At 41.3% G+C, this 961,112-nt stretch overlaps 6 protein-coding genes, 1 non-coding gene and 1 pseudogene across 13 annotated transcripts in view; 4 read left to right on the plus strand and 4 right to left on the minus strand.

The window, feature by feature from the left end:
* Positions 1-233,444, minus strand: part of bcar1 (BCAR1 scaffold protein, Cas family member) — a 250,499-nt gene extending 17,055 nt beyond the window's left edge. Inside the window, exons 1-5 of one of the 2 annotated variants that reach the window (XM_043707042.2) lie at positions 233,020-233,444; positions 67,816-68,616; positions 5,909-6,085; positions 4,780-4,902; positions 485-1,744 (exon numbers count right to left, since the gene is read on the minus strand). In XM_043707042.2, coding sequence (XP_043562977.2) covers positions 485-1,744; positions 4,780-4,902; positions 5,909-6,085; positions 67,816-68,616; positions 233,020-233,031 — 2,373 coding nt within the window. In that variant the 5' untranslated portion in view covers positions 233,032-233,444. Of the gene's footprint in view, positions 1-484; positions 1,745-4,779; positions 4,903-5,908; positions 6,086-67,815; positions 68,617-98,459; positions 98,655-233,019 lie in introns of those variants that run through there. The other variant, XM_043707041.2, reaches the window with a different exon arrangement.
* A 40,104-nt stretch (positions 233,445-273,548) lies between these two features.
* cfdp1 (chromatin remodeling protein CFDP1) lies at positions 273,549-465,143 on the minus strand. Of its 2 annotated transcripts, none has more exons than XM_043707045.2 (7): positions 464,778-465,143; positions 457,269-457,386; positions 456,105-456,297; positions 449,067-449,191; positions 418,936-419,064; positions 321,594-321,752; positions 273,549-274,126 (listed from the first exon to the last, which is right to left on the minus strand). In XM_043707045.2, exons 1-7 carry the CDS (start codon positions 464,836-464,838, stop codon positions 274,036-274,038), a joined length of 876 nt encoding a protein of 291 aa, XP_043562980.2. In that variant the 5' UTR covers positions 464,839-465,143; the 3' UTR covers positions 273,549-274,035. The 2 variants fall into 2 exon arrangements, with proteins under 2 accessions (XP_043562980.2, XP_043562979.2); XM_043707044.2 differs by having other exon boundaries at positions 457,269-457,389; positions 464,778-465,142.
* A 298-nt stretch (positions 465,144-465,441) lies between these two features.
* On the plus strand, positions 465,442-477,769 carry tmem170a (transmembrane protein 170A). Its single transcript, XM_043707046.2, has 3 exons — positions 465,442-465,671; positions 472,303-472,470; positions 474,635-477,769. Exons 1-3 carry the CDS (start codon positions 465,557-465,559, stop codon positions 474,763-474,765), a joined length of 414 nt encoding a protein of 137 aa, XP_043562981.1. The 5' UTR covers positions 465,442-465,556; the 3' UTR covers positions 474,766-477,769.
* An 11,434-nt stretch (positions 477,770-489,203) lies between these two features.
* On the minus strand, positions 489,204-758,947 carry LOC122558738 (dynein axonemal heavy chain 5-like). Its single transcript, XM_087996146.1, has 81 exons — positions 758,939-758,947; positions 758,371-758,505; positions 754,350-754,434; positions 752,472-752,632; positions 744,214-744,432; positions 741,583-741,714; positions 738,442-738,618; positions 729,820-729,933; positions 728,856-728,963; positions 721,438-721,560; positions 717,312-717,527; positions 716,871-716,978; positions 709,122-709,207; positions 708,337-708,658; positions 703,022-703,228; positions 701,336-701,507; positions 695,685-695,830; positions 692,073-692,196; positions 689,299-689,529; positions 687,250-687,395; positions 672,880-673,146; positions 672,383-672,473; positions 669,959-670,086; positions 665,179-665,380; positions 661,378-661,613; positions 656,303-656,521; positions 654,622-654,684; positions 653,515-653,753; positions 651,231-651,471; positions 646,135-646,334; positions 642,481-642,634; positions 638,575-638,738; positions 637,867-638,023; positions 632,827-633,039; positions 626,649-626,873; positions 625,854-626,026; positions 622,880-623,058; positions 622,597-622,784; positions 621,796-621,990; positions 618,369-618,503; positions 617,141-617,248; positions 616,760-616,913; positions 614,638-614,784; positions 613,480-613,721; positions 612,887-613,063; positions 608,940-609,144; positions 607,849-607,991; positions 604,663-604,797; positions 599,443-599,565; positions 597,988-598,201; positions 597,432-597,655; positions 590,551-590,749; positions 589,561-589,733; positions 587,480-587,610; positions 585,875-586,028; positions 579,752-580,019; positions 565,615-565,738; positions 564,541-564,648; positions 563,600-563,714; positions 561,808-561,984; positions 560,342-560,542; positions 557,899-558,078; positions 554,293-554,430; positions 552,812-552,947; positions 543,948-544,264; positions 543,623-543,778; positions 543,287-543,469; positions 539,511-539,754; positions 537,878-537,992; positions 537,526-537,716; positions 534,864-534,985; positions 519,531-519,683; positions 517,836-518,081; positions 516,868-517,087; positions 510,767-510,972; positions 508,819-509,022; positions 505,763-505,978; positions 503,999-504,211; positions 499,094-499,246; positions 495,519-495,753; positions 489,204-489,559 (listed from the first exon to the last, which is right to left on the minus strand). The coding sequence occupies exons 1-81, from the start codon at positions 758,945-758,947 to the stop codon at positions 489,408-489,410; spliced, it is 13,992 nt and encodes a 4,663-aa protein (XP_087852272.1). The 3' UTR covers positions 489,204-489,407.
* Positions 711,537-716,652, plus strand: LOC148147343 (uncharacterized; annotated as a pseudogene).
* Positions 758,948-784,036: 25,089 nt separating the features above from the next.
* On the plus strand, positions 784,037-836,224 carry vrk3 (VRK serine/threonine kinase 3). 3 transcript variants are annotated; one of them, XM_087995930.1, is made up of 14 exons: positions 784,037-784,185; positions 792,341-792,483; positions 794,688-794,831; positions 795,382-795,531; positions 799,053-799,102; positions 799,198-799,264; positions 801,466-801,550; positions 804,607-804,709; positions 804,793-804,885; positions 815,793-815,925; positions 821,068-821,188; positions 823,455-823,513; positions 828,689-828,858; positions 830,492-836,224. In XM_087995930.1, the coding sequence occupies exons 2-13, from the start codon at positions 792,342-792,344 to the stop codon at positions 828,835-828,837; spliced, it is 1,296 nt and encodes a 431-aa protein (XP_087852056.1). In that variant the 5' UTR covers positions 784,037-784,185; position 792,341; the 3' UTR covers positions 828,838-828,858; positions 830,492-836,224. The 3 variants fall into 3 exon arrangements, with proteins under 3 accessions (XP_087852056.1, XP_087852054.1, XP_087852055.1); XM_087995928.1 differs by having other exon boundaries at positions 784,062-784,189; XM_087995929.1 differs by having other exon boundaries at positions 784,175-784,193.
* Positions 836,225-846,286: 10,062 nt separating this feature from the next.
* ripor1 (RHO family interacting cell polarization regulator 1) overlaps positions 846,287-961,112 on the plus strand; it is a 328,143-nt gene continuing 213,317 nt past the window's right edge. The window contains exon 1 of one of the 3 annotated variants that reach the window (XM_043707051.2): positions 846,287-846,419. The gene's annotated coding sequence lies outside the window, so the exon portion shown is untranslated. Of the gene's footprint in view, positions 846,420-957,748; positions 958,079-961,112 lie in introns of those variants that run through there. The other 2 variants (XM_087995931.1, XM_043707049.2) reach the window with 2 other exon arrangements.
* trnak-cuu (transfer RNA lysine (anticodon CUU)) lies at positions 933,524-933,596 on the minus strand. Its single transcript has one exon. It is a non-coding gene; the product is annotated as a tRNA-Lys (tRNA).

Raw genomic sequence — 961,112 nt, forward strand, 5'->3', positions numbered from 1 at the left:
TCGAGAGAGAGTGATAGATCGAGAGAGAGAGATAGAGAGAGATAGACAGAGAGAGAGAGATAGATAGAGAGAGAGATAGATAGAGAGAGATAGATAGAGAGAGATAGATAGAGAGAGAGAGATAGAGAGAGAGAGATAGAGAGAGAGATAGAGAGAGAGATAGAGAGAGAGATAGAGAGAGAGATAGAGAGAGAGATAGAGAGAGAGATAGAGAGAGAGATAGAGAGAGAGATAGAGAGAGAGATAGAGAGAGAGATAGAGAGAGAGATAGAGATATTGTTCTTTGGACTAAAGGCACCAAAGGGTATAGAGAGAAAACAGCAGCAAGGGACTGAGTTGAATGATCACTGATAGTGGAGCAGGCCCAAAGGCTGAATGAACTAGCCTTGCTCCTTTTTCCTAGCTTTTATCATGTGATTTCCAATATTATGTATGGCTGTACTGATGCAAACTGCTCAGATTTGAATCTTGGATAAACACAAACCTGTAAGTGAACATAGTCATAGTCCTCCATCCATCCGCTGCCACTGTTGTCATACTGGGTGTCAGGTGACTCTTCAGCTGTATATCTTGGTGGCGATGGGAGGGGCCTTGCCTGGATATTGGCCTTGTCTGATAGACCTGCCTGATGGTTGGATATGTTATTGTTATTTGTCGAGTGGCTGCCGCTCTCATGACCAGCAGGAGGCACTGCACTCTTGTTGTCTCCCGGCTGTGACTTTGTCCGTTTGAAGAGCAATGAAGCATTGCCATGAAGGAAAGAGGCGAGCTGCTTTGTATCGTCGGGGATACCCCGTGAGTGCATCACAAATCGGTCCAGATCATCAGCTGAGCTTTGCTTGTTCATGATGAGAACATTCAGCGCCCAGTTACAGTTGTCCAAAGCCTGACTGTGTTTGAGGAGAAGCTGGTAGATCTCTTCCATTTTCTGCACCTGTTTGCTCAACTTTGTGTACAATGTGCGGTCAGTCGCCTGGGTGGAGTTTGCCACAGCGCCACGGGCAAATTCCAGAAGGTCCTTCACGGAATTCTTTACTCTCTCCACCCCCGTCTTGATGTTCTGTACGTTGGTCTCCATGTGCTCACGGCTCCTCCAGCTGGTAACAATGAAGGACATGAGGTAGGAAATGGAGCTCTCCACATTTTGCTGATGCTTCGCCAAGATCTCCATCGCTACCTCCAGGTCCAAGTTGAGCTCTTTACTACTTGGCTTGGGCGAGATGGAAGACTCTTTCACAGGAATGACGTCGAGTGAGGAAGTTGAAATATTGCTCCTTGTGCTGCCCGTGCTGGATGCTGAATGTCTCTTGTGGTTGTTGGTCATTTCTTCTGTTGTGGCATCTCTACACACCTGAGGTGGCACGTCATAAATATAATCGCCCTCAGGTTCCTCGTTCATGGTGAGCTTGCCTCCGGAAGCTGGAACACCAAGATCCCGTGGGAAATCATACACATCCTGCACATTCGTCTGATATCCACCCAGTATCTTCTGGCTTGGAGGAACGTCATAGATTTCCTGGTTGTTGGAAGGGTCCGTTAGCTTCACCGTCAGTGGAGGCACGTCATACACATCATCGATTGGATAGCCCTCATGTGCTGCTGGGGTTTGAGGTGGAATGGTATATCTCATGGAATCTGTCCCCTTGGTGGTCCTGTGGGAAAACCTCAGTGGAATGTCATATGTATCTTCAGAGACTGGCCCATCTGGGACATCCTTACTCACAGATGGGGGAACATCGTAGACCTGTGTTTAAGAAAAGGAAAAAGTTCAACCTTTGAGGAAGGTACTGAGCTACATTTTCCAAAGTTCAAATTAATGTCAGCGATCGTGAACACACAAGCATCAGTGAGGCCCAGGAGTGAGGGCACTGTCCTTCCACAGTGGGAGGTTAATAGGGTTGGCTATTTGTGCACTGCAGTATCCCAGGAACATTGGGTTTTCATTCCTACATGGGACGTGGGCCCTGCTAGTAACACCAGCATTTAGTGTCCATGAATTGATTGGCTTGCTAGGCCATTTCAGCCCCATTGCCGTAGGTCTGGAGTCACATGTAGACCAGACCAAATAAGGATGGCAGTTTTCCTTCCCTGAAGGACATTAGTGAATCTGAAAGGCCTTTATGCCAATGAACAGTGATTACATGACACCAGAGGCTAGTTCCTAATTCCAAATTTTATTGAATTTAAATTCCTCCAGTTGCCATGGTGAGATGTGAACCTGTGGAAACTTATCCTTCAGATTAAACATCAGTTATATTAATTATTTGAATAGCCCTCTATAAATATAATCATCAAACACTAAGACCACACTGGTGCTGTTTTATTGCAGAGATAGGCTACAGGTTCAGGGCCTACTGTAGCACCAGGGTGGAGCTTTGCACTTTCCTGCAGGTGAGGGATTGAGAAAGATTTCCCCCTTGACCACTCCAGTGGCTGTTAAAGCAGAGGCCTGTGTCTCAGGCTTCAAACCCCTCTCTCCACGTGGAGTACAGGACATGGTTGAAAGTGAGAGCTCATTCTAATCCACCTTCCTCTCATTCATTTCACCTTCATTAGAATTTGCGGGATATTATTAAACTAGAAAAAGTGCAGAAAAGATTTACTAGTATGCTACCAGGATTGAAAGGTTTGAGTTATAAGGAGAGGCTGGATAGGCTGGGACTTTTCTCCCTGAGGCACAGGAGACTCAGGGGTGACCTTACAGAGGTCTATAAAATCATGCGGGTCATTGAGAAGGTAGATAGCGAACACTATTTCCTCACGGTAAGGGAGTCTAAAAATAGAAGGCATAGGCTTAAGGAGAGAGAGGAGAGATATAAAAAGGTCCAGAGGGGCCATTTTTTTCACACAGAGGGTGGTGAGTCTGAAACAGTCTGCCAGAGGAGTGGTGGAAGAGAGTACAATTTTCTCATTTAAGAAACATTTAGACAGGTACACAGATGGGATAGGTATGGAGGGGTATGGACCAAAAATAGGCAATTGGGATGAGTTTAATTAGGAAAACTGAGCTGCATGGACAAGTTGGGCTAAAGGGCCTGTTGTTTCCATGCTGCAGAGCTCTCTGACGCTATAACCAACACTAAAAAAAAATTCCAGCTTAAAATGATAATCAGGTTTTGAGATTTCTATCTGTTTATGGGACTGTTCCAACTTGCATTAAACTTGCAGAAAGGTTACATCCAGCAAACTCAATTTCTGCGATAAACCAGTGGAAGCGATTTGCTCAATTCTAGTTTAGACTGGGACGTTCTTCTGGACACCCCACCCCCTCCCCCATGGGCATGGAGGATGGCTTGAGCACATCGCGGGAATGTTGCAAGGAATCTCACCGTAGACAGCCTGCCATTGCTATTTCAGGTGTTCTTGGAACTACAGTTACAGAAAGCTAAGAATAGGTCAGAGGTCAAGCCACTGGCTTCCTGTCCACTCAAGAAACAAAACAGGTCAAAAGGAGCACAGAGTCTGGGAGAACTGGGAAGCCAGACCTGGAATGTGCTCCGATTTCATCTCAGAGAATTCTGTCTGACCAGGGAGTATTCAATCATGTGGCTCTCTATGACGTGGGCAGAGGAAAGGCTTGTTAAAACAGAAGGCTGGATCAGAGGCTTGAAGTAAGGTAAAGTTTGCTTTAAATGTTGGTTCTCTAATTGCAAAATAAAACTATATTATCTTTTATATTTGCTGTTATTTCACCAGTCCAGAGACCAGCCTTTGATAGCTTGGGGCAAGCACATGGTATTACATGTTAGAGGAGATTATTCTGTTCCTGTACCAACGGGTTCACAGTTACATCTCCCAGCATCACATTCTCCCTTGATTAGACACTGGGCAGCCAAGATAAACTGATCCTAAAGGATCTGGGGAAACATATAGGAGCGCTTAACAATGTTGAAGCCAACAGAAAATTTCATAAAGACTGAAAACTCCATAACATTATCACTTAACAATAATCATCACAGCAAATCACAGAATAATGGAGATGGCAAATTAGAGAAATGAGAGATTGTTTTAACTGGAATGAATTGCAATAAAGAAGGGACAGTCATCTATAAAATGAGAGAGTTGCCAGAAGTGCATTAAGTGGAAGCATAAAGTGCCAAGTGATTTGGGTAAAATAGGTTTAGATTAGATTAGATTCCCTATAGGGTGGATACAGGCCCTTCGGCCCAACAGGTCCACAACGACCCTCCGAAGAGTAACCCACACAGACCCATTCCCCTACTCCCTACTAATGCACCTATCACTCTGGGAAATTTAACATGGCCAATTCACCTGACCTGCACATCTTTGGATTGTGGGAGGAAACCCATGCAGACACGGGGAGAATGTGCAAACTCCATGCAGGCTGGAATCGAACCCGGGTCCCTGGCGTTGCTAGGCAGCGGTGCTAACCACTGAGCCACCGTGCCGCCCTTTAAAATGCTTCCTTGCCCTTTCTTTGGATGTCTCTCACTTCTAGCCCCAATAGAGACGTGAACATAGAAACAGGTTGTTTGGTTTAACTGGCACATATTGTGCGTTTCCATTCCCTCTCTTACCTGTAAGTATGGCTGGTGTCAGATTGTGAAGTTCACCCATGGCTTCATGGACTTCATCAAGATGTTGCTCCTTGAACAAGCTGCCCAAATCTACCTGGAAGATGCTAATTCTTCTGCCACGAAATGTCACGCTCTCTCCTGGAACTATCTGGTCAGCCAGATAGACCATTCTAACCCCAGTCTCCCAACTCCCCAGCACTGCAGTCACCACAGACATTCCTGAAGACAAGTGCATACTCACCATTTGTTGAGAATGGATCTGGTGTTGTAGATTCATTTCAACACTGGGGGGCACATCATAGATTTCCTGTGATTTATCTCTGCTGTTTGGACCCTTCATTGCCATGGGAGGTGTATCATAAACCTGACGGAAAAAAGCCGGGATAACAATGTTGATTTGTTGCCTCCAACAACTATTAATCTCCTACAACTAATGTTGGTGTTTGAAAAATGTTCCTCTGCAAGTTTTATCCAGAAAGTATCAGTGACCATTTCCTTTTACTTATCACAGTGGAACCAATAAATATGTACAAAAGCATCCATTATGATATTCCCCAGACACACGACTATGGCTTCATGCCCAATCTCCCATTGAAGCTGATGAAAATCTTTGAAGAATTGCACATATTCATAACCCCCTCTGAATACCAAACCTCCACTGACCTTCAATGTGCCTCATGCTCTCTCCTTGCATCTTGTATTTTGCGACACGGTTTTATTTTGTACAGAACTTCAAGGCAGATTATAAATTATTGTAATCAAGAAAAAAAGAGTCCTGAATTAAAAGGGGCATTGTCAACACAAGCATTTTGTTTTCCTTTGGGAAAGAATAACCATGCATTTTTGTTACCACATAATATGGCATAATATTTACATAATGACAAAATTTTTAACCATGGCTTATGTTGGAGTTGGCTTAATGGGATGCATGTTCTATTCCTGCTCGCCTTGTCTTGTCATTAGGGTGAGTGACAGTAATCAAAAGGTTTTGCTATTTATTTATGAGGATTATACTCCTTTATTAGTCATTAAATTAAGAAAACCTTTCCATTTATCTTGTTGCTGTTTGTGGGAGCTTTTTCTGTCCACAGGCTGACACACTTTCTTCCAACAGCAAGTACATTTCAAAAATAGTTAATGGCTGCAATCCAGCTTGTGACTTGCTGAGGTTTTGAAAGGTGGCACATAAATGCAAGTCGTTCTTTTCTTCAAATGAAATGTTTATCGGTACATATATTTGAAGTGAGATTTCAAAGCATTCTTTAAATTGCAGAAGAAGAGTTTTCATTTGAAATGATTTTCTGGTTTTCAGACACAGTAGCAATAAACTGGTGTCTTTCTTTTTATTAAATGCCAAAACCATTACCCACCTCTTGCCCATACTGATTGCTAGAAGATTCCATTCCTCCTCGAGTTGGAGGCACGTCGTAAATCTCCTGCAAAGTGGCCGGAGGAGGATTGCGTGATGGTAGGACGTCATATTCATCTTGTTCCATCTGTGCTGTGTCATAAACATAGACTCTACCAACGCGTGTTGGAAGGACAACCTGAAAGAAGGGGAGAGTGCAATTGTAAATCAGTTCGTAGCTTCAGCATGATTCAGCCTTGGTGGTGTGTCAGTGTAGCTGACTTTGGTTAATTAAGAGACATAGTCCAAATTCTCTGACGCACTCTTGTATGGCTGTCTGCCATCTGATCTCTATCAACATACATTCTTCAAAGGATGGTCCCACCTGAACGGTTATTGGGAACAGCCACAGTGAGAATAGAGGGCTAAGTGCCAGGGACCAGCGAATCAGAACATCAAATAGCACTGACTGTGTAAATCTGGGACGTCACAAGTGTAATTCTAACAATTGGAACACAGTTGCTTAGTCTTCTTAGCCGCCAATTCTGAATGTGTGTGTTCCAATTCCAGATTAGATTTGTCACATATTATTATACAACAAACAGAACATTGCTATCCGAAGTTTGTGTGGCTAAGTGTCAGAATTTAACATGTTAATGGAGCACATCCTTCAAAGCAATAGTACACGCAAATTAATTCACTTCTGCCATGATCTCTCCTCCCAGCAAGACAACACGATGTTACCAAGCAACACCTCACACGTATCTGAGATTGTGAGAGAGAGGTTTCCTGCAGGTTGTGTGTTGTGTCAGCAGAACTGCCAGGAGCAAGCTAGTGGTTTAACGCCGACCCATGTGACATTACGAGCAGGGGCCCTGAGTAGACACGGAGGAAAGCAATTGATTTTCTCCTTTCAGATTTAATAATTATTCCTAGGTGTTTTTTTTGCACACTAAGAACCCAGAGTCTGTAACCATTATTCACCATCAAGGCTCTAGCTATACTGAGGTAATACTGCATTGGTCCAAAGATACCGAGGTTTGGATGAGACACCAAAGTGTGGCCCTATTTCATACAGAAGTGGAGTTGTTCTCCCCAGGGCCTCGGTCAGTCTCGTCTCCTTTAAATAGCAACAAATTGCCCGTGCAGATCAGGACATTTGCCCATCAGCATTCAGTTTAAGGTCACGTTAAACTGGCACAGCTCTCCAGGTTAAGGCTGCCATTTCACTCAAGCTTTACTGCATCGTGAATGAGCTACAGGTACAGGCTTTGTGCACTTGAACTATGTCAGGCTGTGCCTGTGTGTGCTATTTTTACTTGAATTATCTGACTGTCCTTGAACAGCAATGGTGGCACAGCTGGCGCACACACAGAAATGATACTGCATGATACTCTATGATACAGAATCAAGAGCGGGAATGAAAACAAGCTCCCAAGTGATACTCAATACACTGCTGTCATTTTATATCTACATCCCAGCAGGGTCAGGCAGTGGCAATGTCACTGGACTAGTAATCCAGAACACCAGGTTAATGTTCTGGGGGGGATGGGTTCAAATCCCACTATAGTCAAGATTAGAGTGGTGCTGGAAATGCGCAGCAGGTCAGGCAGCATCCGAGGAGCAGGAATTCTGATGAAGGGCTCCTGCCTGGAACGTCGATTTTCCTGCTCCTCGGATGCTGCCTGACCTGCTGCGCATTTCCAGCTCCACTCTAATCTTGACTCTAATCTCCAGCATCTGCAGTCCTCACTTTCACCTAGACAAATCCCACTATGGCACCTGGTCAAATATCAATTAGGTAAAAATCTAAAAAGGGAAAAAGTTAGCCCAAATAGTGATTGTATAACCACTGTTGATTGTTCTAACATCCCACTTGACTCGCTAATGCTCTAAAAGGGAGTGAATCTGCTATCCTTAGCTGGTCTAGCCTACACTTTACTGCAGGTCAACAGCAATCTTAAATACCCCCTGAGCAACTGGGCAATAAAATCTTGCCTAGTTTGCAGCTCCAAACAGCACATGCATGAATTAAATGATAATTTCAAAAATGGATCTTTGCCCATATCCTTTCCTCTTGAGGAAACTGCAGGGTTTTTTTTAAAACTAGGGTTTTATTTAACAAGTAAAAGCAGTTCTTTGTGTCTCAGAGTACAGATAGGGTGAACTGAGTGGTTACGTTTCTGAAATAGTTGCTTGAAATTGTGAATGAAGAGGTGAGCTCAAGTAGCAGTTTAAACAACTAAGTTCAGCTTCAAAAACATATTGGGAATAATACAATTAATAAAGTGATCATGAAAGTAGTAGATTGTCATTATAACATCAACTAACGCTCTTTAGGAAATCTCTTGTCCCTTTTCCAGTCTGATCTACACAATGTGTAATCTCTGGTCTAGACCTCATGACCTGACCTGGAATATTCATGGAATGCTGGGATACAGGCAGACCCAGGTTCATGTGCCCACAGTCCAGGCTGCTAACAATCAAGGGCTCACTTAAATGCAGGGTCCCCAAAATATGGAGAAACACAGTCCAAAGGATGCTTTCCATAAACCAACGTTCAAAGTGTTTCACTTCCAAAGCAGACCCTGATTCAGAGTACAGATTTCGGACTGAGGAAGGTGCTAGAATAACAACATCAAGTAGGCCAAGATTCTCTGATAAAGCGGGCAGCTAGTAGTTAGAGCAACATGCAAATGGGCAACGTAAGTCTTTTACTTCTACAGCAACAGTGTAAGGAGGGGAAACACACATCCTACAGATGAAGTTGACAGTGCATTCATGTAACAGTGGTATACTCAACGACATTCAGAAGTCAGGAAACTCAGTCTCAATCAGGTAACTCAATTTCGGTCTCAGAACTCTATTTGGTCAACTGGGGTTCACTGGTAGCGCTTACTGCTCTGACCAGATCATGGGTTTTTACGGCCCATAACACAGAGTTAAGTATTAAATCAAGGGTGGTGTTCACATGCTGTGCTGAAGGACAGCCAAACGGTCAAACTTGCTATCTTTAGGAAAAGACACAAAAGCAAGTTTGTCTGGATCAAAAAATCCCAAAACACTATCCAAAGAAAGTCAGTCATCCTTTCCATAATGTCCTCACCAATGCTAATTCCACAAGCAACATCACCAAGATAAACTTCTCATTGTCACACTGTGAGAACGTGCGATGCATGGCATAGCTGCTGTGCTTCCTACATTACAGCAGTGACTCCAGTTCTGTTGCCTGTTAAATGCTTCATAGCAGCCTAAGGTTATGAAAAACACTAGACAGATACAAGCCTTTTACAGTGAATAGGCGCTACCAGCTTCAACATTCTCTAAGATCCTGACATCTAAAGACATTGCAAAGTAAGCAAACTGAAAACGTCCCATAACAGCAGAGAACAACATATTTAATGAGGGCTGGTCTGAATTAACACATTACAGTAAAGCTGAGGCTGAAGGAGTAAAAACAGATAGCCCCTGACCAAAACTCAAAACCACTGAGAAGATCTCATTTGGGGACTGTAAACTCTTGAGGTACTGTGGGATACTGGCTGCTGTCTGACAAATTAAAGCTCATATTAAATTAAGTCCTTTGGCACAGACAGGGGGGAAAAAAAGCAAGGTATTCAGAAGTAGACTTGCTCTCCTAGCTCACCAATTAATTTTATACAGTCCCTCACCTCCCAGATTAATTATGTTCAGTCACTTACTGTTCCAAAAATAAGACTGGGTTTTAGCTTCCCTGGACCCCTCTGGTGCTCAGATATAACCTGCTGCGACGCAGCAAAATGAGAACTAACTGCAGAAACTGTGCTGTCTGCCAGAAAACTTGGTAACGAGCACAGTAAAGACGACACTGACAATGTATACTTAGTGTGAAAGTGCGCGTGGGTGTAACAGCTAAAGCGTGCACGACGCAGGTTACGGTGGGGTTGTGAAACAGCAACATTACAGCAAATGTGTAACAGAAACGGTTCGGGCGGGAAGGGAAAGGAAACAAATGTATTTGAACCTCCAATAGCTGCAATGAGGTGAGAAGGGCTGGGATTTCCAGAATCACCTGGGTATGAGAATTGGACAAAGACAAAGAGAGTCCACCCGCAATACTTAACAGGCAATAATTTTGACAATCTCCATAAGGACCAATAACTCCTCATGGATTCTGGATTTTCCAAAGTTCACTTGGCCTGGATATCCAAGAACTATGGATGGAGGAACAGGAATTCTTGTCCCAATATCCGGGAATTCAACGGCAGATTCAAACCACTACAACTGCCGGAGGAAAGATCACAGAAGTGCTTCACGGGTGGCTCCCAAGCACTGAGGATGTCACCGAGACAGGGGACGAAACGTCTGCAACACAAATTCCCAGCTCGGAGAACAGAACCACAACAATTCAGAATTATGTTCCTGCTTCTGGAAGGTTGGCTTCCTCTTGCAAAAGAGGAAAAGTCGAGACTATTAAGGGATCAGGAAGTTGACCCAACGATAAACTGCCCTGCTGTGTGTCTAACTGGGTCGTATGGATCACTAAGGTCTCAAGCTTAGTATTGACCTGTGGTGATTGGAGTGGTCTTGGGTGTCAGGGGTACCGATGGTCAACTCATTTCCCTGCTCTATCCGCGTAGGCTCACACATTTAATTGCCTCAAATACCTGCCGAATTTCCTTTCAAAATCATTCATCGTCTCCATTTCCAGCACGCGTGCGGACAACATTCCCTGGGATGTTTCTCGCTGCCGTGTGGATCTCTGAAGACCGTGCGTGAAGCAGCTTAAGGTAATGGAAGCCATGTGTCGGCTCACTGATTGACGAGCATGGAGTTTCCCAGTGACAGCACAGCCCAGCAGCTTGGATGGAATATTGAGGGCAGGCAACAAATCCCAGTGTATTACCACTCACTGCATAAAAAACTGCTTTTCCTCACTTCCCCTTTATGTATCTCTTTGATTAGATTAGATTACTTACAGTGTGGAAACAGGCCCTTCGGCCCAACAAGTCCACAGCGACCCGCCGAAGCGCAACCCACCCATACCCCTACATCTACCCCTTTAACCTAACACTACGGGCAATTTAGCATGGCCAATTCACCTGACCCGCATATCTTTGGACTGTGGGAGGAAACCGGAGCACCCGGAGGAAACCCACGCAGACACGGGGAGAATGTGCAAACTCCACACAGTCAGTCGCCTGAGTCGGGAATTGAACCCGGGTCTACAGGCGCTGTGAGGCAGCAGTGCTAACCACTGGGCCACCGTGCCGCCCAGTTTGTTTCAAATAAAAACCTTCTTTCATGGGATGTAGAAGATTTTGGTAATACCAGCATTTATTACCCAGGCCCTGACTGCCCTTGAGAAAGTGTCAGTGAGCCACCCTCCACACAAGGGAGGGACTTCCAGGAGTTTGACCCCATGACAGTCAAGGAATGGCAATATCTTTCCAAGTCAGGATGGCATGTGGCTTGAAAGAGACTTTGTAGCTGGTGATGTTTCCATGCATCTGCTGCCCTTGCCCTTCTAGAGGGTAGAGGTCACGGCTCAGCCAAAAGGTACTGTCGAAGAAGCCGCAGTGAGTTGCTGCAGTGTGGCTTGTGATTGATACACGCTGCTGGCAATGTGCAGGAATGGTGGAGAATGTTAATATTTCAGCTGGAGGATGTGGTGCCAATCCAGCGAGCTGCTTAGCCCTGGATGGTGTCGAGCTACTGGAGTGATGCTGGAGCTGCACCCATCCAGGGGAGTGGGGAGTATTCTGTCACACTCCTGACAGGTGCCTTGTCAATAGTGGGTGGGTGGGCTTCAGTGAGTCAGGAGCTGCGTTAGTGCAGAATTCCTAGCCAGTGACCTGTGACCCCTTCTCCTCCTCCTACCATCACATAAGGGACTAGTCTTTATTTACATGTCATATTCTTAACCTGATATAATCTAAGTTCCCTGATCAAATCACCACTCAATTTCTTTTGGTCTAAAGAGAGTAACTCCAGCTTCTCAAACCAAACTTTGCAAATCCCTGAAACTATTCCACCTCTTCACCATGTCATGGACTCTCTCATCCTTCCAGTGATATGAACCAGACACAACTAGTGTCAGGCCATGGTATAAAATAAGGGGTGGTAAGTGGCTCCAGTGACTATGATAGAGTACAACACAATCCTTGGAATACAGTATTACCTCTGTGCCTTCATGGAATTCCATCTTCAGGGAGTGAGCAATATTCTGGCGTTTAAGCGTTACAACTTTCATAAACAAGTTATGGCAGCATGGTGTCTCAGTGGTTAGCACTGCTACCTCACAGTGCCAGGGATCCGGGTTCAATTCCACCCTTGGATGGCTGTCTGTGTGGAATTGGTACGTTCTACCAATGTCTGTGGGTGTTTCCACCGAGTGCTCCGGTTTCCTCCCGCAGTCCAAAGATGTGCAGGTTAGGTGGATTGGTCATCCATGTTAGTATCCAGGGATGTGTAGACTAGGTATTCCGGTTATGGGTAATGTGGGGTTACAGGGATAGGGTAGGCAAGTGGGTCTGGATGGGATGGTCTGAGGGTCAGTGCAGACTCAATGGGCCAAATGGCCTCCGCCTGCACTGTAGGGATTCTATGGTTCTATTATTCAATAATATATCACCCAAGACAAACCTCGATCTGCTACTGTGTGAAAGTTGTTGAGAATAAGATGGCTGTGATCAAATATGACACTTAACAAGACTTTAGGTTTCCAGTTGAAGCATGGTTATTTGAACCAGGTACTGAAGAGCATCCATTACCTGGAAATTCAGATGCAAAATATGAAATAGGCATTCTGAACTGGATGGAGGGTTTACTTTTATTCATTTGTGGGACATGGGCATAGCTGGCTGGCGGTGGTGGTGGAGATGCCTTCTTGAACCGCTGCAGTCCACATGCTGTGGATTGACCCACAATGCCAATAGGAAGGGAATTCCAGGATTTTGACCCAACAACAGTGAAGGAACGGCGATATATTTCCATGTCAGGATAGTGAACGGCTTGGAGGGGAATTTGAAGGTGGTGGTGTTGCCATGGATCTGATGCCCTTTTCCTTCTAGAGGGAAGTGGTTGTGGGTTTGGAAGGTGACGTCTAAGGATGTTTGGTGAGTATCTGCAGTGCATCGTGTAGCTCGGACACACTGCTGCTACAGGTATACAACAGGGAAACAAAAACATCAAAAAGTGACTGTTTCTGTGTCTCCCTGACTAACTTTAAACCCTTTTCAAAAAAAAACTATCTGCATTCTTTTTTTTTAAAGAAATCAATATCACCGTATGAGCCAACAAAACTGAACCTCTTTCTGAGCACATCATCACAGCAGAGTGAGTGAATTACTTGACAAGTCGGTTGATTTTCAGACATTTAAATCGTGCTCAGCGATAGTCTCCCAGAAAATCCCACAGACGACATATGTTCCTCTCGGCTATTTATAGATCCAAGGAATGGCTAAAATTCTCATAAGAAAAATAGTAACATACTGAGTCAATTTTATTGCTTCCTGGCATCACTGATGCAGCTTGAGAGAGAGGCCAGATTAGGGGGCTGTGAAAGATATTTTGAAGGCTAAGGAATTTTTCAAGTTTTTGTTCTGTTTGATTCATGAGGGGTTGAAGGATGAACATGTCAGGAATGAAAAATCTGGCATCGGAGAGATTGATTTTATTGTGACCACAATGGGAAATGATAGGTTGCCATGGATACAATGTGACGGAATGCTAAGACTGGAGCTGAAGCCTGGCGATTTATGTTCCATCAGTCAAGCGCTGAGACACTTACATTGGGGAGCTAAGTCATAAAATCGAGGTCACACCCTCTGGATGACATTACTGAATATGTTTTGATGCGTAAGAATAATGAAAACGCCAACCTGCTTTATCAATGAGCAGAAGAATCGACGTTTTGGGCATAAGCCCTTCTTCAGGAATGAAGAAGGGCTTATGCCCGAAACGTCGATTCTCCTGTTCCTTTGATGCTGCCTGACCTGCTGCACTTTTCCAGCAACACATTTTTAAGCTCTGATCTCCAGCATCTGCAGTCCTCACTTTCTCCTGCTTTATCAATGAGCCTTCTACGTTCTGAAGAAAATAATAATTCCAGACGTATGTCATGAGCTTTACTGACCAGCCCTGGTTTCCTGTGGCAGAGGCAATAAGTCCCCTTCAACACTGCAGCCCATGGGCAGGCACTCTCACAATGCAGTTGTTAGGTAGGGTCGACTGGGATTTAACTCTGTGATAATGAGTGCCCAAAGGCATTCTGATTTACACTCCCTTCACTCTCGCTTTCCCCCAACTCCCACCATCTCCACCACACGTCCCACTTCTCCCAGCATCAGTCTGATTAAAATATTTATTTTATTCCACCCTGTAAAAGGAGAATTTTGTAACCTGAAGGAACAACTGCTTCAGCTCCGGCACCTCTCCTCCAGTTGTGAATTGTCCCAATTCGAGCTGCTATGACTGACCCACATAATTGATCAGTTAATAACATCCCCAATACAAGATTGGGTCTTTCCTATAAAGGAAGGCCACTGTCAACATGAAACACCACCATTGAGAGATTTCCACAAAGTTACTGGAGGATATTGCAGGAGAAGATCATTAGTAAAAATGATGCTGACACTCCATTATAGCACTAAGGGATACTGTGCTGCTGGAGTGCTGTCTTTCCGACAAAACCTAATCCAAAAACCTGGCCTGTTCTCTGTTGTCAATGTGAAAGATTCCACAGCACCGTTTCAAAGAGACACCACATTTCCTGTCCTGGTCAATAATTATCCCTCACAGCATCATTAAAACAGACCATTGCTACATTGCAGCTTACTATGGGGACCTTACTAAGAGCCTAATTCGTTGCCTGAATCCAACAGTGACCATAATTCAAAAGTACTTGCATGTGTTTTATGTCCCAAGATTATGCAAGACTCTATCTACTGTAAATGCAAATTCTTTCTTCAATGGACAGGTACATCGGAGGACATGGCCAGTCTTGGTCTGCACTCCTACTATTTCGATCAGTATTCCTGCGCAGTTATGGAGCCATACAGTTATACAGCACAGAAACAGACCCTTTGGTCCAACTAGTTCATGCCTACCAACTACCCTAAAGTGACCCAGTCCCATTTGCCAACATTCAGCCCATATCTCTCTAAACCCTTCTTATTCATATACCCATCTTATTGTCTTTTAATGTTGTAATTGTACCAGACTCCATCACTTCCTCTGCCAGCTCATTCCATATACGCACTACCCTCTGCATGAAAAAGTTGTCCCTTAGGTCCCTTTTAAATCTTTCCCCTCTCACCCTAAACCTATGCCCTCTAACCAGATACGTTTTCATGGCAAGCCTACATTTTCATGGCTGCCACAGCTGATGCAAGCTTCCAGGTTTATTTAATTAGTTCAATTTAAATTCAGCGGCTGCCCACATAGACGTTGAATGCATACCTCCAGACCATCAGTTCAATAGCATAACCCATGATGCCATTGTCCCCTTAACTGCTGCAATTGGGCAGATTGTGGCCAGCTAAAGGGTTAACAGCATCCTCAACAACAAGTCAACTGCAGATTTGTAAGCTTTTGCTTAGTATGAAATTCACTGCAACAGGTAAATTGCAACCAATAATCATGGTGTTGCACTTTTTTTTGCCTGAACTGCATTATACAACATCAATTTAGCCAACATGTTCATATACACCAGAAACATCTTCCTTTCTACAATAAAGGTAACAAAATTTTGAATAAAGACGAATTGGATTTGCTTTATCTGTAAACTCTGACACAGTTTACCAATAATGAGCCCATTGTCTTCTGCAGCTATTAGAAATCAATAGGGTTTTGTTAAATACCGGGACACTGTGACCCGATCAGTACTTTTAATCTTTGTGCTGGGCTACAAAACCACACTGTGTTCTCTTTGTCCTTGTTGATGTAACTTAATGATTGAAGCTGAAATGATTGAACTCTTGACATATTGGCAGCACCGGCTTGGTGTGGACTGTTAAATCACATAATAAATCTCTTCCTTTTCTGAGAAGGCACATTGGAGGATGGGCTTAGTATTTAGCTGATCAGTCAGAAACCTATGGATCATGAATTCTCAGACTCTGCTCTTCAGTTAATGCACATTACAGTAAAGTAAGCATAAAGAATGGCCCATTATTAAAATCAGAGCAAACTTCAGTTGTTTTTAAAAAATAATGCACTTTAAAAACACAGGAAAGCCTTGACTTGAAATACAATTCCATAATGCAATGTTTTACTGTAATGACGAGTTGGGAGGTAAGATTTCAAATCCAAACCAGACTAATTCCAATCTAATCTTAGATTTTCTTCAAAGATCCTTCTTCAGACCAACTCTACTCCAGACAGATCTGTTGCCTTTTATTTGTAATTACAAAGGGCAACAGTCTTGAAGAAAAAGTAGACATGAGTCAGCAGGTGAGTAGATCACTTTAGTAAGAAGTGAGCTATTTCTGGAGTATGGAAACCAGACAAACATTCCTAGAGTTTTATAAATGTTTTGCTGGATGAAGTTCAGAAGTTGGAAGAATTGTGCACAATCACCATTGGTGTATTTAAATATTTACGGGTGAATCTTAATGATTTTCCGGCTGTGAGTTGTGTTGAGTTTATCTCAATTAGGGATTCCCACTTAGGGCCTAGTGAAATTTCTTGCCTTCCCTACACCTGTGGCATCCTCATGTCCGAGGCAGGAGATGCCCCTGTGGTGACAGCGAGCGGGGACTTCACCAAGAGGCACAGGATGGAGCAGGAGCGGCAGGTCGAATCACATCCCCTGCTGAGCGGGCATGTGGTCACAGCCATCTCCTCCCCCTAATGCACACTTTCAACAGGGGAATACACCTCAGCCAGCTGATTCCAGCCTTCACCACTACATATCAGAGACTGCCCAAATACCAACAGCCGCTTCCTGACAGCCCTACCCCCCATTGACCTCCCAAGGTCCCCTCTATGAGCCTGCTCCCCTTTCCCCCAACCTCCTCCCCCAAAGCCCCTGGCACCTGAGGTTGACTGTATCAGGTGCGTTAATAGACTGCATCCTTCCTGATCATGGACAAACTCCCCCTCCCCCTGTATGACCCCCCTTTACCATCTCCCAGTGAACATATTGTTACCCCCTACACTCCAAACTGAAGCCTGAAGTCTCCTTCCCTACGCCTTTGTTCCCCCCAACTCGTCCACTCCCCTCCTAGTTTCTTTGGCTGATGGCATCGAGTGATCTAACCACACAAAACCCCAGACTGACACCTCGATGCTTCCCCATATGCAATCGCCATACACCCCCCCCCCCCCAACCCCCCAGAGAGTGGCTGTGATGGAGCCACAGGCCAGACCGGGGCTCAGTCCCCGAACTGCAGAGGCACTGACTGCCCCTGCCTGGGATAACCCTGACCCTGGTCAATACTCGGGACTGGTATGGGAGGGTGCCCTTGACCGCCTGTGCCAGAAACTCACTTAACCGATGGGTGCCTCCATGGAGGTCAGTGAAAGCTACTCCTTGAACTACACGGTTGCTGCCTGCGCAGTGTGCCCTCTGGGTTAGCCGCTGGGATATGGAGTAGGGTGGAGATTGATGTAGCAAACTGCTATATAGAAAACAATGTGGGATCCCTACACTGAGGACAGCTGACCAGCAAGGTACACTGCCTGGTGAGGGAATGCTCTGATTGGTGTGGCAAGGCAATTCATGGCACAAATGATGTGAGTAAGCAGGCTGGCACTGAGTCAGCAAATGAACAGACGAACCGCAGTCTGGTCCAATCTTGGAGCAGCCTGCCAATGCATCGGAAGCCTGTGCTTCCAGAAGGCTCTGCAAGTGTGTCAGAGAGATACCCGGGTAATCGTGGGGAGGTTGGCAATGAGGGGTAACAGCAGTTAGTGCCAGTGGATCGTGCCCTAGGAAGCTACAGGGTCATATACAAAATGGAGGTAGATTAGAACAAGGGGCAAGCTGAAGACATCAGGTACCCCTGTCACACACTCTACCTGTGCACTGTTTGGCACCGTTGGTAAGAAATGAAACAGAGTATTAATAACATGAAGTGGCCTGGTAACAAAGCATTTAATGAGCAAAAATACCCCTTCATTGACAATTCGCGGTTGCCTCGCAAGGAACATGCCTCATTGCTTTTGAAAGGTGGAAATGACAGAGTGGGATGCTAGGAGAAAGTGAGGACTGCAGATGCTGGAGATCAGAGCTTAAAAATGTGTTGCTGGAAAAGCGCAGCAGGTCAAGCAGCATCAAAGGAACAGGAGAATCGACGTTTCGGGCATAAGTCCTTCTTCAGGAATGAGGACCCACCATTGAGATAAGCCTCAATGGACTTCTCATCCAACAGTGCCACCCATCCCCCATAACCTACCACACCCAACCTCCTGTAAGACTGCGTCCATAATATCTACTGTTAACATTCACTTCTGGAACAGTCACACATCGACATGAGGATTTATCAGAGGATTGTTTCAATTCACCTCAAGAGGAACTCCATGCAGATCTCATCCATTTTGTCTACATGAATTATATTGCATCATAAAGCCTTCCATGTATTTCTATGAAGAACAGGATTTGCATTCAATAACAGGAAGCTACTGAGAACAAAGAACCCTTCCTAATTTAAACCCAGTGTCACTTCAACAATTCGAGCAATGCCCAAAACTACAGCTTGGACACCTCACGCTTATGAAATCATTTTCATATTGTGACTCTGTTTCACCTGCACTGGAGTTTCACATATACAAACCTTAGAAAGTGGCAACAGAATATGGGAAAACTACTAAAGCCATATGGAATGCTATCTTTATAAATACAGACACAGAGCACAAAATGCAAAGGTCATGCCAAACATTGATAAATAACTAGCAAGGCCTCAGATGCAAAGCAGTGTCCAAATCCAGGCACCAGTCTTTAGGAGGGGTTTTCCTTCCTTTAGTCTATCACGGGATGTGGGCATCGCTAGGCCTGGCTGGCATTTGTTGTCCATCCCACACTGCCCTTGAGAAGGAGCTGGTCAGTTGCCCTCCTAAACCACTGCAGTCCATGTGGTGGAGTGCTGTTAGCGAGGGAGTGCCAGTATTCTGACACAACGACACTGAAGGAATAGCAATATATTTACAAATCAGGATGGAGTTTAGTTTGGAGGGGAACTTGCAGGTGATGGTGTTCCTATGCACCTGCTGTTCCCCATCCCCATGGTGGTAGAGGTTGTGGGTTTGACAGGCACTATCGAAGGATCTTTGGTGTGGTGGTGCAGTGCATCTTGTGTCGCGGTCAGGGATGGAGGGAGTTCTGTTGGATAGTAGCAAGCTTCTTCAGTGTTGTCCAGACAAGTGGACAGCACTCTATGATACTGCTGACATGTGCCTTATAGACGGTGGACAGTTTTTCAGGAGTCAGCATGTGAGTTAGTCTTTGCAGAACATGTAGCCACTGTATTTTATGACTGTTGCAATTCATATTTTTGTCAACAGTAACTCCTAGGATATTAATGACAGGGGTTTCAGCTCAGGAAATGGCCATTGTCTGTCAAGGGTTGAAGGTTACATTCCCTCATGCTGGAGATCATCATTGCTTAGCATCTGTGTGGCATGAATCTTACTTGTCATTCATCAGCCCAAAGCTGAATGTTGATCAAAATTTGCTGCATGTAGACACAGAGAGGTGTGATATCTATGAGGTAGCGAATGGTGCTGAACACTGTACAATCTAGTGGGCTGTAGAATGGCATTGATAATACTGGGTCAGTCACTCAGGAGGAAGGACCTCGAGGGACAAAAGGATCCTGTGTGAAGGAGACTTTTGTTGAAAAGAGTTCACAAAGTGAGTGCTTATCTTATACAAAGTGAGCCTGGAGAATGAATAATGGGAAACAAGGAGAGAGCAGATGAGCTGAACTGTTTATGTCTGTTATCACAATTTAGGATCCAAGGAAGGTCCCAGGAGCAGCAATTTATCAGGAAATGGAAAGGAAGAAACAACGCAGGACAACTGCAACCACCAGAGATCTCCCATTTTCTCTACCTTGGAAAGGGACTGAAGACAGCTGAGTCACCATGTACATTCCTGCTTAGTCAGCATTTAAGATCCAGTACCTTATCCTCCAACTCTAATACTCGTCTTACAACTGTCATACTATATATCACCCACAAACCAGTCATTAACACTCATACCCCTATAAATCAGACACTGCAATTTGATACCAGTGGAATTCCTAAACACTTTCTCCTTACCTCAGGCTATCTCAACATGGTGACAATGCTCTCATACAAGCTGTTAACCCATCTGTATATTACACTCAGTCTGGAATCAGCATGGTTTTTAAAGAAGCTTCTTTTCCAACCAGTTTGAACATTTGCAAGTGAAATTGCTGACTTTAATCTTTCGGAAGGAGAAATCACAAACAGCAGATTTCAACAGATTATTATACTGGACAGTCAAATCAGGCTCAAAACGTTAACTCTGTTTCTTTCTCCACAGTTACTGCCAGACCCAAGTTTCTGCAGCATTTCCCCTTTTTTAATCTCAGATCTCCAGCATTGACAGTATTTTGCTTTAGTTGTTACATTGTTCATTGAAGTTGAAAATGAGGCTCTTATAAACAGCTGAAGGTGAGTGTAAGACCATGAGGCTTACAGAAACGAATAGAAGCCCTGCCCTTGAACTTATCACCACCACAGTGTCATCACTACACAAGTGACACCATTTGAAGAGAATTGATTAAAAAAAAGGAACAATTTTGACAGCTAAAATGGCCAGATTTTGATAAATGCAATATGCCAAATGAAGTACACTGCATGTAGGCTGCGTGTTAAGATTTTCAGCATGACTTATAGAGGGATTGCCTCAGCCCTGCACTATATTGATAGCCATTATTTACAGATTGAAGCAATCATCAGCAGGACCACTTAGCAACACAACAAATTGCATTACAATGACAAACAAGGTTGTAAACACTGACCCTCGACAGCCAAACTGACAGCTCACTGCCACCTGGGTATTTTGTCAAGCTTAAATATCCCTGCAGTAGTCCAATCCCAAAGCAGACCTCGTATCATTGCTGTCTTGTAGAATAATGACCAGGCGACAGTCAGGGTACTCTAAGGCACACTGCTACAACCACTGCGGTACAATGATTAACTTTAGTTCCGCTGCTGCCTGTTACCCTTCTAAAGCGCAGAATACCTGCATTAACTTTTCCAGATTCCCCAATACAAGACTTATTTTTCAACCGAAATATATATTTGTCAAGCACTTTTAATTCACTGAGAATCCCCAGGATGCTTTACAGGAGCTCAAACAAAATTCGATACTGTGCCACATAAGGAGATATTAGGATGATGTATGTTGTACCTCTTTAAATAATGTCATTTGTGTAATGCTGACATTGTAGTAGTGATAAGCTCAAGGCCAGGGCTTATATTCATTTCTCTACGCCTCTTGGTCTTACACTTTTCCCCTTCAGCTGTTTGTCAGAATGTTATTTTCAACTTCAATGAACAATGTAACAATAAAAGTAAAATACTGTCAATGCTGGAGAGAGCCTGCACATTGCAGAGAACAATCACCAATACAGAAGACACTCAGAAATGGCTGTAGGTGTCCTCAGTTATCCGAACAGTTAACATTCGGATAGCTTCAGTATTTCAATACAATGGTGTGAGGTTTTATGGTGTCCAGCTGATATCACAGCCCCACTGGATTGTAGAATTTCCCGCTGCTCAAATATATCGACATTGCAAAAAGGGAATCTTGGAGCTGAGATGGATAGTTGCTGGTGAAGATTGTCTGAAATAGGTGTGACATATGTAACTGGTTCTGCACAGGCTTAAAAATGGCACTCTACTAATAACAAAACAAAGGGCTTTTTAATTAGAATATTTTTAGATTCTAGTTTCCTCTCATGAGCAACAATATATAAAACAATTTTTTGGGGGGAGGGAGGTGGGGAAAGAGGACAGAGAGTTAGCAGCACCATCTTAACTCAAAAACACTTTAACAAATTAGAGAATAAAAATAAGCCACCTAAAAAAAAGGTACAATCCAAAATGTACATGCACCTAGTGGACATTTATGGTTCATATGCCCACTTGTTTCTCTCCTGATAAGTTTAAGTACCTAGCCAATCCAGAACGTTACATTCAAATAATGTGTGCATTCAAACCAGACACAGGAGTACAAATGCAAAACAAACTCAAAAACAAAATATTTAAATTTAGCCTAGCATTAATTTGTTGGCTTCCTTCCGGAATACATAGTTGGTTCTCCCATCTAAGATGTGGCAAACCCATCAGGAAGGAAGACAATCAACATCACTTCTAATTGATCTGAAAAAAAAGTAAAGGAATACAGAAAACCCCAAGGGAAGGAAACACCCTGCTTCCTAAAACCGTCAGGCGCATCTTGAATATGCAAGCTGTACAAATCCAAAAATAATTGCCTCTCATATCTCTCAAGCACAGTCGTTAATAGGAGCCTCACCCAGTCGTTAATACTGCATTTGTGCCAGAATCCAATTTGTCAGAATACAGTCCCTCAGCAAACAGCATTTCTGATCAAAATATTCTTCACTTTGCTTTGGGATTATGAACCAAGGTCAGGAAAAGTATTTCCCACAGAACCGATGCTTCCTACTCCATCCTCACAACTACAAGTCTTTATTTTCAGCATCTCAAAGTTTTCAGTGGAATATTTCTTATTTAACATGTAGAAGCCCAAATGACTGGCTTATTTAGTCTGGTCTAAATAACGTTTTGTCATCCCCAGACATTCAGAAAAACATGACCAATCTCTCCAGAGAATAAACAGCATTTGTTTCTTTGACACAATGACAAATGTGCATTAAGGAATGGGTGAGGCTGATATTGATGACTGCGTTAGGGAGATATGAGAGGGAATTATTTTTGGATTGTCTGTCTTAAGAGCGGGCTGACAGTTTTAGGAAGTAGGGTGTTTCCTCCTCTTTAAGACTTGTACAAAAACACATACATATTTGTAACTCAATTAATCAATACAAGTTGCTTAGCTGAATGCAGCAAAATACTAAATTACTCTCAGACACAACTTAGGCCCTTTGTTGCCAATATTGCACAAAGGTGTTTGTGGAGGGAGAAACTGAGCTCTGGGTGACTAGAAAGCAAATCTCATTTTAACTTTAACTCACAAAAAAGTTTCTAACTGCACTAAAGATAACAACTGGAAAACCAAGCATGGTTATTTCATACTGTGACTTGATTAAAAGAAAAAGATTACACAGTAAACCGCCATGTTTGGGATTGGAAATGAAGTTCAACCTCCCACACAACTCAGTGATTTTACAGAGTAACTCCTACTACCTTCAGAATGGACATGTTCTGGTTATGATGAACGCCATGTCCTGAATTTAATGCGGACAGCAATTCAGTAGTTCCCAGATTTCCTGTATTAGATGGAGGAAATTCCCCTAGCAGTTCCAGTCCTGACTAATGCACATAAGTATGTGAAGGACAAGTAAGGGCACTGTTAGGTCAGGACGCTATCAGACTCAATTGTGACGCCCTCTCAAGTCAAATATCCTCACCGTTACGGCTCATTTTTTGGAAAGACATCCGTTATGAAGTAATCTTGAGAAGCGGCAGGAGAAAGAAGAAATCCTGACAGAAAAGCATTCAATAAAATTCATAATTGCTGTCACCCTTATCCCACTAATCGATCCCAGTACTGTGCATTAGAAAGTACACAGTTTTGACCCCACTGTATGCTTTGAGGATGAGGGCGTAGCCCTTGCATGAAACAAAGCACAGCAGCAATTCTAGATCACACTGCCACAGAAACAAAACATCTGAGGTAGAACAGTTCTAACAGATTACACTGTTTCTGACTATTCTGGATTTAATCAGAGATTGTCAAATTAATCCACAGGATTGCCCCATTAAACTGTTAAATGCATCAGATTCCATGACCCTTCACTGCCCAGAGAGCACAGCTAATCCTGGTCTGTGCTGAGTCAGTTGAATTCAGCTGACCCCACAGTGAAACACTACAATTGACCTCAGTCTTCTTCTACTGAATGGGTTTTGCTTAGAAAGTGTACTCTTGGAGATATTGGACAAAACCCAATTCACCCTTTGGACGCTGCACTGGAACTAGGCCAGACATTGCTGTCAAGCATCACCTCTGTGGTAGGCACAACCCACGCTACAGTACTGCAACGAGTCATCAAGTTTAAAGGACGGAGGTGAAATGATTGATTAAAATCAAAAGCCAAAAGTTATGTTTCAAGGATCTGTAGGTAAAGTAACAGTTGGCTTGGAATTTGGAACGTACACTTGAATTGATTCCAGTTTTAACAGAACAGGACAAAGTCCAAATATTCATTTTTATTACATTATATTCAGAGAAAACCATTTCTGATATCCTACTGTGGCTCCAACTCCAGGAGCATGACACCATCCAGGACAAAGCAACCCGCTTGACTGGTTCTACATCCACAAGCACCCACTCTCTCCTCCACCGACACTCAATAGCAACAGTGTGTACAACTTACAAAATGCCCACAGTAAGTCATCAAGGCTTCTTGGGCAACACCATCCAAACCCACGACCACAATAATCTGTAAGGACAAGAGCAGCAAACACACGGGATTAAAAACCTCTTGCTCATTCCCCTTCTAGTCACTCACCATCCTGCCACTCTTTCAGTGCCACCTTCAACTCCCATCTGAACAACTTTGTGGTGTACCTACAGCAGGTGAACAGCAGTGATTCAAGAAGGCAGCTCATCACAACCTTCTAAATGGCAGTTCAAGGTAGGCAATAAATGCTGGCCAGCTAGCAATGCCCGCATCTCAAGAATGGAAAACAAAAATAGGATAAAAAAAGGTAAGAAGGTGTAAATATATTTTAATGTGAGAGAACAATTGATTATTGCTTCTGAGGAAGGGTCACTGGACCCAATACGTTAACCCAGCTTTCTCTGTCAGATGCTGCCAGACCTGCCGAGTTCTTCCAATGATTTCTATTTTTGATTCCGATTTCCAGAATCAAAACCTTTCGTTTTTTTTTATTATTTTAAGGTTGTGAATAATACAGTGCCATATGTTGTGATTGGCAGTGTTGTAAATTTAACACTTCTTCAAGTTGGACAGGGCAACAAACACAATTATCTATCTAGTGACACTGAAAGACATTCTAGTAGCCCGTGGATGTTACCCCTGACACTTTAATAGTTTTACCATCTGCCAAAGACGCTTCAGACTGAAGTTAATGTGCCTACTCCCTTCAAAACGAAGACCTAAATTTCCAATTCTTTGCACAAATATTATTCTTTATTTGACAGTGCTCAAACGTTGACACAGATTGTATGTACAATACAAAAGTGACTACATTCCAAAATTACCTAGTTGGCTGTAATGCACTTTAGGAAGTCCTGAGCTTGTGAAAGATCTTATTAGAAAACCTGAAAATTTCTAAAAGCAACTCCTGCACATGTTCCCTCTTGTATATGTATCAAGACCAGCAGTTTCTACTGCCACTACACTAACAAATGGTACACAAAGGAACAACTAATGCCTTTTAGCCAATGTCTGAGTTAGTGAGAATTATGATAGAAGAAAGAAAATACAACTTTGCACCACTAACTGCTGGAACAAAGAAGCAATTAATTTAAATCAGCTCGATTTGTACCTCATTCACTGATTTTTCAGGCGTCTCATGTTCAGTTGGCGTCCTTTGGCTGCAAAGAGCAAATTAGATCATTTGTGACAAATTCGAAATTTCCAGGTACAACTTGTGAAAGGTCATCTGGTGCTGAAATAGTTAAAACATTCTTGAGAAAAACGCCTCATCGGCGCAAAGTGGCTTCTCAGTATAGAAACCGTAGGCTTTTGGTTGCATCTTGTGTCATTTGTTTCAGTTGTCTTAGCAACGGAATAGCACTTTAATTTGTCCTTCTGAAGGAAGATGTTGTAGAGGAGAGCAGTGGGGACCTTATTTCACTGCAGGCAGCATCTGTGCACTACCACAAACCTGACCGACCACCACAAGTAGTCTTTGTGGCCTGCTGATAGGAGAACAATTGCTTTTGTATTCACTCAGACATTGCAAAGTGGTGTTCAGAATGCAAATTCATTTTTTTTCACCCTACATCCTAATAACTAATGTATTTGGTTCCAACCAATTTCAGGATGGTTTTCTGGGGATTGGAAGTTCTCAGCAGTGTTCAGATCTGTACGAGTTAATCAGCCTCAGGTACAGGGTGAGCAACAATGATTGTCAATGCAGGTTCAGCAGAAACGAGCAGACGAGTCATATTCAGCAAACAGCTGGGGTGAAGCCTGTAATTTAAAATAAGAAAACTACAAACCCAAAATGGCTCAGCCTAATATTCTTCTTTAATCAGCAGATCTATTCAGACAAACATTACATCCCTTCGATGACATCGACACGAGAACTCTGCTTTTCTGAATTCACGCTGCATCATTGGTCTCCCACATGAACCAGTAAAGTACACTCCAAATGCCTAAACACATGACCATAAGATATAGGAGCAGAATCAGGCCATTTGGCCCATTGTGTCTGCTCTACCATTCTCAATCTCATTCTCCCTTCTCCCCATGTCCCTTGATCCCCTTACCAATCAAGAACCTAGCTATCTCTGTCTTAAATGAATACACACAATGACTCGGCCCCCATAGTGTTGTTCAGTAATGTGTTCCACAGATTCACCGCCGTCAGGCCAAAGAAATTCCTCATTACAGTTCTAAAGGGTCATCCTTTCGCTCGGAGGCTGTACCCTCAGGTCCTAGTCTCCCCATGTCTACACTACCCAGGCCTCTCACTATTCTCTAAGTACCAATGAAATCCCCCTTCAAATTTAACTCCATTGAGTACAGACCCATAGTCCTCACTGTCTCTTCATTTGAGAAGTCCTTCATCCCCAGGATCACTCTTATAAACCTTCTCTCCACCCTCTCCAAAGCCAGCACATCCTTCCTTAGATGCAGGCCCAAAATTGCTCTCATGTAGTTCACAAGGGAGCAAACTGCAGCCTATAAGACACGGTCATGGTTGTTGAGAAAGTGATTGAAGATAGAAGTGAATATTCTTGCCCTTGTGTTACCTGTTGTACATGCAGCTAAACAAAATCAGTACTCACCAGGTTTGTTCCCATAATTCTCGCGTGGGGATCGAGAAAGACCTGCTTGGTCTAGTGTGGTACAGGAATACCTCTTACCAGGCTAAATAGAAAGATCTCTTGTAGTTAACCAGTTACAGTTGACTGTATCAGTAACTACTAGTGAATGGTCTCTCGGTCCTCAGGCGTTAACTAGAATGGACAGTTGGCTGTCAGAAGTTGAGATGGGTCCCAGTCTTCGAGAGTTGAGACAATCACCTGGCTAACCTTGCTCCCAGGAGTTAGGGGAAGGTGCAGAGGTTGCCTATTTTGACTTGTCCTGTACCATGAGCAAAAGGAGTACTGTCATTGACATGCTGTAAGCACCAATTACCATAAGGATATTACACTGCCCAACTAGGATGTTTCTGACATTCATGAGTTGATATGTGGTACAGACGCCAGTAAGATCAAAAAGATCAAACAGAAGATGAGATACGACAACAGCGTTTAGCTACTTTTGGTTGTGGAAGACCAAAGATTGTGCACAGATGGGAAGCAGAAATGAGGAAAAGTGGAGAAAACGCGCTCAAGTTGGAAGCTTTATGGTGAGTTCAGTGAGGAGGTCGGAACCTGCCAAATAACATACTCACGGTTTGGGAGGAACAAGAGGAAAATTCAAACCAGTGAAGTTGGCCATACCTTCCAAAAGATTTATAGATAGATTTAATATCACAGATGCCCTGTTGCTAGGTTACAGCGTGTATGGCCCACAATTGCTGTGATGTCAAGTGACTAAATAAAATTAAACATTAATTGGACTTTAACATGGATAAATGTGAAGTGATGCACTTTAGTAGGAAAAGGAGAAACATCTCACCCTAAATCTCATAAAAGAAGGAACATTGGGACGTTGGGATACAGCTAAACAAATTATGAAAAGCACGACGTTACATCAGCAAAGCCATTTAAAATACTATCAGCACACTGGGATTTATTTCTACGGGTAAGTAATTCAAAACAAGTGAAGTTGTGTTAAACTAGAATGGGAATTGGGTCAGGCTGCACTGTTCATTATTCTGGTCTTCATTCCGATAGAAAGTACAAGAAAAAATGGGAAAAAGGTTGACGAGAATGTTGTGATTATAGCTATTGGGAAAAGCTAAAATAGGCTTAGTCTTTTTCTTCAGAACAATAAGGACTGGAGGTGACCACAAGAGAGATTCAGAATTCTGAATGGGCAGTCAGGACGCATACGTAAACGATGCTCCCATTGGTGGGAGAAAACAAAACTAGAGGGTAGGAATGCAAGAAAGTTATGAATAAATCAAACAGGGAAGTAAGGCAAAATGTCATGACATCGAGTGGTTAGAACGTACAGCACTCGACCACAGTAACTGGTGAAGGAAAATAGCTTGGATGCTTTCAAAGAGAGACTAAATGAATACATGTGAGCAAAGGGAAAAGTAACTTGCTGAGGGGATGGGATGAGACAAATGGAATGGGGGTGGAGCCTCATGAATAGTATAAACACTGGTTTGGCCAAACAGCCTATTTCTATATTCTATATCCTGTGTAGCTCAGTGTTAAGAGTTTGCATTCTAATATAGGATGGATATAAATAGCTCTTTAACAGATGAAGTTGGATTTAAAAAAATAAAGTTCCACAATATTGCTCTGCCCAAGTGCAAAATTCAAATGTTGCACAGATGAGGCACAGGCTAAGATGCAAAATGGTTTTACAATACTTATTCTCTTGCAACAAGAACTCAATGGGAGCCATTACAAAAAAAATGAATAAATCCAAGAACTTTTTCTGCTTAATTACGTTCCAGCCATTACAGTCTCGTACAGATTAGGTTCCAGAGCCAGTAAGATCCCACAGTAACTCATGACACATAATAAGCTTTTTTATTCAAGGAAAATGCCTTCGTGTTAAACTGTTCAGCCCTGCACCTTCCACTTGTTATTCTGAGAGGGATGGGTATTCTTGAAGGTGTTGATGAGTCAGACAGTTCTAAAGAAGTTATTTAAATTAATTACACATCCTGTAATTATTATTTATTCAACAACCGTTCCATGTGATATAATCTGGTTTTACAGAAGGGTTTAATTATTGCTTCATGAAAGCAGAAATGATGATAAATCTTCTCCTGCAGGCTCTCTCCATCGCCATTAATTATTCTCAAACCAGATGGACTGCGCAAAGTGAGGACTGCAGATACTGCAGATCAGAGTCGAGAGTGTGGTGCTGGAAAAGCACAGCAGGACAGGCAGCATCCAAGGATCAGAAGAATTGACGTTTCGAGCATAAGCCCTTCATCAGGAATCCATCTAGTTCATATGCTTGGTAGCAGAAAATGCAAGGATGTATATGTAATACGAGGCGTATGGGCTGGTGTTGATCTTTGGACCTTTTCCCAACAGCAGGGCTGTGGAGGAGAGGGAACTAGAGAGTTTCTAACTCTGCTGGAGTATCCAGGGTCAGGACACTGTGTGCCTGTGACAACAAAGGGCAGATCTTGGGCACATGCTGAAGGCCACTGGTGTAGAGACCCTAATCAGTTCTACTCCTTCCTTTGCAAGAAAAGCCACTCACCAAGCCTGAAGTTGGGGCGACAACACCAGCAAAGTCAAACCCTCATGATGGCCTGCATTTGACCTGATATCCAAAGTCCCAAAGACACTGAAGCCCAATCTGAGCTCACCCAAATGATCATCCTTCATGTGTTGGCTTCACCCAAGTGTATCCGGCAGGCCATGTCACTGCACAAGTATTAATAACAAGCCTGAGTCTGTTCTCAAATGGCTCCATTCTTATCTACGTAACTATTGCTGGAGAATCATTGGCAATAGACCCCCAGCTATTCCGATGATATAACTTCTGGGGAACCGAAGGATCTGTTCTTGGGTATCTCCTATTTCTTATCAACATGGGGCCCCTCAGGAACATCATCCAAAAGCAGCACTCGTTTTTACAAACACACTTCATGTAAGCTGATCATACCGAGCTCCAGCTTGCAATCAGCTCTCTTGCTTCCTCCACCATCACTAAATCCTCAGACTACTTGACTGACATTTAATGAGGGATAAGCTGAAGCTTCCTCCTATCAAACAGTGGAAAGACTGAAGCTCAGCATCTTTGGCCTGCACTGCTTAATCAGTTCCACTGCTACGGACTTCAACCCTCCTCCGAGGATGAATTAGAGGGTTCGCAGGCCAGAGGCAAATTGCAACCATATATCTGCACCATTTCTAGGACCATCACCTCTAGACTTCCACCTTTATAACAGAGCTCAATGCTGCTGATTTGCTGATGAAACCTTCAGCCACACCTTGGCTACCTCTTGCCTTGTTTATTCCGATACACTCCTGCCTCATCGCGCACGGTGTACACCCCTTAAACAAAGCTGGCCAAAGTTCTGCTGCTTGTGCTCTAACATAGAGGAGTGGGACTTGCTCTATCACTGACCAACATAGATTCTCAGACATTCAACACGTCAATTTTTAAATCACCCTCCCGTCCCTATTTCTAATCTCTGCCAGGTCTATAATCCTCTCAGATAGCTCGGAGTGTCCCTGATTTGTGCCACAGCACCATGTAACCCACAAGGCATCCAGGAACTTTCAGGGAACATTTAACACAAACCTGTCCCAATGTGTTTCAGGTGCCAGCAGGGTTTACAGCAAGCACTGCATCATGGGATTTAGATTACATCATTTTCTATTCTCGGAGAAAGCCAATTCTCGAAATTGCCCAGTGGAGCACAAAAGGTGGTGAAGAGCGGGGCTGAGGAGATCACAGTTCTACTCTCAGCAACTGTCGCCATGGCATCGGCAGCAGCAAGCGAACCTAGTGATGCAGTCAGTCATTAATGCACCTTCAACACCAACACTTCAAACAAGTCAACTATATAAACTGCTTTGTCTTTTAATAGAAGGCAAATTAAATTAGGACAAACCCATTGCAGGATATTCGACTATATAACCAAAACACATCGACTGATTTGAACTGGGGCTTTATTTCTGAGCATCAGGCAACACTGCTGGAAAAGTAGTCATTAGTAGACATTATTTCAGTCTTGGGAAGTGAATACAGGCTGTGTGTTAGCTCAGGCGACGGTTAGCAATCAAATTTGAGACATTTATGATTGAGCAAAAACATGAGATTCAGAGGATAACAAAGTCTCAAAAAAAAAAACAACTAACGTATCAAATCTGTAAAGATTAACTACACAAAACATACAGGACAAGGGGGAGAGAGGGTGGGACACCGTGACCCTACAGGACGAGGGGAGAGGGTGGGACACCGTGACCCTACAGGACGAGGGGAGAGAGTGGGACACCGTGACCCTACAGGACGAGGGGAGAGAGTGGGACACCGTGACCCTACAGGACGAGGGGGAAAGAGGGAGGGACACCGTGACCCTACAGGACGAGGGGAGAGGGTGGGACACCGTGACCCTACAGGACAAGGGGAGAGGGAGAGACACCGTGACCCTACAAGACGAGGGGGAAAGAGGGAGGGACACCGTGACCCTACAGGACAAGGGGAGAGGGTAGGACACTGTGACCCTACAGGACGAGGGGAGAGGGTGGGACACCGTGACCCTACAGGACGAAGGGAGAGGGTGGGACACCGTGACCCTACAGGACAAGGGGAGAGGGAGGGACACCGTGACCCTACAGGACGAAGGGAGAGGGTGGGACACCGTGACCCTACAGGACGAGGGGAGAGGGAGGGACACCGTGACCCTACAGGACGAGGGGGAAAGAGGGAGGGACACCGTGACCCTACAGGACGAGGAGGGGGGAGGGACACCGTGACCCTACAGGACGAGGAGAGAGGGAGAGACACCGTGACCCTACAGGACGAGGGGAGAGGAAGGGAGTGAGGGACACCGTGACCCTACAGAATGAGGGAGTGGGAGGGACACAGTGACTGTACAGGACAAGGGGATAGGGAGAGAGGGACACCGTGACCCTACAGAATGAGGGGGTGGGAGGGACACAGTGACCGTACAGGACAAGGTGTTGGGAGGGAGGGACACTGTGACCCTACAGGACAAGGGGAGAGGGAGTGGGAGGGAGGGACAGCGTGACCCTACAGAATGAGGGGGTGGGAGGGACACAGTGACCGTACAGGACAGGGGGATAGGGAGGGACAGCGTGACCCTACAGGACGAGGGAAGGGGAAGGGACACAGTGACCCTAGAGGACGAGGGGGTGGGAGGGACACAGTGACCCTAGAGGACGAGGGGGTGGGAGGGACACAGTGACCCTACAGAACGAGTGGGAGGGAGCAAGATGGAGTGCGAATTCGTCCGCCTCAACTCAATCACGATGACAAAATGCTGTCAATCATTTAGGTCAGTAGAAACATTTTACTGAATGGATCAGGCAGCAAAAAAATACAGTGAGTACAAAGAACTTGAAGTGAGGCATCGTGAAGTGGCTCTGCAGAGAAAAGTGTTCTTTTGAAAGTCACTTTATATATTGTCATTTTTTTAAAAAAAGTTTGACAGATGCTCAGTCTAGGCAGAACACAGTAAGATATTTAAGCTGCTGATCTCTCACTGTAATAGCAACTTTGCGATGAGAGTACATACCTGTGAATGTAGATGTAGGTGACCTATCCACTGCTTTATCACTGCTTCTAACAGTGATCAAAGCTACACCTAATATTCTCCATTCCGTTGTACTGTCATTAGCAGACACGTGCTGGTCCAGTACTAGTTATTTAGCTGGTATTTCTCACACCTAAAGATCATTTCATCCATCTCTCAAATTCTAACAAAATGGTATTCTGAGACACTCAATTCAATTTTTCCAAATAACTACTAACAGGAAAATTTCTCATGAAAAAAATATTGTTCAGCAATGATGCAACTTGGATTGAAATGAAATGGTCAGACATTCATAAAAATAATTAGAAATGACTTGCAGAAACCTCTTTCACAAAGGTCCTTTCAGAGATGTGGTTTTAAGATGCCACTTAAAATGAGTTGATTTTCATGACAGGGTTTATGGCTGATTGTAAAGGGCCAGCTCAGCATGTGTTATTTGTATGTGTACTAAGCTACGGGGACAAGCAACAGCAGACTGGACAGAAACCACACAAGAAGCAGTAAACAACACTGTCGCATCCCTTCACTTCAACTTGACATCTTTGCATTCCATACCTCAAGTCAGCACTGTTCGTCAGCTGTTATATGGCAGGCAAACAAAACTAGATCACCAAGATGTCAATGTGTCATACGTCATAAGGAGATGAACAGTCTGAAACCAGGCTGCCAGTATATGAAGTAAATGGGTTAACACTTCCATTCAGAAAGACATTTGCAGCTGATTGCCATGAAGTAGCCCTCTCTGCCATAATTTCAGAGCTAGCAAGTGTTTACATCAAATCCCACTGCCCCAAGTTTCCTGGCATGATTTATAAAGCACAACTACTTGACGTGTAAAAACAGTCAAGATTGTGGGCCTAGTGTGGGCAACTGGGACTAGTGCAGGTAGTGGTACATTTTTTGTGGTACAGACTCAATGGGCTGAAGAGCCGCTTCTGTACTGAATGATTCATTATTCTATGGCTGGGTCTTCTGAGCCCAGCAGCTACAGAGATGCAAAGCCCAATACCCATCGAGGAGCTCCATCAGGTCTGTGCAGGAAGAAAGAATGGACATGCCCCACTTGTGGTACATTTAAATGGCACATGTGAAGGATAGTGAATAGACAAATAGGCAGAGGGGTAAGGTGGCAGGTGGGTGAGTGGGTAGATGGGTTGGGAAGCAGTTGGATTGGGTCAGGAGGGTTTACAAGTTGAGGGCGGTAGTCATATGATGGGGACAGTCAGGTCTAGTCAGATGGGGTACATTCTAATGTTCGAATATGATTCAGAAGATCAGAAGGATTCGCTGGTAGGGGAGGGGGGTGCTCACTGTGATTGACAATTTGGGAAGGGAGCACAACTGTGTAGTTACCAGGAGTTACAGTATACTTTTTCTGTCTGTCTATCATTCCCTGGATGATGATCCAGTTAAGCATGTCAGGACTATGTTTAAGGATTCCAGGGTGCAGGAAGTTACCTGTAATCCTGGGCACTTCCTGCAGAGGTCACTGTGTCAGATTGTCCATGGGGTGCTGACAAGCACCAGAGACTGGAAGACAGGGCCCACGCTCCTGGCAGTTCAGGTCGCACACACCATACTATTACCTGGAGACTCACAGGATATCGAAGTCAGGATTTCACCACGGCCACCTCAGGAGTCACTGACATGTTGCAGCATCAGGCAAGGACAGCAGCTGCCTGCACAGGGACAGCACAGTGTCCAGGCATCAGGAACCTGGGCATCAGGCACAACGGGCATCAAGGAAGAGACCACTGCCCTGACCGCTGCTTCTGAAGACAGAAGTGAAGGCATTCAGAAGGCAATGGAGAATCAGCGCCAAAAGGACATTGTGACTTTCTCAGCAAATAGTTCCAGACCTCTTGCCAGTGCAGACTTCTGTGGCATTTCACAGCTGCTGGCACATTGCCAAGGTGACAGATGCCCTTCTTGCCAAAGCTGGAGAACACATCAGATTCACAACTGAATAGCCCATGACAAACTCAGAGGGGGTGGCTAATGCCCTGTCACACTCCACTGCATAGACCTTTGTCATTGTGATCCACTGCGCTCTCCATGGCCTGGTCACCCAGTGAAGTGTGGGTCTTGAAGACAGTGAGATCCCAGGAGACAGTTCATCAGGGAAGGGTGGGGTGAGTGGATTGGATGCAGCAGGATATTAGTGTAGGGTTAGCAGTGTATCTTGTAAAAGATATACATTGCTGTTGCTAAGTATCAGTGATGATGGGAGTGAATGTTAAAACTGGTGGATGGGATGCCAATCAAGAAGGCTGCTTTTCCCTGGGTAAGGTTGAGCTTCTTGAGTATTGTTGAAGTTTCACCCATCCAGGCAACTGGGGGGTATTCCATCACACTCCTGACTTGTGCCTGGAATGGTGGAAAGGCTTTTGGGAGTCAGGAGGTGAATTACTCTGGGATCTGAACTCTTGCTTGTCCTTGCTCAGTTTGTACAACGGGGGAAATTCATCCTCATCAACAATTTATATTACAGTTTTTAACAAAGAAAAGTCTCCTGAGGAGTTGTCTGCTTGTTGCTGACGAATGGAGCCTTCGCGAGGCCACAGGTCGATGAACAGTCTTGAGATATATTTGCTTCAGCTGGAAAGGAGTCAGCCAATTCATCAGTTCGAGCAGGCACCATGGAAATGCAAAGCTCCAACTTGAGGGACGGACAGCAAGAACTGTAAGTGATATTTATCTGACTTTTATTGTCCTATTCAGCAGAATAAACTGTCCCTACCCACAAAGGCTATGCGTGTGGTGTGACAAGGAAATGATCCATACAGGGTGAAAGATTCCAGATTTGGTCTCCAAATGCTCTCACATTTGCCTATTTCAGCAATAGCAGCATTTTGCTCAGGTTCCTGTAAGTGGGTCATGAAGGGTAGCATTTCCCTCCCTTTCTCAGCAAATAATTCCACACCTCTTCCAGTGCAGATTTCTGTGGCAGAAACCAAGAGACCAATATCTCTGCTGGATGACATGACTGGCCCGGGCTGTGAGGGTATGATGGCTGATTTACCATCCTTACACACCATCACTAACCGTACATTAATGGAGTGATTGGGAAGGGTGGTGGGGCAAGATGAGAACCATGGAGAGAATTATTCAAAAGGCAAAGGGAACAGTGAGCACTGGTTGACAGGGACAACAATGTTTCACAGTGCCATCTAAAAGGTGTTGTGAAGTAAAGGATGGGAAGAAACAGTCAAATGACTATCAGATAAACTTAGTACATTTTGTTTCTCTCCACTGAGGATGAAAAGGGGTCATATTGAACAGACAACAGTTGCCAAAATGCCTGAAAAGCAATGACTGTTAGGAGCATCCTTATCAATCCAGTTGCTTATAGGAGCAACCCAGCAAAGGCAAAGATCTAAAACGCTATGCATTTCTTAAATTCAACATCCACATCTACATTTGAGATTGTCAATGCCAATTGTTTTCTCAGTAATGTTTATTTCACGAGACACACCAATCTCTATTTTATGTCGAGGAAATGGGGCTGTGAGCGATTCTGGCTGTTGTTCAGCAGAAAGGGATAGATCTCTCTTCAACCCTATAATGCATCACCATCACATGATAATCTAGTTGGCCTTTTAGAGGTCAGATGATTGCAGTTCTCACTGGTACAAGAATGCTGATAATGATTTACCGGTCTGACCTGGACCAGATGTAACTGAGGTCCAAGGGCAAACACCAAGGGCATGGGCCACCATTCCACTACCATTAAAAACAAGCAATTATCACAGTGTTGCTGAAAACTAACATCATAAAACTTCACTCTACATATGTGTAAATGCCTTCTGCCCTGTGGGTGTACAACAGCTTTTATGATTGAGCAGGCTGCTTCCAGCACTGATTAATCTTCTGACCTGCGTGTTACCCTAGCTGCACCTCAAGTTGAATACATATGCTACAACTGCTTTATCTAGCACAGTAAATCACCTTTCACAATGTAATTTGGCATTTACGTCCCACAACAATGACTCGGAGATCTACAATGCCTCACTGACAGATCCCGTGCTGTTGACACACGCCCCGCTCAAGTCCTTTCCTCTCCCTATAGATAAAGATCACAGCTGCTTAATCGTGAATTAATTGGTCTTTTTTTAAGGCAAATCCAAACTGGTCTTCTTTTGAACTAACAGCTCATCATTTAAGTCCAGCGTAAATTCTGATTTCCATTTTCTACAGGGGAAGGCAATTTTAACCTAACTCACATCCAGGCAGCCAACAAAATGGGGCCCATTACTGATCTTGCATATTACCTGATTTTCCTCTCTGGTTAATACTGGGCAAGTTATCAACTGACCTTTCATGAGCCAGCTAAAATTAGAAATACTTATTTCATGAGACCCACCAATTGCCAGTGAGTGAGTTTTATCTCTATTAAATGTGAGCCACTCTGGTTTTTGTTCAGCAGAAAGGGATTGATCTCCCTTCAATCCTACAATGCATCACTACCCACATGGTAATCTAATTGGACTTTCAGAGGGCAGGTGACTGCAATTCTCACTGGTACAAGAATGCTGATAATAATTGACCGGTCTGACCTTGACCAGACCTCTGCATCTCCCTCCCCATCTCCCTTCTCCTCTCTCCCATTTTCATTCGCCGATACCAAAGGTTAAGCCACTTTTACACAATCTCACTTGCAGCTCAGATTCTGGTGGAACAGCTGTCTATTGGTGTTCTGCACTACCAGACCCAGCTGCAGAATACTACACAACTGAGTTCACCAGTGTTGTCACAGGGAATAGAGAGCATGACGATGGGAAACTGGTCCTTCGTGGTTTGCGGTTTTTGGGAATCTGAATGGCCAGAGTAGAAGTAGATTCACAGGAAGCTTCGAGGCTTTATTTGTCATAGTACATCTCGCTCCATTTACCTGAACGTGCTACTCACAATCGGTTCCAGCTCAACCCTGAAAATGACTGACTTTGGACATGGTAGAGCAGCTCATGCCTGGTTTCCCGCAGTCAGTTCTAATATCTTATAAAGGAGAGATAAACTACACTATGTTTCTACCAATCCATCAGTCACATCCTCTGCCCTAATGAAACACTTGAAATATTCTATTTTCATATTCGTCATGAGCACCCAAGCTGAATGGTCAAACTAGATGGTTGTGGGAGGGACTTCACCATTCTGCGTATTGTTAAAGAATAAACAAGAATACATTTCAGTGCACGCATTCGAGTACATGTGACAATAAAGTTAATTCAATTCAATTCAATTCAATTCATTCATTTTAATATTGTCATTATAAGGTTGTTCTTAGGTTCTGAAAGAAAGTAATTTTTTAATGCTGGAATCATTAAGGCTGATGCAAAACTAGTTCCTACCTGATACAAAGGTTAGCTCCTAAAACCACAAAAATAACACAATTAAGAAAGACCAGTAAAAAAAAAGGAATGGAAGTGTTGTAATTCCTGACCAAGTGGAGTGTGTCCAGTTCTAGAAACTGGGCTTCAGAAAGAAACTTTAGAATTTGAAGAGGGTGCGATGATTTGCTATGACGATAGTAGGGACACAGTGGAAAGGTTAGGGAAACTAGGATTATTCTCCTGAACAGCAGAGAATGTTAAAGTCATTACAGAATGGAGCTGTTCCAAATTTGAAGGGGTCTAACAAGGTTAAACTGGATCAGTTGGCAGAGAAAACAGATTTGAAATAATTGGCAAAAATGGGGGGAGCTGATTAGATTCTTTTAATGTTACATGGTGAGTTGTTATTGTTTGGAATTCAATGTCTTCAAGGATAGTGAAAGCAGGTTTAATATTTTTTTAAAACCTAGTTGGGTGAACGTTTGCAGTGTTATGCTGAAAGAGCAGGTGAATGGGATTAATTAGATACTCTTTCAAGGAGTCTGTAAGAGGGTTATCTTATGACACAGTGGCAGCAGTCCTATTTCTTGACCAGGAGTCAGGGTTCAAGTCCCACCTACCCCAGAAGTTTGTAATAACATCTCTGCATTATTAAAGATGAAAGAGTCTGGAAGGCTCTTGTGGTGTGGTGGCAGTGTCCCTAAGTCTGAGCCAGGAGGCTCAACTTCACATCATCTGCTGCTAAGCTGTGCAACAACATCGCTGTACTGGAAAATATTTTGAAAAGAGTCAGTGTGGCATGAGGGTCCTCCTTCTGTATTGTAAGATTTGATTTTCAGACATTGGGAAGAACATTGAATTTAGGTTTGAATACACAGCAACAACACGTTACAGTTAGTGTTGGTGTCATATACCAAAAGTTCTGTGTTGTTAAACATTTGGACTAAACTACTTACCACCACAAACAACGGACTCATGCTGCTTAACAAACTTATTTGGCTTACTGAAGATTCTTCGTTTACCATCAGATATGCAAAGAGAGAAGCTACACGAAATTCCACTCGCCTCAGTTGCTGTGCACAGCAGTGGGAAGGCCCACCCATGGCCTACAGATAGATTTATAAACTCAAGTAAAGCTTTACACCTGTCAGCCCACCACTCTTACACTGATCTATCCTTTACGTGAAAATACACTCTACAGATCTCTGCAGTCTGAAGAGACTTGATCTAATCCCTGATCACTAGGTATTGGGGAACACTAACAAAACAGGCTGCAAAAGGATGATTTGTAGAAAATAACTCGAATGACTGACGGAGGAGGACTTTACCCCCGAGCCTTGACATTGTTATACTTCTCTCCATTTACACAGGTTCTATGCGCCATAAAACCCATGACTGTCGGACATAAGCAAGATGCACAACAGTTAGGACAGATAATATTTTTATCTTAAGCAGAAATTGATCAGCATGCATACCCCAGTCTTCCAGTCAGTTCCCTATCAAAAATGCAAAGTCCAAAAAATTACTCCTACTTCATGAACCAGAGTACTGATTATGAAAGAACCTGCATTTATATAGTGACTAATTACATCTCTTCAAAATATCCTGAAACATTTCACAGTGCAATTAAATAACTTTTTTTTTGGCTCTAGATGGATAATTTTGATTATATTGCAAACCAGAACAGAAAGTTTCAACTGTTGGTCTATAGACGGACAATGCTTCATTCTAACATTTCAAACAAATTTAATTAAAGGAATGTATGATACTGATAAACGCAACCTCTTCTGGCTAAATCGTATTGGTTCCTTCAGCACCAATTCTGTGAGAAATACCCCCACCACAAGGTCAGCAGATAATTGCAACAGTTGAGCAGTTTTTGTTTTGTGATCCATTTCAAATACATTCTAGGTGCGCCAACAAAAATTAGCCTCATTGCTGTTTTGTCTGGACGGCTTCATCTGCACTTCCTGTTATAACTGAAGAAAAACTTTCCCAGCCTCCCACTGAATTGGAAGGCTGTGAGCAGGCCTCAGAACCAACAGGGTGAAGCTAGGCAGAGAACAGAACAAGATGAGTGACTCAGGGAGTAGAATTCATCCTTGGCCTGCTAAATATGTTCCAGGTGGCGCAGGGCAAGTGAATAACTTATGAGGGCATAATTATTCCAAAAAAAAACTTTTAAGATGGGAACGTGCCTATTATGCTGTACTCTTCCAGCTTTGGTGGAGCACTACATTGTCCGAGGTGCTGTCTTCCAAATAAATCATTAAAGTTCCGTCTCATTTGACCCCAAGTTGACATATAGATCCCAAAAGAGAAAATGTTGGAAAATCTCAGCAGGTCTGGCAGCATCTGTAAGGAGAGAAAAGAGCTGACGTTTCGAGTCTAACTGATTCTTTGTCAAAGCAGCTTTGACAAAGGGTCAGTTAGACTCGAAACGTGATTCTTTGTCAAAGCAGCTTTGACAAAGGATCAGTTAGACTCGAAACGTCAGCTCTTTTCTCTCCTTACAGATGCTGCCAGACCTGCTGAGATTTTCCAGCATCCGCAGTAATTTGCTTTTATTGACATATAGATCCCATACCACGAGAGGGGCAGGGGTGGATCATCACACAATGTCCTGCCCAAAGTGGATCTCTCAACCAATGTCACTAAAATGGTCATCAACACATCGATGGTTGTGCAACGTTCCCGTATGCAAAGTGGCTGCTGTGTTTCCTACCACACAGCAACGACGCAGCAGAAGTACCTAATTAGGCAGAAAAATACTTGGGATCAACACAGCCTTGGAATACATGTATTTACATTTCTGTGTTGAAGTTGTAGAAATTGCCAATCAAAAGCACTTGCTTGGAAAAGTTTACATTGTTTCTCTACTGTGTAGCAGCCTGGGTGCTTTAGAAATCTCAGGTAATTCTCATCCTGCTCTTCACAGTAAATGTGAACTGTCCATACCATATAATTTCAAACAGTATTAATGAAAAGGAGCTGCAAAGTGCTGGTCAACAGCACAGATGTTCTGCTTAAACAGAATTGATTATTTCAGCATTTTGCCTTTACAACTTTGCACGATTGTTTTGTCAAAGGACCAAGGTCAGAATTTAATTGCAAAAGCTCTCAAGAGCTTTGAGCTTAGAGGAAGTCATGTGCAGTCCAGTCTTCACCATGGTTGGTACACACTGACAAACAGAATCTTCTAGCTTTTATCTTCAGGGCCCAGTGCCAGTGGTATCACTGTCAAAGCTTTAATGATACAATGAACAATATTGAGAGAGTTGCTACTTCCGGGAGATGAGTCCCTGGTCTCAAGGCATTTGATTTCACAGGTTAGACTGACTGGAAATACACTCAGACTGATAGTTTTCAGCAGAGTTGATGGCCCTGACAGACTGTTGTCCATGGTCAGCTTCAAGCCAGCAATTTGGCTGCAGTACACGTGTAAACTGGCAGAGGATTCAGAATCCGACTGCCACATTTCCTTACTCTACCACCTGCTGCAACCAGCTGCGTCCCTCTTACTCAGCGCCCTTTCAGTTGATACCCAGAGTGCAGGCTCTGATAATGGTCACAGAAAGCTGGTGGGGACTAGAATTGAATCTGCCACCTGGTATCAAAATCAGGTGTGGATTAGTGGTGCTGGAAGAGTATAGCAGTTCAGGGAGCGTCTCCTCGGATGCTGCCTGAACTGCTGTGCTCTTCCAGCACCACAATCCAGAATCTGGTTTCCAGCATCTGCAGTCATTGTTTTTAACCTCAAAATCAGGTGTAGTGTGTGGCTTTAACCATCAAAACCTTTGTTTTTTTGTATTTGTAAAGAAGTGTAAGTGTGCGTTTTTGATTCAATCTGGAGAGTATCATTACTAATTCAGAGGAGCACAGCACCCAGATAAATGCACAGTGCAGTTATAACAGAGCTCTCTGCAGTAGAGGAGTGAGGTGACTGAGAGAAGGTGCCAGTGTATTGGTAGGATGCCTCCCTATTAGCTTGGTGGTTCTATTGATTCATTACTACGCACAGGAGATCTGGAGAACAACATGTGCAGAACCACAACAGGATACAATTACTCATTAAAACAACTCAATAAACTGTGATTATCCGCATTCACTGAGTCACAGGAAACAGAGACAAAGAAAACAAAAGGATCTTAATAAATTTATCAGGGCGGTTTCTGATGAAAGAGTTGGTAATTCGTCTACTCAAAAAAAAAATCGCCCTACGTGAAAGATGGAAATGTCATCAGTCAGGCCTCACATGAAGTGAGACCCACATCCCACAGAAAAATAGCCTGCTGCTGTCCTGGGATGCTGCTGATCACACCTGTACACTGAACAGTTCGCACTTTCATCAACTTGCTCGTGTTGAAAAAAGCGTCTCCTCCTTCCTGATCAGTGACTTGTTGTTTATCAGGTCATTAGTTGGGTGGGGTACGTCTTCGTTCATTCACACTGTGCAACTCTGAGCTCTGTGCACCCATTCACAGTAGATTTAACACCAATTTGCCAACGTACTGTGCCTCCATTACCCATCAATTAAGATCTTTCACTCATCACAGACCTATGGCACCAAGGTGCAACAGTGGACTTTGTTATCAGCTCATCAAACCGAAACCTGTGTGGATCGAACTGCTTGAGAAGCTTATAACAGGAATGTTGGATTGGAATTTGGGACCTTCCTGGGACTGATGTTCAATCTGCCAGGCACTTTGCTTAAATCTAATAATTTCTGCATCTGACAATGGAGTATAAGTTGATTCTCACTTCCTTCTTCCTGCTGTAAACAAATGATCCAGGACTCCAGCAATGGCTTATTCCATACAGAGAGACGTTTCCCTAAACTCTGGCCTTTACTCCCTAAACCTGTTGATTCTACCGTCTTTTAACATTCTGCTTAAATTCAACTCTTTGGACAAACACTTGTTTGCTCATCAAAATTTCCCTCCGTTCGCAGCTTAACTTTTTTTTGTTTGATTCTGCTTCTGTGAAGCAGCTTAGGATGTTTGCGACTTCAAGGGCGCTGTACAAATGGAAGTTGTTGTTGGGTAGGAAGATAAATCATGGCAGCAACTTATATTGGAGGTGCACGCAGGGACGTAATCACAGCTGAACCACAGAAATCACCCAGAAGTTTAAATTTCCTTGGATCGGTTACTCTGAGTGAGTATCTTTCAACTTCCTTAAGCTTAATGGATGCCGAAGAAAAAAAGTTAGACGAGTAATATTTGCTGTTACTCCTGGGTAACTGTTAAACAGAACCCTAATTCATCAGTGACACCCCAACTATCCCTCCTGACCCCAGACCCCACACCTCCCCAACAAACCCACCACGCCACCCTAAGCTCCTACCAGGCTCAGTATTTGCACATTTGTGTCAATCCTTCATAGACACGGCCATCACCCCAAACCTGACCCGGTTGCTAACCGAAGCACTCACCCACTGACCTGACTGCCTGCTCTTTATTGACAGGATGCACAATTGCTGCTTTCCTCAGGATCCTCCTCACTCCTGTTTTTGTAGATTCATCTCTGCTACTTGTCACGTGAGAAGGCTCTTGACCAGGAAATTCAAGGGGGGGGGGGGGGGGGGGGAGGAGAGCTCACCTTAAGATGCCAGGTCTTTTACTATATCCCAACAGAATTGGAACCTGGGTATTTCCTGCTCAGATGATCTGGCCTGTTATCACGGGGACTTTGAGGAGGGCCAGATGTCAGATCTCACTCCCATCAAATCGGAGGCCATTGTGCCCACAAATCCATACCTCATTAATCCTCTTGGCACAGTGCTTAAGGCACATCTCAGCACTAATCCTTTCAGGCCCTTACACAATGTATTGTTGAGGGAGTTAATTCTGACTGGAATGGGCTGAGGGAGCCACAAGTGACACTTGCACCTTAGGCTAAAGGGAGACAAACGTGCGACAATGGTTATTAGTGAAAATCATACCAAAAAGTGCATTTTGTGGATAAAGAGAAATTACTGACTGAAGATTCCAACACATTATATGTTTTCCACTAATGAAAGTTTGAAAGGCAAACCCTTTCCCATTCAGAAACCAATACAGTTTAAGTTACTATTTCCCAGATGATCACCCACCTCCATCTATAAATCGGGAAATTCTTCACTAACTGTTTAAATATTGGTGTTCCCCTCTCCATTGCCCTTCTATTGAACAGGGAGAGGCGTGAACAACTGTGCCTATCACTGAGACCTGACCTTAACACCAGTGGTGTCAGATTAATTGGCAGGCAAGTACTCAATGCATTTATCAAAAAAATTAAGTAATAGACTGTGACAAGTTAATAAAGTGAGGCTTCTTACTCCCAGGAGGTTGTCCTGTATTTTCAGTGTTCCTGCAAATAACAACACATGGTGCTTCAGGTACACAGAACAATAGCAACAATCTTCTTCAAACACCTCAAAAAATAGGTTAGGATAGGTCAACTGAAAATGTCAATGGTGAGACTGGCAAACCTTTGTTGGGATAAAGTTACTAAAGAAAATGGAATTGATGTGGGTAACTGGAGAGGAGACATTAGCCATGATCTAAATTAATGGTGGGATAGTGTCTAGGGGTTGAAGGGTCTATTCCTGTGGCCCAGTGCATAACTCCCTTTGGGTTACACACTGTGATAAACAACTCACTCAAACCCAGGAGCAGCCGTGATTTTACTGCTCGGTCATGCTTGAAAATCATTTTATTTTTGGAAAGATCACAATCAGTTACACGTTTCAGCATTTTTTTCAACAATTTTGTGGCACGTGATTTCTAGTCCAAAGCAGTACAAATTAGAAGTCAACTCAATTAAAAGTTATAAAACAATTACTGAAGAGTGCCAACAACTCTGCTCCTTTCCAGCATTACTCGACCTTGTACATTAGGCAAACATCACAGACTGAAACAAGAAACAGGCAACTATTCAGCTGAAACTATTCAAATACAATGACACAGCCATTTCCTCTACAGAATAAACCAGCCAATGGAAAAATGTCTACGTGTGGTTGCTGAGGTGTAACTACTGTTGAGAAGCTGGCAAGTCCGTGAAATGATTAAACAGCCAGAATTGGTTTTCAGTATCAGTTTGGTTTGGAGCTAACAAAGAGGGCAGCATGGTGGCTCAGTGGCTAGCACTGCTGCCTCACAGCACCAGGGTCCCAGCTTCGATTCCTGCCTTGGGTGATTGTCTGTGTGGAGATTGCACATTCTCCCAGTGTCTGTGCGGGTTTCCTCCGGGTGCTCCGGTTTCCTCCCACAGTCCAAAGATGTACAGGTCAGGTGAACTGGCCATTCTAAATTGCCCATAGTGTTAGGTGCTTTAGTCAGAGGGAAATGGGTCTGGGTCGGTTTCTCTTCGGAGGGTCGGTGTGGACTCGTTGGGCCGAAGGGCCGGTTTCCACACTGTAGGTAATCTAATCTAATATAATCGCTGCTTGTGTGTCAAAGGTTCAAGTCCCAATGCATCAACTCAAGGAATCTTTCAAGGCATAATGGAGCTAACAAAGAGGGCGGCACGGTGGCACAGTGGTTAGCACTGCTGCCTCACAGCGCCAGAGATCCGGGTTCAATTCCCACCTCAGGCGACTGACTGTGTGGAGTTTGCACGTTCTCCCCGTGTCTGCGTGGGTTTCCTCCGGGTGCTCCGGTTTCCTCCCACAGTCCAAAGATGTGCAGGGTCAGGTGAATTGGCCATACTAAATTGCCCATAGTGTTAGGTAAAGGGTAAATGTAGGGGTATGGGTGGGTTTCGCTTCGGCGGGTCGGTGTGGACTTGTTGGGCCGAAGGGCCTGTTTCCACACTGTAATCTAATCTAATCTAATCTAATCTAAAAAGATCTGCCAGCATTTTACAGACACTGCTCCCAAAGCCATCACCATGGAAACGGATTAACTGGTCAATTATCTTACTACTATTTCATGATGCAATACTGTGCACAGATTTCTTTGCCTTGCTTCCCTACACCACACCAACATCCGTACTTCAGAACTCTCTCAACAGCAATGAAGGTATAATGTTAAAAGATTAAATTGGAATATCTCTCTGGACATTAATGCAACATTAAAGGGCTAAACTGCACTGACTGAACATTCTATAAGTGGGTGGGGATGACAGTCATGCAGGAATGTGGATGACTCCACTCCATTTAGACAATCATTTGTTACTACTCAACTACTATCATCAAATTAAACTTGCATTCAGTGCCTTTCATTCAGAAATGCTTTCATAGCCATCCCCCGAAGCTAGGACATATCACACCTACGTTGTCTTGGGGAATCACTGGGTCAGGAAATTGTCTGCAGAATGATTCCCCAGGATTAGGGCATTTACATTTGCACCATCTCCCAGGATGATCTCATCCTATCATTGTACCGGGAGTAACATGTGGTTATTGGCTGGGGGGGGGGGGGGGGGGCCCTGAGTGGGAGAGAGTAGTAGCCAGAGTATCTGTCAGCATTACCAACTGACCTCTATAAAGGGGATGCGTTTTCTTTGTTCAGGCCCTTTTTGACTCAACTTCACACACCTGTGAACAAGGTCAAAAGGGGGTCACCTAGCTTGTACAGGCTTTAATAAACTTTAACTGTTTGCACAAGTTGATGTGTGTGAATTGCATCTCGTGTGTGAAATCTTGGGAAAAGAACCTAACAAAGAGATTTGGAATGCCCTGAAGAAATGAAAGTTGCTACATAAGTACAAACATGTTCATTCACTTGTATTTTCATGTATGCCGTACTTACAATTCTACAGAAAAGGTTTCTTAAGAAGATCTGCTATTGACCTAACAACCAGAGCACAGCCAAACTATCACTCACAGTGACATAATATTTGTTCCAGGATTGTCAATAGCAATGAAGTACTTTAAGGACAGTGGGGACTGATGATGTATCCTATATACAGTTTTGGCTATGAATCCAATTCTCCAATCATGTCAGCATTTTAAATTTTGTTGATAAATTACAGATTTTGCCCTATTTTGTCCATATTTAGGGATTGATAGGGATAGAATGGAGAAAAAAAAAATCACCATCACCATTGCATCCAGTTCAATACTGGAGAACAATAGTGGGCAGGAAAGGGGGAATTAAATCAATATATTAATATCACTAATACACCAAAATACTGCAAAGTGAAATCCTTCTGTGAAACATCCATCTAATCTGAAAGGTTTGTCCCAGACAAGTTGCAAATAATTCACTGCCCACTCTAGTTGCTAAATGCATCCTATAACATTTAAACAATCACAAAATGTTTTATCCATCTTAGTGGCCGTACAGAGGAGTTAAATATTCTGATCAGACCTAATTGTGATTTATTTTCATTGAGCAGTCCCTGACAGAATGGAAAGCCTTGCTAAGCATCTGTCGCAAGCATTGCAAATGAAGATGAGAGGGATCAAACAATGGAGAGGACAGAGGAGATGAGTGAAGAGAGATTCTGTTTTAGCAGCTTGTAACATTTAAACGCAGAGTGAGCAGACAGAAAAGCAAATACAAGGATAGCAGTGCCTTTTATGTTCACAGCACTGGAAAGAAATATTTCTAATTGCAACAGACAAGAGTGTGAGAGTGTTCATACCAAACTCCAAAGTTTTATTTGGGGACAGCGTCTGAAGTATTAAAAGTATGTGAGCCGATGAAACATTCCATCGCTGTTTGTCCATTAGTTGCGATTAGAATGAATCTTTTTAAGTCCAAGTGGTTGCTTGCTGTTACAGTAACAGCTAATACCATTGCAATGTTACATATATGTTTGGAATTCCAAACTGTAGAGCAACAGATCACAGTTGCTGCAGCTGCCCAGTGACTGACAGCTAAGGCCGGGTAGGAGACAGAACTAAACACAGGGAGCTCCTCCCCTCCTCACCACAACGGTCTCTCTTTGCTGTTAACCATGGTCTTTATGGTGACCAAATGGAGAAACCCAGTGGAAACTACAAGCGAGTGGGGTTTCTAAAAATAAAGCTTCTATTCAAATTAAATCCCTTTTAAAATAGCCCTTCAATAACCCTTTGCTGCTTCTCGAGAAAGCAGGGTTAAAAAAAACTATAAAACGACTGGTGTAGAAGATTTTAAATCCTGGAAATTTTATTTAGCAGAGGATGTCCTGCTTAACATGAACCAAGCTGGTGCAGTCAACCAGAATGGATGTCTATTGTAAAATTGCCATCTATTGGGGCAACGTTCCTCATACAGAGTAAGGGCGTGTGGCAATACAGCACTTACCAGAGGGGATTTCAAGACAGACTAGGAACATAGGCAGGCCATTCGGGCCATCAAGTATGTTCAATCGGCCATTCTATGAGATAGGACTAGTCTGTGGCCCAACCCAATATGACCATCTGAGTTGCAATCCCTTAATGTCTTTGATTAACAAAAAATTATCAAGCTGCCCTGATCTGTTGTGACACACCTCAGGAGCAGGTGAGACTTGAAACCAGGCCTCCTGACTCAAAGGTAGGGACACTACTACTGCACCAGAAGAACCCCGAGCCTCTGATTTAAATTAACAATTGATTGAGCATCAGTGCCATGAAAACTTCAATCAAATAACCCTTTAATCTTCTAAATTCAATGAAACATACATTGCTTACTTATGTCATCACTTCTTACACCTTAATCCTTGGAATCGAAGCATCATTTAGTAAATCTACACGGTATTCCCTCCAAAGCCAATATATCCTTTCAAAGGTGTGCTTACCAGAACAGAGCACAGTATCTCCAGATATGACCTGACCAGGATTTGTACAGCTGTATTATTATAACTTTAATACAAGGGATAACTATAAAGGCCAGGATTCCATTATTTTCTGTTCCATTTCATGCTATTTTAAAGATTGATTTACATGGCTGCCATGTTTCTGCAGACCTCCAGTTTTACCGGGTGTTTTTTTAAAAACCATTTAGGTAGACATCGGTTCATTATACGTCCAAAGTGGATTTTTCCCATTTTCCCCACACTGTCCCTTTGTCGCATTTTTGACCATTCATCTATTAAGCTAACTTCCATTTAGCCTTTTGCAATGCTACCTAATGGGTAGGTCATCACCAAGTTGTGCATCAGGCTTTCTATCACAAAGTCCATGTAGTTAATCCAGTGAATGATGAGTTCCAAAACAAATCCTTGCAAGCCATCACCAATCATATCCTGCCAAATGGAGTACTCTCTCATTATCTCTAACTATTCACAAACAGAAATCTTTTAACATGAACAGAAAACAGCACAGCAATTAATAAGGAGTCTCTGACTCCTGTTATCACAGATAGAGCCATTTAGGGACAGGGATGATAATAGCAACGTGAACACAAATATCAGCTTCGCTGCCTGTCTAAAAGTGGAGTGGTGATTCGGACTGCGAGGGATGAACGTTGCTGGAGCTGATACTTTACATACCTTACAAAACGTAACCCAAGTGACACAGAATCCTGTCTCCGAGTTCATGTGGTTTTACAAAGATTTTCAACTACGCACACCAGATGACCAATATGGCGACCACCCAAGGCAGCATCCTCCCTCTTTCAATCTTCCCTTTCCCTAACATAATGTCTGGCCCAGAGACAATGTATTCCTGATGCATGCCTTCTTATCAGCAGTGTTGATCAAACTAGCATTTTGTTTGAAGATGCATCCACAATTCTAAGTGGCAGTAAAAAGCCCAAAGTCCCATGTACTGAAATGGAATGTAAATTACCCGACTGTGACCCTGGTTACTCTAGTCCAGTTCCATTCTGATTTCCATTCGTCCTGCTGCTCATAAAGCTTTGGGCTGCTTCAAACTGAAGTCACCACTTTAATTAAAGTTCTACTTAATAGTAATTAGTTCCTTTACAGACAACATGGAGTTCCCCCAAAAGGAATTTTAACTACCTTGATTAAAAATGTCTTGATTTATATTTAATGACTTGTCTTTTCATTGGTGCACTTGTACAATATTACAGATCTAAATTAAAAATTGTGTAATGTACTACCACGCCAAGATATGGAGAAATAATTGCTTTTACTTCAGCATGCTTTTAAGTTTTCTAATTCTTCTGGTTTCTAATTCTTTTTCCCATTTGCTGTTTGACAAAGTTGATACATCCAGAGATATCAGCAGCTACTCCAATGCCAGCACGAGGTGGTACCTTTGATATTACTCCTCCCTTGGTTACAGTGTTTCATGGGTTCCACACATTCCCATGCATTGGATTCAAGTAAAATGCATGATGTATATCAAACAAAACACTGACATCTATCTGAATCTTTCAGTGTATAGCTCTAAGAAAGTCCACTCCAGTTCAGCTGCATTTTCTAAATTGCTGAAAACCACAGTACAGCAGAGTGTACTACTAGCTTCAACATGGTGTCTTCTTCAGTGTGGATTAATGTCTTGCATTTTCCTGCTCTTAAAGGGCTGCATTTGTCAGCATTGCCTCAGCTGCTCACTGCAACACACTGAGATACCTAGGATCTACAGGTTATAAAGGGGGATATGATACTCATGGTTTGTAGATGTAATTTCATGTAGAAAAGGTAACATTTCAGTGTGTAAATTTTAGCCTCCCTCTGGTGTTCCTTTGTATCCAGAATAGAGCAGAATCTCAAAGTGGCAGAGAGAGCAAATCTGTGCAGTGACACCTTTGTGCAGGGAAGTGATTGTGCAGTTTTGCCCCGATGTAAGAATACATACAACAGAGAGCAAAGAACAATACAGCACAGGAACAGGGGCTTTAGCCCTCGAAGACTGTGCTGCCATATTTTGCCCATCAATACTAAAACTGTCTTACAGGATCAGTATCCCTCTATTCCCTTCCTATTCATGTATTCCTCCAGGTGCTTCTTGAATGTTGCTATTGTATCTGGTTTCAGCAGCATCTTCCACCACCCTTTGAGAGAAAAGTGTGCCTCACACACCTCTTTTAAACTCCACAGCGCCCCCCACCCCCACCCCACAGTTCCTCGGAGTGGCGATAATCAACAAGCTGTCATGGACCTCCCATGGAAATGCAACAGTCAGGAAGGTGCATCAACGCTTCTTCCTCAGGGGACTCAGGAAATTCGACATATCCATAAGGACTCCCACCAACTTTTACAGATGCACCATACTGTCTGGGTGCATGATGGCCTAATACGGCAACTGCTCTGCCCAGGACCGTAAGAAACTGCAGAAGGTGGCGTGCACAGCCCAGACCATCACCCAAACTCCCATCCACTGACTCCATTTACGCAGCTCGTTGCCCCGGAAAGGCTGCCAACACCATCAAAGACCCCCCCCCCCTCCCAAACCACCCCCGTGTAATGCTCTCCTACAACCTTTTCCATCAGGCAGAAGATACAGAAGTTTGAACATGCACTAGCAGGTTCAAGAACAGTTTCTTCCCTGTCGTTATTAGACTAATGAATGGACTCTCTAATTTCAAATAATGTTGATCTTGTTATTGTTCTTGCCTTGCGCACATCCTGTGAGTGTAACCTGCACGCCTCCCTCTCTCCAGGTGTTCTTCACCCTATGATCTGCATGTCTTTGCTTACTATGCTGTAATGCGCGCAAACAAAGCTTTTCACTGTACTTAGGTACACATGACAATTTTTAAAAAAAAAAATCAAATCTTGAACCTGTGTCCCCGAGTAATTGACTCCTCCATTCTTGGAAAAAGCCTCATACTTTTCGCTCTATCCATGCCATTTACAACCCTATGGACATGCAGAAGACTACAAACCCAGCGAGCTAAAGCAATTGTTACTCCAATGATGCAGAATGCGCAGCACATTAAATGACACTTCTTTTCCATTTTGCAGTGAAAATTTTGTCCATTTAAGTCTGTAATTACCAATTGCTGATTTCTTCAATTGGAAAGCCAATGAGATAAATCTACAGGAAAAGATTTTACTTTAAAAGTCTTTTCTCATCATAAAAGACAGATTAAGTACAATGATTGAGTAAATGAAAGCAAGGTCTTGAAATTCAAACTGGAGTAACCTTTCATTTTAAATTTGAGTTTCACATGACAGAAAGGCAAATTTGTTTAACCAGCAACCGAGGTGGTTTCGGAGAGAGCGCAGCTCATTTACAGAAGCGCTCTTTAGCTAATGATGTCCTCAGTGAGGCAAAGGGTAGGCATTGAATATTGACCTCCTTCAAGAAGGGCTAACTGAATGGTCAGTTCTGGTAGCTAACCTACACTGAGACACTAGGTCTTGGAGCAGAGAGGAGATACAGAAAGATTATCCTAGTTTTCAAGGTTTCGGTTATGAAAAAAGACTGGAGAAACTCAGGCTCTTCAACCTTAAGAGCAGACATCTAATAAAATATGCCTAAACGGAATATCTCATGTGAAGCAAGGAAATTACTCTAAAATGTGAGTTAAATGTGGCTTGAAACGTGGATTACATGCTGCACAGTATAAATTTGGGATGGATAACAGGAACTGCTCCTTCTCACAAAGTGACCAAAGCATGGAGACAATTTCCAGAAAAGGAACAGAGACATAAACCCAAGAATCATTTATCAACCATTGTAGCTGAGGGGACTTCGGGCAGTACAGATCAATACAAAGGGAGGCTAACTATCTCATAACTCTACATGAGCCCTTCCAAAAGGACATCCAGTTTGCTCCACTCTCTTGCATTTTTCCCATATCCCTTTTGAATCAGTATCCTCCAACCTACCACTTAGTGCTTTCCAAACCCTAGTCAGTTCATTCAGGTTCCTACTCTGTGCCCTTGTGAAATGACTGACAGGAGAAAGCCCACATGGTAACCTCTCCCTGCAACATGCAGAGGAAATGGAAGGTAGTAGAGGACCAGCAGATCACAATGAGTCAATGTGAAACTTACAGAAACATAACAGGACCCAAGATTTTACAGCTCCAGAGTAGCTGATTAACACACAAACAAGTTATGAAACATCCACATAACATTCCCGCAAAACATTTTGAAGGCAGCAAATATCAAAACATTCTGGACTTCTGATCTAAATGCCTTGGAGCCAAGCAACTAATGGATCATCTGGCAATTCAATCACCTCTGGATGTTTAAAGTCTTTCCCAGTTCCACTAGTGAGCAGCAGATTCCTTAGGAGATGCTATCGCACTTTAGTTTACATCAGCTAAGGTTCTGACTTCCTCTCTGCACCTCTGTGGCATGCACACTTTAAAAACCCATTGTTTAGTACTCAGTCTGTGACCCTAATGTAACCCAACTAAATGATCATTTGGAGATACCGGGCTGTGATGTCATGTTCCGAACACTGCTCACAAAAGTACAACACAGAATATACCGGACTCTTATCCACTCTCAAGTGGAATTTGCCAACTACACTGCATCCCTATATTGATTCTGTACATACTGCATATTAAAAACATGGAATAAGTATTTGGTTACTTGAAAGGATCCTATTGTGTATATACAATATATAAAAGTAGTTTGATCATTTGAAATAATGAATAAATATTGTATTAAAATTTCATGTTAAGTGAACCTGAATAGGTATACTTAAAAATAAATATTTCCCACACAAAGTCATACAGCACAGAAACAGACCCTTCGGTCCAACCAGTCCATGCCGAACATAATCCCAAACTAAACTAGTCCCACCTGCCTGCTCCTGGCCCACATCCCTCCAAATCTTTCCGAGTCATGTACTTATCTAAGCATCTTTTAAACATTGGGGGATGTAACCACTTCCTCAGAAAGTTCACTCCACACACAAACCACTCTGTGTAAAAACTTTGCTCCTCATCGGTTTTAAAACTCTCTCCTCTTACCTTAAACAAAATGTGCTTCCTATTCTTGAAATCCCCCATACTAGGGAAAAAACACCTACCATTAACCTTATCAATGCCCCTCGTGACTTTAAAAACTTCTATAAGGTCACCCCTCAACCTTCTACACTCCAGGGAAAAAAGGTCCTGGAGAGCCAAACTACAGAAACACACTTGTTCCATACCGTTTGCAGATGTAACGAGACATTTGGGAGGTCTGAAGGAAGAGGGTAAGGCTGAGGGGAGATCTACAACGGTCATCTGCAACTGACAGCACAATCAGTTCTAATATCTTTACAGAGTTAATCCCTTTCCCCACTCAGCGAAGAGCTCTACACCCTATTGAGAGTCAGTGCAATCTTGACAATCCTCCAGGAGGGGCACGCGATGGTCTCACTGACAATGCCAAGGTTCTTGGGAAGATGACACCAACCTCGAGCTGGGAGTGTCCAGATAAGGGTTCTTCCCAATTGGATGCTGCTCAAACATTTGCAAACAAGTGCCTCTCCCAGATTCCTTTCTCCACAGGAAATGACAAAGACTGCTCGCTGCAAGTGATTAATTAAGACAAGTCCTGACATTACCAGAAGTGACGGAGTACAGGTCAGGAGCAATTACTCTTATGTTCCAGCCTTTAAACCAAGATTATCTGAACAAGTTTTGACAAAATATCATTAGACCTAAGCAGTCAGCACGTGGCCGACTGGGTGCACACACATTCAGGGTGAAGGCTGTGCTCTCGTGAGCTTCAAGTCACAGGCTGGACAGATAGTACCTGCGGGTGGCCAAGGGGTTAAAAGTGCCTCAGCAGGGGCAAATGGGAATGCTACCTCAGTTGTCTGCAGCCACTGGTCTGACTGACAAAATGACACTAACGCTGCAGCTTCACAATGTCGCCTCAAAAAGATACAAACTAAAGCCATTAAGCAGCGGCGGTAACAGTGAGGCTACTTCCACCACAACCAACACGGACATGTAGAAGCTGAAAGACAGTTTTAAAATAATTACAAAGCTTTCCAGCTGCTAGGCAGTCATGATGTACCTCGCTTTCCAACCCCCTGTTCAATCAATTAAAGCACGATATGACAAGACTTGTTTTGCTGTACTTGGCAGAGTATCCAGACAGTGGACAGGGGAAAATAATCAAATCAGCCAGGCTTGTTGCCCCTGTGTATTTGCTGATGAATACATGATTGGGCATGGACACTGGACAAGGACTTGATCAAGTCAGTAATGTGATCACCAGCTCTCACTCGCAAGACAATGAGAAGTGGGAGACTAGAAGGTTATTAGCCTCTGAGCAAATGAATCTCTGAGTCAGCTCCTTCAGGAAGGAACTTTTCCTTCTTAATTATTAGCTGAACAGCAGTTAATACACCACCTAAAACTATTATATATTACTACTGACAGGGAGCTGAGCAAACCCAATGAATCCAGCTCATAGCACGGTTTGAGACAGTCTTTGAATATCTTGGAGTGGCCACTGGGTGAGCTTTATATCAGCCTTTACAATATAAATTTCTCGTGTCAAATGAAAACTGTAATTTACAACCCTGCAAAAGGAATCTTTTCACGTTTCACTCATCATCTTTGCCTCTTTCTTTTTTTTTCCCCCATCCCCTTTTCTCTCTTGAAGGTACTGAATCCATCATTAGGGACAGAGATGGTGGGTACCGTCCAACTATGCCTTGCCTCTGTGTGTCAATGAGAGCTAATTCAATTATAGAGGACCTGCTTTCAATCGGTATCTAGTGTAGCGGAGCAGGAATCAGGCCTCAAGGACTGACCAGTTAGGCCTGTGCTCCCTCGGAGTCCTCAATCCACTCTGTAGGAAGCCCTGATCTCACAGGGAGTCCCCATCTGACTAGGCAGGGCAACACACGTATTCCTTTTTCACATTCTCTCCAACTGTAACTCCTTACTAGTACCTTTGCTGAAATCTAGCTGCTTCAATGAGGTTTGTAAAATTCTGAGGGGCATGGATAGGGTAAATAGACAAGGTCTCTTCCCAGGGATGGGGGAGTCCAGAACTAGAGGGCATAGGTTTAGGGTGAGAGAGGAGAGATATAAAAGGGACCTAAGAGGCAACTTTTCCACACAGAGGGTGGTACGTATGTGGAATGAGCTGGATATGGGCCAAGTGCTGGCAAATGATACTAGATTAGGTTAGGATATCTGGTCGGCATGACAGATGTCCGTGCTGCACATCTCTATGACTCTGACTCTAATTCAGGACTCTCTCATCTGCTAACCAGATACGCGATTTGTTTCTCTTTTCTTCAAAATCCGTGGAATAAAATAAATCAAATTCAAACCAGGTTAAAAGGGTGCCGAGCTCCTTAAAGGGACACTAACAGAAGTCAATAAAGTTAAGTTAACAAATTAAAATTAAAATGCGCTTTTTAAAACAATGGTTTCCAGACCTGTGGTGCCTAAAGACTATTATTTCTGAGCTCTTGGGTTAGCATCTTTAGAACTACTTTTGTAATTGGTGTTAACAATTTATAGATCAAAAGGAAGTGTCCCTACTCTGAGTCAGGAGGCCCGAGTTCAAGTTCCACCTGCTCTGAAGATGTGTAATAACATCTTTGAACAAGCTGATTAGAAAATACCTAAAATTCATTTGACTAGCCTTTTACAAATCTCAGATTTTAACATGATATATTTATCAAATTCACATTGTTTTCCCTTTGTAGCCTTTCCCTCCCAAAGCCAAATCAGACTCCTCAACAATTACCCTGTTATTGTGATTCCTGTGGACTCTGGTCTCTTCCTGGGGTTTCTTCACCTACATTACAACCAACTGGTCATTATGCATCATTCTTGTCGATTTTAAATACACAGAATAAGCTGGGGGGTGTTTGGTGGAGGTAAAATTCTGAGAGGGGTCATGGCCCACACCTGGGATCCAAATGCTTGGGCCAGTGCCGAAGAGTGTCAGAGGTCGTCCTATCCCTCATTGTAAAAAGTCCGTGTGCTGTATCAGTACGGTGTGCAATGAAATGTGGTACGTATTCCAAAAAGCAGCTGTACTGTACTGTAAAAGTACTGACTACGTTACTGAGAGGTTGGTGCTATCTAATCTTCACTCTCAACATCAAATTAGCAAGCAAATTAATTCAGTCACGAATCCACCTCGATATTAAATGCACATTCTGCAGGTTCTGAATCAGAAAAGGCTCTTGGTTCCTTGACAGATTCACCTCTTTTATGCACAGCTTGGCAGAGGGCAGATATATCCTTGCTTGCATGAATGAAGTCTAAGTGCCTATGTTAGTCAGGAGCTTAAGAGCTACATCATGTTGAGACTACTACTGCAGCTATGTGTTCGAATCGATGGGGCACAGGGCCACAACGTACAAGCACACACTGGCAACTCGTTCTGGTGTGCATGGCTCCTCAGACTCTGGTTTTGGAAACCAAGGTTCGGGTCTGAAAAGTGACAACCTAATTATACCTACATGTGCCTGTGATGAAATCTCCAGTGTAAACAGGATAAAGAGCACTTTAAAGAGTGGCCTTTCAGTCACCAGTGATTTCAGTTAGGGTCATCTTGCCATTAATCATCAGCCATTGAGGAAGGATTTTTTTTTCCTAAACGACTGTAAAGAAATAATTCTCACTTGGACAAATACGCCAGAGGATTGAGAGACTGGAAACTATTTTTAGCCATTGTTTCCAGTAATTTTCTGAAAGCCAGTGTTCCTCAGACACTTGAGCTGGGGAGCCAGTGGTGAGCAGAGTGAAATGCAAGCACTTCTCTGTCCAGTATAATAGTATATGGTCAGTCTGCACTACAACAGCAACAAGAGAGAGTCCTGAACTCAGTCATCAGGCTCTACTCAAACAAACCAGAAACCTGGGAGAGCTGGACAATGACAATAACCAAGGATGGATAGAAAAGCGACACTGTTAAGGTGAGATGAAGCAAAGCCAAAGGATCTTGTTTGGAGCATAAACTGTTGGGCAGATTAGCCTAATGATGTACTCTAGATTCAATGCAATTCCATGGGACTGCTTTTGGTCGTTTGTGCATTGGTTAAAAAGGATTTCTCATTATTATAGTGCTGTCCTCTGGATACTGTCTCCTTGCTGGGGTATGGTTCCAATGGTACTGTGCAGGGGGCTGGGTGGGAGGGAGAGGGGTTGCCCATTTTACTCTCCTAAGTGGCCACTATTCAATTCTGATCCTTGAATCGAAAGGTTGGCATCACAGTTGTACCCAGTCCTGTCCTTATCCAATGCCCACATTGATTTACTGGCTAGTGGTCAGGTGCAGGAAACATCGCTGATCTTTCCTCGGACCTAATCCAGGGGGTGAAGCTAATGTGGGGTCATTATTACAAGCTCCAGACCAGCTTTGGTTAGCAAATCAATCATATATTTGCTTTTTGTCTATATAAGGACTGCCTGGTAAAGCCAAGAACACACAACAGGAATAAGTAATTTAGCCACAAGTCTATTTCATCTTTCTATTGGATCACCTCTCACCCTTATCTTCATTTTCTACAGTGCGGTGGTGCTGCCCCTAACTCTGAGCCAGGAGCTAACTCCTCCAGCTGCAAACTAAAATGTGTGTAATACATCGCCGATTGGGTTAATAAGGAAAAATTAAATATCGACTGGTTTCTAGGAAGACTTTTGTGGTATGTTAGGTCCCACCTGCACCAGGTATGGCTGAACAGGTTGATCCGAATAACTATATTATTTTGGATGTGATTTTGCCTCAAACAGGCGGTTTTATGCTTATATATTGCTTCTTAAGTTACAGAATAGGGAGCAGTGGTAGCACCCCTATCTCTGAGCTAGGAAGCCCAGGTTCAAATCCCACCGGTTTCAGAATCCTGCAATAACATCTCTGAAGAGGTTGATTAGAATGTAGATACAAGTATATATCCTGTTATTGAATAACCCAACATACACTGGCTACTATATACAAATATTACAATCAAAGGCACATCAGAACCTGGGCCAACATTCAGCTATTCAATTACAACGGAGCAGCATGCTTCCAGCAGAGTGTCATGCTTCGGGTAGCCCCAGGTAGGGTGGAGTATGAGACTTTTATACCTCAGGTCACATGCCATGATACAGCACTGACATCAAGAGCACGTCTCTCAAAAGGTATTCTAACCCATGAGCCACAGCTTCCATAACCCTTCATATCCCTGTCGAACCAAAAACTCTCAAACTCATTTTTAAAATTTCAATTGACATACTGTGAAGTTTTTTGAAGGAGTGAGTTCAAGATTTTCCTTTATACAACATGGAAGTAATGACCGTGTGGTATTATCATTGGATTGTTAATCCAGAAATCCAGGTAATAATCTGGGGAACCAGAATTCGAATCCCACTACGGCAGATGGTGGAATATACAAAAAAGATTCTGGGAATAAGAGTCCAATGATGACTGTGAATCCATTGCCAACTGTCTGAAAAACCCATCTGGTTCACTGGTGTCCTATAAAAGGAAGAAAACTGCCGTCCTTATGTGGTCTGGCCTAATGTAACTCCAGACTCACAGCAAATGTGATCGACTCTTAATCGCCCCCTGGGCAAATAGGGATGGGCAATAAATGTTGGGCCTAGCCAGCGATGCCCTTGTCTCGTGAATGAATAATACAGCATCATACTTCCTTGCTCCAGACTAGAGGAAATTGCTCCTCTCTAACTTTAAACTCCTTTGATCATCTTAAACACCTCAATTAGACCACTCTGTAATCTACATTCAAGGGAACATAACACTCGTCTAAACAACTAAAAGCCTTTAACTGGGCTTACTTATTGCAGATTGCATTAAGCATGTGGCAACACAAAAATGCTGCCAAAATTAACCTGAAGAAAAAAAGAACTCTCACAAAAATAGGCAAAGTCTTTTCCCTGGGGTTGGGGAGTCCAGAACGAGAGGGCATAGGTTTAGGGTGAGAGGGGAAGGATATAAAAGAGACCCAAGGGACAGCTTTTTCACGCAGAGGGTGGTACGTGTATGGAATGAGCTGCCAGAGGATGTGGTGGAGGCTGGGACAACTGCAACATTTAAGAGGCATTTGGATGGGTATATGAATGGGAAGGGTTTGGAGGGATATGGGACGGGTGCTGGCAGATGGAACTAGATTGGGTTGGGATATCTGGTCGGCATGGACGGGTTGGACCGAAGGGTCTGTTTATCTCTATGATTCTATGACTCTATGACCGGTTGGAGAGAATTTGGTCAACAAATAGCAACTTTGTAATACTTTATTTAACAATCTTTTGAAGGAGGTTATCAAACCTTGAAGGTCAGAGAGTCATACAGAACGGACACACTCCCTTTTGTCCACCTGATCAGACATCCCATTCTGAATTAGTCCCATTTGCCAGCATTTGGCCTATATCCCTCTAAACCCTTCCTATTCAGATACCCGTCCAGATGCCTTTTAAATGTTGTAATTGTACCAACCTCCACCACCTCCTCCGACAGCTCATTCAAGACATGCATCACCCCCTACGTGAAAACGTTACCCCTCAGTTCCTTTTAAAATCTTTCTCTCTCACCCCACCCCCCTCACCTTAAATCTATGCCCTCTAGTTTTGGACTCGCCTACTCTAGAAAAAAGAATATTCACCCTATTTATGCTCTTCAGGATTTTATAAACCTTTAACATCGAAAAACAGCAGCAAATAGAGTCTCAAAGGAGGACAAAATTATAATGAGACACACTACTTAAATGGATGTAGCATTTGGAACAAATAAGACCGGTACAAGGAGGACGGATTGCAACTGAATTGGAAGGGGACTAATATACTGGCAGGGAGATTTGCTCAAGCTGCTTGGGAGGATTTAAACTTAAACTGACCAGTGGAGTGCCACAAGGATCGGTGCTTGGTCCACTACCTTTCATCATTTATATAAATGATTTGGAGGTGAGCATAAGAGGTATAGTTAGTAAGGTTTCAGATGACACCAAAATTGGAGGTGTAGTGGACAGCGAAGAGGGTTACCTCAGATTACAACAGGAGCTTGACCAGATGGGCCAATGGGCTGAGAAGTGGCAGATGGAGTTTAATTTAGTTAAATGGGAGGTGCAGCATTTTGGGAAAGCAAATCTTAGCAGGACTTATACACTTAATGGTAAGGTCCTAGGGAACAAAGAGACCTTGGAGTGTAGGTTCATAGCTCCTTGAAAGTGGAGTCGCAGTTCGATAGGATCATGAAGGCTAAGAAACAACCCTTTAAACTGACTAGCACCAACAACTCGAAACGTAGGCAAACCAGAGAGAATGAAAACTATCAGCATGTGTCACTCCGCCTCCAACACACCCTGAGGGAGGCTCCAAGATATTCACCTTTAAATCTTAGAAAAACAAAAACCTGCAATACCCAGTTCCAAACTATTCCTCTTTTTATGTTAATCTCCCAGCAACAAAAAAAAGTCTACACCCTGTAATAGGGCTAACAGAATGAGGAGGATGTCAGTGCAGATCCTCAGCTCTTCCTCAACAGAGAGAGTGGGCGTGACCTGTGAAATGGATGCGCCTCTGTCTTGGGTGATGGAAGTTTTTGTCAGCCAGAAACAGCATGATGTGCATCTTTAGGGTGTAAGCACTTTAAATGCGCTGCTCATCACAGCACCATACTGCCAGATGTCTTCGCTGATTAAAAGGTGCAGAAGGCACAACTGTGCAGAATAAATTAGCTCCTTGCAGAAACCCCCTGCAGTTTATATCTTCCATTATTAACAGCCAAGGAGGCCTGTTGCCAGGCCTTCCCCTACAGCGTGGGTACATCATAGGGAAAAAAAATCTTCACACGACACAAATCATAAAAGCTTCGAGACGGTCATCAAATTTGCAGCTTCAGAAGACAGCCTTTATAAAGACAACCAACATTTGAAAGCCTCATGAAAGCTTTCTTCAGCTGGACTGGATAGATATTTTATGTAACCTACTCATCCAGAGAGGAGGCAACACGGTGGCACAGTGGTTAGCACTGCTGCCTCACAGCGCCAGAGACCCGGGTTCAATTCCTGCCTCAGGCGACTGACTGTGTGGAGTTTGCACATTCTCCCCGTGTCTGCGTGGGTTTCCTCCGGGTGCTCCGGTTTCCTCCCACACTTCAAAAATGTGCAGATTAGGTGAATTGGCCACGCTAAATTGCCTGTAGTGTTATGTGCAGGGGTAAATGTAGGGGAATGGGTCTGGGTGGGTGCGCTTCGGCGGGTCGGTGTGGACTTGTTGGGCCGAAGGGCCTGTTTCCACACTGTAAAGTAATCTAATCTAAACATCCATTTTTAATGGTTTTGGGAAGGGAGTATGGTAATAAATCAATGTCAAGGTGAGGCAATAAAAATGTGACATAGGGTACTTTAAAGAAAATTAAAAATTCATAAATTATCAACATCATTCTAGGACTGCAGATGCTGGAGATCAGAGCTGAAAATGTATTGCTGGAAAAGCGCAGGTCAGGCAGCATCCAAGGAGCAGGAGAATCGACGTTTTGGGCATAAGCCCTTCTTCAGGAATGAATATTTCAAATCTTCCTGAAGAAGGGCTCATGCCCAAAACATCAATTCTCTTGCTCCTTGGATGCTGCCTGACCTGCTGCGCTTTTCCAATGACACATTTTCAGCTCTAGAATGGTATCGCCCATTTCATATTGTCTGTCCATGTTTTGTTTTCCAAAATACCTCACATTTCTCTGTAATGAGCTTCATCAGCCACCTATCCACTCGCTCCACACTATCTATGCCCTACTGAAGTTTGTCCCTCCCAGCTTACCATGTTCCCAAGTTTGGTATCATCCATAAACGTTGAAATTACTTCCCATAACGCCAAGATCCAAATCATTAATACATGTCAGGAAAAGGAAGGATCTCTTCTACAATGCCCTGGGACACTCTAATGCAAATCTCCTTCCAGCCGGCAAAATATCTTCACTGACCATTACTCTCAGTTTTCTATCATTCAGCCAAATTTATACCCACGCTGCTTTTATTCCGTGAGCTATAACCTTTCTCACAAGTCTCTTGTGTGTCATGGTATCAAAATGACCTTCCAAATCCTACCACTCAATGCACAAATCAGTTCTTGCTCATGCTGAGCTGCCTCTTTGACCAATCACTGTAAAATCCACTTCCCCTTTGTAACTGGCCCCACAGCCATTGGAAACACTCACTACTTATTTCACCCATGATGATTTTAAAAACCTCATCAAATCTCTGAGCCATCTCCGCTCTAACATCTCAGTTTCTCTAGTCTGTCCACATAACAGTGATCTCCTCAGACTGTAACCATTCTAGAAAATCCCCCTTCAGTACATATTACAGCTGACCATGTTTAACACAGTTGCTACTCCAGAAACCCAATGCACGGGAGGTGGGGCGGAAGAGAAAGATGTCTAAATGAGAGCGTGGAAATTGTATGCAACATTGTCAATCAGGTTTAGTAGAAAGTTTTCACAAGTGAAGCCAGATCTCCACGTTTTCTTGCCTTGACTTTCAAAAGGTTATGCTCAAAATGAATGCAACATAAAAAAAAAGAGAAACCCATTGTAATTTTGGTGTAACCAAATGTCATATAAAAACTGCCTGGCATTTGGGTGTATCATCAGGTTACATTTTGGGGTAGTGTCAGATTTATTTTCTGTTGAGATGATTGCCAGTTTTTTTTTTCCCCATACTTTTCTAAATTGTTTCAATAGCACAGCATGAGAATCTGTCACATAAATGCATTCACTTGATGGTTCGTCCTACCATTAGGCTTGCGGCCCACAAGGCCCATCTGTTTGGAACAGAACCCGCCATTAGGTCTTCCAACATGAAATCAGTAGACAACAAGCCCTTATTGGAAAAGAAAAACTCACATGTTGGCCAGCTCTAGAATCAGACATCTCAGGAGGCGGCCATTTGGCCCACAGTGCCTATGCCAACTCGTTGCAGCTTTCCAATTAATCCTACTAGTTTACACTTTGCAAGTGTAAATCCAAATCCCTCAAAATGTACCAAATGTACACCCATCTCCCTTTCACACAATGTATTCTAAATCATTATAACTTGTTTCATAAAAATACTTCTCATTTCTCCCCTTGGTCCCTTAATGAATTATGCTAAATATCCATCATCTGCTACTGGCAATTTCTCCCTAGTTACACTATCAAAACCTCTCACAATTTTGAAGATCTATTAAATCTGCTTGTACGAGTAATTCAGGATAAAAACTAAACTCTTTTTAAATGTTCATTGATCACAAATTGTATATACAGTTAAGTATTTTAAACACTCAACTTTTTCAATTACATTAAATGCAGGAACAAGTGCAGAAATAGTCTGACCTACGCTGACCTCAAAAAGTAATGAGTAGCATATTATCGTCACAGAATTACATTTCCCCATCTGTTTGTGACACATCATTAAATGAACCATATTACCAATTATTTCCCATTAAGGCCGAGTGCCAGTCATCAGCTGGTTACTGACTGTGACCCTTCTGGTTCTGGTTAGATTTCACACTCGCCTTACTGCAGAATCAAAAGACACTTTCTAACTTGTCAAAAATATAAAGATGAGCTGCAATCCAAGTCCGATTTCTGCTCACTTTAACAAAGCTGTACTTGGCACTTTCTCTCCATTACCTCTGCTAGCTGCAAGTAAAAGACTATTAACTGACTTTAACCCAATTCTACAGCCTTACCCTAAACAGTTATTTTTACATCCTCCCTGCACAATTCCTCAAACATGGAGTTGTGTACCCAGAAAGACATGATTTACACACAAAAATATGACTGTATGACACAAGATCATTCTCAGGGGGGCCTCTTTTACAGTTCAAACAATTAAAAATTATGATTAACCTCAACATGTTTCCATTTAAATTTCTATTTCTGGTTTGATTTCTAAGGGACAATGAGATCATAAAGGACAGCTGGCTGGTTTACAGTTATTGGAGTCCAATAGTGAGGGGGAGATAAATTCATTTCAATAGAGGTAGTCATTAACCAAGCATGCTTCATCAGTTCTGTTATGGCAACGGTGTGTGCTTGCTCCTGTGCCACCCAATAACTACCTCGGGAAGTCCTCCAAGCTCTTCTATTCCACACGTTTTCCAACCCCCCCCCTCCCCCAACCACCCATCCATACACACACCCCTCCCCCAATGCTATGGAAACTCATGAATTTAGCCATACAAGAACATTTTAAGAATACGGGAGGGTCATGAGGTCCAATTTAGTCCCATACTTTTCAGTTCCTTCTCCAATTGTCGCCTGAACTCATTTACATTGCCCATTTCAGTGGCTTTTCATAATGTATTCGACATCTCCAGCTCCCTTTGGCTTTCCCTCACCAAAGTGTCAGCTTTGTTTCAGTGGTAGCACTCTTGTCTGATTCAATAGGTCATGGTTTGAGTCCCTCTCCAGACACATGAGCAAATAGCCTACACTTTCAAAGGCAGCACTATTCACATGGGATTTTATACAGTGACCTTCCTGTCACTAGAAACAGCTTCTCCCGGTTTACTCTACCGAATTCCTCACCATTGTGAAGACCTATTAAACTTCCTTGGACAAGTAATTCACTATGAAAACTAAACTCGTTGTTTCAATATTTATTGATAACAAATTGAATATGTAGTTACATTACATACGGCAACAAAAGCAGAAATAACTTGACCTATCCTGAGCTTAAAAAGTAACAAGTTCCCTCTGGCTTTGCAGATATATGTAAAAGATTTTAAGGCACTAACTGAAGAAAAGCAAGTTCTTCCGGTGTCAATAAAGTGTGGAGCTGGAACAAGTACAGCAGGTCAAGTAGCATTAGAGGAGAAGGGGGGGGGGGTCAACGTTTCAGCTTAGAACCTTTCATTATGGTTCACTTTATCAACTGACTTTCCAGCATCTGCAGTCCTCACTATCTCCAAGTTTTTCCACTATGACAACTAATACTTAGGTAAATAATGCTTTGCTTTGTCTCTCATGAATAAAGCATTGCAAAGGTTTATCTTAAGTGGATGATTATGATGGAAATAAAGCAGCCATTCTTTGCACAGTGCAATCCCATAAAAAGCAATGAGATAGTTTTGGTGGTGTTAGCTGATTAAGGAATGTTTGCCAGGGTGGTAACAGAATTCCTTGCTTTAACTCGAGGAAAACACCTCTCCCCTTTGATCAAAGTATTTGGTTAATGCACAACTTGCTGCCTCAAGAGAACAGAGCTACCAATTGAATCGTGTGTTATGGCATACACCTAGAATTCCTTTATTTAACATGTAATCTGTGGTACCTCACAATCTCATACTTCACAGAAACTCTGGATCAGTTTATTCAACCCTTTCATAATTTTAGAGGTCACCTCAAAAATACCTTTCTTCTCCTCCCCCCAAAGAAAAGAAACAAGTCTTTCCTTTCTCACTTTAACTCCTGTTATACAGGAACCACATTCACACCTTTCTGCATCATCTCAAAAACTGCAGAAGCCTGTTCATGATTAAACAGCTCAAACTGCACACAATATGGATGAAGAGGAACATTGTGTCCAACCCGCTGATCAGAAGGAGCATGTCCAGATTGGATGTTTGTTTTAATTCCACTCAATTTTCTGCTCCAATGTCCTCAACGAAACTGGCTACATGTTAAATTCAAATTGACCAAACATTTTAATTACCTCATATCCCACTCCAGATCTGTGCTGGCAGGTTTATAAACAAAATAACTGATGTAAAGAAAAATAAAACTGAAGAATGTTAACTATGTTTTTTTGTTACGTACTGTTGCTTTACATGGATGACTAGTTATACTGGGGCTGTCTTTAACATGTTCCAGAATTAACGAAACCACTTTAAGAACCCCTATAAAAGTTGCTGTCATTGTACTTGCAGGTGGTAACTTCAATGTGGAAGCAGCCAATGCAATGGAATAATCAAATTCAATAACTATTTGTTGGCTTATCAACTAACTTGGAAAGAAGGTAGCATCGCACATAGTGTGTCTGAAGCAGAAATGCTTTCAATTTAATGGGTTAGAGCTTTCCTTCGCCTTGGAGTAGACATTGTTCATAAAAGGAAACTGTAACATTAAAGTGTTATAGCTGAATTTACTTTGACATTGCTTGCAATGTTTGCGCCCCCAGGTAGGCTGAAGAAGCTCAGCTTATTGTTCCTGTTAAATTTCCAGGCAGGCCAACTCCCATTTTGGCACAAGTGAAAAGAAAGACTGGGACAACTCTGTACAGGGTTTGAGGAATGTAATTTGTAATCTGAATATTGTGTATTTCTCACTGTACTTTTTAAAACTTAGGCGTTCAAGCCATCCACTATGACTTTGGACAGTGTTATTGTGATAATCATAGATAAGTCATACAGTCATAGAGACGCACAGTACAGAAACAGACCCTTCGGTCCGACTCGTCCATGCTGACCAGATATCCCAACCCAATCTAGTCCCATTCACCAGCACCCAGCCCATACCCCTCTAAACCCTTCCTATGCATATACCCATCCAGATACCTTTTAAATATTATAACTGTACCAGCTTCCACCATCTCCTCTGGCAGCTCATTCCATACACGCACCACCCTCTGATTTATAAAGGACCTAAGGGGCAACTTTTTCAATCTTTCCCCTCTCACCCTAATCCTAAACCCTCTAGTTTTGGACTCCCTCAACCCAGGGAACAGTCATTGCCTATTTATCCTATCCACGCCTCTCATGATTTTATAAACCTCGGTAAGGTCACCCCTCAGCCTCAGACACTCCAGGGAAAACAGCCCCAGTCTATTCAGCTTCCCACTATAGCTCAAACCCTCCAACCCTGGCAACATCCTTTCAAATCTTTTCTGTAGTCATTCTGAATGTTCCTACATACCTTCCCTACCTATCCAATATTGGAATATTTTCAGTTTTACTATTAAAACCTTCAATATGGGTAAAGTTCCCTTCATATAGATCCTTAATTAATTGAATGAATAAAATCGGGAGCTGAAGTCTTTTAAGCGCCGTAACTATTAGCCTATGACCCACAGTATCAAACGCCTTGGCTAAGTCTATAACTGATGAATGGGAACTGCCTTCCCGTTTCCCCACAATTATTAACGGTGGACAATTTGTAGATGCAGTACTATCTTTTTCTGAAGGTGTGCTCACAGTTCATGTACTTCTCTTACCTTTCCCATTGGTTTTGTTCCTTCCCAATTTGTCTTTTCCAGGGAAGGAGGTATCTGGTAGATGTCCTGTGACTGATTCATGGATGGAGGTACTTGGTAGATGTCCTGTGACTGATTCATGGATGGAGGTACTTGGTAGATGTCCTGGGCTGGATTCATGGATGGAGGTATTTGGTAGATATCTTGCACAGACCCAGTAGATGGGGGCACCTGATAGATATCCTGAGGTGGACTCTTTGATGGTACCTGGTAGACATCCTGGGATTGGTTCATAGATGGAGGCACCTGGTAAATCTCCTGTGTTGGGTTCATGGACTGGGTCAACTGGCCTTGAGATGTTGTCTTTTGATACAATGTCTGTTGCTGCAATTTTGTTGGAGTGACTGGGCACTTGTTAGACTGGTTTTGTAGTGCAGGAGGAACCTGATACAAATTTTGTTGTACTTTGTTTGATGAGGGCATCATATAGACATTGTCTCCCTGTTGGTAAGCAGGGTGCATAGCTGTATACTGTGAAGACTGGGATGGCATTTGGTATACATTCTGTTGCTGGTAAGGCTGTGGTGATTGTGGGGCCTGTTGTGCTTGGCTGGAGGTTGGCTGTTTTTTCTCATACATTCCCACCAGGATCTTTAGGCGGTTGCCAGGCACGATACCTTGTCGCCCATGTAGTGAACAGAGCCACCATCCTTCTAAACCTCCGGTGTTACGTTCCAAAACCGTCATGATATCCCCTTTGCGAAATGTGAGTTCATCTGGTGATTCAGCCACATTGTCGTACAAGGCTTTTGCCAGCACATTCTGTAATAAATAAAAAAAGCTTCTTTAGGTGTGCCTCATATTTCTAAATCTGGACAGAAGGAATGCAGTGAAATATGTCTTGATCTGATATTGCCAAGAATTACTTTGCACAAAATATTTTTCAAGTGAAAGTTTTCTCTAGACTAGATTTCAAATGAAGTACTTATATGAATAAATTTACAAAATACTTGGTTTGATACGTTAGCTTATTAACCTCCAATATGCTCAGAAAGGTGGATGATTTTATCTTTCAATATTAATCGAGATATCATGAGCACATTACCTAGAATCACATTTATCACTTCACTGCAAATGGCAAAAAACCTTATCCCAATGTTTGGTTAAGTTCTACTTCCTGCTTTATTATATGCTAATATTTAAACAGTTAACATTAGAGCTCTGAAAATGCTCGGGTCATTTACATTTTTAAAAAACACTACAGGTTGTAAGTAAACAATATGTGTGACTAAAATTATTACAAGGTGACTTCATAGAGTGAACAATGTTACTCCCCAATGTCCATAACAGGCTGGTAAACAATTACTGGGCGCCTCCTAGCAGAGTGCTTTAGGGAACATCTCCGAGACACCCGCACCAATCAACCACACCGCCCCATGGCCCAACATCTCAACTCCCCCTCCCACTCTACCGAGGACATGGAGGTCCTGGGCCTCCTTCACTACTGCTCCCTCACCACCAGACGCCTGGAGGAAGAACGCCTCATCTTCCGCCTCGGAACACTTCAACCCCAGAGCATCAATGTGGACTTCAACAGCTTCCTCATTTCCCCTTCCCCCACCTCATCCTAGTTTCAAACTTCCAGCCCGCACTGTCCCCTTGACCTGTCCGGACTTGTCCAACCTGCCTAGCTCCTTTTCCACCTATCCACTCCACCCTCTCCTCCCTGACCTATCACCTTCATCTCCTCCCCCACTCACCTATTGTACTCTATGCTACTTTCTCCCCACCCCCACCCTGCTCTAGCTTATCTCTCCACGCTTCAGGATCTCTGCTTTTATTCCTGATGAAGGGCTTTTGCCCGAAACGTCGATTTTGCTGCTCGTCGGATGCTGCCTGAATTGCTGTGCTCTTCCAGCACCACTGATCCAGAATCTGGTTTCCAGCATCTGCAGTCATTGTTTTTACCCAATTAAATAATTAGCCAACATAGACACTGGAAGAGTGTCTAAATAATAAAAAAAGTTCTGCTGTATGCTCAAAGACTATAATATGCCAAAATTTTCCATCTGGGACACAGCATCTGTCAGAAAGAATTACATCCATGGATTGCAAATGATACCGAGCTGGACAAGACTGATCCCAAATGTAAAACTATTATAAAAGAAAGCAGTGAAGGAAAATTTAAAATATTAAATAGAATGAAACAGATTGCTGGAATAACAACTTGTATTTATATAATGACATTATCTTGGGAAAGAGAAAGCACCTGAAGGTATTTAAAGCCATTATTTCAAATGAATTAAGGAAGTGGGATCAAAGGGCAAAAATGGAAATTACTGAGAAGTATTTATTTTAACTTGCAGGAAGAACAAAGAAATAAATGTTGGAACAATTCCCCAGAGTTACAGAGGATGTAATGCATTACAAAGCAAATGTCCTTCTCTGAACACTTATTTATGTAAAGGTACATAATCCTAATTCCAGAGAGATAGCATTCTGTTCTGAAGAAACTCATATTGGACTTGAAAGGTGAACTCTGTTTCTATCTCCATGGATGCTTCCAGACTTGCTAAGATTCTCCTGGATTTTCTGTTTATATTTCAAAATTCAAACATCCACAGTATGTGGCTTTTATTTTAGATAACACTGGGGATTATCTATCTTGGTTTACCAGCAGTTCCAATTTTGGGACACTAGTGATGGACACTTTGCAGAGTCTCTTACACATCTGGCCTGCCTGATATAAAAGAGGATTTGTGAGCAGGGACATGCCTGAGAGACAAACTAATCTAAAACTTTGAAAAAATAAGGAGTACCCAACTGTTATCATTTTGCTTCCTGTACCAAACATTCATCTTCTACCTTCAGTGTAAGCCAGCTGTCAATGTCTAATGATAAAATTCTTGAAATACAGCATGCAGCAGTACTCACTGATTTATAACTTTAACTCCAAACTTTCCTAATCTCATTTATCTATTAATACGACAAGGTTTCCTATGAACACTAATCAATCTCAGTTTTGTCACAACGCTTTTCCTTTTATTGACCATCCATCTTCCAATTCAGAGGATACCAATTGACAGGAAATGTTCAGGTCTGTCGAGGGCAATCTAATATCCTTCTATCTGAAATCAGCCCTTTGGCCCTAAAGGACTGATGATAAATATGTTTTTCCACACACATAACATTTTTAAAATTTGAGGATTGAATGAATAGAGGCAGCAATAAGAACTCGGACCTTGTTACAAAAAACACACTTTTCATGTTCTGATAAATCAATGAGAGATTCTAATGCAATGGCCCTTTAGGAATGATTTAACCTAATAATCAGTAAAACTCTACATAGTTGCTTTATCATTTGAGAGTTGTTCACAAAAAACAGGCTGAGAGTGTGGATCTGACAAGTGAGGATCAAAATACATGCAAATCAAAGTTGATAGGATGGAAGGTTAGATCTAGGATAACAACCAGACTTTGTGCACTGAAGAGAAAATGACAAATCCTGAGGCCCGAGAGAGAGAGAGAGAGTGAGTGAGAGAGAGAGAGATATCAGCCTTCATGTTGCAGTATTGGTGTATTCTTCAAATATCATGCAGGAACTACAGCTCATGTGTACAAATGCTTTGGAGTCCAGAGTGCCTCGATGCTTACCACATGCCCCCCAACCAAACTAACACAGTTTCGGTGAACACCACTCATGGTGAGTTGGGAACAACATTGGATAAAGCTCCCAAAACTCAAGTTTTAAAACATAATTATTTCAAACCTCTGGAAACCACAAGATACGACACCTGCATTCTATTTATAACTGTTTTGTTGTCCAATGATTAGCACAAAACAAAATGTAAATATTTAAAGCATATTTAACAGGTTACAACTTTACTGAGTCAAATGGGCAGGGAGATTCAGGAAGATGATTTTGCAAGATATGTTTTCAATATAATCTAGCCCTCAATGGGGGAGGGGGAAGTCATGTTGCAATGTATTAGTAACAAAAGCAGGATCACAGTCACATCAAATTCAGTGTGTGAAACACAGGCCCTTAAGTTAATGTCTTGCTTAAAATAGAAGACTGATTAATTTCAAATGGTTAACATATGTGGCTCTAAAATGACAGCAGGAATCCAACATGAACATGTTACGGTTCCGATTAGGGAGGCTTGTGTAGTCTTATCTCAGATCTATCATCAAGTTAAGACCATACCAACTTCTAAATTTCTGGCCCTGCTACAAAAATCTCCTGTAGTAAGGAGTAATTTTTCAGTGGAAACTGTCTTGCACTGAGGAGTAAGGGTTCCACTTATCGCAATAACTCTCAGATAATGAAAAGCTGACATGGAGCGGTCATTCAAATATAAAAGTTCTGATAATGTTGTAAATTAGAAGGTCAAACTGGGAGTTGGTTGTGAGTGGGAGCAGAATACTAGGAGTGAATTATTGTCATGCAACTCACCTAAGGCATTAGTTATTCTTTCCATACCATGGTGTGAGATCTGACAAAAACACACTTTATTTTTGGCATTTCTTCCTGTGGATATTTTGTGAGCAGTACCTGCTGGCCTATGGGATATAGGGTCTGGTATGAAGCTAAACCTCAGGCATAGGCTAACAGAAAATAAAGAACTGCCCTAATCAAATGAAAGGATGCCACAGAAAATAGATTGGTAACGCTTACACTTATATCACGCTCCTCACAAACAAGAAGGTTTTCTTGAAATATTTCTTGCAAATAAGTACTCAAGAGAAGAGCACTGATGCGGGATATTTCCCTACTTTAAGAAGGTGCTACATTAGCAACAGCAGCAGTAACTTGTAGTAATGAGGGAGCTATTTGGGTTATGAAAGCCACTATGTAGGTCGGTTTTTTGCTTCTTTCTTTCAATACCAATGAGATGAAAGGCCTGTTAATCTCTTTCTTCGCAGTGGCATTGAATGCAAGATCCATCTCAGCAACAATACAGGGAAACTTTGTGCTTTTCTTCCCAGTGTCACATGATACTTGACATCACTCGAAGCCCACCAATCAGACAAATGGATCCTTGTACAGCGCAATAATGTACCATAGCATTATCCTAATTTACAATCATAGGCTCAAATTCATAGCACTCTTACTGCTGGAGCAAGAGTGTAACAAGGGAACCAAGCTGACAATGACTTTGAGTCTTCTCATGGCGAAATCCAGAAGTGTGGTGTGATTTTATAACCAGGTTGTACATACTAGGAATGTGCACTGTCTGAAGACGATCTGCATCGAAGGCACTGCCATTAACCTCAAATGGTTTAGCGGTGGAAAATAAAAGCTTATGTATAATTTGCTACCTCTATGAAAATGAGTGGACCTCAAACAAGGATTGTAAATTCAGGATTGCAATACCTCACACAAAAGAAACATGCTTGCTGATCGCAGTTCTTGACATCAATGTAAGAAAAGGCTGCGGATGTATGTGAAAACACAAACCATCAGCTAGCACTCTTGGACAAGCGAGAAAATATGGTCAATTAGACAAAGATTGACATACTAGCTGTCCACATTCTATAAAAGAAGAAAATAGCCGGTAAAGGTAAGGGCTAGTACAATTCTAGGACTTCACAAGTACTTCAGTCTACCTCAGTTTCCAAACCAGTCTTTCGTTTAGTACAGCAGCTTCTCATCCAGATGGAATCTGTGTTCTTCTATACATGGGTTCAAGTCTGGCTTTGTGCTAAACAAAAGCAAAAATGACTTCCTGCTATAATTATCTGCTACTCGGTCCACCCACATGGGTGGTGGAGACACTGAGTAAACCGTTGACCTAAAAAAAACTTCCATGCCACTCCTGCTGGATTTGGCAGCAAGCAGTGTTAACCTTCCCCCAGAAACAGGAAGTGCCGACAGCATGACTCACAGGTCTTAGTGCATCAAACAGCTAGAAACCCTCCGGCTTACCATTTGCTTATTACTGACATCAGTTTTAAATACGGAGAAAAGCAAATTCAATCTTCTGGCATTTCCTCCCATATGTATTTTTCCATATTCTAGATGCAGATATTTTTTCACTAACTAGAAAACAATGTTTCATTTATTTTCCAATTTTTTGACAATTCTACTCAGACCCCAGCCAGCATAACTTCCTCTATTACAAAGACCATCTATTTCTACTTCTGTAACATGTACCGCCTGTAACTCTACATGCTGAAAACCCTTATCCCGGGTGGCAGCCACATCTCCATTTAATTATATAATGTCGTTATTCAAGGGATTATTTAAAAGGGACCCGTTAAATTTAAGGGATTTCTAAGAAAAAGTGGAAGATCATCAGAACTCATTCACTTTTAAAGAGCTGAGTTATGAGTTTTCCCACATAAATAAAAACTTGCGCACCTATAATATTCCATCATTATAACTCAAGACACAAACCTTTACACAACATCCATGATCCAAGTCATGATGTGGCACAATTGCAAATATTTAATAAATTACATGGAGTCTTAACCAATATTCACCCCTCAATCAACAGGAAGACCTGACTGGCCACCAACTTCGTGCATTTTTGTAGGATCTTGCTGATACAGAATTAGCGATTACATTTTCCTACATTACAATTAGTGAACATTTTATTGGATGTAAAGGACTATGTAGCATCCCAAGGATGTTAAAAAAAACATATTGTCACATCTCACTGGGATAGGGCACTGGAATTGGATTGCCACTAACTTTGGGTGACAATTCAGGGAATAAAAAATTTTTTATGAAAGTTTACAAAAGTTCACTAATACACCCACCTGCTTGGACTCAGACTAACTGCAAAGTCAGACCAGGTTTCTATAATTGAACAAAACCGACTATTTACTATAAATAAACAGAATCTAACTACAATAAATAACTAATGACAGTCGACTGATAACATTACTGAATAAATCTCTAACCACTTTATCAAACTTCAAGTTCAGACAGACCGAAACAACACAGACCCTTTGGTCTAATTAGTCCAGATATCCTAATCTAATTCAGTCCCATTTGCTAGAACTTGGCCCATATTCCTCCAAACCCTTCCTTTTCATATACCCATCCAGATGCCTTTTAAATGCTGCAATTGTACCAGTCTCCAATACATCCTCTGGCAGCTCATTCCATACACACACCACCCTCTGCGTGAAAAAGTTGCCCCTTAGGTCCCTTTTATCTCTTTCCTCTCTCACCTATGCCCTCTAGTTCTGGACTCCCCTCACCCCAGGGAAAGGACCTTGTCTATTTCTCCTGTCCATGCCCCTCATGATTGGAGGGGGACAAAGAAATAATGAAGGTAGTTCAGTGGCCCCAGTCTGCAGGTTTCACCGAGATCATCCTTTCACTTGCCAGAATGTGTCATTCTTCAGTCTCTCTTCTCCATGAACTTTCACTACTTTGCAGGAGGCACAGAACGACTGGTTCACAAATCAAAAAGTCTCTGACTACTGGTTAAAAGCAACTGATCAGAAAAAATATCTGGCTTTCCTTAGGGTTCAGGTGTTTTCTACTGCAAGGAGACAAACCACCTCCCATTCTGGAGATCCAAGGCTTGTTAACAGTATCACTTAAATCGACAAGCTGTTCAGTTACACAGTAGTCAACTATATCATTGTTGGCAGGCTGATATCTTGTCATTGATAACTAGGCTCTGCTCCACAACAACAGAATCTCACTCTGTGTCCAGCTCCTAATGCCAACCTATATGCAAGGCAGCAGTGTGTAAGCACCACTTATAATGAGCTTTGGTGACTCGCTTTCAGAAAGTGCAGGAAGTCCTTCCAAAATCTTTGGCTTCTAAAATTTCCATTCCACTATCAAAAATACATAAAAAGATGATTTAGTTCTTGCACGATACAGAGGAACTTCAATTATTCGGTATTCAATTATCCAAATATCGAATTATCTGGCAAGATTGCAAAGTCCCAATGCTCGGCTAAACTATGTTATCCGGCATTTGATTAACCGAACAAAATACTCCCCGCCTGTGTTCTTCGGATAATCAAGGTTCCTGTGTAAATGGCAGTATTTCATTTCTCTCTGTCCATGACTCTCTCATCAAGTTCAATAATAGAGGTCACTGTGTCAACATAACGCGACCAGTCTTCAAAAGGTTGCATTACTAACATGAGTCCATATGCACATAGAGGTTTTCTGCAGGTCTGAAACCAATGATATCATGGATATAGCAGCGAATGCAATGACGCCTGATCTTTGGCCTGACAGCAAGTTGAAAGGGACTATACTATGTTTGCTTGTGAAGTTTGCTGACTGGTGCAGGCCTGCATTTATCAGAGATGGCCTACGCTAGCCAGGAAGTTGCCACGACAACAATACAGCAAACAACTACAGCGCTGGCATCTCCCAAACCTTAGGAAAATGGAGTATTTGATGGTAAGGGCACACCCTGCTTTTTGTAAATTGCAAGATAGGGATGCTGTTCCCGGTCAGTTCAGTGGTGAAGGAAAGTATCTGGTCCAAGACTGAGCTACAAAGATCAGGAAGGCCATTAGTTCAATCCCTGGCCAGTCCCTCAGTTAGCTGAGCCTTTGTAAGTGGACAGCAGAGTTCATGGTGTTTATCATCTTCAATTGTTCCCCTGTCCAATTTGCTCTTTACTGATTCTTGCTGGAAATGCAAGGGTCATTTTCTTCCATGTTCTGAGAGTTAACCTTGGCATACCTCAATATACAGGAGATACCATTCTCCTCCCTGCAGACCAATTGCTTGAACAAGGATACTCCTAGCACAGGGAGAAAGTGAGGACTGCAGATGCTGGAGATCAGAGTCGGGAGTGTGGTGCTGGAACAGCACAGCAGGTCAGGCAGCATCCGAGGAGCAGAAGAATCGACATTTCGGGCATAAGCCCTTCATCAGGAATCTCCAAGCACAGAATGAAACCACGATCATCTAAACACTTGCTTCCTCCCAACACTCCCCCACCCCGAGAGAAACCACACAAACTGCAGAGGACCCAAGAACCCCCTACAGACAGAACACAACAGAGATGTATCTAGGACCCATGCACAGCAAAGAGGAAAATCTATCCTTGTTATCTTCTAACATCTCCAATGCACATGGCCAGACTCAGGAACATAAGCCCATAGTTCAGTTGCCTAGAAACACACAGTATCTGGGCTCACAAGCTGAAGACGCGAAGCATTAGATAAAATATTGTGGGCTGGATTTTACATGGAGGGTGCAGCCCATACCCTTTGCCTGCCATTTTGAAAGGATGGGGGCAAACCTGCCTCTGCTTGGTCAGCCTGGGTTATTCAATGGCCTTTGGGCTGTTAACAAGCACAGAGCACATACTTGCAACTGTTTGTGGCCTCGCTCCAGATCAGCTTCCACCTGGAAAGATTCCGAGAGCCATCAGCCAATCAGAGGAGCTCTCCAGTTGCAGCGGTGTCACCGGGAGGGGTGCCCAATTCTGGCACTGCCAGCAATCCCCAACACCAGGGAGCTACAAAGCCAGATTCCAGCAAGGTGAGTGGTCCTGGCAAAATCCCCAACCTGGCAAGCCTCTGCGAGGTGGGTGGCAAAGAAGTGTGTTTGAGTGGGCACCAGACAAGGCTGAGGGAACTCTGTGGGCACAGGAAATACCTTTTTGGGGCAGGTGTGCTGTATCAGGCACAGGGTGCCAGAATGGGGAGGAGGGGGCAGGAACCACCACCCTCCCCAACATCTACCTGGTAATCAGTCCACTACTTCAAAGTGTCTCAATGGGCAAATGGATGGCCAGGCTGGTACCCTGCACTTGGCTCACTGATGATAAAATATTAACTGCAGGGTAAACAACTGACTCAGTGCCACCAACACCCCTCAAATTTAAGATCCTCTTCCCCCACTGAGAGGGAGCTAGAGACATAAAAAGTGTCCCCATTCTAATCCCTTTGGTAGATTAGAAGTGAGCATTCACAAAAAGAAAAACTTTCTCCTGTTTCCCCTCCCAGGGAGATACCTATGCACACTTGCAAGTAGTGAGATTTGGGAAATCCAGATTCAGCAAGCCATCCTTTCACAAACAGCAAACATTACACTAGTCTGCAACCTCCTCACCAAAGCCCAGGATAGGATTTCCTCCAGCTCAACACTGCAAAGACAAAATCCACTGGTAGCTCATGGCACCAACTCCATCCAAACAGACACCACCATTCCCTTCCCCAGCCAGTGGCTCCAGCCTAAACCAAGGCCAGACTGTTTGTGGCCTTGATCCAGATTTGTGACGCAGCCCTTCCCACTGAGTTCGCCTTCTTCCTTCCGCTTATCATTTAGCAACACCCCATCTACTGAAACGCTCAATCCAACTGCTGTAATCACCTGCCCACTTCACATTTACCAACCTTGAGGTTCAAGTGAGAATCTGCATCAAAAGGCTGTTTGACTGTGCAAGCTATCACAACTTTTCTTGAGCCTGGCGTCCCCCGATCTTCACCGATTATCCATCCATCAGTAGCAGGAAGGTGGTCTGGGTATTCATTGTCCTCTTCCCCGCCTAGGGATTCCATTCTGCCATCCCAGTCATTTGTATGACTGAGGCTGACTTAGCACAGAGCAGGCTGATGGACAAAATCAGTTTCCCCAACAACCAACATTGATCTGAGAGGGTGAGGATGTTAAAGAGTATCTATCTGACAGGATTTTTTTTCCAAAAAAGTAAAAAAAAAATGCTGATAGGTCCTCTGAATGAAAGATTGACCCTTTTCTGTCTGGGGCATCAGCTAATGCATGCACCATGGCCTGACTCCAGCTTTGTTCAAACTCACATTGCTCTCTTGTCACGCAAAATTAATACCATCCAGCCAGAGCTGAAATCTTCTCCAAAATCAGCAGGTGAACAGAGTTAATGACACTGTTACTGGTGACACCTTGCTATTACTGAATTATTGCACAAATAGTCCGTTTGATTTGCTTACCCTACAGCATGTTTCCTATGATTGTTATTGTAATACTAGCAGTGTTTACCAGATCATAACAGTCTCTTCCATTTTTTTTGCATTCAAACGATTGGAATGTCTGAACACTGTGTAATTGTATAGTCTGCCCTAACTCACTTTCCCAAACCTCTGCTGAGCTTTGCTTTAAGTGTCATCAGGAGCCACTCATTAAGTGAGATCATATCTCATTTGGCTCACTGATATCACAAAAGGAGTTACATAAAATATTACAATTCTCTTTCTCTCTCAAAAATAAAACACTTAACCCTGGCAGTTCTCGCTGGGTGAAGTTCCACAGAACTGCTTTTCACAACTTGGTATAGTTTAGTGTGAAGAAATTCTATGTCAACTTTACTGATGCCAAAAGTAACTGTAGTGTGAACCAAAAACTAGGATGCGAGATATCAACTGGACACAAAACTGGCTTAATGGTAAGTGATGGAAGATAGTTTATTGGACTGGAGGCCAGTGACAAGTGGTGTTCCATAGGGGTCAGTACTGAGTCCATTTTTGTTTTGTCATTTATATTAATTATTTGGATATGAATATAGGAGGCATGGTGAGTAAGTTTGCAGATGACACCAAAATTGGAGGCATAGTGAACAGTGAGGAAGGTTATCCAAGATTATAAAGGAGATCCTGATTGATTGAGACAATGAGCTAAGGAGTGGGAGATAGAGTTTAATTTGGAGAAATGTGAGGTATTGCTTTTTGGTTACACAAAAAAGGATAATATCCGCCCCCAAGCCTTTCCTATTCAAGTACTTATCCAAATGTCTTTTAAATGTTGTAACTGTACTTGCATCCTCCACTTTGTCTGGCAGTTCGTCCCACCCACAGACCACTCGGTGTAAGAAAGTTACCCCTCATATCCTTTTAAAATCTTTCTCCTCTCATCTTAAAAATATACCCCCCAATTTTGAACTCCCCACCAGAGGGAAAAGACCTTTGTTATTCACTTTATCTACGTCCCTCATGATTTTATAAACATCAACCGCCAATGCTCCAGTGAAAAATGTCTCAGCCTATTTTTCCAACTCAAGCCCTCCTTTCCCAGCAATATCCTGGTAAATCTTTTCTGAACCCTCTCCAATTTAATAATATCCTATAACAAAGTGTCCAGAACTGCACGCAATACTCCAGACAAGACTACACCAATATCCTCCAACCTCAACAGGGTGCCCCAACTCTTATACTCAATTAATTGTCTGTGCAATGAAGGTAAACGTGCTAAATGTCTTAACCACCCTGTTCACCCATAATGAAAATTTCAAAGCATTATGTACCTGAACCACTAGGTCTCCCTGTTCTACATTACCCAGAAGGGTCTATTTCCATGTTGTATGACTCAATGACTCTCACCCTCTTTGTCTCCACAATATTAAGTTGATTACAGTCATGCAGGGCATAAGAATGGGAAGAGCAAATACAGGTAGGTTTCATGCTCCTAATCATTTGCCCAGGAGCAACTTATTTGGAGGCCAACATCAGCAGAATGCGGTGCATCCCCACAGCCAAATAACCTTCCAACCCTCACTGGACAAGAGGCATTTGGACGGGTATATGAATAGGAAGGGTTTGGAGGGATATGGGCCGGGTGCTGGCAGGTGGGACTAGATTGGGTTGGGGTAGCTGGTCGGCGTGAACGGGTTGGACTGAAGGGTCTGTTTCCATGCTGTACATCTCTATAACTATGACTAATAAGTAGCAGCAACCTGGCCTAGGGCTTGAGCCAAGGATGAACTGAAGTCAGCGCTGAGGTGGCCAATGTTAACACAGTTGGAAGTTGATGATCTTAGTGAAGATTCTATATAGGGTCAGGCACTCAGTCAAGGGTCGAGTAGGATCTGGTTCAGCCTAGAGCAGTGGCCCTTGAGAGGATAAAACTAGCATTGAGGCTAGGGGTGTAGTTGTGGGTTAAACACTACTGTTCTGATCTTTACAAAATTTAATTCAAAGGAAGGATAGTACATCCAGATTGGAAAAACAATAAAATAACTAAAGGCAGTGAAAGGATCAAAACTCAGGTGCACTGGAGAGCAGAAAACTGGTGTACAGGATAGGCAGAGAACTTAACAAGGTCAGAATCTGATCCGAACGTGCTTTCCTTCACTTCCACTGTGCCTAAGCCAGCTTGAAGTTGTGCAGCGGATAGAGCTGAATAGCCACAACGATGTATTGACCAAGCTTCTTCTTCCAACAGGAAAATGTTAAAGAATTGTATTAAGCTATTTACACCAGTCAGATGCAAATACTACTGATTCAAACGTTGGCCGAAAACCAACATCCGAGGAGGTGAGAATTGCTTAATATGAAACACGAGCAGAGTCGAACTGTAACTCTGACCATCTACAGGCCGGCAACTACACATTCCTTTCATCAAGTCAGCCACAAATTCATGATTTATGGTGAAAGCATTGGAAATGATAGACGCTTAACAAATGGTCAAGCAGACCGAAATGTCTGCACATCGCCCTATAGTGAGCAGAGTGAATATAGATTCTATAAGCTTGCTCTGTCTGCGAAAATAAAGTGATCCCAAACAATCACAATCTTGGAAAGTAATCCAAAAGCTACTAACTCGACATGCTGGCATATTTACTTAGTCATTCCTTGCAGGGCTGCCAAAACAGACTGTGATGCTGCATTCCTCACTTTCGTTCAAAAAATTAAATACATTCCTGTCCTTTCTCTATCAGGATTAACTCCCATTATCAAAATTTTCTTCGCATTTTATCTGTTTGTCCTGAACTTCCTTACAATAAACATAGACAAGTAATATGGGTGCTGACTCCTTCATAACGTGAGTCAGACTTTGAGTTATAGCATTTTCCTGTAAAGAACAGACAGGATTTTAAAGCAAAACCAAACAAGGTTTTTTTTCTGGCTGGAAGTCATACTGAACCATAGCTAAAGGCTCCATACAAGACAATACTTGTCTGCTTCTGTACTGGCCATTTCCAAGGAATCTCACAAACAGATAAAGGACTAAAACATTTAAGTGGAACTGAACTCCAGGTGCTTTCAACTTCACTTCTGCAGTTCAGGTTGCAGGACATACACACCCACACACAAACCCACCTGTTGCCTCGCCCTCCACATTTATATCATTAAATCAGTTTCCCCATGTCAAGTACCCTCTTATCAGAATCTGTTTTAACACAGGGCGTTAGTGCAACGAGTCAATCACTCAAAATGGAGCGGCACAGTGGCTCAGTGGTTAGCACTGCTGCCTCACAGAACCAGGGACCCTGTTCGATTCCCATCTCTGGTGACTGTGTGGAGTTTGCACATTCTCCCCGTGTCTGCATGGGTTTCCTCCGGGTGCTCCGGTTTCCTCCCACAATCCAAAGATGTGCAGGTCAGGTGAATTGGCCATGCTAAATTGCCCATAATGTTAGGTGCATTTGGCAGGGTTAAATATAGGGTCGGGGTGGGTTACTCTTCAGAGGACCTGTTTCTGTACTGTGGTGAACCTCATCTCAAAACCCAAAATGGCAGAGGTCTTTTCCAGTGCAAGATGAAAACCTAGAGCTTCAAACACCTCTGGGCAACTTTAAACTAAGTAAGTAAAGTGAAATAAAATTCTGTTGCTGGGCATTTTAATGCTGCTACTGACTCCAGTTGATGGGGGAGTACCAGAAATTAAATATATAAAGTTATGCATGCAGCAAAATATGTCAAAGGATATGTATTTTACAAATTATCTTGTGCTATTGTGACCAATGGAGTGCCACAAGGATTGGTGCTGGCTCCTCTACTTTTCATCATTTATATAAATGCCTTGGTTATGAGCACAAGTTAGTAAGTTTGCAGATGACACCAAAATTGGAGGTGTAGCAGACAGCAAAGAGGGTTACCTCAGATGACAACAGGATCTCGACCAGATGGGCCAATGGGCTGAGAAATGGCAAATGGAGTTTAATTCAGATAAATACCAGGTGCTGCATTTTGGGAAAGCAAATCTTAGCAGGACTTATACACTTAATGGTAAGGTCCTAGGTAAGGTCCTTTGCTGAACAAAGAGACCTTGGAGTGCAGGTTCATAGCTCCTTGAAAGTGGAGTCGCAGGTAGATAGGATAGTGAAGAAGGCGTTTGGTATGCTTTCTTTTATTGGTCAGAGTATTGAGTACAGAAGTTCGGAGGTCATGTTGCGGCTGTACAGGACATTGGTTAGACCACTGTTGGAATATTGTGTGCAATTCTGGTCTGCTTTCTCTCAGAAAGATGTTGTGAAACTTGAAAGGGTTCAGAAAAGATTTACAAGGATGTTGCCAGGGTTGGAGGATTTGAGCTATAGGGAGATGCTGAACAGGCTGGGGCTGTTTTCCCTGAAGCGTCGGAGGCTGAGGGGTGACCTTATAGAGGTTTACAAAATTATGAGGGGCATGGATAGGGTAAATAGGCAAAGTCCTTTCCTTGGGGTCAGGGAGTCCAGAACTAGAGGCATAGGTTTAGGGTGAGAGGGGAAAGATATAAAAGAGTTCTAAGGGGCAACTTTTTCACACAGGCGGTGGTACGTGTATGGAATGAGCTGCCAGAGGATGTGGTGGAGGCTGGTACAATTGCAACATTTAAGAGGCATTTGGACGGGTATATGAATAGGAAGGGTTTGGAGGGGCCGGGTGCTGGCAGGTGGGACTAGATTGGTTTGGGATATCTGGTCAGCATGGACGGGTTGGACTGAAGGGTCTGTTTTCATGCTATACATCTCTGTGACTCTATTTACTCCCCTCCGGTGAGTAGACATGGAAGTTAGGTGCCTTTCTTTCATCCCCAACCAGATTTTTCTTCCATTCAAGGGAGTGGCAGTGACCCCAACTACTGAGAGGGACAAGGGCAGCAGACACACAGGAACATCACCATCTGCAAGTTCCCTTCCAAGCCACATACCACCCTGACTTTGAACATCATCATGGTTACTTTACTGTCTTTGGGTCAAAGTCCTGGAGCTCCCCTCTTAACAGCACTGGGGGTCTCCCTGCACCTCCAGGAGGTCTCCCTGCACCTCCAGGTCTGCAGCAGTATAAAAAGGCAACTCTCCACCACTTTCTCCAGGGCAATTAGGGATGGGCAATGAATACTGGCCTCGCTAGCAACACCCACATTACATGAACAAATACTCACTTCTGGGTCAAAACAGGTTGACAGTCAAATTCTCTATTGCAGTACTTTAGATCATAGAGTCATAGAGATGTACAGCACAGAAACAGACCCTTCAGTCCAACCCATCCATGCCGACCAGATATCCCAACCCAATCTAGTCCCACCTGCCAGCACCTGGCCCATATCCCTCCAAACGCTTCTTTTTCATATACCCATCCAAATGCCTCTCAAATGTTGCAATTGTACCAGTCTCCACCACATCCTCTGGCAGCTCATTCCATACACGTACCACCCTCTGTGTGAAAAAGTTGCCCCCTAGAACTCTTTTATATCTTTCCCCTCTCACCCTAAACCTATGCCCTCTAGTTCTGGACTCCCCCACCCCAGGGAAAAGACTTTGTCTATTTACTATCCATGCCCCTCATGATTTTGTAAATCTCTATAAAGGTCACCCCTCAGCCTCCAATGCTCCAGTGAAAACAGCCCTAGCCTATTCAACCTCTCCCTACAGCTCAAATCCTCCAACCCTAGCAACATCCTTGTAAATCTTTTCTGAACCCTTTCGAGATTAGATTAGATTAGATTCCCTACAGTGTGGAAACAGACCATTTGGCCCAACAAATCCACAGCGACTCTCCGGAGAGTAACCACCCAGACCCCATTTCCCTCTGACTAAATGCATCTAACAGTATGAGCATTTAGCTTGGCCAGTTCACCTGACCTGCACATCTTTGGATTGTGGGAGGAAACTGGAGCACCCGGAGGAAACCCACACAGACACGGGGAGAATGTGCAAACGCCACGCAGACAGTCGCCCAAGGCTGGAATCGAACCTGGGTACCTGGCGCTGTGAGGCAGCAGTGCTGAGTGCTGCACAGCCAGAGATGCTGTCAAGGACATCATCCTTTGTGGGTGGTTACAAAAGAATCACACAAAGAGCTTGGGTGTTTATCTCCGATGCCCTTGTCAATATTTATTCTCCCGCTAAACTCACCAAAATAGATTGCCTGGTTATCATCTCATTGCCTTTTGTGAGAGCATTCTGTATACAAAGCAGCCAACGCAGTTCCTATATTATAACAATGACTGCATTTGAGAATTATTCAATTGTCAATAAAGCACTTGGGAGGTTCTGAAATTGGGCAAGGTTCAACATAACTGTGTTTGTTTTATTAAAATTGTTATGGAGGTGATTATTGCATAGGATGAGAATTTGAAATTTTTCTTCCATGTATCTTTACAGTTTTGTAAATTCAACTAAATTACCCCTGGGTAAAAGGTAAATGATTTAAACCTCTTCATCAGGGAGAGAGAAAAACACAATACATGCTCAGCAGATCCATCCTAATCTTTCGCAACCAGCACGTTCATTCAGATAGAACTCAAAATGTCAGCACCACTGCTGACTAGGAAAAGGTCAACGAGGAGACCAGTGACCGGTGCCAAACCCAAGTCATGACCTACATTAGAACAGGTGCCAGAACTGCACGGGAAAGTGAAGCATATTCATTACAACAAGCCCTTCATTTGCACTGCATTCAGCAGATCACTGAACACTTCAAAAAAAAAATAGTGCCCGTGACTGAAAACATTCACTTCTACCAATTAATCCTCTACGGAACTTACAGAACCGTGGAATTCAAGAAAGGTGTGGCACAGAAAGCAGTCACTGAGTCAGCTGTGTTTGTGCCAGATGAGAAAGAGCTATCCAATCTGCTGCCCAGCTCTTGGTCCATGACTGGGTGGGTTATTATATTTCAAGTGGAAATGCAACTTCAGAAACCTGCAATAGAAGCGTGGTTACTGATGTGATGTAGGAAACAGTTCCTAGGTGATCCTGAACAAACAGTAATGAGATAATTGCTGGATAATGATTAATAGCGATGCTGATCGAGGGAATACTGACCAGGAAAATCCTTCACACATGACAAGGGTTTCTGCTTTGACCATCTTTTCAGGCAGTCATTTCCAGACCTCCATCACTCTCCAAGAGAAAACCTCCTCCTCGAATTCCCTATAATCCTGCTGCCAAATCCTTTAAATCCCTGTTTACCACCCTTTCTACTTAGAGGAATAGATCCTTCTAATCTCAACACCTCAGAATTTTATGCTCCTCAATTCAATCTCTACGCAGCCTCCTCTCCCCTGCCAATCTGACCTTTCCTCATAACTAAAGTTCCACCCTCTTGGTGACATCTCTGGTAGCCTCTCTAGGGCGGAATGGGGAGACCAGAATGGATGATGCAGTACATCTTATTCCACCATTTGTTACCTTGGCTTGATTGTCCACCCTCCCAAATTCATTACCTCACGCTGCCTCTGGACCGAAGTATATTTGCCACTTCAGTGGCTCCTTGAGCTGGATGTTGCGATCTCCCTGGGATCTACAGCATTCTTGCTCATTGTCAAAAATATAGTCATTATCTGCACCATCTGCTACATCGTTAGGTGAATGCAAAAGGTGCTACCTGTTGAAAAGCAAGAATATTATGACAGGCACCCTGGCCAATACTGATCCCTCGATCAACATTAAACAAACAGATTACTGTAACTGGTCAGTGAGTCTATTTCAACAATAATTTAGTCCAAATCAAGTCAGTAAGGGTAGGATTCAAAGGTTAGTGATGGAAATCAATGCTCCACAATTAGAATCACTAAGTCAGGTCACTCTGAACTTCCTTTCTCAAATTGAAACCTTCCTGTTTGCAGCACCCAATCACAAAAGGTTCATAAGCAACACACTTCTTAATTTTACAGTCGGAGGTGAAACTCGGAGTTGAGAGAACTGGCTACTTTGTCAGCTCTCTCCTTGCAGCCAACTGATAGATTTAAGTCCTTATGAGGCATTTCGCAGGAGAAACCAATTCTGAATCATCCCGATCCACTCCACTGATTTACTGAATGGAATCCGGACACAAACACATTCCACCCCTTCAACTCAGGAGCATTCAGCAACAGTCTGACATTTCACAACTGCATGCCTGCATGAACAGCTCAGAGTTTAAACAAAAGCACTTTTACCAGAATGCCTGAAGCTTCGGTGCCCTCTTCACAATAACCCTGCAGCCAAGTTTCACATCAGTCTCATTCATTCAACCAACCTGCACAGACTGATGGGAAGCAGAAATCAAAGTGCATGGAGCATGCTGGGAAATAATAGTTGTATTATTGGGGCAAACAATGAGCACTAAATGGGTGGGGGCAGGGAGGTGGTCAAACGAGTGAACTAATATCAATATTCAGAGGGGAAACACCAAACCAGTAAGGATAACAGCTTGGGAGAGGTTTTGTTTGGTGGGGGGAGCAAAGAAATCCTTTGTGAAGCAATGCTCATTTAACCAGGAGACAACAGCACAAGGAATAAAAGCCAAGAGGTGCAATGATCATTTCAGGCTACGAAGACACAATAAGAAAGAGAGAGGCCATTCATGTGCCGGTTTAAACACGGGCAATATATTATTTGTAGCTGCCAGGACATCTTCCTTGAAGAAGGAACCCGAGTGTGACTCCAGCAGAGGGTTAAGTATCAGTCAACATCACGGTGGACGTTATGATGCGATCTAGGGATTGATTCAATGCAAGCAAATGGAGCAGTGGTATTTTAGATATTCACATCACTCCATAAGAATTCAATGCTGATCGTGTAAGTTTTTCCTCAGCAATGACCTTTACAATGCACAAGCCACCTTTCCAATTACATTTACAATCCTTCACAAAGATCACCTGCCTCCATCCCTGCCTATGCCCAACTGCTACTGATATCCACACTTGGTTATTACACGGTTCCCTTGTCAGCCTTCCAGCTCCAACCATCTGAGCTGTAGCTCATCCAAGACACTGCAGCCTGCATCCTGACTTATACCAGATCCAAGTTGTCACCTTTCTTCATTTAAAATCCCCAGCACAAACCAGTAACTTTGAACAGAAAGGAATCCCAATAACACTGGCCAGGATTTCACCTTTTAAAAACGTAAATGTAACAAACTGACTAAAATCAAAATAATTCCAATGTTAATCAGGTGAATGCAGGATTTCAAAGAAAAAAGGTAAATTTCACTTAAAATAGTTCACACAAAAAGTCATGCGTCAGGTAGTTACAAGCACGTGCATCACATGACACATAAACAGTGCACCACATGCAAGTGCTTATCAGTCTTTCCAACTCGGCTTCTGGTAGTATCTCTTGCTTCCCATTCAATGGATTTGACCCTTGAATAGCTTTCACCAACAACCACATTTCATCAAAAGATTAGAGTTATCTGCAATCATGCACAGGTTTATGAACCATCTCTCATTGTAGCCATGGCAGTCCTGATACCACAGAATCTCCAGAGAGCCCGTTCATGGGCACATTTAAATGGTCTAATTGGCTTTGGCAAAACTGACAGAGCAGCGGTGGATCTTGCTCAATCCATAATACCCTGCATTCAGCTCTTGGACCATATATACATACACACACACTCATATACACACACACTCATATACACACACACACACACTGTCTGCTTCATCATAGGATCTGTTCTGGGACAAATTACAAAGAACTATACAACACAGGAACAGGCCTGTCAGCCCTCCAGGTCTGCGCTGCTGCATCTTGCCCTTCCATACTAAAACTGTGTTCACTTAGAAGACCCGAATCCCTCTATTTCTTTCCTATTCGTGTATTCGTCCAGGTGTTCCTTGAATGCTGCTATTGTGTCTGCTTCCACCACCTCCTCTGGCAATGTGTTCCAGGCACTCACCACCCTTTGTGTGAAAATCTTGCCTCACACGTCTCTTTTAAGCTTCCCCCCTTGCACCTTGAATCCGTGTTCCCTACTAACTGAGTCTGTGATTCCCTTATTAAGTCCACGCCACCCACCCCACCCCCACCAACCCACCTGCCCCTGCCACTGCAGGAAGTGCCAAACCTGCACCCAGACCTCCCCCCTCACCGCTGTACAAGGCCCCAAAGGATCCTTCCACATCTGAGAGAGATATACGTGTGTTTCCATACACATCATCTATTGTGTCTGTTGCTTCCAATGTTGTCTCCTCTACATTGGGGAGAAAGGACGCCAACTTGCAGAACATTTCAGAGAACAGCTCTGGGACACACACACTAAACAACCCCGCCGCCCTGTGACTGATCACTTCAACTCCTACTCCCACTCCACCAAGGACATGCAAGTCCTGGACCTCCTACACTGCCAAACCCTAACCACCCAACGTCTGGAGGAACAACACCTCACCTTCTGCCTTGGGACCCTCTGACCACATGTGATCAATGTGGATTTCATTAGTTTCCTCATTTTCCCTCCTATCACCTGATCCCAGATCTAACCTTCCAACTCTGCACCCCCCCCCCCCCTTGAACTGTCTGACCTGTCCATTTTCCCTATCACCTATCCGCTCCACCCTCCTCTCTGACCTATCACCTTCACCTCCACCTTCATCTTTCTATCGCATTCCCAGCTACATCGCCCCCCCCAACCCCACCCACCCCAGACGCCCTCACCCCTCCCATTTATCTCTCAGCCCCCTTGGGCCACAAGTCTCATTCCTAATGAAGAGCTTATGCTGAAACCATCGACTCTCCTCCTCCTCGGATGCTGCCTGACTGACTGCGTTTTTTCAGCATCACACTCTAGCAATTGACCCCTCCTCCCTGGGAAAAATTCTCATACTTTCCACTGTATCTATGCCATTTACAATCTTATAAACTTTTATTGGGTTGCCCCTCAACCTCCTGCATTCCAGTGAAAACAAACCCAGTCTAACCAACCTTTCTTCATCAATGTAATCCCCCATACCAGGCAACATCCTGGTTAACCATCTCTGTACCTTCTCCAAAACATCCTCATCCTTCTGGCAGTGTAGTGACCAGAACCGTACGCCGTATTCCAAGTGTAGCCTAATTGAAGCTCTATAAAGCAGAATAACTTGTCTATCCTGTCCCTTCAAAGTCATAAGCCTTTTTTACTGCCTTATCTACCTGTGCTGCCACCTTCAGTAATTTGTGCACCTGCATACCCAGATCCCTCTGCATATCAAAATTCCTAATGGCTCTGCCATTTACTTGACCTTACAAAATGCATCATTTCACATTTGTCCAGATTAAACTCCATCTGCCATTTTACTGCCCATTCCTCCAACTGATCTACATCCTGCTGTATCCTCTGACAATCTTCCTCACTATCTGCAACTTCACCAATCTTTGTTTCGTCCGCAAACGTACCAATTAGAACTGCTAAGTTTTCCTCTGAATCATTTATGTAGACCATAAACAGCAGAGGTCCCAGCACTGATCCTTGTGAAACACCACTAGTCACAACCCTCTATTCGAATAAGCATTCTTCTACCACTAACCTCTGTCTCCCATGACTATATTAGTTCTGTATCCAACTTGCCAGCTCATCCCGATACCATATCAGTTCACCTTTTGTACCGGTCTGCCATGAGGGACCTTGTCAAAGGCTTTACTGAATTCCATGTAGACAACATCAACTGCTTTTTCCTCACCAATCATCTTCGTCACCTCAAAATCCTCAAACAAGTTAGTGAGGCATGACCCCGCCCCGCACAAAACCATGCTGTCTATCGCTAATAAGGCCATTTGCTTCTCAATGCATATATCGATCTTGTCCCCGAGAGTCTTTTCCAATAATTTCCTTATTACTGACATGACATTCACAGGTCTGTGATTCCCAGGATTATCCCGGCTTGCAGATCTCCAAAACCTGAAACAAATTTCCATCCTTCTCTTTAAACTGCTCAGTGCCTTGTCTTCGACAATGCCTGTAAGGTCCTCCAGTCCTACACTTATAGCCCAACACAGAACTCTCCATTCCCTTGTCTAATGCAATCTCTTCATCCCACAACTGGAGGATGTGGTTTGAGAGTGAAGGCCCACACACAGGAATTTTTTTTGTGAATCTCTCCTTCTCTTTCCCTCCTTCTCCTAGTTAAGCTTTTGGTTAGCTCTCTGAATATCTTCTTATTTGCATGGTTGCCATTTGATCTTGATTACATCACTATGAACTGTGCTGCTTTCTCTACAGTAAAGTCAGTGCAAGTTGCCGTGGTTATTGTTGCTGCTAGGCAATATGCCATCATGATAAAACTTAAAATTCATGCATGACTGCTGCTCTGTGCTATGATTTAAGGACATTTTTCCACTAAAATAAACACTACCTCCTTTGCATTAGTACAATAAATATAAAGAGCCTGAGGACAGATCTCATTTTAAAAGCAAATTCTGAGACAAATAGATGTAGCAGGCATGAAAATAGGAACAATACCATCCGGGTTAACGTGATTCCCGCTAAACAAAAAAATGAAAGCAATTTGTTTTCCCAATTGCCTTGTCCCTTTTGTTATGACTAACTTGGTACCAGAGACGGCAATAATCACAGTTGCGCAGAAGTTATGAACAAAAATAGTTTCTTTCTGAGATTTCTGGTATTTTGAGATTTTGGCTTATGATGTATTGTCTATTCCAAACCTGGGAACCATTCAGTCTTTCTGTTTCATTTACAGCCCCATAATTCCTTGAGGTCAGCCAAAGCACTGGCTTGTTTCACATTCCCCTACAAATTCAAAAGAAAACATTTACATATTGAGTAAGGCTAGGACTGGTCTGCCTTGGGAGCAGAGATAAATTCCTGCACTAAAAGCCCAAAAGAGAATAATAAACCTAATAGGTGGATCTGGGGTATTGGTAGCACAAGCTTCAGCTTAAGTTTGCAGGATTAGGTTAGAGATGTGTCATTTGTTTTGGAATCTAAGTTATCAACAGACACAGCTATTGCTACAGCACAAACAGAAATCTGCCCCAGCTTGTAGCTAGTGATACTGGGCGTGTTGGATTTTGCAACTTGCTGTCTAACAAAGTCGGATTTGGCATCAAACGCATATTCCGCTCAGCCTAAGGCAAAGGATTGTAAAGGTACAAAACCGCAGGCTGCTCTGCAGTTCATTCGAAAATTCTAAACTGTTCAAATAGTGCGAGTGGAGGGCAAGATGAGTACAACAGGGAGGTCACAAACACATTTTTATAACCAAAGATCACAGCCCATTTTATTAGCTGATGAATGGCAGTAATTAAAGGCACCTATTACAGGACAGCAGCTGACAATAGGCAGACAGGGCTCCCTCCATTCCAGGTTATAAAACAAACCCAGGTTGGAGGACGGAAGCGTATGGTATGACTCCTTGACTCAGCCACTGTGCTAAGGAGGCCAGCTTTAACAATGGAAACTCATTGTCCATTTTGTCTTGGTGGAACTCAGCATTAGAAAGGAGTCCTAGATACAGGGCTATTTACCAAGTCAAAGTGAGAGAGGTGCAGTTCTGACATTCTTCCTAAACAGAAAGCACAGTAAAAATGCCTTTACCCTCTTCTGTTTGTTCTCATCCAGATGCACACTTCACCTGACTGATCAGTACATAGAAACAGCTTTGTACTTATAGAGTCATAGAGATGTACAGAATGGAAACAGACCCTTTGGTTTAACTCATCCATGCCGATCTGATATCCTAAATTAATCTATTCCCACTTTCCAGCATTTGGCCCATGTCCCTCTAAATCCTTCCTATTCATATATCCATCCAGATGCTTTTAAATGTTATAATTGTACCAGCCTCCACCATTTCCTCTGGTAGTTCATTCCATACACGTACCACCCTCGGTGTGAAAAAGTTGCCCCTTAGGTCCCTTTTATATCTTTCCCCTCTCACCCTAAACCTATGCCCTCTAGTTTTGGACTCCCTTACGCTGGGGAAAAGACTTTGTCTATTTATCCTATTCATGCCCCTCATAATTTTATAAACATCTAAGGTCACTACACTGGCTCCCACGCCAGGGAAAACAGCCCCAGCCTGTTCAGCCTCTCCCTATAGCTCAAATCTTCCAACCCTGACAACATCCTTGTAAATCTTTTCTGAACCCTTTCAAGTTTCACAACATCTTTCCCATAGGACCGAGACCAGAATTGCACGCAATATTCCAACAGTGGCTTAACCAACGTTCTGTACAGCCGCAATGTGACCTCCCAACTCCTGTACTCAATACTCTGACCAATATGAACAAAGAAACTGATCCAGATCCTCTAAGTAAACCTGTCATCCATTTTCTAAGGACCTGTATCTCTCTGCACCCAGCCCATTCATGATTCTGTCTTGATAAATCTTAAATGATGCTATTGTGCCCGCATCTATCATCACCTCTGTTGGCAACGCATTCCAGTGACCCACCCCCTCCTTTGCATATAGAACTTTCCAAGCATATTTCCCTTAAACTTTTCCCCTTCACCTTGAGCTCGTGACCCCTAGTAATTGAGCCCCCCACTCTGGGAAAAAGCTGCTTGCTATCCACCCTGTCTATACCTCATGATTTTGTAGACCTCAATCAGGTCCCCCCTCAGTCTCTGTCTTTCTCATGACAATACTCAAGCTCTCTTCATAGCTAGCACCCTCTATACCAGGCAACATCCGGGTGAATCTCCTCTGCACCCTCTCCAAAGCATCCATACCCTATTGGTTATGTGGCGACCAGAACTGTACATAATATTCCAAATGGGGCCAAACCAAAGTCTTATACAACTGTACCATGACCTGCCAACTCTTGTACTCAATATCCCATCCGATGAAGGAAAGCATGCCATATGCCTTCTCGACCATTCTACCGACCTGCGTTGCCACCTTCAGATTTCTCTGTAGATCAATTTTCCCCAGAGCTTTTCCATTTACCGCATAATTCGCTTTTGAATTGGATCTTCCAAAATGCATCAGCTCACATTTGCCTGGATTGAACTCCATCTGCCTTTTCTCCGCCCAACTCTCCAATCCATCTATATTCTGCTGCATTCTCTGACAGTCTTTTCACCATCTGCTACTCCGCCAAACTTAGTGTCATCTGCAAACTTGCTAATGAGGCAACCTATTCCTTCCCTCCAGATCATTTTTGTATATCACCATCAACAGTGGTCCCAATACAAATCCCTGTGGAACACCACTGGTCACAGGACTCCATTTGGAGAAACTCCCTTCCATATTACTCTGTCTCCTGCTGCCTAGCCAGTTCTCTAGCCATCTAGAGAGAGTACACAATGGACCCCATGCAACTTCACTTTTTCCATCAGCCTACCATGAGGAACCTTATCAAATGCCTTACTGAAGTCCATGTATATGACATCTACAGCTCTTCACTCATCAATCAACTTTGTCACTTAGGGTCACAGAGAACAGAAACAGACCCTTTGGTCCAACTTGCCCATGCCAACCAGATATCCCAACCTAATCTATGCTCATTTGCCAGCACCTGGCCCATATCCCTGCAAACCCTTCCTACTCACATACCCATACAAATGCTTTTTAAATGTTGCAGTTGTACTGGCCTCCACCACTTCGTTTGGCAGCTCATTCCATACACATACCACCATCTGCATGAAAGATTACCCCTTAGGTCTCTTTTATATCTTTCCCCTCTCACCCTAAACCTATACCCTCTAGTGCTAGACTCCCCCAGCCCAGGGAAGAGACTTTGTCTATTTATCCTGTCCATGCCCCTTATGATTTTATAAACCTCTATAAGGGCACCCCTCAGCCTCCGACACTCTAGGGAAAACAGCCCCACCCTATTCAACCTCTCCCTGTAGCTCAAATTCTTCCTCAAAGAATTCTATTAAGTTGGTAATACATGACCTTCCCTGCACAAAACCATGTTGCCTATCACTGATAAGCCCATTTTCTTCCAAATGTAAATAGATCCTATCCCTCAGTATTTTCTCCAGCAGCTCTCCTACCACTGACGTCAGGCTCACCGATCTAGAATTACCTAGATTATCCGTGCTACCCTTCTTAAACAAGGGGACAATATGAGCAATTCTCCAGTCCTCCAGGACCTCACCCGTGTTCAAGAATGCTGCAAAGATACCTGTTAAGGCCCCAACTACTTCCTCTCTCACTTCCCTCAATAACCTGGGATAAATCCCATTCAGACTGGGGATTTGTCCACCTTAATGCCTTTTAGAATACCCAACACTTCCTCTCTCTTTATGCTGACTTTACCATGAGTAATCAAACATTTATCCCTAACTTCAACATCCATCATATCCCTCTCCTCAGTGAATACCAATGCAAAGTACTTTTTAAGAATCTCACCCATTTTCTCTGACTCCATGCATAACTTTCCTCTTTTGTCCTTGAGTGGGCCAACCCTTTCTCTAGTTACCCTCTTGCTCCTTATATACAAATAAAAGGCTGTGGGATTTTCCTTAAACCTCTTTGCTCAAGATATTTCATAACCCTTTTTAAGCCTCTTAATTCCTCATTTCAGATTGGTCCTACTTTCCCGATATTCTTCCAAAGCTTTGTCTGTTTTCAGTCACCTAGAGCTTATGCATGCGTCTTTTTTCCTCTTAGCTAGTCTCACAATTTCACCTGTCATCCACGGTTCCATAATCTTGCCATTTCTATCCCTCATTTTCACAGGGACATCCCTACCCCACACTCTAATCAACCTCTCTTTAAAAGTCTCCCACATATCAAATGTGGATTTACCTTCAAACAGCTGCTCCCAATCCACATTCCCCAGCTCCTTTTGAATTTTGCTATAGTTGGCCTTCCCTCAATTTAGCACTCTTCCTTTAGGACCACTCTCATCTTTGTCCATGAATATTCCAAAACCTATGGAAATGTAATCACTATTCCTAAACTAATCCCCTACTGTCCTTCAATCGCCTGGCCGGGCTTATTTCCCAACACCAGGTCCGGTATGGCCTCTTCCCGAGGTGGGCTATATATATACTGCTCTAGAAAACCCTCCTGGATGCTCCTTACAAATTCTGCTCCATCTAAGTGAATCCCAGTCAACGTTATCTATCTCACGCTCGCTGTTGGGAGGCCTGTAGTAAAGCCCCAACACTCTTACCTCACCATTCCCATTCCTGAGCTTTGCCTCACTGCTCGGGTTCTCCATAGTACTGTCCTTCAGCAATGCTGTGATATCCTCTCCGAGTAATGCAACTCCTCCAGCCCTCTTATCTCCCTTTCTATCCCGCCTGAAGCATCTATATCCAGTTGCCAATCATGTCATTCCCTCAACCAAGTCTCAGTAATAGCAATAACCCAGGTACTAATCCAGGCCCTAAATTCATCTGCCTTACCTTCTATACTTCTCGCATTAAAACAAATGTACCTCAGACCACCTCTCCCATTGCACTCATCATCTTCCGACTCTTCCCCTTAGACACACTGACTTCATTATCTAGATCTGTACAGGCTTTAGTTACTGCCTCCTTACTATCCAATAACCTCATTTGGTTTCCATCCCCCCGCTACATCAGTTTAAACCCTCCCCAACAGCTTTAGCAAAAGCACCCCCAAGAACATTGATTCCAGTCCGGCCCAGGATGTCCAATTGGTAATACTCCCACCTCCCCCAGAACCGGTCCCAATGTCCCAGAAAACTGAACCCCTTCCCTCCTGCCATGCATTCATCCTGCCTATTCTTTCACTTCTACTCTGACTAGCATGTGGCAGTGGTAGCAATCCTGAGATTATTCCCTCGGAGGTCCTACTTTTTAAACTTGGCTCCTAACTCCTTAAATTCTGCTTGTAGGACCTCATCCTATTTTTTAACCTATATCATTGGTGCCCATATGCACCACAACAGCTGGCTGTTCACCCTCCCCCTTTAAAATGTTCTGCAGCTTACCAAATGCCTTCTTCACTACCCTGTGTACCTGCAACAAAGCAAGGTGGCAGACATACGTGACTCCATTGAGTAAGTTTATCCAGCGAGTTGCTGAACCATACCAAACAGGATAGCATGAAGCCCCACTGGCCTTAAGGAGGGCAAAGTTAGACAGCCTCTTTCCTCTTCAGCAACACTTGGTGAATGTGGATGGGGTGACAAGCTAAGGCAGGGCAGAGCCCCAATTTCCCAATGCCAGTTCCCTCATTTTGACACAGAGTGCCCCCATCCATTGGCATACCTTTTACAGGGTTTGCTGGACGGCCTTCTGATAGTGGAGTACTGGGGCAGAATAGCCTGCAGACACTTTTCCTACCCAGATTTAATCGGAGACATTTTATTGGATTCCCAACTCACATGCTTAGACCCAATCACATAGTTCCCCACCACCTCCAAACTCCTCACAGTGCGGGAGGGGGAAAGGGGTATTAATTTCACCCATTTGCTCATTGTTCTACGGCAAGTGTTCAATGTTTGCTCACAGGCTGCTGTCCTACTTATTGGCAAGTGCGGCTACACTTCAAGAACACCTCATAGGATGTCTCAAACACTTACAACCTGAGATTGCACAATGCACAATATAAATGCACTCTAACATTAACTCAGCCTTTCCTGGCAGTCAATGGCAGGTCTGTACTTGCTCATGGCTCCCCCAGAGGTGAATAGGCCTAATAGTTGCTATCACCATCCACATAATCTCTACTTGGACAAAATATCAGAAGACAGCTGACTGCAATGGGACTCCAAGGAGAGGCCTACACGTCCGGGAGTGGAGAGAAGTGATTTTGTATTTACTGTATAAATTAAGATGTACAAACATACTGAAAACACGTTTACGTAAAGACGGAGGTGAGCTTCCTTCTTAGATTATATTCTGATCCCTTGTACACTGGGAGTTGTCAAATAAATCCGTCACTATGTGCAGCGCACGGAGAGGTTCAAATTACACCCATTCTATCCAGCTCACCTTAGACTGTAGTCTGACACCTTACCTGGTGTGATTCCACACCCTGAGGCCACACAAACTCACTGCACCATCCCACAGACACGCACAGCCAGCTCCTCCAACCATCCCTTGCGGTTAAATGTGACTACCTTCACACAGATCTGCAACCTCCCTACTGCTGTATACACACACACACATCCTGGTCTCTCTCTCACACACACACACCCTGGTCTCTCTCTCTCTCACTCACACACACACACCCTGGTCTCTCTCTCTGCTCACACACATTCAAAAAAGGCGAACAGCTTACAAATCTGTCCTTTCTAAGCTGCTTCAGTTAGTATAAACCCTGAACGAACGGAGAAACGCATCGTAGACACGCCTGCAGGGAGCTAAAGCAACTGTCAAATAATCCAAGTGTCTCATTGCGTTGAGGCGTCAAGCAAACAGCCTTGACAATCCAGTGCAATCCGATTTGAAAAATCTCAGCAAACCAGCACTACAACCCTCCGACACCCCCACCTTTTCAAAGTTTATTTACTTGCCTCTACAGAATGCTTTCCCGGTGCTCACAGCCTCCCTGTTCTGGTGACAGTCACTGTGCAGGCAGATGGGAGTTGACCTTCTGAGTGGGATGTGTGGTGGGGTGGGGTGGGGTGGGGGGGGGGGGCAAGGAACAGGAAAAGCTCTTGTAAAACAAGCCCCGAGCTTTAAAGCAGAAAAGCGCCCAGGAGGTACTGGCAGATGCCCGGTACAATCACTCGGGCTTTGGACCTTTTGTGGTTTTACTAAGAAGCCAACAGCAACAGCAGCAACCTCTCACTGACCCAGCCAGGACCTTAACCCCCCCCCCCACCACGGACAACAGCGAGACAAGAGAGAATGGTTCTTGCAATCCCTTCAGTCACGGCAGCAGCATTCACTTCAGCGCAGTGCAGACTTACCAAGTAGTTCATCATTGATTCTTTTTTCTCCCCCCTCTCGTTCCGTGATGTGGAAAACTACTCCAGAGTGCCCAGCCCTGGATAATAAAGCTCCTTTAGCACTCTCCTGTCGTGTGTGTGTTTTTTAATATAAGTTTAATACATCATCCAGCGGCGTGACCTCACTTGTTTGGTATGAGGCTCCGAGAGTTGCCTTGCGAGCACACTGACTGGGAGGGAATACTCCTGAGGTAATCTTATACTTTCCATGGATTCAGACAGACTCCCAAGGCCCCTAGCTGCAATGCAATTGGTCACAGTCAGCCTTTTTATTTAAATAAGCTTCTACTTCAACCACGATTGTGAAGAGGGCTCTGCCACTGAATGGCGCTGTCTAGAACAAACACACAGCACAAAAGGGTAAAACAAACCAATGCGCTCCTTAAGGAGATTGTCTCTCCGTTTTATGACCGACAAATATTAAGGAGGCTGTTGGGGGGTATGTACTGTAACGAGGTAACGGGCCCTTCCTGTCTTACACAGGTTACAGCTCCACACCTTTAACCATTCCCCATATGCATGCTATTGGCAGAGACAGAAAACTGGAAGGGCATCACAGCTCACCCTGATCAATGTCAGTAATTACACCTTCTGGGCCTATCCAGTGACGGTTGTGAGAAGGAGGGACACAGACTTGTTCGAATAAAATCCCTCTCTGTTGCAGAGACACTGACATTTCCTGGTCTGGATAACTTGGGTTCACCATTTAGGTTGGACACAGAAAAATAAGGGACGAAGGAATGCAGGTACATGGGCTGAATGGTCTCAGTTTTGTTCTGTCCAATTCCGACTCTTGGTTGAGATGCTGAAGGAAGGATGACCAGATTTTGTGGTTGCAGACCAAGTCTATCAGCTCTGAAGAGGGGTCACCAGACTCAAACTGTTAACTCTGCTTTCCCTCCACAGATGCTTCAGCCCTGCTGAGTTTCTTCAATAATTGCTGTTTGTTTCAGATTTCCAGCATCTGCAGTTCTTTGTTTTGGTTTAAGTATATCAGCAAAGAAAGAGTATTTTTGCCTTCTCTTCTTTTTTGGGTCTGTGTTAAAACCCTGATATTTCTATATCACTACAGTGACTGTTATCGAGTGCCTGATGTCATTCAACCTTTCCTTTTGCTATTTTTCTTCTCTCCTCCTCTGAAGGTATTAAATTGTTGCACTGCATTTCCACAAACTAGGAGCAGTAGGCCATTTGGCCCCTTGAATCTGCCCTATCACTTAAGATTGTGGCTGACTTGGTGACAGCCTTAACTCCACATTCTGACCTACCTGTGATAATCTTTAATTTCCTTGTCAGTCAATAATCTATCCAGCTCTGATTTAAAATTACTGAATGAATCTGTCTCCACGGCTGTCCTGGGAGGAATATTCCAAAGATCCATGAACCATGAGAGAAAACCATTCTTCTCATCTCAGTGTTGAAGGGAGAACCCCTGATTTTTAAACTTTATTCCCCATTTCCAGCCTCCTCATAACAGGAAACATCTTTTAAACATCCACCTTGTCACATCCTCAGATCTTATTCTTCTAAATTCCAGTGGATACAGACCCAATATATCTAACTGTTCCTTGTAAGATGGTACCCATCCCAAGAATCATTCCAGGTAAACACTGGTAACCCTTCACACAAGAATCATACAGAACCATTGTATACATGCATAAAACAGCCATTTTGGAAGCTACATGTGAGTGTCAGCAAGCTTTTGACTTTAGCAGAACAGGCATGCAGGAGCAGTTCCCCTGTTGAGCCACGAAGTGACACTGGGTAGTCATTAGAAGAGTAATCTAGCTCATTTTGTCCTTCCAATGTTCTAAAGTATAATGATTCTCGAAGTGTTAATATGCAATTGCGGTGCGCTCCACCCAATCTGAATTCTGGTCTCCTTCTATGATGATGTTACACAGTCTGTTTGTGGACAATCTTGCAGCCTTACACGAAGTCCTGATGGACTCAGAAACATCATCTCCAACTCCTGACTGTTGTAATTATGCCCAAATCATTTTTATTAAATGTATCTTTTGCTATCATACTATAAACTATATTTCATTGTAAAAGTAACGCTTCTTGTTACGATTATCTTGTGGTTTAGCATCTACCACTGTTAATTAAACAAATTCTTGGACTTAGCACCAAACTCCCACAGTTACGTACACAATTGGGTGTCATAGAATCATAGAGTCATAGTGATATACTAGCTCAAATCCTCCAACCCTGGCAACATCCTTGTAAATCTTTTCTGAACCCTTTCAAATTTCACAACATCCTTCCGATAGGAAGGAGACGAGAATTGCATGCAATATTCCAACAGTGGCCTAACCAATGTCATGTACAGCCGTGTCCATCAAGAGGAAGCAGGCAGTAGCCATTATCATGATAGAAACCTTTAGAGACAAGTGGATATGGCAGGGGCTAGGGTGCATCGTCACCCTGGATCATGTTATTTTTATTTAGTAATGTTGTACACACCTTTTAAAAGTTTGTATTAATTGATTGTCTGATTATGTTTTAGTCCATCTGTGGTTGTTCAACCTGATTTCAGGTTTGTTTTAAAACAGTAGAAATGAGAATTTCTATTCTAGTTTTGCAAGTTTCCGATGACTATCAAATTTTGTTTTTGTTACAGTGCACCACCAGGGCCTGATTAATTCAATTGATGTTTAGTTTAAAAGTTTAGAAAGAGGACTGGGAGCAATGAACTCGCCAGCAGTCATTGACATTCAGAGTTCAGGAGAACAGTGATGTTCCTTACTTCCAACCTGGTTAAGCCCCACTAACTCAGCAAAGACCAGGCATTTTTGCTGAGTCCTTCATGTCTGGTTTCCCAAATGAGCCTTCAGTGGAGCTTTGAGCTGGAAACTTGTAACTATGGGATTATTTTAGTTTACTCTGCACTCCACCTCTGATCTCAATCCTTCACCCTGTGACATTAACACTGGAATATCAGTGTCATCGCGCCATTATATCTGCCCCATGCCTCTTATCCTCCTGATGCCTCACAAATGTCCTCTCAAACTTATTTGCATATTGACAAATGCAAAACTGGCATCATATCAAAATGCAATTTCGACAAAATGTTGTGCTTTACCTTAAAGGTGATAAACTTGCAACAGTTTCAAGAATGCAGTAAAGCTATAAATGATTTCAATCAATCCGCCAGGAGTAATCCGATTTTAAATTGAGTTTTATAAATCATACTGAATCATTTGTAAGGTGTATCGGAGAACATTGCTGTGTTTTCTGTTAATTACAAAATACAGTCAAAAGCTTTTACAGTGTGTGAATGTCCTTGTGCTAAAAGAACTGGTTTAATTTCTAAAGCTCCCTTCAAGGCCTATAAAGAAGCACAAAGAGCAGAAATGCTCAATGACCTTAACTTGGGATGGGTTGACTTCTAGCACTATGTTTTTTCAGCCAGCTCAAAAGATTGCGGAAAATGCATCTGTACAAATATGCATCATTTGCAGATATATGCATTGAAAATTACACAAGCATTCATGTCAGTTGTGTCAATTTCAAGTTTGTTGCCCTGAAGGTAAACTGTGTAACTGAGGGCTCTCTCCACCCCACCGTGTCTACCTTAACCCTCATCATTAAGAATCCAGTCCTTCTCCACATCTCTTTTCTTTGAGAGTGGGAGGAAGTGCAAACAGGCATAGTCATGAGCCAGTCTGTGCACAAAAGAAATATGGGATTGAAGTTCATATCATTAATAATCCCACATTCAGATTCAAAACTGATTGAAGTATGGAAATCCTGTGGTAAGGGAATATTTAAATTGTGACTGCAACTGACCATGCGTTCAATTTTGCTGCTGATTTATCTAATTTGAACACTGCTGCAAACCAATGCAGTCTTTAATCTCTTATAAATTGGAAGAATTTTCCTTGACCATAGCAGGAACAGTACCAATCAAAAACGCACCATGACAGTCCACTTGGCCCCATTCTGTCACAATCTTTTGTGACGGCAAGCAAAGGAAGTGACAGATTTTTGAATACCTAGAGCAGTGTGTCAGAATGCCGATAAGACCAATTGTCAGGCTTCAAATCCCCTTGGGTTTTGACAGCTCATAGTCAGGGCTTTTTTTCCATAAATCCAATACTGTGTAGCTGCAGCTAATATTCTAACATGCCTAGAACTAGAAAATAGTATTGACCATTGGTGACACAGTATGAACAGCTACAAACTGCAAACTTTAAGATTAAACACACACTAAATAAGTATCATTTGCAAATACTTGCAATGGCATCTCCATTACCGGAGAACCAATTCGCTTTGTTACAAAATCTCACTTGTATTTTTGCTGTTTCTATTGCTTGCTGTTGCTCCTTGGAAATTTCATTTATGGATTTCATTTGAAAGCAGAAGCTTTGCCTAATCTATCAAATAGGAACCAAATAGTAAGCAGGATCTGGAAGGACTGTATCGGTCATTATTTGGTTAAAAGTCAACTAATTCAACGTTGAGATCATCATGATATACCCTCTCAGATGGACATCACGGTCCCATAGCACTATCTTGAAGAAGAACAAGGCATTTCTCTCCAGTATCCTGGCAAATCCATTAAGCTGTATCATTATCTGGTCATTATCACATTGTCGTGTGTGGGACCTTGTTCTACAACACTACTTGTAGTATTTCCGACATTACAACAGAGCCAACACTTCATAAGTACCTCATTGGTGGTAAACGGTTTCAGGACATCCTGTTATATAAATGCAAGCCTTTCTTTCATGTTTGTATTAAGGATTATATAGGCAGTAGGCTAGCAGCTCTAGCCAACTGGTACTGTGGCATTGACAGAATATCACAAATACGAGCTCTAGAAATTTCCATCTTCTCTTTTCCCAGTATTTTGTTATACAATACAGACAGTACTATTGAGTTATGAATCCTTCACAATTTACAGGTACATATAATGATAAGAGAAGGAGCACATCCGCAGAAACAACAAAATTAAACCTACCCCCCCCACCTGAAAAAAATTGGACACTAAAATCAAACTTGATGTTACAAAATAAAATGAGGTGAAACCACAAGATTCAACAATTCCTTAGCAATCTTTATAACCATAAAGTTTGGGGCAGCACGGCGGCTCAGTGATTAGCACTGCTGCCTCACAGCACCAGGGTCCCAGGTTCAATTCCTGCCTCAGGCAACTGTCTGTATCGAGTTTGCACATTCTCCCCGTATCAGCATGGGTTTCCTCCCACAATCCAAAGATGTGCAGGTCAGGGGAATTGGCCTTGCTAAATTGCCCGTAGTGTTAGATACATTAGTCAGAGGAAAATGGGTCTGGGTGGGTTACTCTTCGGAGGGTCGGTATGGACTGGTTGAGCCGAAGGGCCTGTCTCCACGCTATAGGGAATCTAATCTAATCAACTTCACTCTGATGAATGCCACAAGAAATCTTTGCTTTGTGGAGTTTTAAACACCTTAATAGAAAAACAACAATGCAGTTCAGATTGAGAAAGATCATTGTTCTAGTTACTGAGATAATAATATTTTTTTCAAAATACAGATCTAGAATAGCAATTTTCAAATTTGTTGAACAACATATTACTTCCTTCATGAAACAGCTTAGTATTTGTTTGGCCACATCTACTCAATGTTTGTTCCATACATTAGGTTCCAGAAGGTTCTAGATCTTCTGCAGGGCTTTTAGCAAAGTTTAACAAGGTGGTAGTTTCTCTGCAGCCTGAATTACATTTCTAGACGAGGCCAGTTGCAGGCCCTTGGATTTACTGACTCCCTGGTCTTCTCCACGTCACTAGCTTCAATGAGCCCAAAAGATGCACTGCCAGAGTTTTAGCAGCTGTCACATGATTCATTTCTTTCCAAATCACACTATTGAAAGCTTCTGTTTACAAGCCATTAATTCCAGATGGCCATGTCCTTTTAAATGCATTTTGAAGCTTCCTGCAGTTACCATGGACACTTAACTGTGCTCAGTGATTGTTGTATCAGAAGTCACTAAGAATTGGTTAGCAAACAGTCATCCAAATTGCTCAGTGTAATTATAACCATCAGTTTCATACTTTGCTTTGGAAAAGCCAAGCAAGCCTATGGAATGCACTTTTCATTTATTTAATCTTGTAACCAAGTATTCAACTCCGAATGAACTTGAAGAGCGATCATTGCACTTAGCCAGCAGTGTATGGTATCCATCAATTCAGTTACAGGGAGTTGCAAATAGGTCCCCCAGGGAGTCTTAACAGGAGATGTCATTCTCAGTAGGTTATCTTAAGAAAATGCATTCTTTTAAACAGATTCTTCTTTCTTAGTTTACAGTTAGATTTCCTCTTCATATTAACATTGAAATTAAGAGAATTGGTCACTTAACTTACTATCATGGTGATTACATTTCAAACCAATGTCTAAGCACACTGCATAAAGTGCCCATAACCTAAAACTACAAGTTTATTTTTGAAGTGAAGGTCAAATTCTACAGTTTTACTTAACCTTAGATAATGGCTACGCATTAAATTGCTATTTTATTATTTCCCCTGTGGTGTTGAAGTTTCACAGACATTTCATTAATCTAACAGCAGTTTTTATTTTAGAAATAAAGTCTTCCCTTCCCCCATACTGTTGCATATGCTTCTCAGAAAGCACAGTCTGAAATTGTTTAACCACAACTGTATCCAACACACTCCAACTTTCTGCATGTCTTCAAAAGGGAACGGGATTAGTTCTTGTTTAGGGTTGGTTAGGAAGTCGGTCCCTCAAAAGATGACCCTGTCCTTTCTCAGGTGGTGATAATGCTGTGGAAGGTGGCAGGTGAAGGAAGCAAGGGAAGAGAGAGAGAGAGATATTAGACATGATGCCTCAACCATCATGACATTCGGGGCAGACTTGACAAGAGCTGCTGATACATTCACATTTTATTACAAAGAAACTTGTCCTTAATTTTTAATTTCATCCCCAAACTCCCTTTCACGCAGACCGGTGAACCGTATCAAGTCCCCTCCCACTGGAACTCATTCTCTTAGCTTCAGACCATCTTCTCCTTCAGATGATAGACTTCTGTCATTCAGTTGCAAGGAACAAGAGAGAGATCAGCCAATGGCTCATTACTTACGGACACAGAACTAACATGTGGCTGTGGGTTTAGTGATGACAGGTTTACCTGTCTTTAAAAGGCATCTTCTTTCATGTTTCCTTTTGTCCAGGCATTAAAGTTAACCCACAATGGAATGAATCAGCACACAACAGAGCAAGCACATTCTTGCCCAATTTCAGATTGAATCTTTTGAAAAATGTCCAAAGAAAGTTGGCAATCACACAACTTCTAACCACTTTACCCAGTGGAACAGATGTATCCTTGGTCCCCATCTCCAATATTTCTAAAACTTATAAACAAACCTATTCCTACTACCTTTCTCTCAGGCTGCACAGACCACTGTTCATCAGATTAATCGTCAACTTCTGGAGACTCTAAGATAAATGGTGGAGAGTTAACAACTATATCCTCTCATCACCTCTCTTCTGTTTTCTTTGGATCACATGGCACTTAGTGCAAATTTACCAAGAACCGCTTGGAAAGAAGTAACGTTAAATGGGTAACAGCAGGCAGCAATAAAATTGTGTGCTGCATAAAGTAAGAAAAAAGATAAACATGCTCACTTTGTTCATACATCACTGTCACACTATAATATGAAATTGTTTTGGTTCAAATCAGCCACTAGGTCAGAAGAAAAGATCTTTCTCCCAGATCTTGCATACTCGCCTCTCCTCTGTGCCTTCAGTAACAATCCTATGTGAACATTTCAGGAATGTGCTACTTTCCCAAAGAAATGCATCTCATGCTGGTAATGGAGGGAAAGGCATTTCCTCTCTCGGGGCTCAGGCTCTCTGGGGTTACCCTTGCTATTTGATAATGAACTCACAAGGAAAACGTATAATTAAATTAAAGATGCACAGGCCATCCCACAACCCATCCACTGGCTTCAGTTCTGCTTTCAGCTTTTATAAGGCTTTGCTGGAATTCTGGAGAATTGTGCATAATTGTTTTACACGTATAAACTTTAGCAATTCACAGTTTACGACATTGGAAACCTCGAGAAAACTATCTGACCCTCATTTTACCTTCAGATCACAGAGAAAATACAAGATCAAAATGATTTAAAATAGTAATTGATGAAATATAGTTATATTAAGGCAAATAACAAAACATTTCTTGCTAGGATATCTATACAATGCAAATGATGTAATTTGTTTGCTTCGCATAAGCTCAAAGGGTATAATATTAAAAAAACCTTGAGGTGCAAGATAACCATAATATATGCAGCTAATTGTTGACATAACTTTACTTACAAGGCTGACTCTCATGTTGAGAGCTGGTGATTGTGCCTGTGTGTGTATATGTGCTTGTGTGTTTGTCAGTCAGCATTTGTGTATCAATGATATGGAGGAGCTGGTGCTGGACTGGGGTGGTCAAAGTTAAAAATCACACAACATCAGGTTATAGTCCAACAGGTTTAGTTGGAAGTACTAACTTTTGGAATGCTGCTCCTTCATCAGGTAGCTGACCTGATGAAAGAGCAGCATTCTGAAAGCTAGTACTTCCAAATAAATCTGTTGGACTATAACCTGGTGTTGTTGGATTTTTAACAATGTCTGTGTACGTGCTCATGTCAGAGTCGATGTGTGTGTGTGAGAGACAGTATCAAACCATGTGCAAGTGTGGGAGTCAACATCAGTTTGTGTGTGTGTGTTGTGAGTCAATACCAGCCAATGTCAATGTGTGTGTGCGCATGTCACTCAGCGTTGGGGAGTGTGTACTGTGAGTATGTGTGAGAGTCATTTTCAGTCTGTGCATACTGTGTAAATTGTGTGTGTGTGTGTGTGTGTGTGTGTGTGTGTGTGTGTGTGTGTGTGTGTGTGTGTGTGTCAATATGTGTGTGGACGAGGTTTTCCAGGGAGGAGGAAACTCACACTGAAGTGAAGAGCAAATGGAAAGATCTATTGGCTAATTACTTTCCTAGCACTGCCTAGGGGCCAGAAGATGCAGGAGTGCTCTCCCTCAGCCACCCCTGCTCCCCACCCATCCATCTCCCCTCAACCCCAACAAATCAACTTTGACAATACTCCCCCATTGGACCCCATGACTCGTTCCCCAGTAAATGTTCTTCATATTCTCAATCTTCCAGAGGGCCACAATGTCCTATCTGTCCCCACACTGATCTAATAACAATTGACATTGGCCAGTGCATTGGTGATCTCTCCTTCCCCGAGTGACACAGGTCCTCCCACAAAATAACCAGCCAAGCTTCTTGATCTATCTGGCTATCAACTGGATCATGGAACCAAAACATTCCCAGCTGCTTACACCTGGCTTTCTGACCCCAAAGACACTGTGACAGAACACTGCATGTAAGGAGAAGCAAAGAAAATGTCCCCCTGGCAAAACAAAAAACAAGTACTCTGGTAGCTCCAAGTTCTTCCAATGAATCAAAGATATCAGGGAAATCCAAAAATGTTGCTCTTAATTATTCAGCCAAAAATGATAGTGCTATGTTACCATTAGCCTCAGGGGAAAAGTTTTCATTTCCAATCAGCTTCCTTACTGAAAGTGTGTGTGCGCATTAGATTAGGATAGGATTAGATTCCATTGTCATGTTTCCTGCAATTGACTAGCCTACCAGCATTCACACATGAATAATGGGCGAGGGACTGAATGGAGACTCATACCCATAGAACTCTGGTCGAGCAAAATGTCAACAGCCCCAGGAGACCAGAGTAGGATGTGGTGCTACCCAACAACACTGTCCAAACTGAGGGAGTCCCACACAGCAGAAAAATAATACTTGAAAAATAATCCTGTGATGTGGAGTCTGATCCTGTAGCTTGCCCTGCATGTTGTTTGGGAAGCTGATCAGATGGATTTTTTTTTACTGGGGGTTTAGATGGTCTGGATTTCTCATCTCCAACAGTCCAAGAGACAGAAGATGTGATCCTGACAAGCGGGTGTGAAGAATGTGATCCTCTGTGCAAGGCAAGGGTTACATTTAGGATAAGTATGTTCTTATGGAGAAAATAACTTCTCCAGTGCCCAATTTTCCTGCCCCACACCTTACATATAAACACACTCACTTTGCCATGTGGTTTCATGTAATTGCTTACCTTTACTGGATAATAACAATATTCAGTAAAGCACACCTCTACTACATTATCTTTGCTTGCAAAACATTCTATTATAATCTAGTATTAATTTCGGAATTTAGCCCACAGTGGAAATAATACCATAAGTTCAGAAGTTCACATTCGCTCCATCATTACCACAAATAAAACCAAGGACAGTTAAGTACAAGTCGAGAAAAAAAAGTGTAACCCTCTCAAATCACACTCTGCTACCATCTATCTCATTATCGCAAAATTCAACACAATTGAAAACCAGCCCCATGTGGCTCTTCTGTTATCTGTGGGAAGTCAGAAGCTGTGGGAGGTAGTTTCATTTTAACGGAGCTACTTGCTCCTGGGCTTTTTATTCTCATCTAAATGTCAATGTCTTTGTTATTTTGTATAAGGACATTAAGCAGCAATGGAGAGAGAAGATACTAAAATCAGCTGAATGCTTTTCTTCCCGCTGAACAGCCGCACAGTCCAGGGATGGAAATCTCTCCAACACATTTACATTAATCGCATCCAGTCGAAATGTAAACTACAGGAATCTGCCTAAGAACTGGGAAAGACCTGACCTCAACATTATTAGTTTATGGGTAAGATTCTGGTCATCATTTACAGACTGGTGGCCTTCAAAGGATTTGTTTACAAGTGATATTCTGAAACCTAGAATGACTGCTGTCTGAATCTGCAACGGCCTGACTTGAGCACATGTGCAATCAAGTGCTGACAAAACCAATGACCAGTTGCAAGGCAACTGAAGAAATCATTTCCAGATGAAAGTATACTTATTGCTTTTGTTTTTAATCCTACTGGTGGAATTGAGTCAGCTACTGGTCCTGTGTTGAATATTTCAAATCTTTTTTGAGCTAGTATATAGTATGTTGGAGTGAAATACCTTATAATCACCACACTGTGGTCAACCATCCCAGAATCCCAGGCTCATCGTATTGCACTTGGCTATTCAAATGAACAACTTACCGAGAGCAACTCTGTAACCCTGCACATTCCCTCTTTTCAGGAAACAGTTTTATTCACTCTTTGAATGACTCGTGGCAGAGTGACTCAGTGATTAGCACTGCTCCTCACAGCGCCAGGAACCTGGCTCATTTCCACCCTCAGGTGACTGTCTGTATGGAGTTTGCACATTCTCCCCATAAATGCATGGATTTCCTCCAATTTCCTCCCATAGTCCAAAAGATGTGCAGGCTAAGTTGCCTATATAGTGTCCAGGAATGTGCAGGCTCAGTGGGTTAGCCATGGGAAATGCAGAATTACAGGGATAGGGTAGAGGGCTGCGTCTGGGTAGGACTCTCTTCGGAGGGTCGGTGTAGACCCGATGGGCTGATTGGCCTGTTTCCATACTATGATTCATTTGAACCTACCTCCACCACCCTCTCAAGTGATGCATTGCAAACTTGAACCACTTGTTTGGTGAGAAGATTTTCCTCTGATCATTCTTGCAGCTTTTAATAATTATTTTAAATCTGTGCCCTATTGTTCTTGACCCTTCCACCAATGAGAAGAGCAGCTCTCCATCTGTTCTGTCCAGACCTGTATGATTTTGAACACGTCTGTCCAATCTCTTCTCACCTTCCTGTCTCCAAGGAAACGCTCACTAACTTCGCTTTCATCCTGGTTGGGGCTAACCACACAAGGAGAAAGTGAAGACTGCAGATGCTGGAGATCAGAGCTGAAAATGTGTTGCTGGAAAAGCGCAGCTGGTCAGGCAGCATCCTAGGAGCAGGAGAATCGATGTTTTGGGCATAAGCCCTTCTTCAGGAATGAATATTTCAAATCTTTCTGAAGAAGGGCTTATGCCCGAAACGTCGATTCTCCTGCTCCTTGGATGCTGCCTGACCTGCTGCACTTTTCCAGCAACACATTTTTCAGCGCTAACCACACAAGTCCTAAAATTCTAAGCAGTTTGCAGTAAAGGAGACAAAAAAATAATCCCATAATGTCAATACATTTCGTAAGCCATTGCACGATAATAGCACCACTTGTGGAGCACAGATATTGAAATTTTGAATTAAATTGGAAGATTTTGGAAATTCACGGGAGTGCAACTCAAAGTTTTGAGTCAGGACACCAAATCTATCCAGCATTAGGTTTCCCAATTTGCATTTACAATCTGCTTCTTTCTTCACAGATACTGCCAAACTTGCTGGCTACTTGCAACATTTGTTTTTATTTCAAATTTCAAATATATAATAGTGTCAAGAATAGGGGGCACTGCAGACAGCCTTGGGCATGGCAAAACTATACACATCAATCCAACAAACCACAGCAACGAGTGGTAGTCGCAACAATAATTAGCATCATGTACATCAACTATGCAGTACAGGCCCTTCGGCCCTCGATGTTGCACCAACCTGTGAAAATAATCTGATGCCCACCAAACCTACACCGTTCCATTATTATCCACATGTATGTCCAATGCTCATTTAAATGCCCTTAACGTCAGCGAGTCTACTACTTTTGCAGGGAGGCCGTTCCATGCCCTTTCTACTGAGTAAAGAAACTACGCCTGATATCTGTCCTAAATCTATCACCTCTCAACTTAAAACTATGTCCCCTTGTGTTAGCCTTCACCATCCAAGGAAAACTGCTCTCACTGTCCACCCAATCTAACCCTTTGATTATTTTGAATGTCTCGATTAAGTCACCTCTCAACCTTCTTCTCTCCAACGAAAACAGCCTCAATTCCCTCAGCCTTTCCTCGTAAGACCTTCCTTCCATACCAGGCAACATCCAAGCAAATCTCCTCTGAACCCTTTCCAAAGCTTCCAAATCCTTCCTATAATGCAGTGTCCAGAACTGTACGCAATACCCCAGGTGCAGCCTTACCAGTGTCTTGTACAGCTGAAGCATGACCTCATGGCCCCGAAACTCAATCCCCCTACCAATAAACATCAATACACCATATGCCTTCCTAACAACCCTATCAACCTGGGTGGCAACTTTCAGGGATTTATGCACCTGGACACAGATCTCTCTGTTCATTTACACTGTCAAGAATTTTACCATTAGCATAGTACTCTGCATTCCTGTTACTTCTTCTGAAGTGAACTACCTCACAGTTTTCTGCATTAAGCTTCATTTGCCACTTCTCAGCCCAGCTCTGCATCTTATCTATGTCCTTCTGTAACCCACAACATCCTTTGGCACTATCCACAACTCGGCTTACATTAGTGTCTTCCACAAATTTACTAACCCATCCTTCTTTGCCCCCCTCCAGATCATTTATAAAAATGACAAACAGCAGTGGCCCCAAAACAGATCCTTGCTACACATCACTGGTAACTGAGCTCCATGATGAACATTTCTTCTGTCTTCCTCCAGCTAGCCAATTTCTGATCCAAACCACTAAATCATCTTCAATCCCGAAACACCATATTTTGTGCAATAGCCTATCATGTGGAACCTTATCAAACACCTTACTAAAGGCCTTACTATATACACCACATAAACCACTTTATCTTCATCCACCTGTTTTGTCACCTTCTCGAAGAACTCAATAAGGTTTGTGAGGCATGACTACCCTTCACAAAATGGTGTTGACTATCCCTAATCAAATTATTCCTTTCCCGATATTTATAAATCCTATCTCTTATAACCTTCTCCAACATCTTGCCCACAACCAAAGTAAGGCTCACCAGCCTATAATTACCAGGGTTGTCCCGACTCCCCTTCTTAAACAAGGGAACAACTTTGCTATCCTCTAGTCTTCTGGCACTACTCCTGTCGACAATAATGACAAAGATCAAAGCCCAAAGGCTCTGCAATCTCCTCCTTGGCTTCCCAGAGAATCCGAGGATAAATCCCATCCGGTCCAGGGGTCGTATCTATTTTCAGATCTTCCAAAATTGCTAAAACCTCCTCTTTGTCAACCTCAATCCCATCTAATCTTGTAGCCTGTATCTCCGTATTCCCACTAACATTGCCCTTTTCCAATGTGAATTCTGACAATAAAAAGTATTCATTAAGTGCTTCCCTATGTCCTCAGATTCCACACACAACTTCCCACGACTATCTTTGATTGGCCCTAAAAACTTACCGTAATCATTCTTTTATTCCTGATTTCCCTATAGAAGGCCTTCGGGCTTTCCTTGACCCTATCCGCCAACAATTTCTCATGTCCCCTCCTGGCTCCTCTTAGCCCTTTCTTGAGATCTTTTCTGGCTACCTTATATCTCTCAAGCCCCCTAACTGAGCCTTCACGCCTCTTCCTCGCATACGCCTTCCTCTTCCTCTTGACAAGAGCTTCAACTTCTTTAATAACACATGGCTCCCTCTCTCAACAACCGGCTCCCTGCCGGTTGTATACTTATCAAGGACCCGCATTAGCTGTTCCTTGAATAAACTCCACATTTTAAGTGTGTCCATCCCCTGCAGTTTCCTTCCCCATCCTATGCATTCTAAATCTTACCTAATCGCATCATAATTGCCTTTTCCCCAGTTATACCTCTTTCCTTGTCCATTGCTATTGTAAACGTAACTGAATTATGGTCACTATTGCCAAAGTGCTCACCTACCTCCAAATCTAACGCACGGCCGGCTTCATTCTCCAGTTCCAAATCCAATATGGCGTCGCCCCTTGTTGGCCTGTCTATATACTGTGTCAGAAAACCCTCCTGCACACATTGAACAAAAACTAACCCATCTAAACTACAGGAACTATAGTATTCCCAGTCAATAGTGGGGAAGTTAAAGTCCCTTTAACAACTACCCTGTTACTCTTGCTCCTATTGAGAATCATCTTTGCTATGCTTTCCTCGACATCCCTGGAACAACTCAGAGGCCTATAGAAAACTCCCAACAGGGCGACTTCTCCTTTCCTGTTTCTAACCTCAGCCCAAACCACTCCACTCATCCGAGACAAAAACGTGCCAAATGCTGAAAATCTAACACACACAGAAAAAGAAAACTGTTGGGCGAAGTTCACAGCACAGAATCTGATAAGTTAATTGTTGTTTTAAGTCTGTCCAATAGAAAGACTGCAGTAGTGGGTACAGTGGATTCTTTCTTGATTATATCTTTTTGGAGATAAGTCTCTTGATTAAACTTAAAATATAAGCCATAGCTATTAATTTAACCTGGTGCAGTGTTTGTAGAGGAATAAGATGGTGTTATTTTCTGGGTCTGTAGATTGTGAAGGAGCAAAAATGGCCTTTACAGTGATTTGTACTTCTTGTCAGATGTGGGAGTTTAAAGAGAGTTTAAGGGTTACTGCGGATTATATCTGCCATAAATGCTGTTGGATGCAAATCTTATTAGATCGAGTGGATCGGTTGGAGAGACAAATAGAAGCGATGAGGAATTTTCAACAGCTACAGTATGTGATGGACGGCAGTTATAGGAAGGGGGGAAAGTCTCAGATACAGTCACATTGATGGGTTAACTCCAGGAAGGGTAAGAGAGGTAGGCAGCTAGGGCAGGAGTCTTTTGTGGATATACCCATTTCAAACAGGTATGCTGTTTTGGAAAATGTAGGGGGTGATGGAATCTCAGGGGAACGTAGCATAAACAGCCAAGTTTCTGGTATTGACACTGGCTTTAATGCAACGAGGGGTACGTCGGCTTCCAAGAGATCAATTGTGTTAGGGGATTCTGTAGTTAGAGGTACAGACAGACGTTTCTGTGGCCAGCAGAGAAAAAGCAGAATGGTGTGTTGTTTCCCCCGTGCCAGGATCAAGGATGTCTCAGAGAGGGTGCAGAATGTTCTCACAGGGGGAATGGGGCCAGCAGGAGGTCATTGTTCACATTGGAACCAATGACATTGGAAGGGAAAAGGTTGAGACTCTGAAGGGAGGTTACAGAGAGTTAGGTAGAAATTTGAAAAGGAGGTCCTCAAGGGTAGTAATATCTGGATTACTCCCAGTGCTACGAACTAGTGAGGGCAGGAATGGGAGGATAGAGCAGATGAATGCATGGCTGAGGAGCTGTTGTATGGGAGAAGGATTCACATTTTTGGATCATTGGAATCTCTTTTGGGGTAGAAGTGACCTGTACAAGAGGACGGATTGCACCTAAATTGGAAGCGGACTAATATACTGGCAGGGAAATTTGCTAGAACTGCTTGGGAGGATTTAAACTAGTAAGGTGGGGGGGGGGGGACCCAGGGAGAACAGAAGTGAGTCAAACAGTCAGGGCAGGCAGGGACAAGGTAGGACTAATAAATTAAACTGCATTTATTTCAATGCAAGGGGCTAACAGGGAAGGAAGATGAACTCAGGGCATGGTTAGGAATATGGGACTGGGATATCATAGCAATTACTGAAACATGGCTCAGGGATGGGCAGGACTGGCAGCTGAATGTTCCAGGATACAAATGCTACAGGAACGATAGAAAGGGAGGCAAAAGAGGAGGTGGAGTGGCATTTTTTTTATAAGGGATAGCATTACAGCTGTGCGAAGGGAGGATATTCCCGGAAATACATCCAGGGAAGTTATTTGGGTGGAACTGAGAAATAAGAAAGGGATGATCACCTTTTGGGATTGTATTATAGACCCCCTAATAGTCAGAGGGAAATTGAGAAACAAACTTGTAAGGAGATGTGGGCGGCACGGTGGCACAGTGGTTAGCACTGCTGCCTCACAGCGCCAGAGACCCGGGTTCAATTCCCGCCTCAGGCGACTGACTGTGTGGAGTTTGCACGTTCTCCCCGTGTCTGCGTGGGTTTCCTCCGGGTGCTCCGGTTTCCTCCCACAGTCTAAAGATGTGCAGGGTCAGGTGAATTGGCCATACTAAATTGCCCGTAGTGTTAGGTAAGGGGTAAATGTAGGGGTATGGGTGGGTTTCGCTTCGGCGGGTCGGTGTGGACTTGTTGGGCCAAAGGGCCTGTTTCCACACTGTAATGTAATCTAATATAATCTAATCTAGATCTCAGCTATCTGTAAGAATAATAGGGTGGTTATGGTAGGAGATTTTAACTTTCCAAACATTGACTGGGACTGCCATACAGTGTTAAAGGGTAGATGGAGAGGAATTTCTTAAGTGTGTACAAGACAATTTTCTGATTCAGTATGTGGATGTACCTACTAGAGAAGGTGCAAAACTTGACCTACTCTTGGGAAATAAGGCAGGGCAGGTGACTGAGGTGTCAGTGGGGGAGCACTTTGGAGCCAGTGACCATAATTCTATTTGTTTTAAAATAGTGATGGAAAAGGATAGACCAGATCTAAAAGTTGAAGTTCTAAATTGGAGAAAGGCCAACTTTGACGGTATTAGGCAAGAACTTTCAAAAGCTGATTGGAGGCAGATGTTCGAAGGTAAAGGGACGGCTGGAAAATGGGAAGCCTTCAGAAATGAGACAACAAGAATCCAGAGAAAGTATATTCCTGTCAGGGTGAAAGGGAAGGCTGGGAACTATAGGGAATGCTGGATGACTAAAGAAATTGAGGATTTGATTAAGAAAAAGAAGGAAGCAGATGTCAGGTATAGACAGGATAGATCGAGTGAATCCTTAGAAGAGTATAAAGAAAGTAGGAGTATACTTAAGAGGGAAATCAGGAGGGCAAAACGGGGACATGGGATAGCTTTGGCAAATCGAATTAAGGAGAATCCAAAGGGGTTTTACAAATATATTAAGGACAAAAGGGTAACTAGGGAGAGAATAGGGCCCCTCAAAGATCAGCAAGGCAGCCTTTGTGTGGAGCCACAGAAAATGGGGGAGATACTAAATGCATATTTTGCATCAGTATTTACTGTGGAAAAGGATATGGAAGATATAGACTGTAGGGAAATAGATGGTGACATCTTGCAAAATGTCCAGATTACAGAGGAGGATGTGCTGGATGTCTTGAAACGGTTAAAGGTGGATAAATCCCCAGGACCTGATCAGGTGTACCTGAGAACTCTGTGGGAAGCTAGAGAAGTGATTGCTGGGCCTCTTGCTGAGATATTTGTATCACCGGTAGTCACAGGTGAGGTGCCGGAAGACTGGAAGTTGGCATACGTGGTGCCACTGTTTAAGAAGGGCAGTAAAGACAAGCCAGGGAACTATAGACCAGTGAGCCTGACCTCGGTGGTGGGCAAGTTATTGGAGGGAATTCTGAGGGACAGGATGTACATGTATTTGGAAAGGCAAGGACTGATTCGGGATAGTCAACATGGCTTTGTGCGTGGGAAATCATGTCTCACAAACATGATTGAGTTTTTTGATGAAGTAACAAAGAAAATTGATGAGGGCAGAGCAGTAGATGTGATCTATATTGACTTCAGTAAGGCGTTCAACAAGGTTCCCCATGGGAGACTGATTAGCAAGGTTAGATCTCATGGAATACAGGGAGAACTAGCCATTTGGATACAGAACTGGTTCAAAGGTAGAAGACAGAGGGTGGTGGTGGAGGGTTGCTTTTCAGACCTGTGGAGGCCTGTGACCAGTGGACTGCCACAAGGATCGGTGCTGGGCCCTCTACTTTTTGTCTTTTACATAAATGATTTGGATGTGAGCATAAGAGATACAGTTAATAAGTTTGCAGATGACACCAAAATTGGAGGTGTAGTGGACAATGAAGAGGGTTACCTCAGATTACAACAGGATCTGGACCAGATGGGCCAATGGGCTGAGAAATGGCAAATGGAGTTTAATTCAGATAAATGTCAGGTGCTGCATTTTGGGAAAGCAAATCTTAGCAGGACTTATACACTTAATGGTAAGGTCCTAGGGAGTATTGTTGAACCAAGAGACCTTGGGAGTGCAGGTTCATAGCTCCTTGAAAGTGGAGTCGCAGGTAGATAGGATAGTGAAGGCGGCATTTGGTATGCTTTCCTTTATTGGTCAGAGTATTGAGTACAGGAGTTGGGAGGTCATGTTGCAGCTGTACAAGACATTGGTTAGGCCACTGTTGGAATATTGTCTGCAGTTCTGGTCTCCTTCCTATCAGAAAGATGTTGTGAAACTTGAAAGGGTTCAGAAAAGATTTACAAGGATGTTGCCAGGGTTGGGGGATCTGAGCTACAGGGAGAGGCTGAACAGGCTGGGTCTGTTTTCCCTGGAGCGTCGGAGGCTGAGGGGTAACCTTATAGAGGTTTACAAAATTATGAGAAGCATGGATAGGGTAAATAGACAAAGTCTTTTCCCTGGGGTCGGGGAGTCCAGAACTAGATGGCATAGGTTTAGGGTGAGAGGGGAAAGATATAAAAGAGACCTAAGGGGCAACTTTTTCATGCAGAGGGTGGTTCGTGTATGGAATGAGCTGCCGGAGGTGTGGTGGAGGCTGGTACAGTTGCAACATTTAAGAGGCATTTGGATGGGTATATGAGTAGGAAGGGGTTGGAGAGATATGGGCTGGGTGCTGGCAGGTGGGACTAGATTGGGTTGGAATATCTGGTTGGTATAGACGGGTTAGACCGAAGGGTCTGTTTCCATGCTGTACATCTCTATGACTCTGAAAACATTAGGTTGACTAGTCATCATCAGTAAGGTAAAAAAAAAATCACACGTTTCTAATCCAACCCTTCATCAAAGTTCAAAATTGAACGATTATGAGTCATTTTAGTTGGGGGTTGGAATAATAAGAGTGGAAAACCACTCTGACGTTAGATACAAGAGGAAATCTGAAATTAAGTCAAAAATATTGAAAAATAACAATAAAGTCAACTGTACATGCCAACCTCAAAAGTGTGCAGAAAGGCGATAAACAGATCCAAGAAAGCTGACTCAGTCCACAAAGAGCTGACGACTTCAATATGCTCGTAATTATAAACATTTGACTTACACAGAAACATGTGGTTAAACAAGGCTTTACGCCTTAAGCAATAACTATAACCTACACTTCTTTACTTATATTGGATAGTGAATGTGAGAAAAGGTGAAATACCACTTTGTTGCCCTAATTTTAATGGTCAATGGAGAGAGGTACAAGAGTCCAGGGACACTGTCCCAGATCAACATTTAAAATGGTGCCATCTGCTTAATTTCAAATACTTTTATATTCACAGTTTTTTTTTTAAATACAGGAAACAAAGGTAAAGGACAAATTGATATTTGGAATTTCAACACACCAACTATTGTTTCTGACTGCTTCTCCAAACATTATCCTCCTGTGTCAAAACTCTCCTATCTATCTCAGAGAAAATGGATGGGATCATTAGCACCCATTTCTTTTAGTATTATAAATGCCCTTGTAGCTCCAACATGGTTTCTTCAGAATGCAATCACACGTGTAGTTAGAATAACCTGGATATCCAGTTAGTGAAGGAATTAGTGTATGCGGAGTCTACATCTGTCAAAGGTGTGCAGAGTTGACAGATCACAATGTCAGTTAGTGTACAACTCCAACTGGATGCCAGTGCTACCATCTTGGTGCTCAACACTCCAGCCAGAGCCCCCCTTCACCTTGCACAGCTTTACATACATCAGGGGAGGATGGCACCCTCCAATGCTATTTACAGGGATCGTTAACTTTTGTAGGGTTATTTGCCAAGTAACTACTTCTGCTTGTCACTATAATTCAGCAAGCAATAGGTGTTTTCCATAGTCTCTTCAAACTGCCAAAGTCCACTTAACTATGTGTGTCTAAAGTTTCTTTTCTGCCTAGAGATAGTAGATATCGCTCCTCCTTTCCAAATACTCCCCCAGACCTTCCAGTGCAACATTCCGAAATCTCGTAGTTTACACTCAATCTAGATGGATCATTCCTTCCCCCTTTCCCAGTCCTTCAATCAGAATAACCAACATCTGCTCCAGCCACAATGGACCTGCTCTCAAACAGGTGCAGTCTAGCTCTACCTGGTGCTAGCCTCCTTTAACATTAGACTCCTTCTGTTGAATTTGGCAGTGCAGTCAACACTGGCTGACACAGAGATCATTCAAATGAGGTGCCTGTGAGTTGTCTCCAGAGCAAATCGATGAACACAGGTTGGCCACCTTTTGTAATTCCCACGCCCATTTTAAGACCTGATCCAATTTAGCCTCGAATGTATTCCAGGCATTTCTTTTTCTGACAAGTCTTCCCATTCATATTGGCAATTTCTCCTTATCCTCTCTTATATCAACCCGGCATCCTCTGTCATCTCCTGCCCACAGTGACCAGAATCACTTCCAGGAACAGGAGAGCTTTGGAGGGAGCAATGATGAAGGGTGAGAGAAGACAAGCGCACAGTTGTTTGCCCATCAACACAAAGAAAATATGCAGCTCCAAAATGCTGGCTGTCTTTGTCAAGCAGGATCGGTCGCCACGTACGCTTAACAGGCACTGTATCGGCACGTTGCTGGGCCCAGCCTGATTATACTGATGCGTCTGACACACACAAACCCTGTGTAATTACAGGGCAGCTTACAATCTGACAGGTTTTCCTCTCTAGGCAGTTTTAACTAAGCGTGCCCAGAGTATCTCTTCAGGTTTGAACTCGTCAAAAACAGAAATCCAGTCCTGGAACATGCGATGGTTTCACTTTCCAGAGTCATCATTGCACATACTTGGGAAAACAAGATCACAACTTCATAAAACATAAATTAGGTTCCCATCTAACATGTCATTTCCAAAAGAATAAAATTCAGTACAAGTTATTGAAGCCATTTTGTTTTCCTTTGAATACTGATAAATGAAAAGAAACTAATTCCACTGTGATCTTTAAGCCATTAGAGTGATTTTTGACATCGAGTAGGCAAGTCTTGGTCATTCACCATTTAGTAGTTTAAAAATATAAAACTGGCCTCTCTCAAGTTTTCTCTCTTTCGCATTTCATCAAGAAGGGAGAACAAACAGGGTGGTACATATATTGCTCACAAACTGATGACACCCTCAGTCACCCTCACCTTCCCTCATGAAGAGGTACAATGACCTTGATTAATAAATGAAGCCAGAGTGAATGGAATTTCACTGACAGCTGTGAAAGAACTTAACATCAGGTGAAAAAAATGTGTGACACATGAATACTAGCAATTATTTGGTCAAAACCAACTTTCAAAAGGAACTGAGCTTAATAGTTTGGAAATTGCTTTAGGGTAAGCAGAACAGATTGTGAGGGTGTTTAGAGCAAAAGACAAAGGGGGTGGAGGTGGATAATGGCAGTAAAGGAGAAATAGAGATGTAAGATAGGTTTAAATGTTAGTGTTCTGCCCACAGCATAGAAACTACCATTTCTGATTGATTCCACCTCTAGTCTCTGCTTTTTAGGTGCCCACCGTCATATGATACTGTTTAAATTCCCATTAACTGGATATTTCCAATAAGAGTACTGGAAATAGTATAAACATACCATTAATTAAACAAATATCTGTGTAATTAACTATAACAGAGGCCAAACCATTAATTCAATCACCAAAGAGGTGCTGGTGTGAGATTTTACAAAAGATTGAATGAATGGTTTATTAATCTAAACAGATATTTATGACGGGATTTTCCCCTTTGGATTGCGTTTTAGAAGTTGAGGCATTTCATAGCGCACTCCTGCTACTTGTTGATCCACAATGGCTACCAGTCAAACACCATGTTGATACTTAAATTCTCATTTTTGTTTACAAAATCCTCAAGGTCTGGTCCCTCCTTATTCCTGAAAACTTCTCCAGCCACACAACCTTCTGGAAGTGTCTCCACTCCATTAATTCTGGCTTCTCATTCCTGAATTTAATCAATTCAGCATTTGGTCACCCTTCCTTCAGTTGATTCAATCTTAAGCTCTGGAATTTCCTCCTTATACCTTTCCAACACGCTGTTTCACCTTCCCTCTTTAAAACTCAACTGTTTGACCAGCCTTCTGGTCATCTGACCTAACATCTCCTTCTGTGACTCAGGTGATACGTTATGTTTTAGAATGTTCCTGTGAAAGCACTGGGAATGTTTTATCAAGTTAAAAAAAATCACTGTCATTGATACACTGCCAATAGGGTCAGGTCAAAAATTTTCCATTGTGGGTATGTAATATGGAAGGTCGAGGAAGGAAGGACATCAGACAGCCTCCTTTCCATTGTGAACAGAATGGAGAACTGTCGGAGGGGAAAGGTGCATGGAGAATTCCAGAATACCTTCTGGGTCCACATCTACAATTGCATCCTTGGTTAAGGTAGGAGGTAGTTCACAGTTCCCATGGAACACAGAGCCAGACAGGCTCAAGATCACATAAGTAGGATGGAGAAAGCTGACAAGAAAATATCAATTATTACTGTCAATCCAAACTCACATTTTCTCCACTTAGCATTGTTCAACCCACCTCCCATTTCAAAAACCTATTCATCCTTCCCCACATATGCCAATCTTTAAAGAAGAAACAGCTGGCATGTTCCAAGGCAATACCATCCTTCAGAATTCAGAAAAGCAATCAGATCATGACTGTTCAGATTACAAAAGCTATACAGCAAACTTTACATAACCAGAGACTGAAGAAATATGATGTACACAGAACACAAGAGAATGGTGAGTGAGGAATGGAGAATACAAATGGATGAGAATGAGTTGGACAATGATGACAGAATGGTTCTGCATGAATGCATCACACAATAACTTGCATCTATATAGTATCTTTAAGTGAAAAAAACCCCAAGGAAATCTATAAATAGAAAAAAGTGGATTATACTGTATTATATTTTGATGTGGAGGTGCCAGTGTTGGACTGGGGCAGACAAAGTCAGAAGTCACACAACACCAGATTATAGTCTGACAGGTTTGTTTGAAATCACAAGCTTTCGGAGTGCAGCTCCTTCATCAGGAGAAGTCTTAAGCGAAGAGAGAATAAAGACCTGATACAGTACAACAAAGGCTACCTATTTATTCTCCTTGTTTTATATAAGAAAGAGCCCAGCATCAAGCATACTTGAGGCCAGAGATCGTTTCCTACTGCTATCTGCTTTAGGATGGTACAAATACTGTTAGAAATTACACTCGAGCAAAGTGCTATGGCAAACAGTTAATGTCAGAGAGTGAATTCTATTCAGCATGCATTTATATAGTATAATTAACACAATAAAACATCCTAAAGTGTTTCACAGAAGCGCTGGCAAACAAAATTTGACACCAAGCTTTATAAGGATATATTTAGACGGGTACGAGAAACTTAGTCAAAGGAGTAGGTCCTAAAATGTGATTTTGAAGGAAACAGAGCGGGAAGGCGGAGAGGTTTGTCTGACGTCTGACCTGGTCCACCCCAGTCAAACACCGGCATCTCCACATCTTAACGTTTGGAAGACATTTCGGTAAGTATATGAATAAGAAATGTTTGGGGGGAAATAGGGGCCAAGTGCAGGCAGGTGGGGCTAGTTTAGTTTGGGATTATGATCAGCATGAACTGATTGTACTGAAGGGTCTGTTTCCATGCTGTATGACTCGATAACTATTTGACAATAAAAAGGTGGGAATTCCAGAACTTAGGGCCCAGGCAGCTGAGTAAAAGATTAAGTTAATGATTAAAAAGCTAAACAAAACTGACTCTGCATCCGTGTTGGTTACATCTGGAACAGATGATACAGCAGTGTCGGGGGGGGGGTAACTACTGGAATTAAGAAGAGCACTAACATGGCGTCTGCCTATAATCAGAAAAGTTATTGCTACTAAACTATAGCCAGAAAAGCAAGAGACACAGGCTAGACCACAGGGCTGACTTGTACCATGTGGAATTTCTCTAGAAATAGTCTAAATGTTTCAGGAAATGAAAATCATCTTTCTGAAAATAACTTTGACCAGATCTGCTAAGCCACAAAACAATGAAGCTTCCAATGTATTCAACTGAGGTTGTCTCTTTAAAAATAAGGCCAGAAAAATAAAACAAATCTTCCCGCAATCTCCTTGACCTCTGTCCTATTGCAAAAGTGCCAATGTAAACTGCACATATGCTTGGAGCATCATATCTCCGTTCAGCTTAAACCAAAAGGGAAGCAAGCTCAATTTCTTTGAACTTTTCACGACAAAATATAAACATAGACAGTTTACTTTGTCCTCTGTTTTCTCTTAACACAGGTCCATGGCTAACAGCCACATGTTTGGGAGTTCTCACTTTCACCAACATGGCTGTAGAGAGATGCTGAGCCCGGCCAAGTGAAGGGGAACAAAGGATTAGATTTGGAGATGCCTCAAGCCACTGTTAGTCTTCAAATAGCAGCACTGATGAATGCCTGGAAAAAGGTTATAACATCCTACCATGATGCCAAACCCAATGCCCCTACACATAGAGTCATGGAGATGTACAGCATGGAAACAGACCCTTCGGTCCAAACTGTCCACGCCGACCAAATATCCCAACACAATCTAGTCCCACCTGCCAACACCTGCCCCATATCCCTCCAAACCCTTCCTATTCATATACCCATCCAAATGCCTCTTAAATGTTGCAATTGTACCAGCCTCCACCACTTCCTCTGGCAGCTCATTCCATACACGTACCACCCTCTACGTGAAAAAGTTGCCCCTTAGGTCTCTTTTATATCTTTCCCCTCTCACCCTAAACCTATGCCCTATAGTTCTGGACTCCCCAACCCCAGGGAAAAGACTTTGTCTATTTATCCTATCTATGCCCCTCATAATTTTGTAAATCTCTATAAGGTCACCCCTCAGCCTCCGACGCTCCAGGGAAAACAACCTCAGCCTGTTCAGCATCTCCCTATAGCTCAAATCCTCCAACCCTGGCAACATCCTTGCAAATCTTTTCTGAACCCTTTCAAGTTTCACAACATCTTTCCGATAGGAAGGAGACCAGAACTGCACGCAATATTCCAACAGTGGCCTAACCAATGTCCTATACAGCCGCAACATGACCTCCCAACTCCTGTACTCAATACTCTGACCAATAAAGGAAAGCATACCAAACGCCTTCTTCATTATCCTATCTACCTGTGATTCCACTTTCAAGGAGCTATGAACCTGCACTCCAAGGTCTCTTTGTTCAGCAACACTCCCTAGGACCTCACCATTAAGTGTATAAGTCCTGCTAAGATTTCTTTTCCCAAAATGCAGCACCTCCCATTTATCTGAATTAAACTCCATTTGCCACTTCTCAGACCATTGGCACATCTGGTCCAGATCCTGTTGTCATCTGAGGTAGCCCTCTTCACTGTCCACTACACCTCCAATTTTGGTGTCATCTGCAAACTTACTAACTGTACCTCTTATGCTCGCATCCAAATCATTTATGTAAATGACACAAAGCAGAGGGCTCAGCATCGATCCTTGTGGCAGTCCACTGGTCACAGGTCTCCAGTCTGAAAAACAACCCTCCACCACTACCTTCTGTCTTCTACCTTTGAGCCAGTTCTGTATCCAACTAGATAGTTCTCCCTGTATTCCATGAGATCTAACTTTGCTAATCAGTCTCCCATGGGGAACCTTGTCGAATGCCTTACTGAAGTCAATATAGATTACATCTACTGCTCTGCCCTCATCAATCTTCTTTGTTACTTCTTCAAAAAACTCAATCAAGTTTGTGAGACATGATTTCCCACGCACAAAGCCTAATGAGTCCTTGTTTTTCCAAATACATGTACATCCTGTCCCTCAGAATTCCCTCCAACAACTTGCCCACCATTGAGGTCAGACTCACTGGTCTATAGTTCCCTGGCTTGTCTTTACCGCCCTTCTTAACCAGTGGCACCACATTAGCCAACCTCCAGTCTTCCGGCACCTCACCTGTGACTATCAATGATACAAATATCTCAGCAAGAGGCCCAGCAATCACTTCTCTAGCTTCCCACAGAGTTCTCAGGTACACCTGATCAGGTCCTGTGGATTTATTCACCTTTAACCGTTTCAAGACATCCAGCACTTCCTCCTCTGTAATCTGGACATTTTGTAAGATGTCACCATCTATTTCCCTAGAGTCTATATCTTCCATATCCTTTTCCACAGTAAATACTGATGCAAAATATTCATTAATATCTCCCCCATTTTCTGTGGCTCCACACAAAGGCCACCTTGCTGATCTTTGAGGGGCCCTATTCACTCCCTAGTTACCCTTTTGTCCTTAATACATTTGTAAAAACCCTTAATTCTATTTGCCAAAGCTATCTCATGTCCCTGTTTTGCCCCCCCTGATTTCCCTCTTAAATATATTCTACTTTCTTTAAAGTCTTCTAAGGATTCTCTCGATCTATTCTGTCTATACCTGACATATGCTTCCTTCTTTTTCTTAATCAAATCCTCAATGTCTTTAGTCATCCAGCATTCCCTATACCTACCAGCCTTCCCTTTCACCCTGACAGGAATATACTTCCTCTGGATTCTCGTTATCTCATTTCTGAAGGCTTCCCATTTTTCAGCCGTCCCTTTACCTGCGAACATCTGCCTCCAATCAGCTTTCGAAAGTTCTTGCCTAATACCGTCAAAATTGGCCTTTCTCCAATTTAGAACTTCAACTTTTAGATCTGGTCTATCCTTCAGGGGGTAAAAAGCAACAGGTAAAGGAATTTTAAAGAAGAAGAATGCATTTAAATCAGACTTTGTGGCCCTACCATCTGCAAACATGCACAAGTATTTATACAGACTGTAACTCATTGATTTAAGTGAAAAGAATCTTGATTGTTCTCAACTGGAACAGGACTGGTCATGCACTGAAATGAATGTGAACTTTGGCAAAAAAATGGACATAAAAGTACACAACATGATCTTAAATGATTATTGTTAAATCATAATGTTTTACTTGTGTTCAGCCCACTCAATGGAAGTTTTAGATTTAATACAGACTTTACACCAGTTTAGCCTCTCTAGAAGTGGTTAGCTTTTACTATCGTTTTACAGACTAGCACTCCTCACCAAAGAGGCCATTCTCATTATGGGAGGCCAGAGGCTAAGTTTTGATGTGACATTTTTGAGTCTAGAGAGAGAGAAACAAAACAAAAGGCTCATGCTATTCTCACCTGGTGGCCACATACAGGTGTTCAAGCAGGGCTCCCAGTGACTGGGTGTCTTGGGCCCTTGTTTAACCTTTTCTACCGTCTAGTTCAGGAGGAATGGGAAGGAAAAATAAAGTAGATTATGAAAATTTTGAGGAGAACAATGTGGAAGAGAGGACACTGAACTCCACTGGGAAAGTAACGCAGGATGTGGCAAACTGAACTTGTGTTTTCAAAAGAATCGCAGTCGCAAAATAAAGGAAAGATAATTAAGAGACCTGTTGAGGCCTGGGGAAAACATACTGATCCATTTGAAAAGGATTCAACAAAATTTGAAGGACAAAATTATGATAAAAGATGCATAAAGGTGACCTTTATTCTCAGAGGAGTCAATGGCAGATTACACGAATGGTAATAAATCCTGAAAAGAACTGACCAGCAGAGGAACCGTTTCACAACAATGGACTGCTTTCACCTCATTAATTCACAGAATGGAGCCTGAAAATTATTGATTCCATTATAATAAAAGAAAGCCCAAAGTGATTCTGCGGAGAAGATGTGTCCTGAAATAACAGATAAGAGGGCAGCTTAGTCAATTTGACAATATCTGTGGAAGGTGCTGTCAACGAAAGTGCACCTCAAACTTTGAAGGAGATAAGGAGCGAGAGACCTGCATATCTTGTGAAACCAGACACACTTGCTTTAAAATACAGAACATTTCAACAGCTGGCAAGATGTTAAAGTAACATCACTATCACTTTTCAGAGTGCTCTTAGCCAGGGGAATGCAGTATTTCCAATCCAGAAAAGATAAATGTCTTGGCTACAAGGAGCTGGGTTCCAGATAATTGCTATACATCACAGGCCTTTATCTAAAATCAAAGTCAACGTGATCCATCGTTGCTTGTTGCTGCAGGAACACCCACTCGGAGATGTGGAAACCACAGCACCTTTCCTCAAAGAATTTCTGTCTCACATTTGGATGCAACCATCTGACAAGTCCATTAAAAAAGGTGGTTGTCTGAGTGCACTAGCCACGTGCAGAGGTCAAGTCTTAACATTTTACTCAGGATACAAGTTGACTGTGCGATGAATTTTACAGGAACATTTACTGGTAAATTTGTGAGTACAAAAGGGAAGGGATTCTTGTTCCAGACTGGCTCCAATGTAACATCACACGGCAGTCAACATTAAAAGCTTACCATAGTAACTTGAGAAAATCTGGACTGAAACTCACCTGATGACAAATAAATTATAATGGTAGCAATCACTCAAATTTGTCAAGGTGGAATTATTCAACGAATAATAAATTAAAAGGCAGCAGTGTTACGAAAATGGATTTGACATCTCTTAGTAATTCATCTTTTTGCATAAATAGCACTCAGTTTCCCATCCCCAAAAGCAAATCTCCAAGATAGATGCATGAGTGTCAGAACATGTGACGTGGAAATGGTCCATTCTCTCAATTACTCTCATTGTTTCTTCCATTAAGCCTCTTCAATCCCAAAGAAAACACAAACATGACAAAGCAGGCTTCAACTTTGTTGTCATGGACACATAACCACATGCGTACAGAATGACTCAAGATTTTATATTAAATTTCACACTCCCGCGATAGCTGTTGTGATGTTGGCAGAAGAGTTTTTGTTTTCAATAACAAGGGGCATGATAGCATTTTAAAACGAGAAGTGCTGTTGATTGACAGCATTTGTTAGCAAGTATAGAATGGACTTTGGAACCAAAGTGGGTAGTCAGTGGTGAAATGTTCATCAGCGAGGAGGTAACCAAGTGGTGGAATAAACTCAAAAAGCTGACTCTTCTTTCCGTTCTCCATAGTAACATTCTGCCAGACAGTACGCTGCATGTGTCCAGGAAGTAACTCAGGCATACACACCAGGAAGGTCCTAGTTTGTAATGAATTAACTAATCTCATTTGGTGTGCTAACCATTAAGGATAGGGAAGAAAATTGGTAAAGGAGAAATACTTTAAAAAGGGACAGCTGTTTCATTATGACTGATGACACTTTGGGTAAATGTGTTGCTTACACCTTGTTTAAATTGTCAGCACCACAAATGTAAAGCACCTCTTCGAACTCCCTCCAACTTGCTTTCTTCCGTATGCCCCTTTTTATAGCCCAGTTCTATAAAATAGTCTTTCCTCGTGTGTTGGTCTATGGTGCATAACAAAGAGGAAATGCAAAGGCGGCTTTATAGTACAGCCACACTCAGTTCTCACCTTACTTGATGGGACAGGTAGACTCTTGAATCTATTTTCCACATAAGTATAGCTCCCTGTCATTCAGCATCCAGACCAAAAGCAGTGGTTTGTCTTTTGAAAACTTATAAGTTACACACATCCCCACACAAAAAAAAATAGAGGATTCCTATTTTTTTTAGCCTTCCTATCCAAATCCTCTAGAACAAACATATAGGCAAAGCCAGCACTTATCATCATCCTTATCTACTCTAAGAGGTTGGTGGTGGATCACTTTCTCAAGCTATTATAGTCTGTACAGTAAAAGTACTCCCACAGAGTAAATAGTTAGGTTTTATAGGATTTTGACTGCGTAACAACAAAGTAACAGTGATATACATCTAAATCAGGATTATGAGAGACTGGCAGGGAATATTGGAGGTGGTGGGGATTCCTTGCACCTTTTCTCCTTGGCTTTTCCAGTGATTGAGATAGCAGGGTGGAAAGATGTTCTAAAGGGTATTTGGTGACTTTGCTGAGGGCAGAGCAATGGACATGATCTATATCGGCTTCAGTAAGGTGTTTGACAAGGTTCCCCATGAGAGCAAGGTTAACACTGTAGGGATTCTATGATATGATTAATCAAATTAGCCATTTGGATACAGAATTGGCTCAAAAGTAGAAGACAGAGGATGTTGTGGAGGGTTGTTTTTCAGACTGGAGGCCTGTGACCAGTGGAGTACCACAAGGATCTGTGCTGGGTCCACTACTTTTCATCATTTGTATAAATGATTTGGATATGAACATAGGAGGTATAGTTAGTAAATTTGCAGATAACACCAAAATTAGGGGTGTAGTGAACAGCGAAGGTTACCTCAGATTACAATGGGATCTTGATCAGATGGGCCAATGGACTGAGAAGTGGCAGATGGAGTTTAATTGAGATAAATGAGAGGTGCCGCATTTTGGGAAAAGAAGTCTTCGCAGGACTTATACACTTAATGGTAAGGTCCTAGGGAGCGTTGCTGAACAAAGAGACCTTGGAGTGCAGGTTCATAGTTCCTGGAAAGTGGCGTCACAGGTAGATAGGATAGTGAAAGGTGTGTTTGGTATGCTTTGCTTTACTGGTTAGAGTTCTGAGTACAGGAGTTGGGAGGTCATGTTGTGGCTGTACAGGATATTGGTTAGGTCAGTGTTGGAATATTGCGTACAATTCTGGTCTCCTTCCTATCGAAAGGATGTTGTGAAACTTGAAAGGGTTCAGAAAAGACTTACAAGGATGTTGACAGGATTTGAGTTATAGGGAGAGGCTGGGCCTGTGTTCTCTGGAGCGTCGAAGGATGAGAGGTGACCTCAGAAAGGTTTATAAAATCATGAGAGGCATGGATAGGATAAATAGAAAAAGTCTTTTCCCTGAGATGGGGGAGTCCAGAACTAGAGAGCAGGACTCCACAATATATTAGATTAGATTCCCAACAGTGTGAAAACAGGCCCTTGAGCCCCACAAGTCCACACTGACCCTCTGAAGAGTACCCCACCCATTCCCCTATATTTACCCCTGACTAATCCACCTAACACTATGGGCAATTTAGCATGGGCAATTCACCCAACCTGCACATCTTTGGACTATGGGAGGAAACCGGAGCACCTGGAGAAAACCCACGCAGACACTGGGAGAAATTGCAAACTCCACACAGCCATTTGCCCGGTTTAGTGCTAGTTTCGGGCAAGAGGGGAAGATATAAAAGGGTCCTAAGGGGCAACTTTTTCACACAGAAGGTAATGTACGTATGGAATGAGCTGCCAGAGGAAGTGGTGGACGATGGTACAATTACAGCATTTAAAAGGCATCTGTACAGATATATGAATAGGAAGGGTTTAGAGGGATATGGGCCAAGTGTTGGCAAATGGGACTAGATTAGGTTGGGATACTTGGTCAGCATGGATGAGTTGGACCAAAGGGTCTGTTTCCATGCTGTAGATCTCTATGACCTGAAACCATTCAGCCTGTATATATACCCAGAAACCTCAACACCCACTTACACCACATGGACAGCATGGAGGCGGCGGATTACCAACACCTTCTTAACAGAAATTGGAGATGTACATTAAATGCTGGCCCTGCAAGAGACAGAGGCCCAAACATATCAAAGAATTGAAGATAAACTATCAATCAAAATGCATTGCTCTTTATAGCCCACTGCATGGAGCTGGTGTATTTATTATAGAAAGGATGGTGAGGGCGTTGAGAATGGGAGTGTAAGATACTAAACAAAACAAAATCTTTCAGCTAACTAAAGCACATTCTAAACCATGGAACTGTTTCTTTTGATTCACAATTATTCAAGCCATTGTTTAGTAATACAGAATCTGAATATTGCTGGAAAGAATGACATGGCCAGTCAGTCTAACCTGAAGTCTAGCCTGGAATGCATGGCGAGGGAGGTGGTAAAAGTAGTTTAAGTGGCATTTAGACTGACATAGGAAGAGGCAGGAAATAAAGGAATATGTACCATGTGTGGACAGCTGGCATCAGGTTAGAATGACATCATTGTCAGCACAGACATGGTGGGCTGAAGGGCCTATTCCTGTGCTGTATTGTGTTCTATGTCCTAGGACTCTAAGTTGCCAAAGATTTATTCTTACACTTGTTAGGCCAAACACAAGAAAGCCACACTTCCAACACACAATCAAACTTATCCACAGGACAAAGCATATGCCACTGTGTTGTAAATCAACCCTGACTGGCTGAGCAATTGCTGTGACAAAAGTAACACATCTATAGATTCCCTCCCCTTCCATGTAATTCAAAGGCTTGAATGTCATCCTTTTATTGGAGAAATCAGACTGCTCTGTAAAAATGTTTGTCACTTCTAGGAAACGTAAATGAGCCACATTATAAACTCAACTGATTATCATAAATCGGTTATTCATGTAGCTATTAGTGCAGCCAGGGTTGCTCAGCAAATGCTGCACAATTGCGGAACTACATCTCACAGGAGATGTTTTGTTACAGGGTGGCACGGTTGCTCAGTGGTTAGCACTGCTGCCTCACAGCACCAGGGTCCCAAGTTCGATGCTGGCCTCGGGCTACTGACTGTGTGGAGTTTGCATATTCTCCCTGTGTCTGCGTGGGTTTCCTCCGGGTGCTCCGGTTTCCTCCCACAGTCCAAAGATGTGCAGGCCAGGTGAATTGGCCGTGCTAAATTGCCTGTAGTGTTAGGTGCATTAGTCAGAGGGAAATGGATCTGGGTGGGTTACTCTTCGGAGGGTCAGTGTGGACTTGTTGGGCTGAAGGGCCTGTTTCCACACTGTAGGGAATCTAATCTAATCTTTTGGGTTTCACAAACACAGGATGGCTGGGTAGAGTTTGGAGTCTGCCTTTTGTGAATAGCTGGAGGAACAGAATCAATTCAGTCAGACTGTACTTCCCAATGATGGGCTATGTACCCAGCATCTAACCCAACACTGAAATTCATACATAATGTTTCAAAGTTGTGTAAAAGGCAGAACACCTTTCTGGAACAAAGGCATCAGGCTATTAATGGAAAATACCACTGTGCCATCAGTGCACAGTACTTCACTCTTGTGGTGTAAATTGTTGCAATCATTTGAAAGTTGTCATTCTTGCATTTGTCCTGATGAGCACGAGACGAACTGTTTTGGCAGCATGTCTCACTTTTCAAAAAAAAAATACTGGTTTTGAACAATAGGAAGCCATTTCCAGTTCAAACATAGGGAGTTATATTACTGCCAGGAATGCTGCTCAGTAAACTTTAAGTAAACCAGATATGTTTCTATAAACATGTCCATCAAACTGAAGGGTCTCGTACGGACTGCAAGCAGCAGTTATTACTTACAGGAGACAGAAATTACTTGCTCACCACACTTCCCTTCAATTTCTTTTTTGTCACAGCAATTCTTAAATAATCGAATGCAAAATGTTTCAGCCCACAGTTAATCCTAGACTTAGATTATTGCAGTTTTCCCAATTCTGTGTAACTTCCCAGTACAAATATTGAGACTTACATATGTATGACACTAAAGGTAAAGTCACCATAGTCTTACCAGACCAAAGGACTGCAATTTCATTAAAGAGAAACCACTAGTGGTGGTTTAACCTGAGGATCAATACACCTTAGGCCAGGGAAGAGTTGAGAAGGAGAATCTTCCATAGTAGCGTCAACCGATGAGGGAATTGAAGTCCGTGCTGTTGGCATCACGCTGCATTGAAACCCAAACATCCAATTAACTGAGCTCACTTGTATTCCTTGTTTAATGCTATGCTTTGCTCCGTCCCATCTTACATCAGCGGGGCTACACAGATCGTTGGAATGTGGGGAAACAGTACTTTAGAAGAATGCTTCGGAAAGTAATGGCGGCTGAGAGAAACGAGGGCAGTGATCTGGCCCTCTGTAATACAGTGCCAGCACTGGTAAAGCACAGCCATTTCAGTTCAGCAGGAACTTTTAAATAGGAAAAAAAAATTCCGGATTAAAAATAGAAAATTTTTGCTTTTGGTCTGGGAGCAAAATTAAAGGTAAAGTGTGAGAGCAGAAAGAAATCTCAAGGATCTTATTGTCCGTCAATACAATTTACTTGGAGGAGATCTGAGTATCTATAATATCCATTCACAACTGCCAGACACACTATAGATTATTTTCCAGAGATGGAACACTATAATCAATAGTACAATGAAGTTGGGTTCAAATGGAGGTTATACTGCAACTTGCAGGATATATGTATGAAGTCCAAGTTCTCAGAGGATTTCTTAAGCTCTGCATACTTCATGGTCATTACCAATATTAATGCTGGGATGCCTGAGTAAGCACATTTTTGTGGTCGATGAAACCACAGTGGTTATGTCTAGGTTGCAATAAAGAGTGCATGGAAACAGGCAAATCTGAGAACTGGGGAGGCGTGTTACTGAAGAGGAGGAGTCCCTAAAGAGCTTTGTCGAGTTGAATAGAAACTCCGAAACACAATACCACATTCAACATGATCTGGTGGTTAAATATCTGCATCGACAGCTCTGCAATCCATAGCAGGGCTACTTACTTAAGGCACTTAAGGAATGGAAATTTCTTCTGTTCTTCCACGTAGGTGTCTCTTGCTGCAGTGCAATCCTTTGTTCAGTGAGTGTGACCTGGGACCAATGGTATCACCAAGCAAAATGATTCAAATTGTATTAGTCAGTCAGGTCTTCAGAATCACTGGGACTCTGTTGCTGAATTGTGTCATGATTGAATGGTATCTAACTTCCCATTCCTATGGATCCGGTCGTTCACTTTAAAATAAACTTCATCCGTTTTAAAATCCAGGTCAGTAATGAAAGCTGATTTGCTCATCTATTACCGAACTCTGCATTTTCCTGCAAACATCTTCACTCCTCAATGTCAGCCGCTCCTGGATCAGCAGGACTTCCTCCCTGGTGAAGACAGAGTCCAAGACCCATTCCAGAGAGAGAAGCCCAACCCCGGGTCAATGTTTCAGTGCAGTACTGGAAAAATGCTGCATGGTTAGAGGTACTCCCTTTCAAATGAGTTGTCACATGAGGGCCTATGTTCTCTTACAGGTGGGTGTGAAACATCCTTTGATATTTTTGCCAGGTAGGCAAGATCCCCTATTGCCTTGGCCAGCATTTATCACTCTCAAATAAATGGTCTGCTCATTTATTTCATTGTTCTCCACAAGATTGGCACAGCATTTCCTGACAATTCAAGAATGATGGCACTTTGCAAGTCCCATATTCAAGTTGGCCGATAACAAATACAGAAGCATTTCAAACAGTACTGATCGAACCATAAGAATTATAAAGGGATATTGATAGATAGAAATGAATAAATAAAACAGTCGTAAATGGATTTCAAAGTAAGCAAATGCAACATCATTCAGTTTGGACCTAAGGACTGAGCAGGACACTTTCTAAATGAAGAAGACCCAGAGTGGGGTCCAGTTACATAGATCATTAAAACATCATATACAGGCACAGAAAACAATAAGAAAGTCAATGAGATGCTGACCTTTCAATCTGGAAACAAGGAGATAAATGTCGTGCTTTAGTAATACACAGTCCTGGATTACTTCACATCATTGGAAGGATATATTGGTTTTGGAGGGACTACATAGTGTTTACTAGAATGATACCTGGAATCCAAGCACTAGGTAATGAGGAGAAATTCCACAAAATTAGGGCTGTATTCCCTGGAGTTTATAAGGTTAATGGGCAATTTGATTGATGTTTTCAAGATGTAAAAGTTTTCAAGACACATTAAGAGAAACCATCTGGGCTGATGGGACAGCCCAGAACTAGAGGACAGATTCTAAAAATTAGCATCAGATCTTTCAAGAGTGAAATTTTAAAAATACTTTGACAGACAAAGGGTGGTATAAGTTGGGAACTTGCTTTCATAAATAGTAATTAATGCTAGTTAACAATTTCAAATTTATTTTGGAATGGTATTTAGGAATATAGGACAATGTGAATATATAGAGATAGGTCACAGATCAACTATGATCTCATTGAATGTCAGAACAGATTCAAGGAGCTAAATTGTCTCCTTCTGTTTCCAGGTTACTAGAAGTATGAATGCACTGTAAAACATTCAAGACATCCTAAAGTCATTAAAGATGCTATTCAAATGCAAGGTCTGTTCTTTCTTCTTCCATTAAGAAATTCTCAGTTTGACGTACATTTTTTTCTGAACTATTCTTTTGACATCTGGGAGAGGCACTACTCTGTCTCTGCAGAATAACTTGCTTTCTCCTCAATAACCATCTTTATTAGAACTATGTATTACATAATAATCAAAAGAGGGAGACCTTCACACAAGACCAAGAATATATTTCTTTACGTACATTCATGCTTGGCCAAGTTGAAGAACATCCAGGAAACCACAGTTGAACACTTTTAATTATAATGCCATTACCTTATGATTTGTCAACTGAACTCTGATCGTGTTAGAACTTATGACAAATATGTTAAAACATTTTCCATTGTGTAGATTAAGTCGTAGGATCATACAATACATGAAGCCACTCAATGCATTATGCCAGTGGTGGTTCATTTGCAAACCTATCTAATTTCTCTCACTCCCCTGCGTTTTGCCCCATGACCCCACTATTCATTTCTTGTTACCTATAAAGACACAACCCTTTGAAAGGTGATAGTGAATCCACTGTTATAACCCTTTCAGACAATGCATTCCAGATCAATTGATCCTAACTGACTTCACCTAATTCATCTTCCCAAAAAAATCATAGATAGAGTCATAGAGCTGTACAGCATGGAAGCAGACCCTTCAGTCCAACACATCCATGCCAACCAGATATCCTAAATTAATCCAGTCCCATTTGGCCTGTATCTCTCTAAACCTTTCTTATTCATATACCCACCCAGATACCTTTTAAATGTTGTAATTGTACCAGCCTCCACCACTTCCTCTGGCAGCTTATTCCATACACAAATCACCCTGTGCATGAAAACGTTGCTCCTTAGGTCATTTTAAAACTTACTCCTCTCATCTTAAACCTATGCCCTTTAGTTTTGAACTCTGCTGGGGGAAAAGACCTCGACTATTCACCCTATCTGTGCCCCTCATGATTTTATAAACTTCTTTAAGGTTTCTATACACCCCTCAGCCTTCGACACACCAGGGAAAGTAGCCCCAGTCTATTTAGCTCTCCCTACAGATCAAACCCTGGCAACATCCTTGTAAATCTATTCTGAATTCTTGCAAGTTTCACAACATTCTTCCTATAGCCGGGAGATCAGAATTTAATGCAGTATTCCAAATGTGGCCTAACCAATGTCCTATACAGTCACAACATGACTTCCCAACTCCTATACTCAATGCACAAACCAATAAATCTATGGAATGGAAGCTGTGCCACTGAGAAGTGAGTAATTGCTGCCTATTCACTGTATAGTATTGGTACACATTGTTGCTGGAACTGCAGTTAATCTCTCCCCCTATGATGCTGCTTGGAATCAGTTTGAGATTATCAGGGCAGGAGGCATTGTAAGAATTAGGACGCAAAGTCTTCCCTGTACAAACATTCCATTGTATGAAGTATTAATGAACAAAGAGAATTTTTTTGCAGCATCTTTATTAGAATTATGTACTTTTGAGAGGATGTTTACAATTTTGTGTACATAATGCACATTAAGTGGCAGCTATAAATCAGTCGGAGGTTCCCTCTCCTCTGAGGTAGCTTGTACTGGATTTAGGACCCATGCCATAGACTTGAGCACATAATCAAAGGAGACAATCAAACACAGTACTGAGGAAGTGATGTACTGTGAGATGTACAATCCTTCAGAAAAGAAATTAGTCCAAGATCCTGACTACAATCTCAACCAGAATTCACACACGTGTTGACATACAAAAAAATCACCCTAAAGACACATTCCACAGATTGGTGACAGTTAATGTATTTCCATTGCAAACGCATAAAGCCGGGCGGTTACAACCAGGCAGTTCCTCCTCTTTTCGCTGTATCTAAAGTTCCAATTGCTCTGCTTTGGCAAGGAATTGACAAACTCTACCTTATCTTCATCCCAGTGATATCCTGGCCAATATTCCTCATCCAACAGCTAAAAACACGGTTTGCAGGAGCTTGAAGGGCATAAAGTCATTGCCATATTTCTACGTTCCACTTAATTGGCTGTAAAGGACTTTAAAACATCCCAAGGTCATGAAAGGTAATATCGAAACACTGGTCTCTTTTCCTTTTTGTTCTTCATAGTTATAAAAGCCTCTATTTATGGTGTTTACTTCTCAATATAGAAATCAAATCAGACTCTTTCAGATTAGCTTCTTGTCAACCTGCCAGTGACACCCACATCCTGTGAATGAATAAATGTTGTCAAACATCTGATCGTGTACAGTAGTAAAGGAAAAAACTTAAAAAGCCTCAATTGTGATTTTAATTGTTCTCTCTGAAGCAGCAGAAGTGAATGTCTGGTGCCATGCTCAGTAAGCCTTTTTATACCATTTCATTCCAGATCTTGCCCCAGCACCTTATATACTAATAAAAGACACACTCTCCAGAAACGTTGTTGGTTGGGCTGATAACGTGGCAAATTTGTTTAGGTATGCGGAGTCCACTTCACACAATTTCTCAGCCCCGGGTTATTTATAATCAGCTCTGCATCAATTATTTTGTCTATTAGAACACCTGCAGAGATTTTTCTTCCTCCCACTACAAGGGCTCTGTTTGACATTTTCTTCAAGCCTCCTTTTATCTTTTCAGGGGCTTTTGTTCCTTTCCCATTCTCACTATTTGGTGATGCAGTCATTTAGTAAGAGTACCTTCTCTATTTGTGTTGACACATTCAATACTTGGACTCACATCGAAGCAGAATTAGAAGAATTTGTCAATATCTTCAATAATCCCTTAAACTTAAAGCCACTAAATAAAAAGGAAAGCATTAATTCCTTGGATACTATTGTACTTACATTAGCACAAGACAACATACAAAAAAAAAGATTTTTTTAAAAAGTTATTTCAACATAATTCACACACATGTTGACATACAAAACCTCCTCTATATTGGGGAGACAGGCCGCCTACTTGCGGAGCGATTCAGGGAGCACCTCTGGGCCACCCGGACGAACCAACCCAACCAACCTGTGGCACAGCATTTCAACTCCCCCTCCCACTCCACCGAGGATATGCAGGTCATTGGACTCATCCACCGCCAAACCACAACAACCCGACGGTCGGAGGAGGAGCGTCTTATCTTCCGACTGGGAACCCTCCAACCGCAGGGGATGAACTTGGACTTCACCAGTTTCTTCATCCCCCCTCCCCCCACCTTGTCTCAGCCGGATCCTTCCAGCCCGGCACCGCCTTCCTGACCTGCAGTCTTCTTCTTGACCTCTCCGCCTCCACCCTACTCCGACCTATCACCCTCACCTTGACCTCTTTCCACCTATCACATTTCCAACTCCCCTCCTCCAAGTCCCTCCTCCCTACCTTTTATCTTCTCCTGCTGAACACTCTCTGCTCATTCCTGAAGAAGGGCCTGTGCCCGAAACGTCGAATCTCCTGTTCCCTGGATGCTGCCTGACCTGCTGTGCTGTTCCAGCAATAAAGTTTCAACTTTGATCTCCAGCATCTGCAGACCTCACTTTCTCCTACAAAAAAATCACCCTAAAGACACATTCCACAGATTGGTGACAGTTAATGTATTTCCATTGCAAACGCATAAAGCCGGGCGGTTACAACCAGGCAGTTCCTCCTCTTTTCGCTGTATCTAAAGATCTGAGTCTTAGACTAAAATTTAATAATTGACACAGTAATTATTACAATAAAAGAATCTACTATAATTTCTCCATAAATAGCTCCTGAACATATGCTGTCTTAAGCAAGACATTCCATATTTTATTTGCAGGCAATTCATGCCCTCAATGATTTCATGTTTTCCTGGATCCTATTCAGCTGGGCACATGGGAAATTTTTGACAGGTTTAAAATTCCTTTTCTTTGCAAACTCCATCTCCCTGCCTTCCCTGCAGCTTCCATCTCTTCCTACTGATCCTTGCAACCAGCCTCTCTTTTCTTTTGCAGCCTTCCCCTCTTCCCCCAACTCCTTACAATCTCATTCCAAATGCCCCAACCCTCTTACAGCCTCTCTCTTCCCCACCCCCAGCCTCACTCACATACTGGACTTTCAAGTGGATGCAATGTCATGTCTTAAGGTAAGCAGGTACAACAGAGAACTTCAGTAATTGTTTGTGGAAAGACAAGGACTTAATATGGACAATGACAGAGACCCTCTCAACCACGATGAAAATGCAAGATGGTGTCTAAAATTCCAAGTTCCATCTCTGGTCCCAGCATTTCTCTTTTTTCATGGGGTGGACCATTTCTGTTCCCAAGCATAGATCATGGAATCCCTACAATGTGGAATCAGGATGTTCAGCCCATCAAGTCCACACTGACCCATCTGAACAGCATCCCACCCAGACCCACTCCATCACTGTATCCCTACATTTCCCATGGCTAACCCACCTAGCCAGCAAATCCCTGGAGATTACAGGCAATTTAGCATGGCCACTTCACCTGACCTGCACATCTTGAGACTGTGTGAAGAAACAGGAGCACCCAGAAGAAACCTACACAGACACGGGGAGAATGTGCAAACTCCACATAGGCAGTCACCCTAGGATGGATTTGAACAAGAATCCCTGGTGCTGTGAGGCAGCAGTGCTAACCACTGAGCCACCATGCCGCCCTGAGAGATTCACAGAGATATCTAGCTATTTGAATGAATGATCAGCTGCCTCCACTCAAATCAACTTTTAGAATCCCTGACGTTGTGAAGACATAGCGTGGAGATTAGACCAGGTAAAAATAGATCTGCTCGCAATGCATTTCTCTTGGACCGTCAGGTATCCCTGTTGTTAGCGTTGGGAGTAGAAGGTCATTTTTAATGGGTAACCATGGGGCACACTGCATAAGAGATGTTTAGAAGCCTCAGAACTGACCTGATCCTGAGAGTGGTGGCTGTGTGGAATGCTCTGCCCCAGAGGGCAGTGGAGGCCCAGTCTCTGGATTCATTTAAGAAAGAGTTGGATAGAGCTCTCAAGGATAGTGGAAACAAGGGTTATGGAGATAAGGCAGGAACAGGATACTGATTAAAGATGATCAACCATAATCATATTGAATGGTGGTGCAGACTCGAAGGGCAGAATGGCCTACTCCTGCACCTATTGTCTAGTGACCTGTGAAGATGTATCACAAAGAGTCAGAACGCATCAAGATTTGTCAGCAAGTGTCAAGACATTGCAAACAATGTCTAAATAGATTACATCCCTACAGTATAGAAGCAGGCCCTTCGACCCGACAAGTTCACACTGACCCTCTGAAGAGTAACCCACCTCGACCCATTCCCCACTTTTACCCCCAACTAATGCACCTAACACTATGGGCAATTTAGCATGGCCAATTCACCTGACCTGCACAATTTTGGATTGTGGGAGGAAACTGGAGCACCCGGAGGAAACCCACGCAGACACGGGGAGAATGTGCAAACTCCATGCAGACAGTCACCCGAGGCTGGAATTGAACTTGGGTTCCTGGCGCTGTGAGGAAGCAGTGCTAACCACTGAGCCACTGTGCCACCCCACTGGGACCTGCCAAATACTCAGACCTGCCAAAATTCAGATTTATGAACAATATAAATATTGTTTTCTCATTATAGTGTAGTAGGCAGTATAAAAGTTTAAGCAATCAAATTTGATTTTTATCTCCTTTGTACATGGGTACACATAGACAATAGTTGAGTTGGCATGGTCGTCAAAGAGGGGAAGGATGGTGAATAGAAGTACTTACTAAGGAATAGTCTAGGGATAGTAGAACATGGGACATGATTGGTCATGTGGTGGGTCGGGGGCATTAAATGGCATGGAGAGAGTAAGGGGAATTTGAAGGGTGTGGGCTGGAGCAAAGTTTCATGTTTTGAGCTTTTGTTTTGATGTTTGGACACAGTGCTGAAGCCTCAAGGTAGGCTCTCCTCCCAGCCCATCTCAGGGAACAGACAGCCTGTCCAGTCCTCTTGAATGAGGAGTGTGGGTAAGTGTTTTAAAAAGTAAGCTTGTAGAGCAGAGATTTCTCCTGCCTCTGTACTCCCAAGCCAGGAATAAAACAAAAATGGAGACCTGACCCTCCACATTTTACCAAAATGATATGAGCATTATTGTTCCTTTAGAAACATGATTTAAAGATGCTGATAATGACAAAGTGAATTTCAATAGGTGGCTAGATTCCATTCTCTTGTTTCCATCTGGTTCTTTAGTCACATATGGATTCAGCTGGTTACAATGGGCAAACAAGTTAATTGCTAGAAGCACCTCAATCCAGCTCAATTCTCTCAAAAGTTAATGGATAGGAATGAATTGAGAGAAAATGGACTTGTTTCTCTCCCTTTTCCACAGACAGCGAGGCCAAGTTTAGTCCACTTACTCAAAGAAAAACAGATTATGAGCTAACTCAGCAAGACCAACCATTTAACCTGGTATCTGGGTTCAGAACATAGAACATACAACATTACAGCGCAGTACAGGCCCTCAATTTTGCGCTGCCCTGTGAAACCAATCTGAAGCCCATCTAACCCACACTATTCCATTCTTGTCCATATGCCCATCCAATGACCACTTAAATGCCCTTAAAGTTGGCAAGTCAACAACTATTGCAGGCAGTGCGTTCCACACCCCTACTACTCTCTGAGTAAAGAAACTACCTCTGACAGCCGTCCTATATCGATCACCCCTCAATTTGAAGCTATGCCCCCTCATCCTAGCCATCACCATCCTAGAAAAAAGGCTCTCCCTGTCCACTCGATCTAACCTTCTGATTATCTCAAATGTCCTCTCAACTTTCTTCTCTCTCCCCATTTGAACGGCTTAAGCCTCGCACCAAGAAGCTAACCGATTGAACTAAAATACAAGTTATCATCATCGCTGGATGTGTTGAATTACTTTTAAAAATGACAAATTGATCTTAAGTCCAAAATTCTGAATTGTAACATAGTTTTTTTTTGCTTACACCATTTCAGTGACAGCTTGGACAACAGGCGTCCATGGTCTTGGTTAGGATACACCATATTCTTTAAGTTGCTGAATTCTCTTGAGCGAAACAAGAATAGAAACACTGATTTGAACATTATTATTCACAGCGTTGGCCAAATTGGGCAACGAGACGACAGCAGAAATCAAACTGGAGAACTGAGACATGAACATCAGCAGCTACGTGATCATTCCCAGTCCAAATTCTTTGTCATTCAAGTTAAAAGCTTGTCACAACAGACAAAACTGGTAATGCAATTACATTTCCATTGGTGCAAACATTTGTTTTTGTATCTGGCTGAGTATATTGCAAGATCACAATCTTGAATCATAGAATATTTATTGCACAGAAGCAGGCCACCTAGTATGATGAATTGGAGTTGGCTCACCAGAAGAGCGACGCACTGAATCCCACCCATCTACCTTTTCCCTGAAGCCCTGTAATATTATCTTCTTCAATGAATTACTCAATCCACCTTTGTACTAAATTCACAATTGAATCTGCCTTTATCATTCTCTCAGGTAATGCCTTCTAGATCCTAGTCGAGTGTGTTGTTATTGGTAAAGCACAGCAGGTCAGACACCATCCAAGGTGCAGAAGAATCAATGTTTCGGGCATAAGCCCATCATCAGGACTTATTCCTGAAGGGGTTTTGCCCTAAACATCGATTCTCCTGCTCCTCGGATGCTGCCTGACCTGCTGTGCTTTTCCAGCAACACACTCTCGACTCAGATCTTCAGCATCTGCAGACCTTCTAAAGTTTAACTAAACACTGCTTAAAAAAAAAATGGTTTCCTCATTCTTTCTTTTGCCTTTCAACTTGAATCAATATCTTCTGTTTTGGACGGTTCAATCAATGGGAACAGTTTCTCCCCTCCCCATCATGGCTTCAAACCCTTCTGTTAAATTCTAACCTCTCACAGCAATGTTCAAAATCATGAGTGATCTGGACAGAGTGGATAGAGAGAAATGTTAATTTAGATACTTTGCAAGGAGTTTAGATTATTTAGACAGCAGGAGATTTTATCCCGAGAGATAATTACACAATAATCTTGACTAATCTGAAGATTTAGGGAGCAGAAGAATCCCCAGTTGGGTTAGATTTGGGGAGTCGGAACAGAATCCTTGTGAAAGTGAAAAATTAAAATTACTACCCGACTTAGAAAAGTGAATTTGAACAGGCAAAAAGCAAATTACAACAGGATTTTGCACTGAATTCTAACAATCGTACATTCGGAGGGATTTTGGGAGTTCTGCCTGCTTTGACAACTCGGAAAAAGCTAAACAGAGGCCTTGCTCCCCAATTCTAGAAAAGGGAATTTCCCACAGCAGCCGCATGAAAATGTTCCATAACTCCCATTTCAGAGGTGCAGCCTGCATTTCTCACTTGAGTTCATCCTGCCCTCAATTCGCTGCTTTCTGTTCACATCCATCGTCATTGGCAGAGGGGGTCATTTTCATTGTGTGCAAAGGTTTTCTCTGTGGACTGCTTCACAGGGTCAGAACTCCTCTGATAAACTGGCTTACCTCGTAGCAGAGAGAGCATTGTGTAGGCACAGTGAATGGTTTGTTTAATGCAAGCCAACAGCTGTACAATCAGTCAACAGCTCTGCCCATGTGATATGAATCATTTGGAAGTACAAATGATTCATGCTAGGACAGGTTAAGAGTGACTTGCTTACTCCACTTTACTGTCACTGGCCTTTCAGTGAAGTTTACAGGCTGTGACAGCACCAAAGCAGACACTGTCACCTGCAGGCTCATCCTATCAGAACTCTTTGCCTTCTGCATGTTCAGGAGATGGCAGCTGTCCCATTCAACTCCAGGAGACAGAGATTTTACTATCTGCCCCTCCCCTCATGTCAGAGAAAGACACTGCAGGCCAAAGGTTGTGTATGGCAGAATTACCAATTCCGACACTGGCCTGGATTCTCCAGGAATTACTGTCCTCGACTCTGCTGTGCCCAACTGAGGAAAAGAATCATTGGGGCGTGAAAATAAATTGTAGCTTTGTCTTTTGGATAATTTTACTCACACGCTACAAAAGTATCTGCAATGGGGAACAGAAAACAAAGAGGCTGACTGTTGAAAGGCATGTGATAAAATCTTCAAGGATAAGTCCTATGCCTGTGTGCCCGTATGGGTGGGTGGGTGGGTGAGTGTGCGTACGTGTGTGTCTGTCTGTGGTGGAGGGGAGGTGGGTAATGTTCATGTACATATGTGTTAGACAGGAATAAGAGTGTGTTGTAGTGTGGCATTCCTTTCTCTGTGGTAGTTATCAGCCTCTGGCCTGGTCTGTAAAGATTATCTGCATCATATATTTTGCCAAGAATGGAGCGATTAGGGAACTCTGAACAAACTCCTTGGAATGGCATTCATAAGCATCTCCAGGAAGCAATTAACTCTCAAGTGTCTTAATGTCTGGAAATCCCTGAAATTAATTCTGGTCATTTTTCAACTAACATTTGTGCTCAAGGCATTGCAGCTTACGGGAACACAAAGGTGTCTCCTACTACCTTCGTTTGACACCTGCAAATGTAGGTGATTTGTAATATTTAAGGCTTAAAGGGGACACGTAACATTTTCAGTTGATCTCGATTATTGCAAAAGCCAAATATAAAGTGGAATAGTTCGTGATTTAATTTACCAAGAATTGTGTGTCACTTTTGATTATTTTCAGTTACGAGTAAAGTGTAAAATTCTTCCTTTGTTACCTCAGTAGTGAAGTTGAAAAGCAGTGAGGCAACTGGCTACATTGCACAAAGGCTGCACCACAGCAGAGCAACAAAACCCAAAGGCTGGCATACTCTGCTATATTCCAACTCAAATGAATCTTGAAAATAACAGAAGAGGAGGTTGGAGTGAGATTGGAAGGGAGAACCTCCAGCACAAGCTCCAACCTGAGCTTCTGACAGCCAAAACCAGCGAGTGCCTGCGAGTACTTGGCCAACCAGCCAACTGGCATGGGGAGGGGGGAGGGGTGACAGAGGAGGTTGGTCAGGTAGCTAGAAGAAATTATGTTTACAGCAGGGAGTTTTCTGCTGTAGCGCCATCAAAGCAACGCCTGAAAATTCAGTAACACAGCCAGCCCGAGTAGAGAGATTGCACCAATCAAAGGTTGAGTCAAAGTCAGAGAAGCCAAGCAGTTGAGAGACAGTTGCCCTTCCTTCCCCAGATGGCGCGATGCCCCTTAAAACAATTGCAATTTAGCTGCAGCAAAACTCCAAATACTTTTGTATATGAGATATGGTTGGATCAGTGTTACTTGATAAGGCTGTATTCTGTGAAATAATAGATCAATGTTGATGCAGTAGCTGCATATACTAATCCTAGGCTTAATATTCTGGGACAAAAGTAGTTTTTGAACATTCACATTCCTCCCCGAAGGAAGTGGTTCATGCCATAAAAGGGCTGCACAGAGGGCCCACCCTTCTCAGCATTTAAACTGACAATGCAATGGACATAGGCTCTACTCTTACAAGTCTCTTCTCTCTTGCAACCAAATACATATCACATTCACAAACCCCTCGACTATCAATGAAGCACTAGGAGAGTAGGCTGGCAGCATCCTGATTTGCCTGCTGAGTAACAGAGTGGGAACTTCGTTGACATTCCAACCCATATGCATCACAGCATCCTACCTTCCTTCTCAAAATGCACCCTATCCCAATATACTCAGTTGATCCTGTGACTGGCTGGAATTACACCTTCTTGGACTCAGCCTTAGTATATGTTGGAGTGACCTTCAGTTCTGCCTTCAGCCAAGAACCTAATCTCAATGTACCGCACACCCTCCAGCCTTTCAAATTAACTTGCTATTTTGCACTTATCACTTCAATTACTTATTACTAATTGACAAAGGGTCAGTTAGACTCCAAACGTCAGCTCTTTTCTCTCCTTTCAGATGCTGCCAGACCTGCTGAGATTTTCCAGCATTTTCTCTTTTGGGAACTTATTCTTAAGATTTCCCCAACTCAGTACTACACACCAATTCAAACAAAACATGAGGGTCTTCCTCTTAAAGAGCCAACTCTATAGCACAATGGTTCATTCTCCCTCCTCAGCTCTTTGTACACTCTCAGTTACCTTTCTCTTCCAAATGTTTCCCTGAACCCAGCCCCATATTCATTTACTGAACCAGGTACTTGCTGTCCCATCTCGTACCTGCTACCACTGGTGTGGTTCATCATGTATGATTATTTTCCAGAAAGAATTCCATGAAAACATTTGTTAATATGAAAAGAACCACTTTCAAAATATGGAAATAAAAATTATGGAAGAGGAAGAATTGAGGCTTTTTTAGCCCACAGCTAGTATAAGTACATTGCATGAGACCAGTGATTGAGCTGAAGCAGCTCTGAGTGTTCACATTCAGGGTTAATAGCCAGTTAATCTTATACGATTTACTGCTGTTTGCCATTGTCCATGAAAGACATTTCTGGTAAAGCAAAGCGAAAAAGTCCACTGTTCAAATGACTCATAACCCAGCCCATTAAGATAAACAATGACTTTACTATTTGATCTACTCATTGATGTAGCGCTTCATCTCATCAGAATGCTGTCGTACATGCAAGCCTGTGGAGTCACACACACTGAGAACTGAATGAATAGCTGACCATACAGCTGATCTCTTCCACGAGCACACTCTGGGTTACGTGGAGAGTTGTGTCGTGAGTGTTCTTGCTTACTTCACATCTCAAATTCGTGGCTGCTACAGCACTCTTCCAATTCATTAAATGGGCAGATTTATTTTTAAAGCAAACTATTACAGCTGGTGCACAGCTAGTTTCATGTTCGGTATCAAGTTTTGCAGAATGATGAATTTTGAAATGGAATGTCACTGAAAGAGGGGTTTGCCTTTCTAAACTCATTTGAATTGATGACTTATATAGTCATAGACTCAGAGATGCATAGCATGGAAACAGACCCTTTGGTCCAACCTGTCCATGCTGACCAGATATTCCAACCCAATCTAGTCCCACCAGCCAGCACCCGGCCCATATCCCTCCAAACCCCTCCTATTCATATACCCATCCAAATGTCTTTTAAATATTGCAATTGTACCAGCCTCCACCACTTCCTCTGCCAGCTCATTCAATACACATACCATCCTCTGCGTGAAAACATGGGGGGCACGGTGGCTAGCACTGCTGCCTCACAGCACCAGAGATCTGGGTTCAATTCCCACCTCAGGCGACTGACTGTGTGGAGTTTGCATGTTCTCCCCGTGTCTGCGTGGGTTTCCTCCGGGTGCTCCGGTTTCCTCCCACAATTCAAAAAAAAATGTGCAGGTTAGATGAATTGGCCATGCTAAATTGCCCGTAGTGTTGGGTGAAGGGGTAAATGTGGGGGAATGGGTCTGGGTGTGTTGTGCGTCAGTATGGACTTGTTGGGCCGAAGGGCCTGTTTCCACACTGTAAGTAATTTAATCTAATCTAAAACATTGCTCCTTAGGTCCCTTTTATATCTTTCTCCTCTCACCTTAAACCTATGCCCTCTAGTTTTGGACTCCCCCATCTCAGGGAAAAGACTTTGTCTATTCATTCTATCCATGCCCCTCTATAAACCTATATAAGGTCACCCCTCAGCCACCGACACTCCAAGGAAAACATCCCTAGCTTATTCAACCTCTCTCCCTATGGCTCAAATCCTCCAACCCTGGCAACATCCTTGTAAATCTTTTCTGAACGCTTTCAAGTTTCACAACATCTTTCCAAAAGGAAGGAGACACAATATTCCAACAGTGGCCTAACCAATGTCCTGTACAGCCGCAACATGACCTCCCAACTCCTGTACTCAATACTCTGACCAATAAAGGAAAGCATACCAAACGCCTTCTTCACTATCCTATCTATTTGCGACACCACTTTCAAGCAGCTATGAACCTGCACTCCAAGGTCTCTTTGTTCAGCAACACTCCCTAGGATCTTACCATTAAGTGTATAAGTCCTGCTAAGATTTCTTTTCCCAAAATGCAGCACCTCGCATTTATCTGAATTAAACTCCATCTGCCACTGCTCGGCCCATTGGCCCATCTGATCCAGATCCTGTAGTATTCTGAGGTAACCTTTTCGTTCTCCACTACACCTCCAATTTTGGTGTCATTTGCAAATTCACTAACTATACCTCTTATGCTCACATCCAAATCATTTATACAAATGATGAAAAGTAGTGGACCCAGCACCGATCCTTGTGGCACTCCACTGGTCACAGGCCTCCAGCCTGAAAAAGAACCCTCCACCACCACCCTCTGTCTTCTACCTTGGCCAGTTCTGTATCCAAATGGCTAGTTCTCCCTGTATTCCATGAGATCTAACCCTGCTAACCAGTCTCCCATGGGGAACCTTGTTGAATGCCTTACTGAAGTCCATTTAAATCACATCTACCACTCTGCCCTCATCAATCCTCTTTGTTACTTCTTCAAAAAACTCAATCAAGTTTGTGAGACATGATTTCCCACGCACAAAGCCATGTTGACTATCCCCAATCAGTCCTTGCCTTTCCAAATACATGTACATCGTGTCTCTCAGGATTCTCTCCAACAACTTGCCCACCACCGAGGTCAGGCTCACTGGTCTATAGCTCTGTGGCTTGTCCTTACCATCCTTCTTAAACAGAGGCACCGGGTAATATGGAGGTTTTAGTAGTTATAGAGTCATACAGCATGGAAACAGACCAGTCGGTGCAACCACTCCATGCTAACCAGATTTCCCAAACCAAACTAGTCCCATTTGCCTGTGTTTGGTCCATCTCTATCTTAACATTTCCTATTCATGTAGCTGTCCAAGCGTAGTGTTTGGAGTTGACTGCTATTACTGCTCCAATCGTGCGTTTACTCGCCTTTAGCTCAGCATGTTGAAACAGTGATGAGCTGAGCCATACAGCCTAAAACTGTATCCAGTGTTTCTTGAATTAGCTGCTGTAGTGGCAGACATTCCATAAAGAGAGCTTCTCAGCTAGTGAGAGAAAGGTGGTCTGGAGTCCTGCTCCTGATTCCTAACTGAAGGTCCATTAATAAAAGGTGTGGTTGGACTTGGCGGAGACATTTGAGTTTATTGATTCGCACTGTTGAGATTCACAGAAGCAGTGACTACATGAATCAGGTACAAATAAAGTACATGTGGAGCCAGATCCTAAAAAGAAGTGAATGACTTGATGCAAAAATCTGAACAGAGAAAATTGGCAGATTAAAATAAAAAGGGAAAGAAAGACAAACTCCAAAAAGACTATAATTTTGCATTTAAGCATGCTTTAAATTTGTTGAGAATTTCATTAAAAGGATGAATTCAAAGGTTCTAGCACCAAGTCAATTCACTCAAAATGAAGAATAGGTGTGGGCCATCCTGATCTGTAACAGCTCATTTATCGATTGCTCAATCAGGGGAATCAATCTCCCTGTCCTTTTGATATGAATTGAACAAAAGCAATGCTCCAGATATTTCTGAAGATGAACATCTAAAAACATGAAGGATATCAGAATTTATTCTTTACTCTCTAAATGCAACTTTCAAATCCCTATCCTGGTCTACAGTAACCTGGCTGGGTATACAAGCCAGGGTTCACTCCCAAGTTCTGTCCAGTACTGCTCTGTACCCAACAACATTGAGGTGAACCAAATCCATTTGATTCTCCATTCATTCTTGCTTATAGCTGAATGGGGAACTGGAAGTGGGGGGGGGGGGGGGGGGGGGGGGGGGGGGTGCCGCGGGGGATGACCTGCTCGGTTCCTCACTGACATTCCAGGAATTTGTTTTGAGGGGCAGGACAAGAGTCTGACGTCCAGTTGCGAGCATCACAAATAAAGGCATCCAGTTTGGGTATAGCTATTTATTTGAAAATTAGCCTGCCTGGAGTGCTTGCATTAATTTCTCAGGTCTGCCACTGCAGTAGGGTGTGCAAGACTGGGAGACAGTGTGTGGATTCACTGGAATGATACTCAATGCACCAAACTATGGATTGAATTATGAGGATAAATTGCATGGAGTAAGCATGTATTCCCTCGGGTATAGAAGATGGGATGATCAAACTGTGTGGAATAAGACAATTAAAAGATTCATTCAGGCAGAAGAAAGAAATGATTCCCTATGGTGGGGGCATCCAGGTAAACCTTTAAACTGAAAGCGGAGGTCACTAAGAACAATATCAGAAAATAGTTATTCACAGATAGCAGTGGAAATGAGAACATTCCCCAATGAGCTACAGAGACTTGATCAATTGATAAAATTCCGTCAGTCACAGTTTGGCAATTGTTGGGCAAGTGTAGGAAGGGATTGGTACCAAAAGGGAGCTAAATAAATTTATGGTAGTTTAAAGCATAATTTATGTAAACACTGAAAGGAGCTTGACGATCTGACTAGCCTACCTCTGTAAGCCACATCCCATAACATAATTCTAAGGATAGGCAAAAGGAGGTACATTTCCATATTTCCCCATGTACAAAATGAACAGTTTGGATGGGAATAAATTAACAGAGACATCAAGTGAATCCCTCTCAATGCTCCACATTGATTCTAGACTTTACAAGCTAGGCCAGGTCAAAACTGGTTCTAACTGAGATAATTGGAGGATTGGGGGTTTGCAATTATGTCACTAGCCGAAAAGAAAAGAACAAGGGATCCTGCAATTTTCACTTCAAAGCAGAAGCTTGGTCCTCATGGGCTTGAATCTAAAGAAACGGAGACCATTTCCAACACAGGTGCCACAGGGAATTGGAGCCCCCGAAACAGGTGTCGGGAGGAAATGATTCGATGCTAATTCGGTCAAAGTAGATGAGGTAGATTACATTTACAGTGCATCTGTCATACACAGTTAAAACTCCTCTGGCAGTAAACAGACACGACATCAGTAGATCTGTCAGAACCAGAGTCCCAGAACAGACACTGCCAGCAGAGGACAAAATAAACTGTACACAGATTTGGAAATCTGACTGAAGACTTTCAGATTGGCCAGCCAAATTGCTGAGACGTGTTCTGGTGATTGCCAATACCCCAGCAGCACCCTCAATTCCTGTTTTTTTCTAAACATAAAGGAAGACATTTCCACTGTCAGCTCCACACATAATTTAAAATTCAGTTATTCAATATATATTCAGTCTTCCCTAAGAGGTCTCTGTAACAGCTGGAACAATGTCAGTCAAAATTCATGATGCGAAACCATTGTAAGTCAGTAATTCCCACTCCAGTGCATTGTCATTAGTCAGGTTTCAAACTACTGCACAGAAGCACTAGAATCTTATACAGAGGGCATCATCCATTATACAGACGTGACCAGCCGTCTTCAAAACACCATTTCTCACTGGACAACCTTCACTACATGCTACGTATGCCTCACAGTCAGTATGTTGGTATACCTTTAAGAGGCACAATATGTCAGTATACCTTTAAGAGAAATGCTCATGGCATAATTATTTTTCAGCGTAAACATCCCAAGAACTTCATGATCATAACTCCAATGTAAATGGGATCACTTGAAGCATGATACACTACTGGAAGCAAGCTCTTCTGCTGTGACTGAATGGCCTAATACTAGCCAAGTTTTTGAATGTAATAGCCAGTTATAATAATAATTTGTTGGATCCTTCAATACCACATTATCCACATGTAGTTTCTTATGTTATGAGGGGTACATAGGCATTGTTGAATCAAGTAAAGATATCTCAATGGAAGCAAACTCCACATCATGGTTAGCAGCAGTGGCTGAGTATAAAATACACCAACACCTTGCTAGCGAGAAAACTAATCAACATCAGTTTCGGAGAGTACAGACGTTGATAAGCCAGAAGACAGAACTAAAATCCTCTCTCATTAAAATCTAAATTCCTTCAAAACACAAAACATTTCTCAGAGTTTTTTTTTTAACTAGAAGTAAAAGAAGGCTGAAGTTAGAAATGCAGTCTGAAACGCAGGCTACAGACTTATACAAGCAAGTTCTCTATCTTCCTCCCTTTAAAATAAGCCTGCTGTCACTATTTAAAAATAAATAAGGCAGGTAAACAGTCCTAAACGTGTAGCTAGATTGCTTCTTAAAAATAAAACTAGAAAGGTGGGTCTGAACATTAGAATTTGGTTTGATAAACTAAGACTGCTGTCCACACCTTCATTGATACCACCATTTACTTTCTTCAAATCAGCGACAAAATGGAAAGAAGCCGACGTGGCATCATTGCCCCTTACACCAACTATAGCCAGATATTTGCAAGTGCAAACCTGCAACTTTAAAGCTAAAGGTCTGCAGTTCTTCAATTAACAATTCTTAAAGGATCAAGGTCAGTGCATGAGCAATAATAAAGATTAGATTAGATAAGATTAGATTTCCTACAGTATGGAAACCGGCCCTTTGGCCCAGCAAGTCCACACCGACCCCGTGAAGAGTAACCCACCCAGACCCATTCTCCCCCCCTATATTCACCCCTGACTAACACACCTAACACCATGGGCAATTCACCTAACCTGCACATCTTTGGACTGTGGGAGGGAACCAGAGCACCTGGAGGAAACCCACGCAGACACTGGGAGAATGAGCAAACTCTACATGGACAGTCACAAGAGGCTGGAATCGAATCCAGATCCCTGATGCTGTGAGGCAGTAGTGCTAACCACTGAGCCACCGTGCCGCCCCAATTAAAGAGAAAAATGCAAAACCAATAAAAGTAGTAAACAAACACTACACTGCATTCCATTTCCAAATATTAAGCAAAAACCTACAAAGAGAAATGGAAGGCAATGCCAACTTATGAATGAGCATTCCCAATGATATCTTGACTGAACTATACTTATTTGAGTAACATTTGCAGTTTTATTTTACAGCTCAGGATGATGGATGATCCCACAAAAAGATCTCTAAAGACCTTGCTTGCCATTGCAAACATGGGCTTTGCAGAGTTAATACATCTGGTCCTTGCACAGACAAATCAAGAACTTTCCAGCAACTACCAAAGATGAGCAACTGCAAGGAGGTGCAAAAGATCATTGTCCAGGAATGATCCCACAATGTTAAAGAATTACCTGTGAACATTTGTTCATCTTGGTCACACAGAAATAAACTTGGTAATGTCACAGCATTTTCAAGGACAAACAAGTCCTAACACGAAAAGCATTACACCAAGATAGCGTGTCATGTTATCTCAGAGACACATTTGTAGTAAACACACAGGACACCCAGCATGTGAATCTGTACATTGATCAGGGATAAAGTAGGATATACAACAACACGTGAATGCATGTGTGAGGTATGCCAAATGTATTGACCCCAGCAGGAGAGGGTGCCCCTACATCCACTCTTTGTTCCATCCATTCTTGAACAAAAATAGCAACAGATTTATTCATAGTACAGGGGGCTGACTGCAGCCTTGTGGTGGATTATTTCTCTAAATTTCCCATTGTTGGATGACAAGCAACATGAGTGCGACTGTCTCTGACATGATACATGCTGTTTTCAGTTTATTTGACATCCTTAACAAGGTAGGGTCTAACAATAGACGCCAGTTCACAGGCAAACCATTTCAAGTGATGTGGACTAGATGGGGAGTGATCCAAATCACATCATCACTCCACAATCAACACACCAACAGTCTGGGAGAATGTATGGTACACTGCATCAAATCAATGAAGCCTCAATCGGTGTTAATTACAATAGAAGCTAAGCTGTTGAGAAACATCTCAGCTGTATTTAAGAGAGGGCCTATTGCATGTGCACGACCACCAAGTTTCAGTGCTCAGGAAGGAGAGATTACATCTGACATGAGACACAGCATTGTGGAAGAGGTGCTTTTTGCTTGATTTTAAACACATATATCTTCTGAGGTTTTCTTTTAAACAACATAAATTGAAGCTCAAAATCAAAGGCTCAGCATTAAACAAAGTGCTACATCACAAGAAAACCTTAAAATCATTGGTTAACAATAACTACTAATTTGACTATTAGAGGTTACTTCCAAATTAAGGTAAACAGAGGAAATATTTGCAGATTACAAACCAAAAGACCAGTTGGAATTTTTTAAAACAACAAATTAAGAATTATGCAAATAAACAGAGATACAGGGCCAGGTGATGTGTTGTTGGTGGAGGTTGGTGGACCCCATTATTGTTTATAGTGACCACATCTGTAACAGATGTTGATGGCTTGAGGAACTCCAGCTCAGAGTTTATGAGCTGGAGTCAGTGTTTTGAACACTGCGACACATCAGGAAGGAGGAAGAGAATTACCTGGACGCTGTGTTTCAGGAGGTAGTCACACCGCTTAGATTAACTACCTCAAATTCAGCCAGGGGTCAGACACAGAGGGATATGACTGTTTTCTTCAATGATGTATAAGACAGTAGAGGGAGAGGAGAGATTGGATATTGGACCTCTTTAAAATGAGCTTGGAGAAATAGTAATGGGGCACAAAATAATGGAGGACCTGAATAGGTACTTTGTCTCAGTCTTCAGACCAGCAGCATACAAGAACTTCAAGAGAGTCAGGGAGCAGAAGTAAGTGTAGTGGCCATTACTAAGAAGAAGGTCTAAAGGTGGATAAGTCACCCAGACCAGATGGGCTACAGCACTATGGTTCTGAAAGAGATAGCTGAGGAGATTGAGGAGGCATTGGTGATGATCTTTCAGGAATCACTGGGTCAGGGAGTGTCCCTGGACTGGAAAATGACTAATGTAACATCCCTGTTTGGGAAGCAGAAGACAGGAAGTTATAGGTGGGATGGCCTAACCTTGGTATTTGGTAAAATTTTAAGACTCCATTATTAAGGATGAGATTGTGGAGTACTTGGAAATGAATGGTAATGTAAGGCCAAGTCAGCATGACTTCATTAAGGGGAGGTTAAATCTCACAAACCTGTTATATTCTTTACAAAGGTAACAAATAAGTTAGACAAAGGAGAGCCAGTGGACATGAATGACTTGGATTTTCAGAAGGCCTTTGACAAGGTGCCACACAGGAGGCTACTAAAAGATAAGAGCCCATGGTATTGGGACAAGGTACTGGCATGGATAGAGGATTGGTTGACTGGTAGGAGGCAGAAAGTGGGAATAAACGAGTCTTTTTCAGGATGTCAGCCAGTGACTATTGAAGTTCTACAGGGGTCAGTATGGGGACCTTAAATATTTGCTTTATACTAGCGAGTTTAAGAAGATTTGTAGCTCGGGTTGAGGTTCTGAATGTAGGTTTTCTCGCTGATCTGGAAGGATTGTTTTCAGTCAAGTCATCACTACACTAGGTAACATCATCAGTGAGCCTCCAGACAAAGCATTGCTGATGATGATTTCTGCTTTCTATTTATATGTCTGGGTTTCTTTGGGTTGGTGATGTCATTTCCTGAGGATGATGTCATTTCCTGTTCTTTTTCTCAGGGGGTGGTAAATCGATTTACCTAGTATGGTGACGAAACGTCTGAACATGAACCTTCCAGCTCAGCAAGCAAACCTATATCCAGAATCAATTTATACATTAACAATCTGGACCAAGGAACAGAGGGTATTGCTGCTAAGTTTGCAGATGACACACAAGATAGATGGAGGGGCAGATAGTGTAGAAGAGGTGGGGAGGCTGCAGAAGGGCTTAGACAGGCTCCAGTGTGAGATAGTGCATTTTGGTTGGAAGAATAAAAGCATAACTTGTTTTCTGAATGTGGAAAGGCTTTGGAAATCTAAGTCTTCATTCAGGATTCTCTTTAGGTTAACATGCAGATGGAGCTGACAGTTAGGAAGGCAAATGCAATGTTAGCATTCATTACAAGAGCAGAGATGTACTGCTGAGGCTGTATAATCATTCTGCATTTGGAATACTGAGAGTATTTTTGGGCCCTGTATCTAAGGAAGGATGTGATAACCTTGGAAGGGATCCAGAGGAGGTTTACAAGAATGATCCTGGGGATGAAAGGCTTGCCATATGAGGAGCTGATGAGGACTTTGGGTCTGTATGTGATGGAGGATGAGGGGGGAATAGCATTGAAATGTACAGAATGCTGAGAAGCCTGGATAGAGAGGACATGGAGAACATGTTTCCATTAATGATAGAGAGAGAGACTAGGACCTGGAGGGCAGAGCCTCAGCCTGAAGGGATGATGCTTTATAACCGAGATGAGAGGAATTTCTTCAGCCAGACGGTGGTGAATCTGTGGAAATTATTGCCACAAAAGGCTGTGGATGCCAAGTTCATTGAGTATACTTAAGACAGAGAGAGTTAAGTTCTTGATTAGTAAGGGGATCAAGGGCTACAGGGAGAAGGCAAGACAAAGGGGTGAGGAAATGTATCAGTAGAGCAGACTCAATGGCCCAATTCTACTCCCATCCCTGACAGTCTTAAGATCATTAAGTTCAGAGCAATGAAACAGGATTTTGGCTTACATTGACACATTTTCACCCAACACCAACTGAGGAGAGAATATCATCCCAGCACAACTTACACTAAAGGGGCAAATGTGAATACCCTCAGCCAGCATGCAACTGTCTAACCGTTCTGAGATATGGGCTATTTTTCTTCAAAGACAGAGGAGAATGAAAGAGATACGTGACAATCACGCAGATATAGAACTGTGCACTGGGCACAGAATGGGAGTTACAAAGACAAGTACTTGGATTAGGCAAAGGCTTCTTAAATATGCAAAAAAAAATATGCAAAATCATACAAAGTCATCACTGATCATGGTGATACACTGCAAAGGGTCTGAAACCAGCTCAGACCAATGTACTACACAATCGTCAAGCACAAAGATAGCGAGACAAACACTCTGACAAAGATGATTACGCAATGACATTAAATGACAAGAAACCGCAGTATGACAACCAATTAATCAAACCCATGCAACAGAGAACAATACAGATGACACCAGACTGGTATATGATCACCAGATCAAAACATGTTGTCAAATTTCCAAAAACCTTACTTGAAGTTTGAAATATTAGTCCTGTAAACTCTGTTTTACTAGTTTATATAATTACTGAACTGATAACATGTGCCTATGTACAATCCATATATAACCATATATTCTTCCAGCCTTGGTAAAGGAGGCAGTGTCTCATGATCAGTATGTTAGTTTACCTTCAAGAGACAATATTTATGGTATCATCATCATCATCATCATACATAACCCAAGAGTGTAAAAATCATGTACTCCATCCTAATTGGCATCACTTGAAGAATGATACACCAATAGAAGCATGCACTTCTGCTGTGACTGAATAGCGCAGTATCAGCCCAAACATTTACGTTTGTGAACAAAATAATTATATATAATAGCAAGCTGTATTAAGTGTCTGTTGGATCCTTCAATACCATGTCAGTTTCTTACGTACTGAGGAATACCATAAGCACTGCTCTGGTGAAGGAACACTGCTGGAGGCAAAACACATTGTGAAGCTACAATCTATGGGCCAAGGTGAAATAACCAGAATCAAGTGTAAATATTTTTCACCATTCAGCAAATTAATAGAACTTACTGTGTGAATTTTAATATTTATAAAATCACAAGACAAAATTGGAATCTTCCGAAGAATTGTCAAAAATTAATGTGTTGTTTGTTTTAAAAAAAAAAGACACCATTGCTGATTAGAATCCCAACAGTGTGGAAGCAGGCCATTCAGCCCATTACGTCCACACTGACCCTCCGAAAAGCGTTCCACCCAGACCCACTCCCCTACCCTATCCCTGTAGCCTTGCATTTCCCATAGCTAATCCACCAAGCCTGCACATCCTGGAACACCACAGGGTAATTCAGCATGGCCAATCCATCCAACCAGCACAACTTTGGACTGTGGGAGGAAACCAGAGCACCCGAAGGAAACCGATGCAGACACGGGGAGAATCTCCACACAGAGTCTCCCAAGGGTGATGTCAAACCCGGATCCCTAGCGCTGTGAGGCTAGTGGTCACTGAAGTATAATGAAATATGCAACTGATGTTACTCAGGTACCAACACAGCAAATCAGAAGAAGTGATTGGGGAGAGAGAAGAAGTGGATAAAGAGAGAGGCCTTAAACCCTGCACTTGACATCTGTATTCAGTAATCTACGATATATAGACGTTAAGAGTGTTAAAGTGCAAAAGGCAGTGATAGTGATAGTGACAGTGTCACTGTAACACAAGGACAAACTGGTATGACAAGGATAAAGAAGAATAACCAAGTAAAGCCAACAGCTGATAACATTCTGTACAGACACCCACAACACAGAAATACTAAAGTGAAGTATTTAACTAGTAGCAAAATTAGCAGAAAGCAATTTGGAAAATTTAATTTCTACAGTTTAGATAGGGAACAGTAAACGGTAACTACCTTAATGATACAGGATGATAAAAAGATGCAAACAGTTTGCATAGATTATTGCAACTAATTGCAGTAAATCGTATGAGCAGACCGAGGTTCCCTGCAACTTGACCCAGTTACTCTTATTCTCCTTTGTCACTGTAAACAAGCATCAACTAGGCAGCATTTGAAAACAGTTGCATTTTATTACATTGATCGTGATCCAATATTCATATTAAAGGTTTCAATAAACAGTGCAAGTGCTGCGTGTGCAGGCGGCAATAAATGTCAATTTATCAAGAATGGTCATTTACTCACTGTTTGGTATTCAATTAACAAATAATCATAATATTGGTACCAAATCATAAGCTCTGATAAATTGTAGGGCTTGTTTGGCTTCAATTTAGAAGTGAGAACATTTCCAGTGTGTTATTAGTTGTCAAGTGGTATTAAGGTAAAAGACACCTTCTTTAGATTAAAATTTATCTACCATCTCCAGCACCCAACCCCAGTACTAAATCAAAGAGCACAAGGGCTTTCTCTACTTATCATTAATAATAAAAGAGCTCAGTTCTGAATATCTACATTATGTACAGAGGACAGTTATGAATGATATCATAAATTTGTCCTGTACGTTTTCTCTAACCCATATTTTAGGTTCTTGTGCTGGATACTTGTTATGAATCGTGATATTAACAGTCCGATCTATATATATTTTTCATATTATTTATTTTAAGTTTGTGTTTTAGAATTTGGATTAGTGGTATCAATTTTCTGTGTCTGAAGTTAATAATTAACTTTATTACACTCAGCCATTTCTTTTACAACTTTTTTTTAAAAACAGTTTGAGAGAGCTATAGCAACTTTAGTAGATTTATGCTTATCATTGGACATTTGACCAGTTAGCAAGGTGAACTATTGTACTTGAAGGTCCATTAGAAGCGTCTAAGCTTACTGTTTCATTAAACTTGGGGGAAAACTCACTTTACTTAGAGGGAGATAGCTATTTTCAGATGCATTTTATGGACGATTCTGTGAAGTCCTTAGATGTAGTGATAGTTATATTAGTGTTCCTAAGAAGGGGAAAACTTGATACTTTATAGTAAGGAGTTAGTCATAGTTACAAACCAGAACCACTGGTATAAAGCCCTCAAAGGATTACATGAAACTGAGTATGTTTCAGATCTGGTGTACGGTAGCTCCAGGAAGATGTCAGCCTTTCCAAGTCTAGGCATGAAGGTTACATTTAACTGAAGCTGAGGAAATACATTTTTCTCTCTGGTGTTCGTCCTGTAGAAGGGGTGTGTTTGGGTACTGTACACACGATTTTATTTTGGAACTTGTTAAGAAATGTTTCGAGATTAATGGGATTACTCTTTTAATATGTGTTTAAAACTTTGAATTTGTCCTACAAGCAAATAAGAAAAAGTGAGGACTGCAAATGCTGGAGCTCAGAGTCGAGAGTGTGTTGCTGGAAAAGCACAGCATCCGAGGAGCGTGAGAATTGACGTTGCGGGCATAAACCCTTCATCAGGAATAGTATGGTTCATTCCATTCTATCTTCATTTCTGTTTTATTTTCAAACAAAAGCTGCAGCATTGTGAGTTTATGTTTTTATGTTAAAACAAAGCTGATCTGTCAAGCCAGGTTTCCATCATAACATCAGCTGGCATCCGAGTACAACAATAACCACTTAAATTCATGTGGACCTTCTAACATAAGAGAACATCCCAAAGATCTTCACAGAAGTGCAATACAATAAAATAATAAATAATAAAATAAGGAGATATTAAAGCAGTTACCAAATGGCTTTGTCAGATGTGGATCACGAGGCAGAAAGAAAGATGATATAGTTGTAAAACATCCTTGATTTCAGGACATCCCAAAGTGCTTCTCAGCCGAGGAAATAATTTTGAAATGTAGTCATCATTGTAATGTGGGAAATGTGGCAGTCTCGACACCGAATGTCTCCAAACAACACAGTTTTAACATGGGCCGAAATCACCTGATCACTACAGGAACCCGAGGGAGTTTAGTACAGGGGGTGGGAACCCAATATATACAAACACAAAGTGAAACATAAACTTCAGTATAAAGTGAAAACACATTACTTTTTGAAGCCTTTGTCTTTTTTAATTGCTACCATGGAAACACGTTGAAACTGTGATGCAAGAGGACGCCAATCCCAACCTCAGTCTCCAATGGCTTGCTGCCTCAGTTCTGCACACAAGTCCTTGCTGAGCATTACGCACCAAGATGTCAGGAAACGTAACTTCCCAGAAAAACATCTGGAACTCTTGGCCCTATCTCCAAACAGCTGTGGAGATTAGTGGTCACATAGAAGTTTTTAAATGAAGATTCATAGGTTATTGCTAAGCAAGGTATTAAGTGTGATTGCCTAAGGCTGGTAAAGGGTGTTCAGACACAAATCTGTCATGCCCTAATTTCCTGGTAGAACAGGCTTGAAGGCCGAATGGGCTCCAAATGCTGCAATAGGGACAGTGTGGACTCAATGGGCAGAACGGCCTGCTTCCACACGGTAGGGATTTATGATGAACTTAAAAAAAGAGCCATTGACTCAGGGATAATTTTCTTTGCTGACTCTGCTGGGAGGTTAATGAAGTTTTATTGAACAACACCGGCAATGCTGTGTACATGGTACAAGTGGCGTGCAGATTGCGTATTATTGTTAACTTGTATCATGGGGACAGCCAGAAAAAGCTGTAAAAACATGTAAATGAATAATGCTGAGCTACTGCCCGTTTTGGACAACTGTGTATGTCAACTCTTTTGAAGATCAGGAAGCCAGCCAAAAAAAATAAAATTGTAGAGATGCCATAAAATTACAAAGGCTGCATTACTCGAAAATCTGCAGCTCATTTCTGAGATGCAATCAGACAGACTAGAACATGTCCAGGACCTGACAACGCTGCTATGCATCTTTAGGTCAGCCTCAGCAACTGAAGGGGGAGGGTGAGCAGCCAGAAATCATGGTACATATTGGCACCAATGATATAGCCAGGAAAGGGATTGAGGATCTGAAAAGTGACTACAGAGAGTTAGGTTGGAAGCTGAAGAGTAGAGTGGTGATCTCAGGTTTGTTACCGGGGCCACAAGATAGTGAGATGAGGAACAATCAGCGAATGCAGCTTAACACGTGGCTGCGAGGCTGGTGCAGGAGGGAGGGCTTCAGATACCTAGACCATTGGGATACCTTCTGGAGAAGGGGAGACCTGTACATGAAGGACAGGTTGCACCTGAACTGGAGGGGCACAAATGTCCCTGGGTGGGAGATTTGCTTGTGTGATTCAGGAAGGTTTAAACTAGTTTGGTAGTGGGGTGGGAATCAGACCCCTATGTCTGACAGGGGTCAGTTGCAGACGGGACAGTGACAGGATATATTGAATCTATCAAGAGGGTTTCTCACATGATGAAACAAAGGGATTGGTTAAAGTGTGTCTGCTTTAATGCAAGGACTGTTCGAAATAAGCGTGACGAACGTAGAGCATGGATCAATATTTGGGGCTACGATGTTGTGGCCCTAACAGAGACGTGGGTTTCACAGGGGTAGGAATAGTTGCTTGATGTTCCATGGTTTAGAACGTTTCGAAAGAACAGGGAGGGTGGAAAAAGAGGAGGGGGTGTAGCATTGCTAATCAGAGAGTGCATCACAGCTACAGAAACGAAGGTTGTTGAGGAAGGTTTGTCGACTGATGTCAGTATGGATGGAAGTTAGGAACAGCAAGGGAATAGCCACCGCATTGGGGGGTTTCTACAGACCACCTAATAGCAGTAGAGAGATCGAAAATCTCATAGGCGAGCAGATTCTGGAAAAATGCAGGTGTAGCAGGGTTGTTGTTTATGACAGATTTCAACTTTCCCAATATCGACTGGAACGTCCTAAGTGCAGATGGTTTGGATGGAGCCATTTTTGTCAGGTGTGTTCAGAAGGGTTTCCTTACTCAGTATGTAGACAGACCGACGAGGGGAGAGGCCATTTTGGATTTGGTGCTCGGCAATGAGCCAGGACAGGTGTCAGACCTCACAGTGGGAGAGCACTTGGTGGCAATGATCACAACTGCCTCACATTTAAAATAGCCTTAGCCTTAGAGAGGGAAAGGAACAGTTACCGAGGGAAGATATTTAATTGGGGAAAAGGAAATTATAACACTATTAGACAGGAGTTGGGAAATACAGACTGGGAGCAATTGTTCCGCAGAAAGGGCACAGCAGACATGTGGAGACTTTTAAAGGAGCAGTTGTTGCGAATGATGCACAAATTTGTACCTCGGAGACAGGTAAGAAAGGGTAAGATTAAGGAACCTTAGATGGCGAGAACAGAGGAACTTCTCATCAAAAGGAAGAAGGCAGCTTATGTAAGGTGGAGGTAGCAAGGATCTCGCACAGCTTTAGAGGATTACAGGCTAGCTAGAAAGGAGCTCAGAACTGGACTGAGGAGATCCAGGAGGAGGCACGAAAAAGGTTTGGCAAGAAGGATTAGGGAGAACCCAAAGGCATTTTACTCATACGTGAGGAATAACAGAATGATCAGGGAGAAGGTAGGGCTGATCAGGGGTAGCGTAGGGAATTTGTGCGTGGAGTCTGAGCAGATAGGGGAAGCCCTATATGAGTTTTTTGCTTTGGTTTTCACCAAGGAAAGGGAACTTGTTGTAAATGAAAACTTTGAGGAGCTGGGATACAGTCTTGACCAGATCAAGATTGATGAAGCTGATGTGCTGGAAGATTTTGGAAAACATTAAGATTGATAAGTCTCCAGGGCCAGACCAGATTTACCCTAGGCTGCTCCGGGAAGCAAGAAAGGAAGTTGCTAAGCCGCTGGCGAGGATATTTACCTCCTCAGTCTCCACAGGAGTCGTACCGGAGGATTGGAAGGAGGTGAATGTTGTACCTCTTTTCAAGAAGGGTAATAGGGAAATCCCTGGCAATTACAGACCAGTCAGTCTTACATCTGTGGTCAGCAAAGTTTTGGAAAGAATTCTGAGGGATAGTATTTATAACTATTTGGCAGAGCATAGTGTAATTAAAGGCAGTCATGCCTCACAAATCTTATTAAGTTCTTGGACGAGGTGTCAAGATAGTTCGACGATGGTCGAACAGTAGATGTGGTGTATATGGACTTCAGCAAGGCATTTGATAAGGTTCCTCACGGTAGGCTCATTCATAAAGTCAGGATGTATGGGATACAGGGAGATTTGGCTATCTGGATTCAGAATTGGCTGGCTGACAGAAGGCAGAGAGTGGTTGTAGATGGAAAGTATTCTGCCTGGAGGTCAGTATTGAGTGGGGTCCCGCAGGGCTCTGTTCTTGGGCCTCTGATCTTCATGGTTTTTATAAATGACTTGGATGAGGAGGAGGAGGGGTGGGTTAGTAAATTTGCAGATGACAGAAAGGTTGGATGTGGCGTCGATAGTATAGAGGGCTACTGCAGGCTGCAGCATGACATAGACAGGATGCAGAGCTGAACTGGGAAATGGTAGTTGGAGCTCAACCTGGATAAATGCGAAGTGATGCATTTTGGAAGGTCGAACTTGAATGCTGAATGTAGGATTAATGACAGGATTCTTGGCAGTGTGGAGGAACAGAGGGATCAGCGTATGCAAGTACATAGATACCTCAAAGCTGCCGCCCAAGTAGATAGGGTTGTTCAGAAAGCTTATGGTGTTTTGGCCTTCATTAACAGGGGGATCGAGTTTAAGAGCTGTGAGGTTTTGCTACAGCTCTACAAGTCCCTGGTGAGACCACACTTGGAATATTGTGTCCAGTTCTGGTCACCCTACTATAGGAAGGATACAGAGGCTTTGGAGAGCGTGCAAAGAAAATTTACCAGGATGCTACCTGGACTGGAGGGCTTGCCTTATGAAGGAAGGTTGAATAAGCTCAGACTTTTCTCTCTGGAGAGAAGGACGAAGAGAGGAGACCTGATCGAGGTATACAAGATAATGAGTGGACTAGATAGAGTCAATAGCCAGAGACTTTTCCGCAGGGCAGGATTGACTGGTACGAGGAGTCATAGTTTGAAGATATTAGGAGGAAGGTATAAAGGAGATGTCAGAGGTAGGTTCTTTACACAGTGTTGTGAATGCATGGAATGAGTTGCCAGCTGTGGTGGTGGAAGCAGAGTCATTGGGGACATTTAAGCGACTGCTGGACATGCACATGGATTGCAGTGAGTTGAGGGGGGGCGTAGGTTAAGTTACTATATTTTACATTAGGATTAAATCTCGGCACAACATCGTCGGCCAAAGAGCCTGTTCTGTGCTGTACTTTTCTCTGTTTTATGTTCTAACATTGGTGCAGTACTACACTCCAATGACACATTTAAGCTCCCTGTACAAGGCAGAATCAATTCAAGTCCAGCAAGTAACTACCTGCCTTGGCTCTGCTGAATGAAGGCCTCCAGACAGAATGGCCACTCTGCAACAAGTTATTTCATGTCTGCCCGTACTGGGCCAGCGCCGAGCATCCCCAATCACCCCAAGGCAAATGACACATTGCAAGAACAAATCATTCAACTCAACATTCATCAGTCATCATCATCCAGAAACACCTGTAATGAGCCTTACAGTGGAAAAGCCACAAAAGGAATGAATGCCTCAGTGACCACAAGCATAGCAGCTTATGTTACACATCATGGTGCACTGGGGAGGTGTGGAGAATGTTTTGAGTTACATTCTTTGCAACAGACTAGCTAAAACAGTAACTCTATCCAAAAAGCTCTGCATTACCAAACAACAGTGAGAACACCACTGAGGCAATGTACGAGCATAGATTGTGGAATTGGGGTTAGTGGTCAGAAAGCAATGCTGGAATACACAGACTAGCATATCGCGATGGTCAGTGGATGGCCAGTCAAGTCATATATCACGACTTGCATGGACAGGGTAAGTAGATAAGGTATTTTCCGTGGGGTGGGGGAGTCCAAAAATAGAGAGAATAGGTTTAGGGTGAGAGGGGAAACATTTTAAATGGTCCTAACTTTTTCCACACAGACAGTGGTGAGTGTATGGAAGGAGCTGCCAGAGGGAGTGGTGGAGGCTGGTACAATTACACCATTTAAAAAGCTTCTGGATGGGTATGTGAATAGGAAGGGTTTGGAGGGGTATGGGCCAAGTGGTGGCAAATGGGACTAGGTTAATATCTGGATGGCATTGATGAGTTGAACAGAAGGGTCTGTTTCCGTGCTGTACATCTCTACGATCGTAAGACTCTATTTGAGGGTAGTGAGTGCAATGAAGATCCTTCATTTACCATAAAGATAAAAATGCCAATGACACGGCACTAAGTGAGAAAAGAATTGGTACAGAATAACTGAAACTGATTAAGTAAAAACATGGCAGATTGAATATTATGTGGAAAACTGTGAAAAACAGTTTCTTTGGTAGGAAAAACAGAAACATAGAATACTTCTCAAAAATTTAAGAACTGGGAAATGTTTGTATTTGGAGGAAAGTGAGTACCTTTTGACCAGTTAACAAACACAGCAAGCCATTTGGATATCAAATGCTGTGTTAGCCTTTATAACAATTGGATTAGAGTATCAAAGACATCTTGTTACGATTGTACAAGATCTTGGTGAGACTGTACCTGGAGAACACTGTACAGTTTTAGCCTCTTTATCTAAGAAACAATATATTTGCCTCAGATTCAAACTAAGGTTCCTCAGACAGATGGTTTGTTCAGAGTAGAGATGGAGCATTTCTCTGCATTTCTTTAAGTTTGGAAGAGGGAGAAATGAACTCACCGAAACATTAGATTTCGAAGGAGCTTGACAGAGCAGATGCTAAAATGATGTTTCCCTTAGCTGTGGAATTCAGAACCAGAGGTCAAAGAAAGAGTTATAAACTCAGGACTGAGAGGAGGCGGCATTGCAGGACTCAAAGGAATGTGACCGCTTGGAATTTTCTACCTCAAGGAGGTGTTGATGCTCACCTGCTGGATATACTTCAAACAGTGATCAGTAGATATTTGGATACTGAGGGAATCCAGAATGAGGCAATAGCGTGGAAAGGTGCTGACCTTATTGACTGGTGCAGCAGGCTCAAAAGGCCAAATTAGCTTATCCTGCTCCTACTTCCAATGCTTCCATGACCTGGGCGGGGAGGGAATAATTGACATGGGTTCGTGTTCCTGATCACTTCCCAGCAATCCTCACTGAAAGGACAGGAATTCTAGTGAGGACAGGCTCAACCTGTCCACATAGTGAGATAACCTGCTGATAGTTAATTTCTCACATATGAGAAACTGTAGTCAAGTGTGACAAAGTGGTAACAGAGATGAACTGCTGCCCGGACAATCACAATCCAATACAAAGACAAAATCTAAAACAACAAAATAATCGCGAGAGTGAAAGATGAAATTGGAGAGTGACAGATGGAATTAGGCTGTAATCAATAGATAATATCAAATCACACAATTACAGCGAAGATGCTGCATGGTGAAATAAAACACATACACAGTGAGGATGTTTGCAATTTTGTCTTCATAGAATCCCTAGTATGGAAACAGGCCTTTCAGCTCAACAAGTCCACACCAATCTTCCAAACAGTATGCCACCCAGACCCATTCCCCTACCCTATTACTCTACATTTACCCCTGACTAATGCACCTAACCTACACATCCCTGTACATTATGGACAATTTAGCAGGGCCAATCCACCTAACCTGCACATCTTTGGATTGTGGGAGGAAACTGGAGGAAACCCATGCAAACACAGGGAGAATGTGCAAACTCCACACGGACAGTCACCCAAGGCTGGAGTCAAACCCGGGTTCCTGGCGGTGTGAGGCAGCAGTGCTAACCACTGAGCCACCGGGCCACATATATAACCATTCAAGGAATGACTTACATTAAAATATGTAATAGATTTGTTCACTAAATGGCATGCTTTAACTCTTTAAACATAAATTGGATCTGCAAAACAATTTGTTATTTAAAAGATAGACCAAAGCAACAAACAGGAAAAGAACCAATGGTCTATCCAGACTGCCCCACGGCCTCCTGCATCACTATTCATGAAAGTCACTTCAGAAATCAGCAATGAGGGAGGCAGTGCCATGGATTTCATTGATACACAGCTCCTCACGGAAAAAAAAAAGAGTTCACAAAAAGGATAATACTTCAAAACAAGGTAAGTCCATTTATCATAGAAACCATATTGATTAATGCATGGAAAATTTTCAAATATTAGCACACAAGGTCCACTATGCGGTCATCAACTGCTGTCCCCTCCCCCCAGCCCCGTGATAGGTAGGATTAACCACATAAAGTAAATGAATAATCGGTCAGACAGAGCAAACAATTGCAAAGCAGAGCCAACAAACGGAAACATAACATTTACTGCATGTTTCCTGTCACAGTCCAGCTGGTGAACAATCCAAGGCTGCAACAATGACGCATTTCACTAACAAATGGTGACTGTCAGGAGATAGGCTGATTGCTGGAGGACGGCTGACCTGTCAGGGCGGCACAACAAAGGAATCTGTCCACTTTAAAGCCTGTGCTCTGCAGACTGACCCGATTTCCACCCACTCCACTTCTTTCTTCTTTCCCATTTTCTCATCTGTTTTACAATGCAGGTCATTTCAGGATCTGATGAAATGGCGGCAACCTGGAACATTAATCTATCCTTACTGTGTTTAAGATTTGCCACTTTTGCAGACAATGGAGTCAGAGAGCAGTTTGATTGATTCTCACATTAGAGACTCAAGCACATAATCCAGGTTGGCCAACTGGTGCAGTGCTGAGGGAGTGCCACAGTGTCGGTGCTGCTGCCTTTCAAGTGAAGCATCAAATAGAGGCCTGGTCTCCCCTCCCAGATACATGTAAAAATCCCAACGATGCTATTTCAGAGTTCGCTTTGACGTCCTGATCAATAGCTATTCCTAAATCAACAACCAAAACAATGCCTGATCATCATAATTTTTAATGGGATCATGCTGTGCACATCGTGAATGCTGACTGACTTTGCAAAAGATGCCAAGCAAATGCAAGTCTTTCTTTCCCTCAGCCATACCTGGTTTGTTAATGCAGAGCAGCAATTATTCAGTTGCCAAGCATGGCTCTGCATCACACTGAAACAGCAAGGAGGCTTTGTGCACCAAGTAAGTTCGAAGGTAGTCTACGTCTGGGAGCAGGCCCTTGCATTAAGAATTCGACCAGAAATGTTGAGGCCTACCAATGTCTGCAAATGTGTTCCTAACCTCAGATGAGGCTAGGGAATGATAGCAAGTGGGTGAAATTGCAAAGAAATATGGTGGGGGAGATGAGACCAGTGAACAGTTAACTGTATAGGCTGGTTGGTGGTAGTGCTTTGCAGTCCCCACTCAGGGAGACTATATTACTTTAGCAACATGCCCTCCGACAGGTACATTGTGGTGTGGAGCTATGAATAGTGATGATATAAGCTCCAATATTCTTTCCACAATCCGGCTGAACAGGAATCAATGTTGCTCTTGAGATGTGAAAGAAGGATTTTGCAGATTGATGTTCAATCTGTTTGGCAGCATCATGAATGTACCTTTGTCAGCCACCAAGTGTTAAGGTGGGAGCTGAACCAACAGTTTCTGGTTCAGAGGAGGGTGCTATCCACTGCCTACAATATGGTCGTGAGGCTGTTACACATATGGAGATGTCCCATGAGATTCCACAGCCATACAATTGCAAGGTAGACAGGGCTTGATGGAGATGGCTTTGAATTGCCCAGTATCTCATCCATTCTTGATGGAGCCTACAGTTTTCTTCTTATTCAGATTTCTCACAGCAATTGGCTTGTTGGGTTATTTCAGAAAGCAGTTAAGAATCAATTCCATCGTTCTGGGAAGGAGTCACACATTAAGTCGGAAAGACAAGGATGGCAGATATCCTTCCCTAAAGGACATGAGTGAATCAGGTAGGTATTCATGCCTGCCCATGCAGTCGCTTATTGATTTTTATTTTAATTAAGTTTAAAAAGCTAAAATGGGAACTGAACCTCGGGAGTACTGGGTTACAAATCCAGTAGCATTACAATGGAGCTACCATTCCTGAACTCTGTCAGATTGTGTTATTGCTTAAAACGGGCATGGTATCATTACTACAGATGTTCAGAACTGCCCAATCCATGACCAAGGAAGATAAAGATCCCATATTAATTAGTTGTGGTTCATTTCACAAAAGAACCTCACTGTGCTTCCATTCTCTGGACTTTAATAGGTGGGTAGGCCCTCTCTTTTATTAAATAAACTTAATTCATCAACCTCTTGGTGGTCTGGTGAATAGCTAAATCCAAATAATCCAATCAATCACTTGTCAGCCCCAAAAGTAAATAGGTGGCATTGTAAATTAAACATTTCTTAGAAAGCTTTTCTAGTTGAGCATATTTCATCAGAGCCTGCATAATCCGTGTAGTTGCCAGTATAGAAAAGGCTCTGGTGTATAACCAGAATTAAAATGACATCTCCCACATGGAGTGTTGACCAGACCAATCACTGGGACGTGGAATGTGTAAGGGACAGTCGTCATTCTTAATTGAAGTCTTAAATCAGCCAGAGCATGAAAGGTAGCAGGAATCAAATTACAATCAGAGGTCACAGTGAGGTCATGGGGGGGCTATTGATATTGAAATGAAGTAGACTTATGCACACAGTTTGACTGCCCAAACCTCATTCAAGTTAACAACAATGAAAAAAAAGAGTCCTCCAGGCTACTTAAGAAACCATTGTAAACAGTGGTTGTGGCACCACTTGATGGTGCTCCATCACTGCATCATGCTGTTCAGTCTGCATTAGCCAGCAGCTCCACAAGAAAGCAGACAGTGTCTGAAGACAGTAAGCAGAATCAAAACAAAAGCTGGTAAAGACGTGTTATTCCCCAATTTTTAATTTAATGTTCCCCTACTATGGTAGGAAGTGTTAAACCCATCAAGGAGCAGCATTTTCTGGGGATGGGATATTTTACATGGTGCTCTTTTTGTTGATGGTTGAAGAGACTGAACTCAGAAAAGGCTAATTCTGCTGTCAGTGCCCTGCACAGGATGGCCCTCTGGGCCAGTGCCCTGCACAAGGCAGCCCACTGTATGGTTATGAGGTTTCCTATTCAGTACTAGCACCTACTGTCAAGCTCTGATCATTATCAGCCAACAATTAACAGCATCATTGCCCTCCATTGTTGGAAAGTATGAAAAGTCAGTATTTGGAGACTTCACATCATAGTTACAAAATATCCTTCCAGTGTCTTTGGGATCAGACTATCTGCTTATACAGAATATCCTGGGGAATATGACCATCTTCCATCCCAATGATGGCCCATCCAGTGAAGGTTCACCCTTCACTGGATTATGATCAATCCGAGAACTGGTCAGAGTTTTTCAAATGCATCTAACTCTTGTCTGTACTTGTGTTCTCAGGCCCCATTACCTCTTTGTTAGCCCTGCCCAAAGAACCCAACCAACTAATTTGGAGGCCTTTGAGTTTGGAACTCACTATTGACAGATACCAAGCAATGAACAGCAGAAAACATCAGTCTTTTCCTGTTGAGTAACTGGTGTAGATGGGGGCTGAAAGGGTTAATACAAGGGATGGCATAAGCATCACCCACTATGATGCTGTGTGGATTTGTGGGCAGCACAGTTTGGAGTGAGGTCTAACAGTCAGACCTTCTCCAGGTCTCTGTAATAATGTCTACCATATCAGGGAAGGCAGTTGTATCTTAGTAATGTCACTGGAATAATAACTCAGGCTAATGTTCTTAGGAGATGGGTGCGAGTCCCATTTTGGCAGAATTCAATAAAATTCTAGAATAAATGTCTGGCCTAATGAAAACCCATCTAATGGCCTTTAAGGAAGGCATCTGCCATCCTTACCTGCTCTGTCTACATGTGACTCCAGGCCTACAGTGAAGTGGTTGACTCCTAACTGCCCCCTGGGTAATTAGGATAGATTACAAATGCTGGTCGAGCCAATGGCACCCTCATCCCATGAACAAATATTGAAAGTAATCTGTAACTAACATGCAATAAACTATATCTTGTTAATGATAAGAGACTGGTTTAGTTAAGACAGGAAGTGGCTTTCCTCAAGGAGACAGCAAGAACTGCAGATGCTGGAAGTCAGAGCCAATAAAATGTGGAGCTGGAGAAACCCAGCAGGTCAGGCAGCATCCGAGGAGCAGGAAAATCGATGTTTCGGGTCAGGACACTTCATCAGTGGTTTCTCCTCTACCACACTAGACTGGGTAGGCCCTCTCTTCTTTGACATTTAAAGAGGATGGTAGCAGCAATGTCCATTATGAGCAGCAGTTCTCAGTGTGTGTCTAGTGGCAGGCCCATGGAACAGTAATTAATAAGGCCATCAATTAAACAGACAGCGTCCACATGGTGAATATATTTTGAAAAAAATGTGCAACTGAATTCTATGACAAACACACACACGCCAACCTCCGGCCTATCTCAGACAGAGAATGCCTTTCAGATCCTAGCTGTCAGAATTACCAGTACAGCTATAGCTGCTTGATACCGCTTTCCTGGAGGTACTAAATCCTCAGGTGTGATAATTAGGGCTGCAAAATGTCCCGGATTGTCTTCAGAATCTCCAGGGATTGATGAGTAGCATCCAGGCGTGCCAACTGGCATTAGGGTCAGTGGGTCCGTGTACTGTTACTTATTGTACAAGAGCTACTGGGTCTCATCTCCCAGCCCATTAGTAATATTCTGTGCTTCCCTGGTGCTCTGCTAACAGATTCTCAGCCATTCCTTGCATCCCATTTCATGAAGCTGTGTGGAATTTCCTTTCAGTTAGATCCTTATTGCTACTGTAACTTCAAGTAACACACTTCCAATCTGCCCGTGGTGATGGGCAGAGTGGATTCAGATACATAGAAACACCAGGCCTCAGCTGGGAACCATTTCAACTCTCTGACTAAGGACTGCCGGCAATTGGGAAACAAAACTTGAGAAAAATAGACTTTATTTAAAAAGTAATCCCAAAAAGCCAATGCTGCAAATTGGTCACTGACTGATGAACTACGTAGCGTGGCACAGCCAAAGGTCCAATTTGGAGTTGATTTTAAACTCTCCACATTGAACTGCATATTTTCTGTTCTGCTCATTATAAAGTTTATAATGAAAATAATAATCTAATGAAACCAACCAAAGGTGTCCTCCACAGATGCAAAAACAAATTTCAGTGGATGCTGGAAATCTGAAACAAAATTGGAAAATGGGACAGTCCTGTTGATAAAATAGTTCTGGTGAAGGATTAACAACCTGAAATGTTGACTCTGTTTTCTCTCACTCTCTCTCTCCCTCCCTTTCTGAGTGCTGCCTGATGAACTCAATGTTTTCAGTCTCGTGTTGCTTCTATGAGGTTCTCTACAAATGATGCCACTCTGCTGAGCCAAAACTAGAGACTTCTGAAAGACGTAAAAGTGGAGATAGAAAAGGATCCTGTCACAATATCCCATTCTCCTGAAATGGGAGCATTGCCAGAGATCGGAGCTTTGCAAGTGGGACATCTCTATTCAAAAATAAAGAATAAACCCAGCAATTGCAGGCAATTCAGCCTAAAATCATGACGCAGAAATAATTAATTGTCACTTTAAACAAACCATTTTGGCTGTCATTTATCAACACACGTTTTTCAAACATAAATGATATTTGACTAACTAGATTGAGTGTATTTATGAATAACAGAGCTGTTTGATGGCATTAGCACTATTGCCTTTGATTAGAAGGAATTTCAAAGGACATTTTGACATCGTAGCAAAACGAAAGCCCACAGAAAGAAAGTGGTGGGGGCCAGGGTACAATATTAACTAAAAGGAATAAAGCAAGGAGTTGTGGTGAACAGCTGTTTCTCCAGAATGAAATAAAAGGATACAGTGGTGTCCTCTAGGGGTTGATGTTAGGATCACTGCTCTTTTTGAAACATGTTAAATGCCCTGGGCTTGGAGATATTGAGCAGAATTTTAATGATAAGAAACCCATAAATACTGAGCAGAATGGAAACAGGCTACAATAGGAGGACATTAACAGGCTGATTAAATTAATAAACCTGTGGCAAGTGCAGTTTAACACAATAGCGTCAAGGGATAAATATCGGTGAGGAGAGGCAAATGTTTAAAAATTTAGATTTTATTGTCACATGTACACACATACAGGAGTACAGTGAAAAGTGTACAAACTCACCATTCCCAGTGCCATCTTAGATACAAAAGGTACCTAGGTACAAAAAAGTTAGGTACAAAGTAGTAAAAGAAACAAACTTAAAAAGTTGAGCATTACCTTCAAGTAGAAAAATAAAGAAATAAGAAAGAAAGAACTTGAACAAAATTGTATTAATAAAGAGTTGCACAGCAGAAAGATCTACCAGCACTGCGTTAACTCCAACATTAAATAAACTCTACAATGTACTGGTCAATGTGTTTCAATTTCAAACCATCAACTTTGAGAAAGGTCTTCAGTGCTGTAACTTCATATGTACACTTAAAATACTGGAGTAATGAAACATTCAATTCAGAAAAGTGCAGGAACACTTAGAAATTATGGCAAGTGTCACGTGATCAGAATTTTCACGATCTGACACCATGTGATCAAGTGTCAAGGTACAATCTGATATGGCAATCTAATGATGACAATTCTTCTCTCCACACAAAATTCTACAGGTTATGAAAAGACAGTGCCTTCACTATCATATATCAAAATTTGTAGATGACACAAAAATACATGATATTGTAAGTAGTGCAGAAAGAGGATAAATGTTACAAAGCAACATATCTTGGTAAATAAATTGAATTAATTTGCCAAGTTTTGTCCAAATTAGACAGACTGTGTGTTCATCCACATTGGACTGAACTAACAAAACAGTGTATCCTAGATCACACCAGTCCAACCTTTTTGCTACAAGTGCCACATTTGGGAATTTTTCTCACTCAACAGGGGAGGTGATGCTTTGAACATGGAGATTTGCTGGCGGACAAGAGGGCAGGGTAGGGACAGGCTGTTGATGAACAGTGCTTTAGGGTCTGTCAGTCAGTTATTGACCAGTGGGGCCTGAGCCAGAAACCTATGAGTGGGAGGTAGAGAGTGCATGCTGTGTTTGTCATAAACATCGATACTGAGTCAGAGGAGGGTACCACTCAGGCCAGGGAACAAACATGTCTCTGAATATAGCTGACAAGTGTCGCCTGCTGATCTGAAATAGGAAAGAGAGGCCGCAGTGATAGGTGGAGGAAAAGGAAGAAACAAACCTGGGTTACAAGGAAGTAGGAGTACAAGTGGGATTAGGACACTGTACAATGTGTTTGCCATCACCTAAGTTGATGCACCAGGCAGAGGTGTCTCAACTTGCCCCAGTTGCCTGTGCATTTATCAGGAGGAATGCTGGGATACCTCACAAAGGTTGGCTCGTCCACTGAACTCTTGGTAATGGGACCACATTCATTAAGCATTTGTATAGAGTCCAGATGGTGGGTGAAGTGGAAAACTTTGTTGGCCAGAATGTGACCTATTTGTTGGACAACCTTGCTATAAATGGTGAAAAACTGGAGCTGCGCAGTTAGAAGAAACCTTGGGGGTCCAGACAGATAAGATTATTAAAATGTCATGAACAGGCACACAAAATAATCAAAATTGAAATGATGGCCTCTGTGTCCATATAACGTCTGTGCAACGCCCTCTTCAAACACCAGCTGCCCTATCAGCCGTAGTGAGTGTTGACCCAATGTTGGACAGTTTAATCACCAGGACCCACACTCCAGAACAGCAGGGCAGGTGGTCTTTGGTGAGATAGGGCAGGTGGGATGCCCGGATTCTCTCACAATCCTCCTGCTGTTGGTGTTTAGTCTCCACCTGGACCCGTCAGAAAAGCTCAAAATGGAATAGAGGCTCAATAAACATTGAGGAGGCAGGAGACTGCAAAAGGATTTGGAAAGGTTAGGAGAGTGGGCAAAGAAGTGGCAGATGGAGTACAACATGGGAAAGTGTGAGGTCATGCACTTTGGTAGGAAGAATAGAGGCATGGACTGTTTTCTAAATGGGGAGAACATTCAGACGTCTGAAGTACAAAGAGACTTGGGAATTCTTGTCCCAATTCTCTCCAGGTAAACTTGCAGATTGTATTTACCTTCCTAACTGCTGACTCAATGATGGCATTTATTTTGAGAGGAGTTGAATACAAAAGCAGGGATGTACTTTTGAGGCTTTATAAGGGTCTGGTCAGACCACATTTGGAGTACTGTGTGCAGTTTTGGGCCCCATATCTCAGGAAGGATGTACTGGCCCTGGAGCATGTTCAGAGGAGGTTCGTGAGAATGGTCCCAGGAATGAAAAGCTGAACATATGAGGAACGTTTGAGCACTCTGGGTCTATACTCAATGGCGTTCCGAAGGACAAGTGGGGATCGAATTGAAACTTACAGAATACTGAATGGCCTGGACAGAGTAGATGTTGGGAAGATGTTTCCATTGATCTGAGAGACTAGGACCTGAGGGCACAGCCTTAGAGTAAAGGGAAGACCTTTTAGAACAGAGATGAGGAGAAACTTCTTCAGCTAAAGAGTGGTGAATCTATAGAATTTATTCCACAGAAGGCTGTGGAGGCCAAGTCATTGAGTATATTTAAGACTCAGATAGATAGGTTCTTGAGTATCAAGGGGATCAAGGGTTACGGGAAGAAAGCAAGAGAATAGGTTTGAGAAACGTACCAGCCATGATTGAATGGTGGAGCAGATTCAATGGGCTGAATGGCCTAATTTAGCTCCTATGTCTTATGATTCTTCAGTTTGGACAGTCCAGGGTAGCAGATGCTCATAGGTCAGTGGCATCCTGCATTTTTTTCAGGAAAACTTTGAGGATGCCCTTGGAGCATTTTCTCTTGGTAACCACTTGCCCTGACAAAGCTTGAGGTAGAGAGCTAAGGAAGTGACCATCCGCTCCTGGTTAGTTCTTTGAGAAGGTGACCAAACAGGTAGATGAGAGTAAACCGGTTGATGTGGTGTATATGGATTTCAGCAAGGCGTTTGATAAGGTTCTCCACAGTAGGCTATTGTACAAAACGTGGAGGAATGGGATTGCGGGAGACATAGCAGTTTGGATCAGTAATTGGCTTGCTGAAAGAAGACAGAGGGTGGTAATTGATGGGAAATGTTCATCCGAGAGTCCAGTTACCAGTGGGTGTACCGTAAAGGTTGGTGTTGGGTCCACTGCTGTCCATCTTTTTTTTTATAAACGACCTGGATGAGGGCGAAGAAGGGCGAGTTAGTCAATTTGCAGACGACACTAAGGTCGGTGGAGTTGTGGATAGTGACGAAGGATGTATTAGGTTACAGAGAGACATAGACAAGCTGCAGAGCTGGGCTGAGAGGTGACAAATGGAGTTTAATGCGGACATGTGTGAGGTGATTCACTTTGGTTGGAGTAACCGGAATGCAAAGTACTGGGCTAATGGTAAGATTCTTGGTAGTGTAGATGAGCAGAGAGATCTCAGTGTCCATGTACACAGATCCTTGCCACCCAGGTTGACAGGGTTGTTAAGGTATACAGTGTTTTAGCTTTTATTAAGAGAGGGATCGAGTTTCAGAACCATGAGGTTATGTTACAGCTGTACAAAACTCCGGTGTGGCCGCACTTGGAGTATTGCGTACATTTCTGGTCACCGGATTATAAGAAGGACGTGGAAGCTTTGGAAAGGGTGCAGAGGAGATTTACTGGGATGTTGCCTGGTATGGAAGGCATGTCTTACGAGGAAAGGCTGAGGGACTTGAGGCTGTTTTCGTTAGAGAGAAGGAGGTTGAGAGGTGACTTAAAAGAGACATATAGGGGGATCTAAGATGGTGGCGATCTGAGAAGATCACACTGCAGAGCTTCGCATCGCAGCAGGAGCAGGACAGTCCTTTAATCCACCCAACCCAGGTCATCAGGATTTCTTGGGGTGTTGGAAAGATTGTGGAACCCCAAGAAACATTTAAAAATTGACTTACCTGTATTTTCAGCTGTCCAGAAATGCCGAAAAAGGGAGGAGGAGCATCTGAGGCCGGGCCTGCAGCTCAGCCTGCAGCAGCCTCGGAGCCGATTACTCTCCAGGACCTGGTGAACCAGCTCTCGAAATCTCGCGAGCTGTTGGGGAAACAGATTGAAGATAAGCTGGCTCCAGTCTCTCTCATGAGCAGCAGCTGGGAGACCTGGAGAAGAGGACGGATGAGGTGGAGCACAGGGTCACAGTGGTGGAAGCTGATGCCAGTTCATTCAAGGAAGAGATCCAAGCCCTGAAGACGCAGGTTCATAATTTGCGTGACCAAGTGGATGATCTTGAAAACAGGGGCAGGAGAAAAAAGCATTCGGATCATTGGTCTGCCTGAGGGTAAGGAAGGTGAGCGGCCTGCGGAATTTGTTGAAGATTGGCTTCTGAAATTCCTTGACTTGGAGACTGGCATGAGAGGATTGAAGATAGAAAGGGCTCACCGGGTCGCAGCGCAGAGGTCGGGTCTGGGTCAATGCCCTCGTCCTTTCCTGGTGCGGTTCCATCATTACCGGGATAAGGAGAGTGTCATGGAGGCTTCCAGACTCTGGGGGAGGATCCAAAGGCCCTTATTTACGAGGAGTCTAAGATCATGTTTTTTTCAGGACTTTTCAGCGGCGGTGATCCAGAAACAAAAATCATATGATGGTGTCAAGAGAAGACTGAAGGAGCTTGGGATTCAGTACTCCCTGAGATATCCGGCAGTGCTTCGGGTCACCTTAGATGGATCCATGCATCTCTTTGACACATCGGAGAAGGCAAGAGACTTTGTGGACAAACTAACCTAAGTTAAACAATTGTAGTATGTATACATATTGTTGTGTGGGTATGAGTTTATCATTCTGTAAAAGAAATGGAGGAAATCCGGTTGGAGCTTTGTTTTTCCCCGTTTATTTCCCTCTATTGATAATAATTTGGTTCAAACTATGTCTGGCAGTGGTTAAGATGTACATTTTAAATTTCTAAGTTAGGACATACCAAAGGATGGGTGGGGTATTTATTCCCTTTTTTTTTATGAAAGATGTTTTTTTTTATTCATATTGATATTCTATGGGGTGTTTATTCTTTTTAGCTTGGACTTGCGATGCGGCTCTAGCTGGGAGAAGTGAAGGTGGTTGAGATGGTTAGATGCCTATTTATGGGCAGTTCGGGACGGGTAGTTGCCCCCTTTGGGCAGGGGGTGAGTTCCCCTACTCAGCGCTATTGGCGCTTTATATGTTGGTTTGTTTTCTGATTTTTGTTGTTTTTTTATTTTTAATAATAACACTGTTGGCAAGAGATCATAAGGCAGCTGGGGGAGACTACAGAGATGAAGGGAGGGTTGAACTCAAGGGCCTAGGGCAGGTACTCCTTGGCCCAGTATCTAGCTATCATTTTGTTCATTTTCAGCCAGATTGTCAGAGTACAACGTGCATTCAGCCCACAGTATCAGCCTCCAATGGATGTCCAATGGGGCATCTCAATCACGGGTCGCCCAAATGGTTGCCACTGGCTCACATCCACAAAGGGAAGTAAATATCAAATGTATCTTAGCACAGAGTGAAGGCAGAGCCTAGAAATGTGCACCATCTGTGAGTAGTTACAGCAGTGGTTTATGGGTATCCATAACACAGCTGGGACTCCCAAAATAATCATTTTTGATGTGGAAAATTGTTGTCCATGTGCTGCAAACCTTCAGATCCAAGCCTACTGCTAGATTCAATGAATCATCCCTTCTTTAGCTCAAGTGCAGACACATTTAGCAAGCGCAGTTAAAAAAGGAACTAAAACACAAATTGCTGTGAAAAGTGAAATATCCATTATATAAAAAAGACAAGGGGAAACCAATCATGTACATGAGTCAACCTCACTGCAATAATTTCCATTTCATGCATCAACCACATCAGCCCCAGAAGAAAGTGGACCTTGTTCAAGCTGGGGACATTTTTTAATTCCTTCCTCTCCCTCCCCAAAAACTCAAACCCACCTCAATATAAACTGATTTAGGTCAGCACTTGGACTCCAAGTTGCCAACCTGTCAAGACCGAACTGGAATCTTCCAGGTTTAAATGTCTTGACAGCAACGCAGGAGAATATTGTAGGTGAATTAAGAATGTGTTTCACTCATTCTCTTTTGAACACACTTGTTTATCATGGTAACAACTTTGGAGATGGGCAAAACATGCAGCTTGACTGATCGAGGGTATTGGAGTGAAATTAGCCAGCCTGCACTTACAGTCCCTTACTGCAAAATAATCCTTATTTTAACACATTTTTCATTACTGATCATTATCAAGATGTGAATATATCACCCGAACCATTCAGCTGCAAGGTACAGCAGTCTGTCAGTTACAAACATCAATTGTCACCAGCAGTCCCTCAACACACGGTGGCACAGTGGTTAGCACTGCTGCCTCACAGCACCAGAGACCCGGGTTCAAATCCCGCCTCAGGCGACTGACTGTGTGGAGTTTGCACGTTCTCCCCGTGTCTGCGTGGGTTTCCTCCGGGTGCTCCGGTTTCCTCCCACAGTCCAAAGATGTGCAGGTCAGGTGAATTGGCCATGCTAAATTGCCCGTAGTGTTAGGTAAGGGGTAAATGAATGGGTGGGTTGCGCTTCGGCGGGGCGGTGTGGACTTGTTGGGCCAAAGGGCCTGTTTCCACACTGTATGTAATCTAATCTAACACAAACCCTTCACTCTCACCGCCATCTCTCCTTCATCCCCCCATGTCTTGAACCTTCCTGGACTAGGGCACATACAATGTACAGTTTCTCAGTCATATTACTGAGGTGGCACAGTTTGCTGATGGTCATGTAACAGCTGTTGACTTGACCGATAGGGAAAATCATTTTTAAAAAAGGGAAAGCAATTTTATACAATAGGCTGTTCTGACTATTCTCAACATCACACGTAGTTCAAGCGACAGTGAAAGGGAAGGAGGGAAAACAAGGAGGCAAAAAAAGAGTCACCATTTTAATGAAAAATATGTTAAGAGGAAGGAGGAAAACATCTAAATTATGCGTGAACAGAACCCATGTTGAATAAGTAATATACAGACACAGATCCCTGGGAATTCCAGGAACCAGGATCTTGAACTGGTTTTAACAAATGTAAGCTCAGGGGAGCTGGAATTTAGAATGAGCTTCCACCTCTGGGATTTGGTTCAAATCTCACAAACACAGTAGTTGCAGAACCTAGCCTCCAGCTTAGACACAGGGGAGACTCCATAGTTCTTACGGAGTTTGAAAAACTGAGGAAAATAAGTCAACAGTCACACACATTAGCCGCGATACTACCCCTGGAGCTTTCCATGATCCGCTGCCTGTCAGAGTTAATCAATTATAACAGTTTACTGTTATGTCAAGTCCCAAGACACTGCAATAAAACATAACCAAACAAAAATGGGCTGATTACCAACACAGGAGACTTTAGGTGTCCAAAGGTATGTTCAAAAAATTTAATGACGATAGTCTTAAAAGGAGATGGAATATTTTAGCGAAAAGATTCCAGAACTCAGGGCCTAAAAGACTGAAGACAAGTTCCCCCGTGATGGGGTGAAGGTGGTGCAGACTATACAAGAGACAGGAGCTGAAGGAACACTTGGAGTTACCTGGAACACAATTATCGAGTTGTACCAATGTTGCTATACTGCTTAGAGTATACTGTTAGTGTGGGGATGTGGTGGGGGGGTGGGGGGGGGGGGGGGGGGTTATAAGTTCACATACTGATCAACTTGATGCAGAATCTTTGACACAAGACAAATTCTGCAAAACAATTGATTGATGTGTCCAAAAGATTTCACATCTCGAAGGGAAAGGGCTAGGAATCAGAATCATTCTGGCAGACAAAGCTTGGGGCAGCTGCCAAGGCCCAGTGGAGAAAGACCACTGTCTAAGGTCTTTCTGTCAAAGTACAATGACCATCTGTTCAGTTATCAGACCCTCCCAGAATACACAGTGTCGCATTTGGAAGAAATGACTTGGGTTTGTTTATTCTCGATATGCTTTAGCAACTATGTATGCATACAAGGATTTTTTTTATGAATAAAATATATTTTTGAAATAAAAAAAATTATTGGGACAAGCTGGTTAGCAGCGTTAACCAACGAGTGGCTGAGCCTACACATATCAGCAAGGCCCACCTTTCTCTGGTGTGGTCTGATCTCAGCAGGGATGGTGGTAAAAGGTGCTATAACTGGCATCAAATGGGCTTCAGCCTAGAGGTCTATTGCCAATCGTCACCATCAGTGACCTCTGCTGGATGGACAAATACAGAGCCCTCAGGTGAAGCCAGGCTCAGCCTTGGCTAGGAAAACTTTCCTAACAAAAGCCAGGTGAGACTCACTATTCTGCACCTGGGAAACACAGTGGGAGGCACTGGACAGCCAAGGAACACCAAAACATCAGGAATCATTCTTCAGAACATTGGGGAGAGAAGTGATTAAAAAAAATTTGCAATTGTTGCATATCGAGGTAAAAGGTGGTAATTGCAGGGCTGTGGAGAAAGTGGCAGAGTGGGATTACTTGAATGGTTCTTTCAAAAGGAATGTTGCAGGCACTGGGACCAAAAGGCAGGAACATAGAACGATCACCTGAACGTACAGACTTCTCACTATCCAATTTCATATCGAGATCAGTGCCCTAGCCCCACAGACTGGTTATAAAGCCAGTCGACTGGTTAATAGAAAGGTCAAACTGGGCTGGTCACAGTCTTGGATAGAATTAGGCAAGTTCAACAGGACCCCAGCAACACTGTACACAATAAGTTTGCTACATCCTGCCCCACCTCTCTCCCACCAATTGGAGCAGATCTTTCACTTCCCTTATCTGGGAACCCTCTGGCCCGCCAGAGTGCTTTCACTGCTGTTTGGCTGAGATCGGAAACTCAGCAATTCAGCCAGAAGTCTTTCAGAAGTTGGTGTGTTTCCAAGACAATGGGGCATGTTTTTGACATCACTGTATGCTTCACTTCTGGCAAAGTGGATCGACTGTCTGACTTGCATTTATGGAATAAAAGGGAAGTGGTCCTGTAAAGGTGATCTCTCCAAGATCCCAGCACTGACAGTGCAGATGACAGTCTGCATCAGTCACTTCAACTGTGTGCCACAGGATTCAGTGTCAAATGGTAGAGAGTGTATAGAACTAGAAGCTGGGGGCTCTCTCAGCCTTAGTTCAAACAGACACAGAGTCATAAAAATGCACAACACGGAAACAGACCCTTCGGTTCAACTCGCCCATGCCAACCAGATATCCTATATAAATCTAGTTCCATTTGCCAGCATTTGGCCCATGTCCCTCTAAACCCTTCCTTTTAAATGCTGTAATTATACCAGCCTTTACCACATCCTCTGGCAGCTCATTCCATACACGCACCACCCTGTGTGTGAAAAAGTTGCCACTTGGGTCCGTTTTAAATCTTTCCCCTCTCACCCTAAAACAATGCCCTCTACTTTTGGACGACCCCACCCCAGGGAAAAGATTTACCCTATCCATGCCCCTCATGATTTTACCAACCTCTAAGGTCAGCCCTCAGCCTCCGACGCTCCAGGGAAAACAGCCCCAGCCTGTTCAGCCTCTATGATCTCCAGGCCAACTGTACGCACACACAGGTATATATAGATAAAAGTTTTTGTAGTATTAAAGAAAGGTTCAAAATCCACTCCTCAGGCTTGAGCAGCACAGTGCTGAGGGGTACCATGATGAGGAACACCCGCATTCCAAACAAGTTCAGCTGAAGCTCTGCCTCTCCTCTGGGGTGACCTTAACAAAAAAAAAACAAAATCCTGTGCCACTATTTAGCAGAGCTCTGTTTCCAGTGCCGCGGCCAGTTTTAAATCTCTCAGCCAAAGTCACTGAAACGGACAAGCTGGTTGAATATTTCGATGATGTTTGTGGGACCTCACTGTGCACAATTAGCTGTTGGTATTTCTCACATTACAACAGGGGTAACCTTTCAAGAAGCATATAATTGGCTGTGAAGTGCTTCGGCAAGGTCCTGAGGTCAAGAAAGGTACGGTATAAATGCTGGTCTTTCTTTGTCGTAAAGCCAAACATTCAGTTTGTATGCAGAATTGAGTGAGGCCTGGAAGCAAGTCTCCTGACTGTCTGCAATCAGAGTCTGGAAAGGCTACCGTCGCTGAGAAACCTTACCTTATGTGTATTAACAAATAAAGCACGAAGCAAGATGAGAGGAGGAATAAACTGGGAAATAAGTTGCAATGGGGAGACCAATTACTGGTTCACCAGCAGTAGACAGCACAGGGCTGACCAATCCTTCAGGAACGAGTCTTAAAACATTTCCATTTTGCTCTAGTGCGGGCCAACCACATCTAAGTTCTACAGGTGAATTAGATCATTCCTTTTTTTAAAAAAAAAGAGCTGGCAGAGAAAAGAGGGCTGAATAGTCTCTTTCAAGGTTGTATTGCAATGTGATAGGGAAGACCCATTCCTCTCCCAAATCTCTGCTGCTGCAGTTATTGCTGTAAGATTGTTCATAAAATTAACCCCAGACTTGTCGCAGTGTGGTCCCTGAGCATCGTCCTTTTTCCAGGTGAGGGCATGGGTATCTGTGCATCCAAGCAGTTGACTAACTGGAACAAGGACTGTGCACAAGCTAATAAAAGCAGGAAAAAAGGAAAAACTTGCTTCCTGTCCCAGGAATGAAGGGTCAATGTAAATACAGCAGTTTATACTTCCACTTGCAGTGTGTGTGTGTCCTGGCAGAACATCATTACTCATTGATTAGCCGCCAGAACCAGAGAGGGCACAGATCAAAGCAACCTTGAAATGACACATTTATAATGACAGAGCCTAATGCAGAGGATGGACTTTTTTGTTTGCCATCAATTTTTAATGGCTGCAAATTTATTACTCTCTGTATTCCTAGGTTTTGAGATAAGATTTTAAAACAACAGCATTGGCTCTGCTTCTGTCACAGAACAGCTTCGAATTAACGGCATCTGGGTCAAAATAAAGATCTGCAAACCCAGGAACCTATGCAAATGGCGTCATGCCGTGGTGAAAGTCAATGAGGTGACATATTCGTTATCAGTGATGTCCCCAAATGTCTCCAGCTCCAGTGAACAATTCTGATGCAAACACTGAGCGGAGGTTTACACCAATGGAGGAGGTGGAGAGTATGTTTTCCAGGGAATGGATCCAAGCACAGACAGGATCTAATACAACAACCACCTCCCATACCTGCCATGATAAGAATGAAGAGGATTACGCCATTTAGTCCAACAAGCCTGCTCCACCATCCAATAAGACCACGGCTGATCAGATTGTGGTTTTAACTACACTTTCCTGCTTGTTTCCTCCCACAGCTCCCCTAACCTTTTTAATAAAAAAATCTGTCAAATACCCGAGTCTCTGCATTTTTGCTTATTGTGCAATGTTGGATTGAGAGTAGTACCCAGTCCATTTTTTTTTGGCTTCCATTATAAATCAGACATAACAGAGTAGACTCATATGGTATTTAATCCCATCATCGTATCACTTGCAAATGATGTCATGCTGTTGATAATTACTTGTGGTCACCATGCTCATTCTCCATAGCTCACTGCAGCAGGATGAAAGTATCGTTCTTTGCACTGACAGGCTATAAAACCTTATTAATCAGAATGCATTATGTTGGCTGACACAACAGGGAGACACCAGCCTCTGATTGCTAGACTGCATCTACTTAATTCAATCTAACTGATAGCATCAGTTGTCTGTAATGCAGCTGTGCTATTAGCACAAATGGTGTGGTTTCCAGTTTATGGATGATGGAGAGGCACTGCATATCATTTCAAAGTAGGGAAAAAGGTATTTGTATGTGTTTGCCTGTATGTGCACATGCCATTTATGTGCCTATTTATGATTAGGGGTAAAAGTAATTAGAGCTAGAATGATAATTGGCAATTGCAGTGTGCTTGGTATCATGGCAGCTGGGTAGTGTAAGCTTATCTCACCAGCTCCCAGTCTACATCTGATTTGTTCTCTCAGTACAGCAGCAGGAATTCGAGGCAAATTTTCAGCGCAGACATTAATTGTCCGATAGCATCAAAGGTCCATTGATTGCGGTTGCAGGAAGTCATGTTTCCTGCTTTAATTCATGTGGCGACACATGTCCAAACCAACTGGTCACAGTAAACAATGAAACCTGCAACAATATTCTTCATTATTGCAGTCTTTCCCTGGGAATGGTGCTCACAGGATAGAAAGATTTTCAATTGCATATTAACCTAGTTTCACTGAATTGTGCTCTATTCATTGCTGGTACTGAGGAGGCTTGCAGCTCTTCTGGTTTATTCAATGGCAGACACAATCTTGGCTGTTAGCTCAGCTGTGGCTCAATGACAGAATTGCTCATCTCAGAAATCAGAAGGGTATGGGTTTGAGCTCCATGCCAACGAGTTCAGGACAAAATCTTGGCTGACACAGCTGAGGGAGGAGTGTAATGCTGTCGGAAGCCACGTCTGCCCTCTCAGGAGGATTTTTTTTAAAATCCCACAGCACTTCAGGGAGTGTCTGCTCTGGTGAATATTTATCCATCAAATCAACATCACTTAAAAATAATTATCTATCATTATTCTATTGCTGGTTATGGAAGCTTGCCACATACAAAGTGTACATTATAACTGGATTAAGAACAATGTACAACTTTAAGTTGAATTTGTATTTGGTGTTCAGTAGTATAAACATGGCGAGTGATGTTTAGAGCTTCATTTATGAATTTCAAGCTGTGATACTAACAGGCTAGTTTTATTATTGATAAATTATTCACTTTAACAGTTTAATGTAACTGCAATCCAGAAGTTTTAGCACACATCTTTGTCAGTGCAGGGCAAAACATTAAGACATATTTTCCTAAGCACCCTGACTGCAAAGAATAATCAGAATATCGAAAATATTAATTGTACTCTCCCCATCACAGAATCCAACACTCACAGGCCCCAAATTTCATTCTTATTTCTCACTGCAGCTCCAGAAAAGCATAGTGCGATCAACATTTTCCCTACACTCATTACGATAAGCAACATTTGGATTGCAATGATTTCAGTCTTGCCACCAACTGTACAGTGCCTGATGAGTAAATACAGACACATTTAGGCCATTCAGCCCCTAGGTGCTGTTTTCCCATTTAAAGAGACTGCAGTCAACATGTGCTTCTTCTTAACCTCACTCAACAAAAATCTATTAATAATCTATAAAATGGTCCTCACCTCATGCTTTTTGGGATGAGACAGAATTCCAGCTTTCCCCTAATCTTTGAGTAATGATGTTGTGATCATTCCCTGATTTAAAGATAATGCATTTTCTGCGAAAATAATTCCATAAATAAAACGGTGGCTGTGTGAGGTCATATCCTCACAAGTTCCTCCTCTAGTGATAGGAGCCAGGGATAAATTGGGCAAGTGCTTACCACTCTAAGTCCTGATATCAGGCAGGCAGCTATTGGGAGCCATTTAGTGGAGTGTAATTACTTCTTCACTAGCAACCAAGTGGCTATTTCCTAGTAACCTCAATTTGGAAAACATGATATATTCATAGCCATAGAGTGAAAGAACAGATCAGCTGCAATCTGTATAGTGGAACAAGGGTAAGGGGCTAAATAGCCTTCTCTTGCTGCTATGGGTGTAAAACACTAATTTTGAAAACGAGGAATGTTGCAGCAGTTCCCCCTCTACCCTCGGGGACTCCAGTTAATTCAGTGGAAATGCCAATATCATCAGATCAAAGTTCTCATTTTTAATTCCCAGTCACTATGGAAATAGCTGACCACTTCTGGTGCCACAGCGGTTTGCACAGAGTTTGAGAGGGAGTAATCCTCAATGTCTCTAGGAATTTCACCAACTTGCAAAATTCAACCACGCTGCATTCAAAGCCCATTTCGTGCTTGAGCGTTGAAGAAATGACATGAGCAAGTCTCAAAGCTCACTTGCAACCCTTACTGGAGAACTTCAAACTAAATGCAGGTCAGATAAGCAAAGCTGACCACATCATACTTTGTACAATGCATTAGCATAATGTATCAGGCCAGAAAATGAAGATCCAGTTTTCATACTGTACACGCTGTAGGAACATGCAACAACGTTATAAGCTTGATCTTACTAAAGATGTATCTTAGTAAAAGGGAATGGCATTTATGCAAAATTAAACACTACTAAATACTCTTTTAATTTAACAGCTTGGCACTGAGGCAGTCTTATATCTGGGCTCAAATACCATATTGGTCTAAATTGTTCCAGCAAATGTGGAATACGCATTGTGCTGCTATGAATACAGAAATATTCTGGCTTGATTTCTTTATGATGTATAAAGTCTTTAAATGTATTTAGTCACAGCGCTGGAGCCACTTTGGGGAAAACCCACCAGTGAAATGATCTCTTTGTCTCAATCAACAATGTCATTCTTCACAGTATTTTAAAAACTGTTATTTATTCTTCAAGTAGTTTCACAATGCCATCTGCAGCACAGTGGTTGTGAAGGGAAAACTCCCAGGATGCTGACATTGGGAGGGGGGGTGGGGGAAGGGAGAAGCCATGAGCTAAAAAGAACGATATATTTTAAAGGAGCTGTTAGAATGTTTTCCAACAGGGAACATCCAAATCGTGATGCACTGCAGTTTTGTATTAGAGAAACATCTGAAACCCTGGTTTATGGGTACAGTTCAGGGCACAGAGATTAATTCTAGATTGTTCTAAAAGAGAGCCAGGGCAGACGCAACAGGCTGAATGGCCTCCTGTGCTATGAATGCCTATGGCACAAATACAATACACTGGTGTACGGAACTACAGCAATGCATAAAATTGTACCAGCACCTCCACATCTTAAAACTGTAGGACCACAGGTCTCCATCTGTTGATCTACACTTAGTGCAGTTCAACTTTCAACCTTGGGAAGTGTGAACAGAGGCGAGGGTCACACCGCGTGAATGCGAGGCTTCATCAGGCAGGGAATAATGGGAGAACACCCAGTTCAAAGCACACTATTCTGTAATGCAGTGGGTGTCATTTGGCCACCTCTTCAAGCATGGAGATCGCTGGTGTCTTTAAAAATTGGGAAAAAATATCAGAATTAATACCTCCCATGAGCTCCAACATTTAGATACCGTCTAAGTACCTGCTTACTCATGCAACGTTACAAAATCTTAAAAAAGAAAAATAGATTTTTTATAAAAAGATTCTCTTCTGGTCCATGAAAAGACGTGTGTGAGGAATACCTGCCAAGCCACAGAACCATCAACACCCTGAGTCATCAGATTGTGGATAAAACTGGATAAAGCTTAAAAGGTGCTTTTGAACTCGTGGGTACCAGCTACCAGCAAGTTCAACATGCATAGAGCCCACTGAAAAATAACAATCATCTCAGCAGGGCAATCCACAGAACATTCCACGGCTCTCCGCTCCCCTTTCCTGGAACTTCCCAAGTTGTTCAGTCAGCACCAAGTACATCAGTTGCCTTATCCCAACAAACCATTCTCCAAACACAGGCTCCACAGGCAATACAACCCTGTTGTGGCTCACAGGAATGTGCCACGTGGCTGTCTGTGTGGTTCAATGCTCCCAATCACAGTCAAATCGGAATGCTGGAGAGTGAGGCTAGAAGTGGGACATCTGAAAACCTAATAGCTCTGCGGACATAACCTTTGAACATGATTTTAATGCAGCCTAAACGTGGCAAAAAAGATATTCTGTACAACTGCTTCCTGAGAAAATGCAGCCTTTAGAGACAGAAGACAATCAAGCTCCTCTTCCAGCAATATTCTGCATGCCCTGTTCTCAAGGTGTGAAAAGTCAATGAATTTGCTAGGCTCCACTTGGAGGCATGAAATCAATGTATTGATTGGCAGCAAGTGCACAGATTGATTGGTGCATGGAGCACATTGCAAAAGGGAATTGGATAGGTTTGATGTTGTTGTATTTTCCAATCTACTCCCTAACAACAGGTCAAATTCAGATAGAAGAAACAAAACCTACTTTAGTTCAAGCTGAGGAACTGATGATCCAACAAAATGGAGCAGTATAGCAAAGAGATTCCTTTCGGATCTGTACAAGACTCTAAGTCATACACAAGCACAGCCTGGGGCTGGTTCTGAATGTGTAAAATAATACCCCGGAAAATCAAAAATCTCTTTGGCTCCAGCTTTTAAATGTTACTGGGTGACTTTTGTTAAATATGAGAGGTGACTGTGACAGACAGAATCAAACTTATGAGGCCAACTGTTGCAAAGGATATGTTTTGTTCCTGCCTGATCGGTACTCCTGTGTATATTCAGAATCTGTGGGAAATTGAAGTTTCAATGACACACTGACATAAAGGACAAAGGTTCAATGGAGTTTCCTCCATTATAATTCAGCCTGCACAATATGCAGAGGGCTTTTCCAGGTACGATCCTGCCCTTCTTGGATTTTGAGGCACTATTTTACTTTTGTTGATTACTTGAAGAAGTCTCGGAGTGCAGTGACTGGACCCCTGGCCTCCTAATGGCATTTGTACACTGAGAAATCACAATGGAATTCTGCCCACAGTCAAGAACTTACGAGTCAAAATGTTTCACACAGATTCTAACCGTGGATAAGAGTCAAAAACTCAGAGTGACTGAACAAAGTTTCCAAACCAATTCTCCTCTGTACTGTGTTTCATGCCCTCACTTTTCTGCATTTATATAGCACCCTGAATGCAGAAAGAAGACATTCCAAGGTGATTCACAGAGCATCATCAAGGCAGGTAAAGTGTAGTGGAAGAGATAGATTTTATGGAGCAACTTACTCTGGGAATGGGCAGGCTGATGGTAGAGTTCCTACTCACCATATTAACTGTCTGTGGATGTGACCTAGATAAAATGCTGTGGCCTGCAATACAGAGTGTGAACTGATGGGAGTGTGACAGAATCTACTGGTTTAATCACAGGCCAAAAGGTTCACTGAAGTATAAAAGGAGGTGATGGAATTATTTCACCACCACCACCACTGTCCTGTACAATAGGAAAGCTTGACAGATCAAAGACAACAATACGATTTGTAGCAACGCACTGAGGTGACTGTGGAGGTTAGCTTACTCAGCACCTGTCAGGAAAGCAAATCCAATCTGATACACCATCCCGTGTCAACAGGAATTCTGTCATCTCCATGTGTTGCAGCAATGTTCGGATCCGTGCTTCCAATAGGTTGAGGTAGCTACATGAGGAGTGCTGTACACTCAATACTAGTGGGTGACATTAGTGGGTTTTCTACAAGTTGTAAGTGATTATTAGATCAGGCATTTGAAATTGTTAAGCCTGTTGCAGGCTGGTGGTGCTTATTTTGGAGAAATTGATTTTTGGCATCGTAAAACTTTATGGATCAGAAATATAACATAATAAATTCATACTGCATTAGGGACTGGAGGGCAGTGTCATACCACAGTGTAAGTTGATTTGATGCATTTTACCAGAAATCCAGCGCACCTGAAGAGAGAAACATCCCTCCCAAACCAGTCAGGCTGAAGTGGTAAATTTATGGGAAGTGGCTTGTCAGCAGGAAGCATTCAGACAGAAGTCAAACCTTAGCAAATATGTTCTGTCATGATGGACAGGATTATACATAGGACATGTTCTCTAGGTACAAAACATATTATAACTTTAATCTATGCACTGCAGCAAATACACAATGTACTTTCTTCACAATTTATGTTCTTGACAAAGGAGCAATTTACAGCAGCTCTTTGGTGCCCCTCAGCCACTACCGTGAATGAAGAGGCCAATGAGGCCCCTGGGTATCTACACGATGAAATTTTATGCCTGTGTGAGCAACATGGCATGTGGACTCGGTCACTTAACTCTCTACTCCATAAAATTTTATCCAGCTCACAATACATAAGAGAGTTAAAAGGAAGATCAGTACTGCAGCCAGTAGTGTTTTTTGGAGAGATTCAATTGCACTTTTGAAAAGGAAATTTTCCATCCTCGAACACTGACATGACTTCACCTTTTTAGCCTCAATAACTTCACCGAGTCAGTCCTGTCATTTGCCTACATGATAAAATGATCATTTCATCTTGGGTGAGAGCAAGACTTAAAGCTTGAGAGACAGAGAGAGAGGAGAGACAGAAAAGAGAGAGAGAAGAGAGAGAGAAGCGACAGAGACAAGAGAGAGAGAGAAGCCTCCTGATTCAGAGACAGACAAGGGTTCACCTGCCTCTTTGATCAACACTTTAAGATTAGGCCAGTGCCCCCTTTCTGCCCATTCCACTACTATTGATCAATGGATTTTCTTACATTTTGTGTGTGTGTGTGTGTCTGTGTGTGTGTCAAATTGTGATCAATTGAATTAAATGGGTTGAAATATTAGAACAGTAAGCAAGGGATTCATCTGAACTCTTCAGTTGGCTGCCTTACATATATCTGGAGCCCAGCAACAGAAAAATGCGTTAAAATGTTATTCAAAAAAATGGAATGTAACAATCCTCACCTGGCCACTCCAATTCTTTAACCAGTGCGTAAATGAAAAATACAAAACTGGATACCTTTCGGATAAATTCCCATCCTGTTCCACGTTTGCTACTATTAGTTAAGAGCGAGAGCAGCATAACAACTTCTTCCGATGACCCTGCGTTAGGGAAGGGAGCATCAGCCAGTGTTTCTGTTTCTTATCATAAGCCAGTCTCCTTCCTGACAGTGTTTGTTGAATAGGGAGTATGGGCAGATTATGTTCATCGTCATGTCCCTGAACCCCTTCCCTCTGATCATCAGAGCAACCTTCCTTGAAGGGAATGCAGAAACAAGGACACCAGCGGATTCACTGACAGAAATCTTTGAAAGCGATAGGACAGAAGGCTTTTACACAAAAATAAAAAGAATATGGAGTCCTTGGCTTTATGATTAGAGAAACAAAGTACAAAAGCAAGGAACTTGCATTGAAACTTTAGAGATCAGTGGTTAGATCTTATTTAGAGTAGCACAGTTTAGGAGGTTTTGGCCAGGGAGCTGAAGTGATTTACCATAATGCTGTTGACAGGAAGGAACTCAGTTATGTAGAGAGCCTCAAAATTAGGATTGGTTTCCTTAATGTAGAGCTGAAAATGTGTTGCTGGAAAAGCGCAGCAGGTCAGGCAGCATCCAAGGAACAGGAGAATCGACGTTTCGGGCATAAGCCCTTCTTCAGAAGAGAAGGGCTTATGCCCAAAACGTCGATTCTCCTGTTCCTTGGATGCTGCCTGACCTGCTACGCTTTTCCAGCAACACATTTTCAGCTCTGATCTCCAGCATCTGCAGCCCTCACTTTCTCCTTCCTTAATGTAGAGAAGGTTAAGGAAAAATCTAACGGAGGGATTCAAAATAATGACAGCTTTTGATCGAGAGAGAAATTCTTTCCACTGGAAACTCAATAAACCAGAGGATTGACTTAAGATAAGTGACAAAAAAAGATGATATTGCTAGGCTGTAGTGATAGAACACAGGAGTGAGCTTAATTGGAGAACTCTTTCAAAGAGCTGAAGTAGATAGGATGTCCTCATGTGGGCCAAAGGCTCTGTTCCTGTGCTGTATTTATGCTGTCACACTCTACGATTGTAGCACTGGAGCTACCATGAAGAAGTATTCAGAAATAGACTGGAAGAGAGTGTAGGATGCCAGACATTTTGGAATGGAACCAAACCATAAGCAAACCAACCTAACAAAACTAATGGTTTGTTTACCACATTTTGAAAAGTACAATGGATATGCTGCTCTTCAAAGCCCAGACACACTCAACAGCTCTACTCAGGATAGCTCCTGGTGTTTTAATTCTCCAGGGTTAGTGAGACTTCCTTCCACTTCTTTGCACCAGACAATACATTTACCGGTATCTGTTCCTGATTGAGAAAGGTGTTTCCTGACATCTGTGGGAGGGTCAGACAGAAAACAATGCCGGTGCATTCAGCTGGCCAGAGGCGAGAGGCAGTATATCCGGGAAGTATCTGCAAATGTACACATCTCACCAATGCAAGGAAGGTTACACCAGTGCTGAGTGGGTCATGCCATGCCAAGGGTTAACCCTGACTAACAATGCCAAGACAACTTCGAACAGTTATTCACATTTACTGACTGAATCCAAGTCATTGAAATAAATTTGAAAGAGCAGAACACAAGTCTGTACCTCCCCCACATCCAAATAATACTCCTCCACAAACTGTTTGGATTTTTGGTTAATAGCCAATTTCATATCAATTTCCAAGTTTCATTCTACATTGTTCCCATTTTCAAACTTAGCGCATAACCTTTTGTCCAGCATTTGTGAAGTGCGCCTCAAAGAGGAGCTTTTTCCGTGGGCTACTTGGAAAGTCACTTCAGAAACACCTCATTGTGAATCTGTATTGACTAATGTTTATTAGGTTATTGTCAGAGTAGACTTCTTCTGCTTCATGAGTGGAATACATTGGTCTTTAAGCTCATGAGGTCTGGCAGCATCGGTGGAGAGAAATCAAAGTTGACGCTTTGGGTCAAGTGACCCTCCCTCAGAACTGATGGTAGCTAGAAAAATATCAGTTCATATACAGAAGATAGGGTTGGGGGAGGGGAGGTAAAAGAGTAAATGATAGGTGGGGATAGAGCCCAAAGAGAGAGAAGAGCATTTAGATAGACAAAGGAGTGAATAATGAAGCATAGACTGGGTGACCATTTCACAGAACACCTACATTCTGCCTGCAAAAAAGACCTTGAGCTTCCAGTTGCCTTCCATTTCAACATACTGCCCTGTTCCCTGGCCAACATCTCAGTCTCAGGCTTGCTACAGTACTCCAGTGTGAGCCCAAAGAACAGCACCTCATTTTCTGCTTGGGGACTTGCAGCCTTATAGACTTAATATTGAGTTCAACACCTTTAGGGCCTGAGCTCTCCCATCTCCTTATCCCAACCAGCACACCAGGCCTTGTTATCACATAGCCTGTTATTATACACAACCCATTGTTAGCCACTAACAGTTCCCATTAATAGCTACCCACCCTCCTTGCCAGATTGCTATCAACTCCTTTGTCTGTCCAACTCTTGCTCTCTCTCTCTCCTTGGCTTCTATCTTCACCTATTGGTTACTTCTTACCCCTTCCCCCAGGCTAACTCTGCAGATAAACCAACATTTTCCTCGCTACCATCAGTTCGGAGGAAGGGTCACTCGACCCAAAACATTAACTTGGATTTCTTTCCACCGATGCTGCCGGGACCTTATCCACCAATTTCCATTTTTGTTTCTGATTTGTACCATCGGCAGCTCTATCGGATTTTACATTGGTTTTCAGTTGCTGGTACGTGTAGTCACCCCTTTTGAGATCCCCGTAGAGTTCACCAGCTCCCTCATAACGGCCAACAATATATTACAAATCCTCTTGCTGTCTCAAAATGCTGGGAAAAGTACAACCTTTTCTGGGATTTATTTGTTCTAGCACACCTAGGATTACCATCTTGTTTACATCAAAGATTTCTTGGTTTTATTTTGCAATTCTGGGCGGAAACATTGCTGCTGCCTCCTCTAGTGATTACATGCAGGAAGTAATCACATTTTAGAGGAATGCACTGACACAGGTCCAAATGCTGCCAACTCTAATGCAAGATTCCCTGAGGTGGATCGTTGTAATCAGGCCTGAGCCCAAGTTGCACAATTGCTTTCACTGTAACAAAAAGGAGAAAATCGTTTGTACTGAAGATTGTTTGTCAGAAATCCCATTCGGGTGAAACTGGCTTTGGTCATAAGTCAACTTGTTCTGGCCCACAGATTGAGCCATCTCACGAAATAATGTACTCTCAAGCCATGTGCCCTCTCAACGTCTTACGCTCTACTAAGGGTGTCACAGTAAAGGCTGGGAGAATGTGGATGGCAGTGTACTTACAAGGTGGCTGGTCACAAGAACAATCCCATCCAGCCAATCCCTTATTAACGCATAACAGGCATGCCAAGAATGTTTTATGCTATGACCACAATTTCCATAAACTGCAGATGAAAATGAGCCAATTTACAAGGACTGGAAAGCAGCGAGTCTAATCATTCACTCAGCAAATCAGTGTCTGCAGCAAGCAACATTTCACTAAGTGCTATTACACTTCTCTCCTCACTGTACTGGTCTTAAATTTGATGACGCAAACACATCTGGCCTTGAATCTATTATTCTCATGACGCATCCTAGAAGGCAAGATGACTTATTTGGTTTTTTCTCCCCCTCAACATATTGACTGCAGCTGGAGTGCAGTTCCAAAATATTGACTAAAGAGGAGGCCATTTGGCCCATCATACTCATGCCTGTACTAGAATATCAACTGATGCCATCATACTGGGTGCTTTGATATACTCAGCATCTCATCTTTTAATGAGCTGGAAATGTGTTGCTGGAAAAGCGCAGCAGGTCAGGCAGCATCCAGGGAACAGGAGAATTGACGTTTCGGGCATAAGCCCTTCTTCAGGAATGAGGAAAGTTTGTCCAGCAGGCTAAGATAAAAGATAGGGAGGAGGGACTTTGGGGAGGGGCGTCGGAAATGTGATAGGTGGAAAGAGGTCAAGGTGAGGGTGATAGGTCAGACTGGGGTGGGGGCGGAGAGGTCGGGAAGAAGATTGCAGGTTAGGAAGGTGGTGCTGAATTTGATGGATTTGACTGAGACAGGGTGGGAGGAGGGGAAATGAGGAAACTGGTGAAATCCGAGTTCATCCCTTGTGGTTGGAGGGTTCCTAGCCGGAAGATGAGGCGTTCTTCCTCCAACCGTCGTTTTGTTGTGGTCTGACGATGGAGGAGTCCAAAGACCTGCATATCCTTGGTGGAGTGGGAGGGGGAATTGAAATGTTGAGCTACAGGGTGGTTGGGTTGGTTGGTCCGGGTGTCCCAGAGGTGTTCTCTGAAACGCTCCGCAAGTAGCCAGCCTGTCTCCCCAATATAGAGGAGGCCACATCGGGTGCAGAGGATGCAATAGATGATATGTGTGGAGGTGCAGGTGAATCTGTGGCGGATATGGAAGTTTCCTTTGGGGCCTTGGAGGGAGGTGAGGGGGGAGGTGTGGGCGCAAGTCTTGCACCTCCTGCGGTTGCAGGGGAAGGTGCCGGGAGTGGAGGTTGGGTTGGTGGGGGGTGTGGATCTGACGAGGGAGTCACGGAGGGAGTGGTCTTTACGGAATGCTGATAGGGGAGGGGAGGAAAATATATCCTTGGTGGTGGGGTCCGTTTGGAGGTAGCGGAAATGACGGCGGATGATGCGCTGTACATGGAGATTGGTGGGGTGGTAGGTGAGGACCAGTGGGGTTCTGTCCTGGTGGCGGTTGGAGGGGCGGGGTTCAAGGGCGGAGGAGCAGGAAGTGGATGCAATAGATGATATGTGTGGAGGTGCAGGTGCAGGCGTTTCAGAGAACACCTCTGGGACACCCGGACCAACCAACCCAACCACCCTGTAGCTCAACATTTCAATTCCCCCTCCCACTCCACCAAGGATATGCAGGTCTTTGGACTCCTCCATCGTCAGACCACAACAAAACGACGGTTGGAGGAAGAACGCCTCATCTTCCAGCTAGGAACCCTCCAACCACAAGGGATGAACTCGGATTTCACCAGTTTCCTCATTTCCCCTCCCCCCAGCCTGTCTCAGTCAAATCCATCAAATTCAGCACCGCCTTCCTAACCTGCAATCTTCTTCCCGACCTCTCCGCCCCCACCCCAGTCTGACCTATCACCCTCACCTTGACCTCTTTCCACCTATCACACTTCCGACGCCCCTCCCCCAAGTCCCTCCTCCCTACCTTTTATCTTAGCCTGCTGGACCAACTTTCCTCATTCCTGAAGAAGGGCTTATGCCCGAAACGTCAATTCTCCTGTTCCCTGGATGCTGCCTGACCTGCTGCGCTTTTCCAGCAACACATTTCCAGCTCTGATCTCCAGCATCTGCAGACCTCACTTTCTCCTCATCTTTTAATGAGGCCTTACAGATTCAAAGTAGAGTCCCGGATTCTTTTTCTCTCTCTTTGCAGGTTTTGTTTTCAGAAGCAAGCTCACATGGCAAATTTCTTTTCCCCTCTGCCCTGCCATCATTTGCTCTAGCCCTGTAAAACTAGCTTGTACCTTTTAATTCTCTCTCCTCCTTCCATCCTATCACACACCTTCCATTTACCCTTTTATTCTAAACCTTTAACATCTCTAATATTTCCTAGTTCTGATGTGAAGCCATCAACCTGATACATTTGCTCAACATCTTGCTGCAGTTGTTGCCCAACTGTGAGCTTTTTCAACAATTTTCATTATAGCACATGGATTCCCTGACCCCTGGTGCTACAGACTAACAGTACCCGCTTTTGACAGTCCACGTGCCACATTTCTGACGATAGCTGTGCCTGCAGCGAAAGCAAAAGATTGAGACATTTCTAATGGAAAAGGCGAGAATATCACAAAGAGGAAGGTGGTATCCTCTAGTATCAACCTGGGTTTCTCTGAAGTATCACTCTAGTTTTCCAGTTGTCATAAAAGGGCTGGAAGAAAACCATTTGCCCATTCCTTAATCAGCAAATTATACATTTGGCTGGAGTAAGCAAAGACGTTTGCGCATGTAATGGAGTCGGGACACATTAGGCTTCACAATTTCAAATGACTCAAAAAACTCAGAAAACGGAGCTGCAATCTGAATGTGAGAAAAAGGAGCAGGCACAGACCAAATGACACCCCCCTCCTGCCATTCAATGTACTCCTGGCTTCAACATACTCCTATTTCAACTTTATTTCCCACCCACTCCCCATATCCAATGATTCCCAGAGAGTTCAAAAACTCTCAGCTGTTTGGTTCTTGACTGAGAGCAATTTTTGTTTTATTATGAAAAATTCCCAGCTGTTTATTGAAATAATGAGGCCATGTGATTCCATGGTTTATAACAAAATAAATTTTACTATACTGTACTTTACTATATTGAGTCAAACAAAAAATAAATGCTCAATACTATCTTAGGTAACCACCTAAAGTCCAGAATCAACATCAGTTAAACATGAAGTAATAGGAAAATTCCATCAATCGTAAAGTATACATTGTATATATAACGAAGGTAAATCTTATGAATTGGTTTGGCAGTCTATTCAGTATATGTGACATCAATCTCAGTCACAAAGTATATCAAACCTGCCTCCTTCATGGAGAATTTCAGCTCCCCTTTTTATTGGATTTCGCCTCATCCCGAGAAAACAGCAGCTCATAATCAGAATTAGTTGGTCATGACTTAAACCGCTGTGGTGACTGAAACTGGTTGAAACACATAAAATGAACAGAGCCTCCAGGGAACAGTTAATGATTTCAGTGGTGCAATACAGGCCACAGAGGACAACAGAGGCTAGCTTCAGGAACGTAAAATAGGGAAATGTACATATAGGTGTTATAGCAGGTTTCATTATTTCAAGTTAACTTTGACGCATTACCAGTCACTAGACTTCTGTAAGCAGTATTGAGCAGGAGACAAACGTATGCTTTTGGTGAAGATTGTGCTAATTTCGATTAATTAACAGCTTGAGGCTGGGCACGTGGCTTGGACAAGGACACTACAATCGGACCACCTTTCTTGCCACTAGATTTACCTTGGATTTCTCCGAAGTATCATTCTAGTTCTCCAGTTGTCATAAAGGTCTGGAAGGAAATCGTTTACCCACCACGTCACGGTGGCTCAGTGGTTAGCACTGCTGCCTCACAGCATGGTGGCCCAGTGGTTAGCACTGCTGCCTCACAGCGCCAGAGACCCGGGTTCAATTCCCGCCTCAGGTGACCAACTGTGTGGAGTTTGCACGTTCTCCCAGTGTCTGCGTGGGTTTCCTCCGGGTGCTCCGGTTTCCTCCCACAGTCCAAAGATATGCAGGTTAGGTGAATTGGCCATGCTAAATTGCCCGTAGTGTTAGGTAAGGGGTAAATGTAGGGGTATGGGTGGGTTGCGCTTCGGCGGGTCGGTGTGGGCTTACTGGGCTGAAGGGCGTGTTTCCACACTGTAATGTAATGTAATGTAATGTAATCTAATCTAATCTAAAAAGCAACAGGGACCAGTTTGATTCTAGCCTCGGGTGACTGTGTGTGGAGTTTGCTCGTTCTCCCAGTGTCTGCATGGGTTTCCTCTGGATACTCTAGTTTCTTCCCATAATCCAAAGACGTGCAGGTTAGGTGAAGTAACCATGCTAAATTGCCCATAGTGTTCATAGGGTCTGAGTGGGATCCTTTTCGGAGGGCCGGTGTAGACGTGTTGGGCCAAAGGGCCTAAGGGCCTGTCTCCACACTGTAAGGATTCTATGATTATTTCTTAATCAGCAAACCATTTAGGAGGCTGGAGAAAGCCAAGAAAGGACAACTCTATTCCATTAGGCTCCACAATTTCAAATGGGAGCTCAAAACTCTGAGCTGTCATTTGAATGTGAGAATTTGGAGGATCTACACTGCTGGCAGTTTTTCTCCAGATGCTTTGAGATGCCTGCTGGAAGTCACTGAAAGCTCTGACGCACTAAGCAGTTTAGGAAGACCTTTGTAATGGGTTTGAAATTCTAGCGCTCCAATGCTTTCTTCATCAGATGCTCGTGGTGAAAAATGAAAGGGAGAGGCCTGAGGTGTTGCGGTGGGAGAGCTTGTTGGAAACGGATCTGATCTTTCAGGACGTTTTCTGATATGCTTTTGGGAAGGAATTGACATGTGACTAATTTAGGCCCAATTCACTCAGCCTTCAAATCACACGGCAACCACACATCCCAGAAACTAATATACTGAACCTTCATCGTATATCCCTACCAAAATATAGAAAGCAAAATCATGCAGACTGTACTCCAGATGTGGTCTCACCCAAACCCTGTACAACTGGAGCGACTGATATTAAAAAGACGTTCGCTCACGAGCAACATTTAGCCATGCAGTCACTAATATAGCAAACCTAGCACTACAAATGTCAAAAATAAACTGATCTGAAATTAAATAAATTGTCTGCTTGTTCTCACTCCAGGCCACAAACTTGGATCAGAGCCAGTACAGGGAGCTCCCACTGTGGATCTAACAACACATTGCTTGAAGTTATTTACTATATTATACACATCAAAGTACATTTCCACAGGCAGCTTACATGGTTTGAGCTTTGCAAAAAAGTGGAGGGGGCTGGCTTCACTAACATTCTTGACAAACCCTTCATTGTTTTCTTTGGGAAAGCAGAAGAAACCATATGTCAATTTAAATATGATGGTATCAAACATTACAAACAACAAACACACCAGGGTGGCATGAACACAATCTGTAGAAAACCAGATACAGGCCTGTCATGCCATTACCTTACCTGTAAGGATATACAAAAATCAATCCAAGAACAAGTGTTTAATTCATTGTAAGAAAGGGAGTCTGACAAGGTAAATGCTGAGAGGCTGGTTCCCCTGATGTGAAAGACTAGAGCAAGCAATAGGCAAGGGGTGGGTACAGTGGTTAGCAGGGACAGGACCCCAGGTTCGATTCCAGCCTTGGGTCTGTGTGGAGTTTGCACATTCTCCCTGTGTCTGAATGGGTTTCTTCCAAGTCCTCCGGTTCCCTCCCACAGTCTAAAAATATGAAGGTTAGGTGGATGGGCCATGCTAAGTTACCCATAGTGTCCAGGGATGTGCAAGCTAGGTGGGTTAGAATAGGAAATGCAGGATTACAGGGAAGGGGTCAGGGGTGGGTGGTGGATTTAGATGTGATGTTCTTCAGAGGACTCAATGGGCTGAATGGCCTGCTTCCACACTGTAGGGGTTTGAAGAGATCGTGGTCTCAGGATAAGAGGTTGAGGATTGAGGTAAGGAGTTGTGAATTTTTGGCGTAGAGAATTTCAGAGAGCTACAGATACTCCATTGAAATGTACCAAAATGATAGATTTTGGGCAAAGGTATCAAGACATCAGAGGATAGGATGGAAATGTGAACTTTATGCCAACGTTCTTCAGGATCTTATTGAATGACAAAGCAGACATGATGGGTCATGTGGTCTAATCAACCTCTGTTCCTATGTCAGTTTGTTTGGCTGGTGTGTGGTTTCTTTATCCTCCAAAGCTTCTCACTGCACAGACCAGCTCACTAGCCAGCTATACTCATTCTCAACAACCTACTGCCCACCACATGTCCTGCATATACACAGACTGTACAAGGCAAGATTCAACACAGCATGCGGCTGCAAAGGGAAACCAGCCAACGTGATAATGAACTGAAACCTGCACCTTTATTTTCAAGTTTCATTTAACTACAGCAGCTTAGAAAGGTTCAGCTGCACAATGCAGTGAACAGGCTGCTGTACAGACGTCATCCCTGGAAGTAAGAACCTCCACAGATATTTCCTCAGGTTGCACACTAACGCACCGAAAGATCACGCTGACTGATAAAGTAATCAGTCCAGGGAAGTGCAGGCTAGGTGGGTTAGAATGGGAAATACAGGGTTACAGGATTAGTGTCAAAACCAGAAACTCTGGCTGGTTTACCCTTTCCTGACCCATAGTGATGGAGAAACCAAGGTCTATGTTTGCTGCCACGCTAACACCATCCAGCCACCTATAAACTGTAAAGAGGAAGGGGACTCCTGATGGGAGAGGGACCATTAATTGAAGGAGAAAAGACATTATTTTCCAACCTGAGGGGCGTGAGGGAGGTCTCAGTGAGATAACCTCACACTTGACCACCTCAGCCTTGCTTTAAGAGGGATGGGGTTGGTGAGGATGAAGCAGTCATCCTGCATCGGGGCATGTTACTTCTCACTGGTCTCTTACAAAACACCAAATTAACTCCCATGTTCATCCCAGAGCCAAGAGATAAGAACAAAACAGTGTCGACACATGCTGGGATCCTCAGGCACTGAGCCCAGAAAGTTTCAGTAAAATTATTGCTAGTGGTTGGAATAATGCATGGCAAAAGGCCATCATCCTCTGTGCTCGCTGCCAGTCAGTCAATTTCTGTTCAGTTCCAATGTCCTTGCTCTGCAGTTCTCAAATGATTAGTAACCACAGGATAAATACAAAGTGTTTATGTTGCTGCGATGCCACAGAATCTACCAGAATACGCTTCAGAGTATGTATGCTCCCTTAGAGGGAATCTTTCCAAACTCCGCAACAGGGGCAAGGAAGAATTTTCTCTTCTCAACAGCTGGAGAAGGAGAAAAGGCAAGAGCTGAGGGTCTGCAGCAAGAAGACCTCTAGTTTCACTGGATTAGAACATAGAATATAGAGCAATACAGCGCAGAACAGGGCCTTCGGCCCTCGATGTTGCGCTGACCTGTGAACTATTCTCAACTTGTCCCCCTACACTATCCCAAAAATCATCCATGTGCTTGTCTAAGGATTGTTTAAATCTCCCTAATGTGGCTGAGTTGACTACATTGGCAGGTAGGGCATTTCACACCCTTACCACTCTCTGCCTAAAGAACCTGCCTCTGACATCTGTCTTAAATCTATCGCCCCTCAATTTGTAGTTATGCCCCCTCCTACACGCTGACGTCATCATCCTAGGAAAAAGACTTTCACTGTCTACCCTATCTAATCCTCTGATCATCTTGTATGTCTCTATCAAATCCCCTCTTAGCCTTCTTCTTGTCAATGAGAACAGGTTCAAGTCTCTCAGCCTTTCCTCATAAGACCTTCCCTCCAGACCAGGCAAGATCCTGGTAAATCTCCTCTGCACCTTTTCCAATGCTTCCACATCCTTTCTGAAATATAGGGTCCAGAACTGTACTCAATATTCCAAGTGTGGCCGCATCAGTGTTTTGTATAGTTGCAGCATGATATTGCGACTCCAGAACTCAATCCTTCTACAAATGAAGCCTAACACACCGTATGCCTTCTTAATAGCACTATCCACCTGGGTGGCAACTTTCCTTCGAGTAGCCTACAGCTGGAGCCATTCAGCACACAGGCAGACTCACACACTTCCAAAGACAGTGAGAAAATACCTAGAAAACCAATACTGTCTCAATATAAACTAACTTCAAACTTCTGAATGATCTGACTCAGAATAAATGGACCTGCAAGCTCCCAAGGGCTGACTTGATCTTAATATCTAGTGCCCCATTTGCAATGCTACAAAATTCATGCATCAAGAAGTTTTATTACTCAAATATGTAGGCAGGTTGTAAAACAAACTGTTAATTGAGTGCAGTCCATCAACAAGTCTATATGCAATGTCCGAAAAAAAAGGACCAGAAGAGGTGACCAGCCCCTCAGAACCCTTGGACAAATTAAGTTGCAATCTGCTGTCAGGCACGGATGTTGTGCCAGGATTTCAGATTCTGCATGTGACCCACTCCTATTTTATGTAGCTGAATTTGTGAACAATGTATCACTGCTGATTGTAATTCCAATACTCCCAAGGAAGTTTAAACCAGGCAGCACTGCTGCATTACATCAATGGCAGAACCTAAATCATAATAAACCATATATGACAACTGGAAAGGGGGGCACTCTCAAAACGGTGGAAAAACAGGAAGTAAAGAAACAGAACGTTGAGACCTGGTGCTAAGACGGCCCAGTGAGTTCCTTCAAATGGCTCTTTACCTGTCTTTAATGTTTTATAAAGAACGTGGTGTTTTGCCCCGAGACCTACGTAGAATGAAAGAGTAGCGATAACTTTAAAAGATTCATGCAAATCACTTATCTCAGAGCTCTGCTGTAGATCAGCCTTTCGAGCTTCAGTCAGAGCGACACATTCAGGAACTGGTGTCATCTAGCTCAACACCGAATTTCTCTGCCCTTTCCATCAAGCCAGAACTCTATCTCAGGAGTAGACCCCTGGCCCAGTATTCACTAAGCCCCAGTGTTCACACTGCCCTACAAAGGGAGAAGCAATGTCAGAAATCGCTGTCAAATCCTGGGACCTTGCTGGCCAAGAAAAATACAATTAAATCAGTTTTAAATCCAGTTAACAACTGGAAACAAAAGGATTCACAACCACAATGCCAACTTGTCTGATCTCTTCGCTGATGCTGACGAACATTCTGTGCCTTTCTGCAAACTGCAAAATTCATTACAGATTTACATCATCTGCATTATTTTATTTTTAAATCAGGTTTCGAATCCTAGGAATGGTTGGCCAATGAAACTGTTTGAGATCACAGAGGCACAGCTTTAATAAAAAGGTCTCCATGGTCTCCTGAAAGCTGGTAGTTTACAAACCAAATGGGGTGGTGATATGGCAGAAGGGAAGTGAAGAGGAATGAGTGGGTACTGTAGAATTCACTGCCTGCACTTGTGGTGGACATAGGTTCAGCTGAAGACTTCAAAAGAGAATTTTGATAGCTATTTGAAAAGGAATAACACACATGGCCATTTGAAAAGGAATAATACACGTGGTTATGGGGAGAAGGCAAGAGAATGGCACCAAGTCATTTGCTTATTTGGCCAGCCAACGCGGACACAATGGGTTGAATGGCCTCCTTGTGCACTGTAACAATTCGGTGATTGCTACAGTTGTTGCTGTGAAGCCACACTGTGGCTATCTCCAAAATCTCAGCAAACCAGTGCAAGGACATTGTCAAACAATGGGAGTTTCTCAGCCAACCCCAATTCTGTCCACTCTAACACTGTGCTGGCACATGCTCCAACAGTAGTTAGTGAATCACTGGTAGCAGTAGGATGTCTGGCCTATCCCCTCTGATCCCTCTGCTCCAAGGCATGCAGAAATCAGTCAGCCAGACATTGTATTGTAGAAAATACAAGCCTTTACATACCATAAGAAATGCCACTATACTCATGTGAGATGTGTACGCATATTATGAACTTTTACAGGAAAATCTAAAGCCATCTGTTGGAGCAAACTTAGCACCTATCACAGGTCAACCGCAAAACCAATCTTAGCTAGAACTGAATCCCACACCAGGCAGTACAACAATAGCTCAACCATCAGGGAAACACCAAACATAGCCCATATTTAGGGGGAAGAAAGCAGCTGTCTAACAGGATCTTTCCTCCTGTAAGAAATAGCTGTGTTGGCTACTAGAAGTCAAAGGATTCCAAGCAAAAAGAACATCCTAAAGAGAGCTGGATGCTTTGGCTTGTCTGTTGTTTTGTCACTTTAAGAGCATGCAGATGAACCAAGTACCTTGAAATCACCACATGACCAGGGGCCATGGCTATTTTGCAATATAGTATCCTTGACAAAGGATGCATCTAGGGATTACTTTGTACTGAGGTTTAAGTGCAAATGAAGTCAGAGATCTTCAAGTAAATAGAACCCATGTATCTCATTTGCTCAACAAAAAAAAGCACATTCACTATGTGGTAGCAAAAGTGGGATTGTCTCTTTAAAAATCAAGCGGAAACAATTGAGGTGGTGACATAGCAAGACGACCATGGGAAGAAACGACAGAAAAGATTCAAAAGCACACAGACGTCCCCACAGTACAGAGGAAATAAGTACAGAGGACAGAAGAGAACAAGGCTTTCTTCACAAACTGTGAGTGCCTTTGAACTGGAAAAAGCTGGGCAGGCAGCCAGCTGGTTCACACTGCACTCCTTAAAATTTAAAGGGCCGTGAGGGATCAGCCCCAAACTGAACAAAGAACAATCGCACTTAAATTCAAACAGAGGGAGAAAGTGCAGACTGCAACAAGGAAACGGCACAGAGCAAACAGACCAAGGCGCGAAACAAGCCTTAAGCCAAAGAAAGGAATGCTAAAGGCACAATAAGTAACATATAAAGCAAAAAGTAGAGAGCAGGACAGAAACATTGTTGGGGGCAGATATGGAAGAAACCCATACTATTTGCATTATTGAAACATCCCAATAATGTCTAAGAAAAGAAAAAAAAAACACAAGGATGGATATCAAATCGTCAGGCATGAACTGAAAGTCCATGGATAGTCTACACAAGTTCAATTTTTTTTAAGTATCAAATGCAACTATGCTTCACATGCCAAACTGTTACAGAATCAAATATGCCAGCCAATGAAAAATATTGATAGCGCTGGTTAACACAGAGTCAGAATCAATCACTACCTTCAGTTTATCTGTAAAGGACCAGAATGATCCCTCAGAAGATATGGAAAGTACTCAAAAGGTCAATGTCAGCTCAGAGTAGATTTTAAAATTAATTGTCTAAAATTGATAACTAACAGGTAACAGTTACAAGGATTGATAAATCACCAGTAGGTGCTGTAACAAAGGCAATGAATGTGATATTTCAGAGGCTGAGCTGTTGGTGCAGAGATTGGAGTTGGTGATTATCTCATTACCCGCCAAAGCATTCCGAAATACCTCTTTGAAAAATTAAATGAGTGAACAGCATCCTTACAGCAGCATTACAATGATAATTGCCAGTTCAGCCCAAGGTCAAACGATGGACTGCAGAAGCATCCTGTGAGTGGATCAAAGATGTGGCATGAGGGTTCTTACAGAGTGGCACAAGTGAGATGCCAATGTCTAGGGATGTGGATGCAACTAACCAGTGCCTGTGGAACATGCCCTGAGTTGTTGGTGCCTGGTGATGTTCTTCAGAGAAAGTGGCAAGATGACGTTGTCAGGTACCTGCTCAATTTTACATCAAAACTTCTAGATATCTAGCTTGTTAAGCCATTAACATTTGGTAAGATAGGAAGCTGAATATTAAAGGAGGAGTAATGATTTTGGCGATTAAGGGTTTTAACAAGTAATGATGCCCATTAATAGGTACCGTCTTGCAAAGTGGAGAGTTCACCAAAAGTGGAGCCTTTTGGAGAGTTCACCTTTACACACGTGCAAACAATGTTATGATTCTGCCTGTCAGTTAGTCTGCCCTGCGTTTGTAAGATGCAATCACTTGGCTGTAATCTCTGCTTCTTACCTTATAATGTGCTTTACTATCTTAAATAAACCAACCCATGAAATTAATCAAGCCCTGACTCATGACAGATTTTAATGCAATTATCATTAACAGGACATTCTGCTGGGCACCTAAGTATTGGACAAGCAGGAGGTGACGGGATTGAGAGAGAAGTACAGGAACGTCCAATTCACTTCCAGGAGAACCTGCAGTTAATCCATTGCAAACAAAGATGTGGGAGAAGCCAGCACGGGGAACAAAATAAATCTGTTTTTCCTCTGCTTTCTACAACACAAGAATTAAACGTTAAGCCTAACGAGGCCCTCTTTGGTAAGAAATCTCATTATGAACACAATCTTGTGGCAATAGCATAGTGCGAGATCGCTCCTTCAGTCACTAAATATGTGCATAATGGTTTTGCGGCTAATGGCACAATGGAATATTCTGGCTCAAATGCAATCAATGACCACTTTAGCTAATGAGTTGAGAAATTGAATTCTGGGCCTGTCAGGAATTCTCCGATTGAAGTTTCCATCACAGAGTTGGTGTCAATCATGATAATTACAGAAATCACCAACTGCAGACTGACGTAGACTTGAGTTGGTTTCATAGGCTGGCAGGGACATTTGACCTGGAAAAGCAGGTAAAGGACACAAAATGGCTGTCCTTACTCTGTCGCCTCTTTCTCTCACAGAAAGAGGAATCAGTCACATTTAGCTGACCTATTAAAGACCCAAGGCAAATACAGGATGTTTAAGAAATGTTGAGCAAAATTACAGAGAATCAAGAGACAATAGCTCATTGCCGTATGTTTTTAAACTACATCTTGTTATTCAGAAGCTGTTTCTCTTGCAATCTAATTGAAAGCACACATATCTGGCCTCCCAGTGGCCTGAGAAAAGGCTTAACTCAGCAGATTCTGACAGCACTACATTCAGCGACAGATGGATTTATTAAAATACAACACTGTGCGTGTGTGAGAGAGGCAGAGAGGCACAGAGAGACATAGATTCAGCTTGTTGCTGGTGTGAAGTAGCAGCTTCCCGTGAAAATGTTAGGAGTTCTTGGAATTCTACATCACACTGCCATTCATTTTAACAGAGAAGGCTTTCAAGACATTCCAGCAATTTTCCAAAAAAAAGTCTTCCAGAAAGGAACATTGGTTAGACTGGCAAAGAGCACAGCTTGAAGAACCAGCAATTTTAATCCACAATTTTCTGTGACTGCAAGGCTGCAGCATATTTTCCACATCACTGTCTATGCAGCTAAAATATGTTTGCACTCATCGTCCAGCACTCAGCGCGTTGCAGAATTGCTTCTAGTTGTAGATGTTTGGTGCTTCTAGGTCATGAACATAACTCAATGGTTCTGGTCACGAACCTCCTCTGATAGGTAGGGATATATTACACTGACCACCCACCCACAGTGACGTTGTGGTCCCAGATAATCAGTTAGTGACAGCAGATCTCTTATCCCCGCTCAAAGATTCTGCAAGCAAAGTGACTGCACAATACAGTGCAATACGCTAGTTTACATTTGTATTATCGAGTTTTGAGATTTGTAGCTCAGGTTGAGGCTGTAGCGAACAAACCTACAGCCAGAACTTTGTATAATAGATTGGATGTACAGGCTACAAACAAACTGAACTATTTACTTTCCTTCTCCCTAGTTAATATTAACCCCTGCACATTGATCTCCTGACCAGCCTGCCCAGGGTCTGAAGGTGGAATACCGGCACCTCCATGACAGTTACCATGCGTAGTGATTTTAACCCAAGTTCCCTGATTGGACCAGGTTAACAGCCACAGTCAGGGAGTCCTGGCTAACAGATAAGAACACGAGTGTCAGGTATTCTGTTCACTTGGAGAGCTGGCTCTGATGGGGCTCGACCAGTGTTAAGTACTCTCCACCTGCAAATAAAGGATGATTTGGTGATGGAATACTGGCCTGGGTGGAGTTATTTCACTGTGCAGATCCTGTTGATACAACAGAAGGAGTCAAGAATTGGTACTTTCCCCTCTGCCCCCCCAAGCCCCCTGGCTCTGGCCAGTTTCCCCAAGTATCAAGGACACAGGCAACAGATTGTGTGTGGAGTTATCAATTCAGACCAAGGTTGGAATCTAGGTGATCTCATCAGGAATCCTAAACAGCGTTTTTATGGCTGTTGGGCCTTTGAAAATATCGTTGCTTGAAATAATGTAGAACAATTAATAAGGGATCAATACTGACATCTATCAATTCAGTCCACTTTGGTCCATTAATAAAATACTGGTTAACATAGAAACAAACATATTACAACTATTAAAGGCTGGAATAAACAAATTTGGTTAGCGTCAGTGGTGGTCAGCACTTTAATGATGTTACATTGGATCATGAATCATTAAACAATCAAAGATGGCAACATAATGATCCTGGAACAGAACTTGTATCTCCGTCATTGTGTGAAATCCATTGTGCACACAGTTCAATGCATTGAATCATGATAAATCGATGTATCATTGTGTTTTTCCTTTGTCCCAGTACTACCATATTATAATGTGACTAGACTACTTGGGATCTCCCAATGTACCAGACAGTGTGAAAACCTCAAATCTTTCTTCAATATAGTCCACATCCCCACTGGAGTATGCAAACATTTTTATTGGTCAATGTGCAAGTATTGGAATAGTTGTTTAATAACAGATAGCTCCTAAAGTCGGAATTGATACCAAATATTAATGTGTTCATCATCTAACCTAAAGAAGTTGTAGATCATTCAAGCCTGACAATGATGCCATGATATTCCAAATGCTAAATGGTAGAAGAAACTTAGTTAAACCTTTCAACCTTACATTATGACACAGTTACCACTGTCAGCAGAAAGACAGAGGATGCTATTTATCCAACCTCCTCCTAAAGCACTGGCAGCAAATGCCACCAGCTGGGAGCAATGATACTGGCTGGGTCTTTCATTGGCGACAGACTGAGCCCTTGGCCCACACAATACAGCATGGAAACAACAGGATAAAACAAAACAAACCAGAAATCTGAAATTGCTGGGGAAGTTCAGCAGGCCTGGCTGCAAATGTGGCGGGAAAGCAGAGTTAACATATTGGGCCCAGTGAAGAAAGACATGTAATGCTGCTACGACAGATCAACCCATGCCCCTATTCAAAACTTAGGCAGGTTCCATTCTTCAGCTCGCAGCTGGGATCTAGGTTCTCATCGATCTGAAGAGCAGAGATCAGACCCTTGGCACTCGGATAGCTCTTCTGATTCAGCCTCCAGTAGAGCTTGATGGATACAGGGAACAGCACCTGGATCAGTATTGCTGTCCTGGAACCCTGGCACCAGCACAAAACTGAGTGGAACAGAAGCACCGGAGGTGTCACACGGCCAGACATTGACACTGTTGGGATGTCAAAGTGGGTGGGTGGGGGTTTCTTGGAAGCCCATGTTTCCCCATACGTGTGTGTGTGTGTGTCCATTCACTCTCAAGCAAGGTTCCTTGCCAACAGTGAGTGTTACAGGAAGCAGCTCTGCCAGATGCCCACAAAAGCCTCGCCAGGAAGACACACAGGCAATTTATCAAAATGCTTGCAAACGGTACCTCTGTTAATATGAAGAAGTTGTACCGCACGCGCTCACTCAGCTGATTTTATGCAGGAAGATGAACAGATGTTTTAATTGCACTTTAGTCAAAATAAGTAAATGATTATATTCAAACTAAAACTGCTGTCAATCTCCCTTTAGCAAACAATGATTTACGTTGCAGTAAATTCAGGTGAAACCCAGACTTTAGGATCATCTTCCTGTTGTGTGCCCACTAACACTTATCCCCAATGTGAATTTGACAATAATGTCCATCAGTAGCATTTCTAATAGGTTTGGTTTTTATATCTCTTAAGATCCCTTCATGTGTAAGTTATAGCTGAACTGTTCACCTGTTACTGACATTACAGAGTCATGGAGAGCTGATGGTTTTTAACTGCAATGATTCACATTGGAAATCACCTGTCAAAAATGACTGCCTGAACTTAATCCCCAAGGTGCTCATTATATATAGAGTTTCACTCAATGCTAACAGGGATCCACTTCTCAAACACTTTTTTTTAAAAAGAGGCTAATAAGGACATTATTTATTCATTCTTGTCCCGCTTGACACAAGGTAGCCACCACCTCAGCAATAGCAATAACAGAGATGCCTTTAAACATGCTCAGGCGGAGGAAAAGCAGTGAGCATTCATTAGGCAAGCTAGGGAAAAGGCCATAAGCATGGCCAAGGAGAAAGGATTTAAACAACTTCTGAAAACAGGTGGCAAAATGGAAAAGGGTCTGGGGAGATTCTCTCAGGAGATCACCCTCTTAAAGCCAATTCACCCAGACAGGAGAAACACTGGATTACAAGTACAGGGCAATGGGGATATGGGACTTTATGCAATAGAGAAAGAGTCACAATTTTAGATGGCAAAAGTCTATCTTAGCCACTGCTGGAATAAACTGAGCTTTGGATGCCAAAGGCAAGGGTTTTATAAGCAACTCGTAGTCAGCAGGTGCAGCTAGCTACATGGTGGAAAAATGGCCTGGGCAAAAGAATGGATACGGAGATGGAAATGGGGTTGAATAGCCTGAAAAGATTTCACCCCACCAAGGTTAAAACCAAATTAACTTCGGCCTGGAGGTTAGAGTAAAATCCTGAAGCAAGCAATAGCACTCAGTTTACACCAATAATTTTCAAAGGGACTCTACCTCCACACACCCAAAAAAATAAATGTTTACATTCCATTATTGTTTTCAGAGAGCAGAAAAACTAAGCATCATAATTTTTCTCAAAATAACGCAATTACAAGTGATTATCTTACTTGCTCAGTAAAAGATACGTAATTTGTTGAGCAGCTGGTGGGGTAAAGTATTTGACGAGCACTTTTTCATTGAAACCTTGCCACTGTCTTAGAGCCCAAAGTATTGACAGAGCAATCGAGTCAGTCAAGAAGGGATCCAGAACTGAGTGCTTTCAAAGAAAAGCAATCCAGGTCAGATACGCCTGTTGCCTAGAGACTCCAGAAATCACACCAATGAGTTCAATGTGAAAAGTGCAACAACAATAGCATGGCACTTCACTGGATTTGTACTGCAATGTACTGTACTGTGGTCTGAATTGAACAGGATGCAGCTACAAAGCATTTTGAATCAAAAGGAATGGGCACTCACTAAACAAAAATCAAATGTATTCGAACAATAAAAGGCTTCTTCTTTCCATTTATTTTTAAACTCAGCTTTACTTCCTTGGCCCACTATCTAAATTTCAGTAAGAAACTGAAACAATTTGCAATGCTTTCTCAAAGCGTATTCCCAGGCAACCACATTGCACAGATATTCTGCACCTGACCAGGACCATTTTCAATTCCCTTCCTAAAGCTCCCTCTCTTCTACGGAGACTCTCCTTGACCAAGACTTTAGTCACCCACCCCAAGATCTCTTTCACGGTGTCGATTTTTATGATTACAATTCTGCTCAGCACCTTGGAACATTTTACTGTACTAAAGGTTCAAAATAAATGTTGTTAGATAAACGTGTCCATCAGAAAGATCCATTTTAATTGTTCACCTTGAAATCCAAAAGTTGTAAATAATACAAATATGCTTTCTCTATTCTGGTGGTGTTGCTATTACTTTATGTGCTGCTGTTTTAATGCAACGTGCACCAGGCCAACGTGCAGTAGGAAGGTTGAATTAGTTTGCTGATGCATCTGTTCTTCCAACACTAACATTCTGAATCCAGGGCAGTACAAAGACTGAAGTCAAAATGAACCATTGAACAGCCTCAAATAGGGGAAAATGCACAATGGCAACTAAAAGTGCTCTCGAAGCGGATCTACCATATTTGGGCGATTAATGCAAATTCTCTTCTTGCTTACAATAAGAGGGAGAGAGAGAAACAATTGATATTGGAAGGAGTCATACATGCCTGGGTATGGGGCTAGAGTATGGTGGGGGTGGGGATGGGCAGGGATGCATGACTAATTGGATTGCTGTTTGAACAAAGTGGTGAAAGCTACATGGGCTGAATACCCTCATCCTATGCTATACTCTTTGACAATTCTATGATATTACAAAATAAGTTGGGGAGGTGGCAACATACCTACCTGAAAGTAAGTGATAATCTCATAGTCAGACCATCTAAACAATTTATCAGACCTTAGTAGTATGGCAAAGCTATTACAGCCAAAGTAATATAAACATGAGGCACAGATACACAAACATGCACAGAGAAAGTTTTGCTCTTCTGCAACTTCTGTTTTGATTTCAGTGCCAGGTCATAGTCTTCTATGTAGTATCTCAGACAATACTACATAGAAGACTATGTAGTATTCCTGCTGTTATGAATCCAACTGATGGAAATAACAGACATGTCAGATCCCAGAGTGAAATCTGGCTTGATAGACCATAACTTTTATTTATGCAATTTGCTTGATCATCATGGCAGTCATTGAATACATTCACATTGTTATTTTGTCACAAGTACACTGGCAGCACAAAGTTTATTTCACGCAAAATGGAACAAAGAACTATTTTACACTGCTTAAGAAATTAGCGATTTTGAAAAGATTTGTAGATCAGGTTGATGATAAATCTGTAAGTTAGCTCACTGAGCTTGAAGGTTTGTTTTCAGATGTTTTGTTACCATGACTAGGTAACATTATCAGGGAGAGTCTCTGGTGAAACGCTGGTGCTATGTCCCGCCACTCTATTTATAAGTCTTGGTTTCTTAAGGTGGGTGATGTCATTTCTGTTTTTTTTCAAGGGGAGGTAGATAGGATCTAAATCAATGTGTTTATTGATGGAGTTCTGGTTAGAATGCCATTCCTCAAAAGAATTCTCGTGCATGTCTTTGTTTTGCCTGTCCTAGGATGTGTGTGTTGTCCCATACATAGTCCCATATGTGTGGCGTCCTTCTTTGTCTGTATGTATGGAAACTAGTGATAGTGAATGGCATCTTTTGGTGGCTAGTTGGTGTTCATGGATCCTGGTGGCAAGTTTCCTGCTAGTTTGTCTGATTTTCTTTTTAAACAGTTCTTACATGGTATCTTGTAAATGACATTAGATTTGCTGGTGGTACCTAATGGATCCTTTAGGTTCATTAGTCACTGTTTGTGTGTTGGTAGATTTGTGGGCTACCATGATGCCAAGGGGTCTGACTAGTCTGGAAGTCATTTCTGATATATGTCATTGAGGTAAGGTTGTGTGGCTATAGATTTTGGTTGTATTGTGTCTCCTTATTTGGGTTTGTTTCTTACCTAACAGTGACTAATGAACCTAAAAAATCCATTCGATACCACCAGCAAATCTAATGTCATTTACAAGATACTATACAAGAACTGTAAAAAAACACTATGTCAGACAAACTAGCAGGAAACTTGCCACTAGAATACATGAACACAACTGGCCACCAAAAGACATGACCCACTATCACTAGTTTCCCTACATACAGCCAAAGAGGATCACCATTTTAGCTGGGACAACACACACATCCTAGGACAAGCGAAACAAAGACACACAAGAGAATTCTTAGAGGCATAGAGTTCTGGTTAGAATGCCATCAATAAACACATCAATTTAGTTCCTATCTACCTTCCCTTGGAAAAAAAAGAACCAGAAATGACAGCACCCACCTTAAGAAACTAAGACCTATAACTAGAGAGGCGGGACATCCCACCGGAGACTCTCATTAATGATGTTACCTCGTCATGGTGACATAACACCTGAAAACAAATCTTCCAGCTCAGCAAGCTAACTTACGTACTTGTTTAAGAAATATCCAAAATGATCTAATTACAGAAACCATTAAAAAAAGCTCCAAATCTTTCACCCTCAAGAAACACCTTAAAAAGATACTCAAACTTTGGCGAAGGATCACTATGTCCGCTTGCAAGTTCCTCCTTCAGTTCACAGTGCTGTATTTCATTTCTTTCAGGCAAATGTCTGCATTCTCTTCATGTTATCTTCTTGAGTTAATGTCTCATTAGGAGGCCCTCCAATAAACTGCAAACAAACTTTATTTCTTTGTTAACATGGACTCCTTAAAGTCCTCTTTCGCCATCTTGTATTTCCGGAGCTTTCCCTTACATAATAAGCCACTCAGGACTTCTTTTCAACTCAAATCCTGCTTTAAGAGACTGCTAAGCTAACAGCCTCTTCCTGCCTTAGACTTGTTCTCCCAAAAATATACTTACGCACTCCTAATTTCTGGACGATTCTCTTTCTGTCTCTATCCCCTTTGTGTCATAGAACATCTGGTTTGTGAGGCAAAGCCCAAAATGTTTTCCCCTCTTCTCCGTCTTCATTTTCCTAAGGCACTGAACTATTCACCTCAAGGGATTTTTTTTGTTAGAAGGGCTCATTAAATGCATGTAACTACATTTCCAAATACCCTGGTACCACTCAGAGAACCCAAGTATAAAACTAAGCCCTTCCCTTCTTAAACCACACAATATCAAAATGCAAATCAAGTTTAAAGATATAAAAAGCTCAAAACATGGATTGAACCAAAGTTTCAAAACAACAATATCATAATCCTTCATCACAGCTAAAGATGACAGTACACATAAATAATAGTCACATCGATACAAGTTTCTATATGTTAAAATGCCCTTGCAGCTGGGTTTATATCTGACAGTATTCCAAGATTAGGAGAACATCAGGTGCCTGCTCAACATTTTTCCCTCAAGCAACAAGTTAAACAGATTACCTGGTCATGACCACATTGCTGATTATGGGGACTGTTGTGCTCAAACTGGCTTCTCTAGTTCCTTTGTTTCAATACTGACTATAAATCAAAGAGTACAAAGCACTTTGGATTGTCCTGTAGTGATGAATGGCTCTGTAAAAACGCAAATGTTCATTTCTTTACTATTTCTTTGTGAAAATCATAACCATTTTAGAAATACAATCAGGTCTGCTGTAACGCAATAGTTCCATTCTCATGCAATCCCATGTTATAAGAAAATGGTGTAGTAGCAGCACCATTTAAACTAATGGGGTCTGATTTGTGTTATAGCCAATATACACTTTGAAAGTTTGCACTGTCGAAACAGTGTCCCCAATTTGTCAATCGCATTATAGCAAATTTGCATTAATGAAACACATGCATTAGTAGAACAACCTGTATCTAAGATGTCTGAAAGGATACAGCCACAATAACAAATAACACAGTACCCAATTGGACCAAAGGGATCTTAAATTCAGGCAGCGTTTTTCACTTATCTAAGGTTGAGTTTCTTTTTGATGTGAGCAATAAATCCCATACAAATATACGCACTCTACAATGGATTCATTTCTAAATAGCCAACGATAAATGTCAAGTCATAAATGTCTAGGAGATTCTTCAATTATCAGTTTGTGTGGGCGTCCTCTGTAGCTCCATCAACAACTTCTGCATTATAAAATTACCACCTGTGGGGGATCCTAACCCATAGCTCTGTGACTCTTCACAAATACAAAGCAACATCAGTCACATATGAACACTGGAAAGAAAAGCAAATTAACAGAAAGAGTGACACAGAGAGACAGAGAGAGAGAGACACAGAGAGAGAGAGACAGAGAGAGAGAGAGAGACAGAGAGAGAGAGACAGAGAGAGAGAGAGAGAGACAGAGAGAGACAGAGAGAGAGAGAGAGAGAGAGACAGAGAGAGACAGACAGAGAATGATTTGCAGTTAAACGCTTTGCATCTTCGGTTATAATTGGCTCCATAGCCTAATCTCATGCCTAATCTCCAGACATCAACTACAAAGTAAAACGACATTGGAGCATTCAATCCAATAAATAGTAAACCTGCCATCACATCAATACATTGTAGCAATTGAAAAAACAAACATTTACAAATTATCATGGTGTTATTAGTAAGTAACAATTAGCTCAATGCCTCCCTCCACAGATGACAGTGTTCTCACCTATCTAGGCTCTGAATATTGGAAATCCTTCCTTAAACCAATCTAGCTGTTCCTTTCAGATACTCTTTAAAGACCAGCTCTTCCACCAAGTTTTTATTTAACTGTCTTTATGTCTTTTTTGTTGGCTCATTTAGTTTTCATTTGTTTGATTATATTCCTCTTGGGCAATGTCACAATGTTAAAGATACTCATGCAAATGCAAATCGTCATCAAGGTTAAATAAGGGAAGCCAGGCAAACCTATGAAGGATGTGTTGATAGATTAAGACATTGTGGAGGATTGTGTGGGCCATAAACACAAGGAATACAGCTGTGGGGCCATGTGGCTTGCTTGTCCGCTGTAAAGTTCTACGTGTTTCCATGAAAAGATTTTCCATTCAATTGAGTTAACAGACAAGTTGATGTAGTTAATATAGAAGTATGTCAATGTCTCTCCTGACATAATACAATGAACAAAGAAATGCACCATGGGAAGTATTTAATATCCCCAGCAGTATTTTCCTGGGTTCTTCGCCTGTGGAAAGGCAGCCAAATTTACATGGTGTGTAATCGGACCATAGCTTTAACAGACTTGCTAAATATAATAACTGGCACCAAAGCATCCAAATAAAAAAAAAAACAGGCACACATTGTACTGTGGAGCTAGCTGCATTTTAAAAAAAGTATTTTTGTTCAGACTGTTGATGTTTTTGGAATCTGGCCCAGGTAACCCAAAGAACAAGGAATGCTTTCTCTCCTAACTTACTTGATGTAGTGACTTCATTTGCTTTTGGAGTTAAGAGCGAAGATTTTCCTCTATCTTTAGGTGTTTGATTGGTATCTTACTGCATGTTTACATTGGGGGACATGTCCCCCAGAGTGTTATGGCCTGAGGCAATGGGTATTTTACATACTGCCTCAGAGGGAGTCATTGTCACAAAATGATACCTTTCAATTGTTGCAAGCTGTCCAGCTGAAACCGAGGGATAATAATATCCACACTGCTGACTAGCTATTTACGAACACAAGTATGAAAGCCATGTCCCTCTCCTGTGCACCAAAAATACAATGTATCGCCTTTGTTCAGTTCCAGTTACCCCAGCAACTACTCCTCCTCCATCTCCCCACCCGAGTCCACCCACCTGGCTGTACGCCCAAATGCACGAATGAAACATTTGCGCACCAAAACAAATTGGTTTCAGCTTCAGTCCTTCCCACTCAGCAGTGACTTCCCTGCTCCAAAGTTGGAAGTTTTGGGTCTTTGTTGAAAAAGAGAGATTGAGGGGTCCCACAGGTCCCAATAACCAACTCATTGAATGAACCTTCTTCATACAGCAGACTAGGTACCGAGTGCCAACAGCCTAATCAACAATAGTGGGCACTGCTGCTGAGTCAAATCTTGTCAACTGTAGCTCAGTGGTACCACTTCACCTCAGAGGCTGTGGGTTCAAACCTCACTTCAGTGATCTCAAGCAGATAATCAAGGCTGACACTCTACTGCAGTACTGAGGGAGTGCTGCATGGTTAGAGGTGCTGCCTTTAAGAGGAGGCATCAAAGCAAGGCCTATCAAAGTAAACCATGGAATTCCTGTCCAATGTTTATGCCTGAACCAGCATCATATCCGATGTTCCCTCCAATGTTTTGGAGCATCAAGGATGGTGTGCGAACCAGAAGGACTAAAGGTGAACATTTTCCAAATTTTGTGATCTTGGAAATCCAAGCAAGGCCAAATGACCACTGGGGCTGATTGTTTGCATGCTACCATTTGCATGCTGAGATTTGCATATTGATATTTGCATGCTGGTTGGAATGTGCAAAGGGGTTGCACAGCCATGCAGCTTACAGGCAACAGTGATCACAACTGCTGATCGGGCCATTGCTGTGTGCACGTTGCCTGACACATTCTTGGTATGAAATCGGAGTAGAAAATGTGTTGCTGGAAAAGCGCAGCAGGTCAGGCAGCATCCAGGGAACAGGAGAATCGACGTTTCGGGCATAAGCCCTTCTTCAGGAAGTTCGGGCTTATGCCCGAAACGTCGATTCTCCTGTTCCCTGGATGCTGCCTGACCTGCTGCGCTTTTCCAGCAACACATTTTCAGCTCTGATCTCCAGCATCTGCAGACCTCACTTTCTCCTCAATGAAATCTGAGTATACAGTTCAAAAAGGATTCGGTTGGCTGTAGAAACACTTTGGGGGCATCCAGAGTTTGTAAAAAGATGTTCTACAAATGCAATATTTCTTTGTTCTCACCCAATATCCCCAGACACGTGTTTCTTGGTGGTACAGGTGGGTGAGAGATGGTGAATGTGTCTATTTCCTTTCCTTGCCTGAGGGCAATCAGGATATTTGCAGGGACTTTTTTTGCCCATTCACCACACATTATGGTCACAGGCGTGGATAATGCAATAACAGCACAGTCTAACTGAGCTAACTCACCAGAAGGCTGTAATCTCTCTCTCTCTCTCTCTCTCTCTCCCACCCATTTTACCTTCTTAACGACCTCTTCAATCCCGTCCCACTCGATCAGTGGGTGAGCCAAATGGCAAAGTCCCCAGACACAGCTGACTACCTCTGCCTGCTGACTGTGTGCATGTGGCATGTCTCAGCTCCCTTCGCTGGAATGGGATAGTCGAGGCTGAAAAGATCCCAATACTCACTATCAATCCTGCTCCTTTATCAATCTCCCAAAGAAACTGCTGGTAGGATGAAGTGCGAATGTCACCGGTAAACAACCGCACCAAAAATATCATTCCATTCTGTGATGCTTCAAATTAGATTAGATTAGATTCCCTACACTGTGTGGAAACAGGCCCTTTGGCCCAACCAGTCCACACCAACCCTCCACAGAGTAACCCACCCAGACCCATTTCCCTCTGACTAACGCACCCAACACTATGGGCAATTTAACATGGACAATTCACCTAACCCGCACATCTTTGGATTGTGGGAGGAAACCAGAACACCTGGAGGAAGCCCACGCAGACACGGGGAGAACGTACAAACTCCACACAGACAGTCGCCCGAGGTTGAAATCAAACCTGGGACCTTGGTGCTGTGAGGCAGCAGTGCTAACCACTGAGCCACTGTGTCACATTGAAGCTTTACATTAGAAAATGTATTTAGACACAATAACATATCTTCATAGAAAATCAATAATCACATCACAGAATGTGATTAACAACGATCTTCCTAACTGCTCAAAAAGTTCACCAATTGAAGAAGATCAGGTTAGATTACATCCAATTCCCGGCCTGTGTTGACTTACCTTATTACAACCAGTTTAACAGGAGAAGTGCTCAAGTGGCTTTGCTACCTTGCTGTGCAAACAGGCACAAGGAAAATTCCACTGTCATTTCTCATCTTCATCACCACCTTACTGCAGGTTTGTAGCTACATTAATCATGGAAAGTCAATGGATAATAGCTGAGTGGGATAATCCCACTGTACCAACACAATCGAGGGATCCTTACATCAGCAGGATCTAGGGACCTGCTCGAATCATGAGAGGGGAGAGGGGGAGAGGGGAGAGAGGAGAGAGGAGAGAAAGAGGTGAGAAAGAGGAGAGGAGAGAGGAAAAGAGGACAATTCAACTTATTAGCATAATATGTAAATCCAAAGTTCCAATACAACTGCATGCACTGCAACATTACTCTACCATTTCCTTTAATTTGACTGGTCAATGCCTCATCCCATCCCTTCTCTTGCCCTGTAGTTTGTCATGTCCCTCCCCCATCCTTCCCTGAAGTTGCAGACTCAGGGTAAGGTACAATCCCTTAGACACTGTCAGTTCTCCAGTATTGTGACTAACTGCCCAGCCAATGTTGGAACTCCAGTCAATAAAACAAAGCTAGTGATGCCAATTCTGAGAGCAAAACAAATAGATGCACCGGTTGGCAAGAAAGGAACCAAATGGCAAGAAATCTGCTAACTTTCAGGATGTCTTAAAAATGAACATTGCACATAACAGAGGAATAAAGTCTGTAATATAAACAGAAAAAGTGTTGGAGGATCGCAACAGGTCTGGCAGTATCTGTTCAGATAGAAACATCTCTCTGCAGATGCTGCCAGACCTGAGGAGTTTCTCCAGCACTTTCTGTATTTATTACATTACAAAGGAATACGGTTCAAATTATAACACACCAAGAAGTTGAGAGGACAGTGATGGGTGTTGATCACTGTAATGTACATTGCCATTGACAGGGAGGAAGGGAATCAGATTGCAGCTGGTAGGAATGAATATACAAAAACAAGATAAATACAAACAAGGTCCAACTACACAGTCCAACAACTGATAAATTCTTATACAGCAACTAAACTACTTCCCACATCAACAGAATTGGACAGGAAGAAAAGCACATTTTTTCCAAATTTGTCAAAATGTGTCTCCCTAGTAATCAATGCTCGAAACAATCCCCCTCCAAACACAATAAAGACGGGTCCTGCTTGTCCGCACCTACCATCCCATCAGTCGCCGCATCCTCAAATACAATCGCCAACTGCAATTGGACTTCACCACCAAGAACATCTTCCCCTCCCCACCCTTCTCTGCCTTCCGTAAGGTCCATTCCCTTTACTAATTCTTGTTTGATGCCACTCTCCCCACCAACCCCCAACCTACTGCCTCCACCCCCATCTAACCTCTGCTCCCCGCCCTCCCCGTATACAGTAATATTAAAGCATTAATCCAGTACATGTGCGATTAATATAGTATTGATTGAGAGGTAGAGATGACTTTAGGATTATAGTTCCTAAAATCTTCCAGAATCTCTCGATTATGGGTTTATTTTAGTCTAATTGATAGATTATTTGCAACAATTAGTCTATAACACAATTAGTGTTATATCATTCAACTTACATTGGTGCAATAAATCCTCACATTTAGTGTTGTTTCATTTTAACATCAGTAGATTAATGGGTGTCATGTCTCGTTGACTATCATTTTACCAGCACTTCCTGCACAACCCGATTCTCGGAGTTTCCGTCCTATCTTCATTCCCCCATTTGAAATGTGCCACTTCTTTCTCATGGACTTACACTTACATTCAGACCCAGACTCAGTCTGGAGCTGGGGTTATGTTGTCACTGAACAGTGATGCCTCAGTGGTTGAGAAGCCTTTTCCAGTTGTTTTTCAGTTGGTTCAGAAGAACTCCCACCAACAGCCCTGGGTTCAATTCCCATTGTGGCTGCAGCAGTTTTGGGCCTATCTCTGTGTCCTGCCCCTGTGACTGGAGGCAATGATAAACCCACAGTACCAAAAACAATCAGCTCAGGCCAAAACAGCAGCTGCAGAACCTGATTTTGACTATGCAGCCATACCACACATATTTCCTCTATGCTTACATAATTGAACCATTTCATCATTTTATCAACCGATATCCCGGGAATGGTAGCCCTAACATATGATGAATGGCTGAGGATCCTGGGATTGTATTCATTCGAGTTTAGAAGGTTGAGCGGAGATCTAATAGAAACTGAGAAGATAATGCATGGCTTAGAAAGGGTGGACACTGGGAAATTGTTTCCGTTAGGCGGGGATACTAGGACCAGTGGGCACAGCCCTAGAATTAGAGGGGTTTAATTTAGAACAGAAATGAGGAGACATTTCATCAGCCAGAGAGTGGTTAGCCTGTGGAATTCATTGCCACGGAGCGCAGTGGAGGCCGGGACATTAAATGTCTTCAAGGCAGTGATTGATAAATTATTCTTCTCGCAAGGAATTAAGGGCTACGGGGAGAGTACGGGTAAGTGGCGTTGAAATGCCCACCCATGATTGAATGGCAGAGTGGATTCGATGGGCCGAATGGCCTTCCTTCCACTTCTATGTCTCATGGTCTTATATCAGAAAACATCTCAGTCTTTGCCTTCCTGTTAGAAAGAACCTTAATTCAGATATGCATGGACATTGCTACTTTATTCATCTAGCTATTCATATTTTTAAAAAAAGTCTTCCAAATCAACTTAATGGGATAATGTGTTAGCACCAGAGTCACTGAATTAGTTGCTTGCAGGAACAGATTTTCCTCTACTGTGTGTGAAGAAGTAGGTGGACGTGTTACAGCCCCTGTTTTCCCAATTTCTGCAAGTGTTGACTTAAAAAAGTTTAATGAGTGGAACAAACAGCAGAGGCAGCAGCCCCTGCGTGCAGTAACCAGCAAACAGATTGCAACTTAAGGGCCGCATCTTCCACAGCAGAATAAAGAACAGCTCTTTCAAGATACTTTAATACAGAACACATGTTAAACTGCATCTTGAGAACCCTCAGCTTGGTTTCCAATACTTGCCATTGTTCGACAGGCTGCTTGTAGGCAGTAGCTAGCGTGCTGATGCCCCTCTCACTTTATACAGAAATAAAATCTCAATACATTCCCAGGCAAATTGCAGCACATACTTTCCGACATCAGTTTCAAAAGAATAAAAGCTCGTTACCATCCACAATGTCAAACTAAAACTGCTGGGCACCCCTCCATATAGAATCACATAGAACTTTACATTGATTCTATTTTCTCTCTTAAATGTCAACTTCAGTCACTGACTCTATCAAAAGAAAAATCAGTTCAAATTATATCAAGTGAACAAATAACCACTGGAAAATTACTTGGTCACTCTGCGACCTTTGCAGATTGGCAACAGCTAACAGGAAATCAAGGAAGAGGTCAAGGATCAAAAAAGATCATTTAGGACCCAAAAATCTGGCTTTATTTCTCTCCATTCCCTTCCAAAGGATACAGGAAAAAGAAATCCTGTAACCATACTATGTAAGTCATTAATACGTTCTGCCTGAAAACAATTCAGCAATTTGGCAAAACGTTTCATTGTTTTAATCAAGAACGCTTTTCCACTTCATAAAACAGAAAGGGGGAAAGAGGTCCAACCAGAAATAATGTTAATTGAGTTAAACATGTTACCATGATTTGCATTTTTGGAATTTGGATGCTTAAAATAGAGGCAGATGGATTTTGGTTTCAATGTCATGAAGCATAATTTTATTTGAAAGGGTCAGAAAATAATTTCGAGCAGTAATCTAAGTACATCATCACCAAGAAGGCATGTAATTCAGTGAAGTGCCTACCAGGATACTCAAGGGTTAACTGATGGAATGTTTATATTGCCGTGTTTACAATAGACAGGATTAAAAAAAACAGACCAGGGCCATTAATTTTGACTTCAGTTCAGAAGAATCAGGAGTTCAGCTTAGGCAAACAGTTTTTAACCCATCAGGTTTTAGATCATGAAGTCTCCCAGCTGAGAGACTTTGTATAGATATTTTTAAGCTGTTAGAATTGCAAAGGGGTTTAGGTATCACACCTGTCTCATCAGCCAAACTGGAAAGAAGTCATAAACAGTTTCAGCAGTCTAAGAAAGAAAGAAATCAGTAAAGGGGAAATTAAAAAGAGTAAAGACAGGAATGATATTCATCTGGGATTGAGTGAGTAATGGATTTTGCTGGGAAGCGGGTTGAAACTTTGTTTTGCTGTTTATATTAAGAGCTTAATAAGCAGTCAGTCATTTACACAGCTTTGTTGTTTTCATTTGTGCAATAAATCTGGAGTTCCTTCATTAAAGAATATTTACAGCCTGATTTGAATAAATTTCCATTATGAACAAGCAAAATAACCAACTGCAAAAATTAAACTTACAATCCATCAAGCTAGGTCACACTCTGGGATCTGACTTGTCCAGTATTCCCAATAGCTGGAATCATATCAATTGGCAGCAATTGAAAGAAGTGGAAAATACATCAATCTCTCTCTGCGATTTATTTCAGTTCACATTATAGTAGTTAATTCAAATATTAAATTTCAATGGTGATATCTTTTACTGTATCATAAAATGATGAATTTGACAGTGCAAAATGAGGTATTTGACCCTTTATTTTAAAAAAAATGACTGAGAAACAGTTTCTGAATTAACCCCCATCACAAACGTTTTATCTTCAAATGTATTTTCAGTTCTCTTTGAAATACTACGATTCAATATGTTTCCATCACTCTTTTCAAGCAGTACTTTTTACACAATATGAATTCCCTGCATAAAAATAATATCATTTTGCAACCTCATCTCTCACTCAGCACTTAAACTAGGTTACCTTAAATCTGACCCTCAGGTAATAAACCCTCTTGCCAGTGGAAAATGGTTTTGCCCTATTCACTCCTGATAATTTTGAAACATCCATAAAATCTCTCCTTCAAAAAGGAGAATAATTCCCATTTTCCATACAATTTGAAGGTTCTCATCCTTCACACCATCTCAGTAAATTGTCTCCTTCTAAAATCCTGACACCTTTCCTAAAACATGGTGGCCAGGATCGGATGCAGGGGCCTAACCAGAAATTTAGAGGCTTTGTGCAACGATTTTGCACGTTTATACTCTATTCCTTTGTTCATAAAGTAACCGATCCAATGTACCTTTTTAAAAGCACAGCTTTACCAACTTGTCCTACCACACATAATAAAAAGAATTCTTAAAGTCTGACTGCTCAGCAGTTTCTGACCTTCTTCAAGTTTTTAGATACACTTATACAAAATGGAAGTACAAAAAACATTTGCTTGAATTATGAACTACTTGTTCAGTGTACCCTGCCTTGGGTTTTTGTCCTTTGCAACATAGCAAATGAAAGCAGAATCCATAAGTTTGTTTCTTTTTCAAATGAATAGTCTTCAGCCAAATCCACAGCAGGAGCCCCAAAAAAAAGTTAGCTACGTGCAATCTGCATCTGATATTAAAATGGAAACATTTGCCGGGTTAGAATGAGGAGAAAAAGAGAGGACTGCAGATTGCTGGAGATCAGAGTCAGAGTCAGAGTGTGGTGTTGGAAAAGCACAGCGGATCAGGCAGCACCCGAGGAGCAGGAGAGTCGACATTTCGAGCATTAGCTCATCAGGAATGACATTTCTGATGAAGAGCTTATGCTCGGATGCTGCCTGACCGGCTGTGCTTTTCCAGCACTGCACTTTTTGACCCAGGTTAGAATGAGCTGTGTTGCTCACATTGTTTTTGTCAGCCTTGACGTAATTATGCCACACTCCACAGGACTGGGACTCTTTCAAGGAAAACCAAAGAAATCAATGGGTAGTCAGAGGGGAATGGCTGCTATGTGAAGATAAAAGCATTTGCAAAAAGATGGAGGGAAATCAGAGACAGACAGAAATACCAATCTCTTTAATTGCATTGAGTGAGATCATAGGAATATAGGTAGAGGAGGAGGCCATTCAGATTGAGAAGTCTTCAACTTTTGAGACAGCTGTCGATCAATATGTGGGACACCACATTCAAATTCAGGGCAAGTGACAATCTGGAAAACCAGCATCACGTCATTAACAGAACAGATCCAATCAGTTAACAATTAATCCACAAGGTTCATAGAATCATCACTCCAAAGGACTCGGTGGTTGGTATTTTTAGGATAGAGCCGCAAAGCTAGCCCCTGGTGACAGCAACAATGTCACAGCATTTAGATAGACATGGTGCATCGAAGCTTTAAGTGCCTGGCCGAAAAATGTGATCGCCCACGAAGCAAATTTCAATACAGTGGGCTGTAGATAATTAACTCGAAAAACAGTGTCTTACTAAAGCAAAATGCCATCTTTTGGAGCGAGGGGTGCGACACGTAATAAATGACAATTTTTGGAAAAAATCTCAAGGTGGCTCTTCCACTATGCCCAGAAACCATGAAAGTTGCATTAGTGCAGAGACAACTGTAATTATTTTTTAAAAAAGGGCAGAAGCAAAAGACCCTGGATGCCAGAAATTTGAAATTTGAAAAAGCAGAAAGTATGAGGAACATTCAGCAGCTCAGGCATGATCTCTAGAGAGAGGATAATGACCGTTCTTCAGAAATGGAAAAAGTCAATGATTTAGCGTAATATTAAAAAAAAGGAGCTGATAAGAGCTCAATTTGCTGAAAGCAATCACACGCACACAGAAATTGTTGGCATTGTTTTATCTATGTGGAATCAGAGCACAGTATGTGATACAAAACAATTAATGACTCATAAGTAATTGTAAACTGCAGCAGGTTTCAATTGCTAAATAAATACATGGAGTGCTGGCTTATATTCTCTAAAGCTGCAAAAGCCTGCAATTTCTTTCTTATAACTTATTCGAGAAAAATAATGAAAACATATAATAGTTATCCCCATAATTAAGAAAAATAAGCACGTAAAATACATTCACCAAAGGCCAGAATCCACCCGAGACAAGATCTCAGTTTAGGACTAGGGGTTTAATAAATCACTAAATGCCACCCAGTAATAAGAGAAGGATCAAGCTATTCATCCATAGCTAATAACAAATCACAAACCATTCGCAATGAGCGTGATTCTGCCTCAGAACTATCATCTGGTGACAGACATTCAAAGGGACTTGCACTGAACAGAAATCAAGGCATTGCCATGATTAAAGGAAATCAGCAAAGAGATTGAATTTGAAACCGCACTGCGATCAGTAATATTTGACACTCACAGCATATTAATATTTCTAATTGGGGGTTTCACTGAAGAATGTTTATTGCTTGGGCAACTGAAAATCATTTGAAGTCACAGCTCTAATATTTAGCCTGTAATGGAAACTTCCAAAATATCTACCTGCATTTTGTACAGCCAACTTAAAGGGCATCGGTTGGTTTTCTAACAGGGCGCACAGGGACTCTGCAGCAAAACAACACTGATTTGATTCCATACAGATATCCAATTTCTCCAGTACAAAACATAACCTTTGAATATCGATAACCAACTTCACGGGTGATTTTACCCTATTCTGCATACCCATAATGACATTAGTAAAAGAATACACCAATGCCTGATTTTTTTAATCCAATATGTAATGTCACAGGCTCAGGAGATTACACTGAAATACAATAAAGTACGAAGGAACCCGAGGAGCGGTGTGAGCTGATTATATGATTCTGTAACAGGTCAAGCAATATATACAGGGACAACATTGGAGAGATGGGATCTGACAGTTATCCAGGTCTAATAATGGAAACAGATAGAAAGCCAGCATTTTGAATTGTGAAGTGCACATGCTCCTAAACCAGTGGGCCACAGTAAATCAGTGGCTTATTAAGTACAAAAGATTGGATCTTTGTGTGAATGAAAATGATGGCATATCTGGCAAAGCTGGATTCTTTGATCTGTACTGTATTTTCTCTCATCTGTTATCACAGCATCACTTTTTTACATTTTGTTTCATGTTATTAGTTATCATCACAGATTTCTTTTCAGGGAGTTCTGTAACCACAACAAAACACACAAAGGTTTTGACTGATCACTCAACATAAAAAAAAAACACAAGTCTAGCCTTTGCAAGTCTATATGCTGTGACTAAATAAATGTTGAGATATGGAAAAATTATTACTCATAACAATTTGGAAAAAAGGTTTTCCAAATATCTTCATCCAGTGTTGTTCACCTTTAATGTAATCGATCCAGGAGAACAGCAGCTTCAGTATAAACAAACACTGGCTATGTGCAACCTCCACTACAAATCCAGAGATATTACCTGCATTATCTTAAACAGCTAAGCCAGTCATTTATTTCATTGTTATTTATGCAGTTTCGCTGTGCTCAACCTGGCTGCCTCATTTCCCAGATGAAAAACGTGACAACACTGCAAAAGTATTTCACTGGCTGTGAAACGTTTTGCGATGTCTTAACTATGAAAAGCGCAACAGAAATGCAGTTCCACTGCTAGGTGACTATGCTTACCAACAGCTTACTTTATCATCAAGAGCATCGCATCATAGAACCACCTTTTTCTCCTCATTATAAGTATCTCCCACATGTTTCCTTGCACACAAAAGAAAACTGACCAAACATACCCCGTTTCCCTGCACATGGCCAAGTGGCCAATCCAGTTCAGTGCTTAGCGAGTGGTGCATTGTCAGAAGTACCAGTTTCTGATGACATGTTAAATCAAGGTCCCTCCTGCTATCTTGGCTGGGTGTAAAATATCCCAGCACACTATCCAAAGAAAAGCAGAAGTACTTGCCCAAAGACCTAGTCAATATTTATCCCAATAGTAAAGTACAAATCAGATTTACTGGTCATTACTGCACTGCTGTTTATGACAGCTCACAAATTAACAGTTGCTTTTTCTTCAAAACAACTGAGACTACTTTTCAGAAGTACTTAATTAGTTGCCACATTGTGACATTCAGATAATGAGAAAATCATTCTGTGAATACAAGGCATTTATCTTACTCACAATGTCCTTCCACATCCTCTTTGAAGATATTGATTCAAAGCAGGAACACTGGCTGGTTGACTTCCATTACCTGGGGGTTCCCATTGATCAGAAAGTGAATTGGACTCGCCTTAATTAATGCTATGGCTACAACAAGAGATCAGAGGCTAGGGGCTCTGCAGCGAGTAACTCACCTTCTGACTCCCCAAAGCCTGTTCACTATCTGCAAGGTATAAGTTAAGCACGTGATGGAATACTCCCTACTTGCCTGGATAAATGCAAGTCTAAAAGCACGTGAGTCGCTCTACACAATCCAGGACAAAGCAGCCCCGTTTGACTGGCATCCCATCTAACATTCAACACTCATTTGCCCACCAACCATGCACATTTGTAGCAGCGAGCACCATCTACAAGGTACACTGGTAACTCACCAAGGCTCCTTCCAAACCCATGGCGTCCAGCACCCTGAAGGTCAATGCATTACCACCTGTCAGCTTTCCATCATGTCTTACACCATCCTGGCCTACAACCGTATTGCTGTTCTTTTATTGTTGTTGGAACAAAATCCTGACGATCCCTCCATAACAGCACTGTGGGTTTACTCACACCCCAAGGACTCAAGAAAGAACCTCACCACCACCTTCTCAAGAGCAACTTAAGAATAGGCAACAAAAATGACAGCCCAGCCAGCCATCCTCACATCCCGTAAATAAACTGAGAAAGAATGCTGCTGCATGTCTGAAGTCAGATAATGAAGTCAGCTAACGAAGCTAATGAAGGACACAGATCAACTTGAAATCAAGTAGGACATAGTTTCACGTTGCAGTGCCCTGAACAAATTAGCCATTTGTCAGCTCCTATATTACATATCTTTGAAGTTATAATTTGAAATTTTCATTTAGTGTTAGACAGTTTTAAAAACTGAACATTATTCTTCCAGCAATTAAAATCCTGATATTGCCTTTTTGAAACATACAGAAGTTCATAGTCTGAAGTTAGTTTGCGCACAGGATTGCATCACAGCACACAGTCCAAAAGATCACCTCGCTGCAGTCTAGAACATTACAGTGACAATCCAGTTGTGTCCTGATATTCCTGCTTCCACGTGCCAGAATCTGACAGTACTGGCAGTGATTCAGGCCAGGATGGAGTTTTGGTATAGCTATTCAATTAGACCTGCTCCTTTCCCAAGGCACAGCAAATATTTCCTTTTCAAACATTCCAATTCCCTTTTGGAAGTTGCTCGTGAATCTGCTTCCACCCATCCCTTCACGCACTGAATTCAGATCATAACAACTTGCTGTCTAAGAGAATTCTCATCTCCTACGCTACCTTTTTCTTAAAACTCACTCAGTAGGTTATCAGGTTTCATGTGGTAATGCAAAGTGAAATATTTACTAATTCACAAGTATTATGATGTTTTTGTTTTAAACTCATTCATGGCACATGGACACCTCAAGCTGGACCAGCAGTTTTTTTTCCAATCCCTAACTGCCTTGCTAGGGTCATTTCAAAGGGTAGTTAAGAAGACCACACTGCTGTGAATCTGGAGGCACACGTAGGCCAGACTAGGTAGGGACAATAAAATCCCTTCTCTGAAAGGACATTAGTAAACCAGATGGGGTTTTATTACAATCGACAATAACTTCTTGGTCATCATTAGGCTAGCTTTCCATTCCAGATTTTAAAAATTGAATTGAAATTTCACCATCTACCATGTTGGGATTCAAATCCATGTCCTTAGATCATTCTTGATTACTAGTCCAGTGACATTACCACTACACACTGCCTCCCCAGCAAATAAAGTTTATTAAGAGCTTATCTAATATTGGAACAGACAGACTATCTGAACTGAACAATTCCTATTCAATTCCTGTTGCTGTTTTTGTATAAAATAAACCCCTGTATGATTACTTGCAACTGCATTTTATCCATTTTCCCCCAAAGGTATTTGTTTCTGTCAGCGAATTTTCATAAAACACTAGAGACCTAACAAAATACTAGGGAGTCCTAACCATGGTCACCGACACTAACTTATACTCTCAGTGTCGGTGAAACAAGTCACACTGGTACACAGCAATTTGCCAGCACTGCACTTCCATGCAGTCTCGCAAAAGGTATCGTTTTCACGGCAGAGATGCTGAGTCATTACTCAGAGACAACAAACACCATCAGCAAAAACTGGGTTTTAACTCAAATCAGCACTCAGTTTATTGAATTTCATTTGATTTCAGTTTCAGTAAGATGCACCAATCTAAACACCAACGAGTGAAATCGAAGGAACCACTCGAATCTGAGGAATCAGATTCTGTCCCCTTTGGCACTGTATAATCACTGGGAGCACCCCATTTAGGTACTGCCACAACCCTGTTACACAGCGCACACCGACCACACTGTTCCATGTTAAACTCAGCACAGACGAGATCCCAAACATTAATAAAACATCTGATTCGGCCCTTGTACTGACACAGCCTGAAAACAGTAAAGTGAAACCATCCAAGTGGTCATTTTGATCTATTTACTGTAATTATAGCTTAGGTTCATAGCATCTGGGATTGCAGCATATGACGTGCACATTCCAAGCTATGGACCTAAGTTTTAGTCTATTAAATAACAGGAAGGTAATTTCATGTTGGGCCCAGACAAGTTTCTTTCCACTAGTGTGACTGTATTTTAAGCTGTTGAACTGGAGGTAATCATGTCTAGCACCACTGAGAAGAACAAGGGCAGCATGGATAGCACAACCTGCAAGTACCCCTTCAAGTCACTCACTATACTGACCTTGGAAAGAAGCCCCTGTTCCTTCCTCCTTGCCCAGTAAAACAAGCTGAAATTCTCCAATTAACAGCATCATGAGTCCATCTTTACCACTGGACTGCAGCAATTCTCAGAAGACAACTCATCACCGCCTTCTCAAGGGCAACAAAGGATCAACAATAAGTGTTGACCTTTCCAGTGACACCCAGATCCCAAAATACATTGCTTAAACACCAGGACTCCAATAGGTAACCTTCAAACCAGGGTATGGAGCCGATGTGACGCCCTGATGGAAATGAATGATGAAAAATCTCTCTGTATGGCTTGTCCCACAGTCCTGGATTTGCACATTTTCCCCTCACCTTGTCACTGTGTTCTAACAAAACAGACTGTGTCCAAAGACACAGAGGGGTAGAGGGATACTGGGAATATGTCAGGGAAACGATGGACAGTATTCAAGGGAAAAGTTGCTGGTGAAAGTCGCTCTGTTCTGTTGTTGGGGGTGGAGGAGGGGAGAGGGATGAAGAGGTGGCAATGATGGTCAAACAGCAGAAAAGCCACACTCAGAACATCAACAGACAGACAATCTGTATTCTAGTGTCGTCCGTTTGTAAACAAACGAACAAGATTTAACCAATTCCTCCAATTCAGAAAAAAAAGCTTCCCCAGTAAATGCTACACTTAGCAGCTTGAAAAATTACACGGAAAAAAAAATCTAAATCTGGATTCTTTTACAGTTGCAAAGTACAGGGTAAAGTACACAAGGAAATAAATGCCCACTCTCCCCTGCCCGTCCACCGGTCCAGGGGCATGGGTCTGTTCTAGGAGGAGAGGGGAATGGCCGTGCCCAGAGCTCCAGCTAACAGCAGGAGGTAGCTGGCTAGGGGGCCCGGCCTGCACACTCTCCCACAGGCGGCCACAGCAATGTACAGGCTCGGTGTCCATTCAAAATAAACCAGCTCCTACTAACAACCGCCACACACAGCACCGCACTCTCACCCGAGTGAGAGCTTTTACAAACAGGCAGCGAGGCTGCAGCTCAGCGCCGGGGATAGGGACTGGCTGAAATGGGCACAGCTACTCACGGGCACAGACATCTCCCCGACTGCACTCCGCTCCGCTCCGGGCGATCCGAAAAGGGACGCGGCGCCGATCAGTTTCCGTGCAGTTTCCTCCCGGCGTTGGGAAAGCGGCGAGGGAGAAGGGCTGCCCGGTTTTCCGGAAGGCGATCAGGTGGATCCCATACTCTCTCTCTCTCTGGCGCCGAGGATCGTCAGCCTCCGAGCAACTTGCAGCTTTTGTTTGCTTTGGAGCGCTCTGTGATTGTCAGCTCAGTGACAGCGGCTGCTCAGCTCCCCCTCCCTTCCTCCTGTCACTCTGTCTCTGTCTGTATGTGTGTGTCTCCCTCTCCCCTAACCCTGGGCTCCTGCCGTCCAGCCCCTGAGCTGCAGCCTAACTTCCACACAGTGTCTGTCTGTCTGACTCCTTGACGTGATGTCCAGACCCCAGACCCCAGACCCCAGACTCCAGACAGCCCTAGCGCCGGCACCCCTTCTCCTTCTCTCTCCTTTCTTTTTTACTTTCTTTCTTTCCTTCTCTCTCTCTCTTTCCTCTTTCCCTTCCTCCCCTCAATCGGCTGCAATGACGAAATCAGCAACTTCACCTTAAAGGCACCGCCAGCCGTGCAGAGCGCAGGCGCTGGGACACCGACTCAATCCAGAGGGCAAAGAGTTCCTATTAAAGGGACCCTTACACCCCCAGCTTCTCCAAGGGGCAGGGGTCCCGAATACCCCGCGCTGCCGCGAGGCTCAGTGACAGCAGCCCGCACTCTCTCGGCTTCCATCAGCTCTGGGCAAAAAGTCTACCCATCAACAGAAAGCCTCGGCTGGTTGGAGTGCCCCTCCAGGTGAGTTCAGTGCACAGAGTTACACGTCGGCAACACAGAGAGCCGACACAGAGTGCTGGCTGAAGCTTAGTCTTCTTCCCAAAACCTTGTGATGAAGCAGTGCAACCACACTGCTCTCCTCCACAGCCTGGCCCACCCTGTCCACAGGAGCGCTTCGGGTTGGTCAGGTTATCTCGGAGGAAGTGGGGGGAAATCTCAGAACCAAATGCTGGACCTACCTACCACTTCACATTGACTATTTAATAACATGCGGGTTAACGGTCTCCTGGAATTCGATACAATTTCCCGATTCAAACATGTCATTCCTTTGTCTGCTACAGAGATGATTCTCCCAACTTGTGTGTCATTGGAATTAATGTGGCTCCATCCTGGTTTACTATCTCCACGCCGCCACCAAAGTTTCATTCTTTTTAAAGGTGTTTACCTCAGTGTTAGGTCTGTGAATTTCAGTAGATAATAAAATGGAAATAAAGACAGTAAATAGGACGTGTTATTCCAAGCTGATTAATGATTATTTTACAGAAATCAGTTTGTTCATGAACACAATTGTAAAAAGTTCAGTAAGTTTTGATGGTGTGTGACTTGGGTGGAAACTTGCATGTGCTTGTGTTCACATGCACTCCTATCCTGTGTACCTTTAGGTGGTGTCCTTGGGTGTCTTCAAGGCAGAGATTGATAAATTCTTGGTCTCTCAGGGAATTAAAGGCTATAGGGAGAGTGCCGGTAAGTGGAATTGAAACACTCATCAGCCATGATTAAATGGTAGAGTGAACTCGATGGGCCGAATGGCCTTCCATTCCTTTGTCTTATGGTAGAGGAAAGATTCTGTTGGAGGAGCCTCGGTGAGTTACTGCAGTTTGTATACCCTGCTGTCACTGTGCAGGGCAGGTGAAGGGAGTGAATATTGGAGCTGGTGAATAGGTACCAATGAAGCAGGCTGCTTTGGCCTGGATGGTGTCAGGTTTCTTGAGTACTGTTGAAGCTACACTCACCCAGGCAGGTGGGGAGTATTCCATCACACTCCTGACTTGAGCCTAGTAGATGGTGCACAGGTTTTGGGAAGATACTGTAGATGGTGAGTAATTTAACACAGAAAATATAATTTCTAACCTGCTCTTGTAGTCACAGTATTTATCTGGACAGTTCAGTTCAGTTTCTGGTCAATGATAACCCCACAGATGTTGATAGTGGGGGATTCAGCAATGGTAATACCATTGAATATCAAGAAGCAATGTTCTGTCTTCATGGAAATGCTCATTGGTTTGTACTTAGTTGGTGCAAATATTCCTTGCCACATTTAGTCCAAGACTGTATGTTGTCTAAGTCTTGCTACACATGGACACAGACTGCTTCAGTATCTGGGGAGTTGCGAATGGTCCTGAACATTGTGCAATCATCAGCAAACATCCAGCTTCCGACATAATGTTGGAGGGAAGGTCACTGATGAAGCAACTAAAAATGGTGGGGCCTTGAACACTACCCAGAAGAATTCTTGCGGAGATTTTCTAAGGTTAAGATGCTCATTTGGACACCAAGTCCAGACGTGATTGGCCAAATGACCTCCTATATTTATATATATATGTGTGTGTGTGTGTGTGTGTTTGTGCATTTACTGCCATTGATTTCTAATTGCTGGGTGTCTTCCTGCTTAATTTTTTTTAACTCTCTGCACTTTGCTCGTTTTCTATTTTGATGCATCCCACGGATATTGTCCACGTCTCACCCGCTAGAGTTCCTAATCTCACCAGCTCAACCAATTTCCTATTGGTCTCTGACTCTTCTGCTCATTTTCTTGTTTGCTGCCCCAATAATTGTCCATACTGTTTGCCAATCCTTCTGCTCTACAGGTAATCCTACTATTAAAGGAAGAATCACATTTATGTAAAGGCTTGCATATCCTTATGACACCTCAAAGCACTTGACAACCCACAGAACACTTCTAAGGTATAGTCATTGTTGCAATACAGGAAATATAGCAGCCAATTTTCAGGCAGCAATCAGCCACAATCAACAATGAAATAAATGAGTTTGAGAAACCATACATTAAGTAGCCCAATATGCAAAACTTGCCAACACATTATTAAACCACATATTATATGGAAAGTGCCATAACATTGAGAAGAACAAAGAACTATGAGTCCACAGTTCTCGAAGCCCTCCAACTTATTTTTCTTGCTTTCTTATTTTTCTTGCTTTTTGTCTAGGTTTCTTATCGGCTAATCAATAAAGATTAATTGATCAAAAGTATGATTAGATTAGATTAGATTAGATTAGATTACTTACAGTGTGGAAACATGCCCTTCGGCCCAAATAGTCCACAACGACCTGCCGAAGCGCAACCCACCCATACCCCTACATTTACCCCTTACCTAACACTACGGGGAATTTAGCATGGCCAATTCACCTGACCTGCACATCTTTGGACTGTGGGAGGAAACCGGAGCACCCGGAGGAAACCCACGCAAACACGGGGAAAATGTGCAAACTCCACACAGTCAGTCGCTTAAGGCGGGAATTATCATTGTGTCATGTAACTACTCAGAGGGTATAAGGTGAACTAGTTAGACTATGGGCCTTATCATCAAACAATTCCTTTGCTCCTTAAAGAGATGCGAAATAGGGGCAGATAAAAGGGAACTAGAAATAAATGATTAAATCAGGGCAAGCTTAAGAATAAGAAACTAATACAGATAAGGATCAAAATAAACTACTAAACACACCTTGGCTAAGTCTTCCTGGTCCGCCTATGTGATAAATATTCATTCTGAGATCATTTGGCATCAATATCATTTGTAAGTTAATATATTTGAATCTAACTTGGAGGAAGGTAGTCAACCTCATGATGCACAGCAGTGTTTTGATCTTGTAGTCTATAATTACATTTGCACCTGTATATCAATGCATTCTAGCCACTGTCCTGACAGATATTAAACCACATCAGTGGAAACAATGAGAACATGGAATTAAGTGGTTCTGCAATTTTCTGGATTTACTGCAATAGACAGTTTCCTGTATTCCAGGTACTTCCTGGCAAGTGATGTGGTCTTTGGAACTCAATATTTGTGCCCTTGCCCTCTCATTCTGTCACACGGCTGGGATGATAGTTTCGTAGTGTAGCATCCTGTGAGAAACCTTGCAAGATTTTACACCCACTGCATGCAGTGAAATTTGTTGCTCAGGCATTGCAATCATCCATTAAAAAGGGAAATAAGAAATCATTTGTCCCATGTGTAACAAAACTTCATTGTCTTTAAAGGGCAGACATTTGTGAATGATATAGACCCATTTGTGACAAATCCCTTAATCACTAACAGCAAAGTTAAAAGTCTAACCATTAACACTTGTAACAGTTATAAGAGAAACATGTTAAAAGCTCACACACAAGTTTTAAGGATTGAAAACATGTTACAAAGTGCTCAAGCATTTCAAGAGTTTTTAGCCCACCATCAGAAGCTTTTGTGTTTAAAGCTTGAAACACAAGCTTTCACAAGCCCTGTTACCTTATTAACTGTATGGAACATTCCATGTTTAATTCTCCTCACACTGATTTCACAGGACTCTCTTCAAGTATTAAGCTAGACATGGAATAAGTGTGCAGTGACTTTCTGTGCTGATCACCTCAAGCCTCACTGTGACATTGTAACCATTCTGAAACAGTTTGGAATCCAATTTCAACAATGGCCAATAAATAAGAACAGATCATGCAGCCCCAGGTGAAAATGTGATCACCCATCCACCATTCATTGGAAGAACACTTGCATTACACTTATAGGTCCTCATATGGCTTTATATAATAATGTAGTGTACAATATATGCCAGATTTTTCAGTAAAGGCAAAGTTGGCATAGTCTTACTCACCCATAGGGCTGCTCTCTTGTTAAACAAAGATGACTGGTGGCAGTTTAATCTCAGGGTCAGACAAGGGAAGAGGTGGAGAAGGAGAGTCCGTCATGGTAGCCTCAGTCGGTGCAGGAATTGAACCTACACTGTTGGTATCACTCTGTATTGCAAATCAGCCATCTACCCAACTGATTTTCCAGGCCATTAACTAAAAAAGAGCTGACAGCCAATATAACAAGGAATACATATCAGGTTACAATGTAGTTAGCTGGTATAATGAACACTGCATGAGAAACTTGGCATTTGTGTCACAATGAAATGTGTATTGATGGGCATTTAATACTGAACAGTAATCAACTTTATTTTCTTTATTCCAATCATATAACTGCAAATATAGAGAGAAAAAAAGACTTGCATCAAAATAGTGCCATGGAATATTTTGCATTCACCTCAGAGAACAAATAGGATCTTAGGGTTTAATGTCTCATCCAAATGATGGCACCTCTGACACAACAGGACAGAACTGAAGCATCAGCTAGATCTTGTTTTCCTGTGGGCCCTGAATACACAACATACTGACTCAGAGATGAGAGCACTGTCACTGAACTGACAGATATCAAGTCCGAGTAAGACAAGCCATTTCATGGTGTGTATTTTCTCTTTGACTATACAGGTTACAGTTTAAAATTGTTAATTATGAAAGTTTTTACTTATTTATTTATTGTATTGTTAGATAGACACCCCATTATAAAAAATAGCAGTACATGATTTGCATCCCACTTATTGGGCTGGACTATAAATCATTGATAACAAAAGCATTGGTAGTGTCCCTACCTCTAAGCCAGTCAGCCTGGGTTCAAGTCCCACCTGTTCCAGAGGTGTGTTACAACACTTTTGATCAGACTGATTCAAGAATATCTAAGTGATCTTTGACTTGCAAATCCAATATAATTCATTTCCCAGAAATATTCTGCTAATACGTGAGAAAAGCAATTGTAATCTAGTCTTATGGCTTCTTTGTCTAGCACAGACCCTTGGGATCAACGATGACTTGTTTCCACACTGGTTCAACGAGTTCAGAGGTAGCTGATAAATCCAGTGTGCTATCTGCAATCTCAGGAGGTACTGGCAGGGTCAGTAGATGAGATGTTTGAGGGTGGGTTTTGTGCTCCCTTCAGTTTGTTGTGTTCGCCTTTGCACCATTACTGATGAAGTTTCTCATTATGTTTGGTGCTACCCTGCATCGAATCCCCCCTATTGTGGCGGGGGGGGTGGGGGGGGGGGAATCCCATGAATCAGCAAGGATGTTTCACTTCTGCAGGGATGCCCTAAAACATTCCCATTGTTCTCCTGCGATGGCTGAGCTCTGTATAGTGTAGTGTTTTGGGAGTGTGGTGTCAGACATACAAATCCCATGTCCCACACAGTCGAGCTGGTTTTGATTGATTCACACCTCAATGCCAGGCATGTTGGCTTGGGGGTGGGCAATGCTGTTGGATGACCTTTCTTGCCTCTGGCTTTAGAGGATCTTATGAAGGCACCTTTGCTGACATTTCCCCAGTGTTATATCTGTGTAACTCAGTCTCTCCTCACTGACTAACACTGTCATCTGAGGAATCAATCAAGTGAAGTGTCATGGTATGCCCTCTAAGACAACGATATGGTTCCTTGGTTATAGAGCTGGGAACTGTAAACCCACATCCTAGCACGTCTCCCGGGATTTCACTGAGGTTACATGTGTCATGGAAATTGGGGATGGCTGCAATTACCAAAGGAGTTTCCTGAGGTTTACTTGCCTGCGTCATGGGCTGTTTCAAAATGAAATCATGCCTCATTTACCCCCAGAGGACAATTTCATTTCTATCCCAACAGACTTCTGGGAGTAACCTGATGCCATGATCAGTTCTACCAGCATTTGGCCTGGGTTTGCAGCTCCTCAGGAGACCAGCATGTTTTTGGATACAGTCAGATATGAGCTAACTGTGAATGAACACCTTTCTGGTTCTTTCTGAAATGGCAAATTGCAAGTCAAAAAGTACCACTGCACATTACAAGGTAGAACCCCTGCACCATTTGTTTCCATCACTCTGCTCCCAGTTGTCCATGGTGAAAACAGGGAAGAAATTGCTTCCTGCAGCAGATAAGGCATCAGGCACTTGCTTAGAATGGGTTTGGTTCTTTGTCACATTGTCAATCCATTGTCAGCCATCAGCGAATTGGTTTCTATTCACTCATAGGATGTGGGTGTCACTGACTGGGACAGCAATTAATGTGTATCCTGAGGTGTTCTTGAAAAGATGGTAGTGAATTGCCTTCTTGAATCACTGCAATCCATCAGTTCTTTTTTGATGAAAACAAAATAGTGTGGACACTGAAAATTGGATATGAGAACAAAAAGTGCAGAGGAACCTGGTCTAGCCATTTGAGAGGATAGTTGACAGACTACCACACTGCTAAGGACCTGAAGTCACATGTAGGTCAGACCAGGTGAGGATGGCAGGTTTCCTTCCCTAAAGGGAACAAGATGGGTTTTCATGATGACAGTTCCATAGTTATCATTGGTCTTTGATTCCAGATTTTTTATTGCATTCAAGTTCCATCTTCTGCCATGGTGGGATTCAAATGCAAGTCCCAAGGACGTTACTTAGGTTTCCAGATTACTAGTCCGATGACAATACCACCACACCATTATTTCCTTTCTTACAGGCACATATGTCTCTGTGTGGTGTTATGAGGATGTACTGTACCTTTAAAAGAGTTAAAAGCTGGTAGAGCTATCTGACAGCACCAAGTGTTCTCAATAAGGTAACAATGTAACACTTGGTCGAAAGCTAGATTAGCTGGTTGCCTGGAAACGACAAAACAGATTCAAATTAGGCTAATCAGTTTTAAAAAATACTCTGAAAAATACCAAACTCCAATCCAGTTTGAATTGAGTCTATTGACAATCTTTAAAAGCCAATGACACAATTCGATGCTTTGGAGTATAAGATCGAGGAAAATTGAACGGTTGAGAGGAGAACTGCCCAGCTACCAGCATGTAACAAGACTGCCTGAAAAGTAGCTCTCTTAAAAGTACCTTTATCAATCAATAACCTGTGAAGCAGAATCCCTAAGAGGAAGAAGACACAGGAAGATCCAAATAGAAGAACTGAAAGCTGCCTTGTTCTGAGATAAGAAGTTTTGTTTTGTAAATCTTAATTCGGAGTTTTATTGGACTAGTATTGTAGAATGGCAAGGTAAAACATAGGTATGGGGTAGGACTTGTAAATAGTTGTTAGTTAATTATTCTCTGTCATACTTTAAGAATTAAAGTTGTTAATTTTTATTTTAACTAGTTCTTGGCCTATTGAATTTTCACAGATTACTGCACAGGATAAACCTTTTCTGTGTTGCTGGTTTTAAATTAGGTAGGAGAGTTTGCGCTGTGTCGTAACAGAGGGGGCAGGTGGTGTAGAGCTCATGCACATAAGGAATTCAGATCTATGTTCCCTCTTCTGTCTCTCTTCTGCATGGGAAGCAACTTTCAAAGCCAGGAGTCAATGTATTGGCATGCCTGCACCCTTGGAGCAGCAGCATGGCTGCCAGTTTGGGGAATGTTGGTTCCCATGCAGGACTCACTATAATATGACTGCAAACGCTGGAGTTTGGGTGTGGGTGAAAAGTGATTCTTGCGCAAAGAATCCTACCCATCCTCAGTGAAAGCAGCAAGAAAACAGGACTGGTTTAGAAGTGGAGTGAAAATTATACATGTGTAAAGAATCATCATCTCAGTCCCTTGTACCTTAGGATGAGTAGATAGATGATGAATAGATATAAAGAAACTTAGAAAATGATCAGATGTCTGAATTATGCCATAAGAACAATGTTAACATGTTAAAATTAAGCTCAGATATGGTAAAAAGCAGAGACTTCTTGTGTCCAAAAAGAACTATCCTTTAGTATTGGATAATCTTCGAATGTTATGATGAACTGTCCTGCTGAAAATACTTGTGATGTGGCCAATCAGTGAGGTCATGCACTGCTGATCTCTACCTGACAGATAAGGTCAACCTGTTGGAAAACCCAGGCTTCAAAATTGAGGATTACACATAATGAATGGTCTTTTGGTTGACATCCAGAGAGTTGCTGATAGAATGGTAGGGAATAGAGCACAGCAGTGACTATGGTACAGGACTTACAACTGAGTGGCTTTGAGATCAAATGCTACACTAACAAATGGTGACACTGAATTCCGAAACTGGGTGGTACAAGGAACTAAACAATGTTGAAAGCTTTGTACTGTTGTTAAAAACCCAACTGGTCTACTCATGACCTTTTGAGAGAGGAAGTCATTGGCTCCAGCCCTCTGGGACTGCAGTGCTTTACACTATTCCACTCTTAATGCCCGTTGGAGCAAGCCACTGAATTGAAAAACAATTGACAGTGGATTTCCTTTGAAAGAAAATGATGAGCTACCACCAGCTTCCCAGAATTCAAGAAAAGTATTGGCTATGGCCTTGCCAGTTTTGGCTGCCTCCTAGGGAAAAAATGTCAAAAATGTACAGCAGGGAGCCATTGCTTCTATGGGAGAAACACTAGATTAAAAATAAAATTAAGTAAGACCAATGATTGAAGGATTTGTAAAGCAATCTTTGTTCATGGTTTTAGTTTAATTTCTGGTGGTGTTGTACCCTGCCTATTGAACTTTAGCCAGGAACGCAAATACTGAAACAAAGTCAATATTACTGGGTATAATTAAGCTGAGTGCCAAGTTTGTTAAGGGCCAGTGCAGGATTTCTTTTTATATACTAAATCATTCTGTTTACATAAACAAAGAGTCAACGCAACCACAGCCTAGTCTAACCCATTGGGTTCAGCCTTTAAATAAGTCCCATGTTCAACTGCTTTAATATAATTGAAACCTGGTGGATCAGAATGAGTGGAAGTAAGGATGCAATTCAAACAAAACAAAACAAAATCATGATTTCAGTAACTGGGATTTATTTAAAAATATCTGGTGCTGGTTATCTCTCCTGGCTGGATTTATACTGATAGTTGCCCTTGGTGACAGGTGTACATTATCAATAGCACGAAGTGCTCTGGCAGGATCCAAGACTCAACCTTTCATTGATCCTGAAAGTGGTAATTACTGGGGCAGAAAATGCAGGCCTTTATCTATCAACTGTGAGCAAGACAATACGATATTCAGAGTCTAGGTTTTCACCATCGCACTGTCCTGCAGGATCCCTGGCACAGAGAACCCTTAAAACACTAAACATGAAAGAGCAATGAATATGCAAACAGGAGTGGGTGGGTGTGTTATTTAGATTGGAAATGATATAGTAATTTCTTTATTCACTAACACTGCTAATGGCCTTGTCTCCCTGAATCTTCACTGGAGTGTAAAACTACTGGACAGTGAGCGGCAGCCGCATATCGAGTTAATGGATACATCACGGTTTCTTTGTCTGGGAGAAAATATTGCTGCAGAAAATTTCAAATTGATTCGATTAAATTGTTGCAAAGTCTTGCATGTATGTAGGCCACTGTATGACACAGTTGTGACCCAGAATTAATAAATAATTCTGCCGCGCATTTCCTATTCTTTTACCCGTAGCAACGTGTAACATTATCTGTCACATCCGTTAGTAGCAATTCTGTCATCCTACCACTGCTATGACTGCTGAAATCTCATTTAAACTTCTGTACTGCTAAATGGGTTGTCAATCAATAAATACTGCTAGTGCTGAAAATACATCGCTGTGAGACTTGTATCAGAAAGTATGGTTAACAAAAAAAATCTCAGAATGGGAACATGCAACTACAGTTCCCAATGGGAGAATCTTCAGGTCAGTGTAGGAATCACTGAGTGAAAGTAAGGTCAGGTTGCTTCTAACCATTCTTTCAGTGAACAAGTTCTGAGCCAAGGCATTTGTTCCCAATCTCAGCAGGGAACAATCATGATCCAGGATAGATATATAAAGCTCAAGCATTTAAAGACCTGCTCACAGATCATCACCTGTCCCTGCCTGCAGTGCCCCCACTGGTACGGGATGAGTTGCTGTCAAATTAAAAGCAGAATTTGGCTGGTGTAGTGGCTCAGGTGTTAGCACTACTACCTCACAACAGTAGGGATCTGGGTTCAATTTCACCCTTGTGTCATTGTCTGTCTATATGGAGTTTGCATGTTCTTCCTGTGCCCTCCCTGGGTTTCCATTGGGAACTCAGACTTCCTCCCACAGTCCAGAGATATGAAGGTTGGGTGGATTGGCCATGCTAAACTGTCCTATAGTGTCACTGGCATATTCAGGTTAGGTGGATTAGCCATGGGAAATGTTGGATTATAGGGATACAGTGGGATGTCTGGGTGGGATTGTGGGCAGTCTGGGAGGGATGCTGTTTGGATGGTCAGTGTGGATTCAATAGGCTCTTTCCATATTGTAGGGGGATTCTATAATATAAAATTTGGAGTTGAAGGCTATGTTTTCTCTATGCAAAGTTTTCTTTTTATCCACCCTCCCTCCACCACCTTTGTATGTGAAAGTAAATCATGTTGGTTGTCTAATTTTTCATTTTCACTTTCAAGAAACCTGATATTCAACAAAAAAGTTGCTGGAAAAGCTCAGCAGGTCTGGAAGCATCTGTGAAGAGAAATAAGAGTTAACATTTCGGGTCCAGTGACCCTTACTCAGAACTGGGGAAGGGTCACTGGATCCAAAACATTAACACTATGGGCAATTTAGCATGGCCAATTCACCTGGCCTGCACACCTTTGTAAGGAAACCAGAGCACACCCACACAGACACAGGGAGAATGTGCAAACTCCACACAGAGAGTCACCCAAGGCTGGAATCAAACCTGGGATCCTGGTGCTGTGAGGCAGCAGTGCTAACCACTGAGCCACCATGCCACTCACAAAAGCAACCACTATGCATCTACACTATGTATAGAACACAAAACAGGTTAGCTCCAATGTATCTTTCACTGAAATTGAATGTAGTATTGAAGTGTCCCATTGGATCAGCCATGAGCCCATTTTATTTGAACTTCTTGTTAATCTGCTGCCTCATTGCCCCATTATATTCCTCATCTTTAGAAGGACGTTTCAAGCCTTGTGTCTGCTTATGGTTGCTATCACTATCACCATGACAGTAGACAGAAAGAGCACTTCTTCTAGCTGGGAGGGGCTTGTAACTGTTTTGTCCTTCTCTAACATGGAATGATCTATTGGTGAGTGGGCCTCTAGTTCAATGAGGAAGATTTTATTACACAAGGCCTTTCAGTACCAAAGGATGCCCCAAAGCGTTTTGCAGCCAATGAGTTACTTTGAAGTCGGTCACTGTTAAAGGAATCATGGCAACAAAGCAAATTTTCTATTAATCTAAAAATAAGCAACCTAATCCAGCACACCCTTAATGTCCTGAAGCTTTGATATTAGGGCATTGATACTTAACCTGAAAATTCAATGCTTTACAAAATTATCAGCAATAGTTGGCAGATCTTGATTCTTTCACAAAAAGTAAAGAACAAGGACAAAGTCACATGCAGCATTTTTCTTTTGATGTATGCATTAGTCTGTGTGATCTGTTTTATTTAACTGCGTGTATTAGTGAAAAGTAGGCTATCTCCTTTGAGATTCCATTCACTTGATTCCATTCAGTATGAAGAAAGTGCACCCTAAAGAGGAAAAAGAGTAAATCCAAGATTCCAAATACAAAAGTTCAAAGAACCTCTCCCCCAAATTTTCTTTTAATTCATCCAGGGTTACATTTAGCGAACCACAACTTGCTTCAATAGACCCAGACAAGAAAGAATCACTATCCATTGGTTCTGTTGGAAGACTTATAGGTTTGAAATTGGATTCAGAGGCACATTTGTTTCTTGGGTACTGTTAATGCCGATGGGAATTCAAACAACATCCACACTTCAGTTGCTGCTCATTATTTCAGCCAAAGTTTCAGGAAGAATCCAGTGCTGGTTAATGATAATGTCAGTAACCGTCACTGATTGGGGAGGGGGCCATGACCTAGTGGTGTTATCACTAAACAATCAATCCAGACACCCAGGTAGTGTTCTGGGGATTTGGGTTTAAATCCTGACAAGGCAGATGGTGGAATTTGAATTCAATAAAAAATCTGGAATGAAGTGTATAATGATGACCATTGCTGTTTGTTGGAAAAACCCATCTGGTTCTTTAATGTTCACTAACAAAACTGCCATTCTTACCTGGTCTAACCTACATGCTAGTCCAGACTCACAGCAATGTGGTTGACTCCTAACTGCCCTACGGGATATCCCAGTGATACCATCATCCCATGAATGAATACAAAAAAAAACATGTCATTTTGAGCTTCATCCTCCAGCTCTCTCATAACCTCCCACTGCCAGGCACATGTAAAGCAACCATACTATTGGTTGATTTCTTCTGCTCTTCACAATGATTCTTCATGGTTCTGCTGCTTGCTGTAGTTGTTTCAAAAGTGTAATGGTGGAAGGTGCGGAACAATATTGTTGCTGACTTTCACATGTCAGCACAAGTTAGTTAAGACCATAAGACCATAAGACATAGGAGCGGAAGTAAGGCCATTTGGCCCATCGAGTCCACTCTGCCATTCAATCATGGCTGATGGGCATTTCAACTCCACTTACCCGCATTCTCCCCGTAGCCCTTAATTCCTTGTGACATCAAGAATTTATCAATTTCTGCCTTGAAGACATTTAGCGTCCCAGCCTCCACTGCACTCTGTGGCAATGAATTCCACAGGCCCACCACTCTCTGGCTGAATAAATGTCTCCGCATTTCTGTTCTGAATTTACCCCCTCTAATTCTAAGGCTGTGTCCACGGGTCCTAGTCTCCTCGCCTAACGGAAACAATTTCCTAGCGTCCACCCTCTCCAAGCCATGTATTATCTTGCAGGTTCTATTAGATCTCCCCTTAATCTTCTAAACTCCAATGAATACAATCCCAGGATCCTCAGCCGTTCCTCGTATGTTAGACCTACCATTCCAGGGATCATCCGTGTGAATCTCCGCTGGACACGCTCCAGTGCCAGTATGTCCTTCCTGAGGTGTGGGGACCAAACTGGACACAGTACTCCAAATGGGGCCTAACCAGAGCTTTATAAAGTCTCAGTAGCACAACAGTGCTTTTATATTCTAACCCCCTTGAGATAATTGACAACATTGCATTCACTTTCTTAATCACGGACTCAACCTGCATGTTTACTTTTAGAGAATCCTCAACTAGTACTCCCAGATCCCTCTGTACTTTGGCTTTACGAATTTTCTCACCGTTTAGAAAGTAATCCATGCTTCTATTCTTTTTCCCAAAGTGCAAGACTTCACATTTGCTCACATTGAATTGAATCAACCATTTCCTGGACCACTCCTCCAAACTGTCTAGATCCTTCTGCAGCCTCCCCACTTCCTCAGTACTACCTGCCTGTCCACCTAACTTTGTATCATCGGCAAACTTCGCTAGAATGCCCCCAGTCCCTTCATCCAGATCATTAATATATAACGTGAACAGCTGCGGCCCCAACACTGAACCCTGCAGGACACCACTTGTCACCGGCTGCCATTCCGAAAAAGAACCTTTTATCCCAACTCTCTGCCTCCTGTCAGACAGCCAATCCTCTATCCATACCAGTAGCTCACCTCGAACACCATGGGCCCTCACCTTGCTCAGCAGCCTCCCATGTGGCACCTTATCAAAGGCCTTTTGGAAGTCTAGGCAGACCACATCCACTGGGTTTCCCCGGTCTAACCTACTTGTCACCTCTTCAAAGAACTCCAACAGGTTTGTCAGGCATGACCTCCCCTTACTAAATCCATGTTGACTTGTTCTAATCGGACCCTGCTCTTCCAAGAATTTAGAAGCCTCATCCTTAATGATGGATTCTAGAATTTTACCAACAACCGAGGTTAGGCTAATTGGCCTATAATTTCCATCTTTTGCCTTGATCCTTTCTTGAACAAGGGGGTTACAATCTTCCAATCATCTGGGACTTTCCCGGACTCCAGTGACTTTTGAAAGATCTCAACCAACGCCTCCGCTATTTCCTCAGCCACCTCCCTCAGAACTCTAGGATGTAACCCATCAGAGCCAGGAGATTTATCAATTTTAAGACCTTTTAGCTTTTCTAGCACTTTCTCTTTTGTAATGGCAACCATACTCAACTCAGCCCCCTGACTCCCTTTAATTGTTGGGATATTACTCATGTCTTCCACTGTGAAGACTGACGCAAAGTACTTATTAAGTTCTCCTACTATTTCCTTATCTCCCATCACTAGGCTTCCAGCATCAGTTTGAAGTGGCCCAATGCCTACTCTTGCCTGTCGTTTGTTTCTTATGTATTGAAAGAAACTTTTACTATCATTTCTAATATTACTGGCTAGCCTACCTTCATATTTGATCCTCTCCTTCCTTATTTCTCTCTTTGTTATCCTCTGTTTGTTTTTGTAGCCTTCCCAATCTTCTGATTTCCCAGTTCTCTTGGCCACTTTATAGGCTCTATCTTTTTCTTTGATAGATTTCCTGACTTCCTTTGTCAGCCATGGCTGTCTAAGCCCTCCCCGGATAATCTTTCTCTTCTTGGGCGTTGTTCCCAGGCGTGGGAGTGACATCAGGCCTCTCACTGGGGATCAGGATTGGTTGGAGAAATGAGCAGGGGCTAAGGAGAGCTGCTAGAAGAGGGTGAGGAACAGGTAAAGGGCACTCACCAACAGGCCATACATACACAGGGTATTCAGAGAACAATGCTCCTACTTGGATTTTAGCAACAACCAATGTTTCAGATGTTTCACTTCACTGAAGTCATTACTGAAATCTGCCATGAATGCAGCTTCTGAGCAGGACAAATGACTGTGAAACTGATCATTGGCATGAACTGTTATCTATCTCGTTAATTTTGGGCTGCCACTATAGTGCAGTATTGACACCATGTTGCAGTTTGTCGTCTACTATTACATAAGGGAGGTTAATAAGGCTCTCTATTAAAAGAGATTCACTTGATGCTTTCTTTCCAGAGGCTGGCAGGTAGAGAGAAAACAAGCTGTTGCAAAGTTTATAAAATCACATGGTACAGGAAGCCATTACTGATCACACACACTGTTTGGGGGACTACATGTTAACTCTGTCCTATAGCAGAACTGAAAAGAAATCCACGCCCTGTAATGTCCAGCTGGTCTGACCATGGGCAGTAAATCATGCAGTTCTGCCCCATATTTTGACATAAACCTTGATATCCTTATTCTGTGACAGCCACTGTGCTGTTTGCATTTGAAACATCACAGTGAGGAGAAAGTGAGGTCTGCAGATGCTGGAGATCAAAGTTGAAACTTTATTGCTGGAACAGCACAGCAGGTCAGGCAGCATCCAGGGAACAGGAGATTCGACGTTTCGGGCACAGGCCCTTCTTCAGGAATGAGCAGAGAGTGTTCAGCAGGAGAAGATAAAAGGTAGGGAGGAGGGACTTGGAGGAGGGGCGTTGGAAATGTGATAGGTGGAAAGAGGTCAAGGTGAGAGTGATAGGTCGGAGTAGGATGGAGGCGGAGAGGTCAAGAAGAAGACTGCAGGTCAGGAAGGCGGTGCCGGGCTGGAGGGATTCGGCTGAGACAAGGTGGGGGGGAGGGGGGATGAAGAAACTGGTGAAGTCCAAGTTCATCCCCTGTGAAACATCACAGTGAACCAAGTGTAGATACTGAGCAATGAGGGTTATAAGTAGTTGATAAGTCCAGTGCCTGGCCCCTGCACATGTTTATTGAATGAAGGCTGTCCTGTTCCATCACGTGATAGCTGTGATGGCCTGCACCAGCCTAGAAGAGCCTGACTGAGCAAGTTGCAATATTTTCAATGGAAATGTTGCACAGCATCGCCACCATGACAAGGAGCTCTGTATGTCACATGTGAAGCTGAGCAGGGAGGAGGAGGATGTGGAAGAGAAGCAAACAGTAGAGGAGGAAAAGAAAGGGAGGGGCAATCTAGACAGTACCCTTTTTGTTGGAGTCTACAATGAAAGAACTAATTCAAATGGGTTAGCATTAACCTTAACTCACATTTCCCATTCAGATCCACTTTTTCCAAATGTCATTGATGATCACATCATCCTCTTATAAAATAAAAATCATCACAAAGCAAACATTCTAATTACAATTTATAAATGGAATTGTGCCAAGTCACGTAGAAAACTCAACTAATTCCCTTCAGCATCCTCTTAGAGCCAGTCTTCCACCTGCCGCTGCAACGCTGCTGTCATTTTAAAAATATTATTTTGTCCTGGGTTTTCTTTTTGAAGAGAGATTGTAAAGGCAGAGGTGCTGAAGTGGCTAGGGGGACAGCCTGAATCAGTACTTTTTTTAAAAAAAACACAGTTTAAAAATGGAAGGGAAGTGACCAGTTCTCCCAGTTCAGGTCTCTCTAGTTTTTTTTAGCTGTAGCAGTCACAAGATGTTTTGAGTATCAGAAGGGTTGCAAGCTTCAGTAGATGATTCCCGATTGACTTTCTCTGAAATCTCTCTCTGGCTGTTGCTCTTTCCTGCCTGTAAGAATCTGTGTTTAAATTTAACTTTTTGCAAAGGGGTTCATCTATGGGATGATACTGGATTGGAATAATTAATTAGTAATAGTTGCTGTATCACGTCGATTAAGTTTTCCAATAGTTAGGTTCTTCTTAATTCCGCTTTCTTTTTGTTTGTGTTTCAGCTGTAGTGTTTAAATAGATTCTGCTTTGGTTAAAGCCGAGTGGTTCACCAGTTGCATCAAACCTGGAATCACACTTCACAGCCCCCTTTGAAATAAGCAACAGTTTGGGTCAGGGCTACCTTCTTAAAATATTTAGAGGGGGTCTGGCCTGGTCCATCACACCCCCATGTGGTGATCCTCAGTAGTTTGCAGCTTGGCTGGTGAAAGGCTGCTGAGGCCCAGAGGAGGAGACTGCAGATGGAAGGTCTTGTTTTGGATGACACCATCTCAGCACGGGAGGCAGTAGCCTTGGCTGAGGCTACGTGAAGAACATTGGCAGAGTGGCAGTGATTTGGAGGACGAACCACCCTGAGAGAGGATGACAGCTTTGGATTGCACAGAACCAGTGCCGCACTCTCAGTGAGAGCCTCAGCAATTGCATGAGGACTAATTGTGGGGCTGCTGTGAGACCTTTGAACACTGTGATCCACAGCCATAATGGGCTGGAGTCCATGGCAGAGCTCAGACTCCAGAAAGGAGAAATTGCAATCAACATATTGATCCCATAACACTGCCTTGGAATCCAATGTGTTTTGGTGGAAATGGCCACATGAGAAGGGTTGAGTTCCACCTCTGCACAAAGCCCTGTGCCAAGTTGGTGCCAGATTCTTCCCTTCACCGTGAACATCGATCAATATTCTTGATGATTCCCATTATGCTGAGAGGCTTTTTGGATCTGCTGAACAGGTGAGGTATGTGGTACCAACTTGGGTTCTTTCTAGCTCCAGGAGCAGGAACTGCATCTCATTTTGTTTGGAATTATTTTCATGGGGTCATGTCACTCCTTCTTGTCCCAGGTCTGTAGGGCATGGAGAGGACTTCAGTCTAAATTGAACAAATCTCACCAAAACTCCACTAGCATCCCACTACCACCGGTGCTTACTTGGTCACCTCCATTGCCTTTCTTGAGATTGCATTTCTTGAGTATCTGAAAGGAAAAACACACCCGAGGATGAGGTTACGATGAGGGGAGGTGGAAAATTAAGAGGTGCACAGTTGCCGTATCATCAGCTTGTAAATTGGAAGAGATGGTGAAAAGAGCAGCAAGTGAGTTTTAGATACAAAGATATCACCATGTTTACTGCTCAGCTGATCACAGCCACAGCCATGGGCCTCCCAATAACAACTAACATCATTATCTTCATAAGGAGTTGGGGCAAAGGTCAATTTGTGTATCCCCTGCAAGAAAGAGTAAAATATTGACCATTAAGATGATGTGGTTTTCATGGTTAAACAGCTGACAGTGGATGTGCTGTGTAAGATGTGAGAGTGAAGATTGCAGCAACACTAATCAAGGTGTGTGAGGGTGTGGTGGAGCTTTGCATGGTCAGTATAAGGTCTGACTGATAGACTGTTTGTTTGTAGGTCACCAATGGATTCACTGACCCTGATCACTCAGGAGGCCATTTAGTCTCTTGAGTGTCTTCATCCATACGCTCAGGGCAAGATTCCTGCCATTGACCCCCACAGAGTTCCACTTTTACTGCCTTGTCATCATTTCTCTGGAGGACTTCTTGTACTATTTCATGTCTGAGCCTGTAGCTGCCATTATACACCTTCCCTTGAAGAGGTACAGATTAATAATTTACTTAATAAACAGCACAGGCTGGCTTTAAGTCATGCTCACTGCTGACAGAAATCATGATAATGAGCAAACAGCATGAGGATGCTGTGCTGACAGTACTACACAGAATAATTAATCATACGTCATCGCCCCTGTGCCTGACCCCAGGAACTATGCAATTTAATCCTTCAGGTGGAAATCCTCCGATCGATAGAACCACTAAAAGAATCAGCAGAAGTGGAAAACAGGACAGCTTACAGCTGAGAGGACAGAAAGCTGGACAAATCTAGTCCCAGAAATCGACCCACACTTGCTCAATCAGCTGCTGGGGAAGTGGGCAGTAGAGGAACAGGAGACAACTGTACTCCCTGTGGACTGAGAGTAGCAGCTCATCTATGCTTATGGAATCTTTCTTTCGAGAGATATTCAGCCTTCATTCCATCTTTCTCTGCAACACTGTGACTGAAATCAGAAATACCAGGAGAGTGAGGCCATTGGCCTTCGATCAACCCCTTCACAGTGGTCCAGGAGAAAGAAGGCTTTGTGTCAGAACCCAAGTGTGAATTGTTCCAAGTTGTTTCATTTGTTTTATTCATTCACACGATTTGAGCATCGCTGGGCAGGCCAGCATTTATTGCCCATCCTTAATTACCCATAAAATTCAACCACATGGCTGTGGGTCTGGAGTCACATGTAGGCCAGACCAGGTAAGGATTGCAGTTTCCTTCCTGGGGACATTCGTGAAACAGATTGGTTTTTCTATCAATTAACAACAGATTCATGGTGATCATTAGACTCCTAATTCCAGATTGGTAATTAATTCCAATTCCACAATTTGCCTAAAACCAGAAGGTTCTCATCTCATGATAATCACTTCTCCCCACTCACCATTCAAGCACATTTAAAGGATAAAAAAGTGGACCTTCTAAGTTTTGCATAACCTCTGTATCAGGAAACTATTATTTTAATGCCTGTTAGCCAGCTCCCTAATCATAGGAAAGGTAGGTGGGGAGCTCACAGCATTGTCACCCATACCTACACGGGTTTTAATTGTAGCAGGGCTCAGCAGGTGGATTCCATGGCCTGGGGTGACCTCTGTCCCTCCTATAAATAGTATCATTGGGGTCAGCTGGAGAACACCCTTAGTGTTGCTACTGTGGGCATTAGTGAAAAAAAGATTAATTGTCTCCCGGACCATTGCAACAGGCGTGTGTATGTGTGAGCTATGACAGACATTCATTAAATTATAGACATGCATAACTAATTCTCTGCACAGAAGGCTGTGGGATCTGCAAGTAACCACTTGTAAAACCTATAAGAAGGCAGAAAAAAATATAGATATGGGAAAACAATGAAAGAATAAAAAGAAAAATGGAAAAGTGTGATAATATATTTATGACACTCGGCTGCCCTTTGTAACCCATGAGAGAGCTGCATCTTATTCTTCGCAATTTTAGTAACTAGAAATCTCATTTGTCAAATGTTGACAGCTCTGGTTTAGAGTGGATGACGTGTTGGTACAAGGAGCTGAAAGGAAAGGGAGAAATACATTCAGGCAAAAAGGTGGAAGGATCTGCTCGAGTCACTGACAGGATCTACATTATCAACACAGGGCACTCTCTGGTAACAGGCCCAGCTTTCTCCACGTGACACAAACATGTTTAAGTGCCTGAGGCACCTGTCATTCTCAAATAAGCTCAAAAACACTGAGACAGCTAATAAGCAGGACTGGTAAGATTAATTGTGAACAGTCCAGTAACAGTTTAAAAATAAATAATTAAATACTCTCAAGGTGGGAGGGGTCTTTGTGATACATTGTAACAATGTAACAATGTTTGTAATATTCAGTGGAGGAACATTGCATTGATTCCATTAAGATCATTAAAGATTCAGAATATTGCATTACTATGCAATTGAATCCATTTTTTGTACTGCCTTTCAAATGTTGTTGTGATCTCTGGGTGAAACGACAACTTGCACACATATTTTACTCCCTGAAATTCCTCCACCCATCCTCCTCTCCTGAAGATGGCAATCTAACCTGGGCTGGTGGTTATATGAGCTGTTTGCCTTTCTTTGCCTAACTATTCTTCATGTGGGCCCAGTAACCACGGGCCATTTTACACTTTTATCTGAACCTAATCCTGACTAAACATGAAAAGGGTTTATCCATTCAGAAATATCCAGCAATCTATTCTTTGCAGTTTGCAACTGCCTTTATGTCTAGGTATTGTGCTAGCCGATGAGGAATTGGACTCCATACAGATATTTACTGCCTCTCTAACATTGTATTTACCAGCCCTTGTGTTCTGGATGTCTAAGTAAAGATTTATGGAAGAAAACAGCCTTTAAAATGAGAGTGCTAAGATGTAAACTAAAATTTCCAATCACAGACAGTTATGGATAGCAACTTGAACTCAATTATTCTCCTCACCATGTAACCAATTAATTTCAAGAGGACTGTGGTGTGTTGCACCCACCTCTTTTTCTCTTAAACTCAATTTTTAAATCCATTTTTAACACTTGCAGCAAACACTCTTTTTTGTAAAGACTGTAATATTTTTGATTGCCGGCAAAATGGGAAAAGAATTGTTTTTAAAAAAAAGATCAAGGTTTGTGGAAGGGATTTTAAGAGAGTTACCAGCAATCATTGAACAAACAACAGCATAAACAACACTTACAATCAGTGGAGAAAGTTTAGTTTCAGACAAACTAGAGCAAGGGAGTGTGTACAGAATAGGACAAACAGAAATCGCTTCTGAAGAAGGGTCACCGGACCCAAAACATTAACTCTGCTTTCTCTACACAGATGCTGCCGGACCTGATGACTTTCTTCAGCAATTTCTGTTTTTGTTTCAGATTTCCAGCATTCACAGTTCTTTGGTTTATTGAACAAAATGGGAACCGGCAACAAATGGTTGATTGGTCGGTCGAGTGTTGACTGCCTGCCAACAACAAAGTGATTGGCTCCCAAGTAGCTGAACAGCTTGTGGGTATGAATAGCATAGGCAGAAGCCTTTGGATCTCTAGAAAGGGAGGTGCTGAGCTGGTGTTTATAGTAAAGGTACAAAGCCAGAAGGAAGGAGTTTACTTTCCCTTACAAGTTACTGTAAATTGTTGCTTTTAATCAATATGTCAGAGACTTTGTAAGTTGTGAACCAGTTGCACTGTGACTCCTGCAAGGAAGTGTAAAACACTTGAAGAGAGAGGGAAAGAGACAAAACATCAAACAGCAAGTCCTGACAAGCCAAAAGGATGATCTCAGCAAATGCTGTGGACAGGGACCATTGAACGATCTTTCCAGGGTTTCCCTCAACCGATAACACCATGTGTCTGTCCGCATATGAGTGTAAGAGGGAGTTAGTGTTTTAATTAGTATATATCAATGACTCATAATTGTTTACCTGTAACTAAAATCTGCTTATTTGTAATAAATAGCCATTCCTGTTAAGTAAACCTGGTCCATGGTTTCTGTTAACCTGGGCCGAGGTAGGAACTGAAGAATGGACTTAGGAGAGCTAGAAGGGGGCATGAAAAAGCCTGGTGGGTAGGATTAAGGGAAACAACAAGGCATTCTACACTTATGTGAGGAACAAGAGGGTGGCCAGAGTGAGGGTAGGGCTGATCAGGCATAGTGAAGGGAACTTGTGCCTGGAGTCAGAGGAGGTAGGGAAGGTCCTTAATGAATAATTTGCTTCAGTATTCACTAGTGAGAGGGACCCTGTTATTTGTGAGGACAGCATGAACCTGGCTGATACGCTCGAACAGGCTGATGTGAGGAAGGAGGAAGTGCTAGAAATTTTGAAAAACATGAGGATAGTTCCCCTGGGCCAGACAAGATATACCCAAGGTTACTACAGGCAGTGAGGGAAGAGATTACTGCACCTTTGGCGATGATCTTTGCATCCTCAATGTCCACTGGAGTACCACCAATGATTGGAGAGTGGCAAATGTTATTCCTTTGTTCAAGAAAGGGAACAGGGATAGCCCTGGGAATTAAAGACCAGTCGGTCTTACATCTGTGGTGGGCAAATTGTTGGAGAGGATTCTGAGAGACAGGATTTATGATTATTTGGAAAAGCATAGCTTGATTAGCAGTAGTCAGCACGGCTTTGTGAGGGGCAGGTCATGCCTCACAAGCCTTATTGAATTATCTGAGGATGTGACAAAACACATTGAAGGTAGAGCAGTGGATTTAGTGTAATAGATTTTAGCAAGATGTTTGATAAGCTTCCCCATGGTTAGCTCATTCAGGAAGTAAGGAGGCATGGATACAGAGAAATTTGGCTGTCTGGATACAGAATTGGCTGGCCAGTAATGAGGGTGGTAGTAAATGGAAAGTATTCAGCCTGAAGCTCGGTGACCAGTGGTGTTCTGCTGGGATCTGTTCTGGGACATATTGCTCTTTGTGATTTTTATAAATGACTTGGACGAGGAAGTGGAAGGGTGGGTTAGTAAATTTGCTGATGACACGAAAGTTGGTGGAGTTGTGGATAGTGTGGAAGGCTGTTGTAGGTTGCAACGGGACATTGACAGTGTGCAGAGCTGGGCTGAGAAGTGGTAGATGGAGTTCAACCTGGAAAAGTGTGAAGTGATTCATTTTGGAGGTGGAATTTGAATGCAGATTACAGGGTTAAAGGCAGGATTCTTGTCCTGAAAAAGGTCGAGGCTTTTCTCTGGAGTGAAGAAGGATGAGAGGTGACTTGATAGAGGTGTACAAAGTGATGAGTGGCATGGATAGAATGGATAGACAGAGACTTTTTCCCAGGATGGAAATGGCTATCACAAGGGGACATAATTTTCGGGTGATTGGAGGAAAGTTTAGGGGAGATATCCACAGAGAATGTGTGTGCATGAAATGCACTGCCAGCAGTGGTAGCATCAGATACATTAGGGACATTTAAGTGACTCTTGGATAGGCACGTGGATGATAGTAAAATGAAGGGTATGTAGGTTAGTTTGATCTTAGAGTAGGATAAAAGGTCGGCACAACATCGAGGGTTGTTCTATGTTCAAAAAGGCAGGTAAACTGAGAAATATTGCGCAGTTTGAAAAAAATCTTTAACCTTGTAACAATTCCAGGAATTGCAGGCCTTGATTTTCAGTGCACTATCCCAGCGAAGTTTGACACTCCTGGATTTAAATCAAACATACTTTTAATTCACATTCAAGTAAATAGAGAGGAATTCTCATGATTGTCAGAGTCCAGAAAGTTAGTGATCAGCTCTTTACTGTGGGATCCCAGTTTCAACATGGCTGACAGTAGGAGGAGCAGACAAAGGCACAGCACAATGGTCTTAGTTATTAGGGAATTGGTCAGCTTTGCAGGTGAATACAGTAGCTTTCTGGGAAGAGGATTCAAAGTGATTAGGACTTGAAGCAGGCTTATTGCTAGCCAGCAGACTGGTAGTGCTGTTACAGGCAGGTCAGGTTCATAATAGCTTACCCAAGATTCAGAAAAATACCACATTGAAACTTTCCAAAGGTCAGAGGGTCATGCCATGGACACACTGAAGAGTCAGTTTCAACTGAAGAAGAGTCATATAGGGCTCAGAACATAACTGTTTCGCTGTCCACAGATGCTGCCAGATTCTCTGAGATTTTTCAATATTCTCTGTTATTATTCTTTGAAATTGCTGTAGGAATTTTACAGAATATCATCAGCTTGCACCATATGGTCGACAGCGGCCATGTTTAATGGCCAGAAAGGTTCATTTTTAAATAGACAAAACAGTAGAAGTTGATTGAAACAGTTTTTTTTAATTTTGTTTGTCTTATCAACATGACAATATCAGAAGACAAATAAAAAGGTGCTTGACTTTGCAACAGCAAAAAGTGATATCCAAAAAAGAAAGCGTTTGTACCTTAGTAATGTGGAGGGCAGCAGGAAGAGGGGTTGACAAGGCATTGTTAGATGACAATGCCACAGAGTGGGTGCAGAGGAGATACGCTGGACATGTGAGGGAAGAGCAAGACAGACTGACATGGTGTACCATGGCAACAACTCTCTGAGGAGAAAGTGAGGATCGTAGATGCTGGAGATCAGAGTCAAAAAGTGTGGTGCTGGAAAAGCACAACCGGTCAGGCAGCATCCGAGGAGCAGGAGAGTTGATGTTTCAATCATAAGCTCTCACAGCTCTCCTGGCAGGAGTAGGTACAAACAGTAGTAAAAGCAACAGCTAATGTAGTATCAAGCTGACAATTTGTATAACTGCTAGTGTATTTCAACTTACATTACCAATTCAGTTCAAAGACTGAAGCTGGGACATGTCAGTTTTAATGCTGCATCAGGTATTCACTGAGAGATGGGAGAGTAGGTGTGGGGTTAAGATTGGGGGGTTGGTGCAGGTTTAACATTCTAGAAATTGTCTCCCTTTCCAGGTTACCTCATAACAATAATCACACTTTTGCTCTTGACACAGCTCAAGGTTACGACTGTGTGGGCTGTGCTACCTCTCATGTTGGCGTGTGGCCACAAGGATGTGGTTAATCTTACCTTACAGCACTCCACAACTGTCATTCACATTGACCCACAATTACTTGGCAGGATTCATAAATGGAGTGGAGTTGTCTATTGCTGCCTAGCCTTCACTCAATGCTGTAACAGAACATCTCGGATTTTTGTTTATGTTAGTTCCAGATAGGTGAGTGTAACTAAAAAGGCAATGCAATTCACCCTGAATAAGGCAATGGAATTCAAGTGATAGGCAGTGCTGGGACATAAGTCAATAACCTTCCTTCATAAATTTGTGAGAAATAATAAACCATGTAGATAAAATTTTAACCCTCCATTTTATCCACCACAGATGCACAGTGGCAACATTGTGTACCATGTTAAAGCTGGGCTGCAGAATCTCACCAAAAGTACTCTTCAACAGAATTCTCCAAACACACAACCTTGACCAGCCCGAAGGACTAAGGCAACAGACCCAGGGGAACACCACCACCTCCAGGTGCCCCTTCCAGGCCGCGCACACACCATCCTGACCAGGAATTAAAACTGCTGTTCCTTCAATGTCTCTGTGTCAAAATACTGGAACTCCCTATCGAACACCACATCATCTGCAGTGGTTCAAGAAGATGAGACACCACCCAAAGGCAATTATGGATGGGCAGTAATTATGGAAGTATAAAAAGGGAGAAATGAGAGATAATGGTCCAGATATTCTGAGGAGAGTCAATCACAATCAGCTGCCACTCCAAACCTACACTTTTTTTAAAGAGTTGACTTCTTAAAAAAAAATCAAGCTGGGAATTCTGATTGCACCTTTTTTAGAAATGCAGAGCATGCCTGAAATCAAACCATTCCCCCATAGTTCAGGTAGACAGGAAACCTCAAACAATGCCCCTTTTCCAGCAGGAAGTGTGCGGGTTTTCTGTGATTTAAAAGTCCAGCAGAGCTGGCCTCTTTGCCAGTTCCTGTGAAGGGCTATGTGTGTAGTTCGAGGAGCAGTTGGTGCTGAGATCAAGGCCCAATGTTACCGGATGGGTTAGGGCCAATTGCATAGGGTGCCAGTTGAGTAGAGTTTCAGGTGACTTGATGCCCAGGTGGATAGAGTGCCAAGTGGATAAGGAGTCAGGGTGAGGCTGGATGGGTTTGGGGGTTTTTGGTTTTATGCTGGAGGATAGATGGGGTATCATTTGGTGCTGGGGGAAGGGTGGTGGCTTCCTTGATGGAGGGTATGGCTTCATGTCAGATGCAGCAGTGGGCAGTGGAGTTCAGATTCAGTGGCGGGGCAGGGGGTGTCGGATCCTGAGGTGAAGGGCTGGTAGGGAGGGGAGTGGTCAGGAGTTATTGGATTGGACAAGGGCCATGTTCACAGATACTCAGGGTTCAGGCTGATGTGTGAAAACGTTTTCCCTTCGGTACGTTTTATATCTTTCCGCACTCACCCTCAACCTATGCCCTCTAGTTCTGGAATCCCCTAACCCAGGGAAAGACTTGTCTTTTTACCCTATCCATACCCCTCATGATTTTATAAACCTCTATAAGGTCACCACTCAGCCTCTAATGCTCCAGGGAAAACAGCCCCAGCCTATTCAGCCTCTCCTTATAGCTCAAATCCTCCAACCCTGGCAACATCCTTGTAAATCTTTTCTGAACCCTTTCAAGTTTCACAACATCCTTCCAATAGGAGGGAGATGAAAATTGCATGCAATAATCCAAAAGTGGCCGAATCAATGTCCTGTACAGCTGCAACATGACCTCCCAACTACTGTACTCAATACTCTGACCAATAAAGGAAAGCATACCAAACACCTTCTTCACTATCCTATCTAACTGAGACTCCACTTTCAAGGAACTATGAATTTGCACTCCAAGGTCTCTTTGTTCAGCAATACAGGACCTTACCATTAAGCATGTAAGTCCTGCCCTGATTTGCCTTTCCAAATGCAGCACCTCACATTTATCTGAATTAAACTCCATCTACCGCTCCTCGGCCCACTGGCCCATCTTATCAAGATCCTGTTGTACTGATGTACTTCGTTGTCACTACATCTCCAATTGTGGTGTCATTTGCAAGTATACAAACTATACCTCCTATGCTCACATCAATCATTTATATAAAGGACGACAAACAGTGCACCGAGCACCGATCCTTATGACACACCACTGGTCACAGGCCTCTAGTCTGAAAGGCAACCCTCCACCACCACCCTCTGTCCTACCTTTGAGCCAGATCTGTATCCAAATGACTAGTTCTCCCTGTATTCCCAGAGATCAAACCTTGCTAACCAGTCTATCATGAGCAGCCTTGTCGAATGCCTTACTGAAGTCCATATAGATTACATCCACTGCTTTGCTCTCATCAATCCTGTTGTTACTTCTCCAAAAAACTCAATCAAGTTTGTGAGAGCCATGTTGACTATCCCTAATCAGTCCTTGCCTTTCCAAATACATGTACACCCTGTCCCTCAGGATTCCCTCCAACAACTTGCCCACAACCGATGTCAGGCTCACCGATCTATAGTTCCCTGGCTTTTCCTTACCACCTTTCTTAAATAGTGGCACAACGTCAGCCAACCTCCAGTCTTCCAGCACCTTACCTGTGACTATCGATGATCCAAATATCTCAGTAAGGGGCCCAGCAATCACTTCCCTAGCTTCCCATAGAGTTCTAGGGTACACCTGATCAGGTCCTGGGAATTTATCCACCTTTATGCATTTTAAGACATCAGTACCACCTCCTCATTTTACAAGATGTCACCATCTATTTCCCACATTCTGTAACTTCCATGTCCTTCTCCACAGTAAAAACTGATGCAAAATACTTGTTTAGTATCTCCCCTCTCTTCTGCAGTTCCACACATGGGCTGCCTTGCTGATCTTTGAGGGGTCCTATTCTCTCCTTACTTAACCTTTTGTCCATAATGTATTTGTAAAATCTCTTTGGATTCTCCTTAACTCTATTTGCCAAAGTTATCTCATGTCCCCTTTTTGCCCTCCTGATTTCCCTCATAAGTATACTCCTTCTGCCTTTATACCCTTCTAAGGATTCATTGATCTCTCCTGTCCATACCTGATATATGCTTCCTTCTTTTTCTTAACCAAACCCTCAACGTCTCTCATCATCCAGCATTCCCTATACCTACTAGCCTTGCCTTCCACCCTAACAGGAATATACTGTCTCTGGATTCTAGTAATCTCATTTCTGAAGGCTTCCCATTTTCCAGCCGTCCCTTTACTTGCAAACATCTGTCCCCAATCAGCTTTAGAAAGTTCTTGTCTAATATCATCAAAATTGGCTTTTCTCCAATTTAGAACTTCCAACTTTTAGATCCAGTCTATCCTTTTTCATCACTATTTTAAAACTAATAGAATTACGGTCGCTGGCCCCAAACTGCTTCCCCACTGACACCTCAGTCACCTGCCGTGCCTTATTTCCCAAGATTAGGCAAAGCTTTGCACCTTCTCTAGTAGGTATATCCACATACTGAATCAGAAAATTGTCTTGTACACACTTAACAAATTCCTCTCCATCTAAACCCCTACCACCCAGTCTATGTTTATAAAGTTAAATCCCCTACCATAACCATCCTATTACTCTTAGATAGTTGAGTTCTCCTTACAAATTTGTTTCTCCATTTCCCATTGACTATAGACCTATAGTACAATCTATAGAGCAATCCCAATGAGGTTATCATTCTTTTCTTATTTCTGAGTTCAACCCAAAAAACTTCTCTGGATGTATTCCCAGGAATATCCTCCCTAAGTACAGCCGTAATGCTATCCCGTATCAACACCTCCTCAACTCTTGCCCCCATTTCTATCCTTCCTATAGCGTTTGCTTTCTGTTGGGGCTTGATGTAGGTTAGGTGAGTTGAGAGGTTGGTCAAGTTAATAATTACCCAGGAGTTAGACTCTGTTTTTAATTGTCTAACTTTTCACGTGTAACTATTAGCTTAACTGAAGTGGAGCTTCTAAATTATCTGCCTTTAATAGAGTTTTTCCGGAAGGTTCCATATACACAAGAATTGCCCATTGGAAACTTTGCTTTCCCCGACAATTGTCCATGGATTTGGCAGTGCACACAGTCCCTAGGCACAATGCCAGTCTGCACTGCTCTATCTGACTTGTGGAATATCTGAGTCTGGGGTCAACAGCAATCTGTATTTACACAAGGGACACTCACATCCCTTAAAAGTACGAAATAGACCTGATGCATGACCAGGAAAGATTCAAGGAATTTCATTACCATCATGCTGTCATGTAAATTTCCTTCTCTATCTGTGGGCTGTGATTCTCTTTCTTGTCTAGTTGTACTGAAGGAGTTACTGCCTGGCCTACTCTCCGGGTCTGATGATGATGGGCAGTATACTGGTTTGCCAGCAGTCACCTGTAGTAACCCAGCCTCGACTCTTTCCATACAATACTCCCTTTCCCCTGCTGAGGGACATAATGTTCCTGCTCAGCAAAGCAGACTGAGAACTGAACAAAATGTCTCTCAAGGTTACATCTTGTCCCTGCTCTGTGCCACCAGGATTAATCTGCTAAAATTCAGCAACCTCAAACAAACAGCTACTCTAACCTGGACTTTGTTACTTGCAGCCTTTTAAATGCTGAATAATTAAAAAGTATCAGCTTTGACAAAGGGTCAGTTAGACTCGAAACATCAGCTCTTTTCTCTCCTTACAGATGCTGCCAGACCTGCTGAGATTTTCCAGCATTTTCTCTTTTGGTTTCAGATTCCAGCATCCGCAATAATTTGCTTTTAAAAAGCATCATGTCTGGGTATTCCTATGCTTAACAAGATTTAACATATTAAAAATTCTTCAATTAGAAGTGACATTGGTTTAGAAACATTCTAAATTATGTCTCTCTCTCTCTCTCTCACATGATTATCCTATTTGAATTATGTTTATTTTACTTGTTCATTTATTCCTGAACAGAGTCGAAGGTGAGCTGATTGGGTGAGTAGGGCATTTGCTCATTCCTATACATTTTTCCCCTCACATTTTATACATTTCTGCCCCAATTTGTTCAATTTTAAATCAATGGACCGAATCTCATGATCAAATTATAGTACTCCGATAATGTTTTGTCTATACAGTTCACATTTTGCTTCTGGGAAGTTTGAATCAAAATGTAAGAATTTGGGGATTCAACTCTTTGCACCTTTGTCTGAAAAGACCAAATAATGGACTTGTTTATATGGACAGGAACATGATCGCTCCTCAAAATGAAATTCAATCCCCATTCTTTAAACTTTGGTTTATATTTTATCAAGAAACAGTGAGAATTTGTGTTTACCAAACACTTCTCATGACTTCAGGATATCTCAAAGAGCCATTGAAGTATTTTGGAAGCGTAGTCCTCATCGTATTGTAGAAAGCATGACAGCCAATGTACACACAGCAAGAATCCACAAAACAGAATTGTGCAAGTGACCAGATAACCCCTTTACATGAACAGGGAATGCTGGGAATACTCAACAGGTCTAGATAATAGCTGAAAATGTGTTGCTGGAAAAGCGCAGCAGGTCAGGCAGCATCCAAGGAGCAGGAGGATCAATGTTTTGGGCATGAGCCCTTCTTCAGGAAAGAAGAAATGTGTCCAGCAACACATTTTCAGCTCTGATCTCCAGCATCTGCAGTCCTCACTTTCTCCTCGAAGGTCTAGATAATAGCTGAGGAACAGAGTTGATATTTCAAATGTGAGATCCTTCAGATGTAACAGAAGAGAAGAGAGAGGGAAAAGGAGGTGTTGGGGGGAGGAAAGAAAGGGAATGTTTGACATAGAGTAGATGGCCGGAATGTTAAATAGACAACGTAATCATTAGCAGTCTGTAAAACAGGTGCTGTGGATATGATCCGAAACTGTGGAAGTCATAGTTAAGTCTGTGAAGCTGAAAGTATCTCATTAACAGACAAGATTACATTCCTGAATATTCATTGGAATGGTGTGGTAAGGCAAGGATAAACAGCTTAGAGTGGGAAAAGGATAGAGAATTAAAACAGCAAGGCAGCTTCCCACTAAAGGCCACACTTGCAGACTAAATGTAAGTGTTCAGCAAGGCAGTCACCCAATGCATGTTTGGTCTCCCCATTGTAAAGAGACAATATACTGAACAGAAAATACAATAGATGAAATTGAAAAAAATACAAATGAATTGCCGATTCACCTGGGATGAGAGTTTGGGGCCTTGGAATAGTGGGAAGAGAGAGGGAAAAGAAGTGTAGGTGAATCTCCAGTGCTCACACGGGAAGATGCTGTGGGAAGGGCAGTTGGTATTAGGGTGATGGATAAGTGAACCACAGACTGTTAGAGGGATTAATGTAAAATGAGGGAAAGGCAAGATGTGTTTATTGCCTGATGGCAGAAATGATGGCTAATAGGTACAAGGCAAAGACAAGGGGAATATTATTGTGGTTCTGAAAGGGAGAAGAAGGGATGATTATAAGGCACATTGAATAAACACACTCTGGGGCCCAAGCTGTCAATCTTGAAAAAAGATATCAGAAACACTGTTGTGGAATCATCTCAGCTGAAGCAACACCATGAATACCCCAGAAGAGTGGAATTGAATACTTACAGAAGATGGGATGGGAGGAAGTGTAATCAAGGTAACTGTGTAAATCTGAGTTTAAAAATTACACAACACCAGGTTATAGTCCAATAGGTTTAATTGGAAGCACACTAGCTTTCGGAGCACCGCTCCTTCAACAGGTGGTAGTGGCACAATCACCTGATGAAGGAGCAGCGCTCTGAAAGCTAGTGCTTCCAATTCAACCTGTTGGATTATAACCTGGTGTTGTGTGATTTTTAACTTTGTCCACCCCAGTCCAACACCAGCATCTCCAAATCATGTAAATCTGAGGGCTTGTTTGTTGGTAGTCTATTCCCAAGAGACAGAAAGATTAAAGGTGGCAATGGAAGAGATAACTATATGAAGATGAGAGAGAGTGAAGCTATTTTAATTTTCCTTGAGGTGAGAGCAGGATATTCTATGCTTCTCCAAAGGCGATGAAGTCAGTGACATTCTGGAAAATGATAGCTTGTTGACTGGTGGTGAGGCCTCAGGCAAGTTAGGAGACAGCATCAGAGAACTGCCATTCAGAGTGACCAGTCACCTAATCTTGTCTGGGCATCTTGCCCTCCCACAGCCTCCAATCTCATGTTCCTGAATCTGTTTTTAGCATTGTCTGAGGGATAACATTGACCAGAATACTGGGAAGACCTCTTCTGCAAAATAAGTATTGTGGAATTGTGTGTGACTAGTAAGAGGGCAGCTGAGAGTTTGTATTAGCCTTCTGATGATGCAGAACTCCTCAATGACAGTCTGGAACTTGTGCTAAATTCTCTGGAGTCAGATGTAAATCCACTGTCAAGTGCAAGTACTAGTAATGAACCATGGATGACACAACACCACCAATTCAGTAAATATAAGACACAGACAATATAGAAGAAACCACAGAGTAAGAAATTATCAGATTTCAAAGATTGTACACAGCGCCACATTGTTATTCAATATCTTCTCAATTTCTACAGGGTTGTGAATACCTGAGGATGATTGACCAAGAATCTATCAGTTGAGCATTATATTAACATCTCAATCAGACTTTATGGGTGGTTTCATTCTCTTTGGTTGTAGACATTTTTTAATCAACCTGTTCAGAGATGTTATTACACACCTCTGGAGCAGGTGGGACTGGAACCTGGGTGTCTTAGCTCAGAGGTAGGGACACTAATATAACCCAATAACAAATTTTATTAATATACAAGACAGTGACTGTCAACCTCTCTGAATGGCAGTGACATTTCCACTGAAGCATTAGCTACTGCTACAAATTTACCAAAAACATATTTGCAAAGAACCTTCAGTGATTTTGTAGCCTGTTACATACTGTAACATTTTAATTGCCTCAAAATTGACTTTTATTGACTTAATTTCATATTGTCAAACCTTTCAATTTCCAACTACTCTCCACAATAAACCCATTTGACATTCCTACCACTGTATCTCTTCCTGTTACAGACTCTGCTGAATTATGAAAATCAAACATAACATTGTAGTTTGGATTCATGGAAATGAATGTTACTGAATGGCCATATATCACAAATCAAAACTAAAGGCAATCTTTACATTGCATGCCTCTCAAACTATTAACGGAATGGATTTGTTGGGGGAAATATATTTTTTGTTTATAGTATTTCTTTCATTTCTTATAGTGACATAAAAATATTGGCATCTTAATTTAAAAACTGTAGAGTCTGACTTGTAAGTAGTAAGTAGTTCTGAAAACACAGTGCAGTCAATGCATCATATTTTATGCAGAATTCTGCGTAGAATATATATATACACAGAACGTTGACAGATGAGAGCTCTGGCATTTCTAACAGTAGGTATTTGGCAAAGTCCTGGCCTCACCTTTTAGCCTCAGGCTCTTTCGACTGTTTCTGGGGACATTTCCTAGTCTGACATGTACAAGTGCAAAGCCGTATTTACCAGACCCAACCAATACAGTAACATTTCCATAGCTAGCCGTGAGTCACAGTGTAAGTGATTTTGGGATTGGCAGATGTGATCAGCTTCCTTTGTGGTTTAGAGGATTTGACTCCACTCATCTGATGCTTGGAAGATCACAAGATCAACCAGCAAGCACAGCACCAGTAATGGAGTCACCTAGAATTGTCAAGACCCTAAACCCTGGAATAACTTCCCCTACACTCCCCACTCTTTGGACCTCTCTTTTCTTCTCTAACACACTCATTAAACTGTCTCTTTCTTTGACAAGCTTTTGTTGATTTAACTTAATATTGCCATATGTGGCTCAGATTTTAATTATATAATGCTCCTGTAAAGTGCCTTGAGGCATTTCAATATGTTAATGATGCTATATAAACACAAGTTGCTTCTATTGCCACAGAAAAGATGTGATTTCATTAAAAACCAGCCGATGTGTGATCATCACAAAAATAATCATTATGCTTGTGCCAATTTTGTGGGTAGTTATCATGATGTCTTTCTTATCTGTCAGTCAACCATCACCTCTATCGTTTCAGCTTGGCAGGAATGTTAGTGGATGACTGTGAGGGACTCCATGTGCTGTTGAAAACTGTCTCACAGCATCTCCCAGAAAGGTGACAGGAAACGGACCTTGACCAAAGTAAGTGATTAGGAGGGGAGACCAAAATGTTTACCAAAGGAGCGGGTTTGAACCTGGGGTTGTAAAGGAACAATTGAATTAAAAAGGTAGCGAAGATTCACAAGATAATTTTAGATTACAGAGCCTGGAAAAATTGAAACCTCAGCTGACAGAAATTGGGAAAATACTACAGGAGGCTAGAATGAGATAATGGAAAATCAGAATGATAGGTAAGGGCTGACAGGAGATTACTGAGGTTAAGAGGTGAATTCTTGGAGGCGGTGAAAATCCTTAAAATATCTACATGTGTGAAGAGACAGAGGTAAGGTTTCAGGTTTATGATCTTTATTTGGAACCCTAACTCTTCTTTTCTGATTAGGTACTGTTATGGTCCAGACTAAACCCCCTAAAATATATTAAGAAGATGGCCTAAACCCCAACTTTTTATTATTTTTAAAGGGAAGTGTAAGGTATTGTGCTTCAGATACAATTTGATTGATCACACCACCAAGCTTGAAGCAAAACACACTTTATTCTTACACTATAGTTAAAATACTAACAAAAGAAAGAAGAATTGGAATAGCTTAACTCTATTGGAAAACTTAACAGAATAATAGATTTAACTATTAAACATCAAATGTTCCAATATAGTGAATCCCATAAACACACCCTTGGCAAAGGCAAATTCAGTAAAGCAGATTGTCTCACATGAAATTCTCCTGTCCTGGAGGAAAGAATATGAAGAGAAAACTCAGAGCGTGAGTGAGAGTGACAGTGAGAACTCTAATGTTTTGCTTTAGCAGGGCGAGATAGACAGCAGCTTCTGAACTCAAAAGCCACTGAAAGCAAAGTTAAAATCCTGGTTCTATGGTAGATTGATCCCACTCACTCATGCTTCTTCTGTCTGCTTTTTAAAATAAAAACAAAGCTAGCTACATTGCTGGGCATGGAGCAGTCAGCTCGACTCCAAGTTTATAACACTTGCTTTCAGAAGAGAAATGACTGAAGTAATCCTTCTTAAAGGGAAATCTCATAACAGTACTGTATGATCTACTGCATATTTCCAGCATTTTCTGTTTTTATTCCCAATTTCCACTAGCATTTTGATTTTTTGGTAAAGTGATTATCCTGATAACTCCAACTGTCCATCAGCTGGGCTATCTCCATTAAGACATAAAACTGTGTCCTGGTTGGGATAATACAAAACCTCTAAGGTTTAAAGAAAGTCCAAATGCTAAGGACCGTATTGAAAGATTGAGATGCTCTTGAAAATACAGTGCATGTATTATATACACCCGAAGGTTGTACAGATTGTATGCCTCAGTTATGGGAAGGAAACTGCAAGGTTTGACGAACGCTTGTCAAATTAGTTGCCTATACAATGTTAAACACTGATTAACAGTACACTGGATATACAGTGTTTTGCCCAAAGCAAGCAGACTTCAGTCTGTAATCTCTGACATAATCACATTGCTAATAATCAACATATTTGAAACAATTACAGTGGTTCCTGCAGTCAGAACCATGTTAGTAACAGACCATTATCTCCCTCCCATGTCGTGACAACATGTTTGAGACACCAAATCTTCACGATGCAATCCATGATAAATACAACCTAACTGTAGACACAATTATATTAGTTTTCTGGTTTTAACTACTTTATAAATATGCTGTGAAGTTATCTGATTGGGTTCACCAATTAGGCTCTGTCATGTACCATTAACACATGAATGTACTGGCTCAGATGTGACTTATGTTTCCAAGATGTTTATCTAAATTTCAAGTGCTACCACTAATAAAATGCAGTGCAGTTTTAATTTGTATGGTAATTGAATAATTAACCATTTCAGTTGTGGTACACAATCCTAAATATATGGCTTTGAATAAATGAGTGCCCTACCACCAACTGCCAGTGCAATTTCTTGAAAGTAAGTGCTTTTCTGCATACCTCCATTACAACAGAATATCATTATAAAACCAAAAGGCACAGGAGCACACATAATCCACTCAACCCTTCAAGTCAGCTCACCATTCGATAAGATCGTGGTTGATCTGATTACCTCCAACTCCACTTTCCCGCTTTCTCCCCCAGAACTGTCGATCCCATTACTGATTAAAAAGCCGTCTATTTCAGCCTTGAGTATACTTCATGACCCAGCCTCAACAGCCCGTTGTGGGAAAGAATTCCACAATTTCACAATCCTCAAAAAAAATTCATCTCTCTCCTAAATGTGCAACCCCTTTTCTGGGATTAGACCTTTCCGAATCTACTCTGTCAAGTCCTCTAAGAATCTTGCATGTTTCATTAAAGTCGCCTCTTGTTCTTCCATATTCCAATGAGTACAGGTTTATCTCTCCTCATAAGATAGTCTCTCCAATTCTATTATCAGCCTACTGAACCTTCTCTGTACTGCCTCCAATGCTAGTATATTTTTCCTTAGATAAGGAACTCACAAATTGCTCACAGTATTCCAGTTCTGGTCTGACTAGTACCTTATACAGTTTAGCAAAACCTCCCTACTTTTCCATTCCATTCCCTTTGATGTAAAGGCCAACAGTTCATTTGCCCTTCCTTATCTCCACTGAACTTCGATGCTAGCTTTTCATGATTCATGGACGAGGACTCCCAAATCCCTCTTTTTTGTACCTTTCTGTAGTCTTTATCTACATTTCCTCTTTAAATTCATACCATGTTTCCTGTAATAGAGATTCAACATTAATTCTCTCTCTCCCTCTCTCATTTGTTTACTAGCTTTAGGGTCATGATCAGGAGGATGTGATAACGTGCCCCTGTTGTGTGTTTTTCTTACAAGGCAAAGTAAAGCCAACCATTTTTATAAAACAAAACTGCTGGCGAACAAAATTTTACTACTGGTTGAGAGTGCTGAATTTTCATCTGTGGTTACCCTTTAGTTACAGTTGATTCTCAATTATGCACTCAATATTAATGTCTTAGAGCATTAGAAGTTTGTTTTAGCAGTTCTGCAGGAGTGCAAAGTCATCTTCACAAGTTGGAAATAAAACAAGAAGACCCGTGTCACCTATCACTAGTCTGTGAACAGATGGTAATGACATTATAGCAGAGATATTAGCTGAGAGCTTCATTGGTTCCGTGCTCCATTTATACTTAAACATTCAATATAGTGGGTGATGGCATTCCTCAGTGGAAATCATCACAGTCTCAAAGGGTCATTAGCTGCTCCCTTATTCGAGAAAGACAACTGGGAGTCAGTTGAATCTTAGGCTCACCATGCTTCAAGTGAGATTGAGATATGGGACCTTCATATTGACTTCAGGAATTGAAACTGCACTACTGTCCAGCCAACTGAAATGATGTCCCTCTGTAATCCAGCAGATCAGTTAGTAACTGCACAGGTTCAATTTCCACACCATGAAGGCTCGGCATTCTCAAACTCACCCCTTACCAGAGATGTGGCGACCCTCAGGTTAAACTCACTACCAGTTGCCTCTCTCTGTAATGAGACAGCACCCTCTGAGTCTACGTGATTTTCACTCTTTTTAATTCTACCCGAGCGGTGAAGTATGCAAGTCCCCATTTTGGATCAGGCTTCTCTGTTAACAGTTCAAATCCTGGATAAGGGTCTCCCACGCAATATCAGAGAAACCTAGAGCTGTTTTTGGATCTTATCCACCCCAATGTTTCCACAGTGCAAGCGGACCTGCTCTTTAAGAGATGCTGTCTACTTTTAAGTGACACTGACTATCTTTAAGTACCATTAGGAAAGTCTGATTTCCTGCCACCTTTTGCCCCTACCAGGCTAACAAATAGCTTGGATAGAATGGTCTGACTGAATCACTATAATGAGGCCCCAATAACATGTGCTGTCCAACTTGTGCCTCAGTTTTCTGTGGAATTGTTCAAGCAAAAAGCAGTTTCTAAGCCTTAAATCCATAGAAGGTAAAACCAGAGTGTCTTTTAACCCTCTGAAATTGAATTCACATACAGTCTGTAAGAAAATGCACTCACTATAACCTCTTCACCACGCAGACTTCAAATTGAACTGTTGAATTCCACAGAGTAAAATCAGAATTCCACTAAAAGCTCACTTTACCAGTCTGGAAATTCTCAAAGTATCAACTTGTTGTAGATTTATTTTTGTTGTGGAAACTGCCCTCTGGATTAAAAATGTATTAGATTTATGGAAACAGTTCCCATAACCAATCTGAAGTTACAGTGAAGAGAGTCAGTTGTAGTTATGAAATATGCACTTTAATAGGTATTGACAGATCTGAAAGTAAATCCTTGGATCATAATGGTCAGGACTGAATTTACAAGTCTCATACAGCTGGGACTCATTCAATGGTAGCTGGGTTGATGTTGCCAAGGCTACTAATGATTAGTTTTACAGGCAGTCAGCTGGCCATACAATGCGGGTCATGCTTTTTATTTTGTTTTGGGACAACGATTTTTAGTTTGTTCTGTTTCATTAATTTCTAAGATCTTCCTGGAGTCCCAATCCACATCCTGACTGAAAGAACTGGCAACTTACACTCAACACAAACAGAGCCATCCTTAACCAACCTGCAGGAGATCTGGGAGTGTGCTCTTAGACAATTTAATTTGCTATGGCTCACTTATGTCTTCATTAGGGTTGCACTTATATTTATCTGAATCTTCTCCTAACGGCACTGGCTAAATTGGAAACTCAATATGTGGGATGACCTACTGTACTAAACAGGAGCTCTAAAGCATTGCCTCACTTATAACCGTCAGTTTTTTAATTTAATTATTTTTCTTATAATTGGTCAATGTTGGCAAGGCTGTATTTACTGCCCATTTGCAGTTGATGAGAAGGTGGTTGGGGTCTTTTCTTTTCATTATTACATTCTTCTCACAAAAGATTCCAGGGCCCTGAATTGAGTTACAGAGGTAGTAAGATTAGGTAAAAACAAAACAGGAAATAGGGCTTCCAATAAATTAAAGTGTGGCACCTTTCGAAAATGCAGAAATCTTTACACATCACACTGTAATGCCAACCAGGTTTTCAAATATATGTAGTAGCTCGAATCTATAACCATCTGACCTAAATGCAATTGTACTGCGCTTGAGCCAAGTTAGCACAGTAAGGATTATTATGCAGGCAGAAACTGAGTGGAAGAAAGGAATCCCACTCTTGGCTCTGAATTTTGATCCTTCTCTGGAACATATCTTTCCCGTTGGCTGCCACTTTGTTTCTAGCAGCCCAGCCACCAGATGGGGAAATCACAGGGACAAAGTTACATCCTCACACTCTGCGGTGCAGCAACATGCTGTCTAACTGGATGAATTGCCAGATTATTGCACACCGTTTTCAGCAAATAAGGTACATAAAATGTGACATGATAGAAACAGGTCATTCAGCCAAACTGGTCCATGCTGCATGCTATGGTTCACACAAGCTTCACCTTATTTGAACTTACTGTTCTGACATATCCTTTTACATTTTTCCCCCAGAGCTTTTGCTCTTTCTAGATATATTCATTCCAGAGCTCCCCTAAATCCACCTCTGGTTTATAGTATTAAAAATATAAATAAGCAATTGTAAAGGACTAATATTGCTTAGTGTTCAAGTCACTTTTGCAACTTCAACCACTTTAGACTGTGATAATTGCCCAAAATAATTAGTAACGGTATAGCTGGATCAATTTCAGCAGATCTTCTGTACCCAGAAATAGCACCAGTACTGTAAAGTAACTAAGCCAACGCTTTTTTAACGTCACTGAAGTATTCAGAAGTGCTAAAATGTGAGAGGTAAATGTGCGTATAATATCTAATCTTTATAGGAAAACAGATATGCCTCAGAACAAACCACCATTTTTTTTGTTCTCATTTTTTTGGAAAGGAGTTAAATCAGTGTTTTCTCCATTAATTTGTCAAATCTGCTGAAATTATACTTCAGTAATATTCTGCATTTAAATATGTAAATGGCAGGGTACAGTATATATGAGTCATATATAAAATTGAACTGATAGGAAAGATGGAAACGATGATTTTGGGTCAAATTAATTTTCATTTTAATTTTTATAGACACATTAGCAAATTCATGATTGAGATTGTAAAAATTAAAATAATTCACAAAGCTGAAGTACAATTATTTATTTCTGTCCATGGAGAACAAAAGCTAACAGCAATGTTACCAACTAACATCAACGCGAGTCTGGCCAAATATTAAGTTTGAAAACTTGTAATAATCTTTGTCACCTTGTTGAACTTGCTGTAGTCATTAAAATAAGAAAACCCCCCGAGACACACTATTAGCTGCTATCTGATTATCTGTTGATAAGTTTTTAAAAAAAACATTTATTTTAACAGCAGGTCAACAATTAAAAACATAAAGGAATTCAAAGGAAAGACTGTCACTGCTTACAATACATTTGGTACAGTCACAGAGCATCACCACTCGGGACACTGGCAAACTGTGCAGAGTGTAGATGCATGTTCATTTTAAACAATGGACTTCTGTCTGGGACATTAATGTCAAGGCTTCATGTTACTCAGCCGGATATCTCGTTCCAGCTCAAACTGCCGGTGATCGACTCTGTCCAAGAAAGCTTTCCGTTCGATGTATCTGAGGAAAGAAAAGTTATATATTAATTTTACTCATATTGTACATATATAAATGTACAAGGACAGCTCAATAAGATTTCTATAACTGGTTTAGTGCAGAATAAACCAAAAATTGATAGCAGCAGGAATTGCTGGAAAAGCAGGCCAGACACTGAAGAGAAAAAAAGATGGGCTAATGTTCCAGATACAATCAATGCTGGTGAGCCTATTGTGGATTTTCAGCATGTCACCATGTTTTGTTTTCATTTTCAGCGCTTGTACCTTTCTGTCTGATAAGAAATGCACTTCTAAATCATTTGGCTTCATTAATCAAATGTTTAAGGCACAAACATCATCTCATGACAGTGAAGATCAGTATCTCAGTGTTTGAAACATTTTAATTACACAATATTAGCTACAAATTCAGGTCAACATATTTACTGTATTTTAAATTAGTTTGGATGAGGAGGCAGGTCTGTACCCCCTGTTGACAGACAATAGACATTGTTTCCCAGTCATCCAGCAGCATGCCTCCCCATGTCCAATTAAAACTCACTTCTCAAGTGGAAGCTTTCTAATTCAAGATGAAACAAGAGTGGAGGAAGAAGTATTACCTTGCAACACAAATTAAAGGTGCCACAAAAAAATGTTGGCTAACTTGACATGAGAAAGTCAGCTTCTGACTGGTTAATAGCTTTAAAACCTGAGCTGTACTTTGAATAAATAAATACAAAGCTTTTGCCTTGTGGTGTGTTGGTAGTCACATTTAGACAAAGGCTGTGTTACTGTTACAAATAAATGCAGATTAAGCAATTTTAAAAAAAACTCACTTCTTTCCCATCCAGATCTGACTGCCGCCCCTTGCCAGCATCCCATCCTCTTTTCATATGCAAATCATGCTTTGACTAGGTCCATCTGTTACTTTAACTGGAGTATAAGCAGATGACCTGATGGCTATCCTGACTGAAAACAATAAATTCTGGAGATCACAGCTGGTCAGACAGCATCCATGAAGAGAGAGAATAAGCTAACATTTCATATCGAGATGGCTCACCAGCATCTGCACTAATTTGCTCCTGATGGCTTTTCTGTTAGGTCAAACATATTGGAACCTGGATTGTGACTCAGAGGCAGTCCAGAAAAGGCAAGCTACAAGTCTTTCAATTATCTTTTTGTATAGGGTAATGGCTCCAAAAGAGTTAATGTCAAACTCTATTGAGCTCCATTGTCATGCAGTGCTTGGATGGAGAATGAATTAGTCTTGCACAAGGTCCAGATGCAGACAAACATGACAACTCTGGCTCCTGACAGCTATAAATCTACCTAAGTAATGTTAATGGCACCTATTGCCATTATGTAATACACCAAACCTTTGCTCTTGTGGCAGTATCCCTACCTTTGGATCAAGAGAACCAGATTTAAGTCCCACGTGCTCCAGAGGTGTACAATAATGTCTCTGAATGTGTTGATTCAAAAATATCTATCACACCTTGCACATATGGCACCACGTTAGTGTCTCTATCTCTGGAGCAGAAGGTCTAGATTCAAATCCCAACTGCCACAGTGATGTGTCACAACATCTCTGAACTGGTAGATTAAACAAAAACTACCACCCCATTATGTGAAACAAGTGCCTTTTGTTAAGACTACAGTGGTCTATTCTCTGTCACTGATGATTAGAGAGGCGTTAGAAAGAGTGGGCTGTGGAGGGGGTCACAGTACCTGAATATCTGCCCCTGTTCCGTAGTTATGCCTGTGGTCATGTGTTCAATGAGAGGGAGCATGTGGTACTTACTGGCACGATAAAGGCCTTTAGAGACTGATGGCACTGTACGGGCTGTCATCCTGGTAATAATGCTTTGGTTTGACTTCGATGAGTTTTTGTTTCCATTCTATAAGTTTCTATCGATCATTAAGATTTTGTTTTTGTTACACTGTCCCACTAGGGGCTGTCCAGCTTGTTTAAGCTGGTTTTAGAAGACTGGAAAGGGAAATTGGTGGCTCATTTCTTCCTAATGTCACGCAAGGGTGGAATTGTATAGGGGCCTTAACAACACAGACTACAGCGGCCCAGTGGTTTGCACGACTGCCTCACAGTGCCAGGGACTTGGGTTCGATTCCAACTTCGTGCGACTGTCTGTGTGGAGTTTGCACATTCTCCCCGTGTCTGCGTGGGTTTCCTCCGGGTGTTCTGGTTTCCTCCCACAGTCCAAAAGATGTGCAGGTCAGATGAATTGGCCATGGTAAATTGTCCCATACCGTTCAAGGTATGTGTAGGCTAGATGCATTAGTCAAGGGAAATGTAAAGTAATAGGGGAGCAGAATGGTCTGGGTGGGATATTCTTCAGAGGGTTAGTGTGGACTTGTTGGCCATAATGGCCTGTTTCTATACCGTAGGGATTCTATGATATATGCTGGACTCAATAGACATCTTGCCCAATTTTCTCTCGATATTGAAAGCAACTCGCTGCATCTTTACCCAGAGAGTGGTGGGGGCATGGAATGCGCTGCCTGTGGGAGTGGTAGAGTCAGAATCTTTGGTGACCTTTAAGCGGCAATTGGATAGGTACATGGATGGGTGCTTAAGCTAGGACAAATGTTCGGCACAACATTGTGGGCCGAAGGGCCTGTTCTGTGCTGTATTGTTCTATGTTCTATCTTTTATAGATTTACTGAGTGGTGAGGAGAGTTTCTTGCTAGACAGCAGCAACTTGCCAATTAAGGGAGATTGTTATTTATTAAATACCTTATTAATGGTCCAACTTGCCTCATCAGTATTCCCATTCCTATGTGACAAAACTTGACAAGCAGGCTCGGTGCCGAGAAGGCTCAATGTGCAAGTCAGAGTGGGTACACGGCAATTTCAACTTGTCTTTGGCTGTGAAGAGCCTCCATACAGATCAGCACCAAAACAGCAGCTCAGGGCATGATCCATGAGCACCAACTGCATGCACCCCTTGTACGTGGCTAGTGGCGTTTGATATCTTAAGATGTCATTCCAACACCTACAGTATCTACCACTTACCTGTGCGATGGGAACTCATTTTAACATTTCTAAAAATTTGCTCATGGGACATGGGCGTTGCTGGCTGGCCAGCATTTACTACCCATTCCTAGTTGCCCTTGAGAAGGTAGTGGTGAGTTGCCTTCTTGAACCACTGCAGTCCATGTGCTGTAGGGTGACACACAATGCGTTTAGGAAGGGATTTCCAGGATTTTGGCCCAGTAACAGTGACATTGAAGGAACAGCAATATTTTTTCAAGCCAGGATGGTGAGTGGCTTGTAGGGGGACTTGCAGCTATTGTATTCCGTACATCTCTGACCTTGTCCATCTAGATGAATACGTAGAAGCCAGCATTGGACTGGGTGGACAAAAGTTAAAAATCACACAACACCGGGTTTTTGTTCAACAGGTTTATTTGGAAGCACTAGCTTTCTGAGTGCTGCTCCTTCATTGGATGATTGTGGAGCATAAACACCCGATGAAGGAGCAGCGCTCTGAAAGCTAGTGCTTCCAAATAAACCTGTTGGACTATAACCTGGTTTTGTGTGTTTTTAACTTTGTCTAGATGAAAGTGGTCATGGATTTGGATGTTGCTGTCTGAGGACCTTTGGTGAATTTGTGCAGTGCTCATTGTAGACGATACACACTGCTGCTACTGAATGTCGGTGGTGGAGGGAGTGGATGCTTGTGGATGTGATGCCAATCAAGAGGCTGCTTTCTCCTAGATGGTGTTGACATTCTGAGTGTTGTTGGAGCTGCAAGTGGGGAATATTCCACCGCTTGTATCGTACAATCTGCCTATAAAGTATGTAAGACTACACTTTTCACTGTACCTCGATACACTTGACAGCAATAAATCAAATCAAATCACACTCCTGACATGTACCTTGTAGATAGGTTGGTCCCAGAGATAGCGTATAGGCTTTGGGGTGTGAGGTGGTGAGTTACTTGCCACAGTATTCCTGACCTCTGACCTGCTCTTGTAGTCACTGTATTTACATGGGGAGTCCAGTTAAGTTTCTGGTCAATGATAACTCCCTGGATGTTTATAGTGGAGGATTCAGTGATAATAGTGCTATTGAATGACGGGGGTCAGTGATTAGTTTGTTTCTTATTGGAGATGGTCATTGCCTGGCATTTGTGGCATGAATGTTAATTGGCACTTGTTATCCCAAGCCTGGATACAGTCCAGACAGTGCTGTGCTCCACACAACTACAGCAAGCAATGAGACAATGTGGTGGATGCTGAGGAACTGGGAAATGAAAGCAAGCTTCAAAGGGTGGTAACAAGGACATTGGGGAGGAGGAAACTATCAATGACCATGATAGAGCTCAGTTGCATTGGGCATCACAAGCCTGACAGAACCTCATTGACATCCAGTTCCAGTGGATGAGAAGTGGGTGCAGCAATGTTCAATAGGCTTTGGCATGATGCCAGCATTTTGATTTGTGTTGTGAGGGGGTGACGTGAAACCTCTAGTCCATTTGTTTGTGTTTAGTAGCTGTGAATAAAAGTCTGGAATTGACCAATTGCTTGTCTGTATGTGTTATTGCCCCTACTGGACAATGACAAGAATCAGGTGTATAGTGGTCATTGGGACCAGTATAGTGTTAAAGTACCCATTCGAGACAGCTCAGGGAATCCCTGATGGACTCGACCTGTAAGCCTCTTTTAGTTGGTCCCAGAGATCGTACTCTGTGATAATCTGGAATATAAAACTCTTACAGACAGTTTAGTTTAAATTATTACCTTTATTTACCAGGCATCAATGTTACACAATAACATTGATCCTTATAAGCCAGGCTTGAGTTAAGGTTCTAAAATCATTAGCAGAGTAGCGGTGCCAGCTCTTACCCCAAGGGCTCTCTCAGGCTACTCCCCTTAGTGCTGCAAATAAGCTGTCTTCAAACAGAAATATGTACTAAAATTACAAAAATGCCACATGTCCTTAATTAGATAAGCAGCAATAAAATGGCAAAAGTTTGCAGAGGAAGAGAAACTCATTGACAAGTCTGTGTATATCTGACTGATTAAGCGGTATGCACATCAAAGTGGGAAACCTTGATCCAGTCAGGCCCCAAATGGCTGATTGCTTTCCCTAAATAACCTTCCCTTTTAGCAATACATCATAACGAGGAACTAGTCTAAACTATGTGGAAAGGTCATGAGGTAACCTCGCTCAGCTAACATGTCCAGTATCATTGTCCTACAAAATGGCTTTTCCTTTTAAAATCATCTTGGTTTCCCAGAAAGCAAATTAAATTCATAACCTTGCCAGATCTCAAGCTCCAGGGAACAACACACATTCAATCCATGACAAGCCAGTGTTCACTCAAAATCAGACCACAAAGAGATAAACTTTTCACCAGCATCCATTCTGTCTGACTCTCTCCTGCTCTCTTTCTCTCTCTCTCTCAATGTCCCTTGGACTCTTCAGTGAATGTAATTTACAGAAGAATGTTTTCTCTTTCTCACTCACACATAAACATCTTCCAATCTCCTTACTATGTCGTTTCAGTCTTCATGTTTTGCTAGCCTGTAAGGGTAATGAGACATTCACATTTCAGAACAGTCAAGATGAGGGAGGTGAGCTTCATAAATTTAAATCTGCTCAGACTGGAATACATGAAAATGTATCAGGATTGTTCTATTACATGCATATTCCACTCAGTTTAGTAAATTACAAGTTCTTTTCCTGTTGAGTACGGGTTTTGTTAAGAGTCTTCAATAATAACCAGAATTTTTCGTTATTCAACATCTCACTGTGAAATAAACGCGCCTCCAGCCCCTGGGGTGAGAAGAAAGTACTGCCACACATTCCACAAGTGAACAAATGTTATCATCTTATTTACACCGATCCATTAACACTATGATCAGTGGTCCTCAATTCTTCTGAACAAAAGCACCCCCCCCTACCGCAATCAAGCACTTTCTCACATTTCCTTAGCAGATGTGTACCATGTAAGGCTACAAGCTTTCTCAATAGCAGTGATCTAGAGAGGGTGCTTCGAGGGTATGTAGCTGAGAGCAGGTAAACTGTGTGGCGAGTGGTTAAACAGTGACTAGGGTGAGAGAACAAGGTTATACATGTGAGGGAGTGTCACTCATGCATGGCTCTGTGCTGCTGTGTCACTATGCTGCTGATAAAAGAAAAATATTACAGATGCTGTAAATCTTAGTTGTCTAGTTCTGAAGAAGTCATACCAAGCTCAAAACGTTATCTCTATTTCTCTCCATAAAGGCTGTCAGATCTGCTGAACTTCTACAGCATTCTTCAGACTGCAAATGCTTATCAGTTGCACAGCACATTTCAAAGATGATATGGGTGCGTAGGATGCCAGTCATTTGAATAGTATCTTCTAAGTCGTAAGTTCTAAAATGGTGGTAAGATGGAGTTGAAATGAGATGGGAGGGACACCATAGGGGAAGGGTAGGTAGTAATAGTGCCAAGTGTGGTAAGATACCGCAAGAACTCTTGCCAGAACTTCCAAAACAAAGGACACATTTATACTCAGCCACATTCAGTAAGATTCAAGCCTAAGTCTCAATGTTTCTTTCTTTCCTTTTCTTTTGGAAAGGAAGCAACTCATGTTGCTAGACAAGCAGATCAGCCAAACACAGGAGCCTATAATTCCATATGGTTCCACGGATGAAGACTAATCAGCAATCTGCAGTGGGAACTCGGGTTGACTTTTTCTCTGCCTACCTCCAGATAGATTGATGTAATTGCATCATCCCCACCAGTAGTCCTGATGAGATTAGTTAATTCAGCTGGACCAGTGAATGACCCCGAAATTGTCTTGGTGTGTAGGACTCAATAGCACATCACACGGTGCATTCACCCACCAAGAGCCATTTAACTTCAATTTCTAGGATAATCAACCTCAGTCTGTCAGGTAGAGACTGAAATCGGGCATTATTAGGATTAAGAATGACCTCCATAAGAAATGTTCATGAGAGAGAATGTGATTCAGTAAGCGAGAAAGAATATGTCATGCAGCAGCACTATGTGGGATTAAATGGTTTTTTGCCAGTGATTGCACATGCTCAGTAATTAACACATTTCACAGGAGCTTTCTTAAAAGACAAAACCACCATTATTCCCAATATTCAATGTGTGTGTTGTGCTATTGATATGTTTGCGTTCAGGATGTAATAAGTTCATCTTTAGCCCTGCAGGAACTGATCTCGGCAGCTTGAATTTTTAGTTACAAGATAAGAATGTTCAAAACATGTATAACAACAAAAAACCGAACCCAAGCAAACACTATAACCTCCTGCTGAGTTAATTAAAGAATATCTGATGATGAAAGCAGATTGAACCAAACAAAAGGGGGTCCAGCAGGGCAAACAGAGGCGAGATGAAATTAAGGGCAGCATTTTAAGATATTGAGAGGAGATAGTGTCTTTGCTAAAAATATTTTGATTTCAAAATACAACCCTTTATAATATAATAAAGGTTTTTTTTTTAAATGCACAGGTCAATTAAATCTTAAATCAATTGACAATATCACACCATAATGTCCATTCCGGAACAATTCCAAGCAATTCGCCTAATTTAATTTGCCTATTCTTTCATTTCAAAGCTGACTAACATTAATTTAATAACCAAAAGACATGCATACATAGTGTGTTCTTGTTCAAGAGCTGACATATAAGCCTGATGCAACATCAATTCATCCTATGGAGAATGAAACAAAACACCTACAGTAAAAACTGGTGTGCAAAGGCAGTGCTTTTGTAGCGACTGTGTTGGCATTTGGCCTTCTCTGGAGCAGCTCCATCCCGGATCTATCACTTGCAAAGACTCAAGCACTTTCCCTTCTTACGGTACCCTCTTATGCTCATATGGCATCAGAGAGGGAAATGGAGCTTTGAGGCTTTTTCAAACCTGCTCACAGATTTGTTTTTATCCAAGCAATTTTTAATCACAAACGGAAGACATTGCTGGTATTTTGCTAAAATTGAACTCCGAAATCCGAAATACTCAATTAAATGCCAGAAAACTCTGATCACAACTCTCTGCTCTGTAAATTTAACAGAAAAACCAGAGCTGTTTCACTCCCTCAGATATATTTTCGTTTTGCTACATCTAACAAATCACAAAATCACTCCCTCTTCAGGAAGAGAATTGAGATGTTGTTCTATTCCTGAGCCATTAAACAAATCGGGCGTGTGCAAGAGAATGGGGCTGACCGAGGACTAATCAAGATCTAATTCTTCTTTTAGATTTCCAGATTGAGATTGCAGAATCTCAACCTGACACAATCCCACATCAAAATACTCAACAGTTCAGAAATGTCCCACCCCTCATCCAAAACAGCAGTGATTAAAAATGGTCTAAGTTTCTACAGATCCTGACAAGACAGACAAATAAATGGTAAACAGGAACAATGGCATGGATTTTAAAATAATATCACATAACTTTAGGAAGTTAAAAACACAGAAATAGTATGATGCAGGCATAAAATGGTTAATGGATGGCACAACATTTACCCATCAGCCCTTTACAAAAATCACCACATTTCTATCTTTCCTCTTTATAACCCTCATTGCTTCTTTTGCAACACACTTTCTAAAGTTAAAAACAGAACAAAGCAGAGATACCACTGTTGACAAATGAACATCCAAAAATGTAACTAAACTATACAATGCAAGAAAATTGCAGGTGACTCTCCACCAAAATGGTTGTTTTCAATAGTAATGATGACAGGTGTAGGATGATTTCCCTCAAATCATACCATCAACAAAGAGGGGAAAAAATTGAATCAACTAGTCTGCCCACTCCTGATTACTATACAGTGAGTGAATCCTTTTGGGAAACATGCATACCAACAATGGACCAAGGCCAGATCAGGTTTGGCGAGGTAAACCTTCATGACTGAATGGCTTGCTGATATTCATCATCTTGCTTTCTGTATAAACAATACTCACTTATGAGATCATGGAAGATTACTGTCTCCCAGCAAGAAACAGTGCCTTCGGAAGGAGGAAGATACTTTAAACTATGTAAAGCTATAGTTAATATTATGTTACCACTGTAGAATAACATGATTTGGAGATGCCACAACCACCTGATGAAGGAGCGGCGCTCTGAAAGCTAGTGTGCTTCTAATTAAATCTGTTGGACTATAACCTGGTGTTGTGAGATTTTTAATGTAGATTAACATAGTCACATAATTCACAACAGGATTATTAATGGAATTATATTACAATTCTAACTCAGAATCAAAAGGAAATTAAGAAACTAGCATACAATCAGCACAGAACAATACTGGCCAAGGGACTCAACTAAACCACAGGGACGCCAAGACAGCAGACTTCCTAGCAGAACTAGAATGCACACTCAGGAACAATGGACTGACAGAAGAGACACAACAAACAGTGAGACAAAGTATCATACCCCTGAGAACAAGGAAAAGACAAACACATAACCTCAACACCAAGGAGAGGGAAGCACTAAAATCACTAAGAAATGATAAGAACATAATCATACTACCAGCAGACAAAGGCAGAATGACGGTCATCCTGGACAAAGCAGAGTACATCCAAAAAGCACAACTACTTGCAGATACCAACACCTACCAAAAGAGGGAGTTTGACCCCACCCCACAGCTCACCAATAGGATAAACAACACACTGAGGAACCTACAAAAAAACAGACAGATAACCAGGTCTGACCTACAAAGAATGAAACCTGAAAGTAACAACACCCCCCGATTCTATGGACTATTTAAAGTGCACAAACCAGACCTCCCACTCAGACCCATAGTATCACTACCAGGGACACCATCACACAAACTGGCTAAAGAACTACAGCAGAAACTGAAACACCTGATCAGCGGATCCAGACACTCTATACAATCAACACAGGAATTCTTGGACATCATCAGAAATATACACATAGACAAGGAAGAAACCATGGTCTCATTCGACGTAACGGCACTGTTCACCTCTATTGACAAAGCCCTAGCCAGAGAAACAATAGCCAACCTGCTGAACAGACATAACAGACAACAGGACGTTGAACCCATCAACAAAGACGGCATATTTAAACTACTGGACTTGTGCCTCACAACACACTTCACATTCAACAACCAGATATACGAACAAATCAACGGAACACCCATGGGCTCAACGATCTCGGGACTCATAGCAGAAGCAGTAACGCAAAGGTTAGAACAAACAGTCTTACCACAAATTCAACTCAAACTCTGGGTCAGATACGTTGATGACACCTTTGTAATCATTAAAAACACGGAAATAGAGAAAACACACCGGATCATCAACTCCACACTCACAGGAATCCGATTCACGAGAGAGGAAGAAAAGGACAACCAACTCCCATTCCTAGACATGAGGGTACAGAGAACACCAAACGGAGAATTCACAACTAAGGTACACAGGAAAGCCACACATACAGACCAAGTCCTGAACTATGAAAGCAACCACCCCAATACACACAAACGAAGTTGCATCAAGACACTATTCAAAAGGGCCACAACACACTGCAGCACACCAGAACTGCAAAAAGAGGAAGAGGAACACCTATACAAGGTATTCACCAAAAACGGATATCCTCGCAATTTCATCAACAGATGCCTAAGGCAGAGACAACGGAACGAGGACATGCCGCAACCCAAAGGACTAGCCACACTACCATACAGCAAGAACATCTCTGAAATGACAGCCAGACTACTGCGACCACTAGGACTTATAACAGCACACAAACCAACAGCCACCCTCAGACAACAACTCACCAGAACGAAGCATGAGCAAAACTGATGTAGTGTACAAAATCCCATGCAAGGACTGCACAAAACACTATATAGGACAAACAGGAAGACAGCTAACGATCCGCATCCACGAACATCAACTAGCCACGAAACGACACGACCAGCTATCCCTAGTAGCCACACACGCAGATGACAAGCAACATGAATTTGACTGGGACAACACTATCATTATAGGGCAAGCGAAACAAAGAACAGCCAGGGAATTCCTAGAAGCATGGCACTCATCCACAAACTCCATCAACAAACACATCGACCTGGACCCAATATACCGGCCACTACAGCGGACAGCTGAAACTGACAACCGGAAGCGGCAGGGACAGGCCACTATAAATGCCGGAGGAAACACCACAGAAGCGCTTCACAGGAGGCTCCCAAGCACTGAGGATGTCACCTAGACAGGGGACGAAACGTTTGCAACAAAAACTTCCAGCTTGGCGAACAGAACCACAGCAACGAGCACCCGAGCTACGAATCTTCTCACAAACTTTGAACAGAACAATACACATCAGAAACAACAGGAAAGAAACCGGAAAGAAAACAGCACTGTAGATTATTTCTCCAGTGATTTCTGTTCTTGTTTAGGAAATCTGATTGTTTATTTTCATCCTTAAGATCTCTCTTAGTACTCCCACCAAGAGCCTTCAAGTATCAATTTTGAATACATTGTGGATAAAATGCTTCTTTTGATGTCTGTGACAAGAAATATTTTTTAATGCATGTATCTGAATACAATTATTGTACATGACATCAGACCTCACAAAATGGGAAGTTCATATGGTCAGGTAATTTCACATCACATAAAAACATTGTGTGTATTAAGTAACAATAATCTGCACTAACAGCAAATCCTCATCAGTACAATCCTAGGGTGGAATTCCATAGCTTACAGGGCTATTGGCCAAGAGCTAGAAAATTACTTTTCAGTTGTTGCTGATGGATTGATTTTCAGATCTGAGAAGACATCAATAGTTTGCATTTAACACAGAAAAACAGCCTATGATGCTTCACAGAAGTCATCATAAAAAATTGTCAGTCACAAAAGGAATTCAAAGGACAGACAGCTAAAAGCTTTAAAATGAGCAAGTTTTAAGGAGTGTCTTAAAAGGAGACCGAGTTAGGGAGTTTTAAGGGGAATTCCAGAACTGATGGTCTATGGAGCTGAACAGTCAACCTCAATGGTGAAGTGTTGAATGTCCAATGCTCATTCTACCCATAAGAAGGTGCCACTCCCATGAATAGTGACACTTAACCTTGAGAAGAAGGCAGGGGGAAGCTAACAAAATAAATATTTAGATACAACAAAACCGAAACAGAAAATAATATTCTCAGACATCAATTACTGAAGGTGAATCACTGAACATGATCCTTTGAGGACAGCAATGTATTTTTAGAAGTCTAATTACTTTGTGTAATCTTTTTTGTTTTTCTTATACTTCTGTTTGAATGATTAAGATGGCCTTTAATACTAATAAGAGACATAGTTATGAACTGTAGAATGCTCGGACATTTCATGCATGAGAAATGTGTTCATGGCCCATATGTCGAAATGCAACACTTCTCTGACTGTATTTTCTAATTTTACACAAGAGTATCAATAGCATATCACTGGCAACACCAAAATATCATAACATTTAGATATTCATGTGTTATCATAGCCTCCAGGGCTAGGGATCAAGAGCTGGAAAATGGGATGAGTGTAACCAGATCTTTGTTGACCAGCATGGACATGATGGGGTGAATGTTCGCCTTCTGAGATGTAAACACCTATGACAAACATGTCTATCAATTGGCTCTCTTCATTAATGCTTCCTGAAAAAAGTAAACCAATCATAATAGTTATTGCTCGAAGTTACGTGAAACATGAACAATGGGCAACGCACAAAAGTTGCATTTTATTTATCGAACTGCTGGTACATTATCCTTTTAAAAAAAACTCACCTACTACATCAGCAAACATTTGACCATCATTGTAGTTGGTTTCTACTTTCAACTTTTGTTTTCCTTCCCTGTCCCTAATCGTTGCAAGACATTTTTCCCCTCAATTCTACAGCACTTGCCAGTCCTGAACCAATGCCTACTGAGCATGTTTACAACTTTAGTCTGGCTGCAGACTTGATAGTTGAAGCCTAATCATTAAGTTATTAACTCTGTGCATTAACATCAATACCTTCACGTAGAGGACAGTAAGGATAGCTTTGTTTCATCAAGTACATCTTGTTGGTGTTTCAACTATCAGCACAGGAAAAACAGGTGCAATGCTCAAAGAACAGCTGGGAGTTTTAATGTTACCCTCAAAACTGGGAAGGACAGAATGTAAGAAAAACAGCCAGCATTCTTCTTTCAATTTATAAGATCTGCCTCCCACTGAAAAGTGCCCATGACAAAACAATAAGATCAGAATGTGTCCTGCCCTCCCATTCTCAAGTAGTTAATACTCAGTATCCAAGTACACAGGAGAAATAATTTCTCAGCAGGGTGCTAGGAACACTGGCATACATTGAACAGTAACAGACAGTTCCATGAGATATTTGGGAGAATTGTCAGAGCAAGAAGGATGAAAGCTCCACAAGGAATACTGTAGAAAAGCTTTAAAAATTGTAAAAGTTAACCAGCTCATTCATGACGGCAAATCAGAATGATTTTTAAAATTCGACTTCAATAGAAGTCATCAAATTATGTGGCCCTCCAGGATGAGACCCCATCATTTACACTTGATAATCTCATCAAATATTTATTCCTCAGCAAGCAAAATTGAGTTTCAGAATATGCTTCAAATTTATTTTACGCTAGTTAGATTTGCTACTATTTTCATTAACTTTAAAACAATGTTGATTATTTGCCTCATTATTTCATTCATCTTGATAATGTCCCACTTATCCTCTCCAGGACAATTTGGGCCTCTCTAACGTTTACACTTGAAGTTGGTCTTTTGTACCTTTCTGTATCTATCCAATGGTGCACTTGATTTCAATGGCATGGCAAGCAGAAGTGAACACTTTACTCCAAATGGAGCCTAAGCAGTACATTGTACAGTCTTAACATAACCTCTGTTGACCTAAGTATACAATATTGTGCTGAAACAACTGGGAGTGAGAACAGTGGGCTGACTAGGAAGAAATGGAATCTGTACTGAAAGATTACAATGAGGCAAAAGTTTACTCCAAGGTATGGTGCAATCTGCAGAGTTCATCTCTTATTAACAATCAGTCCAGTAAGCATAAACTAGGGAAAGGAAATCCTGAATTTTGCTTGAGATTATAATCTCCATGGGACTTCCTTTTCCCAGGGTTTAAGGCATAGTAGAAAACTGAATTTTTGGGATAAGTCAATTGAAGGAGAGATGAAAATATTATCCCTTTGATTTGGCAACTTCCAATAATGATTGTGAAGGCAATTTCTCTTTTTGAAGTGGCAATGTCTGTTGCAACAGACTATCATGTCACAGCCGTGCTTCGAAATAAGTCATAGGGCTGGAAGGCCAAAGATGGGGAGGAGACTGAAGAATCAAGGCTTCTATCTCTTCTCCAAACCATTGAAATTTCATATAATGAAAATAACCCCAATTTACAACAAAAATGTAAGCGAGATTCAATGACAAAAACTCAAAAGATAATCTTTGTCTTTCCCTCAATTTTTTTCTCAGACTCTTTAGTATTGTAGAGACGTAGAGATATACAGTACAGAAACAGACCTTTTGGTCAAACTCGTCCATGCCGACCAGATATCCCAACCCAATCTAGTCCCACCTGCCAGCACCCAGCCCTTATCCCCCCAAACCCTTCCTATTCATATACCCATCCATATGCCTTTTAAATGTTGCAATTGTTCCATCCTCTACCACTTCCTCTGGCAGCTCATTCCATACACGTACCACCCTCTACGTGAAAATGTTGCCCCTTAGGTCTCTTTTATATCTTTCCCCTCTCACCCTAAACCTACACCCTCTAGTTCTGGACTCCCCGACCCCAGAGAAAAGACTTTGCCTATTTACCCTATCTATACCCCTCATAATTTTGTAAACCTCTATAAGGTCACCCCTCAGCCTCCGACGCTCCAGGGAAAACAGTCCCAGCCTGTTCAGCCTCTCCCTGTAGCTCAAACCCTCCAACCCTGGCAACATCCTTGTAAATCTTTTATGAACACTTTCAAGTTTCACAATATCCTTCTGATAGGAAGGAGACCAGAACTGCACACAATATTCCAAAAGTGGCGTAACCAATGTCCTGTACAGCCGCAATATGACCTCCCAACTCCTACAGTCAATACTCTGACCAATAAAGGAAAGCATACAAAATGTTTTCTTCACTATCCTATCTACCTGTGACACTATTTTCAAGGAGCTAAGAACCTGCACTCCAAGGTCTCTTTGTTCAGCAATACTGCTTAGGACCTCACCACTGGGGCGGCACGGTGGCTCAGTGGTTAGCACTGCTGCCTTACAGCGCCAAGGACCCGGGTTCAATTCCCATCTCGGGCAACTGTCTGTGTGGAGTTTGCACATTCTCCCAGTGTCTGCGTGGGTTTCTTCCGGGTGCAGGTTAGGTGAATTGGCCATGCTAAATTGCCCGTAGTGTTAGATGCATTAGTCAAAGGGGAATGGGTCTGCGTGGGTTGCTCTTCGGAGGGTTGCTGTGGACTTGTTGGGCTGAAGGGCCTGTTTCCACACTGTAGGGAATCTAATCATTAAGTGTATAAGTCCATCTAAGATTTGCTTTCCCAAAATGCAGCACCTCATTTTATCTAAAATAAACTCCATCTCCCACTCCTCAGCCCATTCGCCCATCTGATCAAGATCCTGTTGTAATCTGAGGTAACCTTCTTCGCTGTCCATTTCACCTCCAATTTTGATGTCATCTGCAAACTTAGTAACTATACCTCTAAAGTAGTGGACCCACCACCAATCCTTGTGGCACTCCACTGGTCACAGGCCTCTAGTCTGAAAAACAACCCTCCATCACCTACCCTTGTCTTCTACCTTTGAGCCAATTCTGTATCCAAATGGCTAGTTCTCCTTGTATTCCATGAGATCTAAACTTGCTAACTAGTCTCCCATGGAGAATCTTGTCAAACGCCTTACTGGAGCCCTATTCTCTCCCTAGTTATGTTTTGTCCTTAATGTATTTGTAAAGACCCTTTGGATTTTCCTTAACTTTATTTGCCAAAGCTATCTTACATTCCTTTTTTGCCCTCCTGCTTTCTTTCTTAAGTATACTCCTACTGCCTTTATATTCTTCTAAGAATTCATTTAATCTATCCTGTCTATACCTGACATATGATTCCTTTTTTTTCTTAATCAAATCCTCAATTTCTTTAATCATCCAACATTCTGTATACCTACCAGCCTTCCCTTTCACCCTGACAGGAATATACTGTCTCTGGTCTCTCGTTATCTAATTTCTGAAGGCTTTCCATTTTCCAGCCGTCTCTTTACCTGTGAACATCTTTTGAATGTTCTTGCCTGATACTGTCAAAAGTAGCCTTCCTCTAATTTAGAGCTTCAACTTTTAGATCCAGTCTATCCTTTTCCATCACTGTTTTAAAACGAATATAATTATGGTCGCTGGCCCCAAACTGCTTCCCCATTGACACCTCAGTCACCTGCCCTGCCTTATTTCCCAAGAGTAGGTCAAGTTTTGCACCTTCTCTAGTAGGTACACCCACATACTGAATCAGAAAATTTTCTTGTACACACTTAAAGTCCTCTCCATCTAAACCTTTAACACTATGGCAGTCCCAGTCGATGTTTGCAAAGTTAAAATCCTCTACCATAATCACCCTATTATTCTTATAGGTAACTGAGCTATCCTTACAAATTTGTTTCTCAATTTCCCGATGACTATTAGGGGGTCTATAACACAATCCCAATATGGTGGATTATCCCTTTCTTATTTCTCAGTTCCACCTAGGTAACTTCCCTGGATGTATTTCCGGGAATATTCTCCCTAAATACAAATGGGATGCTATCCCTTATCAAAAATGCCACTCCCCTCCTCTCTTACCCTCCCCTTTCTAGCCTTCCTCTAGCATTTGTATCCTGGGACATTAAACTGCCAGTCCTGTCCATCCCTGAGCCATGTTTCTGTAATTGCTGTGATATCCCAATCCCATGTTCCTAATCATGCCCAGAGTTCATCTGCCTTGCCCTTAGTCCTCTTGCATTGAAATAAATGCAGTTTAATTTATTAGTCCTACCTTGTCCCTGCCTGCCCTGACTGTTTGTCTCGCTTCTTTTCTCAACCATACCAGTCTCAGATTGATCTCTTTCCTCACTATCTCCCTGGATCCCACCCCCCCCCCACCTTAATAGCTTAAATCCTCCTGAGCAGCTCTAGCAAATCTCCCTGCCAGTATATTAGTCCCCTTCTAATTCAGGAACAATCTGTCCTTCTTGTACAGGTCACTTCTACCCCAAAAGAGATTCCAATGATCCAAAAATGCGAATCCTTCTCCCATACACCAGCTCCTCAGCCATGCATTCATCTGCTCTATCCTCCTCCTCCTACCCTCACTAGCTCGTGACACCGGGACTAATCCAGATATTACTGCTCTCAAGGACCTCCTTTTTAAATTCTTGCTGAACTCTCCATATTCTCCCTTCAGAATCTCATCCTTTTCCCTTCCTATGCCGTTTGTTCCAATGTGCATGGAGCGTCGGAGGCTGAGGGGTGACCTTTTGGAGGTGTACAAAATTATGAGGGGTATGGATAGGATAAATAGGCAAAGTCTTTCCCCTGGGATCAGGGAGTCCAGAACTAGAGGGCATAGGTTTAGGGTGAGAGGGGAAAGATATAAAAGAGACCTCAGGGGCAACTTTTTCACGCAGAGGTTGGTACGTGTACGGAATGAGCTGCCAGAGGAAGTGGTGGAGGCTGGTACAATTGCAACATTTAAGAGGCATTTGGATGGGTATATGAGTAGGAAGGGTTTGGAGGGATATGGGCTGGGTGCTGGCAGGTAGGGCTAGATTGGGTTGGGATATCTGGTCAGAATCGACAGGTAGGACCGAAGGGTCTGTTTCCATGCTGTACATCTCTAGAACTCTATGTGTACAATAACCTCCTGCTGGTTGGTCTCCCCCTTGAGGACATTCTGCAGCCTCTCTGAGACAACCTTGATCCAGACATCAGGGAAGTAACACACCATTCTAATGTCTGTCTGTGTCTCTGACTAGAGTCTCCTAACACAATTGGTTTCTTGGAGCCAGACGTACTCCTCATTGCATTAGAGCCAGTCTCAATACCAGAAACTTGGCTGTTCGTGCCACCTTCATCGGAGAATCATTACCCCCTACATTTTCCAAAACAGCATACTTGATTGAAATGGGGATAGCCACAGAAGACTCCTGCACTACCTACCTACCTCTCTTACCTTTCCTGGAGTTAACCCATCTATGTGACTTTATCTGCAACTTTTCTCCCTTCCTATAACTGCCCTCCATCACATCCCCTTGCTCTTGTAAATTCCTCACTGCCTCTAACTATCACTCCAACCGATCCATTTGATTTGATAGGATTCACAATCAACGCCATTTATTGCAGATATAATCCTCAGTAACCTGTAAACTCTTCCTAAACTCCCACATCCGACAAGAAGAGCATATCACTCTACTTAGGGCCATTTTTGCTTCTTCCAATCTGCAGGCCCAGAAAATAGCACCATCTTATTCCTCTACAAAACATTGCTCTAGGCTAACTTAATACTTATGGTTTTTTAAAAAAAAAGTTTAATCAAGAGACATATCTCAATAAAATATATAATCAAGAAATAACCCACTCTACACACTACTACAGACTTACAGCAAGGCCACACTTACGACTTTTCAACTTATCTGTTTCTGTACTGTGAAATCTCCCAAACAGGTTTCTCCAAGATCAGTTGTGAATTTCACTGTTTGTTAATTTTCTTAGACGCACTCCAATGTCCAACAATACATGAATTTAACAGAAAAGGCAGGAACTGTGCACATTCACTGCTGTATTAGTTAGCAGTGTGGGTTTCTTTCTCTCTCCCTCACATGCACAGACCATGCTGCTTTTATCTGTTCTTCTCCCTTTTAAAAAAGTGTTGTTATTTTGACTTTTTTGTTTTCCCAAAGTTCCAAAACAATGCAACAGCATATAAAAACAGTAATTGCTGCTCCTGGAAATTTGAGTTTCAGATTACTATATCATACATCAATCTTGGAGACATTAAAATGGAGTTCACAAATATAAGACAGGCATGCCAGGTACTTTTGGAGAGTAAGGCTGCATGGATTATATTTTCCTTTACACACACTCCTGATTGGTTGTTCCTCTAATACTTTATCTCATACTCTTTCCAAACCCTTGACCTTCTCTTTTGTATTCCTCTTTTCTCATAGCTCTTCTCCTAGCTTTGTTAACCAATATAAAAACAGATATTTTTCAGATACAGTCTGTTCTGATATAACATGATTGTTCTGTTCCCGTGCGATCCTGTGTTATAAAAAATGATCGCGTAGTAGCAGCACCATTTAAACTAATGGGACCAAAATCACATAATAATCAATACAGGTCAGGAAAGTTCACATTCTACAAATAATGGTTTAAATTCTTCAATGGCTTTATAACCAATTTGCTTGGAAAAAACACGCATGATAGCAGAACCAACTGTATCCTGAAAAATGGGGATCACTTGTATGCAAAACTGCAGAGAGAGACAAAGGCTGGGGAATAAAATATTAAGCTCTGCATCTCCTCACTTTCCCTATCGAGCAAAACTCAGACGGGTAAATGATATAGTGACACATTCATCTGAGAGGCAGGTTTAATAAGGATGCTAATTTCAAAATCCATTCTTTTTTCATTGAACTGCTCCAATTCATCTCATTATATCATACAACATGCATTCACAGCAAAACTATTTTGAGTATCAAATTGGCTGAAGGAAGATACAGACACATTTACATCTCAGGTCCTTTCCGCATCGAAGCAAAACCTGCTTTGCAAACTGATGAGGAGTAGCAGCTGCACGTTTGTAAAATCATTTTTTGCTGCAGGCCATTCCACCTTAAACACTTAAAAGGATTGACACTGTACTTGATCATCTTTTTACAAAAAAAGCAACACTCAAAATGTATTTTTTTTTGCTGTGGTTTATTTCAGGACATGCATTAAAGAATATTCTAAATCCTACTTCAGAATCCAATTACCATTCTTAAAACACAAGTTTTGCATAGATATTTGATAGAAAAGCTGTGAAAATGGTAAAAGTCATTCAAGACTCAAAGAGCAGCACAGGGTTTAACATCAATTAACCTACTGAATATAATGTAAATTAACTGCATCTGATTAAAATGTCAAATTAATTTTTATGGTCTGTTGAAAACTGCAAACCAAATTATACAAGTAATAAAAGAATTTTAATTGAGAGTTGAAATGAGGACACTGCTGTCGCTTCCCTTTATGCAGTGTTCCCATTGCTCCTCTTGTCCTTTTTAATGTTCAGTTTACATTGTATCTGGTTATTTACCCTGCACTGCCATCACTTTCAGATATTTGAAATCTGTGCTCCTTCATTCCTCCCAAGGTCATTAGTAATTTTCTCCCTTACACCTGGTATTCTAAGCAGCAGCGACCATGTGAGGACAGCTTCAGCGATCAGAATTTCTCCTGCTCCCCCAAATAAAGTCACCCACAGATTAGCTCAATTAATTAGTTTGGTTCAGCTTCATCGGCACACACTGTGATTCCATATTTTGATATCTGATTGCAGCAGCTGAAAATGGTAGTACTATACACTTAAGGAAGGTGACTGGTGGAGAACCCAATGTGGTCCCTATGCCAAAAAGCGGATGAAACCGCTGCTAAAGAATGTACATCTCAGCAAAATAACTACTGCTGAAACCTCCTAATACAGATTCTATGCAATAGGTATATCGAGGTGAATAGAATGAATGAGTGAAATTGCCACTCAATAGGTAGTGACAGAATGTGTGCAATGTGCTTTCATGACTGAGCAAATGTGCCAAGTGAGCTGGTATAAAAGGCCTCCAATAAAACGTTTACTCAATCAATACACATCAAGCACTGGACACAGAACATATTATAAAGTTAACAATATATTCTGGAAAGCATTGCCCTCAATGCTCACTAACAACATCCTCTCTGCCCATCTCAGTGAAACTCCCACTCAGAGATAAAACCCAAAGCTTTTGTTCTACACTTTCATCCTCTTATCAGGGTTCCTCTAATTACTTGCGAAGGCCACCTGAAAGTTAAAAATCACACAACACCATGGTATAGTCCAACAGGTTTAATTGGAAGCACACTAGCTTTCGGAGCGCCGCTCCTTCATCAGGTGATTGCCTGATGAAGGAGCGGCGCTCCGAAAGCTAGTGCTGTTGGACTATAACCTGGTGTTGTGTGATTTTTGACATCGTACACCCCAGTCCAACACTAGCATCTCCAAATCATGACCTGAAAAGTAACTTGCATAAATGGTGGATGTTTTCAGCAACAGCCTGTAGGCCAACAGTGGTGGTTTTATATCAACACTTAGTGAATCAATGGCTGTAATGGGGACACCATAGGGAATTAGACCTGGGAATAATCACAGTGTACATGCACCATTTTGTTTGCATTAATGACCTGTGTACAGTTAAAAATAATATCTTAGAATATATGGGAAACAACTTCTTCCATTCCAGTGTTCACCCCATCCCAAAATTTCACAGAATACAGAGTCTATTCACCCAATTGCACAAATTTTGTTTCTGCCAACAAGGGACACTCTGATTTACCTCAGGGATTGATGGAAGATAAACTAGAGCATACTTCTAATTATTCAGTGAATTATAAATTAATTATTTTAACACCCATTAGTTTATGCTGAAACACCAGAGTGATAGGCAGTATCTTGGGCAGTGTTACCAAGCAGCACTTTCTGAGCAATGACCTACTCCAGATGCTCAGTTTGAACTCTAACAGGGCAGGGCCATTTAGATCAAGACTTCAACACAAGTTTGGTCTAACACAGAGCTGAAGTCATATGCACAAACATTCACTCCCTCCAACTGTCATATAGTTAGAGCAGTGTGTACCAACTAAAAGATGCACAGGTGAAATTCACCAATGCTCCTTGGACAGAAGCTACCAACCCACAACTATCACCATCTAGAAGGATGAGGGAAATAGCTGCAAGGGGACATGACTTCCAAGTCACATACCATCTTGACTTGGAATTAGTGGGCCGGGTGCTGGCAGGTGGGACTAGATTGGGTTGGGATATTTAGTCGGAATGGACAGGTTGGACCGAAGGGTCTGTTTCCATGCTGTACATCTCTATGACTCTATGTTTCTCCAGTATGACTGGGTCAAAATTATGGAACTTCTTCCCTAACACTGTTAGGTTACCTATAAATGGACTGCAGCAGTTCAAGGAGGCAGCTCACCACCACTCTCTCAAAATGTTGGCCCAGCCAGTGAAGCCACATCCTATGAACAAATAAAAAAAGGGAAGCAAGAATGATTATCATTAACATTGATGTTACACTAAATGCTGCCTTTGCAAAAGTTGTGTTAATTAAATCAGAGGAATATTTTCCATTAGTTAGTGTTAAAATTAACACAAATGAAGATGACTGAGGTTGTTAGAGGTCAATCAACTCACCCCAGAACATTATTGTAGGAGTTCCTCAGTGTCATATCCTAGCCCCAAACATCTTCAGTTGCATGAACAATGATCTTTACCACTCATAAACCTTCAGATACTGAAGCAGTTGGTACCTACTGACAAGACCTGGGCAACATTCAGTCAGGCCTGATAAATGACAAGTAGCCTTCAAGCCACGCAAGTGTTATGATCACAGCTGATATTACTGAATAGCTCAGAACCTAGAATGAAATCTCGTTTGTTAGATCATACATTGTTTTTGTTTTAATGAGATGGCTTTTTATCAAAACACACAGATTGGGCATCAACAATAAGACAGAAGTTAATTGTGAAAAAGAAATGAAAAAATAGAATAAACTGAACTATTTTCATAATGTAAGTTTGAAGATTTTTGAACCATATGGTAAAATATAATCCTATTAAACAAAAGAACAACAGAGCACATGAACAGGTCGTTCAGCCCTCAAAGCCTGCATCCACACATTTTGCCCTTTCATACTAAAACTGTCTTCACTACCAGGATCTATATACTTCGATTCTTATTCTTATTCATGTATTCGTCCAGGTGCTTCCTGAACTTAGAAGCACTCCTTTACAGTCTCACACCAGAGAGAATTTGCATCTTTAACAAATCTACAGGGCTAAATTTAACCATAGCTTCAATTCCCCTGCATTGAGAATCTTAATAACTTCTTCCTTGAGCCTTCATATAACAGAGCTTAGATTTTCTCCACTTCAAATAACCTCTTCAGAATTTTAACCAAACACTTCTAACTGCAACTTTAAAACTAAATTTACACTTAAGTTTATACTATATCTGAATACTTCTAAACTACCACCTTCCTTCAAGGACAACTATCTCAGACACCCAGCTTTAGCCAAGACGATTGCAAAACTGGCCCACCTGAAAAGTCCAGAAGCACTTCATAGACATGAGCCAAATTCACATGCCACTAGTTCATATTCAATCTTTAAAATAAATGCTATTAAAATATATGTAAATCACACAACTAAGATCACACAAGTGCCAGGCAATGACCATATCATGTGAGACAGAATCTAACTGGCTCTCCTTGACATTCAATGGCATTACCACATCAACAATGGCAATGACGATCTGCATATATTAGCTTTTAGTCTGGAAGGGACAGTAAAAACATTAAGTAATAAAGCGATGCAAGTTCAAGCTTAAATGGTATCAGCATATTCCACCTGGAATGGAAGATGAATTGTGGTTAGAGACAAAACAACTGCAGATGCTGGAATCCAAGTTAGACAAGCAGGAGGCAGGAAGAACACAGCAAGCCAGGCAGCATCAGGAGGTACAGAAGTCAACATTTTGGGTGTAATCCTTCTTCAGAGCTGTGGGTGGATGTGAGGGGAGCTGCAGACGGGTTTTGGGGGGTGGCGTGGTGTGGATGTTGAGGTTGTGATAGATGAATACAGAGGGTACAACCTGGTTAGTCGATGGGGGGAATGAATCCAGTTGGTAGCTAGAAGGAAGGGTAGATCAGACGAATGGCTGGCAGGGAGAGCGAAGGAGAGGGAAGGGGCTGGGAAGGGAGTCGGGGGATGAGGTTACTTGAAATTGGAGAACTCAAATGTTGAGTCCCCCTGGATGTCGGCTGCCCAGGTGGAAGATGAGTTGTTCCTCCAATTTGCGGTCTGATTCGTTGTGGCAATGAAGGAGGCAAAGGATATTTATGTTAGAGAGGGAATGGGAAGGGGAATTAAAATGGGCGGTGTCTGGGAAGACAGGTCAGCCCCTAGGGGCCGGCTGAGATGCTCAGCGAAACGTGCCCTGAGTTTAACTTTGGTCTCTCTGATGGAGAGAAGACCACACTGAGAGCACCTGATGCAGTAAACTAGGTTGGAGGAGAGGCAGGTGAACCTCTGTCTCACCTGGAAGGACTGTTTGGGGCCTTGGACGGAGGGGAGGAGGGTGGTGTGCCAGCGGGTTTTGCATCTTTTAAGCTTACAGGGCAAGGTGCCTGGGGGTTCAGTGGGGGGGTAGTGGGGAGAGTGGCCCGAAACAAGGACTGTCAAAGGGAACGGTCCTTGCAGAAGGCAGAGAGGGGTGGGGAGGGGAAGATATTTTTGGTGGTGGGGTCTAGTTGGAGTTGGTGGAAGTGTTTAAGGATGATGCGTTGGATGGGGAGAAGGGTAGGGTGGTAGGTGAGGACAAGGGGGACCCTGTCTATTGCGTTTGGTGGAGGTGGTTAGAGCAGTGGAATGGGAAATGGAGATGGTGTGACAGCAGGCTGTCTGGATCACAGAGGGGGGCAAAGCATGTTGTTCGAAATAGGTGGACATCTGGGATGCTTAGGAATGCAATGTCTCCTTGTGTGAGCAGATACAGTAGTCGCAAAGGAATTGGGAGAATGGGATGGAGTTCTCACAGGATACTGGGTGGAAGGAGATGTTGTCCAGTTAGTTACGGGAGTCTGTGGGTTTGTAGTAAGTGTCTGTCTAAAGAAGGAGATGCCTGAGGTGGACCAAGTGAATTTGAGGGCAAGGTGGAGGTTGTGGGCGAAGTTGATGACCTGCTCCAGCTCACCCTGAGTGCAGGATGCTCCACTGATGCAGTCATCAATGTAACGGCAGAAGAGTAGGGGGGCAATGCCTGTCTATGTGCTGAAGAGGGACTGTTCAACAAAACCGACAAAGAAGCGGAGCTAGGGCCCATCTGCATGCCCATGGCCACCCTCTGGATTTCGAGAAAATGGCAAGGGTTAATGAGGTATAAATTGTGCATTGGGAGCAATAACTGGAAGGAAGGAAGGTAAGCCTGACTGAACTGTTCTAAACAGGTTGAAATTGTGTATTAAAAAATAAAAAAATCTGCAAAGTTTGCAACCACATACAAACAATTATTTGTATTCATAGTCCAAGCCTTTTATGCTTCTAGCATTTACTTCTGATGCAGGATTTGTGCATTTCCAACAGGTTTTAGTTTGCTCCCTTAGGTAAGCTTTTCATTAAGCAGCTAGCAAATTGTTAGTAACTTCCTTTATCCAAATGCTTGAGAATGCATTTAATGAGGAGAATCGACGTTTCGGGCACAAGCCCTTCTTCAGGAATGGTCGGTTCCGTAGGCAGGTGCTGAGGAAGGAGATGTGGCTGTGGTAGTGAGTCTGTTTGAGAACGTGGCTGAAGAACTTCTGTGCAGAGGAGATGACCTGGGGTGTGCAGTGAGAGAGGGACTCACTGAAATCCTTGTGGAGGGAGGAAGAGAGCTTCTTCAAAGAAGGCATCCTTGCAAGAGGATTCACAGTAGGTTAAAATCTTTGAGGAGAAAGTGAGGACTGCAGATGCTGGAGATCAGAGCTGAAAATGTGTTGCTGGAAAAGCGCAGCAGGTCAGGCAGCATCCAAAGAGGGCTTGTGCCCGAAACGTCGATTCTCCTGTTCCTTGGATGCTGCCTGACCTGCTGCGCTTTTCCAGCAACACATTTTCAGCTCTGATCTCCAGCATCTGCAGTCCTCACTTTCTCCTCGAAGATTTTAACCTACTGCGAATCCTCTTGCAAGGATGCCTTCCTTGAAGAAGCTCTCTTCCTCCCTCTACAAGGATTTCAGTGAGTCCCTCTCTCACTGCACACCCCAGGTGTGCATCTCCTCTGCACAGAAGCTCTTCAGCCACATTCTCAAACAGACTCGCTACCACAGCCACATCTCCTTCCTCAGCACCTGCCTACGGAACTGACATTCCTGAAGAAGGGCTGTGCCCGAAACGTCGATTCTCCTGTTCCTTGGATGCTGCCTGACCTACTGCGCTTTTTCAGAAATGCATTTAATGAGCATGGTAGTTTGTCTCAACTAATATTCACACATCCTTGATCTAACAAATCAAAATAGTGCACATAAACTTAAAAACTTCCATAAACCATGGTGAACAGTGAGGCCCTGATTAGCAGCATGTCTTGAATAGACAAGGTCTTTCCCCTGGAGTGGGGGAGTCTAGAACTAGAGGGTTTAGGTTTACAATGACAGGGGAAAAATTTAAAAGGGACCTAAGGGACAATTTTTTCACACATGGAATGAGCTGCCAGAGGAAGTGGAGGAGGCTGGTACAATTACAACATTTGAAAGGCATCTGGATGGGTTTGTGAATAGGATGGGTTTCGAGGGATATGGGCCAAGTGCTGGCAAATGGGACTAGATTATGTTAGGATATCTGGTTGGCACGGACGAGTTGGACCGAAGGGTTTGTTTCTATGCTGTACATCTCTATGACGCTATGGTACAGGGTAAAAGTAATCAAAACAGTGTTAAGAAAAACATTTGATCGTGTTGTCAAATGTTAATTGTATGGGCCATTAATGACCTGACCCGTGGAAGGAAGGAGCTGGCTTATTTCTAATTATCTCTGTACACTTCCTGTAAAAACAGACTTGCAGGATACACAGATATCTTCCAGACAATGTGTCATATTTTTATTTAAGTATCAAGTGACCAAGTTCAAACAACTGCTATGCAGAAGCCCATTTGGTCTTCTTCAACTGCAGTTTACTTTTTCCAAATTTTCTTTGCTTCAAGTCCATGGACAATGGTCCATATGGCAGTACAATACTTTGAATGCAGGCAAACTCGCAATACCTACTCACATGGCTATTCTTCATATTCAAACCTAAACTTCAAGGGCAGCAGGTTGTGGAAGGTTAGTCTATTACAGCTGAACGCACTGCTGGACCCATCAAACCTTCACACGCACATGCTCTTTAGTAAGTGTAATAAAACAGTTAGAATAGGAACCATGACTTGTTTTTCTCTGTCCTAGCACAGGGATATCAGGGTCAGTGAATGTGGTACAATGAGGTTCATGTAAATCATGATGGTGTACCTAACCACATGAATCAAATATAAGCAAAGTTAAAAATCATCAGATTATAGCCGAAAAGGTGTATTTGGAAGTACAAGCTTTCAGATCGCGGCTCCTTCGTCAGGCAGCTAGTGGGATAGGATCATAGGACACAGAATTTATAGTAAAAGATCATAGTGTCATACAACTGATGTCATAGTGTCATACAACCAACCTAGATTGCTGTTAAATCTTTAATATTTTAGAATGGGGTTGCAGGTTTGATTCATTAATATGTAAATTCCAGAACTTCTTTCAAGTCACATTCCCGAGATAATTTAAGATTTTATAAAAAAATGTGACACCTCAGCTCAGACAATACATTAAGGTGTGAGGTTAGGGTCTGTATGTATTCCAATCTGGAGTTAGATTGGTTCTATTTCCAAAGGAGAAATTTATAAAATTTATAACATGGATTATAAAAAAAATTGACTGCCTACACATTGTGTGCTTTTTGAACAAAATATAATGTATCTGCAAATACAATTCTGTAAATGCAAATACACCCCCTAGATTTAAGTGCATGCGTGTGCATGTTGGGGAGGTGGGTGGGTGGGGCGGGGGGAAGAGTGAGAATGTGATAGAGTGTGTGCGTGAGTGTGAAGGAGTATATCCCTGTGAGAGGGTGTGCACATGGGTGACAGTGTGGGGGGAGTGTGTGTGTGTGCTTGAGAGAAGGTCTGTGTGAGTGTCAAAGTATGTAAGAGTGTGTGTGTATGTGTGAGTGTGTATAGTGCAGTGGGGTCACCTGTAGTGTGACATGGACCCAAAGTCCCCTTTGAGGCCATTCTCATGGATATCGAACTTGGCTATTAGCCTCTATGTTACTTCGCATATCCTGAAGACCATCTTAGAAGACGGTAACCTGAAGATCCGATGCCAAATGTTACTGATCACTAAAGTATTCCCCAACTGGGAGGGAACATCCTTGTCTGACAATCGTTGTGTGGTATCCATTCATCCGTTGGTGTAGTGTCTGCTTGGTCTCGCCAATGTACCATGCCTTGGAGCATCCTTGCCTGCAGCATGTGAGATAGACAATGTTGTCCATGTCACATGGATATCTGCCATGCATGTGGTGGGTGGTGTCCCCAGTGGTATCCATGTCAACACACTGACACGTCTTGCAGTGGGTGCCTTCACAGGGTGGTACGGTGTTGTGGTCAATTTTGTTCTGAAGGCTGGGCAGTTTGCTGCGAACAATGGTTTATTAAAGATTTGACCGTTATTTAAAGGTGAGAATGGAGGTGTAGGGAAGGCGTAGAGAGGTGCTCATCCTCATTAATAATGTGTTGCAGGCTGGAAAGAACATAGTGTAGTTTCTCTGCTCCCAGGAAGTACTGGACAATGAAGAGTACCCTATCAGTCGCATCCCGTGTCTGTCTCCTGAGGAGATCATTACGTTTTCTCACTGTGGCATGTCGGAACCGGCGATCGATGAGTTGGGGATCATATCCTGTTATAAGAATGTCCTTGAGCATCTTCAGGTGTCCATTGTGTTCTTCGTTATCTGAGCAGTTCCTGTGTATGCGTAGGGATTGTCCATAGGGAATGGCTGTTTTAATATGTTTCAGGTGGAAGCTAGAGAAGTGCAGCATCATGAGGTTATCCAAGGATTTGCAGTAGATTGAGGTACTGAGGTGCCTGTCCTTGATGGAGATGAGTGTGTTCAAGAATGAGACAGATGCTAATGAGTAGTCCATTTTAAGTCTGATGGTGGGATGAAACCTGTTGCTATCACTGTGTAGTTGTTTCAGTGACTCCTTGCCATGGGCCCAGAGGAAGAAAATGTCATCAATATATCTGGTGCATATTGCTGGTTGGAGGTCCTGTGCAGCAAGGAAATCTTGCTCAAACTTGTGCATGAAAATGTTGGCATATTGGGATGCAAATTTGGTCCCCACGGCTGTTCCATGTGTCTGGAAGAAGAACTGGTTGTCAAAGGTGAAAATGTTGTGGTCAGGGATGAAGCAGGTGAGTTGTACGATGGTGCCTGGAGATTGGCAGTTGTTGGTATTGAGTATTGAGGCTGTTGCAGTGATGCCATCATCATGGTGGGGGGGGGGTGATGGTATAGAATGTCAAAATGTCCACTGTGACAAGGAATGTTCCTGGTTCAACTGGACCATGGATGTTGAGTTTCTAGAAGAAATCTGTAATGTCGCTACAGAAGCTGGGGGTCCACGGTACAATGGGATTCAAGATGCCCTCGACATAGCTGGAGAGGTTCTCACACAAGGTTCCGTTGCCTGACATGACGGGATGGCCACGTGTGTTGACTTTGGCCATCTTCAGACGGCAGTAGAAATCCCCTATGTGGGAAGTACATGGGATGAGAGTGCGTAGGGAACTCTGAAGGACTGGATCTAAATCTTGATCAATGTGTTTAGTTCACAGGTGTGTTCTTTGGTCGAATCGGTTGGTAGTTGCCTGTAGTGTTCCTGGCTGTTCAGGTGTCAGTATACTTCCTTGCAGTAGTGCATTATAATCTGAATGACGATGGCTCCTCCTTTGTCTGCTAGTTTGATGACAATGTTGCAATTGATTCTGAGGGCATGGATGGCATTGCATTGTGATCGGGTGATGTTTTGCTCTACCTTGTGAGAGTGGCTGATGAATCTGGCGTTTACACATTTCCTGACAGTTTCAGCATACATCAAACCCAGGGCATTAGCCCTCCAGAGGGGTGTCAATCGACCACTATGGATCACTCTAATAACTGTTCCAGTTTGTCGGTTGTCTCATCTGGAAGAATTCACGGGGTCTCATTCGTCTGATGAATCGCTCTGTGTCTGCACAAGAGCAGCTGTTTCAATACTGGTGGCTTGCCTTGGTTGAAATCTCACAATCAGAGCAGTTAACACAAAACTCCAAGGTGCAGGAAACAGAGATCTTCAATCACATGGCTTAAACTAAGTAAAACTCATTCCAATCTCAAATATAAGCAAGACAACATGAATCTGGAATGAACATGTGAAGATAGTGGTATTCAATACTACATTACCAAGCTGTATTTCACAACTTACATATGTAAATAAAGGAGTGTTACGTAAAGAAGGAATGGAAGAGCCTTATTTATTGATAAGAAGCAAGTAGTCTCCAAGACAACGTAAATGCAGGCACTCTACAACCCACAGATACTCTGGGCTGGTATCTCAATGTGCAGTTAGAAGTACTGACAGAACACAAAATAAAGAACATGTGCAAGTATAATAGACTCTCTTCAATCCAAGGAGGACACCACAGTGGAAAAAACTCCAATTCACCTCACAGATAGAAATCAAGATCCAAAATTAGTCTGTACTGCAAGGAAACATGAAGACTCTTGTGACACTGTCAGATCATTAAACTCCAAGACTGCAATCTCAACCTCCCAAAAACCTGCTAAAACACTGAAAGAGCAGGAACCTCACCAATCAAATTAGTTTGTATAACATATAACTCCAAATAGGACCACAAACATAACAAATGTCCAGCAGGGGGAGGGCTGAATAATAAAAAGGTAGTCAATAAAAATACTGTAAGTTAACAGCAAAAGTAAAGCAATTTAATCATGCAAAAAACCAAAAAGACATTGCAAAAGGAAAGAGTTTAAAAAAGTCATGGATAAAAAAGAAAAAATTGAAGGCAATTCCTTCAAGTGGTGAAAGACAGTCAAAACAATGTGAAGGCACAAGGCTTTGGAATTGAATTTAAACTCAACACAAGAGCAGCGTGTAAATCTCAGAGTCAAAGCAGTTAACACAAAACTCCAATGTGCAGGAAATACAGATCTTCAATCACATGGTTTAAAGTAAGTACAATTCATTCCAATCTCAAACTGGAGAAAATCTGACAAATTTGATCTCCAACACATGCATTTCATTAGCTTATACAATCAATAGTGATTCTCAAGGCCCTATTGCTACATCACTTTCTTTTTTTAAGAACAGACTCAAATATAATTCTACGGCTCACCACAAATTGCTCTGGAGTCTCCAAGATATTTCTGCCAGCTCAGAATTGGGTAGATTTGATTTTTGCTTTGAGCATAATTGACCTGGTTATGGTCACCTTTAGTTAAAAGAACACAATGAAGAAATATCTCCACATCAACTTACTATCAATTTACAACATTGCTGCTGGTCAACTGGCAGTAACATCACATAAATGGGCAACTAACGCAACAGGAACTGGAGGATTTAATTGTCTGTTACTTCATTTTATAATAATTTCAGCAGGAAGGGTATGAAAAATCCAAACAGAAATAAAATTGGTTTTATGTTTTTAACTGATTCAGTATGTGAGAGGGAGCTATTACCACAGCTGTCTGTGATTTTGATTTCTATAGACTTGAAGAGATCATCACAATTTTGCAAGGTTAGGGAGTCTAAATCAAGATACTGACATTTTCCATGTTAGTTTGACTGCGGAGATGTTAGCTGAGGCAATTATCTGCAGGCAGTCGAATTAAAAATGTGTGGAACCTATAACGCGTATGCTTTTCACCACTTCAGCTTTGAAGTGTTGTGGTGAAATTGGCTTGCTCTCCATATTCTGTGGACTTAACTCCTCACTAAAGAACAATAGACTGTCATATAGGAGGTTGTATCTTGGATATTAAGATAGGATCAAACCCTCTCGTTAGTATGAGGCACGAGTTGGTTATAACAGATTAATGAACATCACTCGAATGGATATGATGGAAAGGCAATGGCAAACGTACAAAGAGCATATGGGTGAACTGCCAATAAGTGTTCACTCCTGTCTGGCGCAAAAGCAGGAAAGGTAGCCAAACCATGGCTTACAAGGGAAATTAGAGATGGTGTTAGATCCAACGAACAGGCACAAAAATTGGCCAAAAAAAATACAGTGGAAGCACTTTAGAATTTAGCAAGTCAGCAGAAAGGATTGATTAACAAAGGGACTTGATTGAGAAAGGGAAAGTAAAGCATCAGAGTAAGCTTGAGGAGAATGTAAAATCTTACTGTGAAAGTTTCTATATGTATGTGAGTAGAAAAAAGATTGGTGAAGACAAATGTAGGTCCTTTACAATCAGAAGCAGAGGAATTTATAATGAGGGGCAAAGAAATGGGTGATCGACTATATACATACTTTGGCTCTTTATTCACAAAGGGGGATGCAAATAACATATCAGAAATGTTGGGGATAAGAGGGTTTAGTGACTGGGAGGTACTGAAGGAGGTCAGTTTTAGTAGGGAAAAGTTGATGTGAATAAAGGCCAGCATTTATTGCCCAGAGGGCAGTTATGAGTCAGCCACATTATTGTGGATCTTGAGTCACATGCAGGCCAGACATGGTAAAGATGGCAGTTTTAACATTGGTTTCACACTCATCATGAGATCCTCAACTTCAGATTTTTATTAAATATAAATTCCACCATTTGTCATGATGGGATTTAAATCATGGTCCCCAAAATGGATGCCTGGATTAATAGCTGAAAATGTGTTGCTGGAAAAGCGCAGCAGGTCAGGCAACATCCTGACTGATGCTGCCTGACCCGCTGCGCTTTTCCAGCAACACATTTTCAGCTCTGATCTCCAGCATCTGCAGACCTCACTTTCTCCTGCCTGGATTAATAGTCTAACAATAATAACACAAGGCCATTGCGTCTCTAATCCTCGTATGAATTACTGAAGGTAAGCATATAGGTGCCGTAGGTGGTAAAGGTGACATTTGGAGGATTTGAGTACAGGAGCAGGGATGTCTTCCTGCAGTTATGTAGGGCCTTGTGTACAGTGTAGTCTCCTTGTCAGAGGAAGGATGTTCTTGCGATGCAAGTGCAGAAAAGGTTGACCAGACTGATTCATGGGATGGCAGGAGTGATGTAATAGAAAAAGTTGAATTGGTTATAGAGGTTTATAAAATCACGAGGGGCATAGATGAGGTGAACAGCAAAGGTCTTTTCCCTTAGGTCAGGGAGTTCAATAACAGAGGGCATAACGTGAAGGTGAGGGGACAAAGATTTAAAAGGACCTGAGGGGCAACTTTTTCACACAGAGGGTGGTTTGTATGTGGAATGAACTGCCAAAGGAAGTGGTAAATGCAGATTACATTTAAAAACTTTTGGACATCTATATGAATGGGAAAGGTTTAGAGGAATATGGGCTAAATGCTGGCAAATGGGACTAGTTTAGTTTGGGAAACTTGGCTGGTATGGACATGTCGGACCAAAGGGTCTGTCTCAGTACTATTTGCCTTAATGGTTAGGATTACATTCGCTGGAATTCAGTACAGTGAGAGCGGAGTTTCATAGAAACCTTTAAAATTTGAACAGGCCTAGACAGGGTAATTGTATGAAGTAAATTCCCAATGGTGGGGAGTACAGAACCAGTGGTCACAGTCTAATGGTACGAGATAAGACCATAAGACACAGGAGCAGAATTAGGCCATTCAGCCCATCAAGTCTGCTCTGCAATTTGATCATGGCTGAAATGTTTCTCAACCCCATTCTCCTGTATTTTCCCGTAACCCTTGATCTCCTTACAAATCAAGGTCTTATCTAACTGTCTGAAAAACACACAGTGACTTGGACTCCACAGCTCACTGCGGCAGTGAGTTCTACTGATTAACTACATTCTGGCTGAAGAAATTCCTCTTCATCTCCATTCTAAAGGGTCAGCCCTTCACTCTGAGGCTATGCCCTATGATCCTGGTCTTTTCCACTAGAGGAAACATCTTCTCAAAATCCACTCTATCTAGACCTCTCAATATTCTCTAAGTTTCAATGAGATCATCCTCATCCCTCCAAACACCACTGAGTACAGACCCAAAGTCCTCAATTGCTCCTCAACAGACAAACCTTTCATCCCAGGATCATTCTTGTAAACCACATCTGAACTCCCTCCAATACCAGTACATCCTTTGTTAGATACAGGGCCCAAAACTGCTCACAACATTCCAAGTGCAATCTGACCAGAGCCTTATACAGCTTCAGCAGTATATTTCTGCTGTTATATTTTAGCCCTCTTAAGCTGAATGCTGAACCTGCATGTTAACATTGAGAGAATCTTGAACCAGGGCTCCCAAGTTCTTTTGCACTTCAGATTACTGAATCTTTTCCCCATTTAGAAAATAGTCTACACCTCTATTCTTCTTACCAAAGTACATCACCTCTCACACTTTCACACATTGTATTCCATCTGCCACTTCTTTGTTCACTCTCCTAACCTGTTCATGTCCATCTGCAGCCTCCCCTCTTCTTCAACACGACCCGCCCTTCCAACTATTTTTGTGTCAACTGCAAACTTAGCAACAATGCCCAATGTTGTGTTATCCAGGTTATTAATGTAAAACATGAATAGCTGTGGTCCCAACACGGACCCCTGTGGAACTCCACTAGTCCAGCTGCCATCCTGAAAAAGACCCCTTTATTCCCACACTCTGCCTTCTGACAGCCAGCCAATCCTCTATCCATGCTAGTCCCTTGCAACTGACACCTTGGATTCTATCTTATTTAGTAGCCTCCTGTGCAGCACCTTGTCAAAGACCTTCTGGAAATTCAAATAGATCACATCCACTGGTTCTTCTTTGTCTAACTTGCTCATTACCTCCTCAAAGAATTGTAACTATTATCAGGCATGACCTCCCCTTGATGAAGCCATGCTTACTTAGCCCTATTCAAATGCAGGACTAGTTTAGTTTGGGAGCATTGGTGGCATTGACTAGTTAGAACGAAGGGTCTGTTTCTATACTGTGTGACTCTATGATTCTACTTCACAATCTCATCTTTAATAATGGACTTAAAACTCTTACTCGGGGGAGATCCAAGATGGCAGCGACCCAGCAAGTCTGAGTCTATAGTGCTTCTCCCAAGACTTGGGCAAAGTGGACCACTCGCCTCCACCACACTTACCAAATCATTTAAAATAGTTTTTACTTAATTTAATTAGTTGCTCAGCCCTAAATTTAAACAGTCTAGTCTCCTGTAAAAATGACTAGGGGGAAAGGAGCCCGCAGTTCTCAGCAGGCAGGAGCCCCTCCCCCACCCTCCCCAACCGCAGCAGAGGCATCCGCAGCTGCCCTGGGGGACTTACCTACGGTGGCGAGTCTCGCGGAAATAATCGCCAAACCTGATGTGAAGATTGACGCCTTCATTGAAGAATCCCGGAGCAGATGGAATTCACTCTCGCTACAAAAGCACAACCGAGACATCAAGGAGGGGCGAGTCGGAGGGGCGGAGCTAAAGGCCGCGACCTCCAAGACTACAGCTGAATCAGCTGTGGATCGGGTCCAGACTCTCAAACAGCGAGTCCGGACCTTAGAGAATCACATGCTCGTTTGTTGGGCCTTTCTGAACGGGAAGGGGAAGGCCAGCTTACAGTGTTCCTCAAGCAGTGGCTTCCACAGCTTTTAAATCTGGAGACTGGATCAGGCCCGGTAAGGGTGGAATGGGCCTACCGGGTTTCAGTACGCGGGCCCGGCTTGAACCAGCATCCCGCCCGGTCCTGTTTCGGCTGCAGAGCTCCAAGGAGAGGCGGATGCTCTAGGAAGCTTGCAGAAATCTTGGGAAAGATTCCCAAGCCATGATTTATAAAGGATCCAAGATTATGTTATTCCAGGACTTTTCCCCAACTTTGGTCCAAAAGAGGAAGGCATTTGACGAAGCAAAGAAGTATTTAAGGGACTTAAACATTCAGTACTCCTTGCGCTATCGAGCTACGCTACGCTTCAGCCATGAAGGGTCCGTGTACAACTTCGGATCGCCAGAGAAGGCCAAGGAATTTTTGGACTCTCTTAGATAAATTGTAAGAGTTAATTGATGTTGTTTTGCCCTCCCCCCACCCCCCACCCCAGTTTACCCCCTTTTTTTTCCTTTCATTACCTTACTGTTTAATATTATCTTTGGGGGGGTGGGGAGAGGGGTTTATAGAATTGTTCTTCACTTAGCGATTTTCTCGCCCTTTTTTTTAAATATATATATAGGCCGGGGGGTCTAGTTAATGTAGGTGGGGGGAGGTGGTTACCTTATCCTATTTTATCTCTGTCTTTAGGAGAGGGTTGTTTTCCCCTGTTATTTTGTATTGCTATATTAATTATTATTTGTTGAGACTGTAATTTTATAGTTATATATGTTCATATGTGGTATTAACATTATCAAATATAGCCAGGTGTTGGTGTGGATGGGGGGTAGGGTACTCATTATTAACTCTAGCTCAGTATATTTGAATTTTCTTTATCCTATCGTGGGGTGCCTGGGTCAAAGGTGGGGCACTGGTTGGGAGAGGATATGATGGGCTTTTGGAAAGGAAGTGATGCCCCCTGGGAACAAGGGGGAAAATCTCCTTTTAAATATGTTTTATATTTTTTTATTTAGAAATAGTTTTTTATTATATTGATCTGAGTGTATTAAAGAGCCTTTATTTTTGTGAATTTTATATGCTCTATGCTCGGGATGTTTTGGATAGGGTTTCAGACTTGCCTGGTGATTATGGTTAATCAGTGGGTTAAATGGTGCATCTGGAATGTCACGGGGAGTAATTCATCAATCAAAAAGGAAGAAAATATTATCAAACCTCAAGAAAGAAAAGGTTGATATAGGTCTCCTACAGGAGATACACTTATTGGATAAAGAACACTTGAAATTACGACAGGGAAGAGATTATTTTCCATTCTCTCTTTCTGTGCAAGGAAAAACATTTTGGTAAACTGGGTGGCTGACTGCCCCCCTGGACTTTCAAATTGACACAGAATAATCATGGAATACATTCCCCCTGACTTCCTTACAAACATGGTGCACCAAAAAACCAAATTATTCCATAAAATATGGCAGCCCTTCTTGAATTACACAAACACAGATATTTCGGCCATCCTAACAAGGGCTTTTATTTAATTGAGATGGCGAACCTGGCTGGTCCAGGGCCCTTTGGGAGAGGAATCCCGCACGAATATGGGTTTTGTTACGATCTGATGTTAACACATTCCGAGCATGCATATCACTACCCAATTTCTGTGTTATCCGTTGTTTTTTTTTCTCTTGAATAATGTAAGAGATTAATTATACACTCTGGTTAGTTGTAGGTTAGATGAGTAGTTAGTTGAGTTTTGTTTTTTTTCTCTCGTTTTTTTTTCTGTTTGATAGATTTTGGTTATTATTTATTTAAGATTTAATTGTATATCAATGAATATACTTGGGGTTTTTTATTTTTCTTTTGTAAACTTGTAAAGACATGTTAAATTTTCAATAAAATGTCTATTAAAAAAATCTTACTTAGCGAAATTGAGGGCTGCAGATGCTGGAGATTAGAGTCGAGAGTGTGGTGCTGGAAAAGCACAGCAGGTCAGGCAGCATCCGAGGAGCAGAAGAATCGACGTTTCAGGCAAAAGCCCTTCATCAGAAATTTTACCCATAACCAGGGTTAGGCTAGCCAGTATATCGTGCCTGAAGATAGGAAGTAGCGGGATGATAGGCTGGACAAGATCCACTGCCATTGTTCAGTATTGCCAAAATCACCCAGACTGTGTGAAGGGGTCAGAGAATTGAATCTCCAGGGAGTTTAATTATTGAAATTGAAATTTACTACCTTTGAAATATGCTTTGACTGTCAATTACATTTGAATTTTGTTGATGCTAGCTGGTTTGTAACAGGACAACTTTTACATTTTAACTGGCAGTTTCATTCCACTGGCACTACAAAGATTCTTTCAAAAAGTTATTCATCGTGAGGGCTTGTAACATAATCAACTATAAAGAAGAATGGTCACTTTGGTAGGAGACTGACAGGTAAAAGGACCATTTAAACCACAGAGTCAATGACTTCAGGAAGAAGACGGCACGGTGGCACAGTGGTTAGCACTGCTGCCTCACAGCGCCAGAGACCCGGGTTCAATTCCCGCCTCAGGCGACTGACTGTGTGGAGTTTGCACGTTCTCCCCATATCTGCGTGGGTTTCCTCCGGGTGCTCCGGTTTCCTCCCACAATCCAAAAGATGTGCAGGTCAGGTGAATTGGCCAAGCTAAATTGCCCGTAGTGTTAGGTAAGGGGTAAATGTAGGGGTAGGGGTATGGGTGGGTTGCGCTTCGGCGGGGCGGTGTGGAATTGTTGGGCCGAAGGGCCTGTTTCCACACTGTAAGTAATCTAATCTAATTAAAAATATATATTGTAGAAGGGATCATCATAAATACAAAATACAACACAACCTTTACCTGAAGGGTTACCAAATCAATCACGTTCCATTTCTCATGTTGTTCTAAATCACAATATGTGTGCATTTTCATTCTTCATTATGAAGTAGAAGGAACAATGATTCAATTCTCTGTTTGAACAGTCGTATTGTCTGTACATGTAGTGCTGCAGGGCATGAAATCTCAGAGTGATGCTCCATGCACAGCTTACAAAACTATTTAAAACTGCTGAGCTTGAATATCTAGATAACATCCAATCACAGCGGACCTGAAGGTGGTGCCCTAAAATATTGATAAACTTCCAAAGAGGACTTCTAGGCAGTTAATTAGGAGCATGTAAGCAAAGAGAGAAGAATAAAGGTTCTAGTTACAAGAAAAACCACCGGAAATACTTCCCTCTTGGCAAGTAAACAACAGCTTTATGACATTAGTTGTTTCTACACATAAACAACTAATGCAGTAAACCCTGAATAAACAACTAATGTCACAAAACTTTCAAGTCCTTGGATAAACACAGGAATGTATTTTCATTTAGATTTGTTTACAGGAACATAAAAATATATCAGGAAGAAAAACAAAGTATTTACATGTTCATAGAAAACTTTGCAGCTCAGAAATTGTTCCTTGTTTTTATAACTTTTTTCGCTTGAGGATTTTTATTTCTGTACAGTCTTGGTAGGTGTTTCTTTATGTTCGGTTAAATGGCATTTATAAAGACAGGAATTATGCACTTTTTTAATGCTTTAAAAATATTAAAAGTTTTTTATGCATAATTGTTATGTTATGAAACTTTAAGTTCTTAAATTCTGAGGTCAAAACGGGAAATAAAGTGACCCAGTAATGGAGATATCAAACAACAGTAACAGTGGAAACAAAGTACTGAGATTTCAGGGAAATATAAAGGCAAACAGTTGAGGAGGATGAGTTTCTGGTGGAAGAATCTAATGTGGTGGTTGCCAGGATGATTGGTGGCAAATATCATGTTGCAACTTTACAGAGACTAATATTGGAGGGAAAGTGAGGGAAGGAAAGGACAAAGTGTTTTGGAAAGTATAGACCTGGTGCAGATGCCAGCAGGGTGGAATGGCAGAAGGTAATTTATCCAAAATAACCCACTTCAAAACCCTATTTGAAGGAATAAATAAATGAAGATGTTTCACAGGTTTCATCAGTTTTATTCAGGTATAATTAAAGCTTAGGAAGCTGAGAGCTCCCCATAGTTTTTGCCATGGAAATATCTCAGCCAGGTTTGAATTGCTAACCAATTAACATTCTTTTGGCCTGTAGAATAAGGTGTCGTCATCACTTGAAAGTTAGCATTCTTGTGTTGGCCCCGATGACAGCAAAGACAAAATACTGCAGCCGAATGCTGTCTTCTGAGCAATATTCAAGTTGTGTACCACTAAGCGACAATTCTGATATTCTGCTTTGTGTTCACAAAAAGCATGGGCTCAATGTACACAAACATACTTTTACAATATTTTGTTCTTCCTTTTCTCAACTGAGCACGTGGACAGCAACCTGCCCATTAGTTTCACTTTGGTGATCAGTGTCTGAAAATGTACACAAACACTTGCAAGTTCAAAGTGCACTTTGAATTTAGTACAACACAGTAACCAAAACCCTCACTCAGATATTTGGAATTGCAACAAATTTAAATGAAAACACATCTTTGAAATATCTCATGCATAATAATATATTAACCTAATTTTGCAAATACTTTATTAGTTTAGTTCTGCAACCAAAAGCCTTACGCAACAGGGGGGAAAAAGAGCCTCAAGCAACACAAATAAAGCAAACTAGTGCAGGGTGATAGGAATTCCACTAACTCAGTGTTGTCAGTAGTTCATTAACTTCATGCAGGGTCAACAATTCTAAAATCAAGAGCAAGCACAATATGATCAAGCAGTATTAATGCAAAATTCCAATTGGTTTTACACCAGTTGGCTGCAGCAATTACAGCCAGAAGTTGCTCTGCCTCCTTCCAAGCAAAGGAATGCTACTATAAGTCACCTTCCCTTCACCTCCCTTCCCATTATATTCTATTAATTTAAATTTAACTTTAATTAGCTTTTTTTGACTTTTTCCCGCAATTTTGGAACAGAGAATTACAATTAATATCCCAATAAATATTTTAACCATGACTTTAAAATTACTTCTTGCAATTTCAATGAGGGATACCAGCAGTGGGGATGAAACATCACCTCGCTCCAGTAAACACGGTCAGACTAAATGAAGTGCTGCCTATTCTTACTTAACAATGTACTTCTACCATAACACACTTGGTCAAGTGGCTTTTCAGTGAGGTTTAGTGTAGAAGTAGGAGAAACCTTGCTTCAGTGAGTCAGCTCCATGACAAATGGGTTATGACTGTGCATGTCTCATTGTCCACATACCAACCAATACAGAAAGAAGGCTTTAAGATCATTCTCAGCTCTGACAAGACTTTTCAATATTTGTGGAAGTAAAAAAAAATTGAAAACTGATTTTACTGAACAAAACAGCATTCTGAAATCACAAACAATATGTGGTACACTAATACATATCTTTAAAGTATCAATAACTTCTGACAGAAAATGAGCCATTATATATAGTCATTGCAATGACTATATATAATGGTTATGACCAGGTGAGGAGGGACAGAATAACACTTGAATTCTCCAAAACCTTGCTTGAACCTCCTTTAAGAGGTTTCGGCTTTGGAATTTAAAAAGAATGCATTTTGTAATTCTGCAAGAGACCCACTATTTATGTGAAGTTGTGAAGAACATACTCAGACAGGTTTCCTCAGGTTAAGTAAAGGAAAAGATAAACTTATTGCTACAATTTTTCTGGCTAAGACTGAGTATTGCAAAACTATTCATATGGTCATACACATTCATCTGGGCCCACGGACACAAAAACATGGTTTTTTAGAATAAACTAGGCCTACAATGAGTTTATAATCATCTGCGGTGGTGAGAGCAGGCAACTTGAGGTCTCCTGGCATCTGTGGCAGTGTGGAGTGCAGGGAGATAGAGCCCAAACACAGAGAAAATTGAACTCTTGTGGGGAATGAGAGCCCAACATGGCTAAACACTTAAGAAGGACTGCAATGTTGAACTTTTACCTTTATTTCTTTATTTTTCTGTTTTCTACTTAGGTACCTTTCTACTTAAGATGATGCCGGGAATGGTGACATTGTACACTTTTCACTGTACTCCTGTAATTGAGTACATGTGACAATAAAATCCAATTCTAATTCTATACAGTTAGTGGTTTGTGACTGGTGTTGATGCAGTGAGCTCAATGTTGTGGTATTTAGTTCTCCTTAATAAAATTGCATGGAATAGATTTCCACATTTTAATAGATCTTGGTTCACATCACTGACTTTCTGTCAGGGATGATCACTTTTACAGAAATGAACATACTGCTTCCAAAGAGGGGGCTGGGGTGCGGTGGGGAAGTTTCTCACCTTGTCTTCAGTACAGCTTTGTCCTAATCTCTCACATGCTTTGCAAGAAGTGCTTGAAGTATTGCTAATTTGGATATTCCATAAAGATTTAATTGGTTCCTGTCTGCAGCAATTATTGCTTCAAAACAGGTAATTGCATTTAGATACCTCACCTCAGAAACATTTGAAAAGCTTCTGGATGGTATTAACAGTAGGAGATCGGTCTTTCATGCTCCCCAAGGGTTTGACTGTCTGTTTTCATCCTACTTAGTAGAACACAAAATTGTGCAATCTCTAATAATTTGTCTACTTGGTAGCCTGCTTTATTTGAAATATTGTTATTTGTCTATAGAGGGTTTTAGTCTTTTCAACACAGGAAAAGGAAAATTATAAATGGTGTCTTTAAGACAAGAAAAGAAATCCTTGTGACAACACTCAAAATAACAATTGATTGCTTTATTGGATGACCAATAATGGAAATTTGTCTCTGATTCTGTGTGTGATGCAGGAATTAAAGCTGGTTTTATTCTTACTACAAACACTCAGAAGGCACAATTTCATTAAATTTCCAAAACACGGTACAAACATTGCTAGCTATAATAAAGATGCATCTTTTAATCTAAAATTAAATACATAACTAAAAGATAAAGCCTGAAGCCATAGCTTTCAGGCACTGTAAGAGGTAAGCAAGTCAAAATTACTTTAGATAATGAAAAATAACCTTCAAGACAACTCAGAAGTTTCTTTTGAAACAAGGCAAAAATTCCATCAGAGATTTGTGTCAAAGACATATGTAAAAATGTCAAAGTCCTTTTCACTACCAACAGTATCTTGTCCTTGTACTGTTCTGATCCTCAATACAGTCAAGCAAGGAAGATTAGAATTAAATACAGAAAGGTTTGAGGAATTCTTTCAATATATGAGGTTTAAACAATACTGAAATGATGAGCATCAAAGTTTATAAAACTCATTAAAAGTTGCTAAGTTTACAATGTGAAAGGAACAGCTTCTGAAACACCTGAGAGCAACAGCATTACGCAAGGCAAAAATAACAGTGAGGTAAAAGTGAGGACTGCAGATGCTGGAGATTAGAGTTGGGAGTGTGGTGCAGGAAAAGCACAGCAGTTCAGGCAGCATCCAAGGACCAGGAAAATCCATGTTTCGGGCAAAAAGCCCTTCATCAGGATGCCCTGAAGGGATTTTGCCTGAAACATCTATTGTCCTGTTCCTCGGATGCTGCCTGACTAGCTCTGCTTTATCAGCACCACACTCTCAAAACATAACAGTGAGCTAACCCATGGTTTGGCTGCACACCCAGGGTATTCGTCAAGTGGGCAGATAGATTCAGGTCAAAACTCCAACATTATGAAATTCTGTTCTTTGTTAGCTGTGCAAGAGATGAGGTAATACATATGTCAAATGTAGATGAGGATAAAATAAACTGCAGAGCAGATATCAGCCCCACTGTGTCAGAACTTTCCTGGCGGTCATACGCAAGGCAAAATGATCTTACAGCACATAAAAACAAACATTGCTGGTTCCAAAAAACAAGTAAAATTTTTTTTAAAACGAGGACATTTAATTTCTCCTTTCCCGTGACTCTCCAATGCTCCTTAATCTTATTCTGCTCTTATTCATAGTTGCACTAATATTGATGCCATTGCCTGTGGTCTTTCTACTCCAACGTCCTTTCTTTTTGGACAAAACCACCATTAAGTCATCGAGTCATAGAGATGTACACCAAGGAAACAGACCCTTCGGTCCAACCTGTCCATGCCGACCAGATATCCCAACATAATCTAGTCCCACCTGCCAGCACGCGGCCCATATCCCTCCAAACCCTTCCTATTCATATACCCATCCAAATGCCTCTTAAATGTTGCAATTGTATCAGCCTCCACCACATCCTCTGGCAGCTCATTCCTTACCCATACCACCCTGTGTGTGAAAAAGTTGTCCCTGAGGTCTCTTTTATATCTTTTCCCTCTCACCCTAAACCTATGCCCTCTAGTTCTGGACTCCCCAACCCCAGGGAAAAGACTTTGTCTATTTATCCTATCCATGCCCTTAGCCCCAGCCTGTTCAGCCTCTCCCTATAGCTCAAATCCTCCAACCCTGGCAACATCCTTGCAAATTTTTTCTGAACCCTTTCAAGTTTCACAACATCTTTCCGATAGGAAGGAGACCATAATTGCACGCAATATTCCAACAGTGGCCTAACCAATGTCCTGTATAGCCACAACATGACCTCCCAACTCCTGTACTCAATACTCTGACCAATAAAGGAAAGCATACCAAACGCCTTCTTCACTATCCTATCTACCTGCGACTCCACGTTCAAGGAGCTATGAACCTGCACTCCAAGGTCTCTTTGTTCAGCAACACTCCCTAGGACCTTACCATTGAGTGTATAAATCCTGTTAAGATTTGCTTTCCCAAAATGCAGCACCTTGCATTTATCTGAATTAAACTCCATCTGCCACTTCTCAACCCATTGGCCCATCTGGTCAAGATCTTTGCTGTCCACTACACCTCCAATTTTGGTGTCATCTGCAAACTTACTAACTGTATCTCTTATGCTCGCATCCAAATCATTTGTGTAAATGACAAAAAGTAGAGGACCCAGCACTGATCCTTGTGGCACTCCACTGGTCACAGGCCTCCAGTCTGACAAACAACCCTCCAGCACCACCTTCTGTCTTTTACCTTTGAGCCAGTTCTGTATCCAAATGGCTAGTTCTCCCTGTATTCCATGAGATCTAACCTTGCTAATCAGTCTCCCATGGGGAACCTTGTCGAACGCCTTACTGAAATCCATATAGATCACATCTACTACTCTGCCCTCATCAATCTTCTTTGACACTTCTTCAAAAAACTCAATCAAGTTTGTGAGACATGACTTCCCACGCACAAAGCCATGTTGACTATCCCTAATCAGTCCCTGCCTTTTCAAATACATGTACATCCTGTCCCTCAGGATTCCCTCCAACAACTTGCCCACCACCGACGTCAGGCTCACCGATCTATTGTTCCCTGGCTTGTCTTTACCGCCCTTCTTAAACAGTGGCACCATGCTTGCCAACCTCCAGTCTTCTGGCATCTCACCTGTGACTATTGATGATACAAAAATCTCAGCAAGAGGCCCAGTAATCACTTCTCTAGCTTCCCACAGAGTTCTCGACACTGACCACTTCCTTGCATCATTCATGATTCACATTCTCATCGCACCTTGTAACTTCAAATCCATTGGAATCCATTAAGAAACACGTCAAGTGACTTGCAATCTTAACTTTTAAAATTCCCAACATACTCTGAGTACTTTGTGTGAGACCCCTGCAACCTTCAACTTGCTCAACCACTCCATCTCCAACTTTGATGTGCCTGACCCCAGTAAATTTAAATTTCTTCGTTTCCAGTTGTTCTTCCTGGTAAAGTCCAAATCAAGGGGCTAAAATCTACAAGCCCCTTGATTTTGGCAAGTGGAAGGGAGGCATGCAAAGTAGGGTAGGTGTCCATTCCACCACCCGGGGTCTATTATGTTTAAAATGAGATCATTATTGATCAACAGAACTAATTTAAAGCTTTCAAATCTGTGCTCAACGTTATATGTTATGTGAACCCATCACATTTTCACCTTTTGTTACAGAACAAAAGCAGCCTTAAAGTCAGAAACAAGATACTCTTTGATAATTTCCATGTTACACTATATTCCTGTTTGACCTTTCAGTATTTGGTATGATCATCCTCCAATGGGGCTATGCCATTGCCCAGCCCTGGGAACTCCAGCACCCCCTCCTCTGTATAGCTGAATCCATTAACACTGACTCAGCCTATGGGAGGGTTTGGCCATTCCTAGTGGAAGTATACATTTAATCTCTGAAGACAACAATGAGCAGTTGTATTCAGTGTATTGCTTGGACAGGGATAAAGGATACAGCTAACTAAGGAAGTGAGTATAGTTGTTGTCAGCACAGTGTTTGACAAGTAAAAAGAAGAGGCATGACAACATCAGAGCACATACATTACTACTGATAGGGACAGTAAGGACTGCAGATGCTGGAAGTCAGAGTCAATAGATGTGAAGCTGGAAAATCACAACAGGTCAGACCGCATCCAAGAAGCAGGAAAGTCAACATTTCAGGCTGAAATCCTTCTGATGATAACCAGCAGGTAACTAACCTCACTGAGCTGACATGGTCCCTGGGCTTCTCTGAACTCCAGTTTCCCAGCTGCATCGAACTATGAATACCGTCTGGGGGCTTCCTTGAGCCCCAACTCTCAGCTGCACCAAGTAGCTCTTGGAACTTAAAGGAACCGCCAGCTCTTCAAAGCTAAGAGCAGCACTTCGGTTGCATGGTGCTACCTTCTCTTGGTCTTGACTTTCTCCGCACCCCAATGTTTCTCAGTTACACCAAGCAAATAGAGCTTGTGGGCTTCTTTACCTCTGTTCTCTGCTTCATTTAAGGTTTCTGGTGTTTTTGTTAGCCCTAACCCCATCGAGTGCACAGCAGTACACTTAGATGCATGCCATCCTTTTCAGTTTTCTCCTTGACTGGCCAACTGATCTCAGAATCGTTTTCAGTTGGATTGTTTGAGTGACCTATTAACACGTTTCCAGATTCCATTACTAGAGAATCAAATACAAATCAGCAATGATACATCCTGTGCCCGAATGGTACAATGGCTATATTTATTGGGATTGCCATCACGAGGTGGTGCAGCAATAAACCCATGCACTAACATTGCTTGGCAGTGGCATGGCTGAAATAAAGATGTACTTCCTCTATAATTGCAATGCAGACTCAATAAAATCAACGGACACTTCACCTCCTGCTGCAATGATTGTTAAAACATTTCAAAATGAAACGGAAACTTTGAAAGAGGCAAAACATAGAAATCAAAGTAAAGCTTGGTGGATCACTGAAAAAAACTTTGGGGAAGTGTAATCAGCTTTCTGGGTGCAACACCTGTCTTTTTAGCAGAAACAAACAAGCAGTTTAACATTGTGTCCACATTTTCTACACTTGTTCAAATGCACCTGACAAAAAAGACTGTATTGTAGTGAAGACTGTATTGTAGTGAAATGATATCCTTGGCTCTGCCTGCAAGTAGGTGCCAGATTTCACAGTACACAGGAACACACAAAATGGGTTGGATCATTATTGCAGTGAAACTGTTAAACAAATTCTTCTAATTTTGAATCTGTTGTGACCATTACAGGAGATAACACCATAGTAGTACAAATTAGCAATGTTGTTGTGTTTGTACTTACATTTAACAATTGACTTTTGTAGTTGGAGTAAGTTAAATGAGCAAGAGTAATTCCAGAGTAATAAGTTAAATGAGTAAGAGTAATAACACACATACCAAGCTTCAAGTCAGTTAAGATATTACCAAAGACTAATGAACTTCTCAAGTAAATACTAAATTGTGCATGTGTGGATGCATAGCGTGGGGGTGGGGTGTGTTGGAATGCATTAAGAAACACAACAATTGATATGAACTTGATGGTGCGTTTGAACTTGGAAATACCTGGCAGCCAACCAAGGTGTTTGATCACAGAAATTGTGCTGTTATCTTTGTCTTGTTCTAGAAATTAGATCACTTTCCTTTGGAACTTATTTTCAGCACTCACCCTTCTTTTCCTCGGTTGTAGATTGCAAGCTCATCACCAATCCCTTCCTTTTCTTTGAAAGCTTCCCAGTCGATCTTCGATTTTTCTAGGGTGCTCAACTTTTGTTTCTTTCCCCCAATCTTTCCGAGAACGCTACCTAACCCACTTTGCCTCTTCACTCTGCATTTAGAAGACAAAAAAAAAAGAACACATAGTCAGAATACAGCAGCTGTGATGCAAACAGCACATCAGACACTGAAGTAATCATTCACTGTGCACCAAAATATCAGCCTAGATTTTGTGTTCAGTTTGCTGAATTAGGGTTGGGAGCCATAACCCTAACGCCTTAAAGCAGAGTGCTTCCTCTAAGCCAAGTTTAACATCCAGCCATAGCCATACTAAATTGAAGATTGGCTCAAAATAGCTACTAAAGTAGCAATTAAGCAAACATAAAAAGAATATATCTCTTGTACCCCTTCATTGCTACCAGCATTTCTTCTCAGTTTTTCTTGTTTTTATTGATGGTCTGGCTACTACACTGCAGCATCAATCTTGTTCCTTGATTGAAACAATGTGATAATGCCCAAATGCATAAATGTGTCTTATTTAAATATTTGTTTGATCAATTTAAAGTTTCGCAAGGAACATTAAGTAGCTACAGATAACCATTATGAAATACTTTTAGAAGTTGGCATTAAAGCAACTAACTTAAATCCATTTTATTGAAAAAGTACGCCAGGGACAAATCCCAAAAGCATAAAAAAACCCAATGCCCCAACAGAATAAACAAATTGAACTGATACTCTGTGCTCTGTCCAGGCCAATTCTGCCGACTTCTGTGTTACTGCTTGATGCTCTCTCATCTTAAAATAAAAATGCATTTGTGGTTGGTGACTTGAACATTGGATGGTTCTTGCCAAAATACACTGTCAGACAGATGAGGGGGGAATTGGAGAGGTACTGTTCATAATTTTCTAACTTTCCTTATATACAGGGCCAATGCCAGAGGACTAGAGTCATACAAATGTTACATTTTGTTCAAAAGAAGTGTGTAAGAATAAACTGAGCAACAGTAAGTCAGTCAATTTAGACAACTACAAGGTTTATAAAGTCATGAGGGCCTTAAATAAGGTGAATAGACAAGGTCTTTTCCTCAGGATAGGGGAATCCAAAACTGGACAGCATAGGTTTAAGGTGAGAGGGGAAAGATTTCAAAGGGACCTGAGGGACATTTTCACACAGAGGGTGGTGCATATATGGAACAAGCTGCCAAAGGATGTAGTAGAGGTGAGTACAATTAGGACATTCAAAAGACATTTGGACAGGTACATGGATAGGAAAGGTTTAGAGGGATATGGGCCAAATGCAGGCAAATGGGTCTAATTCAATTTAGGAAAGCTGGTCAGTTCGGACAAGTTGGGACAAAGAGTCTGTTTCTGTGCTGTATGACTCTAAGTCTGTGGGCAAGTTCCTACAACCAATAATGTGGGACAAAATAAACAGTAACTTTGATAAGGGTGAATTCATTAATAAAAGCGGTTAATTAAGGAAAATCAACGCAGATTTGTTAAAGTCAGAGTTTGTCTAACTAACTTGAGTGAAATTTTGTTGAGGTAATGAGTTCTAATGAAGCTAGAGTTTCTGGTTATCTGATTTTAATCCACCACAATTTCACTATATATTGCACCCAAAGTAGTGTGGGATCATGTTCAAATAATGATCAGAATCAGTGAGTGGCGAAAACAGACTCTTTTATTCAGAAATCACAGCACTAGAATTGAGGTGGCAATAGAACCCTGAAATACAGTTCTTACAACAGCCACTTTATACACAGTTCTTACATATATTAAAATTCCATTACTATAGTGTTACTTTTTTTTTATCTATAGTACGCAAAGTTTTGAAGGGCTTCCTTCTGATCTGGGAGACAGGAGATGGGTTAAAAAACGTGCTAAATGCTGGCTGTTATTTCTGGTGGGATTAAGGATGTCTGTCTGGTTTGGTTGCATAACCAAGTGGTGTTAGTTCTTTTGTCTTTTAACACAGTAAATGTTAGCAAGAATACTAGGCCAATAGGCTCTAAATAAGTTAGAAATCGTACCTGTACTTAATAAAAGAATAAAGGATATTAAACGGATTATTGCAGCTGGGTTGTGAGATTTATTTACTATTTGCTAGTATGAGTTTCATTCATTCATGCAATTTCATGGAAGTGGTGTTTTGTAGTTTAGTTCCTTAAAGGGATAATGTCCCAGTTAAAAGGTATTTAACAGGTACTTACCAATTGGGGAATCTATTCAGGTCCAGGAGATACATGGTAAGGGCTGATTAATATTACAATATTTCATGGAGACTTGATTGGGATGGCATTGTTCTGTATGCTACATTTGTTCAGAGGTAAACACAGCCTGTAGCAAGGGCTGTTAAGGTATGAAAATGCAGTAAAATATAGCAAGCTGGTGAATGAGTTAATAAAGATAACCTATAACATATTCTCTCATAACACAAAATCTCACAGTAGTATCCATAAATTAATTTCCAAATGACACCTATTCTTTTCCATGACCATTGTCAGGAGGTGAAATGTCAGGTAAAAAAGGGTTCTTCCTACGGACTGACCCTTTTCTATGATAGCTAAATATTTACCATAAGTTTTATGTTTTTGCTTTCGTTACAAATTCTAAAACTTTCAGCACCACATAGGACTCTTCAGAATGAGGAGACAACTTAATCATAGCCACCCACTTAATCCATTTGTTCACTGAGTAAGATCAGTTTTGTCTCACATTTCATTTTATTCCATTTGCCTAACTCAAATCACTAACTCAAAAGATATGGTTATGAATGAGTACTATTTATTACTGAATATTGGTCACAAACATAAAGATAATTATTATTTAAACCATGGAAAGCATCCATCTCAATACAGCAGCATTCATGCTCTGAATGAGGATTTTTTTCTATAGCACAATCAACACTATAGCCACTCTGTTCACACATGTAAAAGGGAAAAAGATTTTGTAAATTCATCAGATCCATCTGCTACAATTAATGTTTCAAACTAGAACCAATCCATTAGAATCTGATCATAACCTCTAACCAAACTGTCCATTGCTCAGACAGGCAGACCTACTTCAGTGATCAAATCCAGCCAAAAGATTTTGGCAGCTGACATCCTATGACAATAACTTGTTAAACTATAAGCAGTTATCTCATGCTACATGAATGACAGGACAAAAATAAACTACAAATCTCCATTCCTTGTTTTCAAAGATTGCTCAATTATTTGATAGAAAATGTAAGGATGAGAAACAATTTTTAGTATAACAATGATTTTTTTTATTCATATGACTACCTTGTAGGATGTTGTTCAAATTTAATAATGACACTAAAAAGAAAAAAATACAAAGGTGTTTAACAGTACAAGCTAAGTAACCTCTCAAAATGTTTAATGTTAAGATTTTAAACAAGCTACAGGTACCAATAAACACAATGAATATGCTTTACTTGCAAACATATTTGCAAAGTAACTCTTTGCTAACATTCTAGCTAAATATTATGGCATAATACTGCATTTAAACACAATTCACTGTGTTCTTGGTGCACTAACAGTGATTTTATTCAACTTGAGATTCTGGAGAAGTATGGGAAGATTTCATTGTAATTCAGTTTATAAAGAACATGATGATTTTGCTACACATACCATACCAAATAATTCTTCCTATCAGTCACTGGAAACAGCTGTTTGAAAATCAAATAAACAAGGTTTTTTGAAACCCATTAGAATTATAGAATTACAAACAAATGTCAGCTCGGATCATTTGGTACAACTCTTGCTTTAGAGTCTGAAAATTGTGGGCTCAAATCCCATTCCAACTGTAGTAAAGAACGAAGGGAACACTAAATTATTGGACGTAGTTCGAGTCAACTGTCTTTTGTGGTTTTTCAGGCTGATATGAAAGGTCCCATTATGAATAGGAGTTTCTTCCAGTATTGTGGATAAAATGCTTCCCTTAACTGTCACTTCACTACATACAAAATGCTGACCTTGTTTGCCTATGTAACAGCGACTGTAATCAAAAGTATTTCATTGCCTATTAGAGGCTTTAGGATGTCTGAGACAACGGAAAAATGTTACATATATGTCAGTTGTGGATTGAATGTTAAAGACCTAATATGGATTCCTGCACCATGAATGCAATTATACTTCTGCATTCAAGTAATGAGGAAATCATGGGATACTCTATCTTTCCAAACTATCCCAAGTCCCATAAACTACCCTGAAAATGCACAAAACTTCACTCAGAATCAGAACTGTGGCTCTTTGATGTAGCAGGCAACAGACGAGACAAAGGAAAAATGTGACACACAAAAAATACAAAACTCAGCCAGTGAGTCAGCATGAGAGTGAAAGAAAAGATTTTGGAACACTATTGCAAAGAGTTGGTTTCAAAGAGTCAGGATGCAGGAATCATGAATGGCTCCATCCTCACTTATTTATGTAAAACCATCAAGTTAAAGACAGAATCTTAGAAACTAACACATGTTCCTCTAGTTTAGTTAGGGATTGAAAGCTTCCACTTTACAAATATTGATCAATATTATTTAAGAAACAAACAAGGAAAGTAGAAAAATATTAAGATCCATTGAATAGATTCTCCAATTAAATTAGACCCTTAGGCTGATACATTACAATGCAGCAAAAGTCTCTGCTGACAATAACGGCTGTGTAGTAGCCCCAAGATCTCTGAAATAAGTTGAAATGAAGAATGATAAAGCTTAACACACTCAAAAATGAAAATATATGGGTGAAGAGAAAAAAGACTGTTAAACAAAGTTGGATTTTTTTTTTAAAAATCAAATTTATATTGCCCATGCACTTACGTATTTCAAAAAAGGACAGAGGTGCACATGAGCAGTTGTAATTTATCTCGAGCAAACACTTTTTACAAACCAATCCGCATCTTCAAAATGTATTTTTTCTCCCCCAAAAAAGTGTCAATCTCCACAGGATCAGCTCCCCATCCACCAATTTAACACATCTGCATTCTCAGCATCAGTGCACAGTGGCATCACTGCATATTATCTACAAGATGCAGCAACTCTCCAAATCCCTAAAAGGCCAAAGGCAGGAGAAACACTGGCAACTGCCTGGTTCCCTACAAGCCACACACGTGACTTTGAAATTATATTGCTGTTCCTTCACTGTCACTGAGTCCAAAGCCTGTAACATCCTTCCTAATGACACTGTGGATGTACCCACATCAAATGGGCTATACATGGTCCAAGAACACAGCTCACTACCACCTTCTCAAGGTTAATGAGGAATGGGCAATAAATGCTGGTCTTGAAAGTAATGTCCATATCCTATGAATAAATTTTAAAAACTTTCTCTAGTCTTGCTCTTTTATATTGAATATCACTATCTGCTTTTGTTTTTATCACATATTGCCTCTGGCCATTCACTGCACTGTTTGTTCTTTCCATAACCTTCATATAGAAATCTGTTTGATATAATGACCTCTACAAAGCAGGAAAGGATTTTTCAAAAAACAAAACAGTAATTTTGATGAAACACATATTGATTTAAAATGGTACATCGTCTGACTCACCATGAACAAATGCCATGAAGACATAATATACTACTAACAAGTTAACTCATATCATGCCCACAGGAGTTACTGAAACCCTGGTCAAAGAAGTAGCATTTAACAAGGGGAAAGAGACAGTAAGGTTTATTAAGGGAGTTTGAAGTCCAGGCAGCTGAGTGCACATCCACCAATGGTGTAGCAAAGGAATGGTGTGTTACACAATGAATCAGTGAAATACCATGCATTGATCCAACTGACAAATCATATCACACATGGAGAGTGAGGTACTGGTCGTAAAATTAAGTTATTCAAAATTTTACATACTATGGCTGAAACTGGTCTCTCTACATCAACTGCATTTTAAAAATAATTAATGTTACAGTGGTATGCAGCAATCTGGAAGAGCTTTGATATGTTTAAGATTTACCATGTACCTTGACAGATGCACACTTAACAATGACAATTAAAGGCTAAATTTCTCATGTGACTCCAAGTCTGCACAGTAAATCCATACTCTCAAGAGTAATTTGTGATTCAAAATGTTAAAACCATCAGAGAAGGCTTCATAAGGTAAAACTACTTTGTTACAATAATTCTTCTGAACTACCATTTAATGACTGAACTTTACTCCGATGTCATGTTTGCGATGACTTGATTTGTCCCACTTTCTTTATGCCTTGTTGACTCTTAACAGTGTTTTAGAATGGTCATAGTGCAGAAAGAAGCTTGCTGATTTACATTGAATGTGTTGTGAAACCAGGAGTCAACTTAAAACGATCACCCTTTTTTTGTTCAAACCCCTTCATGGCCTCACCCTTCTAACAACTTTTAGCCCTATAACTCTGGTTTCTCGCCCTTCTATCACTTTCAACCATAGGATCTAGAACATAATTAAACATAACTCAATCTTACAACCAGCACCTCGCCTTCCATGTGTGATGTGATTTGTGTCAGTTAGATAGTTGCATGGTATTTCAATCATTCATTGTGTAAAACACCATTCCTTTGCTACACCATTGGTGGATGTGCACTCAGCTGCCTGGACTTCAAGCTCCCTTAATAAACCTTACTGTCTCTTTCCCCTTGTTAAATGCTACCTCTTTGACCAAGGTTTCAGTAACTCCTTCTAGAATTCTCTTTGTCTCAAGTCAACATTTGTTTGATTAATCTTCTGCATGTATCTGGAATGTATTGCCACACTAAAAAACACATATAAAATGTTTTTGTTGTTATTGATTGAAATAAAACAAACTCCCAGAGTTGTTCATGTATTCTCTGCCAACACAAAAAGGTACATAAAGCTCCTGTGATTAAAAATAGACTGTCCCCAGTGATATGTTACTGAGAAGTAGGATGTAGTTTTGGCATTCAAAAGATGCCAAGCAGGTTACTCATATCCACCCTAACTGATAAAAAAAAATCAAAGTCAGTGCTATCTGCATCCTTCAGGCTTTCTGAAAACCCATGTCTAGTCATAACAGCAATAGCAAAGTCTGCACATATACTACACTTCTGCATTCAGTTTTGACTTCTGTTTGGGCATAACTCAAAACTGATGATATCTTGTGGGACAGCACATATTCAAATGGATTCTTTTTAAGACAAGTAGACCAAATGAAAAACAATTTTTCTTCAAAACATTCTTCCAAACCCAATAAGCATGCGTTTATGTACCAGTCAATAATCTGTCTGAATCACTTTGCTGACTGACACATCAAAGCACTGTCCGGATTATGCTGATCTTTCAAATTTGTATCGTGTTTGACAGACCATGTAAATGAAGGCAGTGAGCTGGATTTGAGCAAATCTAAGTGATTATGGTGATCTTGGATCTGAAGCCTGTTTCACACTTCCCCAAAAATGTATACAGTTAGTCCTTTAGTTTACAAATAGCTGTGACAATAAACATCTGACACAAAAGAAGGCAAGTTAAAATTTGTAATGCATGCCTCAAGGCAAATCAATTAAATCTAAACTGAAATAAATCTGACAGCAGAAGCATATAAAATAATTTTAAAAAGGTGTAACCATCTTTTAACTTCATAACCAACTTTTTCATTCACAAGTGTTAAATGAAGGACAAATTGATTTCATACCCATTTAAATGATTCCCTTATTCCGTGGAATAGAATCAGGCATAACACTGAATGATTGCCATGAAGAGATTCTAAAGATTTTTTTTGTGATTCTTTTAAATGATAGATAATATGAAGAGATAGACGGGGATATATTTGAGATGATAGATAATGGACTCAGGATAAATACTCTGTACTTCACTTTACACCCTGGAAAGACTAAACCATTAAGTAAACATGACTCTCATGAGCTACCACAATTCATTCCAATATTTCCAAGTTAAACTACAAATCAATGTTTCAGTTCAGTTGAACACTTCTGTGCAACATTGAAGGAATGTTACACAGTCAGAGATGCCTTCTTTGAAATAAAATACTAAACTGAGACAATGCCATTCTTAAGAAACACTATTTGAAGAGAAGAATGGGAGTTATTCCTCGTAATCTGACCAGTATGTATTCCTCAGTTAACATTACAAGAGCATTTCTGATTGTTATTGCATTACTGTCTGTGGGAGCTTACTGTGCACAAGTTGGCTGCTGTTTTTTTTCTATATTACAACTGTGACCACACTTCAAAAATACTTCATTTGCTGAAAAGCAGTTTGGAACAGCCTGAAATCACGAAAAACCCTACAGAAATAGAAGCCTCGTTATTTTACGGGATTGCAATGGTTTCTTTGACAAGCTAGACTTCGAAACTGCCATTTTCAACTACTTATGAAAACAACTGTACTGTTCCAGGGAGCAGCGGTGATCTATAAAACACATCTTCTACAAGTTGACAAAAAGTTCTACTAAGTAATGTATAGTCATTTTTGATTGTTCAGCGGATGTACTGAATGAAAACATATGTTGATATTTCAGATGTTCATCTCATTATATGTTACATTGGTTTCGGGATTTGAACATTATGAAACATTTTGTCATATTGAATACATATTTTATTTCTTTGGGGTTACAAATCTTTTTTCCTCATGCTCAATTCTGATGAAATGCCAACAGATTATATTTTGAAAAATATTTTTGATGAAAATACTTGCATTTACATAATGTTCTCAGCACTTTCCATCAATACCTTATGTCTCACGACAATTTCTATTGTTTATAGGAAAACACAAAATCCCTCAAACACCAAACAAGCGATTAGATAAACTAATTTTGTTGGTGTTTATTGAGGGAAATGTTGGATCAAGCTACACGAAGGACTCTCAGCTCCTATTCTTTTAGGAAGATTTATGTCTTCATTTAAATTCTTTATCTATAAGGAAGATCTGTGATTGAGTGGAAGGAGACAGTGTACGTTAACTGGAAGGTAATCGAATTGGCAAGATTGAATTTGTGGTATTGTAAGGGTCAGTGTTGGGTCCTCAAGTATGTATTCACTGCATCCATGGATAAGTTAATTGATAGAATGCAAAAATCACCACTCCAAATTAGCATATGACATAAACACAGGTGGCATTGGAAGCAGTAGAGATGGAATTATAAAATAAGTGTTAATAATAGATTCAATAAATGGGCAAATTTATGGCAAATCAATTTAAAACAGGCAAATATGAGGATATTTGGTTTAAATCGAAAAAGGTGAGAAAAGTGTACTTTCTCAATGGTGAAAAACCAGAGGCAACCAATATTCAGAGACTTGGAAGTCCAGATAAACAGATCACTAAAATATAATTAACACGTAGAGAAAACAATCAAAAACGCAAATGAAATACTGGCCTCTTCATCCAGAGGAACAGAATACAGATATGTAAAAGTCATTTTTATTCAACGCCCTAGGCAAAAGTGAGGACTGCAGATGCTGGAGATTAGAGTCAAGATTAGAGTGGTGCTGGAAAAGCAAAGCAGGTCAGGCAGCATCCAGGAAGCAGGAAAATCTACGATTCCTGATGAAGGGCTCCTGCTCGAAACATCAATTTTGCTGCTCCTTGGATGCTGCCTGACCTGCTGTGCTTTTCCAGCATCACTCTAACTTTATTCAAAGCCCTAGTCCGACCACACTTCGTGTACTGTCAGCAATTCTGAACACACCCAAACAAACATACATGTACCTTAGAAGGAGGGCAATATAGATTCACGAGAATGATACTGAACTCCACGAGTTAAATTACTAGGAAAGAAACTAATAGAATCATGGATATGTACAGCACAGAAACAGACCCTTCAGTCCAACTTGTCCATGCTGACCAGATATCCTAAGTTAATCTAGTCCCATTGGCCAGCACTCGGCCCATACCCCTCTAAAGCCTTCCTATTCATATACCCATCCAGATGCCTTTTAATTGTAGTAATTGTACCAGCCTCCATCACTTTCTCTGGCTCCCTGAACTTAGATGGTTTTGGGATGATTTGTTTAAAGTTTTCAATTAATCAGAACAGATAATTTCTCCATATTTCCAGCTGTTTGGGGTGAAGGGCCAGAGGGGTAGCATAAAAATTAGGGCTATTCTTTTTAGGACCATCATTCAGAAATATTTTTTCATACAATGGACAATGGAGGAATGGCTCTTAGTTTCTTTAAAACTATTTTACTTTGCTTAATTTAAAAAATAACGAACACTTTGTTGGATTGATGCCAGCTGAGCACAATTTCTGGAAAAGTCTGATCAACAATGCGCAAGGGACAAAATCACGCATCATCTTCCAGGAACAACATAATCCTTGAACTGGAAAGACTTTTAAGTCAAACCAATACAATGGAACATTAGATGAGGCGACTACTCAGTCAGTTCAGAACAAAGGAAATAACGAAACATATTGTACATGCGACAGTGGTAATAGTCTCAGCACTTAGATCCTAAAGGGTACAACAGTTTTTGGTAAATGGCTTCAAAACCACCTTGATAGCTGAGTACCTTAACCTGGAGCTTCAGATGTATGACTGAAACTGGTTTATTTGATTAGTCTTTAAGTGTACAGCTTCAAGTTTTTTCCTTAGTCTGCTTTTCTCAAGAACAAAGTTGTTTCTGACTTAGATGCCTCTCTTGAATCCGATTTTTGGAAAGAATTGTGTAGTTCACCTGAAAAGTGATCTAATTTCTTAATGTTGGTGTCATATCTGACCAGAGATGAGCTTCGGATCACATTCAACTAAGTCTCAAACCGCCTATTCCTACCTCCGTGACATTTCTCAGATATAGCACATAGAGTCATCGAGTCATAGAGATGTACACCATGGAAACAAACCCTTCGGTCCAACCCATCCATGCCGACCAGATGTCCCAACCCAATCTAGTCCCACCTGCCAGCACCTGGCCCATATTCCTCCACACCCGTCCTATTCATATACCCATCCAAATGCCTTTTAAATGTTGCAATTGTACCAGCCTCCACCACATCCTCTGGCAGATCATTCCATACACGTATCACCCTCTACGTGAAAATGTTGCCCCTTAGGTCTCTTTTATATCTTTCCCCTCTCACCCTAACCCTATGCCCTCTAGTTCTGGACTCCCCGACCCAGGGAAAAGACTTTGTCTATTTATTCTATCCATGCCCCTCATAATTTTGTAAACCTCTATAAGGTCACCCCTCAGCCTCCGACGCTCCAGGGAAAACAGTCCCAGCCTACTCAACCTCTCCCTATAGCTCAAATCCTCCAACCCTGACAACATCCTTGTAAATCTTTTCTGAACCCTTTCAAGTTTCACAACATCTTTCCAACAGGAAGGAGACCAGAATTGCATGCAATATTCCAACAGTGGCCTAACCAATGTCCTATACAGCCGCAACATGACCTCCCAACTCCTGTATTCAGTACTCTGACCAATAAAGGAAAGGATACCAAATCCTATCTACTATCACTATCCTATCTACCTGCGACTCCACTTTCAAGGAGCTACGAACCTGCACTCCAAGGTCTCTTTGTTCAGCAATACTCCCTAGGACCTTACCATTAAGTGTATAAGTCCTGCTAAGATTTGCTTTCCCCAAATACTGCACCTCGCATTTATCTGAATTAAGCTCCATCTGCCACTTCTCAGCCCTTTGGCCCATCTGGTCCAGATCCTGTTGTAATCTGACGTAACCTTCTTTGCTGTCCACTACACCTCCAATTTTGCTGCTGAGACTCTCATCCATGCCTAAGTTGCTTCCACATTTGTCTATTCAAATGAACTTCTGGCTAGTACTCCCTCTGTAAAGCTGAATACACTCAAAGTTTTGCTGCAATGTCATAGTGGCACTAAATCCCCATTCCTCTCCCACCCCATGCTTGCTGACATGCACTGGCTCCCAATCAATGAATGAATGGCTTTTAAAATCTCTCATCCTTGTCACACCCCTGTGCATCTCTGCAATCTGTTGCACAACACCATAATTCAGGTATCAGCACTCATCTAACTTTGGCCTCCTGAGCATTCCTGATATTAATGTCCCACCACAGGTGGCTTTGCCTTCAGCTGCCTTGGCCTTAAGCTCTGGAATTCTATTTCTACGTCACCGTGTCTCTCTATCTCCCTTTATTCTTTTAAAACATTGATCAAATAATAGAAATTTACAATATTGAAGGAAGCCATTTGACCCATCATGTCTGTACCGGCTCCAGGAACAGCTATCCAACTAGTCCCACTCTCCAGCCCTATCTCAGTAGCCTTCTAAATTCCATTACTTTCAAGTATATATCCAGCTCGTTCCTTAAAGCCTACCTTTGACCACACCTTTGGTCATATGTTTGAAAATCTGAAAGTGACCTGGTGTCATTTTTGTTTTATTAGAGTACTGAGAGCCATCTTGGGGAGTTTTATTATGCTAAAAGCACCATATAAATGAAGATCTTTTTGTTAAAACTTCTTTTATGCCGAGTGATTGGAATGTGGAATCTGCTACCAAATGGAGTAATTGAGGTGAATAACAGGTATATATTCAAGGGGTAACTAGATGGAGAAAGTTATGTTGACAGGGTTAATCAAAGTAGTGTAGGAAAAAAAGCCTATGCGGAGCATAAATCACAGTAATAGAGCATGTGAAACAAATTGTCTATTTCTGTGCTGTTAATTCTACTGAGCATGGTCACAGTGTTGCCTGAAAGTAAATACCTATTAACATAAACACTTTTGAAATTTGCCAGCAACCGTGATGAGGTGCAGCTCTGAAATGAGATGAATCACTTGAAGGACACATGACAATGTAAAATCAATATTTTAATGATCTGAATCACAGTGATGTAAGTTTGGGACACGTTATACAGTTTAGCATCCAGATAGAGTTCCATAGGTGGAAGGTGGAAGAAGAAGAGTTATGTAGAGTTCTGTTCTCCATATAGAATTGCCAACTGTTCAAACTAATGTGCACCATATGCAGTAAAGACGGTTAACAAAAATGCGTAAGATTAATTATTAGCTTAGCGTTTCTGAAATACATGCTGGAAATACTTAGCAGATCAGACATTTCGTCAAAATGGAAATCAGAAAAATGTTAGGGATGTAACAGGTTTTAAGCAAACACAGAAGCAGGGAAAGGCAGGTAGAAGATCAAATGGGAAGTTTTGTGATAGGGAAGGCAGAAGAGATGGAATAGCCAAAAGAATGGTGGCGAATGACAAAAGATGTTAATGCAGGCAACTGGATGCTCAGGGTCATGTTGCAAATTGAAATGGAGAATGGAGTAAAGCTACCATCTAATCTAAGCTTGGTCTCCCCACTGTAGAAATAATTTCTTTGTCAGATAGAAATATAGCACATTAAATTGGAATACATGTAAGTAAATTGTTTCAGCTGGAAGGAATGCTTGGGGCTCTGGACAACTGAAAAAGTGAAGGCAAGGGTTGCATCTCCTGTGCATCTCAGGAATGAACAAGGTGGGGTCATAGGAGGGTCAGCCCTTTCAGAATGCTGAAGGAGGAGAAAGTGTGTTTGTGGTGGGATCACACTGGAGAAAAATAAATGGCAGATCATAATGATGCATTGATGTGGAAGCTGGTTCGGTGACAGAGGAGGATAAGGGGAACCCAATCTTGGTCCTGGGGCGAGGGGAAAGGTGAGGGCAGAAGCTGGGAATGAGCTGAGTTGGGCAAACGTAAAGTGTATCAGATGGTTTGTCAGATCAGATGTGGAAGAGACAGAGTAAATGGGCGAATGGAATAGAAGGAAACAAAGTAGGATAAAGTATAAGAGTAGGGAGTTGGGAGTCAATGGATTTAGAGTAGATGCTCGTTTTAGGATTTCCCTGCAATCTATCTTTGGTTTGCTACACTGCTATACTGATGTAAATAAACTTGAGGATCAGCAATTTATATTGTGATGCGGTACAATTTTAGATCATAATCACTGTCTTCTTTTTATGATAGTAGACTGGAAGGCTGGAAGAACACAGCAAGCCAGGCAACATCATGAGGTGGCGAAGTCAACGTTTCAGGTGTAACCAAAAAAGGGTTACACCCAAAACAATGACTTCTCCACCTCCTGATGCTGCCTGGTTTGCTGTTTTCTTCCAGCCTCCTGCCTGTCTACTTTGGACTCCAGCATCTGCAGTTTTTTTTGTCTCTAACCTTTTTTATCGATAGCAATTGGTAAAGATTCTGCAATTGCCATTTACACCTTCTCTAGATTCATCTTTCAGTTGTTCCATTCATGTTTCTTTTGCCTCTCAAAACTATCACCATTTAATCTCTGCTAGCTTCTACTGTTGCACAGTCCTTTCCCAGTTTCTGTATTTACTTAAGTTGTATTTAAGTACTTACCTCAAAGCCAGCGGTCTTTTTGCAGCAGAGTGCAGCTGGAGCTGGGTGGAAGCGAGGTCGGAGCACAGACTCTGTTGGGAAGGTTAGTGAGTTCTATTTAAGTAGGTGGTATTCTAGAACACACAGTGTGCTGTGTGCGTGATGTGGGAGGTCAGGGACACTGGTGGTGTCTATGACTCCTCTAGCTGTGGAAAGTGTGTACACATTCAGCTTCTGAAGGAGCATGTTGCAGCACTGAAGAAAGAACCAGATGACCTCAGGCTCATCCGAGAGAACGGGAATTCTCTGGACAGGACCTTCAGCGAGGTCATTACACCTAGCATACCAGAAGAGAGAAGAAGGGAGATGACGATGAGGAAGGAAGAGCTGATTCAAGTACAAGAGACCCCGGGTGAAGTACCTCTCTTGGAAACTGTCGAGACAGATGACACTGCCAGTCCAAGAAGTGGACAGGTCTGCCAATTGATAATTGGCGTGGAGGCAGAGCTGAGGAGTCAGACATCATGCAGAGCCGTGGTAATAGGGGACTCCATAGTGAGAGGGGCTGAAAGGGGTTTCTGCGGCAACAGGCAGGATTTGAGGATGGTGTGTTGCCCACCTGCTGCCAGGATCCAGGACGCCAGAGACAGAGTGCAGGGAATCCTCAAGGGAGAAGGTGAATAGCCAGAGGTGGTGGCGCATGTTGGAACAAATGACACTGGGCAGAGGAGGAGGGACATTCTACAGCAGGACTTCAGAGAACTTGGAAGGCGGCTGAAAAGCAGGACTTCCAGGGTGGTTATCTCCGGTTTGCTTCCAGCTCCTCCGGCTGGAAAGGACAGGAACAGGGAGATAATGGAGAATGTTTGGCTGAGGAACTGGTGCAGGAAGCAAGGATTTAAATTCTTTCATCACTGGGGAATGTTTTGCGGTAAGGATAAATTATACAAGAGGGACGGGTTGCACCTTAATAGGTGGGGGACCAAAATTGTGCAGGCAGGTTTGCCACTGCAACACAGGTGTGTTTAAACTGAGAAGTGGGGGGGGGAGGGGACAATCTGGAAATTTAAGAAGGAAGTTAAAGGGAAAGTGAGAATAAGAGAAATTAAGAAAGACAACAGAATCAATGGAGCAGAAAACTCAAGGAGGGATCACACAGTATGGTCAAGTGAAATAGGGATTGATAGGAAGGGTGAGGGGAGTAACTAATTAAAAATATTATATATGAATGCACAAAACATAAGAAATAAGGGGATGAGCTTGAGGCTCAGTTGGAAATTGGCAGGTACAATATTGTGGAGATAACTGAGACATGGCCTCAAGTGGACAGGGCCTGGGAAATGAATATTCAAGGCTACACATGCTATCAAAAGGACAGACCGACGGGCAGAGGGGGTGGGGTGGCTCTATTGGTGAGGAATGATATTCAGGATTAGAGTGGTGCTGGAAAAACACAGCAGTTCAGACAGCATCCAAGGTGCAGGAAAATCAACGTTTCGGGCATAAGCCCTTCATCAGGAATACAGGCAGAGTGCCTGAAGGGTGGAGGAATAAATGAGAGGAGGGTGGGGAGAAAGTAGCATAGAGGTTGAAAGTAACATGCGAAGATTGTTAGGGTGGAAGGTGGGCACCAGGGGGGTTCTGTCCTTGTCATGGTTGGAGGGGTGGGGTCTGAGGGCGGAGGTGCGGGATGTGGACGAGATGCATTAGAGGGCATGTCTAACCACGTGGGAAGGGAAATTGCGGTCTCTAAAGGAGGAGGCCATCTGGTGTGTTCTGTGGTGGAACTAGTCCTCCTGGGAGCAAATGCGGCGGAGGCGGAGGAATTGGGAATATGGGATGGCATTTTTGCAGGAGGTAGGGTGGGAAGAGGCATAATCCAGGTAGCTGTGGGAGTTGGTGGGTTTGTAAAAAATGTCGGTGTCAAGTCCGTCGTCGTTAATGGAGATGGAGAGGTCCAGAAAGGGGAGAGAGGTGTCAGAGATGGTCCAGGTAAATTTAAGGTCAGGATGGAATGTGGTGGTGAAATTGATGAATTGCTCAACCTCCTTGCTGGAGCACGAGATGGTGCCAATGCAGTCATCAATGTAGCAGAGCAAGAGGTGGGGAGTGGTGCCAGTGTAATTACAGAAAATGGACTGTTCTACGTAGCCAACCAAGAGACAGGCATAGCTTGGGCCCATACGGGTGCCCATGGCTATCCCTTTGGAGGAAGTGGGAGGATTCGAAGGAGAAATTGTTAAGGATGAGAACCAGTTCGGCCAATCAAATGAGAGTGTCGATGGAAGGGTACTGTTGGGGACATTGGGAGAGGAAGAAACGGAGGCCCTGGTCATGGCGGATGAAGGTGTAGAGGGATTGGATATCCACGGTGAAGATGAGACGTTGGGGGGCGGGGAAACGGAAGTCTTGGAGGAGGTGGAGGGCATGGGTGGTGTCTCAAACGTATGTGGGGAGTTCCTGGACTGGGGGGATAGGACAGTGTCGAGGTAGGTAGAAATGAGTTCAGTGGGGCAGGAACATGCTGAGACAATGGGTCGGTCAGGGTGGTCAGGCTTATGGATCTTGGGAAGAAGGTAGAACCAGGCATTGCGGGGTTCTTGTCCACATCCCGCACCTCCGCCCTCAGACCCCACTCCTCCAACCGTAACAAGGACAGAGCCCCCTGGTGCTCACCTTCCACCCTACCAACCTTCGCATAAACCAAATCATCCGCCGACATTTCCGCCACCTCCAAATGGACCCTATCACCAGGGATATATTTCCCTCCCCACCCCTTTCCACCTTCCGCAAAGACCGTACCCACTGTGACTACCTGGTCAGGTCCACGCCCCCAACAACCCACCCTCCCATCCTGGCACCTTCCCCTGCTACCGCAGGAATTGCAAAACCTGCGCCCACACCTCTTCCCTCACCTCCACCCAAGGCCCTAAAGGAGCCTTCCACATCCAAAGTTTTACCTGCACATCCACCAATATCATTTATTATATCCGTTGCTCCCAATGCACTCTCCTCTACCTTGGGGAGACTGGACGCCTCCTAGCAGAGCGCTTTAGGGAACATCTCTGGGACACCCACACCAATCAACCACGCCGCCCTGTGGCCCAACATTTCAACTCCCCCTCCCACTCAGCCTCCTTCACCGCCACTCCCTCACTACCCGACACCTGGAGGAAGAACGCCTCATCTTCTGCCTCGGAACACTTCGACCCCAGGGCATCAATGTGGACTTCATCAGTTTCCTCATTTCCCCTCCCCCCACCTCACCCCAGCTCCAAACTTCCAGCTCAGCAATTGTCCTACCTGCCTATCTTTTTTTCCACCTATCCACTCCACCCTCCTCTCTAACCTATCACCTTCATCCCACTCCCACCCACGCATTGTACTCTTTGCTATCTTCCCCCACCCTCCTCCCCGATCTATCACCTTCATCCCCACCCCCATTCACCTATTGTACCCTATGTTACTCTCTCCCCACCCCCACCGTCCTCTCATTTATCTCTCCTCCCTTCAGGCACTCTGCCTGTATTCCTGATGAAGGGCTTTTGCCCGAAATGTTGATTTTCCTGCTCCTTGGATGCTGTCTGAATTGCTGTGCTTTTCCAGCACCACTCTAATCCAGAATCTGGTTTCCATCATCTTGTTTTTACCTACAGGAATGATATTCAGTCCCTTGTGAGGGGGCACATAGAATAGGGAGATGTAGAGTCAGTATGGATAGAGCTGAGAAATTCTAAGGGTAGAAAGACCCTAATCGGAGTTATCTACAGGCCCCCAAACAGTAGTCTGGATGTAGGGTGTAAGTTGAATAAGGAGTTGAAATTGGCCTGTCGCAAAGGTATTACTACAGTTGTCATGGGGGATTTCAACATGCAGGTATTCTGGAAGTATCAGGATGGTACTAGATCCCAAGAAAGGGAGTTTGTGGAGTGCCTTAGAGATGGATTCTTAGAACAGCTTGGACTGGACCCTACCAGGGAGAAAGCAATTCTGAATCTGGTGGTGTGCAACGAACCGGATTTGATCAGGGACCTCGAAGTAGGAGGTAGTGACCATAATATGATAAGATTTAATCTACAATTTGAGAGGGTGAAGGGAGAATTGAAAGTGTCAGTATTGCAGTTGTACAAAAGGAACTATGGAGCTATGAGGAAGGAGCTGGCCAAAGTTCAATGGTTCAATACCCTAGCAGGGATGGCAGTGGAACAACAATGGCAGGTATTTCTGGATATTATGCAGAAGGTGCAGGATCAATTCATTAGGAAGAAAGATCCTAAGGGGAGGCGGGGCGGCCGTGACTGACTAGGGAAGTTAAGGTCTGTATAAAGATAAAAGAGAAGTATAATATAGCAAAGATTAGCAGGAGGACTGGGAAACATTTAATGAGCAATAGAGGATAACTAAAAAGGCAATACGTGGAGAAAAATGAGATACAAAGGAAAACTGGCCAAAAATATAAAGGAGGATAGTAAAAGCTTTTTTATGTATGTGAAAGGAAAAAAATGGTTAAGACTAAAATTGGGCCCTTGAAGACAGAAACTGTTGAATTTATTAAGGGGAACAAGGAAATGGCAGAAGAGTTGAATAGGTACTTTGGATCTGTCTTCACTGGGGAAGACACAAGCAATCTCCTGGATGTAATAGTGGCTGAAGGACCTCGGGTAATGGATAAACTGAAGGGAATTTATATTAGGCAGGAAATGGTGTTGGGTAGACTGTTAGGTCTGAAAGCTGGTAAGTCCCTGGGAGCTGATGGTCTGCATTCCAGGGTACTTAAGGAATCATGGCTGCATTGGTAATCATTTTCCAATGTTCTATAGATTCAGCATCAGTTTCTGTGGATTGGAGGATGGCTAATGTTGTCCCACTTTTCAAGGGAGAGAGCGGGAGAGAAAACAGGGAATTATAGACCGGTTATCCTGACGTCAGTGGTGGGAAAGATACTGGAGTCAATTATAAAAGATGAAATTATGACTCATTTGGATAGCAGTAAGAGTATAGGTCAGAGTCAGCAAGGATTTACGAAGGGGAAACCGTGCTTGATTAATCTTCTGGAATTTGAGCATGTATCTATGAAGATGGACAAGGGAGAGCCAGTGGGTGTAGTGTACCTGGACTTTCAGAAAGCCTTTGATAAAGTCCCACATAGGAGATTAGTGAGAAAAATTAGGGCACATGGTATTGGGGGCAAAACACTGACTTGGACTGAAAATTGGCTGGCTGACAGGAGGCAAAGAGTAGTGATAAACGGGTCCCTTTTTGGATGGCAGGCAGTGACCAGTGATGTACCACAAGGTTTGGTGCTGGGACAATATACATAGTTTACAATGTACATTAATGCAGTTTACAACATACATTAATGATTAAAAGTAATATTAGCAAATTTGCTGATGACACAAAGCTGGGTGGATAGATGCATGGCAGATGCAGTTTAATGTGGATAAATATGTGGTTATCCACTTTGGTGGCAAGAACAGGAAGGCAGATTACGATCTAAATGGAGTCAAGTTTGGTAAAGGGGAAGTACAATGAGGTCTAGGTGTTCTTGTGCATCAATCAATGAAAGCAAGCATGCAGGTACAACAGGCACTGAAGAAAGCTAATAGCACGCTGGCCTTCAGAACAAGAAGAATTGAGTACAGAAGCAAAGAGGTCCTTCTGCAGCTGTACAAGGCCCTGGTGAGACTGCATCTGGAATATTGTGCGCAGTTTTGGTCTCCAAATTTGAGGAAAGACATTCTGGCTATTGAGAGAGTGCAGCGTAGGCTCAAGAGATCAATTCCTGGAATGGCAGGACTATCATATGTTGAAAGACTGGAGTGACTGGGCTTGTATACACGAGTTTAGAAGGCTGAGAGGGGATCTGATTGAGACGTATAAGATTATTAAAGGATTGGACATTCTGGAGGCAAGAAGCATGTTTCCAATAATGGGTGAGTCCAGAACCAGAGGACACAGTTTAAAAATAAGAGCTAGGCCATTTAGAACAGAGTTGAGTAGAAACTTCTTCACCCAGAGAGTGGTGGATATATGGAATACTCTGCCCAGAAGGCAGTGGAGGCCAAGTCTGTGGATACTTTCAAGAAAGAGATGCAGAGAGCTCTTAAAGATAGTGAAATCAAGGGTTACGGGGATAAGTCAGGAACAGATACTGATTGTGGATAATCAGCCATGATCATAATGAATGGTGGTGCAGGCTCGAAGGGCCGAATGGGTCTATTCCTGCACCTATTGTCTATTGTCTAAAACCTGTTGCATCACTGAAGTTTAACAATTCCGATTAACTCAGTTTCCTCTGTTGCTGTCAAACCTGCTGAATATTTCCAACATTAATCATTCTTGTTTAAGATGTCCAATATATTCACTTTGTTGCTTTTGTGTTTCAATTTCTGGGATTTGGAGATATGCTATCAAATAAAGCTTCTTTGCCTATAACATAATAATCGTGTATGAGATTTTTGAAAAACAGATCTGATGCTATTTGGGCCTTGTGTTCATTTCTACGAACAGCAGAATGCAGGAGGGCATGTCAAGATAGCACGAGGCATATCCAAAAATAAGGTGTCAACCTGGCAAAGCTACAACACAAGAGGACTTGTATGTCAAACCGCAGAAGCGGTATGCAGCAAACAGGGTGAAGTGATTCCACAATCAATGAATCAGATCTATGCTCTGCAGTCTTACCAGATCCAGGCATGAATAGTGATGGACAACTAAACATTTACAAAAGACTTTAAAATTAACAGGAGGTGGACACTCCACAAATATCCCCATCCCCAACAATGGAGGAAGCCCAGCTTCATCAATGATCTTCCTTCTATCAAAAGGGCAGAAGTGGGGATGTTCTGCACAACATTCAGCAACATTTGTAATCCCTCAGATATTGAAGCAGTCCGTGTCCATATGCAGAAAGATCTGCATAACTTCCAGGCTTGGGCTAATAAGTGGTAAGTAACATTTGAGTCACACAAGTGTCAGACAATGACCATTTCCAACAAGAAAACATAAAATTTCCCTTTCACATTAAGTGTCATTACCATTGCTGAATATACACTATAAACATCCTGGAAGTTGCTATTCACCAGAAACTGAACTGAACCAGCCATATTAAAAAAAAGTGTTGGCTACATAGGTATGTCTGATGCTAAGAATTCCGCAGTGGCAAAATTACCTTGTGCCTTTCCATTGCCTGCCTTCTATCTACATGACACAAATCAGGAGGGTGGTGGAATACTCTCCTGGATGAGTGCAGCACCAACAACACTCTAAATACGTGACACCATTCAGGACAAAGCAACCCACTTGATTGGTATTATGTCTACCACCTCCAACAGTTGTTCCCTTCACAACTAATGGATCGTGGCAGCAGTGTGTTCCATCTACAAGACGCACTGAAGTGACTGACTAAGGTTTCTCCAAAAGCACTTTCCAAATCTATAACCTTTACCACCTAGAATAACAAGGTAGCAGATGCATGGGAACACCACTTCCACCTGCAAAGCCACTTCTCAAAGCCATACACATCTTGATCACTTTTCCTTCACTGCTGGGTAAAAATCCTGGAACTTCCTTCTTAACAAATGTATCCATGTGCTGCCAATATTACAGTGGTTCATGAAGGCAGCATACCACCACCTTCTGCAAGGCAATTAAGGATTGGTAATAAATGCTGGCCTCGCCAGTAAAGCTAACATACCACACACAAATTTTAAAAATGGCATTCAAACTTGCATTTCACTCCTTTTATAGCCTCAGTTGAAAGAACCTGACAGTATACAGAAGGAAAACGTTACCAAAATGAACTCTCTGTATTTGCTCATTTTCCATTTGACGCAAGAACTTTACTTACTCCTAACGATTAACTTAATGGTAAAAAATTGTTCCCATTTGTACAGGCATGCATCTCAAATGCACGCAAGAAAGAATCAAAACAGACTAACGCTTCACATTAAGGAGGAGAAGGCAAGTACTTTATGACGCAATGTCATTCCTAGGATAACAGGCAATGCATTGTTTTGCATGTGCGTATTCACAGTTCATTAGAAGGGATATTAAAGTTTACAAAGTTGATTATTGAAAGTAACATTTCAGAACATAGAATCAAAGGGCAAATTTTAATTATTTTCTTTTTCTAGCAGCCCAAATGGCCCATGAAATTAATACTTTAAATGTGTCAATTATAGTTCAATACTAAAATGAATACATTCCACAATGCAATGTCCTTCAAAATATTTTGAATATGAAAGGTTCTGATATAATGTTTTAATTATATTAGTTTACTATAGTTTATAACATTTCAGATTAGAACAAAGATTTAAAGAAATAAAAATCTCAGTACTTAAGAGTTGCAAAAGCTTTTTTGTGGATTTTTACTCTGAATTTTACACATATGGATAATGTTACATGATGTAACTGGAATTTATTTTTATAAATGATCACAGATTAGCAAGGGAATGGCAAATTGAAAAGTCAACCCAGCATATTGTACTCACTGAAAAATACTTCTTTAAAAATAGTAAGAGTATTTAAAAAGACAGTTTCAAAAGCCAACATTCTCAGGATAAAATTGAAGTAAATTTGGCAATATGTGCTTAGGATTTTAGTGAGTAACAAATACAGACTTGGTCATCAATGAAGGAGGTGAAGTTAATTTGCTCTGTAGAGAAAGTTGATATTGTGACTGTGAGCAAATTGAGCAACTGCAGGTCTCAAAAAAAATCATTCTTTAAAACAAATCAGATACGAACTTGTAAAGAAAAAGATTTAAATTGAAGATAGGCAAATAAATTTTTTGAGCTTCATAAAGGTCCTTCTTGATCTCTTAAGAATGTTTGGAACCAACAATTATAAGTGATCTATGATGGTTGTCACATGGAAATAAATAGGGACTAAAAGACCTTGAGCAAACAAGACGCAGATAACATTCCTCATCAAAAAGGTGAAACAAAATGTTGCCAGGTTCCTTTACTGTCTTGAAAACAATTCTGTATTTACCTCAAGGATGACCTGGGAAGCCAATCTATAAATAGTTTTAAGATTCTACTAATTTCACTTCAAAATTCCTCCAAGGAAATATTTTATTTTGTAATTACTTGAATTTAGTATGTTTTATCAACAGTAATGGTTAGAAATGCTGAGCAAGGGATGTTGCAGATCACATCAACTAAACAGCCTCAATCATTGAAAATTGAAGAGAATACCATGTGAGTCACACAGAGTCGATAACAAAAATGCAGGTGAGTTCGCACAAAATTTATCATTGTACCCAGGATGTCAGCAGACCTCCAATATCTTTTAGGGAAAAAAAAATCTGCCACCCTTACTGGGCCTGGCCTATGCGTGTCTCCAGACTCTTAGGATAGCGTGGTTTACTCTTAACTGCCCTCTTAACTGCAATAAGTTCTGACCTCAGTAGCGGAGCCCGGATCCCATGAACAAATACAAAAATCAATTTTTGAAGATACATCAGGTAGAGTCATAGATAGAGTCATAGTGATGTACAGCATGGAAACTGACCCTTCGGTCCAACTTGTCCATGCCCACCAGGTATCCCACCCCAATCTAGTCCCACATGCCAGAAGATGAAGTTAAAATTGCCATGGGACTTTGAGAATAACTTACAGGGGCAACTCTAAGCCCTCAAGGTAAAATAGATGTATATGGATGAGGGTATAGGAGGCAGATGATCAACTCAATCTCTGGAAGCATGTCTCCATTGTAAGTACTTTAACAAACCAGTGTGGCTAATATGTTAGTTTCATTTCAGATTCAACATCTTTGCGGCAACTTTCCCAGGTCTTGAAAGGGAGATGGAGAGTCGGAAAACAGCTGGATCCAAAAATTCCTTTATTGCTCATGGTCCAACAAAAGCAGGACTGCTTCCTGAAGCTCTTAATCGCCTCATGACAGTACACTAGTGATCATTCCAATCCCTGGCCAATCTCACTTGTTATTAATAGGGTACTTTAAAGCTTTATGACTATACCAATACCAGATTTACAGTATATTAACCAAATCAGGGACAAGAGTCAATTAAAAAAAATAAGACAATCAATTGGTACAGTAAACATCATGAAGGGCTGGCATCTCTTTCAGTGAAGCTTATACTGATGGGCACTTTTGTTTAGCAATAACTGCTTTAACATTCTTGACTGTGCTGTTACAGTCTAAATAAAGAAAAAAAACGTAACAAGACGACAGGAGCTTTTACATCTTTCTGAGATGGAGGGGTAACCAGTCAATTTGGCAGTCACAGCAGGATAAGTGAAAACCTGAAAAGACTTGGAAGAAGATGGGTGTGACAAAGGGAAAACTGAGATGATATTACTTGATAAGTAGTCACTTGCCAGGTATGAAATGCCAGGACTGGTGTTGCTGATAGTAAAGCTGCAATTCCAAGACAAAGCCTTTTTCATTTGGCATGTAGAGGCCACAGATTTCACACTGCCATTCAAACAATGTTGAAATCTTCCCTTGATTTCACCTGTCTAAATGATGGTCTAATCATTCATATGCAGATGATTAGTGAGCAAGGAAGAACTCTATTTGCCACTAACGTGGCTTAACCTTCTATGACCTTGGTTAATTTGAATTCTGTTCAAAGCCGAGTCTATTCAAATACTTACAATTGTGCAACTGATTCATCCATCTGAAATCCTTTGCACGCAGGATAAACAAATCACAGTAATTACATGACAGCGAATACATACCATTGTATCTTACATGGTAGCACGAAGATGGACAGAAAGAAGAATATTTTGGACACGTAATTTGCAAGAGGAACAAAAGAAAAGTGCAGTTCGCTGGCATATGCAAATAGACCTGTGACAAGCAAGGATGAAGGGTGTGTTGCACAGGGTACTTGCCAACTGCAGCAATCAATCAGCAAAACAATGTACTGCATGATTATTTCAGCAGATCAGATTGTTACAAACATTCAGAAACAGGATTTACTGTCAGTCATTGGTACGAGGGCCGTAGGAACATTGGGTTATATCTTCCAAAGAATGGTAGCGAGATTGATACTCCACTCCTTTTTCTTACTTTACACAGGAGTTCCACATTTCATGCCTGGACTCTTGAGAAGCATGGGGTATGCCTGTTCTGGGAGTCTGTCATCATAGCACAGAATTATCATTAAAGATCAAACCATGCACCTTTTAGACAATACTAACTGCCAAATTCCAGGGTTTAAAGGTCCGAAATGCGCTTTACAATCTACAGAGAGAATGTAAGTATGAGAGAGCACAGAGTGGCAGTTAAGTAGTTGAATGATTGGGTGAATTTGAGGGTTGGGATGGGGTTTAGTTTTATAGGAAACAAAATGATAAAACAAAGATCTGCAGATGCTGGAGATCTGAAACAAAAATCAGAAACTGCTGGAGAAACCCAGCAGGTCTGGCAGCATCTGTGGAGAGAAAACAGTTAAAGTTTTCAGTTCAATGAACTTTCTTTAACTCTTCTGAAGAAAACACACTGGACACAGAACGCTAACTCTGTTTCTTCATCAGTGATGCTGCCAGACATGGTAAGTCTCTTCAGCAATTTCTGCTTTAGTTACTAGGAGTTTTAAAATCAGTCCAACTTAATCTGGGTAACTATCCTAGTAATTGAGTCAGAACTCTCAGAAGGCTCTGACATTACGTTGCAGTTAGAAATTTTTGGAGAGTTCAAGATACAAAGTAATTGTCCATTGCAAGTTTAAACGTTCTGGGAAATTTCCGTGTGGTTGGTGTATTAGGAACTTCAGAGTAACCCTGCAGCAAAACTAACAATGTACATTCTGCATAACTTTTGAAAAGTCAAAAAACCTGGACCAATAAGATTTGAAAGACTGGTTTGGTCTTTTGAAAGGTTCAGGATCACTGTATTTGCTACTCCAACAGTTTTAAGGGGCAGATTTGAGAAAACTTTTGGATGTAGCTCGCTGAGCTGGAAGGTTCATTTCCAGACATTTCATCACTCTACTAGGTAACATCTTCAGTGGGCCTCAGGTGAAGCACTGTTGAAAATTCCTGCTTTCTATTTATAGGTTTGGGTTTTTTGGGGTTGGTGATGTAATTTCCTGTGGTGATGTTATTTCCTGTGGTGAAATCACTTGCTGTTCCTTTTCTCAGGGGGTGGTAGATGGGGTCTAACTCAATGTGTTTGTTGATAGAGTTCCGGTTGGAATGTCATGTTTCTAGGAATTCTCGTGCATGCCTTTGTCTGGCTTGTCCTAAGATGGATGTGTTGTCCCAATCAAAGAGGTGCCCTTCCTCATTCGTATGTGAGGATACTAGTGAGAGAGGGTCATGTCTTTTTGTGGTTAGTTGGTGTTCATGATCCTGATGGCTAGTTTTTTACGTATTCACTATTACGCGATTGACGAATTGGGGACACTGTTTCTAAAGCACAAACTTTTAAAACATGCATTGGCTGTAACGCAATTACATCGCCAACATTTAAGTAATGTTTCTAAAGCGCCACTTTGCTATAATGCAGGATTGCACAAGAATGCAATCATCACATTATCGACGAACTACCTAGTACTGCTCCACAAAAGCCTGATTATCATATACAAATATCTTTGTAAAATGGCTGAACAGGCTTTTTTTTAATCTCAAAATGACTGATCTATTTGCGGTCTTTAACATTATGAAGGGTTTGATAGGGTGGAGAATGAAAATGCTGCTACTCTTGAAAGAGACAAAAATTAAAAGGGCCATAAAAAAAGTTAATCGCTAATAAAACCTAATAGGGAATACAAAAGAAAGTTCTTCACTTGGAGAGTAATTACAATGTGAAACTTACAACAACATAGAATATTGAGGTGAATAACATAGAGGCATTTAAGTGGAGCTTTTACTTTTCTTTCATTTAAGGGAAGTTAGGTAACCCAATGAGAGAGAAAGATTATGTAAATTTTGAAAGTCATGCTAAAAAACTTAGATGAAAAGGGAGTGGCAGGAGTCCTATATGGAGTGTAAATGAGTGGACTAAATCTGCTTTAAATTGTGTGCAACCTGTCATTAACTCTATGTGACACAAAACGCATGTGTTGCTTTGGGAATGGCTGACTCTTGTAGTCTTAGGCCTGTCAGTCATTAAAGATACATAAAACGGGTGAGTGCATGACAAAATACTTCTCGTTTTCTCGAGGTGAAAGAATCAGTGGGGAAGGGAGGGAGTTTTCAAACTTTTAGTTATCAGTGCCCTTTGTAATTGCCTGACCCCTTGAAGAGGAGAACTGGCACTCCACCCTGCGGAAATGACAGTGGAATTCAAACCATCACCACACCCAACATAAGTTGATCTCTAGAGTATCACCAATCTGACAGATCATGCATTTTCACGCATCATTGTATTTCAAAATCAAAGAACTTTACTTTGCCCTATTTAAGGAATCTTAAAAAGAACAACTTTGACAATTGTTGCTTTTTAAATTAATGCAAGAACCTCAACAAAATTAAAGTGTGCTGCATGTTCAATCTCCTAAACTTGAAACATCTCCATATTTAAAAGTGCTGATATTTAATTTAAAATATTAATTTGCAGTAGCTTGTAAAATTGCATCTGAATTTTTGTTGTAAATTATAAAGACATGGAAGGACACAAAATATTTTGCACCAAAGTTTACAATAAGAATATCATTGGAACTGATAAGACTTCTTAACACAGTACGATCAATCCAAGAAAGTAAAAACTCTTTTTTTCTCTTCTTATTGTATGTTTCTCACAAAATGCCTTTCTCAAATGCAAAGGTCTAAAAATGCATTTCAAGAGAAAGTCTTGACTCCTATTTTTAAGGTATAGTTTGCTCCCCTGTTTTTGATATACAATTAACTAACTAATGTTTGGCAGTCAATTTTAACCTATTCCTCATGCCATGTACAAATGCAACAACAGGTTGATGATCCTTCTGCTCTTCCTTCCCTTGTTGGTTCTTTTTACAATAGCAATCTAAGATCAGATATTGAAGCAAGTGGAGGGTTACGGACTGAAACTGGTGTCCCACATCACTTCTAACCACTGGCCTGATAAACATGCTATACTATGTACAGTTTGGACAGGGTGCAGCACAGTTAGAACAAAGCAGAAATATTAGAGATCATTTTAACCTAACCTTCAAGGGAAGAGTTGTAAACCCAGTTTTGAGTTGGGTAGAACACCAGTATTACTAACTACCCAATACTGCATTCTGTTTGAGATGAAAGAAAATGCAGGGTGTAAAACAAGTGTTGCACTCTCTGAAGCAGGTCTTCCATAGGATGGTTAAGATTAAAACAAGGGAATTTTTAAATGGAACTGACAATGAAACACTATCAAATACCTTCTGTCTTGCCCATTACTCTCCATGCCCCAAGCCACCATCCCAAATAGCAATTCAAAACAACTTGCTATCCAACTGAAAGTGAATTGCATGCAGATGGTGGGCTGCAGCACTGGATCAGCATATGAGGTGAAGGGCATAGGAACACAAGTAGTCCATTTAGCCCCATGAGCCTGTTCCACCACCCAATGAGATCACTGTTGGTCAGTGATCTACCTCCATACATCTGCTTGTGTCCAATAACCCTTCATATTTTTGACTGTCAAAAATCTGCTTTAAAATCAATAATTGGTCCAGTTTTCAAACACTGATAATGGAAGAATATTCCAAACTTCCATCATGCTTTGTGTGAAAACATGAATTTCTCGCCTGAGAGATCTGGCTATAGTTTCAGATTTCTGAGTTAGTAAAAATAATTTCTGCGTTAGTAAAAATAATTTCTGCTAATATACCCTATCTGTTCCATTCAATATCTTGAAAACATCAGTCAAATTACCCTGTAATATTTTAAATTCCAGGGAATACAACACAAGTTTGTCTCATCTCTCCTGAGTTTTTTATGCTAGGGATCCAAACATCATCCATCAAATATATGCTGAGCATCTTCCAATGTGTTTTTGAAGTCACAAAATTACTGTGTCATTCATTACTCAAATGGAGGTATAAAATGTGTTTGTACTAATAACAGTGATTGTACTTTCAAGTAATTCATTGTGAAGTTTTCTGAAGCATTCCAAGAACATGTTAAGACACTAAACAAATGCAAGTCCATATTTGATTTTCAGTTTTGGTTACAATTTAGAGTCATACAGCATGGAAACAGACCCTTCTGTCCAACTTGTCCATGCCAACCATTAACCCCATTTGCCTATGTTTTGCCTATATCACTCTAAACCTTTGCCTATATCACTCTAAACCCTGCAAATGCCTTTCTCTCTCACCTTAAATGCACATCATAACCAACATTCAATTTGTCAAGAGTGCTCACACAGGATTTAAAACCATGAGATTATGCCTAATAAAAACAGAAAATGCTGGAAATACTCATGAGATGTGAGAGCATCTGTGAGTAAAGGAAAAGAGCTAGCATTTCAGGTCTGTGATCTTTAATCAGGACTCAGAGGTTACGCCAGCCCTATATATAAAGCCAATGGTAATGGTAGGACAAGTCATGGCAAATGCAGTTTGACCATTTTAAAAAATATAAGCAGAAATAAATACAAGTACAAGGGAATGCTGTATATAAATAATTGAAATTCAGGACAGTAATTTGTACAGTACTGTATTTCTCTCTTATTAGTCTAATGATATATTTACCAAAAAAAGCATAAGGTGATACTTCTCAATTCACAACTTTGTCTTTGTTCTGCTGTATTACAATGTTTTCAACTAACTTATTCAGCATTTATGTCAAACACTAATTATAATTGGATAGTGGATTTAAAAAACTACCATTGGCCCTTCAACTTCAAAGACTGAAGCTGATCATATAGCTATCTTTTCATTATCAATACATGAAAAAATACAAGAGTATTAAAGACAAACTAAACTCAATACGCAAGGTTACATGAAAAAGGCAGGAAATTGGCACTGAGTTAAAATGCTCAGAAAGCTAATTAGACAGCATGGGCAAAATGCTTCCTTCAGCGTCATAGGGATTCTGAGATAAAAACTGAGCAACTTGCAATGAATGGATAATCATAAGTGTCAGAACTGGTGAATTCTAACCAAATAAGGAGTAATGAGACAGATATGTGACCTGCTTTATCAATCTGATTTGCCCAGAAAAGGAATTATAAATGAGAACATTCAAAACACACAGGAGAACCAAGAATGTCCACAAGACAAAAGGACGATGGCTACATAAAAGCCCTGTTAACACGATGGACACGATTGCAAGAACAAACATAAAAGAGAGCTTTAGTGATCTGTAATCCAGGTATGCTGGAGAGGGGGCAGGGTAGGAAGAAAAACAAGATTTGAATTCTCTATCACACAGAATAACGGAAGCTCGGTTTTGAATATGTTTAACGCAGAGTATGATAGATTTCTGATCAGGGTTATGGGGCGAGTAAACGGTGCTGAAGTGTTTGATCAGCCATGATCATATCGAATGGTTGGGCAGGCTTGACAGGCTGAATAGCCTAGTGTTCCCTAGTTCCGAAGACATCCACACAACTTTTGAAGGGAAACTGCAGTTTTGAACCACCTAATCCCCAAGCTACAGAAATAGGGTGAGTAACAGAAGAATTCAAACACAGTCATAGAAGCAAAGAATAATTCTATATAATTAAAATTTAAGTTATTTTCTGAGGTAAGTTGTTTGCAACTTATGGAGATCATGCCAATTTAGTTAAATTAAAGTGAAGGTCTTCCTGTTTGATTCAATAAAGGGATGTTCTTTACAGTCACATGGAAAATACATTCCCAAAAATTATGGATACCATTGAGAGAACTCACCTGTTGTCACAGAATAACAATCAGTTCTTGCTAATGTAGTTACCTTGGCAACAATTTCCCATTATGGACAAGAGATTATTTATGTATCATCTAACTATAGAAGAGTCAACTTTAACAAACCATTACACCGACAAACTCATCAAAAAATGAGATTTTACTTGCACTTGTCACCAACCACAGAAACAAAGTCTTGTGATGGGACAAGCCACCTTCCTGCCAAAATAGCATGTGAAGATTAATAGGCGTGGAAAGTTTGAATAAAGTGGATGAGCAATTTAACAACAGTAATAATGTTTAATCTAAACCGGTTTCAGTGGTCTTCCTTTTGCTCTGACATTTACTTTGCCAATATAACTAGAACATAACCGTACAGAACTGAATATTTGTTCTGATCATTTAACAAAGTAAGTTCTTCTTTGTTTCAGTTATGATTTGCACCATGAAATACAATGCGTTGTTGATTCATTTGAAAACATCAATTACAGCTATTCCACATCTCAGAGGCAAAGATTAGCTGTGTCACTCGAGGAAGTTAGAAGAACAATGACTGAGGTTTAAAAGAGAACATCAGGTATTAATTATTTGCAAAGTTTGGATGGATGTTCCCCACGTTTTCATGCCCAAAATTGTGCCTGTGTTGTACAAGTACAGCTCTGGTACAGATACTATAAAATTTTTGGGTGGATCTGTAGCACTGATGCAGGATTATGTAGCCTGGCAGATTGTGACCTCATGTCAGTGTGCGTAATGCCAATTTGACTGTAGCAATGCCATTTTTGAATCTCAATCATTGAGTGAATGCCCTCTTTTAGTTTGGCATAGCTACATATGTTCAACAGCAGGAAGAACCCCACCAGCGCTATTTATAGGAATCTTCAATTATTTTCTGGTTAGATGCTGAGTGATCTTTAATGGCTGTTTGAGTTATTTGAAGCACTTTGATGGCTTGTCCTGACACTTATAGTTGAAGTCTAAAGGAACTGGTGCAGCACATGGTAAATGTGTTGGTTTTGACCTCATTGCTCTGTTTAGATGACTTGTAACCAGGCACGGATGCTGCAGTTTCTATCAGTCTTGAACTCCAGCATAAGAACGCAGAAAGACAACATAGAGTAGGCAAAATTGCTGAAAAGTGTGAGGAGCAGAAGAAGGTTTCTGAGCAGGAGAACAGGTCCATATAGTTCTCAGAGATCAATTCTTCTCCCTCAGCAAAGAACAAGGCATCAGAAGCTTCTGTTTCACAGAGGAGATGTCTGCTAAAATATGAACTCAAGCTGTGGCCTAATTAGAGTTTTATAAGTTCTTGCCTAACCTTTCTGCTATTATATACTATGTCTCAGCTGATAAAGGCAAGTATTTTGTATGCTTTCTCAGACATCTTCACAGATCTGCAGTCATCAAGATCCCGCACTTTCGCAGCACCCTACCATTCACGCTGTATTCCCTTGCTTTGTCTGTTCTACCTACATCATTATAACACATTTCTCCAGACTGAGTTCCATTTGTCACTATTTTGCCCACCTGACCAGTCCACTGCCAGCTTACTACAGGTTCCTGCTTTCTTCGTTACCATCAAACACCTGTCCAGTTTTGTAGTATCTCCAAAATTTGGAACTACGCTTTCCCATTTAAGTCTAAATGTTTTAACTATAACACAAAAAACAAGGGACCTAATACTGAGCCTGGCAGAACCTCAACAGGAACCGATTTCCAGTCACAAAGCCACCATTGTAACTTGCTTCCCGTCAAAGACTAAATTTTGAATCCAACTTGCCACTTGGATCCTAAGGGCTTTTACTTGTCAAACCACTCTGCTACATGGGATCTTCTCAAAATACTTGGTAAAATCCATTTTGCATGCTGCCTGCATCACAAGCATCAGGCGCTGGTAAATGCACTATTCCAATGCCTGTTCATGGTCACAAGAAACTTGCTTCCCACTATTTGCTTTGCCCTGTATCCACATGTTGATTCTGAAAGGCTGACGCCTGGAAGCAGACTGCCTCAGCGAAAGGGTGCTGCTTACTGACCTAAGTGGCGATAACAGGAAAGAGCAAGAAAACTACTATATTACAAAAGAAATTAAAACACACAGACCATCTTATTCAGTCAGCTCGGTGTATGAGTATGCAGGGCTCATCAAAATGTTTAGGAGTCTTCAAAACAAGTTACAGGGAAGTCTACAAGTGTAGAATTTCTATTTCTGGGACAGAATACTGTCTTCAAATTAAGATACACCCTAAGCCCAATACCAAGTTCATTAAAAACAATCTACTGACCCCATTTGAAGACTTCTCTCAGCTTCCTTCTAGGTGCATCAAAGATGCTTTGGCATTGGCAGCATCTGTGAGAAAAAAAGGAGAGTTCGAGTCTGGGATGAGTCACCAAACTTGAACACTAACTCTGCTTTCTTCCCACAGATACTGCCAGACCTGTTAAGTGTCGCCAGCAATTTCTTGTTTCAGATCTCCAACATCCACCGTTCTTTGTTTTATGTCATAGGATTGTCTTCTTCAGTCACTTGGAGCCAATTAGGATGAATCGCCACTCTCAGTGGCTCATCTGCAGGTTTCATAATAGAATCAGACCAAATGATAAATTATCATTGGCTGTTTTGAAGCACTGCAAACCTTGTTAAGTAGCAAAATAGCAAATCTATCATAAAGACCTGGCTTGGAGCTGAATTTGCATAGCTAGATGACACTTCATGGTGACCCCAGAGATATCCCAGATATCTGCTAAGGATAACTGTCAGTTTGTTTTCAGATGTCTGTCAAATATGGGGTGAGCCTTGAGTGGGTAGGCAGTAGGTTAAAAAAATGCATATGTATATAAACATATATAAAAGCCTTTGATTATCTTGGAACATTTGACAGTACGTTACAAGCAAAGTACTTTTTGAAGTGTAGTCACTGTCAAAAGAGTGCTACAATATCTTCACAAAAGGCATGGTAACGAACCTCAAATCACAGTTAAATAGATAGTGCATTGTTGTTATCTTCTGACTTTAGTTCAGATGGACAGCATTACCACATCCAATTGGAATTCTACCAGTTGGAAGCACAAAGTTTTAGCAGTAGCTGCTTGCCTTTGTGTAACCTGATCATGGAAAGCAGTGAACCCTGGATAAAGTAGCGTAGGGTCCTTTTTCCAGCCTGAAGGTTACATTGTTCTGTTATTACCATCTCACATTACTGTTTCCTCTTCAGTCTTATGATGTGCACTCATCTTGAATGTTGGAAGGACCTATGAAGGGCAGTGTACACAAGTACATAAATGCTGATATGGTGAGATTAGACAAATTAGCATTTCAAATGTGGACATAAAGTTGTTTTTGAGTTAATAAAGCCCCAGCTGGAACAGGCACTTGTGTCAAACATTTGACAGAATAAATATTGACTGCAAATGCTCTACACAAATCAAGCTGCTGCTTAAGCAGCAGAATCCACACTAGATTTACAAGCAATGCAATGTGCACAAAGTGTAAGGACAGACTTTGCACATAATACTGATAAACCCAGGAATACAGTTAATCAGTATGAACATTGCTGTGGTTATCACCGAGGGTGCCTTTTACCTCATTTATTCAATAGTCCTACAAACATAACACAAATGCATTAATCACTTACCAGTTTTGCTTTAAAGGTTCCACAGGTAGCTTTCTAAAGGTATAAATTTCAACTGTATCGGACTTTGCTGTAGAAAAGGGATCCAAGGCAATACACTGTGGATTAATCCTCCAATGAATTGGCTTGTAAGATTTACAAAAATTGTAGGCAACTAAAACAATAAAACAAATTGAATTTGCTCACACTCTCTCTTTAATATTTGGTACCACATCAACAAGGCCTCGGGTTGATCCTGGAATGTTACATCCCTAAAAGTAGGCATCCCTGTATTAAAAAGGGCAAGGAAAATAAAATGTGGAATTTTAGAGGGAGGTAGTGAGAGACAGCAACTATAGACTATTGTTGCATTTTTTTTAAAAACCCATTAGAGACTTTCTGTAATGCATTTGCGTAATGTGCAAAGTTCTTCGCACAAATGAAATATGCAGCACAGATTCAATGTAATTAAAAGAGATGCAGGTCAGGAGAACTGGCAATGCTAAATTGCCCATTGTCTTAGGTGCATTACTTGCAGGGAAATGGGTCTGGGTGGGTTACTCTTCGGAGGGTTGGGCCGAAGGACCTGTTCCCACACTGTAGTGAATGTAATCTAATCTAATCAAAACTTGTAGCCATTTTGCATATAGTAAGACCCCACAAATAGCAATGAAATCAATAAGCAAAGAAAGAGTTGTTTTGGTGGTGTTGGTGGAGGAGAATAGTATTCAAGACACCAGAGTTCTTTGAGTAGTCCCACAGGATCTTTAATGTTCATCTTAGTGTTATACCTTATCCAACAATGTAGGACTGATTCACTAAATGCGTCAATCCTCGAGGAGGGCTTCAAATCAATTTCTGAGAGGAGTTTGAGTGCGATTTCCTCAAGCACAGCACATACTGCATTTTGCATCTGCTCTCAGTGTTCAATTTCATCTCTTAAGGCAAGTGGGTTTGCTATAAAAAGGTTAAACTCAAAATACAAATACGTAACAGCAAGTTTTGATTGTTGGTTGAAACAAAGCAAAAAAGCAATTTGTTTCATACATAAAGATGACTTATATAAGCTATAATTAATCGTCCTCAAACTCAACAACTAATCAACTCCACATTCTCTGTAGTATAATTACAAAGTGCATAATTAGCATCAATTTCACTGCATATTATAAAAAGGATCCCCGTCCACTCTGTGCAATACTTTTGAGATTGGATGTGTTTAAACTGGCAAATTTGATCTACCCTAGTTTGGTACTGGATAAATTAAAAATAAATAAAATCAATAAAGATAAAAGCCAAGCCTCTACGGTCACACAGAGCAGATGTCAGTGGCGAGGGGTGGGGAAGGGGGAGTGGGTACAAATCAATGTCCAGCAACATTAACGCTTCACTGGTTGCAATCTATGGAACACACTCAAGATATTGACAAAAGCAAATGGTGTTAGGAAATTGAAGAGAACCAGTAAGTCCTGCCTCACAATGCATTTCAACGGGAGTGAAAATTAACTTTGTTCCCTCAATGAAATATAATCTACTCATTTTCAATTTACCAATTTAAAATGTCAGCATTTTTTCCACCAACTAAACTTTAATACTCAACATAGAACACTTTAAAAATGTCTTTGCCAAGCACAGATTCTGCCATTAATGCATTAAAATAAGGCATGTTAGATTGCAATGGTATGTTGGAATGTGGGTTCATGTCCAGGTTGTCAATTCACTGATTCAATTCTTTTATGAGAAAGCACAAAGGGTAGAACACAATATCAGAGGAAAGATTCTACATTGGTTTGTTTTTGAATATTTCCAAGCACCCTGCTTTAAAATAGTATAGGAAAGAGGCTTAAGAACAGGTCATCTACTGATCACCCCAAAAATTATTGATGATCATGGGAGAGGAAAACAGAAGTGAAAAGGAGAAAAAAAAACGCAGCAAGATAATGTAGAAACACAGGCCAAACAGCAAGTTAATTAAAACAAAGAACCGTGAACATGAAAACTGAAGCTAAAACAGGAGTCTTTGGAGAAATTCAGCAGATCTGTCAGCATTTGTGGAGAGAAAGCAGAGTTATCATTTTGAGTCCAATGAAACTTCTTTGGAATTGACAGTAGCTAGGAAAAAGTGGTATATCCGTTGAAACAGGGGGTGTGCATGGAGAAAAAAAGAATGTGCTGGTAGGTGGAGATGGAGCCCAGAGAGGGAGACAGAACAGAGGTTAGACAAAGGAATTGAGGCTCAGTGCAACCTGGAAGAACATCCTATTTTCCACCTGGGGATCCTGCAGCCTTCAATACTGACTTCAAAAATTTTAGAACCTGAACACTTTCTTTAATGTCCTTTACCCAACCCCAACCACACTCCCCCGCCCCATCCCAGGTTCTGTCATGACGTGCTGCTTTCAAGACAGCCTATTTATGGCCTACATTGTCAGCTTTTGTTTCTCTCTGGTTTACTATCATCCATCACTTTGTCTACCAAACTGGTTCTGTTGTCCTTATCCTTCTAGATGGTAGTGGTTATGGGTTTGGAAGATGATATCTAAGGTGCCGTGATGATGTTCTGCAGTGCATCTTGCAGATGGTACACACTGCTGTACTGTGCATAGATGGTGGAGGTACTGAATGTTTGTGGATGTGATGCCAATCAAGTGAGCTGCTTTGTCCTGGATGGCAAACTTCAACTGATGTTGGAGCACTCATCCAGGCAAATAGGAAGCATTTCATCACACTCATGACTTGTGCCTTGGAGATGGAGGGCAGACTTTGGGGAGTCAGGAGGTGAGTTTCCCATTGCAGATTCCTAGCCTCTGAGCTGCTTTTGTAACCACTGTATTTATATGGCTAATCCAATTCAATTTTAGGTCAATGGCAACCCCAAGATCAATGGGAATAGGTTAACTAGTATGAATATGCGACTGAAGTCTAGGTTAAAACAAGGACTGCAGATGCTGGAAACCAGATTCTAGATTAGAGTGGTGCTGGAAAAGCACAGCCGTTCAGACAGCATCCGATGAGCAGGAAAATTGACATTTCGGGCAAAAGCCTAATTAGGAATAGAGGCAGAGTGCCTCCAGGGTGGAGAGATAAATGAAAGGAGGGTGGGGGTGGGGAGAAAGTAGCATAGAGTACAATGGGTGAATGGGGGTGGGGATGGAGGTGATAGGTCATAAAGGAAGGTGGAGTGGATAGGTGGAAAAGAAGATAGGCGGAAAGGAAGATAGGCAGGTAGGACAAGTCATGGGGATAGTGCTGAGCTGGAAGTTTGGAGCTGGGGTGAGGTGGGGGAAGGGAAAATGAGGAAACTGGTGAAGTCCACATTGATGCCCTGGGGTTGAATTGTTCCGAGGAGTAAGATGAGGCGTTCTTCCTCCAGGCGTTGGGTGGTGAGGGAGCGGCGGTGAAGAAGGCCCAGGACCTCCATGTCCTCGGCTGAGTGGGAGGGGAAGTTGAAATGTTGGGCCATAGGGCGGTGGGGGTGATTGGTGCGGGTGTCCCAGAGATGTTCCCTAAAGCCATCTGCTAGGAGGCGTCCAGTCTCCCCAATGTACAGGCGACCGCATCGGGAGCAACGGATACAATAAATGATATTGGTGGATGTGTAGGTAAAACTTTGATGGATGTGGAAGGCTCCTTTGCGACCTTAGATGGAGGTGAGGGAAGGAGGTGTGGGCGCAGGTTTTGCAATTTCTGCAGTGGCAAGGGAAGGTGCCAGGACGGGAGGGTGGGTTGTTGGGGGGCGTGGACCTGCCCAGATAGTCACAGAGGGAATGGTCTTTACGGAAGGTGGAAGAGGGTGGAGAGGGAAATATATCCCTGGTGGTGGGGTCCGTTTGGAGGTGGCGGAAATGTTGTCGGATGATGTGGTTTATGCGAACGTTGGTAGGGTGGAAGGTGAGCACAAGGGGGTTCTGTCCTTGTCACGGTTGGAGGGGTGGGGTCTGAGGGTGGATGTGGACGAGATGCATTGGAGGGCATCTTTAACCACGTGGGAAGGGAAATTGCGGTCTCTAAAGAAGGAGACCGTCTGGTGTGTTCTGTGGTAGAACTGGTCCTCCTGGGAGCAGATACGACGGAGGTGGAGGAATTGGGAATATGGGATGGCCTTTTTGCAGGAGGTAGGGTGGGAAGAGGTGTTATCCAGGTAGCTGTGGGAATCGGTGGGTTTGTAAAAAATGTTAAAAATTGTAAGCACAAGCCTGGATACCGTCCAGGTGTTGATACATTTTGACATGGTCTAATTCGGGAACTGAGGAGTTGTGAATGGTGCTGAACATTGTGCAGTCACTGGTGAACATTCCCACTTCTGATGATATTATGGAACAAAAGTCATTGGTGAAGCAGCTGAAGATGGTTAGGTCTGGGACACTTCTCTGAGAAACTCCTGCAGGTATGTCCTGGAGCCAAGATAACTGACCTCCAACAACCATCTTCTTTTGTGCTAGGTCTGATGCCAACTAGTGGCTAGGTTCCCCCAACTTACCATTCACTCCAGATTTGCTGAAGCTGCTTGATGCCCCACTCAGACAAATGTGATCTTGACTTCAAGGGCAGTCACTCTCACTTCCCCTCTGGACTTCAGCACTTTTGTTCATGTCTGAATCAAGGCTATAATAAGTCAAAAATGGAGTCTTTCTTGTGAAACTCAAACTGAGTGTCAGGCAGCAGGTTGTTGCTAAGAAAGTGCTGCTTGAGAGAACAGTTCATGACCACTTTACTAATTATCAATAATTGACCAATGGAGCAGTAATTGGGTTTGTTGGATTGTTCAGCTTTTTGTGCACAGAACATATCTGGGTCATTTCCCACTTTTCAGTTAGATGCAAGCACTGAAACTGCATTGTAGCAGCTTGGTTAGGGTCACGCCCAGTTCTGGGGCTCAAGTCATTAATACAATTGCTGCAATGTTGTTAGAGTCCATTGCAGTATCCAGTTTCAGCAGTTGTCTCTTGATACCATGTGTAGTGAAATGAACTGGCTGACGCATCGGTGATGCTGGCGATCTCCAAAGGAAGCTGAGTTGGATCATTCAATCAGCACCTTACCTAAAGTTTATTACAAATACTTCAGCCTGATCATTTGCATTGATGTATTGGGCTCTACCATCATTGAGGATGGGAACAATTGTGAAATCTCCTCTTCCAGTGAGTGTTTCATTATCCACCAATATTGCACAACTGGATGTGCGAAGTCTGTACAGCTTAGATCCGATCCTGTTGTAGAACACCAACACCTGCAAGTTCCCCTCTAGGCCACTCATTAACCTGACTTGAAATGGTACCATCATCCTTTCAGTGTAACTGGGTAAAAATGATGTAACCGCCTTCCCAATGACGTTATGGATATTCCTACACCAAGTGGGCTAAAGTGGTTCAAGAAGTTAAAAATCACACAACACCAGGTTATAGTTCAACAGGTTTATTTGGAAGCACTAACTTTTGGAGTGCTGCTACCTGATGTAGAAGCAGCGCTCTGAAAGCTATTGCTTCCAAATAAACCTGGACTATAACCCGGCGTTGTGTGATTTTTAAACTTTGTACACCCAAGTCCAACATCGGCTCCTCCACATCATGGTTCAAGAAGGCAGCTCACTACCACCATCTCAAGGCCAACTAATAAATATGTACCCAGCCACTCTACAACTGCATATTATTATGAATCACTATTTAAAAATTACTGCGGTGACATTTTAAAAATCAGAAACTTTTTCACCAAGAGCTGGTGGGATCTAGAATGCACTAGCTGGGAAAGGCAGTGGAGGCAGGACACTTCACAACCTTTAAAAAGTACTTGGATGAGCACTTGAAATGTCACAATATTTAAGACTAATGGCCCAGTGCAGAAAAGTCAGACTAGTGTAGGTAATACTGTATTTTAGGAGGTTCAGCCCTCAATGGGCTGAAGTGCCTTTTCTGTACTGTATAATTCTAACAATGATCCGAGTGGGGCTTTTTAATTGTTCAATTGAAAGTAGATGGTAAAAATCAGTGCTGCCACCCTGGAATTGAAAACAGCGGATGCAGCATAAAAAGGAGCTAAAGATATTTCTAATTAGTTCAGGTTTTGGTGGTGTATGTTTCCCTATTTGGGCAATGACAGTCAATACAAAGATTCCTAAAGCCAATGCACTGCTAAAGATGTTAGCATTCTGAATGGCTAGGTCAAAAAATCCTCATACAGTTCACAATGTGTAGCAATGCCCAACCAGGATCTCATCAGGATTAGTGAAGGATGTTTCCAGAATAAAACCAACCGCTTAACTCTCTGCAACTCTGGGAATGAAAATAAACCAACTTCACAGAGTCATAAAGTCAGAGAGATATACAGCACGGAAACAGACCCTTCAGTCCAACTCATCCATGCTGACCAGATAACCTAACCTAATCGAGTCCCATTTGCCAGCACCTGGCGCATATCCCTCCAAACCCTCCTGTTCATGTACCCATCCAGATACTTTTTAAATGTTGTAATTGTACTAGCCTCTACCACATCCTCTGGCAGCTCATTCCGTACACGACCACCTTCTGCATGAAAACGTTGCCCCTTAGGTCTCTTTTATCTCTTTCCCCTCTCACCCTGAACCTATGCCCTCTACTTCTGGACTCCCCCACCCCTGGGAAAAGACCTTGTCTATTTATCCTATCCATGCCCCTCTCAATTTTAAAAACCTCCATAAGGTCATCCCTCGGCCTCCGATGCCCAGAGAAAACAGACCCAGCCTATTCAACCTCTCCTATAGTTCAAATCCTCCAACCTTGGCAATATCCTTGTAAATCTTTTCTAAACCCTTTCAAGTTTCACAACATCTTTCCGATAGGAAGGAGACCAGAAGTGCATGCAATCTTCCAAAAGTGGCCTAACCAATGTCTATACAGCTGTAACATGACCTCCCAACTCCTGTACTCAATACTCTGACCAATAAAGGAAAGCGTACCAAATGCCGTCTTCACTATCCTATCTACCTGCGACTCTACTTTCGAGGAACGATGAACCTGCACTCCAAGGTCTCTTTGTTCAGCAACACTCCCAAGACCTTACCATTAATTGTATAATGCCTGCTCTGATTTCATGTTTGGAGGTTTGTCTTAGGTCAGACTGTCTGAAAGCTCAATAATTTTCTCACCTCAGTCCTGAGTAATAGTGTACTATGTTAATAAGAAATGTCTTTAAAATTCTTTTGATGGATGTGGGAGGGGTTGGAGTCACTGCTTGGGTGACATTTATTGCTCATGCCTAACTTCCCTCAAGGAGGTGGTATTAAGCAGCTTTCCTTGGTGAGTACCCCCCCCCCATTACTGGTAGGAAGTGAGCTCCAGGATTTTGATTCAGTGACAACTAAGGAACATTGACATAGTTTTGATTCAGAAAGGTGAGAGACTTGGAAGGCAACTTCGAAGAACTGGTACCCCAATGCATTTGCTGCTATAGTTTTTCTAGGTGATAAAGATAACAGGTTTGAAAGGTGCTGTTGAGGGAGCCTGGGTGAATTGTCACAATACACCTTGCAGATGGTATAAATTGCTACTATTCATAGTCCATAGTCAGTAATTGAGTGGTGGATTTTGTCCTTTTTGGGGGTAGGTGGAGATGCCCATCAGGCAGGCTGTTTTGATCCGGAACATGTTGAGCTTCTTGAGCTTTGTTGGAGCTGCAACCATTCAGGCAAGTGGAGAGCATTCAATCACACTACAAACTTTTGCCTTGTAAATGTAGACAGGGCTTGAGGAGTGAGGAAGTAAATTAGATTAGATAAGATTCCCTACAGTGTGGAAACAGGCCCTTCGGCCCAACCAATCCACACTGATCCTCCGAAGAGTAACCCAAGCAGACCCATTTCCCTCTGAATAATGCACCTAACACTATGGGCAATTTAACATGGCCAATTCACCTGACCTGCACATCCTTGGAGTGTGGAAGGAAAACGGAGCACCCGGAAGAAACCCACGCAGACATGGGGAGAATGTGCAAACTCCACACAGATAGTCACCCAAGGTTGGAACCGAACCTGAGACTCTGGTGCTGAGAGGCAGCAGTGCTAACCACTGTGCCAAATTACTTGCTGCAGAACTCGTAGTCTCTTACTTTTTTTTAAAGCTACAGCTGTCATATGGCAGTTCGAATCCAGTTTCTGATCAATGGTAACTCCCAAACTATTGATAGTGGGGTGGTGGCGGTGATGTTGGTGGAGAGTGTATTGAGTAGAGGGGGTGGAATCAGCTTAAGGCATTTGAATGTATAAAATAAATGGTCAAGATTCTCTCTTGATTGAAATGGTCTTTGCCTGGCATTTAAGTAGCAAGTAACATTTGTGCCACACATCAGCCCCTGCCTATATATAACCCAGGTCTTGGTGTATATGAATATGGGCTGTTTCAGTATCTGAGGAGTTGTGATTGGTGCTAAACATTATGCAAGCAGAAGCAAATATCTACTTCAGACCTTCGTGAAGGGCATTAAAGAAGCAGTTCGATGCTTGGGCCTAGGACACTATCCTGAAGCACTCCTGCAGAGATGTCCTGGGATTGAAATGATTGACCCAACAACCACAAAGTTTCTTCCTTTGCAGTGGGCATGAGACCCTCACATCCAATTCCCATTGACTCCAATTTTGCTAGGGCTCTTTGATGTCACACATGGTTCAAAGTTGTTATGATATAAATCACAGATCACCTCTGCAATACGGCGCAAGTTTCCTTGCCCATGTTTACTCTGACATAAGACTTCCTGAGTTCTGGCATCCATGTGGAGAGTGCTCAGGGTAACTCTCGCTTGATTTCATACCACGATGCTCACCTCTGTTGAATCTTGTGGTTGGGACAGAACGTATCCAGAGATAGTAACAGTGACATCTACGACATAGTCATACCCTCAGAATCATACCTTTACAGATAGTGTCAAGTTGTTATTTGACCTGCCTATGGGACAGCTCTCCCAATTTTGGCACAAGCCTCCATATGATGGAAAGGATGACCTTTAGCAGTGTTCGAACTGCTATTGCCATTTCCAGTGTCTGTGTCAATTCTGGATTGTCCATCAGTTTCAATCCTTTTTAATAAAATCTTCATAGTTGTTTTACAAAATTAAGTGGATAGCTTGACCACTGGATCTGGAGAGAGCGGAGCATATTAAACAATGAGAGCAGATGATAGCGGATTCATATCACTCAAGCAAATTCAAACCAAGGTCACCTTCATAATATATTCTGATGAGAACTGAATAGGTTAGCTTGTATTTGAGGTGCAGTAGTTTGTAATTCCTGTCCTTCCCAGTTATCAGAACTCCAGGTAAAATACTGAAAGTTTATTCCTCAATGGACTGCACTAAAACAAACACCTTGAACACTATGGGTGGTGAGCGATCTTTAAGTGGACTTAAGATACCCACAGCAGTACATAAAGAGAAGCAGGCATAGTGCTCCAATGTATCCTGGCCATTATTTATCCATTGGTTAACACCATGAAAACACCATGAGATCATCTGCTCATCACCACCTTGCTGTTTGTAAGACTCCGCTGTGCACAAATTCACTGCAGTGTTTCCTAGATGGTGCCCAAAATCTGTCACTTGTGACAAACAGGAGGAGAAACAATCACATACAGAACACTAAAGAAACTCAGCGGTCTGACGGCATTTGTGGAGACAGAAACAGTAAACATTTCGAGTTTGGTATTCCAAAGTCAAAACAGCTAGAATGAAGCTACAAATGTGAGAGATGGGCTACCTACTATGATTATCCAGAAGCCCTGGACGGAACCTGCTGCATTCCTTCTGCTGCAACAAGGGCAGCTCAGCGTCACTTCCTTTTTGACACAACGGACCAGAAGGGGGAGCATGTACCTATCTTTTATTAATGATACCTGGCGTTTTCAAGGTCTAGCCACTATGAATGCACCTTGGCTTGTCTTGGTCATTTATCAGAGAGATGATTGGCAAAGTCCAAAGAGAAGCTCCTGTTTTGTTGCCCCAATAATTTGGAGCCTAGAAGAGACAACTCATATTTCCCTGGTACTAGTAAAAAATATCCATGGGTAGTAACTGATATGTTGATCATGTGTGATGATACAAGATGGGAGGAGGCTTATATGAATATACACACATATATGCAGAGTAAAAATAAACTTTCCTCTTCGTACAGGGGTCAATTACCAGGAGGCATAAATTTAAGATAAAGGTCATGAAGGTTAAAGGGGATACCCTTAGATAGAGATTGTGGGTATCTGCCCGAAGGTATGGAAGAGGTGGGAACCACTTAAACATTTAAGAAGTATTTAAGTGAACACTTCAAATGCCACAGCATAAAAGGTTTTGGACTAATTGCTGGGAAATGGGATCAAAGCAGATAAGTGCTTGATGACCATCACGGTCACAATCAGCCTTCAGGCCTCTTTCTGTGCTGTATTCCTCTACGAGTACAAAGCATAAGTGATGTCATAGTCCAGTTAGACTGAATGGACTATTTATGCTGTTACCTCTGTACAATTCTATGTGATTACAAACAATAATTGCATTCCTAAAGCACTTCATTGGCTGAAAATGCCTTGGACATCAAGGTTGCAAAGAGTACTATATAAAATCAAAGGTTTTTCTTTTGTTTTTACCATCAACTCCTGCAGGCTTTGTCTTCAGGTTTCTATAATTCAACTTTGCATCTTTTACCACTTTCTCACGGTAACATTGATCATCCCTCACCATCCCACCCTTCCTCCCACAAACTCAGTTTTTCTAGCTAGTGCACACACTGTTTTGTAGCACTGCTTCGACATTTTGCCATCCAGAGTCGGTCAGGAATTCTTTTGGTAGCTTTGCCACGATCATGAATTCCCACGTCATTTTATAAAAACAAATACTTGAGACAATAGTCTCAATAGAGTATAAGTTCAAAGGATGTAGTGGGAAATGTAAGATACTTGCTTGTCCTGCCCCTTTCAAGGCAAGATCAAGTCTGCTTGTCTGGACATCCCGCTGTCATTTCTAAATGTATTGTTTTTGAATTTGGACACCAGATATGTAGGTTACCCGATTACACATTTGGAACCTGAGGGAAGCCACACCTCATGTGAGGGGCAAGGTTCAGAAGTGGGGCCTTCATGACTATCTCAGCTGGTACGGCGCACCCAATCCGCACCATTGGTGTCACTCTACATCGCAAACCAGCCATCTAGCCAAAGAACACACACATGCTCCATTTGTAAAATATACTCCACTGTAAAAGTTTGTCCTGTTAAGTACCTAATGAAAATCAAAGTTAGAAGTTGGGTGGTTTGCAGGAAAGTCACTGAAAACACGCTCAAAACACACTTGTTGACTCATAGAAGAAAATGCAACATTTTTTACACTCAACTGTTTCTTCCTGTCTTATATTAACTTTCCAATCCAGTGTAATATCTGGCACTTAATTTAATAGAAATACCAAGGGGCAAACGAGCATTTTATTGCTCAACTTAGTCTTAAACCAGCAAAAAAGTCTTACTGGGTTTCAATTAAGTATCAGTTGCAAATGCCCCAAACCATTTAGAGTTACCACAGCTGATATTTTAAGTACAATGACTTCTAAAGATCATAGTACAAAAGACTGATGAGAAACAATGAAAATCAAATAAGTGTCCCTAAGCTACAGAGGAAAATCGGAACCGAAATGTCAATTTGAAGACTTCAAATGATACAGATCAAATTGCAGAAAGTTATGGTTTAGAATTTTCTTGAATAAAGTACTGTAACATGATGCAGTTGTAACTAGATGGATTTCCACAACCCCAGTTCCCATTTCCCAGCTCCAACAGGTGTTACATAGTGATAAATTTCAGGACAAACTTTAACAGTATGCACCTGACCTTTATCAATTCAATAACAATATCTTCCACTCACATCTAGAAACATCCTAAGAATTAAGCCAATTTCTTCCACATTAAAGCAGCTAATGGAATTCATAAAGCTGTAACATATGGAACAGTTTGGCTGCAGTGAGTTTTAAAGTCGGAATACATTCACTGAGTTCTGATAAAAAGTGATAAACTACACAAGATTTATGTAAGCAGTATTTACATTGAGATGATATTCTCAATCATTTCTGTGACAGTGAATCGATCACAATCCATTGGTACCCTAACACAAATATCCAGTCTTTAGTACTTCCAGATGATTACAAAGCTGCATAAACAGTCATAACAGTTGTAACAATGAATTTTGAGGAGCATTAGATAAGAGGATATGTAAGAAATATGCCATAAAACTGATAAAAATGGTATTAAACAGAACAAACTGTAAAATGGGACACTGAGGGCCAATGGTAAATGAATGTTTATGGATTCATTTCAGGACAAACTTTAACAGTATGCATCAATTCAATAACAATATCTTCCACTCACATCTAGAAACATCCTAAGAATTCAGCTAAGGAGTCAGCTATTACGAGGGGGCATAGCTTTAAATTAAGGGGTGGTAGGTATAGGACAGATGTTAGGGGTAGATTCTTTACTCAGCGAGTCGTGAGTTCATGGAATGCCCTGCCAGTAGCAGTGGTGGACTCTCCCTCTTTATGGGCATTTAAACGGGCATTGGATAGGCATATGGATGATAGTGGGCTAGTGTAGGTTAGGTAGGCTTGGATTGGTGCAACATCGAGGGCCAAAGGGCCTGTACTGCGCTGTATTTTTCTATGTTCTATGATTGGTGGGATGTAGGCAGTGAAAAGTCCATGGATTTGGGGTGAGAATGCTTTCATTTCTCATGTATATAAATGGAGTTGGACATAAGCACCATTAGAGTAATATCAAAGTTTACCAATATTATCATGTTGAGGTGCAAGGAAGAATGACAGAAATTGCAGAGAATGCAGTTCACTGCAGGGAAATGTTAACATAATTCACTTTGAGAAAAAGGCAGTGTAACTGAACAAATGGTTTTTAAAGTTTAAATACGCGTGGGATAACAACATGTGGTCTGGAATATAAATCCTTAATAGATGGAATCACAGGTAGTAAAAGGTAATAAGGAGTTTGAGTTTTAGGCAAATGAGACATTGAATATAAAAACAAGAAAAATGATGTATAGATTTTACAAGATATTAATTACGCCACAGTTGGAGTATTGCTTATGGCTTTAATATTCAAAACAACATCACAACTATGGAAAGAGTGAAGCGGAAAGCAATATCACAATAATACCAAGAAAGAGGTATGACAATAAACTGCCAGTCAACTCAAATACTGTTTCACCAGTTACCCTCCAAGAAATTAAAGGAGGCCATTGCAAAAGTGTTCGTACAGCAATTGCAGCCCTCTCTTGTAGAAACTCTTTTAGTCCACTTTCTTTGTTCCTTTGCAAATACTTATCCAGATCTACATGAAATTGTGTTACAATCTCAACATTCATCAACTGACGCAGTGCAGAATCCGATATTCGGATTCACCGGTTAAGTTGGCGGTAGAGTAAGAAGTTCCAGCCGGAGCTCCTCTGCTTGCCAGCTCCTTTTCCTCTTCCTTTTTGTCCCCTTTTGCAGCCCCAACAACTTTTAACCACCCCTGCCCCAACAACTTTTAACTTAAAGTACCCTATACGGAGGGATGGAGAACGGAGTCCAAGGGACCGACTCTCAGAAGCGAGCTGCAATCCGAGCCAGAGCAGGAACAGAGGGAGCGCGAGCCGACATGTGACCAGAGCCCAGAGCAGGAGCAGACCGAGCACAGGCCGGGCTCGGGCCAGAGCCCAGGGAAGAAGCAGCGCGAGCGCAGGCCGGGTACGGGCCTGAGCCCAGAGCAGGAGCAGAGTGAGCATAGGCTAGGTTCAGGCCTGAGCCCAGAGTGGGAGCAGAGCAAGTGCAGGCCAGGTTCGGGCCTGAGCTCAGAGCGGGAGCAGAGCGAGCGCAGGCCGAGTTCAGGCCAGAGTCCAGAGCAAGCGCAGGCCGGGTTCGGGCCTGAGCCCAGAGCGGGAGCAGAGCGAACGCAGGCCGGGTTCGGGCCAGAGCCCAGAGCGAGCTCAGGCCGAGTTCAGGCCAGAGCCCAGAGCGAGCTCAGGCCTGGTTCAGGCCAGAGTCCAGAGCGGGAGCAAAGCGAGCGCAGATCGGGTTTGGGCCTGAGCCCAGAGCGGGTGCAGAGCGAGCGCAGGCTGGATACGGGCCAGAGTCCAGAGCGGGAGCAGAGCAAATGCAAGCCGCATTCGGGCCTGGGAAATAAGGCAGGGCAGATGACTGAGGTAATAGTGGGGGAGCACTTTGGGGCCAGTGAACATAATTAGTTTTAAAATAGTGATGGAAAAGGATAGACCAAATATAACAGTTGAAGTTCTAAATTGGAGGAAGACTAATTTTGACAGTGTGAGGCAAGAACTTTCAAAAGCTGATTGAGTGCAGATGTTCAGAGGCAAAGGGACAGCTGGAAAATGGGAAGCTTTCAAAAATGAGATAATGAGAATCCAGAGACAGTATGTTCCTGTTAGGGTGAAAGGAAAGGCTGGCATATGTAGGGAATGCTGGATGACTAGAGAAATTGAGGGTTTGGTTAAGAAAAAGAAGGAAGCATATATCAGGCATAGATAGGAGAGATCGAGTGAATCCTTCAAAGACTATGAAGGCAGTAGGAGTATATTTAAGAGTGAAATCAGGAGGGCAAAAAGGTGACATGAGATTGATTTGGCAAACAGAGTTAAGTAGAATCCAAAGAGTTTTTACAAATATATTAAGGACGAAAGGGTAACTAGGGAGAGAGTAGGGCCCCTCAGAGATCAGCAAGGCAGTCTTTGTGTGGAGCTGCAGAAGATGGGGAGATAATGAATGAGTATTTTGCATCAGTGTTTACTGAGCAAATAGGGCTCCTCAAAGGTCAGTAAGGCAGCCTATGTGGAACTGCAGGAAATGGGGGAGATACTAAACAAGTATTTTGAGTCAGTATGGAGAAGGACATGAAAGATATAGAATCAGGGGAAATAGATGGTGACATCTTGAAAAATGCCCATATTACAGAGGAGAAAGTGCTGAATGTCTTGAAACGCATAAAGGTGGAAAGATCTTCCCCAGCTATGGACTTCAGTAAGGCATTCGACAAGGTTCCCCATGGGACACTAGTTAGCAAGGTTAGATCTCATGGAATACAGGGAGAACTAGCCATTTGGATACAGAACTGGCTCAAAGGAAGAAGACAGAGGGTGGTGGTGTTTTCCAGACTGGAGGCCTGTGACCAGTGGAGTGCCACAAGGATCAGTGCTGGATCCACTACTTTTCGTCATTTATATAAATGATTTGGATGTGAGCACAAGAGTAAGTAAGTTTGAAGGTGACACCAAAATTGGAGGTGTAGTGGACAGCAAAGAGGATTACCTCAGATGACAACGGGATCTTGACCAGATGGGCCAATGGGCTGAGAAGTGGCAGTTTGAGTTTAATTTAGATAAATGTGAGGTGCCGCATTTTAGGAAAGCAAATCTTAGCAGGACTTATACACTTAATGGTAAGATCCTGGGAAGTGTTACTGAACAAAGAGTCCTTGGAGTGCAGGTTCATAGCTCCTTGAAAGTGGAGTCGCAGGTAGATAGGATAGTGAAGGTGGCATTTGGTATGCTTTCCTTTATTGGTCAGAGTATTGAATACAGGAGTTGGGAGGTCATGTTGCAGGACATTGGTTAGGCCACTGTTGGAATACTGCATGCAATTCTGGTCTCCTTCCTATCAGAAAGATGTTGTGAAACTTGTTCAGAAAAGATTTACAAAGATGTTGCCAGGGTTGGAGAATTTGAGCTATTGGGAGATGTTGAATAGGCTGGGGCTGTTTTCCCTGGAGCGTCGGAAGCTGAGGGGTGACCTTATAGAAGTTTATAAAATCATGACGGGCATGGATAGGATAAATAGACAAAGTCTTTTCCTTGGGGTGGGGGAGTTCAGAACTAGAGGGCATAGGCTTAGAGTGAAAGGGTAAGATATAAAAGAGAAAAAGAGACGTAAGGGGCAACTTTTTTTACGCAGAGGGTGGTAGGTGTATGGAATGAGCTGCCAGAGGATGTGGTGGAGGCTAGTACAATTGAAATATTTAAGAGGCATTTGGATGGGTATATGAATAGAAGGGTTTGGAGGGATATGGGCCAGATGCTATCAGGTGGGACTAGATTGGGTTGGGATATCTGGTTGGCATGGACGAGTTGGACCGAAGGGTCTGTTTCTGCACTGTACATTTCTATGACTCTATGACCCGATCAGATGTACCCTAGAACTCTGTGGGAAGCTAGGGAAGTGATTGCTGGGACTCTTGTTGAGATATCTGTATCATTGATAGTCACAGGTGAGGTGCCAGAAGACTGGAAGTTGGCTAACGTTGTGCCACTGTTTAAGAAAGGTGGTAAGGACAAGCCAGGGAACTAGCCATTTGGATACAGAACAGGCTCAAAGGTAGAAGACAGAGGGTGGTGTGGAAGGTTGGTTTTCAGACTGGAAGCCTGTGACCAGTGGAGTGCCACAAAGATCAGTGCTGGGTCGACTACTTTTCATCAGTTATATGAATGATTTGGATGTGAACATAGGTAGGAAAAAATCTTGGCATGACTTATACACTTAATGGTAAGGCCCTAGGGAGTGCTGCTGAACAAAGAGACCTTGGAGTGCAGGTTCATAGCTCCTTGAAAGTAGGGTCACAGGTAGGTAGGATAGTGAAGGTGGCGTATGGCATGCTTTCCTTTATTGGTCAGAGCACTGAATATAGGAATTGGGAGGTCATGTTGCGGCAATACAGGACGTTGGTTAGGCCACTTTTCAAAGATTACATGCAATTCTGGTCTCCTTCCTATCTGAAGGATGTTACAAAAGTTGAAAGGGTTCATAAAAGATTTACAAGGATGTTGCCAGGGTTGGAGGATTTGAGCTATAGGGAGATGTTGAATAGGTTGGGGCTGTTTTCTCTGGAGCACTAGAGGCTGAGGGATGACCTTAAAGAGGTTTACAAAATCATGAAGGGCATGGATAGGATAAATATACAAAGTCTTTTTCCCCAGGGTTGGAGAGTCCAGAACTAAAGGGCATATGTTTAGGGTGAGAGGGAAAAGATATAAAAGGGACCTAAGGGGCAACCTTTTCACGCAGAGGGTGGTATATGTATGGAATGATCTGCCAGAGGAAGTGGGTGGAGGTTGGTACAATTGCAACATTTAAAAGGCATCTCGATGGGCATATGAATAGGAAAGGTGTAGAGGTATATGGGCCAAATGCTGGCAAATGGGACTAAATTGAGTTGGGCTATCTGGTTGCGATGGATGAGTTGGACAGAAGGGTCTGTTTCTGTGCTGTACATCTCTGTGAATCTATGACTTTATGACTCTGTGACCAGCACAGACCAAAGCTGGGATTATCATCAAGTTTCTTAAATTCCAATAACCACTTGGAGTTTTTGGAGCAAACCTTACGAGCATTTTACGATATAGTATGATAGATTTTGTAAAGATTTACAGAATGCTCAATTCCATCCTCTCCTCTTATTTTACTCCTTACAGGTTCCCTAATTCTACACCTCGAGAAGAGACTGCCTGTATTATCCTTAAAAGCCAAAACAAAATGCTTTGTTCCCAAACGGAAACATTCTCTTGTGTCTATTCAAAAACTGACAAAAACCACTTAAAAATAGAAATTGACAGAAGGATGGTCTTTGATCCTTGATCAACCTCTATTAAACAGTATGAAGGGAATGAATGGGATAATTATGATATTAAACATTTTGTGAAAAGCTAATCATTTAATTGCCAGTTGGAACCTTAAAAACAAACGCCTACCAAAGGTCACCTGATTTTTCTTGTGCGTTCAATTGCAATCATACAGATGAAAGAACCAGACTGTACACAGTTGAAGAATGATCATTAAAGACACATGAAATTCAAAGAGATCCGGACAATGTAGCTGAAGCTTATATAGATGCAAAAATTCACAACTTCACTTTTGCCAGCAGGAAAATTTTCTGCAAAGACTGCCGTCTAAATACTCTCTTGGCCTAATAGTTCTGAACAGGATGGGTTGGACCCAAGGGTGTGTTTCCATGCTGTACATCTCTATGACTCTATGAATCTAGTAGAAAGTCTAGAGGACCAGGAAATCCCTGGATGATCAATCCAGGCCACAGCTCTCAACTGAACTAACTCAACAGCATGACAGAGCTAGGTCTCTCTCTGCCTTTCTGCCGAAAAAGGCATCCAGCATTCTTCAAGTGATATGCCCACAGAACCAGTAAAGAACAGGGTTCGTCACATGTTTTCTGAAGCGTCTGTACCTACTGAGTCACCGTACAAAAGCAAGCTCCAACACATAAACCATTGCAGCTACTAATTCTGAATTCAAGTTTCAACCCCTTCATGTCAGAAAGAGAAATTTCCAGAAGCAACAGGGCTACAATGATCTTTCAGGCTAATCTTTCATCTTACCACACATCTTTTACCCTTAAACTATCCAAGTCATGGATGAGCTATAATTTAGAGTCATTTAGACCCTTTGGTCCAACCCGTCCATGCCGACCAGAAATCCCAATCCAATCTAGTCCCACCTGCCAGCACCCGGGCCACTTTCAATTCAAGACAAAAAAAAAGACCACAACAATGGTCTATATCACAAACACCATTTCCTATCCATTTAGTTCTTCTCACCATTGCGGCCCTCTCAAGCTGAATGTTCTTGGCATCCCATTTGACCCAGAGTTAAGATTCTGAACTTATACACTGCAAATTACAAAGATCACCTAGTTCCACTTTTGTGATACTGCTGGCTCTATGTCATTATTTCAGTTTACCTGCTGTTGAAATTCTCATCAAAACTATTATTACCTCAAGTCTTGACTAACTGCTGACCTTCTAGTTGGCCTCTCATCTTCTAGCTTTGCTAAATACTGATCAAAACCTTTGCTTCTTGTATGCTAATCTGCACACTAAGTCCCACTCACCCGTAACCCCTGTGTATATAGAGCAATAATAATCCCCAACAACTTTTGAATTTTAAAATTTATGTCCAAATTTCATCATTCTTTCTCTTCCCCACCCCCAACTCTAACATCTCCAGTCTCATAATCCTCCAAACACTTGGCACTACTCTAACTCAGCTCTGCTGTGCATCCCCAATTCCTTCATCTCAGAGTGACCAATCATACCTGCTATATGTCTACTCCCAGAGCTCTCGAAATCCCTCAGTAAAACTTGCTGGTGTCCCAACTACCTCTAACCTTACCACTTTGATCAACATCTCCTCCTTTGACTAGACATCATTTTCCCTTCTCATTACACTCCCATCTCAGAATGTTTTCTTACGTTAAGGACCTTGTAGAAATGTAAGTTACGCCTGTTATCATAAATGTTTTGTTTGAAATGTTGATATACAGAACAGCTTATTCAATATTTGTTTATTTCACTTCAATGGTTGGAACATCATATTTAAACTGAGGTCTATATTAAATTGTGCACATTTGTGATATTGTGTAAGAACTCACTATTTCAAATAGGCAACTTCAAATAATGAAGAGTTTAAAATCAGTAATTCATCAAAAAGTACAAATAAATTATTCTTAACTGCACTCTGGATGCCAATTTTATTGAAGTCTAATGGACAACAAAGGTTTACTCATCATATGATTAACACTGCATATCAGTGACATAACAAGATTACTTAGCTCACACTCTCTTTGCTGAGTTTTAAACTTGGTCAGGTTATAATACATAATCTTTAATCTCAAAAGCATCAGTCTTGCTCTTGAATTAATCACAGGAAAAATGCCGTCAGAGGTCACAGTATGTTTCAAAACAATCAATCTCTGTTTATTTTGGACTTCCTTACATTCAAAAACGGAAGGAACTGTGCTCCTTCTGCAAATTATATTGTCAATATTATTTAAGGATTTGGCTAAAACTCTTCCTTCAATAGAACACTTCAGATTGCCCTTTCAAATTTTCACTATGCAAGAGGATCGACAAAACAAAATGAAGTTTGGTTTTCTGTGCTAATGAAAATTAAAAGTACATGATGCTTAGATAATGCAAATATATATTGAACTGAAGCCATTTTGAACTTTCTGCCTCGAACTAGCAATTTCTTTGACTCAGGTCCCTACAAAAATGCAAAAAATAGCAGAGATACTGGCAAACAGTAGAAGATACAAAAAATAGTAAAAGGTGATGGAACTGTTAGTAGGAAATCAAAAGTGGAGCATGGAGAGAAACTTGGAAACACAGAAAAGTGACTGTGCTTTTACAATAACATTAGAAATAAAGGAGGGTGGTCAGAAGTGTAAGTATAGTGATATTGTCAGAGAAAACAAGGAAATGGCAACTATTACATATAACTTGGCACCAGCAATTACACAGTGAAGAAAGAAGACAGCCTGCTACAGATTCCAATACTGAATCAGAGACAGGGATTTATCAAAATTACTTTTATCAAAATCAGAAAAAAAATGAATGGCACTGAATGGTGACAAATTCCCAGGAGAGATGACTACCACACCAAAATTTTAAAGGAAGCACAGTGAAATCTTACTGCTCACATGGGGCGCAACCCAAAATATGTTGTCGTCAGTTGATAAAAATCACTATGAAATTAGCTGACTGTGCAAGTTTTTTTTGCAATTTGTTTACAATGGTGGTTCCAGCAGATCTATCACCTTTTGCTATCCTTTGTATCTTCAAGGAATCACTTCCTTGAACAGCACTGGTGGAAATGTTCCATCATTGCATTAAAAAGAAAAAGAATTGCATTTATAGAGCGCATTTACAAAAAGTCATCATTACACAGCTAATTAGGTATTTCTGAAATGTAGTCACATCAGTAATGACAGCTACCAATTTTCACACAGCGAACTTCCATAAACAGCAATATGAAAATGACTGGATAATCTTGGATAGTGATGCCGATTTAAGAATAAATGTTGATCAGGACAATGAGAATATCTCCTCTTCAAAATAATGCCAAGAGATATTTACATCCAACTGAGAAAGTAAAAGGGACTTTGGTTTGATATCTCAACCAACAGACTGCACCTCTAACTGTATCAGCTTCTCGGCACTGACCTGGAATTTAAGACATGGTTTGTCGGCTCAGGTCCAGTCAGTTGAATTTGAACCCAGACATACCTGACTCAGGTGAAACTGCTACTAACTGAGTAATGATTGTCACTTTGTTACAAGCATTGGGTTTGATGGATTTCCAATCATTGTTTGGTGCGTTCTTCTTTAAAACAGTAAGCACTGTAAATAATTCTGATTTGTTGGGATTCATATTTAGGAATTGCAAAATAAATTGAAAAGTTATAGGATTCCAGTTTTCCCAAATAAACTATTTTGAAGAATATTCCATTATTAAATAAAATGCATTTGACAAAGCATAGACTTTCTAGACACTGTAGATGTCTGATGAAGGACTTATGCCCGAAATGTCGATTATCCTGCTCTTCCGATGCTGCCCGACATGCTGTGCTTTTCCAGCACCTCACTCTCAACTCTGATCTCCAGCATCAGCAATCCTCACTTTCTCCCATTGTAGAGACCACAGACCAGTTTCATATTGTGTGCGTAATTTAAACTTACTAGTACTGTTTGTGCACCTTGAAACACAAGCCCCTGTAATTACTACAATGCACTAACATTCCACCATTGGATTTTCTCCAGAAATAACGCAGGTGTCTCAGCCTGAGTCAATAGCAGTTTTATCTTGCATTTGGCAGTAACATAGTGTGAACGAAAAGCCACCAGCAATTCTGAAGTTCTGTTCAATGAAAGTACATTCCACTATCACTATTTGGTTTCAGAAGAATGCTTTTGTTTAGAATCCATCCCTCAAAATACTCTTCAAGCAGTCTGGGAACCTGAGTTGCCTATGTTCAGACTTGAGTGTTCCCTGAATCATAATAAATTGACAAGCTACTTGAAGTAATGTATGAAGTAATAATATTAATGGGATTGCTCCAAAGAAGATTTAGGAGCAAATCAAAAATGTTGAGTAGCTGCTGTTATAACCTGAGTGGTTGAAGAAAGCCATGTATAGCAAACTCTTATTTCCTTAAGAAACTTAAATCAAACAGATAAAGACAAATCTATCAACAGGAAAAAATAAAATTCTTCCAATTACGTTTGTTTTAAGGCAACTTATCCCCATAAGAGTGGTTGATTAATGCAACACATGTCCCAGAAAGAACCATACAGATAAAATATTACTGAAGTATTCGGAGCACTATACATTCATCCACTCAGTACACATAGGAACATTACAATAAGAGGTTTTTTTGATTGTTATAAGGAGATCTTGTGGCATAGAGGATGGCAAACTTTCCTCTGAAATAGAAGCCTTGGGTTCAAGTTCCACCTAAGGCTTGATGACCAAAGACAATTAGTTCAAACAGGTTGAGCAACAACTTACAAAATTCTTCCAACACACAATTATAGCAAATGGCAAGAGGAGACCCCAAGTCAGCCATCAGATAAAAAGAGAGCTGTTGCCTCTACCATAACTTTCCATAGGTGCAGAATATATCACACAGTAAACTTGCAAGTTGTCACAGCAGATCCCTTGAGTGAACTGTAATACACCATTAACAAGGCTGTTCTATTTGTGGACTGTATCCTTCAGATAAAATCGAAGGGATTCTGTGACCTGTCACATAGTCTGTTTGACAGCAAGCCTAGATGGTTTGATTGTTAGAAGTTAAGGAGGGCTCTGCTTATTTTACTGCAAAAAAAAAGGTACAAGGCTCTTGGAGGGAATTACAGCAGTCTGTGTGGTAACAGGCTGAGGGGCTTCAAAGTTCCAGAGAAGTACTGAGAATGTCCAGTCTTAAGTAGTTGTGCTTTAAGCTGTCCATTCAGTTCCATGTTAAAAAGAGAGAGTTCATCTCTCAAGGATAGCTAATTTACATTTCAACTTGGGTACAAGGTCCAAATATTTCATAGAAACACAGAAAATAGCAGAAGTCAGCCATTTGGCCCTTAAAGTCTGCTGTGCCATTCGTTGTGATCATGGCTGATCATCCAACTCAATAGCCTGTTCCTGTTTTCTCCTCATATTCTTTGATCTCTTTAGTCCCAAGTGCTATATCCAACTCCTTGAAATCATATAATGTTTTGGCCTTGACTGTCTCTGTGATAGTAAGTTCCACAGGCTCAACACTCTCTGGGTGAAGAAATTTCTCCTCACCTTAGTCCTAAATGGTTTACTACCCCAGGAACACCAAGTTGCCATGAGATGAGATTTGAGAGGGGAAGGGGTTACGAGATCTCACAAATGAACTTAGTTTCCCATGATCTGGAGATGGGAGAACAGCCAAAGGAAAATAGATGCTCTGGTTCAGTGTACATGAATCTCGATGGGAGCTTGTATCCAGATTAAAAAGACCAAACTTGTAGAGAGATTGAAGATATTAGCTAACTTTAGCTGGAGGAAGAAGTCTTCAGCAAAACTCACTCCATCAAAGACAGTTCTGAGTTAAAAAGTTTCCAAGCTGAGACAAGGAAAGGTTGGAAGTAAACCCTCAGAAACCAAGAATCATGCCATGCAGAGGGTGGTACGTGTATGGAATGAGCTGCCGGAGGAAGTGGTGGAGGCTGGTACAATTGCAATAATTAAAAGGCATTTGGATGGGTATATGAATAGGAAGGGTTTGGAGGGATATGGGCCGGGTGCTGACACTAGATTGGGTTGGGATATCTGGTTGGCATGGATGGGTTGGACCGAAGGGTCTGTTTCCATGCTGTACATCTCTATGTCTCTAATTCATGATTGGACTGGAGAATTGAACATTTTCCTAAAGGAGTGTGCACGATGTACCTCAAGATGAGATTTTTCAAATGTGCTGAACATTCTCTTCTTTAGATTGAAGCATAAGTTGCCTGCAAAAATAGTATTTAGTTAACAGTACATTTTAGAAAAATGTTCAATTCCTCCCGAATCAGTCCAACGTGATTCTTGGTTCCTGAGGGCTTACTTCCAACCTTTCCTTGTCCCAGCTTGGAGACTTTTTAACTGCCTTTGATGGAGTGAGTTTTCCTGAACACTTCTTCCCCCAGCTAAAGTTAGCTAATATCTTCAACCTCTCTAAATGTTTGGTGACAGTAAACATCTTAAAATGTGACATTTTATCTCATTCATTCAGTTATCATCTTGAAGTTTGATTTACTTTTTAAAGCACTGGCCTCTATAGATATTGTAACAACATGTGGGAATATTCATTTTTTGGATGGAAGTGACATATCCTTTAAGGCTCTGCTTATCAAAAATGTATTCATCTAGTTTACTTAAATTTGTCAGTCTCAGAATTAAAACTAACAACTAATATAGCATCAAGTGCCATTTGTAGAAGAGAGTTCCAAAACTGTGCGACCCTCTGCATGTGGAATTGCTTCCTAACATCTCCCCGAACAGTCTAGTCCTTATTCTCAGACTATATTACCTAGTTCTAGAACTTTCACTTCTCATCAGTTTAGGACACTACTTTGCAAACTTTTTTCCAATAGGAGCCCAGTTTCAAATTTCAGACCTTGAGAGCTGTTGTGATTTAATGAGATAATGTTGTCCTGTGGAGTAGGGAGCATCTCTTGCTCAGCAAAGTGGGTGTTGCTTCAGTTTTTCAGTGAAACAGGATGGCTGTTTCAGTTGATTATTTGATCGGACAGGAGTTAATTGTGTCTCTCCCTCCCTTGTCCAACTACGGCTCTCTTGAATCCTCATTCCCTCCTTCCCACCCATCTCCTCCTCCTTTCACTCCCATTATCCCCAAACTCCTTCCCTTCATCCACACCCACCCAATCTATCATTCCTTTCAGTGCCACCAACTCCATCCTCCTATCGTCCCTTTTACAGAGCAGTTGTTGAAAAGACGGACAGAATGAACAATGAACATTTCATACAGCTTATTACAAGCATATGAATTAGAAACAGAAGCAGGGCATTCAGCCCTTCAAAACTGCTGACATTCAAGTAGATCATGGTTAATATGTTTGCGTTCTGAATTGGATATTCCCATTTATCTCTGATATACACAGTGGGCAGTTAATTAGGTCATGCTCTCCAATAGAAAAAGACAAACATTTTAAAACAGGCCTCGCAGTTGTCAGGGATTAGTCTGAGCTCAGCAGCAGCTACTGCTGTTTCACAGATTGTGATTCTAGAATGTTGGCTTGCAGTCCCGACTGGGGACTGCAAGCCAACAGTTTGGGAAGCCCATCTCAAGGAAAATTCTGACTTGGCTTTGCATATACCAGGGAACATGTTGTTGGTAGTAGGCTGTATTTGTGACTCACGCACCATACATCTTATTCCAAACAGTTGACCAGAATTTTAATTTTATCTCGTTTAAAATTACTTGAACTTATTTCAACGGTGTGCTTCAACTGGCACTGGACCCAACACTGATGAAGATTGTGATTCAACAGGGAACAAATTCTCAATTAAGATAATTAATCACAAGTGGAGCAATATTCTTGCTACCCTGTCAAGGTAAGCATTTTGATTGTGAACAGAAAATGCAGACGCTGCGCCTTCCTGCCCAGCTGCAGCCTAACTCTATTTCCCAGATTGTGTATGGCACAGCAGCAGATGCAAAAGGTTTGCAAGCTCTCTAGCTCAGGGGAAGGATGGCAGGGCCAGAACAACCGTTACCCTGGAGGGAAAAATCCACTTCACACAATCATGGAAATGGGGGAGAAAACTGCACATGACTGCATATAAGAGAGAAGAAGAATGTTCCAGAAAGTATACTTTCAATTTCCCTTTGATATCAAAATTTCATCACAATATCGTACAGGCAGGCTACTTCATTTTTTTTACGATTTTGGTTTGGTTCAGAAGTAAGGAGATGCTGTCTGGAGTTGTTTGGCACATCTTCACCTGTATTGGCTGGAATGCAATTTTGCAAAGATTGTCACTGGACCAACAATGCATTATTGTTTTTTAAAAAAAACTTGTGTTTGTATTGTAGTGTTTTTGCACAGACCAAAAGAGAAATATTGCTAATTTTCTTCCCCAGAAATCAAAGCACTTTTACCATATTAATAGCATTTTCCAGGTGCAGATTGGGTGCAGCTTTTCTGTTGCTGACCTCATTGGCAAGCACCACCAGCAGCAGTCATGACCGAACTCTTTTAGTGGCTCCTGGTAATCGGATGAGCGAAGTTCAGCCTCTCTCCTCGGACCTTCAAATCACACCGTGTTGGTTAAGCAGCTGGTTAAACACTGAAGAAGAACTTCATGCTCCACTGAATTCTACTACCTCCTGTAATGTAGAGGTCACCATCAGCTGATTCAAGAAAGAGAAAAATATTTTCTACCGTTTTGTGGTTTCATTCACCTCCAGGCTGACTGAAGGGGGTTTAAAGCAGATAACAGCAAATATTATATTTTGGTCTTTCAACTGGATTTCAAAGGACAATAGGAAAAGATATCCAGCAAAGTGAATAAGTACAAGAGGTTATAGGTCTAAGCTTTGGCATGTACTTCAGAAATCCATATGCAACACCCAAGCATTTATGTACAATTTACAGTAACAGTGAACAAAGAGCTCTGTGTAAACAAATGTCATTTTGCAGATTATAAAATTCAATTACTTTATTCACATGTTCAAGGGATGTGGGCAAGGCTGGCCAGCCCTGTATTTATTCTTCAACTATAATTGTCTTTGAGAAGGGAGCGTTGAGTTACGTTCTAAAATAGCTGCATCTCATACAGTGTAAATATGTTCAGTGCTAATAAGAAAGGAGTTCCGGATTTTTGACCCAGCAATAGTGAAGGAACAGTGATATTGTTCTAAATCAGGATGATATATGTTTTGGAGGGTAGCAGCAATGTTTGCACTGTTGCGCCCAAGGCTGGAGGAGCGCAGCATCTCTCTAGTTCCTTTGTTTAATGGGTCACAAGAAGAAATAAAACAATACCTTTCCCAAATACCAAGACCACCAATTAAATCCCTTGTTTATATCAAATTTTAAACATCATCTACCAACTAGATTTATTAATAAACAGTGATTTGTTTATCAAAACAAAACTTCAACAATAAAGACACATTCAGCAATCAGTAATAGAGAAGTATACATACTTGTCCCTCTCAATATCCCCTAAGCACACAAACACTCACTTTTTAGGAAACAGGGTGTGGGGGAGAAAAAAAAGATTTCTCTGCAGACACTGGTGTTGTGAAAAAAAATGATTTTGGCCAATGGGTTATTCTTGAAGATAAAGGGAAAGGTGTAGGTGTTCTAGAGTTTGTTGCTGGTATGTTCTGGCCCATGTAGCCATGATTGTCTCTGAAGTCTTACAGACACAACTTGACAAGATAAAAATCAAAATATACTATCAATCACTCTTTCAAAAGAACAAAGAAGTTTCATCTTGAATGCTTTTCTTTTCAGCAGTCGAAGAGATGAACTGTTCTTAGCCAGCTCTAACTCAGTTGGTCTTTAACCGGCTTCTCATCAAAAAAAAAGATAAAATCAGAATCACTCCAAGCCAGTCACTGTTCAAAACAACCTCTAAAAGAGATATGCAACAAGGTAAGTGTTATCATCAATCATGTGATTTACAAAACGCCTGATCAAAAATTCTCCAATATCCAGTGAAATTTTAATGATCTCTTTAAAAGAGACATTTTTCTACAATCCTTCAAAACCCAAGCATTGCAAGCAATATTAAATAGAAAGTATCTTTACAACATTACATATGTGCTGTTTGTCCTTCCAGGTTGTAGTGTTCACTGGTTTGGAAGGTGCTATTACTGGACCCTTGGTGAATTGTTGCAGTGGTTCTTGTAACCACTGTGCACTGGTGGTGAACTGGATACCAATCAAGCAGGCTGCTTTGTTGAGGATGCTGTTGAACTTCAACTGAGGAGTATAACATCACTCTCCTGACTTATGCTTTGTAGATGATGGACTGGCTCTGGGGAGTCTGAAGGTCAGTGCTAGCCATAAAGTCCCTAGCTTCTGACTTGTAGCCAATTTATATCTGTATTTAGTTTCTGGTTAATGGTGATCCCCAAAATGTTGACAGTTGGAATTCAACAATGGTAATGTCAGTTAATATGAAGGGAAAATGCTTAGATACTCTCATGCTGTGAGATGCTCAATGCCTGAAGCACAATGTGACTTGCGATCAGTTCAAATCTGAAGGTTATCCACATCTTGCTGAATATGGACAGATTGTTGCAGCCTCTAAGCTTCTCATAATGTATAGTGAACACCCACATTGCTGATCATCTGGAAGATCTTTGATACAGTAGCTGGCAGTACCCTGAGAAACTCCTGCAAAGAATGAGATTACTGACCCAATAACTACAACTATCTGCTTTTGTTTCCTCCACTCCGAATCCCAGTGGCTCCAGTTTTGTTAGGGTTTAACATCATATGTGGTGAACTGCTCCTTTGATAATCATGTGCAGTCACTCTCAACTCACTTCTGAAGTTCAGTTCTGACATCCAAGTATGGACCAAGGTTACAACGTGGTCAGTAGTTGAGTGGCCCTGGCAAAACTGAAACTGATAATCAGTGAGAAGATTATTACGAAGTACTTCTTAATTACACTGTTAATTACTTCTTCCATCACTTTACTGCTGATTGAGAGTAGACTTTGACTGGGTGGTAATTAATTGAGTTGCATTTGTCCTGCTTCATGTGAATAGAGCATACTTGGGCATTTCAACTGGTGCCAGTAATGTAGTGTATTAGAAGAGCATGCTAGTGACACATGTAGTTCTGGAAGTAAACGTCTTCAGTACAATTGCTAAAATATTGTCCAGATGCAATAGCATTTCTCCCTTCAGTAATTTCTTGACATCACGTAAAGTGAATTGAATTAGTTCAAAAATTGGCACCTGTAATGTGGAGACTTTTAGCTCAAGGTGGTTGCAAGTTGTTTTTGCACTGATGGGCTGGGTTTCCCCAAAATTAAGGGGAAGATATTTGTGAAGAGGGTGTTGTAGGGGTAATGTCACCAGAATAGTAATTCAGAGGCCCAGACTAATGGTCTAGGAACACTGATTCAAATCCCATTGGTTTGAAGATGTCGGTGTTGGATTGGGGTGTACAAAGTTAAAAATCACAATTGGAAGCACTAGCTTTCAAAGCATCATCTGATGAAGGAGCGGCGCTCCAAAAGCTAGTGCTTCCAATTCAACCTGTTGGACTATAACCTGGTGTTGTGTGATTTTTAACTTCAAATCCCATTATTGCACTTGAAGGAATTTCAATCCCAATTAATAAATCTGGAGTTAAATGCTAGTCTCAATAATGACGACCATGAAAGCATTGTCAATTGCCGTAAAAATTCCATTCACTAATATCCTTTAAGGAAGAAAATCTGCATCCTTACCTAGGCTGGTCTAAATACTCACAACATGACTGACTCTTAAAATTATTAATAGGGTATACTTCCACACATGTAAACTTATTTCTGTACTCTACACTGAGTTGGTCATCAAGCAACTAACTGCATTAAATATCTGAGAATCAGATGCAATCAAGTCTTTTTTTAAAAATTAACCTATTTTTCTAAACAACCTGTTCAGAGATATTATTAGAAACAAAAACAAAAACTGCTGGAGAAACTCAGCAGGTCTGGCAGCATCTGTGTAGAGAAATCAGAGTTAAATGTTTCAGGTCGAGTGACCCTTCCTCAGAATTCAGAGATGTTATTAAACACCTCTGGAGCAGGTAGGACCTGAATCCGTGCCTCCCAGTCCAGGGGCAGGAACATACCCATTGCACCACAGGATGGCCCTAAATAATGCACATTGTTCATTTTTATCAGCAAGTAGGGACAGCAAGTCTTGTCCAGATAATAAGGGAACATTGCTGTTTCCGCTCAGTCATTACAGATTTCTACAAATTAAGAACAACTGAATTTCATCTCAGGCAGTGATACAAAATGAACAATATTCGATCGAACAACTATAATGCACAGAATGATATTTAGTTCTGTTGAATTCAATGGAACAAAGCAATAGGCAATAAACAAAGCAAGCAACTGATCGAGTACCACTCATTTTATGCCACAGCTTGAGAGAATGTTTTACCTCTGCAGACTTCAAAGAGTTCCTTCTCATCACACAAGCAACTCTTATTGGCTCCTGACCAACAGCCTTAAAGGGACCGTGGAATCTGTTCCTGCATTACCCAGTGCAGGATCAGGTTAGCACATGCCTTTTTGTGTTTAGGTCTCTGTCACCTCACTTTGAGTCAGCTGCTAATTGAGATCATCCTATCAGCCACAGCAGCTTCTGCCCAGGGATTCCAGGATAGTGCACACTTTGAGAAAAATTAACACAAGCTGCTGGCTAGGGAATTGCCTGCTATTCAAACTAACTGTTCAAACAACAGCAGCAGCAGGAGCAGGAGCAGCTTGTGATTTATGAGTTTTCAATAATTCCAAGTATTCCATGCAGAACATGATTTAAAAGTGCCATTCTCCCACTCATTTTATTGGCATTAAAAACCTAACAGCAGCATGATTCAGAGCACCTTGCTTTTGAAATTAATTTGAAGGCACAAAAGCAGAGGTGAACATTGTCAAATTAATATTCATAAATTTAAATGTATTAGCATTTTCGCATTCACACCAGCACAGACAAAATTAAGGCATTACACTGGGGAGAAGACAGCCTCACAAACTACAGGAAATTTAACTGGTTTGAGTCCTATTCTATCACAGTTGATTGTAATCATACAATGCTGACAATTAATGGTGTAATGATATTTCAATACTGAGGGAGTGCTGCACCAGAGGTGGCATCTTTTGGATGAGAGGGTTTGGATGAGAGGCCACACTTGCTCTCTTCAGGTCTATGTGAAAAATCCCAAATAACTTCACGAGCAAGGAACTGTCATGTCCTCAACCAACTGGTCATGATCATTTTTTTAAAAAGTGGGATCTTACTGTGCATTAAATTTATTGTTATTGTGATGACACTTCCGGAGCACTTAATTTGCCATAAAGTGCTTTAGATAAGTTGCTGAGATCATAGAAGGTATTATATGCTCAAACCAATGATAGCCTAATGCTGGGGAAGGAAAAAATGAGTACTAATCTATTAATATCCATTTATTTTAGGCAGCAGAGAATATTTAACAAGCATATGTTGAGTTCTTCACCGATGAAAGAGACAAAGCTGAATGCACCATAGACAACTATCAAGGTTGTGTGCATTACATATGGTCTAAACTTCCAATCCGAAAGGGCAGTGACCCTAACATAATTCATATTCATACCATTTGTTGCACAATATGCAACCAATTATCAGGCACAAATTTCTTTTCAACCACAATGGATTTAGGTGTAAAGTAAGTGATGGAGTATTTTCCCACCTCTCTCTGATAAGGGACCCTGGGAAATGCTGGCATATATTCTAAGCAGTCTATTTTTGTTATGAAGCAGATACAAAATGTGTGATTTACACATCAACTCTTAAATCAAATATTCTACTGTAGACCTGGGTCCACACCTCAGGAACAGGAGGATTTTTCTTGCAGGTCGGATGTGTTATTACAAATGCTCTTGTCTAAAGCTTGAGCATTAAAAGTGTCCTCTCATTTCACTTGCTTAGAAACAATCAGAATCTTTCCTGTTAATTAAAACCTTGCACGACTTTAGTATTTTGCGTTGAAGTGCTATTACTTGGAAAACATTTTTGGGGGATCAATTTAATTTCTCTGAATTTCACTGAGGTGAGGGAGGCTTTGTTTAAATTGCAGCAGTAGGTTATTTTAGCTCTATCTTAACTACTAACCCACATGGGAAAGCATGATCATTTTACATGGATATTGTTTTATTTTCATTACTTCATATCTGTGCTGAAGGTCAGATAAGGCATTAAAATCCTGATTAATATCAAGACACCTTCGCATTCAACAATCATTGGGGAATATAAAAAGCTCTAAATGTTTGGTTGAATGGAATACACTGCTGCTTTTCTCAGTTTCTCATATTTCCTTATCTGTAGACACAGATGGGTCCCTTCTCAAGCTGTGAAGCATAGCACAAGCCTAAAGCGATGAGAAAGTGAAGGACCATTCATTATGGCACATGCTCAGAAAACAGCTGCACACAGGCTGCATATTACATCATTCACAGACATGAAGATAGTACATTTGGACCCTGGGGATGTTAGATTGCACTCTTCGGGAAGAGTTCCTGTCATGTCAGCCCTTTTTTTCAAGGTGGGTTTTAAATACCAGCATTTGCTATCTTCTGGTGTAGCTTAATGGCTCAGTGAACCTTTTAAGAAATGCTTGCTGATTAAGTACTTGTCTAACACAGAACAACATACTCCATTCCTTTACAGTTAGAAAATTAGGAATGGTGGTGATAGGGGTAGTGGTACAGGAGAAAATGATTTGTGAGGGTATGATATAAAAGTTACAAAAGACACACTCGTCAAGCACATTAAGAGGAATCTAATATTTTGATTAGAATTACTAAATTTAATATTATCATTTTTTTCTGATACTGAAATGTTTGGATTTTAAATTAGATAAAAACTCCTAAACAACTGCTATGTCCCATATCGTCTTACACGCATGCAAGCCAGGACTCAATTCAGGATTTACTTAGGCAGAGAAATGCAGTGCACTTACTCCCCATCTTGGAGCAGATCATGCCTTTGCTCATGACGTGAGGGTGTGTGCAAGATATATTACAATTGCTGTACCACCTAACACTTAAAACAAGAAACAAAAGGGTCCTGGAACGTGTTTGCACAAGGAATTTCCATCATAATAGTCATTAGGTATTTTCAAATGGTAATTGTTGACAATAAAAAGACTAACCAAAAAAAACTAACTGGAAGGGAGGTTTGTAGGCAGGAGATGCACACAAAAGATCTGTAATTAAAAAAAACGTGCTAGCATATCTCCAAGCAAATCATATTAACTCCCCAAATAGAGGGATAAAACAGATTCAAACAGTTCTATACAGTTTGAAGTTCCAATCAGAAGGTTAAAAATTCCTAGTGGAAAAAACATCCTTTTTGCAATACAGCACAACTTTACTTATGACATTGAAGTATTTTGAATGAATGCACTATAACTAGTCATTTGATGTCTAGACCCGATCGGAACAATCTGCTACAAAAATATACACAGTTGTTTTAAAGATCATCTCCTCCTAACAGTGCTCCACCACCCTTTGGACATCTGGTCTCTATTTTCAGTGCAGCAGCACAACAAGTTGCATTTTTATTCAAAAAGATGATTTACTATGTCCTTGAGAAGCTTGGGCTTCACTCCTGGAAAATCTAACAACAACCATTCCAGCAATAGTTTTACTTTAAAAATACTTACAGATGCCAAAATTAAGCTTAGCTTTAAGGAAAAGCAAAGAGATATTTGCTCAGATAACAAATTGGAATCCCTGAAAAGGTTCTTATTGATGGAGAAATAAATAATTTTTATTTTATTCTATAAATCAAATGGTCTGCTTACGTAAATATATGAACTTGCTCCTTGAACCCTCACTACCTGGTTTACCAATTATCTAGATAAGGGGATGATAAATTATTTACTTATTTTTATTGAAGCAGAAGTGTGTTGATAGCAAGGTGACTGGACCCAGGTTTAGTACTCCATTTGTTCACAATTAATTTTATTATGATGATGACTCCAAATGAATATGATTAGTAAATAAAGTTTTATGCAAGTTAAAATATATTTTATATTTCTTCATTTGAAGATACTACTGTAATTTTAATTAAAATTTGTAATCTGATTCCAACTTTCAGCACAGCTGTTTCCACCATTCTCTTAACCTGGGGAGCAGGGTATCTGCTCGTGAGCTTGGTGCAATACAGTAACAGAAGCAGAGGCCATTCGTCCCTCGAATCTCAATTCGATTTTCAGTTAAATCATGGCTGATTTGTACCTCAACTCCTCCTACTCACATAGGGCCATATTATTTGTGGCTACCTGTACAGAATGAAAACTGTCAATCAAAGCCATTAGAATTTCAATAATTGGGATTTGATTTTGATTTGATTTATTATTAAAACATGTACTTTGATAAAGTGAAAAGTTTTGTTTTGTATGCAGTACAGGCAGATCATAACATACAAAGTGCATTAGGATAATAGAACAGAGTGAAGAATACAATGTTATGGCCAAAGGGAAGGTGCACAAAGAGAGAGGTCAACATTAAATTTAAAATTACAGCAATCACAACTTTTTACAGGAGAGAATTTCACATGTTAACTACTGTTATTTAAAATATTGCTTCCTGGTTTCACTTCTGAATTGGCATAGCTCTAATTTTAAGTGTGCCCACTGGTTTTTGATTTCCTACAGAGGAAATGGCTTCCCTCTATCTACTCTATTAAATCGTTTCATAACTTTTAATATTGTGAAATCAAATGAATGCAGGAATTGTTTATGCCAACCATCTTCATAAGTTAACCCTTTAAGCCCCGATACCATTCTGATGAATGTATTTTTCCTGACAGGCAGTGCCCAGGACTGAACACAACAGTTTAGATTAAGTCTGACCAAGGCTCTGTACAACTGAAGCAAAACTTTTTTTTTGTTCGGTGGCCTGTTGGGATGTGAATGGCTGGATAGCAGCCATCAGAATACAGGGTGACAGAATAATAAAAAAAAATTAAATGGCAGGGAATTTAAAAAGCTGATGGAATGCTAGCTTTCATCTCAAATGGGTTGGAAAGTAAAAGCCAAAGAGCTGTTGATGTTGGAAATTAGAAACAAAACCGAAATTGTGGAAAAACTCAGCAGGTCTGGCAGCATCTATGAAGGCAAAGCCGAGTGAACATTTTGGGTCCAGTGACTCTTCAGTTCTGAAGAAGGGTCACTGACCAGAGACACTGATTCTGCTTTGTCTCCACAGATGCTGCCAGACTGGCTTGAGGTGTTCAGCATTTTCTGTTTTTGTCAACCAGACAACATTGCTGTTTCTTTACCATATCAAAATTTTGGATTTTGTACATGAAATCTGCTGTCATTTAACCTCTCCCGTCCTCTACCCAACCTCAGACCTTCCCTGTTGTTCTTCCTCCCACCATTTCACTCAAAACTGGTTACATTTCTGTATTCTGCTTGGGTCATCAACCTGAAACACTAACTCCCTCTCCACATATGCTGCCTGACCTGTTAATTTGTTGTACTTTATTTCTGATTGCCTGTAATTTGCTCTTGTACTCATTCAATAACTGTCATGTCCTTTTTTCCACAGGTCAATTTCTTATTGTGCACCCAGTCATTTTCTTAAAGCACAAAAGTAAAGGAGTTAGGTGCAGGTGTAGACTATTCAGTCTTTCACGTCTACCAATATGCAACAAGGTCATGATCTCAACTCAATTATCCTTTCTGCCGCCTTAAACCACAGACTCATTTGTATGAAATATTAGATGACAGACGTTTATTAAATAATCCTGGATTTTTAAAATTTTACTTCAGCTTCTCAATCTTATTGGGCTTTTCTTACAAACTCCCCTAATTCCCACCTGCAACATTTGGTTCGGTCCTGGAATCTGTACTCTGCATCCAACCTGTGCCACTTTTCCTTTCCTGTTTTATTTTAACCTATTTTTGTTTGCAATCAATAAATCTTTATCTTTTGATGCCCAGTCCTCCCTATTTTCCTGCAAAGCATGACTTAAGCCTAATTTGGTCAGGACAAGTCACCAGAATGTAGCAGTTGAGAGGAGAGATGAGGCGTATAGAAACATGGTCAAATGGCAACGAGACAGAATTTGATGGAAGAAAGAAACAAACCAGATGAACACAGCATTGGAGTATATATGTGTTAATGTGAGGAGTGTTGCAGAACAGGTTGATAAGCTACAGGCAAGAGTTGTCATAGGGGGTCATACTGCAGTGATAATGCACATCGATCATAATTGTGGGCAGGAATGGGAACTAAATATTGTTCGCTACAATGTATTCAGGAGGGCGAAGGAAAGGGAAACAACAGCAGTTGATGGAATGCAAAGTGGTGACAATATTGATCAATATCTACAGAGAGAAATATGTTAGGGTGTTCAGAGACAAAGTCAATTTGGCTAGGCTTAAGGGTCAGAAGACAAAAGTCACATTTTTGGAGATTTACAGTAGGTCCCCAAATTTTAAAAGGACAATGTTATAATTCAGCTGTCATTTCGTTGGACTGGTAATCTAAATGCTCAGGCTAATGTGCTGGGAAGATGGGTTCAAATCCTACAGTTTGTGGAATTTAAGTTTAATTAAGATAATCTGGAATTGGAAGCTAATCTCTGTACTGGTGACCGTGAAGTTGACATCAATTGTTGTAAAAATGACCTGGCTCACTAATGTTGTTTAGAGAAAGAAATCTACCATCCTTACTTGGTCAAGTTTATATATGACTGCAAACCCATAGCAATGTGATTGACTCCTATTAGTCCCCTGAAATGGCATACAAGCCACTTCCTTGTGCTCAGATATAGGGAACCTGACAAGATACTGCTCCTGGATCTCGAATACCTTATAGTAAAATGTTGTCCCCCTCCTATCTACTGCGAGAGTTCACCTTCATCATCCTGACAGCAGTCTACATACCACCTCATGCCGCTGTGAAGAATGCCCTAGACGTGATCTACACCACCATGAGCATTTTAGAGATGAAATTCCCCAAGGCCCTATTCATTCTGGCCAGCAATTTCAACTAAGCCAACCTCAAGAGGCTACTGCCAAAGTACCACCAACACATCTCCTGTCCCCCAGAGGACCAAATATTCTGTACCACAGCTACACAACCAACAAATTTACCTACGGCTCCATCCCCCGCCCACACTTCGAAAAATCAGATCACAGTGCTGTGTTCCTCCTTCCAGTTCACAAACTGGAGCTGAACTGGGGGACCCTTCACAAAAGGAAGGACAATGCTGGTCTGAGGCTGCAGAAGACTATCCCCAGGATTGCTTGGAATCAGTGAACTGGACCACGTACTGGTACACCACAGCCATCACGGATTTCATTAGCAACTGCATGGACTGCGGACCAAAGAAGTCAGAGAGTTGCCCAACCATAAACCTTGGATGAACCAGGAAGTCCAGTCCCCACTGAGGACCAGACATGCAGCATTCAGGTTGAATGACCTAGGCTAATACAGGAAATCCAGGCATGCTGTCTGCAAAGCCATCAGGGATGCCAAGACACAGTACTGGACCAAGTCAGAGTCCCAGACCTCGCAAAAAGACTCCCGCCGCCTATGACAAGACCTAAATAACATTACTGGATGAAGCACAGCAAGATAGCAGACAAAGACACATCTTTCCCTGATGCACTCATTGCTCTCTATGCTCGGTTTGAGCAGAATGCCACTGGCACAGTGATGCCTGCCCCAACAGTCCTGGACACATGAGTCCCTCGCTCATCGCTGCAGACACCCAATTGGTCTTCCTGGGAGTCAACCCACGAAAGGTGATCTGCCAAGTCAAGCACTCAGATCCTTTGGGGACCAGCTGGCAGAGGTATTCACCTCTTCCTCCTGCAAGCCAAAGTCTCCATCTGTTTCAAGAAGGCCACTGTCATTCCCGTACTTAAAAAGTCATATGCAATGTGGCTTAATGACTATCACCCATAGCTTTGACCTCAATGATCATAAGGTGCTTCGAAAGGCTGGTCATGGCCCACATCAAATCCAGTCTCTCAGCCTGCCTCGATCCCCTACAATTTGCCTACCGATGTAACAGGTCCACAGCAGGTGCTATATCCCTGGCCCTGCACTCATCCCTGGATATCTGGACAACAAGAACATCTATGTCAGACTCCTGTTCATTGACTACAGCTCCATCTTCAACAGCAATATCCTCTTGAGACTGATCTCAAAACTCCGTGACCCTGGTCTTGGCTCCTCCCTTTGCAAGTGGATCCTCAACTTTCTGACCCACAGACTGTAATCAGTGAAAAAATGTAACTGCACCTCCTCCACAATATCACTCAACATTGGAGCCCCCCAAGGATGCATCCTCAGCCTCCTGCTCTACTCCCTGTACACCCACGACTGTATTACTAAATTCCAAAGGAACACCATTTACAAGCTTGCTAACACTACTACCATAGGATGGATATCTGAGGAGTCAAAATACAGAAGGAAGATAGAGGGCTTGGTGACACAGTGCAATGAGAACAACCTCTGACTCAATGTCAGCAAAGCTAAAGAACTGATCATTAACTTCAGAAAGAAGGGAGAACACGCCCCCATCTACATCAATGGAACTGAAGTTGAGTGTGGAGAGCGTCAAGCTCCTTGGACGATAACCAACAACCTAGACTTCCCACATAGATGGGATGGTCCAGATAGCATAACAATGCATCTTCTTCCTCAGGTGGCTCAGAAAATTTGGCATGTCCATAAGGACCCCCACCAACTTTGACAGATGCACCAACAAAAGCATACTGTCCGGGTGCAGAACAGCCTGGTATGGCAACTGCTCTGCCCAGGACCATCACATAAGCCAACCTTCCGTCCACGGACTCCATTTACACAGCTCGCTGCCAGGGAAAGGCTGCCAACTTCATCAAAGACCCATCGCACCCTGGTAATGATCTCCTACCCTCTTTTGTCAGGCAGAAGACACAGAAGTCTGAACACAAACACCAGAAAGTTCAGGAACAGCTTCTTCCCGGCTGTTATTAGTCTGATGAATGGACTTTCTAGCATCAGCATTATTTGAGGCTAATGATGATTTTACCTAGCGCACGCCCTATGCAGTGTAACCTGTATGCCTCTAAGTCTTTTTAGATTTGTACATCCTTGCTTATTTTGATCTGCCTGTTCAGCTCATAAACAAAGCTCGTCACTGTACATCCGTACATTTAAGAATAATTCAATCAACAAATCAGTTCAAGGGCAATTAAAACTGCCCATGCCAACAACATCCTTACCTTAGAAAAGAATTTTTAAAAACCACCTGCATTTTTGAGACGTGAATCAGGAAAGTGGTCAAATGAAAGACCAGGGAGCTCAATACATACCCATCTCCTCACCCGTTTGTTTCCCTAAATGTAGCGGCAAAGGCTGAAGACATGCTTCAGGATTTGACACTGCCTGACAACAAGGTGGACTCATCCAAAGACATGCTAAGCAGAAAATGATTACTGAGTTTTTCCCAGAACCAACTCCCAACTATTTTCAATGCTTTTCGTTGTTCAAGATCAGGCTCTTGTAAGTGTGACTAAATTGATTTTTTTTCACAAACTGCACTGTTTTCAATTTTCTTCATAAAAAAGGAGCCACAGGCAAATCAAGTTCTTGCAATCGACTTGCGATTTTACTGCTTTTTGCAGAATAATTATATATTTCTGAAGGAACATTGAATACAGCACAGCTTGACATAACTCAAACCTTTTACAAAATTAAGACAAATAGCAGTGATATTGACTAATGTAATTTCAATTTAACTACAACACTTGCAAACTAACCTCAATTAACACATTCATTCTTATTTAGCAATGGTCATTCTTTTATCTCCCAATTAAAGCTCTATTGCATTATTTTTTGACAGAATACTTTAATTATTTTTTTAAAACCTCACCAGTTTCAGAAAAGTGACATTTTAAAATAATGCATTTCGTAATACATCACATTACCTGCAACCTTCAAATTTTACATAGAGATGGAACACAAAGATCAGCATAATGAACAAAAAGTGACAAGTTTGAAGCATGCATGGACTTAACTACAAAGCAGTAATAATCAAATACCTCAGGCAAGGTTGAAAGGAAGAGCATATATGTCTCAATCTCAGGAGTTGGATTGGAGAAATTGGGACTGTTTTCCTTGCAGAAGGTCAAGAGAAGATCAGATAGAAGTATTCAAAATCATGAATGGTCTGGACAGAGTAAATGAGAAGAAGCTGGAAGAATCAAGAAACACAGAGCAACGATTTAAAGATAAGTGTCATCATGCGTTCAAAAGTATTTTTGTGCAGTGAGTAGTTAGGATCCAGAATGCAGTGTGGTGGAGGCAGGTTCAGTCAAGACATTCAAGAGGGAACTCAATTGTTATCTGAAAAAGGCAGAATGTGCAGGACTGCAAGAGGATGATGGGAAGGTCACTAGGTGAATTGCATCTTTAGACAGCCAGTACGTGTGATAATGCAGACTCTGAATGAAAGACAAAGAGTGTCGTTGTACAAAAGTAGTACATTAGGAGAGTTAAACAAGTTGAGTTTTAAAACTAGCTAACACCACACCATAATGTGATTTATGATTATTAAGTTTCCTCAACCATTATGTCATCCATATGTAGTTATAATATATATTTTGTAAATAAAGCTAATCTGCATTTAAAATGGGTGCAAGGAGTCTTCCAAAATGGCTCCCAAAAGTCACATTACCACCCTTGTGGATTCAGCTGGTGTTGGAACCAGACTGTGGCTGTCTCAGGAAAATTAAGAAACATATTGAAATTCAATGAAGATTTCCAAGAATAAACAGAAATGTATTGACAATAGCTTCCTTAGATGTTTGTATCTCACTACAACACTGACAAAATGAGAGCCATTCAAGATAATGACTAAGACCATTAAAACGTGGCTGCATGCAACCATTTCTATAGCCATCACAGGAGAATCATCTGAATATCAACTGGGAGATCACGGAACATATCCAGGACTGCTGTACTGTACCAGATAACCAAGAGCGAGCGCCTTCAGTACCACAGATGTGGAACAAAGAAGCCTTCACTCATTCCCAGGGTATGTTCTCAACAATCCATTTGAGAACACGACCCAGACGTCATAATAGCTGCTGAATGTGACTTCAAAGTTTTGATCCCTTATCCTTGGAAAAGGAATCTCCAAGCAAGCCAGACTTTCAACAATATTAGAAACTGATCACATTTGCAAATTCAAAGATAAATTTTATCCTTAGTTATCTTAAATCAGCTAATAACTATCAGTTTACTTAAACAACTTAAAGTAATATTTGTTATAATCCAACTTTTTATCTTGTTTAAAGCACAAGTCCCTGCTGCTGATCATTTTTACTTAAAACACTCAAAAATTAAAAGGCGGCAACATACAAGCTTATATGAATTCATAGCTCATAACTCCAAGAGGGCATGACTGCTGCGTATTTGTAAAATTAACTCAAACTAATAGACTAAATTGAATATGACTGCATTGTCATAATGGTACACATGCAGAAATTAAATCAAGGCCATGCTTGTTATGTTTACAACTGATCTATTTCCCAACAGACAATTTTATAATGTAGTTGAATTTCACAAGACAAATCTTAAACTCATCATTGTCCACGTTTCCTAGAAAACACATCAGGTGCTAGCATATTGCTTTCTACTGCTGTTTTCACCTACCATTTCTTACAGCTGAGAATTAACTGAATGCTATGCCTAGCTATGTGGTACCTAGTCCTGATGGCTCAGCTTTGGCAGCTCAGAGATCTTTATTACATTTGCATATTTATTTCTTATGTGCTGGTACATCCTGATTAAATTTTGTTGCTTGGGCAGTTTTATGATTTTGCATCATTGGTCAATAAATCCTAAATCAATACATCAGACATGGCTGCATTAGCATGAGATATACTTAAGTTAATCGGAATTTGAATTAAGTTTTGCACATGATCCCTGACAAACCATGGTATGCACCGACACAACTACTTGTAATGGCATTTGGTATTGGGGTTGCTGACATGTATTTGGAACTGACCATTTTTTCTTTTCATATCAGTTATCTCAATTTGGTGTGCTTTTACAGAGGTTTACTTGGAAGACTGTTCTTAGTGTAGTGAGAAACAACAGAAATTTCAACTCAGTACACAATTTTAAACTATTCAAATAACATGGTTCAGACTAACTTATACAAAATAAACAAACCACATCCTCTACAAGTGATTAAGATTTAGTTCTCCACAGGTATAATTAACAATACATCTAGATAATACAATGAGAGTTATAGCTTCTAATGTCCCATATCTTGTGGCCATCTTCCATTTACAAATTATCAGAGGTAATTCAACAACTTTCTACCAAACTCAACCTTTTGCACAGCAAATGAAATTGGATCAAACTCAAAGTTAGGGGAAAGTAGATTCCAGTTTTGCTACTGAAGCAAACTTTGGAGCCTATAGGAGTTTGTGTCAATGCAGCATTAGCTACCAACCATCTTTGAAACTTGTTTGATGTTACTACTTTAATTGATTGGAGTCTTGGCAGTCTCCAAAGCACAAAACAAAATCTGTAAAAGGGCTGATGTCATGTTCATTAGCAGAGGATTTGAATTCAAGAGTCGTGACGTGATGTTGCAGCTGTACAGGACCTTGGTAAGGCCACATTTGGAGTACTGTGTGCAGTTCTGCTCGCCTCATTTTAGTAAAGATGTGGAAGCTTTGGAGAGGATGCAGAGGAGATTTACCAGGATGTTGCCTGGAATGGAGAATAGGTCGTACGAGGATAGGTTGAGCATGCTAGGCCTTTTCTTATTGGAACGGAGAAGGATGAGAGGTGACTTAATAGAAGTATATAAGATGATCAGGTGAATAGATAGAGTAGACAGTCGGAGACTTTTTCCCCGGGTACAACAGAGTGTTACAAGGGGACATAAATTTAAGGTGAAGGGTGGAAGGTATAGGGGGGATGTCAGGGGTAGGTTCTTTATCCAGAGAGTGGTGGGGGCATGGAATGCGCTGCCTGTGGGAGTGGCAGAGTCAGTATCATTGGTGACCTTTAAGCTGCAATTGGATAGGTACATGGATAGGTGCTTAAGCTAGGACAAATGTTCGGCACAACATCGTGGGCCAAAGGGCTTGTTCTGTGCTGTATTGTTCTATGTTCTATGTTCAAAGCTCAAAAATGTACTATAAAAGATATCAAAGAAATAATGCTACAGAAATTCACAAATCATTCAAGTGTCAAGAATAATTTGTGTGAATGTATACTGCGAGTTCTAGTTCTAGTTCACCAGGTGAAATAGGCTGAAGGTAGATAATACATTAAAGTAAAAAAAATGTACAACTGGAGAAATAACAATGATGGAAGTTTAACATTTCATATTGGATTCGATGTTATGCATTTCCAGAGTGGAAACAATTTCTCACATAAAACACAGCATTACAAAATTATACTGCAAATTCTTAGCCATATATGGTGTATTTAATTATATGCATTCTTTAGAAATATTAACTTGCCACTTTTGTGATAGAATAATATCTCAATCAAATTTAAAGATGCTAATAAGCCAGAAATGACAAGAGGATGATCCCCTCCACCACAAAACCCTGATGATACATTGCATTCCCTGAAACACAAAATAACTAGAGGGCTAGATTCAATCTTCTGCAAGTGGCTGGACATTCATGAAACATTTTAGGAGCAAATTACTGTAAATGCTGCAATCTATAACAAAAAATGCTGGAAATCAGCAGGTCAGGCAACCATTCCATAGTTTATCTTTGTGCTATTATTCTTTCACTGTGCGCCCGCCATCTCTAACCTATATACAATACCCAATCTATCAAATGTGCAGTGATTCACCAAAACTGTGATGCTGACAATAAGCCAGGAAAGGGCATCAGGGATCTCCTAGACTCACACTGTCTGACTTCATTCTTCGTGGTTCATTCAGCTAGCAAGTAATCAGACACACGGTACTGAGGTGATAAAGTATTCTATAAGGCGAATGAGGAGTTGTCATGATTGACAGGTAGTAAGTGCAGCATTTCCAGATGAAATCTGAGGTGGTGTCATCTGCTCTGTCGATCTGCCAAAGCCCAAGTACGAATTTAGCCAGAGGCTTGAATAAATTTAAAGTTCTACTGAATTAAATTAATATAATGGCATTTCTCCAGGTTGTCCATTATAAGCCACACTTGCAGTGTTTTTGGTCTCAGTGAAATAATAAGGTAACTTGAAGCTGTCATAAATCATAGCGTGTGATGGGGTGTTCGGGATAAACTTCCTTTAGCATTTCAGTCAGCCTTTGTTTAAAAATTCCCTACACTGTGGAAACAGGCCCTTCAACTCAACCAATTAACACTGACCCTCCGAAGTGTAATCTACCCAGACCCATTTGCCTCTGACGAATGCAACTAACACTATGGGCAATTTAGCATGGGCAATTCACTTGACCTGCACATCTTTAGACTGTGGGAGGAAACCGGAGCACCCGGAGGAAATCCACACAGACACTGGGAGAATGTGCAAACTCCACACAAACAGTTGCCCAAGGCTGGAATTGAGCCTGGGTACTAGGTGCTGTGAGGCAGCAATTCTAACCACTGAGCCACCCTGCCTCCCCAAGCCCTCCTAAGTGCTCAGAAAAGCTATCCCTTCCAACAGTCAATGGCTGCATTTCTTGGAGATAGATAGGAGTATCTTATTTTGTTAAGATAAACCTCAAAGTCAGGAATTTTGATACTTTAAAAACAGAATAGTTCCTCAGTTTTTTCTAACAATCAAGCCTTCCTTAGACAAGTGCTAATTCAGATCATGTCAGAAGAAAATGTTCTGACCATTTTTACCCCAAATGAGATAAATGCCCCATTGAGCATAGTAATAAACTTTCTATTTGTCACAGCAGCTTTACTTTTGACATCAGACTAAAGTTGCTAAGAAATATAAGAAACAGAAGCATGAGTAGGTAACTACGTCTCTCACGTTTGCTCTGTAATTTAATAATGATCGATCCTTTCTCACCCAATTCCCATACTCCTTGTTTCCCTTATAGTCCAAAACTCTAATAATTTCATCTAGTTGAGAAGGCACTCAATGCAGCATATAACTCTGTCACACTGTGCCAATGCTACATTATTACAATCTCAAACAATTCTTGCTTGAAACTTTTCCCTGTCTGGTTGAGGCTCTACAATTATAAAGCTAAAAAGCAAATGTATAATTTCATTAAGAGTTCCACTTCACCGAGGATGTTGCACATCATTCCACATCCAACAAGCTGGTCTTAAAAACTGAATCCCCCAATATGCTAAAACAATCAAAAGCATTCTAAATAAATCAACCCACAACATTCTAAAAATCAAAGTCAATCACAACATCATCCGATGTTGAAGGATCCTTTAAAAAATACCATCCAAAATCCTGATCCCACAAGTGACAGTTTGCTGACTGAAATTTTTGTTTATTGCTATTCCCTTTTCTCGCTTCAACCAATCCTCAATTTTTCCTCAACTTTACAAACCTTTATCTTGTTTGATAACTTGGTGTCGCACATTACCAAATGTCTTTCAAAATTCCAAACATAAATCTTCTACTGATTTCCCTTTATCTATTCCACAAGTTACATTCTCATAAAATTGAAACAAAAATTTCAAACATACATTTCCAATCAATATGATGTTAAAAGGTGTCCTGTTGGCATATCCTTAACATTGTTAGAACCACTCCCTGCTGATTTTCACTATTTTACTTTATCTTTATCTCAAAAATCAAATTGGATTTAGAGCTATGAATTGAGAGCTGAGAGCTGAATGTGACCATTGGACCAGAAGCAGTTTAAATAAATCATTTTGTGTTCTATAGACACTTGGACTCTGGAGAGTGCTTATGCTTAGAGATAGTAGATGATGACTGTTAAATTGGTTGTTTTCCTCTGAGGTCCCAGTTAACAAAGAGAAGCCAGAGTTTGAACTGGTTTTTGAGCTGTATTTTAAGTCAGAGGATTATCCTGTAGATTTCACAGGCACAGAGGTTTGATTGCTCTATATTTGTCCACTCACTATCACCTTATTGAAAGGTGAGAATAAAATCTCAGTTATAAAATTAAATAAGCATTCCTCAGGCCTTACTGGAAGATATTTGCACGCACTGGTATCATTGGAAACCAAGCAAAATATAATCATATGTGCTGATGATGTTACAGATGGTGGAATCTGCTTAAGTAAACTGGTTAGATACATTTCATTTATTTTTCCTTTTGTACTCATAGAATCATACAGCACAGAAACAGACGCTTCAGTCCAACTAGTTCATGCCGATCATAATCCCAAACTAGACTAGCCGCACCTGCCTGCACTTGCCCCCTATTCTCTCCCCCCCACCCCCCAAACACTTCTTATTCACATATTTATCCAAATAGCTTCCAAACGTTAAGATGTGGAGATGCCGGTGTTGGACTGGGGTGGACAAGGTCAGAAGTCAGACAACACCAGGTGATAGTCCAAAAGGTTTATTTGAAATCACAGGCTTTCAGAGGGTTGCCCCTTCGTCAGGTGAAAAGAGAGAGAAGCACACAAGCACAGAATTTATAGGCAGAGAGATTAAAAGATCATACAAAATGGAGTGTCGACAGGCTGAATAATAGGTCACTGCAGGTGATCAAGAGTGTCAGACAGTGTGAGTAAAGTGTCAGCAACTGACTAATAAGCAGAGGGGATGACCTATAATCCAGATAAATGAGGCAGAGAGGTAATTACAAAAAAAAAGATAAGGTGATGCTGAAGACAAACTAAATGACTGGAATAACATGGTAGCTCACATGCTCAGGGTCTAAATAGAGCACTAAGTAATCCAAAACTGTACACACTAATTAAAGTAGAGACATCATAACAATTTACCAAGGCGATGGTGTCAAAACAGGACACCAAGGAAGATTTTACAGATACAGGTCAGTGTGCTGGGGTCACATGTAACACGACATGAACCCAAGATCATGGTTGAGGCTGTCTTCATGCATACGAAACTTAGCTATCAGGTTCTGCTCAGCGATTCTGTTGTGTATCTTGAAGGCCACTTTGGAGGACAATTACCCGAAGATCAGAGGCTGAATGTCCTTGACCGCTGAAGTGTTCCTTGACTGGGAAGGAACATCCCTGTCCAGCAATTGTTGCACAGTGTCCATTCATCCGTTGTCGTAGCATCTGCATGGTTTCACCAGTATACCATGCTTTGGGGCATCCTTCCCTGCAGTGTATGAGATTGACAACATTGGCCAAGTCACAGGAGTATCTGTGTGTATACGTGGAGAGTGGTATTTTCTCATGTAATGGTAGTACCCATGTCAATGATCTGACACGTCATGCAGAGGATGCCATGGCAGGGTTTTATGCTGTTGTGGTTGATGTTCTGAAGATTGGATAGTTTGCTGTGAATGATGGCCTGTTTAAGATTTGGTGGTTGTTTGAAAGTGAGAAGTGGAGGATGATCTTGGCAGGTTCTTGTCATCATCGATGACATATTGATGGCTGTGAAGAACATGGTGTAGTTTCTCTGCTTCAAAGTACTGGATGACAAAGGGTACTTTGTTGGCAGTTTCCTGTGTCAGTCTTCTAAGGAGGACACAGAGGATAGAGACAGAATATGACCGAAAGAGTCCCCTTCATCATCCAGTACTTCCTTCAAGTGGAGAAACTACACCATGTTCTTCACAGCCTTCAATAGAGCACCTTGCCAAGATCATCCCTACGCTTTCACTTTTCACCTTCAAACAACTACTAAAACGGTCCTGTTTTGACACCACCACCTTGATAAATTATGATCTCTCTCTACCTTAATTAGTTTGTATGGTTTTGGGTTACTCAGGACCCTGTTTAGACCCTGGGCATGCAACCTACCACGCTATTCTAGTCACTTAGTTTGTCTCCCGCATCACCTTATTTTAAATTTTTTATAATTATCTTTCTGCCACATTTATCTGGATTATAGGTCATCCCCTCTGCTTAATATTCAGTTGCTGACACTTTATTCACACTGTCTGACAGTCTTGATCAACTGCAGAGACCTATTATTCAGCCTGTCGACGCTCTACTTTGTATGATCTTTTGATCTCCCTGCCTATAAATTCTGTGCCTGTATGCTTCTCTCTCATTTCACCTGATGAAGGGGCAACCCTCCGAAAGCCTGTGATTTCAAATAAACCTTTTGGACTATAACCTGTTGTGTCTGATTTCTGATCTTTTAAATGATGTAACTTAACCCACAACCAGCACTTCCTTACAAAGTTCTTTCCACACAGTAAGCCCACTGTGTAATAAAGTTGTCCCTCACGATTTTTGAAAATCTTTCTCCTCTCACCTTAAAAATATGCCACCTAGTCTTGAAATCCCCTACCACAGAGAAAAGATACCTGTCATTCACCTTATCTATACCCTTCATGATTTATAAAATCTCTATAAAGGTCACCCCTCACCTTCAGTGAAAAAAGTCCGAGCCTATTCAGCCTCTCTTTATAACTCAAACCTTCCATTCCCGGCAACATCCGTTAAATCTTTTCTGAACCCTCTCCAACTTGATTATATCCTTCCTATAACAGGGCAACCAGAACAGTATAAGAGTGAGGATTTTCTTTGCTTGAAGTATCATTATTCTCTTCCCCACACAGTAGGGAAAGCTGGGTCAATGAATACATTGAAGACTGATTTAGACATACATTTGACCTACCATGGCTAGAGAATGGACACAGTATTTCAGAACAGACCTCAATGTCCTGTGCAACCTCAACATGACTGTCCAACTCAGAGGTCTGAGCAATGAAGGCAAGCTGCTAAACCGTCTTCTTAACAACCTTGTCTACATTTGACACAAACTTCAAAGAATGTGTACCTGAACTCCTAGGTCTCTCTGTTCTGCAATACTACCCAAGGCCCTACTGTTAATTGTATAAGTCCTGCCCTTGTTTGGTTTAACAAAATGCAATACCTCACATGATTTATTCCTCAAATGTGTCTGTTTGTCTGACTTTGTGAAAGGGTGGGGGATGGAATTAAAGAGAATTGGTTTTAAATCATAGACATTAATTAGTTTACTTTGCTGTTCAACTTTGCTTTGCTAAAGTTACTGTATTGTTAATGAATTGTCAAATGTTTTAAGCTAAACACCTGGTGTTTAGTATCAATTATTCACAACATCTGGGATTAGTTATTCAGAGGTCTGGTTAGGAATCATTAGGAACCTCAACATTGAGAGATTATTGTATACAGGGATAGGGAGACCGATTTGATTTGGCTGTTCATCTCCACGTCATAATAACATTCGATTCTAGTACATTCCCAATGACTGATGAAAGGTTGACAAGTGGAGCATTGTTCCCCATTATCTTTCCCGATTTTGTTGCACAGCAGTGTCATATTTGTTACGTTCCAATCCAATGGGACCATTCCAGAAACCAGGAAACATTGGAAGATATAACAGTGTATCCACTATCTCTGCAGTCCAGGTCGAGAAGTTGTCAGTTTACAGCCCATTAATACCGCCATACTTTCTTTCACTAATATCTTGAGCTCTTCACTCTCATGAGCACCTCAGTTCCCCACTATTTCTTGTATTTGGTCCCAACAAAGAAATAATTTAACAGCTTTGCCATTCCTTGTTCCGATTAGAATTTCTTCTGTCTCAAACTCCAATGGACCCACATTCAATGTTACCAGTCTCTTCCCTTCAATATACTGTTAAAACACTTTTGGCTCATTTACTCTCATATCCTATTATTTTGCTCTAGTAATTTTTGGTCATCCTTTACCGTTATTGTAAAGCTTTTTATATCTGCATGCTTACTTCTCTTCTTGACAATATTAAACTTCTTCAATCCAGTTCTGTCCTTAACTTTTTAGTTAGGCATAGGTGGATCTCTTTTCCCATGGAGCTTTTACTTCTTAATAGATTACAGACTTAGTAAGCATTTGAAAATGGTTACTTAATTGTTTCCATTGTTCACAACAATAACACAATTTAACTTCCCCAATATCTTTTTGCCAACGTGTACCCCTCACAACTTTGTAATTAGCTTTTCTAAATCTAGTTTTTGACTTGGAAATTTCACACACAAGCGTAATGTGAAATTCGATTAAGACCACCCTTCCCTTTACAATGTGGTTCCCAACTAACCCTTTACTGTGGTTTTGGGTAATGTTGCCATGAACTAGCATGCAGATGAGAATTAGGAGGGAGAGAAGGTCAGATTCACATAGGAGTAGTAAGAGGTGCTAAATGTAAGTGCTTTCCTAGCTCTGATTAACTAAAAGATGAAATTGAGAGCAGTCACACCCGGCTGACCCTTTATCTTTATATGTACTATTAATTTATCCTATTTTCCCTAATGCACTATTGCCATCAAATGTTTGCCACTTCATTTTACTGTTTGGCTTTACTCAAAACACCACAACGCTCTGTAGTCTTGATGCTTCTCTTCAAATTTAACTATTTCCTTTCACTTTAATGCTATCTGTCCCCCCACCCTTATGCCATCCTTTAGTTCAAATCCAAATCTAAAAGCATGAAATGCACCAGGACACCAGTCAAGACAGTTTTAAGTGGAGAAGAGGAGCAAATTCTAATTTAATGCTTTCTATGGGCAACTTTGTATTCAGCAGGACTACAGTCTAGACACCCTATGCTGGTCTGTTACCTGCCCTTGATCACTTCATTTCCAACTGTTGCTGTGACATTGACTGCCTCAACCTGTCCACCCCACCTCACCTACTCCATCCTCTTGCCCTTGCAACGTGCAGCCCTCCACTCCAATCCCAACCTCACCATCAAACCCGCAGACAAAGCTGAGGCACAGTGGTAGTTTGGTACATCGACCTCTAAACTGCTGAAGCTAGGTGCCAACTCGCGAATATTTCCACCTACCGCCACCTCGACCATGATCTCATCTCTCATCATCAAACCATCATCTCCCAGACAATCCACAACCTTACCATCTCAGGGAATCTCCCACCAACAGTCTCCAGCCTCATAGTCCAGGAACCACGCACCGCTCGGTTCTACCACCTACCCAAAATTCACAAACCTGACTACACCGGTCGACCCATCATCTCAGCCTGCTTGGACACAAGCCCAGGTACTGACGATCACAACCAAACCACTGCGGACAAAGCTGCATGTATCTCAGGATTTAAAAAAAAATAAACTGGTATTTAAACAATTTTACACACTGGCAGCACTTATCAGTCAGGCAAGCAAGTAACATTTTGTCTACATTTTCAGTTCACCTCAAGTTACAAAAACCTCATTTCAGTAAAGCAGTACTTGATTCACAAACTGGGGAACAGTAAAATATGCTGTGGGATACCCGATACTGACTTGACTGGACAGCTGATTTACAGTGCAGTGACACCAACAGCGGGGGTTCAATTCCCACACCAGCTGAGATTACCATAAAGGACTTTCCTTCTCAATCTCTTCCCCCTTGCATGAGGTGTGGTGACCTCTAGCGGTATATCACCACTAGTTGCCTCTTTCTAATGCGAAAGCAGCCCTATGGTCCTGTAGGGCTATGGAAACTTCATCTTTACCTAAAAAATGTCAACTTAGATATCTTCAACAATAAAAGAATTGGAAGACTGCTGTGCACAAATACACCACATTTCCCATCGTCTTGCTCCACAGCATGTCTGCAAAAGCATTTAAACAGAGCATCTGTTCTTTCTTTCCAGATGGAACAAAATCAATCGACTTCATGTTTATTCAGACAGTAACCCTCCCTAAAGGTTTTGTTGAAAATTAATCAAAATAAATAAATGTAAAACACATTTATTTTCAAGAGTACAAAAAGATCAACTCTATTTCCTGTTGATCAAGGATTATTAAATTATAAGGACTATCAAGGTGAATGAATAGTGCATTTTTCTGCCCATTCAGGGTTACAGTTCAAATGTCATAAAAAGAATTTTTTTTGATAATACAATATTAAATATTTTTGAAAGACATAAATGGAAAAAAAGCTTCTTTGCTTTTCCCAACCATATGTTGCAAACCAGACGTTTAGATAGGGTAATTTTTTTTTTAAATCTGTTGACAATTTCTATTCTACACTACCTTGGTAAAACAAAGTAAGGTATATTTTGTTTGGAAACAAACTCAAAATGGAACCTTGAATACTGTACCCTGTTGCAGAGAATGTACTAGTCTTTTTACAATTCAAAAGAAAAGTGGAACTGTGTGCTATTTATTTATTGGTTACACAAGGAGAAGCTGGATTTGATACTTTTGAGAGACCCATTAACATCAGGTACTTTACACTATATAAGAAAAGTGTTTATTGGTTGGCAAGTGACTCTGATTGGTAGAGTTAGAATAATGGAAAAGTTTGGTTGGCAAACTAACTTAGTGTGTTGCAGGGATCAGTGCTAGGGATGCAATAAATTACAATTTATGACTTGGACAAAATGTCAATTATCATCAGCCATAAAGGTCAGTAGGAACGTAACCTGTGAGCAGGATACAAAGAGTCTGTAAAGATAGATAAATAGATAGATTAAGTGAATGCCAAAAACTGGCACAGGAAGCATAACATAAGAAAATGCGATTGCACATCGGCAAGAATAGAAAAACAGATTGTTTAAAAGAAGAGGCTGCATTTGTGCCAGAATATGGAGGCATCTGAATATGCTCATACATAAATCATAAAAAGGTGGCATGCATGTACAGCAAGTACTTAGGAACACAAATTAAATCATTTATTGAAAGGAAATGGTGTATGAGAGTAGTGACATCTTGCTACCTCAGTCCAGGGCTTTGAGGAAACCGTACCTAGAATAGTGCTAAGTTTTAGTCTCCTCACTCAAGAAGGGATTTACCTGCATTGGGAACTGTTCAGAGAAATTCACTATGCTGATTTCAAATATTCAACTATTGCCCCCCCAAGGAAAGGTTGAGCAAATTACACCTACAGCCATTTGAATTAAAAATGAGGGATAGTCTTACTGAAACACAAGATTCTGAGAGGAGTTGACAAGGTAATTGCCAAGACATTGCTTTTCTTTGTAAAGAAATCTAGAATCAAGGGGCAGTTTAAAAATAGAGGTCTTCCATTTAAGGCGGAGTTGATGAGAATTTTCTTTACCACAGGGTCATTAGTCTTTGGAATTATCTTCCCCGCACTGTCATTGAATGGGTCAGAGAATGCATTAAGGCTGATGTAGACAGATCTTTGATCTACAATGGTTAGGGAATGGGCAGTGAAGGCCACATCAGGTCATCCATTATCGTATTCAAGGGAGAGTTGGCTCAGTGGGCCAGATAGTCTACTGATGCTGCAAAGCTGTGACTTGTTGTGAAACCAAATTGCTAAACAAGTAATATATTCAATTAACTGATCTGTTTCTCAATATTCACAAATTTCACGATACTCAACTCAACTAAGAGCAGGATATTTACCTGAAAAGATCCTTTTGTTGTCAGGCACAATGCATTGCATAAAATCGGATAGTACCAGTTGAATGAGACAATAAAGTGGTGTTATTTAGGTAGCATTTCCATTCAAGAGGGGCTAATGCCAATTACTTTGGCATTCGTTACCAGGCCAAGCTTTCCGAAGAAATATTTGCTTATGCACAGTTGAGTGTAGATTGCAAATGCCATGGTCATCAACAAGATTCACAAATTTAGGTTAACATTAGCCTTTCCAATCACCTTCAATGATCAAACATTATTCTATAATTCAGGTTTTTACAATATACTTATAGATCTTTGATTTGTTTGGTTTATTTGTAAAAAAGTCATAAAAAGTAGATCTTCCATCAACTGCATTTATTTGATTCAAATTCTACACATCCCCACTTGTGTTTTTCTACGTCTTTGACAAACCTGCTTTTAACAATGTAAAACAGGACACATCAGTTTTAATATGCAGAAAAAAAATCTCTTTTCATCTGATAATTGCAGGAAACATACAGGACACAGCAGGTGCCGGAAAAAAACATGCTTATAGTCACAATGGGATTGTAGGCACAATGTCCATGGAAAGTATTCCTCTATAAAACAAGAACTTAAGGTTTCCAACCCTTCCTAATGACATCTTCATTGTTCTTTGTTCATTCTTCATATAATCTGGGGACAGGTCTATCAGTCTCTAAAGGTAAATCTCTAGGACATGGCCTTTCCAGTGTTTCATATTCTGGGATCACAACAACTTACATTTATATAGTACCTTAATGTACGAAGATGCCCAGAGCATTTCACAGGCAAGATTATCAAACAAAATTTGATAGAGATATTAGGGCACATGACCAAATGCATTCTGAAAGAGATAAGCTTTTAAGCAGTGCTGTAAAGGAGCAGAAAGAGGGAGAATGGTAAGAATGACAATCCAGGATGTAGGGTCTGGGTAATTGAACATGCAGCTGTCAGGGCTCATGTAAAAGGATGAAATGACATGCATATTTTCTAAACTCTCACAGAACTCAGTGCTATCTGGGGTTGGGTGCAAAGTGTTTTTGAGCAGCTGACTGTTTAGTTTAGGCAATGCTGTGTGCAGTAACAAACAGTAAAAGTTATCAGACCGATAGAGAGAAGGGATAAATCAATCTGTACAAGGGATAAAAACAAAGTTGGGAACATGACTCTTCACTTCTAAAGAAGTCATACTGAATTCAAAATGTTAACTCTGTTTCTCACTCCACAGTTGATGCTGCCAGTTTCTCCAGCACTTTGTTTTTATTTTGGATGTCCAGCACTGTGCTTTCAATCTATAAAAGGCTTGGATATGGTGTCATTTGGAGTACTGTTCATGAACATACAGTAACCTGTGAAGCTTGTACAGAACTCGTGAACTACTATGGTGAACTATCACAAGAATAATACTTGCCAAAAGAGAATCCAAGATGAGGTTCTCTTAAGAGAAAAGGTGCCTTGGGAAAGATGTCACATAAGATTAAGCGAAAAATTAAATTGATATTACATTCAACATTGCTACACTCTCGAAAAACAAGCAACAATAAATCAAAGCTTCAAATGAGATGAGATGCATAAACAGGTTTATTTATATACTTCATAGAGGGAGTGGTGAATCTGAAGGATAAACTACTCCGAGTCAAAGGAGATGGATAGTGTGGGAAAATTTAAAGGAGAATTGAATAGGCATTTGCAGAAGTAAACAATTGATTTGGGAGTGACCAGCTGGACTACCTACTGTTTTCTAGGCAAATTCTTATCTATATTATTGTGTATCTCTAATTTAGCACAAGTTCTAACAGAGCTGGATTCAAGGCTCTGAGGGAACGAGGGCTGCAAATAAAGTCTTAGCGACTCAGAATTTATGGATTTACAAATAACGAAACATCAAACCTCCTTCATTTTGCATTTTCAGATTTCATGATTTTCATTCAATTAAAAATAAAATCACCTGTTTTCAGATCAAAACATGTCGTTCAAAGGGGCAATCAGTTGGAACTAAAACTTCTCGACAGCATGTTTCCCTGGAAGACTGTCTTATGACTTGTGAACTGTAAAATGGGGGTACAGAGAAAGTTGCCATGACTTCAGCACAAAATCTACAAAGTTCAGGTTTCTGGAGGCAGAAATACAAAGTCAAGGGGACAAGAAAAAATTAGGGTAGGGAAGCATTCACTTCAACAGGTTCTCAACCCCATGATCAACTACAAAGACAGAACTGCATAATTTTTCCAGTGCAGGAGGCCATTTGCTCAACTGCGTTTGTACCAGCTCTCTGAACAAGCATCTCACTTTAGAGCCATTCTCTTGCTTTCTCCCCAATAAATGTACATCATCCTTTTTGAATGTCTCGATTAAACCTGCCCCATCACCCACACAGCAATGTTTTCCAGCCCTAAACCACTCATTAGATTGTTTCCATTACTATTTAATTTAAATCTATTGCCCCTCATTCTTGATCATTTCACAAGCAGAACATTTTCTCTCTGTGTACTCTGCCCAGTCCTCTCGTGATTTAAGTACTTCAATCAGATGTGCAAAAACATTTCTCCACATTACAACAGCCAGCATGGTTCAGAAGTCTTTTATTGGGATTTCTTGAAGCCATGAAAGGGAACTGTTACAAGTGCTTTCCTCTTTATTATTATTCGTTTCAAAAATTTTCAAACTGAATATTTAGGACTTAGGTTCAAGAGCAAGGGCTTTGACCATTACAAAGCAGATCATGAACAGTTCCCTGCTTCAGCTATTGCAAAGCACTTATAGTAAAGTGCTTATGCTGACAGCCTGAAAACATAATTACAACTAAAGAAATGATCTCACTTTAGCTGTCTGAGACGCAGAAGTGCTTTGGTGCAAGCAGAGGGATAATTAATGTCAAGAAATGACCAGACCAAATAATACCTGTGGAGACTGGAACTTGGGACCGACAGGCAATTCAAACATTATATTTACCTTAGTTTCAATTACAAACTGACAAGCTTAATGCAAAAGCAAGAGAAGTTTTAAGAAAAAGCTAATGTTTTATGCAATAAGAAGCAATGTACCACACCTATCAGGATCTATGCGATTCCAGAATGATAGAGTACACTTACAAAACTATAACACACATCAATATATCTGGAACATAAACATCTTCAAGCTCATAAATGCTATTACAGGATGCTTCAGATCAGCATTTGTCACTTTACAAGTTTTAACTCAATTCTAAGAAAACTAACCCAGGAATTTTAAAAACATTCAAAAACACAGAAGAATTTTCCCTACCCTGGTATGGGGACAACCACAGACAGAAAAGTGACAAAATTGGGTAGAAATGGAAGGATGTCAGATTTGACATCAAGAAGAACTTTCGATTTCCCCTCAAACCTTAAACAGCAAATACAAAACCTCGCCCTTGATCGGCGACAACCTTATTCCCATGTATTTCAACTTATTAAAGTCCAAGCTTGCCTTATTTATATCTCATTTTTAACTCTCCTCTCCTCCACTGAGGAACTGGATGGTACGAATCTCCAATAGGTAAATCAGAATTGGCACTTGAAAACTGCAGTTCCTCATCTATCGTGCCATGACTTATCGAGAGCAATGCCCCTGCATCCTCTATGGCCATAATACTACTTGATGTTTCATCCATGCAAGTCAGCATCAGCAAAGCACCAGCCTCAATGCATCATCATACTTCCTCTCGGATTAACTTGGTCATCACTTCAAGCTTTAACAATTGACACTGGATGTCAGTGACACCTATGACTTGCAAGCTTCTTCCAGGTCACTTTGTGCGCAGGAAGAAAAAACATATTTCACACAGCTACACAGTGCTTTTGCACAGACACGGACACATTCCTATGGCTCTTAGTTTGCTTTCTTAGGGCTTATTCACTTTAGACCTTGTTTGGAAGTTTGCAGCCTCCGCCTGATTCACATTGCATTGTTAGCACATAATGACCTGAAACCGGGTTTCAGACTATCAGTCTCTGTGTAGTTCACACCGCCTCCTCTGTGCACAAGGTCTTCAGCGTTCAACTACAGGCTGCCAATCTCTACGGGTGATGGTTTTTTTTTAGCATGGGAGAGCCAGGCAGCTTGTGATGGCGGGAAGCACTGAACAGTTAGTCAAACAATCAGACATATAGAGGGCAGACATACTGCGTGGCACTGTGTTATGTCAACATCAGATCTGCAGCCTATGCCAGCAGTTTGTGGCAAATACACTGCATGAACTTCAAGAAAATGGTGTAATGGGTGAAATTCAAAGTTGAACTGTCTTTGGTTGGGTCAAAGAAGACTACAGTCAGTCAGACAGCACAACCAAAGTCAGCCAAGGAAATTAACCAATTCCAGTATGGACAGTCAGTCAGGCACTTGGACAAAGTCTAGGGATCCACGTGCCTGGGATCAGACCAACCATAGTTGGTCTTGCAGATCAACTGCTAGTATGGAGATTACAGCTAAATCTGAGTACAGTTGAGACATTAGTCCAGAAGATGGGCCATCCTCAGTTCTGCCTAGCATGCCAAGTCAGTCATGGTGCTTTTGTCATGAACATTCAGGGGCAGACCATCGAGTCCTGGAGAAAGTCTGGATATGGGTTTCATTGTGCTGGATCTCTGAGGGAATGGTCGCTGTGATAAGGGAAACTGCATGTGCCAGGGTGGGACCTCAGGGAATAGGGGTTCAAATTAGTGATGGTAAAACTGGCTTTGACCATGAGTATGAAGGGCCACTAAGCATTTGGGAGGCTGAAGTGGACACATATGTAATTGTGTAAAAGGGCCTAGCCAAAGTTATGGGGATGGCTGGGAGCTGAAAGTTCATTGTGGCTGCAAAGACAGCAGCAGGATTGTATTCACCAACAATCATGAATCAACAAATCCACCATTCTACTATCACCATCAAGGCAAGGAATCAACCCTAGTTCAATGCAAGGTGCAACAGCAGGCATACCTCACAAGAAGGAGTCACCCCGGTGAAGCTACAGCATAACATTACTTGCACAGCAACAAATTTTAAGCAGGATAACTTTTAGATAGCTGAAAGTGATCCTACAACAAACAGATCAGATTAAAACTTTGCAGTCCTGTGACACCCAATTGCAAATCGCAGGGACCACCAAACAATGCAGTGGAGGAGGATCTGCAATCACGCAGTTTCAATAATGGGGGAGAACAACACATTAGTTCAAAAGACAACACTGCAGCAGTGAGTGGATGATCCACCTCAGCTTCCTCTGGAGGTTCAGAGATACCAGTCATTAGCTAATTCAAGTCACTTCATGTGATATCAAAAAAAGACTACAGATACTGGATACAGGAAAGGCTCTGGGGACTAACAACAACCCAGCAGTAGTTCTGAAGATCTGTGCCCATGTATTAACTGCATCCTTAACCAAGTTATTTCAATACAACTATAACACTGGTATCTATCCAGCAGTGTAGAAAATTGCCCAGCTATGTCCTACACACAAAAATGGGACAACTCCAACACAATTAGTTACCACCTAATCAATCAGTCTACTCTCACTCAGATGAAGGAGCTATTGGTGTGCTATCAAGCAACACTTACGCAGTAATAATGAGGTCATTGGTGATCGGTTTGGGTTCTTACAGTACCACTCCATGTGTCACTTCCAAGAACAAAGAGAACAAAAAAAAAATTTCAGATCAGGAACAAGCCCTTCGGCCCACCAAGCCTGCGCCGATCCAGATCCTCTATCTAAACCTGCCGCCTATTTTCTAAGGATCTGTATCCCTCTGCTCCCTGCCCATTCATGTATCTGTCTAGATACACCTTAAATAACGCTATCATATCCACCTCTACCACTTCCACTGGCTATGCATTTCAGGCACCCACCACCCTCAGCTTAAAGAACTTTCCACGCATATCTCCCCTAGACTTTTCCCCTCTCACCTTGAACTTGTGACCCCTCATAACTGAGTCCCCCACTCTAGGAAAAAGCTTCTTGCTATCCACCCTGTCTATACCTCTCTTCATAGCTAGCACCCTCCAAACCAGGCAACATCCTGGTGAACCTGATGAACAGCTTATGCCTGAAACACCGACTCTCCTGCTCCTCGGATGCTGCCTGATCTGCTGTGCTTTTCCATCATCACCCTTTTCAACTCTGGTTGGAGCTAAACCTAACACAGAAGAAGATCGCCATTGGAAGCCAATCATCTCAGTCCCAGAACAACACTCCAGCAGTACTTCATGATAGTGTTTTCATCCCAAACATTTTCAACTGCTTTATCTGTAAAATCAGAAGTGTAGAGGTTTTCTGATGATTGCTTCAGTATTGGACAAGTCATGAATGTGCAGTATGTCCAAACACAAGATCTAAACAAGATTCAGGTTTGCGCAAGTAATTTTTGCACCAGAGAAGTACAAGGCAAAGACCAGTGCCAACAAGAAAGGTCCTAACCATTTCTCCTTGAAATTCAATGACAATGCCATCATCAAATCCTCCACACTCAATATCTTGAGGGCTACTAGAAATCAAACTGAACCACCCATAAAAGGAGGCCAGAAACTAGCAATTCTGTGGCAAGTAAATCATCCACCTCACAAAACTTCTCCACAATCTATATACAAGGAGAAGTCAAACATATGATGGAATGCTCTCCATTTGCCTGGATAAGTTGAGTTCCAAGAACACAAGAAGCTCAAATACATAGCATGTATGACTGGCTCACTCACTATCTGAAAAATCCACTTTCTCCACCACTGTTGCTTAGCACAGACTGTCATTATCTCAAAATAAGCTGCAGCAATTCGTCAAACCTTTTTCAAATGCCACCACCTTTGCTACCCAGAAGACAAAGGGTAGCTGAGGCATGGGAATACCACTACCTTCTCCAAGGCATGCAGCAGTCTCAATTTTTTAAAGTTAAGTCCCATGATTGTTTTTGGGGGTTGGGAGCAAGCAGAACAAGAGCGAGAGAGTACGAGTGAGAATGACAGAAAGTGCATGCAAGTATGCGAACAAGAGAGATAGTGACTGTGCAAACGTGACAGAGAAATTGTTAGTAAGCCAGCATTTATTGCCTTGTGTAGTGGCCCAGACCTTCCTTCTTGAACCATGACAATCTTTGGGGTGCAGGGTTACCTACAGTGCTGTTCCAGAGGGAATTCCAAGACTTTGACTCTGTGACAGTGATTTTGTTCCAAGCTGAGATGGTGCAGGACTGGAAGAGAAACGTGCAAGTGGTGGTGCTCCCCTGCAATTTTGTCCTTCTCTTTCTAGACTACAGCATTCTTAGAAATGAAATCTCTTGTCAAAGGAGATTTTAATGAGTTACTGCATTGCATCTTGTAGAGGTACACTTGCATAATGAAAGTTGAAAGAGGGGGATAGATTGCCAATCCAGCAAGATGCTTTGATTTGGATGGTGTCAAGCTTACAGAGTGTTATTGTCAACAGGCCACCTAAATTCTGTGGTGCTAAGATTCCATGTATGGTGATCAGTGTCGGTATCCTGGAGGTCGCTGCTGGGCATGGAACTCAGAGACCCACTTAGCAGAAAGCAAGTTAAAGGGAACACCACCCATCCAGGCAATTGGAGAGTATTCCATCACATTTCTAACTTGTGCCTCGTAAATGGTAACAAGCATAGGGAGACAAGAGATGAGTTATACACCACAGAATTTCTAGCCTCTGACTTGCCCTTGTGGACATAGTATTTATGTAGCTTAGCCAGCATAGTTCCCGGTTGATGGCAACTGGATTATTGATAGCAAGGATTTGAAACTTTATCATCGTTTCTTCACAGTCATGGGGTTAGGTTCCTGGAACTTGCTTCATAATAGTACATTAAGTCAGCCTATACACCAGGAACTGCAACAATTCAAGAAAGTGGCTCACTATCAGCGTTTGAAGCAATTGAAGATGCATAACAAATGTAACACGTCCCATGAAAGAACAAACAGAAGAAACATTGCTGGTACCAGGTTCCTTTTTGGATTTATTTAATTAACAAAACTAAAATCTTTTTACCTGCATTGGTGCATTTGTTCAAAATAATACTAACCAGCAGCAGTGAAGCAAGAGACCTCTTAGCATTTGTATTAAGCTGCTGCTTAATACAACTTGATATTTTTAAGGATCTCCAAAATCTAAACTGGCTGCTCTGATTCTTAATTAGGATCCAGATTTTAGTATTATCTAAAGATTGAAATACTGCACCATTACTCCTCTGTTGCCCTGTCAGCACCTGGCAAATTTGTTCTTACATATGAAAGAGACAAAAAGAAACAGCATTTTCTTTATAATGAGATTACAGTCACCTATTACCCGGAGCCTTACTGGATCCAGATTGACTAACTGTATCTTTGGAAATCAGTGACTAAAAATAAAAAAATGTCCCTGAGAATTGGCAGAGTTTCCAAAAATATGTTGCTTGCATGTTTCACAGTGACATGTACATGTTTGAAGGAAAAGGACCCAAAAATTCAATGGAAAGTGAGAACATGTTGAAAAAAAACCTTGAGCACACAATTTTGTTTTCTTGGCCATTTTTATATGGATGACATTGATGAACAAATCTCAAAAATTATGGTCCTAAAGTACAATACAGAGTGTTTTAAACTTATTTTCTCACTCTCCCATTTCATTAAAGCTAGTGGCTCATGAATTCAAATAGCATTTTAGAATCCAGGGAACTAAACGTGAAGATTTCAGAATAAGGATTTCTAGACAAAAGAAAAAAATAACAATCAAAAATATTAAGAATACCAGTACTGGTGAAAATGGTGAAGTAAGAAGAACATTGCATACATTTTAATGATTCGAGCACAATGTCAAATGTATTCAGAGTGTGTGGCTTTATTGACCTGGGAATAATGATAGGCCTTTCTAATTCTTTCCTATAATAGAAGCAAGATCAATTATCTACGCAGCTAGAATCTAATTAGTTACTCTTAATCCAATAGAGGATTTGTCAATTACTTAGATTATGAATTAATTTTCTTCCACACCATTTGGACTAAATCAAGCACTAATCGTGCACCGCATTTCCGTCAGAAAGTTAAGTCAATCGGACTTCCTTCAGATGCTTAGTAGCACTACTTACAACAGACATCAATTCTCCAGGGAACTTGATATCAATTTAACTTCACCAATAACTTATGTGACCCATCACTCCAAAGTTGTTTTCTCTCCTAACATGGGTTTCAAAAAGGAACAAACCGTGGAAGCTATGCCAATGTGGACATCAGAGAAACAAAAGTGGTTGAATCCTGAGCGACTTGGAACCAGATTGAGTACAATGCTTGTCCAAATATTGATCACTGGCTCTATTCTCTGAAGGCAACTTAGAATTCTTGAATTCCAGATCAGATCTCACACTATCCCACTTCAGACAGCTGTTGACATCACAAAAGCACATTCATAGCACTGAATCTAAAAGGTTTTTGGAAATAGAGTAGTAAGTGAAACTCAGATGAATCTGGGCTGAATTTGGCCACAAATATGGATAAGTTACTAGGTCTCCAGTTTCCCTATGCAAAATATGTAAAAACGGAAGTGGGTAATTGAACAACTAGCATATGTTGCAGAATATATTCATATTTAAGATCTACTTTGACTTGCATCTGCAGAAGCTAATTTCTAATCCTGTGCAACTCATGCGAATCAGTACTTACCCTGAACCTGTAGGGGTTCCAGTTTCTGAAGCTGCTGGTGCCGCAGGCGAACTTTTCTCCTGAACTGCATTCTGATTTTTCAAAAAGGTTTTAGCTTCTTTGGAAGCAGCATCCACTTCTTTAGTGACTCTAAAACAACAAAATTATGAGTGGATTCTAAAGTCCCTTATTTTGCTTACGTAAACAGTTTAAGCCAGTGTAAAGAATTATGACTTTAGTACTCAAATAAATTTAAAATATACAGGTCAATCTCAAGGTTAAAACATTAAAAGTTACATTTATATAACACGTTTCAGAATCTCAGGCTTTCAAAAATATTGACAGCTGATTAAATACTTTTAAATGCTGGGAAACACTGGAATCAAATTAGAAAACAGTTTTCTTTGACAAACAACAATTTTTTTTTGGAAAGGAAGGTTGCTCGAACTACGAATGTTGACCATAACACTCCAGAAATCAATTGCGTCTCAAGATCTTTTTACATCCACTTTGAGGTTCAAATGGGATGGGGTGTGTGCGTGTGCACACATACCTGGCTGTGTGTGTGTGTGTGTTGGGGGAGGAAAGAGACACAGAGAAAGCATGACAAATACACACAGAAAGGGAGAGAATACTACAGAGACACAGACACACCTCAGTATTATTGACTTCCTCCTGTACAGCTTTGTGCCTCTGAGCAAGTAATCCTTTAGTGCTAAATTATGCAACTATTTAAACATCTGGATTAAAACTGCCTCTGATTCCACTTTAGATCCTCAATGGTCAAATTAAAGATTAGTATTCATCACATATATCTAAGTTGGATTCAAACTTAATATTTCAACTGTGAACAAACAGCATCCTTACACTGCAACGTCAGTTCTATAAAATTATTATAGAACAGGAAAAGGCCATTCAACCTATCCTGTCTACACCAAGTCTCCAAATGAGTACTTCATGCCACTTGTGCCATTTTATATTCTTCCCATGATCCTACGCATTGCTCCTTTTCACATAAGCATCTAACACCCTCCTAAATGCTTCAATGAAATTTACCTCCAAACTTTCCAACAAAGCATTCAAGAAACTCTAATTATTTGCTGTGTGCAAAAGGTTTCTCCTACCGTTTTTGTTTTTTCTGTCAATGATCTTAAATCTGAGTCCTCCTGTTCTTAATGTGTTCATGAACCTACAACTTTGAACATCTTATTCAGATCTTCTCTTCCATCTTTTTTCTAAAAAATAGGTTTTTTTTCCCATAAATTTTCTTTCTAACTGAATTCCTCAACACTAGAACCACACTTCAAAATCTCTTCGGCATTCTCTCCAATACTTTCACATCCTTTTTAAAGTGTGGCACCCACAATTAAATGCAATATGCCAACCAAGGCTGAATAGGAATCTTACACAAGTTCAACATAACCTCCTTGTGCTTCTACTCTATAACCCTTGTTAATAAAGGCAAAGATACTGTTTGCTTCAATGTGCTGTCAATCTGTTCTGCCACTTGTAATGTTTTTTCCATATAGACACCAGGATCCTCTACTCTTACATCCCCTCTACAGTTGTTAGCCTTTAGTTTATACTGTCTCCATGTACTGCCTGACAAAACAAATCACTTGACATTTCATCACACTGAATGAAATCAGCCACCTGTCCACTCATTACACCAACTTGATAGCATCTTCTTGAAGTTCTATACTGTCTTTCTCAGAGTTCACAATGCTTCCAAGTTGTGTAATGTCTGCAAATTTTGAAGTGGTGTCCTGTACAGCAAGACAAAGCAGAGGCCCGCCAAAACCATCCCTGGGGAACTCCACTACAAAATCACCTCCAGCCAGCTGAACATTCGTTAAACAGGATATGTGGGGAGGTGATGATAAGCTCACTTTCAGATTGAAGGCACCAAATTCATGAGGGTTTACACAAAGCTGGAAGATGAAACTAGCTTTAGCTTTGGCTGGAGCTCTTTAATATAGCCCTTATTGTGGTAATCAGTCAGTTCAGGGATTAGGTTAAATCTTTTGAAAAGGCAAAAAGGAGTCAAGCATAGCTCCTTGAAAATTAAGTATGCACTTAAGGGACAGAGAAAGCATTACCACAACAGAGAGATCATAAAAGTTAAACTTTAATTTAGATCACAAGGTTCCTCTTACAGTGACTGTAATGAGGTCAGCAAAGTAGGCATTATAAAATGAGTTCGCAAATTGAGGCTGTTAGTCTGGTCCAGTCAGGGAGACCTGGCTGACAGATATCAACAAGAGTGTCAGAAGTTCTGTTTACTCAGAGCTAGCTCTGAAAAAAACTGGGTCAGTGGCAATGTATAAATGAAGGGTGACTTGGTGACAGGATACCAGCCTCTGTGGTGCTTTTTCACATATGAAATTACATTTAGTCATAGTGGCTTTTCACTTGTTGTTCAGGACACAAATCACAACAAGTTAACAAAAGATACAGATGGTAAGCAAAGTACATCAATAGGCTATTTAGAAGTAGGCAATGGATGGCATCGGGTCGTGTCTATTATCAAATGAATTTTGTAAACCACCATTTTATTTGACCTTTAAATGTCAACACCATTAATGGTATTCCTTTGGAATGAATCAGAATGAAGCAAACGGATTTTAAAATATCACTGTACAGTTCAATTCCTCCTTCCAAAAATCTTTACATTTCGTAAACTTAATTGATTTTCATGTTTTCCTCATGACTGCTTCATATATTTAATACAAGATCTTTTACTGGATTATCAAAATTCAAGATGAATAACTTGCAGTTCAAGTTGACCCCATCCATAGTTTATGTCCCAATATTCTTTCAGAAGGATTAAGAAGATTGAAACAAAATTAATATAAGGAGTTTTAAAAAAAGAAACATAATAATTAAGTAATAATGCACAAAGCAGGAATACAAGCAAAGAAATCCCCAAACAATGCCCACACAGACTCATCTTTTAGTGAGGATCACAGTATGGTGATCAAGTACCAGACTGCACTCTAAATGCTGTCAGAATTGTATTTGAGGAAAGACAGATTGATTGAAAGACTAAAAACTGTAGGTCAAGTGCTTCAGTCAAGCTTGCCTATCCTCAAATTACAATCCTGGCAGGATCTTATGTCTATTACTGTGATTAAAATCACTTTAAAGATGTTCAGGATTTTATTCCTTTTTTTAAAAATATGCTGTATTGTTTATACAGACTGCTGTTCTTACTGGCATTCAAACTGGTCAAAGGTTTCAGTCCACCCCATTCTACTGCTACGGGAAATAATTTGCAGACAGCCCAAGAAACAATGAAGATAACGAAGGAAGAACAAACAGCCAATGAAAAGCAAAGATTTTGGAAGAGAAAATTGAAAGAACTGGAGACCAAAACTTGCACAAAAAAAATGACAAAGTATTCACAATGAATGCCCCCTTCAGGTGCATAATACCAAAAGTTTGTATTTTGAAATGAATACAATAGGAAATCCATGATTACACAAATTGATTATACTGTTTCTACTATTCTGATAAGCATATACTGTAAAGGGTAAAGGACAAAATACTAACAATGAAATATTTCAATTAAATTTATCTGGGGTGGCACAGAGGCTTAGTGGTTAGTACTGCTGCCTCATAGTGCCAGATACCCGGGTTCAATTCCAACCCTGGGCGACTGTCTGTATGGAGTTTGCACATTCTCCCCATGTCTGTGTGGGTTTTCTCCGGGTGCTCCGGTTTCTTCCACAGTCTGAAGATGCGCTGGTTAGGTGAATTGCCAATGCTAAATTGACCATAGTGTTCATGGATGTATAGGCTAGGTGCATTATTTAGGAGAAATGTAGAGTGTAGGTGGGATACTCGATGTGGACTTGTTGGGCCAAATGGCCTGTCTCCATACTGTAGGGATTCTAAATTCTAATTCCTCTTTCACATATCATTAGTTGGTTGGGGCACAGAACATTACACGTTTTAACAGAAAATTAGATCATTATTGAAAGCAGAGAAACATACATGGCTATGGGGAGGCAGCAATAAAGTTGTGGATTACCCCAGAATTTCAGCAGCAGAAAAAGAATAGGGTGAAAGTTCCTACAGAGTGAACAGTCAATCCCATTCTTTGCATCACCTGTAATTCAGCTGGCAGCAACCTCACCTCTCTCTCACTGGACTTGTACAGAAAAATCAAGATGGACATTCTACTGCATTACCGCTGCACTGTTGGGCATTTTGTCTTTGAGATGAGACTTTAAGCCAAATAAATGTTTGTTGTTTGGATGCAAAAAATCGCATGGTACCTTTCAAAGAGGAGCAAGGGAATTATCATTGCCCAACATTTATACCTCAACCAATAGACTATTTTTTGACTGTTGCATTGCAGTTTGTGGGAGGGGGCTGTTAGTAAAATTGTTGCTCCATTTCCTATTTATAACATCAACTATACTTCAAAGAAGTATTTAATTGGAAGTAAAGCATTAAGTGATGTCCAGAGGTTGTGTAACATTCTGTACAGACTCAAGCTTTCCTAATACAAATCACTATAGTCACAATAAGCAAAAACATTTAATCTGTCATAACAGGAGAAATATCAATGAATGACTGAACAACATTGGAAGTGTAGAATATAGAACATTCAACAGAGACTAAAAATAAACAAATAGCACTTCAGCCACCCTTAACAGACAAGACCCAGAATATTCTCTAGGCTTCACGTTAAGTATTACATGTGAACAGAAACTGTCAAATCTTTTATTCTTTAAAATTTTAATTCAAGTATAGTTATTAAGTAATCAGTTCAAATTTTGACACATAGTAAAGAGAAGATAAAATAAAAAAAAAATATTTTGATTTCAAGCATGTCAAAGTGTTTCATCCAGAAGCTATCCAAAGACAAGCCCAGCTCTTCTGTGGAAGTTCTAGGGTGCTACAGCCTAAAAAGAATCTACAATAAGATTCAAGAGCTGTGCCCAGATTTTCAAAGCTCATAACACAGGAAAACGCAATAGCAATTGGGAATGACAGTGGAACAACATTGTTGAATTTCATGACTGAAATTTTGAAAATTCATAACTTGACATTAATATCATGCATCCTTTACTATAAGATATAACATTTTACTTAGAAACAAGTATGTTTTTATAGAATGTAACATTGACAATAGATGAAAGATCATAGATTGCACTTGATTCATTCCAAAATGGGCTTTACTGAATTAAAGATGGTGCTACAAATCAGATGATTTGTGCATAAAAACAAAGCTAAGACCTCATTCTTCTGGAATCTCTTCTATCCTCCACTGTGTGGACATTACGGTTAAAACAACAGAAAAGAATGGTGGGCATTGCATCTCCAAACCAAGAATTGAAAATGGAAAAAAAATGCCATTTGAACTTATTATGCTGCAAATGCACTAATGATCCACCAGCTATTTCACACCATGAACAGTTTTGATCAGGAACATTAAAGTTTAACCTCATTATATCTGTGGACGTGCTAGTACCCTCAGTTATCTCCCAAAGTAAATACTTCACCCCTACCCAAATGGATAGAAACCAATTGTTAAATTGAAGTGGATTCCTTAATGAGCCCATTATATGACCAAAACTACCTTGGTCTTGGAAAAGCTTTGATTACACATTTCTGAATCCTTGCATCAGCCTGGTAAAATGCTAGTCTACTGTTAACATCATAGTCCAAGAATCTAATTAGTGAAGTCACAATCCAGATTCCAGACTTAGCTAAGTTTGCCTCATTTTAAATCTCCTTCAAAAGCTGTAGGTCTTGAAAAAAACTTGCATTTGCCTGAAAAGTGGACAAATTTTGCAGACTAACGTCACCTTCTGTGCTTTCAATAACTCGAAAAGTAATTCTGCAATTTCAGCTGAAGAATTTACACCATGCATTTCCTTCTTTTGTTTATTCCATGTGCATGCACGCATATATGTTTTGACAATCATTCCTCTGGTTTGATTGCATAAAAACCCTAATTTTGATTAAATCCAAAAGAGAGTTTGGTGTGGGTCTTTTAAAACTTAAGACTTTATAAATAAAGGCTTGGGTGAATGACACTGCAGCATTTTTCAAAAGGGAACCAAACAAAAAATTTAAAATACTTGTAATTATGGACAGGAGAAGCCTAAGTACAATCCAATTATCTCTCTTTCCCATTCACAATAAAAATTACCTTGAATACAAAAGGAATTGAAAATATATGGTTTGAAAACCAAATTAAATTTCATAACATCTCCATGATCAATCAGAATCTGAATTAAATAAGACATGAAAATATAAACTATCAGTTTCCACTATTTTCCCCTGCAAGCTCCACATTTATGATCAAATGTGGTACTATGTAGGTGATCAGACATTCACTAATTATTTCCTGAATTCAGTCCAATAAAATGAGTAGTGGTCTGGTATGCACTTACATAAAATACAGAGAAAATAAAACAGCTGGCCTCAATTAATTCAAACTGCAATTACGTTCGTCCATATTTCTTCTTGCTCTATTTTTTCTCCACTCCTCTCTCAAACTCCCCCATTTCATGCTTTCTCGTGCGGCACTCTGTCTCAACATTCGCTGGTATTCCAGTCTCTTGCACACTTTCACATTCCCAGTTTTTCACTCCCCCTCCATTTCCTCTCTAACACACATACACATAAACCAGTACCTCAAATCATTTATTTATATACATAATCTCCAGTGGCGTGTTCCTCTCTCCCAAAACACAGAAAGGAAATTGCCAATTCTATTTTATTTTCCAAATAAACTGTAATGGAGAATCCCTCAAGATCTATTCTCAGGTATCACAAGCTGCAATGCACTTGCAGAACCGAAGTTATCCAGATGTATAACTAAATTTAGTGAACCCTGCTAGGGAAAGATCCACATGCTAGGGACTCAAATACATTTAAGAAACAAGGGAGACTTTCTATTTACATCATGACATATACATCTTTCGGATAATAGCAGCATTGCACTGCATTGACAAAATAAATTTTATCCATAGATGTTTACATACAGAGTAGTTTTCTTTTTGTTTTCAGTATGTCAGCAATTGTCCATAATGTGTTTTGCTTATTAACTGGAAGGTGAAAGTAACCCTCAGTTATATACAAAGGATGATAATTTTTTTTGTTTTACAAAGAACACAAAGCAATATTGGCTCTCCTGTTACGAGAATAACCTCCTGGGTGTAGTAGTCATCAGACTACAATACTGAAAATATCATCAGTCAACCCTGCAATGAAGTGCAACATTAGCATTATTGGCCTCAACAAAAATTCCTATACCTTAAAGGCAGTAGTCTGAAAAGAGTGATGCAATTGGGCAATAGTTCAAACATTACAGTCCTCTGAAGTTTAAATACTGAGGTTAATACACTTCGTAGACAGCATGCCACAAACCAAAAAAAAAGTACAATAAGAACAGTGTTTTCAAACATTATTTTTTTAAAAATTCCTCACATTAGAGTGTTTAATAAACTCAAGGGAAATAATTTGTACAACTGTTCCTCAGCATACGACTAAATGGAACAGAGCTGCCTACCAAACTAAGAAAAGCATCTGCAGTAGATGGATTAAAAGTTTTGAAAATATTACAATATTAAACGAGTAAAATGGTGAACAGTCTCCATGGAGAGAGAATACTTAAATAAATGGTGCTAAAACCACTTAAATGCATTCAGCCACTTTTTAAAAACATGCAGAGTGCTTGTTTCAAGATTCCCACTCATTGATATTTTTTCTGAAACAGTAATTTCAAATAATGCATGCTTGTTTTACCCAATAAGTGCAGTGCACACTTTATGGTAGTACTTAGTTCTGATTTATTTTATTGAACATATCAAAATAATACATGCACCATTGATTTTTGACTGTTTTGATTTTTTAACCAATTTGAAATATGTATGCAGTACACATTCAATCTCAATGGTTTGCAATAACCAAGATACACATTTGATCAAAAAAGCAAAAATTAGACAAATTGACTAGACATACCTTCTACTGGAGAAGGCTTATTGACTTCATTCTATCTTTCATTGCATTAGCTGGTTCTGATGGTTTTCATGGGAACTGTCAGTGCCATATGAAGTTATTACATTATTTATGAACCAAGAAACCTAACCCAGTGTTCAGAGATCTCTGGATTAATCAATGATTCAATAAGTGAACGCTAACATCCCCAACCCTGGCCCCAAGGGAAGTGCTATAATTTCAATATTCACAAGGGAACCACAACAGCATTTCATAACATGCCAATCAAACATTTTATGGTTTATTTAAGGGCTTTGTGAAAGCCATCATGCTCTCAGGTCTGCACCATAACTGCCTTTTGGAACAATGCCTCATTTGTGATGCTGATCAACGTCAGCATTTCAGACATTAGTTTGTATAGTTGTCTCAGATTGTACATTACAGAACAGGTACAAGCAGTAAACATGCGCAGGCAAAGACATATGAGAGAAAGGCTGTGACATTTAGGAACTGGAAACAATTTAAAACACAACAGGTAAGATTTTCTGCTAATGGTGCACCAGCTTCTGAGCTCACCAAATATTACCAGGCAAAAAGTGTCTGAAAACAGGTAGTGGAAGAGCAAAGACAGGTGTGGTGAGATAGAATCAAGTATGATCAAGTAGACTGGGTGACCACTTCACAGAACACCTACATTCTGTCTGCAAAAAAGAACGTGAGCTTTCACTTGCCTGCCACTTCAATATACCACTGGTTCTCTGGCCAACATCTGTCTCAGGCTTGCTACAGCTCAGTGCAAGTGGGAAGAACAGCACCTCATTCTCCACTTCGGAACTCCACAGCCTTCTGTACTCAATATTGAGTTCAAAAATTTTAGGGCTTGAAGCCCTTTGTCCCAAATTGTTAGCAGCTATTCATTCTCCCAGGCTGACCATTATCTACTCGGCGAAAGTGAGGACTGCAGATGCTGGAGATTATAGTCGAGAGTGTGGTGCTGGAAAAGCACAGCAGATCAGACAGCATCCGAGAAGCAGGAAAATCAACATTTCGAACAAAAGCCCTTCATCAGGAATGATGCTGTGAGCCGAGGGGGTGGAGAGCTAAATGGAAGCGGGGGGTTGTGGCTGGGGGGGAAGGTAGCTGAGAATGCGATAGGTGGATGGAGGTGAGGGTAAAGGTGATAGGTCAGAGAGGAGGGTGGAGTGGATAAGTGGGAAGAAAGATGGACAGATAGGACAGATCATTAGGGCTGTGCTGAGTTGGAAGGTTATAACTGGGATAAGGGGAGGAGAGGGGAAATGAGGAAACTAGTGAAATCTTGCAATGATGCAGTATAGTTGGAGGGTCCTGAGGCAGAAGATGAGACTTTCTTCCTCCAGGCATCAGGTGGTAAGGGATTGGTGATGGAGGAGGATCAGGATCTGCATGTCCTTGGCAGAATGGGAAGGGGAGTTAAAGTATTCAGCCACGTGGCGTTGGGGTTGGTTGGCGCGGATGTCCCGGAGATGTTCTCTGAAGCACTCTGCGAATAGGCGTAATGTCTCCACAATGTCAAGGAGACTGCAATGGGAACAACAGATACAGTAGATGACATGTATAGAAATTCAGGTTAAACTCTGATAGATGTGGAAGGCTCCTTTGGGGCTTTGGACAGAGGTAAGAGGGAAGGTGTGGGCGAAGGTTTTGCGATTCCTGCAGTGGAAAGGGAAGGTGCTGGAAGGGGCATGAACCTGACAAGGGAAGTCACAGAGGGAATTGTCTTTACGGAAAGCAGATAGGGGTGGGGAGGGAAATATATCTCTGGTGGTGGGATCTATTTGTAAGTGGCGGAAATGGCAGAGGATTATGCGATGCATATGGAGGTTGGTGGGATGGAAGGTGAGGACCGGGGGATTCTGTCCTTGTTGCGGTTGGAGGAATGGGGTTCAAAAGCGGACGTGCGGCAAGTGGATGAGTTGCGCTGGAGGGCATCAGCAACCACGTGGGAGGGGAAATTGCGGTCTTTAAAGAAGGAGGCAACCTGATTTATTCTGTGGTGGAACTGGTCCTCCTGGGAACAGAGGTGGAGAAAGTTAGGGATAGCGTTTTTACAGGAGGCAAAGTGGGAGGAGGGGCAGTCCAGGTAACTGTGGGAGTCGTGGGTTTGTAGAAGATGTCAGTGTTGAGTCAGTCACCATTGATGGAGACAGAGAGGTCCAAGAGAACTCACGGTCGGGGTGAAATGTGTTGGTGAAGTTAGATTAGATTAGATTAGATTCCCTACAGTGTGGAAACAGGCCCTTTGGCCCAATAAGTCCACACCGACCTTCCGAAGAGTAACCCACCCAGACCCATTTTGCTCTGAATAATGCACCTAACACATGAGCAATTTAATATGGCCAAGTCACGTGACCTTTGGACTGTGGGAGGAAACCGGAGCACCAGAGGAAACCCACGTAGACACAGGGAGAATATGCAAACTCCATACAGACAGTCACCTGAGGCTAGAATTGAACTGGGACCCTGGTGCTGTGAGGCAGCAGTGCTAACCACTGAGCCACCATGCCGCCCCTCACTGAACTGTTCAACCTCCTTGTGGGAGCATGCTGATACAGTCATCAATGTAGCGGAGGAAAAGGTGGGAAATGGTGCGGAGTAACTGTGGAAGATAGACTGTTCCATGTTACCAACAAAGAGACAGGTATAGCTGGGGCAATGCATGTGCCCATGGTTACCCCTTTCATCTGGAGGGAAGTGGGAGGATTCAAAGGAGAAATTATTGAGGGTGAGGAACAGTTCAGCCAAACGAATGACAGTGTCAGTGGAAGGTTACTGGTGGGGACAAAGGGACAGGAAGAAACGAAGGGCTTGGAGGCCCTCGTCATGGCGGATGGAGGCATAGAGGGACTGGATATCCACGGTGAAGATGAAGCGTTGGGGGCTAGGGAAATGAAAATCTTGATGTAAGTGGAGGGCGTGGGTGATGTCCAGAATGTATGTGGGGAGTTCCTGGACCGGGGGGATAGGACAGTATCGAGGTATGTGGAGATGAGATTGGTGGGGTAGGAGCAGGCTGTGACGATGGGTCAGCCAAGGTAGTCAGGCTTGTGATCTTGGGTAGGAAGTAGAACTGGGAGGTGCGGGATTCTTGAACTATGAGGTTGGAAGCTGTGGGTGGGAGATCCCCTGAGGTGATGAGGTTGTGTAGGGTCTGGGAGATGATGGTTTGGTGATAGGAGGTGAGGCTGTGATCAAGGGGGCAGTAGGAGGAGGTGTCTTCGAGTTATCTACTCCTTTGTCTGTCCAACGTTTCTTCTCTCTCTTTGGGCGCTACTCCACCTATCATTTACTCCTTACCCTCTTCCTTTACCCTATCGTTTTGTATAAAAATCAACTTCTTCCTAGTTACCGTCAGTTCTGAGGAAGGGTCACTGGACCTGAAACATTAACTCTGATTGCGCTCTACAGATGCTGCCAACACAGCTGAGCTTTTCCAGCATTTTCTATTTTTGTTTCTGATTTACAGCATCCACAGTTCTTTCATTATTTTATCAAGTTTAATCAGGGTTTATGTGGAAACTAATATCACATTTGCACGTAACGGTGGCAAGAGCAGCATGCAACAGGAAGAAGAGAGATGGTCAAGGATAGACTGATGGAAGATAGCAAAAGAAATGGCATGGGAATGGGAAGACAATCCTTTGGGTATGAATGCTTTCTTATTTATCCAAATGTAGCCAATCAGGCAAAGGCAATCTCACTCAGGTGAATGATGAATACATGGAAGAGAACAGTGTGCTCAGCATGGCTGGAGGCTGCAGTCAGACTTTTCTAAGTTACTAATCTGTGGGAGCATGAAATTTTGATTGGAGGGTTTCAAACAGGGAACATCGGGCAAAACTGGAGAACACCAAAGTCCAAGTCATTAAATGTATTCCAGGTTAAATTTGACAGAGTTTTGATCTACAAGGGAGCAAAAGGTAAATTATTTTAGGAAGTGGGGGAAATGTGGAGAACACAGGAATGCAGAGTTGAGGTCAATATCAGATCAGCCATGATCTTATTTACTGACAGGGCAGGATTGAGGGGCCATATGGCCTATAATTACTTCTTATGTTATTATGAAGCAAAAACACAGAAGGATTTGAGAATGAATAAAGATTGGAAATACAGCATGACAAGGAAGGGGATTGGCAGTGTGCATTTTACAAGAGGGACAAACTACTACTTCACTAGACTTGATGCAAGGTTCAGAAGTTTAAAAAAATCTCAGCAAACATTTCTGCCAGTAAGAAAAGAATCCAATATTGGTTTGTTCTAAAAATGAATTCTAACTTTGCCTGTGTGAATGCTTACAGGAAGCCTTAATAGGGCACTTATTTCAGTGTCCAAATTATCAATTTGCAATGAAAATTCTTTACAGAGATAGTGTAAGTAGAAAGTATTGTTTAATTCAAGTAAAACAAAAATAGCTTTTTCTCAGAAAAATATTAATTTTGGATGTAGGACATGAGTAATGTAACAAGTATGGCAGACTTCAGGAGAAACAAGTGACTTTGAGCCCAAGGTTCCCATGGCTTTTCATTGGCGGCCTTTCCTCAGTTCCTCTTTGGATTTACTGCAAACTAACTGATTGAGATTGATTGCTATTATTTGATAATTCCATTATTACAGCATCACACAAGTAGCATGATAATAGAAAGTGATGAATAGAAGAGATTAAGGATTGAATGAAAAAACTTATCTCAGAAGTGATGCAAGTGTTCCAAATTTCAACCTGTCTCAATGCTCTAAAATGCCCTGGTTGTTTCAAACAAAACATGCTGATCATTTTAGTACTAAGCCTACTTAAACAAAAGACAAGAAATGTTCACTGTGCAAAAAGGGTAAAGGTTCATAACTCTCCACAGAACTTGAATGCTGAAAGCTAACTTGGAGTGATTTCTCTCATGGATAAAAAAAAGCATTCAGTTTATCCATGACAACAACGTAAAAGAACCAATGGTAACCAAAAAACAATTATTTCCAAAATTGTGCTTCAGTTGAATGCTATTAATGACAGGAAAGGAAAAAGAATGAACTTCGAACTACAAACTTCAAGATGATCCTTTATCAGTCGATGCGTTTAGTGTTACCAAATATGAACTTTAAACAAATTTAAAAATAGGTATTTACCTTGTGTCTTTGTTTAACTCAGGTTTATCCTCTATTGAAATTAAAGAAAAATCACAAATGTCGGAAATCTGAAACAGAAAATGCAGAATGGATGAGCCAACATCTGAAAGAGAAGACATTTGATGTTTGAGATGAAATTTATTTAAAGGATCTGATTTGGTTTCTCTTTTAGATGTTGTTGAATCCATTGCATTGTTGGAGTATTTTCACTTTTAACAATAATGAATCATTGTAATGGGGAAGTTATCGCAGATCAGAACAAATAAATTGAGTCAAATGAGAAGACAATCCCAGTTTGTCAGTCAATCCCCTTTTTTGCCGTACATGCATTATTCATTATGCCTCCAAATTTCACCCCTCCCAATTATACTTATTCTTAGTGGCATTTTAAACCTGACTTGAAAAGTGTGGCACTGGAAAGGCACAGGAGATCAGTCAGCATCTAAGGAGCAGGAAAGTCAACGTTTCAGACATAAGCCCTTCTGTGCTGCAAAGGTGTGAACAAGTTTAAAACACATCATGACCTTAAAGGTAGCAGATAAAAATGAGTAACTCCCCACATCCATAGTTCACCCTCATATCCAAGAGTAGAAGTCAACCCCAATTTCTGAGGGATTTTGAGAGACCTCATTAGTAGACTTTTAAGCCAACTCCTACGGCACTGTTAGGGAGTGGAACATTCAGGCTTGCAACAGTAGGAGCTATTATTTCCTGATCAAGTACCAAAAGTCCTCATTCAACATTTATCTCAGAAAGTATCACTAGTGAATAGGAGGTATTGCAAGTTTCATTTTTGTTTTAAATGAAATTAGTTCAAAATATAAAAACATTACCCATGTAGGAATTTAGCAATGTGAAATATTTTACCGTATGTATAACATTTTAATATTCCAATTTTTTGAGAAAGGAAGATCCTATAACGCTAAAGCTGTAGTATGAGTTCAATCCTATGGGAACCAATGTTTCACTAAATTTTGTGTCTCTAAAAATCATGATTCAAATCAATCAATTCAAATGAGGATTTACTGTAAAGCAGTCAGATACAACATATCTGCCCAATTTCAAAACAGTATTTCTTATTGTATGAAAATATCATTGCTCATTTCTCATATCATCCATACAATTAAATTGCCAACTTATTGCCAATAATTTAAAGTATTTCCGTGCTATTGGCAAGTATATTGATTGAGACTGGCAAAACACAAATAGAGACAGTAAAGCCTTTACACGGTGCAACTTTAGAAAGTGTTATGTAAATGTAATCTGAAATATTATTTATAGTGTAACTGACAGAACATATATCCATCTTGGACTTTTTGGAAAGAACTCTTTGCAAAGCAAAGACAGTTAGCTGCAGGAGGAAAACAAGTGCTGCATTTGGAAAGAACATCAGCTGCTTGACTAGAGTCACTGAGGTGACAATAATTTCAGAGGTCACATGCCCCAATTTGCAGGTGTGATAAAGTTATTGGATTTGAACACAATGGGAGAGTCCAAGATAACTTGCCTGGCGCAATACCCTTGTGAAAAACCTCTCAAAGTGTGCAAATTGAAAATACACAGCAAAACCTCATCACTGCAAATTCAAGCTTCCTAAAGAAAATTTGAAGTCTATACCCACTGTCTTCAGAAAAGCAAATTCAGTCAGTAACAACTCGAAAGACACCACAGGGACTTCAGTTACAGACCAACATTTCGACAATCTGTGAATAATTAATTTTCCTGAATGACTGTTGCTTGGCCAAATTACTTCCAAGATAACACCCTGCTGACTTTTTAAATATATTTTCCCCCCAACAGACTTGGAGGTTGTGTACAAGATATATACATAATTTGTATATATTTGCATAGTTTAAATCTTTGCTTAATTATCTTTGCTCGATTAAGTTTTGGCTTGCAATAAAGTTAGTTCTCGTTACTAAAAGAATTTAGCAGACTGATTTCTGGTACAGAGTTATATATATTCTGCCATATTTGGCAATATCAACTATCTTTTTGAAATCAACCTTTGTTGAGACCAGTGGAGGAGTGGGACAAGGAAAAGAATCAAGATTAGAGTGGTGCTGGAAAAGCACAGCATGTCAGGCAGCATCCAAGAAGTAGGAAAATCGACGTTTCAGGCAAAAACCCATCAGGAATTTGCCCGAAACGTCGATTTTCCTGCTCCTTGGATGCTGTCTGACCTGCTGTGCTTTTCCAGCACCAGTTGAAACTTTATTGCTGGAACAGCACAGCAGGTCAGGCAGCATCCAGGGGAAACTTTATTGCTGGAACAGCACAGCAGGTCAGGCAGCATCCAGCACCACTCTAATCTTGACTCTAATCTCCAGCTTCTGCAGTACCCACTTGCACCAAGGAAAAGAATTAGGTCACTCCTCCTAACTTGGTCATTACAAAAATCTAATCCTGCGTTAGGTCTAATACAGCAATGCCTCTAGCATTTTCTGTTTCAAGAATTTAAGTTCAATTCAAAAAATAAAGCAAGAAAGAAAGCAAGAATATTCCACTACCTCCCCCCCAACACCCCCACATCCAAAGATTTTCACTTTTAATTGAACTATCCCTTTTCTCTCTCCACTTGCTACTCGTACTACGTAAAGAACATGAACAACACTCCATCTTTATAAATGATATACATCTGAAATAGCAAATCATGTGTCAAAGTGAGTTTTTAAAAATAGAAAATGCATTACTTGAAGAAAGAAAGGAGCGAAAATTACATATGAACAGAAAAATTTCAAAGGATTAAAACACATGAAAGGTAGGTAGTTTTACTTTATTCTTTCATTTATTAATTCGAAACGTACATTAGGACAAAACCACAGCTGGTCTTTCATCTATAACCCGAGTTGAAAGCCATCCTTGACTGGTGGGATCAAAAGCAAACAAAGCCTTTATTTATTATTCTTTAGTATTAATACACTAAAAGCAAATAACAAGATGCACGAGATATATAACTGAAGAAGTTTCAAGAATACAATTGCTCTTCACCAAATATCGCTGACAGTACTCTGTTTCACTTGATAAGCTATGATTAGAAGTGCTGGTGTTGGACTGGGGTGGACAAAGTTAAAAATCACACAACACCGGGTTATAGTCCAACAGGTTTATTTGAAAATAAAAGCTTTCGGAGCGCTGCTCCTTCGTCAGGTAGCTAGTAGAGTAGGATCATAGGACACAGAATTTATAGCAAAAGATAATCGTGTTATACACTGATGCAATATATTGAACAAACCTAGATTGCTGTTAAGTCTTTCATCTTTTAAGAAAAGGCTACTGGTTTCGATTCATTAATATGTACATCACATGTACGCACACACACATACAAGTTTATGGGGTGAATTTGCATTTGCAGAATTGTATTTGCAAATACATTCTATTTTGTTTACAAAGAACACAAGCTGTAGGCAGTCAATATTTTTTACAATCCATGTGACATTTTATAAATTCCTACTTTGGAAATAGAACCACTCTGCCTCAAGATTGGAATACAGACAGACTCTTAACCTCACATCTTTAATGCTTTGTCTGAGCTGAGATGAAACCTAAAGTTATCTCAGGATTGTGACTTGAAAGAAATTCTGGGATTTACATGTTAATGAACTGAAACCATAGTATGACACTATGACCTTTTGCTATAAATTCTGTGTCCTATGATCCTGCATTAGCTACCTGATGAAGGAGCAGTACTCCGAAAGCTTGCACTTCCAAATAAACCTGTTAGATTATAACCTGGTATTGTGTGATATTTAACTTTGATAAGTTAGGCATAGACAAAAGGCAACTCTGAAAGCACGTGCAAGGAACACAGAAGCTCAGCATTCAAAACTCAACACAAACAGCAAGTGAAAACAACCATGAAAAAAAGAGTATAATGGTTCTGCTGATGGATGAAGAACTGCCTCTGAGACGGGCTTTCCTTTTGGACAATATGTATGCCACAGGTGTTTTACAGTCTACAGAAGTGTAAATACCTTTCTGGAATTAGCTGGAAATGGATTAGATTTCTTGCCCTGGGCCTGAAAGTAGGTGCTAAATCACTGCCATAACCAGCCCCCCTACATACTGTATACATTTCACATGGTAGAGATTAAAAAGGTTGGGGGCAAAGGGAAATGTATAGAACTTATTAATGACTTGCTTATTCGAGATCTACACAAAAGGATTTGTGGGATGAGATTCCCTTACTAAGCCAATAATCATCATGGAACGCATTTAGACCATAAGATCAAAAGACAGTAAGGCCATTCGGTCCATCGAGTCCACTCAGCCATTCAATCATAGCTGATGGCCATTTCAACTCCACTTACCCACACTCTTCCCATAGCCCTTAATTCCTTGCGAGATAAAGAATTTATCAATCTCTGCCTTGAAGACATTTAACATCCCAGCCTCCACTGTGCGCCGTGGCAATGAATTCCATAGGCCCACCACTCTCTGGCTGAAGAGATGTCTCCTCATTTCTGTTCTAAATTGACCCACTCTAATTTTAAGGCTGTGCCCACGGGTCCTAGTCTTCCCGCCTAACGGAAACAACTTCCCAAACCATGCTTCCCAAACCACTCTTTCTAAACCATGCATTATCTCGTAAGTTTCTATTAGATCTCTCCTCAACCTACTAAACTCTAATGAATACAATCTCATGATCCTCAGCCATTCATCATATGTTAGGCCTACCATTCCAGGGATTAGAGCTGGAAATGTGTTGCTGGAAAAGCACAGCAGGTCAGGCAGCATCCAAGGAACAGGAGAATCAACGTTTCGGGCATAAGCCCTCCTGAAGAAGGGCTTATGCCCGAAACGTCGATTCTCCTGTTCCTTGGATGCTGCCTGACCTGCTGCACTTTTCCAGCAACACATTTTCAGCTCTGATCTCCAGCATCTGCAGCCCTCACTTTCTCAATTCCAGGGATTATCCATGTGACTCTCTGCTGGACACGCTGCAGTGCCAGTATGTCCTTCCTGAGGTGTAGGGTCCAGAATTGGACACCTTATTCTAAATGGGGCCTAACTAGAGCTTTATAAAGTCTCAGAAGTACATCGCTGCTTTTACATTCCAACCCTCTTGAGATAAATGACAACATTACCTTTGCTTTCTTAACCACGGACTCAACCTGCAATTCAACCTTTAGAAAATCCTGGACTAGCACTCCCAGATCCCCTTGTACTTTGGCTTTATGAATTTTTTCACTGATTAGAAAATAGTCCATGCCTGTATTCTTTTTTCCAAAGTGCAAGGCCTCGCATTTGCTCACGTTGAATTTCATCAGCCATTTCCTGGACCACTCTCCTGAACTGTATAAATCTTTCTGCAATCTACTGCTAATCTCCAATTAATCTACTGAAGACAATAAACAAGCATACATTTATCAAAAAATTAATTAATGTTTAGGTCTATGACCTTTCATCAGAATTGGGAATAGTTAGAGTTGAAATTTCATTTATTTTTTCCCAGTTCTGAAGGAAAGCTCACTGACCCGAAATCACAGAATCTCTACAGTGTGAAAGCAGGCTATTCAGCCAATCGGGTCCCTACCAACCTTCCGAAGAGCATCCGACCCAGACCCATCCCCTACCCAATCCCTGTATTCCCCATGGTTAATCCACTAACCTACATATTGCTGGACTCTATGGACAATTTAGCACGGCCAATCCACCAAACATAGACATCTCTGGACTGTGGTAGAAAACCAGAGCACCCAGAGGAAACCCATGCAGACACTGGGAGAATGTCCAAAACTCTACATAGCTGCCTGAGGGTGGAATCAAACCCAGGTTCCTGGGGCCATGAGCAGCAGTGCTAACCACTGAGCCTGTTAAACCTGTTTCTCTCTCCACAGATGTTGTCCAGCCTGTGGAGTATTTCCAGCATTTCATTTCTCAGATTTCCAGTACCTATTCACTTGTTGAAAATTAAACATCTATCATGTAAGGCCAATGATCGTGACCGATATATTAACAATCAGCTAAATCACTCCATCAACATATACTCCAGGTTAGACAATCACTCATTCAGACACAATCCCTTCTAACTGACTGACAAAGGTTGGGCAGCAAGTATTTAATAACTGCAGCTAAATGCACGGTTGATGAAATCAAAAATAAAAATAGCAAAAGATATTTAAAATACACAGAGGGTTAGAATCTGAATTTTAGAATTAAAGTCACAAAATTAGGTTGAAATGTCCGTCGGTTCTGCTCTACACGTTATATGACTGCTGTATACTTCATTTGTTATAGATTTCCAGGCTTATGTATGAATTTGGTGATAGAAACTGTCTTCTTGGATAATATATTTCAGTTTTTTGACAATCAACTCTCAACAACATTGTGGCTTGAGTCACTTAATGTAGGAAGATGTAACTTTGTTTTAAAAACAAGTTAATACAGGATTCAAGAGGAATGTTGCCACTTAATGCTTTATGTCATCCACTGTCTTCCAAACAAAAGGGAACCGCAAATTAACAAGTGTATGTGTAACATTTATGGATGACAAATAGAGGCTCAACTAACTCAGTATTAACCATATCGCATTTTATTTGGAGAATTAATTGATAAGGCATGCCATTAGATCTCCTGAAGAGGAATGATACACTCTAGATGTTGTTACCTGTTTTTTTCAGAAGTTAGGAATGTTTAAAACCAGAAACAAATATTGTATGATGTTCAAAGCAGACAGTTTCAATAGTCTAGTCCTACCAGATGGAACGTTTACCCTCGAATTTGTAGTCACAATAAAATCTAATGTTCCAGGGAGTTGATTCCATTTCAGAGACTGACACCCACTGGCTTTTAAAAGCAAATGCATGAACTAACCAGCACAATTGACAATACAAATAATAGTACAAAACAAAAAAAAAGGGATTTTACTGTCAGTCATTTAAAAAAAAACTCAGGTGGCCTAGATAACAAACTTCAATAGGAACAAACGCCAGTCATGTATTCAGACTTAGGACTTTGCTATCCAGACAGCACACAGTACAACAGCAGCACAGTACAACAGAATGAAACCAGTTGGCTTAAATAGAAGTTGAACTGATTCGTGACCTGCTGACAGAAATCAGAAGTATACTAGTTCTGTATGTGTTAAGCAGTCAGAAATCATTGGAATCATTTAAATGACATCACATCCCATTCTGCGTGAAGCTCAACTCATCACTGCAGATTCAATTAATTATTTTCTTTACTTTATGATATTTGCAGAATACGCTACTCAACCAAAAAAAAAACTTGGTTTGTAGGAAAATATTATATCACGTAATTAATTTGCTTCAAAATATACCACATATATTTCCCCGTTATATTCTATATGCCGACTTTTCTCCCCCTCCTCTCCCTTCCATTTACTTGACCTGCCTTAACTCTCTGTACACTGTTGTTGTCAACAGAGGGTCATACAGCATGGAAACAGATCCTTGGTCCAATTAGTCCACACCGACCATGTTCCCAAACTAAATTAGTTTCACTTGCCTGTGCTTGGCCCATATCCTTCCAAACCCTCCCTAATCATTTACTTATCCAAATGTCTTTTAAACATAGTAAGTGTACCTGCATCCTTCTGGCAGTTCATTCCAGACTATAACTCCACTATGTGAAAAAACGTTGTCCCTCGTGTCCTTTTTAAAACTATCTCCTCTCACCTTAAAAATATGCCACTTAGTTTTGAACTACCCCCATCCTAGGGAAAATACTCTTGCTATTCATCTTATTCACCTTATCTGTGCCCCCTATGATTTTATACAACTCTAAGGCCACCCCTTAACCTCTAATGCTCCAGTGAAAAAGGTCCCAGTCCATTTTTAGAACTCCCCTCTATTCTCAGCAACAGCCTGGTGAATCTTTTCTGAACCCTCTCTAACTTAATGATATCCTTCCTATAGCAGGGTGACCAGAACTGCACACAGTACTCCAGAAGAAGCCTCATCAACATCCTGTAAAAACCCAACATAAAGATGCAACTACTTGCCTTCCCACCTATGTTTGTGGCATTCCACAAATTTAGCAATACATTCATTTCCCTCTCGACAGTTATGAATATATATTGGTATTAGTTGCGGTCCCAGCACTGATGTATACTACCGCAACATCGGCTGTTAGCATATTAAATTGCCTAATCTACGTTTTCTTTTAAATATTTATACATCCTGTCCCACTATAAGTATAATTAACCAAATAGCTGCCCTGCAATGCTACCATATTCTTTTGATTTATCAGGCAATGTTGCCCCTCTCCCATACAATTCAAGCCCTTCACATCCCCATTTAGTTTAATACCCTCAAGTTCTGCACATTTCCTTTTTGTTTGTAGAGAACAGGACCCTGGATACATACGTATGTTTTGTCTGGCAAGAGTAAATAGGCTATCCCATGAAGCAGATTAATTATCTTCAATTCAGAGACAGGACTGTGGATGTAGGTTTGCTCACTGAGCTGGAAAATTCATTTCCAGACGTTTTGTCACCCCACTAGGTAATATCTTCAGTGATCCTCAGGCAAAACACTGCTGATAAGTCCTGCTTTCTATTTATATGTTTGGGTTTCTTTGGGTTGGTGAGGTCATTTCCGGTTCTTTTTCGCAGGGGGTAGTAGATGGGGTCTAACTCTATGTGTTTGTTGGTAGAGTTCCGGTTGGAATGCCACTGAAGATGTTACCTATTAGGGTGACAAAACATCTGAAAATGAACCTTCCAGCGAGCAAACCTTCATCCAGAACCTCAACCTGAGTTAAAAATCTTCTCAAAACTCACTAAGACCCATGAACGCAATTCACTAAAAATGGCCTGAAAATGGGAAACGAATGCCATCCAACAGAGTGCCACCCACGAACAGCTGTACTTTCTGCACAAATGCCTCAGAAAACATGTACTACCTAAATGCCTTAAATACAAACCTTCCCTTAACACCCCACTAGCCAAAAGAATAGCAGAGCAAAACGGCCGCAGAATGCTTAGAGAAATGATTAATGATATCAACAACAGATTCCGTAAATACAACTGGGAAATTTTGCTCCAAAAACCTTTACTCACTCATGCAACAGACTATGAAGGGACAGACACAGTACAACAAGCCATAGATATTAGACAGTGACAAACACAGAAAATGAAAAAACTAGACCTGCATAAAAAACTAGACAAACTTACACAAAGTAACAACACTGACAACACAGAAGCATGGATTAAAAAAAATTATCTGACCGACCCTTAACAGACACTGAAAAAGCCATATTAGTAAGAGGATTAAATTACAACTGCCAGGATGCTGACAAGAAAGATTTCTTAGCAGCATTAGAAACAACACTGAAAGACAACCAATTCACAGAAGCAACCCAGCAAACTATCTGACAGGTAGTCGCATTAACATTAAGCAGAAAAAAGGAAGGAAACACACTCAATACACTAGAAAGGAAAGCACTGGAAAGACTAAACAAAAGATAAAAACATTGTCATCCTACCTGCAGACAAAGGACGCTTCACAGTCATTCTAAATCGAAAAGACTACATTGAAAGAGCGAATGCATTATTTGCAGATACCAACACTTACCAAGAAGCGGTGATAGACCCACCCCACAAATAGAGAACCGAATCACAGACCTACTAAAACAACTTCAGAAATCTGGAGAATTAAACTAGACAGACTTCCAAAAAATGAAACCAGATGGATCCAACACACCACACTTCTATGAATTACCCAAAATTTGACAAACCAGAAGCCCCCCTCAGACCCATACTCTCACTACCTGGAAGACCAACTTACAGACTGGACAAGGAGCTACACCAAAGATTAAAACATTTAGTAGATGACTCACACCACTCCATCCACTCCACCCAAGATTTCCTGAAGACCAAAGACACTAAGTTAAAAGAGGATAAAATAATAGTCTCCTTTGATGTAACAGCCCTGTTACATCATCATTAATCATCATTATTAATCATCATTAACCTGGCCAAGGAAACACTGACTACACTATTAGAAAATCCAAACACACATACAGCAAACACCACTAACTTCATCAACAAAGACAGTATCCTCAAGTTAGTGGATCTATGCCTTACCACACACTTCACCTTCAACAACAAAACCTACAGACAAACCAATGGAACACCCATAGGATCTCAGATATCAGGGTTCTTAGCAGAGACAGTAATGCAGAGACTTGAACAAACAGCTCTGCCAACCATCCAACCCAAACACTGGGTCTGCTACATGGATGACACCTTTGTCATCACTAAATGAAACAAATTAGAGGAAACCTTCAAGACCATCAATAATACCCTTACTGGCATAAAATTCACTAAAGAAAAGGAAAACAGCAACAAACTGCCATTTCTAGATGTCACAGTAGACAGAACAGCTGATAGGGAACTTCAAACCAGCGTCCAAAGGAAAACAACACATATGGACCAAATATTGAACTATAAAAGCAATCATCCCAACAGCTACAAACGATGCTGCATTAGAACAACATTTCAACGAGCCAACACACACTGCAGCACAGAGGAATGACACAGAGCAGAGGAAAATCATCTACACGGTGTATTCAAAAGAATGGGTACCTAATGAATACAGTCCACCGATTTCTCAGCAACAAACCCAAACAAGCAGACAAAACAGGTCCAGAAACCCTAGCCACTCCCCCCTACATCTCAGAAATGATTGCCAGACTACTCAGACCCCTTGGCATCATAGTAGCCCACAAACACACCAACACACTGAAATAGCAGCTAATGAACTTGAAAGACCCTATGCAAACAACAAGCAAAACTAATGTCATTTACAAAATACCATGCCAGGACTGTAACAAACACTAAATTGGACAAACAGGCAGAAAACTAGCCACCAGGATACATGAACATCAACTAGTCACAAAAAGACATGACCCACTCTCACTAGTATGCTTACATACAGACTTCGACTGGGGCAACATATCCATCCTTGGACAAGCCAAATAAACATACACACACGAGAATTCCTAGAAGCATGGCATTCCAACAGGAACTCTATTGGATTAAGTTGGAACACATTGACTTGGATCCCATTTACCACCCCTGAGAGAAATTACAAGAAATGACATAACCAACCCAAGGAAACCTAAACACATAAATAGAAAGTGAGCCATACCACCAGTGCTTCATCCAGAGGCTCACTGAAGATGTTACCTAGTATGGTGATGAAATGTCTGAAAATGAACTTTCCGGCTCAGCGAGTAAAGCTACATCCAGAACCTCAACCTGAGCTACAAATCTTCCCAAAGTTCGCTAGATTTAGATCCTATCCACCTTCCTTTGGCAAAAAGAACTGGAAATGACATCGTTCACCTTAAGAAACCACAACCTATAAATAGAGAGGTGGGGCATACCACCAGTGCTTCACTGGTGACTCTCACTGATGATGTTACCAAGTTATGATGATGAAACATCTGAAAAACCCATCTAGCTCAGTGAGCACATTTACATCCATATCCTCAACCTGAGCTCTAAATCTTCTCAAAAATTGCTAATTGTTCTGATTGTTTAAAATTAAGCATTCTTGCATTGTCCTAATGACTGAAAGTCAAAAAGCTTCTGCAACGCCTTTCTTTTCCGTAATGTTTCAGTTTGTAGTATGAAGAAACAATTTACATATTTTAAATTAAATTCATTACAGGTTGGGTATGTAAATGCTCCAAGGTCTGGAAGAAAGTATACATATGATCTAAACACACATAGACAAGTCAAACACATCCTCTGGAAATTAGAAGATACCTCGCAATTTTATTCAGAATCCAACACATGATTTTTTTGATATTTTTCAAAATATTGATGCGATGCCATGTGACTAACTATGTAAATTACTGGAGAAAGCATCCAGTAATAGTGTCAGAAAGGCATTTGAACATTTCTGCTTAGTACACAATCTGTAAAACTGAATAGCTGCTACCCTCTTGTGGTAGTAAATCATAATTTATGCTTCAATATCCTTTAACAGAATCAATTTTTTAAAAAATGTAGGTCAGTTCTCATGGCACAACAGAATTCTTTCTAAAAAATAAACTGAACTTTATAACCTGCCTCAAAGATTATCAGCTATTTTCTCTTTGAAAAGAAACAAGGAAGAGAGAACAGGATTCTCCAGAGACATCCAAAAAGCTCTTATGAGGAATGAAAAGCATATAAATAAAAGTTAATTCTTTATTTAAACTATTCTTTGAATTGCCACATCCAGAATATTTATTTTTTAATAATTCAATGTTCCTTCCTGCTGTACTACCCTTGGCATATTTTGCTAAGTACTGCTGTTCTACTCATTGTTACCACTTCATCTTGTACAGTCCTAGGGACTGATTTTCATCTAACTTGGTTTTACTATGGCTGCTCCCTTTAGGTCAACTATTCCCACACCATTCCATATATGCCTTCAGAACATTCATTCACTCTCACCAGTCAGGCTGTTCATAATGATTCAGAAGGTCATTGTGTTGTTTTCTGGCACTGACTGAAACACACAAATGCAGACATTACAATCTTCTCCTTTAAGTGTCTCAGCCATTCCATCAGCAACCTGCCTTTTCTCATTCCTCAGCACCAATGATACCACTCAAGCCAGATTATTTTAACCTGCATCGATTTAATCTCCGCTCACTTTAATGTCAATAAATAAACCAGTTTCACCTCATCACTCCTCCTAATATAATTACCCATATTTATCCCCTCATGCCAGAGAGTGGAAGGCACTACACATTCAAATATGCCTGGCTCAGAGCTAGACTCATCACCATTCACAAGATCTGGTTGAGTACATCAAGCCATATCATGCTGTGCTTTTCTCAAACAAAATAGTTACTCTCGGACCATCCTAGAAAGCAAGTAGATTCCCAAGATTCCTGATAATTCCTTCAACCTGCTGTGGCCACACACCAGTGTTTCAATCTTCAAATATACATCACGTCCTCAAATACGTAAATATATTAAAATATCGAGTATGTAGAGATTCCATGTAACATGCTGGTCTATTATTCTGCAGAACTCAAATATGCTAATTGTAATACTTTAGGGATAAGACACATGAATGGCCCAAGTTAGTTAGTTATCAGCCAGCATATTACAAAAAGAAAATAATCTTGTCCATAAACCACCACCTCACAGGGAATTTATTATTTGTTCGCTGGGACAGAATTACTTAGATAGATTAAGTGAGTAACTTAGCACTTGCATGGAAATGGCACATGTTTAATTGTGTTTTATAATTTAGAAAAATAGTACACAGTGTTCATTGCAGTCAGCCATGTTTTCACTGGAGTTGACATTAGTGACTTGAATAAAATGCCGAAATGAAGTCCTCTCAAAGTCTTTTACAGCATTGAATAAACAAATAAAATTCAAAACCCCAAAGACAGCCACGTGACAAATATCATGCCCTCCATTAGATTACTTGCAAATCACATTCATATCAAAACAGTTGTTAAAAGCCAAAGTTTTGAATCATAAAATGATTTTGAGAATTTGAACCACTTGAAGGTGTTTAAAAATATATTGATTTAGTTTTTCTGATACCTGCAAGCACTCGGCTATCTGCAAAGTTTCCCTAATGAACTGCATGTAACTGATATCTAAGAACTATTAAAACTATAGGAACAGGGGAGATTAATGGCAAAATACCATGACCATGTATCCCAGTGAAGGAGGAGAATTCCAGGGAAGGGTTAAACGTCACTAAGCAAAGATTAGTGGTAAACCAGAGGATTGAAAAACAGAATGATTACAAGCCAATGAAAGATGACCAAAAACATAATAAAGAGGGGTAAAATAAATTATGAAGGTAAACTACTAATTAATATAAAAACAGACAGAAAAGAGCTTCTTTAAAATATTCAAAAAGAAAGACGGGTGCCAAAATGAACATGGATTCCTCAGAGAGCAAGGCTGGGGAAATAATAATGGGAACCCGGAAATGGCAGAGGATGAACAAATAATTGGCATCAGTGTTGTGGTTCTGTTCGCCGAGCTGGGAATTTGTGTTGCAGACGTTTCGTTCCCTGTCTAGGTGACATCCTCAGTGCTTGGGAGCCTCCTGTGAAGCGCTTCTGTGATCTTTCCTCCGGCATTTGTAGTGCTTTGAATCTGCCGCTTCCGGTTGTCAGTTTCAGCTGTCCGTTGCAGTGGCCAGTATATTGGGTCCAGGTCGATGTGCTTATTGATTGAATCTGTGGATGAGTGCCATGCCTCTAGGAATTCCCTGGCTGTTCTCTGTTTGGCTTGTCCTATAATAGTAGTGTTGTCCCAGTCGAATTCATGTTGCTTGTCATCTGCGTGTGTGGCTACTAAGGATAGCTGGTCGTGTCATTTCGTGGCTAGTTGGTGTTCATGGATGCGGATCGTTAGCTGTCTTCCTGTTTGTCCTATATAGTGTTTTGTGCAGTCCTTGCATGGGATTTTGTACACTACATTGGTTTTGCTCATGCTGGGTATCGGGTCCTTCGTTCTGGTGAGTTGTTGTCTGAGAGTGACTGTTGGTTTGTGTGCTGCTATGAGTCCTAGTGGTCGCAGTAGTCTGGCTGTTCGGAAATGCTCTTGATGTATGGTAGTGTGGCTAGTCCTTTGGGTTGTGGTATGTCCTCGTTCCGTTGTCTTTCCCTTAGGCATCTGCTGATGAAATTGCTGATGACAAGCAACATGAGTTCGACTGGGACAACACTATCTATTATAGGACAAGCCAAACAGAGAACAGCCAGGGAATTCCTAGAGGCATGGCACTCATCCACAGATTCAATCAATAAGCACATTGACCTGGACCCAATATACCGGCCACTGCAAACGGACAGCTGGAACTGACAACTGGAAGCAGCAGATTCAAACCACTACAAATGCCGGAGAAAAGATCACAGAAGCGCTTCACAGGAGGCTCCCAAGCACTGAGGATGTCACCTAGACAGGGGACGAAACGTCTGCAACACAAATTTCCAGCTCGGTGAACAGAACCACAACAACGAGCACCCGAGCTACAAATCTTTTCACAAACTTTGAATTGGCATCAGTGCTCACTGCACAGCACATTGTTCAGAATTTTTGGAATGCTATTAAAGACGCAAAACCCAGGGAGAAAATAAAAGCAATAACCAATATTTGAGAAAAAACACTAAGGAATTAAAGGTGCTGAAGGCTGATTTGGCAACTGGACTTGTGTTGTATCTCAGGATATGGAAGGGGGTAATTACAAAGATGATAAATGGACTGACAGTAATCTCCCATGAATTCCTAGACTCAGAAAAAGTCCAAGATGACTGGATAAATGCTAATGTAACACTCTTATTTAACAATAGAAAGAGAAGAACTAAAAGGCCAGTTTGCTTAACATCTATCATTGGGAAAATGTTAAAAAAACTTAAAGTAAGAGATTACAGGAGACAATTTATAAATGCAGATTATAACTCAGCATAGTCAACATGGCTTCAATAAAGAGAAAATCATGCCTGACAAATTTATTACAATTCTTTGAGCAGGTAAGAAATAGGATAGATAAAGAGTAGATGTAATGTGTTTTGATTTCTAAAATGGTATTTGACAAGGTACTCCATGAAGCTACTCAATAAGGTAAAAGTCCATGCTGTTGGGGTTAATCAGCAAGGATAGAGGATGAACTAACTAATAGCAAACGGAGTTGGGATAATGATGACATTTTCAGGATGAAAACCTGTAACTAGAGGAGTGCACAGGCGCAAGTACTTGTGCATATATAGATTTCTTTCCTCTTTACTCGCTCATGGGATGTGGGCATCCCTAACTAGACCAGCATTTATTGCTCATTCCTAGTTGCTATTGAGAAGTTGGTGATGTGCTACCTTCTTGAACAGCTGCAATCTATTTGATACAGGTACACCCACATTGCCATTAGGGAGGGAGTTCCAGGAGCTAGGCTCAGTGGCATTGAAGAAAAAGTAATATATTTCCAAGTTAGGATGGTGAATGGCTAGAAGGGGAACTTGAAGGTGGTCATGTTCCCATTTATCTGCTGACGTTGTCATTGCACATGGTGGTGGGAAGATGCTTGGATGAGAGAAGTGAATGTACTATCATCAAATCTGCAGATGACACAAAAAAATCGGTGGAAAGACAATTGGTGAGAATGACACAAAGAATCTAGAGAGGGATATACACAGGTTAAGTGAGCAGACAACAACTTGGCAAATGTAATATAAGGTGGAGAACTGTGAGGTTAAGCTCTTTAAGCATGAGAAGCTGAGTATATGTGAATTGAGAGAGACTGCAGAAAGATACAGATGAGAGATTTGGGAATCCTTGTGTGAATCACAACGAGCTAGCACAAAGTTCACTATGCAACAGGGAAGACAAAGAAAACACTCCTCTTTATTTCAAAGGGATGGAGTGTAAAAAATAGGAAAGTCTTGGTAAGAGTATACAAAGGAACTAATCAAACCACACCTAGAATACTGTGAGCAGTTTTGGTTCAATATCCAAGAAAGGGATATTGCAGACAATCTAGAAAAGTCCAGGTTGATTCAGGTATGGAGGGATTTTCTTATGAGGTGGGATTTAACAGGTTGTGTTCACTGGAGTTTAGAATAATAAAAGAAACCTTCTTGAAACTAATGGGGGCTTGACAGGGCAGATGTGAACACTTTTCCCCTGTGGAAAAGTCTAGGACCAGATGTCTTAATTTTATAGTATGGGTACCCATTTAAGATAAGGAGGAATTTGCTCTCTCAAAGGGGAGTTAATCCATGGAATTCTTTACCACAAAGATATGTCGAGACTGTGTCGTTAAGAATATTCATGGCCAAGATAGATGCTTTAATCAGGAAGGGAATTTAAGGCTATGGAGAAAAGGCAGGAATGAGAAGCGGAGGATTGTCAGTATCGTCATAATCTCACTGAATGATGGAGCTGACTCAGTGGTCTGAATGGCCTACTTCTATTTCTATGTTATATGGTCGTACACAATACTGTAAACAACTAGCAGAGTCTGGGTTAGAACAAGTCACTTTCAAGCTTACTTTACTGTTAAATTACAATTTTTTGTTAACACTATCAAATTAAAACAACTTACTTGATTTCTTCTCCAGCAAAATCAAACACTTTTGTGATTGTGACTTTTCCAGGTGCTTTTGGCTTCTCTGGGTTTTTCACCATATCTGCAGGTATGCTCAACTTCCCTTGATCTACCTGTATGTCCTATGGAGAGGAATAAGAAAATAAATCACACGTGTACATAGGCAGCAGAAATCATGTATGTTAACAACTGTAAAATCAAAACAACTTTGGTAGGAAATACACAACAGTGCAATTGCTGTCTAAGTTGACAGATCATAAAATGAATTTTCAACATGTTAACCAGCTTATTAATAATTATCTTAATTAAAAACATTCCATGGGTTAGTATAATTCAGTTGTCTTGTATTGCTAGACATTCCCCAGTCATTCACTGATTGTAGTTATAAAATGAACATTAACCAGTCCAATATTCAGTCTTAAAAATAAGGATTGCTAATGTAAAGAATTAATAGATTAGCCATGATTTATTGATTGATGCAGCAGATTTGGTGAGCCAAATGGCCTAGCTATATACCTACATCTTATGGTCTTGGAAGAGGTGAAGGGCATGAGTGGTGTCACGAGCATAGGTGGGGAGTTCCTGGACTAAGGGGGGCAGGATGGTGTCAAGGTAGGAAGAGATGAGTTCTGAGGCTGAGACAATGGCTTAACTGGGGCAGTCAGGTTTGTGAATCTTAGGAAGGACGTAGAATCGGGCAGTGTGGGATTCACAGATAATGAGGTTGGAGGCTGTAGATGGGAGATCTCCAGAGGTGATGAGGTGGTGGATGGTCTGGGAAATGATGGTTTGGTGATGGAAGGTGAGCTTGTGATCAAGGGGGCAGTAGGAGGTGACTGCGAGTTGGCACCTGGCTTCAGCAGTGTAGAGGTCAGTGCACAGCCCCCTCCCCTCCCCTCCACATTATCTCAGTCCCAAGCCTCCAACTCGATACTGCCCTCCGGACCTGTCCATCACTCCCCCCTCTGACCTATCTCCTTCTCCCACACCTTCATCCACTTATTGCTTTCCCAGTTACCTTCCTCCGAACCCCACACACCTCCTATTTATCTCGCAGCCCTGACCCACAAGCCTCATTCCTGATGAAGGGCTTATGCCCGAAATGTCGATTCTCCAGCTCCTTGAATGCTGCCTGACCTGCTCAGCTTTTCCAGCACTACAGTCTCAACTCTGAACTCCAGGATCTGTAGTCCTCACTTTCTCCCAGTTTTATGTCAGCAAAAGAGTCTTGCACACACATTGCATTTTTTTTTTCATTAAAAAAGAGGTCATGGAGGCAGTCAATTTTTGTATTCCCATGGCAGCACCCTGACCAATCAGACCAGGCCAATAGATTCTGAAAATTAAGCTTGGCAGTTAACTGTTCCCATTGCATCTCCAGGCTATGATGGCCAACCAATCAGATACCTCTTCGCAAGCAATATAACATGGCATCCCTTTTTGACAAGTCTGTTTCTTATGTCTGAGTTCGAATGAGTGCAGGACAAAACGCTTGGATGTTTTATCTCCTTTAGCAATGTTTAAGTTCTTTAATGCTGTGCACTTTATCTAAAGAACATAGATTCAGGATAAGCGAATAACCATTTAGGACGCATATCTTGCTTCGCCCAAAGATCTGTTCATTTTTGCAAATCTCTATCCCACAGCATTGTTAATACTCAATCGTTCAATATATTTAAGAGTGGAACAGACAACTTTCTGGTGTCTCAAAGCATCAATAGATATTGAGTGGATGGGTATGTGTGAGTTGAGCCATGATCATGCTAAATAGCAGAACCACATATGTCTACAACATATAGTCTACTCCTGCTCCTGTTTCTTGTGTTCTTGTACTGAATTTCTTCAGTGACTATCTACTGACGTAACCCAGTTTGAATCCAGTTTTAATCTCAATAGAAACAAGACAATGGCCAATAATGACCACTCAAATTGCTGTTTAAATGAACACCCATCAGCCTGTATGCTGCCTCTGATTAAACAAAGAAAACACAGGGGAAAAAAAACAAATGAATGATTCTACCTCCAGGTATCAAGATTTTTACTATTTAGAATTGCACAGCATTCCAGACAGATATTCTTTTCAGATAAGTTGTGGGTAAATTGTTGAAGGGGATTCTGAGAGGAAGGATTTATATGCATTAGGAGAGACATGGACTGATTAGAGGTAGTCAGCATGGCTTCATGAGTGGGAAATTATTTTCACAAACTTTACTTTAGGTTTTTGATGGTATGGCCAAAAGGATAGATGAGGACAGAGTGGCATATGTTGTCTACATGGACTTTAGTAAGACTTTGAGAAGGTTCAACATGGTAGACTGGTTAGTAAAGTTAGATCACATGGATTTAGGGAGAGCTTACCAATTAGATACAAAATTGGCTCAAAGGTAGGAGACAGAGGTGCTGGAGGATTGTTTATTGGACTGGACACCTGAGACCAACAGTGTTCCACAGGGCTCGGTGCTAGGTGTGCTGTTGTTTGTTATTTACATAAACAATTTGGATGAGAATTTAGGAGGCATGGTTAGTAATTTTGCCAATGACACTAAAGTTGATGGTATAGTGGACAGTGAAGAAGGTTATCTAAAATTACAAAGAGATCGGAATCAATTGGGCTGAGATTTGGCAAATGGTCTCAAATTTGGAGAAATGTGAGGTGTTACATTTTGGTAAAATGAACAAGTGCAGGTATTATGCAATTCATGGTAGGGGTCTCTGTACTGTTGTCAAACAGGGAGACCTAAGGGTTCAGGTATATAGTTATTTAAGGGTTGCATCACAGGTAGGCAGGGTTGCTAAGTAGGCATTTAGCACACTTGCCTTCATTGCTCAGACCATTGAGTAATTGAGATGTCATGTTCAGGTCCAACAGGATGTTGGTGAGGCTACTTCTGTTGTACTGCTGACCATTCTGGTCGCCCTGTTAGAGGGAAGATATTACTAAATTGGAGTGGGTTCAGGAAAGATTTACAAGGATGTTGCCAGGACTGGAGAGTTAAGAATACAGGCAGCAATACAGGGCAGCTATTTGGGTAATTATACTCGAGTGGATATACAAATATTAAAAACAAAAACACACATTAGGCAATTCAATATGCTAACAGCCCATAGTGGAGTAGTTCATTAGCATCATTAGAAGACAGGCTAACTCAGAGGACAGACAGTTGGAATGGGGGAGTATTTTCAGGATGGCAACATGTAACTAGTGGAGTGCCACAGGCATCAGTGCTGGGACCGCAATTATTTCCAATGTAGATATAACTGTTAAGAAGGAATTGAATGTACTGCCAAATTTGTGAATGACACAAAAATAGGTGGGAAGGCAAGCAGTGAAGTCTATTCTGAAGTAATGTGTACAGTTCTGGTTGTTCTACTATAGGAAAGATATTAATAAATTGGAGCAGGATCAGAAACAATTCACAAGGATGTCGCCCAGACTAGAGGCTTTGAGTTACAGGGAGAGGCTGGATAGGTTGGGACTTTTTTCACCGGAGATAGGAGATTGAAGGGTGACCTTATAAAATCTCGAAGGGCATGGATAATGTGAATAGCAAAGGTCTTTTCCCTCGGGTAGGGGTGTGAGGAGAAAGATTTAAAACGGAATGGAGGGGCAACGTTTTCATACATAGGGTGGTTCGTTTGTGGAATGAACTGCCAGAGGAAGTGGTGGATGCAGGTACAGTTATAACATTTGTAGCTCAGGTTGAGGTTCTGGATTTAGGTTTGCTCACTGAGCAGGAAGGTTCACTTCCAGATATTTCATCACCCTACTAGGTAACATCTTCAGTGGGCCTCAGTGGGTGAAGCACTGCTGTTGATTCTGGCTTTCTATTTATATGTTTGCGTTTCTTTGGGTTGGTGATGACACTTCCTGCAGTGATGTCATTTCCTGTTCTTTTCACCCCCCTCAGGGGGTGGTAGATGGGGGTGATAGAGTTCTGGTTGGAATGCCATGCTTTTAAGAATTCTCATGTGCATCTCTGTTTGGCTTGTCCTAGGATGGATGTGTTGTCCCAGGCGAAGTGGTGTCCTTCCTTATCTGTATGTAAGGATACTAGTGAGAGAGGGTCATGTTGTTTTGTGGCTAGTTAATGTTCATGTATCCTGGTGGGTAGTTTTCTGCCTGTTTGTCCAACGTAGTGTTTGTGCTTGCACGGTATTTTGTAAATGACATTAGTTTTGCTTGTTATCTGTATAGAGTCTTTCAAGTTCATGAGCTGCTGTTTTAGTGTGTTGCTGGGTTTGTGGGCCACCATGATGCCAAGTACTCTAAGCAGTCATTTCCGAGATGTCTTTGATGTAGGGGAGAGTGCCTAGGATTTCTGGACGTGTTTTGTTGGCTTGTTTGGATTTGTTGCTGAGGAATCGGTGGACTGTGTTCATTGGGTACCCATTCTTTTTGAATACATGGTATAGGTGATTTTCCTCTGCTCTGCGTAGTTCCTCTGTGCTGCAGTGTGTGTTGGCTCACTGAAATAATGTTCTAATGCAGCATCGTTTGTGGATGTTGGGATGATTACTTCAATAATACCCTTACTGGCATAAAATTCACTAAAGAGAGGAAACAACAACAAACTGCCATTCCTAGATGTCACAGCAGACAGAACAGCCAATGGGGATCTTCAAACCAGCGTCTACAGGAAAACAACACATATGGACCAAATATTGAACTACAGAAGCAATCATCCCAACATCCACAAAAGAAGCTGCATCAGAACATTATTTCTGTGAGCCAACACACACTGCAGCACAGAGGAACTACGCAGAGCAGAGGAAAATCACCTATACCATGTATTCAAAAAGAATGGGTACCCAATGAAAACAGTCCGCTGAATTCTCAGCAATAAACCCAAACAAATAGGCAAAACAGGTCCAGAAACCCTAGCCACTCTCCCCTACATTAAAGACACCTCGGAAATGACTGCCAGACTACTCAGACCCCTTGGCATCATGGTAGCCCACAAACACACCAACACACTAAAACAGCAGCTAATGAACTTGAAAGACCCTATACAGACAACAAGCAAAACTAATGTCATTTTTAAAATACTGCAACAAACACTACATTGGACAAACAGGCAGAAAATTAGACACCAGGATACATGAACATCAACTGGCATGAAACAACGTGATCTTCTATCACTAGTATTCTTACATACAGATAAGGAAGGACTCTATCAACAAACACATCGAGTTAGACCCCATCTACCACCCCAGAGAGAAAAAAAGGACAGGAAATGACATTACCACAGGAAATCACCAACCCAAAGAAACCCAAACATATAAATAGAAAGCAGGAATCATATACAGTGCTTCGCCTGGAGGCCCACTGAAGTTGTTACCGAGTAGGGTGACGCAATGTCTGGAAATGAACCTTCCAGCTCAACGAGCAAACCAGTTATAATATTTAAAAGATAGTGGGTTTGGCGCATGAATAGGAAAGATTTAGAGAGATATCGGCCAAATGTAGGTAAGTGGGACTAGTAAGTTTGGGAAACCTAACTGGCATGGCCAATTTGGACTGAAGGTTCTGTTTTCTGCTGTATGATTCTATAAATTACCATAACAATTTCAAGATCAGTTTCAATCTTGTATAATAATGTTAGAATAAACTGTTTCACCTTTGTAAAACTTGTAGCAGTAGAATGACCATTTCAAAACACTGGCAGTTTGACAGATTAAGATGATGCTTTGATCTGCTGTGACTTTGTTCTGAAATTTATCAAAATCCCTTCGTTCAGTTTGCATTTACATGGATGATGAAATCCCAGCAAGTACTGTAGCACCAACAACACTGAACTCAGTCACTGCAGGGCTAAAAATATTTCGCCTGACTTCAGCTTCAAACCTCTATGTTCAAAAGTTCTCCACCCCACCTCAAAAGTTTAAAACCTTTGCCAAAATTACAAAGCTCAATTCTTGAGATCCCAAAATGGAAACCAGCACCAGATTGACTTTGAGAGATATGACTGCTCAATAACCAAATAAGATCCAATTATTTCAGTTGCAGCATACACAATAATCCAATTGTTATGATATTGGAGTATTGTGGAACCAAAGAGAGCAACATAAAGGTTGTAGAGGCTGGGCCTTTAAAAAGAACAGAGTATTGAATGGCCTATTCCTATATTCTAATTGCCAGCTACTTGTTTCACACTCAACCCAGCTGCCACCCCAACCCCCTCCAATATCGTCAATAAGGCAGACAGAGTGGGACTGTTTGAAACTCAGCATTGTTTGTTACCTTGAATATCTGAGTCCACAGCCTCTCCAAGACTACCTTCTCCTGTCTTGATATCATCATCTGTCTCCAGCCCTAATTCAGCTCATCTGTTTCTGAAAGCGTCATCCTTTTGTGGGCTCATCTTGATTGTATCAATACTATTCAGGCTACCTTCCTATCTTCTATTCACCATTAACCTAAAAAGCTTTCAGAGCCTCTTCACCAACATCCTAAATTAAAATCATTTCTGTTTACCCACCAACCTCCTCCAGACCCAGAACACTAATTTGGACAAATTTGTTTCTGGGCATCTCTGTGTTGTAATTTTTGTCCCATGTTCACATCCTCTACAGCTTCACCCCTTTTCAGCCCTACAGCCTGCTCCAGACCCAGCACTAATTTGGACAAATTTAGACTCATCCAAGCATCGCACACTTCCTTTCAATTACCATTGGTAACCTTCAACCACCTATGCCCAGAGCTCTGGAATTCTTTAATACCCTTCAAAAAAATACTAATTTTTAGGCTAAAAATTTGATCATCAGTGCTAGTGCATTTTTTTTACACTCTGTCAATTTTTATCTCCATATGTTCACGAAGTGACTTGGAATATTTTATTCTATTAAAGACATACTACAAACACAAGCCATAAATATTTGCAAAGCCAATCAGGTTATTATGCAAATCTTCAACCATAAATACCAAATTCAAAGCTGAAACATTTTCAATATTTTCTTCAATGCCATAAACATACATCCTGTCCCAGTTGATTACGTTTATTCTGAGTTTTATGACATAGCTCTGTTTGTTATTACCTCGTTGCTAGAAGTTGGAGTGGTGGTTACAGGTTTAGGCTTGTGACCGACATCACTCAAAAAGCTGGCCCAGAGATCATCTGCTTTCTTCTTCTCTTTCAAATCTTCGTCTACTGTTGTTTCAGCAAGCTCATCAGCCTCTCCTCCTCCCACATCATCACGCTGCAAACACATTCCCTCTTGTTTTCTTTTCCTGTCAAACAAGAGCCTGGAAGTTAAGACTGGAACTACAGCTCTCTTACACATGAAATCTCTTTTGGGGTTTCTATACAAAGTTGGCTAAATTCAATGAAAACGCAAAGCTCAGATATTACTTTTCATTCTCAATTTTATCATAATTGATTTATGTACTCAGTCCTTGAATGTTCCAAGATTAAACACAGGCTGCAGAGTAAGGGGATGCACAGCTCACCAAATTGGGGGATGACAAATTGGGTGCAAGAGTTGCCTTTGTAGGCAATACTAACAGAGGAACAATGCTAACAGAAGGATGTCACAGCAGAAAATAAGGTACGTTGGGCTACAAGCGGTGTGGTATATACTAAACAGGAGGTAATGAAAAGAGCTCATGGGAGACAAAGATTGGAAGACGTAGCATACCCTCTTCAGGCTAAGAGGGTAGTCAGAGGTAGGGAGAATGAAGAGAATCAGAGAAGGCACACGGCATAGGTAAATACGCGAAGGGGGAGTTCAGAAGTTGTATATTACATTAAAAATTAGCAAGAAAGCTCAGAATCTAGGTTTAATGACAACAAATGGAGAAGTTAAGAAGTGACACATAATTGATTAACAAATGGATATACAGGCTCATAAAGTGGTGCATGTAAACTCCAACCTTTTATGAAGCATAATATTCAGAGACCTTCTATAAAAGCAGGTAGAGAGATTACACTGTGGAGGAATTGGAAAAGAGCATTGGAAAAGCTTGGTGACTAAAGAGACAGATTTTGCAGATAGCAAGTGCTAAAAGAAAGAGACATGTTTAGAAAAGGGAACTGGAGAGTGGAAGGACCCGCTGGCATTGCCACTGTTGGTGATGGTGAGCAAACCCACTCGAAGCTAGTCAGAAAATTCCAAATGGGTTTTTAAAAAGGGAGATAACACCATCATCACTACCTGAAGGCTTTGCCCAATTTGCTATGGCATAATACTAAACCCAATTACCTGGAAGTTGTTCCTCTTCCTGCTTTCTTCAAACATTTCTTTCTCTGGGGTTGTTCATCTTCATCTAAATTATCTTCTTTCACTAGGTCATTGACATCATCTTCACTGTAATCTTCATCTGCTGTAAAGCAAGGAGGCTTCACACTTATTCTTTTTGTAATTACCCAATGGATATCATAAAACCAACATTAGATATAGCCACAGGAAACTTACCATTTTATTTGGAAAATGTGGCAATGTACTGTAGATTGACATGCTTCTTATATATTGAAATTGTTACAAGTTCTCATTAGGAGAACGTTTGTCAGTGCAATCTCCACCAGTTGCGAGGTGTTTGTTAATCCTGAATAACTGCCATATTGGGTAAAGACCGAGGGCATTCATCTTAACTATAGCTATCAACTACAAAGAATGACTTAAAATCCCATTATACACATGGATTACTGTATTTCAAGAAACTTCAATCAGGACTTTGGACAATGCTGTGGCTCAGCTATAAGCAGTGCTGTCTCACAACACCATGACCCAGGTTTGATTCCACCCTCAAACAACTGTGTGTGTGGAATGTGCACATTCTGCCGGTGTCTGCATGGGTCTTCTCCATACTCTCCAACTTCCTCCCACAGTCCGAAAATGTGTAAGTTAGGTGTTATGTGTAGGTTAGGCTAGACCTTGTGAAAGAAGATAATTTAGCTGAAGATGAACAACCTCAGAAAAAGGAATGACTTCCAGGTACTTGGGTTTAGGCCATGCTAAATTGCTCATAGTGTCCAGGGATATGCAGGCTAGGTGGATTAGCCATGGTAAATGCAGGGTTACAGGGACGGTGTGGGACTGGGTGGATGCTATTTGGAGGGTCAGTGTGGACTTGATGGGCTGAGTAGAATGCTTCCACACTGTATGGATTCTCTACTTCACATCTCAATAAAGGGGAATGGCCTTATTAATGTCTATTCTTTATGGACTTGAATACATTAAATGATTAGAATACATTACAGTATGGAAACAGGCCCTTCGACCCAACAAGTCCACACCGACCCACCAAAGCGCAACCCACCCATACCCCTACATTTACCCCTATACCTAACATTACGGGCAATTTAGCATGGCCAATTCACCTGACCTGCACATTTTTGGACTGTGGGAGGAAACCGGAGCACCCGGAGGAAACCCACGCAGACACGGGGAGAACGTGCAAACTCCACACAGTCAGTCACCTGAGTCGGGAATTGAACCCGGGTCTCTGGCGCTACGAGGCAGCAGTGCTAACCACTGTGCCACCGTGCCGCCCACTGCAAATTCAAATCAGGTGACCTTTACACATGTTCCCTCCTTTCCAATTTCCTTACAGAAATATTCATAATGATGGTTTATGACAGGTGCAGTGTGGGAGAAACCTCAACATTTGCCTTATCCAACAGACAAGAAGCTGTAAGTAGCAAAGAGTGACAAAGAATATGATAGTAGAAGGGATCATGATAGCCAGGGGATGGTGCTCTCTGTATTAGTCCATGGGAGTCCCAATTATTATGGGCAAGATTATCAGTGGCGGGCGGGTAAGAAACGGGTTTGGCCGCAATTTAGAAACTGTATTCTTTTAAGGTGTCTCTGGATCCCTCTGGAACTTTCATAGGAGGTCAGAAAATAAAGCTGTGGCAGTTGGATTTTAATATAAGCAAGCGCAAGGTTATCCACTTTGTTCTGAAAAAGGATAGAATAAGGGTATCTTTTTAAGACGACACAAAGTTAAATACAGTGGATGTCCAATGAGATTTGGGAACTTAGATGCATAGCTCTTTAAAATGCCACAAACAGGTGCAGAAAATAGTCAAGTCGGCAAATTGAATGCTGGCCTCCAAATCTAAAGGGCAGGAGTATAGGAATGCAGATGTTATACCGCCATTATACAAAACTCTAGTTAGAGCCCATTTAGAATACTGAGAGCAGATCTGGGCACCACACCTTAAGAAGGACCTTTTTTGGTCCTGGAAGGAGTTCAATGCAGATTTACAAGAATGCTACCTAGATTTAATTTTGAGGAGACATTAGATAATTTAGGCCTTTATTCTATAGAATTTAGAAGGCTAAGGGGTAATCGAGGTCTTCAGGATATTAACAGGCAAAGACATAGTAGATAAAGACAAACTATTTCTACTGTTTGAAGATTCTAGAACCGAGGGCATAATCTAAGAATGAGGGCCAAGTCATTCAGGAGAGATGTTAGAAAACACTTCCACATGCAAGGAATAGTGGAGGTCTGGATCTCTCTTCCTCAAATGGCGGTTGTTGAGAATTTAATTATTAATTTTAAATCTGAGATAGAAAACTTTTTATTAAGCAAGCCTAACAAGGGATATGAGCCCAAGGGAGGCATATGCAGTTAGGCCACAAATCAGCCATGAACGTATTGAATGATAGAGTAGATATGAGAGGCTGAATGGCCTGCTCCTGTTACTATGTACAGACAACTCAAAGCTGAATGCTGTCCAGAACACACTACTTCATTACCTGAGGATTTGTAAATGGATGAACATCATATAATCAAAGTTGCCTACTCCTGACGTAATTATAGAGGGATGATTGTTGAAAAAGCAGCTGACAAAGGCTGGGCTGAGGACATGATGCGATGCTAACCAACAGGAAAGTTTCCTCTCACACCTCTAATTTCTACCAACTTCACTTTATGACACTTAGACAAATGATGCATTGATAGCAGAGGCAGAACCTGTCAACTCACCACTTAAATTCAGTTCTTTAGTCCATATTAAGACAAAAGTATTCTGGCACCCACAGTCAAACTGCCCCAGTGGAACCAAAACTGGGCATAAGCATAAATTATTGTTAAATGTCACTGTTAATGATAACATCCATCACTTTGCTGCTGATCTAGAATGGACTATTAAGTGGTAACTGACTGGGTTAGATTTGTTCTGCTTTTGTGGGCAAGATATATTAAGCATTTTTACACATTGCGAAATAGATACCAGTGTTATTAAAAAATTCATCATGAGCAGTGGCACCAACTGGCTGGGTCAACAATGCTTTGCCCATCCCTGGTTGTCATTGAAGGTAATGCTGAACTGCTTTCTCGAACCTTTGCAGTCTATGTGATGTAGGCATACCCATCATGCCATTAGGGAGAGAGTTCCATGATTTTGAAAAATCAATACTGGAGGAATGGCAATATATTTCAAAGTCAGGACGGTGGATGGCTCGATAGGAAACTTGCAGGTGGTGGCATTCCGATGTATTCACCACCCTTGTCCTTCTGGACAGTTGTGGTTTAGAAAGTGCTGCAGTACATCTTGTAGATAGTAGCAGCAGTGTGTACTGAGTGTTGGTGGTGGACGGAATGAATGTTTGTGGAGGTGGTGCCTGATTAGAATATTGCGTACAATTCAGGGTGCCCTTCCATAGGAAGGATGTTAATCTTGAGAGGATGCAGAAAAGATTTACATGGATGTTGGCAGAATTGGAGGGTTTGAGAGTTATAGGGAGAGGCTGAACAGGCTGGGGCTTTTTGCCCTAGGACATCGAAGGCTAAGGTATCACCTTGTAAAGGTTCATAAAATCATAAGGGGCATGGATTGGGTGATTAGCCAAGATTTTTTTTTGTTGGGTGGGGGAAGTTTAAAACTAGACGGCATAGGTCTAAAGTGAGAGGGGAAAGATTTAAGAAGGACCCAAGGGATTACCATTTCACGTAGAGGGTGGTGTGTGTATGGAACAAGCTGCCAAAGGAAGTGATGGAGAGGTAGGTACAAATACAACATTTAAAATATATCTGGATACGTATATGAAGAGGAAGGGCTTATTGGAATATGGGCCAAATGCTGGCAAATGGGACTAAGTCAGATTGGGAAGTCTGGTCAGCATGGATGAATCGGACCAAGTGTCTGGTGTTTCTGTGCTGTATGCCTCGATGATTCTATAAGTGGATTATTTTGTCCTGCAAAGTGTTGAGCTTCTTGAGTGTTGTAGGAGCTGCACTCCTCCAGGCAAATGGGGTGAATCCATCACACTCCTGGGATGGTGGACAAGCATTGGAAGTTTGGAAAAGAGTTACTCACTGCAGTACTCATAGCCTCTAACCTGCCCTGGTTACCATTGTATTTATACAGTTAATTCAGTTCAATGATAAGCAGAATGTTGTTTGTGCGAAATTCAGTAATGCCATTGAATGTCAAGGAGCAATGGCTTGTTTCTTTCCTTTTGGACGTGGTTATTGCCTGGCACTCGTGATATTGTCGAGGTCTTGCTGGATTACACCTCTTTCCACCCTACCTCCTGCAAAAATGCCATCCCGTATTCCCAATTCCTCTGCCGGATCTGCTCCCAGGAGGACCAGTTCCACCACAGAACACACCAGATGGCCTCCTTCTTTAGAGACCGCAATTTCCCTTCCCACATGGTTAAAGATGCCCTCCAAAGCATCTCGTCCACATCCCGCACCTCCGCCCTCAGACCCCACCTCTCCAACCGTAACAACGACAGAACGCCCCTGGTGCTCATCTTCCACTCTACCAACCTTCGCATAAACCAAATCATCCACCAACATTTCCGCCACCTACAAATGGACCCCACCACCAGGGATATATTTCCCTCCCCGCCCCTTTCAGCAAAGACCGTTCCCTTCGTGACTACCTGGTCAGGTCCACGCCAACCACGCAACCTCCCATCCTGGCACCTTCCCCTGCCACCACAGGAATTGCAAAACCTGCACCCATACCTCCTCCCTCACCTCCATCCAAGGCCCCAAAGGAGCCTTCCACATCCATCAAAATTTTACCTGCACACCCACCAATATCATTTATTGTATCCATTGCTCCCGATGCGGTCTCCTCTACATTGGGGAGACTGGATGCCTCCTAGCAGAGTGCTTTAGGGAACATCTCTGGGACACCCGCATCAATCAACCACACCGCCCTGTGGCCCAACATTTCAACTCCCCTCCCACTCAGCCAAGGACATGGAGGTCCCGGGCCTCCTTCACCGCCGCTCCCTCACCACCAGACGCCTGTAGGAAGAACAACTCATCTTCCGCCTTGGAACACTTCAACCCCAGGGCATCAATGTGGACTTCACCAGTTTCCTCATTTCCCCTCCCCCCACCTCACCCCAGTTCCAAACTTCCAGCTCAGCACTGTCCCCATGACTTGTCCTACCTGCGTATCTTCCTTTCCACCTATCCACTCCACCCTCCTCCCTGACCTATCACCTTCATCCCCTTCCCCACTCACCTATTGTACTCTATGCTACTTTCTCCCCACCCTCCTCTCATTTATCTTTCCACCCTTCAGGCACTCTGCCCGTATTCCTGATGAAGGGCTTTTGCCCGAAACGTCGATTTTACTGCTCATCGGATGCTGCCTGAACTGCTGTGCTTTTCCAGCACCACTCTGATCTAAACTCTGCATTTAAGTAGAAACTGCTTCGATATCTGAAGAGTCACAGAAGATGATGAATATTGTGCAATCAGCAAACATCCCCATTGTGATTTGAACCAGTCCCCACAGCCTTACCTGGAGCGCTGGATTATTAGGAGAAAGTGAGGACTGCAGATGCTGGAGAGTCAGGAGTCGAAAAGTGTGGTGCTAAAAGCACAACAGGTCAGGCAGTATCTGAGGAGAAGGAGAGTCGACTTTTCAGGCATAAGCCCTTCATCAAGCAACATTGGTTCTCCTACTCCTCAGATGTTGCCTGACCTGCTGTGTTTTTCCATGCTGGATTATGAGCGCTGGATTAGTGACCATGCCACTATGCAATTATCAATTATCCTTAGCCACAATTTCCTCCTACAGTTAAAACAAACTCAAATAATCCATTAAGAACCAGAAGGAAAGTAAAACAGGAATATGCATTGCTTCTATGGAGCACTATTCCAAGGTATACAAACAAGTGGGACCTGTATACATCATTTCAGGTTTTACTGGTATTTCCTTCTGGGGTGCAGCACCTCCCCATAAATATTTTGGACTCTTATTAGCCCTATTTTCGCCCTCATTATACTCTTGTTCTTTGTGTTTTTAGAATACGTGGGTTGTCCTTGCTAATAATATTTTGATAGCCTCTCTTTGCTTTGTTCCACACTGTATTACCTTTTAAATTCTCCACTGCACTATCTACATTTGTGTTCAAACTATTCATCTAAAGAGGGCGACCTGAGTGTGGACCCCGCTGCTTGAAAAACAGTGGCATGTGCTAAACTCTTACCGTGTTTAAATGAAACCGTTTAGTTCCCAACTCTGTAAATTACAGTCTATGCGCTGGAAAGTTGGATGAGCAAGGGGAATGGTGTCGACTGGCAGGCACAGTCATGAAGGGCCAGAGGCCTCCCCTGCTGGACTGTGTGTCCAGGATCCAGGATCAGAACATCATACGGTCAGAACTTCATAAACTGGAGCAGTTCTGTTTGAAACAACGGCAATTCAAATATTTCAACCAGCAGATCAAAACTGCAAAGAGAGGAGAGGACATTTCGAAAAAAAACACTCCTCAAGTTTGAATTGGAATGCAGTGAGTTGGGAGTTACATCCAAGCCAGTGTGTTATTGGGAGTCTGTGCTCGCTTTAGTAACTGGGATCTGTGTGTGTGCAAGCAAGCGCATTACTGGGGTCTGCAAGTGCATGTTACTGGGGTCTGCATGTGCATGCGTGTTACCAGGTTCTGCATGCGTGTTACTGGGGTCTGTGTAGGTGTGTGCATCTTAGTGAGGTGTGTGCCTGAGTGTATGTTACCAGCATCAATGTGTGTGCACGCGCACATTACTGGGGTGTGTGTGTGTTACTGGGGTCCGCATGCGCATATGTATATTTGTTATTGGAGTCTGTACGCATGTATGTGTGTTACTCGGGTGTGTGTGTCTGTGTCTGTTACTGGGACCTACGTCTGTGTGTATGTCTGTTACTGGGATCTGTGTGTATGTGTTTCTGGGGTATGTGTGTTCCTGGGGTGAGTGTGTATGTCTGTTACTGGGATCTGTGTGTATGTGTTTCTGGGATATGTGTGTTTGTGTGTGTTCCTGGGGTGTGAGTGTGTATCTGTCTGTTACTGGGATCTGTGTGTATATGTTTCTGGGGTATGTGTGTTCCTGGGGTGTGAGTGTGTATCTGTCTGTTACTGGGATCTGTGTGTATATGTTTCTGGGGTATGTGTGTTCCTGGGGTGTGAGTGTGTATGTGTCTGTTACTGGGATCTGTGTGTATATGTTTCTGGGGTATGTGTGTTCCTGGGGTGTGAGTGTGTATGTGTCTGTTACTGGGATCTGTGTGTATGTGTTTCTGGGATATGTGTGTTCCTGGGGTGTGAGTGTGTATGTGTCTGTTACTGGGATCTGTGTGTATGTGTTTCTGGGGTATGTGTGTTTGTGTGTGTTCCTGGGGTGAGTGTGTATCTGTCTGTTACTGGGATCTGTGTGGCGGCAGGTTTCACCCTCACAGCTCTCTAACTACAGGCAGCAACGAGCTGACAGCAGCCAGCCTGGAGCCGACAGCAAAGACCCACGATCACCTGAAGGCTCGTAATCCTCGTCCTCCTCCGACGAGTAATTCTCAGACTCGGAATCGGACATGGTTTCCAGCCGGGACCAACAGGTTCTCGATGCCCGGCCTCCAGGCACGCTCGAGTTCCCAGTCAAATACGACGGCGACGGCTCCAGCTCCAGTCACCGCTTCGCTGCGACACATTCAACACAACCGTCAGAGTACCTCAGTACTTCCGGAGCATCACATACCTCAGAGAGGGAAAAAGAAGACCTGCAACATCTCACAAAGGAGACAGGCGCAGATCATAACACATTTATCCCGAGAATATTTGAAATAGAATGCGTGCCGAATCAGCCGATTATCAATCCATGGCCGAGGTAATCCATTTTCAGTTCCACCAGCCTTCGCCCGTTTGTGACATAGTGAGGTATTATTGGTCAGACTGCACGTCAATCACAATGACGTAGGATTGGGTGTTGGACGACCCATCACTACTTGGCAACGATTGGCTGTAATTCCCCACGTGGTCATGTTTTGCTCCATTGTATTGGTTTTCCAGCTGGCGTGTGTGGAGAGGGCGGAGACGGTCTGTGCCGTATTCTGATTGGCTTTGCCCGCTGGGCAGGTGTGCGGGCGGGCGTCGAGGCGCCGTCTCTAAATGGCGAAGAGGAGTGTCGATCAGGCGGTGTCTCCACCCACTCGGTTCGTTGTGATGGTGGCGGTGGCGGCGATGATGATGTTAATGACGGCGGATCCGGGCTTCCCGTCGTAGTAGATGGTCGGCACTGCGTTGATGGCTGAGCCATGCCATTCGGCGGCGGCTTGACGGTGCATCAGATCCTGAGCCTGGGCCTGGTCCCCCGGATCGGCAACACGACCTGCTCTGGAAACGTCACCGCATCTTTATGCCATTTCTCCGGTGAGTGTAGGCGGCTCCCCAGGGACGGTTGGATGGACGGGTGGAGGGAGGGAGGGACGAAAGGTAGCCGCACTGATATTGCCCCTTCCTCGCTACCGTCTCCATGGGGGGGGGTCTATCGATCTGACTGTAGCCGGTCAGGAGAGTGCAGTGTCCTGACGGGCTCGATGCCAGCCCCCGATCTGTTCGGGTGGCTCCAAGGTCCGCGGCGGCCCCACGGGAGTTTCAGTTCGTTTCCGCACATTCCCCTGGGTCAATGTCTATAATAAACGCCCGTTTTGCGTTTTCTATCCTGCCCTTTCTTCCCCCGCCGCTTTCGCTCAAGTATCGGTTATATTATTGGTCTGGGCAGGGGGATGCTTTGAAAGTGTTCAGTTTGAGAGCTTTCGTGATGACTCGTTGCCATTGAAATTAACGCGAACGAACAACGGGGTCCAGCAACGCAAAGAGAAATTGCTAGAAAAGCTCAGCAGGGTCTGGCAGCATCTATTAGAGAGAAATCAGTTAATTTTTCGGATGCAGTGTCCCTTCCTCAGAACTATTCTGAGATGCTGCTAGACCTGCTGAGCTCTTGCAGCAATTTTCTTACCCCTGACTTCCAGCACCCGCAGTTCTTTCGGTTTTTATTCAGAAAGTCTAAAGTTCGTTTCGGCGTATTTTGCGCTGTCTTTCCCACCCTTTGGAGTCTTGAGGCGTATCACTGACCGCTGAGGTACGGAACCTGTGCTGCATTTAGATAATTTGACACCTCGACGACTCGAGTTTTCGCTACTAGATTAACCTTCTCAAAGTCGGAATATGCACCTTTTGAATAGGATTGTATAAGCAATGTTCTACTGTTTATTTGCCTGTCAGTGTAGACTTTTCCAGTCGTATATCAGATCCAAACAAGTTCCTGATAACTCTTTAAGATTTGTTCTTTTTAATTCGTCCTATACTAATGAACGCTTTAGTTATCTGTACCCCCTTCTGGATTAGTGGTGCTGGAAGAGCACAGCGGTTCAGGCAGCATCCTGAACTGCTGTGCTCTTCCAGCACCACTAATCCAGAATCTGGTTTCCAGTATCTGCAGTCATTGTTTTTATCTATCTGTACCCCCTCCCTACGCCCCTCAACTTCCTGCTACTCACTATTTTTACAGATCATAGGGCTCCAACATATCTATTTATTTGCATATCGCTCTCTCTGTAATTTTATATTGTGGCATCAGTGTTATTATCATAAGGCTGAGTGCACTGAATGCATGAAAGATTGAGCCAGGGCAAAATCCAGTCTGTAATGTTTTCTTTTTTTAAAAAAAAATTGGGATACTAGAAGCTCTCGGAAAAGCAAAGTGCCTAAAACTAATGAATTTTTTTTGAGGTAGGAAAATGCAGCATGCTCCTCTAACATACAATGTAAGAGTGTCCACATTTTAAAAAATGTTGTTTTGTTGGGTAAATATTACCTAGAACATTGGGGGTTAACATGTCTGCAGTGCTTTGAAATAGCATCAATAGTTCTTGCTTGTTTAATTGAGGTGACATGGTGCTTCTAGAGTAAGAGATTTACAGCAGAGAAAAAAACCTTTTTGTCCCATTATGTCTGTGCTAATCAAAAATAATCAGCATATTCCAATTCTCTTTTCCAGCATTTGGCCAGTAGTCTTGTTTACCTTGGCATTGCAAGTGCATGTCTAAATACTACTTTAAATGTTATGAGGGTTTCTGCCTCCACAGCCCTGACAGGCTTTGGTTTAACTGCCCATTTGAAAGATGGATACCTCAACAGTGTAATAATTCCTCAGCGGTGAAGTGGAGAGTCAGCCTAGATTTGTGTTCCAAGTATTGAAGAGAGAAATATTGTCACACTTGAACCCACAATCAGATGAGCTTGTTGAGGTCTACTACAAGCATGGCTGGTACTGAAGATGTGCTCTAAAACTCAATAGACCTCTTGCCAAATTATTGCAGTGCAATTTATGTGGCTAACATCCGAACCACAAAGTAAAACAAAATGTCCAGGATGTCCTGTCCACAGTATGAAACAAGTTTAACCCAGCCAATAACTTTGTGTCTATTTGGGGTGTGCAATCAAGAAACATTTACCAATACTCTTCAAGACTTCATTTAGGTTCTGTGTTTTTTTTTTAATCTTGCTGTGGATGCCTGTAACTTTTCTGTCTGGCTGCATTTGAGAGTCTGGTGCACCAAGAAGCTAGAGTAAAATGCATGTCAGTAAATATTGGGGTAATTCTTCAATGCTTGCTTTTGTGCATAATGCAAGAAAGATGATTGGGTTGTTGGAGGCCAATCATCTCATTTTCAGGACATTACTGTAGAAGTTCCTCAGTAATCAATAACCATCCTCCTATCACAAGCCCAGAAATGGGGATAATCACTGATAATGCAGAGTGTTTGGTTCTATTTGGAATTCCTCAGTCACCACACTGTGCCAATGTGCACCTGATTAGTAAGAAGTGGCACTTGTGCCATATAAGTGCCAGACAATGACTCTCTCTTCAGTGTTCAACAGTAGTGTTACAAACATCAATATCAAGAGGTTACCATTGGCCAGAAACTTATCAGGAACAGCTATTTAAATATCATAGCTACAAGAGCAGTTTAATTGGGTATTTTGTATTGAGTACTTGCAACTGGTTTCTACAAAGCCTTGCCCCCATCTACTATGCACCAATCAAGAATGTGCTAAAATATTCCCCACCTGCCCCAAGCGATGGAACTCCAATGTTATCTCGGCCAAACAGCCCATCCATCTTTTTTGACACTGATTCCCTCCCACTGCACGTACGTAACTGCAGTATGTCCTGTCTAGATGTACTGCAGAAACTTGCCTAAACACCTGCACATTCAAGCCCATGGCCTTTACCTTCCTGTTTAGAAGGGCAGTGGGTCTGTGAGAAAATTAGCACCACCTCCAAGTTACTTTCCAAATCTTGACACTATCCTGATTTGGCAATGCATAATCATCTCTTTATTGTTAGAAAAAACATCCTGATTCATCCTACTTAACATAGTGGCATTGCTAGTTGCACCACATGGACTGTGTAGCTAAGATGGTGTCTCATCTGAAAAACTCATGACAATGATAAACTTTTGACTGATATCTACAGTCTGGTGAGATTCTATAAGTCAGCTCGCAATGGTCTGTGACAATTTTGACATTTGCACAATAACAAGTGCACAAAATAAGGATCTGCAACCAGGTCACAATTCAGGTCAGTTTTTCAGTGAATATCCATATACATGTCAACTTGAGTGTAAATGTTACACACAACATTTCCAATGGATTTGTGTGTCACTGGCAAGGCCATTGGCTGCCCATCCCTAATTGCCCTTGAAAAGGCATAGGTGAGCTACTTTATTGAATGACTGCAATCTATCTGCTGTAGTGTTGATAGTCACGGAGTTCCAGAAGTTTTAACTAAATGACAGGGAATGAATTGCAATATAATTCCAAGTCAGAGTGGGGTGTGCCTTGGATGGGAATTCCAGGTGATGGTTAATTGTCCTTCTATGTAACAAAGGTTTATTTGGAATGTGCTAACTCAGGAGCTTTGAGTTTTTCAGTGCCTTTTTTATAAAAGTACACACCATGACTCTGCATCCATGGTGGAGGGAGTGAAATTTGAGGGCGGTGGATTGCTTTTGTCTTGAATAGTGTCAAGCCTTGAGTATTGTTGAAGCTGCATTCTTCCAGACAAGTGGAAAGTGTCCTCACACCTCTGAAAGTTCTTGCTATACTGTACACTGAATTGGGAAATCAGGGCACAAGTTAATTGCCATAGATTTCCCAAACTCTGCCTCCAGTTCTAGCCCCAGTTTTTACATGGCATTTGCAGGTCAATTTCTTGACCATGGTAGTCCCCAGGATGTTGATGATCAGTGGTTCAGCAAGTTCCACCTGCTCGAGGTATGCCATAACATGTTTTTAAAAATCCACCTGGAGGAACTCTTGGCCTGGTAACTTGGGGTTGAGACAATTGATCTGACAACCACCACTGTCTTCCTTTCTCCAATCAGTGGGTATCAATGGCATTTGGGGGAAACTCAGGCATGCTAGGGCTTCTTGTTCATTCCTGGGATGTGGGTTTGGTGGCTAGGCTAATATTTATTGCCATCCCTAAATCTCCTGGAGATAGGATGGTGAATTGCCTTTATAACTACTGTAATCCTTTGCACTGTCCAAGTGACTACGACTCCTGTGAGGGCAGGAGTGCTAGGAATTTGACCCAAAAATAGTGAGGGATTGCAATAGATTTAGAAATCAGGGTAGTGTATGGCTTAAAGGGGAATTTGCAGGTGGTGGTGTTCCCAATGTACTGCTGCCCTTGCTCTTCTAAGTGACAGTGGTCATGAATTGGATTGGTACTGTCTATGGAGTCTTAATGAGCTGTTTCAGTGCACCTTTGTAGATGGGTACACAGCTGCCATTGTGCAATAGTGGTGAAGGGAGTGACTATTGACTGGCATCCTACCCATCATAAATTCAATTGAACTGCTTTATTTTGGATGGTTTCTGAATATAGTTGGAGCTGTATTCATCCAAGTAAATGGAAAGTATTCCATCACTCGTAATTTGTGTGTGGTAGAGAGGCTTTGCAGACAGTTACAGAATTCTTAGCCTCTGATTTGCTATTGTAGCGCCAGTATTTATATGGCTTTTCCAGTTCAGTTTCTGTTCAATGTTAGTCCCCAAGATGTTGTTGATGGATACAGTGATGGCAATGACATAGAACCTAATCAAAGTTCCTTTGTGTTCTTTCTGATTAGTTGTCATTGTTTTGCACACATGGCATTAATGTTTCTTGCCAGTTAACAACAAATGGGGAATATAATTAAGCACTTTTCTAAAATCTGGTTGTATGGTCGTGAATAAGAGAATCTATACATAAATATATTAATGGACTGGTCACATGGGCAGAAAAATGACAAATTGAATTTCATCTGGAAAAATTGGGGGGGGGGGGGAAACCTGGCAAGTCAGACTTTGGTATCAGTTGATTCTGTGCTGCCACCAGCCCCACCTCCTTAAATTGTAAGGGCTTGCCCCCCTGTCCCACCCTCATTTATTTTCCAAAAGCTAATTCCTCTGCTTAGCTTTTATCTTTGAGTTTTAAAGTCCAGATCAGCTCTTTGCATTAAAAGATGTGTTTGCATCAGTCAATAGTTAGCCTTTAAATATTTGCTCAATTCAATTATTAATTTTAAAATTCTTCAATGTAGAACATGCAGCACTCAAACCAATGCTTTTGCATGTCAGTGACAGTCCAGCATGAGCTTGTTGGGCACATAGAACAGAGCCACACCGAACAAAGGGGTTGACTATTTGGTACTGAAGCAAGAAGAAATTCTGAGATTCTGTGATTTCTCTACCCTAGAGATCTGTAGATTCACAGGGTTAAGACCTCCTCTATTTACTTTAATTTTAATTGTGAACTGATATGGTAAAAAGACTGTTTTCCAACAACAGACTGAGGAATTATTGTACTTTTTTTTTAAAGTTACTGAAACTTGCTATAACTTGTTCACACTGCTACTTTGTCAGCAGTGGAAGAAGATACAAGAAGCAATGGTTCAGCTCTGGGCCCTTCTCTTTTACCAAGTAAGAGGCGATCAGCTATAGCAAAACAATTTGTGAATGCTGTTGATATGAAGAAAAAAGAAAATGTTGGAGAAACTCAGCAGGTCTGGCAGCATTTATGGCAAGAAGAACAAGTTAATGTTTTAAGTTCAATTCTGGAGGAGAGTATGTCCGGCAGCTTTCTTTCTCAACAGATATTGCCAGACCTACTGAAATTTGTCCAACACCAATTTATTGGTTAGTTTGTGAATTTGTGACCAGTTCTTGTGCTCACTCATTAAATACCTAAAACCTGTGGAAGTTTATTTTCTCCCAGCAGTTACTTCAAGCTCTTGATTTTTAACCAATAAGTTGAAACTTTAAGACACACTTGCTGTTGCTTCCTGTGAAGAAATGGAAGAACTGAAAGATTTGGGAAACCAAAGGAACTCCTCCATTGCTCTACTTCCCAGCATTTTATTCTCTTCCACTCACAAGACCAATCATTTTTGTATGTATGTGGGAGGGGTTTGAAGGAACTCCTTTTAATTAATAATTATATTTTGACTGCTCACGATTGTTTGCTTCTAGCTAGAATCTATTTGTCATAAATAGTCATTCTGTTAAGTACACAAACCAAGGTTGACAAAAAACACATTCTAGGTTTATTAGGGATTTATCTGGTGAGTTTAGGGATTTTTCCAGAGATAGCGAAGCTTAGTTTCTAGCATGATACTCCGATGAGGCATCACATCAGTCATTTAGTATATTTCAAGATAGCCAGTGATGCATGCTTAGCTAATAAGTGATTTGGGATAGTGTGGGGCAGTAGTCTTGAGGGACAAGCCAACTGAACCAGCTTGATGGATCGAACGCCTACTCAACTATTTCTTATGCATTTATCCTTTTGAACTAAAAGATTTTTATTTTTGGTCTGAATGTTATCTTCCTAGAGGGCGCAACACTGTTGAATAGGATCTATGGATTCTCCTCAGCATCAAGATTGCTTTTTTTTTCCAATATGGTTTTTGGCTTTGGTCTAATTATTTCCTTTTTTGTTGAAATGCAGAGATGTGGTACGCAGTGTTCCTTTGGGCGTTGCTGTCCACAGTTTTTATCTACGTTCCTGCTGGATTACTGGCATTTGTAATGCTGAGGCGCCACAAATATGGACGATTCATGTCTCTAGGTATCCTGGCTGGAATCTTGGGTCCAATCACTGCAACAGTGTTGACCAGTAAGAGTTTTTACCTTGACTTATTTCATAAATTAACAATGGTTTCTTAATATTTGTTTCTTCTATTCTAAAGTTTCCGAATGACCAGGTCACTTCAAGGTTTTTAATGTCAAGGCAGAATCATTGAGAACTGAACTCAGTGGGGTTTTTGGGGAAACTCTCCTGTTTGGAATCCTAACTAGCACTGATTTCCTTGGTGGTGGTGTGTTGAAGTTTGGTCATCCGAGCCTTAGTGGGCCTGAAGGAGTTAGTCAATAAAGTATCCAAGGCCTGACTATCTTCAGCTGTTTCATCAATGGTTTTCCCTCCAACATAAAATCACACTACTGATGTTTGCTAATTGATCAGTTCCATTGCCAACTAGCAAGATTATGAAAACAGTCCAGTCTGTATTCTGCAAGTACTGGACTACATTTGTGTTTGGGCTCATGAATGATAAGTGACACGAGTGTCTTTAACTGCTTTGTCTTGGCAATCAATGACCTAACTCCAACACCACCACCAATCCATATTCTGCAAATCACCAGACTCTTGATGAGACCAGCCAAACAAATATTAGCTTCTCAGAACAGGTACAAGGTCTGAGATGTTTGTCATGTACTATCCATCTGACTCCTTTTTTAAAGCCTATCAACCATTTATACAAGTTGGGATTGTGATGGAATATCCATCCATGCAAATAGTGTCACTGTAGCATCTTCTGGAATCCGATACATAGATGACACTTTTTTCTTTAACATTAAGAGAACAGAAATAGAGAACACATACCCGATCATCAACACCATACTTGCAGGGATCATATTTATAAAAGAGGGGGAAACCAACAATCATCTCCCATTCCAAAGAACACAGAACGGTGAATGCACCAAAAAAATGTATGGGAAAGCTACACACACTAACCAGGTTCTGAATTGCAACAACAACCAACCAAACACACACGATGCTGTATTAGGACCCTGTTCAAAATGGCTACAACACACTGCAGCACCTTCACCAAGAACAGATCTCCCCACAACTTCATCTGCAGATGTCCAACAGACAAGCAATATGACCAGGAGATGCCACGACCTAACTCACTAGCCACGCTACCTTGTATTTTAAAAGAAACTCTGAACTGACAGTCCTGCTCAGACAGCAACTTGCCTGGACCAAAGACCCGATACCCATAGCGTATTACGAGAGTCTTGCACAAGATTCTGTGCAAAGACTACCTGAAATACTATATAGGGCAAACAGGCAGACCACTAACAATCTGCATCCCCAAACACCAACTCACCATGACCAGCTGTCCCAAGTAGCCATACACTTGGATGACAGGGATCACAAATTCGATTGGGACAACACCATGATCATAGGACAAGCTAAACAAAGGACAGCCAGAGAATTTCTAGAAGCATGGCACTCATCCATGGACTCTATCAGCAAGCACATTGACCTGGACCCAATATACTGGCCAGTACAATGAAAGACCAGAACTGGCAACTGGAAGCAACAGTAACAGAACGAAATAAATTTCAGAAGGCACAGTACAGCACTTCAGAGGAGGCTCCAAAGCACTAAAGATGTCAACTAGGCAGGGGATAAAACATCTTCAAATCGGCATTCTAGCTCGACAACCATACCCACAACTACCACATCCAAGTAAATCTTTTCTGAACCCTTTTCAAGTTTTACATGCTTCCTATAGCAGGGAGGCCACAATTGAACACAGTATTCCAAAAGTAGCCTAACCAATGTCCTGTACAGCCACAACATGACATCTCAACTCCTATACTCCAAACACTGACCAATAAAGTAAGTCTACAAACTATCCTGTCTACCTGTGACTCTACTTCCAAGGAACAATGAACCTGCATGCAGGGGTCTCTTCGTTCAGCAACACTACCCAGGACCTTACCATTTAAGTGTATAAAGCTAAAGTGATCAAAGGGTATGGAGAGAAAATAGAAACAGTGTACTGAGGTACTTCTGACTTTCTGTGGATCTGTGACATCTTTCTGTTTAATGTACTATATAAGTGTAATTTACTTTCATTGACCAAATTTGCTGAGGTTGAAACATTGTTTGGCTTTTGTGTTATCAGATCTACTTAGTAATGTTGCTGCTTGGATCTGAATGTTAAATGTATCATTGCCAAGTGACAAGCCACTCAACTGTTTTGCAGGTGCAGCTATTGCTGGTGTCTACAGAGCTGCAACAAAGCAAATGGTGCCCCTTGAAGCTCTGGTTCTGGGAGTCGGACAGGTGTTTTTCATTGTTGCAATAGCCTTTCTGCGGATTCTAGCAACTTTATAGCAGAAGGTATTCTGCTCATCCAAGAGGACCTGGGGGCACAAGCCTCAGTCTCCCAACTTTCTCCACCTTGTGACTGCATATAGGTTGCACCTATATTCCTGTGGAATCCAAACCAAGGTTCATGCCAATCATTTGCTGCTCAAATAACAGAAATTGGCAACAGCGTGAATGTTGTGGATTGCCAAGCTTGAACAAAGGACATGTGCACTAACTTTTTTTATTGAATATCTTGAGTGCTGAGATTTGTTCTTTGTAAAAACAAAACTTAAAGCCAAAAGAGGTCATGGTCCACTTGCATATCTTTAAATGTCATTTTTTTTGCACATGTTTCAACTGTACATGACGTTTTTAGTCTGAAGGCTATTATAGTGTATGCATATTTATTGTAAGAATAGAATGTTAAACTTTTCGTTTGCAATATGGAAATTGTATTTTGATTCACCTGCCATATTTCAATATTTAAGCAGTGGGGTAACTATGTAAAGGCAAACTAGACCCTTCCATTTGAAGGTTACCAAAGGTTCGGCAACTTAAGTGTATACGCAAAAGAACTGAAGTATTGCAGCTAATAGCTTAAACAAAGTGAACAAGCTCTACTACACAACAATATGTGGTCTCTATTTTATGAGCGTTCCTTTTTTATATAATTTGCTATTAATGGTAATTTCAAAACTTTTTAGGAATAATTGTTTGACAGTGACTATGAAAAACCATCATTCCAACACTAATGTAATTCATGATCATATCCAGCCCTTATTGTGCAATCAACACATTGGCAAATGCATCCTATTCTTCATTTCCCATTTCTGATTGTAAATTTTTTCCTACAATCATTCTATCAAATGTATATTGCTGGGAATACAGAAGGTGTTGGGTATATTTTTAGTCGCAGTTTAGATCCAAAACTCCACCCCTAGACCAGCCTTACATTTCTGTAGTAATACATTCTGGCTGCTTCAAAAATATCAAATAAGTGTGGTTATCTCTATGTAAGTTTGCTGCTGCAAGTATTTTTGCTGAGCCAATGAACATGAATGTCATCCACATGCCAAGCTAAGCTAATTACTCTGGCGCACAAGTTGAAAATAGGGCATGACTCTGGAAGTGAGGTGCAATATTACTGAATACAGTGTGTGTGCACTGCTTTTCATTTTGAATTGAAACTTGGAAAGGAATTTTAATGGCTAGCATTTGCTGTCAGCTTGTGTTTTAAATGCAGCACTTACTGTGCACATACACAGTTCAGATGTGCCAACAGTTTTAATTTTTTCTATTAAAATTAACCATTTTGGATAATTGTACACTTTGAGAGAATCTCATTTACATGTTCGGCCTGCTAAAGTTAGCACTCAGTTTTGCTTGTTTAGGACTGTTTGCAACTGTTTAATGGATCTAGTTTAAAATAGAGAAAAGCAGCCCTCTAACCTGTCTGCTCAGATTTCTCCATTTTTTTGCATTATTTCCATTTTGGCAAAACATACCAATCATTTAGTATTGTTGCCTACATGGTGCCCTATTAGCTTGACGTTGGACATCTGAATAAGCATCTCCAAGTTGTAATATTCTAATAGTTTCAACCATTGTTTCTATTTCCTGGTAATATAATTACCAGGGAATAATATTTAACTGTTGTAAATAGTCTAACAATAGTGAATGGGCTACATTTTAACTTACAATGGCTGTGCAGCTGATGAGGCTCTGGACTATACTAGGCTTAACTAGGAAGCGATAGGTTATGTATTGGCACTTTAATCACATCTTTCCTGATGTCAACCATCTTAGGGAGTTAAAACTCTAAGTGAAAGGAAGACTCTAATTTGGCTAATGCATTTATGGATTCTAGATGTCAGTGATAAAATGGCATTAAGAGGTTGCTTTCTTTCATCTTACCTGGGATACAGTGTGTTGTGGAGGTGAAGAGCCCAAATTTTCTTGACTAGATTCTGCCAGATTTTTATTTTTACTTTCCCACTATCATTATTTACCCTACACACTTCTTTTATTCCTCTTTTATCTGTCATTTGATTCTTCCATTATCTCTCTCGTTTTACTTCCTGACTTGCATTTTGTTCCCCTTCAGCACTCTCACTACTTCTGTTGCTTTCTTCCAGACTGTGTGCTGATCTAGTTTATTAAAATTTGCATTTGGAGTGGGGGATTGCTTCCTCTTTAATAAAATGCATTTTTGGTATCAAAACCTATCCAGTGAGTGCACTTCTGATTTGTGATTTTTGTGGGAAAATAGATGAAAGTCCAGACTAATGTTAACAAAACCATTTACGTAACAACCTGACTACACTCGTTGACTTGCCATCAAGCATTAGCCCTACTGATAGACAATGGAATACTTGATCAGAAAGGTTCCATTTCCTGTTATTCTTCCACTTCCTCATTCTGTATATCTCAAAGAGGAGTGTTTCCACATTCATTTGTGGTTAATCATCTCAGATTTGCTTGCAATGTAATGCTTACTGAAGTGGTGTTATGACCAGAGTACCAGATAGAATAGAAAAATCTGCAATGCTGTACTTAGTCATTTATGTAGTGTCTAATATAGACTGTTTGAAGTAATGTTCTATTTGAAGCATGTTAATTTTGGTGTTGGTCTCCAGTTTAAACCACATTAGCAAACATTTAGTAACTAATCATTGTCACGTGCATTCATTGTAAATCCTGTTCACTTGAGTTAATTGTACCATTTTTATATAACACTCAAATATATGTAGTGGAAACCTCTAACCAGTAACTTCTCTTCCTAAATGAGTTGTTCTGGTAAAATCAAAATAAGGGTGATTTAAATTTGAATTCTCCTTTTTAAGCATATTAACAATGTGAATTTAAGCATTTTATTATGGGTTTTTACTGCTGTGTAATGATCAAATGTCTGTTTTGAAATTTATATTGTCAACATGGGAAAATCAATTTTTATTTTTCTACTTACATGGCTAATTTTGGTGACATTTGCTGGTAAATATATTTATACAAAAATAAATTTTGTTAAATGGACAAATGTGGTTTTATTGCTTAGTTCTTGATGGATGTAGCATGCTCTGGGTCATTTTTTTTTTCTTGCTTGTGTACAACTGTTATGCATTTTGCAGGTTTAGGAAATATTCAAATGTACCTGTGGCTTGTTTTTGCTAGTCAGCTTCCTGCAGCTACTACAGAAGATATTGGAGTGGCATTAACTATTCACATGCTTCAAGAGTTTTATTATCAAGTGAATTTGGAAAATCTTAATGTTCTTGTTTACTACAACTATCTTAGACATTTACACAGGTAGATATAGGGCAAAAGTAGGCTATTTGGCTCATTGCATCTCTTCTGCTTTTCAATGATATCATGCCTCATCTAATAAGCACTTCATTTTTTCTGCCTTTTCCCATAATCATTGGCTGTCATAATGATTAAACATATTCAAGGATGAAATAGATACTTGATGACCCAACCTCGATTAGCTCTCTGGTAAAGAATTCCAGAGATTCACTGCCATCCAAAGAAATTCCTCATTATCTCTCTCCTAACTAGATGATCACTTACTCTTGAGAATGTGCTCTTTAAATATAGACTTCTCCCTTCTCTGACAACGTGCCTGCATCTACCTTTCAATTCCTTTAAAACTTTTGAATGCTTAAATAAGGTGGTTCTCATGTTTCTAAACTACAATGAGTGAAGGCTCAAACTACTCATCCTGTTCCCTTTAAAGGAATCCCTCCATCCCAGCAATCGGGTTCGTGAACCTTCTCTAACTTGTCTACATTGTCAATATATCTTTTCATATGATAATGGGACTGATTATTGTTCACACCATTCTAGGTACGGCTTACCTAGTGCCTTGTATAGTTTCAGCACGACTTCCTTATTTTTATATTCCATTTCTTTTTGAAATAAAGGCCAACTGTTCCTTTGCCTTACCTATTTGCTGAACTTGGGTACTAGCTTTGTGACTTATACACGAGAATTTAAAAATCCTTCTGCTGCCTTGCATCCACTATTTCCCTAGCCCCTTCCTTTTATATCTAGGATGCATCCCATCAGGTCCAAGTAATGTCATTGGCTTTTACCCCCATTAGTTTCCCTAGTTTGTTTTTCTTCTGGTGATGAATGTCTGTGCTCATTTTCTTTTCATTTCCTCATCACCTTTCTCTCCCCCCCCCCCCCCCCCCCACACACACACACCGATCGTTTTAGTGTTCTTGGAATGGTGTTTTAAAGGGTTTATTCAATGCCTCTGCCATTTCATAGTTCCTCATTATTTCCTCAATCTCATTCTCTAAGGGACTTGCGTTCACTTGGTCCATTTTTTAAAAAATACATAAGGCCGCTCTTGCTGTCTGTTTAATAGAATAGAGTTGGGATAAGGGGCCATTTTCAGGTTGGCAACTGTAGTGGAGTGCCATAGGGATCAGACTCAGGACCACAGTTCATTCCAGTTATAAATGATTTGGATGAGGAAAGTGAATTACAGTGGCCAAGTTTGTGGATGACACAATTAAGTGGGAAGACAAGTGAGGTTGACAGACTAGAGGGATTCGGATGTACAGCATGGAAACAGACCCTTTGGTCCAACCCATCCACGCCGACCAGATATCCCAACCCAATCTAGTCCCACCTACCAGCACACAGCATATATCCCTCCAACCCCTCCCTTCCTATTCATATACCCATCCAGATGTGTTTTAAATGTTGCAATTGTACTAACCTCCACCATTTCCTCTGGCAGCTCATTCCATACCATCTTGCCCCCTTGGGTCTCTCTTTCATATCTTTCCCCTCTCACCCTAAACCTCTGCCCTCTAGTTCTGGACTTCCCCCACCCCAGGGAAAAGACTTTGTCTATTTATCCTATCCATGCCCCTCATGATCTTAAACCTCTAAGGTCACCCCTCTGCCTCTGACGCTCCAGGGGAAACAGTCCCAGCCTGTTCAACCTCTCCCTATAGCTCAAATCCTCCAACCCTGGCAACATCCTTGAATCTTTTCTGAACCGTTGCAAGTTTCACAACATCTTTCTGCTAGGAAAGAGACCAGACTTGCACGCAATATTCCAAAAGTGGCCTAACCAATTTCCTGTACAGCCACAACATGACCTCCCAACTTAATAGTCTGACCAAATGCCACCTTCACTATCCTATCTACCTGCGACACCACTTTCAAGGAGCTATGAACCTGCACTCCAAGGTGTTTGTTCAGCAACACTCCCTAGCACCTTCCCATTAAGTGTGTAAGTCCTGCTAAGATTCGCTTTCCTAAAATGCTGCACCTCACAATTATCTAAATTAAACTCCATCTGATCAAGATCCCATTGTAATCTGAGGTAACCTTCTTTGCTGTCCACTACACCTCCAATTTTGGTGTCATCTGCAAATTTACTCATTATACCTCTTATGCCCACATCCAAATCATTTATATAAATGATGAAAAGTAGAGGGCCCAGCACCGATCCTTGTGGCACTCCACTGGTCACAGGCCTCTAGACTGAAAAACAACCCTGCCCTACCACCATCTGTCTTCTACCTTTGAACCACTCTGTATCCAAAATGCTAGTTCTACCTGTATTCCATGAGATCTAACCTTGCTAACCAGTCTCCCACAGGAACCTTGTCAAACGTCTGACTGACATACATCAAGCAAATATAATCTGGGAAAATGACAAGTTATGCACGTTGGTAGACAGAATAGTGGAGCTAAATATTTAAAGTAATCAGGAACCTATAGCCCTGGGATTTGGAAGTCCTTGTGCATAAATAGTTGACAGTAAGAAGGTCTCAGCAAGACATGGATTGGTCAGATCAGTGGCTGAAGGAATTTTATCTTTATAAACATGAGATGATTCACTTTGGAGGAAGGAACGAGTCAAGGGAGTATTGATGAATGGCAGGACACGAGGAAACTCTGGGATCTTGGGCTTCTTGTCCACAGATTCCTGAAGGTGGAAGGGATTATTAGGATCATTTTGAAGAATGAGTGGTGACCTTATTGAAATGTACAAAGCTCTTAGAGGACTTTAGTTAGATTCAGAAAGGTGTTGTCAGTTATGGGAGCACCTTGAACAAGATGATTTTTAACAGGAAGGCAGCGTTCTCCTTGGACTATTGGATAAGGGCTACTTCAGTATCCTTCACGTAGTTTTCAGACTGTGACTGAATCTGGCCTTTGCTTGGATGTAGTTTTAGTACTACGTTATATAAACTTTGCTTTCAGGGAAGCCAATTCTGCAGTGTTAAGAGAAAGAAGACGGAATGGGCTTGAGGACTTTAAATTTGGTGTTTACCGATTAATCTTGAAATATTTGCACTTTTGTGTGTAGTAGTGTCTTTTCATCCTTCACTTTGTTACTTTCAGAATTGAGTAGTGTGCACATGCATGCAGTCCACATCTACTGTCTCAACCTGACAGCATTCAAAACATTCCTTGTCTCCAAATTGGCAGCACATTCTGTTTACCCCTCATCCTTGTCCTCATAAACCTACACCAACTCCTGGTTAAGGCAAACCTCTATTTTGAAATTCTGATCCTTATTTTCGAATTTCTCCATAGCTTCTCTCTCTCTATTTCTAATCTCCTCAAGCCCCGCATCTTTGATTTCTGCTCTCCAATAATATTGGCTTTTAAGAATTTCTAACTTTAATTGCTTTATCATTATGGCCTAAGTACAAAGATCTGGGATCACCTCCTAAAACTCTCTTATATCCCTGTCTCATGTTCCTATTAAGATAGGAACTTACCTTGGTGATAAGTCTTTTGGCCATCTTCTATAAAACATTTTTATAAGATTAGTGTGTCTCACTTTATAATGGCTCTATGAAGAATCTTAGGAGATTTTGTGTTGAAGGCAGTTTATAAATGGAAGCAGTTTTTTTGTTCTTATGGGAAGTCTGAGAATGTGGCCTCATAATGAAGTGGATCTATTACAGCATTGGTTATGACAGGTAAGGTAATGCTGTTTGAAATGGTGGATCATTTTAGTTCTTAAAAGCATGTTCAACCTAATTCCCCCTTGCTGCTGCACTTTCCTCCCTGCTTGCCACTCTTTCATTATTTTTCCTGGTCAATGTGATGAGTTTTTCCATCTTTGCCTGATTCAATCCCATCAAGCTGGCTGTAAAGCTAATGTGATTGAAATTGAATAAGAGTGCCTGAACGTGGGAGAATTTCTGCTCACAACATGTAGTTACATTTAAATCTTGCTTGGATGTTTTGCAGCAGCAGGACGCTGCATAATGGGGACTTGCCCAAGCATTTTAATAATATTTGGTACTATTTTTAGGAAATGTGTTCTATATCCTTAATTACACTGCTGAGTTGAAGTGGCTATAACACCCAAATCAAATGTTTCAGATTGTAATGTAACATTTATCTCTTGCAGTACAAAGTGGTGACCTTGGTAAGGATTTGGGGTGTTCAGGAGGCTAGAATTGACTATGCAGCTATTTCTGAGGGATGCAGAATTGAATATAGAACAGAGATAGAGAGATTAGGTCATGGAGGAATTTGAAAATTAATGTAAGAATTTTTAATATTCTTAGTCTTACAGCATGGAAACAGACCCTTTGTTCCAACCAGTCCACACCAACCACATTCCCACACTAAACTAGTCCCACATGCCTGTGCTTGGCCCATATCTCTCCAGACCATACCTGTTCATGAACTTATCCGCAATGTCTTTTAAACATTGTAACTGTACCTGCATCTACCACTCTCTCTGGCAGTTCATTCCACACAGGAACTACTGTGTTAAAAAAAAAAGGTTTCCCCTCATGCCCTTTTTAAAATCTTTCTCCTCTCACCTTTAAAAATATGCTGTCTAGTTTTGAACGTCCCCCTGCCTTAGGGTAAAGACCCTTGTCATTCACCTTATCTGTGCTCCTCAGGAGTTTATAAACCTCAATAAGGTCAACCCCTCAACCTCCTACACTCCAGTGAAAAAAAGTCCCTGTCTATTTTTATATGTCAGATCCTCCATTAAGATCAAGATATCGCTTGACCAGCAGCCAATGTAGGTCAGTGAGAAGAAATTGATGAATGATCTTGTTACAGAAGATAGAATGTGGGAGCCCAGTTGGGACCGTGTTGGAAAAGTCAAAGCTCGAAATAACAAAGGCAAAAATGAGGATTTCAGCAGCAAGTGAGCTAAACTGAGGCAAAGTTGGGTGATGTTAATGAGGTGGAAATAGTCCTTCTTAATGGTGGTACAAATAGGAGATCTAAAAACCCATCTCAGGATACAATGATACCAAGTTTGTATGGAAGGGGATGGAGTTGGAAGCAGGGCTATAAACAATGACTTCAATATTCCCAATATGTAATTTAATAGAAAATTACAAGACATCAGCTAAACAGTTTGTTAATGTAGCCCACTGACTCCCACTGCTACCTAGACTAAACCTCCTCCCACAAGACCTCCTGTAAAAACACCATCCCTTATTCCCAATTCCTTCACTTCTGCCACATCTGTTCCCAGGATGACCAATTCCACCTCAGAAAGTTCCAGATGGCCTCTTTCTTCCATGATCGCAACGTCCCTTCCCACGTGATTTATGCTGCCCTACAGCGTATCTCCTCCACTTCATGCACCACCGCCCTTGATCCCCATCCCTCCCAATGCATCAAGGACAGAATCCCTCTAGTCCTCACCTTCCACCCCACCAACCTCCACATACATCACATCACCCTCTGCCACTTCCGCCACCTACAAACGGACCCTACCACCAGAGATATATTTCCCTCCCCTCCCCTATCAGCATTCCGGAAAGACCATTTCCTCCGCTACTCCCTCATCAAGTCCACACCCCCCCACCCGATTCCTGGCACCTTTCCCTGCCACCACAGGAAGTGCTAAACCTGCACCCACACCACTCTCCTCTACTCCTTCCAAGGCCCCAAGGGATCCTTCCACATCCATCAGAAATTTACCTGTACCTCTATCAATGTACCTCTACTGCGTCAGTTGCACCCGGTGTGGTCTCCTCTACGTCGGGGAAACAGGATGCCTTCTTGCAGATAGTTTCAGAGAACATCTCTGGGACACCTGCACCCATCAAACGCTGCCCCATGGCTGAACACTTTAACACCCCCTCCCACTCCGCCAAGGACATACAGGTTCCCCTCCACTGCCAAAAGCGTTACCACCCGATGCCTGGAGGAGGAACACCTCATATTCCGTCTTGGGAAACTGCAACCACAAGGGGTGAATGTGGATTTCAACAGCTTCCTCATTTCCCCACCCCCCACATTATCCCAGTCCTAAGCCTCCAACTTGGCACTGCCCTCTGGACCTGTCCATCACTCCCCCCCCGACCTACCACCTTCTCCCTCACCTTCATCCACCTATCGCTTTCCCAGCTACCTCCCCCCAACCCCAACCCCTCCCATTTATCTCTCAGCCTCAACCCACAAGCCTCATTCCTGATGAAGGGCTTATGCCCGAAACGTTGATTTTTCTGCTCCTCTAATGCTACCTGATCTGCTGTGCTTTTCCAGCAACACACTCGACTTGTTAATGTAGCCACATGGAAGAATTGAAAGAGGTGGCCGTGAGAAAGAGCTGTGTGGCATTAGTGTATTTATGAAATGTTGTGCAGTGTTTTTCGAAGACATCACCACAGAGTAGAATGTAGCTAAGGATTAGGAGCAAGGGGCCAAATGTAGCTCCATAGGAAACATCAGAGGTAACAGTGGGAGGACCAAAAAGAGGAACTATTGCAAATGATGCTGTAAATACAGATTGAGTATAATTCCACCCAGCTAAATGACAGTGGAGAGGTGTTGACATAGTCAACTTTAGCAAAAGCTGCAGACAGGTGAGGAATGATAAACAGGACCCAAGGGTGCTTTAACTATTAGCTAAACAGTTGTGCACCATACCTTTTCAAGGCTTAAGTCGTTGGATTTATGGGAACACAGATGAGAGCATTACAGAACTACGCAAGTATCACATTCTATGATGCTTTAAAACATCAACATTTTCATCACATGCAGATAAAATTAAGCAAATTTGAATAAAATGCAACATGTCTACCCATGTGGATCAAAAGTATTGCCTTTTTAAAAGAGGCTTAATATTTAGAATGGTTGTGAGGCTAGTTGAAGGACTGTGTCACACAGTATCATTACTCTGCAGTTGAGCTCTACCAGTGTGTGTGATGCTGGCTAGGAAAGAGGATTTAACATTTGGACACTAAAACGTCATCTAAGTGAGAGAACACAATTAAACTCAATGGGCAGAATCTTAGCATATTTTGACAGTATAATGTTTGTTGAATTTTTTTTTCCATGAGGCCAAGCAAGATTTGCTGCACTATCATCCCAAACATGCCTCATTAACAATCTACCATGTCCCTATGGAATCCATCTCATCTGATGCTAGCCCAATTCTTCTCCACTCCAATAAGAAAAGCCCATGCAACATCTTTCCTCACAGCACCCACCCTGCATGGCTTTGCATTACCTACTCACTTGGACACCTTTCCACCTCCTGCACCAGCTCTTACAGCTGTGTCATTCAATTTCATCTCACTGAATCCCTCCCTTTTTTTCTCATTGCACAAGGAAACAGTCCACAATAGGGCAGAAAGAACCAAGATAGGTGGTGTGGTGCCTGAAATTCGTCCCACAGTGCCTATGAGAAGAGGACCCTGACTAGTCTGAGTAGACAAATGACCGTACCCAAGCCCCTAGGATGATATTTGAAGATGCCATTGTCTTGTTGTGCTGGATCCCCCTGACTGAGGATTATGTCCCTTAGATGTCCAGATATGGCCAATTGTTAGAAGGGCAACCAGTGTGCTTGTCACATATGCTGCTGGAACATAGTGCAGCTACGAGGTTAGCATCATGCTGTACACCAACAAGTCTTCTATTTTCATTTCATTTTATAATGGATAAAAGATTTTTTTTTATATTTTCATATGGACTTGCACTCTAGATCCCATTGTATATTAATGCCCCTCAGGATCCTGTCAGTTACTGTATACTTTCCTCTTGCATGTAACCCCCTGACATGCATCACCATACACTTTTCCAGATTAAATTCCATCTGCCATTTCTCTGCCCAACTTTCCAACTGATCTACATTCTGCTGTATCTTTTGATAGCCTTCCTCACTATCTACAGCTCCACCAATATTATTGTATCTGCAAACTTACTAATCAGACCACCTATATTTTCATCCAAATCATTTATATCTTACAAACAGAGGTCCCAGCACTGATCCTAAGCAGAATATTCACAGACCTCCAGTCAGATAAACACACCTCCATAATTACCCTCTGTCTTCTATGACCAAGCCAAGTTTGTATCCAACTTACCAACTCACCATGGATTCAATGTGACTTAATCTTCTGAACCAGCCTAGCTTGCCAAATGCTTTAGTAAAGTCCATGTAGACAACATCCACTCCCCTACCCTCAATCATCTTTGCCACTTACACAAAAACGCAAATTTATGACACAAGACCTCCCCCACACAAAGCCAAGTTGACTATCCCTTATAATGCTTTGCCTTTTCCAAATAAGAGTAAAGAAGTGCACCCACAAAGTGTGCTGAAGCATCATGTAGATTTACAGTTGCCTATATACATTAAAGCAACTTATTATTAAAATATTCATCTACAAACGTAATAGTGAAGGGTTGTTCGCCATTACAGTTTAAAACACATCGTGGCACTGAAACCTTTTGAAATGATCTACAGAATCCAGCACTGATTTTCCAAAATGTGTGTATAAATTTCTAAGTGAGAGATTTTAAATAAAATTATTCTTGGACTCATGTAGTAACTAGTTAATGATGTTGATGAAATGACTCAGGCACAATTAAGGAACACAAATTATGTAAGCTTATAAAATTTATTACATGATTGCCTAAGATTTTGGAAGACAAACCAAAGTATGAAAGCACCATTCAAGGACAGTAACACTTTCATGCTTCATCACCACATGACTCACAGTGCAAAACAATGGACATGAAGAAACCGTGAAAATAGGCACCCTCATTTTGAATCACATCTTCCTTTTTACTATCTCCAGTAAACACATTTTATGTCTCAATGTAATTTGTTTCTTACAGTTTTAGTAAATTACTAATCAGCACACCTGTACATTGACCCTGATAACAATTCTCATCAAATAGACACGAAATAGCTATCCATTTTATACCACTTTACTTAGCACAGAAGTCAGATATTGCCTAACAGGACAAAAACAAGAATACTAAATTTCAATAATCACAATAACATATCCATACAGGGAAAAAGATGTTGATTGGTTAACTCATCACCTCTGAATGGCCGGAGCACTCTTCTCACCAATTGCTTACATGGTTCTTGTGATTGTTTGAAACCACTCTCCTTCAGGTGAATGAATGATGTTCAAACCTACCATACCACACAGTTCTCAGGATTCATTGTTACTAACTCACAGCAGAATAACACATAAACAGAATCCAATGTTTTGCTGCTGGAACAGTAGCTCAGATTAGAACATTTTCCAATTTTGCTTGGATATAGAGGGTTCCATCACAATGTTTGCTCCAGCTAGAAAGGGAATGTGTTGTGGCTGCCTTCTCTGGAGGCAGTTTAGAGGCAGCTATAGAATCAGGCAATTGTCGATGTGGGCTGATTAGAAGGCCCACCTCAGACTGAGACTTTCACTCGGCTTTACAAAATGCTGATAGCCCTCAGCTTTACTCATTCCCAAGTCCTGTCCATGTCATGTTACACCCTTTTCCTTCCTTTCCATGCCCCCTCATGCTCGCTGTACCCCTCATCACACTTCAAATTCTCTATGTCACCCTTATGATTCCTCATCCAGCATATAAATTAGACAGACTTTAGGAACCAAGTGGAGTTAAAAATATTTAAACTTATAACAATCTAATAGAGCTCTCTCAAATTCACAATTGACACAGCAAAAAAAAAACTCTCATTAATGAAACCTAAAGACTTTAGGTCCCCCTCAGTGGTCAATCTCTTATAAAAATAAACAAACTTTTATTCAGGAACACTTCAACAAACTTTGATTCAGTAATTATATCAAAGGTACGTAACTTTATAATAGCTTCTTTAAATTGTCAATCAAATGTAAACTCAACTCCTGTGCATTCTGAATGGACTCAGCTATAATACTAGCTCTTGGGAAATGTCAACACCCAAATCTATTTAAATTGCAGGAATAAATGGTAATGGTTTCTCCTAAGCTATTCTGGATGGCCTGTCAATCATGTACACCAGCATTGTGTACCTTTTTACACTCCAGTCAACAGTTGTAGCCTAGTTTTTTTTGCTTTTAAAAAGCTGGGGTTTAAATAACTTCAGATATTTAAACATACCTTACCTGTCTTTTAAGAGCTATTATGTTTCCTCTACAAATTTGAAACTCTCAATGTGGTTTGAGGCTTAGAAGAGCAGAAACAAAATTAGTTTAAAGTCAACAATATTTTAAAATGGCTCAGCAAAATCATGCTTCATATCTGTGCGATCTTGCTCCACCCCGCCCCAAACAGGTGAAAATTGTAACAACTGGAAATGGGCGTGAGAGACTTCTACATGCAAGCGCTATCTGTTATTTTGAAAGGTCTTTGGAGTCAACCCAGCTGTTCAAAAATAATGAGGAGAGAGTGAGGTCTGCAGATGCTGGAGATCAGAGCTGAAAATGTGTTGCTGGAAAAGCGCAGCAAGTCAGGCAGCATCCAAGGAGCAGGAGAATCGACGTTTCGGGCATAAGCCCTTCTTCAGGAAGTTCAAAAATAATGCCCAATGTTCAGCTGCTTCTTTTCAATTATCATCAAAATTTCTCTCAATGAGTAACTTTGGGCACTTGAGTCCTTCAACATGTGGAACCAGAATACATGCGCAGAGCCAGATATGTGTGTAAAACGCATGATCATTAATGCTTAAGATTAACCATTTCTTTGCCAGACTTCATGACAATTATGATTAATTGTTTAAAATAGGCAAAACCAAATTTGTGTGTGTTTAACCAATAGCTTTCACTAATTGCCAAACTAGTCACATCATTACATGGGGATAGAATGACAATTCATTGTCATAGTCAGCAAGTGTATAGTCAGTCATTTGGTAGTACAACTTGAGTATTGCTGAAAAAAGATATTTTCATTTTCAATGGCAAGCCTGTATCAGAGTCCACTTGCCAACAAACTAGCACTGTTTTCTCATGCAGTATAAAGTGATGTTCACCTTCACATTGGTATTCTTATGGATTAGCAGAAAGTGAAGACTGCAGATGCTGGACATCAGAATCGAGAGTGTGGTGCTGGAAAAGCACAGCAGGTCAGGCAGCATCCAAGCAGCAGGAGAATTTATGTTTTGGGCATAAGCCCTTCATCAGGAATGACCTCAAACATCATTCCTAATGAAGGCCTTGTGCCCGAAAAGTCAATTCTCCGGCTCCTTGGATGCGACCTGACCTGCTGTGCTTTTCCAGCACCATATTCTTGTGGATTGTCCTGGTGAGTATAAGGTAATAAACTTTGATAAAATATATCTTTTATCAGCAATATTTCACTACAGTTGCCATACGTCAGCAATAATTTCAGGTAACAGTGTTCTTGCTCAATTTGCTGCAATTGTTCCATTGCCACGATTACATTACATAAGTTTAATACATCAAATTGACCTGTGCAACTTATTTCACATCACAGAGTAATGCAACACCTCTTAGTACCCAGTGATCAGGAGGTCGGTTTGTTCTTAAGTCAACAGCAGCAATATAGTTCAGATCAGTTCTCACAGGCTTTTTATAAATTGGACAGGAATACACCAAAGTATCTTTAGAACCTGTAAAACAAAAAGACAAAAACAAAATCACAGAAGTTACAGAGTGTTATAAAGGTATATATAAGAAATATACAGGTTTGAATCAAGCCAATAAAAGCTGCTGGGGAGAACCATTTTATCAATCACACCGAGATATTCTGCCAGAGAGCAGAGGTAGTCTATTTAAGCTGTTGGATATAATTGGCTGCCTGCCAAATCTAACTGTGATCTCTTTACATGAAAACATGTAATGTCAGTTTTGACCAGCCATCACATGAATGCTTTGACACCAATGGTAAGTCAAAACAGAATTAAATTCTGGGACCAACATTGAATGCATTCTTCACCAATACAATATATTCTTCTCTTTGTGGCTGTCTATCCCTTCAGTTTATCTACAAAGGGTGTTTACCAGAACCTATAGAAAACCATTCAGTCTTGCCTGCCTCAGATCCAAGACAAATATGTGCCAATCCTCAGAGTGGCCCTTTGTAGACAATGCTGCACTAGCTTTCATAACCATTGGACACCTTCAGTGATCAATGGATAGACTCTGTGGTGTCTGTAAAGAGCTTAGTTTGATCATCAGCATCTAAGAGAAAAATATGGTCCAGGAGAGTGCCAATACTGATGGATGTCGATATGGTAATAAGGCACTGGAATTTATTCATAGCTTCACATACATACCAGAGGAATGACATTTAAAAGTAAGATTGTTTTGCTACAATTGTATAGAGTGTTGGTGAGGCCACATCTGAAGTACTGTGCACTGTTTTGGTTTTCTTATTGAAGAAAGTATGTAAATCATTTAGAGATAGTTCACAGAGGTTCAGTCAACTGACACCAGGGATGGGGGTGAGGGAATTTATTGAGGGAAGGTTCAACAGGCTGGGCTTGTATTTATCGATGTTTATAGAACTGAGAGGTGATCTTACTGAAACATACACAATCCTGAGGAGGTGATTTAAATATCTAGAAAGCACCCAAAGATAATGAAACAGGGGTTCCCTTATTCCCACTGGCATTGGGTCATTATAAACATGGAGGGAGCTAAAGGATATAACAGGCAAAACCAGATATCTATATAGAGTTATATCTCTGATTTACATCTGATTGAGGAAATCTTTTGTCTGTATATCCTTCTCTCCATGAAGCTGCCTTTCACCCTGCCTCACCCAAAGACACCCTATTCCTCCCGAGAGGATCCTGTTGACTTTTCCCTTCCCTGTGTGGTGCTATCCCTATACAATGCCACTGCTTCTGGAGGTCCCAACGCGACTACTCAAGCTCCTCTACCCTAATTCCTTCCTTGCCATCAACACCAGGTACTGGAAGTTCTGTTATACACTTACCTATTGAGATCTGTTTTATCAGTAACGAAACATAGCACACAGTGACCTTTTGCTTAGCAGTTGATTAATTGGCAGGTTCAAATGCACCACGGTGGCTAAAATGTTCAGATCCCTATCAGTGGCAGCATTCTCTTCTTGAATCACTCATCTGGGCAAATGATAAGGGTTGAGTGATATCCAGCACTTGCTCAAGAGGACCTTTTCAGCTTCTGTATTGATACCTTCCAAGAGATCCAGGCTCTGTGATGGATCGCCTATATTGGAGTTAGGTCAGTCAACTCTCCAGAGGTCATATGGTCAGTGGCACTTGTTTCCATCTCCTGGCAGATTATCCTTGCACCCTTTCTCAGGACAGGAGCAGGCCTCTCCACAAAGGATGCACTCCCTTGATACAGTGCACAAGTCACTCAGGAATCCTCAATATTACCAGACCCTACTTCACTCAAGCCAACTTGCTATGACACTGCAGATTCTGCAATAGTGTTGAGTAAGTTGCTTCCCTCCAAATCCATAAGACTGCTTGCCTTCAGCAAATCCCCCCACCCCGAGCCATTTTCTGAAGCTGTTCTTCAGCTTTCAGTCCAAATACATAAATGTGGCCATCTGTGTCAAATCACATGATGACTCTATGATGTTCACAGCTATGGACATCCTGTATCTCATTACAACCCCTGAATTTCCATTATGGAGGAATACTTTTGCGCCAACCGGAAAGCCAGTCCTGTCAGCCTTGTGATCAGTCAATGATTTTCTTCACCACGATTCTCTCAGTCCCCTCAGATACTATCTCACATGCCTGGCTTAGCTTCTTGTGATGTTCAGCTATTCATTCACTGAAGGACCATCCCCATCTGAAAGTGTGGTGAGCCCAAGGAGGTGACCAGAGGAAGGATTGGATCTTACCTAAAGAAGAGAAATCATTGAAAATAGCCTATGGATGAGTATAGGAAACTATAAACTAGCTCCAGAAGATACTCAGGCCTCTTATGTTTACTCTCAGGAGGAAAGATAAGCAGCTGGTCGTGAAGGGTACAAGTGAATTATTTGCATTGTTGATTACCCTCCAGATGTGAAGGAATGGTATGGCTCATAGACCTCTGTTCTTGTAGGATCTTACTGTCAAAGTTGTGCCAACTGAATGGTTGAATGATTGAAATGATTTGAATGGATGATTTTATTGTCACGTGTATTTTACAGTAAGAAAAATAGTAAAATACAGTGAAGTCTTTCCACGGTTGCTGCGATCCAACACCATTTTGAACAGTTATAAGAATAAGTTTAAAAAAAAGAATTTGCTTAAAGAGAGTTTATCAGCCCTGAGCCAGCTCATCATCAACGACGCCTGCAACACAATCCCTCCTCCACCGTCTCACTGCCATCTACACCAGACCCAACCAACGTTGTAGTTGCCCAACTACAGGCACCATCTCTTGCCCCTGGGCAGGTTCTTCTCTGCTATTGCTTTGTGAGGACCCAACCAATGATGAAGTCGCCAATCATCAGGCACCATCTTTTGCTGCTGGGAGTATCTCACCAACATTGCCTCCAACTATGTAGCAGGCACCAATTCCAATGTCAGGTCCCATGCTCACCCTGGAAAACTAACAACTGGTTCATTCACCATGGCAGCGAGGTCTGTGCTGGACCCACTTGAGGCCACACCACAGTATTCCTCACTGCTGCCGATGTCATCTGTGCTCAGGACAAGAGATAAGTAAAGGATGCGAGAAAAAACACAAGAAGAGAAAAAAAAGAAAAGAAAAGCAGTCAGAGTGGACAAGCCCTTGCTCAGGAGCCCAAACAGACCAATCACATGCTATCAGTCTGACTACAGTTTTGGTCACTTTTGGGAATGGCGTGTGTGAAGTCAAAGAGATCCCTGACTATGAAAATACTGCTCACTCCAATTGTTACTGGGGCCAAGGTCCATCAAATCCATTGTCACAACTTCTAGGGATCTCTTTGGGATCCAGGGATCCCATTCGAGGGTGAAATTAGTTCTTTGTTTGGTCAAAGCACACCTCTCAAAATTTCAACAGTCGTGATCACCTTCAGCAGCCATTCTGGGCCATGAGCACCACTGTCACATCATAGCAACCATTTTTTTCATTGTTTGGTGTTCTGTTCAATCACAAACTACTTCCAACATTTCAGACTTAAGTGTCGCGAAAGATGAGTTGCTTCACCCCACTCTATCAAATCTCCTCTCAATATTCTCCTGTGCTTGAAAACACAGCCCTATTTTCTCTAGACTTTGCTCTTGAAACAAAATTGTTTTACTTCTTTGCATTTCAATTGAATCTGAAGATTATAGTGTTCTGTGAAGCTCAGTAATTGCTATGAAATGAACAACGTAAGTAGTTCCCACTACCAACAGCATCCACAGGTCTTCAGTTGAAGAGTTTAACTTAATATAAACAGAAGGGCTTGTTCTCCAGATTGCATTTGAGTGACCCTTGCTGAAGGTGCAAGCGTGGATGCTGGACCTCTCTGAAAACCCCAGGGTCAAATAGCCCATTATCACTCTCTAGCCCAATCGAGAAAAATGGCCATTAGGGCATGATAAACAGTGATTCAACCAAATCTTATGGACACATTCACCATGTTAGTGAATTACACGATCCAAAGATGAAATTATTTTTCAATATTTTGACATACTGCAACCTAACATCGGATATATGACACAGAAAGTCAATTTGGTCCAACCAGACCATATCAGTATTTCTGCTTCTCTCACATTTTCCACCTGTTCTCATACAAATCTATCATAACAACTGTCTGTTCCCTTCTCCTTTATATACTTACTTAGCTTCCTTGTAAATATTTGCTTTAATCACACCTTATGGTGGCAAATTGCCCATACTCACCACTCTTTGGGTAAATAAGTTTCTTCTAAACTTGGTGACTCTCTTATGATGATGGTCTAGGCTTCTTCCTCACTAGAGCAAACACTCTTTCTGTATTTACTATATTAAAACCTTTCAGAATATTAAGACCTCAGTCTTCTTTTTGCAAGAAAAAAAGAGATCCAGCCTGTGAGTGTTTCCCATTCTGTATTTTCACCCATTGTTGCTATCACCCTTACAGATCTTCTCACACTATCTCCAGTGCATTTTCATTCTTTTAATAAAATAGTGATGAGAATCACATGCAGTATTCTCTAAGTATGGTCGAAGCAAGGTTTGGGACAGGTTTAGCATAACTTTCTGTCCTTTCAATCCTATCTTTCTAGAGATAATACCTGGTGTTTCTGAGGATCCCCTTTATTTGTACTCCAAGTACCCTTTGTTCCTCCAATCACCTAATTTGAACCTTCCACATAATAAATAACTTCCCTATTCTTTCTATCAAAACATATAATTTCACATTATCTATTTTATAAATGGTTTTCCACTCTGCAAGCTTATTACTGTCCTTTAATTTGTAGCGCTGACTACCACAACCCCTGCAACTACTCCCCCACCTCTCTCGCCAGCCTCCCACCAACCCTCATGATTTGGTGTAATCTAGAATTTAGAAATTGAATCGTTTATTGTAAACTCTGAACAGTGGTGCTGTCAGCATAGATCCTTATGGGACATCATTTCTGCCACTCAGAATATCCACCCTTTGCTGTTACTCATTGTTTTCTTCCTTGAAGCTAGCTAACAATTTATCCAGTCACTTATCTCCTGATTCCATATTCTTTGGCATTATTGATTAGCCTCGTATTTGGCACATTATCAAAGGCTTTTAAATATCTAGATAAATTCCATTTACTGCAATATTATAGTTTATTCTCTTAGTTGCCTCCTCACAATTCAATAAGATTGATTAAGCAAAATTTTAAAATCCATGCTGATTATTCATTCTTCTATTCACTCTTCTTGCAATCGTTCCATTATTTTTGGATGACTCCTTACAAGATGGTGTAAAACAAAAATGATAGTGTTTTGAGATTGTGAAATATACAGGCAGAGATTTTATAGTTTAGATTCTCTACAGTGTGGAAACAGGCCCTTAGGCCTAACAAGTCCACACCGACCCTCCGAAGGGTAACCCACCCAGACCCATTTCCCTCTGACTAATGGACCTAGCAACGTGGGCAATTTAGCACAGCCAATTCACTTGACCTGCACATCATCTTTAGACTGTGGGAGGAAGCCAGAGCACCCAGAGGAAACCCACGCAGACACAGGGAGAACGTGCAAACTCCACACAGACAGTTGCCCAAGGCTGGACCGAACCTGGCACCCTGGTGCTGTGACTGAGCCACTGTGCTCAGTGATAGAGAAACTCATTACTCACTGCTCTTTCAACTGTGAAACTAACATTACATAAGGTAAACTGCAGAAACCCATTAAAACACAGTTACAATTCATTCAACAAGACAAAACATTTTCAAAGATTTTTGCAGTGAGACTAAAAGCATAAAAGTGGAAGTTCAAGTGAATTGGAAGATTTCAATCTCTGGAGACTTCAACATCATAGGAACAAGGCATCACTGACAGGAGTTTCTAGATATATGAATTTAAATAGCATACTTGCTGTGGATATTGGATGAATTACGTTAAGATCCAATTGCTGATGCTATAAGACAAATTGTAAGTGCAATATATTTCAATGCGTGAGCAACATTTCTGACTTACTGTGGTGGTTGATAGCAGACATATGAATAACAGGCAGAATTTCAAACAGAACTTTTGGCTTTGATTCTGTCAGTCTGTTGTTACGTCGATCCCATCCAGCACCTTCTAAATACAAACCATAGACAAAGACCCCCTCAGAAGGAGGCTGCATAACATCTTCCTTTGATGATCTAGTGACATCACTGTGAAGCATCACACTGTCCAGAGCCCAACCCTTATGAAGCCGAGTAACTTCCTGTTATTAGTTAAAAGAAAAACTAATTTTAATGCAGAATGCACAGGGAAGGTAACTAAGTGCATATTGATGTTAAATAGCCACAATTCCTGTAAGATTTCCTTGCTAATTCTTCTCATCATAAAATGTCAAGTAAAGCTGTGAATCTGTTCAACTTGACTTGCAATGTTCAGGGTCTCCTTAGAGACCTTTGCCTTTTTGCTTGACATTGTAAGGAAGTCTAATGTTGTACTTTAATCTTCCGGGGTGACTTACCTTTGAAGTAAAGAAGGTCAGCACTGAAAAATGCAAAATCTCCTTCACATAATATCAAGATTAACTGGTCACATGCATAATAAAACCTTCTCAAATTGTTGTCTTAATTTCTACCTCAAATGCACCCTCACTCTGAAACAAAGCAGTTTACATAGTTCAATTTGTTACAGCAGTGAGCAAGATGCCCTCTCTGAGTTATACAAATTATTTAATGAAGAACGATAAGGTTTGAACTATAGGTAGAATTTAAATAGACTGGGGCTTTTTTCCCTGGAGCATCGGAGGCTGAGGGGGTGACCTTATATGGGTTTATAAATTCATGAGGGGTATGGATAGGGTGAATAGCCAAGGTCTTTTTTCTAGGGTGGGGGAGTCCAAGACTAGAGGGCAAAATCTTAAGGTGAGAGGGAAAAGATTTAAAAAGACCCTAAGGGCTAACTTTTTCATGCAGAGGGTGGATGGAATTAGCTGCGAGTGGAAGTGGTACAACTGATATGATTACATCTGAATGGGTATATGAATAGAAAGGGTTTAGAGGAATATGGGCCAAATGCTGGCAAATGGGACGAGGTCAGATTGGGCTGTCTGGTCAGTGCAGATGAGTTAGACCAAGGGGTTTCCATGCTGTATGCCTCTATGTTATTGGGGTGATATATCCCAAAATCGTTTCTTATGGGACTTTTGTATTAAAAAATTGCACAGAAAGAGAAATACATTAGCGATGAAATTGAAATTGTCATCAGTGTTAATTGTATATTAATTATTTAATTGTATTCAGATGGTGGCCATTAACTGGAATTCAGTTATGCTTCTACAGAGAGGAAAAGATTGAAAACATAGTTGTTTGGTTTGGCAGTGTATATTTGCAATGTGTATCCCTGGAACCAAAAGCTTCTCAGTACGTAAAGACTAGTCTCAGGTTCAGCACTACATGGCTATTTCAAATAAAATGATCAATCAGTTTGATGCCTTCACTCAAGAAACTGTTGGGATAGGAATATTTATTAATATGTTGCTCCAACAAAGGAAATTTAGGACCTTCATTACTGTGGGTCAAATTGATCCAGATATCAACACACGTCAGCAAAATTACTATGATGTCCTTTATGACTCAAGCCACACTGAATGGATTTGACATTTTATAACTGATAGATGGTTTAGAAAAATACAAAGATGTTGGAAATTCGCAGAAGATCTGCCAACATCTTTGGAGAGAAAAACATGTTTACCATTTCAGTTTCATGCCCCATTTTTAGAACTCAGAGTACTTCACAGATATTTTCCAAGGTACCACTGGCGTTGGTTTTGTTCTTTCCACCTTTGACCTCATCGCCACTCTACCTGTTACCCCACCACCCATGCAAAACCCATTTCTTTGTCTTGCTTAAAACCTGTTACATTTCTACGTACAGTTCTGACAGTGGGTCACCAGTCTAAAATGTTAATTCCGCACTGATACTAAAAAAATGTGCTCAATGTTTTCAGAGTATTTTTGGCTATATTTCAGGTCTCCAATGTCTATTGTGTCACTTGCTCTGGTAGCATATGTGGGGAGAGGAACAGGGTTCATGTTTCTGGTCAAATGTTTCTGAAGACTCATGTTCAACTCAAAAACATGAATTCTCCTTTTGACCCCAGATACACTGCCAGATCTGATGAATATTCCCAATATTTCCTGCTTCTGTTTCGGTTTACAGCATCCTCAGCATTTGGCTTTAATCATTCGGAGGCGTTCTGCTTTGGTGGACAAATTAATATAGTTTCAGGACCACACTAATTAAGTATTTGTTCAAGGTAGCATTACTGAAAGTTTGAAGCAGTACTGCTTGAAGGCAAAGTTACTTTAGCACTGGAAGATGCTGAAACTCCTTCATAAGAACACAACAAGATTTAAGTTAAATTTTACAAATCATTAAAAAAAAACTCAGCACTTTCTTCCTGACCTTGTTCTTTTGTAACCAGGTCAGTTAAGATGGAATGCTTTGATGATCAAACAACTGTATCCTTATGCAGGATCAAGAATGATGAAGATATTTTATGTTTTGAACATAAAATAAATCAGTTACTAGGTAGCTGAAATCTTCAGTGTTACCTAAACAAAAGACATGGGGGTGAATCTTACCTTTTATGACTAAGTGCAAGTTGCATCAAGTTTATAGGAAAGATTCTCACCACAAGGCTGAGCAAAATTTATCACTGTATCTCAGCAAGTGTGTCTCATTAACTAGCTACCCCATCCCTAAGGCATTCCCCATACTCTGTTCTAATCCATCTTACTATACGCCATTCCTGGAACAACATGCCACTCAGAGGATATCTGTTATACAAACAGCATCACTTGCACCTGTGCCATCTTTAAAGGCCCATGGTGTACCCATGCAAACACTATCAGTCCATAGCAGCCTTCCACAATTCCTGATATTTGCCTAGGACATGGTGCCCTGCTTTGTGGACAAGGATCTGGTGGTCCTGGTGGACAGGGTGGTTCATGCACAGGCACCCTCTTCCCCAGGCAGTGGAGCCTCCAGCAAGCATAAATAAATCACATTAGGATTATTGGCCAGGTTTATACCACGTCCAATCATGGAATCACATCTAATATTTGACATTATATTTCAGGTTTTACAAGCATGGGCTAGTTGAGTACAAATCATCACTCTGCCTATTGTAAAGAACAAATAGAGGAGCTTTGTTTCAAAAGGAAATTGCATAAGTGCCTGAAGGGAAATACTTTTCACAGCTATAAGGAAAAGTAAGAAAATAAGACAAGCTCAAACGTCTTACAGAAATCTAGCATGAACTGGAAGGAGTAAGTGGCCTCCTTTGATGCTATAACTACTTTATAATTCAATTGTGATTTTACTTCTAAAAAATGATTAAATCAAAGAACTTCAGGACACTTTGAGAGACTCCATCAGGGGAAAATACGTGTAGAGAAATTCAAATCCCTCATCCATCGCCCTTGCAAAAGAGAGATTTAGTAAACAGAGGCTTCGCCCTAAATTCTTGGTGTACATTTGACAATTTGGCTCATAATAATCTGCATTAAGATTAACTGGATGAAAGTGATGCACTATTGACTGACCTGTCTCATAGCTGTAAGGAATCCTTGAGGATTGAAGAAACCTGTCATCCAGAAACAGTTTGGCCTCCCTTCAAAAATCCAAGAGTGGAATTGATGGTTCCTTTCTAGTAACTCAGTGAACCAGAATCCCAAAGTACTTGAAGCCCAAGATGCCTTTGTAAAATTAAAAGGAGGAAATTATAATACCATTATACACTGAACACAGATTCAATACAGTACTTACAAATGTTTTCTAATTAGAATCTGCATATATTGCTCAAGATATTGCACAATAGATAATTGTATCAAAGATTTCCTTTTTGCAAAACATATTTTGTTCCAATGTCACTTTGGACGGTAAGAAGACATTAAGATATGCATGGATACATTAATAAATATTCATTCAACTTACTGACAGATCTTGCTCAGACAGGTAGCTGGTTTATATAGAAATGATTTCAAAACAGGTTGAAATTCCCTCTGCACCACGTGAGAAAGAAGGTTTATTCATAACCCAAAAAAAGCACCCTATATTGCACCAGAAAAATAGCTGTCTCTTAGACTACTCATTCGTGTGGCTGACAATGTTTCAGGTATGTTTGAACATTGACTAATTAAGACTATATCGATACTAAGGCTTCAATTTTCACAGGACAGAGAGCCTCACTCTCATTGTGAAAATGGCAGAGAGGACTGAAGACCAGAAATTCTGCCCCTGAGCATCCATCCAACACCATTTTCCCAGCTTCAGGAATGGTGATAGGTCACATTTCACGTATGTGCATGTTGTGGTGGCAGCTGCCAATATACAATGTGTAGCTGCCTCCAATTGCAGGATGGGGGAAATCAAGACTAGGGGGCACGTTTTTAAGGTGAGAGGAGAGAGATTTAAAAAAGACATGAGAGGCAAATGTTTCACACAGAGGTTAGTTCGTGTGAAGAATTAACTTCCTGAGGAAGTGATGGATTTGGTACAATTACAACATTTAAAAGACATCTGGATAAGCACATGAATAGGAAAAGTTTGGAGAGTTTTGGGCCAGGAGCAGGCAGGTGGGATTGGTTTAGTTTGGGATTATGTTCAGCATAGAGTCATTGAGACGTACTGCATGGAAACAAACCCTTCAGTCCAATTCGTCCATGTCATCCAGATATCCTAAATTAATCTAGTCCCATATGCCAACATTTGGCCAATATTCCTCTAAACCCTTCCTATTCATATATCCATCCAGAGGCTTTTTAAATATTGTAATTGTACCAGCCTCCACCACTTCCTCTGGTAGACACATGCACCACCCTATGCATGAGAACGTTGCTCCTTAGTCTCTTTTTAGTCTTTCCCCTCTCACCCTAAACCTATGCCCTCTAATTCTGGACACCTCCAACCAAGGAAAAAGACCTTATCTATTTATCCTATCCATGCCCCTCATGATTTTATAAACCTCTATAACGTCACCCTTCAGCCTCTGCTCTCCAGGGAAAACAGTGCCAGCCTACTCAGCCTCTCCCTATAGCTCAAATCCTCCAACCCATGCAACATCTTCTCTGAACCTTTTTTTAAGTTTCACAGCATCCTTCCAATAGGAAGGAGACAAGAATTGCACACGGTATTCCAAAAGTGGCCTAACCAATGTCCTGTACAGCCGCAACATGACCTCCCAACTCTTATACTCAGTACTCTGACCAATAAAGGAAAGCATGCTAAATGCCTTTGTCAGTATCCTATCTACCTGAGACTCCACTTTGAAGGAACTAGGAACCTGCACTCCAAGGTCTCTTTGTTCAGCAACACTCCCCAGGACCTTGCCATTAAATATATAAGCCCTGCCCTGATTTGCCTTTCCAAATGCAGCACCTCACATTCATCTAAATTAAACTCTGCCACTCCTTGGCCCATTGACCCATCTGATGAAGATCCTGTTATACTCTGAAGTAACCTTCTTTGCTGTCCACTATACCTCCAATTTGGTGTCATCTGCAAACTTACTATCTATACCTCCTATGTTCACATCCAAATCATTATTATACCTCCTATGTTTACATTCAAATCGCTTATATAAATGATGAAAAGCCATGGCCCCAGTACCGATCCTTGTGACACACCACGGGTCACAGGCCTCCAGTCTGAAAAGCAACCCTCAACCACTACTCTCTGTCTTCTACCTTTGAGACAGTTCTGTATCTAAATGGCTAGTTGACTCTGTATTTCATGAGATCTAACCTTGCTAACCAGTCTACCATGAGGAACCTTGTCGAATGCCTTACTGAAGTCCATATAGATCACATCCACCACTCTGCCCTCATCAATCCTCTTTGTTATTTCTTCAAAAAAACTGAATCAAGTCAGTGAGATATAATTTCTCACTCACAAAGTCAATTTGACTATCCCTAATTAGTCTTTGCCTATCCAAATCCTGTCCCTCAGGATTCCCTCCAACAACTTGCCCACCATCGATGACATGCTCACCAGTCCATAATTCCCTGGCTTTTCCTTACCACCTTTCTTAAATAGTGGCACCATGTGAGGCAATCCCCAGTCTTCAGACTCCTCACCTGTGACTGTCGACGATATGAGTATCTCAGTAAGAGGCCCAGCAATCACTTCCCTAGATTCCCACAGAGTTCTAGGGTACTCCTGAACAGGTCCTGGGGATTTATTCACTTTTATGTGTTTCAAGACATCCAGCACTTCCTCCTCTGTAATATGGACATTTTTCAAGATGTCTATTTCCCCATTCTGCATCTTCCATGTCCTTCTCCACAATAAACACTGATGAAAAATACTCATTTAGTATCTCCCCCATCTCCTGCGGTTCCACACATTGGCTGCCTTGCTGACCTTTGAGGGGTCCTATTCTTTCCCTAGATACCCTTCTGTCCTTAATGTATTTATAAAATTCCTTTGGATTCTTCTTAACCCTATTTGCCAAAGTTATCTCATGTTCCCTTTTTGCCCTCTTGATTTCCCTCTTAAGTATACTCCTACTGCCTTTATATTTTTGTAAGGATTTACACAATCAATCCTGTCTATACCTGATATATGCTTCCTTCTTTTTCTTAACCACAACCTCAATTTCTCTACCAGCATTCCTTTCACTTACTAGCAATGCCTTTCACCCCAATTGGAACATATTCTATCTAGACTCTCGTTATCTCACTTTTGAAGGCTTAACAATTTCCAGCCTCCCTTTTCCTGCAAATATCTGCACCCATCAACTTTTGAAATTTCTTGCCTAATACTGTCAAAATTGGCCTTCTTCAAATTAGAACTTTAACTTTTAGATCCTGTCTATCTTTTACCATCGTAGGGTCTGTTTCTGTGCTGTATGACTCTATGTGTAATTTTTGTAACCCAGGTGTGGGAAGCACAATGTGTGCACAGTAGATCTGATGTCTGAACTTTGTGGAATTCTTTGGAAATATGGGGTCTTCTGGATGTAGGTTTGGTCCTGAGCTGGAAGGTTCATTGTCAGGCGTTTCGTCACCATGCTAGGTAGCATCATCAGTGAGCTTCCGGATGAAGCACTGATGGCATGGCTCACTTTCTATTTATGTTTCCTTGGGTTGGTGACATCATTTCCAGTGGTGATGTCATTTCCCATTCTTTTTCTCAGGGGGTGGTAAATGGGATCCACGTCAGTGTGTTTGTTGATAGAGTTCCGGTTGGAATGCCATGCTTCTTGGAATTCTCACGCATGTATCTGTTTGGCTTGTCCTGGGTGGATGTGTTGTCCCAGTCGAAGTGGTGTCCTTCCTCATTTGTATGTAAGGATACTAGTGAAAATGGGTCATGTCTTTTTGTGGCTAGTTGATGTTCATGTATCCTGGTGGCTAGTTTTCTGCCTGTTTGTCCAATGTAGTGTTTGGTACAGTTCTTGCAAGGTATTTTGTAAATGACATTAGCTTTGCTTGTTGCCTGTATAGGGTCAGACCCTATATGTATTATAAACAATTAACCGGACATACAAATGTTGACGTTTAACATACTACAGTATAGTTTACTGCAGGGTCAGCTTTACAAAAGTTGCCAATAGAAAGTGCCATCAATGTGAACATGAGCATTAAATTCAAATGTCACCATGACAAGGAAGATGTCTGCAAAATTATGATAGCCAAAGTAATACAGTTGGGCATTGCAAAGTGTACAGAGGTGGTGCAGAAAACTCACCAAATTATCTTCCATATCAAACTAAGTGCTGACTCCAGCATAAGCTCAAACTATTGCCCATCCCATTTTAGATATGCATGTAGCCTTCTGTAAGTACTGTCTGTCCAAATGCATAATAACTTTATAAAATATATGAATGTTATTTTTAAAAATGTTTCAAAATAACGGTCTGGTAGAGAAAATAAAATATTTACAGGATGTGCTAATTTCCTTTCAGTTCTGACATTATAAAACACCATTTCAAGCCAATATATTATTTTGAGAGGTGATTTATCGTCTCCAATCAACTCTCTGACACAGACTGGCTCCTAAATGGTATAACCTGCCTCATGTGTGCAATCTCTCTACTTGATTGTAAATCCAGCTATTGAGTTTAACTTTTAACACAATCAAAGCATTGTTGCAGATGACCTTTAAAATATAGATCGATTACTGTACTATTATAAGTGACTTAATTCTTAAATGTTAATCATTTGCCACAACTACATAGTCAGTAAATAAGCAAAGATTTTACCTTGATGCTATTGTATGTTGGTGAATCAGTGTGCTACATCATAAACAGTGTAGTATAACAATTATCATAAAATGTTTTTTGAAAAGTTGCAACTTAAAACAAACAAAAGAGTTAATCAGACAAAATTCTAGCAGGAAATGATCTTGTATGATTGAAAGAACTGTGTGAAAATAACAGTTGGTGTGGAAGCTACTCCATCCCAATCACCATTCATATACATTTACTTATAAAGCATCTATCTTACCTTTAGCCACCTGGTAGGTATACGTGCAACATACATGCAGTCCAGTGCATCGCGCAAGTTTTCACTCATTATAATTGAACCGTCTATGGCAAGTTTCAGATCTATTAGTGTGTTGCGCACCAATGAAATCACTTGTTGCATACGATCGATTTCCTGATGGAGGAAGATGTTCATTGGCTGAAAAATACCCATTTGTGCCAACCTTTCTTTAACCTGGAGTAAAGAAAAGAAAACTGAAATACAATATTAAGTAAAGAACAAATAAATTATTATTATGAAGTGAAACAAAGCATTCCATCAAACCTATTGCACGTAAAATATTAGATAAAATGAGACAATATTAATGAATTATATTTAAATAGCACACTGTTGTAGCTCAGTAACTTCTCAAAAAGCTTTATATACAGCAAATTATTTTGAATTGTTGTCATGCTATAATGCAGGAAAACCCAGAATCACTTTTACACAAATGCCAAGTAAGATAAAACAGCCAACTCATCTGCTTTTGATAGAATAGGTTGAGAGTGAAATGTTGATCAGAATGCTTGGAAAATGTTTTGTTCTTCATTAGACAGTACCACAAGATCTTTAAAAATTTCAGTTCATATCTCATCCAAGGGTACCACCTTCAAACATTTAGGACTTCCTCAGTAATGTCAGACTAGAATATATTCTGAAATACTGGAGTGGCTTTCAACCTACAAGCATCCACCTTAAAATCAAAACAAGTAAAAATGTATTTTAAACTATCAGTTGCAAACTTTCTCAATCTGAGTAAAATTACTAATCGACAAAGTAACTCCTAAGCCATTTTAATTAATTTATTCCAATGTTCCTTCTTAAAATAAACTGGTTTATCCTCACCTCGCAAGCAATCGTTTACACAATCAGAAGAAGCTCGAGGGAAATGCTGCCTTCAAATAACCTATAATTTAAAGGGAGCAGCCATCTGCAAAGTTGTTAGTTATAGCAAATGTTAGAAATAGCTACCTCATTCACAATGCAAAAACAACAATCATGGCATCTGGATGTAATTTCCTCATCAAAAATGAGACAGCATCAACATATTTGACCCTGGGCTGAAATGGAAACTAAAGTGAAGTGGTGCTGGAATCAGCATTCTTTGCTGCAAGGTGAATCATATTAATATTAGCTTATCTCTACCTTGTATGTGCATATAAAAGGTTGGTAATCTATAAGGCCTCACGGTGGTCTGATACAGGTCTGTTTGTTTATATTTTCCTTGAATGTTTGTGTATTCAAATCATTCTCCCTTCTCTGCAACATACTAAAGTTGCCACTATTTGAAGATAGATGTCCTTCAAGAGTCGAAGTCTGGTACACATTTTATAAATCTAGGATGGTTGGGAGAACAGAAAATCCAAGACATGCAAACAATAGCTACTTTGCTAAATAGTCATGTGTTTAAAGCTGAAATCAAAAGTATTATGTTTCAGAAATTAATGTATTTTACAATATGCATTCTCAGTAATGTTGAAAAGCTGAAAAACAATGTGGGCATGTGTTGCCTTGTCTAATTATTTTAATAATGTACCATTGAGCAATGTTATTGTACCAGTTTCTGCTTCATCTAATTCAACTCTATAATGGTATTAAACATGTATAATATTTATATACAACACTTTCAAGTCTACAAATATATCTTGCAGGATGATATTTCAGTTAATCCGTGTTTTCAAGCACATGAAATATTTAGGGTTCCAATTTTAAACACAGCAAATTAGGATTTTTTACACAACATACTTTATAAGTTATGTAATCTGGAGGTAATTTCATCAACATGTCATCAGCTAAATGGACAACTACAGACTCCCGTGTTTCTCCGACCCCAGTTGAGCTATCTTTTGGCTGGATGCTGAGAATTGTATCAAGCACATCCTGGGCTAGTTTCCTTTGATAGGTGATGTCAGCATTAGGGTGGAGGCCAAAGACCTCTGGTGTATCGTATGCTGGCAGACTCTATGAAAAATAAAAATACATTACGCAGACAGGCATAATTTTATTCTTATTTATTTAGGGTATAACAAACTTTTCATGCATATTTCAGGTTGCAAATTTGAGGAGACGTATCTACAGTCTCCACTAATCTCATAACATTATTTCTTTGGAATCATTGGAAAATCAGCACAAATTGCTTTTTTAGTTATTTAAAGCATTTCTCCTAACTCTCTTTGGAGAAGTGGAGATCAATATGTGATATGTGCAATTTACATAGATTTTAACATCATTTGTTTTAGAATTTAGATTCTGAAATCAGGGCATGTGGGTTTTAGTCTGTGTGCTTGAGGGGGTTTAATGATTAACTTGTCAGCATTTCCAGAACCATAGTTTTTTCAAAGCAGTACGAGAGAGACAATTCCTAGAGAGCTTTGGGATTTTTTTTTAGCAATGGGGGAGTCTTACAATTGTATGGAATAAATATTGAAGAGCATGAGCCAGCTTTCAGTTAGAAGCATCAGGAGCTGAATTGATTTGGGAATATACTCAGCTTAGAAAACTTTTGGCTTCAGTTTGTAGATGCCCTGGTTAAAGTTGGGCATATAAAACAGTTTCTCCTGGAGAGAGGAGTTAGTTCAGAAAAGTTAGGAAATAAGTAAAAGTTTTAGTTTGAAAGTTCCAGACCAGAATTCTTTTGTTGGAACCCTGAAGAGGTCAATTAAAGATGAGAAAATCCCAGATCAGTTGTGTAAATATTAAACGGAGAAGCGAAAAGAATCTCAAAATCTGAAACATTGGAATTGAAAGCAATGGTTAAGTCAAACTTAAAAACTGGATAGAGAAGGGAATTCTCTCTGGTGTTTGAGTGTTGTAAGGGATACTGCTGGGAAAGGTGGAACTCTATTTTTGTTTTGTGTTTTGAAAGCTTTCAGATGATGTTACATGTAAAAATCTTGGTTTACACTTTTTTCTTTTGCATAATATACTGTTTTTTTGTTAAAACCTTATCCATAGTATTCCATTCTTTTGTTTCAGTGGAAGACCACCATGTTAGAAAAAAGTGAAACAAACTATGAAATTTGGCTTGATAAATCAGTCTTCGAATTTTACAGTTGAACTATTGTATTTATGGAAAGGATCACAGGAGTTAAAAACAACTTTTTTTCCTTTGACTCTTAACTCTCAGAAACATTTTCAATTGCAGCTAATAGTGCAATATATGAAGAAGTTATATTTTTATCACCAGCAATTTCATTCTTATTTGTTGAAATAGCCAAGAGACTTTGGGCAAGTGAAACAAAACCAGAAATTGCAGAACTGAAGAACAGTCACTGTACTCAACATGTTAACTCTGCTTTCTCCCCACAGGTGCTGCACGACCTGCTGAGTTTTGCCAACAATTTCTGTTTTTATTTCAGATCTCCAGCAATCACCATTCCCTGTTTTAGTTTAGACTTTGGACAAAGATCATTTACTCATTTCGGTGGTATGGGTGAATGGCAACAGACTCCATGGCACTATATGCAGAAAACTGGGAGAATTCCCAGAGTCTCCTTTCAAAATACCATGCACAAGCAAGTTTTTCTTCAAAACCAAACGTGTTGTTTCAAGGCGTTTGCTTTGGACAAATTGATTTCCACATTTCGTTACATCATAATAACAACTCCAGTCTGAAAAGTAATTGATTGATTGAGAAACTTTAAAGAAATAACCAGCAAAACTGACAAATGAGACATACTGGTCTTGTACATTTCATTTTGAGGCTCCAGTATGGCTAGTATTTTCATTTCCAAGTATCACTTTTTGTTTAATATTATGTCCTTTTTTGTGATGGACATGTCAAAAAGCCATATTAATGCTATTAAAACTGATCATTTAAGATAGGAACCACTGTAGTCACATCAAATTGATGCAGCATGACTTTACATGTTTTAACTTTTTGCTTCCACAATCAAAAGCATTCTCATACACACTCTCATTCTAACAAAAATTATCAAATAATTCTTTTTTATTATGTACATAATGCAAACCCATTTGTATTAGCTGTTATATGTATTTGTCTTTATATACAGCAGCAAATATTGAATGGAATCGGTTATGTTAAATTGGATGTCACACAATTAAAAAGTGTTAAACTTTGCAAGACATAAAAGATATTTTCTTTTGTTAAAGTTGCCTTATGAATGCAAAGTTTCACTCAAAACATAATCTAGTTGAATTTTTTAATGGTAATAAATATATAAAGGATACCACTGTTTAGTCTTTCAATATGCCTTAGGTTGGGAGTCAGAATTTGAGATAAAATCTTTATTTTCTTTCTTTGCATGTTATCATTATTCTGTATGAGAAGTTTGCCTAGAATGTATTTGCCTATAACTAAGCATGACAGGGAAATACGATAAAAGAAGATTTATATGAAATGTGGACATAGATATTTTTATTATTTAGACAGATACAGACTGTTTTCTGTGTAGGAATTTTTAGGCTACTTGAAATTTTCTTTCTTTTATATTGTATTATATAAATTAATTGCTTTTAAATAATAACAGATAACAGGCATAGGGTATTGCAATTCCTCAACAGGTTTCTGCACACTATACTCATTTCCAATCTGCAATCTATCATCTGCCATCACCTTGCTATCTCTGTTACCTTCTCCCACTCAATTATCCCAGATTTCTAAACTAATTACAGCTGGATCTCTGAAGTCACAGCAAACCAAATGAAGCACAACTTTATGCTCATAGATGCTTGAACCTACTACTAATTTACCGTGTCCATGGAAGTATTGTCAGGAAGAAAATCACAATGCAATCACATATACCATGCAAAAAAATGGATTTTTGGAAAAAAAAACAAACCTGTATATGTTGCAAGTATTGTTCCACTGTAGTACAGTTAGGGATGGTGTAATCTTTATAAAAGCAGAAGCTTGGTCCAAACATATGCTCACCAAACCACACTTTAGCAAAAGCTTTCAACAGTCGCTTATCGTAATCATCTGTGACACGACCTCCATATTGGATTTCTCCAATCATGTAGTAAACTGTATTCCAAGATAGGCCCTGGTAAACAGGATCAAGTATATATGCATTCTCCAATTAATCTAGAACCAGACTAAAACTAGAAATGACAGGTTGAAATATAAATTACAGTTGATAACAATACTTTGGAAATATGCAGTTTAAGAAAAAGAGATCAAATGATGAGATGCAATCACACGACAAGCAGATACAACGAATATCACTTTCTATTATGATATAGAGTGCAGTCTGCAGATGATAAGCTTTAACCTTGACAAGGACATAAGAGAAGGTGGACAATTCCAACACAGGAGGTAGTTGAGAAAGCAAAATAACAAAGAATTACTGAAAGCAATTCTTGCTGGGAAATAATTTCTATTGATTGGTACCTGTCAATGACAATTCCCATATTAGCTATTTCCAAAAAAATCTAAAATTTAAACCACAGATGTCAATAATGCAGAGTGAGGGAAAATCTCTCATTCCATTGATAATGGGATATTAGAGTCCTGCCTGGAAAACAATGCATGTGGGAGACTGAATAAGAGAATTTAACTTTTTGCCTGTGACCATTCTGAATGGTCATACTGACCAATCTCAATCGTGCTCTCAGGAGGAGATATGGAGAGGAAGGACAAGAACTGAGTGAAAATTTTTAACGATCACTCTCATCCAGCTCTGAGCAGCTGGACATTCAATGCCATAGGTTGAGGCTGGACAGCAGTTCAAGCTGTCTGCATTTTTAATTGGTGCCTATGTGGGTTAACTGAGAAACGTAAAAGGCATTTTACCTGACGATATGATGATCATCCCAACATATATTCTCCTTCTCCACTGTTTTATCACCCCTCAGCCCATCCATCCTTCTGGTTCCCCAAGGACTCAGACAATGCAAAGCTCTCCTGGAGGCCTCCTGTTCTTCATCCACAATATATGCTTTCGTTCATCCAAACTTTGCTGCCGGTATCCTAGGTCTCACCATGTTATATTCATACATCATGTCTGTGCTCACCAACATACAGTGTTTCCTTATCCAGCAGTACCTTTAACTGATAATTATCATTCTTTGTTTAAAGCCCCTCAATGGCCTCACCTCTCACTACTTTTGTAACCTCCTTCAGCCCTCTGAAGATGTTCCTCCAATTCTGGCCTTATTTGCATCCCTGATTTTCTTTCTTCCATCTTTGTCAGCTGTGTCTTCAGTTTTTTAAACATAAGGCTCTTGTGTTCCCTTCTTAGTAAGACTGAGTAAGGCTCAGTAAGACTTACCATGTTGATCAAACATTTGGTCACTAATTTACATGTAGCTAGGTGCCAAAACTTTCTGATTAAGCTCTACTGAAAGCTTTGAGAGGTTTTACCTCATTTAAGTAACTACACAACTGCAGGTTTTTCTTTTACAAACAAGATCATTAAAAGGCTGTTCAGTACATAACATTTTCATGGAATTATGTATCAAATATCAGTGTTCTCTATAGCAATATTTCCCTTCTCCAATACTTCATAGAAAACATTATTTTTGAGTTTTGGATTTCTAAGTCTGCCTACCTCTTTTTGTACCAACAGAATGCAACTACACTCGATTTTTGATATTCCCCCTCTGTTACAATGTGCAACATGAACAGGAAAGAAATGGGGACCACTATCAGTCCATATTGCTTTCAATGCACCAGCATTTAGAGGAAATTTGAATTATTTAGAATTATAATTACACTTAGTGAAACAAAAACCAAATGGCTATAATTAAAAATATGAACTGTTCATCTCAGAGAAAAAGTTTTTGTACCTTTTTGCTGTCTGTATCATCGAGGTGGTTTTGCACAAACTGAATTGTAGCATTTAAATCAGCTTGATTAAACTCATAAGGAATATTCCAGCCAAGAGGTCCAAACTTACGTCTTTCCTGCACGGTGGAATGAAGGAAAGCTATTGCATATAGCATGGGTTTCCAATGTGGTGTGTTATTAATGTCTAGTTGGTCTTGGCTGATACCTTAAAAGTCAATAAAATTAGAATTGCGTTGGTGAAATTCTCTCGGCAATCTTTAAATTTACAAGCTTTATTTGATATAAATTTCTGATTCTATGGTCAATTGTCAATTCATCGAAGGCACATCTCAGGTTTAAGCAATGGTCTTGAGGACATGAGCGTTTGATATAAATCTTTAAGGAAGGCATTAAAATATGTAAAAACAATTCATTGTTACACATGCATTTCATTCAGTCTAACATATTGATGTTTATGCTTCTCATCAGCCCCCTTTTCAACCTTCGAAATTTAACTGCATCAACCTGTCTTTCTAATCATTTCTACCTTGTGTTATCTAGCTTCCCATTATATGCAGTTATATCTTTCACAACATTTACTGCTAAATTAATTCTAAGTTCTAATCATTCTTTAGAGATAGACGTTTCTCCTGAATTCCCAGACTGGATTCATTGGTAATTATGTTAAATTTTGGCCCTCAGATCCAATGTTGCCAACATGTGAAAACATCTCTCGATCCACCCGATCAAACCTGTTCATAATTCTAATGACCTCTGTCACGTCACCACTAAATACTCCATTTCCCACAGGGGAAAAAAAACCCAAGCTCATCCAATTCTTCCTGGTAGATGGAGCTTCTCCGTTCTTGTATAATTTCAGGCTTTGTTTGGTCCTTCTCCAGTTTTAATTTTTTCAAAATTATGCTGAAGTGTGGTCTAAACAAGATTCCACATTAGTTTAACATAATACCTCTGTTAGTGATTTTTGAGAAGATTTGTAGCTCAGGTTGATGATAAGTATGTAAATTAACTCACTGTGTTTGAAGGTTTGTTTTCAGATGTTTTGTTACCCTGACTATGTAACATCATCGGTGAGAGTCTCCAGTGAAGTGCTGGTGGTATGTTCCGCCTCTCTATTTATAGGTTTTGGTTTCTTAAGGTGGGTGATGTCATTTCCGGTTCTTTTTTTCAAGGGAAGGTAGATGGGGGTCTAAATTGGTGTGTTTATTGATGGGATTCTCCCTGATGATGTTACTTAGTATGGTGACGAAACATCTGAATACAAACCTTCAAGCTCAGCGAGCTAACTTACATACATAATACCCTTGTTTTTCAATATTATCCTTCTAGAAATGAATCCATGTGCTTTGCTTTTTTATGGTCTGATAAATCTACATCTTTACTTTTAGTGGTTTGTAATATCTGCACCTACAGATCCATTTACCCCATATAAACAATTATTTTCCAAGGATTATGTGGCTTATTAAGTCTTTTTGCCAATTCTTCTAACCATCTCATACTTTCAATATTGAAGTTCCTTTGTCAGTTACACACACATTCTGCAAGTTCATTCTTGTCTTTCTATATTGTGTTGCAGTCTTCCTTAACTGCACTCCTCAAAATGGGGTCATCTGCAAATTTTAAAATTGTATTTGTAATTCTTGAGTTCAAATGACGTATGTAAATGATAAAAACCAGCAGTTCCAGTAGATTCCAATAGTCGGTCCTTGTGAAAAATCACTTTCCACCTTTTCCCAGGCTGAGTAATTACCTTTAATCTCTATTCTTTATTGTTTTGTAGCCAATTTTCTATACTTTTTGCTACCTGTCCCTGACTCCATGGGCTGGATATTTGAGTATTGGGAGTGATAGACTAAATGTAAATTGCTGCTGAGTTCAGATCCATCATCCTGATACACACACAGCTCTTGTAATTGCTCAGGAAGTTTAAACTGCTGCCAGACTGATTTGAACTGCCCTGGATTCTCTACGACTCTCTCTTACATTGATCTCAGGATTAGGGATTTAGGCTACATAAGGGCCATTGATCCAGATACTGACCCTAGAATTGTTAAACTGTTCAGTATCTGGTGCAATTCAGTGCTTAACAGCAAAAGCCAACCCAACCCAAACCACTAGCCCCAAACATGTCCCCACACACACCCCCATCCCTCCAACATCTGTTAGTTTTTCAAATAATCAAATGAGGTTTGTCAAATATGAATTTCACTCTTAGAATCCACTGACTGCTCTTTCCAATACTTTCAGTGTCAAGATACTTCTCTATTACAAATTTGAGTAAGCATTCCAATATCTTTCATATTATTGACTTTAAACTAATCAGTTTAATATAATTATCATAATAACTGTCCATCAGTTCTTTGGCACAGCTCCCTTTTCCATATATATAACAATGTTTCTGTAATCTCTTCCCTAATTTGTTTAGTATACAAGAATGCAATCCATCTGGACCAGGGATCTTATCCTCCCTAAAGTTCATTTGGTTATTCAATTCTTTTCCAGACCAGCCATGATCTCATTGACTGACAGAAAGCTTTTGCCTGAAACGTCAATTTTACTGCTCCTCGGAGCTTAATGAGCCAAATGACCACCTTCTGTTCCCAATTCATAAGTAAGTTCCCTAATTTGATCTTAAACATCATATTGTTTTTAATCCCTTCTTATAATGTCAGGTCCAGTATGTTTGGCTCCCAGGTAAACAGCAAGACAGTGTAATTACTGCATATTTCTGCCAGGTTTCCAACCATTACCAATGAGTTTATTGAGTACATCCCTCAATGAACAATTTACTATCTTGAGGCTTTCTTTTGTTCTTCATATATCTGTTGAATACAAATTATTTTAATTTTCATTGATAACTTAATCCTGCACTTCGTCTTTCCCTTCCTACATGATTTGTTTGTGAGGCTATTATTAACCTTTTCACATGTCCTTTTGTCAATCTTTCCCTTGTTGTCTATTGAATTGGTGTATGCTTTTTTCTTTAGTTTCAATTTTTTTCATATGGGAGCACTGTAAGAAAGAAAATAAGTAAAGCGAAAACATAAATTATGAGAAATAAGATTTTTTGAACGCTATTTGAAGTTTTTATGTACACTATAAATAGATAGATTGAGTTGACAGTAGAAGAGTAATATTATGTTGCATATAATTCATCAAATTTCAACACACAAAGCTTTATCAGCCATCCAAGTTCACCAAAAAATAAAATGTTCTTAGGCCAAGAAACCTGTTGTCTGGCCTATGTATCACTCCAGTCCCACATTGTTATAGTCGACTCTGAACTTAGAAAGGGTAGTTTCTCTAGTGTGGTAAAATAAATGTTAGCATTACCAGTGATGTCCACATCCTGACAATTAATGTTTCAAATAAGTAGTGCATTCATTGTCAACATTATCAGATCTATATAATACCATTAGAGACTTGGGGTGTACAGAAAATGACATAAGTCAACATTTTTTTTGATCACCATATTTCTAAGAGGTGGAGATTTCAACTTTTTAAAACATTTCCATCTGTTGGGTTCAAACTGGAAAGGCAGAGAGTATTTGACAATTCTCTCTATTGTCAAATATGATCATCTGAGCCAACACAAAGCATGCAAAGTGATAACATAACATGAAGATCAGGTAAGGCTTCAAAATTAAGTTCCAAGTTGTGAGAATACTGAATTTACATCCAAACGTCCTAATGAATTGCCACATAGTAATTCGACAAATGGAACTAGCTGAAACACCATGGTTCACTCACATGGAAACACATGCTGATCTAAAAATAACATTTAATCATCACACATTAAACAATTTTCAAAGTAATTCAGCAATTGCAGTTCAATGTTCAACAAAAATAGTGAGCTACCTAAGGTGTAAAAATCAAGCTATACTTTTACATAGGGTATAAAGGTTAAAAAAATAAGAAAATTACTGAGGCTTAAAAATATAATGCTACATACTATTAAAACACAAGTAGGTTTTCAAACTGTCAATGGAAATAATTGTAGTGAAAATTAGTAAAAGGATAAAGAGATTGTTGTAAATGGAAAAAGAGAAAGTTGTGTTTAGAATAAGTAGCTTTATAACCATCAGCATAGAAAGTCAAGCATACACACTTTATCAACTGAGCATAGGGTTACTTTAAATTTTCCGTATAGACTTTGAATCATTTATTTGATGCAGACACTGTTTGCTACCTGAGCTTATGCAGTTTTTCTGTAACTGCCGAAGTGTTGGAAACCTCTTAAATAAGCATCTGTCTCAATCCATGAAAGATTTACACAAATGCAAATGGCAATGTACAGAGCCATGCACCGCCAGTTCAAAATCCAATTTATACTTAATTTTACAAAAATAATTCATTTGGGCAGTTTTAATGAAACAAAAACTTAGAAGCATTTTTGTATAATTTCTGGATGAACAAAGACAATTCATTGTTTTTTAAGAGAAGTTCCTGTTGCAGATCATTATTAATATTGGAGTATCTGTTGCCAATGTACTTGAACTGCAAGTTGGTGCAGTAGGCAACATCATTGTTAACCCACACCACACTGGACTCAAACACTGGGACCACAGGCTGAAGTATTGCATTGTAATTGTTGCACTTCCCTGGCCATCCTCCTGGCCGCCCTACACACTACTCCATCTTCAATGTCTCACCGGAAGACTCTCCTTGCTGCTCATCTGACCAGCCCACTAGTCACTCCCCCTTACCATCCAACTGGTCACACCCCTCACTGCTCCTCCAACCGTCCCACTGGCCACTCCACCCTCACCATCTCACTGGTCACTCCTCTCACTGCTCCTCTCACCATCCCACTGGTCACTCCACCCTCACCACCTCACTGGTCACTCCTCTCACTGCTCCTCTCACCATCCCACTGGTCACTCCACCCTCACCATCTCACTGGTCACTCCGCTCACTGCTCCTCCCACCATCCCACTGGCCACTCCACCCTCACCATCTCACTGGTCACTCTGCTCACTGCTCCTCTCACCATCCCACTGGTCACTCCACCCTCACCACCTCACTGGTCACTCCGCTCACTGCTCCTCTCACCATCCCACTGGTCATTCCCCTCACCATCCCACTGGCCACTCCACCCTCACACCTCACTGGTCACTCCACTCAATGCTCCTCCCACCATCCCACTGGCCACTCCACCCTCACCATCTCACTGGTCACTCCGCTCACTGCTCCTCTCACCATCCCACTGGTCATTCCCCTCACCATCTCACTGGCCACTCCACCCTCACACCTCACTGGTCACTCCACTCACTGCTCCTCCCACCATCCCACTGGCCACTCCACCCTCACCACCTCACTGGTCACTCCGCTCACTGCTCCTCTCACCATCCCACTGGTCATTCCCCTCACCATCCCACTGGCCACTCCACCCTCACCACCTCACTGGTCACTCCGCTCACTGCTCCTCCCACCATCCCACTGGCCACTCCACCCTCACCATCTCACTGGTCACTCCGCTCACTGCTCCTCCCACCATCCCACTGGCCATACCACCCTCACCACCTCACTGGTCACTCTGCTCACTGCTCCTTTCACCATCCCACTGGTCATTCCCCTCACCATCCCACTAGTCACTCTCCCTCACCACCTCACTGGTCACTCCCCCTCACCATACCACTGCTCAGTCCCCTCACTATCCTACTGGTCATTCCCCTCACTGCTCCCCTGACCATCCAACTGGTCACTACCCCTCATCATCTCACTGGTCACTTGTCTCACTGCTCCTGTCACCATCCCACTGGTCACTCCCCTCACCATCCCACTGGTCACTCCCTCTCATTGTTCCTCTCACCATCATTAGGTTACAGTATCCCATCCCTCTCCTGCTTACACTCATTAACATTGCTTACATATGAAGAGATTTAATTTACATAAGGTGCAAGGAAGAGCAGCCAAAACTCATTGAACCATCTATCAATATATTCTGGGGAGGATAGGAGATAACATAAAGGAAGGGAAAGTAATTTTAAACTTTTATCTGGTTTGATGCCTGTTTATGTATGCATGAACACATGGAAACTGGGAAGATATTATCGTATAAAGTTATTACACATATTAATCTAACCAGTGACTTTTCTACCTGTAAATGTTCGCTTCAGACCAGCTTTTAATCCTTGTGGTGGTTCATTGGTAAACTTTATCCCCATTTGCAGCAGCGTAATAGGGAAGAGCCTGTGGACCTCGGTGGTTATCCATAGTCGGAATGATTTGTCAATACTCTCAGTTTCTGTAACTGTGTCCATCAATTCATCCATGAAATCCAGTCCTAAGTGGCAGTTCTGAAGGAGTGCCCAACCTCCCTTAAAATTAAATTTCCCAAGACAATTAAATTCAATGCAAATAAATTTGAAAGCCACCAAAAAACAAAGTTATTATCTAAAGGTGGAGATAAGTAGTAATTTACTCATGACAAGTTTTTCTTTTAGTTTTACACTAACATCCTGAAGTTGACTCTTTTTCTGAAATGTCCCTTCTCTTCATTGGTTAATGTCTGGGCTCCACTTTCCAAATCACTTCATGAAGTTGCTGAGACCAAGAATTTACCAGTTAAAAAAAGACTGGGGTTATACTCAATTCACAGTATTCTCAAGTTAATTGTAAATTGTATGTTAATTGTATTGTTAAAATATACAAGTGAAGGGCATGGTTTAATTAAGAATTTGGGCCACTTATAAACAGAAACTGCTGAAACACTGATAGGTAGAAGGCAGACATTCACAGCGTTACATTTTGTAAATACACTTATTACCAAGGAAAAGGAATGGTGCCTAATTTCATTCTTCACCATCTGGCTTTGGATTCAATTACCTCTATTGTCCTGTGGCAATATGTTGACACAAGATGTGGTCCAAATCTCTATAATAGTAGAATGTTTGGAAGATAATTATATTATAAAATTGCACAATCTCAGAAAAAAAATGCTCTTTGAACTAGACTGTCAACTTAAAGAAAAAAAAGAGATAAGTGCAGTTTATTTGAGGAGACAGATCTCAGCTTTTGGAAGCACTGGTTTGTACAGAAACTGGAAATTAATGGTAATCCTCTTACACTTGACATAGTCTGCTGCAACAATCTGCGTGCATGCGTCTCTTGGCCCTGGCCCATTGAAACATAGCGGGTCTCAATTTTCAATCTCTTTCCAAGAGCAATGATGCGGTCTGTAGGATCAGAGCCCATGGAGAGGAAACAGATGAGAGGTGTCCTGGTGTCAGATTCCTCCCAGCTTTTCTCAAGGTCCAGAATAACACCTTCTGCATACTTCTCACCCATGGAATCAATGATGTATTTGCGAGCCTAGATGTATAAAAATAATTATTGGAGCTTCTGATTTTCAAAGGCAAGCATTTTATTATTATATCTGAAACACTTAAAATGTTCAAAGGTATAGCTAGGTGAGAAAGGTTTCTCCATTTTGCACTTCTTACCATAGCTGAATACAAATGCACTAAGATCAACTTATTAAACTGTGACTTGTTGATGGTCTACTGAGAATAGGCAGCACCTGACAGGTAATTATGCAGTTACCTGACTTCAGTCAATGAGGCAGTGAGGTCACTCAATTTAAGAGGCAGTTATACTTAGAATAACTGCTTTGAACCAGTTATTTTCACTCTTGCCTCCAAATTAGAGGTTTGAGGGCTCAAACGTCTAGACCTCTGTGTTTGTCTACCAGGTGCAAATGAGCAACTCTCAAAAGCAAAATTAATTGCATAGGACTCTTTCTTTCTCTTTGAAGAAATGGGTAGTCAATGATTCTCATATTGAGAGACTACACAAAGTTTTAAGAATGGCATTTCAGAAGGAGTAATGACATACAGTTCTTGCTAGATGTGGGAGTTTCAGGTTAACATCAGTTTCTGTAACTGTGTCCATCAACTCATCCTTGAAATAAGTGGCAGTTCTGAAGGAATGCCCAACCTCCCTTAAAATTAAATTTCCAAAGACAATCAAATTCAATGCAAATAAATTTGAAAGCCAACAAAAACAAAGCTATTATCTAAACAAACATCATCTGAGGGAATTGTCCCAATTGAGATTCTTTAAGTTTATGATTACAGAGACAACTCAATACATCAGGGAATGAGAAAGAAACGTCTGCAACAAAAGTTTCAAAAGCAGTCATCCCATTGAGGAACAGGGTATTGGTAGTTTTTGAAGCACTGGCAAGTATCCAGATGTTAGAAAAGCAAGGAAGGATAGGCTAAAGCAGGAATGCCCAGAGCAAATTACTATCCACTGTCTGAAGCAATGGTCTAGGGTGGATTAGCTGAGAACAGGACCATCAAATAAGGCAAAGAGAAAAGTGTATTTGAGCCCACAACCAGATCAGGCATGATCTTACTGAATGACAGAGCAGGCTCAGAGTCAGAATGGCCTCCTTCTGCTCCTCCGTCCCTGTGATTGCAATGGGATCAAACAGTACGAGATTACTCTTGTCAGGGAAGATTGGAAATCCAATTAGCTATGTATTAGGAATGGTAGAGTTGATGGTGTTTTGATGAAATGGAAGTACTGTCATGTTGAAAGTTTAGAAATAAACTGGGTGAAAAAGAATAAAGCAAAATGAGAACAGAGTGGGCCCATAGGGCTAGGACTACTGACTGAGTGCAGGATCAACAGCTACATGGACTGGTTAGATGGATCAGCCTGCCTCTGTTATATAATTTTGATGTAATTTAATGATAAAGTGATGGCCTTACAGAAGGAAGCTATGAAGACAGTTTTTATTTTCAAAAGTTCCACCTGTGCAATTGTTCTGTCTGGACACCAGGATCGGACCAATAAGAGCTTGCCAAAACAGTCCAGAGATTGATGGTAACCATCAGGCATAAGCTCCTCCTCTTCTGGAGCATCTTTATCATACCAGGTTTTCCACTGTTTCTCATTTCGAGCAACCTACAAATGTAATAGATGGCCAGCTGTCAATTACAAGAATATGTTACCCTTAGGAAAAGGATTTCTTCAGCAAAATGCCACATTAACAAGTCTCAATTAAATTACTCGAGAGGCTCAGAATTGAAACAGTTAAGTTGATTAGTATTACCTGACATTTCTGATTTCAAACCCAGAGTCCAGCTCAGCCATTTAACAGGTTTCACATCCAATTTTATATTCATTAAAACAAATATGTGGAAAATTAGTGAAGCTGCAATATGACCATACTGTCCATTTGTGCTTCAAATACACAAACATTTGCACCGGGACAACTAATTCATAAAATCTACCCTTGTAATCCTCGATATTTAACTCTGGTCAGATTCCATTTTTTACAAGGTTGAGCTGAATGTCATTTAACAAAATAAATCACCAAGACCATCTTCATCCAACTGTATTCAGCAAAGAGCACAGTTTTGTTTTAAATGTAGAAAGAGAAAGAAGTACAATATTGGATCAAAATTAACACAATTGTTTATAATGTTTTGTGGGCTTATGATTTTTATCAACTGTTTTAGATTTTTTACATTTTAGAACTGGACATCTTTGATCCAATCAGATTGTATAGTTTTCTATAGAGCTTCAGTTAATACTACTGTTCATTCACAAATGCTGCATGTAACCACCATTTTGAAGCGTGGGAGGTTGATGCCCAAACATTGGAGCCACTCACCTTTCCAACTTGCACGAGGTCGATAGATGTGTTGGGGCACTGCATCCAGATTCGAAGGAACTTACTCCTACTGCTCAGCTCCTCACCATTCCCATCCAGTTTGAAAATATAGCTTCTTTTTCCCATCCATGGGGAAGAGAAGCTAAAATTTATTGCTCTATGCACTATGGGGGGGTGGGGGGTTGTTAGTCTTCATGCGTGACTGACTATCTGCCCCACCATTGAGAACACAGACCAGATTGAGCTCCAACTATCCACTAAAAAGCCACACAGAGACTTGTCCTCCATTCTTACCCCAAATAGGTCTACATTGAGGCAAACTGTGGTCAGTTTCCTAACCCAGCAGGCAGGTCACACTGGTCTCCCAGTTGATAAATCATCCCCTTTTCTCCATTATGCAGTTAATTGGGTTAGTGATGAGTCATGAAGGTTGTTTATGGGCCTTTTTATCCAGGATTTAATTACTGAGGTGATGAGAAAGGGTGGGTATCATTCCAGTATCAATCTATCCAATTATTCACCCTTTGCGCCACCTTTCTCAACATCGCCAGGGAGGGGATAGTTGTGCCCAGTGTTCCATTTCAATCCCTCATATCTAACAGCAGGATTCCAGGGAAGAGTTGTGGATACAGGAATTTCAAGGTGGGCGGCACGGTGGCTAGCACTGCTGCCTCACAGTGCCGGAGACCCGGGTTCAATTCCCGCCTCAGGCGACTGACTGTGTGGAGTTTGCACATTCTCCCCGTGTCCGCGTGGGTTTCCTCCGGGTGCTCCGGTTTCCTCCCACAATCCAAAGATGTGCAGGTCAGGTGAATTGGCCATGCTAAATTGCCCGTAGTGTTAGGTATGGGTGGGTTGCGCTTCGGCGGGTCGGTGTGGACTTGTTGGGCCGAAGGGCCTGTTTCCACACTGTAATCTAATCTAATCTAAAGGTGGTGGTGTGTAGGGAACAGTGGAGCAGAATTTTCATTTCTATGGTTGCTAGGAGGCATTGTTTAATTCAACATTTCTAACTCTTGCCAGGATCTCTTTAATGAGAGATTCTTCTCCAGACAAGGTGCAGGTTTTAACAAGCTCACAGGGAACCTGAGAGAAGTATGTGAATGGCATGGCTGAACTAAAGAATTGTGGCAAAGTTCGTTAACCAAACAACAAGTTTCTGACCTATTCCTGATCCCTTTAATGTGAGTCTATTCAGTAGAATTCTGCCCGTAGAGTCTCCTGGAATACCTGGATACTGTATTCAAATGTAACACATTTCGGGTGTAGGTACAGTAATTATTTGTGCCTACTTATAGCCTCAGTCCTGTTATGTCTTCTAACCAGACCTGGGAGTAACGATAACAGCTGGCAACTGCAGCTTGGCTTCTCACTTCATGCACTGAGGTTTCCAGGAGAACCACACTTGATTACACCAAGAGTATCAGACGTACAACCACCTTTGGTCATTTATAAACCTGGAAGCTGTATGGATTCTTTCTAAGTGTACTTTGGAATATCAAAGCAACCACTTCAACCACCCATCACAATCTATCCGGTGAATGTTTATAAGAAGACTTAATCCGTAAATAAAAATCCTTCCATCAGTAATGGGGAAAATCCCCCATTGCTCTTTCACATCTGGGATCCTTGGGCCTGCTCTCTTTCAGTTTTATTATTTATTTAATCACTTCTTATTTCTATATGTGGTCATAGAGTCATAGAGATGTACAGCACGCAAACAGACCCTTTGGTCCAACCCTTCCATGCCGACCAGATATCCCAACCCAATCCAGTCCTACCTGCCAGCACCCAGCTGATATCCTTCCAAACCCCTCCTATTTATATACCCATCCAAATGTCTTTTAAATGTTGCAACTGTAGTTCTAGACTCCCCCACCCCAGGGAAAAGACTTTGGCTATTTATTCTATCCATGCACCACATAATTTTATAAAACTCTATAAGGTCACCCGATGCTCCAGGGAAAACAGCCCCAGCCTGTTCAGCCTCTCCTGTAGCTCAAATCCCCCAACCCTGGCAACATCCTTGTAAATCTTTTCTGAACAACATCATTCCGATAGGAAGGAGACCAGAATTGCACGCAATATTCCAACAGTGGCCTAACCAATGTCCTGTATAGCCGTAACATGACCTCCCAACTCCTGTACGCAATACTCTGACTGATAAAGAAAGGTATACCAAACGCCTTCCTCACTATCCTATCTACCTGCAACTTCACTTTCAAGGAGCCATGAACCTGCACTCCAAAATCTCTTTGTTCAGCAACACTCCCTAGGACCTTACCATTAAGTGTATACATCCTGCTAAGATTTGCTTTCCCAAAATGCAGCACCTCGCATTTATCTGAATTAAACTCCAACTGCCACTTCTCAGCCCATTGGCCCATCTGGTCAAGATCCTGTTGTAATCTGAGGTAACCTTCTTTGCTGTCCACTAAACCTCCAATTTTGGTGTCATCTGCAAATTTACTAACTACACCTCCTATGTTCATACCGGATCATTTATACAATTGACGAAAAGTAGTGAACCCATCAATCCTTGTGATACTTCACTGGTCACAGGCCTCCAGTCTGAAAGACAACCCTCCACCACCACCCTCTGTCATCTACCTTTGAGCTAGTTATCCTGTTATATCTAACTTTGCTAACCAATCTCCCATAGGGAACCTTGTCAAACGCCTTACTGAAGTCCATATAGATCACATCTACTGCTCTGCCCTCATTAATCCTCTTTGTTACTTCCTCAAAAAACTCAATCAAGTTTGTGAGACATGATTTCCCATGCACAAAGCCACGTTGACTATCCCGAATCAATCCTTGCCTTTCCAAATAGATGTACATCCTGTCCCTCAGGATTCCCTCCAACAACTTGCCCACCACTGACGTCAGGCTCACCGGTCTATAGTTCCTTGGCTTGTCCTTACCACCCTTCTTAAACAGTGGCACCATGTTAGCCAACCTCCAGTCTTCCGGCACCTCACCTGTGACTATCAATGATACAATATCTCAGCAAGAGGCCCAGCAATCTCTTCCTGAGCTTCCCACAGAATTCTAGGGTACACTTGATCAGGTCCTGGGGATTTATCCACTTTTATGCATTCCAAGACATCCAGCACTTCCTCCTCTGTAATATGGACATTTTTCAAGATGTCACCATCTATTTCCCTACAGTCTATATCTTTCATGTCCTTTTCCACAGTAATTACTGATGCAAGATACTCGTTTAGTATCTCCCCCATTTTTTGTGGCTCCACACAAAGGTTGCCTTGCTGATCTTTGAGGGGCCCTATTCTCTCCCTAGTTACCCTTCTGTCCTTAATGAATTTGTAAAAACCCTTTGGATTCTCCTTAGTTCGATTTGCCAAAGCTCTCACGTCACCTTTTTGCCCTCCTGATTTCCCTCTTAAGTATAGTCCCTTATACTCTTCTAAGAATTCACTCGATCTATCCTGTCTATACCTTATATATGCTTCCTTCTTTTTCTTAACCAAACCCTCAATTTCTTTAGGCATCCAGCATTCCCAATACCTACCAGCATTTCCTTTCACCCTAACAGGAATATACTGTCCCTGGACTCTCGTGATATCATTCCTGAAGGCTTCAATTTTCCAGCCGTCCCTTTACCTGCAGACAATTGCCCCCAATCAGCTTTTGAAAGTTTTTGCCTAATATTGTCAAAATTTGCCTTTCTCCAATTTAGAACTTCAACTTTTAGATCTGGTCTATCCTTTTCCATCACTATTTTAAAACAAATATGGTCACTGGCTCCAAAGTGCTCCCCCACTGACGCCTCAGTCACCTGCCCTGCCTTATTTCCCAAGAGTAGGTCTAGTTTTGCACCTTCTCGAGTAGGTACATCCAAATATTGAATCAGAAAATGTTCTTGAACACACTTAACAAATTCCTCTCCATGTAAACCCTTAACACTATGGCAGTCCCAGTCGATGTTTGGAAAGTTAAAATCCCCTACCATAACCACCCTATTATTCTTACAGATAGCTGAGATCTCCTTACAAGTTTGTTTCTCAATTTCCCTCTGACTATTAGGGTGTCTATAATACAATCCCAATAAGGTGATCATCCCTTTCTTATTTCTCAGTTCACCCAAATAATTTCCCTGGACATATTCCTGGGAATATCCTCCCTCAGCACAGCTGTAATGCTATCCCTTATCAAAAACGCCACTCCCTCTCCTCTTTTGCCTCCCTTTCTATCCTTCCTGTAGCATTTGTACCCTGGAACATTAAGCTGCCAGTCCTGCCCATCCCTGAGCCATGTTTCTGTAATTGCTATGATATCCCAATTCCATGTTCCTCATCATGCCCTGAGTTCATCTGCCTTCCCTGTTAGGCCCCTTGCATTGAAATAAATGTAGTTTAATTTATTCATCCTCCCGTGTCCCTGCCTGCCCTGACTGACTGACTGACTTCTGTTCCCAACTGTACCAGTCTCAAATTGATCTCTTTCCTTACTATCTCCCTGGGTTCCCCCCTCCCCACCTTACTAGTTTAAATCCTCCCAAGCAGTTCTAGCAAACCTCCCTGCCAGTATATCAGTCCCCTTCCAATTTAGGTTCTTCTTGTGCAGGAGTCACTTCTACCCCAAAAGAGATTCCAATGATCCAAAAATGTGAATTCTTCTCCCATACACCAGCTCCTCAACCATGCATTCATCTGCTCTATCCTCCTATTCCTGCCCTCACTAGCTTGTAGCACCGGGGGTAATCCAGATATTACTACTCTCGAGGACCTCCTTTTTAAATTCCTGCCTAACTCTCTGTAATCTCCCTTTAGAATCTCAATCTTTTCCCTTCCAATGTTGTTGGTTTCAATGTGTACAATAACCTCCTGCTGGCCCCTATCCCCCTTGAGAACATTCTGCACCCTCTCTGTGACATCCTTGATCCTGGAACCAGGGAAACAACACACCATTCTGCTTTTTTGCTACTGGCCACAGAACATCTGTCTGTACCTCGGACTACAGAATCCCCTAACACAATTGATCTCGTGGAACCCAACGTACCCCTCATTGCATTAGAGCCAGTCTCAATACCAGAAACTTGGCTGTTTGTGTTAAATTCCCCCTTACAATCCATCACCCCCTACATTTTTCAAAACAGCATACTTGCTTGAAATGGAGATAGCCACAGAAGACTCCTGCACGAACTGCCTACCTCCCTTACGTTTCCAGGAGTTAAGTCATCTATGTGACTGTATCTATGAATTTTCCTCCTTCCTATAACTGTCATCCATCACATCCCCTTGCTGTTGCAAATTCCTCATTGCCCCTAACTGTCTCTCCAACCAATCCATTCGATCTGATAGGATTCACAACCAACAGCACTTATTGCAGATATAATCCGCATTAACCCATAAGCTCTCCCTAAACTCCCACATCCGACAAGAAAAGTATATCACTCTACTAAAGGCCATTTTTGCTCCTTCACAATCTACAGACCCAGAAAATAGCACTGTCTTATTCCTCTACAAAACTCTGCTCCAGGTTAAATTAATACTTATAGCTTATATTTTAAATTTAATCAAAAGACATATCCATCCCAATTCCCAACTTTTCCCTGTCCTCTAATGTTAGAAACATGTCCTCCGTCTTGTTCTTTTGATAAAATCTGTTAGCTCAATACTATAAATATTTTAATATTTGGTATAAATGTTTAATTTTCAAGAGATTTCAAAGACATTCTCCCCCTCTTACTCTCTCTGACCTGTACTGTCTGTTACTTTACCAACCCCAGATTTCAGGCAGCTTTGATTTCTCTCTCTGAGCCAGTAGTCTTGACCCAGACTTTTCGCACTTGCTAATAATTCATTGTTTATTTTTGTATATTAGAGAGTAAAATACGTTTTTGTCTCAAGAGCTCCCTCTGACTCTCTCTTCAACCGTTTCTCCTATCTATGAGGTTGTTTCCTCAGGTCTGCAGAGTAAGGAAGACCATTTCACTGACCTCTCACAGTTTATCTGTGCCACTGCCTGAATTAAAGCCTTCAAGCTTTAGTTCCTTTAAGGTGCTTGGAAGACTTTTCAGGGTCATTAGGCTTTTATAAATTATGAAGAGTTTCCCTCCATTCCCACAAGAATTTTGCTTTGTTAAATTGCTCAGAGTTAGAATATGTTGAATCAGAATTCTGATTAATTCTATTTCAATTAGTGAAAGAGAGATGCTGGATTTTAAAGTACCATGGTATAGATTGAGAGGTGTTTTGAATGTTCTTTTTAGGATTCTAAAAGGACAGTGGGTAATAAACCTGATGAGCAACTTTACCTTGACCAGAGGAGTACAAAGGATTGGAATGGAGCGCAGTTGGCATACCCATATTTATTCGCGACTCTTCCTCTCAAGGGCCCCCAGCCCGCTAGACACAGCCCTCGCAGCTACACTTAGGCCCTAGTCAATATAGCCAACAAGTCTGTGTCTATATAGTTCAATAAGGGCCACAACGTCCTATAAAAAATGTTCAGTTTTCCTGTGCACCATACTCGTAAGGAAGTCCAGGGGGATATGCTCCATAACTAACCTACGCCATCCTAAAAGGCACGATGGATTTTCTGAGACCCAGCTCATCAGAATGATCTGCCTCGCACAATACGAGAGAATATTAAACAGTTTCTTCCCATGCACATCTAAAGAAGGCAGATTCAGCAGACCCAAGAGGAGGGACACTGGATCTACCTTGACCTCTTCCAAAACATTTGCTATAGCACCCCAATACCTGCAAAGCTTGCAACATGACTACAAGCAATGAGTAAGAGCGTCAATATCTATTTTACATTTGGGACACATCTGAGATGTTCCTTTTATAAATTTCGCAAGCTGCTCTGGAGCCAAATAGGCCCTGTGGAGAACCTTCAGTTGCATAGCCTGTGTCCTAAAACAGATTGAAATCTTCCTCACATTCTCCCGAATATCCTCCCATCCCTCTGATGAGATCTCCACTTCCAATTCCTGAGTACAGATTCACATAGCTGTCTAATGTCTTTCAAGACACAACCTCCTAATAAATCAAGAGAACATCTGTAGACTGAAGTACTCCCCTCTCCACATCAGACTTATAGGAATTAACCAATAGTGTGGTCTTTTTCTGTATAAAGTCACTAATCTGAAAATATCAAAAGAGGTCCCTAGTGGACAATTCATATTTAAGGCTCAGCTGATCGAAATAAGTCTCCCAGACAGGAAACTCCTCTAGACTTCCATAACTTAAAGCAAGAATCCATTGATTCTGGCCAAAATCGTGGCATTCCTACTATGGGAGTAAAAAGGGAAGTTTTATATAAATTGCTCTCGCTTTGTTGCATCATTCTCCATGCTTTAACCGTGTTAATGCCAATCAGGTTTCTGCAATGTTCCATCACAATCTTCATCCTGTCCATAAACAGCAAATTAATGAGGGGGCGTTTTGCCTGGGAGGCCTCGATGTCCTGCCATATTGACCTCAGGTCCTGGCAAGCACAGACATTCGCATACGATGATCAAGAATGTATTTGATATCTCTTGAAACCTGGGCATTCTACCCCTCCTCCATCTCCTGTGGAAGCTGCAATTTAGCAAGCTTAATAAGAGGTCACCTGCAGCGCAAGATGAAAGAACCAAGTCAACTGTTAAGCCTCTGTAACGATTGCCGAGGTAGCACTAGAGGGAGCATTCGCATGGGATATAATAAACGAGAAAGAACATTCACTTTAACCAGAGCTATTCTACCCAACCGAGATATTGGTAGAACCTCCTAACGCTGTAGGTCCTGTCTTATCTTCTCAAGCAAATGCACAAAATTAGTTTTATATAATTGATCAAAGGCAGGAGAAATAAAAATGCCTAAATATAGACAGCCTTCCTGTGACCACCTGAAAGGGAATCAGATTACCTTCATGATCGTGTACTCCCAAAAGACCCCCCACAGGCATGGCCTCTAATTTCATAAAGTTAACTTTCTAACCCGAGATAAGCGTAAAATAGATAAACATTTTCTTTTAAACGGGGCACCGATATTGTCGGGTTGGATAGAAAAAGAAGGACGTCATCTGCATAAAGGGTGATTTTACGCACCCCGCTTCCACCTTCGGGGCAACTATATTGGGGTCCCTCCGGATTGCTCAATCACTAATGTAAACAGCAGTGCTGAAAGGGGGCACTTGTCGGCTGACTCTAGCAATATTAAAATTGTCAGACCTTATGCCATTAGTGAGAGCCACTGCCTTAGGGTTGCTATATAATACTGCCACCCACCTGGCGAAAACCCCACCACCCCCCAAGGCCAAACCATTCTAGGACATAAAAGAGGTACGGCCACTCTACCCGACCAAACGCTTCCTCTGCATCCAGGGAGACTACCAAGCCCAGAATCAACCCTTGCTGGCACACCCAGACCATATTCAGTACTCTTCTAATATTATTAGAGGAGCTGGGGCCCTTAATAAAACCTGCCCAATCCTCCTTTACAATAGAGGGCAAGACCTTCTCCAACCTCAGTGCCAGCGTTTTCACCAGGATTTTAAAATCCACGTTTAACAGTGAGATGGGCCTGTACGAAGGACAGTCCTCGGGGGCTTTCCCTCTCTTGAGAATAAGGGAGATATTAGCTTCTCTCATAGAGAATGGGAGGCAGTCCTGACTGTATGAATGACAGAGAGTATGGATAAACAGGTCAATCTCACTTTGAAAGGCTGTGATTAGTGGGATATTGCAAAGATTAGTATTTAGGTACCAGCGATAAACAATAAATATCAAGGTTTTGATGCGAGGAACACCGTGGTGGCACGGGGGTCAGTGGTTAGTACTGCTGCCTTTCAGCTCGAGCCTCGGGCGACTGTCTGTGTGGAGTTTGCACATTCTCCCTATGTCTGTGTGGGTTTCCTCCCACAATCCAAAGATGTGCAGGTTTGGTGAATTGGCCATGTTAAATTGTCCCTGGTGTTCAAGGATGTGCAGGTTAGGTGCATTGGTCAGGGGTAAATGTGAAGTAATAGGGTAGGGGGAATGGGTCAGGATGGGTTGGTGTGGACTTGTTGGGATGAAGGGCCTGCTTCCACACTGTAGGGATTCTGTGATTTGAGTCTATAACAAATGTAGTATTTCTAGATTTTCAGATGATAGAAAACTAAGCAACAATCTGTGTTATGCGAAAGATTTCAACAGGCTTAGTGAGTAGCTTAGGTCATGATGGATGGCATATAATTTGGAAACATGTGAGATTATCCATTATAGTAGGAAGAACAAATATGCAGAGTATTTCTCAAATGGTAAGAGATTGGTCAGTGTAGATATGCAAAGTGTCCTAGGTGTCTTTATCAATAAGTCCTGAAGGCTAACGTGCAGGATGCTATTAGGAATAGTCACAGAATATTAATTGCAATAGAATTTGAGTACTGGAGTAATCAAGTCTTGCTTCAATTGTATAAGAGCTTGGTTAGATTACACCTGGAGTACTGTATGCAGTTTAGTCTCCTTACCTTAGGAATGATAGAGGGAGTATAATGACGGTTCACCAGACTTGTTCCAGAGATGGTGGTACAGTCCTATGAAGAGAGATTGGGCAGACTAGGCCTGTATTCTCCAGAGTCTTGAAGAAAGAGAGCTGATCTCAATGGAACCTACAAAGTGCTTACAGGGCAGACAGGATATCTGCAGGTAAGACGTTTTGCCTGTTTGGCAAGTTCAGACCTGGGGGCAAAATCTAAAATTAAGGGGATGCCATTTAAATTATGGATGAGGAGAAATCATTTTACTTGGAGGCTGGTGAATCTTTGGAATTTTCTACCCCACAGGGCTGTGGAAACTCAGTCTTCGAGTATATTTGGAGTAGGGCTTGATACATTTTTTATTGTTAATAGCGTAGTTATTGGGGTAGTATGGGTGAAAGGCAATGAAATTCTGATCAGCAATAATTGTATTAAATGGCAAAGCAGGCTCAATGGGCTGAATGGTCTGCCTATGTTACAACTAATGTAACGTACTGCTTGTCCTCATCCACCTTCTGTCAATGGAACATATATCATACTGACATTTTCCAAACAAATATGTGTGGAGTTTGCACATTCTCCCCGTGTCTGCGTGAGTTTTCTCTGGGTCCTCCGGTTTCCTCCCACAATCCAAAAATGTGCAGGTTAGATGAATTGGCTGTGCTAAATTGCCCGTAGTGTTAGGTGAAGGGTTAAATGTAGGGGAATGGATCTTGGTGGGTTGCGCTTCGGTGGGTCGGTGTGGACTTGTTGGGCCGAAGGGTCTGTTTCCACATTGTAAGTAATCTAATCTAATCTAATCTAAATAAGGTATTCAAGCATTTCATAGAACATAGAACATCGAACACTACAGCACCATACAGGCCCTTCTCCCCTTAATGTTGTGCTGGCCTTTTATCCTACTCTAAGATCAGACAAACCTACATACCCTTCATCGTAATAACTTCCATGTGCCGATCCAGTAGTTGCTTACATGTCCCTAATGTACGTGATTCTACTACCACTGTTGGCAGTGCATTCCATGTACCTACCACTCTCTGTGTAAAGAACCTACCTCTGACATCTCCCCTAAATTTTCCTCTAATTACCTTAAAATTATGCCCCCTCATGATAGACATTTCCACTATGGGAAAAAGTCTCTGGCTACCTACTCTATCTATGCTTCTCAACATCTTGTAGACCTCTATCAAGTCACCTTTCATCCTTCTTTGCTCCAATGAAAAAAGCCCTAGCTCCCTCAACCTTTCTTCATAAGACATGCCCTCCAGAGGGGATTCAAGATGGTAGCGATCTAATAGGTCTGCCCTGCTGAGTTCTGCACCACAACCCAGGCAAGATTTCAGCATTATAGAGACATGCAAATGGTATTGGAAGCTTCCAGAACACTGGGGAACGATCCACAGTCTCTGATCTACAAGGGATCAAAAATTATGTTATTTTAGGACATTTCGGTGGCTGTGCACTGCAAGAGGAAGATCTTTGATGAAGTAAAGAAGAGGCTGAGAGATTTGAATATTCAGTACTCTGTAAGGTTCCCGGCAGTGTTACATTTCAGCCATGGCGGGTCCGTGTATATTTTTGATTCATCAGAAAAGGCAAAGGACTTCCTGAACACTTTAAAATAGACTGGCCAGTTCAAGTAATATGGACAATAGTGTTTCCTTTGTTTTCTCTGTTGTTTACTTGGTTTTGCCCCTTTAATATATGAGGGTCTTTTTACTTTCTCCCCTCTCAATTTTTATTATTCCCTGTTTTTTCTTTCTCCTGGTTTAGGATTTTTTTTATCAGTAATAACTGGGGTCGATGTATGAGTGAGACAGGCTGAATGCCCACTTCTAATTCCCTTTATAAGATACATGTATTCTTTACTTTTGTTTTGCCTGGGTTTGGGGCGCGGCTTCAGCTAGAAGGAGCCATGGAGGGGTTAGTGGATAGTGTGAGTGCCCGCTATGGGCAAGGGGGAAAGTCTCCTATTATCTGTTTTTTGTGTTGGCTTACTATAGGAGTAGTTTTTAGAAGTTCTGCTTTGGTAGTTTTTATAGTTGTATTTTCCAGATTAGACAATTTTTTTTTACTGTTTCCACTCTGCACATTGTGAGTCAGGTTCTTCCTCTTGGGGGGTCATGGGCTGTTTCAGATGGCTATGGCTAGGAGCTCATTTAAATGGAGCACCTGGAATATTAAGGGGAGTCACTCACTAATTAAGAGAAAGAAAATATTTTCAAGTCTTGGAAAGGAGAGGGTCAATGACGCTCTGTTGCAAGAAACACATCTAGATGATAAGGAGCATCTAAGGTTGCAGCAGGGAGGGTTCGGCTGGGTGTACTTCTCGTCTTTTAATTCCAAAAGCAGGGGAGTAGCTCTACTCATTCAGAAGAATCTCCCATTTCAGCTGTTAGACCAAATTAATATGTGCAGTTTGTGATCCTCAAAGCTCTAATACATGGAGAGGAGAATGGTACTTTGAATGTTTATTAACCCCACCCGGCACAGTCCCTTAAATCTTTAACGGATGCACTTTCCAGGTTGATGTCCCTTGGAGTGCGCCACACGATTATAGGGGAGACTTCAATCATCCTATGGACCCTGAGCTGGACAGGATGCCTAGGGGTCTCTCAAGCACCTCCCTGCAATACAACCAACTGGTGGATTTATGTAGGGATTTGGGATTGGTGGATGTGTGGAGATGCCTTCATCCAAGGGTTGGGACTTTACTTTCTTCTCTAACTCACACAAGTGCCACACAAAGATTGATAAGTTCTTTACTCCACCAGCCTTTTTGGATTTGGTACTGTCCTGTAGAGTTGGGAACATAGCCGTTTCTGACCATGCGGTAGTGTATTTGGAGGTTAAGGTCAGAGGTGATGGGACAGGCTTGCAGCATTGGCACATGGATCCTTTTCTCCTGAAGGACAGTAAGTTTATTGAGTACTTTTTGCAGGAGTTTAAAATTTTCTGGGATATTAATTTGGGTACAGCCTGTAACCCGTCCGTGCTCTGGGAGACTGCCACGGCCTATGCTAGAGATATAATTATTTCCTACTCAATGACCCCAGAAGTGACAGAGGGGGGAGCAGAAGCGTATGCTTGAGACCCAGTTGAAGGTAGCTGAGAGAGTGTACTTTGACAGGCCATTGTGACCAAGTTAAAGTGGATTACAGCTCTCCGGGCTGCTCTGAACTCCGCACTCACTCAGACAGTGAAGAGAGAGATCTCCTTTGCAAAACAAAGGCCATTCAAGTATGGTGATAAGCCGGATACATACCTGACATACCTGCCCAGGAAGAATCTCTAATCTGTGCCAAGACATGACCACCTATCCCATATGTTTTAATTTTGCTAACCAATCTCCTGTGGGGGAATCCAAATATTCCACATCCATTGAAATGAAAATCTAAATTACTATATCTATCAACTTCCCTTTATCAATACAAACTCAACACTGCTGATAACATTGACCACATTGCTGCTCAATGATATCCTGCTATTCATAATGCTTGTGATCTGCTCCCATCTTCTGTAGCATGCTATTGTCTTCTTCACCCAGCTCCGCAACATTCTAAAGCCCCAAAATTCTCAGCCTAGCTGTTTCAGAGCTTTACTGGTCCTGATACTCTTGACTTAGCTAAGTCTTTGGTCTTATGCTCTTTAGTGCTTTTTCTAAGTCTTCATGCAAATAGTAAACATCAACGGAAGCAAAAAGCCTTCCAACACAACAGTATTCAAAATTGTAAGAAATTGTCTTTGGTTACAACAGGGCACCATAATCTGTCTTTTGGTTGATGCAATACAGGTCAGCATCTCACCAGTTCTTATTCTCTGCATTCAATACCCCCAGCGTTTGATGACACCAGTTAGTCTGTTCCCAGTTTCCATAAAACACATCACTGCTCCTCTGTTCTGATTTCCCACGATAGCCTGCTGATGTCTGCCCAGCTCCCAAAACATCTGAGTCCTTTTAATTTATTTTTATATATGGGTCAGCCGTAAAGGGGACTTGCAATTTAATTAAGTTCTTTTCGAAAAACAGCAATTTTAATTCTCAGTTTTATTTAATTCACCAGCTGCTGTCACCTTGCAGCTGATTCCTGACCACTGCACATATATCATACTGTCCTCAGGACAAGTGAATCTCAGCACTTTGCAGATGTTACTGTTTCTGTAATCTATTTTTAAATGGTTAGAATTGTTGCCCTTCGTTTCGTTTTATGCGCCTGCTACAGACTGCAGCAGCAACCACCAGAAATCTGTTAATAAACAGGAAGGATTAACCTTCCAGGAAACCAATAAGTAAGAGACCCAAAATTAAACATATTTGTTTAAAATAAAGTTTTCAGTGACATTCAGTACATCTTCAGAGTAACTTGGGAGTCTTTCTGCACTATTGTGGGTTGTTCTCCTTCTGCGAACAGCTTATGTGAGGGTGGGACACAGATCGGATGTTATGGATGCTACTGGGGTGGGATAGGCAGTTATTGAGTTGGGTTTGGTAACATGTATCAAAATAACCCATAAGCCCTCACAGAAATCCCTCCAAAAAAACTTGATGCAAGTTGGATTTAGCCAAAAGTGCAGATCTTAACAAGCCCATAGGAAACATGGAAGATGTATATCAATGCCATGACTGAGTTAAAGAATTGGGGCGTAGCTCATTGATAAAACAACAGGTTCCTGAGCCAGTGCTGATCCCTCTAATGCAGAGCAGAAGGTAGAAACCGCTTCTCCCCATTATTTGAGAGCTGGGCTCATTGTCAAATGGCCAGTGTTACAAATGACCAATTCATAAGATTGAGGGCTTGCAAGTTTGAATGTCAAAGCTGGGATTTGATGCTCTAACCTTGATTCAAATTTACTATTAGAATTGCTGAGTCAAACACAAACATTTTACATTAATCTCATGCCTCAATATTTGTTGAAATATGAATCAAAAATTCAATGAAAAATTATTATTATTCATCACCACAATAATATATTGATGATGCCTTCAATCTTACCTGGACCAGGATGTTGAAGAACTGATTAAGCTTACTAAGTTCAACCAGATTCAGCCAAGTCATATCAAGAATCCATTTGGCAGGTTTTTGAGGACATGTTTTGAGGTCAAGAGAAGCACCACCTGGAATTTTGAATTTACATGACAGTGTATATAACATGCAGACCACACTCAGAAACATGATAAATTTAGCACTTCACATTTCAATAAGTGTTACAGGATTCACTATCTGAAACCAATTGGCCACTGGTTACAGAGCGATAGCTGCAGAGCTACTCTCTATACTTGGGAATATTCCCTACAGTATAGAGAGATCTGAAGGCAGACTTACCGTGATAAATTAAAAGAGGTTTGACATCCCAAAATATGTTTTTTCATATATATCCAAATTAGGAAAATTATTTTCTGGAGTTAATGCATTTTACTAGAGAACACAATAGCAAGTAGACTCTAATTGCTTGGTATATGACACTAGATGGGAGACATATACAACGCAGCATATTCCTAAAGTAATTACTATTTAGGGTTGTGTCACATATCCAGTTTGGCAATGCTTGATTAGAATCAATTCCCTGAGTGTGGAAACAGGCCATTTGGCCCAATAAGTGCACACCGACCCTCCAAAGAGCAACTCACCTAGACCCATTTCCCTCTGACTAATGCATCTAACACTGTGGGCAATTTGGCATGGCCAATCACCTGACCTGCACATCTTTGGATTGTGGGAGGAAACCCACACAGACATGAGGAGAATGTGCAAGCTCCACAAAGACGGTTGCCCGGTTGCCCAAGATTGGAATTGAACCCAAGTCTCTGGCGCTGTGAGGCTGCAGTGTTAACCACTCAGCCACCCTCAGAATTGTTGCAAGGCAATTCTGAATATGTGGAATATCAATAGTTGTGCACCTCAAGAGATTGTTGAAAGCACTAATGCCAAGAAATTGAAGTCACCTCCAGATAGTTATTTTACTTGTTTGAGTTTGCAATATCTTCTACAGTATCACTGCAGTTTCAGTAAAACAATGTTTTCTAATGTAAAGAGGTAAACCAAAGGAGAGATACTTCCTGCATCAGCTGTGTCATAAATATTAAATATTTTACTGAAGAAACTATTGGTGATTATCTTGACTTTGCAAGTTTGTGTAAAATCGATGAAAGCAAATAGGTGTCTGTATTACATCTCTTCTTACAGAAGAGAATGGAAATAAAAATTATATCATTCATTTTACACTATCATACAAAGCCAAAATTATCCTTAAAATGCTGAAGAACTATTTTCATTAAGTTTATTAAAATTTCTACAACATATGAAGATCAATTTAAGTGTTGAAGACTGATGATCTTGGTTCGTCCATCTGGAAAACAATCTATCCCTTAAATGCCTTGAGGGTTTTTTGTCTTATTAACAAATTCCATGTAAAGTCAGATACATTGCCCACCAAAATTAAAACTGAAAAATATCACTGACAGAATTATGATGCAAGTAATTTGTAAAATTTACATTGAATACCAGGATATAGTTTTGTTCGCTGAGCTGGAAGGTTCATTTTCAAATGTTTCATCACCATACTAGGTAACATCTTCAATGAGCCTCCAGAAGAAGCACTGCTGATGATTCCTGCTTTCTATTTATATGTTTGGGTTTCTTTGGGTTGGTGATGTCATTTCCTGTGGTGATATCATTTCCTGTGGTGATGTCACTTAGGAAATGACATCACAACAGGAAACAATATCACCAACCCAAAGAAACCCAAACGTATAAATAGAAAGCAGGAATCAGCAGTGCTTCGTCTGGAGGCTCACTGAAGATGTTACCTAGTATGGTGACGAAATGTCTGAACATGAACCTTCCAGCTCAGCGAGCAAAACTATATCCAGAACCTCAACCTAAGCTACAAATCTTCTCAAAACTCGCTAACACTGAATACCACCCGTTTATAAATTCTGTGTCATATGATCTTACTCCACAACCATCTGATGAAGGAGCAGCATTCAGAAAGCTGGTGCTTCCGAATAAACCTGTTGGACTAGAACCTGGTGTCTTGTGATTTTTAACTTTTTCCACCCCAGTCCAACACCGACACCTCCAAATAGGAAGAACAGTATACAGATTGTTATTTCAGTGGGTTGGCTCACGTGGTAGATTGAATGACCTCCTTCTGTGCTGTAAAATTCTGTGACTTTATGATGCTTTTAAAGTTGTTGTATATTTTCATAGAAATAGTATTGATCAGTCATATATCCACATAGCTTTAAGTGAACAATTCAGAGGGAACCTGTCCTGAATTAAATGCACATATGTTTTGCCTAATATCTCAATTGAATCCTCTCTTAGGCAAAATGCCAGACCCTGTACAAAGCAAGCCAAAAAAAATACAAATGGAGAATGTGAACAAGCACATTTTATAACATTATAAATATTGAGAATTAAAGATGATGGTTTCCAAATCATTTTATTAGAATGTTAAAGGATCTATGTAAGTGCAAGTTAATACTGATGTGAAGCAATATGACAGACCCTTTGTGCACAGCGAATTCCATTGTCTAATTTAGATTCGAAGTAAAAATGTGATTTTCTTCCTTTTTTTCTCCAACTTAGCTAACACAAAATCATTGTAACAATTTATAAAAGTTCAACTTCATCTACTTATGAACCAACATACCTTTAATGAGTGTGAGAAATTCATCATGCTTAACCTTGTGGCATTGCATATCAATTTTTAAAGTAAGCAAGAGTGTGAAAAGGAACTTGTGTTGCTCATAGAATCCCCGAGCAGTGTAGGTGTAAATTTCATAGGTCATATAATCAATAATGCAGACTATTCGCTTGCTAGTGAATGGACTTTTAGCAGACCTGGTGGAATTACAAATACGTTAAATGTAAAATGAAATATACACAAAATAGAATGCAAAGACATAAAATAGAAATCATAATCAAAATTGGGGTGGATTAAACAGGAACTAAGAAAATAGATTTGACTGGCAAATCCAAGTAAATAGGACATGGTACCAAACCTGACTAGTGACAGGTCAAAAATCCCAAGGAATTGCTTCAGGGAAGTCTGATACATCACGTTCACCATACTCATCTCGACAATTAAGAAATAAAGAATACTGCCTCTTGTAGCAACTGTGAGGAAATAAAATGATGCACAATAAATCATTACTACAATGATAATTTACTGCAACACAAAGTTAATATTAAATCCAAACATTTTCCAGCGGTTAGGTCTCCAGTACTGCCCAGAAAACCCTCTTTTGTTTTAAAAACAGTCATGCCTTTTATGTAACTTCAATTGTGTCTTAAGCTCAAATTGGTTCATAGAACTAGTTTAGTAAATTACATTCCAACTTTCACATTTAAATCAGGCTTTCTGTGGATTAAACTTCTTAACTTCAAACATTCATTTGAGGAAACTGTACTGAATGTTTTAGAAGGATGTACTACCATAAGAAAGATATAATATAATGATAGCATAGAGATTTACTTATTTTGGAAGAGTCATAGGCAGTCTGGAATTTGAATATTGCTGAATATTTTTTCAGCAATTGAATATTGCTGAATATTATTGAATATTTTTTCAAAGCTTTTCATCATGGACTCATCAGAACAATTAACACAAGTACTGCAGCGCTGTGTCATGTCTCTAGACTGTCCACCAATGGGTGAATCAAAATTCATTAAACTATGAACTCATATGAATTTAATGATACGTATGTGCAAATAAATAGTTTTTGCTACAGGAACTCTGCTAGACCCAGCTCTCGGAAACATGTTTGTTGGGTTTTATGAGAAACATAACACCTAACCTCTTACCCTTTGCATATTCTGATACATTGATGACACATAGATGATTTGAAGCTATATAAAGGATCTGCGTACATGTCTTAATGCATTCCATCCTGTGGCCAAATTCATCTTTGAAATGGGCAGTCAAATTAGCATCCTTTCCTTCATGTCTTGGTTGAGAAATCAACTGGGGGTGCCCTACCACAAACCTACATTTACTGGCCAATATACGCATTATGATTCCTACATTTGCTCACACAATAATATTGACCTAATTGGCAATCTCATAAATTCAGTCCAATAAAGGTTTTCCCTGAGAGTCATAAAGTCATAGAGACATAGAGATGTACAGCATGGAAACAGACCCTTCTGTCCAACTTATCCATGCCGACCAGATATCCCAACCCAATCTAGTCCCACTTGCCAGCACCCAGCCCACATCCCTCCAAACCCTTCCTGTTCATATACCCATCCAGATGCCTTTTAAATGCTGTAATTTGTACTAGCCGCCATAACTTGCTATTTGTTGCAAGTTTTCCTGCTGAGTGCAATATAAAATCCTTCAATGTGTCTTTTTTTTCAGCAAAACTTTTAACTAATTAAAAATAAATAATGAAGTAACAATAGGCAGTTCTGAACACTCAAGGAGTTCCCTTATTTAGTTTAAAGCCACAGTCTGATTCTACATATTTTTTATTTTTTCAGTTTGATCATTAATGCCGAAATAAAGAGCGGTTGAATCTGAAGAAATTCAAATACAAAGATGGAAGCTGAAGTGTCAAGTGCAGAATCTATGAAGAAAAGAGTTTTGTATACTGATTGATTTGATGCATCAGATTCCACAGAGTTCTGACCTACCTGGTCGGTACTCCTCCCTAGCAGCATTTATTTGCAGTTCTGTCTCAGCTGCTGTCTTTAACTTTTTCGTTACTTCTTCAGCTGTCAGCTTGGTGTTTTGAAGCACTATGATCAGACTCTCATCATCCACCAGGGAACCTTGGGTAGTTGTTAACCGGTAAAGTAGGTTATCTTCTAGCTCCTTCATCTTCCTTTTATTTGCAGTTACATCCTCCATCAGAGTTGTTCGCTCTCTCTCCAGTTCCTAAAAATAAATTCAGACACAAATATCTACAGTTTAATACAAATTAAGCTCTACTTCTGGCTTTAAAGAAATAACTCTCCTACTTGAAAACTTTATACTTTAAAGCCTAAATGGACATTGTTTATCTAACAGTATATTTTTGAGACTGCATTTACCATTCTCCAACTAAACGTTGTTTCCATCCTTTTGTTTCAATACTGCAGATTATTTGTCAAAGAATAATTATTACCACAGGCTCAAAATGGTCTTTAACATTGTTCTGAATTCTGCTACAAACCTCAGGATCCCAACACTGGGTTAAGGACAAGGTCCCCAGTTTGCATAGACCAACAGCAGGACCCGCAAAGCAATTTTTCTGCGGGAAATGGAAATCTCTGTTTGAAAGCTTTAATAGCACCTTTAGAGTAGATAAAGTGGAACTAGTAGATATAACAGACTTAGAATTCCAAACAGCATTTGATAAGATGCAGCACAAAAGCTTAATACACAACAATACACAAACATAAGAGCTCATAGAGTTGAGATGATAAATTAGCATGGATTCAGACTGGTTCATGGGCAAAAAATAAGGCTAAATGGAATCTTTTCAACATGTAATCGGTGACTAAAATTGCCATAGTCCCAGAGGACAATAGGGCTGCTCTCTGATGAGAGAGAAACAACTGGTGGGGAGTTTAGCCTAAAGGTCACCATGCCTCAGGCGAGGTGCAAGGTTGAGAAGGTAGAACCTTCTTAGTAACCTCAGCCAGTGCAGGAATTGAAACCCCACTTTTGGTATCACTCTGCACACAAACCATGCATTCAGCCAACTGAGCTAACTGATGCACCACAGGCTATGGCTACTGAAATGCTGGAAGTAACAGCTACTTAAATTTATATTAATGGCTTGGAGGAAAATGGAGAGTAGTATATCTAAGGTGTGCTAATGATACAAACTAAATGGAACTGCAAGCTATAAGGAAGAACTGAAATAGCTTTAAAGAAATACCGGCAGATTAAGTGAATTGGCAAAGTGGCAGATACTGAGGTGTGAGGTCATGAGAACAGAAAAACCTTTTTTTAAGGTCAAGAAACTTGTAAATGTTGATGTTCAGCGAGACTTGGATGTATTGATACAAGGAACATAAAAGGTTAGCATGTAAGTGCAGAAAGCAGTTTCGACAACTGACATGTTGGCCTTTTTTACAAGGGAGTTGAAGTCTAAGAATAATTAAGCGAGGATTTGATGAGACCACATCTAAACTAATGGTCTCCATTAAAAAGGATAAACTTGCACTGGAAGCAGCACAGCAAAAGTTCACTAGATTAGGCTCAGGCATGAGAAGGTCGTCCTACAATGAGAGGCCAAATAATTTAGGTCTTCAGATTGCAGGGGAGCTTTCTTCCTCACTGTAATTGAGATCCAGGCCATAGCAGCCAAGTTCATTCGACAGAATATTCCTCTTCCTGGTGGGACATGGGTAATGCTGAGTAAATTGTGAAAATACAATGAGAATTTTACAAAACAAAATCAGGTTTTTGAAGAAGTTTTATGGTTTTCCCCTGAAGCTTTAAATGGCCATTCCTGAGCCTCACTATTCTGCAGAAGAAGAAGGGCCTGTGCCCGAAACGTCGAATCTCCTGTTCCCTGGATGCTGCCTGACCTGCTGTGCTGTTCCAGCAATAAAGTTTCAACTTTGATCTCCAGCATCTGCAGACCTCACTTTCTCCTCACTATTCTGCAGCAACTACACTATTTCCATGCATTTGCATCTCATTAATAATTCAACTTGCCTTATTTCTATGGCACAAGAAAAAACATTTTCATTATATCCACTGTATCAAAACCTCCCATGATTTTAAAGACCTCTATTAATTATTCCCCAGGCTTTTTTCCAAAAGAAAGGAAGTTCAGCCTGGCAATCTTTCCTGAATATATACCCACCATTTTTTTTGTCTTCATTCTAGCAAACTTCTCTGCACCCACTACAGGGCCTCTGTATACTTTCCACCGTGCAGTGACCGGAACTGCACGCAGTACTCTTTAAATATGGTCTAACCAAGGTTTGAGATCGGTTTAGCATAACATTCCTATAATTTTCATTTTTATCCCTCCAGAAATATATCTAGGGCAGAATTTTCCTCTCTGTTGTGGTGCGAGCAATGGGTAGAAAGGTGGGAGATAATAAGAAAGATCAGAATTTCAACGTTAAGCAACATTATTGCAATTTTCACTGAAGGATTCTCACTCATACATGTTTTAGTTGTGATTACTGTAACAGTAAGAATGCTACCCAACTTGTCAATATTTCATATATTGTTATTTTAGTGACAATATACTGAGGAATCTTTCTACATGCATTACTTTATGTTTTAATATACTTTTTTTAAAAATTGAGCTGTGTTCAACCATAGTTGCCTATAACTATGTGTTAGTCTTACTCAATACAAGAAGTAACAGCCTCCACCAACCTGGCAGCTTTTCTGTACAGCCAAGGGGCACCCTGCCAAATGCCAGGGATCCCATAAAATACTGGTAATTAGGGTCTTGAATTGTGTAAATCAGCTTTCTGTCTCTGCGGATCAGACAGACGATCTGCTTCAGGGAGCACAACTCCCCCCCCGGTGAAGGGACAATGAGGGAGAGCTGTTCCAATGTGACTCCTTCTACTCTGCCAACCTTCAGCTCTGATTCTGCCACCCAGGGATTAGTGAAAGAGAGGAACATATGGAGGGAAATTTGGCAGAATTGAAGGGAACCTGCATGACATTATTACATCTTAGAGTTAATCTCATTCTAGCAAGTAATTTGAAGGGTCTTGTAACCATAAAGGTGCAATCTAAACATAAGGGTTTTCATTAATAAGAGACCTGTACCTCAGTGAAATGACATTCCTACCACCTCCTATTTATTATTTTCCTAAGGCTTTTTTAGGCCAGGGAAGGAATGACCTCCAATCCCTGAAACTGTGTGGGAGTGTAATTAATCCTCTTTTGCCATTCCAGTAAAAGCTTTTATTCTACTAACTGACTAGGCTCCAGTTAGGATCAAAGAACATACAAACACGTTGTTTGCTGCAACCCAGTAGGGAGACTTTATCCTCAAGCTTTGCACTTTGCGAGAACTTAGAACAACCAGATCAAGCCCAAGAACACGTTTGATGTCTCACTAGTGTGACTTATCAGTGCTCATGTGACTCACCTTTGAGAGAGACACTGTTCCAGCATAACATACCTCAACTATAATGCATAACAGTTTTATTGATAATCACTGAATGAATACATTGCGTAGAAACGGTCTAAAAAGAATAGTCCAAAAACCAAACACTTGATTGAAATAAACCCTGAAATTATTGTGCAGATGATTCTCTATTATGCTCATTTCTATGCTAAGCTATTTTCCAAATCAACCTGTTCAGAGATGTTATTACATACCTTTGGAGCAGGTGGTACTTGAACCTGCCTCTCTTGGTCCAGTGGTCGGGACACTACCATTACACCACAAGACAGCCCCACTTCTATGTTAAGTCATTAATTGAATGATTTGCATCACCTGTTTCTCAGTGAGAATGGCTCTTCCCAATAGTTGATCCTCGAGACCTTCAATGGTGACGGTGAAGTCAATAATTGAAGTTCGAGCACTTATCTCCGGAGTATAAGCGGGATTGGCCAGTTTTGTAGTAATGTACAATCTGAAACCACTCAGGACATCCATCTCCTTATCTCCTATCTTTACCTGCAGAAAAGACATCCAGAGTTTTGGTCAATAAATGCTGGTTTATTAATGATGACATAACCCAACAATAAATATTTTTAAAAGTACATTGATATGTCCACATTATAATTATTACCATATAAACGATGCACTATACAAATACTTAGAAGTCACCTTATGTGTAGACCCAGTTTTGATGAAGTTTTTTTCCAGTACATTGTCCAACGCTGGGTCAAGTTCTTCCCCTACATCCTCAATTAATAATGGTCTTCCCAGTGAAAGGCAGTCTTCCAAGTGATTTCTAAAGTACTTATGATTTAAGGATGTTACCTGTAAAAGTTTAATCACTTATAAGAAAATTTGAAATACATTAATGTTTACTCAGTTCTATAATTATCAGGGTATCAGGCGACGACTTGATAATCACGCTGTAAAGCAGTGGGAAATGATTCTCAAGTACTAGAAACACGAATCTATCGTTGCAGTTCATGCCCACTACCTGAAGTTCATTCTTTGCTTCTTTATTCTTTATCCAGGTCTTCCCCTGAGACTGAGGATCGATCAAGAGTGGGAACCGGGCTGCCTTTGCAACAATGATTCCATTTTGTATTGAGAGGTCATCATTAGGAAGGCCTTGCAAGTTCCACTCTCCAACTGTGGGTCCATCAATAAGCATTTCTGAGACATTTAGATTTATGGTGAATGGAATGTTATGTAATATTATTTCTTGCTGCCAACTGTTTAACAACAGATTTCTAAATTCCTGGTTGAATGGTCCTGCATAAGACAGAAACGCTGTTGCCAGCAAAACATTCCCTGTGAAAAAAACATAAGACATAGCAAAGCACAGAATGAGAATAGTCAATTCAGTCTATAACGTTCGCTCTTTTCCTTGATAAGTCTGAACAACCATGAACTCTGCCCTCTTGACGTCTGTGAGATAGAAGATGTCATGCTTTCCCTTTATCATGTCTGTTGCAAGGATTAAACAGACAAATAATAAACTGCTAAAATATCATCTGATTATTGACAGAGTAAAAGAACATTGGAAGAAAGGAATTACATCACTCTTACGGTATAGCCATTGTCAAGAATGATTTTGCAAACCTTTTCAGATTTCAGCCAAACAGCAATGTGGTGAAATTATTGCACAATTATTCTGTCTAACAATTTAATTACATTCTTTCCCAGAAATAATGCTCTGCATTGTTGTTTACACAATGCCATGTTATACTACCTTAGTGTTGTCACAACAACAACTTGCACTTTATGGCTTCTTTAATGTAACAAAAAGTTCCAAGGTGCTTTAGATTTAAGGTCGGTAAATTGGCCAAGTTAAATTGTCCATAGTGTTCAGGGATGTGTAGGGTTAGGTGCATTAGTCAGGGGAAATGTACGGTAATAGGGTAGGGAAATGGGTCTGGATGGGATACTCTTCAGAGGTCAGTGTAGACTTGTTGGGCCAAATCGCCTGTTTCCACACTGTAGGGATTCTATGATAGTATTAGTGAATAAACAAAACATGGAGCAACTTAAGATGGTGGTAAGGCAGATGGATTACAAAGATAGGTTTTAAAGAATGTCCTAAAGGGGGAGGGAAAAGTGGTGAGACAGAGAGGAGCTCTGGAACTTAAAGCAGGCATGGTTGAAAATGGAGTCGTGATTAAAATCAGGGACATGCAAGAGGCCAGAATTGGAGGTCAGCACAGATCTCACAGGTTATGAGGTGCAAAAGGCTACCAATTTGAGAGGGAAAAGCCAAGGCAAAGGATTCTGGGTAATCCAAAATGGAAGACAGGAAAAATGTCTGGCTGTAACAGGATGCTCCTTTTTTGAGGTATTTTAGGTATAGGAGGTGATTTCCTTGAATTGCAGGAGCATCAATTCTTGTTTTATATGCAGTTGCATTGTTTTGGAACTTTGGACAAAAAAAAGTCAGAACAACAGCACTTTTAAAAGGGAGAGGACAGACAAAGGTAGCACATGATGAGGTCAGTGCAGGAGAGAGAGAAAGAAACTGACAAAGCAGTGAACCTGCACAGTTACTGCCTTTGCTGTTTGAATTCATGTATCGCTGGACATTGGAGTACGTCTAGGAAAACTCATCAAACAGTGAAATTCACAAGTAATCTTGGAGGAACCTGTTTGGGAGAGGTCACAGCATAGAAACAGAAATGAATATTCAAGCGTGGCCTTATAGTAAGTCTGCAGTAGTGAGTAGAGTGGGTTATTTCTTGATTATATGTTTTATTGAGATATGTCTCTTGATTAAAATTAAAATATAAGCCTTAACTATCAATTTAACCTGGAGCAGTGTTTTGTAGAGGAATAAGACAGTGCTATTTTCTGGGTCTGTAGATTGTGAAGGAGCAAAAATGGCCTTTAGTAGAGTGATATGCACTTCTTGTCAGATGTGGAAGCTTAGGGAGAGTTTACGGGGTTACTGAGGATTATATCAGCAATACATACCATTGGTTGTGAATCCTATCAAATAAAATGGATTGGTAGGAGAGACAGTTCGGGGCAATGAGGAATTTACAAGAGCAAGAGGATGCAATGGATGGCAGTTATAGGAAGGGGGAAAAGACGCAGATATAATCACATAGATGGGTTAACTCCTGGAAAAGTAAGAGAGGTAGGCAGTTAGTGCAGGAGTCTACTGTGGCTATCCCCATTTCAAACAAGTATGCTGTTTTGGAAAATGTAGCAGGCGATGGATTCTCAGGGGAACATAGCACAAACAGCCATGTTTCTGGTATTGAGACTGGCTCTAATGCAATGAGGGGTACACCGGGTTCCAAGAGATCAATTGTGTTAGGGGACTCTCTAGTCCAAGGTACAGACAGACGTCTCTGTGGCCAGCAGCAAAAACCAGAATGGTGTATTGCTTCCCTGGTGCCAGGATCAAGGATGTCTCAGAGAGGGTGCAGAGTGTTCTCAAGGGGGAGAGGGGCCAGCAGGAGGTTATTGTACACATTGGAACCAATGACATTGGAAGGAAAAAGGTTGAGATTCTGAAGGGAGATTACAGAGAGTTAGGCAGAAATTTATAAAGGAGGTCCTCAACAGTAGTAATATCTGGATTACTCCCGATGCTATGAGCTAGAGAGGGCAGTAATAGGAGGATAGAGCAGATGAATGCATGGCTGAGGAGCTGGTGTATGGGAGAAGGATTCACATTTTTGGATCATTGGAACCTCTTTTGGGGTAGAAGTGAGCTGTACAAGAAGGACGGATTGCACCTAAATTTGAAGGGGACTAATATACTGGCACGGAAATTTGCTAGAGCTGCTCAGGAGGATTTAAACTAGTAAGGTGGGGGGGGAGGGGGGGGGGGGGGGGGCGAGGGGAGGGGGGGGGAGAGGGGGGTGGGACCCAGGGAGATAGTGAGGAAAGAGATCAACTTGATACTGGTACAGTTGGGAACAGAAGCGAGTCAAACAGTCAGGGCGGGTAGGGACAAAGCAAAGAACAAGGTAGGACTGATAAATTAAACTGCATTTATTTCAATGCAAGGGGCCTAACAGGGAAGGCAGATGAACTCAGGGCAAGGTTAGGAACATGGGACTGGGATATCAGAGCAATTACAGAAACATGGCTCAGGAATGGGTAGGACTGGCAGCTTAATGTTCCAGGATACAAATGCTACAGGAAGGATAGAAAGGGAGGCAAGAGAGGAGGGGAGTGGCATTTTTTTTATAAGGGATAGCATTGCAGCTGTACTGAGGGAGGATATTCCAGGAAATGCAGCCAGGGAAGATATTTGGGTGGAACTGAGAAATAAGAAAGGGTTGATCACCTCAATGGGATTGTATTATAGACCACTCCAATAGTCAGAGGGAAATTGAGAAACAAACTTGTAAGGAGATCTCAGTTGTCTGTAAGAATAATAGGGTGGTTATGGTAGGGGATTTTAACTTTCCAAACATCGACTGGGACTGCCATAGTGTTAAGGGTTTAGATGGAGAGGAATTTGTTAAATGTGTACAAGAAAATTTTCTGATTCAGTATGTGGATGTACCAACTAGAGAAGGTGCAAAACTTGACCTACTCTTGGGAAATAAGGCAGGGCAGGTGACTGAGATGTCAGTGGGGGAGCACTTTGGGGCCAGTGACCATAATTCTATTCGTTTTAAGATAGTGATGGAAAAGGATAGACTAGATCTAAAAGTTGAAGTTCTAAATTAGAGAAAGGCCAATTTTGATGGTATTATGCAAGAACTTTCAAATGCTAATTGGGGGCAGAATTTCGTAGATAAAGGCTAGGAATTGGGAAGCCTTCAGAAATGAGATAACAAGAATCCAGAGAAAGTATATTCCTGCCAGGGTGAAAGGGAAGGCTGGTAGGTATAGGAAATGCTGGATGACTAAAGAAATTGAGGGTTTGGTTCAGAAAAAGAAGAAAGTATATGTAAGGTGTAGACAGGATAGATCGAGTGAATCCTTAGAAGAGTATAATGGCAGAGGGGTATACTTAAGAGGGAAATCAGGAGGGCAAACAGGAGACATGAAATAGCTTTGGCAAGTAAGATTAAGGAGAATCCAAAATGTTTTTACAAATACATTAAGGACAAAAGGGTAACTAGGGAGAGAATAGGGCCCCCCAATTTGGATTCCTGAAGAAGGGCTTATGCCCGAAACGTCGATTCTCCTGTTCCCTGGATGCTGCCTGACCTGCTGCGCTTTTCCAGCAACACATTTCCACCCCTCAAAGATCAGCAAGGCGGCCTTTGTGTGGAGCCGCAGAAAATGGGGAGATATTATACGAGGATTTTGCATCAGTGTTTACTGTGGAAAAGGATATGGAAGATATAAAATGTATGGAAATAGATGGTGATATCTTGGCTAACGTGGTGCCACTGTTTAAGAAGGGTGGTAAGGACAAGTCAGGGAACTATAGACCAGTGAGCCTAATGTTGGTGGTGGGTAGGTTGTTGGAGGGAATCCTGAGGGACAGAATGTACATGTATTTGGAAAGGCAGGAAAAGGCAAGGGATAGTCAACATGGCTTTGTGCGTGGGAAATCATGTCTCACAAACTCGACTGAGTTTTTTGAAGAAGTAACAAAGAGGATTGATAAGGGCAGAGTGGCAGATATGATCTATATGGACTTCAGTAATGCATTGGACAAGGTTCCCCATGGGAGACTGATTAGCAAGGTTAGATCTCATGGAATACAGGAAGAACTAGCCAGTTGGATACAGAACTGGCTCAAAGGTAGCAGACAAAGGGTGGTGGTGGAGGGTTGTTTTTCAGACTGGAGGCCTGTGACCAGTGGAGTGCCACAAAGATCGGTGCTGGGTCCACTACTTTTCATCATTTGCATAAATGATTTGGATGCGAGCATAAGAGGTATAGTTAGTAAGCTTGCAGATGACACCAAAATTGGAGGTGTAGTGGACAGCGAAGAAGGTTACCTCAGATTACAATGGGATCTTGATGAGATGGACCATTGAGCTGAGAAGTGGCAGATGGAGTTTAATTCAGATAAATGCGAGGTGCTGCATTTTGGGAAAGCAAATCTTAGCAGGACTTATACACTTAATGGTAAGGTCCGAGGGATTATTGCTGAACAAAGAGACCTTCGAGTGCAAGTTGATAGCTCCTTGAAAGTAGAGTCACAGGTAGATAGGATAGCGAAGAAGGCGTTTGGTATGCTTTCCTTTATTGGTCAGAGTATTGAGTACAGGAGTTGGGAGGTCATGTTGCAACTGTACAGGACATTGGTTAGGCCACTGTTGGAATATTGCATGTAATTCTGGTCTCCTTCCTATCAGAAAGATGTTGTGAAACTTGAAAGGGCACAGAAAAGATTTACGAGGATGTTGCCCGGGTTGGAGAGTTTGAGCTATAGGGAGAGGCTGAACAGGCTGGGGCTGTTTTTCCTGGAGTGTTGGAGGCTGAGGGGTTACATTATAGAGGTTTATAAAATTATGAGGGGCATGGATAGGATAAATAGACAAAGTCTTTTCCCTGGGGTCGGGGAGTCCAGAACTAGAGGGCATAGGTTTAGAGTGAGGGGGGAAAGATATAAAAGAGACCTACGGGGCAATGTTTTCACACAGAGGGTGGTACGTGTATGGAATGAGCTGCCAGAGGAAGTGAGGGAGACTAGTACAATTGCAACATTTAAGAGGCATTTGGATGGGTATATAAATAGGAAGGGTTTGGAGGGATATGGGCTGGGTGCTGGCAGGTGGGATTAGATTGCGTTGTAATATCTGGTCGGCATGGACGGGTTTGACCAAAGGGTCTGTTTCCAAGCTGTACATTTCTATGACTCTATGAGAGATTTGAAAATAAAAGATGCCAATTTTTAAGACATTGCCAGACCGGGAAGCAAGGCTGATCAATGAGCACAAGACTGATGGGGTGAGCAAGCTTTTCAAACTTTTACTTATTGTATCACCAGATTGGAATTGACATGGCCATTATATGTTGCCTAATTTTCATTCTTAATTGCCCTTACTGAGCTGTTAAGAGATGTCATATCACAGTGAGCCTGCATGTAACATACCCAAAAGATGTTAATCATTTTAAATAGTGCCAACAAAAATACATCCCAGTAAGGAGGAAAGATGCTAAGAGGGGGCATTAACCAACCATAGCTAAGCAATGAAATTAAGGCGAGGATTAAATTGAAAGGGGAAGCATACATGGAGGCAAATTTCCAAGATAGCTCTGAAGATTGGAATAAATTCAGTATCCCGCAAAGGATGCCTAAAAAAATAATAAGGATGGAGAAAATAAACTACAAGGGCAAACTAGTGAGGAATATAAACATCTGGCAATCAGAGCTTCTTTAAATATGCAAATAAGGAAGAGAGAGGTCAAAGTGAACATAGGCCTCTTAGAAAATGAATCTGGGGAGACAGCTATGGGAACAAGAGGAGTTAAACAGCTATTTTGCATCAGCCTTTACAGTGGAAGATACTCAACATCCTATAAATACTAAAGAACACTGAGGAAGAATTCAATACCGTCAGCATCACTAGAGAAATAATATTAGACAAATTACTGAAGCTAAAAGCAATTTTGTCCCGTGGCACTGAAGGCTTGCATCCTCAGATCCTAAAAGAGTAGCTACAGAGATAGTGAATGCACTGATTTTATTTTTCCAAAAATTGTTGGATTCTGGGGAAGTGGCAGAGGATTGGAAAATTGCCAATGTGACACCCCTGTTCAAAAAGCAAGGGAGGCAAAAAACAGGTAACTGATTAGCTGAACATCTATTGTTGGAAAAGTATTGGAATCAATAATTCATGAAGTAATAACAAAATATTTGGAAAATCTAATTAATCGTAGTCAACATGGCTTCATAAAAGGGAAATCTGTTTGACAAATGTATTAGAGTTTCAAGAGGAAGTCTCAACCAGAGTGGAAAGAGAGGAACCAGTAGAAGTATTGTATTTGAACTTCCAAAAGTTGTTCAACAAGGTACCTCACCGAAGGTAAAGTCGTAAGGTAACAGCCCATGGTGCTGGAGGTAGTATATTGACATAGATACAAAATTGGTTTTAGATTAGATTTCCTACAATATGGAAACAGGCCCTTTGGCCCAACAAGTCTACATCAACCGTCCGAAGAGTAACCCACCCAGACCCATTCCCCTACATTTACCCCTGACGAATGCACCTAACACTCTGGGCTATTTAGAATGGCCAACTCATCTTGACCTGTACATCTTTGGACCGTGGGAGGAAACCCATTCAGAATGTGCAAACGCCACACAGACAGTCCCCCAAGGTGGGAACCGAACCCGGGTCCCTGGCACTGTGAGGCAGCAGTGCTAACCACTGAGCCACCGTGCCGCCCCACTGGGTGGCAGAAAACAATGTACAGGAATAGGGGTTCCTTTTCAGGTTACTGGCCTGTGACTAGTGACATTTTACAGCGATCAGTGCTAGGACCACAACTGTTTACAACATATATTAATGACTTAGAGGAACAAATCAAATACACTGTCGCTAAAATTGCAGACAGCACAAAAATTGGTGGAAAGACAGATTGCGAGAGGGATGTAAACAGTTTACAGAGAGGTATTGATAGTAAGTGGGGAAAAGAAACCTGGTGAATGGAGTATAATGTGGAAAAATGCAAAGCTGCTCATTTTGGAAGGGAGAACAAAAGAATAGAGCATTATTTAAATGGAGAAAGCTGCAACATAGAAGGACTTGGGGTTACTTGTGCATGAAACACTGAAAGCTAACACACATGGGAAGTAGGTAATCAGGAAGGCTAATGGAATGTTGGCCTTAATTCAAGTAGGTTGCATGTAAGAGTAGGGAAGTCTTACTGCAACAATACAAGATGTTGGTAAGACCACAGCTGGAGTACTATGAACAGTTTTAGTCACTTTATTGAAAGAAAGATATCATTTCATTGGAGGCAGTTCAGAGAAGCTTCAATCGGATGATGATTGGTATGGAGGGATTGCCATATGAGCAAAGGTTAACCAGGTTGGAACTCTGCTCAATGGACTTTAGAAGAATGAGGGGAAATCTCACTGAAACAAATAGGATTCTGAAGGGGCTTGACAGGGTAAATGCTGAGAGGACATTTCTCTTCATGAGAGAGTCTAGGGCCAAAGGGTATAGTCTCAGAATAAAGGGGCACCAATTTAAGACTGAGATGAGGAGGAATTTCTGCTCTGAGCAGGCTGAGAGTCTTTCAAACACTTTGCCCCAGAGAGCTGTGGGGGCAAAGTCCTTGTGTATATTTCAGGCTGAGATAGATTCTTGGTCAGTAGGGAATTCAAGGATTATGGGGAAAGGGCAGGAAAGTAGAAGTGAGAAGTGACAGGTCATCCATGATCCTACTGAATGGCAGAGTAGACCTGAGGGGGTCAATGGCTTACTTCGGTTCCTATTTCTTAATGTCTTATTTTCTTATGTAAGCCAGACCAAATAAGGAAAGCAGACTCCCTTCCCTAAAGGGTTGTTTTTTTTAAAACAGATGGGCTTTTTAAAAACAACAATCTCTAATAATGTCACCATTATTGATACTGACAATTCCATACCTTTTAAACAGTAGTTAAATGATTAGATCAATTAATTGAATTTAAATTCTACCAGTTGATGTGATGGATAAATCCATGTCTTTGGAATACCAGCCCTTGGTTTTGGATTAATAGTCCAGAGATATTACCATTACACCATGGTCTTTAACTCAATGTCAGTTACAAGAAACAATGTGATTCGGGTCCATTTTAGATTGCAACACTGCATTTGAGATCAATTCTGCCTTATTTGTTCACAAATAATTAATGATTATTTGTCACTTTTTTTATGAGTTAGTATTTTGCAGTTCTTAAAAAAAGAGAGATGTTTCACAGCATGTGATAATTACTTTCTTGCCACTTACCCACAAGTCTTTTCTCCTCAGCAGCAAATTCCTTGCTTTGTTTGGTCCAACGTTCTTTCTCCTCTGACAAACCATCAATTAGACTTGAAGCCATTTGCATCTTCTGCCGGCAACGCTCAGCATCCTCTAGTAACATCTTAGAATCAAGTAATATAATTATGTCAATATTCAGAAAACATCAACCTCCCTTTCTATATAATGCCATTAGTTTGTTCCGACTTTGCAAGTAAACACCAACTACTAAATAAGGCAAGTTCAGGGACTGTGGGATGATTCAATTTATATCGAACCTCACTCCAGTTACCCCTTTTGGCACACTGAAATCTTCTTTTGCTGAAACCATTAGCTTGTTTCAAAAATTGTTTTGTAATTGCTAAGTTACACAAAAATAAAGAATAGATTCTGCTAAATAATCAAAGGAATTAAAGTTGTCAACTGGAAGTTGGAGGTCAAATAATTTCTGGCTGCTCTCACAATAATTCAGGTGTCATTATAGTACAATACCTCCAAATTTTAAACTTTCTGACTAAAACTCATGGGTGTCGCAATTCTTCTGGCACCAGATATTGTGCTCAATATTCTAACAGAGTGCATGTTGGGGCTGACAGATATAGGGAGAACACAAGCAATTTAACAATTGCAAATTATTGTCTCAGTGTGACAGTAGACTTTGCCTGAATGAGACAAAGACTGAGTGAGTATATTTGGGAACTTACTACAAAGTGGGAATTCAACTGGGAAAGCTTTTTCAAGATATATTTTAACAAGTAAATATCATATTCGGACCTCAAGCTGATAGCCTTTCAGTAAGTTAACACAGCTGAATGAAAAAGGCAGCAGCCTCACATGGACAGTTATGTATCAAACACCTGAAATCCATTGTCCAAATGTTGATCATTGTGATGGAAGTGAACTCGAAAAGTGATTCACAGCAACTCCATATAATGGATTTTTAAACTACATCTGAGTGGAGACTTTACCTGAATGAAACAAAGGCTGAGTGAATATATTTGGTTCAAAGTGGAAGTCTGGGGCAGATGAAGGGGAAAAAAGGTGCTTTGAGTAAGGTTGACTGCAAGAAGTAAGACAGAGTGATGAGAAGCTTCCTTGGGGGGGGATGTTGACAAAACAGGTGGCAGTGGATTGGTCATCCATTGTACATGATACTTGATTTCATTTCCTATTTGACTTAACTGTTACAGATACACATTTATTCTTCAGTGTTACCAAAGGTCAGTGTATCTGTCTGATTATTTACCTTGGCTGTTTGTAGAAACCTGCTCTGTGCAGTTATTTATTCCATTTCCCTACATTACAACAATGACTATGCTTCAAATGCATTCGGGCTGTTAAGCATTTGGGATAACCAAAAGTCATTAAAAGATAGCATATGAATGCAAGTACTGTCTTTCCTGCATATCAAAACTAAATACTGAAAAGAAATCAGAATAACTCAGTCAAATCAGCAGTATTGTAATTACCTGCTTCTCTCTCATTGCTTGTACATATTCCATCTGCACAATATCAAGCTCAACTTGTTTGGCATCAAGTTCACACTGGGCCTTCTTCAGATCTTCCATAGCAGTGGCCAAGCGGCTTTCCTGTACAGTAAGGTTTGCCTTGACAATATTGAAGCGAAAAGAAAGCTGTTTATAAATGGCAACTATATTGGGTATGGTAGTGTAAAAACATGGAAACAGAAACAAACTAGGAGCAGGAATAAGCCATTTGATCATTTGAGCCTGCTCCACCAGGCAATATCATCATAGCTAACCCTCCCTCTCAACACCATAGTCCTGCTATCTCTACAACGCTTGATGCCCTTGATATAGAGTCATAGAGTCATAGAGATGTACAGCATGGAAACAGACCCTTCGGTCCAACCCGTCCATGCCGACCAGATATCCCAACCCAATCTAGTCCCACCTGCCAGCACCAGGCCCATATCGCTCCAAACCCTTCCTATTCAAATACCCATCCAACTGCCTCTTAAATGTTGCAATTGTACCAGCCTCCACTACATCCTCTGGCAGCTCATTCCATACATGTACCACCCTCTGCGTGAAAAAGTTGCCCCTTAGGTCTCTTTTATATCTTTCCCCTCTCACCCTAAACCTATGCCCTCTAGTTCTGGACTCCCTGACCGCAGGGAAAAGACTTTGCCTATTTATCCTATCCATGCCCCTCATAATTTTGTAAACCTCTATAAGGTCACCCCTCAGCCTCCGTCGCTCCAGGGAAAACAGACCCAGTCTGTTCGCCTCTCCCGGTAGCTCAGATCCTCCAACCCTGGCAACATCCTTGTAAATCTTTTCTGAACCCTTTCAAGTTTCACAACAGGAAGGAGACCAGAATTGCACAGAATATTCCAATTGTGGCCTAACCAATGTCCTGTACAGTCGCAACATGACCTCCCAACTCCTGTACTCAATACTCTGGCCAATAAAGGAAAGCATACCAAACACCTTCTTCACTATCCTATCTACCTGCAACTCCACTTTCAAGGAGCTATGAACCTGCACTCGAAGGTCTCTTTGTTCAGCAACACTCCCTAGGACCTAACCATTGAATGTATAAGTCCTGATAAGATTTGTTTTCCCAAAATGCAGCACCTCGCATTTTTCTGAATTAAACTCCAGCTGCCACCTCTCAGCCCATTGGCCCATCTGATCAAGATCCTGTTGTAATCTGAGGTAACCTTCTTCACTGTCCACCACACCTCCAATTTTGGTATCATCTGCAAACCTACTACCCATACCTCTTATGCTTGCATCCAAATCATTTATATAAATGACAAAAGGTAGAGGACCCAGCACCGATCCTTGTGGCACTCCACAGGTCACGGGCCTCCAGTCTGAAAAACAACCCTTCACCACCACCCTCTGGCTTCTACCTTTGAGCCAGTTCTGTATCCAAATGGCTAGTTCTCCCTGTATTCCATGAGATCTAACCTTGCTAATCAGTCTCCCATGGGGAACCTTGTCGAACGCCTTACTGAAGTCCATATAGATCACATCTACTGCTCTGCCCTCATCAATCTACTTTGTTACTTCATCAAAAAACTCAATCAAGTTTGTGAGACATGATTTTCCACGCACAAAGCCATGTTGACTATCCCGAATCAGTCCTTTTCTTTCCAAATACATGTACATCCTGTCCCTCAGGATTCCCTCCAACAACTTGCCCACCACCAAGGTCAGGCTCACTGGTCTATAGTTCCCTGGCTTGTCCTTACCACCCTTCTTAAACAGTGACACAACGTTTGCCAACCTCCAGTCTTCTGGCTCCTCACCTTTGACTATCGATGAAACAAATATCTCAGCAAGAGGCCCAGCAATCACATCTGTAGCTTCCCACAGAGTTCTCGGGTACACCTGATCAGGTCTTGGGGATTTATCCACCTTTAACCATTTCAAGACATCCAGCACTTCCTCCTCTGTAACCTGGACATTTTGCAAGATGTCACCATCTTAAAGAAAACCACTTTCTTGAATAAACTCATTGACTTGGTCTCCACATTTTCTGTGATAGTGAATTCTACAGGTTGTTTCTTCATCTCATTGATGAATGGCTCATCTTTTACCCTGAGGTTTTGACCCTATGATTCAACAACTCCACAACCAAAGAAACCCTCCTCCCTGCATCCAATTTGTCTAGCCCTGTTAGAATTTTATGTTTCAATTAGAGCACTCCCCCATCTTCTAAATTCTGGTGAATAAGGCCTAGTCAAACCAACCCTATTTCATTCTAAAGTGTTACCATCCCCAGTATCAGCCTATTGAAGCTTTGCTCCACTCCGTCTTTGGAAGGTATTGAATTGAAGTATTTTATCGAAATGAAGATCTGCTGTTCGGAAAGGCAGGTGCTCCAACACCCTACCCTGTTAAGGTTCACTGCCTCCTAACACTGCCCAATGAACATTCACCCAAATAAGGCAAGGTCAGAGAATATCCTCTTTTAGGCAGGGAGAATGAAATTGCATTTAATATTACAGGTATGGTCTTAGTAAGATCCTGTTTATCTGCAGCAAGGCATCCCTGCATCTGAACTCAATCATCTTGCAATCAAGGCCAGCATATAATTTGCTTTCCTAATTGCTTGTTGGACCTGCCTGTTGACTGGTGTGCAAAGACACCTAGATTCGTTTGTACATCCATATTTTCTAATAAGTCACCATAAAAAAAACCTGCCTTTTCTCTTTCACACCAAAGTGTCCAACTTCACATTTATCCATTGCATCTTCCGTGTGTTCGCCCATTTGCTGAGACCATTTTCCCAACCACCCCATTTTTGTTTCAACAGCAAACTTGCAAATATTGCATTTGGTTCCCTCACCCAAGTTATTTATACTTATGTGAATAGCTGAGGCCAAAACACGGATCCCTGTGGTACACTACTAGTCACCGCCTACCACTAGGAAAAGTACCCATTTGTTCTCACCTTCTGTTCCTGGCCTGTCAACCAATTCTCAAGTATCTTAACTCAATCCTATGTGCTTTAATTTCCCATTTAATTCTTACGTGGGATCGTAACAAAAGCTGTTTGAAATCCAAATATACCAGATCTACGCATCCTCCCTTATCTATTCTACTAATTACATCATCAAGAAACTCCAACAGGTTAGCTAAGCATATACGTTTTTGACAAATCTGTGCTTACTTTGTTCAAACCATTAATACTTTTCAATTTTTTCTACGTCACATCTACTGATCAGACTCTAGCAAATAAACATCTGTCGTGGCAATTTAAGACTAATGATCATAAATCACATTCACTCAATATTTTAAATTAAATCAGCAATAAACCAATGAAATAGACTACTGTTCAAGTGCAAATTGTACAACAACTTTAAACAGGTAGATGCATGGATAAACAGAAGTCACTTTTAAGGTTGCACTGCTCCCAGTTAGTTTTGTGAAAATGACACCCAATTTTGTGTCTATCAAAAAAATATAAGAAACAATATAATACTGATGTAATTCTACTGTGAGATAGCAAGGCTTACAAATGGAAGATGATGTTACGTTCCTTGATGCAGCAAGATATCCTCCAGTAATCATATTATTGTTCATTAAATTACAACAAACCTTAAGTGGCAACACTTCTTTATTTATTCCATGAAAGTATGCCATTGCTTGTGTCCAGGAACAAAGACCTGCCACATTACCACAGACCCGTCTGGCAACATCAATGTTGTAATCTGCCATTTCAAAATAGGGACATAGCAGTTCTACAGTTTCCTCATTGATGCTGTCCTTGGGAAATTGCTGTGAAAACAAAAGATAATTTTAATGACACATACATTCAGAAATGTTCAGTTAGAAGATGGGTTTTCACTGACTAGCACATCGGTCTCAGGGCCTAATCTCATTTTTGATACAAGGTTCAAATGAAATGATGGATGTTGGTTTGCTCACAGAGCTGGGAGCTTCATCACCCTACTACATAACATCTTCAGTGGGCCTCAGGTGAAGCAGTGTACATGATTCCTGCTTTCTATTTATATGTTTAGGTTTCTTTGGATTGGAGATGTCATTTCCTGTGGTGATGTCATTTCCTGTGTTTATGTAATTTCCTGTTCTTTTTCTCAGGGGGGTGGTAGATGGGGTCTAACTCGATGTGTTTGTTGATAGAGTTCCAGTTGGAATGCCATGCTTCTCGGAATTCTTGTGTTTGTCTCTGTTTGGTTTGTCCTAAGATGGATGTGTTGTCCTAGTCGATGTTACCTAGTAGGGTGACGAAACGTCTGGAAATGAACATCCCAGGTCAGTGAGCAAACCTACACCTGAACCTGAGCAACAAATCTTCTCAAAACTCGCTAACATGAAATGATGGACAACATGTGATGAAGCAAGAGGCTGGATTTTCCCGCTGGCGGAGGAAACACAGAGCTGGTTTATTTCTGGGTTTCAAACTTGCCCACATGATTTTGCCTGTGACTTTCCCCCCCTGGCAGCCAATTAACGGTTAGAAGGCTGGTTCACTGTTCAGTTAAGACCAGTGGCTGAGCTCTTATAACTCAAATGCCAATCAGAGGCTTTCCCATTCAAAAGCAGCAACAGGCCACAATGAAAGGTAAGTAAACAAGTGGGCTCTTTAAAATGGAGATGCCTTCTCTTTGACATTTACAGCAGGCCACCACTGTGAGAGTTAGGGGATATGTGGTGGAGCCCCCAACAGGGCGATCTGTGGCAGCTCTTGCAAATTGTCAAGAAAGGAAGGCTACCTGGAGCTCCCTTGCCAACTACTTGGTAGCTGCTAGTTCTTTATTATCCCAATGCTCCAAAACATCCAGGCTTGTCACTGCTTCCTGGCAATTGCCATTTAAAGCAATTACTTTAAGTAAACCATAGTTTCCATAGGAATCAATGTTAAAGCCAGAGTTAGGTTCCTTTGGACATTTCTCACTCAGAAAAAATAATATAGGAATTCAAATAAGGTATCATCACAAACAACACCTCATTCCTAACTGAATTAAAACATATTGCCAAATCGATAAATATTAAAATGACATACATTTATTGTTCAATACCATTATATTAACCAGTTTCCATCAAGTGACAGAAGTTGGTCAATGCAGGTAGAAGCAACTTACACAGTCTGACCTCTGCCACTAGACAGAATGTGGAGCCTCAGTGAGAGTTCAGGAATGGAGCCAGTAATGAAGAGAACAGGGGCAGGAGGTGAGGCCAGAGCAGACCAAGCGGGAGACAGAGCTGAAAGAGAGATGAGGCCGTGGAGGAGCAATGAGTTTAAGGAGGGTGACAAGCCCAGGAGACAATAGTGGGTGCAGTAGGAGGCAGTGCTGAGAAGGATGACTTTAAGTCAAGGATGGCAGCAATGGGGGGAATGTGGGTCGACTGTGGGTGAAGGAGGAAGTGCAATGGGAAAGTCATCTGAGCAGGCAGACCATATAACAGGAAGGTTGGGAAATGATATTAATGTGAAACTGACAACGTTGAACCATTATACTGGCGCTAACGTATTAATAAAGTTATAGCAAAATCATGTTAAGTGAACACCAAGGAGGGACTTTCTGTACAAATAATCAAAGGAATTTAAATCACACAAAAGACAGGCTACAGATAATAATAAAAGTCCAGAATCACGAGGAACAACAAGTTCGGGATTATCACCTTATCCAAATGAAAACGGCCAGAACCTCTTTCTTCAATTATGACAGTTTTTATACAGTCGATTGGCAGGCTACTGTTCCACTCTATGCAGAAGTGGGAGGGAGAAGCTTTGAGAGTAAAAGGGTTTCTTAATTCTTTCGGATCTTTAAATGTATAGAACAGCAAGACTTTTTGGTTTTCATTGCTGATTCAGCCATTTAATTTATTAAAGGTCAAAACAAATTTTGTTGCTAAAATGATCAGAGAATTCTGAATGGATGAAGGCTGCTAACTTTCTTTGAATCTTTGCAGAACATGGTTCACATTTTCTGACTAAAGATGCCAGTTTACTGTATTCTAATGTGTCACTGGACTATATTAGTCACTAATAACACTGCTACCCAGTTACATTCACCTGTAAAGCTTGTAGAAGGTTTCCTGCCATAAGTTTCAGTGATTCCTGCCATGATGGAGTAACACAGTTCCTTTCTACATCAGGTTTCACTGGGTTCAACTTCCTTTGCAAAAGCAGCAGTACACAGTCCATTATTCTCATAATCAGATGAGGAGGCCGACCGAGTGTTCGTACTAAGGTTATGTCTGCTGGTTTAATTGTCTGCAACGTTGAGAGTGAATGGATTAGCATGTTGAGTGCAAGACCTGGCCTGCATAAATGACAATAATGTGAAGTATATTACCATACTGACTAGTTCACTGCTCCCTACAGCATCTATTGCTCTCCCTAACCAAGGGAGCACGCACTTCCTGCAACTAGTAGAAGTTCACCACTGGAATTCTGAACTGGGCATTTGGAGATTGTTGACAGAGGTTGCATTTTATTACTGGGAGTTTTCTGGTTCTGCAGAGGTGGGTTGGAAGGTGGAACTATGAGAAGACTCCTAAACTAGTGCATCAGATTGACCTTCTGATTCATCCCTACCTCTGAGCGATCTTGACAAAGGATGGATCAATGAAGTAGAGGTCACCATTCTCACAGAATTGATTAGGCCCAATTAATGGCTATTTGGGGTAAAGGTGTTGCCAGGATCTTCCCACAGCAAACAGGTCCCTGCTAGGACGAGACAGCGACATTTAACTGGAGGTGGCTTCCTGTGGAGATGTCATGGCACTGTCTGCATTCCTTCTCACTCAACGCAGAATGTTGTGAAATGGCACATAGACCCGTGGCTGCAAAACATCCTGAGGAAGTTACACCCTTCCAACAGAATAACCTTACACCTTGGCCATACACATATTTTGTTTCATTTATTCCCATCCTACAGAGAGTACCTCCATTTAGAAGTGCCCCTGTCGTCTCCTGCCTGCCTCCACAGTGGTTGTTTGTCCCAGTCGCACTGCTGGCCAGCCAGCACAGTAAACCCTCAAACAGGGACTCCCACACTTCCATTTCCCCAGTCCATCCACCACTGGATGGGGCTTCCAGAGGAGGCTTCCTAATATCTTCCCATAGGAAGGTCATGATCAACCTCTCACCAGAGCCAACTCTGGGTTGATGCCAGGATTGCAACCCAGCTGTGAAAATTTAATCCAACTGTATCTATACTGTCTTTCTATTTGGAAACATCAAACCTTCTCCAACAACCTTATCAGGATTGGCAACTTGTGATGTGGGTCACACTCATTCCTTACCTGATTGTGATGCAGCACATTCACAGAAGAAATGAGCAATTTTTAAAAAATAAAAGCATTCAAACACTTCAGTAAGATTGATTTAATTAGAGTCATCGAGCCATGGGCATTTAGGGCACAGAAAAAGGCCCCTTGGCCCATTGCATCAGTGCCGATCCAAAACAACCAGCTAACTAATTGAAGCTAAATCAGATTCACCTTAATGACTCCTCCACCATTGCTCTGGCATACCTGCAGAGCTGCTTCAGCTTCTTCTAGTGCTGGTCTGGCAGCTTCAAGTGTTTGCTCAGCCACTGCCTTATCTGCCGATATGCTGTCCACAATCGCCTGGGCTCGGTCTTTGACATTTTGTACCTCCATCTTCACTTGCTCTGAAGCGTGTGCCTTCAGAGTCACCTCTTTCAGTACCTTGTAACAGCAGTTATTAAGGACCATTACTAATTATTCATTAGCATGCAGGATCTGTAACCAGATTTCTTTCCCAATTCATGACGTATCAACGCGCCTCATCCCTTAAACAGTTACGCAGTGATTACAATACATTACAGCGGATCCAAAATATTGAATGTTCTGATTTAAAATGTGCTGGCATTTCGAAGGCTGCATGGATGTGTAGTAAAGCAGTGAGCATTATGGTATGATGCTCTTTCTCATTTCTTTCTTTTTATAATCCTTTCCTCCTCTCAGTAACCTATTCTATACCAATTCTTTATGCCTTTTTGGGAATACATTCAACAAAATTAACTTTAACTGCACTGTACTTTTGAAGTAGCAAAGCAGTTCAAGATCCATCATAAGATTATAGATAAAATGTGACACTGAGCCATAAAACAAGCATGTAACCAAAGGCTTGTTAATGGAGGTAGGTTTTAAAGAGGGTTGTAAAGGGTAGAGAAGTGAAAAAGTCCAGGAAGAAAATTGCATACTTGCACTCTGGATGGCTGAAGGCACAGATGTCAATGATGAGGTGAAGGAAGTTGATGATGCACAAGGTCAGAATTTGAGCAGTTTCCAGAGGATTAAAATTCTGGAGAAGATTAGAGATAGAGATTGGAGGTCTACACTCAGCTGAGTGAATATTAACAGGCTTTATTAAATGTAACTATTTCTGGGAATAAAATATCTCTCTGGAATGTTATAGATGCAGGTTCCAGTTGCATATCATCTGATGTCATGGTGACAAAACTCCTTCTGCATATGCTCAGGAGCTATTAGAGTAAAAGTATAATTATTCCATTGATCCACAGAGCATGCAGAATTTTGAAGCTGAGGATGAGAAATTTCAAACTTAGGTACTGTTTCACTTTGAGCTTAACGAGGTTTATCAGCAGAAGGATAATAGATGAATGGATTTGGATAGTGCACAAGGATTTGGATTTGAGTTCAGGTTTATAGGGAATTGAAGATGAGAAGCCAACCAGGAGAGGACAGAATGGTTTAAAAAGTCAGAGAATTATCTGAGATTCAGACTCAGGTTTACATTTTGCCAATATATTGTATGTTTGCTGAGAACATTCCAATGCTTTGGTAGATTTAGATTGCAGCACACTGGTTGAAACATCGGACACCAATCCTAAAGACTAAAATTTATTCTGATATTTGTTATGAAAGAATTATTGACAATTATTTTGAATGCATTGTGTTTATTCCTGACAAATATTTAAAACTTTCCAAAAGAGAACAACTGTAATAGAATATCCCTTTATTGTATGAAAGTTATGTTAACTATTTGTCTCTGTTACCACTGTAGGACATTGCAAAAGTAGGTTACAAGCAACAGCTACATTGTTTATGGCATCTAAGTGTAGTCATTAGTCTCCATCATTTAAAATGCTATAAACAATAGATTAATTACTTCCTGTGAAAGTTGCACATTTAGTGCTGATTCAAAATCAGTATTAGAAAATATAGTCGGCAAAAATGATCATTTTCAAATGTGCCATGGATTAATATTTTGAATACATGAAAATGATATTGATGTATTTTAACCATTTTTCATTAAATGGATTTATCATCTCATTACCATATCAGCCTTGTCATTGGCTATTTTAAGTTCTTTCTCTTTTGTTTCCAGTTCTTTGCTGAGGGCCACAACCGATTCTGAGGCTTCCTTCAACTTCTGTAAACCTGTCTTCATTCTTCAGGAGAAAGAAAAGCAAACATTTGTATCAGTTCTACTTATGCCTTTAACCAACGTTAAGAAAAAAGCCCAATATAACAAAAGCCCATTCTGAATTTTAAACTTAGATTGTGTTGAATTATGTGTCAGCTGTGGCTCAGTGATAACACCACTGTCTCTGAGTCAGAAAGGCGGTGGCATATGTCCCACTTCAAAGGACGTGAGCATAAAAACCTAAGCTGAGAGTTGAGTGCACAAATGAAGGAATCTGAGCTTTTGAAGGTGCTGTTTTTGGATGATGCATTAAACCAAAATCCTATATGCCTCCTGGAATTAAGTTTAAACTCCCAAGGCACTATTCAGAAAAGAACAGGGACTTTTCATGATGTTTTGGCAAAAAATGTATTCCTTAATCAACATCATTAAGGAACGTATAATCTGATCATTTACTTTTGTTAAAATTTTACAGTAAATATATTGGCTGCCTTTAGTGACTATGGACTAAATTTTGCTATTTACAGGCAATTCCACCCACTGGGCCAAAAGGGGAGGGTAGCAACAAGACCTGAGATGGCACATTGCTGGTGACGACACCCTAACCCTGAAAAGCTATCGGCCTAATTAGTGCCATCATTAACTGCTGGTCATTGCTAAGGCTGAAAGTTCGGGTGTGGTCACACCAAAGACAGGTTAGTGAGGTTTGAGGCAGTGTATTTGATGTCTTGACATTGTTAAAGGTGCTATATATGTATCAGAACTTTCTTCTGTGATTTTGTAAAGTACACACTATATGCTTTTTAAATGAGCAGAGAATCCATAGTACAGAATAGGTCAGCTTACGTTACCTTTCTGCCAGAGTTTGCAGCTCTGACTGTTTCTCCTTGTATACAGCTTTGTAACCCTGAATGAAGGACAGGTAGGATTTAGGTGTAACATGGGTTGACCGCCGGAATCTGTTGATACAAAATCAAAGCTGGTTATCCAAGTATAATGAATAAATATGCAGCAGCAGACTAACTCCTGCGTGTCATAGTTCCTGCCAAAAATATTTTATGCCTGCTAAGAAATTCATTTCCCATTAACATTCAGTAATTAACTGAGACTTTTACAGATAAGTACAAGTTAATGCCCATCATGTTACATGCTGTGGTGCTACAGAGGTCAACTCTATAGAGTTGTATAGAATTGCAGGTATGACATTAGCCCAAAACAATACTGAGTCCCCTTCTCTCCCAACCTAATTAAGCATGTGTTCAGGTCAATTCTTTTTAAAACATAATTTTGCTAAAATTAAATGCCAAAAACATAAGAGCTTATACCAGAAGATTTGTAATAGAAAGGTTTTCCCTGGAGGAGCTCCAATATACATCTGGAAGGAAAACTTAAGACTAACATACAAAGGAAAAGTTAGTTCTTGTGATATTCCTAGATGAAGGATCTATATCAGGTAACCAGACTCCAATATGTAGTTAAACAAAATCACCTAATCAATATAAATTTAAATTTAAAACTGAACATAATTGCGGATACCTCCCAGCTCCAAACATTCTTAGTGAGGCAGCAAATCACCACACTGGGGAACTACGCAATGATTTCTAATGTTTTGAAAAGACAGTATCACTGACGTATTGATGTTAAATTGGCTTAAGGTATCTCCCTTGCTTGAATTACTGCAGGTTTTCATTTTTACAGGTGGACAATATTAGAGTGTAAGTGTAACTGTGTCCCATGTATAATCCACATTGCAATAAATGATGCTTCAATTAGCAATACCTTGAAAGCCAATATAGCAATATCTCCAGGATAATGGAAATGTTCAAATATCAGATGTAAGCATCCTTACATTAAAAATTCAACAGTTTCCCCATCTATAATTTCTCGGAGTTCATAGGTTAATATCAGTGAGTTGGTTGACACACCTTTCAAAGTACAACACACATTTCTCGGCGACACCATCTTGGAAAGTCCCCATGCACTCCACCACTTGCTGTTTTACCTCTCGCGTGCATTCAATCTCAAATGAGGACAAGAAATGGTCGGACACTAAAGAAAAAAAATCATATATTTTAAAACCCTGGATATTGTGTCTTGATTAGATTAGATTAGACTAGATGATTAGATTACTTACAGTGTGGAAACAGGCCCTTCGGCCCAACAAGTCCACACCGACCCGCCGAAGCGTAACCCACCCAGACCCATTCCCCGACATTAACTCCTTCACCTAACACTACAGGCAATTTAGCATGGCCAATTCACCTTCTTTGTTTAAAGAATCAGAATTTCAGTTCTAACCCAACTTTGTTATCAAACCAGCTGTTAATGGTTGTTCTGTTCTTGTCTGGTGTGCTGACCTCTACCTGGCAGAAGTTCAGTGTCAACTCTCATGACATTTCTTCTCATCTCCCCTGGATCTCTGCGGTTTTCAGGACAGTCACTATCCTCATTACCTCTGGAGATATCACCTCCACAGATTCCCATCTCAGAGTCCACCAATCCTGCACAACCTGTTTCTACTTCTTTCCCAAACTCCACAAATGGGACTATCCTGGCACACCTATCCTTTCAGCTTGTTCCTGCCTTGCTGAACTTATTTCTTCCTGTGTTAGAATCATAGTATCCCTACAGTGCCATTTGACCCCTGTGAGGATACCGAGTCTCGGAAACCCATCCCACCAATACCTAGCCACCCCCATTCTATCCCCATAACCCTTCATTTACGTTGGCTAACCTGCCAACCTGCACATCTTTGGTCTGTGGGAAGAAACCAGAACACCCGTTGACTGTATTTTTCACCCTTTATTTGGCCTGTTCCCACTTACAGTTGTGATTCATTTGATGCTTTAGTTCAGTTCTGTAATTTCCAGGTTTCTGGTCTTGGCCACCTTTTTTTCATCATGGAGATGTGCAATACCTCTACACATCTGTCCCTCACCAGGATGGTCTGAAAGCTCTCTGCTTCTTTTTTGAAAATACCATCCTTCTCCCCACTGAGCTCACTCTCATTTTGAGTTACTTCTCCTTTAAACTCCTCTCATTTTCTGCAAGTCAAAGGTGCACCTACATGGGTCCCAGCTAGGCCTGACTCTTCGTGGCATATGTGGAGCATTCTTTGTTCCAGTCCTAACAGGGCCCCCACCCACAACATTTGCTCAATCTATCAATTAAGTCCGCATTGCTTCTTCCTGCACTCATTCAGAACTGGAAAAAAAATTCAGTTTTGTTTCCAGTTTCCATCCTTCTCTCACCTTTATTGGGTCCATCTCTAAATCTCCCCACCCCTTCCTTGACTTCACTGCTTTCATTTCTTAATAGGCAACCCACTATTATCCATTACAAGCCCAATGATTCCTACAGTTACCTCGACTACACTCCCTCCCACCCTGCTTCCTGCAAGGATTCCATTCCATTCTCCAAGCTTCTCCATCTGCATCATATTTGTTCTGATGATGTCACCTTCCAGTGAGGTGCCTCCAACGTGACCTTCTCTTTCCTCAAATGAGGAGTCACCCTCAACCGTGTCCAACCCTACTACTGCTCTCTGCTCCCAACTTTCCTTTCCAGAGCAGTAGTGCTCCCTTTGTCCTTACTTTCATTCCCACTAGTCTCTGCATTCAAAAAATCATCTTCTGCCATTTCTGTCACCTCCAGCAGGATGCTACACCTTCCCTTCCACTCCACTGTAGCATTCCGCAAGAAGTGTTCCCTCCATGACACCCCGGTCCACTCCTCCATCACTTCTAACACTTTCTTACCCCTCCCCCTGATATGCTACCTTTCAATGCAATCGCAACAAGTGTTAGACTCGCCCACACACCTTCACTCTCCTCACTGCCCAAGGCCCCAACACATTTTCTAGGTGAAGCAGCATTCTACTTGAATCTCTTTCAAGTTAGTATGCTGTATTTGCTGCTCACGATGCGGTCTCCTTTACATTGGCAAAACCAAATGCGGACTGAGTAACCATTTTGCAGAACACATCCGCTCCACCAATAAGAATAACCCCAACCTCTCAGTTACTTGTCGTTTCAATAAACCTGCTTGCTTCATGGTAACATTTTTATCTCAGGCCAACTATAATGTTCCACTTTTACAGCCTCTCAGGTACAATATTGATTTCTGCAACTTCTGGGAGTCTGATCGCATGATGCCTGTGTTATCCATTTTTCTTACATTCTTTTTTCCTGCTCCATGATCTTGTCCTGGTCATGAATTGGGGTTTACTTTGCGCTCAGTAGAGAGGATCCATTTTCTCCCTTTCACACTTAATCTATACCCATTTTATATCCCTAGTTCTCTTTCACCATAATTAACAACTCCTTTGATTTTAGTACTGGGCCTCCACACCATCTGATCTCCTCCCTCCTCCTCTGCCTTTGTCAAAGGTATATCAAAAAAACACTTTCCAACCTTTGCAATTCTGAAGAAGAGTCATATTGGTCTGCAAATGTGAACACTTCCTCTCTCCACAGATGCAGCCAGACCTGCGAGGTTTCTCCAGCATTTTCTGTGCTTGTGGTTCTGACAGCGCCCTGATAGCATTTCCTGGATGCCCAGGCTTCAGTAGCTGGATTTGTTTAAAGTCTGTTCCGTTGGTAGCGAACATAATGGAGCAGAAACAGAAATTACTGGAAAACTAGCACACTGGATAGCACTGCTGCCTCACAGCGCCAGAGACCTGGGTTCAATTCCCGCCTCGGGCTACTGTCTGTGTAGAGTTTGAACATTCTCCCTGTGTCTGTGTGGGTTTCCTCCGGGTGCTCCGGTTTCCTCCCATAGTCCAAAGATGTGCAGGTTAGGTGAATTGGCCATCCTAAATTGCCCGTAGTGTTAGGTGTAGGGGTAAATGTAGGCGAATGGGTCTGGGTGGGTTACGCTTCGGAGAGTCGGTGTGGACTTGTTGGGCCGAAGGGCCTGTTTCCACACTGTAAGTAAGCTAATCTAGTCTAGTGGAGAGAAATCAGAGTTAACGTTACGTGTCCAATGATCCTTCTTCAAAAGTATTCTGAAGGGTGACTGGCCCCAAACATTAACTCTGATTTGTCTCCACAGATACTGCCAGATCTGCTGAGCTTTTCCAGTAACTTCTGTTTTTGTTTCTGATTGCCAGCATCTACAGTTCTTTCAGTTTATATAACATGATGGAGCATATGTTTAATGTAAAGACAGGACTGTGTGGCAGTCACTCTCACCAATACTGTCATGGACAGATGATTCAGTGACAGGCGGATTGGTGAGAATGAAATCAAGTAGATTTTTCCCTCTCATTACTTCACTCACCATCTGATGCAGACCCAAGTTAGCAGCTATGACCTTTGAGACTTAGACTTGGGAGTCCAGAGACAGCATATTCCTGTTAGGGTGAAAGGAAAGACTGGTAGGTATAGGGAATGCTGGATGACTAAAGAAATTGAGGGTTTGGTTATGAAAAAGAAGGAAGCATATGTCAGGTATAGACAGGATAGATCGAGTAAATCCTTAGAAGAGTATAAAGAAAGTAGGAGTATACTTAAGAGGGAAATCAGGAGGGCAAAAAGAGGGCAATGAGATAGCTTTGGCAAATAAGATTAAGAGGAATCCAAAGGGTTTTTACAAATACATTAAGGACAAAAGGGTAACTAGGGAGAGAACAGGGCCCCTCAATGATAAACAAGGTGGCCTTTGTGTGGAGCCGCAGAAAATGGGGGAGATACTAAACCAGTATTTTGCATCAGTATTTACTGTGGAAAAGGATATGGAAGATATAGACTGTAGGGAAATAGATGGTGATACCTTGAAAAATGTCCATATTACAGAGGGGGAAGCGCTGGATGTCTTTAAACGCATAAAAGTGGATAAATCCCCAGGGCCTGATCAGGTGTACCCTAGAACTCTGTGGGAAGCTTAAGAAGTGATTGCTGAGCCTCTTGCTAAGATATTTATATCATCAATAGTTACAGGTGAGGTGCCAGAAGACTGGAGGTTGGCTAACGTGGTGCCACTGTTTAAGAAGGGTGGTAAGGACAAGCCAGGGAACTATAGACCAGTGAACCTGACCTTGGTGGTGGGCAAGTTGTTAGAGGGAATCCTGAGGGACAGGATGTACATGTACTTGGAAATGCAAGGACTGATTAAGGATAGTCAACATGGCTTTGTGCGTGGGGAATCATGTCTCACAAACTTGATTGAGTTTTTTGAAGAAGTAACAAAGAGGATTGTTGAGCGCAGAGCAGTAGATGTGATCTATATGGACTTCAGTAAGGCGTTCGACAAGGTTCCCCATGGGAGACTGATTAGCACGGTTAGATCTCATGGAATACAGGGAGAACTAGCCATTTGGATACAGAACTGGCTCAAAGGTAGAAGACAGAGGGTGGTGGTGGAGGGTTGTTTTTCAGACTGGAGGCCCGTGACCAGTGGAGTGCCACAAGGATCGGTGCTAGGTCCTCTACTTTTTGTCATTTATATAAATGATTTGGATGCGAGCATAAGAGGTATGGGTAGTAGGTTTGCAGATGATACCAAAATTGGAGGTGTGGTGGACAGTGAAGAAGGTTACCTCAGATTACAACAGGATCTTGATCAGATGGGCCAATGGGCTGAGAGGTGGCAGGTGGAGTTTAATTCAGAAAAATGTGAGGTGCTGCATTTTGGGAAAGCAAATCTTATCAGGACTTATACACTTAATGGTAAGGTCCTAGGGAGTGTTGCTAAACAAAGAGACCTTGGAGTGCAGGTTCATAGCTCCTTGAAAGTGGAGTCGCAGGTAGATAGGATAGTGAAGAAGGCGTTTGGTATGCTTTCCTTTATTGGTCAGAGTATTGAGTACAGGAGTTGGGAGGTCATGTTGTGGCTGTACAGGACATTGGTTAGGCCGGTTGGAATATTGCATGCAATTCTGGTCTCCTTCCTATCGGAAAGATGTTGTGAAACTTGAAAGGGTTCAGAAAAGATTTACAAGGATGTTGCCAGGGTTGGAGGATTTGAGCTATAAGGAGAGGCTGAACAGGCTGGAGCTGTTTTCCCTGGAGCATCGGAGGCTGAGGGGTGACCTTATAGAAGGCATGGATAGGATAAATAGACAATTCCCTGGGGTCTTTTCCCTGGGGTTCGGGGAGTCCAGAATGAGCTGCCAGAGGAAGTGGTGGAGGCTGGTATAATTACAACATTTAAAAGGCATCTGGATCGGTATTTGAATAGGAAGGGTTTGGAGGGATATAGGCCAGGTGCTGGCAGCTGGGACTAGATTGGGTTGGGATATCTGGCCGGCATTGACGGGTTGAACCAAAGGGTCTGTTTCCATGCTGTCCTTCTCTATGAGTCTATGACTCTATGAGTCATGGCAGCATAAGGAAACAATAAATGGTTAGGAATTCCAATGCATGCCTGAGTGTGTGGTAGAGGGAGATTCAATTAAAAGCCTTCAAATTAAATGAGCTAACTTACTACAAAGGAAACCTTTGCTGCATCATAGAAAATAGATGAGTGAGTGAATTCAGGGATAATGGGTGGAATGGCTTTCATCTGTGCTAACATTCTGTAAATTTTGAATGATCTGAAGCTATTATTTGGTTTGTCCAATAAAATCTGTTGCCTGCTATCTCCAAGCTCCATCTCTCTTACTGGCAACAGTAGGAAGCTAAATCAGACTGTTCCCAATCAGAATGCCAAGGTGAGCTTTCAATCACATATTAACAACATCACTATTTCTACTTATGTAGCATTGTTCAACTCCAACCTTGCCTCTGTTCATCTACTGCCAAAATCTTCAAGAAAGCTTTTGCTTCTTCCAAATTTGAGGATTCAGATGCATTTCTGACCAACTTTCAATGTTCTATCCCCCATACCCTTGATCTCATCAAAAACTGTTGTAACATGTGTCAAGTCTCATTGACCCCCATTTCTCCAATGCTTGCCGGCCCACATTGGCTTCCAATTCAGCAAAATTTTGAATTTGTTTTTAAAGATTCTCAGTTTTGTTTTCAAATGTCGATATTATTTTACACCTTTCAAATTCTATAACTCCTCCAGCCACACAACCTTCCTAGATATCTGTCTTTTTCTAATTGTGACCCCTTGAACATCTTTGATTTTAATCAGTTCATCATTGGGAACAGTGCATTCAGCCGCCAAGACCCTAAGTTCAGGAACTCTCCAACTAAAAATCTTTGCCTCTATACCTCCTTTAAGAGGCATCTGAAAATCTGCCTCTTCAACAAGCGTCTTATTATGGCACAATGTCCCTTTTATGTGACTCAATGTCAAAATTGTCTTATAATGGAATAATTGAAACATCTTGGAATGTTTATTACTATAGAAGTGTTACATAAATAGAAGCTGCTGTCGTTACATCATTTGGCTTACTGTTTCTTCACAATCGTAAAATTATAAAATTTATCCTCATCAATCTCAGATTATAAGATTAACTCAAATAGAAAATAAAAGTCACACTGATGCAGAAAGGGGTTCTCTTTTATGGTTGAAACACAGGCAAATGAATAGGGCAATGTGTTGCATTGGGATGTACCTGAAATGGAAAATGTTCCTCACCCAACACAAGCATGTATTACATGGATCAGCACAGCAGGCCAGGCAGCATCCGAGGAGCAGGAGAATCGACGTTTCAGACATAAGCCCTTCTTCAGGAATGAGGCTGGTGCGCCAAGCGGGCTGAGATAAAGGGTAGGAGGGAGGGAATTTGGGGGAGAGGGGCTGGGAATACGATAGGTGGAAAGAATTAAGGTGAGGGTGATAGGCCAGAGAAGGGGTGGGGGCGGAGAGGTCGGGAAGAAGATTGCAGGTCAAGAGGGCGGTGCTGAATACGGGGGCTGGGACTGAGATAAGGTGGGGGGAGAAGAAATGAGGAAGCTGGAGAAATCTACATTCATCCCGTGTGGTTGGAGGGTTCCTAGGCGGAAGATGAGGCGCTCTTCCTCGAGGCGTCGTGTGGTCAGGGTCTTGCGATGGAGGAGGCCAAGGACCTGCATGTCCTTGGCGGAGTGGGAGGGGAAGTTAAAGTGTTCAGCCACGGGACAGTTGGGTTGGTTGGTGCGGGTGTCCCAGAGGTATTCCCTGAAACGTTCCGCAAGTAGGCGGCCTGTCTCCCCAATGTAGAGCAGACCACATCGGGTGCAACGGATACAGTAAATGATGTGTGTGGAGGTGCAGGTGAATTTGCGGCAGATATGGAAGGATCCATTGGGGCCTTGGAGGGAGGTGAGGGGGCAGGTGTTGGCGCAAGGTTTGCACTTCTTGCAGTTGCAGGGGAAGGTGCCGGGAGTAGAGGTTGGGTTGGTGGGGGGTGTGGACCTGACGAGGGAGTCGTGAAGGGAGTGGTCTCTCTGGAACGCTGATCCTTCCATATCCGTCGCAAATTCACCTGCACCTCCACACACATTATTTACTGTATCCGTCTCCTGTACATTGGGGAGACAGGCCGCCTACTTGCGGAACGTTTCAGGGAACACATCTGGGACACCCGGACCAACCAACCCAACCGCCCCGTGGCTGAACACTTTAACTCCCCCTCCCACTCTGCCAAGGACATGCAGGTCCTTGGCCTCCTCCATCGCCAGACCCTGACCACACGACGCCTGGAGGAAGAGCGCTTTATCTTCCACCTAGGAACCTTCCAACCACAAGGGATGAATGTAGATTTCTCCAGCTTCCTCTTTTCCCCTCCCCCACCTTATCTCAGTCCCAACCCCCGGATTCAGCACCGCCTTCTTGACCTGCAATCTTCTTCCCGACCTCTCCATCCCCACCCCCTCTCCGGCCTATCACCCTCACCTCCTTCCACCTATCGTATTCCCAGCACCCCTCGCCCAAATTCCCTCCCCCTACCCTTTATCTGAGCCTGCCAGGCACACCAGCCTCATTCCTGAAGAAGGGCTAATGCCCGAAACGTCGATTCTCCTTCTCCTCGGATGCTGCCAAGCCTGCTGTGTTTTTCCAGCACCACATTTTTCAACTCTGGTCTCCAACATCTGCAGTCCTCACTTTCTCCTTACATGGATCAGTACAACATTCAGACACATATTTTTCCTTTGTGCAAATGAGTAAAAATGAGTTTTTCATCCTTGACTAACGGACTCAATTCCAAACACATCACTGACTGAAGTCTAATTTTATGAGGTACATTTTATAACCCAGCTGTATGACTCACTGCTTTATTTTGGAAATATCATTATTCTTTTCTCCATTGATTGGATTCTCAAAAATACTGCCATAACAGCAAAATTCTTCTCAAATAAATGTTGAGGGTAATATCTGCAGAAATTGACAAGCTTATCATTTTGAAAATAAATCTAATAATTTTTACATTTTAATTTTGGAATATTGAATAATTTACTGGTCATTACATATTCACAAAACAATCTTTTATTCTGTTTTCTTCCAGCAAAGAAAAAAATGATAAGGTTCATTTAAAGTTAAAAATTACACAACACCAGGTTGTAGTCCAACAGGTTTAATTGGAAGCACTAGCTTTCAGAGCACACTCCTCCATTGTGGAGTATATGATCATAAGACACAGAATTTATAGCAAAAGATTCTGTGTCTTATGATCTTACACTCCACAACCGTCTGATGAAGGAGCAGCGCTCCAAAAGCTAGTGCTTCCAAATAAACCTGTTGGACTATAACCTGGTGTTGTGTGATTTTTTAACTTTGTCCATCCCAGTCCAACACTACCTCCTTCACATCATTTTAAATTAGCCAGTTTTCAAATGCAATACTTTACTGCTTACAAATAATTAGTCCAAATGGAGTTTTGTCTATCCATTGAACAAGTTTCTTAAATCTAATTAAGCTGATCAATTTAGTTTTCCAACACAATGTCATTACTTTTAAATAATCAGAGAATTGCAGTATTGTCAAAACACATTGCTTCTTTAGAACGTGATAAACTAATGTATAGAGTAAAATAGGACTCAATGTTATTTTAACAAGCATCACTGCCAGGATATTTATGTCATTATAAGAATACTGCTTCACAGTCCAAGATCAAACTGAGTTAGTTTATCACTTTAACACTAATTCTGTTAAACAAATTTTGCTTAGTTAAGAAAGTAAATACAGTGTCCAAATGTTTTAAGGTTAAATTAGGAACTTCCCCAGTGATCCAGTGAACAAAGGCATCAATTGACCTCAATACCCTAAGTCAGAAGGGTTAAGGAATTTTAGCCAAGATCTTTGAACTTGATCATTCTGCAATTATTCCTTGCTGGAAAGTGTACATTGACAGATGTTGAGAGAAACAGGATACCTTCAATTAGCCAAAACATGAGGACTGTCTGCATCAGTTTGAATTCCAAATAAGCTAATGGCTGCAATGAAACAATGGAAGAAAAAAGGTCAGAAAATGGCAATTAAAAATAAATAAAGTTAGCCAAATGATGGAAACCAAGGTACCTAATGGGTTTAATTTACACTCTGATGTGGTGAAAATAATGGTGAGTGTGTTGAGTTAATCAGATGATCCTCTGTGCCAAAGTAACTTTCACAGCAAAGTTCTATTTTCTTAAGTAACAAATTGAGCTTCTTACCATCAGGTGGAGAGAAGCCTATATTCATGCATTTCCATCTCATTAATTAGGGGAGAAAGTGAGGTCTGCAGATGCATTCCTGAAGAAGGGCCTGTGCCCGAAACGTCGAATCTCCTGTTCCCTGGATGCTGCCTGACCTGCTGTGCTGTTCCAGCAATAAAACATCTCATTAATTACTTGACTGGGTGTATTGAACTTCCCCTGCTCAATCAACTTCTGCACAATGACGATACTCGCCTGCATAAACCAATCATGTACCTGGTGACTTTATTTTTCAGCCTCTAGTCTTGGTCAGTTTTTGCTGCCTGTACCAAATGTTGCTCAAGAGTCCTTGACTTCACTTTTGCTGGAACCTCTACAACTGTAGTATGTGTCTCCATGGGGACCAAGGCTCATGGACATGTCTGCCTGACCTATCTCTCCACATTATCGGAGCATGGCAAGGTACCCGTTTCAGCCTCTCAGTTAGCACTTCAGTGGACAGGATCATGCAGCAGTTTTTATATCAGAATGGCACTTGAGCACAGAGGGCGTGGCTGACAGCTTGAGGCTGTGTGTCACTTCAGTGCAGAAGACAAAGCAGGAGCACGTGGCTGTAGGAAACAGTGAAGCATCAATGTGAAGGGCAGAAAGTTGTTGCTAGAAAACAGGGTGGTGTTGCTAATGTCAGAGGTGGCAAATGTGCCAACAGCACATGTACATAAACAGCTTGGCCATGTGTGAAAGGAAAGAGGAGACATGCTCAGTGGGCTGAGGGTGGACACCAGTCATTTTGGGGGTAGTGCAAGAGTCAATGCAGGAATGGGCTAATTCTAGTCTGGGGGCTGGCCACAGTCAGTCATGCGGTTGGTCCACAGCAAGCCTGGGGTTGACTCCATTTCAATTGAGGAATGTGGCCATGATCATTTCAGGAATTCAGGGCTGCAATGTAAGATCACCTAAAGGGCTGTTCCAGTAATCATGGCTTAGATATTTTCGAATCAACCTGTTCAGAGATGTTATCACAACACCTCCGGAGCAGATGGAACTTGAACCCAGGCTGCCTGGCTCAGAGATAGAGACACTAACCTTGTATCACAAGAGCCCCTTCAGTAATCAGGAATGCAGTGCTTACACAATGCAGTACATCTGCCTTCAATTCACACTTAATCCACATATCAGTGGTAGTGTTCTCCCCTCACACCACCATTGAGGCTGAGCACCCATGGCCACAGTGATGGATGCAGGTCTGGGCACATATCTGGGAATGCTGCTGGGCCAAGGTCTCCCTTTCTTGATTTGATTTATTATTGTCACGTGCTGGGATACAGTGAAAGTATTATTTTGCATGCTTTCCAGGGAAATCACACCATACTTAGGTATATCAGGGTAACAAAACAGACTGTAGAATATAGTGTTATAGCTACAGAGAAGATGGAGAGAAACATCAACTCTAATATTTGAGAGATCTGTTCAGAAGTATGATAACAGTGGGGAGGAAGCTGTTCTGGAATCTGTTGGTACATGTTTTCAAATTTTTGTGTCTTCTGCCCAACAGAAAAAGACACAAGAGTATAGCTGAGTGATCTCATGTTGGACTAACATAGCAATGACTCCTTCATCTTGCATTGCAGACCACCAACGCCTGATATGCCCTGTCTCTTTCTGTAGATTGATCATGTGATTTATGGTCAAGGACAGAGTCACATCTTCAACATGGAGCTCAGCAAGTGCCTGGTCTCTAGCATTCTCCTGAATGCCATGGATATTGAGGGCTTCTTCCTCCACCTGTTGTTCACCAGATTGTATCCCCATGTCTATTTCACAAAGATTTGTATTTATGTGCGACTACATCTCAAAACATCTCTTATGCTATGGTACCAGCCGGGGTACAAACAAATGCCTTGCTAATGCATTCTTTTCGGGGGGCTGAGCGGAGGAGGGGAGTGGGGGTGGTCACAGTCTTTTCCTTAAAGATAATGGTGGCACAAGATGACTCAGGTTGTGGCTTTAGATTAGATTAGATTAGATTAGATTACTTACAGTGTGGAAACAGGCCCTTCAGCCCAACAAGTCCACACCGCCCCGCCGAAGCGCAACCCATCCATACCCCTACATTTACCCCTTACCTAACACTACGGGCAATTTAGCATGGCCAATTCACCTGACCTGCACATCTTTGGACTGTGGGAGGAAACCGGAGCACCCGGAGGAAACCCACGCAGACACGGGGAGAACGTGCAAACTCCACACAGTTAGTCGTCTGAGGCGGGAATTGAACCCGGGTCTCTGGCGCTGTGAGGCAGCAGTGCTAACCACTGTGCCACCGTGCCGCTTCTTGTATTGGGACTGGTGCTAATGTTTGTAGAAGAGCAGATAAAGAACTGAGGAATAATATATGCAGAGAAATGTTTTTGCTTCCATGATGATCCAGGAAGAACAGGGAATTATATTACTTACTGGGTCGCTGGCCCATTCATGTCTCCCCATCACTACGGTAACAGTCCTGGTTTTCCTGGCCAGCTCAATGGCCCTTTCTTCAAAGGGGTGAGGAGCTTAATTTTCACAAACAAACCTCGCCATTGCTGTGTGCCAATGTTTCCGCCACTGGGCTAAAGAGAAGGGTTGGACATGATTGAAATGGCTGTAGGAGCAGTTTTTGAATATGAACAACCATAGAAGGTGGAAACCATCCCCAGTAAGTGGGCAGGAAGGTTTAGTAGTTTAAGGGAACTAGGTGGGTCTGAGCCCTTGAGCATATGTACTGCAGACTCTTGTAGGTTATGGAGTGGCAGAGTGAGAGTGAGTGATGTGAATGTGAGGTATTGGAAGAAGTTAGTACCACTTATCATTACAGACAGCAGGAGGTTATTCATTGTTTTGTGATACCTTGTTGTGCAAGGCTCAAAATAATCCTCCTCCTAAGATTTCTTGAACGCTACCTTTTAGGGGCTACTTGTTCCATCTCACCATCTCCTTCATTAGATGACACAGAGTAACAATACCTCTTGTACTTGTGTTGTTATGTGGGGAATCAGACTCTCACGAAGCAGAATTAGAGGAATTTATCAGTATTCCCAACATTTTTCACCAATCCATCAAACTTAAAGTCAAAACACTCAGATCACCACAGCATTTAAATTGTCACCAAGACAACTGTTACAAATTAGTAACAAATGCTTTTTAAAAAAATAACTGACACACTTCTGTAAATAAAAAGCTATGACTTTATACAGTGCTATCCATGGATTGGTGAAGTCACAGCTAAATCATTGTATGTTTCTCTGTTTATGCAGTCACTGCAACTCGAGGGGTTCATAGCATGTGAGATGTTTTGAGATGTGGTCGCAAATAAATGCAAATCTTTGTGAAATAAAACTGTTTCATATTAAGTTCTACCATTTACACAGTGTTCATTAAAATCACATCCATTACATCTCCCCTATAGAATAGCTCCAGAGAAACACAGAAGATAGGACCAGCAGTAGGCCATTCAACCCCTCAAGCTTGCTCCACCATTTAATAAGATCATGGCTAATTATCGAGTTCCATGCCGTAATCCCACTTTTCCCCCATATCCCTTGATCCCTTTAATCACAAGAGCATATCTACTTACTTCTGCAGGACACACAATGCTTTGGTCTCAACCACTTTCTGTAGTCGTGAATTCCAGAGGCCCAACACTGTCTGCGTGAAGAAATCTTTCCTCATCTCACTCCCCTTATCCTTAAACTGTGACCAGAACACCTGAATCTTTAACATTAGGTTGCAAATAATTAATTACTTCAGTTGTCTGTTGCCAGTTCAGTGAGTATTCTTTTATTTTAAAGCTTTAAAACTATACTCTCCCTCTCCCTACTTTTCAGCTGCTCAAACATCAGTACAGACCCTCTCCCCACTTTCCCCCCTCCCCACTTTTCAGTCCCACACTGGCTCCCTCACTGAACCCATCCCCTTGTAGCCCCAACCCACGTTCAGCTCTTCCAGTTCACTCACCAGGTTTTCCAAAGTAACTCATGCAGGATCTGGCTTGCATAGATAATGAGCTGAGAAGCACGCGATTGTGTGGGACTGAAAAGTGGAGAGAGGGGGGAAAGTGGGTGATGGCCTGCACTGATGCTTAAGCAGCTGAAAAGTGGGGAGAGGGAGAGTATAGTTTTAAAGCTCTAAAATAAAAGAATATTCACTGAACTTGCAATAGACTACTGAAGTAATTAATGCTTTGCAATCTAATGTTAAAGCTTCAGGTGTCCTGGTCACAGTTTAAGAATAAAGGGAGTGAGATGAGGAAAGATTTCTTCACCCAGAGGGTGTTGGGCCTCTGGAAGTCATGACTACAGAAAGTGATTGAGGCCAAAGCATTGTGTGTCCTGCAGAAGTAGGTAGGTACGCTCTTGTGGTGTTTATGGATATGAACTAAGACACTCAACACCATGCCTTTAACTTCAAAACTGAAAATTTTGGCAACTGCTTCTCATGTTGAATCTTGGCCAATGTTTCTCATGTTGAATCTTGGTTACTGTGATGTAGTGTCCTGTGTGCTGCGTGATCGTACCTGCAATTAGGGCATCCTTTGGCCATCGGCTGAACCAATCCATGGTACACCCAGAAATCAGCGCTGGGAATTTCAAAGCTCGATTACGGAACTTTTCTCCAACTGGTGAGAAACAAAGCACAAGGTGCAAGTTCTGCCGGACCCGGCTCATAAAGTATTCATACAGGTTCTCATTGGTTGGAGGCCTCCTTGGAAACTCCTGCTTCATTATAGGAGTGAGATCATTATTAACTTCATCCATCTCATCACGAGTAAACAGATTTGAAACCTATAAAACAAGGACGTTAAAAACCATTTCTAAGCCAGCTGTCAACAGAAACTACACCTGGACAAAGTATCCATAGAATCCCTACAGTGTGGAAACAGGCCATTTGGCCCAATGAGTCCATACCAACCCTCCAAAGAGTATCACACCCAGATCCATCCCTCACCGTTTCCCTGTAACCCTGCATTTTCCTATGGCTAACCCAACTAACCCATACATCCCTGGACACTATGGACAATTCAGCATGGCCAATCCACCTAGCCTGCACATCTTTGGACTGTGGGAAGAAACCATAGCAGCTGGCGGAAACCCATGCAGACATGGTGAGACTGTGCAAACTCCACACTGACAGTAGTCCAAGGGTAAGATTAAACCCAGGTCCCTGGTGGTGTGATACAGCAGTGCTAACCACTGAGCCACCATGCCACTTACCTCTAGCAATGGGGGCTTGTCTGGAATCCATTGATTTTAAAGCCTGTGACAACCTCGCCAGGAAGGTAGGCTATAGCAAGGTCTGTGCCTGATCAGAAAGCTACACCATCTTTTTTTTTGCATGTTCAAGGTGAATGAACAAATACATTCTTCATTGTGTTAGATTGGTTCTTTTCATTCATACATGTGCAGTTTTAAACAGCATGCTGGAAGTTAGTTGAGGCAGGGAAGTAGATGCCCCCTTGCTCATTCTAACATTTTTATTCTGTGAGTGTTGGTTCTTACTCTACGATGAGGGAAAATGCTAGCTACTTGGTAAGCATCTGGTAATAAAGGTAAGGTCCTAGGGAGTGTTGCTGAACAAAGAGACCTTGGAGTGCAGGTTTATAGCTCCTTGAAAGTGGACTTGCAGATAGATAGGATAGTGAAGAAGGCATTTGGTATGCTTTCCTTTATTGGTCAGAGTATTGAGTACAGGAGTTGGGAGGTCATGTTACAGCTGTACAGGACATTGGTTAGGCCACTATTGGAATATTGCATGCAATTCTGGTCTCCTTCCTATTGGAAAGATGTTGTGAAATTTGAAAGGGTTCGCGATTGTGTGGGACTGAAAAGTGGAGAGAGGGGGGAAAGTGGGTGATGGTGATCGTACCTGCAATTAGGGCATCCTTTGGCCATCGGTTGAACCAATCCATGGTACACCCAGAAATCAGCGCTGTTGCCAGAGTTGGAGGATTTGAGCTACAGGGAGAGGCTGTTGCCAGAGTTGGAGGATTTGAGCTACAGGGAGAGGCTGAACAGGCTGGGGCTGTTTTCCCTGGAGCGTCGGAGGCTGAGGGGTGACTTTATAGAGGGGTGACCTTATAGAGGTTTACAAAATTATGAGGGGCATGGATAGGGTAAATAGGCAAAGTCTTTTCCCGGGGTCAGGGGGTCCAGAACTAGAGGGCATATGTTTAGGGTGAGAGGGGAAAGATATAAAAGAGACCTAAGGAGCAACTTTTTCACGCAGAGGGTGGTACGTGTATGGAATGAGCTGCCAGAGGATGTGGTGGAGGCTGGTACAATTGCAACATTTAAGAGGCATTTGGATGGACAGATGAATAGGAAGGGTTTGGAGGGATATGGGCCCGGTACTGGCAGGTGGGACTAGATTGGGTTGGGATATCTGGTTGGCATGGATGGTTTGGACCGAAGGGTCTGTTTCCATGCCGTACATCTCTATGACTATGACTCTAAGCGATTAAGTTCTATTTCATTCCTAAGGTTTAATATTGATTGAGTGATTGATTTATTGTCACCTGTACTTGTTACAAATACAATGAAAAGTTGTATAATGTTGCCACTATCCAGCCCCAAACACAGAAAATAAACTAAGATGTAGAATATAAAGGTAAAACACTAAACAATTAAGTGAAAAGTTCAACGTTCCAGTCCTTCTTGTGCTTAGTTTTTGGCTTGGATCTAGGGTCTTCCACCCCTATGCTGAATCCAACACCAACACAAAGCAGTGGGCCAGCTTGAGTCCCTTCATCACTTCGCTGACATTGGAATTGTGTCACTATTTTTCAGCGCCATTTTGTCATTTCACTGCCATTGGAATTGTGTCACCATTCTTCAGCGCCATTTTGCCTCCACCCACATCCACCGCCATGAGTCCACCCTGGACCGATCTCGGCAATGCAACTGAAGCTGCTGGGTTCAGAACTGGGCCCACATTTGTCACGAGGCCTGCCACGCAGAAGTAGGCACCACTGATGCTGTTGGGTCTCGCACTGGACACGAGGCCCAATCTCACCTCCCTCCAACTTGTTACACATCTCAACCCTGCTGCCAATACCATCTGAGCTCTCCACAAGAAAGTAAGTAAAAAAAAAAGGAAAAAGGGGGAAAGGAAAAAAAGAAGGGAAAAAAGGAACATTGGATGGAGAGGACAAGTCCCGGGTTCCTGGCCTTAGGAGCCAGAACACTGCACTGCTAACTCCGTTGCCATCTTAATGGTGGTAATGGAACTGGTGGTAAGTGTACTATGATATTTGTGAATATAAAATAAATAATTGAATAAAATAATTAAGCAATTAATTAAAACATTTTAAGATGGTAGTGCAGGAGACGTGCTTGAATTGTGAAATGTGGGACCTCTTGGATGTCAGTGGCATCCAGGACAAACCTGCTCACACTAAGTATTTGCAACGAGTCACTTCGACTCAGTGTTTCTGAGCCAGAGACCAAATGACAGACTGCAACACATCAGAGAAGGGGAAAATTACATGCACACTTTTTTCTCAGGACGCAGTCACATCCCTGAGGACAGGGTCTCCTAATTTCCTCACTGTTCAGGAAGAAGAGGTGTGACTACAACTGAGGCATGTAAGGGGACCAAAAGGGCAGGATCACCAATCTTTGCAATTGTGAGGTATGCAGCGATGGAGCAGCAGTTTCTGGGAGCAACAGGTTTAAGAGGTTTATTTCAACTTGTTTGGATAACAATTTGAGTGACATAACTGACCAGGGCGCCATTCCATGGTGGAGCACCAAAAAGGAATTTTGTCGTAGAAGGGGAAACTTTTGTGAGGGGAATTAATACTGTTCTGTACAGCAAAGAGTGAAAGTCCAGAAGCCATTGTGATTGGAGAGCTGCTTAAGGATGGAGAAGAACTTAGAGTGGGAGGGTGTAGGTATGTCAGTATGGATGTAGGTACCAATAATATGGGGAGATCAAGGAAAGAGATTCTGTATAGTTAGTACAAGAAGTCAGGCACCAAATTAAGAAGCAGAATCTCAAAAGTAATGATCTCTGGATTCAAAAAGCGAGAGAGGCACAAAGAAGGAAACTGCATACTAGTGAGCTTAACACCTGACAGATATCAAGATATCAAAGTTAAAAATCACACAACACCAGGTTATAGTCCAACAGGTTTATTTGGAAATACTAGCTTTCGAAGCACTGCTTTTTCTTCAGATGTACCTGGACAGTATGCTTTCAGTGGTGTATCTGTAAAACAGTCCTTATGGACAGGCCGAATTTCCTAATGATTCCCAATTCTCCAGTTTCCTTCTAATCTTTACCACATTGTATGTTCTTTCTTTCACTGTTGTGCTGTCCCTGTCCTCCCTTGTCAGCTATGATTGCCTCGTTCTCCCCTTAGCATGCTTCTTCTCCCTTGGGATGTATTTCTCCTGTTCCCCCAGAATTACTCGCAGAAACTGCTGCTCCATCGCTGCATACCTCGCTGCTGCTCCACTTTCTTCTCTTCTAGGCTCGCCACCATTCACATGTTATGCAGTGACTGAGACCAGAGCTCTTCTACTCCTCCACAGTATGCTTCCACTGCTCACTTCAGTGAGGCTTTAGACTCCAACGCAGCAATGAGAAATTTCCCACATCCTCTACATCTTTCTGAACCATCGTTGAGCAGAAAGGCTTGTGTGGCCTAACAGCTTATTTACTTACAGGATGCAAAGAAACCAAAGCAAACCAAACCAATAAGCCCCCACCCCCACCGATCAAGGCCACTTTGAGAGCCCCTATCAGGGATCAGAGAGATCAAAATGCAGACTGAGGGATCATTAATCACAGCACCAACCAGAACAGGAGACTCCAGACGTCGCACTGCTCATGAAGGGACAATGGAGTAGGACAATCTCCAAGAAACCACAGAAGTTGCACAACCCAACACAGGGCTTTATCTTGAACAATATCAAGAACATCCCTTCATGTCACAACTCTGCCTGAATACAAACAACCAATAAGGAAGTGCCAAGGGGAGCATACAACTGCACTCTTTTTGTCATCGAAACAAGGAAATCGGGTGCCAGAGCCAAGGGAAAGCAAGGAACAAACTGGACTGTCAGCAATGTCTGAGCTCTGAGGAGAAACACAAGATGAACTGCTTTCATACAACAACTGCTTTCAAATCACTGAGGGAAAAAAACAAGAGTTGAGAGAACTCCTGCAGACCACTTCTTCAGGGAAGAACACTGAAAGGATTACTCAGAGATCGAGCTCAGACCAGCACAAATAGAGATTGAGGTAAAGTATTATCATTAAGAGAAGAACCCCTGCCAGTTCACAATAAAAAGGAAACATAGAAATTCGGAACAGAAGTAGACCATTCAGCCCTTTGAGCCTGCTCCACATTCATTATGATCATGGCTGATCATCATTCTCAGTACCCTGATCCTGCTTTCACCTCATACTTTTTGATCCCTTTAGTCCCAAGAACTATAACTAATTCCTCCTTGAAAGCATTCAATGTTTTGGAGTGAACTACTTTCTGAGGCAGAGAATTCCACAGGCGCACCAATCTTTGGGTGAAGAAATTTCTCCTCATCTCAGTCCTAAATGGCCTACCACATATCCTTAAACTGTGACCCGTGGTTTTGGGATCCCCCAGTCATTGGAAACATCCTTCCTGTATTTACCCTGTCTCAACTTGTTCGAATTTTCTAGGTTTCTGTGAGATCCCCCCTCATTCTTCTAAATTCCAGTAAATAGAATCTGAACCAATCCAGTCTCTTCATACATCAGTTGTGTCATCCCAGGAATCAGTTCACCAATGAATGCACAAGAGGATGTGCCAGAAGCAGCCCCAATGACACTGAAAAATTCCAAAACATTGGGTGTTCCAAAGATTAATTCTACTGACAAAATAGCATACAACGCACCAAATGGGTTGTTGGAAGATGGCCCTCAACCACCTCTTACACTATGGCCAAGCAACAATCAATTCACAGGAAGAAGCCCACCCAGATTTAGCCAAACAACAACTGGGAGAACACAACAAATGGTCAATGCCACCAGCAAGAGCAGCATTCTATTATGGCAAAGAAAAAAGTACAACAAATGTTCATCTTAGCTTCTAAGGAAGAAGCGTACACCCAGCATCATTCGTGCCCATTCTCCATGGGGGCTGAGAACAAGGTTAACACTGAAGCCTTACCCTCAACAGGCTTGGTGGTGAGGAAATGGGACACAGGACAATGAGTAGAAATTAGATATGGTAATGATGAGTAAAATGTAGGCATATTAATGATGGAAAAGGGGAAACATTAACAGATAAAATGAATACTTGCAGGGAGGTGTAGTATTAGACAGCAGCTGATGACATCACAGGAAGTGATGACAGATTCACTCCATACCCCATGCAGGGGCTTCTTTCTGCTCTGTACATAATGTAATAAACAGCTCTGTTTACCAAGACCTGTTCCGTGCTTATCTCGAACCATAATACAATTTTTTTTTACTGGCTTTGCTGTGATTGATGGTTTCCAAACCTGTCTCAGTCTCTGTGAAGTCTCCATAGAATCGTGTACTCTGACATTCACCAGCAAGGACAGGAATAACACTTAGCATATTTCGAAAGGAGAGAAAATACTAATGTTGGTTTGAAAATATATTGGGAATGTTGATGAATGCAGCTTACCTCTCCAGAAGAGAGAACATTGTTTAGGTATTCCAGAAAAGCCTCGTCCTTGATATCATTGTCTGTAAAAATAAATGTCACTCCATTTCCCTCCTGTCCAGCTGTCCTGTACAGAAACTTCAGCTCCTCCAGCAGGTTTGATGCACTGTATGACCTAAGCATATACAAATAAAGTTACATATAGATAGCTCTAGTATCTTTTCTGTGGTGCTTCAGTACTTTCAATTAATTACAATATAAACCACATAAAAATAAATCTGCTGCAATATGGATTAACCTTCTCACCCCAGTACAATGTTATTACCTTAATTATTCAGTGTGGCTTATTTAACAGTTTGCACTTTAGTAAGGACACATTTCCAAGTACAGAGTGCAGCTAAGGACATTGCTCAAGGATTTAAAAATGACAAAGTTATTGCACACACAAGGATGTTTCTGAAACAGGAGGTCACTTTATGACAGCCTGCTTTATTATATTTTCGAACTTAGATTCACTTAAGAGATACAAATACCACACAAAGTGTGGGCTGTAGACCAAAAGGAAAATCGTTTCTGCACTTTCTAATTCCACTTTGATATGATGTTATTGCTGTTACTGAGACATGGTTGAGAGAGGGGAAGGACTGACAGCTCATTATTCCAGGATACAAGGAGGTAAAAGAGGAGGAGGTGTTGCAATATTGATTAGAGAAACAATTACAGTAGGAGAGAGGGGTGATATCTTGGAAGGCCCCTTAAAGGAAATCATAAGAATAATACTTAAAAACCAAAAAGGAACAATCACATTGTTGGGAATTTTCTTTAAGCCCCAAAACAGTCGGAGAAAAATAGAAGAGTAGCTATGTAAGCAAATTTCAGAGCTGTGCTTTTTTTTAATTCACTCATGCGATGAGGACATTGCTGGCTAGACCTGCATTTATTGCCCAGAGGTTAAGAGTCAACCACATTGCTGTAGGTCTGGAGTCACATGTAGGCCAAACCAGGTAAGGATAGTAGTTTTCTACCCTAAAGCACATTTGTGAACCAGATGGGATTTTCTGACAACCAACATCTTTATATTCTTAATTCTAGATTTTTATTGAATTCAAATTCCACCATCTGCTAAGGCAGGATTCAAACCTGGGTCCCCAGAACATTACTGGGGTCTCTTGATCAGTAGTATAGTAATACTACCATGAGGCCATCACCTCCCCTGTAAAAGTAACAGGCCAGTAATAGCAGGGGATTTCAACTTCCCCAACATTAAAGATAGTAGACACAATGTGAAAGGTTTAGAGAGCACAAATTTTTAAAATACATTCAGGAGAGCTTTTTTAAGCCAGTACATAGAAAGGACATGGCTTAATTTTAGGCAATGAAGCTGCACAAGTGGTCGAACTATCAGTGGGGGATCATTTGCAGACAGTTAAATTCAAGATTGTTATGGAAATGGATATGGCCCATGTCATTCAGGCCCCTGTAAGATTCTAAAATTTTAATCCAAAACTAGAGACATGCATTAAATAGTTCATCCATGCAATATTAGCTGATCAGATATACAGTTGCTATTATTCTTTGAAATGCTGTTCATACAAAGAAACAGTAATATTTCAGTTGTGGATTTACCTTGAGAGAGTGACTTGGAATGTCTGGTAGCCAGCAATAAATGAAGTGAGTCTTGTCAAGCTCTGTTTGCCTGACCCACCTACACCAACAAGTAAAGCATTACCTCGAGGAGTTCTGATGATACGTGATATCTATAAGTGAATCCCAAGACGAAGGTTAAAATGAAAATCTTATCATTAAAATAAATACAGAATTACAGACAAGGATGTTGTAATGATGATTAAAAAATCAATTGCAAAATTTAAAATTTTTTAAATACAATCATGTCATATCATCAAATTAATTCAGTTTTCACTGTGTGGATTATGAGCAATCTCAATTTCAATAGTGGTAGCAAAGTTTTATTTTTTACCGTACAGGTTAAAACAAGGACTGCAGATGCTGGAAACCAGAGTCTAGATTAGAGTGGTGCTGAGAAAGCACAGCAGTTCAGGCAGCATCCAAGAAGCATTAAATCGACGTTTCGGTTACCGTACACTCTTTCCCCTGACATATTTTTAGAAAAATGATTGAGGTGCACCCTCTCCTTTTGGCTGAATGTTTTTGTTTGCCCCCTTAGCAACATCAGCCGTACATTCTGCAATAGCCTTCTTAAATCCTTCTGTTTAATTTCTCTTAGCTCCTTTAAGACCCTCCTTAAAGCCTATCACTTTAAGCAAACAGTTGGTTGCCACACCACCCCATATCCCAATAACTCTTTCTTTTTAAGGTCAGGATTTATCAACGGCTTTGCGTTGCACGTTTCTATACATAAGTGATAATGTACACATGTAACTTATTTTATTCAAAGTTGCGCTGAAAGAATGTTGCCACCAACTTTAAGAAGAATCAAGAACAGGAAGAGACAGAAGAGATTCAAGAAAATAAAGCTTGGAGAAAAATAAAGTTAAAAGGAGAACTGACTGAGGTCAATAATTGGATAAAGGATATTGGATTGTATAACCAGGAATTCTTGGTAGGCCTCAGCCTTCTTCTGACAGTATCAGTGCAAAAATGGGATTTGGACTCCATAAGATGGACTTCCCTCTTCCCTTGCCCATAAATAGTTTGACTTAAGAATGGTGGCCCCATGAGATGAGGTATACCAGCATCCAGAAGACTACAATCTAGTCCTCTCTTGTTTTGAAAAAGAGTGAAAGGCTCCAGGTTAGAGTTGAAGCCTGGACTCCATCAAAGATAAGGTCAAACTTCTTTTTTTAAAATTTTAGGATCAACCACTTACACAGGAAATCAATGAGTAAAAAGGAAACAGAAGAAGGTTATATCAGAGGCAAGGATGGCCTAGCATGACAGGACTTTAAGAACAATGTATGAAGGATAATCTTCTGGTTACATGGACACCCCCTCCCCTCACTGAGTGCTGCTAACCAGCAACTGTCAACAGGAAACACTTCCAAAGTATTTCAACTAAAATCCTGAATCACCTGCACAACTATAAATGTTCCACTGTCTACTCTTCACAAATGTCTCAGAGAGTGAATTACGTATCTTTTAAATTTTATCTTTTCTTGGATCACTTCTCATTTCTAATCTGTGTATTTGTTGCATTAATTTTCTTTTCCTCACATTTAGTAACAAATAATTCCTATTTTAATTAACTCAGGGCAGCCTAGTTAAATTGGCTCCTTTCAGAACATAAGTTTGGAGTCAGCAAAAGATAAGGAAGAGGATCCTTTGTAAATTAATTTTGTAGCAACTAACTGAGGTAGGCAGTGAATAAAGAAGGGATGCACTCATCCCTCTTCACCTGAAAACTTGGTAATTTGAGGTATCCCATTTGGAACTGTAATAACTCGAGGAACCTCACCCAGGATCTGGTCACAACACTAGCTTATGTATTCTAGTCTTTGGGTTAAGATTTTAGTCCAAAGTCTACTACTTCACCATCAAGTGAAGCAAGGCTAACACCGGAAAACAATATTCCATTCAACCCTCGTTCTTTACTCCCAAAATTCCCAATAGTTTTGCCAATTCGCTATGAACAAATATTAATCCAAACTCAGATTTAAAACAAAAGATCAGAATTCTCAAGTTTCATTAGGGCTGAATTATGTTCACAAGGTAAATAAATTCTACTCCACCTTGGCAAGGTGAATCATAGCATCTTCAAAGAAGACTAAATCTAAGTGTCCCCCACGTACAGTCTCGTTGTAAAGGAACATGAACAGGTTCAACCTCTCTTTCAACATATCTAAAGATTCAATGGCCTCATACACTTTGGGCATCTCGTATTCGGTATCTTCTGGCTCCTCTCCTGGAAATAGTAAGAGAAAGAACAAACTATTCTGTACATTCTAACACAAAACATAGCAAATGGACACTGGGCATTCTCAGGGAAACAGAAAGGTTAGATATTCCTCCCCTCAAATTTGAATACGAGAATTTAAAAGCAACTCAACCAGCTGAGCATAACAAATGCTAACGGTGTAATTGAGGACATTCTATAATTAGAAGCTTCTCAGAGCGTGAGATGCGAAATGAAATGCAAAACAATTTTTACAGTATTTCATTTCAGCATGAGTAAAATCAAAGAGAAATTCTTTTCAAAAACTAGCAGGTAGTTAATCTCGGAAGGAAGAACAATTTAAATTTTGGATTTTAACAGGTTCAGAAAAATTTGAGTTTCTCTGGATCAGTATTTTAAATTTTGAATACGGCTCTGAAAGACATGATATTGAATTAAATATCAATGCCATAGCAGAAAATTTTCACAAATCATTTGGTTGAAAGCCAAGAACATATATCTACGAGAGAAAAAGAGATAATCAAATGTCCTATTGTGTGTTTACTCATGAGCAGCTTGAAATGGCATAGGCTGCACTATTCACAGCTATCCTCTTTCCAATAAACTGAGAGGTTCAAAAGAGGGCCTAAAGAGGAGAAAATAAGACAAATAAGATAGATGTGTGGTCTTGATGCAAACACTTACAAAAAATTAAAAAGTTAAAATCAAATAATATTACTGATCAATGTGGTCTATCATATGAGCTCAAAATTTAGATACCAATACTCAATACTCTGAGTGTGTGCTACAATCTGTGTGAAAGTCTGCATGCAAATAATGTCCTGACCTGTGGCCTCAGGTGGATCACGCAAGAAATCTACAAACAGGTCTTCACTCTCCACGTTGATGACACTCTTGATTTCATCCCCAAGTTCTTCAGTGGCAACATGAATTAATGTTTGATCAAACCATTCACAGTCTTCAGAGTTTATAAAGCGATCAGCCACCACTCGTGTACATTCATGTTTCCAAAGCTTCAGAAGCATCTATTTAAAACAATATTCACAGTAAAGTCAGGTTTAATATTCAAGTGCTTTTCATTTATTGCCAATTTGTTTCAATGTTTTCTTTGACAAACAATCACATCTACCACTGGGATAATCACAGGTTAATGTGGAAGAACAGTCTTCAGATTAAGAACATGGTGAGACAATAAGGTGGATTCAACCAAAGCTATGAGAGGCAGTGAGTGATATTTGAGGAATCACAGGCACTCGGTGTCTGATTTTCAATTGGCCAATTCTAAATCAGTTCCTGTATATACCTGGAGGCTGGTGCACTCACTAGATCTTAGTTGTAGTCATAAAGGTCTACAGCACGGGAACAGTTCCTTTGGCCCAATTTGTCCATATTACAGTCCATATTCTGATTTTCACAATTTAATTTAGTCCCATCTGCCTGCATATGGAGGTCCATACCCCTCCATACCTATCCCATCCATGTACCTGTCTAAACGTTTCTTAACTGAGGAAATTGTACTCACTTCCACCACTACCTCTGGAAGCCCATTCCAGACACTTACCGCCCTCTCCTTGAAAACAATTGTCCCTCTGGATCCTTTTGTATCTCTCCCCTCTCACCTTCAACCTATGCCCTCCAGTTTTAGACTCCCCTACCATGGGGGAATGCTGTTGGCTGTCAACCTCATCAATGCCTCTCATGATTTTATAGACCTCTGTAAGGTCATCCCTCAGTCTCCTACGGTGCAGGCAAAAAAGTCCCAGCCTATCTGGCCTCTCTTTAGAACTCAAACTCAAATCTTGATTTTCCTCTATTCATCTTAATGGACTGCAATTACATGGTCTAGCAATATACAAGGAAGGATCCTGACCACTGTACTAAAATACAATATTTACCAATGTTCTTCTATAATAATCAAGAAATATTACAGATACACTCTCTACCTAAGCAAACCAATCAACAAAGAAAATGTACTTTGATAAGCACAGTTTGAAATTAATATTGGAGATTTATAGTGAATAAATGGAGCACTCCATTGCAGCAAGTCATTCTGGTGACACTTTTAAACACACAGGTTAAGTATGGATAGTTCCATTAATAAACTAGTCAACTAATTTTTAAATAAATCAGGATCTTGCTTCTACATATTCATCTAGAGGTCCACTCAATGAATTAAAAGAAAGAAGCACTTGCATTTCCATAGCAACTTCCACATTCACAGGATGTTCCAAACTACTTCACAAGGAAACCACTTCAAAAGTAAACAAAATTAGTCCCTCGTGGGCTAAGATTGAGAAATTATAATGGTCCCTTTTGGGCTGAGATTGAGAAATTATAATGGTCCCTTTTGGGCTGAGATTGAGAAATTAGAACGGAAAATAAGAGAACAGCAAAGGCTTTAAATTTGTAGTTTCACCCCGTCTGCTATTTGAGTATTCTAATGATTTCTCAGTCAGCTGCGTAGGGGTTCCCCACTTATCTTCAATCCTACATTGGCATTGACTTGAGGATCTTCAAGGAGCATTGCATTTAACAGATTGAATGAATCCAAACCTGTCTCCCACGGCCTGGGATATTTCAATCCTGAGATTTCTTTAAACAAGCAGCTTATTTGCTGAGGGAAGAAGATGGACCAGGACACTATTCTACCTTGAACCGTATTGTGGGATCCTTTACTATTAAGTAGAATAGGCTGAGGACTTTAGTTTGCAGCAGCTCTGATACTAGAGCACTCCCTCAGCAGTGGGCTGGGGTGCCATGCTACATTTTGTGTTCAGGTCCTGCGGTGGGAGATGATTCAGGAAACTTCTGATTCTGTGGCTATAATATGGCCCTGCCCACTCACTATGCTATAGTGCTAGATGTTATATGGCCCTGCCCACTCACTGTGCTATATGAGCTGTTATATGGTCCTGCCCACTCACTGTGCTATATGAGCTGTTATATGGCCCTGCCCACTCACTATACTATATGAGCACATTCACAACTAATTACAGCTTATATTAATGTGGTAGATATCAGAGACCTTGAGGAGCTCCAAATGTTATGTCTCACTCCTTCATGATCCTCAGTTGTTCTGTCCACAAATCCACATGACTTGATCATAGTAAGTGGTGCTTATGATAGGCCTCAGTATTAACTCTTTCAGACTGTTTCACCAAAGCTAATTTCTCCACATGAGGAACAACCTACTTATATCGGCTACATATTTCTCTTCAAGAACACTTACAGTATAGTGTTCACTGAAATCGATGCATTTATCATGGACAAGAGGGGATTGAGATGAATTTAAGTTTCCCCTTTTAAGTATGAGACAGCAACATATTGTTTGATGTAATGTTTTCCTTTTTTTTCTTACTCAGATAAGACTGACAGCTGTTCCCCAAATCCTGTTTTATTTTTTAGTTTCAATCTGGAAATAAGCCCACAGCAAAATCTTTTAAGATGTAATCAAAGGTAGGGTTTATTAACAATTCAAAACACAGAGGAATTGTTTTGCTGCTTCATTCATACACAGGTATACAGAGTAAAAAGAAAAAGAAATGGAAAGAAAGAAGTTACAACTTATGACTTTCTTTAAAAAAAAATGTTGGCATTATTTAACACGACTTAGAGTCCAGTATGTCAATATCTAATCGGGAGTCTGTCAGTTGGCTGACCTTTATCAATTCTTCTACTGGGAGTTGAACAGTAGAAGGATGGCAATCACATGTGCAGCAACATTTCTTATACATGAAGAATTACACTGGTTTGGCAGTCAAAGTCTGGGATTCTTTCTGGGAATGAGACTTTTGAGAGAGACAGGAAGATGTAGAGAGCACGCCTTTCAGTTGCTATAGCTTGGACATCTCTTCCCCAGACGTTAAGACAGCAACTGACTTGGAATTCCAGAATTGTATACTTCAACAAGCAACAAGCTCAGATTCAGTGCTGTGCCAAAGGCATGAGGGCCTATTTCAGTGAACTAATTGGAAAGTAATTAAGCTACCAATGTAGCTTTACCTCCTCTAGTGAAGTTTTCATTGTAAGGTCATTGTAACAGCATTAACGCTTATTTTATAGATTTGATATTTCCCTTTGTCTGGGGCTGGCTGGTCGCAGATGTATGACTTGAAGCCGAACATGCATGATGGGAAATCATTTTAACTTTACATAAACAGCACATCAGTTTGCTGTGAAAGAAGGAAGTCAAACCAGATTGCTGGTACAGCAAATGGCTGATGCTAAACATTATTCAATCTCTATGGTTAAAAATATAAATATAAAAAAAGACAAATAATAGGAACCATGACAGCAGAGGTCTCCTGTTACATGACCCTTGGAATCTCAGAGTCATGAAGGTTCTGATCAAAAGATATGTCTTCAAGCTTTCTGGGAGGTTGGAACAAAAAGACCTTAAAAAAAAGAACACTGGAGACATCGACATCAACAACTTGTGACCCACCATTACGAAATATGACACTCTTGAGTTTGGAACTCAGATAAGACTACAACACGTTGGTGTGAACTTGGCCAGTCCATCATGCCAGGTACTGAATTCAGTGTACTGAATAGCATACAAAGTGGTTAAGAATTACTAATATATATGTATGCTATAATTGATTGAAATATTAATAAAAATTAAGTTGTGCTAGACTTTAACTTGAGTGGTCTTTTTGTGCATCATGTCAGCTGACATCTAGTCCAAGGGCCAAAGATGGTTCATGTCCACGTCCTTTCTGTCAGCAATGGCTGGAATATCTATGCAATGCAGGAATATCTGGAAATTTAATCCTGCGATCAGCCTCCGCCATTTTATGAATCCAGCAGGGTTTTCCACTTTTAAAAGAAACTGAACTTCAGCATGAAAATATATAAGAGAATAGGTCATAGAGTCACAGAGTCATAGAGATGTACAGCATGGAAACAGACCCTTTGGTTAAACCTATCCACGCCGACCAGATATCTCAACCCAATCTAGTCCCACCTGCCAGGACTGGGCCCATATCCCTCCAAACCCTTCCTATTCATGCACCCATCCAAATGCTTTTTAAATGTTGCAATTGTACCAGCCTCCACCGCTTCCTCTGGCAGCTCATTCCATACATGTAACACTCTCTGCATGAGAAAGTTGCCCCTTAGGTCTCTTTTATATCTTTCCCCTCTCACCCTAAACCTATGCCCTCTAGTTCTGGACTCCCTGACCCTAGGGAAAAGACTTTGCCTATTTACCCTATTCATGCGCTTCATAATTTTGTAAACTTCGATAAGTTCACCCCTCAACCTCCGACGCTCCAGGGAAAACGGCTCCAGCCTGTTCAGCTTCTCCCTATAGCTCACATCCTCCAACCCTAGCAACATCCTTGTAAGTCCTTTTTGAACCTTTCAAGTTTCACAACCCCTTTCTGATAGGAAGGAGACCAGAATTGCACGCAATATTCCAACAGTTGCCTAACCAATGTCCTGTACAGCCACCTCCCAACTCCTGTACTCAATACTCTGACCAATAAAGGAAAGCATACCAAACGCCTTCTTCACTATCCTATCTTCCTGCGACTCCACTTTCAAGGAGCTATGAACCTGCACTCCAAGGTCTCTTTGTTCCGCAACACTCCCTAGGACCTTACCATTAAGTGTATAAGTCCTGCTAAGATTTGCTTTCCCAAAATGCAGCACCTCGCATTTATCTGAATTAAACTCCATCTGCTACTTGGCCCATCTGGTGAAGATCCTGTTGTAATCTGAGCTAAACCTCTGAGCTACACCTCCAATTTTGGTGTCATCTGCAAACTTACTAACTATACCTCTTATGCTCGCATCCAAATCATTTATGTAAATGACAAAAAGTAGAGGACTCAGCACCAATCCTTGTGGCACTCCACTGGTCACAGGCCTCCAGTCTGAGAAACAACCCTACACCACCACCCTCTGTCTTCTACCTTTGAGCCAGTTCTGTATCCAAATGGCTAGTTCTCCCTGTATTCCATGAGATCTAACCTTGCTAATCAGTCTCCCATGGGAACCTTATCGAACGCCTTACTGAAGTCCATATAGATCACATCTATCCCTCTGCCCTCATCAATCCTCTTTGTTACTTCTTCAAAAAACTCAACCAATTTTGTGAGACATGATTTCCCACGCATAAAGCCATGTTGACTATCTCTAATCAGGCCTTGCCTTTCCAAATACATGTACATCCTGTCCCTCAGGATTCCCTCCAACAACTTGCCCACCACCAACATCAGGCTCACTGATCTATAGTTCCCTGGCTTGCCCTTACCACCCTTCTTAAACAGTGGCACCACGTTAGCCAACCTCCAGTCTTCCGGCACCTCATCTGTGACTATCGATGATACAAATATCTCAGCAAGAGGCCCAGCAATCACTTCTCTACATTCCCACAGAGTTCTAGTGTACACCTGATCAGGTTCTGGGGATATCCCCCATTTTCTGCGGCTCCACACAAAGGCCGCCTTGCTGATCTTTGAGGGGCCCTATTCTCTCCCTAGTTATTCTTTTATCCTTCATGTATTGGTAAACACCCTTTGGATTCTCCATAATTCTAGTTGAAAAAGCTATCTCATGTCCCCTTTTTGTCCTCTTAATTTCCCTCTTAACTATACTCTTACTGCCTTTATACTCTTCTAAGGATTCAGATGACACACAAACTTGGGCTTTACAGTGCTTGTTTTCTCACAGACAGTCAAGAGTGGGGTCAGCACTTGAATACTACTGGTGAGAAAAGTATATTTTTCAATCACGGAGTTTATTTTGAGTTGAAGAACTGATTTACTTGTGCTTCTTTCAATTTTACTATGCCTATTGCCCACTTATCCCCTCTACATTGTGGAAGTAAAATGTAGATTGGTTGACTACTTTGTGAGAACATTTCTGTTCTGTCAGCTAGTTTGATTATGGTTTCTGGTCATCTGTAATTCAAATCCTCTAACAAATTCGTACCTTGACCTCTCAAGACTTGGCTTCCAAAACTATTGCAATGAAACTTAACATGAACTTGAGAAACAGCACCTCTTCAATTCGACACTTTACAGTTTTCTAGGCTCAACAATGAACTCAATAATTTCAGATAATAACTTTTTTACTTATCTTTTCAGATAACAGATGTTGATGATGATTTTTCACCCCCTTTAGATCCATTTTTTTGTTTCTTCACATATCCTATTGCCGTCTTCTATTGCCTTGTACCATGATCCCTTTTGTTAGTTAATCTCACCTGCCTTCCATCTTCAAACAGATCTCTTGTGTTCCCTTTCCCCATTCCCATTTCCTGCCTTTGCACGTGTTCATAATTTGTTACAGTTTGGTTGTTAGTTGTGACATAAGATATTCAACCAGAAACATTAAATGTTTCTTTCTCTCCATAGGTGACTACAGTGTTCTTTACTATCATTTCAGATTTCCAGCATCCATGGTATTTTGTATAATGATTTATTAACTTGGACAAGAGAGAAAATGAACCGTAGTGCCCAGGTCTCCATACCCAAACATGCTTATATATAATGTAGTAAAGCTGGGCAGAAAATATGAAGACTATGAGATGTGCAAACTAAAGGAAATGTAATGAAGTACAGCGCTGTTATTTGAAAGCGGGGATTGTACAGAAAGAGGTTACACTTATAGAATGTTTTATCATGTCCCCTTATAGTCATTTACAGCTAATAAATTACCTTTGAAATACAATCATCATCATTATTACAGAACGAGTACCTCTTTGTAACAAATGACTTCCGCAGTGGCGTTGAGCATGCCCTGCCAAATTCTGGAGAGATCTCGTAAATTAAACACATAATGAAACTTGGCTGGTGTTGGAAGCATTTTAGCTTTGACAATTTGCCACAATTTCCGCGTGATGGGAACAAGCTGAGCTGCTAAGCCTACCACCTCTTCAGTAAATCCTCGCTGCTTGCAGAAATGACCCACTCCAATCACACCTGAAGCCATTAGAAAATAATGACATAGAAGAGAAAATCTTATGTAATTACATAAATCAATCTACTTTTCTTTTGTAACATTTTTTGTGCCAAAACAATTATTCCCAAGCTTTTCCTAAATATCGCATTGCCTAACCAAACATAAGTTTTAGAAATACTGGCCACAACGTTAAATCTATGGCCACTAATTATATTTCTACACCCTACTGTGCATAAAATTTACTGCAAATTTTATATTAAGGGTGACAATTGCAATCTGTAAATTATAATGATACCAATTTGCAAAAAGAAATAATTGGTTAAGAATTACATACCCATAAAGTTTGACTTACCAAAGACTTTGTCAATGGAGATATTAGAATACAGCGTACAGTTAAAAATCGAGAAATGTCTCTTCAGTCTTTGAGGAATGTCATTCCGTCCACCACCAGGGTGGATCATTGCAGCAATAAACTGGATGTCCACAATGTGTGTAAACTCTCCTGGCTTCTCCAGATTATAGAAGCCTTTCTGTTCTATCAACTGCCTTAAAATCTCATTGGTTACCTTAAATCATAACAAAACAATATGTTACTCATACTTTCCTGTCAGCGGATTGTCCCAACCAACTCTCATTGTAGAAAGTGCCAGTACCAGAACTGCAGGAAGATGCAGTCTCATCATTTTACTTTGTTGAAAATTCAGTACAGTTAGTTGTAACTAGTGAACTGTCACATAATCATGCACCAGTATATCAAAACACATTAAGAAAATTCAAAGTTGAAAATTTATTTTACCAGTTTAACATTGTGAAAAATAAGTAGCATTTGGTGGCCCTTGATATATTTAGTTTCAAAGTTCATGCCATCAGACTTATAATTCCAATTTTTACTGGTTAAATTTTCAAGAGAGCAATCCATATTTTCTGGTTTCATCAGGCTGAATTATTTTCCTCAATCCTTATCGGTGTATCATAAACACTATTGACATAGTGTCCTAATGCCATCTGTGACTTTGGCTTCTTCTAAAAGAAAAAGCACTCCATATCAATATTGGAGTGCTGAAAATATAAAATGAGCAACCCATTCTCCACATTCTCCTCTCCCCCACACCTACCATGGTGGACGTGCTGAGTCATAAAATGTCCCAACTCAAGCTACCAGCCTCAATAGCGGAAAACCGGCCAATGATATCCTCCTAATTCTTACTTTCCTGCCCTCACACTCCTATCATTGCTCATCCTATAGTTCATTCTTGCAGTGAACTGCCTTTCTGGAGTAATCGGAAAGTGAGGAAAGTCTTCATTGCTCAAATGGATAAATCTTGACAATCAAAAAAAAATTTCCCATTGTCAATATTTTTATATCTAGCAAAGAACTGCACTACAAGAAGATAAAGACATGGATTTTTGAAAAGCCAAACTATCTTGTTCCAGGTCACCTGCAAAAGTACCCTGAAGGTTAATCATTGATTCCTGGAGACTTAGAGAAGTCCTGGATGGTTGAGAACCTTAGTATACAATCATATGTATATTTGCTCTCCAACCTCTCCAGACTCTATTGTTTTAGAAATCAACACTCAGAAAATTTAACAAGGTGATGTTTTCCTTAAGCTAATGGCCTAGCTCATGCTAAAAAAGATGCAATGGTTAGACAATACTGCCAATTTTACACCTTCTTGGCCACCTGGAATTATATATTGTAAAATACTAACAAGTGTACTCTCGTTAGATACAGTCAACAAGATAATGACAATCTGATATGAACTAAGTCAATAAGTAAATAAATGAACTGAGCAGTTGTATTTACCTGATCACCCCACTTGTTGATAATAGGCATGTTTATATCATCTATAAACACAGTCATTTTCTTTCCAGCTTGAGGTCCATATACATTCCCCATTCTTTTGTCCACATAGCTTTCTATAGTCCTCTAATTAAAAAGGGAGAATATGTACACTTAACTTGAAAGATGGAAATTCTAATCATCTTTTAGCTTGTTGCAAACTAATCAAAGTGAATGAGTTTTTGATCCTATTTGGAACAACATTTCTTGAAATAGTTGATCACAACAACTTTTATAGGAACAGCAGGAAGACATTCAGCCCCTTGAGCTTGTTCTTCCATTTAATGAGATTGTGGCTGACTTGTGGCCTACCTCCATAAACCTGCCTTTGGCCCATATCCCTTAATACCTTTGCTTAACAAAAATGGATCCACCTCAGATATAAAATTAACAACTGATCTTGCATCAACCACCATTCATGAAAGAGAGTTCCAAATATCTAACTTGCTTTGTGTGTAGAAATGGCTCAAGAAAATCTCTTCTCAATGGTCTCACCCTAATCCTCAGACTATGGCCCCTAGTTCCAAAATATCCAGCCAGTAGGAACACTTTATATTTATTTACCCTGTCTGTTCCTATTAATATCTTGAAGACTGATCAAATCGCTCCTTAACTTTATAAATTATAGCGAAAACAGGTCTAATTTGTATAATCCCTCCTCGTAATACAATCCCTGAAGTCTAGGTATCACACTTGTAATTCTATGTTGTACTCCCGCCAGGGCCAACATATCTTTCCTAAGGTGTAGAGTCCAGATCTGCTCACAGTACTCTAGTTGGGACTTGACCAATGTTTTGTATAGCCACAGCATAACTTCTGCATCCTTCTACCCATTTCTCTCAATTAAACAGCCAGGATTCCACTGATTATTTTCAGCTTTTGTTCACAATGGCATTTTAACGATCTATGTACCTGAACCCCTCTACCCTCTCCATGCACCCCGCCTCCCCCCAAGTCTCTTTGGACATCCACTGTATTTAGCTTCAGACCTTCTAGAAAGTACTTCAATCTATCCTTTTTGGATAAATTCACACTGAAATCTACTGAAATCCATTTGCCCATTTCTCTAATTTATCAATATTCCTTAGTAATTTTATGCATTAATCTACACTGCCATCTAAATTTATGTCAATATTTAATTTTTTAAAAACTGTCTGAAGTCAAGATAAAATAATGACATTAGAGCGTTATTACATGGCAATGAACAGTCACTTGAGGCTCAACATTAGATTAAACCCTCTAATTTGTTTCTGATATATACTGGCTACAATCGAGTGGGAAATCTGTCAGCAAGGACTGCAGCTGACCTCAAAGTCAATGACACAAGAGGCCATTTATACAAGAGGATTAATAGCGATAATAACTTTATAGTGCATTCACTAAAATGTGCAATAGAACATCGTTAAGTTTAATATTCAATTGTGAGTAAGTGAGAACAGCTTCTTATGCCATTATCTAAAGGAGGGATTCAAGTAACATCTCAAACTGCAGGACATTTGAGACACTCAAGTGATTTGGTGATCACTTGAAACCTAAGACTGATGTATAACTTGCGATTCTCTATTAACTATCTAGTAATTAGTTTCAACTCAGTTCTGCTTCTATGGGCAGGTGTGTGGTCAAGAAATTTCTTGAGGTCAACGTTAGCAGTTATAACAAAGTTAAACTGTCAAAGGTGAATGGAAGGGAAGAGGTATGAGAGGAAGGCAAGAATAGGGAGAAGGAAAATAGCAAAAGGGAAGAAATGGTGATAGGGAGAAATTATGAGGTAAGGAGGGTACAAAATGGATGGAAAAAGAAGGATTGGAGGAGGGAATGGTGCAGGGGAAGAGGCAGACAGACAAGACCCTGAGAGGGATGTACTTTCCTTCTTACATGGATCACTCTTTCTTCCCATGAAGAGGGAGAAATGACCACAGAACTGTAATGGGTGATGCTTTAGGAAGGAGGTTGGAGGGTTTGTGGTGGAGGAAAATAATTCCAGATTTGGGGAGTGGGGTTATGTTGGGGAATGGCAGTGAGGTGGGGAGGGGATGCAATAGGAGATGCCCCTTGATGTGAAGGGCTGTGGAGGATTGGAGAAAGGCCAATTTTGATGGTATTAGGAAAGAACTTTCAAAAGCTGATTGGGGGCAGATGTTTGCAGATAAATGGATGGCTGGAAAATGGGAAGCCTTCAGAAATGAGATAACGAGAATCCAGAGAAAGTACATTCCTGTTGGGGTGAAAGGAAAGGCTGGTAGGTATAGGGAATGCTGGATGTCTAAAGAAATTGAGGGTTTGGTTAAGAAAAAGAAGGAAGCATATGTCAGGCATAGACAGGATAGATCGAGTGAAGAGTATAAAGGCAGTAGGAGTATACTTTAGAGCGAAATCAGGAGGGCAAAAAGTGGACATGAGATAGCTTTGGCAAATGGAGTTAAGGAGAATCCAAAAGGTTTTTACAAATACATCAAGGATAAAAAGGTAACTAGGGAGAGAATAGGGCCCTCAAAAATCAGCAAGGCGGCCTTTGTATGGAGCCGCAGAAAATGGGGGAGATACAAAATGAATATTTTGCATCAGTGTGTTTACTGTGGAAAAGGACATGGAAGATATAGATTGCAGGAAAATAGATGGTGACATGTTGAAAAATGTCCATATTACAGAGGAGGAAGAGCCAGATGTCTTGAAACGCATAAAGGTGGATAAATCCCCAGGACCTGATCAGGTGTACCCTAGAACTCTGTGGGAAGCTAGGGAAGTGATTACAGGACCTCTTGCTGAGATATTTGTATCATCGATAGCTACAGGTGAGCTGTAGGAAGACTGGAGGTTGGCTAACATGGTATCACCATTTAAGAAGGTAATGACAAGCCAGGCAATTATAGACTCCCGTGAGCCTGACGTTAGTGGTGGGCAAGTTGGTGGAGGGAATCCTGAGGGACAGGATGTACATGTATTTGGAATGGCAAAGATTGATTAGGGATAGTGTAATGGAAAATTAATACTAATTGTGAAATCTATAAAAGAATACTTCGAAAAGTCTTGCAGGCAGTCAGAAAAGCAGAGTCAGGAAAAATATAACCAGACTCACAGTAGCCTCACAAGGACAGTCACTATCATATCAACAGTCAAGGAATGAGAAAAACAACTCCATGCGTGGAAAGGAGCTCAAATGTTCCCAGCTCTTGGCCTTGAAATGTGATAAGAGTAAGCGAAGTTTAGTATAAAGGCAATATGTGAAAGCTATTCAGGCACCCCTTACATGCAGCATCTTGCCAAGCCAATGTATTGGGTCAGCTCTGCAGAGTTTCAAAATAAACTTTTTCTTTTGAGCATTTGAGTCGGGTCAACTTAATTTCCATGACAATAGTCAACATGGCTTTGTGTGTGGGAAATCATGTCTCACAAACTTGATTGAGTTTCTTGAAGAAGTAACAAAGAGGATTTGTGAGGGCAGAGCGGTAGATATGACCTATATGGACTTCAGTAAGGCGTTCGACAAGGTTCCCCATGGGAGACTGATTAGCAAGATTAGATCTCATTGAATACAGGGAGAACTAGCCATTTGTATATAGAACTGGCTCAAAGGTAGAAGACAGAGGGTGGTGGTGGAGGGTTGTTTTTCAGACTGGAGGCCTGTGAGCAATGGAGTGCCACAAAGATCGGTGCTGAGTCCTCTAATTTTCGTCACTTACATAAATGATTTGGATGTGAGCATGAGAGGTATAGTTAGTAAGTTTGCAGATGACACCAAAATTGGAGGTGTAGTGGACAGCGAAGAGGGTTACCTCAGATTACAACAGGATCTGGACCAGATGGGCCAATGGTCTGAGAAATGGCAGATGGAATTTAATTCAGATAAATGCGAGGTGCTGCATTTTGGGAAAGCAAATCTTAGCAGGACATATACACTTAATGGTCAGGTCCTAGGGAGTGTTGCTGAACAAAGAGACCTTGGAGTGCAGATTCATAGCTCCTTGAAAGTGGAGTCACAGGTAGATAGGATAGTGAAGAAGGCGTTTAGTATGCTTTCCTTTATTGGTCAGAGTATTGAGTACAAGAGTTGGGAGGTCATGTTGTAGCTGTACAGGACATTGGTTAGGCCACTGTTGGAATATTGCATGCAATTCTGGTCTCCTTCCTATTGGAAAGATGTTGTGAAACTTGAAAGGGTTCAGAAAAGATTTACAAGGATGTTGCCAGGGTTGGAGGATTTGAGCTACAGGAGAGGCTGAACAGGCTGGTGCTGTTTTTCCGGAGCATCGGAGGCTGAGGGGTGACTTTATAGAGGTTTATAAAATGATGAGGGGCATGGATAGGATAAATAGACAAAGTCTTTTCCCTGGGATGGGGGAGCCCAGAACTAGAGGGCACAGGTTTAACGTGAGAGGTGAAAGATATAAAAGAGACCAAAGGGGCAACTCTTTCACGCAGAGGGTGGTACGTGTATGGAATGAGCTGCCAGAGAATGTGGTGGAGGCTGGTACAATTGCAACATTTAAGAGGCAATTGGATGGATATATGAATAGGAAGGGTTTGGAGGGATATGGGCCGTGTGCTGGCAAGTGGGACTGGATTGGGTTGGGATATCTGGTCGGCATGGACGGGTTTGACCGAAGGTCTGTTTCCATGCTGTACATCTCTATGACTCTGTGACTAATTATCGGGACAACTATCAGAAACGTAATTTAGAAGAATGTGATTGAGAAAGTACGTGTATGGATAAAAGCTTTGGTTGGGAGGAGTTACTGGCAACATAGCAACTCAAAAAAGGCATGTAGAGTGAATCAGCATTTGGGAGTATTCCTTCAATGGATGGAAGGAAAGGATTGCTAACCAACTGGGTGTCACAAGTGGGAAGTGGATGTGTGGAAGCGTTACTGGAGGATAAAGTTTAAATTGCATGATAAGGTGATAGTTTGAGTGCCTTGGATTTGTGATTTGGAAACAAGTCAGTTGGAAACAAGTCAGAGTTGGAAAGGGTTAGTATTGTGCCCCACTCAAAGACAGGGATTTCAAAGTCTGTCAGAGTGAAGAGCTGTCAGTAAAGCGCTGAGGTACTTTATAAGTGGAGGAGAGTGCTTTAGTGGCAAACGACTGCAGATGGTGATGGGGGGATATTGTGAAAGATAACAAATTGCATCATTAATGGGCGCAAGGTGGAGGTTCCATTCAGGCAGTTATTCATTCACTCTTTACCTGTAACATTAAAGGTGTAGTGGCTGAGGAGAAGTTGAGGCTTTTTGGCAGATGAATCTCAGTGTTATACTTAGAAAGGTAATTTTTTATGATGACTGTCTTCGCAGTTCCTTGTTCACCAGTCAAAAGCACACCCTATGAAAAGAAATCAAGTTAAATTATTTTGGATATGAACTTCCTACTGCTCAGGGAGGCACTGCCAGTGTAAAATGGCACAGACAACAATAAAAGAAGGGTACAAATGTTGCGTAATTGAGATTTAATTGAAGATGAAAGGCTTCCTAGATCAGGCTCATGTGCTGCAGCCTCTGTCTACTATTCTAGGTGCACCCCCTCCAAACCTTCAAGTTCCATGGTACTTTGCAGTCCCCATCATCAGCTTTGAAACACTCTATGTTCCCACGCAAATCTTTCATCTTAAATATAATACATCAATTTTCTGCAAGCCTCAGGCCAACCACATAGTTATTCAATAGCATTATCTATTGTCCCCCACCAAAACCAGGGTGATGTTGACTTTCAAAGATTCCCCCACTCACCCTCCAATCCCACAGTACTCTGTGACTTCCCATGCTGTATTAGTTCCTACATTTGTATCTAGAGTTCTCTCTCACTCTTTCACTCAAGATTGGTCCTGTTTCTGTCATCAAAGGGATGTTTCTCTCTATATCCTAGCACACAGCATCTTGGCACCAGTCTCTACATTTGAGCTCCCCACTTTCCTCAATGCAGCAATGTCCCCTCCTTCACATCACTGCCCTAAATCCCAGGACTGACTGTGATCCATCACACCAGACTGACTAGAAGATAAAATGTGCATAAAACACAGGAAGCTAGCACACAGGGGCAGTAGGTAATCTGGAAGGCAAATGGAATACTGGCTCTTATTTCAAGGGGATTGGAGTATACACAAAGGGAAGTCTTACTGTACAAGGTGCTGGTGAGACCACAGCTGGAATACTGTGAGTAGTTTTGGTTCCTCTATATGAGGAAGGATATCATTTCAGAGAAGGTTCACGAGAATGTTCGCTGCTATGGAGGAATGGTCTTACAAGCAAAGGTTAACAAGGTCGGGACTCTACTCAAAGCAATTTTAAGATTGAGAATTGATCTTATTGAAACATACAGTATTCTGAAGGGGCTTGACAGGGTAACTACAGAGAGAAATGTTCCCCTCATGGGACCAGAGGGTATCGTCTCAGAATAAAGGAGTGCTAATTTAAGGCTGAGATGAGGAGGAATTTCTTCTCTCAGAAAGTTGAGAGTCTTTTGATCTCCTTGCCACAAAAGCTGTGGGGGCAGAGTCCTTGTGTACATTTAAGGCTGAGATAAATTCTTGAGTAATAGGGATAAAGTAGAGGTGTGGAATGTTGGAATAACCATGACCCTATTGAATGATAAAGCAGCGCGAGGGATCAATTAGCCTGCCCCTGTTCCTATTTCTTAGGATTTTATGGACTTGGGAGGGCAAACCAAACTAAGGACAGTCCAGCCTCCTAACTAGTTTCTCACCAGTATCTGGGAGAATAGTAAGCTGCATAGAAATTAGGTGAGATTAGCTAATCATGAGACACGAAAGTATGAAAACATGACCTTCAATAAATTTTGCAATTGGGCAGAATGGTGATTGGTGACTTGAATACAAAAGTACATTGCGGTATCACAATAGTTAGAAGCGAATTTGTCAGGGTGAAGGATCAGAAATAGACAAAGCAACTTAAATGCTGAATTACAGCCTTGAATCAGAAACATACCCAACCCCAAATGTTACTGTTTCACATGAAGACTTAGTACACAACTTTTTCTTGTGTCCAGTATGACCACAGATTTTGTAACCAGCCCAATTTCTCTATGAGCATCTTTACTCTCTGCCATGTTGAGTTAGTTTAACCCATGTCTAACAATTAACACGTAATGCACTAAAGCATACAGGTTGTAGTGATCAAAATGAGGTCAGCCAGGTGGACATCACAGAATATAACTTCCCTCACTGGGGCTGTTAATCTGGTCTAATCAGGGAGCCCTGGATGACAGATGAAAACAGGAGTGTCAGAGGTTCTGTTCATGCTGATAGCTGGCTCTGAGGGAGTGGGACCAGTGTCAAAGACTCTGTACATGTAAATAAAGGGTGACTCGGTGATGGGATATCAGCCTCTGTGGAGTCATTTCAGGATCCTGAGCATATTCATCATTTGAGAGTTGCTCTTATAGTTCAGGCCCTTGGCCCATAAGACACAATGCTCTAGATTCAAGTCTTAGTCTAAGACTTCTTGGTAATTGAAGAACACAGCCATCAAAACATATGCTAGTGCCAAGCCTCAACCAGATAATTGGGTAGGATTAATATTAGGAAGGGCACCAGGCTATAAAACCACCTGCCAAGTTCAAAACTAATGAACTGATATTGACAGAGCATTGTGGCAACCCCATGAAATATGGGAAAACCTGTGAGTGTGTGTACCCATCAATTCAAGCAATACAAAATATCAAATATAAAATAAAAACAGATGATGCTGGAAATACTCAGCAAGTTACGGTGGCTCAGTGGTTAGCACTGCTGCCTCACAGCACCAGGGACCTGGGTTTGATTCTAGCCTCGGATGACTGTCTGTGTGGAGTTTGCACATTCTCCCCGTGTCTGTGTGGGTTTGCTCTGGTTTCCTTCTACAATCCAGAGATATGCAGGTCAGGTGCATTGGCCATGCTAAATTGTCCATAGTGTTAGGTGCATTAGTCAAGGGTAAGTATAAGTTAGGGGAATGGGGCTTGGTGAGTTACTCTTCGGAGGGTCAGTGTGGACTTGTTGAGTCAAAGGGCCTGTTTGTATACTGTAGGGAATCTAATCTAATCGAAAACAAAAGCCAGGCAACATCTGCGGAGCAAACATTTTCTGTTATTTCAGATTCCCAACATCAGGAGTATTTTGCTTTTGCGTTGTGATGGAAAGCAGCACCGTTAGATCATGTAAAGTACCATTCAGGTTCATTTACTGTTAAAAACTTATATAAATTAAGAGTAACACGGTTAGGAATTTCTTCCCGCACGAATGAAATGATGAGCCTATCACATCCGCATTGATTTTTAATCTGACTTAACATTCTCTGCCTGTTGTGTTTGATTTCCAGTTTTCTGTTCAATTACTACAAACTAATACAGCGATCCGCATATCCAGAAAGTTGAAAATACCTTGCCCTGTTTGGCAATATTATGAATAAGAAAATTTGTCCTAACATTGTCCACATTTGGCACGAGGATCGATCCATATTCTGGAATGGTGTCTACAGGATAAATGTACTCCTCCACCTGTGTGCTCCAGTGTAACCAGTTCCCTGTTATAAAAGTTTTTTAAAAAAATTAATAATTCCTTTATGTAAGAAAGGGCAAAACATTTGATCAACAACGAAACACTCAACTGTGATAGTTTGAGTGAAAAATAGTTCACTTTAATTGTATGGTATCAACTTTCCCAAACAACTTGCAGGACAAAAATAATTACTGTATTCATGGTGATGTCTTACGATCACATTATAAATAAGCAGGAGCAATGTAACCTCATAATCATACATACACCATTAAACATTCAACTTGACTCTATATGGGAAACATGTTTGATTCTGTTTCAGAAATAATGAGAAGGCAATAAAGACCAGCAGACACCAAGACGTACTCAATATAAAAAATGAACCTCTCTGCTGGTTGACCTGTTTGTACAAATTGCCAGTTTCCCTTTGTCCTTGCAAAAGCTTCAAATGGTGAAAGTATATAAAAACTGTGTGTACACTTGATGAACGGCTAAAAACAGGCTTGATTCTAACTGTTTGGATTCTCCACCTGTCCTTACTCTTCCAGTATCAAGGGTGTTGTGTTTGGAGGTTGCTCTAAGATTTTGCAAGGAAGTAAGTAGCTATATTCTCTTGAAAGGCTTCCCTGGAGTCATACAACTTAAGTTTGGCCTTCTAAATGTCAAAAGTTGACAACACTGAGGTGATTAATCTCAAGATGATTGATCACCATCTCTAATTGGAGCACATTTAGTGGGATTCAAGAACTTTATCTTTTCTTCATCCCATTTGAATTTCTGGAGGCCCCACGTTGGAAGACCAAGCCAGCTTGAGTCAGGGAAGGACCAGGGACAGTAACTGACCCAGTTATAATATAGGACTGCTGATGCAACCTTGCTGCTTTCATCAGGCTCCATGTGTTACACAATTGCTTCCATCAAACCATAACTGCATAATTATCAAGCTTCAAGCTCAGCAAACATGTTTGAGACTCACCATCAGGGCCCACAAGGTAGTCAAACATTGTTTCTTCAGCATTTAAAGAAATTTCAGGCATATCCAATTTGATACAAGAAAGATTTCTCAGCCAACACTCCATCTTTTTTCTGTCATCCAGCTCAAGACTACCACCAATACTCCACATTATACCGAAGATAAACAATCGTTCCACATTCTGGTGGTCTAACTCGCCAATTTGTTCCTACAGTAGAACAGCAATGACAATGCTGAATTAAGTTTGATTTAAAACAGAAGTCTGACATCTCTAGATCACCAATAATATGGATCCCAAAGAAAAAACTCTGGGTTACTGCTCCAGACACCTCTGGCAGCTTGGGTCACCAACTTTAGTTGAATTCATTGCAAATCTTCAAACTTTACCTGCCCACTCTTTCAAGCAGTTTTCTTCACAGTTCTCTTTTCGTTTATTAATAATGAATCAAAGACTTGAATGAAAAGTAATAAAATACACATGTCTAAGACTTTCACCCAGGTATTTGCAGAAGGGTCATGGAAATTAATCTTTTATTCCTGGGGAGTCCAGGACAATCCTAACAGGTTGACAACACAAACTCATACAGTCAGCAGTACCCCCTACAGAATGTAGATCTGTTTTAGGGACATAGAAGTCTAAATCTCAATCATTAAAATTGAAAATAGTCATGGCATGAGGAAGAAACAATAAACAAATGCTTATTTGTTGGGCATATATAAGCATAAGGAAACAAGAAGATTGCTTAGATATCTTAACAGCTATAACAATAAGATTATATTCCTTAGGAATTCTTCTTATTCATTAATATTTCTTGGTACTTTATTGCTATTTGATACTTCTGAATGATGAACACTATATTTGCATGTATGTATTCATCTTTTAAAGCATTTCGAGGAAGATGAGAGTAGTTTTTAAGATTTAGATGACTAACTGAATAACATGGACACCCTGTTAGATCTGAAAAATGTGTTGCTGGAAAAGCGCAACAAGTCAGGCAGCATCCAAAAAGCAGGAGAATCGACATTTCGGGCATAAGCACTTCTTCAGGAATGAGGAAGGTGTGCCAAGCAGGTTAAGATAAAAGATAGGGAGGAGGGACTTGGGGGAGGGGCGTTGGGAATGCGATAGGTGGAAGGAGGTTAAGGTGAGGGTGATAGGCCGGAGTGGGGGTGGGGTCGGAGAGGTGAGGAATAAGATTGCAGGTCAAGAGGGCGGTGCTGAGTCTGAGAGTTGGGACTGAGATAAGGTGGGGGGAGGGGAAATGAGGAAGCTGGAGAAATCTGCATTCATCCCTTGTGATTGGAGGATTCCTAGGCGGAAGATGAGGCACTCTTCCTCCAGGCATCGTGTTGCCATGGTCTGGCGATGGAAGAGGCCAAGGACCTGCATGTCCTTGGCGGAGTGGGAGGGGGGAGTTAAAGTGTTCACCCACAGAGGGGTTGGGTTGGTTGGTGTGGGTGTCCCAGAGGTGTTCTCTGAAACGTTCTGCAAGTAGGCAGCCTGTCTCCCCAATGTAGAGGAGGCCACATTGGGTGCAGCGGATGCAGTAAATGATGTGTGTGGAGGTGCAGGTGAATTTGTGATGGATATTGAAGGATCCCTTGGGGCCTTGGAAGGAAGTGAGGGGGGAGGTGTGGGCGCAAGTTTTGCATTTCTTGCGGTTGCAGGGGAAGGTGCCCGGAGTGGAGGTTGGGTTATGGACCTGATGAGGGAGTTGTGGAGGGAGTGGTCTTTTCGGAATGCTGATAGAGGACGGGAGGGAAATATATCCTTGGTGGTGGGGTCTGTTTGGAGGTGGCGGAAATGACGAAGGATGCTAGATTCTTGGCTGAGCCACAGATTTACCACAATGCAGGAGGCCATTCAGCCCATTGTGTCTACACCAGTTCGCTGAACGAACTTAGTTCTATTCTTCTGCTTTTCCTCTATATACTTGCACATTGTTTATATTTAAATGATCATCTAATGCCCTCTCGAATGCCTCAATTGAAACTATATTCACCACATTTTCAGGCACTGCATTCCAGCTACTAACTGTTCACTGTGAGAAAAATTCTTATCTTACCATGTGTGCTCCTTTTGCAAAATACTTTGAATCTCTACCCTCTTATTCTTAGAGTCATAGAGTTGTACAGCACAGAAATAGACACTTCAGTCCAACCTGTTCAGATATCCAAAGTTAATCTAATCCTATTTACTAGCATTTGGCCCAAATTCCTCTAAACCTTTCCTATCCATATACCCATCCAGATGCTTTTTAAACGTTGCAACTGTACAGCCTTCACCACTTCCTCTGGCAGCTCATTCCATACAAGCACCACCATCCATGTAAAAATGTTGCCCTTAGGTCTCTTCTAAATCTTTCCCCTGTCACCTTAAATCTATGCCTCCTAGGTTTGGACTCCTCTATCCTGGGAAAATGACCTTGACTATTCCCCCTATCCACGCCCCTCATGATTTTATAAACTTCTATGAGGTTCTTGACCCTCTTACAAACCGGAACAATTCCTCCCTATTTACTCTATCCAGAGCCTTCATGATTTTGAAAACCTTTATCAGATCTCCTCTTAGAGCTTCTCATTTCCAAAGGAAATAGTTACAACTTCTCCAATTAATCAACATAACTGAAGTTTCTCACCTTTGGAATCAGCTTTGCAAACTAGTCTGCACTCTTTCCACTGCATTTACATAGAACATAGAACATAGAACATAGAAGAATACAGCGCAGTACAGGCCCTTGGGCCCTCGATGTTGCGCCGATCCAAGCCCACCTAAACTACACTAACCCACTATCCTCCATATACCTATCCAATGCCCTCTTAAATGCCCATAAAGAGGGAGAGTCCACCACTGTTACTGGCAGGGCATTCCATGAACTAACGACTCGCTGAGTGAAGAACCTACCCCTAACATCAGTCCTATATCTACCCCCCCCTTAATTTAAAGCTATGCCCCCTTGTAATACCCGACTCAATACGCGGGAAAAGGTTCATACTGTCGACCCTATCTAACCCCCTAATCATCTTGTACACCTCAATCAAGTCACCCCTAAACCTTCTTTTCTCTAGTGAAAACAGCCCCAAGTGCCTCAGTCTTTCCTCATACGGTCCTTCCTAAAGTGGCCACTGGAACAATACACATTATTGCAGCTAAAGTCTAACTAGTGTCTTATATATATATATTCAGCATAACCTCCCTGCTCTTGCACTCTGTCCCTATCAATGATGCTTAGGATACTATACACTGGAAGTCAGTTTCAGAATTATTTTCACATAATAGGATGCCTTGAGAGATAATAAAATACCTTTCCAGAAGGGTTAGCTCTTTCACAACCTTTGAAGTCTGTTAGAGATGAAAGCAAAATTTAAACCAGGGAAAATACAAATTAGGGCAGACGTATTGATATCATCCAAAAGTAAAAACAATGCCGAGTCTTGGTAGTTTAACGAGTTACAGAAATACGTTCCACCTTTTTTTAATGCACTCTAACATTAAAAAACGTACAATGCTGGTTTAAAGCAGTCTTTATCTGATTATCCTGTCACTTTCCCTTATGTACAACTTTGCGGCACATGGTTGTGCGAGCATCCAAATCTCCTAGAACGTATTGCATGTTTTAAAATGGGGTTAAGTCTAATTAACACATCAATATCCAATCCTCTATTCCTGAACTACATCCTTTATTGTCCGGAAACATGGCAACAATGTCTCAACACAGAATACAATAATCAGCAATGATAATGATTTGAATTTGCAGACGTAAGCATGGAGTGCAATAACAAGGAATTAAGGAGGGATTGCCATGGCATCAGGCTACATGGGTCCTGCTAAAATAGATCCCATGATGTCCTTCTACTGCATGAGTGGTTGTCCACATAATCTGTTTTTCAATCAATCAGATGATTTTAAAAAAATCCTAGCAAATAATCTTTGAGATTAAATGGTGTACCTTGGAAGGTAGAAGTCCTTGTAGAATGTTAATACTTTGCATAATTACAAAGGCTTCAAGCACTTTCACCTTTTGATTTAATGACTGTATGCTAAAATGGTAAAGGTCTGAGAACACAGCTGCATACAGCTTCTTGAGAATTTCAGCCTCGTGATGCGAACGTAACTTTAACCAACTCTGTTAAAAGAAAATGATTAACTTCTAAGTACAATTTGCTGTCTGTAATACTCAACAAAGAATTGTAGATCAGATATCGACTATCAGTTTTCCCACAGATGTCAAAATATTAAATGTTGCGAACATTGTTTACTTAGGGTCACACATTCACAAGTCCCAGAGATACACCTAAACACTTTATTGAATCACACAGAACTATAGAGCTCAACAGCTTTAAACATGTCTAAATGCAGTCACCCTATTATTAGAGTACTTGAATTCCCACTTTGCATGATTTCTACTAAGTCAAATATTTGTATTTGGTGTTGAATTTGCACCTTTTTATCATAATGAGCAAAATACACCTAAAATAAGGGCGAAGATTAATCAGTTTTCAATTATTGTATTTGCAGAACTCAGAGAAGTTAGTCATTTACCTCTAAGATAGGCCTCCAGTCAAGCACTGAGGCACTCATGTACACCATCCCATTCCTAGAGACAGTGGCAGGAGATGCATTGTCGATGTTGTGAGGCTCAAAAACTATTTTACAGTTTGGTGCCATTGGGATACGATCTCCATTTGCCAGAGTGAGAGTCTTGTTGTCATCGAGGACAGAATTAAGATTTTCTATCCAAATGGTATCAACAGGACCATCCAATACCAGCCAAATGTGTTCACCTACATCACGTTCACCACAGATTTAAATTTGAAAAACACAGAATAATTAGCACAATGTAACAGCAGAAAAGATAACTGCTGGAATTATGTCTGTCTGAAATAGTTTGAACATGCTATTTAATCCCAAATACTTGTATGTAATTCATATCGATGTGAATAGTTTAAATGTTAAAATATACACATTTAAAAGAATGCATGGTCTCCATGTCCTTAGTCAAACCCCCAAAGCAGGCACCATCTGTAATACCAAGCTTCATAACTTTATTTCATTGGTCTCTAAATTGGTAATATGCATTCTCCCATTTCTCTCATTGACTGTATTCCTTAAAATACTGTGACCTTCTAAGTCAACAGAGTTCCTGATGTGGATATCTGGCATAGCAGTGGAAAAGATTGGGTAGAGTGCCAGTAACATTGGATTTTAAACCCAAATCTATTTCATCACAAGTTGTCTATGTAGGAAGAGCGACATGCACTGCACAAGACAGTATTCGCTGTCCAAATAACTGACAAAAGCAAAACAAACAGGGGTCCAGTGGACATGAAATTCACCCTCTCACACATTCTTCTGTTTTGGATTTCTAAAAATGGATCCATTTGAATAAAAATTTATAATCAAGAAGACAACCTATTACAACAGTTTAAATGACCACCACCAAAAATAGCTTTCAAACTTTGTAATAGATTTGAGAGGTCCAATGTCTTTATGATGTGAAATGAAAAATAACTTAATCTCCACAGATAGAGTATACACCAAAAATCAAGTCAATCTCTCCATTAATTACTGTCGATATATTGAATGACAACATATAGACCTCTGTAATGTTTTCTAATACAAGCAAAATTCTTTAAAATGAGAATATTAATTTATAAATCACTCAAATATCTCACATATTTTCCAGACTCATTCTTATACCTTTCTTGGCCCTGAGAGTCTTCCTCCACAGCGTAGAAAATATTCCATCAGTCCAATCGTTGGTTGCAACATCGAGACGGCCAAACATTTGAGGGGCTGTAATTGCTTTGGGATTCATTCGCATCTCTCTATGAGGCTTACCACACTCTGGCCAGCAAAAGGCAACAAGTTAAAATATTCAAGAAACAGCTACTGCCTTTTAGCAATGCCAATGACTACAGCAGCAATAAAATTTAAAAATGCATGTCAGGCAACTAATTGTTGCAGTTGGAGTAGTCTGAGCCCAAAGTGAAGTATCTGCCCAAAACAACGTAATTAAAATCCATTTTTAATTTTGCCCACTACAGCAATTCTGACTAAAATCAATTTTGATAAGCTCAAGGCAATTTTTCTTGGCAGTAAATAAAATTAAACTAAACTGTCATAATTTGACACCAAATAATATTCTCTTTGGAGAATTGTATATTTTGGAAGTTAAGATTGCAGAAATTGAAAATTCTCTTTGGTGTAGCAGGGGTCTCTCTTCTGAAGCATTGTCTTCAGGCGTCATGTAAAGAGCGATACTCTACACCTACATCTATTGATGTTAATGGACTGCAGATAACATTCATTATCTGTGCATGGTAGTGGGTTCAGGAAGGTGAAGCCATTGTTTGGTACACCAATTGATGTGCAAGAACTTTCCCAGTGCCTGTGTGGCCATGGAACTTAGAGGGATTATTGGGTGCACAGCAAGATTTAAAAATATATGTATGCAAATCACTGAAGGTAAAAGGACAAATTGAGGGGGTTGTTATAAATCATATGAGATCCTCGTCTTTATCAGGAGTGGGTCAGAATACAGAAGCAAGAAAGTTATACTAAACCTTTAAAAAAACACTGAATAGGCCCCAGCTGGATAACTGTGTTCAGTTCTGGGCACTACACTTTAGGAAAATACCAAAGCTCAAGAGATAATGCAAAAGAGATTTAGAATGGTATCAGTTATGCAGAGAAACCTGGGGTGTTCTCCTAACAGCAAAGAAGGATAAGTGGAGATTTGATAGGCAGGTTTTTAATCATAAATAGTGTTGACAGAATAAAGGAGGAGAAGTTTCCAGAGGCAGAACAAAAAGACACAGATGTAAGGTAATTGCCAAAAGCAGCTGAAAATGTGTTGCTGGAAAAGCGCAACAGGTCAGGCAGCATCCAAGGACCAGGAGGATCGACGTTTCGGGCATGAGCCCTTCTTCAGGAATTGCCAAAATTTATACTGAGTTGCTGTGGTCTTTGAACTCATTGTCGAAAAGGGGAATAGAAACAGACACAATCTTAACTTCCAAAATGTAAATATTATTTTGTATCCACACAGCTGCTGTTACGTTACTACAATGAGACTTAAAGTTTGCAAACAGATTTACCATGTAAACATTCGGCCAACCCAAATTTGAGTCAGTTCATTTCCTTTTATATGTTTCCTTAATTTGCTTCCCTACTATGTGGTAGGGTTTTTCCTACACATGTCCACTACACAAGTGTACTTTGGAAAACGTCTTACTGAGTATCCAGTGTATGCTCCAGTTGGATCAGATAGCTTCTCAAAATTTTGTCTCCATTTTAAAGAGAATTTTACCATAGGGGTTCAAATCCAGGAACTCACCTATACTAAAGATCCACTTCATCAATTAATACAGATTCCATATTCTCTTTGAGGGTGTTGTATTCTTTCACACCCTTCCAGAACACTGCTTATGTCCTTTTCTTATTAAGGATGATGCTTCTTAATAAACTGCACAAGGATTGAAATTGTACTGTGCACATTTGGTTACAAAACTATAAGCAAGTTTGTGTGAAATTCATTAGTTCACCATTTAAACAAAAGACATTAATCCACTTTCAATTAATGTGCCACAAACTCACAATAGGGAAACTAAGCGCAGGTTGCAAATCATGAGACATGCAGGTTGAACAATTGTAAGTATCTACTTACACAACAGAAGGAAACAATACGTTCTTCTCTTATTCATACACAGTATATCAACAACTTAGTATGCATTGGTTATTTTTCTAATTTAACACAACTAGACATTTCCTCAGTTAGCATCGCAAAGTTAAAAAATGTTTGTATCAGGACAATCTTTACCTGTCATAGCCTTCATGAGGGTATGAATACAAGTTGTCTTTCCAGCACCACTTGGGCCCAGTGTCATCATACCATGTCGTACACATTGTGTTTCAAACAACTGAATAACCTTCAGTCTCCACGGTGTATGTTTTACTAGGCTGGCATCCTCAATCTGAAAGCAAACTCATATATAGTTGGTGAATAATTACTGCCTCTAAAATTGACATTTAGTAACATTTAATTTTCATTACTTAAGTACATTGAACTTTTCAAAATGTGTTCAGTCAATCCCATTTTCCATTTTGGAATAGTGATTTGAAACTGCCATGCATTCCACTTTAGAAGGTGTTCTCTGTTACAGATTTCATTAAAAATTATACAAATAGTTCACACCAGTACCTGTTTGTCAATAGCAGCTTCCAACTCAGGATAACCAGACTTATCCAATTGAATACCAGGAAACAAATCTGCTATCAGGCTGAGAAATAGTGGTTCATCCTCATCAATCTGGAATCAGAAGGCGAAGAGTGATAAACACTGAAATACTCGTACTAATACCTCACATGCACACCCTGGGTTGAATGTACTACAGCAATTATTTCGGTTCATGTTGTAGACCAGAAAGTGGTGGGGTTGGCCATCCAGCATCAGTGCTGAGGTGACCCCTCCCTCTAGGGTTGACCTCCCACTTCAAATCTGGCATCATAGTTTGATGCCGCATTCCTGATGAAGCGCTTACACTTGAAACGTCAACTCTCCTGCTTCTCGGATGTTGCCTGACTGGCTGTGCTTTCCAGCACTACACATTTTGACTCTGATCTCTGGCATCTGCAGTCCTCACTTTCTCCTAGCATAGTTGATGGTCAAGTAGAAATTCAGGATCCAAACTTGCTTTTGGGCCTCGTTAAAAAAAAGGCATTACTGGCTGTGTTTCAGGAAGGAAACAACATATTTTTGTGCATTGCTGTTACTTCATTCCATTGAAATTTTGAATTATGTCATAAAATTATCTTCCCATTTCACTTCGCTAAGTTTTCTTGTTCTGATGCAGCAGTCTACAGCTACCAATTTATACTCAGTGATTTTATCAGCCTTCCACGACAATGTTTTCACAATGGTTGTGTCAATTAGCTTATGTATTTTTGAACCAAAATGATTCAGGTTACATTTCATGAGTTGATCACATATATTGCCTGAAATCCTTTCATAAAAGTTCTATGGCGCATTCCCCCACCACGCACAAAGTGTGTTTGAAACTCACACCTCTTTACACAATTGCCACCATTTTTTACCAATTACCACTGCTTCCCTTTCTTCAGGCTTTGTTGTACCGAATGTCATCACACCCTTTATCAAAATGTTCAACTTTAACTTCTTCATTGTTTCTAATCTGTGCGGAGCCCACATTTCTCACTACCTCAAGTTTTCTATTACCATTCAGTTCTATATTTCAAACTCTCATTGCTTCAATGCCTTTGTCCAGCTTTCTTTTACAATTGTTCAGAATATTCAACTCTGTATGTGAAGCTGTGATATTTTAACAATAAACACACAAAAAAACTAGCTTATGGAATAAGATGAGGCAACTTAAATGCCAGCAAAACAAAGAGCTAGAAAATCAAATGACCAGTTTGGAAAGGTTCATGTCTCGAAGGACTCTCATGACAATTGTAGATTCAGTATCTTCAGGGCTGGCTCGCTTGACAGCACCAAGTGTTCGTAAAACAGATAAAATATTGCGAAGTCCAAAGTCATAATGAACCTGAAATACAGAGACAGTAATCATAGTAGAGGAGAGAAAGTTAATTTCCATACTTACGAATTACACTCAAGATTAAACTTTAGGATATTCTGTTAATACTCTTCGATTTGTATTGTCAAATATAGGCTATAAAACTGCATTGAATTCTCATTTATTCTTTATTTCTACTTTTATTTATAGGCACAATAATGCCATGGATGCTAATTTTGGGGAATTAATATAAGGGATGTTAATGGTGGGAACTCGGACTCTGCCCTTTGCCCAGTTATGCATATTGCACACTCAGACTACATACAGTGAGTTCTGCTATAACGCAGTAGTTCTGTTCTCGTGCAATCTCGTTATAAGAAAATCACATAATAGCAGCACCATTTGAACTAATGGAGCCCAAATCACATTATAACCAATACATACTTTAAAGCTTCACGCTTTAGAAACAGTTTCCCTAATTTGTCAATCGTGTTATGTTGAATTTGTGTTAATGAAACACATTATAGCAGAACAATTTGTACTGCATAATCAGATGTAAAATTCTATATACCAAACAAAATGCCTGAGCCCCAATCTCAGTAGAGCAACAAGAACTACATCAATGTGGCACTTTTTGTCATTTCCCAAACATGCTAGACCATGGTTTCTGAGTGTAATTGTTAACTAATTCTGAATTAGGAACAATTGAGACTTTGAATGAAACTACTTAGTGGTGACTTAATGGTGGTGGTGACTTAATCTCAGGGTCACCAAGCCTCAGCTGAGGGGAGAGGTTGAGAAGGAAACTCCTTCATGGAACTACAACTGGTGCAGGAATTGAAGCCATATTGTCGGCATCATTCTGTATTGCAAACCAGCTACCCAGCCAACTGATCCCCATGATCCAAGGGTAGAAAAGGAGGTTAGGGTGGAAATTACAGCAGCGCTGCCTATAATCTGCCAAATCTCCTTAGAAATAGTGGTGGTTCTAGAGAACTTAAGAACTTGAAAATTGATAATCTTATTCAAAAGAATTAAACTAATAAGGACAGACCAGTCAGTTTAACATCATCAGAAATGAAAATCTGGGACAAGTTTACAGTCAAAAAGGTCAAATATGGATTGTTTAAGGATAGTCAGCAGAGATTTTTAAGGGCAAAATCATGTCTACAGTAACTGAGATTTTTGATGAGGTAACAGAGAATGTTGATGTGGGTAATGCAATTGATCTGGTAATACATAGACTTCCAAAAGACATTTGATAATATGCCAGATAGCAGGCATGACAGCAAGCTAAGAGTTCATGGAATAAAAGGAAAATTAGCAGCAAAGATATGAAATTGGTTGAATTACAGGAAACAGAATGCATTGGTGAACAATTAGTTTTCAAACTAAATGAAAACAAAAAAATGCAGTTTCCAGGGGCAGGGTTAGGATCAGTTTTTAACTGATCTACATTGACGATCTAGACTTGGGTACAGGACATCAAAATTTTCAAATGATACAAAACTTGGAACATTGCAAACTCTGAGAAGGATAGTAATAAACTTCATGAGGATGTAGATAGTTTGGTGAAATAGGAAGACAAGTGGTAGGTGACATTTGAAGCAAAGAAGTGTGTGTGAAGTGATTCATTTTGCTAGGAAGAAGGAACAGAAGCAATATAAGATAAATATCAAATAAAATTGTGGCTTTCAAAAGAATATGACCAATATGTGATGAGAAAAAAACATTTGCATAACTGTGGAGAAAAAGTGAAGGAGTGGGGCAGGAGTGAGTTGCTCTTCCAAACACAATGGGCCAAGTGGCTTCCTCCTTTACTGTAATCATTCTATGATTTTATGATTTCCCCAAATGATGTGATAAAGCACAATATAACTATAGATTCTTCCAGTCAATAATTTACTTGTGCAGCACATTGACAAGTGTGAAAAACAACAACAAACAAATATTAATACATTTCTTTACCATAGTCTAGTGACTGGCTCAGTTTAATTCTGTCATGATATGGAGAACCCCCTTAAAGACTAGACAAGATTTTACATGCATGGCACATAGTGAGCCTGAACTAGGTACAGCTCAGTTCCCGAGTATATTTTCTGGTTCATTTGCAATAAACCAGTTGCCAATCCATGGCTTGCTATTTTTAACTAAATGTCCTTTGCCTGTTGCCTGTAACAGGCAAAGGACATTTAGTTGTTGCTGCCCTACTGAATTTTCAATTTGAATTTTGTGAGTCTGATACATCAATGAGCTTGTTCAGAATGCTGGTTCTATATTTATATCTTTTATATATTTATGTCTCCAGGAAGCATCACTGAGAACAATAGTCACCAAAAACCCTTGAGAAACTTAAAGAATAAAGGTGAATGTTGAGGAGAAAGCTTCAAGATCAACTTCTAAATCCACAACGAAATGAAAATTTGTAACCATATATTACATCAGTAAGTCAGCTCAACAAAAATGTTAAACATCTTGCAAACATTAACACCACAAGACAAAAGAAATTCCAATTCAACGGGTCAGAAAACAGCCCTGGAATATGTTGCCAGAAACATAGTGCAGCACAACATACATGCAAAAGAGCAGTGTGCTAACAACACTTTATTACTTCATTCGAATGTGCAAGGTTCTTGGTTAATAGTTACTCCTGCGCATGAACTAAACCATTATCACCTTCTCTATTCTTGGATAGTGCGGTGTATTGGAAATTTTCCAGTCCAGTGAAAAAACTTCAATATTCAAGAATATTTTGAAGACTACATTAGGTCCTGTAGTACCATTTTCATATCCAAACATGATAGAGGATTGTGGCCAATGCCTCTACTATTCTTTTGAGTTCCTTTGATAAGCTAATGCGTGAGCCATCAGGACATATTGCTTTTAGGGATAATTATTTCATTACAAGTGTCTTCCTGTCCAATTTCTCCACCTCTTGCTGTATTTCTTGAGTTGTACTGCTTGTAAGAACTGAGGTGCAATACTCATTTGATATTCCTGCAATGCCTTCGTCCCATCTCAAATCGTCCCTACCGTTTTTTAACCATACATTATTTTTAAATTTGCATTGATAAACTCAATTACTATTTTCCTTTAAGTTCCCTATAAGTCTTAGCTCATACAATCCCCTAGCCCTTTTTGCTTTCCTTCCAAAATATTTCTAATATTCTCTTGCATGATCAGCCCTTGATTTGGCAAACGTCATTTTCATTGAATCTCATTTTGATTTCTCTACTCATTCAAGGACCATCGACATATTCTGCACTATTTTATCTTCTGGGAAACGTATTAGGTTTTTGGGGATTCAGGCTGGCACACCAACCTGTTTGGAGAGCTGCTCCTCACACAATTTGTAAAGCACAAAGAACTTGCAAGCCAGGGCAATGTTGTCTATGAATCCACAGCTTGCCAGTTTGACACGGATGATGATCTGTCGATCAGGTACCATCATAGCCACTGACCGGAAATTAATCTTGAGGTTTTCAGGAAGTTCCTGACGTCCAGCATAACCTGGGTTCTATTGAGTGGAGGAAAGCTTCAAATCTTATTTTCAGCACCAAAATATATTTCCTGTTAAATACATTACATTCAATGGTTAAGAAAAACATCATGTCTGTATTAATCGCAATTACATTGTGGAGTTCAGGTTCCAATCAGATAGAAACCCTGTTTCCTTTGTTGACTTCTGCTAGGTTACAACTTTAGCAATCCTATTAAAAATAGGTACTGCATAGGTCCAGACACATTGCATGGCTCCAACACTGACATCCAGTAGCAACAGTGTACTATCCACAAGATGCACTGCAGAATTTAACCAAGGTTCTTTAGATGGCATCTTCTAAACCCATGAGCACTTCCATCTAGAAAGATAAAGGCAGCAGATACATGGGCACAGCACACCTTGCAAAAAGGTCAGCTCACTGACACCATCTCAAGAGCAATTAGGGATAGGCAATAAATGATGGTCCAGCCAGTGCCACGAGTGAATAAACAAAAAGGATCTAGCCAGTAAAGAATGTAATGCCAATAGTATAACGGTCACCCACTTGCAGCCAACAATTACTCTCTTTCAATTTGTCAATAAAACAAAGTTAGTCGCATAACAAAAATGATTGTTTCTCACCATTGTAAGAAAGATGCCAAACTCTGGGTTCATTTCTATTGTCTCACTGTCTGTAAATATGAAATATTTCTTGCGTTCCTTTTTGCAAGTCAGGATAATGGCTATTTGCTGAGCAGCTACTGAAAGTACAGGCAAGTCAATACGATTGAATTCATCAAAACATCCCCAAGACCCTGACTGTGCCAGTCCTAAAATAATAAATAAAATAGCACAGATTAATTGAATTTCATGGTCTAATAGGTGGTCACCACTGGTCAGATGGTCATTATCTTACATCCATTACCTTTGAAGATTCGGCCAAGGCCTCGGAAGTCCATTTGATCCGAACAGTTGAAGACAACCACATACTTGCCCAAGCATTTGCCCATGTCTTTAACTGTTTCGGTTTTTCCTGTGCCAGCAGGCCCTGTGGGAGCACCACCCATATTCATCCCCAATGCCTGGGCTAAAGTAATGTAGCACCTTTAAAAACAACATTCACATTATACATTGAATTGAAAGCATTCAGTTCTCAAGGAATAAGCCAATACCGGGTGGCGGAATCCAAAAATTTAATTCCATGGACAAATGAGAATACCACATGTAGAAGTACCAGTCAACCAACTAGAGTTTTTTTTATATATTTGGTCAAAATGATGGCCCTGAACTTCTTACAGTGGTCGATGAATACTGAACATTTGAGCAAGCTGCCTGATCCTCCTGTGACAAATTTGTGACAAAGTTTGTTGGAGAGCTGATTTGAATGCTCCACAGTAAGGATAGCAGCACATCAGAAGTGTGAGAGGTGGCAGATAGCTCTGCACCAAAAAAAAGTAATATTTTGCAAATATGGTTAATTGATCAGACTGCCATTAAACATGGCCAGCTTAATTTAAAGTTGGATAAGCATTCTCCGTTTACAGTCTATATTGTGCCATTTGTGAAATTAGAGTTTTACAAATTGGGAGATGTTCCAACCTTCTACAGCATCATTTATTTAACATAGTCCCAAGATTCCAGTGATATTGATCAAAGTAGAGTTTGCATTGGGTCACTCAGAGCAAGCTAAGTGCACTTGTTAAAAAGTTATACAGTTCACAGAACATTTTCATCCAAATGATTAATTGTTTTAAATGATGTATTTTTAATGTTGGTCTTATCTATTCCCAATTTTACTTTTTCATAGTTTTGATATTTGCCACAAAATGTTTGCCATTCCCCATTATGTATCGCAATTTCCAACCAGTTCTCCTTATTCTACAATCTTCAGATAATAATTCTCACCAACCATAAACTTGTTAGTACAACTGCCCAGTACAGGCATGACAGGCCAAATGCCTTCCTCTCATGTTGTTTGATTTTATGATTCTATTCTATAATTCATTTCTTTCATTTGATTTTTGATCTAGCAGAGATCCTATTTATTTGCTGAAAGTTAAAATATTTCATCTCAAGATAATAGAGAAGAAATGCACTTCATAAAAGATCTTGAGTACTTGACGAGATGATTGTTCACAGGATGTATTCCTTTATGAGGAGAAATGTTGTCTCTTGGAGGGTCATTAATCTTTGAAACTCTCTTTGCTGGAAAATGTAGAGACAGAATCATTGAATATTTTTCAGGAACTATGTCATTCATAATGGCAAAAGCCACTTGCTCCCTATCTTGCTATGACTTTTTCACCTCAACTTCAGTGAAGATATGTTATTACAATGGTTCTAGGAAATTGTAGGCCATTATAACACAATTCCTCCACTCAGAATTTAAATATTTTGTAGAAGTTCTTTCAAACAACAATCAGGTTCTGCCAAGAATCACAAGGAACCAATATTAACAGTAAAAATGATCTTGTGTCAATTATTATTTTTTGCAGTGACATTGCAAGTGCAAAAAAAAGCTAGATAAAACTTAATGTTTGTGATTTTTTTTACACTTAGAGCAATTTGAAAAACCTCAACAAAAAGAATTAACATTAGATTCCCTATAGTATGGAAACAGGCCCTTCGGCCCAACAAGTCCACATCAACCCTCTGATGAGTAACCTACCCAGAACCCCTGACTAATGCACCTAACACTCTTGGGCAATATATCATTGCCAATTCATCTGACCTGCACATTTTTGGATTGTGGGAGGAAACAGGAGCACACCCAAGCAAACACAGGGAGAATGTGCAAACTGCACACAGACAGTCGCCCAAGGCAGGAATTGAACCCAGGTCCTTGGCGGTGTGAGGCAGCAGTGCTAAACACAGCCACCATGCCACCCTTAAAAGTATCAGAGACTACAGTTAAATAATGCAGTAACCTAATACCTTTAGAATTATGTTTGAATAGTATCAGAGGATTTTTAATAGCTTTCTGCAAAAATAAATTAGTACGTCTCAGCGTCTCATCCAAAGGACAATACAATAATTCCAATTTTCTCGCTGACTCACTCGCCATTCTGTGCCTTTGTGCAATGCTTGGACAATCTCAACTCAGCACTATGTCTGTTAGGACCAAAAGCACAAAGCAGTCTGTCACATCAAACGGGACACCACGTGCCCTGTGTGGCAATAAAGCAATGTATGTGTATAAATGTGTGGGAGTAAACAAATACATGGAAAGAAGCTACTCCTCGAATCTTAGAGAGAAACTGGTTGAGGTAAGGTTGATGGTAACACATGCTGCTGGACACAATAAATGGAACTTTTGTCTGCTCATTTGGGAGTGTTTGGTAATAGATGCTCAGATTTGGTGACACAACTGGTACTAGCTCTGATTTTCTGCAACTTCAAGGATGAAAATAAGAGGAAAAGGGAAAAAGACCCATCAGAAAAGGGGGTCAGAAAGAAGAGTTACTGATGTGCCCAGAACAAAAGACTGGAACTGAGTTGTGTAAACTGCTATCAGCTTTGACAGGGAGCTTAATTCTTGGAGCTTAATGGATCAGGGCTTATTCAAAATAAACTACAATCTGAAACCAAATTAATCCATCCACCTTGAGTTAGCAAATGTAAAGAATATCTTCTCTTAGAATCGTGAATAATACCATTCCAAAGTAGCTTGTACTAGATAAATCAGAATAGTTCAGCAGTAACCTCTCCGGGGCAACTAGGGACAGGCAATAAATGCTGGCCAGTGATGCCCACATCTAATGAGTGAATTTAAAAAAAGAGAAGGGATGGCAAAAGGCCACAACATGACATGCAGCAAAATGTATTTTGGCCATGCATTCTGGTGACACATTCCATCTTTCAACTTCAGTTATTAAAGTGCAAAGGCACAAAATTTGTACCTGTCAGTGAGTGGAGTAATAACCAATCTGTCAGTGCACCCCAAAAACTCATTCTGGTAATGAAAATCCACATCAGTAATTGATATCTGCATCTTGTCAGCATCATCAAGGAAATAGAACCTGCACTGCTTCAACCATTCAAAATCTGTCGGAGATTTTATCTGCATTCGGTACTGTAAGAGATTAAAAGAATGAAAACAGCACTTACTTGTTAATTATTATCCAAACAAGGAAAATTTCTATCACTGTAAAAATAAGTTTATGCAGCAAGACTACTTTCATTTGATGCAGCAGTGATCGATGGTCAGATTCTCAGTAAAGGTGAAGTCATTACCCATTAAATAGAAGTTGAATATATTTTGGCTCTTTTTAGACATATGCAAATTCACACCATATAACCTAATCCACCAAAGGCACTGAAGGCACCCACATTTAAATGGACAGAAAATATACTGGTGCAGAGTAGCAAAATATAGATAAGAACAAGGGACAGGGAAGAAGGGGTAAATAGAAATTTTTTGGAGTAAAATCTTTTGATTTAAGTATGTTAAAGCTTTTTGATAGGTGATTAAGTGGGAAGAAAATAAAAATTCATATCACTGTTTTTCCCAAATTCATTCTTTGAGAAATTAGATATTCTGCCAATCTTTTGCATGAATATCATTTCAGATGACAAAAAGGTTAAGATATTTGTTTTGACATTTATTTATATTCTAATATCCACTAAAAGTTAATAGATGTACAAATTAATGAAAGGAAAAACTATTGCATCTAAGATACAGTAAAATGATTTACCATCTGATCGAAGATATCTCTCTGATGGACATGGATTGTGATTAGAGTCTCATACTTCACACGCTCATTAAGATTTAAATCTTTGGTTGTCCTGTCAATCAGTATATTAAGAATTTCCAAAAAGTATTGGTTCGTTGTCTGCATGATTTTACGGTCAACCTGTGACAGTTTCAGGGCATCTTCAGCATCTCTAGTCCAAATCATCTGAATTCCAAGAAGGCCAACCTAGGATGAGCATTAATAACAATTTTAATGACTTCTGCATTAACAAACTATTCACTAATGATATGGTTAATGATGTTCAAGTTGGTTACTTGGCTGCAGCCAACAAATGTTAACAAAAGAGCTGAATTTCAGAAGCCAGGTGACAGTGGCAGTCCTCGACATCAAGACAGTATTGATCAAGCATGATATCAGGAAAATCAGGAAAAAAAATTAAATTTCCTGGAGTCACATCTAACACAAGCAGAAGCTGGATGTGTTTGTTGGAGGTTAATCATCTCAACCTCAGGACATTACTGCTACACAGGTCCCTCATAACAATGTCCGAGGTTCAGGTATCTTGGCTGCTTCATCAATAACCTTCTGTTCATCATATGGTTAGAATGGGAATGTTCACTGATTAGTGCAGTGTTGAATTTCCTTTGCACATAATGAAGCTGTCCATTGTCCTATGCAGCAAGATTTGTACACCATTCAGGCCTAGCTTGATAATTGGGAAGTAATTTGTGCTACGCAACTGCCATGCAGATGCAAGTGTATCTAGAACAACAACGGTCGGGTGCTGGCCAAAGCCCATTTGTCACATGCCATTGGTACTTCAAACTGAACTTGGGCATCGCAATCAGGTTGAAGTTATCAGCAATAATGGAACAAGAGGTAAGTGCTGTCAGAAGGGGAACCATATTTCATATAACTTTGAAGGATCTTGTGTGAACCAGGTAACTTCAAGTCCTTGATGGTCATGTAAGCATTCTATTGGCTTGTGCTGAATGCAATGTGTGGTTTCTGTTTGATGTGGAGGCTTGTTTTTTGCTGAAGCCACTCAGTAAAGCAACACCTAGTTATTGCACATGCTGAAACAGAATGTGGAAACAGAATGAACCAAAAGGAAATACAGGAATGTCCCTTGTTAGCTATGTCCAGCAATGTCTCGCTGTGTGATGAGGTGTGCTCAGCCCTCAGCCTACAGTGTATGCCACCCTGATGAGATCCATGAAACTCTTCTTTTCCATCTGCTCTCATTGCAAGTCCTTTCCACGGAGAGTTCTGGGCCCTGCTGCTTGTGATGTGTTGGTTTCTGTGGCTGCCTACCAATAAAGGTGAAGATGGATGCAGGAGGAGCAGGCAAGATGACAAGCCCCGGAACAACAGCAGGCTGGCACAGAGGACGAGGTGCAGCCAGCTCATGGGGAGATCGGAGCCACAAAGCCTCAGGATGTGTGGGGTGCTCAGGACATCAGAGTAATCTAGTCTCAACCCCAGTTCCTGGGCATGAACAAGGCACACAGCCAGCACAGCCTTAGTACGTCCTTAGAAATGTGCTGGATGCTGGAACTGAGGGCTGCAGGAGAGTGAAGCCATCCTCTCCCAGTAGCTGTGAAGGTCACAACTGCGCTGAACTTCTGTGCAACTGACCCCTTCTAGGAAGTGACAACTGACCCATGTAGGATCTGTCAGTCATGTAACCACAAAGCATCAGGACCAATACCATAAGTGCAAGATCAGACCAGTTCATTTTGTTCCTCATGATGAGGTCAGTTGGCTTCAATAATATTGCTGTGATCCTCCAGGTGCAGGGTACCATTGACTATGGTACTGAGAGGACCATATCACAACGTGTAGAACTCAGCAACAGGGTTCCATTTGACCAATGTTTAGGTGATCAGCGCTAACACTCCATGAAAATGTGTTACTGCTACTCTGGCAGCTGCCATGACTCCTACATCCTGGAGCACCCTCATAAACCTGGTGCATTTGAGGGTCCAAGACCCTGACAAGGTTGGTTACAAGGACCAACTGCAGATGTTCACTTTATATATTAATGATCTGGATGAAGGAACTGGGGGCATTCTGGCAAAGTTCACCGATGATACGAAGTTAGGTGGACAGACAGGTAGTACTGAGGAGGTGGGGAGGCTGCAGAAAGATTTAGACAGTTTAGGAGAGTGGTCCAGGAAATGGCTGATGAAATTCAACGTGAGCAAATGCGAGGTCTTGAACATTGGAAAAAAGAATACAGGCATGGACTATTTTCTAAATGATGAGAAAATTCATAAAGCCAAAGTACAAAGGGATCTGGGAGTGCTAGTCCAGGATTCTCTAAAGGTTAACTTGCAGGTTGAGTCCGTGATTAAGAAAGCAAATGTAATGTTGTCATTTATCTCAAGAGGGTTGGAATATAAAAGTAATGATGTGCTTCTGAGACTTTATAAAGCTCGAGTTAGGCCCCATTTGGAATACTGTGTCCAATTTTGGGTCCCACACCTCAGGAAGGACATACTGGCACTGGAGCGTGTCCAGCGGAGATTCACACGGATGATCCCTGGAATTGGAGGCCTAACATATGATTAACGGCTGAAGATCCTGGGATTGTGTTCATTAGAGTTTAGAAGGTTGAGGGGAGATCTAATGGAAACTTACAAGATAATGAATGGCTTAGAAAGGGACGATGGGAAGTTGTTTCCTTTAGCGGGGGACTAGGACCCGTGGGCACAACCTTAGAATAAGATGGGGTCAATTTAGAATGGAAATGAGAAGACATTTCTTCAGCCAGAGACTGGTGGGTCTGTGGAATTCATTGCCACAGAGCACAGTGGAGGCCAGGACATTATTGTCTTCAAGGCAGAGATTGATAAATTCTTGATCTTGCAAGGAATTAAAGGCTACGAGGAGAGTCCGGGTAAGTGGAGTTGAAACGCCCATCAGCCATGATTAAATGGCGGAGTGGACTCGATGGGCCAAATGGCCTTACTTCCATTCCTATGTGTTATGGTCTTATGGACTACTTGCAGTGACCATAGCTCATGACACTTTTGCACAACCCTCTGACTGCTGCGGAATGCAAGTTGCCCAAATCTCAACCAGGGCCATAATGGCGCAAACAATAGGGCCTCTGATGATGTAGTTCCACTGCTCGGACCAGTCTGGGAGCTCCCTCCAGTTCAGTCCAGACAGAGCCTGCTGCATTACCTTGGCATGCTGTGCCCTGCAAAACTGGAGCACGCAAAGAGACAGTGTGATAGATACTGAGGAACTGAGAGACCAAGATCAGTCTTCTAAGGATGATGACACTGGGGAGAAGGGCTGTTCTTGTCCATGAAGACCTCAGCTGTGTACAAAACAGACAGAACCTCACAGACACCCTGTTACAGTAAATGGGGACTGGGTGCAGCAGACAACCACACTCTGTAAAATAGTTGTTGGTCAGGATGCTGAAATCTTTTTGCATTTTGGGAGAGAAGTTCAACCTCTCTTCGCTTTGATGGAGTCCCCTTTTGCACATGCTTGTCTTGTTCTTGGCCAGTGGTGCACCTGTTTGTAATGTTTCGCTGCTGGATAATGACAGGATGCAGGTCTACAGCAGGCACTGGGTACAGGGTATCTGACTCAGTGGGTGTTCAGACAGAATGCAGCTAAGAGGTGAAAGGTGTGGCACTGGAAAAGCACAGCAGGTCAGCCAGCCTCCAAAGAGCAGAGGAACCGATGTTTCGTACAGAAACACTTCATCAGGAATGTCGGGGGTGGGGTGGAGGGCAGGGGAAGGGGAATGGGAGGTCAATAAGCAGGTCGGGGTGGAGCTGGGGGAAAGCTAGCTGGGAAGGCTATAGGTAGATGGGGAGTGATGGTGATTGGTCGGAGGATGGAGCAGATAGGTGGGAAGGAAGATGGACATGTAGGACAGTTCAAGAGACTGGTGCTGAGTTGGAGGGTTGTATCTGAGATGATGTGGGGGGAGGGGAGATGAAGAAACTGCTGAAATCGGCATTGATCCCATGCGGTTGGAGGGTCCTAAGGTGACAGATGAGACGATCTTCCTCCAGGCATCAGGTGGTTAGAACTTGGTGGTGAAGGCAGCTCAGGACTTGTATGTCCTTGGTGGAGTCAGGGGGTGGAGTTGGTGGTCGGCCATAGTACGGTGGGATTGTTGCTAAGGACAGGTGAAGTCTGTGGCCTGATAGTTTAACATGACCCAGACAAGAGGATATATACCTGAGGGAACATCAGCCATGCCAGCTATGTGCTATGGGCAGTGTGCTTTTGTGCCATAACATTGCCAGTGAGGGGCAGTGGCAGATTTCCAATGCTTGTTCCAGGTGTACTGTGGCCTTTCAAAGATGGCACAAGTGCAAACAATTCCAATCTTTTGATGGATAGCTGCTGAGTGACCAGTTGTTCTGGGAATGGCATCTGGTAAGATGTGGTGGAAATTGGACATGAGGGAGGCCGGATGAATGGTGTAATTAATGTGGCAAATTGGTACGGTAGGCAAGAGAACTACTAGGCCTCACAGTGAGAAAAGCTTCCATAAAACCTGACGCAACTTGCACTTAGTCAAATAAAATAAGATTTGGCTTAATGTTTTTTCTGATTTTGTTTTTAGATGTTTATTTTTCTGCCACACACATCTCCACTGGAGCCTTCAAATTGAGGGGTAGCCAATGACTCCCTTTGGCTCTGCTCCAGCAATGTTTTGTCATTTAATATCTCCCCATCTTCAGTCTTATCACAGAGCTTCCATCTTGCTTTTTATCTACCATGCCCCATTTCACCTTGTTAAGAGCTAATACATTTCTATTGTTTCCAATTATGGTGAAAAGACAGCCAGAAATATTAACTCATTTCAATCTTCATGGGTGCTGAGTCTTTTCCAGCATTTTCCATTCTTATTTAAGCTTTCCAGCAAGCTCAATAGTTTGCTTTTGGCATATCTGCTAATTTCTTTGAATAGCATTGGGGTGGGACTGAAGATGAGAGGATGTTCCTTCTGCTACAGTACTGACCACATGTTCAACTGTGTGACATTAAGTGAGGGCAGTAGCTGAAGTATTGAGTACCAACACACTACAGGTGACTGTTGCTACGCATACTTTTTGCACATATTCAATATGTGCGCTAATGCCCTCACACACAAGGCATTTGGTGTAATGTGCCCCATTTTAGTGCCCATACACAATGAGGGCCATTTGGAAGTAAGCCTAATTCTTGTCTCTCGGATCTTCTTTAGACAAATAAATAAATAGGTTGTTTCAAACAGCCTTGGCGCCATATAAAATGAACACCTAGAATTTAGTTGTGATTTGTATTTGCAGATTCATTCTATTTTGTTCAAAAAGCACACAATCTGTAGGCAGTCAGTCAATATGACATTTTATAAATTCCTACATTGGAAATAGAATCAATCTGACTCAAGGTTGGGATACAGATAGACTCTCAACCTCGTAACTTTAATGCATTGTTTGAGCTGAGATGTCTTTTTTTATATATATACTGATAAACCCTAAATTATCTCAGGGCTGTGACTCGAAAGAAATTCTGGGATTTACATATTAATCAATTGAAACCTGCAACCCCATTTTAAGTGATTAAAGACTTAGCAGCAATCTAGGTTAGTTCAATACATCATATCAGTTGTATGACACTTTAATCTTGTGCTATAAATTCTGTGTCCTACGATCCTACTCCACTAGCTACCTGACGAAGGAGCAGCACTCTGAAAGCTTGTACTTCCAAATAACCTGTTAGACTATAACCTGGTGCTGAGTGGCTTTTAACTCAGTTGTGATTACTACTGTAGATTGCACAGTACACCAAAAACTAAATTATAATCTGAATTTTACATTTGTTTCCATTAGCATATCCACTAAAGTCAATGCTCAAAGATCAAAAACCCAATAAATATTGGCCCCCACTACTTGAATCTGAAGCAAAAAAAAATTCAGCTCCTGCAAACCTATTAATGGATGAGAAAATCATGTTCATGGAAGCACATATCAAAAAAAACCTCCCCTCTGAGCAATAAATCATGGTGACCAAACCATTGAAGTGATTATCCCACTATATATTGAGAAAGAATTCATTCATTTATAAATTTGGATCACAATTGGCTTTCAAAATATGTATTTTTAAATTGGTTAAGAACAAAATAGCATGCTAATTAATAGATTTCAGAACTTACCTGGGCACAGAATGTATTCAGGAAATCAATAAGATTAAAATGTTCTTCCTGTATTACATAGGCAGCATTTCGAATAATACTGTGAAGTGAACTTTGAGACTCCTTAAGCAGAGAATTCAACCAAACTTCAACATTTCCTTCTGTTGCAACTGGTTTATCCAGTTCAATTGTGTCCCCTTCTCTGGAGCACACAGCCAATATGCGATCGTAGATCTGTATGTAAAGACGTGTAACTTTGACCCAAAATATTGGATTGTGCTCGGTACCATGTTTAATACGTTGTTGTCCAATGCATACATCTGACATCACAATTATAAAAAGCATCATTTCACTTAATCTTTTAGAAAATAAAGTTGCATGCAAACTAATGGGATAAGTATTTGATTGGTAAGAATTCCTCTAGTTATTATGGATGGAATTTAATCCAAGTAAATTGGAGTCTTGCCTACTCACTGATGAGCTAGCAAGAGCCGTTCTGGGAAAGCCAGCGAAATCAGGTGTCAGTTAGGTACATAAGTGGTCAACAGCAGGCCTTCATTAGGATTAAAATATAGCTCTGAGGGGGTAGAAACCCAATTCCCCAAAAGGTGCTAGTCAATTCATTGCTGACAGCTTCTCATTGTCCTCACTTTCCAGTAACATATCTACCAGAGGCCCATGCCACAGGGAGGGTGGATGATGATCACAGGACAGGATTCACTGATTGGCATAGCTAGGGAAGAATAGATAGTTCTCAATGTGTTCATGTTTCAGACTTCCACATTGTGACTGCCACAAACAGCTTATTAAATACTCGTGACAGTGATATGGGGCTCTGAATGTCTTTTGCCCACTCAATTAAATGTCCCTGCCCTGCTAACTGGCATTGAGGCAGGGCATAAGTTCTGTTCTAAGTGCATGACATTATTCATGTATTATGAAGATTTTCATTGCTGAAATTCATAGTGTAATCATAAAAATGTTTCAAACCTGTGATCTCTACCACTATAAGGACAAACAGGCAGCAGATGCATGGGAACAACACCACCTGCAATCCTGCAATTCCCCTCCAAGCCAAATAATATCCTGACGTGCAACCACATTGCGATTCCCTCACAATCAGTGGGTCAAAATCCTGGAACACATTCCCTCATAGTGTTGTAGGTCTCCCTGCCCCCAGCAACCGCAGCTCAACACTATGGTCCACCACCAGCTTCTCAAGGGAATGCAGAGAAGGGCAATAAATGTTGACCTAGTTAGTGACACCCAGATCCTATGATCAAATACTAAAAAAAATTCTGAAGCTATCTATCTACAACTATTCACTGTAAATAAAAGCCAGAGGGAGTCTTGCTTCAGCACTTTATCAGCCTGATTCAATTAATAGCGCGCTCATTACTGGTTCAGTTTTTGTGGTTTCAAGTTCGAGCCCACGGTTTAAGCATACGATTTTGACATTGCTGTGCATTGTTTGAGTTACTGTCCTTTGGATAAGATTTTAAACTGTAGTCCTGTCCAACCATACAGATCTGTTGGCCCTGTTCAAGGAATTGCAGAATGTTCTTTCAGAGTCCAGCTCAACCTTCTTCCTTGAAGCAACATGAACAGAAAAGTGTGCACATAATAGGCTGGACAATGTATGGAGGGGAAGGTCCCTCATATGTTGGGGGTAAGCTTGCCTCCATTTCACCAGTTTGGCCCCGCTTTAAATTATTCGAGCGATGGCTGTTTAATTAGAAAGAGGCAAGTCTTCCATTTATCTGCAGGAGGATTTCCAGCCTCATACAGCTGAGCAATTGGATGTGGGGAGCTCTGCACACTGGTAGTGCCAGCAGGGGTCGTCAATAATGCCATTGCAAGGGGGAGACAAAAGAAGGTGGTGTCAAAGATGGAGACAAACTTTCAGGTACATCTGGGATTGCACTGGGGCAAGACGGATAGCTCCCGATTGAGGAGTTGAACAGGATGGGTAAGTGGGACATGGGAAGACAAAATTGTGAGAAGGAACCTCCGAGTGACACTGGAGACTGGCAAGGGGCAGCAACCCACAGAGTTAAACTGAGAAGGCTACATGTTCAAAACTGACCTCTTCTGCCTCTCAGTTAACCAAAATGGCAGTGGGTGAGACTCTTAACTGAGAAATAATTGCATCTCTCCCGCTACTTGTAAAAATAAGCGTGGAGTAATTTGCAGATATACATGCCTGTTTTCCTGCCCACAGGTAGCCAATACATTTCAGCCCTATGTCTCCTAACTTTGCCAAAATACCAATGGTTGGTGTATTTCATTGTAATTAGTTACACATGAAGTGTTTTATATTCCTCTCTCAGACACGATAAGAAATTACATTGATACCTGTCTTAAGGACTCTTGTGTTGTGGTGGTAGTGTCCCTACATCTAAACCAGACGGCCTACTTGCTCTAAGAGTAAGTAATAACACCTCTGACAAGGTTAATTTAAAAATATCTAGATACGGGTCATTCCATTTATTAGCACAATCTCAGCAATACTATTTAAAACCACCAGAGGCTGATCATGCACTTTAATAAGAATCCTAGCAGGTTTGAAACTAAGTAGCGCATTTTTAAACTCCAAACTTTTCTAATAAATATGGTGAACTATTCCAAATCACTTTTGCTCTAATCCAGTCACTAAAAAGAAATGTTACAGGATTGTGCAGCTCGAATACAAGAAAGGCAGGAGCTTAAACTCTTTGAAAAGCAGTGAATGGTGATGCACAGATAAGGAATTTAGTTAGATATACAGGTAATAAATGTGAAGAACTTGGAATTCTAATTTGTGGGTAGCAAAAGCACAGCAATGAAAGTGAAACCTGGAATGAGTGTAAAAACGACAACCAGATAGAAAAACTGATATAGCTGGAAAACATCAGGAGGCCAGTCAGCATCTGAGAAGAGAAACCAGAGTTAATATTTTGAGTCCAGTGACCCTCCTTCAGAAACTCTGTTCCATAGAATCCTCCAGAACCCTGTTCTGAAGAAGGGTCACTGTACACAAAACATTAACTTCTCTCTACAGATGCTGCCAGACCTGTTGAGTTTCCCCAGCAATTTCTCTTTTTGTTTGTTTCAGATCTTCAGCACTTTTTTTATTTGTTCATGGCAATATGGGCATCGCTGGCTAAGTCGGCATTTATTGCCCGTCCCTAATTGCCCAGAGGGCATTAGAGGGTCAACCACATTGCTATGTGCCTGGAGTCACCTGTAGGCCAGACCAATTTCCTTCCCTAAAGGATATTAGTGGATCAGATGGGTTTTCCCAACAATACTTTCATGATCATTATTAACCTTTTAATATCTTATTCTTAATTGAATGCAAACTTCACCATCTGTTGTGGTGGGATTTGAATATTACCTAGAACATTACCTGGGTGTCTGGATTAATCGTCTACTGATAATACCACAAGACCAGCCCCTCCCATGTTCTGCAGTTCTTTATTTTGTATTTAGTTAGATGTACTTTTACTCAAAATCTAAGTCCATACTATAAAGGGAAGAGCTAATTCCAAAGTTTGTGAGTTCAGATAATGTCATTCCTTTACAGATAGCAGGTATCCATATTACTCAGATCATGATCAGTGTGCCCACCTGGAAAAATCCAATGCAGTTTGGTGGCTTTGGTTTTGCATGGCCCCCAAATTGAATTCTTTTTTAATGAAATCAAGTATTTCTTCAGAAATCAAAACCACAATCTCAGTTTAGATAGGAGCAAATTACTGCAGATGCCAGAACTTGTACTGAAAACAAAAGATGCTGGAAATCACGGTGGGTCAAGCACCATCTATGGAGAGAGAGCAAGTTAACATTTTGAGTCTAAATGACTCTTCATCGTGGCACTGATTTGGAGGGGACAACATTTATCAGGGGAGGGGAGGGGGGAATGGGAGCAGTAGAGTGCTGGGGGAGAAAGGGCATTGAAAGTGCAGGTTTAGTGATGGGAATGTGAGAATGTCAGAATAATGGTGTGTCCAACTGTCAGACTGGAAAGAACAGATAGTCCCACTGGAGTGGGCGGGGGGGGTGGGGCTGTGCGTGTGTGTGTGTGTGTGTGTGTGCAGGGAGAGAGGAGACGCTGACAGAAAATACAATCAGTAAAGCTGAAAAAAGGGGGACGAATGCAAAGGGGAGTTTAGATGCCCAGCTAAGATTCATTCTATTTTTTAGCATACAGCTCTAATCCTATGATGGCTCCAATGAGAAATAGAAATAGGGTAACTTTCCTATGTTGTGCATTTCTGATAATGGTCAGATTATGCTATTGGCCTTATATGGGGAAGAAAGAGGCTTCAACCCTGACAAAGCCTATATTTATGGTGGGAATGAGTGCACCATAAGTGCCAAGGTGAAACAAATATTTTCTGTAATGTCCACAGTTATTCCATAGACATTGCCAGGCTGTAGATACCACCAACTGTTACACTCAAGGCCAACGACTCTTCTGTGTTGCGAAAGATACTGCTATAATCAGAGAAGAGTACAGCACCAAAGGAGGCTATTCAGCTTACTGATTGCATCAAATCATTCAAAGAGCCATCCAGTTAGGCCGATTCCCCAACTATTTACCCAACATCTGAAATGTTTTTGTCATTGAAGTATTTATCCAATTCACTTCTTGAGCTACTATCAAATCTGCACGTGACTCCTACCAGGCCGTGCATTCCAAATCCTAGCCACTCACTGCATAAAGAGGTTTCGCATCAGGTCTCCACTGGCTCTTTATGCCAATTACCTTGAATTTCTCTCTCCATCCAGAATAGGATGAATAGTAAAGTGGAAATAGCAAAGTGAAATGAATCAAAAGTTTTAAATGTTATTATTTTTAGTTAAATATTATGTCAGAATCATACAAATGCCAGAAGGAAGTAATTTGTTTATTGTGCCAGTGCTAATTCGATACCTTGGGTACCTACAAGAATCCAAACACCCCCCATCTCCACATGTCTTGCAATGGTGCTGTTTTGTTAGATGGAGTTAACTTCATAGTAAAAGACCCAGAAGGAATATTTTCTTATATTAGTTATATAAACAATTCAAACTCACCTTCTCGTGGAATAGTACCAATTTAATATTGTCAAAGATATTAAGCAAATGAGCTTGTATCGTATGCGAATCGGAAGCTTGTCCCAGAATTTCCAGGAGAGTAGGGTCTGATACAAAAAAGAACCTTGGGAACATCATGCGCTTCTTTTCCAGATACCTGATATTTAATAGCAACAGGAAAGAAAGGGACAAAGGTGTCACTAAAACTAAGTTTTGGTTTGAGCATGCTAAATACTTCCCATTCCTCAATGGGAAAAATAAACAAATAGATAATTTGAAATTCTATAACAAGAAAGAACCATAATCCAAATCAGACAAGAATATACAAGGCTCTAGGAAAACCTGCTTATATCCCATCAAACATCAGCATTGTTTGGCAGAGGCCTGAGGTAAAATAATATGGTAAGAACCTGGAAATATAGAATCTCACAGCAGGGAAGGATGCCCTTTGACCCAGCTTGCCCATTTCAGTTATTTGAAGATCTATCCAAAAATCAGTAATGAAAGGGAGAGAGAAGAAGTGCAGAGGATTGAAGACATTCTCACTTGCTTGACAAACAGAGACAGGCTGTGACTCCTCTGTTCTTTGTAGTCTGGCTGTTTACTTTAATGTGCTCAAAGTCCCAAACTAAATACCTCAAATTTTTTATCACAGTTATACGTAGTAATCTCAAAATTAACACTATTTTCCACCATTACAGCATTTACCCAGTTAATGATTTCTGACACATTTCAAGTTGTTCCAAGAGATGTGGTAACAGCTGGACCATAGCTTCATCTCCTGTACAGCATTGAACCACATTAGGGATTTCATGGGCTCGGCTCATTATCTTCATCCAGGACTTATCTATATTGGAAAACCTCTTTGCTTCCTGTTGTGACATGGAAGATTTAATAGTTTATTTTTATATAAAGGTAACACTTAAACACTGAAAATCCATCATGTACAATTCTGTTCCTTGTACTGATTTAACTTTACAATCTATTCAAACTCTTGCCTTATATATGCTTAGTTTTTAATTTTACTTTCATTATGAGTTGTAAATTCTAACTTTGTTGTTTGGGTGAATGAGCAGGTCTCACAAAAAATAGAAAATATCACATTTCAAGCAGCTTACCTAAATCTGGAACAGAGAAACTTGTGTTTATGATGAAAGAATTCTTCCCTAGCTGTATAACTACAAGTAACAAGATTCCTAATATGCAGGCAACACTCGAATAACACATGCTTGTTGATCGTGATGCAGACATCGTGATGCAGACATCACACCAGTTTGGGCTATATGTCAATTTCAACAACTTCAGCATCCAGCCAGTACTAACAGGTCTTGAAGCAGTGGTGCAATGTTGCAGGAGCAGACAGGCAAGAAATGATTCGGATCTGGAAAATTTTGAAGAATGACACAACATGGGAAAGCACAAGCCCTCAAGTACATGGGCACTATTGTGCAAGCTTTGTTGGAGGCAATTGTAGGAGAAGAGGTGTCATCTATCTACAAGCGGATTGGAATCCTTTCATTCTTATGTTCAGAGAGCAGAGAATCTTAATGGCAGGAGTCAAGTCTCAAGGACCTGATTGTGGTGCTGCAAGAAATTCAATGATCTCATGTGAATTGTCAAAGTCAAAGACTGAGTCTTTAAGGGTCATATCCTTATAGCACCATTAGCCTTACACACTGTTCACTTACCACACCCCCATCACTAATCTGCCAACAATCTTGGTCACTCAGTCTGCAACCTTGACATTCATGTTTCACCATATCCACACACACCTCACACTCATGTCCCACAGCATGCTCACATATGACCAATTATTCAGGCATTATAACCACACCATCCACACAATTTTCACAACACGCATTGGAACCCTTCCCTGTCTCTTACAGGATAAGCTTCAAGCAACAGGCTGCAGAAGGACCTAACTAGAGGGGGCAGGTGCAACTATGTACCCTAAATTTCATGGAGGAAATAACTATTATTATGATGTCCATTGTTAAGACTGGGTCCAACGGTGGATCTGAAATCAAGATGATAGTGTTCATCTTTTCATATTGCTCCTGCCAATCATCCCATGCTGTCTGATTTACTGGCTGCGGATTGTGCCAGTGTGCACCTCCAAAACCCCTCCCCTCACTCCACACACACCAAACCATTGCATTTCCCCTTTCAACAGAAGAGAATGCTGAAAATGCATCATCACTCAATATCACACTCAAATTCACCAGTCCAGATAACACCTAGTGTAATTCAGGGGTTATCCTAGAAGGGGAGATTTCCATGAGGTTAGACACTGGGCACAAATGGCCTTCAGCCAGGTAGACTATAGATAAAGATGGCACAGGTGCCAGCACACCAGAAGCTGTGACTGCGTATGGTTCTGCTGCAGAAAGCTCATGTGAGGACTCAGATGTAGAACCCTACAGAAGGAAGTTGATGGTCATGCACAGTAAGACATCTATCACTTTGGAAACCTATCAGAAACCTATAGTCAGTATTAAGGAGCTTGGAGGAATTTTGTACAGAGTTTTTGGCCCATATTTTCCAGGATATTGGTCAACTCTTATAACACAGCATTGGTTCAAACCCTGATGCAGCTGGTCAGAGGGTTGGTCAGAGTTTCCACTGCAGCACAAGTAACAACCACCCAACATCTGACATGCTGCCCTGCAAATCCACAGTGACTGGCGATTATAGTGTGCAGTTGAAACTTTATTGCTGGAACAGCACAGCAGGTCAGGCAGCATCCAGGGAACAGGAGATTCGACGTTTCGGGCACAGGCCCTTCCTCAGGAATCCTGAGGAAGGGCCTGTGCCCGAAACGTCGAATCTCCTGTTCCCTGGATGCTGCCTGACCTGCTGTGCTGTTCCAGCAGTAAAGTTTCAACTTTGATCTCCAGCATCTGCAGACCTCACTTTCTCCTCGAAGATTATAGTGTGCAAACAAGCTTGCAGAGTGCCACAGTGGCTAAGCAAACTGTCCTCCAATAAATGACTAGAATTATTAATGTTACAGTCCCAGGAGAGTGGATCCATAGAGGGTGAATCTCTCAGGAAAGGAGCATTGCCACTCTATTGCCTGTCAGGCAGCCAGGCCAGATTACAGTCATTCATGTCAAGAAAGTGTAGTGTGCAGCCAGACCTTCCTGGTTCAGAGTTACTGGAGGTCATCCTCCAAGACTATCTAGTCCCCCTTCCACTGAAAGTGAATAGCTTTTCACTCTGTGATCACTGTTAGCACTATATGAGAGCACTTGACAGGCAACATCATATGGAAGACAGGTACAAAAGAATTCTTAATATTCACACTTTCGTTAAGAACCTGGCTCTCAAAGTGACAGTTTTATACTTGTAAACTGTTTCAGAATACTTCCTTCCTTATTGATGTTCAAATGTTCTAACATCTTGTTCGTCACTGACATTCAGGAAGGAAAACTAATGCCTGAACGTCCTTTGTAGGCATGGCCACCTGCTCCAAGTAACAACTTCCTCCTCCAGCAGCCTGCTCCCCCCCCCCCACCCCTCCCCCTCACCCCCCACCTCCAAGTTAGGGTATATTTCATTGGAAAGGCCTATTACTGCACCCATGTATTAGAGGAACTAGCTTGTGAGGAACCTTTGATGTTAGCAAAAGATTCTTCAGCACCTGGCACACCATTCCCTATTGACTTCTGCAACTTTAATCAACCATTAAAAACACCAAACACTTACAGGATCAAATCAATAACCAGAAAAAGAATCAATCACCAACCAACTTTTCATGAACTCTTTAAATACCAGTAGTGGTGAGGTATGAATATGGACCTCATAATTATATGTTAATTTCTCCAGAGAATGAAACACTTCTGCACTAATAAGCTAATATGAGTGAGGTATTGTTGTTTAAGACATAAAACCTGCATCAATCAACACCTTATAGGTAAGCATGCACTTTTCCACATTCTGCTGCTACTGTCCTTGTAATTAATTAGAATTCCTATAGTGTGGAAACAGACCCTTTGGCCCAACAAGTCCACACTGGCCCTCTAAAGAGTAGCCGACCCAGGTCGATTCCCTTACATTTAACCCCAGACTAATGCACCCAACCTACACATCCTTGAACACTGTGGACAATTTAGCATGGCCAAGCTACCTAACTTGCACATCTTTGGATTGTGGGAGGAAACCAGAGTACCCAGAGGAAACCCATGCAAATGCTGGGAGAACATGCAAACTCCACACAGACAGTCACCTGAGGCTGGAATTGAACCCAGGTCCCTGGCACTGTGAGGCGGTAGTGCTAACCACTGGGTCACCGTGCTTCCCCTACATAACAAAAAAGAAGTATCTGAGAGATATGGGATTTCTCTCCAATTCACTCTTCTATGCTATTCAGCAATTTCTCCTTCCACTTTCCTGCTTGAAGTAGTCAGTGTTCACAGTAAGAGGGCCAGCAGCCTGAGCAGATATACCCCTACACTTGACACTAAGCATTAACACACGCATTCCATTAGCCTATGTCCTCACTTGTTTTCTTAAGACTTGATATTAAAAAAGAAAATTTCCCATCAATCGAAAACTTTGTTACGTTCATGCATTTCCAGGCGAGAATTTTATTGTAGGTAAATTATAGCTGACCTTTGGAAGTTGCTTGGCAATGTCTCCACCCACAAACACCGCTTCCAGATATATCCATAGGTTTTGTACAACCAGCCAGCTCTCAATTATATCCGTGGTGGATGATAGTTTGTGTACCCACTTTTGAATGTGTGCTCTGAATGGAACATTGTACCTGAGAGAGGAAATCAGGTATATCAGATGAACTCACTTTGACAAACTGTATTAATTTATTGTTTTATTGAACTTTATAGTGAAACTGCTAATGTAAATTTGAGCAATGCATTGGGAATGATGGATACATAAGCTTGACATCTACACATTAACTAGTGAAAGTGAGGACTGCAGATGCTGGATGATCCTGATGAAGGGCTTATACCCGAAACATTGATTCTCCCGCTCCTCGGATGCTACCTGACCCACTGTGCTTTTCCAGCACCACACTCTTAACTTTACACATCACTGTTAAGTGATGTAAGTTTTATATCTATTTGTCTCGCAATATATTTATTTTAGCAATTGTTAATGACACACAGGAAATTTGATCTAGGTTTTAGCACTGCTAATTCATAAATGTGACAAAACTAATTTTGCATGCACTACTTAAAAAATAAAATGTAATGATACTCATGAAATCATAATCTTTGTATTCATACAGCACCTTACCATAAGTAAATTTCTCATTGCAATTTTGACAATATGCCTTAATTCATTGCTGTTTTAATCAAATTATTCAATCACTTAAATTCGTTATGGCACAGAATGTAAATTTGGATTTTAGGGACAACATTAATCGCAGCAATTTTATCTTTTGAACTGAATATTTTGATGCTTACTTTTTAATAGATAATTTGTCAAATGTAATTTCATACAGACTTCAAATTCCCCATTGGAGGATTTAGAACAAAAGATCATGATTTCAGAATAATAGACATTTCAGTCCAAGGTGAGGAGAAATGTTTTCAAAGAATTGTAGATATTTGGAATTCTCTATAGAGAGGACCATGCATGCTCAGTTGTTGAATCTATTCAAGATTGAGATTGATAGACGGAGAGTCATAGAGTTGGACAGCATGGAAACAGACCCTTCAGTTCAACATGCCCATATTGACCAGATATCCTAAATTAATCTAGTTCCATTTGCCAGCACCTGGCCCATATCCCTCTAAACCCTTCCTATTCATATACCCTTCCAGATGCCTTTTAAATGTTGTAATTGTACCAGCCTGAACCTGGCAGCTCATTCTATACACACATCTTCTGTATGAAAAAGTTGCCTTTTAGGTCCATTTTATATTTTTCCCCTCTCACCTTAAATCTATGCCCCCTAGTTTTGGCCTCCCCTACCCTGGGAAAAAGATTTGGTCTATACATCCTGTCCATGCCATTCATGATTTTATAATCCTCCATTAGGTACTCTCATGATCAAGAAAAAAATAGTGCCAACCTCCTCAGTCTCTTGGTATAGCTCAAACCCTGTAAGCCTGGCATCATCCTTTGTAAATCTTTTCTGCACCCTTTCAAGTTTCACAACATCTTCCCTATAGCAGGGAGACCAGAACTGAATGCAATATTTCAAAAGTGGCCTAACCAATGTCCTGTACAGCTACAACATGACAACTAACTCCTGTACTCAACACACTGACATTCTTCACTTTCCTATCTACCTGTGACTCCACTTTCGAGGAACTATGAATCTGCACTCTCTTTGTTCGGCAACCCTCCCCAGGACCTTATCATTAAGTGTACAAGTCCTGCCCTGATTTGCCCTACCAAAATGCAACACATCCCATTTATCTAAATTAAACTCCATTTGCCACTCCTTCGCCCATCTGATCGAGGTCCTGTTGTACGCTGAGGTAACCTCTTTCACTGTCAACTATACCACCAATTTTATGCAAACTTACTAACCATTCCTCCTATATTAAGACATATGGAGAAAGGATTATGTGAGTTGATGGATTGAGATGGAATTTGAGCTATAATATTAAATGAGAAGCATTGACAGGATAAATGAACCACTTCTGATTGTATTTCTTATGTCAATATTTTAACAACTTAAGAATATTTCAAACAGGATCTTGACAGTTTTCACACCTAATGTATCATTTTGCAGTTTCTAAAGCACATGTATCACCAACACAAACTCTGCCATGAAGTAGTGCAGTGACGATAATTTTTTTCATATAAGTTCTAACTCGGCTTTTCCTAAAACTGTGAAGCTATTCAGCTCCCTCAATATTCATTACCTGATCTAATCTAGATTCTTAAGATAGAAGCTGTGCATACTAAATCTCAAATCACCTCACTTTCCCTTTTACTCTTCTCAAATTTGGTTATTTGGAAACCTGATTCACAATCTCGATTTCTTCATTTTATAAAACATATTATCATTAAATTAAAAATACAAAACAACTTTCAGATTAAACCATCCAAGCAGTTCTTCTGTTAACTAGTTACTTGATATTCCAAAGAAGATGGCTTTTCTTTGATTCTTTCATAGGATGTAAGGTGTCACAGCTAAGGTCAGCATTTGTTGTCCATTTCTATTCCCAGTTTGAAATGAATGGGTTTGCTAGACCATTTTGTTAAAATTAATTAGGCAAAAGTAAGGACTGTAGATGCTGGAGATTAGAGTCAAGAGTGTGGTGCTGGAAAAGCACAGCAGGTCAGATAGCATCCGAGGAGCAGGAGAATCGGCGTTTCAGGCAAAAGCCCTTCATCAGGAACAAAACTGGGAGCCTAGGAAGTGGAGAGATAAATGGGAGGGGGGTGGGGCTGGGGGGAAGGTAGATGAGAGTGCAATAGGTGGATGGAGGTGGGGCTAAAGATGATATGTCAGAGGGGAGGGTGGTGCAGATAAGTGGGAAGGAAGATGGACAGATGGGACAGGTCATGAGGACGGTGCTGAGCTGGATGGTTGGAACTGAGATAAGGTGGGGGGAGGGGAAATGAGGAAACTGGTGAAATCCACATTGATGCCATGGGGTTGGAGGGTCCCGAGGCAGAAGATGAGGCATTCTTCCTCCAGGCGTCAGGTGGTGAGGGAGTGGTGATGGAGGAGGCCCAGGACCTGCATGTCCTTAGCAGAGTGGGAGGGGGAGTTGATGTGAAAGGCAACCATGTCATTTGTAGACCAAACTAGGTAAAGACAACAGATTTCCCTTCCAAATAACATCAGTCAATGAGATGGTTTTTATAACAATCAATGATAATTATCCTGGTCACCATCACTGAATATAATTTCGTTCCTCAGATTTAAAAATTGAATTCAAATTCCACCATGATTGGGTTTGCACCCATGCCCCAGAGCATGACCCAGGGTCTCTGGATTACTAGACCATTGATATCACTGCTGTAACATAATCTATGCTATTTTTATTACAAAATGGATAAGTATGTATCACTCAAAACATTTAGGGTTCTTTTAATGCATTCTCTAATTATAGTAAACCAATAATTAAAATGAGCTGAAATTTGATAGAAATGAAAAGGTACACAAAGTTAAGAACAACTGAAAGATTAAACAGCCTAAGACCAATCAGTACCATATCAAAGAAAAATATCTTTTATTCCTACCTAATTTCCTTGTTTTGGGCTTCATCAGCATTTTTAAAATAGCACAAAGTGGACGAAACCATTAAATTAGTAATTGTGCACATAATGAAGTCTCACCTATTGTTCAGCAGAGAACCAAGAACCATCAAACTATCTTCAGCAGAAGTGATGATCTCAGAAATGTTGTCGCCACGGAGAAGGAGTTCACCACGTGTTTTGAAGTTAGCAAATGTAAAGTATCGATTATCCCACTCCACTAAGACTTGCTTCAGTTTCTGCTCAATATCTCTCTCCTTTACAGCGCTGATGCAAATATCCTAATGTCCAAAAATGGTCATCAGAAATGTATTTTCAAATCTTTGTCATGTCTCAGATTTGTAATGAAACTGGCTAGCCATAAAATAAACGCACCAGAGACTCAATATTTTGCTTATGTAAAACGACAGTTAGACAAGATGATGTGTTATTTCAAGGAAGTAAATCATGAGAAAAAAGTAGAGAACTGATGAGAATCAGAAAGTGGGAGAAGTAAACTTGATGTTTTAATGATGTGGATGTGCCAGTGTTGGATTGGGATGGACAAAGTTATAAATCACACAACACCAGGTTATAGTCCAACAGGTTTATTTGGAAGTACTTGCTTTCAGAGCACTGCTCCTTCATCAGTGTTCTGAAAGCCAGTACTTCCAAATAAACCTGTTTGACTATGACCTGGTGTTGTGTGATTTTTAACTTTGATGTTTTAAATGCAGCCTCTTGGTCATATTTTGGGATTTAAGGTTAGCTGGGCAAAGAGTGCTTCAATTATAACTTTACTCAGTATTTTCATCAGGTTTCTATAAAGTGATGCAGATTACATATAGTCTCAAATCACAAAAATGTTGTCAGTCTACCAACTGAAACATTGGAGGAGTGAGAGTCAGAATGCATGGTGTACAGCTTCTGATCAGTTAATTTGCCCAAAATCATAACCAATATCGAGCACAGACTAAGCTCCATGATCTTCTGCATCAAATTGAAAAAGATTGTATTGGAAACAAACTCAATTCACAAAACTGGCTACTCCCTCAAGATGAAATTCACACTGGCCTCAAGTAAAGGCCTTCAAGGAGGATGTCAACATTAAATTGGCTCTTTTGGGTACAAGGATATAAATAGGCATTTTTCAAACATTTTGAATGTAATTCTTTTAAATTACTGATGAACTGATTACTGTACTCCAATATGAATAGCAAACATTTCTTTTTGTAAAGGTATTGAAATTCAGATAATGCACAAGTGTTGGATTGACACAATGATTAAAAAATGTTTTTTTTCTGATAAACTTAATTTTAAATATGTTAGTTTTAAAGCATCAAGCTGCCACTCAAATATTCCAAGAAATTTTTAAAGCATTTTTTAAAAAATGCACTTCAAAACATTGCCCATTGGCACTGGTTCGTGACAGATTTTGTGTTGGCGATGTATATACTTTGAGTGGCGCAAAAGAAAAAAAAAGTACTCAATTTGTACATGGATCACCAATTGTCATGACATGTTGTTCATTGCTATTACACATTTCAGATCACATTATCATCTGTTAAATATTGAGCACTACTGGTCTAACCTGAAGTTAAGACACAAGGATTGCTTTTAATTGAACAATAGGAATATTTAAGACAGAATTAAAGATGCTAAAACTTTGTTTTGTGCTTTCAACCTAATGGCATTGAGGCGAAGATCTGTCAATTTACATCACTTTACTTTCACTAAAATCTGGCCTCAGGAAAGTGGCACACAGCATAAATAAATTGGGTCAATACATAACAATCATTGAAAAAGATGGTGTAATAATTAAACACTTCCCATTAGGGGACTACATTTTAGACAACGTCTCCCAACTGTCAGATGATTCTTAGCTGTGGAAGTTGATTCAGCTGCTAACGTTTTGTGAAACATTTTCTAATTCAAATCACACAGTTAAACAGCAATTCAACTGTTCTTTTCTGGTTAACTTCTACATAATTTTATTATAATCAAAGCAGAAATTGCTTGAGAAACTCAGCAGGTCTGGTAGAATCTGTGGAGAGAAAATAGAATTAATATATCAGGTCCTCTAATTTCTTGTCCAGATTTTTAGCATCGACAGTTTTTTGTTTTACTGTAAAATTTTTATTTATAACTAATCAATTAATAGCTTTGTGAGCTTTGAGAAGATTTGATGCCCAGGTTGAGGTTTTGGATGTAAGCTTGCTCGTTGAGCTGAAAGGTTCATTTTCAGATGTTTCGTCACCATTCTAGGTAACATCATCAGTGAGCCCTCGGTGTTAGTGACCCGCTTTCTATTTACGACACTGAGAAAAAGGATGGGAAATGACATCACTGCAAGAAATGACATCACCACAGGAAATGATGTTGTCAACCCAAGGAAACCTAAATACCTAACAGAAAGCGGGTCACAAACACCAGTGCTTCACTGGAGGCTCACTGATGATGTTACCTAGTATGGTGATGAAACATCTGAAAATGAGCCTTCCAACTCAGCAAGCAAATTTATATCCAAAATAATAGCTTGCTTAAGATGACCTACTAAGTATATGCCATCAAAGATTCTTAGTCAACCAGGTGTACTTTTTTAATGGTGATGGAATATTAAGCTTCTAGTATAGGCAATAATTCAAGAGGCATTATTAAACAAATATGAGTATTAAATCCAAACAGACATATTAGAAGTACCAAACAAGTGTTGCTTAAACAAGAGGAAGGTCAAAGTAAAGAGGGAGCTGTAAAGCTGGAGACTTTTGAGAAATAAATGTTCCTTTATTCTATCATGGGATGATGATGTTTTTGGGAGAGCCAGTATTATTAGCCTAGTCCTAACTGTCTTTGAGTTATATGGCTGGGCCATTCCAGAGGGCAGCTCAGTGTCAAACACATTGCTGTGGCTCTGGAGTTACAAGTGGGTCAGATCGGGTAAGGATGGCAGATTTCCTTCTCTTAAAGGCAAACATTTGAAGGTTGTTGCTATGGTCCACATCACTGAGATTAGCTTTAAATTCCAGATTTATTGACTGAATTCAAATCCCACCTAAACCCATGTCTCCATAGTATTAGAATTGGTGAAACATTACCATGCGCTATGACACGGAGACAGTGCCACTTTCATTTACTCTCAGGAGGCAAGGTGTGCAGACAATCATGCAGAAGACGCTTGAATTGTTGCCATTGTATATTACCCTCTGGATGATTTGGAGTGATTCAGTTTTTGGTAATGCCATACACCTGTGGAATCTTCCCACTAAAGGTATGTCCCTGATCATGGTGAATTCAATATGGAATACTGAAACAGACAAACCAGTCATGTGCCAGCGTTTTGGCTATAACTGAGGCCCTTTGGTCACATTTGAGTATGGTCTTTATGAAGTTGGTGAAGGCTTCCATGACTATGAGTATATGCTTCGTCCCATTACTACTGGGGTCAAGTATTGCAAATATATTGCAAAGACGTCTGAAGTCTCCTAGAAATGAGAGATCACATACTGGGCTAAAGTAGCTTCCCTGCTTTAGCTAACATAAACCACTCACAAATTTGACGGTGGTCATAAATATCTGTGGATGTTCTTGGTTAAAGATAAAAGTTTACTGCTGAAGTCAGAAATCTGTTGAGTATGCTACCCTTTACCCTGATGAGGGCAGCTCCCAGGATTACACTAAGTGAACTCTGCTACATATAACACATGATGGTCTAGCAAAGCATGATGCCATCCAGTTGGTGATGGCTGGCATGAGCCTTCAAGAATAGTGATGGTGAGAGTGGGTAATCAAATAGACTGATTGTCTGTTAAACAATCAGTTCGAAGGGGCTTTACAGGCCAATACACTTTGAGCACATAGAAGGAGGTCAAAGACGTGTGAGTTCCATCTGGCAACAGTGTAATGTGTCGCAGTCACCATATATATTACGACACCCTAATGTCTCTAAAAATATTCAACTCTAATGCCAGAGCTATTCTAAACGTCCATACTTTCATTAGAGTATCAATTGGATGATGAACCACCAGAGACCTCACACTATGAAATGCATGATTGAGGATATAAAGGGGGGAGTGCCATGTCATCATGATCGGTGAGTTCCAATCCCTGCATTAAGCTATTGGGGTATCCCACTCAAAGCCATCGAATCAGAGACCAAGTTCCTCCATTCAGCTGCTTGTACTCATAAAAGCTCTGCTATCGCTGTGTCAGGCTACTGTTGCCCCAAGATAACCCTTGTCAGTACCTCAAAAATCTGCTACAGACTTCTTTGACTTTCTGTACTACTTTGCAGTATTTCCTGACAGGCTTCCCCACACAGAGGTTCCATCAAAAATACTACCTTCACACTTGTGTTGAAGCCACCCAGTTGTGCATCCTCATTCCATCTTCAACTGTTGGGTGTTTCTGGTCCTCCCCCAAATCTGACCAGCCTCCTACTCATTGATAGCCAGAACATCCAGCCACTTCTTTCCTCTGTAACACCATGGGGAGCCTTTTCCTGACTTTGGCCTAAAGTTACAATTTCCTCCAGCCTCAGACATTTCAGCTTCCCTCATTCACCTTGCCAGGTTCAACTCCTCCAATAACCAATCTCATTTAGCCGGCCTTTCAATTTCAGCTGTTGTGACTTGATGCCTGTGAAGTCCTGCTGACTGCGCAGAAATGTAAAATGAGATGTAATCACACAGACAGTGGAAAGATCACAAAGCAGGGATTCTTTGCTCCACTGGCATCAGACTATTACAAAGATGAGGGTAAATTAAGGTTAAACAAGGAAGACATGGTATTTATATGGAACTAAGTCTGTGGTTTACATTTGATTCAGGAAATCCCATGTCTCTCTCTCTGTTCCTTCTCTCCATCTGGTCGCCTTATGCTAATGGCATTCTGTCCTTTTGGGAGGTTCTGTTTGACTCCTCCAGCTGCCCACACAGTGTCCTCCCTCACCATCACCATCTCCCGCTGAATGTCCCAGCACAACTGCTCCAGATGCCCCATTCGGTGCCCTCCTTCACCATTGCCAGCTCCTGCTGAAAGTTCCATTACACTATTATTCTTGAAATAAGTTTTTTTTTTGAATGAAAATAATATAGATGGGTTTAAGTGATAAATGATGTTCCAGCATTCTTCCCTATTTTAAACAATTCAATATATAGTTAACATTACAAATTCTAATAGCTATACAAATCAAAACTCACCTCAATCTCCTCTTTGTACTTTAACAATGGGGCTTCCATTATATTGGACAATTTAAATGTTTCACTGTCAATATCAAAGTCATGATCTGTAACTTGGGCAATGCGTTGCCAATGACGAGCCATCATGGCCTTGTTAGACATCATCTCCAACAAGGGACAACTTTCACTGAAGTCATCAATGGTCTGCTTTAAATCAAGATAGGCTGGCCATTCCTTCAAACCTCGAGGTAATTTACGGCATCTGAAATGTAATAGTTCAGATACAATTAAACTGTAATTGTTCAAAGATAAACTGCACTTCAGACACAGCGAAGATAGAAATTAGTCTTTCAAATTTATTAATTACAAAAATAAAACTAAAAGCTTCTGGAAATCTGAAACAGACATAGAAATTACAGGAGAAACTCAGCAGGTCTGGCAGCATCTATGGAGAGAAAGCAGAGTCAATGTTTGGGTTAGTGACCCATCTCAGCTACTTCTCATTCTGATGAAGGGTCACTGGACCTGAAACATTGATTTAACTTTTGCTCCACTGATGTGGCTAGCACTGCTGAGCTTTCCCAGCAATTTCTGTGTTTTTTTCATTGCCGAGTTGTTGGTATGAAGAAAATAGATTATTTTTCATTTATCACCTTTCTGAGCATAGAATAACACTGTTTTTCTTAAATTGTAAATTATATTTTTTGAAAATAGTGCATTGGCTGGTTATTACTCACCCTGTTCAATTCCCCCTTCCAAGTCAATCAATAAGGAAGACAGGCAACAAACTAAGTGACCAAATTGTTACTTGATTGTTACCAACCAAGCTGAACAGTAATGACTTAGCAACTGAAACATGCATTGAGAGCCTTCAGGTTTGGTATCAGGTGTTATGCCACGCTCGGTCTGTGCTAGAAACACATTGCATGATGGTGTAAATGTTTGGAAGGGTTATTTTGTCTTAAGCACTATGCACCATGACAATGTGTGTAGTGGATTTGGTAAAAGAGAGCATAGGATCTTGAAGCACTGAGACCTACCATCCAGGTCCTTCTCATAGCTACTGTAAGAATGTTTTTCATAACAATGTAATTTGTACTTAGTTGTTAATATGCAAAAAAAAACAATATTGCAACAATGGCCTTGCCAGAGATGTCCACATCCCTGTATTCATAATAAAAAAGTTCTTCAGGTGCTCAGCAGCCAAAGTAAACGTATCTTAAATGGACTGCGCAGGATTGCGTGCAAAAGGCTAGGTTTAATGTTTTAAAATTTGCTTCATTATGTAATGAGGAAGAACATTTCTGTTCATTCGAATTAAACCCATCAATCACTGCTTCCACCATTTCTGATTGGTTCCACACTGCCACCCAGCCCCATCGTCTTGACATTGCAAACCCTTGGTGACTGTTGAGCTACTTCTGAAGTTTGAGGCTAAGACTGATGACCGCAGTTCACCGATAATGAACAACTGAGGTTGATGAACCAATTTGCATGATCCAGCTATTAGCATTAGGTGTGTAGTACACTGGAATTATGTCATATTTTCTCAGCCAAACTCTTTACTATGCAGACTAACAGGCAATAGAAAAGAACTTCTGCCCTTCAGGGAAGAAGCCTGCTTCTCTCGCGCTCGCGCTCTCTCGCTCCCTCTCTAAATGATATTCTTCATCTTTCATGTTCTCTTGACTTTAAAGATTTCATTGTGAAATGACTATAAATTATTTGTTGTGAAACATTGCTAATTGGACACCAGTACCAGCGATAAATTAACGATATATCTTGCCAAAATGATCAATAAATGGGTTTTGTGTTGTATGATATGAAAATCAGTTTTGCAAAATATTTCTCGGGTCGATGACATGGATTTATAGATTCTGTGTGGGTTTCCTCTGGGAGCTTCGGTTTCCTCCCACAGTCCAAAGATGTGCAGAACAGGTGAATTGGCCATGCTAAATTGCCCATAGTGATAGGTGCATTAGTCAGAGGGAACTGGGTCTGGGTGGGTTAATCTTCCGAGGGTTGGTGTGGACTTATTGAGCCGAAGGGCCTGTTCCCACACTGTAGGGAATCTAATTTAATCTAATCTTAGTTGGTATTGCCTAACTTCTAATATATGTCCATAAACCTGAAGCCCAGCAAACAAGCTGAAAAATGAATAAGTAAGTTCTGGTACAAAGTTTTCTCAATTATTTTTTTAAAAACTGTCACTATTTTTTCACGCATATTTTATCACAAAATATGAAATTTCCTGGTTTGTGTAAAATCAGATAAGAGCTCAAGAAAATACACACAGCTAACAAACCTGTTTTGAAAATCCAAAAGCTCACTATTTATCTTTTCTATGTTCACCTCAGACCAGAGAATATCGAAGTAACCATTCACTGTGTTGATAACATTATTGTAGAGACTATAAAGTTTCTGTAAAAGGTTCAGCTCCTTCTTTATCTCCAACAACTGAGGACACTGTGTAACTGGCAGTCCAAAGAGTTCCTCACCACTCGTGTAGGTGATGTATTTGCGATAGAGATTGTCAAAACGATTCTGTAATGATTAGACAGAACATTATCTAATAAAACATGTGATCTATACAGCTTAGATCACCACAACAAAGCTCCCACAGTTAGACTGTGTTCATAAGTCTAGTCTTGCAAATAACTTCTATTTCCCTTTGAAATCTGCAAGCCAACAGCAACACAAAAACACATACAGACCTTACAATGTGAAAGTCTTTACATTGTAAAATGTGGTTTAAAGTCTGATGTTGGGAAAACAAACGCCTTGTAAAAAGAAAGCTATCTAATAGTTTCAGTTTGTATTTTAGTTAATTTGTATGTTTTAAAAAAATTTCTCACACCTTTACAGACATTAAAACATTAAGTACAACGATCTTTCATAAAGTGAGTTTGAAAGGAATGGCACTTCCACCCTCTTGAAGAACAGTTAATCCAACACATTACTCAAATTCAGATTCATCTATGCCTTTTGACAAACATTAAGTTACCTGAATAGACTGACATGGTTAGAATCCACTAAATAACTACTTAATTAATTCACTCTGCTTCTCTTTCACCTGGGTCAGGAGTAATGACAGAACTGGATACACAGAGGTTAACTCTCATCAGACTTTCTATAATGACAGTTTGCCACTTTGATCAAATATTGGGCATTCTACTTGAACGTTATACCAGTTAAGTGACCTACTATCTGTTGAGAAGATTCATCATGAGAGTATATACTATTTTTTAATGTCATGGTTAAAATTATTGATTTTGAAATTATCACCTTCCCCAAATTCTGCTTGAGTTAAAAATGAAGAAGATATTTATACAATAACATGACTAAAAACAAAAAGACATGCCTCTCCTCTAAATAATTAGTAAAGCACAAACAAGTTCCATGGTCACTGCACCTGATAGATAACCAATTGGTCATTTGCTTCTTGTGGAGACAGTCCAGGCTGCATGGGGCCTCCCTGATACAAAGGATAGAAGAGAGTATTTGGCTTTGCAATAGAAAAAGAAATGTACAAAACAGTGAAATTATCCTGGCAGATCTTAAACAATTTGTAAAATAAACAAATTATACTGTACAAAAAGCTGTAGTCGCAAGTTTTATTAGGAGTTCCATTAAACTCCCACTTTAACTTCAGTGGGAAACCAGTGAACTGACTGCAGAATGCCAGGGATCTGCATGTACATCTCCACCTTTTCTGGCATTTTCTCCTCTGCTGGATTTTCAACCTGCATGAGATGAGCACACATTGTTATAGTCCTTGTTATGCGTAAATAAGATGCAAACAGTTACCAAGAACATTTTGATGATGTTAGTGCCGGATGGCACCTTACTGATTTTTGGGGACAACACAATATAAAAATTGGTCAAATCCTCTCTGTAAGATTATTTTACTACTGCTTGATTGTCCTTGTATAAGGACAGTGTTCCATCCTTTCAAAAGAAGCAATAAGGAAAGTGCAATCTTCACAAAGTTTCTGCACTAACGTTCTCAGAAAGTGCAATGTATTTTAACTTTCTGGTCATATGAATAATTTCATGATTGCAATCCTTAAATAATAACAGATGTAAAAAATTAAAACTGTCAATGTGGAGTTTTGAGACTATTTGATTATTCACTCTTGAATCCCATGTCCATACAATTGTAATTTTCAACTGTAATTATCACAAATAACTCACATTCCTTTTAACCCAGGAATAGAGAAACTATATGGATCTCCTACTGCCAACACACCAAAGATCAGTATTAACCAAATCTAAGACCCAAGATCTTTTGGTTTTGTTTCACAATGGGTGTATTTATCCATCAAGTTAAGGCAGAAGCCGTTTATATCTTTTGCACATTTCAGTTGTATTATCTTTGTTATAACTTTTCCCCTGTCTTCTGTTTTATTAATTCAATTGCTGCCCTATGCATTGGGATAGCAGGTGACTTTTCCCAGCTTGTATGCTGATTTTAATACTTCAAGATGGAGAGATAATAATGCAGAGGCTCCAGTGTCATATGTAAAATCAAATTGCATTCTGTAAACATACTGTCCTTCCTGTGGGCAATAATTAAAAATTGTTTGTGAAATTTTGCATCCATTCTCTTCCATTATAATGGCACCGACTTTGGTGAGCCTTACTCAGGATGCTTCTTTAATTGATTCACTTTATGCCAGCATCAACTGATACTCAATATGCCCCAAATTCACGCTACAATGGGACTATTGGAACTGACTGGCCCTGCAGTCAGCAAAAATGGCATCAGATAGAGACCTTGATAGAAAATGTGATCAGTCTTTATTCTACATCATTTTTGGCAATGAAATGAGGGACAAGCATAGTTATAAAATCATTTCTTGTTACTTTGACCTTTGCAGCAAAGCTTCATGGTACACACACAGAGCCTCATGATCAAAAATAAATCATTAGCACATTTAAATCAATTCATTTTTAATTATGCATGAATGAAGAAAGCCAGTTCAGTAATTTAGTAATTAATTATTTCTCTTTAATGTTTTATAACTGAGAAGATGTCAAGTAATGATCAGATATATAGCCTGTGGAACTTTATAATGAAATGTTAATATTACCTTCTCATAGTCGCAACAAAATTTATTTGCATCTCCCATAAATGTTTTAACATTGGTGATCAGTTCCGTACGAAATGAAGGTTGCAAAGAAATGAGATGATTTTGAATTTCCATTCCACGTAAAAGGAGCTTTTCCCATGTGTAACGCAATGTATCCACTCTGTCAGAGTCTTCTTTAACTACTTGGATCTCATATTTATTCAACAAGGTATAGAATTCCTGCATTATTTTAAAATAAAAGCCAATAAACGAAAAGATTTATTTCCTTCGAAAATGGCCTTAGCGTCCTTAGTGGCATGTATAGCTCTTTCAGATTTGCCCCCACATTTTACTGCAGAACATCAATGGTAAACTTGTTAAAGCAAACATGACTTATGTATATTCAAAGTCGAATTGAAAAAATGCAGTATCCAACCATTTTCTGCCTAAGCACGGACTCCCAGCCACAGCGCAGACTCCCGGCCTCAGCGCGGAATCCCAGCCTCATCACAGACTTCCAGCCTCAGCGCGGACTCCTGGCCTCATCATAGAATCCTGGCCTCAGTGAGGACTGCCAGCCTCATCACAGACTCCCGGCCTCAGCGCGGACTCCCGGCCTCATCACAGACTCCCAGCCTCATCACAGACTCCCAGCCTCAGCGCGGACTCTCGGCCTCATCACAGACTCCCGGCCTCAGCGCGGACTCCCAGCCTCAGCGAGGACTCCCGGCCTCATCACAGACTCCCGGCCTCAGTGAGGACTCCCAGCCTCATCACAGACTCCCAGCCTCAGCGCGGACTCCCGGCCTCATCACAGACTCCCAGCCTCAGTGAGGACTCCCAGCCTCATCACAGACTCCCAACCTCAGCGCGGACTCCCGGCTTCATCACAGACTCCCGGCCTCAGCGCAGACGCCCAGCCTCAGCGTGGACTCCCGTCCTCAGCGCGGACTCCCGGCCTCAGCACGGACTCCCAGCCTCATCATAGACTCCCGGCCTCAGTGAGGACTCCCAGCCTCATCACAGACTCCCAGCCTCAGCGCGGACTCCCGGCCTCATCACAGACTCCCGGCCTCATCACAGACTCCCGGCCTCAGCGCGGACTCCTGGCCTCATCACAGACTCCCAGCCTCAGCGCGGACTCCCGGCCTCATCACAGACTCCCGGCCTCATCACAGACTCCCAGCCTCAGCGCGGACTCCCGGCCTCATCACAGACTCACAGCCTCAGCGCGGACTCCCGGCCTCATCACAGATTCCCGGCCTCAGCACAGACTCCCGGCCTCATCACAGAATCCCGGCCTCAGTGCGGACTCCTGGCCTCATCACAGACTCCCGGCCTCAGTGCGGACTCCTGGCCTCATCACAGACTCCCAGCCTCAGCGCGGACTCCCGGCCTCATCACAGACTCCCGGCCTCATCACAGACTCCCAGCCTCATCACAGACTCCCAGCCTCAGCGCGGACTCCCGGCCTCATCACACACTCCCGGCCTCAGCGCGGACTCCCGGCCTCATCACAGACTCCCGGCCTCAGCGCGGACACCAGGCGTCATCACAGACTCCCGGCCTCAGCGCAGACGCCCAGCCTCAGCGTGGACTCCCGGCCTCAGCGTGGACTCCCGGCCTCAGCACGGACTCCCAGCCTCATTATAGACTCCCGGCCTCAGTGAGGACTCCCAGCCTCATCACAGACTCCCAGCCTCATCACAGACTCCCAGCCTCAGCGCGGACTCCCGGCCTCATCACAGACTCCCGGCCTCATCACAGACTCCTGGCCACATCACAGACTCCCAGCCTCAGTGAGGACTCCCAGCCTCATCACAGACTCCCAGCCTCAGCGCGGACTCCCGGCCTCATCACAGACTCCCGGCCTCAGCAGGGACTCCCAGCCTCAGCGCGGACTCCCGGCCTCATCACAGACTCCCAGCCTCAGCGCGGACTCCCGGCCTCATCACAGACTCCTGGCCTCAGCGCGGACTCCCGGCCTCATCACAGACTCCCGGCCTCAGTGAGGACTCCCAGCCTCATCACAGACTCCCAGCCTCAGCGCGGACTCCCGGCCTCATTACAGACTCCCGGCCTCAGCGCGGACCCCTGGCCTCATCACAGACTCCCGGCCTCAGCGCGGACTCCTGGCCTCATCACAGACTCCCGGCCTCAGTGCGGACTCCTGGCCTCATCACAGTCTCCCAGTCTCAGCGCGGACTCCAGGCCTCAGTGTGGACTCCCGGCCTCATCACAGACTCCCGGCCTCAACACAGACTCCCGGCCTCATCACAGATTCCCAGCCTCAGCGCGGACTCCTGGCCTCATCACAGACTCCCAGCCTCAGCACGGAATCCCGGCCTCATCACAGACTCCCGGCCTCATCACAGACTCCCGGCCTCATCACACACTCCCAGCCTCAGCGCGGACTCCCGGCCTCATCACAGACTCCCAGCCTCAGTGAGGACTCCCAGCCTCATCACAGACTCCCAGCCTCAGCGCGTACTCCAGGCCTCATCACACACTCCCAGCCTCAGCGCGGACTCCTGGCCTCATCACAGACTCCCAGCCTCAGCGCGGACTCCCGGCCTCATCACAGACTCCCGGCCTCATCACAGACTCCCGGCCTCAGCGCGGACTCCTGGCCTCATCACAGACTCCTAGCCTCAGCGCGGACTCCTGGCCTCATTACAGACTCCCAGCCTCATCACAGACTCCCAGCCTCAGCGCGGACTCCCGGCCTCATCACAGACTCACAGCCTCAGCGCGGACTCCCGGCCTCATCACAGATTCCCGGCCTCAGCACAGACTCCCGGCCTCATCACAGACTCCCGGCCTCAGTGCGGACTCCTGGCCTCATCACAGACTCCCGGCCTCAGTGCGGACTCCTGGCCTCAGCACAGACTCCCAGCCTCAGCGCGGACTCCCGGCCTCATCACAGACTCCCGGCCTCATCACAGACTCCCAGCCTCAGCGCGGACTCCCGGCCTCATCACACACTCCCGGCCTCAGCGCGGACTCCCGGCCTCATCACAGACTCCCGGCCTCAGCGCGGACACCCGGCCTCATCACAGACTCCCGGCCTCAGCGCGGACTCCCGGCCTCATCACAGACTCCTGGCCTCATCACAGACTCCCAGCCTCAGTGTGGACTCCCGACCTCATCACAGACTCCCAGCCTCAGCGCGGACTCCTGGCCTCATCACAGACTCCCAGCCTCAGTGTGGACTCCCGGCCTCATCACAGGCTCCCGGCCTCAGCGCAGACTCCAGGCCTCATCGTAGACTCCAGGCCTCATCGCAGACTCCAGGCATCATCGCAGACTCACGGTCTCATTGTAGACTCCCGGCCTCATCGCAGACTTCCGGCCTCAGCGCAGACTCCCGGCCTCAGCGCAGACTCCAGGCCTCAGTGTGGACTCCCAACCTCAGCGCGGACTCTCGGCCTCAGCGCAGACTCCCAGCCTCAGCGCAGACTCCAGGCCTCATCGCAGACTCCAGGCCTCATCGCAGACTCCCGGCCTCATCGCAGACTCCAGGCCTCATCGCAGACTCCAGGCCTCATCGCAGACTCCAGGCCTCATCGCAGACTCCCGGCCTCAGCGCAGAATGCAGGCCTCATCGCAGACTCACGGTCTCATCGTAGACTCCCGGCCTCATCGCAGACTTCCGGCCTCAGCGCAGACTCCCGGCCTCAGCGCAGACCCGGCCTCATCGCAGACTCCCGGCCTCATCGCAGACTCCCAGCCTCAGCGCGTACTCCAGGCCTCATCGCAGACTCCCGGCCTCATCGCAGACTCCCGGCCTCATCGCAGACTCCCAGCCTCAGCGCGTACTCCAGGCCTCATCGCAGACTCCCAACCTCAGTGCGGATTCCCGGCCTCAGTGCAACTCCCAGCCTCAGCGCGTACTCCCGGCCTCAGCGCAGACTCCCAGTCTCAGTGCAGACCCCCGGCCTCAGCACGGACTCCTGGCCTTAGCGCGGACTCTTGGCCTCTGCGCGGAATCCTGGCCTCAGCGCAGACTCCTGGCCTCAGTGCAGACTCCTGGCCTCAGTGCAGACTCCTGGCCTCAGTGCAGACTCCTGGCCTCAGTTCAGACTCCTGGCCTCAGAGCAGACTCCTGGCCTCAGTGCAGACTCCTGGCCTCAGTGCAGACTCATGGCCTCAGCGCGTACTCCAGCCTCAGCACAGACTCCCGGCCTTAGCGCAGACTCCTGGCCTCAGCGCAGACTCCTGACCTCAGTGCAGACTCCTGGCCTCAGCGCGGACTCCCGGACTCAGCACAAACTCCCAGCCTCAGCGCAGACTCCTGGACTCAAGGTGAATCCAAGACTTTCTCCTGGCCTTGAGACCATCAAGGTAAAGCTCAGCGTGGTCTGGAGGTTAGGTACTGGCATGGACTGAGTTGGAAAGGCTGTTGTTCTGGACTTTTCATTTCTTTATTTTTATAATTGTTTCCTATGATTTTGTACTTTTATACCTAAGAGAGCACCAAGGTCTGTAATGCTGGACTTTTTATTTCTTTACTTTCTGATTTTCTTCCTAAGAATCTGTATCTAAGTACATTTGTACGTAAGATGGCACTGTATGGTGGCGACTTGTAAACTTTTCTCTGTACTCATGAGTACATTTGACAATAAAGCTAATTCTAATAGAGTTTGAAAATACAGTCTAATTCTGTCTTCATCAAAAGGAGGAAAGCCACAGAATGCAGAACACTTTCTAAACTTTCTTGACCAATATTAGCATAAAACAACTGAAGATCAAGCATAAATATGGGTAAACTATAAACAAAATTGCCCACAGTCCATTAGCACCTGCCTTAGAACAATCCCTGCTGTCAGAAATATGGGTAGATAAATGTTATGGACACTACAGTCACAAGGAACTGGTTCAAACTTGCAAATTTTCTTTCACATAAATACTCTCTCAGAACAACTCACTTTCATAGAGATTTCACCCAGCGAGTTAGGCCAGGGCATTTACTCCAGGGGGTGAAAAGTCTAGATGGCATTGAGAAGTTTGCAACCTTTTTGGATCATTACTTAAAACTACTGAGAAGAAATACGATTCTGATGAGCTCTTCAAACAAAGGTTGAATGTACACCTACCTCAATGGGTCCAATCTGTAAATCGATGTCAATCTGTTTCTCCCGGATATCTTTTAAAGAACCCGTGATAATTCTTATATCATCCATATCATTCACTGAGCGATTTAGCTTCTTTGAAGTCTCTTCTACAAAGCCCACTATATTATCCAGATTTGTTTTATATTTTTCATTGCAGTGATGAGAATATCCAATCATCCAGGCTCTACTTTCTTCAGCCAAGGCTAACTTCAAATCATCTGTTTAAGTAAATATACATACCAATAAAGTAACAAAATTTGATTATTACAGAATCTCTAAATACTTACAGCAGAGGGATCACCATATGCGATATGTCCACGGCCACAAGCAATGGATCGTCATGGTATTTCCAAAGACATGGCAGGGTTCAAACACCACAGAAAAGTCAATGAGATAGGTTTCTATAAATACTATGAATGTCATTGTGGTCTTGTAGCCAATGTCCTATGGTGTTTAGCATGGTGTGTCAGACTGTATGCACTCTCCAGGTTAAGCAGTGTGAGACGAAAAGGGGATCATTGGACTAGGTCACAGAGGCATTATTATTGATTCACTTTAAAGTCATATGTTCTGTCATTATTTTTATAGGTAAAAATCACACAACGCCAGGTTATAGTCCAACAGGTTTATTTGGATGTACTAGCTTTCAGAGCACTGCTCTTTCGTCAGGTGGAGCAGGATTGTAAGACACACAATTTATGTGAAAAGATCTTTTGCTATAAATTCTGTGTCCTAATGATCCTGCTCCACTAGCTACCTGACAAAGGAGCAGCACTCTGAAAGCTAGTACTTCCTAATAAACCTGTTGGACTATAACCTGGCGTTGTGTGATTTTTAACTTTGTCCACCCCAGTCCAACACTGGTATCTCCACATTATTTTTATACTTCTACGTTAAGCTTCTGGCAGCAAAATTGTATGTTCCCCAAGAACAGGTTTCAAACACATTGCTGAGTGGTTGCATGCCTTAGCCTGGTAGCTGTATGAAAAGCTTGCACCACATAAATCTAGCTTGAAATACTTTATGTCCACCTGCATCTTTTAAAGGGGAGACATATTATGTTACAGCCAGTGCTGGAAGCATCTGAGTGCTGAGCAATGTGAACATTGAATAATGCCACAATAGGACAGAGGGTATGCTTCAAAGCTCTTGGATGCAGAACTGAAGGAGATGTAGGAGATAAACAGGAGGAGAGAGACCCTGCATTCATAGGGGACCTGAAGATCATTAAGACAAATGATCTGAAGCCATTAGCAGCGAAGCTGTCACTAACAGTGTAGCCCCAAGGATCTGGACGCAGTGCCAAAAGAAGCTCAGTGTCCTCACTTGCTTAATCAATGTGAGTAAATTAAATTTCAAATAACATTGCAATGCACCATAAGCCTCACACATTGTTCAATTCACTGTCTTCTTACTTTGATCATCAATCAACAACCTTTGCTATCTAAGAATCATATCTCTCATTCATTGTTTTCCTCACACATGTAACACTGCTACAAACCTAAGACCCATTTCTCAGCTTGCACAGACTGTCAGCTATTGAACTCAGAAAGTCACTTCACACAGATCCCATCACACGAACCAACACACATGCCCTTTTCTGGCAGGGCAAAGTGGTGCACAATTGCAGCAGAACCTACTTTGATGGTAGAGTATTGGCTATAAACCTGTATTCCCATGGAGGTGGTCATCATCATTTGGAATGGTAGAAACAGAGCCATAACCAATGGAAACCATCAAAGATGATGGCATGCACCCATCAAATTTTACCTTTCACAATTTCCTAACAGCACAGAGGTGGAACGAGTGAAGAGTGTCAAGCTCCTAGGAGTGATCATCAACAACAAGCTTTGTTGGACTCTTCATGGGGATGCACTGGTTTCAAAGGCCCAACAATGTCTCTTCTTCCTCAGGCAGCTGAGGAAATTTGGCATGACGGTGAATACCCTTGTCAACTTTTATAGCTGCGCCATCGAGAGCATTCTGTCTGGATGTATCACTACCTGGTATGGCAACTGTACCATTCAAGATTGAAGACGGTTAAAGAGAGTGCTGAACTCAGCCCGGACATCACAAAGGCCAATCTCGCATTTTTAGAATTCAGGGTTGCTGTCAAGGAAAGGCCGTCAGCATTCTCAAAGGTCTATCCCATCCTGGCACCCTTACAACCTCTACCACTGGGGAGAAGGTACAGAAGCCTGAACCCACGCACCAGCCAGTTTTGAAACAGTTTCTACCCTCCTGTTGTTAGAATACTGAATGGACCGACAAACTCTTCAGCATTTGCCTGTGTTTTTGTTTTTGCCACTGTTTACCTATTATTTATTGATCTATGCTAATTAACTATGTGATCTGACTGCACTGCTCACATGACAAAGTTTTTCACTGTGCCTCGGTACACGTGATAATAAATTCAACTCAATTCAAACTCAATTCAATTCCTGCATATCATACCATTCAAACTTATAAGCTGTAAATTGTCTAAGCAGGAATGGAAAAGTTGGTGTCCCTACCAATGAATAGAAACTCTGGGCTCATGTCCAGCTACAAAATTTGATGGCCAAGCAGGTTCTTCATAATGTTGCCAAACAAATTGAGTTGCAACATGCAAATGTTTCAACACACACCCAGGACACTGATTAAGAGTGCAAGTGGTTCCTGGTCAGCTATAAGTCAGAAAGAATATTGGATCCTCACCTAACACTTTCTACAATATATAAATAAAAAGTGCCAAAGCAACTTGGACTCCACACATAAACAGTAACACACAGATGGTCTAAGCATGTACTTTTTAAAATTCCTTCCCAACCCCTCAGCACAACCCAATCCTTGTTCTCTTCTTTTTATCAGATATCCAAGAACTCCGAAATGGCCAGGCACAAGTAGGAAGTAGAAGAGGAAGAAAAGATTGATAATGTTGTAACACTGTCACTCAATTACACAGATGCAGCCACAAGATCCAAAATTGATATTGCACCTAATTTAGAGCATGCTTTAGGATCTGCAGGTAGTGAGTCACTGGTTGTGAAGTAATTGTGATGGTCATGAGATAGCGATATGTCTTATTATGGAACAATTGCATCAGTCATGTGTAAGATCTAAGAAGGGAAGCAGAATTATCTATACAAGAGAGATGCACTTGCCAAAATTTGCAGATGCAGATTTTGAAACTGTACTAAAAGCATTCAATATATACTTGAACCCAAAATGGAATCTCGTAATCAAGTGAGCATCATTCAGTCAGAGTTCTCAAAGGCCAGGGGGATTCATTGAATCATTCTTACAGACCTGTATAGGTTAGCCATTGTTGTGGTTATGGTACTTCACAAGTTAAACCTACGCACAGCCACATCCTGCTGTCATACCAAGACCACATCAAATTTTCATTTTTTACGCAAATTGGATGAGTCAATACTTAAACAAGTCATTTGATGTGCTAAGTATGCTGCAAAATCAGGCCATAATCCATGGAAATACTGAGGAGTTCAGATGAACCCACTTGGTCCAATCCTACTCCTATTTCTTGTGACACCTTCATAGTAAATGTTTAAAAAAAGTGTAGGCATTATTATTCTTGTACAGACCAAATCAACACCAAGCTAAACATCAATTTAATTGTCATACTTCGAGTGACTTCAAATAAAATTGCAATTTGAACAAATGTTGGATATTTAAATATGTTCTTAAGATATTAATAATTTTATCTAATTTTTTAAAAATCTCCTTTAATTTCTTTTCCCCCAAACATCACAGAACATAATCTCATAATCTTGAAGCAAATACCTGAACACAATGCAAGAGCACCCAGATACATCACCCGAGGTTCAGCTTGAATTTGAATTTGCAGGTTGTGATAGAACTTGACTTGGAATTCAAACGCAGACAATGAAGGGGAACCTTCTATAAACTTTGCAAGAGTGTTTTCACGGTCTTCTCTCCAGAGGTGACTGTACTTGTTGAACGTTTCGAGAATTTCTTGTAAACCCTAGGATGGGAACAGTAAAATCAAAATATTGAGAATCTAAGTGCATTGAAAGGTTGAGAAAATTACAATGATTTTACTATTTTTGTACAATCATTCAATGATACAGCACAGGAGAAGGCGAAACATATCTGCTTATTCTGGCCTTTTGAAAGACTTATTCAATAAGTTGCATTCCACTATCTTTCCCTATAGTGCTCTAAATGTTTCCTTTACACATTTTTATGTAATTTCCTTATCAATGTCATCACTGAATCTGCTTATAACACCCTTTCAGGCAGTGCATTCCAGAAAATACAGCCTAAATGTATTTCTCCTCACTTCACCACCTTAGCCAAATACTTTGACTATGTTCATATTGGTAACTGACCCTCTGCAACTGGGTGTAAGCAGTTGCTTACATGTGTAAGCAGTTTTTTATACAATCAAGACTCTTCATGATTTTGAACATTTATATCAAGTCTCCTCTGATTATTCTCTACTACATTAAAAAAAACCAACGTCTGGCTTAGAAATGCAATCTGTACTAACATGTCTTGTCACATTCATGTGATCTTTACAATGAGACACTGACAAGAGGATTTCCACTTTGCAGCCAGTTTCAATTAAGTTAAAAATCACACAACACCAGGTTATAGCCCAACAGGTTTAATTGGAAGCACTAGCTTTCGGAGCGACGCTCCTTCATCAGGTTATTGTCCTCCGAAAGCTAGTGCTTCCAATTAAACCTGTTGGACTATAACCTGTTGTTGTGTGATTTTTAACTTTGTACACCCCAGTTCAACACCGCATCTCCAAATCAGTTTCAATGAAATCACACTAAGGGACAGACAGTTTTAATGAGAGTGCAAAAGATGGTGTTAGAAGTGCAGCTGAGATAGTGTTGAAGAGCAATTAGAAAAAAAATATAGCTGTCAATAGACAAATAAAGGAATATTCAGAGCTGTGATGCAGATATAACAATTGAAAAATAACAAAGAAACAAGCCACAGCCGAAACACTGAATAAAACACAATTGTTTTCTCTCCCTCTCTCTCAGCATCAGCCGAAATGAAAGATGACGTGATGTAGAACTGGTGGCATTTCCAAGTGTGACGGCAAAATTATGAAATTTTGTTGGATCTACTCAAACTAAAACACTCTTAACACTGGTGGGAAAAGACTTTTTCAAAATGCACATCACCCTAAATCTATCAGAAAAACAGAAAAACAAGCAGACTTTGAAGGCATGTTTTATTCTCAAGTTAATGCCTTTTATTCATACTAACCTCATTATCTTTTACATCACTAATATCAAAACTTGATCAACATCTATTTTAAATATACTCAAAGACTGAGCACCCATGGTCCTCTGGGGTATAGAAATCCAAAGATTCGTTACCATCAGGGTAAAATATATTCTCCCCACCTCAGTCCTAAGTGAAATTCCCCTTATTTTTAAATTGCATTCCCCAATTTTTAGATTTCCCCAATCAGGAGTAACATCTTCCCAGCATCTCCTTAAGCACTTTCTTAATTTCAATGAGGTTACCTCTCAGTCTTCAAAATTGACTAGAATACAAGCCAGTTTGCTCAATCTCTCTTCATAAGACTGTCCTGCTGTCCTGGGAAAAAATATGGTGAAACTTTATTGCACTTCTTCTGTGGCAACAATATCGTTCCTTAGGTAAGGAGATCAAAACTGCGCAGTGTATTCCAGGTGTAGTTAATCAAGCTCCTATACAGTAAGACTTCGCTATTCCTGTGCTCAATTCTTTTTGTGATAAAGTCTTCCATTAGCCTTCTTAGCGATAAGAGATTATGCGCTGTGTGGGAAAAGCATTGCTCACATTACAAATAATTTTGCACACGGGTGTATGGCTAGAAGAATGCACAAAATGTAGGTCTTGTAGAGAGAGTTCAGAGAGATTTGATCTTTGGAAAGATACCAGCTGAACATTCTGATGAATCACTCTACATGATTCAACAGGTTGGTTCAGTCAGGTTGATGAATGATGACTTTTAGAAGAACAACAGTCTCATAAAAAGTATCAGATGAACACTGGTGCATCATGGCAATATCATGATCTTCACAGTCCTGTGCGAAGTAGCCTAACATAGCAATCTAAAAATGAAAACCTCAGAAGTAAGGTCAGGCAATATGATGGCACCATACTTGTGTTGAGAAGATAGATTACTCTAAGAGCCCAATGTAATGACAGGGGCAAAGTTATGGAGTTTGACATCATTGATGGCAAACAAAAGCTACTGACATCAGCCAGAAAATGTCTGGAGCTTAGACTAGTAACCCTCAAAATGCCAAAAGAAATTTGCAATGTTACAGCATTCTAAATTATTAGGCATGGTACAAATTCTACAGGAGTACAATAATGTTACATTAATTTACAACAGTGTTACACTTTAACAGGGTTAGGGTATCTTCCTGCAGAAGATCACCTTAAAGTAGGTAAGAGTTTAGGACCAATTAGATGTCTGCTAAGGAAATTTAGAGCTGCTCTCAGAGCTAGCCTGAAAGACAAAATTGAAGAGCCAGGAAAGAAAGCTGTCAAGGAAGTGACAACTGCTACAGCATGGATTACAAGCAAAATGTTTGTAGTGAAACAACCTGAAAAGCTGGGTGTATGCATTGTCCCCAAGGATGTAAACAAAGCTTTGAAGAGACTCGGGCCACCCCATGCCAACCATCAAAGGAATTTTACTACAACTTGCAAAGACAAAACTCTTCACCACCCAACATGTGAAGGAGGGTTGCTGACAAGTGAAGGTGAATGAAAGCATCAATATCCTCATTAAAACCTGGTTTGTCTTCAGGAGACACAGATCTTCACACTTACAGAAATGAACTGACAGCCCAAGATTGCGTATTGTACAAAGGAAGTTGAGTCAACACACAAAGGTGTTGAGAGGGCAGAAACTGAATTGCAGCATACAAGACAACAAGAAATAAAATCAAGTCTGAGGAAGGCAAGAGATCTGTTCTACTGATCAAACATGACCAACAAAACCAACAAGTGCACCAGCCAGTGCAGTGTCAGTAGTAAGTACCAAGTTAAGCAGGTTGGAGAACCGCAAATGACATATTACATCCTAGACAGACCATGGATGAAGATGTAAGTAGACCTCTTCATTCTCACAGGAATTGACTACCTTGTCAGCAAAGACTACAGGAAATTTTGACTACTTGAAATGGACCAGATGACTGCAATGACTACTGATGAGATTGCCAAATGCCTGAAAGCACATTTTAGCCATTACGCTATTCTGAATTCAACTGCTTAAAAGGTTTGGGATATTCAACATTATACATCATTCCACACTACCCTTAGGCAATAGGAAAGGCTGAAGTGGCCGTGAACATCATCAAAGAAGACATAAAGAAATCAAGCAAGTCTAGCCTGGATTTACACAAAGCAATCCTTGAATGGAAAAACAAAAACACTGAAGTATAGAGAGTAGTTTAGTACAAAGATTTGCATCACGTCACACCCAAAAACTCCTCCAATGACAAAGAAGCAGAATCCAGGTGAGCATGAGTAACAAAATCATGGTGAAGGACTTGTAAACCTTTTCTAAATAGCTTCCAATGTATGAAACTCCTTCTGTTAATATGGTGACCACTACTGTGCACAGTAATCCAGATGTCATCTCACCAATTTCAGATGTCCAGCCATGTAATAGTTTGTTGTCTATATAATTCTGTTAAATCTCATTTACATCCTCTCTGAGATATCTTCTTAAATCTGGTAACGTCAATTCTACAGAATACCTAACTGGTGTTTTATGAATGCTCAGTCTAACACTTCCTTTGCAGCCTGTGCTTCCAGTTATAAAGCTAAGGATCCCATGTGAATATTTCAATGCCTACTCAACTTATCCTGTCACTGCCAAAGTCTTTTACATGCATATCCATCAGATTCCTGCAATACCTTTAAAAGTATACTGTTAGCACTGTCTCTCCTTATTCTTCCAATCAAAACAAAACACTTCTGTGTTTAACTTTAATCAACTTGTATCTGCTGATTTCAACAATCTCCATTCAAACCTAAACATATCGAGCAAATGAGCGGAGGGGTGACCTTATAGAGATTTATAAAATCATGAGGGGCACGGATAGGGTAAACAGACAAGATCTTACCCCTGGGGTGTGGAGTCCAGAACTAGAGGGCATAAGTTTATGGTGAGAGGGGAAAGATTTAAAAGGGACCTAAGGGGCAACATTTTCAATTGAAGGGTGGTGTGTGTATGGAATGACCTGCCAGAGGAAGTGGTAGAGGCTGGTACAATTACAACATTTAAAAGGCATCTGGATGGGTACATGAATAGGAAGGGTTTAGAGGGATATGGGCCACATGCTGGCAAATAGGACTAAATTAAGTTAGGACATCTGGTCAGCATGGATGAGTTGGACTGAAGGATCTGTTTCCATGCTGTACATCTCTACGACTATAAATATTCATACCATGGCCCTCTCCTATTGTCCTATCAGGTGGTTTCCCATTCAATATAAGCAATGTTTCAACTAGCACAATTAGATACAATGGCATTTAAACAAATGATCATCACTCACGGCAATTGTTTTACCTTTCTAAATGAATTGACAGATGATGAAATGAGAGAAACTAGCTTAATTATGTCCTTGTTTTCAGAAATTATCTTGTAGTAATTGTTAGGTCGAGTGTAGGCCAAAATCAAATCTGGCACAGTATCATCTGCAAAAGAGGAAAGACATTACATTTTATTTGTATCTTTTCAACAATGAGCATTATAGTCTCTTATATCACTCATGAAATACAAACAAACATCTAAAACAATTTACTTTGATGTGCAATCACTATTGCTATGTACACACAGCGATATCTCGCTACAGCACTGAGCTAAAATAATCTGGAATTTTGGATAATCTGGAATTTTCATGTTTCCCCAGAGTTGGGAAAAGGACAGGGATCACCGAAACTTCATTTTTCTCAGAAGTTTAAATTTCCTGTATAAAACTGGGTAATATAATCTTATCACAGGCAGAACGAGGTTCAGGTTAGGAATCAGTCATAATCCTACTTGCGCATCCTTTGGCATCAGGGTTAGCATTCACAAAAATAGGTGACCTCTGTTTACCTGTATTTTCAACAGGTCGAGGATGGGGGGAGGATTTGAAAGGCTTTGGAAAACCTGCCTTGTTTCAAAGCTTGGGATCCTTGGAGACAGCCTGCCGAGTAGTGAGGAACATTCTGATAAGTTAGTGTTAAAACATGACAACATCAAGTATCATAAATTAGATGTGTTGTTATTGCAGTGAGTGATCATATGGCTCTGTCATGCAGAACTAAGTTGACCATTGTATTGACTAACATTGTACATTAGAGTACTTTTCCCATTTGGAATGATGCCATCATGCATTTAAAATCAAAGAAAACTGTAAGGGGAATTCTAATGACATGAGCTGAATTAACCTGTATGTCCAACATGTTTTAGAATTGTAAATTAAATGGTCTGCAGTTTTCACTTAGAGAAAATAAAAGCCACCTTCTCCTGCACTAAATTGATTGATAGGTCATCTGGCCTAACTTCGAAAAATCTGGCCTGTTGTCAGATTCACAGGTTCCATTCTCTACAGTTGCAAGAGTTTGCTTTTACAATTAAGCCCATTATGAATACTTGGCTGTAAAATCATACATCTCAACCAAAGGTTGTGTACACAGTTTGTATGGAATGATTAAAGGATGAAAGAATTAAAGGATGGCGGTTGGTTAGCCCAGTTGGCTGTCAATTTGTTTTGGGGTGCAGAATGATGCCAACAGTATGGGTCAATTCCTGGCTGAGATTACAATGAAGGCCCTGTCTCCTCAACCTCACTTGAGACATGGTGATCCCCAGGTTAAACTCCCCCCAAGGCACCTCTGTGGAATGAGAAAGCAGCCATATGGTTCTGAGAGACTATGGTGACTTTACTTTTATTGAAGGGTTATCTGTATTTCATTTCATTAATAAATAGGTGCTCGTTTGTTTATACAACTAGTGGCCATTTAAGGGTTTGTTTTACAGGTCTGCATTTTTTTCACTATGAATCATGTTCTTAAGTGACAACTCTATTGGTTTGCTGGGCATGTACGTTTTCATATCCACCTGAAAGATTTTCATTGCTAGGATGTGCCTCTTCACCTCTGGCCACAGTGAATATTGGATCAGCAGTTGAGGAGGATACATGGGAGACATGGCCAATATGAGGGCGCATGGAGGAGACATTGGGGGTTTTAAAGGGCACAACTCCAAAAACTAAGCAGGCTGTTTCTAGGTCAGATAAGTTTGAGCAGAGGCAGAACAACGCAAGCACAGCCAAACCAATCATAGGAGGCAAATTGTTTATTTGAACAATGTAATGAAGTTTATGCGTTTATTTAAACAGTCATTCGGTTTTTCACTCACATCATCTTCATGCTGAGAAGCTCTAGCAGTTAGAAAGAGGGGAAAAGGGATGAAGTCACAATCAGTTTACAATCCAATTATTTTTCTTAGTTACAAATCTGGCTTCAGATCCCAGGTGATACTGTGACTTTACAATAAGATCAAACTTTGAGATAGGTTCTCATCATGTTCCGTATGTATGAGTCTGATGGGTGGATGTTAGAAAACCAGGCACAAGCTCTCTATGACTTCTATCCACTCATTTTAAACATAGGAAATTCTGGCTTAGTTTATTCAGAATTTTACAATGTGATTCTGTCCACCCAATGGGAAGGAAAATTCAGTGTCCTGCTCTCGGTGAAAATTTAAAGTCTGATGATTTTTTTTGACAAAAATTAGGAATTTTTACCTATGGTTCTTTAGAATCCACTTCCAAAGTGAAATCATGGTGTCATATACAAGTTGGAGCTGGTACTTGAATTGATATATATTGTGAGGAACCTAAGAAGGAGAGATTTCCCAACCTGATGCCTTCAGCCAGCAAGTTATTTGCTGCAGTTTTTGTGTTCTGATACAATATATTTACCTGCTTCCATTAGTAATTACCTGCAAGGTTTCCTTCATATTTATCAATGGAGGAGTCATCCTGTGTATCATTTCTTTGTAATTCAGCTATTTTCTGGTCATTCGACTTTTTCTGTTAATAAAATGATATATTTATTTCAATCCCTCTAAATAATTGTCAGCTGATACAGTTCTTTCATTTTTATCAGTGTATTTCTTTAGGTAGATTTCATGGCGCATCCTGATCTATATTTCACCCTTATTACACACTAAAAGTTGAGGCTTATTTGAGGCTACTAATTAGCTCACTTTATAATTAGGTGAGTAGTTCATGTATACTGGCATTTACACCAGCAAATCTCCACAAATTTCAATTCGTATAAATTTTCACTTCAGCACTTCAAATATGTTCCAACATTATTCCCTAAAATGTATGAATAAATATTTAATTACAAATAGCTTGAAAAAATTCCACAATTTAAAAATAAATCCAACCTCACCACAGATTAGCCAAGAGTTAAAATGTCCACAATACATACTGTTGTCATCCTTCTCTTGCTCCACATGGATAGTCCTTTGGAAACATTGATAATACTGTCACACACTCTATTCAAAATATACTGGATTTCTTCCAGTGTAGGACGGAGCATAATATCAGGTATGGCAAGGCAAATGTCAACTTGGAGAACTGAACTGAAGTCTTGTTTCTGATAATCTGAATCAGGATCTAAGATGAGAGAATCTGTCAAAATAGAATCCCACGTATTTGCTATGATTGTAACCCTAGATTTGCTCGAGTTTATTTTCTGTAATAATCAGAGCAATACAAGGAAACAGAGTCCAAAAAATCAGATAAAATGTTCACTACATTTCCACTGTTGCTAATATTCAAGGCCCATATTATTATCCCAATCATTACAATTCTTAAGGACTCACACATTAGCATTTTGAATACATCTTATACAATCAAATAATCATAAACTGATTTTTATGAATGTGGTGGAACCTGTTTTCCTTTATGGTAGAACACAAGCATGATTTTAATAATGAACTCAGCAGAAAAGGTGACTTTCTTTTAAAATATATTATGGTAATATAATTTATGATTCATTTCTTCTGGTATATAACTCTTTTAACTTTCAGAATTAAAAGTTATGAGCAGAAAATGAGATAAATGTAACTGAAGCACTTTAAAGTCCACCACATTCAAAAGATTGAAGTTATGTTCCTCTAAGAGGTTAATAGATTAAAAAGGTAAAGAAATTAAAATGCCTAAAACAAATGATAATTCAGAAGAATATCCATGGGGACAGCGAGGACTGCAGATGCTGGAGATCAAAGTCAAGAGTATGGTGCTGGAAAAGCACAGCAGGTCAGGCAGCATCTGAGGAGCAGGAGAATCCACGTTTCGGGCACAAGCCCTTCATCAACATATCCATGTTGGTATGACTGTGATGGGAGAAATGCACTGATAATCAAGGCTCACTACTCTACAGTTGTAACATTCGTGCAAATGTTGATTAAATTAGCAAAATGGTCAATTCTTTTCTTTCCTAATGCCACTCAAAATAAATTTACTGCTTTGGAATAAATAGAGAGTTGCCCAGTTACTAAGTGTAAAATGGTCTACTGTTTCTATCAACATTACAGAAATTGAGATAGGTTAAAATGTATAACAAAAATATGGATTGTTCCGCTCTATTAGTCTTTTCCAGAAAACTTCCTTTTTGGAGTCATACTCAGCAGAAATTAAGGATAGGTCTTTGCATTTTGGGTGGGGCTTCAACATTGAAGTCAAACAGAGATCCTGACTCCGCTGCTTGTTGGGAACGGCCAACTCCCATTAATTTTGCCTGGATTGACAATTAGTAGTTAGCAGATGCAGTACAAGCACCAAATTAATTTGGCAGATGGATTTTCAAAGCTGGGAAGGTCACTTGGAGGCCCTACATCTTATTTTTTATATAGATATTTTTATTAGAAATTTAACATTTTTACAAGTTTACAAAAATAAACAAAACTCTCAAATATAAACATTGATATACAATTAAATCAAATATACAATAGCCAAAATTTAACAAGAGAAAAAAAATACCGAAAAAGAAAAAAAAACAAAACTCAACTATCTACTAATCTAACCTACAACTAATCAGAGTGTATATTTAAGTCTCTTACATGCTCGGAATGTGTTAACATCAGATGTAATAAAACCCGTATTCGTGCGGGATTCCTCTCCTAAGGGGCCCTGGACCAGCCAGGTTTGTAATCTCAATTAAATAAAAGCCCTTGTTAGGATAGCCAAAATATCTGTATTTATGTAATTCAAGAAGGGCTGCCATATTTTATAAAATAATTCGGTCTTTCGGTGCACCATATTTGTAAGGAAGTCAAGGGGAATACATTCCATAATTAATCTGTGCCAATTTGAAACTCCAGAGGGGCCCTCAGCCACCTAGTTCACCAAAATATTTTTCCTTGCACAGAAAGAAAGAATAGAAAATAGTCTCTTCCCGTACATGTCCAGGGAGGGAAAGTTCGAAAAGCCCAAAAGGAGAGATACAGGGTCCACTTTAATTTCCGTTCCTAAAATTTCTGTCACGGTACTTGCTACTTTAGTCCAATATCTACGGATCTTATGACAGGTCCATAAGCAATGTACAAGAGTGCCCACCTCTATTTTACATTTGGGACACTTTGGAGATGCTCCTGCCTTAAATTTTACCAATCGAACCGGTGCTATATGGGCCCTATGAAGTATCTTCAGCTGGATAGCCTGGGTTCTGTTACAGATAGTAATTCTTTGAGCGTTTTCCCAAATATCATTCCACGTTTCTATAGAGATTTCTAGTCCCAAATCCTGATCCCATGTTTTAAGCAGATTATCCATATCTCCCGATACTTCATCATGTAGTAAATGATAAATAGTACTGACGGAAGATACCCCCACTGGTCGTAGGACACTACATTCTCTATCGGATTTATAAAAACTATCTAATAACGTAGTCTTCTTCTGTATATAATCTTGAATTTGGAAGTATTGAAAGAGGTCTCCATTAGGTAATCCGAATTTCTGACGTAGCTGTTCAAAAGACATCAGGACACTCTCTTTAAATAGATCCCCTAGACATGAGATACCCCTGAATCTCCAGAGTTTAAAATTGGCATCTGTAAACCCCGGTTGGAATCCCCATGCTCCCACTATTGGTGCATAGGGGGATGTTTTATGTGAGTTGCCCTCATTTTGCCGCATTATATTCCAAGCCTTGATTGTATTTAGTATTATAGGGTTCTTACAGTGATCTGTAATGATTTTCCTCTTGTCTGAAAATAAAAGGTTAATAAGTGGGCATTTTACTTGAGAGGCCTCGATGTCCAACCAGATTGATTGTGGATCAGACAAGACCCAATCAGCTATGTAACTTAATTGGGAACTTAACTGATATTTCCTAAAGTCTGGGAAGTCCAATCCTCCCCTTGCCTGTGGAAGCTGTAGCTTCTTCAGCTTAATGAGGGGCCGTCTATGATTCCAGATAAAGGAACCCAGCCAGCCATATAATTTACGTAGAGCCGTCCTCGGCAGCATCACCGGAAGCATTCTCATAGGACATAGGAGACGGGGCAGGACATTCATTTTGATTAGTGCTATTCTACCCAACCAGGAAATTGGAAGGTCTCCCCATCGCTGGAGGTCCTGCCTTATCCTTTCCAGTAAATGCACAAAATTAGCCTTGTATAACTGACCAAATACTGGGGTAATAAAAATGCCTAAATATAAGAAGCCCTCCAGGGACCAACGAAAGGGAAAAAGGGATCCGTCCACTAAGTGGGGTGTCATAGAAAGGCTACCCATTGGCATAGCCTCCGATTTTGAAAAATTAATTTTACAGCCTGAGAATGCGCTAAATGTATTAATAACTTGGATTAGGTGAGGTACGGACATCAGAGGGTTACTGAGGAATAGAAGAACATCATCTGCATAAAGGGTAATTTTGTGTTTACCTGTACCAATCCTCGGGGCCGTTATATTAGGATCAGCTCGTATAGCTTCGGCTAGTGGTTCAATTATTAGCGTAAACAACAATGGCGAGAGGGGACATCCCTGACGGCAGCCCCTACCCACACTGAAGCTATCTGAACCTAATCCATTGGTAACCACAACTGCTTTGGGATCACTATACAATGTTGAGACCCATTTGGTAAACACCTTTCCAACGCCAAACCTTTCCAATGTGTAAAACAAATATGACCATTCGACCCTATCAAATGCCTTTTCCGCGTCTAATAAGACTACTACTCCTGGTATCTTTCCCTGATGACAGGCTTGAATCATATTCAAAACCCTTCTAATATTATTGGATGATCTACGGCCCTTAATAAACCCTGTCTGATCCTTCTTTATAATATGTGGCAGTACCCTTTCGAGTCTCAGTGCTAACGTTTTAGAAAGGATTTTAAAATCTACATTTAGCAAGGATATTGGTCTGTATGATGTACAATCTTCTGGATCCTTTCCTTTTTTAAGGATAAGAGAGATATTTGCCTCTTTCAGCGAAGGCGGGAGACAGCCCTGACTATATGCATAGTTATACATGTCCATAAGTGGACCAGCCAATATTTCTGTAAATTCTTTATAGAATTCAGCTTGAAAACCACCTGGGCCAGGTGCCTTACCGCTCTGAAATTGCCTAATTGCATCAAGTATTTCTTGGACTGTTAGAGGAGCATTTAGGACCGGTACCTATTCCTCGTCCTATCTTCACAATCCTGTGATTTATATAACTCAGAATAAAATTCTCTAAAGATCGCATTAATCTTTTTATGATCATGAGTCAAAATACCCGTACTTTCATTGATAGATGTAATAGTCTGAGGGGCCTTTTTTTTCTTTGCAAGAAATGCTAAATGTCTACCCGGTTTGTCGCCATATTCATATAACCTTTGTTTTGCAAATAATATTTCTCTCTTAGCCGTTTGAGTAAGCGTAGAGTTTAGAGCTGTCCTAAGAGCCGTAATCCTTTGCAATTTAATAATAGAAGGTCTATCAGTGTATGCTGTTTCAACTGCTTTTAAGCGAGCTTCAAGCAGACGCTGTTGTTCTCCCTTTAATTTTTTCTGGGTCGCTGAGTAGGAGATGATCAAACCTCGCGTGTAAGCTTTGATGGTCTCCCACATCATTGATGGTTGCTAGCCGTACCTGAATTAATTTCTAAAAAAGTTTTAAATTCTTGAGAGAAGTATTTTACAAATTTACTATCTTTCATTAAGAAGGGGTCCATACGCCAATGCCGAGGGGATGTACCATTGTTCCTCCCCTTAGTTTCCATATATACAGCAGCGTGGTCGGAAATTGCTATACTACCTATTTTACAGGATGATATGGAATTTTAAAAAATCGAGGGGGCAAAAAACATATCAATTCTGGTATGACATTTATGTGAATTGGAGTAGAAAAAAAAATCTCTGCCCTGTGGATGAAGACATCTCCATACATCTACTAATCCTAATTCTTTGTTCAGATCCATCAATTGTCTAGATCTGGGAGATACTCCTGCAGTACTCTTGGGAATCCTATCTATTTCCGGATCCATAATACAATTAAAGTCTCCCTCTATAATTGTATGACGGGCACCAAAAGCCATCAATTTTGAAAAGGCTTCCGTTATAAATTTAAAGGGGTGTGCTGGGGGGCAGTACAAATTTAAAATCCCATATTCCTCTCCATTTATGAGGGCTTTAATCAAAATATATCATCCAGATTTGTCTTTTATCTGCTTTAGGATTTTGAAAGGGAAATTCTTCTGAACAAGAATAACAACTCCCCTGCTTTTTGAGCTAAAAGAAGAAAAAAAGGCCTGATCAAATTCACCCTGTCGTAATTTCAAGTGTTCTTTATCTGACAGGTGTGTCTCCTGTAGGAGAGCTATATCAACTCTTTCCTTCTTAAGATTTGATAATATTTTCTTCCTTTTGACTGGCGAATTACTCCCCTTGACATTCCAGGTGCACCACTTAACTGACTGATCAACCATAATCATCTGGGCAAATCCGAGACCCCTCGGGAGGGGGAACCCTATCCAGAACATCCCAAGCATAGAGCATATAAAATTTACAAAAATAAAGCCTCTCTAATACACTCACAACAATACAATAAAAAACTATTTCTAAATAAAAAAAATATAAAACGTATCTAAGTGGAGACTTTCCCCCTTGTTCTCAGGGGGCGTCACTTCCTCTCCAAAAGTCCATCATATCCTCTCCCAACCAATGCCCCACCCTTGACCCAGGTGCTCCTCAATAAAATGAGGAGAATTCAAATATAATACAAAGCTAGAGTTAACAGTGAGCACCCCACCCCCACCCCTACCAACACCTGGGTATATTTGGTAATGTTAATACCATATATAGATATATAGCTATAAAATTACAACCTCAACAAATAATAATTAAATATACCAATACAAAATAACAAGGGAGAAACAACCCCGCTCCTAGAGACAGAGGTAAAATTGAAAAAGGTAACCACCTCCCCCCCATCAACATTAACCAAATCCCCCAACTTATATATATATATATATATATATACATATATATACATATACACACACACATATACATACATCCCTCATATATACATAAAATAATAAAAAATACTCAAGGTGGGGGAGAAAATCAAATCCCTCTCCCCACCCCCCATGATAATATTAAACAGTAAGATAAGAAAAAAAAAGCCGGGGATATAAACCAAAGCGGGGGGAAAGGCAAACCAACATCCATTATGTCTTACAGTTTATCTAAGAGAGTCCAAGAATTCCTTAGCCTTTTCTGGCGATCCGAAGTTATATACGGATCCTTCATGGTTAAAGCGTAGCGTCGCTGGGTAGTGTAAGGAGTACTGAATATTTAAGTCCCTTAAACGCTTCTTCGCCTCGTCGAATGCCTTCCTCTTTCGGACCAGAGCTGGGGAAAAGTCCTGGAATAACATGATCTTGGATCCTTTATAGATCATAGCTTGGCGGTCTTTTCTGAGATTTCTAGAGGCTTCTAGGAGTATCTGCCTCTCCTTGTAGCTCTGCAGCCGCAACAGGACCGAGCGGGGGTGCTGGTTTGATCCGGGCCCGCGTATTGCAACCCGGTAGGCCCATTCTACCCTTACCTGGCCTGATCCAGTTTCCAGATTTAAAAGCTGTGGCAGCCACTGTTCGAGAAACGCTGTAAGCTGGCCTTCCTCTTCCTCTTGACGATTATTGAGGTCGTCAATGTGATTCTCTAAGGTCTGGACTCGCTGCTCGAGAGTCCGGATCTGATCCACGGCCGATTGAGCTGTAGTTTCAGAGGTCGCGGCCTTTAACTCCGCCCCTCCGACTCGGCGCTTGATTTCCTGGATGTCTCGGTCGTGCTTCTGCAGCGCAGCCGAGAGTGAGTCCCATCGATTTCTGGATTCTTCGATGAAAGCGTCGATCTTCGCGTCCAGTTTGGAGATCATTTCTACAAGGCTTGTCACCGTAGGTAAGTCCCCCGGGGTGGCTGTGGACACCTCAGCTGCAGCTGGAGAGGGTGGGGGAGGGGTTCCTGCTTGTTGAGAGCTGCGGGCTCCCTTCTCTTTAGTCATTTTTACTAAAGATTAGATTGTTTAAGTTTAATATTAAACAACTAATTAAATTAAACAGCTGTTATAAATGATTTGGTGAGTGTGGTGGGGGTGGGTGACCCACTTTACCCAAGTCTTGGGGGGAGCACTGTAGACTCAGACTTGCTGGGTCGCCGCCATCTTGGATCTCCGGAGGCCATACATCTTGAGGTTCCTCTCAGCACTTGATAACCTTTTAGAGTAAAACATGACCACAGCTTTTACAGTAATACTGTGGAGGAGTAAACCACCTCCAACACAGTGACTGTGGCTAGGTAGCTGAAAAGTATCTGAAACATTGGCTCTCCAAGCAGTCGCTATGCTATGGGGATCAGTAAGCTGACTGGAAAATTCAGTCAGTCAATCTTTGATCAACAGCTTTAATTAATTGGTGAATTATCTCTTTTAGTCATTCACCAGTTGCAAGTGAATAGCCATTCTGCTCCCAGTCACCAGAATATTTGGCCTAGTCAGGATGGTGTCAGCAAGCCAGCCGTAGATGTGAAGTTAGGCTTCCTCTAATACTTCCCTAATATTGAGCCAAAATCCTACCCTATATTTTCCAACTCACTCTCCAATGGCAATTCCATTCAATATTTAACATTTTATAATAGTCCATGCTCAAAGTAAATGTGGTTCAGATCAACAGGCTAGAATAGAATTGCAAACACTTACAATTTTTTTTATATCCAGAAATGCTCTTATACAACTGAATATTTTTCCCCTTCAACAAATCACTTGTGGGTTTTTTTTTCATCCATTAATCACCAACAACTCTTTCAATACTTACACAAAGTACTTCCAATTATTTGTGTAAATATTGTTGAAATTAATTGTATATCTCCAAATAAAGTGGCAACTTTATATTGCTAAACCAACATCATTTTAGTTATTATGTTCACAGAATTCTGCTTCTTGGATCCTGTTTGAACTTACACACATAAGGAAGATAAGATCCAATAATACAAATGTGAATAAAAATATTCTGTCTCTGGTGAGTACAACTAAAATCCTGAACACCTCACATCATTTTTTTAACAGTTAGCAAAAAAAAGTGTAAACCCTAATTAGAAAACCCTCATTGGGTACCATGTTAGTGGAGAGACCAGAGAAGCTAATGGGAAAGGGAATATACATGCAACTGAAGAGCTATGTCAACATCATTAAAAATCTGTGTGGACTTCAGGACAGGCAACAATGCAAAGTGGCCAAACAGAGGCTGATAGCCAAGTCCACTACCCAGGGGGATGGCCTCAACTGGGACCTTGGGTTCATGTCACTCTTCAGGTGACCCCACTGCACTGTGCAAACACACACACATTTCTACAGACCCATACACTCATGCAGACCCTCTCTCATACCTACAAACTCTCTCTCATACACTCACACATATACTCCCATACTCACATGTACACACGCACCCTCTTATAGACTTAGACCCCTTTACACTCACACTCATGCGCATACACACACAGACACAGGTTTGTGGGGTGAATTTGTACTTTTAGAATGACATATTATTTTACTCAAAAACTGCATGAATCCATGTAAGATTCTGTAAATCCTTTTTTTAGATTAGAATCAGTCTGAACATTGGGGCACAGACAGCCTCGCACAGGGCACCTCGCACCTTCAATGTCTGGGCTGACATGGCACCAATTGCTAAAGTTCACTTGAGAATGTAACTTTAAAGAAATTCTGGGATTTACATTTGAAAGAACTGAAACCAACATGGTCATTCTAAAAGATGAGAGAATTAACAAATAATCCATGTTTTTTTCAACATATAATTTAAATTACATCAACTTGATGTTGGAACTATAACCTGGGATTGTGTATTTTTAACTTTGTGCATCCCAGTCCAACATCGGTAACTCCAAATTATGTCAACATCTGTGGTGAAGGACTGTACCTGCGGTGAACACAGCAAATGCAGTGCACATGCATGAAGAGCAATGGCAATGCATGAATGAGGGGGTGAGGGGAGGGGGGTGGGTGGGTGGAGTGCACGATTAGCAGGGTGAGAATGGGTTCTTGTCCATTGAGGGGATACAGCCATAGTCAGTCCAGGAGTTGGCCCATTTCTAATCCAAGTGATTATCTATGGTCAGTCAAACAGGTTTGTCCAGTTCAAGTTTGGCTATCATCAATGTTTCAGTCTGGGAAGTGGACCATAATTGGTCCTGAGAGTCAAGCAAAATCAGTCCTGGACTTGACAGTCAATCTGACAGGGACATCTCAAAAATAAATCTGGGGAATGGGCCGCGATCATTAACGGCAGTAAGTTGTATGTAAACTCGGTGGCAGGGAGAGGTTTGGATGTCTAGGATCTATACCCAGCATGAGCAAAACCAATGTAGTGTACAAAATCCCATGCAAGGACTGCACAAAACACTACATAGGACAAACAGGAAGATAGCTAACGATCCGCATCCATGAACATCAACTAGCCACGAAACGCCACAACCAGCTATCCTTAGTAGTCACACACGCAGACGACAAGCAACATGAATTCGACTGGGACAACACTACCATTATAGGGCAAGCCAAACAAAGAACAGCCAGGGAATTCCTAGAAGCATGGCACTCATCCACAAACTCCATCAACAAACACATCAACCTGGACCCAATATACCGGCCACTACAGCGGACAGCTGAAACTGACAACCGGAAGCGGCAGATTCAAACCACTACAAATACCGGAGGAAAGATCACAGAAGCGCTTCACAGGAGGCTCCCAAGCACTGAGGATGTCACCTAGACGGGGGACGAAACGTTTGCAACAAAAACTTCCAGCTCGGCGAACAGAACCACAACAACGAGCACCCGAGCTACAAATCTTCTCACAAACTTTGATCTACAGCCCTTTCCACAATCCAGCCTAAGCTTTGGGTCCTCTACATGAATGGCACCTTTTATCACCACGAAATGCAACAAGCTAAAAGAAACCCACAAACACAAACAACATCCTGACTGGTATAAAGCTCACCAAAGAGGAAGAGAACAATAACCGACTTTCCTTCTTGAACATCATGGTAGGACAAAAAGCCAGCGGAGAGCTGCAGACTAACATCTATAGGAAAGCCACACACACTGACCAGATACTCAACCACAGGAGCAACCATTCCAACACCCACAAACGGAGCTGCTTTAGGACACTATTCAAAGGAGTCACAACACATTGCAGCACCCTATAACTATAAGAAGCCAAGGAGAAACACCTATAACATATTTAGGAACAATGGGTACCTGATAAGCGCAGTCCGCCAATTCCTGCACAACAGGCCTAAACAGGAAGACACAACACACCCAGAGACTCCAGTCATCTACCATACAAAGACATTTTAGAGATGACCACAAACTACTCTGGCCCCTCGGTGTCATGGTAGCCCACAAACCTACTACAGAGGAACCTCGATTATCTGAACGAGATGGGCAGGCACTATTTCGTTTGGATAATCGATTATTCGGTTAATCACGTCCATGCCTTTCCTCTGGGGCTCGGAGTTTTCTGTGAAGTCTGCTCCTCATCAGGAGACGCGCAGCACACCCCGCGTGAGCCCCCGCCCTACCCCAGCCCTGTCCAACACCACCCCATCTAACACAGCCCCCCTGCCCTGCTCCCAACCCCGTCCAACACTGCCCCCAACTGCCCACCCCGACCTCTGTACTCGCCCAAACTCCTACACCCATTCACCACGCGCCCCCATTCCTCCCACCACTGCCCGCACCCCCCCCAATGCCGTCCAACACCGCTCCCCGCCCGCCACCCGTGCACCCTCCCATCCACCCCCACCCCCTCTCCAGGGCATCTGGACTGGACACCAACAACAAGACTGCTGCTGCTGCCTTTTCGGGGAGTGAGTCTCCAAATAGTATGTGCGCGCACACAGACACACACACGCATGTGCACACACGCACACACACGCGCAAACACACACACGCACGCGCACACACACATGCACACACACACATACATGTACACACACATACACACACACACGCACACACACATACATGCACACACACATACACGCACACACACACACACACACAGCCACACACAAAAAGTTTTACACAGGTTCCTCCGTTGCCCTGTACAGGACAATGTTGGAGAGATTATCTGGGGAAGGCGGGTGGGGGGGGGGGTATAAGAGTACATCCCTATGTAGAACTCCAGGGAAAGTGTGGGAGGAGAGAGAGAGGACAGGTGGTCAGTCATGTGGAGATGGTGCCTGAGCTCCCATCAATGTCCAAGGCTGTTCTTGGCTGCATTTCAGTAAACTGGGCTCACTTTTAATCACTGTAAACAACACTGTGCGATCAGTGTTGGAAACACGCCTTTGATGTAATGTTTCCTCGAGGTCTTCTTCGGATAATCCGATATTAGGATAATTGATATTCAGGTAATTGATATCCTATGTACCTAGGGTGCCGCAGTATATTGTGACTCCTTTGAATAGTGTCCGAAAGCAGCTCTGTTTGTGGGTGTTGGGATGGTTGCTCCTGTAGTTGAGTATCTGGTCAGTGTGTGTGGCTTTCCTGTAGACGCTAGTCTGCAGTTCCCCACTGGCTTTTTGTCCCACCATGATGTTCAAGAAGGAAAGTCGGTTATTGTTCTCTTCCTCTTTGGTGAACTTTGTAGGCATCATGGTAGCCCACAAACCTCCTACCACATTAAAACAACTACTGAAGAATTTAAAGGACTCAGTACATACAGCCAACAGAACAAATGTGATATACAAGGACTGCAACAAACATTACATTGGACAAACTGGCAGGAAACTGACCACCAGGATACGTGAGCATCAATTAGCCACCAAAAGACGTGACCAACTATCATTAGTATCCATAAACACAGATGAAGAGGGATGCCAGTTCAATGGGAACGATGCATCCATCCTGGGACAATCTAAGCTAAGACACATGTAGGAATTCCTAGATGCCTGGCATTCAAACTGGAACTCCAATAACAACCATATCGACTTTGACCCCATTTACCAATCTCTCAGAAACAGAACCAAAAGTGATAAGACCCACCACAACAAACCAAGACACATAAATAGCACTAGAGGCTCATTGATGATGTTACCTAGCATGGTGACGAAACATCTGAGAACAAATCTACCAGCTCAGCGAGCAAACCAACAACCTGATACACAACTTGAGCTACAAATCTTCTCCAAAATCTCAAAGTGAAGACAACCCAGGGATGGCACAGACAAATGTAGAGTGAGCTAGGTTGAGATGTTTTGAGTTCTTATTATTTCATTTGCACAGTTGGATGTCAACCTTCAGTCTACAGTATCCACAAGGATTGAGTTGTTTTTCTATTTTATTTATCTGTGCAATAAAATGTTGACTTTTCCTTTCAATGATAATTCTGATCTCCTCACTTCTGTGAAAGCTAATGTGCATGCCATATCTTGCTAAAGCACCTGTGATACATTGAGGACTTTCAACACTGCTCACATGCATGAATCCTTGCTTCAAATACATGAGTCACATTAGAAAGTTCACTCCATAGTGAATATTGATGGGTTGTCCCACATCCTGAGACTACATTTGATGTACCTGACACATCCCCCCACCCCACATTCCACACATCCCCGGAATCTCCATCCACCCTAACTATCACTACAATTCTGAAGAATACAATGAGTCTTTACTTGTCTTTGCAATGCCTGAACATTCTCACTGACACTTCCAGTACTATGGACAATGAAGCTTTGAGCTTTCCCTCTATTCAGCTCCACAATTAAAAGATAGTTACGTGTGATATGGCCATTGCCAATTTCACATACTTAAATATTCCGGTACAGCTCTGAAAACCCCAAATATGGGACAGTCAATTACTTCATTAAATTTGTAGATACCTGACAGAGTCCCCATCAACTCCCATAAGATGTGTGTTCAGTGACCATCAATTGGACATTGCAGGCCTTGTTTCCACACCTAGACCTTATCATTGTCATGAGTCTCCTTGACATCTATAGTGCCTTGACATCAATCCCTAACTGATCTGTGTGAGGTCCCCTGACAGATTAGGCAATTTCTCGTCAGTCACCTTATTGATTATGAGAGAGATGCCAAGGTATGGCAATTGAAAAGCTGCAAATGGTGAAATGGTGAAAGATTTGCCATGTATTTCATTTCTGTGAACCTTCTCAGATCCAATTGGTATAATAGTATAGATCAAGTAAACATACATTAACAAACATGCTTGTTCTATACAGTGATTGAGTTGTTGTTGTGTCACCAATGTCTTACAAGACCATAGGGGCTGCTGTCATTAGAGAGAAGGAGCTGGTGATGATTTAACCTGAGGGCCACCAGATCTCAGGTTGAGAAGGAGAGTCCTTAATGGTAACGTCAAACCAGTGATGGGAACTGAACCCACGATGCTGGCATCACACTGCTCTGTGAGCCAACAATCCAGCCACCTGAGCTAGACAGATTCCACACAGTTATCAAATACCTATGGTATCAATGTGTCCTTAAAAGTTTGATTGTAATTCCTCTCCCACCCTTTATGTCTAGGTGAAAGCCAGTCATTCCCAACTCAGATGAAGGGAGCCTGCTGACTTGGACATTCTGGTGATTTTGAACATTCTGATAGGTATCCTCATGGGGCTCGATGCCTATTAGGCACCAGCCTTCTGAGAGTTTTCTGTATGACTGCAGGCTTACCCTCCTCCACTACTGGATGCAATAGGATAACTGGCGGAGGAGTGGTGCAATGGCAGGAGATCTCTGAAGTGTTCTGAGAAGAAGCTTCTAAGGTGTTAGTGTGCCCACTCTCCAACCCTCTGTGTGCCTACGAATACCACCATGTCTCCATGATAAGCAGGGACATCTGGGCTGAGGAAAAGGTATTTTGTTCCCCTTTCCCCTTGTCATTGATGCTGAGTGTACATGGCTAGTGTGATGGAGTGTCAGTGGGACAACATCCTCTTCATCGAGGCAGCCAAGAGCTCATAAGCCAAAGCATCGCAATAGTTAGAACATGGTCAGACTCCTCCATTCTTCACTCTTGCTCACTAAGGGCTTCTGCTCAGTGTACCCTGACCTCTCTCGGCAGGTTGAACAGGTCACTTCAGGCCAAGTAGACAGCCCATTGCAGAAGTTATGCTGAAGAAGGTAGCTGGTCTCCAGCCATCCTCTGAAAGTCAGAGACATTGGGCGTTTTGTCCTCCATCTGCTGCAGAAACAGATCAATGATGTGCTCACCAGATTGTGCCTCAAAGTCTACTCTACCTAACATGTCTTGAGGTTCACTTACACTATCTGGTGGATAGTGTAAGTGAACACCTTGCTGGTGCATCCTCTGAGGTTTCAAAGGCATCATCTGTAGAGGTGGTGCTGGTGCTGCTACAAGGCTCAGGTTGTGACCTCCTTCATTGGGTTTGCTCCTGATCACTGCTAGTGCTAAGAGAAAGAATTACCTGGTGATGAAATACAATAGCTTATGTACAATCAATTGCTTTTGTGCACATCTGCAAACAGCAGCTGGTACTATTACTCTTAGGATAATCCTGTCTCCCCCTTGCACAGGAACAGTCCAGGATTCACAGGGTGTCAGGATCTTTATGTCAGCGCTTCTCTGGCCTTCTTGGCTCTCTCCACTTGGTTCTGGGCTAACTTTTCCTGTAAAAAGTTAAAAGGAAGGATTGAATACAACAACAATGTGTACAGCAGCACTTTGCGCATAGGAGGAGGTGAGCCATCACCATTAAATGAACAGGACACACAGTGCTCAGAAGGGTTAGTAGTTTGTCAGCAAAAGGCGGGAGTGAGCCATTGAGGGCACATCGTGGATGTGATACTCAGGCTTGCAAGTGATAGCCAAGCTACATGTGACATGCCTGTAGAGTGGCAGAATTAAACTGAGTGATGCTTGTCTGTGTGTGAGCTCACAGAGTCAAGATCGTGCTCCTTACCTTTGCAGAGCACAGAATATCATTCATTTTCCTGCAGGACTGCAGCGCTGGGTGTACTCGTGAGTGCCACTGCTATTTCAGTCCAAGTTTGATAGGATGGCCTCCTGGTACCACTCCCTAGGGAGAGGTCCTCGGTTCTGTCCCTGATTCCATTCCAGTAATGGTTGTAACATAGTGTCAATGAATTGATCGGTGACTTTCTGCTTCTTAGAAGGAATTCTGCAGTGTAGAAGGCAACCACCACTGGCTGAGTGAAAGCTCCTTGCAACAGGGGAAGCCTTGTCCAGCTGGGCCTCTAAATATGGCACAAGAACCTATTAACCAGAAAGTGCCACTAGGGATGAGAACTTCCAGCTTGCTCACGACCTGTGATTCACCAAGTTTTTTGTGAAACATCTTGTTTGCATAGATAATAAGGTGAGAAGCACATAATTCATAGAATCATAGAATCCCTACAGTGTGGAAACAGGCCCTTCGGCCCAACAAGTCCACACCGACCCTCCGCAGAGAATCCCACCCAGACCCATTCCCTATTACTGTACATTAGTCTCTGACTAATGCACCTAACCTACACATCCCTGAACATTTGGGCAATTTAGTATGGCTAATTCACTTGACACGCACATCTTTGGATTGCGGAAGGAAACCGGAGCACCCAGAGGAAACCCATGCAGACATGGGGAGAACGTACAAACTCCACACAGACAGTCACCCGAGGCTGGGATGAAACCCGGGTCCCAAGCACAGTCAGGCAGTGGTGCTAACCACTGAGCCACCAAGCCATCCCATAATTGTGTGAGATAACTCCCTCCAAACTTTGCTGGAGTGGCACCATCTAAGTCCAACGTGGGAAATCTCAGCCTATCATACTTCTATCAGGCCAGGCAGTTTTTGTTGAGAAGTGCATTTCTGGAAAGAGACAAATTGAAAAAGAACTCAGAAAATCTTTCACACTTCTCCCATATTATAGTATGCAGCCACCGTGAGGTGCTCCAATATTTTCCTTAAGGGTGGACTCAAACCAGTCAAATTAAATTTTACCAGCGTTCAGAGCTGTAGTAACAACAGACATAGTGTGTTTCTATAGACCATATGATTCCCTTAACATCTTGAAAAATGAATAATATCTTTGTTTCTATCCTTTATCATTTAACCGTTTGAGTTCATCCAACCACTTTCAATACTGTGTTTCTTCCATAGTCCTGCAAACACTGCCTTTAATGCTATGCTTTTCAATTTACTAATTCAAGCTTCAATGCTCTAATATTTGACTAAAAGAGTATTTAAGTGACCAAATCATTCATATTAAAGTATTTAACTTTAGGTCTTAAATTGAACAGAAGATACCCTCAGACATCAGCAAGCAAAATTGATGAAACTCAGAATCTTACCCTCATAACGAATCTTGTGAGAACTATGCATGCGTTTTCTTAGTGTTTCAAGGGTGTTGCGTATGACCTTAACAAGTGCGTCCACATTTCGACGGCTGAAGTGATTGAGCAACTCCTTTGCCTCTTGCTTCAGAAATTTGGGATCTTTTAATCTCTTTAATGTTGAGATTGAATGAGCATCTGGAGAAATGCCCATTGAGGACTGGAATGGTGCTTTTGTTTCATTATTTTCTGTCATGAAAAATAAAATCTTGTGAATGCCTCCATGCCAATAGCTCATAACCTTGAAATTCAGCCATACAACTCCCAATTCTTGTTGCAATCAAATTTCTTAGACTGAATCACAGCATTTAGCCTCAACCCTTATCCAACACTCAACACATGCATGATTGATCTGTAACTCACTGCACCTGCCTTTGCCCCATATCCCTTAATAGTTTTGGTTACACATATCCTATCAATCTTAGTTTTAAAGCGAACAAATGTCCTGATTTCATTCCTGAAGAGCTTGACTCCAATTTAAGCTACCTACCCTAACCTTTGATTGCTGTAGAAACAACAGACATAGTGTGTTTCTATGCACCATATGATTCCCTTACCATCTTGAAAAATGAATAACATCTTTGTTTCTATCCTTTGTCATTTAACTCTTCGAGTCCAGGTCTCATTTGAGCTAATCCAAACTGCACTATCTTCCTCAGGTGCACTGCCCACAGTTGTACTTCAACTGAAGTGGCATAAAGTGGGGCCATTCAGCCCATCACATCCATGCCGGCACCAAAATCCTGTCAGTCCCATTTCCCTGCTCTATCTCTGTAGCCTAGCAAGTTTATTTCCCTCAAACTCCATCCAATTTCCTTTTGAAGCCCACTTCCTAGGCAGCAGGTCATTACCATCCATTGCATAACAAAGTTCATTCTCACACCCCTGGCAATTCTTGGTTGAAATGTTAAATCTTTGACCCCAGTTCTTTATCATCAACTAATACAACTAGCTTTTCATCCTCTGCTTTATCTAAACCTGTCATGATTATGCACACCATGTTGAATCTCTACTTAATTTACTTTACTCCAACAGCTTCAAAGTAACTTTGTAGCTAAAATCTCTAATTTAAGTTTAAGACCAAAAGATATTGGAGTAGAATTAGGCCATTCAGCCCATCAAGTTCCATTGTTCGATCATGGCTGACGTGCGTCTCAACCTTATTCTCCTGCCTTCTCCCTGTAACCCTTGATCCCCTTACCAATGAAGAATCTATCTATCCTGATCTTAAATACACTGAGTGACTTGGCCTCCAGGACCCTCTGCAAGAAAGAGTTCCACGGATTCACCAGCCTCTGGCTGAAGAAATATCCCTTCATCTCAGTTCTAAAGGTCATCCTTTCACTCTGAGGCTGCGCCCTCAGGTCCTAGTCTCTCACACTCATGGAAATATCCTTTTCATGTTCACTCCTGCCTTTCCATACTCTATAAGTTTCAATCAGATCCCCCCCTCATCCTTCTGAACCCCATTTAATACAGACCCAGAGTCTTCAACTAGTCCTCATATGACAAGCTCTTCATTCTCAGGATGATTCTTGCAAACCTCCTCTGGACTCTCTCCAATGTCAGAAATCCGTACTTAGATATGGGCTGCAAAACTGCTCACATAATTCCAAATACTGACTGGCCAGAATCTTCAGCGAAAGTAGGTACTGCAGATGCTGGAGATTAGAGTCAAGATTAGAGTGGCGCTGGAAGAGCACAACAGGTCAGGCAGATGGTGATTCCTGATGAAGGGCTTTTGCCCGAAACGTCAATTTTCCAGCTCCTCGGATGCTGCCTGACCTGCTGGGCTTTTCCACCACCACTCTAATCTTGGCCAGAGTTTTATACAGCCTCAGCAGTACCTCCCTGCTGTTGTGGAACATAGAATATAGAACAGTACAGCGCAGGAACAGGCCCTTTGGCCCACGATGTTGTGCCAAACCTGTATATTCTAACAAAGCTATGTTGCATCCTTTCAAGCACCTCCTTCCTAAACATTTAAATGTCCAACCAGACCTGAGTGTTTCTCCAAGTGTCTTTGTATCACTGCAGCATAATTTCTATCATCACGTATTCTAAGTCTTTTGATATTAAGGCCAGCATTCCATTAGCAGCATTTTTGTTTGTTTTTGTAACTATCCATCAGATTTTAATGATCTATCTACATGGAACCCAAAATGTATTTGGACCTCTATTGCTCCTCATTTTCCATCAAGTACTCTGATTTATCTTTTACAACCTTAAAGTATGATTATGATGCCCATGATCCTTTGAAACAGGATATTATAAAATTGTCATCTTTCCAAACATTCAATTTTTTTTTAAGTATTGAATGATATAATGAAGACTTCCTTTATCATTATGCTTTTTCTTAATGTTACGCTAATATAATTGCTTGCATAATTGTAGGTTCCCACAAAAATGAAAAGTGAAACAAGGGACATCATTTTAAGCTCAAATAAATCAATAAAATTCTACATAAGTAACCATTTGAGAAATTCAGAAATATTTTACATCTGTTCAGGTCCCAAAGCCAACACATTACCCAATGATGCATTGTATTAGCTGTGCTCAAAATCTTGTTGTGATATTCCATCAGTCCCTGTTTTACATCCATCAGTAGTGAGAAGGGGAAAGCATTGACATCTCAATATATTTAATCACTTTTGGATTTGTATCTCAACAACAGAGGAACATTAATCCTCATTAAAGCAAGATGTATGAGGCTCATTCCAGCACTGTTATACCTTCTATAGCATCATTTTCATCATCTGAATCCACATCGAGCAGCATGTTAATGAGTTCATTGGTTGCTACTTCTGCCAGCATGCTCTTACTTTGCAGTGACTGGACTCCTTTGATGCACATATCCTATTTAAAAATAGGTGATAGTTAAACATCAAGTTTTCCCAATTTTTTTCAAAATACATTTGCATGTATCATGGTAACAAATATATAGTGAAACAAAAGAAAGGCAACACAGACTAATTATCACAACAATGAATCAACACAATTCCAATGTTGCATGATATTTAGTTGATTATACTAATTTTTCCTAAAACAACCTGAACACTCCATTCCAACTACACTGAGCCTCTTGTATATCCTCTCTTCCGTCAGCGCTATTCACAGATGAACATACATTATCTCAAATTATGATGAGTTGACAATCAAGGGAATTTAAGACAGCATGGGGAATGAGAAAGGTTTGTGGAGGAAGTTGTACAATTACAAATCCTCTTGTGCATCCCTGACATTTGTGTTCGCTAACATGTACACCCTTGTTTCCTACCATCTTGTGGTTGTTGTGATATATTAATTTACGCATTGCAGGCTCCCATTCCTGATGAAGAGCTTATGCTCGAAACATCGTCTCTCCTGCTCATTGGCTGCTGCCTGACCAGCTGTGCTTTTCCAGCAGCACATCTTTTGACTCTGACTTACAGCATCTACAGTCCTCACTTTCTCCCATTATACCAGGACTGTCAGCAGTTCAATAAATGACTTTCAGTGTTTTCTAGCAGCATATGATTGGGTTTAAATCTTTGACATGTTTAGCATCCACTTGGTGTACTGAGGCTGTTTAAAATTAAAGGGAAGATTTGAAATTAAAAATATCACCAAGGTCAGTGCTGATCAGAAATTGCTGGGGGAGGCAGGTCACAAGTACTTTGGAATATTCCTTACATTAATGCGCTCAGCCTTTAAATAATGCACTTGTTGTTGCTTAAGGGCTGGATTTTAAGGAGTCGATAGGACTGAGCACAGAGGCAGGTGGATGCAGAATTTAGTTTTGGAAGTTAACATGCCAGTTTCCAGGCCATTAACACAAATGGAATGGGGAGGGGAACATAGAGCAGTGGGAAGGCCACCCCAGTCAAGCAGCAAGAAGCCAATTACGGCTACTTAACGGCCTATTCAGGTCTAATTTAGAGGTCAAGTAGAATTTTCCCATCAACCTCCAAAGCTTCTCCTCTTAGAACTTTGAGACATGGCTGTTTGATTGAAGCACATGCAATGTGTTTCGGATTTGTTATCTTGCATACAAAGTGTCCTGGCAACAGGATTGCAATGAAAGGAACTGGTTTCTTCCAAAATGTAGCATTGAAATGCAGAACCATACTGTGAACTGGAGATGTCCATGGTGAGATTGGTCCATATCAGATGTCAATATCTGTGGATGGGGGGGGTGCTGTGTGTGCTTGTTGGTCCGTGGAGTGTGCCAGAGATGGTAGTGCCTGATATCGAAGATTCAGGTCAGGAAGAACAAGCAGTGAAGTGCCAGGTAACCACATTGATTTGCATGTGGGGAATTGTCACTATCGAGTCTCTATGTGGCAGATGAGGACATGGAAAACTGCAAGTTAATGAGATGAGATTGGGTAATAATGAGATGTTAATGCATGCAAATACACTTCTAACTACTCATTAGCAAGAATCTCTAACAGACAGTCCAAAACCCCATAAAATATATTAAGAAGGTAGCCTAGACCCTAGCTTTTTCTTATTTCAAAGGTAAATGCGAGGTGCTGTGTTCCAGCTACAATTCAATTGGTCAAGCTACTCGATGTTAAGCAAAACACAATTTATTCAAATATTATATTGGAAATACACCATGAGAAAGAGGAACTTGGAATAACTTACCCCTATTAGAAAACTTAACAGAATAATAGGTTATTTTACTACTAAATAGTAACTTTTCCAATATAGTAATGTTCCACAAAAGTACCCTTGGCAAAAAGGCAAATTCATAAAAACAGATTATCTCATGTGCAATTCTATTAGCAAGAAAGAGATACATGCAACAGCTCCGCAGAGAGAGAGTGTGTAGTAGCCAGGAGAGACTGTCTGCCTTCCAACTCTGCTGAGACCCCAGCAACAACAGCAGGAAGCTAACTAGAAATCCTGGATCTGTAAGACCACACCCTCTCAAGCTGCTTCAAAGGACTCACAAGTTGTTTATCTTCTAAAACTGCTCAGTGCCTGTCCCCCAATCTCTCTTGAAAGGAAATCCGGACAAAGCACACCTCTTAAACCTACAGTATCTTCATACCATTCAACACGGTTAGAAAATGGGACAGATTGCTCTTGCCGACTAAACGCTCTTTGCTGGATGTCGCACACAATTCTCTCAATTTGCTTGCCATGGTTCCCAAGGTTCAGGGCTGGGAAGATTCTACCTAAAGTATCATCAGAGCTTTGTGTAAAAAAGAACTTGCAACTCAAACCATCATCTGATATTTGAACCTGTGCCTGTATAAATAACCTCAGCCATCATATTGACTCAGAGTCATATTTTAAAGGCATTGTACAATTTGTCTATTTATCTTGTAAGTTGTATATTTTATGCAATGCTTAGACATTAAATGGTTTAAAATATTCAACCTTTAATCTGATAATGGTACATGGGCAGCAGAATGGGAGTACACATTATGTAAAGTTTGGGAACCATAGGCCTATACCCACTGGTGGAATCTTTCCTTTTAGACTTGTTTCTTCTCCTGACGTGCTTGAAACCACCTCCCTGACAATACTTTTGGTTGCTTCTCCTAATATCTCCTTCTTTAGTTGAGTAACCAGTTTTGTTTGATTCCACACTTTGGGATGACTTCTAGTGTTAAAGGAACAATGCACATTTTTGACAAGTTTCTTGTCTTTATAACCACCAAATCCCGACTCTCAGGAGCATATGAAATTTTCCATATATAGTAAACGATTTAGCAGTAGCTCTTGCTATGTAAGTAAACAATGCAACAATTTTATGAATTGTATGCTTCCATTAACAGTCCCAATAAATGCTTAATGTGGTTTTTATAATGTTTTGGTTGGAGAAGGAAGATGGGTCAGCAGAAGACAAGATGTAATCTTAGAAAAGCGCAGAGAAAATCAGCTTGGGAAGGCAGAAAGAAACAATTCATTGTTTGAGTGATTCAACCCCAAAATCAAATGAAATACAAGAAATTCAGGGCCTTAGTACAGCATCACAAACTGCATGAGAAAAATTCTGTTACTTTATGCCAATGCCTGCAATGATTTGAAAACTACAAAACCCTGGCCCAACCCTTTTGAAAGGAATAGTGATAGACAAGAGAGAGTCCTGCAATTAACTTAATTTCTGTATGCACTCCAATCAGTCTTTTTTTGCTAATTTGTGAACTTCTTGATGTCAGTACTGAGGAACAGAATAACAGTACCCATTAAACCAAAAACTGAAATCCAGCTCTTCTCGGTCAGAAGTATATTCAAACAAATCCTAACAAGAAAACAGATAAAAGGTAAAATGGGGTCCTGCATACTGATCCAGTCCCACCAATGGGCTCTGTTTAAGAAGACCCCATACACACAACAGTTTGCTCTACCTGTGTGCGTTTTAAAAACTCCTCACACGGCCACGGTGTTCCCTCAGGAAATGCACAAAGTGATGTGGTACTTATATCCTGCAGGATCCGATCTATACGATATTCAATGAGGTCATTAATTCTGCAAACCAGCAAATCAATTTCTCCTTCAAGACAGAAACATTGGAATAATTTAAATAAAGGATGAAAAATTCATAATCAGAAAATTAATCCAAAAACGACAAAAGGAAGAAGAACCATTTACAAATCTAGAAATATTGTATTATTTGATATTGGATTAATAAAACATGTAAATGGGGTATATCTATCATCATAATTGAAGACATGTATGCTTTTATGCTGTTCTAACAAAACAAAACCAATTGATGTTCAAAAATACTATTTACCTAGTTGCATACAATAATATATTGTCTTTACAAAAATATTGCACAACATTTGCCCTAATTTTGCATTCAACAGTTAAGCGAAGCCATTTTCCTCAATCCTCAAAGAATCCTACCCAAAAAAGACCTGGTAATTCATGTTAGATTTCACCTTTACCAATGTTGGTACTTTGGAGAATGTCTGGCATCCAGTAAAAGTGATGTTAACACAGGCTAAGTCATCAATCACACAGAAAAATTCTCATACACAGCAAAACAGGCAGAAAAATGCATTAATTATCTTTCAGCTTTTATGTTATAGAGAGAAGATCAACATTAGAACACACATATGGAATAAAAGGTAGACATTAATACATCACTAAATATTTAAAAGTATTTTATTATTTTTAAAGGGCATTATCATCTTAGAGAAATTTGACATTACACAAATATAAGTTTATCATGAGTCACAGAGTCACAGAGTCACAGAGATATACAGCATGGAAACAGATCCTTCGGTCTAACTCCTCCATGTCGACCAGATATCCCAACCTAATCTAGTCCATTTGCCAGCATTTGGCCCATATTGCTCCAACCTTTCCTATTCATATACCCATCCAGATGCCTTTTAAATGTTGTGATTGTACCAGCCTCCACCACTTCCTATGGTAGCTCATTCCATACACGCACCACCCTCTGTGTGAAAAAGTAGCCCCTCAGCTTCCTTTTATAGCTTTCCCCTCCCACCCTGCACTAGTCTGGACTCCCCCACCCCAGGGAAAGATCTTGTCTGTTTAACCTATCCATGCCCCTCATGATTTTATAAACCTCTATAAGGTCACCCTTTAGAAGTAAGTATAACTCACAGAATCATAGACGTGTATAAAGATTAGATTACTTACAGTGCGGAAACAGGCCCTTCGGCCCAACAAGTCCACACCAACCCTCCGAAGAGCAACCCACCCAGACCCATTCCCCTACATTTACCCCTTCACCTAACACTATGGGCAATTTAGCATGGCCAATTCACCTAACCTGCACACTTTTGGACTGTGGGAGGAAACTGGAGTACCCGGAGGAAAATCACGCAGACACGGGGAGAATGTGCAAACTCCACACAGACAGTTGCCTGAGGCAGTAATTGAACCCAGGTCTCTGGCGCTGTAAGGCAGCAGTGCTATCCAGTGTGCCACCATGCAGCCCACTGGTTACAACCCAGAAGAAAGCATTGGCCAGTTACGTCTATGCGAGCCCTCAGACGGAGCAATTCACTTCATGCTACTCTCTTGTGTTTTCCCTGTAGCCCCATATTCCCCCCTTTTTAGAAAAAGGTTCAATTCCCTTCTAAAAGCTTCAATTGACCCTGCCTCCACCATACTGTCAGGCAATGCATTCCAGATTCTTACAATTGGCTATGAAGAAAGAAATTCCTCATGCTGCCAATGCTTCTTTGCCCAATATTATAAATCTTTGCCCTTTGGCTCTTGATTCTTCCACCAATAGGAACTGTTCGCCCCACTTCTTTGCTCCAGACCCCTCATGACTTTTCATACCTCTTTCAAATATCCTCTTAATTTTACTCAAGGCTGTAAATTTGATATTAACAACAAAATCGAGGTTTTTAACACAAAATGAAGAAAGAAAATAAAAAAATAAGCTATCTAAGTATATCACAGTCTGAAAGATTTCAAACATCGGCAAAACAAAAATCACATCTATTCAGCAACAACATTGCTTTACAGTTAATTAAATCCAAAAGAAATTTTCCTTCCCTCTCAAATCTGTGAGTTGACTTAACTGCTTCTTTCCAGTATTGGTCCTGTGAGCTGTGAGGCTTTTTCCCTTGTGCATTCACACAGCTGAGAGTTTAGACATATCCAGTTAAAGAGTCAGACAGTATGGAAACAACCCTTCGGTCCAATTAGTCCATGCCGACCATGTTCCCAAACTAAATTAGTCCCACTTGCCTGCAATTGGCTCATTTCTCTCTAAACCTTTCTTAGTCATGTACATATTCAAATATCTTCTAAATGTTGTAATTGTATCTGCATCCATGACTTCTCCTGGCAATTCATTCCACACACAAACCACACTCTGTGTAAAAACGTTGCCCCTCATATCATTTTTAAAACTTTCTCCTCTCACCTTAAAACTATGCCCCCCAGTTTTCAGCTCGCCCACCCTAGGGAAGCGACCCTTGTTCTGCACCTTAACTATGCCCCTCATGATTATCTGTTTCATCCAAACACTCCTGCTTTGGAATTTTTCACAAACTAGAACTCTAACACTTAGATAATTTATTCCCTTAACTGCTCTGAACAAACTCCTTTTCCTAGGAGTAATTATTCTTACATCCAACTTCAGTCAAGTCTCTTTCAAACTGAACCAAACAGTTTCCCACCATTTCGATTTTTCTAAACTAAAATCAATACTTGACTATTTGAAACCCAAAACAATGCAAAACTATTTCAATGTTTCCCCACACCTTTCTCATAAGACTCCACAACATAAACAAACTTCCATTGCTCACTGAGCTGGAAGATTCGTTTTCAGACGTTTTGTCACCATGCATCTTCAGTGAGCCTCTGGAGAAGCAGTGTTGGTATGGCCTGCGTTTTATTTAAGTGTTTGGGTTTCTTTGGGTGGGTGATGTCATTTCTTGTGGTGATGTCATTGCCTGTTCTTTTTCTCGGAGGGTGGTAAATGGGATCCAAGTGCTGTGTTTGTTGATAGAGTTCCGGTTGGAATGCCATGCTTCTAGGAATTCTCGTGCGTGTCTCTGTTTGGCTTGTCCTAGGATGAATGTGTTGTCCCAATCGAAGTGGTGTCCTTCCTTATCTGCATGTAAGGATACTAGTGACATGGGCATAAACCTTCTCAAAACTCAAAAACTTCCATTAACTCACCAGAAGGCCAGCAGTCATCTGCTGTCTTCCACATTCTGCTTAAAATTGTTGTTCTGTAAAGAATGGCCTAATTAATTACTAAATCCCTCCCAAAACTCAATTGAAAAGTTTAAAGTCAAAACCATTAAAATATATAAATATATAAATCACACTTCTCTCATACATTCTGCATTGTTCCTACCAAATTAAAACTCTTGTACTTCTCTGCCTTAAAGTTAAACTGCCACTTATGATGTAGGTGATGTTATTTATATATATTTTAGTATTATTGAGCTTTGAGTTTGAATTTTTAATTTCAACTCATGACATATGGGTTTTCTATGAGTTTGAAGGTATTTAATGATTAGCTTGAATGTATTCTGTAGCCACAGTGATTTCTTATGAAACAAAGTACCCAGAACAGAACATCAGGCTTTCTTATGGAATATTCTATACTTTTTTTAAGCTTGGGAGAAGCACCTATCGCTTACAGAGGAATCTTTCAGTTTTAGGTTCAGTTTGGGACAGCTCTGCAGAGTTCTTAGCTGCAGATGTATGTGTAAAGCAGTTGTTCCTGAGAAAGGGAGAAGACCGCTTAGATTAGGTTTGATTTGATTTTAAAAATTACATCAGAGTTTAATAAAGAATTGTTTGGTTGTGTCAAAACTCTGAAGGTGTTATTTAAAGTTGTGGAAGTTTAATCTCTTGTGTGAAGGCTCCTGGAAGAAGCTATCAGAGTCTCCAGACTGGGAGTTGAAGTCACAGTTGGATTAAGTTTACAGAAGTGATGCAGAAGGAGATTATCTTTAATGTAAGTACTGGTTAGGATATATTTTTGAGATTTGTTAAGGAGTGTTTTTGGGATTTTGTAAGGAGCAATTTGGGATTAATTGGATTACATTTTTACCATGCATTTGAAATCTTTAAATTTTTATTATATGCAAATAGTTTCATTTATTCTGATTTATCTTCATTTATTTTGTGTAATAAACACCTTTTTTCTTGTTAAAACAATGTCTGCTATATTGCATGCTTGTGAATCAGTGAGAGACTAATTCGTTAAATCAAAAAAGAACCAAATATGATCTAACAGGCCAGATTTCTGTCTGGGATCTAACCTGTCCATCATAATATTAGCTGAGATCATAAGACACTTGCCCACCCATTCCATCAAGCTGTCTACGTTCTTCTAAATTTTGGATGTAGGTTTGCTCGCTGTGCTGGAAGGTTCATTTCCAGACGTTTCGTCACCCTATTAGGTAACACCTTCAGTGGGCCTCAGGCGAAGCACTGCTGAAAATTCCTGCTTTCTATTTATATGTTTGGGTTTCTTTGGGTTGGTGATGTTATTTCCTATGGTGATGTTATTTCCTGTGGTGAAGTCATTTCCTGTTCCTTTTCTCAGGAGGTGGTAGATGGGGTCTAACTCAATGTGTTTGTTGATAGAGTTCCAGTTGGTAATGACATGCTTCTAGGAATTCTTGTGCATGTCTTTGTTTGGCTTGTTCTAGGATGGATGTGTTGTCCCAGTCGAAGTGGTGTCCTTCCTTATCCATATGTAAGGATACTAGTGAGAGAGGGTCATATCTTTTCGTGGCTAGTTGGTGTTCATGTATCCTGGTGGCTAGTTTTCCGACTGTTTATCCAACATAGTGTTTGTTACAATCCTTGCACAGTATTTTGTAAATGACATTAGTTTTGGTTGCAACCAATACCAATACTCGATGGATGGAACACTAATACTAGATTTCCATATCTAGGGTACTCAATAGTGTCCCCTACAGCGGAGTGAGGAATTGCTGACAGTCACTTCTCAATTTTTTTTCAGTATTTAATTCTACATGTACAGACTGAAGAAGATGTTATCGATTTCACAAGGATAAGGACAGCGAATGTTAATAGTTTTGTCATCATTGTAACTGCAGACTAAAGCATTAAGTGTGGTGAGAAAATCACTAGGAAAACTCGAGAAAATCTCAAATTATTTATCAACTAACCTGGAATAATTTTGACTTTGAACTATAATGTAAATTATGCCATATCAACTCGACCAGCTGATAAACACCTCTTCCATGTTCCTTTTCTATCAAGTTAAAACTCACACAACACCAGGTTATAGTCCAACAGGTTTAATTGGAAGCACTAGCTTTCGGAGCGACACTCCACCTGATGAAGGAGTAGTGCTCTGAAAGCTAGTGCTTCCACTTAAACCTGTTGGACTATAACTTGGTGTTGTGTGATTTTTAACTTTATAAACCCCAGACCAACACCATCATCTCCAAACCTTTTCTATCAAGGTATTTATTTGGTGGCCAAGCGTATGTTATGCATATTGCACTATCTTACAAGCTCAAAACGACCTTCCTTACATCAAACTGGTATTGTTAGGAATAGAATTTATTACCTAATTTTGCATTAACCTTATCCACAAACAAGTCATTGTTTAATGATGTCCAGTTAAGTGTTACAAGTCCTGGCTGAAAGGCTTCATCAATCTTGTGCACATAAGGTGCAATAAGGGTCTCATAGATCGGCTTAATTCTTGCACGTAATCTGGAGTTCTCTTCTAGCAAGAGCTGGAAATAATCACAAAAGCTATTAGTATGCTTAACTCGCTATTTAATATTCAACAAAAAAAAGTCATTAGGTTTAGAATTTCTTGACATAATCGGCAAAGCTTTACTCGGGCCATTATTTTTAAAATCACCCATTATAAGTAATTGAGGCTAAAAAAAAGGAACATTTATTTCACAACAGGGTTGGATAATGTAATAAAACAGAAATATTATGCTGTAATTGTTTTGAACTGTTAGACAAGACAAAATTATAATCAAGAAATCACTCCTGTCTGTTTTTATACGTGCTTGATCTCTTTTTGTGCTTGTGTGAAACTTCAGTGCTGAAGCACAGAATATATTGCTTCTGTTATAAATGTCAACATTGTTGTAATCTAGTAGGGTCAAGCAATGACAATTAAGACTAAATGGAATTTGGAAAAAAGATAATCATATGGTGATTAAGGGATAATTGGGTGAGCACTTGACTGGGTATTATATATATATATGTAATCAGTGTTGTTGGAGTTTATTCAGTGTGAGTAGAAATAAAGCAAAATTCTGCCTCGTTAAATGTGTGCCTCGGGGCCAAATGCTGACAAGTGGGACTAGGTCCGATTGGAATGTCTGGTTGCCACGGACAAGTTGAACTGAAGGCTATACAACTCTATAACCAGCAACAACCTCTGGTATTTAATACACTTCAGGTATGGTATACCTCAATAGAGATTAAAAGTCCCTCAAGTTTATGCAAATAATGTACCTAACACCAACTTCAAAACTCACGAGTTCTACCCATCTCCAATTGTCATTTCAAAGTTACAGCATTTTGTCGTTTTCCTTCTAGTTCAATTTGTCAACAAGAGCGACTCCAAAACACCAAGATAACAAAGTAGGGACAAAAACATGAACCTAACCTCAAATGTGTAAATTGGCTTACTTCATAATGTGTGATATTACTCTTTTATGTAATTGAGGTTTTCTTTGAACTACAATTTACGTATTTTGGAGTCGTGGTCTCAGGATAAGGGATCAGTTATTTACAACTGAGTTGAGTTGAAATTTCTTTATTCAAAAAGTTGTGAATCTTCGGAATTCTCTACCTTGGGCAAATGTGGCAGCTTGGGTTGTTGAGCATATTCAAGACAAAGATCAACATAGTTTTGGATACAAAGATTACAAATGGATACTAAATGATTGTGCAAGTAGTTGAGGCTGAGGTAGACAATCAGCCACATTCTTGTTGAATAGGGGCCAAAAACCACCTCCCACTTCTGCTTCCTTTGTTTCAACATAATGAATTCAAACAGCACTTGGATGAATTTGAACGAAGTAAATTCAGAGCAGACCTTTCCCATGTGTTGAATTTTGTTTAAGCATCAGAAAACAGATAATGTACTTCTGCTGGAATGTTTTGGACAATCATTTTGTACAACAGTATTAATTTATATACATTGCTGCAACTTGTGGAGTGGAGAGAATGCATAATCCTTCATGTATTATCATTGTTCCACTTCAGCAGCCATCATGAATACCTGCAGCTTATTGTACATATTTTTCAAAGAATGCCGCTTATGTAGAAGTGCTTTTGCAGTCTGGGGGATCTCTAAACCCATTCGAGCCATGCACTCTGCCTCTCTTATCAAGACTGTGAGATAAGGGTCAAAGTTCACAAACATTTCGCCAGTGTCTGGGTGCTTCACCAATAATGATGCCTGGAGACCAAACTGGACCGTTTCCATCTGAAACAGGTTTGCATAGAATAAAAACATCGAAGCAACACTAAATAATATTACCATATTAGCACAAGCTTTTAATTACAAAAAGATGCATCTAAGTGCAAAGAAATCTAACAGCCCTATTGCACTGACAAAACACTAATGTACAATGCATATCATTTTGAAACTAGATCCTGCTACATTTAGCATTGAAATAATTTATAGACTTTGCTGTTTCAGGGAAGGCTCACCCATTAACGATGTAAAGGCTGATATATACAGAAAGATATTGCACTGGCATTTCATAAAATTTAAAACAAATCTTTTCTTTTCCATGTCCACACAATTCCACCAATGTATCTATCATGGTGTTCCAGAGGTTTTTTTTAATAGAAATTATAGAACATAATTACAGGGTTAAAGGCAGGATTCTTGGCAGTGTGGAGGAACAGAGAGATCTTGGGGTCCATGTAAATAGATCCCCCAAAGTTGCCACCCAGGTTGATAGAGTTGTTAAGAAGGTGTATGGTGTGTTGGCTTTTACTAGCAGGGGAATTGAGTTTCAGAGCCACAAGGTTATGCTGCAGCTCTATAGAACCCTGGTTAGACCACACTTGGCATATTGTGTTCAGTTCGGGTTGCCTCATTATAGGAAAGATGTGGAAGCTTTACAGAGGGTACCAAGGAGATTTACCAGGATGCTGCCTGGATTGGAGGGCATGTCTTATGAAGATAAGTTGAGGGAGCCAGGGCTTTTCTCATTGGAATGAAGATGGATGAGACGTGACTTGATAGAGGTGTACGAGATGTTGAGAAGCATAGATGGAGTGGATAGCCAGAGATTTTTTCCTGGGATGGAAATGTCTATCACAAGGTGGCGTAATTTTAAGGCAATTGGAGGAAGGTTTAGGGGAGATATCAGAGGTATTTTCTTTACACTGAGTGTGGTGATCACATGGAATGCACTGCCGGCAGTGGTAGTAGACTCAGATACACTTGGGGCATTTAAGCAACTCTTGGAGGGGCACGTGGAAGATAGTACAATGAAGGGTATGTAGGTTCGTCTGATCTTAGAGTAGGATAAAAGGCTGGCACAACATCAAGGGCCAACAGGCCTGTACTGTGTTGTACTGTGTTCTATGTTCTATGTGTGTTCTATAAATTTAAGTTAACTTGCTCAGTAATTTTTCCTGAGATTAAAAACTTAATGCTAACAAAGTAAATAAAATATGCAGCACTTCTAGGAAAATGGGAAAAGGTTGGACTGGCCACTAATTCAGCATGTTAACAAACAACATTAATTAATTACATATAGAAGAATCAACCTTGAAAGAAGATGCAGAGGTGATCTGATTAAAATACTCAAGATTATAAATAGATTCAATAGGGGTAAATAGATACAGAGGGTAATATCTTCCAAGCCCATTAATGGCCTGGGCAATAGAAAAAAATTTGGGAAAGTTGCAATCCCGTGAACAGCTTCTCAATGTTAAGAGTATCGTCACATCCAGACCAATACCTGGGTCTCAGGATTAGCAGTCCAGTGATAATACAACTAGGCCATTGGGTAGCGGCCAGTAGCTGTACTGGAACTAGAGGTGCAACAGGTTCTCAAGCACAGGTCTTCAGGATTATGTAGCAAATACACTGTATGTGCTTCAATCAAATTAAGGGGGAGGTGATGGCCTAGTGGTATTATTGCTGGACTCTTAATCCAGAGATTCAGATAACGTTCTGAGGACCTGGGTGTGAATCCCAGATGGTAGAATTTGAATTCAATTCAAATCCAGAATTAAGACCTGTCATCATTAAGTTTATGACCTAATGATTTCATGTCTAGTGCCAGGAAAAGCCCATCTGATTCACTAATGCCCTTAAGTGAAGTCACTACATGTAACTCTAGACCCACAGCAATATGATTGACCCTTAACTACCCTCTGGGATGGGCTTTAGATGCAGGCCTGGCCAGCAATACCCTCATCCATGAATGAATTTAAAAAAGCCAAATCTCAATGTATAAGGGAAATAGTCCTCAATCAAGTCAAAGGGTGCTTCTCAGTCAGAGATTATGCATCTCGGTGCTGGGCAAGACTAAACTAAGGGCTGGATTGATGCTGTAATGATGAGAGTAGATGTAATTCCAGGTTCTTTGTGGGAACCTGTGGAGGATCAGTACTGATGGGCTCAACGGATAATGCCAAGAATAAGACTGAGGCTAAGAGTGATCTATGTTGCCTTCCATATTCTGTTGATTCCTAAATACAAGCTGAGTGGGTGGGGTCAGCTTTTCTTTCTTTTTCAGCACTCAGGCTCCACTTGTGAGCAACAGGAGAGACTTCAAGGGACATATGATTGAGCTGGCACCTACACAGTTCAAGTTAAAATCATCTGTAATTAATGCAGCATGCAAGTGAAATGCATGCAATGTGAAACTGTAGTGTGCAAATGCTGGTCACAAACAATCTTCGCCAAACTGGAGATAATCAGCTCTGTGAAGTTGAAGTAATTAAATACGGCTTTAAAAGTTGCGTCTGAGGGCCACAAAGCACAAAGATAAGGCAAGACCTCAAGCTGCACAGGGGCATGAAACTGATTTAGTCTCATAATATAGAGCACAAATGTCTGCTAATGTTCTTAGATGAAATGATACCTGTCTCGGGTGATGTGTCCAGGAGGACAAGATCTTAGTACTCATGTAGTACCTTGAACTGTCTCTTTGTGACATGACTGGTGCTGCAGTCATTGGAATAAAGCTCTACATTAAAGCTTCAAAAGAGGTATCCCAAGACCCTCCTATCAGTGTGTTCCATGTTCCAGTGCAGGGCGGAGTTTGCTAAACTGCCATTTGAGTGATGAGAATGCTGATTGCCCACAATACCAGGGACCTGTTCTTATGTTCTAAGTGTTCATTGCAATCACATAGGTTCATTGCAAACATGACTGATCCAGCTACAGCAGAGGTTATCATTGCTGTTGCTGTGATGCAACACAGAAACAGTGGAGGACCAACTGCTCCTAGAAGCCCAGGACCATCAGGAGCCTCCAGCAGGTGTTGAATAACCTCCACATGGTGGGATCACATAAAGGTCCCCTCAGGATACACAAGAGGTACAGGAGGGTCTGAGACATTTGTCCACGATGTCAGTTCCTCTGGAAGAGTGGGGGCTAGTGTCACTGCAGACAGAGAATGTCCCGGACACTGTCACAGAACTACGCCAGCTGCTGGAGTGAAACCTGTGACATGGAAGCGTGGGTGGCCAGAAGCCATCAAGGTGACAGCTAGAATTATGCAACTGTGTCCTTCAAAAGAGCCACGAGGACCTGTGCGAGCTCTCAATCCTCAATAAACAGATGGAGAAAGGTTAGTATAGACACAACTGTGCCAGATCACACCAACTCATCTTGAGGAAAGACATTCTGGCTATTGAGGGAGTACAGCGTAAGTTCACGAGGTCAATTCCTGGAATGGCGGGATTACCTTACACTGAAAGGCTGGAGTGACTGGGCTTGTATTCCCTTGAGTTTAGAAGACTGAGAGGGGATCTGATTGAGACATATAAGATTATTAAAGGATTGGACGCTCTGGAGGCAGGAAACATGTTTCCGCTGATGGGTGAGTGCCGAACCAGAGGACACAGCTTAAAAATACGGGGTAGACCATTTAGGACAGAGATGAGGAGAAACTTCTTCACCCAGAGAGTGGTGGCTGTATGGAATGCTTTGCCCCAGAGGGCAGTGGAGGCCCAGTCTCTGGATTCATTTAAGAAAGAGTTGGATAGAGCTCTCAAGGATTGTGGAATCAAGGGTTATGGAGATAAGGCAGGAACAGGATATGATTAAGGATGATCAGCCATGATCATATTGAATGGTGGTGCAGGCTCGAAGGGCAGAATGGCCTCCTCCTGCACCTATTGTCTATTGTCTATTGTCCCTGTGAATACATCAGTGTCACAACCCAGACTGTGGGCTTTGGCCTAGAAGAATGACAGCAGTTTTCCAAGGAGGAAGATGAGGACATTGAATGGGAGGAACATTGCTTTCTGTATGATATAGCACAGTAGCTTTGGCTGTTACAAGCCAGACAGGATTTAACTGACACCGGTTCTAGTAGATCTGAGCTGGGTGCAGCGATCATTCACTGATTGTGAATTTGTTGTTGTTCTGAAGGGAAGCAGTCTATTTCCATTTCCATTGAAACTTCTGTTTGTTTGTTATTCAGTTTGCCATTGCTGAATAAAGTGAATGTTTCAAAACATTTGAAGCCTTTCCTGTATGTGATGGTCCTACATTGAACAATGATAAGATGCTAGACCTTGGAAAAGGGTGGCACTGACTTAGATGGGCTTGTAAAATAAGATTGGGCCAAGATTAAATAAGCTGTGTGGCTTGGTTCATAAATAGTGATAGATAGGAGAATATGCAGTTGCACGGGCAATCAAGTGTCAGCCATGCTATCTGTGCTCTGACAAGTGTTAATTTGTGATTGCTCTCCCACTACATGCACTGTAAAGGGCAACTCCAGACTGCATGCTTTATTGGGTGTGCAGCTAGGTTCAAAGATCGTGCCAGTGTCAGGGATCACATGGAAGTGGCAAAAAGGGAGCACCTTAGGGAGGAGTTATTTGGAGAAGAATTGCCCTTGCAGGAGAAAACTCTCCATGAAACTCATCTAAAATGATAGCTGCTTTCTTTGATTCAGACAAGAAAAACTATTTCCTTTACTTGGGAGTCAACAATAAGTGGATATGAAGTTAAAATTAGACTATTTTGAAGAAAAATATTGAAGTACTTCCTCAAACAAAGGGCAGTAGGAATATGGAACTCTCTCCTCAGAAAGATGAGAGGACAATTAGAGTTCCAAAGGTAAAGAAATCAAAAGGTTTGAGATTAAGTAATAAATTGAGTGAGGTACAGGTTAGTCATTATGGCTCAAAAGGCAAAAGACTTATTCTTGTTCCTACTTTCGATTACAATTTAATATTTGTCAAGGAGCCCTACATAAAGCTCCTACATAAGATTGGTCATTATTCAAGAGGTAAGACCGAATATAAATGTTGTATATGTAAATTTGAATACCATACGGGGAATCAATTGGACTACGTTCAGCGTATGTTACAAGATATATATGTTACCTGTTGCATCCATGCTCTATGATAAAGTACTTCATACTCCACCAAAACTCTGGCTACTTTATTATAGCTGCGGATGATCCTCTTTGCATCGGCACTCTGCAGGACACCAGTCCTCTGCTCAAACAGCAACATGGGCTCCTCTATACGTCTGAAGAGCTGCTGAGCCCAAATTATTTTTCCAGCTACTGGAGGAAAGTCACGTGGTATTGGAGGATCAGCCTTCTGTTTTGTGTAAATTAGGGATACAAGATCGACATCTTTACTGTAGCTGTGCAGAAGTTTTTGAAATTGCTTCTCAATTCCTAGATATGGTATTCCAAGCCTGAAAGACACAGAGGTGATGGCCACATGTTTGAATAAAACGCATCACTTCACCAGTCATTACTGAATGAGGTCAATCACAACACAGTCTTTTGAGTTGGCTGTGGCTTACACTCCAGTGTAATCATCACTGCAGGCTCTGAAATTGATCAGTACAGTGTGCAAAGGATTTTGTCTCAAAAAAGCACTAAGAAATAGAGCTGAAGTCAGTGTACATCAGTCATTCTGTCAAAGATAAAATGTTATAGTTAAGAAAACAAGACACCAGGTAACTTTCTTACTCCAAATCGCTTCTAAATCAGTGGTTGTGAAAATCATGAGGCGAGAAAGTGCAAAAAGCAAATCTGCACAGTACTTGCAGATTGGAAAGCATTTATTGAATAAGATATGTTGTCTACAGCACTTTTAAAAGAAAATGGAAGGATACAGATTCTTCAAAGACGTAGTGACATGTTCAGACTTACTTTTCAAACTTCACCAAAAATGACAAGGCCTTCTGAGTGGTTGAGATACTGTCAAGAGTGGTATCCAGGAGCTGTTTTATTTCAGCCTGTCAAATTAAAGGTAAGAATGTTGATATAACCTGCACACTTATGTACTTTAAACATATTTCTTTTGTATGCCCATATCATTTACTACACCAAGCAAGGTACAACAACCACATCATCTACTAGACCACGTTTGATGGTGACTGAATCTGGGGACTGTCCACATGGGATTTTTGATCAAATCTTATGCATGCTGAAATTAGCTAGATTTTAAGCAAATAATCTTACACACTAGATTGTAAGATAATTAATCTTAAATGCTTTTCAGAGCATTCTGTATTGTTTCTTAAACTGCTAGTAGGAGTAGACAGCACTGACTTTATTATTAAACTGCCTCATGCCAATTCACTGGGACGTGAGTTTAACAACTAATCAAGTGAAATGTGTGCAAATGTCTTTTTTCTCTCTGTGGGATACTAATCTCTAGACATCATTAGGGGAGTGGTCTGAGAAGCGGAACAAGAAAATGATCTTGATTAAAAACCCAAAAATGTAAAATGGACATTGTAAATAATCACACATCAGTACACACGCCATGCAGTTATAGTTTGATATTCTCTGCATGAGGTGGGGGCTTTTCGAGGGGGAGGCGCGGTGGGGAGGTGGTAGGGTTTGGATGGACTTGGCTAAATGTGGAGGTTAAAGCTCTGAAAAATAGCAGCATGTGGGAAACCCAGGAAGTTTCCATTTTCTTCTGCTTTTAACAGGCACACATTCGGAAGAAAGTGGGAAATTCCCTTGAAGGAGCTAGGTCAGATATATAAATGTTACATAGCAATTAAGTGGCAATTAACCTATTCATTCTAGTTTTAACTGCACAGACACAGATTTCCTGATTTTTATCAATGTCATTAAGGCTGGTAAAGTGGAATGTCATTGATTACTAAATTGGCATGCGACAGTGTAAAATGGCCTCCATGCCTGCCCCTCTTCCGCGGTTACGTTAGGGCCCGGGTGTCCTTGGAGAAGAAGCACGCGGTGTCGACCAACATCTTGGAGTTGTTCAGGGAGAGGTGTGGGCCGCAGGGAGTGGAGTGCATCATTTCTCCCTCCAACTCTATTTTGATTTAGTCCCTACCCTCCCCTTCACTGTTTCGATCACACAGCACTGCCCTTTGATGTGAAGGGCAGTGTTTGTCACTGGCCACCCGGGTGTTCTCCTATCTTCCTGGTGGTGGAATTTGAATAAAGATTTGTGCACTTTGTGTCTTTCACTGTGTCTCACACCTGCACACACACACATCATGGGTGCTGGGGATAAAATAAGCACTACCGCAGTTAGGCGATAGTGTGGGGGTTAAATATAAAGAAAAAAAAAGAAAAAATAAATAAAATGGCCTCCAAGTGTTGATAGTAAGAGAAGGGAATCAAGCAGGAGAGCTTTAGGGGTAAATGAAGGAAAACGTGTTGCTTTTGTGCAAAAGAGGCATCATGGAGAGAGGGCGAGACCGAGAAAGGATTTCCTCACCCAGATGTGTGCTCGAGGTTTAATTCCACATAGATATTGATTTTGTAGCTTGATGCTTGTAGAATAAAGAATCTTTACTTCATAATTTTTTACTTCAGCAAATTGCGAGAGTACAATTTTTCTGGTATCCAGGACAAGAGCAATTTTTTAAAAGCCATTTGACTTAATTTGCCCATTAGTTACCTTACTGTAAACTCAGCTGACCCCCTCCTTCATTGCAGAATGGGAGAGGTTTACGTCACCAATCAATTTCTAATGAGGAGCAAGAGAACTAGCAGAGAGACCAGGAGCAGCAAGCAACCTCTGCCTTTTCAGCAGCCATGTGCCACTCCACAGGCCTGACAGCTAGGACACAGAGCTATAGTCTGAATGAAGAAATACCCAGAAAACATGTATACAAAGTGTTGAGAAGATCAGCTTCATTGGCATATTTGAGCAACAGTTGCTTCAGGAGAATCAGACTCTTACATCAATGTATTTTGGATATTTTCAGCCTCTTGGCAGAAGGCCTCCTGAGTGGGCATGCTAAACACTGGCCTTCAAAGTACCACAGCCTTGAAAGTCTTCACTTCCAACTCCTTCAACTGGGAACATCTGTAAGCCATAATCTGGAGCCCAAGGATCTACTTCCTAATTCACAGATAATTATGGGGTGACGTGTTGAGATGCTCACCCTGTTCTGCTCTGGAAGAAAACTCAGCAGTTGGCCAACTGCCTGTTCACCCATAAAATTCTGCTAGTAGACTGAACAAGGAAGTCCATCTTGCGATCTGCCTTTTAATGATCTTTATTGACTCTTAATTATTTATTTACACATGGTGTGTGGTCTTCCAAATTCATTGCCTGCCCAATCACACTCGATTATGGGGGTGAACTCAGAGGTGGGTGCAAAGCCAAACACCAAGGACACATATTTGTAACATCTAGCCTGGTATATCCCACTTTGTGCAACATGTGTACTTTAACAGTAACTGGACAGTCAGGCACAAAAACTCTTGCCTTTCTATAGTAGGGTTCAATGGCTCATATGTACAAATGTGCAATCAAGGTACCTTGATAATCCAACAAGAAATCCTGCAGCATTCATCAAATGGAAAAGATTCCATTCCTTTAACACACATATCATTTGTAACTGCTATAAGTTTATTAGTTTTGCATGTGGAAGACCGTATAGCTCTTGTAACCTACACTAGTCTATGGTGTGGAGGTGCTCATGTTGGACTGGGGTGGACAAAGTCAGAAGCCAGGTGACACCAAGTTATAGTCCAACAGGTTTATTTGAAATCACAAGCTTTCAAAGCGTTGCCTCTTCATCAGGTGAAGTGAGAGAGACGCACACAGGTACAGAATTTATAGGAAGAGAGATCGATAAGCAGAGAGATAAAAAGATCATAGGCAAAAACAAGGACTGCAGAAGCTGGAGATCAGAGTCTAGATTAGAGTGGTGCTGGAAAAGCACAGCAGGTCAGGCAGCATCCGAGGAGCAAGATAAAAAGATCATAGCAATGGTGTGAGTGGAGCACACACAGAGCAGCCATAGGGACCAAATTTGCACCCCAATATGTCAAAATTTCCATGCAAGACTTCTTCGCTGAGCAGGACCTCCAACCAATGCTATACACCGGATGCATGAATGCCATTTGGACTCATGGCGACAAATCACTGAAGTGACTACACAGTGATATCAACACGTTTCATCTCACCATCAGACTTACCATGGACTACTCCTCAGTATCAGACTCGTTCTTGGACACACGCATCTCCATCAAGGACGGACACCTCAGTACCTCACTCTAACACAAACCCATGGATAAATTTTATGATGTTGCATTTTTCTAGCTTCCACCTAAACATGTTAAAGCAGCCACTCCATAGGGACAAGCACTAGGTACACACAGAATCTGTTCAGATGAGAAGGAACACAACGGACACCTAAAGATGTTGAAGGATGCCCTCATGAGAACAGGATACGGTGCTCAACTCATCGATCACCAGCTCTGACATGCCACACCGAAAAACTGCAACGAATGCCTCAGAAGGCAGACACAGAGTACAACCAATAGAGTACCCTTTGTTGTCCAGTGCTTTCTAGGAGTGGAGAAACTATACCATGTTCTTCACAGCCATCAAAATGTCATTGATGACGATGAGCATCTCGCCAAGATCATCCCTACGCCTCCACTTCTCACCTTCAAACCTTAACACTATTCGCAGCAAACTACCCAGCCTTCAGAACAACATCGATCACAACACCATGGCAACCACTGCAAGATGTGTCAGATCATCAATATGGATACTACCATTACATGTAGGAATACCACCCACCACATACACAGCAGGTAGTCATGTGACTTGGCCAACATTGTTGACCTCATATGCTGCAGGCAAGGATGCCCCGAGGCATGGTACATTGATGAGACTGTGCAGATGCTACAACAATGGATGAATGAACACCATGTGACAATTGCCAAACAGGGATGTTCCCTCCCAGTCAGAGAGCACTTCTGCGGTCAGGGACATTCTGCCTCCAATCTTCGGGTAAGCATCCTCCAAGGCGGCCTTCGAGATATACAACAGTGCAGAATTGCCAAGCAGAAACTGATAGCCAGGTTCCATACGCATAAAGACAACCTCAACTATGATCTTGGGTTCATGTTGCGCTACATGTGACCCCACCACACTGTCCTGTATCTGTAAAATCTTCCTTACTGTCCTGTTTTGACATCATTACCTTGATAAATTGTTATGATATCTCTACCTTAATTAGTTTGTACAGTTTTGGATTACTTATTACTTTGGTTACACCCTTAGCATTTGACTGTTATATCTACTATGTTATTCCAGTCATTTGTTTTGACGCTAGCACCACCTTATTTTTAATTATCTCTCTGCCTCATTTAATCAGATTATAGGCCATCCCTTGGCTTGTTATACAGCTGTGGGCACTTTACTCACACTGTCTGACACTCTTGATCACCTGCTGAGACCTATTATTCAGCCTGTCGACACTCCATTCACACCACGTGTTTGATCTTTTACTTTCTCTGCCCATTAATCTCTCCACCTATAAAGTCTGTGTCTGTGTGTTTCTCTCCTCACTTCACCTGACAAAAGGGTAACGCTTTGAAAGCTTGTGATTTCAAATAAACCTGTTGAACTATAATCTGGTGTTGTCTGACTTCTGACATTGCACTAGTCTAGTCCATCACATGTACTTTTGCCTCCCTCCAGTCTGAGCAGGTGATTCCTTAAAGACATCCCTACTTTCCAGGAATGTAGATGATGAAACCCGAAGGAAACTTGCCAATAAGGGATTTTGATTTGATTTATTATTGTCACATACCTAGATACAGTGAAAAGTATTATTTTGTGTGCTAATCAGACAAATGATACTTTACATAAGTATATCAGGATGATAGAACAGAATGCAGAATATAGTGTTACAGCTACAGAGAAAGATCAACTCTAATATTTGGAATGAAACACACCACTGCAAGGATGACCTTTGAGCAAGTCATTAACTTGCTGAAAATGTGAATCAAATGCCTTCCACATCTGGGACACCTTTCAGTAAGTATCTCCAGAATGTTAGTTGTCTGTTGTCCCTTGAGCAAAATGCTGCTGCAGAGAGGAATGGAGGTTTAGCAAGACAAAGGTGCAAACTACTTGTCATTTTCTGACAGGGAGGAAGAGGAGGTGGGAAGATGAGGAGTATAATGTGACCAGGCCAACTGCATCTTGCTGCCACAGAGGCCAATGTTGGCCTGATACAGCCACAGTTTAGTTAAGAAACAAGCCTAAAGCCAAATGAAAACGTAAGTCTAAACACTCTGAGATCCCAGGTCCCAACACAAAGCCCACATTCCCACTGTCATAAATCAGTGTATCATTGACTGCAAGGCCTACACCTGGATGTACTTTTCTGACATGACTTTGTCCATTGGGGAATCAAAATGCTACAGCAACAAGGGCAAAGTATGTTAATGTTTTTTTTCATATATAAGTTATTTGAAGGTTTTTTTTAATGATGTGAACAGAAACAACTATAGGAGATGTCATGGAAAAAGAGGCCAAGTGGAAGTGCACTGAGAAAAGTCTACTCTTGCCTTTGTTCTCTCTGCACATTTTTTCTCATGGTCTACTGGGCGGCACGGTGGCACAGTGGTTAGCACTGCTGCCTCACAGCGCCAGAGACCCGGGTTCAATTCCCGACTCAGGCGACTGACTGTGTGGAGTTTGCACATTCTCCCCGTGTCTGCGTGGGTTTCCTCCGGGTGCTCCGGTTTCCTCCCACAATCACAAAGATGTGCAGGTCAGGTGAATTGGCCATGCTAAATTGCCCGTAGTGTTAGGTAAGGGGTAAATGCAGGGGTATGGGTGGGTTGCGCTTCGGCGGGGCGGTGTGGACTTGTTGGGCCGAAGGGCCTGTTTCCACACTGTAAGTAATCTAAATCTACTTAAACTTCCTTGCCAGCAGAGAGCTAAAGTAGACAGGCAGGAGGCTGGAAGAACACAGCAAGCCAGGCAGCATCTGAAGGCAGAGAAGGCACGTTTCAGGTGTAACCCTCCTTCAGGACTGGGGATGGGTGTAGAGGAAGCTGCAGATAAAGGTGGGGGCAGGGTGATGAAGTGGAGAGCTGAAGACAAATTTGCTGCATGTCAGTATTCTATTCATATGTCATGGAGATGCATCGATTAATGTACTGGAAACAAACAGCTAGAACATCGAAGCTGTGTGAGCAGCTTGCAATAAATAGATATCTAAGCAATCCCACACCTAATGGATGAGTGGTCCAGGCACATCCAGTGTGGTGAACAATTAAACAATTCACTGGAGAAGGTGATTCCATCAATGTTCTTATCTACAATGTTGGGAGAGCCAGCAAATCAGTGTAAAAAATAATGCTAATGCATTTACATCCATCTTCAGCCAGAGTGGTAAGTGGATTATCTATCTCAGGGCCTCAGCCTGAGATCCCTAGCATCATCAATGCTAACCTTCAGCTAATTCAACCCTCTCCATGTGTCGCCTCCAACTGGAGGCTCTAGGTATGGGCACTGACAACATTCTGGCGATTGTACTGAAGACATTCAATGGCATTAACATTGATGAATCCCCGCTCTCAACATTCTGTGGCATACTGTTGACCAGGAGTTAAACTGAACCAGCCATCAGAAGTCTAGTCGGAATTCTGTGTCAAGTAATCGACCTCCTGTTTCCCCAAAACCTGTACATTATCTTGCAAGGCATAAGTCAGGAATGTGTCGGAATGGTCTCCATTTGCATGGATGCATGCATTTTCAACATCACTCAAGATACTTGATATATTCAGGATAAAGCAGCCCATTTGACAGGAACTCTACTCATGCCTTTAAACATTCACTTCCTGTGCCACCATGGCAAGAATGTGCACCATTTAGTACACAGCAACTCCACAGCAACTTTGAGAGTACCTTCCAAACTTGCAAACTCTACCATCTCGAAGAACAAGGCTAGCAGATACACTCACCACCACCTTCTTGAGGGCAGTTATGGATTGGCAACAAATGGAGGCCTAGCCAGCAATGCCCACATTTCACCAGTGAATTATAACCATTCCCATGGTATTTACATTGACAAACAAGCCTCCAAATAATTGTTTTCATTTGACCAGAACTGCTACATATAATTGAAGGCTATATTAAGCAATGAAACATGTTAATAGGAAAGGTGCTACACTACCTTATTTGGCCACTGGCAATTGCTTGCAATACTAAGAAATTTTCATAATAATGACACAACTCTTTCAGACTCAAAATTCTTAGTCCATGAATGCTTTCACCAAATGCCAAGATGATGCATCGATAAGTCAGGTAAAGGGATAGATATTATGTGAAATACTTTCTACATTACAGAATGAATTCTAATTCATTAATGTAATATTTTAGTTTTATTCACAGGTCACCCTTATATCCTGTGTGAGTAGCACCTACAATTAGAATACTAAGGATAGTTTACGCTATATCATTGGTTCTTTGAGGACACATTTCACCTGGAAATGTTCTAAACCTTAAAAAACAAGAGATATTCATCCCATCAGTCTGCCCCAGATTCATTCAAAATCTGTTATAAAAAGTAAAGAAGAGTTATCTATTGCAGTCAAATAAAGCCAAAAATTACAAGGTTTCTCCACTCAAATTTTTAAATGGATACAAACATGCAAGTCACTGATCTGAGTAGTAAAAAGCATGTAATCCACATCAAAAACTGTCTTTTTGTAGTCCAGGATATTATAATTTTGCTTTTTCATTCCAGATGCAATAACCTGCAATATATGAAAGACAGAAAGTGAACTGGCCTATCAAAGAAATTCATTTAATTGGAATCTAATTCTAGTGTACCAAATTTACACCCAAAACATGTCATTACAATGAAGTACAAAATATATCCCAGACTGTCCCTCATGTAATTCTCAAAATAGACCAACATCCACAATATGGTATTAGAAATTTTAAATACACAATAGTAGGAAACTCTACTTCTCAATGTCCTTCCAAATACTTGCATTGTAATACGGTAAGAAACAGAAATGATATTTGTGTATAAATGAGACAACATAAAATTTATTTTGATATTGACACACAGTTATATTTCTGACCTGAAATTTGTTTGCCAATTCTTCAGCCCCTTCAATTGTGGATTCTTCGAGGCTGGAGTATATAGTAATAGTCTCTAGTATCTCAATAATCTTTTTTAGTCGTTTCTCAAATGTATCAAACTTCCCAAAGATATACATTTCACTAAACTCAAATGGTTTTTCCTTTGGATTCTCCTCCATTTTTTGCTTGGTCATGTTATAACAAGACTGATATTCCTAACATTGTAAGAAAAAGGACAAGCAGTTGTTATTAACATCCTGAGAATTATACACATAATGGAATTCAAAAGCTTTATCGATAGTACTTAGTTGTCAACCTTTGAAGCATATTGATGTTCAGAACAATAAATTTGAATTTCATTCTGACTCCACAATTCATAGGATCCCCACAGTGCAGAAGCAGACCAGTTGGCCTATTAAGTCCACACTGCCCCAAGGAAGAGCATTCCACCCAGACCAACACCCCCAGCCTATCTCTGTAACCCTGCATTTCCCATGGCTAATCCACCTAGCCAGCACATCCCTGAACACTATGAGCAATTTAACATGGTCAATCCACTTACTCTGCACATCTTTGGACTATGGAAGGAAACTGGAACACCCAGAGAAAACCCATGCAGACACAGGGAGAATGCGCAAACTCCACACAGACAGTGGCCCAAAGCTAGCATTGAACTGGGTTCCTGGTGCTATGAGGCAGCGGTGCTCACCACTGAGCCACCATGCCATCTCAAATCATTGGTTGCAATATATTGAATTTGTCAGCATGATCAGCTTTGAGTTACTTAACTGCTTTTGGAAATAGACCATGGTGGGCCAATTTTTGCCAAACCAGAGGCTGCACACCGGTGTTAGGGTAATAATGGAAGATAATGAAGAAGGTACACCGATCAACCTTATCATCTTTAGAATGCTTCAGATTTGAAGCTGTGGACATCTAGTGTCTGCAAGACCTCTTCAGTAATGGCCACATAGATGTGACCTTCAAGAACTTTACTGTAAGTTTGAAATTTCTTGAGATGTTTGAGGAGAAAGAAACCCTGGCACCATTGTCAATCCTTAAAACAAAGTCTCTATTTATGCTGCAATCACAATGGAACTTTCCTGCAACTGTGCGTTTTCACAACTCCCATCCCCATCATCACTTCCTTGTCAGGTACGTCAACATGATGGAGGACAGCACAGAGGTCAAGAAAAGCTTCAGGGTTCGGTTCAGCAAAGAGCAGGTCAAGGTAATTTTGATGTAAATGGCAAAGAAGCGATCCTCTGCTCTCTGTGCTTTGCTTTCAGGGATGCTGGGGCTATCTCGTCTCAGTTGGTCATCCAATAGCTTGTTTCCTGCAGCAAATCTAGCCACATTGTGGCCAACTGTAGTGCCTTCATTTTTTAGGATTACAAGGAGGAAGACCATCATATCAAAAAGTGCAAGTGGACGAAGTGCTGCAGCCTGTATGGGATGACAGGCCAACTGGCCATAAACCAAATGCCTCAGTTACGCACAGGTAGCAAAGATGAACCAAGGGAATGCATACTGAATAGCAAACATGCAACCATCCACCTACTTGGAGCTCCAGTGTGAAGGATGGGACAAAGGAAGCAGAGAGGAATGGTGAGGGCTAAAAGATGCAAGGCAGAAGGCTGTTAAACGTCATTGTCCCTGAAACCTCTTACTTCTCGGCAAAGTAAATGAAGGAGGAGCCAACAGAAGGACAATTGCAAGAGTAGCAGCTGGTGAAGAAGTTCAAGAGGTTTAATCATTCCTAAACCAATGCCTGAAGTGACTCCCATCTGACACGGACAATGGGAGCTCCTCATCTTCAGATGGGAAAGGACAAGCAGAAGAATCATACAGAACAGAAGCCCTTCGATCAATCAAGTCTATCTTGCCAAAACTATACCAGTACCTACACTCACTCCACTTTCCCCTTTAGACCCATAGCCTTGAATGTTCATCCAATATTTTATTAAAGTTGTGAGATTTTCACCTCAACTGCCCTCCCAGGCAGTGCATTCCAGATTCCCACCACCCTCTGGGTGCAAAAGGCTTTTCCTCTAATCATCTCTAAACTTCCTGCCTTTAACTTTAAAATTATGCCCCCTTGTTTTCAACCCTTCAAATAAGAGGACAACTGCTCTCTACTCACTCTGTCCATGCCCCTCGTGATCTTATACACCTCTAACAGGTCCTCTCCCAACCTCTCTACTCCAAAGAAAACATTCCTAGATTATCCAGCGTCTCCATATAATCAAATGCTCTATCCCAGGCAACATTCTGGTGAATCTCCTTTGCAGTCCCTCCAGTCCAAGCACATCCTTTCTATGGTGTGGTGACCAGAACTGCACACAACACTCCAGTTTGGCCTAACTAAAGTTCTAACATGACCTCCCTGCTCTGATAATCTATTCCACGACTGTTAAAGGCAAGGATCCCAAATGCCTTCTTAACTACCCTATTAACCTGACCTGCCACCTTCAGAAATCTGAGGACAAGCATCCAAGATCCCTCTGTTCTTTCCTAGTGTCTTGCCATTCATTGAGTATTCCCTCGACTTGTTCCTTCTTCCAAAGTGCATCACCTCACATTTACCAAGTTTAAATTCCACCCTCCACTGAACTGCTCAATCTGGTAATATTTTCCTGTAGCCTGATACCTCACTCCTTGCTATCAATTACCTGCCTAATCTTGTCATTCACAAACTATTGATCATTCTTCCCACATTCTCATCTCTCATTTATGAATATTCGAAACAATAAAGGGCCCAATGTGGTAGCCCACTAAACCATGTGGTAGACCACTGAACACCAGACTCCAGTCACACAAACAGCTTTCTACCACTGTCCTCTGTCTCCTATTACTTAACCAATTCTCTTATGACATTACGCAAGAAACATGTACTGTGGATAAAGGGCAACTGGTGGATATAATATACTTAGATTTCCAAACAGCATTTGACAAAATTTCGCATCACAGGTTATTTCAGAAAATAAATGATGTAGACAGCAAAAGAAAGAAGATTGGTTAACTGACAGAAAATGGAGAGGATTGATAAATGGGTCATTTTTTGGTTGGCAAGGTGGCAACAAGTAATGTGTTAGAGGGATCAGTGCTGATGCTTCAACTTTTTACAATTTATGTCAATGACTTGGATGAAGGTGTAGTTGCTAAATCTTCTAATGACACAAAGGAAAAAGGAAAGTAAGCTGTGAAGATGACACAAGGGAGCCACAAAGCAATAGCTAAGTGAATTAGTAAAGACCAGGTAATATGAGATTTTCCATTTTGGCAGGAAAAATAAGAAAGCATATTATATAAATGGCAAGAATTGCAGAGCATGAAGATACAGAAGGATCAGGTCATTCTAATTCATGAATCACAAAATGTTGGTGTTAGGCTACAACAATTAGAAGTGATAATAGAATGTTATAGTTTACTGCAAGGAGAGTTGAATGCAGAAGTAGGAAGGTTATGATTCAGTTATGACGACACTGGTAAGACCACATCTGGAATACTGTATATAATATTAGTTTCCTTATTTAAGTTTGTACATAAATGAAAAGGAAGCAGTTCAGAAAAGGTTTGCTGGACTGTTACCTGAAATGAGTGGGTTGTCATATGAGAGAAGGTTAGACAGGCCAGCCTCATATCCATTGGAGTTGAGGAGTGTAAGAGGCAACTTGATGGAAATACATAAGACCCTGAGGTGGCTTTACAGGTATATGTGGAAATGATGTTTCCTCGTATGGAATGATCTAGAACAAGTGGCCATTGTTTAAGAATAAAGAGGTTGCCCATTTTAAACAGAGGAGCAGAATTTTTTCATCATGAAGGGTCATGATTCTTTGGATCCCTCTTCTTCAAAAGGCAGCAGAAGCAGAATCTTTATTTTTAAGGCAGGGGTAGATGGGAATGTGGAGTAATCAGATCATCTGTGCTAGAATAGCAAGTAGGTCTTTTCCCCCCACGTTCAGAATGGGATTGTTCATTTTCTTAGACAACCAACAATCAATGAAAAATCAGTGAAGAACAACACACTTATACTGAATGTAGCAAATCAAGATGAAGGAGAATGCAACATTATGATTGAGAAAATACAATTAGCATATTGCCCCTAATCCTACAAATTACCTGATGAAGGTTAATACAGGCTCTCAGCTTTTTAACGGCAATGTCTGGAGTCAAATCCCATATCGTAACAGACCCGTGATTGGTAATGTATGCTTTGCATGCAGTTATCATCTGATTTGTGACCTGAAATAATAATATTTAATACACATTAAATATGACAGAACAGATCTTTGTAGGTAAGTTCAACTCTTAAGACCATAAGACAGAGGAGCAGAAATTAGGCTATTCAGCCCATCAAGTCCATTCACCATTCAATCGTGGCTGATAAATTTCTCAACCCCATTCTCCCACTTTCTCCCCATAACCCTTGATCCTTTTGACAATCAAGAACCTATCTATCTTTATCTTAGATATATTCAATGGCCTGGTTTCCGCAGCCTTCGGTGCAATGAATTAAACATCTTCCCTTTACTCTAAGGGTGTGTCCTCGGGTCCTAGTCTCTTTTCCCAATGGAAACATCTTCCCAACATGTACTCTGTCCAGGCCATTCAGTATTCTGTAAATTTCAATTAGATTCACCCCTCATCCTTCTAAACTCCATCGAGTGTAGACTCAGAGTCCTTAATCACTCCTCATAAGGCAAGCCTTTCGCCCCCAGGATCATTCTTGTAAACCCCCTCTGAACCTGCTCCAGTGCCATTACATTTTTCCTGAGATATGGGGCCCAAAACTGTGCACATTACTCCAAATGTGGTCTGACCAGAGCCTTATAGAACCTCCGAAATACACTCCCGCTTTTATATTCAAGTCATCTCAAAATAAATGCAAATTGCATTTGCCTTCCTAACTATTGACTCAACCTGCAAGTTTACTCAGAGAGAATCTGGGACTAGAACTCTCACGTCTCTTCGCACTTCAGAGTTCTGAATTTTCTCCCCATTTAGAAAATAATCTATGCCTTTATTCTTTCTACCAAAGTGCATGACCTCACACTTTCCTACATTGTACTCCATTTTCCACTTCTTTGCTCACTCTCCTAACCTTTCTGCAAATCTTTCTGCAGCCTCCCCACCTCCCCAATGCTACCTGTGTCTCTACATATTTGTATCATCAGCAAACCTAAACCAGAAGGTCCTCAGTTCCTTCATCAAGATTATTAATGTTTAAAGTGAAAAGTAGTTGTCCCAACAATGAGCCTTGCAGAATACCACTTGTCACCGGCTGCCATCCTGAGAAGGACCCTTTTATCCCCTCTTTCTGCTTTCTGTCAGACAGCCAAGCTTCTGTCCATGCTAGCACCTTGCCTCTAACACCATGGGCCCTTACCTTACTCAGCAGCCTCATGTGCGGCACTTCCTTGATATGCATGTCCCTTTGTCTCCAAACGTCATTAAGCAAACCTCCATGCAGCATAAGGCTATGGTGGAACTTTCCCAACCTAATTCATGGCCAAAAGGGAGACCCATTGGAGGGTTGGGAACACATTGAATGCTGGACTGGATTTACAGTGGCTCTTTGACTGAGGTACAGCATTAGCCTTTGGAAATCCTGGCTAGTCAAGGAGGGTGGACAGGATAATGCATCTTTTCTGTCAAAGTAAAGGACTTATAATAAAAGGGACAACTGTGTGCTGACAATGGCTCACCAGCACTTGGATTTCCAAGGCTGCAGTAACACAGGAATGGTAAAGACACCTGGGAGGATCTGCTACAAGATCAAAAGAGCTGTAATAAGGTCAGCTCTCTCAAAGACAATTAAACAGTAAACGCAGAAGAAATCAGCAGCACGAGGACAGATGTTCCAATCTGAAACTAGTGTATCAAGACAATCCAGGATCTCAGGACAGTATGACCATGGCTCAATGCTTTCAAGAGCCAAGCCCCAAATGTTGATTTTTCCATGTATTCTCCTGCACAACAGAAATAGTACATGTAGCTCTATTCATTCAGTTCTCTGCAGATATGTCACATCTCCAGCATAGCACCCAATACTCACACTCACCCTAATGCTACTGCCCTCCTACACCTTTTTGAGGTAGTGGTGGGGTTGTGGTAATTTTATTGGAAGTTAATGCAGTGACCCTGGCTAATGCTTTAGAGTCACATGTTCACATCCCACTGTAGTAGCTGGTAGAATTTTATACAAAATGCTTCCAAGAGGAGGTAGAGTGCAGAGGTAATAACACAGGGTTGTAATCCATGGATTTTAAAAAAATGTCCGTTCAAATCCCACAATGGCTGATGATGTCTGAGTTTGAGTGGGAGGGTGAACTGTGAGAAGGATGCAGAGGTGCTTCAGTGTGATGTGGACAAGTTGAATGAGTGCACAACTGCATGGCAGATCAAGTACAGTGTGGATAAATGTAAGGTTATCCATTTTGGTAACAAAAACAGGAAGATAGATTATCATCTGGTTGGTGATAGATTGGGAAAGGCGAGGTGCAGTGAGACCTGAATGTCCTTATACACCAGATGCTGAAAGTAAGCATGCAGGTGCAACAAGCAGAGAAGAAGGAAAATGGTATGTTTGCCTTCAATCAGAAAAGATTTGTGAACAAGGAACAGGGATGTCTTGCTGCAATTCTACAGGGCCTTGGTGAGGCCACACCTGGAATATTGTGTGCAGTTTTGGTCTCCTTATCTGACAAAGGATGTTCTGGCTATGAAGGGAGTGTAACATTGGTTTACCAGATTGATTCCTGGGCATGTATGGAAGATACACTGGCTCAGTTAGGATTATATTCACTGGGTTTTAGAAAAATGAAGGGGTTTCTCATAGAAACCTACAAAATTTTAATTGGCTTGCCTTCATTACTTAGACTTTGAGCATCGGATTTGAGATGTCATGTTGAAGTTGTACAGGATGTTGGTGAGGCCTCTTATGGAGTACGGTGTGTGCAGTTCTGGGCACCCTACTATATGCAGGATATTATTAAATTGGAGAGGTTTAGAAAATATTTACCAGGATATTGCTAGGAATGAAGGGTTTGAGCTATAAGGAGAGGCTAGATATGCTGGGACCTTTCTCATTAGAGCATAGGGGGTTAAGGGGTGATCTGATGGAAGTTATAAAATCATGGGGGGCATAGACAAACTGAATAGCAAGGGGTTTTTTCTGGTGACCCTTCCTCAGACCTGAAACGTTAACTTTGATTTCTCTTCACAGATACTGGCAGTCCTGCTGAGCTTCTCCAGCAACTTCTGTTTATGTTTGAGAAGTGAGTAAAAAATTATTTTACACAGCAAGCTGAAGCATAATGCACTGTCTGAAAAATTCAGTGGTAATTTTATGAAAAGAAAATAATAAATATTTAAAAAAAACAGATATTTGCAAGTCATGGAGAAACAGCTTGGGGATTGGACAAAGTTGAAAGAGACCAACACATTCGGCCAAATTGCCTCCTTCTGTGCTCTGTGGTTGTATGACTCCAAATATGATTCTAACTGAAGCAGGCTGCCTGTTAAAACAGTTTCTTCATTTACAGATCAGACAATTCACTTTCTGCTAAGATAACCTTTCCTGTGCTGGTCCTTCCTGGTCTTGCTTCCAGCTCTGATGAAGGAGCACAACCCAAAAGACAACCATGTGGCTTCCTCTGTTCAGACAGGAAAGAACAAAGAACAATTCAGCACAGGAGCAGGCTTACCAGCCCACCAAGCCTGTGCTGACACACCTTTAAAAACTAAAAAACTTCTGTCCTATGCAACCTATATCTAACCTCACTTTACATAATTGAGTGCTTCTTGTCTCACCGTGAATTCCTGTTACTAGTACCTTTTCTGGCAATAGTCCTTCAGAGGTACATATCTCCTCATCTTTCAGCATCAAAGATTGAGAAGATCCTGTATCTGTCAATATTGCAGCCTCTTTATCTGCTGCTCCAGGCCTATGCGAGTGAGCTCTATCTTCGCAGGTGTATGGTTTCAGAAGATCTGGCACTCCTCCTTAACCAACCTCTGACCAGGTTATACATTCTGGTACAGCTTTCTAGCCCTCCAGTGTGTGTTCTGTTACCACTCCAACAAAATTCACTGACTTCTCCTGTTTTCCTACATCTGGCTTCCCAGTGTTTTCCGTGACCTACCAACACTTTGATTTCATATGGCCTACGTTATTGCAGTGAAAACACCGGAGCTTTTTAACTTCCCTTTCCCCTTCAAGGATTTTCTTTTACCCTGTGGTAAATTATCCTAACAAGCTTCACTGAGGTCCACCTTTCCCTTTCCACATGAGGATTTCTCTTTTCCCCAATTTCTATCCCTCATGGATTGGCATTGATTTTGGAAGCCAAACTTTGATTTATGGACCAGCTCATAATCATCAGCCATTTCAGCTGCTAATCTTGCTGTTTTAACTCCCTGCTCTTCCATATGAGTTCTCATTACTTCAGGAAGTGAAGTTTTGAACTCCAAATAATCATCTCTCAAAGAGTGTCATAGGTTTGTTCTATTTTTAATGCCCTTGTCTATCTATCAAAATTACTTTGTTTGATCCTTTCAAACTCAATGTATGTTTGACCAGGGTCCCTCCTCAGATTCCAGTAACATTGTCTGTAGGCTTCTGGCACAAGCCCATGTGCACTTAAGATGGCTTTCTTCACCTCCTCATATGCCCCAGATACCTCCCCTGATAGTAACGTGAATACCTCACTAGCTCTACCTACAAGTTTTGTTTGGATCAACAAAACCCACATGGTCACTGGCCACCTTTCAAATGAAACTAAAAAGGCTTCCACATCCTTCTCATCAAATGTAGGCTGTGCTTGAATATATTTAAACAGTTCCTCACCAGACCCTTGGCTACCATGGGTTTGCTCATCCACACTCTCTTCCTCACTAAGCTTACCTTCAGCCTTCACCTCCATCTTTTTAAACTGACTTTCCCGACCCCACAACTAGGAAACAAACTTACATATCTCCTAAGAAAATTACACAATTCCGGACAATTAAACAAGACGGAATTCCAGAAAATGAAACCCGACGGGACCAACACCCCATGATTCTATGGATTACCAAAAATCCATAAACCAGGAGCCCCCCTCAGACCTATAGTCTCACTACCCGGAACACCAACTTACAGACTGGCCAAAGAACTACACGCAAGACTGAAATACCTAGTAGAAGAGTCACAGCACTCCATCCACTCCACTCCAGGAATTCCTAAAAATCATCAAAAACACCAAAATAGAGGAAGACGAAGCAATGATCTCATTCGACGTAACAGCACTCTTCACCTCCATCAACATCGACCTGGCAAAGGAAACACTCATCACACTTTTAGAACTGACCATCACACACACCCCAAGTACCATCAATCACATTACCAACGAAAACATCATGAAGCTAGTGGGCCTATGCCTCACCACCCACTTCACTTTCAACCACATAGTCTACAAACAAACCAACGGCACACCCATGGGATCTGCGCTATCAGGATTCATAGCAGAAACGGTAATGCAAAGGCGAGAACAAACAGCCCTACCAACCATCAAACCAAACATCTGGGTCCACCTTTGTCATCACAAAACGAAACAAGATAGAAGAGACATTTAACATCATCAACAACACCCTCAGGCATAAAGTTCACCAAGGAGGAAGAAACCGACAACAAACTCGCATTCCTGGACGTCACAGTCGAAAGAAAGGACAATGGAGAACTACAAACCTGCATATACAGAAAACCGACAAACACTAACCAAATACTTCACTACACCAGCAACCATCCCAACACACACAAACAAAGCAGTATCAGAACAGTATTCCAACGAGTCACCACACACTGCAGCACAGATGAACTTCGGAAAACAGAGGAGAACCACCTATACAACGTATTCAAGAAGAATGGATACTCAAAAAATACAGTGCACAGATTCCTCAAGAACAAACCACGACAAGCAGACCAAACACAGCCAGAAACCCTAACCACCTTACCATACATCAAAGAAGTTTCAGAAATGACAGCCAGACTACTGAGACTCCTCGGAATCCTAGTAGCACACAAACCCACCAACACTCTCAAATAAAAACTAACAAACTTAAAAGACCCAGTACAACCCATGGACAAAACCAACGTCATCTACAAAATTCCATGCAAAGACTGCCACAAACACTATGTAGGACAAACAGGAAGAAAGTTAGCCACCAGGATACACGAACATCAGCTAGCCACAAAAAGACACAACACTCTCTCCCTCGTAGCCCTACACACGGATGAAAAAAACCCACCATTTCGACAAAGACAACACATCTATCCTGGGACAGGCTAAGCAAAGACATACCAGAGAATTCCTAGAGGCCTGGCACTCCAACTACAACGCCATAAACAAACACACAGATCTAGATACCATCTATCAACCCCTCAGAAAACAAACAGGAAATGACATCACCACAAACCCCAGGAACCCCATCCAGGAGAAAGATATAAATATAAAGCAGGAGACAACAGCTTCGCTTCACTTGGAGGTTGCCACTGATGATGTTATCTAGCCAGGTAATGAAACGTCTGGATATCAAACCTACAGCTCAGCAAGCAAACCTACACCCTAAACCTCAACCTGAGCTACAAACCTTCACAAACCTTGCACTGACTTTCCTGTCTAAGTGCCAGTTTCTGAAATTCAAACTTCCTCTTTTTCTTCCTTTCCTCTCTCTCCTTTTCTGTCTCTTTTCTCTCTTTTTCTTCTGCTTTTAATCATAATTCAAAATATTTCATTTCTGTTGCCCTTTCCTTGTCTTTTGCCTCTAACTCAAGCTGCTTCACTTTCAATTGAACTTGAGCCATCTCTCAAGATTGTGACAGCATTTCCAGCAAATTTAAATGTTGAACTATTGCTGTAATTATCTTTGCTTTCCTCATGGAGGGAGGCAGCTCCAACTCCAGATTGCCTGCTAATTCCAGTAGGTTGGCCATAATCACCTTTTTGAAATATTTTGAGGGGATCTGGCCTGGTCCATAACAGATTGGGGATCTTTGTGGGATTTGTTCTGTCATTCAGATTGGGGTTAGGGTTGTTGGACTCAAAGGCTGCGAGTGTTTTTTGCTCTGGGTGTTGATTTCAGTTGGTTTAAACAGTACTCGGGCTAGCAATGGCTCTTTTAGCCACCAAGAATTTTCTGGGAGTGGAAAAAGTGACTTTGGGGGTTTTACAAAAGGTGATTATGGCCAACCTACTGGAATTAGCAGGCAATCTGGAGTTGGAGCTGCCTCCTTCCATGAGGAAAGCAAAGATAATTACAGCAATAGTTCAACATTTAAATTTGCTGGAAATGCCGTCACAATCTTGAGAGATGGCTCAAGTTCAATTGAAAGAGAAGCAGCTTGAGTTAGAGGCAAAGGCAAAACATTTCATGTCACTTATCATGTGTAAGGTGAATAAAAACAGGAACAAGAGAATTGGAATTTTATTTTTTTTTTAACCATAACTCTGGTGATATTATTGAAGAAATCACTAACAAATACTTGCAAGAAGACATTTTACCTTGGTAAATAGAGAAGTCATCTTTTCTGATGTGTTGTAGTACATGGAAATTGTATGTACCATCCTGATAACGTTCATGAGTCCTGGAATATCATTAAGCATTCCAATCTGGAATAAGGGGAGAATGGTCATTAACTTCTGGATTGACTTTCAATATTTCACATTTTCATATTTTCCAATTGGCCAGATATTCATTTCTGCAGCGGAGTTGGAAATTGCACATTGGAACTCTACGGAATCCCTGGCAAAGCAAATCGTTCGGGAATTAGCAGAGAAATTTACAATCCCAGTGGACAATTCCCTTGCGCCAGGAATTCTCTGGAAGCATCCTTTTAAAGTAAGAGATTTTGGAGGCTTCACAGACATTAAGTAAATACTCCTGGGTGACTGTTAAACTGACATCCCAAATTATCATACACACCCCCAGCTACATCTCCCTCAGATCCTTTGCATCCCCGAGACACTGAACTGGCAACCCCCCCTCCACCATGGCCCAATCCCAACCCTGTTCCCCATCACCCCCCATCTTTACCCCAAGTCCTAGGACCCCAACATCACCCCTAGCCCTGCCAAACCGGATATTTCCCACCCAGCTTGATCTACCTTAAACAGATTATCACTTACTCAGCTCCTTTCCCAACTTGTGCTCTGGCCCCAAATACCTGCCACCTTGACCCTTTCACAGGAGCTGTGGAAGTGGCTATCTGTGGACATTTAAATCAGAGAATGTGGCAGCTGTGGAAAACAGGGTATGGTTTGCCTTCTGCTGACCTCTTTGCACAGTAAGAGGCCTATCAGAATTAAAGTATGCTCCGCATTTCTCAATGAGCCCTGATTAAAATCTCTTGTCAGAAGTGCGGGGCTTTTCTTAACAAAAATGAAGGAGTAGTTTGGCAACCTGAGAAAGAGGCAATCTCCTCAGAAAGTCTGGACTACTATTACCAAAGTGGAATAAAAGACTCACAGGGTCACTGTTATAGAGAGGGTCACAAAATCGATCCAGCATGTAGAGATATTTCACATTATCTTTGGCTTCATTAGATACCTCTGTAAGCCATTTATCCAACTCCTTCCATGTCTGCAATAAGAAATTCAGATGTTTTCCAAATTAATTCATCCATATTGCATGAAATATTTATCTGAATTCAATTTAATTCAAAGAATGGTCTCAACTTCATTGCATGTATTATAAGTCAAATATGTATCTGAGAGAACATCAGAAGGGTTGTCAGTTCACAATTTGACAGACAAATAACACCCACACAGCCATAGAAAATTTCTCAGTGCAAACTATTATTGCAGAGTATCTAATACTCATCCAGTGAGGAAACATCGACAGAACAGAAGCAGCTTTGAAGAAGCTTTGGCATGCATTGTTTTGGTAAAAACATTAGGTTGCACCCATCAGTATGTCACAACAACAAATAATATTAATTGCATTATCTGTTTGAGGTTTAAGGACAACAATCATTTTGAAAAGATCACAAACCTCTAATTTCCTTCCAAAAAGTCTACAAATGGCCATTATAAGGCCTACTATTTCAACATAAGACAAAAATATTTAATAATGTATCTATTTCAAAACAAAATTAGTAATCGCTAGTAGTGTGCTTGAATGACTTTATTGTTAGGATGTTAGTTTTCCTCGGGCTATACATTTTCTTCTGCTCCATGAGTCGCCACATTAATGTGGTGGAGGGGTTTGGACCTTCAGAATGCTGTCAGGAGCTCCATACTCCTAGTTGGACCACTAGATTGAGGCAAGGAGAAAGGGGGGAAGCTGGGGATGGGAATATCAATGGCAGGACAAGTACAGTCCTCAGCAGCAGAACATGCAAAAGAAAACTGTGACTGTCACCAAGTGCAGAAATGAAAGAAAATTGCAGTGATCAAGATCACCATGCCTCAACTCATCACAAAATCCAAATACCAAACATCAGAATTGTGTGGATAATGAGAGAGTCCCAAAAGTCCCCACACTAAATAACATCATGCACACATTTCTGACAGTTTTTTTTTCATTCATTAGATATGGTCTTCGCTGGCTCGCCTTGTATTTATTGCTCTGCCATTGTGATGGTGGAGGTAAGTGTGTGAGAATGTATATGTGTGTACCTTTTGCAGCACTGCGTGTTGGTACACTAATAAAATCATGGAATCCCTACAGTGTGCAATGAAGCTGTTTGGTGCAGTAAGTCTGCACCAACCCTCTGAAGGGCATCCCAACCAGACTCACAGCCCATCATATCCCTTAACCACTCCCATTTCCCATGGCTAACACACCTAACCCACATATCCGTGAATGCTATGGGCAATTTAGCATTGCCAAGCCTAAACTGCACATCTGTGGACTTTGGGAGGAAATCGGAGCACCCAGCGGAAACCCTTGCAGACACGGGTAGAGCATGCAAACTCCACAGAGACAGCCACCCAAGGCTGGAATCTAACCCAGGTTTTTTCGCAGCAGAGAGCGGCGGGAGCTGGGCAGAAGTTCAGGTGGAGCGCAAAGCCGGTCGGGAAGGTAAGTGATTGCTATTAGAGTGAGTGAGTTCTAAACCCCAGGTCCTACAAAGTAGGGTCTCCCTCCCTCCCTCCTCCACTAACCTAAATTAAGAGTCCACAGACTTGCCACAAAAAGAGGGTCTAAGGAAGTTTGGATCGAAGAGTGAGGCTTCAGCTCAGGAATCTTTGACAAGGAGGTTGAGTGAAGTGATTACGCCACAGTTGAAGAGGGTGAAGACATGACTGTCCAGCTGGTCCAGTGCGCTACATGCTTGATGTGGGAGGTCAACGACTCTGGAGTGTCTGGCTCGTATATGTGTGGAAAGTGTGTGCACATTCAGCTATTGACCAAGCATATTGCAGCGCTGATGAAAGAACTCGAGGACTTTAGGCTCATTCGAGAGAATGAGATCTTTCTGGACAAGACCTTCAGCGAGGTTATTACACTAATCATGCCGGAAGAGAGCAGAAGAGAGCAGACGATGAGGAAGGCAGAGAGGAGACAGGTGCAAGAGACCCCGGGAGAAGTACCTGTCAGGAACAAGTTGAAGCTTTTGGAAACAGTAGAGACTGATGACACTGCCAGTTCGCAAGGCGGCCAGGTCTGTCAATCAAAAGTTGGCGCAGAGGCAGAGTGGAAGAGTCGGACATCGCACAGAGCCGTGGTAATAGGAGACTCCATCGTGAGAGGAACTGACCGGGGTTTTTGTGGCAGCAGACGGGATTTAAGGATGGTGTGTTGCCTTCCTGGTGCCAGGGTGAAAGCCATCGCGGACAGAGTGCAGGAAATCCTCAAGGACGAGGGTGAAGAGCCAGAGGTGGTGGTACATGTCGGCACAAATGATGTCGGGAAGAAGAGGAGGAACATACTACAGCAGGACTTCGGAGAACTAGGAAGAAGGCTGAAAAGCAGGACATCAAAGGTGGTTATCTCCGGTTTGCTTCCAGTTCCTCGGGCTGGTGTGGCCAGAAACAGGGAGATAATGGACTTGAACGTGTGGTTGGGGAACTGGTGCAGGAAGCAAGGATTTAAGTTTTTGGATCACTGGGGTATATTTTGTGGTAAGCATAAATTCTACAAGAGAGACAGTTTGCACCTTAATAGATTAGGGACCAGCATTCTGGCAGGCAGGTTTTCTACTGCAACACCGCTACATTTAAACTAGCGGGGGGGGGGAGGGGACAAACTGGATGTTTAAAAAGGAAATTGAAGGGAAAGTTAGAACAAGAGAAGTCAAGAAAGACAACTGTATCAACGATGCAGAAAACTCGGAAAGGGATCATGCTGTAAGGTTGAGTGAAATAGGGGTTGATGGGAAAGGTGAGAGCAATAACAAATTAAAAATACTATACATGAATGCACGAAGCATTAGACATAAGATGGATGAGCTTGAGGCTCTTTTGGAAATTGGCAGATACGATATTGTGGGGATAACTGAGACGTGGCTTCAAGTGGACAGGGCCTGGGAAATGAATATTCAAAGATACACGTGCTATCGTAAGGACAGACTGACAGGCAGAGGGGGTGGGGTGGCCTTGTTGGTAAGGGAGGATATTCAGTCCCTTGCGCAGGGGGACCTAGAGTCAGGGGATGTAGAGTCAGTGTGGATAGAGCTGTGAAATACTAAGGGTAAAAAGACCCTCTTGGGAGTCATCTACAGGCCCCCAAACAGTAGTCTGGATGTCAGATGTAAGTTGAATCAGGAGCTGAAATTGGCCTGTCGTAAAGATGTTACTACAGTTGTTATGGAGGATTTTAACATGCAGGTAGACTGGGAGAATCAGGATGGTATTGGACCTCAAGAAAGAGACTTTGTGGAGTGCCTCAGAGATGGATTCTTAGAGCAGCTGGTGCTGGGGCCGACCAGGGAGAAGGCAATTCTGGATCTGGTATTGTGTAACGAACCAGAATTGGTCAGAGACCTCGAAGTGAAAGAGCCATTGGGAAGTAGTGACCATAATACATTAAGCTTCAATCTGCAATTTGTGAGGGAGAGGGTACAGTCTGACGTGACAGTACTTCTGTTGAATAAAGGGAACTATGGAGCTATGAGGGAGGAGCTGGCCAAAGTTCAATGGTGCAATACCTTAGCAGGGATGACCGTGGAGGAACAATGGCGGATATTTCTGTGTATAATGCAGAAGTTGCAGGATCAGTTCATTCCTAAAAGGAAGAAAGATCCCAGGAGGAGGCATGGGCGTCCGTGGCTGACGAGGGAAGTTAAGAAACATATAAAGTTAAAAGAGAAAAAGTATAACATAGCAAAGATAAATGGGAAAACTGAGGACTGGGAAGCTTTTAAAGAGCAACAGAGGATTACTAAGAAGGAAATACGCAGAGGAAAAATGAGGTACGAAGATAAATTGGCCAATAATATAAAGGAGGATAGGAAAAGCTTTTTTAGGTATGTGCAAGGCAAAAAAATGGTTAGGACTAAAATTGGGTCCTTGAAGACAGAAACAGGGGAATATATTACGGGGAACAAAGAAATGGCAGAGGAATTAAATGGGTACTTCAGATCTGTGTTCACTGGGAAAGACACAAGCAATCTCCCTGAGGTAACAGTGGCTGAAGGACCTGAACTTAAGGGAATTTATATTTGCCAGGATTTGGTGTTGGAGAGACTGTTAGGTCTGAAGGTTGATAAGTCTCCGGGGCCTGATGGTCTACATCCCAGGATACTGAAGGAGGTGGCTCGGGAAATCGTGGATGCATGGTGATTATTTTCCAGAGTTCGATAGATTCGGGGTCGGTTCCTGAGGATTGGAGGGTGGCTAATGTTATACCACTTTTTAAGAAAGGTGGGAGAGAGAAAGCAGGAAATTATAGACCAGTTAGTCTGACCTCAGTGGTGGGAAAGATGCTGCAGTCTATTATAAAGGATGAAATTATGGCACATCTGGATAGTAGTAACAGGATAGGACAGAGTCAGCATGGATTTATGAAGGGGAAATCATGCTTGACTAATCTTCTTGAATTTTTTGAGGATGTAACTCTGAAGATGGACGAGGGAGATCTAGTGGATGTAGTGTACCTGGACTTTCAGAAAGCTTTTGATAAAGTCCCATATAGGAGGTTAGTGAGTAAAATTAGGGCGCATGGTATTGGGGGCAAAGTACTAGATTGGATTGAAAATTGGTTGGCTGATAGGAAACAAAGGGTAGTGATAAACGGCTCCATTTTGGAATGGCAGGCAGTGACCAGTGGGGTACCGCAGGGATCCGTGCTGGGACCGCAGCTTTTTACAATATATGTTAATGATATAGAAGATGGTATCAGCAATAACATTAGCAAATTTGCTGATGATACAAAGCTGGGTGGCAGGGTGAAATGTGATGAGGATGTTGGGAGACTACAGGGTGACCTGGACAAGTTAGGTGAGTGGGCAGATGCATGGCACATGCAGTTTAATGTGGATAAATGTATGGTTATCCACTTTGGTGGCAAGAACAGGAAGGCAGATTACTACCTCAATGGAATCAATTTAGGTAAAGGGGAAGTACAGAGAGATCTGGGTGTTCTTGTACACCAGTCAATGAAGGCAAGCATGCAGGTACAGCAGGTAGTGAAGAAAGCTAATAGCATGCTGGCCTTTATAACAAGAGGAATTGAGTACAGAAGCAAAGAGGTGCTTCTGCAGCTGTACAGGGCCCTGGTGAGACCACACCTGGAGTACTGCGTGCAGTTCTGGTCTCCAAATCTGAGGAAAGACATTCTGGCTATTGAGGGAGTGCAGCGTAGGTTCACGAGGTCAATTCCTGGAATGGCGGGATTACCTTACACTGAAAGACTGAAGCAACTGGGCTTATATACCCTTGAGTTTAGAAGACTGAGAGGGGATCTGATTGAGACATATAAGATTATTAAAGGATTGGACACTCTGGCAGCAGGAAACATGTTTCCGCTGATGGGTGAGTGCCGAACCAGAGGACACAGCTTAAAAATACGGGGTCGACCATTTAGGACAGAGATGAGGAGAAACTTCTTCACCCAGAGAGTGGTGGCTGTGTGGAATGCTCTGCCCCAGAGGGCAGTGGAGGCCCAGTCTCTGGATTCATTTAAGAAAGAGTTGGATAGAGCTCTCAAAGATAGTGGAATCAAGGGTTATGGAGATAAGGCAGGAACAGGATACTGATTAGGAATGATCAGCCATGATCATGTTGAATGGCGGTGCAGGCTCGAAGGGCTGAATGGCCTACTCCTGCACCTATTGTCTATTGTCTATTGTCTATTGTCTGACACTGTGAGGCAAAGATGCTAACCACTGTGCCAGTCCCTTAGAGTCAACTCTCAGAGTAAACAGGATGTCTGACACTCCAGTTTATATCTGTCAGCTAGGGCTCCCTGATCGGACCAGGTTAACAGCCCTAATCAGGGAGCTGCACCTGGCTGATCTCCTTACAATCATTACATCAGCAAGACTCAACTTAGATAAAGGAGGTAAAGAAACGTTTCAATGTTGGATTATAAAGTTCTCACTTCCAGCACAAGGGAAGTAAAGGGAATTTTTCCATAGGGTTCTTTTCGCCAGGTTTGGCTATGACTCTAATGTGTGGAGAAGATTGCAAATAATGCTCTCCTATTGACAATGTGTGCTTAGCCTGGCCTCATTACAGCAAAAACAAATTCAAAATCGCATTGAGGTATTGTACAGCAAAGCAGTGGAATCTCCTAGATTATCTAGTTGATCAAGAGTCAGACATCTAAATGATTTCTATATCTTTCAAGTGATGTGGAGCCTGATGTTTGCTGGGCAGACAATCAGCTTTCTTGATTGGTGATGCCCATTCACCTAGCACCAAGACATTGTGAGACCCAAATGACCATCAGGAAGCAGATCAATGCCCCAGAATCTTGGGTGAAGACAGGAATTCCAAAAGTGACTCAAGACAATCTGGAAAATCACCACATGATTAACTCAATTCAAGGGCAGTGGAGTCAGATAAAAACAGCTGCATCAAAGTCCTGTGCCCAGACTATTGAGTTCAAGCATTGCTGCCATCAGAAACAAGAACAGAAACTGCTGGTAAATTTCAGCAGGTCTGGCAGCATCTGTGGAGAGAAAGCAGAATTAACGTTTCAGGTCCAGTGACCCTTTTTCGCGGTTCAAGACCACAAGCCAAGGAGTCAGTATACCATCGAGGTTAATGTCCCAAGGCAAATACAGAAAACAATGGACTGTGGTGAGAGGAGAAAGTTTGAGAGATCTAATATTATGTTAAATATATAAAAACCGAAAGAACTGTGGATACTGGAAATCAGAAACAAAAACAGTAATTGCTGGAAAATCTCAGCAGGTCTGGCAGCATCTGTGGAGAGAAATCAGAGTTAATGTTTCAGGTCCAGTTTCGGTTCAGAAGAAGGGTCACTGGATCCAAAACAACCAAATCCATTGATGAATCACTTTGGATAGGAGAATTGCAACAAACAATCAAATGAATGATAAACAGCAAAACCTTTGGCCATTATGGTATTTTAGCAAAGGTCTTCAATGCATTGGGTTTTTGCTCACATCAAGACTTCATGTACTCATCTGATGAACTGGAGAAGAAAAACTCCTCCATCCTCACCAGTCATCATAAACCACAGAAATGTGACAATAAGATAGGTAAAGAAGCTAAAGGCATTTGCGACTGAGTGTAACTTGGCAAATTGGATCCCAAATTGTCTTTGGGATAGGAGACAGAAGATGGTGGTAGAAGGTTGGTTGGGTGACTAGAAGTCAGTGTCTAGTGACATACCACAGGGATCAGTGCTGGGTCCCATATTATTTATGATTTATATGAATGATACATGAAAAAATGCGCAATAATGATAAGTAAGCTTGCAAATTATGCAAAGGTTAACCAGGTAGCTGACAGTGAGTTACAGGAGGATGGAACTGGGCAGATGGGCAGATGGAATTTAACTCTGGTAAGTGTGAGATGATGCACTTTGGAAGAAGTAGCAATATTCAACGAATGGCAGAATGCTAGGAAGCTCAGAGGAACAGAGAGAACCTGGAATCTACTGCCTCAGAGGGTAATTGAAGTGGGAAACCTCACAAACTTTATAATATTCTTGGATGATCATTTAAAATATCATGACATTCAATACTATGGGCTAAGTGCTGGGAAGTGGGACTAGTGTAAATTTAGATTAGTTTATTTGTTGGTGCGGACTCGATGAGCTGAAAGGTCTCTTCTGTTCTGTATGATTCTATGACAATGTAACTACTTCAAGAAGGAATATACTGTACATACTCATGTAAAAGTTGAAGTTTTTTAGACTATTATTTAAGGTTCAATTCATGGGGTTGATTATTACATGGATACTACTTTTGAGGGGCTGAAATTCATGCTACAACCCAAAATACTGTATCATTAGGAGAAACCCAATTGATCTCTCAACAAATAAAGAAAAAAATCACACAACAAATTGTGGTAATATGACTGTATTCCATGAGTGCTACAAGTGGACTGAGCTCAGCTGAGTTGCACGCAAAGGGAGGTTGTCACATGACTCTGACCTGATGCATCTTAAACTTTCAAACCAAATTGGTGTGAATTGTACATCAAAACACATAGTAGCACGAGAAGAGAATTAATTTCCTCAGCATAACCTTTATGTACAGGATAATACCATGATTCACAAATGTTGATGTGTTATCTGTGAAGAATTAGGGTCGACTTTTACACAAGATATATGGAAAATTCCAGATTTTTTGGCCAGAAATGGGAGGTGGACTTTTATCTGAGATTGACTTTTACTCAAGTGTATACGGTAAGCCTATAAATCACACTCTAGAAACTATTAGATGTTTCCCTCTCCCCCAAAACAGGAAAAGTTTTGACAGTTTACTCCTGAATTATCTACTTCTTGTAGGTGAGGAAATACTCTCAGAGAAACAATGTGGTTTTAAAGCTTCCAAAGAAAGCATGTCTGTTGTCTGATAAACCAAAGAAAATACCAACACAATACCTGAAAGTCTAGTACATTCACTGTCCTTAAACTCTGTATAGAACTTAAATAGGTGCAATGAAAACGTTTAATAATTGTACAGTAGTTAAATGTCTCAATAAGTAAGAATACTTTTATTCAGACCTTCAACAGCTTTGATTTAGTAGCTGTGAGGATTCCAAGAATGGTTTTAACATCTCCTCGCTGAATCTCCTGGCTCAGGTAATTGAATCTGGTCAGACGGTGCTTCCAGTATTCCAGCTCAACTCGTGGTCCAATGTCATCAGCCTCCTTCCGCACCTGTTCACTTTCAGTAAGTACCTGAGATGAAGAGATTATTAGCAGCAGAGACTATTCCACTTTCAAACACTCACACAAAAGGACATTTTAGTACCCATTCCAGTTTGGTTTACTACAGATAGTTGTTGATCATGTGTTGCATATTGTATTTTTTTAGGGATCTTAATAGTCCAATGCTGACAAAAAAAAGTCTCAATTTACTATAGTTGAAAGTTTATATACTGACATATTTCTCTAATTTCCTTAAGATTGACAAATCTGAGGGAACTTGTCTGGTACAACTTCCACAACCTTCTGGAACCAACCCACTTGTATTAGGCAAGAACTTTCGAAAGCTGATTGGAGGCAGATGTTTGCAGGTAAAGGGACGGCTGGAAAATGGGAAGTCTTCAGAAATGAGATAACAAGAATCCAGAGAAAGTATATTCCTGTCAGGGTGGAAGGGAAGGCTGGTAGGTATAGGGAATGCTGGATGACTAAAGAAATTGAGGGTTTGGTTAAGAAAAAAAAGGAAGCATATGTCAGGTATAGATAGGATAGATCAAGTGAGTCCTTAGAAGAGTATAAAGAAAGTAGGAGTATACTTAAGAGGGAAATCAGGAGGGCAAAACGGGGACATGAGATAGCTTTGGCAAATGGAGTTAAGGAGAATCCAAAGGGTTTTTACAAATATATTAAGGACAAAAGGGTAACTAGGGAGAGAATAGGGCCCCTCAAAGATTAGCAAGGCAGCCTTTGTGTGGAGCCACAGAAAATGGGGGAGATACTAAATGAATATTTTGCATCAGTATTTACTGTCGAAAAGGATATGGAAGATATAGACTGTAGGGAAATAGATGGTGACATCTTGCGAAATGTCCAGATTACAGAGGAGGAAGTGCTGGATGTCTTGAAACAGTTAAAGGTGGATAAATCCCCAGCACCTGATCAGGTGTACCCAAGAACTCTGTGGGAAGCTAGAGAAGTGATTGCTGGGCCTCTTGCTGAGATATTTGTATCATTGATAGTCACGGGTGAGGCGCTGGAAGACAGGAGGTTGGCAAACGTGGTGCCACTGTTTAAGACGGGCAGTAAAGACAAGCCAGGGAACTATAAACCAGTGAGCCGGATCTCGGTGGTGGTCAAGTTGTTGTTGGGAATCCTGAGAGACAGGATGTACATGCATTTGGAAAGGCAAGGACTGATTCAGGACAGTCAACATGGCTTTGTGCGTGGGAAATCATGTCTCACAAACATGATTGAGTTTTTTGAATAAGTAGCAAAGAAGATTGATGAGGGCAGAGCAGTAGATGTGATCTATATGGACTTCAGTAAGGCATGGGAGACTGGTTAGCAAGGTTAGATCTCATGGAATACAGGGAGAACTAGCCATTTGGATACAGAACTGGCTCAAAGGTAGAAAACAGAGGGTGGTGGTGGAGGGTTGTTTTTCAGACTGGAGGCCTTTGACCAGTGGAGTGCCACAAGGATCGGTACTGGGCCCTCTACTTTTTGTCATTTACATAAATGATTAGGATGCGAGCATAAGAGGTACAATTAGTAAGTTTGCAGATGCCACCAAAATTGGAGGTGTAGTGGACAGCAAAGAGGGTTACCTCAGATTACAACAGGATCTTGACCAGATAGGCCAATGGGCTGAGAAGTGGCAGATGGAGTTTAATTCAGATAAATGCAAGGTGCTGCATTTTTGGAAAGCAAATCTTAGCAGGACTTATACAATTAATGGTAAGGTCCTAGGGAGTGTTGCTGAACAAAGAGACCTTGGAGTGCAAGTTCATAGCTCCTTGAAAGTGGAGTCGCAGGTAGATAGGATAGTGAAGAAGGTGTTTGGAATGCTTTCCTTTATTGGTCAGAGTATTGAGTACAGGAGTTGGGAGGTAATGTTGTGGCTGTACAGGACATTGGTTAGGCCACTGTTGGAATATTGCGTGCAATTCAGGTCTCCTTTCTATTGGAAAGATGTTGTGAAACTTGAAAGGGTTCAGAAAAGATTTACAAGGATGTTGCCAGGGTTGGAGGATTTGAGCTATAGGGAGAGGCTGAACAGGCTGGGGCTGTTTTCCCTGGAGCGTCGGAGGCTGAGGGGTGACCTTATAGAGGTTTACAAAATTATGAGGGGCATGGATAGAATAAATAGACAAAGTCTTTTCCCTGGGTCGGGGAGTCCAGAACTAGAGGGCATATGTTTAGGATGAGAGGGGAAAGATATAAAAGAGACCTAAGGGGCAACTTTTTCACACAGAGGGTGGTACGTGTCTGGAATGAGCTGCCAGAGGATGTGGTGGAGGCTGATACAATTGCAACATTTAAGAGGCATTTGGATGGGTATATGAATAGAAAGGGTTTGGAGGGATACGGGCCGGGTGCTGGCAGGTGGGACTAGATTGGGTTGGGATATCTGGTCGGCATGGAAGGGTTGGACCGAAGGGTCTATTTCCATGCTGTACATCTCTATAACACTATGATTCTAATTAAAATAGCAAAATAAGGAAAAATTATACTGGAAGCAGGCTTTTAAATAGTGAACTGAAGTCTAAAGTATGTGTCAGGTCGGAGTGCACTACATTTCCCAACCTGGGGAAAATGACAAGAGTCATTTTACATTTGTGGCTCCACACACTTCCCATTTGGTCCTCCTGACATTCTGATATATTGAATCTGACCCAAAGAAGTCTTCAAATTGTAACTCATTACAATTTCTCACTCACTCATTACAATTTCTCACCTAAACTTACAAGTGATCTAAGTTTTCAACATGGCCATTAGGTTTTAAGTGGCACCAAATTCACCATTTCAAATGCCAAATAAATGATAGTAAATAATTTTTGGGTTCCCATTTTTCTCTGTAGTGAATGTAGGGGAGGGCTGTGCCAAATTCATAGTTAGGCGGGGGTGCAGAAACCCTCAGGCCAATCCTGCTTTTACTGATATCTGTGTAAAAAGAGCTGCAATCTGTAAGTGCTAAAAGAAATCCCCATTCCTGACCTGCTCAATTTGCTTCATCCAAATTTTCAGGCATTCTTCAGCTTGTTTCAACATTTCTGGAGAAATTGTACCAACATCAGTTGGCCCTTTCAGGTTCCTCAGCTCTTCCAAAACACATTGCTCTAATCGAACCTAAAAACAGCGAAACAAATTCAACGTCCCTCGGAGTTGGCTGAAATTTGCAGAAATTCCAGAACAGCCATATAGCAAGCATTCAGCACAAACCAGTGGATCAAAGTTTTTATCATGAAAGAGATCAATCTGACACTGGTACATTTCGGAAAGGGAATGAGTCAAACAGTCAGGGCAGGAAGGAACAAAATCAGTGAACAAGGTAGGACTGATACTTCAACGCAAGGGACCTAACATGGAAGGCAGATGAACTCAGGGGCACGTTTGGGAACATGGGGCTGGGATATCATAGCAAATACAGAAACATGGCTCAGAGATGGACAGGACTGGCAGCTGAATGTCCCAGGATGCAAATGCTACAGGAAGGATAGAAAGAGAAGCAAGAGAGGAGGGGGAATGGCATTTCCAATAAGGGATAGCATTGCACCTGTACTTAGGAATAAATCCAGGGAAGTTATTTGGGTGGAACTGAGAAATAAGAAAGGGATGATCACCTTATTGGGATTGTATTATAGACCCCCTAATAGTCAATGGGAAGTTGAGAAACAAATTTCTAAGGAGATTTCAGCAATCTATAAGAATAATAGGGTGGTTATGGTAGGGGATTTTAACTTTCCAAACATAGACTGAGACTGTCATAGTGTTAAGAGTTTAGATTAGATTACTTACAGTGTGGAAACAGGCCCTTTGGCCCAACATGTCCACACCGACCCGCCGAAGCGCAACCCACTCAGACCCATTCCCCTACATTTACCTCTGCGGACACCAAAATTGGAGATGTAGTGGACAGCGAAGAAGGTTACCTCAGAGTACAACAGGATCTTGATCAGATGGGCCAGTGGGCTGAGGAGTGGCAGATGGAGTTTAACTTAGATAAATGTGAGGTGCTGCATTTTGGAAAAGCAAATCAGAGCAAGACTTATACACTTAATGGTAAGATCCTCGGGAGTGTTGCTGAACAAAGAGATCTTGGAGTGCAGGTTCATAGCTCCTTGAAAGTGGAGTCGCAGGTAGATAGGATAGTGAAGAAGGCGCTTGGTATGCTTTCCTTTGTTGGTTAGAGTATTGAGTACAGGAGTTGGGAGGTCATGTTGCGGCTGTACAGGACATTGGTTAGGCCACTTTTGGAATATTGCGTGCAATTCTGGTCTCCTTCCTATTGGAAAGATGTTGTGAAACTTGCAAGGGTTCAGAAAAGATTTACAAGGATGTTGTCAGGGTTGGAGGATTTGAGATATTGGGAGATGTTGAATAGGCTGGGGCTGTTTTCCCCGGAGCGTTGAAGGCTGAGGGGTAACCTCATAGAGGTTTATAAAATCATGAGGGGCATTGGTAGAGTAAATAGACAAAATCCTTTTCCTGGGGTCAGGGAGTCCAGAACTAGAGGGCATATGTTTAGGGTGAGAGAGGGAAGATATCACAAGAACCTAAGGGGCAATGTTTTCATGCAGAGGGTGGTGTGTGTATGGAATGAGCTGCCAGAGGAAGTGGTGGAGGCTGTTACAATTACAGCATTTTAAAGGCATCTGGATGGGTATATAAATAGGAAGCGTTTGGAGGGATATGGGCCAGGTGCTGGCAAAAGGGACTAGATTAGGTTCAGATATCTGGGCGGCATGGATGAGTTGGACCGTCAAGCTTGACTTTTTTCATTAATTTCAAAATTTTTCTACCACTGGTAAGGACAGCAATTACTCCCGAATTGTCCATGAGAAGGTGATATCAAATGTAACTGAGTGGATTAATAGGAGAAAGTGAGGACTGCAGATGCTGGAGATCAGAGTCAAGACAGTGGTGCTGGAAAAGCACAGCAGGTCAGGCAGCATTCTTGGAGCAGGATTCCCCTGCTCCTCAGATGCTGCCTGACCTGCTATTCTTTTCCAGCACCACACTCTCGACTGAGTGGATTGATAGTCTATTTCAGTAGCCGGTCAATAGACAATCACATATCTGTGGTTCTCGAGTCACAGACCTGTAAGATGGAAGATTTTCTTCCCTAAAAAACATTATTGAACCAGATGAATTTTTACAACAACCTGTCAGTTTCATAGTAACTGTTACCAATATTATTCTTTCATTTCAATGTTTTTAAATTAAATTTGAATGCCCTAGCCTTCATGATGAGATTTCACCTGAATCATTTCGTCACAGAGTCATACAGCATCAAAACAGACTCTTCGGTCCAACTCATCCACACCGACCAGACATCCCAATCTGACCTAATCCTATTTGCCAGCATTTGATTTATTCCAGACTTTTGGATTACTGTTTCACTAACAACCACTATGTTACTACACCCCATTCACTAAATAATACGCAATTTTGGAGAGGACCATAGAAAATTACAATGCAAGAAGTGGATATTCTGCCTATCATGTCCACATCACTCTTTACCAAAACCCATACCCTATTCTTTCTCCCCAACTGTGGACCATTTTTTTCCTTCATTATTTGTTCTGTTAAGTGGACAAAATTTTTAGAACAGATTAGACTTTTTACCTCTTTAGCCAGATTCTGCTGTGCTGCAGAGAGTGTGTTGACAAACCCATCCAGTGAATTCAGAAATTCTTGTCTAATTGTCATAGATTCAGGCTTGTTCAACTGTCCCCATCCTTGATTCATATTCTTCAGCACTGGTAAAAATGCATCACCCAACAGTTGTTCAACAGATTTCAACAATCCAATTCTTCCAGCATCCAAGACACTGAAACTTACTTCCTAGAAAATAAAAGATGTTTACTTAAAAGAAAAAAGACACTTATCAACTAGTACAAAAAAAAACATGTTGTGACTTTCTAGATAAATGTACTACAGTTCAGTTAGTACTTCATGATGCACAAAGAGCAAATGAAAGGAGAGTGGGTTGTTCTTTAACAGAGGAAGGGACCGCAAGAAAATATTTGAAAGATCTGGCTATAGATTGGACAATGAAACTGCATGAGCCATATAGAGGAAATAAAGAGGGAGACAAAATGAAGTACAAACAGAAAGTGAAAGAGAGAAGGAGCTGTATCTTACTATTTTTGACTAATTTACTCAGGTCTCCTGGAGAATACTCTGTGCAAGGCCCAGTGAGATCTCTTGCTGTATCTTACCAAACATGCCTCATTAACTCCAAAAATGCTGGAGAAACTCGGCAGGTCTGGCAGCATCTGTGGTTTGCTTTGATAACTTCATACCCCACATCTTCGGTGCCTCTCTTACCCGGAGCTAGCCCCAGTCCACCAACACCCCATGCCCAGAACAACTTCCCAATGCTAGTATAACCCAGGGTTGACTGGTATCGCTGGCGCCATCTTTAAAAAAGCTGTTGTGCAGCAAAACAAGTGCTGCTAGTGCACAGCTGCCCTGCACATTTCTTGATGCTTGTCCCTGAAATGACACAGAGGCAAAATCAGTGTCTTGCTTTGTGGACAGAGAACTGGAGGTCCTGGTGGACTGACGGTGCAAAGGCAGGATGTTTCCCTTCACCAGGACCAGCAAAGGAGGTCAAAAAAACCAAACCGTGCCAGCCTGGTCCAAGGTTGCTGCCCAGATACAGTCTCAATTGTCTGGAGAACAATTTGGAAGAAGATCAATGAGCTTTGTCGCTAGGTCAGCTTCCTCCATTCTCTCTGTTATCTGAAACATCTTCTCATATTCAGTCACCCACCTCAACCCCAAATGCCAGTAACCCTGACTGCCCACATGCTGCCTCCTCATCTGCACCAAAAGTAACGGCTGTACCATTGACTTTCATCTTCCTTACCTGTCTCTCTCTCTCTCTCTCTCTCTCTTTCAATTCAGGAGCAAAATAGCCAACAATAGGACAGAAACAGTCAAGAAGCCTGAAATTCAGCTCCTCACCACAAGAAGACCCTGACTCTGATCACCCCAAGAAGCTAACTGTGTCCAAGCTCCTGGACTGGTATCAAGGCTATTCTTGACATATTGTGTCAGGACCCAAGACCAAAGGCTAGCTCTCTTTACTTGACTGAATCCCGCTCACAATCATAACAAACTTCCTGGCTTTGTGTCTATGTTTAATGGCAAGGTATTACAGCCAAACTGTGAGCCTTATATATTTGGCTGATGGTCAAGGCACAGAAAGGCAAGGCAAGGATGCCATGAGCATTCAGGTATGCTCAAAGTGGGAGCACTAAGAGAACAAACAAACAGCCCAGAGATGCAGTCTGATCCAGTCTGTGAGCTGTGTGTGTCCCTGAGCACACAGTGTCCTTGCTGCAACATTTCAGTAGTTCCCATTGCACCCCAAAGTGTAGCACTAAAGTTCCCAAAATGAATCAGAGATGGGCAATGCTGGTTCTTAGAAGCTGGCACATGCCAGATGCCAATGGATGTTGGTGTGCACAGCTGATACCCATGGATCATGCCCTGAGATGTTGGTGCCTGGTTTCCAACATGGAGGTCCTTTGGAGCAAGCAGCAAATTGAAGTCACCTACTATCCATTCTGACTTCCATTTCAAGAATACTTGGCATCTAGTTTGCTCAGCTGAAATGGGTGAGATGCATCATTACTAAGGTCATTAGCAAACATAATGCCACCAAACAGGCAATACGCCACTGCCCAATGAAAGTCTCGTCTTGATGCCTGGGCCTTGCAAGAAAGATTCAAGTTGTTCCCAATATCAACATAGGCCTCACTGGACTTCTCATGTAATTCTGCCACTTTTCTCACCATAGCCCATATGATTTATGCTCCTATAACATCATAACTGTGGAATGTGAGACTTGGGGAAGTACAGAAAGAAAAATTGAAAGAAAGCAAGAGATGAATTTTATTTTTCTCTTCATTCCCATAAAAGGTTACACATCATCAGCTTATATTCTGAAATTATAAAGTAAAAGATTTTTAAAAATCAAAACAACTAATTATATTGCAGTGAATTGCAAGTTCTCCTTCAAGCTACACATCATCCTGACTTGGAACTACATTGCCATTGTTTTATGGATCAAGTGCTGGAATTCTGTTCTGAACAGTGAGTGTACCTAAAATCTCCCCCCTCACCTCTATCCATGTGGTTCAGTGGTTCAGACAGTTCATCACTGTCTTCTCGCAGGCAATTAGGGATCCGAGATAAATGCTGGCCTATCCAGAGACATCCACATTTATTTGTCCACATGAACAAATAAAAATAAATCAAAATTTGGGGTCAAACAGAATTAAGTAACATTAGGGTCAAAATTATTCTCCTTTAGTCTGTGGGGAGAAAAACAGGGTTCATTTTTCAAGCTGATGACCTTCCATTGTCTCTGATCAAAAAGATCAGTCTTGAAGCATTAACTCTGTTTTTCCCTCTCTCTATCTGAGTTCAGGATTTCCAAGTTTTTCTGGTTTTATTTCAGATTTCCAACATTCATAGTTTTTGCTTTTGTGCTAAAATGACTCTCAACAAGAATCAAAATTCCTCAGAGTTGTTCCCATTCCATTTGCATTACTTTACAAACCAAATAGGATTCAGCTGTGCTTCTGGTGAAGTAACAAAGTAGATAGGCAGGAGGCTGGAAAAACACAGCAAGCCAGGCAGCATCAGGAGATGGAGAAGTCAACGTTCCCGGTGTAACACTTCTTCAGGACTGGGGTTGGGTACAGAGGGAGCTGAAGATAAAGGGGGTGGCGGAGGCCTCACCCTGAATAACTTTTCCTTTAACTCCTCCCACTTCCTCCAAATCCAGAGGGTGGCAATGAGCACTTGGTTGGGCCCCAGCTATACTTGCCTCTTTGCCGGCTATGTCAAACAGTTCCTCTTCAATACCTACACTGTGCCCCAACTGTTCCGCCATTACATCGATGATTGCATCAGTGCAGCGTCCTGCACCCAGGCTGAACTGGAACAGTTCATTGACTTTGCCCACAGCTTCCACCCCACTTTCAAATTCACTTGGTCCATCTCGGACATTTTCTCCGCTTTCTTGACCTTTCCATTTCCATCTCTGGTGACAGTCTCCAGACGGACATTTACTACAAACACACGGACTCTCATGACTACCTGGACTACATCTCCTCCCACGCAGTATCCTGCAAGAACTCTATCCCGTTCTCCCAATTCTTCCGCCTCTGCCTCATCTGCTCAGACAAGGAGACATTCCACTCCCAAGCATTCCAGATGTCTACCTATTTTGAACAATTTGCTTTTGCTCTCTCTGTCATTTAGACAGCCCTCCACTGCACCACCTCCATTCCCCATTCCATTGCTCTAAACTGCCCCCCCAATGCAATAAAGACAGGTCCCCCTTGTCCTCACCTACCAACCCACCAGTCTCCACATCCAACGCATCATCCTTAAACACTTTTGCCAACTCCAACTAGACCCCACCACCAAGAACATCTTCTACTCCCCACCACTCCCCTCTCGGCCTTCCGCAAGCACCGTTACCTTCGACAGTCCTTGGTTTGCACAACTCTCCCCACCAACGCCTCCCGAATACCCAGGTACCTTCCCTTCAACCGGAAAAGATGCAAAATCTGCTGGCACACCACCCCACCCCCACCCCATCTCCATTAGGGCCCCAAACAGTCCTTCCAGATAAGACAGAGGTTCACCTATCTCTCTTCCAACCAAGTTTACCTCATCAGGTTCTCCCAATATGGAATTCTCTACATCGGGGAGACCAAATGTAAACTTAGGGAATGTATCACCGAGCATCTCAGCCAGGCCTGGAGGAGCCAACCAGGCCTCCCAGTCACTGCCCATTTTAATTCCCCTTCCCACTCCCTTTCTGACATGACCATCCTTGGCCTCCTCCATTGCCACAATGAATCAAACCACAAATTGTGTAACAACGCCTCATCTTCTGCCTGAGCAGCCTACAGCCCAGAGGACTCAACATTGAGCTCTCCAATTTCAAATAACCTCCCTGCCCTTCCTCCAACTCCCTTCCCAGCCCCTCCCCTTCCCTTCCCCTCCTCCCAGCCACCTACCAGATTCATTCCTCCCATTGACCAACCAGGTTGTACCCTTTGCCTGTCTTCACCTATCCCCACTTCACCACCCTGACCCACCTCCCCTTTTATCTGCAGCTTCCCCTACACCCACCCCTAGTCCTGAAAAAGGGTTACACATGAAATGTCGATTTTTCCACCTCCGGATGCTGCCTGGCTTTCTGTGTTCTTCCAGCCTCCTGCTTGTCTACTTTGGATTCCAGCATCTGCAGTTTTATTTTGTCTCTGGTAAAGTAACAGCAGCAGAGAAGGAACAATTCTGAGGAACATCTGAAACACTGATACATTTGAACACAAGTGTCCTCTGCTACATTTTAATATATCCTTTAGTTACTTAAATTCATTTATTAAAGTACAGAGAGAACTTTTATATAAGTGAACTAATTTGTTTGCCAGAAAAAATACTGACAAGGATTTCACTTCCACAAATATTCAAGGTGCTGAAAACAATATTCCAGGGAAGATTTAGAATAATTTATGTTTGGGAACATCTCCTTATATTTTTTTAGCGATTTTAAAAAATTATTTTCAGAGTGAGACTAAACTCCAAATTAATTCATAATAATAGTTCCAATGAATAAATTTTCATTTCCAGCTCCCTTGATAATCAGCAAATATTCAGCAATGTGCTGGCTTTCCAGTAAACCTTCCTACTTCGAGACTTTTCACAAGGTTCCATTTAAATTCATGAGTTCTGGGGAAAAAAAAACTGCTTTACATTTCTGTATGTCAGCTTCAACTCGAACTCTCGTAGAATTAATTAGTCATTGTATAAAATGTCTTTTCATTTTTACTGCATGAGAATGATGTCTCGTCAGTATTTTTCCGTGACTCCAGAGAAACCTGTAAAACTGAATTCACTTAGGATCAGAATGAAATCCTTCAGTGATTGGAGAGGAAAATGTTGTGATTCTTTGAATACAAAATACCTCACCTTATTGAAGGAATCCTTCATGGTAGTGTCTCACACCCAACCACTCTCAGTGCTTCATCAATGAGCTTCTCTCCAGTATAATGTCAGCTGTGAAGCTGCTCTGCCTGATTGCACACTGATACATTATCTGAACAATCTATGCAGCATGCTGCAAAACCTGGACTAATTAACAGCAAGGAATAATTATGCCACATGAGATCTTCCACAACTCCATTTTCCTACCTTTTCCCCATCACCCTTGATTATCTTACTGATTAAAAATCGACCTATCTCAGCCTTGAATGTACTTAACAACCCAATCTCTGCAGTAAAGAGTTCCATAGATTCACTACCCTCTGAAAAAGGAAATTTGTTCTTATCTCCATCTTGAATGGGCGATTCCTTATTCTGAGATTATGCCCTCTGGTCCTAGACTCTCCCACAAGTGAAAACAGCCTCTTTGCATCCACCCTGCTAAGTGCCGTAAGAATCTTGTACATTTAACAAAGTTGCTTCTCATTCTTGTAAACTCCTATGAGTACAGGCCCAACCTACTCAACCCAGTGAATCTTTTATAGACTGCCTCCTATTCTGATATAAATTTCCTTAGATAAGGGTTCCAAAACTGTCCACAGTATTCCAGCTGTGGTCTGATTAGTGTCTTGTATAGTTTTAAGAATATGTCACTGTTTTTATACTTCATTTCCTTTGAAATAAAGATCAACATTCCATTTGCCATTCCTAATATTTGCTGAAATTCTATGCCAGTGTTTTATGATTCATGTATGATGACTCCCAAAACCCACTGTTCTGTAGCTTTTTGCAGTTTATCTCCATTTAATTAACATTCAGCTCCTCTATTCTTCCTGCCAAATGTCGTATTCACATGTTCTTCCGCCTTATATTCTAGTTGCCAAGTTTTTGCCCATTTACTTAGCCTGTCTTTTTCCTCTGCAGGAATTATCCTGCTAACTTGCCTTCCCAACTACTTTTGTTTCATCACAAACTTAATTCCAATACTTTCATTTTCCTCATCCAGGTCTTTAATATATGTTGTAAACAGCTATGGCCCCAGCACTGACTCCTGTGGCACACAGGTTGCCTTCCTGAAAATACATCCATAACGCCAATTCTCTGTCTTCTTTTAGTTAGCCAGTCCTCTATCCGTGTTAATACACTAACTCCAACACCAGGGGCTCTTATCCTATTAGCAGCCTGATGTGTGGTATCTTATCAAATGCATTGGAAAATCTTGGAATATCTTACATGTATCCCTTCAAGTTGAAGGGTCATATTAGTATTTAGCCCTAATAGTTTCCCTAGCATTTCTTTTCTAGTGATATTTATTTATTTATTATTTCCTCTCCATTTTGCTTCTTAATTATTTGGCAATTTTGAAATATTATTTGTGTCTTCTACCATGGAGATGGCTGCAAAGTACATGTTCAACTCATTCAACATTTTCTGGTTTCCCATTATTATATACCTAACCTCCTTCTCTAAGGGACCTATGTTAACATTGGCCTCTGTCTTACTTTTTATATATTTGAAGCTCAGATTATCCATCTTGACATTACTTCCAAGTTTACCCTCAAAATTTATCTTGTCTTTCTATTGTATTGGGGTATTTTTGATTTTTTAAGACTTTCACAATCCCTGTATATTTTTCTTTAAATTTGGTGCTAGCCTTAACTTCCCTGTTAATCATGGTTGGCTTATCCCTTTCCCAGAATCCTTCTTTCTCAAAGGGATACACCTTTGATCAGTGACAAGGAATTTCCTAGGTGGACAGTCATACCCGTTAGCCAGTGATTGCTAACAATGATATCTTTGTTGTGAACCATGAACTATTTCTTTAAAAATCTGCCATTTGTTCTCAACTGTCTTTGCCACCAAACAGCTTTCCCAGTCCATTTTAGATAGGCCTTTCCCTCATTCCTTACTTAAATTTAGCACAGTTGTTTCTGACACATATTCCTTCCTCTCAAACTGAATACTAAATTCTTCCACGTTGTGTTCATAGTTTTCTCGGGGATCTTTTACTCTGACATCACTTATTAAATCTGCCTCATTAGACATCACCAGATCTAAAATATCTTTATTCCTGATTGGCTCACAGCATATTGTTCTAGAAAATGTCCCAAATACACTCTATGAATTGCATATCAAAATATTGCAAAGCCTCTTCACTGCTTACATGGCACAAATTAAGAGTGCATAGGAATATTATTCATTGGAGAGAGATGCAGATCCAATAACACTCAGGAAGCTCAACATTATCCAATACAAGGAAATCCTTTTAATTGACATTTTAATCCATAAATCTAAATATGGTCACTTCTATTATCAGTTTAGATTAAATTACTTACAGTGTGGAAACAGGCCCTTCGGCCCAACAAGTCCACACTGCCCCGCCGAAGCGCAACCCACCCATACACCTACATCTACCCCTTACCTAACACTATGGGCAATTTAGCATGGCCAATTCACCTGACCTGCACATCTTTGGACTGTGGGAGGAAACCGGAGCACCCGGAGGAAACCCACGCAGACACGGGGAGAATGTGCAAACTCCACACAGTCAGTCGCCTGAGGCGGGAATTGAACCCGGGTCTCTGGCGCTGTGAGGCAACAGTGCTAACCACTGTGCCACCATGCCGCCCATTTACTGTGGCTGTAATTTGTTAGCCACAGAATATATGGCAGTGACTCTTCAAGATTTCTTTGACAGCACCTTCTGAACCTGCAATCTCCAGCATCTACAGGACAAGGCTAGAATGTACTCAGATAGCATTACATTTGAGCTATAAACCATCTTGACTTGGAGACACAATACAGTCACAGTATCAAAATCCTGAAACAATCACAAGACCAGAATGACTTTTTTTTTCAAAATTTACCCTGTATATGTTTTCACATGTGATAGCTCTGTTGGCACTGCCTCGTAGAAAGGCAATACAAATTCCAGTCAAAGCAGCTTGCTTGCCATCAGTAAGAAACAGCTTTAACACTTTACCATAGCTTGAAGATCCTGGCATGGGTCCGCTTGCCCCGAGAACAACTAGAAAATAAATTAAAACTATTGTTGAAAACAATATGTGCCTAAACCTGCCCTGAAATTATTTCATTAGTACTAACAGTGATTCAATACTTAATAATTATTTGATTATAATATTGTTATGACTCCAGTGATAGTGGACAAATCAGATCCCAGGATGAAATCTGGTTTGATAGATGTTTTTTCTGTTGAGTTAGTTAACATGATGGTTCATCTTTGAGACATATTCACACAAAGCTGCATATTTTTCTTCATCACAAATCAGAAGTTAATTATAGGAAAAAAAGTTTAAAAAAAAGCTAAAGATAGAACACTCCCAGAAAGATCTCAAAACACAAAACAAGGACTCAACCTGCTCCCCAACACTATCAATTACAGAAACCAAAACTAGGAAATCACACTCCCATCTTATTTTAGATAAATGTGAGATATTGCATTTTGCTAAGACAAACCAAGGTAGGATTTTTACCAGTTAGTAGTAGGGCCTTGGGGAGTATTGTCAAATAGAGAGATCGAGTGTGTAGGTACATAGTTCCTTGAAAGAGTCACATGTAGACAGGGCGGTGAAGATGGCATTTGGTACGCTTGTCTTCATTGGTCAGACCATTGAATACAGGAATTGGGGTGTCATGTTATGGCTGTACAAGGTATGAGTAAGGCCACATTTGAGCACTGCATACAATTCTGGTCACCCTGCTATAGGAAGGATGTTACTAAACTGAAAAGGGTGCAAAAAGGATTTACAAAGATGTTACCAAGACTGAAGGGTTTGAGTTTATAGAAAGTGGCTGGATAGGCTGGGATATTTACCCCAGAGTATAGGAGGGTCAGGCTGACCTTTTGAAGGTTTATAAAATCATGAGAAGCATAGGTAAGGTGAATAGCCAAGGTTTCTTCCCCAGGGCAGGGGAGTCCAAAACTAGAAGGCATAGGTTTAAGGTGAGAAGGGAAAGATTTAAAAGGGACCCAAGGGGCAACATTTTCATAAAGAGGGTGGTGCACATTTGGAATGAGCTGTCAGAGGAAGTGATAGAGGCTAGTACAATTACAACATTTAGAAGACATTTAGATAGGCACATGGATAGGAAAGATTTAGAGGGGTAAGGGCCACTCTTAGGCAAATGGGACTAGTTCAGTTTTGGGACTCTGGTTGGCATGAAGGAGTTGGGCCAAAGTTTGTACGGATCCATCACTCTAACAGATCCAGAGGCAGAATCAGCCAGGTCATCACTCGAAGGAATGCTTTAGATGAAGGATGAAACCAACAAGATTAGCCCCCAGTGGGTGTGCTGAATGTGAAGCTTGATAAGACATAAGCATAGAACAGTTAGGGTTGCTGCTTGAATGGGGGTAATGACAATTGTCTCACTGGGCCCCTCAAAAAAATCAAGAGAGATATTTAAGGAAGCTATAAACTTATCAAACAGAAATTAAGCTTGGCACTATGGCAACACTTTAAAGGAGGCACGGTAAAGAGGAGTTTAGGAGTGGTAAAGGGAAAAGAAAATTTTAAAAAGGGTAGAATAAAAGGTGAAATAGAAACGATGGACTTGAATTTCTTCTCAACTTTAAGACAGCACTAAGAAATCAAATGATCTGCTTTTAAAATAAAGTAGCAATTGACTATAATGAATGTGATTATTTATGTAACTTCAATAATTTGTGAGACAGGATTTTGAATTAAGTGCTGCAAACAATATCATATTTAGTAAAGAATAACCTGTTTCTGGAAGGTCCACTTCCTGATAGAAGAACAAAAGGCTTTGTCTACCATCAGCAATAAAAAACTTATCAATTCGTTCCAGCTGAAAAAGAAAAACATAGAATCAAACATCTTTTTGTCTTTAGTCACATGTTCTGTTCTGCTCCGATGTTCCATGCATTATCTCTGGCTAAGAATTAAATTATCTGCTCCCAGTCACAAGTTTGAACAGTGCAATTGTATATGATCATTTCTGAGCAGAAACATCAATGTGCACTTAACTGCAATCTCTGCAAAGCCCTCGATATACACATGCACACTATCCTGGCACTAATGATTCTCAGAAGTATTTTAGTTCAGTTTCAACCCAAAATTCTTCTTAGCACAGGAATTTTATAATAAGCCATCCCATATTGTTGATTTGTTCAATTCTACCTTGACTCTATATTTCTGATTTCTGATATCCTAATTTCCTCTGTTGTTTATGGTCTTTCATCCATGCTATTCCCACAGACTGTTTCATCCATGAGAAAATTGCCATCTCAAATCTCACCACACACCTTCCAATGCCAAATACAAACAAGATCACATTAATTCCTTCATCTCCAAGATTGAAATTATCAAGGAACAGCCTCTGTCTGTTTATTTCCCTCCTCTATTTTTGATCCTATATTTGTAATGAAATGTTATGGTTGAAAGTAAGGATGTTAATTCTGAACAAGGGAAATTATGGACAGGTGAGGCTGATTGGAAAGTATATTAGACAACATGACGGTACATAGGTAATGCATATCTTTAACGAATGATTCCATGATTTACTGTAATTGTACATTCCTTCAAGGTTCAAAAACTCAAAAATGGTCAATCAAACATGGCTAACAAAGCAATTTATGGATTGTATAAGATTAAGAGAAAAGGCCTGTAATGTTGCCAGAAATAACAATCATGCTGAGGATTGGGAAGTTTATAGAAAACAGCAAAGGCGGCTCAAGAAACCGATTAGGAAATGTAGAATAGAATTTGAATACAATCTGCAAAACAGATCAAAAGGGTTGTAAAAGCTTCTATAAGAAAGTTAAAAGGAAATGTTTGACTGAAGTGAATGTGGGGCCGTTACTGGCTGTGTCAAGAGATTTTATAATGAATAGTAGAGAAATGGTAGAGAAACTAAATGATTTCTTTATGTCTGTTTTCACTGAGGAAGATAACCAGAGAGTTCTTGGATTAGTGTCTCTGGAGAATGAGGAGTTGAAGGAAATTAGCATTGGAAAGAAAATTTTACTGGAACAATTAATGGGGCTAAAAATTGATAAATCCCCAGGCTCTGACAATCTACATGCCAGATTGTGGAAATCTTTTAAAGCCAGTTCATTAGAGTTCAGGACTAGCTTGTTCCTATGAAAATGAAGGATATGAATGGCAAGATTTGGGAACCTTGGATGACAAGAGAAGTTGTGAAGTTAGTCAAAATGAAAAACAAGGCATACATAAAATTTTGGTGAACTAACTCCACAGGGTTGGTGCCCCTTCACCAAGTCACCCTTTATTTAAATGTAGAGAGTCCTTGATGCAGATCCAGCTCTCTCAGAGCCAGCTGTTGGAGTGAGCAGGATGTCTGATACTCTTGTTCTTATCTGTCAGCCAGGGCTCCCTGGCTGGACCAGGTTAACAATCCCAATCAGGGAACTCATATTCTGTGAGGTCCACCTGGCTGACCTAGTTACAATCACTGCATCCCTTCCCCTCAGAGTCTTTTTTTTATATAGTTCCTCCTGGGGCATTTTAGCACTGGGTCAGGTTCCTCCAACTCCACCTCTGATACAGGTGACGTGTAACGCACAGTAACTCATCTCTTGCTCCTGGAGCATCTCGGAAGAAATTCATTCTCTTCTTTAGGTGGCAAAGACATCGAGGCAGTGACATCCATTGTGTCTATCTCAGATTCCAAGGTATCTTCAATGCTTGAAGGAGAGGGAGAACCCATGGATTCCAAAACATGGAAAGGTTATCAAGGAGCTTTACACCCGCACTGTTTGCAAGTTTGTAGCTTTCATATGGTCCATATGTTTGTTCAGGATTGTTGCACGCACCCAAACTTTATACATCACTGGACCTGACCTCATGTTGACCATGCTGCTTAATCATACAGGGCCATTCACATGATTTTTACACCAAAGTTTGTCCTCTGAATTAAGCTATCTCTCTCGCTTAGCCAGGTCTTCTGTCTGGTATTGGTGTTCCTGCTGCCATTTCATGTATCCCCCCACCCCAAGTGCAGAAAGATCAGATTTAACCTGTGCAGAGCTTTCTCCCCATTAGCAACTCTGCTGGAGCTATCCTTGAGGAGTGGTCCTATGATCAAATAGGAACTGGGACACTTTGGTATCTAATGAAGCAGTGGGATGTTTCTTTAAACCTTCAACATTTGGACTGCCCTTTCTGCCAGAGCATTGGATGGCATGGAGCTATCTTTATATATTAAATACTATTTGACTTTAGGAAGTACTCAGATTCCCTGCTGGTAAACAATGGCCCGTTATGTGATCAACACTTCCAGGAGTCAGTGTATTGCAAAAAATGTTCACAGTTTCTCTATCGTCATCCCCATGTTTGACAAATGAAGTGTGTGCATATCAAGCCACTGTGAGTGGGTGTCCACAATATCTAAAAAAATTGATCTCATGGAAGGATCTATATAGCCAATATGTAACAATTCCCACAAAAGTGGGGGAGCTGCTGGAGGTAAGTTTTGTCCTTGTTGGCAATCTGGGCACTGCCTTACCATCATGGCTATGTCTGCATCTGATCCTGGTCATCAGTCATAACTTCTTGCCAACATCTTCATTTTGGAAACTCGTGGATAACCCCAGTATCTGGCAGCAACATTTGCTTGGGACAATTACCCTTGCTCCCCATAACAATATGCCTTCCTCTAACATGATCTGATCTCTCTGTGTCCAAAAGCTTTTCAATTCTGGTTGTGATGGCCTTTTGGTTTCCCCCAAACCACCAGCTGTTTCGGTTTTGCCAGGACCGGATCTTTCTGTGTCCAATGTCTGATATTGTCAGCTGTGACTGGAAACATGTCCAGAAAATTTAAAACCATTATGAATCTTCCAGTGGTGATACCACCGGTGCTGTATCTGCCATCAGGCGGCGGCTCAATATACCTGCATTTGTTACTTGGCCTCCTGGACAGTGTTCCAACTTGTAATTATACACACTAAGTATTAGAGCTCACTGCTAAATTCAGCCTAAAGCTACAGTGGCACTGCCTTGTCCTCCTTAAGTAGACCTAAAAAGGGTCTATGGGCAATTGTTATTACAAACTTACATCTGTAAAGGTATTGGTGGAACTTCCTGACTCCAGATATGACCACCAAATCTTCCTTCTCTATCTGAGTATATTTACACTCTACATTAATTGAAGTCCTGGATGCATATGCTTTTGGACAATCCTCTCCATTGGGCCAATGTTGAGTTACTACTGCCCCAATGCCTTACTGAGATGCATCGCATTTCAATACCAGATCTTGCTTAGGATCATAGTATGCCAACACCTTAGAGGATGATAACTTTTTCTTCACTTCCCTGAAAGTTATGACTTGGTTATGTGATTATTTCCAAGGCTACGGGAAATTAGGTACAGGTAATGACTAAATATTAATGAAGGGATAATTGGCTGAGCACTTGGCTGAATTAATAAATCAGCATTGGAGCTGTGAGATGTTTAAGTTGAAATAAAATCCTGACTAGCAATGAATATGCTTTGACTCTGTCTAACTTTTAACATCTGGAGTTTAACATAAGTCACATGTAGTTTTGCTCTACTTGGTTTACATAGTCATGCTAATCAACATACATTGTCCTAGTCAGTCACATATTGATCTGCACCAAATAAGACCATCTTTCATAATGTTGTGCCTGGAACAAATATTACCTATTTTATATTCCCACTTGTTACATAATTTTTGCAATCTATCTCCTAAATACAACATAATCAAAATTTATGCAACTACAAAAATAGAGTTTTGCTTACTTGAGTCCCTTCCAGCATGGCATCTTCAACATCAAACCTTTCCAGAGATAGACAGGTAGCCACAGTTTCAAAAATGTATTCGTATCTGCTATCTAGCTGAGTCCGTTTAGCTTCATGGTCTTCTCTTAGTTTATGCTGAAATACAGTTCAACATAGCATAAGACCTTTTTTAACAATATGGGAACTTTCACTTCTTTTGTAAGCGTTCCCATCAAGATAACTATATCAGAGTAAGGAATGGAATACTTTCACCCTGGCGCTGGGACCAGTGTCCAGAAAGCAGGGAAGAATTGATTAAAACCAATTTTAAATACCAGTGGGCCATAGCTGTTTTCTATTGGAATTAACACATCACATCATTTTTAATTCGACTCAACCAGAATAAGTGAATATGATCATTGGAAACCAGTTGGTATCCCCAACTGAACTTTAACTGGAACCATTTGAATCTCAGTAGAAGGCATTGATGTGTTGTCTAGTTCGATGATATAAAACTAAAAAAAAAGATTCAAAACCAGTTAGGATTCAATTGGCCAGTTGACTTCAACTGAAACCATTTGAATTTTACTGCAACCATTTGACTTCTGGTTGAGCAAATTGGCTAGAAAGCCAGATGAATTTGAATGAAGTGAAGCCAGGTGAATGCAGATACCTCAATTATTCTTCAAACTGGAAACTATGAGTCAAAGCCAATTGGACTGAGTTAAAATCAAAGGATGGCCAAATGTGCGAGGCAAAAAGTCATTGATGTGTCAATGCAAATATTCACATCAAGTTAGCAACGTCTCATAAGTAACGGAATGGTATCTCCCCACTTCACAAATATGAATACACAGATACAAGTTTATTCATACTGTGCATTCAATATTTTTGTTTTATGAGCTTGCAACACTTTAGCTATACTTAAAATAAGCTCATTATATCAAAAACCCATCGGAATAATAAAAAATGCCAAAGGATTTTTTTCTCAAGAAGCATGAAAAACTAATATAGGATTAACCATTCTCTTTAGTTTCCTGACACAGAGTCACTTAAACTACAGTGAAAACATTCCATAATAACTCTTGACAGGATTAGGAAATATTTCATATTAAGCATGCATACCAAGAAAAATACCAATTAAAAGCATGAGCTGAAAGACATAGCAAGTACAAGTGGAAGAAAATACAAAGAAATTGACAATATAAATACAAGAAATGAACATTTAAACACAAGTCTCACAACCACCATGCATGCTCACTACATGGTCAGTGAAGTAGCTTAATGTAGCTCCACAATGATTTAGGTTAAAGCAGACCACCAGTCAAGCTATCGTTTAAATTGGTTTGATGTCAGTTTATTATAAGTGTCATGATCATAGCTAAAATCTGACCTGATAGTTCTCTTTTTTTATTTTAATGAGGTGGTCTTTCACTGTACATTGTACACACACTGTTGCAGATTTGACTTTATCAGGAAAAGAGAAGTTTATCACGCCAAAGAAATTAAGATAAAACTGATGCAAGTTTAATCATTTTGAAACACTTGGTAATCTCAACAACACTCACTTACAGTGCTCAAACACAAGAGAAAATTACATTCTCTGTCACACTCTTAGGTTTGACTTACTTGTGACATCAATTCCCAGTTTGGAGAATCTAATGCCTCTTCTTAGAGTCTTCACGCCACTGGAGGTAGACTGTCTCAGCTCTAAATAACTCCTTCAGGTTTCTAACCAAACACTTCTGACCTGGTACTTTAAAAATAAACTCCTTACATTGAGTTAACCTATTCTAATAGTTCTAAACTGTTTCCCCTTTTCAGGAGTAACTGTTTTACACATCCAGCTCCAGCTAAGACTTCTGCAAACCTGTCAAAGTAAAACCAGAAAGCGTTTCCTTTCAAGCTATGGGTATTTCTCCTAACAACTCTCCCGATGTAAACGAATCTCTATTAGCTTCCCAGATCATCTCTCTTAAGCTCTGATGAAGTGTCACACCAAACTCAATGTTAACTATTTCATTCCATCGATATCGCCAGATCTCTGATCTTTTCCAGCATTCTCTGTGTTTTCTCTTTCTCACATTTTTTTAAAAGAAATCACCATGGCTAGAGAAATATCTACAAGTTAGTCAGACACAGAGACAAAAATCCACAATCTGAAGTTGAATAGGTGAAGAATCAAATCTCGAGTAAACTGTTTTCAAGGAAAGTTAAAAATCACACAACACCAGGTTATAGTCCAACAGGTTTAATTGGAAGCACTAGCTTTCAGAGCGCTGCTCCTTCATCAGGTGGTTTCGAGAAAAGTCACTGTGACGAGAGAAATACATACAAGTTAATTAAGTGAATAAGTTTGTTATCAGGTGGTTGCAGCACACGCAGCAGCCAGTGACTGCCCATAACCATTGCCAAACAAAAACCTGCTGATCCTGCTTTTACTCCTTGAGTCCTTTATCCCAGGAAAGGCCTGCTCCTGCCCAGTTAAGTGTATAATTAGTGCTTAATAACTAATAGGTGATGCAGGACTGTTGCCAGCTTTCCAGCTAACAGGGGTGACTCCTAATGCCTCTGCCCAATCTAACTGGAGCTCACTACAAACATTGTGCTCCTTAAAGATCATCAAAGTTGTCTATGTGTTGAACTTCAGGAGATGGGACAGTTACACTCAGTTTTTACTGTGGAAAAAGAAATGGAGTCTTGAGAATGCAGAGAAAATAAACATTGATGTTTTGAAAACAGTTCACGTTAGAGAAGAGGAAGTGTTTGAAGTCTTAGAAAACATAAAAGTGAATTAAGCTCTGGGACCTGATCAAGTGTATCCCAGCATATTGTGGAAAGTTATGGAAGAAATTGTGGTGCCCCTATCTGAAATATCTGTATCATCTATAACCACAGGTAAGGAGTGGGAGGACTGGAGGATCGCTAATGTTGTGCCTTTATTTAAGAAAGGCTGCAATGAGAAGCCAGGGAACTATAGAACTGTGCACTTGACATCAGTAATGGGTAAGTTGTTGGAGGTGATTCTGAAAGATAGGATTTATGTGTATTTAGAGAGGCAAGGATTGATTAGGGATCATCAGCAGGGAAATCATGTCTCACGAACTTAGAGTCATAAAGTCATAGAGATGCATAGCATGGAAACAGACCCTTCGGTCCAACCCGTCCATGCCGACCAGATATCCCAACCCAATCTAGTCCCACCTGCCAGGACATGGCCCATATCCCTCCAAATCCTTCCTATTCATACACCCATCCAAATGCCTCTTAAATGTTGCAACTGTACCAGCCTCCACCACATCCTCTGGCAGTTCATTCCATACACGTACCACCCTCTGCATGAAAAAGTTGCCCCGTAGGTCCCTTTCATATCTTTCCCCTCTCACCCTAAATCTATGCCCTCTAGTTCAGGACTCCCCGACCCCAGGGAACAGACTTTGTCAGTTTATCAAATCCATGCCCCTCATAATTTTGTAAACTTGATTGAATTTTTTGAGAATGTAACCAAAAAGATTAATGAGGATAGAACAGTAAATGTCGTTTACTTGGACTTTGGTAAAACCTTTGACAAAGTTCCGCAGGTAGACTAATTAGTAAAATTAGATCACATGGGATTCAGGGTGAGCTTGCCAATTGGATACAAAATTGGCTTGACGTTAGGAGACAGAGGGTGACTTGGTGACAGCATACTGGTCTTTGTGGAGTTATTTCATGGTCCTTAAAGGAACAAGAACAAAAGGGTAGAGATTAAAAGTGATCCAAAGGTATAGAATGTACTATTTGAAAGTGTAGTGGAAGCAGGTTCAATTGAAGTATTCAACTGAGAATGTATAGAGGGTATAAGCAGGCAGGGAAAGAGTTAAATTCTGAGTTTTGTGGAACAAGAGGTTTAGCTGAGCATGACTGAGATCATATAAGAACGTACAGTTAACAATGGGGTGCTGGAGGCAAGGGTAATGGGTTAACAAGGTGGAAAAGCAGTCATTTTGTAGAGCCATTTAATAATATTGGAAGCAATTAGTATGCAAGGTCAGCTAACAAGGGGAAAAGTATCGATTATATGAATCCATTGTAAGAACATTCATTGTGTAACAGTAAAGGGCTTGGTCTCTGCTATTGATACTTATTGATTGTAACGGTCACCAAATTAATATGTTTGTTGCCTGATCTGGATGCTCCTCCCTGTAAAATGACTATATAGTTCATTGAGAAACTGCTGTTCCAGGGAAGACCGAGACCTCATATCTCCGTGTACATGGGTGATCGTTCTCTCTCCCTCCAGGGCCCAGAATAAAGATGAAGCAGGTAAAACTATACTGTGTCTCTGAGCATTTTGCTTCGACCTGGGGGCTAACGAGACAACAATATTGTCATAGTCAGCAGGATCCAAACGAATAGTTATGATCAGGATAGTTCAGCCACCTGGAACATCGGTGTCTCGAGACGGACGGGCCCACAAGGTAAGATTTTAAACCTTTGTCCCTCTCAATACTCCTCTGTGCCGGAGATGGCCCCCTTGTTCAATCACTCTCTATTCTAGTTCAGTCGTGAAACACAGTTTTGCAAGCAGACCGGCAGGCAGAGGTTCGAGCCCACTGTACTGCATTGGGGGGGTAGGGGGGTGTGATTGAGGTTCGAGTCTTCTGCGCATACTGGGGTTCAAGTCCCCTGGGGTGGATTTGGTTGAGGTTCGAGTCCTCTGCATGGTACTGGAGTTCAAGTCCCCTGAGGTAGGTGTGATTGATGTTCGAGTCCTCTGTGTGGTACTGGGGTTCGAGTCTACTGGGTGGGTTGATTTGAGGTTCTAGTCCTCTAAACTGTGTTGAGGTTTGAGCCTTCTGTGTTTAAGTGAGCTTTGAGCTCTCTGTGTTTAATTGGGATTTGAGTTTTCTGTGTTTAAGTGGGATCGGGTTCTCTGCGTTTAAGTGGGGTTCAAGCCCCCGTGAGGGTAAAGAAAGGGGTTAAAGACCCCAGTGGCAAAATTTGAGGCTCTGCAAGTCTTTGTTCTGGGGGAAGAGAGTTGCTTGGATTGCGGTGCCATGTGGTCCACTGTGAGGGCTTTCTCTTTTTATAAATGTAATTTCAGTGAGAGGATGCAAAAAAAAAGAGAAACACTGAAATTAACCTGATACTATGGTTGAAAAAGGAAAGTTTCAATGTAGATTGTGCCATGCTGAGAGTGTTTGATGTTTAAAAGTTTTGGTTTGTTAAAATACTGGTTCAGAAAATCCTTTTAAGTAAATGTTTTGCCTTGTTTGAATCAGGATCTAAAGTCAATGTGTTTTGTGGGCTATGTAATAAGGCAGACTTTGTTTTTACATTAAAATTGTACAACATTATGTCCTTTTCAAAATTATCAAACTTGTAACCTTAACACTAATTGATTGAGTGTCTTCAGCCCCTGATTTGTTTGAAATTCTACAATGCCTGTTTAAAAAAAAACAATTGGGTCAGTGGTCATGCTGTAGCCAGATGAGGGGATTGTATTAAAATATCTTTGCCGCTGCTGTATTTTTAATGCAGAGAGTTCACAAAAAGAAGAGTGCAGTTTGAGTTTGATGTTTTGCTAAGATTTTAGAGAATATTAGAACCTGAGGCTAAGCTGTTTAAATTCTTTCAATTATTGTTAAGACTTCATTGGCCCCCTTCATATTGCAAATTCAAAGAACATTGATCTCTACCAAAGTTTCCACTGTAATTATGACTGTTTTATTTGGGAAGTTTCATTTGGAGAACATATTTTAATATATTCAGCATTTGTTTCCCATGAATACTTGAGATTTAAATCTGAACTGAAACTGCCTCTTCAATGGCTAAAGCACAGGAAATATTTTGTTGTTTTCTTGCTGTTCGATACTTTTGAAATACTTATCCTGACAGCTTTCACGTCAGCCAAGTATCAATTTGTTAAAGGAAAATAATTTTGTATAACCCGAATAACCAGACCCAAGTGTTTGATTTGAGGACTATTGATTGTTGTAGGCAGTACAATTTAGAAGTTTATGGATTGTATAAAACTTGATGATGTTATAAATAGTGAACAGAGTAATAGACTTCAAGAACTCAAAGAATTTTGAAACAGGCAGACACAATTTAGTGTAGTTAAATGTTTGATTGTCTTCATACTGATACCCACCTTGGCAGGGAGGGAATGAGAGAGAAAATACAAAGATACTTTCAGCAGTTAACATTGTCTCTGGAATTTCTCCATTCAAAGGTGGAGCACACTTTTGGACCATCACCCACCCCTCCACAATCTGATCCAATAGAGTCAATCAACTCCTCAGTCATGAGTATGAAAAGTGAAGAAGCTAACAACAGTGAAGAGGAGGTCGGTACGCTTTTTGTCAGTGGCCTTGCTATGGACAGTAAACCACATGAGCTTTGCCTTGTCTTTCAATCACTTAAGGGATATGAAATCATGTCAGCTGATCAAGCTAACCTCACAACAGCCAGTTGGCTTTGTTACATTTAACAGCAGAGTGGGAGCAGATGCAGCAAAGAATGCTGCATTCACCGAGCCTGCAGTAGCAGCAGCTGCACCCCACACTCAGATGTGCTGGTATTCTCCATTTGAAGCATCTCTGCAAGGACGGAAGTCTCGTCAGTTTTATGAAACATTTAACTGCCCTTATCCAAGAAATCAGATTTCTCCAAGGAGTGATGCAAGAATAGACTGGATTTTGTTTTTAGGTTGGGCTTTACTGAAGGAGATTTTGGAGAACTGGTTCGCTTCCACTGGACTTGAAGGGGATGGAGTGGTCACTAAGGACTGTGGATTTAAGAACTTTACTGGTGAATTTCTTTGCACATGGGAGGAGTTTTCAACCTCGAATTACGGTAACAGACTAGTATTTTTTGTTGTTATACTCATTGTATGTTGTGTGATAATAACCTGCTTAAATACTGGCTGTCAGAGTATTATGAAAGCTGGTGATGCCATCTCGGTGGTAATCTTGAAATGATAAAAGGAGGGAATGAGAATGTGCTTCCACTTTTACTTTGTACTTTTCTGTCTTTCATTTCTATATTTGCTTATCTCACCTTGTATCCCCATTTAGGTTTCTGTCCCCATATCACTCTTGTTCAATCATCACCTCCCCTCACCCTGCCCATATTGTACTAGCGAACAACCCTGCCAAGATATTGGTCCCAGTCTTGATCCATCCAGCTTCTACAGGTCTGATTTCCCCAGAAGATGGTTCTGATGCCTCAAGAATTTAAATCCGTCCCTCCTTTACCACCCTTCTACGAAAATCGTGTAAGAGCAGCACTATTTTCTTTTTCTGATCTCTCAAGCATGTAACACTGGAAGTAATCCTGAGATTACTACTTTGAGGTCCTACATTTTAATTTATTTCCTAGCTCCTAATATTTTGCTTTCAGGACCCCATTGCTCTTTCCCCTTTTTACCCAATATGGACAATTATTTCTGGCTGTCCTCCCTCTCCCAATTCTTTAAAGTGTCCTGCAACTGCTCAGTGACATCCATGATCCTGGCCTCGGGATGTAAAACAGGATCCTGGTGTCATGTCTGCTACCACCGAAACATTGATCTGTACTTCTAGCTCACCCCACCATCCAGCTGAGCCACTTCTGGGGCCATAGACTTGGCACTCATTGCATTCCATCAAGAAACCATCAAATCTCCCCTAGCAGTATCCAAAATGGAAAGTCTGTCAGAGAAGGAGATGTCTCAGTGGACTCCTGCTATACCCACCCAGTGCTTTTACTCTGTCTGGCAGTCATCCATTCCCTGTCTGCTTGATGTCACCATGTTGCTGTATAGGGTATCCACAATAATCTCAGCCTTGCAGTAGACTACAGAAACTCTACCTGCTGCTCAAGGTCTAATATACATAGCCGCAGATGGAAATACCCTGAACACTGGAAGTGTCCCTGAAAGTAAGAATTGCACAAAAGGAGTATTGCAGCTGACTGAAATGTCTTGCCATGACATAACTTCAGAATTACACTCTTTCCTTTCACTTCTACTAATTTAAAGGGGATGTTATCTTGTGCCTTATACTTTAAAAACACTTAATTGAACCGAAAGACCAATTTTTACTTTAAAGATAATACAATAGAAATTCTCAATTGGTCTTATTTACTAAGGCCATTACAGTCCCACTTGGTGAGCTTATGTTTTCCCTGCGATGTCCCTCTTGAATGTTTTCAAGCCTCACCCCTCCTTTCCAGCTATTTAACTCCTGGTCTCCTGAAGACTGCAGATAGAGAAAGGAACGGGAAAAAGACATTATTCCCTTCTAAAATTTTCCCTTTCCCCAAACTCACAGTGTTACCAAACTGCACCAAATTAGTGTGAAAGAGCACTTAACCTCTCTAATTTACCCCATCAGGACTCAGATCACTTCCCTAACAGGCAGTTAAGAATACACAGTTGAACTAGTTACCTAATTGCTTGATCGCATCTTCACTATAACAGAGGTCTTGGTTTACTTGCTTAGTCCTGTCTCCAAGCTTGTTGGGGAATTTAGACTTAAAACTTTAAATAAAATGCTAAATTGCAGGGAAACTGTTCTAGATTTACACAAAATTAAGCCTTAAAATGTAGCCCTCTTATCTTCCCTTTCATTAACTCATTGACTGACCATTCAGCACCAGGATGTCAACAAGTTGGTGGAGTGGCCAAATGGGTGGTGGATAAAGTTCAATGTGGAGAAATGTGACATGAAATTTTAGTCAAATGAACATGAAGAAACAAATTAATATAAAGGGTCTAAAGGTTGTGCAGCAGCACAAAGATTGCAGCCTTTGATGAATTGGCATACTGAATGAGTACTTACATGAGGGCTGCATCTGCTGACACCCTAGAAAATGCACAGGAGAAGCAATAAATATTAAGACAATTTTTTAAAAATGTGATTAGAAGTTAACAAACACACAAAAATGAAAAGATTTGACTGAAATTACACATTTTAAAAATGACACTGCCAGTGGTCATGTCAGGTTGTTAACAGTTTTATCAATCGATGCATTTTTGTGATGTTTCAGGTTAAGCATTTCACCCGAATATTTAGTAATACCTAAGCTATGCCAAGCTTAATAGCTATTGCTAAACTGATATTTTAATTGAATAATATAAACTTCACAAAGGATGTTCATGCATTAAGAAGAATATTAACAAAGATCATTTTAATCATCTCCTCTTGAAGCCATGAAAGAAATCTAATCTTTATATCAACATTCAAACAAACAGCTGATTTAAGACCCTCTAGAGAATGAATACATTTAATGAAATCAAGCTCACTGAACATTAAATCTATTTGTACCATCAAAGTTAGCATTGGCTGATAATTAGTGGAAAATAATGATGATGAATAGCAACTCAATACAATGTGTTGGGTCTTCATAAAACAAAATACCACACAACCAATCATATTTACCATCCATATTTTAAATAAACAAAAATTAACTTGAGAGCTAGGTTAAAGATCAATTCACAAATTTATCTTCAGATTGTTATCCAATGACATCTGCAAGAAATTATCTGTGTGTGTGTTTACTTTGCATTTTTATCTTACCTATGTGTGTATGGCAGTGCAGCAGTGGACCTAGTATCTCTGGCTGAGGGGCAAAGTGCAAAAAAGCAAGGCAAGGCAGGGATGTTCTGAGCATCCAGACAGGCTAAGAGTCAGTGTGTGCTTGGTGCCTCTGAATGAATGTAAATATTTCCTGTAGGAGTATAAACTTTTTTGCTTTTTGCAACTGTGGAGACACTCTGAGAAATGTTAAAATTCCAATGTCTTATTTGTTTGGTTCTGTCTGCAAAGACTATGCAGAGCTGATTTAGAATGCTAGTATGTACTTATAGATGATTCTATGAATAAAGTATATTTTTGAAATAAAAAAAGAGTGGGTGTGTTATGACAATGAGCAATAAGCCCAGAGATGCATCTGGTCCAGTCCCTGAACACAAAGCATCTCAATTGCATCAATGTAATGATCGTTGCAGGCCTTCTAAAGGGTGTATATATTCATAGAAACCATGCTCATTGAACATCAATTCTAATCGTACCCCCAAAGTTAATGTTGGACAATAATAAGGGGAAGATTACTGCAGATGCTGGAATCTGTACTGAAAACAGCCAATGCTGGAGATCACAGCAGGTCAGACAACATCCATGGAGAGAGAGCAAGCTAACATTTCAAAAATAGATGACTCTTCATCTGGACAATAACTACATGTGCCCCAAAGTACTATCTCAAAGTGCAGAAGCATATTATAAGTGGATGCATCATGAGGTTCCTAGAGTCTGGCACAATGTCCATGGACATGGAGCGCATGCAGCCAGTGCCCATTAAACATGCCCTGAGAAATTGGTGCGTAGTGTCCAACATGCAGACCCTTTCTAGCAAGCAGTAAGCTGAAGATCATAACACCATAAGACATAGGAGCAGAAGTTGACTATTCAGTCTAACTAGTCTGCTCCACCTTTCACTGAGAGCATGGCTGATCTGATCATCCTCAACTCCAGTTTCCTGCCTTATCTACATAACCTTTGATTCTCTTACTGAATAAAAATTACTTATTGTCAGCCTTAAATATACTTAATGACTTAGCCTCGACAGCCCTCTGGTAAAGAATTCCAGATTCTACATAGGGGAAGAGGTCAAAGGAAACACATGAGCAGGATATAGGCTTTGTCATAACAAACTCAGAGCTCTCAAATGGTAGGACACCTATGGTTCACAATGTGTTCTCTCTATTCAATTTTCAATTCAAACAGTAATGGTTAAAGTCATGAGTCCAGGCTCTAATCCTATGCTCTACCATAGTATTAGATGAGCATTTATTTTCAATTTGCCAGCCATCCATCTTCTCTACAGATTTGATATGCAATTTGTTTCTAAAAGATGTTAAGCATGTATTTTTATGTACAGCTGTTATAAAATACAGTCAATGTGCATTTGGAATGTTTCTATTTTTAGCACAATTCAGGCATTGACCTCCTTTTCTTAACTTTTGGTTCATCATATTCCTTGAGTTGTTCAGTTAACAACTTTCATTCAAACCTGTATGCTCTTTTCTTCATAATATTTTCCTAACCATCCTCTGTTCTTTTGTCTAGTTCTCTACGTTCCACTATATTCTCCATTCCAATGCTCCCTGAAATTTAGAAGCAGCAAGAATCTCACTGAAACGTATAAGATTCTGAAGGGGTTTGCTGGGGTGGACACATAGGTTGTTTCCACTAGCTGGGGAATCCAGGAAAGAAGGGTACAGTACAGTACAAGGCATCACCCGTTTAGGACAGCTGAAGAAAATTTTCTTCACTCAAAGGATTGTTGTCAAACTTTGAGATTCTCTACCTCACAGACTTGTGAACAATATGTCATTCAGTATAGTAAAGGCTGAGATAGACAAATCGCCACCAGGACAGAACCCCACTGGTCCTCACCTACCACCCCACCAACCTCCAGTTACATCGTATCATCCTTCGTCATTTCCGTCACCTCCAAACAGACCCCACCACCAAGGATATATTTCCCCATCAGCGTTCCGGAAAGACCACTCCCTCCGTGACTCCCTCTTCAGGTCCACACCCCCCACCAACACAACCTCCACTCCCGGCACCTTCCCCTGCAACTGCAAGAAATGCAAAACTTGCGCCCACACCTCCCCCCTCACTTCCCTCCAAGGCCCCAAGGGATCCTTCCATATCCATCAGAAATTCACCTGCACCTCCACACACATCATTTACTGCATCCGCTGCACCCGATGTGGCCTCCTATACATTAGGGAGACAGGCCACCTACTTGCGGAACGTTTCAGAGAACAACTCTGGGACACCCGCACCAACCAACCTAACAGCCCCATGGCTGAACACTTTAACTCCCCTTCCCACTCCGCCAAGGACATGCAGGTCCTTGGCCTCCTCCATCGCCAGACCATGGCAACACGACGCCTGGAGGAAGAGCGCCTCATCTTCTGCCTAGGAACCCTCCAACCACAAGGGATGAATGCAGATTTCTCCAGCTTCCTCATTTCCCCTCCCCCCACCTTTCCTCAGTCCCAACCCTCAGACTCAGCACCGCCTTCTTGACCTGCAATCTTCTTCCCGACCTCTCTGCCCCCACCCCCTCTCCGGCCTATCACCCTCACCTTAACCTCCTTCCACCTATCGTATTCCCAATGCCCCTCCCCCAAGTCCCTCCTCCCTACCTTTTATCTTAGCCTGCTTGGCACACCATCCTCATTCCTGAAGAAGGGCTTATGCCCAAAACGTCGATTCTGCTACTCTTTTGATGCTGCCTGACCTGGTGCGCTTTTCCAGCAACACATTTTTAAGCTCTGATCTCCAGCATCTGCAGTCCTCACTTTCTCCTAAATGCTTGGTCAATCAGGTAACCTAGATATATGGAGAACATGGAGGAAAGTGGATCTGAGTAGTCAGCCAAAATCAAATTGAAATGCAAAGCACACTCAAGGGTCATCTGGTCTAGGAGCAGAAGCAAGCCCTTCAGCCCATTGAGTTTGTTTTGTCAATGAGATCATGGCTGATCTGATAATCCTCAATTCCACTTGCCTGCTTTATCCTCATAATCCTTAATTCATTTACTGATTAAAAATCTGTCTATCTCAAGTTTGAGTATACTTAATAACTCAGTCTCTACAGCACCCTGTGGTAACGAATTTCACAGATACACTGTTCTCTGAGAGAAGAAAGTTCTCTTCACCTCTTCTCTATCTTGGGCAATTTCTTACTTCAATATTCTATCCTCTGATCCTTGAATCTCCCAGAAGGGGAAACAATGTTTTTGCATCAACCCTGTCAAATCCCTTAAGAATCTTATGTTTTAATAAGGTTGCTTCTCAACTCCAAATTAAACTCTAAAGACTAGAGGCCCAATCTACTCAACCTCTCCTTATAATTCCATCCCTCCATACTTAATATCAACTTAGTGAACATTCTCTGGACTGCCTTCAATGCCAGTATATCTGGTACTATTTATTATGCATCCAGTTTTTCTCCTTCTGTTTAGTTACGCTTGTTTACCAATTACTCCAGTCTTATTCCATATTTACCTGCTTCTCCATTGTTTCTATCAGATTGACACGCTGCTTCAGATAAGAGTCGTAAGTGCTCACAGTTCTGGACAGCCAGAACACAACTCAGAACAAGCTCACAACGGCTGCATTGCTGTGATCACTAATGTCCTGATGGCTTTTCTGAGTCGTCTTCATTCCAGAAGAATTTTGATGCATGTAATATCCAGGATTATCTCATAACTTAGGTTAGGTGATGCACTTGGATCAAATAGTATATGTTGACCTAAAGCAAGTTTGAATTCTCAGCAATGTGGACCACTCCTGCCTTCAGCCTTAGGCTAACTTTCCACTCTCATAAAATATTTGTGCGGTTAGAAGATATGCTCTTTAGTTGTTTTAAAAGTCATTCAATCCAAATAAAAGCTGTAATATAATGCTTGGTAATGTAGTCATCTGTGAAGCTGGTGGGGTATACTGATGGTAATCACTCAAACAGTCATTTTTTAAAAGTTTCTTTTTAATCTTCTATGAGCAGAACTCTTAAGAATGTAATCTCTAATCAAAAAAGAATGAAATAAGTTGAAAATAAATTACTGTAAATAATTGGAAATACATAGGCTACAATTTCACAGAATGTAAAATGAGTTTGATTTGATATGTCAGTGTAAGTAGCAGCAGCAAAATCACATGATGCTACATAATTTATTAACGGATTTCTCAGAGATGCAGAAAGCTTAGTTTCTATGACACCAGCCAATGTTAATGCTGCCAAGGGCTGCAGCAACAAAACTTTAACCAATTCCCATCTGACTAGTCCAATGTTCTGCTGTTTAGTGTACAGGTTTAAGGGAGGGGGAAAGATTTAAAAGGGACCTGAAAGGCAACTTTGTCATACAGAGGGTGGTATGTGTGTGGAATGAGCTGCCAGGAGAAGTGGAAGAGGCAGGTATAATTATAATATTTAAAAGACATTTGGACAGGTTCATGAGTAGGAAAGGTTTAGAGGGATATGGGCCAAACACAGGCAAATGGGACTAGTTCAGTTTAGGATACCTGGTCGGCATAGACCAGTTGGACCAAAGGGTCTGTTTCTATGCTGTATCACTCCACGACTCAATTCTCATTAGTATGTTAAATTTTGCATCTATTAGGGAGCAATCAAGTCACCTGACAATCACCTGATGAAGGAGCGTCGCTCCGAAAGCTAGTGTGCTTCCAATTAAACCTGTTGGACTATAACCTGGTGTTGTGTGATTTTTAACTTTGTACACCCCAGTCCAACACCGGCATCTCCGAATCAAAATCAGAGAAAGTAACTTGGTCCAAGAGATAAGATTTAGAGAAAATCTTAAAGCGTGGTCTAAATGTTTAGGGTCGTTATTCAAAGATATGGGACCTAAATATATTAAGAAAATGTAATCGATATTGGGAGAAAGGTATTAAAATGCTCAAGAGACTTGAATCTAAAGAACCAAGAGCTCAGCCAGGGCAGGGTTAATTTCAGGACACAGGTCCAAAAGATGTCATGGAACTAGGGAGTTCACAAAGGGACTTACACCCAAGGATAACAATTTTAAAATAGAAGCATTGGTGGACCATAAGATAATGTAGAAAAACAAGAACTGGGTAATGGGCAATCAAGACTTGGTATGAGATAGGATCCAGACATCAGACACTGGAAGAATTGACATTTACAGAAAGTGGAGGATGTGAGACTGATCTGAAGCATATTGGAATAGTCAAAACTAGACGTGCAGGAAGATGAATGAGAACTTCAGCTGCAAATGAGAAAGTAGTGATGGCCAATGATTTTACAGAGATGGTAGGAGATTGTGTCAACTCCACACAGACTGTCACCCAAGGGTGCTGTGAGGCACTAGTGCTAATCACTGAGCCACCGTGCCACCTGATAGGACATCTAAGTTACAAGAGTCTGGTCCTGCATGAGTCTGTAACTAAGCATATGGAGTTTGTGGCCAGGATTGAAAATAATGGCCTTAGTTTCACCAACATTTAAAGGGAGACAGTAGTGCATCGATAATGTCAATGGATTAAGAATCCATATCCCCAGGCTAATGTTTTGGGGACGTAGTTTCAAATCCCACTATTTGCAGATTATGACATTTAAATTCAACAAATTCTGGAATAAATAGCTATTCTAATAGTAAATCTACCTGATTCATTCAGGCAAGACTGGCCGAGACATGATTTCAGACCAACAGCAATGTGGTTTACTCTTAACTGTCCTCTGGAACAGCCTAGCAAGCCATTCAGTTCCAGGTCAATTAAGGTTGGCCAACTAATGTCTGCCTTACTAGAGATGTCCATATCCCATATATGAATAAAGGTTTAAAAAAGGCTGAAGGAAATTATAGCACATCTAAGGCTATATGACAAGCAAACAGAATAACAACACAACAGCCACGATTGTTGTTGAAGGGGAAGACCATCATTGAAATGATGAATTACATGAGTCTAAGGGTTTTGCCTCCTTAAATTTATATAGAAAACAATCTCAAATGATGACTGATATTCGTATGCAGAAGATATCAGCTTTAAATTGTGCTTTGACTAGATTTATCCTATATCACTTTGCCTAATAATTAATACATTATTATCATTGATAAATGCTTTTCCACTTCACCTTTAGCTATTTCTACACCATCCATAGTATACTTGTGACACCCATTCTGGAAACTACCACAGGTAGGATGAGGGGGATTAAACAATGGGGTGGACAATAGGATGAATCAAATATGCACAATCATAGGAGGACTGCCAGACCTACAGAAATATGGACTAATCTTAAGAAACAGTAGCAGGAGTAAGCAACTAAGACAGCTAGGCCTGCTTGCAAATGGTTAAGATTAAAGCTGATTTGATTGTGGCCTTCATCTCCTTGCCTATGCCCATGAATTACGACTGCAATGTAGAAATCTGGAGACAATACGGGATATAATAATAGAAATTTTAACATTCTAGGGCTGCGAATGCTTTCTAATTGTTGAATGCAATAAATCTATTCAGCTAGGGGACATTATCATTGCTGGTGGATTCTCCCAATTGGCGGGTGGTTTGTGAGTTTTGATTAAGAAATGATTTATGGAATGAGGCTGATTAAAATATAATCAAAAGACTGCAAAGAGAAAAATATTGTACTAGGCCGAAGTGTAGAACATACTGTAAGTGAATTCCATCATAATTATTGTTGTATATGTTCTCGCACTGTGAATTAAAAATAATTAATCATTCATTTAACTGTGATTGTTCAGTCTTCCTTCATCATAGAGATTGGAACTCAGGTAGATTGCAAAAGATCTGAATGTTCACCACATCGGTCACAAGAGGGTGCATTTGTTACATCACTGGATGTGGAGAAATATAGAATAATTCCCATAACTCAGTGATTAAGCCACTGAACCTGAGAAACTATTTACACGCACTGTAATCCATAATATTTGACTTAGGTGGAAGAACATACCATAGCCATAAAACTGGAAGAACTGAATGACGTGGATATTCAATTGGCCAATAGTCATCAGATTGGATTTGTGCAAGAGGACTGTGCAGAATCCCAAATGCAGCATATTCTCTGTGTGAATTGTTCTGGAAATTGAAAATTCCGATAAGCAATTCAGCTCTGTCTAGAACCTTCTGAAGTCATTAAAGACAGAAAGTTCAGAGGGTTCTGCTTCTTTTAAGCAAATAATTGCTCAGGAAAAATTAGAGGATTAAAATCCCAGTCCGACTCCTTGGTAACTATTAAGCTGGTACCCTCTCAACATTACAACCAGCCTGACAGCTGTCCCCCATGCTGTCAAATACAAACTCCCCTCCCCTGCTAAAAAAGTCAAAACAATTATGGTTAATAGAAATCAGAAAGAAAGACAGAAATAGCTGGAAAAGCTCTGAAGATCTAGCAGCACTTCCCCTGACAGACCCAGCACACCCTTCTCCTTCGCTGTCAGACCCAGCAACATCACGCCAACCTTGACCTACCTAAAACACTCAATCACTTGCATGGCACCTGAACTAATTGTCAACTTAATACCACACTTATCTACATGGTTATCCTTCAAAGTTGCTGGCTTTGCTGCTGTACCTTTAAATAACAACACAGAACAACGACTGCAATGAAATGGGTGACGTTTGCCTCCAACTGCCCTGCACGACAAGAAAACTGTTGGCTTCAGGCACATACCATATTTCTGAAGAAGCAAAGGTCAGATTTGCTGGATAGAAAAGTGGAGCTAAGTCTTATATAACACACCAGTGTGACATGGGATATGAACCCAGTTCTTGTGGTTTAGAAGTAGAGAGACTATCAATGCACCACAAGATCTCCACTCCCCAGAACATCTGGGCTAATGTTTCTGGTTGCAATATTAAGGTTCTGCAAAATGGGGCCCACCAAGTTTGGATCCTTAGTGCCCGGTTTTTCAACATGTTAAGTGCCATTTTGGCTCCAAATTAGAATGTGCAGGACCTGTGTACACATTTGGTCCAAAACACGCAGCACACTTTTCTCATTATTTTAAATTTTGTAACAATCATATTTGCTTATTCTTGTTGCTTCAAACATTTTTCTGTCCCTTTTGAAAGTTCCCACTGGACATCAAATGAAACAAGAATATTGTCATATCTGTTAAAAGATAGTGCCTTCTAACTTCCTATCTCTGATCCATGCCTTCTGACTGCTACCAAAGCTGATGAATTCTTTGCTCTATGCTCAAAGTTTTACTAGTTCTGTTTTCTCTTTTGGTCATTCTCAATTATTATTTTTCTCTTGTTGTCGTAAGAAGGCATATTTTAGCATGGTTTTGCTGTGGCATTGAGATTTGCATTTCTAGCCTTCTACCCATCAGTAACTCTGCTGGTGAATATAAGTTACTTAAGGGTTTTGTTCTGTAATTCAGTGAATCCCAATCACTACTCTTAATCATGAGCATCGTTAAGGTGTTCACCACACTTTCAGCTTTTCCACTGTCCTGTGGATGAAGAGGAGAACTAGGAACATGATTATTGTCAGATTTTACTGTCATTCTCTTAAGGTATTCATTCACGAATTGTGAACTGCTATCTGAAACAAACTAATCAGGGAACACATTTGTGGACAAGATTTTCTTCAGTGATTTGATTACTGTTTCAGCTGTTGATATGTAAAATCTGGTAACATCTAGCCATCTGGACTAATAGTCTATTGTGATCAAATATTCTTTCAATTGAAAGTAGCAGATGTCTAGTCCCAACCTTTGCTTTGGATTCTCAGGGATACTAGAAGTTGATAATTGGTCTACTGGTGTCTGACTATTAATTGTCCATATATGGCATGACAATATGAAATCTTCAATTTCTTCTTAAACTCCTAAGCACCACACAGACTGTCTGCAAAGGCTCTGCATTTGGTTACTTCCAACTGACTACCATAGATTATATTAAGAATTTCTTCCCCCATAGATTTTGGTATTACTAGCCTGTGATTAAAAACTTGAAGATAATAATGCACAATGGTTAAATGTTTCCTCTATTAATGATACTTTCATAAGAGCTAATTGTTTGGGCTATATTTTGACCAGACCTTTAAGAATTTCCTGATCTAGGTACATTCTACATCTGCCTTTCGTGCTTCTCTGATTTCTAATCATTTATTCTCAAAACCTGAGTAAGAATTTGTTATAACTGACCAAATTTTTATAACATTGTAACACTGACTAAATCTTCTGTTTCAGCTTGATCCATCGAAGCTCAGCATAATAGGTCAGCTATCTGTGTTTTTCCTGTGCACAACCATAGTGTAATCATAACTCATTAGACTAAGTCTGAACCTCTGGAATGTAAGGACATATTGGGAATTTGTTTGGAATCCAATAGTGTAACAACTGTTTTTGATCTGTCTTAATTTGAAACTTCAATCCCATTGGGTAGTCTGAGAATCATTCATGGCCCCACCTTACTCCCAATGACACTTTCTCGATGGTCACATTACATTTTTTTCAGTTGATGCTCTGGAAATGAAGTCATTTTACTTTCTTCTACCATCATCCTAAAATTGAATGAGTACTGTTCCTAAATTTGTTGACAATGCTTGACAATAAACATGGGTAACCTAAGGTTATAATGGGTCAGCATGTCTGATGAACTTCATGTCTCTTTTATCTTTTGATATGCTATGGTTTGCACATTACTCCCAAAAGAAACTTTTTGCAGCTCCTGTCAATGTTTGTACTGAAATAACTATGAATATCCCAAAGGAAATGTAATTAAAGCAATGTCACATGATATATATGATCATTATTAGCAGTATTGACAAATAATCTAGGAGTATTTTCCAAAATATGCTGTTAATATAGCTAGGAGAAAGTGAGGACTGCAGATGCTGGAGATCAGAGCTGAAAATGTGTTGCTGGAAAAGTGCAGCAAGTCAGGTAGCATCCAAGGAGCAGGAGAATCGACGTTTCGGGCATGAGCCCTTCTTCAGGAAGGGCTGAAGATATAGCTGTTAATATAGCTAGCCCAGTAATGACTCGAAACTTTAACTCTGTTTCTCTCTCCACAGCTCTGCCAGATCTGCTGAGTTTCTCCAGCATTCTCTCTGTTTCTTGCAAATTTCCAGCATCCTCAGTATTATGTTTTTACGTAAAGCTTTTATGATTATATCGATATTGGAATGAATCTGGTTAACCATTCCCAGAAATCTTTGATCACCTTTGACACCTTATGTTTGTGGGAAAAGTCCCTTACAACTTCCCTTTTGCAAAGGTCTATCATTATTCCTCTTTGTTGGATGGTATGATCCAATAGTCTAATTCTCATTCTTGCTAATTCATACTCCTCATTCAATATAAGAGCTGCATATGTAATGCCTTGAGAACTTCATGAACTCTCTGGGAAAGCTCTTGTCAATGTGTGTGCTGAAATATCTATGGATGTCCCAGAGGGAAGGCAAATAAAGCAGTCACATTTTTTACATGATGATTGTTAATGTCTTGATAAGGAGTCTCAAAGTATTTACCAATATATGCTGCTAGTATCAAGTTTAATGAAGAGCATGCATTTGGTGATTTTTATCAGACTCTTATCCAATCAAGATATTGGATGGACTTCTCTCTAGGCTGCTTTATTTAATTATATCAGGTCCACACATAGCCTGAGCTCACCATTAAGCTTACAACTGTCACAAGCCCTGAACAACAATTGTTGGCTCTATCACAGGTGACATTACTCCTCTACATAACATTCTGTCGAACTGTTCTTCAATTTTCTTCAGCAAAGGGTGTGGTACCTTCCTGGGAGTGGATGGACGTGCTAACTTAACATCTTGAAACAACATCATGTGTTATCTTTTCTTGAGCTTACTGTACCCTGAAAGAGCTATGAGAATTCTCAATGGAATTCTATCCTAGGTAGAGGTAAAATCGCCACACTCCTCCCGGACCATAGGGTTACTTTTTCATGTGAGAGTGAGAGGCGCGACTGGTCTTGGCTGAACCCAAGATTCATCATGCCTCAAGCAAAAGGAGATGTTGAGAAGGAAAGCCCTTCATAGTAACTTCAGCCAGTATGGCAACTGAACCCACACTGTTGGCATCACTCTGCATCATAAAACATCATCCAACCAACTGAGCTTAGTTCTGACTTATTGAAGGATTTTGTTTACTTTTTTTTCTGAAGACCTATAAATATATTCTATATTCAAAGTTTGTGAGAAGATTTGTAGCTCGGGTGCTCGTTGTTGTGGTTCTGTTCGCCGAGCTGGAAGTTTTTGTTGCATACGTTTCATCCCCTGTCTAGGTGATATCCTCAGTGCTTGGGAGCCTCCTGTGAAGTGCTTCTGTGGTGTTTCCTCCGGCATTTATAGTGGCCTGTCCCTGCCGCTTCCGGTTGTCAGTTTCAGCCGTCCGCTGTAGTGGCCGGTATATTGGGTCCAGGTCTATGTGTTTGTTGATGGAGTTTGTGGATGAGTGCCATGCTTCTAGGAATTCCCTGGCTGTTCTTTGTTTCGCTTGCCCTATAATGGTAGTGTTGTCCCAGTCAAATTCATGTTGCTTGTCGTCTGCGTGTGTGGCTGTTGCTCCTTCAAAAGGTAGCTGTGGAGCAGGATCATAAGACAGAGAATTTATAGCAAAAGATCACAGTGTCATGCATGCAACTGATATGATATATTGAACAAACCAAGATTGTTGTTAATTGAGAATGCACATGAGTTTGATTTAGAGGAGTGCCAGAAGTGTCAAAGGGTAGAGGAATGCAAGGGTTTAGAGTTGGAAAGATGTAATGCCATGGAAGTATTTGACAGTAAAGATGAGGATTTATAAATTACTTTGTTGCTTCCCAAGATCAGCGAGCACAGAATAGAACAGAATTTGTTTCAAGTGAAGACATGGGCAGTGGATTTTTGGATGGCCTTCAAGGTTACAGAGACTAGAATGTGGGACACCAGCCAGAAGTGTGATGAAATAATCAAGTCTATATGTAACAAAGGCATGAACAATGGTGTCAGCAGCAGATAAACTGAGACAGAGGCTAGTTCGAGCAATTTTACAGAGGTGAAAATAGATAATGTCAGTAATAGTGTAAACATCTGAAGCTAACTTTATTAAACGTGGATGAGAAATAGGAAGGGGCTAAGGATAAATCATCCATGGGACATCAGAGGTAGTGGTATGTAGCTAGGAAATTATTCTGCTTTTTTTGAATAGAAATAGGATGGTACGGCAGCTGAATGGTTAGCACTAATCCCTCACAGAGTCAGAGACTCAGGTTCAATTCCAGCCATGCACAACTGTGTGGAGTTTGTACATTCTCTCCGTGTCTGTGTTTTTCCTCTAGATGCTTCAGCTTTGTCCCCACAGTCCAGAGGAGAAAGTGAGGGCTGCAGATGCTGGAGATCAGAGCTGAAAATGTGTTGCTGGAAAAGCGCAGCAGGTCAGGCAGCATCCAAGGAACAGGAGAATCGACGTTTCGGGCATAAGCCCTTATTCCTGAAGAAGGGCTTATGCCCGAAACGTCGATTCTCCTGTTCCTTGGATGCTGCCTGACCTGCTGCGCTTTTCCAGCAACACATTTTCACCCCACAGTCCAGAGTTGTGCAAGCGAGGTAAATGATTAATTGCTTTGGTTTATGTCACGTGTACTTAAGTGAAAAGCTATGTTTGCGAGCAGTACAGGCAGATCATAGTAAGCAATGACATACAGATCATAGGAATGGAAAAAACTCAGACAGTGAGGCATGCACGTCACACCGCACAGGCCATGTGCAAGGCAAGATCAACCTTAATGACAGAGCAGGTTCAATAGGGTGAATGGCCTAATTCTGCTTCTATATCTTATGAACTTATTAACAAGATCAACATTATTTGAAGTTAGAGAGTCCATTTATCGGTCGAATAACAGCAGGGAAGCAGCTGTTCTTGAAGCTGCTAGTGCATATTTTCAAGCTTCTGGATCTTCTGCACGATGGGAGAGTTGTAGCCATGGGATATGCAGGGTTACAGGGATAGAGTGGGTCTGGGTGGGTTGCTCTATGGAGGATTCATATGAGCTGAATGGCCTGCTTCCATACTGTAGGGATTCTATGATTTTAAAGGATAAGATTGGGACTAGAATACTGTTTACAGTTTTGGTCTCTTTAAGGAAGAGAGAATGGGAACAGTTCAGGGAAAGTTCACTAGGTTTTATTCCAAGAACCTCACATTTAGGACAAAGATGAGAGGAATTCCTTCACTCAGAGGGTCTGTAATCTTTGGAATTCTGTAGCCCTGAAGGCAAAGGTATCTGGTTCATTGAATATCTGCAAAGCTGAGTTAGACAGATTTTCAATCTACATGTCAAAGGTTAGGAGGGAAGCAGGAGGTGGAAGAACACAGCAAGCCAAGCAGCATCAGGAGGTTTCAGGTGTAACCCTTCTTCAGGACTGGGGGTGGTGTAAAAGGGAGCTGCAGATAAAGGGGGTGGCAGGGACAGAGTGGTGAAGTGGGGATAGGTGAAGACAGGCAGAGGGTACAACTTGGTTGGTTAAGGGGAGGTATGAATCTGGTAAGTGGCTGAGAGGAGTGAAAGGGAGGGGGAGAGGCTGGGAAGGGTGTTGGGGGGGGAAGGGAAGAGATGTTAGTTGAAATTGGAGAACTCAATGTTGAGTCTTCTGGGCTGTTGGCTGCCCAGGCGGAAGAAGAGGTGTTGTCCTCCAATTTGTAGTTTGGTTCATTGTGGCAATGGAGGAGGCCAGGGATGGTCATGTTGGAAAGGGAATGGGAAGGGGAATTGAAATGGGCGGTGACTAGGAGGTCTGGTCAGCCTCTGCAGGCCCAGCTGAGATGCTCAGCGAACCATTCCCTAAGTTTACATTTGGTCTTCCCACTGTAGAGAAGACTACATTAACAGCGTCTGATGCTTGAAGAGAGGCAGGTGAACCTCTGTCTCACCTGGAAGGACTGTTTAGGGTCCTGGATGGAGGTGAGGGGGGTGGTGTACCGGCAAGTTTTGCATCTTTTTCGGTTGCAGGGGAAGGTATATGGTGGCTGGGGGGGGTTTGGTGTGGAAAGTGGCACAAACCAAGGACTGTTGAAGGGAATAGTCCTTGCGGAAGGCAGAGAGGGATGGGGAGGGGAAGATGTTCTTGGTGGTGGGGTCTAGTTGGAGTTGGTGGAAGTGTTTAAGGATGATGTGTTGGATGCTGAGACTGGTAGGGTCGTAGGTTAGGACAAGAGGGACTCTGCTTTTATTGCTTTCGGAGGGAGGCAGTTTAGAGCAGTGGAACGGGGAATGGAGGTGGTGCGGTGGAAGGCTGTCTCTAACCAAAGGTTAGGAGGGAGCAGATAGGAAAACAGAGTTAAGATTTTGCTCAGCTATGATTTTATCAAATGGTGGAGCTGATTCATGTGACCAAATGGCTTACTCCTGCATTTCTTATCTTCGTCATGTTCTTACAAGGTCTGTTTGCCTGCCTCCTTTCTGCAGTCTTGCCCACACGCCGAAGGTTCTGCAAGGCACAAGTTGTCTCCACCAGTAAATCTTGAGGCCTACTGGAGCTGGAGGTTATGATTGGAAAAAAAATGCATAAATCAGTGTCGGAACTGCAGATGCTGGAATCTATACTGAAAGCAACAAATGCTGGAGATCACAGCAGGTCAGACAGCATCCACACAGAGAGAGCATGCTAACATTTCAAGTCTAGATCACTCTTCATCAGAGCTGAAGTGAAGTACAGAGGGACAGCATTTATGCTATAGCTCGTGGGGGTGGGGGTGGTAGTAGTGAGTGTAGCGTGCTGGTGGAGAAAAGATGTTAGTAGTTTACATTGAGTGGTCGGAATGTGAGATTAGCAGAACAACCGTGTGTCTCCTGTTAGAAAGGACAATAAGTGGTATGAGGGAGGGGAGGACATGATAACAAGCCAAAAGAAAGGAAAGAAATGCTTCACAATTTAAATGTGTTGAACTTAATATTAAATCCAGAAGGCTATAAAGTGCCTCAGCTGAAGATGAGATGTTGTTCATCCAATTTGCGCTGTGTTTCACTGGAACACTGCAGCATGCCAAGGACAGACATGTGGGACGCGAGCGGGACACTGTGTTAAAATGACTGGTTATGGGAAGGTCTGGGTCCTACTTGTACATAGACCACAAGATTTCCGCAAAGCGGTCACCCAGGCTGCTTTTGTGTCTCCAATGTAGAGTAGGTCACATTTGGTGCAGCGAGTACAATACACAAGACTAGAGGAGGTACAGGTGAAATGCTGCTTCATGTGGAAAGACTGTTTAGGCCCTTGGACGATGAGGAAGGAGGAAGTGAAGGGGCAGGTGTTGTACCTTCTGCAGTTACATGGGAAGGTGTTGTGGGGAGGTGGGGGAGGTACTGTTGATTGTTGTAGAATGGACTGGAGTGCCCCGGAGGGAACGATCCCTGCAAAATGCAGAAGGGTGAGTGAGGGGAAGATGTGTTTGGTAGTGGCATCTGCTGGAATTATCTGAAATCCCACTGTGGTCTGTGCACAAGCAGGACCCTGACTTTCCCATGGCCAGTCATTTTAACAGTGTCCTGCTCGCATGCCCACCACATTTGTCGTTGGCATGTTGCTGTATTCCAGTGAAACACAGCGCAAACTGGAGGAACAACATCTCATTCCAGCCAAAGCACTTTACGGTCTTCTGGATTTAATATTGAGTTCAAATTGTGAACCATTTCTTTCAGCTTGTGATCATGACCTGCCCTCCCCATCCCACTCAACTGTCATTTCAAGTCTATACCTGCCATTCTCACAATCCGACCACTTTAATGCAAACTACTAAAATCTTTTCTCTACCACCCCTCCCAAACTGTAGCATAAATGCTGTCCTTCTAGACTTCAGTTCTGATGAAGAGCCATGTGAACTCAAAATGTTGGCTTGCTCTCTCTCTCTCTCTCTCCCGTGGATGCTGCCTGACCCGCTGTGATCCCCAGCATGGGTTGTTTTCTGTAAACATTCGTAACTCGTCGGATAGTCAGTTCGATAAAAGTTTTTCTTTGTTTTGTGTGAGGCGTGGGCACTGTGAGTTTGCACGGTGGGTGACCTCAGCCTGGTTTTGAAAGTAAAGGAGCCCCCGCCCCACCCCCACGCGAGCCCCGGGGGGACGGTTGATGACGGAGCGCGCTCGCGGGGGCGGGGGGGAGACACAGAGCCCGCCTCACGCGCAAATCTGGAGCGTGACAGTGTGTCGTGCACCCGCCGCTGGGCGGGCAGCTCCGCCCAGCGCCTGAGGTACCGCCTGCGCCGCTCACCGCTCCGCACACCGACTCGGATAGGCCGTGTAGCCAGCGGCGCTGAGGAAGGCTGCGTTATCAGGTAGGTAGGTAGGTAAGTGAGTGAGCGACCGACCGATCGCGGTCGTTACTGCCCCTCACCCGCCCCTTCAGCCTCGGTTCGTCCGTTAACCGAGCCCGCAACGTTTTGCTGCGGCCTAGTGTTACTGAAGCCTGGCCCTCGGCTTGATCCATTGGGAGGGAGCCCCAGTCGGTCATCCCATTTGCAGGGATCCAGAAAACGTCAGTAAAGCGATCCTGTTTATCCTCGTTCCACAGCCTCCCGCCTCTCTTTATTGAAGAGAGACTTTTTTTGGCTTTACTTTTCACTTTCAGAACTTTAAGGAAAGAAGACGGGACTCTGCCAGATCTGCGTTATAGGCGGAAGTGAGGGCTGGAGATCAGAGTCTCGGTTAGAGTACAAAGTTAAAAATCACACAACACCCGGTTATAGTCCAACAGATTTAATTGGAAGCACACTAGCTTTCGGAGCGCCGCTCCTTCATCAGGTGATTGTGGAGGGCTCGATCCTAACACAGAATTTATAGCAAAAATTTACAGTGTGATGTAACTGAAATTATACATTGAAGAATTGATTGTTAAGCCTTTCATCTGTTAGAATACTGTGGTAGTTTCACTTTCATGTGTAAATCACAATCTTTTTAAAAAAAAGTTGCTTTCTCAGGTTAGCTGTTAACAATGGTGATAGCTAGACAATATGTTGAAGGTGTTAGCCCCCCTGTGTTCTCTGTCTATGCCATGATGTTTAGATTGATTCTAATCTAAAAAGTGAGATAATGGAGTTCTACATGAATGTATGCAGTTTTTGAGCAAAGTACAATGTAACCCTGCAAGTACAAATTCACCCCACAAAATATGTGTGCATGTGGGTCTTTGTCTGTGTGTGTCTGTCTGTCTGGGTTGGGGGTTGTGAGTGTGAGAAAGCGTATGTGTGTGTATAGTGAGTGCAGAGTGTCTTAAGTCTTTGAGGGGGTGTATGTGGGTGTCTGTGTATATGTGTGTATAGGAGTGCCAGTGTGTGTGTATATAGGAGTATCTATCTGTGTGTATAGTGCAATGGTGGTCATGTGTAATGTGACACGAACCCAAGGTCCTGGTTGAGGCCCTCCCTATGGGTACCGAACTTAGCTATCAGCCTCTGCTCGGCCACTTTTCGCTGCAGCCTGCCCCGAAGTCCGCCTTGGAGGATGGTCACCCGAAGGTCCGAGGTCGAATGTCCTGGACCACTGAAGTGTTCCCCAACTGGGAGGGAACCTTCCTGTGTGTTGATTGTTGTGTGGTGCCCTTTCATCCGTTGTTGTAGCCTTTGCTCAGTTTCCCCAATGTACCATGCCTCCAGGCATCCTTGCTTGCAACGTATAAGGTAGACAACGTTGGCTGAGTCACATGGGTACCTGCCATGTACAAGGTGGGAGGTGTCCCCACGAGTAATGGTGGTATCTATGTCTACACTCTTGAGGTCTTGCAGCGCCTACCGTGACAGGGTTGTATGGAGTTTTCCTGAGAGCCGGGCAGCTTGCTACAAACAACGATCTGTTTGAGGTTTGGCGGTTGTTTAAAGGCAAGTAGTGGAGGTGTGGGGAAGGTCTTGGTGAGGTGCTCATCTTCATTGATAGTGTTGCAGGTCACGAAGAACATGGCATAGTTTTTCAGCTCCTGGGAAATACTGAACAACGAAGGGTACCCTGTCGGTTGTAGCACGTGTCTGTCTTCTGAGGAGGTCATTACGATTCCTTGCTGTGGCACATTGGAACTGGCGGTCGATGAGTTGGTGTTCTTGTGAGGGCATCCCTGAGTACTTCCAGGTGTCCGTCACGTTCCTCCTCATCTGAGCAGATCCGGTGTATGCGTAGGGCTTGTCCATAGGGGATGGCTGTTTTAATATGTTTTGGGTGGAAGCTGGAGAAGTGTATTGTGAGGTCATCTGTGGGTTTGCGGTAGAATGTGGTGCTGAGGTGTCCATCCTTGATGGAGATGCATGTATCCAAGAATGAGACACATAGTCGAGAGTAGTCCATGGTGAGTTTGATGGTGGGATGAAACTTGTTGATGTCACTGTGTAGTTTTATCAGTGACCCCTCACCATGGGTCCAGAGGAAGAAAATGTCGTCAGTGTACGTTGGATAATGTTGGTTGGAGATCCTGCATAGAGAAGAAGTCTTGTTCGAACCTGTGCATACAAATGTTGGCGTATTGGGGTGCAAATTTGGTCCCCATGGCTGTTTCATGTATCTGTTTGAAGAACTGGTTGTCAAAGGTGAAGACGTGACCGAAGATAAAGCAGATGAGTTGTAGGATGGTGTTTGGAGATTGGCAGTTGTTGGTGTTGAGTACTGAGGCTGTTCCCGCGATGCCATCATTGTGGGGGATGCTGGTGTAGAGTACGGAAACGTCCATTGTGACGAAGAATGTTCCTGGTTCGACTGGTCCATGGGTGCTGAGTTTCTGTAAGAAATCCTTAGTGTCGTGACAGAAGCTGGAGATCCCCTGTACAATAGGTTTCAAGATGCCTTCCACATAGTCAGAGCGATTCTCACATAGGGTCCCATTACCCGACACGATGGGACGTCCTGGTGTGTTGGCTTTGTGTACCTTTGGGAAGGCAGTAGAAGTCACCTACACGAGAAGTATGTGGGATGAGGGCGCATAGGGAACTCTGAAGGACTCGGACCCAAAGTTCTGATCAGTGTGTTTAATTCACAGGTGTGTTCTTTGGTCGGATCAGCTGGTAGTTGCCTATAGTGTTCCTGGTTGTTCAGTTGTCGGTACACTTCCTTGCAGTAATCTGTGCTGTTTTTTTTGATCCATGAATCCTGGTGTAGTATGGATATATTTCCAGTAATAGTCAGTATGACATGGAAGGAGTCCAAAAAGATGGCTTTTATAAAAATTCACACTTGAAAATTAAATCTGAATCTTCTGGGAATCTAAGACAACTGTGGTTAATATAAGACAGATAAGTCTGGGGTATATGGTACATATTTGATGGAATGTTTATGGCTCTAAAAGCCTGATTTACAGTTGTTTCTGGGCTCGTAATATTGTACTGCAGCATAATGTATATCTTCAGTAAGAACGTCAATACCGCATGATAGATGTCTATCCAGAAACTTGAGTCCATGTGTACTCTTCATGGAGTATTCAGTACACCCCATTACCCTGTTGGTATACATTTACATATAGATCAGCACAAAGGTCTTGGGTATTAAGAGAGGAAAGAATGTTCCACAGAAACTAGAACTGTGAGTGATCTGTTCTATTCTGAATGACAATGGCTCCTCCTTTATCTGTTGGTTTAATGACAATGTTGTGATTGGTTTTGAGAGCCTGGATGGCATTGCGTTGTGAACGGGTGATGTTTTGCTCTACCTTGTGGGTATGGCTGATGAATCTGGAATTTATTTATTTTCTGACAGTTTGAGCGTACATGTCAAGCCCAGGCTGGAGTAGTGCTGCCTGACCTGCTATGCTTTTCCAGATCTGCATTATAAGCTAAGGAACCCAAGCATCTAATAACTATATATTTAGAGTTCAAATTGTCCAGAAATGTCCGTTTTTGACAACATGCTGTCTTGGAAAGTTTTGATGAGGTGCCGGATGTGCAAACTTAAAAATCTCACAACATCAGGCTATAGTCCAACAAGTTTATTTGGAAACGCTAGCTTTTGGGGTGCTGTTCCTTCATTAGGAGGCTAGTGGGGCAGAATCATAGGACAACTATGCAACTGAGCCAGTCATGCAAACTGATACCATATATTGAACAAACCTAGATTGCTTTTAAGTCTTTCACTTTTTAGAATGGGTTGCAGGTTCTAGTACTTCTTTCAAGTCACATTCCTGAGATAACTTAAGCTTTTATAAATAAAGAAAGTGACCTCTCGGCTCAATCAAGTTTGAATTTATTGTTTTGCCAACATCGAACCAATGAGGCTATCTGATTTTGGGGATATAAAAATGCAAGCATTTTGAAAATTGGAAAGAAAGCAACTGTCGTCAAAAGAGACGCAAGAAATTAGGAAACATTCTCTATCAAAGGTACCTTTTCCTGTGAAACATTCACAGTGGGAAAAAAAAGGACAACCCAGGGAGAACTTCAGCAGGAAGAAGACAGTCACTGAAGATGACAGCGGCTGTGTGGTTTTGAAATTAAGTTGAAGTAATTTTAATGTGTCTTTTTGGAACAGCATATTGTTTTAGAGTTGGAGGCAGATAATAAGCAGTTAAGAGAAAGGGGGCTTAAAGTTGTGAATGGTTGTTGTTTAATGTTCATTTTTAGAGTTAAATAAATTGATATTTTGTTTAGTGGAATTTGGGAGTTCTCTGCCAGTCATTTTAACAGATTATGAGGTGAGGTGAGCTTTTTTGGGTGTTTGGTTTAATTAACAGAAGGGTTCACTGCTGTGTCATAACAATAATGATGTCAAAATGACCTTGTGTGACAAGTGCCTGAGTTTCTGCTGAAATAAAAATCCAATCTGTGGCTTATGCTGTCACGGAAATGGAGACATTGACTGTTAGATGATGTTGGATCCTCAAGAATACTCATGAAGTTGGCTACCACTTTCTCATTGGAAAGGTTGGCCTTTAGGATCAGTACTCTATGTTCCTTGATAGTGTACACCGGTTTTCTTACAGTCCTGCCAGTGCACAAAATATTTGTGTTTTAGCCTATCCCATCAAAGTGCTTGTCATGGTTCTCTGTAGTATAACATGTGTAGAAACTTTCCCTGCAGCAAGCAGACATGTCTTATCCTCATCACCCACCCTGGTTGCAAGCTACTCATTCCCAGTGACTGACCATGTGCAGATTCTACCTTTCAGAAATGAGTACTCATCCTGCGATCCAGTTGCATTTCAATCTTCACTGGGTCATAAGTTTCATTAAGGATCTTTCACTGAAGGGCAAATGACCCAAGCACACTTTTTTTAAACCAAGATTCAGCTAGAGAATTGTTTCCTGAACACTCTGGAAAAAGTGAGCACTGCAAATGGTGGAGATCAGAGTCGAGAATGTGGTGCTGGAAAAGCACAGCAGGTCAGGCATTGAAGGGCTTTTGCCTGAAACGTCAATTCTTCTTCCCAGATGCTGCCTGACCTGCTGGGCATTACCAGCACCACACACTTGACTCCTGAACACCCTAGACTATCTTTCTTTTCTCTCACTCTCACTCTCTCACCTATGCACCTGCCATATCAAGACTTTCCTAACTTCACAGAACTCTAGAAAGCACCAAACGCTGCTACAATATACCAACAGTTGGTACAAAATACTCAACAGCTTATCTGAAATTTGTTGATTACTCCTTCTAAATAGTATTGATGGAACATCTTCCTGCTGAACACTTTTCAGCTGTGCATGTTTGAGAGGACACCAGCTAGAGCATTGAGCTCAAGTGGCAACATATGCATCAAATACTTATAGATGATTATGAAGTGCCTACTCTATATACTTCCTGAGCACTTATAACATTTTCTAATGTGTTCAGTATGCATTTCGCATGGTCTTAAACCTGAAATGCACATGTCATGAGCACCCCTTTACATCTAGAAATGAATTAAAACTCTCAAAAAAGAACAAGCACAACAATCTTGATTTTTGCATTACATCTCAGCTTGGGCATCCTGTCCCTCCGATTTCGTGGACCCCTTCACATGCATTCTTAATTCTCTTCTTGAACGGCTGCTTTTGTATATAGTCAGTCATACAGCATGGAAACAGACTCTTGTGTCAACCGGTCCACACCAGCCATGTTTCCAACCTAAACTAGTTTCACCTGTCTACATTTGGCCCATGTCCCTCTAAATCTTTCCTATTCATGAACCCATCCAGATATCTTTTAAATGGTGTAGCTGTATCTGTACTTGCCGTTAAAAGCTGCTGCTGTGATCTCTAAATTGTTCTGTGAACAGCATCCATTCTGCAAAAGACCTTGATTATTTTATGGTAATGTTGTTAGGCTATATTTTCTATATTATCTCTGTTCATTTTTATATTTGTTCATGGAATAGGTGTGTCATTGTCTAGATCTGCATTTATTGTCCATCCTTGATGTACTGCCTTTTTTTAAACTGCTGTTATCCTTGGGACATAAGGATACCCAAAGTTCTGTTTGGAAAGGTGTTCCAGGATTATGAGCCAGCGATTTATGAAGGAAGGGCAATACGATTCCAGTCAGGATAGTGTTTGACTTGAAGGGGAGCTTGCAAGTGGTTGTGTACCCATGCATCTTTTGCCTTTGTCCTCCAAAGTTGTAGAGGTTATGGGTAAGTAAGTTGCAATTCAAGAAGCCTGGGTGAGTTGTTTCCATGTAAATTGTGGCTGTGACACATTGCTTCTTCTGTGCATCAGTGGTAAACTAGCTGAATATTGAAGGTTGTGGATAAGTTGCCAATCAAACAGGCTGTTTACTGCCAATTTGTAGCTGTTTACTGTCAGACAAGTGGAGAGTATTTCATCACACTATTGACTTGTACTCTGTGTATGGTGGATAGGTCTTGGGAGTTGCCCATTGTAGAATTCCCAGCTTTTGACCTAGTTATATTCAGCTGGCTGGTCCTGTTCAGTTTTTGATTAATCATAACTCTCAGGATGTTGTCCATGTAGAATTTAATAATGACAGTGCCTATGAGTTTAAGGGAGACTTTGTTAGATTCTCTCTTGTTTGAGTTGGTCATTTTCTGACAGTTGGGACCATGAATATTACTTAGCACATTTAAGCCCAAGCCTGATGCTGAATTTTGATTTGTCATTGATACTGACAATATACTTAAGTCAAAGTAATTGTTGTACAAGATCTCGGATAATTATAATTAAGTTAACTATTGTAACATGTATACGACAACCAAATGTTAACACTGTTCTATTCTGCTAATTGATTTTGATAAAGGAGGGTGATGTACATAGTATTCTTAAATTTGCAGAGGGCTTCTGATTAAAGACCCCTACAGGAGGTTGGTTAGAACGATTAACGCAGATGGAAAAGCAGGTAATAATTGGCTAACATATGGAAAAGAGTGGAATAAATGGGTGATTCTTGCATTGGCACGCTGCAACAAGTGGAGTACTGCAAGGATCAGTACTTTGCCTCCAGTTGTTCAAATAAATATTGACAATTTAGACTTGGACCAAATGTAATATTTCCTAATTTATAGATAGTGAAAAGCTAAGCAGGAGTGTGTTGTGAGGAAGAGAGAAAGGAGCTTTAAGAGGATTTGTACAGGTTTAGTTAATAGGTTAGAACATGGCAGATAAAATATAAAGTGGATAAATGAGTACTCCATTATTCGTAGCTTGCCATTGCAGGAATCACCCATCTATTCCACTCTTTTCTGTTAGCCAATTATTTAGTTCTGCATTATACATAAATTAGGAAATATTACATTTGGTCCAAGTCTAAATTGTCAATAGTTATTTTGAACAACTGGAGGCAAAGTACTGATAAGTATTTTGTCTACACTAGAAAATGGCAGATACAATATAAAGTGGATAAATCTGAGGTTATTACTTTGGAAGGTGAAACATGCAGAGTATTTTATAATTGAGATTGAAAGCTATAGATGTGCAAAGACAACTAGGTGTCCTTGTCAGCAAGTCACTGAAGGCTATCATGCAGGTGCAACAAACTGTTAGAAAGGCTAATCAAATGTTAGCCTTTATTGCAAGAGGATGAAAGTACAAGTGTAGAGAAATCTTGCTTCAATTGTATGTGACATTGGTTAGACCACATCTGGAAGACTGTACGGTTTTGGTCTACTTATTTCAGAAAAGATATTGCCATAGAGGAAGTGCTAAATTTGTTTCCAGGATGGTGGTACTGTCCTGGGAAGAGAGATTGGGCAAACTGGAACGTACTCTCTGAAGTTTCAAAGAATGAGAAGTGTGATGTCATTCTTGAAATTTACAATGTGCTTAAGGGGGTAGAGAGGGTAGGTGCAAGTAAGATGTTTGCTTTGGTTGGGGAGGCATAATTTAAAAAATGAGGGGGATGCCACTTGGATCTGAAATGCTAAATTTACCCAAATTTTAAAAAAATAATAACTTTGGTAATCCCCTTGCTCCTCCTCCTCCTCCCCCATTTAAGCTTCAAGCCTATTGCAGTGTACCTTTGCATCTTACTGATCCAGATAATCCTGTCTTGGAAATGTGAATCTAATCTGCCCTTGTCTAATTTTTTCAGAATGATCTTTAAATTCTGTCCAGAGTGTGGCCAGAAGATAGAAGCTACTTTTAATTTTTGCCCATCTTGTGGTTTCAAGATACCTAGAGAAGACACTGAGGAAGAAGTGAAGCCTGTTTCTGTGCAGTCAACAGCATCTCCAGGTTTGGGTTTTATTAATTTCTCCATGGCCCCTCTATCTAAAGTTAGAGATTAATTGATTGCGAACAATGAGATCCCAAGTTCAACTTTGGTTTTGTTGCCTATCAACCAATAGTGATTCATTTTATACCATAGGAAGAAAAACATCCACATAAATAACTTTTTAAATGTCTATTCTTCTGGTTAAGATTTTCTCACTTGTCATATCTGGGATGGATTAAAAAGTACCATTTTCTACAATTGCTGTTCATTTTACTTACCCTGACCCCAGCTCAAATTAAATGTGCAGGAGCACATGCCATGAGCAGCACCAGGCATATCTAAAAATGAGTTGTCAACCTGGTGAAGCGATAAAATAGAACAGCTTGCGTACCAAATGGCATTAGTAACAAGTGCTAAACAGAGTAACCAATTTCACAACTGATGACTCTGTCTAACCTCTGCACCCCTACCAGACATGAATATTGGTGGATAATTAACCAACTTGCCAGTAGTGGAGGCTCCATAGATAGCCTTGTCCTCAAAAGTGGAGGAGCCCAGTACATCAGTGCAAAAGATGAAGCTGGAGTATTTGCCGCAAATTTCAGCCAGAAGTTCTGAGCAAATGATCTATCATCCAGGAATCATCATCACACATGCCACTCTTCAGCTAATTTGATCCACTCCACATGATATCACAAAATAGCTGGAGGCACTGGGTCGACAAAAATGGGCTGTGGTAATATTCCAGCTAGAGCTAAAGACGTGCTCAAGAACCTGCTGCGTCCTTAGCTAGCCTGTTCTAGCACAGTTGAAACATTGGCATCTACCCATCAGCATGGGGAATTATCCTGTTCTGTCCTTTGCACGCAAAAGCAGGACAGATAAAACACACCAATTATCATCCGTTTAGTCGACTCTTAATTATTAGCAAAGTAATAGAACATATCATTGATAGGGCTATCAAGCAGCACTTGCTTCATAATAACCTATTTACTAACACACAGTTTTGATTCTGACAGAGCTAGTCAGCTCTTGACCTCATTGTGGTCTTGTCCAATATGGACAAAAAGATCTGAACTTCAGATGTGAAGTGAAAGTGACTGCCCTTGACATCAAGGCCGCATATGGCTGAATGTAGCATCACAGTGCTTTAACGAAACTAGAGTAAATAGGATTTGGGGAACACATTGTATTTGGAGTCACATCTAGTACAAAGGATGATTGCGATGTATGAGAAGATTTATAGCTCAGGTTGAGGTTCAAGTTGTAAGTTTACTCGCTGAGCTGCAAGGTTTGTTCTCAGACATTTCACCTAGCATGGTAACGAAACATCTGAGAACAAACCTACCAGCTCAACAAGCAAACTTACAACCTGACAAAGGAAGATGGTTGTGGTTAGAGGTTGGCCACCCAGGTTTGTAGAACCTCAGGAATTCCTCGGTGGTGTCAAAGGCCCAGCTGTTTTCATCTGCTTCACTAATCAGCTTCCCTCCATCATACGATCCATGAATTAATATAAGGCAAATCTCTAATCATTCACTGTCTATATCACTGATGGCACACAATACAGATACTGACCACCTACAAGATGGTGTGCAGAAGTGACTTCTTAGAATTGAATCCAAGCCATAACCACTATCATCTGGAAGGATAAGGGTGACAGATGCATGGGAATACTACCTTCATGTTGGAAGTAAGACTTCCACCATCCTTAATTTGACCCAGTGAAAAACGTATTCAAAACCCTGGAACTCTGAATCCTGCCAAACAGCATTAAGTGTACCCACACCAAATGGAGTGCAGCAGTTCAAGAAAGTAGCTCACCAGTACCTTCTCAAGAACAGCTGAGAATAGGTGAAAAATTCTGGCTGCCTTCTTTCAAAGTTTTCCTGTTTTGAGTCTGTCTTTCCTTCTGAAATGTGCGTTGACACATTTTGCCACATTGTAAATGCAGTTGTTAGTTAATTGTTGATAATTGGCATTGTGTGCTTCCAACTCCATTATGTGCTGAAATAAATATTTATCTTCCTATTGGAACTTTGTAGAGTCGAGAGGCAAGTTTATTTGCCTTGATTTCAGTGGCAAGCACTGGTACAAATTGAGCACTTTGTGACTTAAGCTACTTGGTTGTTAATATTTTAAAGTTTAAGTGTTAAAGGATACTTACAATTTGTAATGTTTTGCTGTAGACTTTAAACTGGTTACATTTTCATTGCGCTTTCAGCTCAGACTGTGCCCAATGCAGAGGCATCCAAAACAAAGCACACTCCTGTGAAAATAATCCACCCCAAAAGGGAGTTAGCTTCTCCAAAGAGAAAACGAGAACTGGAAACAAGCTTTCAAAGTTCTCCTACAAAAATTTCACCTGGTAAGTTCTCATCATGGAAGAGATCCAATCAAATGGTTGTGTTTAAAATCAATATGAAATACCAGAATTTGGAAACTATTGATTTAACTTTATTTGCCTGAGGTCATTTTTGATACCAGTTTTGCATGCCTAAGGAAGGCTTCTAACCAGGCATTTGTGTGTTGCAATTAATTTATAATGAAACAGCGAAAGAGCATTCCGTGCAGTACTATAAAAAATAATTTCCAGAGCCTTGTTTTTTTTTTTTGCTGGGTCTGAATTTTGATGGGTTTCCAAGTCCCAGCTGTGTCAATTTTAGCATACATAAAGAATACATTTTTTCAGTGTACTGGAGGACAGCAACTTTAGAGCACTTTGTAGCCCTTTGTATTTTCGTACTCCTGTATATGGAAGTAATTGAGATTTCCTACACTACATCTGTATAGTACGGTTATGTCCTCTCTTCAAAAGGAGAATAACTGCTCTGAAAATGGACTGTCGTATTTCAAGTTCAGACACAGCCATCAAAAATAAACAGTGCTGGGCTAAATAAATGTTGTTCCTTGTTTAGCGTCGAGAAATGTCAAAGGAAAGCGCCAGAAAATCAATCCATTGGAACCAATTCCAGAACAAACAGTCCTGACTGATCAGAACAGTAAGAAATGGAAGCTTGTTGAGCTTCTCACTCCAAGTGACAGTGAATCTGGATTGCTTTATTCAGGTATTTTCACCGTGTATTTGCAGACTAATAATTGGAATTTATTCTAGATAACAATAAGACTGTGTGTTTTGCAGTTTCTTTCATGGCACTTCAAAGCACTTGTATCAAAGCCAGGTTTTTTTCAGTTTTTGTAATTGAGTACTTTATATAGCTCAAATGTTTTTAAGTAGGTATTATATTTCTAGACTAAAGATATCACCATGATTCTTGTTAAATGTGCAAGAATATTTTTCGGGCTTTTCTGATGTGGAACATTGTGGTTACGTGCAAATCTTTTGCTGTAAAGTATCTTTTTATTACATCTTTTTAAATGTTAATTTAATGATCTGTGAAGAAAGTGGCAGGATAAAGTGCATTTAATTTATAATTCAAAGAAAATTATAATCTTGTATTACTGAAATATATTTTTCTAAAGCTATAACAGCCAGTAATAACAGCAATCTTACTTTATATGACCAATTGCCTGTCACTGAGAGATGTCATATTGTTATAAATCCTATAGTAATAGAAACTTTGAAATGCAAAAATAAAATTGCTTTTTTTTTGTTCATTTCATGAATGTGGCTGGCAAGACTAGCTTTTATTGCCCAATGCCAAATGCCTTCAAAAGGTGGCCCATTGCTCTTGAATTATTGCAGCTCTGTAATAAAGGTATTTTATAGTGCTGTGTCATAGGGAGTTTCAGAACTTTGTCCCAGCAAGAATGAAGGAATAGCAATATAACTCCCAAGTCAGAATGTTGTGTAACTTGGAGAGCAATTGGAGATGATGCTCCCATTTGCCTGCTCCCATTGTCTTTTTCAATGTCAGAATGCAAGGTCTTGGAGTTGCTGTTGGAGGAACCTTGATAAGTTGCTCCACCGCACTGCAGATACTGCTACCACTTTGCATTGATGGTGAACTGCAAGTCAAGCAGATTCCTTTGTCCTAGCTGATGACCTTAGAGCTGCACAAATCCAGGCAACTGCATTCTTGCTCCAGGCTTTAATGATGAAAAGACAGAAAGGCCTTGGAGTCAGGAGGCGAGTTATATCCTACAGCTTGCCTAAGCCCATGCCTACTTTTGTAATCACTGTATTTATGTGGCTAGTCCAATTAGATTTCACCTAATTGGTCACTGTCAGGTGATTTGTTTCATCCCCACCAATCATGGTAATGCTATTCAATATCAAGGGTAGATAGTTAGATGTCTTCTTGGTGAAAGACTTTGCCTGCCATATGTGGTGTAAATTTTACTTAGTGGCAAATCAGCCCAGATCTGGATGTTTGTCCAGGTCTTGCTACAGAAATGGAATGCTTCATTAACTGAGGAGTTGCAAATGGAACTGCACAATTTGCAGTTAGTGAACAATCCCTCTTTTGACTTTATGATGAAACATCATCAAAGAAACTGAAGATGATTGGGTCTAGGACACTGCTCTGAGGACCTGTTGCAGCATTGTCTTGGCGATGAGATTGTAGTGCCTCCAACAATCAGTTATTTTTCTTTACTGTTAAATATCAATCTAGCCACTGTAATGTTTTCCTTTGTTTCAAATGGATTCAATTTTGCTATGGCTCCTTGATGCAACATTCATTTACATACTTTGATTTTGCAGGCAGTCATTTTTCCTCTGAAATTCAACTCTTTTGCCACATTTGAGCAAAGACTGTATTAAGATGTGGAGCCAAGTAGTTCCAAATTGAGTATCAACCAATAAATTACTGATGTGTAAGAACTGCGTTAAAACATTTTTGATAACACCTCTCTGTATCTTTTGAGAGTAGGCTGATTGAATAGTAATTGCCAAAATTAGATTTTTGTCATGCTTTTTGTGGTCAAGCTGTATCTTCTGCTTTGTCAGTATATATCAGTCAGGTAGCTGTACTGGAACTGCTTAACTCAAACCTAATGTATTGTTTTAAGCCCCTGCCAGTGTCTCCCTCTAGTCATCAATTCCATACCTATCCCTGATATTTGTGAAGCTGGATTAGACTGTTTCAGTCCAGGTGCCCTGTTAAACCTGCATTGAGCTTCAGATGCCACATTCTCCAAAAATGTTTGTTTGTTTCTTTTCTCAGAGCATCATCTACCTCTTCCTCTTGTCTCAAACCAATTGGTGCCTTTAGCCATATTTTATTTTTACTTTCAGCCTCAACTTCAGCATGAGCTCTTCATTAGGAATGAAGGGGTGGCTCAAGGGCGTTGAGAGATAAATGGGAGGGGGTTTGGGACTGGGGGGAAGGTAGCTGAAAATGTGATAAGTAGATGAAGGTGAGCTGAAGGTGATAGATCGGAGAGGAGGGTGGAGCGGATAGGTGGGAAGGAAGATGGACAGGTCAAGGGGGCAGTGCCGAGTTGGAAGGTTGGATCTGGGATAAGATGGGGGGGAGGGGAATTGGGGAAACTGATGAAATCGATATTGATCCCATGTGGTTGGAGAGTCCCAAGCTGGAAGATGAGGCTTTTTTTTTCCTCCAGGCATCGGGTGGCTAGAGTTTGGCGGTGGAGGCAGCCCAGGACTTGCATATCCTTGGCGGGGTAGGAGGGGAAGTTGAAGTGTTTGGACAAGGGTGGTGGGGTTATTTGGTGCGTGTGTCCCAGAGATGTTCTCTGAAACATTTTCACAATGACCCAATGGAGAGGAGGCAACGTAGAGAGCAACAGACACAGTAGACAAGGTGTGTGGAAGTACAGGTAAATCTCTGTCAGTTGTGAAAGGATCCTTTGGGGCCTTGGACGGGGATGAGGGGGGAGGTGTGGGCGCCGGTTTTGCACTTCTTGTGGTGACTGGGCAAGGTGCTGGGAGTGGAGGATGGGTTGGTGGGGGTGCATGGACCTAGCAAGGGAGTCGCAGAGGGAAAGGTCTCTCTGGGAATACAGATAGGGGTGGGGAGGGAAATATATCCCTGGTGATGGCGTCTGTAGGTGGCAGAAATGAAGGAGGATGATGCAATGTATCCAGACGTTGGTCAGGTGGAAGGTGAGGACCACTGGGGTTTTGTCCTTGTTGCGATTGGCTTGGTGACAAATTCTGGTTAATAACTCTCCTGAAAGATGCCTTTGGAATTTAGATTAGATTAGATTACTTACAGTGTGGAAACAGGCCCTTCGGCCCAACAAGTCCACACCGACACACCGAAGCACAACTCACCCAGACCCATTTCCCCTATATTTACCCCTGCCCCTAACACTACAAGCAATTTAGCATGTACCTAACCTGCACATTTTTGGACTTTGGGAGGAAACCGGAGCACCCGGAGGAAACCCACGCAGACAGGGGAGAATCTGCAAACTCCACACAGTCAGTCGCCTGAGGTGTGAATTGAACCCAGGTCTCTGGTGCTATGAGGCAGCAGTGCTAGCCACTGTGCCACCGTGCCGCCCTGATGCCACCATGTTGCCCTGTTCTATGATGTTAAGGACCTCTATAAATGCTAGTTGTTGGAATTTACAATTCTCTGGTTGGATCGAAGGACAAAATTGTTGCTTATAAAATTATTATTATTTTGTTTATTCACAAAATGTCTTACCTTTGCAGCACAACAAGGGGCTGGTCATTCACAACCATGCAAATATATTGTTAAAGTGGTAAGTTGTAATCTGCTTGAGTTTTTAGACTTAACATCTATAATCTGATGTATATTAATATGATAATGGTACCATGTATCTAAATATATTTTCAGGATGCAAAGGATGGCAGAATTTTTAACGAACAAAACTTTCTCCAACGTGCTGCAAAGCAAAGTAAAGGTAAATGGCACTTGTGTGGCTGTCAGTTTAAAAAAGAATGCTTTTACAGGGTACATGATCAACAAATGAATTACACAAAGATCAAAAAGAATGAAATGGAAAAATCTTGCTATTAACTGCATCTAACTTATTCCACCATAGACTGCACTCTGTCTGTTAACCTCCTAAATGTTTCCGAATTACCCCTAACGAGAATTGATTAGAATGCTAGGATATTTATCCATGTCTCATTTTCATAATACAACCATGATCGTTTGCTTGGCTTCACTAACTCTGTCATTTTGATTGTGTAGGGTTTTGAGCTACCACAGAATATAGCTATAATGATGAAAAGTGTATAATATGATATTTGGTGTTTAGGATTTTAAAGTAGGCAGATAGATGAGTGTCAGCTCTGTGAAGATTTTTTAAAAATCTGGTCAGAAGGTCTTTTGGAACAGTGATCTAAGTGCATCGATTCAAGAAAGCATGTGTACATTCGAGAGAATGGAAGAACCCATGTTGATAGTGGGTGGGATGTTTATGCAACTGAGTTTACGCCAGATCAGAAACTCACTAGTTTAGTTTTGACCTTCAGAACAGAAGGTTTGTGATCTCTGTTCAAAAGAAAGATACGTTTCTCTTAGCAGAATCATCAAAATTTTAGTTTGCGGGAACCCATTGTCCAAGCAAAGTATTATTAGTCGTGGAGCTTCCAAGCCAGGAGAGTTTGTGCAGAAGTCTTCAAGAATTGTGGGTGGCACAGTGGTTAGCACTGCTGCCTCACAGCGCCGGAGACCCGGGTTCAATTCCCGCCTCAGGCGACTGACTGTGTGGAGTTTGCACGTTCTCCCCGTGTCTATGTGGGTTTCCTCTGGGTGCTCCGGTTTCGTCCCACAGTCCAAAGATGTGCAGGTCAGGTGAATTAAATTGCCCGTAGTGTTAGGTAAGGGGTAAATGTAGGGGTATGGGTGGGTTGCGCTTCGGTGGGTTGGTGTGGACTTGTTGGGCCAAAGGGCCTGTTTCCACACTGTAATGTAATGTAATCTAATCTAATTGAGAGTTTGGATCATTATAATTATGAAATCATGAAATCTTCATGTCAGTGGACTGAGAAAGGAATCTTGAATTGTTTCTTCTGTTCAAGAAAAATCAATTGGGAGGAATCACTTAAGTACAAATTAAGCTCTGAAATTAAGTATTCATGAAAAGAGTGGAGAACAAATTAAAACCTTGTTTTTCTATTTATGTTAAGATCTTTCTAAATGTGTGTGTGTAATTATCTTTTCCACTTGTGTGGTAAACTTGTGTTCTAGTGTTAGCATTTGCAGCTTCGTGTGAAAATGTTTCAAAGTAACAATTGCAATAACCAATTGTTTCTTTGTGGAATCTGACTTGTCCAGCATTGCCATCAGCTAGGGTCATCATGCTGTCTTTCAACCTTAAATTTCCAATCTCTTTCATACAAAAGCCAAATTAATTTACAGTCAGTACCCAGCAAAGCATTATTTCATGCCGTCTTTGTTTGTTATCTACAAGCACAAGAACTGCTAGAGTTGTAATGTTTTACGGCTGAACAGAAACTTGCAGAATAAGCAATTGTTTTATTCCAATTATGAGATGTATTCCTACATGAAATTTCCATTGTTGAATTGCTATACATAATGTCAAACAGAACTGTTTCACCACTAAGTATCCTATTTAATAATAGCACTGTTAAACAGATATGTTGGTCCACAATTTCAGTTGCTGAAACTTCAAAATTAGCACTGAATTTTATTTTTTCATCAAGTAGGTTGAACATAACGATTATGAGCAAGAGTAGACCATATGGCCTCTTGCACCTGCTTTGCCATTCAGGACATCATCTTCACTTCTTGATCAAGAAAGCTTGTGTGGGGATTTTTCACACAATGGAAGTTATCTGACCATAGCATACAATTCTACACAATTGTGAAATTTAATTGTTGATTTTTAAAAAAATTATGCTCAATGTTTTGCTTTGAAAGTATTGTGAAACTTAGATTAACTACTCAAAATGCAGTCATCTTTAGAACAGCAGTTCAAGTAACTTACAGATTTTAAAAAGAATCAAGTAATTTATTGTTAATTTTTTTGTTATTGTAAATGTACTTAACAGATATCTCCCTTTGAAAAACGTGGTATTTTGTTTTGCCAATAAATTCAATTAGAATTATTGATTAGTTTATTTTTTTAAATAGTGGACAAATGGCTGAAGTCTCATATGATGAAGTTTCTGGGAATACCGACATGTGTTGGCTTTGGATTCCATGAAAATATTTGCAGGTTAGTGCATGAATGTGTAGTTCAGAAAAAAAATGGCATTTCTTTAACTGGATACAAAATTACTTTGAAAGTAGGAGAGAGAGGGTGGCAGTGGAAGTTTGTTTTCAGATTGGAGGTTTGTGACAAGCCATTTGCTGCAAGGATTGCTGGGTCTACTGCTTTTTGTCATTTTATATAAATAATTTGCATGTGAATATAGAAGGAATGGTTAGTAAGTTTGCAGATTACACCAAAATTGGTGGTGTAGTGGACAGCGAAGAAGGTTATTCTGAGTGGCAGATGATCATTTTGTTAAGGCAAATCAGGGGAGGACTTACACACTTAATGGAAGAGTCTTGAGGAATGTTGCCAAACAGACCTTGGGGTGCAGGTTCATATTTCCTGGAAGGTGGAGTCACCGGTAAATGGTATGAAGATGTTTGGTCAACTTGTCTTTATTGGTCAGTGCGTTCAGTGTAGGAGTTGGGATATTATGTTGTGGTGTTGGGGTTAGAGCACCTTTGGAATACTGCATTCAATTCTGGTCACTAGAGGTTGTTAAACTTGAAAGGGTTCAGAAAAAAAATTCATAAGGATGTTGCTGAGGTTGAGGGTTTGAACAATAGGGAGCATCAGAATAGACTGGGGCTATTTTCTCTAGAACATCAAAGGCTCAGGGGTGACCTTACAGCGGTTTATATAATCATGACAATCATAGGGTGAATAGCCAAGGTCTTTTTCTCAGGGTAGGAGAGCATAGGTTTAAGGTGAGAGGGGGAAAATTTTAGTGGGGGCCTATGGAGCAATGTGAAAGATGCGTGTCTGAAATGAGCTGCCAGAGGAGGTGATGGAGGCTGGTATAATTGCACCTTATAATAGTCATCTGGAAGCATACATGTTTGGGAGAGGTTTAGAGGGATATGGGTCAAATGCTGGCAAATGGGACTTCATTAATTTAGAATATCTGATGGGCATGGATGAATTGGACCGAAGGGTCTGTTTCCATGCTGTATAATTCTGTGATGGTCCTGAAGGACCAGAGAATATTTTTCTTCCCACTTAAACTCTTTATAGCTACTAGACTTTATTTATAATCCCATTAATCTCTTCTGTGCCTGACAACCTTTTTAACAAATAATGATTTTGTCAGACTATTGGTTTAGAGGAATTATGCTCAACTTAATTTGAGGGAGCTGAATCAATATTAGAGACATCAATTTGTGAAAATTTCATTATTCCTTCTATTCTCCATATTCAACAAGAATTAAGTCAATATCAATACAGTTGGAGTACCTCCAGTATTTTGCAATTGTTAGATTGCTGGTGCAGAAAAACAGCTAAGTTTGGTAACTGAATTAAATGTGGAAACAGGTTTTTAACCATGTTACAGCAAAGAAATCCATACAGGAGTTAAAATCCTATTGAGCAATCACAGCCATTTAAGAGCAAGAAGGAAGGTCTAAGTTCTTGGAATTCCTTGGATTAGGTAAAGCGCAGAGCAAAAACACAAAACTCCGTCATATGGCCAGTAGATTTAGAAGGGAACCGCATAAAGAGATTGGATTTGGAGCTTGTAGTTGAAGTGAACAGGAGCTTGGTTCAATAGCCATCTGTATATTGTTACAAATGTGCCACCATTATCGTAGATTCTGATCCTAATCTGACATAAACAGATTTAAGAAGTTCATAGAAGTTCAGATTCAGTGTAGTGTGAAACTAGATTTTACAGCAAATTTAAGTTTGCCATCTTTGGCACTTATGGGAACATCTCTCAAATGTGATGAAATGGGAGCCCTCTTCCTGTGCTCTTTCATTTAAATATTAGCAAATCTTACCTTTTCCCTTTTCAGCTTTTGCAAAGACTATTCCATCTGTAATCTATTCCTTAATTTCCCAACATCATCTCCTTCAAACAATACCTGTCTTTTTACCCACTCCCCTCTTCTTCACCCTCCAAGATCTGAAACAGCCCTTCTGTACGAAACAGTGACTTGCTTGTAATTAATTTAATACAGTATTTATTATTCACTGCTGACAAAGCAGTCTCCTTTATTTTTGGGAAATGAAACAGCCCAGATGATTAGTCAGCTGAAAACCTCCAATTAGCCCACAAGATGATCCCAAGCTTCCAGCTGCCTGCCTTTTGAATTCTGTGCACCAGCCCCACTCAGTTCTTTCTGCCTTTGGCCTCCTTCATTGTCCTAAGGAATCTCAATATGTAAGTTGCTGTACCTCCTGTTTCTTGCACTTGCGCAGTAGCAATTTCCGGGATTCAACATCCAATTTGCTTTTGTGGTCTCTCCACATCAGAAACTTTTCAGACCCAAGTGTTTCTTGTGTCAATGTGTTAGTTATGCAATTAAACTTATTTTTGCTTGACAAACGTATTGTGACACTGAGCAGCTACTTTGTCAAATTATGGAGGTTTCCTTGATTGACACGTGCATATTGTGAATCAGTGATACAGAAATTTACATTGTGTGGCTGAGATTGGTAGAGTTCTGTTTGAGTTAGTGAACTGTTCTTTTGTTGGCTGAGTAATGCTGAAGTTCAGATTGACACTAGGGTTGGTAAAGTGTCACTTAAGCTGATAAAGTTGAGGATGGTGTCAGCTATAGTGACTTGCATTTGCTCTTGTTTGTTACTGTCGAGCCACTGAAACTTTTAGATTACAGGTGTTTTGGTATTGAGATCTCCAAATTGCCAGTTGGGCATTTTCCATTTCAGGGTTGGAGACTAAAATGATATTTTGCAGGTATTGATCAATGATTAAAGGATGGATGCTTTGGTTACTGGAATCTTCTGGTGCCTGTATTGACTTTGACTTTGTATTTGCACTGTGGAGAACAGGAGCCATACACCCATTCTTAAAAGCTTTGTGAATGTCAGATGAGCATCCTTCAACCTAGGTAGTGTTACATCGAAGTAGGATGGTCATTTGCATCTTTTCAGGATGATACACCTATTTAATAGATCTTATTTTGTCTCCATTTGCTTCTGTTTTGTTATACATATGAATACTGTATTGGGCTTATCACTTGGATGTCATTTTAACTGTCAGATGTTTTGTTTTGTAGGTTTCTTGTATTCCCAAATTTGGGTAACAGTCTGCATTCAATTCTTGATAAAACTAAGAAACCCATGTCTGATAAAGCAATACTTCAGCTGTCTTACCGAATGGTGAGTGTTAGTGAAAATACATATTTCTAGTTTGGGTTCAGTCTTAGACATTAGTTAACATGTTGATTTCTTATCTTCACCAGATTGATGTGCTTGAGTATATTCATACAAATGAATATGTACATGCTGATATCAAGCCAGAAAATATTTATGTGAATCCAAATGATCTAGAACAGGTAAAAAATATTTTCTCCATCTTGAATAATTTAACCATTGCAGTGACTTATTGTGGTGCTCTTTTGCTTGAAAGCAATACAGTAAGAAACACTTTTGAAGGAATCTGATTGTTTTGAATGTTGGAAAAGGACCTAAGAGTATGAATCAATTGTAACTTTATTGAACAGTAACAAATACTGGTCCATGCACAAACTAAGTTATGGCTGCCAACCAGATACAAAGAAGAGCTGGAAGCAAAAAACAATCTGCATACAAATACAGACGTGTTTGCAGGTACTGTTCAAATGGGCCTAAAATGGTCCAAAGTAGACAGGCAGGAGGCTAGAAGAAGAGCAAACCAGGCAGCATCAGGAGGTGCAAAAGTTGACGTTTCGGGTGTAACCCTTCTTCTGGACTGGAAGTCAGTGTGGGGAGCTGCCGATAAAGGCAGTGGTGGGGGCAGGGTGGTGAAATGGGGATAGGTGAAGACAAGTAGAGGATACGACCTGGTTGGTCAATGGGAGGAATGAATCCGGTTGGTGGCAAGGAGCAGTGGAAGGGAGGGGGAGGAGCAGGAGCTGGGGATGGAGAAGAAGGTTATTTGAAATTGGAAAACCCAGTGTTGTGTCCTTCAGGCTGTAGGGTGCTCAGGTAAGAGATACAGTGTTATTCCTCCAGTAAGAGCTGTGGTTTATTTTGGCAATGGTGGAGGCCAAGGATGGCCATGTCGGAAAGGGAGTGGTTGGGGGAATTGAAAATGGTGGTCAGTGGGAGGTCCTGTGGACCCGCTTCAATGCTCAGTGACCCGTTCCCTGTTTACATTCAGTTTCCTCGATGTAGAGAAGACCACATCAGGAGAACCTGATGCAGTAAACAAGGTTGGAAGAGAGGCAGGTGAACCTCTGTCTCACCTGGAAGGACTGTTTGGAGCCCGGGATGGAGGTGATGGGATTGGTGTACTGGCAGGTTTTGTATCTTTTTGGTTTCAGGGGAAGGTACCTGGGGGTTCGGTGGCGCGGGTGGCGTGAACCAAGGACTGTCGGAGGGAACGGTCGTTGTGGAAGGCAGAGAGGAGTTAGGTGGTTTAATGACTGCATGCCCTCAATATCTTCAGCAACTTCCGGTTCCCAGGCCCACAACGCTTTCTCTTCAGTATGGACGTGCAGTCCCTGTACACGTCCATACCCTACAATGCCGGTCTCCAGCATCTTCCTCTTCTTCAATAGACCCATCCAGCTGCCATCCAGACAGCCCTCTGCCACAACACCTCCATTCCCTGTTCCACTGCTCTAAACCCCCCCCCCCCTTAAAGCAATAAAGACAGTGATCCCCTTGTCCTCACCTACCAGCCTCAAACACTTCAGTCAACTCCAAATAGACCTCGCCACCAAGTACGTCTTCCCCCTCCCCACCCCTTTCTGCCTTCTGCAAGGACCGTTCCCTCTGATGGGTGGTATGAACCAAAGACCCTGCCACTGAAAACCTGGATACCTTTCCCCTCCAACCAGAAAAGATGCAAAACCTGACTGTACACCAATCCCCTCAACTCCAAACAGTCCTTACATAGAACATAGAACATTAGAGCACAGTATACAGGCCCATCGGCCCTCGATGTTGCGCCAACCTGTCATACCAATCTGAAGCCCATCTAACTTACACTATTCCATGTACATCCATATGCTTGTCCAGTGACGACTTAAATGTATTTAAAGTTGGCGAATCTACTACCGATGCAGGCAAAACATTCCATACCCTTTCTACTCTGAGTAAAGAAACTACCTCTGACATCTATCCTATATCTATCACCCCTCAATTTAAAGCTATGCTCTCTCATGCTCGCCGTCACCATACTTGGAAAAAGGCTGTTCCTCTCCACCCTATCTAACCCTCTGATTATCTTATATGTCTCTATTAAGTCACCTCTCAACCTCCTTCTCTCTAATGAAAACAGCCTCAAGTCCCTCGGCCTTTCCTCGTCAGACCTTCTCTCCATACCAGGCAACATCCCAGTAAATCTCCTCTGCACCCTTTCCAAAGCTTCCACATCCTTCTTATAATGCAGTGACCAGAACTGTACACAATACTCCCAAGTGCGGTCTCAACAGAGTTTTGTACAGCTGCAGCATAACCTCATGGTTCCGGAATTCGATCCCTCTCTTAATAAAAGCTAAAACACTGTATGCCTTCTTAACAATCCTGTCAACCTGGGTGGCAACTTTCAAGGATCTGTGTACATGGACACCGAGATCTCTCTGCTCATCTACACTACCAAGATTCTTACCATTAGCCCAGTACTTTGGTTACTCTGACCAAAGTGAATCACCTTACACTTGTCCGCATTAAACTCCATTTGCCACCTCTCAGCCCAGCTCTGCAGCTTATCCATGTCTCTCTGTAACCTACAACATCCTTCATCACTGTCCACAACTCCACCTTGGCCTCCTCCATTGCCAAAACAAACCACAGCTCCTATTGGAGGAAAAACACCATATCTTTCACCTGGGCACCCGACAGTCAGAGGGCTCGATGTTGAGTTCTCCAATTTTAAATATCCTCCAACCCCATTCCCTGACTCCCTTCCCAGCCCCTCCCCCTCCCTTCCACTGCTCCCTGCCACCAACCCGATTCATTCCTGCCATTGACCAATCAGGGCACCCTCTATCTGTCTTCACCTCCTCACTTCAGTATCCTGCCCCTGTCACCTCCACCTCCTTTATCTGCAGCTCCCCCCACACCCACACGCAGTCCTGAAGAAGGGTTACACCTGAAACATTAACTTCTGCACCTCCTGATGCTGCCTGGTGTGCTATATTCTTCCACCCTCTTGCCTGTCTACCTTGGATTCCAGCATCTACAGTTTTTTGGTCTCTAAAATAGTCCAAAGCAAGGAAAGCTGTTAGAATAACTTGCACTTAAAGAACTGGGTGTTTTATCCAAACTGAATGTTATTGGTCAGTTGGTTGAAACTAAATTCTCGAGACCTACACCATTATGAAAGAATTTGTGGACTTGTCCCTTGCTGATAGTAATTATGCAAATGAAACCTGGAGAAAGCATCCTTTAGATAGGACTGATGGCATACCCTGTGTGAACAAAAAACAGCATGTACCTACACCATGCCATAGTTGCTTAATAGAAATACTTGCAGCTGTGTAAAGCATATAGTTATTGTATTACCTAGCAATTTACCTTTTTTATTTGCAGAATCATTTGTCTGTTAATTCATGTTTAATTTGTGTTGCTACTGATTCTTCTTAAGGTAGAAGTGCAATAAGTGAAATCTTGTAATTTTCAGCTGGGTTATTCGGTAAATTTGGATACTTTGGTTCATAATTCCCTAACGGGGGTCATAACAGTTCAGATAACACAAGGACAGGTGTTGCTGAGAACAAGCATGAGGATTGCTCAATAGGTTTTTAAGTATTAAATATTTATTTTATACAAAGTAGGACATCTCATTATGGATGTTTAGGCTGTGCTAAGCTAACAGATCTCAACCTCTGCAGATTAAACACATGAACGCAAACATGATCTAATAGCCATTACAGAAATGTGGCTACAGGATGATACTGTTTGGGCCTTGCATATTAAGGGAGCTATGATATTCAAGAAAACTGAGTAAGAATGCATTTGTGCAATATTTGGAGATTATTTTAGGAGATCAGGATGTCAAAATAGTCTGGATGGAGATGAAGAATAGTAGGGGTAAAAAGTCACTCGGCTGACTGCCCTCTAATCCCTAGCTCAAGGGATTCTTTCAAGGTAGTTTCTTAGAACAACACATTCAGAACCAACCAGCTCTACTATACTTGCATACTGAGACAGGATTAATTAATGAACTCAGTCATGGCACTGAGTAGCAATGATCACAATGTAATTGAATTTTGCGTCTGGTTTGACCGAGAGAAAATGGGTTTAAGACTATATTTTAAATTTTAAGAATGGTGAAAGAGAAAACTAGGCAATTACAAACCTAGTTGCTTCACATCAGCGATGGGGAAATTGTTGGAGTCTGTAATCAAGGATGGGATTACTGAGCATCTTAAATTTTCAGTTAATCATGGAAAGCCAGCATGGATTCAGAGCTTATAGGTCATGCCTGGCTAACTTCTTTGAATTTTTTAAAGAGATGACTAAGATCGTGGACAGGGAAATGTGTATGAGTGTTGTTTATATGGACTTCCAGAGGGCATTTGATCCAGTCCTAGAAAAGAACTGTTAGCTAAGGTAGAAGACCATGGTATTGAGGGCAATTTACTGACCAGGTTGGGAATTGGTGGACTCGCAGGTGACAAAGTAGAGATAATGTTTAGGTAGGATGTGACCAGTAGAGTCCTACAAGGATCTGTTAGGACCTCAATTATTTGCATTATTAATGACTTGGCTAATGGCATAGGAAGTCATATAATCAAATTTGCTGATGACACAAAGTAAGATGATGTTGTAGACAGTGTAGATGGTAGTCTATCAATATCTCATTGTAATTTTATGTTAACTGAATATGTAATGTAAGCAAATGTAATGTTGTCCATTTTGGACCAAAGAAAAGAGTAGACCAGGATATTTTCTAGATGGTACAAAGTTAAATACAGTAGATGTTCAATCAGACTTAGGGTTCAAGTGTGTAAATCTTTAAAATGTGACAAACCGGTACAGAGAATAATCCAGGAAAGCTACTAGAATGTTGGCTTTTATATCTAGAGGACTTGAGTATAAGAATGCAGAAGGTATGCTGCAGTTGTGCAAAATCCTGGTTAGATCCCATGGAGTACTGAGAGCAGATCTGGGCACCACACCTTAGGGATATATTGGCTTCAGAAGCAATACAGTGTAGGGTTACAACAATGATAAAATAAAAGAAGTGCGGATATTGTAAATCAGAAGCAAAAACAGAATTTACTGAAAAAGCTTCAGTAGGTCTGGCAGGAACTGTTCTGAGGAAGAGTCACCGGATCCAAAATGTTAACTTTGATTTCTCTTTGCAGATGCTGAGTTGCTGAGTTTTTCCAGCAACTTCTGTTTTTGAAACAAAAATGATACTTGGATTTCATGAATTGAGCTAAGTAGAACGATTATACAAATTAAGCCTGCTTTCTCTAGAATTTCGATGGTTAAGGGCTGATCTGATCAAAACTTTTGAGATATTAGAAAAACAAAAATAGATAAAGATAAACTATTTCCACTAGTTGGGGATTCTAGAACAAGGGAGCATAATCTGAAAATAAAGGCCCAAGACCATTTAGGAGAGATGTTAAGAAGCACTTCTACACCTAAATGGTTGATGTTTGGAACTTTTCCACAAACTGTATTAGATGCAGGATCAGTTGGTAATTTTAAAGCTGAGAAAGATCAACCAAAGATATTAAAGGAAATGGGCCAAAAGTAGTTAGGCCCAGGGGAGAACCCATAATCTGTGATTCACTGAAGTTAAGGCAGACCTAGGGAAAGCATATGCTATATATACTCGAGTAATAGTCCATCGCATGTAGAAGTCGCTCCCTATTTTTGGCCAAAAACTCCGGAATTTTCCATCCACCTTGTGTAAAAGCCGGCCCTCATTCTTCGCAGATAACAGATCAACATTAATGAGTCAAGCTATTTTTCTGTAGATAAATGTCACAATGAGGAAATGTTTTTTTCGTGCTATTCTGTGATTTGATGTACAATTCATACCAATTTAGTGCACAAGAGTCAGGTGACTATCAACTTCATGGAATGCAGTGATATACCTAATTGAGGTTTTGAAATTGCTTTATTTTGTGTAAAAGTGACCTCCAGAAAATAACAAAAAACATGCAGCAGCATTTAAACTTAGTTATTGAAGTTGCAGAGAAGACAAATAACTGTGTAGTAGTAAGAGAATTTTGTTTTGGAGAAACTTGAGAGATTGGCAAAAGATATTGAACCAACTCCAGACAATGTTAAAACGAAAGTGTGTCTACAGGTAAACCTAGCAAGTGGGCACAGTTGGAGGAAAAAGTTGCTGTGGGTACTTGAAAATCATCGAAATAGGAAGTGTGTTAGTCGTGAAGCCATTCAAATCCACACAAAACGAGTCGAAAAAAGATGGAATTTCAGATTTTAAGGCTGGATGGTGTACAAGTTTCATGAGAGAGCATGATTTAGTATTTCAGCACAGAACTAAAATTGCACAAAAGTTGCCTGCTGAACTAGAAAAGATTTTCTAGTTTCACCAGTTTATAAACAGAAATCAGCAGAAGGAAAGCTACAAGTTATTGTGCATTGGAAACATGGATGAAACGACATGCCAGAGAATCAAACAGTGAAGCAAAAAGGAGAAAAAAAACAGTATTGGTGAGAACCATTGGCCATGAGAAAAGTAGATTTACTTTATTTCAGTCTTGTATGGCTGATGGCACTAAGTTAAAACCAATGTCTGTTTTTAAGAGAGAAATTTTGCCAAAGGAAATGTCGTCCATATGCATCCACGAGGCTAGATGAATGTAGAAAATGGATGAAGGAATTTTGGAATTTATGACCTGGTGGACTATGCACAGAAAAGATTTTGCTCGTTTGGGGTCAGCTTAGATCGCATCTAATGAAGAATGTTGTTGATAACATCTGATCGCATAACATTGAAGTAGCTGACGTTCTTGGTGGAGTTACTAGTGTTTTGCAACCAATAGATGTTGGTATCAATAAGCCATTTAAGGACATGATGAGAAAGAAGTGGAATAACTGGATGCATGATGGAGAAAAAAACATACGCAAAAGGAGGCGGTATGCGAATTCTATCACTACCACTGATCTTTACATTGTTGATTCATGAAAGGAAATTAAAGCTGACCGTTTTCAAATCATTGAAGAAATGCGAAATTTGGAATGCATTGAATGGTACAGAGGCCAATTATCTATGGGATGATTATAGATGAAGAAGAGGATGATGTGCTACCGTTAACTATGGACAGCAAGGGTGTAGAGGATCCTGATGATTATGAAGCTTTTTTCGGTATTGTAGATGTTGAACAGTGATTTTGCAGGATTTTAATGAACTTTTTGTATTTGACATGTTTAAGATGTAACATCTACTAGTAGTTGTGATTTTAAAGCTGTATTATATTTCTCCTTCACTTTCTGTATGTATAAATAAAAGCTTACTACTGTTAACTTATTTTTGTTTCTATTGTCTTTATCTGGTAATTACAGTAATTTGTTGTGGGTTTTTATCTTTATTTGTTTAATGATCAGCTGAGCTTCTGCCAATGATACAGTGCGAATTTCAAAAGTAGTATCCATTTAAGTCGACCCTATAAATTTACCCTTGAAAACTAGTCTTAAAAAAAATTCAACTATCACTCTTAGTATATATGGTAATTGCGCAAAATTGAACGTAGATCAGATGATTGTCAGAATATAAAGAATGGTGCTGAGAATTAATCAAGGTGAAATCTGGAGAATGAAATTGGAGTATAAGAGGAGGCAAGCTGGAAATAGAAGGTAAGAATTTTTCCTTTCTAAAAAGGAAAAAAAGTGAGAGTTGGTCCTATAGATATTGAGAATAGTGGGTTAATAGTAGGTAATACAGAAATGGTGGATGAAATTAATAAATATTTTGCTTCTCTTCACCACAGAAAATACAAAAATAGTTCTAAATCAATAGGTGAAAGGAAGAACAGAGCTGGGTATTTATAAAAACTCAAGGTAATTGGGAAGAACCAGTAGGATTTTGTGAAGAGGGAAACCTGATTACTCCTTCAAAAGAACTCCAATAACTTGGTTAATGTAGATAAAGGAGAGCATGTTCATGTAATGTACATGAATTTCAAGAAGGTGCCACAGAAAAGGTTATTGTGCAAAATAAGAGCTCATTCTATAAAAGGCAATGTACTAGCATGGATATAAGATTGACTGATTGCAAAAAACTCTGTATAAGTGAATCTTTTTCTGTCAGAATGTGACAAGTTGAGTCCCACAGGAGTCTCTGATTGGACTCAGTATTTAACATTTTATTTCAATTACCTTCAATTGTGATGGCATGACAGCTAAATTTCCTGATTACCTAAAGATAGATAAGAAAGTATATTGTGAGGAAATGCAGATGGATATTGGTAGGTTGTGAGTGGACAAAGATCTGATACAGCATTATATAAGAAAATATGAATTAATTCACTATGGCAGGAAGAATGAAAGAGCAGAGTATGGAGAATGTAGAAATCCAAGGAGCAGATGGACCTAGATATTCTATGCATGAGTCACAAAAGTTTAGTACACAGGTTTAATGAGAAATCAAGACGATGAATAGAATGTTAGCCTTTTGTTATTTTTATATTCAATTCCACATAATAATGTTCTGTTTAAGTTTGGCAGTATAGTGGTGAGACTGCATCTCTTGTACTGTGCACAGTTATAGCTTCCTTATTTGCAGAAGGATGTAAATGTCATGGAATCATAGAGACATATAGCATGGAAACAGACCCTTCGGTTGAATCTGTCCATGCTGATCAGATATCTTAAATTAATCTAGTCCCATTTGCCAGCATTTGGCCCATATCGCCCTCAACCCTTCCTATTCATATACCCATTCAGTTGCCTTTTTAAATATTGTAATTTTATCTGCCTCCACCACTTCTCTAGAAATTCATTCCATATACGCACCACCCTCAGCATGAAAAAGTTGCCCCTTTCGGTCCCTTTCAAGTCTTTCCCCTCTCACCTTAAACCTTTGCCCTATAGCTTTGGACTCCCTTACCCTGAGAAGACCTCGGCTGTTCACCCTGTCTGTGCCCCTCATGATTTTATCATGATGCTGCAGCCTATTCAGCCTCTTCCTTTAGCTGAAACTCTCCAACTCTGGCAACATCCTTTATAAATCTTTTCAGAACCCTTTCAAGTTTAACAAGATCCTTCCGGTAGCTGGGAGACCAGAACTGAATGCTGTATTCCAAAAGTGGCCTATCCAATATCCTCTACAACCACAACACGGTGGGCGGCACGGTGGCACAGTGGTTAGCACTGCTGCCTCACAGCGCCTGAGACCCGGGTTCAATTCCTGCCTCAGGCGACTGACTGTGTGGAGTTTGCACGTTCTCCCCGTGTCTGCGTGGGTTTCCTCCGGGTGCTCCGGTTTCCTCCCACAGTCCAAAAGATGTGCAGGGTCAGGTGAATTGGCCATGCTAAATTGCCCGTAGTGTTAGGTAAGGGGTAAATGTAGGGGTATGGGTGGGTTTCGCTTCGGCGGGTCGGTGTGGACTTGTTGGGCCGAAGGGCCTGTTTCCACACTGTAATGTAATCTAATCTAAACACGGCCTCCCAACATCGATACTCAATAAAGGTAAGCGTACCAAACTCTGCTTTCATTATCCTGTCTACCTGCAATTCCACTTTCAAGGAACTATGAACCTGCACTCTAAGGTCTCTTTGTTCGGCAACATGCCCCCAGAACCTTACCATTAAATGTATAAGTTCTGCCCTGATTGCTTTACCAAAATGCAGCACCTCGCATTTAACTAAATTAAACTCCATTTGCCATTCTTCAGCCCATCTGATTAAGATCCCATTGTACTCTAAGGTAACCTTCTTGGGTGTCTTCTATACCACGACAAATTTACTAACCATGGGTGCTGGCAGGTGTGACTAGATTGGGTTGGGATATCTGGTCATCATGGATGGGTTGGACCGAAGGATCTGTTTCCATGCTGTACATCTCTAGGACTCTATGACTATGGTTCACATCCAAATTATTGATATAAATGACAAAAAGCTGTGGATCCAGCACCAATCCTTGTGGCACAGCGCTGGCTACTGTTTCAACCTAAAAGTCATCCTTTTAGAACAGATATGGGAAGAAATTATTTTTGGAGGCTGTGATTTTAAAACACTGTCCTAAGGTAATAGATGCAGTTTGATACAGAACTGAGAGGAGACCAAGTAGTTTAGATATTCAAGCTGTCAGTGAGTTGATTTGTTCTCACTCTTAGTCCTGCTCTCATTCCCACATGCTCACTCATGTGCTCTCTCTATTCAAACAATTTGAACAAAAAACTAACTGCTAGTTCAAGTCAAGAACTAATTTAGATTAGCTTCAAATAGAGGATTGCCACTGTTAATAGCAACGTGATTTCATCGCCAAAAATAAAAATATGCAGAAAAGTCACCTCACACCACTCCTTTTGGGTTGGATTCTATGCAGACTTTTGTGTCTTTTTGACTATAATTTACACGCATAATATTTCTTTTATGAAAAGATGTGCCTCATCTGTCTTATCCATCCTATGTGCGAATGAGTATATATGTTTGGATTTAAAAGGAGTTGAAGTTTGCATTTAATCACTTGTTTTTGCCACATGCTACAGGATATGTTTGCTTAAAAAAAAAAGCATCCTTGTTCAACGAAACCTGGTGTAAGTTTATTTTCACTTAGTGGTCGGTCAGGCATTGAACAATTCACACTCTCTTGGATGGCTATATTTCACACTTGTAATGATTTTGTGAAATCATGGCAATTGATTTCAGCAGACTACTCCCACCAGTTCACTTAACCAGCCTATAGTTTCTGTTACATCCCCATCTTCATGTTGTCACACACTCATGTGCGTTATTTGGTCTCTTCCTCCACATCATCAATATAATTTGTAAATAGTTGAAGCTCTATTAATGAATCCTGCAACTTTCCACTAGTCGCAGCTTGCCAGTTTAAAAGTGTCTGACATATCCCTACACTTCCTGCTTTGCCTGTTAACCAACCCTCAAACAACATTAATACCCCCAACTCCATGAGCCCTGAACTCATGACATTCAGATGTGGAAAACACTTCTCGGCTTCCTAAAATTGCTAGCACTGCTGCCAGCACTGTATCTGGTCAGTAATGTAAGTTTTAATCTATGATAATATTTTGTCTGATGGGTTAAAAAGAAACATAACTTCTGGATCTACTAAAGTAAAATAATCCTGAATTTTCTTTTTCAGGTATATTTGGTCGGTTACTACTTTGCATTCAGATATTGTCCTGATGGTAAGCACGTTGAATACAGAGAAGGAAGCAGAACCCCACATGAGGGCACTGTTGAATTGATCAGTGTAGATGTACACAAAGGAGCTGGTAAGACCTTGCATGTAGCGATCCATTTTTGTGTTGTATTAATTTCTATATTCCTGTTGTTCGAACAGCCCTTCAACTTTTACTGCATTCCTACGTTTTCTAGCTGATCTTGAAGATTGCGTGAACTACCCAAATAGGCTCGGTGGTGGTCCCCAAATGCTTATTTCTGTAAATTATTTCTAAATCTTGATTTCTGAGGGTGTTGATGCAAGACAAAATTTAACCAGCCTATAGTTTCTGTTTCATTTTATTAATTAAATATAAAATAGTGATAATACCTTACTGATTAGCTTCCCTACTGCTTTTTCTTTAGTGATTGTTATTGCACTTATGTCCTGTTACCATTTTTCCTCTTGATTTATTATTTTTGGAATGCTCCTAGACTCCTCTGCCATGAAGACTGATCCAAAGTATTTATTCAACTCCCATTTGCCACTTGCTGGTTTCCTATTGTTATTTCCCCAGCCTCATTTCTTTAATAGGCCTATGTTCACTTTAGTCTCTCTTCTTTTTTTACGTTTAAATAAATTCTTGCTGTTCATCTTGATATTTCTATTGCAAGTTTACCCTCAAAGTTTATTTTCTACCTTTGTTGTTTTTTTTAAAGTTTCCCATTTCTGGCTACTTCTAATCTTCACTACATTGTTTTTGTTTTTTCTTTAAATTTGATGGTATCCTTGACTTCCCTGCTTAACCGTAGTTGGCTTATCCCCTTCCTAACATCCTCCTTTCTCTGGGGATATATATTTATGAGCTATGAACTATTTTCTTTAAAATTTGCCATTATTCATAACAGTCTTGGCTAAATTCCTTTCTCAGCCTACTCGAGCCAACTCTGCTCTGTTTAAGTTTAGCACAGTTATTTCTGACCTGAGTTTCTTCCTGTCAAACTGAACACTAAATTTTATTATGTTATGGTCACTTTTTCTAAGGGATCTTCTACTTTGAGTTCATTTATTAAATCTGTCTGATTACATATCACCAGGTCCTTTGCCTGATCTCTGGTTGGATCCACAACATTGTAGGAAACTCTCAAATGTATTCTGAATTCTTCTTTGTGGCTACTTCTGCCAATCTTCAATTATCCCAGTCTTTATGAAGGCTAAGTCACCTATGATTTTAAAGTGCTACCATTTTTACATGCTGTCTTTATCATCTGATTTATTCAAAAACAGACAAGTTCAGGAAAGTGGTGGAAGAGGATTGTAAAAGAAGTGTACGATCAAATTAAAATTACAAATCAATAAACCATTCCTATGTTAACATGATTTGGAGATGCCGGTGTTGGACTGGGGTCTACAAAGTTAAAAATCACACAACACCAGGTTATAGTCCAACAGGTTTAATTGGAAGCACACTAGCTTTCGGAGCGACGCTCCTTCATCAGATGATAGTGGAGGGCTCGATTGTAACACAGAATTTATAGCAAAAATTTACAGTGTGATGTAACTGAAATTATACATTGAAAAATTGATTGTCTGTTAACAGACAATCTGCACCCTCTCCAAAGCTTCCACATCTTTCCTAAAGTGAGGCGACCAGAACTGCACACAGTACTCCAACTGTGGCCTAACCAAAGTCCTGTACAGCTGCAACATCACTTCACGACTCTTGAATTCAATCCCTCTGCTAATGAACGATAATACTCCATAGGCCTTCTTACAAACTCTATCCACCTGAGTGGCAACCTTCAAAGATCTATGTACATAGACCCCAAGATCCCTCTGTTCCTCCACCTGACTAAGAACCCTACCATTAACCCTGTATTCCGCATTCTTATTTGTTCTTCCAAAATGGACAACCTCACACTTGGCAGGGTTGAACTCCATCTGCCACTCCTCAGCCTAGCTCTGCATCATATCTAAGTCCCTCTGCAGCCGACAACAGCCCTCCTCACTGTCCACAACTCCACCTATCTTCGTATCATCTGCAAATTTACTGACCCACCCTTCGACTCCCTCATCTAAGTCATTAATAAAAATTACAAACAGCAGAGGACCCAGAACTGATCCCTGCGGAACTCCACTTGTAACTGGGCTCCAGGCTGAATATTTACCATCTACCACCACTCTCTGCCTTTGACCGGTTAGCCAGTTTTCTATCCAATTGGCCAAATTTCCCTCTATCCCATGCCTCCTGACTTTCCGCATAAGCCTACCATGGGGAACCTTATCAAATGCCTTACTAAAATCCATGTACACTACATCCACTGCTCTACCCTCATCCACATGCTTGGTCACCTCCTCGAAGAATTCAATAAGACTTGTAAGGCAAGACCTACCCTTCACAAATTCGTGCTGGCTGTCCCTAATCAAGCAGTGTCTTTCCAGATACTCATAAATCCTATCCCTCAGTACCCTTTCCATTACTTTGCCGACCACAGAAGTAAGACTAACAGGCCTGTAATTCCCGGGGTTATCCCTATTCCCTTTTTTGAACAGGGGCACAACATTCGCTACTCTCCATTCCCCTGGTACCACCCCCGTTGCCAGTGAAGACGAGAAGATCATTGCCAACGGTACTGCAATTTCCTCTCTTGCTTCCCACATAATCCTAGGATATATCCCGTCAGGCCCGGGGGACTTGTCTATCCTCAAGTTGTTCAAAATGTCCAACACATCTTCCTTCCTAACAGGTATCTCTTCTAGCTTACCAGTCCATTTCACACTCTCCTCTTCTACAATACGGTCCCTCTCGTTCGTAAATACTGAAGAGAAGTACTTGTTCAAGACCTCTCCTATCTCTTCCGACTCAATACACAGTCTCCCACTACTGTCCTTGATCGGACCTACCCTCCTCCTCGTCATTCTCAGGTTTCTCACATACGCATAAAATGCCTTGGGGTTATCCTTGATCCTATCTGCCAACGATTTTTCATGCCCTCTCTTAGTTCTCCTAATCCCTTTCTTCAGGTCCCTTCTGGCTATCCTGTATCCCTCCACTGCTCTGTCTGAATCCTGTTTCCTCAACCTTATGTAAGCCTCCTTCTTCCTCTTTACCAGACATTCAACCTCTCTCGTCAACCAAGGCTCCCTCACACGACCATTTCTTTCCTGCCTGATAGGTACATACATATCATGGACACGTCGTATCTGCTCTTTGAAAAAGTTCCACATTTCCACCACATCCTTCCCTGACAGCCTATGCTCCCAACGTATGCTCCTCAAATCCTGCCTTACAACATCGTAATTTCCCTTCCCCCAATTATAAAATCTACCTTGTTGTGCGCACCTATCTCTCTCCATAACCAAGGTGAAAGTCACAGAATTGTGGTCACCATCACCAAAATGTTCACCCACTAACAAGCCCACCACTTGTCCCGGTTCATTACCGAGTACCAAATCCAATATGGCCCCCCTCTGGTTGGACAATCTACATACTGCGTTAGAAAAGCTTCCTGGACACACTGCACAAACACCGCCCCATCCAATCTACTTGATCTAAAGAGCTTCCAATCAATATTTGGGAAGTTGAAGTCGCCCATGACTACGACCCTGTGGCTTCTGCACCTTTCCAAAATCTGTTTCTCCACATCTCTGCTGCTATTGGGGGGCCTATAGTAAACACTCTGTTGTCATGCGACTAGTCTGACTGTCACTACTGGATGAGCCTGGGAGTTCAAAGGTGCATAACTCTGCATCCCTCTCCCTGATAACTCTAAATTTGAATCAGCCACTTTCTGATTTCAGCTTGGGTGTCATATGTGTCCAAGATGGAAGCCAACACCCAGTATTTCCATCCCTGTATCCATCTGGTTTCTCCCTTACCTCAGCTTCTTGTTGCTGAAAGCTCAACTGTGCCTTTAACTCTCAGCTTAATAATTTCAGTGCACATTTGACTTTTGTTATCCTGAAGTAATCAAAAACCTACTGCCCATGTTCAACTCACACCAAGTTCTGTTTATCAAAGGTCCACATGTACATGGATAAATGTCCAGTTCCGATTAAACAAAAGATAGTTTTTTAAAAAAATCAATCATCTTTGATTTTGAATCTTTCTGTGGCCTTGCCCCTCCCAGCTTTAATATCCTCCATCCTTTCATCTTCTCCAATTCTTGTCCTTTGAGCAGTTGGGATTACTTAATTTACCTTTTTGAGGTCAAGGTCTTATGTTTTAGGAATCCATCTAACCTCTCCATCTCTCTGCTGCTCTTTCATATAAGAGGTTCTTTAAATCCTGTTATGATCATGTAGTTCATGGCTGAGTACCAGGTTATATTCCTGTAACGTGTCTTGCAATGTTTTTTGCTGTGTTAAGGTTCAATATTAATATAAATTACTGATTGTACTTAATCACTGTGCCAGGGTCACTTGTGGGGCAAGTGAGTGTATGGTTTTCAGATAACATTGTTGCCTACTGTGTGATTTAACACTAGAGTCAATTGAACAAGTTTCTATAGTTATTAGACACACACAATCATTCAGTTGTCTGAGTAGTGTAGCCTTATGAGATGTATAGAGAAGGACCAAGGACAGTACTGGCATAAGAAAACTCTGAAAGCAAAAGTCAGAATTGAAGCACGCTTTTGCTTAACTTTGGATGTCTACCTTGAAAGATAAATCTTAGTTTTTTTTTGTTCAGTAAATTGTTGTATAATTATTCGTAACAGATTTTAGTAAACTAGATTCCAAGTCATTAATGGAATGTTTGGGAATAAGTTCTATCTATTAATGGGAAAGCAAATGTAAACATTGAAACTGTGGCAGTGAGAAATCGTACTAGGAAAGGTATGCCTACATCATTCACTTGGCTAATGTATTTAACTAGTTATTTCTGAACCTCTGTTTGGGTGTGTTAATTTCCCTAAAGGAATATTTATAGAGTTTGTGCATGTAAAATTTAGTTTGCTGCAGTTTGTAGGTTAAACCAGTCTTGTGCAATGCAGAGGAAAGAAGAATTAAGAATGAAAATGAGTCTTGCCTGTTTATAGATTTGCAGACACTGCAAAACATGTCAAGACATTAACCATCTTCAGATTTAAACACATCATGTGCCGTAATCTTTGACAGTTGGAGGTTATTACTTAGCTAAGTTTTTCTTTGTTATCCTCCTAAAATACTGCAAGTTCCATTATTCTATGTATTTTTCTTTAACAGTAGTTCATGGATTAACAAAGTAAGCAAATTCATGTATATGTTATAGGACCTTCCAGACGTAGTGATCTTGAAACACTGGGCTACTGCATGTTGAAGGCGTTGTGTGGTTCCTTGCCATGGTCTGATAATGTTGATTATCCCAACTCTGTCATGGAAACAAAACAGAAGTGAGTGAGTGTATATATTTATGTAATAACGTGCACAATCTAAATGTTGCATATATGCAATTTAAGATTGTCGTCAGTTGTACTTGAGCATGGCAAATAACAGTCAAATTTAAGATTGCACTATTTGAGGAAACTACAGTGGTTTACAAATTAGTGTTGTATGGTGAAATATCGAAGTGGTTTGATAAAGGTTTCAAATGCTAGTATATTCAAGAACCAGGAGCATTTTAAAACCATGTTGTCACCATAAATGATAGTGTGATGAGTGTTGTGCAGGAGGAAGATTTCAACTTTTTATTTATTTTGTTTATAAAGTTAATGCCCCTCAGTTCTTTTTTAAAAGGAGGACGCTGGTAAATTAAATGATGCTTAGAATGTGAGACTTGATGGAAAATTAGGATTTGAAAGTTACCATCCAAAACATTTAAGTTTAAATGATTGGAATAGTTACTTTGGCTGACATCAATGCATTGTGTGCCTCCCCCCAGTCCACCCATTCCGTTCTTCCTCCTATTCTCAGCATTTTGTTCAGGTGCCTTGAAAGTTGCAGTGGAACGAATATAAATGCTTAACAAATTCACCTGAAATACCTATGCTATTTTAGCAAGAGTGTGAATTTTTTTTTGATAAAATGGTTAAATCATCCACTCAAATAGCAAAGGAGGAATTTCAGATGAACACAAGAAATATTTCTGCCTGTTCTGCAATTTCATTTCATGGCCAGATAGGAGATCATCTGACTTGAGGGTGTGAGAGGAACTGAAAAACAGGATAAAATCATTTTAAACTGAAATAAAAATATACGGTCATTGCTTACTGTGCTTGAAAATTACGTAGTTGCTGAAGGTGACAGTATTTGAGGGTGCTTTTATAAGCCTTGGTTCTGGTAAGGTTCATGTATTTAAAACGTTCAGCTGCACTTTCAAATTTGTTTTTTTTTAACTTGTATTCCTCTACTAATTAGGGAGGACGATGGTGACCTGAATGACTAAGTTAGGGCCTAGGGGAGCATCATACTGAGAAGTGTGACAGTTTTGATCTCTCCGTGGTGAGCTGGCACAAATTTGATGGGCCAAATGGCCGTCTCCTCCTTTGCCATGAACGGCTAACTCTAAATTCAGGGTCTGTCTTGCTATCAGTCATTTTAATTTAACAAAAATCTGCTGTTTTGCACACCCACTCCCAAACTATGCATTAGCCCTAAAGGGAGGCAGCCTTAATGACATTTTGCAGTTGATTTAGAATTTCATCAATCTGGAGGAGTTAAAACATTAATCATCAATGAAGTTCAATGAATTAATTGACACTCAAGGCATGTCCTCCAAATTGAACCTCAAGCACTTTACGCACTGGGATTTCTTCAAGGAAATATTTTCAATGGATTTACAAAACTTTATAGAAATAGCATCAGATAAGAATGCTTAACGAAGTACGGGTTGGTTGTCACCTGACAAATGGAGCATCTGCAAGTGGAGAGAACTGGCTAGATAATCTCTGGTTTGCCATTTTGTCTGCCTTTGGCTATAAAAATTAACAGGAATCTTTCTTGGCAGAAAGATAGAGAGATTTGCCCCATTTTATCTTTTTTGTAAAGGTAATCCATTAGCACAGCACTATATTGGAGTAAACCAAAGACTTATAGACTGTACTGTTAACCATTTTTCTGGTTGTGGGCTATATTTTAATGTGACTTCACCTTGTCAAAACTAGCTCATTTTTTTGCGGTCTTCACAGTAAGTCAGAGAATGTATTAATTAAAAAGACACAGAATAATTTATATTGTCATTTGACAGTACAGAGTTGAGTACTGCTGAAAAGCAATGAAATTTGTTGAAGTCTTTTGTCTTGCAAATTGTTTTGATGAGTGCTAAGTAAAGCTTTGACAATGGTTTTTGTTTTAGCAATAATCTATTATTTTGCTGAAGTGAAGGACCCTACATGGCTACAAAATATAACACAAATTTTGTGTTTCATGGTGAATTTAAAGATAAATTCAAAGATTAATTGTATTTCAGACTGGAGATTGGAATCCCAATATTGAGAGAGGTTAATTGAAAGCCTGCAAAAACTGTCTCCCTGTTCTTGATTATATGTTCTTGATTAGCTTTTTTTTCCTCCACAGAAATTAATTCTGCTTCTCCATACTTGAGACAGATGCATATGTAGTATTTGATGTGTTGAACAAGATGTTTATGTAGACATTAATATTTATAATATGGATTTAATTTTAAAACTGATTTACTCATTTTTGGGGTTTCTTTGTTAGATACAAAGCTGACCTACCAAGTCTTTTCAAGTACTGTTCTGGGAAAAGAAAGTTTCCAGGTAATATTAATTCGAGTTTTCAAGACACATATGTTATTTAATGTAAAATTAAATCTGCATGAATGTAATAAGAATGTTCAACATAAAAACCAATTACCAGCCTAGGTTTTTAGCTTGTGAGATTATCATTTGGCTAACTGGACCCTTTCCAAATGTTTTGGGGGGAGGGTGGTGGTAGAGTGGAGGAAAGAATACTAAGAATGCAAAGTTCTAATTATGATTATTAAAACTGTAAATAAAAATGGAAGTACATAAATGACTATTTATTATTCTGTAATGTTCAAGTAAAATGCTGCAAAGCCTGTTGAATTTTGAACCTGAATTTTTATAATCTAATTTTCAATTATTTGGAAGTTTGAATATTACATATTTATTGTCAGAATCCAGTGCACACCAAGGAACAGATGATGTGTGCTTTAAGTGTTTCTGTGCACATTTCCAGATGATCTGGTTACAGTTTTTAAAATATACATCTTGGTAAATGTGACTTATGAACAATGGTTTCTGTTGTATCTACAAGCTTGCAAGTGGAATTCTCTTAGTGTTTACCATATTGCTGAGGAATTTGCCATGAACACTTTAATTAGGAAGCACATAGAGAACAAATCTACGTGAATTACTCTTTTCCATCTTGTGATTGAATCAATTTCAACAGGGTGAGAAGGCTTTGAAAAGTCTTTTGTTACTCTTTGATCCTCCGTTGTACTCTGCACAATACCCTCTCCTGGATCTACTTGCCTGGTTCAGGACATGAAATGTATAGAATCTCACTTAAAACCTTCTGTCGGCCCATTTACAATTTCCATTTAATTCTGTATTTATGTTAATTTTGTGGTACAGTTTGATTTTAGGCTGTGTTCTTATGTTGGATTTTCTCCCAATTTTTTTCAATTGTTTACTCTTTCAGGGATTATAATCCCACTGATGCCCATGGCTAAGTGTTTTATGTTCTACTTGGTTAAAAATCACACAACACCAGGTTATAGTCCAACAGGTTTAATTGGAAGCACACTAGCTTTCGGAGCGACGCTCCTTCATCAGGTGATTGTGGAGGGCTCGATCGTAACACATAATTTATAGCAAAAATTTGCAGTGTGATGTAACTGAAATTATACATTGAAGAATTGATGTATTGAAGATTCAATATATAATTTCAGTTACATCACACTGCAAATTTTTGCTATAAATTCTGTGTTACGATCGAGCCCTCCACAATCACCTAATGAAGGAGCGTCGCTCCGAAAGCTAGTGTGCTTCCAATTAAACCTGTTGGACTATAACCGGGTGTTGTGATTTTTAACTTTGTACACCCCAGTCCAACACCGGCATCTCCAAATTATGTTCTACTTGAGTCTTGACTGGCTGTTCTGACAGTCAAAAACTAGGTTGGCTTTTGACTGCTGTCACCATGCAGATATTCCAGAGAATACCAAGATTAATTATATTGTCCTGCTGAATGTTAAATCAGCACCAAGTAGGGAATCAAAACAAGATGTTCTTGGTTTGCACGGCTCAGTTCTTCACTCAGTTATTCAGCTGTCACGGAAGACTTTTATCCATTTGATTAGATCACACTTCATAACAGCAACACAGATATTTCTTTCTCTAAATAACTTAAAACTGAATTTACTTTTTATCATGGTATAAAGAATACTTATTTTTATATAGTGCCTGATTACCTAGCAAATGATCTCATATTACTTCGCAAGTTTTGTAGTACAATATTTGCAGTAACAACACATCAGCCTAACATCTATCATAAGACAATTATTGGGATCCATTATTAAACGTGTACTTTGGCTGATCATTATGATTATCTGATCCAACATGGATTCGTAAAGGGAAATCATGTTCTGATTCTGACTCTAATTAGAGCTCTTTGAGAGAATAACAGCAAAGTGGATAAAGGGAACCTTGGAGAAGTAGTGTAGTTGTATTTCCTAAAGACATTTAATAAAATGCCACATCAAAGGTTACTACACACTAGCACATGGTTTAGTGATAGTATATTATCATAAAGGGTTGGTCTACTAACTGAAACCAGAGCGTAGAGATAAATGGATCTTGTGCTTGATAAACTATAACTAATGGAACACCTTGGGGATCAGTGCTGCAAAGGTCATTGACTGCAGAGCTCCGCTGTCCTGCCATATCCAGGCATGAGTGGTGTCGACCATTAAACTACCAACAGAAGCAGGAGGCTCCACAAATGTCCCCATCTTCAAGAACAGGAGAGCCCAGTGAAAGATGAGGCTGAATTATTCACATCCGTCTACAGGTGGAATGTTGAGTTGATGATCTTGGTCTCTTGCTGAGGGTCTCTTACATTATAAATGCCACCTCTCAATTAATTTGATTAATTCCGCATGATATTAAGAAACAGCTGAAGGCACTGCGTACTGCAAAAGCTCTGGATCCTGACAACATTCCAACAATAGTACTGAAGATTGTGTCTCATACCTTCCAATGCCCCTCCCGTGCAGTTACAAGACTATTATCTACCTGGCAATGTGGCATGTTGCCCTGGAATATCCTGCCTACAAAATTAGGACAAATCCAAGCTAGCCAGTTTACCACTGTTAGGCTTCTCTTGATCAAGAAAGTGATGCAAAGGTCATTGTCCATACTATCAAGAGGCACAGTAATAACCTGCTCACTGACACTTGGTTTGTTTCTGCCAAAACCAATTAGCACCTGACCTCATTAAGTCTTTGTCTAAACATGGACAAAAGAGCTAAAGCCCGAAGGTGAGGAGAGAAGGATTGCTCTTGACAAGCTCTCGGAACACTGGAGGGTGTGGGAATTTAGGAAGTATGTGCATTGGTTGGAATCATACCCAATGCAAAATAGGACAGTACTACCTTCAGCTGCTTCATGAGTACCTTCCCTCCATCATAAGATCAGAAGTGGAGATGTTTGACTACAGTGTTCAGCCCTATTTGCAACTTAGATACTGAAGCAGCCTGTATTCATATGTATCAGCACCTTGATAGTATTCAGGTGTGGGTTAATAAGTTGCACGACACAAGTACCAGGCAACGACCATCTCCAACATACAGAATCTCATCATTTCCCTGTGGTGTTAACTGGCATATTACCATTGCTGAATCTTCCATAATCAATGTCCTGATTCAGTTGACTCAAAACTGAACTGGACTAGCAAATTAAATACTGTGGCCACAGCAGCAGGTCAGAGACCAAGAATTCTGTGGCAAGAACTCCCCTCCTAGCTCTCTAACCTTTGACTAATATCTACAAGACACAAGTCCATGTGTCGGAGAATACTCTTCATTTGCCTGAATGAGTGGAGTTCAAATAAAAATGCAATCTTCTTGAATGGCACCCCATCCATTACTTTGCAAATTCAGTCCCTTCACCATTATCACACTGGCTGCAGCCAGTGCACCAAGTACAAGGTGTACAGCAATTCATCACGACTTAGCACCTTCCAAACCCACAACCTCTGCCAACTAGGGTGACTGATGTATGCAAACACAATATCTGCACATTCACTTTCAAGCCACAAACCCCTTCCTAACAATACCTTAGATGTACCTAGAACCAGCACCTGTCATAGTTCAAAAAGATAGCTTAAGGGCAATAATGGTTGGCTTTGCCAATGAAACACTCAACCACTTATTTGTTTAAATACAGATTTAAGATTGTTTTAGAAGTACTTCCAATGCTTTTTGCCCTAACATAAAACAATTGTTGTAGATTCAAAGAGCAAACATAATTTGAGTAATTGTCCATTCACTGTCCTGCCTCCCTCCTGGAGTCCTCATGTCTTCAAATGTTTCTGTCATGTCGTAATCAGGACTGAATCCTGTTTCCAAAGTACAGTCTGATTTGATGAAGCTGCAGTATGTCTGATGTTTCCTGCCTCTGTCTACTGGTTTGTGAAGTTTGTTACATTAGCTTTATCAATTACTGTTCAGTGTTGGTTTGAATGTTAAGCATCCAGGCTGCAAAGACGCATAGACCTCTTTACAAGGTCGACGGCATGGTAGCTCAGTGGTTAGCACCACTGTCTCTCAGTGCCAGAGACCTGGGTTCAATTCCAACCTTGGGCAACTGTGTGTGTGGAGTTTGCACATTCTCCTGTGTCTGCATGGGTTTCCTCTGAGTGCTCTGGTTTCCTCTCTCAGTCCAAAGATGCACTGGTTAGGTGAATTGGCCATGCTGAATTGCCCATCGTGTTCAGGAATGTGTAGGCTAGGTGCATTAGTAAGGGGAAATATAGAGTAATAGGGGTAGGGAATGGGTCTAGGTGGGATACTCTTCGGAGGTTTGATGTGGATTTGTTGGGCTAAATGGCCTGTTTACACACTGTAAGACTTCGATGATTCTATGACTAACTTCAACAGCTTCAAAACATTTAGGGAATATCTGTTGCTTTCTTTCATCTGCAATATTCTGTCTATTGTAGATTTTAATCTCCTTCAAGGCGAATATTCATCATTTGTCTTCACTGATTAAGATTTTTCAATTTATCAGAGCCCTTCCTTTTGGGTATTGTTTTTTTAGTTTTGCTCTGATTTTACCTTTAAACCATTTCTTTGTATCATTATGTTTAACTCTGTACTTTGATTCCTTCAAACTTTGTCATCCCCAAAATTGTACCTTTGTTCATAATGTATTTGTGCATTTCATACTACTTGAGTACTCTGCAGCAATTAAAACTTGTATAAGTACCAAGGTCACCTCTTATTACAATGTTCACTCATTGACATGTAGTCATTTTAAACGTAATTCAATGTAGATTGGTGCATAATTATTTTAAAGTTTTCACATTGTTACGTAAGTGTAAGCTGCTTTTTGCCCTGTGCCTCAGTCTCAAACCAACTCTATAGCTACCCGTAGCCCTAGTCTTAGCTTAAACTCGCATTTTTTCTGTTTTTCCCCCTCATTCCCTCTCTTTGCTCATCTTATTCGTGAAACCTACCTCCTGCTCCCTCAACCCAATTCCCACTGAACCACTTTCTGACTGAATCTATTTGGGATGTTTTACTCAATTAACTGTGCTATTTAAGTTGGCCAAACTTTTTCCCAAGCTTGAAAGGCAGTTATTTCAATATAAAAGTTTTGTTTCTGAAATAATAGATATTTGTGTATAATGAAATGTTATGTTCCCTTCTGCTTATTAATTTTTAAATCAATTTTATTAACTTACAGAAGAACTGAAGAAATATTTGCAACAGGTCATGTCTCTACAATATGATGAGGAGCCTGATTATGAAGAACTAAGAAATCAATTTAAAAATGGCCTTGAAAGGCTGGGCATGTCACCTTATGACCCTCTGGATCTTATAACCACTAAATAAATTTTGTGTGCAGACGACTAGGTAATGTCAGTTTCCAGTTGAATTTTGACTGCTCAAAGTTGATTCTAGATATCTAGAGAGTTTCTGACACTTGTAGCATTGTACTCCTTTTTGAGCAGACAGTGACTCAAACAGACAGCAGTTTATTTTATTCCTTTCTCTGTGTTTTATTAAAGATCCTCCTTTACCCCTACACCTCAGAAGTAGTAACAGCTGTACCCAGTGTTCAATGCTGCTTGAGGGCTAGGGAAGGGCTACGCCGTTAGATGTCCCACTGATAATTCTCAGTCCTTGACCTAACCTTTGCAGGGTCTTTGCATCAAATCAGCACTTGAAAAGGCCTGATTAGCAAGATCTGAGCCTTCCCTCCCCAAGAAGGCTGGGGGCAATACTTCAAGGTGGAAGAGCCTAGTTCACTCTGGAAGTTGGTCCTTGTATCCCTTTTTCATTCGCACTATCAATTTTTTTGTTTGCCCTCAAAATTGATATTCATGCTTCCTACATTAGTTGACAAAGAGGCATAGGAGGGTGTTTGGTAAGTGTTACTGTTTTAAATTAAAGAGTAACTGAAGTTTTTGGTGCAATTGTAGAGATTATGCTTTGATTCTGAAATTTTCGGCAACAGTCCCTGAAAATGTTGTCAATTTTATATGAAGTATGTACAAAAGCAAAAGATTTTTTTAGGCCAGAAATCACACGGAATATTTTTAAACAATATCAACTTTTACATGGTCTTGCCAAGGTTTTGTATACGATACCTGAAACTTTGTGTACAGTCTAAGTTCCAAGGTATTGTCAGAATATTATGGGAATTAATCAGACTATTGCTTACTATGAAGAAATATGGATTTTAAAGTACTTGAGAAAAATTGGTTCTGCTTTTGTTAGAATGGTGGAGATTGACATGATTAGAGGTGTTTTAAAATATGAAGGAATGATCGTGAAATAGTAGAATTAAAGCGTGCCAAAGTTGAGAGGCCCAGAGCTTGATACAAGATTAAATGCAACAGATTAGAATATAGTGTTGAGAAGACCTTTTTATAAAGATAGGAAATACATTACCAGAATTGGTGATTAAACAGAAACTGTGTCAACATTTAAGACTACGTTCAGGTAATTGGTTGAAAGCCATGGAAAGTATGTTAAAAGAACATAAGAACACAGCAGGCGTGTAGAATTAGGACCGCAATTGATGTAAAATGTAAATTATCTGTTTCTATTCTCAATTTTGTTGTGTCAATGGTTTTGAATGCTACACCGGGGCAGTTCTGTGCCTATGCAAGTAATTGCTGGAAACAGGCAGAAAATCCAAATGTAAGTAAGTTGACTCTTCAGTCTATTTGGTCTTGGCTAAGCTATTATCAAGAGTCTATTGTTTGGGGTAATTTTGTTTTGATATGTTTTGATGCTAAATTGATGCCAGTAATTGAGAAATGTGTTTGGGTTATCAGTGAATCCAGTTTCTTTACAGAAGACCATGCCTGCCCTAAATAAATAACTGAAGTAGGAATACAGACTTACTTTCTCCCATGTCGCAATAAAACCATTGACTGCTGCCAAGTGCAAAGCTTTAGTGACATTAGTGGTATTCTCAGAGTGGCAGACTACTGTGTTATGCACTCAAACTAACATTTTGAATTTTTTTTCTCCACAGATCTGAACAATCAGTAACCCACTGTGAGATCAGTGTTAACATATTGAGTCGATTTTAAAGCCTATGCCTTGAAAGATGCACTTTTTTTTTGACATCATGTTTTTTATAGCTCTTTAGCAATAGTTCCATGGTTAAATGTTTTTTTTTTGGAAGAAAAGTGTGTGCTTGTGTGTATTTCAGATTTCCAGGTTTATATTTGGTGTTTTAAATAAAATTGAATGGTAATTTAGAGGTGTTTTTTAAACTGGAATTCTTATGCTGTTTCTTACCCGTGGTATTTTGCTCTTATTTTGATCATTGTTCTAATTGTGATCCCATAGTGGCAACTGATTATCTCTATTATTCCCACCCTCCTCAATAAACTTGTGATGCTTTTATCTATAAATAAACAATTTAAATAGTCAGCAAGCTCTTGCATGAGCTAGATTTGTTTCTGCAAACAGAGAACTATTGCAGAAATCAAAGACAGTTTTGACAGTTTACATCTTCATTGAAATTGGTTATGATAGCTCTTTTGGCAAATACTTCTAACCCATGTTGTTAGTTATCTTTATGAATATAATCTGTTTAAGTTGAATCAAGTTTATCTGAATGTATTTTGTGATGAAACACAGGTGTAGCAGCATCTGTGGAGAGAAAACAGAGTTAACATTTCAGGCCCAGTGACCTTTCTTTAGAACTCCAGTTCTGGAGAAGGGTCTCCTTAACTCTGCTTTCTCTCCACTGATGCTCCCAGACCTGCTGTGTTTTTCCAGAAATTTCTGTCTTTGTTCCTGATTTACAACATCCACAGTTCTTTGAGGTTTTTTATATTTTGTGAACACTGTTTTAATATGCCGAATTGCTTGTACTGTGAAATTTGTCTTCCAAATAGTTTCAAGTATTATCCATTTGGTTTTGGTTGGGGCAATTTGCCATTAATCATTAGAAAACTGTCTGAAGTTATAACTTGTTTGCCATGTGTTTGATGAAAGGGAATAATAACTTTAATGTGAAAAGACAACATCTCAAATCCCCGAGAATAGTTACTACCCTTATGAGTTCTATTACAGATCCAAGTCTACTGGAATTTGGAGAGCTCATGTATATGTTCCGTACTTCTATCCAAGAGCACCTGAAGTCAACATCTGTAAGATAAAAATCATTCAACCCAAAATACTTAACTCCGATTAGAGCAGATTATTCAGAGAATTGTAAATACAAGGTTAACAGACATTATAAAGCATTCAAAACACATTTTTAATGAGACCCATCCAATGATGTCTGGAGGTTTATGGCTGCTGGCATTATGGCATTGTTGTTTTGGCATTTAAGGTATGCCGTTGCACCATATAAATGACTTATTCCAAAGGCTGGCCCTTTATTTGATGGGATATTATGTTTTCCTTTCTGTCTCCTTTCCTGTCAGACCAGTTTTCTTCTAGTTCAAGTATGCTATGTCGTGATTCACATTCAGTAAATTTCTAAATTCCTTCTCTATTTTGTAACTGTAACATGAGGTTATCGCAGATTTTGTTAGCTTATTAATAGACTTCAGCATTACTAGCTTTTTCATCTTTTTGGGATCTGAGTTTTATTCCAACTTAGATTGCAGGAATGCAGTCTTCTCTTTATCTATTACCATTTAGGTAAAAGTAATGTCACCAATTTCACAGGTGAATGTAGACTCCTCTCTAATCAGAGCGTCACCACACCTCAGGCAAAGGAGAGATTGCGAAGGGGAGTCCTTCATGATAACTTCAGCCAATTGGCAATGAAGAATGATGCCAACAGAATGAAATTGTACCATAAGGATATTGTACTATAAATCGAGCCCTGCTATTCCCAAAATCTTACCAAATGTTAAAATTCTTTTAAGGTAAGCATATTTACCTGACTTTCAGATCAAGACTGATAGAAATCCCAGAACAGATTTCTGTACTAAACCAGAATTATTTGTTATCAGTAATTAGACTAAAGCTCCAAATAAATAGATAGAAACCCTTGGCATAAAGCGTTAGCTAAAACTCTAATTCCTTTATAAAATCCTCCTCATATGTGCACAAACAAATAGGAAAAATAGATTATTGGTAGAAGTAGATAAAACTGGAAAGTCATTTCAGTATCTTTGCTTCCTAATTCCAGATTGGAAATGCTTCTATTTTTATCTAGGTCTCTGGTGTTCACTTGTCTTTCTGTCAAAGCTTACACTGATTTACAAGAAATATACTTGACTGATTTACTTGGAAAGTGTCTTAGCAGACAGTGTCTGATCAGTTTCAATTTACCAATTGAAAAGTCTCAGCTCACAGTAATTGGTTTTCTTTTAAACTGTGAGGTTTTACTGCAAAGAACACGCAGCTTCTCCTTGGGAAACAGCACAGCCTTCTATGTATATTTCTATCTGTAATTTATTTGGTGTTCTAATCTACTCCGTTAGCTAAGAACCAATCAGCTTTAATTGTAAATAATTCCTCAGCTTCTGATTGACTGACTGACTGTCCACAGACATGAGTTCACAGTAGTTATTGAACTCCATATTGTGACATTAGAATTGGATTTAATTGTCACATACTCAAGAACAAAGCACAATGTACAGTGAAACATGTACAGTATCACCACACAAGGTGCCATCTTAAGTGCAAAGAACCAGGTACAAATCTTTTATGAAAATAGATTAGGTACAAAAATAGAAATAAAGCAAAAAGCTAAAAGTTCTACATTACGGTTCTTAGTATAAATTAGGAAGATAAAAGAAATAAAGTTAAACTTTACAGTCCTTCTATAGCCTGCAGTGTCTCCACCCTGTGAGCTTTACACACGTGGTCTTGCTGTCCCCACACTACTGGGCTCAAGATCTGTGACATGCTGACCACACCAGGCCCTAGTCTGTCTGCCGCTTTGCTCTAGCCCTGCGATCATGCAGACAAATTGGTTAAAAAGCATTTGTATAGAAACAGTTCTTTTCCTTGCAGCCTATAGTTTTTAAGGGCACCAAGACATGGTCCTCACGTAATGGATTTTATAATAGGATTTGTCTTGGGCAATCCACTTGAGATACCACACTAGTGTTTCAAAGAAATTGACATGATGCCTAGCTAAATGCAGATTGGATATTTTCTGAACACTGAAAATATGTCAGTTATTTGCGCTGGTGCAAGAATTCAGGGTGAAGTGTAATGATGGATAAAGTTAGATGCATTACTGATTTTAACATCACTAATTTTGAAGGTCCCACTGACAGTAGTACTCACAGTAGCTTGTTCTGTAACATGACTCCCCTGAAAATTGGCAAGGATGCAATACAGGTGTAATTCATAAAAATAATACAAATACAATTGTTTAGCAAGTCCTTTGAGAAATTGCATCAGTATTCCTTTTGATATGTTTAATTTCTCCAATTGGACTTGGTTCAAGCACCTTAATTGATATTTGTATCCAAACTCTGTAGACCATGCAGATTATGCAAGAGCAGCAAATATAGTTCCTTGCTGATGATACATAAATGCTAACACTCCAGGAGTACTACTATTAAAAGAGCTAACAGGAGTCAAGCCCGGCCACATAGTATCCTATAAGTATCGCTTGAAAGAAGCATCACAAATGAAACTAGCAACCACAAGTTTGTGATCTGCATCTTTTCACCATTGTTTACAAAGAAAAGTTTATATTGCAAATGTCAAGATCAGCAATTCAATTTAAAAAAAACAAGTTATTAAATCATAATGAGGCAAGCAGCTAATGCAGTTACTTTACTTGGTATCAATTGATAATGAAGGGCTAGAGTTTATGTTTTAATGCAAATATAAATTCATGATAGTCATACAGCATGGAAACATCCTTCAGTCTAACTAGTCTATGCTGTCCAATTCCCAAGCTAAACTACAGATTGTTCTGCTATAACACGGCCTGCTGTATAGAAAATTGAGCTGTACAAGATTGCTAGAAAATTGCTATACCTGCTCAGTAGAAAGTTCACGTTTTCCAAACAGCGTCCACAATTTTGTCAATCGTGTTGACAAAACGCACATTATAGCAGAACAATCTGTATCCCATATCCCTCCAAGTCAAGTGTTTTTTTAAATGTTATGACTGAACCTACATCCACCACTTCCTCTGATAGTTCATTCCACCCTTGAACCACTCTCAGTATAAGTTGTCTCTCTTGTCCTTTTTAAGACTTTCTCCTCTCATCTTAAAAATATGCCCTGTAGTTTTCAACTCGCCCACCCTGGGAAAAGACCCTTGTTATTCACCTTAGCTATGTCCCTCATGATTTTTTATAAACCTCTAAGGTCACCCCTCAACCTCCTAGCCTCCAATGAAAAGGTCACAGCCTTTTATTTTTATAACTCAAGCCCTCCAATCCTGGCAATATTCTGGTCAATCGTTTATGAAGCCTCTCCAATTTAATAGTATCCTTCCTATAGCAGGGTGACCAGAACTGCGCACACTACTCCAGAAGAGGCCTCACCAATGTCCTGTGCAACCTCACCATGATGTCAGAGCTCCTACACTCAATGGTCTGAACAATGAAGGCAAGAATTTTAAATGCTGCCTTAATCACATGTCTACCTGTGACACAAATTTCAAAGAAATATGTAGCTGAATGCCTAGGTGTCACTGTTCTACAACATTATCCAGGGCCCTACCAGTAATTGTATAGGTCCTTAGTTTGTTTTTACCAAAATGCAATATCTGCCACTCCTCAGCCCATTGACCTAATTGATCAAGATCTCTGTGTACTGTTGGATAACCTTCTTCACTGTCCACTATGCCACCAATTTTGGTGTCATCCACAAATTTATTAATTGTGCCTCTTATATAAATGATTTGGATGAGAATATATGACAAACAAATGTGGACCTAGAGCCAAACCCTGTGGAATATCACTGGTCACAGGCTTCCAGTCAAAAAAAAACAACTTCTACAACCCTCTGTCTCTGATCATGAAGCTAATTTTGTATCCAGTTGGCAAGCTGACCCTGTATCCCATGTGATCTAACTTTAGTGCTCCATGGTGCACTGATTAGTAAAGTCCATGTACACATCTACAACTCTGCCCTCCTCAATTCTTGGTTACTTCCTCAAGAATGCAATTAAGTTTGTCAGACATGATCTGCCTCTCAAAACCAGACTATCCCTAATTAGTCCTTGTCTCTCGAAATGTATGTAAATTCTATCTTTCAGAATCTTCTCCAAACCGCCGATGTCATGTTCACATCTGTAGTTCTGAGGCTTCTCCTTACAGCCTGCCTTAAATAAAAGAACAACATTAGCCATGTTCCAGTTGTCCAGCATCTCTCCTGTGGTTAGATATAAGTATTTCTGGTAGGAGCCTTGTAATGTCTTCCCTAACTTTCCATGATGTCCTAGGGTATATTTGATCAGGACCTGGAGATTTATCCATCTTTATGTTTTCTTAAGACATCCAACACATAATCCTCTGCAAAGGATTGCCCTTTGAAATTCAAAATGCCACCATGTGTAGGCAATGCATTTTTTTATCTTTATCAGCTGTTAACCAGCTAAATGGTGTCTTATTGTTGCAGAAAATGAATGAAAGCTGAATACAATTTTTAGAATTAAAGAACTGACTTTAACAGCATATTACAAATGTTTATATAAAAATAGTTGGGGATTATTTTATGTGAATGTGTACATCAGTATCCAGGATGGATCACAACTGTGCCAAGGCAACAATGTATTATTTCCGTAGAACTTAGAGAACTGGAAAAACATTCCATCATGCTCCACTATGTGTGATTATTTCAAACTTATGGGTACAACAAAACAATGGCGTGTCAGCAGAAAACATCATATATTAGTTCCTGCGAAAGACCAAAATGTGTGAAGCTGAGTGGCCACCTCCAAGGCAATAGCTGTAATGAGTGCATAGCACCAACCCATAAGGAAGAGAATGAACATGCTGAAACAAAACTATCTATGGAATTCATACCATCGATTGGTTATGGACTTAATAAAACTCAACATTAAAAATAAGCACTACTGCACTTAGGTGGTAGTGTGGGGATTAAAAAAAAAGAAAAAAAACTGGAAATTTAAAAGAAAAATAAAATAAACAGGAGTATCTATGAAAAAAAAATAAACAGGGGAAATTTGATTCGTGCACCTTGTGTATCTCACCGACACACCCACACCATGGGTGCTAAAAAAAAAGTAAAACTCAATATTCATGGATTCTCACACTCCTTGTCTCCAAATTGGAAACGTAACAAACAGAGCTTTAAGGAAACCAATTTACAGTTAAGTAGGTATGGATTGCCATTACTGATTCCCTATTTTGTAGCAAGGACTTCCAATTTCAACTTATTCATGTGGCTAATGGAAATATTAATCAGGTGGTCACATGACTGAAACCTATCTCTGATAACCAATCTTACCTAATTCAAGAACCAGAAGGAACAAACCAGCCTGGAAACAAACAGTACAGAAGTTACACTATATAAACCTCCCTCTTCCCACTTTTTTTTTACAAGTTCAAACTCTGAGATATGGGAAACATATAATTTTATTCTTTACTAAACTTTTAAAAATTATTTAACTTGTGCTGTATTGTGTAATGTATTTTTGTGTACGTGAATATTCATGTTTTTATTAATCTTTGCTTTGACTGAATGAAGCAAAATGAAAACTATCCTCATTTAAAAATGACAACACAAAAACAGTTAAATACTCACCTAATTAATGAGTAGATCTTATTTGTGGTCAAATAAGGAGTGGGAACATTCCATCATATTCAGCTGATCATAACATTTGGAAGATGGCAGTGAATTTGAGAACAGAATAGAAATGAGATTCATGCACCTAAAATAAATGTCTAGATCTGATAGTTCACAGTAAAAAAAATAAATGCCAACCATTCAGGTCAGAAAGAAGGTGAGAAATAAGCCCATGACTATAAAGCTATAAACTGAAATTCTAAATAATACTAATACAAAAAGCTCATTCCTGAAAGTTTAAAGAAAGTAGTTACCCCAAGGAAGGTGGTCTAAAACCAAGTAATGTCATGCTATTGATATACAATGGAATTGAGTTGGAGGAATATATAAAGAAAAGAACATTAGCTGTACAATCTACATCACCAAAACAGACCCTACTATCCTGATATTGAGCAGCTGTGAGGAGCTGCTGCTGATCTTTTATGTCATGAACCGAAGGTGACACCAGAGGTTGAAGATTAATAAATCCATTTAAAAGCATCCCCCAATCAAAAGCAAGAAGGATGATGTCCTTTTGTTTCCAAAGTGTTTTAATAAGACAATTGTACACTTTGAAGATCTTGAGTATCATATCACTATGGATCCAACAAGGAATCCCACAAGAACTACCAATAGAACTAAAAGGAAAGGTTGAAAGAGAGCTCCAAGAAATGAAGGAAAAGAATGAGATTGATGGAGTTACCTACCAATTAGGTAAATTCCATTCTGGTGACAGATGTAAAATAGATGGTTATGAATTTGCCAAAGATTTTAATCAAACAATGAGGAGAAAACTCTGCCCTATTCCAACACTGGAATAGATCACACATACTGGCAGGGCAAAAACCTTCAGCATGTTTGATGCTAGAAATGGCTACTGGAACATGAAGGTTGGCAAGGAATATCCACTGTTGGCAACATGCAGCCCAGATTTTGGATGGTGCCTATTACGGAGTATACCTTTTTGCTTTAAAATGAGCCAGAAAGTGCTCCAGAGAAAATAGATGAGATGTCTAGGATATAATGGTACAGAAGGTGCAGCTGATTATATCCAGCTCAATGTTATATATAAAAAGACCATGGCTACTATTTGTATGGACATACAATTTAGGAACAGGAGTAGGCATTTAGCCTGTCAACCCTGCTCCATCATTCAAAAGATGGTGACTGATTGTGGCCTAAATTCTACATTCCCACTGACTCTAATAACCTTTGATTCCTTTGTCAATCAAGAATCTATCAATCTCTGTTTTAAAATTATTCAACAATTGTGCTTCCATTGCTTATTCCTGACCCTTTATGAGAGAACTTTCTTCTCAAATCCATATTAAATAGAAGAGACACCTTATTTTTAAACTAGGTCTTCTGATTCTAGTACTTCCTACAACAGAACCATCCTTTCAACATCCAGAAGCCACAGAGAGAACCAGGAAAGTTGGGATAAAGCTAAATGCAGACACATGGATTGTGAAGGTGATAGAATCTGAGTTTTTTAGAATGGTCTACACACCTGATAGGGTGAAGCTGGGTCCTGAAAAAGTGACAGCCATCGTTGAGATGGAAGCTCCCAAGAGATAAGAAAGGGCAAAGAGGTTTCCATGGCTTGATTTGTTACATGCCTCACACGTCACAACAAACCTATAAAAGTGATCAGATAAGATGTTGACGACCAGTGGTCAGAGAAACATGGACAGACTTTTTGAGCGAAGTCATGGAAATTGTGTACATGTGCAAAAGTCTGTCATTACACAACATAAAGAAACCTGTCTGTCTCTAAGTTGGTGGGTGGCACAGTGGTTAGCACTGCTGCCTCACAGCGCCAGAGACCCGGGTTCAATTCCCGACTCAGGCGATTGACTGTGTGGAGTTTGCACATTCTCCCCCTGTCTGCGTGGGTTTCCTCCGGGTGCTCCAGTTTTCTCCCACAGTCCAAAGATGTGCACGTCAGGTGAATTGGCCTGTAGTGTTAGGCAAAGGGGTAAATGTAGGGGAATGGGAAGATTACGCTTCGGCGGGTCGGTGTGGACTTGTTGGGCCGAAGGGCCTGTTTCCACACTGTAAGTAATCTAATCTAATCTAATCTAAATGCTTCTACTAAAGGACTGAGAGACGTGAAGACCAAAACCATGAAATGAAGGCTCAACATTATATTACCTGCCCTATACAATGAATAATGTTAGTGAGAAAAGAAAAAAAAGCCATTAAAGACTTCTGAAACATTAAATTTAATTATAAAAGTTAAATTGTTAATCTTCTTTAGTTTAGATATAATATTGAAAATAAGATTGGAGCAACTATATTGACATACAGAGGCATTATATTTTTTAAAGAAATAGAGGTTTTATCCCGATTTGTGCTGGACAGACCGTTATTAGTCAACCATAAGTGAAATTTGCACTAAGTTTGAAGTTTTCAAACACGATAGCATAGAGTTTCAGGGATGGTAATTGTTTTAGTAAGTCTTAAACTAAGTTTTTAAAACACCAACATTCTGTTCATTTTCATGCAGATTAGTTTTAATGAAAGATGACATTAAAATAACCCAGAAAAAAAATCAGAAGAATTCTTCCAAAGTAACAATGTAATTGATGACTAAACATTTTAGATCAACAAATAAAATGTTTAAAGAATTATTTGGGCTAAATGGCCTATTACCACACCATAAGAATTCTATGATTCTATGAATTAATATTCAGCACAGAAAGGGGTAAAATATTTACACAGAAGAGTCAAACAGGACTGGCACAAAGTTATACTTTTAATAATTTGTATTCAGTAATTGCTCCTTAATTTCTCTCAATCAAAGGTATCAATGTCTGTTGATGCCATAAATTCAGATCTCACAGCAGCATAGGAGTGTAGAGATATTCAGATGTCCTGGTTCACTAGATAGTTCAACCTCATGCCCCACCCTCTATAATCACCAGTAATAATAACTGTGAGGACATAAAAACAGCTAACGGATGATCTGCTAATTATTTATATTTATATGTCATGACAAAGTGAAGTTTGTCAATCTAATTAGTTGAGGAATTCTGTTTATCAAAGTCTAGGTGAAAACCATACTGATTTACAATAATGAAAAGCCACATCAAGAAGACTCCACTGAAACCTTTCTAAATTTATGGGGTTGTATTCACTGACCTGTGATATATAAAAATCAGTTACCTATTCCTGTCAGTCAAGGACAATTGATTTGTACATTATGTCAACATTAAGATTCAGCTAGATAGGAGAAAATCAAACAATTGTTGTAGCGTTTGTATCCTGCTAGAAATGTATCTAAGGTAATATAAAAATGGACCAAGCTATTCAAAATGTATATGGATTCATTACTGGATTTCCCAAAGTTTTAAGAGTTTTAAAAATTTGAACTATATTTGGTTTTCTGTAATGTAACATCATGCATGGATCATTTATCTCATGTCTTTGTCATCATAGCCCTTTTGCACTCACCTAAAAATTCAGCAAATTTATATTTTGAATTAATAAGCTGTGCAGATCAAAAACATTTGAACTCAGTAATGCCCAGTTATGATACATTCATCGATCTTGGACTTTAATACTGACGTAGCAACAGCCCTCAACATCCTTTAGTTGAGTGCCTACTCCTTAGTACTCTCCAGTTGTCCCTTGTTGGAAATGCATTTTTCTATAATGAGTTGAAGATATATTGGGCTCCAGTACAAAGCCTCCAGTTGCTTAACTACTCACCAAAAGTCATCATTGTAATAATTATTAACCAATAGTTAACAGGGAGTCAGCGTTTTTAGCAGTGAAAAAGAAAGAAACAAGAATTGCAGAGTAATTGGGCATGAAAAGATTGTTAAAAAGAAAATAAATGTAGCATTTTCCCATATTTACTGCAATAATGGCTTTAACAGAAAGCCAAAATTTAAACTGCTTTGTTCTGAACTCAATGTATCCTCATTTTAGCCACTATAGCAGTGTTTTATTGCACATGACTAATCCATCATCACATTATTGTTCAAAAGTATAAGATTAGTATTGCAATCATCTAGAGTGAATGGAATATTCTTTCCAGAATACATCTCACTCTGTGTCATCCAACACAACATTGGTAGCACTTTCACTTCTTGAGTTATAATGTTCCTGGTTCAGGTCTGCTTCAGGCTGACGCTGCAATGCAATATTGAGGGAGTGCTGCAGTGTAGAAGGTGCTTTCTACGTTGCCCCATCTGGCTATTGGGTTGATGTGAAAAAACCTTGGCTCTATTTTGAATGTAAGCAGGGACTTATTACTGGTGATCCAGACAATATTTATCCCACAATCAAAATCACAAGTTCTGATTATTGCTACATTGCTCTTTGGAAGTATTTATTACATGCAAGTTGGAAGTTATGTTGCTACATTTCAAAGGGTGTTGCAGGAGGCAGGCTTGTATAGTGGTACTGAATTATGAGGGGCATAGATAAGGTGAATACCTAGGGTCTTTCTCCTAAAGTGTGGGAAACACAAGACTAGGCTGCATATTTTTAAGCTAAGAAGAGAGAGTTTTAAAAAGAACATGATGGGCAATGTTTTTATATACAGAGAATGGTTCATGTGTGACTTGAATTGGCAGAGGAAGTAGTGGATGTAGGTATAGTTACAACATTTAAAAGACGTTTAGATAAGTACACGAACAAGATAGGTCTGGAAGGAAATAGAGCAAACACAGGTAAGTGGTGCAAGTTTAGTTTGGGAACATGGTCAGCATGGACTCGTTGGATCGAAGAGTCCGTTTCTATGCTAGATGACTTTATGAATTTGGACTACAATCCAGACATTCAGACAATGGCTCTGAAGAAAAGCAAATTATTGCAGATGCTGGAATCTGAAACCAAAAGAGAAAATGCTGGAAAATGTCAGCAGGTCTGGCAGCATCTGTAAGGAGAGAAAAGAGCTGACGTTTCGAGTCTAACTGACCCTTTGTCAAAGCTGAAGACATGGGTTCATGCTCAATATCTCACCACAGTAACTGACGGAATTTGAATTCAATTAATTAAGATCTGGAATAAAAAGGTAGTTTTAATAATGGTAACCATAATGACTAACATCAATCCTTTTGGTTGACTGATATCCTTTAGGGAAGGAAATGTATCATTCTTATCTGTTACTCCAGACCCACAGTAATGTGTTTGATTCTTAAGTGCCCTCTGAAGTAGTCTAGCAAGCCACACAATGCACTCAAGGGCAATTAATGTTGAGCAATAAATGCTGGCCTTGCTAGCGATGCCCACATACCATGAAAGAATAAAAAATATTGTTGCAATGTACACTTCAAAAGTATTTATTAGCTGTAAAGTGCTCAGTGGCTCATGCAATGTAAACACAAGTCTTCCATTTTTTTCTAAATTGCACCTTCACTTTTTAGTCCTTCCTCAAGGAACTGTTACATTTATCTTTTACTTTTAATATATTGGCCGAAATAGATGATGTTTGTTTTATTCATTTGTGGATTGTGAGCATTGCTGACTAGATCAATATTTATCACTTACCCACTTGTGAAGCTGCCTTCTTGAACTGCTGCATTCCATTTGGTGTATATATTCCCACATTGCTGCTTTGAAAGAGAATTCCAGGGTTTGGACCCAGTGACACTGAAGGAGTTACAATATATCTCTAACTCAGGAATAGTGTGTGCCTTGGAGGGGAACTTGCAGGTGCTTGCACGTATTGGCTGCCCTTGTCCTTCTACATGGTAATGGTCATGGGTTTGGAATGAACACCAGAGAGCTTTGGTGAATTTATGCAGTACATCTTATAGTGGTACATACTGCTGTTACTGAGTGCTTGTGGATGTAGTGCCAATTAAGTAGGCTGTTTTGTCCTGGGTGGCCGAGCTTCGAGTGTTGTTGGAGCTACATTCTTTCAGGAAAGTGGGGAGTACCCTACCATTCTCTTGACTTGTGTCGTGTAGGTAGTGGACAGATTCTGAGGAGTCAGGAGGTGAACTATTCACTGCAAAATTCCTAGCAGTCCAGTCTGGTCCATTTAGTTTCTCGTCTGTTGATTCTGGGGGATTCACTGATGGCCATACCATTGAAAGTCAAGGAGCAATGATCCTTGTTAGAGATTGTCATTGTTTGGCATTTACATGGTGCAAATGTTACTTGCCACTTGTTAGCCCAAATCTGGATATCATCCAGGTCTTGCTGCATTCAGACAAAGACTGTTTCAGAATCTCAAGAATCGTGAATGGTTGTGAACAATGTTTGGTTATTCACAAAAATCCCCACTTCTTGACCTTATAATGGAGGGAAAGTGATTGATGAAGCAGCTAAAGATAGTTGGGCCTAGAGCACTACCCTGAGGAACTCCTGCAGAGATACCCTGGAGTTGAGATGACTGACTCACCACAGCCACAATCATCTTCCTATATGTTTGGTATGACTCCAATCAGAGGACAGCTTACCTTGAATGCCATTGTATCTGGTTTTGCTGCATTGGGTAAAATACAGTCTTGATTCCACCAGCAGTCACTCTGACCCCACCTCCTGAATTCAGCTCAATGAGGTCATGACCTGAGTGACCTTGACAGAACTTAAACCTGTCAGTGAGCAGGTTGTTTAATAGCACTGTCGATTGCTTAATAGACACCTTCCATCACTTTACTAATGATTGAGTGTAGACACAGGTTGGTAATTGGATGGATTGGATTTGTCCTACTTTTAGTGTACAAAATATATCTGGGCAATTTTCCACATTGTTGGATATATGCCAGTGTTGTAACTGCACTGGAATAGCTTGGTTGGAGAACGGCAAGTTCTGGAGCACAAGTCTTCAGTACTATTGCTGGAATGCTGTCAGAGCTAATAGGTTTTGCAGCATCCAGTGCCTCCAACTGTTTCTTGAGATCACATGGAATGAATTGAAATAGTTGAAGACTGGCATCTATAATGCTGGATACCTCTGCAGGAGGATGAGTGGGATCATCAACTCAGCACTTCTGACTGAAGATTGCTGTGAAAGCTTCAGCCTTATCTTTTGCACAAATGTGCTGGGCTCCCCCATTATTGAGGACGGGGATATTTGTGGAGCCTCCTCCTCTAGTGAATTGTTTAATTGTCCATCATCATTCACGACCAGATGTAGCAAGACTGCAGAGATTTGATTTGATCCTTTGGTTGTGGAAGTACATAGCCTTATTCTATCACTTGCTGTTTTTGTTGCTTGACAAAAAGTAATCCTATTTGTAGCTTCACTAGATTGACATATCTTTAGGTATGCCAGCTGCTGTTCTTGGCATGTCCCCCTGCACTCACCATTGAACCATGGTTGATCTTCTGGCTTGATGGTAATGGTAGAGTGGGGAAATGCCAACCAAGAGGAAGGAGGAAATGTGAAGACAGGGATTTCTGTCCATGAGGACAGTGCGGTGGTCACTCTGAACAAAACTATTGTGAACAGATGCATCTACAGATGGCAGATTGGTGAGCCTGACGTCAAGTATGTATTTCCCAATTGTTGGTTCCCTCACCGGCTGCTGCAGATCCAATCTTACAGTTATGTCCTTTGACACTCATTATTGCCGAGCCACTCTTGGGCAATGAGGTTCATCAGGAATGTCATTTCGAGCTTATGCTTGACACATTGACTCTCCTGCTCTTTGGATGCTGTGTGACTGGCTGTGCTTTTCCAGCACCACTCTTTTTGACTCTGATCTCCAGCATCTGCAGTCTTCACTTTCTCCTCATTGAAGTCTATGACCCAAAGTCCATTCTGTGCTCTTGCCAATCTGTGCTTTCTCCAAGTAGTTTTCAACATGAAAGACGACTGATTCATCAGCTGAGGAAGGGGGAGCATGATAATCAACTGAAGGTTTCCTTGCCAATGTGTTATCTGATGCTACAAGACTTCATAGGGTCCAGAGTCAATGTTGAGGAATCTCTCCCAGCCATTTACCACTGTGCAATCACATCTGCTGGGTCTGTCCTGTCAGTTAGAGACTCAGCGATGGTGATGGGGTTAGCTGAGACATTAGCTGAAAAATGTGTTGCTGGAAAAGCGCAGCAGGTCTGGCAGCATCCAAGGAGCAGGAGAATCGACGTTTCGGGCATAAGCCCTGCTTCAGGAATCTTCTTCAGGTTCCTGAAGAAGGGCTTATGCCTGAAACGTTGATTCTCCTGCTCCTTGGATGCTGCCTGACCTGCTGCGCTTTTCCAGCAACACATTTTTCAGCTCTGATCTCCAGCATCTGCAGTCCTCGCTTTCTCTTAGCTGAGACATTGTAAGGTATAATTCCTACGTCAGGCTGTTGCTTGACTAGTCTGTGGGACAAATTGGCATTAACTCCCAGATGTTAGTAAGGAAGACTTTGTAGGGTCAACAGGACTTTGTTTGTTGTTGTCGTCGTGTTCTGTACCTTGGTCAATGCCAGGTGCTCGTTCAGTTTAATCCCTCAGTGATGACATGACTAAAGGTTTGGCCAGTCCAGATTTCAGTGAAGAGTCAACCATGTTGCTGGATGTTTGGAGTCAAATGTAGGCTAGACCAGGTAAGGACAGCAGTTTCCTTCCCAAAAGGACACTCATGAATCAGATGGATTTTTACAACAATCATTGGACTTTCAATTCCAGATTTTAATTGAATTAGATTTCCAACATCTACTATGTTGGGATTTGAAGTCTGGTGACCAGAACATGACCCTGGAGTCTTATGGATTATTAGTCCAGCGTTGGTCCTGTCTCTGCCACATTTAAGTCCTGTTCCTGGTTGTCCTAGCTACGTGGTGAACAGGCTTCTCCTTCAATTTCGCATTTTCAAAAAAAAATCCAAAACTAGCCCACTTCGATCAACCCACTAATTTCTCATTTACTTTAATATGGGGTGTTGTACTCTTCAAGAATTATCTGACGAGATTCCAGACGAAATGTCTGTCTTTCTTTCCCATCTTGACTATGACAACAAAGAAATAACGTCGTTTTCCATTGGATTCAGATGTTGAATTGGTTTTTCCCGACAGGAATAAGGAGCTGGAGAGTAGCGGGGCGTGGTGCATTTTGAGGAGGAGCCCCCTGGTCCTGTGTCCTGCCTGCCCAGTTGATCAATCTCCACCGATTCCTGGCAGTTCAGCGTTTGGTTTGACAGCTGCAACAGGGATTTTCTGAAGACCTCGTTTTTTTCCCTCTTCGCGAACTGGAAAGTTGTGAGAGAGAGAGGCACCGCCATTGAGCTATTTGTCCGCGGTGACCCCCCGCCTTGCTCGGTCTGGAAGTGAAAGGTAAGCTGCCTTTTTCAGCTGTGGAAATAATTTTGAAATCATTATCTTCAGGAAGCGGCGCCGGAGGTTGCAGGTGGTGACTTTAGCATTGCAGAGCTTTGTACGACACGGTGAATGAGAGTTAGAGGTGACAGGGGAGCAGCTGTAATTGCAGTTTACAAAGTGGTAATTCACTGCTTCGCGTGGAATGAGAGCAGGCAATGGGCAAATTCACTGTGACCAGGAGACACCGCTTTTTAGTTTACACACACACACACAAAATAGTGCCTTAAGCACATCACGTCCTATTTTATTTCTTGGCTCGGCAATCTGGTAAAACCTCTCTTTAAGTCTTTATTTGTTGTTAAGAATTGCAAACTTGAGTATTAACCCACACCCCCGAAGTAGTTCAAGGGGTACGTGCAGATTGTCAAAACTAAAGTGTCATTTGTATTCTAGTTGCGATACTTTTTATTCTGTGTATTTTGTTTTAATCTTTTGAACCTTTTTTTCTAATCCCTTGACGTTTTGCTTCTTGAAATTGAGGTTGTCGAGAAATGTTGTTCTGACTTGAAGTGGAGTTTAGTTGCTATGGGAACGAGGGGGGATTTATCCGGAAACCCTCACCCTTCTGTACAGAATGTTGTTATTTTACCCCATGTCAGTTTAAGAGTTGCCAGTAAAAGATATTCACATCCGCCGTTCTGCATAAGATTTCTCTAAGAAAACATTTGCTTTCAATAAACCTAGTTACTGTATGAGATGTACCAAAGCTAGCCTGTAGTTTTCCCACCTGAATAGTACTTCTATCTTTTACTCTACAAATGACAGTTTGCCATTTCTAAACTGTTTCCTTCGCAGTCGACTTTATTTACCTATTCACCAAACCATATGTTAAATAGTAGCCCCCTTGAGGAGCAAGAGAAAATCACAATCTTCACATGTTTGTTTGTTTTGTAATGCAAGATTATATTTTTTCTCTTTGAATATCAACTTTGTTTTTTTTTCCAAAGTATTAAGTTCACAGTGTAACTTGAATGTGAGCCCTGTACTACTCTGAGGTTAGTTTTCAGTTTCAATCAGAAAATTAACAATCTTCGGGAAGAAATATTCTTTTGACTAAAAACAAAGTACTACAGATGTTGGAAATCTGAAATAAAAACAGGGAATGTTCGAGAAACTCAGCAGATCTGGCAGCATCTGTGGAGAGAGAAGCAGGGTTAACATTTTGAGTCCAACATGATTCTTCGGAACACGATATTCTTTCAAACTCTGCCATTCTGAGTTTTCCTTACCAAAACTTGAAGTAAGCAAGATTTGGCGATGCCAGTGTTGGACTGGGGTGTACAAAGTTAAAAATCACACAACACCAGGTTATAGTCCAACAGGTTTAATTGGAAGCACTAGCTTTTGGAGCACCGCTCCTTCATCAGGCACTCCAAAAGCTAGTGTGTTCCCAATTAAACCTGTTGGACTATAACCTGGTGTTGTGTGACTTTTAACTTTGAAGTAAGCAATTTCACATACAAGTGTTCAAATTGATTGAAAATGTAGCTGCTTTAAAAAGTCATGCTGATTCCAGACTGATGAGAGCGTTGCTACCATGCTGAGATGGCCTGAGGTAAGGAGAGTGTCTGGGAATTCTGTTGGTATCAAATTGCTCTGTGTGATTTGTAGGGCTATGAGTGCTGATGAATGGTTTGTGGGTGATGTATAACAGCATGACAGTTATAAGACAAATGTTAGAGTTGGAAGATAAGGTACTAATCTTAAATATTGAAAAACCAGAAATTATATATGATGACTTCACTGTCTTCAGTCCGTTTCCAACATACAGAAAATGGGAGATCGGACAGTAAGTGACTTTTCCTTGGACTCTACTGGGATCAGATTTGATAATACAGTGATCAAATTACTGGACTACTAGTCTGGGCTAATGATCCAATGACTATTTCAAATTCCACCATGGCAATTGGAAATTAAGTTAGTTAACTAACTAAATATGGAATAATTATATTTGGAGCGATTTGAGGGTGAAGGGAAGAGCTGGTTATGATTGTATATTTAGATGAGAAAAAAATAGGATCAGGATCGAGAGGCATGTTCTAGTTGAATCAAATAATCTATTTCTATGCTATATAGTCCTGCATAATGTTAACCACGTAACCGCTGGATTGCCTTAAAAACCCATCTGGTTATCTAATGTTGGTTTAGGGGAGGAAATCTGTAAATCTATTTAGTAGTGCCAGGATGGATTTGATTGACTGTTAACTGCAATGTTTGAAATTACCCACCCAAGCGGTTCAGCAGCAGCTCCTCTAGGGTAGTCTCCTTGCCAGTAATATCACACCTCATGACCAGAATTATAAAATGAGGAAAGTGATCCTCCCAGACTCTTCAAGAGGATTCATCACAGGGGTAATGTGATGTTGTGGGCGATGTGTCACTTTTGATCCCCAGTGTAGTGGCCTCCACCAAGGCACATGCTGATGCTGTGGTTCTGGATCTGACCAATTGGTCCATTTTGGGCGGAATATTTTCCATACTATCCGTGAAGCTTTGGCTGAAGTTAAGTCCGCAAGCTTGCTGACTATTTACATGGTGCACTGTGAATTTGTTGTGTGTCTCTCGGCCGCTTTCAGCATGCTTAAATTCTGTATCTGCATCTTTTGCAGAATGGAAGGTGTTCTCATTTGGCAGTGAACTGGCACTTGTGACAAAATCTTTCTGCCCTATATATTTTTTTCTACATTTGTGGGACTTGGGCATCACTGGCTGGCCAGCATTGATCGTCTGTCCCCATTTGCCCTTGAGAAGGTGATGATGAGCTGCCTCCTTGAATCCCTGCAGTCCATTTGCAGTGAGTTGACCCACAATGCCAGTAGGGAGGGAATTCCAGATTTTGACCGAACAACTGTAAAGGAATAGCGGTATATTTCCAAGTCAGGATGGTGAGTGGCTCAAAGAGGAACTTGCAGGTGGTGGTGTTCCCAAGTACCTGCTGCCCTTGTCCTTGTAGGTGGAAGTGGTCATGGGTTTGGAAGGTGCTTGAGCCGAGGGAGTCACCATGTTAAGATTCCCTTGTAACCTAGCTTCTAAAATGTGTGTAGTATAAATTTCCAAATAAGTGCTTACTAGGGTCAGAACAAACATGATCGTATCTTCAGGAAGTCTGGCCTTTTCTTAAGTGGCTGTTATATCTCCATGGTCTCAACATTTGAAATCAAAGAGAAGAACATGGATTAGTGTTTAGTGAAACAGTACATTAGGGGAAGAAATATTGTTTGTTATGCAGACCGTGTAGAGTGAGAACTGCAATAATGTGAAGAAAGATTGCCCAATTTCTCTTCCTGCTTTGCCAGTCACTAAGAGAACATAGTAAAGCCAGGCAAGCAGTATTGTGAATAGTAAGGCTCAATGGCTTTCAATTTTGAATGTCTTTGCTTAGCTTCAGAGACACCCACCACTCCACTGCAGAGAGGCATAGAATAACTTAGCAGACAGGCTGAGTGCAACATTCAGTTGAAGTGAATCAGTAAAGTTTCCAGAATGAAATGGGACCACACACTGGATGTCATAGCCATCCTGTGCACCCAGTTTTGGAAGCAACCAAATATGTACTTATTTGAAATGCAAAGTGTTCGGTTTCACAGCATCACACCTTGTGTATGTAAAATGTAGGAAATTAAATAATCTACTTTTTAATCTTTTGACTGTTCTTTTGAAGGTGGCACAGTCTGCTGGAAGAACAACTCATGGCCATTTATAATGTGACCTCTTGCTTAGTCGTTGTGCTGCTAGTGTCAGCTGTGTTTCCATGAGGATGCACTAAGCAAAACCAGGTGTTTCCCTATAGGAAGGAAATGAGAGAGAATCAGTAGGAAAACACTCATGGAAAACTGCCATGGACAGGCTACAGAGTAATTTTGGCTAATGCTTAATGGCAAATTAGACTCTCTCAGCCAAAGATGGTGTATGGAATGGGAAACATGAGTGTACCACATGATGCTGATTTCCTGTGTGCAGTATATGCAGTGTAATCATAAATTAATTTTAAAATAATGATTGTTACAATTTTGAGACACATAACACACAAAAAAACTTTTTCAAGGGGGTCTCCCTTTTAAAAACATTGCTTTCATTGCAATAATAAACATGCCTCTTGTAAGGATCTAGTTGCAGTTGTAGATCTTTTTCAATTTGAACAGTAATATTACTAAGTGACCATTAATATGGAGAACACCTTTCAGCAGGTTATTGGGGGTTTTGTGGCCATTTTGTAAAGATTCTTTGTGCTTCGCAATGTGTTCAGAGTTGATATTAATCTGCTGAAAATCTCTCTCAGCACCAAATGAGTTAACGAAATCTCTGTTTTGTCAATTTAACTTCAGAGTATTCTCTGGGCTTAAGAGTGCTCATTGTTACAAAGCTTTCCAGAACTAAACAGTATAGTGGTGACACACTTCAAGGCAGAACAGCCCAGGGCCAGTTACGTGTATATTCTAAATAGATCAGACCCATTATGGGGAGGTAATGGCCTAGTGATCTTATTACTGGGCTGTTAATCTAGAGACCCAGGTAATATTCTGGAGACCTGTGTTTGAATCCTGCCATAGGAGATGGTGGAATTTGAATTCAATAAAAATATAGAATTGAGTCTGACGATGACCATGAAACCATTGTCAACTGTTGGAAAAATCCAGCTTGGTAATGACTAATGTCCTCGAGGGGAGGAAACTACCATCCTTACCTGATCTGGCCTACATGTGACTCCAGACCCACAGTCATGTGATTGACTCTTAACTGCCCTCTGGATGGGCCAAAAATGCCAGCCTGGCCATCAATGCCCCCATCCCGTGAATGAATTTAAAGAACAAATTTGGAAAATGATTCTTTCCAAATGGAGAGAGAGTTGTTGGCAAGGCCCAGATCTATTGCCTATCCTTAATTGCCCTTCAGAAAGTGATGAAAATGGAACTTTTTCATTAAAATGTTGCTGTAGAGTCAGGAGGAGCAGTGTGCTCAGAGTATCCCTGTCAGCCCCTCCCCCAGTGTGACCACACTGTTCTTATCGAGGTAGATGGCCTGAAGTCAAACAGGTGGGCTGAGGAGTGATGTGATAGCGTGCCACAAAACCCATTCAAATGAGACCCAAGGCAAACATTTCGACTGCTGTCAAGTTTCCCGGTTTGAGCCCCTGTTATGTCTGCATCATCATCTTCACACTAGGAACAAGGGTGGGCAACACCAAATTTCAATTTTTTTGTTTTTCAGGTGTTTAAGATTACAGTAAAATGGAGTCCACACCTTCAATTACAGAATGGAAGACAGGAAGCCCTGGGTGCTTTTGATTTATGAATTTATTTTTATTTGTTCATAGGATGTGGGCATCATTGGCCAGCATTTATTATCCATTTCTAATTGCCCTCAAGAACTGGGTGGTGATCTGCCTTCTTAAACTACAGCATTTCACTTAGTGTAGGTAGACATACAGCAGTGTTGGGGAAGGAGATCCAGGCCTTTGACCCAGTGACTTTTAAGGAACAATGATATAGTTCCATATCAGGAGGGGAACTTGAAAGGGATGGTGTACCAATGTAACTGACGTCATTGTCCTTCAAGATGGTAGAGATTGTGGCTTTGGAAGGTGCTGAGCCTTGGTGAATTTCTGCATTGCATTTTTTTGGATGGTAAACAATACTGCTGATCATCAGTGGTGCCGGAAATTAAGGTTTGTGAATGTGGTACCAATCAAGTAGGCTGCTTTGTCCTGGGTGGTGTCTGGCTTCTTGGGTGTTGTTGGAGATGGTCTCATCCAGATAAGTGTAGAGTTTCCATCACTCTCCTCACTTGTGCCTTCTATATAATGGTGAGACTTTGGAGTCAGGAAGTAAATTGCTGCCTGCAGGATTCCTAACCTCTGACCTGCTGTTCTAACCACATTACCTATAAGGCTGTCCAGTTCAGTTTCTGGTCAATGTGTCCCTCAATGTTAACTGTAAGGGATTCAATAATAGCAATTCCATTGAATATCACAGGCATTGGTTTGATTCTCTCCTGTTGGACATGGTGATGGCCAAGATGTTACTTGCCATCTGTTAACCTAAACCCAGTTGCAGTCCAGATTTTGCTGCATTTGAACCTTAATTGCTTAGTATCTGAGGAGTCGGGAATGGTGCTGAATGATGTACATCAGTAAACCCCCCCCCCCGCCGCCTTCTGACCTTATGATGGAGGGAAGGTTGTTGATGAACCAGCTGAAGGTGGTTAGGCTTAGGATTTTACCCTGAGGCCGTGTGCCCCTGGAGAAAGAGCATGTGGTGTCCACCAACACCCTTGGGATTTTCAAGGAGAGATGGGCATCGCAGGGAGTAGAGTGTTTTATTTCCCCCTCCAACTCTATTTTGACTTAATCGCTGCCACTCCCCTTCACTTTTTGATCACACAGCATTGCCCTTTGTCGAGAACTTGTCACTGGCCACTTGGGTGTTTCCTTTCTTCCTGGTAGTGGAATATAAATAAAGATTTACACACTTGTTGTTCTTCACTGTGTCCAATATCTGCACACACATGACGTGGGTGCTGGGGAAAAATAAGCAGTACCGCAGTTAGGCAGTAGTGTGGGGAAAATAAGAAGAAAAACATTACAGAAGTTAAAAAATGTTTTAAGAAACTTAAAAAAATAAAAAAAAAGAGGGCCAGACATCCTGGGAAAAAAAAACAGGAGTGTAAGAGGTTCTTTTTAAAAAAAACTCCTGCAGAGATGTCCTGCAGTTGAGATTACTAACCTCCTACAACCACACCCATCTTCCTTTGTACTAGGTATGACTCCAACGATTGGAGAATTTTCCAATTCTCATTGACTCTAGTTTTGCTCGGGCTCCCTGATGCCACACTGTGACATGTGGCTTTCATCATTGAACTAGGGTTGTAATGAGGTTAGGGGTTTAGTGACCCTGGTAGAACCTAAACTCAGTGTAAGTAAATAGGTTATTGCAAACAAGTGCTTCATGACAGTACTGTTGATGATGTTTTCCAACACTATATGATAAAGAATAGATCAATAAGGTGGTACTTGGTAGAGTTGGCTATTCTAGATTGTCAGATAGAGCTTGGCTGGGGATGCTCCAAGTTCTGAATGACAAGTCCTCAGTACTATTTCCAAAATGTTGTCTGGTCCCATAACCCTTCTAGCCTTTTCTTGATATCATGTGGAGTGAATTAAATTAGCTGAAAACTGGCAGCTATGATGCTGAACATCTCTGAAGGAGGCTAAGATGGATCTTTTAATTGGCATTTCTGCCTGAACATTGTTGCAAATGCATCAGTGATGAGCTGGGCTCCCTCATCATTGAGGTTGGGGTATTTGTGGACCCGCCTCCTCTGGTGAACTGATTAATTGCCGTCGTTCGCGATTAGATGTTGCAGGATTCAGAGCTTAGATCTGATCTATTGGTTGTGGAATCACTCGGCTCTGTCTATCTCACGTACCTATGCTGTTTGGCACTGAAGTCATCCTGTTTTGTGGCTTCACTAAGTTGGCACATCATTATTAGGTACAGCAGCTGCAGCTGACATACCCTCCTGAACTCTTCATTAAGCATCATGAATGTTGCATGACACTGGAAGGTTTGAAATGTAGGTGAGAATGTAAGAACTATGTCAGTGGTTGAAAGTAAAGCCACTTGTCTGCCTGCAATATTCAGCCTTATCCAGACAGACTACTTGTGAAATAACCTACTACTATTAATTTTCAAAAGGATTTTATAGCTATATTGCCAAAACAGATACCACTGACCAGTATGCAGCTTTAGAAATTTTTGAAAATGTTAACAAATTGCGACTGTTGAGAGAAACAAATCTGTGCTTTTCCCTTCTCTTCTAAAAATCTCACAAACCAGGTTATAGTCTAACAGGTAAAAACAATGACTGCAGATGCTGGAAACCAGATTCTGGATCAGTGGTGCTGGAAGAGCACAGCAATTCAGGCAGCATCCGATGAGCAGCAAAATCGATGATTCGGGCAAAAGCCCTTCATCAGGAATGGACTGAGGTGGACAAAGTTAAAAATCTCACAACACCAGGTTATAGTCTAACAGGTTTTTTGGAAGCACTTGCTTTTGAAGTGCTGCTCCTTCATCACAACCAGTGCTTCCAAATAAACCTGTTAGACTATAACCTGGTGTTGTGTGATTTTTAACTTTGTCCACCTCAGTCCAACACCAGCTTCTCTACATCATTCCTTCTCTTTTGCATCACCTGATTAATTGCAGGAGGCCCACAGGTGGTGAGTTGACTTGCACTTATCTCCTTATCAAGCTAATATGTTGTTCCCAAGCTGTTGTCAACATTGCTCTGAAAAAAAATCTGATAGGTGCAGAAGAAAAGAATAGTCAGAGATGAGTCACTGTTTTGGTGTTCTCGGCTTTGGCTTATAGCTGCGCAATTCCTGTTAGAAAAAACTCCTGACTGTGACCAAATCTGAACTTCCAACGTGATAGGGTTCAGGTGGGGGGGAATTAAAGTTGTTGGAGAAATCCAGAAAGCTTGTTCCGACACACTGATGTTCACATTTAACTCTGGCAACCTTGGCTGTTTGCATGTAACTCCCTCCCAGCGGGCAGGTGTTGTTGGTGTGGGCAGTGCAGGAGTTTCCCAGGTATTCTGAAACTACACACAATTGAAACTAAGATGAGAAAAGAATGGCAATTCACTTAAAAATCTGAAAAGTACACAATTGTAGTGTTCACAGCTGGTTTTGACTTCCCACTATGAAAATCTCTCTCTTTTGGTACAAGATTCAAGAACGGAATGAGTGGCACCGAGGGCTGGAGCTTCATTAGATTTGACCTTGAACAAGGGTCTGGAAGACTGTCAGTGACCACGTGCTGTTTCTCCCTGTAGGATGTCAGCAGAGAAGTAGCAACTTGTACAGGCAGATGCATGGCTTCCTTCACCTCTTCCAGATTCTGAGGTTACCCTGTCACATCTGTTGCCTACCTGGTGAAGACCTGCTCTTGAACCCAATGATCTTGCATTAAAGTGACCACCACCTCCAAGTACATGCCCTCTGAGTTCTTCCAGCACACAGACACAAACACATCCAGGATCTTCTAGTTAACTGCACAGGTAGGCCACTGATAGACCATATGCCAGAACTGAAAATTTCAGTAATTTTGTGATGGGACTCCTCAGAATGAGCAGACATTTTGTGTAATATGCATCTTTAGCTTTGCACATGTGCAGGATGCATACAAGTGGCAATCCATACCACCTGCTCTCCCCCTCTTTCCCACGGCCCCCCCCCCCCCAACCCCACCCCACCATCAACCAGGTAGTCGGAAATCTGTGTTCCATTCCATCAATGGTCTGATCTCACAAGGAGAGACTTCTGCTGGTGTGTTCCAGATTCCCAGCAGGCTGCCATGATGCTTTAAATCTGCAGCTAGACTATAAGTTCCATGACCTCTTTGAAGCTGCAAGCAGACTGAAAGGGGGGCTGCTTGGAGGTAAAAGGTTCCCTCCTTCACATTTGGCTGATGACACATCTGAAAGACACAAGTGGTGAAGCTGAGAGGTGGTAAAACAGAAGACATATGATAACTGAATGTGACATTGAGCAAGTGTTGGTAAGATGAAAATGTACTTTGAGTACCTGGCAAATTGCAGTTCCCTTCTTCAAATGCACCTTGTTGCGTTATTATCAGAAACTTTCTGTTCTGTGCTACTGAGGCAATTGGGTAAAACTTGATATTAACGGATATGTGAAGAGAATGTTTCCTCATGGGGCAATAAGGCCGTAGTTTCAAGATCAGCAATAGCAGATTTGGAGATGATGAGAACATGCTTCTCTCAATGTCTTCAATCTGTGGAATTCACTGCACCAGGGTGTAGTGGATGCCAGGACATTGAGTAAACTTAAGGGGAGTTAGATTTTAAATTCATAATGGGTCGAAGGATTATAGAGAGTGGACAGGAATATGGAATTGAAGATGAGATAAGATCAGCCACAGTCATATTAAATAATAGTAGTAGACTCGAGGGACTAAATTGTAGTAGCCATGGTCATATTAAATAATAGTAGTAGACTTCAGCTCCTAGTTCTTAATAGAAAACTTTGCAGTTGCTCAATGTGATCAATTTGGACTTCTGATTTGATATGCTTCTGATACGACAGTTCTTAAGCTGTGCATGCATGATGTGTTTGTGCACTCAAGCTATTGATGAAAATGTTCTGTGCATAAAATCCCATTTAAAATTGTTCTGTTTTGATTTATACTATACAGTATCTGAAGTTTCAATTGCTTTGAATTTTAATCATAATTTTGTGGTTGGCATGAAAATTTATATTTTTGACTTCCAACAGAAACAACCTACAATTAAATATTGACTTTAATAAATTTGCAATATTTTAAGTTTTTGTTTATAGATTCATGGGTCTTTAGGCCCAAATGGTTGGTCAAAATTCAGTATCTGTTCTTAAGTTTGCAAAAGTTCAGCAACTTATAATAATACTAACGTAATTTGAAGGATATTTCAGTGACACTGAACACAGTGAAAATTTGATTGTCTCCCAAACCATGGACACACAGCCCCTTAAGCCTCTTATGATATTCAAAGAAATTAAGGCTAAATCTCTTTGCCTTTGGTTCATAATACTTAATAACTTCAGATAACAATAATCTATTCAATCCACGATTTAAAATTTAACAATTGACCAAGCATCCATTGTCATTTGTAGGTGAAAGTTAAGGAACATTTCCAGTCTTGATCATGAATGAGTGTTCCTTAATTTCATTCCGGAATAGTATGGCTCCAATTTTTGGAACACTGCCTTCAGTTCTAGACTCCCTTACTAGTGGATGTTGTTTCTCCCATGCTCGCCTATTTGTCCTTAATAGCCTGAAAGCTTTGAATGATCCCCCATGATCTGCTAAATTCCAGGAAAACCAAACCTAGATTGTTTAATCGCTCCTCACAATTTAATGGAGCGATGAGACATCTTGATTCTCATGCGTAACCGTGTGATTAAAACAGCAACCAAAAGTCCTCCTGCAGGCCATATACAAATCAGCCCCTTGCTTGCGAGTGCAAGTATGGGAAAACAAAAATAAAGGAACAACACACTTAAATAAATCACCCATATACTCCAAAAAGAATTAGAGATTGTATTGATTCAGCTACTTAAATTTCCTCTGTCACAATGACTACATTTCTTAAAAAAAAAATTAATTGGCTAAGAAAGCATCTTGAGAACTCCTAAAGTTGTGAAGGCTGCTGTATAAGTACATTTATATTTTTAAAAAGGTGTCTTGAGGATGATTGGCCTGGATTTTGGTAGGAGATCTTTTAATTAGTCTTCTGAAATAAATAGCAGTTCTAAGATTTAGCTCTTGGGAAGATGACCATATCGATCCTGAAATTGCAGTGAATCATTAACAGTTGTGATATGGGCTCCCCTCCCCAGAAACCCCATAAAATGTTATTCAATGCTCAGTCAGTATAACTGTTTCTCAGTTGTGATCTGCGAAACAACTGGGCTGAATTACAAATTGAGTAACTTATAAGTTTGGACAGTTCAAGTAAAATTTGACATTTGTTTGAGTGTTGTTAAATATCTCCATGATGATTAGTTCTGACCTATTTTTTACAGGTTTTTTCTTACATTTCAGCTTTTAACTTCATTCCATATTCAAATTCAATTTTTAATTTGTTTTATATAATTTTTAAAAACAACTTAATTACTAATGCTTTTCATTTTGCTGATTAGCTGTCTGTGTGAGTTCTCTCATTGGCTATTTGGAAAAACTTTCTGATTTTCCTGCAATTCCATGCCCTCTTAGTTACTTGCAATCCACTACATTTCCAGAGATGCATGTTTTCTCTTTGCCATAGAGGTCACTAGATCTCCCAGGATAATATTCTTCAAAGTCAGTAGTGAGCATTCTTGTTTTGCCACTCTCACTGCAACATCCAGGCCCTTTGCCTGGTGTAATCTCATTGATGGACACACGCTGATGTTCATCTGCTTATGTTTTCTTCTATTGTGACCAGCAACGAATTGCAGTAAACACAGTCCTAGCTATGAAATATGAATACTCAATTCATCATGCTATGAAAATGTCTTTGTTCTAGCTGGTGTGCTCTGAAGTAGTTTAACTATAAATGTTAAAACTTAGTAAAGTTCAGCTGTTCCCTAAAGCTATTGTGCTATGTTTATGTCTCCAAGAGTCAACCTGGTAGAAGTATCACAGCAACACTTAAGTCACGTTTGTCAAGCTCCTTTATCATGACTTATGATACCTATCTCAGTCTCATATAGTCCTGTTGCTATTATTTGGCAAGAGGTCCTAGGAGAAATTGTGCCAAAGCCCTCTGTCATGTCTCTTCTCCAGGATGCACTGTTTATTCTGTAGGAAGCATAATTCTACTGAAACAAATGTGCACCTCAAATGTTTGTTCCTTCCCTTTATTCTTCCCTCCCCCAGCTTTTTTTTTAGAATGTTTATACTGTATTGCACGTACTAATAAATTCAATGACCTGCAAAGGAGCTGATGAACCCAAGCAATTACGAAATGGTTGTTATTGGCAAGCAGCCAACAAATGTGAGCTTATTACATTTTAATTAGAAGTAAACATGTTTAATTGCATCCCTTTTTTTATTTTAAATTTTCCAGCCATGCAGTGAGTCTTTTAGATTACTGGAAATACCATTGAACTTTTTCACACTGTTTACTATTTGGCATCTTGCAAGAGTGTATTTATCTGCAGGATCTCCTAGACAGGAAACTAATTCCTGACATGTGCTCTTACTGATTGACTTCCTTCCTATCGAAGTAATTAATGTTCAAGGTTTTTGCAAAAACAATTTCTGTAGTTTTGAACATTACTGTTGCTACAGTAAAGATAACAGATTGTAATGCCTCACAGAGAACCCATGCTTATATTTCTTAATAAGTTTGTATTAATATTCCAAAAACAAGATAGAGTTTCAAAGGGTAATGGGACTTGATTTTGCTTGTGGTTGTTACCATTTCTCTACATTGGTATCAGGGACAATGGTGGGGAGAGAAATTGGAGACAGCAAAGCAAATGAGTCAAAAGTTGAGTTGTTCGGAGTCTCTCTTGCAGAGCTCCTTATTGTTGGGAATGAAAGAACAGATCATTTCATGAGCTTTTCAATCAAGACAAGATCTGAATCTGTGGAGGGACCAATATCAAAAGCAAAAGTATTGTAAAAGGAAAGTAGTGATTATATCAATTGTCAAAATTGGACTTTTACTAATTTCATCACCATTTTATTTCTTTTCTAAAACATTGGAATAAGGTTAAGGTCTATATTAGGGAAATATTTGTCTTTGATAAAGCAGTTTAAAATAGCTTCAACTAAAATTGAAGTTTTTTTCACTAATCAAACTTTAAAATAGAGGCTGGGAGAATAACTGTGGATGAAGTTTTTTGTGATGGAAGTCAGTTAAGATAGAAACATTTTGTAATATTTCGTGTTTAAACTGAGAGGTCTTTGATTAATGGGAGCATGAGATCAGGACAACATGGAAGCCCCAAGCAAACAGCATCCAGTGCAGGAGCTCATGTCATTGTGACTGACTGCAGATAATGAAACTATTGATTTCAGATGCTTTTGGATGTTTTTAAGTGACAGCATAATGTGTCTCAGCCTTAGTCCAGACAGTACATCTGAACTGTACTGGGATGTTTTAGTCCCATGTAGGTTAATTCCATTTTTTATTTGTTTCAAAGTATTACACACTATTGTAACATTTTCCTTATTTCATAATTTGATTTTTCAACCTGTAAATAAATATCAGTTTTGCCATATTGATGCAGTAGTCCAATGGAATATGTCAATGTTGTGTTGTTAGATGTAAGGATAATATGGTGAGTAATCATAGTAGTTGGTATTACAAATAGAGGACAGTTGTTAATTTGGAGTGTATACAGCAGAGGGAAAAAAAACTTTGGTTCTGGATAATAACATAGGTTTAGTTCATTATCAATTTGGAATATTTTTGGTCTGAAGCAGACATGTTGAAGAAATGTCTGAACCATAATAGTGATCAGTCATGGTTCCCTGTCTAGCACGGTGATTAAGTACGTCACCCGATATTGTTCCAAATAATCAGACAAGATGGTCCTGGGAATAATTTCTGATCTCTTCCCAGTTTTCCTTAGCATCACAGGGTTACAAATGTTGTTTTTAATGTGATTTAATTAGTTGATTGAGAGACAAGCTACACACTGTAGTGTGAAAATCAACCTTTACCCTTCTCAAAAGATTAAAAATTAACTACAATTTTCAGATATAATACTTCAAATAAAAGGTCTTGTTCTGTGCAGCTAAGACCAAGGATAATCCTTAATATTTTTCTTGAGGGTGGCACTCTACCCCCCCCCCCCCCCCCCAATGTGCTATATTTCATGCAGTAATTAACCATTTAGGAGATCTCATACCTTCCCCACCCATTTCACCCCCCCAACCTATGTGTGGATTTAGTCACTAATCTGTGGATCCAGACTGTTTTATAGGCTGGGATCTAAACAAACTAACTAATAAAACAGATGTTAACTCTTCAGCGAATGGTGCCCTCACCGGTGGACATAGACGTCAACAATAAATGTTTCTGTTTGCAGTGAAATGAAAGCCAGTACGAAGATATCCAGTTACCATTCCAGTGATTGGGAAAGAATGGCTCATTTACTGAACCAATGACCCCTTTGACAACAGGTTCCTGGGGAGTGTTGCCAAACAAAGAGACAAACAAACAAAGGGTGCAGGTTCATTGCTCGGCCTGAAGGTGGAGTCACAGCTAGACATGATAGTGAACAAGGCATTTGGTATGCTTTCCTTTATTAGTCAGTGCATTGACTATAGGAGTTGGGATGTCATTTTGCTGCCATACAGCACAATGGTTAGGCCACTTGTAGAATACTGTGTTCAATACTGCTCTCCCTGCTATAGGAAAGGCATTCAACTTGAAAGGGTTCGGAAAAGATTACAAGGATGTTGCCAGGGTTGGAGAGTTTGAGCTATAATGAGCGGTTGAATAGGCTGCAGCTGCTTTCCATGGAGCATTGGAGGCTGAGGAGTGACCTCGTAGAAATTTATAGACTCACAAGGGGCATGAATAGGGTAAATAGACAAAGTTGAGAGTGTGGAAGGGCTTATGTCCGAAACGTTGATTCTCCTGCTCCTCAGATGCTGCCTGACCAGCTGTGCTTTTCCAGCAGCACACTCCTCGACTTTGATCTCCAGCATCTGCAGGCCCACCTTCTCCTAAATAGACAAAGTCTCTTCCCTGGTTTGGGGAAGTCCAAAACTAGAGAGTATAAGTTTAAGGTTAGAAGGGAAAGGTTTAAAGGGGACCTATGGGGCAATCTTTCTACGAAAAAGGTGGTGAGTGTATGGAATGAGCTGCCAGAGGAAGTGATGGAGGCTGGTACAATTACAACATTTAAAAGGTATCTGGATGGCTATATGAATAGGAAGTATTTAGAGGGATATGGGCAAATTCTGGCAAATGGGACTAGATTAATTTAGGATATCTGGTCAATATAGATGAGTTTGACCAGAGGGTCTGTTTCCAAGCTTTGCAGCTCTATGACTTTGTGTTTTTCTTTTCTGTGACCCATTTACTGCACAGCGTATTATATTGCCCAGTCAATGTTTTCTAGGCAAAAGTGAGGACTGCAGATGCTGGAAACCAGAGTTTAGATCAGAGTGGTGCTGGAAAAGCACAGCAGGTCAGGCAGCATCCGAGGAGCAGGAAAATCGATGCTGCCTGACCCACAGTCAATGTTTTCTGTATTGCGTATAGTATTCAGTACTAAACTTTTAAAGCTATTGTAAAACGTGATGAGGGAAAACAACAAGGGGGAGAAACATACTTGACTTCATCCTCCCTATCTGCCTGCCGCAGATGTCTCTGTCAGACTGCATCCTTAAGGGTGATCACTGGAGACAAAACCCCATCTTCAGATTGAGAATACCCTCCATCATGTTGTGTAATGCGAGAACTGTACTAAACGGATTAGATTTCGAACCGATCTGGCATTCCATGAGGTGCCGCAGTGGAATCGTACTCCAACACAATCTGCAACCTCCTGCTTGGCATATCCCCCACTCTGCCATCGAACCTGGCTGAAAGAGAAGTGCAGAAAATTGTGCCAGGAACAGTGCAAACATACCTACAAATGAGGTGGCAACCTGGTGAATCAGTGGGCCAAGCAGCAAGTGATAGATTAATTACTTAGCTCGGTCTAAAAGCAAATCTAGATTAAATACTTTCTCAGATATCAGCCACTGTGTGGTCCATATGACCAACACAACGTGGCTCATTTTTCTGTTGAGATATTTTACCTGGTCAATTCCACACGTGAACTGATTTAAGCAGACTCTTGACAGCATAGCCCAGTAAATTACCAACCTGTGGCCAACTTGGACCTGATGATGATGACTTCCCCACTTCCACACACTGCTGCCATGATGATATTAGTGAAAAAGTAGCCACCATATCAGTACAATACTTCCCAGTTTGCTTTTTGTTCTGAGGAAGGGTGACTCGACCTGAAATGTTAACTCTGATTTCTCTCCACAGATGCTGTCAGACCCTGTTGAGCTTTTTCAGCAATTTCTATTTTTGTCTCTGATTTAAGCATCCTTAGTCTTTTTGGTTTTTTGTTAGGATGGTTTTATAATTACATATAGAAATATAATTTCATAAGGGCATGTGTTTTTGAAGGATTGTCAGAAAATTAATCTATTCCAAGTGGATTTTTTTTTTAAAAGGGACCAATGAAAAAAATTGGAATTTCTTTTTAAAACACTTCAAAGAAACCATATGGCTTCATCTAATTACTTGGACACTCTTCTCAGAAATCAATTATCCAAGTTTCATGTCTTGTGTCTGTAGTTTTTTGCTTTAAGATTCTTTATTTGCTTTGTAGCTGGGTGAGTCTACTGAGGGAATAGGCTGCTTAGTTCTCCCCTCTCAGTTTTCTGAAGTACTTTTGATATGAATCTTGAATTGAATCCTATTGTCCTCTTGATCAGACTATCTGGAAGATTCTTTGATACTGTATTTCCTGAGAGAGCTGTATTTGTTAAGACCCTGGAACTATCTGCACATGCCTACTGTCTAGCAGCCAAACAGCCACCTTAACATTCCAACCCTTCATTTTGTTCCCTTTAAAGAACTAGCCATTATGGTTCGAAAGCGTTATTACCCCAACTGAATCTCTGCCGAGAGAAATCTGTTTTCTCACTTTACCCATTCTGTACATATGTGTTGTGTGCATACTTTGAGTTTTTTAGAGGGGTAAACATTTTATTTTCAAGTTGCAAACTGTGTTAACTGGTTCTGCATCTTCAAGGAAAAAATTCAGTATGATATAGTTTTGTGTTCATGAATGAAACCTGACTGGATCTTCTTTATTCTAAGTCTAACACAGAGAAAGTATATAATTGGCCATTTGTAACCTGCTGAGTAGTGAGACTAGAGAGACCGTGTAATCCCATCTTGGTCATAACATTGTGTAATGTTCCCAGTGATCTTTCATTTCTGACAGCTTGATGCCTCCTCAATATTGCAAAGAGGAATATTATATGAAACTTATTTTTATGTAAAGCAAAATTTGAAAAAGGAAGATAAGAGGTCGGAACTGAAGTAGATCATTTGCTGGCTCTGTGTCTCAATAATATCATGACTGATCTGATAGTGGTCTTGCTGGTACTTGCTTGCTTGCCCCTTCAGTTTGAATATAGTCAATGATCCCCCAAACTCCAATGCTCCCTGAGAAAAAGACAATTCCAAAGACTTGAAAACCCTTTGAGAGAAGAAATTCTTCCTAATTTCCATCTTAAGAGAACCAATGATGGATTGAAAAGCTAAGGGTCTGCAAACTCCTTGATGAAAAGCACGACCCCCAGAATTTCTTCAGTACCGTCAGGCAACATACGGACCCAACACGTTCATTCTGGTCGCCACATTACAGGAAGGATGGTGCAGTCTTTGGAGATGGTGCAGAAGAGGCTTACCATATGAACTTTCAGGAGAGGCTAGAAAAAACTCTGGTTGTTTTCTCTGGAGCGGCAGAGGCTGAGGGGAGACTTGATAAGTCTATAAAATTATGAGATGCTTAGATAGGGTTGATGGTCTGAACCTTTTTCTTAGAGTTGAAATGTCTATTACTAGGGGACATGCATGTAAGGTGAGAGGGGAGAGTTTTTTACAGAGTGGTAGGAGTCTGGAAAGTGCTGCCGGGGCTGGTGGTGGAGGCAGATACACTAGGGGCATTTAAGAGACTTTTAGATAAGGTCATGATTATATGCAAGGAATAGAGGGATATGAACCAAGAGCTGGGCAGAAGAGATTAGTTTAATTTGGCGCCATGTTCAGTGCAATGTCATGGGCTGAAGGGCACGTTCCTGAGCTGAACTGTTCTCTCTCTGTTCTCTTTTTACCCCTTGGCCTCAAAGTGGTGCACAGTAAAGATGGAATGCTTTTATAGGAACAGAAGAAACATCAGGTGGAGCATTCATGAGCTTCAAAACCACAATGTAATGATAGATGAGGATAAGTTCAAAGAACTCTCCCGAACTCCCCATCAAAGATGACCTTGGACTGGGGTAGAAGTTGAAGCTGCTATTAAACACATGACAAATGGAAAAGCTACAGGAGTAGACAGGATTCTAGTGGAGATTTTCAAACTTGGAGGAGCAGAGTGTTATGGTCCAGACCAAACCCTCTCAAAATATATTAAGAAGATAATCTAGATCCTAACGGTATCTTATTTTAAGGTAAGTGTAAGGCGTTGTGTTCCAGATGCAATTCGATTTGTCAAATAACCGGCCTGAAGCAAAACGCACTTCATCCATACACTATAATTAAAATACAAGCAAATGTAACTGTTCCAATATAGTAACATTTCCATAAACATACAAATTTGCCTTTGTCAAAAGGTAAAAAAAAGATTCTCACATGCAGCTTTTAGCTGTAACAAGAGAGTAGTAAGAGCTTCGACATCCAGCTTCAAGAGCCCAGCAACTGCTACTGAAGGCTAAAACAAAACTAAAATCCTTGTTCTGTGGGAGCTTGACCCACCCATTCAGGCTGCTTCTATTGTTCCAACATATTTTAAAACCCAAGGCCTCACAAGCTGTTTATTGGCATTAGAGCAGACTGCTCAGCACCTCTGTCACCATCTTTCTTCATTTTTTTTAAAAAAAAGGACAAATTTCATCTCTTTAAAGCCATAGTATCATCACAAGAACTCACCTATCGTCTCCATCTGGAAAACCTGGGACAAGGAAAAAAATTCATGCTGATCTCGAATATTGCCATCACTACTGTCTTCAACAAGGGAGACAAAGTGGACTGCGGGAACAACTGAATAATCTCTCTATTCTCTATCACCATCTGAATTCACACACTGCACCTTCTCTCACTCTGAAGCAATCTTTCCTCAAAGCCAGTATGGATTCCAACCAAACTGTGGAAGTATAGACATGGTTTTCACTGCCTGACAGGTCCAAGACAAATGCCAGGCACAATACCAGCCACACCACATGAAGGCTGTTCACTCAGTTGGGAATTTGTATGGAAAGACCCTGTTGAAGGCCAACACTTTAATTCTGCTTTCTCTCCACAGATGCTGCCGGATCTGCTGAGTTTCTCCAGCAATTTCTGTTTTAGGCTTTGAATAGGAGGCCTTACTGGGAGCAATTGCATGCACCAGTCATCCACTGATTCGGTAATGCCAGCCAGCTGAAATCCTATTGCAATTCATTGACAGCTCACTAGTTTTGCAAAAATGAAAATTACAAATTGTGCCCTCAAGCAGCCGTCACCATTACAGAACTTGCATCACTTGCCACTATATGCAAATCCATGTTGACACAAGCTTAGAAATCTCACCCAGGTTGTCATTTCTTAATCAAATTTCATGGCTGACACTAGAAGACAACGCTTCAACGTTATGTTCTCACACTGAACTGTATCTCTGCAAGTACATGATTCTGTGATGTTCAAGGATGGCTTTTGTATCTATTTATCCATTGATGGGTAAGTGAAAGAAGTTCCCTCATCCAATATAGCACTAACACTTTTTGGTTCTGCAATGTATATCTGGATAAAGTTCATTGCCTGCCGATCCTTGTGGATGACATTGGCCTCCTTATGGAGGTTCCATAACACATTATGTCAGAGCATAATGTGATGCTTCATCATGATTGGGAGTATCATTGCTGATATGCTGTTCTGTTTCTGACATTCTGCGCACAGTTTGAGTTCGAGCTTGCACTGCAGTGGGCAACTGGAGACCTAGGTGGCAACTCTCAAACTATGACAACGCAAGTTCATTCATTAGTGCATATCACTAATGCCATTTTTTTTCCAATTCGGGGTGCAGAGGATTTAGCAGTCTTGTACCTGGAATTCTTTAACATTGCTGGCTTCCACAGCTGCAGAGTGCACCCATGTATGGACCATAGGCCTCTTTAAGATGAAGTTTCAATATTTGAATCACTCCAGTAGGGCTTTGCAGTTCAGTTTGGATGAGGTGTGGCATGCTGTTCCTTTCACAGCTGGAGCTGACCAAAGCGGGGAAAAGAGGTATTAAGAGCAATCCTTTGAGGATGACGAACAGGACATTGACTGGGAGAGTGATCCAAGAGACTGTGATAGAGCTGATTGAGAGAAAAAGGCCATACAGAACCTGAATGAGCTGAGTTTGGAGTTCCTGTCATTGTATCACTTTCTGTTGTTAATATGGCAAGCAATCCGAGTCAATCCAAAATACACAGACCTAATTATTTCTGCATTTCTTGAACGTTTCTGTTTGTGACTAAATGTTTACTTTTTGAAACCTGCTGGATTCTTAGAGGACTTGACAGGGTAGATGTGCGAAGGTTGTTTCCCCTTTTGGGAGCATCTAAGTCCAGAGGGCATAATCTCAGCATAAGGTGTCACACATTTAAGAAAGCGATGAAGAGGAGATCCTTAAAAGATTGTGAAACTGTGGAATTCTTTACCACCGAGAGCTGTCAAGGTTGGGTCATTAAGTATATTCAAGACTTAGACAAGTATGTAATAATTGAGGGTTATTTGAAAAAGATAGGAAATGAGTTGAGGATCATCAGTTAAAAATCACACAACATCAGGTTATAGCGCTCTGAAAGCTAATGCTTCCAAATAAACCTGTTGGACTATAACCTGGTGTTGTGTGATTTTTAACTTTGTACACCCCAATCCAACACCAGCATCTCCAAATCCTGAGGATCATCAGATCAGCCATGATCTCATTGAATGGTGGAATGGACCCAATGGACTGATTGATTGGCCTACTTCTGTTCCAGTGTCTTATGATCTAATGGTCTTATTCATCTATATAATTGTCTATGGTATCGTTAGCTGATCCCAGCTTCAGGTATCTGTACAAAACAAGGGCTCCTCGGTTGGGGAGGAAGCAACAGTCACTGAGACAGTACAGTGACATTGTAGGTTGTTGAGGTTAGATGGTGTTTAAGGCTTCAGGCAGCATTTGATATCCAAGAGATGAGAGAAGCTGAATCCAGGCTGAGAGGGTGGTGAGGTTTGGCAGAGTTTTTAAAAAGTTAGAAGTTAATAGAAGTTTTTATTTATATTGTGGAGTTTTATGACAGAAGAGAGGGAAAGCATTGAAATATTTTACCATGCTTTTGTATTTAGAATATTCAAGTATTGATTTCCGTTTAGAAAAAGCTAGAGGTGGGAGTGTTTGGTTCAGTTTGAAAGAAACTTGACTGAAGAAAGACTAGTTACTCCGAGAAAAAGGAGTTTGTTCAGAGCAGTTAAGAGCATAAATTATCTAAGTGTGTTCTGGTTATAGTTTGTGAAACCTCCAAGCCAGGAGTGTTTGAATAGTGCAGATAATCATAAGGGGTATAGATAAGGTGAATAGCAAGGGTCTCTTCACTGGGGTTAGGGTGTTCAAAACTAGGGGGCATATTTTTAAGGTGAGAGGAGGAAGATTTAAATAGGATATGAGGAGAAACTTTCTTTTTATATAAAAAGTTGTTTGTGTGTGGAATGAACCACCAGAGGAAGTGACGGAACTAGGTACAGTTACAACATTTAAAAGCCAGTTGGATAAATACATGAATAGGAAAGGTTTGCAGGGATATGGGTCAAATGCAGCTAAGTGGGACTAGTTTAATTTGAGGACACGGTTGACATGGACTAGTTGGACCAAAGAGTCATAGAATCATACAACATGGAGACAGACCCTATGACTCTATATGTGTGATGTCACTGGGAAACAGCCTCACAGGGACCAGGAGGACCCTGCACAAAAATATTCAAGAGTGATATTGCTGAGAGAACATTTTAGTAGGGAACCAGAATGGGCTAAATACTGACTTTGGTAAGTAAGAGGAGGTGAGTTATTCTACTGTACAGTCTTTAAAGTAAAAATTGGCCTTTAGTTTAGATTGAATGTTTCAAGTATGAGGCACGGGGTGAAGTCCACGGTATACACTTTATTCCTTAAACTGGGGAAGTAAACAGAAAAGGATTAATTTAACAGTAAGTCATGGTAAGGCAGCTCGGCCCAGTGGAACATTCCTGGCATGTAATGTGGGAATTCTGAATTAGTGGTGCTGGAAGAGCACAACAGTTCAGGCAGCATCCAAGGAGCAGCGAAATCGACGTTTCGGGCAAAAGCCCTTCATCAGGAATAAAGGCAGTGAGCCTGAAGCGTTGAGAAATAAGCTAGAGGGGGTTGGGAGTGGGGAGAAAGTAGCATAGAGTACAATAGGTGAGTGGGGGAGCGGATGAAGGTGATAGGTCAGGGAGGAGTGGATAGGTGGAAAAGGAGATAGGCAGGTAGGACAAGTCCGGACAAGTCATGGGTACAGTGCTGAGCTGGAAGTTTGGAACTAGGGTGAGGTGGGGGAAGGGGAAATGAGGAAGCTGTTGAAATCCACATTGATGCCCTGGGGTTGAAGTGTTCCGAGGCGTTCTTCCTCCAGGCGTCTGGTGGTGAGGGAGCGGCAGTGAAGGAGGCCCAGGACCTCCATGTCCTCGGCAGAGTGGGAGGGTGAGTTGAAATGTTGGGTCACGGGGCGGTGTGGTTGATTAGTGCCGGTGTCCCGGAGATGTTCCCTAAAGCGCTCTGCTAGGAATTCAGGACCCTTCCAGATTTCACATCTGGAGTAGGAGCTGGAGTCGTAGTGATGTAAGGGCTTTTGCTCGAAACGTTGACCCTCTGCTCCTCGGATGTTGCCTGACCTGTGCTTTTCCAGTGCAACACTCTTGAAAGCTAGGGCAGTGGCAAATTGTGGAGCACAAATTTTCAGTACCAATGCTCAGCGCCTTGGCAGTATCCACTGCTTTCACCTGTTTCTTGACGTCACATCTGGTTGATGTTTGAAGAGAAGCTGGATTGCTTAGGACTATATTCACTGTAGTTTAGAAGTTTGGAGGGAGGTCTCACAGAAACATATAAAATTCTAACAAGACGGGGAAGGATGCAGGAAAGACATTCCCAGTGACCAGGGAAACCTGAACCAGGGGTCATAGTCTAAGGATGGTCCACTCAGGACTGAGATGAGAATTTGTTTTCATCCAAAGAGCAGTGAGCCTATGTCTACTAAGAAAGGAGTTGAGGCCAAAATATTGAATATTTTCAAGAAGGAGAAAGATATATTTCTTTGAGCTAAAGGGATAATGTTTATGGGGAGAAAGTGGGAATAGGGAAGTGATTTGAATGGCAGAGCAGGCTTAAAGGGCAAAAATGGCAAACTCCTGTTAGTATTTTCTGGTGTCATGTGGGCTGAGTCAAGTCGACTGAAAGCTAATTGCTATAGACCTCAGAGGAAGCCAAGACGCATCATCCACTTGGCATTTCTGGCTAAAGATGCTTCAAAATATTTAAAATGTTTGTTATTATACTGCTGGTCTCTCCCATTATTGAGGATAGGGATCTCTGCAATGTCTTCTCCTCCAGTGAGCAGTTTAACTGCCACCACCATTCATGACTGTGTGCGTCAGGACTACAGGACTTAGATCTGATCCAGTGTTTGCGGCTTTGCATCTGATCAAAGCACTGGTAAAATGACCCAGCAACTGGACTGTAAAACTCTGCCCTATGTGTCTTACCATCTGAGATTTTTCCAGCTGTGTATGAACCCCTAAAATGAAATGGAGTCATAGAGAAACAGACCCCTCAGTCCAACTCATCCATGCCGACCAGATATCCTAAATAAATCTAGTCCCATTTGCCAGTATTTAGTACATATCTCTCTCAACCCATGCTATTTCTCAGTATCCATGCCCCTCCTGATTTTATAAACTGCTATAAGGTCACCCCTTAGGCTCTGACGCTCAGGGGAAAAAAGCCCCAGGCTATTCAGCCTCATCTTACAGCTGAAACCATCCAGTCCATCAACATCCATATAAATCTTTTCTGCACCCTCAAGTTTAACTTCCTATAGTAGGGCAACCAGAATTTATTGTCAAAGCGAAGTGAACTGTCCTAATCTTCAACTTCCAAAGGCCTGGGACCAATTGGTGAGGCACTGAATTGCCAGTGTGTGCTCCCCTCCAGCAGACCCTGAGGGTGCTAGGCCTGGCTCTCCATGCCAGCTGCCAACCTGTCCATGAAGGCAGCCAGCTGGTCACATGACCCATTGCACTGCTGTAGCTTCAGGGCAATGAAGGCCATAGCCTCCAACATCCCTGCCTGCTGCTCCTGCTCTAGTGTGCCTCTGGGTGAAGTCCCCGATTGTTACACCACAAGGGCCCCTCCTACCTGGGGCTGAACAGGTACCTGGTTCTGCGTTTCCCCTGGAGTGCCAGCGGCTGGGACTGTGTTTCTCCCTTGGCAACCACAGTGGTGCTCACCAGGCTGCATTCTCACACCCTCGAAGCCTAACATTGCCCCCTGAGGGGTCAGTATCTGAGCTGGGGTGGGAGGGTAAAGGAGGCAGCTGTGTCAATTCTTCCTCCTGAGGGCTCAGTGCTCTCATCCTCTGAGATGCAGGAGGGGGCTTTGGGGGGGGAGCAGGCATTTCTCCACAGAAGGGGTGGATCATCTGTTGGTACCTGCAGGTACCAAAGGAAGAGAAGGCACTGTGGCCACTGGCTAGAAGTGTTGGGTAAAGAATGACCCTGATAGTGGGGTTACTGTGAGATTTGCAGTGGGATAAAGAATGGTAGTTACTCAGGAGGTGGGACATGGACACCACTGCATTCCTGCAGGAGCGGTCCCTGTCTTCTGCAAGGGACAGGATTCTCCCCTCATGGATGCAGAATCGAATGTTGGACATCTATCAGACCCTTTCTGCCCATGTTGTGGGATATTTTCTCCTGAAAGGAGAGAAAATGAGAACTTGAGTGATGTAGATTGCATTGTAGGTTGTTTATGCTGATGCAGAAAGTTGAAAGATGGTACGGTGTCCTGGGTGAGTAAGGTGCAGGGCAGAGGGCATGCAGGATCAGTGGTGTGAAAGACTGGGGAGACCAAGTAGTGGAAGATGTTGCATGCAGTAGTGACCTTGGTAGAGTGAGAGTCTTATGGGTGCAGTAGCAGAGAGAGTGAGTGTGAGGTGAGAGAGAAAGAGAGAGAGAGCGCGTGAGGAGTGGGGCATTTGTCCTAGCAGAGTGGAGAAGGTCATTCACCTCCTCATGTCACAGCTGACCATTTCGCTAAACCGCCAAGACTGTGTTGACCAAGGTGATTACCTATGACCAGGCTGCAGGGTCTGCTGGTCCACTGGTGAGAAAACACACTTCCTATGCAACACCCTTTCAACAGGACCTCCAGGCCCCTGTCAGGCAATCACAGGCCCCTTCTCCAACACATTCAGACTTTGTCCTTGACTGAACAGGGAGCTTCAGAATGTCAGAGCTCATCCAGGTACACAGTGATTTTTGAAAAATATAGTGTGGCAGCCAGGGAAGACTGGTCTCTTAGTCGATAGCCAGTGAGTGATGAGTTGTTCCAGGTGCAGCACATGTGGATAAGGTGGGGACAGAATCAGACCAAAGGTACACCATAAGGGTGGGAGTAGGTGGGTCATGAGGTAAAATACAGTGAGGAATCTCACTAGGCCTCAGTGAGAATCCCTCCCTCTCAACTTGTATTTATGCAAAGGCAAAGCCTTCTGTCATCTAATTTTGTATCCATGTTGTTAACTGTCCCTTTTATGCGGCACAGTGTCAGTCTTTGGAAGTATCTATGCACCCAATCCATTGTGTTCCTCTTGTAACTTTTCTTTGTTACCCCTTCAAAAACCTCTCACAAGTTAGACACCACTTTCCCGTTACAAATCCATCTGGCTCCTTTTGAATTAGCCCATATTTTTTCCATGTGGCTCTTGATCCTATCCCAAACAATTGTTTGTAGAATTATCCCTGCCACTGATAACAGCACCTAGTGCTTTGTTTGAAGCTTATGTTAACTATTTCATAACATTTCTTAGAGATGAATGTAGGATTTAGCGGAGCACTTATTCAAACATGTCATCCAGCCATAAAATTGACAGTATGGACTAGTTTTTGTTTAAAGCTTCGCAGGATTTTAGTGAAATCAATTTAATATAGAATGGCATGGTTTCTTTAGTGCTAACGGATTCACATTGCTTATTTTAGGATATTTTCTAATTAACCTATTGAGATATTATTACACACTACTGGAGCAGGTGGGACTTTAACCTGGCCCTCCTGGCTCCGAGGTAGGGATACTACCACTGCTTCACAAGATCCCTCTAATGCTACTGGTGTGCAGGTTGAAACTCATAATTCAATGCAGTTCAATATGTGTAATGTGAAACAAAAGCCAGGAGAAGGAGTATGGGCTCACTGTACAGTGAGAGAAATTGAGCAGCGTTTGGGTTAGGGTGGTGAATACAGCTGAGTTTTCATGGGTCTTGAAAAGTTCCTGCTGACCATGTAATTAAATACGTCTTCTGAAAATCCCTAGAGCCTGTATCCATTGAAAAAAAATTAATAATAACCGATCAACGATAGTCAAATACTACAGAACAGAAGTTTCCAGGTTCCAAGGCCTGTCTAGAATTTGAACATAACATCAAGGTTGATACCTTGAATTACTGGCTTTCTGCTAAGGTGTCAGACGGAGGTCCCACCCATCCTCTCCGGTGGGTGGGAAAGTACATGACACTTTTTGAAGAAAAGCAGGAAAATTATTTCTGGCCAATATTTATTCCTCAATCAACAATGCTAAAAAGAACAGACCATCTGATTAGTACCACCTTGCTGTTTGAGAGTTTTCTGATTGCAAATTAGCTGCTGCACTTCCCACACACTACAACAGAATTGTCTTTCAGAAGTACTTAACTGTCTGTAACAGCAGCCTGGGACACACCATGTTTGTGGGGGAAAAAAATCATAACTACACATTACCTTTTTAAAAAACGTAACACCATGGATTTCATGGACAAGGTCTTTTTTCCTAGGGTGGGGGAGTCTAAAACTGGACGGCAGAAGTTTAAGGTAAGAGTGGAAAGATTTAAAAAGGACCCGAGAGGCAACTTTCTCACACACGGTGGTGTGTGTATGGAAAGAGCTGCTAGAGGAAGTGGTGGAGGCTATTACAATTACATTTAAAAGGCATCTGGAAGGTTTAGAGGGATATGGGCCAAGTGCTGCCAAATGGGAATAGGTCAGATTGGGATGTCTGGTCGGTGCAGATGAGTTGGACCGAAAGGTCTATTTCTGTGCTGTATGACTGTATAAACCCCCTCAGCATGTCATCGCCGTCCAGACAGAAATACCTCCAGAGTCACCCAACCAAAGCTGCATGGCCATTGGACAATCTGCCACAGCAGAGAGGTTAATTACCAGGGACACAGGATTAAGGTGATCGGAAGAAGGATTAGAGGTGACATGAGGGAAAAAACTTTCACTCAGTGAGTAAGTTAGGATTTGGAATGCACTGCCTGGAAATGTGGTCATGGCAGGCTCAGTTGAGGCTGGAGATTTGAAAATGGGGCTGTTTTTTTCCTGGAATGAGAAAGAGGCCGATGTTAAGGCAGATGAAAGTGTTGTGACAAGGCTGTTACTTATGGTAGAGATGGGGAGGTGAGTGGGCAACACTGAAGGCATTTTGGGGCTGGGGTTTGGGATGGGTGACAGCAAGTGAGAGAAAATGTTCCTGGCAATCATGAGAATGGTGGAGCACAAGCCTGGGGGGGAAGGTGTACAATATCAGAGAGTGCGAGTGAGTGAAGTATTAGAAAGAAGATGGCGGCAGTTACACTAGTTGAATGGAAGTCACTGGCCGCTTTCCTACAGTGCTGGGTGTACTGCAGGCTGGCATGGTCTAGTATTGTGCCCTTCACTATTGGTTGTGCAGGGAGTAGAACATCCCACCTATGAATCAACCTATCTAGCAGGACCTCCAAGTACTTGCCTTTAAAGCCAAGTGCCAGTTTTCCATTGTCTGCCATGTCCTAGACACATGTCAGGGACAGTGTAGGGCAGCTCTGCAATAACAACGCATGTCTAGGTGCACAACAGCTTTTTAAAAGATAGTGCTGGCACCAGGAATGCTGGTCAATTTTGGGATATCTCAGCCGTGGCAAGTTATTCAGTGTACAGTGAGTGGTAGAATGGGGCTGCAGGGGCTAGGTGGGGAGTTAATAAGATGAGTTTGATAAGGGACAGTGGGAAAGCCCGCTAGTCCTACTGGAGATCCCTCCAGCCAAAGTGCATTAATATCCCCTTTTATGTTTCATCACAAAACACCTTGGTATATCTTCTCTATCAAAGATGCTATACCAATGAAGGTTTCCATTAATCTTGTCAACTGTGGTATAAATAATTCCCCATCTTTAATCCATTTGTCAGTGATGCAGCTTGGTATGCTAAAAATATTAAGTTTGAATCTCCTAATTTAGCAGATCCTTCTTGATTCCCACTGCATTCTTTTTAGTCACCATCAATCTGGGGTTGTGGCTCAGGTTTGGATTTTGAACTTGGCTTTGGGACAGAAAGTCAACTTCACAGCTCAATCATGTGCTTTTGGTTTTCATTTCATTGATGGGTGATCTATTTTGCCTGTTTTACACCCAAACACTTAATCAGGAAACTTAATGCTTCAATTAGATATCATTACCAAGTTTCAACCTGAAATAATCTGTATCGTTCACTTCAATAAACAGAACAAGCAAAAGTTATTTGGGGGTGGGGGGGAAAAGGGGCATAGTGCAATCATGGTCTATTGAACAAGAAACATAGACTCTCAAGGTTTTGACACAGTTTAGTTTGACTTGGAACAGAAGTACTTCAATCTGAATTGACATCAGCCTTGCTTATGGAAATGGCATTGGGCTGCCTAAGGGAGGAAGTCAAACAGTGAAGTCTCTGTTTAAAGCCCAGTCTCAAAGCAGCTGTATGCAATCTAGGGTTCTGACTTCCCACTAGCATTAAACTGTAGATAAACATTCATGAAAAATTCTCCAATTCTGAAAAGTGACTAATACTTGGTGGGAAGTAATGAGCTTAGCCTTTTTTTAAAAAAAAAATCATTAATCAGATGCTGCTTCCCTTGTTGTCCTTGAGAGGCTGCAGTGAGACCGTCTCTTGACGAGGTGAAGTTTATCTGTAGGATCTATTCCCACTGTGCAGTTAGGAAAGGAGCTTCAGGATGTTGTCATGACAACGAAGAAAAAGTGCAATTGCCCCAAGTAGAGCTTGTTTTATTTTGCTCTTTTCCAACAGAGACTTGTCCCCTGCACATTTCTTTAATTCAGGATGAGTTTGGAATTTGTAATCTGGGATTATATTGTGTTGCTGAAACACCCATTACAAAGGAGCAAAGGAGAATTTTCGATTAAAATTTCTAATGTGATCCTTTATCTGGACTCTGCTTTCTCAGCATTTCCCCTTTATCTTTCAGATTTCATATCCATGAGACAGCAGTTTTGAATTTTGCCATTAAAAATGATGAATTGTCTTGTAATTTCTAAAATAAATTGGCCTGGTAATATTGCAGTTTTGGTCTAAAAAATACCCTAATATATGGTTTCTGACATTTAAAGCAGCAATAGCAAACAGAGGTGAACATTCACAATTATGAGTAAGCTGACTGTAGAGTTCAGAAGGCAAATATACATTTCCTATTCTTTATTTCTTTACTCTCAGCAGAACCAGGAGTTTGTAGACTTTTTTTTTAATCAGAAAAATGTTATTTCACATCTCTGGAGGAGGTGGGACTTGAACCTAGACCTCCTAGTTCAAAGATGGGAACTCTACCATTGCAGCACAAGAGTCCCAATCAGTAGTTTACAATCGATGGAAGGGATATTCATTGATCTGCCAATCAATTTGACTCAGGCTTTACTTAAAAATAGGATGATTTCCATTTATTTATCGTGATCCCAGAAAGGTCCAAGTGAACTTCATGTGGTAAAATATTCTGGATTGCACTGACTTTTGCCATGTGGCCAAGTGCAGTAGTCTTTATATATGTAACTGGACCCATAGACAGCAGTGAGTCATTTGCCCGGTTAATCCAAAGCATTTATGATAACTAAATAAATGGATGATTTTGCTGTTCCAGTGATAATCTCAAAAATGAGAGGTTAATGTTGAACCTACATGTCTGTGAGCTGTATCAATTTAAACACCCATCGATGGAAGTGAGCCAATGTTATACTCCATCCCTCGAGCAGATATTGGAATTCATTCAAAGCTTTATAAGGCTGTGGAATGTTGACATAGTCTCTGTGGATATATAAAGAGCTATGTTGCCTTCTAATGCGTGTCTACATAAGATTTTAATCTATAGCTTATTTAATTAAGGTTCAAGAAATTGCAAAGTCTCAATTGTCTTTGAATTTCTCCTCTTTAATTTCTTGTTTACTCACTATAACAGTTTCTTCCTCACCACTCAAGGCATCTTCATCATTGTCTTCATGCTATATTACACTGCCTGTTGATTGGAACCAGTCCCTGTGAGGAGACTCCATATTTTCAGCACCAAACAGCATCTCCAGGCACAATCCACGGTCACCAGTCACCTGTTTTCTCCCCCCGCCCCCCCCCCCCCCCCAATCCATGGACATTGGCTTCTAATATGTGCCAACTCTCCACATGACCACCATGGCACCTCAGCAATCTACTTGCAGCCCATATAGAAAGCACAAATCTCATTGCAGGACATGTCAGTAACTAACTGTGAAAGACAGCAACAGGAACGCTTTGTGCATAGGGACAGGCTCCCAGCTCTCAAATTCGACCATGTTGCATCTCACACTGATGTTTCATGCTTGCTTGCTCTCTTCACACTTGCTGTGTTGGCACTCAACAGTATGCGAACAGCATCCATGCCTTGCTTTGACTGCCATGCCTGATGGCGCTTTAGCAAGAGGAAAAGACTATCAGGGCTGCCATATTGATGTGCTGTTTTGCATAGAAATGTGGACAGGCTGCTTGTTGCACTCATCAGCAGAGATCTTTCTGGAGAGGGAAACATTTTGCTGTATGACATTGAGTCATTAATCTAATACCCATGGCATTGGCTAGCTGCCTGCAAAGCAAACATGCTGCACATGGTTTTCAATTAACTGGCCATGGCAGAAACTGATGTGGGATGGGGATGAGTCCAGGGCTGGGGTCTCTGCTGTCAGTGAGGGTATCCTCATACTGACAGTCATAGTCCAGGAGCTTTACCATGATGATCCAACATCTTGGCATTTAATTTGTGTTGTGGGCATAACTGCAGCATGAGCACAAGGGATGCTGGTCTTTTACTGTATAACTACAGAATAGCACATTGTTCCAGGCATGGCACTTAGCAAGATGGAGCTGGAATCAAATGTGAGGGACACAATAGGGACAAGGTAGCTAGTTAATGAGAAGCATTTGGTAAATTACTTGGGCATAAGACCTTCATCAGGAATGTTTCCTGATGAAGGGCTTCTATCTGAAATGTCGATTCGGATGCTGCCCGACCTGCTGTGCTTTTCCAGCACCACAGCCTCGACTCTGATCTCCAGCATCTGTAGTCCTCACTTTCTCCTGGTAAAATATCTTATTAGGTCTCACGGCAAGAATCTATTCCAAGCGACCTGACTCAATTTGCACTTAGCCGCAAAAATGTAAGATTCAGCCCAATGTAATTTCCTGTTCGTTGTGTCTTTAGGCTCACTGCATTATAGGAAGGATGCGGAAGCTTTGGAAAAGGTTCAGAGGAGATTTACTGGGATGTTGCCTGGTACAGAGGGAAGGTCTTAGGAGAAAAGGCTGAAGGACTTGAGACTGTTTTTGTTAGAGAAAAGAAGGTTGAGAGGTGACTTAATTGAGACATAAGATAATCAGAGGGTAAGACAGGTTGGACAGTGAGATCCTTTATCCTCTGATGGCGAAGGCTAGCATGAGTAAACATAGCTTTAAATTGAGGGGTGATAGATATAGGACAGATGTCAGAGGTGGTTTCTTTACTCAGAGTCGTAGGGGCGTGGAACACATGACCTGCAACAGTAGCAGACTCGCCAACTTTAAGAGCATTTAAATGGTCATTGGATTGGCTTATTGACAAGAATGGAATAGTGTAGTTAGATGGGCTTCCGATTAGTTTCACAGGTCTGTGCAACATCAAGGGCCGAAGGGCCTGTACTGTGCTGTAATGTTCTATATCCTCAGGCTCTCGTTATGAAAGAGAAGATGGTGGCCTGAGTGAGAACAGTTCCTAAAGTCACTCCTGATGTTTGTACAGATGTGGAATATGAACAGTTTTAGAATCAAAGTGCCGATTTCGGATATACAGAGGAACCTTGATTTATCTGAAAATTGGACTATTCAAAGGATCTCTCTATCTCTCTCTCTAGCAATCTCTCTCTCTAGCAATCTCTCTCTCTAGCAATCTCTCTCTCTAGCAATCTCTCTCTCTATCAATCTCTCTCTCTATCACTCTCTCTCTATCACTCTCAAGTGTGTGGACGGGGGCTGCACAGGAGCGCAGTGTTGGACAGGGGTGGAAGTTGATGGGGTTGGGGGCAGGCAGGGGGGTGATAGGAGGATAGTGGGGGTGTGGGGTGGTGTTGGACGGGTTTAGTGGCGGAAGCTCTCACGCTCCTGCACTGTGTGCTGCTGCAGTCTCCTGAATGGGGAGCACACTGTAAAAACTCCCAACCCCAGAGGAAAGGTATTTAATCAATTAATCGAATAATTGATTATCTGAACAAAATAGTGTCCGCCCATCTCGTTCAGATAATCAAGGTTCCCCTGTAGTTCACTTAAACCAATTCAGAACTAACAAAGAGAGCAGCAAGGATGAGGAGAGGTTTAGGTAGGAAGTTTGAATTTGTGGAAGATAATTGGCTTTGGTTCTGGTATTTACGTTTGAGAGTGGGCTGATTGAGGTGAGGGAGTTGACTGTGCAGAGGAGGTGGCACACATAAGGCGGAGAAGGCCTTTGGGATTTGAAGATGTTGGTAATAATTTTGAAGTTAACATGTTGGTGGATAGGTGTCAGTAAGTATCAGAAATGAGAGCTGAATGAAATATGATGTAGATCAAGGAATCCAATATTGGGGGTGGCTTGGTGGTTAGCACTGCTGCATCACAGCACCAGGGACCCAGGTTCAATTCCAGCCTTGGATGACTGTCTGTGTGGAATTTGCACATTCTCCCCGTGTCTGCGTGGGTTTCCTCCGGGTGCTCCGGTTTCCTCCCACAATCCAAAAATGAGCAGGTCAGGTGAATTGGCCTTGCTAAATTGCCCGTAGTGTTAGATGGATTAGTCAGAGGGAAATGGGTCTGGGTGGGTTACTTGCCGGAGGGTTAGTGTGGACGTGTTGGGCCGAAAGGCCTGTGTCCACATTGTAGGGAATCTAATCTAATCTATCTGGAGCTTATGTAGAATGGAGCTGAGGAAATTATTGGAGAAATCAAGATTGGCACTGAGACAAGTGAGGTTGAGGATTTCAGCAAAACGGAGGGTGAGACCATGATAGACTTTACGATGGTCAAGTACAGTCTCCATCTTGCATTGGATGTGGAGTTTGAAGCACAACTCGGTCAAACTGCATGTCATCACTGTGAGCTTAAATGAATATCCACAGAAGGATACTTGAAGGCAAAGGTTTTTTTGTGTTGACTAAATAAGATTGTGTTTTTTTTCTTGCTAATGTTGAGCAGCAAAACATTTTTGCTGATCTGCAGCTTAATGTCTGAAATGTGCATCGACAACTGGGCGGCAACTAACTCACAGGGTTAGTGGGTGGCACGGTGGCTCAGTGGTTAGCACTGCTGCCTCACCCGGGTTCAATTCCCACCTCAGGCGACTCTCTGTGTGGAGTTTGCACATTCTCCCCGTGTCTGCGTGGGTTTCCTCCGGGTGCTCCGGTTTCCTCCCACAATCCAAAGATGTGCAGGTCAGGTGAATTGGCCATGCTAAATAGTGTTAGGTGAAGGGGTAAATGTAGGGGAATGGGTCTGGGTGGGTTACGCCTTGGCGGGTCGGTGTGGACTTGTTGGGCCGAAGGGCCTGTTTCCACACTGTAAGTAATCTAATCTAATCTAAACTGTAGTCAAGGGTGGTTTGGATGCTAAGCTAAGTTTCATTAACGTATTGTGGAAGCCTTCCTATATTTAAGGAAAATTTTGACTACATAAAGATGAGGAATAGAAGGGGATCTGTGAATGAATTGAAGGCCATGCCGAGCATAATTGCACAGACATACGTGATAAACCAGCTCAGAAATGCTGACACTTTTGGGGGAACTCGGAAGAAAACCACTAGAGGGCAGCAGCACAGAGGTGTCACCTGGAGCAGAACTGATCGAAGAGCAATCCTATAATATTGTTGAATTGAAGACTGCAGTGTGTTTGAGAAAGATGTAGGGAGAGTGCAACAGTCACATTTACATAAAATATCTTCAATAACCTTAACCTGGCTATTCTAGTACTCAAAATGGAAAGAAACCAGATGGTACAGATCAGACGGGGAGTGACAAGAGAGGTGGAAATGGAATGCGATTCTGACAACATATTTGAGAGGGAAGAGAGTTAGGAAACTGGGCCTCAGAGAAGACAACAACATATTGTCAGGTTCTAAAGTATCAGGAACAATAACAAAGGAGCAGGTACATGTCAATGGCACTGGCCTGGGGAGCAGTGATCAGGAGATGAACTCTGAGGGAGCTCAGGAAGTTCGATGTCCTATGGAAGAATTGGTCAGGTCTGTGCTGGAGTTGAGGAGGCGCAATCATGTGTTGAGAACAGAGTTGCATTAGGGAGTGATTGGGTGGCAAAGAAAGGCTGCAGGAAGCTGAAACAAGTCAAACAGCCACGAATTTGGACAGAACACATAAAATGCATGGGCTCCACAATTCAATGTCAGATGTTTGGATGATGTGGGGAAAGGAATGTAGATGGAACAGGACAATTCTGGAGTAACAAAATGACTTGCTAGGAACACAAACATTTTTAAGCTGTTGAGCCAAATTGTTCACCTGTCTTATTTGAGTCAGCAGCTTGAGGATCAAAGGAGGGTCTGGGATCAGCACTTTGCAGGGATGATTTAATTCTTAGCTGGAGGAAAGCATCCAAAGCAGATGCAAGGGACTTGCAAAATAATCAGGTGGGGGAACCGGAGTTACGGTAGAGCAAAGATGAGGGAGTTTGAGGCAGAACATCAACATTTAAACCCAGGTGTGTGCTACAGTGCCTGTTTGCATTAAGATATTGATACCAGATATGTGATACAATGCCTGTTATAACAGGATATGCAACTCCGATGTGCAATACAATATTTGTTATATCAACTACTAGAATCCAACTTTTTGGCATTCTATGCCACAATAAACAGGTCTCCTTTCATTTGAGTTACATTCTGGCATTGTTGTTGGAAACCTGGAATAACTGCATGGAATATTAACTTTGATTCCAATGGAAGAAGGGCTGGATGGATGTGATTAACCATAATGGCAAAGGTAGGTACATGGGGCAGAGAAGATGCAATCGAACAGCAAACATGTTTGATTTTGATATACAATTGCAGGCCTAGTGACTATTTGCATTTATTAGCCTATCTCTACTATAGTTGAGGCAAAATGTTACTTAGTGCACTATCTTTTTCTGTTCATCCACGTGTGTTAACATCATGTTAACACTGCACTGACCCTTAACAGGGTTGGTCATGCCAATTGACACTAATCTTTCAACTGAATCCAATTTATCTGTTTAATCGGCCTGTTTAAATCTGTGGGGGGATGCAGGTCAAGCTTAACTGGGGAAGAGTCAATTAGTGCTGAGAGCCAGAAGTCTCATAAATGCAGACTGTTCAGAATGATGTGTTGCTAATTGAGTTAATGGACTGAGTGTTGAAATAATTTGACATGGTTGCTGCAACAATAGCCTCCGTAGCCCAGCAGGTCTGACCAGATAAAATACTTAGTTAATGTGGAAATCTGTAGGCACAGTTTCTGTGCTTAAACCTTTTGATAAGTGCTGACCTCTTTCAAAGTATGGTATTGAGTATGAAAATGCTTGGAAAGGTTTTAGTTTGAATTTTTTTGTGGCACTTGCATTAAATTCAATCAAATGCCTTTGTTTTATACTGTAATGAAGCGGTAATAGACTTTTCTCACTAATCTAGTGCAATATTGTTCTCAGCTTAACTTGCAGTAATGCTGCAATGTGAATTCCCTTACCAATAATTAACACACACTAGTTGTTGCAGGTCCAGACCTTGAGCAGGAACCCATGGGATTTCTGCATATCTCAGTGAGATTTCCTGCTCAATAGACAGGCAGCACAGAATGGGAATATTCCAGGTACAATTATAGGTCGACTTTCAGTTGGAGAAATTGTTGGGGCTTGGGAATTACAATGCAGAAAAGAGAGTAATAAATAAATCGAACAAAGTTCTTGCTTCTGAGTGTTAGTCAATGCCCCTTTACTGGAAGTTCCACATTAGTGGAAAGGATTGTATTTAAATATGAGACTCTTGCAACCCCTCTTCCCCCAATTCTGTAGTCTAATTCACAAAAATTTGGAATCAGCACTTGGACAAGGTGAATGAGAATTGATAGCTCCTGAACCATACTGTGGTTAGACCTTGAGAATACAGAGGGCAAAAAAATCAATGTAAGTGATGCTAATATCTCAAACTATTATTTCAGACAGTAACATAAAGTGGTTCCAGATCAGTTAGATGCAATTAAAAATTGCCGTTACACTCTATTAATCCCAGTTAAAAGATAAAAATGTGTCTCTTTGTAATGTAGCAAACATTCAAAGTAGCATATGCTCTTAGATTAAAAAAGGTTAAGAAACTATCGAGGGTTAATTTTGCACATTCATCCACATTGGGCAATATTTAAGGCTGGTCACAAAAAGGTTAATAGTTTAATTTCAGCAATGTCTGTGTCATTATACTCCTGCAACAAGTTTCTTGTCTGCGTACAATTGCACTGAACGTCTGTGCTCTCTTGATCCTCGGAGACTGGTAGATCAAAAGAAATCGGGTTCATTTTTTTTGGAAATGATCCAGAAGAACTATTATTTTTATTATAGACACGTAGTCTGCCATTTGCAATGTGATTACGGGTTCACCGTAATTATAAATGATGGCAGGTTAAAGCTTCCCCCATACTATGCAGGCATCAAAACAGAGGGGGTGTGAATTCTCACTGTTATGATGACAGAAAATTGTGAAAAGAACAAGCTTGTATATTCCAGACATTGTTAAAGAACATTGCAGATACTGCACTGACTCATGCTGACATAGGTTAGGCCATAGGAAAGGTTTGGGTTCCTCAGTGTATTATACATTGAATATTCGAAACATTAGAAATGTTAGTGCCCCATTCAGTGATGCTAAGAAGGAATTATGTTCTTCACCCATACATCCCAAAAGTTTCCTAACATGCTATTGTTTTAAAGACCTTATGTATATTATATATATCTCCTGTATAGAATGAAACAATTACATGATACTGTTGCAGTGAATTAAAAGTTTTGAAGATCACCGTCTTTGTCAAAGATAGTCACTGTTCCTAGCAGTGGCTAGATACACCAGTTGTGACTGAGGAAGTTGAACATTCTTGTTGGGTCATATAAACAATTTTGAAATGAGCCTCTCAATATCTAATCATCCCTTCAAGGTTGTAATAGTTTAGAATGACAGTAATAAACTGCACTAGTTTTGTTGTGATTTATTTCATCTTTTAAAGTATTTTCTGCTTTCTTCAAACCAATCCTGTAGCAAATGTGAAACTATCACCTAGGCACCTATCAAAGCTCCTGTAAAGCCAGACCCTCAATGATACATGTGAGAAGCCACCCTTCTCTCTCTCCCTTCTCATATTGTGTTGCACAGCCAAGCCAAGTGAACGCTGGGCCCTGATTGTTCCTTGCTACTTCCAGAACTGCTTGTACTCGTTGATCATTTTTGAGCCTTAAGACGGCTCCCAGGCATCTAATTAGGACAAAGGGACCTCCTTTAGCACACAACATTATCTGTCATTGCAGTCAATGTTTTATAAAATAACAGGGGATCTGTCCTGTGTATCTGCAGTCCACCACAAGGTGGTGCTGCAGGCAGTGTTTTCTGCCATGTGTTGATTCATAATCAGAAATTGGTTCACAGGAACAGGCTGGTAGAAATTTGTAAAAGCCAATATCAGAGCCATTGGAAATGTAAACTGTATTCCCAGCCCTAAGGCTCAAACTGCCAAAAACTCTGGGATTTAGGATAGACGAGATTGGGTTGTTAATTAAATCTACTGCATTTTTTCAAGTTCCCTTTTCAGTTCAAATCAGCTGAAGTTGAATAATTTTATCTAGGTAAAGAAGATTTGAAAAATCAGAAAATCTGACCGCTTATTCTTTACTCTCTCTCCAATCTTCAGCTTGCCAAGCACTTCAAATCATTAAATCCCTGCTTTCATCTGTCTCTTACAGATCTCTTTATAATTAGCAGTAATTATTGCTGAAACACTTCAGGGCACAAGCAAGCACCATATAATAATGAAAATTCCGATCTATACCTAAAGTGTCTGTGTGGCTTCTCTGGGGTTAGCAGTATTCAACTGATCACTGAAGCTGGGCTGTTGCTCTCTGCTCCCAGATAATCTTTACACATTGCACACAGGAGTTATCTGGATAATGTACAGTAGGAAAGATGATCAACAGTAATGTTTAATACTGGGAATATGGGATAATCCTGATAGAAAATATACATTCCACGTGTATCATCAGAAGTGCACATTTAAAAGGTTAGTCAGGCTATCTGCTGCAAAATTGAAAATACATAAATGCAGTGCTAGAACTGCTTGGGGGGACTTAAACTCGTAAGGTAGTGAGGAAAGCGGTCAATCTGTGACTGGTACAGTTGAGAACAGAAGTGAATCAAACAGTCAGGGCAGGCAGGGACAAGGTAGGACTAATAAATTAAACTGCATTTATTTCAATGCAAGAGGCCTAACAGGGAAGGCAGATGAACTCCGGGCATGGTGAGGAACATGGGATTGGGATATCATAGCAAATACAGAAACATGGCTCAGGGATGGGCAGGACTGGCAGCTTAATGCTCCAGGATACAAATGTTACAGGAAGGATAGGAAGGGAGGCAAGAGAGGAAGGGGATAGCATTAAGGCTGTGCTGAGGGAGGATATTCCCAGAAATGCATCCAGGGAAGTTATTTGGGTGGAACTGAGAAATAAAAAAGGGATGATCACCTTATTGGGATTGTATTATAGACCCCCCAATAGTCAGAGGGAAATTGAGAAACAAACTTGTAAGGAGATCTCAGCCATCTGTAAGAATAATAGGGTGGTTATGATAGGGGATTTTAACTTTCCAAACATCGACTGGGACTGCCATAGTGTTAAAGGTTTAGATGGAGAGGAATTTCTTATGCGCGTACAAGACAATTTTCTGATTCAGTATGTGGATGTACCTACTAGAGAAGGTGCAAAACGTGACCTACTCTTGGGAAATAAGGCAGGGCAGGTGACTGAGGTGTCAGTGGGGGAGCACTTTGGGGCCAGCGACCATAATCCTATTCGTTTTAAAATCATGATGGAAAAGGATAGGCTAGATCTCAAACTTGAAGTTCTAAATTGGAGAAAGGCCAATTTTGACGGTATTAGGCAAGAACTTTCGAAAGCTGATGGGGGGCAGATGTTCGCAGTTGGAAAATGGGAAGCCTTCAGAAATGAGATAACAAGAATCCGGAGAAAGTATATTCCTGTCAGGGTGAAAGGGAAATCTGGCAGGTATAGGGAATGATGGATGACTAAAGAAATTGAGGGTTTGGTTAAGAAAAAGAAGGAAGCATATGTCAGGTATAGACAGGATAGATCGAGTGAATCCTTAGAGTATAAAGGAAGTAGGAGTATACTTAAGAGGGAAATCAGGAGGGCAAAAAGGGGACATGAGATAGTGTTGGTAAATAGAATTAAGGAGAACGCAAAGGGTTTTTACAAATATATTAAGGACAAAAGGGTAACTAGGGAGAGAATAGGACCCCGGAAAAGCGCAGCAGGTCAGGCAGCATCCGAGGAGCAGGAGAATCGACGTTTCGGAAATGAGCCCTTCTTCAGGAATGAGGAAAGTGTGCCCAGCAGGCTAAAAAAAAAGGTAGGGAGGAGGGACTTGGAGGGGCGTTGGAAATGCGATAGGTGGAAGGAGGTTAAGGTGAGGGTGATAGGCCAGGGTAGGGGTGGGCACGGAGAGGTCAGGAAGAAGATTGCAGGTTGGGAAGGTGGTGCTGAGTTCGAGGGTTGGGACTGAGACAAGATGGGGGGAGGGGAAATGAGGAAACTGGAGAAATCTGAGTTCATCGCTTGTGGTTGGAGGGTTCCTAGGCGGAAGATGAGGCGCTCTTCCTCCAGCCGTCGTGTTGTTATGGTCTGGCATGTCCTTGGTGGAGTGGGAGGGGGAGTTGAAGTGTTGAGCCACTGGGTGGTTGGGTTGGTTGGTCCGGGTGTCCCAGAGGTGTTCTCTGAAACATTCCGCAAGTAGGCGACCTGGCTCCCCAATATAGAGGAGGCCACATCGGGTGCAGCGGATGCAGTAAATGATGTGTGTGGAGGTGCAGGTGAATTTGTGGCGGATATGGAAGGATCCCTTGGGGCCTTGGAGGGAAGTGAGGGGGGAGGTGTGGGCGCAAGTTTTGCATTTCTTGCGGTTGCAGGGGAAGGTGCCGGGAGTGGAGGTTGGGCTGGTGGGGGGTGTGGACCTGATGAGGGAGTCACGGAGGGAGTGGTCTTTTTGGAACGCTGACAGGGGAGGGGAGGGAAATATATCCCTGGTAGTGGGGTCCGTTTGGAGATGGCGGAAATGACGACGGATGATACGATGTATATGGAGGTTGGTGGGGTGGTAGGTGAGGACCAGTGGGGTTCTGTCCTGGTGGCGATTTGAGGGGCGGAGGAGTGGGAAGTGGAGGAGATGCGGTGGCGAGCATCATCGATCACGTCTGGGGGGAAATTGTGGTCTTTGAAGAAGGAGGCCATCTGGGTTGTTCAGTATTGGAACTGGTCCTCCTGGGGGCAGATGCGACGGAGACAAAGGAATTGGGAATATGGGATGGCGTTTTTACAGGGCCAGGGTGGGAGGAGGTGTAGGAGGAGAAAGTGAGGTCTGCAGACGCTGGAGATCAAAGCTGAAACTTTATTGCTGGAACAACACAGCAGGTCAGGCAGCATCTAGGGAACAGAAGATTCGACGTTTCGGGCACATGCCCTTCTTCAGGAAGGAGGAGGTGTAGTCTAGGTAGCTGTGGGAGTCGGTCGGTTTATAGTAAATGTCCGTGTTGATTCGGTCGCCTGAGAGAAATGGAGAGGTCGAGGAAGGGGATGGAGGAGTCTGAGACGGTCCAGGTAAATTTTGAGGTTGGGGTGGAAGGTGTTGGTAAAGTGGATGAACTGTTCAATTTCCTCGTGGGAGCACGAGGCAGCGCCAATACAGTCATCGATGTAGCGGAGGAAAAGGTAGGGGGTGGAGCCAGTGTAGCTGCGGAAGATGGAAGATCCTGAGGGACAGGATGTACGTGTATTTGGAAAGGCAAGGACTGATTAGGGATAGTCAACATGGCTTTGTGCATGGGAAATCATGTCTCACAAACTTGATTGAGTTTTTTGAAGAAGTAACAAAGAGGTTTGATGAGGGCTGAGCAGTAGATGTGATCTATATGGACTTCAGTAAGGCATTCGACAAGGTTCCCCATGGGAGACTGATTAGCAAAGTTCGATCTCATGCAATACAGGGAGAACTATCCAGTTGGATACAGAACTGGCTCAAAGGTGGAAGACAGGGTGGTGGTGGAGGGTTGTTTTTCAGGCTGGAGGCCTGTGACCAGTGAAGTGCCACAAGGATCGGTGCCGGGTCCTCTACTTTTTGTCATTTACATAAATGATTTGGATGTGAGCATAAGAGGTACATTTAGTAAGTTTGCAGATGACACCAAAATTGGAGGTGTAGTGGACAGCGAAGAGGGTTACCTCAGATTACAACAGGATCTGGACCAGATGGGCCAGTGGGCTGAGAAGTGGCAGATGGAGTTTAATTCAGATAAATGCGAGGGACTGCATTTTGGGAAAGCAAATCTTAGCAGGACTTATACACTTAATGGTAAGGTCCTAGGGTGTGTTGCTGAACAAAGACACCTTGGAGTGCAGGTTGATAGCTCCTTGAAAGTGGAGTCGCAGGTAGATAGGATAGTGATGAAGGTGTTTGGTATGCTTTCCTTTATTGGTCAGAGTATGGAGTACAGGAGTTGGGAGGTCATGTTGCGGCTGTACAGGACATTGGTTAGGCCACTGTTGGAATATTGCGTGCAATTCTGGTCTCCTTCCTATCGGAAAGATGTTGTGAAACTTGCAAGGGTTCAGAAAAGATTTACAAGGTTGTTGTCAGGGTTGGAGGATTTGAGCTATAGGGAGAGGCTGAACAGGCTGGGGCTGTTTTCCCTGGAGCGTCGGAGGCTGAGGGGTGACCTTCTAGAGGTTTACAAAATTATGAGGGGCATGGATAGGATAAATAGACACTTTTCCCTGGGATTGGGGAGTCCAGAACTAGAGGGCAGGGTGGACCGCAGGGTCTGTTTCCATGCTGTACATCTCTATGACTTTAAGTCTGTCATTGTTTATCATATCCTATCTCAGAAACTGCTCAAGCCTTTAATTATTTTAAGATGCTTTGGCAATTGTTATAAAATGGTAAAACGCAGGAGCGGAAGTAAGTCATCCAGCCCATTGAGGCTACTCTATCCATTGGGATCATGATTGATCTGATGGTCCTCAACTCCACTTTCCTGTCTTTTTCCCTCGCTGACTAAAAATCTGTGTTTCATCCTTGAATACACTGAACCACCCAGCCTCCACAGCTTCTGTAATAAAGAATTCCACAGGTTCAGATTAGATTAGATTAGATTACTTACAGTGTGGAAACAGGCCCTTCGGCCCAACAAGTCCACACCGCCCCGCCGAAGCGCAATCCACCCATACCCCTACATTTACTCCTTACCTAACCCTACGGTCAATTTAGCATGGCCAATTCACCTGACCTGCACATCTTTGGACTGTGGGAGGAAACCGGAGCACCCGGAGGAAACCCACGCAGACACGGGGAGAATGTGCAAACTCCACACAGTCAGTCGCCTGAGGTGGGAATTGAACCTACCCTTTGAGAGAGGAGGTTTCCCCCTCACTTTTTCTTTTTTAAACAGGCAACCTTTATTCTGAAATTATGCTCCTAAACTCTCCCACAGGGGAAGCAATCTCTTCACATTCACCCTCAAAGCTTGTTTATTTCACTAATGTTTATGTAGACTATAAATTGCAGCCATTTAGAGAACCAAAGATTCCTTAAACTGCAAGAAGAGGAATGACCATTTAACCTGTTAACTCCAGGGGCAATGATTGCTGTTCTTAATATCATGTCATGGGATACTCAACATTCACTTAAACCACGCATGTTAGATTCCTCCTGGGAGATTGGTTAACAAGGTTGGATCTCAGGGAATACAGGGAGAACTAGCCATTTGGAGACAGAACTGGCTCGAAGGTAGAAGATAGAGAGTAGTGGGGGAGGGTTGTTTTTCAGATTGGAGGCCTGTGACCAGTGGTGTGCCACAAGGATCGGTGCTGGGTCCACTGCTTTTTGTCATTTTATATAAATGATTTGGATGTGAACAGAGGAAGTATAGTTAGTAAGTTTGCTGATGATGCCAAAATTGGAGGTGTAGTGTACAATGAAGAAGGTTACCTCAGAGTACAATGGGATCTCGATCAGATGGGCCAATTGGCTGAGGAGTGGCAGATGGAGTTTAATTTGGATAACTGAGAGGTGCTGCATTTTGGAAAGGCAAATCAGGGCAGGATTTATACACTTAAGGTAAGGACCTGGGAAGTGTTGCTGAACAAAGAGACCTTGGAGTACAGGTTCATAGCTCCTTGAAAGTGGAGTCACAGGTAGATAGGATAGTGAAGGCAGTGTTTATTGTGCTTTCCTTTATTGGTCAATGCATTGAGTACAGGAGTTGGGAGGTCATGTTGCAGTTGTACAGGACATTAGTTAGGCCACTTTCAGAATATTGTATGCAGTTCTGGTCTCCCTCCCATAGGAAGGATATTGTGAAACTTGAAAGGGTTCAGAAAAGATCTATAAAGATGGTGCCAGTGCTGGAGGGTTTGAGCTAAAGGGAGAGGCCGAATAGACTGGGGCTATATTCCCTGGAACATCAGAGGTGACCTTATAGATGTTTATAAAATCATGAGGGGCATGGATAAGGTAAACAGATAAGGTCTTTTACCAGGGATGGGGGGAGTCCAAAACAAGATTTAGGGTGAGAGGGGAAAGATTTAAAAGGATCCTAAGGGGTAACTTTTTCACACAGAGCATGGGGCATGTATGGAATGAGCTGCCAGAGGAAGTGGTGGAAGCTGATACAATTACAAGGCATCTCAATGGATAAATGAATAGGAAGGGTTTAAAGGGATATGGGCCAAATGCTGACAAATGGGACTAGATTGATATAAGATGTCTGATCGGCATGGACAAGTTGGATGAAGTGTCTGTTTTCATGCTGTACATCTCTGATTCTATGTTGGGCCACATCTGAAAGGCAGCACCTCTAATAATGCAGCAGTCCCTCAACACTGAGGATGTCATTTTAATCTCAAGCTCATGGCTTCATGCTTGATCTGAACCATCAGGAGTGCAAAGGACAATAAAACACAAGATGTGTGATTAAAACAAAGTGCAATTAATTTTATTCCCAGCAACTGAATCATCATGCTGATATAAGGATTTTGATTAGCAAAGATTAGATTCCAGCACTAAGTCAACATGAGATGTGGAATTTAGCCAATGATAAACCGATAATGGGTGAGCATTTGCAAAAGTAAAACCGGCATATAGGCTGAAACAGGTCAGCAAGAATTATCCTCACTGTAAACTTAGTATTCTACTAAAATTAATAGGGAACATTCTGGTTTGCAAACAGAGGCAGGTTCAGGCTGGTCGCACATGATGGTTTGTGTACGTACTTGGTGAGCCACAGGGTGGCAGCACCTGAACCAGTGCTTGTTGGATACCATCCAGGTTTCGATTTATTGATGTGTAGAAAGTGAGGTCTGGAGATCAGAGTCAAGAGCATGGTGCTAGAAAAGCACAATAGGTCAGGCAGCATCTGAGGAGCAGGAAAATGGACGTTTTGGGCATAATTCCTAATTAACGGCTTATGCCTGAAATGTCGATTTCTCTTGCTCCTTGAATGTTGCCTGACCTGCTGTGCTTTTTCAGCACCACACTCTCAACTTCGATTTATTGGTGTACGATCAAAGTAAGAAGTCTCCCTATCAGGGAAGGAAATTCATAAAGTAAGGTCTCCAATGTCTGTCTTGCACACCAGTCCAAAGGTCACTTCCTTTCCTTGTCTGTCTAGTTATGATACAGAGAGAGATCTCCAAGAAATGTAAAAGGCTAATGGGTGAGGCGAAAATTCAGACTTTCGAGATAGAGTGCACTTTCCATAAAGCCTCACCATGTACCAGCCATTGCTCAGGTGTTCAACACTCATGCATTTTAGTCATAAGTTTGTCTGTTTGTTATCAGTTCAGAGTCATTTTGTCCTAAGGAAGGTTGATGCTTTGGTTTCCCAACTTGTAGAAATCCTTTCGAAAATTACATTGTTTTCACAACAAATTCTTGTTCGCAGAAAAGGGAGGTCAGGGCCTTCAGGAATGGTCTAACTTCCTGTAAGGCTGGGCCTGTCTTTACAGACAGTCTGATCTAAATATAAAATGTGCTCACTGCACTGAAGTCTTATTGAGAAAAAGCAAAGTCAAAAATCACACAACACTGGGTTATAGTCCAACGGGTTTATTTGAAACCACAAACTTTCAGGGCCCCCGCTCCTTCCTCAGGCAGCTCCTGAGAGAGAACACATCAGACACAGAATGTTTGACTTGTTCCAACCCTGCCCAACACTGACACCTCCACATTGAGAAAAAGCAAGTACGGGGACAGAAAATCTTCCATATTCAGAAAAATATGAACAATTATGTCTTATGAATTTTCAAATTTTATTTTATTATAGCCTTGATTGCAGCTGAATGTGTAAGTTGCTATGTTTCTTTCCCCTCGAAGGGCTCTGGCTGAGCTGGTAAGAGGCTTTAAGGCATTTTAAGAAAAGGCTTTGAAATGTTTCAGTTGGCCTGTTTCCAGATACTCATAGCTTGTTGCACCTGATGTAGAATACAATCCGAATTACCGATGGGAATGGGAAGTGTGATGAATGAGCATGAGCCTGTCACGTGGACTTGCCAATTGCTCACATGTTGTACTTTGATTTGATTTATTGTAGTCACATGTATCTAAGTACAGTGAAAAGCTTTGTTCTGCGAAAAGTACAGGCAGATCTTAACACACAAGGACATACAGATCTTAGGGTGCTTCGACAGGTTGAGGCACACAAGGTTACGGCTGCACAGGAGGTGCACAACGCACGATCAACATTAGCAGGAGTTTAATTCAGATAAATGCGAGCTGCTGCGTTTTGGGAAAGCAAATCTTAGCAGGACTTAATGGTAAGGTCCTAGGGAGTGTTGCTGAACAAAGAGACCTTGGAGTGCAGGTTCATAGCTCCTTGAAAATGGAGTCGCAGGTAGATAGGATAGTGAAGAAGGTGTTTGGTATGCTTTCCTTTATTGGTCAGAGTATTGAGTACAGGAGTTGGGAGGTCATGTTGCAGCTGTACAGGACATTGGTTAGGCCACTGTTGGAATATTGCGTGCAATTCTGGTCTCCTTCCTATTGGAAAGATGTTGTGAAACTTGAAGGGGTTCAGAAAAGATTTACAAGGATGTTGCCAGGGTTGGAGGATTTGAGCTATAGGGAGAGGCTGAACAGGCTGGGACTGTGTTCCCTGGAACGTCGGAGGCTGAGGGATGACCTTATAGAGGCTTACAAAATTATGAGGGACATGGATAGGATAAATAGGCAAAGTCTTTTCCCTGGGGTCAGGGAGTCTAGAACTACAGGGCTTAGGTTTAGGGTAAGAGGGGAGAGATATAAAAGAGACCTAAGGGGCAATTTTTTCACACTGAGGGTGGTATGTGTATGGAATGAGCTGCCAGAGGAAGTGGTGGAGGATGGGTATATGAATAGGGAGGACTTGGAGGGATATGGGCCCGGTGCTGGCAGGAGGGACTAGATTGGGTTGGGATATTTGGTCGGCATGGACGGGTTGGACCGAAGTGTCTGTTTCCATGCTGTACATCTCAATGACTCTATGACTCTGAGTTAGAGAGGTCCATTCAGCCATCTAATAACAGCTGGGAAAAAGCTGTTCTTGAACCATCAGGTGTCTGTATCTTCTGCCTGACAGAAGAGAGCGTTGTGGGGATGGGAGGGGTTTTTAATGATTAGATGATTAGATTCCCAGCAGTGTGGAAACAGGCCCTTCGGCCCAACAAGTGCACACCGACCCTCCAAATAGTAACCCACTCAGACCCATTTCCCTCTGACTAATGCACCTAACACTGGGCAATTTAGCATGGCCAATTCACCTGACCCACGCATCTTTGGACTGCGGGAGGAAACCGGAGCACCCGGAGGAAACCCACTCAGACACTGGGAGAACGTGCAAACTCCACACAAACAGTCACCCGAAGCTGGATTCGAACCTGGGACCCTGGTGCTGTGAGGCAGCAGCGCGAACCACTGTTGGCAACCATTCTGCGACACAGAACTGCAGTTGATTCTTGATCTAGCAGAACGGATAAGAGTATAACAAGCATCCTTTATGCCCCAGCTCATCTGGGACTTTCCTGACCTATTAATGGAAATTCGCAGAAAATTCTTGTAAAGAATAATGAGTAAGGATCGTTCTTGCTGACCTGTTTCAGCCTGTTTGCTGGTTTCATTTTTGCATACGCTCACCCATTATCGGTTTATCCTGGGCTAGATTCCACATCTCGTTTTGACTTGCTGCTGGAACCTAATCTTTGCAAATCAAAATTGTCCCAGGTCTTGGGCAAGCCTGAAACTTGATGGATTTGTGCAAATTCATGGAAACTCTACAACTTGGATAAAAATGGTTGCATATGAATTTTGTACATGGAGAATGGTCACTGAAAATGTCCCCCACCGCAGTTATTCTGTGCTGCCTGGTGTGGAAACGAACCAATTGTATTTATTCAGCACAACTTAGGGAAGTCCCAGCCAATCATGTGTGTTTGAAATGTTGGCACATTTACTATGGAATCACGTAAATGATGTCACAGTTCGAGCATCATGTTCGAGTACAGTACCAGAACAAAAGCAGTTTTGCACTTTTCTGAGCCTGGAATATACAATCACCTTGTGAACTCTCCAAGACCAATTAAACTCGTACAGATCCCAAGCTGTGTTTCCATGTAATACTGAAGATTTGTTACCTGGACAATCCCCAGTCCTTAAACAGGATTGCAGCAGAATAGTACCTAGTGTGTTAAAGGTTATAATAGTCATTTCAACATAAACCTGCACCGTCTGACTATCCCTGAGCAATGTCATGGAAAATCTGCTGGTCATTTACAAAAATTACTCAGTGACTTCTTTCATATGCCAGGAAATTGTCTATTTCCTTTTCTGACATTCCCTAAAATGTTGTGTTTTCCTGCTCACCGGCCACTCAATATGGATATACTTTCAGTTGGCTGGTGTAAATCTTTGCTATCTACGGGGTTCCAATTGGTTCAGGAACTTGCCGGTAACTGAAGATATTAAATTAATCCCAGAAGCCACTGCTATCTGGATGAAGCACAGCAGCATCACTCTTCAAAAAGTGATGCAATCACAAGTGTTCATTTCCTTTTGAAGTGGATATTATTAACCAGTATTTATTACCCATTGGAGTGGTGAGTATACATATTTGTACAACACTACAGTCTATGTGGACCGGGTTAGGTACAGAGTTCAAGAATTTCAACCAAGCGATTGTAAAGGAACAGTGATACAGCTCAATTCACGATGGTATGTGACTTGAAGGTCAAGTTGGAAACAATGACAATCCCATGACTTTGTTCTGCTGAATGGTTTGGGAAATGCTGTCACTGAGGCTGGTGAGCTGATGCAAGGGATCACAGATTACACATTCTGTAGCTGTAGTAGTTAGGCTGTCACTTGAATTAATTGTTGACTAAAGTCCAGCTATAAATCAAACACAGGCTGGAATGTGTTCAAACTTAAGTTTTTAACCACATAAATCTGCTGTCCCTTCAGTGCATTAATAACTTTCTACTTCATCTAATTGCTCAGCAGAGAAAGAAGCATCTGCACAAAATCTAATCACAAAAGAGAGCTGAGGAAGAGGTTTTTGGAAACTCATTTTTCATGCCCACTACTGCTGAAGCTGCAATACTGAATCCAACACAGCAACTGGACTGTGCCTTTTCAGAGCTACCAATTGTGATGAGAATATGCTCTTCGATTTAAAGATATGTCAAATAACTGGCATCAGAAGTGACTATCTGAAAGTGTTGCAGATTTTTGAGGAAGTGACAAAGAGAGGGGCAGGCAGTCGATGTTGTCTACATGGACTTTAGCAAGGTCCCTCATGGCAGGCTGATCCAAAAGGTGAAGTCACATAGGGTCCACAGTGAGCTGGTAAGATGGAGACAGAACTGGTTTAGTTATAGAAGACCGAGGAGCAGCGGACAGGTGCTTTTCAGACGCGAGGCCTGTGATCGATCGTGTTCTGCAGGGATTAGTGCTGGCACCTCTGTTATTTGTAATGTATAGAAATAATTTGGAGGAGAATTTAGGTGGCCTGATTAGTATGTTTACTCATGACACAAAGATTTGGGGGAGCTGTGAGTAATGAGAAGAATTGCCAGGGGTTACATCAGGATGTAGATAGGTGGGAGACTTGGATAGAGAAATAGCAATTGGAGTTTAATCCAGACAGATGTGAGATGATGTATTTTGGGAGATCTAGTGCAGGAGGGAAGTATATAGTAAATGGCAGAACCCTAAGGAGCATCAATATACAGAGGGAACTGGACGTATGGTCCACAGTTCCATGAAAACGGCAACACAAGTGAATAAGTGGTCAAGAAAGCATACGGCATGCTTGCTTTCACGAGTTGGGGCATAGAGTATAAAAATTGGTGTCATGTTATACCCAAATAAACCTTTAGTTAGACCAGATTTGGAATATTGCTTACAGTTCTGGTTGAGACATCACCAGAAGGACATGGAAGCATTGGCAAGGGTGCAAATTTTTTTTTACCAGGATGTTACCTGGTTTAGAGGGTATTAGCTCTAAGGTAAGATTGGACAAACTTGGTTTGTTTTCATTTGAATGTCAGAGGATGGGAGGTGATCTTATAGAAGTTTACAAAATTATAAGCAGCATGGATAGTCAGTCTTCTTCCTAAGATAGGAATGTCAATTACTAGGGGACACAGTTTAAGGTAAGAGGAGATGTGTGGGGTAAGTTTATTGCATGAGGGAATAAGGGCTTGGAATGCACTGGTGGTGGAGACAGACACAGTTACAAGGTTGAAGAGCTACCTTGACAGATATATGAAAAGGCAGGGATTAGAGGGATAAGGACTGTGTAGAGGGAAAAGGCTTTTAGTTTAGAAAGTCATTGTGTCAGCACAGTCTTGTGGGCCAAAGGACCTGTTCCTACTCTGTCCTGCTTTCTTGTTCAGGGTCTCATCTTGTTGTAAAAATTGCTTTGTCTAAAATGTTACCCCACCAACTGTGAAATGATAACTTATGCTATTCCTCACATGTTTAGCCCTACTTTAGATCTTTAAACAGAAGTAAAATATTAAACAGATTAGTAAAATATTTTTTTTCCACAGAATCACTGCCTTACAATAAAAAGCTGGGAATACGTGGAAGGTGAGGTCAGAGACACATTCTGATGTTTCACATGTCCTTAATCTCTGCACTTTTAGCATTAGACCAACTGCTAGGGAAGGAGCTGATTCAGTACAATGATATTGTTAATGTTTCAGCTGATAGTATTAGACCATACACATTAAAACATTAAAATGGTTTGTAAAACACCCAAAAAGTAATCAAAACCCCACGGTGCTCCCAACTTGTGGATAATTTGGAGAAAGAGAAAATTGCATCACATAATGTCATGGAGGTATCATAGTCTCCTTTACTTTTCTTAAACACAGTTAATGATTGTTAGTATAGGAGCTTAGGAAATAGGAGTAGGACTGTCAGCACCTTTCAGATTGGTCCTCACAGTTTACCTGCACAGAGCCCTATTTGCATTTATATGGCACCATATGCATAGTGGCCCAGTGGTAGCACTGCTGTCTCACAGCACCAGAGACCCGGGTTCGATTCCAGCCTTGGGCAACTGTCTGTGTGAGGAAGGCACATTCTGCCGGTGTCTGTTTGGGTTTCCTCTGGGTGCTCTGATTTCCTCCCACACTCCAAAGATGTGCAGGTTAGGATGGATTGGCTAAATTGCCCATAGTGTCCAAGGATGTGTAGATCAGATACATTAGTCAGGGTTAAATATAGGGTAGGGGAATAGGTCAGGGCGGGTTTCTCTTTGGAGGGTCGGTGTGAACTTGTTGGGCCTAATGGCCTGTTTCCACACTGTAGGGATTATGTGATTCTATGTACGTTTTTAATATCAGGAATCTAACTACCTCTGTCTTGAATATAACACTGATTAAGTCTGACCAGCCCTCTGAAGCAGTGAATTCCAAGGATTTGCCATCCTTTAGATGATGAAATTCCTCCTCACTTCTGATCAAAGTTGTCTACTTCTTGTTCTGAAACTGTGTCCCCTGTTTCTAAAATCCCCAGGCAGGGGAAACATCCTTCTGATATCTACTCCGACCAGCAAGTTTTGAGAAGATTTTGAGAAGTAGCTCAGGTTGTAGCCCACAAACCCACCAACACACTAAAACAGCAACTAATGAACTTGAAAGACCCAATACAGACAACGAGCAAAACTAAAGTCATTTACAAAATACTGTGCAAGGACTGTAACAAACACTACATTGGAAAAACAGGCAGAAAACTAGCCACCAGGATACATGAACACCAACAAGCTACAAAAACACATGACCCTCTCTCGCTAGTATCCTCACATACAGATGAGGAAGGACATCAGTTCGACTGGGACAACACATCCATCCTAGGACAAGCCAAATAGAGGCACGCACGAAAATTCCTAGAAGCATGGCATTCTAACTGGAACTCTATCAACAAACTCATCTGGTTAGACCTCATCTACCACCACCTGAGAAAAGGAACCGGAAGTGACTTCACCACAGGAAATGACATCACCAACCTAAAGAAACCCAAACATATAAATAGAAAGCAGAAAGTTTCAGCAATCCTTCGCCTGAGGCCCACTGAAGATGTTACCTAGTAGGGTAATGAAACATCTGGAAGTGAACCTTGCAGCTCAGCGAGCAAACCTACATCGAGAAAAGAGATCGAAACACTCAGACTACTGAATCCAGTCAGCTCAGTATCTCCTCACAGGACAATCATAATGCGCAAGTCGTTTGCTATTTTGTGGCAAAAAAAGATTGCTTTCAGCATCATAGAAGGTGGAATCTTTTTCTGTTGTTTGGGCTTTTTATACAAAACGATGATATTATCCGAACAAATTGCACCACATGTAGGCAGAAATAGTCGTGGAGTTTGTCAAGAAACATTTACCATAATCATGGTTTGTCCGGTTCAACATATTTGGCATATAGTAACCACTTCTATGGTAAATCACTTCTTAACACTAAAGGTTTAATTTATTTATTGTCCTGTGTACCTAAGTACAGTGAAAACCTTTGTTTACTGGCAGTACAACCAGATCATAGTTAGCAAGGACATACAGATCATAGGGTGATAAAGGATACCCTGAAAATAAGGAAGGGAATACAGAAAAACCCCCGTTGATGTTTTTGGTTCTTATCTTTATAATTAAGACCACACCAATTACTTGTCAAACAGTATTGGTATTCATATTCTTAATTCTTCATAATCTGAAGGTTAACAAACTTAAATGTATTTCTCTTCTGTGGTGCAGATTGTGAAATGCTGCAGAGCAAGCTAATCCAGTTCATATGTTATTGCTCTGCTGGGCTATGCCACAAAGCATCCAAATGTTGGTATCCTCTAGTTCCTTTAGTTTCAGCAAAGCCTTTGAAGGAGGTCATGCAATGATTGTCATCCTCCTGGTTTACCAGCCTATCTGCAGGTTGCAGACTACACATGCCACTCACTGGAAGCAACAACAGTTCATTTTATTGAAAGTGTTGGCCTGTTTTAATCTATGAGGAGAAAGTGAGGTCTGCAGATGCTAGAGATCAGAGCTGAAAATGTGTTGCTGGAAAAGCGCAGCAGGTCAGGCAGCATCCAGGGGAACAGGAGAATCGACGTTTTGGGCATAAGCCCTTCTTCAGGAGGGTTTTAATCTATGGCTGTGTTAAAATGCAACAGAATTGCTAGTTTTTAACCCATATCAGTTCCTTTTTTGAGAGTTTTAAATTGTAAGGAATCACGGGTACAGAATTCCATATCCGAATAAAATCGGCAAAAAGGGAATAAACAGGGTAAGGCAAAATTTGTAAAGCAAGGAGGGAATGGAGCAGAACATTTCCCAGACTTCATTGACATCTTTGTCTGTCTCTGCAGAGCATCAGCTTTTCAGGATCTTTTTGAGTGTTCATGATTCTTTCCACGTGACTAAATGGTAATGGATTTTGATATAGTTTTCCTTCGATTACTATTTCACGGAAGGCTGGCCATGATGATTCAAGGTGAAAGGGAAGAGTTGAGGCAATATTCAATTCATAATCTGTACTTCATCATTCATAAATGTACTACTTTAGGGCAGCTTCAAAAACAGGTATCTTGAACTTCATAAGAAAAAATGCTGCCGTGTGACACAACTCAGTTATGTTTGAACAAACATTTTAAAAAATGCCTAACACAGATTCTGAATACAAGCGTTTGTACTGTCAACTATTCAATTAACAAACACCCAACAAAGCAAGTAATTATCTAGGGTTACGATATCTGATTTCCACACTGCCTCTTGGAAATGTGCTGCGTGATACTTGAGAGGTCTGTAATCAAGCAGTCCCTCCAAAGGAATGTTTAATGGTCAATTTAATTACAAGTGCACCTGATGTTCAGTGTTATGGAAACAAGTGCACTACAGTGTTGGAACAGAGAAATGTATAGGTCACAGCTCGTGAATTGATGTAAGTTTACAAGTTGCAGAAAAGTAAAGTATGTTTTGGAACACCAAGGATTCAAACTGGAACCAAGAATTGAAGAGAGAGCTCAAATATAAGAGAATGTCTTTAGCAGTATTAATAATCAATAAAACAACACTATATGAGCAGTTAGTGGTGTCGATAGTAGTCATAATTTGGAGATGCCGGTGTTGGACTGGGGTGTACAAAGTCTAAAAATCACACAACACCAGGTTATAGTCCAACAGGTTTAATTGGAAGCACACTAACTTTCGGAGCGCCGAAGCAACCCCTGGTGAAGGAGCGGCGCTCCGAAAGCTAGTTTGCTCCCAATTAAACCTTTTGGACTATAATCTGGTGTTGTATGATTTTTAACTTTGTACATGAGCAAATAAATTGTTCTAACCTTCAAGCTCTGATATTTGAGTCAGACAAGTTGTTATCCCCTCCCCCTCCTTTGACCATTGTGCTTTAAGTATATTTTTTTAGAAAGAATTTTCATTAACATTGTGCGACTTGCATGACAGCTGATCAAACCAATTGTCTGTAAGCACATCACACCATTCATTATTGCAGTAATTAGAATATATTTTCAAGTTTTCCACCGGGGTTCCAAGTCAAAACATTATAATTGTTCCTCTGCAATAGCCCCCACTTTGTATAACTTGGTGACAAGCTTCTCAGACACCAGTTACAATGGTGGTCTGTGGACTTTTCTAGAGAAAGTATTTAGTTTTTAGTGCTTCATTGTATTGTTTTAGCTGTGGCTGCAATTTAATGCCCTATCTAAAGGATTCAATGCAAATTCAAAGCAATGAAAACAATGTTAAGAAGTTGACAATCTTTACCTTTGGCGAAGCATGATTAAACAAATGAGAGAGATAGTAGCAATTGGATGCTCAATAACCCACCCATTCAAAGCATTTAGGAATGAAATCCAACAATCTTATCCAACCCAGGACCCCTGAATCGTGGAAATATGGCATGATTGGCCAGAATACCTCTGAAGGTAAAAATGAAGTTTCCAATACCATTCAGATACTGGCTTTCTAACTGGAGGTAGAGAAGGAAACCAGTAGGAAAAATGGATGGAATGACCAAGAGTGGCAAACCGGTGAATCAGGAAAATAAAGATCACCAGTACAACTGAAAGGGAGAGAAGAAAGAGCAAAGATTGGAATAAGTTAAAGTAAAATAAAACAATAAACTGAAGTAATGCCTGACAGTCAGAACTACAGAGACAAGAGCTGTTACTGAGGATGTGATATGGGCCCATTGTAATCTTATCATCAGACTAGATATGCCATGATGTGTCTGGTGTTGGACTGGGGTGGACAAAGTGTACAAGTCACACAGCAACAGGTTTATCAGCACTAGCTTTTGGAACAGTGCTCCTTCAGGTGGTTGTGGAGTATAAGATCATAAGACATAATTAATAGCAAAAGATCACAGTGTCATGCAACTGAAACAATATATTGAACAAACCTGGATTATTAAATCTTTCATCTTTTAGAATGGGATGCAGGTTTTGATTCACTTCTTTTAAGTCACCTTCTCGAGTTAACTTAAGGTTTCCTAACAAAAGGTGACATCCCAGCTCAGACAATGCATTCAAGGTGTGAGGTTAGAGTCTGGCAATATCCCAATCTGAGTCAGACTGGTTCTATTTCCAAAATGGAATTTACAAAATATTACTTGTATCGACTGCCTGCAGATTGTGCATTTTTTGAGCAAAATAGAATGTATCTTCAAATATAATTCTGCAAATACAAATTCAGCCCCTAGACTTGTGTGTGTGCGCATGCATGGGGGATGAGGGGGGAAGAGAGAGAGTGTGTGCACATGAGAGAGTGTGTGTTTGTATGTGAGAAAGCTTGGTAAAGTGTGTGTGTGATGGAGTATAAGCCTGTGAGAGAGTGTGAGAGTGTGGGGGTGGGGTGTATGAGAAAGAGCGTGTGTATAAGAGAGGGTCTGTGTGAGTATGTGTGTGAGAGAGGGTATAGTGTAATGGGGTCACCTGTAGTGTAACATGAATCCAAGATCCTGGTTGAGGCCATCCCTGTGGGTACCAAACTTGGGTATGGGCTTCTGCTCGGCCACTTTGCGTTGTAGGCTATCCCGAAGTCCGCCATGGAGGACAGTCACCTGAAGATCTGAGGCAGAATGTCCCTGACTGCTGAAATGTTCCCTGACTGGGAAGAAACATCCCACTCTAGCGATTGTTGTGCGGTGTCCATTCATCTATGTCATAGCGTCTGCTTGGTCTTGCCAATGTACCATCCCTGCGGCGTATGAGATGGACAATGTTGGCCAAGTCACATGAGTACCTGCCACATACATGGTGGGTGGTGTCCCAACGTGTAATGGTGGTATCTGTGTCGACAGTCTGACACGTCTTGCGTATCTGCTGTGACAGGGTTGTATGGTGTTGTGGTTGATGTCCTGAAGGCTGGGTAGTTTGCTATGAACAATGATCTGTTTAAGGTTTGGTGGTTGTTTAAAGGTGAGAAGTGGAGGCTTAGGGATGGTCTTGGCAAGGTGCTCATCCTCATTGATAGTATTGCAAGCTGCGAAGAACATGGCGTAGTTTTTCGGCTCCTGGGAAATACTGAACAATGAAGATACCCTGTTGGTTGCAGCACGTGTCTGTCTCCTGAGGAGATCATTACGGTTTCTCGCTGTGGCACATCGGAGCTGGCGGTTGATGAGTTAAGCATCATGCCCTATTCTTATGAGGGGATCCTTGTGCACCTTCAGCTCTCTGTTATGTTCCTCCTTATCTAGACAGACCCTGTGCATGCAGAGGGCTTGTCCGTAGGGGGTGGCTGTTTTAATAGGTTTCTGGCGGAAGCTAGAGAAGTGTAGCATTGTGAGGTTATTGTGCATTTGGGTAGAGTGAGGTACTGAGGTGCCTGTCCTGGATGGAGATGCATATGTCTTAGAATGAGACAGATACTAAAGAGTAGTCCATGGTAAGTCTGATGGTGGGATGAAACTCGTTGATATCACTGTGTAGTTTCAGTGATTCTTTGCTACGGGTTCAGAGGAAGAAAATACCATCAATATATCTGGTGTATATTGCTGGTTGGAGGTGCTGTGCAGCAAGGAAATGCTGTTCAAACTTGTGCATGAAAATGTTGGCGTATTGGGGTGAAAATGTGGTCCCCATGGCTGTTCCATGTGTCTGGATGAAGAACTTTTTGTCAAAGGTGAAGACATTGTGGTCGAGGATGAGTTGTAGGATGGTGCTTGAAGATTGGCAATTATTGGTATTGAGTGCAAAGGCTGTTGCAGCGATGCCATCATCGTGGGAGATGCTGTTGCCGAGTGCTGAAACGTCCATTGTGACCAGGAATGTTCCTGGTTCGACTAGTCCATGGGTGCTGAGTTTCTGTAAGAAATCTATAGTGTCGCTACTGAAGCTGGGAGTCATCTAATGCCATCTAATTTCCCAGAGTGAGTGTCAAACAATGAAACTCGTGGATCTCCACCCAACACAACAAAGGCAACCAAAGATCCAAGGAGCTTCATTTTAATGCTGATGCTGACAGAAAGCTAAAAGATTTTTATGGATCATTTTTTAAAAAATTCCAAACAACTACCTTTTTATGACGCTGTGGAAGTTATTGACTTAGCCATGCAATGCCAGGTACCGATTGGGAAATCATCCCAACCAACCACCCTCCTTCCTGCTGGGTGTGTGTGTGTGTTTTAAAAAAAGGTCTTTAATTTCTGTAAGTTTCTTTGTTGTTCAGGTGTAGCTTTTGACAGTGATTTATTTTGTGTGGGATATAAGATTGGACTTGGGGCTTGGTGGATTGCATTTGTACCCCTGACCCAGGCACGAATGGCTGTGGCCTCAAGCTGCAACCCATGACTCAAGCACATAATCCATTTAGATAGAGTGTCACACTGTCACAAGTACCATCTTTCAGATGAGATATTAAACACGTAGTGGAGAGTGTGCTCCTGGAAAAGCACAGCAGGTCAGGCAGCATCTGAGGAACAGGTGAATCGACATTTCGGGCAAAAGCCCTTCATCAGGAATCAAACCATTACAAAACCATATTAAACCAGCAGTCCTGTTGTGTGGACAGAAAAATCCTATGGCCAATCTGCAAAGAAAAACAGGCTAATTCTACTGGTGCCTTATTCAAGTATATAAATGATTTGGATGTGAGCATAAGAGGTATAGTTAGTAAGTTTGCAGATGACACCAAAATTAGGCGTGTAGTGGAGAGCGAAGGAGGTTACCTCAGATTACAACGGGATCTTAATCAGATGGGCCAATGGGCTGAGGAGTGACAGATGGAGTTTAATTTTGATAAATGTGAGGTGCTGCACTTTGGGAAAGCAAATCTTAGCAGGACTTATACACTTAATGGTGAGGTCCTAGGGAGTGTTGCTGAACAAAGAGACCTTGGAGTGCAGGTTCATAGCTCCTTGAAAGTGGAGTCGCAGGTAGATAGGATAGTGAAGAAGGCGTTTGGTATGCTTTCCTTTATTGGTCAGAGTATTGAGTACAGGGGTTGGGAGGTCATGTTGCAGCTGTACAGGACATTGGTTAGGCCACTGTTGGAATATTGCATGCAATTCTGGTGTCCTTCCTATTGGAAAGATGTTGTGAAACTTGAAAGGGTTCAGAAAAGATTTACAAGGATGTTGCCAGTGTTGGAGGATTTGAGCTATAGGGAGAGGTTGAATAGGCTGGGGCTGTTTTCCCTGGAGCATCGGAGGTTTATAAAATCATGAGGGGCATGGATAGGATAAATAGACAAAGTCTTTTCCCTGGGTTGAGGGAGTCCAGAACGAGAGGGCGTAGGTTTAGGGTGAGAGGGGAAAGGTATAAAAGAGACCTAAGGGGCAACATTTTCTCGTAGAGGGTGGTATGTGTATGAAATGAGCTGCCAGAGGAAGTGGTGGAGGTGAGGACAGTTGCTATATTAAAGAGGCATCTGAATGGGTATGTGAATAGGAAGGGTTTGGAGGGATATGGGCTGGGTGCTGGCAGGTTGGACTAGATTGGGTAGGGATATCTGGTTGGCATAGACTGATTGGACTGAAGGGTCTGTTTCTGTGCTGTATATCTTTATGACTCTATCATAGTTTTATATAAAGCAGATTATGGGAGTGTCCTGTCCTTCAGTGTTTCCCTACATTACAATAGTGACTCCACTTCCAGGAATGAAAGAATGCTTTAGGACGTCATAAAGTCACCTTATAGATGCAAGTCCTGTTCTTCATTTTATTAAATGGTGGTTGATCTGTAGTGTGAGAAATGTACTGTTTGATTGAAGAAGAATGTAGGGAGGATACACATGAACTAGGATTAAAAATAGTGGTTTGAAGAGGAATAAAACCTTTGAAATATATTGATTTGATGGAATGTTTGTTTCTGCAACTGTGGAACCTCTGCTGCATCAAATTCAGAAATGTGTTGTGACTGATGAGTGTTGACAGATGCAGTAAATTGGATGCTGTTATGTTTTGTACTTTGAACGTTCCTGGATTAGGTCATTGTCGATATCGAGTTTATATGTTTGTTCTTCTGCTTCTGCATTGGAAGAAGCTTTCAGTCTTTACCTGCAGTGTATAAAACCTGATGATCATCCATTATGGAATCTGACTAAGAGATGTGACAGAAAAGAATAATTCAAAGCTCTTTCAAGTAATGTCAGTAAGAGATGCATATGATCTATCACAAGGAATTGTGACTGATTTGTGTTTATATATATAAACCCTTTGAATGTGTATCGGATATATATGTTGCTCCGGCTAGGCACGCTGGAGTTGAGGTGTGAAATGTAGATTTGGTAGCACCAGCTGGAAGGGGTGTTGCATAGATAGAACAATACAGCGCAGAACAGGCCCTTCAGCCCTCAATGTTGCACTGACCTGTGGATTAATCTAAGCCCAACCCCCTACACTATCCCATCATCATCCATATGTTTATCCAAGGATTGTTTAAATCTCCCTAATGTGGCTGAGTTAACTACATTGGCAGGTAGGGCATTCTACGCCCTTACCAATCTCTGCGTAAAGAACCTGCCTCTGACATCTGTCTTAAATCTATCACCCGCAATTTGTAGTTATGCCCCCTCATACAAGCTGACGTCATCATCCTAGGAAAAAGACTTTCACTGTCTACCCTATCTAATCCTCTGATCATCTTGTATGTCTCTATCAAATCCCCTCTTAGCCTTCTTCTTTCCAATGAGAACAGACCCAAGTGTCTCAGCCTTTCCTCATAAGACCTTCCCTCCAGACCAGGCAACATCCTGGTAAATCTCCTCTGCACCTTTTCTAACGCTTCCACATCCTTCCTGTAATGGGGCAACCAGAAATGTACACAATATTCCAAGTGTGGCCGCACTAGTGTTTTGTATAGATGCAGCATGATATTATGGCTCTGGAACTCAATCCCTCTACCAATAAAATCTAACACACCATGTATGCCTTAACAGCACTATCAACCTGGTGGCAACTTTCAGGGATCTATGTACATGGACTCCAAGATCCCTCTGCACATCTACACTATGGAGAATCTTTCTATTGACCCAGAACACTGCCTTCCTGTTCTTCTTCCCAAAGTGAATCACTTCACTTTTAGCTGCATCGAACTCTATTTGCCATCTCTCCGCCCAATTCTGCAGTTTATCCAAGTCCCCCTGCAACCTGCAACATCCTTCCACACTGTCCACTACTCCACCGACTTTAGTGTCATCTGCAAACTTACTAACCCATCAACCTATGCCTGCATCTAAGTTATTTATAAAAATGACAAACAGCAGTAGTCCCCAAACAGACCCTTGTGGCACATCACTAGTAACCGGACTCCAGGCTGAATATTTTCCATCAACCACCACTCGCCGCCTTCTTTCAGAAAGCCTGATTCTAATCCAAACTGCTAAATCACCCTCAATTCCATGCCTCTGCATTTTCTCCAACAGCCTACCATGTGGAACCTTATCAAAGGCTTTACTGAAGTCCATGTATATACGTCAACTGCCCTACTCTCATCCACATACTTGGTCACCTTCTCAGAAAACTCAATGAGGTTTGTGAGACATGACCTGCCCTTGATGAAACCATGTTGGCTATCTGCAATCAAATTGTTGCTTGCTAGATGTTTATAAATCTTATCTCTCATAATCCTTTCCAAAACCTTTTCTACAACAGAAGTAAGGCTCACTGGTCTATCATTACCTCGGTCATTTCTATTGCCCTTCTTGAACAAGGGCACAACATTTGCAATCTTCCAGTCATCTGGGTACTAAACCTGTCGACAATGACAACTCTTAAAGATAAAAGTCAAAAGCTCTGCCATATCCTCCCTAGCCTCTCAGAGAATCCTCAGATAAATCCCATCCGGCCCAAGGGACTTGTCTACTTTCACTCCTTCTAGAATTGATAACACCTGTGCGTAACTAACCTTGATCCTTTCTAGTCTAATACCTTGTATCTCATTCTTCTCCTCTACAATATTATCCTTTTCCTGAGTGAAAACCGATGAGAAATATTCGTTTAGCACCTCTCCGATCTCCACAGGGTCCACACACAACTTCCCACTTCTGTCTTTGACTGGACCTATTCCTACACTAATCATCCTTTTGTTCCTCACATACCTGTAGAAAGCTTTAGGGGTCTCACTAAAGACTGCTCATGTCCTCTCTTTGCTCTTCTTGACTCTCTCTCTTTAAACCCTTCGCTAATCTGTAACTCCCCATCGCCTCATCTGAACCATCTCGTCTCATCGTCACACAACCCTCCTTCCGCTTAACAAGAGATGCAATTTCTATAGTAAACCACAGTTCCCTTCGCTGATCACTTCCTCCCTGCCTGACAGGGATATATCTATTAAGGACACGCAATATCTGTTCCTTAAACCAGCTCTACGTTTCGATTGTTCCCATCCCCTGCACTTTGCTACCACATGCTATGCATCCTAAGTCTTGCCTAATTGCATTATAATTACCCTTGCCCCATCGATATCTCTTGACCTGTGGTATGTACCTATCCCTTTCCATCGCTAAACTAAATATAACTGAATTATGGTCACTCTCGCCAAAGTGCTCACCTACTAATAGATCAAACACCTGGCCTGGTTCATTACCAAGCACCAGATCCAGTGTGGCCTCCCCTCTTGTCAGCCCTTCGACATACTGTGTCAGGAAACCCTCCTGCACAATTGGACAAAAAATGATCCATCCGACATACTAGAGTTATACCATTTGCAGCCTATGTTGGGGAAATTAAAGTCCCCATAATGACCACCCTGTTCCTTTCACTCCTACCCAGAATCATTTTGCCAATCCTCTCCTCCACATCCCTGGAACTTTGCAGAGGCCTATAAAAAAATTCCCAGCAGTGTGATTTCTCCTCTCCTGTTTCTAACCTCAGCCCTTACTGCCTCAGTAGACGAGTCCTTGTTAGAAGTTCTTTCAGCCACCGTTATACTATCCTTGACTAACCAGGCCACACCTCCCCCTCTTTTACCACCTTGCCTGTTCTTAATGAAAGCTGTAAACCCTGGAACCTGCAACATCCATTCCTGACCCTGCTCTATCCATGTCTCCGAAATGGCCACGATATCAAAGTCCCAGAACCTATCCTTGCTGCAAGCTCACCTACCTTGCTTTGGATATTTCTGGTGTTGAAGTAGACACACTTCAAACCAGCTTGCTGTCTGCCAGCATATTCCTGTGACTGTGAAATGTTGTCCATGTTCTCCCTACCCTCATCCTCCTGTGCACTGGAACTACACCTCAGGTCCCATCACCCTGCTGAGCTAGTTTAAACCCACCCATATAGCACCAGCAGATTTCCCACTCAGGATATTAGTACCCCTCTGGTTCAAGTGAAGACCATCTGTGCACAAAGACTGCAACAAGTGTTGGCATAGTGATAATGACAGTGAACAAATGATCCAGAAATCCAGTTGAATGTTCTAGCGGATATGGGTTCAAATCTCGCCATAGCTAAAGAAATTCTTGAATGAAAATCTGCCAGCCTTACCTGAGAGTTCAGAGCTATAGCTGTGGTTAACTGTTCTGGGCAGTAAATGCCTTACCAGTGATACCCACATCTTATGAATGAATAAAATGAAGTATTTGGGATATGACAGCTGCAGTGCCTCTGGGCCAGCTGATCCGTGCCTTGCCCTCTGCCAAGTTGGGACTAGAATCCTCCAGGCTCTTTAATGGTGACAGGAGGCCAGACCATACCCCTCAGTGTGAAACCTTAGCAGATTCTCCTGTGGTTAATTATTTCTATCAGCCTGTTCAGATCTATTCTGACACACCTCTGGAACAGACGAGACATAAACCCAGCCTTCTGGCCAACAGGCAGAGGCACTATTACTGCACCACAAGAGCTGTCAGTATTTGAATAGAATAGATTAGAATCTCTGCAGTGTGGAAACAGGCCCTTCAGCTCAACAAGTCCACCCCGACTCTCCAAAGAGTAATCCACCTAGACCCATTCCCCTATCCTATTATCCTATATTTACGCCTAACTAATGCACCTAACCAACACATCCCTAAAAGCTATGGGCAATTTAGCATGGCCAAACCTGACCTGCACATCTTTGTATTACGGGAGAAAACCAGAACATCCAGAGGGAACCCAAGCAGACACGGGCAAAGTGTGCAAGCTCCACACAGACTATGCTGCCTTGTTGAAGTCCCGATACAACCTGTTGTAGCAAAACTGTCACAGAGATTTACGACATTTCCCATTATCCTCTAATATTGACACACACACACCCCTGACACAGCCAATTGTTCGATGTGTCGTTGATCCATGCAAAGTCATTTCAATCAAACATTCCTTATCAGGAAGATTTTAGATTTAAGTTAGGGCAACTGCCAGTCACATTGTTATTGGCTCAATATTATGGAGTCATTGAGCTGTACAACACGGAATCAGACCATTCAGTCCAACTCATCCAGGTCAACCAATTGTCCTAGATAAATCTAATCCAATTGCCACATTTGGCCCATATCACACAAACCTTTTCATATACCCATCCAGATCCCTTTTAAATGTTGTAATCATACCAGCCTCCACCACTTCCTCTGGCAGCTCATTCAATACATGCACCAACCTCTGCATGAAAAAGTTGCCCCTGAGGTCCCTTTTATATCTCTCCTCTCTCACCCTAAACCTTTTTAGGGCAGCTCAGTGGTTAACACTGCTACTTCACAGCGCCAGAGACCCAGGTTCAATTTCAGCCTCTGGTGACTGTGCAAACTCCACACAGACATTCTCCCCGTGTCTGTGTGGATTTCTTCTGGATATGCCAGTTTCCTCCACAATCCAAAGATGTGCAGGTCAGGTGAATCAGCCATGCTAAATTGCCCGTAGTGTTAAGTGCATTAGTCAGAGGGAAATAGGTCTGGGTGGGTTACTTTTTGGAGGGTCGGTGTCGGTGAAGGGCCAGTTTCCACACTGTAGGAAATCTAATCTATGTGCTCTAGCTCTGGACTCCCCCACCCCAGGAAAAGATCTTGTCTATTTACTATCCATGCCCGTCATGATTTTATAAACCTCTATAAGGTCACCCCTCAGCCTCCAGTGCTCCATGGAAAATAACCCCAACCTATTCAGCCTCTCCCTATAGCTCAAACCCTGCAACCCTGGCAACATCCTTGTTAATCTTTCTGAACCTTTTCAAGTTTCATGACATCCTTCCTATAAGAAGGAGACCAGAATTGCGCGCAATATTTCAAAAGTGGCCTAACCACCATCCTGTACAGCCACAAAGTGACCTCCTGACTCTTAGACTCAATACTCTGACCAATAAAGGAAAGCATACCAAATGTTACCTTCACGATCCTATCTACCTGCGACTCTACTTTCAAGGAACGATGAACCTGCACTCCAAAGTCTCTTTGTTCAGCAACACTCCCCAGGACTTTACCATTAAGTGTATAAGTCCTGCCCTGAATTGGCTCTCTAATATGTAGAACCTCACCTTTATCTAAATTAAATTCCATCTGTCACTCCACAGCCCATTGACCCATCTGATCAAGATTCTGCATTACTGTGAAGTAACCTTCTTTGCTGTCCACTATACCTCCAATGTTGGTGTCATCTGCAAACTTACTAACTTTACCTCCTATGGATAAATATCCAAGTCATATCCAAGTTTATATCCAAGTCATTTATATAAAATGACAAAAAGCAGTGGACCCAGCACCGATCCTTGTGGCACACCACTGGTCACAGGCCTCCAGTCTGAAAAACAACCCTCCACCACCACCCTCTGTTTTCTGCCTTCGAGCCAGTTCTATTTCCAAATAGCTAGTTCACCCTGTATCCTGTGTGATCTAATGTTGCTAACAGTCTCCCATGAGGAACCTTGTTGAATATGAATGACCAGAAGAGGAGAAAAGAATTTCACCCAGAGTTGGAGGGTTCTTAACTAACATGAAGCATTTGTTGGCAGCACTCAAAACGTTATATGGAGGTACAGTGCATCCTTTTCTGATTACAGTTAACCTCAGGAAATCATTTAGAATAATGTACTGTACTTATTTTGTTTTATTTTTCTATTCAGTAAGTAAGGTCAAAGCACTCCTAACACTTGAGCTGCCAAATTGGTGTTAGTAGTTTATGTGAGAATCAGTTTACTGAAAGGTAGGACTTAAAAAATCAAGACACATTATCATCAAAACAGTTTTATTTGAATGTTGATGTATTCTGCAGAACCCTCAATCATAAATGTTGAATTTTTGAAATTTCACAGTTTAATCACAGCAGCGTTGAACCATTATGTTAAACAGTAATGCATTTTCACTGGAGTATACATTCTGTAGGATTGTCTGAAAAACTCAGCATAATGCCTCTTATATCAATTGAATGCAAACGTACAAGATAAGGCATTCTACATGTTATGAACGAGTCTGTTCAGATTATGATAGATGAATGCAGTAGACCCTGTTCGTTCAAACTCATACACCCCCAACCCATTGCTTTCCTATTTTGAAAAAAACTCAACACTCAAGTAAAAGCAAAGCACTTAAGTTTGTATGCAAGCTTTCAATTGCCTTTCCCTAGCTCAGTATTGAATTCCACCTCCTCCCATTCTGTGAAATATCTGTGAAGGTGGTTTACTAAAGGTGCCACATAAACAGCCTGTAAAAGTAGTGTAGGTATTTCAATCAACCCATTCAGGGGTGTTAGTGACTCACCTGTACAGCAGATAGGACTTGAACCTGGGCTTCCTGGCTCAGAGAAAGTGAGGACTGCAGATGCTGGAGACCAGAGTTGAAAAGATGTTAGGGGCATGAGCCCTCCTGAAGAAGGCCTTATGCCCGTAACGTCGATTCTCCTGCTCCTCGGATGCTACCTGGCCTGCTGCGCTTTTCCAGCACCACACTTTTCATTCTTGGCTCAGAGGCAAGGATACTACCTTTGGGGAAGGGGAGCAGGGTGCCTGGACGTACAGGGGATGTCAGGTAAACCTGGCAGTGTGGCGGGGGGCAGATGGGTGGGAGGAGATGGGGGTGGCAGGTGATCACCTAAATGTGGCCATCTTGTAGTCAGGGGAGATCCCTCCAAAATGGTGATTATCACATGGGCATTGTAGATCTCCCAATGCGCCCCTCCCCCCACCAAACCCCCCTCACTGGGGTCTCCCAGACTGCCCCAGAGAGATCTCCCTCGGTCCTCTTTGAGCCTAGACTATGTGCTGTGTCTCATGGTGAGTTGCTGCTGTCCCAGCGGTGGCCAGTGCTCCCAGTGGTGTTCCTGAGCATGCATCACTGGCAGCCCTCTGGTTCCTCAGCAGCTCTCGGATGCAAGTCAGCCTCTTGGCTGTCGTAGCAGCTTAACCTGGCTGAGCCACTCCACCGGCAGCAATATCAGGTTGGATCCATCCAGGCCTGCAGAGGCTCACATGCCCTGACTTTTGAAAATGTTCTAGCCAGAGTTTGTTGATAGAGTCCCGGTTGGAATGCCACGCTTCTAGGAATTTTCGTGCATGTCTCTGTTTGGCTCGTCCTAGGATGGATGTGTTGTCCCAGTCGAAGTGATGCCCTTTTTCTGTATGTAAGGATACTAGTGAGAGAGGGTCATGTCATTTTGTGGCTAGTTGACGTTCATATATCCTAGTAGCTAGTTTTCTGCCTGTTTGTCCAATATAGAGTTTGTTACAATTCTTGCATGGTATTTTGTAAATGACATTAGTTTTGCTTGTTGGCTGTATAGAGTCTTTCAAGTTCGTTAGCTGTTTTAGCGTGTTGGGCTACCATGATGCCAAGGGGTCAGTAGTCTGGTAGTCATTTCTGAGATGTCTTTGACATGGGGAGAAATGGGCAGAAAACTAGTTACCAGGATACATGAACATCAACTAACCACAAAATGACATGACCTTCTCTCACTAGTATCCTTACATACAGATAAGGAAGGACACCACTTCAACTGGGACAACACATTAGTCCTAGGATAAGTGAAACAGAGACATACACGAGAATTCCTAGAAGCATGGCATTGCAACCGGGACTCTATCAACAAACATTGACTTGGACCCCATTTACCACACCCCTGAGAAAAAGAACAGGAAATGACATCACCAACCCAATGAAACCCAAACACATAAATAGAAAGTAGGAACTGTCAGCAGTGCTTCATCCAGAGGCTCACTGAAGTTGTGTATGGTGACGAAACGACTGAAAATGTACTTTTCAGCTCAGCAAGCAAACCTACATCCAGAACCTCAACATGAGCTACAAATCTTCTCAAAACTCGCTAAAACCTTATTATCTTGACGTTAAATGAAAGGTTACATTTCGACGTAGAGTGACAACTTGGTGATGTAGAGCATTGAAGTATCACAATATGTGAAGTAGTTTTGTGCAGTGTGGTTATGCCATGGACTCTACATTGCTGACGATCTAATTGCAGTCACATTATGGGGGCTGTAAGCAAGGCAATTACCTGGTGGAAGAAAAACATGGACAAACTTCCACAGTCATCTCAATCTGAGCTTCATGGGAGGGTGAGCTCCTCACCCACTGAGTTCCGGATGGCGTATAGTTCATGAACGCCAGGTTAAAAAGTAGAAGACCTTTGAACAGGAAGGTTGCTCTGAGAAATAGTTAAATAAGATCCAAATTGATTTCTGATATTCAGCATTATGTACTTTGTGACGTATTAATAATAAATCTTTATAATAAAAGGTGCTGAGCTTTTGATTATATACAGCAATATTGCATTGACTAAGACATTATTTTGTAGAGTACCTCAAGGTTCAGGTTAAAACTAGTCTTGACATGATAGATTTTATTATAAGGCATTGTAGCCTAATTCTACCTTTCTAAATATGCAATCAATGAATCAAAGCTTTCTGGTTTTTTTGAAATCTTTTGATTGAAAGTGCTTTTTTTTAAAAAAAAAATTAGATTGTCAATTAAAATGGTTTCATCCTGAAGCTAATTCCTGCCATAGGGGTCTTTGATGAATAACTGCAAAAGAAGAAATGAATTTTTAAAAAGGTTGTGCAGACTTGTCACCTCAGATTGCTATTTAGAGAGAACATCATGTAACATGACAAACAGACTACAACACTGTCATGACTTGACTTGTGCTTTCTCAGAAAAATACGTTTGTACACATCAATGCAGCAAGATATGCCAGTAAAGACAATTCCACTGCAATTTGGAGAGACCTTTATTTTCGGTCATAGAGTCCTAGAGATGTACAGCATGGAAACAGACCCTTCGGTCCAACCGTTCCATGCTGACCAGATATTCCAACCCAATCTAGTCCCATCTGCCAGCACCTGGCCCATATCCCTCCAAACCCTTCCCATTCAAATGCCTTTTAAATGTTGCAATTGTACCAGCTTCCACCACATTCTCTAGCAGCACATTCCATACAAGCACCACCATTTGCGTAAAAATGTTGCTCCTTAGGTCTCTTTTTATATCTCACCCTAAACCTATGCCCTCTAGTTCTGGACTCCCCCACCCCAGGGAAAAGATTTTATCTATTTATCCTATCCAATCCCCTCATAATTTTGTAAACCTGTATAAGGTCACCCCTCAGCCTCCAATGCTCCAGGGAAAACAGTCCCTGCCTGTTCAGCCTCTCCCTGTAGCTCAAATCCTCTAATCCTGACAACATCCTTGTAAATCTTTTCTGAACCCTTTCAAGTTTCACAACATCTTTCCAATAGGAAGGAGACCAGAATTGCACGCAATATTCCAACAGTGGCCTAACCAATGTCCTGTACAGCAGCAACATGACCTCCCAACGCCTATACTCAATACTCTGACCAATAAAGGAAAGCATACCAAACGCCGCCTTCACTATCCTATCTACCTGCGACTCCACTTTCAAGGAGCTATGAACCTGCACTCCAAGGTCTCTTTGTTCAGAACAACTCCCTAGGATCTTACCATTAAGATTTCCCAAAATGCAGCATCTTACATTTATCAAAATTAAGCTCCATCAGCCACTTCTCAGCCCATTGGCCCATCTGGTCCAGATCCTGTTGTAAGCTGAGGTAACGTTCTTTGCTGTCCAGTATGCCTCCAATTTTGGTGTCATCTGCAAACTTACTAACTGCACCTCTTATGCTCACATCCAAATCATTTATATAAATGACGAAAAGTAGTGGACCCAGCACTGATCCTTGTGGCACTCCACTGGTCACAGACCTCCAGTCTGAATAACAACCCTCCACCACCACCCTCTGTCTTCTACCTTTGAGCCAGTTCTGTATCCAAATGGCTAGTTCTCCCTGTAATTCATGTGATCTAACCTTGCTAACCAGTCTATCATGATGAACTTTGTCAAACGCCTTACTGAAGTCCATATAGATCACATCTACCGCTCTGCCCTCATCAATCCTCTTTGTTACTTCTTCAAAAAACTCAATCAAGTTTGTGAGACGTGATTTCCCACGCATAAAGCCATGTTGACTATCCCTAATCAGTCCTTGCCTTTCCAAATACATGTACATCCTGTCACTCTGGATTCCCTCCAACAGCTTGCCCACCACCGACGTCAGGCTAACTGGTCTATAGTTCCCTGGCTTGTCCTTACCATCCTTCTTAAACAGTGGCACCACATTAGCCAACCTCCACTCTTCTGGCACCTCACCTGTGATTATCGATTATACAAATATCTCTACAAGAGGCCCAGCAATCACTTCTCTAGCTTCCCACAGAGTCTAGGGTACACCTGATCAAGTCCTGGGGATTTCTCCACCTTCGTGTGTTTCAAGACAACCAGCACTTCCTCTTCTGTAATATGGACATTTTTCAAGGTGTCACCATCTGTTTCCCTACATTCTATATCTTCAGTGTCCTTTTCCACAGTAAATACTGATGCAAAATACTTGTTTATTATTTCTCCCATTTTCTATGGCTCTGCACAAAGGCTGCCTTGCTGATCATTGAGGGGCCCTATTCACTCCCTTTCCTTTCACCCTGACAGGAATATACTGTCTCTGGATTCTTGGTATCTCATTTCTGAAGGCTTCCCATTTTCCAGCCGTCCCTTTACCTGCGAACATTTGCCCCCAATCAGCTTTTGAAAGTTCTTGCCTAATACCGTCAAAATCGGCCTTTCTCCAATTTAGATTTTCAACTTTTAGATCTGGTCTATCCTTTTCCATCACTATTTTAAATCTAATATAATTATGGTCGCTGGCCCCAAAGTGCTCCCCCACTGACGCCTCAGTCACCTGCCCTGCCTTATTTCCCAAGAGTAGGTCAAGTTTTGCACCTTCTCTAGTAGGTACATCCACATACTGAATCAGAAAATTGTCTTGAACACATTTAACAAATTCCTCTCCATCTAAACCCTTAACACTATGGCAGTCCCAGTCGATGTTTGGAAAGTTAAAATCCCCTACCATAACCACCCTATTATTCTTACAGATAGCTGAGATCTCCTTACAAGTTTGTTTCTCAATTTCCTTCTGACTATTAGGGGGTCTATAATACAATCCCAATAAAGTGATCATCATTTTCTTATTTTTCAGTTCCACCAAATAACTTCCCTGGATGTATTTCTGGGAATATCCTCCCTCAGTACAGCTGTAATGCTATCCCTTATCAAAAACGCCACTCGAGTACATTGTTGTGAAATGTTAGCATGTCATAGAGTCATGCCGTTGTACATCATGGAGACAGACCCTTTGGTCCAACTTGTCCATGCTGACCAGATATCCTAAATTAGTCTAGTCCCATTTGTCTTGCTTTGTTCTCATTAGATCTGTTTAATATACTGTCACAAATGCATTGCAGTGACAATTGTACTGAAGTCAATGGACTTTGATAGCCACCATGCAGTTATCCATACCATCATCATTAGATGTTCCTTAATTTGAGGATGCTGTCTACTCACAAATTCCTGCCATTGGTCTTCATATGACTGAACAGGCCAGTTTCAATTCATAGACCATTCAACACAATGCCTCATGCAGCAGAATGTTCTGGATTGCAGGATTTGCTTCCTTTTCTTTTCAGTTGCCATTCTGCCTCATGCTATTTATAACTTAAAGAATGATGTAGCTCAAAGGACAAGCTGCTGTCATTTTGAAAGATTGCATGAGTTTTTAATCCAAGTGCCTCTGTCACACATAATGACACATTTAGATCAACCAGCAGTTTATTCTGGAGTAGCTCCAATTGCTCTCTGCAAACACACACACATCCAGATCTTGGGAGTCTTCAGAGTTCAGGATTCACGATGAAGAGCTTATGTCCTAAATGTCGATTCTCCTGCTCAGATGTTGCCTGATCTGTGCTTTTCCAGCACCACACTCTCGAGTCTTCAGAGTTCAGTTGAACACAGGATGAACACTTCACACTAAACAAAAAAAACAAGGACTGCAGATGCTGGCAATCAGAATTGACTTGAAAAACTCAGCAGGTCTGAGAAGTTCCGAGGAAGTGACACTGATCTGAAACATTAACTGTGTTTTCTCTCCACAGATGCTGCCTGACCTGCTGTGTTTTTCCATCAATTTCTGTTTCTGTTAAATACTTCACAGCCCAATGTCAAGTTTTGTAAGAACGCCATCTTCAGACTGTAGTTTTAATTCTTCTGTTATGGGGTGTAAACTGTATGAGCCTGCCTTTATATTTTGTTCAGTGATTTTTTTTTTTCTGTAGGCTATCAAAACGTAAAACTTGAGAAATGTGACATAAAACTTGACAGCGGTGCCAAGTTGGCTAAGGCCATCAACCACTAAAAGACCAAGAAGCTTGAGATGGCTCCCTGGAGACAATTTCTGGATCAGGCTACACAGTTTCAACTGCCGTTTGTGTTGTCAACACATAGCCAAAGCCACTGGCAGTGCTCCAACACAACGATAGCCTTAAAATATCAGTATCTAGAATGAACCTTGGATCCATGATTCTTGATTTTCAGAAATGTTGAACAAAGCCTGAGTGGCTCACTGGTTAGCACTGCTGCCTCACAGCACTAGGGTCCCAGGTTCGATTCCAGCCTCAGGCGACTGTCTGTGAGGAGTTTGCACATTCTCCCCGTGTTTGCGCGGGTTTCCTCCGGGTACTCCAGTTTATTCCCACAGTCCAAAGATGTGCAGGTTAGGTGAATTGGCCATGCTAAATTGCCCATAGTGTTAGGTGCATTAGTCAAAGGGAAATGGATCTGGGTGGGTTACTCTTTGGAGGGTCTGTGTGGACGTGTTGGGCCGAAGGGCCTGTTTCCACACTGTAGGGAATCTAATCTAATCGGATAGGGAATAAATGTGACAATGGTTGTAGACACAGTTTGGAAGAAATCAACACTGTGAACTTGAATTTATGCGTCAGCAGCTGTCCATGTTAGGACTCATCTGAAATCGTGGTTGAGGTATATTCATTTAAAATGAACTTTGAGTCATGTCTTTTGAGAAAGATGTCCTGGAGAAAACAAAACGTTTCGCTGTACAGGGAGCAGTGCTGCAATTGGTGTTTAAATGCAGACTAAGAGCAGTGAAAACAGTAGTCACAATTGTTCGAGCATTTCTAATTTACATCCTTATAGGGCCTAGTGAAACCAGGCCCTATAATTGTCCACATTATACTGTTAAAGTGTCAAAGATATGTGGGAGTATATCAAAACAACGATTGGGACAATAGCACATCTCAGCAAGATTTACTACAGCGTGACTATTTTAGGTGGACTTGTTTTATTGAGAGAACTAAATGTTGGGTGCATATTATATCTGACATCACAAATGCAGCGGAAGCTGTTAAAATAGCCAATCTGCTTTGAAAGTTAAATACTCTCAGGCTGTATACCTGTGGAAAGTGTTGTGTAAGTATTAGGAAGGCAGCTTCCTCTCTAAAAGGGGCAGTTGTGAACTCGATAGGTTTTCGGGAGAAGAGAATGAGATGCGGATCCTGTGTCAGGCATTCAGTGTCACTGAGAGGAGCGGGTAAGGTGTGGACAATGTGAGAGGCCCTCAACACTCACGCCCTGAGCTAACAAGTCGCCACAAGAACAGTCATTATCATCAAAGTGGAGGTTCACCCTCTGGTGACCAGGATAAATTTTCTATGGTGAGCCACATTTAAGTACTTTTGTCAGTAGTATTTCCACATTCTAAGGGGAGCTTGGCAGTGACTGCAGGAATTGGAACAGCCCCTGCCCCAGACAGGACCATTTCCTCACTGTTTTCAAATTCCATCAATAAAGGAACATAAGTTCCTCCCTTCATTATCATGTCTTCTATGGGTCTTTTCATTTTCATTTTGACTTCCCATTGTCTAGTGCCACTAGTGGTTTTTACATGTTGCTGACTTTTCATAGAAATCATAAAATCCCTACCATGTGGAAACAGGCCACTTGGCCCAACAAGTCCACACCAACCCTCCGAAGACAAACCCACCAGACCCATTCCCCTACCCTATTACTCTACGTTTGCCCCTGACTAATGCACCTAACCTACGCATCCCTGAAAACTATGGGCAATTTAGCATGGCCAATTCGCCTAAGCTGCACATCTTTGGATTGTGGGAGGAAACCGGAGCACCCAGAGGAAACACACCCAGTCATGGAGAGAATGTGCAAATTCCACAGAGACAGTCACCCAAGGTCCCTGGTGCTGTGAGGCAGCAGTGCTAACCACTGAGTCATCGTGCTGCCCATTTAACTTCATTTAAATATGTGTCCCTTAAACCCATATTGAACTTCAATCACCGTATTCAAACAATTCCCATGTGTTGTTCATATTTGAATTAAATGGTTTGTCATCTTCCTTTTATACCTGTCAGCACAATGACACCTGTACTGAGACTGATATGTTTTATACAGCCAACTGTTGTAATACAATTTTTTAACGCATTATGTACTGTTCTAGAAAGAGCAAAAACAATTATATGATACAGCATGGACATAATTTATTTTGTCTGATTAACAGGCTCATACCTTGAAAGGTTTGTTTGCTAAATTCATGAGCTAAGCATGGAGGATCAGCTGATCTCATTCCAGGGACTGTCCTGTGGGATACTATGCTCTTCACTCAACGTACAGGTTTGAGAGGAGGGTGGCTAAATCTCTGATGCCTTTGCCATTGTCTACATCCCTTTCCCTGCCTGGGTCAAAATTTACAAGGTGGTGGGTAAGTCTCTGGCAGCTTACCAAACTAAAGCCAGCTCTCACTCTTAAATGGTCCCTTACAGGTTATAGAAAGGCCATTTCCTGCGCAGGTGTAATCTTCTTGCTGGCAGCAGCAGGTTGCGAGCGGGGACACCTGCTTGGGTCTCGGACAGGAAAAGGAGTGGCTGCCTCCTTCACAGCCTCTTTGATGACCTCACCAAACATTTTCTTTCGGAACTAACAATGGAAACCTACTACATTCTGTTTGCATTGGAATTTCTTTAACCAAGACAAATATTCCATGAATTACATTTGAAGTATTTTGTTTTTCACTTCTCATTGTTTAGAAAAGTTCAAATCATTGCTCATCCCTGAAAAACCATATACATACCCAAATATACATATGTACACTCTAAATACATATATCTAAATATTCCCACTGTTTCACTTACAAATGCTTTCAGAATTTCTCCATCCAATTGTTCCCTTAATGTTTCCACTATCTCGCAGTTCAGTGCTGTGAATGTCTGTTAAAATTGAGATACTTTACTTCCACTCTCCTTTCATTCTTTAAGAGTACTGTTAGGGGTCCACAGTCATGTCATTTACCGATTGGAATTGAGATTTCTAGAATAATCTTGGGTGGAAATTCATCTCTGGGTGTGGCACAAAATGGTGGTGGTTATCATATTCAATGCTGGATAATTAGCTCCACTCTGGACTAATTGTTAACCCTGTGCATTGTCTTAATCTAAGTCATTTTGGGGTAATCACTCTCAAAATTCTACATCAAAACTGCACGCTATGGTGTTTTCCTCCCTTCAAGCTTTTGATAATTTAAATATTTAGTCTCTATGCTGATGCTGCTGATTTCCTCTTGAAGCCAGTCTGTTTTCGCAGATCATCATAGAAACCATGTGTAAGAGATGTCCCATGGAGGACTTCACTCTCTGTCTCCAATGCTGATGATAGGAGGATGGCACTTAAATTACCATTGCTCGTTGTCATTGCTGCATTAATTCCGCAAATCCAAAGTCTGCTGCGGTTACGTGGAAAGTTTGCAAAAATCTAATGAGAGACTGCTGCACATTTGGCCTCAATTGTAGCACTCACCTGCCTTTCCTCTTTACATGTTCTGTCAGACCAGCTGTGGGATTGCTTGTTTTCTTACCTTGTTTCTTGGCTTGTAGTTTGTTTCCTTTTCCTTTTTCTTTCTGCTCCCCAGTGCTTTTCAGTCTGAGAGCTGAGAGTGCTCATCATCCTGAATGGACACCAAAGAAGCAAAGGAACTGAGCAAGATAAAAGCAGGAAATGGACTTTGTGGCTTAACTGCGATTTAGAAGCTGAAGGTTTATCTCTGAAGTGGAGAAAGCTGTTGTGAAGCAGGGAACCAAATAGAATCAGTGACAGGGCTTTAGCAGAAAATGTACCTTTTGAACCAGATGAACTTTTACCGACTGAGGAACATTGGGATAGCCTCAGGAGCATGCTCTACCTTTCAATCAGATAGTGTTCTTCATGTTCCCTTTCCCACCTTGGTTCCAGAGCCACTGATACCTTATGCAACAAAAATTGACCAATCTCCATCTTGAAGATTCCAACAATCCCAATATCCATAATTTTTGTGGGACAGATTTACAGATGTTCACTACCTTTTGGGTAAAACTTGCTTCTCGATTTTTACCATAACTGGGCTGATGTTTGAATCAAGATTACTGTCCAATGGCTCCTGATCACCTCACTACAGGAAATGGTTTCTCTGGATTTACACTTTTAAATCTTTGTTTTAAACACCTCAATCAGATAACGCTTCAATCTTTGACACTAAAGGAGATACAAATGTGCATCTAACCTATTTTCATTTAACCAATCAAAAATATATTATAGTTGATATATTATGCTGGGATAAAAGATCTACTGCTTTATCATATAGGAGTATCACTCAAAGAGCAATGACTCTTCAGATCAGAGATTGTGACCACATTATACTGATGGGCAGCTGGCTGACCAATCTTGCCCCACACCATGAACACCAGATTATTGTGACTGAACACTTTTTCTCTCCTTGTCATCCTCAGAGTAATATAATCCCATGACCATAGCTTTGGTTAATGTCTCCACTGTATGTACATTAATTACTTCCCTTCTCTTTTGAGCAAAACATTATTTTATTCACTGTTTTACTCCAAGTTTCAGTTATTTTGCAGGATAATGGAGAAATAGAGGCAGCATGGGAATATTTTGCTAGCTGTTTTAAGAGTTGGCACCAGCACAATGGGCCAAACGGGCTCCTTTTTGTTTGATGTAGAACTGATGGGAATATTATTAAAGTTCACATGATAAAAGAGAACCTTATTGGAAACTCTTTATATGTGTGAAAGCTTAATTCCGTGTGTGTGTGTGTGTGTATACACACATAAAAAAGAGCAATTTGAATGTAAAGAAAGTATCTCATTGTTGCTTTGCATTCAAAGTAGAAAGATATATTTCATTTCTAGTCACTGAAATTTACTATGCGTAGCTCACTTTACCTCATGATCATGCTATTCATCAAACAGGAAACCAGAAATGCTGTTGAGTTTTCACAATAGTCATTCACCTGAACCTTGTTCGTACCTGGCCAAAGAACAACTACTCCACCGAATTGATTCTGAGACACTGAATTTTGGTGGTTGTGGGAACTGGGACATGTTTGAAGCAGTTAGATTAGATTTCCGGTCTTAGAATAGGGGATCATTAGTAGAACAAAGCAGAGGGAGCTTTAGTCTGTATCTAACATGTCTCTCAGGTCATTGAGATGTATATTTTAATCTGCTGATGATGAATGCCAGAAATTGGAACTTGTTCCTTTCCAATCAGAGACGTTACAAGATAAAAACATGCCATTTGATTAAACTATTGTCACGCTCAGTAAAGGCATGTGGTATCCTTAACTTTTAAACTGTAAAATAAGCTGTGCATGGTGTGGAATCTTCTGGAATTCACTTTTTTTAAATGGGCAATACATAAGGTGGGTACCAACGTTCACCTGACTCTCAAGCTATGGATTCCAAAACAATGTCCTGAAATGAGAAAAGATGAAAGATGTCACTACCCATCTCCTGAAATCATCCAAAACGTTATTTCCTGATTTGTGGGGGTTGTTCTGGAGCAAAGATGATTGTCTCAAACCCCCAGAGTAAATGCCTGCAAACAATATTCCAGCTGGGACTAACCATCTTAAGTCCAATACTGTTTGTTTGGAATGGGAAACTGAGAAAGCACAACATAAGACAGTCACTGTGACAGAGAAAAATAATCTAGGAACTAAAAATTTTCAAAAACTACAACATTAGCTATAACTTAGTGCATCCAAGAAACCAACTAATCAGCTTTGGCCTCAGGTTAAAAACGTGCACCTTAAAGATGACTTAAAGACTCTGAAATGTATATTATTTTAGCTTTTTTGTATTGTACATTCTTCCTCTTTAACTTTGTATTTGTGTGGAAGTGTGTCTGTGTGTGTTCGGCAAGAACGGGTCCAAGTGACTGCAAGAAGGCCATACACTTGATGTTGCATTTATTATTATTTTCCTCCAGTTTAAAAGTTAATAAATTTGTTTGACTCAGGAAAACCCTATGCAAGAAAATGACCTTTATGACCAACTGAGAAGGTTGAACTAAGGGGAGTCAGTTATCTCTCTTTGTCTGGTTGTAGCAAGGGTACTGAAAATGAACTGACTAGATTCTGTGGTGATGCTGTCTGAATGGGACATTGCGGGACTTTTACCTGTTTATCCCACTCCACCATCTCTGCTTTACCCACCCAATTTAAGTTGGTAAGCCAGAGGAAAGTCCCCATTACTCCGACTGAAAATTACTGATCGAAGTCTTGTAGCTGCCCTATGTTCAGGGGCAGAAAATTGAGAAATGATGTCAATTTGCACAGATGTCAGAACAGCCTCTCAGAGCCAAGCTGGCAAAGGTCTGGGTGCAAAGTGTAGATTTTTCTAATCAACCTGTTCAGAGATATTCTTATACATCTCAGTAGCAGATTGGACTTGAACCAGAGGTAGGGACACTAACAGTGTACTGCAGGTGGCTGTAGGTTGCAGAACCTATATCCAGCAGTTGTGAAGTTAAATACATAGGAGGAGAGGGCCTTGATTCAATGGCTACTTGAACATATTTGGAGATACAAGAATTGAAAGGAGTCAGGGGATATATACCTATAATGTTTCACTCTCTGAATGCATTTATTCAACGTGAAGACTGCATCAGTTTCTTTTTCACTGACTGACTATCGAGAATATAACATTAAAAAGAAAGAAAAAGAGACCGAAAAAGAAGAGAAAGCAACAGACCCATTTCTGAAGATGACTGGGGCAAGTCGAAACAATGTGAATTAAAATTCTCGTAATGATATTCATTTTGTTCTGTGTATTTTAAATGAAAATTTAAGCCATTTTGTAAAATAAGAAAACGTGTAATATCAGGAAAAACAGCCCCTAAGCTGATGTGATTGGGATAATTGAAGATGTGCATGTTGGTGGTCTGATTTATATGTGAGAAGCACAGTTTTGCTTAGAACCCAGTGGATCTATGGCAATGGAATGTGATTGAAATTGTATGCACAACAAACCAAGCATTGACCTGTAAATAGAATTATAGAAAGAAAGGCTAAATGCAACCTGCAGAGTTAGTCATTGCAACTGACGGGCTCCAGGCCAGCTTTCTAACTGCACTGCCTTAGCTGTAGCCTATAGTCCAGTCTTCTCAGGTTTCATACTGACCTTTTCAATACTTTGCGGCAGCCTCCTACTCCTTATTGGGAAATTACTCATAATTTAATGTTCCGCACATACATTTAAAAAACAGTGAATTATCTAGTTATTTGAATTCAACAAAGCAAAGTGAAATTTTAGTGCACAACATTTATTTTGACTTACCAAATCATTTAAATGAAGCAACTATTAATTAGGTTAAACTGGGTGTTGTTTAACTCTGTAACCCATCTGATTTCTCTTTAGCTCATATTTCCAGAAGTCAGCAATCCTCTCCTCTTACTTTTCAAAAGTACTGTCATTATTCCCATCCCAACCCTGTTTTCTTTTTCCAAATTTTCCTATTTCAATTTGAAAGTGCTTGTTTAAGGCTGTGGGACATACCGTCAATCCCTGTTACTTGCCATCAATATCATCACCGATATTCTATTGTGTTACCTCCTTTTCCCCTACACACGTGCTTACTCTTACAAATTTTTTGACTTATAATTTCCTCTTTAAACATCTATTCAGGTCTTGTCTTGCTTCCGTTAAAAAATGTCAAAAAATGCAGCTCGAACATTAGTCATCGTTTTTGGTCCTAGGTATGAATGACACTTGGCTCTAGTAGATCATCATGAGGTCTCTATCCTATTGCTGACTTACATGGTACCACCTAGCAGCAAGGGGTCATATTTCCTGAGGACTGACAATCTTGCATGGATTGTCACCCTGGCTGTTCTTTTATCGTATATCACATGAGGAGTAGTTGAGAACTCTGGATCTGTATTCGATGGAGTTTAGAAGGATGAGGTAGGATCTGATTGAAATTACAGAATACTGAGATGCCTGGATAGAGTGAACGTGGAGGAGAGACTAAAATCTCAGGGCACAGTCTCAGAGTGAAGGAATGACCCTTGAAAACTGAGATGTGGAAGAATTTCTTCAGCCAGAGGGTGGATGAATCTGTGGAATTTATTGCCACAGAAGGCTGTGGAGGCCCGGTCATTTGAGTGTCTTTAAGACAGAGAATTTTGATTAGTGAGGGATTAAGGATTACATGCTGAAGGCAAGAGAATGGTCTTAAAAAGCATATCATCCATGATTGAATGGCAGTGCAAACTCAGTAGGTTGAATAGCCTAGACCTGCTCTTATGTCTTATGGTTTCTCCATTTCTGAGAGGACATTCCAATCCAGATTCATTCAGAAATGTGGAATAGTATTTCCATTTTGACAGCTCCTTTTTGCAGCATTGGGAAAGGAAGGCAAACCACATCTCCATTTTACAGCAGTCACTTGCTGCATTCTGACATGTAAAGGTCCTCACGCTCACTTGCCAAAGTGTACGTAAGTAAGGTACGTTGAGGTTAGGGTGCTGGGTGGGGAGGGTGCCATGTAAGCAGTATGCAGGATGATAGGGTGCTAGTTGGGAAGTGAGAAAATTGCCAGGGCTAGGATGCAAGATTGCAGATTATAGCATGGAGGGAGGGAACCAGGTAAGCAGGATGTCCACTGGGTGGGGGTTAGGAAGCCAAGTGGTGAAAGGGTATGGTGCTGAATTTGTTAGAGTTGCTGTGTCAATATGGCAAGGAACGTCATGCAGTATTCAAGGTAGGTTGGGTGGCTGGAAGAAATGGAGTCCAGTAGAGCGCAGAGTGAGGGTGTGCGAATGTTGGGTTGGTGGATTGGGGGGCTATTGGGTCCAGTGGTTGAGGGAATGTCAGGTCAAGGTCTGGGGTGTGTAATTGGTCTTGGGGTGGTGTCATTTTCTATATGTGAGGTAAGCATAGGAATAAACAGTTTAATAGTTACCGAGGAGTTAGACTAAGTATTTAATAGCCAAACTTTCCTGACTAGCTATTTTACTTAATCGGAACTCTCCAAAAATCTGAGTTTTACGGTGTAGAGGAATTGCCCAGTGGAAAAATCAATTTCCTAGGCACTTCCTTCAGATTGTGCTGCAGTGGGGGATACTGCAGGATTCCCAAGTGCATCTCACTATCAAGACTGGAATAATGATGGTCTGGCTGGTGAAAAATCCAGGCCAGTGTTTCTTCTCCTTGTGGGGAGGGGGAGCTGGAAGTGGGGCTTACAGGAGGATCTACACAGTTGAGCACTCACTTTTTTCAGCATCCTTCGACAACACTGGAGAAGGATTAGGACATGTTGTGGATTTGTTTCCAATTGGACAAGGCATCTACTGTGAGGGCAAGCATGTTCTCTTGAGTACTGGAAATACTAAACTGCTGGTGATGGGGATGGGGAAAGGTGGCTGCTTATCAGACTGTCTCAAAGGTTTGGAAACCTTTGGTTGCCTGGCACATATCTTTAAACAATTTAAGCATTCACACTTCTCAGGGGATGCTGGATCAACATTGTACATCAATGCTTTAACTTTCATCAGGTTTCAGATCACTTTCCTTTCATTTGTGTTTTCCGGACTGTTCAGCTGAAAAGTCCCTCTGGTCAAATGCAAACAGTTAATTAACAGAAATTGCATCCAAAAATTGGCTCTAACATGTTTTGAGTTGGGAATTCCCTGTCGTAGACTGATCAGATAAATGCAAGGAAGCCAGAAATCCATGCTCCTAGCCTCTAAATGTAAGTCCTCAGCTGTGATCTCCCAAAACTTCTGTTACTGAACTACTGAACTGAAGTTTGCAATCTCAAGAGGAGGCCACTCCATGAATATTCTATACGTTTGTCGTAAAGGTAAGTTCCACAGGCCACTTTTTCCCCCCAGTTTGTTTTTTCAAGTTGCATGTTGGGAGTTCCGTTCTTTCCTCAGTTTGAGTCCCACTGCACGCTTATGTCTAGCATTGTGGTGTACCAGCTCTGCCAGTGCTGCACAAAACTGGAATGGCATGGCAATTGGAAATTCCCATCGTCCTGCAACACTAATCTTCCTGACCCACCCACTTGCTGGTTTCCTGTTTTTGGGTGGATGGAAGTGCCAATCCCTGTAAGACCCAAGTGAACTTCCAGGAATGCTGGAAGTCAATGTAATTTTCAACTCTTACACCGTAGTCCCACTAGTGTTAGATCAATAGGGAGTGGAAGAGCCACAGATATTGGACTTTGACTTGGTCAGCAAATGTAACACATCATTTTGGAGCATTCAATAGGTTTACTTCTGAGGTATTGTTTTTACAATGTCTTTTTAATCTGGGACACAACCATTTGCAAAAAATGCATCAAACCCCAGAGACTGGATCAAATACTTTCCTTGCTGGAAACCACACCACTTCTTCAGTTAAGTCCCTGCTGAAATCTTTCATATTTGTGTTAATTGCTTTGACAGATTTTTGGCTGTTTTAAAACACCATTTCAGTTAAAGCTTCCCAAGTGGTGACCCCTGTGGTCTCTTTAACCTGTGCACTTAGAGATGTCAAGGGAGGGGGAAGTTATGTTTGAAAGACAGAGTATTTTAAGATGCACAATAAGTGCAGTTACCACCATATGAAAACTAAGGGTAATCTGCACAAGACCTGCTCTCAGCTTGAATTGCAAGTTTTAACTCTGCTGATGCTTTAACACAGGCAGATTGTTTGATATTCAAAGAGACTGGTTTGAACTAAGAGTGGACCATATTTTCTTCTGTCCATTCTATAATGGTAATAGTAAATGGTTGGGAAATTGCACTTCAGTACTCCAAGAGTACAGTCCAAGCACATGGCAGGAAATCCTACATGCCCAGTCTATGTTTTTGCAGCCATTAATTTTAATAGTTGGAAGTTACCAAGATAAAGATTATTAAGGTAGAAATGCTTGGTAGAGTCCAAAGGTGTGCAGGTTAGGTGAATTGGCCATGATAAATTGCCCGTAGTGTGAGGTGAAGGAGTAAATGTAGGGGAATGGGTCTGGTTGGGTTGCCCTTCGGAGGGTCGGTGTGGACTTGCTGGGCCGAAGGGCGTGTTTCCACACTATAAGTAATCTAATCTAATAGTAATCTAATCTAATAGAGATGTGGAAATTCCCCTTGTGTGTCGCTCTGGGAACACCTCAGTTGAGTTTGTTGGCTGACGTGAATGAATAGTGCAGCAATACAGATCCCAGAGCTAATCTTGTCCTACGCAAGAGTCAAGCTACGTCTCTTAAGATTTCTTGCTGATGACTGTTGTGATCTTATTAAGGTAGAAATGCTTGGTAGAGTAGCAGCAAATATTATTGAGTGCTTGATTATTCAGATCTCGTGGGTGTTATAGAAAAGGAAGACAAGATTTTAAAAAGGAGTTCAGAACTTGTAGTTCAGAAACATTTAAATCTACTGCAGCTCAGTGCCGGAGCACAGAATAATGAAATTAAGAATTTTTTTTTTTTTAAAAGTGTCATATTAAGCTGTCAAGTTGTCATTAAATAAAAAACAGCAGACTGGCTGACTTCAAGAAAGGGAGCTAGCTATGATTCAGGCCTACATCAATACAGTTAACTCTTAACAGCCCTCTAAAGTGACTGAGCAAGGCATTTACAATATGTAAACACACCCGTGTATGTACGCACACGCAAACAAAGCACGCATGTACACATACATTTCCATCAAATGTATACAGCGCCATCAGAGTTCCTGTGAAAATCAATAACCTGAGTTTACAATAGCCTGAGCATGTGTATAAAGAACAGATATACGTGGGACTGTCAGTGTGTGAATAAGACTATGTGTAAAGATACATTTTAATAAGAATAGAACAGCATAAAATTGCACAGATATTCAGGGAGGACCTGAATAGCTTCTGAGTGTAAAAGAAAATTGAGAAAAGGTGAGGAATATGCCGGAGCCTTGTGATTTTGTGATGACAGTGGATTGTGGGCATTGTTAATACATGCCAAACTGCATCAAAATGTATGATAGAACACCCTGAATTTTTGCCTTAGTATTTTGTATCATTATTATAAGAATCCATTCTTTCAGATGTGCAGAAAATCTGCAGCATTTGAAGTTCTCTTCAAAAAAACTTATCAGGGGAATTACATTTGCCATGCGTGATCTGATGGCTTCACATGATTTAACAAAGTTTTGATGGAATCAATATTATTCATGAAAATTGTGTCATACTGTTGTCGTTATTTCGGGCTCCTATTGATCATTGGGCTACCTCTGCTTGTGAAATGGGAGGTTTCAACCCACATCTGTCTCCTCCGCTGTATTGATATTTGGTAAGAAAAGCAATATTTCTGATTAAATATCCTAATTTAACCATGTGTAAAAAGGAGAGCAGGTTTAGCCCATTAGGGCTATCAATGTTAAGCACATACTCATTCAATAGAGGAAGCTAGACCTAAACACGCTGTTTTCTTGAGGAGTGTGCAAAAGGAAATGTTACGGCCAATTTCAGAAAAATTCTTTGGTAAATTTGTTCCTGCCAAGCAAGGCTTCAGGTATCTTTAACACACATCTAGACTTAATGGCCTTAGTAAAGGAAGACTGATTGGACAGGAACATATGACTTCCACCCATTAAACCAGTTCCAAAGTCACAGAATCTCTACTTCACTTTAGTTCTATTGCCCTTCAACAGTGTCAAAAAACTTTACATTTATAGCACCCTCAAGTTCTATTGGTTCTCTGAGTAGTCACTGACACCTGTGCCTGTGTGCCAATTGGAAAATCAGAAACTGCTGGGAAAACTCAGCAGGTCTGGCAGCATCTGTGGAGAAAAGACAAAATTAACATTTCACGTCCAGTGACTCTTTCTCAAACCTGCATGAAGATATCGTATCGAAGCTGCACATTCACCTTTTGCTACCCAAACTTGAATCTGTGTTTGCTTATTCTAGAATTTAACCCAGAGTTTGTGTTATAATTTAAAACAACTGGAATCTTGTTTATTTGTTCCCTTTATCACCCTACAAAGGTCAATAGGATCACAACTGAGTCACTTTCTTATCCTGTGTGAACATCTCTGATATATGTAATTTTCCCCTGTAATTCAAATGTTTTGTTCTTTTATGCTTCACTTGAAAGGCCAGGATGTTGTTGGGTGTGTGTTTCCAGGATATCCTCCAAGTGGAGGGCAGACCAGTCTTTTCTCTAAACTAATTATACTTTCATAGAATCGTACAGCACCGGAAGTGGTCATTTGGCCCATTTATGCCTGTGCCAGCTCTGTAAAAAAAAATGATCCAAGTACTTCCTGTTCAATCCCTTTAGCCCTGCAATTTTATTTGAGTGCATATCTTTTAAAGGTTACTGTTAAATCAGCAGCCATTGTCCTTTTAGGTGGTGACCTATAGTAACAATTCACTGCAAAAAAAGTACTCTTCTTATCTCCCCTCTGGATTTCTTTTTAGCAATTATGTTAAATCAGTATTCTCTGGTTATTGATTCTCTTCCCAAAAGAAAACCGTTCTCCTATTTTACTCCATTTCTTCTCCTATGCTGTTTTCTGTTAATTGTTCTCATTTATTCAATAAATATATTTTATCATATAAATTTTATAAATATATAATTATTTTATAATTTACCTGCCTCAGCTTCTTTTTATGTTGTGTTCTCTGTCCTGAAGAACTCCTCTTCTCAGCCCAGTGTCCCAAACTAAACTGATCTCACTGCAATTAGAGCGGCCATGTGCTATTTATTTTCACCGACCAAACTTTGATAGAAATGAGGTTGGAGAACTGTTACCATCTCTCCATTCAAATTCCTAATATCCATGACATTATCATTGGCCCTTGAGCTACCCCCTCTGGTGCCCAGTCACCTCATTTTATTTGTTTTTCCTTTTAAAAATGTCTTTTTAGCTCAATCAACCACGTGTCCACTTAAAAAGATTAGATAAGATTCCCCTACAGTATGGAACCAGGCCCTTAGGCCCAACTAGTCCACACCGACCCTCCGAAGTGTAACCCACCTCAACCATTTCCCTCTATTTAATGCACCTAACACGATGGGCAATTTAGCATGGCCAATTCACCTGACCCACACACCTTTGGACTGTGGGAGGAAACCGGAGCATCCGGAGGAAGCACACGCAGTCACTGGGCGAACGTGCAAACTCCACACAGACAGTCACCCAGTGTGGGAATTGAACCTAGGTCCCTGGCGCTGTGAGGCAGCAGCGCAAACCACTGAGCCACCATGCCACCCCAAAAGCAATGCTTCACCCAACATGGGGCTCGAACCCATGACCCTGAGATTAAGAGTCTCATGTGCTACCAACTGAGCTAGCCGGGCTTCTAAAACATTCTTCTGTGTAATCCCCTATGTGTGTCAAAGGTTTGTTCCGGTTAGGTACTTTAAATGTAGTGCATTCTCCTTTCCAATGAAATCCATCATGGTTTCAGACTTACACACGTAAAGACTAAATTTACGCGGTTATGGTGAAGCAGCAGGAAATGCCATTGTGGAGGGATGAATGTGGGGGTGCTGGTGTTGGACTGGGGTGGACAAAGTCAGAAGTCACATGGCACCAGGTTAAAGTCCAATAGGTTTATTTGAAATCACAAGCTTTTGGAACACCGACGAAGAAGCAGCACTCCAAAAGCTTGTGATTTCAAATAAACCTGTTGGACTGTAACCTGGTGTTGTGTGACTTCTGACTATGGAGGGAATTGCAGGATTTTGACCCAGCGACAGTAAAGGAACAGTGGTATATTTCCAAGTTTGGTGATTGACCTGAAGGGAAACTTACAGGTGGTGGTGTTCTAGTGTATTTGCTGCCCTCGTACTTTAGATGGCAGTAGTCATAGGTTTCAAAAGTACTGTCTAATGAAACTTGGTGAATTCCTGCAGTGATGGTACACACTTCTGGTACTGAACATCGGTGGTGATGTAATTTGTTGATGTAATAGATCAAGGAAGAACTGTAAATTTCCTTGCTCTTACACCATGCTTCTCCTGATGCCCCACTATCTCTTTTTCACTTCTAATGACTATATTCATAACCAATGACAAGCTCACTGCTCTATAGTTTAGTGGAGTATACTTCTGACCATTTTTATTCATCCATGGGGATTGTTTGCTTTTTATTGTATGGTTCATCAGGGCCAAGCATTTTGCTCTTTGTTTTACTATTTTCCTTCTGTTCAGTACTCCTTCTGAATATTTTAATACATTCTTATTCTTTGCTTTTTCACTTTAAGTCACAGTTTGACGTGGAGGTGGCGGTTCTTATGCTAATGTGTTTTCATCTCCAAACTGTCAATACCTTGTACTAAACTGCTCAAACTAGCTGCACTCAAAAAGGGGGTATTCAACAGAACCCATGGACATAGCACCAGCTGGCAGGAGAATGGGGGTAGCCCAGGATCAGCTCCCTTTGGGAATGTTGGTGAGTTAAGTCTCAATCATACACTTAACTGAGCAGTGCCTGAGAGTTATTATTGTTACTGGATCCAAGCCAGAGGGAAGTGATAGCCAGAAGGAGGGAGGGGTGGGCTTCTCATGGTTGAGAGTTGCAGGGGAGTTGGCAGCAAGACTAGGAGAAATGGCTCCTCTTCCTGATGCCAGGTCTCTGGATCAGGTACTAAGTGAATATTTTGCATCTGTATTTACTGTTGAAAAGGATACTGAAGATATAGACTGTAGGGAAATAGATGGTGACATCTTGCAAAATGTCCAGATTACGGAGGAGGAAGTGCTGGATGTTTTGAAATGGTTAAGTGGATAAATCCCCAGGACCTGATCGCGTGTACCCGAGAACTCTGTGGGAAGCTAGAGAAGTGATTGCTGGACCTCTTGCTGAGATATTTGTATCAACGATAGTCACAGGTGAGGTGCCAGAAGACTGGAGGTTGGCAAACGTGGCGCCACTGTTTAAGAAGGGCGGTAAAGACAAGCCATGGAACTATAGACCGGTGAGCCTGACCTCTGGTGGGCAAGTTGTTGGAGGGAATCGTGAGGGACAGGATGTATATGTGTTTGGAAAGGCAAGGACTGATTAGGGATAGTCAACATGGCTTTGTGCGTGGGAAATCATGTCTCTCAAACTTGATTTAATTTTTTGAAGAAGTAACAAAGAAGATTGATGAGGGCAGAGCAGTAGATGTGATCTATCTGGACTTCAGTAAGGCGTTTGACAAGGTTCCCCATGGGAGACTGATTAGCAAGGTTAGATCTCACGGAATACAGGAAGAACTAGCCATTTGGAAACAGAACTGGCTCAAAGGTAGAAGACAGAGGGTGGTGGTGGAGGGTTGTTTTTCAGACTGGAGGCCTGTGACCAGTGGAGTGCCACAAGGATCAGTGCTGGGCCCTCTACTTTTTGTCATTTACATAAATGATTTGGATGCAAGCATAAGAGGTACAGTTAGTAAGTTTGCAGATGACATCAAAATTGGAGGTGTAGTGGACAGTGAAGAGGGTTACCTCAAATTACAACAGGATCTGGACCAAATGGGCCAATGGGCTGAGAAGTGGCAGATGGAGCTTAATTCAGATAAATGCGAGGTGCTGCATTTTGGGAAAGCAAATCTTAGCAGGGCTTAATGGTAAGGTCCTAGTGAGTGTTGCTGAACAAAGAGACCTTGGAGTGCAGGTTCATAGCTCCTTGAAAGTGGAGTCACAGGTAGATAGGATAGTGAAGAAGGCGTTTGGTATGCTTTCCTTTATTGGTCAGAGTATTGAGTACAGGAGTTGGGAGATCATGTTGCAGCTGTACAGGACATTGGTTAGGCCACTGTTGGAATATTGCGTGCAATTTTGGTCTCCTTCCTATCGGAAAGATGTTGTGAAACTTGAAAGGGTTCAGAAAGATTTACAAGGATGTTTTCAGGGTTGGAGGATCTGAGCTACAGGGAGAGGCTGAACAGGCTGGGGCTGTTTTCCCTGGAGCGTCAGAGGCTGAGGGGGTGACCTTATAGACGTTTACAAAATTGAGGGGCATGGATAGGATAAATAGACAAAGTCTTTTCTCTGGGACCGGGGAGTCCAGAACTAGAGGGCATAGGTTTAGGGTGAGAGGGGAAAGATATAAAAGAGACCTAAGGGGCAACTTTTTCATGCAGAGGGTAGATTGTAGTATGAAATGAGCTGCCAGAGGATGTGGTGGAGGCTGGTACAATTGCAACATTTTGAGAGGCATTTGGATGTGTATATGAAATAGGAAGGGTTTGGAGGGATATGGGCCGGGTGCTGGCAGGTAGGACTAGATTGGGTTGGGATATCTGGTCGGCATGGACAGGTTGGACCGAAGGGTCTGTTTCTATGCTGTACATCTCTGTGACTCTATGACTAAGTGATTTTGAATGAAGGAGTTCTCTGTGGGTGACTGCAAGCATACCTGCACCCCCATGGCATGTTCACTATCTAACACTGAGTGAAGCTCTTAGAGGTACAGTAATAGCCCAGTGAAGCTCCACAGTTGGCAGTCGGATGGGAAGGCCACAGATATAATCAGGGTAGAGTCAGGACGACTGGGTGTTCCCCATCCACTACCTTTCCATCGGATTAAGTACAGCACCACCAAATTTGCTACAAAAGAGGGTGTTAAATTCTGCCAAAAGAGTCTGACCTGTGCTGAGATGGTGGATCTCAGCAGGGGGCAGTAGTTGAAACCTTTAGCCATGCCCCACAGTCATGAGACAAAAATAAATCTGTTGTGTTCCTGCACCTGATCACTGAAAGTGAACATATATGGATGTGAGGCAATGATAAGCCTTGGCACCATTCCTCCTATTATTAAATACACTGCATACACTATGGGTGAGCTCTCTCAAAATATTCACTATGTGTAGAACTGTCTTTGGTATTAGGTGGTACTCTTGACTGTTCAAATCTGTCTGTTGTCAACTTAAAAGGTCAGGAAAATCTATTCCACTATACTACAGAACATTGTAATAAGGGAAAAATGACAGTGCCGGTTTTAAATTCACCTCTCATGTTGGACATGACCTTGGCTACACAGTTTTGTTTCTTACTGGATACCTTACTCTTTGAAATGCTTTATAAACAGTTGCAGAATGTTAAGTGTTGGACCACAGTATGGAAGGTTTGTTCCCTCCCACAGTGAAACATGCCACCTCGCAAACAAATTAATTAGAGATGTCAGAAAACGTGGTTGTGAGCTATAGCTACTTTTTTTTTTAATTGTAGTGACTGAACTGACCTTTTTGCAGTATTGCTGCTGTATTGTGTTAAAACAAAGATGGTGTTTGCTTCCTGTTGTGATAAATGTTAGTCATCTTAACCTAATCCTTACCTTGCAAAGAACTGATGGGATCTCAATGGACATGTGTTTTACACCCCACCCAAACTTACCTTTCAATGAAGACTCTGGATAGTGGGGTCATACACTGGTTTGTCAGGTGATTGATCTGGTCTCATCAGATTTGTGCTGAACATGAGATTAAAATGACACCACTGCTTCCCTACAGTCAGACAGAGACCTTCTTGAAGGATTTCTACAAAACCCAGACTCATCATGTGAGCTTTAAATTATTCCTCATCAACGTTGTGCACTTTTGAGAGAGAAAAATTTGGATTTTGATAAACCTCCTGTCTGACATTGAAAACAGCACCAGGGTTTTGTGTGACTTAATGCTGATTGCTCTTTCCCCAAATGGGCATTAGTCTCTCCATCAGTTAATGGATTTTTAGCTGAACAACCATAACACTCAGGTCATTTATGTTTGCAGCACTGAGGGAAGCCATTTGTCTCATCATGCCCATTCTGGTCAACAAAGATCTGACTGCACGAATGCCATTTTTCCATCTCTTGGCCTATAGCTCTGGAGGTTATGGTAATGCAGATAAATATTGTTCAAACATTGAGCATTTCTGACTCAACCATCCTTTCAGGCAGTGAGTTCCAAACTCCCACAACCCACTTTGGGGTGAAAAACCTTCTCCTCAACTCTTTTCTTAGCCTTCTACTTTCAGCCTTATATCTCTGCCCCCTGGTGGTTGACCCACTACTAGCAGAAAATGTTCTTTCCCATCCACCCTAGATTCCCTTCATTATCTTAAGACTCCTCTCTCAGGTCTCCTCTCAACAGAACAGAAACAACATGTTACAATTGCCATCCAAGCTTTGGCCAAACCTTTGGGAATAAGAGCCTCTCTATGCACCAATCACCTCTGTCCTACAGATGCATGCACGAAGACTTTGGAAAGTGGGCATGGGGCATTTTATGCAACCTGACTTGACCAGATTATCTTCTGGCTCTCATCTTGTTCTAAATACATCAGATTTAGGGATCACCACTGGGATTGACAATGGGCACAGACACAAAAAATTCGAGGCACCAACCCGTTGATCCCGATCACCCCAACCAGGCTTCTGCCTGTTGCCAATCCCCTGGAGCTGTGGTCGGCTGCCCTCTGCTTCCTTACTGGGGCCTCCTGATTGATGGGTGGATTTCAGCAAGGACTACTCCCCTAAGATTTTAGGGCATGCTGCCTGTTTGTCACGTAAAAGCTGCTGGCAATGATGCAGATATGGAATTGACAGAGCACAGTGCTGTCTGTCAAGATGTACCCTCCCTTCACCTGAAGAGATCCATTCTGTGCAGCAAGAAATTTAAAAATTGTGTTACTATGGTAGTAACTTCCATCATTAAGCTCACATTTATCATCTAACGATTTTCTGAAAGAAGGAACATTACAATATTAGATGAGTACTCTGTTTATTCTATCTGTTCAAATGTTTAAACTGTTGGCTCTTGAAAAGCTCAGTGTGGATAGCTTAATGAGTTGTTATTGCCATTGTCACGGTCAGTGTGTTCTGTACACCAGTAATGTTAAGCCTTCTAGGGTAAAATATCAACAGTTACTATTATAGTTTAATTTTGTGTATTTTGTCCTTGGCAAAGTTAGAGGTGTTTATGCATGAAACGTGGTTATGAACCAATTTGGTATGTGGCATTGGATTTGTAAGTCGAGAACATCTCAGGATGTTTAATTTGGCACCATGCAAGTTGCTCTGAGTGAATCCTTACACTATGTGGAAAACAGATGTACCTTCCACCCTACCAACCTTCGCACCCACCCCTCCACCTGTAACAAGGACAGAACCCCCCTGGTGCTCACCTTCCACCCTACCAACCTTCGCATAAACCAAATCATCCGCCGACATTTCCGCCACCTCCAAACAGACCCCACCACCAGGAATATATTTCCCTCCCCACCCCTTTCCGCCTTCCGCAAAGACCGTTCCCTCCGTGACTACCTGGTCAGGTTCATGCCTCCCTACAACCCACCCTCCCATCCTGGCACCCTCCCCTGCCACTGCAGGAATTGCAAAACCTGCAACCACATCTCCTCCCTCACCTCCATCCAAGGCCCCAAAGGAGCCTTCCACATCCATCAAAGTTTTATCTGCACATCCATCAATGTCATTTATTGTGCCCGTTGCGGTCCCCTCTACATTGGGGAGACTGGGCGCCTCCTAGCAGAGTGCTTTAGGGAACATCTCCGGGACACCCGCACCAATCAACCACACCACCCCGTGGCCCAACATTTCAACTCCCCCTCCCACTCTGCCGAGGACATGGAGGTCTTGGGCCTCCTTCACCGCCGCTCCCTCACCACCAGACGCCTGGAGGAAGAACGCCTCATCTTCCCCCTCGGAACACTTCAACCCCAGGGCATCAATGTGGACTTCAACAGTTTCCTCATTTCCCCTTCCCCCACCTCACCCCAGTTCCAAACTTCCAGCTCAGCACTGTCCCCATGACTTGTCCGACCTGCCCAGCTCCTTTTCCACCTATCCACTCCACCCTCCCCCCAACCTATCACCTTCATCCCCTCCCCCACTCACCTATTGTACTCTGTACTCTATGCTACTTTCTCCCCACCCCCACCCTCCACTAACTTATCTCTCCAACCTTCAGGTTCTCTGCCTGTATCCCTGATGAAGGGCTTTTGCCCGAAACGTCGATTTTACTGCTCCTCGGATGCTGCCTGAACTGCTGTGCTCTTCCAGCACCACTAATCCAGAATCTGGTTTCCAGCATCTGCAGTCATTGTTTTTACCTAGATGTCCCTTATCAGTCTCCTGAAGAAACTGGTACTCATAACACCTGGTTGAAATTGGTATTTGGAAGGTGAATACGAGAACACATGCCTATAATACAGTACTTCAAGTCACCTGCCATGATTAGATCGAAGAAAGATGAGTGGCTACTGCTGAAACTACACACCTCCACTTCATTGGTTGGGAGGAACCTAGTAATCTACTGACTCATTTTATGAGGTTCACTATGTTGCTGTTGGGAGTTGATGGCCATTGCATCCAGGACTCAAATCCATGCTACTCCGTTGTCTATTGACCAGCTAATAACCTCTTGAAGTGGTCTTTAAGTTCACTTGATGTCTTCTTTGAGAAATAGGTAAAAGGTATTCCATTGGAGTTGAGATTACTCCAAGATTATATGGCAGGTAATGGTAGCTCAGAAAAATTAAGTCAGCCAAGACACCCTAATTTTTATTTGTTGCCTGCCAGTAATTTGGTTAATTGCATAAGTCCTTTAAATGTTTCCACTCAGTTACACATGTAGTAACTTAAAGAGACTGACTTATGGATAGAATTCTGCTTTTTGCCTAGCCACACAATTTAGCGAGAATATTAAAGTCAGTCCTCTGTCTGATACTTTAACCTAGCAGCCTGCACTACTCAAGGGCACTGTTAATAATTGACTCACCACAACCTAGCTCACAAGTTAAACTTTAAGGTTCAATTTGTCAAAGGGGCCCAGGGTTGTATCCACTCAGGTTTCAGGAAACTCTGTTAATCAAAGCTCCTGTGGCTAATGCATTCCTGGATAAAGATGCATTTGGGAGTCGCTCTGGTAAGCTGCACAATATTAGCTACAAAAACACCAGGACTACCATTTCATTGTGGACAATAAATGCTGGCATAGCCAGGGACACCCTCATTCTGTAATGAAAAACACAATTGTGTGCCCTTAAATTGTGACTCTGGATATTGAAAAGTGGCTTTCAAGGAGAGGGTAAACATTCCAGGTTAGGTAAATAGCTGACTGTAGTGAGTGTGTTGCTGGAAAAGCACAGCAGGTCAGGCAGCATTCGAGGAGCAGGAAAATTGACGTTTCGGGCCGGAGCCCTTCTTCAGGAGATTCCTGATAGAGGGCTCCAGCTCAAAACATCGGTTTTCCTGCTCCTCGGATGCTGCCTGACCTGCTGTGCTTTTCCAGGACCACACTTTTTCAACTCTGCTCTCCAGCATCTGCAGACCTCACCATCTCCAAATAGATGACTGTAGCTTTCTCAGTTTAGGTGATGAGTTGCTGCAGATGTCAAACACTTGGGTGACAGAAAGAAACCAAAATTCTCATTTTGTGACTCCAGGGATCAGCATTAAATCTCCGACACTGAGGCTAGGAACAAGAACTTTTCAAGGGTAACCTCATGTGTAGGACTTTGTGCAACAGTGTTAGGAGTTCAATGTGATGTTTTATCAATTTCCCAAATTAGACAGCCCATCTCGCAAACTTTGGCAATTTTGCCCACCTACAAACTGGATTGAGATTTCTTATATAATTCCAGTTTACACCACCACAGGCAAGACAGCAAGGTGAAGCTGAATCCAGGTCTCAACAATGAAGAGGAAATGTATAATCAGATATACTACTTTGCCCTCCTCTATTCAATCATTTGTTTCTTTTGTTTTGTGAATCCAACTTCTTTTTTTTTAATGAAATTTTGAAGTCCGTATATTATCCCCTGTAATTTACATTTTGTATGGTGACAAAAAGGTGAATGGCTCCGGTCATGGAAGATGCAGAATGTGGGAAATAGATGGTGACATCTTGAAAAATGGTCATATTACAGAGGAGGAATTGCTGGATGTCTTAAAATGCATAAAGGTGGATAAATCCCCAGGGCCTAATCAGGTGTACCCTAGAACTCTGTGGGAAGCTGGGGAAGTGATTGCTGGGCCCTTTGTTGAGATATTTAGATCATCAATAGTCACAGGTGAGGTGCCGGAAGATTAGATTCTGGATTAGTGGTGCTGGAAAAGCACAGCAATTCAGGCAGCATCGGAGGTTTTTACCTAGCCGGAAGATTAGAGCTTGGCTAATGTGTGCCAAATATTTATTTAATAAAGATGGTAAGGAAAAGCCAGGGAACTATAAATCGGTGAGCCTGACATCGGTGATGGGCAAGTTGATGGAGGGAATCCTGAGGGACAGGATTTTTCTGTATTGGGATAGGGAAGGACTGATCAGGGATAGTCAACATGGCTTTGTGCGTGGGAGATCACTAAGGTGTTCGACAAGTTTCCTCATGGTAGCCAGATTAGATCACATGGAATACAGGGAGAACTAGCCATTTGGATACAGAACTGGCTCAAAGGTAGAGGGTGGTAGTGGAGGGTTGCTATTCAGACTGGAGGCCTGTGACCAGTGGTGTGTCACAAGGATCGGTGCTGGGTCCAATGCTTTTCATCATTTATATAAATGATTTGAATGTGAACATAGGAGGTATAGTTTGTAAGTTTGCACATGACACCAAATTGGAGATGTAGTGGACAGGGAAGAAGATTACCTCAGAATACGATGGGCCAATGGGCCAAGGAGTGGCAGATGGTGTTTAATTTAGATAAATGCGAGGTGCTGCATTTTGGAAAAGCAAATCAGGACAGGATTTATATATTTAATGGTAAGGTCCTAGGGAGTGTTGCTGAACAAAGAGACATTGGAGTGCAGGTTCAAAGTTCCTTGACAATGGAGTCTCAGGTAGATAGGATAGTGAAGAAGGTGTTTAATATGCTTTCCTTTATTGGTCAGAGCATTGAGTATAGGAGCTGGGAGGTCATATTGCGGCTGTATAGGACATTGGTTAGGCCACTTTTGGAATATTGCGTGCAATTCTGGTCTCCCTCCTATAGGAAGGATGTTACAAAACTTGAAAAGGTTCAGAAAAGATTTACAAGGATGTTGCCAGGGTTGGAGGTTTGAGCTATAGGGAAAGTCTGAATAGGGTGGGGCTGTTTTCCCTGGAGCATTGGGAAACTGAGGGGTGACCTTATAGAGATTTATAAAATCATGAGGGACATGGATAGGGTAAATAGACAAGATTTTTTCCCTGGATTAGGGGAGTCCAGAACTAGAGGGCATAGATTTAGGGTGAGAGAGGAAAGATATAAAAGGGACTTAAGGGGCAACATTTTATCGCAGAATGAGCTGCCAGAGGAGGTGGTGGAGGCTGGCACAATTACGATATTTAAAAGGCATCTGGATGGGTACATGAATAGGAAGGGTTTAGAGGGATATCGGTCAAGTGCTGGCAAATGGGACTAGATTAATTTAGGATATCTAGTCGGTATGGACAAGTTGGACCGAAGGGTTTGTTTCAGTGCTGTATGACTCTTTATTAACTACTACTCGATGCTGGGTCTTTCATAGCCACACCCTGGTAATGTGCTCGGGACAGCACAATCAATTGCCTAGGGCACAAAGTGGTAAACATTATTGTTGTGTGTGATCTACCGTTTGTGTACTGTGTCTTATGCACATAGCCTTAACTGTTTCTTTTGAACTGTTTCTTTTGAACTGTTTGTTTAGAACAAGTTGTACAACTATAATTGTAAGAAAACTTTTTAATAATCAGATACAGTTATATTTTGTGATCGGCTAAGTGGATTATTGTATATTTAATTGTTTCATTTCAGTTTTAAAAAATAATTACGTTCATCAGGCCAATTCAGTTAATCATCATGACTAAATATATTTTTCTTTTGCTTGTTGTCATGTCTTATGTTCTCACAGTATATTTGAAGAGCAGTTGATTGCATCAGTTGGGTAGGATACCTATGAAATAAAAACAAAGCACTGGGAATATCTGTAGACAGAGAAACAGAGTTGACATTTTGAGTCCAGTATGACTCCTCTTCAGAACAGAAAGGAGCCAGAAAGATTTGTTTTTAGATTAGTGGCAGAGGCTGGAGAGGACCGAGTAGAACAGATGGTCATTGGCCTATGTCAAAAGACGGACAGTGATAATGTTGTAAAGGAGAGATAGAGATGTAAAATAGATGTAAATGTTAACTGTGAAAAGGAGGAAATGGGTTTACTCTCCTGAGAGCAAAAGCCAATAAGACACAAACAAGGTACAGCTGGGAGAGGGTGGAGTATGAAAAACAGTGTAACATGGTAATATTCTGAACTTGTGGGATTCAATATTAAGTAAGCTTAATACTAGCCTTTCCTTTTCTATTAATTGGAATACCTGTTTTCTGTATTACATCCACAACGGAATTTATCATGTGCATGCAAATCTCCACCAACCATTGTATTTCACACAAATAATTGTCTTCAGCTCCATGTGCATGAGAACAATAAGACAATTTCATTATGACCAATTGGAAATTCATATAATCAATTTACTCCAGATTTTGAAATAATCCATTGAATCGTTGACCACACTCCATCCCTTTCACTAATTGATTTCAAAGGGAAAAATAATAGGGACGTGTAGTTTATCAGTCTGCATCTAGTGATCTACAGCTGATTGTTCACATAATCTCCAAATGTCTGTCAGGATAAAATGGGTCACGGTGTTTATTATTAAATTACATCACTGTCAGCATGCATCACCTATAAATGGTTACCATAGCAACTGATAGCTTGGAAAAGGAGACTTGTTTTCCTTTAAGTTGTTTGGTAATTCTCCATGTAGATGGTATTCAAGGCAATACATTTGAATATTAAGTTACTTCACTGTCAGAGCAATGATTTTCTGTTTGGAAATCAATATCAAAGTATTTCTGCTGTCCAGAAAGAATTTAAATTGCTAGACTGTTTTATTCCACAAACATTCTTATAATAATGTTGGCTATTTTTATGGTCAGTTTCATTGCAACAGGGTGAATTTTCTCGACAAAATAAATTCTGCAGCATCTTTATTTTATCATATTTATAGTGTTGATTTTATGTACAGTTCTAGTGTCAACACTGCGAATATGGATAGATTATATATGAAGTTTTAATGATGAAGAATCACTTTAGCCTTTAAAAGAAGTGCAGTCATTGATGGTTTCAATTGCTCACCATTTCAAAGCTCCATTTTTACTGCAACCATCACTCCCACTAGTACCGGGGTGGACCACCACCCAAAAGGGTGCATATGCAAGGAGCAAAGGGCAGCACTGATAGTACAGTTAAATGGATTCATGCATGGGACCCAACCATGAGTGGCATTGTTGTACACAGTGATACTGTACACGGAGATGCTGTTGGTATTTCTGTGCATTAAGAAAGGAATCTGAGTGATTCTTGCTGCTGTCATGTTTGCCTGATGTCTATGTCAATGATGTGGCTCAGAGCAAGTGCTCACTATGTGGAGAATTGCAGAATCACACCCAGCACCTGGCACACCTGCTAAATAGAAATAACAATTTCTTCATTGTTACTTTCTATTGCTGTTCTTAAATTCTACTTTGATGCTTTCCTTTGTGTGACTGGGTAACAGAGATTATCTCCTTTGCTATTTTGCTCATGGCAATACAGAAGTAAAAGAAGAGCCAGGGAAGATACTACAATTTTGATTAAGTGACACTGAACTTGTTAAAATACATCCAGTAATTGCACCCTGTACCAGACATGTCATAAGGACAGATAAGAGTTGGAATTTTGTGAATGTTGCTCATTGGAATGTCTATCCAGAAATAGTGATAATACTATTGGTATTGCACCATCAGAAACTCTGTTACATAAGAAGCACTGTTCAGGCAATGTTCCAATTTTTAAAAGTTAGCTTGGGGTGTCATCTCCTTTCTTTTTCAAACCCAATTGCTTATGGTTGATACTCCTAGGACATCTGTTGGTGTGTAATTTCTTTCACTGGCTCATTTCTACACTGCGATGGGAGATGGAAAATAGGAACCTGTTAGTTTCTGAGCAAAGGTAGAAGATGGCAGACAAGACAGTCTTCCTATTGTCATCATCATTAGTTCCTGTTGGCAAATAGTCTGTCCCTGTAAATGAATAGGGGAAGAGAGATGCAGCAGGAATTGAAACTAACATATGTAATATGCCTTTTCAAGGACATTTATCAGTAAATACAAGTCCCAAGAAGACACAAAAAGTTATAAAAATATTAACAAAAACGTTGTCATTTTGGAATTATTTGCCTTTCACCAGAACAATCTCAGATAAAAGGATGGGTAATTGTATCTAATCTTGCTGTCAGAAATAATACATCAAGAACAGACTTGTGGTTTAACACTGACTTACAGCTTTTGATCGATGATGACGTGCTTCTATTCATTTTATGGTGCTCTCATCTCAATGCTGTTAAAGTTTCCATTTATTTCATTTGGTATCTGATGGATATTTTTCAGTTTGTTTTGTATCAGGTATGGCTATAAAAAATTAATATCCCAACAAACAGATATATCTGAATTATTTTCATTCCGATTATGAAGCTATCATTCTTCCAGCTGAATAAAGAAAATTTATTCTATGAATGTACAAATTAGATCAAAAGGCTCACCCATGTTTCAGGGCAGCACGGTTCAGTGGTTAGCACTGCTGCCTCACGGCACCAGGGTCCCAGGTTTGATTCCAGCCTCTGGCAACTGTCTGTGTGGAGTTTGCACATTCTCCCCGTGTCTGTGTTTCCTCCAGGTGCTTTCCACAGTCCAAAGATGTGGAGGTCAGGCAAATTGGCCATGCTAAATTGCCCATAGTGTTAGGTGCATTAGTCAGAGAGAAATGGGTCTGGGTGGGTTATTCTTCCGAGGGTTGGTGTGGACATGGTTAGGCCGAAGGGCCTGTTTCCACACTGTAGGGAACCTAATCTAATCAAACAAATGATCCACATACATTGCCATGTCACAAGGTTGATTCTCTGTCTGATGTGTATTGGCTGATTTCAGCCAGGGTGACAGGGAGTGTCACCATTGACTTCAATGTTCCTTGTCTCTTCATGAACCCAATGAAGTTTCATTCTCATGAATGGAATTGGTATACCAACATGATTTAAAGTCATGGTCAGTGACCACTTATTTGAGGTGCAAAAAGGTGCATGGCATTTAGGAGTCGCAGAACAGCAGGTAGCAACATCTTGAAGAGAGCTATGGAAAAGAAAATCACAAAAATTAACCAAGTAGCAAAAATAAAGGATCATTTAAAGCATAAAAAGAGTTCAGAGTCAAATTTCAATAATTTAAGGAAGTATTACAAATGCTGGAGTTTACACAAATGTTATGTTTTAAAATATCTCCTTTAACTTCAGGTCAGGTTGGAAATTTTGAGTATCACCCCAGATTGGAGACAGGCCTGTGTGATGTGGGTGCCATTGGGGATGAAATTCCAGCTGATTGCCATTGAGACCAAGTAACAGTTTTTAATCCGTCCCTCAGTAACTCAAGTAGAGGAACAGCTGCTTTTGTGAGACACAGACAAAGAGAAACAAAGCAGATCCTGCTGTGGAGAAATAGTGGGCTTTATAAGAATTTGTCCTCTATTCAAGAGGAAAGGAACAAAGGAGATTTGAAAAACAAGGAGTCCCCAGAATTCTGGGTTGAACTATTTTTGAAAAACATTTAAACTTGTGACAGAGTTACTGTAGTAATATTTTATTTCTGTAATACTGCACATCTGGTCAAATTTGGTGTATAGCAAAAAGGGTTGTAAGGTGTAACTTGATTACATTGTTAAATGAATGCAATGAGCCTTTTGTTTTCCCACATCCCTTTCTCTAGTACATCTATGACTGTATCAGTGCTACTCCTGCTCTTGTTCAGGACTAGAAACATTATACAATTTTGCTTTTAATTTTCGTTTTTCTCTCATATTCATCTAATGCATCTCTAACACTTCCTCTTCTGTCCTTAACTTCTCTGTTTCCATATCCAGGAATAGGCTGTCCACTATTATTCATCACCAAACTCCTCCCTGGGTTTCCTCAGCTGCCTCACAACCCTCCTGCTGTAAGGACTTCATTCCATTCTCCCAATTTCTCTGATCTCCCATTCAATAATGCTATCTTCCACGATGGTGCCTCTGACATGTCTACCTTTTCCCTCGGGTGAAGATTGCTCCCAAAAAACATCCCACCCAACTACTGAGGTTGACAGGGTCCTCAACAGGGTCTGACCCACTTCCCACATTTCTATCCTTACCTTTTCCCCTCCTACTTAGAACCATGATTGGGTTTCTCTTCTCCTCACTTTCCACACCACTAATCTCCATCTTTAAAGGATTATCCTCACCATATCTGCCACCTCCAACATAATGCCATCATCAAACACATCCTCTCCAGACAGCATTCCAAGGGAATAATTCCATGACACACCAGTTCACAACTCAATCATCCCCAAAGTCTCATCTCCTTACCTCCTTTCTCCTCACTGTCCCAACACCCCAAACACTCCTTCCAGGTAAAGCAACTTATTTATACTACGCTCCAACACCATGGGTTCTTATTGAGTCACAGAGATATACAGTACAGAAACAGACCCTTCGGTCCAACTCGTCCATGCTGATCAGATATCCCAACCCAATCTAGTCCCACCTGCCAGCACCTGGCCCATAAACCTCCAAACCCTTCCTATTCATATACCGATCCAGATGGTTTTTAAATGTTGCAATTGTACTATCCTCCGCCACTTCCTCTGGCAGCTCATACCATACACATACCACCCCCTGTGTGAAAACGTTACCCCTTAGAATTCTCTTATGTCTTTCCCCTTTCAACCTAAACCTATGCCCTCTAGTTCTGGACTCCGCCACCCCAGGGAAAAGACTTTGTCTATTTATCCTATCCATGCCCCTCATGATTTTATAAACTTTGATAAGGTCACCCTTCAGCCTCTGACGCTCTAGGGAAGACAGCCCCAGCCTGTTCAGCCTCTCCCTATAGCTCAATTCCTCCAACCCTGACAACATTCTTGTTAATTTTTTCTGAATCCTTTCAAGTTTCACAACATCCTTCCAATAGGAAGGAGACCAGAATTGCATGCAATTTTCCAACAGTGGCCTAACCAATGTTCTGTACAGGGGCAACATGACCTCCCAACTCCTGTATTCAATACTCTGACCAATAACGGAAAGCATACCAAACGCCCCCTTCACTATCGTATCTACCTGCGACTCTATTTCCAAGGAGCTATGAACCTGCATTCCAAGATCTCTTTGTTCAGCAACACTCCCTAGGACCTTACCATTAAGTGTATAAGTCCTGCTAAGATTTGCTTTCCCAAAATGCAGCACCTCGCTTTTATCTAAATTAAACTCCAAATATATTTTCATGGACAGATAATTGGCTAATTAATAGCAGGCAGCTGTTGGAATAGAGGAGGCATTTTGAGGATGGTACTCAGTAAGTAGCAGAGTCCGACAGCGATTAGTGCCGTGGCTACAATTATTTACAATATATATTGACGATTAGGAGAGTAAATATACTATCACCAAGTTCTCAAATGACACAAAAGTAGGTGGGAATGCAAGAGATGAGGATGACACAAAGGGTCTTCAGAGGGAGATAGACATGAAAATTAAAGGAGCTAAAGATTATTTCGAGAGTAAGAGCTAGAGCTTAGCAGGATTTGAGGGGCCTTGTGTGTGAATTACTAAAAGCTAGCATTCCAGTTTGGGAATAGGTAAGGCAAATGGAATGTTAACCCTTGTTTCACAGGGAATAGAGTATAAAAATAGAGAAGATTTGTTAAAACTATAGAAGGCAGTAGCCCACATCTGGAATACTGTGAATAGTTTTGTTTCCCCTGTCTAAGGAAAGATATACTGGAATTGGAGGTAGTCCGGAGAAGGTCCTCTAGGCTCATTCTAGAGGATAGATTTTCTTATGAGAAGAGATTGAATGGGTTGGGATTATATTCATAGAATGTTAGAGGAATAAGAAGTGACTTTATTGAAACGTATACAATTTTATTGGATGTAACAAGGTATATGCACAGAAGTTGTTTCCCTGTGGGGAAAGTCTAGGACCACAGGGCATAGCTTCAGAATAAGGCAGCAATGAGGAGGCATTTCTTGTCTGAGGGTAGTGAAACTGTAGAATACTTTACCATACGAGGCTTTCAAGGCTGAAGCAGTAAGTATATTCAATCAGGAAGGGAATCAAGGGTCATGGGAATAAAACAGGAGTTGGAATTGCGGATTATTAGTTCTGCCATGACCTCATTGAACTGCAGAACAGATAAATAGACCCAAATGGCCTACTTCTGCTCCTCTGTTTTATTGTCTTATGATCTTTCTCTGGAGCACCAAATGCAGATTTGGTAGCTGTATGGTCACAACCCTGTGTCTGCGTGGGTTTCCTCCGGGTGCTCCGGTTTCCTCCCACAGTCCAAAAACGTGCAGGTCAGGTGAATTGGTCGTGCTAAATTGCTCGTAGTGTTAGGTGCATTAGTCAGAGGGAAATGGGTCTGGTGTGGTTGGGCCAAAGGGCCTGTTTCCACACTGTAGGGAATCTAATCTAATCAAACAAATGATCCACATACATTGTGTTAGGTGCATTAGTCAGAGGCAAATGGGTCTGGGTGGGTTACTCTTCAGAGGGTCAATGTGGACTGGTTGTGCCGAAGGGCCTGGTTCCACACTCTAAGGAATCTAATGTAATCTAATTCTGGGTCAATGGCTAGTAATAAAAAAAAACTGACATTCTGACTTTTCTTCCCTAACATACAATGCTGATGTTAACTCCAACATACTGAGTTATGTACAGATTGGCAATTGAATCTAGGACTTTCTTTACAAGGAGAAACTTAGAGCCATCCTGGAAATTTTACTCACTTAATGGGAATCAGTCTCGACTTTTGACCATTTATGACCTCTGATTACATCAAGTTTTACAATCAATGCATTCCTAAGTCAACTTTATGGCAACTACAAATGAATACTTAATGCAGATTACCTTTTAAATGGACAGGCCTGGCTCAGAAATAGTGCAGAACAAAACATTGATCTTTATCTCCATTGGGATATGGTTCTCTGAGATAGTAACACAGAGATTGCACCAGGTATCAGAAAAAGGGAGCTTCAGCTTCACATTCTATGTGATTACTGTGTACATAACTATCGTTCAGGAGGACCTTGTATTTATAGAAAGTGAATACAAGCAGTGAATTACCAAAGGAATTATTTTTCAAGGTAAAATTAGCTGCATTAAAACTTACTGGAAATTGAACCAGGCAACTTTTAGGACTGAATTTTAATCTGACTTAAAGGATGAATTTGGGTTAGGTGGTGAAGGGGAGGGAGCTAAATGTCTGAAATATCTACTTTTCAGAATCAAAAGCATCCACAAACCCCACACTTTTGACTCTATCTGATGCAAAAAGGTGCATGGGAGACCACTCAAAGATACGTGTTGGAACTTTAAGTATGATAATGAGCCTTTATTTTGCAGTTTTGTCCATGCTGATATTTCCCAGTGTGCTTGGGGGCCTTTCATCACCAGAGGCACCACAGGGACTGAAGGCTTTCTTTGTTAATGGAAATACTTTATATTTTCATTTACCTTTTGTTCAATTTGGGTTATTAGCTTTGTCTCTCTAAGAGAGCACTTTTCTTAGATTTGGTTGATGACACCAGGACAACTCTGAAAGGTTTATTATTTTAAAAAGTAGAAAATGTATATTGACACAGGTGTGTTATTATGTAATTGAGGGAATTTATTGTGGAAGCTATTAACATCAAAGCAAATTTTATTTAAAAAAGGCATGAAAATCTGCCAGAAAATGTTGTTGTCAAATTTTTGGAAAACTGTTTTCTTCAATTCCCTTTGTTTCAGAATATCTTCAAATTAATTTGGAACTTTATCTCAGGCCTGACTGCATCCAGTCAGTCATTATGCTGATGGAAACACTGATAATACAGGTCAGAGATTCCATCGTAATGAGTGTCATATCAACAACGCAATCCTGACTCACATGTCAACTTTATGTTAATGCAGAGCATCTGTGCTTGGTGTTTGTTTTTATTTTCTGAGCATGGTAAGTCTTGTGAAAACCATAGTTTATGGTTAAATTTTATGGTCGTAACTATTCATTGACTATTACAGTTCAACTTTTTACCGGTGGGAGGTTGATTCTTCCATCACCAGAGAGTTTGTGTTATTTCCAGTGAACCAGAGTCGTGCCTGAAGGTTTCTGTTTGGAGTTTAGGGTAGTTAAATTTACCGAAATGTTACTGGAGCAGGAGCACATTCCAGACTGTACCAAAGGAGGGTTGCTTAAAGGAGTGGTCCACAGCACTGTACCCAAAGAAACTGATCAATGAAATACTTGGGAAAATTTTTGCAAGGATGCTTCATTGCTATATAACTGTAAGTCTTCGATTGTCTATTGTCTAAGAGAGACTTATACTTGAACGTGAGTACTCTCTACTCTCTACTCTGGTGGCCTCAGTACTTTGCATAACAAATTACGTGGGAGGCCATTTAACTGGCCAAGCCTGTTCCTCGAATTGTAGGTTGATCTGTACTTTAACTTCATCTACACGCCTTGATTATCTCTGTTCATCTGCTCATGAAAACTTTGTTTCTTCTAGATTTAACTATCTTGACACACTTCTGGCTGGCCTCCCACCTTCTATCCTCCATAAACTTAAATTCATTCAAAATTCTGCTGCTGCATCCTAACACACACTAAGTCCTGCTCACCCATCACCCCAGTGTTCACGTTGACTCCTAGTTTAGCGATGCATTGCTTTGAAAATCCTCATCCATATTTTAAATGGTAGCCTCGCTGCTCACTTTCTTTGGACAGTAATCCCTCCAGCCCCACAAACCTCTCAGATATCTGCCCTTCTCCAATTCCGACCTCCTGAACATTCCTGGTTTTGTTTTAATTTCAAAAATATTCTTTATTCATCAAAATCTTTTGGTATCTGTACAGTTGGTGAAGCTATTCATATGTACACATTGCATGTCTTTACATAGATCAGACTGAGTCATTTGTATGTTAACCATCCAGCCTCTTAATGTTTAGCTGAGGTGTCAGTGGAGCCTAATTACTGAGTGGGTCACCCCGTTCTTCTTCGGCAGGCAGACCTTATACAGTGGAGAGATAAGCTAGAGGAGGGTGGGGATAGAGTAGCATAGAATACAATAGGTCAGTGGGGGAGGAGATGAAGGTGATAGGTCAGGGAGGAGAGGGTGGAGTGGGTAGGTGGAAAAGGAGCTGGGCAGGTCGGACAAGTCCGGACAAATCAAGGGGACAGTGTTGAACTGGAGGTTAGAATCTAGGATGAGGTGGGGGAAGGGGAAATGAGGAAACTGTTGAAGTCCACATTGATGCCCTGGGGTTGAAGTGTTCCGAGGCGGAAGATGAGGTGTTCTTCTTCCATGCGTCTGGTGGTGAGGGAGCGGCGGTGGAGGAGGCCCAGCACCTCCATATCCTTGGCAAAGTGGGAGGTGGAATTGAAATGTTGGGCCACGGGGCGGTGTGGTTGATTGGTGCGGGTGTCTCGGAGATGTTCCCTAAAGCGCTCTGCTAGGAGGCGCCCAGTCTCCCCAATGTAGAGGAGACCGCATCGGGAGCAACGGATACAATAAATGATGTTAGTGGATTTGCAGGTAAAACTTTGGATGTGGAAGGCTCCTTTAGGGCCTTGGATAGAGGTGAGGGAGGAGGTGTGGGCACAGGTTTTACAGTTCCTGCGGTGGCAGGGGAAAGTGCCAGGATGGGAGGGTGGGTCGTAGGGGGGCGTGGACCTGACCAGGTAGTCACGGAGGGAACGGTCTTTGCGGAAGGCGGAGAGGGATGGGGAGGGAAATATATCCCTGGTGGTAGGGTCTGTTTGGAGGTGGCAGAAATGTTGGTAGGGTGGAAGGTGAGCACAAGGGGCATTCTGTCCTTGTTGCGGTTGGAGGGGTTGGGTCTGAGGGCGGAGGTGCGGGATGTGGACGAGATGCGTTGGAGGGCATCTTTAACCACATGGGAAGGGAAATTGCGGTCTCTAAAGAAGGAGGCCATCTGGTGTGTTCTATGGTGGAACTGGTCCTCCTGGGAGCAGATACGGCGGAGGCGGAGGAATTGGGAATACGGGATGGCATTTATGCAAGAGATAGGGTGGGAAGAGGTGTAATTCAGGTAGCTGGTGCTCACCTTCCACCCTACCAACCTCCACGCCCCTGGTGCTCACCTTCCACCCTACCAACCTTCGCATAAACCAAATCAGCCGCCGACATTTCCGCCACCTCCAAACAGACCCTACCACCAGGGATATATTTCCCTCCCCACCCCTCTCCGCCTTCCACAAAGACCGTTCCCTCCGAGACTACCTGATCAGGTCCACGCCCCCCTACGACCCACCCTCCCATCCTGGCACTTTCCCCTGCCACCGCAGGAACTGTAAAAGCTGTGCCCACACCTCCTCCCTCACCTCTATCCAAGGCCCTAAAGGAGCCTTCCACATCCATCAAAGTTTTACCTGCAAATCCACTAACATCATTTATTGTATCCGTTGCTCCCGATGCGGTCTTCTCTACATTGGGGAGACTGGGCGCCTCCTAGCAGAGCGCTTTAGGGAACATCTCCGAGACACCCGCACCAATCAACCACACCACCCCGTGGCCCAACATTTCAACTCCACCTCCCACTCTGCCGAGGATATGGAGGTGCTGGGCCTCCTCCACCGCCGCTCCCTCACCACCAGACGCATGGAAGAAGTACGCCTCATCTTCTGCCTCGGAACACTTCAACCCCAGGGCATCAATGTGGACTTCACCAGCTTCCTCATTTCCCCTTCCCCCACCTCATCCTAGTTTCTAACCTCCAGTTCAACACTGTCCCCTTGACTTGTCCAGACTTGTCCGACCTGCCCAGCTCCTTTTCCACCTATCCACTCCACCCTCTCCTCCCTGACCTATCACCTTCATCTCCTCCCCCACTGACCTATTGTACTCTATGCTACTCTATCCCCACCCTCCTCTAGCTTATCTCTCCACTGTATAAGGTCTGCCTGCCGAAGAAGAACGGGGTGACCCACTCAGTAATTAGGCTCCACTGACACCTCAGCTAAACATTAAGAGGCTGGATGGTTAACATACAAATGACTCAGTCTGATCTATGTAAAGACATGCAATGTGTACATATGAATAGCTTCACCAACTGTACAGATACCAAAAGATTTTGATGAATAAAGAATATTTTTGAAATTAAAACAAAACCAGGAATGTTCAGGAGGTCGGAATTGGAGAAGGGCAGATATCTGAGAGGTTTGTGGGGCTGGAGGGATTACTGTCCAAAGAAAGTGAGCAGCGAGGCTACCATTTAAAATATGGATGAGGATTTTCAAAGCAATGCATCGCTAAACTAGGAGTCAACGTGAACACTGGGGTGATGGGTGAGCAGGACTTAGTGTGTGTTAGGATGCAGCAGCAGAATTTTGAATGAATTTAAGTTTATGGAGGATAGAAGGTGGGAGGCCAGCCAGAAGTGTGTCAAGATAGTTAAATCTAGAAGAAACAAAGTTTTCATGAGCAGATGAACAGAGATAATCAAGGCGTGTAGATGAAGTTAAAGTACAGATCAACCTACAATTCGAGGAACAGGCTTGGCCAGTTAAATGGCCTCCCACGTAATTTGTTATGCAAAGTACTGAGGCCACCAGAGTAGAGAGTAGAGAGTACTCACGTTCAAGTATAAGTCTCTCTTAGACAATAGACAATCGAAGACTTACAGTTATATAGCAATGAAGCATCCTTGCAAAAATTTTCCCAAGTATTTCATTGATCAGTTTCTTTGGGTACAGTGCTGTAGACCACCTCTATGCTACTCTATCCCCACCCTCCTCTAGCTTATCTCTCCACGCTTCAGGCTCTCTGCCTTTATTCCTGATGAAGGGCTTTTGCCCGAAACGTCGATTTTGCCTGTCCTCGGATGCTGCCTGAATTGCTGTGCTCTTCCAGCACCACTGATCCAGAATCTGGTTTCCAGCATCTGCAGTCATTGTTTTTACCTCGACCTTATACAGTGGTCTTTCCCCACTGTGTCTTGGCAGCAGCTGCCCCACGCTTCAGCATGTCCCTCAACACATAGTCCTGGACCTTGGAATGTGCCAGTCTGCAACACTCAGTCGAAGTCAACTCCTTCACCTGGAAGACCAACAGGTTTCAGGCAGACCAAAGAGCGTCTTTCACCGAGTTGATAATCCTCCAGGCACAGTTGATGTTCGTCTCAGTGTGCGTCCCAGGTAGAGCACGGAGTCCCGCGTCACGATGCTGCTCAGGATGAACCTCAACATACACCACTGCATTCCTCTCCAGACTTCCTTTGCATAGGCACATTCCAGAAGGAGGTGTGTGACAGTCTCATCCCCTCCGCAGCCGCTTCGAGGGCAGCGTGCGGTGGCACAGAGAGTCGGGGCCTGCGTAAAGGATCCCACCGGCAGAGCCCTTCTCACCACCAGCCAAGCCATGTCTTGGTGCTTGTTTGAAAGTTCATTCCTGGTTTTATTATCCCACCAATGACAGCTGTGCCTTCAGCTGAAAATGTGGAATTCTGCACACAATCTCTCTGCTTCTTTATCTCCCTTTGCTCCTTTATGTCACACATTAAAACCTGTCTCCTTGACCAGGTTATATTTTTGCTTACCTACCTTTAGCAGTACTTACTGTCAAGTTCTACTTATTATGCTCACGTGAAGAAACCGGGGATGTTTTATTACATTAGAAGGGCTAAATAAATGCAATTATTTGTTATTGGTCCTGTTGTCATCACAACTTGTCCAATAAAATACATAAGTCTCAATGGAAATTTTTTATTAATCCGGGCTCACTAGCTTTTTGTCAGAGTTCTGGATTTTCACCACTATTCGTGAAAAAAAATGTTTTTTGACATCACGGTTCAACTGCCAAGCACAAATGTCATGTGCCCTTGTTCGAGATTCTCTTGACTGGCTATCTCTCTCTACGCGAGCAAAGACTAGTTGTTATGAAGCACCTCAATTAGATCACCCTCTAAGCTTCTACACTCAGACATACCAACCTTGTCTATGCAATCTGCTGTCAATCTAACCCTTTTAGCTCCCAGGATCACGCCAGTAAGTCTCGCCGTGTACAGAACCGAGCCCACTATTCAAAGAAACGGGGTGTAAGCTGGGGTCCCATGTAACTGTACCATAACTTCCTCCCAGTCCCTGTAAGATAAAAGACAACATTCCCACTTGCAAATACATGTTTAACTTCCACAGAATTAAAAACTATGCGTTACGCGAGTGATTGGAATGAGTATGAATCATGATTGGGATGAAGTGCATAATCAGTAAACCTCAGTAATATGGACAAGGCAATATTTTGGTGCAGCATTTTTTTTTGCAGTGGCTGTTCATTGCACAGCTGCTTATTGTTCGCTAGATGCACTGTGTAATACGGACTTCGGGGTGTTCCCAAGCGCCCGCAGTGGAACGGGTGTAGCCCGGGTTTGCCGCTGGGGCTGTGGATGGAGGGGATCTGCAGTCTGCCCGGGCCAAGTGGGAATCCCGCACCAGCGGCAGACACACCGAGGTTTGGTGCTTTTCCAGCGGCTTGAGGCTCCTCCTCTGTCAGCTCTGAGCACCAACTGGTGGCTCGCCAGTGAAGAGAGAGAGAGAGGGAGGAGAAGGGAGGAAGCAGACCTGAAGGCACTGAGTCGGGAACTTCTCTCTCTCCCTCTCTCCCCCTCTTTCCTGTGTGAACTGGGACATGCTGCCAATCCAGCTTTAAGCTGTTGCCTGACCGCAGGAATCGCCGAAAAACGTTTGGATTTAACGGTGGGAGCTGGGACTCCCTATATTTGCAGCCATGTAAGAACTGTCTGTCTTTTTTCTCTCTCTCTCTCTCTGCTCTGGCTTCGTTTTTTGTTTTCCCCCACCCCTTTCTCTCTCTCTCTCTGTCTCCGATGGAGATTTTCTTGGCATCAAGCTCTCCGAGAGCGCGTTACTAAAATTGGGTGGAAATTGTGCTGTAACGGAACGTGGTAGCCTCAGGCCCCGAGGGGTTTTTTTAAAATCGTCTTTTGAGCAGAAATGTCTAAATAAAAAATCGCGTTGAGGGGTAAAGCAGATCAGTGCAAAGAGATTAAAATATTAAGAGCATTGTTGTACTTTAAGTATTTCCCCCAGAAAGCTGGACCCAGCAGCGTTCTGCCTTCACATTCAACGGATTAGGGAGAAACAGTGTTGCCACCAGCCGTCACATTTTAACAGGCGGGTGTTACATTGTCAAACTTTTTATTTTGTTTTGATTTTTGGCCAGAGGGTGGAGGTGATGTCGGTGGGATTGTGAGGTTTTCATACCTGGGCCCTCCAGTCTCAGGTGGGTTCATGGACTCAGCTGCTCAAGGAAGAAATACAAACCCCTGGGGTGTGTCTGTGGAGTAGACCCTACAACAGGCGAGAACCGTGCCCAGCGGCAGGAGGCACCATCCTGAACAACCCACTGCCCACATGCACAGGGACTTACCCCTCCGTCCCTCCCCCCACCCCTCCATCCCTTCATCCCCCTCCCCTCCAACCACCTCCCCGTCCCTCTCTCCGTCACTCCCCCCACCCCCTCCCCTCCATCCCGCCCCCCTCCCCCTCCCCTCCATCCCTCCCCCCTCCCCTCCCCTCCATCCCTCCCCCTCCCCCTCCCCTCCATCCCTTCATCCCCTCCCCTCCATCCCTTCATCCCCCTCCCCTCCATCCCTTCACCCCCCTCCCCTCCGTCCCTCCCCTCCATCCCTGTCCCTCCCCTCCATCCCCCTCCCCCGTCCCTCCCCTCCGTCCCCCTCCCCCGTCCCTCCCCTCCGTCCCCCTCCCCCGTCCCTCCCCCTCCCTCCCCCTCCCTCCCCCTCCCTCCATTCCCCCAGTCTAAGCAAGGGGATAAGGGATAGATGTTGTTTTGCTCCCACCCACCTCCCTCTGTCTTCTGTGCCTCACACAGATGTTATGCTACTCTCTGCATGATGACTGGAGCCTCTGTACAGTGGTCCTACATTAATTTTAACGAACACTCTGATATCTTCACCTCTGTGTCCTTCCTGCACACTCACATCTCAGCATCCTGCATCTTGTATTTGGGGTGCTTTGAAGGGCCTGTTTCCCTCTACATTTGCCTGGAAGAGATGCAGGAGGTTTTGTTGAAGTTCAACTCAAGTAGCTCCATCACACAAGACTGTGTTTACAAACTATTCCTAAGGAATTGGAGATGCTGGTGTTGGACTGGAGTGTACAAAGTTAACAATTGCGCAACACCAGATTATAGTCCAACTGGTTTAATTGGAAGCACTAGCGTTTGGAGCGCACTTGATGAAGGAGTGGCGCTCCGAAAGCTAGTGTTTCCGATTAAACCTGTTGGACTATAATCTAGTGTTGTGTGATTTTTAACTTTCTAATCCCAAGGATGCGTACAGAGACAACTCTTAGTTTTCCACTATCTGTTAGACTTCTATGTTTTAGAGACTGGGGTTAATGCTGAGGATGCGCTAAATCAGGGGGAATCTGCTGCACAGGCTCAGTGGGGAAAGGTTACTATGTTCTTATAGCATATTGAAACTGGTGTAAAAACCCCCCGGGCCGTATATTTCAGGAAATATTTAATGTTGTGCAAATGTAGGTGCAATCTGCATGGAGACTGGATTGAGATGCCCTGGATTACTGTATATAAACTAAATTGCATCATTTGAATTTCCACCCTTTGAATTCTATTGTAAAGTACCTTAACAAATTTTGTGAATAAAATGTTTTCGAAGGGGAGAAAAATGTTCCATCTTGAACTGAGGCTGGGGTTGAGTCCTGCAAAAGAAACTGATTGTAATTCAGTCACCAGCCGCACTGGAACAATACCATTTACTGGGCATAATTTCTTCTGCTGTCTGTAGCTCTGCCTTGTGTTGCCTGACTTGATGAGGATGCAGCCATTGTACTACCTAGAAATCCTGGGGCTTCTAAAACCCCTTTTCAGTCATGAATTCCCCCCACGCCCCCCAAACCGCATCTCTTTGAAATGCTTATCTGCCTAGCATCCCACTCCACCTCCACTGAGTGTTGGTGCTGGCAGAATGCTGTAATGGGTGTGGATTAAAGGCTTTGGGAATGTGTAGTATAGCTAATCATTCTCTGTAAAGTAACAGTGGTTGTGCAGAACTACACCACAATGCTGAAATCCATGTTGTTGACCAGTTGTAAGTCTTTTTCTATTTAGTGTCTGTACGCTGGAGATCTGGATTGATGAACTGGCCGGGTTGCTCATTTATTTTGCATTCCCTGTAGTCATGAGTTGATTTCCTGCTTTATGCAATTTTACTATGAAGTACTTGTGCAGCTACAAAGAATAACCTTACTTTTATATATACATCCATGATGTAATTATGTATAACTGGTAAAATTGACAACCATAAAAAAACTGTCATAACCAGTTGACAAGTACATTTGAAATGTCACTGAAAACATGTTAACTTGTTACGCCATAGTGTAAGATGAGTGGGATTTATATTGAGGCCAGATGAAAAGATTTCAGTATTTGTATTGCAGGACAAACCATATACAAAAGTGCTATTTCTGACAACCTTGGAAAAACAGGGAGAGTGGCGCTGATGAGAACCTTGTTTATTTTTGGGAAAGGAGAAATATTAGTTTATGGCTTGGATACTTTTAGATGCTACTGTATTTTTTTTTTCCTATTCAAAGTACCTATTCATCTCCCAATGGATACAATGCAAGTAAATGTACAGACTTCAATGCACTTTTAAAAGGTTTCTGTACCCTTCCTTCTCCCCCACCTCCCCCTCACCCCCCACTCTCTCTCTCCCCCCCTCTTTCTCTCACCCCCTCTCTTTCCTCTCTCCCCCCCTCTTTC

Source organism: Chiloscyllium plagiosum, unplaced genomic scaffold, assembly GCF_037043375.1.
Source record: "Chiloscyllium plagiosum isolate Xiang-an unplaced genomic scaffold, Cpla_swu_hap1 HiC_scaffold_17, whole genome shotgun sequence".
Classification (NCBI taxonomy): domain Eukaryota; kingdom Metazoa; phylum Chordata; class Chondrichthyes; order Orectolobiformes; family Hemiscylliidae; genus Chiloscyllium; species Chiloscyllium plagiosum.

Bases quoted from the DNA above. Each gene is read 5' to 3' on its own strand.
- vrk3 (XM_087995930.1), top strand. From the start codon at position 792,342: ATGATCTTTAAATTCTGTCCAGAGTGTGGCCAGAAGATAGAAGCTACT. The intron at 799,265-801,465 runs GTAAATGGCACT...TTTTTTAAATAG, and splicing joins TGCTGCAAAGCAAAGTAAAG to TGGACAAATGGCTGAAGTCT. The intron at 804,886-815,792 runs GTAAAAAATATT...TTTCTTTTTCAG, and splicing joins ATCCAAATGATCTAGAACAG to GTATATTTGGTCGGTTACTA.
- LOC122558738 (XM_087996146.1), bottom strand. The intron at 716,979-717,311 runs GTCAGAAATATA...CATATATTGCAG, and splicing joins AATTGGCAAACAAATTTCAG to GTTATTGCATCTGGAATGAA. The intron at 613,064-613,479 runs GTAAATGACTAA...TTCTTTTAACAG, and splicing joins ACTGGAGGCCTATCTTAGAG to AGTTGGTTAAAGTTACGTTC.
- cfdp1 (XM_043707044.2), bottom strand. From the start codon at position 464,838: ATGTCCGATTCCGAGTCTGAGAATTACTCGTCGGAGGAGGACGAGGAT. The intron at 321,753-418,935 runs GTAAGTACTGAT...TTCTAAATGCAG, and splicing joins GGAACCCCTACAGGTTCAGG to AGTGAAGAGGCAAAGTGGGT. The intron at 274,127-321,593 runs GTGAGTGCTGAA...TTCTTTCCTCAG, and splicing joins TACAACCGAGGAAAAGAAGG to ATACATCGAACGGAAAGCTT.
- tmem170a (XM_043707046.2), top strand. From the start codon at position 465,557: ATGCCATTCGGCGGCGGCTTGACGGTGCATCAGATCCTGAGCCTGGGC. The intron at 465,672-472,302 runs GTGAGTGTAGGC...GTTGAAATGCAG, and splicing joins ATCTTTATGCCATTTCTCCG to AGATGTGGTACGCAGTGTTC. The intron at 472,471-474,634 runs GTAAGAGTTTTT...ACTGTTTTGCAG, and splicing joins CACTGCAACAGTGTTGACCA to GTGCAGCTATTGCTGGTGTC.